This window comes from Orcinus orca, unplaced genomic scaffold, assembly GCF_937001465.1.
Source record: "Orcinus orca unplaced genomic scaffold, mOrcOrc1.1 scaffold_64, whole genome shotgun sequence".
In the NCBI taxonomy this organism is placed as follows: domain Eukaryota; kingdom Metazoa; phylum Chordata; class Mammalia; order Artiodactyla; family Delphinidae; genus Orcinus; species Orcinus orca.
The window spans coordinates 12,173-1,165,605 of NW_026043749.1; the positions used below are offsets into that span (position 1 = coordinate 12,173).

The 1,153,433-nt window shown below is 44.0% G+C and overlaps 1 long non-coding RNA gene across 3 annotated transcripts; it reads right to left on the reverse strand.

Annotated features, from left to right (window-relative positions):
- Nucleotides 1-57,860: 57,860 nt before the first annotated feature.
- On the reverse strand, nt 57,861-582,528 carry LOC125963189 (uncharacterized). Of its 3 annotated transcripts, none has more exons than XR_007475002.1 (3): nt 582,436-582,528; nt 480,756-480,837; nt 57,861-57,907 (listed from the first exon to the last, which is right to left on the reverse strand). It is a non-coding gene; the product is annotated as an uncharacterized LOC125963189 (long non-coding RNA). The 3 variants fall into 3 exon arrangements; XR_007475003.1 differs by lacking the exon at nt 57,861-57,907 and adding an exon at nt 463,536-463,620; XR_007475001.1 differs by lacking the exon at nt 57,861-57,907 and adding an exon at nt 471,468-471,511.
- Between the last annotated feature and the right edge of the window lie 570,905 nt (nt 582,529-1,153,433).

Genomic DNA, 1,153,433 nt, shown 5'->3' on the forward strand with positions numbered 1-1,153,433 from the left:
GGAAAAAACGCATATGACCTTTTTGGCCAACCAAGCAAGCTTGCAAACGAAATCTGAACTACAATGAAGTCTCACTTCCCCCCGGTCAAAAGGGCCATCTGAAAAAAGTGTAAAATCCAGAAAGGCAGGACAGGCCATGGAGAACTGGGAGCCTTGTTATGCTGATGGGCGGGATGTAAATTGGCAACAGCCACTCGGGAGATGTGTATGGTGTTTCCCGAAACATCTAAAAAACAAAGCAACAGAGCCTAGGGCACTTCCACTTATGGTCCTATAGCTTAGGGAAATTAAAATCAAAAAGACACAGCCACCCCAAAGTTTGGGACGGCTCTGTTTACAAGAACCTCGTTTACGGTACAAGTTCAATATCGCAGAAAGCGAAAAAAGGATAAAGAAGTTGTGGTACTTACGTACAATGCAATATCACTCAGGAATGAAATCTATGTCATCAGGCCCGTAGCAGCATAATGAGTGGATTCAGGTATGATGATTCTAAGTGAAATAAGTCACACAGAAAAAGAAACATCATAAGATATCACTAATACACGGAATGTAAACTTGGCTACACAGGAACTGGATTACAAAACAGAACAGGGTCTCAAATTTAGAAAACCAACTTATGCTTGCTTAAGGGGAAAGGTGAGTTGGGGTGCTGCATAAAACCAGAGATTGAAATGAGCACAGATAAACTTCCTTAAGCCAAATATGGAATAGACAAGAGCTACTCCTTGCTCAATGAAATGGACTCAACACCCCATATTAAACGCCTAAGAATGTACCTGACTAGTAAGTATCTTAAAACCTATGGATTGGTATGTCTCCGAAAGAGAATCAAGCATGTGTACAGGGGCATAAACGCAGCAGTGATAGGATTGGAGAGGTTCGGTGAGCAAATGAAGACCCTTTGAAGTCATATTGCATGGTACCCATTCCACGGGTCTCAACACTCCAGGTTTAAGGGATTCTTCCTTCAGCTAAAACATACATGTGGAACCCAGAGTATGATCAACCGTGTGATCGGGAGACGTGTTCCAATATGTCTCAGTTCTCGTCCCCTGGTACTCGGGTGCAATGTTCCAGACGCTTTACTAACACTCTCCCGACTTGGAGAGTCAGTGCCTTTAACCTCCTGTTTGGCCCAGTTTGCAATTTCTGCGGAAGATGAACAGGAATAGGGAGAACCAATGAGAAACTAGCTGGAGGTGTGTGGACGGGCATATTTAACTCTCATTTCCCACCAGGAAGAGGAATTAACCAAAGGCTCAGCGTGCCGTGCCGGAACCAGATTAGGGCCTGAAGCAATCCTGCGGTGTTGCGGCCAGCTCACAAGAAAGACAGTTGAAGAAAGGAGCTCAGGGGCACTGTAATTCACAAACCTTCAGAGTTATAAATGACAGCTATCGTCCAAAAATATACTGAAGTAAGGCTGCCAAGAGGACTTGAAAGCGGGGCAGAATTGCAGGAAACCGATTTCAGGAGGTAGACTGGAATTGCATTTAAAGCATAGGAAAAGAGGCAGAACGTCGACAATGATGCACTTGGCCAAAAAGGGCGTATGCGTTTTTTCCTGAATATATTCAGGAAAAAACGCATACGCCCTTTTTGGCCAACCAAGCAAGCTTGCAAAGGAAATCTGCACTACAATGAAGTCGCACTTCCCCCCGGTCAAAAGGGCCATCTGAAAAAAGTGTAAAATCCAGAAAGGCAGGACAGGCCATGGAGAACTGGGAGCCTTGTTATGCTGATGGGCGGGATGTAAATTGCCAACAGCCACTCGGGAGAAGTGTATGGTGTTTCCTGAAACATCTAAAAAACAGAGCAACAGAGCCTAGGGCACTTCCACTTATGGTCCTATAGCTTAGGGAAATTAAAATCAAAAAGACACAGCCACCCCAAAGTTTGGGATGGCTCTGTTTACAAGAACCTCATTTACGGTACAAGTTCAATATCGCAGAAAGTGAAAAATGGATAAAGAAGTTGTGGTACTTACGTACAATGCAATATCACTCAGCAATGAAATCTATGTCATCAGGCCCATAGCAGCATAATGAGTGGATTAAGCTATGATGATTCTTACGGAAATAAGTCACACAGAAATAGAAATATCATAACACATCACTAATACACGGAATGTAAACTTGGCTACACAGGAACTGGATTACAAAACAGAACAGGGTATCAAATGTAGAAAACCAACTTATGCTTGCTTAAGGGGAAAGGTGAGTTGGGGTGCTGCATAAAACCAGAGATTGAAATGAGCACAGATAAAGTTCCTTAAGCCAAATATGGAATAGACAAGAGCTACTCCTTGCTGAACAAAATGGACTCAACACCCCATATTAAATGCCAAAGAATGTACCTGACTAGTAAGTATCTTAAAACCTATGGATTGCCATGTCTCTGAAACAGAAACAAGCGTGTGTTCAGGGGCATAAACGCAGCAGTGATAGGATTGGAGAGGTTTGGTGAGCAAATGCAGACCCTTTGAAGTCATATTGCATGGTACCCATTCCACGGGTCTCAACTCTCCAGGTTTAAGGGATTCTTCCTTCAGCTAAAACATACATGTGGAACCCAGAGTATGATCAACCGTGTGATCGGGAGACGTGTTCCAATATGTCTCAGTTCTCGTTCCCTGGTACTCGGGTGCAATGTTCCAGACGCTTTACTAACACTCTCCCGACTTGGAGAGTCAGTGCCTTTAACGTCCTGTTTGGCCCAGTTTGCAATTTCTGCGGAAGATGTACAGGAATATGGAGAACCAATGAGAGACTAGCTGGAGGTGTCTGGACGGGCAAATTTAACTCTCATTTCCCACCAGGAAGAGGAATTAACCAAAGGCTCAGCATGCCGTGCCAGAACCAGATTAGGGCCTGAAGCAATCCTGCGGTGTTGCGGCCAGCTGAAAAGAAAGAGAGTTGAAGAAAGGAGCTCAGGGGCACTCTAATTCACAAACCTTCAGAGTTATAAATGACAGCTATCATCCAAAAATATACTGAAGTAAGGCTGCCAACAGGACTTGAAAGCGGGGCAGAATTGCAGGAAACCGATTTCAGGAGGTAGACTGGAATTGCATTTAAAGCATAGGAAAAGAGGCAGAACGTCCACAATGATGCACTTGGCCAAAAAGGGCATATGCGTTTTTTCCTGAATATATTCAGGAAAAAACACATACGCCCTTTTTGGCCAACCAAGCAAGCTTGCAAAGGAAATCTGCACTACAATGAAGTCTCACTTCCCCCCGGTCAAAAGGGCCATCTGAAAAAAGTGTAAAATCCAGAAAGGCAGGACAGGCCATGGAGAACTGGGAGCCTTGTTATGCTGATGTGTGGGATGTAAATTGCCAACAGCCACTCGGGAGAAGTGTAAGGTGTTTCTTGAAACATCTAAAAAACAGAGCAACAGAGCCTAGGACACTTCCACTTATGGTCCTATAGCTTAGGGAAATTAAAATCAAAAAGACACAGCCACCCCAAAATTTGAGATGGCTCTGTTTACAAGAACCTCATTTACGGTACAAGTTCAATATCGCAGAAAGTGAAAAATGGATAAAGAAGTTGTGGTACTTACGTACAATGCAATATCACTCAGCAATGAAATCTATGTCATCAGGCCCATAGCAGCATAATGAGTGGATTAAGGTATGATGATTCTTACGGAAATAAGTCACACAGAAATAGAAATATCATAAGACATCACTAATACATGGAATGTAAACTTGGCTACACAGGAACTGGATTACAAAACAGAACAGGGTATCAAATTTAGAAAACCAGCATATGCTTGCTTAAGGGGAAAGGTGAGTTGGGGTGCTGCATAAAACCAGAGATTGAAATGAGTACAGATAAAGTTCCTTAAGCCAAATATAGAATAGACAAGAGCTATTCGTTGCTCAACGAAATGGACTCAACACCCCATATTAAACGCCTAAGAATGTACCTGACTAGTAAGTACCTTAAAACCTATGGATTGCTATGTCTCCGAAAGAGAATCAAGCGTGTGTACAGGGGCATAAATGCAGCAGTGATAGGACTGGAGAGGTTCGGTGAGCAAATGAAGACCCTTTGAAGTCATATTGCATGGTACCCATTCCACGGGTCTCAACTCTCCAGGTTTAAGGGATTCTTCCTTCAGCTAAAACATGCATGTGGAACCCAGAGTATGATCAGCCGTGTGATCGGGAGACGTGTTCAAATACGTCTCAGTTTTCGTTCCCTGGTACTCGGGTGCAACATTCCAGATGCTTTACTAACACTCTCCTGACTTGGAGAGTCAGTGCCTTTAACCTCCTGTTTGGCCCAGTTTGCAATTTCTGCGGAAGACGAACAGGAATAGGGAGAACCAATGAGAGACTAGCTGGAGGTGTCTGGACGGGCAAATTTAACTCTCATTTCCCACCAGGAAGAGGAATTAACCAAAGGCTCAGCGTGCCATGCCGGAACCAGATTAGGGCCTGAAGCAATCCTGCGGTGTTGCGGCCAGCTGAAAAGAAAGAGAGTTGAAGAAAGGAGCTCAGGGGCACTGTAATTCACAAACCTGCAGAGTTTTAAATGACAGCTTTCGTCCAAAAATATACTGAAGTAAGGCTGCCAAGAGGACTTGAAAGCGGGGCAGAATTGCAGGAAACCGATTTCAGGAGGTAGACTGGAATTGCATTTAAAGCATAGGAAAAGAGGCAGAACGTCCACAATGATGCACTTGGCCAAAAAGGGCATATGCGTTTTTTCCTGAATATATTCAGGAAAAAACGTATACGCCCTTTTTGGCCAACCAAGCAAGCTTGCAAAGGAAATCTGCACTACAATGAAGTCTCACTTCCCCCCGGTCAAAAGGGCCATCTGAAAAAAGTGTAAAACCCAGAAAGGCAGGACAGGCCATGGAGAACTGGGAGCCTTGTTATGCTGATGGGCGGGATGTAAATTGCCAACAGCCACTCGGGAGAAGTGTATGGTGTTTCCTGAAACATCTAAAAAACAGAGAAACAGAGCCTAGGGCACTTCCACTTATGGTCCTATAGCTTAGGGAAATTAAAATCAAAAAGACACAGCCACGCCAAAGTTTGGGACGGCTCTGTTTACACGAACCTCGTTTACGGTACAAGTTCAATATCGCAGAAAGTGAAAAATGGATAAAGAAGTTGTGGTACTTACGTACAATGCAATATCACTCAGCAATGAAATCTATGTCATCAGGCCCATAGCAGCATAATGAGTGGATTAAGGTATGATGATTCTAACTGAAATAAGTCACACAGAAATAGAAATATCATAAGACATCACTAATACACGGAATGTAAACTTGGCTACACAGGAACTGGATTACAAAACAGAACAGGGTCTCAAATGTAGAAAACCAACTTATGCTTGCTTAAGGGGAAAGGTGAGTTGGGGTGCTGCATAAAACCAGAGATTGAAATGAGCACAGATAAAGTTCCTTAAGCCAAATATGGAACAGACAAGAGCTACTCCTTGCTCAATGAAATGGACTCAACACCCCATATTAAATGCCTAAGAATGTACCTGACTAGTAAGTATCTTAAAACCTATGGATTGGTATGTCTCCGAAAGAGAATCAAGCATGTGTACAGGGGTATAACCGCAGCAGTGATAGGATTGGAGAGGTTCGGTGAGCAAATGAAGACCCTTTGAAGTCATATTGCATGGTATCCATTCCACGGGTCTCAACTCTCCAGGTTTAAGTGATTCTTCCTTCACCTAAAACATGTATGTGGAACCCAGAGTATGATCAACCGTGTGATCGGGAGACGTATTCAAATATGTCTCAGTTTTCGTCCCCTGGTACTCGGGTGCAACATTCCAGACGCTTTACTAACACTCTCCCGACTTGGAGAGTCAGTGCCTTTAACCTCCTGTTTGGCCCAGTTTGCAATTTCTGCGGAAGATGAACAGGAATAGGGGAACCAATGAGAGACTAGCTGGAGGTGTGTGGACGGGCAAATTTAACTCTCATTTCCCACCAGGAAGAGGAATTAACCAAAGGCTCAGCGTGCCGTGCCGGAACCAGATTAGGGCCAGAAGCAATCCTGCGGTGTTGCGGCCAGCTAACAAGAAAGCAAGATGAAGAAAGGAGCTCAGGGGCAGTGTAATTCACAAACCTGCAGAGTTATAAATGACAGCCATCGTCCAAAAATATACTGAAGTAATGCTGCCAAGAGGACTTGAAAGCGGGGCAGAATTGCAGGCAACCGATTTCAGGAGGTAGACTGGAATTGCATTGAAAGCATAGGTAAAGAGGCAGAACGTCCACAATTATGAACTTGGCCAAAAAGGGCGTATGCGTTTTTTCCTGAACATATTCAGGAAAAAACGCATACGCCCTTTTTGGCCAACCAAGCAAGCTTGCAAAGGAAATCTGCACTACAATGAAGTCTCACTTCCTCCCGGTCAAAAGGGCCATCTGAAAAAAGTGTAAAATCCAGAAAGGCAGGACAGGCCATGGAGAACTGGGAGCCTTGTTATGCTGATGGGCGGGACGTGAATTGCCAACAGCCACTAGGGAGAAGTGTATGGTGTTTCCTGAAACATCTAAAAAACAAAGCAACAGAGCCTAGGGCACTTCCACTTATGGTCCTATAGCTTAGGGAAATTAAAATAAAAAAGACACAGCCACCCCAATCTTTGGGATGGCTCTGTTTACAAGAACCTCGTTTACGGTACAAGTTCAATATCGCAGAAAGTGAAAACTGGATAAAGAAGTTGTGGTACTTACGTACAATGCAATGTCACTCAGCAATGAAATCTATGTCATCAGGCCCATAGCAGCATAATGAGTGGATTCAGGTATGATGATTCTAACTGAAATAAGTCACACAGAAATAGAAACATCATAAGACATCACTAATACACGGAATGTAAACTTGGCTACACAGGAATTGGATTACAAAACAGAACAGGGTCTCTAATGTAGAAAAGCAACTTATGCTTGCTTAAGGGGAAAGGTGAGTTGGGGTGCTGCATAAAACCAGAGACTGAAATGAGCACAGATAAAGTTCCTGAAGCCAAATATGGAATAGTCAAGAGCTACTCCTTGCTCAACAAAATGGACTCAACACCCCATATTAAACGCCTAAGAATGTACCTGACTAGTAAGTATCTTAAAACCTATGGATTGGTATGTCTCCGAAAGAGAATCAAGTGTGTGTACAGGGGCATAAACGCAGCAGTGATAGGATTGGAGAGGTTCGGTGAGCAAATGAAGACCCTTTGAAGTCATATTGCATGGTACCCATTCCACGGGTCTCAACTCTCCAGATTTAAGGGATTCTTCCTTCAGCTAAAACATGCATGTGGAACCCAGAGTATGATCAACCGTGTGATCGGGAGACGTGTTCAAATATGTCTCAGTTTTCGTTCCGTGGTCCTTGGGTGCAACATTCCAGATGCTTTACTAACACTCTCCCGACTTGGAGAGTCAGTGCCTATAACCTCCTGTTTGGCCCAGTTTGCAATTTCTGTGGAAGATGAACAGGAATAGGAAACACCAATGAGAGACTAGCTGGAGGGGTCTGGACGGGCAAATTTAACTCTCATTTCCCACCAGGAAGAGGAATTAACCAAAGGCTCAGCGTCCGTGCCGGAACCAGATTAGGGCCTGAAGCAATCCTGCGGGGTTGCAGCCAGCTCACAAGAAAGCGAGTTGAAGAAATGAGCTCAGGGGCACTGTAATTCACAAATCTGCAGAGTTATAAATGACAGCTATCGTCCAAAAATATACTGAAGTAAGGCTGCCAAGAGGACTTGAAAGCGGGGCAGAATTGCAGGAAACCGATTTCAGGAGGTAGACTGGAATTGCATTTAAAGCATAGGAAAAGAGGCAGAACGTCCACAATGATGCACTTGGCCAAAAAGGGCGTATGCGTTTTTTCCTTAATATATTCAGGAAAAAACGCATACGCCCTTTTTGGCCAACCAAGCAAGCTTGCAAAGGAAATCTGCACTACAATGAAGTCTCACTTCCCCCCGGTCAAAAGGGCCATCTGAAAAAAGTGTAAAATCCAGAAAGGCAGGACAGGCCATGGAGAACTGGGAGCCTTGTTATGCTGATGGGCGGGATGTAAATTGCCAACAGCCACTCGGGAGAAGTGTATGGTGTTTCCTGAAACATCTAAAAAACAGAGCAACAGAGCCTAGTGCACTTCCACTTATGGTCCTATAGCTTAGGGAAATTAAAATAAAAAAGACACAGCCACCCCCAAAGTTTGGGATGGCTTTGTTTACAAGAACCCCGTTTACGGTACAAGTTCAATATCGCAGAAAGTGAAAAATGGATAAAGAAGTTGTGGTACTTACGTACAATGCAATATCACTCAGCAATGAAATCTATGTCATCAGGCCCATAGCAGCATAATGAGTGGATTCAGGTATGATGATTCTAACTGAAATAAGTCACACAGAAAAAGAAACATGATAAGATATCACTAATACACGGAATGTAAACTTGGCTACACAGGAACTGGATTACAAATCAGAACAGGTTCTCAAATGTAGAAAACAAACTTATGCTTGCTTAAGGGGAAACGTGAGTTGGGGTGCTGCATAAAACCAGAGATTGAAATGAGCACAGATAAAGTTCCTTAAGCCAAATATGGAATAGACAAGAGCTACTCCTTGCTCAACGAAATGGACTCAACACACCATATTAAACGCCTAAGAATGTACATGACTAGTAAATATCTTAAAACCTATGGATTGCTATGTCTGTGAAAGAGAATCAAGCGTGTGTACAGGGGCATAAACGCAGCAGTGATAGGATTGGAGAGGTTCGGTGAGCAAATGAAGACCCTTTGAAGTCATATTGCATGGTACCCATTCCACGGGTCTCAACTCTCCAGGTTTAAGGGATTCTTCCTTCACCTAAAACATGGATGTGGAACCCAGAGTATGATCAACCGTGTGATCGGGAGACGTGTTCAAATATGTCTCAGTTTTCGTCCCCTGGTACTCGGGTGCAACATTCCAGATGCTTTACTAACACTCTCCCGACTTGGAGAGTCAGTGCCTTTAACCTCCTGTTTGGCCCAGTTTGCAATTTCTGCGGAAGATGAACAGGAATAGGGAGAACCAATGAGAGACTAGCTGGAGGTGTCTGGACGGGCATATTTAACTCTCATTTCCCACCAGGAAGAGGAATTAACCAAAGGCTCAGCGTGCCGTGCCGGAACCAGATTAGGGCCTGAAGCAATCCTGCGGTGTTGCGGCCAGCTCAAAAGAAAGAGAGTTGAAGAAAGGAGCTCAGGGGCACTGTAATTCACAAACCTTCAGAGTTATAAATGACAGCTATCGTCCAAAAATATACTGAAGTAAGGCTGCCAAGAGGACTTGAATGTGGGGCAGAATTGCAGGCAACCGATTTCAGGAGGTAGACTGGAATTGCATTTAAAGCATAGGAAAAGAGGCAGAACGTCCACAATGATGCACTTGGCCAAAAAAGGCGTATGCGTTTTTTCCTGAATATTTTCAGGAAAAAACGCATACGCCCTTTTTGGCCAACCAAGCAAGCTTGCAAAGGAAATCTGCACTACAATGAAGTCTCACTTCCCCCCGGTCAAAAGGACCATCTGAAAAAAGTGTAAAATCCAGAAAGGCAGGACAGGCCATGGAGAACTGGGAGCCTTGTTATGCTGATGGGCGGGATGTAAATTGCCAACAGCCACTCGGGAGAAGTGTATGGTGTTTCCTGAAACATCTAAAAAACAGAGCAACAGAGCCTAGGGCACTTCCACTTATGGTCCTATAGCTTAGGGAAATTAAAATAAAAAAGACACAGCCACCCCAAAGTTTGGGACGGCTCTGTTTACAAGAACCTCGTTTACGGTACAAGTTCAATATCGCAGAAAGTGAAAAATGGATAAAGAAGTTGTGGTACTTACGTACAATGCAATATCACTCAGCAATGAAATCTATGTCATCAGGCCCATAGCAGCATAATGAGTGGATTAAGGTATGATGATTCTAACTGAAATAAGTCACACAGAAATAGAAATATCATAAGACATCACTAATACACGGAATGTAAACTTGGCTACACAGGAACTGGATTACAAAACAGAACAGGGTCTCAAATGTAGAAAACCAACTTATGCTTGCTTAAGGGGAAAGGTGAGTTGGGGTGCTGCATAAAACCAGAGATTGAAATGAGCACAGATAAAGTTCCTTAAGCCAAATATGGAACAGACAAGAGCTACTCCTTGCTCAACAAAATGGACTCAACACCCCATATTAAATGCCAAAGAATGTACCTGACTAGTAAATATCTTAAAAGCTATGGATTGCTATGTCTCTGAAAGAGAAACAAGCGTGTGTTCAGGGGCATAAACGCAGCAGTGATAGGATTGGAGAGGTTCGGTGAGCAAATGAAGACCCTTTGAAGACATATTGCATGGTACCCATTCCACGGGTCTCAACTCTCCAGGTTTAAGGGATTCTTCCTTCAGCTAAAACATGTATGTGGAACCCAGAGAATGATCAACCATGTGATCGGGAGACGTGTTCAAATATGTCTCAGTTTTCTACCCCTGGTACTCGGGTGCAACATTCCTGATGCTTTACTAACACTCTCCCGACTTGCAGAGTCACTACCTTTAACCTCCTGTTTGGCCCAGTTTGCAATTTCTAGGGAAGATGAACAGGAATAGGGAGAACCAATGAGAGACTAGCTGGAGGTGACTGGACGGGCAAATTTAACTCTCATTTCCCACCAGGAAGTGGAATTAACCAAAGGCTCAGCGTGCCGTGCCGGAACCAGATTAGGGCCTGAAGCAATCCTGCGGTGTTGCGGCCAGCTCACAAGAAAGCGAGTTGAAGAAAGGAGCTCAGGGGCACTGTAATTCACAAACCTGCAGAGTTATAAATGACAGCTATCGTCCAAAAATATACTGAAGTAAGGCTGCCAAGAGGACTTGGAAGCGGGGCAGAATTGCAGGAAACCGATTTCAGGAGGTAGACTGGAATTGCTTTTAAAGCATAGGAAAAGAGGCAGAACGTCCACAATGATGCACTTGGACAAAAAGGGCGTATGCGTTTTTTCCTGAATATATTCAGGAAAAAACGCATGCGCTCTTTTTGGACAACCAAGCAAGCTTGCAAAGGAAATCTGCAGCACAATGAAGTCTCACTTCCCCCCGGTCAAAAGGGCCATCTGAAAAAAGTGTAAAATCCAGAAAGGCAGGACAGGCCATGGAGAACTGGGAGCCTTGTGATGCTGATGCGTGGGATGTAAATTGCCAACAGCCACTCGGGAGAAGTGTATGGTGTTTCCTGAAACATCTAAAAAACAGAGAAACAGAGCCTAGGGCACTTCCACTTATGGTCCTATAGCTTAGGGAAATTAAAATCAAAAAGACACAGCCACGCCAATGTTTGGGACGGCTCTGTTTACAAGAACCTCATTTACAGTACAAGTTCAATATCGCAGAAAGTGAAAAATGGATAAAGAAATTGGGGTACATACGTACAATGCAATATCACTCAGCAATGAAATCTATGTCAACAGGCCCGTAGCAGCATAATGAGTGGATTCAGGTATGATGATTCTAACTGAAATAAGTCACACAGAAAAAGAAACATCATAAGATATCACTAATACACGGAATGTAAACTTGGCTTCACAGGAACTGGATTACAAAACAGAACAGGTTCTCAAATGTAGAAAACAAACTTATGCTTGCTTAAGGGGAAAGGTGAGTTGGGGTGCTGCATAAAACCAGAGATTGAAATGAGTACAGATAAAGTTCCTTAAGCCAAATATGGAATAGACAAGAGCTCCTCCTTGCTCAACAAAATGGACTCAACACCCCATATTAAACGCCTAAGAATGTACCTGACTAGTAAGTATCTTAAAACCTATGTATTGCTATGTCTCCGAAAGAGAATCAAGCGTATGTACAGGGGCATAAACACAGCAGTGATAGGATTGGAGAGGTTCGGTGAGCAAATGAAGACCCTTTGAAGTCATATTGCATGGTACGCATTCCACGGGTCTCAACTCTCCAGGTTTAAGGGATTCTTCCTTCAGCTAAAACATGCATGTGGAACCCAGAGTATGATCAACCGTGTGATCGGGAGACGTGTTCAAATATGTCTCAGTTTTCGTCCCCTGGTACTCGGGTGCAACATTCCAGATGCTTTACTAACACTCTCCCGACTTGGAGAGTCAGTGCCTTTAACCTCCTGTTTGGCCCAGTTTGCAATTTCTGCGGAAGATGAAGAGGAATAGGGAGAACCAATGAGAGACTAGCTGGAGGTGTCTGGACGGGCAAATTTAACTCTCATTTCCCACCAGGAAGAGGAATTAACCAAAGGCTCAGCGTGCCGTGCCGGAACCAGATTAGGGCCTGAAGCAATCCTGTGGTGTTGCAGCCAGCTCACAAGAAAGCGAGTTGAAGAAAGGAACTCAGGGGCACTGTAATTCACAAACCTGCAGAGTTATAAATGACAGCTATCGTCCAAAAATATACTGAAGTAAGCCTGCCAAGAGGACTTGAAAGCGGGGCAGAATTGCAGGAAACCGATTTCAGGAGGTAGACTGGAATTGCATTTAAAGCATAGGAAAAGAGGCAGAACGTCCACAATGATGCACTTGGACAAAAAGGGCGTATGCGTTTCTTCCTGAATATATTCAGGAAAAAAGGCATACGCACTTTTTGGCCAACCAAGCAAGCTTGCAAAGGAAATCTGCACTACAATGAAGTCTCACTTCCCCCCGGTCAAAAGGGCCATCTGAAAAAAGTGTAAAATCCAGAAAGGCAGGACAGGCCATGGAGAACTGGGAGCCTTGTTATGCTGATGGGCGGGATGTAAATTGCCAACAGCCACTCGGGAGAAGTGTATGGTGTTTCCTGAAACATCTAAAAAACAAAGCAACAGAGCCTAGGGCACTTCCACTTATGGTCCTATAGCTTAGGGAAATTAAAATCAAAAAGACACAGCCACCCCAAAGTTTGGGACGGCTCTGTTTACAAGAAACTCAATTATGAGACAGGTTCAATATCGCAGAAAGTGAAAAATGGATAAAGAAGTTGTGGAACTTACGTACAATGCAATATCACTCAGCAATGAAATCTATGTCACCAGGCCCGTAGCAGCATAATGAGTGGATTCAGGTATGATGATTCTAACTGAAATAAGTCACACAGAAATAGAAATATCATAAGACATCACTAATACACGGAATGTAAACTTGGCTACACAGGAACTGGATTACAAAACAGAACAGGGTCTCAAATGTAGAAAACCAACTTATGCTTGCTTAAGGGGAAAGGTGAGTTGGGGTGCTGCATAAAACCAGAGATTGAAATGAGCACAGATAAAGTTCCTTAAGCCAAATATGGAACAGACAAGAGCTACTCCTTGCTCAACAAAATGGACTCAACACCCCATATTAAATGCCAAAGAATGTACCTGACTAGTAAATATCTTAAAAGCTATGGATTGCTATGTCTCTGAAAGAGAAACAAGCGTGTGTTCAGGGGCATAAACGCAGCAGTGATAGGATTGGAGAGGTTCGGTGAGCAAATGAAGACCCTTTGAAGACATATTGCATGGTACCCATTCCACGGGTCTCAACTCTCCAGGTTTAAGGGATTCTTCCTTCAGCTAAAACATGTATGTGGAACCCAGAGAATGATCAACCATGTGATCGGGAGACGTGTTCAAATATGTCTCAGTTTTCTACCCCTGGTACTCGGGTGCAACATTCCTGATGCTTTACTAACACTCTCCCGACTTGCAGAGTCACTACCTTTAACCTCCTGTTTGGCCCAGTTTGCAATTTCTAGGGAAGATGAACAGGAATAGGGAGAACCAATGAGAGACTAGCTGGAGGTGACTGGACGGGCAAATTTAACTCTCATTTCCCACCAGGAAGTGGAATTAACCAAAGGCTCAGCGTGCCGTGCCGGAACCAGATTAGGGCCTGAAGCAATCCTGCGGTGTTGCGGCCAGCTCACAAGAAAGCGAGTTGAAGAAAGGAGCTCAGGGGCACTGTAATTCACAAACCTGCAGAGTTATAAATGACAGCTATCGTCCAAAAATATACTGAAGTAAGGCTGCCAAGAGGACTTGGAAGCGGGGCAGAATTGCAGGAAACCGATTTCAGGAGGTAGACTGGAATTGCTTTTAAAGCATAGGAAAAGAGGCAGAACGTCCACAATGATGCACTTGGACAAAAAGGGCGTATGCGTTTTTTCCTGAATATATTCAGGAAAAAACGCATGCGCTCTTTTTGGACAACCAAGCAAGCTTGCAAAGGAAATCTGCAGCACAATGAAGTCTCACTTCCCCCCGGTCAAAAGGGCCATCTGAAAAAAGTGTAAAATCCAGAAAGGCAGGACAGGCCATGGAGAACTGGGAGCCTTGTGATGCTGATGCGTGGGATGTAAATTGCCAACAGCCACTCGGGAGAAGTGTATGGTGTTTCCTGAAACATCTAAAAAACAGAGAAACAGAGCCTAGGGCACTTCCACTTATGGTCCTATAGCTTAGGGAAATTAAAATCAAAAAGACACAGCCACGCCAATGTTTGGGACGGCTCTGTTTACAAGAACCTCATTTACAGTACAAGTTCAATATCGCAGAAAGTGAAAAATGGATAAAGAAATTGGGGTACATACGTACAATGCAATATCACTCAGCAATGAAATCTATGTCAACAGGCCCGTAGCAGCATAATGAGTGGATTCAGGTATGATGATTCTAACTGAAATAAGTCACACAGAAAAAGAAACATCATAAGATATCACTAATACACGGAATGTAAACTTGGCTTCACAGGAACTGGATTACAAAACAGAACAGGTTCTCAAATGTAGAAAACAAACTTATGCTTGCTTAAGGGGAAAGGTGAGTTGGGGTGCTGCATAAAACCAGAGATTGAAATGAGTACAGATAAAGTTCCTTAAGCCAAATATGGAATAGACAAGAGCTCCTCCTTGCTCAACAAAATGGACTCAACACCCCATATTAAACGCCTAAGAATGTACCTGACTAGTAAGTATCTTAAAACCTATGTATTGCTATGTCTCCGAAAGAGAATCAAGCGTATGTACAGGGGCATAAACACAGCAGTGATAGGATTGGAGAGGTTCGGTGAGCAAATGAAGACCCTTTGAAGTCATATTGCATGGTACGCATTCCACGGGTCTCAACTCTCCAGGTTTAAGGGATTCTTCCTTCAGCTAAAACATGCATGTGGAACCCAGAGTATGATCAACCGTGTGATCGGGAGACGTGTTCAAATATGTCTCAGTTTTCGTCCCCTGGTACTCGGGTGCAACATTCCAGATGCTTTACTAACACTCTCCCGACTTGGAGAGTCAGTGCCTTTAACCTCCTGTTTGGCCCAGTTTGCAATTTCTGCGGAAGATGAAGAGGAATAGGGAGAACCAATGAGAGACTAGCTGGAGGTGTCTGGACGGGCAAATTTAACTCTCATTTCCCACCAGGAAGAGGAATTAACCAAAGGCTCAGCGTGCCGTGCCGGAACCAGATTAGGGCCTGAAGCAATCCTGTGGTGTTGCAGCCAGCTCACAAGAAAGCGAGTTGAAGAAAGGAACTCAGGGGCACTGTAATTCACAAACCTGCAGAGTTATAAATGACAGCTATCGTCCAAAAATATACTGAAGTAAGCCTGCCAAGAGGACTTGAAAGCGGGGCAGAATTGCAGGAAACCGATTTCAGGAGGTAGACTGGAATTGCATTTAAAGCATAGGAAAAGAGGCAGAACGTCCACAATGATGCACTTGGACAAAAAGGGCGTATGCGTTTCTTCCTGAATATATTCAGGAAAAAAGGCATACGCACTTTTTGGCCAACCAAGCAAGCTTGCAAAGGAAATCTGCACTACAATGAAGTCTCACTTCCCCCCGGTCAAAAGGGCCATCTGAAAAAAGTGTAAAATCCAGAAAGGCAGGACAGGCCATGGAGAACTGGGAGCCTTGTTATGCTGATGGGCGGGATGTAAATTGCCAACAGCCACTCGGGAGAAGTGTATGGTGTTTCCTGAAACATCTAAAAAACAAAGCAACAGAGCCTAGGGCACTTCCACTTATGGTCCTATAGCTTAGGGAAATTAAAATCAAAAAGACACAGCCACCCCAAAGTTTGGGACGGCTCTGTTTACAAGAAACTCAATTATGAGACAGGTTCAATATCGCAGAAAGTGAAAAATGGATAAAGAAGTTGTGGAACTTACGTACAATGCAATATCACTCAGCAATGAAATCTATGTCACCAGGCCCGTAGCAGCATAATGAGTGGATTCAGGTATGATGATTCTAACTGAAATAAGTCACACAGGAAAAGAAACATCATAAGATATCACTAATACACGGAATGTAAACTTGGCTACACAGGAACTGGATTACAAAAGAGAACAGGGTCTCAAATTTAGAAAACCAACTTATGCTTGCTTAAGGGGAAAGGTGAGTTGGGGTGCTGCATAAAACCAGAGATTGAAATGAGCACAGATAAAGTTCCTTAAGCCAAATATGGAATAGACAAGAGCTACTCCTTGCTCAACGAAATGGACTCAACACCCCATATTAAACGCCTAAGAATGTACATGACTAGTAAATATCTTAAAACCTATGGATTGCTATGTCTGTGAAAGAGAATCAAGCGTGTGTACAGGGGCATAAATGCAGCAGTGATAGGATTGGAGAGGTTCGGTGAGCAAATGAAGACCCTTTGAAGTCATATTGCATGGTACCCATTCCACGGGTCTCAACGCTCCAGGTTTAAGGGATTCTTCCTTCATCTAAATCATGCATGTGGAACCCAGAGTATGATCAACCGTGTGATCGGGAGACGTGTTCCAATATGTCTCAGTTCTCGTCCCCTGGTACTTGGGTGCAACATTCCAGACGCTTTACTAACACTCTCCCGACTTGGAGAGTCAGTGCTTTAGCCTCCTGTTTGGCCCAGTTTGCAATTTCTGCGGAAGATGAACAGGAATAGGGAGAATCAATGAGAGACTAGCTGGAGGTGTCTAGATGGGCAAATTTACCTCTCATTTCCCACCAGGAAGAGGAATTAACCAAAGGCTCAGCGTGCCGTGCCGGAACCAGATTAGGGCCTGAAGCAATCCTGCGGTGTTGCGGCCAGCTCACAAGAAAGCGAGTTGAAGAAAGGAGCTCAGGGGCACTGTAATTCACAAACATGCAGAGTTATAAATGACAGCTATCGTCCAAAAATAAGGTGAAGTAAGGCTGCCAAGAGGACTTGAATGTGGGGCAGAATTGCAGGCAACCGATTTCAGGAGGTAGACTGGAATTGCATTTAAAGCATAGGAAAAGAGGCAGAACGTCCACAATGATGCACTTGGCCAAAAAAGGCGTATGCGTTTTTTCCTGAATATTTTCAGGAAAAAACGCATACGAACTTTTTGGCCAACCAAGCAAGCTTGCAAAGGAAATCTGCACTACAATGAAGTCTCACTTCCCCCCGGTCAAAAGGACCATCTGAAAAAAGTGTAAAATCCAGAAAGGCAGGACAGGCCATGGAGAACTGGGAGCCTTGTTATGCTGATGGGCGGGATGTAAATTGCCAACAGCCACTCGGGAGAAGTGTATGGTGTTTCCTGAAACATCTAAAAAACAGAGCAACAGAGCCTAGGGCACTTCCACTTATGGTCCTATAGCTTAGGGAAATTAAAATAAAAAAGACACAGCCACCCCAAAGTTTGGGACGGCTCTGTTTACAAGAACCTCGTTTACGGTACAAGTTCAATATCGCAGAAAGTGAAAAATGGATAAAGAAGTTGTGGTACTTACGTACAATGCAATATCACTCAGCAATGAAATCTATGTCATCAGGCCCATAGCAGCATAATGAGTGGATTAAGGTATGATGATTCTAACTGAAATAAGTCACACAGAAATAGAAATATCATAAGACATCACTAATACACGGAATGTAAACTTGGCTACACAGGAACTGGATTACAAAACAGAACAGGGTCTCAAATGTAGAAAACCAACTTATGCTTGCTTAAGGGGAAAGGTGAGTTGGGGTGCTGCATAAAACCAGAGATTGAAATGAGCACAGATAAAGTTCCTTAAGCCAAATATGGAACAGACAAGAGCTACTCCTTGCTCAACAAAATGGACTCAACACCCCATATTAAATGCCAAAGAATGTACCTGACTAGTAAATATCTTAAAAGCTATGGATTGCTATGTCTCTGAAAGAGAAACAAGCGTGTGTTCAGGGGCATAAACGCAGCAGTGATAGGATTGGAGAGGTTCGGTGAGCAAATGAAGACCCTTTGAAGACATATTGCATGGTACCCATTCCACGGGTCTCAACTCTCCAGGTTTAAGGGATTCTTCCTTCAGCTAAAACATGTATGTGGAACCCAGAGAATGATCAACCATGTGATCGGGAGACGTGTTCAAATATGTCTCAGTTTTCTACCCCTGGTACTCGGGTGCAACATTCCTGATGCTTTACTAACACTCTCCCGACTTGCAGAGTCACTACCTTTAACCTCCTGTTTGGCCCAGTTTGCAATTTCTAGGGAAGATGAACAGGAATAGGGAGAACCAATGAGAGACTAGCTGGAGGTGACTGGACGGGCAAATTTAACTCTCATTTCCCACCAGGAAGTGGAATTAACCAAAGGCTCAGCGTGCCGTGCCGGAACCAGATTAGGGCCTGAAGCAATCCTGCGGTGTTGCGGCCAGCTCACAAGAAAGCGAGTTGAAGAAAGGAGCTCAGGGGCACTGTAATTCACAAACCTGCAGAGTTATAAATGACAGCTATCGTCCAAAAATATACTGAAGTAAGGCTGCCAAGAGGACTTGGAAGCGGGGCAGAATTGCAGGAAACCGATTTCAGGAGGTAGACTGGAATTGCTTTTAAAGCATAGGAAAAGAGGCAGAACGTCCACAATGATGCACTTGGACAAAAAGGGCGTATGCGTTTTTTCCTGAATATATTCAGGAAAAAACGCATGCGCTCTTTTTGGACAACCAAGCAAGCTTGCAAAGGAAATCTGCAGCACAATGAAGTCTCAATTCCCCCCGGTCAAAAGGGCCATCTGAAAAAAGTGTAAAATCCAGAAAGGCAGGACAGGCCATGGAGAACTGGGAGCCTTGTGATGCTGATGCGTGGGATGTAAATTGCCAACAGCCACTCGGGAGAAGTGTATGGTGTTTCCTGAAACATCTAAAAAACAGAGAAACAGAGCCTAGGGCACTTCCACTTATGGTCCTATAGCTTAGGGAAATTAAAATCAAAAAGACACAGCCACGCCAATGTTTGGGACGGCTCTGTTTACAAGAACCTCATTTACAGTACAAGTTCAATATCGCAGAAAGTGAAAAATGGATAAAGAAATTGGGGTACATACGTACAATGCAATATCACTCAGCAATGAAATCTATGTCAACAGGCCCGTAGCAGCATAATGAGTGGATTCAGGTATGATGATTCTAACTGAAATAAGTCACACAGAAAAAGAAACATCATAAGATATCACTAATACACGGAATGTAAACTTGGCTTCACAGGAACTGGATTACAAAACAGAACAGGTTCTCAAATGTAGAAAACAAACTTATGCTTGCTTAAGGGGAAAGGTGAGTTGGGGTGCTGCATAAAACCAGAGATTGAAATGAGTACAGATAAAGTTCCTTAAGCCAAATATGGAATAGACAAGAGCTCCTCCTTGCTCAACAAAATGGACTCAACACCCCATATTAAACGCCTAAGAATGTACCTGACTAGTAAGTATCTTAAAACCTATGTATTGCTATGTCTCCGAAAGAGAATCAAGCGTATGTACAGGGGCATAAACACAGCAGTGATAGGATTGGAGAGGTTCGGTGAGCAAATGAAGACCCTTTGAAGTCATATTGCATGGTACGCATTCCACGGGTCTCAACTCTCCAGGTTTAAGGGATTCTTCCTTCAGCTAAAACATGCATGTGGAACCCAGAGTATGATCAACCGTGTGATCGGGAGACGTGTTCAAATATGTCTCAGTTTTCGTCCCCTGGTACTCGGGTGCAACATTCCAGATGCTTTACTAACACTCTCCCGACTTGGAGAGTCAGTGCCTTTAACCTCCTGTTTGGCCCAGTTTGCAATTTCTGCGGAAGATGAAGAGGAATAGGGAGAACCAATGAGAGACTAGCTGGAGGTGTCTGGACGGGCAAATTTAACTCTCATTTCCCACCAGGAAGAGGAATTAACCAAAGGCTCAGCGTGCCGTGCCGGAACCAGATTAGGGCCTGAAGCAATCCTGTGGTGTTGCAGCCAGCTCACAAGAAAGCGAGTTGAAGAAAGGAACTCAGGGGCACTGTAATTCACAAACCTGCAGAGTTATAAATGACAGCTATCGTCCAAAAATATACTGAAGTAAGCCTGCCAAGAGGACTTGAAAGCGGGGCAGAATTGCAGGAAACCGATTTCAGGAGGTAGACTGGAATTGCATTTAAAGCATAGGAAAAGAGGCAGAACGTCCACAATGATGCACTTGGACAAAAAGGGCGTATGCGTTTCTTCCTGAATATATTCAGGAAAAAAGGCATACGCACTTTTTGGCCAACCAAGCAAGCTTGCAAAGGAAATCTGCACTACAATGAAGTCTCACTTCCCCCCGGTCAAAAGGGCCATCTGAAAAAAGTGTAAAATCCAGAAAGGCAGGACAGGCCATGGAGAACTGGGAGCCTTGTTATGCTGATGGGCGGGATGTAAATTGCCAACAGCCACTCGGGAGAAGTGTATGGTGTTTCCTGAAACATCTAAAAAACAAAGCAACAGAGCCTAGGGCACTTCCACTTATGGTCCTATAGCTTAGGGAAATTAAAATCAAAAAGACACAGCCACCCCAAAGTTTGGGACGGCTCTGTTTACAAGAAACTCAATTATGAGACAGGTTCAATATCGCAGAAAGTGAAAAATGGATAAAGAAGTTGTGGAACTTATGTACAATGCAATATCACTCAGCAATGAAATCTATGTCACCAGGCCCGTAGCAGCATAATGAGTGGATTCAGGTATGATGATTCTAACTGAAATAAGTCACACAGGAAAAGAAACATCATAAGATATCACTAATACACGGAATGTAAACTTGGCTACACAGGAACTGGATTACAAAAGAGAACAGGGTCTCAAATTTAGAAAACCAACTTATGCTTGCTTAAGGGGAAAGGTGAGTTGGGGTGCTGCATAAAACCAGAGATTGAAATGAGCACAGATAAAGTTCCTTAAGCCAAATATGGAATAGACAAGAGCTACTCCTTGCTCAACGAAATGGACTCAACACCCCATATTAAACGCCTAAGAATGTACATGACTAGTAAATATCTTAAAACCTATGGATTGCTATGTCTGTGAAAGAGAATCAAGCGTGTGTACAGGGGCATAAATGCAGCAGTGATAGGATTGGAGAGGTTCGGTGAGCAAATGAAGACCCTTTGAAGTCATATTGCATGGTACCCATTCCACGGGTCTCAACTCTCCAGGTTTAAGGGATTCTTCCTTCAGCTAAAGCATGCATGTGGAACCCAGAGTATGATCAACCGTGTGATCGGGAGACGTGTTCCAATATGTCTCAGTTCTCGTCCCCTGGTACTCGGGTGCAACATTCCAGATGCTTTACTAACACTCTCCCGACTTGGAGAGTCAGTGCCTTTAACCTCCTGTTTGTCCCAGTTTGCAATTTCTGCGGAAGATGATCAGGAATAGGGAGAACCAATGAGAGACTAGCTGGAGGTGTCTGGACGGGCAAATTTAACTCTCATTTCCCACCAGGAAGAGGAATTAACCAAAGGCTCAGCGTGCCATGCCAGAACAAGATTAGGGCCTGAAGCATTCCTGCGGTGTTGCGGGCAGCTCACAAGAAAGCGAGTTGAAGAAAGGAGCTCAAGGGCACTGTAATTCACAAACCTGCAGAGTTATAAATGACAGCTATCGTCCAAAAATATACTGAAGTAAGGCTGCCAAGAGGACTTGAAAGCGGGGCAGAATTGCAGGAAACCGATTTCAGGAGGTAGACTGGAATTGCATTTAAAGCATAGGAAAAGAGGCAGAACGTCCACAATGATGCACTTGGCCAAAAAGGGCGTATGCGTTTTTTCCTGAATATATTCAGGAAAAAAGGCATATGCACTTTTTGGCCAACCAAGCAAGCTTGCAAAGGAAATCTGCACTACAATGAAGTCTCACTTCCCCCCGGTCAAAAGGGCCATCTGAAAAAAGTGTAAAATCCAGAAAGGCAGGACAGGCCATGGAGAACTGGGAGCCTTGTTATGCTGATGGGCGGGATGTAAATTGCCAACAGCCACTCGGGAGAAGTGTATGGTGTTTCCTGAAACATCTAAAAAACAAAGCAACAGAGCCTAGGGCAATTCCACTTATGGTCCTATAGTTTAGGGAAATTAAAATCAAAAAGACACAGCCACCCCAAAGTTTGGGACGGCTCTGTTTACAAGAAACTCAATTATGAGACAGGTTCAATATCGCAGAAAGTGAAAAATGGATAAAGAAGTTGTGGTACTTTCGTACCATGCAATATCACTCAGCAATGAAATCTATGTCACCAGGCCCGTAGCAGCATAATGAGTGGATTCAGGTATGATGATTCTAACTGAAATAAGTCACACAGGAAAAGAAACATCATAAGATATCACTAATACACGGAATGTAAACTTGGCTACACAGGAACTGGATTACAAAACCGAACAGGGTCTCAAATTTAGAAAACCAACTTATGCTTGCTTAAGGGGAAAGGTGAGTTGGGGTGCTGCATAAAACCAGAGATTGAAATGAGCACAGATAAAGTTCCTTAAGCCAAATATGGAATAGACAAGAGCTAGTCCTTGCTCAACGAAATGGACTCAACACACCATATTAAACGCCTAAGAATGTACATGACTAGTAAATATCTTAAAACCTATGGATTGCTATGTCTGTGAAAGAGAATCAAGCGTGTGTACAGGGGCATAAATGCAGCAGTGATAGGATTGGAGAGGTTCGGTGAGGAAATGAAGACCCTTTGAAGTCATATTGCATGGTACCCATTCCACGGGTCTCAACTCTCCATGTTTAAGGGATTCTTCCTTCAGCTAAAGCATGCATGTGGAACCCAGAGTATGATCAACCATGTGATCGGGAGACGTGTTCCAATATGTCTCAGTTCTCGTCCCCTGGTACTCGGGTGCAACATTCCAGATGCTTTACTAACACTCTCCCGACTTGGAGAGTCAGTGCCTTTAACCTCCTGTTTGTCCCAGTTTGCAATTTCTGCGGAAGATGATCAGGAATAGGGAGAACCAATGAGAGACTAGCTGGAGGTGTCTGGACGGGCAAATTTAACTCTCATTTCCCACCAGGAAGAGGAATTAACCAAAGGCTCAGCGTGCCATGCCAGAACAAGATTAGGGCCTGAAGCATTCCTGCGGTGTTGCGGGCAGCTCACAAGAAAGCGAGTTGAAGAAAGGAGCTCAAGGGCACTGTAATTCACAAACCTGCAGAGTTATAAATGACAGCTGTCGTCCAAAAATATACTGAAGTAAGGCTGCCAAGAGGACTTGAAAGCGGGGCAGAATTGCAGGAAACTGATTTCAGGAGGTAGACTGGAATTGCACTTAAAGCATAGGAAAAGAGTCAGAAAGTCGACAATGATGCACGTGGCCAAAAAGGGCGTATGCGTTTTTTCCTGAATATATTCAGGAAAAAACGCATACGCCCTTTTTGGCCAACCAAGCAAGCTTGCAAAGGAAATCTGCACTACAATGAAGTCTCACTTCCCGCCGGTCAAAAGGGCCAACTGAAAAAAGTGTAAAATCCAGAAAGGCAGGACAGGCCATGGAGAACTGGGAGCCTTGTTATGCTGATGGGCGGGATGTATATTGCCAACAGCCACTCGGGAGAAGTGTATGGTGTTTCCTGAAACATCTAAAAAACAAAGCAACAGAGCCTAGGGCACTTCCACTTATGGCCCTATAGCTTACGGAAATTAAAATCAAAAAGACACAGCCACCCCTAAGTTTGGGATGGCTCTGTTTACAAGAAACTCGTTTACGGGACTAGTTCAATATTGCAGAAAGTGAAAAATGGATAAAGAAGTTGTGGTACTTACGTACAATGCAATATCACTCAGCAATAAAATCCATGTCATCAGGCCCGTAGCAGCATAATGAGTGGATTCAGGTATGAGGATTCTAACTGAAATAAGTCACACAGAAGAAGAAACATCATAAGATATCACTAATACACAGAATGTAAACTTGGCTACACAGGAACTGGATTACAAAAGAGAACACGGTCTCAAATTTAGAAAACCAACTTATGCTGGCTTAAGGGGAAAGGTGAGTTGGGGTGCTGCATAAAACCAGAGATTGAAATGAGCACAGATAAAGTTTCTTAAGCCAAATATGTAATAGACAAGAGCTACTCCTTGCTCAACGAAATGGACTCAACACCCCATATTAAACGCCTAAGAATGTACCTGACTAGTAAGTATCTTAAAACCTATGGATCGCTATGTCTCCGAAAGAGAATCAAGCGTGTGTACAGGGGCATAAACGCAGCAGTGATAGGATGGGAGAGGTTCGGTGAGCAAATGAAGACCCTTTGAAGTCATATTGCATGGTACCCATTCCACGGGTCTCAACGCTCCAGGTTTAAGGGATTCTTCCTTCAGCTAAAACGTGCATGTGGAACCCAGAGTATGATCAACCGTGTGATCGGGAGACGTGTTCCAATATGTCTCAGTTCTCGTCCCCTGGTACTCGGGCGCAACATTCCAGACGCTTTACTAACACTCTCCCATCTTGGAGACTCAGTGCCTTTAACCTCCAGTTTGGTCAAGTTTGCAATTTCTGCGGAAGATGAACAGGAATAGGGAGAACCAATGAGAGACTAGCTGGAGGTGTCTGGACGGGCAAATTTAACTCTCATTTCCCACCAGGAAGAGGAATTAACCAAAGGCTCAGCGTGCCGTGCCGGAACCAGATTAGGGCCTGAAGCAATCCTGCGGTGTTGCGGCCAGCACACAAGAAAGCGAGTTGAAGAAAGGAGCTCAGGGGCACTGTAATTCACAAACCTGCAGAGTTATAAATGACAGCTATCGGCCAAAAATATACTGAAGTAAGGCTGCCAAGAGGACTTGAAAGCGGGGCAGAATTGCAGGAAACCGATTTCAGGAGGTAGACTGGAATTGCACTTAAAGCATAGGAAAAGAGTCAGAACGTCGACAATGATGCACTTGGCCAAAAAGGGCGTATGCGTTTTTTCCTGAATATATTCAGGACAAAACTCATACGCCCTTTTTGGCCAACCAAGCAAGCTTGCAAAGGAAATCTGCACTACAATGAAGCCTCACTTGCCCCCGGTCAAAAGGACCATCTGAAAAAACTGTAAAATCCAGAAAGGCAGGACAGGCCATGGAGAACTGGGAGCCTTGTTATGCTGATGGGCGGGATGTAAATTGCCAACAGCCACTCGGGAGAAGTGTATGGTGTTTCCTGAAACATCTAAAAAACAAAGCAACAGAGCCTAGGGCACTTCCACTTATGGCCCTATAGCTTAGGGAAATTAAAATCAAAAAGACACAGCCACCGCTAAGTTTGGGACGGCTCTGTTTACAAGAAACTCATTTACGGGACTAGTTCAATATCGCAGAAAGTGAAAAATGGATAAAGAAGTTGTGGTACTTACGTACAATGCAATATCACTCAGCAATGAAATCTATGTCATCAGGCCCGTAGCAGCATAATGAGTGGATTCAGGTATGATGATTCTAACTGAAATAAGTCACACAGGAAAAGAAACATCAAAAGATATCACTAATACACGGAATGTAAACTTGGCTACAGAGGAACTGGATTACAAAAGAGAACAGGGTCTCAAATTTAGAAAACCAACTTATGCTTGCTTAAGGGGAAAGGTGAGTTGGGGTGCTGCATAAAACCAGACATTGAAATGAGCACAGATAAAGTTCCTTAAGCCAAATATGTAATAGACAAGAGCTACTCCTTGCTCAACGAAATGGACTCAACACCCCATATTAAAAGCCTAAGAATGTACCTGACTAGTAAGTATCTTAAAACCTATGGATCGCTATGTCTCCGAAAGAGAATCAAGCGTGTGTACAGGGACATAAACGCAGCAGTGATAGGATTGGAGAGGTTCGGTGAGCAAATGAAGACCCTTTGAAGTCATATTGCATGGTACCCATTCCACGGGTCTCAACTCTCCAGGTTTAAGGGATTCTTCCTTCAGCTAAAGCATGCACGTGGAACCCAGAGTATGATCAACCATGTGATGAGGAGACGTGTTCCAATATGTCTCAGTTCTCGTCCCCTGGTACTCGGGTGCAACATTCCAGATGCTTTACTAACACTCTCCCGACTTGGAGAGTCAGTGCCTTCAACCTCCTGTTTGGCCCAGTTTGCAATTTCTGCGGAAGATGAACAGGAATAGGGAGAACCAATGAGAGACTAGCTGGAGGTGTCTGGACGGACAAATTTAACTCTCATTTCCCACCAGGAAGAGGAATTAACCAAAGGCTCAGCGTGCCGTGCCAGAACAAGATTAGGGCCTGAAGCAATCCTGCGGTGTTGCGGGCAGCTCACAAGAAAGCGAGTTGAAGAAAGGAGCTCAGGGGCACTGTAATTCACAAACCTGCAGAGTTATAAATGACAGCTATTGTCCAAAAATATACTGAAGTAAGCCTGACAAGAGGACTTGATAGTGGGGCAGAATTGCAGGAAACCGATTTCAGGAGGTAGACTGGAATTGCATTTAAAGCATAGGAAAAGAGGCAGAACGTCCACAATGATGCACTTGGCCAAAAAGGGCGTATGCGTTTTTTCCTGAATATATTCAGGAAAAAACGCATACGCCCTTTTTGGCCAACCAAGCAAGCTTGCAAAGGAAATATGCACTACAATGAAGCCTCACTTCCCCCCGGTCAAAAGGGCCAACTGAAAAAAGTGTAAAATCCAGAAAGGCAGGACAGGCCATGGAGAACTGGGAGCCTTGTTATGCTGATGGGTGGGATGTATATTGCCAACAGCCACTCGGGAGAAGTGTATGGTGTTTCCTGAAACATCTAAACAACAAAGCAACAGAGCCTAGGGCACTTCCACTTATGGCCCTATAGCTTAGGGAAATTAAAATCAAAAAGACACAGACACCCCTAAGTTTGGGATGGCTCTGTTTACAAGAAACTCGTTTACGGGACTAGTTCAATATCGCAGAAAGTGAAAAATGGATAAAGAAGTTGTGGTACTTACGTACAATGCAATATCACTCAGCAATGAAATCTATGTCATCAGGCCCGTAGCAGCATAATGAGTGGATTCAGGTATGATGATTCTAACTGAAATAAGTCACACAGGAAAAGAAACATCATAAGATATCACTAATACATGGAATGTAAACTTGGCTACACAGGAACTGGATTACAAAAGAGAACAGGGTCTCAAATTTAGAAAACCAACTTATGCTTGCTTAAGGGGAAAGGTGAGTTGGGGTGCTGCATAAAACCAGAGATTGAAATGAGCACAGATAAAGTTCCTTAAGCCAAATATGTAACAGACAAGAGCTACTCCTTGCTCAACGAAATGGACTCAACACCCCATATTAAATGCCTAAGAATGTACCTGACTAGTAAGTATCTTAAAACCTATGGATCGCTATGTCTCCGAAAGAGAATCAAGCGTGTGTACAGGGGCATAAACGTAGCAGTGATATTATTGGAGAGGTTCGGTGAGCAAATGAAGACCCTTTGAAGTCATATTGCATGGTACCCATTCCACGGGTCTCAACGCTCCAGGTTTAAGGGATTCTTCCTTCAGCTAAATCATGCATGTGGAACCCAGAGTATGATCAACCGTGTGATCGGGAGACGTGTTCCAATATGTCTCAGTTCTCGTCCCCTGTTACTTGGGTGCAACATTCCAGACGCTTTACTAACACTCTCCCGACTTGGAGAGTCAGTGCTTTAGCCTCCTGTTTGGCCCAGTTTGCAATTTCTGCGGAAGATGAACAGGAATAGGGAGAATCAATGAGAGACTAGCTGGAGGTGTCTAGATGGGCAAATTTACCTCTCATTTCCCACCAGGAAGAGGAATTAACCAAAGGCTCAGCGTGCCGTGCCGGAACCAGATTAGGGCCTGAAGCAATCCTGCGGTGTTGCGGCCAGCTCACAAGAAAGCGAGTTGAAGAAAGGAGCTCAGGGGCACTGTAATTCACAAACATGCAGAGTTATAAATGACAGCTATCGTCCAAAAATAAGGTGAAGTAAGGCTGCCAAGAGGACTTGAAAGTGGGGCAGAATTGCAGGAAACCGATTTCAGGAGGTAGACTGGAATTGCATTTAAAGCATAGGAAAAGAGGCAGAACGTCGACAATGATGCACTTGGCCAAAAAGGGCGTATGCGTTTTTTCCTGAATATATTCAGGAAAAAACGCATACGCCCTTTTTGGCCAACCAAGCAAGCTTGCAAAGGAAATATGCACTACAATGAAGCCTCACTTCCCCCCGGTCAAAAGGGCCAACTGAAAAAAGTGTAAAATCCAGAAAGGCAGGACAGGCCATGGAGAACTGGGAGCCTTGTTATGCTGATGGGTGGGATGTATATTGCCAACAGCCACTCGGAAGAAGTGTATGGTGTTTCCTGAAACATCTAAACAACAAAGCAACAGAGCCTAGGGCACTTCCACTTATGGCCCTATAGCTTAGGGAAATTAAAATCAAAAAGACACAGACACCCCTAAGTTTGGGATGGCTCTGTTTACAAGAAACTCGTTTACGGGACTAGTTCAATATCGCAGAAAGTGAAAAATGGATAAAGAAGTTGTGGTACTTACGTACAATGCAATATCACTCAGCAATGAAATCTATGTCATCAGGCCCGTAGCAGCATAATGAGTGGATTCAGGTATGATGATTCTAACTGAAATAAGTCACACAGGAAAAGAAACATCATAAGATATCACTACTACATGGAATGTAAACTTGGCTACACAGGAACTGGATTACAAAAGAGAACAGGGTCTCAAATTTAGAAAACCAACTTATGCTTGCTTAATGGGAAAGGTGAGTTGGGGTGCTGCATAAAACCAGAGATTGAAATGAGCACAGATAAAGTTCCTTAAGCCAAATATGTAACAGACAAGAGCTACTCCTTGCTCAACGAAATGGACTCAACACCCCATATTAAATGCCTAAGAATGTACCTGACTAGTAAGTATCTTAAAACCTATGGATCGCTATGTCTCCGAAAGAGAATCAAGCGTGTGTACAGGGGCATAAACGTAGCAGTGATATTATAGGAGAGGTTCGGTGAGCAAATGAAGACCCTTTGAAGTCATATTGCATGGTACCCATTCCATGGGTCTCAACGCTCCAGGTTTAAGGGATTCTTCCTTCAGCTAAATCATGCATGTGGAACCCAGAGTATGATCAACCGTGTGATCGGGAGACGTGTTCCAATATGTCTCAGTTCTCGTCCCCTGGTACTTGGGTGCAACATTCCAGACGCTTTACTAACACTCTCCCGACTTGGAGAGTCAGTGCTTTAGCCTCCTGTTTGGCCCAGTTTGCAATTTCTGCGGAAGATGAACAGGAATAGGGAGAACCAATGAGAGACTAGCTGGAGGTGTCTGGATGGGCAAATTTAACTCTCATTTCCTATCAGGAAGAGGAATTAACCGAAGGCTCAGCGTGCCGTGCCGGAACCAGATTAGGGCCTGAAGCAATCCTGCGGTGTTGCGGCCAGCTCATAATAAATCGAGTTGAAGAAAGGAGCTCAGGGGCACTGTAATTCACAAACCTGCAGAGTTATAAATGACAGCTATCATCCAAAAATATACTGAAGTAAGGCTGCCAAGAGGACTTGAAAGCGGGGCAGAATTGCAGGATACTGATTTCAGGAGGTACACTGGAATTGCATTTAAAGCATAGGAAAAGAGGCAGAACGTCCACAATGATGCACTTGGCCAAAAAGTGCGTATGCGTTCTTTCCTGAGTATATTCAGAAAAAAACGCATACGCCCTTTTTGCCCAACCAAGCAAGCTTGCAAAGGAAATCTGCACTACAATGAAGTCTCACTTCTCCCCGGTCAAAAGGGCCATCTGAAAAAAGTGTAAAATCCAGAAAGGCAGGAAAGGCCATGGAGAACTGGGAGCCTTGTTATGCTGATGGGCGGGATGTAAATTGCCAACAGCCACTGGGGAGAAGTGTATGGTGTTTCCAGAAACATCTAAAAAACAAAGCAACAGAGCCTAGAGCACATCCACTTATGGTCCTATAGCTTAGGGAAATTAAAATAAAAAAGACACAGCCACCCCAAAGTTTGGGACGGCTCTGTTTACAAGAACCTTGTTTACGGTACAAGTACAATATCGCAGAAAGTACAAAATGGATAAAGAAGTTGTGGGACTTACGTACAATGCAATATCACTCAGCAATGAAATCTATGTCATGAGGACCGTGGCAGCATAATGAGTGGATTCAGTTATGATGATTCTAACTGAAATAAGTCACACAGAAAAAGAAACATCATAAGATATCACTAATACACGGAATGTAAACTTGGCTACACAGGAACTGGATTACAAATGAGAACAGGGTCTCAAATTTAGAAAACCAACTTATGCTTGCTTAAGGGGAAAGGTGAGTTGGGGTGCTGCATAAAACCAGAGATTGAAATGAGCACAGATAAAGTTCCTTAAGCCAAACATGTAATAGACAAGAGCTACTCCTTGCTCAACGAAATGGACTCAACACCCCATATTAAAAGCCTAAGAATGTACCTGACTAGTAAGTATCTTAAAACCTATGGATCGCTATGTCTCCGAAAGAGAATCAAGCGTGTGTACAGGGGCATAAACGCAGCAGTGATAGGATTGGAGAGGTGCGGTGAGCAAATGAAGACCCTTTGAAGTCATATTGCATGGTACCCATTCCACGGGTCTCAACGCTCCAGGTTTAAGGGATTCTTCCTTCAGCTAAATCATGCATGTGGAAACCCAGAGTATGATCAACCGTGTGATCGGGAGACGTGTTCCAATATGTCTCAGTTCTCGTCCCCTGGTACTCGGGTGCAACATTCCAGACGCTTTACTAACACTCTCCCATCTTGGAGAGTCAGTGCCTTTAACCTCCTGTTTGGTCCAGTTTGCAATTTCTGCGGAAGATGAACAGGAATAGGGAGAACCAATGAGAGACTAGCTGGAGGTGTCTGGACGGGCAAATTTAACTCTCATTTCCCACCAGGAAGAGGAATTAACCAAAGGCTCAGCGTGCCGTTCCGGAACCCAGAATTAGGGCCTGAAGCAATCCTGCGGTGTTGCGGCCAGCTCACAAGAAAGCGAGTTGAAGAAAGGAGCTCAGGGGCACTGTAATTCACAAACCTGCAGAGTTATAAATGACAGCTATCGTCCAAACATATACTGAAGTAAGGCTGCCAAGAGGACTTGAAAGCGGGGCAGAATTGCAGGATACTGATTTCAGGAGGTACACTGGAATTGCATTTAAAGCATAGGAAAAGAGGCAGAACGTCGACAATGATGCACTTGGCCAAAAAGGGCGTATGCGTTCTTTCCTGAGTATATTCAGGAAAAAACGCATACGCCCTTTTTGCCCAACCAAGCAAGCTTGCAAAGGAAATCTGCACTACAATGAAGTCTCACTTCCCCCCGGTCAAAAGGGCCATCTGAAAAAAGTGTAAAATCCAGAAAGGCAGGACAGGCCATGGAGAACTGGGAGCCTTGTTATGCTGATGGGCGGGATGTAAATTGCCAACAGCCACTGGGGAGAAGTGTATGGTGTTTCCTGAAACATCTAAAAAACAAAGCAACAGAGCCTAGAGCACTTCCACTTATGGTCCTATAGCTTAGGGAAATTAAAATAAAAAAGACACAGCCACCCCAAAGTTTGGGACGGCTCTGTTTACAAGAACCTTGTTTACGGTACAAGTACAATATCGCAGAAAGTACAAAATGGATAAAGAAGTTGTGGTACTTACGTAAAATGCAATATCACTCAGCAATGAAATCTATGTCATCAGGACCGTGGCAGCATAATGAGTGGATTCAGTTATGATGATTCTAACTGAAATAAGTCACACAGAAAAAGAAACATCATAAGATATCACTAATACACGGAATGTAAACTTGGCTACACAGAAACTGGATTACAAAAGAGAACAGGGTCTCAAATTTAGAAAACCAACTTATGCTTGCTTAAGGGGAAAGGTGAGTTGGGGTGCTGCATAAAACCAGAGATTGAAATGAGCACAGATAAAGTTCCTTAAGCCCAATATGTAATAGACAAGAGCTACTCCTTGCTCAACGAAATGGACTCAACACCGCATATTAAATGCCTAAGAATGTACCTGACTAGTAAGTATCTTAAAAGCTATGGATCACTATGTCTCCGAAAGAGAATCAAGCGTCTGTACAGGGGCATAAACGCAGCAGTGATAGGATTGGAGAGGTTCGGTGAGCAAATGAAGACCCTTTGAAGTCATATTGCATGGTACCCATTCCACGGGTCTCAACTCTCCAGGTTTAAGGGATTCTTCCTTCAGCTAAAACATGCATGTGGAACCCAGAGTATGATCAACCGTGTGATCGGGAGACGTGTTCCAATATGTCTCAGTTCTCATCCCCTGGTACTCGGGTGCAACATTCCAGACGCTTTACTAACACTCTCCCGACTTGGAGAGTCAGTGCCTTTAACCCCCTGTTTGGCCCAGTTTGCAATTTCTGCGGAAGATGAACAGGAATAGGGAGAACCAATGAGAGACTAGCTGGAGGTGTCTGGACGGGCAAATTTAACTCTCATTTCCCATCAGGAAGAGGAATTAACCAAAGGCTCAGCGTGCCGTGCCGGAACCACATTAGAGCCTGAAGCAATCCTGCGGTGTTGCGGCCAGCTCACAAGAAAGCGAGTTGAAGAAAGGAACTCAGGGGAACTGTAATTCACAAACCTGCAGAGTTATAAATGACAGCTATCCTCCAAAAATATACTGAATTAAGGCTGCCAAGAGGACTTGAAAGCGGGGCAGAATTGCAGGAAACCGATTTCAGGAGGCAGACTGGAATTGCATTTAAAGCCTAGGAAAGGAGGCAGAACGTCAACAATGATGCACTTGGCCAAAAAGGGCGTATGCGTTTTTTCCTGAATATATTCAGGATAAAACGCATACGCCCTTTTTGGCCAACCAAGCAAGCTTGCAAAGGAAATCTGCACTACAATGAAGTCTCACTTCCCCCCGGTCAAAAGGGCCATCTGAATAAAGTGTAAAATCCAGAAAGGCAGGACAGGCCATGGAGAACTGGGAGCCTTGTTATGCTGATGGGCGGGATGTATATTGCCAACAGCAACTTGGGAGAAGTGTATGGTGTTTCCTGAAACATCTAAAAAACAAAGCAACAGAGCTTAGGGCACTTCCACTTATGGCCTTATAGCTTAGGGAAATTAAAATCAAAAAAACACAGACACCCCTAAGTTTGGGACAGCTCTGTTTACAAGAAACTCGTTTACAGGACTAGTTCAATATCGCAGAAAGTGAAAAATGGATAAAGAAGTTGTGGTACTTACGTACAATGCAATATCACTCAGCAATGAAATCTATGTCATCAGGCCCGTAGCAGCATAATGAGTGGATTCAGGTATGATGATTCTAACTGAAATAAGTCACACAGAAAAAGAAACATCATAAGATATCACTAATACACGGAATGTAAACTTGGCTACACAGGAACTGGATTACAAAAGAGAACAGTGTCTCAAATTTAGAAAACCAACTTATGCTGGCTTAAGGGGAAAGGTGAGTTGGGGTGCTGCATAAAACCAGAGATTGAAATGAGCACAGATAAAGTTCCTTAAGCCAAATATGTAACAGACAAGAGCTACTCCTTGCTCAACGAAATGGACTCAACACCCCATATTAAACGCCTAAGAATGTACCTGACTAGTAAGTATCTTAAAACCTATGGATCGCTATGTCTCCGAAAGAGAATCAAGCGTGTGTACAGGGGCATAAACAGAGCAGTGATAGGATTGGAGAGGTTCGGTGAGCAAATGAAGACCCTTTGAATTCATATTGCATGGTACCCATTCCACGGGTTTCAACGCTCCAGGTTTAAGGGATTCTTCCTTCAGCTAAATCATGTATGTGGAACCCAGAGTATCATCAACCGTGTGATCGGGAGACGTGTTCCAATATGTTTCAGTTCTGGTCCCCTGGTACTCGGGTGCAACATTCCAGACGCTTTACTAACACTCTCCCGACTTGGAGAGTCAGTGCCTTTAACCTCCTGTGTGGCCCAGTTTGCAATTTCTGCGGAAGATGAACAGGAATAGGGAACCAATGAGAGACTAGCTGCAGGTGTCTGGACGGGCAAATTTAACTCTCATTTCCCACCAGGAAGAGGAATTAACCGAAGGCTCAGCGTGCCGTGCTGGATCCAGATTAGGGCCTGAAGCAATCCTGTGGTGTTGCGGCCAGCTCACAAGAAAGAGAGTTGAAGAAAGGAGCTCAGGGGCACTGTAATTCACAAACCTGCAGAGTTATAAATGACAGCTATCGTCCAAAAATATACTGAAGTAAGGCTGCCAAGAGGACTTGAAAGCAGGGCAGAATTGCAGGAAACCGATTTCAGGAGGTAGACTGGAATTGCATTTAAAGCATAGGAAAAGAGGCAGAACGTCGACAATGATGCACTTGGCCAAAAAGGGCGTATGCGTTTTTTCCTGAATATATTCAGGAAAAAAAGCATACGCCCTTTTTGGCCAACCAAGCAAGCTTGCAAAGGAAATCTGCACTACAATGAAGTCTCACTTCCCCCCAGTCAAAAGGACCATCTGAAAAAAGTGTAAAATCCAGAAAGGCAGGACAGGCCATAGAGAACTGGGAGCCTTGTTATGCTGATGGGCGGGATGTATATTGCCAACAGCCAAACGGGAGAAGTGTATGGTGTTTCCTGAAACATCTAAACAACAAAGCAACAGAGCCTAGGGCACTTCCACTTATGGCCCTATAGCTTAGGGAAATTAAAATCAAAAAGACACAGCCACCCCTAAGTTTCGGACGGCTCTGTTTACAAGAAACTCGTTTACGGTACAAGATCAATATCGCAGAAAGTGAAAAATGGATAAAGAAGTTGTGGTACTTACGTACAATGCAATATCACGCAGCAATAAAATCTATGTCATCAGGCCCGTAGCAGCATAATGAGTGGATTCAGGTATGATGATTCTAACTGAAATAAGTCGCACAGAAGAAGAAACATCATAAGATATCACTAATACACCGAATGTAAACTTGGCTACACAGGAACTGGATTACAAAACAGAAGAGGGTCTCAAATGTAGAAAACCAACTTATGCTTGCTTAAGGGGAAAGGTGAGTTGGGGTGCTGCATAAAACCAGAGATTGAAATGAGCACAGAGAAAGTTCCTTAAGCCAAATATGGAATAGACAAGAGCTACTCCTTGCTCAACGAAATGGACTCAACACCCCATATTAAACGCCTAAGAATGTACCTGACTAGTAAGTATCTTAAAACCTATGGATCGCTATGTCTCCGAAAGAGAATCAAGCGTGTGTACAGGGGCATAAACGCAGCAGTGATAGGATTGGAGAGGTTCGGTGAGCAAATGAAGACCCTTTGATGTCATATTGCATGGTACCCATTCCACGGGTTTCAACGCTCCAGGTTTAAGGGATTCTTCCTTCAGCTAAATCATGTATGTGGAACCCAGAGTATGATCAACCGTGTGATCGGGAGACGTGTTCCAATATGTTTCAGTTCTAGTCCCCTGGTACTCGGGTGCAACATTCCAGACGCTTTACTAACACTCTCCCGACTTGGAGAGTCAGTGCCTTTAACCTCCTGTTTGGCCCAGTTTGCAATTTCTGCGGAAGATGAACAGGAATAGGGAGAACCAATGAGAGACTAGCTGCAGGTGTCTGGACGGGCAAATTTAACTCTCATTTCCCACCAGGAAGAGGAATTAACCGAAGGCTCAGCGTGCCGTGCTGGAAACAGATTAGGGCCTGAAGCAATTCTGCGGTGTTGCCGCCAGCTCACAAGAAAGCGAGTTGAAGAAAGAAGCTCAGGGGCACTGTAATTCACAAACCTGCAGAGTTATAAATGACAGCTATCGTCCAAAAATATAGTGAAGAAAGGCTGCCAAGAGGACTTGAAAGCGGGGCAGAATTGCAGGAAACCGATTTCAGGAGGTAGACTGGAATTGCATTTAAAGCATAGGCAAAGAGGCAGAACGTCGACAATGATGCACTTGGCCAAAAAGGGCGTATGCGTTTTTTCCTGAATATATTCAGGAAAAAACGCATACGCCCTTTTTGGCCAACCAAGCAAGCTTGCAAAGGAAATCTGCACTACAATGAAGTCTCACTTCCCCCCTGTCAAAAGGGCCATCTGAAAAAAGTGTAAAATCCAGCAAGGCAGGACAGGCCATGGAGAACTGGGAGCCTTGTTATGCTGATGGGCGGGATGTAAATTGCCAACAGCCACTCGGGAGAAGTGTATGGTGTTTCCTGAAACATCTAAAAAACAAAGCAACAGAGTCTAGGGCACTTCCACTTATGGTCCTATAGCTAAGGAATATAAAATAAAAAAGACACAGCCACCCCTAAGTTTGGGACGGCTCTGTTTACAAGAAACTCGTTTACGGGACTAGTTCAATATCGCAGAAAGTGAAAAATGGATAAAGAAGTTGTGGTACTTACGTACAATGCAATATCACGCAGCAATAAAATCTATGTCATCAGGCCCGTAGCAGCATAAAGAGTGGATTCAGGTATGATGATTCTATCTGAAATAAGTCACACAGAAAAAGAAACATCATATGATATCACTAATACACGGAATATAAACTTGCTACACAGGAACTGAATTACAAAACAGAACAGGGTCTCATGTTTAGAAAACCAACTTATGCTTGCTTAAGGGGGAAGGTGAGTTGTGGTGCTGTATAAAAGCAGAGTTTGAAATTAGCACAGATACCGTTCCATAAGCTAAATATGTAATAGACAAGACCTACCCCTTGCTCAACAAAATGGACTCCACAATGAGGTATCACCTCACACCTTGTAGAATGGGCATCATCAGAAAATCTACAAACAAAAAATGCTGGAAATGTGTGGAGAAAAGGAACCCTCTTCCACTATTGTTGGGAATATAAATTGATACAGTCACTATGGAGAACAATATGGAGTTTCTTAAGAAACTAACAGTAGAATTACCATATGATACAGCAATCCCAGTTCTGGACATATACCCAGACAAAACCATAAATCAAAAAGAGACATTCACCGCAATGTTCATTGTATCACTCTTTACAATATCGAGGTAATGGAAGCAACCTAAATGCCCACAGACAGACGAATGCATAAAGCTGTGGTACATATATAAAATGGAATCTTACTAAGCCATGAAAAGGAATGAAATTAGGTCATTTGTAGAGACGTCGATGGATCTAGAGACTGTCATACAGAGTGAAGTAAGTCAGAAAGAGAAAAACAAATCTTGTATATTCATGCATATATGTGGAACCTAGAAAAACTGTACAGATTAACCATTTTGCAAGGCATAAATAGAGCAACAGATGTAGACAACAAACGTATGGACAACAAGGGGGGAAAGCTGTTGGGGGGGTTGGTGGTGGGAGGAGTTGAGAGACTGGGATTGGCATGTATACATTTATATGTATAAAATAGATAACCAATAAGAACCTGCTGTATAAAAATATAAAATAAAATTCAAAATTAGAAAGAAATAAAATTTAAAAAATAAAACAGAAAAAACAATTATTCCCTTCACATACATGTATTTATATGAATAAATTATTTCCATGCTTATATCTGTAAATACAAAAAAGAGGAATAAAATCTACCTTGAACCAAAAACGAAAAAGAGAAAAAAAACACAGAACCCACCAGTTCCACAGAGGAAAACCGTATCAGGGCACTTGCTCCAGTTGTAAACAATTCTGAAGTTGGTCAGTGGTGGGGAATCGTCTCCCATTCAGCCAGCAGCCCCCACGCAACAAGCGTCCTCATTGCAAAGCTGGGGCACCGTGCCGAGGCATCTGTGAGTAAACGTGAGCTGAGCCCCAGGCCAGTTGCTGCTGAACTATTCCCACCCGTCCCAGGTAAAACACCTGAATATATACAAGGACTTGAAAGCCTAGAGGAAGGGCCATAGAGCCACACGAGTGACAGCATGCCGGCCGACTTGGTGCCTGCAGGCCAGCCAGGATGGTCCTGGCCCTGGGTGCTCTTCTGGAAGATTTCCATTTCCCTGCCTGAGATACCCGTCCTGTCCCTGCCCCCACTGCTTTTTTCCTTCCTCACCTCTGCCCAGGGAGAAATTCCAGCAGCAGGTATGGGTTACACATCCTCTTCTTTAGCAGGTGGCAGCCTGGCAACTGCTGCAGAAAGTCCAGCAGAGCCCCACTCACACTGGGCCACCCACAAAGCCGTGGCCTCTCACTCCCTCTCACCAGCCCAGCCCCGAGACTGCTGACAGGGCAGAGAAAATGGCGTCAGGCACGGCTGCAGGGCCTCTTGCTGCCTGGAGTGGTATTTATATTGATCTCAACCCAGGCACACCTGGGGAGGGCTGGCCGGCACGGTAAGGCTGCCCAGGTCAGCCAATCATCATCCCTCAGGGGCTCACAGTTGCAGAAAATGGAACTTGCTGAACTGGCCAGGTCCAAGGAACAGGTGTGGGCTCCTGAGAGTCAGGATAGACAAGGGGCTGCAGCTTTGGCTTGTTTTCAAATCATTTTATCTGGCCCATGAGTGGGAGACAACTTCAAGAAAACCCTCTCCTAATGAGAGGAACCCAGGAGTCAGGGAGAGGAGGGGTGGGTGGTGGTTGGAGACAGAGGCCTGGTGCCCCGGGTGCAGTGGAAGTCTCTGGAAGACCAGGTGGAGGGAGGCCGCACAGAGTGATGCCCAGGGTCACAGACCTGTCGCAGCTGCTGTTTGTTAGTTCAAGTCCTGCTCTGAGGTGCTCTGTGTCAGCTCTGAGCGACAGGTGAGCTGGGGGTGCTCTGCAATGAGAGCTATGTGCACGGTTCCTGTGTGCCCAGTCCTGCCACGGTACCTGCAAGGGTAGCTCTGTATCCTGGGAGGGGCCTGACCACAAGAGCCCCGTGGGCTGGGGTGGGGGTGGGGTACCTGCCCAGGTGAGCTCCATATTCTGGGATTGGTCTGACCACGAGAGCCCCATGGGCTGCTGGGGACCTGGTAAAGGATGTCAGGACAGTCAGTGAAGCCACCGAGGATATACCTCCAGCTGCTCCTAATTCCTACACCCTGCTGGTCATTCTACCAACCACCAGGACATGGTATTCTGTATTAGTCTTCAATGATGCCTTCTTTTGTATTCCATTAGTCCCAGAGTCACAAGAAATTTTGGCTTGTGAGTGGCAGGACTCAACGTACAACTAAAACAATACTTCCGGGCCGTCTTGCCCCAAGGGTGGAAAAATTCCCACACCATCTTTGGGAAAAGCTTAGCTAAAGACCTAAAAGTTCTACCTCTGGGAAAGGAAACCCTCCTTCAGTACGCAGACGACATTCTGATCGCCAGCCCTACTAAGGAGGCCTCTGAACTACCAAGCCAATAAAGGATAGAAGTTGTCCAAGAAAAAGCTCAAATATCACAGACTGCGGTGACCTGCCTGGGCTTCGTTCTCACAGAAGGTCGGAGAAGCCCATCCCAGGAAAGGGAAGAAACCATTTGCAGCCTTACCCCTTTCTAAAACTAGAAGACAGCTTAGGGGTTCCTGGGGAGGCCAGGGTTTGCTGCTTCTGGATCCCTAACTACAGTCTACTAGCTGGGCCTCTATATGAAACACTGAAAGGAAAAGATGATGATCCTTTTGAATAGAATCCAGAAGTGGCCTTTCAAGAATGGAAAGAGCAGTCAATTCAGACCCTTGCCCTGGAACTCCCTAATTTAACTAAACCCTTTGACCTTTACATTCCCGGTGAAAGGTGAATCGCCATTGGAGAATTAGTGCAAAAACTGGGACCACTTGAAATGGAACAATGCAAGAATGCCATCCAGGTAGGATAAACTACGGGCACCAAGGGGCTTGGCCCACTGCCACATCTGGCCAAGATACTGGCGGTATCTAAAAACCTGGAAATCAGCAGCCCAAAAGGCCACCTCCCTCCTAAGGGAAAAGGACCCCACGTGGTGATCCTAACCACCAACCATGCCCTGAAGTTGCAGGGTTCGCCCCGTGGGCACACCAACCTCGATTGAGGAGGCCCTCCAACTCCAACATCCAGAGAGATAACCGGGGGCAACAGGGCACCATGACGACTCGTGTGAACATCACTTGACCTGGAGTTTCTCTCATAAAACAACAAGAGTGTGTCCCAAAAGAGTAGACTACTGCTTGCAGGACTTACTGCACGCAGAGGGGAGCTAATAATCTTGGCGGGGGAACCGTATATCACACTGTCACCATAGAAAAGCCTACAGACACCGTGATGATGGTGGCCAATAAGACCAGCTGGACTCTTGTTTACTTCAAAAGGCTGTTGACTCAGTGGCCATCATGGTCCTTGATCACCACTGACCCTGGACTGTCTGGGAGTTGAGCAGGCAGGGCTCTGACACCTGGTGCTGTTTGTACATTAATTCAGGGGCCTAATTGAAGAAAGCGCAGACTACTGGTCAGAGCATCTAGGCTGGCAGAAACGGTCAGCCTAAGGTGGCCGAACAAATGTGGGGCGGGGTGAAACCGGCCCCCACAGCGTCTCTGCACATCTCTTTCCTGGACCCTTAAAGGTCATTAGAATCTATAACACTTCCAATGCTGGTGCTCAGGTGGACGAGCAGGGAGGCAGGGGGCCTGGGGACAATCAACGTCACCTGGAGGCTGCTGGGGAGAAGCCCTGACCCTCGCCCCCGGGTATGAGGGCTCCCAACTCAGCACTCAGCAGTTACAGAAGAAGGGTCTGCACCCTCAGCACTCCAAGAATGAGGAACGGGACAAAAGGCAGAGGAGGGGTTTGTCCCCAGCAAAGCCCATTAAAAATCCCTGGGAGATAAAAATAGAATCTGGGCAATAAAGTCAAGTCTAACCTTTTTTATCCTTTGTGCTTTGTCTAATTTCATGTGCTCCTAGGGTCCCGCATGCAGAGGTTCCACACCCGGCACTTCAGACCAGATTTCCTAGTGCAGAATGGCTGGGACGACACCTCAGCACCTGGGGCCCAGTGCAGACTCCGCAATATAGAGCCTGAGCTGCAGCCAACCCGGCCCTCGAGAGCTCCGCCCCCTCCCTCCCACTGACTCTGACAGGATCTCTACACAGCAGCCCAGCCCACAGCCCACGGGGTAGTGCATGCTCTCACCTCTCCATTCTCTGATCAAAATATAAAGTTTCCTTTGCTTGTGAACCAAACTCAGTCTCGATCTGTTGGCCCCAATGACACTGGGCAGGGGGACACTTGTTGGGGTCCACTCTGGAGGATCAGTAACAGAAATTGAGACTATTGTAACCTCAATGAACAGATGTGTGAGACAACTGTAGTTAACATAGAACAGTGTATAAGGCTCGGGTAAAATAAGATGTTTCTAACACTTCCATTTGATATTTCCATCACTTTATTATAAGCAAGTTCAGTGAAAAGGTTTGTCTTATTTGTCAGGTCAATATTAGAGAAACGAAGTGATTTCTTTCCAAGGATGTACATCTAATAATCTTGGTTAAAGCTTCAATCTTGTTTTAAATGCTTTTCCATTGAAAATGATACCTCTCTTTCAGCTCCCCCATTTCTGAGAAGTATAAAATCTTATAATTTATTATTACCAAAGGGGAAAGGTGGGAGGAGGGATAAATTAACAGTTTGGGATTAACACATACACACTGCTATGTATAAAATAGATCATCAACAAGGAACTACTGTATAGCACAGGGAACTACACTCAACATTTTGCAATAACCTATAAGGGGAAATAATCTGAAAAAGAATAGATATTTTTATTGACATCATCTATCAATGACAGTTAAAGTGTAACCTAAGGGAAGCTGGTGGTGAGTGCTTCTGACCCTGAAGACTTCAATCATCTAAAGTTTGGACTCTGCCTACTTCCCAAGGCCCTTAATGAACATATGTGTAGCCGTAGCTTAAAAAATTCCCCAGTTTGGGTTTCGGGGAGACACTGATTTTGAAAAAGCCCTGGTGTTCTCCTTACATGAATGGGACTCTTCCTACTGCTAAAACATGTCTGTCACACCCAGAGGATGGTATACCGTCTGATCGGGAAGAGTTTGGAAAAGGCATCTCATCTCCTCATCTCCTGGTGCTCGGGTTCATCCCTCCAGCGTCTTTACTAACAGTCTCCCCACTTGGAGAGGTCAGCACTGTCAACATCCTCTTGCATACAGTTTGGAATTTGTCCAGAGGATGAAGCGGAAGGATGAGGAACAATGAGAGACAAGTCCTAGGTGTTCAGACAGGCACATGTCACTCTAATTTCCAATCAGGAAGACGAATTGACCAAAGGCTAGGGTTGCCCATGGAAACAGTATAGGGCTTGAGGAAATCCCGCTGCTTTGTGGCCAGTTCCCATAAACACAAGTTGAACAATGGAACTCAGGGGCAGTAAAATTCACGAAACTGCAGACTTGAAAATATCCATCACTGAAAAATGTCTTGAGGAAAGTCAGAGAAAAGGACTTGTAAGCAAGGGAGAATGGCAGGAAAGGGATTTGAGGAGGTAGAAAGGACTCGCCATTAAGCACGAGAAAAGGAGCTGAACATTGCCAACATTGCAGTTGGCCAAAAAGGGTGTATGCGTTTTTTTGTGTATATATTCAAGAAAAGGGCATACACTTTTTTAGCCAACCAAACAGGTGGGCACTGGAAGTCAATACTACAAAAGATATCACTTCGCATCAGTCAGAAGAGCCATCCTCATAAAGCGTAAACAACAGAAATGCAGGACAGGGCAAGGAGAAGAGGGAGCCCTGTGAGACTTATAGTGGAAATGTATATTGCCAACGGCCATTCTGGAGAAGTGTACTGTGTTTACTAAAGCATCTAAAAAATGAGCTACAGAGCATAGGGCACTTGCACTCATGGGCGTATATCTTGGGAAAAACAAAAATCGAGAGGACACAGGCACCCCAATGTTTACCCCCTCTCTGTTTAAAAGATCCTCGACTAGGATATAACTTAAATGTCTCTGGAGAGAAAAAATGGATAGAGATGTGGTACTTAGGTAGAGTGGAATATTATTCAGCCTGGAAATCAATGAAATATGGCCAGTTGTAACAACTCCGGAGGAGTTATGTATGATCTTTCTAAGTGACATAATTCAAAAAGAAAAAGACACATATCATAAGATATCACTTAAAGGTGGAATCCAAAATGGCTACACATGAAATAAATTACAAAACAAAAACATAGTCAAATATGTAGAAAACACGCATAAGGCTGCTAAACGGGAAAGGTGGGGAGGGGTGAGGCATCATCCAGGAGGTTGAAATTAGCAAAGATACCATTCCAAATACCAAACTGATAATCAACAAGGCCTACACGGTAGCTAAAAGAACTGCACTCAGCACACTCAAGTCACCGGAAAAGAATATATACGACTGGTAAGAATCTGAAAAAGAATTTACTGATGTCTCTCTGTACGTGAATCAAGTGGATGTACAGCAGCAAGAAACAGAGCTTTGAAAATCAGCTGTAACCAATATAGTAATAAATTGAAAAAAATAAACGACAGAGAGACAGAGAAAACCTCTTACAGCTTTTCCTCAGGGACGGTGATGCAACATGGATTGAACACATCTAGACCCACAGCAGGATGAGACATAAGGCTGGAAACTGTTTGCACTAAGAGAAATGTGAGGTTGGGTGAGGAAATGCACACCCTTGAAAGTAATACTACCTGGTACCCATTCAATGGGTCCCAAATCTGCAGGTTCAAGGGATCTTCCTACAGCTAAAACATGCATGGAAAACCCAGAGGACTGTACACCATGTGATCGGGAGATGTGTCTAAAATGCAGCTCATTTATCCTCTCCTGGTGCTCCTGTTCACCATTCCAGCCACGTTACTTAGAATCTCCCCACTTGGAGAATCAGCACATTTCAACTTCTGTTTCACACATTTTGCAAATTGTGAGGAGGATGAACGGGAAGAGGGGGAACCAATGAGAGAATAGTTGTAGGGGTTTGGACGGGCACATATCACTCTAATTTCCCATTAAGAATAAGAATTGAAAAAAGGCTCAGCCCGCCTCGCCGGAGCCAAAATAGGGCCTGAAGCAATCCTGCGGGTTTGAGGCCAGCTCACAAAAGAGCAACTTAAAAAATGGAGCTCAGGGTCACTGCAATTCACAAACCTGCAGAGTTATAAATGAAAACTAACGTCCAAAACTATGTTGAGGTAAGGCAAAGAAGAGGATCTGAATGCAAGACAGAATTGCAAGAAACAGATTTCAAGAGATAGATTGGACTCGTCTTTAAAGCACATGAAAAGTGGCAGAATTTCGAAAATGATGCAGTAGGCCCAAAAGGGCGTATGCGTTTTTTCCTGATTATATCCAGGAAAAAATGCATACGCACTTTATGGTCAACAAAGCAAGCAAGCAATGCAAATGTGCACAACAAAGAAGTCTCATTTCCCACCGGTCAAAAGGGCCATCCTAAAAAATTGTAAAAACCAGAAATGCAGGACAGGCCATGGAGAACAGGGAGCCTTTATACGCTGATGGGCAGTGTGTGAACTGCCGAGAGCCACTCTGGAGAAGTGTATGGTGGTTCCTAAATCATCTAAAAAACAGAGCTACAGAGCATAGGACACTTCCAATCATGGGAGTATATCTAGGGAAGTCTAAAAATCAACAAGACACAAGCACACCACAGTTTAGGGCTACTCTGTTTACAAGAACCTCAACTTCAGTACACCTTAAATATCCCAGGAAGGAGAACAATGGATAAAGAAGATGTGGTACTTATGTACAATGGAATATCTCTTCACCATGAAATCAATGTAATAAGGTTAGTAGAAGGATAAAGAGTGGATTTAGGTCCGATAATACTACTTGAAATAAGTCAAACAGAAAAAGAAACATATCATAAGATATCACTTATAGAGGGAGGGTAAATATGGCTGCACAAGAAATGAATTACAGAACAGAACAGTGTCTCACATGTAGAAAACACACTTATGTCAGCTTAAGGGGAAAGGAGAGGTGGGGTGATGCATAAAACCAGAGTTTGAAATTAACACAGATACCGTTCAATAAACCAAATAGATATTAGACAAGATCTACACCTTGCTCAATGAACTGGCCTCAACACACCCTATACACCGCAGAGAAATATATCTGAGTAATAAGAATCTTAAAACCCATGTATTGATATATCTCCATAAGGGAATCAAGTGTGTGCAGAGTGGCACAAACACAGCAGTGAAAATGAGCTAAACCCTATTATAGAAATAAATTTTAAAAACAAAACGCAGAAACAATGAAAGAGAGAAAAATTCTTACAAAATTCGCTCAGGGGCTGTGATGTAACCTGGATTGACCACATATAAACCCACAGCTGGATAAGACATAAGGCTGGACACTTGGGGCTGAGAGGATTGGTGAACTTTGGTGAGCAACTGCCAAAAGTTTAATGCAATACTTCATGCTACTCATTCCAAGGGTCCCAACACTCCAGGTTGAAGGGAATCTTCCTACAGCCAAAGCATGCTTGGGAAACCCAGCGACTGGTATACCATATGATCGGGAAAGGTTTCTAAAATGCACCTCATTTTTCCTCTCCTGGGACTCCGGATCGACATTCCAGACGCTTTACTAACAACATCCCCACATGGAGAGTCAATGTCTTTAAGTTCTGGTATTGCACAGTCTGCAGTTAGTGCAGAGGATGAATGGGAATAGGGGGAACCAGTGAGAAACTAGCTGTAGCGGTTTCAATGGGCACATGTCACTCTAATTTCACATCAGTAAGAAGAATAAACCAAAGGCACAGCAAGGTGCCCCAGAAGAAAAATAGGGCCTGAAGGAATCCTGTGGTTATGAGGCAAGATCACAAAAATAAGAGCTGAAAAATGGAGCTAAGGGCCACTGCAATTCAAAAACCTGCAGAGTTATAAAGGCCAACTATTTTCAAAAAATATATTGAGGTAAGGCTATGAAGAGGCATTGAAAGTAAGGCAGAATTGCAGGAAACCGATTTCAGGAGGTAGACTGGAATTGCATTTAAAGCATAGGAAAAGAGGCAGAACGTCGACAATGATGCACTTGGCCAAAAAGGGCGTATGCGTTTTTTCCTGAATATATTCAGGAAAAAACGCATACGCCCTTTTTGGCCAACCAAGCAAGCTTGCAAAGGAAATCTGCACTACAATGAAGTCTCACTTCCCCCCGGTCAAAAGGGCCATCTGAAAAAAGTGTAAAATCCAGAAAGGCAGGACAGGCCATGGAGAACTGGGAGCCTTGTTATGCTGATGGGCAGGATGTAAATTGCCAACAGCCACTCGGGAGAAGTGTATGGTGTTTCCGGAAACATCTAAAAAACAAAGCAACAGAGCCTAGGGCACTTCCACTTATGGTCCTATAGCTTAGGGAAATTAAAATCAAAAAGACACAGCCACCCCAAAGTTTGGGACGGCTCTGTTTACAAGAACCTCGTTTACGGTACAAGTTCAATATCGCAGAAAGCGAAAAATGGATAAAGAAGTGGTGGTACTTACGTACAATGCAATATCACTCAGCAATGAAATCTATGTCATCAGGCCCGTAGCAGCATAATGAGTGGATTCAGGTATGATGATTCTAACTGAAATAAGTCACACAGGAAAAGAAACATCATAAGATATCACTAATACACAGAATGTAAAATTGACTACACAGGAACTGGATTACAAAACAGAACAGGGTCTCAAATTTAGAAAACCAACTTATGCTTGCTAAAGGGGAAAGGCGAGTTGTGGTGCTACATAAAACCAGAGATTGAAATTAGCACAGATAAAGTTCTTAAGCCAAATATGTAATAGACAAGAGCTACTCCTTGCTCAACGAAATGGACTCAACAACACATATTAAACGGCTAAGAATGTACCTGACTAGTAAGTATCTTAAAACCTATGGATTGCTATGTCTCCGAAAGAGAATCAAGCGTGTGTACAGGGGCGTAAACACAGCACTGAAAGGAGTGGAGAGTTTCGGTGAGCAAATGAAGACCCTTTGAAGTCATATTGCATGGTACCCATTCCACAGGTCTCAACTCTCCAGGTTTAAGGGATTCTTCCTTCAGCTAAAACATGCATGTGGAACCCAGAGTATGATCAACCGTGTGATCGGGAGACGTGTTCAAATATGTCTCAGTTCTCGTCCCCTGGTACTCGGGTGCAACATTCCAGACGCTTTACTAACACTCTCCCAACTTCGAGAGTCAGTGCCTTTAACCTCCTGTTTGGCCCAGTTTGCAATTTCTGCAGAAGATGAACAGGAATAGGGAGAACCAATGAGAGACTAGCTGGAGGTGTCTGGACGGGCAAATTTAACTCTCATTTCCCACCAGGAAGAGGAATTAACCAAAGGCTCAGCGTGCCGTGCCGGAACCAGAGTAGGGCCTGAAGCAATCCTGCGGTGTTGCGGCCAGCTCACAAGAAAGCGAGTTGAAGAAAGGAGCTCAGGGGCACTGTAATTCACAAACCTGCAGAGTTATAAATGACAGCTATCATCCAAAAATATACGGCAGTAAGGCTGCCAAGAGGACTTGAAAGCGGGGCGGAATTGCAGGAAACTGATTTCAGGAGGTAGACTGGAATTGCATTTAAAGCATAGGAAAAGAGGCAGAACGTCGACAATGATGCACTTGGCCAAAAAGGGCGTATGCGTTTTTTCCTGAATATATTCAGGAAAAAACGCATAAAAACTGTTTGGCCAACCAAGCAAGCTTGCAAAGGAAATCTGCACTACAATGAAGTCTCACTTCCCCCCGGTCAAAAGGGCCATCTGAAAAAAGTGTAAAATCCAGAAAGGCAGGACAGGCCATGGAGAACTGGGAGCCTTGTTATGCTGATGGGCGGGATGTAAATTGCCAACACCACTGGGAGAAGTGTATGGTGTTTCCTGAAACATCTAAAAAACAAAGCAACAGAGCCTAGGGCACTTCCACTTATGGTCCTATAGCTTAGGGAAATTAAAATCAAAAAGACACAGCCACCCCAAAATTTGGGATGTCTCTGTTTACAAGAACCTCGTTTACAGTACATGTTGAATATCGCAGAAACTGAAAAATGGATAAAGAAGTTGTGGTACATACGTACAATGCAATATCACTCAGCAATGAAATCTATGTCATCAGGCCCGTAGCAGCATAATGAGTGGATTCAGGTATGATGATTCTAACTGAAATAAGTCACACAGAAAAAGAAACATCATAAGATATCACTAATACACGGAATGTAAACTTGGCTACACAGGAACTGGATTACAAAACAGAACAGGGTCTCAAATTTAGAAAACCAACTTATGCTTGCTAAAGGGGAAAGGCGAGTTGTGGTGCTACATAAAACCAGAGATTGAAATTAGCACAGATAAAGTTCTTAAGCCAAATATGTAATAGACAAGAGCTACTCCTTGCTCAACGAAATGGACTCAACAACACATATTAAACGGCTAAGAATGTACCTGACTAGTAAGTATCTTAAAACCTATGGATTGCTATGTCTCCGAAAGAGAATCAAGCATGTGTACAGGGGCATAAACGCAGCAGTGATAGGATTGGAGAGGTTCGGTGAGCAAATGAAGACCCTTTGAAGTCATATTGCATGGTACCCATTCCACGGGTCTCAACTCTCCATGTTTAAGGGATTCTTCCTTCAGCTAAAACATGCATGTGGAACCCAGAGTATGATCAACCGTGTGATCGGGAGACGTTTTCAAATATGTCTCAGTTCTCGTCCCCTGGTTCTCGGGTGCAACATTCCAGACGCTTAAATAACACTCTCCTGACTTGGAGAGTCAGTGCCTTTAACCTCCTGTTTGGCCCAGTTTGCAATTTCTGCAGAAGATGAACAGGAATAGGGAGAACCAATGAGAGACTAGCTGGAGGTGTCTGGACGGGCAAATTTAACTCTCATTTCCCACCAGGAAGAGGAACTAACCAAAGGCTCAGCGTGCTGTGCCGGAACCAGATTAAGGCCTGAAGCAATCGTGCAGTGTTGCGGCCAGCTCACAAGAAAACGAGTTGAAGAAAGGAGCTCAGGGGCACTGTAATTCACAAACCTGCAGAGTTATAAATGACAGCTATCGTCCAAAAATATACTGAAGTAAGGCTGCCAAGAGGACTTGAAAGCGGGGCAGAATTGCAGGAAACCGATTTCAGGAGGTAGACTGGAATTGCATTTAAAGCATAGGAAAAGAGGCAGAACGTCCAAAATGATGCACTTGGCCAAAAAGGGCGTATGCGTTTTTTCCTGAATATATTCAGGAAAAAACGCATACGCCCTTTTTGGCCAACCAAGCAAGCTTGCAAATGTAATCTGCACTACAATGAAGTCTCACTTCCCCCCGGTCAAAAGGGCCATCTGAAAAAAGTGTAAAATCTAGAGAGGCAGGACAGGCCATGGAGAACTGGGAGCCTTGTTATGCTGATGGGCGGGATGTAAATTGCCAACAGCCACTCGGGAGAAGTGTATGGTGTTTCCTGAAACATCTAAAAAACAAAGCAACAGAGCCTAGGGCACTTCCACTTATGGTCCTATAGCTTAGGGAAATTAAAATCAAAAAGACACAGCCACCCCAAAGTTTGGGACGGCTCTGTTTACAAGAACCTCGTTTACGTTACAAGTTCAATATCGCAGAAAGCGAAAAATGGATAAAGAAGTTGTGGTACTTACGTACAATGCAATATCACTCAGCAATGAAATCTATGTCATCAGGTCCGTAGCAGCATAATGAGTGGATTCAGGTATGATGATTCTAACTGAAATAAGTCACACAGAAAAAGAAACATCATAAGATATCACTAATACACGGAATGTAAACTTGACTACACAGGAACTGAATTACAAAACAGAACAGGGTCTCAAATTTAGAAAACCAATTTATGCTTGCTTAAGGGGAAAGGTGAGTTGGGGTGCTGCATAAAACCAGAGATTGAAATGAGCACAGATAAAATTCCTTAAGCCAAATATGGAATAGACAAGAGCTACTCCTTGCTCAACGAAATGGACTCAACACCCCATATTAAACGCCTAAGAATGTACCTGACTAGTAAGTATCTTAAAACCTATGGATTGCTATGTCTCCGAAAGAGAATCAAGCGTGTGTACAGGGGCGTAAACACAGCACTGAAAGGAGTGGAGAGTTTCGGTGAGCAAATGAAGACCCTTTGAAGTCATATTGCATGGTACCCATTCCACAGGTCTCAACTCTCCAGGTTTAAGGGATTCTTCCTTCAGCTAAAACATGCATGTGGAACCCAGAGTATGATCAACCGTGTGATCGGGAGACGTGTTCAAATATGTCTCAGTTCTCGTCCCCTGGTACTCGGGTGCAACATTCCAGACGCTTTACTAACACTCTCCCAACTTCGAGAGTCAGTGCCTTTAACCTCCTGTTTGGCCCAGTTTGCAATTTCTGCGGAAGATGAACAGGAATAGGGAGAACCAATGAGAGACTAGCTGGAGGTGTCTGGACGGACAAATTTAACTCTCATTTCCCACCAGGAAGAGGAATTAACCAAAGGCTCAGCGTGCCGTGCCGGAACCAGAGTAGGGCCTGAAGCAATCCTGTGGTGTTGCGGCCAGCTCACAAGAAAGCGAGTTGAAGAAAGGAGCTCAGGGGCACTGTAATTCAGAAACCTGCAGAGTTATAAATGACAGCTATCATCCAAAAATATACGGCAGTAAGGCTGCCAAGAGGACTTGAAAGCGGGGCGGAATTGCAGGAAACTGATTTCAGGAGGTAGACTGGAATTGCATTTAAAGCATAGGAAAAGAGGCAGAACGTCGACAATGATGCACTTGGCCAAAAAGGGCGTATGCGTTTTTTCCTGAATATATTCAGGAAAAAACGCATAAAAACTGTTTGGCCAACCAAGCAAGCTTGCAAAGGAAATCTGCACTACAATGAAGTCTCACTTCCCCCCGGTCAAAAGGGCCATCTGAAAAAAGTGTAAAATCCAGAAAGGCAGGACAGGCCATGGAGAACTGGGAGCCTTGTTATGCTGATGGGCGGGATGTAAACTGCCAACACCACTGGGAGAAGTGTATGGTGTTTCCTGAAACATCTAAAAAACAAAGCAACAGAGCCTAGGGCACTTCCACTTATGGTCCTATAGCTTAGGGAAATTAAAATCAAAAAGACACAGCCACCCCAAAATTTGGGATGTCTCTGTTTACAAGAACCTCGTTTACAGTACATGTTGAATATCGCAGAAACTGAAAAATGGATAAAGAAGTTGTGGTACATACGTACAATGCAATATCACTCAGCAATGAAATCTATGTCATCAGGCCCGTAGCAGCATAATGAGTGGATTCAGGTATGATGATTCTAACTGAAATAAGTCACACAGAAAAAGAAACATCATAAGATATCACTAATACACGGAATGTAAACTTGGCTACACAGGAACTGAATTACAAAACAGAACAGGGTCTCAAATTTAGAAAACCAACTTATGCTTGCTTAAGGGGAAAGGTGAGTTGGGGTGCTGCATAAAACCACAGACTGAAATGAGCACAGATAAAGTTCTTAAGCCAAATATGGAATAGACAAGAGCTACACCTTGCTCAACGAAATGTACTCAACACCCCATATTAAACACCTAAGAATGTACCTGACTAGTAAGTATCTTAAAACCTATGGATTGCTATGTCTGTGAAAGAGAATCAAGCGTGTGTACAGGGGCATAAACCCAGCAGTGATAGGATTGGAGAGGTTCGGTTAGCAAATGAAGACCCTTTGAAATCATATTGCATGGTACCCATTCCACGGGTCTCAACTCTCCAGGTTTAAGGGATTCTTCCTTCAGCTAAAGCATGCATGTGGAACCCAGAGTATGATCAACCGTGTGATCGGGAGACGTGTTCCAATATGTCTCAGTTCTCGTCCCCTGGTACTCGGGTGCAACATTCCAGATGCTTTACTAACACTCTCCCGACTTGGAGAGTCAGTGCCTTTAACCTCCTGTTTGTCCCAGTTTGCAATTTCTGCGGAAGATGATCAGGAATAGGGAGAACCAATGAGAGACTAGCTGGAGGTGTCTGGACGGGCAAATTTAACTCTCATTTCCCACCAGGAAGAGGAATTAACCAAAGGCTCAGCGTGCCATGCCAGAACAAGTTTAGGGCCTGAAGCATTCCTGCAGTGTTGCGGGCAGCTCACAAGAAAGCGAGTTGAAGAAAGGAGCTCAAGGGCACTGTAATTCACAAACCTGCAGAGTTATAAATGACAGCTATCGTCCAAAAATATACTGAAGTAAGGCTGCCAAGAGGACTTGAAAGCGGGGCAGAATTGCAGGAAACCGATTTCAGGAGGTAGACTGGAATTGCATTTAAAGCATAGGAAAAGAGGCAGAACGTCGACAATGATGCACTTGGCCAGAAAGGGCGTATGCGTTTTTTCCTGAATATATTCAGGAAAAAAGGCATACGCACTTTTTGGCCAACCAAGCAAGCTTGCAAAGGAAATCTGCACTACAATGAAGTCTCACTTCCCCCCGGTCAAAAGGGCCATCTGAAAAAAGTGTAAAATCCAGAAAGGCAGGACAGGCCATGGAGAACTGGGAGCCTTGTTATGCTGATGGGCGGGATGTAAATTGCCAACAGCCACTCGGGAGAAGTGTATGGTGTTTCCTGAAACATCTAAAAAACAAAGCAACAGAGCCTAGGGCACTTCCACTTATGGTCCTATAGCTTAGGGAAATTAAAATCAAAAAGACACAGCCACCCCAAAGTTTGGGACGGCTCTGTTTACAAGAACCTCGTTTACGGTACAAGTTCAATTTCGCAGAAAGTGAAAAATGGATAAAGAATTTGTGGTACTTACGTACAATGCAATATCACTCAGCAATGAAATCTATGTCATCAGGCCCGTAGAAGCATAATGAGTGGATTCAGGTATGATGATTCTAACTGAAATAAGTCACACAGAAAAAGAAACATCATAAGATATCACTAATACACGGAATGTAAACTTGGCTACACAGGAACTGGATTACAAAAGAGAACAGGGTCTCAAATTTAGAAAACCAACTTATGCTTGCTTAAGGGGAAAGGTGAGTTGGGGTGCTGCATAAAACCAGAGATTGAAATGAGCACAGATAAAGTTCCTTAAGCCAAATATGGAATAGACAAGAGCTACTCCTTGCTCAACGAGATGGACTCAACACCCCATATTAAACGCCTAAGAATGTATCTGACTAGTAAGTATCTTAAAACCTATGGATCGCTCTGTCTCTGAAAGAGAATCAAGCGTGTGTACAGGGGCATAAACGCAGCAGTGATAGGATTGGAGAGGTTCGGTGAGCAAATGAAGACCCTTTGAAGTCATACTGCATGGTACCCATTCCACGGGTCTCAACTCTCCAGGTTTAAGGGATTCTTCCTTCAGCTAAATCATGCATGTGGAACCGAGGGTATGATCAACCATGTGATCGGGAGACGTGTTCCAATATGTCTCAGTTCTTGTCCCCTGGTACTCGGGTGCAACATTCCAGACGCTTTACTAACACTCTCCCGACTTGGAGAGTCAGTGCCTTTAACCTCCTGTTTGGCCCAGTTTGCAATTTCTGTGGAAGATGAACAGGAATAGGGAGAACCAATGACAGACTAGCTGGAGGTGTCTGGACGGGCAAATTTAACTCTCATTTCCCACCAGGAAGAGGAATTAACCAAAGGCTCAGCGTGCTGTTCCAGAACCAGATTAGGGCCTGAAGCAATCCTGCGGTGTTGCGGCCAGCTCACAAGAAAGCGAGTTGAAGAAAGGAGCTCAGGGGCACTGTAATTCACAAACCTGCAGAGTTATAAATGACAGCTGTCGTCCAAAAATATACTGAAGTAAGGCTGCCAAGAGGACTTGAAAGCGGGGCAGAATTGCAGGAAACCGATTTCAGGAGGTAGACTGGAATTGCACTTAAAGCATAGGAAAAGAGTCAGAAAGTCGACAATGATGCACTTGGCCAAAAAGGGCGTATGCGTTTTTTCCTGAATATATTCAGGAAAAAACGCATACGCCCTTTTTGGCCAACCAAGCAAGCTTGCAAAGGAAATCTGCACTACAATGAAGTCTCACTTCCCGCCGGTCAAAAGGGCCAACTGAAAAAAGTGTAAAATCCAGAAAGGCAGGACAGGCCATGGAGAACTGGGAGCCTTGTTATGCTGATGGGTGGGATGTAAATTGCCAACAGCCACTCGGGAGAAGTGTATGGTGTTTCCTGAAACATCTAAAAAACAAAGCAACAGAGCCTAGGGCACTTCCACTTATGGTCCCATAGCTTAGGGAAATTAAAATCAAAAAGACACAGCCACCCCAAAGTTCGGGACGGCTCTGTTTACAAGAACCTCGTTTACGGTACAAGTTCAATTTCGCAGAAAGTGAAAAATGGATAAAGAATTTGTGGTACTTACGTACAATGCAATATCACTCAGCAATGAAATCTATGTAATCAGGCCCGTAGAAGCATAATGAGTGGATTCAGGTATGATGATTCTAACTGAAATAAGTCACACAGAAAAAAAAACATCATAAGATATCACTAATACACGGAATGTAAACTTGGCTACACAGGAACTGGATTACAAAAGAGAACAGGGTCTCAAATTTAGAAAACCAACTTATGCTTGCTTAAGGGGAAAGGTGAGTTGGGGTGCTGCATAAAACCAGAGATTGAAATGAGCACAGATAAAGTTCCTTAAGCCAAATATGGAATAGACAAGAGCTACTCCTTGCCCAATGAAATGGACTCAACACCCCATATTAAACGCCTAAGAATGTATCTGACTAGTAAGTATCTTAAAACCTATGGATCGCTCTGTCTCCGAAAGAGAATCAAGCGTGTGTACAGGGGCATAAACGCAGCAGTGATAGGATTGGAGAGGTTCGGTGAGCAAATGAAGACCCTTTGAAGTCATATTGCATGGTACCCATTCCACGGGTCTCAACGCTCCAGGTTTAAGGGATTCTTCCTTCAGCTAAATCATGCATGTGGAACCCAGAGTATGATCAACCGTGTGATCGGGAGACGTGTTCCAATATGTCTCAGTTCACGTCCCATGGTACTCGGGTGCAACAGTCCAGACGCTTTACTAACACTCTCCCGACTTGGAGAGTCAGTGCCTTTAACCTCCTGTTTGGCCCAGTTTGCAATTTCTGCGGAAGATGATCAGGAATAGGGAGAACCAATGAGAGACTAGCTGGAGGTGTCTGGACGGGCAAATTTAACTCTCATTTCCCACCAGGAAGAGGAATTAACCGAAGGCTCAGCGTGCCATGCTGGAACCAGATTAGGGCCTGAAGCAATCCTGCGGTGTTGCGGTCAGCTCACAAGAAAGCGAGTTGAAGAAAGGAGCTCAGGGGCACTGTAATTCACAAACCTGCAGAGTTATAAATGACAGCTATCGTCCAAAAATATAGTGAAGTAAGGCTGCCAAGAGGACTTGAAAGCGGGGCAGAATTGCAGGAAACCGATTTCAGGAGGTAGACTGGAATTGCATTTAAAGCATAGGAAAAGAGGCAGAACGTCGACAATGATGCACTTGGCCAAAAAGGGCGTATGCGTTTTTTCCTGAATATATTCAGGAAAAAACGCATACGCCCTTTTTGGCCAACCAAGCAAGCTTGCAAAGGAAATATGCACTACAATGAAGCCTCACTTCCCCCCGGTCAAAAGGGCCAACTGAAAAAAGTGTAAAATCCAGAAAGGCAGGACAGGCCATGGAGAACTGGGAGCCTTGTTATGCTGATGGGTGGGATGTATATTGCCAACAGCCACTCGGGAGAAGTGTATGGTGTTTCCTGAAACATCTAAACAACAAAGCAACAGAGCCTAGGGCACTTCCACTTATGGCCCTATAGCTTAGGGAAATTAAAATCAAAAAGACACAGACACCCCTAAGTTTGGGATGGCTCTGTTTACAAGAAACTCGTTTACGGGACTAGTTCAATATCGCAGAAAGTGAAAAATGGATAAAGAAGTTGTGGTACTTACGTACAATGCAATATCACTCAGCAATGAAATCTATGTCATCAGGCCCGTAGCAGCATAATGAGTGGATTCAGGTATGATGATTCTAACTGAAATAAGTCACACAGGAAAAGAAACATCATAAGATATCACTAATACATGGAATGTAAACTTGGCTACACAGGAACTGGATTACAAAAGAGAACACGGTCTCAAATTTAGAAAACCAACTTATGCTTGCTTAAGGGGAAAGGTGAGTTGGGGTGCTGCATAAAACCAGAGATTGAAATGAGCACAGATAAAGTTCCTTAAGCCAAATATGTAACAGACAAGAGCTACTCCTTGCTCAACGAAATGGACTCAACACCCCATATTAAATGCCTAAGAATGTACCTGACTAGTAAGTATCTTAAAACCTATGGATCGCTATGTCTCCGAAAGAGAATCAAGCGTGTGTACAGGGGCATAAACGTAGCAGTGATAGGATTGGAGAGGTTCGGTGAGCAAATGAAGACCCTTTGAAGTCATATTGCATGGTACCCATTCCACGGGTCTCAACTCTCCAGGTTTAAGGGATTCTTCCTTCAGCTAAATCATGCATGTGGAACCCAGAGTATGATCAACCGTGTGATCGGGAGACGTGTTCCAATATGTCTCAGTTCTCGTCCCCTGGTACTTGGGTGCAACATTCCAGACGCTTTACTAACACTCTCCCGACTTGGAGAGTCAGTGCTTTAGCCTCCTGTTTGGCCCAGTTTGCAATTTCTGCGGAAGATGAACAGGAATAGGGAGAATCAATGAGAGACTAGCTGGAGGTGTCTGGACGGGCAAATTTACCTCTCATTTCCCACCAGGAAGAGGAATTAACCAAAGGCTCAGCGTGCCGTGCCGGAACCAGATTAGGGCCTGAAGCAATCCTGCGGTGTTGCGGCCAGCTCACAAGAAAGCGAGTTGAAGAAAGGAGCTCAGGGGCACTGTAATTCACAAACCTGCAGAGTTATAAATGACAGCTATCGTCCAAAAATATACTGAAGTAAGGCTGCCAAGAGGACTTGAAAGCGGGGCAGAATTGCAGGAAACCGATTTCAGGAGGTAGACTGGAATTGCACTTAAAGCATAGGAAAAGAGTCAGAAAGTCGACAATGATGCACTTGGCCAAAAAGGGCATATGCGTTTTTTCCTGAATATATTCAGGAAAAAACGCATACGCCCTTTTTGGCCAAGCAAGCAAGCTTGCAAAGGAAATCTGCACAACAATGAAGTCTCACTTCCCCCTGGTCAAAAGGGCCATCTGAAAAAAGTGTAAAATCCAGAAAGGCAGGACAGGCCATGGAGAACTGGGAGCCTTGTTATGCTGATGGGCGGGATGTAAATTGCCAACAGCCACTGGGGAGAAGTGTATGGTGTTTCCTGAAACATCTAAAAAACAAAGCAACAGAGCCTAGGGCACTTCCACATATGGTCCTATAGCTAAGGAATATAAAATAAAAAAGACACAGCCACCCCTAAGTTTGGGACGGCTCTGTTTACAAGAAACTCGTTTACGGGACAAGTTCAATATCACAGAAAGTGAAAAATGGATAAAGCAGTTGTGGTACTTACGTACAATGCAATATCACTCAGCAATGAAATCTATGTCATCAGGCCCATCGCAGCACAATGAGTGGATTCAGGTATGATGATTCTAACTGAAATAAGTCACACAGGAAAAGAAACATCATAAGATATCACTAATACACGGAATGTAAACTTGGCTACACAGGAACTGGATTACCAAAGAGAACAGGGTCTCAAATTTAGAAAACCAACTTATGCTTGCTTAAGGGGAAAGGTGAGTTGGGGTGCTGCATAAAACCAGAGATTGAAATGAGCACAGATAAAGTTCCTTAACCCAAATATGTAATAGACGAGAGCTACTCCTTGCTCAACGAAATGGACTCAACACCCCATATTAAACGCCTAAGAATGTACCTGACTAGTAAGTATCTTAAAACCTATGGATCTCTATGGCTCCGAAATAGTATCAAGCGTGTGTACAGGGGCATAAACGCAGCAGTGATAGGATTGGAGAGGTTCGGTGAGCAAATGAAGACCCTTTGAAGTCATATTGCATGGTACCCATTCCACGGGTCTCAACTCTCCAGGTTTAAGGGATTCTTCCTTCAGCTAAATCATGTATGTGGAACGCAGAGTATGATCAACCGTGTGATCTGGAGACGTGTTCCAATATGTCTCAGTTCTGGTCCCCTGGTACTCGGGTGCAACATTCCAGACGCTTTACTAACACTCTCCGGACTTGGAGAGTCAGTGCCTTTAACCTCCTGTTTGGCCCAGTTTGCAATTTCTGCGGAAGATGAACAGGAATAGGGAGAACCAATGAGAGACTAGCTGGAGGTGTCTGGACGGGCAAATTTAACTCTCATTTCCCACCAGGAAGAGGAATTAACCGAAGGTTCAGCGTGCCATGCTGGAACCAGATTAGGGCCTGAAGCAATCCTGCGGTGTTGCGGTCAGCTCACAAGAAAGCGAGTTGAAGAAAGGAGCTCAGGGGCACTGTAATTCACAAACCTGCAGAGTTATAAATGACAGCTATCGTCCAAAAATATAGTGAAGTAAGGCTGCCAAGAGGACTTGAAAGCGGGGCAGAATTGCAGGAAACCGATTTCAGGAGGTAGACTGGAATTGCATTTAAAGCATAGGAAAAGAGGCAGAACGTCGACAATGATGCACTTGGCCAAAAAGGGCGTATGCGTTTTTTCCTGAATATATTCAGGAAAAAACGCATACGCCGTTTTTGGCCAACCAAGCAAGCTTGCAAAGGAAATCTGCACTACAATGAAGCCTCACTTCCCCCCGGTCAAAAGGGCCAACTGAAAAAAGTGTAAAATCCAGAAAGGCAGGACAGGCCATGGAGAACTGGGAGCCTTGTTATGCTGATGGGTGGGATGTATATTGCCAACAGCCACTCGGGAGAAGTGTATGGTGTTTCCTGAAACATCTAAACAACAAAGCAACAGAGCCTAGGGCACTTCCACTTATGGCCCTATAGCTTAGGGAAATTAAAATCAAAAAGACACAGACACCCCTAAGTTTGGGATGGCTCTGTTTACAAGAAACTCGTTTACGGGACTAGTTCAATATCGCAGAAAGTGAAAAATGGATAAAGAAGTTGTGGTACTTACGTACAATGCAATATCACTCAGCAATGAAATCTATGTCATCAGGCCCGTAGCAGCATAATGAGTGGATTCAGGTATGATGATTCTAACTGAAATAAGTCACACAGAAAAAGAAACATCATAAGATATCACTAATACACGGAATGTAAACTTGGCTACACAGGAACTGGATTACAAAAGAGAACAGGGTCTCAAATTTAGAAAACCAACTTATGCTTGCTTAAGGGGAAAGGTGAGTTGGGGTGCTGCATAAAACCAGAGATTGAAATGAGCACAGATAAAGTTCCTTAAGCCAAATATGTAACAGACAAGAGCTACTCCTTGCTCAACGAAATGGACTCAACACCCCATATTAAATGCCTAAGAATGTACCTGACTAGTAAGTATCTTAAAACCTATGGATCGCTATGTCTCCGAAAGAGAATCAAGCGTGTGTACAGGGGCATAAACGTAGCAGTGATATTATTGGAGAGGTTCGGTGAGCAAATGAAGACCCTTTGAAGTCATATTCCATGGTACCCATTCCACGGGTCTCAACGCTCCAGGTTTAAGGGATTCTTCCTTCAGCTAAATCTTGCATGTGGAACCCAGAGTATGATCAACCGTGTGATCGGGAGACGTGTTCCAATATGTCTCAGTTCTCGTCCCCTGGTACTTGGGTGCAACATTCCAGACGCTTTACTAACACTCTCCCGACTTGGAGAGTCAGTGCTTTAGCCTCCTGTTTGGCCCAGTTTGCAATTTCTGCGGAAGATGAACAGGAATAGGGAGAATCAATGAGAGACTAGCTGGAGGTGTCTAGATGGGCAAATTTACCTCTCATTTCCCACCAGGAAGAGGAATTAACCAAAGGCTCAGCGTGCCATGCCGGAACCAGATTAGGGCCTGAAGCAATCCTGCGGTGTTGCGGCCAGCTCACAAGAAAGCGAGTTGAAGAAAGGAGCTCAGGGGCACTGTAATTCACAAACATGCAGAGTTATAAATGACAGCTATCGTCCAAAAATATACTGAAGTAAGGCTGCCAAGAGGACTTGAAAGCGGGGCAGAATTGCAGGAAACCGATTTCAGGAGGTAGACTGGAATTGCACTTAAAGCATAGGAAAAGAGTCAGAAAGTCGACAATGATGCACTTGGCCAAAAAGGGCATATGCGTTTTTTACTGAATATATTCAGGAAAAAACGCATACGCCCTTTTTGGCCAAGCAAGCAAGCTTGCAAAGGAAATCTGCACAACAATGAAGTCTCACTTCCCCCTGGTCAAAAGGGCCATCTGAAAAAAGTGTAAAATCCAGAAAGGCAGGACAGGCCATGGAGAACTGGGAGCCTTGTTATGCTGATGGGCGGGATGTAAATTGCCAACAGCCACTGGGGAGAAGTGTATGGTGTTTCCTGAAACATCTAAAAAACAAAGCAACAGAGCCTAGGGCACTTCCACATATGGTCCTATAGCTAAGGAATATAAAATAAAAAAGACACAGCCACCCCTAAGTTTGGGACGGCTCTGTTTACAAGAAACTCGTTTACGGGACAAGTTCAATATCACAGAAAGTGAAAAATGGATAAAGCAGTTGTGGTACTTACGTACAATGCAATATCACTCAGCAATGAAATCTATGTCATCAGGCCCATAGCAGCATAATGAGTGGATTCAGGTATGATGATTCTAACTGAAATAAGTCACACAGGAAAAGAAACATCATAAGATATCACTAATACACGGAATGTAAACTTGGCTACACAGGAACTGGATTACCAAAGAGAACAGGGTCTCAAATTTAGAAAACCAACTTATGCTTGCTTAAGGGGAAAGGTGAGTTGGGGTGCTGCATAAAACCAGAGATTGAAATGAGCACAGATAAAGTTCCTTAAGCCAAATATGTAATAGACGAGAGCTACTCCTTGCTCAACGAAATGGACTCAACACCCCATATTAAACGCCTAAGAATGTACCTGACTAGTAAGTATCTTAAAACCTATGGATCTCTATGGCTCCGAAAGAGTATCAAGCATGTGTACAGGGGCATAAACGCAGCAGTGATAGGATTGGAGAGGTTCGGTGAGCAAATGAAGACCCTTTGAAGTCATATTGCATGGTACCCATTCCACGGGTCTCAACTCTCCAGGTTTAAGGGATTCTTCCTTCAGCTAAATCATGTATGTGGAACGCAGAGTATGATCAACCATGTGATCGGGAGACGTGTTCCAATATGTCTCAGTTCTGGTCCCCTGGTACTCTGGTGCAACATTCCAGACGCTTTACTAACACTCTCCGGACTTGGAGAGTCAGTGCCTTTAACCTCCTGTTTGGCCCAGTTTGCAATTTCTGCGGAAGATGAACAGGAATAGGGAGAACCAATGAGAGACTAGCTGGAGGTGTCTGGATGGGCAAATTTAACTCTCATTTCCTACCAGGAAGAGGAATTAACCGAAGGCTCAGCGTGCCGTGCCGGAACCAGATTAGGGCCTGAAGCAATCCTGCGGTGTTGCGGCCAGCTCATAAAAAAGCGAGTTGAAGAAAGGAGCTCAGGGGCACTGTAATCCACAAACCTGCAGAGTTATAAAGGACAGCTATCGTCCAAAAATATACTGAAGTAAGGCTGCCAAGAGGACTTGAAAGCGGGGCAGAATTGCAGGATACTGATTTCAGGAGGTACACTGGAATTGCATTTAAAGCATAGGAAAAGAGGCAGAACGTCCACAATGATGCACTTGGCCAAAAAGGGCGTATGCGTTCTTTCCTGAGTATATTCAGGAAAAAACGCATACGCTCTTTTTGCCCAACCAAGCAAGCTTGCAAAGGAAATCTGCACTACAATGAAGTCTCACTTCTCCCCGGTCAAAAGGGCCATCTGAAAAAAGTGTAAAATCCAGAAAGGCAGGACAGGCCATGGAGAACTGGGAGCCTTGTTATGCTGATGGGCGGGATGTAAATTGCCAACAGCCACTGGGGAGAAGTGTATGGTGTTTCCTGAAACATCTAAAAAACAAAGCAACAGAGCCTAGAGCACTTCCACTTATGGTCCTATAGCTTAGGGAAATTAAAATAAAAAAGACACAGCCACCCCAAAGTTTGGGACGGCTCTGTTTACAAGAACCTTGTTTACGGTACAAGTACAATATCGCAGAAAGTACAAAATGGATAAAGAAGTTGTGGGACTTACGTACAATGCAATATCACTCAGCAATGAAATCTATGTCATGAGGACCATGGCAGCATAATGAGTGGATTCAGTTATGATGATTCTAACTGAAATAAGTCACACAGAAAAAGAAACATCATAAGATATCACTAATACACGGAATGTAAACTTGGCTACACAGGAACTGGATTACAAAAGAGAACAGGGTCTCAAATTTAGAAAAACAACTTATGCTTGCTTAAGGGGAAAGGTGAGTTGGGGTGCTGCATAAAACCAGAGATTGAAATGAGCACAGATAAAGTTCCTTAAGCCAAACATGTAATAGACAAGAGCTACTCCTTGCTCAACGAAATGGACTCAACACCCCATATTAAAAGCCTAAGAATGTACCTGACTAGTAAGTATCTTAAAACCTATGGATCGCTATGTCTCCGAAAGAGAATCAAGCATGTGTACAGGGGCATAAACGCAGCAGTGATAGGATTGGAGAGGTTCGGTGAGCAAATGAAGACCCTTTGAAGTCATATTGCATGGTACCCATTCCACGGGTCTCAACGCTCCAGGTTTAAGGGATTCTTCCTTCAGCTAAATCATGCATGTGGAACCCAGAGTATGATCAACCGTGTGATCGGGAGACGTGTTCCAATATGTCTCAGTTCTCGTCCCCTGGTACTCGGGTGCAACATTCCAGACGCTTTACTAACACTCTCCCATCTTGGAGAGTCAGTGCCTTTAACCTCCTGTTTGGTCCAGTTTGCAATTTCTGCGTTAGATGAACAGGAATAGGGAGAACCAATGAGAGACTAGCTGGAGGTGTCTGGACGGGCAAATTTAACTCTCATTTCCCACCAGGAAGAGGAATTAACCAAAGGCTCAGCGTGCCGTTCCGGAACCAGATTAGGGCCTGAAGCAATCCTGCGGTGTTGCGGCCAGCTCACAAGAAAGCGAGTTGAAGAAAGGAGCTCAGGGGCACTGTAATTCACAAACCTGCAGAGTTATAAATGACAGCTATCGTCCAAACATATACTGAAGTAAGGCTGCCAAGAGGACTTGAAAGCGGGGCAGCATTGCAGGATACTGATTTCAGGAGGTACACTGGAATTGCATTTAAAGCATAGGAAAAGAGGCAGAACGTCGACAATGATGCACTTGGCCAAAAAGGGCGTATGCGTTCTTTCCTTAGTATATTCAGGAAAAAACGCATACGCCCTTTTTGCCCAACCAAGCAAGCTTGCAAAGGAAATCTGCACTACAATGAAGTCTCACTTCCCCCCGGTCAAAAGGGCCATCTGAAAAAAGTGTAAAATCCAGAAAGGCAGGACAGGCCATGGAGAACTGGGAGCCTTGTTATGCTGATGGGCGGGATGTAAATTGCCAACAGCCACTGGGGAGAAGTGTATGGTGTTTCCTGAAACATCTAAAAAACAAAGCAACAGAGCCTAGAGCACTTCCACTTATGGTCCTATAGCTTAGGGAAATTAAAATAAAAAAGACACAGCCACCCCAAAGTTTGGGACGGCTCTGTTTACAAGAACCTTGTTTACGGTACAAGTACAATATCGCAGAAAGTACAAAATGGATAAAGAAGTTGTGGGACTTACGTACAATGCAATATCACTCAGCAATGAAATCTATGTCATCAGGACCGTGGCAGCATAATGAGTGGATTCAGTTATGATGATTCTAACTGAAATAAGTCACACAGAAAAAGAAACATCATAAGATATCACTAATACACGGAATGTAAACTTGGCTACACAGGAACTGGATTACAAAAGAGAACAGGGTCTCAAATTTAGAAAACCAACTTATGCTTGCTTAAGGGGAAAGGTGAGTTGGGGTGCTGCATAAAACCAGAGATTGAAATGAGCACAGATAAAGTTCTTTAAGCCAAATATGTAATAGACAAGAGCTACTCCTTGCTCAACGAAATGGACTCAACACCGCATATTAAACGCCTAAGAATGTACCTGACTAGTAAGTATCTTAAAAGCTATGGATCACTATGTCTCCGAAAGAGAATCAAGCGTGTGTACAGGGGCATAAACGCAGCAGTGATAGGATTGGAGAGGTTCGGTGAGCAAATGAAGACCCTTTGAAGTCATATTGCATGGTACCCATTCCACGGGTCTCAACTCTCCAGGTTTAAGGGATTCTTCCTTCAGCTAAAACATGCATGTGGAACCCAGAGTATGATCAACCGTGTGATCGGGAGACGTGTTCCAATATGTCTCAGTTCTCATCCCCTGGTACAGGGTGCAACATTCCAGACGCTTTACTAACACTCTCCCGACTTGGAGAGTCAGTGCCTTTAACCCCCTGTTTGGCCCAGTTTGCAATTTCTGCGGAAGATGAACAGGAATAGGGAGAACCAATGAGAGATTAGCTGGAGGTGTCTGGACGGGCAAATTTAACTCTCATTTCCCACCAGGAAGAGGAATTAACCAAAGGCTCAGCGTGCCGTGCCGGAACCAGATTAGAGCCTGAAGCAATCCTGCGGTGTTGCGGCCAGCTCACAAGAAAGCGAGTTGAAGAAAGGAACTCAGGGGAACTGTAATTCACAAACCTGCAGAGTTATAAATGACAGCTATCGTCCAAAAATATACTGAATTAAGGCTGCCAAGAGGACTTGAAAGCGGGGCAGAATTTCAGGAAACCGATTTCAGGAGGCAGACTGGAATTGCATTTAAAGCTTAGGAAAGGAGGCAGAACGTCAACAATGATGCACTTGGCCAAAAACGGCGTATGCGTTTTTTCCTGAATATATTCAGGAAAAAACGCATACGCCCTTTTTGGCCAACCAAGCAAGCTTGCAAAGGATATCTGCACTACAATGAAGTCTCACTTCCCCCCGGTCAAAAGGGCCATCTGAAAAAAGTGTAAAATCCAGAAAGGCAGGACAGGCCATGGAGAACTGGGAGCCTTGTTATGCTGATGGGCGGGATGTAAATTGCCAACAGCCACTCGGGAGAAGTGTATGGTGTTTCCTGAAACATCTAAACAACAAAGCAACAGAGCCTAGGGCACTTCCACTTATGGCCCTATAGCTTAGGGAAATTAAAATCAAAAAGACACAGACACCCCTAAGTTTGGGATGGCTCTGTTTACAAGAAACTCGTTTACGGGACTAGTTCAATATCGCAGAAAGTGAAAAATGGATAAAGAAGTTGTGGTACTTACGTACAATGCAATATCACTCAGCAATGAAATCTATGTCATCAGGCCCGTAGCAGCATAATGAGTGGATTCAGGTATGATGATTCTAACTGAAATAAGTCACACAGAAAAAGAAACATCATAAGATATCACTAATACACGGAATGTAAACTTGGCTACACAGGAACTGGATTACAAAAGAGAACAGGGTCTCAAATTTAGAAAACCAACTTATGCTTGCTTAAGGGGAAAGGTGAGTTGGGGTGCTGCATAAAACCAGAGATTGAAATGAGCACAGATAAAGTTCCTTAAGCCAAATATGTAACAGACAAGAGCTACTCCTTGCTCAACGAAATGGACTCAACACCCCATATTAAATGCCTAAGAATGTACCTGACTAGTAAGTATCTTAAAACCTATGGATCGCTATGTCTCCGAAAGAGAATCAAGCGTGTGTACAGGGGCATAAACGTAGCAGTGATATTATTGGAGAGGTTCGGTGAGCAAATGAAGACCCTTTGAAGTCATATTCCATGGTACCCATTCCACGGGTCTCAACGCTCCAGGTTTAAGGGATTCTTCCTTCAGCTAAATCTTGCATGTGGAACCCAGAGTATGATCAACCGTGTGATCGGGAGACGTGTTCCAATATGTCTCAGTTCTCGTCCCCTGGTACTTGGGTGCAACATTCCAGACGCTTTACTAACACTCTCCCGACTTGGAGAGTCAGTGCTTTAGCCTCCTGTTTGGCCCAGTTTGCAATTTCTGCGGAAGATGAACAGGAATAGGGAGAATCAATGAGAGACTAGCTGGAGGTGTCTAGATGGGCAAATTTACCTCTCATTTCCCACCAGGAAGAGGAATTAACCAAAGGCTCAGCGTGCCATGCCGGAACCAGATTAGGGCCTGAAGCAATCCTGCGGTGTTGCGGCCAGCTCACAAGAAAGCGAGTTGAAGAAAGGAGCTCAGGGGCACTGTAATTCACAAACATGCAGAGTTATAAATGACAGCTATCGTCCAAAAATATACTGAAGTAAGGCTGCCAAGAGGACTTGAAAGCGGGGCAGAATTGCAGGAAACCGATTTCAGGAGGTAGACTGGAATTGCACTTAAAGCATAGGAAAAGAGTCAGAAAGTCGACAATGATGCACTTGGCCAAAAAGGGCATATGCGTTTTTTACTGAATATATTCAGGAAAAAACGCATACGCCCTTTTTGGCCAAGCAAGCAAGCTTGCAAAGGAAATCTGCACAACAATGAAGTCTCACTTCCCCCTGGTCAAAAGGGCCATCTGAAAAAAGTGTAAAATCCAGAAAGGCAGGACAGGCCATGGAGAACTGGGAGCCTTGTTATGCTGATGGGCGGGATGTAAATTGCCAACAGCCACTGGGGAGAAGTGTATGGTGTTTCCTGAAACATCTAAAAAACAAAGCAACAGAGCCTAGGGCACTTCCACATATGGTCCTATAGCTAAGGAATATAAAATAAAAAAGACACAGCCACCCCTAAGTTTGGGACGGCTCTGTTTACAAGAAACTCGTTTACGGGACAAGTTCAATATCACAGAAAGTGAAAAATGGATAAAGCAGTTGTGGTACTTACGTACAATGCAATATCACTCAGCAATGAAATCTATGTCATCAGGCCCATAGCAGCATAATGAGTGGATTCAGGTATGATGATTCTAACTGAAATAAGTCACACAGGAAAAGAAACATCATAAGATATCACTAATACACGGAATGTAAACTTGGCTACACAGGAACTGGATTACCAAAGAGAACAGGGTCTCAAATTTAGAAAACCAACTTATGCTTGCTTAAGGGGAAAGGTGAGTTGGGGTGCTGCATAAAACCAGAGATTGAAATGAGCACAGATAAAGTTCCTTAAGCCAAATATGTAATAGACGAGAGCTACTCCTTGCTCAACGAAATGGACTCAACACCCCATATTAAACGCCTAAGAATGTACCTGACTAGTAAGTATCTTAAAACCTATGGATCTCTATGGCTCCGAAAGAGTATCAAGCATGTGTACAGGGGCATAAACGCAGCAGTGATAGGATTGGAGAGGTTCGGTGAGCAAATGAAGACCCTTTGAAGTCATATTGCATGGTACCCATTCCACGGGTCTCAACTCTCCAGGTTTAAGGGATTCTTCCTTCAGCTAAATCATGTATGTGGAACGCAGAGTATGATCAACCATGTGATCGGGAGACGTGTTCCAATATGTCTCAGTTCTGGTCCCCTGGTACTCTGGTGCAACATTCCAGACGCTTTACTAACACTCTCCGGACTTGGAGAGTCAGTGCCTTTAACCTCCTGTTTGGCCCAGTTTGCAATTTCTGCGGAAGATGAACAGGAATAGGGAGAACCAATGAGAGACTAGCTGGAGGTGTCTGGATGGGCAAATTTAACTCTCATTTCCTACCAGGAAGAGGAATTAACCGAAGGCTCAGCGTGCCGTGCCGGAACCAGATTAGGGCCTGAAGCAATCCTGCGGTGTTGCGGCCAGCTCATAAAAAAGCGAGTTGAAGAAAGGAGCTCAGGGGCACTGTAATCCACAAACCTGCAGAGTTATAAAGGACAGCTATCGTCCAAAAATATACTGAAGTAAGGCTGCCAAGAGGACTTGAAAGCGGGGCAGAATTGCAGGATACTGATTTCAGGAGGTACACTGGAATTGCATTTAAAGCATAGGAAAAGAGGCAGAACGTCCACAATGATGCACTTGGCCAAAAAGGGCGTATGCGTTCTTTCCTGAGTATATTCAGGAAAAAACGCATACGCTCTTTTTGCCCAACCAAGCAAGCTTGCAAAGGAAATCTGCACTACAATGAAGTCTCACTTCTCCCCGGTCAAAAGGGCCATCTGAAAAAAGTGTAAAATCCAGAAAGGCAGGACAGGCCATGGAGAACTGGGAGCCTTGTTATGCTGATGGGCGGGATGTAAATTGCCAACAGCCACTGGGGAGAAGTGTATGGTGTTTCCTGAAACATCTAAAAAACAAAGCAACAGAGCCTAGAGCACTTCCACTTATGGTCCTATAGCTTAGGGAAATTAAAATAAAAAAGACACAGCCACCCCAAAGTTTGGGACGGCTCTGTTTACAAGAACCTTGTTTACGGTACAAGTACAATATCGCAGAAAGTACAAAATGGATAAAGAAGTTGTGGGACTTACGTACAATGCAATATCACTCAGCAATGAAATCTATGTCATGAGGACCATGGCAGCATAATGAGTGGATTCAGTTATGATGATTCTAACTGAAATAAGTCACACAGAAAAAGAAACATCATAAGATATCACTAATACACGGAATGTAAACTTGGCTACACAGGAACTGGATTACAAAAGAGAACAGGGTCTCAAATTTAGAAAAACAACTTATGCTTGCTTAAGGGGAAAGGTGAGTTGGGGTGCTGCATAAAACCAGAGATTGAAATGAGCACAGATAAAGTTCCTTAAGCCAAACATGTAATAGACAAGAGCTACTCCTTGCTCAACGAAATGGACTCAACACCCCATATTAAAAGCCTAAGAATGTACCTGACTAGTAAGTATCTTAAAACCTATGGATCGCTATGTCTCCGAAAGAGAATCAAGCGTGTGTACAGGGGCATAAACGCAGCAGTGATAGGATTGGAGAGGTTCGGTGAGCAAATGAAGACCCTTTGAAGTCATATTGCATGGTACCCATTCCACGGGTCTCAACGCTCCAGGTTTAAGGGATTCTTCCTTCAGCTAAATCATGCATGTGGAACCCAGAGTATGATCAACCGTGTGATCGGGAGACGTGTTCCAATATGTCTCAGTTCTCGTCCCCTGGTACTCGGGTGCAACATTCCAGACGCTTTACTAACACTCTCCCATCTTGGAGAGTCAGTGCCTTTAACCTCCTGTTTGGTCCAGTTTGCAATTTCTGCGTTAGATGAACAGGAATAGGGAGAACCAATGAGAGACTAGCTGGAGGTGTCTGGACGGGCAAATTTAACTCTCATTTCCCACCAGGAAGAGGAATTAACCAAAGGCTCAGCGTGCCGTTCCGGAACCAGATTAGGGCCTGAAGCAATCCTGCGGTGTTGCGGCCAGCTCACAAGAAAGCGAGTTGAAGAAAGGAGCTCAGGGGCACTGTAATTCACAAACCTGCAGAGTTATAAATGACAGCTATCGTCCAAACATATACTGAAGTAAGGCTGCCAAGAGGACTTGAAAGCGGGGCAGCATTGCAGGATACTGATTTCAGGAGGTACACTGGAATTGCATTTAAAGCATAGGAAAAGAGGCAGAACGTCGACAATGATGCACTTGGCCAAAAAGGGCGTATGCGTTCTTTCCTTAGTATATTCAGGAAAAAACGCATACGCCCTTTTTGCCCAACCAAGCAAGCTTGCAAAGGAAATCTGCACTACAATGAAGTCTCACTTCCCCCCGGTCAAAAGGGCCATCTGAAAAAAGTGTAAAATCCAGAAAGGCAGGACAGGCCATGGAGAACTGGGAGCCTTGTTATGCTGATGGGCGGGATGTAAATTGCCAACAGCCACTGGGGAGAAGTGTATGGTGTTTCCTGAAACATCTAAAAAACAAAGCAACAGAGCCTAGAGCACTTCCACTTATGGTCCTATAGCTTAGGGAAATTAAAATAAAAAAGACACAGCCACCCCAAAGTTTGGGACGGCTCTGTTTACAAGAACCTTGTTTACGGTACAAGTACAATATCGCAGAAAGTACAAAATGGATAAAGAAGTTGTGGTACTTACGTACAATGCAATATCACTCAGCAATGAAATCTATGTCATCAGGACCGTGGCAGCATAATGAGTGGATTCAGTTATGATGATTCTAACTGAAATAAGTCACACAGAAAAAGAAACATCATAAGATATCACTAATACACGGAATGTAAACTTGGCTACACAGGAACTGGATTACAAAAGAGAACAGGGTCTCAAATTTAGAAAACCAACTTATGCTTGCTTAAGGGGAAAGGTGAGTTGGGGTGCTGCATAAAACCAGAGATTGAAATGAGCACAGATAAAGTTCTTTAAGCCAAATATGTAATAGACAAGAGCTACTCCTTGCTCAACGAAATGGACTCAACACCGCATATTAAACGCCTAAGAATGTACCTGACTAGTAAGTATCTTAAAAGCTATGGATCACTATGTCTCCGAAAGAGAATCAAGCGTGTGTACAGGGGCATAAACGCAGCAGTGATAGGATTGGAGAGGTTCGGTGAGCAAATGAAGACCCTTTGAAGTCATATTGCATGGTACCCATTCCACGGGTCTCAACTCTCCAGGTTTAAGGGATTCTTCCTTCAGCTAAAACATGCATGTGGAACCCAGAGTATGATCAACCGTGTGATCGGGAGACGTGTTCCAATATGTCTCAGTTCTCATCCCCTGGTACAGGGTGCAACATTCCAGACGCTTTACTAACACTCTCCCGACTTGGAGAGTCAGTGCCTTTAACCCCCTGTTTGGCCCAGTTTGCAATTTCTGCGGAAGATGAACAGGAATAGGGAGAACCAATGAGAGATTAGCTGGAGGTGTCTGGACGGGCAAATTTAACTCTCATTTCCCACCAGGAAGAGGAATTAACCAAAGGCTCAGCGTGCCGTGCCGGAACCAGATTAGAGCCTGAAGCAATCCTGCGGTGTTGCGGCCAGCTCACAAGAAAGAGAGTTGAAGAAAGGAACTCAGGGGAACTGTAATTCACAAACCTGCAGAGTTATAAATGACAGCTATCGTCCAAAAATATACTGAATTAAGGCTGCCAAGAGGACTTGAAAGCGGGGCAGAATTTCAGGAAACCGATTTCAGGAGGCAGACTGGAATTGCATTTAAAGCTTAGGAAAGGAGGCAGAACGTCAACAATGATGCACTTGGCCAAAAACGGCGTATGCGTTTTTTCCTGAATATATTCAGGAAAAAACGCATACGCCCTTTTTGGCCAACCAAGCAAGCTTGCAAAGGATATCTGCACTACAATGAAGTCTCACTTCCCCCCGGTCAAAAGGGCCATCTGAAAAAAGTGTAAAATCCAGAAAGGCAGGACAGGCCATGGAGAACTGGGAGCCTTGTTATGCTGATGGGCGGGATGTAAATTGCCAACAGCCACTCGGGAGAAGTGTATGGTGTTTCCTGAAACATCTAAACAACAAAGCAACAGAGCCTAGGGCACTTCCACTTATGGCCCTATAGCTTAGGGAAATTAAAATCAAAAAGACACAGCCACCCCTAAGTTTGGGACGGCTCTGTTTACAAGAAACTCATTTACGGGACAAGTTCAATATCGCAGAAAGTGAAAAATATATAAAGAAGTTGTGGTACGTACGTACAATGCAATATCACTCAGCAATGAAATCCATGTCATCAGGACCGTAGCAGCATAATGAGTGGATTCAGGTATGATGATTCTAACTGAAATAAGTCACACAGAAAAAGAAACATCATAAGATATCACTAATACACGGAATGAAAACTTGGCTACACAGGAACTGGATTACAAAAGAGAACAGGGTCTCAAATTTAGAAAACCAACTTATGCTTGCTTAAGGGGAAAGGTGAGTTGGGGTGCTGCATAAAACCAGAGATTGAAATGAGCACAGAGAAAGTTCCTTAAGCCAAATATGGAATAGACAAGAGCTACTCCTTGCTCAACCAAATGGACTCAACACCCCATATTAAACGCCTAAGAATGTACCTGACTAGTAAGTATCTTAAAACCTATGGATCGCTATGTCTCCGAAAGAGAATCAAGCGTGTGTACAGGGGCATAAACGCAGCAGTGATAGGATTGGAGAGGTTCGGTGAGCAAATGAAGACCCTTTGATGTCATATTGCATGGTACCCATTCCACGGGTTTCAACGCTCCAGGTTTAAGGGATTCTTCCTTCAGCTAAATCATGTATGTGGAACCCAGAGTATGATCAACCGTGTGATCGGGAGACGTGTTCCAATATGTTTCAGTTCTGGTCCCCTGGTACTCGGGTGCAACATTCCAGACGCTTTACTAACACTCTCCCGACTTGGAGAGTCAGTGCCTTTAACCTCCTGTTTGGCCCAGTTTGCAATTTCTGCGGAAGATGAACAGGAATAGGGAGAATCAATGAGAGACTAGCTGGAGGTGTCTGGACGGGCAAATTTAACTCTCATTTCCCACCAGGAAGAGGAATTAACCGAAGGCTCAGCGTGCCGTGCTGGAAACAGATTAGGGCCTGAAGCAATTCTGCGGTGTTGCCGCCAGCTCACAAGAAAGCGAGTTGAAGAAAGAAGCTCAGGGGCACTGTAATTCACAAACCTGCAGAGTTATAAATGACAGCTATCGTCCAAAAATATAGTGAAGAAAGGCTGCCAAGAGGACTTGAAAGCGGGGCAGAATTGCAGGAAACCGATTTCAGGAGGTAGACTGGAATTGCATTTAAAGCATAGGAAAAGAGGCAGAACGTCGACAATGATGCACTTGGCCAAAAAGGGCGTATGCGTTTTTTCCTGAATATATTCAGGAAAAAACGCATACGCCCTTTTTGGCCAACCAAGCAAGCTTGCAAAGGAAATCTGCACTACAATGAAGTCTCACTTCCACCCGGTCAAAAGGGCCATCTGAAAAAAGTGTAAAATCCAGCAAGGCAGGACAGGCCATGGAGAACTGGGAGCCTTGTTATGCTGATGGGCGGGATGTAAATTGCCAACAGCCACTCGGGAGAAGTGTATGGTGTTTCCTGAAACATCTAAAAAACAAAGCAACAGAGCCTAGGGCACTTCCACTTATGGTCCTATAGCTAAGGAATATAAAATAAAAAAGACACAGCCACCCCTAAGTTTGGGACGGCTCTGTTTACAACAAACTCGTTTACGGGACTAGTTCAATATCGCAGAAAGTGAAAAATGGATAAAGAAGTTGTGGTACTTACGTACAATGCAATATCACGCAGCAATAAAATCTATGTCATCAGGCCCGTACCAGCATAAAGAGTGGATTCAGGTATGATGATTCTATCTGAAATAAGTCACACAGAAAAAGAAACATCATATGATATCACTAATACACGGAATGTAAACTTGCTACACAGGAACTGAATTACAAAACAGAATAAGGTCTCAAATTTAGAAAACCAACTTATGCTTGCTTATGCGGAAAGGTGAGTTGGGGTGCTGCACAAAAACACAGATTGAAATGAGCACAGATAAAGTTCCTTAAGCCAAATATGTAATAGACAAGAGCTACTCCTTGCTAAACGAGATGGACTCAACACCCCATATTAAACGCCTAAGTATGTACCTGACTAGTAAGTATCTTAAAACCTATGGATTGCTATGACTCCGAAAGAGAATCAAGCGTGTGTACAGGGGCAAAAACGCAGCAGTGATATGATTGGAGATGTTCAGTGAGCAAATGAAGACCCTTTGAAGTCATATTGCATGGTACCAATCCACAGGTCTCAACTCTCCAGGTTTAAGGGATTCTTCCTTCAGCTAAAACACGCATGTGGAACCCAGAGTATGATCAACCGTGTGATCCTGAGACGTGTTCAAATATGTCTCATTTCTTGTCACCTGGTACTTGGGTGCAACATTCCAGATGCTTCACTAACACTCTCCCGACTTGGAGAGTCAGTGCCTTTAACCTCCTGTTTGGCCCAGTTTGCAATTTCTGCGGAAGATGAACAGGAATAGGGAGAACCAATGAGAGACTAGCTGGAGGTGTCTGGACGGGCAAATTTAACTCTCATTTCCCACCAGGAAGAGGAATTAACCAAAGGCTCAGCATGCCATGGCGGAACCAGATTAGGGCCTGAATCAATCCTGCGGTGTTCCGGGCAGCTCACAAGAAAGCGAGTTGAAGAAAGGAGCTCAGGGGCACTGTAATTCACAAACCTGCAGAGTAATAAATGACAGCTATCGTCCAAAAATATACTGAAGTAAGGCTGCCAAGAGGACTTGAAAGCGGGGCAGAATTGTAGGAACCCGATTTCAGGAGGTAGACTGGAATTGCATTTGAAGCATAGGAAAAGAGGCAGAACGTCGACAATGATGCACTTGGACAAAAAGGGCGGATGCGTTTTTTCCTGAATATATTCAGGAGAAAACGCATACGCCCTTTTTGGCCAACCAAGCAAGCTTGCAAAGGAAATCTGCACTACAATGAAGTCTCACTTCCCCCAGTCAAAAGGGCCATCTGAAAAAAGTGTAAAATCCAGAAAGGCAGGACAGGCCATGGAGAATTGGGAGCCTTGTTATGCTGATGGACGGGATGTAAATTGCCAACAGCCACTTGGGAGAAGTGTATGGTGTTTCCTGAAACATCTAAAAAACAAAGCAACAGAGCCTAGGGCACTTCCACTTATGGTCCTATAGTTTAGGGAATTTAAAATCAAAAAGACACAGCCACTCCAAAATTTGGGACGGCTCTTTTACAGGAACCACTTCTTCAGCACAAGTTAAATATGCCAGAGAGCAAATAATGGATAAAGAAGTTGCGGTACTTACGTACAACAGAATACCTCTCAGCAATGAAAACTATGTCACCAAGCCCGTACCAGCATAATGAGTGGATTGAGGCACGGTGATTCTAAGTGAAAAAAGTCACACAGAAAGAGAAACATCATAAGGTATCACTAATACATGGAATGTGAACTTGGTTACACATGAACTGAATTACAAAACAGAACAGGGTCTCATGTTTAGAAAACCAACTTATGCTTGCTTAAGGGGGAAGGTGAGTTGTGGTGCTGTATAAAAGCAGAGTTTGAAATTAGCACAGATACCATTCCATAAGCTAAATATGTAATAGACAAGACCTACCCCTTGCTCAACAAAATGGACTCCACAATGAGGTATCACCTCACACCTTGTAGAATGGGCATCATCAGAAAATCTACAAACAAAAAATGCTGGAAATGTGTGGAGAAAAGGAACCCTCTTCCACTATTGTTGGGAATATAAATTGATACAGTCACTATGGAGAACAATATGGAGTTTCTTAAGAAACTAACAGTAGAATTACCATATGATACAGCAATCCCAGTTCTGGACATATACCCAGACAAAACCATAAATCAAAAAGAGACATTCACCGCAATGTTCATTGTATCACTCTTTACAATATCGAGGTAATGGAAGCAACCTAAATGCCCACAGACAGATGAATGCATAAAGCTGTGGTACATATATAAAATGGAATATTACTAAGCCATGAAAAGGAATGAAATTAGGTCATTTGTAGAGACGTCGATGGATCTAGAGACTGTCATACAGAGTGAAGTAAGTCAGAAAGAGAAAAACAAATCTTGTATATTCATGCATATATGTGGAACCTAGAAAAACTGTACAGATTAACCATTTTGCAAGGCATAAATAGAGCAACAGATGTAGACAACAAACGTATGGACAACAAGGGGGGAAACCTGTTGGGGGGGTTGGTGGTGGGAGGAGTTGAGAGACTGGGATTGGCATGTATACATTTATATGTATAAAATAGATAACCAATAAGAACCTGCTGTATAAAAATATAAAATAAAATTCAAAATTAGAAAGAAATAAAATTTAAAAAATAAAACAGAAAAAACAATTATTCCCTTCACATACATGTATTTATATGAATAAATTATTTCCATGCTTATATCTGTAAATACAAAAAAGAGGAATAAAATCTACCTTGAACCAAAAACGAAAAAGAGAAAAAAAACACAGAACCCACCAGTTCCACAGAGGAAAACCGTATCAGGGCACTTGCTCCAGTTGTAAACAATTCTGAAGTTGGTCAGTGGTGGGGAATCGTCTCCCATTCAGCCAGCAGCCCCCACGCAACAAGCGTCCTCATTGCAAAGCTGGGGCACCGTGCCGAGGCATCTGTGAGTAAACGTGAGCTGAGCCCCAGGCCAGTTGCTGCTGAACTATTCCCACCCGTCCCAGGTAAAACACCTGAATATATACAAGGACTTGAAAGCCTAGAGGAAGGGCCATAGAGCCACACGAGTGACAGCATGCCGGCCGACTTGGTGCCTGCAGGCCAGCCAGGATGGTCCTGGCCCTGGGTGCTCTTCTGGAAGATTTCCATTTCCCTGCCTGAGATACCCGTCCTGTCCCTGCCCCCACTGCTTTTTTCCTTCCTCACCTCTGCCCAGGGAGAAATTCCAGCAGCAGGTATGGGTGACACATCCTCTTCTTTAGCAGGTGGCAGCCTGGCAACTGCTGCAGAAAGTCCAGCAGAGCCCCACTCACACTGGGCCACCCACAAAGCCGTGGCCTCTCACTCCCTCCCACCAGCCCAGCCCCGAGACTGCTGACAGGGCAGAGAAAATGGCGTCAGGCACGGCTGCAGGGCCTCTTGCTGCCTGGAGTGGTATTTATATTGATCTCAACCCAGGCACACCTGGGGAGGGCTGGCCGGCACGGTAAGGCTGCCCAGGTCAGCCAATCATCATCCCTCAGGGGCTCACAGTTGCAGAAAATGGAACTTGCTGAACTGGCCAGGTCCAAGGAACAGGTGTGGGCTCCTGAGAGTCAGGATAGACAAGGGGCTGCAGCTTTGGCTTGTTTTCAAATCATTTTATCTGGCCCATGAGTGGGAGACAACTTCAAGAAAACCCTCTCCTAATGAGAGGAACCCAGGAGTCAGGGAGAGGAGGGGTGGGTGGTGGTTGGAGACAGAGGCCTGGTGCCCCGGGTGCAGTGGAAGTCTCTGGAAGACCAGGTGGAGGGAGGCCGCACAGAGTGATGCCCAGGGTCACAGACCTGTCGCAGCTGCTGTTTGTTAGTTCAAGTCCTGCTCTGAGGTGCTCTGTGTCAGCTCTGAGCGACAGGTGAGCTGGGGGTGCTCTGCAATGAGAGCTATGTGCACGGTTCCTGTGTGCCCAGTCCTGCCACGGTACCTGCAAGGGTAGCTCTGTATCCTGGGAGGGGCCTGACCACAAGAGCCCCGTGGGCTGGGGTGGGGGTGGGGTACCTGCCCAGGTGAGCTCCATATTCTGGGATTGGTCTGACCACGAGAGCCCCATGGGCTGCTGGGGACCTGGTAAAGGATGTCAGGACAGTCAGTGAAGCCACCGAGGATATACCTCCAGCTGCTCCTAATTCCTACACCCTGCTGGTCATTCTACCAACCACCAGGACATGGTATTCTGTATTAGTCTTCAATGATGCCTTCTTTTGTATTCCATTAGTCCCAGAGTCACAAGAAATTTTGGCTTGTGAGTGGCAGGACTCAACGTACAACTAAAACAATACTTCCGGGCCGTCTTGCCCCAAGGGTGGAAAAATTCCCACACCATCTTTGGGAAAAGCTTAGCTAAAGACCTAAAAGTTCTACCTCTGGGAAAGGAAACCCTCCTTCAGTACGCAGACGACATTCTGATCGCCAGCCCTACTAAGGAGGCCTCTGAACTACCAAGCCAATAAAGGATAGAAGTTGTCCAAGAAAAAGCTCAAATATCACAGACTGCGGTGACCTGCCTGGGCTTCGTTCTCACAGAAGGTCGGAGAAGCCCATCCCAGGAAAGGGAAGAAACCATTTGCAGCCTTACCCCTTTCTAAAACTAGAAGACAGCTTAGGGGTTCCTGGGGAGGCCAGGGTTTGCTGCTTCTGGATCCCTAACTACAGTCTACTAGCTGGGCCTCTATATGAAACACTGAAAGGAAAAGATGATGATCCTTTTGAATAGAATCCAGAAGTGGCCTTTCAAGAATGGAAAGAGCAGTCAATTCAGACCCTTGCCCTGGAACTCCCTAATTTAACTAAACCCTTTGACCTTTACATTCCCGGTGAAAGGTGAATCGCCATTGGAGAATTAGTGCAAAAACTGGGACCACTTGAAATGGAACAATGCAAGAATGCCATCCAGGTAGGATAAACTACGGGCACCAAGGGGCTTGGCCCACTGCCACATCTGGCCAAGATACTGGCGGTATCTAAAAACCTGGAAATCAGCAGCCCAAAAGGCCACCTCCCTCCTAAGGGAAAAGGACCCCACGTGGTGATCCTAACCACCAACCATGCCCTGAAGTTGCAGGGTTCGCCCCGTGGGCACACCAACCTCGATTGAGGAGGCCCTCCAACTCCAACATCCAGAGAGATAACCGGGGGCAACAGGGCACCATGACGACTCGTGTGAACATCACTTGACCTGGAGTTTCTCTCATAAAACAACAAGAGTGTGTCCCAAAAGAGTAGACTACTGCTTGCAGGACTTACTGCACGCAGAGGGGAGCTAATAATCTTGGCGGGGGAACCGTATATCACACTGTCACCATAGAAAAGCCTACAGACACCGTGATGATGGTGGCCAATAAGACCAGCTGGACTCTTGTTTACTTCAAAAGGCTGTTGACTCAGTGGCCATCATGGTCCTTGATCACCACTGACCCTGGACTGTCTGGGAGTTGAGCAGGCAGGGCTCTGACACCTGGTGCTGTTTGTACATTAATTCAGGGGCCTAATTGAAGAAAGCGCAGACTACTGGTCAGAGCATCTAGGCTGGCAGAAACGGTCAGCCTAAGGTGGCCGAACAAATGTGGGGCGGGGTGAAACCGGCCCCCACAGCGTCTCTGCACATCTCTTTCCTGGACCCTTAAAGGTCATTAGAATCTATAACACTTCCAATGCTGGTGCTCAGGTGGACGAGCAGGGAGGCAGGGGGCCTGGGGACAATCAACGTCACCTGGAGGCTGCTGGGGAGAAGCCCTGACCCTCGCCCCCGGGTATGAGGGCTCCCAACTCAGCACTCAGCAGTTACAGAAGAAGGGTCTGCACCCTCAGCACTCCAAGAATGAGGAACGGGACAAAAGGCAGAGGAGGGGTTTGTCCCCAGCAAAGCCCATTAAAAATCCCTGGGAGATAAAAATAGAATCTGGGCAATAAAGTCAAGTCTAACCTTTTTTATCCTTTGTGCTTTGTCTAATTTCATGTGCTCCTAGGGTCCCGCATGCAGAGGTTCCACACCCGGCACTTCAGACCAGATTTCCTAGTGCAGAATGGCTGGGACGACACCTCAGCACCTGGGGCCCAGTGCAGACTCCGCAATATAGAGCCTGAGCTGCAGCCAACCCGGCCCTCGAGAGCTCCGCCCCCTCCCTCCCACTGACTCTGACAGGATCTCTACACAGCAGCCCAGCCCACAGCCCACGGGGTAGTGCATGCTCTCACCTCTCCATTCTCTGATCAAAATATAAAGTTTCCTTTGCTTGTGAACCAAACTCAGTCTCGATCTGTTGGCCCCAATGACACTGGGCAGGGGGACACTTGTTGGGGTCCACTCTGGAGGATCAGTAACAGAAATTGAGACTATTGTAACCTCAATGAACAGATGTGTGAGACAACTGTAGTTAACATAGAACAGTGTATAAGGCTCGGGTAAAATAAGATGTTTCTAACACTTCCATTTGATATTTCCATCACTTTATTATAAGCAAGTTCAGTGAAAAGGTTTGTCTTATTCGTCAGGTCAATATTAGAGAAACGAAGTGATTTCTTTCCAAGGATGTACATCTAATAATCTTGGTTAAAGCTTCAATCTTGTTTTAAATGCTTTTCCATTGAAAATGATACCTCTCTTTCAGCTCCCCCATTTCTGAGAAGTATAAAATCTTATAATTTATTATTACCAAAGGGGAAAGGTGGGAGGAGGGATAAATTAACAGTTTGGGATTAACACATACACACTGCTATGTATAAAATAGATCATCAACAAGGAACTACTGTATAGCACAGGGAACTACACTCAACATTTTGCAATAACCTATAAGGGGAAATAATCTGAAAAAGAATAGATATTTTTATTGACATCATCTATCAATGACAGTTAAAGTGTAACCTAAGGGAAGCTGGTGGTGAGTGCTTCTGACCCTGAAGACTTCAATCATCTAAAGTTTGGCCTCTGCCTACTTCCCAAGGCCCTTAATGAACATATGTGTAGCCGTAGCTTAAAAAATTCCCCAGTTTGGGTTTCGGGGAGACACTGATTTTGAAAAAGCCCTGGTGTTCTCCTTACATGAATGGGACTCTTCCTACTGCTAAAACATGTCTGTCACACCCAGAGGATGGTATACCGTCTGATCGGGAAGAGTTTGGAAAAGGCATCTCATCTCCTCATCTCCTGGTGCTCGGGTTCATCCCTCCAGCGTCTTTACTAACAGTCTCCCCACTTGGAGAGGTCAGCACTGTCAACATCCTCTTGCATACAGTTTGGAATTTGTCCAGAGGATGAAGCGGAAGGATGAGGAACAATGAGAGACAAGTCCTAGGTGTTCAGACAGGCACATGTCACTCTAATTTCCAATCAGGAAGACGAATTGACCAAAGGCTAGGGTTGCCCATGGAAACAGTATAGGGCTTGAGGAAATCCCGCTGCTTTGTGGCCAGTTCCCATAAACACAAGTTGAACAATGGAACTCAGGGGCAGTAAAATTCACGAAACTGCAGACTTGAAAATATCCATCACTGAAAAATGTCTTGAGGAAAGTCAGAGAAAAGGACTTGTAAGCAAGGGAGAATGGCAGGAAAGGGATTTGAGGAGGTAGAAAGGACTCGCCATTAAGCACGAGAAAAGGAGCTGAACATTGCCAACATTGCAGTTGGCCAAAAAGGGTGTATGCGTTTTTTTGTGTATATATTCAAGAAAAGGGCATACACTTTTTTAGCCAACCAAACAGGTGGGCACTGGAAGTCAATACTACAAAAGATATCACTTCGCATCAGTCAGAAGAGCCATCCTCATAAAGCGTAAACAACAGAAATGCAGGACAGGGCAAGGAGAAGAGGGAGCCCTGTGAGACTTATAGTGGAAATGTATATTGCCAACGGCCATTCTGGAGAAGTGTACTGTGTTTACTAAAGCATCTAAAAAATGAGCTACAGAGCATAGGGCACTTGCACTCATGGGCGTATATCTTGGGAAAAACAAAAATCGAGAGGACACAGGCACCCCAATGTTTACCCCCTCTCTGTTTAAAAGATCCTCGACTAGGATATAACTTAAATGTCTCTGGAGAGAAAAAATGGATAGAGATGTGGTACTTAGGTAGAGTGGAATATTATTCAGCCTGGAAATCAATGAAATATGGCCAGTTGTAACAACTCCGGAGGAGTTATGTATGATCTTTCTAAGTGACATAATTCAAAAAGAAAAAGACACATATCATAAGATATCACTTAAAGGTGGAATCCAAAATGGCTACACATGAAATAAATTACAAAACAAAAACATAGTCAAATATGTAGAAAACACGCATAAGGCTGCTAAACGGGAAAGGTGGGGAGGGGTGAGGCATCATCCAGGAGGTTGAAATTAGCAAAGATACCATTCCAAATACCAAACTGATAATCAACAAGGCCTACACGGTAGCTACAAGAACTGCACTCAGCACACTCAAGTCACCGGAAAAGAATATATACGACTGGTAAGAATCTGAAAAAGAATTTACTGATGTCTCTCTGTACGTGAATCAAGTGGATGTACAGCAGCAAGAAACAGAGCTTTGAAAATCAGCTGTAACCAATATAGTAATAAATTGAAAAAAATAAACGACAGAGAGACAGAGAAAACCTCTTACAGCTTTTCCTCAGGGACGGTGATGCAACATGGATTAAACACATCTAGACCCACAGCAGGATGAGACATAAGGCTGGAAACTGTTTGCACTAAGAGAAATGTGAGGTTGGGTGAGGAAATGCACACCCTTGAAAGTAATACTACCTGGTACCCATTCAATGGGTCCCAAATCTGCAGGTTCAAGGGATCTTCCTACAGCTAAAACATGCATGGAAAACCCAGAGGACTGTACACCATGTGATCGGGAGATGTGTCTAAAATGCAGCTCATTTATCCTCTCCTGGTGCTCCTGTTCACCATTCCAGCCACGTTACTTAGAATCTCCCCACTTGGAGAATCAGCACATTTCAACTTCTGTTTCACACATTTTGCAAATTGTGAGGAGGATGAACGGGAAGAGGGGGAACCAATGAGAGAATAGTTGTAGGGGTTTGGACGGGCACATATCACTCTAATTTCCCATTAAGAATAAGAATTGAAAAAAGGCTCAGCCCGCCTCGCCGGAGCCAAAATAGGGCCTGAAGCAATCCTGCGGGTTTGAGGCCAGCTCACAAAAGAGCAACTTAAAAAATGGAGCTCAGGGTCACTGCAATTCACAAACCTGCAGAGTTATAAATGAAAACTAACGTCCAAAACTATGTTGAGGTAAGGCAAAGAAGAGGATCTGAATGCAAGACAGAATTGCAAGAAACAGATTTCAAGAGATAGATTGGACTCGTCTTTAAAGCACATGAAAAGTGGCAGAATTTCGAAAATGATGCAGTAGGCCCAAAAGGGCGTATGCGTTTTTTCCTGATTATATCCAGGAAAAAATGCATACGCACTTTATGGTCAACAAAGCAAGCAAGCAATGCAAATGTGCACAACAAAGAAGTCTCATTTCCCACCGGTCAAAAGGGCCATCCTAAAAAATTGTAAAAACCAGAAATGCAGGACAGGCCATGGAGAACAGGGAGCCTTTATACGCTGATGGGCAGTGTGTGAACTGCCGAGAGCCACTCTGGAGAAGTGTATGGTGGTTCCTAAATCATCTAAAAAACAGAGCTACAGAGCATAGGACACTTCCAATCATGGGAGTATATCTAGGGAAGTCTAAAAATCAACAAGACACAAGCACACCACAGTTTAGGGCTACTCTGTTTACAAGAACCTCAACTTCAGTACACCTTAAATATCCCAGGAAGGAGAACAATGGATAAAGAAGATGTGGTACTTATGTACAATGGAATATCTCTTCACCATGAAATCAATGTAATAAGGTTAGTAGAAGGATAAAGAGTGGATTTAGGTCCGATAATACTACTTGAAATAAGTCAAACAGAAAAAGAAACATATCATAAGATATCACTTATAGAGGGAGGGTAAATATGGCTGCACAAGAAATGAATTACAGAACAGAACAGTGTCTCACATGTAGAAAACACACTTATGTCAGCTTAAGGGGAAAGGAGAGGTGGGGTGATGCATAAAACCAGAGTTTGAAATTAACACAGATACCGTTCAATAAACCAAATAGATATTAGACAAGATCTACACCTTGCTCAATGAACTGGCCTCAACACACCCTATACACCGCAGAGAAATATATCTGAGTAATAAGAATCTTAAAACCCATGTATTGATATATCTCCATAAGGGAATCAAATGTGTGCAGAGCGGCACAAACACAGCAGTGAAAATGAGCTAAACCCTATTATAGAAATAAATTTTAAAAACAAAACGCAGAAACAATGAAAGAGAGAAAAATTCTTACAAAATTCGCTCAGGGGCTGTGATGTAACCTGGATTGACCACATATAAACCCACAGCTGGATAAGACATAAGGCTGGACACTTGGGGCTGAGAGGATTGGTGAGCTTTGGTGAGCAACTGCCAAAAGTTTAATGCAATACTTCATGCTACTCATTCCAAGGGTCCCAACACTCCAGGTTGAAGGGAATCTTCCTACAGCCAAAGCATGCTTGGGAAACCCAGCGACTGGTATACCATATGATCGGGAAAGGTTTCTAAAATGCACCTCATTTTTCCTCTCCTGGGACTCCGGATCGACATTCCAGACGCTTTACTAACAACATCCCCACATGGAGAGTCAATGTCTTTAAGTTCTGGTATTGCACAGTCTGCAGTTAGTGCAGAGGATGAATGGGAATAGGGGGAACCAGTGAGAAACTAGCTGTAGCGGTTTCAATGGGCACATGTCACTCTAATTTCACATCAGTAAGAAGAATAAACCAAAGGCACAGCAAGGTGCCCCAGAAGAAAAATAGGGCCTGAAGGAATCCTGTGGTTATGAGGCAAGATCAGAAAAATAAGAGCTGAAAAATGGAGCTAAGGGCCACTGCAATTCAAAAACCTGCAGAGTTATAAAGGCCAACAATTTTCAAAAAATATATTGAGGTAAGGCTATGAAGAGGCATTGAAAGTAAGGCAGAATTGCAGGAAACCGATTTCAGGAGGTAGACTGGAATTGCATTTAAAGCATAGGAAAAGAGGCAGAACGTCGACAATGATGCACTTGGCCAAAAAGGGCGTATGCGTTTTTTCCTGAATATATTCAGGAAAAAACGCATACGCCCTTTTTGGCCAACCAAGCAAGCTTGCAAAGGAAATCTGCACTACAATGAAGTCTCACTTCCCCCCGGTCAAAAGGGCCATCTGAAAAAAGTGTAAAATCCAGAAAGGCAGGACAGGCCATGGAGAACTGGGAGCCTTGTTATGCTGATGGGCAGGATGTAAATTGCCAACAGCCACTCGGGAGAAGTGTATGGTGTTTCCGGAAACATCTAAAAAACAAAGCAACAGAGCCTAGGGCACTTCCACTTATGGTCCTATAGCTTAGGGAAATTAAAATCAAAAAGACACAGCCACCCCAAAGTTTGGGACGGCTCTGTTTACAAGAACCTCGTTTACGGTACAAGTTCAATATCGCAGAAAGCGAAAACTGGATAAAGAAGTGGTGGTACTTACGTACAATGCAATATCACTCAGCAATGAAATCTATGTCATCAGGCCCGTAGCAGCATAATGAGTGGATTCAGGTATGATGATTCTAACTGAAATAAGTCACACAGGAAAAGAAACATCATAAGATATCACTAATACACGGAATGTAAACTTGGCTACACAGGAACTGGATTACAAAACAGAACAGGGTCTCAAATTTAGAAAACCAACTTATGCTTGCTAAAGGGGAAAGGCGAGTTGTGGTGCTACATAAAACCAGAGATTGAAATTAGCACAGATAAAGTTCTTAAGCCAAATATGTAATAGACAAGAGCTACTCCTTGCTCAACGAAATGGACTCAACAACACATATTAAACGGCTAAGAATGTACCTGACTAGTAAGTATCTTAAAACCTATGGATTGCTATGTCTCCGAAAGAGAATCAAGCATGTGTACAGGGGCATAAACGCAGCAGTGATAGGATTGGAGAGGTTCGGTGAGCAAATGAAGACCCTTTGAAGTCATATTGCATGGTACCCATTCCACGGGTCTCAACTCTCCATGTTTAAGGGATTCTTCCTTCAGCTAAAACATGCATGTGGAACCCAGAGTATGATCAACCGTGTGATCGGGAGACGTTTTCAAATATGTCTCAGTTCTCGTCCCCTGGTTCTCGGGTGCAACATTCCAGACGCTTAAATAACACTCTCCTGACTTGGAGAGTCAGTGCCTTTAACCTCCTGTTTGGCCCAGTTTGCAATTTCTGCAGAAGATGAACAGGAATAGGGAGAACCAATGAGAGACTAGCTGGAGGTGTCTGGACGGGCAAATTTAACTCTCATTTCCCACCAGGAAGAGGAACTAACCAAAGGCTCAGCGTGCTGTGCCGGAACCAGATTAAGGCCTGAAGCAATCGTGCGGTGTTGCGGCCAGCTCACAAGAAAACGAGTTGAAGAAAGGAGCTCAGGGGCACTGTAATTCACAAACCTGCAGAGTTATAAATGACAGCTATCGTCCAAAAATATACTGAAGTAAGGCTGCCAAGAGGACTTGAAAGCGGGGCAGAATTGCAGGAAACCGATTTCAGGAGGTAGACTGGAATTGCATTTAAAGCATAGGAAAAGAGGCAGAACGTCCAAAATGATGCACTTGGCCAAAAAGGGCGTATGCGTTTTTTCCTGAATATATTCAGGAAAAAACGCATACGCCCTTTTTGGCCAACCAAGCAAGCTTGCAAATGTAATCTGCACTACAATGAAGTCTCACTTCCCCCCGGTCAAAAGGGCCATCTGAAAAAAGTGTAAAATCTAGAGAGGCAGGACAGGCCATGGAGAACTGGGAGCCTTGTTATGCTGATGGGCGGGATGTAAATTGCCAACAGCCACTCGGGAGAAGTGTATGGTGTTTCCTGAAACATCTAAAAAACAAAGCAACAGAGCCTAGGGCACTTCCACTTATGGTCCTATAGCTTAGGGAAATTAAAATCAAAAAGACACAGCCACCCCAAAGTTTGGGACGGCTCTGTTTACAAGAACCTCGTTTACGGTACAAGTTCAATATCGCAGAAAGCGAAAAATGGATAAAGAAGTTGTGGTACTTACGTACAATGCAATATCACTCAGCAATGAAATCTATGTCATCAGGCCCGTAGCAGCATAATGAGTGGATTCAGGTATGATGATTCTAACTGAAATAAGTCACACAGAAAAAGAAACATCATAAGATATCACTAATACACGGAATGTAAACTTGACTACACAGGAACTGAATTACAAAACAGAACAGGGTCTCAAATTTAGAAAACCAATTTATGCTTGCTTAAGGGGAAAGGTGAGTTGGGGTGCTGCATAAAACCAGAGATTGAAATGAGCACAGATAAAATTCCTTAAGCCAAATATGGAATAGACAAGAGCTACTCCTTGCTCAACGAAATGGACTCAACACCCCATATTAAACGCCTAAGAATGTACCTGACTAGTAAGTATCTTAAAACCTATGGATTGCTATGTCTCCGAAAGAGAATCAAGCGTGTGTACAGGGGCGTAAACACAGCACTGAAAGGAGTGGAGAGTTTCGGTGAGCAAATGAAGACCCTTTGAAGTCATATTGCATGGTACCCATTCCACAGGTCTCAACTCTCCAGGTTTAAGGGATTCTTCCTTCAGCTAAAACATGCATGTGGAACCCAGAGTATGATCAACCGTGTGATCGGGAGACGTGTTCAAATATGTCTCAGTTCTCGTCCCCTGGTACTCGGGTGCAACATTCCAGACGCTTTACTAACACTCTCCCAACTTCGAGAGTCAGTGCCTTTAACCTCCTGTTTGGCCCAGTTTGCAATTTCTGCGGAAGATGAACAGGAATAGGGAGAACCAATGAGAGACTAGCTGGAGGTGTCTGGACGGGCAAATTTAACTCTCATTTCCCACCAGGAAGAGGAATTAACCAAAGGCTCAGCGTGCCGTGCCGGAACCAGAGTAGGGCCTGAAGCAATCCTGCGGTGTTGCGGCCAGCTCACAAGAAAGCGAGTTGAAGAAAGGAGCTCAGGGGCACTGTAATTCACAAACCTGCAGAGTTATAAATGACAGCTATCATCCAAAAATATACGGCAGTAAGGCTGCCAAGAGGACTTGAAAGCGGGGCGGAATTGCAGGAAACTGATTTCAGGAGGTAGACTGGAATTGCATTTAAAGCATAGGAAAAGAGGCAGAACGTCGACAATGATGCACTTGGCCAAAAAGGGCGTATGCGTTTTTTCCTGAATATATTCAGGAAAAAACGCATAAAAACTGTTTGGCCAACCAAGCAAGCTTGCAAAGGAAATCTGCACTACAATGAAGTCTCACTTCCCCCCGGTCAAAAGGGCCATCTGAAAAAAGTGTAAAATCCAGAAAGGCAGGACAGGCCATGGAGAACTGGGAGCCTTGTTATGCTGATGGGCGGGATGTAAATTGCCAACACCACTGGGAGAAGTGTATGGTGTTTCCTGAAACATCTAAAAAACAAAGCAACAGAGCCTAGGGCACTTCCACTTATGGTCCTATAGCTTAGGGAAATTAAAATCAAAAAGACACAGCCACCCCAAAATTTGGGATGTCTCTGTTTACAAGAACCTCGTTTACAGTACATGTTGAATATCGCAGAAACTGAAAAATGGATAAAGAAGTTGTGGTACATACGTACAATGCAATATCACTCAGCAATGAAATCTATGTCATCAGGCCCGTAGCAGCATAATGAGTGGATTCAGGTATGATGATTCTAACTGAAATAAGTCACACAGAAAAAGAAACATCATAAGATATCACTAATACACGGAATGTAAACTTGGCTACACAGGAACTGGATTACAAAACAGAACAGGGTCTCAAATTTAGAAAACCAACTTATGCTTGCTAAAGGGGAAAGGCGAGTTGTGGTGCTACATAAAACCAGAGATTGAAATTAGCACAGATAAAGTTCTTAAGCCAAATATGTAATAGACAAGAGCTACTCCTTGCTCAACGAAATGGACTCAACAACACATATTAAACGGCTAAGAATGTACCTGACTAGTAAGTATCTTAAAACCTATGGATTGCTATGTCTCCGAAAGAGAATCAAGCATGTGTACAGGGGCATAAACGCAGCAGTGATAGGATTGGAGAGGTTCGGTGAGCAAATGAAGACCCTTTGAAGTCATATTGCATGGTACCCATTCCACGGGTCTCAACTCTCCATGTTTAAGGGATTCTTCCTTCAGCTAAAACATGCATGTGGAACCCAGAGTATGATCAACCGTGTGATCGGGAGACGTTTTCAAATATGTCTCAGTTCTCGTCCCCTGGTTCTCGGGTGCAACATTCCAGACGCTTAAATAACACTCTCCTGACTTGGAGAGTCAGTGCCTTTAACCTCCTGTTTGGCCCAGTTTGCAATTTCTGCAGAAGATGAACAGGAATAGGGAGAACCAATGAGAGACTAGCTGGAGGTGTCTGGACGGGCAAATTTAACTCTCATTTCCCACCAGGAAGAGGAACTAACCAAAGGCTCAGCGTGCTGTGCCGGAACCAGATTAAGGCCTGAAGCAATCGTGCAGTGTTGCGGCCAGCTCACAAGAAAACGAGTTGAAGAAAGGAGCTCAGGGGCACTGTAATTCACAAACCTGCAGAGTTATAAATGACAGCTATCGTCCAAAAATATACTGAAGTAAGGCTGCCAAGAGGACTTGAAAGCGGGGCAGAATTGCAGGAAACCGATTTCAGGAGGTAGACTGGAATTGCATTTAAAGCATAGGAAAAGAGGCAGAACGTCCAAAATGATGCACTTGGCCAAAAAGGGCGTATGCGTTTTTTCCTGAATATATTCAGGAAAAAACGCATAAAAACTGTTTGGCCAACCAAGCAAGCTTGCAAAGGAAATCTGCACTACAATGAAGTCTCACTTCCCCCCGGTCAAAAGGGCCATCTGAAAAAAGTGTAAAATCCAGAAAGGCAGGACAGGCCATGGAGAACTGGGAGCCTTGTTATGCTGATGGGCGGGATGTAAATTGCCAACAGCCACTCGGGAGAAGTGTATGGTGTTTCCTGAAACATCTAAAAAACAAAGCAACAGAGCCTAGGGCACTTCCACATATGGTCCTACAGCTAAGGAATATAAAATAAAAAAGACACAGCCACCCCAAAGTTTGGGACGGCTCTGTTTACAAGAACCTCATTTACGGTACAAGTTCAATATCGCAGAAAGTGAAAAATGGATAAAGAAGTTGTGGTACTTACGTACAATGCAATATCACTCAGCAATGAAATCTATGTCATCAGGCCCGTAGCAACACAATGAGTGGATTCAGGTATGATGATTCTAACTGAAATAAGTCACACAGAAAAAGAAACATCATAAGATATCACTAATACACGGAATGTGAACTTGGCTACACAGGAACTGAGTTACAAAACAGAACAGGGTCTCAAGTTTAGAAAACCAACTTATGCTTGCGTAAGGGGGAAGGTGAGTTGGGGTGCTGCATAAAACCAGAGTTTGAATTTAGCACAGATACCCTTCCATAAGCCAAATATGTAATAGACAAGACCTACCCCTTGCTCAACAAAATGGACTCCACAATGAGGTATCACCTCACACCTGATAGAATGGGCATCATCAGAAAATCTACAAACAAAAAATGCTGGAAAGGGTGTGGAGAAAAGGACCCTCTTCCACTATTGTTGGGAATATAAATTGATACAGTCACTATGGAGAACAATATGGAGTTTCTTAAGAAACTGACAATAGAATTACCATATGATACAGCAATCCCAGTACCGGACATATACCCAGACAAAACCATAAATCAAAAAGAGACATTCACCGCAATGTTCATTGCATCACTATTTACAATATCGAGGTAATGGAAGCAACCTAAATGCCCACAGACAGATGAATGCATAAAGCTGTGGTACATATATAAAATGGAATATTACTAAGCCATGAAAAGGAATGAAATTGGGTCATATGTAGAGACGTCGATGGATCTAGAGACTGTCATACAGAGTGAAGTAAGTCAGAAAGAGAAAAACAAATCTTGTATATTCATGCATATATGTGGAACCTAGAAAAACTGTACAGATTAACCATTTTGCAAGGCATAAATAGAGCAACAGATGTAGACAACAAACGTATGCACAACAAGGGGGGAAAGCTGTTGGGGTGGTGGTGGTGGGAGGTGTTGAGAGACTGGGATTGGCATGTATACATTTATATGTATAAAATAGATAACCAATAAGAACCTGCTGTATAAAAATATAAAATAAAATTCAAAATTAGAAAGAAATAAAATTTAAAAAATAAAACAGAAAAAACAATTATTCCCTTCACATACATGTATTTATATGAATAAATTATTTCCATGCTTATATCTGTAAATACAAAAAAGAGGAATAAAATCTACCTTGAACCAAAAACGAAAAAGAGAAAAAAAACACAGAACCCACCAGTTCCACAGAGGAAAACCGTATCAGGGCACTTGCTCCAGTTGTAAACAATTCTGAAGTTGGTCAGTGGTGGGGAATCGTCTCCCATTCAGCCAGCAGCCCCCACGCAACAAGCGTCCTCATTGCAAAGCTGGGGCACCGTGCCGAGGCATCTGTGAGTAAACGTGAGCTGAGCCCCAGGCCAGTTGCTGCTGAACTATTCCCACCCGTCCCAGGTAAAACACCTGAATATATACAAGGACTTGAAAGCTTAGAGGAAGGGCCATAGAGCCACACGAGTGACAGCATGCCGGCCGACTTGGTGCCTGCAGGCCAGCCAGGATGGTCCTGGCCCTGGGTGCTCTTCTGGAAGATTTCCATTTCCCTGCCTGAGATACCCGTCCTGTCCCTGCCCCCACTGCTTTTTTCCTTCCTCACCTCTGCCCAGGGAGAAATTCCAGCAGCAGGTATGGGTGACACATCCTCTTCTTTAGCAGGTGGCAGCCTGGCAACTGCTGCAGAAAGTCCAGCAGAGCCCCACTCACACTGGGCCACCCACAAAGCCGTGGCCTCTCACTCCCTCCCACCAGCCCAGCCCCGAGACTGCTGACAGGGCAGAGAAAATGGCGTCAGGCACGGCTGCAGGGGCTCTTGCTGCCTGGAGTGGTATTTATATTGATCTCAACCCAGGCACACCTGGGGAGGGCTGGCCGGCATGGTAAGGCTGCCCAGGTCAGCCAATCATCACCCCTCAGGGGCTCACAGTTGCAGAAAATGGAACTTGCTGAACCGGCCAGGTCCAAGGAACAGGTGTGGGCTCCTGAGAGTCAGGATAGACAAGGGGCTGCAGCTTTGGCTTGTTTTCTAATCATTTTATCTGGCCCATGAGTGGGAGACAACTTCAAGAAAACCCTCTCCTAATGAGAGGAAACCAGGAGTCAGGGAGAGGAGGGGTGGGTGGTGGTTGGAGACAGAGGCCTGGTGCCCCGGGTGCAGTGGAAGTCTCTGGAAGACCAGGTGGAGGGAGGCCGCACAGAGTGATGCCCAGGGTCACAGACCTGTCGCAGCTGCTGTTTGTTAGTTCAAGTCCTGCTCTGAGGTGCTCTGTGTCAGCTCTGAGCGACAGGTGAGCTGGTGGTGCTCTGCAATGAGGGCTATGTGCACGGTTCCTGTGTGCCCAGCCCTGCCACGGTACCTGCAAGGGTAGCTCTGTATCCTGGGAGGGGCCTGACCACAAGAGCCCCGTGGGCTGGGGTGGGGGTGAGGTACCTGCCCAGGTGAGCTCCATATTCTGGGATTGGTCTGACCACGAGAGCCCCATGGGCTGCTGGGGACCTGGTAAAGGATGTCAGGACAGTCAGTGAAGCCACCGAGGATATACCTCCAGCTGCTCCTAATTCCTACACCCTGCTGGTCATTCTACCAACCACCAGGACATGGTATTCTGTATTAGTCTTCAATGATGCCTTCTTTTGTATTCCATTAGTCCCAGAGTCACAAGAAATTTTGGCTTGTGAGTGGCAGGACTCAACGTACAACTAAAACAATACTTCCGGGCCGTCTTGCCCCAAGGGTGCAAAAATTCCCACACCATCTTTGGGAAAAGCTTAGCTAAAGACCTAAAAGTTCTACCTCTGGAAAAGGAAATCCTCCTTCAGTACGCAGACGACATTCTGATCGCCAGCCCTACTAAGGAGGCCTCTGAACTACCAAGCCAATAAAGGATAGAAGTTGTCCAAGAAAAAGCTCAAATATCACAGACTGCGGTGACCTGCCTGGGCTTCATTCTCACAGAAGGTCGGAGAAGCCCATCCCAGGAAAGGGAAGAAACCATTTTCAGCCTTACCCCTTTCTAAAACTAGAACACAGCTTAGGGGTTCCTGGGGAGGCCAGGGTTTGCTGCTTCTGGATCCCTAACTACAGTCTACTAGCTGGGCCTCTATATGAAACACTGAAAGGAAAAGATGATGATCCTTTTGAATAGAATCCAGAAGTGGCCTTTCAAGAATGGAAAGAGCAGTCAATTCAGACCCTTGCCCTGGAACTCCCTAATTTAGCTAAACCCTTTGACCTTTACATTCCCGGTGAAAGGTGAATCGCCATTGGAGAATTAGTGCAAAAACTGGGACCACTTGAAATGGAACAATGCAAGAATGCCATCCAGGTAGGATAAACTACGGTCACCAAGGGGTTTGGCCCACTGCCACATCTGGCCAAGATACTGGCAGTATCTAAAAACCTGGAAATCAGCAGCCCAAAAGGCCACCTCCCTCCTAAGGGAAAAGGACCCCACGTGGTGATCCTAACCACCAACCATGCCCTGAAGTTGCAGGGTTCGCTCCGTGGGCACACCAACCTCGAGTGAGGAGACCCTCCAACTCCAACATCCAGAGAGATAACCGGGGGCAACAGGGCACCATGACGACTTGTGTGAACATCACTTGACCTGGAGTTTCTCTCATAAAACAACAAGAGTGTGTCCCAAAAGAGTAGACTACTGCTTGCAGGACTTACTGCACCCAGAGGGGAGCTAATAATCTTGGCGGGGGAACCGTATACCACACTGTCACCATAGAAAAGCCTACAGACACCGTGATGATGGTGGCCAATAAGACCGGCTGGACTCCTGTTTACTTCAAAAGGCTGTTGACTCAGTGGCCATCATGGTCCTTGATCACCACTGACCCTGGACTGTCTGGGAGTTGAGCGGGCAGGGCTCTGACACCTGGTGCTGTTTGTACGTTAATTCAGGGGCCTAATTGAAGAAAACGCAGACTACTGGTCAGAGCATCTAGGCTGGCAGAAACGGTCAGCCTAAGGTGGTCAAACAAATGTGGGGTGGGGTGAAACTGGCCCCCACAGCGTCTCTGCACATCTCTTTCCTGGACCCTTAAAGGTCATTAGAATCTATAACACTTCCAATGCTGGTGCTCAGGTGGACGAGCAGGGAGACAGGGGGCCTGGGGACAATCAACGTCACCTGGAGGCTGCTGGGGAGAAGCTCTGACCCTCGCCCCCGGGTATGAGGGCTCCCAACTCAGCACTCAGCAGTTACAGAAGAAGGGTCTGCACCCTCAGCACTCCAAGAATGAGGAACGGGACAAAAGGCAGAGGAGGGGTTTGTCCCCAGCAAAGCCCATTAAAAATCCCTGGGAGATAAAAATAGAATCTGGGCAATAAAGTCAAGTCTAACCTTTTTTATCCTTTGTGCTTTGTCTAATTTCCTGTGCTCCTAGGGTCCCGCATGCAGAGGTTCCACACCTGGCACTTCAGACCAGATTTCCTAGTGCAGAATGGCTGGGACGACATCTCAGCTCCTGGGGCCCAGTGCAGACTCCGCAATATAGAGCCTGAGCTGCAGCCAACCCGGCCCTCGAGAGCTCCGCCCCCTCCCTCCCACTGACTCTGACAGGATCTCTACACAGCAGCCCAGCCCACAGCCCACGGGGTAGTGCATGCTCTCACCTCTCCATTCTCTGATCAAAATATAAAGTTTCCTTTGCTTGTGAACCAAACTCAGTCTCGATCTGTTGGCCCCAATGACACTGGGCAGGGGGACACTTGTTGGGGTCCACTCTGGAGGATCAGTAACAGAAATTGAGACTATTGTAACCTCAATGAACAGATGTGTGAGACAACTGTAGTTAACATAGAACAGTGTATAAGGCTCGGGTAAAATAAGATGTTTCTAACACTTCCATTTGATATTTCCATCACTTTATTATAAGCAAGTTCAGTGAAAAGGTTTGTCTTATTTGTCAGGTCAATATTAGAGAAACGAAGTGATTTCTTTCCAAGGATGTACATCTAATAATCTTGGTTAAAGCTTCAATCTTGTTTTAAATGCTTTTCCATTGAAAATGATACCGCTCTTTCAGCTCCCCCATTTCTGAGAAGTATAAAATCTTATAATTTATTATTACCAAAGGGGAAAGGTGGGAGGAGGGATAAATTAACAGTTTGGGATTAACACATACACACTGCTATGTATAAAATAGATCATCAACAAGGAACTACTGTATAGCACAGGGAACTACACTCAACATTTTGCAATAACCTATAAGGGGAAATAATCTGAAAAAGAATAGATATTTTTATTGACATCATCTATCAATGACAGTTAAAGTGTAACCTAAGGGAAGCTGGTGGTGAGTGCTTCTGACCCTGAAGACTTCAATCATCTAAAGTTTGGACTCTGCCTACTTCCCAAGGCCCTTAATGAACATATGTGTAGCCGTAGCTTAAAAAATTCCCCAGTTTGGGTTTCAGGGAGACACTGATTTTGAAAAAGCCCTGGTGTTCTCCTTACATGAATGGGACTCTTCCTACTGCTAAAACATGTCTGTCACACCCAGAGGATGGTATACCGTCTGATCGGGAAGAGTTTGGAAAAGGCATCTCATCTCCTCATCTCCTGGTGCTCGGGTTCACCCCTCCAGCGTCTTTACTAACAGTCTCCCCACTTGGAGAGAGAGTCCTGTTGCGTACAGTTTGGAATTTGTCCAGAGGATGAAGCGGAAGGATGAGGAACAATGAGAGACAAGTCCTAGGTGTTCAGACAGGCACATGTCACTCTAATTTCCAATCAGGAAGACGAATTGACCAAAGGCTAGGGTTGCCCATGGAAACAGTATAGGGCTTGAGGAAATCCCACTGCTTTGTGACCAGTTCCCATAAACACAAGTTGAACAATGGAACTCAGGGGCAGTAAAATTCACGAAACTGCAGACTTGAAAATATCCATCACTGAAAAATGTCTTGAGGAAAGTCAGAGAAAAGGACTTGTAAGCAAGGGAGAATGGCAGGAAAGGGATTTGAGGAGGTAGAAAGGACTCGCCATTAAGCACAAGAAAAGGAGCTGAACATTGCCAACATTGCAGTTGGCCACAAAGGGTGTATGCGTTTTTTTCTGTATATATTCAAGAAAAGGGCATACACTTTTTTAGCCAACCAAACAGGTGGGCACTGGAAGTCAATACTACAAAAGATATCACTTCGCATCAGTCAGAAGAGCCATCCTCATAAAGCGTAAACAACAGAAATGCAGGACAGGGCAAGGAGAAGAGGGAGCCCTGTGAGACTTATAGTGGAAATGTATATTGCCAACGGCCATTCTGGAGAAGTGTACTGTGTTTACTAAAGCATCTAAAAAATGAGCTACAGAGCATAGGGCACTTGCACTCATGGGCGTATATCTTGGGAAAAACAAAAATCGAGAGGACACAGGCACCCCAATGTTTACCCCCTCTCTGTTTAAAAGATCCTCGACTAGGATATAACTTAAATGTCTCTGGAGAGAAAAAATGGATAGAGATGTGGTACTTAGGTAGAGTGGAATATTATTCAGCCTGGAAATCAATGAAATATGGCCAGTTGTAACAACTCCGGAGGAGTTACGTATGATCATTCTAAGTGACATAATTCAAAAAGAAAAAGACACATATCATAAGATATCACTTAAAGGTGGAATCCAAAATGGCTACACATGAAATAAATTACAAAACAAAAACATAGTCAAATATGTAGAAAACACGCATAAGGCTGCTAAACGGGAAAGGTGGGGAGGGGTGAGGCATCATCCAGGAGGTTGAAATTAGCAAAGATACCATTCCAAATACCAAACTGATAATCAACAAGACCTACACGGTAGCTGAAAGAACTGCACTCAGCACACTCAAGTCACCGGAAAAGAATATATACGACTGGTAAGAATCTGAAAAAGAATTTACTGATGTCTCTCTGTACGTGAATCAAGTGGATGTACAGCAGCAAGAAACAGAGCTTTGAAAATCAGCTGTAACCAATATAGTAATAAATTGAAAAAATAAACGACAGAGAGACAGAGAAAACCTCTTACAACTTTTCCTCAGGGACGGTGATGCAACATGGATTGAACACATCTAGACCCACAGCAGGATGAGACATAAGGCTGGAAACTGTTTGCACTAAGAGAAATGTGAGGTTGGGTGAGGAAATGCACACCCTTTAAAGTAATACTACCTGGTACCCATTCAATGGGTCCCAAATCTGCAGGTTCAAGGGATCTTCCTACAGCTAAAACATGCATGGAAAACCCAGAGGACTGTACACCATGTGATCGGGAGATGTGTCTAAAATGCAGCTCATTTATCCTCTCCTGGTGCTCCTGTTCACCATTCCAGCCACGTTACTTAGAATCTCCCCACTTGGAGAATCAGCACATTTCAACTTCTGTTTCACACATTTTGCAAATTGTGAGGAGGATGAACGGGAAGAGGGGGAACCAATGAGAGAATAGTTGTAGGGGTTTGGACGGGCACATATCAGTCTAATTTCCCATTAAGAATAAGAATTGAAAAAAGGCTCAGCCCTCCTCGCCGGAGCCAAAATAGGGCCTGAAGCAATCCTGCGGGTTTGAGGCCAGCTCACAAAAGAGCAACTTAAAAAATGGAGCTCAGGGTCACTGCAATTCACAAACCTGCAGAGTTATAAATGAAAACTAACGTCCAAAAATATGTTGAGGTAAGGCAAAGAAGAGGATCTGAATGCAAGACAGAATTGCAAGAAACAGATTTCAAGAGATAGATTGGACTCGTCTTTAAAGCACATGAAAAGCGGCAGAATTTCGACAATGATGCAGTGGCCCAAAAGGGCGTATGCGTTTTTTCCTGATTATATCCAGGAAAAAACGCATACACACTTTATGGGCAAGGAAGAAAGCAAGCAATGCAAATGTGCACAACAAAGAAGTCTCATTTCCCACCGGTCAAAAGGGCCATCCTAAAAAATTGTAAAAACCAGAAATGCAGGACTGGCCATGGAGAAGAGGGAGCCTTTATACGCTGATGGGCAGTGTGTGAACTGCCGAGAGCCACTCTGGAGAAGTGTATGGTGGTTCCTAAATCATCTAAAAAACAGAGCTACAGAGCATAGGACACTTCCAATCATGGGAGTATATCTAGGGAAGTCTAAAAATCAACAAGACACAAGCACACCACAGTTTAGGGCTACTCTGTTTACAAGAACCTCAACTTCAGTACACCTTAAATATCCCAGGAAAGAGAACAATGGATAAAGAAGATGTGGTACTTATGTACAATGGAATATCTCTTCACCATGAAATCAATGTAATAAGGTTAGTAGTAGGATAAAGAGTGGATTTAGGTCTGATAATACTACTTGAAATAAGTCAAACAGAAAAAGAAACATATCATAAGATATCACTTATAGAGGGAGGGTAAATATGGCTGCACAAGAAATGAATTACAGAACAGAACAGTGTCTCACATTTAGAAAACACACTTATGTCAGCTTAAGGGGAAAGGAGAGGTGGGGTGATGCATAAAACCAGAGTTTGAAATTAGCACAGATACCGTTCAATAAACCAAATAGATATTAGACAAGATCTACACCTTGCTCAATGAACTGGCCTCAACACACCCTATACACCGCAGAGAAATATATCTGAGTAATAAGAATCTTAAAACCCATGTATTGATATATCTCCATAAGGGAATCAAATGTGTGCAGAGCGGCACAAACACAGCAGTGAAAATGAGCTAAACCCCATTACAGAAATAAATTTTAAAAACAAAACGCAGAAACAATGAAAGAGAGAAAAATTCTTACAAAATTCGCTCAGGGGCTGTGATGCAACCTGGATTGACCACATGTAAACCCACAGCTGGATGAGACATAAGGCTGGACACTTGGGGATGAGAGGATTGGTGAGCTTTGGTGAGCAACTGCCAAAAGTTTAATGCAATACTTCATGCTACTCATTCCAAGGGTCCCAACACTCCAGGTTGAAGGAAATCTTCCTACAGCTAAACCATGCTTGGGAAACCCAGCGACTGGTATACCATATGATCGGGAAAGGTTTCTAAAGTGCACCTCATTTTTCCTCTCCTGGGACTCCGGATCGACATTCCAGCCGCTTTACTAAAAACATCCCCACATGGAGAGACAATGCCTTTAAGTTCTGGTATCGCACAGTCTGCAGGTAGTGCGGAGGATGAATGGGAATAGGGGGAACCAGTGAGAAACTAGCTGTAGCGGTTTCAATGGGCACATGTCACTCTAATTTCACAACAGTAAGAAGAATAAACCAAAGGAACAGCAAGGTGCCCCAGAAGAAAAATAGGGCCTGAAGGAATCCTGTGGTTATGAGACACGATCAAAAAAATAAGAGCTGAAAAATGGAGCTAAGGGCCACTGCAATTCAAAAACCTACAGAGTTTTAAAGGACAAAAATATTCAAAAAATATATTGAGGTAAGGCTATGAAGAGGCATTGAAAGCAAGGAACAGAATTGCAGGAAACCGATTTCAGGAGGTAGACTGGAATTGCATTTAAAGCATAGGAAAAGAGGCAGAACGTCGACAATGATGCACTTGGCCAAAAAGTGCGTATGCGTTTTTTCCTGAATATATTCAGGAAAAAACGCATACGCCCTTTTTGGACAACCAAGCAAGCTTGCAAAGGAAATCTGCACTACAATGAAGTCGCACTTCCCCCCGGTCAAAAGGGCCATCTGAAAAAAGTGTAAAATCCAGAAAGGCAGGACAGGCCATGGAGAACTGGGAGCCTTGTTATGCTGATGGACGGGATGTAAATTGCCAACAGCCACTGGGGAGAAGTGTATGGTGTTTCCTGAAACATCTAAAAAACAAAGCAACAGATTCTAGGGCACTTCCACATATGGTCCTATAGCTTAGGGAAATTAAAATCAAAAAGACACAGCCACCCCAAAGTTTGGGACGGCTCTGTTTACAAGAACCTCGTTTACGGTACAAGTTCAATATTGCAGAAAGCGAAAAATGGATAAAGAAGTTGTGGTACTTACATACAATGCAATATCACTCAGCAATGAAATCTATGTCATCAGGCCCGTAGCAGCATAATGAGTGGATTCAGGTATGATGATTCTAACTGAAATAAGTCACACAGAAAAAGAAATATCATAAGACATCACTAATACATGGAATGTAAACTTGGCTACACAGGAACTGGATTACAAAACAGAACAGGTTCTCAAATGTAGAAAAACAACTTATGCTTGCTTAAGGGGATAGGTGAGTTGGGGTGCTGCATAAAACCAGAGATTGAAATGAGCACAGATAAAGTTCCTTAAGCCAAATATGGAATAGACAAGAGCTACTCCTTGCTCAACGAAATGGACTCAACACCCCATATTAAACGCCTAAGAATGTACCTGACTAGTAAGTATCTTAAAACCTATGGATTGCTATGTCTCCGAAAGAGAATCAAGCGTGTGTACAGGGGCATAAACGCAGCAGTGATAGGATTGGAGAGGTTCGGTGAGCAAATGAAGACCCTTTGAAGTCATATTGCATGGTACCCATTCCACGGGTCTCAACTCTCCAGGTTTAAGGGATTCTTCCTTCAGCTAAAACATGCATGTGGAACCCAGAGTATGATCAACCGTGTGATTGGGAGACGTGTTCAAATATGTCTCAGTTTTCATCCCCTGGTACTCGAGTGCAACATTCGAGATGCTTTACTAACACTCTCCCGACTTGGAGAGTCAGTGCCTTTAACCTCCTGTTTGGCCCAGTTTGCAATTTCTGCGGAAGATGAACAGGAATAGGGAGAACCAATGAGAGACTAGCTGCAGGTGTCTGGACGGGCAAATTTAACTCTCATTTCCCACTGGGAAGAGGAATTAACCAAAGGTTCAGCGTGCCGTGCCGGAACCAGATTAGGGCCTGAAGCAATCATGCGGTGTTGCGGCCAGCTCACAAGAAAGAGAGTTGAAGAAAGGAGCTCAGGGGCACTGTAATTCACAAACCTTCAGAGTTATAAATGACAGCTTTCGTCCAAAAATATACTGAAGTAAGGCTGCCAAGAGGACTTGAAAGCGGGGCAGAATTGCAGGAAACCGATTTCAGGAGGTAGACTGGAATTGCATTTAAAGCATAGGAAAAGAGGCAGAATGTCCACAATGATGCAATTGGCCATAAAGGGTGTATGCGTTTTTCCTGAATATATTCAGGAAAAAACGCATATGCCCTTTTTGGCCAACCAAGCAAGCTTGCAAAGGAAATCTGCACTACATGAAGTCTCACTTCCCCCCGGTCAAACGGGCCATCTGAAAAAAGTGTAAAATCCAGAAAGGCAGGACAGGCCATGGAGAACTGGGAGCCTTGTTATGCTGATGGGCGGGATGTAAATTGCCAACAGCCACTCGGGAGAAGTGTATGGTGTTTCCTGAAACATCTAAAAAAAAAAGCAACAGAGCCTAGGGCACTTCCACTTACGGTCCTATAGCTTAGGGAAATTAAAATCAAAAAGACACAGCCACCCCAATGTTTGGGACGGCTCTGTTTACAAGAACCTCGTTTACGGTACAAATTCAATATCGCAGAAAGTGAAAAATGGATAAAGAATTTGTGGTACTTACGTACAATGCAATATCACTCAGCAATGAAATCTATGTCATCAGGCCCGTAGCAGCATAATGAGTGGATTCAGGTATGATGATTCTAACTGAAATAAGTCACACAGAAAAAGAAACATCATAAGAGATCACTAATACACGGAATGTAAACTTGGCTACACAGGAACTGGATTACAAAACAGAACAGTGTCTCAAATTTAGAAAACCAACTTATGCTTGCTTAAGGGGAAATGTGAGTTGGGGTGCTGCATAAAACCAGAGATTGAAATGAGCACAGATAAAGTTCCTTATGCCAGATATGGAATAGACAAGAGCTACTCCTTGCTCAACCAAATGGACTCAACACCCCATATTAAACGCCTAAGAATGTACCTGACTAGTAAGTATCTTAAAACCAATGGATTGGTATGTCTCCGAAAGAGAATCAAGCATGTGTACAGGGGCATAAACGCAGCAGTGATAGGATTGGAGAGGTTCGGTGAGCAAATGAAGACCCTTTGAAGTCATATTGCATGGTACCCATTCCACGGGTCTCAATTCTCCAGGTTTAAGGGATTCTTCCTTCAGCTAAAACATGCATGTGGAACCCAGAGTATGATCAACCGTGTGATCGGGAGACGTGTTCCAATATGTCTCAGTTCTCGTCCCCTGGTACTCGGGTGCAACATTCCAGACGCTTTACTAACACTCTCCCGACTTGGAGAGTCAGTGCCTTTAACCTCCTGTTTGGCCCAGTTTGCAATTTCTGCGGAAGATGAACAGGAATAGGGAGAGCCAATGAGAGACTAGCTGGAGGTGTCTGGACGGGCAAATTTAACTCTCATTTCCCACCAGGAAGAGGAATTAACCAAAGGCTCAGCGTGCCATGCCGGAACCAGATTAGGGCCTGAAGCAATCCTGCGGTGTTGCGGCCAGCTCACAAGAAAGCGAGTTGAAGAAAGGAGCTCAGGGGCACTGTAATTCACAAACCTGCAGAGTTATAAATGACAGCTATCGTCCAAAAATATACTGAAGTAAGGCTGCCAAGAGGACTTGAAAGCGGGGCAGAATTGCAGGAAACCGATTTCAGGAGGTAGACTGGAATTGCATTGAAAGCATAGGAAAAGAGGCAGAACGTCGACAATGATGCACTTGGCCAAAAAGTGCGTATGCGTTTTTTCCTGAATATATTCAGGAAAAAACGCATACGCCCTTTTTGGACAACCAAGCAAGCTTGCAAAGGAAATCTGCACTACAATGAAGTCGCACTTCCCCCCGGTCAAAAGGGCCATCTGAAAAAAGTGTAAAATCCAGAAAGGCAGGACAGGCCATGGAGAACTGGGAGCCTTGTTATGCTGATGGACGGGATGTAAATTGCCAACAGCCACTGGGGAGAAGTGTATGGTGTTTCCTGAAACATCTAAAAAACAAAGCAACAGATTCTAGGGCACTTCCACATATGGTCCTATAGCTAAGGGAAATTAAAATCAAAAAGACACAGCCACCCCAAAGTTTGGGACGGCTCTGTTTACAAGAACCTCGTTTATGGTACAAGTTCAATATTGCAGAAAGCGAAAAATGGATAAAGAAGTTGTGGTACTTACATACAATGCAATATCACTCAGCAATGAAATCTATGTCATCAGGCCCGTAGCAGCATAATGAGTGGATTCAGGTATGATGATTCTAACTGAAATAAGTCACACAGAAAAAGAAATATCATAAGACATCACTAATACATGGAATGTAAACTTGGCTACACAGGAACTGGATTACAAAACAGAACAGGGTCTCAAATGTAGAAAAACAACTTATGCTTGCTTAAGGGGATAGGTGAGTTGGGGTGCTGCATAAAACCAGAGATTGAAATGAGCACAGATAAAGTTCCTTAAGCCAAATATGGAATAGACAAGAGCTACTCCTTGCTCAACGAAATGGACTCAACACCCCATATTAAACGCCTAAGAATGTACCTGACTAGTAAGTATCTTAAAACCTATGGATTGCTATGTCTCCGAAAGAGAATCAAGCGTGTGTACAGGGGCATAAACGCAGCAGTGATAGGATTGGAGAGGTTCGGTGAGCAAATGAAGACCCTTTGAAGTCATATTGCATGGTACCCATTCCACGGGTCTCAACTCTCCAGGTTTAAGGGATTCTTCCTTCAGCTAAAACATGCATGTGGAACCCAGAGTATGATCAACCGTGTGATTGGGAGACGTGTTCAAATATGTCTCAGTTTTCATCCCCTGGTACTCGAGTGCAACATTCGAGATGCTTTACTAACACTCTCCCGACTTGGAGAGTCAGTGCCTTTAACCTCCTGTTTGGCCCAGTTTGCAATTTCTGCGGAAGATGAACAGGAATAGGGAGAACCAATGAGAGACTAGCTGCAGGTGTCTGGACGGGCAAATTTAACTCTCATTTCCCACCGGGAAGAGGAATTAACCAAAGGTTCAGCGTGCCGTGCCGGAACCAGATTAGGGCCTGAAGCAATCATGCGGTGTTGCGGCCAGCTCACAAGAAAGAGAGTTGAAGAAAGGAGCTCAGGGGCACTGTAATTCACAAACCTTCAGAGTTATAAATGACAGCTATCGTCCAAAAATATACTGAAGTAAGGCTGCCAAGAGGACTTGAAAGCGGGGCAGAATTGCAGGAAACCGATTTCAGGAGGTAGACTGGAATTGCATTTAAAGCATAGGAAAAGAGGCAGAACGTCCACAATGATGCAATTGGCCATAAAGGGTGTATGCGTTTTTCCTGAATATATTCAGGAAAAAACGCATATGCCCTTTTTGGCCAACCAAGCAAGCTTGCAACGGAAATCTGCACTACAATGAAGTCTCACTTCCCCCCGGTCAAACGGGCCATCTGAAAAAAGTGTAAAATCCAGAAAGGCAGGACAGGCCATGGAGAACTGGGAGCCTTGTTATGCTGATGGGCGGGATGTAAATTGCCAACAGCCACTCGGGAGAAGTGTATGGTGTTTCCTGAAACATCTAAAAAAAAAAGCAACAGAGCCTAGGGCACTTCCACTTATGGTCCTATAGCTTAGGGAAATTAAAATCAAAAAGACACAGCCACCTCAATATTTGGGACGGCTCTGTTTACAAGAACCTCGTTTACGGTACAAGTTCAATATCGCAGAAAGCGAAAAATGGATAAAGAATTTGTGGTACTTACGTACAATGCAATATCACTCAGCAATGAAATCTATGTCATCAGGCCCGTAGCAGCATAATGAGTGGATTCAGGTATGATGATTCTAACTGAAATAAGTCACACAGAAAAAGAAACATCATAAGAGATCACTAATACACGGAATGTAAACTTGGCTACACAGGAACTGGATTACAAAACAGAACAGTGTCTCAAATTTAGAAAACCAACTTATGCTTGCTTAAGGGGAAATGTGAGTTGGGGTGCTGCATAAAACCAGAGATTGAAATGAGCACAGATAAAGTTCCTTATGCCAGATATGGAATAGACAAGAGCTACTCCTTGCTCAACCAAATGGACTCAACACCCCATATTAAACGCCTAAGAATGTACCTGACTAGTAAGTATCTTAAAACCAATGGATTGGTATGTCTCCGAAAGAGAATCAAGCATGTGTACAGGGGCATAAACGCAGCAGTGATAGGATTGGAGAGGTTCGGTGAGCAAATGAAGACCCTTTGAAGTCATATTGCATGGTACCCATTCCACGGGTCTCAATTCTCCAGGTTTAAGGGATTCTTCCTTCAGCTAAAACATGCATGTGGAACCCAGAGTATGATCAACCGTGTGATCAGGAGACGTGTTCCAATATGTCTCAGTTCTCGTCCCCTGGTACTCGGGTGCAACATTCCAGACGCTTTACTAACACTCTCCCGACTTGGAGAGTCAGTGCCTTTAACCTCCTGTTTGGCCCAGTTTGCAATTTCTGCGGAAGATGAACAGGAATAGGGAGAACCAATGAGAGACTAGCTGGAGGTGTCTGGACGGGCAAATTTAACTCTCATTTCCCACCAGGAAGAGGAATTAACCAAAGGCTCAGCGTGCCATGCCGGAACCAGATTAGGGCCTGAAGCAATCCTGCGGTGTTGCGGCCAGCTCACAAGAAAGCGAGTTGAGGAAAGGAGCTCAGGGGCACTGTAATTCACAAACCTGCAGAGTTATAAATGACAGCTATCGTCCAAAAATATACTGAAGTAAGGCTGCCAAGAGGACTTGAAAGCGGGGCAGAATTGCAGGAAACCGATTTCAGGAGGTAGACTGGAATTGCATTGAAAGCATAGGAAAAGAGGCAGAACGTCGACAATGATGCACTTGGCCAGAAAGGGCGTATGCGTTTTTTCCTGAATATATTCAGGAAAAAACGCATACGCCCTTTTTGGCCAACCAAGCAAGCTTGCAAAGGAAATCTGCACTACAATGAAGTCTCACTTCCCCCCGGTCAAAAAGGCCATCTGAAAAATGTGTAAAATCCAGAAAGTCAGGACAGGCCATGGAGAACTGGGAGCCTTGTTATGCTGATGGGCGGGATGTAAATTGCCAACAGCCACTCGGGAGAAGTGTATGGTGTTTCCTGAAACATCTAAAAAACAAAGCAACAGAGCCTAGGGCACTTCCACTTATGGTCCTATGGCTTAGGGAAATTAAAATCAAAAAGACACAGCCACCCCAATGTTTGGGACGGCTCTGTTTAAAAGAACCTCGTTTACGGTACAAATTCAATATCGCAGAAAGTGAAAAATGGATAAAGAATTTGTGGTACTTACGTACAATGCAATATCACTCAGCAATGAAATCTATGTCATCAGGCCCGTAGCAGCATAATGAGTGGATTCAGGTATGATGATTCTAACTGAAATAAGTCACACAGAAAAAGAAACATCATAAGAGATCACTAATACACGGAATGTAAACTTGGCTACACAGGAACTGGATTACAAAACAGAACAGTGTCTCAAATTTAGAAAACCAACTTATGCTTGCTTAAGGGGAAATGTGAGTTGGGGTGCTGCATAAAACCAGAGATTGAAATGAGCACAGATAAAGTTCCTTATGCCAGATATGGAATAGACAAGAGCTACTCCTTGCTCAACCAAATGGACTCAACACCCCATATTAAACGCCTAAGAATGTACCTGACTAGTAAGTATCTTAAAACCAATGGATTGGTATGTCTCCGAAAGAGAATCAAGCATGTGTACAGGGGCATAAACGCAGCAGTGATAGGATTGGAGAGGTTCGGTGAGCAAATGAAGACCCTTTGAAGTCATATTGCATGGTACCCATTCCACGGGTCTCAATTCTCCAGGTTTAAGGGATTCTTCCTTCAGCTAAAACATGCATGTGGAACCCAGAGTATGATCAACCGTGTGATCGGGAGACGTGTTCCAATATGTCTCAGTTCTCGTCCCCTGGTACTCGGGTGCAACATTCCAGACGCTTTACTAACACTCTCCCGACTTGGAGAGTCAGTGCCTTTAACCTCCTGTTTGGCCCAGTTTGCAATTTCTGCGGAAGATGAACAGGAATAGGGAGAGCCAATGAGAGACTAGCTGGAGGTGTCTGGACGGGCAAATTTAACTCTCATTTCCCACCAGGAAGAGGAATTAACCAAAGGCTCAGCGTGCCATGCCGGAACCAGATTAGGGCCTGAAGCAATCCTGCGGTGTTGCGGCCAGCTCACAAGAAAGCGAGTTGAAGAAAGGAGCTCAGGGGCACTGTAATTCACAAACCTGCAGAGTTATAAATGACAGCTATCGTCCAAAAATATACTGAAGTAAGGCTGCCAAGAGGACTTGAAAGCGGGGCAGAATTGCAGGAAACCGATTTCAGGAGGTAGACTGGAATTGCATTGAAAGCATAGGAAAAGAGGCAGAACGTCGACAATGATGCACTTGGCCAAAAAGTGCGTATGCGTTTTTTCCTGAATATATTCAGGAAAAAACGCATACGCCCTTTTTGGACAACCAAGCAAGCTTGCAAAGGAAATCTGCACTACAATGAAGTCGCACTTCCCCCCGGTCAAAAGGGCCATCTGAAAAAAGTGTAAAATCCAGAAAGGCAGGACAGGCCATGGAGAACTGGGAGCCTTGTTATGCTGATGGACGGGATGTAAATTGCCAACAGCCACTGGGGAGAAGTGTATGGTGTTTCCTGAAACATCTAAAAAACAAAGCAACAGATTCTAGGGCACTTCCACATATGGTCCTATAGCTTAGGGAAATTAAAATCAAAAAGACACAGCCACCCCAAAGTTTGGGACGGCTCTGTTTACAAGAACCTCGTTTATGGTACAAGTTCAATATTGCAGAAAGCGAAAAATGGATAAAGAAGTTGTGGTACTTACATACAATGCAATATCACTCAGCAATGAAATCTATGTCATCAGGCCCGTAGCAGCATAATGAGTGGATTCAGGTATGATGATTCTAACTGAAATAAGTCACACAGAAAAAGAAATATCATAAGACATCACTAATACATGGAATGTAAACTTGGCTACACAGGAACTGGATTACAAAACAGAACAGGGTCTCAAATGTAGAAAAACAACTTATGCTTGCTTAAGGGGATAGGTGAGTTGGGGTGCTGCATAAAACCAGAGATTGAAATGAGCACAGATAAAGTTCCTTAAGCCAAATATGGAATAGACAAGAGCTACTCCTTGCTCAACGAAATGGACTCAACACCCCATATTAAACGCCTAAGAATGTACCTGACTAGTAAGTATCTTAAAACCTATGGATTGCTATGTCTCCGAAAGAGAATCAAGCGTGTGTACAGGGGCATAAACGCAGCAGTGATAGGATTGGAGAGGTTCGGTGAGCAAATGAAGACCCTTTGAAGTCATATTGCATGGTACCCATTCCACGGGTCTCAACTCTCCAGGTTTAAGGGATTCTTCCTTCAGCTAAAACATGCATGTGGAACCCAGAGTATGATCAACCGTGTGATTGGGAGACGTGTTCAAATATGTCTCAGTTTTCATCCCCTGGTACTCGAGTGCAACATTCGAGATGCTTTACTAACACTCTCCCGACTTGGAGAGTCAGTGCCTTTAACCTCCTGTTTGGCCCAGTTTGCAATTTCTGCGGAAGATGAACAGGAATAGGGAGAACCAATGAGAGACTAGCTGCAGGTGTCTGGACGGGCAAATTTAACTCTCATTTCCCACCGGGAAGAGGAATTAACCAAAGGTTCAGCGTGCCGTGCCGGAACCAGATTAGGGCCTGAAGCAATCATGCGGTGTTGCGGCCAGCTCACAAGAAAGAGAGTTGAAGAAAGGAGCTCAGGGGCACTGTAATTCACAAACCTTCAGAGTTATAAATGACAGCTATCGTCCAAAAATATACTGAAGTAAGGCTGCCAAGAGGACTTGAAAGCGGGGCAGAATTGCAGGAAACCGATTTCAGGAGGTAGACTGGAATTGCATTTAAAGCATAGGAAAAGAGGCAGAACGTCCACAATGATGCAATTGGCCATAAAGGGTGTATGCGTTTTTCCTGAATATATTCAGGAAAAAACGCATATGCCCTTTTTGGCCAACCAAGCAAGCTTGCAACGGAAATCTGCACTACAATGAAGTCTCACTTCCCCCCTGTCAAACGGGCCATCTGAATAAAGTGTAAAATCCAGAAAGGCAGGACAGGCCATGGAGAACTGGGAGCCTTGTTATGCTGATGGGCGGGATGTAAATTGCCAACAGCCACTCGGGAGAAGTGTATGGTGTTTCCTGAAACATCTAAAAAAAAAAGCAACAGAGCCTAGGGCACTTCCACTTATGGTCCTATAGCTTAGGGAAATTAAAATCAAAAAGACACAGCCACCCCAATATTTGGGACGGCTCTGTTTACAAGAACCTCGTTTACGGTACAAGTTCAATATCGCAGAAAGCGAAAAATGGATAAAGAATTTGTGGTACTTACGTACAATGCAATATCACTCAGCAATGAAATCTATGTCATCAGGCCCGTAGCAGCATAATGAGTGGATTCAGGTATGATGATTCTAACTGAAATAAGTCACACAGAAAAAGAAACATCATAAGAGATCACTAATACACGGAATGTAAACTTGGGTACACAGGAACTGGATTACAAAACAGAACAGTGTCTCAAATTTAGAAAACCAACTTATGCTTGCTTAAGGGGAAATGTGAGTTGGGGTGCTGCATAAAACCAGAGATTGAAATGAGCACAGATAAAGTTCCTTATGCCAGATATGGAATAGACAAGAGCTACTCCTTGCTCAACCAAATGGACTCAACACCCCATATTAAACGCCTAAGAATGTACCTGACTAGTAAGTATCTTAAAACCAATGGATTGGTATGTCTCCGAAAGAGAATCAAGCATGTGTACAGGGGCATAAACGCAGCAGTGATAGGATTGGAGAGGTTCGGTGAGCAAATGAAGACCCTTTGAAGTCATATTGCATGGTACCCATTCCACGGGTCTCAATTCTCCACGTTTAAGGGATTCTTCCTTCAGCTAAAACATGCATGTGGAACCCAGAGTATGATCAACCGTGTGATCGGGAGACGTGTTCCAATATGTCTCAGTTCTCGTCCCCTGGTACTCGGGTGCAACATTCCAGACGCTTTACTAACACTCTCCCGACTTGGAGAGTCAGTGCCTTTAACCTCCTGTTTGGCCCAGTTTGCAATTTCTGCGGAAGATGAACAGGAATAGGGAGAACCAATGAGAGACTAGCTGGAGGTGTCTGGACGGGCAAATTTAACTCTCATTTCCCACCAGGAAGAGGAATTAACCAAAGGCTCAGCGTGCCATGCCGGAACCAGATTAGGGCCTGAAGCAATCCTGCGGTGTTGCGGCCAGCTCACAAGAAAGCGAGTTGAAGAAAGGAGCTCAGGGGCACTGTAATTCAAAAACCTGCAGAGTAATAAATGACAGCTATCGTCCAAAAATATACTGAAGTAAGGCTGCCAAGAGGACTTGAAAGCGGGGCAGAATTGCAGGAAACCGATTTCAGGAGGTAGACTGGAATTGCATTGAAAGCATAGGAAAAGAGGCAGAACGTCGACAATGATGCACTTGGCCAGAAAGGGCGTATGCGTTTTTTCCTGAATATATTCAGGAAAAAACGCATACGCCCTTTTTGGCCAACCAAGCAAGCTTGCAAAGGAAATCTGCACTACAATGAAGTCTCACTTCCCCCCGGTCAAAAAGGCCATCTGAAAAAAGTGTAAAATCCAGAAAGTCAGGACAGGCCATGGAGAACTGGGAGCCTTGTTATGCTGATGGGCGGGATGTAAATTGCCAACAGCCACTCGGGAGAAGTGTATGGTGTTTCCTGAAACATCTAAAAAACAAAGCAACAGAGCCTAGGGCACTTCCACTTATGGTCCTATAGCTTAGGGAAATTAAAATCAAAAAGACACAGCCACCCCAAAGTTTGGGATGGCTCTGTTTACAAGAACCTCGTTTACGGTACAAGTTCAATATCGCAGAAAGTGAAAAATGGATAAAGAAGTTGTGGTACTTACGTACAATGCAATATCACTCAGCAATGAAATCTATGTCCTCAGGCCCGTAGCAGCATAATGAGTGGATTCAGGTATGATGATTCTAACTGAAATAAGTCACAGAGAAAAAGAAACATCATAAGATATCACTAATACACGGAATGTAAACTTGACTACACAGGAACTGAATTACAAAACAGAACAGTGTCTCAAATTTAGAAAACCAACTAATGCTTGCTTAAGGGGAAAGGTGAGTTGGGGTGCTGCATAAAACCAGAGATTGAAATGAGCACAGATAAAGTTCCTTAAGCCAAATATGGAATAGACAAGAGCTACTCCTTGCTCAACGAAATGGACTCAACACCCCATATTAAACGCCTAAGAATGTACCTGACTAGTAAGTATCTTAAAACCTATGGATTACTATGGCTCTGAAAGAGAATCAAGCGTGTGTACAGGGGCATAACGGCAGCAGTGATAGGATTGGAGAGGTTCGGTGAGCAAATGAAGACCCTTGGAAGTCATATTGCATGGTACCCATTCCACGGGTCTCAACTCTCCAGGTTTAAGGGATTCTTCCTTCAGCTAAAACATGCATGTGGAACCCAGAGTATGATCAACCGTGTGATTGGGAGACGTGTTCAAATATGTCTCAGTTCTCGTCCCCTGGTACTCGGGTGCAATATTCCAGATGTTTTACTAACACTCTCCCGACTTGGAGAGTCAGTGCCTTTAACCTCCTGTTTGGCCCAGTTTGCAATTTCTGCGGAAGATGAACAGGAATAGGGAGAACCAATGAGAGACTAGCTGCAGGTGTCTGGACGGGCAAATTTAACTCTCATTTCCCACCGGGAAGAGGAATTAACCAAAGGTTCAGCGTGCCGTGCCGGAACCAGATTAGGGCCTGAAGCAATCATGCGGTGTTGCGGCCAGCTCACAAGAAAGAGAGTTGAAGAAAGGAGCTCAGGGGCACTGTAATTCACAAACCTTCAGAGTTATAAATGACAGCTTTCGTCCAAAAATATACTGAAGTAAGGCTGCCAAGAGGACTTGAAAGCGGGGCAGAATTGCAGGAAACCGATTTCAGGAGGTAGACTGGAATTGCATTTAAAGCATAGGAAAAGAGGCAGAACGTCCACAATGATGCAATTGGCCATAAAGGGTGTATGCGTTTTTCCTGAATATATTCAGGAAAAAACGCATATGCCCTTTTTGGCCAACCAAGCAAGCTTGCAAAGGAAATCTGCACTACGTGAAGTCTCACTTCCCCCCGGTCAAACGGGCCATCTGAAAAAAGTGTAAAATCCAGAAAGGCAGGACAGGCCATGGAGAACTGGGAGCCTTGTTATGCTGATGGGCGGGATGTAAATTGCCAACAGCCACTCGGGAGAAGTGTATGGTGTTTCCTGAAACATCTAAAAAAAAAAGCAACAGAGCATAGGGCACTTCCACTTACGGTCCTATAGCTTAGGGAAATTAAAATCAAAAAGACACAGCCACCCCAATGTTTGGGACGGCTCTGTTTACAAGAACCTCGTTTACGGTACAAATTCAATATCGCAGAAAGTGAAAAATGGATAAAGAATTTGTGGTACTTACGTACAATGCAATATCACTCAGCAATGAAATCTATGTCATCAGGCCCGTAGCAGCATAATGAGTGGATTCAGGTATGATGATTCTAACTGAAATAAGTCACACAGAAAAAGAAACATCATAAGAGATCACTAATACACGGAATGTAAACTTGGCTACACAGGAACTGGATTACAAAACAGAACAGTGTCTCAAATTTAGAAAACCAACTTATGCTTGCTTAAGGGGAAATGTGAGTTGGGGTGCTGCATAAAACCAGAGATTGAAATGAGCACAGATAAAGTTCCTTATGCCAGATATGGAATAGACAAGAGCTACTCCTTGCTCAACCAAATGGACTCAACACCCCATATTAAACGCCTAAGAATGTACCTGACTAGTAAGTATCTTAAAACCAATGGATTGGTATGTCTCCGAAAGAGAATCAAGCATGTGTACAGGGGCATAAACGCAGCAGTGATAGGATTGGAGAGGTTCGGTGAGCAAATGAAGGCCCTTTGAAGTCATATTGCATGGTACCCATTCCACGGGTCTCAATTCTCCAGGTTTAAGGGATTCTTCCTTCAGCTAAAACATGCATGTGGAACCCAGAGTATGATCAACCGTGTGATCGGGAGACGTGTTCCAATATGTCTCAGTTCTCGTCTCCTGGTACTCGGGTGCAACATTCCAGACGCTTTACTAACACTCTCCCGACTTGGAGAGTCAGTGCCTTTAACCTCCTGTTTGGCCCAGTTTGCAATTTCTGCGGAAGATGAACAGGAATAGGGAGAGCCAATGAGAGACTAGCTGGAGGTGTCTGGACGGGCAAATTTAACTCTCATTTCCCACCAGGAAGAGGAATTAACCAAAGGCTCAGCGTGCCATGCCGGAACCAGATTAGGGCCTGAAGCAATCCTGCGGTGTTGCGGCCAGCTCACAAGAAAGCGAGTTGAAGAAAGGAGCTCAGGGGCACTGTAATTCACAAACCTGCAGAGTTATAAATGACAGCTATCGTCCAAAAATATACTGAAGTAAGGCTGCCAAGAGGACTTGAAAGCGGGGCAGAATTGCAGGAAACCGATTTCAGGAGGTAGACTGGAATTGCATTTAAAGCATAGGAAAAGAGGCAGAACGTCCACAATGATGCACTTGGCCATAAAGGGTGTATGCGTTTTTTCCTAAATATATTCAGGAAAAAACGCATACGCACTTTTTGGTCAACCAAGCAAGCTTGCAAAGGAAATCTGCACTACAATGAAGTCTCACTTCCCCCCGGTCAAAAGGGCCATCTGAAAAAAGTGTAAAATCCAGAAAGGCAGGACAGGCCATGGAGAACTGGGAGCCTTGTTATGCTTATGGGCAGGATGTAAATTGCCAACAGCCACTCGGGAGAAATGTATGGTGTTTCCTGAAACATCTTAAAAAAAAAAGCAACAGAGCCTAGGGCACTTCCACTTATGGTCCTATAGCTTAGGGAAATTAAAATCAAAAAGACACAGCCACCCCAAAGTTTGGGACGGCTCTGTTTACAAGAACCTCGTTTACGGTACAAGTTCAATATCACAGAAAGTGAAAAATAGATAAAGAAGTTGTGGTACTTACGTACAATGCAATATCACTCAGCAATGAAATCTATGTCATCAGGCCCATAGCAGCATAATGAGTGGATTCAGGTATGATGATTCTAACTGAAATAAGTCACACAGAAATAGAAATATCATAAGACATCACTAATACATGGAATGTAAACTTGGCTACACAGGAACTGGATTACAAAACAGAACAGGGTCTCAAATGTAGAAAACCAACTTATGCTTGCTTAAGGGGATAGGTGAGTTGGGGTGCTGCATAAAACCAGAGATTGAAATGAGCACAGATAAAGTTCCTTAAGCCAAATATGGAATAGACAAGAGCTACGCCTTGCTCAACGAAATGGACTCAACACCCCATATTAAACGCCTAAGAATGTACCTGACTAGTAAGTATCTTAAAACCTATGGATTGCTATGTCTCCGAAAGAGAATCAAGCGTGTGTACAGGGGCATAAACGCAGCAGTGATAGGATTGGAGAGGTTCGGTGAGCAAATGAAGACCCTTTGAAGTCATATTGAATGGTACCCATTCCACGGGTCTCAACTCTCCAGGTTTAAGGGATTCTTCCTTCAGCTAAAACATGCATGTGCAACCCAGAGTATGATCAACCGTGTGATTGGGAGACGTGTTCAAATATGTCTCAGTTTTCGTCCCCTGGTACTCGAGTGCAACATTCCAGATGCTTTACTAACACTCTCCCGACTTGGAGAGTCAGTGCCTTTTACCTCCTGTTTGGCCCAGTTTGCAATTTCTGCGGAAGATGAACAGGAATAGGGAGAACCAATGAGAGACTAGCTGCAGGTGTCTGGATGGGCAAATTTAACTCTCATTTCCCACCGGGAAGAGGAATTAACCAAAGGTTCAGCGTGCCGTGCCGGAACCAGATTAGGGCCTGAAGCAATCCTGCGGTGTTGCGGCCAGCTCACAAGAAAGAGAGTTGAAGAAAGGAGCTCAGGGGCACTGTAATTCACAAACCTGCAGAGTTATAAATGACAGCTATCGTCCAAAAATATACTGAAGTAAGGCTGCCAAGGGGACTTGAAAGCGGGGCAGAATTGCAGGAAACCGATTTCAGGAGGTAGACTGGAATTGCATTTAAAGCATAGGAAAAGAGGCAGAACGTCCACAATGATGCAATTGGCCATGAAGGGCGTATGCGTTTTTCCTGAATATATTCAGGAAAAAACGCATATGCCCTTTTTGGCCAACCAAGCAAGCTTGCAAAGGAAATCTGCACTACAATGAAGTCTCACTTTCCCCCGGTCAAAAGGGCCATCTGAATAAAGTGTAAAATCCAGAAAGGCAGGACAGGCCATGGAGAACTGGGAGCCTTGTTATGCTGATGGGCGGGATGTAAATTGCCAACAGCCACTCGGGAGAAGTGTATGGTGTTTCCTGAAACATCTAAAAAACAAAGCAACAGAGCCTAGGGCACTTCCACTTATGCTCCTATAGCTTAGGGAAATTAAAATCAAAAAGACACAGCCACCCCAAAGTTTGGGACGGCTCTGTTTACAAGAACCTCGTTTACGGTACAAGTTCAATATCGCAGAAAGTGAAAAATGGATAAAGAAGTTATGGTACTTACGTACAATGCAATATCACTCAGCAATGAAATCTATGTCATCAGGCCCGTAGCAGCATAATGAGTGGATTCAGGTATGATGATTCTAACTGAAATAAGTCACACAGAAAAAGAAACATCATAAGATATCACTAATACACGGAATGTAAACTTGGCTACACAGGAACTGGATTACAAAACAGAACAGTGTCTCAAATGTAGAAAACCAACTTATGCTTGCTTAAGGGGAAAGGTGAGTTGGGGTGCTGCATAAAACCAGAGATTGAAATGAGCACAGAGAAAGTTCCTTAAGCCAAATATGGAATAGACAAGAGCTACTCCTTGCTCAACGAAATGGACTCAACACCCCATATTAAACACCTATGAATGTACCTGAGTAGTAAGTATCTTAAATCCTATAGATTGCTATGTCTCCAAAAGAGAATCAAGCGTGTGTACAGCGGCATAAACGCAGCAGTGATAGGATTGGAGAGGTTCGGTGAGCAAATGAAGACCCTTTGAAGTCATATTTCATGGTACCCATTCCACGGGTCTCAACTCTCCAGGTTTAAGGGATTCTTCCTTCAGCTAAAACATGCATGTGGAACCCAGAGTATGATCAACCGTGTGATTGGAGACGTGTTCAAATATGTCTCAGTTTTCGTCCCCTGGTACTCGGGTGCAACATTCCAGATGCTTTACTAACACTCTCCCGACTTGGACAGTCAGTGCCTTTAACCTCCTGTTTGGCCCAGTTTGCAATTTCTGCGGAAGATGAACAGGAATAGGGAGAACCAATGAGAGACTAGCTGGAGGTGTCTGGACGGGCAAATTTAACTCTCATTTCCCACCAGGAAGAGGAATTAACCAAAGGCTCAGCGTGCCGTGACGGAACCAGATTAGGGCCTGAAGCAATCCTGCATTGTTGCGGCCAGCTCACAAGAAAGGGAGTTGAAGAAAGGAGCTCAGGGGCACTGTAATTGACAAACCTGCAGAGTTATAAATGACAGCTATCGTCCAAAAATATGCTGAAGTAATGCTGCCAAGAGGACTTGAATCCGGGGCAGAATTGCAGGAAACTGATTTCAGGAGGTAGACTGGAATTGCATTTAAAGCATAGGAAAAGAGGCAGAACGTCGACAATGATGCACTTGGCCAAAAAGGGCATATGCGTTTTTTCCTGAATATATTCAGGAAAAAACGCATATGCCCATTTTGGTCAACCAAGCAAGCTTGCAAAAGAGATCTGCACTAAAATGAAGTCTCACTTCCCCCCGGGCAAAAGGGACATCTGAAAAAAGTGTAAAATCCAGAAAGGCAGGACAGGCCATGGAGAACTGGGAGCCTTGTTATGCTGATGGGCGGGATGTAAATTGCCAACAGCCACTCGGGAGAAGTGTATGGTGTTTCCTGAAACATCTAAAAAACAAAGCAACAGAGCCTAGGGCACTTCCACTTATGGTCCTATAGCTTAGGGAAATTAAAATCAAAAAGACACAGCCACCCCAAAGTTTGGGACGGCTCTGTTTACAAGAACCTCGTTTACGGTACAACTTCAATATCGCAGAAAGTGAAAAATGGATAAGGAATTTGTGGTACTTACGTACAATGCAATATCACTCAGCAATGAAATCTATGTCATCAGGCCCGTAGCAGCATAATGAGTGGATTCAGGTATGATGATTCTAACTGAAGTAAGTCACAGAGAAAAAGAAACATAAGATATCACTAATACACGGAATGTAATCTTGGCTACACAGGAACTGAATTACAAAACAGAACAGTGTCTCAAATTTAGGAAACCAACTAATTCTTGCTTAAGGGGAAAGGTGAGTTGGGGTGCTGCATAAAACCAGAGATTGAAATGAGCACAGATAAAGTTCTTTAAGCCAAATATGGAATAGACAAGAGCTACTCCTTGCTCAACGAAATGGACTCAACACCCCATATTAAACGCCTAAGAATGTACCTGACTAGTAAGTATCTTAAAACCTATGGATTACTATGGCTCTGAAAGAGAATCAAGCATGTGTACAGGGGCATAACGGCAGCAGTGATAGGATTGGAGAGGTTCGGTGAGCAAATGAAGACCCTTGGAAGTCATATTGCATGGTACCCATTCCACGGGTCTCAACTCTCCAGGTTTAAGGGATTCTTCCTTCAGCTAAAACATGCATGTGGAACCCAGAGTATGATCAACCGTGTGATTGGGAGACGTGTTCAAATATGTCTCAGTTCTCGTCCCCTGGTACTCGGGTGCAATATTCCAGATGTTTTACTAACACTCTCCCGACTTGGAGAGTCAGTGCCTTTAACCTCCTGTTTGGCCCAGTTTGCAATTTCTGCGGAAGATGAACAGGAATAGGGAGAACCAATGAGAGACTAGCTGGAGGTGTCTGGACGGGCAAATTTAACTCTCATTTCCCACCGGGAAGAGGAATTAACCAAAGGCTCAGCGTGCCGTGCCGGAACCAGATTAAGGCCTGAAGCAATCCTGCGGTGTTGCGGCCAGCTCACAAGAAAGCGAGTGGAAGAAAGGAGCTCAGTGGCACTGTAATTCACAAACCTGCAGAGTTATAAATGACACCTATCGTCCAAAAATAAACTGAATTAAGGCTGCCAAGAGGACTTGAAATCGGGGCATAATTGCAGGAAACCGATTTCAGGAGGTAGACTGGAATTGCATTTAAAGCATAGGAAAAGAGGCAGAACGTCCACAATGATGCACTTGGCCATAAAGGGTGTATGCGTTTTTTCCTGAATATATTCAGGAAAAAACGCATATACACTTTTTGGTCAAACAAGCAAGCTTGCAAAGGAAATCTGCACTACAATGAAGTCTCACTTCCCCCCGGTCAAAAGGGCCATCTGAAAAAAGTGTAAAATCCAGAAAGGCAGGACAGGCCATGGAGAACTGGGAGCCTTGTTATGCTGATGTGCGGGATGTAAATTGCCAACAGCCACTGGGGAGAAGTGTATGGTGTTTCCTGAAACATCTAAAAAAAAAAAGCAACAGAGCCTAGGGCACTTCCACTTATGGTCCTATACCTTAGGGAAATTAAAATCAAAAAGACACAGCCACCCCAAAGTTTGGGACGGCTCTGTTTACAAGAACCTCGTTTACGGTAAAAGTTCAATATCACAGAAAGTGAAAATAAGATAAAGAAGTTGTGGTACTTACGTACAATGCAATATCACTCAGCAATGAAATCTATGTCATCAGGCCCATAGCAGCATAATGAGTGGATTCAGGTATGATGATTCTAACTGAAATAAGTCACACAGAAATAGAAATATCATAAGACATCACTAATACATGGAATGTAAACTTGGCTACACAGGAACTGGATTACAAAACAGAACAGGGTCTCAAATGTAGAAAACCAACTTATGCTTGCTTAAGGGGATAGGTGAGTTGGGGTGCTGCATAAAACCAGAGATTGAAATGAGCACAGATAAAGTTCCTTAAGCCAAATATGGAATAGACAAGAGCTACTCCTTGCTCAACGAAATGCACTCAACACCCCATATTAAACGCCTAAGAATGTACCTGACTAGTAAGTATCTTAAAACGTATGGATTGCTATGTCTCCGAAAGAGAATCAAGCGTGTGTACAGGGGCATAAACGCAGCAGTGATAGGATTGGAGAGGTTCGGTGAGCAAATGAAGACCCTTGGAAGTCATATTGCATGGTACCCATTCCACGGGTCTCAACTCTCCAGGTTTAAGGGATTCTTCCTTCACCTAAAACATGCATGTGCAACCCAGAGTATGATCAACCGTGTGATCGGAAGACGTGTTCTAATATGTCTCAGTTTTCGTCCCCTGGTACTCGGGTGCAACATTCCAGATGCTTTACTAACACTCTCCCGACTTGGAGAGTCAGTGCCTTTAACCTCCTGTTTGGCCCAGTTTGCAATTTCTGCGGAATATGAACAGGAAAAGGGAGAACCAATGAGAGACTAGCTGGAGGTGTCTGGACGGGCAAATTTAACTCTCATTGCCCACCAGGAAGAGGAATTAACCAAAGGCTCAGCGTGCCATGCCGGAAACAGATTAGGGCCTGAAGCAATCCTGCGGTGTTGCGGCCAGCTCACAAGAAAGCGAGTTGAAGAAAGGAGCTCAGGGGCACTGTAATTCACAAAACTGCAGAGTTTTAAAAGACAGCTATCGTCCAAAAATATACTGAAGTAAGGCTGCCAAGAGGACTTGAATGCGGGGCAGAATTGCAGGAAACCGATTTCAGGAGGTAGACTGGAATTGCATTTAAAGCATAGGAAAAGAGGCAGAACGTCGACAATGATGCACTTGGCCAAAAAGGGCGTATGCGTTTTTTCCTGAATATATTCAGGAAAAAACGCATACGCACTTTTTGGCCAACCAAGCAAGCTTGCAAAGGAAATCTGCACTACAATGAAGTCTCACTTCCCCACGGTCAAAAGGGCCATGTGAAAAAAGTGTAAAATCCAGAAAGGCAAGACAGGCCATGGAGAACTGGGAGCCTTGTTATGCTGATGGGCGGGATGTAAATTGCCAACAGCCACTCAGGAGAAGTGTATGGTGTTTTCTGAAACATCTAAAAAACAAAGCAACAGAGCCTAGGGCACTTCCAATTATGGTCCTAAAGCTTAGGGAAATTAAAATCAAAAAGACACAGCCACCACAAAGTTTGGGACGGCTCTGTTTACAAGAACCTCATTTACAGTACAGGTTCAAAATTGCAGAAAGTGAAAAATGGATAAAGAAGTTTTGGTATTTACGTACAATGCAATATCACTCAGCAATGAAATCTATGTCATCAGGCCCATAGCAGCATAATGAGTGGATTCAGGTATGATGATTCTAACTGAAATAAGTCACACAGAAAAAGAAACATCATAAGATATCACTAATACACGGAATGTAAACTTGGCTACACAGGAACTGGATTACAAAACAGAAGAGGGTCTCAAATTTAGAAAACCAACTTATGCTTGCTTAAGGGGAAAGGTGAGTCGGGGTGCTGCATAAAACCAGAGATTGAAATGAGCACAGATAAAGTTCCTTAAGCCAAATATGTAATAGAGAAGAGCTACTTCTTGCTCAATGAATTGGACTCAACACCCTATATTAAACGCCTAAGAATGTACCTGACTAGTAAGTATCTTAAAACCTATGGATTGCTATGTCTCTGAAAGAGAATCAAGCATGTGTACAGGGACAAAAACGCAGCAGTGATAGGATTGGAGAGGTTCGGTGAGCAAATGAAGACCCTTTGAAGTCATATTGCATTGTACCCATTCCACGGGTCTCAACTCTCCAGGTTTAAGGGATTCTTCCTTCAGCTAATACAAGCATGTGGAACCCAGAGTATGATCAACCGTGTGATCGGGAGACGTGTTCCAATATGTCTCAATTCTCGTCCCCTGGTACTCGGGTGCAACATTCCAGACGCTTTACTAACACTCTCCCGACTTGGAGAGTCAGTGCCTTTAACCTCCTGTTTGGCCCAGTTTGCAATTTCTGCGGAAGATGAACAGGAATAGGGAGAATCAATGAGAGACTAGCTGGAGGTGTGTGGACGGGTAAATTTAACTCTCATTTCCCACCAGGAAGAGGAATTAACCAAAGGATCAGCGTGCCGTGCCGGAACCAGATTAGGGCCTGAAGCAATCCTGCGGTGTTGCGGCCAGCTCACAAGAAAGCGAGTTGAAGAAAGGAGCTCAGGGGCACTGTAATTCACAAACCTGCAGAGTTATAAATGACAGCTATCGTCCAAAAATATACTGAAGTAAGGCTGCCAAGAGGACTTGAAAGTGGGGCAGAATTGCAGGAAACCGATTTCAGGAGGTACACTGGAAGTGCATTTAAAGCATAGGAAAAGAGGCAGAACGTCGACAATAATGCACTTGGCCAAAAATGGCGTATGCGTTTTGTCCTGAATATATTCAGGAAAAAACACATACGACCTTATTGGCCAGCCAAGCAAGCTTGCAAAAGAAATCTGCACTACAATGAAGTCTCACTTCCCCCCGGTCAAAAGGGCCATCTGAAAAAAGTGTAAAATCCAGAAAGGCAGGACAGGCCATGGAGAACTGGGAGCCTTGTTATGCTGATGGGCGGGATGTAAATTGCCAACAGCCACTCGGGAGAAGTGTATGGTGTTTCCTGAAACATCTAAAAAACAAAGCAACAGAGCCTAGGGCACTTCCACTTATGGTCCTATAGCTTAGGGAAATTAAAATCAAAAAGACACAGCCACCCCAAATTTGCGACGGCTCTGTTTACAAGTACCTCGTTTACGGTACAAGTTCAATATCGCAGAAAGTGAAAAATGCATAAAGAAGTTGTGGTACTTAGGTACAATGCAATATCACTCAGCAATGAAATCTATGTCATCAGTCCCGTAGCAGCATAATGAGTGGATTCAGGTATGATGATTCTCACTGAAATAAGTCACACAGAAAAAGAAACATCATAAGATACCACTAATACACGGAATGTAAACTTGGCTACACAGGAACTGGATTACAAAACAGAACAGGGTCTCAAATTTAGAAAACCAACTTATGCTTGCTTAAGGGGAAAGGTGAGTTGTGGTGCTGCATAAAACCAGAGATTGAAATGAGCACAGATAAAGTTCCTTAAGCCAAATATGGAATAGACAAGAGCTACTCCTTGCTCAATGAAATGGACTCAACACCCCATATTAAACGCCTAAGAATGTACCTGACTAGTAAGTATCTTAAAACCTATGGATTGGTATGTCTCCGAAAGAGAATCAAGCATGTGTACAGGGGCATAAACGCAGCAGTGATAGGATTGGAGAGGTTCGGTGAACAAATGAAGACCCTTTGAAGTCATATTGCATGGTACCCATTCCATGGGTCTCAACTCTCCAGGTTTAAGGGATTCTTCCTTCAGCTAAAACATGCATGTGAAACCCAGAGTATGATCAACCGTGTGATGGGGAGACGTGTTCCAATATGTCTTAGTTCTCGTCCCCTGGTACTCGGGTGCAACATTCCAGACGCTTTACTAACACTCTCCCAACTTGGAAAGTCAGTGCCTTTAACCTCCTGTTTGGCCCAGTTTGCAATTTCTGCGGAAGATGAACAGGAATAGGGAGAGCCAATGAGAGACTAGCTGGAGGTGTCTGGACGGGCAAATTTAACTCTCATTTCCCACCATGAAGAGGAATTAACCAAAGGCTCAGCATGCCGTGCCGGAACCAGATTAGGGCCTGAAGCAATCCTGCGGTGTTGCGGCCAGCTCACAAGAAAGCGAGTTGAAGAAAGGAGCTCAGGGGCACTGTAATTCACAAACCTGCAGAGTTATAAATGACAGCTATCGTCCAAAAATATACTGAAGTAAGGCTGCCAAGAGGACTTGAAAGCGGGGCAGAATTGCAGGAAACCGATTTCAGGAGGTAGACTGGAATTGCATTTAAAGCATAGGAAAAGAGGCAGAACGTCGACAATGAAGCACTTGGCTAAAAAGGGCGTATGCGTTTTTTCCTGAATATATTCAGGAAAAAACGCATACGCCCTTTTTGGCCAACCAAGCAAGCTTGCAAAGGAAATCTGCACTACAATGAAGTCGCACTTCCCCCGGTCAAAAGGGCCATCTGAAAAAAGTGTAAAATCCAGAAAGGCAGGACAGGCCATGGAGAACTGGGAGCCTTGTTATGCTGATGGGCGGGATGTAAATTGCCAACAGCCACTCGGGAGAAGTGTATGGTGTTTCCTGAAACATCTAAAAAACAAAGCAACAGAGCCTAGGGCACTTCCACTTATGGTCCTATAGCTTAGGGAAATTAAAATCAAAAAGACACAGCCACCCCAAAATTTGGGACGGCTCTGTTTACACGAACCTCTTCTGTAGCACAAGTTAAATATGCCAGATAGCAAATAATGGATAAAGAAGTTGCGGTACTTACGTACAACAGAATACCTCTCAGCAATGAAAACTATGTCACCAGGCCCGTACCAGCATAATGAGTGGATTGAGGCACGGTGATTCTAAGTGAAAAAAGTCACACAGAAAAAGAAACCTCATAAGGTATCACTAATACACGGAATGTGAACTTGGCTACACATGAACTGAGTTACAAAACAGAACAGGGTCTCAAGTTTAGAAAACCAACTTATGCTTGCTTAAGGGGGAAGGTGAGTTGGGGTGCTGCATAAAACCAGAGTTTGAATTTAGCACAGATACCCTTCCATAAGCCAAATATGTAATAGACAAGACCTACCCCTTGCTCAACAAAATGGACTCCACAATGAGGTATCACCTCACACCTGATAGAATGGGCATCATCAGAAAATCTACAAACAAAAAATGCTGGAAAGGGTGTGGAGAAAAGGAACCCTCTTCCACTATTGTTGGGAATGTAAATTGATACAGTCACTATGGAGAACAATATGGAGTTTCTTCAGAAACTAACAATAGAATTACCATATGATACAGCAATCCCAGTACTGGACATATACCCAGACAAAACCATAAATCAAAAAGAGACATTCACCGCAATGTTCATTGCCTCAATCTTTACAATATCGAGGTAATGGAAGCAACCTAAATGCCCACCGACAGACGAATGCATAAAGCTGTGGTACATATATAAAATGGAATATTACTAAGCCATGAAAAGGAATGAAATTGGGTCATTTGTAGAGACGTCGATGGATCTAGAGACTGTCATACAGAGTGAAGTAAGTCATAAAGAGAAAAACAAATCTTGTATATTCATGCATATATGTGGAACCTAGAAAAACTGTACAGATTAACCATTTTGCAAGGCATAAATAGAGCAACAGATGTAGACAATAAACGTATGGACAACAAGGGGGGAAAGCTGTTGGGGGGGTGGTGGTGGGAGGAGTTGAGAGACTGGGATTGGCATGTATACATTTATATGTATAAAATAGATAACCAATAAGAACCTGCTGTATAAAAATATAAAATAAAATTCAAAATTAGAAAGAAATAAAATTTAAAAAATAAAACAGAAAAAACAATTATTCCCTTCACATACATGTATTTATATGAATAAATTATTTCCATGCTTATATCTGTAAATACAAAAAAGAGGAATAAAATCTACCTTGAACCAAAAACGAAAAAGAGAAAAAAGTCACAGAACCCACCAGTTCCACAGAGGAAAACCGTATCAGGGCACTTGCTCCAGTTGTAAACAATTCTGAAGTTGGTCAGCGGTGGGGAATCGTCTCCCATTCAGCCAGCAGCCCCCACGCAACAAGCGTCCTCATTGCAAAGCTGGGGCACCGTGCCGAGGCATCTGTGAGTAAACGTGAGCTGAGCCCCAGGCCAGTTGCTGCTGAACTATTCCCACCCGTCCCAGGTAAAACACCTGAATATATACAAGGACTTGAAAGCCTAGAGGAAGGGCCATAGAGCCACACGAGTGACAGCATGCCGGCCGACTTGGTGCCTGCAGGCCAGCCAGGATGGTCCTGGCCCTGGGTGCTCTTCTGGAAGATTTCCATTTCCCTGCCTGAGATACCCGTCCTGTCCCTGCCCCCACTGCTTTTTTCCTTCCTCACCTCTGCCCAGGGAGAAATTCCAGCAGCAGGTATGGGTGACACATCCTCTTCTTTAGCAGGTGGCAGCCTGGCAACTGCTGCAGAAAGTCCAGCAGAGCCCCACTCACACTGGGCCACCCACAAAGCCGTGGCCTCTCACTCCCTCCCACCAGCCCAGCCCCGAGACTGCTGACAGGGCAGAGAAAATGGCGTCAGGCACGGCTGCAGGGGCTCTTGCTGCCTGGAGTGGTATTTATATTGATCTCAACCCAGGCACACCTGGGGAGGGCTGGCCGGCATGGTAAGGCTGCCCAGGTCAGCCAATCATCACCCCTCAGGGGCTCACAGTTGCAGAAAATGGAACTTGCTGAACCGGCCAGGTCCAAGGAACAGGTGTGGGCTCCTGAGAGTCAGGATAGACAAGGGGCTGCAGCTTTGGCTTGTTTTCTAATCATTTTATCTGGCCCATGAGTGGGAGACAACTTCAAGAAAACCCTCTCCTAATGAGAGGAACCCAGGAGTCAGGGAGAGGAGGGGTGGGTGGTGGTTGGAGACAGAGGCCTGGTGCCCCGGGTGCAGTGGAAGTCTCTGGAAGACCAGGTGGAGGGAGGCCGCACAGAGTGATGCCCAGGGTCACAGACCTGTCGCAGCTGCTGTTTGTTAGTTCAAGTCCTGCTCTGAGGTGCTCTGTGTCAGCTCTGAGCGACAGGTGAGCAGGGGGTGCTCTGCAATGAGGGCTATGTGCACAGTTCCTGTGTGCCCAGCCCTGCCACGGTACCTGCAAGGGTAGCTCTGTATCCTGGGAGGGGCCTGACCACAAGAGCCCCGTGGGCTGGGGTGGGGGTGGGGTACCTGCCCAGGTGAGCTCCATATTCTGGGATTGGTCTGACCACGAGAGCCCCATGGGCTGCTGGGGACCTGGTAAAGGATGTCAGGACAGTCAGTGAAGCCACTGAGGATATACTTCCAGCTGCTCCTAATTCCTACACCCTGCTGGTCATTCTACCAACCACCAGGACATGGTATTCTGTATTAGTCTTCAATGATGCCTTCTTTTGTATTCCATTAGTCCCAGAGTCACAAGAAATTTTGGCTTGTGAGTGGCAGGACTCAACGTACAACTAAAACAATACTTCCGGGCCGTCTTGCCCCAAGGGTGCAAAAATTCCCACACCATCTTTGGGAAAAGCTTAGCTAAAGACCTAAAAGTTCTACCTCTGGAAAAGGAAATCCTCCTTCAGTACGCAGACGACATTCTGATCGCCAGCCCTACTAAGGAGGCCTCTGAACTACCAAGCCAATAAAGGATAGAAGTTGTCCAAGAAAAAGCTCAAATATCACAGACTGCAGTGACCTGCCTGGGCTTCATTCTCACAGAAGGTCGGAGAAGCCCATCCCAGGAAAGGGAAGAAACCATTTTCAGCCTTACCCCTTTCTAAAACTAGAACACAGCTTAGGGGTTCCTGGGGAGGCCAGGGTTTGCTGCTTCTGGATCCCTAACTACAGTCTACTAGCTGGGCCTCTATATGAAACACTGAAAGGAAAAGATGATGATCCTTTTGAATAGAATCCAGAAGTGGCCTTTCAAGAATGGAAAGAGCAGTCAATTCAGACCCTTGCCCTGGAACTCCCTAATTTAGCTAAACCCTTTGACCTTTACATTCCCGGTGAAAGGTGAATCGCCATTGGAGAATTAGTGCAAAATCTGGCACCACTTGAAATGGAACAATGCAAGAATGCCATCCAGGTAGGATAAACTACGGTCACCAAGGGGTTTGGCCCACTGCCACATCTGGCCAAGATACTGGCAGTATCTAAAAACCTGGAAATCAGCAGCCCAAAAGGCCACCTCCCTCCTAAGGGAAAAGGACCCCACGTGGTGATCCTAACCACCAACCATGCCCTGAAGTTGCAGGGTTCGTTCCGTGGGCACACCAACCTCGAGTGAGGAGGCCCTCCAACTCCAACATCCAGAGAGATAACCGGGGGCAACAGGGCACCATGACGACTCGTGTGAACATCACTTGACCTGGAGTTTCTCTCATAAAACAACAAGAGTGTGTCCCAAAAGAGTAGACTACTGCTTGCAGGACTTACTGCACCCAGAGGGGAGCTAATAATCTTGGCGGGGGAACCGTATACCACACTGTCACCATAGAAAAGCCTACAGACACCGTGATGATGGTGGCCAATAAGACCGGCTGGACTCCTGTTTACTTCAAAAGGCTGTTGACTCAGTGGCCATCATGGTCCTTGATCACCACTGACCCTGGACTGTCTGGGAGTTGAGCGGGCAGGGCTCTGACACCTGGTGCTGTTTGTACGTTAATTCAGGGGCCTAATTGAAGAAAGCGCAGACTACTGGTCAGAGCATCTAGGTTGGCAGAAACGGTCACCCTAAGGTGGCCGAACAAACGTGGGACGGGGTGAAACCGGCCCCCACAGCGTCTCTGCACATCTCTTTCCTGGACCCTTAAAGGTCATTAGAATCTATAACACTTCCAATGCTGGTGCTCAGGTGGACGAGCAGGGAGACAGGGGGCCTGGGGACAATCAACGTCACCTGGAGGCTGCTGGGGAGAAGCTCTGACCCTCGCCCCCGGGTATGAGGGCTCCCAACTCAGCACTCAGCAGTTACAGAAGAAAGGTCTGCACCCTCAGCACTCCAAGAATGAGGAACGGGACAAAAGGCAGAGGAGGGGTTTGTCCCCAGCAAAGCCCATTAAAAATCCCTGGGAGATAAAAATAGAATCTGGGCAATAAAGTCAAGTCTAACCTTTTTTATCCTTTGTGCTTTGTCTAATTTCCTGTGCTCCTAGGGTCCCGCATGCAGAGGTTCCACACCCGGCACTTCAGACCAGATTTCCTAGTGCAGAATGGCTGGGACGACACCTCAGCTCCTGGGGCCCAGTGCAGACTCCGCAATATAGAGCCTGAGCTGCAGCCAACCCGGCCCTCGAGAGCTCCGCCCCCTCCCTCCCACTGACTCTGACAGGATCTCTACACAGCAGCCCAGCCCACAGCCCACGGGGTAGTGCATGCTCTCACCTCTCCATTCTCTGATCAAAATATAAAGTTTCCTTTGCTTGTGAACCAAACTCAGTCTCGATCTGTTGGCCCCAATGACACTGGGCAGGGGGACACTTGTTGGGGTCCACTCTGGAGGATCAGTAACAGAAATTGAGACTATTGTAACCTCAATGAACAGATGTGTGAGACAACTGTAGTTAACATAGAACAGTGTATAAGGCTCGGGTAAAATAAGATGTTTCTAACACTTCCATTTGATATTTCCATCACTTTATTATAAGCAAGTTCAGTGAAAAGGTTTGTCTTATTTGTCAGGTCAATATTAGAGAAACGAAGTGATTTCTTTCCAAGGATGTACATCTAATAATCTTGGTTAAAGCTTCAATCTTGTTTTAAATGCTTTTCCATTGAAAATGATACCTCTCTTTCAGCTCCCCCATTTCTGAGAAGTATAAAATCTTATAATTTATTATTACCAAAGGGGAAAGGTGGGAGGAGGGATAAATTAACAGTTTGGGATTAACACATACACACTGCTATGTATAAAATAGATCATCAACAAGGAACTACTGTATAGCACAGGGAACTACACTCAACATTTTGCAATAACCTATAAGGGGAAATAATCTGAAAAAGAATAGATATTTTTATTGACATCATCTATCAATGACAGTTAAAGTGTAACCTAAGGGAAGCTGGTGGTGAGTGCTTCTGACCCTGAAGACTTCAATCATCTAAAGTTTGGACTCTGCCTACTTCCCAAGGCCCTTAATGAACATATGTGTAGCCGTAGCTTAAAAAATTCCCCAGTTTGGGTTTCAGGGAGACACTGATTTTGAAAAAGCCCTGGTGTTCTCCTTACATGAATGGGACTCTTCCTACTGCTAAAACATGTCTGTCACACCCAGAGGATGGTATACCGTCTGATCGGGAAGAGTTTGGAAAAGGCATCTCATCTCCTCATCTCCTGGTGCTCGGGTTCACCCCTCCAGCGTCTTTACTAACAGTCTCCCCACTTGGAGAGGTCAGCACTGTCAACATCCTGTTGCGTACAGTTTGGAATTTGTCCAGAGGATGAAGCGGAAGGATGAGGAACAATGAGAGACAAGTCCTAGGTGTTCAGACAGGCACATGTCACTCTAATTTCCAATCAGGAAGACGAATTGACCAAAGGCTAGGGTTGCCCATGGAAACAGTATAGGGCTTGAGGAAATCCCACTGCTTTGTGACCAGTTCCCATAAACACAAGTTGAACAATGGAACTCAGGGGCAGTAAAATTCACGAAACTGCAGAGTTGAAAATATCCATCACTGAAAAATGTCTTGAGGAAAGTCAGAGAAAAGGACTTGTAAGCAAGGGAGAATGGCAGGAAAGGGATTTGAGGAGGTAGAAAGGACTCGCCATTAAGCACAAGAAAAGGAGCTGAACATTGCCAACATTGCAGTTGGCCACAAAGGGTGTATGCGTTTTTTTCTGTATATATTCAAGAAAAGGGCATACACTTTTTTAGCCAACCAAACAGGTGGGCACTGGAAGTCAATACTACAAAAGATATCACTTCGCATCAGTCAGAAGAGCCATCCTCATAAAGCATAAACAACAGAAATGCAGGACAGGGCAAGGAGAAGAGGGAGCCCTGTGAGACTTAGAGTGGAAATGTATATTGCCAACGGCCATTCTGGAGAAGTGTATTGTGTTTACTAAACCATCTAAAAAATGAGCTACAGAGCATAGGGCACTTGCACTCATGGGCGTATATCTTGGGAAAAACAAAAATCGAGAGGACACAGGCACCCCAATGTTTACCCCCTCTCTGTTTAAAAGATCCTCGACTAGGATATAACTTAAATGTCTCTGGAGAGAAAAAATGGATAGAGATGTGGTACTTAGGTAGAGTGGAATATTATTCAGCCTGGAAATCAATGAAATATGGCCAGTTGTAACAACTCCGGAGGAGTTACGTATGATCATTCTAAGTGACATAATTCAAAAAGAAAAAGACACATATCATAAGATATCACTTAAAGGTGGAATCCAAAATGGCTACACATGAAATAAATTACAAAACAAAAACATAGTCAAATATGTAGAAAACACGCATAAGGCTGCTAAACGGGAAAGGTGGGGAGGGGTGAGGCATCATCCAGGAGGTTGAAATTAGCAAAGATACCATTTCAAATACCAAACTGATAATCAACAAGACCTACACGGTAGCTGAAAGAACTGCACTCAGCACACTGAAGTCACCGGAAAAGAATATATACGACTGGTAAGAATCTGAAAAAGAATTTACTGATGTCTCTCTGTACGTGAATCAAGTGGATGTACAGCAGCAAGAAACAGAGCTTTGAAAATCAGCTGTAACCAATATAGTAATACATTGAAAAAATAAACGACAGAGAGACAGAGAAAACCTCTTACAACTTTTCCTCAGGGACGGTGATGCAACATGGATTGAACACATCTAGACCCACAGCAGGATGAGACATAAGGCTGGAAACTGTTTGCACTAAGAGAAATGTGAGGTTGGGTGAGGAAATGCACACCCTTTAAAGTAATACTACCTGGTACCCATTCAATGGGTCCCAAATCTGCAGGTTCAAGGGATCTTCCTACAGCTAAAACATGCATGGAAAACCCAGAGGACTGTACACCATGTGATCGGGAGATGTGTCTAAAATGCAGCTCATTTATCCTCTCCTGGTGCTCCTGTTCACCATTCCAGCCACGTTACTTAGAATCTCCCCACTTGGAGAATCAGCACATTTCAACTTCTGTTTCACACATTTTGCAAATTGTGAGGAGGATGAACGGGAAGAGGGGGAACCAATGAGAGAATAGTTGTAGGGGTTTGGACGGGCACATATCACTCTAATTTCCCATTAAGAATAAGAATTGAAAAAAGGCTCAGCCCGCCTCGCCGGAGCCAAAATAGGGCCTGAAGCAATCCTGCGGGTTTGAGGCCAGCTCACAAAAGAGCAACTTAAAAAATGGAGCTCAGGGTCACTGCAATTCACAAACCTGCAGAGTTATAAATGAAAACTAACGTCCAAAAATATGTTGAGGTAAGGCAAAGAAGAGGATCTGAATGCAAGACAGAATTGCAAGAAACAGATTTCAAGAGATAGATTGGACTCGTCTTTAAAGCACATGAAAAGCGGCAGAATTTCGACAATGATGCAGTGGCCCAAAAGGGCGTATGCGTTTTTTCCTGATTATATCCAGGAAAAAACGCATACACACTTTATGGGCAAGGAAGAAAGCAAGCAATGCAAATGTGCACAACAAAGAAGTCTCATTTCCCACCGGTCAAAAGGGCCATCCTAAAAAATTGTAAAAACCAGAAATGCAGGACTGGCCATGGAGAAGAGGGAGCCTTTATACGCTGATGGGCAGTGTGTGAACTGCCGAGAGCCACTCTGGAGAAGTGTATGGTGGTTCCTAAATCATCTAAAAAACAGAGCTACAGAGCATAGGACACTTCCAATCATGGGAGTATATCTAGGGAAGTCTAAAAATCAACAAGACACAAGCACACCACAGTTTAGGGCTACTCTGTTTACAAGAACCTCAACTTCAGTACACCTTAAATATCCCAGGAAAGAGAACAATGGATAAAGAAGATGTGGTACTTATGTACAATGGAATATCTCTTCACCATGAAATCAATGTAATAAGGCTAGTAGAAGGATAAAGAGTGGATTTAGGTCCGATAATACTACTTGAAATAAGTCAAACAGAAAAAGAAACATATCATAAGATATCACTTATAGAGGGAGGATAAATATGGCTGCACAAGAAATGAATTACAGAACAGAACAGTGTCTCACATTTAGAAAACACACTTATGTCAGCTTAAGGGAAAGGGAGGTGGGGTGATGCATAAAACCAGAGTTTGAAATTAGCACAGATACCGTTCAATAAACCAAATAGATATTAGACAAGATCTACACCTTGCTCAATGAACTGGCCTCAACACACCCTATACACCGCAGAGAAATATATCTGAGTAATAAGTATCTTAAAACCCATGTATTGATATATCTCCATAAGGGAATCAAATGTGTGCAGAGCGGCACAAACACAGCAGTGAAAATGAGCTAAACCCCATTATAGAAATAAATTTTAAAACAAAACGCAGAAACAATGAAAGAGAGAAAAATTCTTACAAAATTCGCTCAGGGGTTGTGATGCAACCTGGATTGACCACATGTAAACCCACAGCTGGATGAGACATAAGGCTGGACACTTGGGGAAGAGAGGATTGGTGAGCTTTGGTGAGCAACTGCCAAAAGTTTAATGCAATACTTCATGCTACTCATTCCAAGGGTCCCAACACTCCAGGTTGAAGGAAATCTTCCTACAGCTAAACCATGCTTGGGAAACCCAGCGACTGGTATACCATATGATCGGGAAAGGTTTCTAAAATGCACCTCATTTTTCCTCTCCTGGGACTCTGGATCGACATTCCAGCTGCTTTAACTAAAAACATCCCCACATGGAGAGTCAATGCCTTTAAGTTCTGGTATCGCACAGTCTGCAGTTAGTGCGGAGATGAATGGGAATAGGGGGAACCAGTGAGAAACTAGCTGTAGTGGTTTCAATGGGCACATGTCACTCTAATTTCACATCAGTAAGAAGAATAAACCAAAGGCACAGCAAGGTGCCCAGAAGAAAAATAGGGCCTGAAGCATCCTGCGGTTATGAGGCACAATCAAAAAAATAAGAGCTGAAAAATGGAGCTAAGGGCCACTGCAATTCAAAAACCTACAGAGTTATAAAGGCCAAATATATTCAAAAAATATATTGAGGTAAGGCTATGAAGAGGCATTGAAAGCAAGGAACAGAATTGCAGGAAACCGATTTCAGGAGGTAGACTGGAATTGCATTTAAAGCATAGGAAAAGAGGCAGAACGTCGACAATGATGCACTTGGCCAAAAAGGGCGGTATGCGTTTTTTCCTGAATATATTCAGGAAAAAACGCATAAGCCCTTTTTGGCCAACCAAGCAAGCTTGCAAAGGAAATCTGCACTACAATGAAGTCGCACTTCCCCCCGGTCAAAAGGGCCATCTGAAAAAAGTGTAAAATCCAGAAAGGCAGGACAGGCCATGGAGAACTGGGAGCCTTGTTATGCTGATGGACGGGATGTAAATTGCCAACAGCCACTGGGGAGAAGTGTATGGTGTTTCCTGAAACATCTAAAAAACAAAGCAACAGAGTCTAGGACACTTCCACTTATGGTCCTATAGCTTAGGGAAATTAAAATCAAAAAGACACAGCCACCCCAAAGTTTGGGACGGCTCTGTTTACAAGAACCTCGTTTACGGTACAAGTTCAATATCGCAGAAAGCGAAAAATGGATAAAGAAGTTGTGGTACTTACATACAATGCAATATCACTCAGCAATGAAATCTATGTCATCAGGCCCGTAGCAGCATAATGAGTGGATTCAGGTATGATGATTCTAACTGAATTAAGTCACACAGAAAAAGAAACATCATAAGATATCACTAATACACGGAATGTAAACTTGGCTACACAGGAACTGAATTACAAAACAGAACAGGGTCTCAAATTTAGAAAACCAACTTATGCTTGCTTAAGGGGAAAGGTGAGTTGGGGTGCTGCATAAAACCAGAGATTGAAATGAGCACAGATAAAGTTCTTATGCCAGATATGGAATAGACAAGAGCTACTCCTTGCTCAACCAAATGGACTCAACACCGCATATTAAACGCCTAAGAATGTACCTGACTAGTAAGTATCTTAAAACCTATGGATTGGTATGTCTCCGAAAGAGAATCAAGCGTGTGTACAGGGGCATAAACGCAGCAGTGATAGGACTGGAGAGGTTCGGTGAGCAAATGAAAGACCCTTTGAAGTCATATTGCATGGTACCCATTCCACGGGTCTCAACTCTCCAGGTTTAAGGGATTCTTCCTTCAGCTAAAACATGCATGTGGAACCCAGAGTATGATCAACCGTGTGATCGGGAGACGTGTTCAAATATGTCTCAGTTCTCGTCCCCTGGTACTCGGGGTGCAACGTTCCAGACGCTTTAACTAACACTCTCCCGACTTGGAGAGTCAGTGCCTTTAACCTCCTGTTTGGCCAGTTTGCAATTTCTGCGGAAGATGAACAGGAATAGGGAGAACCAATGAGAGACTAGCTGGAGGTGTCTGGACGGGCAAATTTAACTCTCATTTCCCACCAGGAAGAGGAATTAACCAAAGGCTCAGCGTGCCGTGCCGGAACCAAATTAGGGCCTGAAGGAATCCTGCGGTGTTGCGGCCAGCTCACAAGAAAGCGAGTTGAAGAAAGGAGCTCAGGGGCACTGTAATTCACAAACCTGCAGAGTTATAAATGACAGCTATCGTCCAAAAATATACTGAAGTAAGGCTGCCAAGAGGACTTGAAAGCGGGGCAGAATTGCAGGATACCGATTTCAGGAGGTAGACTGGAATTGCATTTAAAGCATAGGAAAAGAGGCAGAACGTCGACAATGATGCACTTGGCTAAAAAGGGCGTATGCGTTTTTTCCTGAATATATTCAGGAAAAAATGCATACGCACTTTTTGGACAACCAAGCAAGCTTGCAAAGGAAATCTGCACTACAATGAAATCTCACTTCCCCCCGGTCAAAAGGGCCATCAGAAAAAAGTGTAAAATCCAGAAAGGCAGGACAGGCCATGGAGAACTGGGAGCCTTGTTATGCTGATGGGCGGGATGTAAATTGCCAACAGCCACTGGGGAGAAGTGTATGGTGTTTCCCGAAACATGTAAAAAACAAAGCAAGAGAGCCTAGGGCACTTCCACATATGGTCCTATGGCTAAGGGAAATTAAAATCAAAAAGACACAGCCACCCCAATGTTTGGGACGGCTCTGTTTACAAGAACCTCGTTTACGGTACAAATTCAATATCGCAGAAAGCGAAAAATGGATAAAGAAGTTGTGGTACTTACGTACAATGCAATATCACTCAGCAATGAAATCTGTGACATCAGGCCCGTAGCAGCATAATGAGTGGATTCAGGTATGATGATTCTAACTGAAATAAGTCACACAGAAAGAGAAACAACATAAGATATCACTAATGCACGGAATGTAAATTTGGCTACACAGGAACTGGATTACAAAACAGAACAGGTTCTCAAATTTAGAAAACCAATATGCTTGCTTAAGGGGAAAGGTCAGTTGGGGAGCTGCATAAAACCTGGGATTGAAATGAGCACAGATAAAGTTCCTGAAGCCAAATATGGAATAGAGAAGAGCTACTCCTTGCTCAACAAAATGGACTCAACACCCCATATTAAACACCTAAGAATGTACATGACTAGTAACTATCTTAAAACCTATAGATTGCTATGTCTCTGAAAGAGAATCAAGCGTGTGTACAGGGGCATAAAAGCAGCAGTGATAGGACTGGAGAGGTTCGGTGAGCAAATGAAGACCGTTTGAAGTCATATTGCATGGTACCCATTCCACGGGTCTCAACTCTCCAGGTTTAAGGGATTCTTCCTTCACCTAAAACATGCATGTGGAACCCAGAGTATGATCAACCGTGTGATCGGGAGACGTGTTCAAATATGTCTCAGTTTTCGTCCCCTGGTACTCGGGTGCAACATTCCAGACGCTTTACTAACACTCTCCCGACTTGGAGAGTCAGTGCCTTTAACCTCCTGTTTGGCCCAGTTTGCAATTTCTGCGGAAGATGAACAGGAATAGGGAGAACAAATGAGGGACTAGCTGCAGGTGTCTGGACGGGCAAATTTAACTCTCATTTCCCACCAGGAAGAGGAATTAACCAAAGGCTCAGCGTGCCGTGCCGGAACCAGATTAGGGCCTGAAGCAATCCTGCGGTGTTGCGGCCAGCTCACAAGAAAGCGAGTTGAAGAAAGGAGCTCAGGGGCACTGTAATTGACAAACCTGCAGAGTTATAAATGACAGCTATCGTCCAAAAATATACTGAAGTAAGGCTGCCAAGAGGACTTGAAAGCGGGGCAGAATTGCAGGAAACCGATTTCAGGAGGTAGACTGGAATTGCATTGAAAGCATAGGAAAAGAGGCAGAACGTCGACAATGATGCACTTGGCCAAAAAGGGCGTATGCGTTTTTTCCTGAATATATTCAGGAAAAAACGCATAAGCCCTTTTTGGCCAACCAAGCAAGCTTGCAAAGGAAATCTGCACTACAATGAAGTCGCACTTCCCCCAGGTCAAAAGGGCCATCTGAAAAAAGTGTAAAATCCAGAAAGGCAGGACAGGCCATGGAGAACTGGGAGCCTTGTTATGCTGATGGACGGGATGTAAATTGCCAACAGCCACTGGGGAGAAGTGTATGGTGTTTCCTGAAACATCTAAAAAACAAAGCAACAGAGTCTAGGACACTTCCACTTATGGTCCTATAGCTTAGGGAAATTAAAATCAAAAAGACACAGCCACCCCAAAGTTTGGGACGGCTCTGTTTACAAGAACCTCGTTTACGGTACAAGTTCAATATCGCAGAAAGCGAAAAATGGATAAAGAAGTTGTGGTACTTACATACAATGCAATATCACTCAGCAATGAAATCTATGTCATCAGGCCCGTAGCAGCATAATGAGTGGATTCAGGTATGATGATTCTAACTGAATTAAGTCACACAGAAAAAGAAACATCATAAGATATCACTAATACACGGAATGTAAACTTGGCTACACAGGAACTGAATTACAAAACAGAACAGGGTCTCAAATTTAGAAAACCAACTTATGCTTGCTTAAGGGGAAAGGTGAGTTGGGGTGCTGCATAAAACCAGAGATTGAAATGAGCACAGATAAAGTTCCTTATGCCAGATATGGAATAGACAAGAGCTACTCCTTGCTCAACCAAATGGACTCAACACCGCATATTAAACGCCTAAGAATGTACCTGACTAGTAAGTATCTTAAAACCTATGGACTGGTATGTCTCCGAAAGAGAATCAAGCGTGTGTACAGGGGCATAAACGCAGCAGTGATAGGATTGGAGAGGTTCGGTGAGCAAATGAAGACCCTTTGAAGTCATATTGCATGGTACCCATTCCACGGGTCTCAACTCTCCAGGTTTAAGGGATTCTTCCTTCAGCTAAAACATGCATGTGGAACCCAGAGTATGATCAACCGTGTGATCGGGAGACGTGTTCAAATATGTCTCAGTTCTCGTCCCCTGGTACTCGGGTGCAACGTTCCAGACGCTTTACTAACACTCTCCCGACTTGGAGAGTCAGTGCCTTTAACCTCCTGTTTGGCCCAGTTTGCAATTTCTGCAGAAGATGAACAGGAATAGGGAGAACCAATGAGAGACTAGCTGGAGGTGTCTGGACGGGGAAATTTAACTCTCATTTCCCACCAGGAAGAGGAATTAACCAAAGGCTCAGCGTGCCGCGCCGGAACCAAATTAGGGCCTGAAAGAATCCTGCGGTGTTGCGGCCAGCTCACAAGAAAGCGAGTTGAAGAAAGGAGCTCAGGGGCACTGTAATTCACAAACCTGCAGAGTTATAAATGACAGCTATCGTCCAAAAATATACTGAAGTAAGGCTGCCAAGAGGACTTGAAAGCGGGGCAGAATTGCAGGAAACCGATTTCAGGAGGTAGACTGGAATTGCATTTAAAGCATAGGAAAAGAGGCAGAACGTCGACAATGATGCACTTGGCTAAAAAGGGCGTATGCGTTTTTTCCTGAATATATTCAGGAAAAAATGCATACGCACTTTTTGGACAACCAAGCAAGCTTGCAAAGGAAATCTGCACTACAATGAAGTCTCACTTCCCCCCGGTCAAAAGGGCCATCAGAAAAATGTGTAAAATCCAGAAAGGCAGGACAGGCCATGGAGAACTGGGAGCCTTGTTATGCTGATGGGTGGGATGTAAATTGCCAACAGCCACTCGGGAGAAGTGTATGGTGTTTCCTGAAACATCTAAAAAACAAAGCAACAGAGCCTAAGGCACTTCCACTTATGGTCCTATAGCTTAGGGAAATTAAAATCAAAAAGACACAGCCACCCCAAAATTTGGGATGGCTCTGTTTACAGGAACCTCTTCTGTAGCACAAGTTAAATATGCCAGATAGCAAATAATGGATAAAGAAGTTGCGGTACTTACGTACAACAGAATACCTCTCAGCAATGAAAACTATGTCACCAGGCCCGTACCAGCTTAATGAGTGGATTGAGGCACGGTGATTCTAAGTGAAAAAAGTCACACAGAAAAAGAAACCTCATAAGGTATCACTAATACACGGAATGTGAACTTGGCTACACATGAACTGAGTTACAAAACAGAACAGGGTCTCAAGTTTAGAAAACCAACTTATGCTTGCTTAAGGGGGAAGGTGAGTTGGGGTGCTGCATAAAACCAGAGTTTGAATTTAGCACAGATACCCTTCCATAAGCCAAATATGTAATAGACAAGACCTACCCCTTGCTCAACAAAATGGACTCCACAATGAGGTATCACCTCACACCTGATAGAATGGGCATCATCAGAAAATCTACAAACAAAAAATGCTGGAAAGGGTGTGGAGAAAAGGAACCCTCTTCCACTATTGTTGGGAATATAAATTGATACCGTCACTATGGAGAACAATATGGAGTTTCTTAAGAAACTAACAATAGAATTACCATATGATACAGCAATCCCAGTACTGGACATATACCCAGACAAAACCATAAATCAAAAAGAGACATTCACCGCAATGTTCATTGCCTCAATCTTTACAATATCGAGGTAATGGAAGCAACCTAAATGCCCACCGACAGACGAATGCATAAAGCTGTGGTACATATATAAAATGGAATATTACTAAGCCATGAAAAGGAATGAAATTGGGTCATTTGTAGAGACGTCGATGGATCTAGAGACTGTCATACAGAGTGAAGTAAGTCAGAAAGGGAAAAACAAATCTTGTATATTCATGCATATATGTGGAACCTAGAAAAACTGTACAGATTAACCATTTTGCAAGGCATAAATAGAGCAACAGATGTAGACAACAAACGTATGGACAACAAGGGGGGAAAGCTGTTGGGGGGGTGGTGGTGGGAGGAGTTGAGAGACTGGGATTGGCATGTATACATTTATATGTATAAAATAGATAACCAATAAGAACCTGCTGTATAAAAATATAAAATAAAATTCAAAATTAGAAAGAAATAAAATTTAAAAAATAAAACAGAAAAAACAATTATTCCCTTCACATACATGTATTTATATGAATAAATTATTTCCATGCTTATATCTGTAAATACAAAAAAGAGGAATAAAATCTACCTTGAACCAAAAACGAAAAAGAGAAAAAAAACACAGAACCCACCAGTTCCACAGAGGAAAACCGTATCAGGGCACTTGCTCCAGTTGTAAACAATTCTGAAGTTGGTCAGTGGTGGGGAATCATCTCCCATTCAGCCAGCAGCCCCCACGCAACAAGCGTCCTCATTGCAAAGCTGGGGCACCGTGCCGAGGCATCTGTGAGTAAACGTGAGCTGAGCCCCAGGCCAGTTGCTGCTGAACTATTCCCACCCGTCCCAGGTAAAACACCTGAATATATACAAGGACTTGAAAGCCTAGAGGAAGGGCCATAGAGCCACACGAGTGACAGCATGCCGGCCGACTTGGTGCCTGCAGGCCAGCCAGGATGGTCCTGGCCCTGGGTGCTCTTCTGGAAGATTTCCATTTCCCTGCCTGAGATACCCGTCCTGTCCCTGCCCCCACTGTTTTTTTCCTTCCTCACCTCTGCCCAGGGAGAAATTCCAGCAGCAGGTATGGGTGACACATCCTCTTCTTTAGCAGGTGGCAGCCTGGCAACTGCTGCAGAAAGTCCAGCAGAGCCCCACTCACACTGGGCCACCCACAAAGCCGTGGCCTCTCACTCCCTCCCACCAGCCCAGCCCCGAGACTGCTGACAGGGCAGAGAAAATGGCGTCAGGCACGGCTGCAGGGGCTCTTGCTGCCTGGAGTGGTATTTATATTGATCTCAACCCAGGCACACCTGGGGAGGGCTGGCCGGCATGGTAAGGCTGCCCAGGTCAGCCAATCATCACCCCTCAGGGGCTCACAGTTGCAGAAAATGGAACTTGCTGAACCGGCCAGGTCCAAGGAACAGGTGTGGGCTCCTGAGAGTCAGGATAGACAAGGGGCTGCAGCTTTGGCTTGTTTTCTAATCATTTTATCTGGCCCATGAGTGGGAGACAACTTCAAGAAAACCCTCTCCTAATGAGAGGAACCCAGGAGTCAGGGAGAGGAGGGGTGGGTGGTGGTTGGAGACAGAGGCCTGGTGCCCCGGGTGCAGTGGAAGTCTCTGGAAGACCAGGTGGAGGGAGGCCGCACAGAGTGATGCCCAGGGTCACAGACCTGTCGCAGCTGCTGTTTGTTAGTTCAAGTCCTGCTCTGAGGTGCTCTGTGTCAGCTCTGAGCGACAGGTGAGCAGAGGGTGCTCTGCAATGAGGGCTATGTGCACAGTTCCTGTGTGCCCAGCCCTGCCACGGTACCTGCAAGGGTAGCTCTGTATCCTGGGAGGGGCCTGACCACAAGAGCCCCGTGGGCTGGGGTGGGGGTGGGGTACCTGCCCAGGTGAGCTCCATATTCTGGGATTGGTCTGACCACGAGAGCCCCATGGGCTGCTGGGGACCTGGTAAAGGATGTCAGGACAGTCAGTGAAGCCACCGAGGATATACCTCCAGCTGCTCCTAATTCCTACACCCTGCTGGTCATTCTACCAACCACCAGGACATGGTATTCTGTATTAGTCTTCAATGATGCCTTCTTTTGTATTCCATTAGTCCCAGAGTCACAAGAAATTTTGGCTTGTGAGTGGCAGGACTCAACGTACAACTAAAACAATACTTCCGGGCCGTCTTGCCCCAAGGGTGCAAAAATTCCCACACCATCTTTGGGAAAAGCTTAGCTAAAGACCTAAAAGTTCTACCTCTGGAAAAGGAAATCCTCCTTCAGTACGCAGACGACATTCTGATCGCCAGCCCTACTAAGGAGGCCTCTGAACTACCAAGCCAATAAAGGATAGAAGTTGTCCAAGAAAAAGCTCAAATATCACAGACTGCGGTGACCTGCCTGGGCTTCATTCTCACAGAAGGTCGGAGAAGCCCATCCCAGGAAAGGGAAGAAACCATTTTCAGCCTTACCCCTTTCTAAAACTAGAACACAGCTTAGGGGTTCCTGGGGAGGCCAGGGTTTGCTGCTTCTGGATCCCTAACTACAGTCTACTAGCTGGGCCTCTATATGAAACACTGAAAGGAAAAGATGATGATCCTTTTGAATAGAATCCAGAAGTGGCCTTTCAAGAATGGAAAGAGCAGTCAATTCAGACCCTTGCCCTGGAACTCCCTAATTTAGCTAAACCCTTTGACCTTTACATTCCCGGTGAAAGGTGAATCGCCATTGGAGAATTAGTGCAAAATCTGGCACCACTTGAAATGGAACAATGCAAGAATGCCATCCAGGTAGGATAAACTACGGTCACCAAGGGGTTTGGCCCACTGCCACATCTGGCCAAGATACTGGCAGTATCTAAAAACCTGGAAATCAGCAGCCCAAAAGGCCACCTCCCTCCTAAGGGAAAAGGACCCCACGTGGTGATCCTAACCACCAACCATGCCCTGAAGTTGCAGGGTTCGCTCCGTGGGCACACCAACCTCGAGTGAGGAGACCCTCCAACTCCAACATCCAGAGAGATAACCGGGGGCAACAGGGCACCATGACGACTCGTGTGAACATCACTTGACCTGGAGTTTCTCTCATAAAACAACAAGAGTGTGTCCCAAAAGAGTAGACTACTGCTTGCAGGACTTACTGCACCCAGAGGGGAGCTAATAATCTTGGCGGGGTAACCGTATACCACACTGTCACCATAGAAAAGCCTACAGACACCGTGATGATGGTGGTCAATAAGACCGGCTGGACTCCTGTTTACTTCAAAAGGCTGTTGACTCAGTGGCCATCATGGTCCTTGATCACCACTGACCCTGGACTGTCTGGGAGTTGAGCGGGCAGGGCTCTGACACCTGGTGCTGTTTGTACGTTAATTCAGGGGCCTAATTGAAGAAAGCGCAGACTACTGGTCAGAGCATCTAGGCTGGCAGAAACGGTCAGCCTAAGGTGGCCGAACAAATGTGGGGCGGGGTGAAACCGGCCCCCACAGCGTCTCTGCACATCTCTTTCCTGGACCCTTAAAGGTCATTAGAATCTATAACACTTCCAATGCTGGTGCTCAGGTGGACGAGCAGGGAGACAGGGGGCCTGGGGACAATCAACGTCACCTGGAGGCTGCTGGGGAGAAGCTCTGACCCTCGCCCCCGGGTATGAGGGCTCCCAACTCAGCACTCAGCAGTTACAGAAGAAGGGTCTGCACCCTCAGCACTCCAAGAATGAGGAACGGGACAAAAGGCAGAGGAGGGGTTTGTCCCCAGCAAAGCCCATTAAAAATCCCTGGGAGATAAAAATAGAATCTGGGCAATAAAGTCAAGTCTAACCTTTTTTATCCTTTGTGCTTTGTCTAATTTCCTGTGCTCCTAGGGTCCCGCATGCAGAGGTTCCACACCCGGCACTTCAGACCAGATTTCCTAGTGCAGAATGGCTGGGACGACACCTCAGCTCCTGGGGCCCAGTGCAGACTCCGCAATATAGAGCCTGAGCTGCAGCCAACCCGGCCCTCAAGAGCTCCGCCCCCTCCCTCCCACTGACTCTGACAGGATCTCTACACAGCAGCCCAGCCCACAGCCCATGGGGTAGTGCATGCTCTCACCTCTCCATTCTCTGATCAAAATATAAAGTTTCCTTTGCTTGTGAACCAAACTCAGTCTCGATCTGTTGGCCCCAATGACACTGGGCAGGGGGACACTTGTTGGGGTCCACTCTGGAGGATCAGTAACAGAAATTGAGACTATTGTAACCTCAATGAACAGATGTGTGAGACAACTGTAGTTAACATAGAACAGTGTATAAGGCTCGGGTAAAATAAGATGTTTCTAACACTTCCATTTGATATTTCCATCACTTTATTATAAGCAAGTTCAGTGAAAAGGTTTGTCTTATTTGTCAGGTCAATATTAGAGAAACGAAGTGATTTCTTTCCAAGGATGTACATCTAATAATCTTGGTTAAAGCTTCAATCTTGTTTTAAATGCTTTTCCATTGAAAATGATACCTCTCTTTCAGCTCCCCCATTTCTGAGAAGTATAAAATCTTATAATTTATTATTACCAAAGGGGAAAGGTGGGAGGAGGGATAAATTAACAGTTTGGGATTAACACATACACACTGCTATGTATAAAATAGATCATCAACAAGGAACTACTGTATAGCACAGGGAACTACACTCAACATTTTGCAATAACCTATAAGGGGAAATAATCTGAAAAAGAATAGATATTTTTATTGACATCATCTATCAATGACAGTTAAAGTGTAACCTAAGGGAAGCTGGTGGTGAGTGCTTCTGACCCTGAAGACTTCAATCATCTAAAGTTTGGACTCTGCCTACTTCCCAAGGCCCTTAATGAACATATGTGTAGCCGTAGCTTAAAAAATTCCCCAGTTTGGGTTTCGGGGAGACACTGATTTTGAAAAAGCCCTGGTGTTCTCCTTACATGAATGGGACTCTTCCTACTGCTAAAACATGTCTGTCACACCCAGAGGATGGTATACCGTCTGATCGGGAAGAGTTTGGAAAAGGCATCTCATCTCCTCATCTCCTGGTGCTCGGGTTCACCCCTCCAGCGTCTTTACTAACAGTCTCCCCACTTGGAGAGGTCAGCACTGTCAACATCCTGTTGCGTACAGTTTGGAATTTGTCCAGAGGATGAAGCGGAAGGATGAGGAACAATGAGAGACAAGTCCTAGGTGTTCAGACAGGCACATGTCACTCTAATTTCCAATCAGGAAGACGAATTGACCAAAGGCTAGGGTTGCCCATGGAAACAGTATAGGGCTTGAGGAAATCCCACTGCTTTGTGACCAGTTCCCATAAACACAAGTTGAACAATGGAACTCAGGGGCAGTAAAATTCACGAAACTGCAGAGTTGAAAATATCCATCACTGAAAAATGTCTTGAGGAAAGTCAGAGAAAAGGACTTGTAAGCAAGGGAGAATGGCAGGAAAGGGATTTGAGGAGGTAGAAAGGACTCGCCATTAAGCACAAGAAAAGGAGCTGAACATTGCCAACATTGCAGTTGGCCACAAAGGGTGTATGCGTTTTTTTCTGTATATATTCAAGAAAAGGGCATACACTTTTTTAGCCAACCAAACAGGTGGGCACTGGAAGTCAATACTACAAAAGATATCACTTCGCATCAGTCAGAAGAGCCATCCTCATAAAGCATAAACAACAGAAATGCAGGACAGGGCAAGGAGAAGAGGGAGCCCTGTGAGACTTACAGTGGAAATGTATATTGCCAACGGCCATTCTGGAGAAGTGTATTGTGTTTACTAAACCATCTAAAAAATGAGCTACAGAGCATAGGGCACTTGCACTCATGGGCGTATATCTTGGGAAAAACAAAAATCGAGAGGACACAGGCACCCCAATGTTTACCCCCTCTCTGTTTAAAAGATCCTCGACTAGGATATAACTTAAATGTCTCTGGAGAGAAAAAATGGATAGAGATGTGGTACTTAGGTAGAGTGGAATATTATTCAGCCTGGAAATCAATGAAATATGGCCAGTTGTAACAACTCCGGAGGAGTTACGTATGATCATTCTAAGTGACATAATTCAAAAAGAAAAAGACACATATCATAAGATATCACTTAAAGGTGGAATCCAAAATGGCTACACATGAAATAAATTACAAAACAAAAACATAGTCAAATATGTAGAAAGCACGCATAAGGCTGCTAAACGGGAAAGGTGGGGAGGGGTGGGGCATCATCCAGGAGGTTGAAATTAGCAAAGATACCATTTCAAATACCAAACTGATAATCAACAAGACCTACACGGTAGCTGAAAGAACTGCACTCAGCACACTCAAGTCACCGGAAAAGAATATATACGACTGGTAAGAATCTGAAAAAGAATTTACTGATGTCTCTCTGTACGTGAATCAAGTGGATGTACAGCAGCAAGAAACAGAGCTTTGAAAATCAGCTGTAACCAATATAGTAATAAATTGAAAAAATAAACGACAGAGAGACAGAGAAAACCTCTTACAACTTTTCCTCAGGGACGGTGATGCAACATGGATTGAACACATCTAGACCCACAGCAGGATGAGACATAAGGCTGGAAACTGTTTGCACTAAGAGAAATGTGAGGTTGGGTGAGGAAATGCACACCCTTTAAAGTAATACTACCTGGTACCCATTCAATGGGTCCCAAATCTGCAGGTTCAAGGGATCTTCCTACAGCTAAAACATGCATGGAAAACCCAGAGGACAGTACACCATGTGATCGGGAGATGTGTCTAAAATGCAGCTCATTTATCCTCTCCTGGTGCTCCTGTTCACCATTCCAGCCACGTTACTTAGAATCTCCCCACTTGGAGAATCAGCACATTTCAACTTCTGTTTCACACATTTTGCAAATTGTGAGGAGGATGAACGGGAAGAGGGGGAACCAATGAGAGAATAGTTGTAGGGGTTTGGACGGGCACATATCACTCTAATTTCCCATTAAGAATAAGAATTGAAAAAAGGCTCAGCCCGCCTCGCCGGAGCCAAAATAGGGCCTGAAGCAATCCTGCGGGTTTGAGGCCAGCTCACAAAAGAGCAACATAAAAAATGGAGCTCAGGGTCACTGCAATTCACAAACCTGCAGAGTTATAAATGAAAACTAACGTCCAAAAATATGTTGAGGTAAGGCAAAGAAGAGGATCTGAATGCAAGACAGAATTGCAAGAAACAGATTTCAAGAGATAGATTGGACTCGTCTTTAAAGCACATGAAAAGCGGCAGAATCTAGACAATGATGCAGTGGCCCAAAAGGGCGTATGCATTTTTTCCTGATTATATCCAGGAAAAAACGCATACACACTTTATGGGCAAGGAAGAAAGCAAGCAATGCAAATGTGCACAACAAAGAAGTCTCATTTCCCACCGGTCAAAAGGGCCATCCTAAAAAATTGTAAAAACCAGAAATGCAGGACTGGCCATGGAGAAGAGGGAGCCTTTATACGCTGATGGGCAGTGTGTGAACTGCCGAGAGCCACTCTGGAGAAGTGTATGGTGGTTCCTAAATCATCTAAAAAACAGAGCTACAGAGCATAGGACACTTCCAATCATGGGAGTATATCTAGGGAAGTCTAAAAATCAACAAGACACAAGCACACCACAGTTTAGGGCTACTCTGTTTACAAGAACCTCAACTTCAGTACACCTTAAATATCCCAGGAAAGAGAACAATGGATAAAGAAGATGTGGTACTTATGTACAATGGAATATCTCTTCACCATGAAATCAATGTAATAAGGTTAGTAGAAGGATAAAGAGTGGATTTAGGTCCGATAATACTACTTGAAATAAGTCAAACAGAAAAAGAAACATATCATAAGATATCACTTATAGAGGGAGGATAAATATGGCTGCACAAGAAATGAATTACAGAACAGAACAGTGTCTCACATTTAGAAAACACACTTATGTCAGCTTAAGGGGAAAGGAGAGGTGGGGTGATGCATAAAACCAGAGTTTGAAATTAGCACAGATACCGTTCAATAAACCAAATAGATATTAGACAAGATCTACACCTTGCTCAATGAACTGGCCTCAACACACCCTATACACCGCAGAGAAATATATCTGAGTAATAAGAATCTTAAAACCCATGTATTGATATATCTCCATAAGGGAATCAAATGTGTGCAGAGCGGCACAAACACAGCAGTGAAAATGAGCTAAACCCCATTATAGAAATAAATTTTAAAAACAAAACGCAGAAACAATGAAAGAGAGAAAAATTCTTACAAAATTTGCTCAGGGGCTGTGATGCAACCTGGATTGACCACATGTAAACCCACAGCTGGATGAGACATAAGGCTGGACACTTGGGGATGAGAGGATTGGTGAGCTTTGGTGAGCAACTGCCAAAAGTTTAATGCAATACTTCATGCTACTCATTCCAAGGGTCCCAACACTCCAGGTTGAAGGGAATCTTCCTACAGCTAAACCATGCTTGGGAAACCCAGCGACTGGTATACCATATGATCGGGAAAGGTTTCTAAAATGCACCTCATTTTTCCTCTCCTGGGACTCCGGATCGACATTCCAGCCGCTTTACTAAAAACATCCCCACATGGAGAGTCAATGCCTTTAAGTTCTGGTATCGCACAGTCTGCAGTTAGTGCGGAGGATGAATGGGAATAGGGGGAACCAGTGAGAAACTAGCTGTAGTGGTTTCAATGGGCACATGTCACTCTAATTTAACATCAGTAAGAAGAATAAACCAAAGGCACAGCAAGGTGCCCCAGAAGAAAAATAGGGCCAGAAGCAATCCTGCGGTTATGAGGCACGATCAAAAAAATAAGAGCTGAAAAATGGAGCTAAGGGCCACTGCAATTCAAAAACCTACAGAGTTATAAAGGCCAAATATATTCAAAAAATATATTGAGGTAAGGCTATGAAGAGGCATTGAAAGCAAGGAACAGAATTGCAGGAAACCGATTTCAGGAGGTAGACTGGAATTGCATTTAAAGCATAGGAAAAGAGGCAGAACGTCGACAATGATGCACTTGGCCAAAAAGGGCGTATGCGTTTTTTCCTGAATATATTCAGGAAAAAACGCATACGCCCTTTTTGGCCAACCAAGCAAGCTTGCAAAGGAAATCTGCACTACAATGAAGTCTCACTTCCCCCCGGTCAAAAGGGCCATCTGAAAAAAGTGTAAAATCCAGAAAGGCAGGACAGGCCATGGAGAACTGGGAGCCTTGTTATGCTGATGGGCGGGATGTAAATTGCCAGCAGCCACTGGGGAGAAGTGTATGGTGTTTCCCGAAACATCTAAAAAACAAAGCAACAGAGTCTAGGGCACTTCCACTTATGGTCCTATAGCTTAGGGAAATTAAAATCAAAAAGACACAGCCACCCCAAAGTTTGGGACGGCTCTGTTTACAAGAACCTCGTTTACGGTACAAGTTCAATATCGCAGAAAGCGAAAAATGGATAAAGAAGTTGTGGTACTTACATACAATGCAATATCACTCAGCAATGAAATCTATGTCATCAGGCCCGTAGCAGCATAATGAGTGGATTCAGGTATGATGATTCTAACTGAAATAAGTCACACAGAAAAAGAAACATCATAAGATATCACTAATACACGGAATGTAAACTTGGCTACACAGGAACTGGATTACAAAACAGAACAGGTTCTCAAATGTAGAAAACCAACTTATGCTTGCTTAAGGGGAAAGGTGAGTTGGGGTGCTGCATAAAACCAGAGACTGAAATGAGCACAGATAAAGTTCCTTAAGCCAAATATGGAATAGACAAGAGCTACTCCTTGCTCAACGAAATGGACTCAACACCGCATATTAAACGTCTAAGAATGTACCTGACTAGTAAGTATCTTAAATCCTATAGATTGCTATGTCTCCAAAAGAGAATCAAGCGTGTGTACAGGGGCATAAACGCAGCAGTGATAGGATTGGAGAGGTTCGGTGAGCAAATGAAGACCCTTTGAAATCATATTGCATGGTACCCATTCCACGGGTCTCAACTCTCCAGGTTTAAGGGATTCTTCCTTCAGCTAAAACATGCATGTGGAACCCAGAGTATGATCAACCGTGTGATCGGGAGACGTGTTCCAATATGTCTCAATTCTCGTCTCCTGGTACTCGGGTGCAACATTCCAGACGCTTTACTAACACTCTCCCGACTTGGAGAGTCAGTGCCTTTAAACTCCTGTTTGGCCCAGTTTGCAACTTCTGCGGAAGATGAACAGGAATAGGGAGAACCAATGAGAGACTAGCTGCAGGTGTCTGGACGGGCAAATTTAACTCTCATTTCCCACCAGGAAGAGGAATTAATCAAAGGCTCAGCGTGCCGTGCCGGAACCAGATTAGGGCCTGTAGCAATCCTGCGGTGTTACGGCCAGCTCACAAGAAAGCGAGTTGAAGAAAGGAGCTCAGGGGCACTGTAATTCACAAACCTGCAGAGTTATAAATGACAGCTATCGTCCAAAAATATACTGAAGTAAGGCTGCCAAGAGCACTTGAAAGCGGGGCAGAATTGCAGGCAACCGATTTCAGGAGGTAGACTGGAACTGCATTTAAAGCATAGGAAAAGAGGCAGAACTTCGACAATGATGAACTTGGCCAAAAAGGGCGTATGCGTTTTTTCCTGAATATATTCAGGAAAAAACGCATACGCCCTTTTTGGCCAACAAAGCAAGCTTACAAAGGAAATCTGCACTACAATGAAGTCTCACTTCCCCCTGGTCAAAAGGGCCATCTGAAAAAAGTGTAAAATCCAGAAAGGCAGGACAGGCTATGGAGAACTGGGAGCCTTGTTATGCTGATGGGCGGGATGTAAACTGCCAACAGCCACTCGGGAGAAGTGTATGGTGTTTCCTGAAACATCTAAAAAACAAAGCAACAGAGCCTAGGGCACTTCCACTTATGGTCCTATAGCTTAGGGAAATTAAAATCTAAAAGACACAGCCACAGCAAAGTTTGGGATGGCTCTGTTTACAAGAACCTCGTTTACGGTACAAGTTCAATATCACAGAAAGTGAAAAATGGATAAAGAAGTTGTGGTACTTACGTACAATGCAATATCACTCAGCAAAGAAATCTATGTCTTCAGGCCCATAGCAGCATAATGAGTGGATTCATGTATGATGATTCTAACTGAAATAAGTCACACAGAAAAAGAAACATCATAAGATACTACTAATACACGGAATGTAAACTTGGCTACACAGGAACTGGATTACAAAACAGAACAGGCTCTCAAATTTAGAAAACCAACTTATGCTTGCTTAAGGGGAAAGGTGAGTTGGGGTGCTGCATAAAACCAGAGATTGAAATGAGCACAGAGAAAGTTCCTTAAGCGAAATATGGAATAGACAAGAGCTACTCCTTGCTCAGTGAAATGGACTCAACACCCCATATTAAACGCCTAAGAATGTACCTGACTAGTAAGTATCTTAAAACCTATGGATTGGTATGTCTCCGAAAGAGAATCAAGCATGTGCACAGGGGCATAAACGCAGCAGTGAAAGGATTGGAGAGGTTCGGTGAGCAAATGAAGACCCTTTGAAGTCATATTGCATGGTACCCATTCCACGGGTCTCAACTCTCCAGGTTTAAGGGATTCTTCCTTCAGCTAAAACATGCATGTGGAACCCAGAGTATGATCAACCGTGTGATCGGGAGACGTGTTCCAATATGTCTCAGTTCTCGTCCCCTGGTACTCGGGTGCAACATTCCAGACGCTTTACTAACACTCTCCCGACTTGGAGAGTCAGTGCCTTTAACCTCCTGTTTGGCCCAGTTTGCAAATTCTGCGGAAGATGAACAGGAATAGGGAGAGCCAATGAGAGACTAGTTGGAGTTGTATGGACGGGTAAATTTAACTCTCATTTCCCACCAGGAAGAGGAATTAACCAAAGGCTCAGCGTGCCGTGCCGGAACCAGATTAGGGCCTGAAGCAATCCTGCGGTGTTGCGGCCAGCTCACAAGAAAGCGAGTTGAAGAAAGGAGCTCAGGGGCACTGTAATTCACAAACCTGCAGAGTTATAAATGACAGCTATCGTCCAAAAATATACTGAAGTAAGGCTGCCAAGAGGACTTGAAAGCGGGGCAGAATTGCAGGAAACCGATTTCAGGAGGTAGACTGGAATTGCATTTAAAGCATAGGAAAAGAGGCAGAACGTCGACAATGATGCACTTGGCCAAAAAGGGCGTATGCGTTTTTTCCTGAATATATTCAGGAAAAAACGCATACGCCCTTTTTGGCCAACCAAGCAAGCTTGCAAAGGAAATCTGCACTACAATGAAGTCTCACTTCCCCCCGGTCAAAAGGGCCATCTGAAAAAAGTGTAAAATCCAGAAAGGCAGGCAGGCATGTAGAACTGGGAGCGTTGTTATGCTGATGGACGGGATGTAAATTGCCAACAGTCTCTTGGGAGAAGTGTATGGTGTTTCCTGAAACATCTAAAAAACAAAGCAACAGAGCCTAGGGCACTTCCACTTATGGTCCTATAGCTTAGGGAAATTAAAATCAAAAAGACACAGCCACCCCAAAATTTGGGATGGCTCTGTTTACAGGAACCTCTTCTGTAGCACAAGTTAAATATGCCAGATAGCAAATAATGGATAAAGAAGTTGCGGTACTTACGTACAACAGAATACCTCTCAGCAATGAAAACTATGTCACCAGGCCCGTACCAGCATAATGAGTGGATTGAGGCACGGTGATTCTAAGTGAAAAAAGTCACACAGAAAAAGAAACCTCATAAGGTATCACTAATACACGGAATGTGAACTTGGCTACACATGAAGTGAATTACGAAACAGAACAGGGTCTCAAGTTTAGAAAACCAACTTATGCTTGCTTAAGGGGGAAGGTGAGTTGGGGTGCTGCATAAAACCAGAGTTTGAATTTAGCACAGATACCCTTCCATAAGCCAAATATGTAATAGACAAGACCTACCCCTTGCTCAACAAAATGGACTCCACAATGAGGTATCACCTCACACCTGATAGAATGGGCATCATCAGAAAATCTACAAACAAAAAATGCTGGAAAGGGTGTGGACAAAAGGAACCCTCTTCCACTATTGTTGGGAATATAAATTGATACAGTCACTATGGAGAACAATATGGAGTTTCTTAAGAAACTAACAATAGAATTACCATATGATACAGCAATCCCAGTACTGGACATATACCCAGACAAAACCATAAATCAAAAAGAGACATTCACCGCAATGTTCATTGCCTCAATCTTTACAATATCGAGGTAATGGAAGCAACCTAAATGCCCACCGACAGACGAATGCATAAAGCTGTGGTACATATATAAAATGGAATATTACTAAGCCATGAAAAGGAATGAAATTGGGTCATTTGTAGAGACGTTGATGGATCTAGAGACTGTCATACAGAGTGAAGTAAGTCAGAAAGAGAAAAACAAATCTTGTATATTCATGCATATATGTGGAACCTAGAAAAACTGTACAGATTAACCATTTTGCAAGGCATAAATAGAGCAACAGATGTAGACAACAAACGTATGGACAACAAGGGAGGAAAGCTGTTGGGGGGGTGGTGGTGGGAGGAGTTGAGAGACTGGGATTGGCATGTATACATTTATATGTATAAAATAGATAACCAATAAGAACCTGCTGTATAAAAATATAAAATAAAATTCAAAATTAGAAAGAAATAAAATTTAAAAAATAAAACAGAAAAAACAATTATTCCCTTCACATACATGTATTTATATGAATAAATTATTTCCATGCTTATATCTGTAAATACAAAAAAGAGGAATAAAATCTACCTTGAACCAAAAACGAAAAAGAGAAAAAAAACACAGAACCCACCAGTTCCACAGAGGAAAACCGTATCAGGGCACTTGCTCCAGTTGTAAACAATTCTGAAGTTGGTCAGTGGTGGGGAATCATCTCCCATTCAGCCAGCAGCCCCCACGCAACAAGCGTCCTCATTGCAAAGCTGGGGCACCGTGCCGAGGCATCTGTGAGTAAACGTGAGCTGAGCCCCAGGCCAGTTGCTGCTGAACTATTCCCACCCGTCCCAGGTAAAACACCTGAATATATACAAGGACTTGAAAGCCTAGAGGAAGGGCCATAGAGCCACACGAGTGACAGCATGCCGGCCGACTTGGTGCCTGCAGGCCAGCCAGGATGGTCCTGGCCCTGGGTGCTCTTCTGGAAGATTTCCATTTCCCTGCCTGAGATACCCGTCCTGTCCCTGCCCCCACTGCTTTTTTCCTTCCTCACCTCTGCCCAGGGAGAAATTCCAGCAGCAGGTATGGGTGACACATCCTCTTCTTTAGCAGGTGGCAGCCTGGCAACTGCTGCAGAAAGTCCAGCAGAGCCCCACTCACACTGGGCCACCCACAAAGCCGTGGCCTCTCACTCCCTCCCACCAGCCCAGCCCCGAGACTGCTGACAGGGCAGAGAAAATGGCGTCAGGCACGGCTGCAGGGGCTCTTGCTGCCTGGAGTGGTATTTATATTGATCTCAACCCAGGCACACCTGGGGAGGGCTGGCCGGCATGGTAAGGCTGCCCAGGTCAGCCAATCATCACCCCTCAGGGGCTCACAGTTGCAGAAAATGGAACTTGCTGAACCGGCCAGGTCCAAGGAACAGGTGTGGGCTCCTGAGAGTCAGGATAGACAAGGGGCTGCAGCTTTGGCTTGTTTTCTAATCATTTTATCTGGCCCATGAGTGGGAGACAACTTCAAGAAAACCCTCTCCTAATGAGAGGAACCCAGGAGTCAGGGAGAGGAGGGGTGGGTGGTGGTTGGAGACAGAGGCCTGGTGCCCCGGGTGCAGTGGAAGTCTCTGGAAGACCAGGTGGAGGGAGGCCGCACAGAGTGATGCCCAGGGTCACAGACCTGTCGCAGCTGCTGTCTGTTAGTTCAAGTCCTGCTCTGAGGTGCTCTGTGTCAGCTCTGAGCGACAGGTGAGCAGGGGGTGCTCTGCAATGAGGGCTATGTGCACAGTTCCTGTGTGCCCAGCCCTGCCACGGTACCTGCAAGGGTAGCTCTGTATCCTGGGAGGGGCCTGACCACGAGAGCCCCGTGGGCTGGGGTGGGGGTGGGGTACCTGCCCAGGTGAGCTCCATATTCTGGGATTGGTCTGACCACGAGAGCCCCATGGGCTGCTGGGGACCTGGTAAAGGATGTCAGGACAGTCAGTGAAGCCACCAAGGATATACCTCCAGCTGCTCCTAATTCCTACACCCTGCTGGTCATTCTACCAACCACCAGGACATGGTATTCTGTATTAGTCTTCAATGATGCCTTCTTTTGTATTCCATTAGTCCCAGAGTCACAAGAAATTTTGGCTTGTGAGTGGCAGGACTCAACGTACAACTAAAACAATACTTCCGGGCCGTCTTGCCCCAAGGGTGCAAAAATTCCCACACCATCTTTGGGAAAAGCTTAGCTAAAGACCTAAAAGTTCTACCTCTGGAAAAGGAAATCCTCCTTCAGTACGCAGGCGACATTCTGATCGCCAGCCCTACTAAGGAGGCCTCTGAACTACCAAGCCAATAAAGGATAGAAGTTGTCCAAGAAAAAGCTCAAATATCACAGACTGCGGTGACCTGCCTGGGCTTCATTCTCACAGAAGGTCGGAGAAGCCCATCCCAGGAAAGGGAAGAAACCATTTTCAGCCTTACCCCTTTCTAAAACTAGAACACAGCTTAGGGGTTCCTGGGGAGGCCAGGGTTTGCTGCTTCTGGATCCCTAACTACAGTCTACTAGCTGGGCCTCTATATGAAACACTGAAAGGAAAAGATGATGATCCTTTTGAATAGAATCCAGAAGTGGCCTTTCAAGAATGGAAAGAGCAGTCAATTCAGACCCTTGCCCTGGAACTCCCTAATTTAGCTAAACCCTTTGACCTTTACATTCCCGGTGAAAGGTGAATCGCCATTGGAGAATTAGTGCAAAATCTGGCACCACTTGAAATGGAACAATGCAAGAATGCCATCCAGGTAGGATAAACTACGGTCACCAAGGGGTTTGGCCCACTGCCACATCTGGCCAAGATACTGGCAGTATCTAAAAACCTGGAAATCAGCAGCCCAAAAGGCCACCTCCCTCCTAAGGGAAAAGGACCCCACGTGGTGATCCTAACCACCAACCATGCCCTGAAGTTGCAGGGTTCGTTCCGTGGGCACACCAACCTCGAGTGAGGAGACCCTCCAACTCCAACATCCAGAGAGATAACCGGGGGCAACAGGGCACCATGACGACTCGTGTGAACATCACTTGACCTGGAGTTTCTCTCATAAAACAACAAGAGTGTGTCCCAAAAGAGTAGACTACTGCTTGCAGGACTTACTGCACCCAGAGGGGAGCTAATAATCTTGGCGGGGGAACCGTATACCACACTGTCACCATAGAAAAGCCTACAGACACCATGATGATGGTGGCCAATAAGACCGGCTGGACTCCTGTTTACTTCAAAAGGCTGTTGACTCAGTGGCCATCATGGTCCTTGATCACCACTGACCCTGGACTGTCTGGGAGTTGAGCGGGCAGGGCTCTGACACCTGGTGCTGTTTGTACGTTAATTCAGGGGCCTAATTGAAGAAAGTGCAGACTACTGGTCAGAGCATCTAGGCTGGCAGAAACGGTCAGCCTAAGGTGGCCGAACAAATGTGGGGCGGGGTGAAACCGGCCCCCACAGCGTCTCTGCACATCTCTTTCCTGGACCCTTAAAGGTCATTAGAATCTATAACACTTCCAATGCTGGTGCTCAGGTGGACGAGCAGGGAGACAGGGGGCCTGGGGACAATCAACGTCACCTGGAGGCTGCTGGGGAGAAGCTCTGACCCTCGCCCCCGGGTATGAGGGCTCCCAACTCAGCACTCAGCAGTTACAGAAGAAGGGTCTGCACCCTCAGCACTCCAAGAATGAGGAATGGGACAAAAGGCAGAGGAGGGGTTTGTCCCCAGCAAAGCCCATTAAAAATCCCTGGGAGATAAAAATAGAATCTGGGCAATAAAGTCAAGTCTAACCTTTTTTATCCTTTGTGCTTTGTCTAATTTCCTGTGCTCCTAGGGTCCCGCATGCAGAGGTTCCACACCCGGCACTTCAGACCAGATTTCCTAGTGCAGAATGGCTGGGATGACACCTCAGCTCCTGGGGCCCAGTGCAGACTCCGCAATATAGAGCCTGAGCTGCAGCCAACCCGGCCCTCGAGAGCTCCGCCCCCTCCCTCCCACTGACTCTGACAGGATCTCTACACAGCAGCCCAGCCCACAGCCCACGGGGTAGTGCATGCTCTCACCTCTCCATTCTCTGATCAAAATATAAAGTTTCCTTTGCTTGTGAACCAAACTCAGTCTCGATCTGTTGGCCCCAATGACACTGGGCAGGGGGACACTTGTTGGGGTCCACTCTGGAGGATCAGTAACAGAAATTGAGACTATTGTAACCTCAATGAACAGATGTGTGAGACAACTGTAGTTAACATAGAACAGTGTATAAGGCTCGGGTAAAATAAGATGTTTCTAACACTTCCATTTGATATTTCCATCACTTTATTATAAGCAAGTTCAGTGAAAAGGTTTGTCTTATTTGTCAGGTCAATATTAGAGAAACGAAGTGATTTCTTTCCAAGGATGTACATCTAATAATCTTGGTTAAAGCTTCAATCTTGTTTTAAATGCTTTTCCATTGAAAATGATACCTCTCTTTCAGCTCCCCCATTTCTGAGAAGTATAAAATCTTATAATTTATTATTACCAAAGGGGAAAGGTGGGAGGAGGGATAAATTAACAGTTTGGGATTAACACATACACACTGCTATGTATAAAATAGATCATCAACAAGGAACTACTGTATAGCACAGGGAACTACACTCAACATTTTGCAATAACCTATAAGGGGAAATAATCTGAAAAAGAATAGATATTTTTATTGACATCATCTATCAATGACAGTTAAAGTGTAACCTAAGGGAAGCTGGTGGTGAGTGCTTCTGACCCTGAAGACTTCAATCATCTAAAGTTTGGACTCTGCCTACTTCCCAAGGCCCTTAATGAACATATGTGTAGCCGTAGCTTAAAAAATTCCCCAGTTTGGGTTTCGGGGAGACACTGATTTTGAAAAAGCCCTGGTGTTCTCCTTACATGAATGGGACTCTTCCTACTGCTAAAACATGTCTGTCACACCCAGAGGATGGTATACCATCTGATCGGGAAGAGTTTGGAAAAGGCATCTCATCTCCTCATCTCCTGGTGCTCGGGTTCACCCCTCCAGCGTCTTTACTAACAGTCTCCCCACTTGGAGAGGTCAGCACTGTCAACATCCTGTTGCGTACAGTTTGGAATTTGTCCAGAGGATGAAGCGGAAGGATGAGGAACAATGAGAGACAAGTCCTAGGTGTTCAGACAGGCACATGTCACTCTAATTTCCAATCAGGAAGACGAATTGACCAAAGGCTAGGGTTGCCCATGGAAACAGTATAGGGCTTGAGGAAATCCCACTGCTTTGTGACCAGTTCCCATAAACACAAGTTGAACAATGGAACTCAGGGGCAGTAAAATTCACGAAACTGCAGAGTTGAAAATATCCATCACTGAAAAATGTCTTGAGGAAAGTCAGAGAAAAGGACTTGTAAGCAAGGGAGAATGGCAGGAAAGGGATTTGAGGAGGTAGAAAGGACTCGCCATTAAGCACAAGAAAAGGAGCTGAACATTGCCAACATTGCAGTTGGCCACAAAGGGTGTATGCGTTTTTTTCTGTATATATTCAAGAAAAGGGCATACACTTTTTTAGCCAACCAAACAGGTGGGCACTGGAAGTCAATACTACAAAAGATATCACTTCGCATCAGTCAGAAGAGCCATCCTCATAAAGCATAAACAACAGAAATGCAGGACAGGGCAAGGAGAAGAGGGAGCCCTGTGAGACTTACAGTGGAAATGTATATTGCCAACGGCCATTCTGGAGAAGTGTATTGTGTTTACTAAACCATCTAAAAAATGAGCTACAGAGCATAGGGCACTTGCACTCATGGGCGTATATCTTGGGAAAAACAAAAATCGAGAGGACACAGGCACCCCAATGTTTACCCCCTCTCTGTTTAAAAGATCCTCGACTAGGATATAACTTAAATGTCTCTGGAGAGAAAAAATGGATAGAGATGTGGTACTTAGGTAGAGTGGAATATTATTCAGCCTGGAAATCAATGAAATATGGCCAGTTGTAACAACTCCGGAGGAGTTACGTATGATCATTCTAAGTGACATAATTCAAAAAGAAAAAGACACATATCATAAGATATCACTTAAAGGTGGAATCCAAAATGGCTACACATGAAATAAATTACAAAACAAAAACATAGTCAAATATGTAGAAAACACGCATAAGGCTGCTAAACGGGAAAGGTGGGGAGGGGTGAGGCATCATCCAGGAGGTTGAAATTAGCAAAGATACCATTCCAAATACCAAACTGATAATCAACAAGACCTACACGGTAGCTGAAAGAACTGCACTCAGCACACTCAAGTCACCGGAAAAGAATATATACGACTGGTAAGAATCTGAAAAAGAATTTACTGATGTCTCTCTGTATGTGAATCAAGTGGATGTACAGCAGCAAGAAACAGAGCTTTGAAAATCAGCTGTAACCAATATAGTAATAAATTGAAAAAATAAACGACAGAGAGACAGAGAAAACCTCTTACAACTTTTCCTCAGGGACGGTGATGCAACATGGATTGAACACATCTAGACCCACAGCAGGATGAGACATAAGGCTGGAAACTGTTTGCACTAAGAGAAATGTGAGGTTGGGTGAGGAAATGCACACCCTTTAAAGTAATACTACCTGGTACCCATTCAATGGGTCCCAAATCTGCAGGTTCAAGGGATCTTCCTACAGCTAAAACATGCATGGAAAACCCAGAGGACTGTACACCATGTGATCGGGAGATGTGTCTAAAATGCAGCTCATTTATCCTCTCCTGGTGCTCCTGTTCACCATTCCAGCCACGTTACTTAGAATCTCCCCACTTGGAGAATCAGCACATTTCAACTTCTGTTTCACACATTTTGCAAATTGTGAGGAGGATGAACGGGAAGAGGGGGAACCAATGAGAGAATAGTTGTAGGGGTTTGGACGGGCACATATCACTCTAATTTCCCATTAAGAATAAGAATTGAAAAAAGGCTCAGCCCGCCTCGCCGGAGCCAAAATAGGGCCTGAAGCAATCCTGCGGGTTTGAGGCCAGCTCACAAAAGAGCAACTTAAAAAATGGAGCTCAGGGTCACTGCAATTCACAAACCTGCAGAGTTATAAATGAAAACTAACGTCCAAAAATATGTTGAGGTAAGGCAAAGAAGAGGATCTGAATGCAAGACAGAATTGCAAGAAACAGATTTCAAGAGATAGATTGGACTCGTCTTTAAAGCACATGAAAAGCGGCAGAATTTCGACAATGATGCAGTGGCCCAAAAGGGCGTATGCGTTTTTTCCTGATTATATCCAGGAAAAAACGCATACACACTTTATGGGCAAGGAAGAAAGCAAGCAATGCAAATGTGCACAACAAAGAAGTCTCATTTCCCACCGGTCAAAAGGGCCATCCTAAAAAATTGTAAAAACCAGAAATGCAGGACTGGCCATGGAGAAGAGGGAGCCTTTATACGCTGATGGGCAGTGTGTGAACTGCCGAGAGCCACTCTGGAGAAGTGTATGGTGGTTCCTAAATCATCTAAAAAACAGAGCTACAGAGCATAGGACACTTCCAATCATGGGAGTATATCTAGGGAAGTCTAAAAATCAACAAGACACAAGCACACCACAGTTTAGGGCTACTCTGTTTACAAGAACCTCAACTTCAGTACACCTTAAATATCCCAGGAAAGAGAACAATGGATAAAGAAGATGTGGTACTTATGTACAATGGAATATCTCTTCACCATGAAATCAATGTAATAAGGCTAGTAGAAGGATAAAGAGTGGATTTAGGTCCGATAATACTACTTGAAATAAGTCAAACAGAAAAAGAAACATATCATAAGATATCACTTATAGAGGGAGGATAAATATGGCTGCACAAGAAATGAATTACAGAACAGAACAGTGTCTCACATTTAGAAAACACACTTATGTCAGCTTAAGGGGAAAGGAGAGGTGGGGTGATGCATAAAACCAGAGTTTGAAATTAGCACAGATACCGTTCAATAAACCAAATAGATATTAGACAAGATCTACACCTTGCTCAATGAACTGGCCTCAACACACCCTATACACCGCAGAGAAATATATCTGAGTAATAAGAATCTTAAAACCCATGTATTGATATATCTCCATAAGGGAATCAAATGAGTGCAGAGCGGCACAAACACAGCAGTGAAAATGAGCTAAACCCCATTATAGAAATAAATTTTAAAAACAAAACGCAGAAACAATGAAAGAGAGAAAAATTCTTACAAAATTCGCTCAGGGGTTGTGATGCAACCTGGATTGACCACATGTAAACCCACAGCTGGATGAGACATAAGGCTGGACACTTGGGGATGAGAGGATTGGTGAGCTTTGGTGAGCAACTGCCAAAAGTTTAATGCAATACTTCATGCTACTCATTCCAAGGGTCCCAACACTCCAGGTTGAAGGGAATCTTCCTACAGCTAAACCATGCTTGGGAAACCCAGCGACTGGTATACCATATGATCGGGAAAGGTTTCTAAAATGCACCTCATTTTTCCTCTCCTGGGACTCCGGATCGACATTCCAGCTGCTTTACTAAAAACATCCCCACATGGAGAGTCAATGCCTTTAAGTTCTGGTATCGCACAGTCTGCAGTTAGTGCGGAGGATGAATGGGAATAGGGGGAACCAGTGAGAAACTAGCTGTAGTGGTTTCAATGGGCACATGTCACTCTAATTTCACATCAGTAAGAAGAATAAAACAAAGGCACAGCAAGGTGCCCCAGAAGAAAAATAGGGCCTGAAGCAATCCTGCGGTTATGAGGCACGATCAAAAAAATAAGAGCTGAAAAATGGAGCTAAGGGCCACTGCAATTCAAAAACCTACAGAGTTATAAAGGCCAAATATATTCAAAAAATATATTGAGGTAAGGCTATGAAGAGGCATTGAAAGCAAGGAACAGAATTGCAGGAAACCAATTTCAGGAGGTAGACTGGAATTGCATTTAAAGCATAGGAAAAGAGGCAGAACGTCGACAATGATGCACTTGGCCAAAAAGGGCGTATGCGTTTTTTCCTGAATATATTCAGGAAAAAATGCATACGCACTTTTTGGACAACCAAGCAAGCTTGCAAAGGAAATCTGCACTACAATGAAGTCTCACTTCCCCCCGGTCACAAGGGCCATCTGAAAAAAGTGTAAAATCCAGAAAGGCAGGACAGGCCATGGAGAACTGGGAGCCTTGTTATGCTGATGGACGGGATGTAAATTGCCAACAGCCACTGGGGAGAAGTGTATGGTATTTCCCGAAACATCTAAAAAACAAAGCAACAGAGCCTAGGGCACTTCCACTTATGCTCCTATGGCTTAGGGAAATTAAAATCAAAAAGACACAGCCACCCCAATGTTTGGGACGGCTCTGTTTACAAGAACCTCGTTTACGGTACAAATTCAATATCGCAGAAAGCGAAAAATGGATAAAGAAGTTGTGGTACTTACGTACAATGCAATATCACTCAGCAATGAAATCTATGTCATCAGGCCCGTAGCAGCATAATGAGTGGATTCAGGTATGATGATTCTAACTGAAATAAGTCACACAGAAAAAGAAACATCATAAGATATCACTAATGCACGGAATGTAAACTTGGCTACACAGGAACTGGATTACAAAACAGAACAGGTTCACAAATTTAGCAAACCAATATGCTTGCTTAAGGGGAAAGGTCAGTTGGGGAGCTGCATAAAACCAGGGATTGAAATGAGCACAGATAAAGTTCCTTATGCCAGATATGGAATAGACAAGAGCTACTCCTTGCTCAACCAAATGGACTCAACACCCCATATTAAACACCTAAGTATGTACATGACTAGTAACTATCTTAAAACCTATAGATTGCTATGTCTCTGAAAGAGAATCAAGCGTGTGTACAGGGGCATAAAAGCAGCAGTGATAGGACTGGAGAGGTTCGGTGAGCAAATGAAGACCGTTTGAAGTCATATTGCAGGGTACCCATTCCACGGGTCTCAACTCTCCAGGTTTAAGGGTTTCTTCCTTCAGATAAAACATGCATGTGGAACCCAGAGTATGATCAACCGTGTGATCGGGAGACGTGTTCAAATATGTCTCAGTTTTCGTCCCCTGGTACTCGGGTGCAACATTCCAGACGCTTTACTAAAACTCTCCCGACTTGGAGAGTCAGTGCCTTTAACCTCCTGTTTGGACCAGTTTTCAATTTCTGCGGAAGATTAACAGGAATAGGGAGAACCAATGTGAGACTAGCTGGAGGTGTCTGGACGGGCAAATTTAACTCTCATTTCCCACTATGAAGAGGAATTAACCAAAGGCTCAGCATGCCATGCCAGAAACAGATTAGGGCCTGAAGCAATCCTGCGGTGTTGCGGCCAGCTCACAAGAAAGCGAGTTGAAGAAAGGAGCTCAGGGGCACTGTAATTCACAAACCTGCAGAGTTATAAATGACAGCTATCGTCCAAAAATATACTGAAGTAAGGCTGCCAAGAGCACTTGAAAGCGGGGCAGAATTGAAGGCAACCGATTTCAGGAGGTAGACTGGAATTGCATTTAAAGCATAGGAAAAGAGGCAGAACGTCGACAATGATGCACTTGGCCAAAAAGGGCGTATGCGTTTTTTCCTGAATATATTCAGGAAAAAACGCATACGCCCTTTTTGGCCAACCAAGCAAGCTTGCAAAGGAAATCTGCACTACAATGAAGTCTCACTTCCCCCCAGTCAAAACGGCCATCTGAAAAAAGTGTAAAATCCAGAAAGGCAAGACAGGCCATGGAGAACTGGGAGCCTTGTTATGCTGATGGGCGGGATGTAAATTGCCAACAGCCACTCAGGAGAAGTGTATGGTGTTTCCTGAAACATCTAAAAAACAAAGCAACAGAGCCTAGGGCACTTCCAATTATGGTCCTAAAGCTTTGGGAAATTAAAATCAAAAAGACACAACCACCACAAAGTTTGGGATGGCTCTGTTTACAAGAACCTCATTTACGGTACAGGTTCAAATTGCAGAAAGTGAAAAATGGATAAAGAAGTTTTGGTACTTACGTACAATGCAATATCACTCAGCAATGAAATCTATGTCATCAGGCCCGTAGCAGCATAATGAGTGGATTCAGGTATGATGATTCTAACTGAAATAAGTCACACAGAAATAGAAACATCATAAGACATCACTAATACACGGAATGTAAACTTGGCTACACAGGAACTGGATTACAAAACAGAAGAGGGTCTCAAATTTAGAAAACCAACTTATGCTTGCTTAAAGGGAAAGGTGAGTTGGGGTGCTGCATAAAACCAGAGAGTGAAATGAGCACAGATAAAGTTCCTTAAGCCAAATATGTAATAGAGAAGAGCTACTTCTTGCTCAATGAATTGGACTCAACACCCCATATTAAACACCTAAGAATGTACCTGACTAGTAAGTATCTTAAAACCTATGGATTGCTATGTCTCTGAAAGAGAATCAAGCATGTGTACAGGGACAAAAACGCAGCAGTGATAGGATTGGAGAGGTTCGGTGAGCAAATGAAGACCCTTTGAAGTCATATTGCATTGTACCCATTCCACGGGTCTCAACTCTCCAGGTTTAAGGGATTCTTCCTTCAGCTAATACATGCATGTGGAACCCAGAGTGTGATTAACCGTGTGATCGGGAGACGTGTTCCAATATGTCTCAATTCTCGTCCCCTGGTACTCGGGTGCAACATTCCAGACGGTTTACTAACACTCACCCAACTTGGAGAGTCAGTGCCTTTAACCTCCTGTTTGGCCCAGTTTGCAATTTCTGCGGAAGATGAACAGGAATAGGGAGAACCAATGAGAGACTAGCTGGAGGTGTGTGGACGGGCAAATTTAACTCTCATTTCCCACCAGGAAGAGGAATTAACCAAAGGCTCAGCGTGCCGTGCCGGAACCAGATTAGGGCCTGAAGCAATCCTGCGGTGTTACGGCCAGCTCACAAGAAAGCGAGTTGAAGAAAGGAGCTCAGGGGCACTGTAATTCACAAACCTGCAGAGTTATAAATGACAGCTATCGTCCAAAAATATACTGAAGTAAGGCTGCCAAGAGCACTTGAAAGCGGGGCAGAATTGCAGGCAACCGATTTCAGGAGGTAGACTGGAACTGCATTTAAAGCATAGGAAAAGAGGCAGAATGTCGACAATGATGCACTTGGCCAAAAAGGGCGTGTGCGTTTTTTCCTGAATATATTCAGGAAAAAACGCATACGCCCTTTTTGGCCAACAAAGCAAGCTTACAAAGGAAATCTGCACTACAATGAAGTCTCACTTCCCCCTGGTCAAAAGGGCCATCTGAAAAAAGTGTAAAATCCAGAAAGGCAGGACAGGCTATGGAGAACTGGGAGCCTTGTTATGCTGATGGGCGGGATGTAAACTGCCAAAAACCACTCGGGAGAAGTGTATAGTGTTTCCTGAAACATCTAAAAAACAAAGCAACAGAGCCTAGGGCACTTCCACTTATGGTCCTATAGCTTAGGGAAATTAAAATCAAAAAGACACAGCCACAGCAAAGTTTGGGATGGCTCTGTTTACAAGAACCTCGTTTACGGTACAAGTTCAATATCGCAGAAAGTGAAAAATGGATAAAGAAGTTGTGGTACATACGTACAATGCAATATCACTCAGCAAAGAAATCTATGTCTTCAGGCCCATAGCAGCATAATGAGTGGATTCATGTATGATGATTCTAACTGAAATATGTCACACAGAAAAAGAAACATCATAAGATACCACTAATACACGGAATGTAAACTTGGCTACACAGGAACTGGATTACAAAACAGAACAGGCTCTCAAATTTAGAAAACCAACTTATGCTTGCTTAAGGGGAAAGGTGAGTTGGGGTGCTGCATAAAACCAGAGATTGAAATGAGCACAGATAAAGTTCCTTAAGCGAAATATGGAATAGACAAGAGCTACTCCTTGCTCAGTGAAATGGACTCAACACCCCATATTAAACGCCTAAGAATGTACCTGACTAGTAAGTATCTTAAAACCTATGGATTGGTATGTCTCCGAAAGAGAATCAAGCATGTGTACAGGGGCATAAACGCAGCAGTGATAGGATTGGAGAGGTTCGGTGAGCAAATGAAGACCCTTTGAAGTCATATTGCATGGTACCCATTCCACAGGTCTCAACTCTCCAGGTTTAAGGGATTCTTCCTTCAGCTAAAACATGCATGTGGAACCCAGAGTATGATCAACCGTGTGATCGGGAGACGTGTTCAAACATGTCTCAGCTTTCGTCCCCTGGTACTCGAGTGCAACATTCCAGACGCTTTACTAACACTCTCCCGACTTGGAGAGTCAGTGCCTTTAACCTCCTGTTTGGCCCAGTTTGCAATTTCTGCGGAAGATGAACAGGAATAGGGAGAGCCAATGAGAGACTAGCTGGAGGTGTCTGGCCGGGCAAATTTAACTCTCATTTCCCACCAGGAAGAAGAATTAACCAAAGGCTCAGCGTGCCGTGCCGGAACCAGATTAGGGCCTGAAGCAATCCTGCGGTGTTGCGGCCAGCTCACAAGAAAGCGAGTTGAAGAAAGGAGCTCAGGGGCACTGTAATTCACAAACCTGCAGAGTTATAAATGACAGCTATCGTCCAAAAATATACTGAAGTAAGGCTGCCAAGAGGACTTGAAAGCGGGGCAGAATTGCAGGAAACCGATTTCAGGAGGTAGACTGGAATTGCATTGAAAGCATAGGAAAAGAGGCAGAACGTCGACAATGATGCACTTGGCCAAAAAGGGCGTATGCGTTTTTTCCTGAATATATTCAGGAAAAAATGCATAGGCACATTTTTTGGACAACCAAGCAGGCTTGCAAAGGAAATCTGCACTACAATGAAGTCTCACTTCCCCCCGGTCAAAAGGGCCATCTGAAAAAAGTGTAAAATCCAGAAAAGCAGGACAGGCCATGGAGAACTGGGAGCCTTGTTATGCTGATGGGCGGGATGTAAATTGCCAACAGCCACTGGGGAGAAGTGTATGGTGTTTCCCGAAACATCTAAAAAACAAAGCAACAGAGCCTAGGGCACTTCCACTTATGGTCCTATGGCTTAGGGAAATTAAAATCAAAAAGACACAGCCACCCCAATGTTTGGGACGGCTCTGTTTACAAGAACCTCGTTTACGGTACAAATTCAATATCGCAGAAAGCGAAAAATGGATAAAGAAGTTGTGGTACTTACGTACAATGCAATATCACTCAGCAATGAAAACTATGTCACCAGGCCCGTACCAGCATAATGAGTGGATTGAGGCACAGTGATTCTAAGTGAAAAAAGTCACACAGAAAAAGAAACCTCATAAGGTATCAGTAATACACGGAATGTGAACTTGGCTACACATGAACTGAGTTACAAAACAGAACAGGGTCTCAAGTTTAGAAAACCAACTTATGCTTGCTTAAGGGGGAAGGTGAGTTGGGGTGCTGCATAAAACCAGAGTTTGAATTTAGCACAGATACCCTTCCATAAGCCAAATATGTAATAGACAAGACCTACCCCTTGCTCAACAAAATAGACTCCACAATGAGGTATCACCTCACACCTGATAGAATGGGCATCATCAGAAAATCTACAAACAAAAAATGCTGGAAAGGGTGTGGACAAAAGGAACCCTCTTCCACTATTGTTGGGAATATAAATTGATACAGTCACTATGGAGAACAATATGGAGTTTCTTAAGAAACTAACAATAGAATTACCATATGATACAGCAATCCCAGTACTGGACATATACCCAGACAAAACCATAAATCAAAAAGAGACATTCACCGCAATGTTCATTGCCTCAATCTTTACAATATCGAGGTAATGGAAGCAACCTAAATGCCCACCGACAGACGAATGCATAAAGCTGTGGTACATATATAAAATGGAATATTACTAAGCCATGAAAAGGAATGAAATTGGGTCATTTGTAGAGACGTCGATGGATCTAGAGACTGTCATACAGAGTGAAGTAAGTCAGAAAGAGAAAAACAAATCTTGTATATTCATGCATATATGTGGAACCTAGAAAAACTGTACAGATTAACCATTTTGCAAGGCATAAATAGAGCAACAGATGTAGACAACAAACGTATGGACAACAAGGGGGGAAAGCTGTTGGGGGGTGGTGGTGGGAGGAGTTGAGAGACTGGGATTGGCATGTATACATTTATATGTATAAAATAGATAACCAATAAGAACCTGCTGTATAAAAATATAAAATAAAATTCAAAATTAGAAAGAAATAAAATTTAAAAAATAAAACAGAAAAAACAATTATTCCCTTCACATACATGTATTTATATGAATAAATTATTTCCATGCTTATATCTGTAAATACAAAAAAGAGGAATAAAATCTACCTTGAACCAAAAACGAAAAAGAGAAAAAAAACACAGAACCCACCAGTTCCACAGAGGAAAACCGTATCAGGGCACTTGCTCCAGTTGTAAACAATTCTGAAGTTGGTCAGTGGTGGGGAATCATCTCCCATTCAGCCAGCAGCCCCCACGCAACAAGCGTCCTCATTGCAAAGCTGGGGCACCGTGCCGAGGCATCTGTGAGTAAACGTGAGCTGAGCCCCAGGCCAGTTGCTGCTGAACTATTCCCACCCGTCCCAGGTAAAACACCTGAATATATACAAGGACTTGAAAGCCTAGAGGAAGGGCCATAGAGCCACACGAGTGACAGCATGCCGGCCGACTTGGTGCCTGCAGGCCAGCCAGGATGGTCCTGGCCCTGGGTGCTCTTCTGGAAGTTTTCCATTTCCCTGCCTGAGATACCCGTCCTGTCCCTGCCCCCACTGCTTTTTTCCTTCCTCACCTCTGCCCAGGGAGAAATTCCAGCAGCAGGTATGGGTGACACATCCTCTTCTTTAGCAGGTGGCAGCCTGGCAACTGCTGCAGAAAGTCCAGCAGAGCCCCACTCACACTGGGCCACCCACAAAGCCGTGGCCTCTCACTCCCTCCCACCAGCCCAGCCCCGAGACTGCTGACAGGGCAGAGAAAATGGCGTCAGGCACGGCTGCAGGGGCTCTTGCTGCCTGGAGTGGTATTTATATTGATCTCAACCCAGGCACACCTGGGGAGGGCTGGCCGGCATGGTAAGGCTGCCCAGGTCAGCCAATCATCACCCCTCAGGGGCTCACAGTTGCAGAAAATGGAACTTGCTGAACCGGCCAGGTCCAAGGAACAGGTGTGGGCTCCTGAGAGTCAGGATAGACAAGGGGCTGCAGCTTTGGCTTGTTTTCTAATCATTTTATCTGGCCCATGAGTGGGAGACAACTTCAAGAAAACCCTCTCCTAATGAGAGGAACCCAGGAGTCAGGGAGAGGAGGGGTGGGTGGTGGTTGGAGACAGAGGCCTGGTGCCCTGGGTGCAGTGGAAGTCTCTGGAAGACCAGGTGGAGGGAGGCCGCACAGAGTGATGCCCAGGGTCACAGACCTGTCGCAGCTGCTGTTTGTTAGTTCAAGTCCTGCTCTGAGGTGCTCTGTGTCAGCTCTGAGCGACAGGTGAGCAGGGGGTGCTCTGCAATGAGGGCTATGTGCACAGTTCCTGTGTGCCCAGCCCTGCCACGGTACCTGCAAGGGTAGCTCTGTATCCTGGGAGGGGCCTGACCACAAGAGCCCCGTGGGCTGGGGTGGGGGTGGGGTACCTGCCCAGGTGAGCTCCATATTCTGGGGTTGGTCTGACCACGAGAGCCCCATGGGCTGCTGGGGACCTGGTAAAGGATGTCAGGACAGTCAGTGAAGCCACCGAGGATATACCTCCAGCTGCTCCTAATTCCTACACCCTGCTGGTCATTCTACCAACCACCAGGACATGGTATTCTGTATTAGTCTTCAATGATGCCTTCTTTTGTATTCCATTAGTCCCAGAGTCACAAGAAATTTTGGCTTGTGAGTGGCAGGACTCAACGTACAACTAAAACAATACTTCCGGGCCGTCTTGCCCCAAGGGTGCAAAAATTCCCACACCATCTTTGGGAAAAGCTTAGCTAAAGACCTAAAAGTTCTACCTCTGGAAAAGGAAATCCTCCTTCAGTACGCAGGCGACATTCTGATCGCCAGCCCTACTAAGGAGGCCTCTGAACTACCAAGCCAATAAAGGATAGAAGTTGTCCAAGAAAAAGCTCAAATATCACAGACTGCGGTGACCTGCCTGGGCTTCATTCTCACAGAAGGTCGGAGAAGCCCATCCCAGGAAAGGGAAGAAACCATTTTCAGCCTTACCCCTTTCTAAAACTAGAAGACAGCTTAGGGGTTCCTGGGGAGGCCAGGGTTTGCTGCTTCTGGATCCCTAACTACAGTCTACTAGCTGGGCCTCTATATGAAACACTGAAAGGAAAAGATGATGATCCTTTTGAATAGAATCCAGAAGTGGCCTTTCAAGAATGGAAAGAGCAGTCAATTCAGACCCTTGCCCTGGAACTCCCTAATTTAGCTAAACCCTTTGACCTTTACATTCCCGGTGAAAGGTGAATCGCCATTGGAGAATTAGTGCAAAATCTGGCACCACTTGAAATGGAACAATGCAAGAATGCCATCCAGGTAGGATAAACTACGGTCACCAAGGGGTTTGGCCCACTGCCACATCTGGCCAAGATACTGGCAGTATCTAAAAACCTGGAAATCAGCAGCCCAAAAGGCCACCTCCCTCCTAAGGGAAAAGGACCCCACGTGGTGATCCTAACCACCAACCATGCCCTGAAGTTGCAGGGTTCGCTCTGTGGGCACACCAACCTCGAGTGAGGAGACCCTCCAACTCCAACATCCAGAGAGATAACCGGGGGCAACAGGGCACCATGACGACTCGTGTGAACATCACTTGACCTGGAGTTTCTCTCATAAAACAACAAGAGTGTGTCCCAAAAGAGTAGACTACTGCTTGCAGGACTTACTGCACCCAGAGGGGAGCTAATAATCTTGGCGGGGGAACCGTATACCACACTGTCACCATAGAAAAGCCTACAGACACCGTGATGATGGTGGCCAATAAGACCGGCTGGACTCCTGTTTACTTCAAAAGGCTGTTGACTCAGTGGCCATCATGGTCCTTGATCACCACTGACCCTGGACTGTCTGGGAGTTGAGCGGGCAGGGCTCTGACACCTGGTGCTGTTTGTACGTTAATTCAGGGGCCTAATTGAAGAAAGCGCAGACTACTGGTCAGAGCATCTAGGCTGGCAGAAACGGTCAGCCTAAGGTGGCCGAACAAATGTGGGGCGGGGTGAAACCGGCCCCCACAGCGTCTCTGCACATCTCTTTCCTGGACCCTTAAAGGTCATTAGAATCTATAACACTTCCAATGCTGGTGCTCAGGTGGACGAGCAGGGAGACAGGGGGCCTGGGGACAATCAACGTCACCTGGAGGCTGCTGGGGAGAAGCTCTGACCCTCGCCCCCGGGTATGAGGGCTCCCAACTCAGCACTCAGCAGTTACAGAAGAAGGGTCTGCACCCTCAGCACTCCAAGAATGAGGAACGGGACAAAAGGCAGAGGAGGGGTTTGTCCCCAGCAAAGCCCATTAAAAATCCCTGGGAGATAAAAATAGAATCTGGGCAATAAAGTCAAGTCTAACCTTTTTTATCCTTTGTGCTTTGTCTAATTTCCTGTGCTCCTAGGGTCCTGCATGCAGAGGTTCCACACCCGGCACTTCAGACCAGATTTCCTAGTGCAGAATGGCTGGGACGACACCTCAGCTCCTGGGGCCCAGTGCAGACTCCGCAATATAGAGCCAGAGCTGCAGCCAACCCGGCCCTCGAGAGCTCCACCCCTTCCCTCCCACTGACTCTGACAGGATCTCTACACAGCAGCCCAGCCCACAGCCCACGGGATAGTGCATGCTCTCACCTCTCCATTCTCTGATCAAAATATAAAGTTTCCTTTGCTTGTGAACCAAACTCAGTCTCGATCTGTTGGCCCCAATGACACTGGGCAGGGGGACACTTGTTGGGGTCCACTCTGGAGGATCAGTAACAGAAATTGAGACTATTGTAACCTCAATGAACAGATGTGTGAGACAACTGTAGTTAACATAGAACAGTGTATAAGGCTCGGGTAAAATAAGATGTTTCTAACACTTCCATTTGATATTTCCATCACTTTATTATAAGCAAGTTCAGTGAAAAGGTCTGTCTTATTTGTCAGGTCAATATTAGAGAAACGAAGTGATTTCTTTCCAAGGATGTACATCTAATAATCTTGGTTAAAGCTTCAATCTTGTTTTAAATGCTTTTCCATTGAAAATGATACCTCTCTTTCAGCTCCCCCATTTCTGAGAAGTATAAAATCTTATAATTTATTATTACCAAAGGGGAAAGGTGGGAGGAGGGATAAATTAACAGTTTGGGATTAACACATACACACTGCTATGTATAAAATAGATCATCAACAAGGAACTACTGTATAGCACAGGGAACTACACTCAACATTTTGCAATAACCTATAAGGGGAAATAATCTGAAAAAGAATAGATATTTTTATTGACATCATCTATCAATGACAGTTAAAGTGTAACCTAAGGGAAGTTGGTGGTGAGTGCTTCTGACCCTGAAGACTTCAATCATCTAAAGTTTGGACTCTGCCTACTTCCCAAGGCCCTTAATGAACATATGTGTAGCCGTAGCTTAAAAAATTCCCCAGTTTGGGTTTCGGGGAGACACTGATTTTGAAAAAGCCCTGGTGTTCTCCTTACATGAATGGGACTCTTCCTACTGCTAAAACATGTCTGTCACACCCAGAGGATGGTATACCGTCTGATTGGGAAGAGTTTGGAAAAGGCATCTCATCTCCTCATCTCCTGGTGCTCGGGTTCACCCCTCCAGCGTCTTTACTAACAGTCTCCCCACTTGGAGAGGTCAGCACTGTCAACATCCTGTTGCGTACAGTTTGGAATTTGTCCAGAGGATGAAGCGGAAGGATGAGGAACAATGAGAGACAAGTCCTAGGTGTTCAGACAGGCACATGTCACTCTAATTTCCAATCAGGAAGACGAATTGACCAAAGGCTAGGGTTGCCCATGGAAACAGTATAGGGCTTGAGGAAATCCCACTGCTTTGTGACCAGTTCCCATAAACACAAGTTGAACAATGGAACTCAGGGGCAGTAAAATTCACGAAACTGCAGAGTTGAAAATATCCATCACTGAAAAATGTCTTGAGGAAAGTCAGAGAAAAGGACTTGTAAGCAAGGGAGAATGGCAGGAAAGGGATTTGAGGAGGTAGAAAGGACTCGCCATTAAGCACAAGAAAAGGAGCTGAACATTGCCAACATTGCAGTTGGCCACAAAGGGTGTATGCGTTTTTTTCTGTATATATTCAAGAAAAGGGCATACACTTTTTTAGCCAACCAAACAGGTGGGCACTGGAAGTCAATACTACAAAAGATATCACTTCGCATCAGTCAGAAGAGCCATCGTCATAAAGCATAAACAACAGAAATGCAGGACAGGGCAAGGAGAAGAGGGAGCCCTGTGAGACTTATAGTGGAAATGTATATTGCCAACGGCCATTCTGGAGAAGTGTACTGTGTTTACTAAACCATCTAAAAAATGAGCTACAGAGCATAGGGCACTTGCACTCATGGGCGTATATCTTGGGAAAAACAAAAATCGAGAGGACACAGGCACCCCAATGTTTACCCCCTCTCTGTTTAAAAGATCCTCGACTAGGATATAACTTAAATGTCTCTGGAGAGAAAAAATGGATAGAGATGTGGTACTTAGGTAGAGTGGAATATTATTCAGCCTGGAAATCAATGAAATATGGCCAGTTGTAACAACTCCGGAGGAGTTACGTATGATCATTCTAAGTGACATAATTCAAAAAGAAAAAGACACATATCATAAGATATCACTTAAAGGTGGAATCCAAAATGGCTACACATGAAATAAATTACAAAACAAAAACATAGTCAAATATGTAGAAAACACGCATAAGGCTGCTAAACGGGAAAGGTGGGGAGGGGTGAGGCATCATCCAGGAGGTTGAAATTAGCAAAGATACCATTTCAAATACCAAACTGATAATCAACAAGACCTACACGGTAGCTGAAAGAACTGCACTCAGCACACTCAAGTCACCGGAAAAGAATATATACGACTGGTAAGAATCTGAAAAAGAATTTACTGATGTCTCTCTGTACGTGAATCAAGTGGATGTACAGCAGCAAGAAACAGAGCTTTGAAAATCAGCTGTAACCAATATAGTAATACATTGAAAAAATAAATGACAGAGAGACAGAGAAAACCTCTTACAACTTTTCCTCAGGGACGGTGATGCAACATGGATTGAACACATCTAGACCCACAGCAGGATGAGACATAAGGCTGGAAACTGTTTGCACTAAGAGAAATGTGAGGTTGGGTGAGGAAATGCACACCCTTTAAAGTAATACTACCTGGTACCCATTCAATGGGTCCCAAATCTGCAGGTTCAAGGGATCTTCCTACAGCTAAAACATGCATGGAAAACCCAGAGGACTGTACACCATGTGATCGGGAGATGTGTCTAAAATGCAGCTCATTTATCCTCTCCTGGTGCTCCTGTTCACCATTCCAGCCACGTTACTTAGAATCTCCCCACTTGGAGAATCAGCACATTTCAACTTCTGTTTCACACATTTTGCAAATTGTGAGGAGGATGAACGGGAAGAGGGGGAACCAATGAGAGAATAGTTGTAGGGGTTTGGACGGGCACATATCACTCTAATTTCCCATTAAGAATAAGAATTGAAAAAAGGCTCAGCCCGCCTCGCCGGAGCCAAAATAGGGCCTGAAGCAATCCTGCGGGTTTGAGGCCAGCTCACAAAAGAGCAACTTAAAAAATGGAGCTCAGGGTCACTGCAATTCACAAACCTGCAGAGTTATAAATGAAAACTAACGTCCAAAAATATGTTGAGGTAAGGCAAAGAAGAGGATCTGAATGCAAGACAGAATTGCAAGAAACAGATTTCAAGAGATAGATTGGACTCGTCTTTAAAGCACATGAAAAGCGGCAGAATTTCGACAATGATGCAGTGGCCCAAAAGGGCGTATGCGTTTTTTCCTGATTATATCCAGGAAAAAATGCATACACACTTTATGGGCAAGGAAGAAAGCAAGCAATGCAAATGTGCACAACAAAGAAGTCTCATTTCCCACCGGTCAAAAGGGCCATCCTAAAAAATTGTAAAAACCAGAAATGCAGGACTGGCCATGGAGAAGAGGGAGCCTTTATACGCTGATGGGCAGTGTGTGAACTGCCGAGAGCCACTCTGGAGAAGTGTATGGTGGTCCCTAAATCATCTAAAAAACAGAGCTACAGAGCATAGGACACTTCCAATCATGGGAGTATATCTAGGGAAGTCTAAAAATCAACAAGACACAAGCACACCACAGTTTAGGGCTACTCTGTTTACAAGAACCTCAACTTCAGTACACCTTAAATATCCCAGGAAAGAGAACAATGGATAAAGAAGATGTGGTACTTATGTACAATGGAATATCTCTTCACCATGAAATCAATGTAATAAGGCTAGTAGAAGGATAAAGAGTGCATTTAGGTCCGATAATACTACTTGAAATAAGTCAAACAGAAAAAGAAACATATCATAAGATATCACTTATAGAGGGAGGGTAAATATGGCTGCACAAGAAATGAATTACAGAACAGAACAGTGTTTCACATTTAGAAAACACACTTATGTCAGCTTAAGGGGAAAGGAGAGGTGGGGTGATGCATAAAACCAGAGTTTGAAATTAGCACAGATACCGTTCAATAAACCAAATAGATATTAGACAAGATCTACACCTTGCTCAACGAACTGGCCTCAACACACCCTATACACCGCAGAGAAATATATCTGAGTAATAAGAATCTTAAAACCCATGTATTGATATATCTCCATAAGGGAATCAAATGTGTGCAGAGCGGCACAAACACAGCAGTGAAAATGAGCTAAACCCCATTATAGAAATAAATTTTAAAAACAAAACGCAGAAACAATGAAAGAGAGAAAAATTCTTACAAAATTCGCTCAGGGGCTGTGATGCAACCTGGATTGACCACATGTAAACCCACAGCTGGATGAGACATAAGGCTGGACACTTGGGGCTGAGAGGATTGGTGAGCTTTGGTGAGCAACTGCCAAAAGTTTAATGCAATACTTCATGCTACTCATTCCAAGGGTCCCAACACTCCAGGTTGAAGGGAATCTTCCTACAGCTAAACCATGCTTGGGAAACCCAGCGACTGGTATACCATATGATCGGGAAAGGTTTCTAAAATGCACCTCATTTTTCCTCTCCTGGGACTCCGGATCGACATTCCAGCTGCTTTACTAAAAACATCCCCACATGGAGAGTCAATGCCTTTAAGTTCTGGTATCGCACAGTCTGCAGTTAGTGCGGAGGATGAATGGGAATGGGGGAACCAGTGAGAAACTAGCTGTAGTGGTTTCAATGGGCACATGTCACTCTAATTTCACATCAGTAAGAAGAATAAACCAAAGGCACAGCAAGGTGCCCCAGAAGAAAAATAGGGCCTGAAGCAATCCTGCGGTTATGAGGCACGATCAAAAAAATAAGAGCTGAAAAATGGAGCTAAGGGCCACTGCAATTCAAAAACCTACAGAGTTATAAAGGCCAAATATATTCAAAAAATATATTGAGGTAAGGCTATGAAGAGGCATTGAAAGCAAGGAACAGAATTGCAGGAAACCGATTTCAGGAGGTAGACTGGAATTGCATTTAAAGCATAGGAAAAGAGGCAGAACGTCGACAATGATGCACTTGGCCAAAAAGGGCGTATGCGTTTTTTCCTGAATATATTCAGGAAAAAACGCATATGCCCTTTTTGGCCAACCAAGCAAGCTTGCAAAGGAAATCTGCACTACAATGAAGTCGCACTTCCCCCCAGTCAAAAGGGCCATCTGAAAAAAGTGCAAAATCCAGAAAGGCAGGACAGGCCATGGAGAACTAGGAGCCTTGTTATGCTGATGGACGGGATGTAAATTGCCAACAGCCACTGGGGAGAGGTGTATGGTGTTTCCCGAAACATCTAAAAAACAAAGCAACAGAGCCTAGGGCACTTCCACTTATGCTCCTATGGCTTAGGGAAATTAAAATCAAAAAGACACAGCCACCCCAAAGTTTGGGACGGCTCTGTTTACAAGAACCTCGTTTACGGTACAAATTCAATATCGCAGAAAGCGAAAAATGGATAAAGAAGTTGTGGTACTTACGTACAATGCAATATCACTCAGCAATGAAATCTATGTCATCAGGCCCGTAGCAGCATAATGAGTGGATTTAGGTATGATGATTCTAATTGAAATAAGTCACACAGAAAAAGAAACATCATAAGATATCACTAATACACGGAATGTAATCTTGGCTACACAGGAACTGGATTACAAAACAGAACAGGTTCTCAAATATAGAAAACCAATATGCTTGCTTAAGGGGAAAGGTCAGTTGGGGAGCTGCATAAAACCAGAGATTGAAATGAGCACAGATAAAGTTCCTTAAGCCAAATATGGAATAGACAAGAGCTACTCCTTGCTCAACGAAATGGACTCAACACCCCATATTAAACGCATAAGAATGTACCTGACTAGTAAGTGTCTTAAAACCTATGGATTACTATGGCTCTGAAAGAGAATCAAGTGTGTGTACAGGGGCATAAACGCAGCAGTGATAGGATTGGAGAGGTTCGGTGAGCAAATGAAGACCCTTTGAAGTCATATTGCAAGGTACCCATTCCACGGGTCTCAACTCTCCAGGTTTAAGGGATTCTTCCTTCAGCTAAAACATGCATGTGGAACCCAGAGTATGATCAACCGTGTGATCGGGAGACGTGTTCAAATATGTCTCAGCTTTCGTCCCCTGGTACTCGGGTGCAATATTCCAGATACTTTACTAACACTCTCCCGACTTGGAGAGTCAGTGCCTTTAACCTCCTGTTTGGCCCAGTTTGCAATTTCTGCAGAAGATGAACAGGAATAGGGAGAACCAATGAGAGACTAGCTGGAGGTGTCTGGACGGGCAAATTTAACTCTCATTTCCCACCAGGAAGAGGAATTAACCAAAGGCTCAGCGTGCCATGCCGGAACCAGATTAGGGCCTGAAGCAAACCTGCGGTGTTGCGGCCAGCTCACAAGAAAGCGAGTTGAAGAAAGGAGCTCAGGGGCACTGTAATTGACAAACCTGCAGAGTTATAAATGACAGCTATCGTCCAAAAATATACTGAAGTAAGGCTGCCAAGAGGACTTGAAAGCGGGGCAGAATTGCAGGAAACCGATTTCAGGAGGTAGACTGGAATTGCATTTAAAGCATAGGAAAAGAGGCAGAACGTCCACAATGATGCACTTGGCCATAAAGGGTGTATGCGTTTTTTCCTGAATATATTCAGGAAAAAACGCATACGCACATTTTGGTCAACCAAGCAAGCTTGCAAAGGAAATCTGCACTACAATGAAGTCTCACTTCCCCCCGGTCAAAAGGGCCATCTGAAAAAAGTGTAAAATCCAGAAAGGCAGGACAGGCCATGGAGAACTGGGAGCCTTGTTATGCTGATGGGCGGGATGTAAATTGCCAACAGCCACTCGGGAGAAGTGTATGGTGTTTCCTGAAACATCTAAAAAACAAAGCAACAGAGCCTAGGGCACTTCCACTTATGGTCCTATAGTTTAGGAAAATTAAAATCAAAAAGACACAGCCACCCCAAAGTTTGGGACGGCTCTGTTTACAAGAACTTCGTTTACGGTACAAGTTCAATATCGCAGAAAGCGAAAAAAGGATAAAGAAGTTGTGGTACTTACGTACAATGCAATATCACTCAGCAATGAAATCTATGTCATCAGGCCCGTAGCAGCATAATGAGTGGATTCAGGTATGATGATTCTAACTGAAATAAGTCACACAGAAAAAGAAACATCATAAGATATCACTAATGCATGGAATGTAAACTTGGCTACACAGGAACTGGATTACAAAACAGGACAGGTTCTCAAATTTAGAAAACCAATATGCTTGCTTAAGGGGAAAGGTCAGTTGGGGAGCTGCATAAAACCAGGGATTGAAATGAGCACAGATAATGTTCCTGAAGCCAAATATGGAATAGACAAGAGCTACTCCTTGCTCAACGAAATGGACTCAACACCCCATATTAAACACCTAAGAATGTACATGACTAGTAACTATCTTAAAACCTATAGATTGCTATGTCTCTGAAAGAGAATCAAGCGTGTGTACAGGGGCATAAAAGCAGCAGTGATAGGACTGGAGAGGTTCGGTGAGCAAATGAAGACCGTTTGAAGTCATATTGCATGGTACCCATTCCACGGGTCTCAACTCTCCAGGTTTAAGGGATTCTTCCTTCACCTAAAACATGCATGTGGAACCCAGAGTATGATCAACCGTGTGATCGGGAGACGTGTTCAAATATGTCTCAGTTTTCGTCCCCTGGTACTCGGGTGCAACATTCCAGACGCTTTACTAACACTCTCCCGACTTGGAGAGTCAGTGCCTTTAACCTCCTGTTTGGCCCAGTTTGCAATTTCTGCGGAAGATGAACAGGAATAGGGAGAACCAATGAGAGACTAGCTGGAGGTGTCTGGACGGGCAAATTTAACTCTCATTTCCCACCAGGAAGAGGAATTAACCAAAGGCTCAGTGTGCCGTGCCGAAACCAGATTAGGGCCTGAAGCAATCCTGCGGTGTTGTGGCCAGCTACAAGAAAGCGAGTTGAAGAAAGGAGCTCAGGGGCACTGTAATTGACAAACCTGCAGAGTTATAAATGACAGATATCGTCCAAAAATATGCTGAAGGCTGCCAAGAGGACTTGAAACCGGGGCAGAATTGCAGGAAACTGATTTCAGGAGGTAGACTGGAATTGCATTTAAAGCATAGGAAAAGAGGCAGAACGTCGACAATGATGCACTTGGCCAAAAAGGGCATATGCGTTTTTTCCTGAATATATTTAGGAAAAAACGCATACGCACTTTTTGGCCAACCAAGCAAGCTTGCAAAGGAAATCTGCACTACAATGAAGTCTCACTTCCCCCCTGTCAAAAGGGCCATCTGAAAAAAGTGTAAAATCCAGAAAGGCAGGACAGGCCATGGAGAACTGGGAGCCTTGTTATGCTGATGGGCGGGATGTAAATTGCCAACAGCCACTCAGGAGAAGTGTATCGTGTTTCCTGAAACATCTAAAAACAAAGCAACAGAGCCTAGGGCACTTCCACTTATGGTCCTATAGCTTAGGGAAATTAAAATCAAAAAGACACAGCCACCCCAAAGTTTGGGAGAGCTCTGTTTACAAGAACCTCGTTTACGGTACAAGTTCAATATCGCAGAAAGTGAAAAATGGATAAAGAAGTTGTGGTACTAACGTACAATGCAATATCACTCAGCAATGAAATCTATGTCATCAGGCCCGTAGCAGCATAATGAGTGGATTCAGGTATGATGATTCTAACTGAAATAAGTCACACAGAAAAAGAAACATCATAAGATATCACTAATACACGGAATGTAATCTTGGCTACACAGGAACTGAATTACAAAACAGAACAGTGTCTCAAATTTAGAAAACCAACTTATGCTTGCTTAAGGGGAAAGGGGAGTTGGGGTGCTGCATAAAACCAGAGATTGAAATGAGCACAGATAAAGTTCCTTAAGCCAAATATGGAATAGACAAGAGCTACTCCTTGCTCAACGAAATGGACTCAACACCCCATATTAAACGCATAAGAATGTACCTGACTAGTAAGTGTCTTAAAACCTATGGATTACTATGGCTCTGAAAGAGAATCAAGCGTGTGTAAAGGGGCATAAACGCAGCAGTGATAGGATTGGAGAGGTTCGGTGAGCAAATGAAGACCCTTTGAAGTCATATTGCAAGGTACCCATTCCACGGGTCTCAACTCTCCAGGTTTAAGGGATTCTTCCTTCAGCTAAAACATGCATGTGGAACCCAGAGTATGATCAACCGTGTGATCGGGAGACGTGTTCAAATATGTCTCAGCTTTCGTCCCCTGGTACTCGGGTGCAATATTCCAGATACTTTACTAACACTCTCCCGACTTGGAGAGTCAGTGCCTTTAACCTCCTGTTTGGCCCAGTTTGCAATTTCTGCAGAAGATGAACAGGAATAGGGAGAACCAATGAGAGACTAGCTGGAGGTGTCTGGACGGGCAAATTTAACTCTCATTTCCCACCAGGAAGAGGAATTAACCAAAGGCTCAGCGTGCCATGCCGGAACCAGATTAGGGCCTGAAGCAAACCTGCGGTGTTGCGGCCAGCTCACAAGAAAGCGAGTTGAAGAAAGGAGCTCAGGGGCACTGTAATTGACAAACCTGCAGAGTTATAAATGACAGCTATCGTCCAAAAATATACTGAAGTAAGGCTGCCAAGAGGACTTGAAAGCGGGGCAGAATTGCAGGAAACCGATTTCAGGAGGTAGACTGGAATTGCATTTAAAGCATAGGAAAAGAGGCAGAACGTCCACAATGATGCACTTGGCCATAAAGGGTGTATGCGTTTTTTCCTGAATATATTCAGGAAAAAACGCATACGCACATTTTGGTCAACCAAGCAAGCTTGCAAAGGAAATCTGCACTACAATGAAGTCTCACTTCCCCCCGGTCAAAAGGGCCATCTGAAAAAAGTGTAAAATCCAGAAAGGCAGGACAGGCCATGGAGAACTGGGAGCCTTGTTATGCTGATGGGCGGGATGTAAATTGCCAACAGCCACTCGGAGAAGTGTATGGTGTTTCCTGAAACATCTAAAAAACAAAGCAACAGAGCCTAGGGCACTTCCACCTATGGTCCTGTAGCTTAGGGAAATTAAAATCAAAAAGACACAGCCACCCCAAAGTTTGGGACGGCTCTGTTTACAAGAACCTCGTTTACGGTACAAGTTCAATATCGCAGAAAGTGAAAAATGGATAAAGAAGTTGTGGTACTTACGTACAATGCAATATCACTCAGCAATGAAATCTATGTCATCAGGCCAGTAGCACCATAATAAGTGGATTCAGGTATGATGATTCTAACTGAAATAACTCACACAGAAATAGAAACATCATAAGACAGCACTAATACACGGAATGTAAACTTGGCTACACAGGAATAGGATTACAAAACAGAACAGGGTCTCTAATTTAGAAACCAACTTATGCTTGCTTAAGGGGAAAGGGGAGTTGGGGTGCTGCATAAAACCAGAGATTGAAATGAGCACAGATAAAGTTCCTTAAGCCAAATATGAAATAGACAAGAGCTACTCCTTGCTCAACGAAATGGACTCAACACCCCATATTAAACGCCTAAGAATGTACCTGACTAGTAAGTATCTTAAAACCTATGGATTACTATGGCTCTGAAAGAGAATCAAGCGTGTGTACAGGGGCATAACGGCAGCAGTGATAGGATTGGAGAGCTTCGGTGAGCAAATGAAGACCCTTTGAAGTCATATTGCATGGTACCCATTCCACGGGTCTCAACTCTGCAGGTTTAAGGGATTCTTCCTTCACCTAAAACATGCATGTGGAACCCAGAGTATGATCAACCGTGTGATCGGGAGACGTGTTCAAACATGTCTCAGCTTTCGTCCCCTGGTACTCGGGTGCAATATTCCAGATACTTTACTAACACTCTCCCGACTTGGAGAGTCAGTGCCTTTAACCTCCTGTTTGGCCCAGTTTGCAATTTCTGCAGAAGATGAACAGGAATAGGGAGAACCAATGAGAGACTAGCTGGAGGTGTCTGGACGGGCAAATTTAACTCTCATTTCCCACCAGGAAGAGGAATTAACCAAAGGCTCAGCGTGCCATGCCGGAACCAGATTAGGGCCTGAAGCAAACCTGCGGTGTTGCGGCCAGCTCACAAGAAAGCGAGTTGAAGAAAGGAGCTCAGGGGCACTGTAATTCACAAACCTGCAGAGTTATAAATGACAGCTATCGTCCAAAAATATACTGAAGTAAGGCTGCCAAGAGGACTTGAACGCGGCGCAGAATTGCAGGAAACCCATTTCAGGAGGTAGACTGGAATTGCATTGAAAGCATAGGAAAAGAGGCAGAACGTCTACAATGATGCACTTGGCCAAAAAGGGCGTATGCGTTTTTTCCTGAATATATTCAGGAAAAAATGCATACGCCCTTTTTGGCCAACCAAGCAAGCTTGCAAAGGAAATCTGCACTACAATGAAGTCTCACTTCCCCCCTGTCAAAAGGGCCATCTGAAAAAATTGTAAAATCCAGAAAGGCAGGACAGGCCATGGAGAACTGGGAGCCTTGTTATGCTGATGGGCGGGATGAAAATTGCCAACAGCCAGTCGGGACAAGTGTATGGTGTTTCCTGAAACATCTAAAAAACAAAGCAACAGAGCCTAGGGCACTTCCACTTATGGTCCTATAGCTTAGGGAAATTAAAATCAACAAGACACAGCCACCCCAAAGTTTGGGACGGCTCTGTTTACAAGAACCTCGTTTACAGTACAAGTTCAATATCGCAGAAAGTGAAAACTGGATAAAGAAGTTGTGGTACTTACGTACAATGCAATATCACTCAGCAATGAAATCTATGTCATCAGGCCAGTAGCACCATAATAAGTGGATTCAGGTATGATGATTCTAACTGAAATAACTCACACAGAAATAGAAACATCATAAGACAGCACTAATACACGGAATGTAAACTTGGCTACACAGGAATAGGATTACAAAACAGAACAGGGTCTCTAATGTAGAAAAGCAACTTATGCTTGCTTAAGGGGAAAGGTGAGTTGGGGTGCTGCATAAAACCAGAGACTGAAATGAGCACAGATAAAGTTCCTGAAGCCAAATATGGAATAGACAAGAGCTACTCCTTGCTCAATGAAATAGACTCAACACCCCATATTAAACGCCTAAGAATGTACCTGAGTAGTAAGTATCTTAAAACCTATGGATTGTTATGTCTCCGAAAGAGAATCAAGCGTGTGTACAGGGGCATAAACGCAGCAGTGATAGGATTGGAGAGGTTTGGTGAGCAACTGAAGACCCTTTGAAGTCATATTGCATGGTACCCATTCCACGGGTCTCAACTCTCCAGGTTTAAGGGATTCTTCCTTCACCTAAAACATGCATGTGGAACCCAGAGTATGATCAGCCGTGTGATCGGGAAACGTGTTCAAATATGTCTCAGTTTTCGTCCCCTGGTACTCGGGTGCAACATTCCAGATGCTTTACTAACACTCTCCCGACTTGGAGAGTCAGTGCCTTTAACCTCCTGTTTGGCCCAGTTTGCAATTTCTGCGGAAGATGAACAGGAATAGGGAGAACCAATGAGATACTAGCTGGAGGTGTCTGGACGGGCAAATTTAACTCTCATTTCCCACCAGGAAGAGGAATTAACCAAAGGCTCAGCATGCCGTGCCGGAACCAGATTAGGGCCTGAAGCAATCCTGCAGGGTTGCGGCCAGCTCACAAGAAAGCGAGTTGAAGAAAGGAGCTCAGGGGCACTGTAATTCACAAACCTGCAGAGTTATAAATGACAGCTATCGTCCAAAAATATACTGAAGTAAGGCTGCCAAGAGGACTTGAAAGCGGGGCAGAATTGCAGGAAACCGATTTCAGGAGGTAGACTGGAATTGCATTGAAAGCATAGGAAAAGAGGCAGAACGTCCACAATGATGCACTTGGCCAAAAAGTGCGTACGCGTTTTTTCCTGAATATATTCAGGAAAAAACACATACGCCCTTTTTGGCCAACCAAGCAAGCTTGCAAATGTAATCTGCACTACAAAGAAGTCTCACTTCCCCCCGGTCAAAACGGCCATCTGAATGAAGTGTAAAATCCAGAAAGGCAGGACAGGCCATGGAGAACTGGGAGCCTTGTTATGCTGATGGGCGGGATGTAAATTACCAACAGCCACTCGGGAGAAGTGTATGGTGTTTCCTGAAACATCTAAAAAAAAAGCAACAGAGCCTAGGGCACTTCCACTTATGGTCCTATAGCTTAGGGAAATTAAAATAAAAAAGACACAGCCACCCCAAAGTTTGGGACGGCTCTGTTTACAAGGACCTCATTTACGGTACAAGTTCAATATCGCAGAAAGTGAAAACTGGATAAAGAAGTTGTGGTACTTACGTACAATGCAATATCACTCAGCAATGAAATCTATGTCATCAGTCCCGGAGCAGCATAATGAGTGGATTCAGGTATGATGATTCTAACTGAAATAAGTCACACAGAAATAGAAATATCATAAGACATCACTAATACACGGAATGTAAACTTGGCTACACAGGAACTGGATTACAAAACAGAACAGGGTCTCAAATGAAGAAAACCAACTTATGCTTGCTTAAGGGGAAAGGTGAGTTGGGGTGCTGCATAAAACCAGAGACTGAAATGAGCACAGATAAAGTTCCTTAAGCCAAATATGGAATAGACAAGGGCTACTCCTTGCTCAACGAAATGGACTCAACACCCCATATTAAACGCCTAAGAATGTACCTGACTAGTAAGTATCTTAAAACCTATGGATTGCTATGTCTCCGAAAGAGAATCAAGCGTGTGTACAGGGGCATAAACGCAGCAGTGATAGGATTGGAGAGGTTCGGTGAGCAAATGAAGACCCTTTGAAGTCATATTGCATGGTACCCATTCCACGGGTCTCAACTCTCCAGGTTTAAGGGATTTTTCCTTCAGCTAAAACATGCATGTGGAACCCAGAGTATGATCAACCGTGTGATCGGAAGACGTGTTCAAATATGTCTCAGTTTTCGTCCCCTGGTACTTGGGCGCAACATTCCAGATGCTTTACTAACACTCTCCAGACTTGGAGAGTCAGTGCCTTTAACCTCCTGTTTGGCCCAGTTTGCAATTTCTTCGGAAGATGAACAGGAATAGGGAGAACCAATGAGAGACTAGCTGGAGGTGTCTGGACGGGCAAATTTAACTCTCATTTCCCACCAGGAAGAGGAATTAACCAAAGGCTCAGCGTGCCGTTCCGGAACCAGATTAGGGCCTGAAGCAATCCTGCGGTGTTGCGGCCAGCTCACAAGAAAGCAAGTTGAAGAAAGGAGCTCAGGGGCACTGTAATTCACAAACCTGCAGAGTTATAAATGACAGCTATCGTCCAAAAATATACTGAAGTAAGTCTGCCAAGAGGACTTGAGAGCGGGGCAGAATTGCAGGCAACCAATTTCAGGAGGTAGACTGGAATTGCATTTAAAGAATAGGAAAAGAGGCAGAACGGCGACAATGATGCAATTGGCCAAAAAGGGCGTATGCGTTTTTTCCTGAATATATTCAGGAAAAAACGCAAACGCACTTTTTGGCCAACCAAGCAAGCTTGCAAAGGAAATCTGCACTACAATGAAGTCTCACTTCCCCCCGGTCAAAAGGGCCATCTGAAAAAAGTGTAAAATCCAGAAAGGCAGGACAGGCCATGGAGAACTGGGAGCCTTGTTATGCTGATGGGCGGGATGAAAATTGCCAACAGCCAGTCGGGACAAGTGTATGGTGTTTCCTGAAACATCTAAAAAACAAAGCAACAGAGCCTAGGGCACTTCCACTTATGGTCTTATAGCTTAGGGAAACTAAAATCAAAAAGACACAGCCACCCCAAAGTTTGGGACGGCTCTGTTTACAAGAACCTCGTTTACGGTACAAGTTCAATATCGCAGAAAGTGAAAACTGGATAAAGAAGTTGTGGTACTTACGTACAATGCAATATCACTCAGCACTGAAATCTATGTCATCAGGCCCGTAGCAGCATAAAGAGTGGATTCAGGTATGATGCTTCTAACTGAAATTAGTCACACAGAAATAGAAATATCATAAGACATCACTAATACACGGAATGTAAACTTGGCTACACAGGAACTGAATTACAAAACAGAACAGGGTCTGAAATTTAGAAAACCAACTTATGCTTGCTTAAGGGGAAATGTGAGTTGGGGTGCTGCATAAAACCAGAGATTGAAATGAGCACAGATAAAGTTCCTTAAGCCAAATATGGAATAGACAAGAGCTACTCCTTGCTCAACGAAATGGACTCAACACCCCATATTAAACGCCTAAGAATGTACCTGACTAGTAAGTATCTTAAAACCTATGGATTGCTATGTCTCTGAAAGAGAATCAAGCGTGTGTACAGGGGCATAAACGCAGCAGTGATAGGATTGGAGAGGTTCGGTGAGCAAATGAAGACCCTTTGAAGTCATATTGCATGGTACCTATTCCACGGGTCTCAACTCTCCAGGTTTAAGGGATTCTTCCTTCACCTAAAACATGCATGTGGAACCCAGAGTATGATCAACCGTGAGATCGGGAGACGTGTTCAAATATGTCTCAGTTTTCTTCCCCGAGTACTCGGGTGCAACATTCCAGATGCTTTACTAACACTCTCCCGACTTGGAGAGTCAGTGCATTTAACCTCCTGCTTGGCCCAGTTTGCAATTTCTGCGGAAGATGAACAGGAAAAGGGAGAACCAATGAGAGACTAGCTGGAGGTGTCTGGACAGCAAATTTACCTCTCATTTCCCACCAGGAAGAGGAATTAAACAAAGGCACAGCGTGCCGTGCCAGAACCAGATTAGGGCCTGAAGCAATCCTGCGGTGTTGCGGCCAGCTCACAAGAAAGCGAGTTGAAGAAAGGAGCTCAGGGGCACTGTAATTCACAAACCTTCAGAGTTATAAATGACAGCTATCGTCCAAAAATATACTGAAGTAAGGCTGCCAAGAGGACTTGAACGCGGCGCAGAATTGCAGGAAACCGATTTCAGGAGGTAGACTGGAATTGCATTTAAAGCATAGGAAAAGAGGCAGAAGGTCGACAATGATGCACTTGGCCAAAAATGGCGTATGCGTCTTTTCCTGAATATATTCAGGAAAAAATGCATACGCCCTTTTTGGCCAACCAAGCAAGCTTGCAAAGGAAATCTGCACTACAATGAAGTCTCACTTCCCCCCTGTCAAAAGGGCCATCTGAAAAAAGTGTAAAATCCAGAAAGGCAGGACAGGCCATGGAGAACTGGGAGCCTTGTTATGCTGATGGGCGGGATGTAAATTGCCAACAGCCAGTCGGGACAAGTGTATGGTGTTTCCTGAAACATCTAAAAAACAAAGCAACAGAGCCTAGGGCACTTCCACTTATGGTCTTATAGCTTAGGGAAACTAAAATCAAAAAGACACAGCCACCCCAAAGTTTGGGACGGCTCTGTTTACAAGAACCTCGTTTACGGTACAAGTTCAATATCGCAGAAAGTGAAAAATGGATAAAGAAGTTGTGGTACTTACGTACAATGCAATATCACTCAGCACTGAAATCTATGTCATCAGGCCCGTAGCAGCATAAAGAGTGGATTCAGGTATGATGCTTCTAACTGAAATAAGTCACACAGAAATAGAAATATCATAAGACATCACTAATACACGGAATGTAAACTTGGCTACACAGGAACTGAATTACAAAACAGAACAGGGTCTGAAATTTAGAAAACCAACTTATGCTTGCTTAAGGGGAAATGTGAGTTGGGGTGCTGCATAAAACCAGAGATTGAAATGAGCACAGATAAAGTTCCTTAAGCCAAATATGGAATAGACAAGAGCTACTCCTTGCTCAACGAAATGGACTCAACACCCCATATTAAACGCCTAAGAATGTACCTGACTAGTAAGTATCTTAAAACCTATGGATTGCTATGTCTCTGAAAGAGAATCAAGCGTGTGTACAGGGGCATAAACGCAGCAGTGATAGGATTGGAGAGGTTCGGTGAGCAAATGAAGACCCTTTGAAGTCATATTGCATGGTACCCATTCCACGGGTCTCAACTCTCCAGGTTTAAGGGATTCTTCCTTCACCTAAAACATGCATGTGGAACCCAGAGTATGATCAACCGTGAGATCGGGAGACGTGTTCAAATATGTCTCAGTTTTCTTCCCCGAGTACTCGGGTGCAACATTCCAGATGCTTTACTAACACTCTCCCGACTTGGAGAGTCAGTGCATTTAACCTCCTGTTTGGCCCAGTTTGCAATTTCTGCGGAAGATGAACAGGAAAAGGGAGAACCAATGAGAGACTAGCTGGAGGTGTCTGGACAGCAAATTTACCTCTCATTTCCCACCAGGAAAAGGAATTAAACAAAGGCTCAGCGTGCCGTGCCAGAAACAGATTAGGGCCTGAAGCAATCCTGCGGTGTTGCGGCCAGCTCACAAGAAAGCGAGTTGAAGAAAGGAGCTCAGGGGCACTGTAATTCACAAACCTGCAGAGTTATAAATGACAGCTATCGTCCAAAAATATACTGAAGTAAGGCTGCCAAGAGGACTTGAACGCGGCGCAGAATTGCAGGAAACCGATTTCAGGAGGTAGACTGGAATTGCATTGAAAGCATAGGAAAAGAGGCAGAACGTCTACAATGATGCACTTGGCCAAAAAGGGCGTATGCGTTTTTTCCTGAATATATTCAGGAAAAAATGCATACGCCCTTTTTGGCCAACCAAGCAAGCTTGCAAAGGAAATCTGCACTACAATGAAGTCTCACTTCCCCCCTGTCATAAGGGCCATCTGAAAAATGTGTAAAATCCAGAAAGGCAGGACAGGCCATGGAGAACTGGGAGCCTTGTTATGCTGATGGGCGGGATGAAAATTGCCAACAGCCAGTCGGGACAAGTGTATGGTGTTTCCTGAAACATCTAAAAAACAAAGCAACAGAGCCTAGGGCATTTCCACTTATGGTCCTATAGCTTAGGGAAATTAAAATCAAAAAGACACAGCCACCCCAAAGTTTGGGACGGCTCTGTTTACAAGAACCTCGTTTACGGTACAAGTTCAATATCGCAGAAAGTGAAAACTGGATAAAGAAGTTGTGGTACTTACGTACAATGCAATATCACTCAGCAATGAAATCTATGTCATCAGGCCAGTAGCACCATAATAAGTGGATTCAGGTATGATGATTCTAACTGAAATAACTCACACAGAAATAGAAACATCATAAGACAGCACTAATACACGGAATGTAAACTTGGCTACACAGGAATAGGATTACAAAACAGAACAGGGTCTCTAATGTAGAAAAGCAACTTATGCTTGCTTAAGGGGAAAGGTGAGTTGGGGTGCTGCATAAAACCAGAGACTGAAATGAGCACAGATAAAGTTCCTGAAGCCAAATATGGAATAGACAAGAGCTACTCCTTGCTCAATGAAATGGACTCAACACCCCATATTAAACGCCAAAGAATGTACCTGAGTAGTAAGTATCTTAAAACCTATGGATTGTTATGTCTCCGAAAGAGAATCAAGCGTGTGTACAGGGGCATAAACGCAGCAGTGATAGGATTGGAGAGGTTTGGTGAGCAACTGAAGACCCTTTGAAGTCATATTGCATGGTACCCATTCCACGGGTCTCAACTCTCCAGGTTTAAGGGATTCTTCCTTCACCTAAAACATGCATGTGGAACCCAGAGTATGATCAGCCGTGTGATCGGGAAACGTGTTCAAATATGTCTCAGTTTTCGTCCCCTGGTACTCGGGTGCAACATTCCAGATGCTTTACTAACACTCTCCCGACTTGGAGAGTCAGTGCCTTTAACCTCCTGTTTGGCCCAGTTTGCAATTTCTGCGGAAGATGAACAGGAATAGGGAGAACCAATGAGAGACTAGCTGGAGGTGTCTGGACGGGCAAATTTAACTCTCATTTCCCACCAGGAAGAGGAATTAACCAAAGGCTCAGCATGCCGTGCCGGAACCAGATTAGGGCCTGAAGCAATCATGCGGTGTTGCGGCCAGCTCACAAGAAAGCGAGTTGAAGAAAGGAGCTCAGGGGCACTGTAATTCACAAACCTGCAGAGTTATAAATGACAGCTATCGTCCAAAAATATACTGAAGTAAGGCTGCCAAGAGGACTTGAAAGCGGGGCAGAATTGCAGGAAACCGATTTCAGGAGGTAGACTGGAATTGCATTGAAAGCATAGGAAAAGAGGCAGAACGTCCACAATGATGCACTTGGCCAAAAAGTGCGTACGCGTTTTTTCCTGAATATATTCAGGAAAAAACACATACGCCCTTTTTGGCCAACCAAGCAAGCTTGCAAATGTAATCTGCACTACAAAGAAGTCTCACTTCCCCCCGGTCAAAACGGCCATCTGAATGAAGTGTAAAATCCAGAAAGGCAGGACAGGCCATGGAGAACTGGGAGCCTTGTTATGCTGATGGGCGGGATGTAAATTGCCAACAGCCACTCGGGAGAAGTGTATGGTGTTTCCTGAAACATCTAAAAAAAAAGCAACAGAGCCTAGGGCACTTCCACTTATGGTCCTATAGCTTAGGGAAATTAAAATCAAAAAGACACAGCCACCCCAAAGTTTGGGACGGCTCTGTTTACAAGGACCTCATTTACGGTACAAGTTCAATATCGCAGAAAGTGAAAACTGGATAAAGAAGTTGTGGTACTTACGTACAATGCAATATCACTCAGCAATGAAATCTATGTCATCAGTCCCGGAGCAGCATAATGAGTGGATTCAGGTATGATGATTCTAACTGAAATAAGTCACACAGAAATAGAAATATCATAAGACATCACTAATACACGGAATGTAAACTTGGCTACACAGGAACTGGATTACAAAACAGAACATGGTCTCAAATTCAGAAAACCAACTTATGCTTGCTTAAGGGGAAAGGTGAGTTGGGGTGCTGCATAAAACCAGAGATTGAAATGAGCACAGATAAAGTTCCTTAAGCCAAATATGGAATAGACAAGAGCTACTCTTGCTCAATGAAATGGACTCAACACCCCATATTAAACGCCTAAGTATGTACCTGACTAGTAAGTATCTTAAAACCTATGGATTGCTATGTCTCCGAAAGAGAATCAAGCGTGTGTACAGGGGCATAAACGCAGCAGTGATAGGATTGGAGAGGTTCGGTGAGCAACTGAAGACCCTTTGAAGTCATATTGCATGGTACCCATTCCACGGGTCTCAACTCTCCAGGTTTAAGGGATTCTTCCTTCAGCTAAAACATGCATGTGGAACCCAGAGTATGATCAACCGTGTGATCGGGAGATGTGTTCAAATATGTCTCAGTTTTCGTCCCCTGGTACTCGGGTGCAACATTCCAGATGCTTTACTAACACTCTCCCGACTTGGAGAGTCAGTGCCTTTAACCTCCTGTTTGGCCCAGTTTGCAATTTCTGCGGAAGATGAACAGGAATAGGGAGAACCAATGAGAGACTAGCTGGAGGTGTCTGGACGGGCAAATTTAACTCTCATTTCCCACCAGGAAGAGGAATTAACCAAAGGCTCAGCGTGCCGTGCTGGAACCAGATTAGGGCCTGAAGCAATCTTGCGCTGTTGCGGCCAGCTCACAAGAAAGCGAGTTGAAGAAAGGAGCTCAGGGGCACTGTAATTCACAAACCTGCAGAGTTATAAATGACAGCTATCGTCCAAAAATATACTGAAGTAAGTCTGCCAAGAGGACTTGAGAGCGGGGCAGAATTGCAGGCAACCAATTTCAGGAGGTAGACTGGAATTGCATTTAAAGAATAGGAAAAGAGGCAGAACGGCGACAATGATGCAATTGGCCAAAAAGGGCGTATGCGTTTTTTCCTGAATATATTCAGGAAAAAACGCAAACGCACTTTTTGGCCAACCAAGCAAGCTTGCAAAGGAAATCTGCACTACAATGAAGTCTCACTTCCCCCCGGTCAAAAGGGCCATCTGAAAAAAGTGTAAAATCCAGAAAGGCAGGACAGGCCATGGAGAACTGGGAGCCTTGTTATGCTGATGGGCGGGATGAAAATTGCCAACAGCCAGTCGGGACAAGTGTATGGTGTTTCCTGAAACATCTAAAAAACAAAGCAACAGAGCCTAGGGCACTTCCACTTATGGTCTTATAGCTTAGGGAAACTAAAATCAAAAAGACACAGCCACCCCAAAGTTTGGGACGGCTCTGTTTACAAGAACCTCGTTTACGGTACAAGTTCAATATCGCAGAAAGTGAAAACTGGATAAAGAAGTTGTGGTACTTACGTACAATGCAATATCACTCAGCACTGAAATCTATGTCATCAGGCCCGTAGCAGCATAAAGAGTGGATTCAGGTATGATGCTTCTAACTGAAATTAGTCACACAGAAATAGAAATATCATAAGACATCACTAATACACGGAATGTAAACTTGGCTACACAGGAACTGAATTACAAAACAGAACAGGGTCTGAAATTTAGAAAACCAACTTATGCTTGCTTAAGGGGAAATGTGAGTTGGGGTGCTGCATAAAACCAGAGATTGAAATGAGCACAGATAAAGTTTCTTAAGCCAAATATGGAATAGACAAGAGCTACTCCTTGCTCAACGAAATGGACTCAACACCCCATATTAAACGCCTAAGAATGTACCTGACTAGTAAGTATCTTAAAACCTATGGATTGCTATGTCTCTGAAAGAGAATCAAGCGTGTGTACAGGGGCATAAACGCAGCAGTGATAGGATTGGAGAGGTTCGGTGAGCAAATGAAGACCCTTTGAAGTCATATTGCATGGTACCTATTCCACGGGTCTCAACTCTCCAGGTTTAAGGGATTCTTCCTTCACCTAAAACATGCATGTGGAACCCAGAGTATGATCAACCGTGAGATCGGGAGACGTGTTCAAATATGTCTCAGTTTTCTTCCCCGAGTACTCGGGTGCAACATTCCAGATGCTTTACTAACACTCTCCCGACTTGGAGAGTCAGTGCATTTAACCTCCTGCTTGGCCCAGTTTGCAATTTCTGCGGAAGATGAACAGGAAAAGGGAGAACCAATGAGAGACTAGCTGGAGGTGTCTGGACAGCAAATTTACCTCTCATTTCCCACCAGGAAGAGGAATTAAACAAAGGCACAGCGTGCCGTGCCAGAACCAGATTAGGGCCTGAAGCAATCCTGCGGTGTTGCGGCCAGCTCACAAGAAAGCGAGTTGAAGAAAGGAGCTCAGGGGCACTGTAATTCACAAACCTTCAGAGTTATAAATGACAGCTATCGTCCAAAAATATACTGAAGTAAGGCTGCCAAGAGGACTTGAACGCGGCGCAGAATTGCAGGAAACCGATTTCAGGAGGTAGACTGGAATTGCATTTAAAGCATAGGAAAAGAGGCAGAAGGTCGACAATGATGCACTTGGCCAAAAATGGCGTATGCGTCTTTTCCTGAATATATTCAGGAAAAAATGCATACGCCCTTTTTGGCCAACCAAGCAAGCTTGCAAAGGAAATCTGCACTACAATGAAGTCTCACTTCCCCCCTGTCAAAAGGGCCATCTGAAAAAAGTGTAAAATCCAGAAAGGCAGGACAGGCCATGGAGAACTGGGAGCCTTGTTATGCTGATGGGCGGGATGTAAATTGCCAACAGCCACTCGGGAGAAGTGTATGGTGTTTCCTAAAACATCTAAAAAACAAAGCAACAGAGCCTAGGGCACTTCCACTTATGGTCTTATAGCTTAGGGAAACTAAAATCAAAAAGACACAGCCACCCCAAAGTTTGGGACGGCTCTGTTTACAAGAACCTCGTTTACGGTACAAGTTCAATATCGCAGAAAGTGAAAACTGGATAAAGAAGTTGTGGTACTTACGTACAATGCAATATCACTCAGCACTGAAATCTATGTCATCAGGCCCGTAGCAGCATAAAGAGTGGATTCAGGTATGATGCTTCTAACTGAAATAAGTCACACAGAAATAGAAATATCATAAGACATCACTAATACACGGAATGTAAACTTGGCTACACAGGAACTGAATTACAAAACAGAACAGGGTCTGAAATTTAGAAAACCAACTTATGCTTGCTTAAGGGGAAATGTGAGTTGGGGTGCTGCATAAAACCAGAGATTGAAATGAGCACAGATAAAGTTCCTTAAGCCAAATATGGAATAGACAAGAGCTACTCCTTGCTCAACGAAATGGACTCAACACCCCATATTAAACGCCTAAGAATGTACCTGACTAGTAAGTATCTTAAAACCTATGGATTGCTATGTCTCTGAAAGAGAATCAAGCGTGTGTACAGGGGCATAAACGCAGCAGTGATAGGATTGGAGAGGTTCGGTGAGCAAATGAAGACCCTTTGAAGTCATATTGCATGGTACCCATTCCACGGGTCTCAACTCTCCAGGTTTAAGGGATTCTTCCTTCACCTAAAACATGCATGTGGAACCCAGAGTATGATCAACCGTGAGATCGGGAGACGTGTTCAAATATGTCTCAGTTTTCTTCCCCGAGTACTCGGGTGCAACATTCCAGATGCTTTACTAACACTCTCCCGACTTGGAGAGTCAGTGCATTTAACCTCCTGTTTGGCCCAGTTTGCAATTTCTGCGGAAGATGAACAGGAAAAGGGAGAACCAATGAGAGACTAGCTGGAGGTGTCTGGACAGCAAATTTACCTCTCATTTCCCACCAGGAAAAGGAATTAAACAAAGGCTCAGCGTGCCGTGCCAGAAACAGATTAGGGCCTGAAGCAATCCTGCGGTGTTGCGGCCAGCTCACAAGAAAGCGAGTTGAAGAAAGGAGCTCAGGGGCACTGTAATTCACAAACCTGCAGAGTTATAAATGACAGCTATCGTCCAAAAATATACTGAAGTAAGGCTGCCAAGAGGACTTGAACGCGGCACAGAATTGCAGGAAACCGATTTCAGGAGGTAGACTGGAATTGCATTGAAAGCATAGGAAAAGAGGCAGAACGTCTACAATGATGCACTTGGCCAAAAAGGGCGTATGCGTTTTTTCCTGAATATATTCAGGAAAAAATGCATACGCCCTTTTTGGCCAGCCAAGCAAGCTTGCAAAGGAAATCTGCACTACAATGAAGTCTCACTTCCCCCCTGTCATAAGGGCCATCTGAAAAATGTGTAAAATCCAGAAAGGCAGGACAGGCCATGGAGAACTGGGAGCCTTGTTATGCTGATGGGCGGGATGAAAATTGCCAACAGCCAGTCGGGACAAGTGTATGGTGTTTCCTGAAACATCTAAAAAACAAAGCAACAGAGCCTAGGGCATTTCCACTTATGGTCCTATAGCTTAGGGAAATTAAAATCAAAAAGACACAGCCACCCCAAAGTTTGGGACGGCTCTGTTTACAAGAACCTCGTTTACGGTACAAGTTCAATATCGCAGAAAGTGAAAACTGGATAAAGAAGTTGTGGTACTTACGTACAATGCAATATCACTCAGCAATGAAATCTATGTCATCAGGCCAGTAGCACCATAATAAGTGGATTCAGGTATGATGATTCTAACTGAAATAACTCACACAGAAATAGAAACATCATAAGACAGCACTAATACACGGAATGTAAACTTGGCTACACAGGAATAGGATTACAAAACAGAACAGGGTCTCTAATGTAGAAAAGCAACTTATGCTTGCTTAAGGGGAAAGGTGAGTTGGGGTGCTGCATAAAACCAGAGACTGAAATGAGCACAGATAAAGTTCCTGAAGCCAAATATGGAATAGACAAGAGCTACTCCTTGCTCAATGAAATGGACTCAACACCCCATATTAAACGCCAAAGAATGTACCTGAGTAGTAAGTATCTTAAAACCTATGGATTGTTATGTCTCCAAAAGAGAATCAAGCGTGTGTACAGGGGCATAAACGCAGCAGTGATAGGATTGGAGAGGTTTGGTGAGCAACTGAAGACCCTTTGAAGTCATATTGCATGGTACCCATTCCACGGGTCTCAACTCTCCAGGTTTAAGGGATTCTTCCTTCACCTAAAACATGCATGTGGAACCCAGAGTATGATCAGCCGTGTGATCGGGAAACGTGTTCAAATATGTCTCAGTTTTCGTCCCCTGGTACTCGGGTGCAACATTCCAGATGCTTTACTAACACTCTCCCGACTTGGAGAGTCAGTGCCTTTAACCTCCTGTTTGGCCCAGTTTGCAATTTCTGCGGAAGATGAACAGGAATAGGGAGAACCAATGAGAGACTAGCTGGAGGTGTCTGGACGGGCAAATTTAACTCTCATTTCCCACCAGGAAGAGGAATTAACCAAAGGCTCAGCATGCCGTGCCGGAACCAGATTAGGGCCTGAAGCAATCATGCGGTGTTGCGGCCAGCTCACAAGAAAGCGAGTTGAAGAAAGGAGCTCAGGGGCACTGTAATTCACAAACCTGCAGAGTTATAAATGACAGCTATCGTCCAAAAATATACTGAAGTAAGGCTGCCAAGAGGACTTGAAAGCGGGGCAGAATTGCAGGAAACCGATTTCAGGAGGTAGACTGGAATTGCATTGAAAGCATAGGAAAAGAGGCAGAACGTCCACAATGATGCACTTGGCCAAAAAGTGCGTACGCGTTTTTTCCTGAATATATTCAGGAAAAAACACATACGCCCTTTTTGGCCAACCAAGCAAGCTTGCAAATGTAATCTGCACTACAAAGAAGTCTCACTTCCCCCCGGTCAAAACGGCCATCTGAATGAAGTGTAAAATCCAGAAAGGCAGGACAGGCCATGGAGAACTGGGAGCCTTGTTATGCTGATGGGCGGGATGTAAATTGCCAACAGCCACTCGGGAGAAGTGTATGGTGTTTCCTGAAACATCTAAAAAAAAAGCAACAGAGCCTAGGGCACTTCCACTTATGGTCCTATAGCTTAGGGAAATTAAAATCAAAAAGACACAGCCACCCCAAAGTTTGGGACGGCTCTGTTTACAAGGACCTCATTTACGGTACAAGTTCAATATCGCAGAAAGTGAAAACTGGATAAAGAAGTTGTGGTACTTACGTACAATGCAATATCACTCAGCAATGAAATCTATGTCATCAGTCCCGGAGCAGCATAATGAGTGGATTCAGGTATGATGATTCTAACTGAAATAAGTCACACAGAAATAGAAATATCATAAGACATCACTAATACACGGAATGTAAACTTGGCTACACAGGAACTGGATTACAAAACAGAACATGGTCTCAAATTCAGAAAACCAACTTATGCTTGCTTAAGGGGAAAGGTGAGTTGGGGTGCTGCATAAAACCAGAGATTGAAATGAGCACAGATAAAGTTCCTTAAGCCAAATATGGAATAGACAAGAGCTACTCTTGCTCAATGAAATGGACTCAACACCCCATATTAAACGCCTAAGTATGTACCTGACTAGTAAGTATCTTAAAACCTATGGATTGCTATGTCTCCGAAAGAGAATCAAGCGTGTGTACAGGGGCATAAACGCAGCAGTGATAGGATTGGAGAGGTTCGGTGAGCAACTGAAGACCCTTTGAAGTCATATTGCATGGTACCCATTCCACGGGTCTCAACTCTCCAGGTTTAAGGGATTCTTCCTTCAGCTAAAACATGCATGTGGAACCCAGAGTATGATCAACCGTGTGATCGGGAGATGTGTTCAAATATGTCTCAGTTTTCGTCCCCTGGTACTCGGGTGCAACATTCCAGATGCTTTACTAACACTCTCCCGACTTGGAGAGTCAGTGCCTTTAACCTCCTGTTTGGCCCAGTTTGCAATTTCTGCGGAAGATGAACAGGAATAGGGAGAACCAATGAGAGACTAGCTGGAGGTGTCTGGACGGGCAAATTTAACTCTCATTTCCCACCAGGAAGAGGAATTAACCAAAGGCTCAGCGTGCCGTGCTGGAACCAGATTAGGGCCTGAAGCAATCTTGCGCTGTTGCGGCCAGCTCACAAGAAAGCGAGTTGAAGAAAGGAGCTCAGGGGCACTGAAATTCACAAACCTGCAGAGTTATAAATGACAGCTATCGTCCAAAAATATACTGAAGTAAGGCTGCCAAGAGGACTTGAAAGCGGGACAGAATTGCAGGAAACCGATTTCAGGACGTAGACTGGAATTGCATTTAAAGCATAGGAAAAGAGGCAGAACGTCGACAATGATGCACTTGGCCAAAAAGGGCGTATGCGTTTTTTCCTGAATATATTCAGGAAAAAACGCATACGCCCTTTTTGGCCAACCAAGCAAGCTTGCAAAGGAAATCTGCACTACAATGAAGTCTCACTTCCCCCCGGTCAAAAGGGCCATCTGAAAAAAGTGTAAAATCCAGAAAGGCAGGACAGGCCATGGAGAACTGGGAGCCTTGTTATGCTGATGGGCGGGATGTAAATTGCCAACAGCCACTCGGGAGAAGTGTATATTGTTTCCTGAAACATCTAAAAAACAAAGCAACAGAGCCTAGGGCACTTCCACTTATGGTCCTATAGCTTAGGGAAATTAAAATCAAAATGACACAGCCACCCCAAATTTTGGGACGGCTCTGTTTACAACAACCTCGTTTACGGTACAAGTTCAATATCGCAGAAAGTGAAAAATGGATAAAGAAGTTGTGGTACTTACGTACAATGCAATATTACTCAGCAATGAAATCTATGTCATCAGGCCCGTAGCACCATAATGAGTGGATTCAGGTATGATGATTCTAACTGAAATAAGTCACACAGAAATAGAAATATCATAAGACATCACTAATACACGGAATGTAAACTTGGCTACACAGGAACTGGATTACAAAACAGAACAGGGTCTCAAATGTAGAAAACCAACTTATGCTTGCTTAAGGGGAAAGGTAAGTTGGGGTGCTGCATAAAACCAGAGATTGAAATGAACACAGATAAAGTTCCTTAAGCCAAATATGGAATAGACAAGAGCTACTCCTTGCTCAATGAAATGGACTCAACACCCCATATTAAACGCCTAAGAATGTACCTGAGTAGTAAGTATCTTAAAACCTATGGATTGTTATGTCTCCGAAAGAGAATCAAGCGTGTGTACAGGGACATAAACGCAGCAGTGATAGGATTGGAGAGGTTTGGTGAGCAAATGAAGACCCTTTGAAGTCATATTGCATGGTACCCATTCCACGGGTCTCAACTCTCCAGGTTTAAGGGATTCTTCCTTCAGCTAAAACATGCATGTGGAACACAGAGTATGATCAACCGTGTGATCGGGAGACGTGTTCAAATATGTCTCAGTTTTCGTTCCGTGGTCCTTGGGTGCAACATTCCAGATGCTTTACTAACACTCTCCCGACTTGGAGAGTCAGTGCCTTTAACCTCCTGTTTGGCCCAGTTTGCAATTTCTGTGGAAGATGAACAGGAATAGGAAACACCAATGAGAGTCTAGCTGGAGGGGTCTGGACGGGCAAATTTAACTCTCATTTCCCACCAGGAAGAGGAATTAACCAAAGGCTCAGCGTGCCGTGCCGGAACCAGATTAGGGCCTGAAGCAATCCTGCGGTGTTGCGGTCAGCTCAGAAGAAAGCGAGTTGAAGAAATGAGCTCAGGGGCACTGTAATTCACAAATCTGCAGAGTTATAAATGACAGCTATCGTCCAAAAATATACTGAAGTAAGGCTGCCAAGAGGACTTGAAAGCGGGGCAGAATTGCAGAAAACCGATTTCAGAAGGTAGACTGGAATTGCATTTAAAGCATAGGAAAAGAGGCAGAACGTCCACAATGATGCACTTGGCCAAAAAGTGCGTATGCGTTTTTTCCTGAATATATTCAGGAATATATTCAGGAAAAAACGCATACGCCCTTTTTGGCCAACCAAGCAAGCTTGCAAAGGAAATCTGCACTACAATGAAGTCTCACTTCCCCCCGGTCAAAAGGGCCATCTGAAAAAAGTGTAAAATCCAGAAAGGCAGGACAGGCCATGGAGAACTGGGAGCCTTGTTATGCTGATGGGCGGGATGTAAATTACCAACAGCCACTCGGGAGAAGTGTATGGTGTTTCCGGAAACATCTAAAAAACAAAGCAACAGAGCCTAGGGCACTTCCACTTATGGTCCTATAGCTCAGGGAAATTAAAATAAAAAAGACACAGCCACCCCAACGTTTGGGACGTCTCTGTTTACAAGAACCTCGTTTACGGTACAAGTTCAATATCGCAGAAAGTGAAAACTGGATAAAGAAGTTGTGGTACTTACGTACAATGCAATATCACTCAGCAATGAAATCTATGTCATCAGGCCCATAGCAGCATAATGAGTGGATTCAGGTATGATGATTCTAACTGAAATATGTCACACAGAAATAGAAACATCATAAGACATCACTAATACACGGAATGTAAACTTGGCTACACAGGAACTAGATTACAAAACAGAACAGGGTCTCAAATGTAGAAAACCAACTTCTGCTTGCTTATGGGGAAAGGTGAGTTGGGGTGCTGGATAAAACCAGAGATTGAAATGAGCACAGATAAAGTTCCTTAAGCCAAATATGGAATAGACAAGAGCTACTCCTTGCTCAACGAAATGGACTCAACACCCCATATTAAACGCCTAAGAATGTACCTGACTAGTAAGTATCTTAAAACCTATGGATTGCTATGTCTCCGAAAGAGAATCAAGCGTGTGTACAGGGGCATAAACGCAGCAGTGATAGGATTGGAGAGGTTCGGTGAGCAAATGAAGACCCTTTGAAGTCATATTGCATGGTACCCATTCCACGGGTCTCAACTCTCCAGGTTTAAGGGATTCTTCCTTCACCTAAAACATGCATGTGGAACCCAGAGTATGATCAACCGTGTGATCGGGAGACGTGTTCAAATATGTCTCAGTTTTCGTCCCCTGGTACTCGGGTGCAACATTCCAGATGCTTTACTAACACTCTCCCGACTTGGAGAGTCAGTGCGTTTAACCTCCTGTTTGGCCCAGTTTGCAATTTTTGTGGAAGATGAACAGGAATAGGAAGAACCAATGAGAGACTAGCTGGAGGTGTCTGGACGGGCAAATTTAACTCTCATTTCCCACCAGGAAGAGGAATTAACCAAAGGCTCAGCGTGCCGTGCCGGAACCAGATTAGGGCCTGAAGCAATCCTGCGGTGTTGCGGCCAGCTGAGAAGAAAGCGAGTTGAAGAAAGGAGCTCAGGGGCACTGTAATTCACAAACCTGCAGAGTTATAAATGACAGCTATCGTCCAAAAATATACTGAAGTAAGGCTGCCAAGAGGACTTGAAAGCGGGGCAGAATTGCAGGCAACCGATTTCAGGAGGTAGACTGGAATTGCATTTAAAGCATAGGAAAAGAGGCAGAACGTCCACAATGATGCACTTGGCCAAAAAGGGCGTATGCATTTTTTCCTGAACATATTTAGGAAAAAACGCATACGCCCTTTTTGGCCAACCAAGCAAGCTTGCAAAGGAAATCTGCACTACAATGAAGTCACACTTCCCCCCGGTCAAAAGGGCCATCTGAAAAAACTGTAAAATCCAGAAAGGCAGGACAGGCCATGGAGAACTGGGAGCCTTGTTATGCTGATGGGCGGGATGTAAATTGCCAACAGCCACTGGGGAGAAGTGTATGGTGTTTCCTGAAATATCTAAAAAACAAAGCAACAGAGCCTAGGACACTTCAACTTATGGTCCTATAGCTTAGGGAAATTAAAATCAAAAAGAAACAGCCACCCCAAAGTTTGGGACGGCTCTGTTTACAAGAACCTCGTTTACGGTACAAGTTCAATATCGCAGAAAGTGAAAAATGGATAAAGAAGTTGTGGTACTTACGTACAATGCAATATCACTCAACAATGAAATCTGCGTCATCAGGCCCATAGCAGCATAATGAGTGGATTCAGGTATGATGATTCTAACTGAAATAAGTCACACAGAAATAGAAATATCATAAGACATCACTAATACACAGAATGTAAACTTGTCTACACAGGAACTGAATTACAAAACAGAACAGGTTCTCAAATGTAGAAAACCAACTTATGCTTGCTTAAGGGGAAAGGTGAGTTGGGGTGCTGCATAAAACCAGAGACTGAAATGAGCACAGATAAAGTTCCTTAAGCCAAATATGGAATAGACCAGAGCTACTCCTTGCTCAACGAATGGACTCAACACCCCATATTAAACGCCTAAGAATGTACCTGACTAGTAAGTATCTTAAAACCTATGGAATGCTATGTCTCCGAAAGAGAATCAAGCGTGTGTACAGGGGCATAAACGCAGCAGTGATAGGATTGGAGAGGTTCGGTGAGCAAATGAAGACCCTTTGAGGTCATATTGCATGGTACCCATTCCACGGGTCTCAACTCTCCAGGTTTAAGGGATTCTTCCTTCACCTAAAACATGCATGTGGAACCCAGAGTATGATCAGCCGTGTGATCGGGAAACGTGTTCAAATATGTCTCAGTTTTCGTCCCCTGGTACTCGGGTGCAACATTCCAGATGCTTTACTAACACTCTCCCGACTTGGAGAGTCAGTGCCTTTAACCTCCTGTTTGGCCCAGTTTGCAATTTCTGCGGAAGATGAACAGGAATAGGGAGAACCAATGAGAGACTAGCTGGAGGTGTCTGGACGGGCAAATTTATCTCTCATTTCCCACCAGGAAGAGGAATTAACCAAAGGCTCAGCGTGCCGTGCCGGAACCAGATTAGGGCCTGAAGCAATCCTGCAGGGTTGCGGCCAGCTCACAAGAAAGCGAGTTGAAGAAAGGAGCTCAGGGGCACTGTAATTCACAAACCTGCAGAGTTATAAATGACAGCTATCGTCCAAAAATATACTGAAGTAAGGCTGCCAAGAGGACTTGAAAGCGGGGCAGAATTGCAGGAAACCGATTTCAGGAGGTAGACTGGAATTGCATTGAAAGCATAGGAAAAGAGGCAGAACGTCCACAATGATGCACTTGGCCAAAAAGTGCGTACGCGTTTTTTCCTGAATATATTCAGGAAAAAACACATACGCCCTTTTTGGCCAACCAAGCAAGCTTGCAAATGTAATCTGCACTACAAAGAAGTCTCACTTCCCCCAGTCAAAACGGCCATCTGAATGAAGTGTAAAATCCAGAAAGGCAGGACAGGCCATGGAGAACTGGGAGCCTTGTTATGCTGATGGGCGGGATGTAAATTGCCAACAGCCACTCGGGAGAAGTGTATGGTGTTTCCTGAAACATCTAAAAAAAAAGGAACAGAGCCTAGGGCACTTCCAGTTATGGTCCTATAGCTTAGGGAAATTAAAATCAAAAAGACACAGCCACCCCAAAGTTTGGGACGGCTCTGTTTACAAGAACCTCGTTTACGGTACAAGTTCAATATCGCAGAAAGTGAAAACTGGATAAAGAAGTTGTGGTACTTACGTACAATGCAATATCACTCAGCAATGAAATCTATGTCATCAGTCCCGGAGCAGCATAATGAGTGGATTCAGGTATGATGATTCTAACTGAAATAAGTCACACAGAAATAGAAATATCATAAGACATCACTAATACACGGAATGTAAACTTGGCTACACAGGAACTGGATTACAAAACAGAACATGGTCTCAAATTCAGAAAACCAACTTATGCTTGCTTAAGGGGAAAGGTGAGTTGGGGTGCTGCATAAAACCAGAGATTGAAATGAGCACAGATAAAGTTCCTTAAGCCAAATATGGAATAGACAAGAGCTACTCTTGCTCAATGAAATGGACTCAACACCCCATATTAAACGCCTAAGAATGTACCTGACTAGTAAGTATCTTAAAACCTATGGATTGCTATGTCTCCGAAAGAGAATCAAGCGTGTGTACAGGGGCATAAACGCAGCAGTGATAGGATTGGAGAGGTTCGGTGAGCAACTGAAGACCCTTTGAAGTCATATTGCATGGTACCCATTCCACGGGTCTCAACTCTCCAGGTTTAAGGGATTCTTCCTTCAGCTAAAACATGCATGTGGAACCCAGAGTATGATCAACCGTGTGATCGGGAGATGTGTTCAAATATGTCTCAGTTTTTGTCCCCTGGTACTCGGGTGCAACATTCCAGATGCTTTACTAACACTCTCCCGACTTGGAGAGTCAGTGCCTTTAACCTCCTGTTTGGCCCAGTTTGCAATTTCTGCGGAAGATGAACAGGAATAGGGAGAACCAATGAGAGACTAGCTGGAGGTGTCTGGACGGGCAAATTTAACTCTCATTTCCCACCAGGAAGAGGAATTAACCAAAGGCTCAGCGTGCCGTGCCGGAACCAGATTAGGGCCTGAAGCAATCCTGCAGGGTTGCGGCCAGCTCACAAGAAAGCGAGTTGAAGAAAGGAGCTCAGGGGCACTGTAATTCACAAACCTGCAGAGTTATAAATGACAGCTATCGTCCAAAAATATACTGAAGTAAGGCTGCCAAGAGGACTTGAAAGTGGGGCAGAATTGCAGGAAACCGATTTCAGGAGGTAGACTGGAATTGCATTTAAAGCATAGGAAAATAGGCAGAACGTCGACAATGATGCACTTGGCCAAAAAGGTCGTATGCATTTTTTCCTGAATATATTCAGGAAAAAACGCATGCGCCCTTTTTGGCCAACCAAGCAAGCTTGCAAAGGAAATCTGCAGTACAATGAAGTCTCACGTCCCCCCGGTCAAAAGGGCCATCTGAAAAATGTGTAAAATCCAGAAAGGCAGGACAGGCCATGGAGAACTGGGAGCCTTGTTATGCTGATGGGCGGGATGTAAATTGCCAACAGCCACTCGGGAGAAGTGTATAGTGTTTCCTGAAACATCTAAAAAACAAAGCAACAGAGCCTAGGGCACTTCCACTTATGGTCCTATAGCTTAGGGAAATTAAAATCAAAAAGACACAGCCACCCCAAAGTTTGGGAGAGCTCTGTTTACAACAACCTCGTTTACGGTACAAGTTCAATATCGCAGAAAGTGAAAAATGGATAAAGAAGTTGTGGTACTTACGTACAATTCAATATTACTCAGCAATGAAATCTATGTCATCAGGCCCGTAGCACCATAATGAGTGGATTCAGGTATGATGATTCTAACTGAAATAAGTCACACAGAAATAGAAATATCATAAGACATCACTAATACACGGAATGTAAACTTGGCTACACAGGAACTGGATTACAAAACAGAACAGGGTCTCAAATGTAGAAAACCAACTTATGCTTGCTTAAGGGGAAAGGTAAGTTGGGGTGCTGCATAAAACCAGAGATTGAAATGAGCACAGATAAAGTTCCTTAAGCCAAATATGGAATAGACAAGAGCTACTCTTGCTCAATGAAATGGACTCAACACCCCATATTAAACGCCTAAGAATGTACCTGACTAGTAAGTATCTTAAAACCTATGGATTGCTATGTCTCCGAAAGAGAATCAAGCGTGTGTACAGGGGCATAAACGCAGCAGTGATAGGATTGGAGAGGTTCGGTGAGCAACTGAAGACCCTTTGAAGTCATATTGCATGGTACCCATTCCACGGGTCTCAACTCTCCAGGTTTAAGGGATTCTTCCTTCAGCTAAAACATGCATGTGGAACCCAGAGTATGATCAACCGTGTGATCGGGAGATGTGTTCAAATATGTCTCAGTTTTCGTCCCCTGGTACTCGGGTGCAACATTCCAGATGCTTTACTAACACTCTCCCGACTTGGAGAGTCAGTGCCTTTAACCTCCTGTTTGTCCCAGTTTGCAATTTCTGCGGAAGATGAACAGGAATAGGGAGAACCAATGAGAGACTAGCTGGAGGTGTCTGGACGGGCAAATTTAACTCTCATTTCCCACCAGGAAGAGGAATTAACCAAAGGCTCAGCGTGCCGTGCCGGAACCAGATTAGGGCCTGAAGCAATCTTGCGCTGTTGCGGCCAGCTCACAAGAAAGCGAGTTGAAGAAAGGAGCTCAGGGGCACTGTAATTCACAAACCTGCAGAGTTATAAATGACAGCTATCGTCCAAAAATATACTGAAGTAAGGCTGCCAAGAGGACTTGAAAGCGGGGCAGAATTGCAGGAAACCGATTTCAGGAGGTAGACTGGAATTGCATTTAAAGCATAGGAAAATAGGCAGAACGTCGACAATGATGCACTTGGCCAAAAAGGTCCTATGCATTTTTTCCTGAATATATTCAGGAAAAAACGCATGCGCCCTTTTTGGCCAACCAAGCAAGCTTGCAAAGGAAATCTGCAGTACAATGAAGTCTCACGTCCCCCCGGTCAAAAGGGCCATCTGAAAAATGTGTAAAATCCAGAAAGGCAGGACAGGCCATGGAGAACTGGGAGCCTTGTTATGCTGATGGGCGGGATGTAAATTGCCAACAGCCACTCGGGAGAAGTGTATAGTGTTTCCTGAAACATCTAAAAAACAAAGCAACAGAGCCTAGGGCACTTCCACTTATGGTCCTATAGCTTAGGGAAATTAAAATAAAAAAGACACAGCCACCCCAACTTTTGGGACGTCTCTGTTTACAAGAATCTCGTTTACGGTACAAGTTCAATATCGCAGAAAGTGAAAAATGGATAAAGAAGTTGTGGTACTTACGTACAATGCAATATCACTCAGCAATGAAATCTATGTCATCAGGCCCGTAGCAGCATAATGAGTGGATTCAGGTATGATGATTCTAACTGAAATATGTCACACAGAAATAGAAACATCATAAGACATTACTAATACACGGAATGTAAACTTGGCTACACAGGAACTGGATTACAAAACAGAACAGGCTCTCAAATGTAGAAAACCAACTTATGCTTGCTTAACGGGAAAGGTGAGTTGGGGTGCTGCATAAAACCAGAGATTGAAATGAGCACAGATAAAGTTCCTTAAGCCAAATATGGAATAGACAAGAGCTACTCCTTGCTCAACGAAATGGACTCAACACCCCATATTAAACGCCTAAGAATGTACCTGACTAGTAAGTATCTTAAAACCTATGGATTGCTATGTCTCCGAAAGAGAATCAAGCGTGTGTACAAGGGCATAAACGCAGCAGTGATAGGATTGGAGAGGTTCAGTGAGCAAATGAAGACCCTTTGAAGTCATATTGCATGGTACCCATTCCACGGGTCTCAACTCTCCAGGTTTAAGGGATTCTTCCTTCATCTAAAACATGCATGTGGAACCCAGAGTATGATCAACCGTGTGATCGGGAGACGTGTTCAAATATGTCTCAGTTTTCGTCCCCTGGTACTTGGGTGCAACATTCCAGATGCTTTACTAACACTCTCCCGACTTGGAGAGTCAGTGCGTTTAACCTCCTGTTTGGCCCAGTTTGCAATTTTTGTGGAAGATGAACAGGAATAGGAAGAACCAATGAGAGACTAGCTGGAGGTGTCTGGACGGGCAAATTTAATTCTCATTTCCCACCAGGAAGAGGAATTAACCAAAGGCTCAGCGTGCCGTGCCGGAACCAGATTAGGGCCTGAAGCAATCCTGCGGTGTTGCGGCCAGCTCACAAGAAAGCGAATTGAAGAAAGGAGCTCAGGGGCACTGTAATTCACAAACCTGCAGAGTTATAAATGACAGCTATCGTCCAAAAATATACTGAAGTAAGGCTGCCAAGAGGACTTGAAAGCGGGGCAGAATTGCAGGCAACCGATTTCAGGAGGTAGACTGGAATTGCATTTAAAGCATAGGAAAAGAGGCAGAACGTCCACAATGATGCACTTGGCCAAAAAGGGCGTATGCATTTTTTCCTGAACATATTTAGGAAAAAACGCATACGCCCTTTTTGGCCAACCAAGCAAGCTTGCAAAGGAAATCTGCACTACAATGAAGTCACACTTCCCCCCCGGTCAAAAGGGCCATCTGAAAAAAGTGTAAAATCCAGAAAGGCAGGACAGGCCATGGAGAACTGGGAGCCTTGTTATGCTGATGGGCGGGATGTAAATTGCCAACAGCCACTCGGGAGAAGTGTATGGTGTTTCCTGAAATATCTAAAAAACAAAGCAACAGAGCCTAGGACACTTCAACTTATGGTCCTATAGCTTAGGGAAAGTAAAATCAAAAAGACAAAGCCACCCCAATGTTTGGGACAGCTCTGTTTACAAGAACCTCGTTTACGGTACAAGTTCAATATCGCAGAAAGTGAAAACTGGATAAAGAAGTTGTGGTACTTACTTAAAATGCAATATCACTCAGCAATGAAATCTGTGTCATCAGGCCCGTAGCAGCATAATGAGTGGATTCAGGTATGATGATTCTAACTGAAATAAGTCACACAGAAATAGAAATATCATAAGACATCACTAATACACGGAATGTAAACTTGTCTACACAGGAACTGAATTACAAAACAGAACAGCGTATCAAATTTAGAAAACCAACTTATGCTTGCTTAAGGGGAAAGGTGAGTTGGGGTGCTGCATAAAACCAGAGATTGAAATGAGCACAGATAAAGTTCCTTAAGCCAAATATGGAATAGACAAGAGCTACTCCTTGCTCAACAAAATGGACTCAACACCCCATGTTAAATGCCAAAGAATGTACCTGACTTGTAAGTATCTTAAAACCTATTGATTGCTATGTCTCTGAAAGAGAAACAAGCGTGTGTTCAGGGGCATAAACGCAGCAGTGATAGGATTGGAGAGGTTCGGTGAGCAAATGAAGACCCTTTGAAGTCATATTGCATGGTACCCATTCCACGGGTCTCAACTCTCCAGGTTTAAGGGATTCTTCCTTCAGCTAAAACATGTATGTGGAACCCAGAGTATGATCAACCATGTGATCGGGAGACGTGTTCAAATATGTCTCAGTTTTCGACCCCTGGTACTCAGGTGCAACATTCCAGATGCTTTACTAACACTCTCCCGACTTGGAGAGTCAGTGCCTTTAACCTCCTGTTTGGCCCAGTTTGCAATTTCTAGGGAAGATGAACAGGAATAGGGAGAACCAATGAGAGACTAGCTGGAGGTGTCTGGACGGGCAAATTTAACTCTCATTTCCCACCAGGAAGAGGAATTAACCAAAGGCTCAGCGTGCCGTGCCGGAACCAGATTAGGGCCTGAAGCAATCCTGCAGGGTTGCGGCCAGCTCACAAGAAAGCGAGTTGAAGAAAGGAGCTCAGGGGCACTGTAATTCACAAACCTGCAGAGTTATAAATGACAGCTATCGTCCAAAAATATACTGAAGTAAGGCTGCCAAGAGGACTTGAAAGCGGGGCAGAATTGCAGGAAACTGATTTCAGGAGGTAGACTGGAATTGCATTGAAAGCATAGGAAAAGAGGCAGAACGTCCACAATGATGCACTTGGCCAAAAAGTGCGTACGCGTTTTTTCCTGAATATATTCAGGAAAAAAAACATACGCCCTTTTTGGCCAACCAAGCAAGCTTGCTAATGTAATCTGCACTACAAAGAAGTCTCACTTCGCCCCGGTCAAAACGGCCATCTGAATGAAGTGTAAAATCCAGAAAGGCAGGACAGGCCATGGAGAACTGGGAGCCTTGTTATGCTGATGGGCGGGATGTAAATTGCCAACAGCCACTCAGGAGAAGTGTATGGTGTTTTCTGAAACATCTAAAAAAAAAGCAACAGAGCCTAGGGCACTTCCACTTATGGTCCTATAGCTTAGGGAAATTAAAATCAAAAAGACACAGCCACCCCAAAGTTTGGGACGGCTCTGTTTACAAGGACCTCATTTACGGTACAAGTTCAATATCGCAGAAAGTGAAAACTGGATAAAGAAGTTGTGGTACTTACGTACAATGCAATATCACTCAGCAATGAAATCTATGTCATCAGTCCCGGAGCAGCATAATGAGTGGATTCAGGTATGATGATTCTAACTTAAATAAGTCACACAGAAATAGAAATATCATAAGACATCACTAATACACGGAATGTAAACTTGGCTACACAGGAACTGGATTACAAAACAGAACATGGTCTCAAATTCAGAAAACCAACTTATGCTTGCTTAAGGGGAAAGGTGAGTTGGGGTGCTGCATAAAACCAGAGATTGAAATGAGCACAGATAAAGTTCCTTAAGCCAAATATGGAATAGACAAGAGCTACTCTTGCTCAATGAAATGGACTCAACACCCCATATTAAATGCCTAAGAATGTACCTGACTAGTAAGTATCTTAAAACCTATGGATTGCTATGTCTCCGAAAGAGAATCAAGCGTGTGTACAGGGGCATAAACGCAGCAGTGATAGGATTGGAGAGGTTCGGTGAGCAACTGAAGACCCTTTGAAGTCATATTGCATGGTACCCATTCCACGGGTCTCAACTCTCCAGGTTTAAGGGATTCTTCCTTCAGCTAAAACATGCATGTGGAACCCAGAGTATGATCAACCGTGTGATCGGGAGACGTGTTCAAATATGTCTCAGTTTTCGACCCCTGGTACTCAGGTGCAACATTCCAGATGCTTTACTAACACTCTCCCGACTTGGAGAGTCAGTGCCTTTAACCTCCTGTTTGGCCCAGTTTGCAATTTCTGCGGAAGATGAACAGGAATAGGGAGAACCAATGAGAGACTAGCTGGAGGTGTCTGGACGGGCAAATTTAACTCTCATTTCCCACCAGGAAGAGGAATTAACCAAAGGCTCAGCGTGCCGTGCCGGAACCAGATTAGGGCCTGAAGCAATCCTGCGGTGTTGCGGCCAGCTGAGAAGAAAGCGAGTTGAAGAAAGGAGCTCAGGGGCACTGTAATTCACAAACCTGCAGAGTTATAAATGACAGCTATCGTCCAAAAATATACTGAAGTAATGCTGCCAAGAGGACTTGAAAGCGGGGCAGAATTGCAGGCAACCGATTTCAGGAGGTAGACTGGAATTGCATTTAAAGCATAGGAAAAGAGGCAGAACGTCCACAATGATGCACTTGGCCAAAAAGGGCGTATGCATTTTTTCCTGAACATATTTAGGAAAAAACGCATACGCCCTTTTTGGCCAACCAAGCAAGCTTGCAAAGGAAATCTGCACTACAATGAAGTCACACTTCCCCCCGGTCAAAAGGGCCATCTGAAAAAAGTGTAAAATCCAGAAAGGCAGGACAGGCCATGGAGAACTGGGAGCCTTGTTATGCTCATGGGTGGGATGTAAATTACCAACAGCCACTCGGGAGAAGTGTATGGTGTTTTCTGAAACATCTAAAAAAAAAGCAACAGAGCCTAGGGCACTTCCACTTATGGTCCTATAGGTTAGGGAAATTAAAATCAAAAAGACACAGCCACCCCAAAGTTTGGGACGGCTCTGTTTACAACAACCTCGTTTACGGTACAAGTTCAATATCGCAGAAAGTGAAAAATGGATAAAGAAATTGTGGTACTTACGTACGATTCAATATTACTCAGCAATGAAATCTATGTCATCAGGCCCGTAGCACCATAATGAGTGGATTCAGGTATGATGATTCTAACTGAAATAAGTCACACAGAAATAGAAATATCATAAGACATCACTAATACACGGAATGTAAACTTGGCTACACAGGAACTGGATTACAAAACAGAACAGGGTCTCAAATGTAGAAAACCAACTTATGCTTGCTTAAGGGGAAAGGTAAGTTGGGGTGCTGCATAAAACCAGAGATTGAAATGAGCACAGATAAAGTTCCTTAAGCCAAATATGGAATAGACAAGAGCTACTCCTTGCTCAACGAAATGGACTCAACACCCCATATTAAACGCCTAAGAATGTACCTGGCTAGTAAGTATCTTAAAACCTATGGATTGCTATGTCTCCGAAAGAGAATCAAGCGTGTGTACAGGGGCATAAACGCAGCAGTGATAGGATTGGAGAGGTTCGGTGAGCAAATGAAGACCCTTTGAAGTCTTACTGCATGGTACCCATACCACGGGTCTCAACTCTCCAGGTTTAAGGGATTCTTCCTTCAGCTAAAACATGCATGTGGAACCCAGAGTATGATCAGCCGTGTGATCGGGAAACGTGTTCAAATATGTCTCAGTTTTCGTCCCCTGGTACTCGGGTGCAACATTCCAGATGCTTTACTAACACTCTCCCGACTTGGAGAGTCAGTGCCTTTAACCTCCTGTTTGGCCCAGTTTGCAATTTCTGCGGAAGATGAACAGGAATAGGGAGAACCAATGAGAGACTAGCTGGAGGTGTCTGGACGGGCAAATTTAACTCTCATTTCCCACCAGGAAGAGGAATTAACCAAAGGCTCAGCGTGCCGTGCCGGAACCAGATTAGGGCCTGAAGCAATCCTGCAGGGTTGCGGCCAGCTCACAAGAAAGCGAGTTGAAGAAAGGAGCTCAGGGGCACTGTAATTCACAAACCTGCAGAGTTATAAATGACAGCTATCGTCCAAAAATATACTGAAGTAAGGCTGCCAAGAGGACTTGAAAGCGGGGCAGAATTGCAGGAAACCGATTTCAGGAGGTAGACTGGAATTGCATTGAAAGCATAGGAAAAGAGGCAGAACGTCCACAATGATGCACTTGGCCAAAAAGTGCGTACGCGTTTTTTCCTGAATATATTCAGGAAAAAACACATACGCCCTTTTTGGCCAACCAAGCAAGCTTGCAAATGTAATCTGCACTACAAAGAAGTCTCACTTCCCCCCGGTCAAAACGGCCATCTGAATGAAGTGTAAAATCCAGAAAGGCAGGACAGGCCATGGAGAACTGGGAGCCTTGTTATGCTGATGGGCGGGATGTAAATTGCCAACAGCCACTCGGGAGATGTGTATGGTGTTTCCTGAAACATCTAAAAAAAAAGCAACAGAGCCTAGGGCACTTCCACTTATGGACCTATAGCTTAGGGAAATTAAAATCAAAAAGACACAGCCACCCCAAAGTTTGGGACGGCTCTGTTTACAAGGACCTCATTTACGGTACAAGTTCAATATCGCAGAAAGTGAAAACTGGATAAAGAAGTTGTGGTACTTACGTACAATGCAATATCACTCAGCAATGAAATCTATGTCATCAGTCCCGGAGCAGCATAATGAGTGGATTCAGGTATGATGATTCTAACTGAAATAAGTCACACAGAAATAGAAATATCATAAGACATCACTAATACACGGAATGTAAACTTGGCTACACAGGAACTGGATTACAAAACAGAACATGGTCTCAAATTCAGAAAACCAACTTCTGCTTGCTTAAGGGGAAAGGTGAGTTGGGGTGCTGCATAAAACCAGAGATTGAAATGAGCACAGATAAAGTTCCTTAAGCCAAATATGGAATAGACAAGAGCTACTCTTGCTCAATGAAATGGACTCAACACCCCATATTAAACGCCTAAGAATGTACCTGACTAGTAAGTATCTTAAAACCTATGGATTGCTATGTCTCCGAAAGAGAATCAAGCGTGTGTACAGGGGCATAAACGCAGCAGTGATAGGATTGGAGAGGTTCGGTGAGCAACTGAAGACCCTTTGAAGTCATATTGCATGGTACCCATTCCACGGGTCTCAACTCTCCAGGTTTAAGGGATTCTTCCTTCAGCTAAAACATACATGTGGAACCCAGAGTATGATCAACCGTGTGATCGGGAGATGTGTTCAAATATGTCTCAGTTTTCGTCCCCTGGTACTCGGGTGCAACATTCCAGATGCTTTACTAACACTCTACCGATTTGGAGAGTCAGTGCCTTTAACCTCCTGTTTGGCCCAGTTTGCAATTTCTGCGGAAGATGAACAGGAATAGGGAGAACCAATGAGAGACTAGCTGGAGGTGTCTGGACGGGCAAATTTAACTCTCATTTCCCACCAGGAAGAGGAATTAACCAAAGGCTCAGCGTGCCGTGCCGGAATCAGATTAGGGCCTGAAGCAATCTTGCGCTGTTGCGGCCAGCTCACGAGAAAGCGAGTTGAAGAAAGGAGCTCAGGGGCACTGTAATTCACAAACCTGCAGAGTTATAAATGACAGCTATCGTCCAAAAATATACTGAAGTAAGGCTGCCAAGAGGACTTGAAAGCGGGGCCGAATTGCAGGAAACCGATTTCAGGAGGTAGACTGGAATTGCATTGAAAGCATAGGAAAAGAGGCAGAACGTCGACAATGATGCACTTGGCCAAAAAGGGCGTATGCGTTTTTTCCTGAATATATTCAGGAAAAAACGCATACGCCCTTTTTGGCCAACCAAGCAAGCTTGCAAAGGAAATCTGCACTACAATGAAGTCTCACTTCCCCCCGGTCAAAAGGGCCATCTGAAAAAAGTGTAAAATCCAGAAAGGCAGGATAGGCCATGGAGAACTGGGAGCCTTGTTATGCTGATGGGCGGGATGTAAATTGACAACAGCCACTCGGGAGAAGTGTATATTGTTTCCTGAAACATCTAAAAAACAAAGCAACAGAGCCTAGGGCACTTCCACTTATGGTCCTATAGCTTAGGGAAATTAAAATAAAAAAGACACAGCCACCCCAACGTTTGGGACGTCTCTGTTTACAAGAACCTCGTTTACAGTACAAGTTCAATATCGCAGAAAGTGAAAACTGGATAAAGAAGTTGTGGTACTTACGTACAATGCAATATCACTCAGCAATGAAATCTATGTCATCAGGCCCGTAGCAGCATAATGAGTGGATTCAGGTATGATGATTCTAACTGAAATATGTCACACAGAAATAGAAACATCATAAGACATCACTAATACACGGAATGTAAACTTGGCTACACAGGAACTAGATTACAAAACAGAACAGGGTCTCAAATGTAGAAAACCAACTTCTGCTTGCTTATGGGGAAAGGTGAGTTGGGGTGCTGCATAAAACCAGAGATTGAAATGAGCACAGATAAAGTTCCTTAAGCCAAATATGGAATAGACAAGAGCTACTCCTTGCTCAACGAAATGGACTCAACACCCCATATTAAACGCCTAAGAATGTACCTGACTAGTAAGTATCTTAAAACCTGTGGATTGGTATGTTTCCGAAAGAGAATCAAGCGTGTGTACAGGGGCATAAACGCAGCAGTGATAGGATTGGAGAGGTTCGGTGAGCAAATGAAGACCCTTTGAAGTCATATTGCATGGTACCCATTCCACGGGTCTCAACTCTCCAGGTTTAAGGGATTCTTCCTTCACCTAAAACATGCATGTGGAACCCAGAGTATGATCAACCGTGTGATCGGGAGACGTGTTCAAATATGTCTCAGTTTTCGTCCCCTGGTACTCGGGTGCAACATTCCAGATGCTTTACTAACACTCTCCCGACTTGGAGAGTCAGTGCGTTTAACCTCCTGTTTGGCCCAGTTTGCAATTTTTGTGGAAGATGAACAGGAATAGGAAGAACCAATGAGAGACTAGCTGGAGGTGTCTGGACGGGCAAATTTAACTCTCATTTCCCACCAGGAAGAGGAATTAACCAAAGGCTCAGCGTGCCGTGCCGGAACCAGATTAGGGCCTGAAGCAATCCTGCGGTGTTGCGGCCAGCTGAGAAGAAAGCGAGTTGAAGAAAGGAGCTCAGGGGCACTGTAATTCACAAACCTGCAGAGTTATAAATGACAGCTATCGTCCAAAAATATACTGAAGTAAGGCTGCCAAGAGGACTTGAAAGCGGGGCAGAATTGCAGGCAACCGATTTCAGGAGGTAGACTGGAATTGCATTTAAAGCATAGGAAAAGAGGCAGAACGTCCACAATGATGCACTTGGCCAAAAAGGCCGTATGCATTTTTTCCTGAACATATTTAGGAAAAAACGCATACGCCCTTTTTGGCCAACCAAGCAAGCTTGCAAAGGAAATCTGCACTACAATGAAGTCACACTTCCCCCCGGTCAAAAGGGCCATCTGAAAAAAGTGTAAAATCCAGAAAGGCAGGACAGGCCATGGAGAACTGGGAGCCTTGTTATGCTGATGGGCGGGATGTAAATTGCCAACAGCCACTGGGGAGAAGTGTATGGTGTTTCCTGAAATATCTAAAAAACAAAGCAACAGAGCCTAGGACACTTCAACTTATGGTCCTATAGCTTAGGGAAATTAAAATCAAAAAGAAACAGCCACCCCAAAGTTTGGGACGGCTCTGTTTACAAGAACCTCGTTTACGGTACAAGTTCAATATCGCAGAAAGTGAAAAATGGATAAAGAAGTTGTGGTACTTACGTACAATGCAATATCACTCAGCAATGAAATCTATGTCATCAGGCCCGTAGCAGCATAATGAGTGGATTCAGGTATGATGATTCTAACTGCAATAAGTCACACAGAAATAGAAATATCATAAGACATCACTAATACACGGAATGTAAACTTGTCTACACAGGAACTGAATTACAAAACAGAACAGGGTATCAAATTTAGAAAACCAACTTATGCTTGCTTATGGGGAAAGGTGAGTTGGGGTGCTGCATAAAACCAGAGATTGAAATGAGCACAGATAAAGTTCCTTAAGCCAAATATGGAATAGACAAGAGCTACTTCTTGCTCAACAAAATGGACTCAACACCCCATATTAAATGCCAAAGAATGTACCTGACTAGTAAGTATCTTAAAACCTATGGACTGCTATGTCTCTGAAAGAGAAACAAGCGTGTGTTCAGGGGCATAAACGCAGCAGTGATAGGATTGGAGAGGTTCGGTGAGCAAATGAAGGCCCTTTGAAGTCATATTGCATGGTACCCATTCCACGGGTCTCAACTCTCCAGGTTTAAGGGATTTTTCCTTCAGCTAAAACATGTATGTGGAACCCAGAGTATGATCAACCATGTGATCGGGAGACGTGTTCAAATATGTCTCAGTTTTCGACCCCTGGTACTCGGGTGCAACATTCCAGATGCTTTACTAACACTCTCCCGACTTGGAGAGTCAGTGCCTTTAACCTCCTGTTTGGCCCAGTTTGCAATTTCTAGGGAAGATGAACAGGAATAGGGAGAACCAATGAGAGACTAGCTGGAGGTGACTGGACGGGCAAATTTAACTCTCATTTCCCACCGGGAAGTGGAATTAACGAAAGGCTCAGCGTGCCGTGCCGGAACCAGATTACGGCCTGAAGCAATCCTGCGGTGTTGCAGCCAGCTCACAAGAAAGCGAGTTGAAGAAAGGAGCTCAGGGGCACTGTAATTCACAAACCTGCAGAGTTATAAATGACAGCTATCATCCAAAAATATACTGAAGTAAGGCTGCCAAGAGGACTTGAATGCGGGGCAGAATTGCAGGAAACCGATTTCAGGAGGTAGACTGGAATTGCATTTAAAGCATAGGAAAAGAGGCAGAACGTCGACAATGATGCACTTGGCCAAAAAGTTCGTATGCATTTTTTCCTGAATATATTCAGGAAAAAACGCATGCACCCTTTTTGGCCAACCAAGCAAGCTTGCAAATGTAATCTGCACTACAAAGAAGTCTCACTTCCCCCCGGTCAAAACGGCCATCTGAATGAAGTGAAAAATCCAGAAAGGCAGGACAGGCCATGGAGAACTGGGAGCCTTGTTATGCTGATGGGCGGGATGTAAATTGCCAACCGCCACTCGGGAGAAGTGTATGGTGTTTCCTGAAACATCTAAAAAAAAAGCAACAGAGCCTAGGGCACTTCCACTTATGGTCCTATAGCTTAGGGAAATTAAAATCAAAAAGACACAGCCACCCCAAAGTTTGGGACGGCTCTGTTTACAAGGACCTCATTTACGGTACAAGTTCATTATCGCAGAAAGTGAAAACTGGATAAAGAAGTTGTGGTACTTACGTACAATGCAATATCACTCAGCAATGAAATCTATGTCATCAGTCCCGGAGCACCATAATGAGTGGATTCAGGTATGATGATTCTAACTGAAATAAGTCACACAGAAATAGAAATATCATAAGACATCACTAATACACGGAATGTAAACTTGGCTACACAGGAACTGGATTACAAAACAGAACATGGTCTCAAATTCAGAAAACCAACTTCTGCTTGCTTAAGGGGAAAGGTGAGTTGGGGTGCTGCATAAAACCAGAGATTGAAATGAGCACAGATAAAGTTCCTTAAGCCAAATATGGAATAGACAAGAGCTACTGTTGCTCAATGAAATGGACTCAACACCCCATATTAAATGCCTAAGAATGTACCTGACTAGTAAGTATCTTAAAACCTATGGATTGCTATGTCTCCGAAAGAGAATCAAGCGTGTGTACAGGGGCATAAACGCAGCAGTGATAGGATTGGAGAGGTTCGGTGAGCAACTGAAGACCCTTTGAAGTCATATTGCATGGTACCCATTCCACGGGTCTCAACTCTCCAGGTTTAAGGGATTCTTCCTTCAGCTAAAACATGCATGTGGAACCCAGAGTATGATCAACCGTGTGATCGGGAGATGTGTTCAAATATGTCTCAGTTTTCGTCCCCTGGTACTCGGGTGCAACATTCCAGATGCTTTACTAACACTCTACCGATTTGGAGAGTCAGTGCCTTTAACCTCCTGTTTGGCCCACTTTGCAATTTCTGCGGAAGATGAACAGGAATAGGGAGAACCAATGAGAGACTAGCTGGAGGTGTCTGGACGGGCAAATTTAACTCTCATTTCCCACCAGGAAGAGGAATTAACCAAAGGCTCAGCGTGCCGTGCCGGAACCAGATTAGGGCCTGAAGCAATCTTGCGCTGTTGCGGCCAGCTCACAAGAAAGCGAGTTGAAGAAAGGAGCTCAGGGTCACTGTAATTCACAAACCTGCAGAGTTATAAATGACAGCTATCGTCCAAAAATATACTGAAGTAAGGCTGCCAAGAGGACTTGAAAGCGGGGCAGAATTGCAGGAAACCGATTTCAGGAGGTAGACTGGAATTGCATTGAAAGCATAGGAAAAGTGGCAGAACGTCGACAATGATGCACTTGGCCAAAAAGGGCGTATGCGTTTTTTCCTGAATATATTCAGGAAAAAACGCATACGCCCTTTTTGGCCAACCAAGCAAGCTTGCAAAGGAAATCTGCACTACAATGAAGTCTCACTTCCCCCCGGTCAAAAGGGCCATCTGAAAAAAGTGTAAAATCCAGAAAGGCAGGATAGGCCATGGAGAACTGGGAGCCTTGTTATGCTGATGGGCGGGATGTAAATTGCCAACAGCCACTGGGGAGAAGTGTATATTGTTTCCTGAAACATCTAAAAAACAAAGCAACAGAGCCTAGGGCACTTCCACTTATGGTCCTATAGCTTAGGGAAATTAAAATCAAAAAGACACAGCCACCCCAAATTTTGGGACGGCTCTGTTTACAACAACCTCGTTTACGGTACAAGTTCAATATCGCAGAAAGTGAAAAATGGATAAAGAAGATGTGGTACTTACGTACAATGCAATATCACTCAGCAATGAAATCTATGTCATCAGGCCCGTAGCAGCATAATGAGTGGATTCAGGTATGATGATTCTAACTGAAATAAGTCACACAGAAATAGAAATATCATAAGACATCACTAATACACGGAATGTAAACTTGGCTACACAGGAACTGGATTACAAAACAGAACAGGGTCTCAAATGTAGAAAACCAACTTATGCTTGCTTAAGGGGAAAGGTAAGTTGGGGTGCTGCATAAAACCAGAGATTGAAATGAGCACAGATAAAGTTCCTTAAGCCAAATATGGAATAGACAAGAGCTACTCCTAGCTCAATGAAATGGACTCAACACCCCATATTAAACGCCTAAGAATGTACCTGAGTAGTAAGTATCTTAAAACCTATGGATTGTTATGTCTCCGAAAGAGAATCAAGCGTGTGTACAGGGGCATAAACGCAGCAGTGATAGGATTGGAGAGGTTTGGTGAGCAAATGAAGACCCTTTGAAGTCATATTGCATGGTACCCATTCCATGGGTCTCAACTCTCCAGGTTTAAGGGATTCTTCCTTCAGCTAAAACATGCATGTGGAACACAGAGTATGATCAACCGTGTGATCGTGAGACGTGTTCAAATATGTCTCAGTTTTCGTTCCGTGGTCCTTGGGTGCAACATTCCAGATGCTTTACTAACACTCTCCCGACTTGGAGAGTCAGTGCCTTTAACCTCCTGTTTGGCCCAGTTTGCAATTTCTGTGGAAGATGAACAGGAATAGGAAACACCAATGAGAGACTAGCTGGAGGGGTCTGGACGGGCAAATTTAACTCTCATTTCCCACCAGGAAGAGGAATTAACCAAAGGCTCAGCGTGCCGTGCCGGAACCAGATTAGGGCCTGAAGCAATCCTGCGGTGTTGCGGTCAGCTCAGAAGAAAGCGAGTTGAAGAAATGAGCTCAGGGGCACTGTAATTCACAAATCTGCAGAGTTATAAATGACAGCTATCGTCCAAAAATATACTGAAGTAAGGCTGCCAAGAGGACTTGAAAGCGGGGCAGAATTGCAGAAAACCGATTTCAGAAGGTAGACTGGAATTGCATTTAAAGCATAGGAAAAGAGGCAGAACGTCCACAATGATGCACTTGGCCAAAAAGTGCGTATGCGTTTTTTCCTGAATATATTCAGGAATATATTCAGGAAAAAACGCATACGCCCTTTTTGGCCAACCAAGCAAGCTTGCAAAGGAAATCTGCACTACAATGAAGTCTCACTTCCCCCCGGTCAAAAGGGCCATCTGAAAAAAGTGTAAAATCCAGAAAGGCAGGATAGGCCATGGAGAACTGGGAGCCTTGTTATGCTGATGGGCGGGATGTAAATTGACAACAGCCACTCGGGAGAAGTGTATATTGTTTCCTGAAACATCTAAAAAACAAAGCAACAGAGCCTAGGGCACTTCCACTTATGGTCCTATAGCTTAGGGAAATTAAAATAAAAAAGACACAGCCACCCCAACGTTTGGGACGTCTCTGTTTACAAGAACCTCGTTTACAGTACAAGTTCAATATCGCAGAAAGTGAAAACTGGATAAAGAAGTTGTGGTACTTACGTACAATGCAATATCACTCAGCAATGAAATCTATGTCATCAGGCCCGTAGCAGCATAATGAGTGGATTCAGGTATGATGATTCTAACTGAAATATGTCACACAGAAATAGAAACATCATAAGACATCACTAATACACGGAATGTAAACTTGGCTACACAGGAACTAGATTACAAAACAGAACAGGGTCTCAAATGTAGAAAACCAACTTCTGCTTGCTTATGGGGAAAGGTGAGTTGGGGTGCTGCATAAAACCAGAGATTGAAATGAGCACAGATAAAGTTCCTTAAGCCAAATATGGAATAGACAAGAGCTACTCCTTGCTCAACGAAATGGACTCAACACCCCATATTAAACGCCTAAGAATGTACCTGACTAGTAAGTATCTTAAAACCTGTGGATTGGTATGTCTCCGAAAGAGAATCAAGCGTGTGTACAGGGGCATAAACGCAGCAGTGATAGGATTGGAGAGGTTCGGTGAGCAAATGAAGACCCTTTGAAGTCATATTGCATGGTACCCATTCCACGGGTCTCAACTCTCCAGGTTTAAGGGATTCTTCCTTCACCTAAAACATGCATGTGGAACCCAGAGTATGATCAACCGTGTGATCGGGAGACGTGTTCAAATATGTCTCAGTTTTCGTCCCCTGGTACTCGGGTGCAACATTCCAGATGCTTTACTAACACTCTCCCGACTTGGAGAGTCAGTGCGTTTAACCTCCTGTTTGGCCCAGTTTGCAATTTTTGTGGAAGATGAACAGGAATAGGAAGAACCAATGAGAGACTAGCTGGAGGTGTCTGGACGGGCAAATTTAACTCTCATTTCCCACCAGGAAGAGGAATTAACCAAAGGCTCAGCGTGCCGTGCCGGAACCAGATTAGGGCCTGAAGCAATCCTGCGGTGTTGCGGCCAGCTGAGAAGAAAGCGAGTTGAAGAAAGGAGCTCAGGGGCACTGTAATTCACAAACCTGCAGAGTTATAAATGACAGCTATCGTCCAAAAATATACTGAAGTAAGGCTGCCAAGAGGACTTGAAAGCGGGGCAGAATTGCAGGCAACCGATTTCAGGAGGTAGACTGGAATTGCATTTAAAGCATAGGAAAAGAGGCAGAACGTCCACAATGATGCACTTGGCCAAAAAGGCCGTATGCATTTTTTCCTGAACATATTTAGGAAAAAACGCATACGCCCTTTTTGGCCAACCAAGCAAGCTTGCAAAGGAAATCTGCACTACAATGAAGTCACACTTCCCCCCGGTCAAAAGGGCCATCTGAAAAAAGTGTAAAATCCAGAAAGGCAGGACAGGCCATGGAGAACTGGGAGCCTTGTTATGCTGATGGGCGGGATGTAAATTGCCAACAGCCACTGGGGAGAAGTGTATGGTGTTTCCTGAAATATCTAAAAAACAAAGCAACAGAGCCTAGGGCACTTCCACTTATGGTCCTATAGCTTAGGGAAATTAAAATCAAAAAGACACAGCCACCCCAAATTTTGGGACGGCTCTGTTTACAACAACCTCGTTTACGGTACAAGTTCAATATCGCAGAAAGTGAAAAATGGATAAAGAAGATGTGGTACTTACGTACAATGCAATATCACTCAGCAATGAAATCTATGTAATCAGGCCCGTAGCAGCATAATGAGTGGATTCAGGTATGATGATTCTAACTGAAATAAGTCACACAGAAATAGAAATATCATAAGACATCACTAATACACGGAATGTAAACTTGGCTACACAGGAACTGGATTACAAAACAGAACAGGGTCTCAAATGTAGAAAACCAACTTATGCTTGCTTAAGGGGAAAGGTAAGTTGGGGTGCTGCATAAAACCAGAGATTGAAATGAGCACAGATAAAGTTCCTTAAGCCAAATATGGAATAGACAAGAGCTACTCCTAGCTCAATGAAATGGACTCAACACCCCATATTAAACGCCTAAGAATGTACCTGAGTAGTAAGTATCTTAAAACCTATGGATTGTTATGTCTCCGAAAGAGAATCAAGCGTGTGTACAGGGGCATAAACGCAGCAGTGATAGGATTGGAGAGGTTTGGTGAGCAAATGAAGACCCTTTGAAGTCATATTGCATGGTACCCATTCCATGGGTCTCAACTCTCCAGGTTTAAGGGATTCTTCCTTCAGCTAAAACATGCATGTGGAACACAGAGTATGATCAACCGTGTGATCGTGAGACGTGTTCAAATATGTCTCAGTTTTCGTTCCGTGGTCCTTGGGTGCAACATTCCAGATGCTTTACTAACACTCTCCCGACTTGGAGAGTCAGTGCCTTTAACCTCCTGTTTGGCCCAGTTTGCAATTTCTGTGGAAGATGAACAGGAATAGGAAACACCAATGAGAGACTAGCTGGAGGGGTCTGGACGGGCAAATTTAACTCTCATTTCCCACCAGGAAGAGGAATTAACCAAAGGCTCAGCGTGCCGTGCCGGAACCAGATTAGGGCCTGAAGCAATCCTGCGGTGTTGCGGTCAGCTCAGAAGAAAGCGAGTTGAAGAAATGAGCTCAGGGGCACTGTAATTCACAAATCTGCAGAGTTATAAATGACAGCTATCGTCCAAAAATATACTGAAGTAAGGCTGCCAAGAGGACTTGAAAGCGGGGCAGAATTGCAGAAAACCGATTTCAGAAGGTAGACTGGAATTGCATTTAAAGCATAGGAAAAGAGGCAGAACGTCCACAATGATGCACTTGGCCAAAAAGTGCGTATGCGTTTTTTCCTGAATATATTCAGGAATATATTCAGGAAAAAACGCATACGCCCTTTTTGGCCAACCAAGCAAGCTTGCAAAGGAAATCTGCACTACAATGAAGTCTCACTTCCCCCCGGTCAAAAGGGCCATCTGAAAAAAGTGTAAAATCCAGAAAGGCAGGATAGGCCATGGAGAACTGGGAGCCTTGTTATGCTGATGGGCGGGATGTAAATTGACAACAGCCACTCGGGAGAAGTGTATATTGTTTCCTGAAACATCTAAAAAACAAAGCAACAGAGCCTAGGGCACTTCCACTTATGGTCCTATAGCTTAGGGAAATTAAAATAAAAAAGACACAGCCACCCCAACGTTTGGGACGTCTCTGTTTACAAGAACCTCGTTTACAGTACAAGTTCAATATCGCAGAAAGTGAAAACTGGATAAAGAAGTTGTGGTACTTACGTACAATGCAATATCACTCAGCAATGAAATCTATGTCATCAGGCCCGTAGCAGCATAATGAGTGGATTCAGGTATGATGATTCTAACTGAAATATGTCACACAGAAATAGAAACATCATAAGACATCACTAATACACGGAATGTAAACTTGGCTACACAGGAACTAGATTACAAAACAGAACAGGGTCTCAAATGTAGAAAACCAACTTCTGCTTGCTTATGGGGAAAGGTGAGTTGGGGTGCTGCATAAAACCAGAGATTGAAATGAGCACAGATAAAGTTCCTTAAGCCAAATATGGAATAGACAAGAGCTACTCCTTGCTCAACGAAATGGACTCAACACCCCATATTAAACGCCTAAGAATGTACCTGACTAGTAAGTATCTTAAAACCTGTGGATTGGTATGTCTCCGAAAGAGAATCAAGCGTGTGTACAGGGGCATAAACGCAGCAGTGATAGGATTGGAGAGGTTCGGTGAGCAAATGAAGACCCTTTGAAGTCATATTGCATGGTACCCATTCCACGGGTCTCAACTCTCCAGGTTTAAGGGATTCTTCCTTCACCTAAAACATGCATGTGGAACCCAGAGTATGATCAACCGTGTGATCGGGAGACGTGTTCAAATATGTCTCAGTTTTCGTCCCCTGGTACTCGGGTGCAACATTCCAGATGCTTTACTAACACTCTCCCGACTTGGAGAGTCAGTGCGTTTAACCTCCTGTTTGGCCCAGTTTGCAATTTTTGTGGAAGATGAACAGGAATAGGAAGAACCAATGAGAGACTAGCTGGAGGTGTCTGGACGGGCAAATTTAACTCTCATTTCCCACCAGGAAGAGGAATTAACCAAAGGCTCAGCGTGCCGTGCCGGAACCAGATTAGGGCCTGAAGCAATCCTGCGGTGTTGCGGCCAGCTGAGAAGAAAGCGAGTTGAAGAAAGGAGCTCAGGGGCACTGTAATTCACAAACCTGCAGAGTTATAAATGACAGCTATCGTCCAAAAATATACTGAAGTAAGGCTGCCAAGAGGACTTGAAAGCGGGGCAGAATTGCAGGCAACCGATTTCAGGAGGTAGACTGGAATTGCATTTAAAGCATAGGAAAAGAGGCAGAACGTCCACAATGATGCACTTGGCCAAAAAGGCCGTATGCATTTTTTCCTGAACATATTTAGGAAAAAACGCATACGCCCTTTTTGGCCAACCAAGCAAGCTTGCAAAGGAAATCTGCACTACAATGAAGTCACACTTCCCCCCGGTCAAAAGGGCCATCTGAAAAAAGTGTAAAATCCAGAAAGGCAGGACAGGCCATGGAGAACTGGGAGCCTTGTTATGCTGATGGGCGGGATGTAAATTGCCAACAGCCACTGGGGAGAAGTGTATGGTGTTTCCTGAAATATCTAAAAAACAAAGCAACAGAGCCTAGGACACTTCAACTTATGGTCCTATAGCTTAGGGAAATTAAAATCAAAAAGAAACAGCCACCCCAAAGTTTGGGACGGCTCTGTTTACAAGAACCTCGTTTACGGTACAAGTTCAATATCGCAGAAAGTGAAAAATGGATAAAGAAGTTGTGGTACTTACGTACAATGCAATATCACTCAGCAATGAAATCTATGTCATCAGGCCCGTAGCAGCATAATGAGTGGATTCAGGTATGATGATTCTAACTGAAATAAGTCACACAGAAATAGAAATATCATAAGACATCACTAATACACGGAATGTAAACTTGTCTACACAGGAACTGAATTACAAAACAGAACAGGGTATCAAATTTAGAAAACCAACTTATGCTTGCTTAAGGGGAAAGGTGAGTTGGGGTGCTGCATAAAACCAGAGATTGAAATGAGCACAGATAAAGTTCCTTAAGCCAAATATGGAATAGACAAGAGCTACTCCTTGCTCAACAAAATGGACTCAACACCCCATATTAAATGCCAAAGAATGTACCTGACTAGTAAGTATCTTAAAACCTATGGACTGCTATGTCTCTGAAAGAGAAACAAGCGTGTGTTCAGGGGCATAAACGCAGCAGTGATAGGATTGGAGAGGTTCGGTGAGCAAATGAAGGCCCTTTGAAGTCATATTGCATGGTACCCATTCCACGGGTCTCAACTCTCCAGGTTTAAGGGATTTTTCCTTCAGCTAAAACATGTATGTGGAACCCAGAGTATGATCAACCATGTGATCGGGAGACGTGTTCAAATATGTCTCAGTTTTCGACCCCTGGTACTCGGGTGCAACATTCCAGATGCTTTACTAACACTCTCCCGACTTGGAGAGTCAGTGCCTTTAACCTCCTGTTTGGCCCAGTTTGCAATTTCTAGGGAAGATGAACAGGAATAGGGAGAACCAATGAGAGACTAGCTGGAGGTGACTGGACGGGCAAATTTAACTCTCATTTCCCACCGGGAAGTGGAATTAACGAAAGGCTCAGCGTGCCGTGCCGGAACCAGATTACGGCCTGAAGCAATCCTGCGGTGTTGCGGCCAGCTCACAAGAAAGCGAGTTGAAGAAAGGAGCTCAGGGGCACTGTAATTCACAAACCTGCAGAGTTATAAATGACAGCTATCATCCAAAAATATACTGAAGTAAGGCTGCCAAGAGGACTTGAATGCGGGGCAGAATTGCAGGAAACCGATTTCAGGAGGTAGACTGGAATTGCATTTAAAGCATAGGAAAAGAGGCAGAACGTCGACAATGATGCACTTGGCCAAAAAGTTCGTATGCATTTTTTCCTGAATATATTCAGGAAAAAACGCATGCACCCTTTTTGGCCAACCAAGCAAGCTTGCAAATGTAATCTGCACTACAAAGAAGTCTCACTTCCCCCCGGTCAAAACGGCCATCTGAATGAAGTGTAAAATCCAGAAAGGCAGGACAGGCCATGGAGAACTGGGAGCCTTGTTATGCTGATGGGCGGGATGTAAATTGCCAACAGCCACTCGGGAGAAGTGTATGGTGTTTCCTGAAACATCTAAAAAAAAAGCAACAGAGCCTAGGGCACTTCCACTTATGGTCCTATAGCTTAGGGAAATTAAAATCAAAAAGACACAGCCACCCCAAAGTTTGGGACGGCTCTGTTTACAAGGACCTCATTTACGGTACAAGTTCATTATCGCAGAAAGTGAAAACTGGATAAAGAAGTTGTGGTACTTACGTACAATGCAATATCACTCAGCAATGAAATCTATGTCATCAGTCCCGGAGCACCATAATGAGTGGATTCAGGTATGATGATTCTAACTGAAATAAGTCACACAGAAATAGAAATATCATAAGACATCACTAATACACGGAATGTAAACTTGGCTACACAGGAACTGGATTACAAAACAGAACATGGTCTCAAATTCAGAAAACCAACTTCTGCTTGCTTAAGGGGAAAGGTGAGTTGGGGTGCTGCATAAAACCAGAGATTGAAATGAGCACAGATAAAGTTCCTTAAGCCAAATATGGAATAGACAAGAGCTACTGTTGCTCAATGAAATGGACTCAACACCCCATATTAAATGCCTAAGAATGTACCTGACTAGTAAGTATCTTAAAACCTATGGATTGCTATGTCTCCGAAAGAGAATCAAGCGTGTGTACAGGGGCATAAACGCAGCAGTGATAGGATTGGAGAGGTTCGGTGAGCAACTGAAGACCCTTTGAAGTCATATTGCATGGTACCCATTCCACGGGTCTCAACTCTCCAGGTTTAAGGGATTCTTCCTTCAGCTAAAACATGCATGTGGAACCCAGAGTATGATCAACCGTGTGATCGGGAGATGTGTTCAAATATGTCTCAGTTTTCGTCCCCTGGTACTCGGGTGCAACATTCCAGATGCTTTACTAACACTCTACCGATTTGGAGAGTCAGTGCCTTTAACCTCCTGTTTGGCCCACTTTGCAATTTCTGCGGAAGATGAACAGGAATAGGGAGAACCAATGAGAGACTAGCTGGAGGTGTCTGGACGGGCAAATTTAACTCTCATTTCCCACCAGGAAGAGGAATTAACCAAAGGCTCAGCGTGCCGTGCCGGAACCAGATTAGGGCCTGAAGCAATCTTGCGCTGTTGCGGCCAGCTCACAAGAAAGCGAGTTGAAGAAAGGAGCTCAGGGTCACTGTAATTCACAAACCTGCAGAGTTATAAATGACAGCTATCGTCCAAAAATATACTGAAGTAAGGCTGCCAAGAGGACTTGAAAGCGGGGCAGAATTGCAGGAAACCGATTTCAGGAGGTAGACTGGAATTGCATTGAAAGCATAGGAAAAGTGGCAGAACGTCGACAATGATGCACTTGGCCAAAAAGGGCGTATGCGTTTTTTCCTGAATATATTCAGGAAAAAACGCATACGCCCTTTTTGGCCAACCAAGCAAGCTTGCAAAGGAAATCTGCACTACAATGAAGTCTCACTTCCCCCCGGTCAAAAGGGCCATCTGAAAAAAGTGTAAAATCCAGAAAGGCAGGATAGGCCATGGAGAACTGGGAGCCTTGTTATGCTGATGGGCGGGATGTAAATTGCCAACAGCCACTCGGGAGAAGTGTATATTGTTTCCTGAAACATCTAAAAAACAAAGCAACAGAGCCTAGGGCACTTCCACTTATGGTCCTATAGCTTAGGGAAATTAAAATCAAAAAGACACAGCCACCCCAAATTTTGGGACGTCTCTGTTTACAAGAACCTCGTTTACGGTACAAGTTCAATATCGCAGAAAGTGAAAACTGGATAAAGAAGATGTGGTACTTACGTACAATGCAATATCACTCAGCAATGAAATCTATGTCATCAGGCCCGTAGCAGCATAATGAGTGGATTCAGGTATGATGATTCTAACTGAAATAAGTCACACAGAAATAGAAATATCATAAGACATCACTAATACACGGAATGTAAACTTGGCTACACAGGAACTGGATTACAAAACAGAACAGGGTCTCAAATGTAGAAAACCAACTTATGCTTGCTTAAGGGGAAAGGTAAGTTGGGGTGCTGCATAAAACCAGAGATTGAAATGAGCACAGATAAAGTTCCTTAAGCCAAATATGGAATAGACAAGAGCTACTCCTAGCTCAATGAAATGGACTCAACACCCCATATTAAACGCCTAAGAATGTACCTGAGTAGTAAGTATCTTAAAACCTATGGATTGTTATGTCTCCGAAAGAGAATCAAGCGTGTGTACAGGGGCATAAACGCAGCAGTGATAGGATTGGAGAGGTTTGGTGAGCAAATGAAGACCCTTTGAAGTCATATTGCATGGTACCCATTCCATGGGTCTCAACTCTCCAGGTTTAAGGGATTCTTCCTTCAGCTAAAACATGCATGTGGAACACAGAGTATGATCAACCGTGTGATCGTGAGACGTGTTCAAATATGTCTCAGTTTTCGTTCCGTGGTCCTTGGGTGCAACATTCCAGATGCTTTACTAACACTCTCCCGACTTGGAGAGTCAGTGCCTTTAACCTCCTGTTTGGCCCAGTTTGCAATTTCTGTGGAAGATGAACAGGAATAGGAAACACCAATGAGAGACTAGCTGGAGGGGTCTGGACGGGCAAATTTAACTCTCATTTCCCACCAGGAAGAGGAATTAACCAAAGGCTCAGCGTGCCGTGCCAGAACCAGATTAGGGCCTGAAGCAATCCTGCGGTGTTGCGGTCAGCTCAGAAGAAAGCGAGTTGAAGAAATGAGCTCAGGGGCACTGTAATTCACAAATCTGCAGAGTTATAAATGACAGCTATCGTCCAAAAATATACTGAAGTAAGGCTGCCAAGAGGACTTGAAAGCGGGGCAGAATTGCAGAAAACCGATTTCAGAAGGTAGACTGGAATTGCATTTAAAGCATAGGAAAAGAGGCAGAACGTCCACAATGATGCACTTGGCCAAAAAGTGCGTATGCGTTTTTTCCTGAATATATTCAGGAATATATTCAGGAAAAAACGCATACGCCCTTTTTGGCCAACCAAGCAAGCTTGCAAAGGAAATCTGCACTACAATGAAGTCTCGCTTCCCCCCGGTCAAAAGGGCCATCTGAAAAAAGTGTAAAATCCAGAAAGGCAGGACAGGCCATGGAGAACTGGGAGCCTTGTTATGCTGATGGGCGGGATGTAAATTGCCAACAGCCACTCGGGAGAAGTGTATGGTGTTTCCTGAAACATCTAAAAAAAAAGCAACAGAGCCTAGGGCACTTCCACTTATGGTCCTATAGCTTAGGGAAATTAAAATAAAAAAGACACAGCCACCCCAACGTTTGGGACGTCTCTGTTTACAAGAATCTCGTTTACGGTACAAGTTCAATATCGCAGAAAGTGAAAACTGGATAAAGAAGTTGTGGTACTTACGTACAATGCAATATCACTCAGCAATGAAATCTATGTCATCAGGCCCGTAGCAGCATAATGAGTGGATTCAGGTATGATGATTCTAACTGAAATATGTCACACAGAAATAGAAACATCATAAGACATCACTAATACACAGAATGTAAACTTGGCTACACAGGAACTAGATTACAAAACAGAACAGGGTCTCAAATGTAGAAAACCAACTTCTGCTTGCTTATGGGGAAAGGTGAGTTGGGGTGCTGCATAAAACCAGAGATTGAAATGAGCACAGATAAAGTTCCTTAAGCCAAATATGGAATAGACAAGAGCTACTCCTTGCTCAACGAAATGGACTCAACACCCCATATTAAACGCCTAAGAATGTACCTGACTAGTAAGTATCTTAAAACCTATGGACTGCTATGTCTCTGAAAGAGAAACAAGCGTGTGCTCAGGGGCATAAACGCAGCAGTGATAGGATTGGAGAGGTTCGGTGAGCAAATGAAGGCCCTTTGAAGTCATATTGCATGGTACCCATTCCACGGGTCTCAACTCTCCAGGTTTAAGGGATTTTTCCTTCAGCTAAAACATGTATGTGGAACCCAGAGTATGATCAACCATGTGATCGGGAGACGTGTTCAAATATGTCTCAGTTTTCGACCCCTGGTACTCGGGTGCAACATTCCAGATGCTTTACTAACACTCTCCCGACTTGGAGAGTCAGTGCCTTTAACCTCCTGTTTGGCCCAGTTTGCAATTTCTAGGGAAGATGAACAGGAATAGGGAGAACCAATGAGAGACTAGCTGGAGGTGACTGGACGGGCAAATTTAACTCTCATTTCCCACCGGGAAGTGGAATTAACGAAAGGCTCAGCGTGCCGTGCCGGAACCAGATTACGGCCTGAAGCAATCCTGCGGTGTTGCGGCCAGCTCACAAGAAAGCGAGTTGAAGAAAGGAGCTCAGGGGCACTGTAATTCACAAACCTGCAGAGTTATAAATGACAGCTATCATCCAAAAATATACTGAAGTAAGGCTGCCAAGAGGACTTGAAAGCGGGGCAGAATTGCAGGAAACCGATTTCAGGAGGTAGACTGGAATTGCATTTAAAGCATAGGAAAAGAGGCAGAACGTCGACAATGATGCACTTGGCCAAAAAGTTCGTATGCATTTTTTCCTGAATATATTCAGGAAAAAACGCATGCGCCCTTTTTGGCCAACCAAGCAAGCTTGCAAAGGAAATCTGCAGTACAATGAAGTCTCACGTCCCCCCGGTCAAAAGGGCCATCTGAAAAATGTGTAAAATCCAGAAAGGCAGGACAGGCCATGGAGAACTGGGAGCCTTGTTATGCTGATGGGCGGGATGTAAATTGCCAACAGCCACTCGGGAGAAGTGTATAGTGTTTCCTGAAACATCTAAAAAACAAAGCAACAGAGCCTAGGGCACTTCCACTTATGGTCCTATAGGTTAGGGAAATTAAAGTCAAAAAGACACAGCCACCCCAAAGTTTCGGACGGCTCTGTTTACAACAACCTCATTTACGGTACAAGTTCAATATCGCAGAAAGTGAAAAATGGATAAAGAAGTTGTGGTACTTACGTACAATTCAATATTACTCAGCAATGAAATCTATGTCATCAGGCCCGTAGCACCATAATGAGTGGATTCAGGTATGATGATTCTAACTGAAATAAGTCACACAGAAATAGAAATATCATAAGACATCACTAATACACGGAATGTAAACTTGGCTACACAGGAACTGGATTACAAAACAGAACAGGGTCTCAAATGTAGAAAACCAACTTATGCTTGCTTAAGGGGAAAGGTAAGTTGGGGTGCTGCATAAAACCAGAGATTGAAATGAGCACAGATAAAGTTCCTTAAGCCAAATATGGAATAGACAAGAGCTACTCCTTGCTCAATGAAATGGACTCAACACCCCATATTAAACGCCTAAGAATGTACCTGACTAGTAAGTATCTTAAAACCTATGGATCGCTATGTCTCCGAAAGAGAATCAAGCGTGTGTACAGGGGCATAAACGCAGCAGTGATAGGATTGGAGAGGTTTGGTGAGCAAATGAAGACCCTTTGAAGTCATATTGCATGGTACCCATTCCACGGGTCTCAACTCTCCAGGTTTAAGGGATTCTTCCTTCAGCTAAAACATGCATGTGGAACACAGAGTATGATCAACCGTGTGATCGGGAGACGTGTTCAAATATGTCTCAGTTTTCGTTCCGTGGTCCTTGGGTGCAACATTCCAGATGCTTTACTAACACTCTCCCGACTTGGAGAGTCAGTGCCTTTAACCTCCTGTTTGGCCCAGTTTGCAATTTCTTTGGAAGATGAACAGGAATAGGAAACACCAATGAGAGTCTAGCTGGAGGGGTCTGGACGGGCAAATTTAACTCTCATTTCCCACCAGGAAGAGGAATTAACCAAAGGCTCAGCGTGCCGTGCCGGAACTAGATTAGGGCCTGAAGCAATCATGCGGTGTTGCGGCCAGCTCACAAGAAAGCGAGTTGAAGAAAGGAGCTCAGGGGCACTGTAATTCACAAACCTGCAGAGTTATAAATGACAGCTATCGTCCAAAAATATACTGAAGTAAGGCTGCCAAGAGGACTTGAAAGCGGGGCAGAATTGCAGGAAACCGATTTCAGGAGGTAGACTGGAATTGCATTTAAAGCATAGGAAAAGAGGCAGAACGTCCACAATGATGCACTTGGCCAAAAAGTGCGTATGCGTTTTTTCCTGAATATATTCAGGAATATATTCAGGAAAAAACGCATACGCACTTTTTGGCCAACCAAGCAAGCTTGCAAAGGAAATCTGCACTACAATGAAGTCTCACTTCCCCCCGGTCAAAAGGGCCATCTGAAAAAAGTGTAAAATCCAGAAAGGCAGGAGAGGCCATGGAGAACTGGGAGCCTTGTTATGCTGATGGGCAGAATGTAAATTGCCAACAGCCACTCAGGAGAAGTGTATGGTGTTTCCTGAAACATCTAAAAAACAAAGCAACAGAGCCTAGGGCACTTCCACTTATGGTCCTATAGCTTAGGGAAATTAAAATAAAAAAGACACAGCCACCCCAACGTTTGGGACGTCTCTGTTTACAAGAATCTCGTTTACGGTACAAGTTCAATATCGCAGAAAGTGAAAACTGGATAAAGAAGTTGTGGTACTTACGTACAATGCAATATCACTCAGCAATGAAATCTATGTCATCAGGACCGTAGCAGCATAATGAGTGGATTCAGGTATGATGATTCTAACTGAAATATGTCACACAGAAATAGAAACATCATAAGACATCACTAATACATGGAATGTAAACTTGGCTACACAGGAACTGGATTACAAAACAGAACAGGGTCTCAAATGTAGAAAACCAACTTATGCTTCCGTAACGGGAAAGGTGAGTTGGGGTGCTGCATAAAACCAGAGATTGAAATGAGCACAGATAAAGTTCCTTAAGCCAAATATGGAATAGACAAGAGCTACTCCTTGCTCAACGAAATGGACTCAACACCCCATATTAAACGCCTAAGAATGTACCTGACTAGTAAGTATCTTAAAACCTATGGATTGCTATGTCTCCGAAAGAGAATCAAGCGTGTGTACAAGGGCATAAACGCAGCAGTGATAGGATTGGAGAGGTTCGGTGAGCAAATGAAGACCCTTTGAAGTCATATTGCATGGTACCCATTCCACGGGTCTCAACTCTCCAGGTTTAAGGGATTCTTCCTTCAGCTAAAACATGCATGTGGAACCCAGAGTATGATCAACCATGTGATCGGGAGACGTGTTCAAATATGTCTCAGTTTTCGTCCCCTGGTACTCGGGTGCAACATTCCAGATGCTTTACTAACACTCTCCCGACTTGGAGAGTCAGTGCCTTTAACCTCCTGTTTGGCCCAGTTTGCAATTTCTGCGGAAGATGAACAGGAATAGGGAGAACCAATGAGAGACTAGCTGGAGGTGTCTGGACGGGCAAATTTAACTCTCATTTCCCACCAGGAAGAGGAATTAACCAAAGGCTCAGTGTGCCGTGCCGGAACCAGATTAGGGCCTGAAGCAATCCTGCGGTGTTGCGGCCAGCTCACAAGAAAGCGAGTTGAAGAAAGGAGCTCAGGGGCACTGTAATTCACAAAACTGCAGAGTTATAAATGACAGCTATCGTCCAAAAATATACTGAAGTAAGGCTGCCAAGAGGACTTGAAAGCGGGGAGGAATTGCAGGAAACCGATTTCAGGAGGTAGACTGGAATTGCATTTAAAGCATAGAAAAAGAGGCAGAACGTCGACAATGATGCACTTGACCAAAAAGGGCGTATGCGTTTTTTCCTGAATATATACAGGAAAAAACGCATACGCCCTTTTTGGCCAACCAAGCAAGCTTGCAAAGGAAATCTGCACTACAATGAAGTCTCACTTCCCCCCGGTCAAAAGGGCCATCTGAAAAAAGTTTAAAATCCAAAAAGGCAGGAGAGGCCATGGAGAACTGGGAGCCTTGTTATGCTGATGGGCGGGATGTAAATTGCCAACAGCCACTCGGGAGAAGTGTATGGTGTTTCCTGAAACATCTAAAAAACAGAGCAACAGAGCCTAGGGCACTTCCACTTATGGTCCTATAGCTTAGGGAAATTAAAATAAAAAAGACACAGCCACCCCAACGTTTGGGACGGCTCTGTTTACAAGAACCTCGTTTACGGTACAAGTTCAATATCGCAGAAAGTGAAAAATGGATAAAGATGTTGTGGTACTTACGTACAATGCAATATCACTCAGCAATGAAATCTATGTCATCAGGCCCGTAGCAGCATAATGAGTGGATTAACGTATGATGATTCTAACTGAAATAAGTCACACAGAAATAGAAATATCATAAGACATCACTAATACACGGAATGTAAACTTGGCTACACAGGAACTGGATTACAAAACAGAACAGGGTCTCAAATGTAGAAAACCAACTTATGCTTGCTTAAGGGGAAAGGTGAGTTGGGGTGCTGCATAAAACCAGAGATTGAAATGAGCACAGATAAAGTTCCTTAAGCCAAATATGGAATAGACAAGAGCTACTCCTTGCTCAACAAAATGGACTCAACACCCCATATTAAATGCCAAATAATGTACCTGACTAGTAAGTATCTTAAAACCTATGGATTGCTATGTCTCTGAAAGAGAAACAAGCGTGTGTTCAGGGGCATAAACGCAGCAGTGTTAGGATTGGAGAGGTTCGGTGAGCAAATGCAGACCCTTTGAAGTCATATTGCATGGTACCCATTCCACGGGTCTCAACTCTCCAGGTTTAAGGGATTCTTCCTTCAGCTAAAACATGTATGTGGAACCCAGAGTATGATCAACCATGTGATCAGGAGACGTGTTCAAATATGTCTCAGTTTCCGACCCCTGGTACTCAGGTGCAACATTCCAGACGCTTTACTAACACTCTCCCGACTTGGAGAGTCAGTGCCTTTAACCTCCTGTTTGGCCCAGTTTGCAATTTCTGTGGAAGATGAACAGGAATAGGGAGAACCAATGAGAGACTAGCTGGACGTGACTGGACGGGCAAATTTAACTCTCATTTCCCACCAGGAAGAGGAATTAACCAAAGGCTCAGCGTGCCGTGCCGGAACCAGATTAGGGCTTGAAGCAATCCTGCGGTGTTGTGGCCAGCTCACAAGAAAGAGAGTTGAAGAAAGGAGCTCAGGGGCACTGTAATTCACAAACCTTCAGAGTTATAAATGACAGCTATCGTCCAAAAATATACTGGAGTAAGGCTGCCAAGAGGACTTGAAAGCGGGGCAGAATTGCAGGAAACCGATTTCAGGAGGTAGACTGGAATTGCATATAAAGCATAGGAAAAGAGGCAGAACGTCCACAATGATGCACTTGGCCAAAAAGGGCGTATGCGTTTTTTCCTGAATATATTCAGGAAAAAACGCATACGCACTTTTTGGCCAACCAAGCAAGCTTGCAAAGGAAATCTGCACTACAATGAATTCTCACTTTCCCCCCGTCAAAAGGGCCATCTGAAAAAAGTGTAAAATCCAGAAAGGCAGGACAGGCCATGGAGAACTGGGAGCCTTGTTATGCTGATGGGCGGGATGTAAATTGCCAACAGCCACTCGGGAGAAGTGTATGGTGTTTCCTGAAACATCTAAAAAACAGAGCAACAGAGCCTAGGGCACTTCCACTTATGGTCCTATAGCTTAGGGAAATTAAAATCAAAAAGACACAGCCAAGCCAAAATTTGGGACAGCTCTGTTTACAAGAACCTCATTTACAGTACAAGTTCAATCTCGCAGAAAGTGAAAAATGGATAAAGAAATTGGGGTACTTACGTACAATGCAATATCACTCAGCAATGAAATCTATGTCAACAGGCCCGTAGCAGCATAATGAGTGGATTCAGGTATGATGATTCTAACTGAAATAAGTCACACAGAAAATGAAACATCATAAGATATCACTAATACACGGAATGTAAACTTGGCTACACAGGAACTGGATTACAAATCAGAACAGGTTCTCAAATGTAGAAAACCAACTTATGCTTGCTTAAGGGGAAAGGTGAGTTGGGGTGCTGCATAAAACCAGAGATTGAAATGAGCACAGATAAAGTTCCTTTAGCCAAATATGGAATAGACAAGAGCTACTCCTTGCTCAACGAAATGGACTCAACACCCCATATTAAAGGCCTAAGAATGTACCTGACTAGTAAGTATCTTAAAACCTATGGATTGCTATGTCTCCGAAAGAGAATCAAGCGTGTGTACAGGGGCATAAACGCAGCAGTGATAGGATTGGAGAGGTTCGGTGAGCAAATGAAGACCCTTTGAAGTCATACTGCATGGTACCCATTCCATGGGTCTCAACTCTCCAGCTTTAAGGGATTCTTCCTTCAGCTAAAACATGCATGTGGAACCCAGAGTATGATCAACCATGTGATCGGGAGACGTGTTCAAATATGTCTCAGTTTTCGACACCTGGTACTCGGGTGCAACATTCCAGATGCTTTACTAACACTCTCCCGACTTGGAGAGTCGGTGCCTTTAACCTCCTGTTTGGCCCAGTTTGCAATTTCTGCGGAAGATGAACAGGAATAGGGAGAACCAATGAGAGACTAGCTGGAGGTGTCTGGACGGGCAAATTTAACTCTCATTTCCCACCAGGAAGTGGAATTAACCAAAGGCTCAGCGTGCCGTGCCGGAACCAGATTAGGGCCTGAAGCAATCCTGCGGTGTTGCGGCCAGCTCACAAGAAAGCGAGTTGAAGAAAGGAGCTCAGGGGCACTGTAATTCACAAACCTGCAGAGTTATAAATGACAGCTATCGTCCAAAAATATACTGAAGTAAGGCTGCCAAGAGGACTTGAAAGCGGGGCAGAATTGCAGGCAACCGATTTCATGAGGTAGACTGGAATTGCACTGAAAGCATAGGAAAAGAGGCAGAACGTCCACAATGATGCACTTGGCCAAAAAGAGCGTATGCGTTTTTTCCTGAATATATTCAGGAAAAAACGCATACGCCCTTTTTGGCCAACCAAGCAAGCTTGCAAAGGAAATCTGCACTTCAATGAAGTCTCACTTCCCCCCAGTCAAAAGGGCCATCTGAAATAAGTGTAAAATCCAGAAAGGCAGGACAGGCCATGGAGAACTGGGAGCCTTGTTATGCTGAAGGGCGGGATGTAAATTGCCAACAGCCACTCGGGAGAAGTGTATGGTGTTTCCTGAAACATCTAAAAAACAGAGAAACAGAGCCTAGGGCACTTCCACTTATGGTCCTATAGCTTAGGGAAATTAAAATCAAAAAGACACAGCCACCCCAAAGTTTGGGACGGCTCTGTTTACAAGAACCTCATTTACAGTACAAGTTCAATATCGCAGAAAGTGAAAAATGGATAAAGAAATTGGGGTACATACGTACAATGCAATATCACTCAGCAATGAAATCTATGTCAACAGGCCCGTAGCAGCATAATGAGTGGATTCAGGTATGATGATTCTAACTGAAATAAGTCACACAGAAAAAGAAACATCATAAGATATCACTAATACACGGAATGTAAACTTGGCTACACAGGAACTGGATTACAAAACAGAACAGGTTCTCAAATGTAGAAAACAAACTTATGCTTGCTTAAGGGGAAAGGTGAGTTGGGGTGCTGCATAAAACCAGAGATTGAAATGAGCACAGATAAAGTTCCTTAAGCCAAATATGGAATAGACAAGAGCTACTCCTTGCTCAACGAAATGGACTCAACACCCCATATTAAACGCCTAAGTATGTACCTGACTAGTAAGTATCTTAAAACCTATGGATTGCTATGTCTCCGAAAGAGAATCAAGCGTGTGTACAGGGGCATAAATGCAGCAGTGATAGGATTGGAGAGGTTCGGTGAGCAAATGAAGACCCTTTGAAGTCATATTGCATGGTACCCATTCCACGGGTCTCAACTCTCCAGGTTTAAGGGATTCTTCCTTCACCTAAAACATGCATGTGGAACCCAGAGTATGATCAACCATGTATTCGGGAGACGTGTTCAAATATGTCTCAGTTTTCGTCCCCTGGTACTCGGGTGCAACATTCCAGATGCTTTACTAACACTCTCCCGACTTGGAGAGTCAGTGCCTTTAACCTCCTGTTTGGCCCAGTTTGCAATTTCTGCGGAAGATGAACAGGAATAGGGAGAACCAATGAGAGACTAGCTGGAGGTGTCTGGAAGGGCAAATTTAACTCTCATTTCCCACCAGGAAGAGGAATTAACCAAAGGCTCAGCGTGCCGTGCCGGAACCAGATTAGGGCCTGTAGCAATCCTGCGGTGTTGCGGCCAGCTCACAAGAAAGAGAGTTGAAGAAAGGAGCTCAGGGGCACTGTAATTCACAAACCTTCAGAGTTATAAATGACAGCTATCGTCCAAAAATATACTGAAGCAAGGCTGCCAAGAGGACTTGAAAGCGGGGCAAAATTGCAGGAAACCGATTTCAGGAGGTAGACTGGAATTGCATTTAAAGCATAGGATAAGAGGCAGAACGTCGACAATGATGCACTTGGCCAAAAAGGGCGTATGCGTTTTTTCCTGAATATATTCAGGAAAAAACTCATACGCCCTTTTTGGCCAACCAAGCAAGCTTGCAAAGAAAATCTGCACTACAATGAAGTCTCACTTCCCCCCGGTCAAAAGGGCCATCTGAAAAAAGTGTAAAATCCAGAAAGGCAGGACAGGCCATGGAGAACTGGGAGCCTTGTTATGCTGATGGGCGGGATGTAAATTGCCAACAGCCACTGGGGAGAAGTGTATGGTGTTTCCTGAAACATCTAAAAAACAGAGCAACAGAGCCTAGGGCACTTCCACTTATGGTCCTATAGCTTAGGGAAATTAAAATCAAAAAGACACAGCCACCCCAACGTTTGGGACGGCTCTGTTTACAAGAACCTCGTTTACGGTACAAGTTCAATATCGCAGAAAGTGAAAAATGGATAAAGAATTTGGGGTACTTACGTACAATGCAATATCACTCAGCAATGAAATCTATGTCATCAGGCCCATAGCAGCATAATGAGTGGATTCAGGTATGATGATTCTAACTGAAATAAGTCACACAGAAATTGAAATACCATAAGACATCACTAATACACGGAATGTATACTTGGCTACACAGGAACTGGATTACAAAACAGAACAGGGTCGCAAATGTAGAAAACCAACTTATGCTTGCTTAAGGGGAAAGGTGAGTTGGGGTGCTGCATAAAACCAGAGATTGAAATGAGCACAGATAAAGTTCCTTAAGCCAAATATGTAATAGACAAGAGCTACTCCTTGCTCAACGAAATGGACTCAAAACCCCATATTAAACGCCTAATAATGTACCTGACTAGTAAGTATCTTAAAACCTATGGATTGCTATGTCTCTGAAAGTGAATCAATCGTGAGTACAGGGGCAAAAACGCAGCAGTGATAGGATTGGAGAGTTTTGGTGAGCAAATGAAGACCCTTTGAAGTCATATTGCATGGTACCCATTCCACGGGTCTCAACTCTCCAGGTTTAAGGGATTCTTCCTTCAGCTAAAACATGCATGTGGAACCCAGAGTATGATCAACCGTGTGATCGGGAGACGTGTTGAAATATGTCTCAGTTCTCGTCTCCTGGTACTCGGGTGCAACATTCCAGATGCTTTACTAACACTCTCCCGACTTGGAGAGTCAGTGCCTTTAACCTCCTGTTTGGCCCAGTTTGCAAATTCCGCGGAAGATGAACAGGAATAGGGAGAACCAATGAGAGACTAGCTGGAGGTGTCTGGACGGGAAAATTTAACTCTCATTTCCCACCAGGAAGAGGAATTAACCAAAGGCTCAGCGTGCCATGCCGGAACAAGATCAGGGCCTGAAGCAATCCTGTGGTGTTGCGGCCAGCTCACAAGAAAGCGAGTTGAAGAAAGGAGCTCAGGGGCACTGTAATTCACAAACCTGCAGAGTTATAAATGACAGCTATCATCCAAAAATATACTGAAGTAAGGCTGCCAAGAGGACTTGAAAGCCGGGCAGAATTGCAGGAAACCGATTTCAGGAGGTAGACTGGAATTGCATTTAAAGCATAGGAAAAGAGGCAGAAGGTCGACAATGATGCACTTGGCCAAAAAGGGCGTATGCGTTTTTTCCTGAATATATTCAGGAAAAAACGCATACGCCCTTTTTGGCCAACCAAGCAAGCTTGCAAAGGAAATCTGCACTACAATGAAGTCTCACTCCCCCCCCCCCCGTCAAAAGGGCCATCTGAAAAAAGTGTAAAATCCAGAAAGGCAGGACAGGCCATGGAGAACTGGGAGCCTTGTTATGCTGATGGGCGGGATGTAAATTGCCAACAGCCACTCGGGAGAAGTGTATGGTGTTTCCTGAAACATCTAAAAAACAAAGCAACAGAGCCTAGGGCACTTCCACTTATGGTCCTATAGCTTAGGGAAATTGAAATCAAAAAGACACAGCCACCCCAAAGTTTGGGATGGCTCTGTTTACAAGAACCTCGTTTACGGTACAAGTTCAATATCGCATAAAGCGGAAAATGGATAAAGAAGTTGTGGTACTTACGTACAATGCAATATCACTCAGCAATGACATCTATGTCATCAGGCCCATAGCAGCATAATGAGTGGATTCAGGTATGATGATTCTAACTGAAATAAGTCACACAGAAAAAGAAACATCATAAGATATCACTAATACACGGAATGTAAACTTGGCTACACAGGAACTGAATTTCAAAACAGAACATGGTCCCAAATTTAGAAAATCAACTTATGCTTGCTTAAGGGGAAAGGTGAGTTGGGGTGCTGCATAAAACCAGAGATTGAAATGAGCACAGATAAAGTTCCTTAAGCCAAATATGTAATAGACAAGAGCTACTCCTTGCTCAACGAAATGGACTCAAAACCCCATATTAAACGCCTAATAATGTACCTGACTAGTAAGTATCTTAAAACCTATGGATTGCTATGTCTCTGAAAGTGAATCAATCGTGAGTACAGGGGCAAAAACGCAGCAGTGATAGGATTGGAGAGTTTTGGTGAGCAAATGAAGACCCTTTGAAGTCATATTGCATGGTACCCATTCCACGGGTCTCAACTCTCCAGGTTTAAGGGATTCTTCCTTCAGCTAAAACATGCATGTGGAACCCAGAGTATGATCAACCGTGTGATCGGGAGACGTGTTGAAATATGTCTCAGTTCTCGTCCCCTGGTACTCGGGTGCAACATTCCAGATGCTTTACTAACACTCTCCCGACTTGGAGAGTCAGTGCCTTTAACCTCCTGTTTGGCCCAGTTTGCAATTTCTAGGGAAGATGAACAGGAATAGGGAGAACCAATGAGAGACTAGCTGGAGGTGACTGGACGGGCAAATTTAACTCTCATTTCCCACCGGGAAGTGGAATTAACGAAAGGCTCAGCGTGCCGTGCCGGAACCAGATTACGGCCTGAAGCAATCCTGCGGTGTTGCGGCCAGCTCACAAGAAAGCGAGTTGAAGAAAGGAGCTCAGGGGCACTGTAATTCACAAACCTGCAGAGTTATAAATGACAGCTATCATCCAAAAATATACTGAAGTAAGGCTGCCAAGAGGACTTGAATGCGGGGCAGAATTGCAGGAAACCGATTTCAGGAGGTAGACTGGAATTGCATTTAAAGCATAGGAAAAGAGGCAGAACGTCGACAATGATGCACTTGGCCAAAAAGTTCGTATGCATTTTTTCCTGAATATATTCAGGAAAAAACGCATGCACCCTTTTTGGCCAACCAAGCAAGCTTGCAAATGTAATCTGCACTACAAAGAAGTCTCACTTCCCCCCGGTCAAAACGGCCATCTGAATGAAGTGTAAAATCCAGAAAGGCAGGACAGGCCATGGAGAACTGGGAGCCTTGTTATGCTGATGGGCGGGATGTAAATTGCCAACAGCCACTCGGGAGAAGTGTATGGTGTTTCCTGAAACATCTAAAAAAAAAGCAACAGAGCCTAGGGCACTTCCACTTATGGTCCTATAGCTTAGGGAAATTAAAATCAAAAAGACACAGCCACCCCAAAGTTTGGGACGGCTCTGTTTACAAGGACCTCATTTACGGTACAAGTTCATTATCGCAGAAAGTGAAAACTGGATAAAGAAGTTGTGGTACTTACGTACAATGCAATATCACTCAGCAATGAAATCTATGTCATCAGTCCCGGAGCACCATAATGAGTGGATTCAGGTATGATGATTCTAACTGAAATAAGTCACACAGAAATAGAAATATCATAAGACATCACTAATACACGGAATGTAAACTTGGCTACACAGGAACTGGATTACAAAACAGAACATGGTCTCAAATTCAGAAAACCAACTTCTGCTTGCTTAAGGGGAAAGGTGAGTTGGGGTGCTGCATAAAACCAGAGATTGAAATGAGCACAGATAAAGTTCCTTAAGCCAAATATGGAATAGACAAGAGCTACTGTTGCTCAATGAAATGGACTCAACACCCCATATTAAATGCCTAAGAATGTACCTGACTAGTAAGTATCTTAAAACCTATGGATTGCTATGTCTCCGAAAGAGAATCAAGCGTGTGTACAGGGGCATAAACGCAGCAGTGATAGGATTGGAGAGGTTCGGTGAGCAACTGAAGACCCTTTGAAGTCATATTGCATGGTACCCATTCCACGGGTCTCAACTCTCCAGGTTTAAGGGATTCTTCCTTCAGCTAAAACATGCATGTGGAACCCAGAGTATGATCAACCGTGTGATCGGGAGATGTGTTCAAATATGTCTCAGTTTTCGTCCCCTGGTACTCGGGTGCAACATTCCAGATGCTTTACTAACACTCTACCGATTTGGAGAGTCAGTGCCTTTAACCTCCTGTTTGGCCCACTTTGCAATTTCTGCGGAAGATGAACAGGAATAGGGAGAACCAATGAGAGACTAGCTGGAGGTGTCTGGACGGGCAAATTTAACTCTCATTTCCCACCAGGAAGAGGAATTAACCAAAGGCTCAGCGTGCCGTGCCGGAACCATATTAGGGCCTGAAGCAATCTTGCGCTGTTGCGGCCAGCTCACAAGAAAGCGAGTTGAAGAAAGGAGCTCAGGGTCACTGTAATTCACAAACCTGCAGAGTTATAAATGACAGCTATCGTCCAAAAATATACTGAAGTAAGGCTGCCAAGAGGACTTGAAAGCGGGGCAGAATTGCAGGAAACCGATTTCAGGAGGTAGACTGGAATTGCATTGAAAGCATAGGAAAAGTGGCAGAACGTCGACAATGATGCACTTGGCCAAAAAGGGCGTATGCGTTTTTTCCTGAATATATTCAGGAAAAAACGCATACGCCCTTTTTGGCCAACCAAGCAAGCTTGCAAAGGAAATCTGCACTACAATGAAGTCTCACTTCCCCCCGGTCAAAAGGGCCATCTGAAAAAAGTGTAAAATCCAGAAAGGCAGGATAGGCCATGGAGAACTGGGAGCCTTGTTATGCTGATGGGCGGGATGTAAATTGCCAACAGCCACTCGGGAGAAGTGTATATTGTTTCCTGAAACATCTAAAAAACAAAGCAACAGAGCCTAGGGCACTTCCACTTATGGTCCTATAGCTTAGGGAAATTAAAATCAAAAAGACACAGCCACCCCAAATTTTGGGACGTCTCTGTTTACAAGAACCTCGTTTACGGTACAAGTTCAATATCGCAGAAAGTGAAAACTGGATAAAGAAGATGTGGTACTTACGTACAATGCAATATCACTCAGCAATGAAATCTATGTCATCAGGCCCGTAGCAGCATAATGAGTGGATTCAGGTATGATGATTCTAACTGAAATAAGTCACACAGAAATAGAAATATCATAAGACATCACTAATACACGGAATGTAAACTTGGCTACACAGGAACTGGATTACAAAACAGAACAGGGTCTCAAATGTAGAAAACCAACTTATGCTTGCTTAAGGGGAAAGGTAAGTTGGGGTGCTGCATAAAACCAGAGATTGAAATGAGCACAGATAAAGTTCCTTAAGCCAAATATGGAATAGACAAGAGCTACTCCTAGCTCAATGAAATGGACTCAACACCCCATATTAAACGCCTAAGAATGTACCTGAGTAGTAAGTATCTTAAAACCTATGGATTGTTATGTCTCCGAAAGAGAATCAAGCGTGTGTACAGGGGCATAAACGCAGCAGTGATAGGATTGGAGAGGTTTGGTGAGCAAATGAAGACCCTTTGAAGTCATATTGCATGGTACCCATTCCATGGGTCTCAACTCTCCAGGTTTAAGGGATTCTTCCTTCAGCTAAAACATGCATGTGGAACACAGAGTATGATCAACCGTGTGATCGTGAGACGTGTTCAAATATGTCTCAGTTTTCGTTCCGTGGTCCTTGGGTGCAACATTCCAGATGCTTTACTAACACTCTCCCGACTTGGAGAGTCAGTGCCTTTAACCTCCTGTTTGGCCCAGTTTGCAATTTCTGTGGAAGATGAACAGGAATAGGAAACACCAATGAGAGACTAGCTGGAGGGGTCTGGACGGGCAAATTTAACTCTCATTTCCCACCAGGAAGAGGAATTAACCAAAGGCTCAGCGTGCCGTGCCAGAACCAGATTAGGGCCTGAAGCAATCCTGCGGTGTTGCGGTCAGCTCAGAAGAAAGCGAGTTGAAGAAATGAGCTCAGGGGCACTGTAATTCACAAATCTGCAGAGTTATAAATGACAGCTATCGTCCAAAAATATACTGAAGTAAGGCTGCCAAGAGGACTTGAAAGCGGGGCAGAATTGCAGAAAACCGATTTCAGAAGGTAGACTGGAATTGCATTTAAAGCATAGGAAAAGAGGCAGAACGTCCACAATGATGCACTTGGCCAAAAAGTGCGTATGCGTTTTTTCCTGAATATATTCAGGAATATATTCAGGAAAAAACGCATACGCCCTTTTTGGCCAACCAAGCAAGCTTGCAAAGGAAATCTGCACTACAATGAAGTCTCGCTTCCCCCCGGTCAAAAGGGCCATCTGAAAAAAGTGTAAAATCCAGAAAGGCAGGACAGGCCATGGAGAACTGGGAGCCTTGTTATGCTGATGGGCGGGATGTAAATTGCCAACAGCCACTCGGGAGAAGTGTATGGTGTTTCCTGAAACATCTAAAAAAAAAGCAACAGAGCCTAGGGCACTTCCACTTATGGTCCTATAGCTTAGGGAAATTAAAATAAAAAAGACACAGCCACCCCAACGTTTGGGACGTCTCTGTTTACAAGAATCTCGTTTACGGTACAAGTTCAATATCGCAGAAAGTGAAAACTGGATAAAGAAGTTGTGGTACTTACGTACAATGCAATATCACTCAGCAATGAAATCTATGTCATCAGGCCCGTAGCAGCATAATGAGTGGATTCAGGTATGATGATTCTAACTGAAATATGTCACACAGAAATAGAAACATCATAAGACATCACTAATACACAGAATGTAAACTTGGCTACACAGGAACTAGATTACAAAACAGAACAGGGTCTCAAATGTAGAAAACCAACTTCTGCTTGCTTATGGGGAAAGGTGAGTTGGGGTGCTGCATAAAACCAGAGATTGAAATGAGCACAGATAAAGTTCCTTAAGCCAAATATGGAATAGACAAGAGCTACTCCTTGCTCAACGAAATGGACTCAACACCCCATATTAAACGCCTAAGAATGTACCTGACTAGTAAGTATCTTAAAACCTATGGACTGCTATGTCTCTGAAAGAGAAACAAGCGTGTGCTCAGGGGCATAAACGCAGCAGTGATAGGATTGGAGAGGTTCGGTGAGCAAATGAAGGCCCTTTGAAGTCATATTGCATGGTACCCATTCCACGGGTCTCAACTCTCCAGGTTTAAGGGATTTTTCCTTCAGCTAAAACATGTATGTGGAACCCAGAGTATGATCAACCATGTGATCGGGAGACGTGTTCAAATATGTCTCAGTTTTCGACCCCTGGTACTCGGGTGCAACATTCCAGATGCTTTACTAACACTCTCCCGACTTGGAGAGTCAGTGCCTTTAACCTCCTGTTTGGCCCAGTTTGCAATTTCTAGGGAAGATGAACAGGAATAGGGAGAACCAATGAGAGACTAGCTGGAGGTGACTGGACGGGCAAATTTAACTCTCATTTCCCACCGGGAAGTGGAATTAACGAAAGGCTCAGCGTGCCGTGCCGGAACCAGATTACGGCCTGAAGCAATCCTGCGGTGTTGCGGCCAGCTCACAAGAAAGCGAGTTGAAGAAAGGAGCTCAGGGGCACTGTAATTCACAAACCTGCAGAGTTATAAATGACAGCTATCATCCAAAAATATACTGAAGTAAGGCTGCCAAGAGGACTTGAAAGCGGGGCAGAATTGCAGGAAACCGATTTCAGGAGGTAGACTGGAATTGCATTTAAAGCATAGGAAAAGAGGCAGAACGTCGACAATGATGCACTTGGCCAAAAAGTTCGTATGCATTTTTTCCTGAATATATTCAGGAAAAAACGCATGCGCCCTTTTTGGCCAACCAAGCAAGCTTGCAAAGGAAATCTGCAGTACAATGAAGTCTCACGTCCCCCCGGTCAAAAGGGCCATCTGAAAAATGTGTAAAATCCAGAAAGGCAGGACAGGCCATGGAGAACTGGGAGCCTTGTTATGCTGATGGGCGGGATGTAAATTGCCAACAGCCACTCGGGAGAAGTGTATAGTGTTTCCTGAAACATCTAAAAAACAAAGCAACAGAGCCTAGGGCACTTCCACTTATGGTCCTATAGGTTAGGGAAATTAAAGTCAAAAAGACACAGCCACCCCAAAGTTTCGGACGGCTCTGTTTACAACAACCTCATTTACGGTACAAGTTCAATATCGCAGAAAGTGAAAAATGGATAAAGAAGTTGTGGTACTTACGTACAATTCAATATTACTCAGCAATGAAATCTATGTCATCAGGCCCGTAGCACCATAATGAGTGGATTCAGGTATGATGATTCTAACTGAAATAAGTCACACAGAAATAGAAATATCATAAGACATCACTAATACACGGAATGTAAACTTGGCTACACAGGAACTGGATTACAAAACAGAACAGGGTCTCAAATGTAGAAAACCAACTTATGCTTGCTTAAGGGGAAAGGTAAGTTGGGGTGCTGCATAAAACCAGAGATTGAAATGAGCACAGATAAAGTTCCTTAAGCCAAATATGGAATAGACAAGAGCTACTCCTTGCTCAATGAAATGGACTCAACACCCCATATTAAACGCCTAAGAATGTACCTGACTAGTAAGTATCTTAAAACCTATGGATCGCTATGTCTCCGAAAGAGAATCAAGCGTGTGTACAGGGGCATAAACGCAGCAGTGATAGGATTGGAGAGGTTTGGTGAGCAAATGAAGACCCTTTGAAGTCATATTGCATGGTACCCATTCCACGGGTCTCAACTCTCCAGGTTTAAGGGATTCTTCCTTCAGCTAAAACATGCATGTGGAACACAGAGTATGATCAACCGTGTGATCGGGAGACGTGTTCAAATATGTCTCAGTTTTCGTTCCGTGGTCCTTGGGTGCAACATTCCAGATGCTTTACTAACACTCTCCCGACTTGGAGAGTCAGTGCCTTTAACCTCCTGTTTGGCCCAGTTTGCAATTTCTTTGGAAGATGAACAGGAATAGGAAACACCAATGAGAGTCTAGCTGGAGGGGTCTGGACGGGCAAATTTAACTCTCATTTCCCACCAGGAAGAGGAATTAACCAAAGGCTCAGCGTGCCGTGCCGGAACTAGATTAGGGCCTGAAGCAATCATGCGGTGTTGCGGCCAGCTCACAAGAAAGCGAGTTGAAGAAAGGAGCTCAGGGGCACTGTAATTCACAAACCTGCAGAGTTATAAATGACAGCTATCGTCCAAAAATATACTGAAGTAAGGCTGCCAAGAGGACTTGAAAGCGGGGCAGAATTGCAGGAAACCGATTTCAGGAGGTAGACTGGAATTGCATTTAAAGCATAGGAAAAGAGGCAGAACGTCCACAATGATGCACTTGGCCAAAAAGTGCGTATGCGTTTTTTCCTGAATATATTCAGGAATATATTCAGGAAAAAACGCATACGCACTTTTTGGCCAACCAAGCAAGCTTGCAAAGGAAATCTGCACTACAATGAAGTCTCACTTCCCCCCGGTCAAAAGGGCCATCTGAAAAAAGTGTAAAATCCAGAAAGGCAGGAGAGGCCATGGAGAACTGGGAGCCTTGTTATGCTGATGGGCAGAATGTAAATTGCCAACAGCCACTCAGGAGAAGTGTATGGTGTTTCCTGAAACATCTAAAAAACAAAGCAACAGAGCCTAGGGCACTTCCACTTATGGTCCTATAGCTTAGGGAAATTAAAATAAAAAAGACACAGCCACCCCAACGTTTGGGACGTCTCTGTTTACAAGAATCTCGTTTACGGTACAAGTTCAATATCGCAGAAAGTGAAAACTGGATAAAGAAGTTGTGGTACTTACGTACAATGCAATATCACTCAGCAATGAAATCTATGTCATCAGGACCGTAGCAGCATAATGAGTGGATTCAGGTATGATGATTCTAACTGAAATATGTCACACAGAAATAGAAACATCATAAGACATCACTAATACATGGAATGTAAACTTGGCTACACAGGAACTGGATTACAAAACAGAACAGGGTCTCAAATGTAGAAAACCAACTTATGCTTCCGTAACGGGAAAGGTGAGTTGGGGTGCTGCATAAAACCAGAGATTGAAATGAGCACAGATAAAGTTCCTTAAGCCAAATATGGAATAGACAAGAGCTACTCCTTGCTCAACGAAATGGACTCAACACCCCATATTAAACGCCTAAGAATGTACCTGACTAGTAAGTATCTTAAAACCTATGGATTGCTATGTCTCCGAAAGAGAATCAAGCGTGTGTACAAGGGCATAAACGCAGCAGTGATAGGATTGGAGAGGTTCGGTGAGCAAATGAAGACCCTTTGAAGTCATATTGCATGGTACCCATTCCACGGGTCTCAACTCTCCAGGTTTAAGGGATTCTTCCTTCAGCTAAAACATGCATGTGGAACCCAGAGTATGATCAACCATGTGATCGGGAGACGTGTTCAAATATGTCTCAGTTTTCGTCCCCTGGTACTCGGGTGCAACATTCCAGATGCTTTACTAACACTCTCCCGACTTGGAGAGTCAGTGCCTTTAACCTCCTGTTTGGCCCAGTTTGCAATTTTTGCGGAAGATGAACAGGAATAGGGAGAACCAATGAGAGACTAGCTGGAGGTGTCTGGACGGGCAAATTTAACTCTCATTTCCCACCAGGAAGAGGAATTAACCAAAGGCTCAGTGTGCCGTGCCGGAACCAGATTAGGGCCTGAAGCAATCCTGCGGTGTTGCGGCCAGCTCACAAGAAAGCGAGTTGAAGAAAGGAGCTCAGGGGCACTGTAATTCACAAACCTGCAGAGTTATAAATGACAGCTATCGTCCAAAAATATACTGAAGTAAGGCTGCCAAGAGGACTTGAAAGCGGGGAGGAATTGCAGGAAACCGATTTCAGGAGGTAGACTGGAATTGCATTTAAAGCATAGAAAAAGAGGCAGAACGTCGACAATGATGCACTTGACCAAAAAGGGCGTATGCGTTTTTTCCTGAATATATACAGGAAAAAACGCATACGCCCTTTTTGGCCAACCAAGCAAGCTTGCAAAGGAAATCTGCACTACAATGAAGTCTCACTTCCCCCCGGTCAAAAGGGCCATCTGAAAAAAGTTTAAAATCCAAAAAGGCAGGAGAGGCCATGGAGAACTGGGAGCCTTGTTATGCTGATGGGCGGGATGTAAATTGCCAACAGCCACTCGGGAGAAGTGTATGGTGTTTCCTGAAACATCTAAAAAACAGAGCAACAGAGCCTAGGGCACTTCCACTTATGGTCCTATAGCTTAGGGAAATTAAAATAAAAAAGACACAGCCACCCCAACGTTTGGGACGGCTCTGTTTACAAGAACCTCGTTTACGGTACAAGTTCAATATCGCAGAAAGTGAAAAATGGATAAAGATGTTGTGGTACTTACGTACAATGCAATATCACTCAGCAATGAAATCTATGTCATCAGGCCCGTAGCAGCATAATGAGTGGATTAACGTATGATGATTCTAACTGAAATAAGTCACACAGAAATAGAAATATCATAAGACATCACTAATACACGGAATGTAAACTTGGCTACACAGGAACTGGATTACAAAACAGAACAGGGTCTCAAATGTAGAAAACCAACTTATGCTTGCTTAAGGGGAAAGGTGAGTTGGGGTGCTGCATAAAACCAGAGATTGAAATGAGCACAGATAAAGTTCCTTAAGCCAAATATGGAATAGACAAGAGCTACTCCTTGCTCAACAAAATGGACTCAACACCCCATATTAAATGCCAAATAATGTACCTGACTAGTAAGTATCTTAAAACCTATGGATTGCTATGTCTCTGAAAGAGAAACAAGCGTGTGTTCAGGGGCATAAACGCAGCAGTGTTAGGATTGGAGAGGTTCGGTGAGCAAATGCAGACCCTTTGAAGTCATATTGCATGGTACCCATTCCACGGGTCTCAACTCTCCAGGTTTAAGGGATTCTTCCTTCAGCTAAAACATGTATGTGGAACCCAGAGTATGATCAACCATGTGATCAGGAGACGTGTTCAAATATGTCTCAGTTTCCGACCCCTGGTACTCAGGTGCAACATTCCAGACGCTTTACTAACACTCTCCCGACTTGGAGAGTCAGTGCCTTTAACCTCCTGTTTGGCCCAGTTTGCAATTTCTGTGGAAGATGAACAGGAATAGGGAGAACCAATGAGAGACTAGCTGGACGTGACTGGACGGGCAAATTTAACTCTCATTTCCCACCAGGAAGAGGAATTAACCAAAGGCTCAGCGTGCCGTGCCGGAACCAGATTAGGGCTTGAAGCAATCCTGCGGTGTTGTGGCCAGCTCACAAGAAAGAGAGTTGAAGAAAGGAGCTCAGGGGCACTGTAATTCACAAACCTTCAGAGTTATAAATGACAGCTATCGTCCAAAAATATACTGGAGTAAGGCTGCCAAGAGGACTTGAAAGCGGGGCAGAATTGCAGGAAACCGATTTCAGGAGGTAGACTGGAATTGCATATAAAGCATAGGAAAAGAGGCAGAACGTCCACAATGATGCACTTGGCCAAAAAGGGCGTATGCGTTTTTTCCTGAATATATTCAGGAAAAAACGCATACGCACTTTTTGGCCAACCAAGCAAGCTTGCAAAGGAAATCTGCACTACAATGAATTCTCACTTTCCCCCCGTCAAAAGGGCCATCTGAAAAAAGTGTAAAATCCAGAAAGGCAGGACAGGCCATGGAGAACTGGGAGCCTTGTTATGCTGATGGGCGGGATGTAAATTGCCAACAGCCACTCGGGAGAAGTGTATGGTGTTTCCTGAAACATCTAAAAAACAGAGCAACAGAGCCTAGGGCACTTCCACTTATGGTCCTATAGCTTAGGGAAATTAAAATCAAAAAGACACAGCCAAGCCAAAATTTGGGACAGCTCTGTTTACAAGAACCTCATTTACAGTACAAGTTCAATCTCGCAGAAAGTGAAAAATGGATAAAGAAATTGGGGTACTTACGTACAATGCAATATCACTCAGCAATGAAATCTATGTCAACAGGCCCGTAGCAGCATAATGAGTGGATTCAGGTATGATGATTCTAACTGAAATAAGTCACACAGAAAATGAAACATCATAAGATATCACTAATACACGGAATGTAAACTTGGCTACACAGGAACTGGATTACAAATCAGAACAGGTTCTCAAATGTAGAAAACCAACTTATGCTTGCTTAAGGGGAAAGGTGAGTTGGGGTGCTGCATAAAACCAGAGATTGAAATGAGCACAGATAAAGTTCCTTTAGCCAAATATGGAATAGACAAGAGCTACTCCTTGCTCAACGAAATGGACTCAACACCCCATATTAAAGGCCTAAGAATGTACCTGACTAGTAAGTATCTTAAAACCTATGGATTGCTATGTCTCCGAAAGAGAATCAAGCGTGTGTACAGGGGCATAAACGCAGCAGTGATAGGATTGGAGAGGTTCGGTGAGCAAATGAAGACCCTTTGAAGTCATACTGCATGGTACCCATTCCATGGGTCTCAACTCTCCAGCTTTAAGGGATTCTTCCTTCAGCTAAAACATGCATGTGGAACCCAGAGTATGATCAACCATGTGATCGGGAGACGTGTTCAAATATGTCTCAGTTTTCGACACCTGGTACTCGGGTGCAACATTCCAGATGCTTTACTAACACTCTCCCGACTTGGAGAGTCGGTGCCTTTAACCTCCTGTTTGGCCCAGTTTGCAATTTCTGCGGAAGATGAACAGGAATAGGGAGAACCAATGAGAGACTAGCTGGAGGTGTCTGGACGGGCAAATTTAACTCTCATTTCCCACCAGGAAGTGGAATTAACCAAAGGCTCAGCGTGCCGTGCCGGAACCAGATTAGGGCCTGAAGCAATCCTGCGGTGTTGCGGCCAGCTCACAAGAAAGCGAGTTGAAGAAAGGAGCTCAGGGGCACTGTAATTCACAAACCTGCAGAGTTATAAATGACAGCTATCGTCCAAAAATATACTGAAGTAAGGCTGCCAAGAGGACTTGAAAGCGGGGCAGAATTGCAGGCAACCGATTTCATGAGGTAGACTGGAATTGCACTGAAAGCATAGGAAAAGAGGCAGAACGTCCACAATGATGCACTTGGCCAAAAAGAGCGTATGCGTTTTTTCCTGAATATATTCAGGAAAAAACGCATACGCCCTTTTTGGCCAACCAAGCAAGCTTGCAAAGGAAATCTGCACTTCAATGAAGTCTCACTTCCCCCCAGTCAAAAGGGCCATCTGAAATAAGTGTAAAATCCAGAAAGGCAGGACAGGCCATGGAGAACTGGGAGCCTTGTTATGCTGAAGGGCGGGATGTAAATTGCCAACAGCCACTCGGGAGAAGTGTATGGTGTTTCCTGAAACATCTAAAAAACAGAGAAACAGAGCCTAGGGCACTTCCACTTATGGTCCTATAGCTTAGGGAAATTAAAATCAAAAAGACACAGCCACCCCAAAGTTTGGGACGGCTCTGTTTACAAGAACCTCATTTACAGTACAAGTTCAATATCGCAGAAAGTGAAAAATGGATAAAGAAATTGGGGTACATACGTACAATGCAATATCACTCAGCAATGAAATCTATGTCAACAGGCCCGTAGCAGCATAATGAGTGGATTCAGGTATGATGATTCTAACTGAAATAAGTCACACAGAAAAAGAAACATCATAAGATATCACTAATACACGGAATGTAAACTTGGCTACACAGGAACTGGATTACAAAACAGAACAGGTTCTCAAATGTAGAAAACAAACTTATGCTTGCTTAAGGGGAAAGGTGAGTTGGGGTGCTGCATAAAACCAGAGATTGAAATGAGCACAGATAAAGTTCCTTAAGCCAAATATGGAATAGACAAGAGCTACTCCTTGCTCAACGAAATGGACTCAACACCCCATATTAAACGCCTAAGTATGTACCTGACTAGTAAGTATCTTAAAACCTATGGATTGCTATGTCTCCGAAAGAGAATCAAGCGTGTGTACAGGGGCATAAATGCAGCAGTGATAGGATTGGAGAGGTTCGGTGAGCAAATGAAGACCCTTTGAAGTCATATTGCATGGTACCCATTCCACGGGTCTCAACTCTCCAGGTTTAAGGGATTCTTCCTTCACCTAAAACATGCATGTGGAACCCAGAGTATGATCAACCATGTATTCGGGAGACGTGTTCAAATATGTCTCAGTTTTCGTCCCCTGGTACTCGGGTGCAACATTCCAGATGCTTTACTAACACTCTCCCGACTTGGAGAGTCAGTGCCTTTAACCTCCTGTTTGGCCCAGTTTGCAATTTCTGCGGAAGATGAACAGGAATAGGGAGAACCAATGAGAGACTAGCTGGAGGTGTCTGGAAGGGCAAATTTAACTCTCATTTCCCACCAGGAAGAGGAATTAACCAAAGGCTCAGCGTGCCGTGCCGGAACCAGATTAGGGCCTGTAGCAATCCTGCGGTGTTGCGGCCAGCTCACAAGAAAGAGAGTTGAAGAAAGGAGCTCAGGGGCACTGTAATTCACAAACCTTCAGAGTTATAAATGACAGCTATCGTCCAAAAATATACTGAAGCAAGGCTGCCAAGAGGACTTGAAAGCGGGGCAAAATTGCAGGAAACCGATTTCAGGAGGTAGACTGGAATTGCATTTAAAGCATAGGATAAGAGGCAGAACGTCGACAATGATGCACTTGGCCAAAAAGGGCGTATGCGTTTTTTCCTGAATATATTCAGGAAAAAACTCATACGCCCTTTTTGGCCAACCAAGCAAGCTTGCAAAGAAAATCTGCACTACAATGAAGTCTCACTTCCCCCCGGTCAAAAGGGCCATCTGAAAAAAGTGTAAAATCCAGAAAGGCAGGACAGGCCATGGAGAACTGGGAGCCTTGTTATGCTGATGGGCGGGATGTAAATTGCCAACAGCCACTGGGGAGAAGTGTATGGTGTTTCCTGAAACATCTAAAAAACAGAGCAACAGAGCCTAGGGCACTTCCACTTATGGTCCTATAGCTTAGGGAAATTAAAATCAAAAAGACACAGCCACCCCAACGTTTGGGACGGCTCTGTTTACAAGAACCTCGTTTACGGTACAAGTTCAATATCGCAGAAAGTGAAAAATGGATAAAGAATTTGGGGTACTTACGTACAATGCAATATCACTCAGCAATGAAATCTATGTCATCAGGCCCATAGCAGCATAATGAGTGGATTCAGGTATGATGATTCTAACTGAAATAAGTCACACAGAAATTGAAATACCATAAGACATCACTAATACACGGAATGTATACTTGGCTACACAGGAACTGGATTACAAAACAGAACAGGGTCGCAAATGTAGAAAACCAACTTATGCTTGCTTAAGGGGAAAGGTGAGTTGGGGTGCTGCATAAAACCAGAGATTGAAATGAGCACAGATAAAGTTCCTTAAGCCAAATATGTAATAGACAAGAGCTACTCCTTGCTCAACGAAATGGACTCAAAACCCCATATTAAACGCCTAATAATGTACCTGACTAGTAAGTATCTTAAAACCTATGGATTGCTATGTCTCTGAAAGTGAATCAATCGTGAGTACAGGGGCAAAAACGCAGCAGTGATAGGATTGGAGAGTTTTGGTGAGCAAATGAAGACCCTTTGAAGTCATATTGCATGGTACCCATTCCACGGGTCTCAACTCTCCAGGTTTAAGGGATTCTTCCTTCAGCTAAAACATGCATGTGGAACCCAGAGTATGATCAACCGTGTGATCGGGAGACGTGTTGAAATATGTCTCAGTTCTCGTCTCCTGGTACTCGGGTGCAACATTCCAGATGCTTTACTAACACTCTCCCGACTTGGAGAGTCAGTGCCTTTAACCTCCTGTTTGGCCCAGTTTGCAAATTCCGCGGAAGATGAACAGGAATAGGGAGAACCAATGAGAGACTAGCTGGAGGTGTCTGGACGGGAAAATTTAACTCTCATTTCCCACCAGGAAGAGGAATTAACCAAAGGCTCAGCGTGCCATGCCGGAACAAGATCAGGGCCTGAAGCAATCCTGTGGTGTTGCGGCCAGCTCACAAGAAAGCGAGTTGAAGAAAGGAGCTCAGGGGCACTGTAATTCACAAACCTGCAGAGTTATAAATGACAGCTATCATCCAAAAATATACTGAAGTAAGGCTGCCAAGAGGACTTGAAAGCCGGGCAGAATTGCAGGAAACCGATTTCAGGAGGTAGACTGGAATTGCATTTAAAGCATAGGAAAAGAGGCAGAAGGTCGACAATGATGCACTTGGCCAAAAAGGGCGTATGCGTTTTTTCCTGAATATATTCAGGAAAAAACGCATACGCCCTTTTTGGCCAACCAAGCAAGCTTGCAAAGGAAATCTGCACTACAATGAAGTCTCACTCCCCCCCCCCCCGTCAAAAGGGCCATCTGAAAAAAGTGTAAAATCCAGAAAGGCAGGACAGGCCATGGAGAACTGGGAGCCTTGTTATGCTGATGGGCGGGATGTAAATTGCCAACAGCCACTCGGGAGAAGTGTATGGTGTTTCCTGAAACATCTAAAAAACAAAGCAACAGAGCCTAGGGCACTTCCACTTATGGTCCTATAGCTTAGGGAAATTGAAATCAAAAAGACACAGCCACCCCAAAGTTTGGGATGGCTCTGTTTACAAGAACCTCGTTTACGGTACAAGTTCAATATCGCATAAAGCGGAAAATGGATAAAGAAGTTGTGGTACTTACGTACAATGCAATATCACTCAGCAATGACATCTATGTCATCAGGCCCATAGCAGCATAATGAGTGGATTCAGGTATGATGATTCTAACTGAAATAAGTCACACAGAAAAAGAAACATCATAAGATATCACTAATACACGGAATGTAAACTTGGCTACACAGGAACTGAATTTCAAAACAGAACATGGTCCCAAATTTAGAAAATCAACTTATGCTTGCTTAAGGGGAAAGGTGAGTTGGGGTGCTGCATAAAACCAGAGATTGAAATGAGCACAGATAAAGTTCCTTAAGCCAAATATGTAATAGACAAGAGCTACTCCTTGCTCAACGAAATGGACTCAAAACCCCATATTAAACGCCTAATAATGTACCTGACTAGTAAGTATCTTAAAACCTATGGATTGCTATGTCTCTGAAAGTGAATCAATCGTGAGTACAGGGGCAAAAACGCAGCAGTGATAGGATTGGAGAGTTTTGGTGAGCAAATGAAGACCCTTTGAAGTCATATTGCATGGTACCCATTCCACGGGTCTCAACTCTCCAGGTTTAAGGGATTCTTCCTTCAGCTAAAACATGCATGTGGAACCCAGAGTATGATCAACCGTGTGATCGGGAGACGTGTTGAAATATGTCTCAGTTCTCGTCCCCTGGTACTCGGGTGCAACATTCCAGATGCTTTACTAACACTCTCCCGACTTGGAGAGTCAGTGCCTTTAACCTCCTGTTTGGCCCAGTTTGCAATTTCTAGGGAAGATGAACAGGAATAGGGAGAACCAATGAGAGACTAGCTGGAGGTGTCTGGACGGGAAAATTTAACTCTCATTTCCCACCAGGAAGAGGAATTAACCAAAGGCCCAGCGTGCCATGCCGGAACCAGATCAGGGCCTGAAGCAATCCTGCGGTGTTGCGGCCAGCTCACAAGAAAGCGAGTTGAAGAAAGGAGCTCAGGGGCACTGTAATTCACAAACCTGCAGAGTTATAAATGACAGCTATCATCCAAAAATATACTGAAGTAAGGCTGCCAAGAGGACTTGAAAGCCGGGCAGAATTGCAGGAAACCGATTTCAGGAGGTAGACTGGAATTGCATTTAAAGCATAGGAAAAGAGGCAGAAGGTCGACAATGATGCACTTGGCCAAAAAGGGCGTATGCGTTTTTTCCTGAATATATTCAGGAAACAACGCATACGCCCTTTTTGGCCAACCAAGCAAGCTTGCAAAGGAAATCTGCACTACAATGAAGTCTCACTTCCCCCCCGTCAAAAGGGCCATCTGAAAAAAGTGTAAAATCCAGAAAGGCAGGACAGGCCATGGAGAACTGGGAGCCTTGTTATGCTGATGGGCGGGATGTAAATTGCCAACAGCCACTCGGGAGAAGTGTATGGTGTTTCCTGAAACATCTAAAAAACAAAGCAACAGAGCCTAGGGCACTTCCACTTATGGTCCTATAGCTTAGGGAAATTAAAATCAAAAAGACACAGCCACCCCAAAGTTTGGGATGGCTCTGTTTACAAGAAACTCGTTTACGGTACAAGTTCAATATCACATAAAGCGAAAAATGGATAAAGAAGTTGTGGTAATTACGTACAATGCAATATCACTCAGCAATGACATCTATGTCATCAGGCCCATAGCAGCATAATGAGTGGATTCAGGTATGATGATTCTAACTGAAATAAGTCACACAGAAAAAGAAACATCATAAGATATCACTAATACACGGAATGTAAACTTGGCTACACAGGAACTGAATTTCAAAACAGAACATGGTCCCAAATTTAGAAAATCAACTTATGCTTGCTTAAGGGGAAAGGTGAGTTGGGGTGCTGCATAAAACCAGAGATTGAAATGAGCACAGATAAAGTTCCTTAAGCCAAATATGTAATAGACAAGAGCTACTCCTTGCTCAACGAAATGGACTCAAAACCCCATATTAAACGCCTAATAATGTACCTGACTAGTAAGTATCTTAAAACCTATGGATTGCTATGTCTCTGAAAGTGAATCAATCGTGAGTACAGGGGCAAAAACGCAGCAGTGATAGGATTGGAGAGTTTTGGTGAGCAAATGAAGACCCTTTGAAGTCATATTGCATGGTACCCATTCCACGGGTCTCAACTCTCCAGGTTTAAGGGATTCTTCCTTCAGCTAAAACATGCATGTGGAACCCAGAGTATGATCAACCGTGTGATCGGGAGACGTGTTGAAATATGTCTCAGTTCTCGTCCCCTGGTACTCGGGTGCAACATTCCAGATGCTTTACTAACACTCTCCCGACTTGGAGAGTCAGTGCCTTTAACCTCCTGTTTGGCCCAGTTTGCAAATTCCACGGAAGATGAACAGGAATAGGGAGAACCAATGAGAGACTAGCTGGAGGTGTCTGGACGGGAAAATTTAACTCTCATTTCCCACCAGGAAGAGGAATTAACCAAAGGCTCAGCGTGCCATGCCGGAACCAGATCAGGGCCTGAAGCAATCCTGCGGTGTTGCGGCCAGCTCACAAGAAAGCGAGTTGAAGAAAGGAGCTCAGGGGCACTGTAATTCACAAACCTGCAGAGTTATAAATGACAGCTATCATCCAAAAATATACTGAAGTAAGGCTGCCAAGAGGACTTGAAAGCCGGGCAGAATTGCAGGAAACCGATTTCAGGAGGTAGACTGGAATTGCATTTAAAGCATAGGAAAAGAGGCAGAAGGTCGACAATGATGCACTTGGCCAAAAAGGGCGTATGCGTTTTTTCCTGAATATATTCAGGAAACAACGCATACGCCCTTTTTGGCCAACCAAGCAAGCTTGCAAAGGAAATCTGCACTACAATGAAGTCTCACTTCCCCCCCGTCAAAAGGGCCATCTGAAAAAAGTGTAAAATCCAGAAAGGCAGGACAGGCCATGGAGAACTGGGAGCCTTGTTATGCTGATGGGCGGGATGTAAATTGCCAACAGCCACTCGGGAGAAGTGTATGGTGTTTCCTGAAACATCTAAAAAACAAAGCAACAGAGCCTAGGGCACTTCCACTTATGGTCCTATAGCTTAGGGAAATTAAAATCAAAAAGACACAGCCACCCCAAAGTTTGGGATGGCTCTGTTTACAAGAAACTCGTTTACGGTACAAGTTCAATATCACATAAAGCGAAAAATGGATAAAGAAGTTGTGGTACTTACGTACAATGCAATATCACTCAGCAATGACATCTATGTCATCAGGCCCATAGCAGCATAATGAGTGGATTCAGGTATGATGATTCTAACTGAAATAAGTCACACAGAAAAAGAAACATCATAAGATATCACTAATACACGGAATGTAAACTTGGCTACACAGGAACTGAATTTCAAAACAGAACATGGTCCCAAATTTAGAAAACCAACTTATGCTTGCTTAAGGGGAAAGGTGAGTTGGGGTGCTGCATAAAACCAGAGATTGAAATGAGCACAGATAAAGTTCCTTAAGCCAAATATGTAATAGACAAGAGCTACTCCTTGCTCAACGAAATGGACTCAAAACCCCATATTAAACGCCTAATAATGTACCTGACTAGTAAGTATCTTAAAACCTATGGATTGCTATGTCTCTGAAAGTGAATCAATCGTGAGTACAGGGGCAAAAACGCAGCAGTGATAGGATTGGAGAGTTTTGGTGAGCAAATGAAGACCCTTTGAAGTCATATTGCATGGTACCCATTCCACGGGTCTCAACTCTCCAGGTTTAAGGGATTCTTCCTTCAGCTAAAACATGCATGTGGAACCCAGAGTATGATCAACCGTGTGATCGGGAGACGTGTTGAAATATGTCTCAGTTCTCGTCCCCTGGTACTCGGGTGCAACATTCCAGATGCTTTACTAACACTCTCCCGACTTGGAGAGTCAGTGCCTTTAACCTCCTGTTTGGCCCAGTTTGCAAATTCCGCGGAAGATGAACAGGAATAGGGAGAACCAATGAGAGACTAGCTGGAGGTGTCTGGACGGGAAAATTTAACTCTCATTTCCCACCAGGAAGAGGAATTAACCAAAGGCTCAGCGTGCCATGCCGGAACCAGATTAGGGCCTGAAGCAATCCTGCGGTGTTGCGGCCAGCTCACAAGAAAGCGAGTTGAAGAAAGGAGCTCAGGGGCACTGTAATTCACAAACCTGCAGAGTTATAAATGACAGCTATCATCCAAAAATATACTGAAGTAAGGCTGCCAAGAGGACTTGAAAGCCGGGCAGAATTGCAGGAAACCGATTTCAGGAGGTAGACTGGAATTGCATTTAAAGCATAGGAAAAGAGGCAGAAGGTCGACAATGATGCACTTGGCCAAAAAGGGCGTATGCGTTTTTTCCTGAATATATTCAGGAAACAACGCATACGCCCTTTTTGGCCAACCAAGCAAGCTTGCAAAGGAAATCTGCACTACAATGAAGTCTCACTTCCCCCCCGTCAAAAGGGCCATCTGAAAAAAGTGTAAAATCCAGAAAGGCAGGACAGGCCATGGAGAACTGGGAGCCTTGTTATGCTGATGGGCGGGATGTAAATTGCCAACAGCCACTCGGGAGAAGTGTATGGTGTTTCCTGAAACATCTAAAAAACAAAGCAACAGAGCCTAGGGCACTTCCACTTATGGTCCTATAGCGTAGGGAAATTAAAATCAAAAAGACACAGCCACCCCAAAGTTTGGGATGGCTCTGTTTACAAGAAACTCGTTTATGGTACAAGTTCAATATCGCATAAAGCGAAAAATGGATAAAGAAGTTGTGGTACTTACGTACAATGCAATATCACTCAGCAATAACATCTATGTCATCAGGCCCATAGCAGCATAATGAGTGGATTCAGGTATGATGATTCTAACTGAAATAAGTCACACAGAAAAAGAAACATCATAAGATATCACTAATAGACGGAATGTAAACTTGGCTACACAGGAACTGAATTTCAAAACAGAACATGGTCCCAAATTTAGAAAATCAACTTATGCTTGCTTAAGGGGAAAGGTGAGTTGGGGTGCTGCATAAAACCAGAGATTGAAATGAGCACAGATAAAGTTCCTTAAGCCAAATATGTAATAGACAAGAGCTACTCCTTGCTCAACGAAATGGACTCAAAACCCCATATTAAACGCCTAATAATGTACCTGACTAGTAAGTATCTTAAAACCTATGGATTGCTATGTCTCTGAAAGTGAATCAATCGTGAGTACAGGGGCAAAAACGCAGCAGTGATAGGATTGGAGAGTTTTGGTGAGCAAATGAAGACCCTTTGAAGTCATATTGCATGGTACCCATTCCACGGGTCTCAACTCTCCAGGTTTAAGGGATTCTTCCTTCAGCTAAAACATGCATGTGGAACCCAGAGTATGATCAACCGTGTGATCGGGAGACGTGTTGAAATATGTCTCAGTTCTCATCCCCTGGTACTCGGGTGCAACATTCCAGATGCTTTACTAACACTCTCCCGACTTGGAGAGTCAGTGCCTTTAACCTCCTGTTTGGCCCAGTTTGCAAATTCCGCGGAAGATGAACAGGAATAGGGAGAACCAATGAGAGACTAGCTGGAGGTGTCTGGACGGGAAAATTTAACTCTCATTTCCCACCAGGAAGAGGAATTAACCAAAGGCTCAGCGTGCCATGCCGGAACCAGATCAGGGCCTGAAGCAATCCTGCGGTGTTGCGGCCAGCTCACAAGAAAGCGAGTTGAAGAAAGGAGCTCAGGGGCACTGTAATTCACAAACCTGCAGAGTTATAAATGACAGCTATCATCCAAAAATATACTGAACTAAGGCTGCCAAGAGGACTTGAAAGCCGGGCAGAATTGCAGGAAACCGATTTCAGGAGGTAGACTGGAATTGCATTTAAAGCATAGGAAAAGAGGCAGAAGGTCCACAATGATGCACTTGGCCAAAAAGGGCGTATGCGTTTTTTCCTGAATATATTCAGGAAAAAACGCATACGCACTTTTTGGCCAACCAAACAAGCTTGCAAAGGAAATCTGCACTACAATGAAGTCTCACTTCCCCCCCCGTCAAAAGGGCCATCTGAAAAAAGTGTAAAATCCAGAAAGGCAGGACAGGCCATGGAGAACTGGGAGCCTTGTTATGCTGATGGGCGGGATGTAAATTGCCAACAGCCACTCGGGAGAAGTGTATGGTGTTTCCTGAAACATCTAAAAAACAAAGCAACAGAGCCTAGGGCACTTCCACTTATGGTCCTATAGCTTAGGGAAATTAAAATCAAAAAGACACAGCCACCCCAAAGTTTGGGATGGCTCTGTTTACAAGAAACTCGTTTACGGTACAAGTTCAATATCGCATAAAGCGAAAAATGGATAAAGAAGTTGTGGTAATTACGTACAATGCAATATCACTCAGCAATGACATCTATGTCATCAGGCCCGTAGCAGCATAATGAGTGGATTCAGGTATGATGATTCTAACTGAAATAAGTCACACAGAAAAAGAAACATCATAAGATATCACTAATACACGGAATGTAAACTTGGCTACACAGGAACTGAATTTCAAAACAGAACATGGTCCCAAATTTAGAAAATCAACTTATGCTTGCTTAAGGGGAAAGGTGAGTTGGGGTGCTGCATAAAACCAGAGATTGAAATGAGCACAGATAAAGTTCCTTAAGCCAAATATGTAATAGACAAGAGCTACTCCTTGCTCAACGAAATGGACTCAAAACCCCATATTAAACGCTTAATAATGTACCTGACTAGTAAGTATCTTAAAACCTATGGATTGCTATGTCTCTGAAAGTGAATCAATCGTGAGTACAGGGGCAAAAACGCAGCAGTGATAGGATTGGAGAGTTTTGGTGAGCAAATGAAGACCCTTTGAAGTCATATTGCATGGTACCCATTCCACGGGTCTCAACTCTCCAGGTTTAAGGGATTCTTCCTTCAGCTAAAACATGCATGTGGAACCCAGAGTATGATCAACCGTGTGATCGGGAGACGTGTTGAAATATGTCTCAGTTCTCGTCCCCTGGTACTCGGGTGCAACATTCCAGATGCTTTACTAACACTCTCCCGACTTGGAGAGTCAGTGCCTTTAACCTCCTGTTTGGCCCAGTTTGCAAATTCTGCGGAAGATGAACAGGAATAGGGAGAACAAATGAGAGACTAGCTGGAGGTGTCTGGACGGGAAAATTTAACTCTCATTTCCCACCAGGAAGAGGAATTAACCAAAGGCTCAGCGTGCCATGCCGGAACCAGATTAGGGCCTGAAGCAATCCTGCGGTGTTGCGGCCAGCTCACAAGAAAGCGAGTTGAAGAAAGGAGCTCAGGGGCACTGTAATTCACAAACCTGCAGAGTTATAAATGACAGCTATCATCCAAAAATATACTGAAGTAAGGCTGCCAAGAGGACTTGAAAGCCGGGCAGAATTGCAGGAAACCGATTTCAGGAGGTAGACTGGAATTGCATTTAAAGCATAGGAAAAGAGGCAGAAGGTCGACAATGATGCACTTGGCCAAAAAGGGCGTATGCGTTTTTTCCTGAATATATTCAGGAAAAAACGCATACGCCCTTTTTGGCCAACCAAGCAAGCTTGCAAAGGAAATCTGCACTACAATGAAGTCTCACTTCCCCCCCGTCAACAGGGCCATCTGAAAAAAGTGTAAAATCCAGAAAGGCAGGACAGGCCATGGAGAACTGGGAGCCTTGTTATGCTGATGGGCGGGATGTAAATTGCCAACAGCCACTCGGGAGAAGTGTATGGTGTTTCCTGAAACATCTAAAAAACAAAGCAACAGAGCCTAGGGCACTTCCACTTATGGTCCTATAGCTTAGGGAAATTAAAATCAAAAAGACATAGCCACCCCAAAGTTTGGGATGGCTCTGTTTACAAGAACCTCGTTTACGGTACAAGTTCAATATCGCAGAAAGCGAAAAATGGATAAAGAAGTTGTGGTACTTACGTACAATGCAATATCACTCAGCAATGACATCTATGTCATCAGGCCCGTAGCAGCATAATGAGTGGATTCAGGTATGATGATTCTAACTGAAATAAGCCACACAGAAAAAGAAACATCATAAGATATCACTAATACACGGAATGTAAACTTGGCTACACAGGAACTGGATTACAAAACAGAACAGGTTCTCAAATTTAGAAAACCAACTTATGCTTGCTTAAGGGGAAAGGTGAGTTGGGGTGCTGCATAAAACCAGAGATTGAAATGAGCACAGATAAAGTTCCTTAAGCCAAATATGTAATAGACAAGAGCTACTCCTTGCTCAACGAAATGGACTCAAAACCCCATATTAAACGCCTAATAATGTACCTGACTAGTAAGTATCTTAAAACCTATGGATTGCTATGTCTCTGAAAGTGAATCAATCGTGAGTACAGGGGCAAAAACGCAGCAGTGATAGGATTGGAGAGTTTTGGTGAGCAAATGAAGACCCTTTGAATTCATATTGCATGGTACCCATTCCACGGGTCTCAACTCTCCAGGTTTAAGGGATTCTTCCTTCAGCTAAAACATGCATGTGGAACCCAGAGTATGATCAACCGTGTGATCGGGAGACGTGTTGAAATATGTCTCAGTTCTCGTCCCCTGGTACTCGGGTGCAACATTCCAGATGCTTTACTAACACTCTCCCGACTTGGAGAGTCAGTGCCTTTAACCTCCTGTTTGGCCCAGTTTGCAAATTCCGCGGAAGATGAACAGGAATAGGGAGAACCAATGAGAGACTAGCTGGAGGTGTCTGGACGGGAAAATTTAACTCTCATTTCCCACCAGGAAGAGGAATTAACCAAAGGCTCAGCGTGCCATGCCGGAACCAGATTAGGGCCTGAAGCAATCCTGCGGTGTTGCGGCCAGCTCACAAGAAAGCGAGTTGAAGAAAGGAGCTCAGGGGCACTGTAATTCACACACCTGCAGAGTTATAAATGACAGCTATCATCCAAAAATATACTGAAGTAAGGCTGCCAAGAGGACTTGAAAGCCGGGCAGAATTGCAGGAAACCGATTTCAGGAGGTAGACTGGAATTGCATTTAAAGCATAGGAAAAGAGGCAGAAGGTCCACAATGATGCACTTGGCCAAAAAGGGCGTATGCGTTTTTTCCTGAATATATTCAGGAAAAAACGCATACGCACTTTTTGGCCAACCAAGCAAGCTTGCAAAGGAAATCTGCACTACAATGAAGTCTCACTTCCCCCCCGTCAAAAGGGCCATCTGAAAAAAGTGTAAAATCCAGAAAGGCAGGACAGGCCATGGAGAACTGGGAGCCTTGTTATGCTGATGGGCGGGATGTAAATTGCCAACAGCCACTCGGGAGAAGTGTATGGTGTTTCCTGAAACATCTAAAAAACAAAGCAACAGAGCCTAGGTCACTTCCACTTATGGTCCTATAGCTTAGGGAAATTAAAATCAAAAAGACACAGCCACCCCAAAGTTTGGGATGGCTCTGTTTACAAGAAACTCGTTTACGGTACAAGTTCAATATCGCATAAAGCGAAAAATGGATAAAGAAGTTGTGGTAATTACGTACAATGCAATATCACTCAGCAATGACATCTATGTCATCAGGCCCGTAGCAGCATAATGAGTGGATTCAGGTATGATGATTCTAACTGAAATAAGTCACACAGAAAAAGAAACATCATAAGATATCACTAATACACGGAATGTAAACTTGGCTACACAGGAACTGAATTTCAAAACAGAACATGGTCCCAAATTTAGAAAATCAACTTATGCTTGCTTAAGGGGAAAGGTGAGTTGGGGTGCTGCATAAAACCAGAGATTGAAATGAGCACAGATAAAGTTCCTTAAACCAAATATGTAATAGACAAGAGCTACTCCTTGCTCAACGAAATGGACTCAAAACCCGATATTAAACGCCTAATAATGTACCTGACTAGTAAGTATCTTAAAACCTATGGATTGCTATGTCTCTGAAAGTGAATCAATCGTGAGTACAGGGGCAAAAACGCAGCAGTGATAGGATTGGAGAGTTTTGGTGAGCAAATGAAGACCCTTTGAAGTCATATTGCATGGTACCCATTCCACGGGTCTCAACTCTCCAGGTTTAAGGGATTCTTCCTTCAGCTAAAACATGCATGTGGAACCCAGAGTATGATCAACCGTGTGATCGGGAGACGTGTTGAAATATGTCTCAGTTCTCGTCCCCTGGTACTCGGGTGCAACATTCCAGATGCTTTACTAACACTCTCCCGACTTGGAGAGTCAGTGCCTTTAACCTCCTGTTTGGCCCAGTTTGCAAATTCTGCGGAAGATGAACAGGAATAGGGAGAACCAATGAGAGACTAGCTGGAGGTGTCTGGACGGGAAAATTTAACTCTCATTTCCCACCAGGAAGAGGAATTAACCAAAGGCTCAGCGTGCCGTGCCGGAACCAGATTAGGGCCTGAAGCAATCCTGCGGTGTTGCGGCCAGCTCACAAGAAAGCAAGTTGAAGAAAGGAGCTCAGGGGCACTGTAATTCACAAACCTGCAGAGTTATAAATGACAGCTATCATCCAAAAATATACTGAAGTAAGGCTGCCAAGCGGACTTGAAAGCGGGGCAGAATTGCAGGAAACCGATTTCAGGAGGTAGACTGGAATTGCATTTAAACATAGGAAAAGAGGCAGAACGTCAACAATGATGCACTTGGCCAAAAAGGGCGTATGCGTTTTTCCATGAATATATTCAGGAAAAAACGCATACGCCCTTTTTGGCCAACCAAGCAAGCTTGCAAAGGAAATCTGCACTACAATGAAGTCTCACTTCCCCCCGGTCAAAAGGGCCATCTGAAAAAAGTGTAAAATCCAGAAAGGCAGGACAGGCCATGGAGAACTGGGAGACTTGTTATGCTGATGGGCGGGATGTAAATTGCCAACAGCCACTGGGGAGAAGTGTATGGTGCTTCCTGAAACATCTAAAAAACAAAGCAACAGAGCCTAGGGCACTTCCACTTATGGTCCTATAGCTTAGGGAAATTAAAATCAAAAAGACACAGCCACCCCAAAGATTGGGACGGCTCTGTTTACAAGAACCTCGTTTAGGGGACAAGTTCAATATTGCAGAAAGTGAACAATGGATAAAAAAGTTTTGGTAGTTACGTACAATGCAATATCACTCAGCAATGAAATCTATCTCATCAGGCCCGTAGCAGCATAATGAATGAATTCAAGTATGATGATTCTAACTGAAATAAGTCACAAGAAAAAGAAACATCATAAGATATCATTAATACACGGAATGTAAACTTGGCTACACAGAAACTGGATGACAAAACAGAACAGGGTCTCAAATTTAGAAAACCAACTTATGCTTGCTTAAGGGGAAAGGTGAGTTGGGGTGCTACATAAAACCAGAGATTGAAATGAGCACAGATAAAGTTCCTTAAGCCAAATATGTAATACACAAAAGCTACTCCTTGCTCAACGAAATGGACTCAACACCCCATATTAAACGCCTAAGAAAGTACCTGACTAGTAAGTATCTTAAAACCTATGGATTGCTATGTCTCCGAAAGAGAATCAAGCTTGTGTACACGGGCATAAATGCAGCAGTGATAGGATTGGAGAGGTGCGGTGAGCAAATGAAGACCCTTTGAAGTCATATTGCATGGTACCCGTTCCACGGGTCTCAACTCTCCAGGTTTAAGGGATTCTTCCTTCAGCTAAAGCATGCATGTGGAACCCAGAGTATGATCAACCGTGTGATCGGGAGACGTGTTCCAATATGTCTCAGTTCTCGTCCCCTGGTACTCGGGTGCAACATTGCAGATGCTTTACTAACACTCTCCCGACTTGGAGAGTCAGTGCCTTTAACCTCCTGTTTGGCCCAGTTTGCAATTTCTGCGGAAGATGAACAGGAATAGGGAGAACCAATGAGAGACTAGCTGGAGGTGTCTGGACGGGCAAATTTAACTCTCATTTCCCACCAGGAAGAGGAATTAACCAAAGGCTCAGCATGCCATGCCGGAACCAGATTAGGGCCTGAAGCAATCCTGCGGTATTGCGGCCAGCTCACAAGAAAGCAAGTTGAAGAATGGAGCTCAGGGGCACTGTAATTCACAAACCTGCAGAGTTATAAATGACAGCTATCGTCCAAAAATATACTGAAGTAAGGCTGCCAAGAGGACTTGAAACCGGGGCAGAATTGCAGGAAACCGATGTCAGGAGGTAGACTGGAATTGCATTTAAAGCATAGGAAAAGAGGCAGAACGTGGACAATGATGCACTTGGCCAAAAAGGGCGTATGCGTTTTTTCCTGAATATATTCAGGAAAAAACGCATACGCCCTTTTTGGCCAACCAAGCAAGCTTGCAAAGGAAATCTGCACTACAATGAAGTCTCACTTCCCCCGGTCAAAAGGGCCATCTGAAAAAAGTGTAAAATCCAGAAAGGCAGGACAGGCCATGGAGAACTGGGAGCCTTGTTATGCTGATGGGCGGGATGTAAATTGCCAACAGCCACTCGGGAGAAGTGTATGGTGTTTCCTGAAACATCTAAAAAACAAAGCAACAGAGCCTAGGGCACTTCCACTTATGGTCCTATAGCTTAGGGAAATTAAAATCAAAAAGACACAGCCACCCCAAAGTTTGGGACGGTTCTGTTTACAAGAACCTCGTTTACGGTACAAGTTCAATATCGCAGAAAGTGAAAAATGGATAAAGAAGTTGTGGTACTTACGTACAATACAATATCACTCCGCAATGAAATCTATGTCATCAGGCCCGTAGCAGCATAATGAGTGGATTCAGGTATGATGATTCTAACTGAAATAAGTCACACAGAAACTGAAACATCATAAGATATCACTAATACACGGAATGTAAACTTGGCTACACAGAACTGAATTACAAAACAGAACAGGGTCTCAAATTTAGAAAACCAACTTATGCTTGCTTAAGGGGAAAGGTGAGTTGGGGTGCTGCATAAAACCAGACATTGAAATGAGCACAGATAAAGTTCCTTAAGCCAAATATGCAATACACAAAAGCTACTCCTTGCTCAACGAAATGGACTCAACACCCCATATTAAACGCCTAAGAATGTGCCTGACTAGTAAGTATCTTAAAACCTATGGATTGCTATGTCTCTGAAAGAGAATCAAGCGTGTGTACAGGGGCATAAACGCAGCAGTGATAGGATTGGAGAGGTTCGGTGAGCAAATGAAGACCCTTTGAAGTCATATTGCATGGTACCCATTCCACGGGTCTCAACTCTCCAGGTTTAAGGGATTCTTCCTTCAGCTAAAGCATGCATGTGGAACCCAGAGTATGATCAACCGTGTGATCGGGAGACGTGTTCAAATATGTCTCCGTTCTCGTCCCCTGGTACTCGGGTGCAACATTCCAGACACTTTACTAACACTCTCCCAACGTGGAGAGTCAGTCCCTTTAACCTCCTGTTTGACCCAGTTTGCAATTTCTGCGGAAGATGAACAGGAATAGGGAGAACCAATGAGAGACTAGCTGGAGGTGTCTGGACGGGCAAATTTAACTCTCATTTCCCACCAGGAAGAGGAATTAACCAAAGGCTCAGCGTGCCGTGCCAGAACCAGATTAGGGCGTGAAGCAATCCTGCAGTGTTGCGGCCAGCTCACAAGAAAGCGAGTTGAAGAAAGGAGCTCAGGGGCACTGTCATTCACAAACTGGCAGAGTTATAAATGACAGCTCTCGTCCCAAAATATACTGAACTAAGGCTGCCAAGAGGACTTGAAAGCGGGACAGAATTGCAGGAAACCGATTTCAGGACGTAGACTGGAATTGCATTTAAAGCATAGGAAAAGAGGCAGAACGTCGACAATGAGGCACTTGGCCAAAAAGGGCGTATGCGTTTTTTCCTGATTATATTCAAAAAAAAAACGCATACGCCCTTTTTGGCCAACCAAGCAAACTTGCAAAGGAAATCTGCACTACAATTAAGTCTCACTTCCCTCCGATCAAAAGGGCCATCTGAAAAAAGTGTAAAATCCAGAAAGGCAGGACAGGCCATGGAGAACTGGGAGCCTTGTAAGCTGATGGGCAGGATATAAATTCCCAACAGCCACTCGGGAGAAGTGTATGGTGTTTCCTGAAACATCTAAAAGACAAAGCAACAGAGCCTAGGTCAATTCCACTTATGGTCCTATAGCTTAGGGAAATTAAAATCAAAAAGACACAGCCACCCCAAAGTTTGGGACGGCTCTGTTTACAAGAACCTCGTTTACGGTACAAGTTCAATATCGCAGAAAGTGAAAAATGGATAAAGAAGTTGTGGTACTTACGTACAATGCAATATCACTCAGCAATGAAATCTATGTCATCAGGCCCGTAGCAGCATAATGAGTGGATTCAGGTATGATGATTCTAACTGAAATAATTCACACAGAAAAAGAAACATCATAAGATATCACTAATACACGGAATGTAAACTTGGCTACACAGAACTGAATTACAAAACAGAACAGGGTCTCAAATTTAGAAAACCAACTTATGCTTGCTTAAGGGGAAAGGTGAGTTGGGGTGCTGCATAAAACCAGAGATTGAAATGAGCACAGATAAGGTTCCTTAAGCCAAATATGTAACAGACAAGAGTTACTCTTTGCTCAACGAAATGGACTCAAAACCCCATATTAAACGCCTAATAATGTACCTGACAATAAGTATCTTAAAACCTATGGATTGCTATGTCTCTGAAAGAGAATCAAGCGTGAGTACAGCGCCATAAACGCAGCAGTGATAGGATTGGAGAGGTTCGGTGAGCAAATGAAGACCCTTTGAAGTCATATTGCATGGTACCCATTCCACGGGTCTCAACTCTCCAGGTTTAAGGGATTCTTCCTTCAGCTAAACATGCATTTGGAACCCAGACTATGATCAACCGTGTGATCGTGAGTCATGTTCAAATATGTCTCAGTTCTCAACCCCTGGTACTCGGGTGCAACATTCCAGACACTTTACTAACACTCTCCCGACTTGGAGAGTCAGTGCCTTTAACCTCCTGTTTGGCCCAGTTTGCAAATTCCGCGGATGATGAACAGGAATAGGGAGAACCAATGAGAGACTAGCTGGAGATGTCTGGACGGGCAAATTTAACTCTCATTTCCCACCAGGAAGAGGAATTAAGCAAAGGCTCAGCGTGCCGTGCCGGAACCAGATTAGGGCCTGAAGCAATCCTGCGGTGTTGCGGCCAGCTCACAAGAAAGCGAGTTGAAGAAAGGAGCTCAGGGGCACTGTAATTCACAAACCTGCAGAGTTATAAATGACAGCTATCGTCCAAAAATATACTGAAGTAAGGCTGCCAAGAGGACTTGAAAACGGGGCAGAATTGCAGGAAACCGATTTCAGGAGGTAGACTGGAATTGCATTTAAAGCATAGGAAAAGAGGCAGAACGTCGACAATGATGCACTAGGCCAAAAAGGGCATACGCGTTTTTTCCTGAATATATTCAGGAAAAAAAGCATACACACTTTTTGGCCAACCAGGCAAGCTTGCAAAGGAAATCTGCACTACAATGAAGTCTCACTTCCCCCGGGTCAAAAGGGTCATCTGTAAAAAGTGTAAAATCCAGAAAGGCAGGACAGGCCATGGAGAACTGGGAGCCTTGTTATGCTGATGGGCGGGATGTAAATTTCCAACAGCCAGTTGGGAAAATTGTATGGTGTTTCCTGAAACATCTAAAAAACAAAGCAACAGAGCCTAGGGCACTTCCACTTATGGTCCTACAGCTTAGGGAAATTAAAATCAAAAAGACACAGCCACCCAAAAGTTTGGGACGGCTCTGTTTATAAGAATGTCGTTTACAGTACAAGTTGAATATCGCACAAAGTGAAAAATGGATAAAGAAGTTGTGGTACTTACGTACAATACAATATCACTCAGCAATGAAATCTATGTCATCAGGCCCGTAGCAGCATAATGAGTGGATTCAGGTATGATGATTCTAACTGAAATAAGTCACACAGAAAAAGAAACATCATAAGATATCACTAATCCACGGAATGTAAACTTGGCGACACAGGAACTGGATTACAAAACAGAACAGGGTCTCAAATTTAGAAAACCAACTTATGCTTGCTTAAGGGGAAAGGTGAGTTGGGATGCTGCATAAAACCAGAGATTGAAATGAGCACAGATAAAGTTCCTTAAGCCAAATATGGAATAGACAAGAGCTACTCCTTGCTCAAAGAAATGGACTCAACACCCCATATTAAACGCCTAATAATGTACCTGACTAGTAAGTATCTTAAAACCTATGGATTGCTATGTCTCTGAAAGAGAATCAAGCGTGAGTACAGTGCCATAAATGCAGCAGTGATAGGATTTGAGAGGCTCGGTGAGCAAATGAAGACCCTTTGAAGTCATATTGCATGGTACCCATTCCACGGGTCTCAACTCTCCAGGTTTAAGGGATTCTTCCTTCAGCTAAACATGCATTTGGAACCCAGACTATGATTATCCGTGTGATCGTGAGTCATGTTCTAATATGTATCAGTTCTCATCCCCTGGTACTCGGGTGCAACATTCTAGACACTTTACTAACACTCTCCCGACTTGGAGAGTAAGTGCCTTTAACCTCCTGTTTGGCCCACTTTGCAAATTCCGCGGATGATGAACAGGAATAGGGAGAACCAATGAGAGACTAGCTGGAGATGTCTGGACGGGCAAATTTAACTCTCATTTCCCACCAGGAAGAGGAATTAAGCAAAGGCTCAGCGTGCCATGCCGGAACCAGATTAGGGCCTGAAGCAATCCTGCGGTGTTGCGGCCAGCTCACAAGAAAGCGAGTTGAAGAAAGGAGCTCAGGAACACTGTAATTCACAAACCTGCAGAGTTATAAATGACAGCTATCGTCCAAAAATATACTGAAGTAAGGCTGCCAAGAGGACTTGAAAGCGGGGTAGAATTGCAGGAAACCGATTTCGGGAGTTAGACTGGAATTGCATTTAAAGCATAGGAAATGAGGCAGAACGTCGACAATGATGCCCTAGGCCAAAAAGGGCGTATGCGTTTTTTCCTGAATATATTCAGGAAAAAACGCATACGCCCGTTTTGGCCAACCAAGCAAGCTTGCAAAGGAAATCTGCACTACAATGAAGTCTCACTTCCCCCCGGTCAAAAGGGCCATCTGAAAAAAGTATAAAATTCAGAAAGGCAGGACAGGCCATGGAGAACTGGGAGCCTTGTTATGCTGATGGGCGGGATGTAAATTGCCAACAGCCACTCAGGAGAAGTGTATGGTGTTTCCTGAAACATCTAAAAAACAAAGCAACAGAGCCTACGGCAGTTCCACTTATGGTCCTATAGCTTAGGGAAATTAAAATCAAAAAGACACAGCCACCCCAAAGTTTGGGACGGCTCTGTTTACAAGAACCTCGTTTACAGTACAAGTTCAATATCGCAGAAAGTGAAAAATGGATAAAGAAGTTGTGGTACTTACGTACAATGCAATATCACTCAGCAATGAAATCTATGTCATCAGGCCCGTAGCAGCATAATGAGTGGATTCAAGTATGATGATTCTAACTGAAATAAGTCACACAGAAAATGAAACATCATAAGATATCACTAATACACGGAATGTAAACTTGGCTACACAGGAACTGGATTACAAAACAGAACAGGGTCTCAAATTTAGAAAACCAACTTATGCTTGCTTAAGGGGAAAGGTGAGTTGGGGTGCTGCATAAAACCAGAGATTGAAATGAGCACAGATAATGTTCCTTAAGCCAAATATATAATAGACAAGAGCTACTCCTGGCTCAACGAAATGGACTCAAAACCCCATATTAAATGCCTAATAATGTACCTGACTAGTAAGTATCTTAAAACCTATAGATTGCTATGTCTCCGAAAGAGAATCAAGCGTGAGAACAGGGGCATAAACGCAGCAGTGATAGGATTTGAGAGGTTCGGTGAGCAAATGAAGACCCTTTGAAGTCATATTGCATGGTACCCATTCCACGGGTCTCAACTCTCCAGCTTTAAGGGATTCTTCCTTCAGCTAAAGCATGCATGTGGAACCCAGACTATGATCAACCATGTGATCGGGAGACGTGTTTCAATATGTCTTAGTTCTCGTCCCCTGGTACTCGGGTGAAACATTGCAGATGCTTTACTAACACTCTCCCGACTTGGAGAGATAGTGCCTTTAACCTCCTGTTTGGCCCAGTTTGCAATTTCTGCGGAAGATGAACAGGAATAGGGAGAACCAATGAGAGACTAGCTGGAGCTGTCTGGACGGGCAAATTTAACTCTCATTTCCCACAAGGAAGAGCAATTAAGCAAAGGCTCAGCGTGCCGTGCCGGAACCAGATTAGGGCCTGAAGCAATCGTGCGGTGTTGCGGCCAGCTCACAAGAAAGCAAGTTGAAGAAAGGAGCTCAGGGGCACTGTAATTCACAAACCTGCAGAGTTATAAATGACAGCTATCGTCCAAAAATACACTGAAGTAAGGCTGCCAAGAGGACTTGAAAGCGGGGCAGAATTGCAGGAAACCGATTTCAGGAGGTAGACTGGAATTGCATTGAAAGCATAGGAAAAGAGGCAGAACGTCGACAATGATGCACTTGGCCAAAAAGGGCGTATGCGTTTTTTCCTGAATATATTCAGGAAAAAACGCATACGCCCTTTTTGGCCAACCAAGCAAGCTTGCAAAGGAAATCTGCACTACAATGAAGTCTCACTTCCCCCCGGTCAAAAGGGCCATCTGAAAAAAGTGTAAAATCTAGAAAGGCAGAACAGGCCATGGAGAACTGGGATCATTGTTATGCTGATGGGCGGGATGTAAATTGCCAACAGCCACTCGGGAGAAGTGTATGGTGTTTCCTGAAACATCTAAAAAACAAAGCAACAGAGCCTAGGGCACTTCCACTTATAGTCCTATAGCTTAGGGAAATTAAAATCAAAAAGACACAGCCACCCCAAAGTTTGGGACCTCTCTGTTTACAAGAACCTCATTTACGGTAGAAGTACAATATCGCAGAAAGTGAAAAATGGATAAAGAAGTTGTGGTAGTTACGTACAATGCAATATCACTCAGCAATGAAATCTATGTTATCAGGCCCGTAGCAGCATAGACTTTATTCAGGTATAATGATTCTCACTGAAATAAGTCACACAGAAAAAGAAACATCATAAGATATCACTAATACACGGAATGTAAACTTGGCTACACAGGAACTGGATTACAAAACAGAACAGGGTCTCAAATTTAGAAAACCAACTTATGCTTGCTTAAGGGGAAAGGTGAGTTTGGGTGCTACATAAAACCAGAGATTGAAATGAGCACAAATAAAGTTCCTTAAGCCAAATATGGAAAAGACAAGAGCTACTCCTTGCTCAACGAAATGGACTCAACACCCCATACTAAACGCCTAAAAATGTACCTGACTAGTAAGTATCTTAAAACCTATGGATTGCTATGTCTCCGAAAGAGAATCAAGCGTGTGTACAGGGGCATAAACGCAGCAGTGATAGGATTGGAGAGGTTCGGTGAGCAAATGAAGACCCTTTGAAGTCATATTGCATGGTACCCATTCCACGGGTCTCAACTCTCCAGCTTTAAGGAATTCTTCTTTCAGCTGAAACATGCATGTGGAACCCAGAGTATGATCAATCGTGGGTTTGGGAGACGTTTTCAAATATGTCTCAGTTTTCGTCCGCCGGTACTCAGGTGCAACATTCCAGACGCTTTACTAACACTCTCCCGACTTGGAGAGTCAGTGCCTTTAACCTCCTGCTTAGCCCAGTTTGCAATTTCTGAGGAAGATGAACAGGGATAGGGAGGACCAATGAGAGACTAGCTGGAGGTGTCTGGACGGGCAAATTTAACTCTCATTTCCCACCAGGAAGAGCAATTAAGCAAAGGCTCAGCGTGCCGTGCCGGAATCAGATTAGGGCCTGAAGCAATCGTGCGGTGTTGCGGCCAGCTCACAAGAAAGCGAGTTGAAGAAAGGAGCTCAGGGGCACTGTAATTCACAAACCTGCAGAGTTATAAATGACAGCTATCGTCCAAAAATATACTGAAGTAAGGCTGCCAAGAGGACTTGAAAGTGGGGCAGAATTGCAGGAAACCGATTTCAAGAGGTAGACTGGAATTGCATTTAAAGCATAGGAAAAGAGGCAGAACGTCGACAATGATGCACTTGGCCAAAAAGGGCGTATGCGTTTTTTCCTGAATATATTCAGGAAAAAACGCATACGCACTTTTTGGCCAACCAAGCAAGCTTGCAAAGGAAATCTGCACTACAATGAAGTCTCACTTCCCCCTGGTCAAAAGGGCCATCTGAAAAAAGTGTAAAATCCAGAAAGGCAGGACAGGCCATGGAGAACTGGGAGCCTTGTTATGCTGATGGGCGGGATGTAAATTGCCAACAGCCACTCCGGAGAAGTGTATGGTGTTTCCTGAAACATCTAAAAAACAAAGCAACAGAGCCTAGGGCACTTCCACTTATGGTCCTATAGCTTAGGGAAATTAAAATCAAAAAGACACAGCCACCCCAAAGTTTGGGATGGCTCTGTTTACAAGAACCTAGTTTACGGTACAAGTTCAATATCGCAGAAAGTAAAAAATGGACAAAGAAGTTGTGGTACTTACGTACAATGCAATATCACTCAGCAATGAAATCTATGTCATCAGGCCCGTAGCAGCATAATGAGTGGATTCAGGTATGATGATTCTAACTGAAATAAGTCACACAGAAAAAGAAACATCATAAGATATCACTAATACATGGAATGTAAACTTGGCTACACAGGAACTGGATTACAAAACAGAACAGGGTCTCAAATTTAGAAAACCAACTTATGCTTGCTTAAGGGGAAAGGTGAGTTGGGGTGCTGCATAAAACCAGAGATTGAAATGAGCACAGATAAGGTTCCTTAAGTCAAATATGTAATAGACAAGAGCTACTCCTTGCTCAACGAAATGGACTCAACACCCCATATTAAACGCCTAAGAATGTGCCTGACTAGTAAGTATCTTAAAACCTATGGATTGCTATGTCTCCGAAAGAGAATCAAGCGTGTGTACAGGGGCATAAACGCAGCAGTGATAGGATTGGAGAGGTTCGGTGAGCAAATGAAGACCCTTTGAAGTCATATTGCATGGTACCCATTCCACGGGTCTCAACTCTCCAGCTTTAAGGGATTCTTCCTTCAGCTAAAGCATGCATGTGGAACCCAGAGTATGATCAATCATGTGATCGGGAGACGTGTTCCAATATGTCTCAGTTCTCGTCCCCTGGTACTCGGGTGCAACATTGCAGATGCTTTACTAACACTCTCCCGAGTTGGAGAGATAGTGCCTTTAACCTCCTGTTTGGCCCAGTTTGCAATTTCTGCGGAAGATGAACAGGAATAGGGAGAACCAATGAGAGACTAGCTGGAGGTGTCTGGATGGGCAAATTTAACTCTCATTTCCCACCAAGAAGAGGAATTAAGCAAAGGCTCAGCGTGTCGTGCCGGAACCAGATTAGGGCCTGAAGCAATCCTGCGGTGTTCCGGCCAGCTCACAAGAAAGCGAGTTGAAGAAAGGAGCTCAGGGGCACTGTAATTCACAAACCTGCAGAGTTATAAATGACAGCTATCGTCCAAAAATATACTGAAGTAAGCCTGCCAAGAGGACTTGAAAGCGGGGCAGAATTGCAGGAAACCGATTTCAGGAGGTAGACTGGAATTGCATTTAAAGCATAGGAAAAGAGGCAGAACGTCCACAATGATGCACTTGGCCAAAAAGGGCGTATGCGTTTTTCCCTGAATATATTCAGGAAAAAACGCATACGCACTTTTTGGCCAACCAAGCAAGCTTGCAAAGGAAATCTGCACTACATTGAAGTCTCACTTCCCTCCCGGTCAAAAGGACCATCTGAAAAAAGTGTAAAATCCAGAAAGGCAGGACAGGCCATGGAGAACTGGGAGCCTTGTTATGCTGATGGGCGGGATGTAAATTGCCAACAGTCACTGGGGAGAAGTGTATGGTGTTTCCTGAAACATATAAAAAACAAAGCAACAGAGCCTAGAGCACTTCCACTTATTGTCATATAGCTTAGTGAAATTAAAATCAAAAAGACACAGCCACCCCAAAGTTTGGGACGGCTCTGTTTACAAGAACCTCGTTTACGGTACAAGTTCAATATCGCAGAAAGCGAAAAATGGATAAAGAAGTTGTGGTACTTACGTACAATGCAATATGACTCAGCAATGAAATCTATGTCATCATTCCCGTAGCAGCATAATGAGTGGATTCAGGTATGATGATTCTAACTGAAATAAGTCAGACAGAAAAAGAAACGTCATAAGATATCACTAATACACGGAATGTAAACTTGGCGACACAGGCACTGAATTACAAAACACAACAGGGTCTCAAATTTAGAAAACCAACTTATGCTTGCTTAAGGGGAAAGGTGAGTTGGGGTGCTGCATAAAACCAGAGATTGAAATGAGCACACATAAAGTTCCTTAAGCCAAATATGTAATATACAAGAGCTACTCCTTGCTCAACGAAATGGACTCAACACCCCATATTAAACGCCTAAGAATGTACGTGACTAGTAAGTATCTTAAAACCTATGGATTGCTATGTCTCCGAAAGAGAACCAAGCGTGTGTACAGGGGCATAAACGCAGCAGTGATAGGATTGCAGAGGTTCGGTGAGCAAATGAAGACCCTTTGAAGTCACATTGCATGGTACCCATTCCATGGGTGTCAACTCTCCAGGTTTAAGGGATTCTTCCTTCAGCTAAAACATGCATGTGGAACCCAGAGTATGATCAACCATGTGATTGGGAGACGTGTTCAAATATGTCTCAGTTCTCATACCCTGTTACTCGGGTGCAACATTCCAAACGCTTTATTAACACTCTCCCGAATTGGAAAGTCAGTGCCTTTAATCTCCTGTTTGGCCCAGTTTGCAATTTCTGCGGAAGATGAACAGGGATAGGGAGAAGCAATGAGAGACTAGCTGGAGGTGTCTGGACGGGCAAATTTAACTCTCATTTCCCACCAGGAAGAGGAATTAACCAAAGGCTCAGCATGCCGTGCCGGAACCAGATTAGGGCCCGAAGCAATCCTGCGGTGTTGCGGCCAGCTCACAAGAAAGCGAGTTGAAGATAGGAGCTCAGTGGCACTGTAATTCACAAACCTGCAGAGTTATAAATGACAGCTATCATCCAAAAATATACTGAAGTAACGCTGCCAAGAGGACTTGAAAGCGGGGCAGAATTGCAGGAAACCGATTTCAGAAGGTAGACTGGAATAGCATTTAAAGCATAGGAAAAGAGGCAGAACGTCGACAATGATGCACTTGGCCATAAAGGGCGTATGCGTTTTTTCCTGAATATATACAGGAAAAAACGCATATGCCCTTTTTGGCCAACCAAGCAAGCTTGCAAAGGAAATCTGCACTACATTGAAGTCTCACTTCCCACCTGGTCAAAAGGATCATCTGAAAAAAGTGTAAAATCCAGAAAGGCAGGAAAGGCAATGGAGAACTGGGAGCCTTGCTATGCTGTTGGGCGGGATGTAAATTGCCAACAGCCACTTGGGAGAAGTGTATGGTGTTTCCTGAAACATCTAAAAAACAAAGCAACAGAGCCTAGGGCACTTACACTTATGGTCCTATAGCTTAGGGAAATTAAAATCAAAAACACACAGCCACCCCAAAGTTTGGGACGGCTCTGTTTACAAGAACCTCGTTTATGGTACAAGTTCAATATCACAGAAAGTAAAAAATGGATAAAGAAGTTGTGGTACTTACATACAATGCAATATCACTCAGCAATGAAATCTATGTCATCAGGCCTGTAGCAGAAAATGACTGGGTTCAGGTATGATGATTCTAACTGAAATAAGTCACACAGAAAAAGAAACATCATAAGATATCACTAATACACGGAATGTAAACTTGGCTACACAGGAACTGGATTACAAAACAGAACAGGGTCTCAAATTTAGAAAACCAACTTATACTTGTTTAAGGGGAAAGGTGAGTTGGGGTGCTGCATAAAACCAGAGATTGAAATGAGCACAGATAAAGTTCCTTAAGCCAAATATGGAACAGACAAGAGCTACTCCTTGCTCAACGAAATGGACACAACACCCCATATTAAACGCCTAAGAATGTACCTGACTAGTAAGTATCTTAAAATCTATGGATTGCTATGTCTCCAAAAGAGAATCAAGCGTGTGTACAGGGGCATAAACGCAGCAGTGATAGGATTGGAGAGGTTCGGTGAACAAATGAAGACCCTTTGAAGTCATATTGCATGGTACCCATTCCACGGGTCTCAACGCTCCAGGTTTAAGGGATTCTTCCTTCAGCTAAACATGCATTTGGAACCCAGACTATGATCAACCGTGTGATCGTGAGTCATGTTCAGATATGTCTCAGTTCTCATCCCCTGGTACTAGGGTGCAACATTCTAGACACTTTACTAACAATCTCCCGACTTGGAGAGTCAGTGCCTTTAACCTCCTGTTTGGCCCAGTTTGCAAATTCCGCGGATGATGAACAGGAATAGGGAGAACCAATGAGAGACTAGCTGGAGGTGTCTGGACGGGCAAATTTAACTCTCATTTCCCACCAGGAAGAGGAATTAACCGAAGCCTCAGTGTGCCGTGCCGGAACCAGATTAGGGCCTGAAGCAATCCTGCGGTGTTGCGGCCAGCTCACAAGAAAGCGAGCTGAAGAAAGGAGCTCAGGGGCACTGTAATTCACAAACCTGCAGAGTTATAAATGACAGCTATCGTCCAAAAATATACTGAAGTAAGGCTGCCAAGAGGACTTGAAAGTGGGGCAGAATTGCAGGAAACCGATTTCAGGAGTTAGACTGGAATTGCATTTAAAGCATAGGAAAAGAGGCAGAACGTCGACAATGATGCACTTGGCCAAAATGTGCGTATGAGTTTTTTCCTGAATATATTCAGGAAAAAACGCATACGCACTTTTTGGCCAACCAAGCAAGCTTGCAAAGGAAATCTGCACTACAATGAAGTCTCACTTCCCCCGGGTCAAAAGGGCCATCTGTAAAAAGTGTAAAATCCAGAAAGGCAGGAGAGGCCATGGAGAACTGGGAGCCTTGTTATGCTGATGGGCAGGATGTAAATTGCCAACAGTGACTGGGGAGAAGTGTATGGTGTTTCCTGAAACATCTAAAAAACAAAGCAACAGAGCCTAGGGCACTTCCACTTAGAGTCCTATAGCTTAGGGAAATTAAAACCAAAAAGACACAGCCACCCCAAAGTATGGGATGGCTCTGTTTACAAGAACCTCGTTTACGGTACAAGTTCAATATCGCAGAAATTGAAAAATGGATAAAGAAGTTGTGGTACTTACGTACAATGCAATATCACTCAGCAATGAAATCTATGTCATCAGTCCCGTAGCAGCATAGAGTGGATTCAGGTATGATGATTCTAACTGAAATAAGTCACACAGAAAAAGAAACATCATAAGATATCACTAATACACGGAATGTAAACTTGGCTACCCAGGAACTGGATTACAAAACAGAACAGGGTCTCAAATGTAGAAAAGCAACCTATGCTTGCTTAAGGGGAAAGTTGAGTTGGGGTGCTGCATAAAACCAGAGATTGAAATGAGCACAGATAAAGTTCCTTAAGCCAAATATGGAATAGACAAGAGCTACTCCTTGCTCAACGAAATGGACTCAAAACACCATATTAAATGCCTAATAATGTACCTGACTAGTAAGTATCTTAAAACCTATGGATTGCTATGTCTCTGAAAGAGAATCAAGCGTGAGTACAGGGACATAAACGCAGCAGTGATAGGATTGGAGAGGTTCGGTGAGCAAATGAAGACCCTTTGAAGTCACATTGCATGGTACCCATTCCACGGGTCTCAACTCTCCAGGTTTAAGGGATTCTTCCTTCAGCTGAAATATGCATGTGAAACCCAGAGTATGATCAACCGTGTGATCGGAAGACGTGTTCAAATATGTCTCAGTTCTCCTCCCCTGGTACTCGGGTGTAACATTCCACACGCTTTAGTAACACACTCCCGATTTGGAGAGTCATTGCCTTTAACCTCCTGTTTGGCCCAGTTTGCAATTTCCGCGGAAGATGAACAGGAATAGGGAGAATCAATGAGAGACTAGCTGGAGGTGTCTGGACGGGCAAATTTAACTCTCATTTCCCACCAGGAAGAGGAATTAAGCAAAAGCTCAGCATTCCGTGCCGGAACCAGATTAGGGCCTGAAGCAATCCTGCAGTGTTGCGGCCAGCTCACAAGAAAGCGAGTTGAAGAAAGGAGCTCAGGGGCACTGTAATTCACAAACCTGCAGAGTTATAAATGACAGCTATCGTCCAAAAATATACTGAAGTAAGGCTGCCAAGAGGACTTGAAATCGGGGCAAAATTGCAGGAAACCGATTTCAGGAGGTAGACTGGAATTGCATTTAAAGCATAGGGAAAGAGGCAGAACGTCGACAATGATGCACTAGGCCAAAAAGGGCATATGCGTTTTTTCCTGAATATATTCAGGAAAAACAGTATACGCACTTTTTGGCCAACCAAGCAAGCTTGCAAAGGAAATCTGCACTACAATGAAGTCTCACTTCCCCCGGGTCAAAAGGGCCATCTGTAAAAAGTGTAAAATCCAGAAAGGCAGGACAGGCCATGGAGAACTGGGAGCCTTGTTATGCTGATGTTCAGGATGTAAATTTCCAACAGCCACTCGGGATAATTGTATGGTGTTTCCTGAAACATCTAAAAAACAAAGCAACAGAGCCTAGAGCACTTCCACTTATGGTCCTACAGCTTAGGGAAATTAAAATCAAAAAGACACAGCCACCCAAAAGTTTGGGACGGCTCTGTTTATAAGAACCTCGTTTACAGTACAAGTTCAATATCGCAGAAAGTGAAAAATGGATAAAGAAGTTGTGGTACTTACGTACAATGCAATATCACTCAGCAATGAAATCTATGTCATCAGGCCCGTAGCAGCATAATGAGTGGATTCAGGTATGATGATTCTAACTGAAATAAGTCACACAGAAAAAGAAACATCATAAGATATCACTAATACACGGAATGTAAACTTGGCTACACAGGAACTGGATTACAAAACAGAACAGGGTCTCAAATGTAGAAAACCAACTTATGCTTGCTTAAGGGGAAAGGTGAGTTGGGGTGCTGCAAAAAACCAGAGATTGAAATGAGCACAGATAAGGTTCCTTTAGTCAAATATGTAATAGACAAGAGCTACTCCTTGCCCAACGAAATGGACTCAAAACCCCATATTAAACGCCTAATAATGTAGCTGACTAGTAAGTATCTTAAAACCTATGGATTGCTATGTCTCTGAAAGAGAATCAAGCGTGAGAACAGGGGCATAAACGCAGCAGTGATAGGATTGGAGAGGTTCGGTGAGCAAATGAAGACCCTTTGAAGTCATATTGCATGGTACCCATTCCACGGGTCTCAACTCTCCAGGTTTAAGGGATTCTTCCTTCAGCTAAACATGCATTTGGAACCCAGAGTATGATCAACCATGTGATCGGGAGACGGGTTCAAATATGTCTCAGTTCTTGTCCCCTGGTACTCGGGTGCAACATTCCACACGCTTTACTAATACTCTCCCGACTTGGAGAGTCAGTGCCTTTAACCTCCTGTTTGGCTCAGTTTGCAATTTCTGCGGAAGATGAACAGGGATAGGGAGGACCAATGAGACACTAGCTGGAGGTGTCTGGACGGGCAAATTTAACTCTCATTTCCCACCAGGAAGAGGAATTAAGCAAAGGCTCAGCGTGCCGTGCCGGAACCAGATTAGGGCCTGAAGCAATCCTGCGGTGTTGCGGCCAGCTCTCAAGAAAGCGAGTTGAAGAAAGGAGCTCAGGGGCACTGTAATTCACAAACCTGCAGAGTTATAAATGACAGCTATCGTCCAAAAATATACTGAAGTAAGGCTGCCAAGAGGACTTGAAAGCTGGGCAGAATTGCAGGAAACCGATTTCAGGAGGTAGACTGGAATTGCATTTAAAGCATAGGAAAAGAGGCAGAACGTCGACAATGATGCACTTGGCCAAAAAGGGCGTATGCGTTTTTTCCTGAATATATTCAGGAAAAAACGCATACGCCCTTTTTGGCCAACCAAGCAAGCTTGCAAAGGAAATCTGCACTACAATGAAGTCTCACTTCCCCCAGGTCAAAAGGGCCATGTGAAAAAAGTGTAAAATCCAGAAAGGCAGGACAGGCCATGGAGAACTGGGAGCCTTGTTATGCTGATGGGCGGGATCTAAATTGCCAACAGCCACTGGTTAGAAGTGTATGGTGTTTCCTGAAACATCTAAAAAACAGAGGAACAGAGCCTAGGGCACTTCCACTTATGGTCCTATAGCTTAGGGAAATTAAAATCAAAAAGCAGAACCACCCAAAAGTTTTGGACGGCTCTGTTTACAAGAACCTCGTTTACGGTACAAGTTCAATATCGCAGAAAGTGAAAAATGGATAAAGAAGTTGTGGTACTTACGTACAATGCAATATCACTCAGCAATGAAATCTATGTCATCAGGCCCGTAGCAGCATAATGAGTGGATTCAGGTATGATGATTCTAACTACAATATGTAACACAGAAAAAGAAACGTCTTAAGATATCACCAATACAGGGAATGTAAACTTGGCTACACAGGAACTGAATTACAAAACAGAACATGGTCTCAAATTTAGAAAACCAACTTATGCTTGCTTAAGTGGAAAGGTGAGTTGGGGTGCTGCATAAAACCAGAGATTGAAATGAGCACAGATAAATTTCCTTAAGCCAAACATGGAATAGACAAGAGCTACTCTTTGATCAACGAAATGGACTCAAAACCACATATTAAATGCCTAATAATGTACCTGACTAGTAAGTATCTTAAAACATATGGATTGCTATGTCTCTGAAAGAGAATCAAGCGTGAGTACCGGGGCATAAACGCAGCAGTGATAGGATTGGAGAGGTTCGGTGAGCAAATGAAGACCCTTTGAAGTCATATTGCATGGTACCCATTCCACGGGTCTCAACTCTCCAGGTTTAAGGGATTCTTCCTTCAGCTAAAACATGCATGTGGAACCCAGAGTATGATCAACCATGTGATCGGGAGACGTGTTCAAATATGTCTCAGTTCTCATCCCCTGGTACTCGGGTGCAACATTCCAGATGCTTTACTAACACTCTCCCGACTTGGAGAGTCAGTGCCTTTAACCTCCTGTTTGGCCCAGTTTGCAAATTCTGCGGAAGATGAACAGGAATAGGGAGAACAAATGAGAGACTAGCTGGAGGTGTCTGGACGGGCAAATTTAACTCTCATTTCCCACCAGGAAGAGGAATTAAGCAAAGGCTCAGTGTGCCGTGCCAGAACCAGATTAGGGCCTGAAGCAATCCTGCGGTGTTGCGGCCAGCTCACAAGAAAGCGAGTTGAAGAAAGGAGCTCAGGGGCACTGTTATCACAAACCTGCAGAGTTATGAATGACAGCTATCGTCCAAAAATATACTGAAGTAAGGCTGCCAAGAGGACTTGAAAGCGGGGCAGAATTGCAGGAAACCGATTTCAGGAGGTAGACTGGAATTGCATTTAAGCATAGGAAAAGAGGCAGAACGTCGACAATGATGCACTTGGCCAAAATGTGCGTATGCGTTTTTTCCTGCATATATTCAGGAAAAAACGCATACGCACTTTTTGGCCAACCAAGCAAGCTTGCAAAGGAAATCTGCACTACAATGACGTCTCACTTCCCCGCAGTCAAAAGGGCCATGTGAAAAAAGTGTAAAATCCAGAAAGACAGGACAGGCCATGGAGAACTGGGAGCCTTGTTATGCTGATGGGCGGGATGAAAATTGCCAACAGCCACTCAGGAGAAGTGTATGGTGTTTCCTGAAACATCTAAAAAACAAAGCAACAGAGCCTAGGGCACTTCCACTTATAGTCCTATAGCTTAGGGAAATTAAAATCAAAAAGACACAGCCACCCCAAAGTTTGGGACCTCTCTGTTTACAAGAACCTCATTTACAGTAGAAGTTCAATATCGCAGAAAGTGAAAAATGGATAAAGAAGTTGTGGTAGTTACGTACAATGCAATATCACTCAGCAATGAAATCTATGTCATCAGGCCCGTAGCAGCATAGACTGGATTCAGGATTGATGATTCTCACTGAAATAAGTCACACAGAAAAAGAAACATCATAAGATATCACTAATACACGGAATGTAAACTTGGCTACACAGGAACTGGATTACAAAACAGAAGAGGGTCTCAAATTTAGAAACCCAACTTATGCTTGCTTAAGGGGAAAGGTGAGTTGGGGTGCTACATAAAACCAGAGATTGAAATGAGCACAGATAAATTTCCTTAAGCCAAATATGGAATAGACAAGAGCTACTCCTTGCTCAATGAAATGAACTCAACACCCCATATTAAACGCCTAAGAATGTACCTGACTAGTAATTATCTTAAAACCTATGGATTGCTATGTCTCCAAAAGAGAATCAAGCGTGTGTACAGGGGCATAAACGCAGCAGTGATAGGATTGGAGAGATTCGGTGAGCAAATGAAGACCCTTTGAAGTCATATTGCATGGTACCCATTCCACGGGTCTCAACTCTCCAGGTTTAAGGGATTCTTCCTTCAGCTAAAGCATGCATGTGGAACCCAGAGTATGATCAATCATGTGATCGGGAGACTTGTTCCAATATGTCTCAGTTCTCGTCCCCTGGTACTCGGGTGCAACATTGCAGATGCTTTACTAACACTCTCCCGACTTGGAGAGATAGTGCCTTTAACCTCCTGTTTGGCCCAGTTTGCAATTTCTGCGGAAGATGAACAGGAATAGGGAGAACCAATGAGAGACTAGCTGGAGGTGTCTGGATGGGCAAATTTAACTCTCATTTCCCACCAAGAAGAGGAATTAACCAAAGGATCAGCGTGCCGTGCCGGAACCAGATTAGGGCCTGAAGCAATCCTGCGGTGTTGCGGCCAGCTCACAAGAAAGCGAGTTGAAGAAAGGAGCTCAGGGGCACTGTAATTCACAAACCTGCAGAGTTATAAATGACAGCTATCGTCCAAAAATATACTGAAGTAAGGCTGCCAAGAGGACTTGAAAGCGGGGCAGAATTGCAGGAAACCGATTTCAGGAGGTAGACTGGAATTGCATTTAAAGCATAGGAAAAGAGGCAGAACGTCCACAATGATGCACTTGGCCAAAAAGGGCGTATGCGTTTTTTTCCTGAATATATACAGGAACAAACGCATACGCACTTTTTGGCCAACCAAGCAAGCTTGCAAAGTAAATCTGCACTACAATGAAGTCTCACTTCCCCCCGGTCAAAAGGGCCATCTGAAAAAAGTGTAAAATCCAGAAAGGCAGGACAGGCCATGGAGAATTGGGAGACTTGTTATGCTGATTGGCGCGATGTAAATTGCCAACAGCCACTGGGGAGAAGTGTATGGTGCTTCCTGAAACATCTAAAAAACAAAGCAACAGAGCCTAGGGCACTTCCACTTATGCTCCTATAGCTTAGGGAAATTAAAATCAAAAAGACACAGCCACCCCAATATTTGGGACTGCTCTGTTTACAAGAACCTCATTTACGGTACAAGTTTAATATCGCAGAAAGTGAAAAATTGATAAAGAATTTGTGGTATTTACGTACAATGCAATATCACTCAGCAATGAAATCTATGTCATCAGGCCTGTAGCAGCATAATGAGTGAATTCAGGTATGATGATTCTAACTGAAATAAGGCACACAGAAAAAGAAACATCATAAGATATCACTAATACACGGAATGTAAACTTGGCTACACAGGAACTAGATTACAAAACAGAACAGGATCTCAAATTTAGAAAGCCAACTTATGCTTGCTTAAGGGGAAAGGTGAGATGGGGTGCTGCATAAAACCAGAGATTGAAATAAGCACAGATAAAGCTCCTTAAGCCAAATATGTAATACAAAAGAGCTACTCCTTGCTCAACGAAATGGACTCAACACCCCATATTAAACACCTAAGAATGTAGCTGACTAGTAAGTATCTTAAAACCTATGGATTGCTATGTCTCCAAAAGAGAATGAAGCGTGTGTACAGGGGCATAAATGCAGCAATGATAGGATTGGAGAGGTTTGGTGAGCAAATGAAGACCCTTTGAAATCATATTGTATGGTACCCATTCCACGGGTCTCAATTCTCCAGGTTTAAGGGATTCTTCCTTCAGCTAAAACATGCTTGTGGAACCCAGAGTATGATCAACTGTGTGATTGGGGGACGTGTTCCAATATGTCTCAGTTCTCGTCCCCTGGTACTCGGGTGCAACATTCCAGACGCTTTATTAACACTCTCCCGACTTGGAGAGTCAGTGCCTTTAAACTCCTGTTTTGACCAGTTTGCAATTTCTGCGGAAGATGAACAAGAATAGGGAGAACCAATGAGAGACTAGCTGGAGGTGTCTGGACGGGCAAATTTAACTCTCATTTCCCACCAGGAAGAGGAATTAACCAAAGGCTCAGCGTGCCGTGCCAGAACCAGATTAGGGCCTGAAGCAATCCTGCAGTGTTGCGGCCATCTCACAAGAAAGCGAGTTGAAGAAAGGAGCTCAGGGGCACTGTAATTCACAAACCTGCAGAGTTATAAATGACAGCTATCATCCAAAAATATACTGAAGTAAGGCTGCCAAGCGGACTTGAAAGCGGGGCAGAATTGCAGGAAACCGATTTCAGGAGGTAGACTGGAATTGCATTTAAAGCATAGGAAAAGAGGCAGAACGTCCACAATGATGCACTTGGCCAAAAAGGGCGTCTGTGTTTCTTCCTGAATATATTCAGGAAAAAACGCATACGCCCTTTTTGGCCAACCAAGCAAGCTTGCAAAGGAAATCTGCACTACAATGAAGTCTCACTTCCCCCCGGTCAAAAGGGCCATCTGAAAAAAGTGTAAAATCCAGAAAGGCAGGACAGGCCATGGAGAACTGGGAGCCTTGTTATGCTGATGGGTGGGATGTAAATTGCCAACAGCCACTGGGGAGAAGTGTATGGTGCTTCCTGAAACATCTAAAAAACAGAGGAACAGAGCCTAGGGCACTTCCACTTATGGTCCTATAGCTTAGGGAAATTAAAATCAAAAAGGCCCAGCCACGCCAAAGTTTGGGACGGCTCTGTTTACAAGAACCTCGTTTACGGTACAAGTTCAATATCGCAGAAAGCAAAAAATGGATAAAGAAGTTTTGGTACTTACGTACAATGCAATATCACTCAGCAATGAAATCTACGTCATCAGGCCCGTAGCAGCATAATGAGTGGATTCAGGTATGATGATTCTAACTGAGATAAGTCACACAGAAAAAGAAACATCATAAGATATCACTAATACACGGAATGTAAACTTGCTACACAGGAACTGAATTACAAAACAAAACAGGGTCTCAAATTTAGAAAACCAACTTATGCTTGCTTAAGGGGAAAGGTGAGTTGGGGTGCTGCATAAAACCAGAGATTGAAATGAGCACAGATAAAGTTCCTTAAGCCACTTATGTATTAGACAAGAGCTACTCCTTGCTCAACGAAATGGACTCAACACCCCATATTAAACGCCTAAATATGTACCTGACTAGTAAGTATCTTAAAACCTATGGATTGCTATGTCTCTGAAAGAGAATCAAGCGTGTGTACAGGGTCATAAACGCAGCAGTGATAGGATTGGAGAGGTTCGGTGAGCAAATGAAGACCCTTTGAAGTCATATTGCATGGTACCCATTCCACGGGTCTCAACTCTCCAGGTTTAAGGGATTCTTCCTTCAGCTAAAACATGCATGTGGAACCCAGAGTATGATCAACCGTGTGATCGGGAGACGTGTTCCAATATGTCTCAGTTCTCGTCCCCTGGTACTCGGGTGCAACATTCCAGACGCTTTACTAACTCTCTCCCAACTTGGAGAGTCAGTGCCTTTAACCTCCTGTTTGGCCCAGTTTGCAATTTCTGCGGAAGATGAACAGGAATAGGGAGAACCAATGAGAGACTAGCTGGAGGTGTCTGGACGTGCAAATTTAACTCTCATTTCCCACCAGGAAGAGGAATTAACCAAAGGCTCAGCGTGCCGTGCCGGAAACAGATTACGGCCTGAAGCAATCCTGTGGTGTTGCGGCCAGCTCAAAAGAAAGCGAGTTGAAGAAAGGAGCTCAGGGGCACTGTAATTCACAAACCTGCAGAGTTATAAATGACAGCTATCGTCCAAAAATATACTGAAGTAAGCCTGCCAAGAGGACTTGAAAGCGGGGCAGAATTGCAGGAAACTGATTTCAGGAGGTAGACTGGAATTGCATTTAAAGCATAGGAAAAGAGGCAGAACGTCAACAATGATGCACTTGGCCAAAAAGGGCGTATGCGTTTTCCCCTGAATATATTCAGGAAAAAACGCATACGCCCTTTTTGGCCAACCAAGCAAGCTTGCAAAGGAAATCTGCACTACAATGAAGTCTCACTTCCCCCCGGTCAAAAGGGCCATCTGAAAAAAGTGTAAAATCCAGAAAGGCAGGACAGGCCATGGAGAACTGGGAGACTTGTTATGCTGATGGGCGGCATGTAAATTGCCAACAGCCACTTGGGAGAAGTGTATGGTGTTTCCTGAAACATCTAAAAAACAAAGCAACAGAGCCTAGGGCACTTCCACTTATGGTCCTATAGCTTAGGGAAATTAAAATCAAAAAGACACAGCCACCCCAAAGTTTGGGACGGTTCTGTTTACAAGAACCTCGTTTACGGTACAAGTTCAATATCGCAGATAGTGTAAAATGGATAAAGAAGTTGTGGTACTTACGTACAATACAATATCACTCAGCAATGAAATCTATGTCATCAGACCCGTAGCAGCATAATGAGTGGATTCAGGTATGATGATTCTAACTGAAATAAGTCACACAGAAAAAGAAACATCATAAGAAATCACTAATACACGGAATGTAAACTTGGCTACACAGAACTGAATTACAAAACAGAACAGGGTCTCAAATTTAGAAAACCAACTTATGCTTGCTTAAGGGGAAAGGTGAGTCGGGGTGCTGCATAAAACCAGACATTGAAATGAGCACAGATAAAGTTCCTTAAGCCAAATATGTAATAGACAAGAGCTACTCCTTGCTCAACGAAATGGACTCAACACCCCATATTAAACACCTAAGAATGTGCCTGACTAGTAAGTATCTTAAAACCTATGGATTGCTATGTCTCCGAAAGAGAATCAAGTGTGTGTATAGGGACATAAACGCAGCAGTGATAGGATTGGAGAGGTTCGGTGAGCAAATGAAGACCCTTTGAAGTCATATTGCATGGTACCCATTCCACGGGTCTCAACTCTCCAGGTTTAAGGGATTCTTCCTTCAGCTAAAGCATGCATGTGGAACCCAGAGTATGATCAACCGTGTGATCGGGAGACGTGTTCCAATATGTCTCAGTTCTCGTCCCCTGGTACTCGGGTGCAACATTCCAGATGCTTTATTAACACTCTCCCGACTTGGAGAGTCAGTGCCTTTAACCTCCTGTTTGGCCCAGTTTGCAATTTCTGCGGAAGATGAACAGGAATAGGGAGAACCGATGAGAGACTAGCTGGAGGTGTCTGGACGGGAAAATTTAACTGTCATTTCCCACCAGTTAGAGGAATTAACCAAAGGCTCAGCGGGCCGTGCCGGAACCAGATTAGGGCCTGAAGCAATCCTGCAGTGTTGCGGGCAGCTCACAAGAAAGCGAGTTGAAGAAAGGAGCTCAAGAGCACTGTAATTCACAAACCTGCAGAGTTATAAATGACAGCTATCGTCCAAAAATATACTGAAGTAAGGCTGCCAAGCGGACTTGAAAGCGGGGCAGAATTGCAGGAAACCGATTTCAGGAGGCAGACTGGAATTGCATTTAAAGCATAGGAAAAGAGGCAGAACGTCGACAATGATGCACTTGGCCAAAAAGGGCGTATGCGTTTTTTCCTGAATATATTCAGGGAAAAACGCATACGCACTTTTTGGCCAACCAAGCAAGCTTGCAAAGGAAATCTGCACTACAATGAAGTCTCACTTCCCCCCGGTCAAAAGGGCAATCTGAAAAAAGTGTAAAATCCAGAAAGGCAGGACAGGCCATGGAGAACTGGGAGCCTTGTTATGCTGATGGGCGGGATGTAAATTGCCAACAGCCACTCGGGAGAAGTGCATGGTGTTTCCTGAAACATATAAAAAACAAAGAAACAGAGCCTAGGGCACTTCCACTTATGGTCCTATAGCTTAGGGAAATTAAAATCAAAAAGACACAGCCACCCCAAAGTTTGGGACAGCTCTGTTTACAGGAACCTCTTCTGCAGCACAAGTTAAATATGCCAGAGAACAAATAATGGATAAAGAAGTTGCGGTACTTACGTACAACAGAATACCTCTCAGCAATGAAAACTATGTCACCAGGCCCGTACCAGCATAATGAGTGAATTGAGGCACGGTGATTCTAAGTGAAAAAAGTCACACAGAAAAAGAAACATCATAAGGTACCACTAATACATGGAATGAGAACTTGGCTACACATGAACTGATTTACAAAACAGAACACGGTCTCAAATTTAGAAAACCAACTTATGCTTGCTTAAGTGGGAAGGTGAGTTGGGGTGCTGCATAAAACCAGAGTTTGAAATTAGCACAGATACCGTTCCATAAGCCAAATATTTAATAGACAAGACCTACCCCTTGCTCAAGGAAATGGACTCAGCAATGAGGTATCACCTCACACCTGGTAGAATGGGCATCATCAGAAAATCTACAAACAAAAAATGCTGGAAAGGGTGTGGAGAAAAGGAACCCTCTTCCACTATTGTTGGGAATATAAATTGATACAGTCACTATGGAGAACAATATAGAGTTTCTTAAGAAACTAACAGTAGAATTACCATATGATACAGCAATCCCAGTTCTGGACATATACCCAGACAAAACCATAAATCAAAAAGAGACATTCACCGCAATGTTCATTGCCTCACTCTTTACAATATCGAGGTAATGGAAGCAACCTAAATGCCCACAGACAGACGTATGCATAAAGCTGTGGTACATATATAAAATGGAATATTACTAAGCCATGAAAAGGAATGAAATTGGGTCATTTGTCAAGACGTCGATGGATCTAGAGAGTGTCATACAGAGTGAAGTAAGTCAGAAAGAGAAAAACAAATCTTGTATATTCATGCATATATGTGGAACCTAGAAAAACTGTACAGGTTAACCATTTTGCAAGGCATAAATATAGCAACAGATGTAGACAACAAACGTATGGACAACAAGGGTGGAAGGCTGTTGGGGGGGTGGTGGTGGGAGGAGTTGAGAGACTGGGATTGGCATGTATACATTTATACGTATAAAATAGGTAACCAATAAGAACCTGCTGTATAAAAATATAAAATAAAATTCAAAATTAAAAAGAAATAAAATTTAAAAAATAAAACAGAAAAAACAATTATTCCCTTCACATACATGTATTTATATGAATAAATTATTTCCATGCTTGTATCTGTAAATACAAAAAAGAGGAATAAAATCTACCTTGAACCAAAAACGAAAAAGAGAAAAAAAACACAGAACCCACCAGTTCCACAGAGGAAAACCGTATCAGGGCACTTGCTCCAGTTGTAAACAATTCTGAAGTTGGTCAGTGGTGGGGAATCGTCTCCCATTCAGCCAGCAGCCCCCACGCAACAAGCGTCCTCATTGTAAAGCTGGGGCACCGTGCCGAGGCATCTGTGAGTAAACGTGAGCTGAGCCCCAGGCCAGTTGCTGCTGAACTATTCCCACCCGTCCCAGGTAAAACACCTGAATATATACAAGGACTTGAAAGCGTAGAGGAAGGGCCATAGAGCCACACGAGTGACAGCATGCCGGCCGACTTGGTGCCTGCAGGCCAGCCAGGATGGTCCTGGACCTGGGTGCTCTTCTGGAAGATTTCCATTTCCCTGCCTGAGATACCCGTCCTGTCCCTGCCCCCACTGCTTCTTTCCTTCCTCACCTCTGCCCAGGGAGAAATTCCAGCAGCAGGTATGGGTGACACATCCTCTTCTTTAGCAGGTGGCAGCCTGGCAACTGCTGCAGAAAGTCCAGCAGAGCCCCACTCACACTGGGCCACCCACAAAGCCGTGGCCTCTCACTCCCTCCCACCAGCCCAGCCCCGAGACTGCTGACAGGGCAGAGAAAATGGCGTCAGGCACAGCTGCAGGGGCTCTTGCTGCCTGGAGTGGTATTTATATTGATCTCAACCCAGGCACACCTGGGGAGGGCTGGCCGGCATGGTAAGGCTGCCCAGGTCAGCCAATCATCACCCCTCAGGGGCTCACAGTTGCAGAAAATGGAACTTGCTGAACCGGCCAGGTCCAAGGAACAGGTGTGGGCTCCTGAGAGTCAGGATAGACAAGGGGCTGCAGCTTTGGCTTGTTTTCTAATCATTTTATCTGGCCCATGAGTGGGAGACAACTTCAAGAAAACCCTCTCCTAATGAGAGGAACCCAGGAGTCAGGGAGAGGAGGGGTGGGTGGTGGTTGGAGACAGAGGCCTGGTGCCCCGGGTGCAGTGGAAGTCTCTGGAAGACCAGGTGGAGGGAGGCCGCACAGAGTGATGCCCAGGGTCACAGACCTGTCGCAGCTGCTGTTTGTTAGTTCAAGTCCTGCTCTGAGGTGCTCTGTGTCAGCTCTGAGCGACAGGTGAGCAGAGGGTGCTCTGCAATGAGGGCTATGTGCACAGTTCCTGTGTGCCCAGCCCTGCCACGGTACCTGCAAGGGTAGCTCTGTATCCTGGGAGGGGCCTGACCACAAGAGCCCCGTGGGCTGGGGTGGGGGTGGGGTACCTGCCCAGGTGAGCTCCATATTCTGGGATTGGTCTGACCACGAGAGCCCCATGGGCTGCTGGGGACCTGGTAAAGGATGTCAGGACAGTCAGTGAAGCCACCGAGGATATACCTCCAGCTGCTCCTAATTCCTACACCCTGCTGGTCATTCTACCAACCACCAGGACATGGTATTCTGTATTAGTCTTCAATGATGCCTTCTTTTGTATTCCATTAGTCCCAGAGTCACAAGAAATTTTGGCTTGTGAGTGGCAGGACTCAACGTACAACTAAAACAATACTTCCGGGCTTTCTTGCCCCAAGGGTGCAAAAATTCCCACACCATCTTTGGGAAAAGCTTAGCTAAAGACCTAAAAGTTCTACCTCTGGAAAAGGAAATCCTCCTTCAGTACGCAGGCGACATTCTGATCGCCAGCCCTACTAAGGAGGCCTCTGAACTACCAAGCCAATAAAGGATAGAAGTTGTCCAAGAAAAAGCTCAAATATCACAGACTGCGGTGACCTGCCTGGGCTTCATTCTCACAGAAGGTCGGAGAAGCCCATCCCAGGAAAGGGAAGAAACCATTTTCAGCCTTACCCCTTTCTAAAACTAGAAGACAGCTTAGGGGTTCCTGGGGAGGCCAGGGTTTGCTGCTTCTGGATCCCTAACTACAGTCTACTAGCTGGGCCTCTATATGAAACACTGAAAGGAAAAGATGATGATCCTTTTGAATAGAATCCAGAAGTGGCCTTTCAAGAATGGAAAGAGCAGTCAATTCAGACCCTTGCCCTGGAACTCCCTAATTTAGCTAAACCCTTTGACCTTTACATTCCCGGTGAAAGGTGAATCGCCATTGGAGAATTAGTGCAAAATCTGGCACCACTTGAAATGGAACAATGCAAGAATGCCATCCAGGTAGGATAAACTACGGTCACCAAGGGGCTTGGCCCACTGCCACATCTGGCCAAGATACTGGCAGTATCTAAAAACCTGGAAATCAGCAGCCCAAAAGGCCACCTCCCTCCTAAGGGAAAAGGACCCCACGTGGTGATCCTAACCACCAACCATGCCCTGAAGTTGCAGGGTTTGCTCCGTGGGCACACCAACCTCGAGTGAGGAGACCCTCCAACTCCAACATCCAGAGAGATAACCGGGGGCAACAGGGCACCATGACGAGTCGTGTGAACATCACTTGACCTGGAGTTTCTCTCATAAAACAACAAGAGTGTGTCCCAAAAGAGTAGACTACTGCTTGCAGGACTTACTGCACCCAGAGGGGAGCTAATAATCTTGGCGGGGGAACCGTATACCACACTGTCACCATAGAAAAGCCTACAGACACCGTGATGATGGTGGCCAATAAGACTGGCTGGACTCCTGTTTACTTCAAAAGGCTGTTGACTCAGTGGCCATCATGGTCCTTGATCACCACTGACCCTGGACTGTCTGGGAGTTGAGCGGGCAGGGCTCTGACACCTGGTGCTGTTTGTACGTTAATTCAGGGGCCTAACTGAAGAAAGTGCAGACTACTGGTCAGAGCATCTAGGCTGGCAGAAACGGTCAGCCTAAGGTGGCCGAACAAATGTGGGACGGGGTGAAACCGGCCCCCACAGCGTCTCTGCACATCTCTTTCCTGGACCCTTAAAGGTCATTAGAATCTATAACACTTCCAATGCTGGTGCTCAGGTGGACGAGCAGGGAGACAGGGGGCCTGGGGACAATCAACGTCACCTGGAGGCTGCTGGGGAGAAGCTCTGACCCTCGCCCCCGGGTATGAGGGCTCCCAACTCAGCACTCAGCAGTTACAGAAGAAGGGTCTGCACCCTCAGCACTCCAAGAATGAGGAACGGGACAAAAGGCAGAGGAGGGGTTTGTCCCCAGCAAAGCCCATTAAAAATCCCTGGGAGATAAAAATAGAATCTGGGCAATAAAGTCAAGTCTAACCTTTTTTATCCTTTGTGCTTTGTCTAATTTCCTGTGCTCCTAGGGTCCCGCATGCAGAGGTTCCACACCCGGCACTTCAGACCAGATTTCCTACTGCAGAATGGCTGGGACGACACCTCAGCTCCTGGGGCCCAGTGCAGACTCCGCAATATAGAGCCTGAGCTGCAGCCAACCCGGCCCTCGAGAGCTCCGCCCCCTCCCTCTCACTGACTCTGACAGGATCTCTACACAGCAGCCCAGCCCACAGCCCACGGGGTAGTGCATGCTCTCACCTCTCCATTCTCTGATCAAAATATAAAGTTTCCTTTGCTTGTGAACCAAACTCAGTCTCGATCTGTTGGCCCCAATGACACTGGGCAGGGGGACACTTGTTGGGGTCCACTCTGGAAGATCAGTAACAGAAATTGAGACTATTGTAACCTCAATGAACAGATGTGTGAGACAACTGTAGTTAACATAGAACAGTGTATAAGGCTCGGGTAAAATAAGATGTTTCTAACACTTCCATTTGATATTTCCATCACTTTATTATAAGCAAGTTCAGTGAAAAGGTTTGTCTTATTTGCCAGGTCAATATTAGAGAAACGAAGTGATTTCTTTCCAAGGATGTACATCTAATAATCTTGGTTAAAGCTTCAATCTTGTTTTAAATGCTTTTCCATTGAAAATGATACCTCTCTTTCAGCTCCCCCATTTCTGAGAAGTATAAAATCTTATAATTTATTATTACCAAAGGGGAAAGGTGGGAGGAGGGATAAATTAACAGTTTGGGATTAACACATACACACTGCTATGTATAAAATAGATCATCAACAAGGAACTACTGTATAGCACAGGGAACTACACTCAACATTTTGCAATAACCTATAAGGGGAAATAATCTGAAAAAGAATAGATATTTTTATTGACATCATCTATCAATGACAGTTAAAGTGTAACCTAAGGGAAGCTGGTGGTGAGTGCTTCTGACCCTGAAGACTTCAATCATCTAAAGTTTGGACTCTGCCTACTTCCCAAGGCCCTTAATGAACATATGTGTAGCCGTAGCTTAAAAAATTCCCCAGTTTGGGTTTCGGGGAGACACTGATTTTGAAAAAGCCCTGGTGTTCTCCTTACATGAATGGGACTCTTCCTACTGCTAAAACATGTCTGTCACACCCAGAGGATGGTATACCGTCTGATCGGGAAGAGTTTGGAAAAGGCATCTCATCTCCTCATCTCCTGGTGCTCGGGTTCACCCCTCCAGTGTCTTTACTAACAGTCTCCCCACTTGGAGAGGTCAGCACTGTCAACATCCTGTTGCGTACAGTTTGGAATTTGTCCAGAGGATGAAGCGGAAGGATGAGGAACAATGAGAGACAAGTCCTAGGTGTTCAGACAGGCACATGTCACTCTAATTTCCAATCAGGAAGACGAATTGACCAAAGGCTAGGGTTGCCCATGGAAACAGTATAGGGCTTGAGGAAATCCCACTGCTTTGTGACCAGTTCCCATAAACACAAGTTGAACAATGGAACTCAGGGGCAGTAAAATTCACGAAACTGCAGAGTTGAAAATATCCATCACTGAAAAATGTCTTGAGGAAAGTCAGAGAAAAGGACTTGTAAGCAAGGGAGAATGGCAGGAAAGGGATTTGAGGAGGTAGAAAGGACTCGCCATTAAGCACAAGAAAAGGAGCTGAACATTGCCAACATTGCAGTTGGCCACAAAGGGTGTATGCGTTTTTTTCTGTATATATTCAAGAAAAGGGCATACACTTTTTTAGCCAACCAAACAGGTGGGCACTGGAAGTCAATACTACAAAAGATATCACTTCGCATCAGTCAGAAGAGCCATCCTCATAAAGCGTAAACAACAGAAATGCAGGACAGGGCAAGGAGAAGAGGGAGCCCTGTGAGACTTATAGTGGAAATGTATATTGCCAACGGCCATTCTGGAGAAGTGTACTGTGTTTACTAAAGCATCTAAAAAATGAGCTACAGAGCATAGGGCACTTGCACTCATGGGCGTATATCTTGGGAAAAACAAAAATCGAGAGGACACAGGCACCCCAATGTTTACCCCCTCTCTGTTTAAAAGATCCTCGACTAGGATATAACTTAAATGTCTCTGGAGAGAAAAAATGGATAGAGATGTGGTACTTAGGTAGAGTGGAATATTATTCAGCCTGGAAATCAATGAAATATGGCCAGTTGTAACAACTCCGGAGGAGTTACGTATGATCATTCTAAGTGACATAATTCAAAAAGAAAAAGACACATATCATAAGATATCACTTAAAGGTGGAATCCAAAATGGCTACACATGAAATAAATTACAAAACAAAAACATAGTCAAATATGTAGAAAACACGCATAAGGCTGCTAAACGGGAAAGGTGGGGAGGGGTGAGGCATCATCCAGGAGGTTGAAATTAGCAAAGATACCATTCCAAATACCAAACTGATAATCAACAAGACCTACACGGTAGCTGAAAGAACTGCACTCAGCACACTCAAGTCACTGGAAAAGAATATATACGACTGGTAAGAATCTGAAAAAGAATTTACTGATGTCTCTCTGTACGTGAATCAAGTGGATGTACAGCAGCAAGAAACAGAGCTTTGAAAATCAGCTGTAACCAATATAGTAATAAATTGAAAAAATAAACGACAGAGAGACAGAGAAAACCTCTTACAACTTTTCCTCAGGGACGGTGATGCAACATGGATTGAACACATCTAGACCCACAGCAGGATGAGACATAAGGCTGGAAACTGTTTGCACTAAGAGAAATGTGAGGTTGGGTGAGGAAATGCACACCCTTGAAAGTAATACTACCTGGTACCCATTCAATGGGTCCCAAATCTGCAGGTTCAAGGGATCTTCCTACAGCTAAAACATGCATGGAAAACCCAGAGGACTGTACACCATGTGATCGGGAGATGTGTCTAAAATGCAGCTCATTTATCCTCTCCTGGTGCTCCTGTTCACCATTCCAGCCACGTTACTTAGAATCTCCCCACTTGGAGAATCAGCACATTTCAACTTCTGTTTCACACATTTTGCAAATTGTGAGGAGGATGAACGGGAAGAGGGGGAACCAATGAGAGAATAGTTGTAGGGGTTTGGACGGGCACATATCACTTTAATTTCCCATTAAGAATAAGAATTGAAAAAAGGCTCAGCCCGCCTCGCCGGAGCCAAAATAGGGCCTGAAGCAATCCTGCGGGTTTGAGGCCAGCTCACAAAAGAGCAACTTAAAAAATGGAGCTCAGGGTCACTGCAATTCACAAACCTGCAGAGTTATAAATGAAAACTAAAGTCCAAAAATATGTTGAGGTAAGGCAAAGAAGAGGATCTGAATGCAAGACAGAATTGCAAGAAACAGATTTCAAGAGATAGATTGGACTCGTCTTTAAAGCACATGAAAAGCGGCAGAATTTCGACAATGATGCAGTGGCCCAAAAGGGCGTATGCGTTTTTTCCTGATTATATCCAGGAAAAAACGCATACACACTTTATGGGCAAGGAAGAAAGCAAGCAATGCAAATGTGCACAACAAAGAAGTCTCATTTCCCACCGGTCAAAAGGGCCATCCTAAAAAATTGTAAAAACCAGAAATGCAGGACTGGCCATGGAGAAGAGGGAGCCTTTATACGCTGATGGGCAGTGTGTGAACTGCCGAGAGCCACTCTGGAGAAGTGTATGGTGGTTCCTAAATCATCTAAAAAACAGAGCTACAGAGCATAGGATACTTCCAATCATGGGAGTATATCTAGGGAAGTCTAAAAATCAACAAGACACAAGCACACCACAGTTTAGGGCTACTCTGTTTACAAGAACCTCAACTTCAGTACACCTTAAATATCCCAGGAAAGAGAACAATGGATAAAGAAGATGTGGTACTTATGTACAATGGAATATCTCTTCACCATGAAATCAATGTAATAAGGTTAGTAGAAGGATAAAGAGTGGATTTAGGTCCGATAATACTACTTGAAATAAGTCAAACAGAAAAAGAAACATATCATAAGATATCACTTATAGAGGGAGGGTAAATATGGCTGCACAAGAAATGAATTACAGAACAGAACAGTGTCTCACATTTAGAAAACACACTTATGTCAGCTTAAGGGGAAAGGAGAGGTGGGGTGATGCATAAAACCAGAGTTTGAAATTAGCACAGATACCGTTCAATAAACCAAATAGATATTAGACAAGATCTACACCTTGCTCAATGAACTGGCCTCAACACACCCTATACACCGCAGAGAAATATATCTGAGTAATAAGAATCTTAAAACCCATGTATTGATATATCTCCATAAGGGAATCAAATGTGTGCAGAGCGGCACAAACACAGCAGTGAAAATGAGCTAAACCCCATTATAGAAATAAATTTTAAAAACAAAACGCAGAAACAATGAAAGAGAGAAAAATTCTTACAAAATTCGCTCAGGGGCTGTGATGCAACCTGGATTGACCACATGTAAACCCACAGCTGGATGAGACATAAGGCTGGACACTTGGGGATGAGAGGATTGGTGAGCTTTGGTGAGCAACTGCCAAAAGTTTAATGCAATACTTCATGCTACTCATTCCAAGGGTCCCAAAACTCCAGGTTGAAGGGATACTTCCTTCAGCTAAACCATGCTTGGGAAACCCAGCGACTGGTATACCATATGATCGGGAAAGGTTTCTAAAATGCACCTCATTTTTCCTCTCCTGGGACCCCGGATCGACATTCCAGCCGCTTTACTAACAACATCCCCACATGGAGAGTCAATGCCTTTAAGTTCTGGTATCGCACAGTCTGCAGGTAGTGCGGAGGATGAATGGGAATAGGGGGAACCAGTGAGAAACTAGCTGTAGTGGTTTCAATGGGCACATGTCACTCTAATTTCACAACAGTAAGAAGAATAAACCAAAGGCACAGCAAGGTGCCCCAGAAGAAAAATAGGGCCTGAAGGAATCCTGTGGTTATGAGGCACGATCAAAAAAATAAGAGCTGAAAAATGGAGCTAAGGGCCACAGCAATTCAAAAACCTACAGAGTTATAAAGGACAAAAATATTCAAAAAATATATTGAGGTAAGGCTATGAAGAGGCATTGAAAGCAAGGAACAGAATTGCAGGAAACCGATTTCAGGAGGTAGACTGGAATTGCATTGAAAGCATAGGAAAAGAGGCAGAACGTCGACAATGATGCACTTGGCCAAAAAGGGCGTATGCGTTTTTTCCTGAATATATTCAGGAAAAAACGCATACGCCCTTTTTGGCCAACCAAGCAAACTTGCAAAGGAAATCTGCACTACAATGAAGTCTCACTTCCCCCCGGTCAAAAGGGCCATCTGAAAAAAGTGTAAAATCCAGAAAGGCAGGACAGGCCATGGAGAACTGGGAGCCTTGTTATGCTGATGGGCGGGATGTAAATTGTCAACAGCCACTCGGGAGAAGTGTATGGTGTTTCCTGAAACATCTAAAAAACAAAGCAACAGAGCCTAGGGCACTTCCAATTATGGTCCTATAGCTTAGGGAAATTAAAATCAAAAAGACACAGCCACCCCAAAATTTGGGACGGCTCTGTTTACAGGAACCTCTTCTGTAGCACAAGTTAAATATGCCAGATAGCAAATAATGGATAAAGAAGTTGCGGTACTTACGTACAACAGAATACCTCTCAGCAATGAAAACTATGTCACCAGGCCCGTACCAGCATAATGAGTGGATTGAGGCATGGTGATTCTACGTGAAAAAAGTCACACAGAAAAAGAAACATCATAAGGTATCACTAATACACGGAATGTGAACTTGGCTACACATGAACTGAGTTACAAAACAGAACAGGGTCTGAAGTTTAGAAAACCAACTTATGCTTGCTTAAGGGGGAAGGTGAGTTGGGGTGCTGCATAAAACCAGAGTTTGAATTTAGCACAGATACCCTTCCGTAAGCCAAATATGTAATAGACAAGACCTACCCCTTGCTCAACAAAATGGACTCCACAATGAGGTATCACCTCACACCTGATAGAATGGGCATCATCAGAAAATCTACAAACAAAAAATGCTGGAAAGGGTGTGGAGAAAAGGAACCCTCTTCCACTATTGTTGGGAATATAAATTGATACAGTCACTATGGAGAACAATATGGAGATTGTTAAGAAACTAACAATAGAATTACCATATGATACAGCAATCCCAGTACTGGACATATACCCAGACAAAACCATAAATCCAAAAGAGACATTCACCGCAATGTTCATTGCCTCACTCTTTACAATATCGAGGTAATGGAAGCAACCTAAATGCCCACAGACAGACGAATGCATAAAGCTGTGGTACATATATAAAATGGAATATTACTAAGCCATGAAAAGGAATGAAATTGGGTCATTTGTAGAGACGTCGATGGATCTAGAGATTGTCATACAGAGTGAAGTAAGTCAGAAAGAGAAAAACAAATCTTGTATATTCATGCATATATGTGGAACCTAGAAAAACTGTACAGATAAACCATTTTGCAAGGCATAAATAGAGCAACAGATGTAGACAACAAACGTATGGACAACAAGGGGGAAAGCTGTTGGGGGGGTGGTGGTGGGAGGAGTTGAGAGACTGGGATTGGCATGTATACATTTATATGTATAAAATAGATAACCAATAAGAACCTGCTGTATAAAAATATAAAATAAAATTCAAAATTAGAAAGAAATAAAATTTAAAAAATAAAACAGAAAAAACAATTATTCCCTTCACATACATGTATTTATATGAATAAATTATTTCCATGCTTATATCTGTAAATACAAAAAAGAGGAATAAAATCTACCTTGAACCAAAAACGAAAAAGAGAAAAAAAACACAGAACCCACCAGTTCCACAGAGGAAAACGGTATCAGGGCACTTGCTCCAGTTGTAAACAATTCTGAAGTTGGTCAGTGGTGGGGAATCATCTCCCATTCAGCCAGCAGCTCCCACGCAAAAAGCGTCCTCATTGCAAAGCTGGGGCACCGTGCCGAGGCATCTGTGAGTAAACGTGAGTTGAGCCCCAGGCCAGTTGCTGCTGAACTATTCCCACCCGTCCCAGGTAAAACACCTGAATATATACAAGGACTTGAAAGCCTAGAGGAAGGGCCATAGAGCCACACGAGTGACAGCATGCCGGCCGACTTGGTGCCTGCAGGCCAGCCAGGATGGTCCGGGCCCTGGGTGCTCTTCTGGAAGATTTCCATTTCCCTGCCTGAGATACCCGTCCTGTCCCTGCCCCCACTGCTTTTTTCCTTCCTCACATCTGCCCAGGGAGAAATTCCAGCAGCAGGTATGGGTGACACATCCTCTTCTTTCGCAGGTGGCAGCCTGGCAACTGCTGCAGAAAGTCCAGCAGAGCCCCACTCACACTGGGCCACCCACAAAGCCGTGGCCTCTCACTCCCTCCCACCAGCCCAGCCCCGAGACTGCTGACAGGGCAGAGAAAATGGCGTCAGGCACGGCTGCAGGGGCTCTTGCTGCCTGGAGTGGTATTTATATTGATCTCAACCCAGGCACACCTGGGGAGGGCTGGCTGGCACGGTAAGGCTGCCCAGGTCAGCCAATCATCACCCCTCAGGGGCTCACAGTTGCAGAAAATGGAACTTGCTGAACCGGCCAGGTCCAAGGAACAGGTGTGGGCTCCTGAGAGTCAGGATAGACAAGGGGCTGCAGCTTTGGCTTGTTTTCTAATCATTTTATCTGGCCCATGAGTGGGAGACAACTTCAAGAAAACCCTCTCCTAATGAGAGGAACCCAGGAGTCAGGGAGAGGAGGGGTGGGTGGTGGTTGGAGACAGAGGCCTGGTGCCCCGGGTGCAGTGGAAGTCTCTGGAAGACCAGGTGGAGGGAGGCCGCACAGAGTGATGCCCAGGGTCACAGACCTGTCGCAGCTGCTGTTTGTTAGTTCAAGTCCTGCTCTGAGGTGCTCTGTGTCAGCTCTGAGCGACAGGTGAGCAGGGGGTGCTCTGCAATGAGGGCTATGTGCACAGTTCCTGTGTGCCCAGCCCTGCCACGGTACCTGCAAGGGTAGCTCTGTATCCTGGGAGGGGCCTGACCACAAGAGTCCCGTGGGCTGGGGTGGGGGTGGGGTACCTGCCCAGGTGAGCTCCATATTCTGGGATTGGTCTGACCACGAGAGCCCCATGGGCTGCTGGGGACCTGGTAAAGGATGTCAGGACAGTCAGTGAAGCCACCGAGGATATACCTCCAGCTGCTCCTAATTCCTACACCCTGCTGGTCATTCTACCAACCACCAGGACATGGTATTCTGTATTAGTCTTCAATGATGCCTTCTTTTGTATTCCATTAGTCCCAGAGTCACAAGAAATTTTGGTTTGTGAGTGGCAGGACTCAACGTACAACTAAAACAATACTTCCGGGCCGTCTTGCCCCAAGGGTGCAAAAATTCCCACACCATCTTTGGGAAAAGCTTAGCTAAAGACCTAAAAGTTCTACCTCTGGAAAAGGAAATCCTCCTTCAGTACGCAGGCGACATTCTGATCGCCAGCCCTACTAAGGAGGCCTCTGAACTACCAAGCCAATAAAGGATAGAAGTTGTCCAAGAAAAAGCTCAAATATCACAGACTGCGGTGACCTGCCTGGGCTTCATTCTCACAGAAGGTCGGAGAAGCCCATCCCAGGAAAGGGAAGAAACCATTTTCAGCCTTACCCCTTTCTAAAACTAGAAGACAGCTTAGGGGTTCCTGGGGAGGCCAGGGTTTGCTGCTTCTGGATCCCTAACTACAGTCTACTAGCTGGGCCTCTATATGAAACACTGAAAGGAAAAGATGGTGATCCTTTTGAATAGAATCCAGAAGTGGCCTTTCAAGAATGGAAAGAGCAGTCAATTCAGACCCTTGCCCTGGAACTCCCTAATTTAGCTAAACCCTTTGACCTTTACATTCCCGGTGAAAGGTGAATCGCCATTGGAGAATTAGTGCAAAAACTGGGACCACTTGAAATGGAACAATGCAAGAATGCCATCCAGGTAGGATAAACTATGGTCACCAAGGGGTTTGGCCCACTGCCACATCTGGCCAAGATACTGGCGGTATCTAAAAACCTGGAAATCAGCAGCCCAAAAGGCCACCTCCCTCCTAAGGGAAAAGGACCCCACGTGGTGATCCTAACCACCAACCATGCCCTGAAGTTGCAGGGTTCGCTCCGTGGGCACACCAAACTCGAGTGAGGAGACCCTCAAACTCCAACATCCAGAGAGATAACCTGGGGCAACAGGGCACCATGACGACTCGTGTGAACATCACTTGACCTGGAGTTTCTCTCATAAAACAACAAGTCCCAAAAGAGTAGACTACTGCTTGCAGGACTTACTGCACCCAGAGGGGAGCTAATAATCTTGGCGGGGGAACCATATATCACACTGTCACCATAGAAAAGCCTACAGACACCGTGATGATGGTGGCCAATAAGACCGGCTGGACTCCTGTTTACTTCAAAAGGCTGTTGACTCAGTGGCCATCATGGCCCTTGATCACCACTGACCCTGGACTGTCTGGGAGTTGAGCGGGCAGGGCTCTGACACCTGGTGCTGTTTGTACGTTAATTCAGGGGCCTAATTGAAGAAAGCGCAGACTACTGGTCAGAGCATCTAGGCTGGCAGAAACGGTCAGCCTAATGTGGCCGAACAAATGTGGGGCGGGGTGAAACCGGCCCCCACAGCGTCTCTGCACATCTCTTTCCTGGACCCTTAAAGGTCATTAGAATCTATAACACTTCCAATGCTGGTGCTCAGGTGGACGAGCAGGGAGGCAGGGGGCCTGGGGACAATCAACGTCACCTGGAGGCTGCTGGGGAGAAGCTCTGACCCTCGCCCCCGGGTATGAGGGCTCCCAACTCAGCACTCAGCAGTTACAGAAGAAAGGTCTGCACCCTCAGCACTCCAAGAATGAGGAACGGGACAAAAGGCAGAGGAGGGGTTTGTCCCCAGCAAAGCCCATTAAAAATCCCTGGGAGATAAAAATAGAATCTGGGCAATAAAGTCAAGTCTAACCTTTTTTATCCTTTGTGCTTTGTCTAATTTCATGTGCTCCTAGGGTCCCGCATGCAGAGGTTCCACACCCGGCACTTCAGACCAGATTTCCTAGTGCAGAATGGCTGGGTCGACACCTCAGCTCCTGGGGCCCAGTGCAGACTCCGCAATATAGAGCCTGAGCTGCAGCCAACCCGGCCCTCGAGAGCTCCGCCCCCTCCCTCCCACTGACTCTGACAGGATCTCTACACAGCAGCCCAGCCCACAGCCCATGGGGTAGTGCATGCTCTCACCTCTCCATTCTCTGATCAAAATATAAAGTTTCCTTTGCTTGTGAACCAAACTCAGTCTCGATCTGTTGGCCCCAATGACACTGGGCAGGGGGACACTTGTTGGGGTCCACTCTGGAGGATCAGTAACAGAAATTGAGACTATTGTAACCTCAATGAACAGATGTGTGAGACAAACTGTAGTTAACATAGAACAGTGTATAAGGCTCGGGTAAAATAAGATGTTTCTAACACTTCCATTTGATATTTCCATCACTTTATTATAAGCAAGTTCAGTGAAAAGGTTTGTCTTATTTGTCAGGTCAATATTAGAGAAACGAAGTGATTTCTTTTCAAGGATGTACATCTAATAATCTTGGTTAAAGCTTCAATCTTGTTTTAAATGCTTTTCCATTGAAAATGATACCTCTCTTTCAGCTCCCCCATTTCTGAGAAGTATAAAATCTTATAATTTATTATTACCAAAGGGGAAAGGTGGGAGGAGGGATAAATTAACAGTTTGGGATTAACACATACACACTGCTATGTATAAAATAGATCATCAACAAGGAACTACTGTATAGCACAGGGAACTACACTCAACATTTTGCAATAACCTATAAGGGGAAATAATCTGAAAAAGAATAGATATTTTTATTGACATCATCTATCAATGACAGTTAAAGTGTAACCTAAGGGAAGCTGGTGGTGAGTGCTTCTGACCCTGAAGACTTCAATCATCTAAAGTTTGGACTCTGCCTACTTCCCAAGGCCCTTAATGAACATATGTGTAGCCGTAGCTTAAAAAATTCCCCAGTTTGGGTTTCGGGGAGACACTGATTTTGAAAAAGCCCTGGTGTTCTCCTTACATGAATGGGACTCTTCCTACTGCTAAAACATGTCTGTCACACCCAGAGGATGGTATACCGTCTGATCGGGAAGAGTTTGGAAAAGGCATCTCATCTCCTCATCTCCTGGTGCTCGGGTTCACCCCTCCAGTGTCTTTACTAACAGTCTCCCCACTTGGAGAGGTCAGCACTGTCAACATCCTGTTGCGTACAGTTTGGAATTTGTCCAGAGGATGAAGCGGAAGGATGAGGAACAATGAGAGACAAGTCCTAGGTGTTCAGACAGGCACATGTCACTCTAATTTCCAATCAGGAAGACGAATTGACCAAAGGCTAGGGTTGCCCATGGAAACAGTATAGGGCTTGAGGAAATCCCACTGCTTTGTGACCAGTTCCCATAAACACAAGTTGAACAATGGAACTCAGGGGCAGTAAAATTCACGAAACTGCAGAGTTGAAAATATCCATCACTGAAAAATGTCTTGAGGAAAGTCAGAGAAAAGGACTTGTAAGCAAGGGAGAATGGCAGGAAAGGGATTTGAGGAGGTAGAAAGGACTCGCCATTAAGCACAAGAAAAGGAGCTGAACATTGCCAACATTGCAGTTGGCCACAAAGGGTGTATGCGTTTTTTTCTGTATATATTCAAGAAAAGGGCATACACTTTTTTAGCCAACCAAACAGGTGGGCACTGGAAGTCAATACTACAAAAGATATCACTTCGCATCAGTCAGAAGAGCCATCCTCATAAAGCGTAAACAACAGAAATGCAGGACAGGGCAAGGAGAAGAGGGAGCCCTGTGAGACTTATAGTGGAAATGTATATTGCCAACGGCCATTCTGGAGAAGTGTACTGTGTTTACTAAAGCATCTAAAAAATGAGCTACAGAGCATAGGGCACTTGCACTCATGGGCGTATATCTTGGGAAAAACAAAAATCGAGAGGACACAGGCACCCCAATGTTTACCCCCTCTCTGTTTAAAAGATCCTCGACTAGGATATAACTTAAATGTCTCTGGAGAGAAAAAATGGATAGAGATGTGGTACTTAGGTAGAGTGGAATATTATTCAGCCTGGAAATCAATGAAATATGGCCAGTTGTAACAACTCCGGAGGAGTTACGTATGATCATTCTAAGTGACATAATTCAAAAAGAAAAAGACACATATCATAAGATATCACTTAAAGGTGGAATCCAAAATGGCTACACATGAAATAAATTACAAAACAAAAACATAGTCAAATATGTAGAAAACACGCATAAGGCTGCTAAACGGGAAAGGTGGGGAGGGGTGAGGCATCATCCAGGAGGTTGAAATTAGCAAAGATACCATTCCAAATACCAAACTGATAATCAACAAGACCTACACGGTAGCTGAAAGAACTGCACTCAGCACACTCAAGTCACTGGAAAAGAATATATACGACTGGTAAGAATCTGAAAAAGAATTTACTGATGTCTCTCTGTACGTGAATCAAGTGGATGTACAGCAGCAAGAAACAGAGCTTTGAAAATCAGCTGTAACCAATATAGTAATAAATTGAAAAAATAAACGACAGAGAGACAGAGAAAACCTCTTACAACTTTTCCTCAGGGACGGTGATGCAACATGGATTGAACACATCTAGACCCACAGCAGGATGAGACATAAGGCTGGAAACTGTTTGCACTAAGAGAAATGTGAGGTTGGGTGAGGAAATGCACACCCTTGAAAGTAATACTACCTGGTACCCATTCAATGGGTCCCAAATCTGCAGGTTCAAGGGATCTTCCTACAGCTAAAACATGCATGGAAAACCCAGAGGACTGTACACCATGTGATCGGGAGATGTGTCTAAAATGCAGCTCATTTATCCTCTCCTGGTGCTCCTGTTCACCATTCCAGCCACGTTACTTAGAATCTCCCCACTTGGAGAATCAGCACATTTCAACTTCTGTTTCACACATTTTGCAAATTGTGAGGAGGATGAACGGGAAGAGGGGGAACCAATGAGAGAATAGTTGTAGGGGTTTGGACGGGCACATATCACTTTAATTTCCCATTAAGAATAAGAATTGAAAAAAGGCTCAGCCCGCCTCGCCGGAGCCAAAATAGGGCCTGAAGCAATCCTGCGGGTTTGAGGCCAGCTCACAAAAGAGCAACTTAAAAAATGGAGCTCAGGGTCACTGCAATTCACAAACCTGCAGAGTTATAAATGAAAACTAAAGTCCAAAAATATGTTGAGGTAAGGCAAAGAAGAGGATCTGAATGCAAGACAGAATTGCAAGAAACAGATTTCAAGAGATAGATTGGACTCGTCTTTAAAGCACATGAAAAGCGGCAGAATTTCGACAATGATGCAGTGGCCCAAAAGGGCGTATGCGTTTTTTCCTGATTATATCCAGGAAAAAACGCATACACACTTTATGGGCAAGGAAGAAAGCAAGCAATGCAAATGTGCACAACAAAGAAGTCTCATTTCCCACCGGTCAAAAGGGCCATCCTAAAAAATTGTAAAAACCAGAAATGCAGGACTGGCCATGGAGAAGAGGGAGCCTTTATACGCTGATGGGCAGTGTGTGAACTGCCGAGAGCCACTCTGGAGAAGTGTATGGTGGTTCCTAAATCATCTAAAAAACAGAGCTACAGAGCATAGGATACTTCCAATCATGGGAGTATATCTAGGGAAGTCTAAAAATCAACAAGACACAAGCACACCACAGTTTAGGGCTACTCTGTTTACAAGAACCTCAACTTCAGTACACCTTAAATATCCCAGGAAAGAGAACAATGGATAAAGAAGATGTGGTACTTATGTACAATGGAATATCTCTTCACCATGAAATCAATGTAATAAGGTTAGTAGAAGGATAAAGAGTGGATTTAGGTCCGATAATACTACTTGAAATAAGTCAAACAGAAAAAGAAACATATCATAAGATATCACTTATAGAGGGAGGGTAAATATGGCTGCACAAGAAATGAATTACAGAACAGAACAGTGTCTCACATTTAGAAAACACACTTATGTCAGCTTAAGGGGAAAGGAGAGGTGGGGTGATGCATAAAACCAGAGTTTGAAATTAGCACAGATACCGTTCAATAAACCAAATAGATATTAGACAAGATCTACACCTTGCTCAATGAACTGGCCTCAACACACCCTATACACCGCAGAGAAATATATCTGAGTAATAAGAATCTTAAAACCCATGTATTGATATATCTCCATAAGGGAATCAAATGTGTGCAGAGCGGCACAAACACAGCAGTGAAAATGAGCTAAACCCCATTATAGAAATAAATTTTAAAAACAAAACGCAGAAACAATGAAAGAGAGAAAAATTCTTACAAAATTCGCTCAGGGGCTGTGATGCAACCTGGATTGACCACATGTAAACCCACAGCTGGATGAGACATAAGGCTGGACACTTGGGGATGAGAGGATTGGTGAGCTTTGGTGAGCAACTGCCAAAAGTTTAATGCAATACTTCATGCTACTCATTCCAAGGGTCCCAAAACTCCAGGTTGAAGGGATACTTCCTTCAGCTAAACCATGCTTGGGAAACCCAGCGACAGGTATACCATATGATCGGGAAAGGTTTCTAAAATGCACCTCATTTTTCCTCTCCTGGGACTCCGGATCGACATTCCAGCCGCTTTACTAACAACATCCCCACATGGAGAGTCAATGCCTTTAAGTTCTGGTATCGCACAGTCTGCAGGTAGTGCGGAGGATGAATGGGAATAGGGGGAACCAGTGAGAAACTAGCTGTAGTGGTTTCAATGGGCACATGTCACTCTAATTTCACAACAGTAAGAAGAATAAACCAAAGGCACAGCAAGGTGCCCCAGAAGAAAAATAGGGCCTGAAGGAATCCTGTGGTTATGAGGCACGATCAAAAAAATAAGAGCTGAAAAATGGAGCTAAGGGCCACAGCAATTCAAAAACCTACAGAGTTATAAAGGACAAAAATATTCAAAAAATATATTGAGGTAAGGCTATGAAGAGGCATTGAAAGCAAGGAACAGAATTGCAGGAAACCGATTTCAGGAGGTAGACTGGAATTGCATTGAAAGCATAGGAAAAGAGGCAGAACGTCGACAATGATGCACTTGGCCAAAAAGGGCGTATGCGTTTTTTCCTGAATATATTCAGGAAAAAACGCATACGCACTTTTTGGCCAACCAAGCAAGCTTGCAAAGGAAATCTGCACTACAATGAAGTCTCACTTCCCCCCGGTCAAAAGGGCCATCTGAAAAAAGTGTAAAATCCAGAAAGGCAGGACAGGCCATGGAGAACTGGGAGCCTTGTTATGCTGATGGGCGGGATGTAAATTGTCAACAGCCACTCGGGAGAAGTGTATGGTGTTTCCTGAAACATCTAAAAAACAAAGCAACAGAGCCTAGGGCACTTCCAATTATGGTCCTATAGCTTAGGGAAATTAAAATCAAAAAGACACAGCCACCCCAAAATTTGGGACGGCTCTGTTTACAGGAACCTCTCCTGTAGCACAAGTTAAATATGCCAGATAGCAAATAATGGATAAAGAAGTTGCGGTACTTACGTACAACAGAATACCTCTCAGCAATGAAAACTATGTCACCAGGCCCGTACCAGCATAATGAGTGGATTGAGGCATGGTGATTCTACGTGAAAAAAGTCACACAGAAAAAGAAACATCATAAGGTATCACTAATACACGGAATGTGAACTTGGCTACACATGAACTGAGTTACAAAACAGAACAGGGTCTGAAGTTTAGAAAACCAACTTATGCTTGCTTAAGGGGGAAGGTGAGTTGGGGTGCTGCGTAAAACCAGAGTTTGAATTTAGCACAGATACCCTTCCGTAAGCCAAATATGTAATAGACAAGACCTACCCCTTGCTCAACAAAATGGACTCCACAATGAGGTATCACCTCACACCTGATAGAATGGGCATCATCAGAAAATCTACAAACAAAAAATGCTGGAAAGGGTGTGGAGAAAAGGAACCCTCTTCCACTATTGTTGGGAATATAAATTGATACAGTCACTATGGAGAACAATATGGAGATTGTTAAGAAACTAACAATAGAATTACCATATGATACAGCAATCCCAGTACTGGACATATACCCAGACAAAACCATAAATCCAAAAGAGACATTCACCGCAATGTTCATTGCCTCACTCTTTACAATATCGAGGTAATGGAAGCAACCTAAATGCCCACAGACAGACGAATGCATAAAGCTGTGGTACATATATAAAATGGAATATTACTAAGCCATGAAAAGGAATGAAATTGGGTCATTTGTAGAGACGTCGATGGATCTAGAGATTGTCATACAGAGTGAAGTAAGTCAGAAAGAGAAAAACAAATCTTGTATATTCATGCATATATGTGGAACCTAGAAAAACTGTACAGATAAACCATTTTGCAAGGCATAAATAGAGCAACAGATGTAGACAACAAACGTATGGACAACAAGGGGGAAAGCTGTTGGGGGGGTGGTGGTGGGAGGAGTTGAGAGACTGGGATTGGCATGTATACATTTATATGTATAAAATAGATAACCAATAAGAACCTGCTGTATAAAAATATAAAATAAAATTCAAAATTAGAAAGAAATAAAATTTAAAAAATAAAACAGAAAAAACAATTATTCCCTTCACATACATGTATTTATATGAATAAATTATTTCCATGCTTATATCTGTAAATACAAAAAAGAGGAATAAAATCTACCTTGAACCAAAAACGAAAAAGAGAAAAAAAACACAGAACCCACCAGTTCCACAGAGGAAAACGGTATCAGGGCACTTGCTCCAGTTGTAAACAATTCTGAAGTTGGTCAGTGGTGGGGAATCATCTCCCATTCAGCCAGCAGCTCCCACGCAAAAAGCGTCCTCATTGCAAAGCTGGGGCACCGTGCCGAGGCATCTGTGAGTAAACGTGAGTTGAGCCCCAGGCCAGTTGCTGCTGAACTATTCCCACCCGTCCCAGGTAAAACACCTGAATATATACAAGGACTTGAAAGCCTAGAGGAAGGGCCATAGAGCCACACGAGTGACAGCATGCCGGCCGACTTGGTGCCTGCAGGCCAGCCAGGATGGTCCTGGCCCTGGGTGCTCTTCTGGAAGATTTCCATTTCCCTGCCTGAGATACCCGTCCTGTCCCTGCCCCCACTGCTTTTTTCCTTCCTCACATCTGCCCAGGGAGAAATTCCAGCAGCAGGTATGGGTGACACATCCTCTTCTTTCGCAGGTGGCAGCCTGGCAACTGCTGCAGAAAGTCCAGCAGAGCCCCACTCACACTGGGCCACCCACAAAGCCGTGGCCTCTCACTCCCTCCCACCAGCCCAGCCCCGAGACTGCTGACAGGGCAGAGAAAATGGCGTCAGGCACGGCTGCAGGGGCTCTTGCTGCCTGGAGTGGTATTTATATTGATCTCAACCCAGGCACACCTGGGGAGGGCTGGCTGGCACGGTAAGGCTGCCCAGGTCAGCCAATCATCACCCCTCAGGGGCTCACAGTTGCAGAAAATGGAACTTGCTGAACCGGCCAGGTCCAAGGAACAGGTGTGGGCTCCTGAGAGTCAGGATAGACAAGGGGCTGCAGCTTTGGCTTGTTTTCTAATCATTTTATCTGGCCCATGAGTGGGAGACAACTTCAAGAAAACCCTCTCCTAATGAGAGGAACCCAGGAGTCAGGGAGAGGAGGGGTGGGTGGTGGTTGGAGACAGAGGCCTGGTGCCCCGGGTGCAGTGGAAGTCTCTGGAAGACCAGGTGGAGGGAGGCCGCACAGAGTGATGCCCAGGGTCACAGACCTGTCGCAGCTGCTGTTTGTTAGTTCAAGTCCTGCTCTGAGGTGCTCTGTGTCAGCTCTGAGCGACAGGTGAGCAGGGGGTGCTCTGCAATGAGGGCTATGTGCACAGTTCCTGTGTGCCCAGCCCTGCCACGGTACCTGCAAGGGTAGCTCTGTATCCTGGGAGGGGCCTGACCACAAGAGTCCCGTGGGCTGGGGTGGGGGTGGGGTACCTGCCCAGGTGAGCTCCATATTCTGGGATTGGTCTGACCACGAGAGCCCCATGGGCTGCTGGGGACCTGGTAAAGGATGTCAGGACAGTCAGTGAAGCCACCGAGGATATACCTCCAGCTGCTCCTAATTCCTACACCCTGCTGGTCATTCTACCAACCACCAGGACATGGTATTCTGTATTAGTCTTCAATGATGCCTTCTTTTGTATTCCATTAGTCCCAGAGTCACAAGAAATTTTGGTTTGTGAGTGGCAGGACTCAACGTACAACTAAAACAATACTTCCGGGCCGTCTTGCCCCAAGGGTGCAAAAATTCCCACACCATCTTTGGGAAAAGCTTAGCTAAAGACCTAAAAGTTCTACCTCTGGAAAAGGAAATCCTCCTTCAGTACGCAGGCGACATTCTGATCGCCAGCCCTACTAAGGAGGCCTCTGAACTACCAAGCCAATAAAGGATAGAAGTTGTCCAAGAAAAAGCTCAAATATCACAGACTGCGGTGACCTGCCTGGGCTTCATTCTCACAGAAGGTCGGAGAAGCCCATCCCAGGAAAGGGAAGAAACCATTTTCAGCCTTACCCCTTTCTAAAACTAGAAGACAGCTTAGGGGTTCCTGGGGAGGCCAGGGTTTGCTGCTTCTGGATCCCTAACTACAGTCTACTAGCTGGGCCTCTATATGAAACACTGAAAGGAAAAGATGGTGATCCTTTTGAATAGAATCCAGAAGTGGCCTTTCAAGAATGGAAAGAGCAGTCAATTCAGACCCTTGCCCTGGAACTCCCTAATTTAGCTAAACCCTTTGACCTTTACATTCCCGGTGAAAGGTGAATCGCCATTGGAGAATTAGTGCAAAAACTGGGACCACTTGAAATGGAACAATGCAAGAATGCCATCCAGGTAGGATAAACTACGGTCACCAAGGGGTTTGGCCCACTGCCACATCTGGCCAAGATACTGGCGGTATCTAAAAACCTGGAAATCAGCAGCCCAAAAGGCCACCTCCCTCCTAAGGGAAAAGGACCCCACGTGGTGATCCTAACCACCAACCATGCCCTGAAGTTGCAGGGTTCGCTCCGTGGGCACACCAAACTCGAGTGAGGAGACCCTCAAACTCCAACATCCAGAGAGATAACCTGGGGCAACAGGGCACCATGACGACTCGTGTGAACATCACTTGACCTGGAGTTTCTCTCATAAAACAACAAGTCCCAAAAGAGTAGACTACTGCTTGCAGGACTTACTGCACCCAGAGGGGAGCTAATAATCTTGGCGGGGGAACCATATATCACACTGTCACCATAGAAAAGCCTACAGACACCGTGATGATGGTGGCCAATAAGACCGGCTGGACTCCTGTTTACTTCAAAAGGCTGTTGACTCAGTGGCCATCATGGCCCTTGATCACCACTGACCCTGGACTGTCTGGGAGTTGAGCGGGCAGGGCTCTGACACCTGGTGCTGTTTGTACGTTAATTCAGGGGCCTAATTGAAGAAAGCGCAGACTACTGGTCAGAGCATCTAGGCTGGCAGAAACGGTCAGCCTAATGTGGCCGAACAAATGTGGGGCGGGGTGAAACCGGCCCCCACAGCGTCTCTGCACATCTCTTTCCTGGACCCTTAAAGGTCATTAGAATCTATAACACTTCCAATGCTGGTGCTCAGGTGGACGAGCAGGGAGGCAGGGGGCCTGGGGACAATCAACGTCACCTGGAGGCTGCTGGGGAGAAGCTCTGACCCTCGCCCCCGGGTATGAGGGCTCCCAACTCAGCACTCAGCAGTTACAGAAGAAAGGTCTGCACCCTCAGCACTCCAAGAATGAGGAACGGGACAAAAGGCAGAGGAGGGGTTTGTCCCCAGCAAAGCCCATTAAAAATCCCTGGGAGATAAAAATAGAATCTGGGCAATAAAGTCAAGTCTAACCTTTTTTATCCTTTGTGCTTTGTCTAATTTCATGTGCTCCTAGGGTCCCGCATGCAGAGGTTCCACACCCGGCACTTCAGACCAGATTTCCTAGTGCAGAATGGCTGGGTCGACACCTCAGCTCCTGGGGCCCAGTGCAGACTCCGCAATATAGAGCCTGAGCTGCAGCCAACCCAGCCCTCGAGAGCTCCGCCCCCTCCCTCCCACTGACTCTGACAGGATCTCTACACAGCAGCCCAGCCCACAGCCCATGGGGTAGTGCATGCTCTCACCTCTCCATTCTCTGATCAAAATATAAAGTTTCCTTTGCTTGTGAACCAAATTCAGTCTCGATCTGTTGGCCCCAATGACACTGGGCAGGGGGACACTTGTTGGGGTCCACTCTGGAGGATCAGTAACAGAAATTGAGACTATTGTAACCTCAATGAACAGATGTGTGAGCCAAACTGTAGTTAACATAGAACAGTGTATAAGGCTCGGGTAAAATAAGATGTTTCTAACACTTCCATTTGATATTTCCATCACTTTATTATAAGCAAGTTCAGTGAAAAGGTTTGTCTTATTTGTCAGGTCAATATTAGAGAAACGAAGTGATTTCTTTTCAAGGATGTACATCTAATAATCTTGGTTAAAGCTTCAATCTTGTTTTAAATGCTTTTCCATTGAAAATGATACCTCTCTTTCAGCTCCCCCATTTCTGAGAAGTATAAAATCTTATAATTTATTATTACCAAAGGGGAAAGGTGGGAGGAGGGATAAATTAACAGTTTGGGATTAACACATACACACTGCTATGTATAAAATAGATCATCAACAAGGAACTACTGTATAGCACAGGGAACTACACTCAACATTTTGCAATAACCTATAAGGGGAAATAATCTGAAAAAGAATAGATATTTTTATTGACATCATCTATCAATGACAGTTAAGGTGTAACATAAGGGAAGCTGGTGGTGAGTGCTTCTGACCCTGAAGACTTCAATCATCTAAAGTTTGGACTCTGCCTACTTCCCAAGGCCCTTAATGAACATATGTGTAGCCGTAGCTTAAAAAATTCCCCAGTTTGGGTTTCGGGGAGACACTGATTTTGAAAAAGCCCTGGTGTTCTCCTTACATGAATGGGACTCTTCCTACTGCTAAAACATGTCTGTCACACCCAGAGGATGGTATACCGTCTGATCGGGAAGAGTTTGGAAAAGGCATCTCATCTCCTCATCTCCTGGTGCTCGGGTTCACCCCTCCAGTGTCTTTACTAACAGTCTCCCCACTTGGAGAGGTCAGCACTGTCAACATCCTGTTGCGTACAGTTTGGAATTTGTCCAGAGGATGAAGCGGAAGGATGAGGAACAATGAGAGACAAGTCCTAGGTGTTCAGACAGGCACATGTCACTCTAAATTCCAATCAGGAAGACGAATTGACCAAAGGCTAGGGTTGCCCACGGAAACAGTATAGGGCTTGAGGAAATCCCGCTGCTTTGTGGCCAGTTCCCATAAACACAAGTTGAACAATGGAACTCAGGGGCAGTAAAATTCACGAAACTGCAGAGTTGAAAATATCCATCACTGAAAAATGTCTTGAGGAAAGTCAGAGAAAAGGACTTGTAAGCAAGGGAGAATGGCAGGAAAGGGATTTGAGGAGGAAGAAAGGACTCGCCGTTAAGCACAAGAAAAGGAGCTGAACATTGCCAACATTGCAGTTGGCTAAAAACGGTGTATGCGTTTTTTTGTGTATATATTCAAGAAAAGGGCATACACTTTTTTAGCCAACCAAACAGGTGGGCACTGGAAGTCAATACTACAAAAGATATCACTTCGCATCAGTCAGAAGAGCCATCCTCATAAAGCGTAAACAACAGAAATGCAGGACAGGGCAAGGAGAAGAGGGAGCCCTGTGAGACTTATAGTGGAAATGTATATTGCCAACGGCCATTCTGGAGAAGTGTACTGTGTTTACTAAAGCATCTAAAAAATGAGCTACAGAGCATAGGGCACTTGCACTCATGGGCGTATATCTTGGGAAAAACAAAAATCGAGAGGACACAGGCACCCCAATGTTTACCCCCTCTCTGTTTAAAAGATCCTCGACTAGGATATAACTTAAATGTCTCTGGAGAGAAAAAATGGATAGAGATGTGGTACTTAGGTAGAGTGGAATATTATTCAGCCTGGAAATCAATGAAATATGGCCAGTTGTAACAACTCCGGAGGAGTTACGTATGATCATTCTAAGTGACATAATTCAAAAAGAAAAAGACACATATCATAAGATATCACTTAAAGGTGGAATCCAAAATGGCTACACATGAAATAAATTACAAAACAAAAACATAGTCAAATATGTAGAAAACACGCATAAGGCTGCTAAACGGGAAAGGTGGGGAGGGGTGAGGCATCATCCAGGAGGTTGAAATTAGCAAAGATACCATTCCAAATACCAAACTGATAATCAACAAGACCTACACGGTAGCTGAAAGAACTGCACTCAGCACACTCAAGTCACTGGAAAAGAATATATACGACTGGTAAGAATCTGAAAAAGAATTTACTGATGTCTCTCTGTACGTGAATCAAGTGGATGTACAGCAGCAAGAAACAGAGCTTTGAAAATCAGCTGTAACCAATATAGTAATAAATTGAAAAAATAAACGACAGAGAGACAGAGAAAACCTCTTACAACTTTTCCTCAGGGACGGTGATGCAACATGGATTGAACACATCTAGACCCACAGCAGGATGAGACATAAGGCTGGAAACTGTTTGCACTAAGAGAAATGTGAGGTTGGGTGAGGAAATGCACACCCTTTAAAGTAATACTACCTGGTACCCATTCAATGGGTCCCAAATCTGCAGGTTCAAGGGATCTTCCTACAGCTAAAACATGCATGGAAAACCCAGAGGACTGTACACCATGTGATCGGGAGATGTGTCTAAAATGCAGCTCATTTATCCTCTCCTGGTGCTCCTGTTCACCATTCCAGCCACGTTACTTAGAATCTCCCCACTTGGAGAATCAGCACATTTCAACTTCTGTTTCACACATTTTGCAAATTGTGAGGAGGATGAACGGGAAGAGGGGGAACCAATGAGAGAATAGTTGTAGGGGTTTGGACGGGCACATATCACTTTAATTTCCCATTAAGAATAAGAATTGAAAAAAGGCTCAGCCCGCCTTGCCGGAGCCAAAATAGGGCCTGAAGCAATCCTGCGGGTTTGAGGCCAGCTCACAAAAGAGCAACTTAAAAAATGGAGCTCAGGGTCACTGCAATTCACAAACCTGCACAGTTATAAATGAAAATTAGCGTCCAAAAATATGTTGAGGTAAGGCAAAGAAGAGGATCTGAATGCAAGACAGAATTGCAAGAAACAGATTTCAAGAGATAGATTGGACTCGTCTTTAAAGCACATGAAAAGCGGCAGAATTTCGACAATGATGCAGTTGGCCCAAAAGGGCGTATGCGTTTTTTCCTGATTATATCCAGGAAAAAACGCATACGCACTTTATGGGCAACGAAGCAAGCAAGCAATGCAAATGTGCACAACAAAGAAGTCTCATTTCCCACCGGTCAAAAGGGCCATCCTAAAAAATTGTAAAAACCAGAAATGCAGGACAGGCCATGGAGAACAGGGAGCCTTTATATGCTGATGGGCAGTGTGTGAACTGCCGAGAGCCACTCTGGAGAAGTGTATGGTGGTTCCTAAATCATCTAAAAAACAGAGCTACAGAGCATAGGACACTTCCAATCATGGGAGTATATCTAGGGAAGTCTAAAAATCAACAAGACACAAGCACACCACAGTTTAGGGCTACTCTGTTTACAAGAACCTCAACTTCAGTACACCTTAAATATCCCAGGAAAGAGAACAATGGATAAAGAAGATGTGGTACTTATGTACAATGGAATATCTCTTCACCATGAAATCAATGTAATAAGGTTAGTAGAAGGATAAAGAGTGGATTTAGGTCCGATAATACTACTTGAAATAAGTCAAACAGAAAAAGAAACATATCATAAGATATCACTTATAGAGGGAGGGTAAATATGGCTGCACAAGAAATGAATTACAGAACAGAACAGTGTCTCACATTTAGAAAACACACTTATGTCAGCTTAAGGGGAAAGGAGAGGTGGGGTGATGCATAAAACCAGAGTTTGAAATTAGCACAGATACCGTTCAATAAACCAAATAGATATTAGACAAGATCTACACCTTGCTCAATGAACTGGCCTCAACACACCCTATACACCGCAGAGAAATATATCTGAGTAATAAGAATCTTAAAACCCATGTATTGATATATCTCCATAAGGGAATCAAGTGTGTGCAGAGCGGCACAAACACAGCAGTGAAAATGAGCTAAACCCCATTATAGAAATAAATTTTAAAAACAAAACGCAGAAACAATGAAAGAGAGAAAAATTCTTACAAAATTCGCTCAGGGGCTGTGATGCAACCTGGATTGACCACATGTAAACCCACAGCTGGATAAGACATAAGGCTGGACACTTGGGGATGAGAGGATTGGTGAGCTTTGGTGAGCAACTGCCAAAAGTTTAATGCAATACTTCATGCTACTCATTCCAAGGCTCCCAACACTCCAGGTTGAAGGGAATCTTCCTACAGCTAAACCATGCTTGGGAAACCCAGCGACTGGTATACCATATGATCAGGAAAGGTTTCTAAAATGCACCTCATTTTTCCTCTCCTGGGACTCCAGATCAACATTCCAGCCGCTTTACTAAAAACATCCCCACATGGAGAGTCAATGCCTTTAAGTTCTGGTATCGCACAGTCTGCAGTTAGTGCGGAGGATGAATGGGAATAGGGGGAACCAGTGAGAAACTAGCTGTAGCGTTTTCAATTGGCACATGTCACTCTAATTTCACATCAGTAAGAAGAATAAACCAAAGGCACAGCAAGGTGCCCCAGAAGAAGAATAGGGCCTGAAGGAATCCTGTGGTTATGAGGCAAGATCACAAAAATAAGAGCTGAAAAATGGAGCTAAGGGCCACTGCAATTCAAAAACCTGCAGAGTTATAAAGGCCAACTATATTCAAAAAATATATTGAGGTAAGGCTATGAAGAGGCTTTGAAAGCAAGGCAGAATTGCAGGACACCGATTTCAGGAGGTAGACTGGAATTGCATTTAAAGCATAGGAAAAGAGGCAGAACGTTGACAATGATGCACTTGGCCAAAAAGGGTGTATGCGTTTTTTCCCGAATATATTCAGGAAAAAACACATATGCCCATTTTGGCCAACCAAGCAAGCTTGCAAAGTAAATCTGCACTACAATGAAGTCTCAATTTCCCCCGATCAAAAGAGCCATCTGAAAAAAGTGTAAAATCCAGAAAGGCAGGACAGGCCATGGAGAACTGGGAGGCTTGTTATGCTGATGGGCGGGATGTAAATTGCCAACAGCCACTCGGGAGAAGTGTATGGTGTTTCCTGAAACATCTAAAAAACAAAGCAACAGAGCCTAGGGCACTTCCACTTATGGTCCTATAGCTTAGGGAAATTATAATCAAAAAGACACAGCCACCCCAAAGTTTGGGACGGCTCTGTTTACAAGAACCTCGTTTACGGTACAAGTTCAATGTCGCAGAAAGTGAAAAATGGATAAAGAAGTTGTGGTACTTACGTACAATGCAATATCACTCAGCAATGAAATCTATGTCATCAGGCCCATAGCAGCATAATGAGTAGATTCAGGTATGATGATTCTAACTGAAATAAGTCACACAGAAAAAGAAACATCATAAGATATCACTAATACACGGAATGTAATCTTGGCTACACAGGAACTGAATTACAAAACAGAACAGGGTCTCAAATTTAGAAAACCAACTTATGCTTGCTTAAGGGGAAAGGTGAGTTGGGGTGCTGCATAAAACCAGAGACTGAAATGAGCACAGATAAAGTTCCTTAAGCCAAATATGGAATAGACAAGAGCTACTCCTTGCTCAACCAAATGGACTCAACACCCCATATTAAACGCCTAAGAATGTACCTGACTAGTAAGTATCTTAAAACCTATGGATTACTATGGCTCTGAAAGAGAATCAAGTGTGTGTACAGGCGCATAACGGCAGCAGTGATAGGATTGGAGAGGTTCGGTGAGCAAATGAAGACCCTTTGAAGTCATATTGCATGGTACCCATTCCACGGGTCTCAACACTCCAGGTTTAAGGGATTCTTCCTTCAGCTAAAACATGCATGTGGAACCCAGAGTATGATCAACCGTGTGATTGGGAGACGTGTTCAAATATGTCTCAGTTCTCGTCCCCTGGTACTCGGGTGCAATATTCCAGATGCTTTACTAACACTCTCCCGACTTGGAGAGTCAGTGCCTTTAACCTCCTGTTTGGCCCAGTTTGCAATTTCTGCGGAAGATGAACAGGAATAGGGAGAGCCAATGAGAGACTAGCTGGAGGTGACTGGACGGGCAAATTTAACTCTCATTTCCCACCAGGAAGAGGAATTAACCAAAGGCTCAGCATGCCGTGCCGGAACCAGATTAGGGCCTGAAGGAATCCTGCGGTGTTGCGGCCAGCTCACAAGAAAGCGAGTTGAAGAAAGGAGCTCAGGGGCACTGTAATTCACAAACCTGCAGAGTTATAAATGACAGCTATCGTCCAAAAATATACTGAAGTAAGGCTGCCAAGAGGACTTGAAAGCAGGGCAGAATTGCAGGCAACCGATTTCAGGAGGTAGACTCGAATTGCATTCAAAGCAAAGGAAAAGAGGCAGAACGTCCACAATGATGCACTTGGCCAAAAAGGGCGTATGCGTTTTTTCCTGAATATATTCAGGAAAAAACTCATACGCCCTTTTTGGCCAACCAAGCAAGCTTGCAAAGGAAATCTGCACTACAATGAAGTCTCACTTCCCCCCCGGTCAAAAGGGCCATCTGAAAAAAGTGTAAAATCCAGAAAGGCAGGACAGGCCATGGAGAACTGGGAGCATTGTTATGCTGATGGGCGGGATGTAAATTGCCAACAGCCACTCGGGTGAATTGTATGGTGTTTCCTGAAACATATAAAAAACAAAGGAACAGAGCCTAGGGCACTTCGACTTATGGTCCTATAGCTTAGGGAAATTAAAATCAAAAAGACACAGCAACCCCAAAGTTTGGGACGGCTCTGTTTACAAGAACCTCGTTTACGGTACAAGTTCAATATCGCAGAAAGTGAAAAATGGATAAAGAAGTTGTGGTACTTACGTACAATGCAATATCACTCAGCAATGAAATCTATGTTAACAGGCCCGTAGCAGCATAATGAGTGGATACAGGTATGATGGTTCTAACTGAAATAAGTCACACAGAAAAAGAAACATCATAAGATATCACTAATACACGGAATGTAAACTTGGCTATACAGGAACTGGATTACAAAACAGAAGAGGTTCTCAAACGTAGAAAACAAACTTATGCTTGCTTAAGGGGAAAGGTGAGTTGGGGTGCTGCATAAAACCAGAGATTGAAATGAGCACAGATAAAGTTCCTTAAGCCAAATATGGAATAGACAAGAGCTACTCCTTGCTCAACAAAATGGACTCAATACCCCATATTAAATGCTAAGAATGTACCTGACTAGTAAGTATCTTAAAACCTATGGAATGTTATGTCTCCGAAAGAGAATCAAGCATGTGCACAGGGGCATAAACGCAGCAGTGATAGGATTGGAGAGGTTCGGTGAGCAAATGCACACCCTTTGAAGTCTTATTGCATGGTACCCATTCCACGGGTCTCAACTCTCCAGGTTTAAGGGATTCTTCCTTCAGCTAAAACATGAATGTGGAACCCAGAGTATATTCAACCGTGTGATCAGGAGACGTGTTCAAATATGTCTCAGTTCTCGTCCCCTGGTACTCGGGTGCAACATTCCAGATGCTTTACTAACACTCTCCCGACTTGGAGAGTCAGTGCCTTTAACCTCCTGTTTGGCCCAGTTTGCAATTTTTGTGGAAGATGAACAGGAATAGGGAGAACAAATGAGAGACTAGCTGGAGGTGACTGGACGGGCAAATTTAACTCTCATTTCCCACCAGGAAGTAGAATTAACCAAAGGCTCGGCGTGCGGTGCCGGAACTAGATTAGGGCCTGAAGCAATCCTGCGGTGTTGCGGCCAGCTCACAAGAAAGCGAGTTGAAGAAAGAAGCTCAGGGGCACTATAATTCACAAACCTGCAGAGTTATAAATGACAGCTATCGTCCAAAAATATACTGAAGTAAGGCTGCCAAGAGGACTTGAATGCAGGGCAGAATTGCAGGAAACCGATTTCAGGAGGTAGACTGGAATTGCATTTAAAGCATAGGAAAAGAGGCAGAACGTCCACAATGATGCATTTGGCCAAAAAGGGCGTACGCGTTTTTTCCTGAATATATTCAGGAAAAAACGCATACGCACTTTTTGGCCAACCAAGCAAGCTTGCAAAGGAAATCTGCACTACAATGAAGTCTCACTTCCCCCCGGTCAAAAGGGCCATCTGAAAAAAGTGTAAAATCCAGAAAGGCAGGACAGGCCATGGAGAACTGGGAGCCTTGTTATGCTGATGGGCGGGATGTAAATTGCCAACAGCCACTCAGGAGAAGTGTATGGTGTTTCCTGAAACATCTAAAAAACAAAGCAACAGAGCCTAGGGCACTTCCACTTATGGACCTATAGCTTAGGGAAATTAAAATCAAAAAGACACAGCCACCCCAAAGTTTGGGACGGCTCTGTTTACAAGAACCTCATTTACGGTACAAGTTCAATATCGCAGAAAGTGAAAAATGGATAAAGAAGTTGTGGTACTTACGTACAATGCAATATCACTCAGCAATGAAATCTATGTCATCAGGCCCGTAGCAGCATAATGAGTGGATTCAGGTATGATGATTCTAACTGAAATAAGTCACACAGAAATAGAAATATCATAAGACATCACTAATACACGGAATGTAAACTTGGCTACACAGGAACTGGATTACAAAACAGAACAGGGTCTCAAATTTAGAAAACCAACTTATGCTGGCTTAAGGGGAAAGGTGAGTTGGGGTGCTGTATAAAACCAGAGATTGAAATGAGCACAGATAAAGTTCCTTAAACCAAATATGGAATAGACAAGAGCTACTCCTTGCTCAACGAAATGGACTCAACACCCCATATTAAACGCCTAAGAATGTACCTGACTAGTAAGTATCTTAAAACCTATGGATTGCTATGTCTCTGAAAGAGAATCAAGCGTGTGTACAGGGGCATAAACGCAGCAGTGATAGGATTGGAGAGGTTCGGTGAGCAAATGAAGACCCTTTGAAGTCATATTGCATGGTACCCATTCCACGGGTCTCAACTCTCAAGGATTAAGGGATTCTTCCTTCAGCTAAAACATGCATGTGGAACCCAGAGTATGATCAACCGTGTGATCGGGAGAGGTGTTCAAATATGTCTCAGTTTTCGTCCCCTGGTACTCGGGTGCAACATTCCAGATGCTTTACTAACACTCTCCCGACTTGGAGAGTCAGTGCCTTTAACCTCCTGTTTGGCCCAGTTTGCAATTTCTGCGGAAGATGAACAGGAATAGGGAGAACAAATGAGAGACTAGCTGGAGGTGACTGGACGGGCAAATTTAACTCTCATTTCCCACCAGGAAGTAGAATTAACCAAAGGCACAGCGTGCCATGCCGGAACCAGATTAGGGCCTGACGCAATCCTGCGGTGTTGCGGCCAGCTCACAAGAAAGCGAGTTGAAGAAAGGAGCTCAGGGGCACTGTAATTCACAAACCTGCAGAGTTATAAATGACAGCTATCGTCCAAAAATATACTGAAGTAAGGCTGCCAAGAGGACTTGAAAGGGGGGCAGAGTTGCAGGAGACCGATTTCAGGAGGTAGACTGTAATTGCATTTAAAGCATAGGAAAAGAGGCAGAACGTCCACAATGATGCACTTGGCCAAAAAGGGCGTTTGCGTTTTTTCCTGAATATATTCAGGAAAAACGCATACGCCCTTTTTGGCCAACCAAGCAAGCTTGCAAAGGAAATATGCACTACAATGAAGTCTCACTTCCCCCCGGTCAAAAGGGCAATCTGAAAAAAGTGTAAAATCCAGAAACGCAGGACAGGCCATGGAGAACTGGGATCCTTGTTATGCTGATGGGCGGGATGTAAATTGCCAACAGCCACTCAGGAGAAGTGTATGGTGTTTCCTGAAACATCTAAAAAACAGAGAATCAGAGCCTAGGGCACTTCCACTTATGGTCCTATAGCTTAGGGAAATTAAAATCAAAAAGACACAGCCACGCCAAAGTTTCGGACGGCTCTGTTTACAAGAACCTCGTTTACGGTACAAGTTCAATATCGCAGAAAGTGAAAAATGGATAAAGAAGTTGTGGTACTTACGTACAATGCAATATCACTCAACAATTAAATCTATGTCATCAGGCCCATAGCAGCATAATGAGTGGATTCAGGTATGATGATTCTAACTGAAATAAATCACTCAGAAAAAGAAACATCAAAAGATATCACTAATACACGGAATGTAAACTTGGCTACACAGGAACTGGATTACAAAACAGAACAGGGTCTCAAATGTAGAAAACCAACATGCTTGCTTAAGGGGAAAGGTGAGTTGGGGTGCTGCATAAAACCAGAGACTGAAATGAGCACAGATAACGTTCCTTAAGACAAATATGGAATAGACAAGAGCTACTCCTTGCTCAACGAAATGGACTCAACACCCCATATTAAACGCCTAAGAATGTACCTTACATGTAAGTATCTTAAAACCTATGGATTGCTATGTCTCCAAAAGAGAATCACGCATGTGTACAGGGGCATAAACGCAGCAGTGATAGGATTGGAGAGGTTCGGTGAGCAAATGAAGACCCTTTGAAGTCATATTGCATGGTACCCATTCCACGGGTCTCAACTCTCCAGGTTTAAGGGATTCTTCCTTCAGCTAAAACATGCATGTGAAACCCAGAGTATGACCAACGGTGTGATCGGGAGACGTGTTCAAATATGTCTCAGTTTTCGACCCCTTGTACTCGGGTGCAACATTCCAGATGCTTTACTAACGCTCTCCCGACTTGGAGAGTCAGTGCCTTTAACCTCCTGTTTGGCCCAGTTTGCAATTTCTGCGGAAGATGAACAGGAATAGGGAGAACCAATGAGAGACTAGCTGGAGGTTTCTGGACGGGCAAATTTAACTCTCATTTCCCACCAGGAAGAGGAATTAACCAAAGGCTCAGCGTGCCGTGCCGCAACCAGATTAGGGCCTGAAGCAATCCTGCGGTGTTGCGGCCAGCTCACAAGAAAGCGAGTTGAAGAAAGGAGCTCAGGGGCACTGTAATTCACAAACATGCAGAGTTATAAATGACAGCTATCGTCCAAAAATATACTGAAGTAAGGCTGCCAAGAGGACTTGAAAGCGGGGCAGAATTGCAGGAAACCGATTTCAGGAGGTAGACTGGAATTGCATTGAAAGCATAGGAAAAGAGGCAGAACGTCCACAATGATGCACTTGGCCAAAAAGGGCGTATGCGTTTTTTCCTGAATATATTCAGGAAAAAACGCATACGCCCTTTTTGGCCTACCAAGCAAGCTTGCAAAGGAAATCTGCACTACAATGAAGTCTCACTTCCCCCCAGTCAAAACGGCCATCTGAAAAAAGTGTAAAATCCAGAGAGGCAGGACAGGCCATGGAGAACTGGGAGCCTTGTTATGCTGATGGGCGGGATGTAAATTGCCAACAGCCACTGGGAAGAAGTGTATGGTGTTTCCTGAAACATCTAAAATACAAAGCAACAGAGCCTAGGGCACTTCCACTAATGGTCCTATAGCTTAGGAAAATTAAAATCAAAAAGACACAGCCACCCCAAAGTTTGGGACGGCTCTGTTTACAAGAACCTCGTTTACGGTACAAGGTCAATATCGCAGAGAGTGAAAAATGGATAAAGAAGTTGTGGTACTTACGTACAATGCAATATCACTCAGCAGTGAAATCTATGTCATCAGGCCCGTAGCAGCATAATGAGTGGATTCAGGTATGAAGATTCTAACTGAAATAAGTCACACAGAAAAAGAAACATCATAAGATATCACTAATACACGGAATGTAAATTTGGCTACAGAGGAACTGGATTACAAAACAGAAGAGGGTCTCAAATGTAGAAAACCAACTTATGCTTGCTTAAAGGGAAAGGTGAGTTGGGGTGCTGCATAAAACCAGAGATTGAAATGAGCACAGATAAAGTTCCTTAAGCCAAATATGGAATAGACAAGAGCTACTCCTTGCTCAACGAAATGGACTCAACACCCCATATTAAACGCCTAAGAATGTACCTGACTAGTAAGTATCTTAAAACCTATGGATTGCTATGTCTCCGAAAGAGAATCAAGCGTGTGAACAGCGGCATAAATGCAGCAGTGATAGGATTGGAGAAGTTTGGTGAGCAAATGAAGACCCTTTGAAGTCATATTGCATGGTACCCATTCTACGGGTCTCAACTCTCCAGGTTTAAGGGATTCTTCCTTCAGCTAAAACATGCATGTGGAACCCAGAGTATGATCAACCGTGTGATCGGGAGAGGTGTTCAAATATGTCTCAGTTTTCGTCCCCTGGTACTCGGGTGCAACATTCCAGATGCTTTACTAACACTCTGCCGACTTGGAGAGTCAGTGCCTTTAACCTCCTGTTTGGCCCAGTTTGCAATTTCTGCGGAAGATGAACAGGAATAGGGAGAACCAATGAGAGACTAGCTGGAGGTGTGTGGACGGGCAAATTTAACTCTCATTTCCCACCAGGAAGAGGAATTAACCAAAGGCTCGGCATGCCGTGCCAGAACCAGATTAGAGCCTGAAGCAATCCTGCGGTGTTGCGGCCAGCTCACAAGAAAGCGAGTTGAAGAAAGGAGCTCAGGGGCACTGTAATTCACAAACCTTCAGAGTTATAAATGACAGCTATCGTCCAAAAATATACTGAAGTAAGGCTGACAAGAGGACTCGAGAGCGGGGCAGAATTGCAGGCAACCGATTTCAGGAGGTAGACTGGAATTGCATTTAAAGCATAGGAAAAGAGGCAGAACGTCGACAATGATGCACTTGGCCAAAAAGGGCGTATGCGTTTTTTCCTGAATATATTCAGGAAAAAACGCATACGCACTTTTTGGCCAACCAAGCAAGCTTGCAAAGGAAATATGCACTACAATGAAGTCTCACTTCCCCCCGGTCAAAAGGGACATCTGAAAAAAGTGTAAAATCCAGAAAGGCAGGACAGGCCATGGAGAACTGGGAGCCTTGTTATGCTGATGGGCGGGATGCAAATTGCCAACAGCCACTCGGGAGAAGTGTATGGTGTTTCCTGAAACATCTAAAAAACAGAGCAACAGAGCCTAGGGCACTTCCACTTATGGTCCTATAGCTTAGGGAAATTAAAATCAAAAAGACACAGCCACCCCAATGTTTGGGACGGCTCTGTTTACAAGAACCTCGTTTACGGTACAAGTTCAATATCGCAGAAAGTGAAAACTGGATAAAGAAGTTGTGGTACTTACGTACAATGCAATATCACTCAGCAATGAAATCTATGTCATCAGGCCCATAGCAGCATAATGAGTGGATTCAGGTATGATGATTCTAACTGAAATAAGTCACACAGAAAAAGAAACATCATAAGATATCACTAATACACGGAATGTAAACTTGGCTACACAGGAACTGGATTACAAAACAGAACAGGGTCTCAAATTTAGAAAACCAACTTATGCTTGCTTAAGGGGAAAGGTGAGTTGGGGTGCTGCATAAAACCAGAGATTGAAATGAGCACAGATAAAGTTCCTTAAGCCAAATATGGAATAGACAAGAGCTACTCCTTGCTCAACGAAATGCACTCAACACCCCATATTAAACTCCTAAGAATGTACCTGACTAGTAAGTATCTTAAAACCTATGGATTGCTATGTCTCCGAAAGAGAATCAAGCATGTGTACAGGGGCATAAACGCAGGAGTGATAGGATAGGAGAGTTTCGGTGAGCAAATGAAGACCCTTTGAAGTCATATTGCATGGTACCCATTCCACGGGTCTCAACTCTCCAGGTTTAAGGGATTCTTCCTTCAGCTAAAACATGCATGTGGAACCCAGAGTATGATCAACCATGTGATCGGGAGACGTGTTCCAATATATCTCAGTTCTTGTCCCCTGGTACTCGGGTGCAACATTCCAGACGCTTTACTAACACTCTCCCGACTTGGAGAGTCAGTGTCTTTAACCTCCTGTTTGGCCCAGTTTGCAATTTCTGCGGAAGATGAACAGGAATAGGGAGAACCAATGAGAGACTAGCTGGAGGTGTCTGGACGGGCAAATTTAACTCTCATTTCCCACCAGGAAGAGGAATTAACCAAAGGCTCAGTGTGCCATGCCGCAACCAGATTAGGGCCTGAAGCAATCCTGCGGTTTTGCGGCCAGCTCACAAGAAAGCGAGTTGAAGAAAGGAGCTCAGGGGCACTGTAATTCACAAACCTGCAGAGTTATAAATGACAGCTATCGTCCAAAAATATACTGAAGTAAGGCTGCCAAGAGGACTTGAAAGCGGGGCAGAATTGCAGTAAACCGATTTCAGGAGGTAGACTGGAATTGCATTTAAAGCATAGGAAAAGAGGCAGAACATCGACAATGATGCACTTGGCCAAAAAGTGCGTATGCGTTTTTTCCTGAATATATTCAGGATAAAACGCATACGCCCTTTTTGGACAACCAAGCAAGCTTGGAAGGGAAATCTGCACTACAATGAAGTCTCACTTCCCCCCGGTCAAAAGGGCCATCTGAAAAAAGTGTAAAATGTAGAAAGGCAGGACAGGCCATGGAGAACTAGGAGCCTTGATATGCTGATGGGCGAGATGTAAATTGCCAACAGCCACTCAGGAGAAGTGTATGGTGTTTCCTGTAATATCTAGAAAAGAAAGCAACAGAGCCTAGGGCACTTCCACATATGGTCCTATAGCTTAGGGAAATTAAAATCAAAAAGACACAGCCACCCCAAAATTTGGGACGGCTCTGTTTACAGGAACCTCTTCTGTAGCACAAGTTAAATATGCCAGAGAGCAAATAATGGATAAAGATGTCGCGGTACTTACGTACAACAGAATACCTCTCAGCAATGAAAACTATGTCACCAGGCCCGTACCAGCATAATGAGTGGATTAAGGCACAGTGATTCTAAGTGAAAAAAGTCACACAGAAAAAGAAACATCATAAGGTATCACTAATACATGGAATGTGAACTTGGCTACACATGAACTGAATTACAAAACAGAACAGGGTCTCATGTTTAGAAAACCAACTTATGCTTGCTTAAGGGGGAAGGTGAGTTGGGGTGCTGCATAAAACCAGAGTTTGAAATTAGCACAGATACCGTTCCATAAGCTAAATATGTAATAGACAAGACCTACCCCTTGCTCAACAAAATGGACTCCACAATGAGGTATCACCTCACACCTGGTAGAATGGGCATCATCAGAAAATCTACAAACAAAAAATGCTGGAAAGGGTGTGGAGAAAAGGAACCCTCTTCCACTATTTTTGGGAATATAAATTGATACAGTTACTATGGAGAACAATATGGAGTTTCTTAAGAAACTAACAGTAGAATTACCATAGGATACAGCAATCCCAGTTCTGGACATATATCCAGACAAAACCATAAATCAAAAAGAGACATTCACCGCAATGTTCATTGCCTCACTCTTTACAATATCGAGGTAATGGAAGCAACCTAAATGCCCACAGACAGACGTATGCATAAAGCTGTGGTACATATATAAAATGGAATATTACTAAGCCATGAAAAGGAATGAAATTGGGTCATGTGTAGAGACGTTGATGGATCTAGAGACTGTCATACAGAGTGAAGTAAGTCAGAAAGAGAAAAACAAATCTTGTATATTCATGCATATATGTGGAACCTAGAAAAACTGTACAGATTAACCATTTTGCAAGGCATAAATAGAGCAACAGATGTAGACAACAAACGTATGGACAACAAGGGGGGAAAGCTGTTGGGGGGGTGGTGGTGGGAGGTGTTGAGAGACTGGGATTGGCATGTATACATTTATATGTATAAAATAGATAACCAATAAGAACCTGCTGTATAAAAATATAAAATAAAATTCAAAATTAAAAAGAAATAAAATTTAAAAAATAAAACAGAAAAAACAATTATTCCCTTCACATACATGTATTTTTATGAATAAATTATTTCCATGCTTATATCTGTAAATACAAAAAAGAGGAATAAAATCTACCTTGAACCAAAAACGAAAAAGAGAAAAAAAACACAGAACCCACCAGTTCCACAGAGGAAAACCGTATCAGGGCACTTGCTCCAGTTGTAAACAATTCTGAAGTTGGTCAGTGGTGGGGAATCGTCTCCCATTGAGTCAGCAGCCCCCACGCAACAAGCGTCCTCATTGCAAAGCTGGGGCACCGTGCCGAGGCATCTGTGAGTAAACGTGAGCTGAGCCCCAGACCAGTTGCTGCTGAACTATTCCCACCCGTCCCAGGTAAAACACCTGAATATATACAAGGACTTGAAAGCCTAGAGGAAGGGCCATGGAGCCACATGAGTGACAGCATGCCAGCCGACTTGGTGCCTGCAGGCCAGCCAGGATGGTCCGGGCCCTGGGTGCTCTTCTGGAAGATTTCCATTTCCCTGCCTGAGATACCCGTCCTGTCCCTGCCCCCACTGCTTTTTTCCTTCCTCACCTCTGCCCAGGGAGAAATTCCAGCAGCAGGTATGGGTGACACATCTTCTTCTTTAGCAGGTGGCAGCCTGGCAACTGCTGCAGAAAGTCCAGCAGAGCCCCACTCACACTGGGTCACCCACAAAGCCGTGGCCTCTCACTCCCTCCCACCAGCCCAGCCCCGAGACTGCTGACAGGGCAGAGAAAATGGCGTCAGGCACGGCTGCAGGGGCTCTTGCTGCCTGGAGTGGTATTTATATTGATCTCAACCCAGGCACACCTGGGGAGGGCTGGCCGGCACGGTAAGGCTGCCCAGGTCAGCCAATCATCACCCCTCAGGGGCTCACAGTTGCAGAAAATGGAACTTGCTGAACCGGCCAGGTCCAAGGAACAGGTGTGGGCTCCTGAGAGTCAGGATAGACAAGGGGCTGCAGCTTTGGCTTGTTTTCTAATCATTTTATCTGGCCCATGAGTGGGAGACAACTTCAAGAAAACCCTCTCCTAATGAGAGGAACCCAGGAGTCAGGGAGAGGAGGGGTGGGTGGTGGTTGGAGACAGAGGCCTGGTGCCCCGGGTGCAGTGGAAGTCTCTGGAAGACCAGGTGGAGGGAGGCCGCACAGAGTGATGCCCAGGGTCACAGACCTGTCGCAGCTGCTGTTTGTTAGTTCAAGTCCTGCTCTGAGGTGCTCTGTGTCAGCTCTGAGCGACAGGTGAGCAAGGGGTGCTCTGCAATGAGGGCTATGTGCACAGTTCCTGTGTGCCCAGCCCTGCCACGGTACCTGCAAGGGTAGCTCTGTATCCTGGGAGGGGCCTGACCACAAGAGCCCCGTGGGCTGGGGTGGGGGTGGGGTACCTGCCCAGGTGAGCTCCATATTCTGGGATTGGTCTGACCACGAGAGCCCCATGGGCTGCTGGGGACCTGGTAAAGGATGTCAGGACAGTCAGTGAAGCCACCGAGGATATACCTCCAGCTGCTCCTAATTCCTACACCCTGCTGGTCATTCTACCAACCACCAGGACATGGTATTCTGTATTAGTCTTCAATGATGCCTTCTTTTGTATTCCATTAGTCCCAGAGTCACAAGAAATTTTGGCTTGTGAGTGGCAGGACTCAACATACAACTAAAACAATACTTCCGGGCCGTCTTGCCCCAAGGGTGCAAAAATTCCCACACCATCTTTGGGGAAAGCTTAGCTAAAGACCTAAAAGTTCTACCTCTGGAAAAGGAAATCCTCCTTCAGTACGCAGGCGACATTCTGATCGCCAGCCCTACTAAGGAGGCCTCTGAACTACCAAGCCAATAAAGGATAGAAGTTGTCCAAGAAAAAGCTCAAATATCACAGACTGCGGTGACCTGCCTGGGCTTCATTCTCACAGAAGGTCGGAGAAGCCCATCCCAGGAAAGGGAAGAAACCATTTTCAGCCTTACCCCTTTCTAAAACTAGAAGACAGCTTAGGGGTTCCTGGGGAGGCCAGGGTTTGCTGCTTCTGGATCCCTAACTACAGTCTACTAGCTGGGCCTCTATATGAAACACTGAAAGGAAAAGATGATGATCCTTTTGAATAGAATCCAGAAGTGGCCTTTCAAGAATGGAAAGAGCAGTCAATTCAGACCCTTGCCCTGGAACTCCCTAATTTAGCTAAACCCTTTGACCTTTACATTCCCGGTGAAAGGTGAATCGCCATTGGAGAATTAGTGCAAAAACTGGGACCACTTGAAATGGAACAATGCAAGAATGCCATCCAGGTAAGATAAACTATGGTCACCAAGGGGCTTGGCCCACTGCCACATCTGGCCAAGATACTGGCGGTATCTAAAAACCTGGAAATCAGCAGCCCAAAAGGCCACCTCCCTCCTAAGGGAAAAGGACCCCACGTGGTGATCCTAACCACCAACCATGCCCTGAAGTTGCAGGGTTCGCTCCGTGGGCACACCGACCTCGAGTGAGGAGGCCCTCCAACTCCAACATCCAGAGAGATAACCGGGGGCAACAGGGCACCATGACGACTCGTGTGAACATCACTTGACCTGGAGTTTCTCTCATAAAACAACAAGTCCCAAAAGAGTAGACTACTGCTTGCAGGACTTACTGCACCCAGAGGGGAGCTAATAATCTTGGCGGGGGAACCGTATATCACACTGTCACCATAGAAAAGCCTACAGACACCGTGATGATGGTGGCCAATAAGACCGGCTGGACTCCTGTTTACTTCAAAAGGCTGTTGACTCAGTGGCCATCATGGTCCTTGATCACCACTGACCCTGGACTGTCTGGGAGTTGAGCGGGCAGGGCTCTGACACCTGGTGCTGTTTGTACGTTAATTCAGGGGCCTAATTGAAGAAAGCGCAGACTACTGGTCAGAGCATCTAGGCTGGCAGAAACGGTCAGCCTAAGGTGGCCGAACAAATGTGGGGCGGGGTGAAACCGGCCCCCACAGCGTCTCTGCACATCTCTTTCCTGGACCCTTAAAGGTCATTAGAATCTATAACACTTCCAATGCTGGTGCTCAGGTGGATTAGCAGGGAGACAGGGGGCCTGGGGACAATCAACGTCACCTGGAGGCTGCTGGGGAGAAGCTCTGACCCTCGCCCCCGGGTATGAGGACTCCCAACTCAGCACTCAGCAGTTACAGAAGAAGGGTCTGCACCCTCAGCACTCCAAGAATGAGGAACGGGACAAAAGGCAGAGGAGGGTTTTTTCCCCAGCAAAGCCCATTAAAAATCCCTGGGAGATAAAAATAGAATCTGGGCAATAAAGTCAAGTCTAACCTTTTTTATCCTTTGTGCTTTGTCTAATTTCATGTGCTCCTAGGGTCCCGCATGCAGAGGTTCCACACCCGGCACTTCAGACCAGATTTCCTAGTGCAGAATGGCTGGGACAACACCTCAGCTCCTGGGGCCCAGTGCAGACTCCGCGATATAGAGCCTGAGCTGCAGCCAACCCGGCCCTCGAGAGCTCCGCCCCCTCCCTCCCACTGACTCTGACAGGATCTCTACACAGCAGCCCAGCCCACAGCCCACGGGGTAGTGCATGCTCTCACCTCTCCATTCTCTGATCAAAATATAAAGTTTCCTTTGCTTGTGAACCAAACTCAGTCTCGATCTGTTGGCCCCAATGACACTGGGCAGGGGGACACTTGTTGGGGTCCACTCTGGAGGATCAGTAACAGAAATTGAGACTATTGTAACCTCAATGAACAGATGTGTGAGCCAAACTGTAGTTAACATAGAACAGTGTATAAAGCTCGGGTAAAATAAGATGTTTCTAACATTTCCATTTGATATTTCCATCACTTTATTATAAGCAAGTTCAGTGAAAAGGTTTGTCTTATTTGTCAGGTCAATATTAGAGAAACGAAGTGATTTCTTTCCAAGGATGTACATCTAATAATCTTGGTTAAAGCTTCAATCTTGTTTTAAATGCTTTTCCATTGAAAATGATACCTCTCTTTCAGCTCCCCCATTTCTGAGAAGTATAAAATCTTATAATTTATTATTACCAAAGGGGAAAGGTGGGAGGAGGGATAAATTAACAGTTTGGGATTAACACATACACACTGTTATGTATAAAATAGATCATCAACAAGGAACTACTGTATAGCACAGGGAACTACACTCAACCTTTTGCAATAACCTATAAGGGGAAATAATCTGAAAAAGAATAGATATTTTTATTGACATCATCTATCAATGACAGTTAAAGTGTAACCTAAGGGAAGCTGGTGGTGAGTGCTTCTGACCCTGAAGACTTCAATCATCTAAAGTTTGGCCTCTGCCTACTTCCCAAGGCCCTTAATGAACATATGTGTAGCCGTAGCTTAAAAAATTCCCCAGTTTGGGTTTCGGGGAGACACTGATTTTGAAAAAGCCCTGGTGTTCTCCTTACATGAATGGGACTCTTCCTACTGCTAAAACATGTCTGTCAAACCCAGAGGATGGTATACCGTCTGATCGGGAAGAGTTTGGAAAAGGCATCTCATCTCCTCATCTCCTGGTGCTCGGGTTCACCCCTCCAGCGTCTTTACTAACAGTCTCCCCACTTGGAGAGGTCAGCACTGTCAACATCCTGTTGCGTACAGTTTGGAATTTGTCCAGAGGATGAAGCGGAAGGATGAGGAACAATGAGAGACAAGTCCTAGGTGTTCAGACAGGCACATGTCACTCTAATTTCCAATCAGGAAGACGAATTGACCAAAGGCTAGGGTTGCCCATGGAAACAGTATAGGGCTTGAGGAAATCCCGCTGCTTTGTGGCCAGTTCCCATAAACACAAGTTGAACAATGGAACTCAGGGGCAGTAAAATTCACGAAACTGCAGAGTTGAAAATATCCATCACTGAAAAATGTCTTGAGGAAAGTCAGAGAAAAGGACTTGTAAGCAAGGGAGAATGGCAGGAAAGGGATTTGAGGAGGTAGAAAGGACTCGCCATTAAGCACAAGAAAAGGAGCTGAACATTGCCAACATTGCAGTTGGCCACAAAGGGTGTATGCGTTTTTTTGTGTATATATTCAAGAAAAGGGCATACACTTTTTTAGCCAACCAAACAGGTGGGCACTGGAAGTCAATACTACAAAAGATATCACTTCGCATCAGTCAGAAGAGCCATCCTCATAAAGCGTAAACAACAGAAATGCAGGACAGGGCAAGGAGAAGAGGGAGCCCTGTGAGACTTATAGTGGAAATGTATATTGCCAACGGCCATTCTGGATAAGTGTATTGTGTTTACTAAAGCATCTAAAAAATGAGCTACAGAGCATAGGGCACTTGCACTCATGGGCGTATATCTTGGGAAAAACAAAAATCGAGAGGACACAGGCACCCCAATGTTTACCCCCTCTCTGTTTAAAAGATCCTTGACTAGGATATAACTTAAATGCCTCTGGAGAGAAAAAATGGATAGAGATGTGGTACTTAGGTAGAGTGGAATATTATTCAGCCTGGAAATCAATGAAATAAGGCCAGTTGTAACAACTCCGGAGGAGTTACGTATGATCATTCTAAGTGACATAATTCAAAAAGAAAAAGACACATATCATAAGATATCACTTAAAGGTGGAATCCAAAATGGCTACACATGAAATAAATTACAAAACAAAAACATAGTCAAATATGTAGAAAACACGCATAAGGCTGCTAAACGGGAAAGGTGGGGAGGGGTGAGGCATCATCCAGGAGGTTGAAATTAGCAAAGATACCATTCCAAATACCAAACTGATAATCAACAAGACCTACACGGTAGCTGAAAGAACTGCACTCAGCACACTCAAGTCACTGGAAAAGAATATATACGACTGGTAAGAATCTGAAAAAGAATTTGCTGATGTCTCTCTGTACGTGAATCAAGTGGATGTACAGCAGCAAGAAACAGAGCTTTGAAAATCAGCTGTAACCAATATAGTAATAAATTGAAAAAATAAACGACAGAGAGACAGAGAAAACCTCTTACAACTTTTCCTCAGGGACGGTGATGCAACATGGATTGAACACATCTAGACCCACAGCAGGATGAGACATAAGGCTGGAAACTGTTTGCACTAAGAGAAATGTGAGGTTGGGTGAGGAAATGCACACCCTTTAAAGTAATACTACCTGGTACCCATTCAATGGGTCCCAAATCTGCAGGTTCAAGGGATCTTCCTACAGCTAAAACATGCATGGAAAACCCAGAGGACTGTACACCATGTGATCGGGAGATGTGTCTAAAATGCAGCTCATTTATCCTCTCCTGGTGCTCCTGTTCACCATTCCAGCCACGTTACTTAGAATCTCCCCACTTGGAGAATCAGCACATTTCAACTTCTGTTTCACACATTTTGCAAATTGTGAGGAGGATGAACGGGAAGAGGGGGAACCAATGAGAGAATAGTTGTAGGGGTTTGGATGGGCACATATCAGTCTAATTTCCCATTAAGAATAAGAATTGAAAAAAGGCTCAGCCCGCCTCGCCGGAGCCAAAATAGGGCCTGAAGCAATCCTGCGGGTTTGAGGCCAGCTCACAAAAGAGCAACTTAAAAAATGGAGCTCAGGGTCACTGCAATTCACAAACCTGCAGAGTTATAAATGAAAACTAACGTCCAAAAATATGTTGAGGTAAGGCAAAGAAGAGGATCTGAATGCAAGACAGAATTGCAAGAAACAGATTTCAAGAGATAGATTGGACTCGTCTTTAAAGCACATGAAAAGCGGCAGAATTTCGACAATGATGCAGTGGCCCAAAAGGGCGTATGCGTTTTTTCCTGATTATATCCAGGAAAAAACGCATACACACTTTATGGTCAACAAAGCAAGCAAGCAATGCAAATGTGCACAACAAAGAAGTCTCATTTCCCACCGGTCAAAAGGGCCATCCTAAAAAATTGTAAAAACCAGAAATGCAGGACTGGCCATGGAGAAGAGGGAGCCTTTATACGCTGATGGGCAGTGTGTGAACTGCCGAGAGCCACTCTGGAGAAGTGTATGGTGGTTCCTAAATCATCTAAAAAACAGAGCTACAGAGCATAGGACACTTCCAATCATGGGAGTATATCTAGGGAAGTCTAAAAATCAACAAGACACAAGCACACCACAGTTTAGGGCTACTCTGTTTACAAGAACCTCAACTTCAGTACACCTTAAATATCCCAGGAAAGAGAACAATGGATAAAGAAGATGTGGTACTTATGTACAATGGAATATCTCTTCACCATGAAATCAATGTAATAAGGCTAGTAGAAGGATAAAGAGTGGGTTTAGGTCCGATAATACTACTTGAAATAAGTCAAACAGAAAAAGAAACATATCATAAGATATCACTTATAGAGGGAGGGTAAATATGGCTGCACAAGAAATGAATTACAGAACAGAACAGTGTCTCACATTTAGAAAACACACTTATGTCAGCTTAAGGGGAAAGGAGAGGTGGGGTGATGCATAAAACCAGAGTTTGAAATTAGCACAGATACCGTTCAATAAACCAAATAGATATTAGACAAGATCTACACCTTGCTCAATGAACTGGCCTCAACACACCCTATACACCGCAGAGAAATATATCTGAGTAATAAGAATCTTAAAACCCATGTATTGATATATCTCCATAAGGGAATCAAATGTGTGCAGAGCGGCACAAACACAGCAGTGAAAATGAGCTAAACCCCATTATAGAAATAAATTTTAAAAACAAAACGCAGAAACAATGAAAGAGAGAAAAATTCTTACAAAATTCGCTCAGGGGCTGTGATGCAACCTGGATTGACCACATGTAAACCCACAGCTGGATGAGACATAAGGCTGGACACTTGGGGATGAGAGGATTGGTGAGCTTTGGTGAGCAACTGCCAAAAGTTTAATGCAATACTTCATGCTACTCATTCCAAGGGTCCCAACACTCCAGGTTGAAGGAAATCTTCCTACAGCTAAACCATGCTTGGGAAACCCAGCGACTGGTATACCATATGATCGGGAAAGGTTTCTAAAATGCACCTCATTTTTCCTCTCCTGGGACTCCGGATCGACATTCCAGCTGCTTTACTAAAAACATCCCCACATGGAGAGTCAATGCCTTTAAGTTCTGGTATCGCACAGTCTGCAGGTAGTGCGGAGGATGAATGGGAATAGGGGGAACCAGTGAGAAACTAGCTGTAGTGGTTTCAATGGGCACATGTCACTCTAATTTCACATCAGTAAGAAGAATAAACCAAAGGCACAGCAAGGTGCCCCAGAAGAAAAATAGGGCCTGAAGCAATGCTGCGGTTATGAGGCACGATCAAAAAAATAAGAGCTGAAAAATGGAGCTAAGGGCCACTGCAATTCAAAAACCTACAGAGTTATAAAGGCCAAATATATTCAAAAAATATATTGAGGTAAGGCTATGAAGAGGCATTGAAAGCAAGGAACAGAATTGCAGGAAACCAATTTCAGGAGGTAGACTGGAATTGCATTTAAAGCATAGGAAAAGAGGCAGAACGTCGACAATGATGCACTTGGCCAAAAAGGGCGTATGCGTTTTTTCCTGAATATATTCAAGAAAAAACGCATACGCCCTTTTTGGCCAACCAAGCAAGCTTGCAAAGGAAATCTGCACTACAATGAAGTCGCACTTCCCCCCGGTCAAAAGGGCCATCTGAAAAAAGTGTAAAATCCAGAAAGGCAGGACAGGCCATGGAGAACTGGGAGCCTTGTTATGCTGATGGACGGGATGTAAATTGCCAACAGCCACTGGCGAGAAGTGTATGGTGTTTCCCGAAACATCTAAAAAACAAACCAACAGAGTCTAGGGCACTTCCACTTATGGTCCTATAGCTTAGGGAAATTAAAATCAAAAAGACACAGCCACCCCAAAGTTTGGGACGGCTCTGTTTACAAGAACCTCGTTTACGGTACAAGTTCAATATCGCAGAAAGCGAAAAAAGGATAAAGAAGTTGTGGTACTTACGTACAATGCAATATCACTCAGCAATGAAATCTATGTCATCAGGCCCGTAGCAGCATAATGAGTGGATTCAGGTATGATGATTCTAAGTGAAATAAGTCACACAGAAAAAGAAACATCATAAGATATCACTAATACACGGAATGTAAACTTGGCTACACAGGAACTGGATTACAAAACAGAACAGGGTCTCAAATTTAGAAAACCAACTTATGCTTGCTTAAGGGGAAAGGGGAGTTGGGGTGCTGCATAAAACCAGAGATTGAAATGAGCACAGATAAACTTCCTTAAGCCAAATATGGAATAGACAAGAGCTACTCCTTGCTCAATGAAATGGACTCAACACCCCATATTAAACGCCTAAGAATGTACCTGACTAGTAAGTATCTTAAAACCTATGGATTGGTATGTCTCCGAAAGAGAATCAAGCATGTGTACAGGGGCATAAACGCAGCAGTGATAGGATTGGAGAGGTTCGGTGAGCAAATGAAGACCCTTTGAAGTCATATTGCATGGTACCCATTCCACGGGTCTCAACACTCCAGGTTTAAGGGATTCTTCCTTCAGCTAAAACATACATGTGGAACCCAGAGTATGATCAACCGTGTGATCGGGAGACGTGTTCCAATATGTCTCAGTTCTCGTCCCCTGGTACTCGGGTGCAACGTTCCAGACGCTTTACTAACGCTCTCCCGACTTGGAGAGTCAGTGCCTTTAACCTCCTGTTTGGCCCAGTTTGCAATTTCTGCGGAAGATGAACAGGAATAGGGAGAACCAATGAGAAACTAGCTGGAGGTGTGTGGACGGGCAAATTTAACTCTCATTTCCCACCAGGAAGAGGAATTAACCAAAGGCTCAGCGTGCCGTGCCGGAACCAGATTAGGGCCTGAAGCAATCCTGCGGTGTTGCGGCCAGCTCACAAGAAAGACAGTTGAAGAAAGGAGCTCAGGGGCACTGTAATTCACAAACCTTCAGAGTTATAAATGACAGCTATCGTCCAAAAATATACTGAAGTAAGGCTGCCAAGAGGACTTGAAAGCGGGGCAGAATTGCAGGAAACCGATTTCAGGAGGTAGACTGGAATTGCATTTAAAGCATAGGAAAAGAGGCAGAACGTCGACAATGATGCACTTGGCCAAAAAGGGCGTATGCGTTTTTTCCTGAATATATTCAGGAAAAAACGCATACGCACTTTTTGGCCAACCAAGCAAGCTTGCAAAGGAAATCTGCACTACAATGAAGTCTCACTTCCCCCCGGTCAAAAGGGCCATCTGTAAAAAGTGTAAAATCCAGAAAGGCAGGAGAGGCCATGGAGAACTGGGAGCCTTGTTATGCTGATGGGCAGGATGTAAATTGCCAACAGTGACTGGGGAGAAGTGTATGGTGTTTCCTGAAACATCTAAAAAACAAAGCAACAGAGCCTAGGGCACTTCCACTTAGAGTCCTATAGCTTAGGGAAATTAAAACCAAAAAGACACAGCCACCCCAAAGTATGGGATGGCTCTGTTTACAAGAACCTCGTTTACGGTACAAGTTCAATATCGCAGAAATTGAAAAATGGATAAAGAAGTTGTGGTACTTACGTACAATGCAATATCACTCAGCAATGAAATCTATGTCATCAGTCCCGTAGCAGCATAGAGTGGATTCAGGTATGATGATTCTAACTGAAATAAGTCACACAGAAAAAGAAACATCATAAGATATCACTAATACACGGAATGTAAACTTGGCTACCCAGGAACTGGATTACAAAACAGAACAGGGTCTCAAATGTAGAAAAGCAACCTATGCTTGCTTAAGGGGAAAGTTGAGTTGGGGTGCTGCATAAAACCAGAGATTGAAATGAGCACAGATAAAGTTCCTTAAGCCAAATATGGAATAGACAAGAGCTACTCCTTGCTCAACGAAATGGACTCAAAACACCATATTAAATGCCTAATAATGTACCTGACTAGTAAGTATCTTAAAACCTATGGATTGCTATGTCTCTGAAAGAGAATCAAGCGTGAGTACAGGGACATAAACGCAGCAGTGATAGGATTGGAGAGGTTCGGTGAGCAAATGAAGACCCTTTGAAGTCACATTGCATGGTACCCATTCCACGGGTCTCAACTCTCCAGGTTTAAGGGATTCTTCCTTCAGCTGAAATATGCATGTGAAACCCAGAGTATGATCAACCGTGTGATCGGAAGACGTGTTCAAATATGTCTCAGTTCTCCTCCCCTGGTACTCGGGTGTAACATTCCACACGCTTTAGTAACACACTCCCGATTTGGAGAGTCATTGCCTTTAACCTCCTGTTTGGCCCAGTTTGCAATTTCCGCGGAAGATGAACAGGAATAGGGAGAATCAATGAGAGACTAGCTGGAGGTGTCTGGACGGGCAAATTTAACTCTCATTTCCCACCAGGAAGAGGAATTAAGCAAAAGCTCAGCATTCCGTGCCGGAACCAGATTAGGGCCTGAAGCAATCCTGCAGTGTTGCGGCCAGCTCACAAGAAAGCGAGTTGAAGAAAGGAGCTCAGGGGCACTGTAATTCACAAACCTGCAGAGTTATAAATGACAGCTATCGTCCAAAAATATACTGAAGTAAGGCTGCCAAGAGGACTTGAAATCGGGGCAAAATTGCAGGAAACCGATTTCAGGAGGTAGACTGGAATTGCATTTAAAGCATAGGGAAAGAGGCAGAACGTCGACAATGATGCACTAGGCCAAAAAGGGCATATGCGTTTTTTCCTGAATATATTCAGGAAAAACAGTATACGCACTTTTTGGCCAACCAAGCAAGCTTGCAAAGGAAATCTGCACTACAATGAAGTCTCACTTCCCCCGGGTCAAAAGGGCCATCTGTAAAAAGTGTAAAATCCAGAAAGGCAGGACAGGCCATGGAGAACTGGGAGCCTTGTTATGCTGATGTTCAGGATGTAAATTTCCAACAGCCACTCGGGATAATTGTATGGTGTTTCCTGAAACATCTAAAAAACAAAGCAACAGAGCCTAGAGCACTTCCACTTATGGTCCTACAGCTTAGGGAAATTAAAATCAAAAAGACACAGCCACCCAAAAGTTTGGGACGGCTCTGTTTATAAGAACCTCGTTTACAGTACAAGTTCAATATCGCAGAAAGTGAAAAATGGATAAAGAAGTTGTGGTACTTACGTACAATGCAATATCACTCAGCAATGAAATCTATGTCATCAGGCCCGTAGCAGCATAATGAGTGGATTCAGGTATGATGATTCTAACTGAAATAAGTCACACAGAAAAAGAAACATCATAAGATATCACTAATACACGGAATGTAAACTTGGCTACACAGGAACTGGATTACAAAACAGAACAGGGTCTCAAATGTAGAAAACCAACTTATGCTTGCTTAAGGGGAAAGGTGAGTTGGGGTGCTGCAAAAAACCAGAGATTGAAATGAGCACAGATAAGGTTCCTTTAGTCAAATATGTAATAGACAAGAGCTACTCCTTGCCCAACGAAATGGACTCAAAACCCCATATTAAACGCCTAATAATGTAGCTGACTAGTAAGTATCTTAAAACCTATGGATTGCTATGTCTCTGAAAGAGAATCAAGCGTGAGAACAGGGGCATAAACGCAGCAGTGATAGGATTGGAGAGGTTCGGTGAGCAAATGAAGACCCTTTGAAGTCATATTGCATGGTACCCATTCCACGGGTCTCAACTCTCCAGGTTTAAGGGATTCTTCCTTCAGCTAAACATGCATTTGGAACCCAGAGTATGATCAACCATGTGATCGGGAGACGGGTTCAAATATGTCTCAGTTCTTGTCCCCTGGTACTCGGGTGCAACATTCCACACGCTTTACTAATACTCTCCCGACTTGGAGAGTCAGTGCCTTTAACCTCCTGTTTGGCTCAGTTTGCAATTTCTGCGGAAGATGAACAGGGATAGGGAGGACCAATGAGACACTAGCTGGAGGTGTCTGGACGGGCAAATTTAACTCTCATTTCCCACCAGGAAGAGGAATTAAGCAAAGGCTCAGCGTGCCGTGCCGGAACCAGATTAGGGCCTGAAGCAATCCTGCGGTGTTGCGGCCAGCTCTCAAGAAAGCGAGTTGAAGAAAGGAGCTCAGGGGCACTGTAATTCACAAACCTGCAGAGTTATAAATGACAGCTATCGTCCAAAAATATACTGAAGTAAGGCTGCCAAGAGGACTTGAAAGCTGGGCAGAATTGCAGGAAACCGATTTCAGGAGGTAGACTGGAATTGCATTTAAAGCATAGGAAAAGAGGCAGAACGTCGACAATGATGCACTTGGCCAAAAAGGGCGTATGCGTTTTTTCCTGAATATATTCAGGAAAAAACGCATACGCCCTTTTTGGCCAACCAAGCAAGCTTGCAAAGGAAATCTGCACTACAATGAAGTCTCACTTCCCCCAGGTCAAAAGGGCCATGTGAAAAAAGTGTAAAATCCAGAAAGGCAGGACAGGCCATGGAGAACTGGGAGCCTTGTTATGCTGATGGGCGGGATCTAAATTGCCAACAGCCACTGGTTAGAAGTGTATGGTGTTTCCTGAAACATCTAAAAAACAGAGGAACAGAGCCTAGGGCACTTCCACTTATGGTCCTATAGCTTAGGGAAATTAAAATCAAAAAGCAGAACCACCCAAAAGTTTTGGACGGCTCTGTTTACAAGAACCTCGTTTACGGTACAAGTTCAATATCGCAGAAAGTGAAAAATGGATAAAGAAGTTGTGGTACTTACGTACAATGCAATATCACTCAGCAATGAAATCTATGTCATCAGGCCCGTAGCAGCATAATGAGTGGATTCAGGTATGATGATTCTAACTACAATATGTAACACAGAAAAAGAAACGTCTTAAGATATCACCAATACAGGGAATGTAAACTTGGCTACACAGGAACTGAATTACAAAACAGAACATGGTCTCAAATTTAGAAAACCAACTTATGCTTGCTTAAGTGGAAAGGTGAGTTGGGGTGCTGCATAAAACCAGAGATTGAAATGAGCACAGATAAATTTCCTTAAGCCAAACATGGAATAGACAAGAGCTACTCTTTGATCAACGAAATGGACTCAAAACCACATATTAAATGCCTAATAATGTACCTGACTAGTAAGTATCTTAAAACATATGGATTGCTATGTCTCTGAAAGAGAATCAAGCGTGAGTACCGGGGCATAAACGCAGCAGTGATAGGATTGGAGAGGTTCGGTGAGCAAATGAAGACCCTTTGAAGTCATATTGCATGGTACCCATTCCACGGGTCTCAACTCTCCAGGTTTAAGGGATTCTTCCTTCAGCTAAAACATGCATGTGGAACCCAGAGTATGATCAACCATGTGATCGGGAGACGTGTTCAAATATGTCTCAGTTCTCATCCCCTGGTACTCGGGTGCAACATTCCAGATGCTTTACTAACACTCTCCCGACTTGGAGAGTCAGTGCCTTTAACCTCCTGTTTGGCCCAGTTTGCAAATTCTGCGGAAGATGAACAGGAATAGGGAGAACAAATGAGAGACTAGCTGGAGGTGTCTGGACGGGCAAATTTAACTCTCATTTCCCACCAGGAAGAGGAATTAAGCAAAGGCTCAGTGTGCCGTGCCAGAACCAGATTAGGGCCTGAAGCAATCCTGCGGTGTTGCGGCCAGCTCACAAGAAAGCGAGTTGAAGAAAGGAGCTCAGGGGCACTGTTATCACAAACCTGCAGAGTTATGAATGACAGCTATCGTCCAAAAATATACTGAAGTAAGGCTGCCAAGAGGACTTGAAAGCGGGGCAGAATTGCAGGAAACCGATTTCAGGAGGTAGACTGGAATTGCATTTAAGCATAGGAAAAGAGGCAGAACGTCGACAATGATGCACTTGGCCAAAATGTGCGTATGCGTTTTTTCCTGCATATATTCAGGAAAAAACGCATACGCACTTTTTGGCCAACCAAGCAAGCTTGCAAAGGAAATCTGCACTACAATGACGTCTCACTTCCCCGCAGTCAAAAGGGCCATGTGAAAAAAGTGTAAAATCCAGAAAGGCAGGACAGGCCATGGAGAACTGGGAGCCTTGTTATGCTGATGGGCGGGATGAAAATTGCCAACAGCCACTCAGGAGAAGTGTATGGTGTTTCCTGAAACATCTAAAAAACAAAGCAACAGAGCCTAGGGCACTTCCACTTATAGTCCTATAGCTTAGGGAAATTAAAATCAAAAAGACACAGCCACCCCAAAGTTTGGGACCTCTCTGTTTACAAGAACCTCATTTACAGTAGAAGTTCAATATCGCAGAAAGTGAAAAATGGATAAAGAAGTTGTGGTAGTTACGTACAATGCAATATCACTCAGCAATGAAATCTATGTCATCAGGCCCGTAGCAGCATAGACTGGATTCAGGATTGATGATTCTCACTGAAATAAGTCACACAGAAAAAGAAACATCATAAGATATCACTAATACACGGAATGTAAACTTGGCTACACAGGAACTGGATTACAAAACAGAAGAGGGTCTCAAATTTAGAAACCCAACTTATGCTTGCTTAAGGGGAAAGGTGAGTTGGGGTGCTACATAAAACCAGAGATTGAAATGAGCACAGATAAATTTCCTTAAGCCAAATATGGAATAGACAAGAGCTACTCCTTGCTCAATGAAATGAACTCAACACCCCATATTAAACGCCTAAGAATGTACCTGACTAGTAATTATCTTAAAACCTATGGATTGCTATGTCTCCAAAAGAGAATCAAGCGTGTGTACAGGGGCATAAACGCAGCAGTGATAGGATTGGAGAGATTCGGTGAGCAAATGAAGACCCTTTGAAGTCATATTGCATGGTACCCATTCCACGGGTCTCAACTCTCCAGGTTTAAGGGATTCTTCCTTCAGCTAAAGCATGCATGTGGAACCCAGAGTATGATCAATCATGTGATCGGGAGACTTGTTCCAATATGTCTCAGTTCTCGTCCCCTGGTACTCGGGTGCAACATTGCAGATGCTTTACTAACACTCTCCCGACTTGGAGAGATAGTGCCTTTAACCTCCTGTTTGGCCCAGTTTGCAATTTCTGCGGAAGATGAACAGGAATAGGGAGAACCAATGAGAGACTAGCTGGAGGTGTCTGGATGGGCAAATTTAACTCTCATTTCCCACCAAGAAGAGGAATTAACCAAAGGATCAGCGTGCCGTGCCGGAACCAGATTAGGGCCTGAAGCAATCCTGCGGTGTTGCGGCCAGCTCACAAGAAAGCGAGTTGAAGAAAGGAGCTCAGGGGCACTGTAATTCACAAACCTGCAGAGTTATAAATGACAGCTATCGTCCAAAAATATACTGAAGTAAGGCTGCCAAGAGGACTTGAAAGCGGGGCAGAATTGCAGGAAACCGATTTCAGGAGGTAGACTGGAATTGCATTTAAAGCATAGGAAAAGAGGCAGAACGTCCACAATGATGCACTTGGCCAAAAAGGGCGTATGCGTTTTTTTCCTGAATATATACAGGAACAAACGCATACGCACTTTTTGGCCAACCAAGCAAGCTTGCAAAGTAAATCTGCACTACAATGAAGTCTCACTTCCCCCCGGTCAAAAGGGCCATCTGAAAAAAGTGTAAAATCCAGAAAGGCAGGACAGGCCATGGAGAATTGGGAGACTTGTTATGCTGATTGGCGCGATGTAAATTGCCAACAGCCACTGGGGAGAAGTGTATGGTGCTTCCTGAAACATCTAAAAAACAAAGCAACAGAGCCTAGGGCACTTCCACTTATGCTCCTATAGCTTAGGGAAATTAAAATCAAAAAGACACAGCCACCCCAATATTTGGGACTGCTCTGTTTACAAGAACCTCATTTACGGTACAAGTTTAATATCGCAGAAAGTGAAAAATTGATAAAGAATTTGTGGTATTTACGTACAATGCAATATCACTCAGCAATGAAATCTATGTCATCAGGCCTGTAGCAGCATAATGAGTGAATTCAGGTATGATGATTCTAACTGAAATAAGGCACACAGAAAAAGAAACATCATAAGATATCACTAATACACGGAATGTAAACTTGGCTACACAGGAACTAGATTACAAAACAGAACAGGATCTCAAATTTAGAAAGCCAACTTATGCTTGCTTAAGGGGAAAGGTGAGATGGGGTGCTGCATAAAACCAGAGATTGAAATAAGCACAGATAAAGCTCCTTAAGCCAAATATGTAATACAAAAGAGCTACTCCTTGCTCAACGAAATGGACTCAACACCCCATATTAAACACCTAAGAATGTAGCTGACTAGTAAGTATCTTAAAACCTATGGATTGCTATGTCTCCAAAAGAGAATGAAGCGTGTGTACAGGGGCATAAATGCAGCAATGATAGGATTGGAGAGGTTTGGTGAGCAAATGAAGACCCTTTGAAATCATATTGTATGGTACCCATTCCACGGGTCTCAATTCTCCAGGTTTAAGGGATTCTTCCTTCAGCTAAAACATGCTTGTGGAACCCAGAGTATGATCAACTGTGTGATTGGGGGACGTGTTCCAATATGTCTCAGTTCTCGTCCCCTGGTACTCGGGTGCAACATTCCAGACGCTTTATTAACACTCTCCCGACTTGGAGAGTCAGTGCCTTTAAACTCCTGTTTTGACCAGTTTGCAATTTCTGCGGAAGATGAACAAGAATAGGGAGAACCAATGAGAGACTAGCTGGAGGTGTCTGGACGGGCAAATTTAACTCTCATTTCCCACCAGGAAGAGGAATTAACCAAAGGCTCAGCGTGCCGTGCCAGAACCAGATTAGGGCCTGAAGCAATCCTGCAGTGTTGCGGCCATCTCACAAGAAAGCGAGTTGAAGAAAGGAGCTCAGGGGCACTGTAATTCACAAACCTGCAGAGTTATAAATGACAGCTATCATCCAAAAATATACTGAAGTAAGGCTGCCAAGCGGACTTGAAAGCGGGGCAGAATTGCAGGAAACCGATTTCAGGAGGTAGACTGGAATTGCATTTAAAGCATAGGAAAAGAGGCAGAACGTCCACAATGATGCACTTGGCCAAAAAGGGCGTCTGTGTTTCTTCCTGAATATATTCAGGAAAAAACGCATACGCCCTTTTTGGCCAACCAAGCAAGCTTGCAAAGGAAATCTGCACTACAATGAAGTCTCACTTCCCCCCGGTCAAAAGGGCCATCTGAAAAAAGTGTAAAATCCAGAAAGGCAGGACAGGCCATGGAGAACTGGGAGCCTTGTTATGCTGATGGGTGGGATGTAAATTGCCAACAGCCACTGGGGAGAAGTGTATGGTGCTTCCTGAAACATCTAAAAAACAGAGGAACAGAGCCTAGGGCACTTCCACTTATGGTCCTATAGCTTAGGGAAATTAAAATCAAAAAGGCCCAGCCACGCCAAAGTTTGGGACGGCTCTGTTTACAAGAACCTCGTTTACGGTACAAGTTCAATATCGCAGAAAGCAAAAAATGGATAAAGAAGTTTTGGTACTTACGTACAATGCAATATCACTCAGCAATGAAATCTACGTCATCAGGCCCGTAGCAGCATAATGAGTGGATTCAGGTATGATGATTCTAACTGAGATAAGTCACACAGAAAAAGAAACATCATAAGATATCACTAATACACGGAATGTAAACTTGCTACACAGGAACTGAATTACAAAACAAAACAGGGTCTCAAATTTAGAAAACCAACTTATGCTTGCTTAAGGGGAAAGGTGAGTTGGGGTGCTGCATAAAACCAGAGATTGAAATGAGCACAGATAAAGTTCCTTAAGCCACTTATGTATTAGACAAGAGCTACTCCTTGCTCAACGAAATGGACTCAACACCCCATATTAAACGCCTAAATATGTACCTGACTAGTAAGTATCTTAAAACCTATGGATTGCTATGTCTCTGAAAGAGAATCAAGCGTGTGTACAGGGTCATAAACGCAGCAGTGATAGGATTGGAGAGGTTCGGTGAGCAAATGAAGACCCTTTGAAGTCATATTGCATGGTACCCATTCCACGGGTCTCAACTCTCCAGGTTTAAGGGATTCTTCCTTCAGCTAAAACATGCATGTGGAACCCAGAGTATGATCAACCGTGTGATCGGGAGACGTGTTCCAATATGTCTCAGTTCTCGTCCCCTGGTACTCGGGTGCAACATTCCAGACGCTTTACTAACTCTCTCCCAACTTGGAGAGTCAGTGCCTTTAACCTCCTGTTTGGCCCAGTTTGCAATTTCTGCGGAAGATGAACAGGAATAGGGAGAACCAATGAGAGACTAGCTGGAGGTGTCTGGACGTGCAAATTTAACTCTCATTTCCCACCAGGAAGAGGAATTAACCAAAGGCTCAGCGTGCCGTGCCGGAAACAGATTACGGCCTGAAGCAATCCTGTGGTGTTGCGGCCAGCTCAAAAGAAAGCGAGTTGAAGAAAGGAGCTCAGGGGCACTGTAATTCACAAACCTGCAGAGTTATAAATGACAGCTATCGTCCAAAAATATACTGAAGTAAGCCTGCCAAGAGGACTTGAAAGCGGGGCAGAATTGCAGGAAACTGATTTCAGGAGGTAGACTGGAATTGCATTTAAAGCATAGGAAAAGAGGCAGAACGTCAACAATGATGCACTTGGCCAAAAAGGGCGTATGCGTTTTCCCCTGAATATATTCAGGAAAAAACGCATACGCCCTTTTTGGCCAACCAAGCAAGCTTGCAAAGGAAATCTGCACTACAATGAAGTCTCACTTCCCCCCGGTCAAAAGGGCCATCTGAAAAAAGTGTAAAATCCAGAAAGGCAGGACAGGCCATGGAGAACTGGGAGACTTGTTATGCTGATGGGCGGCATGTAAATTGCCAACAGCCACTTGGGAGAAGTGTATGGTGTTTCCTGAAACATCTAAAAAACAAAGCAACAGAGCCTAGGGCACTTCCACTTATGGTCCTATAGCTTAGGGAAATTAAAATCAAAAAGACACAGCCACCCCAAAGTTTGGGACGGTTCTGTTTACAAGAACCTCGTTTACGGTACAAGTTCAATATCGCAGATAGTGTAAAATGGATAAAGAAGTTGTGGTACTTACGTACAATACAATATCACTCAGCAATGAAATCTATGTCATCAGACCCGTAGCAGCATAATGAGTGGATTCAGGTATGATGATTCTAACTGAAATAAGTCACACAGAAAAAGAAACATCATAAGAAATCACTAATACACGGAATGTAAACTTGGCTACACAGAACTGAATTACAAAACAGAACAGGGTCTCAAATTTAGAAAACCAACTTATGCTTGCTTAAGGGGAAAGGTGAGTCGGGGTGCTGCATAAAACCAGACATTGAAATGAGCACAGATAAAGTTCCTTAAGCCAAATATGTAATAGACAAGAGCTACTCCTTGCTCAACGAAATGGACTCAACACCCCATATTAAACACCTAAGAATGTGCCTGACTAGTAAGTATCTTAAAACCTATGGATTGCTATGTCTCCGAAAGAGAATCAAGTGTGTGTATAGGGACATAAACGCAGCAGTGATAGGATTGGAGAGGTTCGGTGAGCAAATGAAGACCCTTTGAAGTCATATTGCATGGTACCCATTCCACGGGTCTCAACTCTCCAGGTTTAAGGGATTCTTCCTTCAGCTAAAGCATGCATGTGGAACCCAGAGTATGATCAACCGTGTGATCGGGAGACGTGTTCCAATATGTCTCAGTTCTCGTCCCCTGGTACTCGGGTGCAACATTCCAGATGCTTTATTAACACTCTCCCGACTTGGAGAGTCAGTGCCTTTAACCTCCTGTTTGGCCCAGTTTGCAATTTCTGCGGAAGATGAACAGGAATAGGGAGAACCGATGAGAGACTAGCTGGAGGTGTCTGGACGGGAAAATTTAACTGTCATTTCCCACCAGTTAGAGGAATTAACCAAAGGCTCAGCGGGCCGTGCCGGAACCAGATTAGGGCCTGAAGCAATCCTGCAGTGTTGCGGGCAGCTCACAAGAAAGCGAGTTGAAGAAAGGAGCTCAAGAGCACTGTAATTCACAAACCTGCAGAGTTATAAATGACAGCTATCGTCCAAAAATATACTGAAGTAAGGCTGCCAAGCGGACTTGAAAGCGGGGCAGAATTGCAGGAAACCGATTTCAGGAGGCAGACTGGAATTGCATTTAAAGCATAGGAAAAGAGGCAGAACGTCGACAATGATGCACTTGGCCAAAAAGGGCGTATGCGTTTTTTCCTGAATATATTCAGGGAAAAACGCATACGCACTTTTTGGCCAACCAAGCAAGCTTGCAAAGGAAATCTGCACTACAATGAAGTCTCACTTCCCCCCGGTCAAAAGGGCAATCTGAAAAAAGTGTAAAATCCAGAAAGGCAGGACAGGCCATGGAGAACTGGGAGCCTTGTTATGCTGATGGGCGGGATGTAAATTGCCAACAGCCACTCGGGAGAAGTGCATGGTGTTTCCTGAAACATATAAAAAACAAAGAAACAGAGCCTAGGGCACTTCCACTTATGGTCCTATAGCTTAGGGAAATTAAAATCAAAAAGACACAGCCACCCCAAAGTTTGGGACAGCTCTGTTTACAGGAACCTCTTCTGCAGCACAAGTTAAATATGCCAGAGAACAAATAATGGATAAAGAAGTTGCGGTACTTACGTACAACAGAATACCTCTCAGCAATGAAAACTATGTCACCAGGCCCGTACCAGCATAATGAGTGAATTGAGGCACGGTGATTCTAAGTGAAAAAAGTCACACAGAAAAAGAAACATCATAAGGTACCACTAATACATGGAATGAGAACTTGGCTACACATGAACTGATTTACAAAACAGAACACGGTCTCAAATTTAGAAAACCAACTTATGCTTGCTTAAGTGGGAAGGTGAGTTGGGGTGCTGCATAAAACCAGAGTTTGAAATTAGCACAGATACCGTTCCATAAGCCAAATATTTAATAGACAAGACCTACCCCTTGCTCAAGGAAATGGACTCAGCAATGAGGTATCACCTCACACCTGGTAGAATGGGCATCATCAGAAAATCTACAAACAAAAAATGCTGGAAAGGGTGTGGAGAAAAGGAACCCTCTTCCACTATTGTTGGGAATATAAATTGATACAGTCACTATGGAGAACAATATAGAGTTTCTTAAGAAACTAACAGTAGAATTACCATATGATACAGCAATCCCAGTTCTGGACATATACCCAGACAAAACCATAAATCAAAAAGAGACATTCACCGCAATGTTCATTGCCTCACTCTTTACAATATCGAGGTAATGGAAGCAACCTAAATGCCCACAGACAGACGTATGCATAAAGCTGTGGTACATATATAAAATGGAATATTACTAAGCCATGAAAAGGAATGAAATTGGGTCATTTGTCAAGACGTCGATGGATCTAGAGAGTGTCATACAGAGTGAAGTAAGTCAGAAAGAGAAAAACAAATCTTGTATATTCATGCATATATGTGGAACCTAGAAAAACTGTACAGGTTAACCATTTTGCAAGGCATAAATATAGCAACAGATGTAGACAACAAACGTATGGACAACAAGGGTGGAAGGCTGTTGGGGGGGTGGTGGTGGGAGGAGTTGAGAGACTGGGATTGGCATGTATACATTTATACGTATAAAATAGGTAACCAATAAGAACCTGCTGTATAAAAATATAAAATAAAATTCAAAATTAAAAAGAAATAAAATTTAAAAAATAAAACAGAAAAAACAATTATTCCCTTCACATACATGTATTTATATGAATAAATTATTTCCATGCTTGTATCTGTAAATACAAAAAAGAGGAATAAAATCTACCTTGAACCAAAAACGAAAAAGAGAAAAAAAACACAGAACCCACCAGTTCCACAGAGGAAAACCGTATCAGGGCACTTGCTCCAGTTGTAAACAATTCTGAAGTTGGTCAGTGGTGGGGAATCGTCTCCCATTCAGCCAGCAGCCCCCACGCAACAAGCGTCCTCATTGTAAAGCTGGGGCACCGTGCCGAGGCATCTGTGAGTAAACGTGAGCTGAGCCCCAGGCCAGTTGCTGCTGAACTATTCCCACCCGTCCCAGGTAAAACACCTGAATATATACAAGGACTTGAAAGCGTAGAGGAAGGGCCATAGAGCCACACGAGTGACAGCATGCCGGCCGACTTGGTGCCTGCAGGCCAGCCAGGATGGTCCTGGACCTGGGTGCTCTTCTGGAAGATTTCCATTTCCCTGCCTGAGATACCCGTCCTGTCCCTGCCCCCACTGCTTCTTTCCTTCCTCACCTCTGCCCAGGGAGAAATTCCAGCAGCAGGTATGGGTGACACATCCTCTTCTTTAGCAGGTGGCAGCCTGGCAACTGCTGCAGAAAGTCCAGCAGAGCCCCACTCACACTGGGCCACCCACAAAGCCGTGGCCTCTCACTCCCTCCCACCAGCCCAGCCCCGAGACTGCTGACAGGGCAGAGAAAATGGCGTCAGGCACAGCTGCAGGGGCTCTTGCTGCCTGGAGTGGTATTTATATTGATCTCAACCCAGGCACACCTGGGGAGGGCTGGCCGGCATGGTAAGGCTGCCCAGGTCAGCCAATCATCACCCCTCAGGGGCTCACAGTTGCAGAAAATGGAACTTGCTGAACCGGCCAGGTCCAAGGAACAGGTGTGGGCTCCTGAGAGTCAGGATAGACAAGGGGCTGCAGCTTTGGCTTGTTTTCTAATCATTTTATCTGGCCCATGAGTGGGAGACAACTTCAAGAAAACCCTCTCCTAATGAGAGGAACCCAGGAGTCAGGGAGAGGAGGGGTGGGTGGTGGTTGGAGACAGAGGCCTGGTGCCCCGGGTGCAGTGGAAGTCTCTGGAAGACCAGGTGGAGGGAGGCCGCACAGAGTGATGCCCAGGGTCACAGACCTGTCGCAGCTGCTGTTTGTTAGTTCAAGTCCTGCTCTGAGGTGCTCTGTGTCAGCTCTGAGCGACAGGTGAGCAGAGGGTGCTCTGCAATGAGGGCTATGTGCACAGTTCCTGTGTGCCCAGCCCTGCCACGGTACCTGCAAGGGTAGCTCTGTATCCTGGGAGGGGCCTGACCACAAGAGCCCCGTGGGCTGGGGTGGGGGTGGGGTACCTGCCCAGGTGAGCTCCATATTCTGGGATTGGTCTGACCACGAGAGCCCCATGGGCTGCTGGGGACCTGGTAAAGGATGTCAGGACAGTCAGTGAAGCCACCGAGGATATACCTCCAGCTGCTCCTAATTCCTACACCCTGCTGGTCATTCTACCAACCACCAGGACATGGTATTCTGTATTAGTCTTCAATGATGCCTTCTTTTGTATTCCATTAGTCCCAGAGTCACAAGAAATTTTGGCTTGTGAGTGGCAGGACTCAACGTACAACTAAAACAATACTTCCGGGCTTTCTTGCCCCAAGGGTGCAAAAATTCCCACACCATCTTTGGGAAAAGCTTAGCTAAAGACCTAAAAGTTCTACCTCTGGAAAAGGAAATCCTCCTTCAGTACGCAGGCGACATTCTGATCGCCAGCCCTACTAAGGAGGCCTCTGAACTACCAAGCCAATAAAGGATAGAAGTTGTCCAAGAAAAAGCTCAAATATCACAGACTGCGGTGACCTGCCTGGGCTTCATTCTCACAGAAGGTCGGAGAAGCCCATCCCAGGAAAGGGAAGAAACCATTTTCAGCCTTACCCCTTTCTAAAACTAGAAGACAGCTTAGGGGTTCCTGGGGAGGCCAGGGTTTGCTGCTTCTGGATCCCTAACTACAGTCTACTAGCTGGGCCTCTATATGAAACACTGAAAGGAAAAGATGATGATCCTTTTGAATAGAATCCAGAAGTGGCCTTTCAAGAATGGAAAGAGCAGTCAATTCAGACCCTTGCCCTGGAACTCCCTAATTTAGCTAAACCCTTTGACCTTTACATTCCCGGTGAAAGGTGAATCGCCATTGGAGAATTAGTGCAAAATCTGGCACCACTTGAAATGGAACAATGCAAGAATGCCATCCAGGTAGGATAAACTACGGTCACCAAGGGGCTTGGCCCACTGCCACATCTGGCCAAGATACTGGCAGTATCTAAAAACCTGGAAATCAGCAGCCCAAAAGGCCACCTCCCTCCTAAGGGAAAAGGACCCCACGTGGTGATCCTAACCACCAACCATGCCCTGAAGTTGCAGGGTTTGCTCCGTGGGCACACCAACCTCGAGTGAGGAGACCCTCCAACTCCAACATCCAGAGAGATAACCGGGGGCAACAGGGCACCATGACGAGTCGTGTGAACATCACTTGACCTGGAGTTTCTCTCATAAAACAACAAGAGTGTGTCCCAAAAGAGTAGACTACTGCTTGCAGGACTTACTGCACCCAGAGGGGAGCTAATAATCTTGGCGGGGGAACCGTATACCACACTGTCACCATAGAAAAGCCTACAGACACCGTGATGATGGTGGCCAATAAGACTGGCTGGACTCCTGTTTACTTCAAAAGGCTGTTGACTCAGTGGCCATCATGGTCCTTGATCACCACTGACCCTGGACTGTCTGGGAGTTGAGCGGGCAGGGCTCTGACACCTGGTGCTGTTTGTACGTTAATTCAGGGGCCTAACTGAAGAAAGTGCAGACTACTGGTCAGAGCATCTAGGCTGGCAGAAACGGTCAGCCTAAGGTGGCCGAACAAATGTGGGACGGGGTGAAACCGGCCCCCACAGCGTCTCTGCACATCTCTTTCCTGGACCCTTAAAGGTCATTAGAATCTATAACACTTCCAATGCTGGTGCTCAGGTGGACGAGCAGGGAGACAGGGGGCCTGGGGACAATCAACGTCACCTGGAGGCTGCTGGGGAGAAGCTCTGACCCTCGCCCCCGGGTATGAGGGCTCCCAACTCAGCACTCAGCAGTTACAGAAGAAGGGTCTGCACCCTCAGCACTCCAAGAATGAGGAACGGGACAAAAGGCAGAGGAGGGGTTTGTCCCCAGCAAAGCCCATTAAAAATCCCTGGGAGATAAAAATAGAATCTGGGCAATAAAGTCAAGTCTAACCTTTTTTATCCTTTGTGCTTTGTCTAATTTCCTGTGCTCCTAGGGTCCCGCATGCAGAGGTTCCACACCCGGCACTTCAGACCAGATTTCCTACTGCAGAATGGCTGGGACGACACCTCAGCTCCTGGGGCCCAGTGCAGACTCCGCAATATAGAGCCTGAGCTGCAGCCAACCCGGCCCTCGAGAGCTCCGCCCCCTCCCTCTCACTGACTCTGACAGGATCTCTACACAGCAGCCCAGCCCACAGCCCACGGGGTAGTGCATGCTCTCACCTCTCCATTCTCTGATCAAAATATAAAGTTTCCTTTGCTTGTGAACCAAACTCAGTCTCGATCTGTTGGCCCCAATGACACTGGGCAGGGGGACACTTGTTGGGGTCCACTCTGGAAGATCAGTAACAGAAATTGAGACTATTGTAACCTCAATGAACAGATGTGTGAGACAACTGTAGTTAACATAGAACAGTGTATAAGGCTCGGGTAAAATAAGATGTTTCTAACACTTCCATTTGATATTTCCATCACTTTATTATAAGCAAGTTCAGTGAAAAGGTTTGTCTTATTTGCCAGGTCAATATTAGAGAAACGAAGTGATTTCTTTCCAAGGATGTACATCTAATAATCTTGGTTAAAGCTTCAATCTTGTTTTAAATGCTTTTCCATTGAAAATGATACCTCTCTTTCAGCTCCCCCATTTCTGAGAAGTATAAAATCTTATAATTTATTATTACCAAAGGGGAAAGGTGGGAGGAGGGATAAATTAACAGTTTGGGATTAACACATACACACTGCTATGTATAAAATAGATCATCAACAAGGAACTACTGTATAGCACAGGGAACTACACTCAACATTTTGCAATAACCTATAAGGGGAAATAATCTGAAAAAGAATAGATATTTTTATTGACATCATCTATCAATGACAGTTAAAGTGTAACCTAAGGGAAGCTGGTGGTGAGTGCTTCTGACCCTGAAGACTTCAATCATCTAAAGTTTGGACTCTGCCTACTTCCCAAGGCCCTTAATGAACATATGTGTAGCCGTAGCTTAAAAAATTCCCCAGTTTGGGTTTCGGGGAGACACTGATTTTGAAAAAGCCCTGGTGTTCTCCTTACATGAATGGGACTCTTCCTACTGCTAAAACATGTCTGTCACACCCAGAGGATGGTATACCGTCTGATCGGGAAGAGTTTGGAAAAGGCATCTCATCTCCTCATCTCCTGGTGCTCGGGTTCACCCCTCCAGTGTCTTTACTAACAGTCTCCCCACTTGGAGAGGTCAGCACTGTCAACATCCTGTTGCGTACAGTTTGGAATTTGTCCAGAGGATGAAGCGGAAGGATGAGGAACAATGAGAGACAAGTCCTAGGTGTTCAGACAGGCACATGTCACTCTAATTTCCAATCAGGAAGACGAATTGACCAAAGGCTAGGGTTGCCCATGGAAACAGTATAGGGCTTGAGGAAATCCCACTGCTTTGTGACCAGTTCCCATAAACACAAGTTGAACAATGGAACTCAGGGGCAGTAAAATTCACGAAACTGCAGAGTTGAAAATATCCATCACTGAAAAATGTCTTGAGGAAAGTCAGAGAAAAGGACTTGTAAGCAAGGGAGAATGGCAGGAAAGGGATTTGAGGAGGTAGAAAGGACTCGCCATTAAGCACAAGAAAAGGAGCTGAACATTGCCAACATTGCAGTTGGCCACAAAGGGTGTATGCGTTTTTTTCTGTATATATTCAAGAAAAGGGCATACACTTTTTTAGCCAACCAAACAGGTGGGCACTGGAAGTCAATACTACAAAAGATATCACTTCGCATCAGTCAGAAGAGCCATCCTCATAAAGCGTAAACAACAGAAATGCAGGACAGGGCAAGGAGAAGAGGGAGCCCTGTGAGACTTATAGTGGAAATGTATATTGCCAACGGCCATTCTGGAGAAGTGTACTGTGTTTACTAAAGCATCTAAAAAATGAGCTACAGAGCATAGGGCACTTGCACTCATGGGCGTATATCTTGGGAAAAACAAAAATCGAGAGGACACAGGCACCCCAATGTTTACCCCCTCTCTGTTTAAAAGATCCTCGACTAGGATATAACTTAAATGTCTCTGGAGAGAAAAAATGGATAGAGATGTGGTACTTAGGTAGAGTGGAATATTATTCAGCCTGGAAATCAATGAAATATGGCCAGTTGTAACAACTCCGGAGGAGTTACGTATGATCATTCTAAGTGACATAATTCAAAAAGAAAAAGACACATATCATAAGATATCACTTAAAGGTGGAATCCAAAATGGCTACACATGAAATAAATTACAAAACAAAAACATAGTCAAATATGTAGAAAACACGCATAAGGCTGCTAAACGGGAAAGGTGGGGAGGGGTGAGGCATCATCCAGGAGGTTGAAATTAGCAAAGATACCATTCCAAATACCAAACTGATAATCAACAAGACCTACACGGTAGCTGAAAGAACTGCACTCAGCACACTCAAGTCACTGGAAAAGAATATATACGACTGGTAAGAATCTGAAAAAGAATTTACTGATGTCTCTCTGTACGTGAATCAAGTGGATGTACAGCAGCAAGAAACAGAGCTTTGAAAATCAGCTGTAACCAATATAGTAATAAATTGAAAAAATAAACGACAGAGAGACAGAGAAAACCTCTTACAACTTTTCCTCAGGGACGGTGATGCAACATGGATTGAACACATCTAGACCCACAGCAGGATGAGACATAAGGCTGGAAACTGTTTGCACTAAGAGAAATGTGAGGTTGGGTGAGGAAATGCACACCCTTGAAAGTAATACTACCTGGTACCCATTCAATGGGTCCCAAATCTGCAGGTTCAAGGGATCTTCCTACAGCTAAAACATGCATGGAAAACCCAGAGGACTGTACACCATGTGATCGGGAGATGTGTCTAAAATGCAGCTCATTTATCCTCTCCTGGTGCTCCTGTTCACCATTCCAGCCACGTTACTTAGAATCTCCCCACTTGGAGAATCAGCACATTTCAACTTCTGTTTCACACATTTTGCAAATTGTGAGGAGGATGAACGGGAAGAGGGGGAACCAATGAGAGAATAGTTGTAGGGGTTTGGACGGGCACATATCACTTTAATTTCCCATTAAGAATAAGAATTGAAAAAAGGCTCAGCCCGCCTCGCCGGAGCCAAAATAGGGCCTGAAGCAATCCTGCGGGTTTGAGGCCAGCTCACAAAAGAGCAACTTAAAAAATGGAGCTCAGGGTCACTGCAATTCACAAACCTGCAGAGTTATAAATGAAAACTAAAGTCCAAAAATATGTTGAGGTAAGGCAAAGAAGAGGATCTGAATGCAAGACAGAATTGCAAGAAACAGATTTCAAGAGATAGATTGGACTCGTCTTTAAAGCACATGAAAAGCGGCAGAATTTCGACAATGATGCAGTGGCCCAAAAGGGCGTATGCGTTTTTTCCTGATTATATCCAGGAAAAAACGCATACACACTTTATGGGCAAGGAAGAAAGCAAGCAATGCAAATGTGCACAACAAAGAAGTCTCATTTCCCACCGGTCAAAAGGGCCATCCTAAAAAATTGTAAAAACCAGAAATGCAGGACTGGCCATGGAGAAGAGGGAGCCTTTATACGCTGATGGGCAGTGTGTGAACTGCCGAGAGCCACTCTGGAGAAGTGTATGGTGGTTCCTAAATCATCTAAAAAACAGAGCTACAGAGCATAGGATACTTCCAATCATGGGAGTATATCTAGGGAAGTCTAAAAATCAACAAGACACAAGCACACCACAGTTTAGGGCTACTCTGTTTACAAGAACCTCAACTTCAGTACACCTTAAATATCCCAGGAAAGAGAACAATGGATAAAGAAGATGTGGTACTTATGTACAATGGAATATCTCTTCACCATGAAATCAATGTAATAAGGTTAGTAGAAGGATAAAGAGTGGATTTAGGTCCGATAATACTACTTGAAATAAGTCAAACAGAAAAAGAAACATATCATAAGATATCACTTATAGAGGGAGGGTAAATATGGCTGCACAAGAAATGAATTACAGAACAGAACAGTGTCTCACATTTAGAAAACACACTTATGTCAGCTTAAGGGGAAAGGAGAGGTGGGGTGATGCATAAAACCAGAGTTTGAAATTAGCACAGATACCGTTCAATAAACCAAATAGATATTAGACAAGATCTACACCTTGCTCAATGAACTGGCCTCAACACACCCTATACACCGCAGAGAAATATATCTGAGTAATAAGAATCTTAAAACCCATGTATTGATATATCTCCATAAGGGAATCAAATGTGTGCAGAGCGGCACAAACACAGCAGTGAAAATGAGCTAAACCCCATTATAGAAATAAATTTTAAAAACAAAACGCAGAAACAATGAAAGAGAGAAAAATTCTTACAAAATTCGCTCAGGGGCTGTGATGCAACCTGGATTGACCACATGTAAACCCACAGCTGGATGAGACATAAGGCTGGACACTTGGGGATGAGAGGATTGGTGAGCTTTGGTGAGCAACTGCCAAAAGTTTAATGCAATACTTCATGCTACTCATTCCAAGGGTCCCAAAACTCCAGGTTGAAGGGATACTTCCTTCAGCTAAACCATGCTTGGGAAACCCAGCGACTGGTATACCATATGATCGGGAAAGGTTTCTAAAATGCACCTCATTTTTCCTCTCCTGGGACCCCGGATCGACATTCCAGCCGCTTTACTAACAACATCCCCACATGGAGAGTCAATGCCTTTAAGTTCTGGTATCGCACAGTCTGCAGGTAGTGCGGAGGATGAATGGGAATAGGGGGAACCAGTGAGAAACTAGCTGTAGTGGTTTCAATGGGCACATGTCACTCTAATTTCACAACAGTAAGAAGAATAAACCAAAGGCACAGCAAGGTGCCCCAGAAGAAAAATAGGGCCTGAAGGAATCCTGTGGTTATGAGGCACGATCAAAAAAATAAGAGCTGAAAAATGGAGCTAAGGGCCACAGCAATTCAAAAACCTACAGAGTTATAAAGGACAAAAATATTCAAAAAATATATTGAGGTAAGGCTATGAAGAGGCATTGAAAGCAAGGAACAGAATTGCAGGAAACCGATTTCAGGAGGTAGACTGGAATTGCATTGAAAGCATAGGAAAAGAGGCAGAACGTCGACAATGATGCACTTGGCCAAAAAGGGCGTATGCGTTTTTTCCTGAATATATTCAGGAAAAAACGCATACGCCCTTTTTGGCCAACCAAGCAAACTTGCAAAGGAAATCTGCACTACAATGAAGTCTCACTTCCCCCCGGTCAAAAGGGCCATCTGAAAAAAGTGTAAAATCCAGAAAGGCAGGACAGGCCATGGAGAACTGGGAGCCTTGTTATGCTGATGGGCGGGATGTAAATTGTCAACAGCCACTCGGGAGAAGTGTATGGTGTTTCCTGAAACATCTAAAAAACAAAGCAACAGAGCCTAGGGCACTTCCAATTATGGTCCTATAGCTTAGGGAAATTAAAATCAAAAAGACACAGCCACCCCAAAATTTGGGACGGCTCTGTTTACAGGAACCTCTTCTGTAGCACAAGTTAAATATGCCAGATAGCAAATAATGGATAAAGAAGTTGCGGTACTTACGTACAACAGAATACCTCTCAGCAATGAAAACTATGTCACCAGGCCCGTACCAGCATAATGAGTGGATTGAGGCATGGTGATTCTACGTGAAAAAAGTCACACAGAAAAAGAAACATCATAAGGTATCACTAATACACGGAATGTGAACTTGGCTACACATGAACTGAGTTACAAAACAGAACAGGGTCTGAAGTTTAGAAAACCAACTTATGCTTGCTTAAGGGGGAAGGTGAGTTGGGGTGCTGCATAAAACCAGAGTTTGAATTTAGCACAGATACCCTTCCGTAAGCCAAATATGTAATAGACAAGACCTACCCCTTGCTCAACAAAATGGACTCCACAATGAGGTATCACCTCACACCTGATAGAATGGGCATCATCAGAAAATCTACAAACAAAAAATGCTGGAAAGGGTGTGGAGAAAAGGAACCCTCTTCCACTATTGTTGGGAATATAAATTGATACAGTCACTATGGAGAACAATATGGAGATTGTTAAGAAACTAACAATAGAATTACCATATGATACAGCAATCCCAGTACTGGACATATACCCAGACAAAACCATAAATCCAAAAGAGACATTCACCGCAATGTTCATTGCCTCACTCTTTACAATATCGAGGTAATGGAAGCAACCTAAATGCCCACAGACAGACGAATGCATAAAGCTGTGGTACATATATAAAATGGAATATTACTAAGCCATGAAAAGGAATGAAATTGGGTCATTTGTAGAGACGTCGATGGATCTAGAGATTGTCATACAGAGTGAAGTAAGTCAGAAAGAGAAAAACAAATCTTGTATATTCATGCATATATGTGGAACCTAGAAAAACTGTACAGATAAACCATTTTGCAAGGCATAAATAGAGCAACAGATGTAGACAACAAACGTATGGACAACAAGGGGGAAAGCTGTTGGGGGGGTGGTGGTGGGAGGAGTTGAGAGACTGGGATTGGCATGTATACATTTATATGTATAAAATAGATAACCAATAAGAACCTGCTGTATAAAAATATAAAATAAAATTCAAAATTAGAAAGAAATAAAATTTAAAAAATAAAACAGAAAAAACAATTATTCCCTTCACATACATGTATTTATATGAATAAATTATTTCCATGCTTATATCTGTAAATACAAAAAAGAGGAATAAAATCTACCTTGAACCAAAAACGAAAAAGAGAAAAAAAACACAGAACCCACCAGTTCCACAGAGGAAAACGGTATCAGGGCACTTGCTCCAGTTGTAAACAATTCTGAAGTTGGTCAGTGGTGGGGAATCATCTCCCATTCAGCCAGCAGCTCCCACGCAAAAAGCGTCCTCATTGCAAAGCTGGGGCACCGTGCCGAGGCATCTGTGAGTAAACGTGAGTTGAGCCCCAGGCCAGTTGCTGCTGAACTATTCCCACCCGTCCCAGGTAAAACACCTGAATATATACAAGGACTTGAAAGCCTAGAGGAAGGGCCATAGAGCCACACGAGTGACAGCATGCCGGCCGACTTGGTGCCTGCAGGCCAGCCAGGATGGTCCGGGCCCTGGGTGCTCTTCTGGAAGATTTCCATTTCCCTGCCTGAGATACCCGTCCTGTCCCTGCCCCCACTGCTTTTTTCCTTCCTCACATCTGCCCAGGGAGAAATTCCAGCAGCAGGTATGGGTGACACATCCTCTTCTTTCGCAGGTGGCAGCCTGGCAACTGCTGCAGAAAGTCCAGCAGAGCCCCACTCACACTGGGCCACCCACAAAGCCGTGGCCTCTCACTCCCTCCCACCAGCCCAGCCCCGAGACTGCTGACAGGGCAGAGAAAATGGCGTCAGGCACGGCTGCAGGGGCTCTTGCTGCCTGGAGTGGTATTTATATTGATCTCAACCCAGGCACACCTGGGGAGGGCTGGCTGGCACGGTAAGGCTGCCCAGGTCAGCCAATCATCACCCCTCAGGGGCTCACAGTTGCAGAAAATGGAACTTGCTGAACCGGCCAGGTCCAAGGAACAGGTGTGGGCTCCTGAGAGTCAGGATAGACAAGGGGCTGCAGCTTTGGCTTGTTTTCTAATCATTTTATCTGGCCCATGAGTGGGAGACAACTTCAAGAAAACCCTCTCCTAATGAGAGGAACCCAGGAGTCAGGGAGAGGAGGGGTGGGTGGTGGTTGGAGACAGAGGCCTGGTGCCCCGGGTGCAGTGGAAGTCTCTGGAAGACCAGGTGGAGGGAGGCCGCACAGAGTGATGCCCAGGGTCACAGACCTGTCGCAGCTGCTGTTTGTTAGTTCAAGTCCTGCTCTGAGGTGCTCTGTGTCAGCTCTGAGCGACAGGTGAGCAGGGGGTGCTCTGCAATGAGGGCTATGTGCACAGTTCCTGTGTGCCCAGCCCTGCCACGGTACCTGCAAGGGTAGCTCTGTATCCTGGGAGGGGCCTGACCACAAGAGTCCCGTGGGCTGGGGTGGGGGTGGGGTACCTGCCCAGGTGAGCTCCATATTCTGGGATTGGTCTGACCACGAGAGCCCCATGGGCTGCTGGGGACCTGGTAAAGGATGTCAGGACAGTCAGTGAAGCCACCGAGGATATACCTCCAGCTGCTCCTAATTCCTACACCCTGCTGGTCATTCTACCAACCACCAGGACATGGTATTCTGTATTAGTCTTCAATGATGCCTTCTTTTGTATTCCATTAGTCCCAGAGTCACAAGAAATTTTGGTTTGTGAGTGGCAGGACTCAACGTACAACTAAAACAATACTTCCGGGCCGTCTTGCCCCAAGGGTGCAAAAATTCCCACACCATCTTTGGGAAAAGCTTAGCTAAAGACCTAAAAGTTCTACCTCTGGAAAAGGAAATCCTCCTTCAGTACGCAGGCGACATTCTGATCGCCAGCCCTACTAAGGAGGCCTCTGAACTACCAAGCCAATAAAGGATAGAAGTTGTCCAAGAAAAAGCTCAAATATCACAGACTGCGGTGACCTGCCTGGGCTTCATTCTCACAGAAGGTCGGAGAAGCCCATCCCAGGAAAGGGAAGAAACCATTTTCAGCCTTACCCCTTTCTAAAACTAGAAGACAGCTTAGGGGTTCCTGGGGAGGCCAGGGTTTGCTGCTTCTGGATCCCTAACTACAGTCTACTAGCTGGGCCTCTATATGAAACACTGAAAGGAAAAGATGGTGATCCTTTTGAATAGAATCCAGAAGTGGCCTTTCAAGAATGGAAAGAGCAGTCAATTCAGACCCTTGCCCTGGAACTCCCTAATTTAGCTAAACCCTTTGACCTTTACATTCCCGGTGAAAGGTGAATCGCCATTGGAGAATTAGTGCAAAAACTGGGACCACTTGAAATGGAACAATGCAAGAATGCCATCCAGGTAGGATAAACTATGGTCACCAAGGGGTTTGGCCCACTGCCACATCTGGCCAAGATACTGGCGGTATCTAAAAACCTGGAAATCAGCAGCCCAAAAGGCCACCTCCCTCCTAAGGGAAAAGGACCCCACGTGGTGATCCTAACCACCAACCATGCCCTGAAGTTGCAGGGTTCGCTCCGTGGGCACACCAAACTCGAGTGAGGAGACCCTCAAACTCCAACATCCAGAGAGATAACCTGGGGCAACAGGGCACCATGACGACTCGTGTGAACATCACTTGACCTGGAGTTTCTCTCATAAAACAACAAGTCCCAAAAGAGTAGACTACTGCTTGCAGGACTTACTGCACCCAGAGGGGAGCTAATAATCTTGGCGGGGGAACCATATATCACACTGTCACCATAGAAAAGCCTACAGACACCGTGATGATGGTGGCCAATAAGACCGGCTGGACTCCTGTTTACTTCAAAAGGCTGTTGACTCAGTGGCCATCATGGCCCTTGATCACCACTGACCCTGGACTGTCTGGGAGTTGAGCGGGCAGGGCTCTGACACCTGGTGCTGTTTGTACGTTAATTCAGGGGCCTAATTGAAGAAAGCGCAGACTACTGGTCAGAGCATCTAGGCTGGCAGAAACGGTCAGCCTAATGTGGCCGAACAAATGTGGGGCGGGGTGAAACCGGCCCCCACAGCGTCTCTGCACATCTCTTTCCTGGACCCTTAAAGGTCATTAGAATCTATAACACTTCCAATGCTGGTGCTCAGGTGGACGAGCAGGGAGGCAGGGGGCCTGGGGACAATCAACGTCACCTGGAGGCTGCTGGGGAGAAGCTCTGACCCTCGCCCCCGGGTATGAGGGCTCCCAACTCAGCACTCAGCAGTTACAGAAGAAAGGTCTGCACCCTCAGCACTCCAAGAATGAGGAACGGGACAAAAGGCAGAGGAGGGGTTTGTCCCCAGCAAAGCCCATTAAAAATCCCTGGGAGATAAAAATAGAATCTGGGCAATAAAGTCAAGTCTAACCTTTTTTATCCTTTGTGCTTTGTCTAATTTCATGTGCTCCTAGGGTCCCGCATGCAGAGGTTCCACACCCGGCACTTCAGACCAGATTTCCTAGTGCAGAATGGCTGGGTCGACACCTCAGCTCCTGGGGCCCAGTGCAGACTCCGCAATATAGAGCCTGAGCTGCAGCCAACCCGGCCCTCGAGAGCTCCGCCCCCTCCCTCCCACTGACTCTGACAGGATCTCTACACAGCAGCCCAGCCCACAGCCCATGGGGTAGTGCATGCTCTCACCTCTCCATTCTCTGATCAAAATATAAAGTTTCCTTTGCTTGTGAACCAAACTCAGTCTCGATCTGTTGGCCCCAATGACACTGGGCAGGGGGACACTTGTTGGGGTCCACTCTGGAGGATCAGTAACAGAAATTGAGACTATTGTAACCTCAATGAACAGATGTGTGAGACAAACTGTAGTTAACATAGAACAGTGTATAAGGCTCGGGTAAAATAAGATGTTTCTAACACTTCCATTTGATATTTCCATCACTTTATTATAAGCAAGTTCAGTGAAAAGGTTTGTCTTATTTGTCAGGTCAATATTAGAGAAACGAAGTGATTTCTTTTCAAGGATGTACATCTAATAATCTTGGTTAAAGCTTCAATCTTGTTTTAAATGCTTTTCCATTGAAAATGATACCTCTCTTTCAGCTCCCCCATTTCTGAGAAGTATAAAATCTTATAATTTATTATTACCAAAGGGGAAAGGTGGGAGGAGGGATAAATTAACAGTTTGGGATTAACACATACACACTGCTATGTATAAAATAGATCATCAACAAGGAACTACTGTATAGCACAGGGAACTACACTCAACATTTTGCAATAACCTATAAGGGGAAATAATCTGAAAAAGAATAGATATTTTTATTGACATCATCTATCAATGACAGTTAAAGTGTAACCTAAGGGAAGCTGGTGGTGAGTGCTTCTGACCCTGAAGACTTCAATCATCTAAAGTTTGGACTCTGCCTACTTCCCAAGGCCCTTAATGAACATATGTGTAGCCGTAGCTTAAAAAATTCCCCAGTTTGGGTTTCGGGGAGACACTGATTTTGAAAAAGCCCTGGTGTTCTCCTTACATGAATGGGACTCTTCCTACTGCTAAAACATGTCTGTCACACCCAGAGGATGGTATACCGTCTGATCGGGAAGAGTTTGGAAAAGGCATCTCATCTCCTCATCTCCTGGTGCTCGGGTTCACCCCTCCAGTGTCTTTACTAACAGTCTCCCCACTTGGAGAGGTCAGCACTGTCAACATCCTGTTGCGTACAGTTTGGAATTTGTCCAGAGGATGAAGCGGAAGGATGAGGAACAATGAGAGACAAGTCCTAGGTGTTCAGACAGGCACATGTCACTCTAATTTCCAATCAGGAAGACGAATTGACCAAAGGCTAGGGTTGCCCATGGAAACAGTATAGGGCTTGAGGAAATCCCACTGCTTTGTGACCAGTTCCCATAAACACAAGTTGAACAATGGAACTCAGGGGCAGTAAAATTCACGAAACTGCAGAGTTGAAAATATCCATCACTGAAAAATGTCTTGAGGAAAGTCAGAGAAAAGGACTTGTAAGCAAGGGAGAATGGCAGGAAAGGGATTTGAGGAGGTAGAAAGGACTCGCCATTAAGCACAAGAAAAGGAGCTGAACATTGCCAACATTGCAGTTGGCCACAAAGGGTGTATGCGTTTTTTTCTGTATATATTCAAGAAAAGGGCATACACTTTTTTAGCCAACCAAACAGGTGGGCACTGGAAGTCAATACTACAAAAGATATCACTTCGCATCAGTCAGAAGAGCCATCCTCATAAAGCGTAAACAACAGAAATGCAGGACAGGGCAAGGAGAAGAGGGAGCCCTGTGAGACTTATAGTGGAAATGTATATTGCCAACGGCCATTCTGGAGAAGTGTACTGTGTTTACTAAAGCATCTAAAAAATGAGCTACAGAGCATAGGGCACTTGCACTCATGGGCGTATATCTTGGGAAAAACAAAAATCGAGAGGACACAGGCACCCCAATGTTTACCCCCTCTCTGTTTAAAAGATCCTCGACTAGGATATAACTTAAATGTCTCTGGAGAGAAAAAATGGATAGAGATGTGGTACTTAGGTAGAGTGGAATATTATTCAGCCTGGAAATCAATGAAATATGGCCAGTTGTAACAACTCCGGAGGAGTTACGTATGATCATTCTAAGTGACATAATTCAAAAAGAAAAAGACACATATCATAAGATATCACTTAAAGGTGGAATCCAAAATGGCTACACATGAAATAAATTACAAAACAAAAACATAGTCAAATATGTAGAAAACACGCATAAGGCTGCTAAACGGGAAAGGTGGGGAGGGGTGAGGCATCATCCAGGAGGTTGAAATTAGCAAAGATACCATTCCAAATACCAAACTGATAATCAACAAGACCTACACGGTAGCTGAAAGAACTGCACTCAGCACACTCAAGTCACTGGAAAAGAATATATACGACTGGTAAGAATCTGAAAAAGAATTTACTGATGTCTCTCTGTACGTGAATCAAGTGGATGTACAGCAGCAAGAAACAGAGCTTTGAAAATCAGCTGTAACCAATATAGTAATAAATTGAAAAAATAAACGACAGAGAGACAGAGAAAACCTCTTACAACTTTTCCTCAGGGACGGTGATGCAACATGGATTGAACACATCTAGACCCACAGCAGGATGAGACATAAGGCTGGAAACTGTTTGCACTAAGAGAAATGTGAGGTTGGGTGAGGAAATGCACACCCTTGAAAGTAATACTACCTGGTACCCATTCAATGGGTCCCAAATCTGCAGGTTCAAGGGATCTTCCTACAGCTAAAACATGCATGGAAAACCCAGAGGACTGTACACCATGTGATCGGGAGATGTGTCTAAAATGCAGCTCATTTATCCTCTCCTGGTGCTCCTGTTCACCATTCCAGCCACGTTACTTAGAATCTCCCCACTTGGAGAATCAGCACATTTCAACTTCTGTTTCACACATTTTGCAAATTGTGAGGAGGATGAACGGGAAGAGGGGGAACCAATGAGAGAATAGTTGTAGGGGTTTGGACGGGCACATATCACTTTAATTTCCCATTAAGAATAAGAATTGAAAAAAGGCTCAGCCCGCCTCGCCGGAGCCAAAATAGGGCCTGAAGCAATCCTGCGGGTTTGAGGCCAGCTCACAAAAGAGCAACTTAAAAAATGGAGCTCAGGGTCACTGCAATTCACAAACCTGCAGAGTTATAAATGAAAACTAAAGTCCAAAAATATGTTGAGGTAAGGCAAAGAAGAGGATCTGAATGCAAGACAGAATTGCAAGAAACAGATTTCAAGAGATAGATTGGACTCGTCTTTAAAGCACATGAAAAGCGGCAGAATTTCGACAATGATGCAGTGGCCCAAAAGGGCGTATGCGTTTTTTCCTGATTATATCCAGGAAAAAACGCATACACACTTTATGGGCAAGGAAGAAAGCAAGCAATGCAAATGTGCACAACAAAGAAGTCTCATTTCCCACCGGTCAAAAGGGCCATCCTAAAAAATTGTAAAAACCAGAAATGCAGGACTGGCCATGGAGAAGAGGGAGCCTTTATACGCTGATGGGCAGTGTGTGAACTGCCGAGAGCCACTCTGGAGAAGTGTATGGTGGTTCCTAAATCATCTAAAAAACAGAGCTACAGAGCATAGGATACTTCCAATCATGGGAGTATATCTAGGGAAGTCTAAAAATCAACAAGACACAAGCACACCACAGTTTAGGGCTACTCTGTTTACAAGAACCTCAACTTCAGTACACCTTAAATATCCCAGGAAAGAGAACAATGGATAAAGAAGATGTGGTACTTATGTACAATGGAATATCTCTTCACCATGAAATCAATGTAATAAGGTTAGTAGAAGGATAAAGAGTGGATTTAGGTCCGATAATACTACTTGAAATAAGTCAAACAGAAAAAGAAACATATCATAAGATATCACTTATAGAGGGAGGGTAAATATGGCTGCACAAGAAATGAATTACAGAACAGAACAGTGTCTCACATTTAGAAAACACACTTATGTCAGCTTAAGGGGAAAGGAGAGGTGGGGTGATGCATAAAACCAGAGTTTGAAATTAGCACAGATACCGTTCAATAAACCAAATAGATATTAGACAAGATCTACACCTTGCTCAATGAACTGGCCTCAACACACCCTATACACCGCAGAGAAATATATCTGAGTAATAAGAATCTTAAAACCCATGTATTGATATATCTCCATAAGGGAATCAAATGTGTGCAGAGCGGCACAAACACAGCAGTGAAAATGAGCTAAACCCCATTATAGAAATAAATTTTAAAAACAAAACGCAGAAACAATGAAAGAGAGAAAAATTCTTACAAAATTCGCTCAGGGGCTGTGATGCAACCTGGATTGACCACATGTAAACCCACAGCTGGATGAGACATAAGGCTGGACACTTGGGGATGAGAGGATTGGTGAGCTTTGGTGAGCAACTGCCAAAAGTTTAATGCAATACTTCATGCTACTCATTCCAAGGGTCCCAAAACTCCAGGTTGAAGGGATACTTCCTTCAGCTAAACCATGCTTGGGAAACCCAGCGACAGGTATACCATATGATCGGGAAAGGTTTCTAAAATGCACCTCATTTTTCCTCTCCTGGGACTCCGGATCGACATTCCAGCCGCTTTACTAACAACATCCCCACATGGAGAGTCAATGCCTTTAAGTTCTGGTATCGCACAGTCTGCAGGTAGTGCGGAGGATGAATGGGAATAGGGGGAACCAGTGAGAAACTAGCTGTAGTGGTTTCAATGGGCACATGTCACTCTAATTTCACAACAGTAAGAAGAATAAACCAAAGGCACAGCAAGGTGCCCCAGAAGAAAAATAGGGCCTGAAGGAATCCTGTGGTTATGAGGCACGATCAAAAAAATAAGAGCTGAAAAATGGAGCTAAGGGCCACAGCAATTCAAAAACCTACAGAGTTATAAAGGACAAAAATATTCAAAAAATATATTGAGGTAAGGCTATGAAGAGGCATTGAAAGCAAGGAACAGAATTGCAGGAAACCGATTTCAGGAGGTAGACTGGAATTGCATTGAAAGCATAGGAAAAGAGGCAGAACGTCGACAATGATGCACTTGGCCAAAAAGGGCGTATGCGTTTTTTCCTGAATATATTCAGGAAAAAACGCATACGCACTTTTTGGCCAACCAAGCAAGCTTGCAAAGGAAATCTGCACTACAATGAAGTCTCACTTCCCCCCGGTCAAAAGGGCCATCTGAAAAAAGTGTAAAATCCAGAAAGGCAGGACAGGCCATGGAGAACTGGGAGCCTTGTTATGCTGATGGGCGGGATGTAAATTGTCAACAGCCACTCGGGAGAAGTGTATGGTGTTTCCTGAAACATCTAAAAAACAAAGCAACAGAGCCTAGGGCACTTCCAATTATGGTCCTATAGCTTAGGGAAATTAAAATCAAAAAGACACAGCCACCCCAAAATTTGGGACGGCTCTGTTTACAGGAACCTCTCCTGTAGCACAAGTTAAATATGCCAGATAGCAAATAATGGATAAAGAAGTTGCGGTACTTACGTACAACAGAATACCTCTCAGCAATGAAAACTATGTCACCAGGCCCGTACCAGCATAATGAGTGGATTGAGGCATGGTGATTCTACGTGAAAAAAGTCACACAGAAAAAGAAACATCATAAGGTATCACTAATACACGGAATGTGAACTTGGCTACACATGAACTGAGTTACAAAACAGAACAGGGTCTGAAGTTTAGAAAACCAACTTATGCTTGCTTAAGGGGGAAGGTGAGTTGGGGTGCTGCGTAAAACCAGAGTTTGAATTTAGCACAGATACCCTTCCGTAAGCCAAATATGTAATAGACAAGACCTACCCCTTGCTCAACAAAATGGACTCCACAATGAGGTATCACCTCACACCTGATAGAATGGGCATCATCAGAAAATCTACAAACAAAAAATGCTGGAAAGGGTGTGGAGAAAAGGAACCCTCTTCCACTATTGTTGGGAATATAAATTGATACAGTCACTATGGAGAACAATATGGAGATTGTTAAGAAACTAACAATAGAATTACCATATGATACAGCAATCCCAGTACTGGACATATACCCAGACAAAACCATAAATCCAAAAGAGACATTCACCGCAATGTTCATTGCCTCACTCTTTACAATATCGAGGTAATGGAAGCAACCTAAATGCCCACAGACAGACGAATGCATAAAGCTGTGGTACATATATAAAATGGAATATTACTAAGCCATGAAAAGGAATGAAATTGGGTCATTTGTAGAGACGTCGATGGATCTAGAGATTGTCATACAGAGTGAAGTAAGTCAGAAAGAGAAAAACAAATCTTGTATATTCATGCATATATGTGGAACCTAGAAAAACTGTACAGATAAACCATTTTGCAAGGCATAAATAGAGCAACAGATGTAGACAACAAACGTATGGACAACAAGGGGGAAAGCTGTTGGGGGGGTGGTGGTGGGAGGAGTTGAGAGACTGGGATTGGCATGTATACATTTATATGTATAAAATAGATAACCAATAAGAACCTGCTGTATAAAAATATAAAATAAAATTCAAAATTAGAAAGAAATAAAATTTAAAAAATAAAACAGAAAAAACAATTATTCCCTTCACATACATGTATTTATATGAATAAATTATTTCCATGCTTATATCTGTAAATACAAAAAAGAGGAATAAAATCTACCTTGAACCAAAAACGAAAAAGAGAAAAAAAACACAGAACCCACCAGTTCCACAGAGGAAAACGGTATCAGGGCACTTGCTCCAGTTGTAAACAATTCTGAAGTTGGTCAGTGGTGGGGAATCATCTCCCATTCAGCCAGCAGCTCCCACGCAAAAAGCGTCCTCATTGCAAAGCTGGGGCACCGTGCCGAGGCATCTGTGAGTAAACGTGAGTTGAGCCCCAGGCCAGTTGCTGCTGAACTATTCCCACCCGTCCCAGGTAAAACACCTGAATATATACAAGGACTTGAAAGCCTAGAGGAAGGGCCATAGAGCCACACGAGTGACAGCATGCCGGCCGACTTGGTGCCTGCAGGCCAGCCAGGATGGTCCTGGCCCTGGGTGCTCTTCTGGAAGATTTCCATTTCCCTGCCTGAGATACCCGTCCTGTCCCTGCCCCCACTGCTTTTTTCCTTCCTCACATCTGCCCAGGGAGAAATTCCAGCAGCAGGTATGGGTGACACATCCTCTTCTTTCGCAGGTGGCAGCCTGGCAACTGCTGCAGAAAGTCCAGCAGAGCCCCACTCACACTGGGCCACCCACAAAGCCGTGGCCTCTCACTCCCTCCCACCAGCCCAGCCCCGAGACTGCTGACAGGGCAGAGAAAATGGCGTCAGGCACGGCTGCAGGGGCTCTTGCTGCCTGGAGTGGTATTTATATTGATCTCAACCCAGGCACACCTGGGGAGGGCTGGCTGGCACGGTAAGGCTGCCCAGGTCAGCCAATCATCACCCCTCAGGGGCTCACAGTTGCAGAAAATGGAACTTGCTGAACCGGCCAGGTCCAAGGAACAGGTGTGGGCTCCTGAGAGTCAGGATAGACAAGGGGCTGCAGCTTTGGCTTGTTTTCTAATCATTTTATCTGGCCCATGAGTGGGAGACAACTTCAAGAAAACCCTCTCCTAATGAGAGGAACCCAGGAGTCAGGGAGAGGAGGGGTGGGTGGTGGTTGGAGACAGAGGCCTGGTGCCCCGGGTGCAGTGGAAGTCTCTGGAAGACCAGGTGGAGGGAGGCCGCACAGAGTGATGCCCAGGGTCACAGACCTGTCGCAGCTGCTGTTTGTTAGTTCAAGTCCTGCTCTGAGGTGCTCTGTGTCAGCTCTGAGCGACAGGTGAGCAGGGGGTGCTCTGCAATGAGGGCTATGTGCACAGTTCCTGTGTGCCCAGCCCTGCCACGGTACCTGCAAGGGTAGCTCTGTATCCTGGGAGGGGCCTGACCACAAGAGTCCCGTGGGCTGGGGTGGGGGTGGGGTACCTGCCCAGGTGAGCTCCATATTCTGGGATTGGTCTGACCACGAGAGCCCCATGGGCTGCTGGGGACCTGGTAAAGGATGTCAGGACAGTCAGTGAAGCCACCGAGGATATACCTCCAGCTGCTCCTAATTCCTACACCCTGCTGGTCATTCTACCAACCACCAGGACATGGTATTCTGTATTAGTCTTCAATGATGCCTTCTTTTGTATTCCATTAGTCCCAGAGTCACAAGAAATTTTGGTTTGTGAGTGGCAGGACTCAACGTACAACTAAAACAATACTTCCGGGCCGTCTTGCCCCAAGGGTGCAAAAATTCCCACACCATCTTTGGGAAAAGCTTAGCTAAAGACCTAAAAGTTCTACCTCTGGAAAAGGAAATCCTCCTTCAGTACGCAGGCGACATTCTGATCGCCAGCCCTACTAAGGAGGCCTCTGAACTACCAAGCCAATAAAGGATAGAAGTTGTCCAAGAAAAAGCTCAAATATCACAGACTGCGGTGACCTGCCTGGGCTTCATTCTCACAGAAGGTCGGAGAAGCCCATCCCAGGAAAGGGAAGAAACCATTTTCAGCCTTACCCCTTTCTAAAACTAGAAGACAGCTTAGGGGTTCCTGGGGAGGCCAGGGTTTGCTGCTTCTGGATCCCTAACTACAGTCTACTAGCTGGGCCTCTATATGAAACACTGAAAGGAAAAGATGGTGATCCTTTTGAATAGAATCCAGAAGTGGCCTTTCAAGAATGGAAAGAGCAGTCAATTCAGACCCTTGCCCTGGAACTCCCTAATTTAGCTAAACCCTTTGACCTTTACATTCCCGGTGAAAGGTGAATCGCCATTGGAGAATTAGTGCAAAAACTGGGACCACTTGAAATGGAACAATGCAAGAATGCCATCCAGGTAGGATAAACTACGGTCACCAAGGGGTTTGGCCCACTGCCACATCTGGCCAAGATACTGGCGGTATCTAAAAACCTGGAAATCAGCAGCCCAAAAGGCCACCTCCCTCCTAAGGGAAAAGGACCCCACGTGGTGATCCTAACCACCAACCATGCCCTGAAGTTGCAGGGTTCGCTCCGTGGGCACACCAAACTCGAGTGAGGAGACCCTCAAACTCCAACATCCAGAGAGATAACCTGGGGCAACAGGGCACCATGACGACTCGTGTGAACATCACTTGACCTGGAGTTTCTCTCATAAAACAACAAGTCCCAAAAGAGTAGACTACTGCTTGCAGGACTTACTGCACCCAGAGGGGAGCTAATAATCTTGGCGGGGGAACCATATATCACACTGTCACCATAGAAAAGCCTACAGACACCGTGATGATGGTGGCCAATAAGACCGGCTGGACTCCTGTTTACTTCAAAAGGCTGTTGACTCAGTGGCCATCATGGCCCTTGATCACCACTGACCCTGGACTGTCTGGGAGTTGAGCGGGCAGGGCTCTGACACCTGGTGCTGTTTGTACGTTAATTCAGGGGCCTAATTGAAGAAAGCGCAGACTACTGGTCAGAGCATCTAGGCTGGCAGAAACGGTCAGCCTAATGTGGCCGAACAAATGTGGGGCGGGGTGAAACCGGCCCCCACAGCGTCTCTGCACATCTCTTTCCTGGACCCTTAAAGGTCATTAGAATCTATAACACTTCCAATGCTGGTGCTCAGGTGGACGAGCAGGGAGGCAGGGGGCCTGGGGACAATCAACGTCACCTGGAGGCTGCTGGGGAGAAGCTCTGACCCTCGCCCCCGGGTATGAGGGCTCCCAACTCAGCACTCAGCAGTTACAGAAGAAAGGTCTGCACCCTCAGCACTCCAAGAATGAGGAACGGGACAAAAGGCAGAGGAGGGGTTTGTCCCCAGCAAAGCCCATTAAAAATCCCTGGGAGATAAAAATAGAATCTGGGCAATAAAGTCAAGTCTAACCTTTTTTATCCTTTGTGCTTTGTCTAATTTCATGTGCTCCTAGGGTCCCGCATGCAGAGGTTCCACACCCGGCACTTCAGACCAGATTTCCTAGTGCAGAATGGCTGGGTCGACACCTCAGCTCCTGGGGCCCAGTGCAGACTCCGCAATATAGAGCCTGAGCTGCAGCCAACCCAGCCCTCGAGAGCTCCGCCCCCTCCCTCCCACTGACTCTGACAGGATCTCTACACAGCAGCCCAGCCCACAGCCCATGGGGTAGTGCATGCTCTCACCTCTCCATTCTCTGATCAAAATATAAAGTTTCCTTTGCTTGTGAACCAAATTCAGTCTCGATCTGTTGGCCCCAATGACACTGGGCAGGGGGACACTTGTTGGGGTCCACTCTGGAGGATCAGTAACAGAAATTGAGACTATTGTAACCTCAATGAACAGATGTGTGAGCCAAACTGTAGTTAACATAGAACAGTGTATAAGGCTCGGGTAAAATAAGATGTTTCTAACACTTCCATTTGATATTTCCATCACTTTATTATAAGCAAGTTCAGTGAAAAGGTTTGTCTTATTTGTCAGGTCAATATTAGAGAAACGAAGTGATTTCTTTTCAAGGATGTACATCTAATAATCTTGGTTAAAGCTTCAATCTTGTTTTAAATGCTTTTCCATTGAAAATGATACCTCTCTTTCAGCTCCCCCATTTCTGAGAAGTATAAAATCTTATAATTTATTATTACCAAAGGGGAAAGGTGGGAGGAGGGATAAATTAACAGTTTGGGATTAACACATACACACTGCTATGTATAAAATAGATCATCAACAAGGAACTACTGTATAGCACAGGGAACTACACTCAACATTTTGCAATAACCTATAAGGGGAAATAATCTGAAAAAGAATAGATATTTTTATTGACATCATCTATCAATGACAGTTAAGGTGTAACATAAGGGAAGCTGGTGGTGAGTGCTTCTGACCCTGAAGACTTCAATCATCTAAAGTTTGGACTCTGCCTACTTCCCAAGGCCCTTAATGAACATATGTGTAGCCGTAGCTTAAAAAATTCCCCAGTTTGGGTTTCGGGGAGACACTGATTTTGAAAAAGCCCTGGTGTTCTCCTTACATGAATGGGACTCTTCCTACTGCTAAAACATGTCTGTCACACCCAGAGGATGGTATACCGTCTGATCGGGAAGAGTTTGGAAAAGGCATCTCATCTCCTCATCTCCTGGTGCTCGGGTTCACCCCTCCAGTGTCTTTACTAACAGTCTCCCCACTTGGAGAGGTCAGCACTGTCAACATCCTGTTGCGTACAGTTTGGAATTTGTCCAGAGGATGAAGCGGAAGGATGAGGAACAATGAGAGACAAGTCCTAGGTGTTCAGACAGGCACATGTCACTCTAAATTCCAATCAGGAAGACGAATTGACCAAAGGCTAGGGTTGCCCACGGAAACAGTATAGGGCTTGAGGAAATCCCGCTGCTTTGTGGCCAGTTCCCATAAACACAAGTTGAACAATGGAACTCAGGGGCAGTAAAATTCACGAAACTGCAGAGTTGAAAATATCCATCACTGAAAAATGTCTTGAGGAAAGTCAGAGAAAAGGACTTGTAAGCAAGGGAGAATGGCAGGAAAGGGATTTGAGGAGGAAGAAAGGACTCGCCGTTAAGCACAAGAAAAGGAGCTGAACATTGCCAACATTGCAGTTGGCTAAAAACGGTGTATGCGTTTTTTTGTGTATATATTCAAGAAAAGGGCATACACTTTTTTAGCCAACCAAACAGGTGGGCACTGGAAGTCAATACTACAAAAGATATCACTTCGCATCAGTCAGAAGAGCCATCCTCATAAAGCGTAAACAACAGAAATGCAGGACAGGGCAAGGAGAAGAGGGAGCCCTGTGAGACTTATAGTGGAAATGTATATTGCCAACGGCCATTCTGGAGAAGTGTACTGTGTTTACTAAAGCATCTAAAAAATGAGCTACAGAGCATAGGGCACTTGCACTCATGGGCGTATATCTTGGGAAAAACAAAAATCGAGAGGACACAGGCACCCCAATGTTTACCCCCTCTCTGTTTAAAAGATCCTCGACTAGGATATAACTTAAATGTCTCTGGAGAGAAAAAATGGATAGAGATGTGGTACTTAGGTAGAGTGGAATATTATTCAGCCTGGAAATCAATGAAATATGGCCAGTTGTAACAACTCCGGAGGAGTTACGTATGATCATTCTAAGTGACATAATTCAAAAAGAAAAAGACACATATCATAAGATATCACTTAAAGGTGGAATCCAAAATGGCTACACATGAAATAAATTACAAAACAAAAACATAGTCAAATATGTAGAAAACACGCATAAGGCTGCTAAACGGGAAAGGTGGGGAGGGGTGAGGCATCATCCAGGAGGTTGAAATTAGCAAAGATACCATTCCAAATACCAAACTGATAATCAACAAGACCTACACGGTAGCTGAAAGAACTGCACTCAGCACACTCAAGTCACTGGAAAAGAATATATACGACTGGTAAGAATCTGAAAAAGAATTTACTGATGTCTCTCTGTACGTGAATCAAGTGGATGTACAGCAGCAAGAAACAGAGCTTTGAAAATCAGCTGTAACCAATATAGTAATAAATTGAAAAAATAAACGACAGAGAGACAGAGAAAACCTCTTACAACTTTTCCTCAGGGACGGTGATGCAACATGGATTGAACACATCTAGACCCACAGCAGGATGAGACATAAGGCTGGAAACTGTTTGCACTAAGAGAAATGTGAGGTTGGGTGAGGAAATGCACACCCTTTAAAGTAATACTACCTGGTACCCATTCAATGGGTCCCAAATCTGCAGGTTCAAGGGATCTTCCTACAGCTAAAACATGCATGGAAAACCCAGAGGACTGTACACCATGTGATCGGGAGATGTGTCTAAAATGCAGCTCATTTATCCTCTCCTGGTGCTCCTGTTCACCATTCCAGCCACGTTACTTAGAATCTCCCCACTTGGAGAATCAGCACATTTCAACTTCTGTTTCACACATTTTGCAAATTGTGAGGAGGATGAACGGGAAGAGGGGGAACCAATGAGAGAATAGTTGTAGGGGTTTGGACGGGCACATATCACTTTAATTTCCCATTAAGAATAAGAATTGAAAAAAGGCTCAGCCCGCCTTGCCGGAGCCAAAATAGGGCCTGAAGCAATCCTGCGGGTTTGAGGCCAGCTCACAAAAGAGCAACTTAAAAAATGGAGCTCAGGGTCACTGCAATTCACAAACCTGCACAGTTATAAATGAAAATTAGCGTCCAAAAATATGTTGAGGTAAGGCAAAGAAGAGGATCTGAATGCAAGACAGAATTGCAAGAAACAGATTTCAAGAGATAGATTGGACTCGTCTTTAAAGCACATGAAAAGCGGCAGAATTTCGACAATGATGCAGTTGGCCCAAAAGGGCGTATGCGTTTTTTCCTGATTATATCCAGGAAAAAACGCATACGCACTTTATGGGCAACGAAGCAAGCAAGCAATGCAAATGTGCACAACAAAGAAGTCTCATTTCCCACCGGTCAAAAGGGCCATCCTAAAAAATTGTAAAAACCAGAAATGCAGGACAGGCCATGGAGAACAGGGAGCCTTTATATGCTGATGGGCAGTGTGTGAACTGCCGAGAGCCACTCTGGAGAAGTGTATGGTGGTTCCTAAATCATCTAAAAAACAGAGCTACAGAGCATAGGACACTTCCAATCATGGGAGTATATCTAGGGAAGTCTAAAAATCAACAAGACACAAGCACACCACAGTTTAGGGCTACTCTGTTTACAAGAACCTCAACTTCAGTACACCTTAAATATCCCAGGAAAGAGAACAATGGATAAAGAAGATGTGGTACTTATGTACAATGGAATATCTCTTCACCATGAAATCAATGTAATAAGGTTAGTAGAAGGATAAAGAGTGGATTTAGGTCCGATAATACTACTTGAAATAAGTCAAACAGAAAAAGAAACATATCATAAGATATCACTTATAGAGGGAGGGTAAATATGGCTGCACAAGAAATGAATTACAGAACAGAACAGTGTCTCACATTTAGAAAACACACTTATGTCAGCTTAAGGGGAAAGGAGAGGTGGGGTGATGCATAAAACCAGAGTTTGAAATTAGCACAGATACCGTTCAATAAACCAAATAGATATTAGACAAGATCTACACCTTGCTCAATGAACTGGCCTCAACACACCCTATACACCGCAGAGAAATATATCTGAGTAATAAGAATCTTAAAACCCATGTATTGATATATCTCCATAAGGGAATCAAGTGTGTGCAGAGCGGCACAAACACAGCAGTGAAAATGAGCTAAACCCCATTATAGAAATAAATTTTAAAAACAAAACGCAGAAACAATGAAAGAGAGAAAAATTCTTACAAAATTCGCTCAGGGGCTGTGATGCAACCTGGATTGACCACATGTAAACCCACAGCTGGATAAGACATAAGGCTGGACACTTGGGGATGAGAGGATTGGTGAGCTTTGGTGAGCAACTGCCAAAAGTTTAATGCAATACTTCATGCTACTCATTCCAAGGCTCCCAACACTCCAGGTTGAAGGGAATCTTCCTACAGCTAAACCATGCTTGGGAAACCCAGCGACTGGTATACCATATGATCAGGAAAGGTTTCTAAAATGCACCTCATTTTTCCTCTCCTGGGACTCCAGATCAACATTCCAGCCGCTTTACTAAAAACATCCCCACATGGAGAGTCAATGCCTTTAAGTTCTGGTATCGCACAGTCTGCAGTTAGTGCGGAGGATGAATGGGAATAGGGGGAACCAGTGAGAAACTAGCTGTAGCGTTTTCAATTGGCACATGTCACTCTAATTTCACATCAGTAAGAAGAATAAACCAAAGGCACAGCAAGGTGCCCCAGAAGAAGAATAGGGCCTGAAGGAATCCTGTGGTTATGAGGCAAGATCACAAAAATAAGAGCTGAAAAATGGAGCTAAGGGCCACTGCAATTCAAAAACCTGCAGAGTTATAAAGGCCAACTATATTCAAAAAATATATTGAGGTAAGGCTATGAAGAGGCTTTGAAAGCAAGGCAGAATTGCAGGACACCGATTTCAGGAGGTAGACTGGAATTGCATTTAAAGCATAGGAAAAGAGGCAGAACGTTGACAATGATGCACTTGGCCAAAAAGGGTGTATGCGTTTTTTCCCGAATATATTCAGGAAAAAACACATATGCCCATTTTGGCCAACCAAGCAAGCTTGCAAAGTAAATCTGCACTACAATGAAGTCTCAATTTCCCCCGATCAAAAGAGCCATCTGAAAAAAGTGTAAAATCCAGAAAGGCAGGACAGGCCATGGAGAACTGGGAGGCTTGTTATGCTGATGGGCGGGATGTAAATTGCCAACAGCCACTCGGGAGAAGTGTATGGTGTTTCCTGAAACATCTAAAAAACAAAGCAACAGAGCCTAGGGCACTTCCACTTATGGTCCTATAGCTTAGGGAAATTATAATCAAAAAGACACAGCCACCCCAAAGTTTGGGACGGCTCTGTTTACAAGAACCTCGTTTACGGTACAAGTTCAATGTCGCAGAAAGTGAAAAATGGATAAAGAAGTTGTGGTACTTACGTACAATGCAATATCACTCAGCAATGAAATCTATGTCATCAGGCCCATAGCAGCATAATGAGTAGATTCAGGTATGATGATTCTAACTGAAATAAGTCACACAGAAAAAGAAACATCATAAGATATCACTAATACACGGAATGTAATCTTGGCTACACAGGAACTGAATTACAAAACAGAACAGGGTCTCAAATTTAGAAAACCAACTTATGCTTGCTTAAGGGGAAAGGTGAGTTGGGGTGCTGCATAAAACCAGAGACTGAAATGAGCACAGATAAAGTTCCTTAAGCCAAATATGGAATAGACAAGAGCTACTCCTTGCTCAACCAAATGGACTCAACACCCCATATTAAACGCCTAAGAATGTACCTGACTAGTAAGTATCTTAAAACCTATGGATTACTATGGCTCTGAAAGAGAATCAAGTGTGTGTACAGGCGCATAACGGCAGCAGTGATAGGATTGGAGAGGTTCGGTGAGCAAATGAAGACCCTTTGAAGTCATATTGCATGGTACCCATTCCACGGGTCTCAACACTCCAGGTTTAAGGGATTCTTCCTTCAGCTAAAACATGCATGTGGAACCCAGAGTATGATCAACCGTGTGATTGGGAGACGTGTTCAAATATGTCTCAGTTCTCGTCCCCTGGTACTCGGGTGCAATATTCCAGATGCTTTACTAACACTCTCCCGACTTGGAGAGTCAGTGCCTTTAACCTCCTGTTTGGCCCAGTTTGCAATTTCTGCGGAAGATGAACAGGAATAGGGAGAGCCAATGAGAGACTAGCTGGAGGTGACTGGACGGGCAAATTTAACTCTCATTTCCCACCAGGAAGAGGAATTAACCAAAGGCTCAGCATGCCGTGCCGGAACCAGATTAGGGCCTGAAGGAATCCTGCGGTGTTGCGGCCAGCTCACAAGAAAGCGAGTTGAAGAAAGGAGCTCAGGGGCACTGTAATTCACAAACCTGCAGAGTTATAAATGACAGCTATCGTCCAAAAATATACTGAAGTAAGGCTGCCAAGAGGACTTGAAAGCAGGGCAGAATTGCAGGCAACCGATTTCAGGAGGTAGACTCGAATTGCATTCAAAGCAAAGGAAAAGAGGCAGAACGTCCACAATGATGCACTTGGCCAAAAAGGGCGTATGCGTTTTTTCCTGAATATATTCAGGAAAAAACTCATACGCCCTTTTTGGCCAACCAAGCAAGCTTGCAAAGGAAATCTGCACTACAATGAAGTCTCACTTCCCCCCCGGTCAAAAGGGCCATCTGAAAAAAGTGTAAAATCCAGAAAGGCAGGACAGGCCATGGAGAACTGGGAGCATTGTTATGCTGATGGGCGGGATGTAAATTGCCAACAGCCACTCGGGTGAATTGTATGGTGTTTCCTGAAACATATAAAAAACAAAGGAACAGAGCCTAGGGCACTTCGACTTATGGTCCTATAGCTTAGGGAAATTAAAATCAAAAAGACACAGCAACCCCAAAGTTTGGGACGGCTCTGTTTACAAGAACCTCGTTTACGGTACAAGTTCAATATCGCAGAAAGTGAAAAATGGATAAAGAAGTTGTGGTACTTACGTACAATGCAATATCACTCAGCAATGAAATCTATGTTAACAGGCCCGTAGCAGCATAATGAGTGGATACAGGTATGATGGTTCTAACTGAAATAAGTCACACAGAAAAAGAAACATCATAAGATATCACTAATACACGGAATGTAAACTTGGCTATACAGGAACTGGATTACAAAACAGAAGAGGTTCTCAAACGTAGAAAACAAACTTATGCTTGCTTAAGGGGAAAGGTGAGTTGGGGTGCTGCATAAAACCAGAGATTGAAATGAGCACAGATAAAGTTCCTTAAGCCAAATATGGAATAGACAAGAGCTACTCCTTGCTCAACAAAATGGACTCAATACCCCATATTAAATGCTAAGAATGTACCTGACTAGTAAGTATCTTAAAACCTATGGAATGTTATGTCTCCGAAAGAGAATCAAGCATGTGCACAGGGGCATAAACGCAGCAGTGATAGGATTGGAGAGGTTCGGTGAGCAAATGCACACCCTTTGAAGTCTTATTGCATGGTACCCATTCCACGGGTCTCAACTCTCCAGGTTTAAGGGATTCTTCCTTCAGCTAAAACATGAATGTGGAACCCAGAGTATATTCAACCGTGTGATCAGGAGACGTGTTCAAATATGTCTCAGTTCTCGTCCCCTGGTACTCGGGTGCAACATTCCAGATGCTTTACTAACACTCTCCCGACTTGGAGAGTCAGTGCCTTTAACCTCCTGTTTGGCCCAGTTTGCAATTTTTGTGGAAGATGAACAGGAATAGGGAGAACAAATGAGAGACTAGCTGGAGGTGACTGGACGGGCAAATTTAACTCTCATTTCCCACCAGGAAGTAGAATTAACCAAAGGCTCGGCGTGCGGTGCCGGAACTAGATTAGGGCCTGAAGCAATCCTGCGGTGTTGCGGCCAGCTCACAAGAAAGCGAGTTGAAGAAAGAAGCTCAGGGGCACTATAATTCACAAACCTGCAGAGTTATAAATGACAGCTATCGTCCAAAAATATACTGAAGTAAGGCTGCCAAGAGGACTTGAATGCAGGGCAGAATTGCAGGAAACCGATTTCAGGAGGTAGACTGGAATTGCATTTAAAGCATAGGAAAAGAGGCAGAACGTCCACAATGATGCATTTGGCCAAAAAGGGCGTACGCGTTTTTTCCTGAATATATTCAGGAAAAAACGCATACGCACTTTTTGGCCAACCAAGCAAGCTTGCAAAGGAAATCTGCACTACAATGAAGTCTCACTTCCCCCCGGTCAAAAGGGCCATCTGAAAAAAGTGTAAAATCCAGAAAGGCAGGACAGGCCATGGAGAACTGGGAGCCTTGTTATGCTGATGGGCGGGATGTAAATTGCCAACAGCCACTCAGGAGAAGTGTATGGTGTTTCCTGAAACATCTAAAAAACAAAGCAACAGAGCCTAGGGCACTTCCACTTATGGACCTATAGCTTAGGGAAATTAAAATCAAAAAGACACAGCCACCCCAAAGTTTGGGACGGCTCTGTTTACAAGAACCTCATTTACGGTACAAGTTCAATATCGCAGAAAGTGAAAAATGGATAAAGAAGTTGTGGTACTTACGTACAATGCAATATCACTCAGCAATGAAATCTATGTCATCAGGCCCGTAGCAGCATAATGAGTGGATTCAGGTATGATGATTCTAACTGAAATAAGTCACACAGAAATAGAAATATCATAAGACATCACTAATACACGGAATGTAAACTTGGCTACACAGGAACTGGATTACAAAACAGAACAGGGTCTCAAATTTAGAAAACCAACTTATGCTGGCTTAAGGGGAAAGGTGAGTTGGGGTGCTGTATAAAACCAGAGATTGAAATGAGCACAGATAAAGTTCCTTAAACCAAATATGGAATAGACAAGAGCTACTCCTTGCTCAACGAAATGGACTCAACACCCCATATTAAACGCCTAAGAATGTACCTGACTAGTAAGTATCTTAAAACCTATGGATTGCTATGTCTCTGAAAGAGAATCAAGCGTGTGTACAGGGGCATAAACGCAGCAGTGATAGGATTGGAGAGGTTCGGTGAGCAAATGAAGACCCTTTGAAGTCATATTGCATGGTACCCATTCCACGGGTCTCAACTCTCAAGGATTAAGGGATTCTTCCTTCAGCTAAAACATGCATGTGGAACCCAGAGTATGATCAACCGTGTGATCGGGAGAGGTGTTCAAATATGTCTCAGTTTTCGTCCCCTGGTACTCGGGTGCAACATTCCAGATGCTTTACTAACACTCTCCCGACTTGGAGAGTCAGTGCCTTTAACCTCCTGTTTGGCCCAGTTTGCAATTTCTGCGGAAGATGAACAGGAATAGGGAGAACAAATGAGAGACTAGCTGGAGGTGACTGGACGGGCAAATTTAACTCTCATTTCCCACCAGGAAGTAGAATTAACCAAAGGCACAGCGTGCCATGCCGGAACCAGATTAGGGCCTGACGCAATCCTGCGGTGTTGCGGCCAGCTCACAAGAAAGCGAGTTGAAGAAAGGAGCTCAGGGGCACTGTAATTCACAAACCTGCAGAGTTATAAATGACAGCTATCGTCCAAAAATATACTGAAGTAAGGCTGCCAAGAGGACTTGAAAGGGGGGCAGAGTTGCAGGAGACCGATTTCAGGAGGTAGACTGTAATTGCATTTAAAGCATAGGAAAAGAGGCAGAACGTCCACAATGATGCACTTGGCCAAAAAGGGCGTTTGCGTTTTTTCCTGAATATATTCAGGAAAAACGCATACGCCCTTTTTGGCCAACCAAGCAAGCTTGCAAAGGAAATATGCACTACAATGAAGTCTCACTTCCCCCCGGTCAAAAGGGCAATCTGAAAAAAGTGTAAAATCCAGAAACGCAGGACAGGCCATGGAGAACTGGGATCCTTGTTATGCTGATGGGCGGGATGTAAATTGCCAACAGCCACTCAGGAGAAGTGTATGGTGTTTCCTGAAACATCTAAAAAACAGAGAATCAGAGCCTAGGGCACTTCCACTTATGGTCCTATAGCTTAGGGAAATTAAAATCAAAAAGACACAGCCACGCCAAAGTTTCGGACGGCTCTGTTTACAAGAACCTCGTTTACGGTACAAGTTCAATATCGCAGAAAGTGAAAAATGGATAAAGAAGTTGTGGTACTTACGTACAATGCAATATCACTCAACAATTAAATCTATGTCATCAGGCCCATAGCAGCATAATGAGTGGATTCAGGTATGATGATTCTAACTGAAATAAATCACTCAGAAAAAGAAACATCAAAAGATATCACTAATACACGGAATGTAAACTTGGCTACACAGGAACTGGATTACAAAACAGAACAGGGTCTCAAATGTAGAAAACCAACATGCTTGCTTAAGGGGAAAGGTGAGTTGGGGTGCTGCATAAAACCAGAGACTGAAATGAGCACAGATAACGTTCCTTAAGACAAATATGGAATAGACAAGAGCTACTCCTTGCTCAACGAAATGGACTCAACACCCCATATTAAACGCCTAAGAATGTACCTTACATGTAAGTATCTTAAAACCTATGGATTGCTATGTCTCCAAAAGAGAATCACGCATGTGTACAGGGGCATAAACGCAGCAGTGATAGGATTGGAGAGGTTCGGTGAGCAAATGAAGACCCTTTGAAGTCATATTGCATGGTACCCATTCCACGGGTCTCAACTCTCCAGGTTTAAGGGATTCTTCCTTCAGCTAAAACATGCATGTGAAACCCAGAGTATGACCAACGGTGTGATCGGGAGACGTGTTCAAATATGTCTCAGTTTTCGACCCCTTGTACTCGGGTGCAACATTCCAGATGCTTTACTAACGCTCTCCCGACTTGGAGAGTCAGTGCCTTTAACCTCCTGTTTGGCCCAGTTTGCAATTTCTGCGGAAGATGAACAGGAATAGGGAGAACCAATGAGAGACTAGCTGGAGGTTTCTGGACGGGCAAATTTAACTCTCATTTCCCACCAGGAAGAGGAATTAACCAAAGGCTCAGCGTGCCGTGCCGCAACCAGATTAGGGCCTGAAGCAATCCTGCGGTGTTGCGGCCAGCTCACAAGAAAGCGAGTTGAAGAAAGGAGCTCAGGGGCACTGTAATTCACAAACATGCAGAGTTATAAATGACAGCTATCGTCCAAAAATATACTGAAGTAAGGCTGCCAAGAGGACTTGAAAGCGGGGCAGAATTGCAGGAAACCGATTTCAGGAGGTAGACTGGAATTGCATTGAAAGCATAGGAAAAGAGGCAGAACGTCCACAATGATGCACTTGGCCAAAAAGGGCGTATGCGTTTTTTCCTGAATATATTCAGGAAAAAACGCATACGCCCTTTTTGGCCTACCAAGCAAGCTTGCAAAGGAAATCTGCACTACAATGAAGTCTCACTTCCCCCCAGTCAAAACGGCCATCTGAAAAAAGTGTAAAATCCAGAGAGGCAGGACAGGCCATGGAGAACTGGGAGCCTTGTTATGCTGATGGGCGGGATGTAAATTGCCAACAGCCACTGGGAAGAAGTGTATGGTGTTTCCTGAAACATCTAAAATACAAAGCAACAGAGCCTAGGGCACTTCCACTAATGGTCCTATAGCTTAGGAAAATTAAAATCAAAAAGACACAGCCACCCCAAAGTTTGGGACGGCTCTGTTTACAAGAACCTCGTTTACGGTACAAGGTCAATATCGCAGAGAGTGAAAAATGGATAAAGAAGTTGTGGTACTTACGTACAATGCAATATCACTCAGCAGTGAAATCTATGTCATCAGGCCCGTAGCAGCATAATGAGTGGATTCAGGTATGAAGATTCTAACTGAAATAAGTCACACAGAAAAAGAAACATCATAAGATATCACTAATACACGGAATGTAAATTTGGCTACAGAGGAACTGGATTACAAAACAGAAGAGGGTCTCAAATGTAGAAAACCAACTTATGCTTGCTTAAAGGGAAAGGTGAGTTGGGGTGCTGCATAAAACCAGAGATTGAAATGAGCACAGATAAAGTTCCTTAAGCCAAATATGGAATAGACAAGAGCTACTCCTTGCTCAACGAAATGGACTCAACACCCCATATTAAACGCCTAAGAATGTACCTGACTAGTAAGTATCTTAAAACCTATGGATTGCTATGTCTCCGAAAGAGAATCAAGCGTGTGAACAGCGGCATAAATGCAGCAGTGATAGGATTGGAGAAGTTTGGTGAGCAAATGAAGACCCTTTGAAGTCATATTGCATGGTACCCATTCTACGGGTCTCAACTCTCCAGGTTTAAGGGATTCTTCCTTCAGCTAAAACATGCATGTGGAACCCAGAGTATGATCAACCGTGTGATCGGGAGAGGTGTTCAAATATGTCTCAGTTTTCGTCCCCTGGTACTCGGGTGCAACATTCCAGATGCTTTACTAACACTCTGCCGACTTGGAGAGTCAGTGCCTTTAACCTCCTGTTTGGCCCAGTTTGCAATTTCTGCGGAAGATGAACAGGAATAGGGAGAACCAATGAGAGACTAGCTGGAGGTGTGTGGACGGGCAAATTTAACTCTCATTTCCCACCAGGAAGAGGAATTAACCAAAGGCTCGGCATGCCGTGCCAGAACCAGATTAGAGCCTGAAGCAATCCTGCGGTGTTGCGGCCAGCTCACAAGAAAGCGAGTTGAAGAAAGGAGCTCAGGGGCACTGTAATTCACAAACCTTCAGAGTTATAAATGACAGCTATCGTCCAAAAATATACTGAAGTAAGGCTGACAAGAGGACTCGAGAGCGGGGCAGAATTGCAGGCAACCGATTTCAGGAGGTAGACTGGAATTGCATTTAAAGCATAGGAAAAGAGGCAGAACGTCGACAATGATGCACTTGGCCAAAAAGGGCGTATGCGTTTTTTCCTGAATATATTCAGGAAAAAACGCATACGCACTTTTTGGCCAACCAAGCAAGCTTGCAAAGGAAATATGCACTACAATGAAGTCTCACTTCCCCCCGGTCAAAAGGGACATCTGAAAAAAGTGTAAAATCCAGAAAGGCAGGACAGGCCATGGAGAACTGGGAGCCTTGTTATGCTGATGGGCGGGATGCAAATTGCCAACAGCCACTCGGGAGAAGTGTATGGTGTTTCCTGAAACATCTAAAAAACAGAGCAACAGAGCCTAGGGCACTTCCACTTATGGTCCTATAGCTTAGGGAAATTAAAATCAAAAAGACACAGCCACCCCAATGTTTGGGACGGCTCTGTTTACAAGAACCTCGTTTACGGTACAAGTTCAATATCGCAGAAAGTGAAAACTGGATAAAGAAGTTGTGGTACTTACGTACAATGCAATATCACTCAGCAATGAAATCTATGTCATCAGGCCCATAGCAGCATAATGAGTGGATTCAGGTATGATGATTCTAACTGAAATAAGTCACACAGAAAAAGAAACATCATAAGATATCACTAATACACGGAATGTAAACTTGGCTACACAGGAACTGGATTACAAAACAGAACAGGGTCTCAAATTTAGAAAACCAACTTATGCTTGCTTAAGGGGAAAGGTGAGTTGGGGTGCTGCATAAAACCAGAGATTGAAATGAGCACAGATAAAGTTCCTTAAGCCAAATATGGAATAGACAAGAGCTACTCCTTGCTCAACGAAATGCACTCAACACCCCATATTAAACTCCTAAGAATGTACCTGACTAGTAAGTATCTTAAAACCTATGGATTGCTATGTCTCCGAAAGAGAATCAAGCATGTGTACAGGGGCATAAACGCAGGAGTGATAGGATAGGAGAGTTTCGGTGAGCAAATGAAGACCCTTTGAAGTCATATTGCATGGTACCCATTCCACGGGTCTCAACTCTCCAGGTTTAAGGGATTCTTCCTTCAGCTAAAACATGCATGTGGAACCCAGAGTATGATCAACCATGTGATCGGGAGACGTGTTCCAATATATCTCAGTTCTTGTCCCCTGGTACTCGGGTGCAACATTCCAGACGCTTTACTAACACTCTCCCGACTTGGAGAGTCAGTGTCTTTAACCTCCTGTTTGGCCCAGTTTGCAATTTCTGCGGAAGATGAACAGGAATAGGGAGAACCAATGAGAGACTAGCTGGAGGTGTCTGGACGGGCAAATTTAACTCTCATTTCCCACCAGGAAGAGGAATTAACCAAAGGCTCAGTGTGCCATGCCGCAACCAGATTAGGGCCTGAAGCAATCCTGCGGTTTTGCGGCCAGCTCACAAGAAAGCGAGTTGAAGAAAGGAGCTCAGGGGCACTGTAATTCACAAACCTGCAGAGTTATAAATGACAGCTATCGTCCAAAAATATACTGAAGTAAGGCTGCCAAGAGGACTTGAAAGCGGGGCAGAATTGCAGTAAACCGATTTCAGGAGGTAGACTGGAATTGCATTTAAAGCATAGGAAAAGAGGCAGAACATCGACAATGATGCACTTGGCCAAAAAGTGCGTATGCGTTTTTTCCTGAATATATTCAGGATAAAACGCATACGCCCTTTTTGGACAACCAAGCAAGCTTGGAAGGGAAATCTGCACTACAATGAAGTCTCACTTCCCCCCGGTCAAAAGGGCCATCTGAAAAAAGTGTAAAATGTAGAAAGGCAGGACAGGCCATGGAGAACTAGGAGCCTTGATATGCTGATGGGCGAGATGTAAATTGCCAACAGCCACTCAGGAGAAGTGTATGGTGTTTCCTGTAATATCTAGAAAAGAAAGCAACAGAGCCTAGGGCACTTCCACATATGGTCCTATAGCTTAGGGAAATTAAAATCAAAAAGACACAGCCACCCCAAAATTTGGGACGGCTCTGTTTACAGGAACCTCTTCTGTAGCACAAGTTAAATATGCCAGAGAGCAAATAATGGATAAAGATGTCGCGGTACTTACGTACAACAGAATACCTCTCAGCAATGAAAACTATGTCACCAGGCCCGTACCAGCATAATGAGTGGATTAAGGCACAGTGATTCTAAGTGAAAAAAGTCACACAGAAAAAGAAACATCATAAGGTATCACTAATACATGGAATGTGAACTTGGCTACACATGAACTGAATTACAAAACAGAACAGGGTCTCATGTTTAGAAAACCAACTTATGCTTGCTTAAGGGGGAAGGTGAGTTGGGGTGCTGCATAAAACCAGAGTTTGAAATTAGCACAGATACCGTTCCATAAGCTAAATATGTAATAGACAAGACCTACCCCTTGCTCAACAAAATGGACTCCACAATGAGGTATCACCTCACACCTGGTAGAATGGGCATCATCAGAAAATCTACAAACAAAAAATGCTGGAAAGGGTGTGGAGAAAAGGAACCCTCTTCCACTATTTTTGGGAATATAAATTGATACAGTTACTATGGAGAACAATATGGAGTTTCTTAAGAAACTAACAGTAGAATTACCATAGGATACAGCAATCCCAGTTCTGGACATATATCCAGACAAAACCATAAATCAAAAAGAGACATTCACCGCAATGTTCATTGCCTCACTCTTTACAATATCGAGGTAATGGAAGCAACCTAAATGCCCACAGACAGACGTATGCATAAAGCTGTGGTACATATATAAAATGGAATATTACTAAGCCATGAAAAGGAATGAAATTGGGTCATGTGTAGAGACGTTGATGGATCTAGAGACTGTCATACAGAGTGAAGTAAGTCAGAAAGAGAAAAACAAATCTTGTATATTCATGCATATATGTGGAACCTAGAAAAACTGTACAGATTAACCATTTTGCAAGGCATAAATAGAGCAACAGATGTAGACAACAAACGTATGGACAACAAGGGGGGAAAGCTGTTGGGGGGGTGGTGGTGGGAGGTGTTGAGAGACTGGGATTGGCATGTATACATTTATATGTATAAAATAGATAACCAATAAGAACCTGCTGTATAAAAATATAAAATAAAATTCAAAATTAAAAAGAAATAAAATTTAAAAAATAAAACAGAAAAAACAATTATTCCCTTCACATACATGTATTTTTATGAATAAATTATTTCCATGCTTATATCTGTAAATACAAAAAAGAGGAATAAAATCTACCTTGAACCAAAAACGAAAAAGAGAAAAAAAACACAGAACCCACCAGTTCCACAGAGGAAAACCGTATCAGGGCACTTGCTCCAGTTGTAAACAATTCTGAAGTTGGTCAGTGGTGGGGAATCGTCTCCCATTGAGTCAGCAGCCCCCACGCAACAAGCGTCCTCATTGCAAAGCTGGGGCACCGTGCCGAGGCATCTGTGAGTAAACGTGAGCTGAGCCCCAGACCAGTTGCTGCTGAACTATTCCCACCCGTCCCAGGTAAAACACCTGAATATATACAAGGACTTGAAAGCCTAGAGGAAGGGCCATGGAGCCACATGAGTGACAGCATGCCAGCCGACTTGGTGCCTGCAGGCCAGCCAGGATGGTCCGGGCCCTGGGTGCTCTTCTGGAAGATTTCCATTTCCCTGCCTGAGATACCCGTCCTGTCCCTGCCCCCACTGCTTTTTTCCTTCCTCACCTCTGCCCAGGGAGAAATTCCAGCAGCAGGTATGGGTGACACATCTTCTTCTTTAGCAGGTGGCAGCCTGGCAACTGCTGCAGAAAGTCCAGCAGAGCCCCACTCACACTGGGTCACCCACAAAGCCGTGGCCTCTCACTCCCTCCCACCAGCCCAGCCCCGAGACTGCTGACAGGGCAGAGAAAATGGCGTCAGGCACGGCTGCAGGGGCTCTTGCTGCCTGGAGTGGTATTTATATTGATCTCAACCCAGGCACACCTGGGGAGGGCTGGCCGGCACGGTAAGGCTGCCCAGGTCAGCCAATCATCACCCCTCAGGGGCTCACAGTTGCAGAAAATGGAACTTGCTGAACCGGCCAGGTCCAAGGAACAGGTGTGGGCTCCTGAGAGTCAGGATAGACAAGGGGCTGCAGCTTTGGCTTGTTTTCTAATCATTTTATCTGGCCCATGAGTGGGAGACAACTTCAAGAAAACCCTCTCCTAATGAGAGGAACCCAGGAGTCAGGGAGAGGAGGGGTGGGTGGTGGTTGGAGACAGAGGCCTGGTGCCCCGGGTGCAGTGGAAGTCTCTGGAAGACCAGGTGGAGGGAGGCCGCACAGAGTGATGCCCAGGGTCACAGACCTGTCGCAGCTGCTGTTTGTTAGTTCAAGTCCTGCTCTGAGGTGCTCTGTGTCAGCTCTGAGCGACAGGTGAGCAAGGGGTGCTCTGCAATGAGGGCTATGTGCACAGTTCCTGTGTGCCCAGCCCTGCCACGGTACCTGCAAGGGTAGCTCTGTATCCTGGGAGGGGCCTGACCACAAGAGCCCCGTGGGCTGGGGTGGGGGTGGGGTACCTGCCCAGGTGAGCTCCATATTCTGGGATTGGTCTGACCACGAGAGCCCCATGGGCTGCTGGGGACCTGGTAAAGGATGTCAGGACAGTCAGTGAAGCCACCGAGGATATACCTCCAGCTGCTCCTAATTCCTACACCCTGCTGGTCATTCTACCAACCACCAGGACATGGTATTCTGTATTAGTCTTCAATGATGCCTTCTTTTGTATTCCATTAGTCCCAGAGTCACAAGAAATTTTGGCTTGTGAGTGGCAGGACTCAACATACAACTAAAACAATACTTCCGGGCCGTCTTGCCCCAAGGGTGCAAAAATTCCCACACCATCTTTGGGGAAAGCTTAGCTAAAGACCTAAAAGTTCTACCTCTGGAAAAGGAAATCCTCCTTCAGTACGCAGGCGACATTCTGATCGCCAGCCCTACTAAGGAGGCCTCTGAACTACCAAGCCAATAAAGGATAGAAGTTGTCCAAGAAAAAGCTCAAATATCACAGACTGCGGTGACCTGCCTGGGCTTCATTCTCACAGAAGGTCGGAGAAGCCCATCCCAGGAAAGGGAAGAAACCATTTTCAGCCTTACCCCTTTCTAAAACTAGAAGACAGCTTAGGGGTTCCTGGGGAGGCCAGGGTTTGCTGCTTCTGGATCCCTAACTACAGTCTACTAGCTGGGCCTCTATATGAAACACTGAAAGGAAAAGATGATGATCCTTTTGAATAGAATCCAGAAGTGGCCTTTCAAGAATGGAAAGAGCAGTCAATTCAGACCCTTGCCCTGGAACTCCCTAATTTAGCTAAACCCTTTGACCTTTACATTCCCGGTGAAAGGTGAATCGCCATTGGAGAATTAGTGCAAAAACTGGGACCACTTGAAATGGAACAATGCAAGAATGCCATCCAGGTAAGATAAACTATGGTCACCAAGGGGCTTGGCCCACTGCCACATCTGGCCAAGATACTGGCGGTATCTAAAAACCTGGAAATCAGCAGCCCAAAAGGCCACCTCCCTCCTAAGGGAAAAGGACCCCACGTGGTGATCCTAACCACCAACCATGCCCTGAAGTTGCAGGGTTCGCTCCGTGGGCACACCGACCTCGAGTGAGGAGGCCCTCCAACTCCAACATCCAGAGAGATAACCGGGGGCAACAGGGCACCATGACGACTCGTGTGAACATCACTTGACCTGGAGTTTCTCTCATAAAACAACAAGTCCCAAAAGAGTAGACTACTGCTTGCAGGACTTACTGCACCCAGAGGGGAGCTAATAATCTTGGCGGGGGAACCGTATATCACACTGTCACCATAGAAAAGCCTACAGACACCGTGATGATGGTGGCCAATAAGACCGGCTGGACTCCTGTTTACTTCAAAAGGCTGTTGACTCAGTGGCCATCATGGTCCTTGATCACCACTGACCCTGGACTGTCTGGGAGTTGAGCGGGCAGGGCTCTGACACCTGGTGCTGTTTGTACGTTAATTCAGGGGCCTAATTGAAGAAAGCGCAGACTACTGGTCAGAGCATCTAGGCTGGCAGAAACGGTCAGCCTAAGGTGGCCGAACAAATGTGGGGCGGGGTGAAACCGGCCCCCACAGCGTCTCTGCACATCTCTTTCCTGGACCCTTAAAGGTCATTAGAATCTATAACACTTCCAATGCTGGTGCTCAGGTGGATTAGCAGGGAGACAGGGGGCCTGGGGACAATCAACGTCACCTGGAGGCTGCTGGGGAGAAGCTCTGACCCTCGCCCCCGGGTATGAGGACTCCCAACTCAGCACTCAGCAGTTACAGAAGAAGGGTCTGCACCCTCAGCACTCCAAGAATGAGGAACGGGACAAAAGGCAGAGGAGGGTTTTTTCCCCAGCAAAGCCCATTAAAAATCCCTGGGAGATAAAAATAGAATCTGGGCAATAAAGTCAAGTCTAACCTTTTTTATCCTTTGTGCTTTGTCTAATTTCATGTGCTCCTAGGGTCCCGCATGCAGAGGTTCCACACCCGGCACTTCAGACCAGATTTCCTAGTGCAGAATGGCTGGGACAACACCTCAGCTCCTGGGGCCCAGTGCAGACTCCGCGATATAGAGCCTGAGCTGCAGCCAACCCGGCCCTCGAGAGCTCCGCCCCCTCCCTCCCACTGACTCTGACAGGATCTCTACACAGCAGCCCAGCCCACAGCCCACGGGGTAGTGCATGCTCTCACCTCTCCATTCTCTGATCAAAATATAAAGTTTCCTTTGCTTGTGAACCAAACTCAGTCTCGATCTGTTGGCCCCAATGACACTGGGCAGGGGGACACTTGTTGGGGTCCACTCTGGAGGATCAGTAACAGAAATTGAGACTATTGTAACCTCAATGAACAGATGTGTGAGCCAAACTGTAGTTAACATAGAACAGTGTATAAAGCTCGGGTAAAATAAGATGTTTCTAACATTTCCATTTGATATTTCCATCACTTTATTATAAGCAAGTTCAGTGAAAAGGTTTGTCTTATTTGTCAGGTCAATATTAGAGAAACGAAGTGATTTCTTTCCAAGGATGTACATCTAATAATCTTGGTTAAAGCTTCAATCTTGTTTTAAATGCTTTTCCATTGAAAATGATACCTCTCTTTCAGCTCCCCCATTTCTGAGAAGTATAAAATCTTATAATTTATTATTACCAAAGGGGAAAGGTGGGAGGAGGGATAAATTAACAGTTTGGGATTAACACATACACACTGTTATGTATAAAATAGATCATCAACAAGGAACTACTGTATAGCACAGGGAACTACACTCAACCTTTTGCAATAACCTATAAGGGGAAATAATCTGAAAAAGAATAGATATTTTTATTGACATCATCTATCAATGACAGTTAAAGTGTAACCTAAGGGAAGCTGGTGGTGAGTGCTTCTGACCCTGAAGACTTCAATCATCTAAAGTTTGGCCTCTGCCTACTTCCCAAGGCCCTTAATGAACATATGTGTAGCCGTAGCTTAAAAAATTCCCCAGTTTGGGTTTCGGGGAGACACTGATTTTGAAAAAGCCCTGGTGTTCTCCTTACATGAATGGGACTCTTCCTACTGCTAAAACATGTCTGTCAAACCCAGAGGATGGTATACCGTCTGATCGGGAAGAGTTTGGAAAAGGCATCTCATCTCCTCATCTCCTGGTGCTCGGGTTCACCCCTCCAGCGTCTTTACTAACAGTCTCCCCACTTGGAGAGGTCAGCACTGTCAACATCCTGTTGCGTACAGTTTGGAATTTGTCCAGAGGATGAAGCGGAAGGATGAGGAACAATGAGAGACAAGTCCTAGGTGTTCAGACAGGCACATGTCACTCTAATTTCCAATCAGGAAGACGAATTGACCAAAGGCTAGGGTTGCCCATGGAAACAGTATAGGGCTTGAGGAAATCCCGCTGCTTTGTGGCCAGTTCCCATAAACACAAGTTGAACAATGGAACTCAGGGGCAGTAAAATTCACGAAACTGCAGAGTTGAAAATATCCATCACTGAAAAATGTCTTGAGGAAAGTCAGAGAAAAGGACTTGTAAGCAAGGGAGAATGGCAGGAAAGGGATTTGAGGAGGTAGAAAGGACTCGCCATTAAGCACAAGAAAAGGAGCTGAACATTGCCAACATTGCAGTTGGCCACAAAGGGTGTATGCGTTTTTTTGTGTATATATTCAAGAAAAGGGCATACACTTTTTTAGCCAACCAAACAGGTGGGCACTGGAAGTCAATACTACAAAAGATATCACTTCGCATCAGTCAGAAGAGCCATCCTCATAAAGCGTAAACAACAGAAATGCAGGACAGGGCAAGGAGAAGAGGGAGCCCTGTGAGACTTATAGTGGAAATGTATATTGCCAACGGCCATTCTGGATAAGTGTATTGTGTTTACTAAAGCATCTAAAAAATGAGCTACAGAGCATAGGGCACTTGCACTCATGGGCGTATATCTTGGGAAAAACAAAAATCGAGAGGACACAGGCACCCCAATGTTTACCCCCTCTCTGTTTAAAAGATCCTTGACTAGGATATAACTTAAATGCCTCTGGAGAGAAAAAATGGATAGAGATGTGGTACTTAGGTAGAGTGGAATATTATTCAGCCTGGAAATCAATGAAATAAGGCCAGTTGTAACAACTCCGGAGGAGTTACGTATGATCATTCTAAGTGACATAATTCAAAAAGAAAAAGACACATATCATAAGATATCACTTAAAGGTGGAATCCAAAATGGCTACACATGAAATAAATTACAAAACAAAAACATAGTCAAATATGTAGAAAACACGCATAAGGCTGCTAAACGGGAAAGGTGGGGAGGGGTGAGGCATCATCCAGGAGGTTGAAATTAGCAAAGATACCATTCCAAATACCAAACTGATAATCAACAAGACCTACACGGTAGCTGAAAGAACTGCACTCAGCACACTCAAGTCACTGGAAAAGAATATATACGACTGGTAAGAATCTGAAAAAGAATTTGCTGATGTCTCTCTGTACGTGAATCAAGTGGATGTACAGCAGCAAGAAACAGAGCTTTGAAAATCAGCTGTAACCAATATAGTAATAAATTGAAAAAATAAACGACAGAGAGACAGAGAAAACCTCTTACAACTTTTCCTCAGGGACGGTGATGCAACATGGATTGAACACATCTAGACCCACAGCAGGATGAGACATAAGGCTGGAAACTGTTTGCACTAAGAGAAATGTGAGGTTGGGTGAGGAAATGCACACCCTTTAAAGTAATACTACCTGGTACCCATTCAATGGGTCCCAAATCTGCAGGTTCAAGGGATCTTCCTACAGCTAAAACATGCATGGAAAACCCAGAGGACTGTACACCATGTGATCGGGAGATGTGTCTAAAATGCAGCTCATTTATCCTCTCCTGGTGCTCCTGTTCACCATTCCAGCCACGTTACTTAGAATCTCCCCACTTGGAGAATCAGCACATTTCAACTTCTGTTTCACACATTTTGCAAATTGTGAGGAGGATGAACGGGAAGAGGGGGAACCAATGAGAGAATAGTTGTAGGGGTTTGGATGGGCACATATCAGTCTAATTTCCCATTAAGAATAAGAATTGAAAAAAGGCTCAGCCCGCCTCGCCGGAGCCAAAATAGGGCCTGAAGCAATCCTGCGGGTTTGAGGCCAGCTCACAAAAGAGCAACTTAAAAAATGGAGCTCAGGGTCACTGCAATTCACAAACCTGCAGAGTTATAAATGAAAACTAACGTCCAAAAATATGTTGAGGTAAGGCAAAGAAGAGGATCTGAATGCAAGACAGAATTGCAAGAAACAGATTTCAAGAGATAGATTGGACTCGTCTTTAAAGCACATGAAAAGCGGCAGAATTTCGACAATGATGCAGTGGCCCAAAAGGGCGTATGCGTTTTTTCCTGATTATATCCAGGAAAAAACGCATACACACTTTATGGTCAACAAAGCAAGCAAGCAATGCAAATGTGCACAACAAAGAAGTCTCATTTCCCACCGGTCAAAAGGGCCATCCTAAAAAATTGTAAAAACCAGAAATGCAGGACTGGCCATGGAGAAGAGGGAGCCTTTATACGCTGATGGGCAGTGTGTGAACTGCCGAGAGCCACTCTGGAGAAGTGTATGGTGGTTCCTAAATCATCTAAAAAACAGAGCTACAGAGCATAGGACACTTCCAATCATGGGAGTATATCTAGGGAAGTCTAAAAATCAACAAGACACAAGCACACCACAGTTTAGGGCTACTCTGTTTACAAGAACCTCAACTTCAGTACACCTTAAATATCCCAGGAAAGAGAACAATGGATAAAGAAGATGTGGTACTTATGTACAATGGAATATCTCTTCACCATGAAATCAATGTAATAAGGCTAGTAGAAGGATAAAGAGTGGGTTTAGGTCCGATAATACTACTTGAAATAAGTCAAACAGAAAAAGAAACATATCATAAGATATCACTTATAGAGGGAGGGTAAATATGGCTGCACAAGAAATGAATTACAGAACAGAACAGTGTCTCACATTTAGAAAACACACTTATGTCAGCTTAAGGGGAAAGGAGAGGTGGGGTGATGCATAAAACCAGAGTTTGAAATTAGCACAGATACCGTTCAATAAACCAAATAGATATTAGACAAGATCTACACCTTGCTCAATGAACTGGCCTCAACACACCCTATACACCGCAGAGAAATATATCTGAGTAATAAGAATCTTAAAACCCATGTATTGATATATCTCCATAAGGGAATCAAATGTGTGCAGAGCGGCACAAACACAGCAGTGAAAATGAGCTAAACCCCATTATAGAAATAAATTTTAAAAACAAAACGCAGAAACAATGAAAGAGAGAAAAATTCTTACAAAATTCGCTCAGGGGCTGTGATGCAACCTGGATTGACCACATGTAAACCCACAGCTGGATGAGACATAAGGCTGGACACTTGGGGATGAGAGGATTGGTGAGCTTTGGTGAGCAACTGCCAAAAGTTTAATGCAATACTTCATGCTACTCATTCCAAGGGTCCCAACACTCCAGGTTGAAGGAAATCTTCCTACAGCTAAACCATGCTTGGGAAACCCAGCGACTGGTATACCATATGATCGGGAAAGGTTTCTAAAATGCACCTCATTTTTCCTCTCCTGGGACTCCGGATCGACATTCCAGCTGCTTTACTAAAAACATCCCCACATGGAGAGTCAATGCCTTTAAGTTCTGGTATCGCACAGTCTGCAGGTAGTGCGGAGGATGAATGGGAATAGGGGGAACCAGTGAGAAACTAGCTGTAGTGGTTTCAATGGGCACATGTCACTCTAATTTCACATCAGTAAGAAGAATAAACCAAAGGCACAGCAAGGTGCCCCAGAAGAAAAATAGGGCCTGAAGCAATGCTGCGGTTATGAGGCACGATCAAAAAAATAAGAGCTGAAAAATGGAGCTAAGGGCCACTGCAATTCAAAAACCTACAGAGTTATAAAGGCCAAATATATTCAAAAAATATATTGAGGTAAGGCTATGAAGAGGCATTGAAAGCAAGGAACAGAATTGCAGGAAACCAATTTCAGGAGGTAGACTGGAATTGCATTTAAAGCATAGGAAAAGAGGCAGAACGTCGACAATGATGCACTTGGCCAAAAAGGGCGTATGCGTTTTTTCCTGAATATATTCAAGAAAAAACGCATACGCCCTTTTTGGCCAACCAAGCAAGCTTGCAAAGGAAATCTGCACTACAATGAAGTCGCACTTCCCCCCGGTCAAAAGGGCCATCTGAAAAAAGTGTAAAATCCAGAAAGGCAGGACAGGCCATGGAGAACTGGGAGCCTTGTTATGCTGATGGACGGGATGTAAATTGCCAACAGCCACTGGCGAGAAGTGTATGGTGTTTCCCGAAACATCTAAAAAACAAACCAACAGAGTCTAGGGCACTTCCACTTATGGTCCTATAGCTTAGGGAAATTAAAATCAAAAAGACACAGCCACCCCAAAGTTTGGGACGGCTCTGTTTACAAGAACCTCGTTTACGGTACAAGTTCAATATCGCAGAAAGCGAAAAAAGGATAAAGAAGTTGTGGTACTTACGTACAATGCAATATCACTCAGCAATGAAATCTATGTCATCAGGCCCGTAGCAGCATAATGAGTGGATTCAGGTATGATGATTCTAAGTGAAATAAGTCACACAGAAAAAGAAACATCATAAGATATCACTAATACACGGAATGTAAACTTGGCTACACAGGAACTGGATTACAAAACAGAACAGGGTCTCAAATTTAGAAAACCAACTTATGCTTGCTTAAGGGGAAAGGGGAGTTGGGGTGCTGCATAAAACCAGAGATTGAAATGAGCACAGATAAACTTCCTTAAGCCAAATATGGAATAGACAAGAGCTACTCCTTGCTCAATGAAATGGACTCAACACCCCATATTAAACGCCTAAGAATGTACCTGACTAGTAAGTATCTTAAAACCTATGGATTGGTATGTCTCCGAAAGAGAATCAAGCATGTGTACAGGGGCATAAACGCAGCAGTGATAGGATTGGAGAGGTTCGGTGAGCAAATGAAGACCCTTTGAAGTCATATTGCATGGTACCCATTCCACGGGTCTCAACACTCCAGGTTTAAGGGATTCTTCCTTCAGCTAAAACATACATGTGGAACCCAGAGTATGATCAACCGTGTGATCGGGAGACGTGTTCCAATATGTCTCAGTTCTCGTCCCCTGGTACTCGGGTGCAACGTTCCAGACGCTTTACTAACGCTCTCCCGACTTGGAGAGTCAGTGCCTTTAACCTCCTGTTTGGCCCAGTTTGCAATTTCTGCGGAAGATGAACAGGAATAGGGAGAACCAATGAGAAACTAGCTGGAGGTGTGTGGACGGGCAAATTTAACTCTCATTTCCCACCAGGAAGAGGAATTAACCAAAGGCTCAGCGTGCCGTGCCGGAACCAGATTAGGGCCTGAAGCAATCCTGCGGTGTTGCGGCCAGCTCACAAGAAAGACAGTTGAAGAAAGGAGCTCAGGGGCACTGTAATTCACAAACCTTCAGAGTTATAAATGACAGCTATCGTCCAAAAATATACTGAAGTAAGGCTGCCAAGAGGACTTGAAAGCGGGGCAGAATTGCAGGAAACCGATTTCAGGAGGTAGACTGGAATTGCATTTAAAGCATAGGAAAAGAGGCAGAACGTCGACAATGATGCACTTGGCCAAAAAGGGCGTATGCGTTTTTTCCTGAATATATTCAGGAAAAAACGCATACGCACTTTTTGGCCAACCAAGCAAGCTTGCAAAGGAAATCTGCACTACAATGAAGTCTCACTTCCCCCCGGTCAAAAGGGCCATCTGAAAAAAGTGTAAAATCCAGAAAGGCAGGACAGGCCATGGAGAACTGGGAGCCTTGTTATGCTGATGGGCGGGATGTAAATTGCCAACAGCCACTCAGGAGAAGTGTATGCTGTTTCCTGAAACATCTAAAAAACAGAGCAACAGAGCCTAGGGCACTTCCACTTATGGTCCTATAGCTTAGGGAAATTAAAATCAAAAAGACACAGCCACCCCAAAGTTTGGGATGGCTCTGTTTACAAGAACCTCATTTACGGTACAAGTTCAATATCGCAGAAAGTGAAAAATGGATAAAGAAGTTGTGGTACTTACGTACAATGCAATATCACTCAGCAATGAAATCTATGTCATCAGGCCCATAGCAGCATAATGAGTGGATTAAGCTATGATGATTCTTACGGAAATAAGTCACACAGAAATAGAAATATCATAACACATCACTAATACACGGAATGTAAACTTGGCTACACAGGAACTGGATTACAAAACAGAACAGGGTATCAAATGTAGAAAACCAACTTATGCTTGCTTAAGGGGAAAGGTGAGTTGGGGTGCTGCATAAAACCAGAGATTGAAATGAGCACAGATAAAGTTCCTTAAGCCAAATATGGAATAGACAAGAGCTACTCCTTGCTGAACAAAATGGACTCAACACCCCATATTAAATGCCAAAGAATGTACCTGACTAGTAAGTATCTTAAAACCTATGGATTGCCATGTCTCTGAAACAGAAACAAGCGTGTGTTCAGGGGCATAAACGCAGCAGTGATAGGATTGGAGAGGTTCGGTGAGCCAATGCAGACCCTTTGAAGTCATATTGCATGGTACCCATTCCACGGGTCTCAACTCTCCAGGTTTAAGGGATTCTTCCTTCACCTAAAACATGCATGTGGAACCCAGAGTATGATCAACCATGTGATCGGGAGACGTGTTCAAATATGCCTCAGTTTTCGTCCCCTGGTACTCAGGTGCAACATTCCAGATGCTTTACTAACACTCTCCCGACTTGGAGAGTCAGTGCCTTTAAACTCCTGTTTGGCCCAGTTTGCAATTTCTGCGGAAGATGAACAGGAATAGGGAGAACCAATGAGAGACTAGCTGGAGGTGTCTGGACGGGCAAATTTAACTCTCATTTCCCACCAGGAAGAGGAATTAACCAAAGGCTCAGCGTGCCGTGCCGGAACCAGATTAGGGCCTGAAGCAATCCTGCGGTGTTGCGGCCAGCTCACAAGAAAGCGAGTTGAAGAAAGGAGCTCAGGGGCACTGTAATTCACAAACGTTCAGAGTTATAAATGACAGCTATCGTCCAAAAATATACTGAAGTAAGGCTGCCAAGAGGACTTGAATGTGGGGCAGAATTGCAGGCAACCGATTTCAGGAGGTAGACTGGAATTGCATTTAAAGCATAGGAAAAGAGGCAGAACGTCCACAATGATGCACTTGGCCAAAAAGGGCGTATGCGTTTTTTCCTGAATATATTCAGGAAAAAACTCATACGCCCTTTTGGCCAACCAAGCAAGCTTGCAAAGGAAATCTGCACTACAATGAAGTCTCACTTCCCCCTGGTCAAAAGGGCCATCTGAAAAAAGTTTAAAATCCAGAAAGGCAGGACAGGCCATGGAGAACTGGAGCCTTGTTATGCTTATGGGCGGGATGTAAATTGCCAACAGCCACTCGGGAGAAGTGTATGGTGTTTCCTGAAATATCTAAAAAACAGAGCAACAGAGCCTAGGGCACTTCCACTTATGGTCCTATAGCTTAGGGAAATTAAAATCAAAAAGACACAGCCACCCCAAAGTTTGGGACGGCTCTGTTTACAAGAACCTCGTTTACGGTACAAGTTCAATATCGCAGAAAGTGAAAAATGGATAAAGAAGTTGTGGTACTTACGTACAATGCAATATCACTCAGCAATGAAATCTATGTCATCAGGCCCGTAGCAGCATAATGAGTGGATTCAGGTATGATGATTCTAACTGAAATAAGTCACACAGAAAAAGAAACATCATAAGATATCACTAATACACGGAATGTAAACTTGGCTACACAGGAACTGAATTACAAAACAGAACAGGGTATCAAATTTAGAAAACCAGCATATGCTTGCTTAAGGGGAAAGGTGAGTTGGGGTGCTACATAAAACCAGAGATTGAAATGAGCACAGATAAAGTTCCTTAAGCCAAATATGGAATAGACAAGAGCTACTCCTTGCTCAACAAAATGGACTCAACACCCCATATTAAATGCCAAAGAATGTACCTGACTAGTAAGTATCTTAAAACCTATGGATTGCCATGTCTCTGAAAGAGAAACAAGCGTGTGTTCAGGGGCATAAACGCAGCAGTGATAGGATTGGAAAGGTTCGGTGAGCAAATGCAGACCCTTTGAATTCATATTGCATGGTACCCATTCCACGGGTCTCAACTCTCCAGATTTAAGGGATTCTTCCTTCACCTAAAACATGCATGTGGAACCCAGAGTATGATCAACCATGTGATCGGGAGACGTGTTCAAATATGCCTCAGTTCTCGTCCCCTGGTACTCGGGTACAACATTCCAGATGCTTTACTAACACTCTCCCGACTTGGAGAGTCAGTGCCTTTAACCTCCTGTTTGGCCCAGTTTGCAATTTCTGCGGAAGATGAACAGGAATATGGAGAACCAATGAGAGACTAGCTGGAGGTGTCTGGACGGGCAAATTTAACTCTCATTTCCCACCAGGAAGAGGAATTAACCAAAGGCTCAGCATGCCGTGCCAGAACCAGATTAGGGCCTGAAGCAATCCTGCGGTGTTGCGGCCAGCTGAAAAGAAAGAGAGTTGAAGAAAGGAGCTCAGGGGCACTGTAATTCACAAACCTGCGGAGTTATAAATGACAGCTATCGTCCAAAAATATACTGAAGTAAGGCTGCCAAGAGGACTTGAAAGCGGGGCAGAATTGCAGGCAACCGATTTCAGGAGGTAGACTGGAATTGCATTTAAAGCATACGAAAAGTGGCAGAACGTCCACAATGATGCACTTGGCCAAAAAGGGCGTATGCGTTTTTTTCTGAATATATTCAGGAAAAAACGCATATGACCTTTTTGGCCAACCAAGCAAGCTTGCAAACGAAATCTGAACTACAATGAAGTCTCACTTCCCCCCGGTCAAAAGGGCCATCTGAAAAAAGTGTAAAATCCAGAAAGGCAGGACAGGCCATGGAGAACTGGGAGCCTTGTTATGCTGATGGGCGGGATGTAAATTGGCAACAGCCACTCGGGAGATGTGTATGGTGTTTCCCGAAACATCTAAAAAACAAAGCAACAGAGCCTAGGGCACTTCCACTTATGGTCCTATAGCTTAGGGAAATTAAAATCAAAAAGACACAGCCACCCCAAAGTTTGGGACGGCTCTGTTTACAAGAACCTCGTTTACGGTACAAGTTCAATATCGCAGAAAGCGAAAAAAGGATAAAGAAGTTGTGGTACTTACGTACAATGCAATATCACTCAGGAATGAAATCTATGTCATCAGGCCCGTAGCAGCATAATGAGTGGATTCAGGTATGATGATTCTAAGTGAAATAAGTCACACAGAAAAAGAAACATCATAAGATATCACTAATACACGGAATGTAAACTTGGCTACACAGGAACTGGATTACAAAACAGAACAGGGTCTCAAATTTAGAAAACCAACTTATGCTTGCTTAAGGGGAAAGGTGAGTTGGGGTGCTGCATAAAACCAGAGATTGAAATGAGCACAGATAAACTTCCTTAAGCCAAATATGGAATAGACAAGAGCTACTCCTTGCTCAATGAAATGGACTCAACACCCCATATTAAACGCCTAAGAATGTACCTGACTAGTAAGTATCTTAAAACCTATGGATTGGTATGTCTCCGAAAGAGAATCAAGCATGTGTACAGGGGCATAAACGCAGCAGTGATAGGATTGGAGAGGTTCGGTGAGCAAATGAAGACCCTTTGAAGTCATATTGCATGGTACCCATTCCACGGGTCTCAACACTCCAGGTTTAAGGGATTCTTCCTTCAGCTAAAACATACATGTGGAACCCAGAGTATGATCAACCGTGTGATCGGGAGACGTGTTCCAATATGTCTCAGTTCTCGTCCCCTGGTACTCGGGTGCAACATTCCAGACGCTTTACTAACACTCTCCCGACTTGGAGAGTCAGTGCCTTTAACCTCCTGTTTGGCCCAGTTTGCAATTTCTGCGGAAGATGAACAGGAATAGGGAGAACCAATGAGAGACTAGCTGGAGGTGTGTGGACGGGCAAATTTAACTCTCATTTCCCACCAGGAAGAGGAATTAACCAAAGGCTCAGCGTGCCGTGCCAGAACCAGATTAGGGCCTGAAGCAATCCTGTGGTGTTGCGGCCAGCTCACAAGAAAGACAGTTGAAGAAAGGAGCTCAGGGGCACTGTAATTCACAAACCTTCAGAGTTATAAATGACAGCTATCGTCCAAAAATATACTGAAGTAAGGCTGGCAAGAGGACTTGAAAGCGGGGCAGAATTGCAGGAAACCGATTTCAGGAGGTAGACTGGAATTGCATTTAAAGCATAGGAAAAGAGGCAGAACGTCGACAATGATGCACTTGGCCAAAAAGGGCGTATGCGTTTTTTCCTGAATATATTCAGGAAAAAACGCATACGCACTTTTTGGCCAACCAAGCAAGCTTGCAAAGGAAATCTGCACTACAATGAAGTCTCACTTCCCCCGGGTCAAAAGGGCCATCTGAAAAAAGTGTAAAATCCAGAAAGGCAGGACAGGCCATGGAGAACAGGGAGCCTTGTTATGCTGATGGGCGGTATGTAAATTGCCAACAGCCACTCAGGAGAAGTGTATGGTGTTTCCTGAAACATCTAAAAAACAGAGCAACAGAGCCTAGGGCTCTTCCACTTATGGTCCTATAGCTTAGGGAAATTAAAATCAAAAAGACACAGCCACCCCAAAATTTGGGATGGCTCTGTTTACAAGAACCTCATTTACGGTACAAGTTCAATATCGCAGAAAGTGAAAAATGGATAAAGAAGTTGTGGTACTTACGTACAATGCAATATCACTCAGCAATGAAATCTATGTCATCAGGCCCATAGCAGCATAATGAGTGGATTAAGCTATGATGATTCTTACGGAAATAAGTCACACAGAAATAGAAATATCATAACACATCACTAATACACGGAATGTAAACTTGGCTACACAGGAACTGGATTACAAAACAGAACAGGGTATCAAATGTAGAAAACCAACTTATGCTTGCTTAAGGGGAAAGGTGAGTTGGGGTGCTGCATAAAACCAGAGATTGAAATGAGCACAGATAAAGTTCCTTAAGCCAAATATGGAATAGACAAGAGCTACTCCTTGCTCAACAAAATGGACTCAACACCCCATATTAAATGCCAAAGAATGTACCTGACTAGTAAGTATCTTAAAACCTATGGATTGCCATGTCTGTGAAACAGAAACAAGCGTGTGTTCAGCGGCATAAACGCAGCAGTGATAGGATTGGAGAGGTTCGGTGAGCAAATGCAGACCCTTTGAAGTCATATTGCATGGTACCCATTCCACGGGTCTCAACTCTCCAGGTTTAAGGGATTCTTCCTTCACCTAAAACATGCATGTGGAACCCAGAGTATGATCAACCATGTGATCGGGAGACGTGTTCAAATATGCCTCAGTTTTCGTCCCCTGGTACTCAGGTGCAACATTCCAGATGCTTTACTAACACTCTCCCGACTTGGAGAGTCAGTGCCTTTAAACTCCTGTTTGGCCCAGTTTGCAATTTCTGCGGAAGATGAACAGGAATAGGGAGAACCAATGAGAGACTAGCTGGAGGTGTCTGGACGGGCAAATTTAACTCTCATTTCCCACCAGGAAGAGGAATTAACCAAAGGCTCAGCGTGCCGTGCCGGAACCAGATTAGGGCCTGAAGCAATCCTGCAGTGTTGCGGCCAGCTCACAAGAAAGCGAGTTGAAGAAAGGAGCTCAGGGGCACTGTAATTCAAAAACGTTCAGAGTTATAAATGACAGCTATCGTCCAAAAATATACTGAAGTAAGGCTGCCAAGAGGACTAGAAAGCGGGGCAGAATTGCAGGAAACCGATTTCAGGAGGTAGACTGGAATTGCATTTAAAGCATAGGAAAAGAGGCAGAACGTCCACAATGATGCACTTGGCCAAAAAGGGCGTATGCGTTTTTTCCTGAATATATTCAGGAAAAAACGCATACGCCCTTTTTGGCCAACCAAGCAAGCTTGCAAAGGAAATCTGCACTACAATGAAGTCTCACTTCCCCCTGGTCAAAAGGGCCATCTGAAAAAAGTGTAAAATCCAGAAAGGCAGGACAGGCCATGGAGAACTGGAGCCTTGTTATGCTTATGGGCGGGATGTAAATTGCCAACAGCCACTCGGGAGAAGTGTATGGTGTTTCCTGAAACATCTAAAAAACAGAGCAACAGAGCCTAGGGCACTTCCACTTATGGTCCTATAGCTTAGGGAAATTAAAATAAAAAAGACACAGCCACCCCAAAGTTTGGGATGGCTCTGTTTACAAGAACCTCGTTTACGGTACAAGTTCAATATCGCAGAAAGTGAAAAATGGATAAAGAAGTTGTGGTACTTACGTACAATGCAATATCACTCAGCAATGAAATCTATGTCATCAGGCCGATAGCAGCATAATGAGTGGATTCAGGTATGATGATTCTAACTGAAATAAGTCACACAGAAAAAGAAACATCATAAGATATCACTAATACACGGAATGTAAACTTGGCTACACAGGAACTGAATTACAAAACAGAACAGGGTATCAAATTTAGAAAACCAGCATATGCTTGCTTAAGGGGAAAGGTGAGTTGGGGTGCTGCATAAAACCAGAGATTGAAATGAGCACAGATAAAGTTCCTTAAGCCAAATATGGAATAGACAAGAGCTACTCCTTGCTCAATGAAATGGACTCAACACCCCATATTAAATGCCAAAGAATGTACCTGACTAGTAAGTATCTTAAAACCTATGGATTGCCATGTCTCTGAAAGAGAAACAAGCGTGTGTTCAGGGGCATAAACGCAGCAGTGATAGGATTGGAGAGGTTCGGTGAGCAAATGCAGACCCTTTGAACTCATATTGCATGGTACCCATTCCACGGGTCTCAACTCTCCAGGTTTAAGGGATTCTTCCTTCACCTAAAACATGCATGTGGAACCCAGAGTATGATCAACCATGTGATCGGGAGACGTGTTCAAATATGCCTCAGTTCTTGTCCCCTGGTACTCGGGTGCAACATTCCAGATGCTTTACTAACACTCTCCCGACTTGGAGAGTCAGTGCCCTTAACGTCCTGTTTGGCCCAGTTTGCAATTTCTGCGGAAGATGTACAGGAATATGGAGAACCAATGAGAGACTAGCTGGAGGTGTCTGGACGGGCAAATTTAACTCTCATTTCCCACCAGGAAGAGGAATTAACCAAAGGCTCAGCATGCCGTGCCAGAACCAGATTAGGGCCTGAAGCAATCCTGCGGTGTTGCGGCCAGCTGAAAAGAAAGAGAGTTGAAGAAAGGAGCTCAGGGGCACTCTAATTCACAAACCTTCAGAGTTATAAATGACAGCTATCATCCAAAAATATACTGAAGTAAGGCTGCCAACAGGACTTGAAAGCGGGGCAGAATTGCAGGAAACCGATTTCAGGAGGTAGACTGGAATTGCATTTAAAGCATAGGAAAAGAGGCAGAACGTCCACAATGATGCACTTGGCCAAAAAGGGCATATGCGTTTTTTCCTGAATATATTCAGGAAAAAACACATACGCCCTTTTTGGCCAACCAAGCAAGCTTGCAAAGGAAATCTGCACTACAATGAAGTCTCACTTCCCCCCGGTCAAAACGGCCATCTGAAAAAAGTGTAAAATCCAGAAAGGCAGGACAGGCCATGGAGAACTGGGAGCCTTGTTATGCTGATGTGTGGGATGTAAATTGCCAACAGCCACTCGGGAGAAGTGTATGGTGTTTCTTGAAACATCTAAAAAACAGAGCAACAGAGCCTAGGACACTTCCACTTATGGTCCTATAGCTTAGGGAAATTAAAATCAAAAAGACACAGCCACCCCAAAATTTGAGATGGCTCTGTTTACAAGAACCTCATTTACGGTACAAGTTCAATATCGCAGAAAGTGAAAAATGGATAAAGAATTTGTGGTACTTACGTACAATGCAATATCACTCAGCAATGAAATCTATGTCATCAGGCCCATAGCAGCATAATGAGTGGATTAAGGTATGATGATTCTTACGGAAATAAGTCACACAGAAATAGAAATATCATAAGACATCACTAATACATGGAATGTAAACTTGGCTACACAGGAACTGGATTACAAAACAGAACAGGGTATCAAATTTAGAAAACCAGCATATGCTTGCTTAAGGGGAAAGGTGAGTTGGGGTGCTGCATAAAACCAGAGATTGAAATGAGTACAGATAAAGTTCCTTAAGCCAAATATGGAATAGACAAGAGCTATTCGTTGCTCAACGAAATGGACTCAACACCCCATATTAAACGCCTAAGAATGTACCTGACTAGTAAGTACCTTAAAACCTATGGATTGCTATGTCTCCGAAAGAGAATCAAGCGTGTGTACAGGGGCATAAACGCAGCAGTGATAGGACTGGAGAGGTTCGGTGAGCAAATGAAGACCCTTTGAAGTCATATTGCATGGTACCCATTCCACGGGTCTCAACTCTCCAGGTTTAAGGGATTCTTCCTTCAGCTAAAACATGCATGTGGAACCCAGAGTATGATCAGCCGTGTGATCGGGAGACGTGTTCAAATACGTCTCAGTTTTCGTTCCCTGGTACTCGGGTGCAACATTCCAGATGCTTTACTAACACTCTCCTGACTTGGAGAGTCAGTGCCTTTAACCTCCTGTTTGGCCCAGTTTGCAATTTCTGCGGAAGACGAACAGGAATAGGGAGAACCAATGAGAGACTAGCTGGAGATGTCTGGACGGGCAAATTTAACTCTCATTTCCCACCAGGAAGAGGAATTAACCAAAGGCTCAGCGTGCCATGCCGGAACCAGATTAGGGCCTGAAGCAATCCTGCGGTGTTGCGGCCAGCTGAAAAGAAAGAGAGTTGAAGAAAGGAGCTCAGGGGCACTGTAATTCACAAACCTGCAGAGTTTTAAATGACAGCTTTCGTCCAAAAATATACTGAAGTAAGGCTGCCAAGAGGACTTGAAAGCGGGGCAGAATTGCAGGAAACCGATTTCAGGAGGTAGACTGGAATTGCATTTAAAGCATAGGAAAAGAGGCAGAACGTCCACAATGATGCACTTGGCCAAAAAGGGCATATGCGTTTTTTCCTGAATATATTCAGGAAAAAACGTATACGCCCTTTTTGGCCAACCAAGCAAGCTTGCAAAGGAAATCTGCACTACAATGAAGTCTCACTTCCCCCCGGTCAAAAGGGCCATCTGAAAAAAGTGTAAAACCCAGAAAGGCAGGACAGGCCATGGAGAACTGGGAGCCTTGTTATGCTGATGGGCGGGATGTAAATTGCCAACAGCCACTCGGGAGAAGTGTATGGTGTTTCCTGAAACATCTAAAAAACAGAGAAACAGAGCCTAGGGCACTTCCACTTATGGTCCTATAGCTTAGGGAAATTAAAATCAAAAAGACACAGCCACGCCAAAGTTTGGGACGGCTCTGTTTACAAGAACCTCGTTTACGGTACAAGTTCAATATCGCAGAAAGTGAAAAATGGATAAAGAAGTTGTGGTACTTACGTACAATGCAATATCACTCAGCAATGAAATCTATGTCATCAGGCCCATAGCAGCATAATGAGTGGATTAAGGTATGATGATTCTAACTGAAATAAGTCACACAGAAATAGAAATATCATAAGACATCACTAATACACGGAATGTAAACTTGGCTACACAGGAACTGGATTACAAAACAGAACAGGGTCTCAAATGTAGAAAACCAACTTATGCTTGCTTAAGGGGAAAGGTGAGTTGGGGTGCTGCATAAAACCAGAGATTGAAATGAGCACAGATAAAGTTCCTTAAGCCAAATATGGAATAGACAAGAGCTACTCCTTGCTCAACGAAATGGACTCAACACCCCATATTAAATGCCTAAGAATGTACCTGACTAGTAAGTATCTTAAAACCTATGGATTGCTATGTCTCCGAAAGAGAATCAAGCATGTGTACAGGGACATAAACGCAGCAGTGATAGGATTGGAGAGGTTCAGTGAACAAATGAAGACCCTTTGAAGTCATATTGCATGGTACTCATTCCACGGGTCTCAACTCTCCAGGTTTAAGGGATTCTTCCTTCAGCTAAAACATGCATGTGGAACCCAGAGTATGATCAACCATGTGATCGGGAGACGTGTTCAAATATGTCTCAGTTTTCGACCCCTGGTACTCGGGTGCAACATTCCAGATGCTTTACTAACACTCTCCCGACTTGGAGAGTCAGTGCCTTTAACCTCCTGTTTGGCCCAGTTTGCAATTTCTGCGGAAGATGAACAGGAATAGGGAGAACCAATGAGAGACTAGCTGGAGGTGACTGGACGGGCAAATTTAACTCTCATTTCCCACCAGGAAGTGGAATTAACCAAAGGCTCAGCGTGCGGTGCCGGAACGAGATTAGGGCCTGAAGCAATCCTGCGGTGTTGTGGCCAGCTCACAAGAAAGCGAGTTGAAGAAAGGAGCTGAGGGGCACTGTAATTCACAAACCTGCAGAGTTATAAATGACAGCTATCGTCCAAAAATATACTGAAGTAAGGCTGCCAAGAGGACTTCAAAGCGGGGCAGAATTGCAGGCAACCGATTTCAGGAGGTAGACTGGAATTGCACTGAAAGCATAGGAAAACAGGCAGAACGTCGACAATGATGCACTTGCCCAAAAAGGGCGTATGCGTTTTTTCCTGAATATATTCAGGAAAAAACGCATACGCCCTTTTTGGCCAACCAAGCAAGCTTGCAAAGGAAATCTGCACTACAATGAAGTCTCACTTCCCCCCGGTCAAAAGGGCCATCTGAAAAAAGTGTAAAATCCAGAAAGGCAGGACAGGCCATGGAGAACTGGGAGCCTTGTTATGCTGATGGGCGGGATGTAAATTGCCAACAGCCACTCAGTAGAAGTGTATGGTGTTTCCTGAAACATCTAAAAAACAGAGAAACAGAGCCTAGGGCACTTCCACTTATGGTCCTATAGCTTAGGGAAATTAAAATCAAAACGACACAGCCACGCCAATGTTTGGGACGGCTCTGTTTACAAGAACCTCATTTACAGTACAAGTTCAATATCGCAGAAAGTGAAAAATGGATAAAGAAATTGGGGTACTTACGTACAATGCAATATCACTCAGCAATGAAATCTATGTCAACAGGCCCGTAGCAGCATAATGAGTGGATTCAGGTATGATGATTCTAACTGAAATAAGTCACACAGAAATAGAAATATCATAAGACATCACTAATACACGGAATGTAAACTTGGCTACACAGGAACTGGATTACAAAACAGAACAGGGTCTCAAATGTAGAAAACCAACTTATGCTTGCTTAAGGGGAAAGGTGAGTTGGGGTGCTGCATAAAACCAGAGATTGAAATGAGCACAGATAAAGTTCCTTAAGCCAAATATGGAATAGACAAGAGCTACTCCTTGCTCAACGAAATGGACTCAACACCCCATATTAAATGCCTAAGAATGTACCTGACTAGTAAGTATCTTAAAACCTATGGATTGCTATGTCTCCGAAAGAGAATCAAGCGTGTGTACAGGGACATAAACACAGCAGTGATAGGATTGGAGAGGTTCAGTGAACAAATGAAGACCCTTTGAAGTCATATTGCATGGTACTCATTCCACGGGTCTCAACTCTCCAGGTTTAAGGGATTCTTCCTTCAGCTAAAACATGCATGTGGAACCCAGAGTATGATCAACCATGTGATCGGGAGACGTGTTCAAATATGTCTCAGTTTTCGACCCCTGGTACTCGGGTGCAACATTCCAGATGTTTTACTAACACTCTCCCGACTTGGAGAGTCAGTGCCTTTAACCTCCTGTTTGGCCCAGTTTGCAATTTCTGCGGAAGATGAACAGGAATAGGGAGAACCAATGAGAGACTAGCTGGAGGTGACTGGACGGGCAAATTTAACTCTCATTTCCCACCAGGAAGTGGAATTAACCAAAGGCTCAGCGTGCGGTGCCGGAACGAGATTAGGGCCTGAAGCAATCCTGCGGTGTTGTGGCCAGCTCACAAGAAAGCGAGTTGAAGAAAGGAGCTGAGGGGCACTGTAATTCACAAACCTGCAGAGTTATAAATGACAGCTATCGTCCAAAAATATACTGAAGTAAGGCTGCCAAGAGGACTTCAAAGCGGGGCAGAATTGCAGGCAACCGATTTCAGGAGGTAGACTGGAATTGCACTGAAAGCATAGGAAAACAGGCAGAACGTCGACAATGATGCACTTGCCCAAAAAGGGTGTATGCGTTTTTTCCTGAATATATTCAGGAAAAAACGCATACGCCCTTTTTGGCCAACCAAGCAAGCTTGCAAAGGAAATCTGCACTACAATGAAGTCTCACTTCCCCCCGGTCAAAAGGGCCATCTGAAAAAAGTGTAAAATCCAGAAAGGCAGGACAGGCCATGGAGAACTGGGAGCCTTGTTATGCTGATGGGCGGGATGTAAATTGCCAACAGCCACTCAGTAGAAGTGTATGGTGTTTCCTGAAACATCTAAAAAACAGAGAAACAGAGCCTAGGGCACTTCCACTTATGGTCCTATAGCTTAGGGAAATTAAAATCAAAAAGACACAGCCACGCCAATGTTTGGGACGGCTCTGTTTACAAGAACCTCATTTACAGTACAAGATCAATATCGCAGAAAGTGAAAAATGGATAAAGAAATTGGGGTACTTACGTATAATGCAATATCACTCAGCAATGAAATCTATGTCAACAGGCCCGTAGCAGCATAATGAGTGGATTCAGGTATGATGATTCTAACTGAAATAAGTAACACAGAAAAAGAAACATCATAAGACATCACTAATACACGGAATGTAAACTTGGCTACACAGGAACTGGATTACAAAACAGAACAGGTTCTCAAATGTAGAAAAGAAACTTATGCTTGCTTAAGGGGAAAGGTGAGTTGGGGTGCTGCATAAAACCAGAGAATGAAAAGAGCACAGATAAAGTTCCTTAAGCCAAATATGGAATAGACAAGAGCTACTCCTTGCTCAATGAAATGGACTCAACACCCCATATTAAATGCCTAAGAATGTACCTGACTAGTAAGTATCTTAAAACCTATGGATTGGTATGTCTCCGAAAGAGAATCAAGCATGTGTACAGGGGCATAAACGCAGCAGTGATAGGATTGGAGAGGTTCGGTGAGCAAATGAAGACCCTTTGAAGTCATATTGCATGGTATCCATTCCACGGGTCTCAACTCTCCAGGTTTAAGTGATTCTTCCTTCACCTAAAACATGTATGTGGAACCCAGAGTATGATCAACCGTGTGATCGGGAGACGTATTCAAATATGTCTCAGTTTTCGTCCCCTGGTACTCGGGTGCAACATTCCAGACGCTTTACTAACACTCTCCCGACTTGGAGAGTCAGTGCCTTTAACCTCCTGTTTGGCCCAGTTTGCAATTTCTGCGGAAGATGAACAGGAATAGGGAGAACCAATGAGAGACTAGCTGGAGGTGTGTGGACGGGCAAATTTAACTCTCATTTCCCACCAGGAAGAGGAATTAAGCAAAGGCTCAGCGTGCCGTGCCGGAACCAGATTAGGGCCAGAAGCAATCCTGCGGTGTTGCGGCCAGCTAACAAGAAAGCAAGATGAAGAAATGAGCTCAGGGGCACTGTAATTCACAAATCTGCAGAGTTATAAATGACAGCTATCGTCCAAAAATATACTGAAGTAAGGCTGCCAAGAGGACTTGAAAGCGGGGCAGAATTGCAGGAAACCGATTTCAGGAGGTAGACTGGAATTGCATTTATAGCATAGGAAGAGAGGCAGAACGTCCACAATGATGCACTTGGCCAAAAAGTGCGTATGCGTTTTTTCCTGAATATATTCAGGAATATATTCAGGAAAAAACGCATACGCCCTTTTTGGCCAACCAAGCAAGCTTGCAAAGGAAATCTGCACTACAATGAAGTCTCACTTCCCCCCGGTCAAAAGGGCCATCTGAAAAGAGTGTAAAATCCAGAAAGGCAGGACAGGCCATGGAGAACTGGGAGCCTTGTTATGCTGATGGTCGGGATGTAAATTGCCAACAGCCACTCAGGAGAAGTGTATGGTGTTTCCTGAAACATCTAAAAAACAAAGCAACAGAGCCTAGGGCACTTCCACTTATAGTCCTATAGTTTAGGGAAATTAAAATCAAAAAGACACAGCCACCCCAAAGTATGGGATGGCTCTGTTTACAATAACCTCGTTTACGGTACAAGTTCAATATCGCAGAAAGTGAAAAATGGATAAAGAATTTGTGGTACTTACGTACAATGCAATATCACTCAGCAATGAAATCTATGTCATCAGGCCCGTAGCAGCATAATGAGTGGATTCAGGTATGATGATTCTAACTGAAATAAGTCACACAGAAAAAGAAACATCATAAGATATCACTAATACACGGAATGTAAACTTGGCTACACAGGAACTGGATTACAAAACAGAACAGGGTCTCAAATGTAGAAAAGCAACGTATGCTTGCTTAAGGGGAAAGGTGAGTTGGGGTGCTGCATAAAACCAGAGATTGAAATGAGCACAGATAAAGTTCCTTAAGCCAAATATGGAATAGACAAGAGCTACTCCTTGCTCAATGAAATGGACTCAAAACACCATATTAAATGCCTAAGAATGTACCTGACTAGTAAGTATCTTAAAACCTATGGATTGCTATGTCTCTGAAAGAGAATCAAGCGTGAGTACAGGGACATAAACGCAGCAGTGATAGGATTGGAGAGGTTCGGTGAGCAAATGAAGACCCTTTGAAGTCATATTGCATGGTACCCATTCCACGGGTCTCAACTCTCCAGGTTTAAGGGATTCTTCCTTCAGCTAAAACATGCATGTGGAACCCAGAGTATGATCAACCGTGTGATTGGGAGACGTGTTCAAATATGTCTCAGTTTTCGTCCACTGGTACTCGGGTGCAACATTTCAGACGCTTTACTAACACTCTCCCGACTTGGAGAGTCAGTGTCTTTAACCTCCTGCTTGGCCCAGTTTGCAATTTCTGCCGAAGATGAACAGGGATAGGGAGGACCAATGAAAGACTAGCTGGAGGTGTCTGGACGGGCAAATTTAACTCTCATTTCCCACCAGGAATAGCAATTAAGCAAAGGCTCAGCGTGCCGTGCCGGAACCAGATTAGGGCCTGAAGCAATCGTGCGGTGTTTCGGCCAGCTCACAAGAAAGCAAGTTGAAGAAAGGAGCTCAGGGGCACTGTAATTCACAAACCTGCAGAGTTATAAATGACAGCTATCGTCCAAAAATATACTGAAGTAAGGCTGCCAAGAGGACTTGAAAGCGGGGCAGAATTGCAGGAAGCCGATTTCAGGAGGTAGACAGGAATTGCATTTAAAGCATAGGAAAAGAGGCAGAACGTCGACAATGATGCACTTGGCCAAAAAGGGCGTATGCGTTTTTTCCTGAATATATTCAGGAAAAAACGCATACGCACTTTTTGGCCAACCAAGCAAGCTTGCAAAGGAAATCTGCACTACAATTAAGTCTCACTTCCCCCCCGGTCAAAAGGGCCATCTGAAAAAAGTGTAAAATCCAGAAAGGCAGGACAGGCCATGGAGAACTGGGAGCCTTGTTATGCTGATGGGCGGGATGTAAATTGCCAACAGCCACTGGGGAGAAGTGTATGGTGTTTCCTGAAACATCTAAAAAACAAAGCAACAGAGCCTAGGGCACTTCCACTTATGGTCCTATAGCTTAGGGAAATTAAAATCAAAAACACACAGCCACCGCAAAGTTTGGGACGGCTCTGTTTACACGAACCTCGTTTACGGTACAAGTTCAATATCGCAGAAAGCGAAAAATGGATAAAGCAGTTGTGGTACTGACGTACAATGCAATATCACTCAGCAATGAAATCTATGTCATCAGGCCCGTAGCAGCATAATGAGTGGAATCAGGTATGATGATTCTAACTGAAATAAGTCACACAGAAAAAGAAACATCATAAGATATCACTAATACACGGAATGTAAACTTGGCTACACAGGACTGAATTACAAAACAGAACAGGGTGTCAAATTTAGAAAACCCAATTATGCTTGCTTAAGGGGAAAGGGGAGTTGGGGTGCTGCATAAACCAGAGATTGAAATGAGCACAGATAAAGTTCCTTAAGCCAAATATATAATAGACAAGAGCTACTCCTTGCTCAACGAAATGGACTCAACACCCCATATTAAACGCCTAAGAATGTACCTGACTAGTAAGTATCTTAAAACCTATGGATTGCTATGCCTCCGAAAGAGAATCAAGCATGTGTACAGGGGCATAAACGCAGCAGTGATAGGATTGGAGAGGTTCGGTGAGCAAACAAAGACCCTTTGAAGTCATATTGCATGGTACCCATTCCACGGTTCTCAAGTCTCCAGGTTTAAGGGATTCTTCCTTCAGCTAAAAGATGCATGTGGAACCCAGAGTATGATCAACCGTGTGATCGTGAGACGTGGTCCAATATGTCTCAGTTCTCGTCCCCTGGTAATCGGGTGCAATATTCCAGACGCTTTACTAACACTCTCCCGACATGGAGAGTCAGTGCCTTTAACCTCCTGTTTGGCCCAGTTTGCAATTTCTGCGGAAGATGAACAGGAATAGGGAGGACCAATGAGAGACTAGCTGGAGGTGTCTGGACGGGCAAATTTAACTCTCATTTCCCACCAGGAAGAGGAATTAACCAAAGGCTCAGCGTGCCGTGCCGGAACCAGATTAGGGCCTGAAGCAATCCTGTGGTGTTGCGGCCAGCTCACAAGAAAGCGAGTTGAAGAAAGGAGCTCAGGAGCACTGTAATTCACAAACCTGCAGAGTTATAAATGACAGCTATCGTCCAAAAATATACTGAAGTAAGGCTGCCAAGAGGACTTCAAAGCGGGGCAGAATTGCAGGCAACCGATTTCAGGAGGTAGACTGGAATTGCACTGAAAGCATAGGAAAACAGGCAGAACGTCGACAATGATGCACTTGCCCAAAAAGGGCGTATGCGTTTTTTCCTGAATATATTCAGGAAAAAACGCATACGCCCTTTTTGGCCAACCAAGCAAGCTTGCAAAGGAAATCTGCACTACAATGAAGTCTCACTTCCCCCCGGTCAAAAGGGCCATCTGAAAAAAGTGTAAAATCCAGAAAGGCAGGACAGGCCATGGAGAACTGGGAGCCTTGTTATGCTGATGGGCGGGATGTAAATTGCCAACAGCCACTCAGTAGAAGTGTATGGTGTTTCCTGAAACATCTAAAAAACAGAGAAACAGAGCCTAGGGCACTTCCACTTATGGTCCTATAGCTTAGGGAAATTAAAATCAAAACGACACAGCCACGCCAATGTTTGGGACGGCTCTGTTTACAAGAACCTCATTTACAGTACAAGTTCAATATCGCAGAAAGTGAAAAATGGATAAAGAAATTGGGGTACTTACGTACAATGCAATATCACTCAGCAATGAAATCTATGTCAACAGGCCCGTAGCAGCATAATGAGTGGATTCAGGTATGATGATTCTAACTGAAATAAGTCACACAGAAATAGAAATATCATAAGACATCACTAATACACGGAATGTAAACTTGGCTACACAGGAACTGGATTACAAAACAGAACAGGGTCTCAAATGTAGAAAACCAACTTATGCTTGCTTAAGGGGAAAGGTGAGTTGGGGTGCTGCATAAAACCAGAGATTGAAATGAGCACAGATAAAGTTCCTTAAGCCAAATATGGAATAGACAAGAGCTACTCCTTGCTCAACGAAATGGACTCAACACCCCATATTAAATGCCTAAGAATGTACCTGACTAGTAAGTATCTTAAAACCTATGGATTGCTATGTCTCCGAAAGAGAATCAAGCGTGTGTACAGGGACATAAACGCAGCAGTGATAGGATTGGAGAGGTTCAGTGAACAAATGAAGACCCTTTGAAGTCATATTGCATGGTACTCATTCCACGGGTCTCAACTCTCCAGGTTTAAGGGATTCTTCCTTCAGCTAAAACATGCATGTGGAACCCAGAGTATGATCAACCATGTGATCGGGAGACGTGTTCAAATATGTCTCAGTTTTCGACCCCTGGTACTCGGGTGCAACATTCCAGATGTTTTACTAACACTCTCCCGACTTGGAGAGTCAGTGCCTTTAACCTCCTGTTTGGCCCAGTTTGCAATTTCTGCGGAAGATGAACAGGAATAGGGAGAACCAATGAGAGACTAGCTGGAGGTGACTGGACGGGCAAATTTAACTCTCATTTCCCACCAGGAAGTGGAATTAACCAAAGGCTCAGCGTGCGGTGCCGGAACGAGATTAGGGCCTGAAGCAATCCTGCGGTGTTGTGGCCAGCTCACAAGAAAGCGAGTTGAAGAAAGGAGCTGAGGGGCACTGTAATTCACAAACCTGCAGAGTTATAAATGACAGCTATCGTCCAAAAATATACTGAAGTAAGGCTGCCAAGAGGACTTCAAAGCGGGGCAGAATTGCAGGCAACCGATTTCAGGAGGTAGACTGGAATTGCACTGAAAGCATAGGAAAACAGGCAGAACGTCGACAATGATGCACTTGCCCAAAAAGGGTGTATGCGTTTTTTCCTGAATATATTCAGGAAAAAACGCATACGCCCTTTTTGGCCAACCAAGCAAGCTTGCAAAGGAAATCTGCACTACAATGAAGTCTCACTTCCCCCCGGTCAAAAGGGCCATCTGAAAAAAGTGTAAAATCCAGAAAGGCAGGACAGGCCATGGAGAACTGGGAGCCTTGTTATGCTGATGGGCGGGATGTAAATTGCCAACAGCCACTCAGTAGAAGTGTATGGTGTTTCCTGAAACATCTAAAAAACAGAGAAACAGAGCCTAGGGCACTTCCACTTATGGTCCTATAGCTTAGGGAAATTAAAATCAAAAAGACACAGCCACGCCAATGTTTGGGACGGCTCTGTTTACAAGAACCTCATTTACAGTACAAGATCAATATCGCAGAAAGTGAAAAATGGATAAAGAAATTGGGGTACTTACGTATAATGCAATATCACTCAGCAATGAAATCTATGTCAACAGGCCCGTAGCAGCATAATGAGTGGATTCAGGTATGATGATTCTAACTGAAATAAGTAACACAGAAAAAGAAACATCATAAGACATCACTAATACACGGAATGTAAACTTGGCTACACAGGAACTGGATTACAAAACAGAACAGGTTCTCAAATGTAGAAAAGAAACTTATGCTTGCTTAAGGGGAAAGGTGAGTTGGGGTGCTGCATAAAACCAGAGAATGAAAAGAGCACAGATAAAGTTCCTTAAGCCAAATATGGAATAGACAAGAGCTACTCCTTGCTCAATGAAATGGACTCAACACCCCATATTAAATGCCTAAGAATGTACCTGACTAGTAAGTATCTTAAAACCTATGGATTGGTATGTCTCCGAAAGAGAATCAAGCATGTGTACAGGGGCATAAACGCAGCAGTGATAGGATTGGAGAGGTTCGGTGAGCAAATGAAGACCCTTTGAAGTCATATTGCATGGTATCCATTCCACGGGTCTCAACTCTCCAGGTTTAAGTGATTCTTCCTTCACCTAAAACATGTATGTGGAACCCAGAGTATGATCAACCGTGTGATCGGGAGACGTATTCAAATATGTCTCAGTTTTCGTCCCCTGGTACTCGGGTGCAACATTCCAGACGCTTTACTAACACTCTCCCGACTTGGAGAGTCAGTGCCTTTAACCTCCTGTTTGGCCCAGTTTGCAATTTCTGCGGAAGATGAACAGGAATAGGGAGAACCAATGAGAGACTAGCTGGAGGTGTGTGGACGGGCAAATTTAACTCTCATTTCCCACCAGGAAGAGGAATTAACCAAAGGCTCAGCGTGCCGTGCCGGAACCAGATTAGGGCCAGAAGCAATCCTGCGGTGTTGCGGCCAGCTAACAAGAAAGCAAGATGAAGAAATGAGCTCAGGGGCACTGTAATTCACAAATCTGCAGAGTTATAAATGACAGCTATCGTCCAAAAATATACTGAAGTAAGGCTGCCAAGAGGACTTGAAAGCGGGGCAGAATTGCAGGAAACCGATTTCAGGAGGTAGACTGGAATTGCATTTATAGCATAGGAAGAGAGGCAGAACGTCCACAATGATGCACTTGGCCAAAAAGTGCGTATGCGTTTTTTCCTGAATATATTCAGGAATATATTCAGGAAAAAACGCATACGCCCTTTTTGGCCAACCAAGCAAGCTTGCAAAGGAAATCTGCACTACAATGAAGTCTCACTTCCCCCCGGTCAAAAGGGCCATCTGAAAAGAGTGTAAAATCCAGAAAGGCAGGACAGGCCATGGAGAACTGGGAGCCTTGTTATGCTGATGGTCGGGATGTAAATTGCCAACAGCCACTCAGGAGAAGTGTATGGTGTTTCCTGAAACATCTAAAAAACAAAGCAACAGAGCCTAGGGCACTTCCACTTATAGTCCTATAGTTTAGGGAAATTAAAATCAAAAAGACACAGCCACCCCAAAGTATGGGATGGCTCTGTTTACAATAACCTCGTTTACGGTACAAGTTCAATATCGCAGAAAGTGAAAAATGGATAAAGAATTTGTGGTACTTACGTACAATGCAATATCACTCAGCAATGAAATCTATGTCATCAGGCCCGTAGCAGCATAATGAGTGGATTCAGGTATGATGATTCTAACTGAAATAAGTCACACAGAAAAAGAAACATCATAAGATATCACTAATACACGGAATGTAAACTTGGCTACACAGGAACTGGATTACAAAACAGAACAGGGTCTCAAATGTAGAAAAGCAACGTATGCTTGCTTAAGGGGAAAGGTGAGTTGGGGTGCTGCATAAAACCAGAGATTGAAATGAGCACAGATAAAGTTCCTTAAGCCAAATATGGAATAGACAAGAGCTACTCCTTGCTCAATGAAATGGACTCAAAACACCATATTAAATGCCTAAGAATGTACCTGACTAGTAAGTATCTTAAAACCTATGGATTGCTATGTCTCTGAAAGAGAATCAAGCGTGAGTACAGGGACATAAACGCAGCAGTGATAGGATTGGAGAGGTTCGGTGAGCAAATGAAGACCCTTTGAAGTCATATTGCATGGTACCCATTCCACGGGTCTCAACTCTCCAGGTTTAAGGGATTCTTCCTTCAGCTAAAACATGCATGTGGAACCCAGAGTATGATCAACCGTGTGATTGGGAGACGTGTTCAAATATGTCTCAGTTTTCGTCCGCTGGTACTCGGGTGCAACATTTCAGACGCTTTACTAACACTCTCCCGACTTGGAGAGTCAGTGTCTTTAACCTCCTGCTTGGCCCAGTTTGCAATTTCTGCCGAAGATGAACAGGGATAGGGAGGACCAATGAGAGACTAGCTGGAGGTGTCTGGACGGGCAAATTTAACTCTCATTTCCCACCAGGAATAGCAATTAAGCAAAGGCTCAGCGTGCCGTGCCGGAACCAGATTAGGGCCTGAAGCAATCGTGCGGTGTTTCGGCCAGCTCACAAGAAAGCAAGTTGAAGAAAGGAGCTCAGGGGCACTGTAATTCACAAACCTGCAGAGTTATAAATGACAGCTATCGTCCAAAAATATACTGAAGTAAGGCTGCCAAGAGGACTTGAAAGCGGGGCAGAATTGCAGGAAGCCGATTTCAGGAGGTAGACAGGAATTGCATTTAAAGCATAGGAAAAGAGGCAGAACGTCGACAATGATGCACTTGGCCAAAAAGGGCGTATGCGTTTTTTCCTGAATATATTCAGGAAAAAACGCATACGCACTTTTTGGCCAACCAAGCAAGCTTGCAAAGGAAATCTGCACTACAATGAAGTCTCACTTCCCCCCCGGTCAAAAGGGCCATCTGAAAAAAGTGTAAAATCCAGAAAGGCAGGACAGGCCATGGAGAACTGGGAGCCTTGTTATGCTGATGGGCGGGATGTAAATTGCCAACAGCCACTGGGGAGAAGTGTATGGTGTTTCCTGAAACATCTAAAAAACAAAGCAACAGAGCCTAGGGCACTTCCACTTATGGTCCTATAGCTTAGGGAAATTAAAATCAAAAACACACAGCCACCGCAAAGTTTGGGACGGCTCTGTTTACACGAACCTCGTTTACGGTACAAGTTCAATATCGCAGAAAGCGAAAAATGGATAAAGCAGTTGTGGTACTGACGTACAATGCAATATCACTCAGCAATGAAATCTATGTCATCAGGCCCGTAGCAGCATAATGAGTGGAATCAGGTATGATGATTCTAACTGAAATAAGTCACACAGAAAAAGAAACATCATAAGATATCACTAATACACGGAATGTAAACTTGGCTACACAGAACTGAATTACAAAACAGAACAGGGTGTCAAATTTAGAAAACCCAATTATGCTTGCTTAAGGGGAAAGGGGAGTTGGGGTGCTGCATAAACCAGAGATTGAAATGAGCACAGATAAAGTTCCTTAAGCCAAATATATAATAGACAAGAGCTACTCCTTGCTCAACGAAATGGACTCAACACCCCATATTAAACGCCTAAGAATGTACCTGACTAGTAAGTATCTTAAAACCTATGGATTGCTATGCCTCCGAAAGAGAATCAAGCATGTGTACAGGGGCATAAACGCAGCAGTGATAGGATTGGAGAGGTTCGGTGAGCAAACGAAGACCCTTTGAAGTCATATTGCATGGTACCCATTCCACGGTTCTCAAGTCTCCAGGTTTAAGGGATTCTTCCTTCAGCTAAAAGATGCATGTGGAACCCAGAGTATGATCAACCGTGTGATCGTGAGACGTGGTCCAATATGTCTCAGTTCTCGTCCCCTGGTAATCGGGTGCAATATTCCAGACGCTTTACTAACACTCTCCCGACATGGAGAGTCAGTGCCTTTAACCTCCTGTTTGGCCCAGTTTGCAATTTCTGCGGAAGATGAACAGGAATAGGGAGGACCAATGAGAGACTAGCTGGAGGTGTCTGGACGGGCAAATTTAACTCTCATTTCCCACCAGGAAGAGGAATTAACCAAAGGCTCAGCGTGCCGTGCCGGAACCAGATTAGGGCCTGAAGCAATCCTGTGGTGTTGCGGCCAGCTCACAAGAAAGCGAGTTGAAGAAAGGAGCTCAGGAGCACTGTAATTCACAAACCTGCAGAGTTATAAATGACAGCTATCGTCCAAAAATATACTGAAGTAAGGCTGCCAAGAGGACTTGAAAGCGGGGCAGAATTGCAGGAAACCGATTTCAGGAGGTAGACTGGAATTGCATTTAAAACATAGGAAAAGAGGCAGAACGTCGACAATGATGCACTTGGTCGAAAAGGGCGTATGCGTTTTTTCCTGAATATATTCAGGAAAAAACGCATACGCCCTTTTTGGCCAACCAAGCAAGATTGCAAAGGAAATCTGCACTACAATGAAGTCTCACTTCCCCCTGGTCAAACGGGCTATCTGAATAAAGTGTAAAATCCAGAAAGGCAGGACAGGCCATGGAGAAATGGGAGCCTTGTTATGCTGATGGGCGGGATGTAAATTGCCAACAGCCACTCAGGAGAAGTGTATGGTGTTTCCTGAAACATCTAAAAAACAAAGCAACAGAGCCTAGGACACTTCCACTTATAGTCCTATAGCTTAGGGAAATTAAAATCAAAAAGACACAGCCACCCCAAAGTATGGGATGGCTCTGTTTACAAGAACCTCATTTACGGTACAAGTTCAATATCGCAGAAAGTGAAAAATGGATAAAGAAGTTGTGGTACTTACGTACAATGCAATATCACTCAGCAATGAAATCTATGTCATCAGGCCCGTAGCAGCATAGAGTGGATTCAGGTATGATGATTCTAACTGATATAAGTCACACAGAAAAAGAAACATTATAAGATATCACTAATACACAGAATGTAAACTTGGCTACACAGGAACTGGATTACAAAACAGAACAGGGTCTCAAATGTAGAAAAGCAACTTATGCTTGCTTAAGGGGAAAGGTGAGTTGGGGTGCTGCATAAAACCAGAGATTGAAATGAGCACAGATAAAGTTCCTTAAGCCAAATATGGAATAGACAAGAGCTACTCCTTGCTCAACGAAATGGACTCAAAACCCCATATTAAACGCCTAAGAATGTACCTGACTAGTAAGTATCTTAAAACCTATGGACTGCTATGTCTCTGAAAGAGAATCAAGCGTGTGTACAGGGGCATAAACGCAGCAGTGATAGGATTGGAGAGGTTCGGTGAGCAAATGAAGACCCTTTGAAGTCATATTGCATGGTACTCATTCCACGGGTCTCAACTCTCCAGCTTTAAGGGATTCTTCCTTCAGCTGAAACATGCATGTGGAACCCAGAGTATGATCAACCGTGTGATTGGGAGACGTGTTCAAATATGTCTCAGTTTTTGTCCGCTGGTACTCAGGTGGAACATTCCAGATGCTTTACTAACACTCTCCCGACTTGGAGAGTCAGTGCCTTTAACCTCCTGCTTGGCCCATTTTGCAATTTCTGCGGAAGATGAACAGGGATAAGGAGGACCAATGAGAGAGTAGCTGGAGGTGTCTGGACGGGCAAATTTAACTCTCATTTCCCACCAGGAAGAGCAATTAAGCAAAGGCTCAGCGTGCCGTGCCGGAACCAGATTAGGGCCTGAAGCAATCCTGCGGTGTTGCGGCTAGCTCACAAGAAAGCGAGTTGAAGAAAGGAGCTCAGGGGCACTGTTATCACAAACCTGCAGAGTTATGAATGACAGCTATCGTCCAAAAATATACTGAAGTAAGGCTGCCAAGAGGACTTGAAAGCGGGGCAGAATTGCAGGAATCCGATTTCAGGAGTTAGACTGGAATTGCATTTAAAGCATAGGAAAGGAGGCAGAACGTCGACAATGATGCACTAGGCCAAAAAGGGCATATGCGTTTTTTCCTGAATATATTCAGGAAAAAACGCATACGCACTTTTTGGCCAACCAAGCAAGCTTGCAAAGGAAATCTGCACTACAATGAAGTCTCACTTCCCCCGGGTCAAAAGGGCCATCTGAAAAAAGTGTAAAATCCAGAAAGGCAGGACAGGCCATGGAGAACTGAGAGCCTTGTTATGCTGATGGGTGGGATGTAAATTGCCAACAGCCACTCGGGAGAAGTGTATGGTGTTTCCTGAAACATCTAAAAAACAAAGCAACAGAGCCTAGGGCACTTCCACTTATGGTCCTATAGCTTAGGGAAATTAAAATCAAAAAGACACAGCCAACCCAAAGTTTGGGACGGCTCTGTTTACAAGAACCTCGTATACGGTACATGTTCAATATCGCAGAAAGTGAAAAATGGATAAAGAAGTTGTGGTACTTACGTACAATGCAATATCACTCAGCAATGAAATCTATGTCATCTGGCCCATAGCAGCATAATGAGTGGATTCAGGTATGATGATTGTAACTGAAATAAGTCACACAGAAAAAGAAACATCATAAGATACCACTAATACACGGATGTAAACTTGGCTACACAGGAACTGGATTACAAAACAGAACAGGGTCTCAAATTTAGAAAACCAACTTATGCTTGTTTAAGGGGAAAGGTGAGTTGGGGTGCTGCATAAAACCAGAGATTGAAATGAGCACAGATAAAGTTCCTTAAGCCAAATATGGAATAGACAAGAGCTACTCCTTGCTCAACGAAATGGACTCAAAACCCCATATTAAACGCCTAATAATGTACCTGACTAGTAAGTATCTTAAAACCTATGGATTGCTATGTCTCTGAAAGAGAAACAAGCGTGATTACCGGGGCATAAACGCAGCAGTGATAGGATTGGAGAGGTTCGGTGAGCAAATGAAGACCCTTTGAAGTCATATTGCATGGTACCCATTCCACGGGTCTCAACACTCCAGGTTTAAGAGATTCTTCCTTCAGCTAAAACATGCATGTGGAACCCTGAGTATGATCAACCATGTGATCGGGAGACGGGTTCAAATATGTCTCAGTTCTTGTCCCCTAGTACTCGGTTGCAACATTCCAGACGCTTTACAAGACTGTCCCGACTTGGAGAGTCAGTGCCTTTAACCTCCTGCTTGGCCCATTTTGCAATTTCTGCGGAAGATGAACAGGGATAAGGAGGACCAATGAGAGACAAGCTGGAGGTGTCTGGACGGGCAAATTTAACTCTCATTTCCCACCAGGAAGAGCAATTAAGCAAAGGCTCAGCGTGCCGTGCCGGAACCAGATTAGGGCCTGAAGCAATCCTGCAGTGTTGCGGCCAGCTCACAAGAAAGCGAGTTGAAGAAAGGAGCTCAGGGGCACTGTTATCACAAACCTGCAGAGTTATGAATGACAGCTATCGTCCAAAAATATACTGAAGTAAGGCTGCCAAGAGGACTTGAAAGCGGGGCAGAATTGCAGGAATCCGATTTCAGGAGGTAGACTGGAATTGCATTTAAAGCATAGGAAAAGAGGCAGAACGTCCACAATGATGCACTTGGCCAAAAAGGGTGTATGCGTTTTCTCCTGAATATATTCAGGAGAAAATGCATACGCACTTTTTGGCCAAACAAGCAAGCTTGCAAAGGAAATCTGCACTACATTGAAGTCTCACTTCCCCCCCGGTCAAAAGGACCATCTGCAAAAAGTGTAAAATCCAGAAAGGCAGGACAGGTCATGGAGAACTGGGAGCCTTGTTATGCTGATGGGCGGCATGTAAACCGCCAACGGTCACGGGGGAGAAGTGTATGGTGTTTCCTGAAACATCTAAAAAACAAAGCAACAGAGCCTAGGGCACTTCCACTTATGGTCCTATAGCTTAGGGAAATTAAAATAAAAAAGACACAGCCACCCCAATGTTTGGGACAGCTCTGTTTACAAGAACTCCTTTACGGCACAAGTTCAATTTCGCAGAAAGTGAAAAATGGATAAAGAAGTTGTGGTACTTACGTACAATGCAATATCACTCAGCAATGAAATCTATGTCATCAGGCCCGTAGCAGCATAATGAGTGGATTCAGGTATGATGATTCTAACTGAAATAAGTCACACAGAAAAAGAAACATCATAAGATATCACTAATACACGGAATGTAAACTTGGCTACACAGAACTGAATTACAAAACAGCACAGGGTGTCAAATTTAGAAAACCCACTTATGCTTGCTTAAGGGGAAAGGTGAGTTGGGGTGCTGCATAAACCAGAGATTGAAATGAGCACAGATAAAGTTCCTTAAGCCATATATATAATAGACAAGAGCTACTCCTTGCTCAACGAAATGGACTCAACACCCCATATTAAACGCCTAAGAATGTACCTGACTAGTAAGTATCTTAAAACCTATGGATTGCTATGCCTCTGAAAGAGAATCAAGCATGTGTACAGGGGCATAAACGCAGCAGTGATAGGATTGGAGAGGTTCGGTGAGCAAACGAAGACCTTTTGAAGTCATATTGCATGGTACCCCTTCCACGGTTCTCAAGTCTCCAGGTTTAAGGGATTCTTCCTTCAGCTAAAACATGCATGTGGAACCCAGAGTATGATCAACCGTGTGATCGTGAGACGTGGTCCAATATATCTCAGTTCTCGTCCCCTGGTAAACGGGTGCAATATTCCAGAAGTTTTACTAACACTCTCCCGACTTGGAGAGTCAGTGCCTTTAACCTCCTGTTTCGCCCAGTTTGCAATTTCTGCGGAAGATGAACAGGAATAGGGAGGACCAATGAGAGACTAGCTGGAGGTGTCTGGATGGGCAAGTTTAACTCTCATTTCCCACCAGGAAGAGGAATTAACCAAAGGCTCAGCGTGCCGTGCCGGAACCAGATTAGAGCCTGAAGCAATCCTGTGGTGTTGCGGCCAGCGCACAAGAAAGCGAGTTGAAGAAAGGAGCTCAGGGGCACTGTAATTCACAAACCTGCAGAGTTATAAATGACAGCTATCGTCCAAAAATATACTGAAGTAAGGCTGCCAAGAGGACTTGAAAGCGGGGCAGAATTGCAGGAAACCGATTTCAGGAGGTAGACTGGAATTGCATTTAAAACATAGGGAAAGAGGCAGAACGTCGACAATGATGCACTTGGCCAAAAAGGGCGTATGCGTTTTTTCCTGAATATATTCAGGAAAAAACGCATACGCCCTTTTTGGCCAACCAAGCAAGCTTGCAAAGGAAATCTGCACTACAATGAAGTCTCATTTCCCCGGGTCAAAAGGGCCATCTGTAAAAAGTGTAAAATCCAGAAAGGCAGGACAGGCCATGGAGAACTGAGAGCCTTGTTATGCTGATGGGCGGGATGTAAATTGCCAACAGCCACTCGGGACAAGTGTATGGTGTTTCCTGAAACATCTAAAAAACAAAGCAACAGAGCCTAGGGCACTTCCACTTATGGTCCTATAGCTTAGGGAAATTAAAATCAAAAAGACACAGCCAACCCAAAGTTTGGGACGGCTCTGTTTACAAGAACCTCGTTTACGGTACATGTTCAATATCGCAGAAAGTGAAAAATGGATAAAGAAGTTGTGGTAGTTACGTACAATGCAATATCACTCAGCAATGAAATCTATGTCATCTGGCCCATAGCAGCATAATGAGTGGATTCAGGTATGATGATTGTAACTGAAATAAGTCACACAGAAAAAGAAACATCATAAGATACCACTAATACACGGAATGTAAACTTGGCTACACAGGAACTGGATTACAAAACAGAACAGGGTCTCAAATTTAGAAAACCAACTTATGCTTGTTTAAGGGGAAAGGTGAGTTGGGGTGCTGCATAAAACCAGAGATTGAAATGAGCACAGATAAAGTTCCTTAAGCCAAATATGGAATAGACAAGAGCTACTCCTTGCTCAACGAAATGGACTCAGAACCCCATATTAAACGCCTAATAATGTACCTGACTAGTAAGTATCTTAAAACCTATGGATTGCTATGTCTCTGAAAGAGAAACAAGCGTGAGTACCGGGGCATAAACGCAGCAGTGATAGGATTGGAGAGGTTCGGTGAGCAAATGAAGACCCTTTGAAGTCATATTGCATGGTACCCATTCCACGGGTCTCAACTCTCCAGCTTTAAGGGATTCTTCCTTCAGCTAAAACATGCATGTGGAACCCTGAGTATGATCAACCATGTGATCGGGAGACGGGTTCAAATATGTCTCAGTTCTTGTCCCCTGGTACTCGGGTGCAACATTCCAGACGCTTTACAAGACTGTCCCGACTTGGAGAGTCAGTGCCTTTAACCTCCTGTTTGGCCCAGTTTGAAATTTCTGCGGAAGATGAACAGGGATAGGGAAGACCAATGAGAGACTAGCTGGAGGTGTCTGGACGGGCAAATTTAACTCTCATTTCCCACCAGGAAGAGGAATTAAGCAAAGGCTCAGCGTGCCGTGCCAGAACCAGATTAGGACCTGAAGCAATCCTGCGGTGTTGCGGCCAGCTCACAAGAAAGCGAGTTGAAGAAAGGAGCTCAGGGGCACTGTAATTCACAAACCTGCAGAGTTATAAATGACAGCTATCGTCCAAAAATATACTGAAGTAAGGCTGCCAAGAGGACTTGAAAGCTGGGCAGAATTGCAGGAAACCGACTTCAGGAGGTAGACTGGAATTGCATTTAAAGTATAGGCAAAGAGGCAGAACGTCGACAATGATGCACTTGGCCAAAAAGGGCGTATGCGTTTTTTCCTGAATATATTCAGGAAAAAACGCATACGCCCTTTTTGGCCAACCAAGCAAGCTTGCAAAGGAAATCTGCACTACAATGAAGTCTCACTTCCCCCCGGTCAAAAGGGCCATCTGATAAAAGTGTAAAATCCAGAAAGGCAGGACAGGCCATGGAGAACTGGGAGCCTTGTTATGCTGATGGGCGGGATATAAATTGCCAACAGCCACTCAGGAGAAATGTATGGTGTTTCCTGAAACATCTAAAAAACAAAGCAACAGAGCCTAGGGCACTTCCACTTATGGTCCTATAGCTTAGGGAAATTAAAATCAAAAAGACACAACCACCCCAAATTTTGGGACGGCTCTGTTTACAAGAACCTCATTTACGGTACAAGTTCAATATCACAGAAAGTGAAAAATTGATAAAGAAGTTGTGGTACTTACGTACAATGCAATATCACTCAGCAATGAAATCTATGTCATCAGGCCCGTAGCAGCATAGAGTGGATTCAGGTATGATGATTCTAACTGATATATGTCACACAGAAAAAGAAACATTATAAGATATCACTAATACACGGAATGTAAACTTGGCTACACAGGAACTGGATTACAAAACAAAACAGGGTCTCAAATGTAGAAAACCAACTTATGCTTGCTTAAGGGGAAAGGTGAGTTGGGGTGCTGCATAAAACCAGAGATTGAAATGAGCACAGATAAAGTTCCTTAAGCCAAATATGGAATAGACAAGAGCTACTCCTTGCTCAACGAAATGGACTCAACACCCCATATTCAACGCCTAAGAATGTACCTGACTAGTAAGTATCTTAAAACCTATGGATTGCTATGTCTCTGAAAGAGAATCAAGCATGTGTACAGGGGCATAAACGCAGCAGTGATAGGATTGGAGAGGTTCGGTGAGCAAATGAAGACCCTTTGAAGTCATATTGCATGGTACCCATTCCACGGGTCTCAACTCTCCAGCTTTAAGGGATTCTTCCTTCAGCTAAATCATGCATGTGGAACCCAGAGTATGCTCAACCGTGTGATTGGGAGACGTGTTCAAATATGTCTCAGTTTTTGTCCGCTGGTACTCAGGTGGAACATTCCAGACGCTTTACTAACACTCTCCCGACTTGGAGAGTCAGTGCCTTTAACCTCCTGCTTGGCCCATTTTGCAATTTCTGCGGAAGATGAACAGGGATAAGGAGGACCAATGAGAGACAAGCTGGAGGTGTCTGGACGGGCAAATTTAACTCTCATTTCCCACCAGGAAGAGCAATTAAGCAAAGGCTCAGCGTGCCGTGCCGGAACCAGATTAGGGCCTGAAGCAATCCTGCCGTGTTGCGGCCAGCTCACAAGAAAGCGAGTTGAAGAAAGGAGCTCAGGGGCACTGTAATTCACAAACCTGCAGAGTTATAAATGACAGCTATCGTCCAAAAATATACTGAAGTAAGGCTGCCAAGAGGACTTGAAAGCGGGGCAGAATTGCATGAAACCGATTTCAGGAGGTAGACTGGAATTGCATTTAAAGCATAGGAAAAGAGGCAGAACGTCCACAATGATGAACTTGGCCAAAAAGGGCGTATGCGTTTTTTCCTGAATATATTCAGGAAAAAACGCATACGCCCTTTTTGGCCAACCAAGCAAGCTTGCAAAGGAAATCTGCACTACAATGAAGTCTCACTTCACCCCTGTCAAAAGGGCCATCTGAAAAAAGTGTAAAATCCAGAAAGGCAGGACAGGCCATGGAGAACTTGGAGCCTTGTTATGCTGATGGGCGGGATGTAAATTGCCAACAGCCACTTGGGAGAAGTGTATGGTATTTCCTAAAACATCTAAGAAACAGAGCAAAAGAGCCTAGGGCACTTCCACTTATGATCCTATAGCTTAGGGAAATTAAAATTGAAAAGACACAGCCACCACAAAGTCTGGGATGGCTCTGTTTAAAAGAACCTCGTTTACGGGACAAGTTCAATATCGCAGAAAGCGAAAAATGGATAAAGAAGTTGTGGTACTTACGTAGAATGCAATATCACTCAGCAATGAAATCTATGTCATCAGGCCCGTAGCAGCATAATGAGTGGATTCAGGTATGATGATTCTAACTGAAATAAGTCACAAGAAAAAGAAACATCATAAGATATCACTAATACACGGAATGTAAACTTGGCTACACAGGAACTGGATTACAAAACAGAACAGGGTCTCAAATTTAGAAAACCAACATATGCTTGCTTAAGGGGAAAGGTGAGTTGGGGTGCTGCATAAAACCAGAGATTGAAATGAGGACAGATAAAGTTACTTAAGCCAAATATGCAATACACAAGAGCTACGGCTTCCTCAACGAAATGGACTCAACACCCCATATTAAACGCCTAAGAATGTAACTGACTAGTAAGTATCTTAAAACCTATGGATTGCTATGTCTCCTAAAGAGAATCAAGCGTGTGTACAGGGGCATAAACGTAGCAGTGATAGGATTGGAGAGGTTCGGTGAGCAAATGAAGACCATTTGAAATCATTTTGCATGGTACCCATTCCACGGGTCTCAACTCTCCAGGTTTACGGGATTCTTCCTTCAGCGAAAGCATGCATGTGGAACCCAGAGTATGATCAACCATGTGATCGGGAGACGTGTTCCAATATGTCTCAGTTTTCGTCCCCTGGTACTCGGGTGCAACATTCCAGACGCTTTACTAACACTCTCCCGACTTGGAGAGTCAGTGCCTTTAACCTCCTGTTTGGCCCAGTTTGCAATTTCTGCGGAAGATGAACAGGAATAGGGAGAACCAATGAGAGACTAGCTGGAGGTGTCTGCACGGGCAAATTTAACTCTCATTTGCCACCAGGAAGAGGAATTAACCAAAGGCTCAGTGGGCCATGCCAGAAAAAGATTAGGGCATGAAGCAATCCTGCGGTGTTGCGGCCAGCTCACAAGAAAGTGAGTTGAAGAAAGGAGCTCAGGGGCACTGTAATTCACAAACCTGCAGAGTTATAAATGACAGCTATCGTCCAAAAATATACTGAAGTAAGGCTGCCAAGAGGACTTGAAAGCGGGGCAGAATTGCAGGAAGCCGATTTCAGGAGGTAGACTGGAATTGCATTTAAAGCATAGGAAAAGAGGCAGAAAGTCGACAATGATGCACTTGGCCAAAAAGGGCATATGCGTTTTTTCCTGAATATATTCAGGAAAAAAGGGATAGGTCCATTTTGGCCAACCAAGCAAGCTTGCAAAGGAAATCTGCACTACAATGAAGTCTCACTTCCCCCCGCTCAAAAGGGCCATCTGAAAAAAGTGTAAAATCCAGAAAGGCAGGACAGGCCATGGAGAACTGGGAGCCTTGTTATGCTGATGGGCGGGATGTAAATTGCCAACAGCCACTTGGGACAAGTGTATGGTGTTTCCTGAAACATCTAAGAAACAAAGCAACAGAGCCTAGGGCACTTCCACTTATGGTCCTATAGCTTAGGGAAATTAAAATCAAAAAGACACAGCCACCCCAAAGTTTGGGATGGCTCTGTTTACAAGAACCTTGTTTACTGTACAAGTTCAATATCGCAGAAAGCGAAAAATGGATAAAGAAGTTGTGGTACTTACGTACAATGCAATATCACTCAACAATGAAATCTCTGTCATCAGGCCCGTAGCAGCATAATGAGTGGATTCAGGTATGATGATTCTAACTGAAATAAGTCACAAGAAAAAGAAACATCATAAGATATCACTAATACACGGAATGTAAACTTGGCTACACAGGAACTGGATTACAAAACAGAACAGGGTCTCAAATTTAGAAAACCAACATATGCTTGCTTAAGGGGAAAGGTGAGTTGGGGTGCTGCATAAAACCAGAGATTGAAATGAGCACAGATAAAGTTACTTAAGCCAAATATGTAATACACAAGAGCTACGGCTTCCTCAACGAAATGGACTCAACACCCCATATTAAACGCCTAAGAATGTACCTGACTAGTAAGTATCTTAAAACCTATGGATTGCTATGTCTCCAAAAGAGAATGAAGCGTGTGTACAGGGGCATAAACGTAGCAGTGATAGGATTGGAGAGGTTCGGTGAGCAAATGAAGACTATTTGAAATCATTTTGCATGGTACCCATTCCACGGGTCTCAACTCTCCAGGTTTAAGGGATTCTTCTTTCAGCTAAAGCATGCATGTGGAACCCAGAGTATGATCAACCATGTGATCGGGAGACGTGTTCCAATATGTCTCAGTTTTCGTCCCCTGGTACTCGGGTGCAACATTCCAGACGCTTTACTAACACTCTCCCGACTTGGAGAGTCAGTGCCTTTAACCTCCTGTTTGGCCCAGTTTGCAATTTCTGCGGAAGATGAACAGGAATAGGGAGAACCAATGAGAGACTAGCTGGAGGTGTCTGGATGGGCAAATTTAACTCTCATTTGCCACCAGGAAGAGGAATTAACCAAAGGCTCAGCGGGCCATGCCAGAAAAAGATTAGGGCCTGAAGCAATCCTGCGGTGTTGCGGCCAGCTCACAAGAAAGCGAGTTGAAGAAAGGAGCTCAGGGGCACTGTAATTCACAAACCTGCAGAGTTATAAATGACAGCTATCGTCCAAAAATATACTGAAGTAAGGCTGCCAAGAGGACTTGAAAGCGGGGCAGAATTGCAGGAAGCCGATTTCAGGAGGTAGACTGGAATTGCATTTAAAGCATAGGAAAAGAGGCAGAAAGTCGACAATGATGCACTTGGCCAAAAAGGGCATATGCGTTTTTTCCTGAATATATTCAGGAAAAAACACATACGCCCTTTTTGGCCAACCAAGCAAGCTTGCAAAGGAAATCTGCACTACAATGAAGTCTCACTTCTCCCAGGTCAAAAGGGCCATCTGAAAAAAGTGTAAAATCCAGAAAGGCAGGACAGGCCATGGAGAACTGGGAGCCTTGTTATGCTGATGGGTGGGATGTAAATTGCCAACAGCCACTGGGGACAAGTGTATGGTGTTTCCTGAAACATCTAAGAAACAAAGCAACAGAGCCTAGGGCACTTCCACTTATGGTCCTATAGCTTAGGGAAATTAAAATCAAAAAGACACAGCCATCCCAACGTTTGGGACGGCTCTGTTTACAAAAACCTCAATTACTGTACAAGTTCAATATCACAGAAATTGAAAAATGGATAAAGAAGTTGTGATACTTACGTACAATGCAATATCACTCAGCAATGAAATCTAGGTCATCAGGCCTGTAGCAGAAAATGAGTGGATGCAGGTATGATGATTCTAACTGAAATAAGTCACACAGAAAAAGAAACATCATAAGATATCACTAATACACGGAATGTAAACTTGGCTACACAGGAAATGGATTACAAAACAGTACAGGGTCTCAAATTTAGAAAACCAACATGCTTGCTTAAGGGGAAAGGTGAGTTGGGGTGCTGCATAAAACCAGAGATTGAAATGAGCACAGATAAAGTTCCTTAAGCCAAATATGGAATAGACAAGAGCTACTCCTTGCTCAACGAAATGGGCTCAACACCCCATATTAAACGCCTAAGATTGTACCTGACTAGTAAGTATCTTAAAACCTATGGATTGCCATGTCTCCGAAAGAGAATCAAGCGTGTGTACAGGGGCATAAACGCAGCAGTGATAGGATTGGAGAGGTTCGGTGAGCAAATGAAGACCCTTTGAAGTCATATTGCATGGTACCCATTCCACGGGTCTCAACTCTCCAGGTTTAAGGGATATTTCCTTCAGCTAAAACATGCATTTGGAACCCAGAGTATAATCAACTGTGTGATCGGGAGACGTGTTCAAATATGTTTCAGTTCTCGTCCCCTGCTACTCGGGTGCAACTTTCCAGACGCTTTACTAATGCTCTCCCGACTTGGAGAGTCAGTGCCTTTAACCTCCTGTTTGGCCCAGTTTGCAATTTCTGCGGAAGATGAACAGGAATAGGGAGAACCAATGAGAGACTAGCTGGAGGTGTCTGGACGGGCAAATTTAACTCTCATTTCCAACCAGGAAGAGGAATTAACCAAAGGCTCAGCGTGCCGTGCCAGAACCAGATTAGGACCTGAAGCAATCCTGCGGTGTTGCGGCCAGCTCACAAGAAAGCGAGTTGAAGAAAGGAGCTCAGGGGCACTGTAATTCACAAATCTGCAGAGTTATAAATGACAGCTATCGTCCAAAAATATACTGAAGTAAGGCTGCCAAGAGGACTTGAAAGCGGGGCAGAATTGCAGGAAACCGATTTCAGGAGGTAGACTGGAATTGCATTTAAAGCATAGGAAAAGAGGCAGAACGTCCACAATGATGCACTTGGCCGAAAGGGGCGTATGCGTTTTTTCCTGAATATATTCAGGAAAAAACGCATACGCCCTTTTTGGCCAACCAAGAAAGCTTGCAAAGGAAATCTGCACTACAATGAAGTCTCACTTCCCCCCGATCAAAAGAGCCATCTGAAAAAAGTGTAAAATCCAGAAAGGCAGGACAGGCCATGGAGAACTGGGAGCCTTGTTATGCTGATGGGCGGGATGTAAATTGCCAACAGGCACTGGGGAGAAGTGTATGGTGTTTCCTGAAACATCTAAAAAACAAAGCAACAGAGCCTAGGGCACTTCCACTTATGGTCCTAGAGCTTAGGGAAATTAAAATCAAAAAGACACAGCCACCCCAAAGTTTGGGACGGCTCTGTTTACAAGAACCTCGTTTACTGTACAAGTTCAATATCGCAGAAAGTGAAAAATGGATAAAGAAGTTGTGGTACTTACGTACAATGCAATATCACTCAGCAATGAAATCTATGTCATCAGGCCCGTAGCAGCATAATGAGTGGATTTAGGTATGATGATTCTAACTGAAATAAATCACACAGAAAAAGAAACATCATAAGATATCACTAATACACGGAATGTAAACTTGGCTACACAGGAACTGGATTACAAAACAGAACAGGGTCTCAAATGTAGAAAACCTACTTATGCTTGCTTAAGGGGAAAGGTGAGTTGGGGTGCTGCATAAAACCAGAGATTGAAATGAGCACAGATAAAGTTCCTTAAGCCAAATATGGAATAGACAAGAGCTACTCCTTGCTCAACGAAATGGACTCAACACCCCATATTAAACGCCTAAGAATGTACCTGACTAGTAAGTATCTTAAAACCTACGGATTGCTATGTCTCCGAAAGAGAATCAAGCGTGTGTACAGGGGCATAAACGCAGCAGTGATAGGATTGGAGAGGTTCGGTGAGCAAATGAAGACCCTTTGAAGTCATATTGCATGGTACCCATTCCACGGGTCTCAACTCTCCAGGTTTAAGGGATTCTTGCTTCAGCTAAAACATGCATGTGGAACCCAGAGTATGATCAACTGTGTGATCGGGAGACGTGTTCAAATATGTCTCAGTTTTCGTCCCCTGGTACTCGGGTGCAACATTCCAGATGCTTCACTAACACTCTCCCAACTTTGAGAGTCAGTGCCTTTAACCTCCTGTTTGGCCCAGTTTGCAATTTCTGTGGAAGATGAACAGGAATAGGGAGAACCAATGAGAGACTAGCTGGAGGTGTCTGGACGGGCAAATTTAACTCTCATTTCCCACCAGGAAGAGGAATTAACCAAAGGCTCAGCGTGCCGTGCCGGAACCAGATTAGGGCCTGAAGCAATCCTGCGGTGTTGCGGCCAGCTCACAGGAAAGCGAGTTGAAGAAAGGAGCTCAGGGGCACTGTAATTCACAAACCTGCAGAGTTATAAATGACAGCTATCGTCCAAAAATATACTGAAGTAAGGCTGCCAAGAGGACTTGAAAGCGGGGCAGAATTGCAGGAAACTGATTTCAGGAGGTAGACTGGAATTGCATTGAAAGCATAGGAAAAGAGGCAGAACGTCGACAATGATGCACTTGGCCAAAAAGGGTGTATGCGTTTTCTCCTGAATATATTCAGGAAAAAACGCATACGCCCTTTTTGGCCAACCAAGCAAGCTTGCAAAGGAAATCTGCACTACAATGAAGTCTCACTTCCCCCCGGTCAAAAGGGCCATCTGAAAAAAGTGTAAAATCCAGAAAGGCAGGACAGGCCATTGAGAACTGGGAGCCTTGTTATGCTGATGGGCGGGATGTAAATTGCCAACAGCCACTCGGGAGAAGTGTATGGTGTTTCCTGAAACATCTAAAACACAAAGCAACAGAGCCTAGGGCACTTCCACTTATGGTCCTATAGCTTAGGGAAATTAAAATCAAAAAGACACAGTCACCCCAAATTTGGGACGGCTCTGTTTACAAGTACCTCATTTACGGTACAAGTTAAATATCGCAGAAAGTGAAAAATGGATAAAGAAGTTGTGGTACTTACGTACAATGCAATATAACTCAGCAATGAAATCTATGTCATCAGGCCCGTAGCAGCATAATGAGTGGATTCAGGTATGATGATTCTAACTGAAATAAGTCACACAGAAAAAGAAACATCATAAGATATCACTAATACACGGACTGTAAACTTGGCTACATAGGAACTCAATTACAAAACAGAACAGGGTCTCAAATTTAGAAAACCAACTTATGCTGGCTTAAGGGGAAAGGTGAGTTGGGGTGCTGCATAAAACCAGAGATTGAAATGAGCACAGATAAAGTTCCTTAAGCCAAATATGGAATAGACAAGAGCTACTCCTTGCTCAACGAAATGGACTCAACACCCCATATTCAACGCCTAAGAATGTACCTGACTAGTAAGTATCTTAAAACCTATGGATTGCTATGTCTCTGAAAGAGAATCAAGCATGTGTACAGGGGCATAAACGCAGCAGTGATAGGATTGGAGAGGTTCGGTGAGCAAATGAAGACCCTTTGAAGTCATATTGCATGGTACCCATTCCACGGGTCTCAACTCTCCAGCTTTAAGGGATTCTTCCTTCAGCTAAATCATGCATGTGGAACCCAGAGTATGCTCAACCGTGTGATTGGGAGACGTGTTCAAATATGTCTCAGTTTTTGTCCGCTGGTACTCAGGTGGAACATTCCAGACGCTTTACTAACACTCTCCCGACTTGGAGAGTCAGTGCCTTTAACCTCCTGCTTGGCCCATTTTGCAATTTCTGCGGAAGATGAACAGGGATAAGGAGGACCAATGAGAGACAAGCTGGAGGTGTCTGGACGGGCAAATTTAACTCTCATTTCCCACCAGGAAGAGCAATTAAGCAAAGGCTCAGCATGCCGTGCCGGAACCAGATTAGGGCCTGAAGCAATCCTGCCGTGTTGCGGCCAGCTCACAAGAAAGCGAGTTGAAGAAAGGAGCTCAGGGGCACTGTAATTCACAAACCTGCAGAGTTATAAATGACAGCTATCGTCCAAAAATATACTGAAGTAAGGCTGCCAAGAGGACTTGAAAGCGGGGCAGAATTGCATGAAACCGATTTCAGGAGGTAGACTGGAATTGCATTTAAAGCATAGGAAAAGAGGCAGAACGTCCACAATGATGAACTTGGCCAAAAAGGGCGTATGCGTTTTTTCCTGAATATATTCAGGAAAAAACGCATACGCCCTTTTTGGCCAACCAAGCAAGCTTGCAAAGGAAATCTGCACTACAATGAAGTCTCACTTCACCCCTGTCAAAAGGGCCATCTGAAAAAAGTGTAAAATCCAGAAAGGCAGGACAGGCCATGGAGAACTTGGAGCCTTGTTATGCTGATGGGCGGGATGTAAATTGCCAACAGCCACTTGGGAGAAGTGTATGGTATTTCCTAAAACATCTAAGAAACAGAGCAAAAGAGCCTAGGGCACTTCCACTTATGATCCTATAGCTTAGGGAAATTAAAATTGAAAAGACACAGCCACCACAAAGTCTGGGATGGCTCTGTTTAAAAGAACCTCGTTTACGGGACAAGTTCAATATCGCAGAAAGCGAAAAATGGATAAAGAAGTTGTGGTACTTACGTAGAATGCAATATCACTCAGCAATGAAATCTATGTCATCAGGCCCGTAGCAGCATAATGAGTGGATTCAGGTATGATGATTCTAACTGAAATAAGTCACAAGAAAAAGAAACATCATAAGATATCACTAATACACGGAATGTAAACTTGGCTACACAGGAACTGGATTACAAAACAGAACAGGGTCTCAAATTTAGAAAACCAACATATGCTTGCTTAAGGGGAAAGGTGAGTTGGGGTGCTGCATAAAACCAGAGATTGAAATGAGCACAGATAAAGTTACTTAAGCCAAATATGTAATACACAAGAGCTACGGCTTCCTCAACGAAATGGACTCAACACCCCATATTAAACGCCTAAGAATGTACCTGACTAGTAAGTATCTTAAAACCTATGGATTGCTATGTCTCCAAAAGAGAATGAAGCGTGTGTACAGGGGCATAAACGTAGCAGTGATAGGATTGGAGAGGTTCGGTGAGCAAATGAAGACTATTTGAAATCATTTTGCATGGTACCCATTCCACGGGTCTCAACTCTCCAGGTTTAAGGGATTCTTCTTTCAGCTAAAGCATGCATGTGGAACCCAGAGTATGATCAACCATGTGATCGGGAGACGTGTTCCAATATGTCTCAGTTTTCGTCCCCTGGTACTCGGGTGCAACATTCCAGACGCTTTAATAACACTCTCCCGACTTGGAGAGTCAGTGCCTTTAACCTCCTGTTTGGCCCAGTTTGCAATTTCTGCGGAAGATGAACAGGAATAGGGAGAACCAATGAGAGACTAGCTGGAGATGTCTGGATGGGCAAATTTAACTCTCATTTGCCACCAGGAAGAGGAATTAACCAAAGGCTCAGCGGGCCATGCCAGAAAAAGATTAGGGCCTGAAGCAATCCTGCGGTGTTGCGGCCAGCTCACAAGAAAGCGAGTTGAAGAAAGGAGCTCAGGGGCACTGTAATTCACAAACCTGCAGAGTTATAAATGACAGCTATCGTCCAAAAATATACTGAAGTAAGGCTGCCAAGAGGACTTGAAAGCGGGGCAGAATTGCAGGAAGCCGATTTCAGGAGGTAGACTGGAATTGCATTTAAAGCATAGGAAAAGAGGCAGAAAGTCGACAATGATGCACTTGGCCAAAAAGGGCATATGCGTTTTTTCCTGAATATATTCAGGAAAAAAGGCATAGGTCCTTTTTGGCCAACCAAGCAAGCTTGCAAAGGAAATCTGCACTACAATGAAGTCTCACTTCTCCCAGGTCAAAAGGGCCATCTGAAAAAAGTGTAAAATCCAGAAAGGCAGGACAGGCCATGGAGAACTGGGAGCCTTGTTATGCTGATGGGCGGGATGTAAATTGCCAACAGCCACTGGGGACAAGTGTATGGTGTTTCCTGAAACATCTAAGAAACAAAGCAACAGAGCCTAGGGCACTTCCACTTATGGTCCTATAGCTTAGGGAAATTAAAATCAAAAAGACACAGCCATCCCAACGTTTGGGACGGCTCTGTTTACAAAAACCTCAATTACTGTACAAGTTCAATATCACAGAAATTGAAAAATGGATAAAGAAGTTGTGATACTTACGTACAATGCAATATCACTCAGCAATGAAATCTAGGTCATCAGGCCTGTAGCAGAAAATGAGTGGATGCAGGTATGATGATTCTAACTGAAATAAGTCACACAGAAAAAGAAACATCATAAGATATCACTAATACACGGAATGTAAACTTGGCTACACAGGAAATGGATTACAAAACAGTACAGGGTCTCAAATTTAGAAAACCAACATGCTTGCTTAAGGGGAAAGGTGAGTTGGGGTGCTGCATAAAACCAGAGATTGAAATGAGCACAGATAAAGTTCCTTAAGCCAAATATGGAATAGACAAGAGCTACTCCTTGCTCAACGAAATGGGCTCAACACCCCATATTAAACGCCTAAGATTGTACCTGACTAGTAAGTATCTTAAAACCTATGGATTGCCATGTCTCCGAAAGAGAATCAAGCGTGTGTACAGGGGCATAAACGCAGCAGTGATAGGATTGGAGAGGTTCGGTGAGCAAATGAAGACCCTTTGAAGTCATATTGCATGGTACCCATTCCACGGGTCTCAACTCTCCAGGTTTAAGGGATATTTCCTTCAGCTAAAACATGCATTTGGAACCCAGAGTATAATCAACTGTGTGATCGGGAGACGTGTTCAAATATGTTTCAGTTCTCGTCCCCTGCTACTCGGGTGCAACTTTCCAGACGCTTTACTAATGCTCTCCCGACTTGGAGAGTCAGTGCCTTTAACCTCCTGTTTGGCCCAGTTTGCAATTTCTGCGGAAGATGAACAGGAATAGGGAGAACCAATGAGAGACTAGCTGGAGGTGTCTGGACGGGCAAATTTAACTCTCATTTCCAACCAGGAAGAGGAATTAACCAAAGGCTCATCATGCCGTGCCGGAACCAGATTAAGGCCTGAAGCAATCCTGCGGGGTTGCGGCCAGCTCACAAGAAAGCGAGTTGAAGAAAGGAGCTCAGGGGCACTGTAATTCACAAATCTGCAGAGTTATAAATGACAGCTATCGTCCAAAAATATACTGAAGTAAGGCTGCCAAGGGGACTTGAAAGCGGGGCAGAATTGCAGGAAACCGATTTCAGGAGGTAGACTGGAATTGCATTTAAAGCATAGGAAAAGAGGCAGAACGTCCACAATGATGCACTTGGCCGAAAGGGGCGTATGCGTTTTTTCCTGAATATATTCAGGAAAAAACGCATACGCCCTTTTTGGCCAACCAAGAAAGCTTGCAAAGGAAATCTGCACTACAATGAAGTCTCACTTCCCCCCGATCAAAAGAGCCATCTGAAAAAAGTGTAAAATCCAGAAAGGCAGGACAGGCCATGGAGAACTGGGAGCCTTGTTATGCTGATGGGCGGGATGTAAATTGCCAACAGGCACTGGGGAGAAGTGTATGGTGTTTCCTGAAACATCTAAAAAACAAAGCAACAGAGCCTAGGGCACTTCCACTTATGGTCCTAGAGCTTAGGGAAATTAAAATCAAAAAGACACAGCCACCCCAAAGTTTGGGACGGCTCTGTTTACAAGAACCTCGTTTACTGTACAAGTTCAATATCGCAGAAAGTGAAAAATGGATAAAGAAGTTGTGGTACTTACGTACAATGCAATATCACTCAGCAATGAAATCTATGTCATCAGGCCCGTAGCAGCATAATGAGTGGATTTAGGTATGATGATTCTAACTGAAATAAATCACACAGAAAAAGAAACATCATAAGATATCACTAATACACGGAATGTAAACTTGGCTACACAGGAACTGGATTACAAAACAGAACAGGGTCTCAAATGTAGAAAACCTACTTATGCTTGCTTAAGGGGAAAGGTGAGTTGGGGTGCTGCATAAAACCAGAGATTGAAATGAGCACAGATAAAGTTCCTTAAGCCAAATATGGAATAGACAAGAGCTACTCCTTGCTCAACGAAATGGACTCAACACCCCATATTAAACGCCTAAGAATGTACCTGACTAGTAAGTATCTTAAAACCTATGGATTGCTATGTCTCCTAAAGAGAATCAAGCGTGTGTACAGGGGCATAAACGTAGCAGTGATAGGATTGGAGAGGTTCGGTGAGCAAATGAAGACCATTTGAAATCATTTTGCATGGTACCCATTCCACGGGTCTCAACTCTCCAGGTTTACGGGATTCTTCCTTCAGCGAAAGCATGCATGTGGAACCCAGAGTATGATCAACCATGTGATCGGGAGACGTGTTCCAATATGTCTCAGTTTTCGTCCCCTGGTACTCGGGTGCAACATTCCAGACGCTTTACTAACACTCTCCCGACTTGGAGAGTCAGTGCCTTTAACCTCCTGTTTGGCCCAGTTTGCAATTTCTGCGGAAGATGAACAGGAATAGGGAGAACCAATGAGAGACTAGCTGGAGGTGTCTGCACGGGCAAATTTAACTCTCATTTGCCACCAGGAAGAGGAATTAACCAAAGGCTCAGTGGGCCATGCCAGAAAAAGATTAGGGCATGAAGCAATCCTGCGGTGTTGCGGCCAGCTCACAAGAAAGTGAGTTGAAGAAAGGAGCTCAGGGGCACTGTAATTCACAAACCTGCAGAGTTATAAATGACAGCTATCGTCCAAAAATATACTGAAGTAAGGCTGCCAAGAGGACTTGAAAGCGGGGCAGAATTGCAGGAAGCCGATTTCAGGAGGTAGACTGGAATTGCATTTAAAGCATAGGAAAAGAGGCAGAAAGTCGACAATGATGCACTTGGCCAAAAAGGGCATATGCGTTTTTTCCTGAATATATTCAGGAAAAAAGGGATAGGTCTATTTTGGCCAACCAAGCAAGCTTGCAAAGGAAATCTGCACTACAATGAAGTCTCACTTCCCCCCGGTCAAAAGGGCCATCTGAAAAAAGTGTAAAATCCAGAAAGGCAGGACAGGCCATGGAGAACTGGGAGCCTTGTTATGCTGATGGGCGGGATGTAAATTGCCAACAGCCACTTGGGACAAGTGTATGGTGTTTCCTGAAACATCTAAGAAACAAAGCAACAGAGCCTAGGGCACTTCCACTTATGGTCCTATAGCTTAGGGAAATTAAAATCAAAAAGACACAGCCACCCCAAAGTTTGGGATGGCTCTGTTTACAAGAACCTTGTTTACTGTACAAGTTCAATATCGCAGAAAGCGAAAAATGGATAAAGAAGTTGTGGTACTTACGTACAATGCAATATCACTCAACAATGAAATCTCTGTCATCAGGCCCGTAGCAGCATAATGAGTGGATTCAGGTATGATGATTCTAACTGAAATAAGTCACAAGAAAAAGAAACATCATAAGATATCACTAATACACGGAATGTAAACTTGGCTACACAGGAACTGGATTACAAAACAGAACAGGGTCTCAAATTTAGAAAACCAACATATGCTTGCTTAAGGGGAAAGGTGAGTTGGGGTGCTGCATAAAACCAGAGATTGAAATGAGCACAGATAAAGTTACTTAAGCCAAATATGTAATACACAAGAGCTACGGCTTCCTCAACGAAATGGACTCAACACCCCATATTAAACGCCTAAGAATGTACCTGACTAGTAAGTATCTTAAAACCTATGGATTGCTATGTCTCCAAAAGAGAATGAAGCGTGTGTACAGGGGCATAAACGTAGCAGTGATAGGATTGGAGAGGTTCGGTGAGCAAATGAAGACTATTTGAAATCATTTTGCATGGTACCCATTCCACGGGTCTCAACTCTCCAGGTTTAAGGGATTCTTCTTTCAGCTAAAGCATGCATGTGGAACCCAGAGTATGATCAACCATGTGATCGGGAGACGTGTTCCAATATGTCTCAGTTTTCGTCCCCTGGTACTCGGGTGCAACATTCCAGACGCTTTAATAACACTCTCCCGACTTGGAGAGTCAGTGCCTTTAACCTCCTGTTTGGCCCAGTTTGCAATTTCTGCGGAAGATGAACAGGAATAGGGAGAACCAATGAGAGACTAGCTGGAGATGTCTGGATGGGCAAATTTAACTCTCATTTGCCACCAGGAAGAGGAATTAACCAAAGGCTCAGCGGGCCATGCCAGAAAAAGATTAGGGCCTGAAGCAATCCTGCGGTGTTGCGGCCAGCTCACAAGAAAGCGAGTTGAAGAAAGGAGCTCAGGGGCACTGTAATTCACAAACCTGCAGAGTTATAAATGACAGCTATCGTCCAAAAATATACTGAAGTAAGGCTGCCAAGAGGACTTGAAAGCGGGGCAGAATTGCAGGAAGCCGATTTCAGGAGGTAGACTGGAATTGCATTTAAAGCATAGGAAAAGAGGCAGAAAGTCGACAATGATGCACTTGGCCAAAAAGGGCATATGCGTTTTTTCCTGAATATATTCAGGAAAAAAGGCATAGGTCCTTTTTGGCCAACCAAGCAAGCTTGCAAAGGAAATCTGCACTACAATGAAGTCTCACTTCTCCCAGGTCAAAAGGGCCATCTGAAAAAAGTGTAAAATCCAGAAAGGCAGGACAGGCCATGGAGAACTGGGAGCCTTGTTATGCTGATGGGCGGGATGTAAATTGCCAACAGCCACTGGGGACAAGTGTATGGTGTTTCCTGAAACATCTAAGAAACAAAGCAACAGAGCCTAGGGCACTTCCACTTATGGTCCTATAGCTTAGGGAAATTAAAATCAAAAAGACACAGCCATCCCAACGTTTGGGACGGCTCTGTTTACAAAAACCTCAATTACTGTACAAGTTCAATATCACAGAAATTGAAAAATGGATAAAGAAGTTGTGATACTTACGTACAATGCAATATCACTCAGCAATGAAATCTAGGTCATCAGGCCTGTAGCAGAAAATGAGTGGATGCAGGTATGATGATTCTAACTGAAATAAGTCACACAGAAAAAGAAACATCATAAGATATCACTAATACACGGAATGTAAACTTGGCTACACAGGAAATGGATTACAAAACAGTACAGGGTCTCAAATTTAGAAAACCAACATGCTTGCTTAAGGGGAAAGGTGAGTTGGGGTGCTGCATAAAACCAGAGATTGAAATGAGCACAGATAAAGTTCCTTAAGCCAAATATGGAATAGACAAGAGCTACTCCTTGCTCAACGAAATGGGCTCAACACCCCATATTAAACGCCTAAGATTGTACCTGACTAGTAAGTATCTTAAAACCTATGGATTGCCATGTCTCCGAAAGAGAATCAAGCGTGTGTACAGGGGCATAAACGCAGCAGTGATAGGATTGGAGAGGTTCGGTGAGCAAATGAAGACCCTTTGAAGTCATATTGCATGGTACCCATTCCACGGGTCTCAACTCTCCAGGTTTAAGGGATATTTCCTTCAGCTAAAACATGCATTTGGAACCCAGAGTATAATCAACTGTGTGATCGGGAGACGTGTTCAAATATGTTTCAGTTCTCGTCCCCTGCTACTCGGGTGCAACTTTCCAGACGCTTTACTAATGCTCTCCCGACTTGGAGAGTCAGTGCCTTTAACCTCCTGTTTGGCCCAGTTTGCAATTTCTGCGGAAGATGAACAGGAATAGGGAGAACCAATGAGAGACTAGCTGGAGGTGTCTGGACGGGCAAATTTAACTCTCATTTCCAACCAGGAAGAGGAATTAACCAAAGGCTCATCATGCCGTGCCGGAACCAGATTAAGGCCTGAAGCAATCCTGCGGGGTTGCGGCCAGCTCACAAGAAAGCGAGTTGAAGAAAGGAGCTCAGGGGCACTGTAATTCACAAATCTGCAGAGTTATAAATGACAGCTATCGTCCAAAAATATACTGAAGTAAGGCTGCCAAGGGGACTTGAAAGCGGGGCAGAATTGCAGGAAACCGATTTCAGGAGGTAGACTGGAATTGCATTTAAAGCATAGGAAAAGAGGCAGAACGTCCACAATGATGCACTTGGCCGAAAGGGGCGTATGCGTTTTTTCCTGAATATATTCAGGAAAAAACGCATACGCCCTTTTTGGCCAACCAAGAAAGCTTGCAAAGGAAATCTGCACTACAATGAAGTCTCACTTCCCCCCGATCAAAAGAGCCATCTGAAAAAAGTGTAAAATCCAGAAAGGCAGGACAGGCCATGGAGAACTGGGAGCCTTGTTATGCTGATGGGCGGGATGTAAATTGCCAACAGGCACTGGGGAGAAGTGTATGGTGTTTCCTGAAACATCTAAAAAACAAAGCAACAGAGCCTAGGGCACTTCCACTTATGGTCCTAGAGCTTAGGGAAATTAAAATCAAAAAGACACAGCCACCCCAAAGTTTGGGACGGCTCTGTTTACAAGAACCTCGTTTACTGTACAAGTTCAATATCGCAGAAAGTGAAAAATGGATAAAGAAGTTGTGGTACTTACGTACAATGCAATATCACTCAGCAATGAAATCTATGTCATCAGGCCCGTAGCAGCATAATGAGTGGATTTAGGTATGATGATTCTAACTGAAATAAATCACACAGAAAAAGAAACATCATAAGATATCACTAATACACGGAATGTAAACTTGGCTACACAGGAACTGGATTACAAAACAGAACAGGGTCTCAAATGTAGAAAACCTACTTATGCTTGCTTAAGGGGAAAGGTGAGTTGGGGTGCTGCATAAAACCAGAGATTGAAATGAGCACAGATAAAGTTCCTTAAGCCAAATATGGAATAGACAAGAGCTACTCCTTGCTCAACGAAATGGACTCAACACCCCATATTAAACGCCTAAGAATGTACCTGACTAGTAAGTATCTTAAAACCTACGGATTGCTATGTCTCCGAAAGAGAATCAAGCGTGTGTACAGGGGCATAAACGCAGCAGTGATAGGATTGGAGAGGTTCGGTGAGCAAATGAAGACCCTTTGAAGTCATATTGCATGGTACCCATTCCACGGGTCTCAACTCTCCAGGTTTAAGGGATTCTTGCTTCAGCTAAAACATGCATGTGGAACCCAGAGTATGATCAACTGTGTGATCGGGAGACGTGTTCAAATATGTCTCAGTTTTCGTCCCCTGGTACTCGGGTGCAACATTCCAGATGCTTCACTAACACTCTCCCAACTTTGAGAGTCAGTGCCTTTAACCTCCTGTTTGGCCCAGTTTGCAATTTCTGTGGAAGATGAACAGGAATAGGGAGAACCAATGAGAGACTAGCTGGAGGTGTCTGGACGGGCAAATTTAACTCTCATTTCCCACCAGGAAGAGGAATTAACCAAAGGCTCAGCGTGCCGTGCCGGAACCAGATTAGGGCCTGAAGCAATCCTGCGGTGTTGCGGCCAGCTCACAGGAAAGCGAGTTGAAGAAAGGAGCTCAGGGGCACTGTAATTCACAAACCTGCAGAGTTATAAATGACAGCTATCGTCCAAAAATATACTGAAGTAAGGCTGCCAAGAGGACTTGAAAGCGGGGCAGAATTGCAGGAAACCGATTTCAGGAGGTAGACTGGAATTGCATTGAAAGCATAGGAAAAGAGGCAGAACGTCGACAATGATGCACTTGGCCAAAAAGGGTGTATGCGTTTTCTCCTGAATATATTCAGGAAAAAACGCATACGCCCTTTTTGGCCAACCAAGCAAGCTTGCAAAGGAAATCTGCACTACAATGAAGTCTCACTTCCCCCCGGTCAAAAGGGCCATCTGAAAAAAGTGTAAAATCCAGAAAGGCAGGACAGGCCATTGAGAACTGGGAGCCTTGTTATGCTGATGGGCGGGATGTAAATTGCCAACAGCCACTCGGGAGAAGTGTATGGTGTTTCCTGAAACATCTAAAACACAAAGCAACAGAGCCTAGGGCACTTCCACTTATGGTCCTATAGCTTAGGGAAATTAAAATCAAAAAGACACAGTCACCCCAAATTTGGGACGGCTCTGTTTACAAGTACCTCATTTACGGTACAAGTTAAATATCGCAGAAAGTGAAAAATGGATAAAGAAGTTGTGGTACTTACGTACAATGCAATATAACTCAGCAATGAAATCTATGTCATCAGGCCCGTAGCAGCATAATGAGTGGATTCAGGTATGATGATTCTAACTGAAATAAGTCACACAGAAAAAGAAACATCATAAGATATCACTAATACACGGACTGTAAACTTGGCTACATAGGAACTCAATTACAAAACAGAACAGGGTCTCAAATTTAGAAAACCAACTTATGCTGGCTTAAGGGGAAAGGTGAGTTGGGGTGCTGCATAAAACCAGAGATTGAAATGAGCACAGATAAAGTTCCTTAAGCCAAATATGGAATAGACAAGAGCTACTCCTTGCTCAACGAAATGGACTCAACACCCCATATTAAACGCCTAAGAATGTACCTGACTAGTAAGTATCTTAAAACCTATGGATTGCCATGTCTCCGAAAGAGAATCAAGAGTGTGTACAGGGGCATAAATGCAGCAGTGATAGGATTGGAGAGGTTCGGTGAGCAAACGAAGACCCTTTGAAGTCATATTGCATGGTACCCATTCCACGGGTCTCAAGTCTCCAGGTTTAAGGGATACTTCCTTCAGCTGAAACATGCATGTGGAACCCAGAGTATAATCAACCATGTGATCGGGAGACGTGTTCCAATATGTCTCAGTTCTCGTCCCCTGGTACTCGGGTGCAACTTTCCAGACGCTTTACTAACACTCTCCCGACTTGGAGAGTCAGTGCCTTTAACCTCCTGTTTGGCCCAGTTTGCAATTTCTGCGGAAGATGAACAGGAATAGGGAGAACCAATGAGAGACTAGCTGGAGGTGTCTGGACGGGCAAATTTAACTCCCATTTCCCACCAGGAAGAGGAATTAACCAAAGGCTCAGCGTGCCATGCCGGAACCAGATTAGAGCCTGAAGCAATCCTGCGGTGTTGCGGCCAGCTCACAAGAAAGCAAGTTGAAGAAAGGAGCTCAGGGGCACTGTAATTGACAAACCTTCAGAGTTATAAATGACAGCTATCGTCCAAAAATATACTGAAGTAAGGCTGCCAAGAGGACTTGACAGCGGGGCAGAATTGCAGGAAACCGATTTCAGGAGGTAGACTGGAATTGCATTGAAAGCATAGGAAAAGAGGCAGAACGTCGACAATGATGCACTTGGCCAAAAAGGGTGTATGCGTTTTTTCCTGCATATATTCAGGAAAAAACACACATGCACTTTTTGTCCAACCAAGCAAGCTTGCAAAGGAAATCCGCACTACAATGAAGTCTCACTTCCCCCCGGTCAAAAGGGCCATCTGAAAAAAGTGTAAAACCCAGAAAGGCAGGACAGGCCATGGAGAACTGGGAGCCTTGTTATGCTGATGGGCGGGATGTAAATTGCCAACAGCCACTGGGGAGAAGTGTATGGTGTTTCCTGAAACATCTAAAAAACCAAGCAACAGAGCCTAGGGCACTTCCACTTATGGTCCTAGAGCTTAGGGAAATTAAAATCAAAAAGACACAGCCACCCCAAAGTTTGGGACGGCTCTGTTTACAAGAACCTCGTTTACGGTAGAAGTTCAATATCGCAGAAAGTGAAAAATGGATAAAGAAGTTGTGGTACTTACGTACAATGCAATATCACTCAGCAATGAAATCTATGTCATCAGGCCCATAGCAGCATAGTGAGTGGATTCAGGTATGATGATTCTAACTGAAATAAGTCACACAGAAAAAGAAACAGCATAAGACATCACTAATACACGGAATGTAAACGTGGCTACACAGGAACTGGATTACAAAACAGAACAGGGTCTCAGATGTAGAAAACCAACTTATGCTTGCTTAAGGGGAAAGGTGAGTTGGGGTGCTGCATATAACCAGAGATTGAAATGAGCACAGATAAAGTTCCTTAAGCCAAATATGTAACAGACAAGAGCTACTCCTTGCTCAATGAAATGGACTCAACACCCCATATTAAACGCCTAAGAATGTACCTGACTAGTAAGTATCTTAAAACATATGGATTGCTATTTCTCTGAAAGAGAATCAAGCGTGTGTACAGCGGCATAAACACAGCAGTGATAGGATTGGAGAGGTTCGGTGAGCAAATGAAGACCCTTTGAAGTCATATTGCATGTTACCCATTCCACGGGTCTCAACTCTCCAGGTTTAAGGGATTCTTCCTTCAGCTAAAACATGCATGTGGAACCCAGAGTATGATCAACCATGTGATCGGGAGACGTATTCAAATATGTCTCAGTTTTCGTCCCCTGGTACTAGGGTGCAATATTCCAGACGCTTTACTAACACTCTCCCGACTTGGAGAGTCAGTGCCTTTAACCTCCTGTTTGGCCCAGTTTGCAATTTCTGCGGAAGATGAACAGGAATAGGGAGAACCAATGAAAGACTAGCTGGAGGTGTCTGGACGGGCAAATTTAACTCTCATTTCCCACCAGGAAGAGGAATTAACCAAAGGCTCAGCGTGCCGTGCCGGAACCAGATTAGGGCCTGAAGCAATCCTGCGGTGTTTCAGCCAGCTCACAAGAAAGCGAGTTGAAGAAAGGAGCTCAGGGGCACTGTAATTCACAAACCTGCAGAGTTATAAATGACAGCTATCGTCCAAAAATATACTGAAGTAAGGCTGCCAAGAGGACTTGAAAGCGGGGCAGAATTGCAGGAAACCGATTTCAGGAGGTAGACTGGAATTGCATTTAAAGCATAGGAAAAGAGGCAGAACGTCGACAATGATGCACTTGGCCAAAAAGGGCATATGCGTTTTCTCCTGAATATATTCAGGAAAAAACGCATACGCCCTTTTTGGCCAAACAAGTAAGCTTGCAAAGGAAATCTGCACTAAAATGAAGTCTCACTTCCCCCGGTCAAAAGGGCCATCTGAAAAAAGTGTAAAATCCAGAAAGGCAGGACAGCTCATGGAGAACTGGGAGCCTTGTTATGCTGATGGGCGGGATGTAAATTGCCAACAGCCACTCGGGAGAAGTGTATGGTGTTTCCTGAAACATCTAAAAAACAAAGCAACAGAGCCTAGGGCACTTCCACTTATGGTCCTAGAGCTTAGGGAAATTAAAATCAAAAAGACACAGCCACCCCAAAGTTTGGGACGGTTCTGTTTACAAGAACCTCGTTTACGGTACAAGTTCAATATCGCAGAAAGTGAAAAATGGATAAAGAAGTTGTGGTACTTACGTACAATGCAATATCACTCAGCAATGAAATCTATGTCATCAGGCCCGTAGCAGCATAATGAGTGGATTTAGGTGTGATGATTCTAACTGAAATAAGTCACACAGAAAAAGAAACATCATAAGATATCACTAATACACGGAATGTAAACTTGGCTACACAGGAACTGGATTACAAAACAGAACATGGTCTCAAATGTAGAAATCCAACGTATGCTTGCTTAAGGGGAAAGGTGAGTTGGGGTGCTGCATAAAATCAGAGATTGAAATGAGCACAGATAAACTTCCTTAAGCCAAATATGGAATAGACAAGAGCTACTCCTTGCTCAACGAAATGGACTCAACACCCCATATTAAACGCCTAAGAATGTACCTGACTAGTAAGTATCTTAAAACCTACGGATTGCTATGTCTCCGAAAGAGAATCAAGCGTGTGTACAGGGGCATAAACGCAGCAGTGATAGGATTGGAGAGCTTCGGTGAGCAAATGAAGACCCTTTGAAGTCGTATTGCATGGTACCCATTCCACGGGTCTCAACTCTTCAGGTTTAAGGGATTCTTGCTTCAGCTAAAACATGCATGTGGAAGCCAGAGTATGATCAACTGTGTAATCGGGAGACGTGTTCAAATATGTCTCAGTTTTCGTCCCCTGGTACTCGGGTGCAACATTCCAGATGCTTCACTAACACTCTCCCAACTTTGAGAGTCAGTGCCTTTAACCTCCTGTTTGGCCCAGTTTGCAATTTCTGCGAAAGATGAACAGGAATAGGGAGAACCAATGAGAGACTAGTTGGAGGTGTGTGGACGGGCAAATTTAACTCTCATTTCCCACCAGGAAGTGGAATTAACCAAAGGCTCAGCTTGCCGTGCCGGAACCAGATTAGGGCCTGAAGCAATCCTGCAGTGTTGCGGCCAGCTCACAAGAAAGCGAGTTGAAGAAAGGAGCTCAGGGGCACTGTAATTCACAAACCTGCAGAGTTATAAATGACAGCTATCGTCCAAAAATATACTGAAGTAAGGCTGCCAAGAGGACTTGAAAGCGGGGCAGAATTGAAGGAAACCGATTTCAGGAGGTAGACTGGAATTGCATTTAAAGCATAGGAAAAGAGGCAGAACGTCCACAATGATGCACTTGGCCAAAAAGGGCGTATGCGTTTTTTCCTGAATATATTCAGGAAAAAACGCATACGCACTTTTTGGCCAACCAAGCAAGCTTGCAAAGGAAATCTGCACTACAATGAAGTCTCACCTCTCCCCGGTAAAAAGGGCCATCTGAAAAAAGTGTAAAATCCAGAAAGGCAGGACAGGCCATGGAGAACTGGGAGCCTTGTTATGCTGATGGGCAGGATGTAAATTGCCACAGCTACTCGGGAGAAGTGTATAGTGTTTCCGGAAATATCTAAAAAACAAAGCAACAGAGCCTAGGGCACTTCCACTTATGGTCCTATAGCTTAGGGAAATTAAAATAAAAAAGACACAGCCACCCCAACGTTTGGGACGGCTCTGTTTACAAGAAACTTGTTTACGGTACAAGTTCAATATCGCAGAAAGCGAAAACTGGATAAAGAAGTTGTGGTACTTACGTACAATGCAATATCACTCAGCAATGAAATCTCTGTCATCAGTCCCATAGCAGCATAATGAGTGGATTCAGGTATGATGATTCTAACTGAAATAAGTCACACAGAAAATGAAACATCATAAGATATCACTAATACACGGAATGTAAACTTGGCTACACAGGAAGTGGATTACAAAACAGAACAGGGTCTCAAATTTAGAAAACCAACTTATGCTTGCTTAAGGGGAAAGGTGAGTTGGGGTGCTGCATAAAACCAGAGATTGAAATGAGCACAGATAAACTTCCTTAAGCCAAATATGGAATAGACAAGAGCTACTCCTTGCTCAACGAAATGGACTCAACACCCCATATTAAACGCCTAAGAATGTACCTGACTAGTAAGTATCTTAAAACCTATGGACTGCTATGTCTCCGAAAGAGAATCAAGCGTGTGTACAGGGGCATGAACGCAGCAGTGATAGGATTGGAAAGGTTCGGTGAGCAAATGAAACCCTTTGAAGTCATATTGCATGGTACCCATTCCACGGGTCTCAACTCTCCAGGTTTAAGGGATTCTTCCTTCAGCTAAAACATGCATGTGGAACCCAGAGTATGATCACCTGTGTGATCGGGAGACGTGTTCAAATATGTTTCAGTTTTCGTCCCCTGGTACTCGGGTGCAACATTCCAGATGCTTTACTAACACTCTCCCGACTTTGAGAGTCAGTGACTTTAACCTCCTCTTTGGCCCAGTTTGCAATTTCTGCGGAAGATGAACAGGAATAGGGAGAACCAATGAGAGACTAGCTGGAGGTGTCTGGACGGGCAAATTTAACTCTCATTTCCCACCAGGAAGAGGAATTAACCAAAGGCTCAGCATGCCGTGCCGGAACCAGATTAGGGCCTGAAGCAATCATGCGGTGTTGCGGTCAGCTCACAAGAAAGGGAGTTGAAGAAAGGAGCTCAGGGGCACTGTAATTCACAAACCTGCAGAGTTATAAATGACAGCTATCGTCCAAAAATATACTGAAGTAAGGCTGCCAAGAGGACTTGAAAGCGGGGCAGAATTGCAGGAAACCGATTTCAGGAGGTAGACTGGAATTGCATTGAAAGCATAGGAAAAGAGGCAGAACGTCGACAATGATGCACTTGGCCAAAAAGGGCGTATGCGTTTTTTCCTGAATATATTCAGGAAAAAACGCATACGCCCTTTTTGGCCAACCAAGCAAGCTTGCAAAGGAAATCTGCACAACAATGAAGTCTCAATTCCCCCCGGTCAAAAGAGCCATCTGAAAAAAGTGTAAAATCCAGAAAGGCAGGACAGGCCATGGAGAACTGGGAGCCTTGTTATGCTGATGGGCGGGATGTAAATTGCCAACAGCCACTCGGGAGAAGTGTATGGTGTTTCCTAAAACATCTAAAAAACAAAGCAACAGAGCCTAGGGCACTTCCACTTATGGTCCTATTGCTTAGGGAAATTAAAATCAAAAAGACACAGCCACCCCAAAGTTTGGGACAGCTCTGTTTACAAGAACCTCGTTTACGGTACAAGTTCAATATCGCAGAAAGTGAAAAATGGATAAAGAAGTTGTGGTACTTACGTACAATGCAATATCACTCAGCAATGAAATCTATGTCATCAGGCCCGTAGCAGCATAATGAGTGGATTCAGGTATGATGATTCTAACTGAAGTAAGTCACACAGAAATAGAAATATCATAAGACATCACTAATACACGGAATGTAAACTTGGCTACACAGGAACTGGATTACAAAACAGAACAGGGACTCAAATGTAGAAAACCAACTTATGCTTGCTTAAGGGGAAAGGTGAGTTGGGGTGCTGCATAAAACCAGAGATTGAAATGAGCACAGATAAAGTTCCTTAAGCCAAATATGGAATAGACAAGAGCTACTCCTTGCTCAACAAAATGGACTCAACACCCCATATTAAACGCCTAAGAATGTACCTGACTAGTAAGTACCTTGAAACCTATGGATTGCTATGTCTCCGAAAGAGAATCCAGCGTGTGTACAGGGGCATAAATGCAGCAGTGATAGGATTGGAGAGGTTTGGTGAACAAATGAAGACCCTTTGAAATCATATTGCATGGTACCCATTCCACGGGTCTCAACTCTCCAGGTTTAACGGCTTCTTCCTCCAGCTAAAACATGCATGTGGAACCCAGAGTATGATCAACCGTGTGATCGGGAGACGTGTTCCAATATGTCTCAGTTCTCGTGCCCTGGTACTCAGGTGCAACATTTAGACGCTTTACTAACACTCTCCCGACTTGGAGAGTCAGTGCCTTGAACCTCCTGTTTGGCCCATTTTGCAATTTCTGCGGAAGATGAACAGGAATAGGGAGAACCAATGAGAGACTAGCTGGAGGTGTCTGGACGGGCAAATTTAACTCTCATTTCCCATCAGGAAGAGGAATTAACCAAAGGCTCAGTGTGCCGTGCCGGAACCAGATTAGGGCCTGAAGCAATCCTGCGGTGTTGCGGCCAGCTCACAAAAAAGCGACTTGAAGAAAGGAGCTCAGGGGCACTGTAATTCACAAACCTGCAGAGTTATAAATGACAGCTATCGTCCAAACATATACTGAAATAAGACTGCCAAGAGGACTTGAAAGCGGGGCAGAATTGCAGGAAACCGATTTCAGGAGGTAGACTGGAATTGCATTTAAAGCATAGGAAAAGAGGCAGAACGTCCACAATGATGCACTTGGCCAAAAAGGGCGTATGCGTTTTTTCCTGAATATATTCAGGAAAAAACGCATACGCACTTTTTGGCCAACCAAGCAAGCTTGCAAAGGAAATCTGCACTACAATGAAGTCTCACTTCCCCCCGGTCAAAAGGGCCATCTGAAAAAAGTGTAAAATCCAGAAAGGCAGGACAGGCCATGGAGAGCTGGGAGCCTTGTTATGCTGATGGGCGGGATGTAAATTGCCAACAGCCACTCGGGAGAAGTGTATGATGTTTCCTGAAACATCTAAAAAACAAAGCAACAGAGACTAGGGCACTTCCACTTATGGTCCTATAGCTTAGGGAAATTAAAATAAAAAAGACACAGCCACCCCAAAGTTTGGGACAGCTCTGTTTACAAAAACCTCGTTTACAGTACAAGTTCAATATCGCAGAAAGTGAAAACTGGATAAAGAAGTTGTGGTACTTACGTACAATGCAATATCACTCAGCAATGAAATCTATGTCATCAGGCCCTTAGCAGCATAATGAGTGGATTCAGGTATGATGATTCTAACTGAAATAAGTCACACAGAAAAAGAAACATCATAAGATATCACTAATACACGGAATGTAAACTTGGCTACACAGGAAGTGGACTACAAAACAGAACAGGGTCTCAGATTTAGAAAAGCAACTTATGCTTGCTTAAGGGGAAAGGTGAGTTGGGGTGCTGCATAAAACCAGAGATTGAAATGAGCACAGATAAAGTTCCTTAAGCCAAATATGGAATAGACAAGAGCTACTCCTTGCTCAACAAAATGGACTCAACACCCCATATTAAACGCTTAAGAAGGTACCTGACTAGTAAGTACCTTGAAACCTATGGATTGCTATGTCTCCGAAAGAAAATCCAGCGTGTGTACAGGGGCATAAATGCAGCAGTGATAGGATTGGAGAGGTTTGGTGAACAAATGAAGACCCTTTGAAATCATATTGCATGGTACCCATTCCACAGGTCTCAACTCTCCAGGTTTAACGGCTTCTTCCTCCAGCTAAAACATGCATGTGGAACCCAGAGTATGATCAACCATGTGATCGGCAGACGTGTTCAAATATGTCTCAGTTTTCGTCCCCTGGTATTCGGGTGCAACATTCCAGATGCTTTACTAACACTCTCTCGACTTGGAGAGTCAGTGCCTTTAACCTCCTGTTTGGCCCAGTTTGCAATTTCTGCGGAAGATGAACAGGAATAGGGAGAACCAATGAGAGACTAGCTGGAGGTGTCTGGACGGGCAAATTTAACTCTCATTTCCCACCAGGAAGAGGAATTAACCAAAGGCTCAGCGTGCCGTGCCGGGACGAGATTAGGGCCTGAAGCAATCCTGCGGTGATGCGGCCAGCTCACAAGAAAGCGAGTTGAAGAAAGGAGCTCAGGGACACTGTAATTCACAAACCTGCAGAGTTATAAATGACAGCTATCGTCCAAAAATATACTGAAGTAAGGCTGCCCAGAGGACTTGAAAGCGGGGCAGAATTGCAGGAAACCGATTTCAGGAGGTAGACTGGAATTGCATTTAAAGCATAGGAAAAGAGGCAGAACGTCGACAATGATGCACTTGGCCAAAAAGCGCGTATGCGTTTTTTCCTGAATATATTCAGGAAAAAACGCATACGCGCTTTTTGGCCAACCAAGCAAGCTTGCAAAGGAAATCTGCACTACAATGAAGTCTCCCTTCCCCCGGTCAAAAGGGCCATCTGAGAAAAGTGTAAAATCCAGAAAGGCAGGACAGGCCATGGAGAACTGGGAGCCTTGTTATGCTGATGGGCGGGATGTAAATTGCCAACAGCCACTTGGGAGAAGTGTATGGTGTTTCCTGAAACATCTAAAAAACAAAGCAACAGAGCCTAGGGCACTTCCACTTATGGTCCTATAGCTTAGGGAAATTAAAATCAAAAAGACACAGCCACCCCAAAGTTTGGGACGGCTCTGTTTACAAGAACCTCGTTTACGGTACAAGTTCAATATCGCAGAAAGTGAAAAATGGATAAAGAAGTTGTGGTACTTACGTACAATGCAATATCACTCAGCAATGAAATCTATGTCATCAGGCCCGTAGCAGGATAATGAGTGGATTCAGGTATGATGATTCTAACTGAAATAAGTCACACAGAAAAAGAAACAACATAAGATATCACTAATACACGGAATGTAAACTTGGCTACACAGGAACTGGTTTACAAAACAGAACAGGGTCTCAAATGTAGAAAACCAACTTATGCTGGCTTAAGGGGAAAGGTGAGTTGGGGTGCTGCATAAAACCAGAGATTGAAATGAGCACAGATAAAGTTCCTTAAGCCAAATGTGGAATAGACAAGAGCTACTCCTTGCTCAACGAAATGGACTCAACACCCCATATTAAACGCCTAAGAATGTACCTGACTAGTAAGTATCTTAAAACCTATGGATTGCTATGTCTCTGAAAGAGAATCAAGCGTGTGTACAGGGACATAAACGAAGCAGTGATAGGATTGGAGAGGTTCGGTGAGCAAATGAAGACCCTTTGAAGTCATATTGCATGGTACCCATTCCACGGGTCTCAACTCTCCAGGATTAAGGGATTCTTCCTTCAGCTAAAACATGCATGTGGAACCCAGAGTATGATCAACCATGTGATCGGGAGACGTGTTCAAATATGTCTCAGTTTTCGTCCCCTGGTACGCGGGTGCAACATTCCAGATGCTTTACTAACACTCTCTCGACTTGGAGAGTCAGTGCCTTTAACCTCCTGTTTGGCCCAGTTTGCAATTTCTGCGGAAGATGAACAGGAATAGGGAGAACCAATGAGAGACTAGCTGGAGGTGTCTGGACGGGCAAATTTAACTCTCATTTCCCACCAGGAAGAGGAATTAACCAAAGGCTCAGCGTGCCGTGCCGGGATGAGATTAGGGCCTGAAGCAATCCTGCGGTGTTGTGGCCAGCTCACAAGAAAGCGAGTTTAAGAAAGGAGCTCAGGGGCACTGTAATTCACAAACCTGCAGAGTTATAAATGACAGCTATCGTCCAAAAATATACTGAAGTAAGGCTGCCAAGAGGACTTGAAAGCGGGGCAGAATTGCATGAAACCGATTTCAGGAGGTAGACTGGAATTGCATTGAAAGCATAGGAAAAGAGGCAGAACGTCGACAATGATGCACTTGGACAAAAAGGGCGTATGCGTTTTTTCCTGAATATATTCAGGAAAAAACGCCTACGCGCTTTTTGGCCAACCAAGCAAGCTTGCAAAGGAAATCTGCACTACAATGAAGTCTCACTTCCCCCCGGTCAAAAGGGCCAACTGAAAAAAGTGTAAAATCCAGAAAGGCAGGACAGGCCATGGAGCACTGGGAGCCTTGTTATGCTGATGGGCAGGATGTAAATTGCCAACAGCCAATCGGAGAAGTGTATGGTGTTTCCTGAAACATCTAGAAAACAAAGCAACAGAGCCTAGGGCACTTCCACCTATGGTCCTATAGCTTAGGGAAATTAAAATCAAAAAGACACAGCCACCCCAAAGTTTGGGACAGCTCTGTTTACAAGAACCTCTTTTACGGTACAAGTTCAATATCGCAGAAAGTGAAAAATGGATAAAGAAGTTGTGGTACTTACGTACAATGCAATATCACACAGCAATGAAATCTATGTCATCAGGCCTGTAGCAGAAAATGAGTGGATTCAGGTATGATGATTCTAACTGAAATAAGTCACACAGAAAAAGAAACATCATAAGATATCACTAATACACGGAATGTAAACTTGGCTACACAGGAACTGAATTACAAAACAGAACAGGGTCTCAAATGTAGAAAACCAACTTATGCTTGCTTAAGGGGAAAGGTGAGTTGGGGTGCTGCATAAAACCAGAGATTGAAATGAGCACAGATAAAGTTCCTTAAGCCAAATATGGAGTAGACAAGAGCTACTCCTTGCTCAACGAAATGGACTCAACACCCCATATTAAACGGCTAAGAATGTACCTGACTAGTAAGTATCTTAAAACCTATGGATTGCTATGTCTCCGAAAGAGAATCAAGCGTGTGTACAGGGGCGTAAACGCAGCAGTGATAGGAGTGGAGAGTTTCGGTGAGCAAATGAAGACCCTTTGAAGTCATATTGCATGGTACCCATTCCACGGGTCTCAACTCTCCAGGTTTAAGGGATTCTTCCTTCAGCTAAAACATGCATGTGGAACACAGAGTATGATCAACCGTGTGATCGTGAGATGTGTTCAAATATGTCTCAGTTCTTGTCCCCTGGTACTCGGGTGCAACATTCCAGACGCTTTACTAACACTCTCCCGACTTGGAGAGTCAGTGCCTTTAACCTCCTGTTTGGCCCAGTTTGCAATTTCTGCGAAAGATGAACAGGAATAGGGAGAACCAATGAGAGACTAGTTGGAGGTGTCTGGACGGGCAAATTTAACTCTCATTTCCCACCAGGAAGGGGAATTAACCAAAGGCTCAGCGTGCCGTGCCGGAACCAGATTAGGGCCTGAAGCAATCCTGCGGTGTTGCGGCCAGCTCAGAAGAAAGCGAGTTGAAGAAAGGAGCTCAGGGGCACTGTAATTCAGAAACGTGCAGAGTTATAAATGACAGCTATCGTCCAAAAATATACTGAAGTAAGGCTGCCAAGAGGACTTGAAAGCGGGGCAGAATTGCAGGAAACCGATTTCAGGAGGTAGACTGGAATTGCATTGAAAGCATAGGAAAAGAGGCAGAACGTCGACCATGATGCACTTGGCCAAAAAGGCCATATGCGTTTTTTCCTGAATATATTCAGGAAAAAACGCATACGCACTTTTTGGCCAACCAAGCAAGCTTGCAAAGGAAATCTGCACTACAATGAAGTCTCACTTCCCCCCGGTCAAAAGGGCCATCTGAAAAAAGTGTAAAATCCAGAAAGGCAGGACAGGCCATGGAGAACTGGGAGCCTTGTTATGCTGATGGGCGGGATGTAAACTGCCAACAGCCACTCGGGAGAAGTGTATGGTATTTCCTGAAACATCTAAAAAACAAAGGAACAGAGCCTAGGGCACATCCACTTATGGTCCTATAGCTTAGGGAAATTAAAATCAAAAAGACACAGCCACCCCAAAGTTTGGGGCGGCTCTGTTTACAAGAACCTCGTTTATGGTACAAGTTCAATATCGCAGAAAGTGAAAAATGGATAAAGAAGTTGTAGTACTTACATACAATGTAATATCACTCAGCAATGAAATCTATGTCATCAGGCCCGTAGCAGCATAATGAGTGGATTCAGGTATGATGATTCTAACTGAAATAAGTCACACACAAAAAGAAACATCATAAGATATCACTAATACACGGAATGTAAACTTGGCTACACAGGAACTGGATTACAAAACAGAAGAGGGTCTCAAATTTAGAAAACCAACATGCTTGCTTAAGGGGAAAGCTGAGTTGGGGTGCTGCATAAAACCAGAGATTGAAATGAGCACAGATAAAGTTCCTTAAGCCAAATATGGAATAGACAAGAGCTACTCCTTGCTCAACGAAATGGACTCAACCCCCTATATTAAACGCCTAAGAATGTACCTGACTAGTAAGTATCTTAAAACCTATGGATTGCTATGTCTCCGAAAGACAATCAAGTGTGTGTACAGGGGCATAAACACAGCAGTGATACGATTGGAGAGTTTCGGTGAGCAAATGAAGACCCTTTGAAGTCATATTGCATGGTACCCATTCCACGGGTCTCAACTCTCTAGGTTTAAGGGATTCTTCCTTCAGCTCAAACATGCATGTGGAACCCAGAGTATGATCAACCGTGTGAACGGGAGACGTGTTCTAATATGTCTCAGTTTTCATCCCCTGGTACTCGGGTGCAACATTCCAGACGCTTTACTAACACTCTCCCGACTTGGAGAGTCAGTGCATTTAACCTCCTGTTTGGCCCAGTTTGCAATTTCTGCGGAAGATGAACAGGAATAGGGAGAACCAATGAGAGACTAGCTGGAGGTGACTGGACGGGCAAATTTAACTCTCATTTCCCACCAGGAAGAGGAATTAACCAAAGGCTCAGCGTGCCGTGTCGGAACCAGATTAGGGCCTGAAGCAATCCTGCGGTGTTGCGGCCAGCTCACAAGAAAACGAGTTGAAGAAAGGAGCTCAGGGGCACTGTAATTCACAAACCTGCAGAGTTATAAATGACAGCTATCGTCCAAAATATACTGAAGTATGGCTCCCAAGAGAACTTGAAAGTGGGGCAGAATTGCATTAAACCCATTTCAGAAGGTGACTGGAATTGCATTTAAAGCATAGGAAAAGAGGCAGAACGTCGACAATGATGCACTTGGCCAAAAAGGGTGTATGCCTTTTTAACTGAATATATTCAGGAAAAAACGCATACGCCCTTTTTGGCCAACCAAGCAAGCTTGCAAAGGAAATCTGCACTACAATGAAGTCTCAGTTCCCCCGGATCAAAAGAGCCATCTGAAAAAAGTGTAAAATCCAGAAAGGCAGGACAGGCCATGTAGAACTGGGAGCCTTGTTATGCTGATGGGCGGGATGTAAATTGCCAACAGCCACTCGGAGAAGTGTATGGTGTTTCCTGAAACATCTAAAAAACAAAGCAACAGAGCCTAGGGCACTTCCACTTATGGTCCTATAGCTTAGGGAAAATAAAATCAAAAAGACACAGCCGCCCCAATGTTTGGGACGGCTCTATTTACAAGAACCTCGTTTATGGTACAAGTTCAATGTCACAGAAAGTGAAGAATGGATAAAGATGTTGCGGTACTTACGTACAATGCAATATCACTCAGCAATGAAATCTGTGTCTTCAGGCCCGTAGCAGCATAATGAGTGGATTCAGGTATGATGATTCTAACTGAAATAAGTCACACAGAAAAAGAAACATCATAAGATATCACTAATACACGGAATGTAAACTTGGCTACACAGGAACTAAATTACAAAACAGAACAGTCTCTCAAATTTAGAAAACCAACTTATGATTGCTTAAGGGGAAAGGTGAGTTGGGGTGCTGCATAAAACCAGAGATTGAAATGAGCACAGATAAAGTTCCTTAAGCCAAATATGCAATAGACAAGAGCTACTCCTTGCTCAATGAAATGGGCTCAACACCGCATACTAAACCCCTAAGAATGTACCTGACTAGTAAGTATCTTAAAAGCTATGGATTGCTATATCTCCGAAAGAGAATCAAACGTGTGTACAGGGGCATAAACACAGCAGTGATAGGATTTGAGAGTTTCAGTGAGCAAATGAAGACCCTTTGAAGTCATATTGCATGGTACCCATTCCACAGGTCTCAACTCTCAAGGTTTAAGGGATTCTTCCTTCAGCTATAACATGCTTGTGGAACCCTGAGTATGAACAACCATGTGATCGGGAGACGTGTTCCAATATGTCTCAGTTCTCGTCCCCTGGTACTCGGGTGCAGCATTCCAGAAGCTTTACTAACACTCTCCCGACTTGGAGAGTCAGTGCCTTTAACCTCGTGTTTGGCCCAGTTTGCAATTTCTGCGGAAGATGAACAGGAATAGGGAGAACCAGTGAGAGACTAGCTGGAGGTGTCTGGACGGGCAAATTTAACTCTCATTTCCAACCAGGAAGAGGAATTAACCAAACGCTCAGCGTGCCGTACCGGAACCAGATTAGGGCCTGAAGCAATCCTGTGGTGTTGTGGCCAGCTCACAAGAAAGCGAGTTGAAGAAAGGAGTTCGGGGCACTGTAATTCACAAACCTGCAGAGTTATAAATGACAGCTATCGTCCAAAAATATACTGACGTAAGGCTGCCAAGAGGACTTGAAAGCGGGGCAGAATTGCAGGAAACCGATTTCAGGAGGTAGACTGGAATTGAATTTAAAGCATAGGAAAAGAGGCAGAATGTCGACAATGATGCACTTAGCCAAAAAGGGCATATGCGTTTTTTCCTGAATATATTCAGGAAAAAACACATACGCCCTTTTTGGCCAACCAAGCATGCTTGCAAAGGAAATCTTCACTAAAATGAAGTGTCACTTTCCCCTTGTCAAAAGGGCCATCTGAAAAAAGTGTAAAATCCAGAAAGTCAGGACAGGCCATGGGGAACTGGCAGCCTTGTTATGCTGATGCGCGGGATGTAAATTGCCAACAGCCACTCGGGAGAAGTGTATGGTGTTTCCTGAAACATCTAAAAAACAAAGCAACAGAGCCTAGGGCACTTCCACTTATGGTCCTATAGCTTAGGGAAAATAAAATCAAAAACACACAGCCGCCCCAAAGTTTGGGACGGCTCTGTTTACAAGAACCTCGTTTACGGTACAAGTTCAATATTGCAAAAAGTGAAAAATGGATAAAGAAGTTGTGGTATTTACGTACAATGCAATATCACTCAGCAATAAAATCTATGTCATCAGGCCCGTAGCAGCATAATGAGTGGATTCAGGTACGATGATTCTAACTGAAATAATTCACAAAGAAAAAGAAACATCGTAAGATATCACTAATACACGGAATGTAAACTTGGCTACACAGGAACTGAATTCCAAAACAGAACAGGGTCACAAATTTAGAAAACCAACTTATGCTGGCTTAAGGGGAAAGGTGAGTTGGGGTGCTGCATAAAACCAGAGATTGAAATGAGCACAGATAAAGTTCCTTAAGCCAAACATGTAATAGACAAGAGCTACTCCTTGCTCAACGAAATGGGCTCAACACCCCATCCTAAACGCATAAGAATGTATCCGACTAGTAAATATCTTAAAACCTATGGATTGTTATGTCTCCGAAAGCGAATCAAGCATGTGTACAGGGGCATAAACGCAGCAGTGATAGGATTGGAGAGGTTTGGTGAGAAAATGAAGACCCTTTGAAGTCATATTGCATGGTACCCATTCCACGGGTCTCAACTCTCCAGGTTTAAGGGATTCTTCCTTCAGCTAAAACATGCATGTGGAACCCAGAGTATGATCAACCGTGTGATCGGGAGAGGTGTTCAAATATGTCTCAATTTTCGACCCCTGGTACTCGGGAGCAACATTCCAGACGCTTTACTAACACTCTCCCGACTTGGAGAGTCAGTGCCTTTAACCTCCTGTTTGGCCCAGTTTGCAATTTCTGCGGAAGATGAACAGGAATAGGGAGGACCAATGAGAGACTAGCTGGAGGTGACTGGACGGGCAAATTTAACTCTCATTTCCCACCAGGAAGAGGAATTAACCAAAGGCTCAGCGTGCCATGCCGGAAGCAGATTAGGGCCTGAAGCAATCCTGCGGTGTTGCGGCCAGCTCACAAGAAAGCGAGTTGAAGAAAGGAGCTCAGGGGCACTGTAATTCACAAACCTGCAGAGTTATAAATGACAGCTATCGTCCAAAAATATACTGAAGTAAGGCTGCCAAGAGGACTTGAAAGCGGGGCAGAATTGCATGAAACCGATTTCAGGAGATAGACTGGAATTGCATTGAAAGCATAGGAAAAGAGGCAGAACGTCGACAATGATGCACTTGGACAAAAAGGGCGTATGCGTTTTTTCCTGAATATATTCAGGAAAAAACGCATACGCCCTTTTTGGCCAACCAAGCAAGCTTGCAAAGGAAATCTGCACTACAATGAAGTCTCACATCCCCCCGGTCAAAAGGGCCAACTGAAAAAAGTGTAAAATCCAGAAAGGCAGGACAGGCCATGGAGAACTGGGAGCCTTGTTATGCTGATGAGCGGGATGTAAATTGCCAACACCCATTCGGGAGAAGTGTATGGTGTTTCCTGAAACATCTAAAAAACAAAGCAACAGAGCCTAGGGCACTTCCACTTATGGTCCTATAGCTTAGGGAAATTAAAATCAAAAAGACACAGCCACCCCAAAGTTTGGGATGGCTCTGTTTACAAGAACCTCGTTTACGGTACAAGTTCAATATCACAGAAAGTGAAAAATGGATAAAGAAGTTGTGGTACTTACGTACAATGCAATATCACACAGCAATGAAATCTATGTCATCAGGCCTGTAGCAGAAAATGAGTGGATTCAGGTATGATGATTCTAACTGAAATAAGTCACACAGAAAAAGAAACATCATAAGATATCACTAATACACGGAATGTAAACTTGGCTACACAGGAACTGAATTACAAAACAGAACAGGGTCTCAAATGTAGAAAACCAACTTATGCTTGCTTAAGGGGAAAGGTGAGTTGGGGTGCTGCATAAAACCAGAGATTGAAATGAGCACAGATAAAGTTCCTTAAGCCAAATATGGAATAGACAAGAGCTACTTCTTGCTCAATGAAATGGACTCAACACCCCATATTAAACGCCTAAGAATGTACCTGACTAGTAAGTATCTTAAAACCTATGGATTTCTATTTCTCTGAAAGAGAATCAAGCGTGTGTACAGGGGCATAAACACAGCAGTGATAGGATTGGAGAGGTTCGGTGAGCCAATGAAGACCCTTTGAAGTCATATTGCATGGTACCCATTCCACGGGTCTCAACTCTCCAGGTTTAAGCTATTCTTCCTTCATCTAAAACATGCATGTGGAACCCAGAGTATGATCAACTGTGTGATCGGGAGAAGTGTTCCAATACATCTCAGTTCTCGTCCCCTGGTACTCGGGTGCAACATTCCAGATGCTTTTCTAACACTCTCCCGACTTGGAGAGTCAGTGCCTTTAACCTCCTGTTTCGCCCAGTTTGCAATTTCTGCGGAAGATGAACAGGAATAGGGAGAACCAATGAGAGACTAGTTGGAGGTGTGTGGACGGGCAAATTTAACTCTCATTTCCCACCAGGAAGAGGAATTAACCAAAGGCTCAGTGTGCCGTGCCGGAACCAGATTAGGGCCTGAAGCAATCCTGCGGTGTTGCGGCCAGCTCACAAGAAAGCGAGTTGAAGAAAGGAGCTCAGGGGCACTGTAATTCACAAACCTGCAGAGTTACAAATGACAGCTATCGTCCAAAAATATACTGAAGTAAGGCTGCCAAGAGGACTTGAAAGCGGGGCAGAATTGCAGGAAACCAATTTCAGGAGGTAGACAGGAATTGCATTTAAAGCATAGGAAAAGAGGCAGAACGTCGACAATGATGCACTTGGCCAAAAAGGGCGTATGTTTTTTTTCCTGAATATATTCAGGAAAAAACGCATACGCCCTTTTTGGCCAACCAAGCAAGCTTGCAAAGGAAATCTGCACTACAATGAAGTCTCATTTCCCCCCGGTCAAAAGGGCCATCTGAAAAAAGTGTAAAATCCAGAAAGGCAGGACAGGCCATGGAGAACTGGGAGCCTTGTTATGCTGATGGGCAGGATGTAAATTGTCAACAGCCACTCGGAGAAGTGTATGGTGTTTCCTGAAACATCTAAAAAACAAAGCAACAGAGCCTAGGACACTTCCACCTATGGTCCTATAGTTTAGGGAAATTAAAATCAAAAAGACACAGCCACCCCAAAGTTTGGGACGGCTCTGTTTACAAGAACCTCTTTTACGGTACAAGTTCAATATCGCAGAAAGTGAAAAATGGATAAAGAATTTGTGGTACTTACGTACAATACAATATCACACAGCAATGAAATCTATGTCATCAGGCCTGTAGCAGAAAATGAGTGGATTCAGGTATGATGATTCTAACTGAAATAAGTCACACAGAAAAAGAAACATCATAAGATATCACTAATACACGGAATGTAAACTTGGCTACACACGAACTGAATTACAAAACAGAACAGGGTCTCAAATGTAGAAAACCAACTTATGCTTGCTTAAGGGGAAAGGTGAGTTGGGGTGCTGCATAAAACCAGAGATTGAAGAGAGCACAGATAAAGTTCCTTAAGCCAAATATGGAGTAGACAAGAGCTACTCCTTGCTCAACGAAATGGACTCAACACCCCATATTAAACGCCTAAGAATGTACCTGACTAGTACGTATCTTAAAACCTATGGATTGCTATTTCTCTGAAAGAGAATCAAGCGTGTGTACAGGGGCATAAACACAGCAGTGATAGGATTGGAGAGGTTCAGTGAGCAAATGAAGACCCTTTGAAGTCATATTGCATGGTACCCATTCCACGGGTCTCAACTCTCCAGGTTTAAGGGATTCTTCCTTCAGCTAAAACATGCATGTGGAACCCAGAGTATGATCAACCATGTGATCGGGAGAAGTGTTCCAATACGTCTCAGTTCTCGTCCCCTGGTACTCGGGTGCAACATTCCAGACGCTTTACTAACACTCTCCCGAGTTGGACAGTCAGTGCCTTTAACCTCCTGTTTGGCCCAGTTTGCAATTTCTGCGAACGATGAACAGGAATAGGGAGAACCAATGAGAGACTAGTTGGTGGTGTGTGGACAGGCAAATTTAACTCTCATTTCCCACCAGGAAGAGGAATTAACCAAAGGCTCAGCATGCCGTGTCGGAACCAGATTAGGGCCTGAAGCAATCCTGCGGTGTTGCGGCCAGCTCACAAGAAAGCGAGTTGAAGAAAGGCGCTCAGGGGCACTGTAATTCACAAACCTGCAGAGTTATAAATGACAGCTATCGTCCAAAAATATACTGAAGTAAGGCTGCCAAGAGGACTTGAAAGCGGGGCAGAATTACAGGAAACCGATTTCAGGAGGTAGACTGGAATTGCACTGAAAGCATAGGAAAAGAGGCAGAATATCGACAATGATGCACTTGGCCAAAAAGGGGGTATGCGTTTTTTTCTGAATATATTCAGGAAAAAACGCATACGCACTTTTTGGCCAACCAAGCAAGCTTGCAAAGGAAATCTGCACTACAATGAAGTCTCACTTCCCCCCAGTCAAAAGGGCCATCTGAGAAAAGTGTAAAATCCAAAAAGGCAGGACAGGCCATGTAGAACTGGGAGCCTTGTTATGCTGATGGGCGGGATGTAAATTGCCAACAGCCACTCGGAAGAAGTGTATGGTGTTTCCTGAAACATCTAAAAAACAAAGCAACAGAGCCTAGGGCGCTTCAACTTATGGTCCTATAGCTTAGGGAAATTAAAATCAAAAAGACACAGCCACCCCAAAGTTTGGGATGGCTCTGTTTACAAGAACCTCATTTACGGTACAAGTTCAATATCGCAGAAAGTGAAAAATGGATAAAGAAGTTGTGGTACTTACGTACAATGCAATATCACTCAGCAATGAAATCTATGTCATCAGGCCTGTAGCAGAAAATGAGTGGATTCAGGTATGATGATTCTAACTGAAATAAGTCACACAGAAAAAGAAACATCATAAGATATCACTAATACACGGAATGTAAACTTGGCTACACAGGAACTGAATTACAAAACAGAACAGGGTCTCAAATGTAGAAAACCAACTTATGCTTGCTTAAGGGGAAAGGTGAGTTGGGGTGCTGCATAAAACCAGAGATTGAAATGAGCACAGATAAAGTTCCTTAAGCCAAATATGGAATAGACAAGAGCTACTCCTTGCTCAACGAAATGGACTCAACACCACATATTAAACGCCTAAGAATGTACCTGACTAGTAAGTATCTTAAAACCTATGGATTGCTATTTCTCCGAAAGAGAATCAAGCGTGTGTACAGGGGCATAAACGCAGCAGTGATAGGATTGGAGAGGTTCGGTCAGCAAATGAAGACCCTTTGAAGTCATATTGCATGGTACCCATTCCACGGGTCTCAACTCTCCAGGTTTAAGGGATTCTTCCTCCAGCTAAAACATGCATGTGGAACCCAGAGTATGATCAACCGTGTGATCGGGAGAAGTGTTCCAATATGTCTCAGTTCTCGTCCCCTGGTACTCGGGTGCAACATTCCAGACGCTTTACTAACACTCTCCCGACTTGGAGAGTCAGTGCCTTTAACCTCCTGTTTGGCCCAGTTTGCAATTTTTGCGGAAGATGAACAGGAATAGGGAGAACCAATGAGAGACTAGTTGGAGGTGTCTGGACGGGCAAATTTAACTCTGATTTCCCAACAGGAAGAGGAATTAACCAAAGGCTCAGCGTGCCGTGCCGGAACCAGATTAGGGCCTGAAGCAATCCTGCGGTGTTGCGGCCAGCTCACAAGAAAGCGAGTTGAAGAAAGGAGCTCAGGGGCACTGTAATTCACAAACCTGCAGAGTTATAACTGACAGCTATCGTCCAAAAATATACTGAAGTAAGGCTGCCAAGAGGACTTGAAAGCGGGGCAGAATTGCAGGAAACCGATTTCAGGAGGTAGACTGGAATTGCATTTAAAGCATAGGAAAAGAGGCAGAACGTCGACAATGATGCAGTTGGCCAAAAAGGGCGTATGCGTTTTTTCCTGAATATATTCAGGAAAAAACGCATACGCCCTTTTTGGCCAACCAAGCAAGCTTGCAAAGGAAATCTGCACTACAATGAAGTCTCACTTCCCCCTGGTCAAAAGGGCCATCTGAAAAAAGTGTAAAATCCAGAAAGGCAGGACAGGCCATGGAGAACTGGGAGCCTTGTTATGCTGATGGCCGGGATGTAAATTGCCAACAGCCACTCGGAGAAGTGTATGGTGTTTCCTGAAACATCTAAAAAACAAAGCAACAGAGCCTAGGGCACTTCCACTTATGGTCCTATAGCTTAGGGAAATTAAAATCAAAAAGACAGAGCCACCCCAAACTTTGGGACAGATCTGTTTACAAAAACCTCGTTTACGGTACAAGTTCACACAGGAAATGAAACATCATAAGATATCACTAATACACGGAATGTAAACCTGGCTACACAGGAAGTGGATTAGAAATCAGAACAGGGTCTCAATTTAGAAAACCAACTTATGCTTGCTTAAGGGGAAAGGTGAGTTGGGGTGCTGCATAAAACCAGAGATTGAAATGAGCACAGATAAAGTTCCTTCAGCCAAATATGTAATAGACAAGACCTACTGCTTGCTTAACGAAATGGACTCAACACCCCATGTTAAATGCCTAAGAATGTACCTGACTTGTAAGTAACTTAAAACCTATGGATTGCTATGTCTCCGAAAGACAATGAAGCGTGTGTACAGGGGCATAAATGCAGCAGTGATAGCATTGGAGAGGTTCGGTGAGCAAATGAAGACCCTTTGAAGTCATATTGCATGGTACCCATTCCACGGGTCTCAACTCTCCAGGTTTAAGGGATTCTTCCTTCAGCTGAAACATGCATGTGGAACCCAGAGTATGATCAACCGTGTGATCGGGAGAAGTGTTCCAATATGTCTCAGTTCTCGTCCCCTGGTACTCGGGTGCAACATTCCAGACGCTTTACTAACACTCTCCCGACTTGGAGAGTCAGTGCCTTTAACCTCCTGTTTGGCCCAGTTTGCAATTTCTGCGGAAGATGAACAGGAATAGGGAGAACCAATGAGAGACTAGTTGGAGGTGTGTGGACGGGCAAATTTAACTCTCATTTCCCACCAGGAAGAGGAATTAACCAAAGGCTCAGCGTGCCGTGCCGAAACCAGATTAGGGCCTGAAGCAATCCTGCGGTGTTGCGGCCAGCTCACAAGAAAGCGAGTTGAAGAAAGGAGCTCAGGGGCACTGTAATTCACAAACCTGCAGAGTTATAAATGACAGCTATCGTCCAAAAATATACTGAAGTAAGGCTGCCAAGAGGACTTGAAAGCGGGGCAGAATTGCAGGAAACCGATTTCAGGAGGTAGACTGGAATTGCATTTAAAGCATAGGAAAAGAGGCAGAACGTCGACAATGATGCACTTGGCCAAAAAGGGCGTATGCGTTTTTTCCTGAATATATTCAGGAAAAAACGCATACGCCCTTTTTGGCCAACCAAGCAAGCTTGCAAAGGAACTCTGCACTACAATGAAGTCTCACTTCCCCCCGGTCAAAAGGGCCATCTGAAAAAAGTGTAAAATCCAGAAAGGCAGGACAGGCCATGTAGAACTGGGAGCCTTGTTATGCTGATGGGTGGGATGTAAATTGCCAACAGCCACTGGGAGAAGTGTATGGTGTTTCCTGAAACATCTAAAAAACAAAGCAACAGAGCCTAGGGCACTTCCACTTATGGTCCTATAGCTTAGGGAAATTAAAATCAAAAAGACACAGCCACCCCAAAGTTTGGGACGGCTCTGTTTACAAGAATCTCGTTTACGGTACAAGTTCAATATCGCAGAAAGTGAAAAATGGATAAAGAAGTTGTGGTACTTACGTACAATGCAATATCACTCAGCAATGAAATCTATGTCATCAGGCCTGTAGCAGCATAATCAGTGGATTCAGGTATGATGATTCTAACTGAAATAAGTCACACAGAAATAGAAATATCATAAGACATCACTAATACACGGAATGTAAACTTGGCTACACAGGAACTGGATTACAAAACAGAACAGGGTCTCAAATATAGAAAACCAACATGCTTGCTTAAGGGGAAAGGTGAGTAGGGGTGCTGCATAAAACCAGAGATTGAAATAAGCACAGATAAAGTTCCTTAAGCCAAATATGGAATAGACAAGAGCTACTCCTTGCTCAACGAAATGGACTCAACAACCCATATTAAACGCCTAAGAATGTACCTGACTAGTAAGTATCTTAAAACCTATGGATTGCTATGTCTCCGAAAGAGAATCAAGCATGTGTACAGGGGCATAAACGTAGCAGTGATAGGATTGGAGAGGTTCGGTGAGCAAATGAAGACCCTTTGAAGTCATATTGCATGGTACCCATTCCATGGATCTCAACTCTCCAGGTTTAAGGGATTCTTCCTTCAGCTAAAACATTCATGTGGAACCCAGAGTATGATCAACCGTGTGATCGGGAGATGTGTTCAACTATGTCTCAGTTTTCGTCCCCTTGTACTCGGGTGCAACATTCCAAATGCTTTACTAACACTCTCCCAACTTGGAGAGTCAGTGCCTTTAACCTCCTGTTTGGCCCAGTTTGCAATTTCTGCGGAAGATGAACAGGAATAAGGAGAACCAATGAGAGACTAGCTGGAGGTGTGTGGACGGGCAAATTTAACTCTCATTTCCCACCAGGAAGAGGAATTAACCAAAGGCTCAGCGTGCGGTGTCGGAACCAGATTAGGGCCTGAAGCAATCCTGCGGTGTTGCGGCCAGCTCACAAGAAAGCGAGTTGAAGAAAGGAGCTCAGGGGCACTGTAATTCACAAACCTGCAGAGTTATAAATGACAGCTATCGTCCAAAAATATACTGAAGTAAGGCTGCCAAGAGGACTTGAAAGCGGGGCAGAATTGCAGGAAACCGATTTCAGGAGGTAGACTGGAATTGCATTTAAAGCATAGGAAAAGAGGCAGAACGTCGACAATGATGCACTTGGCCAAAAAGGGCGTATGCGTTTTTTCCTGAATATATTCAGGAAAAAACGCATACGCACTTTTTGGCCAACCAAGCAAGCTTGCAAAGGAAATCTGCACTACAATGAAGTCTCACTTCCCCCCGGTCAAAAGGGCCATCTGAAAAAAGTGTAAAATCCAGAAAGGCAGGACAGGCCATGGAGAACTGGGAGCCTTGTTATGCTGACGGGCGGGATGTAAATTGCCAACAGCCACTTGGAGAAGTGTATGGTGTTTCCTGAAACATCTAAAAAACAAAGCAACGGAGCCTAGGGCACTTCCACTTATGGTCCTATAGCTTAGGGAAATTAAAATCAAAAAGACACAGCAACCCCAAAGTTTGGGATGGCTCTGTTTAAAAGAACCTCTTTTACGGTACAAGTTCAATATCGCAGAAAGTGAAAAATGGATAAAGAAGTTGTGGTACTTACGTACAATGCAATATCACTCAGCAATGAAATCTGTGTCATCAGGCCCTTAGCAGCATAATGAGTGGATTCAGGTATGATGATTCTAACTGAAATAAGTCACACAGAAAAAGAAACATGATAAGATATCACTAATACACGGAATGTAAACTTGGCTACACAGGAACTGGATTACAAAACAGAAGAGGGTCTCAAATGTAGAAAACCAACTTATGCTTGCTTAAGGGGAAAGGTGAGTTGGGGTGCTGCATAAAACCAGAGATTGAAATGAGCACAGATAAAGTTCCTTAAGCCAAATATGGAATAGACAAGAGCTACTCCTTGCTCAACGAAATGGACTCAACACCCCATATTAAACGCCTAAGAATGTACCTGACTAGTAAGTATCTTAAAACCTATGGATTGCTATGTCTCCGAAAGAGAATCAAGCGTGTGTACAGGGGCATAAACGCAGCAGTGATAGGATTGGAGAGGTTCGGTGAGCAAATGAAGACTCTTTGAAGTCATATTGCATGGTACCCATTCCACGGGTCTCAACTCTCCAGGTTTAAGGGATTCTTCCTTCAGCTGAAACATGCATGTGGAACCCAGAGTATGATCAACCATGTGATCGGGAGACGTGTTCAAATATATCTCAGTTTTCTTCCCCTGGTACTCGGGTGCAATATTCCAGACGCTTTACTAACACTCTCCCGACTTGGAGAGTCAGTGCCTTTAACCTCCTGTTTGGCCCAGTTTGCAATTTCTGTGGAAGATGAACAGGAATAGGGAGAACCAATGAGAGACTAGCTGGAGGTGAGTGGACGGGCAAATTTAACTCTCATTTCCCACCAGGAAGAGGAATTAACCAAAGGCTCAGCGTGCCGTGTCGGAACCAGATTAGGGCCTGAAGCAATCCTGCGGTGTTGCGGCCAGCTCACAAGAAAGCGAGTTGAAGAAAGGAGCTCAGGGGCACGGTAATTCACAAACCTGCAGAGTTATAAATGACAGCTATCGTCCAAAAATATACTGAAGTAAGGCTGCCAAGAGGACTTGAAAGCGGGGCAGAATTGCATGAAACCGATTTCAGGAGGTAGACTGGAATTGCATTGAAAGCATAGGAAAAGAGGCAGAACGTCGACAATGATGCACTTGGACAAAAAGGGCGTATGCGTTTTTTCCTGAATATATTCAGGAAAAAACGCATACGCCCTTTTTGGCCAACCAAGCAAGCTTGCAAAGGAAATCTGCACTAAAATGAAGTCTCACTTCCCCCCGGTCAAAAGGGCCAACTGAAAAAAGTGTAAAATCCAGAAAGGCAGGACAGGCCATGGAGAACTGGGAGCCTTGTTATGCTGATGAGCGGGATGTAAATTGCCAACACCCACTCGGGAGAAGTGTATGGTGTTTCCTGAAACATCTAAAAAACAAAGCAACAGGGCCTAGGGCACTTTCACTTATGGTCCTATAGCTTAGGGAAATTAAAATCAAAAAGACACAGCCACCCCAAAGTTTCGGATGGCTCTGTTTACAAGAACCTCGTTTACGGTACAAGTTCAATATCGCAGAAAGTGAAAAATGGATAAAGAAGTTGTGGTACTTACGTACAATGCAATATCACACAGCAATGAAATCTATGTCATCAGGCCTGTAGCAGAAAATGAGTGGATTCAGGTATGATGATTCTAACTGAAATAAGTCACACAGAAAAAGAAACATCATAAGATATCACTAATACACGGAATGTAAACTTGGCTACACAGGAACTGAATTACAAAACAGAACAGGGTCTCAAATGTAGAAAACCAACTTATGCTTGCTTAAGGGGAAAGGTGAGTTGGGGTGCTGCATAAAACCAGAGATTGAAATGAGCACAGATAAAGTTCCTTAAGCCAAATATGGAATAGACAAGAGCTACTTCTTGCTCAATGAAATGGACTCAACACCCCATATTAAACGCCTAAGAATGTACCTGACTAGTAAGTATCTTAAAACCTATGGATTGTTATTTCTCTGAAAGAGAATCAAGCGTGTGTACAGGGGCATAAACACAGCAGTGATAGGATTGGAGAGGTTCGGTGAGCAAATGAAGACCCTTTGAAGTCATATTGCATGGTACCCATTCCACGGGTCTCAACTCTCCAGGTTTAAGGGATTCTTCCTTCAGCTAAAACATGCATGTGGAACCCAGAGTATGATCAACCATGTGATCGGGAGAAGTGTTCCAATACATCTCAGTTCTCGTCCCCTGGTACTCGCGTGCAACATTCCAGATGCTTTTCTAACGCTCTCCCGACTTGGAGAGTCAGTGCCTTTAACCTCCTGTTTGGCCCAGTTTGCAATTTCTGCGGAAGATGAACAGGAATAGGGAGAACCAATGAGAGACTAGTTGGAGGTGTGTGGACGGGCAAATTTAACTCTCATTTTCCACCAGGAAGAGGAATTAACCAAAGGCTCAGCGTGCCGTGCCGGAACCAGATTAGGGCCTGAAGCAATCCTGCGGTGTTGCGGCCAGCTCACAAGAAAGCGAGTTGAAGAAAGGAGCTCAGGGGCACTGTAATTCACAAAGCTGCAGAGTACAAATGACAGCTATCGTCCAAAAATATACTGAAGTAAGGCTGCCAAGAGGACTTGAAAGCGGGGCAGAATTGCAGGAAACCAATTTCAGGAGGTAGACTGGAATTGCATTTAAAGCATAGGAAAAGAGGCAGAACGTCGACAATGATGCACTTGGCCAAAAAGGGCGTATGCGTTTTTTCCTGAATATATTCAGGAAAAAACGCATACGCCCTTTTTGGCCAACCAAGCAATCTTGCAAAGGAAATCTGCACTACAATGAAGTCTCACTTCCCCCCGGTCAAAAGGGCCATCTGAAAAAAGTGTAAAATCCAGAAAGGCAGGACAGGCCATGGAGAACTGGGAGCCTTGTTATGCTGATGGGCGGGATGTAAATTGCCAACAGCCACTAGGAGAAGTGTATGGTGTTTCCTGAAACATCTAAAAAACAAAGCAACAGAGCCTAGGGCACATCCACCTATGGTCCTATAGCTTAGGGAAATTAAAATCAAAAAGACACAGCCACCCCAAAGTTTGGGACGGCTCTGTTTACAAGAACCTCTTTTATGGTACAAGTTCAATATCGCAGAAAGTGAAAAATGGATAAAGAAGTTGTGGTACTTACGTACAATGCAATATCACACAGCAATGAAATCTATGTCATCAGGCCTGTAGCAGAAAATGAGTGGATTCAGGTATGATGATTCTAACTGAAATAAGTCACACAGAAAAAGAAACATCATAAGATATCACTAATACACGGAATGTAAACTTGGCTACACAGGAACTGAATTACAAAACAGAACAGGGTCTCAAATGTAGACAACCAACTTATGCTTGCTTAAGGGGAAAGGTGAGTAGGGGTGCTGCATAAAACCAGAGATTGAAATGAGCACAGATAAAGTTCCTTAAGCCAAATATGTAATAGACAAGACCTACTGCTTGCTTAACGAAATGGACTCAACACCCCATGTTAAATGCCTAAGAATGTACCTGACTTGTAAGTAACTTAAAACCTATGGATTGCTATGTCTCCGAAAGAGAATCAAGCGTGTGCACAGGGGCATAAATGCAGCAGTGATAGGATTGGAGAGGATTCGTGAGCAAATGAAAACCCTTTGAAGTCATACTGCATGGTACCCATTCCACGGGTCTCAACTCTCCAGTTTTAAGGGATTATTCCTTCAGCTAAAACATGCATGTGGAACCCAGAGTATGATCAACCATGTGATCGGGAGATGTGTTCCAATATGTCTCAGTTTTCCTCCCCTGGTACTCGGGTGCAACATTCCAGACGCTTTACTAAAACTCTCCCGACTTGGAGAGTCAGTGCCTTTAACCTCCTGTTTGGCCCAGTTTGCAATTTCTGCGGAAGATGAACAGGAATAGGGAAAACCAATGAGAGACTAGCTGGAGGTGTCTGGACGGGCAAATTTAACTCTCATTTCCCACCAGGAAGAGGAATTAACGAAAGGCTCAGCGTGCCTTGCTGGAACCAGATTAGGGCCTGAAGCAATCGTGCGGTGTTGCGGCCAGCTGACAAGAAAGTGAGTTGAAGAAAGGAGCTCAGGAGCACTGTAATTCACAAACCTGCAGAGTTATAAATGACAGCTATCGTCCAAAAATATACTGAAGTAAGGCGGCCAAGAGGACTTGAAAGCGGGGCAGAATTGCAGGAAACCGATTTCAGGAGGTAGAGTGGAATTGCACTGAAAGCATAGGAAAAGAGGCAGAATATCGACAATGATGCACTTGGCCAAAAAGGGGGTATGCGTTTTTTCCTGAATATATTCAGGAAAAAACGCATACGCACTTTTTGGCCAACCAAGCAAGCTTGCAAAGGAAATCTGCACTACAATGAAGTCTCACTTCCCCCCAGTCAAAAGGGCCATCTGAAAAAAGTGTAAAATCCAGAAAGGCAGGACAGGCCATGGAGAACTGGGAGCCTTGTTATGCTGATGGGCGGGATGTAAATTGCCAACAGCCACTCGGAAGAAGTGTATGGTGTTTCCTGAAACATCTAAAAAACAAAGCAACAGAGCCTAGGGCACTTACACTTATGGTCCTATAGCTTAGGGAAATTAAAATCAAAAAGACACAGCCACCACAAAGTTTGGGATGGCTCTGTTTACAAGAACCTCATTTACGGTACAAGTTCAAAATCGCAGAAAGTGAAAAATGGATAAAGAAGTTGTGGTACTTACGTACAATGCAATATCACTCAGCAATGAAATCTATGTCATCAGGCCTGTAGCAGCATAATGAGTGGATTCAGGTATGATGATTCTAACTGAAATAAGTCACACAGAAATAGAAATATCATAAGACATCACTAATACACGGAATGTAAACTTGGCTACACAGGAACTGGATTACAAAACAGAACAGGGTCTCAAATTAAAAAACCAACATGCTTGCTTAAGGGGAAAGGTGAGTAGGGGTGCTGCATAAAACCAGAGATTGAAATGAGCACAGATAAAGTTCCTTAAGCCAAATATGGAATAGACAAGAGCTACTCCTTGCTCAACGAAATGGACTCAACACCCCATATTAAACGCCTAAGAATGTACCTGACTAGTAAGTATCTTAAAACCTATGGATTGCTATGTCTCCGAAAGAGAATCAAGCATGTGTACAGGGGCATAAACGTAGCAGTGATAGGATTGGAGAGGTTCGGTGAGCAAATGAAGACCCTTTGAAGTCATATTGCATGGTACCCATTCCATGGGTCTCAACTCTCCAGGTTTAAGGGATTCTTCCTTCAGCTAAAACATTCATGTGGAACCCAGAGTATGATCAACCGTGTGATCGGGAGATGTGTTCAAATATGTCTCAGTTTTCATCCCCTTGTACTCGGGTGCAACATTCCAGATGCTTTACTAAAACTCTCCCAACTTGGAGAGTCAGTGCCTTTAACCTCCTGTTTGGCCCAGTTTGCAATTTCTGCGGAAGATGAACAGGAGTAAGGAGAACCAATGAGAGACTAGCTGGAGGTGTGTGGACGGGCAAATTTAACTCTCATTTCCCACCAGGAAGAGGAATTAACCAAAGGCTCAGCGTGCGGTGTCCGAACAAGAATAGGGCCTGAAGCAATCATGCGGTGTTGCGGCCAGCTCACAAGAAAGCGAGTTGAAGAAAGGAGCTCAGGGGCACTGTAATTCACAAACCTGCAGAGTTATAAATGACAGCTATCGTCCAAAAATATACTGAAGTAAGGCTGCCAAGAGGACTTGAAAGCCGGGCAGAATTGCAGGAAACCGATTTCAGGAGGTAGACTGGAATTGCATTTAAAGCATAGGAAAAGAGGCAGAACGTCGACAATGATGCACTTGGCCAAAAAGGGCGTATGCGTTTTTTCCTGAATATATTCAGGAAAAAACGCATACGCACTTTTTGGCCAACCAAGCAAGCTTGCAAAGGAAATCTGCACTACAATGAAGTCTCACTTCCCCCCGGTCAAAAGGGCCATCTGAAAAAAGTGAAAAATCCAGAAAGGCAGGACAGGCCATGGAGAACTGGGAGCCTTGTTATGCTGATGGGCGGGATGTAAATTGCCAACAGCCACTCGGGAGAAGTGTATGGTGTTTCCTGTAACATCTAAAAAACAAAGCAACAGAGACTAGGGCACTTCCACTTATGGTCCTATAGCTTAGGGAAATTATAATCAAAAAGACACAGCCACCCCAAAGTTTCGAATGGCTCTGTTTACAAGAACCTCGTTTACGGTACAAGTTCAATATCGCAGAAAGTGAAAAATGGATAAAGAAGTTGTGGTACTTACGTACAATGCAATATCACACAGCAATGAAATCTATGTCATCAGGCCTGTAGCAAAAATGAGTGGATTCAGGTATGATGATTCTAACTGAAATAAGTCACACAGAAAAAGAAACATCATAAGATATCACTAATACACGGAATGTAAACTTGGCTACACAGGAACTGAATTACAAAACAGAACAGGGTCTCAAATGTAGAAAACCAACTTATGCTTGCTTAAGGGGAAAGGTGAGTTGGGGTGCTGCATAAAACCAGAGATTGAAATGAGCACAGATAAAGTTCCTTAAGCCAAATATGGAATAGACAAGAGCTACTTCTTGCTCAATGAAATGGACTCAACACCCCATATTAAATGCCTAAGAATGTACCTGACTAGTAAGTATCTTAAAACCTATGGATTGCTATTTCTCTGAAAGAGAATCAAGCGTGTGTACAGGGGCATAAACACAGCAGTGATAAGATTGGAGAGGTTCGGTGAGCAAATGAAGACCCTTTGAAGTCATATTGCATGGTACCCATTCCACGGGTCTCAACTCTCCAGGTTTAAGGGATTCTTCCTTCAGCTAAAACATGCATGTGGAACCCAGAGTATGATCAACTGTGTGATCGGGAGAAGTGTTCCAATACATCTCAGTTCTCGTCCCCTGGTACTCGGGTGCAACATTCCAGATGCTTTTCTAACAATCTCCCGACTTGGAGAGTCAGTGCCTTTAACCTCCTGTTTGGCCCAGTTTGCAATTTCTGTGGAAGATGTACAGGAATAGGGAGAACCAATGAGAGACTAGTTGGAGGTGTGTGGACGGGCAAATTTAACTCTCATTTCCCACCAGGAAGAGGAATTCACCAAAGGCTCAGCGTGCCGTGCCGGAACCAGATTAGGGCCTGAAGCAATCCTGCGGTGTTGCGGCCAGCTCACAAGAAAGCGAGTTGAAGAAAGGAGCTCAGGGGCACTGTAATTCACAAACCTGCAGAGTTACAAATGACAGCTATCGTCCAAAAATATACTGAAGTAAGGCTGCCAAGAGGACTTGAAAGCGGGGCAGAATTGCAGGAAACCAATTTCAGGAGGTAGACTGGAATTGCATTTAAAGCATAGGAAAAGAGGCAGAACGTCGACAATGATGCACTTGGCCAAAAAGGGCGTATGTGTTTTTTCCTGAATATATTCAGGAAAAAACGCATACGCCCTTTTTGGCCAACCAAGCATGCTTGCAAAGGAAATCTGCACTACAATGAAGTCTCACTTCCCCCCGGTCAAAAGGGCCATCTGAAAAAAGTGTAAAATCCAGAAAGGCAGGACAGGCCATGGAGAACAGGGAGCCTTGTTATGCTGATGGGCGGGATGTAAATTGCCAACAGCCACTCGGAGAAGTGTATGGTGTTTCCTGAAACATCTAAAAAACAAAGCAACAGAGCCTAGGGCACTTCCACCTATGGTCCTATAGCTTAGGGAAATTAAAATCAAAAAGACACAGCCACCCCAAAGTTTGGGACGGCTCTGTTTACAAGAACCTCTTTTACGGTACAAGTTCAATATCGCAGAAAGTGAAAAATGGATAAAGAAGTTGTGGTACTTACGTACAATGCAATATCACACAGCAATGAAATCTATGTCATCAGGCCTGTAGCAGAAAATGAGTGGATTCAGGTATGATGATTCTAACTGAAATAAGTCACACAGAAAAACAAAAATCATAAGATATCACTAATACACGGAATGTAAACTTGGCTACACAGGAACTGAATTAAAAAACAGAACAGGGTCTCAAATGTAGAAAACCAACTTATGCTTGCTTAAGGGGAAAGGTGAGTTGGGGTGCTGCATAAAACCAGAGATTGAAATGAGCACAGATAAAGTTCCTTAAGCCAAATATGTAGTAGACAAGAGCTACTCCTTGCTCAAAGAAATGGACCAACACCCCATATTAAACGCCTAAGAATGTACCTGACTACTAAGTATCTTAAAACCTATGGATTGCTATTTCTCTGAAAGAGAATCAAGCGTGTGTACAGGGGCATAAACACAGCAGTGATAGGATTGGAGAGGTTCGGTGAGCAAATGAAGACCCTTTGAAGTCATATTGCATGGTACCCATTCCACGGGTCTCAACTCTCCAGGTTTAAGGGATTCTTCCTTCAGCTAAAACATGCATGTGGAACCCAGAGTATGATCAACCATGTGATCGGGAGAAGTGTTCCAATATGTCTCAGTTTTCGTCCCCTTGTACTCGGGTGCAACATTCCAGATGCTTTACTAACACTCTCCCAAATTGGAGAGTCAGTGCCTTTAACCTCCTGTTTGGCCCAGTTTGCAATTTCTGCGGAAGATGAACAGGAATAAGGAGAACCAATGAGAGACTAGCTGGAGGTGTGTGGACGGGCAAATTTAACTCTCATTTCCCACAAGGAAGAGGAATTAACCAAAGGCTCAGCGTGCGGTGTCGGAACCAGATTAGGGCCTGAAGCAATCCTGCGGTGTTGTGGCCAGCTCACAAGAAAGCGAGTTGAAGAAAGGAGCTCAGGGGCACTGTAATTCACAAACCTGCAGAGTTATAAATGACAGCTATCGTCCAAAAATATACTGAAGTAAGGCTGCCAAGAGGACTTGAATGCGAGGCAGAATTGCAGGAAACCGAGTTCAAGAGGTAGACTGGAATTGCATTGAAAGCATAGGAAAAGAGGCAGAACGTCGACAATGATGCACTTGGCCAAAAAGGGCGTATGCGTTTTTTCCTGAATATATTCAGGAAAAAACGCATACGCCCTTTTTGGCCAACCAAGCAAGCTTGCAAAGGAAATCTGCACTACAATGAAGTCTCACTTCCCCCCAGTCAAAAGGGCCATCTGAAAAAATTGTAAAATCCAGAAAGGCAGGACAGGCCATGGAGAACTGGGAGCCTTGTTATGCTGATGGGTGAGATGTAAATTGCCAACAGCCACTCGGGAGAAGTGTATGGTGTTTCCTGAAACATCTAAAAAACAAAGCAACAGAGCCTAGGGCACTTCCACTTATGGTCCTATAGCTTAGGGAAATTAAAATCAAAAAGACACAGCCACCCCAAAGTTTGGGACGGCTCTGTTTACAAGAACCTCGTTTATGGTACAAGTTCAATATCGCAGAAAGCGAAAAATGGATAAAGAAGTTGTGGTACTTAAGTACAATGCAATATCACTCAGCAATGAAATCTATGTCATCAGGCCCGTAGCAGCATAATGAGTGGATTCAGGTATGATGATTCTAACTGAAATAAGTCACACAGAAAATGAAACATCATAAGATATCACTAATACACGGAATGTAAACTTGGCTACACAGGAACTGGATTACAAAACAGAACAGGGTCTCAAATTTAGAAAACCAACATATGCTTGCTTAAGGGGAAAGGTGAGTTGGGGTGCTGCATAAAACCAGAGATTGAAATGAGCACAGATAAAGTTCCTTAAGCCAAATATGGAATAGACAAGAGCTACTCCTTGCTCAACGAAATGGACGCAACAACCCATATTAAACGCCTAAGAATGTACCTGACTAGTAAGTATCTTAAAACCTATGGATTGCTATGTCTCCGAAAGAGAATCAAGCGTGTGTACAGGGGCATAAAAGCAGCAGTGATAGGATTGGAGAGGTTCAGTGAGCAAATGAAGACCCTTTGAAGTCATATTGCATGGTACCCATTCCACGGGTCTCAACTCTCCAGGTTTAAGGGATTCTTCCTTCAGCTAAAACATGCATGTGGAACCCAGAGTATGATCAACCGTGTGATCGGGAGACGTGTTCCAATATGTCTCAGTTCTCGTCCCCCGGTACTCGGGTGCAACATTCCAGACGCTTTATTAACACTCTCCCGACTTGGAGATACAGTGCCTTTAACCTCCTGTTTGGCCCAGTTTGCTATTTCTCTGGAAGATGAACAGGAATAGGGAGAACCAATGAGAGACTAGCTGGAGGTGTCTGGACGGGCAAATTTAACTCTCATTTCCCACCAGGAAGAGGAATTCACCAAAGGCTCAGCGTGCCGTGCCGGAACCAGATTAGGGCCTGAAGCAATCCTGCGGTGTTGCGGCCAGCTCACAAGAAAGCGAGTTGAAGAAAGGAGCTCAGGGGCACTGTAATTCACAAACCTGCAGAGTTATAAATGACAGCTATCATCCAAAAATATACTGAAGTAAGGCTGCCAAGAGGACTTGAAAGCAGGGCAGAATTGCAGGAAACCGATTTCAGGAGGTAGACTGGAATTGCATTTAAAGCATAGGAAAAGAGGCAGAACGTCGACAATGATGCACTTGGCCAAAAAGGCCATATGCGTTTTTTCCTGAATATATTCAGGAAAAAACGCATACGCCCTTTTTGGCCAACCAAGCAAGCTTGCAAAGGAAATCTGCACTAAAATGAAGTCTCACTTCCCCCGGGTCAAAAGGGCCATGTGAAAATAGTGTAAAATCCAGAAAGGCAGGACAGGCCATGGAGAACTGGGAGCCTTGTTATGCTGATGGGTGAGATGTAAATTGCCAACAGCCACTCGGGAGAAGTGTATGGTGTTTCCTGAAACATCTAAAAAACAAAGCAACAGAGCCTAGGGCACTTCCACTTATGGTCCTATAGCTTAGGGAAATTAAAATCAAAAAGACACAGCCACCCCAAAGTTTGGGATAGCTCTGTTTACAAGAAACTCGTTTATGGTACAAGTTCAATATCGCAGAAAGCGAAAAATGGATAAAGAAGTTGTGGTACTTAAGTACAATGCAATATCACTCAGCAATGAAATCTATGTCATCAGGCCCGTAGCAGCATAATGAGTGGATTCAGGTATGATGATTCTAACTGAAATAAGTCACACAGAAAATGAAACATCATAAGATATCACTAATACACGGAATGTAAACTTGGCTACACAGGAACTGGATTACAAAACAGAACAGGGTCTCAAATTTAGAAAACCAACATATGCTTGCTTAAGGGGAAAGGTGAGTTGGGGTGCTGCATAAAACCAGAGATTGAAATGAGCACAGATAAAGTTCCTTAAGCCAAATATGGAATAGACAAGAGCTACTCCTTGCTCAACGAAATGGACTCAACAACCCATATTAAACGCCTAAGAATGTACCTGACTAGTAATTATCTTAAAACCTATGGATTGCTATGTCTCTGAAAGAGAATCAAGCGTGTGTACAGGGGCATAAAAGAAGCACTGATAGTATTGGAGAGGTTCAGTGAGCAAATGAAGACCCTTTGAAGTCATATTGCATGGTACCCATTCCACGGGTCTCAACTCTCCAGGTATAAGGGATTATTCCTTCAGCTAAAACATGCATGTGGAACCCAGAGTATGATCAACCGTGTGATCGGGAGACGTGTTCAAATATGTTTCAGGTTTCATCCCCTAGTACTTGGGTGCAACATTTCAGAAGCTTTAGTAACACTCTCCCGACTTGGAGATACAGTGCCTTTAACCTCCTGTTTGGCCCAGTTTGCTATTTCTCTGGAAGATGAACAGGAATAGGGAGAACCAATGAGAGACTAGCTGGAGGTGTCTGGACGGGCAAATTTAACTCTCATTTCCCACCAGGAAGAGGAATTCACCAAAGGCTCAGCGTGCCGTGCCGGAACCAGATTAGGGCCTGAAGCAATCCTGTGGTGTTGCGGCCAGCTCACAAGAAAGCGAGTTGAAGAAAGGAGCTCAGGGGCACTGTAATTCACAAACCTGCAGAGTTATAAATGACAGCTATCGTCCAAAAATATACTGAAGTAAGGCTGCCAAGAGGACTTGAATGCGAGGCAGAATTGCAGGAAACCGATTTCAAGAGGTAGACTGGAATTGCATTGAAAGCATAGGAAAAGAGGCAGAACGTCGACAATGATGCACTTGGCCAAAAAGGGCGTATGCGTTTTTTCCTGAATATATTCAGGAAAAAACGCATACGCCCTTTTTGGCCAACCAAGCAAGCTTGCAAAGGAAATCTGCACTACAATGAAGTCTCACTTCCCCCCAGTCAAAAGAGCCATCTGAAAAAAGTGTAAAATCCAGAAAGGCAGGACAGGCCATGGAGAACTGGGAGCCTTGTTATGCTGATGGGTGAGATGTAAATTGCCAACAGCCACTCGGGAGAAGTGTATGGTGTTTCCTGAAACATCTAAAAAACAAAGCAACAGAGCCTAGGGCACTTCCACTTATGGTCCTATAGCTTAGGGAAATTAAAATCAAAAAGACACAGCCACCCCAAAGTTTGGGACGGCTCTGTTTACAAGAACCTCGTTTATGGTACAAGTTCAATATCGCAGAAAGTGAAAAATGGATAAAGAAGTTGTGGTACTTAAGTACAATGCAATATCACTCAGCAATGAAATCTATGTCATCAGGCCCGTAGCAGCATAATGAGTGGATTCAGGTATGATGATTCTAACTGAAATAAGTCACACAGAAAATGAAACATCATAAGATATCACTAATACACGGAATGTAAACTTGGCTACACAGGAACTGGATTACAAAACAGAACAGGGTCTCAAATTTAGAAAACCAACATATGCTTGCTTAAGGGGAAAGGTGAGTTGGGGTGCTGCATAAAACCAGAGATTGAAATGAGCACAGATAAAGTTCCTTAAGCCAAATATGGAATAGACAAGAGCTACTCCTTGCTCAACGAAATGGACTCAACAACCCATATTAAACGCCTAAGAATGTACCTGACTAGTAATTATCTTAAAACCTATGGATTGCTATGTCTCTGAAAGAGAATCAAGCGTGTGTACAGGGGCATAAAAGAAGCACTGATAGTATTGGAGAGGTTCAGTGAGCAAATGAAGACCCTTTGAAGTCATATTGCATGGTACCCATTCCACGGGTCTCAACTCTCCAGGTATAAGGGATTATTCCTTCAGCTAAAACATGCATGTGGAACCCAGAGTATGATCAACCGTGTGATCGGGAGACGTGTTCAAATATGTTTCAGGTTTCATCCCCTAGTACTTGGGTGCAACATTTCAGAAGCTTTAGTAACACTCTCCCGACTTGGAGATACAGTGCCTTTAACCTCCTGTTTGGCCCAGTTTGCTATTTCTCTGGAAGATGAACAGGAATAGGGAGAACCAATGAGAGACTAGCTGGAGGTGTCTGGACGGGCAAATTTAACTCTCATTTCCCACCAGGAAGAGGAATTCACCAAAGGCTCAGCGTGCCGTGCCGGAACCAGATTAGGGCCTGAAGCAATCCTGTGGTGTTGCGGCCAGCTCACAAGAAAGCGAGTTGAAGAAAGGAGCTCAGGGGCACTGTAATTCACAAACCTGCAGAGTTATAAATGACAGCTATCGTCCAAAAATATACTGAAGTAAGGCTGCCAAGAGGACTTGAATGCGAGGCAGAATTGCAGGAAACCGATTTCAAGAGGTAGACTGGAATTGCATTGAAAGCATAGGAAAAGAGGCAGAACGTCGACAATGATGCACTTGGCCAAAAAGGGCGTATGCGTTTTTTCCTGAATATATTCAGGAAAAAACACATACGCCCTTTTTGGCCAACCAAGCAAGCTTGCAAAGGAAATCTGCACTACAATGAAGTCTCACTTCCCCCCAGTCAAAAGAGCCATCTGAAAAAAGTGTAAAATCCAGAAAGGCAGGACAGGCCATGGAGAACTGGGAGCCTTGTTATGCTGATGGGTGAGATGTAAATTGCCAACAGCCACTCGGGAGAAGTGTATGGTGTTTCCTGAAACATCTAAAAAACAAAGCAACAGAGCCTAGGGCACTTCCACTTATGGTCCTATAGCTTAGGGAAATTAAAATAAAAAAGACACAGCCACCCCAAAGTTTGGGACGGCTCTGTTTACAAGAACCTCGTTTATGGTACAAGTTCAATATCGCAGAAAGTGAAAAATGGATAAAGAAGTTGTGGTACTTAAGTACAATGCAATATCACTCAGCAATGAAATCTATGTCATCAGGCCCGTAGCAGCATAATGAGTGGATTCAGGTATGATGATTCTAACTGAAATAAGTCACACAGAAAATGAAACATCATAAGATATCACTAATACACGGAATGTAAACTTGGCTACACAGGAACTGGATTACAAAACAGAACAGGGTCTCAAATTTAGAAAACCAACATATGCTTGCTTAAGGGTAAAGGTGAGTTGGGGTGCTGCATAAAACCAGAGATTGAAATGAGCACAGATAAAGTTCCTTAAGCCAAATATGGAATAGACAAGAGCTACTCCTTGCTCAACGAAATGAACTCAACAACCCATATTAAACGCCTAAGAATGTACCTGACTAGTAAGTATCTTAAAACCTATGGATTGCTATGTCTCCGAAAGAGAATCAAGCGTGTGTACAGGGGCATAAAAGCAGCAGTGATACTATTGGAGAGGTTCAGTGAGCAAATGAAGACCCTTTGAAGTCATATTGCATGGTACCCATTCCACGGGTCTCTACTCTCCAGGTTTAAGGGATTATTCCTTCAGCTAAAACATGCATGTGGAACCCAGAGTATGATCAACCGTGTGATCGGGAGACGTGTTCCAATATGTCTCAGTTCTCGTCCCCCGGTACTCGGGTGCAACATTCCAGACGCTTTATTAACACTCTCCCGACTTGGAGATACAGTGCCTTTAACCTCCTGTTTGGCCCAGTTTGCTATTTCTCTGGAAGATGAACAGGAATAGGGAGAACCAATGAGAGACTAGCTGGAGGTGTCTGGACGGGCAAATTTAACTCTCATTTCCCACCAGGAAGAGGAATTCACCAAAGGCTCAGCGTTCCGTGCCGGAACCAGATTAGGGCCTGAAGCAATCCTGCGGTGTTGCGGCCAGCTCACAAGAAAGCGAGTTGAAGAAAGGAGCTCAGGGGCACTGTAATTCACAAACCTGCAGAGTTATAAATGAAAGCTATCATCCAAAAATATACTGAGGTAAGGCTGCCAAGAGGACTTGAAAGCAGGGCAGAATTGCAGGAAACCGATTTCAGGAGGTAGACTGGAATTGCATTTAAAGCATAGGAAAAGAGGTAGAACGTCGACAATGATGCACTTGGCCAAAAAGGCCATATGCGTTTTTTCCTGAATATATTCAGGAAAAAACGCATACGCCCCTTTTGGCCAACCAAGCAAGCTTGCAAAGGAAATCTGCACTAAAATGAAGTCTCACTTCCCCCGGGTCAAAAGGGCCATGTGAAAATAGTGTAAAATCCAGAAAGGCAGGACAGGCCATGGAGAACTGGGAGCCTTGTTATGCTGACGGGCGGGATGTAAATTTCCAACAGCCACACGGGAGAAGTGTATGGTGTTTCCTGAAACATCTAAAAAACAAAGCAACACAGCCTAGGGCACTTCCACTTATGGTCCTATAGCTTAGGGAAATTAAAATCAAAAAGACACAGCCACCCCAAAGTTTGGGACGGCTCTGTTTACAAAAACCTCGTTTACGGTACAAGTTCAATATCGCAGAAAGTGAAAAATGGATAAAGAAGTTGTGGTACTTAAGTACAATGCAATATCACTCAGCAATGAAATCTATGTCATCAGGCCCGTAGCAGCATAATGAGTGGATTCAGGTATGATGATACTAAGTGAAATAAGTCACACAGGATATGAAACATCATAAGATATCACTAATACACGGAATGTAAACTTGGCTACACAGGAACTGGATTACAAAACAGAACAGGGTCTCAATTTAGAAAATCAACTTATGCTTGCTTAAGGGGAAAGGTGAGTTGGGGTGCTGCATAAAACCAGAGATTGAAATGAGCACAGATAAAGTTCCTTCAGCCAAATATGTAATAGACAAGACCTACTGCTTGCTTAACGAAATGGACTCAACACCCAATGTTAAATGCCTAAGAATGTACCTGACTTGTAAGTAACTTAAAACCTATGGATTGCTATGTCTCCGAAAGAGAATCAAGCGTGTGCACAGGGGCATAAACGCAGCAGTGATAGGATTGGAGAGGTTCGGTGAGCAAATGAAGACCCTTTGAAGTCATATTGCATGGTACCCATTCCACGGGTCTCAACTCTCCAGGTTTAAGGGATTCTTCCTTCAGCTAAAACATGCATGTGGAACCCAGAGTATGATCAACCATGTGATCGGGAGAAGTGTTCCAATATGTCTCAGTTCTCGTCCCCTGGTACTCGGGTGCAACATTCCAGATGCTTTACTAACACTCTCCCGACTTGGAGAGTCAGTGCCTTTAACCTCCTGTTTGGCCCAGTTTGCAATTTCTGTGAAAGATGAAAAGGAATAGGGAGAACCAATGAGAGACTAGTTGGAGGTGTGTGGACGGGCAAATTTAACTCTCATTTCCCACCAGGAAGGGGAATTAACCAAAGGCTCAGCGTGCCGTGCCGGAACCAGATTAGGGCCTGAAGCAATCCTGCGGTGTTGCGGCCAGCTCACAAGAAAGCGAGTTGAAGAAAGGAGCTCAGGGGCACTGTAATTCACAAACGTGCAGAGTTATAAATGACAGCTATCGTCCAAAAATATACTGAAGTAAGGCTGCCAAGAGGACTTGAAAGCGGGGCAGAATTGCAGGAAACCGATTTCAGGAGGTAGACTGGAATTGCATTTAAAGCATAGGAAAAGAGGCAGAACGTCGACCATGATGCACTTGGCCAAAAAGGCCATATGCGTTTTTTCCTGAATATATTCAGGAAAAAACGCATACGCCCTTTTTGGCCAACCAAGCAATCTTGCAAAGGAAATCTGCACTAAAATGAAGTCTCACTTCCCCCCGGTCAAAAGGGCCATCTGAAAAAAGTGTAAAATCCAGAAAGGCAGGACAGGCCATGGAGAACTGGCAGCCTTGTTATGCTGATGGGCGGGATGTAAATTTCCAACAGCCACACGGGAGAAGTGTATGGTGTTTCCTGAAACATCTAAAAAACAAAGCAACAGAGCCTGGGGCACTTCCACTTATGGTCCTATAGCTTAGGGAAATTAAAATCAAAAAGACACAGCCACCCCAAAGTTTGGGACAGCTCTGTTTACAAGAACCTCTTTTACGGTACAAGTTCAATATCGCAGAAAGTGAAAAATGGATAAAGAATTTGTGGTACTTACGTACAATGCAATATCACTCATCAATGAAATCTATGTCATCAGGCCCGTAGCAGCATAATGAGTGGATTCAGGTATGATGATTCTAACTGAAATAAGTCACACAGAAATAGAAATATCATAAGACATCACTAATACACGGAATGTAAACTTGGCTACACAGGAACTGGATTACAAAACAGAAGAGGGTCTCAAATTTAGAAAACCAACTTATGTTTGCTTAAGGGGAAAGGTGAGTTGGGGTGCTGCATAAAACCAGAGATTGAAATGAGCACAGATAAAGTTCCTTAAGCCAAATATGGAATAGACAAGAGCTACTCCTTGCTCAACGAAATGGCCTCAACACCCCATATTAAACGCCTAAGAATGTACCTGACTAGTAAGTATCTTAAAACATATGGATTGCTATGTCTCCGAAAGAGAATCAAGCGTGTGTACAGGGGCATAAACGTAGCAGTGATAAGATTGGAGAGGTTCGGTGAGAAAATGAAGACCCTTTGAAGTCATATTGCATGGTACCCATTCCATGGGTCTCAACTCTCCAGGTTTAAGGGATTCTTCCTTCAGCTAAAACATGCATGTGGAACCCAGAGTATGATCAACCGTGTGATCGGGAGACGTGTTCAAATATGTCTCAGTTTTCGTAAACTTGTACTCGGGTGCAACATTCCAGATGCTTTACTAACACTCTCCCAAATTGGAGAGTCAGTGCCTTTAACCTCCTGTTTGGCCCATTTTGCAATTTCTGCGGAAGATGAACAGGAATAAGGAGAACCAATGAGAGACTAACTGGAGGTGTGTGGACGGGCAAATTTAACTCTCATTTCCCACCAGGAAGAGGAATTAACCAAAGGCTCAGCGTGCGGTGTCGGAACCAGATTAGGGCCTGAAGCAATCCTGCGGTGTTGCGGCCAGCTCACAAGAAAGCGAGTTGAAGAAAGGAGCTCAGGGGCACCGTAATTCACAAACCTGCAGAGTTATAAATGACAGCTATCGTCCAAAAATATACTGAAATAAGGCTGCCAAGAGGACTTGAATGCGAGGCAGAATTGTAGGAAACCGATATCAGGAGGTAGACTGGAATTGCATTGAAAACATAGGAAAAGAGGCAGAACGTCGACAATGATGCACTTGGCCAAAAAGGCCATATGCATTTTTTCCTGAATATATTCAGGAAAAAACGCATACGCCCTTTTTGGCCAACCAAGCAAGCTTGCAAAGGAAATCTGCACTACAATGAAGTCTCACTTCCCCCGGGTCAAAAGGGCCATCTGAAAAAAGTGTAAAATCCAGAAAGGCAGGACAGGCCATGGAGAACTGGGAGCCTTGTTATGCTGACGGGCGGGATGTAAATTTCCAACAGCCACATGGGAGAAGTGTATGGTGTTTCCTGAAACATCTAAAAAACAAAGCAACAGAGCCTAGGGCACTTCCACTTATGGTCCTATAGCTTAGGGAAATTAAAATCAAAAAGACACAGCCACCCCAAACTTTGGGACAGATCTGTTTACAAAAACCTCGTTTACGGTACAAGTTCAATATCGCAGAAAGCGAAAAATGGATAAAGAAGTTGTGGTACTCACGTACAATGCAATATCACTCAGCAATGAAATCTATGTCATCAGCCCCGTAGCAGCATAATGAGTGGATTCAGGTATGATGATTCTAAGTGAAATAAGTCACACAGAAAATGAAACATCATAAGATATCACTAATACACGGAATGTAAACTTGGCTACACAGGAACTGAATTACAAAAGAGAACAGCGTCTCAAATGTAGAAAACCAACTTATGCTTGCTTAAGGGGCAAGGTGAGTTGGGGTGCTGCATAAAACCAGAGATTGAAATGAGCACAGATAAAGTTCCTTAAGACAAATATGGAATAGACAAGAGCTACTCCTTGCTCAACGAAATGGACTCAACACCCCATATTAAACGCCTAAGAATGTACCTGACTAGTAAGTATCTTAAAATCTATGGATTGCTATTTCTCCGAAAGAGTATCAAGTGTGTGTACAGGGGCATAAATGCAGCAGTGATAGGATTGGAGAGGTTCGGTGAGCAAATGAAGACCCTTTGAAGTCATATTCCATGGTACCCATTCCACGGATCTCAACTCTCCAGGATTAAGGGATTCTTCCTTCAGCTGAAACATGCATGTGGAACCCAGAGTATGATCAACCGTGTGATCAGGAGACGTGTTCAAATATGTCTCAGTTTTCATCCCTTGGTACTTGGGTGCAACATTCCAGAAGCTTTACTAACACTCTCCCGACTTGGAGAGTCAGTGCCTTTAACCTCCTGTTTGGCCCAGTTTGCAATTTCTGCTGAAGATGAACAGGAATAGGGAGAACCAATGAGAGACTAGCTGGAGGTGTCTGGACGGGCAAATTTAACTCTCATTTCCCACGAGGAAGAGGAATTAACCAAAGGCTCAGCGTGCCGTGTCGGAACCAGATTAGGGCCTGAAGCAATCCTGCGGTGTTGCGGCCAGCTCACAAGAAAGCGAGTTGAAGAAAGGAGCTCATGGGCACCGTAATTCACAAACCTGCAGAGTTATAAATGACAGCTATCGTCCAAAAATATACTGAAGTAAAGCTGCCAAGAGGACTTGAAAACGGGGCAGAATTGCAGGAAACCGATTTCAGGAGGTAGACTGGAATTGCATTTAAAGCATAGGAAAAGAGGCAGAACGTCCACAATGATGCACTTGGACAAAAAGGGCGTGTGCGTTTTTTCCTGAATATATTCAGGAAAAAACGCATATGCACTTTTTGGCCAACCAAGCAACCTTGCAAAGGAAATCTGCACTACAATGAAGTCTCACTTCCCCCTGGTCAAAACGGCCAGCTGAAAAAAGTGTCAAATCCAGAAAAGCAGGACAGGCCATGGAGAACTGGGAGCCTTGTTATGCTGATGGGCGGGATGTAAATTGCCAACAGCCACTGGGGAGAAGTGTATGGTGTTTCCTGAAACATCTAAAAAACAAAGCAACAGAGCCTAAGGCACTTCCACTTATGGTCCTATAGATTAGGGAAATTAAAATCAAAAAGACACAGCCACCCCAAAGTTTCGGACGGCTCTGTTTACAAAAACCTCGTTTACTGTACAAGTTCAATATCACAGAAAGTGAAAAATGGATAAAGAAGTTGTGGTACTTATGTACAATGCAATATCACTCAGCAATGAAATCTATGTCATCAGGCCCATAGCAGCATAATGAGTGGATTCAGGTATGATGATTCTAACTGAAATAAGTCACACAGAAAAAAAAACATCATAAGATATCACTAATACACGGAATGTAAACTTGGCTACACAGGAACAGAATTACAAAAGAGAACAGGGTCTCAAATGTAGAAAACCAACTTATGCTTGCTTAAGGGGAAAGGTGAGTTGGGGTGCTGCATAAAACCAGAGATTGAAATGAGCACAGATAAAGTTACTTAAGCCAAATATGGAATAGACAAGAGCTACTCCTTGCTCAACGAAATGGACTCAACACCCCATATTAAACGCCTAAGAATGTACCTGACTAGTAAGTATCTTAAAACCTATGGATTGCTATGTCTCCGAAAGAGAATCAAGTGTGTGTACAGGGGCATAAACGCAGCAGTGATAGGATTGGAGAGGTTCAGTGAGCAAATGAAGACCCTTTTTAAGTCATATGGCATGGTACCCATTCCACGGATCTCAACTCTCTAGGATTAAGGGATTCTTCCTTCAGCTAAAACATGCATGTGCAACCCAGAGTATGATCAACCGTGTGATCGGGAGACGTGTTCAAATATGTCTCAGTTCTCGTCCTCTGGTACTCGGGTGCAATATTCCAGACGCTTTACCAACACTCTCCCGACTTGGAGAGTCAGTGCCTTTAACCTCCTGTTTGGCACAGTTTGCAATTTAGCGGAAGATGAACAGGAATAGGGAGAACCAATGAGAGACTAGCTGGAGGTGTCTGGACGGGCAAATTTAACTCTCATTTTCCACCAGGAAGAGGAATTAACCAAAGGCTCAGCGTGCCGTGCCGGAACCAGATTAGGGCCTGAAGCAATCCTGCGGTGTTGCGGCCAGCTCACAAGAAAGCGAGTTGAAGAAAGGAGCTCAGGGGCACTGTAATTCACAAACCTGCAGAGTTATAAATGACAGCTATCGTCCAAAAATATACTGAAGTAAGGCTGCCAAGAGGACTTGAAGCGGGGCAGAATTGCAGGAAACCGATTTCAGGAGGTAGACTGGAATTGCATTTAAAGCATACGAAAAGAGGCAGAACGTCGACAATGATGCACTTGGCCAAAAAGGGCGTATGCGTTTTTTCCTGAATATATTCAGGAAAAAACGCATACGCCCTTTTTGGTCAACCAAGCAAGCTTGCAAAGGAAATCTGCACTACAATGAAGTCTCACTTCCCCCCGGTCAAAAGGGCCATCTGAAAAAAGTGTAAAATCCAGAAAGGCAGGACAGGCCATGGAGAACTGGGAGCCTTGTTATGCTGATGGGCGGGATGTAAATTGCCAACAGCCACTCGGGAGAAGTGTATGGTGTTTCCTGTAACATCTAAGAAACAAAGCAACAGAGCCTAGGGCACTTCCACATATGGTCCTATAGCTTAGGGAAATTAAAATCAAAAAGACACAGCCAGAGAAGTCGGAAGATGGCGGAAGTGTAAGACGCGGAGATCACCTTCCTCCCCACAGATACACCAGAAATACATGTATACGTGGAACAACTCCTACAGAACACCTACTGAAGGCTGGCAGAAGACCTCAGACCTCCCAAAAGGCAAGAAACTCCCCACGTACCTGGGTAGGGCAAAAGAAAAACAGAGACAAAAGAATAGGGACGGCACCTGCACCAGTGGGAGGGAGCTGTGAAGGAGGAAAAGTTTCCACACTCTAGGAAGCCCCTTCACGGGCGGAGACTGCGGGAGGCGGAGGGGGGAGCTTCGAAGCCACGGAGGAGTGCACAGCAACGGGTGCGGAGGGCAAAGCGGGGAGATTCCCGCACAGAGGATCGGTGCCGACCGGCACTCACCAGCCCGAGAGGCTTGTCTGCTCACCCGCCGGGGCGGGCGGAGCTGCGAGCTGAGGCTGGAGCGCAGGGAGAGGACTGGGGTTGGCGTCTTGAACATAGCCTGAAGGGGTTAGTGCACCACAGTTAGCCGGGAGGGAGTCCAGGGAAAAGCCTGCACCTGCAGAAGAGGCAGGAGAATTTTCCTTCCCTCTTTGTTTCCTGGGGTGTGAGGAGAGGGGTTTAAGAACGCTGCTTAAAGGAACTCCAGAGATGGGCGCGAGCCGCGGCTAAAAGCGCGAACCCCAGAGACGGGTGCGAGCCGCGGCTGAAAGCGCGGACCCCAGAGACGGGCGCGAGCCGCGGCTGAAAGCGCAGAATCCAGAGACGGGCGCGAGCCGTGGCTGAAAGCTCGGAATCCAGAGACGGGCGCGAGCCGCGGCTGAAAGCGCGGAATCCAGAGACGGGCGCGAGCCGCGGCTGAAAGCGCGGAATCCAGAGACGGGCGCGAGCCGCGGCTGAAAGCGCGGAATCCAGAGACGGGCGCAAGCCGCGGCTAAAAGCGCGGACCCCAGAGGCGGGCGGGAGACGTTAAGGCTGCTGCTGCCGCCACCGAGGGGCCTGTGTGCGAGCACAGGTCACTCTCCACACCTCTCTTCCGCGGAGCCTGTGCAGCCCGCCACTGCCGGGTTCCCGGGATCCAGGGACAACTTCCCCGGGAGAGCGCACAGCGCGCCTCAGGCTGGTGCAAAGTCACGCCGGCCTTTGCCACCGCAGGCCCGCCCCGCACTCTGTGCCCCTCCGTCCCCGCCGGCCTGAGTGCGCCAGAGCCCCCAATCAGCGGCTCTTTTAACCCCATCCTGTCTGAGCAAAAAACAGACGCCCTCCAGCGATCTACACGCAGTGGCAGGGCCAAATCCAAAGCTTAGCCCTGGGAGCTGTGAGAACAAAGAAGAGAAAGGGAAATCTCTCCCAGCAGCCTCAGAAGCAGCGGATTAAAGCTCCACAATCAACTTGGTGTACCCTGCATCTGTGGAATACCTGAATAGACAACCAATCATCCCAAATTAAGGAAGTGGACTTTAGGAGCAAGATCTATGATTTTTTCCCCTTTCCTCTTTTTGTGAATGTGTATGTGTATGCTTCTATGTGAGAGCTTGTCTGTATAGTCTTGCTTCCACCATTTGTCCTAGGGTTCTATCCATCCATGTTTTTTTTTAATTTTTTTTTCTTAATAATTAATTTTAATAACCTTATTATACTTTACCTTCATTCTTTCTTTCTTTCTTTCCGTCCTTCCTTCCCTCCTTTAGACAACGAATCATCCCAAATTGAGGAGGTGGTCTCTGACAGCAAGATTTAGGATTTTTCCCCATTTACCTCTTTTAGTGAGGGTGTATGTGTATGCTTCTGTGTAAGATTTTGTCTGTATAGCTTTGCTTCCAACATTTGTCCTAAGGTTCTTTCCGTCCCTTTTTTTTTTCTAAATAAGAATTTTTTAATTCAATAACTTTATTATACTTTATTTTATTTTTACTGTATCTTCTTTCTTTCTTTTTTCCTTCTTTCCCTCCTTCCTTCCTTCCTCCCTCCCTCCCTCCCTCCTTTCTTTCCTTCTTGCCTTCTTTCCTTCTTTGCTTCTTTCTTTCTTTCTTCCTTCCTTCCTACCCTCCTTTCCTTCTTTCTTTCCTCATACTTCTACTAATTCCCTCTACTTTTTCTCCCTTTTATCCTGAGCCTGTGGATGAAAAGCTTTTGGTGCTCCAGCCAGGAGGCAGGGCTCTGCCTCTGAGGTAGGACAGCCAACTTCAGGACACTGATCAACAAGAGACCTCCCAGCTCCACATAATATGAAACGGTGAAAATCTCCCAGAGACCTCCATCTTAACACCAGCACCCAGCTTCACTCAACGACCAGCAAGCCACAGTGCTGGAAAACCTATGCCAAACAACTAGCAAAACAGGAACACAACACCACCCATTAGCAGAGAGGCTGCCTAAAATCATAATAAGGCCACAGACACCCCCAAACACACCACCAGACGTGAACCTGCCCACTAGAGAGACAAGATCCAGCCTCATCCACCACAACACAGGCACTAGTCCCCTCCACCAGGAAGCCTACACAACCCACTGAACCAACCTTAGCCACTGGAGACAGACATCAAAAACAGGAGGAACTACAAACCTGCAGCCTGCAAAAAGGAGACCCCAAACACAGTAAGATAAGCAAAATGAGAAGACAGAAAAACACACAGCAGATAAAGGAGCAAGATAAAAATGCACCAGACCTAACAAATGAAGAGGAAATAGGCAGTCTACCTGAAAGAGAATTCAGAATAATGATAGTAAGGTTGATCCGAAATCTTGGAGATAGAATGGACAATAGATTGGACAAAATGCAAGAATCAGTTAACAAGGACCTAGAAGAACTAAAGATGAAACAAGCAACGATGAACAACACAATAAATGAAATTAAAAGTACTCTAGATGGGATCAATAGCAGAGTAACTGAGGCAGAAGAACGGATAAGTGACCTGGAAGATAAAATAGTGGAAATAACTACAGCAGAGCAGAATAAAGAAAAAAGAATGAAAAGAACTGAGGACAGTCTCAGAGACCTCTGGGACAACATTAAACGCACCAACATTCGAATTATAGGGGTTCCAGAAGAAGAAGAGAAAAAGAAAGGGACTGAGAAAATATTTGAAGAGATTATAGTTGAAAACTTCCCTAATATGGGAAAGGAAATAGTTAATCAAGTCCAGGAAGCACAGAGAGTCCCATACAAGATAAATACAAGGAGAAATACGCCAAGACACATATTAATCAAACTGTCAAAAATTAAATACAAAGAAAGCATATTAAAAGCAGCAAGGGAAAAACAACAAATAACACATAAGGGAATCCCATAAGGTTAACAGCTGATCTCTCAGCAGAAACCCTACAAGCCAGAAGGGAGTGGCAGGACATACTGAAAGTGATGAAGGAGAAAAACCTGCAGCCAAGACTACTCTACCCAGCAAGGATCTCATTCAGATTTGATGGAGAAATTAAAACCTTTACAGACAAGCAAAAGCTGAGAGAGTTCAGCACCACCAAACCAGCTTTACAACAAATACTAAAGGATCTTCTCTAGGCAAGAAACACAAGAGAAGGAAAAGACCTATAATAACGAACCCAAAACAATTTAGAAAATGGGAATAGGAACATACATATCGATAATTACCTTAAATGTAAATGGACTAAATGCTCCCACCAAAAGACACAGATTAGCTGAATGGATACAAAAACAAGACCCTTATATATGCTGTCTACAAGAGACCCACTTCAGACCTAGAGACACATACAGACTGAAAGTAAGGGGATGGAAAAAGATATTCCATGCAAATGGAAACCAAAAGAAAGCTGGAGTAGCAATTCTCATATCAGACAAAATAGACTTTAAAATAAGGACTATTAAAAGAGACAAAGAAGGACACTACATAATGATCAAGGGATCGATCCAAGAAGAAGATATAACAATTGTAAATATTTATGCACCCAACATAGGAGCACCTCAATACATAAGACAAATACTAACAGCCATAAAAGGGGAAATCGACAGTAACACATTCATAGTAGGGGACTTAAACACCCCACTTTCACCCATGGACAGATCATCCAAAATGAAAATAAATAAGGAAACACAAGCTTTAAATGATACATTAAACAAGATGGACTTAATTGATATTTATAGGACACTCCATCCAAAAACAACAGAATACACATTTTTCTCAAGTGCTCATGGAACATTCTCCAGGATAGATCATATCTTAGGTCACAAGTCAAGCCTTGGTAAATTTAAGAAAATTGAAATTGTATCAAGTATCTTTTCTGACCACAATGCCATGAGACTAGATATCAATTACAGGAAAAGATCTGTAAAAAATACAAACACATGGAGGCTAAACAATACACTACTTAATAATGAAGAGATCACTGAAGAAATCAAAGAGGAAATCAAAAAATACCTAGAAACAAATGACAATGGAGACACAACGACCCAAAACCTGTGGGATGCAGCAAAAGCAGTTCTAAGGGGGAAGTTTATAGCAATACAAGCCCACCTTAAGAAGCAGGAAACATCTCGAATAAACAACCTAACCTTGCACCTCAAGCAATTAGAGAAAGAAGAACAAAAAAACCCCAAAGCTAGCAGAAGGAAAGAAATCATAAAAATCAGATCAGAAATAAATGAAAAAGAAATGAAGGAAACAATAGCAAAGATCAATAAAACTAAAAGCTGGTTCTTTGAGAAGATAAACAAAATAGACAAACCACTAGCCAGACTCATCAAGAAAAAAAGGGAGAAGACTCAAATCAATAGAATTAGAAATGAAAAAGGAGAGGTAACAACTGACACTGCAGAGATAAAAGAGATCATGAGAGATTACTACAAGCAACTCTATACCAATAAAATGGACAATCTGGAAGAAATGGACAAATTCTTAGAAATGCACAACCTGCCAAGACTGAATCAGGAAGAAATAGAAAATATGAACAGACCAATCACAAGCACTGAAATTGAAACTGTGATTAAAAATCTTCCAACAAAGAAAAGCCCAGGACCAGATGGCTTCACAGGCGAATTCTATCAAACATTTAGAGAAGAGCTAACACCTATCCTTCTCAAACTCTTCCAAAATATAGCAGAGGGAGGACCACTCCCTAACTCCTTCTACGAGGCCACCATCACCTTGATACCAAAACCAGACAAGGATGTCACAAAGAAAGAAAACTACAGGCCAATATCACTGATGAACATAGATGCAAAAATCCTCAACAAAATACTAGCAAACAGAATCCAACAGCACATTAAAAGGATCATACACCATGATCAAGTGGGGTTTATTCCAGGAATGCAAGGATTCTTCAATATACGCAAATCTATCAATGTGATAAACCATATTAACAAATTGAAGGAGAAAAACCATATGATCATCTCAATAGATGCAGAGAAAGCTTTTGACAAAATTCAACACCCATTTATGATAAAATCCCTGCAGAAAGTAGGCATAGAGGGAACTTTCCTCAACATAATAAAGGCCATATATGACAAGCCCACAGCAAACATCATCCTCAATGGTGAAAAACTGAAAGCATTTCCACTAAGATCAGGAACAAGACAAGGTTGCCCACTCTCACCACTATTATTCAACATTGTTTTGGAAGTTTTAGCCACAGCAATCAGAGAAGAAAAGGAAATAAAAGGAATCCAAATTGGAAAAGAAGAAGTAAAGCTGTCACTGTTTGCAGATGACATGATCCTATACATAGAGAACCCTAAAGATGCTACCAGAAAACTACTAGAGCTAATCAATGAATTTGGTAAAGTGGCAGGATACAAAATTAATGCACAGAAATCTCTGGCATTCCTATATACTAATGATGAAAAATCTGAAAGTGAAATCAAGAAAACACTCTCATTTACCATTGCAACAAAAAGAATAAAATATCTAGGAATAAACCTACCTAAGGAGACAAAAGACCTGTATGCAGAAAATTATAAGACACTGATGAAAGAAATTAAAGATGATATAAATAGATGGAGAGATATACCATGTTCTTGGATTGGAAGAATCAACATTGTGAAAATGACTCTACTACCCAAAGCAATCTATAGATTCAATGCAATCCCTATCAAACTACCACTGGCATTTTTCACAGAACTAGAACAAAAAATTTCACAATTTGTATGGAAACACAAAAGACCCCGAATAGCCAAAGCAATCTTGAGAACGAAAGAAGGAACTGGAGGAATCAGGCTCCCTGACTTCAGACTATACTACAAAGCTACAGTCATCAAGACGGTATGGTACTGGCACAAAAACAGAAAGATAGATCAATGGAACAGGATAGAAAGCCCAGAGATAAACCCATGCACATATGGACACCTTATCTTTGATAAAGGTGGCAGTAATGTACAATGGAGAAAGGACAGCCTCTTCAATAAGTGGTGCTGGGAAAACTGGACAGGTACATGTAAAAGTATGAGATTAGATCACTCCCTAACACCATACACAAAAATAAGCTCAAAATGGATTAAAGACCTAAATGTAAGGCCAGACACTGTAAAACTCTTAGAGGAAAACATAGGCAGAACACTCTATGACATAAATCAAAGCAAGATCCTTTCTGACCCACCTCCTAGAGTAATGGAAATAAAAACAAAAATAAACAAATGGGACCTAATGAAACGTCAAAGCTTTTGCACAGCAAAGGAAACCATAAACAAGACCAAAAGACAACCCTCAGAATGGGAGAAAATATTTGCAAATGAAGCAACCGACAAAGGATTAATCTCCAAAATTTACAAGCAGCTCATGCAGCTCAATAACAAGAAAACAAACAACCCAATCCAAAAATGGGCAGAAGACCTAAATAGACATTTCTCCAAAGAAGATATACAGACTGCCAACAAACACATGAAAGAATGCTCAACATCATTAATCATTAGAGAAATGCAAATCAAAACTACAATGAGATATCATCTCACACCAGTCAGAATGGCCATCATCAAAAAATCTAGAAACAATAAATGCTGGAGAGGGTGTGGAGAAAAGGGAACACTCTTGCACTGCTGGTGGGAATGTGAATTGGTTCAGCCACTATGGAGAATAGTATGGAGGTTCCTTAAAAAACTACAAATAGAACTACCATATGACCCAGCAATCCCACTACTGGGCATATACCCTGAGAAAACCAAAATTCAAAAAGAGTCATGTACCAAAATGTTCATTGCAGCTCTATTTACAATAGCCCGGAGATGGAAACAACCTAAGTGCCCGTCATCGGATGAATGGATAAAGAAGATGTGGCACATATATACAATGGAATATTACTCAGCCATAAAAAGAAACGAAATTGAGCTATTTGTGATGAGGTGGATAGACCTAGAGTCTGTCATACAGAGTGAAGTAAGTCAGAAAGAAAAAGACAAATACCGTATGCTAACACATATATATGGAATTTAAGAAAAAAATGTCATGAAGAACCTAGGGGTAAAGCAGGAAAAAAGACGCAGACCTCTTAGAGAATGGACTTGAGGTTATGGGGAGGGGGAAGGGTGAGCTGTGACAGGGCGAGAGAGAGTCATGGGCATATACACACTAACAAAGGCAGTAAGGTAGATAGCTAGTGGGAAGCAGCCACATGGCAGAGGGATATTGGCTCGGTGCTTTGTGACAGCCTGGAGGGGTGGGATAGGGAGGGTGGGAGGGAGGGAGACGCAACAGGGAAGACATATGGGAACATATGTTTATGTATGACTGATTCACTTTGTTATAAAGCAGAAACTAACACACCATTGTAAAGCAATTATACCCAAATAAAGATGTTAAAAAAAAAAAAAAAGACACAGCCACCCCAAAGTTTGGGACGGCTCTGTTTACAAGAACCTCGTTTACGGGACAAGTTCAATATCGCAGAAAGTGAAAAATGGATAAAGAAGTCGTGGTACTTACATACAATACAATATCACTCAGAAATGAAATCTATGTCATCAGGCCCATAGCAGCATAATGAGTGGATTCAGGTATGATGATTCTAACTGAAATAAGTCACACAGAAAAAGTAACATCATAACATATCAATAATACACGGAATGTAAACTTGGCTACACAGGAACTGGATTACAAAACAGAAGAGGGTCTCAAATTTAGAAAACCAACATGCTGGCTTAAGGGGAAAGGTGAGTTGGGGTGCTGCATAAAACCAGAGAATGAAATGAGCACAGATAAAGTTCCTTAAGCCAAATATGGAATAGACAAGAGCTACTCCTTCCTCAACGAAATGGACTCAACACCCCATATTAAACGCCTAAGAATGTACCTGACTAGTAAGTATCTTAAAACCTATGGATTGCTATGTCTCTGAAAGAGAATCAAGCGTGTGTACGGGGAATAAACGCAGCAGTGATAGGATTGGAGAGGTTCGGTGAGCAAATGAATACCCTTTGAAGTCATATTGCATGGTACCCATTCCATGGGTCTCAACTCTCCAGGTTTAAGGGATTCTTCCTTCAGCTAAATCATGCATGTGGAACCCAGAGAATGATCAACCGTGTGATTGGGAGACGTGTTCCAATATGTCTCAGTTCTCGTCACCTGGTACTCGGGTGCAACATTCCAGATGCTTTACTAAAACTCTCCCGACTTGGAGAGTCACTGCTTTAACCTCCTGTTTGGCCCAGTTTGCAATTTCTGCGGAAGATGAACAGGAATAGGGAGAACCAATGAGAGACTAGCTGGAGGTGTCTGGACGGGCAAATTTAACTCTCATTTCCCACCAGGAAGAGGAATTAACCAAAGGCTCAGCGTGCTGTGCTGGAACCAGATTAGGGCCTGAAGCATTCCTGTGGTGTTGCGGCCAGCTCACAAGAAAGCGAGTTGAAGAAAGGAGCTCAGGGGCACTGTAATTCACAAAACTGCAGAGTTATAAATGACAGCTATCGTCCAAAAATATACTGAAGTAAGGCTGCCAAGAGGACTTGAAAACGGGGCAGAATTGCAGGCAACCGATTTCAGGAGGTAGACTGGAATCGCATTTAAAGCAAAAGAAAAGAGGCAGAACGTGGACAATGATGCACTTGGCCAAAAAGGACGTATGCGTTTTTTCCTGAATATATTCAGGAAAAAACGCATACGCCCTTTTTGGCCAACCAAGCAAGCTTGCAAAGGAAATCTGCACTACAATGAAGTCTCACCTCCCCCCGCACAAAAGGGCCATCTGAAAAAAGTGTAAAATCCAGAAAGGCAGGACAGGCCATGGAGAACTGGGAGCCTTGTTATGCTGATGGGCGGGATGTAAATTGCCAACAGCCACTTGGGAGAAGTGTATGGTGTTTCCTGAAACATCTAAAAAACAAAGCAACAGAGCCTAGGGCACTTCCACTTATGGTCCTATAGCTAAGGGAAATTAAAATCTAAAAGACACAGTGACCCCAAAGTTTGGGACGGCTCTGTTTACAAGAACCTCGTTTACAGAACAAGTTCAATATAGCAGAAAGTGAAAAATGGATAAAGAAGTTGTGGTACTTACGTACAATGCAATATCACTTAGCAATGAAATCTATGTCATCAGGCCTGTAGCAGCATAATGAGTGGATTCAGGTATGATGATTCTAACTGAAATAAGTCACACAGAAAAGCAAGCATCATAAGATGTCACTAATACACGGAATGTAAACTTGGCTACACAGGAACTGGATTACAAAACAGAACAGGGTTTCAAATGTAGAAAACCAACTTATGCTTGCTTAAGGGGAAAGGTGAGTTGGGGTGCTGCATAAAACCAGAGATTGAAATGAGCACAGATAAAATTCCTTAAGCCAAATATGGAATAGACAAGAGCTACTCCTTGCTCAACGAGATGGACTCAACACCCCATATTAAACGCCTAAGAATGTACCTGACTAGTAAGTATTTTAAAAGCTTTGGATCGCTATGTCTCCGAAAGAGTATCAAGCGTGTGTACAGGGGCATAAATGCAGCAGTGATAGGATTGGAGAGGTTCGGTGAGCAAATGAAGAACCTTTGAAGTCATATTGCATGGTACCCATTCCACGGGTCTCAACTCTCCAGGTTTAAGGGATTCTTCCTTCAGCTAAAACATGCATGTGGAACCCAGAGTATGATCAACCGTGTGATTGGGAGACGTGTTCCAATATGTCTCAGTTCTCGTCCCCTGGTACTCGGGTGCAACATTCCAGACGCTTTATTAACACTCTCCCGACTTGGAGAGTCAGTGCCTTTAACCTCCTGTTTGGCCCAGTTTGCAATTTCTGCGGAAGATGAAGAGGAATAGGGAGAACCAATGAGAGACTAGCTGGAGGTGTCTGGACGGGCAAATTTAACTCTCATTTCCCACCAGGAAGAGGAATTAACCAAAGGCTCAGCGTGCCGTATCGGAAACAGATTAGGGCCTGAAGCAATCCTGCGGTGTTGCGGCCAGCTCACAAGAAAGCGAGTTGAAGAAAGGAGCTCAGGGGCACTGTAATTCACAAACCTGCAGAGTTATAAATGACAGCTATCGTCCAAAAATATACTGAAGTAAGGCTGCCAAGAGGACTTGAAAGCGGGGCAGAATTGCAGGAAACCGATTTCAGGAGGTAGACTGGAATTGCATTGAAAGCATAGGAAAAGAGGCAGAACGTCGACAATGATGCACTTGGCCAAAAAGGGCTTATGCGTTTTTTCCTGAATATATTCAGGAAAAAACGCATAAGCCCTTTTTGGCCAACCAAGCAAGCTTGCAAAGGAAATCTGCACTACAATGAAGTCTCACTTCCCCCGGTCAAAAGGGCCATCTGAAAAAAGTGTAAAATCCAGAAAGGCAGGACAGGGCATGGAGAACTGGGAGCCTTTTTATGCTGATGGGCGGGATGTAAATTGCCAACAGCCACTCGGGAGAAGTGTATGGTGTTTCCTGAAACATCTAAAAAACAAAGCAACAGAGCCTAGGGCACTTCCACTTAAGGTCCTATAGCTTAGGGAAATTAAAATCAAAAAGACACAGCCACCCCAAAGTTTGGGACGGCTCTGTTTACAAGAACCTCGTTTACGGTACAAGTTCAATATCGCAGAAAGTGAAAAATGGATAAAGAAGTTGTGGTACTTACGTACAATGCAATATCACTCAGCAATGAAATCTATGTCATCAGGCCCGTACCAGCATAATGAGTGGATTCAGGTATGATGATTCTAACTGAAATAAGTCACACAGAAAAAGAAACATCATAAGATATCACTAATACACGGAATGTAAACTCGGCTACACAGGAACTGAATTACAAAACAGAACAGGGTCTCAAATTTAAAAAACCAACTTATGCTTTCTTAAGGGGAAAGGTGAGTTGGGGTGCTGCATAAAACCAGAGATTGAAATGAGCACAGATAAAATTCCTTAAGCCAAATATGGAATAGACAAGAGCTACTCCTTGCTCAATGAGATGGACTCAACACCCCATATTAAACGCCTAAGAATGTACCTGACTAGTAAGTATTTTAAAAGCTTTGGATCGCTATGTCTCCGAAAGAGTATCAAGCGTGTGTACAGGGGCATAAATGCAGCAGTGATAGGATTGGAGAGGTTCGGTGAGCAAATGAAGACCCTTTGAAGTCATATTGCATGGTACCCATTCCACGGGTCTCAACTCTCCAGGTTTAAGGGATTCTTCCTTCAGCTAAAACATGCATGTGGAACCCAGAGTATGATCAACCATGTGATCGGGAGACGTGTTCAAATATGTCTCAGTTCTCGTCCCCTGGTACTCGGGTGCAACATTCCAGACGCTTTACTAACACTCTCCCGACTTGGAGAGTCAGTGCCTTTAACCTCCTGTTTGGCCCAGTTTGCAATTTCTGCGGAAGATGAACAGGAATAGGGAGAACCAATGAGAGACTAGCTGGAGGTGTCTGGACGGGCAAATTTAACTCTCATTTCCCACCAGGAAGAGGAATTAACCAAAGGCTCAGCGTGCCGTGCCGGAACCAGATTAGGGCCTGAAGCAATCCTGCGGTGTTGCGGCCAGCTCACAAGAAAGCGAGTTGAAGAAAGGAGCTCAGGGGCACTGTAATTCACAAACCTGCAGAGTTATAAATGACAGCTATCGTCCAAAAATATACTGAAGTAAGGCTGCCAAGAGGACTTGAAAGCGGGGCAGAATTGCAGGAAACCGATTTCAGGAGGTAGACTGGAATTGCATTGAAAGCATAGGAAAAGAGGCAGAACGTCGACAATGATGCACTTGGCCAAAAAGGGCGTATGCGTTTTTTCCTGAATATATTCAGGAAAAAACGCATACGCCCTTTTTGGCCAACCAAGCAAGCTTGCAAAGGAAATCTGCACTACAATGAAGTCTCACTTCCCCCGGTCAAAAGGGCCATCTGAAAAAAGTGTAAAATCCAGAAAGGCAGGACAGGCCATGGAGAACTGGGAGCCTTGTTATGCTGATGGGCGGGATGTAAATTGCCAACAGCCACTCCGGAGAAGTGTATGGTGTTTCCTGAAACATCTAGAAAACAAAGCAATAGAGCCTAGGGCACTTCAACTTATGGTCCTATAGATTAGGGAAATTAAAATCAAAAAGACACAGCCACCCCAAAGTTTGGGACGGCTCTGTTTACAAGAACCTCGTTTACGGTACAAGTTCAATATCGCAGAAAGTGAAAAATGGATAAAGAAATTGTGGTACTTACGTACAATGCAATATCACTCAGCAATGAAATCTATGTCATCAGGCCCGTAGCAGCATAATGAGTGGATTCAGGTATGATGATTCTAACTGAAATAAGTCACACAGAAAATGAAACATCATGAGATATCACTAATACACGGAATGTAAACTTGGCTACACAGGAACTGGATTACAAAACAGAAGAGGGTCTCAAATTTAGAAAACGCACTTATGCTTGCTTAAGGGGAAAGGTGAGTAGGGGTGCTGCATACAACCAGAGATTGAAATGAGCACAGATAAAGTTCCTTAAGCCAAATATGGAATAGACAAGAGCTACTCCTTGCTCAACGAAATGGACTCAACACCCCATATTAAACGCCTAAGAATGTACCTGACTAGTAAGTATCTTAAAACCTATGGATCGCTATGTCTCCGAAAGAGAATCAAGCATGTGTACAGGGGCATAAACGCAGCAGTGATAAGATTGGAGAGGTTCGGTGAGCAAATGAAGACCCTTTGAAGTCATATTGCATGGTACCCATTCCACGTGTCTGAATGCTCCAGGTTTAAGGGATTCTTCTTTCAGCTAAATCATGCATGTGGAACCCAGAGTATGATCAACCGTGTGATCGGGAGACATGTTCCAATATGTCTCAGTTCTCGTCCCCTGGTACTCGGGTGCAACATTCCAGACGCTTTACTAACTCTCTCCCAACTTGGAGAGTCAGTGCCTTTAACCTCCTGTTTGGCCCGGTTTGCAATTTCTGCGGAAGATGAACAGGAATAGGGAGAACCAATGAGAGACTAGCTGGAGGTGTCTAGACGGGCAAATTTAACTCTCATTTCCCACCAGGAAGAGGAATTAACTGAAGGCTCAGCGTGCCGTGCCGGAACCAGATTAGGGCCTGAAGCAATCCTGTGGTGTTGCGGCCAGCTCACAAGAAAGCGAGTTGAAGAAAGGAGCTCAGGGGCACTGTAATTCACAAACCTGCAGAGTTATAAATGACAGCTATCATCCAAAAATATACTGAAGTAAGGCTGCCAAGAGGACTTGAAAGCGGGGCAGAATTGCAGGAAACCGATTTCAGGAGGTAGACTGGAATTGCATTTAAAGCATAGGAAAAGAGGCAGAACATCGACAATGATGCACTTGGCCAAAAAGGGCGTATGCGTTTTTTCCTGAATATATTCAGGAAAAAACGCATACGCACTTTTTGGCCAACCAAGCAAGCTTACAAAGGAAATCTGCACTACAATGAAGTCTCATTTCCCCCCGGTCAAAAGGGCCATCTGAAAAAAGTGTAAAATCCAGAAAGGCAGGACAGGCCATGGAGAACTGGGAGCCTTTTTATGCTGATGGGCGGGATGTAAATTGCCAACAGCCACTTGGGAGAAGTGTATGGTGTTTCCTGAAACATCTAAAAAACAAAGCAACAGGGCCTAGGGCACTTCCACTTATCGTCCTATAGCTTAGGGAAATTAAAATAAAAAAGACACAGCCTCCCCAAAATTTGGGACGGCTCTGTTTACAAGAAACTCGTTTACGGTACAAGTTCAATATCGCAGAAAGTGAAAAATGGATAAAGAATTTGTGGTATTTACGTACAACGCAATATCACTCAGCAATGAAATCTATGTCATCAGGCCCGTAGCAGCATAATGAGTGAATTCAGGTATGATGATTCTAACTGAAATAAGTCACACAGAAAATGAAACATCATGAGATATCACTAATACACGGAATGTAAACTTGGCTACACAGGAACTGGATTACAAAACAGAAGAGGGTCTCAAATTTAGAAAACCATCTTATGCTTGCTTAAGGGGAAAGGTGAGTTGGGGTGCTGCATAAAACCAGAGATTGAAATGAGCACAGATAAAGTTCCTTAAGCCAAATATGGAATAGACAAGAGCTACTCCTTCCTCAACGAAATGGACTCAACACCCCATATTAAACGCCTAAGAATGTACCTGACTAGTAAGTATCTTAAAACCTATGGATCACATTGTCTCCGAAGAGAATCAAGCGTGTGTACAGGGGTGTAAACGCAGCAGTGATAGGATTGGAGAGGTTCGGTGAGCAAATGAAGACCCTTTGAAGTCATATTGCATGGTACCCATTCCACGGGTCTCAACTCTCCAGGTTTAAGGGATTCTTCCTTCAGCTAAAACATGCATGTGGAACCCAGAGTATGATCAACCGTGTGATCGGGAGACGTGTTCCAATATGTGTCAGTTCTCGTCCCCTGGTACTCGGGTGCAACATTCCTAGATGCTTTACTAACACTGTCCCAACTTGGAGAGTCAGTGCCTTTAACCTCCTGTTTGGCCCAGTTTGCAATTTCTGCGGAAGATGAACAGGAATAGGGAGAACCAATGAGAGACTAGCTGGAGGTGTCTGGACGGGTAAATTTAACTCTCATTTCCCACCAGGAAGAGGAATTAACCGAAGGCTCAGCGTGCCATGCCGGAACCAGATTAGGGCCTGAAGCAATCCTGCGGTGTTGCGGGCAGCTCACAAGAAAGCGAGTTGAAGAAAGGAGCTCAGGGGCACTGTAATTCACAAACCTGCAGAGTTATAAATGACAGCTATCGTCCAAAAATATACTGAAGTAAGGCTGGCAAGAGGACTTGAAAGCCGGGCAGAATTGCAGGAAACCGATTTTAGGAGGTAGACTGGAATTGCATTTAAAGCATAGGAAAAGAGGCAGTACATCGACAATGATGCATTTGGCCAAAAAGTGCGTATGCGTTTTTTCCTGAATATATTCAGGAAAAAACTCATACGCCCTTTTTGGCCAACCAAGCAAGCTTGCAAAGGAAATCTGCACTACAATGAAGTCTCACTTCCCCCCGGTCAAAAGGGCCATCTGAAAAAAGTGTAAAATCCAGAAAGGCAGGAGAGGCCATGGAGAACAGGGAGCCTTGTTATGCTGATGGGCGGGATGTAAATTGCCAACAGCCACTGGGGAGAAGTGTATGGTGTTTCCTGAAACATCTAAAAAACAAAGCAACAGAGCCTAGGGCACTTCCACTTATGGTCCTATAGCTTAGGGAAATTAAAATCAAAAAGACACAGCCACCCAAAAATTTCGTACGGCTCTGTTTACAGGAACCTCTTCTGTAGCACAAGTTAAATATGCCAGAGAGCAAATAATGGATAAAGAAGTTGCAGTACTTACGTACAACAGAATACCTCTCAGCAATGAAAACTATGTCACCAGGCCCGTACCAGCATAATGAGTGGATTGAGGCACGGTGATTCTAAGTGAAAAAAGTCACACAGAAAGAGAAACATCATAAGGTATCACTAATACATGGAATGTGAACTTGGTTACACATGAACTGAATTACAAAACAGAACAGGGTCTCATGTTTAGAAAACCAACTTATGCTTGCTTAAGGGGGAAGGTGAGTTGTGGTGCTGCATAAAAGCAGAGTTTGAAATTAGCACAGATACCGTTCCATAAGCTAAATATGTAATAGACAAGACCTACCCCTTGCTCAACAAAATGGACTCAACAATGAGGTATCACCTCACACCTGGTAGAATGGGCATCATCAGAAAATCTACAAACAAAAAATGCTGGAAATGTGTGGAGAAAAGGAACCCTCTTCCACTATTGTTGGGAATATAAATTGATACAGTCACTATGGAGAACAATATGGAGTTTCTTAAGAAACTAACAGTAGAATTACCATAGGATACAGCAATCCCAGTTCTGGACATATACCCAGACAAAACCATAAATCAAAAAGAGACATTCACCGCAATGTTCATTGTATCACTCTTTACAATATCGAGGTAATGGAAGCAACCTAAATGCCCACAGACAGACGAATGCATAAAGCAGTGGTACATATATAAAATGGAATATTACTAAGCCATGAAAAGGAATGAAATTAGTCATTTGTAGAGACGTCGATGGATCTAGAGACTGTCATACAGAGTGAAGTAAGTCAGAAAGAGAAAAACAAATCTTGTATATTCATGCATATATGTGGAACCTAGAAAAACTGTACAGATTAACCATTTTGCAAGGCATAAATAGAGCAACAGATGTAGACAACAAACGTATGGACAACAAGGGGGGAAAGCTGTTGGGGGGGTTGGTGGTGGGAGGAGTTGAGAGACTGGGATTGGCATGTATACATTTATATGTATAAAATAGATAACCAATAAGAACCTGCTGTATAAAAATATAAAATAAAATTCAAAATTAAAAAGAAATAAAATTAAAAAAATAAAACAGAAAAAACAATTATTCCCTTCACATACATGTATTTATATGAATAAATTATTTCTATGCTTATATCTGTAAATACAAAAAAGAGGAATAAAATCTACCTTGAACCAAAAACGAAAAAGAGAAAAAAAACACAGAACCCACCAGTTCCACAGAGGAAAATCGTATCAGGGCACTTGCTCCAGTTGTAAACAATGCTGAAGTTGGTCAGTGGTGGGGAATCGTCTCCAATTCAGCCAGCAGCCCCCATGCAACAAGCGTCCTCATTGCAAAGCTGGGGCACCGTGCCGAGGCATCTGTGAGTAAACGTGAGCTGAGCCCCAGGCCAGTTGCTGCTGAACTATTCCCACCCGTCCCAGGTAAAACACCTGAATATATACAAGGACTTGAAAGCCTAGAGGAAGGGCCATAGAGCCACACGAGTGACAGCATGCCGGCCGACTTGGTGCCTGCAGGCCAGCCAGGATGGTCCTGGCCCTGGGTGCTCTTCTGGAAGATTTCCATTTCCCTGCCTGAGATACCCGTCCTGTCCCTGCCCCCACTGCTTCTTTCCTTCCTCACCTCTGCCCAGGGAGAAATTCCAGCAGCAGGTATGGGTGACACATCCTCTTCTTTAGCAGGTGGCAGCCTGGCAACTGCTGCAGAAAGTCCAGCAGAGCCCCACTCACACTGGGCTACCCACAAAGCCGTGGCCTCTCACTCCCTCCCACCAGCCCAGCCCCGAGACTGCTGACAGGGCAGAGAAAATGGCGTCAGGCACGGCTGCAGGGGCTCTTGCTGCCTGGAGTGGTATTTATATTGATCTCAACCCAGGCACACCTGGGGAGGGCTGGCCGGCACGGTAAGGCTGCCCAGGTCAGCCAATCATCACCCCTCAGGGGCTCACAGTTGCAGAAAATGGAACTTGCTGAACCGGCCAGGTCCAAGGAACAGGTGTGGGCTCCTGAGAGTCAGGATAGACAAGGGGCTGCAGCTTTGGCTTGTTTTCTAATCATTTTATCTGGCCCATGAGTGGGAGACAACTTCAAGAAAACCCTCTCCTAATGAGAGGAACCCAGGAGTCAGGGAGAGGAGGGGTGGGTGGTGGTTGGAGACAGAGGCCTGGTGCCCCGGGTGCAGTGGAAGTCTCTGGAAGACCAGGTGGAGGGAGGCCGCACAGAGTGATGCCCAGGGTCACAGACCTGTCGCAGCTGCTGTTTGTTAGTTCAAGTCCTGCTCTGAGGTGCTCTGTGTCAGCTCTGAGCGACAGGTGAGCTGGGGGTGCTCTGCAATGAGGGCTATGTGCACGGTTCCTGTGTGCCCAGCCCTGCCACGGTACCTGCAAGGGTAGCTCTGTATCCTGGGAGGGGCCTGACCACGAGAGCCCCGTGGGCTGGGGTGGGGGTGGGGTACCTGCCCAGGTGAGCTCCATATTCTGGGATTGCTCTCACCACGAGAGCCCCATGGGCTGCTGGGGACCTGGTAAAAGATGTCAGGACAGTCAGTGAAGCCACCGAGGATATACCTCCAGCTGCTCCTAATTCCTACACCCTGCTGGTCATTCTACCAACCACCAGGACATGGTATTCTGTATTAGTCTTCAATGATGCCTTCTTTTGTATTCCATTAGTCCCAGAGTCACAAGAAATTTTGGCTTGTGAGTGGCAGGACTCAACATACAACTAAAACAATACTTCCGGGCCGTCTTGCCCCAAGGGTGCAAAAATTCCCACACCATCTTTGGGGAAAGCTTAGCTAAAGACCTAAAAGTTCTACCTCTGGGAAAGGAAACCCTCCTTCAGTACGCAGATGACATTCTGATCGCCAGCCCTACTAAGGAGGCCTCTGAACTACCAAGCCAATAAAGGATAGAAGTTGTCCAAGAAAAAGCTCAAATATCACAGACTGCAGTGACCTGCCTGGGCTTCGTTCTCACAGAAGGTCGGAGAAGCCCATCCCAGGAAAGGGAAGAAACCATTTTCAGCCTTACCCCTTTCTAAAACTAGAAGACAGCTTAGGGGTTCCTGGGGAGGCCAGGGTTTGCTGCTTCTGGATCCCTAACTACAGTCTACTAGCTGGGCCTCTATATGAAACACTGAAAGGAAAAGATGATGATCCTTTTGAATAGAATCCAGAAGTGGCCTTTCAAGAATGGAAAGAGCAGTCAATTCAGACCCTTGCCCTGGAACTCCCTAATTTAGCTAAACCCTTTGACCTTTACATTCCCGGTGAAAGGTGAATCGCCATTGGAGAATTAGTGCAAAAACTGGGACCACTTGAAATGGAACAATGCAAGAATGCCATCCAGGTAGGATAAACTACGGGCACCAAGGGGCTTGGCCCACTGCCACATCTGGCCAAGATACTGGCGGTATCTAAAAACCTGGAAATCAGCAGCCCAAAAGGCCACCTCCCTCCTAAGGGAAAAGGACCCCACGTGGTGATCCTAACCACCAACCATGCCCTGAAGTTGCAGGGTTCGCTCCGTGAGCACACCAACCTCGAGTGAGGAGGCCCTCCAACTCCAACATCCAGAGAGATAACCGGGGGCAACAGGGCACCATGACGACTCGTGTGAACATCACTTGACCTGGAGTTTCTCTCATAAAACAACAAGAGTGTGTCCCAAAAGAGTAGACTACTGCTTACCCAGAGGGGAGCTAATAATCTTGGCGGGGAAACCGTATATCACACTGTCACCATAGAAAAGCCTACAGACACCGTGATGATGGTGGCCAATAAGACTGGCTGGACTCCTGTTTACTTCAAAAGGCTGTTGACTCAGTGGCCATCATGGTCCTTGATCACCACTGACCCTGGACTGTCTGGGAGTTGAGCAGGCAGGGCTCTGACACCTGGTGCTGTTTGTACGTTAATTCAGGGGCCTAATTGAAGAAAGCGCAGACTACTGGTCAGAGCATCTAGGCTGGCAGAAACGGTCAGCCTAAGGTGGCCGAACAAATGTGGGGCGGGGTGAAACCGGCCCCCACAGCGTCTCTGCACATCTCTTTCCTGGACCCTTAAAGGTCATTAGAATCTATAACACTTCCAATGCTGGTGCTCAGGTGGACGAGCAGGGAGGCAGGGGGACTGGGGACAATCAACGTCACCTGGAGGCTGCTGGGGAGAAGCCCTGATCCTCGCCCCCGGGTATGAAGGCTCCCAACTCAGCACTCAGCAGTTACAGAAGAAGGGTCTGCACCCTCAGCACTCCAAGAATGAGGAACGGGACAAAAGGCAGAGGAGGGGTTTGTCCCCAGCAAAGCCCATTAAAAATCCCTGGGAGATAAAAATAGAATCTGGGCAATAAAGTCAAGTCTAACCTTTTTTATCCTTTGTGCTTTATCTAATTTCATGTGCTCCTAGGGTCCCGCATGCAGAGGTTCCACACCCGGCACTTCAGACCAGATTTCCTAGTGCAGAATGGCTGGGACGACACCTCAGCTCCTGGGGCCCAGTGCAGACTCCGCGATATAGAGCCTGAGCTGCAGCCAACCCGGCCCTCGAGAGCTCCGCCCCCTCCCTCCCACTGACTCTGACAGGATCTCTACACAACAGCCCAGCCCACAGCCCACGGGGTAGTGCATGCTCTCACCTCTCCATTCTCTGATCAAAATATAAAGTTTCCTTTGCTTGTGAACCAAACTCAGTCTCGATCTGTTGGCCCCAATGACACTGGGCAGGGGGACACTTGTTGGGGTCCACTCTGGAGGATCAGTAACAGAAATTGAGACTATTGTAACCTCAATGAACAGATGTGTGAGCCAAACTGTAGTTAACATAGAACAGTGTATAAGGCTCGGGTAAAATAAGATGTTTCTAACACTTCCATTTGATATTTCCATCACTTTATTATAAGCAAGTTCAGTGAAAAGGTTTGTCTTATTTGTCAGGTCAATATTAGAGAAACGAAGTGATTTCTTTCCAAAGATGTACATCTAATAATCTTGGTTAAAGCTTCAATCTTGTTTTAAATGCTTTTCCATTGAAAATGATACCTCTCTTTCAGCTCCCCCATTTCTGAGAAGTATAAAATCTTATAATTTATTATTACCAAAGGGGAAAGGTGGGAGGAGGGATAAATTAACAGTTTGGGATTAACACATACACACTGCTATGTATAAAATAGATCATCAACAAGGAACTACTGTATAGCACAGGGAACTACACTCAACATTTTGCAATAAGCTATAAGGGGAAATAATCTGGAAAAGAATAGATATTTTTATTGTCATTGTCATCTATCAATGACAGTTAAAGTGTAACCTAAGGGAAGCTGGTGGTGAGTGCTTCTGACCCTGAAGACTTCAATCATCTAAAGTTTGGACTCTGCCTACTTCCCCAGGCCCTTAATGAACATATGTGTAGCCGTAGCTTAAAAAATTCCCCAGTTTGGGTTTCGGGCAGACACTGATTTTGAAAAAGCCCTGGTGTTCTCCTTACATGAATGGGACTCTTCCTACTGCTAAAACATGTCTGTCACACCCAGAGGATGGTATACCGTCTGATCGGGAAGAGTTTGGAAAAGGCATCTCATCTCCTCATCTCCTGGTGCTCGGGTTCACCCCTCCAGCGTCTTTACTAACAGTCTCCCCACTTGGAGATGTCAGCACTGTCAACATCCTGTTGCGTACAGTTTGGAATTTGTCCAGAGGATGAAGCGGAAGGATGAGGAACAATGAGAGACAAGTCCTAGGTGTTCAGACAGGCACATGTCACTCTAATTTCCAATCAGGAAGACGAATTGACCAAAGGCTAGGGTTGCCCATGGAAACAGTATAGGGCTTGAGGAAATCCCGCTGCTTTGTGGCCAGTTCCCATAAACACAAGTTGAACAATGGAACTCAGGGGCAGTAAAATTCACGAAACTGCAGAGTTGAAAATATCCATCACTGAAAAATGTCTTGAGGAAAGTCAGAGAAAAGGACTTGTAAGCAAGGGAGAATGGCAGGAAAGGGATCTGAGGAGGTAGAAAGGACTCGCCATTAAGCACGAGAAAAGGAGCTGAACATTGCCAACATTGCAGTTGGCCAAAAAGGGTGTATGCGTTTTTTTCTGTATATATTCAAGAAAAGGGCATACACTTTTTTAGCCAAGCAAACAGGTGGGCACTGGAAGTCAATACTACAAAAGATATCACTTCGCATCAGTCAGAAGAGCCATCCTCATAAAGCGTAAACAACAGAAATGCAGGACAGGGCAAGGAGAAGAGGGAGCCCTGTGAGACTTATAGTGGAAATGTATATTGCCAACGGCCATTCTGGAGAAGTGTATTGTGTTTACTAAAGCATCTAAAAAATGAGCTACAGAGCATAGGGCACTTGCACTCATGGGCGTATATCTTGGGAAAAACAAAAATCGAGAGGACACAGGCACCCCAATGTTTACCCCCTCTCTGTTTAAAAGATCCTCGACTAGGATATAACTTAAATGTCTCTGGAGAGAAAAAATGGATAGAGATGTGGTACTTAGGTAGAGTGGAATATTATTCAGCCTGGAAATCAATGAACTATGGCCAGTTGTAACAACTCCGGAGGAGTTACGTATGATCATTCTAAGTGACATAATTCAAAAAGAAAAAGACACATATCATAAGATATCACTTAAAGGTGGAATCCAAAATGGCTACACATGAAATAAATTACAAAACAAAAACATAGTCAAATATGTAGGAAACACGCATAAGGCTGCTAAACGGGAAAGGTGGGGAGGGGTGAGGCATCATCCAGGAGGTTGAAATTAGCAAAGATACCATTCCAAATACCAAACTGATAATCAACAAAGCCTACACGGTAGCTAAAAGAACTGCACTCAGCACACTCAAGTCACCGGAAAAGAATATATACGACTGGTAAGAATCTGAAAAAGAATTTACTGATGTCTCTCTGTACGTGAATCAAGTGAATGTACAGCAGCAAGAAACAGAGCTTTGAAAATCAGCTGTAACCAATATAGTAACAAATTGAAAAAAATAAACGACAGAGAGACAGAGAAAACCTCTTACAACTTTTCCTCAGGGACGGTGATGCAACATGGATTGAACACATCTAGACCCACAGCAGGATGAGACATAAGGCTGGAAACTGTTTGCACTAAGAGAAATGTGAGGTTGGGTGAGGAAATGCACACCCTTTAAAGTAATACTACCTGGTACCCATTCAATGGGTCCCAAATCTGCAGGTTCAAGGGATCTTCCTACAGCTAAAACATGCATGGAAATCCCAGAGGACTGTACACCATGTGATCGGGAGATGTGTCTAAAGTGCAGCTCATTTATCCTGTCCTGGTGCTCCTGTTCACCATTCCAGCCACGTTACTTAGAATCTCCCCACTTGGAGAATCAGCACATTTCAACTTCTGTTTCACACATTTTGCAAATTGTGAGGAGGATGAACGGGAAGAGGGGGAACCAATGAGAGAATAGTTGTAGGGGTTTGGACGGGCACATATCACTCTAATTTCCCATTAAGAATAAGAATTGAAAAAAGGCTCAGCCCGCCTCGCCGGAGCCAAAATAGGGCCTGAAGCAATCCTGCGGGTTTGAGGCCAGCTCACAAAAGAGCAACTTAAAAAATGGAGCTCAGGGTCACTGCAATTCACAAACCTGCAGAGTTATAAATGAAAACTAATGTCCAAAACTATGTTGAGGTAAGGCAAAGAAGAGGATCTGAATGCAAGACAGAATTGCAAGAAACAGATTTCAAGAGATAGATTGGACTCGTCTTTAAAGCACATGAAAAGCGGCAGAATTTCGACAATGATGCAGTTGGCCCAAAAGGGCGTATGCGTTTTTCCTGATTATATCCAGGAAAAAACGCATACGCACTTTATAGGCAAGGAAGCAAGCAAGCAATGCAAATGTGCACAACAAAGAAGTCTCATTTCCCACCGGTCAAAAGGGCCATCCTAAAAAATTGTAAAAACCAGAAATGCAGGACAGGCGATGGAGAACAGGGAGCATTTATACGCTGATGGGCAGTGTGTGAACTGCCGAGAGCCACTCTGGAGAAGTGTATGGTGGTTCCTAAATCATCTAAAAAACAGAGCTACAGAGCATAGGACACTTCCAATCATGGGAGTATATCTAGGGAAGTCTAAAAATCAACAAGACACAAGCACACCACAGTTTAGGGCTACTCTGTTTACAAGAACCTCAACTTCAGTACACCTTAAATATCCCAGGAAAGAGAACAATGGATAAAGAAGATGTGGTACTTATGTACAATGGAATATCTCTTCACCATGAAATCAATGTAATAAGGCTAGTAGAAGGATAAAGAGTGGATTTAGGTCCGATAATACTACTTGAAATAAGTCAAACAGAAAAAGAAACATATCATAAGATATCACTTATAGAGGGAGGGTAAATATGGCTGCACAAGAAATGAATTACAGAACAGTGTCTCACATTTAGAAAACACACTTATGTCAGCTTAAGGGGAAAGGAGAGGTGGGGTGATGCATAAAACCAGAGTTTGAAATTAGCACAGATACCGTTCAATAAACCAAATAGATATTAGACAAGATCTACACCTTGCTCAATGAACTGGCCTCAACACACCCTATACACCGCAGAGAAATATATCTGAGTAATAAGAATCTTAAAATCCATGTATTGATATATCTCCATAAGGGAATCAAGTGTGTGCAGAGCGGCACAAACACAGCAGTGAAAATGAGCTAAACCCCATTATAGAAATAAATTTTAAAAACAAAACGCAGAAACAATGAAAGAGAGAAAAATTCTTACAAAATTTGCTCAGGGGCTGTGATGCAACCTGGATTGACCACATATAAACCCACAGCTGGATAACACATAAGGCTGGACACTTGGGGCTGAGAGGATTGGTGAGTTTTGGTGAGCAACTGCCAAAAGTTTAATGCAATACTTCATGCTACTCATTCCAAGGGTCCCAACAATCCATGTTGAAGGGAATCTTCCTACAGCTAAACCATGCTTGGGAAACCCAGCGACTGGTATACCATATGATCGGGAAAGGTTTCTAAAACGCACCTCATTTTTCCTCTCCTGGGGCTCCGGATCGACATTCCAGCCGCTTTACTAACAACACCCTCACATGGAGAGTCAATGCCTTTAAGTTCTGGTATCGCACAGTCTGCAGTTAGTGCGGAGGATGAATGGGAATAGGGGGAACCAGTGAGAAACAAGCTGTAGCGGTTTCAATGGGCACATGTCACTCTAATTTCACATCAGTAAGAAGAATAAACCAAAGGCACAGCAAGGTGCCCCAGAAGAAGAATAGGGCCTGAAGGCATCCTGTGGTTATGAGGCAAGATCACAAAAATATGAGCTGAAAAATGGAGCTAAGGGCCACTGCAATTCAAAAACGTGCAGAGTTATAAAGGCCAACTATTTTCAAAAACTATATTGAGGTAAGGCTATGAAGAGGCATTGAAAGCAAGGCAGAATTGCAGGAAACCGATTTCAGGAGGTAGACAGGAATTGCATTTAAAGCATAGGAAAAGAGGCAGAACGACGACAATGATGCACTTGGCCAAAAAGGGCGTATGCGTTTTTTCCTGAATATATTCAGGAAAAAACGCATACGCCCTTTTTGGCCAACCAAGCAAGCTTGCAAAGGAAATCTGCACTACAATGAAGTCTCACTTCCCCCCAGTCAAAAGGGCCATCTGAAAAAAGTGTAAAATCCAGAAAGGCAGGACAGGCAATGGAGAACTGGGAGCATTGTTATGCTGATGGGTGGGATGTAAATTGCCAACAGCCACTCGGGAGAAGTGTATGGTGTTTCCTGAAACATCTAAAAAACAAAGCAACAGAGCCTAGGGCACTTCCACTTATGGTGCTATAGCTTAGGGAAATTAAAATAAAAAAGACACAGCCACCCCAAAGTTTGGGACGGCTCTGTTTACAAGAACCTCGTTTACGGGACAAGTTCAATATTGCAGAAAGCGAAAAATGGATAAAGAAGTTGTGGTACTTACGTACAATGCAATATCACTCAGCAATGAAATCTATGTCATCAGGCCCGTAGCAGCATAATGAGTGGATTCAGGTATGATGATTCTAACTGAAATAAGTCACACAGAAAAAGAAACATCATAAGATATCACTAATACACGGAATGTAAACTTGCTACACAGGAACAGAGTTACAAAACAGAATAAGGTCTCAAATTTAGAAAACCAACTTATGTTTGCTTAAGGGGAAAGGTGAGTTGGGGTGCTGCATAAAACCAGAGATTGAAATGAGCACAGATAATGTTCCTTAAGCCAAATATGGAATAGACAAGAGATACTCCTTGCTCAACGAAATGGACTCAACACCCCATATTAAACGCCTAAGAATGTACCTGACTAGTAAGTATCTTAAAACCTATGGATTGTTATGTCTGCGAATGAGTATCAAGCATGTGTACAGGGGCATAAAAGCAGCACTGATAGGATTGGAGAGGTTCAGTGAGCAAATGAAGACCCTTTGAAGTCATATTGCATGGTACCCATTCCACGGATCTCAACTCTCCAGGTTTAAGGGATTCTTCCTTCAGCTAAAACACGCATGTGGAACCCAGAGTATCATCAACCGTGTGATAGGGAGACGTGTTCAAATATGTTTCAGTGTTCGTCCCCTGGTACTCGGGTGCAACATTACAGACACTTTACTAACACTCTCCCGATTTGGAAAGTCAGTGACTTTAACCTCTTGTTTGGCCAAGTTTGCAATTTCTGCGGAAGATGAACAGGAATAGGGAGAACCAATGAGAGACAAGATGGAGGTGTCTGGACGGGCAAATTTAACTCTCATTTCCCACCAGGAAGAGGAATTAACCAAAGGCTCAGCGTGCCGTGCCGGAACCAGATTAGGGCCTGAAGCAATCCTGCGGTGTTGCGGCCAGCTCACAAGAAAGCGAGTTGAAGAAAGGAGCTCAGGGGCACTGTAATTCACAAACCTGCAGACTTATAAATAACAGCTATCGTCCAAAAATATACTGAAGTAAGGTTGCCAAGAGGACTTGAAAGCAGGGCAGAATTGCAGGACACCGATTTCAGGAGGTAGACTGGAATTGCATTTAAAGCATAGGAAAAGAGGCAGAACATCGACAATCATGCACTTGGCCAAAAAGGGCGTATGCGGTTTTTACTGAATATATTCAGGAAAAAACGCATACGCCCTTTTTGGCGAACCAAGCAAGCTTGTAAAGGAAATCTGCACTACAATGAAGTCTCACTTCGCCCCGGTCAAAAGGGCCATCTGAAAAAAGTGTAAAATCCAGAAAGGCAGGACAGGCCATGGAGAACTGGGAGCCTTGTTATGCTGATGGGTGGGATGTAATTTGCCAACAGCCACTAGGGAGAAGTGTATGGTGTTTCCTGAAACATCTAAAAAACAAAGCAACAGAGCCGAGGGCAATTCCACTTATGGTTCTATAGCTTAGGGAAATTAAAATCAAAAAGACACAGCCACCCAAAAGTTTGGGACGGCTATGTTTACAAGAACCTCGTTTATGGTACAAGTTCAATATCGCAGAAAGTGAAAAATGGATAAAGAAGTTGTGGTACTTAGGTACAATGCAATATCACTCAGCAATGAAATCTATGTCATCAGGCCCGTAGCAGCATAATGAGTGGATTCAGGTATGATGATTCTAACTGAAATAAGTAACACAGGAAAAGAAACATCAGAAGATATCACTAATACACGGAATGTAAACCTGGCTACACAGGAACTGGATTACAAAACAGAACAGGGTCTCAAATTTAGAAAACCAACTTATGCTTGCTTAAGGGGAAAGGTGAGTTGGGGTTCTGCATAAAACTAGAGATGAAATGAGCACAGATAAAGTTCCTTAAGCCAAATATGGAATAGACAAGAGCTACTCTTTGCTCAACGAAATGGACTCAACACCCCATATTAAAAGCCTAAGTATGTAGCTGACTAGTAAGTATCTTAAAACCTATGGATTGCTATGTCTCCGAAAGAGAATCAAGTGTGTGTACAGGGGCATAAACGCAGCAGTGATAGGATTGGAGAGTTTTGGTGAGCAAATGAAGACCCTTTGAAGTCATATTGCATGGTACCCATTCCACGGGTCTCAACTCTCCAGGTTTAAGGGATTCTTCCTTCAGCTAAAACATGCATGTGGAACCCAGAGTATGATCAACCGTGTGATCGGGAGACGTGTTCCAATATGTCTCACTTTTCGTCCCCTGGTACTCGGGTGCAATATTCCAGACGTTTTACTAACAATCACCCGACTTGGAGAGTCAGTGCCTTTAACCTCCTGTTTGGCCCAGTTTGCAATTTCTGCGGAAGATGAACAGGAATAGGGAGGACCAATGAGAGACTAGCTGGAGGTGTCTGGACGGGCAAATTTAACTCTCATTTCCCACCAGGAAGAGGAATTATCCAAAAGTTCAGCATGCCGTGCCGGAACCAGATTAAGGCCTGAAGCAATCTTGCATTGTTGCGGCCAGCTCACAAGAAAGCGAGTTGAAGAAAGGAGCTCAGGGGCACTGTAATTCACAAACCTGCAGAGTTATAAATGACAGCTATCGTCCAAAAATATACTGAAGTAAGCCTGCCAAGAGGACTTGAAAGTGGGGCAGAATTGCAGGAAACCGATATCGGGAGGTAGACTGGAATTGCATTTAAAGCATAGCAAAAGAGGCAGAACGTCCACAATGATGCACTTGGCCAAAAAGGGCGTATGCGTTTTTTCCTGAATATATTCAGGATAAAACGCATACGCCCTTTTTGGCCAACCAAGCAAGCTTGCAAAGGAAATCTGCACTACAATGAAGTCTCACTTCCCCCTTGGTCAAAAGGGCCATCTGAAAAAAGTGTAAAATCCAGAAAGGCAGGACAGGCCATGGAGAACTGGGAGCCTTGTTATGCTGATGGGTGGGATGTAAATTGCCAACAGCCACTAGGGAGAAGTGTATGGTGTTTCCTGAAACATCTAAAAAACAAAGCAACAGAGCCTAGGGCATTTCCACTTATGGCCCTATAGCTTAGGGAAATTAAAATAAAAAAGACACAGCCACCCCAAAGTTTGGGACGGCTCTGTTTACAAGAACCTTGTTTACGGTACAAGTACAATATCGCAGAAAGTGAAAAATGGATAAAGAAGTTGTGGTACTTACATACAATGCAATAGCACTCAGCAATGAAATCTATGTCATCAGGCCCGTAGCAGCATAATGAGTGGATTCAGGTATGATGATTCTAACTGAAATAAGTCACACAGAAAAAGAAACATCATAAGATATCACTAATACACGGAATGTAAACTTGGCTACACAGGAAGTGGATTACAAAAGAGAACAGGGTCTCAAATTTAGAAAACCAACTTATGCTTGCTTAAGGGGAAAGGTGAGTTGGGGTGCTGCATAAAATCAGAGATTGAAATGAGCACAGATAAAGTTCCTTAAGCCAAATATGGAATAGACAAGAGCTACTCCTTGCTCAACGAAATGGACTCAACACCCCATATTAAACGCCTAAGAATGTAGCTGACTAGTAAGTATCTTAAAACCTATGGATTGCTATGTCTCCAAAAGAGAATCAAGCGTGTGTACAGGGGCATAAACGCAGCAGTGATAGGATTGGAGAGGTTCGGTGAGCAAATGAAGACCCTTTGAAGTCATATTGCATGGTACCCATTCCACAGGTCTCAAATCTCGACGTTTATGGGATTCTTCCTTCAGCTAAAACATGCATGTGGAACCCAGAGTATGATCAACCGTGTGATCGGGAGACGTGTTCAAATATGTCTCAGTTTTCCTCCACTGATACTCAGGTGCAACATTCCAGATGCTTTACTAACACTCTCCCGACTTGGAGAGTCAGTGCCTTTAACCTCCTGTTTGGCCCAGTTTGCAATTTCTGCGGAAGATGAACAGGAATAGGGAGAACCAATGAGAGACTAGCTGGAGGTGTCTGGACGTGCAAATTTAACTCTCATTTCCCACCAGGAAGAGGAATTAACCAAATTCTCAGCGGGCCGTGCCGGAACCAGATTAGGGCCTGAAGCAATCCTGCGGTGTTGCGGGCAGCTCACAAGAAAGCGAGTTGAAGAAAGGAGCTCAGGGGCACTGTAATTCACAAACCTGCAGAGTTATAAATGACAGCTATCGTCCAAAAATATACTGAAGTAAGGCTGCCAAGAGGACTTGAAAGCGGGGCAGAATTGCAGGAAACCGATTTCAGGAGGTAGACAGGAATTGCATTTAAAGCATAGGAAAAGAGGCAGACGTCGACAATGATGCACTTGGCCAAAAAGGGCGTATGCGTTTTTTCCTGAATATATTCAAGAATAAACGCATACACCCTTTTTGGCCAACCAAGCAAGCTTGCAAAGGAAATCTGCACTACAATGAAGTCTCACTTCCCCCCGGTCAAAAGGGCCATCTGAAAAAAGTGTAAAATCCAGAAAGGCAGGACAGGCCATGGAGAACTGGGAGCCTTGTTATGCTGATGGGCCGGATGTAAATTGCCAACAGCCACTCGGGAGAAGTGTATGGTGTTTCCTGAAACATCTAAAAAACAAAGCAACAGAGCCTAGGGCACTTCCACTTATGGTCCTATAGCTTAGGGAAATTAAAATAAAAAAGACACAGCCACCCCAAAGTTTGGGATGGCTCTGTTTACAAGAACCTCGTTTATGGTACAAGTTCAATATCGCTGAAAGTGAAAAATGGATAAAGAATTTGTGCTACTTACGTACAACGCAATATCACTCAGCAATGAAATCTATGTCATCAGGCCCGTAGCAGCATAATGAGTGGATTCAGGTATGATGATTCTATCTGAAATAAGTCACACAGAAAAAGAAACATCATAAGATGTCACTAATACACGGAATGTAAATTTGGCTACACAGGAACTGAATTACAAAACAGAACAGGGTCTCAAATTTAGAAAACCAACTTATGCTTGCTTAATGGGAAAGGTGAGTTGGGGTGCTGCATAAAACCAGAGATTGAAATGAGCACAGATAAAGTTCCTTCAGCCAAATATGTAATACACAAGAGCTACTCCTTGCTCAACGAAATGGACTCAACACCCCATATTAAACGCTTAAGAATGTACCTGACTTGTAAGTATTTTAAACCTATGGATTGCTATGTCTCCGAAAGAGAATCAAGCGTGTGTACAGGGGCATAAATGCAGCAATGATAGGATTGGAGAGGTTCGGTGAGCAAATGAAGACCCTTTGAAGTCATATTGCATGGTACCCATTCCACGGGTCTCAACTCTCCAGGTTTAAGGGATTCTTCCTTCAGCTAAAACATGCATGTGGAACCCATAGTATGATCAACCGTGTGATCGGGAGACGTGTTCCAATACGTCTCAGTTCTAGTCCCCTGGTACTCGGGTGCAACATTCCAGATGCTTTAGTAACACTTTCTCGACTTGGAGAGTCAGTGCCTTTAACCTCCTGTTTGGCCCAGTTTGCAATTTCTGCGGAAGATGAACAGGAATAGGGAGAACCAATGAGAGACTAGCTGGAGGTGTCTGGACGGGTAAATTTAACTCTCATTTCCCACCAGGAAGAGGAATTAACCAAAGGCTCAACGTGCCGTGCCGGAACCAGATTAGGGCCTGAAGCAATCCTGCGGTGTTGTGGCCAGCTCACAAGAAAGCGAGTTGAAGAAAGGAGCTCAGGGGCACTGTAATTCACAAAGCTGCAGAGTTATAAATGACAGCTATCGTCCAAAAATATACTGAAGTAAGGCTGCCAAGAGGACTTGAAAGCGGGGCAGAATTACAGGAAACCGATTTCAGGAGGTAGACTGGAATTGCATTTAAAGCATAGGAAAAGAGGCAGAACGTCCACAATGATGCACTTGGCCAAAAAGGGCTTATGCGTTTTTTCCTGAATATATTCAGGAAAAAACGCACACACACTTCTTGGCCAACCAAGCAAGCTTGAAAAGGAAATCTGCACTACAATGAAGTCTCACTTCCACCCAGTCAACAGGGCCATCTGAAAAAACTGTAAAATCCAGAAAGGCAGGACAGGCCATGGAGAACTGGGAGCCTTGTTATGCTGAAGGGCGGGATGTAAATTGCCAACAGCCACTCGGGAGAAGTGTATGGTGTTTCCTGAAACATATAAAAAACAAAGCAACAGAGCCTAGGGCACTTCCACTTATGGTCCTATAGCTTAGGGAAATTAAAATAAAAAAGACACAGCCACCCCAAAGTTTGGGACGGCTCTGTTTACAAGAACCTCGTTTACGGTACAAGTTCAATTTCGCACAAAGTGAAAAATGGATAAAGAAGTTGTGGTACTTACGTACAATGCAATATCACTCAGCAATGAAATCTATGTCATCAGGCCCGTAGCAGCATAATGAGTGGATTCAGGTATGATGATTCTAACTGAAATAAGTCAGACAGAAAAAGAAACATCATAAGATATCACTAATACACGGAATGTAAACTTGGCTACACAGGAACTGGATTACAAAAGAGAACAGGGTCTCAAATTTAGAAAACCAACTTATGCTTGCTTAAGGGGAAAGGTGAGTTGGGGTGCTGCATAAAACCAGAGATTGAAATGAGCACAGATAAAGTTCCTTAAGCCAAATATATAATAGACAACAGCTACTCCTTGCTCAACGAAATGGACTCAACACCCCATATTAAACGCCTAAGAATGTACCTGACTAGTAAGTATCTTAAAAGCTATGGATTGCTATGTCTCCGAAAGAGAATCAAGCGTGTGTACAGGGGCATAAACGCAGCAGTGATAGGATTGGAGAAGTTCGGTGAGCAAATGAAGACCCTTTGAAGTCATATTGCATGGTACCCATTCCACGGGTCTCAACTCTCCGGGTTTAAGGGATTCTTCCTTCAGCTAAAGCATGCATGTGGAACCCAGAGTATGATCAACCGTGTGATCGGGAGACGTGTTCCAATATGTCTCAGTTCTCGTCCCCTGATACTTGGGTGCAACATTCCAGATGCTTTACTAACACTCTCCCGACTTGGAGAGTCAGTGCCTTTAACCTCCTGTTTGGCCCAGTTGGCAATTTCTGCGGAAGATGAACAGGAATATGGAGAACCAATGAGAGACTAGCTGGAGGTGTCTGTTCGGGCAAATTTAACTCTCATTTCCCACCAGGAAGAGGAATTAACCAAAGGCTCAGCGTGCCGTGCCAGAACAAGATTAGGGCCTGAAGCAATCCTGCGGTGTTGCGGGCAGCTCACAAGAAAGCGAGTTGAAGAAAGGAGCTCAGGGGCACTGTAATTCACAAACCTGCAGAGTTATAAATGACAGCTATCGTCCAAAAATATACTGAAGTAAGGCTGCCAAGAGGACTTGAAAGCAGGGCAGAATTGCAGGAAACCGATTTCAGGAGGTAAACTGGAATTGCATTTAAAGTATAGGAAAAGAGGCAGAACTTCGACAATGATGCACTTGGCCACAATGTGCGTATGCGTTTTTTCCTGAATATATTCAGGAAAAAACGCATATGCCCTTTTTGGCCAGCCAAGCAAGCTTGCAAAGGAAATCTGCACTACAATGAAGTCTCACTTCCCCCCGGTCAAAAGGGCCATCTGAAAAAAGTGTAAAATCCAGAAAGGCACGACAGGCCATGGAGAACTGGGAGCCCTGTTATGCTGATGGGCGGGATGTAAATTGCCAACAGCCACTCGGGAGAAGTGTATGGTGTTTCCTGAAATATCTAAGAAACAAAGCAACAGAGCCTAGGGCACTTCCACTTATGGTCCTATAGCTTAGGGAAATTAAAATCAAAAAGACACAACCACCCCAAAGTTTGGGACGGCTCTGTTTACAAGAACCTCGTTTACGGTACAAGTTCAATTTCGCACAAAGTGAAAAATGGATAAAGAAGTTGTGGTACTTACGTACAATGCAATATCACTCAGCAATGAAATCTATGTCATCAGGCCCGTAGCAGCATAATGAGTGGATTCAGGTATGATGATTCTAACTGAAATAAGTCACACAGAAAAAGAAACATCATAAGATATCACTAATACACGGAATATAAACTTGGCTACACAGGAACTAGATTACAAAAGAGAACAGGGTCTCAAATTTAGAAAACCAACTTATGCTTGCTTAAGGGGAAAGGTGAGTTGGGGTGCTGCATAAAACCAGAGATTGAAATGAGCACAGATAAAGTTCCTTAAGCCAAATATGTAATAGACAACAGCTACTCCTTGCTCAACGAAATGGACTCAACACCCCATATTAAACGCCTAAGAATGTACCTGACTAGTAAGTATCTTAAAAGCTATGGATTGCTATGTCTCTGAAAGAGAATCAAGCGTGTGTACAGGGGCATAAACGCAGCAGTGATAGGATTGGAGAGGTTCGGTGAGCAAATGAAGACCCTTTGAAGTCATATTGCATGGTACCCATTCCACGGGTCTCAACTCTGAAGGTTTAAGGGATTCTTCCTTCAGCTAAGGCATGCATGTGGAACCCAGAGTATGATCAACCGTGTGATCGGGAGACGTGTTCCAATATGTCTCAGTTCTCGTCCCCTGGTACTTGGGTGCAATATTCCAGACGCTTTACTAACACTCTCCCGACTTGGAGAGTCAGTGCCTTTAACCTGCTGTTTGGCCCAGTTTGCAATTTCTGCGGAAGATGAACAGGAATAGGGAGAACCAATGAGAGACTAGCTGGAGGTGTCTGGACGGGCAAATTTAACTCTCATTTCCCACCAGGAAGAGGAATTAACCAAAGGCTCAGCGTGCCGTGCCAGAACAAGATTAGGGCCTGAAGCAATCCTGCGGTGTTGCGGGCAGCTCACAAGAAAGCGAGTTGAAGAAAGGAGCTCAGGGGCACTGTAATTCACAAACCTGCAGAGTTATAAATGACAGCTATCGTCCAAAAATATACTGAAGTAAGGCTGCCAAGAGGACTTGAAAGCAGGGCAGAATTGCAGGAAACCGATTTCAGGAGGTACACTGGAATTGCATTTGAAGCATAGGAAAAGAGGCAGAACGTCGACAATGATGCACTTGGCCACAATGTGCGTATGCGTTTTTTCCTGAATATATTCAGGAAGAAACGCATATGCCCTTTTTGGCCAACCAAGCAAGCTTGCAAAGGAAATCTGCACTACAATGAAGTCTCACTTCCCCCCCGGTCAAAAGGGCCATCTGAAAAAAGTGTAAAATCCAGAAAGGCACCACAGGCCATGGAGAACTGGGAGCCTTGTTATGCTGATGGGTGGGATGTAAATTGCCAACAGCCACTCGGGAGAAGTGTATGGTGTTTCCTGAAACATCTAAGAAACAAAGCAACAGACCCTAGGGCACTTCCACTTATGGTCCTATAGCTTAGGGAAATTAAAATAAAAAAGACACAGCCACCCCAAAGTTTGGGACGGCTCTGTTTACAAGAACCTCGTTTACGGTACAAGTTCAATTTCGCACAAAGTGAAAAATGGACAAAGAAGTTGTGGTACTTACGTACAATGCAATATCACTCAGCAATGACATCTATGTCATCAGGCCCATAGCAGCATAATGAGTGGATTCAGGTATGATGATTCTAACTGAAATAAGTCACACAGAAAAAGAAACATCATAAGATATCACTAATACACGGAATGTAAACTTGGCTACACAGGAACTGGATTACAAAAAAGAACAGGGTCTCAAATTTAGAAAACCAACTTATGCTTGCTTAAGGGGAAAGGTGAGTTGGGGTGCTGCATAAAACCAGAGATTGAAATGAGCACAGATAAAGTTCCTTAAGCCAAATATGGAATAGACAAGAGCTACGCCTTGCTCAACGAAATGGACTCAACACCCCATATTAAACGCCTAAGAATGTACCTGACTAGTAAGTATCTTAAAAACTATCGATCGCTATGTCTCCGAAAGAGAATCAAGCATGTTTACAGGGGCATAAACGCAGCAGTGATAGGATTGGAGAGGTTCGGTGAGCAAATGAAGACCCTTTGAAGTCATATTGCATGGTACCCATTCCACAGGCCTCAACTCTCCAGGTTTAAGGGATTCTTCCTTCAGCTAAATCATGCATGTGGAACCCAGAGTATGATCAACCGTGTGATTGGGAGACGTGTTCCAATATGTCTCAGTTCTCGTCCCCTGGTACTCGGGTGCAACATTCCAGACGCTTTACTAACACTCTCCCGACTTGGAGAGTCAGTGCCTTTAACCTCCTGTTTGGCCCAGTTTGCAATTTCTGCGGAAGATGAACAGGAATAGGGAGAACCAATGAGAGACTAGCTGGAGGTGTCTGGACGGGCAAATTTACCTCTCATTGCCCACCAGGAAAAGGAATTATCCAAAGGCTCAGCGTGCCATGCCGGAACCAGATTAGGGCCTGAAGCAATCCTGCGGTGCTGCGGCCAGCTCACAAGAAAGCGAGTTGAAGAAAGGAGCTCAGGGGCACTGTAATTCACAAACATGCAGATTTATAAATGACAGTTATCGTCCAAAAATATACTGAAGTAAGGCTGCCAAGAGGACTTGAAAGCAGGGTAGAATTGCAGGAAACCGATTTCAGGAGGTAGACTGGAATTGCATTTAAAGCATAGGAAAAGAGGCAGAACGTCCACAATGATGCACTTGGCCAAAAACGGTGTATGCGTTTTCCTCGTGAATATATTCAGGAAAAAACGCATACGCCCTTTTTGGCCAACCAAGCAAGCTTGCAAAGGAAATCTGCACTACAATGAAGTCTCACTTCCCCCCGGTCAAAAGGGCCATCTGAAAAAAGTGTAAAATCCAGGACGCAGGACAGGCCATGGAGAACTGGGAGCCTTGTTATGCTGATGGGCGGGATGTAAATTGCAAACAGCCACTCCGGAGAAGTGTATGGTGTTTCCTGAAACATCTAAAAAAGAAAGCAACAGAGCCTAGGGCACTTCCACTTATGGTCCTATAGCTTAGGGAAATTAAAATCAAAAAGACACAGCCACCCCAAAGTTTGGGATGGTTCTGTTTACAAGAACCTCGTTTATGGTACAAGTTCAATATCGCAGAAAGTGAAAAATGGATAAAGAAGTTGTGGTACTTACGTACAATGCAATATCACTCTGCAATGAAATCTACGTCATCAGGCCCATAGCAGCATAATGAGTGGATTCAGGTATGATGATTCTAACTGAAATAAGTCACACAGAAAAAGAAACATCATAAGATATCACTAATACACGGAATGTAAACTTGGCTACACAGGAACTGGATTACAAAACAGAACAGGGTCTGAAATTTAGAAAACCAACTTATGCTTTCTTAAGGGGAAAGGTGAGTTGGGGTGCTGCATAAAACCAGAGATTGAAATGAGCACAGATAAAGTTCCTTAAGCCAAATATGGAATAGACAAGAGCTACTCCTTGCTCAAAGAAATAGACTCAACACCACATATTAAACGCCTAAGAATGTACCTGACTAGTAAGTATCTTAAAACCTATGGATTGCTATGTCTCTGAAAGAGAATCAAGCGTGTGTACAGGGGCATAAACACAGCAGTGATAGGATTGGAGAGGTTCGGTGAGCAAATGAAGACCCTTTGAAGTCATATTGCATGGTACCCATTCCACGGGTCTCAACTCTCCAGGTTTAAGGGATTCTTCCTTCAACTGAAACATGCATGTGGAACCCAGAGTATGATCAACCGTGTGATTGGGAGACGTGTTCAAATATGTCTCAGTTTTCGTCCCCTGGTACTCGGGTGCAACATTCCAGACGCTTTACTAACACTCTCCCGACTTGGAGAGTCAGTGCCTTTAACCTCCTGTCTGGCCCAGTTTGCAAATTCCGCGGAAGATGAACAGGAATAGGGAGAACCAATGAGAGACTAGCTGGAGGTGTCTGGAAGGGCAAATTTAACTCTCATTTCCCACCAGGAAGAGGAGTTAACCAAAGGCTCAGCGTGCCGTGCTGGAAGCAGATTAGGGCCTGAAGCCATCCTGCGGTGTTGCGGCCAGCTCACAAGAAAGCGAGTTGAAGAAAGGAGCTCAGGGGCACTGTAATTCACAAACCTGCAGAGTTATAAATGACAGCTATCGTCCAAAAATATACTGAAGTAAGGCTGCCAAGAGGACTTGAAAGCGGGGCAGAATTGCAGGAAACCGATTTCAGGAGGTAGACTGGAACTGCATTTAAAGCATAGGAAAAGAGGCAGAACGTCGACAATGATGCACTTCGCCAAAAAGGGCGTATGCGTTTTTTCCTGAATATATTGAGGACAAAACGCATATGCCCTTTTTGGCCAAGCAAGCAAGCTTGCAAAGGAAATCTGCACTACAATGATGTCTCACTTCACCCCGGTCAAAAGGGCCAACTGAATAAAGTGTAAAATCCAGAAAGGCAGGACAGGCCATGGAGAACTGGGAGCCTTGTTATGCTGATGGGCGAGATGTACATTGCCAACAGCCACTCAGGAGAAGTGTATGGTGTTTCCTGAAACATCTAAAAAACAAAGCAACAGAGCCTAGGGCACTTCTACTTATGGTCCTATAGCTTAGGGAAATTAAAATCAAAAAGACACAGCCACCCCAAAGTTTGGGATGGCTCTGCTTAAAAGAACCTCGTTTACTGTACAAGTTCAATATCGCAGAAAGTGAAAAATGGATAAAGAAGTTGTGGTACTTACGTACAATGCAATATGACTCAGCAATGAAATCTATGTCATCAGGCCCGTAGCAGCATAATGAGTGGATTCAGGTATGATGATTCTAACTGAAATAAGTCACACAGAAAAGGAAACATCAGAAGATATCACTAATACACGGAATGTAAACTTGGCTACACAGGAACTGAATTCCAAAACAGAACAGGGTCTCAAATTTAGAAAACCAACTTATGCTTGCTTAAGGGGAAAGGTGAGTTGGGGTGCTGCATAAAACCAGAGATTGAAATGAGCACAGATAAAGTTCCTTAAGCCAAATATGTAATAGACAAGTGCTACTCCTTGTTCAATGAAATGGACTCAACACCCCATATTAAACGCCTAAGAATGTACCTGACTAGTAAGTATCTTAAAACCTATGGATTGCTATGTCTCCGAAAGAGAATCAAGCATGTGTACAGGGGCATAAACGCAGCAGTGACAGGATTGGAGAGGTTCGGTGAGCAAACGAAGACCCTTTGAAATCATATTGCATGGTACCCATTCCACGGGTCTCAACTCTCCAGGTTTAAGGGATTCTTCCTTCAGCTAAAACATGCATGTGGAACCCAGAGTATGATCAACTGTGTGATCAGGAGACGTGTTCAAATATGTCTCAGTTCTCGTCCCCTGGTACTTGGGTGCAACATTCCAGACGCTTTACTAACACTCTCCCGACTTGGAGAGTCAGTGCCTTTAACCTCCTGTTTGGCCCGGTTTGCAATTTCTTCGGAAGATGAACAGGAATAGGGAGGACCAATGAGAGACTAGCTGGAGGTGTCTGGACGGGCCAAATTAACTCTCATTTCCCACCAGGAAGAGGAATTAACCAAAGGCTCAGCGTGCCGTGCTGGAACCAGATTAGGGCCTGAAGCAATCCTGCGGTGTTGCGGCCAGCTCACAAGAAAGCGAGTTGAAGAAAGGAGCTCATGGGCACTGTAATTCACAAACCTGCAGAGTTATAAATGACAGCTATCATCCAAAAATATACTGAAGTAAGGCTGCCAAGAGGACTTGAAAGCGGGGCAGAATTGCAGGAAACCGATTTCAGGAGGTAGACTGGAATTGCATTTAATGCATAGGAAAAGAGGCAGAACGTTGACAATGATGCACTTGGCCATAAAGTGCGTATGCGTTTTTTCATGAATATATTCAAGAAAAACGCATACGCCCTTTTTGGCCAACCAACCACGCTTGCAAAGGAAATCTGCACTACAATGAAGTCTCACTTCCTCCCAGTCAAAAGGGCCATCTGAAAAAAGTGTAAAATCTAGAAAGGCAGGACAGGCCATGGAGAACTGGGAGCCTTGTTATGCTGATGGGCGGGATGTAAATTGCCAACAGCCACTCGGGAGAAGTTTATGGTGTTTCCTGAAACATCTAAGAAACAAAGCAACAGAGCCTAGGGCACTTACACTTATGGTCCTATAGCTTAGGGAAATTAAAATAAAAAAGACACAGCCACCCCAAAGTTTGGGACGGCTCTGTTTACAAGAGCCTCGTTTATGGTACAAGTTCAATATCGCAGAAAGTGAAACATGGATAAAGAAGTTGTGGCTCTTACGTACAATGCAATATGACTCAGCAATGAAATCTATGTCATCAGGCCCGTAGCAGCATAATGAGTGGATTCAGGTATGATGATTCTAACTGAAATAAGTCACACAGAAAAAGAAACATCATAAGGTATCACTAATACACGGAATGTAAACTTGGCTACACAGGAACTGGATTACAAAACAGAACAGGGTCTCAAATTTAGAAAACCAACTTATGCTTGCTTAAGGGGAAAGGTGCGTTGGGGTGCTGCATAAAACCAGAGATTGAAATGAGCACAGATAAAGTTCCTTAAGCCAAACATGTAATAGACAAGAGCTACTCCTTGCTCAACGAGATGGACTCAACACCCCATATTAAACGCCTAAGAATGTACCTGACTAGTAAGTATCTTAAAACGTATGGATTGCTCTGTCTCCTAAAGAGAATCAAGTGTGTGTACAGGGGCATAAACGCAGCAGTGATAGGATTGGAGAGGTACGGTGAGCAAATGAAGACCCTTTGAAGTCATATTGCATGGTACCCATTCCACGGGTCTCAACTCTCCAGGTTTAAGTGATTCTTTCCTCAGCTAAATCATGCATGTGGAAACCAGAGTATGATCAACCGTGTGATCGGGAGACGTGTTCCAATATGTCTCAGTTCTCCTCCCCTGGTACTCGGGTGCAACATTCCAGATGCTTTACTAACACTCTCTCGACTTGGAGAGTCAGTGCCTTTAACCTCCTGTTTGGTCCAGTTTGCAAATTCTGTGGAAGATGAACAGGAATAGGGTGAACCAATGAGAGAATAGCTGGAGGTGTCTGTACGGGCAAATTTAACTCTCATTTCCCACCAGGAAGAGGAATTAACCAAAGGCTCAGGGTGCCGTGCCAGAACCAGATTAGGGCCTGAAGCAATCCTACGGTGTTGCGGCCAGCTCACAAGAAAGTGAGTTGAAGAAAGGAGCTCAGGGGCACTGTAAATCACAAACCTGCAGAGTTATAAATGACAGCTATCGTCCAAAAATATACTGAAGTAAGGCTGCCAAGAGGACTTGAAAGCGGGGCAGAATTGCAGGAAACCGATTTCAGGAGGTAGACTGGAATTGCATTTAAAGCATAAGAAAAGAGGCAGAACGTGGACAATGATGCACTTGGCCAGAAAGGGCGTATGCATTTTTTCCTGAATATATTCAGGAAAAAACGCATACGCCCTTTTTGGCCAACCAAGCAAGCTTGCAAAGGAAATCTGCACTACAATGAAGTCTCACTTCACCCCAGTCAAAAGGACCATCTGAAAAAAGTGTAAAATCCAGAAAGGCAGGACAGGCCATGGAGAACTGGGAGACTTGTTATGCTGATGGGCGGGATGTAAATTGCCAGCAGCCACTCGGGAGAAGTGTATGGTGTTTCCTGAAACATCTAAAAAACAAAGCAACAGTGCCTAGGGCACTTCCACTTATGGTCCTATAGCTTAGGGAAATTAAAATAAAAAAGACACAGCCACCCCAAAGTTCGGGACGTCTCTGTTTACAAGAACCTCGTTTACGGTACAAGTTCAATATCGCAGAAAGTGAAAAATGGATAAAGAAGTTGTGGTACTTACGTACAATGCAATATGACTCAGCAATGAAATCTATGTCATCAGGCCCGTAGCAGCATAATGAGTGGATTCAGGTATGATGATTCTAACTGAAATAAGTCACAAGAAAAAGAAACATCATAAGATATCACTAATAAACGGAATGTAAACTTGGCTACACAGGAACTGCATTACAAAACAGAAGAGGGTCTGAAATTTAGAAAACCAACTTATGCTTGCTTAAGGGAAACGTGAGTTGGGGTGCTTCATAAAACCAGAGATTGAAATGAGCACAGATAAAGTTCCTTAAGCCAAATATGTAATAGACAAGAGCTACTCCTTGCTCAACGAGATGGACACAACACCCCATATTAAACGCCTAAGTATGTACCTGACTAGTAAGTATCTTAAAACCTATGGATTGCTATGTCTCCGAAAGAGAATCAAGCATGTGTACAGGGGCATAAACGCAGCAGTGATAGGATTGGAGACATTCGGTGAGCAAATGAAGACCCTTTGAAGTCATACTGCATGGTACCCATTCCACGGGTCTCAACTCTCCAGGTTTAAGGGATTCTTCCTTCAGCTGAAACATGCATGTGGAACCCAGAGTATGATCAGCCGTGTGATCGGGAGACGTGTTCCAATATGTCTCAGTTCTCGTCCCCTGGTACTCGGGTGCAACATTCCAGACGCTTTACTAACACTCTCCCGACTTGGAGAGTCAGTGCCTTTAACCTCCTGTTTGGCCCAGTTTGCAATTTCTGCAGAAGATGAACAGGAATAGGCAGAACCAATGAGAGACTAGCTGGAGGTGTCTGGACGGGCAAATTTAACTCTCATTTCCCACCAGGAAGAGGAATTAACCAAAGGCTCAGCGTGCCGTGCCGGAACAAGATTAGGGCCTGAAGCAATCCTGCAGTGTTGCGACCAGCTCACAAGAAAGCGAGTTGAAGAAAGGAGCTCATGGGCACTGTAATTCACAAACCTGCAGAGTTATAAATGACAGCTATCGTCCAAAAATATACTGAAGTAAGGCTGCCAAGAGGACTTGAAAGCGGGGCAGAATTGCAGGAAACCGATTTCAGGAGGTAGACTGGAATTGCATTTAAAGCATAGGAAAAGAGGCAGAACGTCGACAATGATGCACTTGCCCAAAAAGGGCGTATACGTTTTTTCCTGAATATATTCAGGAAAAAATGCATACGCACTTTTTGGCCAACCAAGCAAGCTTGCAAAGGATATTGGCACTACAATGAAGTCTCACTTCCCCCCGGTCAAAAGGGCCATCTGAAAAAAGTGTAAAATCCAGAAAGGCAGGACAGGCCATGGAGAACTGGGAGCCTTGTTATGCTGATGGGCGGGATGTAAATTGCCAACAGCCACTCGGGAGAAGTGTATGGTGTTTCCTGAAATATCTAAGAAACAAAGTAACAGAGCCTAGGGCACTTCCACTTATGGTCCTATAGCTTAGGGAAATTAAAATCAAAAAGACACAGCCACACCAAAGTTTGGGATGGCTCTGTTTACAAGAACCTCGTCTACGCTACAAGTTCAATATCGCAGAAAGTGAAAAATGGATAAAGAAGTTGTGGTACTTACGTACAATGCAATATCACTCAGCAATGAAATCTATGTCAACAGGCCTGTAGCAGAAAATGAGTGGGTTCAGGTATGATGATTCTAACTGAAATAAGTCACACAGAAAAAGAAACATCATAAGATATCACTAATACACGGAATGTAAACTTGGCTACACAAGAACTGGATTACAAACAGAACAGGGTCTCAAATTTAGAACACCAACTTATGCTTGCTTAAGGGGAAAGGTGAGTTGGGGTGCTGCATAAAACCAGAGATTGAAATGAGCACAGATAAAGTTCCTTAAGCCAAATATGTAATAGACAAGTGCTACTACTTGTTCAATGAAATGGACTCAACACCCCATATTAAACGCCTAAGAATGTACCTGACTAGTAAGTATCTTAAAACCTATGGATTGCGATGTCTCCGAAAGAGAATCAAGCATGTGTACAGGGGCATAAACGCAGCAGTGATAGGATTGGAGAGGTTCGGTGAGCAAACGAAGACCCTTTGAAATCATATTGCATGGTACCCATTCCACGGATCTCAACTCTCCAGGATTAAGGGATTCTTCCTTCAGCTAAATCATGCATGTGGAACCCAGAGTATGATCAACCGTGTGATCGGGAGACGTGTTCAAATATGTCTCAGTTCTCGTCCCGTGGTACACGGGTGCAACATTCCAGATGCTTTGCTAACACTCTCCCGACTTGGAGAGTCAGTGCCTTTAACCTCCTGTTTGGCCCAGTTTGCAATTTCTGCGGAAGATGAACAGGAATAGGGAGAACCAATGAGAGACTAGCTGGAGATGTCTGGACGGGCAAATTTAACTCTCATTTCCCAACAGGAAGAGGAATTAACCAAAGGCTCAGCGTGCCGTGCCGGAACCAGATTAGGGCCTGAAGCAATCCTGCGGTGTTGCGGCCAGCTCACAACAAAGCGAGTTGAAGAAAGGAGCTCAGGGGCACTGTAATTCACAAACCTGCAGAGTTATAAATGACAGCTATCGTCCAAAAATATACTGAAGTAAGGCTGCCAAGAGGACTTGAAAGCGGGGCAGAATTGCAGGAAAGCGATTTCAGGAGGTACACTGGAATTGCATTTAAAGCATAGGAAAAGAGGCAGAACGTCGACAATGATGCACTTGGCCAAAAAGGGCGTACGCGTTTTTTCCTGCATATATTCAGGAAAAAACGCATACGCCCTTTTTGGCCAACCAAGCAAGCTTGCAAAGGAAATCTGCACTACAATGAAGTCTCACTTCACCCCAGTCAAAAGGACCATCTGAAAAAAGTGTAAAATCCAGAAAGGCAGGACAGGCCATGGAGAACTGGGAGACTTGTTATGCTGATGGGCGGGATGTAAATTGCCAGCAGCCACTCGGGAGAAGTGTATGGTGTTTCCTGAAACATCTAAAAAACAAAGCAACAGTGCCTAGGGCACTTCCACTTATGGTCCTATAGCTTAGGGAAATTAAAATAAAAAAGACACAGCCACCCCAAAGTTCGGGACGTCTCTGTTTACAAGAACCTCGTTTACGGTACAAGTTCAATATCGCAGAAAGTGAAAAATGGATAAAGAAGTTGTGGTACTTACGTACAATGCAATATGACTCAGCAATGAAATCTATGTCATCAGGCCCGTAGCAGCATAATGAGTGGATTCAGGTATGATGATTCTAACTGAAATAAGACACACAGTAAAAGAAACATCAGAAGATATCACTAATACACGGAATGTAAACTTGGCTACACAGGAACTGGATTACAAAACAGAACAGGGTCTCAAATTTAGAACACCAACTTATGCTTGCTTAAGGGGAAAGGTGAGTTGGGGTGCTGCATAAAACCAGAGATTGAAATGAGCACAGATAAAGTTCCTTAAGCCAAATATATAATAGACAAGAGCTACTCCTTGCTCAACGAAATGGACTCAACACCCTATATTAAACGCCTAAGAATGTACCTGACTAGTAAGTATCTTAAAACCTATGGATCGCTATGTCTCCGAAAGAGAATCAAGCGTGTGTACAGGGGCATAAACGCAGCAGTGATAGGATTGGAGAGGTTCGGTGAGCAAATGAAGACCCTTTGAAGTCATATTGCATGGTACCCATTCCACGGGTCTCAATGCTCCAGGTTTAAGGGATTCTTCCTTCAGCTAAAACATGCATGTGGAACCCAGAGTATGATCAAACGTGTGATCGGGAGACGTGTTCCAATATTTCTCAGTTCTCGTCCCCTGGTACTCGGGTACAACATTACAGATGCTTTACTAACATTCTCCCGACTTGGAGAGTCAGTGCCTTTAACCTCCTGTTTGGCCCAGTTTGCAATTTCTGCGGAAGATGAACAGGTGTAGGGAGAACCAATGAGAGACTAGCTGGAGGTGTCTGGACGGGCAAATTTAACTCTCATTTCCCACCAGGAAGAGGAATTAACCAAAGGCTCAGCGTGCCGTGCCGGAACCAGATTAGGGCCTGAAGCAATCCTGCGGTGTTGCGGTCAGCTCACAAGAAAACGAGTTGAAGAAAGGAGCTCAGGGGCACTGTAATTCACAAACCTGCAGAGTTATAAATGACAGCTATCGTCCAAAAATATACTGAAGTAAGGCTGCCAAGAGGACTTGAAAGCGGGGCAGAATTGCAGGAAACCGATTTCAGGAGGTAGACTGGAATTGCATTTAAAGCATAGGAAAAGAGGCAGAACGTCGACAATGATGCACTTGGCCAAAAATGATGTATGCGTTTTTTCCTGAACATATTCATGAAAAAACGCATACGCGCTTTTTGGCCAACCAAGCAAGCCTGCAAAGGAAATCTGCACTACAATGAAGTCTCACTTCCCCCCGGTTAAAAGGGCCATCTGAAAAAAGTGTAAAATCCAGAAAGGCAGGACAGGCCATGGAGAACTGGGAGCCTTGTTATGCTGATGGGCGGGATGTACATTGCCAACAGCCACTCAGGAGAAGTGTATGGTGTTTCCTGAAACATCTAAATAACAAAGCAACAGAGCCTAGTGCACTTCTACTTATGGTCCTATAGCTTAGGGAAATTAAAATCAAAAAGACACAGCCACCCCAAAGTTTGGGATGGCTCTGCTTAAAAGAACCTCGTTTACGGTACAAGTTTAATATCGCAGAAAGTGAAAAATGGATAAAGAAGTTGTGGTACTTACGTACAATGCAATATCACTCAGCAATGAAATCTATGTCATCAGGCCCGTAGCAGCATAATGAGTGGATTCAGGTATGATGATTCTAACTGAAATAAGTCACACAGAAAAAGAAACATCAGAAGATATCACTAATACACGGAATGTAAACTTGGCTACACAGGAACTGAATTCCAAAACAGAACAGGGTCTCAAATTTAGAAAACCAACTTATGCTTGCTTAAGGGGAAAGGTGAGTTGGGGTGCTGCATAAAACCAGAGATTGAAATGAGCACAGATAAAGTTCCTTAAGCCAAATATGTAACAGACAAGTGCTACTCCTTGTTCAATGAAATGGACTCAACACCCCATATTAAACGCCTAAGAATGTACCTGACTAGTAAGTATCTTAAAACCTATGGATTGCTATGTCTCCGAAAGAGAATCAAGCATGTGTACAGGGGCATAAACGCAGCAGTGACAGGATTGGAGAGGTTCAGTGAGCAAACGAAGACCCTTTGAAATCATATTGCATGGTACCCATTCCACGGGTCTCAACTCTCCAGGTTGAAGGGATTCTTCCTTCAGCTAAAACATGCATGTGGAACCCAGAGTATGATCAACCGTGTGATCAGGAGACGTGTTCAAATATATCTCAGTTTTCGACCCCTGGTACTTGGGTGCAACATTCCAGACGCTTTACTAACACTCTCCCGACTTGGAGAGTCAGTGCCTTTAACCTCCTGTTTGGCCCGGTTTGCAATTTCTGCGGAAGATGAACAGGAATAGGGAGGACCAATGAGAGACTAGCTGGAGGTGTCTGGACGGGCCAAATTAACTCTCATTTCCCACCAGGAAGAGGAATTAACCAAAGGCTCAGCGTGCCGTGCTGGAACCAGATTAGGGCCTGAAGCAATCCTGCGGTGTTGCGGCCAGCTCACAAGAAAGCGAGTTGAAGAAAGGAGCTCATGGGCACTGTAATTCACAAACCTGCAGAGTTATTAATGACAGCTATCGTCCAAAAATATACTGAAGTAAGGCTGCCAAGAGGACTTGAAAGCGGGGCAGAATTGCAGGAAACCGATTTCAGGAGGTAGACTGGAATTGCATTTAATGCATAGGAAAAGACGCAGAACGTTGACAATGATGCACTTGGCCAAAAAGTGAGTATGCGTTTTTTCATGAATATATTCAAGAAAAACGCATACGCCCTTTTTGGCCAACCAACCACGCTTGCAAAGGAAATCTGCACTACAATGAAGTCTCACTTCCCCCCAGTCAAAAGGGCCATCTGAAAAAAGTGTAAAATCCAGAAAGGCAGGACAGGCCATGGAGAACTGGGAGCCTTGTTATGCTGATGGGCGGGATGTAAATTGCCAACAGCCACTCGGGAGAAGTGTACTGTGTTTCCTGAAACATCTAAGAAACAAAGCAACAGAGCCTAGGGCACTTCCACTTATGGTCTTTTAGCTTAGGGAAATTAAAATCAAAAAGACACAGACACCCCAAAGTTTGGGATGGCTCTGTTTATAAGAACCTCGTTTATGGTACAAGTTCAATATTGCAGAAAGTGAAAACTGGATAAAGAAGTTGCGCTACTTACGTACAATGCAATATCACTCAGCAATGAAATCTATGTCATCAGGCCCGTAGAGGCATAATGAGTGGATTCACGTATGATGATTCTAACTGAAATAAGTCACACAGAAAAAGAAACATCATAAGATATCAGTAATACAAGTAATGTAAACTTGGCTACACAGGAACTGAATTCCAAAACAGAACAGGGTCTCAAATTTAGAAAACCAACTTATGCTTGCTTAAGGGGAAACGTGAGTTGGGGTGCTGCATAAAACCACAGATTGAAATGAGCACAGATAAAGTTCCTTAAGCCAAATATGGAATAGACTAGAGCTACTCCTTGCTCAACGAAATGGACTCAACACCCCATATTAAACGCCTAAGAATATACCTGACTAGTAAGTATCTTAAAACCTATGGACTGCTATGTCTCTGAGAGAGAATCAAGAAATGTGTACAGGGGCATAAACGCAGCAGTGATAGGATTGGAGAGTTTCAGTGAGCAAATGAAGACCCTTTGAAGTCATATTGTATGGTACCCATTCCACGGGTCTCAACTCTCCAGGTTTAAGGGATTCTTCCTTCAGCTCAAACATGCATGTGGAACCCACAGTATGATCAACCGTATGATCAGGAGACGTGTTCTAATATGCCTCAGTTTTCAACCCCAAGTACTCGGGTGCAACATTCCAGACGCTTTACTAACACTCTCCCGACTTGGAGACTCAGTGCCTTTAACCTCCTGTTTGGCCCAGTTTGCAATTTCTGCGGAAGATGAACAGGAATAGGGAGGACCAATGAGAGACTAGCTGGAGGTGTCTGGACGGGCAAATTTACCTCTCATTTCCCACCAGGAAGAGGAATTAACCAAAGGCTCAGCGTGCCGTGCCGGAACCAGATTAGGGCCTGAAGCAATCCTGCGGTGTTGCGGTCAGCTCACAAGAAAGCGAGTTGAAGAAAGGAGCTCAGGGGCACTGTAATTCACAAACCTGCAGAGTTATAAATGACACCTATCGTCCAAAAATATACTGAAGTAAGGCTGCCAAGAGGACTTGAAAGCGGGGCAGAATTACAGGAAACCGATTTCAGGAGGTAGACTGGAATTGCATTTAATGCATAGGAAAAGAGACAGAACGTCGACAATGATGCACTTGGCCAAAAAGGGCGTATCCGTTTTTTCCTGAATATATTCAGGAAAAAACGCATATGCACTTTTTGGCCAACCAAGCAAGCTTGCAAAGGAAATCTGCACTACAATGAAGTCTCATTCCCCCGGTCAAAAGGGACATCTGAAAAAAGTGTAAAATCCAGAAAGGCAGGACAGGCCATGGAGAACTGGAAGCCTTGTTATGCTGATGGGCGGGATGTAAATTGCCAACAGCCACTCAGGAGAAGTGTATGGTGTGTCCTGAAACATCTAAAAAACAAAGCAACAGAGCCTAGGGCACTTCCACTTATGGTCCTATAGCTAAGGGAAATTAAAAACTAAAAGACACAGCCACCCCAAAGTTTGGGACGGCTCTGTTTACAAGAACCTCGTTTACAGAACAAGTTCAATATAGCAGAAAGTGAAAAATGGATAAAGAAGTTGTGGTACTTACGTACAATGCAATATCACTTAGCAGTGAAATCTATGTCATCAGGCCTGTAGCAGCATAATGAGTGGATTCAGGTATGATGATTCTAACTGAAATAAGTCACACAGAAAAACAAGCATCATAAGATGTCACTAATACACGGAATGTAAACTTGTCTACACAGGAACTGGATTACAAAACAGAACAGTGAATCAAATTTAGAAAACCAACTTATGCTTGCTTAAGGGGAAAGGTGAGTTGGGGTGCTGCATAAAACCAGAGATTGAAATGAGCACAGATAAAGTTCCTTAAGCCAAATATGTAATAGACAAGAGCTACTCCTTGCTCAACGAAATGGACTCAACACCCCATATTAAACGCCTAAGAGTGTACCTGACTAGTAAGTATCTAAAAACCTATGGATTGCTATGTCTCCGAAAGAGAATCAGGCATGTGTACAGGGGCATAAACACAGCAGTGATAGGATTGGAGAGGTTCGGTGAGCAAATGAAGACCCTTTGAAGTCATATTGCATGGTACCCATTCCACGGGTCTCAACTCTCCAGGTTTAAGGGATTCTTCCTTCAGCTAAAACATGCATGTGGAACCCAGAGTATGATCAACCGTGTGATCGGGAGACGTGTTCAAATATGTCTCAGTTCTCGTCCCCTGGTACTTGGGTGCAACATTCCAGACGCTTTACTAACACTCTCCCGACTTGGAGAGTCAGTGCCTTTAACCTCCTGTTTGGCCCAGTTTGCAATTTCTGCGGAAGATGAACAGGTATAGGGAGAACTCATGCGAGACTAGCTGGAGGTGTCTGGACGGGCAAATTTAACTCTCATTTCCCACCAGGAAGAGGAATTAACCAAACGCCCAGCGTGCCTTGCCAGAACAAGATTAGGGCCTGAAACAATCCTGCGGTGTTGCGGCCAGCTCACAAAAAAGCGAGTTGAACAGAGAAGCTCAGGGGCACTGTAATTCACAAACCTGCAGAGTTATAAATAACAGCTATCGTCGAAAAATATACTGAAGTAAGCCTGCCAAGAGGACTTGAAAGCGGGGCAGAATTGCAGGAAACCGATTTCAGGAGGTAGACTGGAATTGCATTTAAAGCATAGGAAAAGAGGCAGAACGTGGACAATGATGCTCTTGGCCAAAAAGGGCATATGCGTTTTTTCCTGAATATATTCAGGAAAAAACGCATATGCCCTTTTTGGCCAACCAAGCAAGCTTGCAAAGGAAATCTGCACTACAATGAAGTCTCACTTCCTTCCATTCAAAAGGGCCATCTGAAAAAAGTGTAAAATCCAGAAAGGCAGGACAGGCCATGGAGAACTGGAAGCCTTGTTATGATGATGGGCGGGATGTAAATTGCCAACAGCCACTGAGGAGAAGTGTATGGTGTTTCCTGAAACATCTAAAAAACAAAGCAACAGAGCCTAGGGCACTTCCACTTATGGTCCTATAGCTTAGGGAAATTAAAATCAAAAAGACACAGTGACCCCAAAGTTTGGGACGGCTCTATTTACAAGAACCTCGTTTACAGAACAAGTTCAATATAGCAGAAAGTGAAAAATGGATAAAGAAGTTGTGGTACTTACGTACAATGCAATATCACTTAGCAGTGAAATCTATGTCATCAGGCTTGCAGCAGAATAATGAGTGGATTCAGGTATGATGATTCTAACTGAAATAAGTCACACAGAAAAAGAAACATCATAAGATGTCACTAATACACGGAATGTAAACTTGGCTACATAGGAACTGAATTACAAAACAGAACAGGGTCTCAAATTTAAAAAACCAACTTATGCTTGCTTAAGGGGAAAGGTGAGTTGGGGTGCTGCATAAAACCAGAGATTGAAATGAGCACAGATAAACTTACTTAAGCCAAATATGGAATAGACAAGAGCTACTCCTTGCTCAACGAAATGGACTCAACACCCCATATTAAACGCCTAAGAATGTACCTGACTAGTAAGTATTTTAAAACCTTTGGATCGCTATGTCTCCGAAAGAGAATCCAGCGTGTGTACATGGGCATAAACGCAGCAGTGATAGGATTGGAGAGGTTCAGTGAGCAAATGAAGACCCTTTGAAGTCATATTGCATGGTACCCATTCCACGGGTCCCAACTCTCCAGGTTTAAGGGATTCTTCCTTCAGGTAAAATATGCATGTGGAACCCAGAGTATGATCAACCGTGTGATCGGGAGACGTGTTCAAATATGTCTCAGTTCTCGTCCCCTGGTACTCGGGTGCAACATTCCAGACGCTTTACTAACACTCTCCCGACTTGGAGAGTCAGTGCCTTTAACCTCCTGTTTGGCCCAGTTTGCAATTTCTGTAAAAGATGAACAGGAATAGGGAGAACCAATGAGAGACTAGCTGGAGGTGTCTGGACGGGTAAATTTAACTCTCATTTCCCACCAGGAAGAGGAATTAACCAAAGGCTCAGCGTGCTGTGCCGGAACCATATTAGGGCCTGAAGCAATCCTGCGGTGTTGCGGCCAGCTCACAAGAAAGCGAGTTGAAGAAAGGAGCTCAGGGGCACTGTAATTCACAAACCTGCAGAGTTATAAATGACAGCTATCGTCCAAAAATATACTGAAGTAAGGCTGCCAAGAGGACTTGAAAGCGGGGCAGAATTGCAGGAAACCGATTTCAGGAGGTAGACTGGAATTGCATTTAAAGCATAGGAAAAGAGGCAGAACGTCGACAATGATGCACTTGGCCAAAAAGTGCGTATGCGTTTTTTCCTGAATATATTCAGGAAAAAACGCTTATGCCCTTTTTGGCCAACCAAGCAAGCTTGCAAAGGAAATCTGCACTACAATGAAGTCTCACTTCCCCCCGGTCAAAAGGGTCATCTGAAAAAAGTGTAAAATCCAGAAACGCAGGACAGGCCATGGAGAACTGGGAGCCTTGTTATGCTGATTGGCGGGATGTAAATTGCCAACAGCCACTCTGGAGAAGTGTATGGTGTTTCCTAAAACATCTAAAAAACAAAGCAAGAGAGCCTAGGACACTTCCACTTATGGTCCTATAGCTTAGGGAAATTAAAATCAAAAAGACACAGCCACCCCAAAATTTGGGACGGCTCTGTTTACAAGAACCGCGTTTATGGTACAAGTTCAATATCGCAGAAAGTGAAAAATGGATGAAGAAGTTGTGGTACTTACGTACAATGCAATATAAGTCTGCAATGAAATCTATCTCATCAGGCCCGTAGCAGCATAATGAGTGGATTCAGGTATGATGATTCTAACTGAAATAAGTCACACAGAAAAAGAAACATCATAAGATATCACTAATACACGGAATGTAAACTTTGCTACACAAAAACTGAATTACAAAACAGAACAGGGTCTCAAATTTGGAAAACCAACTTATGCTTGCTTAAGGGGAAAGGTGAGATTGTGTGCTGCAGAAAACCAGAGATTGAAATGAGCACAGATAAAGTTCCTTAAGCCAAATATGGAATAGACAAGAGCTACTCCTTGCTCAACGAAATGGACTCAACACCCCATATTAAACGCCTAAGAATGTAGCTGACTAGTAAGTATCTTAAAACCTATGGATTGCTATGTCTCTGAAAGAGAATCAAGCATGTGTACAGGGGCATAAACGCAGCAGTGATAGGATTGTTGAGGTTCAGTGAGCAAATGAAGACCCTTTGAAGTCATATTGCATGGTACCCATTCCACGGGTCTCAACTCTCAAGGTTTAAGGGATTCTTCCTTCAGCTAAAACATGCATGTGGAACCCAGAGTATGATCAACCGTGTGATCGGGAGACGTGTTCCAATATGTCTCAGTTCTCGTCCCCTGGTACTCGTCTGCAACATTCCAGAAGCTTTACTAACACTCTCCCAACTTGGAGAGTCAGTGCCTTTAACCTCCTGTTTGGCCAGTTTTCAATTTCTGCGGAATATTTCCAGGAATAGGGAGAACCAATGACAGACTAGCTGGAGGTGTCTGGATGGGCAAATATAACTCTCATTTCCCACCAGGAAGACGAATTAACCAAACGCTCAGCGTGCCGTGCCGGAACCAGATTAGGGCCTGAAGCAATCATGTGGTGTTGCGGCCAGCTCACAAGAAAGCGAGTTGAAGAAAGGAGCTCAGGGGCACTGTAATTCACAAACCTGCACAGTTATAAATGACAGCTATCGTCCAAAAATATACTGAAGTAAGGCTGCCAAGAGGACTTGAAAGCGGGGCAGAATTGCAGTAAACCGATTTCAGGAGGTAGACAGGAATTGCATTGAAAGCATAGGAAAAGAGGCAGAACGTGGACAATGATGCACTTGGCCAAAAAGGGCGTATGCGTTTTTTCCTGAATATATTTAGGAAAAAACGCATACGCCCTTTTTGGTCAACCAAGCCATTTTGCAAAGGAATGTGCACTACAATGAAGTCTCACTTCCCCCAGGTCAAAAGTGCCATCTGAAAAAAGTGTAAAATCCAGAAAGGCAGGACAGGCCATGGAGAACTGGGAGCCTTTTTATGCTGATGGGCGGGATGTAAATTGCCAACAGCCACTCGGGAGAAGTGTATGGTGTTTCCTGAAACATCTAAAAAACAAAGCAACAGAGCCTAGGGCACTTCCACTTATGGTCCTATAGCTTAGGGAAATTAAAATAAAAAAGACACAGCCACCCCAAAGTTTGGGACGGCTCTGTTTACAAGAACCTCGTTTAGGGTACAAGTTCAATATCGCAGAAAGTGAAAAATGGATGAAGAAGTTATGGTAGTTACGTACAATGCAATATCAGTCTGCAATGAAATCTATGTCATCAGGCCCATAGCAGCATAATGAGTAGATTCAGGTATGATGATTCTAACTGAGATAAGTCACACAGAAATAGAAACATCATAAGATATCACTAATACACGGAATGTAAACTTGGCTACACAGGAACTGGATTACAAAACAGAACAGGGTCTCAAATGTAGAAAACCAACTTATGCTTGCTTAAGGGGAAAGGTGAGTTGGGGTGCTGCATAAAACCAGAGATTGAAATGAGCACAGATAAAGTTTCTTAAGCCAAATATGGAATAGACAAGAGCTACTCCTTGCTCAACGAAATGGACTCAACACCCCATATTAAACGCCTAAGAATGTACCTGACTAGTAAGTATCTTAAAACCTATGGATTGGTCTTCCCTCGTGGCGCAGTGGTTGAGAGTCCGCCTGTCGATGCAGGGTCATGTGTTCGTGCCTCGGTCCGGGAAGATCCCACATGCCGCGGAGCAGCTGGGCCCGTGAGCCATGGCCGCTGAGCCTGCGCGTCCGGAGCCTGTGCTCCGCAATGGGAGAGGCCACAGGAGTGAGAGACCCCCATACCGCAAAAAAAAAAAAAAAAAAAAAAAAACCTATGGATTGCTATGTCTCCGAAAGAGAATCAAGCGTGTGTACAGGGGCATAAACGCAGCAGTGATAGGATTGGAGAGGATCGGTGAGCAAATGAATACCCTTTGAAGTCATATTGCATGGTACCCATTCCACGGGTCTCAGCTCTCCAGGTTTAAGGGATTCTTCCTTCAGGTAAAACATGCATGTGGAACCCAGAGTATGATCAACCGTGTGATCGGGAGACGTGTTCAAATATGACTCAGTTGTCGTCCCCTGGTACTCGGGTGCAACATTCCAGACGCTTTACTAACACTCTCCCGACTTGGAGAGTCAGTGCCTTTAACCTCCTGTTTGGCCCAGTTTAAAATTTCAGCGGAAGATGAACAGGAATAGGGAGAACCAATGAGAGACTAGCTGGAGGTGTCTGGACGGGCAAATTTAACTCTCATTTCCCACCAGGAAGAGGAATTAACCAAAGGCTCAGCATGCCGTGCCAGAAAGAGATTAGGGCCTGAAGCTATCCTGCGGTGTTGCGGCCAGCTCACAAGAAAGCGAGTTGAATAAAGGAGCTCAGCGGCACTGTAATTCACAAACCTACAGAGTTATAAATGACAGCTATCGTCCAAAAATATAGTGAAGAAAGGCTGCCAAGAGGACTTGAATGCGGGGCAGAATTGCAGGCAACCGATTTCAGAAGGTAGACTGGAATTGCATTTAAAGCATAGGAAAAGAGGCAGAACGTGGAAAATGATGCACTTGGCCAAAAAGGGCGTATGTGTTTTTTCCTGAATATATTCAGGAAAAAACGCATACGCCCTTTTTGGCCAACCAAGCAAGTTTGCAAAGGAAATCTGCACTACAATGAAGTCTCACTTCCCCCTGGTCAAAAGGGCCATCTGAAAAAAGTGTAAAATCCAGAAAGGCAGGACAGGCCATGGAGAACTGGGAGCCTTGTTATGCTGATGGGCGGGATGTAAATTGCCAACAGCCACTCGGGAGAAGTGTATGGTGTTTCCTGAAACAGTTAAAAAACAAAGCAACAGAGCCTAGGGCACTTCCACTTATGGTCCTATAGCTTAGGGAAATTAAAATCTAAAAGACACAGCCACCCCAATGTTTGGGATGGCTCTGTTTACAAGAACCTCGTTAACGGTACAAGTTCAATATCGCAGAAAATGAAAAATGGATAAAGAAGTTGTGGTACTTACGTACAATGCAATATCACTCAGCAATGAAATCTATGTCATCAGGCCCGCAGCAGCATAATGAGTGGATTCAGGTATGATGATTCTAACTGAAATAAGTCACACAGAAAAAGAAACATCATAAGATATCACTAATACACGGAATGTAAACTTGGCTACACAGGAACTGAATTACAAAACAGAACAGGGTCTCAAATTTAGAAAACCAACTTATGCTTTCTTAAGGGGAAAGGTGAGTTGGGGTGCTGCATAAAACCAGAGATTGAAATGAGCACAGATAAAGTTCCTTAAGCTAAATATGGAATAGACAAGAGCTACCTCTTGTTCAACGAGATGGACTCAACACCCCATATTAAACGCCTAAGAATGTAGCTGATTAGTAAGTATCTTAAAACCTATGGATTGCTATTTCTCCGAAAGAGAATCAAGCGTGTGTACAGGGGCATAAACGCAGCAGTGATAGGATTGGAGAGGTTCGGTGAGCAAATGAATACCCTTTGAAGTCATATTGCATGGTACCCATTCCACGGGTCTCAGCTCTCCAGGTTTAAGGGATTCTTCCTTCAGGTAAAACATGCATGTGGAACCCAGAGTATGATCAACCGTGTGATCGGGAGACGTGTTCATATATGTCTCAGTTGTCGTCCCCTGGTACTCGGGTGCAACATTCCAGACGCTTTAATAACACTCTCCCGACTTGGAGAGTCAGTGCCTTTAACCTCCTGTTTGGCCCAGTTTAAAATTTCAGTGGAAGATGAACAGGAATAGGGAGAACCAATGAGAGACTAGCTGGAGGTGTCTGGACGGGCAAATTTAACTCTCATTTCCCACCAGGAAGAGGAATTAACCAAAGGCTCAGCATGTCGTGCCGGAAAGAGATTAGGGCCTGAAGCTATCCTGCGGTGTTGCGGCCAGCTCACAAGAAAGCGTGTTGAATAAAGGAGCTAAGGGGCACTGTAATTCAAAAACCTACAGAGTTATAAATGACAGCTATCGTCCAAAAATATAGTGAAGAAAGGCTGCCAAGAGGACTTGAATGTGGGGCAGAATTGCAGGCAACCGATTTCAGAAGGTAGACTGGAATTGCATTTAAAGCATAGGAAAAGAGGCAGAACGTGAAAAATGATGCACTTGGCAAAAAAGGGCGTATGCGTTTTTTCCTGAATATATTCAGGAAAAAACGCATACGCACTTTTTGGCCAACCAAGCAAGCTTGCAAAGGAAATCTGCACCACAATGAAGTCTCACTTCCCCCCGGTCAAAAGGGCCATCTGCAAAAAGTGTAAAATCCAGAAAGGCAGGACAGGCCATGGAGAACTGGGAGCCTTGTTATGCTGATGGGCGGGATGTAAATTGGCAACAGCCACTGGGGAGAAGTCTATGGTGTTTCCTGAAACATCTAAAAAACAAAGCAACAGAGCCTAGGGCACTTCCACTTATGGTCCTATAGCTTAGGGAAATTAAAATCAAAAAGACACAGCCACCCCAAAGTTTGGGACGGCTCTGTTTACAAGAACCTCGTGTACGGTACAAGTTCAATATCGCAGAAAGTGAAAAATGGATAAAGAATTTGTGGTACTTACGTACAATGCAATATCACTCAGCAATTAAATCTATGTCATCAGGCCCGTAGAAGCATAATGAGTGGATTCAGGTATGATGATTCTAACTGAAATAAGTCACACAGAAAAAGAAACATCATAAGATATCACTAATACACGGAATGTAAACTTGGCTACACAGGAACTGGATTACAAAACAGAAGAGGGTCTCAAATTTAGAAAACCAACTTATGCTTGCTTAAGGGGAAAGGTGAGTTGGGGTGCTGCATAAAACCAGAGATTGAAATGAGCACAGATAAAGTTCCTTAAGCCAAATATGGAATAGACAAGAGCTACTCCTTGCTCAACGAAATGGACTCAACACCCCATATTAAACGCCTAAGAATGCACCTGACTAGTAAGTATCTTAAAACCTATGGATTGCTATGTCTCCGAAAGAGAATCAAGCGTGTGTACAGGGGCATAAACGCAGCAGTGATAGGATTGGAGAGGTTCGGTGAGCAAATGAAGACCCTTTGAAGTCATATTGCATGGTACCCATTCCACGGGTCTCAACTCTCCAGGATTAAGGGATTCTTCCTTCAGCTAAAACATGCATGTGGAACCCAGAGTATGATCAACCGTGTGATCAGGAGACGTGTTCAAATATGTCTCAGTTTTCATCCCCTGGTACTCAGGTGCAATATTCCAGACGCTTTACTAACACTCTCCCGACTTGGAGAGTCAGTGCCTTTAACCTCCTGTTTGGCCCAGTTTGCAATTTCTGCAGAAGATGAACAGGAATAGGGAGAACCAATGAGAGACTAGCTGGAGGTGTCTGGACGGGCAAATTTAACTCTCATTTCCCACCAGGAAGATGAATTAACCGAAGGCTAAGCGTGCCGTGCCGGAACCAGATTAGGGCCTGAAGCAATCCTGCGGTGTTGCGGCCAGCTCACAAGAAAGCGAGTTGAAGAAAGGAGCTCAGGGGCACTGTAATTCACAAACCTGCAGAGTTATAAATGACAGCTATCGTCCAAAAATATACTGAAGTAAGGCTGCCAAGAGGACTTGAAAGCGGGGCAGAATTGCAGGAAACCGATTTCAGGAGGTAGACTGGAATTGCATTTAAAGCATAGGAAAAGACGCAGAACATCGACAATCATGCACTTGGCCAAACAGGGCGTATGCGGTTTTTCCTGAATATATTCAGGAAAAAACACATACGCCCTTTTTGGCCAAGCAAGCAATCTTGCAAAGGAAATCTGCACTACAATGAAGTCTCACTTCCCCGGGTCAAAAGGGCCATCTGAATAAAGTGTAAAATCCAGAAAGGCAGGACAGGCCATGGAGAACTGGGAGCCTTGTTATGCTGATGGGCGGGATGTAAATTGCCACAGACACTCCGGAGAAGTGTATGGCATTTCCTGAAACATCTAAAAAACAAAGCAACAGTGCCTAGGGCACTTCCACTTATGGTCCTATAGCTTAGGGAAATTAAAATCAAAAAGACACAGCCACCCCAAAGTTTGGGACGGCTCTGTTTTCAAGAACCTCGTTTAGGGTACAAGTTCAATATCGCAGAAAGTGAAAAATGGATAAAGAATTTGTGGTACTTACGTACAATGCAATATCACTCAGCAATGAAATCTATGTCATCAGGCCCGTAGCAGCATAATGAGTGGATTCAGGTATGATGATTCTAACTGAAATAAGTCACACAGAAAAAGAAACATCATAAGATATCACTAATACACGGAATGTAAACTTGGCTACACAGGAACTGGATTACAAAACAGAAGAGGGTCTCAAATTTAGAAAACCAACATGCTTGCTTAAGGGGAAAAGTGAGTTGGGGAGCTGCATGAAACCAGAGATTGAAATGAGCACAGATAAAGTTCCTTAAGCCAAATATGGAAAAGACAAGAGCTACTCCTTGCTCAACGAAATGGACTCAACACCCCATATTAAACGCCTAAGAATGCACCTGACTAGTAAGTATCTTAAAACCTATGGATTGCTATGTCTCCGAAAGAGAATCAAGCGTGTGTACAGGGGCATAAACGCAGCAGTGATAGGATTGGAGAGGTTCAGTGAGCAAATGAAGACCCTTTGAAGTCATATTGCATGGTACCCATTCCACGGGTCTCAACTCTCCAGGATTAAGGGATTCTTCCTTCAGCTAAAACATGCATGTGGAACCCAGAGTATGATCAACCGTGTGATCGGGAGACGTGTTCATATATGTCTCAGTTTTCATTCCCTGGTACTCGGGTGCAATATTCCAGACGCTTTACTAACACTCTCCCGACTTGGAGAGTCAGTGCCTTTAACCTCCTGTTTGGCCCAGTTTGCAATTTCTGCAGAAGATGAACAGGAATAGGGAGAACCAATGAGAGACTAGCTGGAGGTGTCTGGACGGGCAAATTTAACTCTCATTTCCCACCAGGAAGAGGAATTAACCAAAGGCTCAGCGGGCCGTGCCGTAACCAGATTAGGGCCTGAAGCAATCCTGCGGTGTTGCGGCCAGCTCACAAGAAAGCGAGTTGAAGAAAGGAGCTCAGGGGCACTGTAATTCACAAACCTGCAGAGTTATAAATGACAGCTATCGTCCAAAAATATACTGAAGTAAGGCTGCCAAGAGGACTTGAAAGCGGGGCAGAATTGCAGGAAACCGATTTCAGGAGATAGACTGGAATTGCATTTAAAGCATAGGAAAAGAGGCAGAACGTCCACAATGATGCACTTGGCCAAAAAGGGTGTATGCGTTCTTTCCTGAATATATTCAGGAAAAAACACATACGCCCTTTTTGGCCAAGCAAGCAATCTTGCAAAGGAAATCTGCACTACAATGAAGTCTCACTTCCCCGGGTCAAAAGGGCCAACTGAATAAAGTGTAAAATCCAGAAAGGCAGGACAGGCCATGGAGAACTGGGAGCCTTGTTATGCTGATTGGCGGGATGTAAATTGCCAACAGCCACTCTGGAGAAGTGTATGGCGTTTCCTGAAACATCTAAAAAACAAAGCAACAGTGCCTAGGGCACTTCCACTTATGGTCCTATAGCTTAGGGAAATTAAAATCAAAAAGACACAGCCACCCCAAAGTTTGGGACGGCTCTGTTTTCAAGAACCTCGTTTACGGTACAAGTTCAATATCGCAGATAGTGAAAAATGGATAAAGATATGTTGGTACTTACGTATAACGCAATATCACTCAGCAATGAAATCTATGTCATCAGGCCCGTAGCAGCATAATGAGTGGATTCAGGTATGATGATTCTAACTGAAATAAGTCACACAGAAAAAGAAACATCATAGGATATCACTAATACACGGAAAGTAAACTTGGCTACACAGGAACTGGATTACAAAACAGAAGAGGGTCTCAAATGTAGAAAACCAACTTATGCTTGCTTAAGGGGAAAGGTGAGTTGGGGTGCTGCAGAAAACCAGAGATTGAAATGAGCACAGATAAAGTTCCTTAAGCCAAATATGGAATAGACAAAGCTACTCCTTGCTCAACGAAATGGACTCAACACCCCATATTAAACGCCTAAGAATGTACCTGACAAGTAAGTATCTTAAAACCTATGGATTGCTATGTCTCCGAAAGAGAATCAAGCGTGTGTACAGGGGCATAAACGCAGGAGTGATATGATTGGAGAGGTTCGGTGAGCAAATGAAGACCCTTTGAAGTCATATTGCATGGTACCCATTCCACGGGTCTCAACTCACCAGGTTTAAGGGATTCTTTCTTCAGCTAAAACATGCATGTTGAAGCCAGAGTATGATCAACCATGTGATCGGGAGACGTGTTCAAATATGTCTCAGTTCTCCTCCCCTGGTACTCGGGTGCAACATTCCATATGCTTTACTAATGCTCTCCCGACTTGGAGAGTCAGTGCCTTTAACCTCCTGTTTGGCTCAGTTTGCAATTTCTGCGGAAGATGAACAGGAATAGGGAGAACCAATGAGACACTAGCTGGAGGTGTCTGGACGGGTAAATTTAGCTCTCATTTCCCACCAGGAAGAGGAATTAACCAAAAGCTCAGCGTGCAATACCGGATCCAGATTAGGGCCTGAAGCAATCCTGCGATATTGCGGCCAGCTCACAAGAAAGCGAATTGAAGAAAGGAGCTCAGGGGAACTGTAATTCACAAACCTGCAGAGTTATAAATGACAGCTATCGTCCAAAAATATACTGAAGTAAGGCTGCCAAGAGGACTTGAAAGCGGGGCAGAATTGCAGGAAACCGATTTCAGGAGGTAGACTGGAATTGCATTTAAAGCATAGGAAAAGAGGCAGAACTTCTACAATGATGCACTTGGCCAAAAAGGGCGTATGCGTTTTTTCCTGAATACATTCAGGAAAAAACTCATACGCCCTTTTTGACCAACCAAGCAAGCTTGCAAAGGAAATCTGCACTACAATGAAGTCTCACTTCCCCAGGTCAAAAGGGCCAACTGAAAAAAGTGTAAAATCCAGAAAGGCAGGACAGGCCATGGAGAACTGGGAGCCTTGTTATGCTGATGGGCGGGATGTAAATTGCCAACAGCCACTCGGGAGAAGTGTATGGTGTTTCCTGAAACAGTTAAAAAACAAAGCAACAGAGCCTAGGGCACTTCCACTTATGGTCCTATAGCTTAGGGAAATTAAAATCTAAAAGACACAGCCACCCCAATGTTTGGGACGGCTCTGTTTACAAGAACCTCGTGTACGGTACAAGTTCAATATCGCAGAAAGTGAAAAATGGATAAAGAATTTGTGGTACTTACGTACAATGCAATATCACTCAGCAATTAAATCTATGTCATCAGGCCCGTAGCAGCATAATGAGTGGATTCAGGTATGATGATTCTAACTGAAATAAGTCACACAGAAAAAGAAACATCATAAGATATCACTAATACACGGAATGTAAACTTGGCTACACAGGAACTGGATTACAAAACAGAAGAGGGTCTCAAATTTAGAAAACCAACTTATGCTTGCTTAAGGGGAAAGGTGAGTTGGGGTGCTGCATAAAACCAGAGATTGAAATGAGCACAGATAAAGTTCCTTAAGCCAAATATGGAATAGACAAGAGCTACTCCTTGCTCAACGAAATGGACTCAACACCCCATATTAAACGCCTAAGAATGCACCTGACTAGTAAGTATCTTAAAACCTATGGATTGCTATGTCTCCGAAAGAGAATCAAGCGTGTGTACAGGGGCATAAACGCAGCAGTGATAGGATTGGAGAGGTTCGGTGAGCAAATGAAGACCCTTTGAAGTCATATTGCATGGTACCCATTCCACGGGTCTCAACTCTCCAGGATTAAGGGATTCTTCCTTCAGCTAAAACATGCATGTGGAACCCAGAGTATGATCAACCGTGTGATCAGGAGACGTGTTCAAATATGTCTCAGTTTTCATCCCCTGGTACTCGGGTGCAATATTCCAGACGCTTTACTAACACTCTCCCGACTTGGAGAGTCAGTGCCTTTAACCTCCTGTTTGGCCCAGTTTGCAATTTCTGCAGAAGATGAACAGGAATAGGGAGAACCAATGAGAGACTAGCTGGAGGTGTCTGGACGGGCAAATTTAACTCTCATTTCCCACCAGGAAGACGAATTAACCAAAGGCTCAGCGTGCCGTGCCGGAACCAGATTAGGGCCTGAAGCAATCCTGCGGTGTTGCGGCCAGCTCACAAGAAAGCGAGTTGAAGAAAGGAGCTCAGGGGCACTGTAATTCACAAACCTGCAGAGTTATAAATGACAGCTATCGTCCAAAAATATACTGAAGTAAGGCTGCCAAGAGGACTTGAAAGCGGGGCAGAATTGCAGGAAACCGATTTCAGGAGGTAGACTGGAATTGCATTTAAAGCATAGGAAAAGAGGCAGAACTTTGACAATGATGCACTTGGACAAAAAGGGCGTATGCGTTCTTTCCTGAATATATTCAGAAAAGAACGCATACGCCCTTTTTGGCCAACCAAGCAAGCTTGCAAAGGAAATCTGCACTACAATGAAGTCTCACTTCCCCAGGTCAAAAGGGCCATCTGAAAAAAGTGTAAAATCCAGAAAGGCAGGACAGGCCACGGAGAACTGGGAGCCTTGTTATGCTGATGGGCGGGATGTAAATTGCCAACAGCCACTCTGGAGAAGTGTATGGTGTTTCCTGAAACAGTTAAAAAACAAAGCAACAGAGCCTAGGGCACTTCCACTTATGGTCCTATAGCTTAGGGAAATTAAAATCTAAAAGACACAGCCACCCCAATGTTTGGGATGGCTCTGTGTACAAGAACCTCATTAACGGTACAACTTCAATATCGCAGAAAGCAAAAAATGGATAAACAAGTTGTGGTACTTATGTACAATACAATAACACTCAGCAATGAAATCTATGTCATCAGGCTTGTAGCAGCATAATGAGTGGATTCAGGTATGATGATTCTAACTGAAATAAGTCACACAGAAAAAGAAACATCATAAGATATCACTAATACACGGAATGTAAACTTGGCTACACAGGAACTGAATTACAAAACAGAACAGGGACACAAATTTAGAAAACCAACTTATGCTTGCTTAAGGGGAAAGCTTAGTTGGGGTGCTGCATAAAACCAGAGATTGAAATGAGCACAGATAAAGTTCCTTAAGCCAAATATGGAATAGACAAGAGCTACTCCTTGCTCAACGAAATGGACTCAACACCCCATATTAAACGCCTAAGAATTTACCTGACTAGTATCTTAAAACCTCTGGATTGCTATGTCTCCGAAAGAGAATCAAACGTGTGTACAGGGGCATAAACGCAGCAGTGATAGGATTGGAGAGGTTCGGTGAGCAAATGAAGACCCTTTGAAGTCATATTGCATGGTACCCATTCCACAGGTCTCAACTCTCCAGATTTAAGGGATTCTTCCTTCAGCTAAAACATGCATGTGGAACCCAGAGTATGATCAACCGTGTGATTCGGAGACGAGTTCAAATATGTCTCAGTTTTCATCCCCTGGTACTCGGGTGCAACATTCCAGATGCTTTACTAACACTCTCCTGACTTGGAGAGTCAGTGCCTTTAACCTCCTGTTTGGCCCAGTATGCAATTTCTGCAGAAGATGAACAGGAATAGGGAGAACCAATGAGAGACTAGCTGGAGGTGTCTGGACGGGCCAAATTAACTCTCATTTCCAACGAGGAAGAGGAATTAACCAAAGGCTCAGTGTGCCATGCCAGAACCAGATTAGGGCCTGAAGCAATCATGCGGTGGTGCGGCCAGCTCACAAGAAAGCGAGTTGAAGAAAGGAGCTCAGGGGCACTGTAATTCACAAACCTGCAGAGTTATAAATGACAGCTATCGTCCAAAAATATAGTGAAGTAAGGCTGCCAAGAGGACTTGAAAGCTGGGCAGAATTGCAGGAAACCAATTTCAGGAGGTAGACTGGAATTGCATTTAAAGCATAGGAAAAGAGGCAGAACGTCGACAATGATGCACTTGGCCAAAAAGGGCGTATGCGTTTTTTCCTGAATATATTCAGGAAAAAACGCATACGCCCTTTTTGGCCAACCAAGCAAGCTTGCAAAGGAAATCTGCACCACAATGAAGTCTCACTTCCCCCCGGTCAAAAGGGCCATCTGAAAAAAGTGTAAAATCCAGAAAGGCAGGACAGGCCATGGAGAACTGGGAGCCTTGTTATGCTGATGGGCGGGATGTAAATTGCCAACAGCCACTGGGGAGAAGTCTATGGTGTTTCCTGAAACATCTAAAAAACAAAGCAACAGAGCCTAGGGCACTTCCACTTATGGTCCTATAGCTTAGGGAAATTAAAATCAAAAAGACACAGCCACCCCAAAGTTTGGGACGGCTCTGTTTACAAGAACCTCGTTTAGGGTACAAGTTCAATATCGCAGAAAGTGAAAAATGGATAAAGAATTTGTGGTACTTACGTACAATGCAATATCATTCAGCAATGAAATCTATGTCATCAGGCCCGTAGCAGCATAATGAGTGGATTCAGGTATGATGATTCTAACTGAAATAAGTCACACAGAAAAAGAAACATCATAAGATATCACTAATACACGGAATGTAAACTTGGCTACACAGGAACTGGATTACAAAACAGAAGAGGGTCTCAAATTTAGAAAACCAACATGCTTGCTTAAGGGGAAAAGTGAGTTGGGGAGCTGCATAAAACCAGAGATTGAAATGAGCACAGATAATGTTCCTTAAGCCAAATATGGAATAGACAAGAGCTACTCCTTGCTCAACGAAATGGACTCAACACCCCATATTAAACGCCTAAGAATGCACCTGACTAGTAAGTATCTTAAAACCTATGGATTGCTATGTCTCCGAAAGAGAATCAAGCGTGTGTACAGGGGCATAAACGCAGCAGTGATAGGATTGGAGAGGTTTGGTGAGCAAATGAAGACCCTTTGAAGTCATATTGCATGGTACCCATTCCACGGGTCTCAACTCTCCAGGATTAAGGGATTCTTCCTTCAGCTAAAACATGCATGTGGAACCCAGAGTATGATCAACCGTGTGATCGGGAGACGTGTTCAAATATGTCTCAGTTTTCATCCCCTGGTACTCGGGTGCAATATTCCAAACGCTTTACTAACACTCTCCCGACTTGGAGAGTCAGTGCCTTTAACCTCCTGTTTGGCCCAGTTTGCAATTTCTGCAGAAGATGAACAGGAATAGGGAGAACCAATGAGAGACTAGCTGGAGGTGTCTGGACGGGCAAATTTAACTCTCATTTCCCACCAGGAAGACGAATTAACCAAAGGCTCAGCGTGCCGTGCCGGAACCAGATTAGGGCCTGAAGCAATCCTGCGGTGTTGCGGCCAGCTCACAAGAAAGCGAGTTGAAGAAAGGAGCTCAGGGGCACTGTAATTCACAAACCTGCAGAGTTATAAATGACAGCTATCGTCCAAAAATATAGTGAAGTAAGGCTGCCAAGAGGACTTGAAAGCTGGGCAGAATTGCAGGAAACCAATTTCAGGAGGTAGACTGGAATTGCATTTAAAGCATAGGAAAAGAGGCAGAACGTCGACAATGATGCACTTGGCCAAAAAGGGCGTATGCGTTTTTTCCTGAATATATTCAGGAAAAAACGCATACGCCCTTTTTGGCCAACCAAGCAAGCTTGCAAAGGAAATCTGCACCACAATGAAGTCTCACTTCCCCCCGGTCAAAAGGGCCATCTGAAAAAAGTGTAAAATCCAGAAAGGCAGGACAGGCCATGGAGAACTGGGAGCCTTGTTATGCTGATGGGCGGGATGTAAATTGCCAACAGCCACTGGGGAGAAGTCTATGGTGTTTCCTGAAACATCTAAAAAACAAAGCAACAGAGCCTAGGGCACTTCCACTTATGGTCCTATAGCTTAGGGAAATTAAAATCAAAAAGACACAGCCACCCCAAAGTTTGGGACGGCTCTGTTTACAAGAACCTCGTTTAGGGTACAAGTTCAATATCGCAGAAAGTGAAAAATGGATAAAGAATTTGTGGTACTTACGTACAATGCAATATCATTCAGCAATGAAATCTATGTCATCAGGCCCGTAGCAGCATAATGAGTGGATTCAGGTATGATGATTCTAACTGAAATAAGTCACACAGAAAAAGAAACATCATAAGATATCACTAATACACGGAATGTAAACTTGGCTACACAGGAACTGGATTACAAAACAGAAGAGGGTCTCAAATTTAGAAAACCAACATGCTTGCTTAAGGGGAAAAGTGAGTTGGGGAGCTGCATGAAACCAGAGATTGAAATGAGCACAGATAAAGTTCCTTAAGCCAAATATGGAAAAGACAAGAGCTACTCCTTGCTCAACGAAATGGACTCAACACCCCATATTAAACGCCTAAGAATGCACCTGACTAGTAAGTATCTTAAAACCTATGGATTGCTATGTCTCCGAAAGAGAATCAAGCGTGTGTACAGGGGCATAAACGCAGCAGTGATAGGATTGGAGAGGTTCAGTGAGCAAATGAAGACCCTTTGAAGTCATATTGCATGGTACCCATTCCACGGGTCTCAACTCTCCAGGATTAAGGGATTCTTCCTTCAGCTAAAACATGCATGTGGAACCCAGAGTATGATCAACCGTGTGATCGGGAGACGTGTTCATATATGTCTCAGTTTTCATTCCCTGGTACTCGGGTGCAATATTCCAGACGCTTTACTAACACTCTCCCGACTTGGAGAGTCAGTGCCTTTAACCTCCTGTTTGGCCCAGTTTGCAATTTCTGCAGAAGATGAACAGGAATAGGGAGAACCAATGAGAGACTAGCTGGAGGTGTCTGGACGGGCAAATTTAACTCTCATTTCCCACCAGGAAGAGGAATTAACCAAAGGCTCAGCGGGCCGTGCCGTAACCAGATTAGGGCCTGAAGCAATCCTGCGGTGTTGCGGCCAGCTCACAAGAAAGCGAGTTGAAGAAAGGAGCTCAGGGGCACTGTAATTCACAAACCTGCAGAGTTATAAATGACAGCTATCGTCCAAAAATATACTGAAGTAAGGCTGCCAAGAGGACTTGAAAGCGGGGCAGAATTGCAGGAAACCGATTTCAGGAGATAGACTGGAATTGCATTTAAAGCATAGGAAAAGAGGCAGAACGTCCACAATGATGCACTTGGCCAAAAAGGGTGTATGCGTTCTTTCCTGAATATATTCAGGAAAAAACACATACGCCCTTTTTGGCCAAGCAAGCAATCTTGCAAAGGAAATCTGCACTACAATGAAGTCTCACTTCCCCGGGTCAAAAGGGCCAACTGAATAAAGTGTAAAATCCAGAAAGGCAGGACAGGCCATGGAGAACTGGGAGCCTTGTTATGCTGATGGGCGGGATGTAAATTGCCAACAGCCACTCTGGAGAAGTGTATGGCGTTTCCTGAAACATCTAAAAAACAAAGCAACAGTGCCTAGGGCACTTCCACTTATGGTCCTATAGCTTAGGGAAATTAAAATCAAAAAGACACAGCCACCCCAAAGTTTGGGACGGCTCTGTTTTCAAGAACCTCGTGTACGGTACAAGTTCAATATCGCAGATAGTGAAAAATGGATAAAGATATGTTGGTACTTACGTATAACGCAATATCACTCAGCAATGAAATCTATGTCATCAGGCCCGTAGCAGCATAATGAGTGGATTCAGGTATGATGATTCTAACTGAAATAAGTCACACAGAAAAAGAAACATCATAGGATATCACTAATACACGGAAAGTAAACTTGGCTACACAGGAACTGGATTACAAAACAGAAGAGGGTCTCAAATGTAGAAAACCAACTTATGCTTGCTTAAGGGGAAAGGTGAGTTGGGGTGCTGCAGAAAACCAGAGATTGAAATGAGCACAGATAAAGTTCCTTAAGCCAAATATGGAATAGACAAAGCTACTCCTTGCTCAACGAAATGGACTCAACACCCCATATTAAACGCCTAAGAATGTACCTGACAAGTAAGTATCTTAAAACCTATGGATTGCTATGTCTCCGAAAGAGAATCAAGCGTGTGTACAGGGGCATAAACGCAGGAGTGATATGATTGGAGAGGTTCGGTGAGCAAATGAAGACCCTTTGAAGTCATATTGCATGGTACCCATTCCACGGGTCTCAACTCACCAGGTTTAAGGGATTCTTTCTTCAGCTAAAACATGCATGTTGAAGCCAGAGTATGATCAACCATGTGATCGGGAGACGTGTTCAAATATGTCTCAGTTCTCCTCCCCTGGTACTCGGGTGCAACATTCCATATGCTTTACTAATGCTCTCCCGACTTGGAGAGTCAGTGCCTTTAACCTCCTGTTTGGCTCAGTTTGCAATTTCTGCGGAAGATGAACAGGAATAGGGAGAACCAATGAGACACTAGCTGGAGGTGTCTGGACGGGTAAATTTAGCTCTCATTTCCCACCAGGAAGAGGAATTAACCAAAAGCTCAGCGTGCAATACCGGATCCAGATTAGGGCCTGAAGCAATCCTGCGATATTGCGGCCAGCTCACAAGAAAGCGAATTGAAGAAAGGAGCTCAGGGGAACTGTAATTCACAAACCTGCAGAGTTATAAATGACAGCTATCGTCCAAAAATATACTGAAGTAAGGCTGCCAAGAGGACTTGAAAGCGGGGCAGAATTGCAGGAAACCGATTTCAGGAGGTAGACTGGAATTGCATTTAAAGCATAGGAAAAGAGGCAGAACTTCTACAATGATGCACTTGGCCAAAAAGGGCGTATGCGTTTTTTCCTGAATACATTCAGGAAAAAACGCATACGCCCTTTTTGACCAACCAAGCAAGCTTGCAAAGGAAATCTGCACTACAATGAAGTCTCACTTCCCCAGGTCAAAAGGGCCAACTGAAAAAAGTGTAAAATCCAGAAAGGCAGGACAGGCCATGGAGAACTGGGAGCCTTGTTATGCTGATGGGCGGGATGTAAATTGCCAACAGCCACTCGGGAGAAGTGTATGGTGTTTCCTGAAACAGTTAAAAAACAAAGCAACAGAGCCTAGGGCACTTCCACTTATGGTCCTATAGCTTAGGGAAATTAAAATCTAAAAGACACAGCCACCCCAATGTTTGGGACGGCTCTGTTTACAAGAACCTCGTGTACGGTACAAGTTCAATATCGCAGAAAGTGAAAAATGGATAAAGAATTTGTGGTACTTACGTACAATGCAATATCACTCAGCAATTAAATCTATGTCATCAGGCCCGTAGCAGCATAATGAGTGGATTCAGGTATGATGATTCTAACTGAAATAAGTCACACAGAAAAAGAAACATCATAAGATATCACTAATACACGGAATGTAAACTTGGCTACACAGGAACTGGATTACAAAACAGAAGAGGGTCTCAAATTTAGAAAACCAACTTATGCTTGCTTAAGGGGAAAGGTGAGTTGGGGTGCTGCATAAAACCAGAGATTGAAATGAGCACAGATAAAGTTCCTTAAGCCAAATATGGAATAGACAAGAGCTACTCCTTGCTCAACGAAATGGACTCAACACCCCATATTAAACGCCTAAGAATGCACCTGACTAGTAAGTATCTTAAAACCTATGGATTGCTATGTCTCCGAAAGAGAATCAAGCGTGTGTACAGGGGCATAAACGCAGCAGTGATAGGATTGGAGAGGTTCGGTGAGCAAATGAAGACCCTTTGAAGTCATATTGCATGGTACCCATTCCACGGGTCTCAACTCTCCAGGATTAAGGGATTCTTCCTTCAGCTAAAACATGCATGTGGAACCCAGAGTATGATCAACCGTGTGATCAGGAGACGTGTTCAAATATGTCTCAGTTTTCATCCCCTGGTACTCGGGTGCAATATTCCAGACGCTTTACTAACACTCTCCCGACTTGGAGAGTCAGTGCCTTTAACCTCCTGTTTGGCCCAGTTTGCAATTTCTGCAGAAGATGAACAGGAATAGGGAGAACCAATGAGAGACTAGCTGGAGGTGTCTGGACGGGCAAATTTAACTCTCATTTCCCACCAGGAAGACGAATTAACCAAAGGCTCAGCGTGCCGTGCCGGAACCAGATTAGGGCCTGAAGCAATCCTGCGGTGTTGCGGCCAGCTCACAAGAAAGCGAGTTGAAGAAAGGAGCTCAGGGGCACTGTAATTCACAAACCTGCAGAGTTATAAATGACAGCTATCGTCCAAAAATATACTGAAGTAAGGCTGCCAAGAGGACTTGAAAGCGGGGCAGAATTGCAGGAAACCGATTTCAGGAGGTAGACTGGAATTGCATTTAAAGCATAGGAAAAGAGGCAGAACTTTGACAATGATGCACTTGGACAAAAAGGGCGTATGCGTTCTTTCCTGAATATATTCAGAAAAGAACGCATACGCCCTTTTTGGCCAACCAAGCAAGCTTGCAAAGGAAATCTGCACTACAATGAAGTCTCACTTCCCCAGGTCAAAAGGGCCATCTGAAAAAAGTGTAAAATCCAGAAAGGCAGGACAGGCCACGGAGAACTGGGAGCCTTGTTATGCTGATGGGCGGGATGTAAATTGCCAACAGCCACTCTGGAGAAGTGTATGGTGTTTCCTGAAACAGTTAAAAAACAAAGCAACAGAGCCTAGGGCACTTCCACTTATGGTCCTATAGCTTAGGGAAATTAAAATCTAAAAGACACAGCCACCCCAATGTTTGGGATGGCTCTGTGTACAAGAACCTCATTAACGGTACAACTTCAATATCGCAGAAAGCAAAAAATGGATAAACAAGTTGTGGTACTTATGTACAATACAATAACACTCAGCAATGAAATCTATGTCATCAGGCTTGTAGCAGCATAATGAGTGGATTCAGGTATGATGATTCTAACTGAAATAAGTCACACAGAAAAAGAAACATCATAAGATATCACTAATACACGGAATGTAAACTTGGCTACACAGGAACTGAATTACAAAACAGAACAGGGACACAAATTTAGAAAACCAACTTATGCTTGCTTAAGGGGAAAGCTTAGTTGGGGTGCTGCATAAAACCAGAGATTGAAATGAGCACAGATAAAGTTCCTTAAGCCAAATATGGAATAGACAAGAGCTACTCCTTGCTCAACGAAATGGACTCAACACCCCATATTAAACGCCTAAGAATTTACCTGACTAGTATCTTAAAACCTCTGGATTGCTATGTCTCCGAAAGAGAATCAAGCGTGTGTACAGGGGCATAAACGCAGCAGTGATAGGATTGGAGAGGTTCGGTGAGCAAATGAAGACCCTTTGAAGTCATATTGCATGGTACCCATTCCACAGGTCTCAACTCTCCAGATTTAAGGGATTCTTCCTTCAGCTAAAACATGCATGTGGAACCCAGAGTATGATCAACCGTGTGATTCGGAGACGAGTTCAAATATGTCTCAGTTTTCATCCCCTGGTACTCGGGTGCAACATTCCAGATGCTTTACTAACACTCTCCTGACTTGGAGAGTCAGTGCCTTTAACCTCCTGTTTGGCCCAGTATGCAATTTCTGCAGAAGATGAACAGGAATAGGGAGAACCAATGAGAGACTAGCTGGAGGTGTCTGGACGGGCCAAATTAACTCTCATTTCCAACGAGGAAGAGGAATTAACCAAAGGCTCAGTGTGCCATGCCAGAACCAGATTAGGGCCTGAAGCAATCATGCGGTGGTGCGGCCAGCTCACAAGAAAGCGAGTTGAAGAAAGGAGCTCAGGGGCACTGTAATTCACAAACCTGCAGAGTTATAAATGACAGCTATCGTCCAAAAATATAGTGAAGTAAGGCTGCCAAGAGGACTTGAAAGCTGGGCAGAATTGCAGGAAACCAATTTCAGGAGGTAGACTGGAATTGCATTTAAAGCATAGGAAAAGAGGCAGAACGTCGACAATGATGCACTTGGCCAAAAAGGGCGTATGCGTTTTTTCCTGAATATATTCAGGAAAAAACGCATACGCCCTTTTTGGCCAACCAAGCAAGCTTGCAAAGGAAATCTGCACCACAATGAAGTCTCACTTCCCCCCGGTCAAAAGGGCCATCTGAAAAAAGTGTAAAATCCAGAAAGGCAGGACAGGCCATGGAGAACTGGGAGCCTTGTTATGCTGATGGGCGGGATGTAAATTGCCAACAGCCACTGGGGAGAAGTCTATGGTGTTTCCTGAAACATCTAAAAAACAAAGCAACAGAGCCTAGGGCACTTCCACTTATGGTCCTATAGCTTAGGGAAATTAAAATCAAAAAGACACAGCCACCCCAAAGTTTGGGACGGCTCTGTTTACAAGAACCTCGTTTAGGGTACAAGTTCAATATCGCAGAAAGTGAAAAATGGATAAAGAATTTGTGGTACTTACGTACAATGCAATATCATTCAGCAATGAAATCTATGTCATCAGGCCCGTAGCAGCATAATGAGTGGATTCAGGTATGATGATTCTAACTGAAATAAGTCACACAGAAAAAGAAACATCATAAGATATCACTAATACACGGAATGTAAACTTGGCTACACAGGAACTGGATTACAAAACAGAAGAGGGTCTCAAATTTAGAAAACCAACATGCTTGCTTAAGGGGAAAAGTGAGTTGGGGAGCTGCATAAAACCAGAGATTGAAATGAGCACAGATAATGTTCCTTAAGCCAAATATGGAATAGACAAGAGCTACTCCTTGCTCAACGAAATGGACTCAACACCCCATATTAAACGCCTAAGAATGCACCTGACTAGTAAGTATCTTAAAACCTATGGATTGCTATGTCTCCGAAAGAGAATCAAGCGTGTGTACAGGGGCATAAACGCAGCAGTGATAGGATTGGAGAGGTTTGGTGAGCAAATGAAGACCCTTTGAAGTCATATTGCATGGTACCCATTCCACGGGTCTCAACTCTCCAGGATTAAGGGATTCTTCCTTCAGCTAAAACATGCATGTGGAACCCAGAGTATGATCAACCGTGTGATCGGGAGACGTGTTCAAATATGTCTCAGTTTTCATCCCCTGGTACTCGGGTGCAATATTCCAAACGCTTTACTAACACTCTCCCGACTTGGAGAGTCAGTGCCTTTAACCTCCTGTTTGGCCCAGTTTGCAATTTCTGCAGAAGATGAACAGGAATAGGGAGAACCAATGAGAGACTAGCTGGAGGTGTCTGGACGGGCAAATTTAACTCTCATTTCCCACCAGGAAGACGAATTAACCAAAGGCTCAGCGTGCCGTGCCGGAACCAGATTAGGGCCTGAAGCAATCCTGCGGTGTTGCGGCCAGCTCACAAGAAAGCGAGTTGAAGAAAGGAGCTCAGGGGCACTGTAATTCACAAACCTGCAGAGTTATAAATGACAGCTATCGTCCAAAAATATAGTGAAGTAAGGCTGCCAAGAGGACTTGAAAGCTGGGCAGAATTGCAGGAAACCAATTTCAGGAGGTAGACTGGAATTGCATTTAAAGCATAGGAAAAGAGGCAGAACGTCGACAATGATGCACTTGGCCAAAAAGGGCGTATGCGTTTTTTCCTGAATATATTCAGGAAAAAACGCATACGCCCTTTTTGGCCAACCAAGCAAGCTTGCAAAGGAAATCTGCACCACAATGAAGTCTCACTTCCCCCCGGTCAAAAGGGCCATCTGAAAAAAGTGTAAAATCCAGAAAGGCAGGACAGGCCATGGAGAACTGGGAGCCTTGTTATGCTGATGGGCGGGATGTAAATTGCCAACAGCCACTGGGGAGAAGTCTATGGTGTTTCCTGAAACATCTAAAAAACAAAGCAACAGAGCCTAGGGCACTTCCACTTATGGTCCTATAGCTTAGGGAAATTAAAATCAAAAAGACACAGCCACCCCAAAGTTTGGGACGGCTCTGTTTACAAGAACCTCGTTTAGGGTACAAGTTCAATATCGCAGAAAGTGAAAAATGGATAAAGAATTTGTGGTACTTACGTACAATGCAATATCATTCAGCAATGAAATCTATGTCATCAGGCCCGTAGCAGCATAATGAGTGGATTCAGGTATGATGATTCTAACTGAAATAAGTCACACAGAAAAAGAAACATCATAAGATATCACTAATACACGGAATGTAAACTTGGCTACACAGGAACTGGATTACAAAACAGAAGAGGGTCTCAAATTTAGAAAACCAACATGCTTGCTTAAGGGGAAAAGTGAGTTGGGGAGCTGCATAAAACCAGAGATTGAAATGAGCACAGATAATGTTCCTTAAGCCAAATATGGAATAGACAAGAGCTACTCCTTGCTCAACGAAATGGACTCAACACCCCATATTAAACGCCTAAGAATGCACCTGACTAGTAAGTATCTTAAAACCTATGGATTGCTATGTCTCCGAAAGAGAATCAAGCGTGTGTACAGGGGCATAAACGCAGCAGTGATAGGATTGGAGAGGTTTGGTGAGCAAATGAAGACCCTTTGAAGTCATATTGCATGGTACCCATTCCACGGGTCTCAACTCTCCAGGATTAAGGGATTCTTCCTTCAGCTAAAACATGCATGTGGAACCCAGAGTATGATCAACCGTGTGATCGGGAGACGTGTTCAAATATGTCTCAGTTTTCATCCCCTGGTACTCGGGTGCAATATTCCAAACGCTTTACTAACACTCTCCCGACTTGGAGAGTCAGTGCCTTTAACCTCCTGTTTGGCCCAGTTTGCAATTTCTGCAGAAGATGAACAGGAATAGGGAGAACCAATGAGAGACTAGCTGGAGGTGTCTGGACGGGCAAATTTAACTCTCATTTCCCACCAGGAAGACGAATTAACCAAAGGCTCAGCGTGCCGTGCCGGAACCAGATTAGGGCCTGAAGCAATCCTGCGGTGTTGCGGCCAGCTCACAAGAAAGCGAGTTGAAGAAAGGAGCTCAGGGGCACTGTAATTCACAAACCTGCAGAGTTATAAATGACAGCTATCGTCCAAAAATATACTGAAGTAAGGCTGCCAAGAGGACTTGAAAGCGGGGCAGAATTGCAGGAAACCGATTTCAGGAGGTAGACTGGAATTGCATTTAAAGCATAGGAAAAGAGGCAGAACGTCCACAATGATGCACTTGGCCAAAAAGGGCATATGCAGTTTTTCCTGAATATATTCAGGAAAAAACACATACGCCCTTTTTGGCCCAGCAAACAATCTTGCAAAGGAAATCTGCACTACAATGAAGTCTCACTTCCCCGGGTCAAAAGGGCCATCTGAATAAAGTGTAAAATCCAGAAAGGCAGGACAGGCCATGGAGAACTGGGAGCCTTGTTATGCTGATGGGCGGGATGTATATTTCCAACAGCCACTTGGGAGAAGTGTATGGTGTTTCCTGAAACAGTTAAAAAACAAAGCAACAGAGCCTAGGGCACTTCCACTTATGGTCCTATAGCTTAGGGAAATTAAAATCTAAAAGACACAGCCACCCCAATGTTTGGGATGGCTCTGTTTACAAGAACCTCGTTAACGGTACAAGTTCAATATTGGAGAAAATGAAAAATGGATAAAGAAGTTGTGGTACATACGTACAATACAATATCACTCAGCAATGAAATCTATGTCATAAGGCCCGCAGCAGCATAATGAGTGGATTCAGGTATGATGATTCTAACTGAAATAAGTCACACAGAAAAAGAAACATCATAAGATATCACTAATACACGGAATGTAAACTTGGCTACAGAGGAACTGAATTACAAAACAGAACAGGGTCTCAAATTTAGAAAACCAACTTATGCTTTCTTAAGGGGAAAGGTGAGTTGGGGTCTGCATAAAACCAGAGATTGAAATGAGCACAGATAAAGTTCCTTAAGCTAAATATGGAATAGACAAGAGCTACCTCTTGTTCAAAGAGATGGACTCAACACCCCATATTAAACGCCTAAGAATGTAGCTGATTAGTAACTATCTTAAAACCTATGGATTGCTATTTCTCCGAAAGAGAATCAAGCGTGTGTACAGGGGCATAAACGCAGCAGTGATAGGATTGGAGAGGTTCGGTGAGCAAATGAATACCCTTTGAAGTCATATTGCATGGTACCCATTCCACGGGTCTCAGCTCTCCAGGTTTAAGGGATTCTTCCTTCAGGTAAAACATGCATGTGGAACCCAGAGTATGATCAACCGTGTGATCGGGAGACGTGTTCAAATATGTCTCAGTTGTCGTCCCCTGGTACTCGGGTGCAACATTCCACACGCTTTACTAACACTCTCCCGACTTGGAGTCAGTGCCTTTAACCTCCTGTTTGGCCCAGTTTGCAATTTCTGCGGAAGATGAACAGGAATAGGGAGAACCAATGAGAGACTAGCTGGAGGTGTCTGGACAGGCAAATTTAACTCTCATTTCCCACCAGGAAGAGGAATTAACCAAAGGCTCAGCGTGCCGTGCCGGAACCAGATTAGGGCCTGAAGCAATCCTGCGGTGTTGCAGCCAGCTCACAAGAAGGCGAGTGGAAGAAAGGAGCTCAGGGGCACTGTAATTCACAAACCTGCAGAGTTATAAATGACAGCTATCGTCCAAAAATATACTGAAGTAAGGCTGCCAAGAGGACTTGAAAGCGGGGCAGAATTGCAGGAAACCAATTTCAGGAGGTACACTGGAATTGCATTTAAAGCATAGGAAAAGAGGCAAAACGTCGACAATGATGCACTTGGCCAAAAAGGGTGTATGCGTTTTTTCCTGAATATATTCAGGAAAAAACGCATACGCCCTTTTTGGCCAACCAAGCAAGCTTGCAAAGGAAATCTGCACTACAATGAAGTCTCACTTCCCCCCGGTCAAAAGGGCCATCTGAAAAAAGTGTAAAATCCAGAAAGGCAGGACAGGCCATGGAGAACTGGGAGCCTTGTTATGCTGATGGGCGGGATGTATATTTCCAACAGCCACTCGGGAGAAGTGTATGGTGTTTCCTGAAACATCTAAAAAACAAAGCAACAGAGCCTAGGGCACTTCCACTTATGGTCCTATAGCTTAGGGAAATTAAAATCAAAAAGACACAGCCACCCCAAAGTTTGGGACGGCTCTGTTTACTAGAAACTCGTTTACGGGACAAGTTCAATATCACAGAAAGTGAAAAATGGATAAAGAAGTTGTGGTACTTACGTACAATGCAATATCACTCAGCAATGAAATCTATGTCATCAGGCCCATAGCAGCATAATGAGTGGATTCAGGTATGATGATTCTAACTGATATAAGTCACACAGAAAAAGAAACATCATAAGATATCAGTAATACACGGAATGTAAACTTGGCTACACAGGAACTGGATTACAAAAGAGAACAGGGTCTCAAATGTAGAAAACCAACTTATGCTTGCTTCAGGGGAAAGGTGAGTTGAGGTGCTGCATAAAACCAGAGATTGAAATGAGCACAGATAAAGTTCCTTAAGCCAAATATGGAATAGACAAGAGCTACTCCTTGCTCAACGAAATGGACTCAACACCCCATATTAAACGCCTAAGAATGTACCTGACTAGTAAGTATCTTAAAACCTATGGATCGCTATGTCTCCGAAAGGGAATCAAGCGTGTGTACAGGGGCATAAACGCAGCAGTGATAGGATTGGAGAGGTTCAGTGAGCAAATGAAGACCCTTTGAAGTCATATTGCCTGGTACCCATTCCACGGGTCTCAACTCTCCAGGTTTAAGGGATTCTTCCTTCAACTAAAACATGCATGTGGAACCCAGAGTATGATCAACCGTGTGATCGGGAGACGTGTTCCAATATGTCTCAGTTCTCGTCCCCTGGTACTCGGGTGCAACATTCCAGACGCTTTACTAACACTCTCCCGACTTGGAGAGTCAGTGCCTTTAACCTCCTGTTTGGCCCAGTTTGCAATTTCTGCGGAAGATGAACAGGAATAGGGAGAACCAATGAGAGACTAGCTGTAGGTGTCTGGACGGGCAAATTTAACTCTCATTTCCCACCAGGAAGAGGAATTAACCGAAGGCTCAGCGTGCCTTGCCGGAACCAGATTAGGGCCTGAAGCAATCCTGCGGTGTTGCGGCCAGCTCACAAGAAAGCGAGTTGAAGAAAGGAGCTCAGGGGCACTGTAATTCACAAACCTGCAGAGTTATAAATGACAGCTATCGTCCAAAAATATACTGAAGTAAGGCTGCCAAGAGGACTTGAAAGCGGGGCAGAATTGCAGGAAACCGATTTCAGGAGGTAGACTGGAATTGCATTTAAAGCATAGGAAAAGAGGCAGAACGTCCACAATGATGCACTTGGCCAAAAAGGGCGTATGCGGTTTTTCCTGAATATATTCAGGAAAAAACACATACGCCCTTTTTGGCCAAGCAAGCAATCTTGCAAAGGAAATCTGCACTACAGTGAAGTCTCACTTCCCCGGGTCAGAAGGGCCATGTGAATAAAGTGTAAAATCCAGAAAGGCAGGACAGGCCATGGAGAACTGGGAGCCTTGTTATGCTGATGGGCGGGATGTAAATTGCCAACAGCCACTCGGGAGAAGTGTATGGCGTTTCCTGAAACATCTAAAAAACAAAGCAACAGTGCCTAGGGCACTTCCACTTATGGTCCTATAGCTTAGGGAAATTAAAATCAAAAAGACACAGCCACCCCAATGTTTGGGACGGCTCTGTTTTCAAGAACCCCTTTTAAGGTACAAGTTCAATATCGCAGATAGTGAAAAATGGATAAAGATATGTTGGTACTTACGTACAATGCAGTATCACTCAGCAATGAAATCTATGTCATCAGGCCCATAGCAGCATAATGAGTGGATTCAGGTATGATGATTCTAACTGAAATAAGTCACACAGAAAAAGAAACATCATAAGATATCACTAATACACAGAATGTGAACTTGGCTACACAGGAACTGGATTACAAAACAGAACAGGGTCTCAAATGTAGAAAACCAACTTATGCTTGCTTAAGGGGAAAGGTGAGTTGGGGTGCTGCATAAAACCAGAGATTGAAATGAGCACAGATAAAGTTCCTTAAGCCAAATATGTAATAGACAAGAGCTACTCCTTGCTCAACGAAATGGACTCAACATCCCATATTAAACGCCTAAGAATGTAACTGACTAGAAAGTATCTTAAAACGTATGGATCAGTATGTCTCCGAAAGAGAATCAAGCGTGTGTACAGGGGCATAAACACAGCAGTGATAGGACTAGAGAGGTTCGGTGAGCAAATGAAGACCCTTTGAAGTCATATTGCATGGTACCCATTCCACGGGTCTCAACTCTCCAGGTTTAAGGGATTCTTCCTTCAGCTAAATCATGCATGTGGAACCCAGAGTATGATCAACCGTGTGATCGGGAGACGTGTTCCAATATGTCTCAGTTCTCGTCCCCTGGTACTCGGGTGCAACATTCCAGACGCTTTACTAACACTCTCCCGACTTGGAGAGTCAGTGCCTTTAACCTCCTGTTTGGCCCAGTTTGCAATTTCTGAGGAAGATGAACAGGAATAGGGAGAACCAATGAGAGACTAGCTGGAGGTATCTGGACGGGCAAATTTAACTCTCATTTCCCACCAGGAAGAGGAATTAACCAAAGGCTCAGCGTGCCGTGCCGGAACCAGATTAGGGCCTGAAGCTATCCTGTGGTGTTGCGGCCAGCTCACAAGAAAGCGAGTTGAAGAAAGGAGCTCAGGGGCACTGTAATTCACAAACCTGCAGAGTTATAAATGACAGCTATCGTCCAAAAATATACTGAAGTAAGGCTGCCAAGAGGACTTGAAAGCGGGGCAGAATTGCAGGAAACCGATTTCAGGAGGTAGACTGGAATTGCATTTAAAGCATAGGAAAAGAGGCAGAACGTCGACAATGATGCACTTGGCCAAAAAGGGCGTATGTGTTCTTTCCTGAGTATATTCAGGAAAATACGCATACGCCCTTTTTGGCCAACCAAGCAAGCTTGCAAAGGAAATCTGCACTACAATGAAGTCTCACGTCCCCCCGGGCAAAAGGGCCAACTGAAAAAAGTGTAAAATCCAGAAAGGCAGGACAGGCCATGGAGAACTGGGAGCCTTGTTATGCTGATGGGCGGGATGTAAATTGCCAAGAGCCACTCAGGAGAAGTGTATGGTGTTTCCTAAAACATCTAAAAAACAAAGCAACAGAGCCTAGGGCACTTCCACTTATGGTCCTATAGCTTAGCGAAATTAAATCAAAAAGACACAGCCACCCCTAAGTTTGGGACTGCTCTGTTTACAAGAACCTTGTTTACGGTACAAGTACAATATCGCAGAAAGTGAAAAATGGATAAAAAGTTGTGGTACTTACGTACAATGCAATATCACTCAGCAGAGAAATCTATGTCATCAGGCCCGTAGCAGCATAATGAGTGGATTCAGGTATGATGATTCTAACTGAAATAAGTCACAGAGAAAAAGAAACATCATAAGATATCACTAATACACGGAATATAAACTTGGCTACACAGGAACTGGAATACAAAATAGAACAGGGTCTCAAATTTAGAAAACCAACTTATGCTTGCTTAAGGGGAAAGGTGAGTTGAGGTGCTGCATAAAACCAGAGATTGAAATGAGCACAGATAAAGTTCCTTAAGCCAAATATGGAATAGACAAGAGCTACTCCTTGCTCAACGAAATGGACTCAACACCCCATATTAAACGCCTAAGAATGTACCTGACTAGTAAGTATCTTAAAACCTATGGACTGCTATGTCTCTGAAAGAGAATCAAGCGTGTGTACAGGGGCATAAACGCAGCAGTGATAGGATTGGAGAGTTTCGGTGAGCAAATGAAGACCCTTTGAAGTCATATTGCATGGTACCCATTCCACGGGTCTCAACTCTCCAGGTTTAAGAGATTCTTTCTTCAACTAAAACATGCATGTGGAACCCAGAGTATGATCAACCGTGTGATCGGGAGACGTGTTCCAATATGTCTCAGTTCTCGTCCCCTGGTACTCGGGTGCAACATTCCAGACGCTTTACTAACACTCTCCCGACTTGGAGAGTCAGTGCCTTTAACCTCCTGTTTGGCCCAGTTTGCAATTTCTGCGGAAGATGAACAGGAATAGGGAGAACCAATGAGAGACTAGCTGGAGGTGTCTGGACGGGCAAATTTAACTCTCATTTCCCACCAGGAAGAGGAATTAACCAAAGGCTCAGCATGCCGTGCCGGAAAGAGATTAGGGCCTGAAGCTATCCTGTGGTGTTGCAGCCAGCTCACAAGAAAGCGAGTTGAAGAAAGGAGCTCAGGGGCACTGTAATTCACAAACCTACAGAGTTATAAATGACAGCTATCGTTCAAAAATATAGTGAAGAAAGGCTGCCAAGAGGACTTGAATGCGGGGCATAATTGCAGGCAACCGATTTCAGAAGGTAGACTGGAATTGCATTTAAAGAATAGGAAAAGAGGCAGAACGTGGAAAATGATGCACTTGGCCAAAAAGGGCGTATGCGTTTTTTCCTGAATATATTCAGGAAAAAACGCATACGCACTTTTTGGCCAACCAAGCAAGCTTGCAAAGGAAATCTGCACCACAATGAAGTCTCACGTCCCCCCGGGCAAAAGGGCCAACTGAAAAAAGTGTAAAATCCAGAAAGGCAGGACAGGCCATGGAGAACTGGGAGCCTTGTTATGCTGATGGGCGGGATGTAAATTGCCAACAGCCACTCGGGAGAAGTGTATGCTGTTTCCTGAAACATCTAAAAAACAAAGCAACAGAGCCTAGGGCACTTCCACTTATTCCTATAGCTTAGCGAAATTAAAATCAAAAAGACACAGCCACCCCAAAGTTTGGGACGGCTCTGTTTACAAGAACCTTGTTTACGGTACAAGTACAATATCGCAGAAAGTGAAAAATGGATAAAGAAGTTGTGGTACTTACGTACAATGCAATATCACTCAGCAATGAAATCTATGTCATCAGGCCCGCAGCAGCATAATGAGTGGATTCAGGTATGATGATTCTAACTGAAATAAGTCACACAGAAAAAGAAACATCATAAGATATCACTAATACACGGAATATAAACTTGGCTACACAGGCACTGGATTACAAAAGAGAACAGGGTCTCAAATTTAGAAAACCAACTTATGCTTGCTTAAGGGGAAAGGTGAGTTGGGGTGCTGCAGAAAACCAGAGATTGAAATGAGCACAGATAAAGTTCCTTAAGCCAAATATGGAATAGACAAGAGCTACTCCTTGCTCAACGCAATGGACTCAACACCCCATATTAAACGCCTAAGAATGTACCTGACTAGTAAGTATCTTAAAACCTATGGATCGCTATGTGTACGAAAGAGAATCAAGCGTGTGTACAGGGGCATAAACGCAGCACTGATAGGATTGGAGAGGTTCGGTGAGCAAATGAAGACCCTTTGAAGTCATATTGCATGGTACCCATTCCACGGGTCTCAACTCTCCAGGTTTAAGGGATTCTTCCTTCAGCTAAAACATGCATGTGGAACCCAGAGTATGATCAACCGTGTGATCGGGAGACGTGTTCCAATATGTCTCAGTTCTCGTCCCCTGGTACTCAGGTGCAACATTCCAGACGCTTTACTAACTCTCTCCCGACTTGGAGAGTCAGTGCCTTTAACCTCCTGTTTGGCCCAGTTTGCAATTTCTGCGGAAGATGAACAGGAATAGGGAGAACCAATGACAGACTAGCTGGAGGTGTCTGGACGGGCAAATTTAACTCTCATTTACCACCAGGAAGAGGAATTAACCAAAGGCTCAGCGTGCCGTGCCGGAACCAGATTAGAGCCTGAAGCAACCCTGCGGTGTTGCGGCCAGCTCACAAGAAAGCGAGTTGAAGAAAGGAGCTCAGGGGCACTGTAATTCACAAACCTGCAGAGTTATAAATGACAGCTATCGTCCAAAAATATACTGAAGTAAGGCTGCCAAGAGGACTTGAAAGCGGGGCAGAATTGCAGGAAACCGATTTCAGGAGGTAGACTGGAATTGCATTTAAAGCATAGGAAAAGAGGCAGAACGTCCAAAATGAGGCACTTGGCCAAAAAGGGCGTATGCGGTTTTTCCTGAATATATTCAGGAAAAAACGCATACGCCCTTTTTGGCCAAGCAAGCAATCTTGCAAAGGAAATCTGCACTACAATGAAGTCTCACTTCCCCGGGTCAAAAGGGTCATCTGAATAAAGTGTAAAATCCAGAAAGGCAGGACAGGCCATGGAGAACTGGGAGCCTTGTTATGCTGACGGGCGGGATGTAAATTGCCAACAGCCACTCTGGAGAAGTGTATGGCGTTTCCTGAAACATCTAAAAAACAAAGCAACAGTGCCTAGGGCAGTTCCACTTATGGTCCTATAGCTTAGGGAAATTAAAATCAAAAAGACACAGCCACCCCAAAGTTTGGGACGGCTCTGTTTTCTACAACCTCATTTACGGTACAAGTTCAATATCGCAGATAGTGAAAAATGGATAAAGATATGTTGGTACTTACGTACAATGCAATATCACTCAGCAATGAAATCTATGTCATCAGGCCCATAGCAGCATAATGAGTGGATTCAGGTATGATGATTCTAACTGAAATAAGTCACACAGAAAAAGAAACATCATAAGATATCAGTAATACACGGAATGTAAACTTGGCTACACAGGAACTGGATTACAAAACAGAACAGGGTCTCAAATGTAGAAAACCAACTTATGCTTGCTTAAGGGGAAAGGTGAGTTGGGGTGCTGCATAAAACCAGAGATTGAAATGAGCACAGATAAAGTTCCTTAAGCCAAATATGTAATAGACAAGAGCTACTCCTTGCTCAACGAAATGGACTCAACATCCCATATTAAACGCCTAAGAATGTAACTGACTAGTAAGTATCTTAAAACGTATGGATCACTATGTCTCCGTAAGAGAATCAAGCGTGTGTACAGGGGCATAAACACAGCAGTGATAGGATTTTAGAGGTTCAGTGAGCAAATGAAGACCCTTTGAAGTCTTATTGCATGGTACCCATTCCACGGGTCTCAACTCTCCAGGTTTAAGGGATTCTTCCTTCAGCTAAATCATGCATGTGGAACCCAGAGTATGATCAACCGTGTGATCGGGAGACGTGTTCAAATATGTCTCAGTTCTCGTCCCCTGGAACTCGGGTGCAACATTCCAGACGCTTTACTAACACTCTCCCGACTTGGAGAGTCAGTGCCTTTAACCTCCTGTTTGGCCCAGTTTGCAATTTCTGCAGAAGATGAACAGGAATAGGGAGAACCAATGAGAGACTAGCTGGAGGTGTCTGGACGGGCAAATTTAACTCTCATTTCCCACCAGGAAGAGGAATTAACCAAAGGCTCAGCGGGCCGTGCCGTAACCAGATTAGGGCCTGAAGCAATCCTGCGGTGTTGCGGCCAGCTCACAAGAAAGCGAGTTGAAGAAAGGAGCTCAGGGGCACTGTAATTCACAAACCTGCAGAGTTATAAATGACAGCTATCGTCCAAAAATATACTGAAGTAAGGCTGCCAAGAGGACTTGAAAGCGGGGCAGAATTGCAGGAAACCGATTTCAGGAGGTACACTGGAATTGCATTTAAAGCATAGGAAAAGAGGCAAAACGTCGACAATGATGCACTTGGCCAAAAAGGGTGTATGCGTTTTTTCCTGAATATATTCAGGAAAAAACGCATACGCCCTTTTTGGCCAACCAAGCAAGCTTGCAAAGGAAATCTGCACTACAATGAAGTCTCACTTCCCCCCGGTCAAAAGGGCCATCTGAAAAAAGTGTAAAATCCAGAAAGGCAGGACAGGCCATGGAGAACTGGGAGCCATGTTATGCTGATGGGCGGGATGTATATTTCCAACAGCCACTCGGGAGAAGTGTATGGTGTTTCCTGAAACATCTAAAAAACAAAGCAACAGAGCCTAGGGCACTTCCACTTATGGTCCTATAGTTTAGGGAAATTAAAATCAAAAAGACACAGCCACCCCAAAGTTTGGGACGGCTCTGTTTACTAGAAACTCGTTTACGGGACAAGTTCAATATCGCAGAAAGTGAAAAATGGATAAAGAAGTTGTGGTACTTACGTACAATGCAATATCACTCAGCAATGAAATCTATGTCATCAGGCCCATAGCAGCATAATGAGTGGATTCAGGTATGATGATTCTAACTGATATAAGTCACACAGAAAAAGAAACATCATAAGATATCAGTAATACACGGAATGTAAACTTGGCTACACAGGAACTGGATTACAAAAGAGAACAGGGTCTCAAATTTAGAAAACCAACTTATGCTTGCTTCAGGGGAAAGGTGAGTTGAGGTGCTGCATAAAACCAGAGATTGAAATGAGCACAGATAAAGTTCCTTAAGCCAAATATGGAATAGACAAGAGCTACTCCTTGCTCAACGAAATGGACTCAACAACCCATATTAAACGCCTAAGAATGTACCTGACTAGTAAGTATCTTAAAACCTATGGATCGCTATGTCTCCGAAAGAGAATCAAGCGTGTGTACAGGGGCATAAACGCAGCAGTGATAGGATTGGAGAGGTTCAGTGAGCAAATGAAGACCCTTTGAATTCATATTGCCTGGTACCCATTCCACGGGTCTCAACTCTCCAGGTTTAAGGGATTCTTCCTTCAACTAAAACATGCATGTGGAACCCAGAGTATGATCAACCGTGTGATCGGGAGACGTGTTCCAATATGTCTCAGTTCTCGTCCCCTGGTACTCGGGTGCAACATTCCAGACGCTTTACTAACACTCTCCCGACTTGGAGAGTCAGTGCCTTTAACCTCCTGTTTGGCCCAGTTTGCAATTTCTGCGGAAGATGAACAGGAATAGGGAGAACCAATGAGAGACTAGCTGGAGGTGTCTGGACGGGCAAATTTAACTCTCATTTCCCACCAGGAAGAGGAATTAACCGAAGGCTCAGCGTGCCGTGCCGGAACCAGATTAGGGCCTGAAGCAATCCTGCGGTGTTGCGGCCAGCTCACAAGAAAGCGAGTTGAAGAAAGGAGCTCAGGGGCACTGTAATTCACAAACCTGCAGAGTTATAAATGACAGCTATCATCCAAAAATATACTGAAGTAAGGCTGCCAAGAGGACTTGAAAGCGGGGCAGAATTGCAGGAAACCGATTTCAGGAGGTAGACTGGAATTGCATTTAAAGCATAGGAAAAGAGGCAGAACGTCGACAATGATGCACTTGGCCATAAAGGGCGTATGCATTTTTTCCTGAATATATTCAGGAAAAAACGCATACGCACTTTTTGGCCAACCAAGCAAGCTTGCAAAGGATATCTGCACTACAGTGAAGTCTCACTTCCCCCCGGTCAAAAGGGCCATCTGAAAAAAGTGTAAAATCCAGAAAGGCAGGACAGGCCATGGAGAACTGGGAGCCTTGTTATGCTGATGGGCGGGATGTAAATTGCCAACAGCCACTCGGGAGAAGTGTATGGTGTTTCCTGAAACATCTAAAAAACAAAGCAACAGAGCCTAGGGCACTTCCACTTATGGTCCTATAGCTTAGGGAAATTAAAATCAAAAAGACACAGCCACCCCAAAGTTTGGGACGGCTCTGATTACAAGAACCTCGTTTACGGTACAAGTTCAATATCGCAGAAAGTGAAAAATGGATAAAGAATTTTTGGTACTTACGTACAATGCAATATCACTCAGCAATGAAATCTATTTCATCAGGCCCGTAGCAGCATAATGAGTGGGTGCAGGTATGAGGATTCTAACTGAAATAAGTCACACAGAAAAAGAAACATCATAAGATATCACTAATACACGGAATGTAAACTTGCTACACAGGAACTGAATTACAAAACAGAATAAGATCTCAAATTTAGAAAACCAACTTATGCTTGCTTAAGCGGAAAGGTGAGTTGGGGTGCTGCACAAAAACACAGATTCAAATGAGCACAGATAAAGTTCCTTAAGCCAAATATGTAATAGACAAGAGCTACTCCTTGCTCAACGAGATGGACTCAACACCCCATATTAAACGCCTAAGAATGTACCTGACTAGTAAGTATCTTAAAACCTATGGACTGCTATGTCTCTGAAAGAGAATCAAGCGTGTGTACAGGGGCATAAACGCAGCAGTGATAGGATTGGAGAGTTTCGGTGAGCAAATGAAGACCCTTTGAAGTCATATTGCATGGTACCCATTCCACGGGTCTCAACTCTCCAGGTTTAAGGGATTGTTCCTTCAGCTAAAACACGCATGTGGAACCCAGAGTATGATCAACCGTGTGATCCTGAGACGTGTTCAAATATGTCTCATTTCTTGTCACCTGGTACTTGGGTGCAACATTCCAGATGCTTCACTAACACTCTCCCGACTTGGAGAGTCAGTGCCTTTAACCTCCTGTTTGGCCCAGTTTGCAATTTCTGCGGAAGATGAACAGGAATAGGGAGAACCAATGAGAGACTAGCTGGAGGTGTCTGGACGGGCAAATTTAACTCTCATTTCCCACCAGGAAGAGGAATTAACCAAAGGCTCAGCGTGCCATGGCGGAACCAGATTAGTGCCTGAATCAATCCTGCGGTGTTCCGGGCAGCTCACAAGAAAGTGAGTTGAAGAAAGGAGCTCAGGGGCACTGTAATTCACAAACCTGCAGAGTTATAAATGACAGCTATCATCCAAAAATATACTGAAGTAAGGCTGCAAAGAGGACTTGAAAGCGGGGCAGAATTGCAGGAACCCGATTTCAGGAGGTAGACTGGAATTGCATTGAAAGCATAGGAAAAGAGGCAGAACGTCCACAATGATGCACTTGGCCAGAAAGCGCGTATGCGTTTTTTCCTGAATATATTCATGAGAAAACGCATACGCCCTTTTTGGCCAACCAAGCAAGCTTGCAAAGGAAATCTGCACTACAATGAAGTCTCACTTCCCCCAGTCAAAAGGGCCATCTGAAAAAAGTGTAAAATCCAGAAAGGCAGGACAGGCCATGGAGAACTGGGAGCCTTGTTATGCTGATGGGCGGGATGTAAATTGCCAACAGCCACTTGGGAGAAGTGTATGGTGTTTCCTGAAACATCTAAAAAACAAAGCAACAGAGCCTAGGGCACTTCCACTTATGGTGCTATAGCTTAGGAAATTAAAATCAAAAAGACACAGCCACCCCAAAGTTTGGGACGGCTCTGTTTACAAGAACATCGTTTACGGGACAAGTTCAATATTGCAGAAAGCGAAAAATGGATAAAGAAGTTGTGGTACTTACGTACAATGCAATATCACTCAGCAATGAAATCTATGTCATCAGGCCCATAGCAGCATAATGAGTGGATTCAGGTATGATGATTCTAACTGAAATAAGTCACACAGAAAAAGAAACATCATAAGATATCACTAATACACGGAATGTAAACTTGCTACACAGGAACAGAGTTACAAAACAGAATAAGGTCTCAAATTTAGAAAACCAACTTATGCTTGCTTAAGGGGAAAGGTGAGTTGGGGTGCTGCATAAAACCAGAGATTGAAATGAGCACAGATAAAGTTCCTTAAGCCAAATATGGAATAGACAAGAGCTACTCCTTGCTCAACGAGATGGACTCAACACCCCATATTAAACGCCTAAGTATGTACCTGACTAGTAAGTATCTTAAAACCTATGGATTGCTATGTCTCCAAAAGAGAATCAAGCGTGTGTACAGGGGCATAAACGCAGCAGTGATAGGATTGGAGAGGTTCGGTGAGCAAATGAAGACCCTTTGAAGTCATATTGCATGGTACCTATTCGACGGGTCTCAACTCTCCAGGTTTAAGGGATTCTTCCTTCAGCTAAAACACGCATGTGGAACCCAGAGTATGATCAACCGTGTGATCGGGAGATGTGTTCAAATATGTCTCAGTTCCCGTCCCCTGGTTCTCGGGTGCAACATTCCAGATGCTTTACTAACACTCTCCCGACTTGGAGAGTCAGTGCCTTTAACCTCCTGTTTGGCCAAGTTTGCAATTTCCGTGGAAGATGAACAGGAATAGTGAGGACCAATGAGAGACTAGTTGGAGGTGTCTGGACAGGCAAATTTAACTCTCATTTCCCACCAGGAAGAGGAATTAACCAAAGGCTCAGCATCCCGTGCCAGAACCAGATTAGGGCCTGAAGCAATCCTGCAGTGTTGCGGGCAGCTCACAAGAAAGCGAGTTGAAAAAAGGAGCTCAGGGGCACTGTAATTCACAAACCTGCAGAGTTATAAATGACAGCTATCGTCCAAAAATATACTGAAGTAAGGCTGCCAAGAGGACTTGAAAGCGGGGCAGAATTGCAGGAAACCGATATCAGGAGGGAGACTGGAATTGCATTTAAAGCATAGCAAAAGAGGCAGAACGTCCACAATGATGCACTTGGCCAAAAAGGGCGTATGAGTTTTTTCCTGAATATATTCAGGAGAAAACGCATTCACCCTTTTTGGCCAACCAAGCAAGCTTGCAAAGGAAATCTGCACTACAATGTAGTCTCACTTCCCCCAGGTCAAAAGGGCCATCTGAAAGAAGTGTAAAATCCAGAAAGGCAGGACAGGCCATGGAGAACTGGGAGCCTTGTTATGCTGATGGGTGGGATGTAAATTTCCAACAGCCACTCAGGAGAAGTGTATGGTGTTTCCTGAAACATCTAAAAAACAAAGCAACAGAGCCTAGGGCACTTCCACTTATGGTCCTATAGCTTAGGGAAATTAAAATCAAAAAGACACAGCCACCCCAAAGTTTGGGACGGCTCTGATTACAAGAACCTCGTTTACGGTACAAGTTCAATATCGCAGAAAGTGAAAAATGGATAAAGAATTTTTGGTACTTACGTACAATGCAATATCACTCAGCAATGAAATCTATTTCATCAGGCCCGTAGCAGCATAATGAGTGGGTGCAGGTATGAGGATTCTAACTGAAATAAGTCACACAGAAAAAGAAACATCATAAGATATCACTAATACACAGAATGTAAACTTGCTACACAGGAACTGAATTACAAAACAGAATAAGATCTCAAATTTAGAAAACCAACTTATGCTTGCTTAAGCGGAAAGGTGAGTTGGGGTGCTGCACAAAAACACAGATTCAAATGAGCACAGATAAAGTTCCTTAAGCCAAATATGTAATAGACAAGAGCTACTCCTTGCTCAACGAGATGGACTCAACACCCCATATTAAACGCCTAAGAATGTACCTGACTAGTAAGTATCTTAAAACCTATGGACTGCTATGTCTCTGAAAGAGAATCAAGCGTGTGTACAGGGGCATAAACGCAGCAGTGATAGGATTGGAGAGTTTCGGTGAGCAAATGAAGACCCTTTGAAGTCATATTGCATGGTACCCATTCCACGGGTCTCAACTCTCCAGGTTTAAGGGATTGTTCCTTCAGCTAAAACACGCATGTGGAACCCAGAGTATGATCAACCGTGTGATCCTGAGACGTGTTCAAATATGTCTCATTTCTTGTCACCTGGTACTTGGGTGCAACATTCCAGATGCTTCACTAACACTCTCCCGACTTGGAGAGTCAGTGCCTTTAACCTCCTGTTTGGCCCAGTTTGCAATTTCTGCGGAAGATGAACAGGAATAGGGAGAACCAATGAGAGACTAGCTGGAGGTGTCTGGACGGGCAAATTTAACTCTCATTTCCCACCAGGAAGAGGAATTAACCAAAGGCTCAGCGTGCCATGGCGGAACCAGATTAGTGCCTGAATCAATCCTGCGGTGTTCCGGGCAGCTCACAAGAAAGCGAGTTGAAGAAAGGAGCTCAGGGGCACTGTAATTCACAAACCTGCAGAGTTATAAATGACAGCTATCATCCAAAAATATACTGAAGTAAGGCTGCCAAGAGGACTTGAAAGCGGGGCAGAATTGCAGGAACCCGATTTCAGGAGGTAGACTGGAATTGCATTGAAAGCATAGGAAAAGAGGCAGAACGTCCACAATGATGCACTTGGCCAGAAAGCGCGTATGCGTTTTTTCCTGAATATATTCATGAGAAAACGCATACGCTCTTTTTGGCCAACCAAGCAAGCTTGCAAAGGAAATCTGCACTACAATGAAGTCTCACTTCCCCCAGTCAAAAGGGCCATCTGAAAAAAGTGTAAAATCCAGAAAGGCAGGACAGGCCATGGAGAACTGGGAGCCTTGTTATGCTGATGGGCGGGATGTAAATTGCCAACAGCCACTCGGGAGAAGTGTATGGTGTTTCCTGAAACATCTAAAAAACAAAGCAACAGAGCCTAGGGCACTTCCACTTATGGTCCTATAGCTTAGGGAAATTAAAATCAAAAAGACACAGCCACCCCAAAATTTGGGACGGCTCTTTTACAGGAACCTCTTCTTCAGCACAAGTTAAATATGCCAGAGAGCAAATAATTGATAAAGAAGTTGCGGTACTTACGTACAACAGAATACCTCTCAGCAATGAAAACTATGTCACCAGGCCCGTACCAGCATAGTGAGTGGATTGAGGCATGGTGATTCTAAGTGAAAAAAGTCACACAGAAAGAGAAACATCATAAGGTATCACTAATACATGGAATGTGAACTTGGTTACACATGAACTGAATTACAAAACAGAACAGGGTCTCATGTTTAGAAAACCAACTTATGCTTGCTTAAGGGGGAAGGTGAGTTGTGCTGCTGCATAAAAGCAGAGTTTGAAATTAGCACAGATACCGTTCCATAAGCTAAATATGTAATAGACAAGACCTACCCCTTGCTCAACAAAATGGACTCAACAATGAGGTATCACCTCACACCTGGTAGAATGGGCATCATCAGAAAATCTACAAACAAAAAATGCTGGAAATGTGTGGAGAAAAGGAACCCTCTTCCACTATTGTTGGGAATATAAATTGATACAGTCACTATGGAGAACAATATGGAGTTTCTTAAGAAACTAACAGTAGAATTACCATATGATACAGCAATCCCAGTTCTGGACATATACCCAGACAAAACCATAAATCAAAAAGAGACATTCACCGCAATGTTCATTGTATCACTCTTTACAATATCGAGGTAATGGAAGCAACCTAAATGCCCACAGACAGACGAATGCATAAAGCAGTGGTACATATATAAAATGGAATATTACTAAGCCATGAAAAGGAATGAAATTAGTCATTTGTAGAGACGTCGATGGATCTAGAGACTGTCATACAGAGTGAAGTAAGTCAGAAAGAGAAAAACAAATCTTGTATATTCATGCATATATGTGGAACCTAGAAAAACGGTACAGATTAACCATTTTGCAAGGCATAAATAGAGCAACAGATGTAGACAACAAACGTATGGACAACAAGGGGGGAAAGCTGTTGGGGGGGTTGGTGGTGGGAGGAGTTGAGAGACTGGGATTGGCATGTATAGATTTTATGTTTAAAATAGATAACCAATAAGAACGTGCTGTATAAAAATATAAAATAAAATTCAAAATTAAAAAGAAATAAAATTAAAAAAATAAAACAGAAAAAACAATTATTCCCTTCACATACATGTATTTATATGAATAAATTATTTCTATGCTTATATCTGTAAATACAAAAAAGAGGAATAAAATCTACCTTGAACCAAAAACGAAAAAGAGAAAAAAAACACAGAACCCACCAGTTCCACAGAGGAAAACCGTATCAGGGCACTTGCTCCAGTTGTAAACAATTCTGAAGTTGGTCAGTGGTGGGGAATCGTCTCCCATTCAGCCAGCAGCCCCCACGCAACAAGCGTCCTCATTGCAAAGCTGGGGTACCGTGCCGAGGCATCTGTGAGTAAACGTGAGCTGAGCCCCAGGCCAGTTGCTGCTGAACTATTCCCACCCGTCCCAGGTAAAACACCTGAATATATACAAGGACTTGAAAGCCTAGAGGAAGGGCCATAGAGTCACAGGAGTGACAGCATACTGGCCGACTTGGTGCCTGCAGGCCAGCCAGGATGGTCCTGGCCCTGGGTGCTCTTCTGGAAGATTTCCATTTCCCTGCCTGAGATACCCGTCCTGTCCCTGCCCCCACTGCTTTTTTCCTTCCTCACCTCTGCCCAGGGAGAAATTCCAGCAGCAGGTATGGGTGACACATCCTCTTCTTTAGCAGGTGGCAGCCTGGCAACTGCTGCAGAAAGTCCAGCAGAGCCCCACTCACACTGGGCCACCCACAAAGCCGTGGCCTCTCACTCCCTCCCACCAGCCCAGCCCCGAGACGGCTGACAGGGCAGAGAAAATGGCATCAGGCACGGCTGCAGGGCCTCTTGCTGCCTGGAGTGGTATTTATATTGATCTCAACCCAGGCACACCTGGGGAGGGCTGGCCGGCACGGTAAGGCTGCACAGGTCAGCCAATCATCATCCCTCAGGGGCTCACAGTTGCAGAAAATGGAACTTGCTGAACCGGCCAGGTCCAAGGAACAGGTGTGGGCTCCTGAGAGTCAGGATAGACAAGGGGCTGCAGCTTTGGCTTGTTTTCTAATCATTTTATCTGGCCCATGAGTGGGAGACAACTTCAAGAAAACCCTCTCCTAATGAGAGGAACCCAGGAGTCAGGGAGAGGAGGGGTGGGTGGTGGTTGGAGACAGAGGCCTGGTGCCCCGGGTGCAGTGGAAGTCTCTGGAAGACCAGGTGGAGGGAGGCCGCACAGAGTGATGCCCAGGGTCACAGACCTGTCGCAGCTGCTGTTTGTTAGTTCAAGTCCTGCTCTGAGGTGCTCTGTGTCAGCTCTGAGCGACAGGTGAGCTGGGGGTGCTCTGCAATGAGGGCTATGTGCACGGTTCCTGTGTGCCCAGCCCTGCCACGGTACCTGCAAGGGTAGCTCTGTATCCTGGGAGGGGCCTGACCACGAGAGCCCCGTGGGCTGGGGTGGGGGTGGGGTACCTGCCCAGGTGAGCTCCATATTCTGGGATTGGTCTGACCACGAGAGCCCCATGGGCTGCTGGGGACCTGGTAAAGGATGTCAGGACAGTCAGTGAAGCCACCGAGGATATACCTCCAGCTGCTCCTAATTCCTACACCCTGCTGGTCATTCTACCAACCACCAGGACATGGTATTCTGTATTAGTCTTCAATGATGCCTTCTTTTGTATTCCATTAGTCCCAGAGTCACAAGAAATTTTGGCTTGTGAGTGGCAGGACTCAACATACAACTAAAACAATACTTCCGGGCCGTCTTGCCCCAAGGGTGCAAAAATTCCCACACCATCTTTGGGGAAAGCTTAGCTAAAGACCTAAAAGTTCTACCTCTGGGAAAGGAAACCCTCCTTCAGTACGCAGACGACATTCTGATCGCCAGCCCTACTAAGGAGGCCTCTGAACTACCAAGCCAATAAAGGATAGAAGTTGTCCAAGAAAAAGCTCAAATATCACAGACTGCAGTGACCTGCCTGGGTTTCGTTCTCACAGAAGGTCGGAGAAGCCCATCCCAGGAAAGGGAAGAAACCATTTTCAGCCTTACCCCTTTCTAAAACTAGAAGACAGCTTAGGGGTTCCTGGGGAGGCCAGGGTTTGCTGCTTCTGGATCCCTAACTACAGTCTACTAGCTGGGCCTCTATATGAAACACTGAAAGGAAAAGATGATGATCCTTTTGAATAGAATCCAGAAGTGGCCTTTCAAGAATGGAAAGAGCAGTCAATTCAGACCCTTGCCCTGGAACTCCCTAATTTAGCTAAACCCTTTGACCTTTACATTCCCGGTGAAAGGTGAATCGCCATTGGAGAATTAGTGCAAAAACTGGGACCACTTGAAATGGAACAATGCAAGAATGCCATCCAGGTAGGATAAACTACGGGCACCAAGGGGCTTGGCCCACTGCCACATCTGGCCAAGATACTGGCGGTATCTAAAAACCTGGAAATCAGCAGCCCAAAAGGCCACCTCCCTCCTAAGGGAAAAGGACCCCACGTGGTGATCCTAACCACCAACCATGCCCTGAAGTTTCAGGGTTCGCTCCGTGGGCACACCAACCTCGGGTGAGGAGGCCCTCCAACTCCAACATCCAGAGAGATAACCAGGGGCAACAGGGCACCATGACGACTCGTGTGAACATCACTTGACCTGGAGTTTCTCTCATAAAACAACAAGAGTGTGTCCCAAAAGAGTAGACTACTGCTTACCCAGAGGGGAGCTAATAATCTTGGCGGGGGAACCGTATATCACACTGTCACCATAGAAAAGCCTACAGACACCATGATGATGGTGGCCAATAAGACTGGCTGGACTCCTGTTTACTTCAAAAGGCTGTTGACTCAGTGGCCATCATGGTCCTTGATCACCACTGACCCTGGACTGTCTGGGAGTTGAGCAGGCAGGGCTCTGACACCTGGTGCTGTTTGTACATTAATTCAGGGGCCTAATTGAAGAAAGCGCAGACTACTGGTCAGAGCATCTAGGCTGGCAGAAACGGTCAGCCTAAGGTGGCCGAACAAATGTGGGGCGGGGTGAAACCGGCCCCCACAGCGTCTCTGCACATCTCTTTCCTGGACCCTTAAAGGTCATTAGAATCTATAACACTTCCAATGCTGGTGCTCAGGTGGACGAGCAGGGAGGCAGGGGGCCTGGGGACAATCAACGTCACCTGGAGGCTGCTGGGGAGAAGCCCTGACCCTCGCCCCCGGGTATGAGGGCTCCCAACTCAGCACTCAGCAGTTACAGAAGAAGGGTCTGTACCCTCAGCACTCCAAGAATGAGGAACGGGACAAAAGGCAGAGGAGGGGTTTGTCCCCAGCAAAGCCCATTAAAAATCCCTGGGAGATAAAAATAGAATCTGGGCAATAAAGTCAAGTCTAACCTTTTTTATCCTTTGTGCTTTGTCTAATTTCATGTGCTCCTAGGGTCCCGCATGCAGAGGTTCCACACCCGGCACTTCAGACCAGATTTCCTAGTGCAGAATGGCTGGGACGACACCTCAGCTCCTGGGGCCCAGTGCAGACTCCGCGATATAGAGCCTGAGCTGCAGCCAACCCGGCCCTCGAGAGCTCCGCCCCCTCCCTCCCACTGACTCTGACAGGATCTCTACACAACAGCCCAGCCCACAGCCCACGGGGTAGTGCATGCTCTCACCTCTCCATTCTCTGATCAAAATATAAAGTTTCCTTTGCTTGTGAACCAAACTCAGTCTCGATCTGTTGGCCCCAATGACACTGGGCAGGGGGACACTTGTTGGGGTCCACTCTGGAGGATCAGTAACAGAAATTGAGACTATTGTAACCTCAATGAACAGATGTGTGAGCCAAACTGTAGTTAACATAGAACAGTGTATAAGGCTCGGGTAAAATAAGATGTTTCTAACACTTCCATTTGATATTTCCATCACTTTATTATAAGCAAGTTCAGTGAAAAGGTTTGTCTTATTTGTCAGGTCAATATTAGAGAAACGAAGTGATTTCTTTCCAAAGATGTACATCTAATAATCTTGGTTAAAGCTTCAATCTTGTTTTAAATGCTTTTCCATTGAAAATGATACCTCTCTTTCAGCTCCCCCATTTCTGAGAAGTATAAAATCTTATAATTTATTATTACCAAAGGGGAAAGGTGGGAGGAGGGATAAATTAACAGTTTGGGATTAACACATACACACTGCTATGTATAAAATAGATCATCAACAAGGAACTACTGTATAGCACAGGGAACTACACTCAACATTTTGCAATAAGCTATAAGGGGAAATAATCTGGAAAAGGATAGATATTTTTATTGTCATTGTCATCTATCAATGACAGTTAAAGTGTAACCTAAGGGAAGCTGGTGGTGAGTGCTTCTGACCCTGAAGACTTCAATCATCTAAAGTTTGGACTCTGCCTACTTCCCCAGGCCCTTAATGAACATATGTGTAGCCGTAGCTTAAAAAATTCCCCAGTTTGGGTTTCGGGCAGACACTGATTTTGAAAAAGCCCTGGTGTTCTCCTTACATGAATGGGACTCTTCCTACTGCTAAAACATGTCTGTCACACCCAGAGGATGGTATACCGTCTGATCGGGAAGAGTTTGGAAAAGGCATCTCATCTCCTCATCTCCTGGTGCTCGGGTTCACCCCTCCAGCGTCTTTACTAACAGTCTCCCCACTTGGAGATGTCAGCACTGTCAACATCCTGTTGCGTACAGTTTGGAATTTGTCCAGAGGATGAAGCGGAAGGATGAGGAACAATGAGAGACAAGTCCTAGGTGTTCAGACAGGCACATGTCACTCTAATTTCCAATCAGGAAGACGAATTGACCAAAGGCTAGGGTTGCCCATGGAAACAGTATAGGGCTTGAGGAAATCCCGCTGCTTTGTGGCCAGTTCCCATAAACACAAGTTGAACAATGGAACTCAGGGGCAGTAAAATTCACGAAACTGCAGAGTTGAAAATATCCATCACTGAAAAATGTCTTGAGGAAAGTCAGAGAAAAGGACTTGTAAGCAAGGGAGAATGGCAGGAAAGGGATCTGAGGAGGTAGAAAGGACTCGCCATTAAGCACGAGAAAAGGAGCTGAACATTGCCAACATTGCAGTTGGCCAAAAAGGGTGTATGCGTTTTTTTCTGTATATATTCAAGAAAAGGGCATACACTTTTTTAGCCAAGCAAACAGGTGGGCACTGGAAGTCAATACTACAAAAGATATCACTTCGCATCAGTCAGAAGAGCCATCCTCATAAAGCGTAAACAACAGAAATGCAGGACAGGGCAAGGAGAAGAGGGAGCCCTGTGAGACTTATAGTGGAAATGTATATTGCCAACGGCCATTCTGGAGAAGTGTATTGTGTTTACTAAAGCATCTAAAAAATGAGCTACAGAGCATAGGGCACTTGCACTCATGGGCGTATATCTTGGGAAAAACAAAAATCGAGAGGACACAGGCACCCCAATGTTTACCCCCTCTCTGTTTAAAAGATCCTCGACTAGGATATAACTTAAATGTCTCTGGAGAGAAAAAATGGATAGAGATGTGGTACTTAGGTAGAGTGGAATATTATTCAGCCTGGAAATCAATGAACTATGGCCAGTTGTAACAACTCCGGAGGAGTTACGTATGATCATTCTAAGTGACATAATTCAAAAAGAAAAAGACACATATCATAAGATATCACTTAAAGGTGGAATCCAAAATGGCTACACATGAAATAAATTACAAAACAAAAACATAGTCAAATATGTAGGAAACACGCATAAGGCTGCTAAACGGGAAAGGTGGGGAGGGGTGAGGCATCATCCAGGAGGTTGAAATTAGCAAAGATACCATTCCAAATACCAAACTGATAATCAACAAAGCCTACACGGTAGCTAAAAGAACTGCACTCAGCACACTCAAGTCACCGGAAAAGAATATATACGACTGGTAAGAATCTGAAAAAGAATTTACTGATGTCTCTCTGTACGTGAATCAAGTGGATGTACAGCAGCAAGAAACAGAGCTTTGAAAATCAGCTGTAACCAATATAGTAACAAATTGAAAAAAATAAACGACAGAGAGACAGAGAAAACCTCTTACAACTTTTCCTCAGGGACGGTGATGCAACATGGATTGAACACATCTAGACCCACAGCAGGATGAGACATAAGGCTGGAAACTGTTTGCACTAAGAGAAATGTGAGGTTGGGTGAGGAAATGCACACCCTTTAAAGTAATACTACCTGGTACCCATTCAATGGGTCCCAAATCTGCAGGTTCAAGGGATCTTCCTACAGCTAAAACATGCATGGAAAACCCAGAGGACTGTACACCATGTGATCGGGAGATGTGTCTAAAATGCAGCTCATTTATCCTCTCCTGGTGCTCCTGTTCACCATTCCAGCCACGTTACGTAGAATCTCCCCACTTGGAGAATCAGCACATTTCAACTTCTGTTTCACACATTTTGCAAATTGTGAGGAGGATGAACGGGAAGAGGGGGAACCAATGAGAGAATAGTTGTAGGGGTTTGGACGGGCACATATCACTCTAATTTCCCATTAAGAATAAGAATTGAAAAAAGGCTCAGCCCGCCTCGCCGGAGCCAAAATAGGGCCTGAAGCAATCCTGCGGGTTTGAGGCCAGCTCACAAAAGAGCAACTTAAAAAATGGAGCTCAGGGTCACTGCAATTCACAAACCTGCAGAGTTATAAATGAAAACTAACGTCCAAAACTATGTTGAGGTAAGGCAAAGAAGAGGATCTGAATGCAAGACAGAATTGCAAGAAACAGATTTCAAGAGATAGATTGGACTCGTCTTTAAAGCACATGAAAAGCGGCAGAATTTCGACAATGATGCAGTTGGTCCAAAAGGGCGTATGCGTTTTTCCTGATTATATCCAGGAAAAAACGCATACGCACTTTATGGGCAAGGAAGCAAGCAAGCAATGCAAATGTGCACAACAAAGAAGTCTCATTTCCCACCGGTCAAAAGGGCCATCCTAAAAAATTGTAAAAACCAGAAATGCAGGACAGGCCATGGAGAACAGGGAGCCTTTATACGCTGATGGGCAGTGTGTGAACTGCCGAGAGCCACTCTGGAGAAGTGTATGGTGGTTCCTAAATCATCTAAAAAACAGAGCTACAGAGCATAGGACACTTCCAATCATGGGAATATATCTAGGGAAGTCTAAAAATCAACAAGACACAAGCACACCACAGTTTAGGGCTACTCTGTTTACAAGAACCTCAACTTCAGTACACCTTAAATATCCCAGGAAAGAGAACAATGGATAAAGAAGATGTGGTACTTATGTACAATGGAATATCTCTTCACCATGAAATCAATGTAATAAGGCTAGTAGAAGGATAAAGAGTGGATTTAGGTCCGATAATACTACTTGAAATAAGTCAAACAGAAAAAGAAACATATCATAAGATATCACTTATAGAGGGAGGGTAAATATGGCTGCACAAGAAATGAATTACAGAACAGAACAGTGTCTCACATTTAGAAAACACACTTATGTCAGCTTAAGGGGAAAGGAGAGGTGGGGTGATGCATAAAACCAGAGTTTGAAATTAGCACAGATACCGTTCAATAAACCAAATAGATATTAGACAAGATCTACACCTTGCTCAATGAACTGGCCTCAACACACCTTATAAACCACAGAGAAATATATCTGAGTAATAAGAATCTTAAAATCCATGTATTGGGCTTCCCTGGTGGCACAGTGGTTGAGAGTCCGCCTGCCGATGCAGGGGACGCGGGTTCGTGCCCTGGTCCGGGAGGATCCCATGTGCCGTGGAGTGGCTGGGCCCATGAGCCATGGCCGCTGAGCCTGCGCGTCCGGAGCCTGTGCTCCGCGGCGGGAGAGGCCACAACAGTGAGAGGCCCACGTATCGCAAAAAAAAAAAAAAATCCATGTATTGATATATCTCCATAAGGGAATCAAGTGTGTGCAGAGCGGCACAAACACAGCAGTGAAAATGAGCTAAACCCCATTATAGAAATAAATTTTAAAAACAAAACGCAGAAACAATGAAAGAGAGAAAAATTCTTACAAAATTTGCTCAGGGGCTGTGATGCAACCTGGATTGACCACATATAAACCCACAGCTGGATAACACATAAGGCTGGACACTTGGGGCTGAGAGGATTGGTGAGTTTTGGTGAGCAACTGCCAAAAGTTTAATGCAATACTTCATGCTACTCATTCCAAGGGTCCCAACAATCCAGGTTGAAGGGAATCTTCCTACAGCTAAACCATGCTTGGGAAACCCAGCGACTGGTATACCATATGATCGGGAAAGGTTTCTAAAACGCACCTCATTTTTCCTCTCCTGGGGCTCCGGATCGACATTCCAGCCGCTTTACTAACAACATCCTCACATGGAGAGTCAATGCCTTTAAGTTCTGGTATCGCACAGTCTGCAGTTAGTGCGGAGGATGAATGGGAATAGGGGGAACCAGTGAGAAACAAGCTGTAGCGGTTTCAATGGGCACATGTCACTCTAATTTCACATCAGTAAGAAGAATAAACCAAAGGCACAGCAAGGTGCCCCAGAAGAAGAATAGGGCCTGAAGGAATCCTGTGGTTATGAGGCAAGATCACAAAAATATGAGCTGAAAAATGGAGCTAAGGGCCACTGCAATTCAAAAACGTGCAGAGTTATAAAGGCCAACTATTTTCAAAAACTATACTGAGGTAAGGCTATGAAGAGGCATTGAAAGCAAGGCAGAATTGCAGGAAACCGATTTCAGGAGGTAGACAGGAATTGCATTTAAAGCATAGGAAAAGAGGCAGAACGACGACAATGATGCACTTGGCCAAAAAGAGCGTATGCGTTTTTTCCTGAATATATTCAGGAAAAAACGCATACGCCCTTTTTGGCCAACCAAGCAAGCTTGCAAAGGAAATCTGCACTACAATGAAGTCTCACTTCCCCCCGGTCAAAAGGGCCAACTGAAAAAAGTGTAAAATACAGAAAGGCAGGACAGGCAATGGAGAACTGGGAGCATTGTTATGCTGATGGGTGGGATGTAAATTGCCAACAGCCACTCGGGAGAAGTGTATGGTGTTTCCTGAAACATCTAAAAAACAAAGCAACAGAGCCTAGGGCACTTCCACTTATGGTGCTATAGCTTAGGGAAATTAAAATCAAAAAGACACAGCCACCCCAAAGTTTGGGACGGCTCTGTTTACAAGAACCTCGTTTACGGGACAAGTTCAATATTGCAGAAAGCGAAAAATGGATAAAGAAGTTGTGGTACTTACGTACAATGCAATATCACTCAGCAATGAAATCTATGTCATCAGGCCCGTAGCAGCATAATGAGTGGATTCAGGTATGATGATTCTAACTGAAATAAGTCACACAGAAAAAGAAACATCATAAGATATCACTAATACACGGAATGTAAACTTGCTACACAGGAACAGAGTTACAAAACAGAATAAGGTCTCAAATTTAGAAAACCAACTTATGCTTGCTTAAGGGGAAAGGTGAGTTGGGGTGCTGCATAAAACCAGAGATTGAAATGAGCACAGATAAAGTTCCTTAAGCCAAATATGGAATAGACAAGAGCTACTCCTTGCTCAACGAGATGGACTCAACACCCCATATTAAACGCCTAAGTATGTACCTGACTAGTAAGTATCTTAAAACCTATGGATTGCTATGTCTCCAAAAGAGAATCAAGCTTGTGTACAGGGGCATAAACGCAGCAGTGATAGGATTGGAGAGGTTCGGTGAGCAAATGAAGACCCTTTGAAGTCATATTGCATGGTACCTATTCGACGGGTCTCAACTCTCCAGGTTTAAGGGATTCTTCCTTCAGCTAAAACACGCATGTGGAACCCAGAGTATGATCAACTGTGTGATCGGGAGATGTGTTCAAATATGTCTCAGTTCCCGTCCCCTGGTTCTCGGGTGCAACATTCCACATGCTTTACTAACACTCTCCCGACTTGGAGAGTCAGTGCCTTTAACCTCCTGTTTGGCCAAGTTTGCAATTTCTGTGGAAGATGAACAGGAATAGTGAGGACCAATGAGAGACTAGTTGGAGGTGTCTGGACAGGCAAATTTAACTCTCATTTCCCACCAGGAAGAGGAATTAACCAAAGGCTCAGCATCCCGTGCCAGAACCAGATTAGGGCCTGAAGCAATCCTGCAGTGTTGCGGGCAGCTCACAAGAAAGCGAGTTGAAAAAAGGAGCTCAGGGGCACTGTAATTCACAAACCTGCAGAGTTATAAATGACAGCTATCGTCCAAAAATATACTGAAGTAAGGCTGCCAAGAGGACTTGAAAGTGGGGCAGAATTGCAGGAAACCGATTTCAGGAGGTAGACTGGAATTGCATTTAAAGCATAGGAAAAGAGGCAGAACGTCCACAATGATGCACTTGAACAAAAAGGGCGTATGCGTTTTTTCCTGAATATATTCAGGAAAAAACGCATACGCCCTTTTTGGCCAACCAAGCAAGCTTGCAAAGGAAATCTGCACTACAATGAAGTCTCACTTCCCCCTGGTAAAAAGGGCCATCTGAAAAAAGTGTAAAATCCAGAAAGGCAGTACAGGCCATGGAGAACTGGGAGCCTGGTTATGCTGATGAGTGGGATGTAAATTGCCAACAGCCACTCGGGAGAAGTGTATGGTGTTTCCTGAAACATCTAAAAAACAAAGCAACAGAGCCTAGGGCACTTCCACTTATGGTGCTGTAGCTTAGGGAAATTAAAATCAAAAAGACACAGCCACCCCGAAGTTTGGGACGGCTCTGTTTACAAGAACCTCGTTTACGGGACAAGTTCAATATTGCAGAAAGCGAAAAATGGATAAAGAAGTTGTGGTACTTACGTACAATGCAATATCACTGAGCAATGACATCTATGTCATCAGGCCCGTAGCAGCATAATGAGTGGATTCAGGTATGATGATTCTAACTGAAATAAGTCACACAGAAAAAGAAACATCATAAGATATCACTAATACACGGAATGTAAACTTGCTACAAAGGAACTGAATTACAAAACAGAATAAGTTCTCAAATTTAGAAAACCAACTTATGCTTGCTTAAGGGGAAAGGTGAGTTGGGGTGCTGCATAAAACCAGAGATTGAAATGAGCACAGATAATGTTCCTTAAGCCAAATATGGAATAGACAAGAGATACTCCTTGCTCAACGAAATGGACTCAACACCCCATATTAAACGCCTAAGAATGTACCTGACTAGTAAGTATCTTAAAACCTATGGATTGTTATGTCTGCGAAAGAGTATCAAGCATGTGTACAGGGGCATAAAAGCAGCACTGATAGGATTGGAGAGGTTCAGTGAGCAAATGAAGACCCTTTGAAGTCATATTGCATGGTACCCATTCCACGGATCTCAACTCTCCAGGTTTAAGGGATTCTTCCTTCAGCTAAAACACGCATGTGGAACCCAGAGTATGATCAACCGTGTGATAGGGAGACGTGTTCAAATATGTCTCAGTGTTCGTCCCCTGGTACTCGGGTGCAACATTCCAGACGCTTTACTAACACTCTCCCGACTTGGAAAGTCAGTGACTTTAACTTCCTGTTTGGCCCAGTTTGCAATTTCTGCGGAAGATGAACAGGAATAGGGAGAAGCAAAGAGAGACAAGATGGAGGTGTCTGGACGGGCAAATTTAACTCTAATTTCCCACCAGGAAGAGGAATTAACCAAAGGCTCAGCGTGCCGTGCCGGAACCAGATTAGGGCCTGAAGCAATCCTGCGGTGTTGCGGCCAGCTCACAACAAAGCGAGTTGAAGAAAGGAGCTCAGGGGCACTGTAATTCACAAACCTGCAGACTTATAAATGACAGCTATCGTCCAAAAATATACTGAAGTAAGGTTGCCAAGAGGACTTGAAAGCAGGGCAGAATTGCAGGACACCGATTTCAGGAGGTAGACTGGAATTGCATTTAAAGCATAGGAAAAGAGGCAGAACATCGACAATCATGCACTTGGCCAAAAAGGGCGTATGCGGTTTTTCCTGAATATATTCAGGAAAAAACGCATACGCCCTTTTTGGCGAACCAAGCAAGCTTGCAAAGGAAATCTGCACTACAATGAAGTCTCACTTCGCCCCGGTCAAAAGGGCCATCTGAAAAAAGTGTAAAATCCAGAAAGGCAGGACAGGCCATGGAGAACTGGGAGCCTGGTTATGCTGATGAGTGGGATGTAAATTGCCAACAGCCACTGGGGAGAAGTGTATGGTGTTTCCTGAAACATCTAAAAAACAAAGCAACAGAGCCTAGGGCACTTCCACTTATGGTCCTATAGCTTAGGGTAATTAAAATCAAAAAGACACAGCCACCCCAAAGTTTGGAACGGCTCTGTTTACAAGAACCTCGTTTACGGTACAAGTTCAATATCGCAGAAAGTGAAAAATGGATAAAGAAGTTGTGGTACTTACGTACAATGCAATATCACTCAGCAATGAAATCTATGTCATCAGGCCCGTAGCAGCATAATGAGTGGATTCAGGTATGATGATTCTAACTGAAATAAGTCACACAGAAAAAGAAACATCATAAGATATCACTAATACACGGAATGTAAACTTGGCTACACAGGAACTGGATTACAAAACAGAACAGGGTCTCAAATTTAGAAAACCAACTTATGCTTGCTTAAGGGGAAAGTTGAGTTGGGGTGCTGCATAAAACCACAGATTGAAATGAGCACAGATAAAGTTCCTTAAGCCAAATATGGAATAGACAAGAGCTACTCCTTGCTCAATGAAATGGACTCAACACCCCATATTAAACACCTAAGTATGTACGTGACTAGTAAGTATCTTAAAACCCATGGATTGCTATGTCTCCGAAAGAGAATCAAGCGTGTGTACAGGGGCATAAATGCAGCAGTGATAGGATTGGAGAGTTTCGGTGAGCAAATGAAGACCCTTTGAAGTCATATTGCATGGTACCATTCCACGGGTCTCAACTCTCCAGGTTTAAGGGATTCTTCCTTCAGCTAAAACATGCATGTGGAACCCAGAGTATGATCAACCGTGTGATCGGGAGACGTGTTCCAATATGTCTCAGTTCTCATCCCCTGGTACTCGGGTGCAACATTCCAGATGCTTTACTAACACTCTCCCGACTTGGAGAGTCAGTGCCTTTAACCTCCTGTTTGGCCAAGTTTGCAATTTCTGTGGAAGATGAACAGGAATAGTGAGGACCAATGAGAGACTAGCTGGAGGTTTCTGGACGGGCAAATTTAACTCTCATTTCCCACCAGGAAGAGGAATTAACCAAAGGCTCAGCATGCCGCGCCAGAACCAGATTAGGGCCTGAAGCAATCCTGCGGTGTTGCGGCCAGCTCACAAGAAAGCGAGTTGAAGAAACGAGCTCAGGGGCACTGTAATTCACAAAGCTGCAGAGTTATAAATGACAGCTATCGTCCAAAAATATACTGAAGTATGGCTGCCAAGAGGACTTGAAAGTGGGGCAGAATTGCAGGAAACCGATTTCAGGAGGTAGACTGGAATTGCATTTAAAGCATAGGAAAAGAGATAGAACGTCGACAATGATGCACTTGGCCAAAAAGGGCGTATGCGTTTTTTCCTGAATATATTCAGGAAAAAACGCATACGCCCTTTTTGGCCAACCAAGCAAGCTTGCAAAGGAAATCTGCACTACAATGAAGTCTCACTTCCCCCCGGTCAAAAGGGCCATCTGAAAAAAGTGTAAAATCCAGAAAGGCAGGACAGGCCATGGAGAACTGAGAGCCTTGTTATGCTGATGGGCGGGATGTAAATTGCCAGCAGCCACTTGGGAGAAGTGTATGGTGTTTCCTGAAACATCTAAAAAACAAAGCAACAGAGCCTAGGGCACTTCCACTTATGGTCCTATAGCTTAGGGAAATTAAAATCAAAAAGACACAGCCTGCCCCAAAGTTTGGGACGGCTCTGTTTACAAGAACCTCGTTTATGGTACAAGTTCAATATCGCAGAAAGCGAAAAATGGATAAAGAAGTTGTGGTACTTACGTACAATGCAATATCACTGAGCAATGACATCTATGTCATCAGGCCCGTAGCAGCATAATGAGTGGAATCAGGTATGATGATTCTAACTGAAATAAGTCACACAGAAAAAGAAACATCATAAGATATCACTAATACACGGAATGTAAACTTGACTACACAGGCACTGGATTACAAAACAGAACAGGGTCTCAAATTTAGAAAACCAACTTATGCTTGCTCAAGGGGAAAGTTGAGTTGGGGTGCTGCATAAAACCAGAGATTGAAATGAGCACAGATAAAGTTCCTTAAGCTAAATATGGAATAGACAAGAGCTACCTCTTGTTCAAAGAGATGGACTCAACACCCCATATTAAACGCCTAAGAATGTAGCTGATTAGTAAGTATCTTAAAACCTATGGATTGCTATTTCTCCGAAAGAGAATCAAGCATGTGTACAGGGGCATAAACGCAGCAGTGATAGGATTGGAGAGGTTCGGTGAGCAAATGAATACCCTTTGAAGTCATATTGCATGGTACCCATTCCACGGGTCTCAGCTCTCCAGGTTTAAGGGATTCTTCCTTCAGGTAAAACATGCATGTGGAACCCAGAGTATGATCAACCGTGTGATCGGGAGACGTGTTCAAATATGTCTCAGTTGTCGTCCCCTGGTACTCGGGTGCAACATTCCAGATGCTTTACTAACACTCTCCCGACTTGGAGAGTCAGTGCCTTTAACCTCCTGTTTGGCCCAGTTTAAAATTTCAGCGGAAGATGAACAGGAATAGGGAGAACCAATGAGAGACTAGCTGGAGGTGTCTGGACGGGCAAATTTAACTCTCATTTCCCACCAGGAAGAGGAATTAACCAAAGGCTCAGCATGCCGTGCCGGAAACAGATTAGGGCCTGAAGCTATCCTGTGGTGTTGCGGCCAGCTCACAAGAAAGCGAGTTGAAGAAAGGAGCTCAGGGGCACTGTAATTCACAAACCTACAGAGTTATAAATGACAGCTATCGTTCAAAAATATAGTGAAGAAAGGCTGCCAAGAGGACTTGAATGCGGGGCAGAATTGCAGGCAACCGATTTCAGAAGGTAGACTGGAATTGCATTTAAAGAATAGGAAAAGAGGCAGAACGTGGAAAATGATGCACTTGGCCAAAAAGGGCGTATGCGTTTTTTCCTGAATATATTCAGGAAAAAACGCATACGCACTTTTTGGCCAACCAAGCAAGCTTGCAAAGGAAATCTGCACCACAATGAAGTCTCACGTCCCCCCGGGCAAAAGGGCCAACTGAAAAAAGTGTAAAATCCAGAAAGGCAGGACAGGCCATGGAGAACTGGGAGCCTTGTTATGCTGATGGGCGGGATGTAAATTGCCAACAGCCACTCGGGAGAAGTGTATGCTGTTTCCTGAAACATCTAAAAAACAAAGCAACAGAGCCTAGGGCACTTCCACTTATTCCTATAGCTTAGCGAAATTAAAATCAAAAAGACACAGCCACCCCAAAGTTTGGGACGGCTCTGTTTACAAGAACCTTGTTTACGGTACAAGTACAATATCGCAGAAAGTGAAAAATGGATAAAGAAGTTGTGGTACTTACGTACAATGCAATATCACTCAGCAATGAAATCTATGTCATCAGGCCCGCAGCAGCATAATGAGTGGATTCAGGTATGATGATTCTAACTGAAATAAGTCACACAGAAAAAGAAACATCATAAGATATCACTAATACACGGAATATAAACTTGGCTACACAGGCACTGGATTACAAAAGAGAACAGGGTCTCAAATTTAGAAAACCAACTTATGCTTGCTTAAGGGGAAAGGTGAGTTGGGGTGCTGCAGAAAACCAGAGATTGAAATGAGCACAGATAAAGTTCCTTAAGCCAAATATGGAATAGACAAGAGATACTCCTTGCTCAACGCAATGGACTCAACACCCCATATTAAACGCCTAAGAATGTACCTGACTAGTAAGTATCTTAAAACCTATGGATCGCTATGTGTACGAAAGAGAATCAAGCGTGTGTACAGGGGCATAAACACAGCAGTGATAGGATTGGAGAGGTTCGGTAAGCAAATGAAGACCCTTTGAAGTCATATTGCATGGTACCCATTCCACGGGTCTCAACTCTCCAGGTTTAAGGGATTCTTCCTTCAGCTAAATCATGCATGTGGAACCCAGAGTATGATCAACCGTGTGATCAGGAGACGTGTTCCAATATGTCTCAGTTCTCGTCCCCTGGTACTCGGGTGCAACATTCCAGACGCTTTACTAACACTCTCCCGACTTGGAGAGTCAGTGCCTTTAACCTCCTGTTTGGCGCAGTTTGCAATTTCTGCGGAAGATGAACAGGAATAGGGAGAACCAATGAGAGACTAGCTGGAGGTGTCTGGACGGGCAAATTTAACTCTCATTTCCCACCAGGAAGAGGAATTAACCAAAGGCTCAGCGTGCCGTGCCGGAACCAGATTAAGGCCTGAAGCAATCCTGCGGTGTTGCGGCCAGCTCACAAGAAAGCGAGTTGAAGAAAGGAGCTCAGGGGCACTGTAATTCACAAACCTGCAGAGTTATAAATGACAGCTATCGTCCAAAAATATACTGAAGTAAGGCTGCCAAGAGGACTTGAAAGCGGGGCAGAATTGCAGGAAACCGATTTCAGGAGGTAGACTGGAATTGCATTTAAAGCATAGGAAAAGAGGCAGAACATCGACAATGATGCACTTGGCCCAAAAGGGCGTATGTGTTCTTTCCTGAGTATATTCAGGAAAATACGCATACGCCCTTTTTGGCCAACCAAGCAAGCTTGCAAAGGAAATCTGCACTACAATAAAGTCTCACGTCCCCCCGGGCAAAAGGGCCAACTGAAAAAAGTGTAAAATCCAGAAAGGCAGGACAGGCCATGGAGAACTGGGAGCCTTGTTATGCTGATGGGCGGGATGTAATTTGCCAACAGCCACTCGGGAGAAGTGTATGCTGTTTCCTGAAACATCTAAAAAACAAAGCAACAGAGCCTAGGGCACTTCCACTTATGGTCCTATAGCTTAGGGAAATTAAAATCAAAAAGACACAGCCACCCCCAAGTTTGGGACGGCTCTGTTTACAAGAACCTCGTTTAGGGTACAAGTACAATATCGCAGAAAGTGAAAAATGGATAAAGAAGTTGTGGTACTTACGTACAATGCAATATCACTCAGCAAAGAAATCTATGTCATCAGGCCCGTAGCAGCATAATGAGTGGATTCAGGTATGATGATTCTAACTGAAATAAGTCACACAGAAAAAGAAACATCATAAGATATCACTAATACACGGAATGTAAACGTGGCTACACAGGAACTGGATTACAAAAGAGTTTAGGGTCTCAAATTTAGAAAACCAACTTATGCTTGCTTCAGGGAAAGGTGAGTTGAGGTGCTGCATAAAACCAGAGATTGAAATGAGCACAGATAAAGTTCCTTAAGCCAAATATGGAATAGACAAGAGCTACTCCTTGCTCAACGAAATGGACTCAACACCCCATATTAAACGCCTAAGAATGCACCTGACTAGTAAGTATCTTAAAACCTATGGATTGCTATGTCTCCGAAAGAGAATCAAGCGTGTGTACAGGGGCATAAAAGCAGCAGTGATAGGATTGGAGAGGTTCGGTGAGCAAATGAAGACCCTTTGAAGTCATATTTCATGGTACCCATTCCACGGGTCTCAACTCTCCAGATTTAAGGGATTCTTCCTTCAGCTACAACATGCATCTGGAACCCAGAGTATGATCACCGTGTGATCGGGAGACGTGTTCAAATATGTCTCAGTTTTCATCCCCTGGTACTCGGGTGCAATATTCCAGACGCTTTACTAACACTCTCCCGACATGGAGAGTCAGTGCCTTTAACCTCCTGTTTGGCCCAGTTTGCAATTTCTGCAGAAGATGAACAGGAATAGGGAGAACCAATGAGAGACTAGCTGGAGGTGTCTGGACGGGCAAATTTAACTCTCATTTCCCACCAGGAAGAGGAATTAACCAAAGGCTCAGCGTGCCGTGCCGGAACCAGATTAGGGCCTGAAGCAATCCTGCGGTGTTGCGGCCAGCTCACAAGAAAGCGAGTTGAAGAAAGGAGCTCAGGGGCACTGTAATTCACAAACCTGCAGAGTTATAAATGACAGCTATCGTCCAAAAACATACTGAAGTAAGGCTGCCAAGAGGACTTGAAAGCGGGGCAGAATTGCAGGAAACCGATTTCAGGAGGTAGACTGGAATTGCATTTAAAGCATAGGAAAAGAGGCAGAACGTCCACAATGATGCACTTGGCCAAAAAGGGCGTATGCGGTTTTTCCTGAATATATTCAGGAAAAAACACATACGCCCTTTTTGGCCAAGCAAGCAATCTTGCAAAGGAAATCTGCACTACAATGAAGTCTCACTTCCCCGGGTCAAAAGGGCCATCTGAATAAAGTGTAAAATCCAGGAAGGCAGGACAGGCCATGGAGAACTGGGAGCCTTGTTATGCTGATGGGCGGGATGTAAATTGCCAACAGCCACTCCGGAGAAGTGTATGGCGTTTCCTGAAACATCTAAAAAACAAAGCAACAGTGCCTAGGGCACTTCCACTTATGGTCCTATAGCTTAGGGAAATTAAAATCAAAAAGACACAGCCACCCGAAAGTTTGGGACGGCTCTGTTTTCAAGAACCTCGTTTACGGTACAAGTTCAATATCGCAGATAGTGAAAAATGGATAAAGATATGTTGGTACTTACGTACAATGCAATATCACTCAGCAATGAAATCTATGTCATCAGGCCCATAGCAGCATAATGAGTGGATTCAGGTATGATGATTCTAACTGAAATAAGTCACACAGAAAAAGAAACATCATAAGATATCACTAATACACGGAATGTAAACTTGGCTACACAGGAACTGGATTACAAAACAGAACAGGGTCTCAAATGTAGAAAACCAACTTATGCTTGCTTAAGGGGAAAGGTGAGTTGGGGTGCTGCATAAAACCAGAGATTGAAATGAGCACAGATAAAGTTCCTTAAGCCAAATATGGAATAGACAAGAGCTACTCCTTGCTCAATGAAATGGACTCAACACCCCATAATAACGCCTAAGAATGTACCTGCCTTGTAAGTATTTTAAACCTATGGATTGCTATGTCTCCGAAAGAGAATCAAGCGCGTGTACAGGGGCATAAACGCAGCAGTGATAGGATTGGAGAGGTTCGGTGAGCAAACGAAGACCCTTTGAAGTCATATTGCATGGTACCCATTCCACGGGTCTCAATGCTCCAGGTTTAAGGGATTCTTCCTACAGCTAAATCATGCATGTGGAACCCAGAGTATGATCAACCATGTGATCGGGAGATGTGTTCCAATATGTCTCAGTTCTCGTCCCCTGGTACTCGGGTGCAACATTCCAGACGCTTTACTAACACTCTCCCGACTTGGAGAGTCAGTGCCTTTAACCTCCTGTTTGGCCCAGTTTGCAATTTCTGCGGAAGATGAACAGGAATAGGGAGAACCAATGAGAGACTAGCTGGAGGTGTCTGGACAGGCAAATTTAACTCTCATTTCCCACCAGGAAGAGGAATTAACCAAAGGCTCAGCGTGCCGTGCCAGAACCAGATTAGGGCCTGAAGCAATCCTGCGGTGTTGCAGCCAGCTCACAAGAAGGCGAGTGGAAGAAAGGAGCTCAGGGGCACTGTAATTCACAAACCTGCAGAGTTATAAATGACAGCTATCGTCCAAAAATATACTGAAGTAAGGCTGCCAAGAGGACTTGAAAGCGGGGCAGAATTGCAGGAAACCAATTTCAGGAGGTACACTGGAATTGCATTTAAAGCATAGGAAAAGAGGCAAAACGTCGACAATGATGCACTTGGCCAAAAAGGGCGTATGCGTTTTTTCCTGAATATATTCAGGAAAAAACGCATACGCCCTTTTTGGCCAACCAAGCAAGCTTGCAAAGGAAATCTGCACTACAATGAAGTCTCACTTCCCCCTGGTCAAAAGGGCCATCTGAAAAAAGTGTAAAATCCAGAAAGGCAGGACAGGCCATGGAGAACTGGGAGCCTTGTTATGCTGATGGGCGGGATGTATATTTCCAACAGCCACTCGGGAGAAGTGTATGGTGTTTCCTGAAACATCTAAAAAACAAAGCAACAGAGCCTAGGGCACTTCCACTTATGGTCCTATAGCTTAGGGAAATTAAAATCAAAAAGACACAGCCACCCCAAAGTTTGGGACGGCTCTGTTTACTAGAAACTCGTTTACGGGACAAGTTCAATATCACAGAAAGTGAAAAATGGATAAAGAAGTTGTGGTACTTACGTACAATGCAATATCACTCAGCAATGAAATCTATGTCATCAGGCCCATAGCAGCATAATGAGTGGATTCAGGTATGATGATTCTAACTGATATAAGTCACACAGAAAAAGAAACATCATAAGATATCAGTAATACACGGAATGTAAACTTGGCTACACAGGAACTGGATTACAAAAGAGTACAGGGTCTCAAATTTAGAAAACCAACTTATGCTTGCTTCAGGGGAAAGGTGAGTTGAGGTGCTGCATAAAACCAGAGATTGAAATGAGCACAGATAAAGTTCCTTAAGCCAAATATGGAATAGACAAGAGCTACTCCTTGCTCAACGAAATGGACTCAACACCCCATATTAAACGCCTAAGAATGTACCTGACTAGTAAGTATCTTAAAACCTATGGATCGCTATGTCTCCGAAAGAGAATCAAGCGTGTGTACAGGGGCATAAACGCAGCAGTGATAGGATTGGAGAGGTTCAGTGAGCAAATGAAGACCCTTTGAAGTCATATTGCCTGGTACCCATTCCACGGGTCTCAACTCTCCAGGTTTAAGGGATTCTTCCTTCAGCTACAACATGCATCTGGAACCCAGAGTATGATCAACCGTGTGATCGGGAGACGTGTTCCAATATGTCTCAGTTCTCGTCCCCTGGTACTCGGGTGCAACATTCCAGACGCTTTACTAACACTCTCCCGACTTGGAGAGTCAGTGCCTTTAACCTCCTGTTTGGCCCAGTTTGTAATTTCTGCGGAAGATGAACAGGAATAGGGAGAACCAATGAGAGACTAGCTGGAGGTGTCTGGACGGGCAAATTTAACTCTCATTTCCCACCAGGAAGAGGAATTAACCGAAGGCTCAGCGTGCCTTGCCGGAACCAGATTAGGGCCTGAAGCAATCCTGCGGTGTTGCGGCCAGCTCACAAGAAAGCGAGTTGAAGAAAGGAGCTCAGGGGCACTGTAATTCAGAAACCTGCAGAGTTATAAATGACAGCTATCGTCCAAAAATATACTGAAGTAAGGCTGCCAAGAGGACTTGAAAGCGGGGCAGAATTGCAGGAAACCGATTTCAGGAGGTAGACTGGAATTGCATTTAAAGCATAGGAAAAGAGGCAGAACGTCGACAATGATGCACTTGGCCAAAAAGGGCGTATGCATTTTTTCCTGAATATATTCAGGAAAAAACGCATACGCACTTTTTGGCCAACCAAGCAAGCTTGCAAAGGATATCTGCACTACAGTGAAGTCTCACTTCCCCCCGGTCCAAAGGGCCATCTGAAAAAAGTGTAAAATCCAGAAAGGCAAGACAGGCCATGGAGAACTGGGAGCCTTGTTATGCTGATGGGCGGGATGTAAATTGCCAACAGCCACTCGGGAGAAGTGTATGCTGTTTCCTGAAACATCTAAAAAACAAAGCAACAGAGCCTAGGGCACTTCCACTTATGGTCCTATAGCTTAGCGAAATTAAAATCAAAAAGACACAGCCACCCCAAAGTTTGGGATGGCTCTGTTTACAAGAACCTTGTTTACGGTACAAGTACAATATCGCAGAAAGTGAAAAATGGATAAAGAAGTTGTGGTACTTACGTACAATGCAATATCACTCAGCAATGAAATCTATGTCATCAGGCCCGTAGCAGCATAATGAGTGGATTCAGGTATGATGATTCTAACTGAAATAAGTCACACAGAAAAAGAAACATCATAAGATATCACTAATACACGGAATATAAACTTGGCTACACAGGAACTGGATTACAAAAGAGAACAGGGTCTCAAATTTAGAAAACCAACTTATGCTTGCTTAAGGGGAAAGGTGAGTTGGGGTGCTGCATAAAACCAGAGATTGAAATGAGCACAGATAAAGTTCCTTAAGCCAAATATGGAATAGACAAGAGCTAATCCTTGCTCAACGAAATGGACTCAACACCCCATATTAAACGCCTAAGAATGTACCTGACTTGTAAGTATCTTAAAACGTATGGAATGCTATGTCTCCAAAAGAGAATCAAGAGTGTGTACAGGGGCATAAACGCAGCAGTGATAGGATTGGAGAGGTACGGTGAGCAAATGAAGACCCTTTGAAGTCACATTGCATGGTACCCATTCCACGGGTCTCAACTCTCCACGTTTAAGGGATTCTTCCTTCAGCTAAAACATGCATGTGGAACCAGAGTATGATCAACCGTGTGATCGGGAGACGTGTTCAAATATGTCTCAGTTTTCATCCCCTGGTACTCGGGTGCAATATTCTAGACGTTTTACTAACACTCTCCCGACTTGGAGAGTCAGTGCCTTTAACCTCCTGTTTGGCCCAGTTTGCAATTTCTGCGGAAGATGAACAGGAATAGGGAGAACCAATGAGAGACTAGCTGGAGGTGTCTGGACGGGCAAATTTAACTCTCATTTCCCACCAGGAAGAGGAATTAACCGAAGGCTCAGCGTGCCGTGCCGGAACCACATTAGGGCCTGAAGCAATCCTGCGGTGTTGCGGCCAGCTCCCAAGAAAGCGAGTTGAAGAAAGGAGCTCAGGGGTACTGTAATTCACAAACCTGCAGAGTTATAAATGACAGCTATCGTCCAAAAATATACTGAAGTAAGGCTGCCAAGAGGACTTGAAAGCGGGGCAGAATTGCAGGAAACCGATTTCAGGAGGTAGACTGGAATTGCATTTAAAGCATAGGAAAAGAGGCAGAACGTCGACAATGATGCACTTGGCCAAAATGTGCGTATGCATTTTTTCCTGAATATATTCAGGAAAAAACGCATACGCCCTTTTTGGCCAACCAAGCAAGCTTGCAAAGGAAATCTGCACTACAATGAAGTCTCACTTCCCCCCGGTCAAAAGGGCCATCTGAAAAAAGTGTAAAATCCAGAAAGGCAGGACAGGCCATGGAGAACTGGGAGCCATCTTATGCTGATGGGAGGGATGTAAATTGCCAACAGCCACTCCGGAGATGTGTATGGTGTTTCCTGAAACATCTAAAAAACAAAGCAACAGAGCCTAGGGCACTTCCACATATGGTCCTATAGCTTAGGGAAATTGAAATAAAAAAGACACAGCCACCCCTAATTTTGGGAAGGCTCTGTTTACAAGAAACTCGTTTATGGGACAAGTTCAATATCGCAGAAAGTGAAAAATGGATAAAGCAGTTGTGGTACTTACGTACAATGCAATATCACTCAGCAATGAAATCTATGTCATCAGGCCCGTAGAAGCATAATGAGTGGATTCAGGTATGATGATTCTATCTGAAATAAGTCACACAGAAAAAGAAACATAAGATATCACTAATACACGGAATGTAAACTTGGCTACACAGGAACTGCATTACAAAACAGAACAGGGTCTCAAATTTAGAAAACCAACTTATGCTTGCTTAAGGGGAAAGGTGAGTTGGGGTGCTGCATAAAACTAGAGATTGAAATGAGCATAGATAAAGTTCCTTAAGCCAAATATGGAATAGACAAGAGCTACTCCTTGCTCAATGAAATGGACTCAACACCCCATATTAAACGCCTAAGAATGTAGCTGACTAGTAAGTATCTTAAAACCTATGGATTGCTATGTCTCCAAAAGAGAATCAAGCGTGTGTACAGGGGCATGAACGCAGCAGTGATAGGATTGGAGAGGTTCGGTGAGCAAATGAAGACCCTTTGAAGTCATATTGCATGGTACCCATTCCACGGGTCTCAACTCTCCAGGTTTAAGGGATTCTTCCTTCAACTAAAACATGCATGTGGAACCCAGAGTATGATCAACCGTGTGATCGGGAGACGTGTTCCAATATGTCTCAGTTCTCGTCCCCTGGTAGTTGGGTGCAACATTCCAGACGCTTTACTAACACTCTCCCGACTTGGAGAGTCAGTGCCTTTAACCTCCTGTTTGGCCCAGTTTGCAATTTCTGCGGAAGATGAACAGGAATAGGGAGAACCAATGAGAGACTAGCTGGAGGTGTCTGGACGGGCAAATTTAACTCTCATTTCCCACCAGGAAGAGGAATTAACCAAAGGCTCAGCGTGCCGTGCCAGAACAAGATTAGGGCCTGAAGCAATCCTGCGGTGTTGCGGGCAGCTCACAAGAAAGCGAGTTGAAGAAAGGATCTCAGGGACACTGTAATTCAGAAACCTGCAGAGTTATAAATGACAGCTATCGTCCAAAAATATACTGAAGTAAGGCTGCCAAGAGGACTTGAAAGTGGGGCAGAATTGCAGGAAACCGATTTCAGGAGGTAGACTGGAATTGCATTTAAAGCATAGGAAAAGAGGCAGAACGTCGACAATGATGCACTTGGCCAAAATGTGCGTATGCGTTTTTTCCTGAATATATTCAGGAAAAAACGCATATGCCCTCTTTGGCCAACCAAGCAAGCTTGCAAAGGAAATCTGCACTACAATGAAGTCTCACTTCCCCCCGGTCAAAGGGCCATCTGAAAAAAGTGTAAAATCCAGAAAGGCAAGACAGGCCATGGAGAACTGGGAGCCTTGTTATGCTGATGGGCGGGATGTAAATTGCCAACAGCCACTCGGGAGAAGTGTATGGTGTTTCCTGAAACATCTAAAAAACAAAGCAACGGAGCCTAGGGCACTTCCACTTATGGTCCTATAGCTTAGGGAAATTAAAATCAAAAAGACACAGCCACCCCAAAGTTTGGGACGGCTCTGTTTACAAGAACCACATTTACGGGAAAAGTTCAATATCGCAGAAAGTGAAAAATGGATAAAGAAGTTGTGGTACTTACGTACAATGCAATATCACTCAGCAATGAAATCTATGTCATCAGGCCCGTAGCAGCATAATGAGTGGATTCAGGTATGATGATTCTAACTGAAATAAGTCACACAGAAAAAGAAACATCATAAGATATCACTAATACACGGAATGTAAACTTGGCTACACAGGAACTGGATTACATAACAGAACAGGGTCTCAAATTTAGAAAACCAACTTATGCTTGCTTAAGGGCAAAGGTGAGTTGGGGTGCTGCATAAAACCAGAGATTGAAATGAGCACAGATAAAGTTCCTTAAGCCAAATATGTAATAGACAAGAGCTACTCCTTGCTCAACGAAATGGACTCAACACCCCATATTAAACGCCTAAGAATGTACCTGACTAGTAAGTATCTTAAAAGCTATGGATTGCTATGTCTCTGAAAGAGAATCAAGCGTGTGTACAGGGGCATAAACGCAGCAGTGATAGGATTGGAGAGGTTCGGTGAGCAAATGAAGACCCTTTGAAGTCATATTGCATGGTACCCATTCCACGGGTCTCAACTCTCCAGGTTTAAGGGATTCTTCCTTCAGCTAAAACATGCATGTGGAACCCAGAGTATGACCAACCGTGTGATCCGGAGACGTGTTCAAATACGTCTCAGTTTTCGTCCCCTGCTACTCGGGTGCCATATTTCAGACACATTACTAACACTCTACCGACTTGGAGAGTCAGTGCCTTTAACCTCCTGTTTGGCCCAGTTTGCAATTTCTGCGGAAGATGAACAGGAATAGGGAGAACCAATGAGAGACTAGCTGGAGGTGTCTGGACGGGGAAATTTAACTCTCATTTCCCACCAGGAAGAGGAACTAACCAAAGGCTCAGCATGCCGTGCCGGAACCAGATTAGGGCCTGAAGCAATCCTGCGGTGTTGCGGCCAGCTCACAAGAAAGCGAGTTGAAGTAAGGAGCTCAGGGGCACTGTAATTCACAAACCTGCAGAGTTATAAATGACAGCTATCATCCAAAAATATACTGAAGTAAGGCTGCCAAGAGGACTTGAAAGCAGGGCAGAATTGCAGGAAACTGATTTCAGGAGGTAGACTGGAATTGCATTTAAAGCATAGGAAAAGAGGCAGAACGTCGACAATGATGCACTTGGCCACAAAGGGCGTATGCGTTTTTTCCTGAATATATTCAGGAAAAAACGCATACGCCCTTTTTGGCCAACCAAGCAAGCTTGCAAAGGAAATCTGCACTACAATGAAGTCTCACGTCCCCCCGGTCAAAAGGGCCATCTGAAAAAAGTGTAAAATCCAGAAAGGCAGGACAGGCCATGGAGAACTGGGAGCCTTGTTATGCTGATGGGCGGGATGTAAATTGCCAACAGCCACTCCGGAGAAGTGTATGGTGTTTCCTGAAACATCTAAAAAACAAAGCAACAGAGCCTAGGGCACTTCCACTTATGGTCCTATAGCTTTGGGAAATTAAAATCAAAAAGACACAGCCACCCCAAAATTTGGGACGGCTCTATTTACAGGAACCTCTTCTGTAGCACACGTTAAATATGCCAGAGAGCAAATAATGGATAAAGAAGTTGCGGTACTTACGTACAACAGAATACCTCTCAGCAATGAAAACTATGTCACCAGGCCTGTACCAGCATAATGAGTGGATTGAGGCACGGTGATTCTAAGTGAAAAAAGTCACACAGAAAAAGAAACATCATAAGGTATCACTAATACATGGAATGTGAACTTGGCTACACATGAACTGAATTACAAAACAGAACAGGGTCTCATGTTTAGAAAACCAACTTATGCTTGCTTAAGGGGGAAGGTGAGTTGGGGTGCTGCATAAAACCAGAGTTTGAAATTAGCACAGATAGCGTTCCATAAGCTAAATATGTAATAGACAAGACCTACCCCTTGCTCAAGGAAATGGACTCAACAATGAGGTTCACCTCACACCTGGTAGAATGGGCATCATCAGAAAATCTACAAACAAAAAATGCTGGAAAGGGTGTGGAGAAAAGGAACCCTCTTCCACTATTGTTGGGAATATAAATTGATACAGTCACTATGGAGAACAATATGGAGTTTCTTAAGAAACTAACAGTAGAATTACCATAGGATACAGCAATCCCAGTTCTGGACATATACCCAGACAAAACCATAAATCAAAAAGAGACATTCACCGCAATGTTCATTGCCTCACTCTTTACAATATCGAGGTAATGGAAGCAACCTAAATGCCCACACACAGACTAATGCATAAAGCTGTGGTACATATATAAAATGGAATATTACTAAGCCATGAAAAGGAATGAAATTGGGTTTTGTAGAGACGTCGATGGATCTAGAGACTGTCATACAGAGTGAAGTAAGTCAGAAAGAGAAAAACAAATCTTGTATATTCATGCATATATGTGGAACCTAGAAAAACTGTACAGATTAACCATTTTGCAAGGCATAAATAGAGCAACAGATGTAGACAACAAACGTATGGACAACAAGGGGGGAAAGCTGTTGGGGGGGTGGTGGTGGGAGGAGTTGAGAGACTGGGATTGGCATGTATACATTTATATGTATAAAATAGATAACCAATAAGAACCTGCTGTATAAAAATATAAAATAAAATTCAAAATTAAAAAGAAATAAAATTTAAAAAATAAAACAGAAAAAACAATTATTCCCTTCACATACATGTATTTATATGAATAAATTATTTCCATGTTTATATCTGTAAATACAAAAAAGAGGAATAAAATCTACCTTGAACCAAAAACGAAAAAGAGAAAATAAACACAGAACCCACCAGTTCCACAGAGGAAAACCGTATCAGGGCACTTGCTCCAGTTGTAAACAATTCTGAAGTTGGCCAGTGGTGGGGAATCATCTCCCATTCAGCCAGCAGCCCCCACGCAACAAGCGTCCTCATTGCAAAGCTGGGGCACCGTGCCGAGGCATCTGTGAGTAAACGTGAGCTGAGCCCCAGGCCAGTTGCTGCTGAACTATTCCCACCCATCCCAGGTAAAACACCTGAATATATACAAGGACTTGAAGGCCTAGAGGAAGGGCCATAGAGCCACACGAGTGACAGCATGCCGGCCGACTTGGTGCCTGCAGGCCAGCCAGGATGGTCCTGGCCCTGGGTGCTCTTCTGGAAGATTTCCATTTCCCTGCCTGAGATACCCGTCGTGTTCCTGCCCCCACTGCTTCTTTCCTTCCTCACCTCTGCCCAGGGAGAAATTCCAGCAGCAGGTATGGGTGACACATCCTCTTCTTTAGCAGGTGGCAGCCTGGCAACTGCTGCAGAAAGTCCAGCAGAGCCCCACTCACACTGGGCTACCCACAAAGCCGTGGCCTCTCACTCCCTCCCACCAGCCCAGCCCCGAGACTGCTGACAGGGCAGAGAAAATGGCGTCAGGCACGGCTGCAGGGGCTCTTGCTGCCTGGAGTGGTATTTATATTGATCTCAACCCAGGCACACCTGGGGAGGGCTGGCCGGCACGGTAAGGCTGCCCAGGTCAGCCAATCATCACCCCTCAGGGGCTCACAGTTGCAGAAAATGGAACTTGCTGAACCGGCCAGGTCCAAGGAACAGGTGTGGGCTCCTGAGAGTCAGGATAGACAAGGGGCTGCAGCTTTGGCTTGTTTTCTAATCATTTTATCTGGCCCATGAGTGGGAGACAACTTCAAGAAAACCCTCTCCTAATGAGAGGAACCCAGGAGTCAGGGAGAGGAGGGGTGGGTGGTGGTTGGAGACAGAGGCCTGGTGCCCCGGGTGCAGTGGAAGTCTCTGGAAGACCAGGTGGAGGGAGGCCGCACAGAGTGATGCCCAGGGTCACAGACCTGTCGCAGCTGCTGTTTGTTAGTTCAAGTCCTGCTCTGAGGTGCTCTGTGTCAGCTCTGAGCGACAGGTGAGCTGGGGGTGCTCTGCAATGAGGGCTATGTGCACGGTTCCTGTGTGCCCAGCCCTGCCACGGTACCTGCAAGGGTAGCTCTGTATCCTGGGAGGGGCCTGACCACGAGAGCCCCGTGGGCTGGGGTGGGGGTGGGGTACCTGCCCAGGTGAGCTCCATATTCTGGGATTGGTCTGACCACGAGAGCCCCATGGGCTGCTGGGGACCTGGTAAAGGATGTCAGGACAGTCAGTGAAGCCACCGAGGATATACCTCCAGCTGCTCCTAATTCCTACACCCTGCTGGTCATTCTACCAACCACCAGGACATGGTATTCTGTATTAGTCTTCAATGATGCCTTCTTTTGTATTCCATTAGTCCCAGAGTCACAAGAAATTTTGGCTTGTGAGTGGCAGGACTCAACATACAACTAAAACAATACTTCCGGGCCGTCTTGCCCCAAGGGTGCAAAAATTCCCACACTATCTTTGGGGAAAGCTTAGCTAAAGACCTAAAAGTTCTACCTCTGGGAAAGGAAACCCTCCTTCAGTACGCAGACGACATTCTGATCGCCAGCCCTACTAAGGAGGCCTCTGAACTACCAAGCCAATAAAGGATAGAAGTTGTCCAAGAAAAAGCTCAAATATCACAGACTGCGGTGACCTGCCTGGGCTTCGTTCTCACAGAAGGTCGGAGAAGCCCATCCCAGGAAAGGGAAGAAACCATTTTCAGCCTTACCCCTTTCTAAAACTAGAAGACAGCTTAGGGGTTCCTGGGGAGGCCAGGGTTTGCTGCTTCTGGATCCCTAACTACAGTCTACTAGCTGGGCCTCTATATGAAACACTGAAAGGAAAAGATGATGATCCTTTTGAATAGAATCCAGAAGTGGCCTTTCAAGAATGGAAAGAGCAGTCAATTCAGACCCTTGCCCTGGAACTCCCTAATTTAGCTAAACCCTTTGACCTTTACATTCCCGGTGAAAGGTGAATCGCCATTGGAGAATTAGTGCAAAAACTGGGACCACTTGAAATGGAACAATGCAAGAATGCCATCCAGGTAGGATAAACTACGGGCACCAAGGGGCTTGGCCCACTGCCACATCTGGCCAAGATACTGGCGGTATCTAAAAACCTGGAAATCAGCAGCCCAAAAGGCCACCTCCCTCCTAAGGGAAAAGGACCCCACGTGGTGATCCTAACCACCAACCATGCCCTGAAGTTTCAGGGTTCGCTCCGTGGGCACACCAACCTCGAGTGAGGAGGCCCTCCAACTCCAACATCCAGAGAGATAACCGGGGGCAACAGGGCACCATGACGACTCGTGTGAACATCACTTGACCTGGAGTTTCTCTCATAAAACAACAAGAGTGTGTCCCAAAAGAGTAGACTACTGCTTACCCAGAGGGGAGCTAATAATCTTGGCGGGGGAACTGTATATCACACTGTCACCATAGAAAAGCCTACAGACACCGTGATGATGGTGGCCAATAAGACTGGCTGGACTCCTGTTTACTTCAAAAGGCTGTTGACTCAGTGGCCATCATGGTCCTTGATCACCACTGACCCTGGACTGTCTGGGAGTTGAGCAGGCAGGGCTCTGACACCTGGTGCTGTTTGTACATTAATTCAGGGGCCTAATTGAAGAAAGCGCAGACTACTGGTCAGAGCATCTAGGCTGGCAGAAACGGTCAGCCTAAGGTGGCCGAACAAATGTGGGGCGGGGTGAAACCGGCCCCCACAGCGTCTCTGCACATCTCTTTCCTGGACCCTTAAAGGTCATTAGAATCTATAACACTTCCAATGCTGGTGCTCAGGTGGACGAGCAGGGAGGCAGGGGGCCTGGGGACAATCAACGTCACCTGGAGGCTGCTGGGGAGAAGCCCTGACCCTCGCCCCCGGGTATGAGGGCTCCCAACTCAGCACTCAGCAGTTACAGAAGAAGGGTCTGCACCCTCAGCACTCCAAGAATGAGGAACGGGACAAAAGGCAGAGGAGGGGTTTGTCCCCAGCAAAGCCCATTAAAAATCCCTGGGAGATAAAAATAGAATCTGGGCAATAAAGTCAAGTCTAACCTTTTTTATCCTTTGTGCTTTGTCTAATTTCATGTGCTCCTAGGGTCCCGCATGCAGAGGTTCCACACCCGGCACTTCAGACCAGATTTCCTAGTGCAGAATGGCTGGGTCGACACCTCAGCTCCTGGGGCCCAGTGCAGACTCCGCGATATAGAGCCTGAGCTGCAGCCAACCCGGCCCTCGAGAGCTCCGCCCCCTCCCTCCCACTGACTCTGACAGGATCTCTACACAACAGCCCAGCCCACAGCCCACGGGGTAGTGCATGCTCTCACCTCTCCATTCTCTGATCAAAATATAAAGTTTCCTTTGCTTGTGAACCAAACTCAGTCTCGATCTGTTGGCCCCAATGACACTGGGCAGGGGGACACTTGTTGGGGTCCACTCTGGAGGATCAGTAACAGAAATTGAGACTATTGTAACCTCAATGAACAGATGTGTGAGCCAAACTGTAGTTAACATAGAACAGTGTATAAGGCTCGGGTAAAATAAGATGTTTCTAACACTTCCATTTGATATTTCCATCACTTTATTATAAGCAAGTTCAGTGAAAAGGTTTGTCTTATTTGTCAGGTCAATATTAGAGAAACGAAGTGATTTCTTTCCAAAGATGTACATCTAATAATCTTGGTTAAAGCTTCAATCTTGTTTTAAATGCTTTTCCATTGAAAATGATACCTCTCTTTCAGCTCCCCCATTTCTGAGAAGTATAAAATCTTATAATTTATTATTACCAAAGGGGAAAGGTGGGAGGAGGGATAAATTAACAGTTTGGGATTAACACATACACACTGCTATGTATAAAATAGATCATCAACAAGGAACTACTGTATAGCACAGGGAACTACACTCAACATTTTGCAATAAGCTATAAGGGGAAATAATCTGGAAAAGAATAGATATTTTTATTGTCATTGTCATCTATCAATGACAGTTAAAGTGTAACCTAAGGGAAGCTGGTGGTGAGTGCTTCTGACCCTGAAGACTTCAATCATCTAAAGTTTGGACTCTGCCTACTTCCCCAGGCCCTTAATGAACATATGTGTAGCCGTAGCTTAAAAAATTCCCCAGTTTGGGTTTCGGGCAGACACTGATTTTGAAAAAGCCCTGGTGTTCTCCTTACATGAATGGGACTCTTCCTACTGCTAAAACATGTCTGTCACACCCAGAGGATGGTATACCGTCTGATCGGGAAGAGTTTGGAAAAGGCATCTCATCTCCTCATCTCCTGGTGCTCGGGTTCACCCCTCCAGCGTCTTTACTAACAGTCTCCCCACTTGGAGATGTCAGCACTGTCAACATCCTGTTGCGTACAGTTTGGAATTTGTCCAGAGGATGAAGCGGAAGGATGAGGAACAATGAGAGACAAGTCCTAGGTGTTCAGACAGGCACATGTCACTCTAATTTCCAATCAGGAAGACGAATTGACCAAAGGCTAGGGTTGCCCATGGAAACAGTATAGGGCTTGAGGAAATCCCGCTGCTTTGTGGCCAGTTCCCATAAACACAAGTTGAACAATGGAACTCAGGGGCAGTAAAATTCACGAAACTGCAGAGTTGAAAATATCCATCACTGAAAAATGTCTTGAGGAAAGTCAGAGAAAAGGACTTGTAAGCAAGGGAGAATGGCAGGAAAGGGATCTGAGGAGGTAGAAAGGACTCGCCATTAAGCACGAGAAAAGGAGCTGAACATTGCCAACATTGCAGTTGGCCAAAAAGGGTGTATGCGTTTTTTTCTGTATATATTCAAGAAAAGGGCATACACTTTTTTAGCCAAGCAAACAGGTGGGCACTGGAAGTCAATACTACAAAAGATATCACTTCGCATCAGTCAGAAGAGCCATCCTCATAAAGCGTAAACAACAGAAATGCAGGACAGGGCAAGGAGAAGAGGGAGCCCTGTGAGACTTATAGTGGAAATGTATATTGCCAACGGCCATTCTGGAGAAGTGTATTGTGTTTACTAAAGCATCTAAAAAATGAGCTACAGAGCATAGGGCACTTGCACTCATGGGCGTATATCTTGGGAAAAACAAAAATCGAGAGGACACAGGCACCCCAATGTTTACCCCCTCTCTGTTTAAAAGATCCTCGACTAGGATATAACTTAAATGTCTCTGGAGAGAAAAAATGGATAGAGATGTGGTACTTAGGTAGAGTGGAATATTATTCAGCCTGGAAATCAATGAACTATGGCCAGTTGTAACAACTCCGGAGGAGTTACGTATGATCATTCTAAGTGACATAATTCAAAAAGAAAAAGACACATATCATAAGATATCACTTAAAGGTGGAATCCAAAATGGCTACACATGAAATAAATTACAAAACAAAAACATAGTCAAATATGTAGGAAACACGCATAAGGCTGCTAAACGGGAAAGGTGGGGAGGGGTGAGGCATCATCCAGGAGGTTGAAATTAGCAAAGATACCATTCCAAATACCAAACTGATAATCAACAAAGCCTACACAGTAGCTAAAAGAACTGCACTCAGCACACTCAAGTCACCGGAAAAGAATATATACGACTGGTAAGAATCTGAAAAAGAATTTACTGATGTCTCTCTGTACGTGAATCAAGTGGATGTACAGCAGCAAGAAACAGAGCTTTGAAAATCAGCTGTAACCAATATAGTAACAAATTGAAAAAAATAAATGACAGAGAGACAGAGAAAACCTCTTACAACTTTTCCTCAGGGACGGTGATGCAACATGGATTGAACACATCTAGACCCACAGCAGGATGAGACATAAGGCTGGAAACTGTTTGCACTAAGAGAAATGTGAGGTTGGGTGAGGAAATGCACACCCTTTAAAGTAATACTACCTGGTACCCATTCAATGGGTCCCAAATCTGCAGGTTCAAGGGATCTTCCTACAGCTAAAACATGCATGGAAAACCCAGAGGACTGTACACCATGTGATCGGGAGATGTGTCTAAAATGCAGCTCATTTATCCTCTCCTGGTGCTCCTGTTCACCATTCCAGCCACGTTACGTAGAATCTCCCCACTTGGAGAATCAGCACATTTCAACTTCTGTTTCACACATTTTGCAAATTGTGAGGAGGATGAACGGGAAGAGGGGGAACCAATGAGAGAATAGTTGTAGGGGTTTGGACGGGCACATATCACTCTAATTTCCCATTAAGAATAAGAATTGAAAAAAGGCTCAGCCCGCCTCGCCGGAGCCAAAATAGGGCCTGAAGCAATCCTGCGGGTTTGAGGCCAGCTCACAAAAGAGCAACTTAAAAAATGGAGCTCAGGGTCACTGCAATTCACAAACCTGCAGAGTTATAAATGAAAACTAACGTCCAAAACTATGTTGAGGTAAGGCAAAGAAGAGGATCTGAATGCAAGACAGAATTGCAAGAAACAGATTTCAAGAGATAGATTGGACTCGTCTTTAAAGCACATGAAAAGCGGCAGAATTTCGACAATGATGCAGCTGGCCCAAAAGGGCGTATGCGTTTTTCCTGATTATATCCAGGAAAAAACGCATACGCACTTTATGGGCAAGGAAGCAAGCAAGCAATGCAAATGTGCACAACAAAGAAGTCTCATTTCCCACCGGTCAAAAGGGCCATCCTAAAAAATTGTAAAAACCAGAAATGCAGGACAGGCCATGGAGAACAGGGAGCCTTTATACGCTGATGGGCAGTGTGTGAACTGCCGAGAGCCACTCTGGAGAAGTGTATGGTGGTTCCTAAATCATCTAAAAAACAGAGCTACAGAGCATAGGACACTTCCAATCATGGGAATATATCTAGGGAAGTCTAAAAATCAACAAGACACAAGCACACCACAGTTTAGGGCTACTCTGTTTACAAGAACCTCAACTTCAGTACACCTTAAATATCCCAGGAAAGAGAACAATGGATAAAGAAGATGTGGTACTTATGTACAATGGAATATCTCTTCACCATGAAATCAATGTAATAAGGCTAGTAGAAGGATAAAGAGTGGATTTAGGTCCGATAATACTACTTGAAATAAGTCAAACAGAAAAAGAAACATATCATAAGATATCACTTATAGAGGGAGGGTAAATATGGCTGCACAAGAAATGAATTACAGAACAGAACAGTGTCTCACATTTAGAAAACACACTTATGTCAGCTTAAGGGGAAAGGAGAGGTGGGGTGATGCATAAAACCAGAGTTTGAAATTAGCACAGATACCGTTCAATAAACCAAATAGATATTAGACAAGATCTACACCTTGCTCAATGAACTGGCCTCAACACACCTTATAAACCACAGAGAAATATATCTGAGTAATAAGAATCTTAAAATCCATGTATTGGGCTTCCCTGGTGGCACAGTGGTTGAGAGTCCGCCTGCCGATGCAGGGGACGCGGGTTCGTGCCCTGGTCCGGGAGGATCCCATGTGCCGTGGAGTGGCTGGGCCCGTGAGCCATGGCCGCTGAGCCTGCGCGTCCGGAGCCTGTGCTCCGCGGCGGGAGAGGCCACAACAGTGAGAGGCCCACGTATCGCAAAAAAAAAAAAAAAATCCATGTATTGATATATCTCCATAAGGGAATCAAGTGTGTGCAGAGCGGCACAAACACAGCAGTGAAAATGAGCTAAACCCCATTATAGAAATAAATTTTAAAAACAAAACGCAGAAACAATGAAAGAGAGAAAAATTCTTACAAAATTTGCTCAGGGGCTGTGATGCAACCTGGATTGACCACATATAAACCCACAGCTGGATAACACATAAGGCTGGACACTTGGGGCTGAGAGGATTGGTGAGTTTTGGTGAGCAACTGCCAAAAGTTTAATGCAATACTTCATGCTACTCATTCCAAGGGTCCCAACAATCCAGGTTGAAGGGAATCTTCCTACAGCTAAACCATGCTTGGGAAACCCAGCGACTGGTATACCATATGATCGGGAAAGGTTTCTAAAACGCACCTCATTTTTCCTCTCCTGGGGCTCCGGATCGACATTCCAGCCGCTTTACTAACAACATCCTCACATGGAGAGTCAATGCCTTTAAGTTCTGGTATCGCACAGTCTGCAGTTAGTGCGGAGGATGAATGGGAATAGGGGGAACCAGTGAGAAACAAGCTGTAGTGGTTTCAATGGGCACATGTCACTCTAATTTCACATCAGTAAGAAGAATAAACCAAAGGCACAGCAAGGTGCCCCAGAAGAAGAATAGGGCCTGAAGGAATCCTGTGGTTATGAGGCAAGATCACAAAAATAAGAGCTGAAAAATGGAGCTAAGGGCCACTGCAATTCAAAAACGTGCAGAGTTATAAAGGCCAACTATTTTCAAAAACTATATTGAGGTAAGGCTATGAAGAGGCATTGAAAGCAAGGCAGAATTGCAGGAAACCTATTTCAGGAGGTAGACAGGAATTGCATTTAAAGCATAGGAAAAGAGGCAGAACGACGACAATGATGCACTTGGCCAAAAAGGGCGTATGCGTTTTTTCCTGAATATATTCAGGAAAAAACGCATACGCCCTTTTTGGCCAACCAAGCAAGCTTGCAAAGGAAATCTGCACTACAATGAAGTCTCACTTCCCCCCGGTCAAAAGGGCCAACTGAAAAAAGTGTAAAATCCAGAAAGGCAGGACAGGCAATGGAGAACTGGGAGCATTGTTATGCTGATGGGTGGGATGTAAATTGCCAACAGCCACTCAGGAGAAGTGTATGGTGTTTCCTGAAACATCTAAAAAACAAAGCAACAGAGCCTAGGGCACTTCCACTTATGGTGCTATAGCTTAGGAAATTAAAATCAAAAAGACACAGCCACCCCAAAGTTTGGGACGGCTCTGTTTACAAGAACCTCGTTTACGGGACAAGTTCAATATTGCAGAAAGCAAAAAATGGATAAAGAAGTTGTGGTACTTACGTACAATGCAATATCACTCAGCAATGAAATCTATGTCATCAGGCCCATAGCAGCATAATGAGTGGATTCAGGTATGATGATTCTAACTGAAATAAGTCACACAGAAAAAGAAACATCATAAGATATCACTAATACACGGAATGTAAACTTGCTACACAGGAACAGAGTTACAAAACAGAATAAGGTCTCAAATTTAGAAAACCAACTTATGCTTGCTTAAGGGGAAAGGTGAGTTGGGGTGCTGCATAAAACCAGAGATTGAAATGAGCACAGATAAAGTTCCTTAAGCCAAATATGGAATAGACAAGAGCTACTCCTTGCTCAACGAGATGGACTCAACACCCCATATTAAACGCCTAAGTATGTACCTGACTAGTAAGTATCTTAAAACCTATGGATTGCTATGTCTCCAAAAGAGAATCAAGCGTGTGTACAGGGGCATAAACGCAGCAGTGATAGGATTGGAGAGGTTCGGTGAGCAAATGAAGACCCTTTGAAGTCATATTGCATGGTACCTATTCGACGGGTCTCAACTCTCCAGGTTTAAGGGATTCTTCCTTCAGCTAAAACACGCATGTGGAACCCAGAGTATGATCAACCGTGTGATCGGGAGATGTGTTCAAATATGTCTCAGTTCCCGTCCCCTGGTTCTCGGGTGCAACATTCCAGATGCTTTACTAACACTCTCCCGACTTGGAGAGTCAGTGCCTTTAACCTCCTGTTTGGCCAAGTTTGCAATTTCTGTGGAAGATGAACAGGAATAGTGAAGACCAATGAGAGACTAGTTGGAGGTGTCTGGACAGGCAAATTTAACTCTCATTTCCCACCAGGAAGAGGAATTAACCAAAGGCTCAGCATCCCGTACCAGAACCAGATTAGGGCCTGAAGCAATCCTGCAGTGTTGCGGGCAGCTCACAAGAAAGCGAGTTGAAAAAAGGAGCTCAGGGGCACTGTAATTCACAAACCTGCAGAGTTATAAATGACAGCTATCGTCCAAAAATATACTGAAGTAAGGCTGCCAAGAGGACTTGAAAGCGGGGCAGAATTGCAGGAAACCGATATCAGGAGGGAGACTGGAATTGCATTTAAAGCATAGCAAAAGAGGCAGAACGTCCACAATGATGCACTTGGCCAAAAAGGGCGTATGAGTTTTTTCCTGAATATATTCAGGAGAAAACGCATTCACCCTTTTTGGCCAACCAAGCAAGCTTGCAAAGGAAATCTGCACTACAATGTAGTCTCACTTCCCCCAGGTCAAAAGGGCCATCTGAAAAAAGTGTAAAATCCAGAAAGGCAGGACAGGCCATGGAGAACTGGGAGCCTTGTTATGCTGATGGGTGGGATGTAAATTTCCAACAGCCACTCAGGAGAAGTGTATGGTGTTTCCTGAAACATCTAAAAAACAAAGCAACAGAGCCTAGGGCACTTCCACTTATGTTCCTATAGCTTAGGGAAATTAAAATCAAAAAGACACAGCCACCCCAAAGTTTGGGACGGCTCTGATTACAAGAACCTCGTTTACAGTACAAGTTCAATATCGCAGAAAGTGAAAAATGGATAAAGAATTTTTGGTACTTACGTACAATGCAATATCACTCAGCAATGAAATCTATTTCATCAGGCCCGTAGCAGCATAATGAGTGGGTGCAGGTATGAGGATTCTAACTGAAATAAGTCACACAGAAAAAGAAACATCATAAGATATCACTAATACACGGAATGTAAACTTGCTACACAGGAACTGAATTACAAAACAGAATAAGATCTCAAATTTAGAAAACCAACTTATGCTTGCTTAAGCGGAAAGGTGAGTTGGGGTGCTGCACAAAAACACAGATTCAAATGAGCACAGATAAAGTTCCTTAAGCCAAATATGTAATAGACAAGAGCTACTCCTTGCTCAACGAGATGGACTCAACACCCCATATTAAACGCCTAAGAATGTACCTGACTAGTAAGTATCTTAAAACCTATGGACTGCTATGTCTCTGAAAGAGAATCAAGCTTGTGTACAGGGGCATAAACGCAGCAGTGATAGGATTGGAGAGTTTCGGTGAGCAAATGAAGACCCTTTGAAGTCATATTGCATGGTACCCATTCCACGGGTCTCAACTCTCCAGGTTTAAGGGATTGTTCCTTCAGCTAAAACACGCATGTGGAACCCAGAGTATGATCAACCGTGTGATCCTGAGACGTGTTCAAATATGTCTCATTTCTTGTCACCTGGTACTTGGGTGCAACATTCCAGATGCTTCACTAACACTCTCCCGACTTGGAGAGTCAGTGCCTTTAACCTCCTGTTTGGCCCAGTTTGCAATTTCTGCGGAAGATGAACAGGAGTAGGGAGAACCAATGAGAGACTAGCTGGAGGTGTCTGGACGGGCAAATTTAACTCTCATTTCCCACCAGGAAGAGGAATTAACCAAAGGCTCAGCGTGCCATGGCGGAACCAGATTAGTGCCTGAATCAATCCTGCGGTGTTCCGGGCAGCTCACAAGAAAGCGAGTTGAAGAAAGGAGCTCAGGGGCACTGTAATTCACAAACCTGCAGAGTTATAAATGACAGCTATCATCCAAAAATATACTGAAGTAAGGCTGCAAAGAGGACTTGAAAGCGGGGCAGAATTGCAGGAACCCGATTTCAGGAGGTAGACTGGAATTGCATTTAAAGCATAGGAAAAGAGGCAGAACGTCCACAATGATGCACTTGGCCAGAAATCGCGTATGCGTTTTTTCCTGAATATATTCATGAGAAAACGCATACGCCCTTTTTGGCCAACCAAGCAAGCTTGCAAAGGAAATCTGCACTACAACGGAGTCTCACTTCCCCCAGTCAAAAGGGCCATCTGAAAAAAGTGTAAAATCCAGAAAGGCAGGACAGGCCATGGAGAACTGGGAGCCTTGTTATGCTGATGGGCGGGATGTAAATTGCCAACAGCCACTCGGGAGAAGTGTATGGTGTTTCCTGAAACATCTAAAAACCAAAGCAACAGAGCCTAGGGCACTTCCACTTATGGTGCTATAGCTTAGGAAATTAAAATCAAAAAGACACAGCCACCCCAAAATTTGGGACGGCTCTGTTTACAAGAACATCGTTTACGGGACAAGTTCAATATTGCAGAAAGCGAAAAATGGATAAAGAAGTTGTGGTACTTACGTACAATGCAATATCACTCAGCAATGAAATCTATGTCATCAGGCCCATAGCAGCATAATGAGTGGATTCAGGTATGATGATTCTAACTGAAATAAGTCACACAGAAAAAGAAACATCATAAGATATCATTAATACACGGAATGTAAACTTGCTACACAGGAACAGAGTTACAAAACAGAATAAGGTCTCAAATTTAGAAAACCAACTTATGCTTGCTTAAGGGGAAAGGTGAGTTGGGGTGCTGCATAAAACCAGAGATTGAAATGAGCACAGATAAAGTTCCTTAAGCCAAATATGGAATAGACAAGAGCTACTCCTTGCTCAACGAGATGGACTCAACACCCCATATTAAACGCCTAAGTATGTACCTGACTAGTAAGTATCTTAAAACCTATGGATTGCTATGTCTCCAAAAGAGAATCAAGCGTGTGTACAGGGGCATAAACGCAGCAGTGATAGGATTGGAGAGGTTCGGTGAGCAAATGAAGACCCTTTGAAGTCATATTGCATGGTACCTATTCGACGGGTCTCAACTCTCCAGGTTTAAGGGATTCTTCCTTCACCTAAAACACGCATGTGGAATCCAGAGTATGATCAACCGTGTGATCGTGAGATGTGTTCAAATATGTCTCATTTCTTGTCACCTGGTACTTGGGTGCAACATTCCAGATGCTTCACTAACACTCTCCCGACTTGGAGAGTCAGTGCCTTTAACCTCCTGTTTGGCCCAGTTTGCAATTTCTGCGGAAGATGAACAGGAATAGGGAGAACCAATGAGAGACTAGCTGGAGGTGTCTGGACGGGCAAATTTAACTCTCATTTCCCACCAGGAAGAGGAATTAACCAAAGGCTCAGCGTGCCATGGCGGAACCAGATTAGTGCCTGAATCAATCCTGCGGTGTTCCGGGCAGCTCACAAGAAAGCGAGTTGAAGAAAGGAGCTCAGGGGCACTGTAATTCACAAACCTGCAGAGTTATAAATGACAACTATCATCCAAAAATATACTGAAGTAAGGCTGCAAAGAGGACTTGAAAGCGGGGCAGAATTGCAGGAACCCGATTTCAGGAGGTAGACTGGAATTGCATTTAAAGCATAGGAAAAGAGGCAGAACGTCCACAATGATGCACTTGGCCAGAAAGCGCGTATGCGTTTTTTCCTGAATATATTCATGAGAAAACGCATACGCTCTTTTTGGCCAACCAAGCAAGCTTGCAAAGGAAATCTGCACTACAATGAAGTCTCACTTCCCCCAGTCAAAAGGGCCATCTGAAAAAAGTGTAAAATCCAGAAAGGCAGGACAGGCCATGGAGAACTGGGAGCCTTGTTATGCTGATGGGCAGGATGTAAATTGCCAACAGCCACTCGGGAGAAGTGTATGGTGTTTCCTGAAACATCTAAAAAACAAAGCAACAGAGCCTAGGGCACTTCCACTTATGGTCCTATAGCTTAGGGAAATTAAAATCAAAAAGACACAGCCACCCCAAAATTTGGGACGGCTCTTTTACAGGAACCTCTTCTTCAGCACAAGTTAAATATGCCAGAGAGCAAATAATTGATAAAGAAGTTGCGGTACTTACGTACAACAGAATACCTCTCAGCAATGAAAACTATGTCACCAGGCCCGTACCAGCATAGTGAGTGGATTGAGGCATGGTGATTCTAAGTGAAAAAAGTCACACAGAAAGAGAAACATCATAAGGTATCACTAATACATGGAATGTGAACTTGGTTACACATGAACTGAATTACAAAACAGAACAGGGTCTCATGTTTAGAAAACCAACTTATGCTTGCTTAAGGGGGAAGGTGAGTTGTGGTGCTGCATAAAAGCAGAGTTTGAAATTAGCACAGATACCGTTCCATAAGCTAAATATGTAATAGACAAGACCTACCCCTTGCTCAACAAAATGGACTCAACAATGAGGTATCACTTCACACCTGGTAGAATGGGCATCATCAGAAAATCTACAAACAAAAAATGCTGGAAATGTGTGGAGAAAAGGAACCCTCTTCCACTATTGTTGGGAATATAAATTGATACAGTCACTATGGAGAACAATATGGAGTTTCTTAAGAAACTAACAGTAGAATTACCATATGATACAGCAATCCCAGTTCTGGACATATACCCAGACAAAACCATAAATCAAAAAGAGACATTCACCGCAATGTTCATTGTATCACTCTTTACAATATCGAGGTAATGGAAGCAACCTAAATGCCCACAGACAGACGAATGCATAAAGCAGTGGTACATATATAAAATGGAATATTACTAAGCCATGAAAAGGAATGAAATTAGTCATTTGTAGAGACGTCGATGGATCTAGAGACTGTCATACAGAGTGAAGTAAGTCAGAAAGAGAAAAACAAATCTTGTATATTCATGCATATATGTGGAACCTAGAAAAACGGTACAGATTAACCATTTTGCAAGGCATAAATAGAGCAACAGATGTAGACAACAAACGTATGGACAACAAGGGGGGAAAGCTGTTGGGGGGGTTGGTGGTGGGAGGAGTTGAGAGACTGGGATTGGCATGTATAGATTTTATGTTTAAAATAGATAACCAATAAGAACGTGCTGTATAAAAATATAAAATAAAATTCAAAATTAAAAAGAAATAAAATTTAAAAAATAAAACAGAAAAAACAATTATTCCCTTCACATACATGTATTTATATGAATAAATTATTTCTATGCTTATATCTGTAAATACAAAAAAGAGGAATAAAATCTACCTTGAACCAAAAACGAAAAAGAGAAAAAAAACACAGAACCCACCAGTTCCACAGAGGAAAACCGTATCAGGGCACTTGCTCCAGTTGTAAACAATTCTGAAGTTGGTCAGTGGTGGGGAATCGTCTCCCATTCAGCCAGCAGCCCCCATGCAACAAGCGTCCTCATTGCAAAGCTGGGGTACCGTGCCGAGGCATCTGTGAGTAAACGTGAGCTGAGCCCCAGGCCAGTTGCTGCTGAACTATTCCCACCCGTCCCAGGTAAAACACCTGAATATATACAAGGACTTGAAAGCCTAGAGGAAGGGCCATAGAGTCACACGAGTGACAGCATACCGGCCGACTTGGTGCCTGCAGGCCAGCCAGGATGGTCCTGGCCCTGGGTGCTCTTCTGGAAGATTTCCATTTCCCTGCCTGAGATACCCGTCCTGTCCCTGCCCCCACTGCTTTTTTCCTTCCTCACCTCTGCCCAGGGAGAAATTCCAGCAGCAGGTATGGGTGACACATCCTCTTCTTTAGCAGGTGGCAGCCTGGCAACTGCTGCAGAAAGTCCAGCAGAGCCCCACTCACACTGGGCCACCCACAAAGCCGTGGCCTCTCACTCCCTCCCACCAGCCCAGCCCCGAGACGGCTGACAGGGCAGAGAAAATGGCGTCAGGCACGGCTGCAGGGCCTCTTGCTGCCTGGAGTGGTATTTATATTGATCTCAACCCAGGCACACCTGGGGAGGGCTGGCCGGCACGGTAAGGCTGCACAGGTCAGCCAATCATCATCCCTCAGGGGCTCACAGTTGCAGAAAATGGAACTTGCTGAACCGGCCAGGTCCAAGGAACAGGTGTGGGCTCCTGAGAGTCAGGATAGACAAGGGGCTGCAGCTTTGGCTTGTTTTCTAATCATTTTATCTGGCTCATGAGTGGGAGACAACTTCAAGAAAACCCTCTCCTAATGAGAGGAACCCAGGAGTCAGGGAGAGGAGGGGTGGGTGGTGGTTGGAGACAGAGGCCTGGTGCCCCGGGTGCAGTGGAAGTCTCTGGAAGACCAGGTGGAGGGAGGCCGCACAGAGTGATGCCCAGGGTCACAGACCTGTCGCAGCTGCTGTTTGTTAGTTCAAGTCCTGCTCTGAGGTGCTCTGTGTCAGCTCTGAGCGACAGGTGAGCTGGGGGTGCTCTGCAATGAGGGCTATGTGCACGGTTCCTGTGTGCCCAGCCCTGCCACGGTACCTGCAAGGGTAGCTCTGTATCCTGGGAGGGGCCTGACCACGAGAGCCCCGTGGGCTGGGGTGGGGGTGGGGTACCTGCCCAGGTGAGCTCCATATTCTGGGATTGGTCTGACCACGAGAGCCCCATGGGCTGCTGGGGACCTGGTAAAGGATGTCAGGACAGTCAGTGAAGCCACCGAGGATATACCTCCAGCTGCTCCTAATTCCTACACCCTGCTGGTCATTCTACCAACCACCAGGACATGGTATTCTGTATTAGTCTTCAATGATGCCTTCTTTTGTATTCCATTAGTCCCAGAGTCACAAGAAATTTTGGCTTGTGAGTGGCAGGACTCAACATACAACTAAAACAATACTTCCGGGCCGTCTTGCCCCAAGGGTGCAAAAATTCCCACACCATCTTTGGGGAAAGCTTAGCTAAAGACCTAAAAGTTCTACCTCTGGGAAAGGAAACCCTCCTTCAGTACGCAGACGACATTCTGATCGCCAGCCCTACTAAGGAGGCCTCTGAACTACCAAGCCAATAAAGGATAGAAGTTGTCCAAGAAAAAGCTCAAATATCACAGACTGCAGTGACCTGCCTGGGCTTCGTTCTCACAGAAGGTCGGAGAAGCCCATCCCAGGAAAGGGAAGAAACCATTTTCAGCCTTACCCCTTTCTAAAACTAGAAGACAGCTTAGGGGTTCCTGGGGAGGCCAGGGTTTGCTGCTTCTGGATCCCTAACTACAGTCTACTAGCTGGGCCTCTATATGAAACACTGAAAGGAAAAGATGATGATCCTTTTGAATAGAATCCAGAAGTGGCCTTTCAAGAATGGAAAGAGCAGTCAATTCAGACCCTTGCCCTGGAACTCCCTAATTTAGCTAAACCCTTTGACCTTTACATTCCCGGTGAAAGGTGAATCGCCATTGGAGAATTAGTGCAAAAACTGGGACCACTTGAAATGGAACAATGCAAGAATGCCATCCAGGTAGGATAAACTACGGGCACCAAGGGGCTTGGCCCACTGCCACATCTGGCCAAGATACTGGCGGTATCTAAAAACCTGGAAATCAGCAGCCCAAAAAGCCACCTCCCTCCTAAGGGAAAAGGACCCCACGTGGTGATCCTAACCACCAACCATGCCCTGAAGTTTCAGGGTTCGCTCCGTGGGCACACCAACCTCGGGTGAGGAGGCCCTCCAACTCCAACATCCAGAGAGATAACCAGGGGCAACAGGGCACCATGACGACTCGTGTGAACATCACTTGACCTGGAGTTTCTCTCATAAAACAACAAGAGTGTGTCCCAAAAGAGTAGACTACTGCTTACCCAGAGGGGAGCTAATAATCTTGGCGGGGGAACCGTATATCACACTGTCACCATAGAAAAGCCTACAGACACCATGATGATGGTGGCCAATAAGACTGGCTGGACTCCTGTTTACTTCAAAAGGCTGTTGACTCAGTGGCCATCATGGTCCTTGATCACCACTGACCCTGGACTGTCTGGGAGTTGAGCAGGCAGGGCTCTGACACCTGGTGCTGTTTGTACATTAATTCAGGGGCCTAATTGAAGAAAGCGCAGACTACTGGTCAGAGCATCTAGGCTGGCAGAAACGGTCAGCCTAAGGTGGCCGAACAAATGTGGGGCGGGGTGAAACCGGCCCCCACAGCGTCTCTGCACATCTCTTTCCTGGACCCTTAAAGGTCATTAGAATCTATAACACTTCCAATGCTGGTGCTCAGGTGGACGAGCAGGGAGGCAGGGGGCCTGGGGACAATCAACGTCACCTGGAGGCTGCTGGGGAGAAGCCCTGACCCTCGCCCCCGGGTATGAGGGCTCCCAACTCAGCACTCAGCAGTTACAGAAGAAGGGTCTGTACCCTCAGCACTCCAAGAATGAGGAACGGGACAAAAGGCAGAGGAGGGGTTTGTCCCCAGCAAAGCCCATTAAAAATCCCTGGGAGATAAAAATAGAATCTGGGCAATAAAGTCAAGTCTAACCTTTTTTATCCTTTGTGCTTTGTCTAATTTCATGTGCTCCTAGGGTCCCGCATGCAGAGGTTCCACACCCGGCACTTCAGACCAGATTTCCTAGTGCAGAATGGCTGGGACGACACCTCAGCTCCTGGGGCCCAGTGCAGACTCCGCGATATAGAGCCTGAGCTGCAGCCAACCCGGCCCTCGAGAGCTCCGCCCCCTCCCTCCCACTGACTCTGACAGGATCTCTACACAACAGCCCAGCCCACAGCCCACGGGGTAGTGCATGCTCTCACCTCTCCATTCTCTGATCAAAATATAAAGTTTCCTTTGCTTGTGAACCAAACTCAGTCTCGATCTGTTGGCCCCAATGACACTGGGCAGGGGGACACTTGTTGGGGTCCACTCTGGAGGATCAGTAACAGAAATTGAGACTATTGTAACCTCAATGAACAGATGTGTGAGCCAAACTGTAGTTAACATAGAACAGTGTATAAGGCTCGGGTAAAATAAGATGTTTCTAACACTTCCATTTGATATTTCCATCACTTTATTATAAGCAAGTTCAGTGAAAAGGTTTGTCTTATTTGTCAGGTCAATATTAGAGAAACGAAGTGATTTCTTTCCAAAGATGTACATCTAATAATCTTGGTTAAAGCTTCAATCTTGTTTTAAATGCTTTTCCATTGAAAATGATACCTCTCTTTCAGCTCCCCCATTTCTGAGAAGTATAAAATCTTATAATTTATTATTACCAAAGGGGAAAGGTGGGAGGAGGGATAAATTAACAGTTTGGGATTAACACATACACACTGCTATGTATAAAATAGATCATCAACAAGGAACTACTGTATAGCACAGGGAACTACACTCAACATTTTGCAATAAGCTATAAGGGGAAATAATCTGGAAAAGAATAGATATTTTTATTGTCATTGTCATCTATCAATGACAGTTAAAGTGTAACCTAAGGGAAGCTGGTGGTGAGTGCTTCTGACCCTGAAGACTTCAATCATCTAAAGTTTGGACTCTGCCTACTTCCCCAGGCCCTTAATGAACATATGTGTAGCCGTAGCTTAAAAAATTCCCCAGTTTGGGTTTCGGGCAGACACTGATTTTGAAAAAGCCCTGGTGTTCTCCTTACATGAATGGGACTCTTCCTACTGCTAAAACATGTCTGTCACACCCAGAGGATGGTATACCGTCTGATCGGGAAGAGTTTGGAAAAGGCATCTCATCTCCTCATCTCCTGGTGCTCGGGTTCACCCCTCCAGCGTCTTTACTAACAGTCTCCCCACTTGGAGATGTCAGCACTGTCAACATCCTGTTGCGTACAGTTTGGAATTTGTCCAGAGGATGAAGCGGAAGGATGAGGAACAATGAGAGACAAGTCCTAGGTGTTCAGACAGGCACATGTCACTCTAATTTCCAATCAGGAAGACGAATTGACCAAAGGCTAGGGTTGCCCATGGAAACAGTATAGGGCTTGAGGAAATCCCGCTGCTTTGTGGCCAGTTCCCATAAACACAAGTTGAACAATGGAACTCAGGGGCAGTAAAATTCACGAAACTGCAGAGTTGAAAATATCCATCACTGAAACATGTCTTGAGGAAAGTCAGAGAAAAGGACTTGTAAGCAAGGGAGAATGGCAGGAAAGGGATCTGAGGAGGTAGAAAGGACTCGCCATTAAGCACGAGAAAAGGAGCTGAACATTGCCAACATTGCAGTTGGCCAAAAAGGGTGTATGCGTTTTTTTCTGTATATATTCAAGAAAAGGGCATACACTTTTTTAGCCAAGCAAACAGGTGGGCACTGGAAGTCAATACTACAAAAGATATCACTTCGCATCAGTCAGAAGAGCCATCCTCATAAAGCGTAAACAACAGAAATGCAGGACAGGGCAAGGAGAAGAGGGAGCCCTGTGAGACTTATAGTGGAAATGTATATTGCCAACGGCCATTCTGGAGAAGTGTATTGTGTTTACTAAAGCATCTAAAAAATGAGCTACAGAGCATAGGGCACTTGCACTCATGGGCGTATATCTTGGGAAAAACAAAAATCGAGAGGACACAGGCACCCCAATGTTTACCCCCTCTCTGTTTAAAAGATCCTCGACTAGGATATAACTTAAATGTCTCTGGAGAGAAAAAATGGATAGAGATGTGGTACTTAGGTAGAGTGGAATATTATTCAGCCTGGAAATCAATGAACTATGGCCAGTTGTAACAACTCCGGAGGAGTTACGTATGATCATTCTAAGTGACATAATTCAAAAAGAAAAAGACACATATCATAAGATATCACTTAAAGGTGGAATCCAAAATGGCTACACATGAAATAAATTACAAAACAAAAACATAGTCAAATATGTAGGAAACACGCATAAGGCTGCTAAACGGGAAAGGTGGGGAGGGGTGAGGCATCATCCAGGAGGTTGAAATTAGCAAAGATACCATTCCAAATACCAAACTGATAATCAACAAAGCCTACACGGTAGCTAAAAGAACTGCACTCAGCACACTCAAGTCACCGGAAAAAAATATATACGACTGGTAAGAATCTGAAAAAGAATTTACTGATGTCTCTCTGTACGTGAATCAAGTGGATGTACAGCAGCAAGAAACAGAGCTTTGAAAATCAGCTGTAACCAATATAGTAACAAATTGAAAAAAATAAACGACAGAGAGACAGAGAAAACCTCTTACAACTTTTCCTCAGGGACGGTGATGCAACATGGATTGAACACATCTAGACCCACAGCAGGATGAGACATAAGGCTGGAAACTGTTTGCACTAAGAGAAATGTGAGGTTGGGTGAGGAAATGCACACCCTTTAAAGTAATACTACCTGGTACCCATTCAATGGGTCCCAAATCTGCAGGTTCAAGGGATCTTCCTACAGCTAAAACATGCATGGAAAACCCAGAGGACTGTACACCATGTGATCGGGAGATGTGTCTAAAATGCAGCTCATTTATCCTCTCCTGGTGCTCCTGTTCACCATTCCAGCCACGTTACGTAGAATCTCCCCACTTGGAGAATCAGCACATTTCAACTTCTGTTTCACACATTTTGCAAATTGTGAGGAGGATGAACGGGAAGAGGGGGAACCAATGAGAGAATAGTTGTAGGGGTTTGGACGGGCACATATCACTCTAATTTCCCATTAAGAATAAGAATTGAAAAAAGGCTCAGCCCGCCTCGCCGGAGCCAAAATAGGGCCTGAAGCAATCCTGCGGGTTTGAGGCCAGCTCACAAAAGAGCAACTTAAAAAATGGAGCTCAGGGTCACTGCAATTCACAAACCTGCAGAGTTATAAATGAAAACTAACGTCCAAAACTATGTTGAGGTAAGGCAAAGAAGAGGATCTGAATGCAAGACAGAATTGCAAGAAACAGATTTCAAGAGATAGATTGGACTCGTCTTTAAAGCACATGAAAAGCGGCAGAATTTCGACAATGATGCAGTTGGTCCAAAAGGGCGTATGCGTTTTTCCTGATTATATCCAGGAAAAAACGCATACGCACTTTATGGGCAAGGAAGCAAGCAAGCAATGCAAATGTGCACAACAAAGAAGTCTCATTTCCCACCGGTCAAAAGGGCCATCCTAAAAAATTGTAAAAACCAGAAATGCAGGACAGGCCATGGAGAACAGGGAGCCTTTATACGCTGATGGGCAGTGTGTGAACTGCCGAGAGCCACTCTGGAGAAGTGTATGGTGGTTCCTAAATCATCTAAAAAACAGAGCTACAGAGCATAGGACACTTCCAATCATGGGAATATATCTAGGGAAGTCTAAAAATCAACAAGACACAAGCACACCACAGTTTAGGGCTACTCTGTTTACAAGAACCTCAACTTCAGTACACCTTAAATATCCCAGGAAAGAGAACAATGGATAAAGAAGATGTGGTACTTATGTACAATGGAATATCTCTTCACCATGAAATCAATGTAATAAGGCTAGTAGAAGGATAAAGAGTGGATTTAGGTCCGATAATACTACTTGAAATAAGTCAAACAGAAAAAGAAACATATCATAAGATATCACTTATAGAGGGAGGGTAAATATGGCTGCACAAGAAATGAATTACAGAACAGAACAGTGTCTCACATTTAGAAAACACACTTATGTCAGCTTAAGGAGAAAGGAGAGGTGGGGTGATGCATAAAACCAGAGTTTGAAATTAGCACAGATACCGTTCAATAAACCAAATAGATATTAGACAAGATCTACACCTTGCTCAATGAACTGGCCTCAACACACCTTATAAACCACAGAGAAATATATCTGAGTAATAAGAATCTTAAAATCCATGTATTGGGCTTCCCTGGTGGCACAGTGGTTGAGAGTCCGCCTGCCGATGCAGGGGACGCGGGTTCGTGCCCTGGTCCGGGAGGATCCCATGTGCCGTGGAGTGGCTGGGCCCGTGAGCCATGGCCGCTGAGCCTGCGCGTCCGGAGCCTGTGCTCCGCGGCGGGAGAGGCCACAACAGTGAGAGGCCCACGTATCGCAAAAAAAAAAAAAAAATCCATGTATTGATATATCTCCATAAGGGAATCAAGTGTGTGCAGAGCGGCACAAACACAGCAGTGAAAATGAGCTAAACCCCATTATAGAAATAAATTTTAAAAACAAAACGCAGAAACAATGAAAGAGAGAAATATTCTTACAAAATTTGCTCAGGGGCTGTGATGCAACCTGGATTGACCACATATAAACCCACAGCTGGATAACACATAAGGCTGGACACTTGGGGCTGAGAGGATTGGTGAGTTTTGGTGAGCAACTGCCAAAAGTTTAATGCAATACTTCATGCTACTCATTCCAAGGGTCCCAACAATCCAGGTTGAAGGGAATCTTCCTACAGCTAAACCATGCTTGGGAAACCCAGCGACTGGTATACCATATGATCGGGAAAGGTTTCTAAAACGCACCTCATTTTTCCTCTCCTGGGGCTCCGGATCGACATTCCAGCCGCTTTACTAACAACATCCTCACATGGAGAGTCAATGCCTTTAAGTTCTGGTATCGCACAGTCTGCAGTTAGTGCGGAGGATGAATGGGAATAGGGGGAACCAGTGAGAAACAAGCTGTAGCGGTTTCAATGGGCACATGTCACTCTAATTTCACATCAGTAAGAAGAATAAACCAAAGGCACAGCAAGGTGCCCCAGAAGAAGAATAGGGCCTGAAGGAATCCTGTGGTTATGAGGCAAGATCACAAAAATATGAGCTGAAAAATGGAGCTAAGGGCCACTGCAATTCAAAAACGTGCAGAGTTATAAAGGCCAACTATTTTCAAAAACTATACTGAGGTAAGGCTATGAAGAGGCATTGAAAGGAAGGCAGAATTGCAGGAAACCTATTTCAGGAGGTAGACAGGAATTGCATTTAAAGCATAGGAAAAGAGGCAGAACGACGACAATGATGCACTTGGCCAAAAAGAGCGTATGCGTTTTTTCCTGAATATATTCAGGAAAAAACGCATACGCCCTTTTTGGCCAACCAAGCAAGCTTGCAAAGGAAATCTGCACTACAATGAAGTCTCACTTCCCCCCGGTCAAAAGGGCCAACTGAAAAAAGTGTAAAATACAGAAAGGCAGGACAGGCAATGGAGAACTGGGAGCAGTGTTATGCTGATGGGTGGGATGTAAATTGCCAACAGCCACTGGGGAGAAGTGTATGGTGTTTCCTGAAACATCTAAAAAACAAAGCAACAGAGCCTAGGGCACTTCCACTTATGGTGCTATAGCTTAGGGAAATTAAAATCAAAAAGACACAGCCACCCCAAAGTTTGGGACGGCTCTGTTTACAAGAACCTCGTTTACGGGACAAGTTCAATATTGCAGAAAGCGAAAAATGGATAAAGAAGTTGTGGTACTTACGTACAATGCAATATCACTCAGCAATGAAATCTATGTCATCAGGCCCGTAGCAGCATAATGAGTGGATTCAGGTATGATGATTCTAACTGAAATAAGTCACACAGAAAAAGAAACATCATAAGATATCACTAATACACGGAATGTAAACTTGCTACACAGGAACAGAGTTACAAAACAGAATAAGGTCTCAAATTTAGAAAACCAACTTATGCTTGCTTAAGGGGAAAGGTGAGTTGGGGTGCTGCATAAAACCAGAGATTGAAATGAGCACAGATAAAGTTCCTTAAGCCAAATATGGAATAGACAAGAGCTACTCCTTGCTCAACGAGATGGACTCAACACCCCATATTAAACGCCTAAGTATGTACCTGACTAGTAAGTATCTTAAAACCTATGGATTGCTATGTCTCCAAAAGAGAATCAAGCGTGTGTACAGGGGCATAAACGCAGCAGTGATAGGATTGGAGAGGTTCGGTGAGCAAATGAAGACCCTTTGAAGTCATATTGCATGGTACCTATTCGACGGGTCTCAACTCTCCAGGTTTAAGGGATTCTTCCTTCAGCTAAAACACGCATGTGGAACCCAGAGTATGATCAACTGTGTGATCGGGAGATGTGTTCAAATATGTCTCAGTTCCCGTCCCCTGGTTCTCGGGTGCAACATTCCAGATGCTTTACTAACACTCTCCCGACTTGGAGAGTCAGTGCCTTTAACCTCCTGTTTGGCCAAGTTTGCAATTTCTGTGGAAGATGAACAGGAATAGTGAGGACCAATGAGAGACTAGTTGGAGGTGTCTGGACAGGCAAATTTAACTCTCATTTCCCACCAGGAAGAGGAATTAACCAAAGGCTCAGCATCCCGTGCCAGAACCAGATTAGGGCCTGAAGCAATCCTGCAGTGTTGCGGGCAGCTCACAAGAAAGCAAGTTGAAAAAAGGAGCTCAGGGGCACTGTAATTCACAAACCTGCAGAGTTATAAATGACAGCTATCGTCCAAAAATATACTGAAGTAAGGCTGCCAAGAGGACTTGAAAGTGGGGCAGAATTGCAGGAAACCGATTTCAGGAGGTAGACTGGAATTGCATTTAAAGCATAGGAAAAGAGGCAGAACGTCCACAATGATGCACTTGAACAAAAAGGGCGTATGCGTTTTTTCCTGAATATATTCAGGAAAAAACGCATACGCCCTTTTTGGCCAACCAAGCAAGCTTGCAAAGGAAATCTGCACTACAATGAAGTCTCACTTCCCCCTGGTAAAAAGGGCTATCTGAAAAAAGTGTAAAATCCAGAAAGGCAGTACAGGCCATGGAGAACTGGGAGCCTGGTTATGCTGATGAGTGGGATGTAAATTGCCAACAGCCACTCGGGAGAAGTGTATGGTGTTTCCTGAAACATCTAAAAAACAAAGCAACAGAGCCTAGGGCACTTCCACTTATGGTGCTATAGCTTAGGGAAATTAAAATCAAAAAGACACAGCCACCCCGAAGTTTGGGACGGCTCTGTTTACAAGAACCTCGTTTACGGGACAAGTTCAATATTGCAGAAAGCGAAAAATGAATAAAGAAGTTGTGGTACTTACGTACAATGCAATATCACTCATCAATGACATCTATGTCATCAGGCCCGTAGCAGCATAATGAGTGGATTCAGGTATGATGATTCTAACTGAAATAAGTCACACAGAAAAAGAAACATCATAAGATATCACTAATACACGGAATGTAAACTTGCTACAAAGGAACTGAATTACAAAACAGAATAAGTTCTCAAATTTAGAAAACCAACTTATGCTTGCTTAAGGGGAAAGGTGAGTTGGGGTGCTGCATAAAACCAGAGATTGAAATGAGCACAGATAATGTTCCTTAAGCCAAATATGGAATAGACAAGAGATACTCCTTGCTCAACGAAATGGACTCAACACCCCATATTAAACGCCTAAGAATGTACCTGACTAGTAAGTATCTTAAAACCTATGGATTGTTATGTCTGCGAAAGAGTATCAAGCATGTGTACAGGGGCATAAAAGCAGCACTGATAGGATTGGAGAGGTTCGGTGAGCAAATGAAGACCCTTTGAAGTCATATTGCATGGTACCCATTCCACGGATCTCAACTCTCCAGGTTTAAGGGATTCTTCCTTCACCTAAAACACGCATGTGGAACCCAGAGTATGATCAACCGTGTGATAGGGAGACGTGTTCAAATATGTCTCAGTGTTCGTCCCCTGGTACTCGGGTGCAACATTCCAGACGCTTTACTAACACTCTCCCGACTTGGAAAGTCAGTGACTTTAACTTCCTGTTTGGCCCAGTTTGCAATTTCTGCGGAAGATGAACAGGAATAGGAAGAACCAAAGAGAGACAAGATGGAGGTGTCTGGACGGGCAAATTTAACTCTCATTTCCCACCAGGAAGAGGAATTAACCAAAGGCTCAGCGTGCCGTGCCGGAACCAGATTAGGGCCTGAAGCAATCCTGCGGTGTTGCGGCCAGCTCACAACAAAGCGAGTTGAAGAAAGGAGCTCAGGGGCACTGAAATTCACAAACCTGCAGACTTATAAATGACAGCTATCGTCCAAAAATATACTGAAGTAAGGTTGCCAAGAGGACTTGAAAGCAGGGCAGAATTGCAGGACACCGATTTCAGGAGGTAGACTGGAATTGCATTTAAAGCATAGGAAAAGAGGCAGAACATCGACAATCATGCACTTGGCCAAAAAGGGCGTATGCGGTTTTTCCTGAATATATTCAGGAAAAAACGCATACGCCCTTTTTGGCGAACCAAGCAAGCTTGCAAAGGAAATCTGCACTACAATGAAGTCTCACTTCGCCCCGGTCAAAAGGGCCATCTGAAAAAAGTGTAAAATCCAGAAAGGCAGGACAGGCCATGGAGAACTGGGAGCCTGTTTATGCTGATGAGTGGGATGTAAATTGCCAACAGCCACTGGGGAGAAGTGTATGGTGTTTCCTGAAACATCTAAAAAACAAAGCAACAGAGCCTAGGGCACTTCCACTTATGGTCCTATAGCTTAGGGAAATTAAAATCAAAAAGACACAGCCACCCCAAAGTTTGGAACGGCTCTGTTTACAAGAACCTCGTTTACGGTACAAGTTCAATATCGCAGAAAGTGAAAAATGGATAAAGAAGTTGTGGTACTTACGTACAATGCAATATCACTCAGCAATGAAATCTATGTCATCAGGCCCGTAGCAGCATAATGAGTGGATTCAGGTATGATGATTCTAACTGAAATAAGTCACACAGAAAAAGAAACATCATAAGATATCACTAATACACGGAATGTAAACTTGGCTACACAGGAACTGGATTACAAAACAGAACAGGGTCTCAAATTTAGAAAACCAACTTATGCTTGCTTAAGGGGAAAGTTGAGTTGGGGTGCTGCATAAAACCAGAGATTGAAATGAGCACAGATAAAGTTACTTAAGCCAAATATGGAATAGACAAGAGCTACTCCTTGCTCAATGAAATGGACTCAACACCCCATATTAAACGCCTAATTATGTACGTGACTAGTAAGTATCTTAAAACCCATGGATTGCTATGTCTCCGAAAGAGAATCAAGCGTGTGTACAGGGGCATAAATGCAGCAGTGATAGGATTGGAGAGTTTCGGTGAGCAAATGAAGACCCTTTGAAGTCATATTGCATGGTACCCATTCCACGGGTCTCAACTCTCCAGGTTTAAGGGATTCTTCCTTCAGCTAAAACATGCATGTGGAACCCAGAGTATGATCAACCGTGTGATCGGGAGACGTGTTCCAATATGTCTCAGTTCTCATCCCCTGGTACTCGGGTGCAACATTCCAGATGCTTTACTAACACTCTCCCGACTTGGAGAGTCAGTGCCTTTAACCTCCTGTTTGGCCAAGTTTGCAATTTCTGTGGAAGATGAACAGGAATAGTGAGGACCAATGAGAGACTAGCTGGAGGTTTCTGGACGGGCAAATTTAACTCTCATTTCCCACCAGGAAGAGGAATTAACCAAAGGCTCAGCATGCCGCGCCGGAACCAGATTAGGGCCTGAAGCAATCCTGCGGTGTTGCGGCCAGCTCACAAGAAAGCGAGTTGAAGAAACGAGCTCAGGGGCACTGTAATTCACAAAGCTGCAGAGTTATAAATGACAGCTATCGTCCAAAAATATACTGAAGTATGGCTGCCAAGAGGACTTGAAAATGGGGCAGAATTGCAGGAAACCGATTTCAGGAGGTAGACTGGAATTGCATTTAAAGCGTAGGAAAAGAGATAGAACGTCGACAATGATGCACTTGGCCAAAAAGGGTGTATGCGTTTTTTCCTGAATATATTCAAGAAAAAACGCATACGCCCTTTTTGGCCAACCAAGCAAGCTTGCAAAGGAAATCTGCACTACAATGAAGTCTCACTTCCCCCCGGTCAAAAGGGCCATCTGAAAAAAGTGTAAAATCCAGAAAGGCAGGACAGGCCATGGAGAACTGAGAGCCTTGTTATGCTGATGGGCGGGATGTAAATTGCCAACAGCCACTTGGGAGAAGTGTATGGTGTTTCCTGAAACATCTAAAAAACAAAGCAACAGAGCCTAGGGCACTTCCACTTATGGTCCTATAGCTTAGGGAAATTAAAATCAAAAAGACACAGCCTGCCCCAAAGTTTGGGACGGCTCTGTTTACAAGAACCTCGTTTATGGTACAAGTTCAATATCGCAGAAAGCGAAAAATGGATAAAGAAGTTGTGGTACTTACGTACAATGCAATATCACTCAGCAATGAAATCTATGTCATCAGGCCCGTAGCAGCATAATGAGTGGAATCAGGTATGATGATTCTAATTGAAATAAGTCACACAGAAAAAGAAACATCATAAGATATCACTAATACACGGAATGTAAACTTGACTACACAGGCACTGGATTACAAAACAGAACAGGGTCTCAAATTTAGAAAACCAACTTATGCTTGCTCAAGGGGAAAGTTGAGTTGGGGTGCTGCATAAAACCAGAGATTGAAATGAGCACAGATAAAGTTCCTTAAGCCAAATATGGAATAGACAAGAGCTACTCCTTGCTCAACGAAATGGACTCAACACCCCATATTAAACGCCAAAGAGTGTACCTGACTAGTAAGTATCTTAAAACCTATGGATCGCTATGTCTCCGAAAGAAAATCAAGCGTGTGTACAGGGGCATAAACGCAGCAGTGATAGAATTGGAGAGGTTCGGAGAACAAATGAAGACCCTTTGAAGTCATATTGCATGGTACCCATTCCACGGGTCTCAACTCTTCAGGTTTAAGGGATTCTTCCTTCAGCTAAAACATGCATTTGGAACCCAGAGTATCATCAACCGCGTGATCGGGAGACATGTTCAAATATATCTCAGTTCTCGTACCCTGGTACTCGGGTGTAACATTCCCGACGCTTTACTAACACTCTCCCAACTTGGAGAGTCAGTGCCTTTAACCTCCTGTTTGGCCAAGTTTGCAATTTCTGCGGAAGATGAACAGGAATAGGGAAGACCAATGAGAGACTAGCTGGAGGTGTCTGGACAGGCAAATTTAACTCTCATTTCCCACCAGGAAGAGGAATTAACCAAAGGCTCAGCGTGTCGTGCCGGAACCAGATTAGGGCCTGAAGCAATCCTGCGGTGTTGCGGCCAGCTCACAAGAAAGCGAGTTGAAGAAAGGAGCTCAGGGGCACTGTAATTCACAAACCTGCAGAGTTATAAATGACAGCTATCGTCCAAAAATATACTGAAGTAAGGCTGCCAAGAGGACTTGAAAGCGGGGCAGAATTGCAGGAAACTGATTTCAGGAGGTACACTGGAATTGAATTTAAAGCATAGGAAAAGTGGCAAAACGTCGACAATGATAAAGTTGGCCAAAAAGGGCGTATGCGTTTTTTCCTGAATATATTCAGGAAAAAACGCATACGCACTTTTTGGCCAACCAAGCAAGCTTGCAAAGGAAATCTGCACTACAATGAAGTCTCACTTGCCCCGGTCAAAAGGGCCATCTGAACAAAGTGTAAAATCCAGAAAGGCAGGACAGGCCATGGAGAACTGGGAGCCTTGTTATGCTGATGGGCGGGATGTATATTGCCAACAGCCACTAGGGAGAAGTGTATGGTGTTTCCTGAAACATCTAAAAAACAAAGCAACAGAGCCTAGGGCACTTCCACTTATGGCCCTATAGCTTAGGGAAATTAAAATCAAAAAGACACAGCCACCCCAAAGTTTGGGACGGCTCTGTTTACAAGAACCTCGTTTACGGTACAAGTTCAATATCGCAGAAAGTGAAAAATGGATAAAGAAGTTGTGGTACTTACGTACAATGCAATATCCCTCAGCAATGAAATCTATGTCATCAGGCCCGTAGCAGCATAATGAGTGGATTCAGGTATGATGATTCTAACTGAAATAAGTCACACAGAAAAAGAAACATCATAAGATATCACTAATACACGGAATGTAAACTTGGCTACACAGGAACTGGATTACAAAACAGAACAGGGTCTCAAATTTAGAAAACCAACTTATGCTTGCTTAAGGGGAAAGTTGAGTTGGGGTGCTGCATAAAACCACAGATTGAAATGAGCACAGATAAAGTTCCTTAAGCCAAGTATGGAATAGACAAGAGCTACTCCTTGCTCAACGAAATGGACTCAACACCCCATATTAAACACCTAAGTATGTACGTGACTAGTAAGTATCTTAAAACCCATGGATTGCTATGTCTCGGAAAGAGAATCAAGCGTGTTTACAGGGGCATAAACGCAGCAGTGATAGGATTGGAGAGGTTCGGTGAGCAAATGAAGACCCTTTGAAGTCATATTGCATGGTACCCATTCCACACGTCTCAACTCTCCAGCTTTAAGGGATTCTTCCTTCAGCTGAAACATGCCTGTGGAACCCAGAGTATGATCAACCGTGTCATCGGGAGACGTGTTCAAATATGTCTCAGTTTTCGTCCCCTGGTACTCGGGTGCAACATTCCAGACGCTTTACTAACACTCTCCCGACTTGGAGAGTCAGTGCCTTTAACCTCCTGTTTGGCCCAGTTTGCAATTTCTGCGGAAGATGAACAGGAATAGTGAGAACCAATGAGAGACAAGCTGGACGTTTCTGGACGGGCAAATTTAACTCTCATTTCCCACCAGGAAGAGGAATTAACCAACGGCTCAGCGTGCCGTGCCGGAAACAGATTAGGGTCTGTAGCAATCCTGCGGTGTTGTGGCCAGCTCACAAGAAAGCGAGTTGAAGAAAGGAGCTCATGGGCACTGTAATTCACAAACGTGCAGAGTTATAAATGACAGCTATCGTCCAAAAATATACTGAAGTAAGGCTGCCAAGAGGACTTGAAAGCGGGGCAGAATTGCAGGAAACCGATTTCAGGAGGTAGACTGCAATTGCATTTAAAGCATAGGAAAAGAGGCAGAACGTGGACAATGATGCACTTGGCCAAAAAGGGCGTATGCGTTTTTTCCTGAATATATTCAGGAAAAAACGCATACGCACTTTTTGGCGAACCAAGCAAGCTTGCACAGAAAATCTGCACTACAATGAAGTTTCACTTCCCCCCTGTCAAAAGGGCCATCTGAAAAAAGTGTAAAATCCAGAAAGGCAGGACAGGCCATGGAGAACTAGGAGCCTTGTTATGCTGATGGGCGGGTTGTAAATTGCCAACAGCCACTAGGGAGAAGTGTATGGTGTTTCCTGAAACATCTAAAAAACAAAGCAACAGAGCCTAGGGCACTTCCACTTATGGTCCTATAGCTTAGGGAAATTAAAATCAAAAAGACACAGCCACCCCAAAGTTTGGGACGGCTCTGTTTACAAGAACCTCGTTTATGGTACAAGTTCAATATCGCAGAAAGTGAAAAATGGATAAAGAATTTGTGCTACTTACGTACAATGCAATATCACTCAGCAATGAAATCTCTGTCAACAGGCCTGTAGCAGAAAATGAGTGGGTTCAGGTATGATGATTCTAACTGAAATAAGTCACACAGAAAAAGAAACATCATAAGATATCACTAATACATGGAATGTAAACTTGGCTACACAGAAACTGAATTACAAAACAGAACAGGGTGTCAAATGAAGAAAACCAACTTATGCTTGCTTAAGGGGAAAGGTGAGTTGGGGTGCTGCATAAAACCAGAGATTGAAATGAGCACAGATAAAGTTCCTTAAGCCAAATATGGAACAGACAAGAGCTACTCCTTGCTCAACGAAATGGACTCAACACCCCATCTTAAATGCCTAAGAATGTACCTGACTAGTAAGTATCTTAAAACCTATGGATCGCTATGTCTCCGAAAGAGAATCAAGCGTGTGTACAGGGGCATAAACGCAGCAGTGATAGGATTGGAGAGTTTTGGTGAGCAAATGAAGACCCTTTGAAGTCATATTGCATGGTACCCATTCCACGGGTCTCAACTCTCCAGGTTTAAGGGATTCTTCCTTCAGCTAAATCATGCATGTGGAACCCAGAGTATGATCAACCGTGTGATCGGGAGACGTGTTCCAATATGTCTCAGTTCTCGTCCCCTGGTACTCGGGTGCAACATTCCAGACGCTTTACTAACACTCTGCCGACTTGGAGAGTCAGTGCCTTTAACCTCCTGTTTTGCCCAGTTTGCAATTTCTGCGGAAGATGAACAGGGATAGGGAGGACAAATGAGAGACTAGCTGCAGGTGTCTGGACGGGCAAATTTAACTCTCATTTCCCACCAGGAAGAGGAATTAACCAAAGGCTCAGCGTGCCGTGCCGGAACCAGATTAGGGCCTGAAGCAATCCTGCAGTGTTGCGGCCAGCTCACAAGAAAGCGAGTTGAAGAAAGGAGCTCAGGGGCACTGTAATTCACAAACCTGCAGAGTTATAAATGACAGCTATCGTCCAAAAATATACTGAAGTAAGGCTGCCAAGAGGACTTGAAAGCGGGGCAGAATTGCAGGAAACCGATTTCAGGAGGTACACTGGAATTGCATTTAAAGCATAGGAAAAGAGGCAGAACGTCCACAATGATGCACTTGGCCAAAAAGGGCGTATGCGTTGTTTCCTGAATATATTCAGGACAAAACGCATACGTCCTTTTTGGCCAACCAAGCAAGCTTGCAAAGGAAATCTGCACTACAATGAAGTCTCACTTCCCCCCAGTCAAAAGGGCCATGTGAAAAAAGTGTAAAATCCAGAAAGGCAGGACAGGCCATGGAGAACTGGGAGTCTTGTTATGCTGATGGGCTGGATGAAAATTGCCAACAGCCACTCAGGAGAAGTGTATGGTGTTTCCCGAAACATCTAAAAAACAAAGCAACAGAGCCTAGGGTACTTCCACTTATGGTCCTAGAGCTTAGGGAAATTAAAATCAAAAAGACACAGCCACCCCAAAGTTTGGGACGGCTCTGTTTACAAGAACCTCGTTTACAGTACAAGTTCAATATCGCAGAAAGCGAAAAATTCATAAAGAAGTTGTGGTACTTATGTACAATGCAATATCACTCAGCAATGAAATCTATGTCATCAGGCCCGTAGCAGCCTAATGAGTGGATTCAGGTATGATGATTCTAACTGAAATAAGTCACACAGAAAAAGAAACATCATAAGATATCACTAATACATGGAATGTAAACTTAACTACACAGGAACTGAATTACAAAACAGAACAGGGTCTCAAATTTAGAAAACCAACTTATGCTTGCTTAAGGGGAAAGGTGAGTTGGGGTGCTGCATAAAACCAGAGATTGAAATGAGCACAGATAAAGTTCCTTAAGCCAAATATGTAACAGAGAAGAGCTACTCCTTGCTCAACGAAATGGACTCAACACCCCATATTAAACGCCTAAGAATGTACCTGACTAGTAAGTATCTTAAAACCTATGGATAGCTATGTCTCCGAAAGAGAATCAAGCGTGTGTACAGGGGCATAAACGCAGCAGTGATAGGATTGGAGAGGTTCGGTGAGCAAATAAAGACCCTTTGAAGTCATATTGCATGGTACCCATTCCACGGGTCTCAACTCTCCAGGTTTAAGGGATTCTTCCTTCAGCTAAACATGCATGTGAAACCCAGAGTATGATCAACCTTGTGATCAGGAGACGTGTTCCAATATGTCTCACTTCTCATCCCCTGGTCCTCGGGTGCAACATTCCAGACGCTTTACTAACACTCTCCTGACTTGGAGAGTCAGTGCCTTTAACCTCCTGTTTGGCCCAGTTTGCAAATTCCGCGGAAGATGAACAGGAATAGGGAGAACCAATGAATGACTACCTGGAGGTGTCTGGACGGGGAAATTTATCTCTCATTTCCCACCAGGAAGAGGAATTAACCAAACGTTCAGCGTGCCATGCCGGAACCAGTTTAGTGCCTGAAGCAATCCTGCGGTGTTGCGGCCAACTCACAAGAAAGCGACTTGAAGAAAGGAGCTCAGGGGCACTGTAATTCACAAACCTGCAGAGTTATAAATGACAGCTATCGTCCAAAAATATACTGAAGTAAGGCTGCCAAGAGGACTTCAGGGCGGGGCAGAATTGCAGGAAACCGATTTCAGGAGGTAGACTGGATTTGCATTTAAAGCATAGGAAAAGAGGCAGAACGTCGACAATGATGCACTTGACCAAAAAGGGCGTATTCATTTTTTTCCTGAATATATTCAGGAAAAAACGCATACGCCCTTTTTGGCCAACCAAGCAATCTTGCAAAGGAAATCTGCACTACAATGAAGTCTCACTTCCCCCCAGTCAAAAGGGTCAACTGAAAAAAGTGTAAAATCCAGAAAGGCAGGACAGGCCATGGAGAAGTGGGAGCCTTGTTATGCTGATGGGCGGGATGTAAATTGCCAACAGCCACTCAGGAGAAGTGTATGGTGTTTCCTGGGACATCTAAAAAACCAAGCAGCGGAGCCTAGTGCACTTCCACTTACGGTCCTATAGCTTAGGGAAATTAAAATCAAAAAGACACAGCCACCCCAAAGTTTGGGACGGCTCTGTTTACAAGAACCTCGTTTATGGTACAACTTCAATATCACAGAAAGTGAAAAATGGATAAAGAAGTCGTGGTACTTACGTACAATGCAATATCACTCAGCAATGAAATCTATGTCAACAGGCCTGTAGCAGAAAATGAGTGGGTTCAGGTATGATGATTCTAATTAAAATAAGTCACACAGAAAAAGAAACATCATAAGATATCACTAATACACGGAATGTAAACTTGGCTACACAGGAACTGGATTACAAAACAGAAGAGGGTCTCAAATTTAGAACACCAACTTATGCTTGCTTAAGGGGAAAGGTGAGTTGGGGTGCTGCATAAAACCAGAGATTGAAATAAGCACAGATAAAGTTCCTTAAGCCAAATATGTAATAGACAAGAGCTACTCCTTGTTCAATGAAATGGACTCAACACCCCATATTAAACGCCTAAGAATGTACCTGACTAGTAAGTATCTTAAAACCTATGGATTGCTATGTCTCCGAAAGAGAATCAAGCATGTGTACAGGGGCATAAACGCAGCAGTGATAGGATTGGAGAGGTTCGGTGAGCAAACGAAGACCCTTTGAAATCATATTGCATGGTACCCATTCCACGGGTCTCAACTCTCCAGGTTTAAGGGATTCTTCCTTCAGCTAAAACATGCATGTGGAACTCAGAGTATGATCAACCATGTGATCGGGAGACGTGTTCAAATATGTCTCAGTTCTCGTCCCCTGGAACTCGGTGCAACATTCCAGACACTTTCCTGACACTCGCCCGACTTGGAGAGTCAGTGCCTTTAACCTCCTGTTTGGCCCAGTTTGCAATTTCTGCGGAAGATGAACAGGTATAGGGAGAACCAATGAGAGACTAGCTGGAGGTGTCTGGACGGGCAAATTTAACTCTCATTTCCCACCAGGAAGAGGAATTAACCAAAGGCTCAGCGTGCCGTGCCGGAACCAGATTAGGGCCTGAAGCAATCCTGTGGTGTTGCAGCCAGCTCACAAGGAAGCGAGTTGAGGAAAGGAGCTCAGGGGCACTGTAATTCACAAACCTGCAGAGTTATAAAGGACAGCTATCGTCCAAAAATATACTGAAGTAAGGCTGCCAAGAGGACTTGAAAGCGGGGCAGAATTGCAGGAAACCGATTTCAGGAGGTAGACTGGAATTGCATTTAAAGCATAGGAAAAGAGGCAGAACGTCGACAATGATGCACTTGGCCAAAAAGGGCGTATGCGTTTTTTCCTGAATATATTCAGGAAAAAACGCATACGCCCTTTTTGGCCAACCAAGCAAGCTTGCAAAGGAAATCTGCACTACAATGCAGTCTCACTTCCCCCCGGTCAAAAGGGCCATCTGAAAAAAGTGTAAAATCCAGAAACACAGGACAGGCCATGGAGAACTGGGAGCCTTGTTAGGTTGATGGGCGGGATGTAAATTGCCAACAGCCACTCGGGAGAAGTGTATGGTGTTTCCTGAAACATCTAAAAAACAAAGCAACAGAGCCTAGGGCACTTCCACTTATGGTCCTATAGCTTAGGGAAATTAAAATCAAAAAGACACAGCCACCCCAAAGTTTGGGACGGCTCTGTTTACAAGAAACTCTTTTACGGGACAAGTTCAATATCGCAGAATGTGAAAAATGGATAAAGAAGTTGTGGTACTTACGTACAATGCAATATCACTCAGCAGTGAAATCTATGCCATCAGGCCAGTAACAGCATAATGAGTGGATTCAGGTATGATGATTCTAACTGAAATAAGTCACACAGAAAAAGAAACATCATGAGATATCACTAATACACGGAATGTAAACTTGGCTACACAGGAACTGGATTACAAAACAGAACAGGGTCTCAAATTTAGAAAACCAACTTATGGTTGCTTAAGGGGAAAGGTGAGTTGGGGTGCTGCATAAAACCAGAGATTGAAATGAGCACAGATAAAGTTCCTTAAGCCAAATATGGAATAGACAAGAGCTACTCCTTGCTCAACGAAATGGACTCAACACCCCATATTAAACGCCTAAGAATGTACCTGACTACTAAGTATCTTAAAACCTATGGATTGCTATGTCTCCGAAAGAGAATCAAGCGTGTGTACAGGGGCATAAAAGCAGCAGTGATAGGATTGGAGAGGTTCGGTGAGCAAATGAAGACCCTTTGAAGTCATATTGCATGGTACCCATTCCACGGGTCTCAACTCTCCAGGTTTAAGGGATTCTTCCTTCAGCTAAAACATGCATGTGGAACTCAGAGTATGATCAACCATGTGATCGGGAGACGTGTTCAAATATGTCTCAGTTCTCGTCCCCTGGTACTCGGGTGCAACATTCCAGACACTTTCCTAACACTCTCCCGACTTGGAGAGTCAGTGCCTTTAACCTCCTGTTTGGCCCAGTTTGCAATTTCTGCGGAAGATGAACAGGAATAGGGAGAACCAATGAGAGACTAGCTGGAGGTGTCTGGACGGGCAAATTTAACTCTCATTTCCCACCAGGAAGAGGAATTAAGCAAAGGCTCAGCGTGCCGTGCCGGAACCAGATAGGGCCTGAAGCAATCCTGCGGTGTTGCGGCCAGCTCACAAGGAAGCGAGTTGAGGAAAGGAGCTCAGGGGCACTGTAATTCACAAACCTGCAGAGTTATAAATGACAGCTATCGTCCAAAAATATACTGAAGTAAGGCTGCCAAGAGGACTTGAAAGCGGGGCAGAATTGCAGGAAACCGATTTCAGGAGGTAGACTGGAATTGCATTTAAAGCATAGGAAAAGAGGCAGAACGTCGACAATGATGCACTTGGCCAAAAAGGGCGTATGCGTTTTTTCCTGAATATATTCAGGAAAAAACGCATACGCCCTTTTTGGCCAACCAAGCAAGCTTGGAAAGGAAATCTGCACTACAATGAAGTCTCACTTCCCCCCAGTCAAAAGGGCCATCTGAAAAAAGTGTAAAATCCAGAAAGGCAGGACAGGCCATGGAGAACTGGGAGCCTTGTTATGCTGATGGGCGGGATGTAAATTGCCAACAGCCACTTGGGAGAAGTGTATGGTGTTTCCTGAAACATCTAAAAAACAAAGCAACAGAGCCTAGGGCACTTCCACTTATGGTCCTATAGCTTAGGGAAATTAAAATCAAAAAGACACAGTCACCCCAAAATTTGGGACGGCCCTGTTTACAGGAACCTCTTCTGTAGCACAAGTTAAATATGCCAGAGAGCAAATAATGGATAAAGAAGTTGCGGTACTTACGTACAACAGAATACCTCTCAGCAATGAAAACTATGTCACCAGGCCCGTACCAGCATAATGAGTGGATTGAGGCACGGTGATTCTACGTGAAAAAAGTGACACAGAAAAAGAAACATCATAAGGTATCACTAATACATGGAATGTGAACTTGGCCACACATGAACTGAATTACAAAACAGAACAGGGTCTCATGTTTAGAAAACCAACTTATGCTTGCTTAAGGGGGAAGGTGTGTTGGGGTGCTGCATAAAACCAGAGTTTGAAATTAGCACAGATAGTGTTCTATAAGCTAAATATGGAATAGACAAGACCTACCCCTTGCTCAAGGAAATGGACTCAACAATGAGGTATCACCTCACACCTGGTAGAATGGGCATCATCAGAAAATCTACAAACAAAAAATGCTGGAAAGGGTGTGGAGAAAAGGAACCCTCTTCCACTATTGTTGGGAATATAAATTGATACAGTCACTATGGAGAACAATATGGAGTTTCTTAAGAAACTAACAGTAGAATTACCATAGGATACAGCAATCCCAGTTCTGGACATATACCCAGACAAAACCATAAATCAAAAAGAGACATTCACCGCAATGTTCATTGCCTCACTCTTTACAATATCGAGGTAATGGAAGCAACCTAAATGCCCACAGACAGACGAATGCGTAAATCTGTGGTACATATATAAAATGGAATATTACTAAGCCATGAAAAGGAATGAAATTGGGTTTTGTAGAGACGTCGATGGATCTAGAGACTGTCATACAGAGTGAAGTAAGTCAGAAAGAGAAAAACAAATCTTGTATATTCATGCATATATGTGGAACCTAGAAAAACTGTACAGATTAACCATTTTGCAAGGCATAAATAGAGCAACAGATGTAGACAACAAACGTATGGACAACAAGGGGGGAAAGCTGTTGGGAGGGTGGTGGTGGGAGGAGTTGAGAGACTGGGATTGGCATGTATACATTTATATGTATAAAATAGATAACCAATAAGAACCTGCTGTATAAAAATATAAAATAAAATTCAAAATTAAAAAGAAAATTTAAAAAATAAAACAGAAAAAACAATTATTCCCTTCACATACATGTATTTATATGAATAAATTATTTCCATGCTTATATCTGGAAATACAAGAAAGAGGAATAAAATCTACCTTGAACCAAAAACGAAAAAGAGAAAAAAAACACAGAACCCACCAGTTCCACAGAGGAAAACCGTATCAGGGCACTTGCTCCAGTTGTAAACAATTCTGAAGTTGGTCAGTGGTGGGGAATCGTCTCCCATTCAGCCAGCAGCCCCCACGCAACAAGCGTCCTCATTGCAAAGCTGGGGCACCGTGCCGAGGCATCTGTGAGTAAACGTGAGCTGAGCCCCAGGCCAGTTGCTGCTGAACTATTCCCACCCGTTCCAGGTAAAACACCTGAATATATACAAGGACTTGAAAGCCTAGAGGAAGGGCCATAGAGCCACACGAGTGACAGCATGCCGGCCGACTTGGTGCCTGCAGGCCAGCCAGGATGGTCCTGGCCCTGGGTGCTCTTCTGGAAGATTTCCATTTCCCTGCCTGAGATACCCGTCCTGTCCCTGCCCCCACTGCTTTTTTCCTTCCCCACCTCTGCCCAGCGAGAAATTCCAGCAGCAGGTATGGGTGACACATCCTCTTCTTTAGCAGGTGGCAGCCTGGCAACTGCTGCAGAAAGTCCAGCAGAGCCCCACTCACACTTGGCCACCCACAAAGCCGTGGCCTCTCACTCCCTCCCACCAGCCCAGCCCCGAGACTGCTGACAGGGCAGAGAAAATGGCGTCAGGCATGGCTGCAGGGGCTCTTGCTGCCTGGAGTGGTATTTATATTGATCTCAACCCAGGCACACCTGGGGAGGGCTGGCCGGCACGGTAAGGCTGCCCAGGTCAGCCAATCATCACCCCTCAGGGGCTCACAGTTGCAGAAAATGGAACTTGCTGAACCGGCCAGGTCCAAGGAACAGGTGTGGGCTCCTGAGAGTCAGGATAGACAAGGGGCTGCAGCTTTGGCTTGTTTTCTAATCATTTTATCTGGCCCATGAGTGGGAGACAACTTCAAGAAAACCCTCTCCTAATGAGAGGAGCCCAGGAGTCAGGGAGAGGAGGGGTGGGTGGTGGTTGGAGACAGAGGCCTGGTGCCCCGGGTGCAGTGGAAGTCTCTGGAAGACCAGGTGGAGGGAGGCCGCACAGAGTGATGCCCAGGGTCACAGACCTGTCGCAGCTGCTGTTTGTTAGTTCAAGTCCTGCTCTGAGGTGCTCTGTGTCAGCTCTGAGCGACAGGTGAGCTGGGGGTGCTCTGTAATGAGGGCTCTGTGCACAGTTCCTCTGTGCACAGCCCTGCCACGGTACCTGCAAGGATAGCTCTGTATCCTGGGAGGGGCCTGACCACGAGAGCCCCGTGGGCTGGGGTGGGGGTGGGGTACCTGCCCAGGTGAGCTCCATATTCTGGGATTGGTCTGACCACGAGAGCCCCATGGGCTGCTGGGGACCTGGTAAAGGATGTCAGGACAGTCAGTGAAGCCACCGAGGATATACCTCCAGCTGCTCCTAATTCCTACACCCTGCTGGTCATTCTACCAACCACCAGGACATGGTATTCTGTATTAGTCTTCAATGATGCCTTCTTTTGTATTCCATTAGTCCCAGAGTCACAAGAAATTTTGGCTTGTGAGTGGCAGGACTCAACATACAACTAAAACAATATTTCTGGGCCGTCTTTCCCCAAGGGTGCAAAAATTCCCACACATCTTTGGGGAAAGCTTAGCTAAAGAATTAAAAGTTCTACCTCTGGAAAAGGAAATCCTCCTTCAGTACGCAGACGACATTCTGATCGCCAGCCCTACTAAGGAGGCCTCTGAACTACCAAGCCAATAAAGGATAGAAGTTGTCCAAGAAAAAGCTCAAATATCACAGACTGCGGTGACCTGCCTGGGCTTCATTCTCACAGAAGGTCGGAGAAGCCCATCCCAGGAAAGGGAAGAAACCATTTTCAGCCTTACCCCTTTCTAAAACTAGAAGACAGCTTACGGGTTCCTGGGGAGGCCAGGGTTTGCTGCTTCTGGATCCCTAACTACAGTCTACTAGCTGGGCCTCTATATGAAACACTGAAAGGAAAAGATGATGATCCTTTTGAATAGAATCCAGAAGTGGCCTTTCAAGAATGGAAAGAGCAGTCAATTCAGACCCTTGCCCTGGAACTCCCTAATTTAGCTAAACCCTTTGACCTTTACATTCCCAGTGAAAGGTGAATCGCCATTGGAGAATTAGTGCAAAAACTGGGACCACTTGAAATGGAACAATGCAAGAATGCCATCCAGGTAGGATAAACTACGGTCACCAAGGGGCTTGGCCCACTGCCACATCTGGCCAAGATACTGGCGGTATCTAAAAACCTGGAAATCAGCAGCCCAAAAGGCCACCTCCCTCCTAAGGGAAAAGGAACCCACGTGGTGATCCTAACCACCAACCATGCCCTGAAGTTGCAGGGTTTGCTCCGTGGGCACACCAACCTCGAGTGAGGAGGTCCTCCAACTCCAACATCCAGAGAGATAACCGGGGGCAACAGGGCACCATGACGACTCATGTGAACATCACTTGACCTGGAGTTTCTCTCATAAAACAACAAGAGTGTGTCCCAAAAGAGTAGACTACTGCTTGCAGGACTTACTGCACCCAGAGGGGAGCTAATAATCTTGGCAGGGGAACCGTATATCACACTGTCACCATAGAAAAGCCTACAGACACCGTGATGATGGTGGCCAATAAGACCGGCTGGACTCCTGTTTACTTCAAAAGGCTGTTGACTCAGTGGCCATCATGGTCCTTGATCACCACTGACCCTGGACTGTCTGGGAGTTGAGCAGGCAGGGCTCTGACACCTGGTGCTGTTTGTACGTTAATTCAGGGGCCTAACTGAAGAAAGCACAGACTACTGGTCAGAGCATCTAGGCTGGCAGAAACGGTCAGCCTCAGGTGGCCAAACAAATGTGGGGTGGGGTGAAACCGGCACCCACAGCGTCTCTGCACATCTCTTTCCTGGACCCTTAAAGGTCATTAGAATCTATAACACTTCCAATGCTGGTGCTCAGTTTGACGAGCAGGGAGGCAGGGGGCCTGGGGACAATCAACGTCACCTGGAGGCTGCTGGGGAGAAGCTCTGACACTCGCCCCCGGGTATGAGGGCTCCCAACTCAGCACTCAGCAGTTACAGAAGAAGGGTCTGCACCCTCAGCACTCCAAGAATGAGGAACGGGACAAAAGGCAGAGGAGGGGTTTGTCCCCAGCAAAGCCCATTAAAAATCCCTGGGAGATAAAAATAGAATCTGGGCAATAAAGTCAAGTCTAACCGTTTTTATCCTTTGTGCTTTGTCTAATTTCATGTGCTCCTAGGGTCCCGCATGCAGAGGTTCCACACCCGGCACTTCAGACCAGATTTCCTAGTGCAGAATGGCTGGGTCAACACCTCAGCTCCTGGGGCCCAGTGCAGACTCCGCGATATAGAGCCTGAGCTGCAGCCAACCTGGCCCTCGAGAGCTCCGCCCCCTCCCTCCCACTGACTCTGACAGGATCTCTACACAGCAGCCCAGCCCACAGCCCACGGGGTAGTGCATGTTCTCACCTCTCCATTCTCTGATCAAAATATAAAGTTTCCTTTGCTTGTGAACCAAACTCAGTCTCGATCTTTTGGCCCCAATGACACTGGGCAGGGGGACACTTGTTGGGGTCCACTCTGGAGGATCAGTAACAGAAATTGAGACTATTGTAACCTCAATGAACAGATGTGTGAGCCAAACTGTAGTTAACATAGAACAGTGTATAAGGCTCGGGTAAAATAAGATGTTTCTAACACTTCCATTTGATATTTCCATCACTTTATTATAAGCAAGTTCAGTGAAAAGGTTTGTCTTATTTGTCAGGTCAATATTAGAGAAACGAAGTGATTTCTTTCCAAGGATGTACATCTAATAATCTTGGTTAAAGCTTCAATCTTGTCTTAAATTCTTTTCCATTGAAAATGATACCTGTCTTTCGGCTCCCCCATTTCTGAGAAGTATAAAATCTTATAATTTATTATTACCAAAGGGGAAAGGTGGGAGGAGGGATAAATTAACAGTTTGGGATTAACACATACACACTGCTATGTATAAAATAGATCATCAACAAGGAACTACTGTATAGCACAGGGAACTACACTCAACATTTTGCAATAACCTATAAGGGGAAATAATCTGAAAAAGAATAGATATTTTTATTGACATCATCTTTCAGTGACAGTTAAAGTGTAACCTAAGGGAAGCTGGTGGTGAGTGTTTCTGACCCTGAAGACTTCAATCATCTAAAGTTTGGACTCTGCCTACTTCCCAAGGCCCTTAATGAACATATGTGTAGCCGTAGCTTAAAAAATTCCCCAGTTTGGGTTTCGGGGAGACACTGATTTTGAAAAAGCCCTGGTGTTCTCCTTACATGAATGGGACTCTTCCTACTGCTAAAACATGTCTGTCACACCCAGAGGATGGTATACCGTCTGATCGGGAAGAGTTTGGAAAAGGCATCTCATCTCCTCATCTCCTGGTGCTCGGGTTCACCCCTCCAGCGTCTTTACTAACAGTCTCCCCACTTGGAGATGTCAGCACTGTCAACATCCTGTTGTGTACAGTTTGGAATTTGTCCAGAGGATGAAGCGGAAGGATGAGGAACAATGAGAGACAAGTCCTAGGTGTTCAGACAGGCACATGTCACTCTAATTTCCAATCAGGAAGACGAATCGACCAAAGGCTAGGGTTGCCCATGGAAACAATATAGGGCATGAGGAAATCCCGCTGCTTTGTGGCTAGTTCCCATAAACACAAGTTGAACAATGGAACTCAGGGGCAGTAAAATTCACGAAACTGCAGAGTTGAAAATATCCATCACTGAAAAATGTCTTGAGGAAAGTCAGAGAAAAGGACTTGTAAGCAAGGGAGAATGGCAGGAAAGGGATTTGAGGAGGTAGAAAGGACTCACCATTAAGCACAAGAAAAGGAGCTGAACATTGCCAACATTGCAGTTGGCCAAAAAGGGTGTATGCGTTTTTTTCTGTATATATTCAAGAAAAGGGCATACACTTTTTTAGCCAAGCAAACAGGTGGGCACTGGAAGTCAATACTACAAAAGATATCACTTCGCATCAGTCAGAAGAGCCATCCTCATAAAGCGTAAACAACAGAAATGCAGGACAGGGCAAGGAGAAGAGGGAGCCCTGTGAGACTTATAGTGGAAATGTATATTGCCAACGGCCATTCTGGAGAAGTGTATTGTGTTTACTAAAGCATCTAAAAAATGAGCTACAGAGCATAGGGCACTTGCACTCATGGGCGTATATCTTGGGAAAAACAAAAATCGAGAGGACACAGGCACCCCAATGTTTACCCCCTCTCTGTTTAAAAGATCCTCGACTAGGATATAACTTAAATGTCTCTGGAGGGAAAAAATGGATAGAGATGTGGTACTTAGGTAGAGTGGAATATTATTCAGCCTGGAAATCAATGAACTATGGCCAGTTGTAACAACTCCGGAGGAGTTACGTATGATCATTCTAAGTGACATAATTCAAAAAGAAAAAGACACATATCATAAGATATCACTTAAAGGTGGAATCCAAAATGGCTACACATGAAATAAATTACAAAACAAAAACATAGTCAAATATGTAGAAAAGACGCATAAGGCTGTTAAACGGGAAAGGTGGGGAGGGGTGAGGCATCATCCAGGAGGTTGAAATTAGCAAAGATACCATTCCAAATACCAAACTGATAATCAACAAGGCCTACACGGTAGCTAAAAGAACTGCACTCAGCACACTCAAGTCACCGGAAAAGAATATATACGACTGGTAAGAATCTGAAAAAGAATTTACTGATGTCTCTCTGTACGTGAATCAAGTGGATGTACAGCAGCAAGAAACAGAGCTTTGAAAATCAGCTGTAACCAATATAGTAATAAATTGAAAAAAATAAACGACAGAGAGACAGAGAAAACCTCTTACAACTTTTCCTCAGGGACGGTGATGCAACATGGATTGAACACATCTAGACCCACAGCAGGATGAGACATAAGGCTGGAAACTGTTTGCACTAAGAGAAATGTGAGGTTGGGTGAGGAAGTGCACACATTAGTTTAAAAGTAATACTACCTGGTACCCATTCAATGGGTCCCAAATCTGTAGGTTCAAGGGATCTTCCTACAGCTAAAACATGCATGGAAAACCCAGAGGACTGTACACCATGTGATCGGGAGATGTGTCTAAAATGCAGCTCATTTATCCTCTCCTGGTGCTCCTGTTCACCATTCCAGCCACGTTACTTAGAATCTCCCCACTTGGAGAATCAGCACATTTCAACTTCTGTTTCACACATTTTGCAAATTGTGAGGAGGATGAACGGGAAGAGGGGGAACCAATGAGAGAATAGTTGTAAGGGTTTGGACGGGCATATATCACTCTAATTTCCCATTAAGAATAAGAATTGAAAAAAGGCTCAGCCCGCCTCGCCGGAGCCAAAATAGGGCCTGAAGCAATCCTGTGGGTTTCAGGCCAGCTCACAAAAGAGCAACTTAAAAAATGGAGCTCAGGGTCACTGCAATTCACAAACCTTCAGAGTTATAAATGAAAACTAACGTCCAAAACTATGTTGAGGTAAGGCAAAGAAGAGGATCTGAATGCAAGACAGAATTGCAAGAAACAGATTTCAAGAGATAGATTGGACTCGTCTTTAAAGCACATGAAAAGCGGCAGAATTTCGACAATGATGCAGTTGGCCCAAAAGGGCGTATGCGTTTTTTCCTGATTATATCCAGGAAAAAAAGCATACACACTTTATTGGCAATAAAGCAAGCAAGCAATGCAAATGTGCACAACAAAGAAGTCTCATTACCCACCTGTCAAAAGGGCCATCCTAAAAAATTGTAAAAACCAGAAATGCAGGACAGGCCATGGAGAACAGGGAGCCTTTATACGCTGATGGGCAGTGTGTGAACTGCTGAGAGCCACTCTGGAGAAGTGTATGGTGGTTCCTAAATCATCTAAAAAACGGAGCTACAGAGCATAGGACACTTCCAATCATGGGAGTATATCTAGGGAAGTTTAAAAATCAACAAGACACAAGCACACCACAGTTTAGGGCTACTCTGTTTACAAGAACCTCAACTTCAGTACACCTTAAATATCCCAGGAAAGAGAACAATGGATAAAGAAGGTGTGGTACTTATGTACAATGGAATATCTCTTCACCATGAAATCAATATAATAAGGCTAGTAGAAGGATAAAGAGTGGATTTAGGTCCGATAATACTACTTGAAATAAGTCAAACAGAAAAAGAAACATATCATAAGATATCACTTATAGAGGGAGGGTAAATATGGCTGCACAAGAAATGAATTACAGAACAGAACAGTGTCTCACATTTAGAAAACACACTTATGTCAGCTTAAGGGGAAAGGAGAGGTGGGGTGATGCATAAAACCAGAGTTTGAAATTAGCACAGATACCGTTCAATAAACCAAATAGATATTAGACAAGATCTACACCTTGCTCAATGAACTGGCCTCAACACACTTATAAACCGCAGAGAAATATATCTGAGTAATAAGAATCTTAAAATCCATGTATTGATATATCTCCATAAGGGAATCAAGTGTGTGCAGAGCGGCACAAACACAGCAGTGAAAATGAGCTAAACCCCATTATAGAAATAAATTTTAAAAACAAAACGCAGAAACAATGAAAGAGAGAAATATTCTTACAAAATTTGCTCAGGGGCTGTGATGCAACCTGGATTGACCACATATAAACCCACAGCTGGATAACACATAAGGCTGGACACTTGGGGCTGAGAGGATTGGTGAGCTTTGGTGAGCAACTGCCAAAAGTTTAATGCAATACTTCATGCTACTCATTCCAAGGGTCCCAACACTCCAGGTTGAAGGGAATCTTCCTACAGCTAAACCATGCTTGGGAAACCCAGTGACTGGTATACCATATGATCGGGAAAGGTTTCTAAAACACACCTCATTTTTCCTCTCCTGGGGCTCCGGATCGACATTCCAGCCGCTTACTAACAATATCCACACATGGAGAGTCAATGTCTTTAAGTTCTGCTACCGCACAGCCTGCAGTTAGGGCGGAGGATGAATGGGAATAGGGGGAACCAGTGAGAAACTAGCTGTAGTGGTTTCAATGGGCACATGTCACTCTAATTTCACATCAGTAAGAAGAATAAACCAAAGGCACAGCAAGGTGCCCCAGAAGAAGAATAGGGCCTGAAGGAATCCTGTGGTTATGAGGCAAGATCACAAAAATAAGAGCTGAAAAATGGAGCTAAGGGCCACTGCAATTCAAAAACCTGCAGAGTTATAAAGGCCAACTATTTTCAAAAAATATATTGAGGTAAGGCTATGAAGAGGCATTGAGAGCAAGGCAGAATTGCAGGAAAGCGATTTCAAGAGGTAGACTGGAATTGCATTTAAAGCATAGGAAAAGAGGCAGAACGTCGACAATGATGCACTTGGCCAAAAAGGGCGTATGCGTTTTTTCCTGAATATATTCAGGAAAAAACGCATATGCCCTTTTTGGCCAACCAAGCAAGCTTGCAAAGGAAATCTGCACTACAATGAAGTCTCACTTCCCCCGGTCAAAAGGGCCATCTGAAAAAAGTGTAAAATCCAGAAAGGCAGGACAGGCCATGGAGAACTGGGAGCCTTGTTATGCTGATGGGCGGGATGTAAATTGCCAACAGCCACTTGGGAGAAGTGTATGGTGTTTCCTGAAACATCTAAAAAACAATGCAACAGAGCCTAGGGCACTTCCACTTATGGTCCTATAGCTTAGGGAAATTAAAATCAAAAAGACACAGCCAACCCAAAGTTTGGGACGGCTCTGTTTACAAGAACCTCGTTTACGGGACAAGTTCAATATTGCAGAAAGTGAAAAATGCATACAGAAGTTGTGGTACTTACGTACAATGCAATATCACTCAGCAATGAAATCTATGTCATCAGGCCCGTAGCAGCATAATGAGTGGATTCAGGTATGATGATTCTAACTGAAATAAGTCACACAGAAAAAGAAACATCATAAGATATCACTAATACACGGAATGTAAACTTGGCTACACAGGAACTGAATTACAAAACAGAACAGGGTCTCAAATTTAGAAAACCAACTTATGCTTGCTTAAGGGGAAAGGTGAGTTGGGGTGCTGCATAAAACCAGAGATTGAAATGAGCACAGATAAAGTTCCTTAAGCCAAATATATAATAGACAAGAGCTACTCCTTACTCAACGAAATGGACTCAACACCCCCTATTAAACGCCTAAGAATGTACCTGACTAGTAAGTATCTTAAAACCTATGGATTGCTATGTCTCCGAAAGAGAATCAAGCGTGTGTACAGGGGCATAAACGCAGCAGTGATAGGATTGGAGAGGTTCGGTGAGCAAATGAAGACCCTTTGAAGTCATATTGCATGGTACCCATTCCACGGGTCTCAAATCTCCAGGTTTAGGGGATTCTTCCTTCAGCTAAAACATGCATGTGGAACCCAGAGTATGATCAACCGTGTGATCGGGAGACGTGTTCAAATATGTCTCCGTTCTCGTCCCCTGGTAGTCGGGTGCAACATTCCAGACGCTTTACTAACACTCTCCCGACTTGGAGAGTCAGTGCCTTTAACCTCCAGTTTGGCCCAGTTTGCAATTTCTGCGGAAGATGAACAGGAATAGGGAGAACCAATGAGATGCTAGCTGGAGGTGTCTGGACGGGCCAATTTAACTCTCATTTCCCACCAGGAAGAGGAATTAACCAAAGGCTCAGCGTGCCGTGCCAGAACCAGAATAGGGCCTGAAGCAATCCTGCGGTGTTGCGGCCAGCTCACAAGAAAGCGAGTTGAAGAAAGGAGCTCAGGGGCACTGTAATTCACAAACCTGCAGAGTTATAAATGACAGCTATCGTCCAAAAATATACTGAAGTAAGGCTGCCAAGAGGACTTGAAAGCGGGGCAGAACTGCAGGAAACCGATTTCAGGAGGTAGACTGGAATTGCAGTTAAAGGATAGGAAAAGAGGCAGAACATCGACAATGATGCACTTGGCCAAAAAGGGCGTATGCGTTTTTTCCTGAATATATTCAGGAAAAAACGCATACGCACTTTTGGCCAACCAAGCAAGCTTGCAAAGGATATCTGCACTGCAATGAAGTCTCACTTCCCCCTGGTCAAAAGGGCCATCTGAAAAAAGTGTAAAATCCAGAAAGGCAGGACAGGCCATGGAGAACAGGGAGCCTTGTTATGCTGATGGGCGGGATGTAAATTGCCAACAGACACTCGGGAGAAGTGTATGGTGTTTCCTGAAACATCTAAAAAACAAAGCAACAGAGCCTAGGGCACTTCCACTTATGGTCCTATAGCTTAGGGAAATTAAAATCAAAAAGACACACCCACCCCAAAGATTGGGATGGCTCTGTTTACAAGAACCTCGTTTACGGTACAAGTTGAATTTCGCAGAAAGCGAAAAATGGATAAAGAACTTCTGGTACTTACATACAATGCACTATCACTCAGCAATGAAATCTATGTCATCAGGCCCGTAGCAGCATAATGAGTGGATTCAGGTATGATGATTCTAACTGAAATAAGTCACACAGAAAAAGAAACATCATAAGATATCACTAATACACGGAATGTAAACTTGGCTACACAGGTAGTGAATTACAAAATAGAACAGGCTCTCAAATTTAGGAAACCAACTTATGCTTGCTTAAGGGGAAAGGTGAGTTGGGGTGCTGCATAAAACCAGAGATTGAAATGAGCACAGATAAAGTTCCTTAAGCCAAATATGGAATAGACAAGAGCTACTCCTTGCTCAACGAAATGGACTCAACACCCCATATTAAACGCCTAAGAATGTACCTGACTAGTAAGTATCTTAAAACCTATGGATTGCTATGTCTCCGAAAAAGAATCAAGCATGTGTACAGGGGCATAAACGCAGCAGTGATAGGATTGGAGAGGTTCGGGGAGCAAATGAAGACCCTTTGAAGTCATATTGCATGGAACCCATTCCACGGGTCTCAACTCTCCAGGTTTAAGGGATTCTTCCTTCAGCTAAAACATGCATGTGGCACCCAGAGTATGATCAACCGTGTGATCGGGAGACGTGTTCCAATATGTCTCAGTTCTCGTCTCCTGGTACTCGGGTGCAACATTCCAGACGCTTTACTAACACTCTCCCGACTTGGAGAGTCAGTGCCTTTAACCTCCTGTTTGGCCCAGTTTGCAAATTCTGTGGAAGATGAACAGGAATAGGGAGGACCAATGAGAGACTAGCTGGAGGTGTCTGGACGGGCAAATTTAACTCTCATTTCCCACCAGGAAGAGGAATTAAACAAAGGCTCAGCGTGCCATGCCGGAACCAGATTAGGGCCTGAAGCAATCCTGCGGTGTTGCGGCCAGCTCACAAGAAAGCGAGTTGAAGAAAGGAGCTCAGGGGCACTGTAATTCACAAACCTGCAGAGTTATAAATGACAGCTATCATCCAAAAATATACTGAAGTATGGCTGCCAAGAGGACTTGAAAGCGGGGCAGAATTGCAGGAAACCGATTTCAGGAGGTAGACTGGAATTGCATTTAAAGCATAGGAAAAGAGGCAGAACGTCCACAATGATGCACTTGGCCAAAAACGGCGTATGCGTTTTTTCCTGAATATATTCAGGAAAAAACGCATACGCCCTTTTTGGCCAACCAAGAAAACTTGCAAAGGAAATCTGCACTACAATGAAGTCTCACTTCCCCCCGGTCAAAAGGGCCATCTGAAAAAAGTGTAAAATACAGAAAGGCAGGACAGGCCATGGAGAACTGAGAGCCTTGTTTTGCTGATGGGCGGGATGTATATTGCCAACAGCCACTTGGGAGAAGTATATGGTGTTTCCTGAAACATCTAAAAAACAAAGCAACAGAGCCTAGGGCACTTCCACTTATGGCCCTATAGCTTAGGGAAATTAAAATCAAAAAGACACAGCCACCCCTAAGTTTGGGACAGCTCTGTTTAGAAGAAACTCGTTTATGGGACTAGTTCAATATCGCAGAAAGTGAAAAATGGATAAAGAAGTTGTGGTACTTACGTACGATGCAATATCACTCAACAATGAAATCTATGTCATCAGGCCCGTAGCAGCATAATGAGTGGATTCAGGTATGATGATTCTAACTGAAATAAGTCACACAGAAAAAGAAACATCATAAGATATCACTAATACATGGAATGTAAACTTGGCTACACAGGAACTGGATTACAAAACAGAACAGGGTCTCAAATTTAGGAAACCAACTTATGCTTGCTTAAGGGGAAAGGTGAGTTGGGGTGCTGCATAAAACCAGAGATTGAAATGAGCACAGATAAAGTTCCTGAAGCCAAATATGTAATAGACAAGAGCTACTCCTTGCTCAACGAAATGGACACAACACCCCATACTAAACGCCTAAGAATGTACCTGACTAGTAAGTATCTTAAAACCTATGGATCGCTATGTCTCCGAAAGAGAATCAAGCATGTGTACAGGGGCATAAACACAGCAGTGATAGGATTGGGGAGGTTCGGTTAGCAAATGAAGACCCTTTGAAGTCACATTGCATGGTACCCATTCCACGGGTCTCAACTCTCCAAGTTTAAGGGATTCTTCCTTCAGCTAAATCATGCATGTGGAACCCAGAGTATGATCAACCGTGTGATCGGGAGACGTGTTCCAATATGTCTCAGTTTTCGTCCCCTGGTACTCGGGTGCAACATTCCAGACGCTTTACCAACACTCTCCCAACTTGGAGAGTCAGTGCCTTTAACCTCCAGTTTGGTCCAGTTTGCAATTTCTGCGGAAGATGAACAGGAATAGGGAGAACCGATGAGAGACTAGCTGGAGGTGTCTGGACGGGCAAATTTAACTCTCATTTCCCACCAGGAAGAGGAATTAACCAAAGGCTCAGCAGGCCGTGCCAGAACAAGATTAGGGCCTGAAGCAATCCTGCGGTGTTGCGGCCAGCTCACAAGAAAGCGAGTTGAAGAAAGGAGCTCAGAGGCACTGTAATTCAAAAACCTGCAGAGTTATAAATGACAGCTATCGTCCAAAAATATACTGAAGTAAGGCTGCCAAGAGGACTTGAAAGCGGGGCAGAATTGCAGGAAACCGATTTCAGGAGGTAGACTGGAATTGCATTTAAAGCATAGGAAAAGAGGCAGAACGTCGACAATGATGCACTTGGCCAAAAACGGCGTATGCGTTTTTTCCTGAATATATTCAGGAAAAACCGCATACGCACTTTTTGGCCAACCAAGCAAGCTTGCAAAGGAAATCTGCACTACAATGAAGTCTCACTTCCCCCGGTCAAAAGGGCCGTCTGAAAAAAGTGTAAAATCCAGAAAAGCAGGACAGGCCTTGGAGAACTGTGAGCCTTGTTATGCTGATCGGCGGGATGTAAATTGCCAACAGCCACTCGGGAAAGTGTATGGTGTTTCCTGAAACATCTAAAAAACAAAGCAACAGAGCCTAGGGCACTTCCACTTATGGTCCTATAGCTTAGGGAAATTAAAATCAAAAAGACACAGCCACCCCAAAGTTTGGGACGGCTCTGTTTACAAGAACCTCATTTACGGGACAAGTACAATATCGAAGAAAGCGAAAAATGGATAAAGAAGTTGTGGTACTTACGTACAATGCAATATCACTCAGCAATGAAATCTATGAAATCAGGCCTGTAGCAGCATAATGAGTGGATTCAGGTATGATGATTCTAACTGAAATAAGTCACACAGAAAAAGAAACATCATAAGATATCACTAATACATGGAATGTAAACTTAGCTACACAGGAACTGGATTACAAAACAGAACAGGGTCTCAAATTTGGAAAACCAACTTATGCTTGCTTAAGAGGAAAGGTGAGTTGGGGTGCTGCATAAAACCAGAGATTGAAATGAGCACAGATAAAGTTCCTGAAGCCAAATATGTAATAGACAGGAGCTACTCCTTGTTCAACGAAATGGACACAACACCTCATACTAAACGTCTAAGAATGTACCTGACTAGTAAGTATCTTAAAACCTATGGATCGCTATGTCTCCGAAAGAGAATCAAGCGTGTGTACAGGGGCATAAACACAGCAGTGATAGGATTGGAGAGGTTCGGTGAGCAAATGAAGACCCTTTGAAGTCACATTGCATGGTACCCATTCCACGGGTCTCAACTCTCCAGGTTTAAGGGATTCTTCCTTCAGCTAAATCATGCATGTGGAACCCAGAGTATGATCAACCATGTGATCGGGAGACGTGTTCCAATATGTCTCAGTTCTCGTCCCCTGGTACTCGGGTGCAACATTCCAGACGCTTTACTAACACTCTCCCGACTTGGAGAGTCAGTGCCTTTAACCTCCTGTTTGGCCCAGTTTGCAATTTCTGCGGAAGATGAACAGGAATAGGGAGAACCAATGAGAGACTAGCTGGAGGTGTCTGGACGGGCAAATTTAACTGTCATTTCCCACCAGGAAGAGGAGTTAACCAAAGGCTCAGCGTGCCGTGCCTGAACCAGATTAGGGCCTGAAGCAATCCTGCGGTGTTGCAGCCAGCTCACAAGAAGGCGAGTGGAAGAAAGGAGCTCAGGGGCACTGTAATTCACAAACCTGCAGAGTTATAAATGACAGCTATCGTCCAAAAATATACTGAAGTAAGGCTGCCAAGAGGACTTGAAAGCGGGCCAGAATTGCTGGAAACCGATTTCAGGACGTAGACTGGAATTGCATTTAAAGCATAGGAAAAGAGGCAGAACGTCCACAATGATGCACTTGGCCAAAAAGGGCGTATGCGTTTTTTCCAGAGTATATTCAGGAAAAAACCCATATGCACTTTTTGGCCAACCAAGCAAGCTTGCAAAGGAAATCTGCACTACAATGAAGTCTCACTTCCCCCGGGTCAAAAGGGCCATCTGTAAAAAGTGTAAAATCCAGAAAGGCAGGACAGGCCATGGAGAACTGGGAGCCTTGTTATGCTGATGGGCGGGATGTAAATTTCCAACAGCCACTCGGGAAAATTGTATGGTGTTTCCTGAAACATCTAAAAAACAAAGCAACAGAGCCTAGGGCACTTCCACTTATGGTCCTACAGCTTAGGGAAATTAAAATCAAAAAGACACAGCCACCCAAAAGTTTGGGACGGCTCTGTTTATAAAACCTCGTTTACAGTACAAGTTCAATATCGCAGAAAGTGAAAAATGGATAAAGAAGTTGTGGTACTTACGCACAATGCAATATCACTCAGCAATGAAATCTATGTCATCAGGCCCGTAGCAGCATAATGAGTGGATTCAGGTATGATGATTCTAACTGAAATAAGTCACACAGAAAATGAAACATCATAAGATATCACTAATACACGGAATGTAAACTTGGCTACACAGGAACTGGATTACAAAACAGAACAGGGTCTCAAATGTAGAAAAGCAACTTATGCTTGCTTAAGGGGAAAGGTGAGTTGGGGTGCTGCATAAAACCAGAGATTGAAATGAGCACAGATAAGGTTCCTTAAGCCAAATATGTAATAGACAAGAGCTACTCCTTGCTCAACGAAATGGACTCAAAACCCCATATTAAACGCCTAATAATGTACCTGACTAGTAAGTATCTTAAAACCTATGGATTGCTATGTCTCTGAAAGAGAATCAAGCGTGAGTACAGCGCCATAAACGCAGCAGTGATAGGATTGGAGAGGTTCGGTGAGCAAATGAAGACCCTTTGAATTCATATTGCATGGTACCCATTCCACGGGTCTCAACTCTCCAGGTTTAAGGGATTCTTCCTTCAGCTAAACATGCATTTGGAACCCAGACTATGATCACCCGTGTGATCGTGAGTCATGTTCAAATATGTCTCAATTCTCATCCCCTGGTACTCGGATGCAACATTCTAGACACTTTACTAACACTCTCCCGACTTGGAGAGTCAGTGCCTTTAACCTCCTGTTTGGCCCAGTTTGCAAATTCCGCGGATGATGAACAGGAATAGGGAAAACCAATGAGAGACTAGCTGGAGATGTCTGGACGGGCAAATTTAACTCTCATTTCCCACCAGGAAGAGGAATTAAGCAAAGGCTCAGCGTGCCGTGCCGGAACCAGATTAGGGCCTGAAGCAATCCTGCGGTGTTGCGGCCAGCTCACAAGAAAGCGAGTTGAAGAAAGGAGCTCAGGGGCACTGTAATTCACAAACCTGCAGAGTTATAAATGACAGCTATCGTCCAAAAGTATACTGAAGTAAGGCTGCGAAGAGGACTTGAAAGCGGGGCAGAATTACAGGAAACCGATTTCAGGAGGTAGACTGGAATTGCATTTAAAGCATAGGAAAAGAGGCAGAACGTCGACAATGATGCACTAGGCCAAAAAGGGCATATGCGTTTTTTCCTGAATATATTCAGGAAAAAAAGCATACGCACTTTTTGGCCAACCAGGCAAGCTTGCAAAGGAAATCTGCACTACAATGAAGTCTCACTTCCCCCGGGTCAAAAGGGCCATCTGTAAAAAGTGTAAAATCCAGAAAGGCAGGACAGGCCATGGAGAACTGGGAGCCTTGTTATGCTGATGGGCGGGATGTAAATTGCCAACAGCCACTCGGGAGAAGTGTATGGTGTTTCCTGAAACATCTAAAAAACAAAGCAACAGAGCCTAGGGCACTTCCACTTATGGTCCTATAGCTTAGGGAAATTAAAATCAAAAAGACACAGCCACCCCAAAGTTTGGGACGGCTCTGTTTACAAGAACCTCGTTTACGGTTCATGTTCAATATCGCAGAAAGTGAAAAATGGGTAAAGAAGTTGTGGTACTTACGTACAATGCAATATCACTCAGAAATGAAATCTATGTCATCAGGCACGTAGCAGCATAATGAGTGGATTCAGGTATGATGATTCTCACTGAAATAAGTCACACAGAAAAAGAAACATCATAAGATATCACTAATACATGGAATGTAAACTTGGCTACACAGGAACTGGATTAGAAAACAGAACACGGTCTCAAATTTAGAAAACCAACTTATGCTTGCTTAAGGGGAAAGGTGAGTTGGGGTGCTGCATAAAACCAGAGATTGAAATGAGCACAGATAAAGTTCCTTAAGCCAAATATGGAATAGACAAGAGCTACTCCTTGCTCAACGAAATGGACTCAACACCCCATATTAAACGCCTAATACTGTACCTGACTAGTAAGTATCTTAAAACCTATGGATTGCTATGTCTCTGAAAGAGAATCAAGCGTGAGTACAGCGCCATAAATGCAGCAGTGATAGGATTCAGAGGCTCGGTGAGCAAATGAAGACACTTTGAAGTCATATTGCATAGTACCCATTCCACGGGTCTCAACTCTCCAGGTTTAAGGGATTCTTCCTTCAGCTAAACATGCATTTGGGACCCAGACTATGATCAACCGTGTGATCATGAGTCATGTTCAAATATGTCTCACTTCTCATCCCTTGGTACTCGGGTGCAACATTCTAGACGCTTTACTAACACTCTCCCGACGTGGAGAGTCAGTGTCTTTAACCTCCTGTTTGGCCCAGTTTGCAAATTCCGCGGATGATGAACAGAAATAGGGAGAACCAATGAGAGACTAGCTGGAGATGTCTGGACGGGCAAATTTAACTCTCATTTCCCACCAGGAAGAGGAATTAAGCAAAGGCTCAGCGTGCCGTGCCGGAACCAGATTAGGGCCTGAAGCAATCCTGCGGTGTTGCGGCCAGCTCACAAGAAAGCGAGTTGAAGAAAGGAGCTCAGGGGCACTGTAATTCACAAACCTGCAGAGTTATAAATGACAGCTCTCGTCCAAAAATATACTGAAGTAAGGCTGCCAAGAGGACTTGAAAGCGGGACAGAATTGCAGGAAACCGATTTCAGGACGTAGACTGGAATTGCATTTAAAGCATAGGAAAAGAGGCAGAACGTCGACAATGATGCACTTGGCCAAAAAGGGCGTATGCGTTTTTTCCTGATTATATTCAGGAAAAAAACGCATACGCCCTTTTTGGCCAACCAGGCAAGCTTGCAAAGGAAATCTGCACTACTATGAAGTCTCACTTCCCCCGGGTCAAAAGGGCCATCTGTAAAAAGTGTAAAATCCAGAAAGGCAGGACAGGCCATGGAGAACTGGGAGCCTTGTTATGCTGATGGGCGGGATGTAAATTGCCAACAGCCAGTCGGGAAAATTGTATGGTGTTTCCTGAAACATCTAAAAAACAAAGCAACAGAGCCTAGGGCACTTCCACTTATGGTCCTACAGCTTAGGGAAATTAAAATCAAAAAGACACAGCCACCCAAAAGTTTGGGACGGCTCTGTTTATAAGAACCTCGTTTACAGTACAAGTTCAATATCGCAGAAAGTGAAAAATTGATAAAGAAGTTGTGGTACTTACGTACAATGCAATATCACTCAGCAATGAAATCTATGTCATCAGGCCCGTAGCAGCATAATGAGTGGATTCAGGTATGATGATTCTAACTGAAATAAGTCACAGAGAAAATGAAACATCATAAGATATCACTAATACACGGAATGTAAACTTGGCTACACAGGAACTGGATTACAAAACAGAACAGGGTCTCAAATGTAGAAAAGCAACTTATGCTTGCTTAAGGGGAAAGGTGAGTTGGGGTGCTGCATGAAACCAGAGATTGAAATGAGCACAGATAAGGTTCCTTAAGCCAAATATGTAATAGACAAGAGCTACTCCTTGCTCAACGAAATGGACTCAACACCCCATATTAAACGCCTAATAATGTACCTGACAATAAGTATCTTAAAACCTATGGATTGCTATGTCTCTGAAAGAGAATCAAGCGTGAGTACAGCGCCATAAACGCAGCAGTGATAGGATTGGAGAGGTTCGGTGAGCAAATGAAGACCCTTTGAATTCATATTGCATGGTACCCATTCCACGGGTCTCAACTCTCCAGGTTTAAGGGATTCTTCCTTCAGCTAAACATGTATTTGGAACCCAGACTATGATCAACCGTGTGATCGTGAGTCATGTTCAAATATGTCTCAATTCTCATCCCCTGGTACTCGGGTGCAACATTCTAGACACTTTACTAACACTCTCCCGACTTGGAGAGTCAGTGCCTTTAACCTCCTGTTTGGCCCAGTTTGCAAATTCCGCGGATGATGAACAGGAATAGGGAAAACCAATGAGAGACTAGCTGGAGATGTCTGGACGGGCAAATTTAACTCTCATTTCCCACCAGGAAGAGGAATTAACCAAAGTCTCAGTGTGCCGTGCCGGAACCAGATTAGAGTCTGAAGCAATCCTGCGGTGTTGTGGCCAGCTCACAAGAAAGTGAGTTGAAGAAAGGAGCTCAAGGGCACAGTAATTCACAAACATGCAGAGTTATAAATGACAGCTATCGTCCAAAAGTATACTGAAGTAAGGCTGCCAAGAGGACTTGAAAGCGAGGCAGAATTGCAGGAAACCGATTTCAGGAGGTAGACTGGAATTGCATTTAAAGCATAGGAAAAGAGGCAGAACGTCCACAATGATGCACTTGGCCAAAAAGGGCGTATGCGTTTTTTCCTGAATATATTCAGGAAAAAACGCATACGCCCTTTTTGGCCAACCAAGCAAGCTTGCAAAGGAAATCTGCACTACAATGAAGTCTCACTTTCCCCCGGTCAAAAGGGCCATCTGAAAAAAGTGTAAAATCCAGAAAGGCAGGACAGGCCATGGAGAACTGGGAGCCTTGTTATGCTGATGGTCGGGATGTAAATTGCCAACAGCCACTCGGTAGAAGTGTATGGTGTTTCCTGAAACATCTAAAAAACAAAGCAACAGAGCCTAGGGCACTTCCACTTATAGTCCTATAGCTTAGGGAAATTAAAATCAAAAAGACACAGCCACCCCAACGTTTGGGACCTCTCTGTTTACAAGAACCTCATTTACGGTAGAAGTTGAATATCACAGAAAGTGAAAAATGGATAAAGAAGTTGTGGTAGTTACGTACAATGTAATATCACTCAGCAATGAAATCTATGTCATCAGGCCCGTAGCAGCATAGACTGGATTCAGGTATGATGATTCTCACTGAAATAAGTCACACAGAAAAAGAAACATCATAAGATATCACTAATACACGGAATGTAAACTTGGCTACACAGGAACTGGATTACAAAACAGAAGAGGGTCTCAAATTTAGAAAACCAACTTATGCTTGCTTAAGGGGAAAGGTGAGTTGGGGTGCTACATAAAACCAGAGATTGAAATGAGAACAGATAAATTTCCTTAAGCCAAATATGGAATAGACAAGAGCTACTCCTTGCTCAACGAAATGGACTCAACACCCCATATTAAACGCCTAGGAATGTACCTGACTAGTAAGTATCTTAAAACCTATGGATTGCTATGTCTCTGAAAGAGAATCAAGCATGTGTACAGGGGCATAAACGCAGGAGTGATAGGATTGGAGAGGTTCGGTGAGCAAATGATGATCCTTTGAAGTCATATTGCATGGTACCCATTCCACGGGTCTCAACTCTCCAGCTTTAAAGGATTCTTCCTTCAGCTGAAACATGCATGTGGAACCCAGAGTATGATCAACCGTGTGATTGGGAGACGTGTTCAAATATGTCTCAGTTTTCGACCGCTGGTACTCAGGTGCAACATTCCAGACGCTTTACTAACACTCTCCCGACTTGGAGAGTCAGTGCCTTTAACCTCCTGCTTGGCCCAGTTTGCAATTTCTGCGGAAGATGAACAGGGATAGGGAGGACCAATGAGAGACTAGCTGGAGGTGTCTGGACGGGCAAATTTAACTCTCATTTCCCACCAGGAAGAGCAATTAAGCAAAGGCTCAGCGTTCCGTGCCGGAACCAGATTAGGGCCTGAAGCAATCCTGCGGTGTTGCGGCCAGCTCACAAGAAAGCGAGTTGAAGAAAGGAGTTCAGGGGCACTGTAATTCACAAACCTGCGGAGTTATAAATGACAGCTATCGTCCAAAAGTATTCTGAAGTAAGGCTGCCAAGAGGACTTGAAAGCGGGCCAGAAATGCAGTAAACCGATTTCAGGAGGTAGACTGGAATTGCATTTAAAGCATAGGAAAAGAGGCAGAACGTCCAAAATGATGCACTTGGCCTAAAAGGGCGTATGCGTTTTTTCCTGAATATATTCAGGAAAAAACGCATACGCCCTTTTTGGCCAACCAAGCAAGCTTGCAAAGGAAATGTGCACTACAATGAAGTCTCACTTCCCCCCGGTCAAAAGGGCCATCTGAAAAAAGTGTAAAATCCAGAAAGGCAGGACAGGCCATGGAGAACTGGGAGCCTTGTTATGCTGATGGGCGGGATGTAAATTGCCAACAGCCACTGGTTAGAAGTGTATGGTGTTTCCTGAAACATCTAAAAAACAGAGGAACAGAGCCTAGGGCACTTCCACTTATGGTCCTATAGCTTAGGGAAATTAAAATCAAAAAGGGAGAACCACCCAAAAGTTTTGGACGGCTCTGTTTACAAGAACCTCGTTTACGGTACAAGTTCAATATCGCAGAAAGTGAAAAATGGATAAAGAAGTTTTGGTACTTTCGTACAATGCAATATCACTCAGCAATTACATCTATGTCATCAGGCCCGTAGCAGCATAATGAGTGGATTCAAGTATGATGATTCTAACTACAATATGTAACACAGAAAAAGAAACATCTTAAGATATCACCAATACACGGAATGTAAACTTGGCTACACAGGAACTGAATTACAAAACAGAACATGGTCTCAAATTTAGAAAACCAACTTATGCTTGCTTAAGGGGAAAGGTGAGTTGGGGTGCTGCATAAAACCAGAGATTGAAATGAGCATAGATAAAGTTTCTTAAGCCAAATATGTAATAGACAAGAGCTACTCCTTGCTCAACGAAATGGACTCAAAACCCCATATTAAACGCCTAATAATGTACCTGACAATAAGTATCTTAAAACCTATGGATTACTATGTCTCTGAAAGAGAATCAAGCGTGACTACAGCGCCATAAACGCAGCAGTGATAGGATTGGAGAGGTTCGGTGAGCAAATGAAGACCCTTTGAAGTCATATTGCATGGTACCCATTCCACGGGTCTCAACTCTCCAGGTTTAAGGGATTCTTCCTTCAGCTAAACATGCATTTGGAACCCAGACTATGATCAACCATGTGATCATGAGTCATGTTCAAATATGTCTCAGTTCTCATCCCCTGGTACTCGGGAGCAACATTCCAGACACTTTACTAACACTCTCCCGACTTGGAGAGTCAGTGCCTTTAACCTCCTGTTTGGCCCAGTTTGCAAATTCCGCGGATGATGAACAGGAATAGGGAGAACCAATGAGAGAGTAGCTGGAGATGTCTGGACGGGCAAATTTAACTCTCATTTCCCACCAGGAAGAGGAATTAAGCAAAGGCTCAGCGTGCCGTGCCGGAACCAGATTAGGGCCTGAAGCAATCCTGCGGTGTTGCGGCCAGCTCACAAGAAAGCGAGTTGAAGAAAGGAGCTCAGGGGCACTGTAATTCACAAACCTGCAGAGTTATAAATGACAGCTATCGTCCAAAAATATACTGAAGTAAGGCTGCCAAGAGGACTTGAAAGCGGGGCAGAATTGCAGGAAACCGATTTCAGGAGGTAGACTGGAATTGCATTTAAAGCATAGGAAAAGAGGCAGAACGTCGACAATGATGCACTAGGCCAAAAAGGGCATATGCGTTTTTTCCTGAATATATTCAGGAAAAAAAGCATACGCACTTTTTGGCCAACCAGGCAAGCTTGCAAAGGAAATCTGCACTACAATGAAGTCTCACTTCCCCCGGGTCAAAAGGGTCATCTGTAAAAAGTGTAAAATCCAGAAAGGCAGGACAGGCCATGGAGAACTGGGAGCCTTGTTATGCTGATGGGCGGGATGTTAATTTCCAACAGCCACTCGGGAAAATTGTATGGTGTTTCCTGAAACATCTAAAAAACAAAGCAACAGAGCCTAGGGCACTTCCACTTATGGTCCTACAGCTTAGGGAAATTAAAATCAAAAAGACACAGCCACCCAAAAGTTTGGGATGGCTCTGTTTATAAAACCTCGTTTACAGTACAAGTTCAATATCGCAGAAAGTGAAAAATGGATAAAGAAGTTGTGGTACTTACGCACAATGCAATATCACTCAGCAATTAAATCTATGTCATCAGGCCCGTAGCAGCATAATGAGTGGATTCAGGTATGATGATTCTAACTGAAATAAGTCACACAGAAAATGAAACATCATAAGATATCACTAATACACGGAATGTAAACTTGGCTACACAGGAACTGGATTACAAAACAGAACAGGGTCTCAAATGTAGAAAAGCAACTTATGCTTGCTTAAGGGGAAAGGTAAGTTGGGGTGCTGCATAAAACCACAGATTGAAATGAGCACAGATAAGGTTCCTTAAGCCAAATATGTAATAGACAAGAGCTACTCCTTGCTCAACGAAATGGACTCAAAACCCCATATTAAACGCCTAATAATGTACCTGACAATAAGTATCTTAAAACCTATGGATTGCTATGTCTCTGAAAGACAATCAAGCGTGACTACAGCGCCATAAACGCAGCAGTGATAGGATTGGAGAGGTTCGGTGAGCAAATGAAGACCCTTTGAAGTCATATTGCATGGTACCCATTCCACGGGTCTCAACTCTCCAGGTTTAAGGGATTCTTCCTTCAGCTAAACATGCATTTGGAACCCAGACTATGATCAACCGTGTGATCGTGAGTCATGTTCAAATATGTCTCAGTTCTCATCCCCTGGTACTCGGGTGCAACATTCCAGACGCTTTACTAACACTCTCCCGACTTGGAGAGTCAGTGCCTTTAACCTCCTGTTTGGCCCAGTTTGCAAATTCCGTGGATGATGAACAGGAAAAGGGAGAACCAATGAGAGAGTAGCTGGAGATGTCTGGACGGGCAAATTTAACTCTCATTTCCCACCAGGAAGAGGAATTAAGCAAAGGCTCAGCGTGCCGTGCCGGAACCAGATTAGGGCCTGAAGCAATCCTGCGGTGTTGCGGCCAGCTCACAAGAAAGCGAGTTGAAGAAAGGAGCTCAGGGGCACTGTAATTCACAAACCTGCAGAGTTATAAATGACAGCTATCGTCCAAAAATATACTGAAGTAAGGCTGCCAAGAGGACTTGAAAGCGGGGCAGAATTGCAGGAAACCGATTTCAGGAGGTAGACTGGAATTGCATTTAAAGCATAGGAAAAGAGGCAGAACGTCGACAATGATGCACTAGGCCAAAAAGGGCATATGCGTTTTTTCCTGAATATATTCAGGAAAAAAAGCATAAGCACTCTTTGGCCAACCAGGCAAGCTTGCAAAGGAAATCTGCACTACAATGAAGTCTCACTTCCCCCGGGTCAAAAGAGCCATCTGTAAAAAGTGTAAAATCCAGAAAGGCAGGACAGGCCATGGAGAACTGGGAGCCTTGTTATGCTGATGGGCGGGATGTAAATTGCCAACAGCCACTTGGGAGAAGTGTATGGTGTTTCCTGAAACATCTAAAAAACAAAGCAACAGAGCCTAGGGCACTTCCACTTATGGTCCTACAGCTTAGGGAAATTAAAATCAAAAAGACACAGCCACCCAAAAGTTTGGGACGGCTCTGTTTACAAGAACCTCGTTTACGGTTCATGTTCAATATCGCAGAAAGTGAAAAATGGATAAAGAAGTTGTGGTACTTACGTACAATGCAATATCACTCAGAAATGAAATCTATGTCATCAGGCACGTAGCAGCATAATGAGTGGATTCAGGTATGATGATTCTCACTGAAATAAGTCACACAGAAAAAGAAACATCATAAGATATCACTAATACATGGAATGTAAACTTGGCTACACAGGAACTGGATTAGAAAACAGAACAGGGTCTCAAATTTAGAAAACCAACTTATGCTTGCTTAAGGGGAAAGGTGAGTAGGGGTGCTGCATAAAACCAGAGATTGAAATGAGCACAGATAAAGTTCCTTAAGCCAAATATGGAATAGACAAGAGCTACTCCTTGCTCAACGAAATGGACTCAACACCCCATATTAAACGCCTAATACTGTACCTGACTAGTAAGTATCTTAAAACCTATGGATTGCTATGTCTCTGAAAGAGAATCAAGCGTGAGTACAGCGCCATAAATGCAGCAGTGATAGGATTGGAGAGGCTCGGTGAGCAAATGAAGACCCTTTGAAGTCATATTGCATGGTACCCATTCCACGGGTCTCAACTCTCCAGGCTTAAGGGATTCTTCCTTCAGCTAAACATGCATTTGGAACCCAGACTATGATCAACCATGTGATCATGAGTCATGTTCAAATATGTCTCACTTCTCATCCCATGGTACTCGGGTGCAACATTCTAGACGCTTTACTGACACTCTCCCGACGTGGAGAGTCAGTGCCTTTAACCTCCTGTTTGGCCCAGTTTGCAAATTCCGCGGATGATGAACAGGAATAGGGAGAACCAATGAGAGACTAGCTGGAGATGTCTGGACGGGCAAATTTAACTCTCATTTCCCACCAGGAAGAGGAATTAAGCAAAGGCTCAGCGTGCCGTGCCGGAACCAGATTAGGGCCTGAAGCAATCCTGCGGTGTTGCGGCCAGCTCACAAGAAAGCGAGTTGAAGAAAGGAGCTCAGGGGCACTGTAATTCACAAACCTGCAGAGTTATAAATGACAGCTCTCGTCCAAAAATATACTGAAGTAAGGCTGCCAAGAGGACTTGAAAGCGGGACAGAATTGCAGGAAACCGATTTCAGGATGTAGACTGGAATTGCATTTAAAGCATAGGAAAAGAGGCAGAACGTCGACAATGATGCACTTGGCCAAAAAGGGCGTATGCGTTTTTTCCTGATTATATTCAGGAAAAAAACGCATACGCCCTTTTTGGCCAACCAAGCAAGCTTGCAAAGCAAATCTGCACTACAATGAAGTCTCACTTCCCCCCGATCAAAAGGGCCATCTGAAAAAAGTGTAAAATCCAGAAAGGCAGGACAGGCCATGGAGAACTGGGAGCCTTGTAAGCTGATGGGCAGGATATAAATTGCCAACAGCCAATCGGGAGAAGTGTATGGTGTTTCCTGAAACATCTAAAAGACAAAGCAACAGAGCCTAGGTCAATTCCACTTATGGTCCTATAGCTTAGGGAAATTAAAATCAAAAAGACACACCCACCCCAAAGTTTCGGACGGCTCTGTTTACAAGAACCTCGTTTACGGTACAAGTTCAATATCGCAGAAAGTGAAAAATGGATAAAGAAGTTGTGGTACTTACGTACAATGCAATATCACTCAGCAATGAAATCTATGTCATCAGGCCCGTAGCAGCATAATGAGTGGATTCAGGTATGATGATTCTAACTGAAATAAGTCACACAGAAAAAGAAACATCATAAGATATCACTAATACACGGAATGTAAACTTGGCTACACAGGAACTGGATTACAAAAGAGAAGATGGTCTCAAATTTAGAAAACCAACTTATGCTTGCTTAAGGGGAAAGGTGAGTTGGGGTGCTGCATAAAACCAGAGATTGAAATGAGCACAGATAAAGTTCCTTAAGCCAAATATGTAATAGACAAGAGCTACTCCTTGCTCAACGAAATGGACTCAACACCCCATATTAAACGCCTAACAATGTACCTGACTAGTAAGTATCTTAAAACCTATGGATTGCTATGTCTCTGAAAGAGAATCAAGCGTGAGTACAGCGCCATAAACGCAGCAGTGATAGGATTGGAGAGGTTCGGTGAGCAAATGAAGACCCTTTGAAGTCATATTGCATGGTACCCATTCCACGGGTCTCAACTCTCCAGGTTTAAGGGATTCTTCCTTCAGCTAAACATGCATTTGGAACCCAGACTATGATTAACCATGTGATCGTGAGTCATGTTCAAATATGTCTCAGTTCTCATCCCCTGGTACTCGGGTGCAACATTCCAGACACTTTACTAACACTCTCCCGACTTGGAGAGTCAGTGCCTTTAACCTCCTGTTTGGCCCAGTTTGCAAATTCCGCGGATGATGAACAGGAATAGGGAGAACCAATGAGAGACTAGCTGGAGATGTCTGGACGGGCAAATTTAACTCTCATTTCCCACCAGGAAGAGGAATTAAGCAAAGGCTCAGCGTGCCGTGCCGGAACCAGATTAGGGCCTGAAGCAATCCTGCGGTGTTGCGGCCAGCTCACAAGAAAGCGAGTTGAAGAAAGGAGCTCAGGGGCACTGTAATTCACAAACCTGCAGAGTTATAAATGACAGCTCTCGTCCAAAAATATACTGAAGTAAGGCTGCCAAGAGGACTTGAAATGGGGACAGAATTGCAGGAAACCGATTTCAGGACGTAGACTGGAATTGCAATTAAAGCATAGGAAAAGAGGCAGAACGTCGACAATGATGCACTTGGCCAAAAAGGGCGTATGCGTTTTTTCCTGATTATATTCAGGAAAAAAATGCATACGCCCTTTTTGGCCAACCAAGCAAGCTTGCAAAGCAAATCTGCACTACAATGAAGTCTCACTTCCCCCCGATCAAAAGGGCCATCTGAAAAAAGTGTAAAATCCAGAAAGGCAGGACAGGCCATGGAGAACTGGGAGCCTTGTAAGCTGATGGGCAGGATATAAATTGCCAACAGCCAATCGGGAGAAGTGTATGGTGTTTCCTGAAACATCTAAAAGACAAAGCAACAGAGCCTAGGTCAATTCCACTTATGGTCCTATAGCTTAGGGAAATTAAAATCAAAAAGACACACCCACCCCAAAGTTTCGGACGGCTCTGTTTACAAGAACCTCGTTTACGGTACAAGTTCAATATCGCAGAAAGTGAAAAATGGATAAAGAAGTTGTGGTACTTACGTACAATGCAATATCACTCAGCAATGAAATCTATGTCATCAGGCCCGTAGCAGCATAATGAGTGGATTCAGGTATGATGATTCTAACTGAAATAAGTCACACAGAAAAAGAAACATCATAAGATATCACTAATACACGGAATGTAAACTTGGCTACACAGGAACTGGATTACAAAAGAAAAGATGGTCTCAAATTTAGAAAACCAACTTATGCTTGCTTAAGGGGAAAGGTGAGTTGGGGTGCTGCATAAAACCAGAGATTGAAATGAGCACAGATAAAGTTCCTTAAGCCAAATATGTAATAGACAAGAGCTACTCCTTGCTCAACGAAATGGACTCAACACCCCATATTAAACGCCTAACAATGTACCTGACTAGTAAGTATCTTAAAACCTGTGGATTGCTATGTCTCTGAAAGAGAATCAAGCGTGAGTACAGCGCCATAAACGCAGCAGTGATAGGATTGGAGAGGTTCGGTGAGCAAATGAAGACCCTTTGAAGTCATATTGAATGGTACCCATTCCACGGGTCTCAACTCTCCAGGTTTAAGGGATTCTTCCTTCAGCTAAACATGCATTTGGAACCCAGACTATGATTAACCGTGTGATCGTGAGTCATGTTCAAATATGTCTCAGTTCTCATCCCCTGGTACTCGGGTGCAACATTCCAGACACTTTACTAACACTCTCCCGACTTGGAGAGTCAGTGCCTTTAACCTCCTGTTTGGCCCAGTTTGCAAATTCCGCGGATGATGAACAGGAATAGGGAGAACCAATGAGAGACTAGCTGGAGATGTCTGGACGGGCAAATTTAACTCTCATTTCCCACCAGGAAGAGGAATTAAGCAAAGGCTCAGTGTGCCGTGCCGGAACCAGATTAGGGCCTGAAGCAATCCTGCGGTGTTGCGGCCAGCTCACAAGAAAGCGAGTTGAAGAAAGGAGCTCAGGGGCACTGTAATTCACAAACCTGCAGAGTTATAAATGACAGCTCTCGTCCAAAAATATACTGAAGTAAGGCTGCCAAGAGGACTTGAAAGGGGGACAGAATTGCAGGAAACCGATTTCAGGACGTAGACTGGAATTGCAATTAAAGCATAGGAAAAGAGGCAGAACGTCGACAATGATGCACTTGGCCAAAAAGGGCGTATGCGTTTTTTCCTGATTATATTCAGGAAAAAAATGCATACGCCCTTTTTGGCCAACCAAGCAAGCTTGCAAAGCAAATCTGCACTACAATGAAGTCTCACTTCCCCCCGATCAAAAGGGCCATCTGAAAAAAGTGTAAAATCCAGAAAGGCAGGACAGGCCATGGAGAACTGGGAGCCTTGTAAGCTGATGGGCAGGATATAAATTGCCAACAGCCAATCGGGAGAAGTGTATGGTGTTTCCTGAAACATCTAAAAGACAAAGCAACAGAGCCTAGGTCAATTCCACTTATGGTCCTATAGCTTAGGGAAATTAAAATCAAAAAGACACACCCACCCCAAAGTTTCGGACGGCTCTGTTTACAAGAACCTCGTTTACGGTACAAGTTCAATATCGCAGAAAGTGAAAAATGGATAAAGAAGTTGTGGTACTTACGTACAATGCAATATCACTCAGCAATGAAATCTATGTCATCAGGCCCGTAGCAGCATAATGAGTGGATTCAGGTATGATGATTCTAACTGAAATAAGTCACACAGAAAAAGAAACATCATAAGATATCACTAATACACGGAATGTAAACTTGGCTACACAGGAACTGGATTACAAAAGAAAAGATGGTCTCAAATTTAGAAAACCAACTTATGCTTGCTTAAGGGGAAAGGTGAGTTGGGGTGCTGCATAAAACCAGAGATTGAAATGAGCACAGATAAAGTTCCTTAAGCCAAATATGTAATAGACAAGAGCTACTCCTTGCTCAACGAAATGGACTCAACACCCCATATTAAACGCCTAACAATGTACCTGACTAGTAAGTATCTTAAAACCTGTGGATTGCTATGTCTCTGAAAGAGAATCAAGCGTGAGTACAGCGCCATAAACGCAGCAGTGATAGGATTGGAGAGGTTCGGTGAGCAAATGAAGACCCTTTGAAGTCATATTGAATGGTACCCATTCCACGGGTCTCAACTCTCCAGGTTTAAGGGATTCTTCCTTCAGCTAAACATGCATTTGGAACCCAGACTATGATTAACCGTGTGATCGTGAGTCATGTTCAAATATGTCTCAGTTCTCATCCCCTGGTACTCGGGTGCAACATTCCAGACACTTTACTAACACTCTCCCGACTTGGAGAGTCAGTGCCTTTAACCTCCTGTTTGGCCCAGTTTGCAAATTCCGCGGATGATGAACAGGAATAGGGAGAACCAATGAGAGACTAGCTGGAGATGTCTGGACGGGCAAATTTAACTCTCATTTCCCACCAGGAAGAGGAATTAAGCAAAGGCTCAGTGTGCCGTGCCGGAACCAGATTAGGGCCTGAAGCAATCCTGCGGTGTTGCGGCCAGCTCACAAGAAAGCGAGTTGAAGAAAGGAGCTCAGGGGCACTGTAATTCACAAACCTGCAGAGTTATAAATGACAGCTCTCGTCCAAAAATATACTGAAGTAAGGCTGCCAAGAGGACTTGAAAGCGGGACAGAATTGCAGGAAACCGATTTCAGGACGTAGACTGGAATTGCATTTAAAGCATAGGAAAAGAGGCAGAACGTCAACAATGATGCACTTGGCCAAAAAGGGCGTATGCGTTTTTTCCTGATTATATTCAGGAAAAAAACGCATACGCCCTTTTTGGCCAACCAAGCAAGCTTGCAAAGCAAATCTGCACTACAATGAAGTCTCACTTCCCCCCGATCAAAAGGGCCATCTGAAAAAAGTGTAAAATCCAGAAAGGCAGGACAGGCCATGGAGAACTGGGAGCCTTGTAAGCTGATGGGCAGGATATAAATTGCCAACAGCCAATCGGGAGAAGTGTATGGTGTTTCCTGAAACATCTAAAAGACAAAGCAACAGAGCCTAGGTCAATTCCACTTATGGTCCTATAGCTTAGGGAAATTAAAATCAAAAAGACACACCCACCCCAAAGTTTCGGACGGCTCTGTTTACAAGAACCTCGTTTACGGTACAAGTTCAATATCGCAGAAAGTGAAAAATGGATAAAGAAGTTGTGGTACTTACGTACAATGCAATATCACTCAGCAATGAAATCTATGTCATCAGGCCCGTAGCAGCATAATGAGTGGATTCAGGTATGATGATTCTAACTGAAATAAGTCACACAGAAAAAGAAACATCATAAGATATCACTAATACACGGAATGTAAACTTGGCTACACAGGAACTGGATTACAAAAGAAAAGATGGTCTCAAATTTAGAAAACCAACTTATGCTTGCTTAAGGGGAAAGGTGAGTTGGGGTGCTGCATAAAACCAGAGATTGAAATGAGCACAGATAAAGTTCCTTAAGCCAAATATGTAATAGACAAGAGCTACTCCTTGCTCAACGAAATGGACTCAACACCCCATATTAAACGCCTAACAATGTACCTGACTAGTAAGTATCTTAAAACCTGTGGATTGCTATGTCTCTGAAAGAGAATCAAGCGTGAGTACAGCGCCATAAACGCAGCAGTGATAGGATTGGAGAGGTTCGGTGAGCAAATGAAGACCCTTTGAAGTCATATTGCATGGTACCCATTCCACGGGTCTCAACTCTCCAGGTTTAAGGGATTCTTCCTTCAGCTAAACATGCATTTGGAACCCAGACTATGATTAACCGTGTGATCGTGAGTCATGTTCAAATATGTCTCAGTTCTCATCCCCTGGTACTCGGGTGCAACATTCCAGACACTTTACTAACACTCTCCCGACTTGGAGAGTCAGTGCCTTTAACCTCCTGTTTGGCCCAGTTTGCAAATTCCGCGGATGATGAACAGGAATAGGGAGAACCAATGAGAGACTAGCTGGAGATGTCTGGACGGGCAAATTTAACTCTCATTTCCCACCAGGAAGAGGAATTAAGCAAAGGCTCAGTGTGCCGTGCCGGAACCAGATTAGGGCCTGAAGCAATCCTGCGGTGTTGCGGCCAGCTCACAAGAAAGCGAGTTGAAGAAAGGAGCTCAGGGGCACTGTAATTCACAAACCTGCAGAGTTATAAATGACAGCTCTCGTCCAAAAATATACTGAAGTAAGGCTGCCAAGAGGACTTGAAAGCGGGACAGAATTGCAGGAAACCGATTTCAGGACGTAGACTGGAATTGCATTTAAAGCATAGGAAAAGAGGCAGAACGTCAACAATGATGCACTTGGCCAAAAAGGGCGTATGCGTTTTTTCCTGATTATATTCAGGAAAAAAACGCATACGCCCTTTTTGGCCAACCAAGCAAGCTTGCAAAGCAAATCTGCACTACAATGAAGTCTCACTTCCCCCCGATCAAAAGGGCCATCTGAAAAAAGTGTAAAATCCAGAAAGGCAGGACAGGCCATGGAGAACTGGGAGCCTTGTAAGCTGATGGGCAGGATATAAATTGCCAACAGCCAATCGGGAGAAGTGTATGGTGTTTCCTGAAACATCTAAAAGACAAAGCAACAGAGCCTAGGTCAATTCCACTTATGGTCCTATAGCTTAGGGAAATTAAAATCAAAAAGACACACCCACCCCAAAGTTTCGGACGGCTCTGTTTACAAGAACCTCGTTTACGGTACAAGTTCAATATCGCAGAAAGTGAAAAATGGATAAAGAAGTTGTGGTACTTACGTACAATGCAATATCACTCAGCAATGAAATCTATGTCATCAGGCCCGTAGCAGCATAATGAGTGGATTCAGGTATGATGATTCTAACTGAAATAAGTCACACAGAAAAAGAAACATCATAAGATATCACTAATACACGGAATGTAAACTTGGCTACACAGGAACTGGATTACAAAAGAAAAGATGGTCTCAAATTTAGAAAACCAACTTATGCTTGCTTAAGGGGAAAGGTGAGTTGGGGTGCTGCATAAAACCAGAGATTGAAATGAGCACAGATAAAGTTCCTTAAGCCAAATATGTAATAGACAAGAGCTACTCCTTGCTCAACGAAATGGACTCAACACCCCATATTAAACGCCTAACAATGTACCTGACTAGTAAGTATCTTAAAACCTGTGGATTGCTATGTCTCTGAAAGAGAATCAAGCGTGAGTACAGCGCCATAAACGCAGCAGTGATAGGATTGGAGAGGTTCGGTGAGCAAATGAAGACCCTTTGAAGTCATATTGCATGGTACCCATTCCACGGGTCTCAACTCTCCAGGTTTAAGGGATTCTTCCTTCAGCTAAACATGCATTTGGAACCCAGACTATGATTAACCGTGTGATCGTGAGTCATGTTCAAATATGTCTCAGTTCTCATCCCCTGGTACTCGGGTGCAACATTCCAGACACTTTACTAACACTCTCCCGACTTGGAGAGTCAGTGCCTTTAACCTCCTGTTTGGCCCAGTTTGCAAATTCCGCGGATGATGAACAGGAATAGGGAGAACCAATGAGAGACTAGCTGGAGATGTCTGGACGGGCAAATTTAACTCTCATTTCCCACCAGGAAGAGGAATAAAGCAAAGGCTCAGCGTGCCGTGCCGGAACCAGATTAGGGCCTGAAGCAATCCTGCGGTGTTGCGGCCAGCTCACAAGAAAGCGAGTTGAAGAAAGGAGCTCAGGGGCACTGTAATTCACAAACCTGCACAGTTATAAATGACAGCTCTCTTCCAAAAATATACTGAAGTAAGGCAGCCAAGAGGACTTGAAAGCGGGACAGAATTGCAGGAAACCGATTTCAGGATGTAGACTGGAATTGCATTTAAAGCATAGGAAAAGAGGCAGAACGTCGACAATGATGCACTTGGCCAAAAAGGGCGTATGCGTTTTTTCCTGATTATATTCAGGAAAAAAACGCATACGCCCTTTTTGGCCAACCAAGCAAGCTTGCAAAGCAAATCTGCACTACAATGAAGTCTCACTTCCCCCCGATCAAAAGGGCCATCTGAAAAAAGTGTAAAATCCAGAAAGGCAGGACAGGCCATGGAGAACTGGGAGCCTTGTAAGCTGATGGGCAGGATATAAATTGCCAACAGCCAATCGGGAGAAGTGTATGGTGTTTCCTGAAACATCTAAAAGACAAAGCAACAGAGCCTAGGTCAATTCCACTTATGGTCCTATAGCTTAGGGAAATTAAAATCAAAAAGACACACCCACCCCAAAGTTTCGGACGGCTCTGTTTACAAGAACCTCGTTTACGGTACAAGTTCAATATCGCAGAAAGTGAAAAATGGATAAAGAAGTTGTGGTACTTACGTACAATGCAATATCACTCAGCAATGAAATCTATGTCATCAGGCCCGTAGCAGCATAATGAGTGGATTCAGGTATGATGATTCTAACTGAAATAAGTCACACAGAAAAAGAAACATCATAAGATATCACTAATACACGGAATGTAAACTTGGCTACACAGGAACTGGATTACAAAAGAGAAGATGGTCTCAAATTTAGAAAACCAACTTATGCTTGCTTAAGGGGAAAGGTGAGTTGGGGTGCTGCATAAAACCAGAGATTGAAATGAGCACAGATAAAGTTCCTTAAGCCAAATATGTAATAGACAAGAGCTACTCCTTGCTCAACGAAATGGACTCAACACCCCATATTAAACGCCTAACAATGTACCTGACTAGTAAGTATCTTAAAACTTATGGATTGCTATGTCTCTGAAAGAGAATCAAGCGTGAGTACAGCGCCATAAACGCAGCAGTGATAGGATTGGAGAGGTTCGGTGAGCAAATGAAGACCCTTTGAAGTCATATTGCATGGTACCCATTCCACGGGTCTCAACTCTCCAGGTTTAAGGGATTCTTCCTTCAGCTAAACATGCATTTGGAACCCAGACTATGATTAACCGTGTGATCGTGAGTCATGTTCAAATATGTCTCAGTTCTCATCCCCTGGTACTCGGGTGCAACATTCCAGACACTTTACTAACACTCTCCCGACTTGGAGAGTCAGTGCCTTTAACCTCCTGTTTGGCCTAGTTTGCAAATTCCGCGGATGATGAACAGGAATAGGGAGAACCAATGAGAGACTAGCTGGAGATGTCTGGACGGGCAAATTTAACTCTCATTTCCCACCAGGAAGAGGAATTAAGCAAAGGCTCAGCGTGCCGTGCCGGAACCAGATTAGGGCCTGAAGCAATCCTGCGGTGTTGCGGCCAGCTCACAAGAAAGCGAGTTGAAGAAAGGAGCTCAGGGGCACTGTAATTCACAAACCTGCAGAGTTATAAATGACAGCTCCCTTCCAAAAATATACTGAAGTAAGGCAGCCAAGAGGACTTGAAAGCGGGACAGAATTGCAGGAAACCGATTTCAGGACGTAGACTGGAATTGCATTTAAAGCATAGGAAAAGAGGCAGAACGTCGACAATGATGCACTTGGCCAAAAAGGGCGTATGTGTTTTTTCCTGATTATATTCAGGAAAAAAACGCATACGCCCTTTTTGGCCAACCAAGCAAGCTTGCAAAGCAAATCTGCACTACAATGAAGTCTCACTTCCCCCCGATCAAAAGGGCCATCTGAAAAAAGTGTAAAATCCAGAAAGGCAGGACAGGCCATGGAGAACTGGGAGCCTTGTAAGCTGATGGGCAGGATATAAATTGCCAACAGCCAATCGGGAGAAGTGTATGGTGTTTCCTGAAACATCTAAAAGACAAAGCAACAGAGCCTAGGTCAATTCCACTTATGGTCCTATAGCTTAGGGAAATTAAAATCAAAAAGACACACCCACCCCAAAGTTTCGGACGGCTCTGTTTACAAGAACCTCGTTTACGGTACAAGTTCAATATCGCAGAAAGTGAAAAATGGATAAAGAAGTTGTGGTACTTACGTACAATGCAATATCACTCAGCAATGAAATCTATGTCATCAGGCCCATAACAGCATAATGAGTGGATTCAGGTATGATGATTCTAACTGAAATAAGTCACACAGAAAAAGAAACATCATAAGATATCACTAATACACGGAATGTAAACTTGGCTACACAGGAACTGGATTACAAAAGAGAAGATGGTCTCAAATTTAGAAAACCAACTTATGCTTGCTTAAGGGGAAAGGTGAGTTGGGGTGCTGCATAAAACCAGAGATTGAAATGAGCACAGATAAAGTTCCTTAAGCCAAATATGTAATAGACAAGAGCTACTCCTTGCTCAACGAAATGGACTCAACACCCCATATTAAACGCCTAACAATGTACCTGACTAGTAAGTATCTTAAAACCTATGGATTGCTATGTCTCTGAAAGAGAATCAAGCGTGAGTACAGCGCCATAAACGCAGCAGTGATAGGATTGGAGAGGTTCGGTGAGCAAATGAAGACGTTTTGAAGTCATATTGCATGGTACCCATTCCACGGGTCTCAACTCTCCAGGTTTAAGGGATTCTTCCTTCAGCTAAACATGCATTTGGAACCCAGACTATGATTAACCATGTGATCGTGAGTCATGTTCAAATATGTCTCAGTTCTCATCCCCTGGTACTCGGGTGCAACATTCCAGACACTTTACTAACACTCTCCCGACTTGGAGAGTCAGTGCCTTTAACCTCCTGTTTGGCCCAGTTTGCAAATTCCGCGGATGATGAACAGGAATAGGGAGAACCAATGAGAGACTAGCTGGAGATGTCTGGACGGGCAAATTTAACTCTCATTTCCCACCAGGAAGAGGAATTAAGCAAAGGCTCAGCGTGCCGTGCCGGAACCAGATTAGGGCCTGAAGCAATCCTGCGGTGTTGCGGCCAGCTCACAAGAAAGCGAGTTGAAGATAGGAGCTCAGGGGCACTGTAATTCACAAACCTGCAGAGTTATAAATGACAGCTCTCGTCCAAAAATATACTGAAGTAAGGCTGCCAAGAGGACTTGAAAGGGGGACAGAATTGCAGGAAACCGATTTCAGGACGTAGACTGGAATTGCAATTAAAGCATAGGAAAAGAGGCAGAACGTCGACAATGATGCACTTGGCCAAAAAGGGCGTATGCGTTTTTTCCTGATTATATTCAGGAAAAAAATGCATACGCCCTTTTTGGCCAACCAAGCAAGCTTGCAAAGCAAATCTGCACTACAATGAAGTCTCACTTCCCCCCGATCAAAAGGGCCATCTGAAAAAAGTGTAAAATCCAGAAAGGCAGGACAGGCCATGGAGAACTGGGAGCCTTGTAAGCTGATGGGCAGGATATAAATTGCCAACAGCCAATCGGGAGAAGTGTATGGTGTTTCCTGAAACATCTAAAAGACAAAGCAACAGAGCCTAGGTCAATTCCACTTATGGTCCTATAGCTTAGGGAAATTAAAATCAAAAAGACACACCCACCCCAAAGTTTCGGACGGCTCTGTTTACAAGAACCTCGTTTACGGTACAAGTTCAATATCGCAGAAAGTGAAAAATGGATAAAGAAGTTGTGGTACTTACGTACAATGCAATATCACTCAGCAATGAAATCTATGTCATCAGGCCCGTAGCAGCATAATGAGTGGATTCAGGTATGATGATTCTAACTGAAATAAGTCACACAGAAAAAGAAACATCATAAGATATCACTAATACACGGAATGTAAACTTGGCTACACAGGAACTGGATTACAAAAGAGAAGATGGTCTCAAATTTAGAAAACCAACTTATGCTTGCTTAAGGGGAAAGGTGAGTTGGGGTGCTGCATAAAACCAGAGATTGAAATGAGCACAGATAAAGTTCCTTAAGCCAAATATGTAATAGACAAGAGCTACTCCTTGCTCAACGAAATGGACTCAACACCCCATATTAAACGCCTAACAATGTACCTGACTAGTAAGTATCTTAAAACCTATGGATTGCTATGTCTCTGAAAGAGAATCAAGCGTGAGTACAGCGCCATAAACGCAGCAGTGATAGGATTGGAGAGGTTCGGTGAGCAAATGAAGACCCTTTGAAGTCATATTGCATGGTACCCATTCCACGGGTCTCAACTCTCCAGGTTTAAGGGATTCTTCCTTCAGCTAAACATGCATTTGGAACCCAGACTATGATTAACCGTGTGATCGTGAGTCATGTTCAAATATGTCTCAGTTCTCATCCCCTGGTACTCGGGTGCAACATTCCAGACACTTTACTAACACTCTCCCGACTTGGAGAGTCAGTGCCTTTAACCTCCTGTTTGGCCCAGTTTGCAAATTCCGCGGATGATGAACAGGAATAGGGAGAACCAATGAGAGACTAGCTGGAGATGTCTGGACGGGCAAATTTAACTCTCATTTCCCACCAGGAAGAGGAATTAAGCAAAGGCTCAGCGTGCCGTGCCGGAACCAGATTAGGGCCTGAAGCAATCCTGCGGTGTTGCGGCCAGCTCACAAGAAAGCGAGTTGAAGAAAGGAGCTCAGGGGCACTGTAATTCACAAACCTGCAGAGTTATAAATGACAGCTCTCTTCCAAAAATATACTGAAGTAAGGCAGCCAAGAGGACTTGAAAGCGGGACAGAATTGCAGGAAACCGATTTCAGGACGTAGACTGGAATTGCATTTAAAGCATAGGAAAAGAGGCAGAACGTCGACAATGATGCACTTGGCCAAAAAGGGCGTATGCGTTTTTTCCTGATTATATTCAGGAAAAAAACGCATACGCCCTTTTTGGCCAACCAAGCAAGCTTGCAAAGCAAATCTGCACTACAATGAAGTCTCACTTCCCCCCGATCAAAAGGGCCATCTGAAAAAAGTGTAAAATCCAGAAAGGCAGGACAGGCCATGGAGAACTGGGAGCCTTGTAAGCTGATGGGCAGGATATAAATTGCCAACAGCCAATCGGGAGAAGTGTATGGTGTTTCCTGAAACATCTAAAAGACAAAGCAACAGAGCCTAGGTCAATTCCACTTATGGTCCTATAGCTTAGGGAAATTAAAATCAAAAAGACACACCCACCCCAAAGTTTCGGACGGCGCTGTTTACAAGAACCTCGTTTACGGTACAAGTTCAATATCGCAGAAAGTGAAAAATGGATAAAGAAGTTGTGGTACTTACGTACAATGCAATATCACTCAGCAATGAAATCTATGTCATCAGGCCCGTAACAGCATAATGAGTGGATTCAGGTATGATGATTCTAACTGAAATAAGTCACACAGAAAAAGAAACATCATAAGATATCACTAATACACGGAATGTAAACTTGGCTACACAGGAACTGGATTACAAAAGAGAAGATGATCTCAAATTTAGAAAACCAACTTATGCTTGCTTAAGGGGAAAGGTGAGTTGGGGTGCTGCATAAAACCAGAGATTGAAATGAGCACAGATAAAGTTCCTTAAGCCAAATATGTAATAGACAAGAGCTACTCCTTGCTCAACGAAATGGACTCAACACCCCATATTAAACGCCTAACAATGTACCTGACTAGTAAGTATCTTAAAACCTATGGATTGCTATGTCTCTGAAAGAGAATCAAGCGTGAGTACAGCGCCATAAACGCAGCAGTGATAGGATTGGAGAGGTTCGGTGAGCAAATGAAGACCCTTTGAAGTCATATTGCATGGTACCCATTCCACGGGTCTCAACTCTCCAGGTTTAAGGGATTCTTCCTTCAGCTAAACATGCATTTGGAACCCAGACTATGATTAACCATGTGATCGTGAGTCATGTTCAAATATGTCTCAGTTCTCATCCCCTGGTACTCGGGTGCAACATTCCAGACACTTTACTAACACTCTCCCGACTTGGAGAGTCAGTGCCTTTAACCTCCTGTTTGGCCCAGTTTGCAAATTCCGCGGATGATGAACAGGAATAGGGAGAACCAATGAGAGACTAGCTGGAGATGTCTGGACGGGCAAATTTAACTCTCATTTCCCACCAGGAAGAGGAATTAAGCAAAGGCTCAGCGTGCCGTGCCGGAACCGGATTAGGGCCTGAAGCAATCCTGCGGTGTTGCGGCCAGCTCACAAGAAAGCGAGTTGAAGATAGGAGCTCAGGGGCACTGTAATTCACAAACCTGCAGAGTTATAAATGACAGCTCTCGTCCAAAAATATACTGAAGTAAGGCTGCCAAGAGGACTTGAAAGGGGGACAGAATTGCAGGAAACCGATTTCAGGACGTAGACTGGAATTGCAATTAAAGCATAGGAAAAGAGGCAGAACGTCGACAATGATGCACTTGGCCAAAAAGGGCGTATGCGTTTTTTCCTGATTATATTCAGGAAAAAAATGCATACGCCCTTTTTGGCCAACCAAGCAAGCTTGCAAAGCAAATCTGCACTACAATGAAGTCTCACTTCCCCCCGATCAAAAGGGCCATCTGAAAAAAGTGTAAAATCCAGAAAGGCAGGACAGGCCATGGAGAACTGGGAGCCTTGTAAGCTGATGGGCAGGATATAAATTGCCAACAGCCAATCGGGAGAAGTGTATGGTGTTTCCTGAAACATCTAAAAGACAAAGCAACAGAGCCTAGGTCAATTCCACTTATGGTCCTATAGCTTAGGGAAATTAAAATCAAAAAGACACACCGACCCCAAAGTTTCGGACGGCTCTGTTTACAAGAACCTCGTTTACGGTACAAGTTCAATATCGCAGAAAGTGAAAAATGGATAAAGAAGTTGTGGTACTTACGTACAATGCAATATCACTCAGCAATGAAATCTATGTCATCAGGCCCGTAGCAGCATAATGAGTGGATTCAGGTATGATGATTCTAACTGAAATAAGTCACACAGAAAAAGAAACATCATAAGATATCACTAATACACGGAATGTAAACTTGGCTACACAGGAACTGGATTACAAAAGAGAAGATGGTCTCAAATTTAGAAAACCAACTTATGCTTGCTTAAGGGGAAAGGTGAGTTGGGGTGCTGCATAAAACCAGAGATTGAAATGAGCACAGATAAAGTTCCTTAAGCCAAATATGTAATAGACAAGAGCTACTCCTTGCTCAACGAAATGGACTCAACACCCCATATTAAACGCCTAACAATGTACCTGACTAGTAAGTATCTTAAAACCTATGGATTGCTATGTCTCTGAAAGAGAATCAAGCGTGAGTACAGCGCCATAAACGCAGCAGTGATAGGATTGGAGAGGTTCGGTGAGCAAATGAAGACCCTTTGAAGTCATATTGCATGGTACCCATTCCACGGGTCTCAACTCTCCAGGTTTAAGGGATTCTTCCTTCAGCTAAACATGCATTTGGAACCCAGACTATGATTAACCGTGTGATCGTGAGTCATGTTCAAATATGTCTCAGTTCTCATCCCCTGGTACTCGGGTGCAACATTCCAGACACTTTACTAACACTCTCCCGACTTGGAGAGTCAGTGCCTTTAACCTCCTGTTTGGCCCAGTTTGCAAATTCCGCGGATGATGAACAGGAATAGGGAGAACCAATGAGAGACTAGCTGGAGATGTCTGGACGGGCAAATTTAACTCTCATTTCCCACCAGGAAGAGGAATTAAGCAAAGGCTCAGCGTGCCGTGCCGGAACCAGATTAGGGCCTGAAGCAATCCTGCGGTGTTGCGGCCAGCTCACAAGAAAGCGAGTTGAAGAAAGGAGCTCAGGGGCACTGTAATTCACAAACCTGCAGAGTTATAAATGACAGCTCTCTTCCAAAAATATACTGAAGTAAGGCAGCCAAGAGGACTTGAAAGCGGGACAGAATTGCAGGAAACCGATTTCAGGACGTAGACTGGAATTGCATTTAAAGCATAGGAAAAGAGGCAGAACGTCGACAATGATGCACTTGGCCAAAAAGGGCGTATGCGTTTTTTCCTGATTATATTCAGGAAAAAAACGCATACGCCCTTTTTGGCCAACCAAGCAAGCTTGCAAAGCAAATCTGCACTACAATGAAGTCTCACTTCCCCCCGATCAAAAGGGCCATCTGAAAAAAGTGTAAAATCCAGAAAGGCAGGACAGGCCATGGAGAACTGGGAGCCTTGTAAGCTGATGGGCAGGATATAAATTGCCAACAGACAATCGGGAGAAGTGTATGGTGTTTCCTGAAACATCTAAAAGACAAAGCAACAGAGCCTAGGTCAATTCCACTTATGGTCCTATAGCTTAGGGAAATTAAAATCAAAAAGACACACCCACCCCAAAGTTTCGGACGGCTCTGTTTACAAGAACCTCGTTTACGGTACAAGTTCAATATCGCAGAAAGTGAAAAATGGATAAAGAAGTTGTGGTACTTACGTACAATGCAATATCACTCAGCAATGAAATCTATGTCATCAGGCCCGTAACAGCATAATGAGTGGATTCAGGTATGATGATTCTAACTGAAATAAGTCACACAGAAAAAGAAACATCATAAGATATCACTAATACACGGAATGTAAACTTGGCTACACAGGAACTGGATTACAAAAGAGAAGATGGTCTCAAATTTAGAAAACCAACTTATGCTTGCTTAAGGGGAAAGGTGAGTTGGGGTGCTGCATAAAACCAGAGATTGAAATGAGCACAGATAAAGTTCCTTAAGCCAAATATGTAATAGACAAGAGCTACTCCTTGCTCAACGAAATGGACTCAACACCCCATATTAAACGCCTAACAATGTACCTGACTAGTAAGTATCTTAAAACCTATGGATTGCTATGTCTCTGAAAGAGAATCAAGCGTGAGTACAGCGCCATAAACGCAGCAGTGATAGGATTGGAGAGGTTCGGTGAGCAAATGAAGACCCTTTGAAGTCATATTGCATGGTACCCATTCCACGGGTCTCAACTCTCCAGGTTTAAGGGATTCTTCCTTCAGCTAAACATGCATTTGGAACCCAGACTATGATTAACCATGTGATCGTGAGTCATGTTCAAATATGTCTCAGTTCTCATCCCCTGGTACTCGGGTGCAACATTCCAGACACTTTACTAACACTCTCCCGACTTGGAGAGTCAGTGCCTTTAACCTCCTGTTTGGCCCAGTTTGCAAATTCCGCGGATGATGAACAGGAATAGGGAGAACCAATGAGAGACTAGCTGGAGATGTCTGGACGGGCAAATTTAACTCTCATTTCCCACCAGGAAGAGGAATTAAGCAAAGGCTCAGCGTGCCGTGCCGGAACCAGATTAGGGCCTGAAGCAATCCTGCGGTGTTGCGGCCAGCTCACAAGAAAGCGAGTTGAAGATAGGAGCTCAGGGGCACTGTAATTCACAAACCTGCAGAGTTATAAATGACAGCTCTCGTCCAAAAATATACTGAAGTAAGGCTGCCAAGAGGACTTGAAAGGGGGACAGAATTGCAGGAAACCGATTTCAGGACGTAGACTGGAATTGCAATTAAAGCATAGGAAAAGAGGCAGAACGTCGACAATGATGCACTTGGCCAAAAAGGGCGTATGCGTTTTTTCCTGATTATATTCAGGAAAAAAATGCATACGCCCTTTTTGGCCAACCAAGCAAGCTTGCAAAGCAAATCTGCACTACAATGAAGTCTCACTTCCCCCCGATCAAAAGGGCCATCTGAAAAAAGTGTAAAATCCAGAAAGGCAGGACAGGCCATGGAGAACTGGGAGCCTTGTAAGCTGATGGGCAGGATATAAATTGCCAACAGCCAATCGGGAGAAGTGTATGGTGTTTCCTGAAACATCTAAAAGACAAAGCAACAGAGCCTAGGTCAATTCCACTTATGGTCCTATAGCTTAGGGAAATTAAAATCAAAAAGACACACCGACCCCAAAGTTTCGGACGGCTCTGTTTACAAGAACCTCGTTTACGGTACAAGTTCAATATCGCAGAAAGTGAAAAATGGATAAAGAAGTTGTGGTACTTACGTACAATGCAATATCACTCAGCAATGAAATCTATGTCATCAGGCCCGTAGCAGCATAATGAGTGGATTCAGGTATGATGATTCTAACTGAAATAAGTCACACAGAAAAAGAAACATCATAAGATATCACTAATACACGGAATGTAAACTTGGCTACACAGGAACTGGATTACAAAAGAAAAGATGGTCTCAAATTTAGAAAACCAACTTATGCTTGCTTAAGGGGAAAGGTGAGTTGGGGTGCTGCATAAAACCAGAGATTGAAATGAGCACAGATAAAGTTCCTTAAGCCAAATATGTAATAGACAAGAGCTACTCCTTGCTCAACGAAATGGACTCAACACCCCATATTAAACGCCTAACAATGTACCTGACTAGTAAGTATCTTAAAACCTGTGGATTGCTATGTCTCTGAAAGAGAATCAAGCGTGAGTACAGCGCCATAAACGCAGCAGTGATAGGATTGGAGAGGTTCGGTGAGCAAATGAAGACCCTTTGAAGTCATATTGCATGGTACCCATTCCACGGGTCTCAACTCTCCAGGTTTAAGGGATTCGTCCTTCAGCTAAACATGCATTTGGAACCCGGAGTATGATCCACTGTGTGATCGGGAAACGTGTTCAAATGTGTCTCAGTTCTTGTCACCTGGTACTTGGGTGCAACATTCTAGACACTTTACTAACACTCTCCCGACTTGGAGAGTCAGTGCCTTTAACCTCCTGTTTGGCCCAGTTTGCAAATTCCGCGGATGATGAACAGGAATAGGGAAAACCAATGAGAGACTAGCTGGAGATGTCTGGACGGGCAAATTTAACTCTCATTTCCCACCAGGAAGAGGAATTAAGCAAAGGCTCAGCGTGCCGTGCCGGAACCAGATTAGGGCCTGAAGCAATCCTGCGGTGTTGCGGCCAGCTCACAAAAAAGCGAGTTGCAGAAAGGAGCTCAGGGGCACTGTAATTCACAAACATGCAGAGTTATAAATGACAGCTATCGTCCAAGAATATACTGAAGTAAGGCTGCCAAGAGGACTTGAAAGCCGGGCAGAATTGCAGGAAACCGATTACAGGAGGTAGACTGGAATTGCATTTAAAGCATAGGAAAAGAGGCAGAACGTCGACAATGATGCACTAGGCCAAAAAGGGCATATGCGTTTTTTCCTGAATATATTCAGGAAAAAAAGCATAAGCACTCTTTGGCCAACCAGGCAAGCTTGCAAAGGAAATCTGCACTACAATGAAGTCTCACTTCCCCCGGGTCAAAAGGGCCATCTGTAAAAAGTGTAAAATCCAGAAAGGCAGGACAGGCCATGGAGAACTGGGAGCCTTGTTATGCTGATGGGCGGGATGTAAATTGCCAACAGCCACTCGGGAGAAGTGTATGGTGTTTCCTGAAACATCTAAAAGACAAAGCAACAGAGCCTAGGGCACTTCCACTTATTGTCATATAGCTTAGGGAAATTAAAATCAAAAAGGCAGAACCACCCCAAAGTTTGGGACGGCTCTGTTTATAAGAAACTCGTTTACGGGGCAAGTTTAATATCGCAGAAAGTGAAAAATGGATAAAGAAGTTGTGGTACTTATGTACAATGCAATATCACTCAGCAATGAAATCTATGTCATCAGGCCCGTAGCAGCATAATGAGTGGATTCAGGTATGATGATTCTAACTACAATATGTAACACAGAAAAAGAAACATCTTAAGATATCACCAATACATGGAATGTAAACTTGGCTACACAGGAACTGAATTACAAAACAGAACAGGGTCTCAAATTTAGAAAACCAACTTATGCTTGCTTAAGGGGAAAGGTGAGTTGGGGTGCTGCATAAAACCAGAGATTGAAATGAGCACAGATAAAGTTCCCTAAGCCAAATATGTAATAGACAAGAGCTACTCCTTGCTCAACGAAATGGACTCAAAACCCCATATTAAACGCCTAAGAATGTATCTGACTAGTAAGTATCTTAAAACCTATGGATTGCTATGTCTCCGAAAGAGAAACAAGCGTGTGTACAGGGGCATAAACGCAGCAGTGATAAAATTGGAGAAGTTTGGTAAGCAAATGAAGACCCTTTGAAGGCATATTGCATGGTACCCATTCCACGGGTCTCAACTCTCCAGGTTTAAGGGATTCTTCCTTCAGCTAAAACATGCATGTGGATCCCAGAGTATGATCAACCATGTGATCGAGAGACGTGTTCAAATATGTCTCAGTTCTCGTCCCCTGGTACTCGGGTGCAACATTCCAGACGCTTTACTAACACTCTGCCGACTTGGAGAGTCAGTGCCTTTAACCTCCTGTTTGGCCCAGTTTGAAATTTCTGCAAAAGATGAACAGGAATAGGGAGAACCAATGAGAGACAAGCTGGAGGTGTCTGGACGGGCAAATTTAACTCTCATTTCCCACCAGGAAGAGGAATTAACCAAAGGCTCAGTGTGCCGTGCTGGAACCAGATTAGGGCCTGAAGCAATCCAGCGGTGTTGCGGCCAGCTCACAAGAAAGCGAGTTGAAGAAAGGAGCTCAGGGGCACTGTAATTCACAAACCTGCAGAGTTATAAATGACAGCTATCCTCCAAAAATATACAGAAGTAATGATGCCAAGAGGACTAGAAAGCGGGGCAGAATGGCAAGAACCCAATTTCAAGAGGTAGACTAGAATTGCATTTAAGCATAGGAAAAGAGGCAGAACGTAGACAATGATGCACTTGGCCAAAAAGGGCGTATGCGTTTTTTCCTGAATATATTCAGGAAAAAACGCATACGCCCTTTTTGGCCAACCAAGCAAGCTTGCAAAGGAAATCTGCACTACAATGAAGTCTCACTTCCACCCCGGTCAAAAGGGTCATCTGAAATAAGTGTAAAATCCAGAAAGGCAGGACAGGCCATGGAGAACTGGGAGCCTTGTTATGCTGATGGGCGGGATGTAAATTACCAACAGCCACTCTGGAGAATTGTATGGTGTTTCCTGAAACATCTAAAAAACAAAGCAACAGAGCCTAGGGCACTTCCACTTATGGTCCTATAGCTTAGGGAAATTAAAATCAAAAAGACACAGCCAACCCAAAGTTTGGGACGGCTGTGTTTACAAGAACCTCCTTTACAGTACAAGTTCAATATCGCAGAAAGCGAAAAATGGATAAAGAAGTTGTGGTACTTACGTACAATTCAATATCACTCAGCAATGAAATCTATGTCATCAGGCCCGTAACAGCATAATGAGTGGATTCAGGTATGATGATTCTAACTGAAATAAGTCACACAGAAAAAGAAACATCATAAGATATCACTAATACACGGAATGTAAACTTGGCTACACAGGAACTGGATTACAAAAGAGAACAGTGTCTCAAATTTAGAAACGCAACTTATGCTTGCTTAAGGGGAAAGGTGAGTTGGGGTGCTGCATAAAACCAGAGATTGAAATGAGCACAAATAAAGTTCCTTAAGCCAAATATGTAATAGACAAGAGCTACTCCTTGCTCAACAAAATGGACTCAACACCCCATATTAAACGCCTAAGAATGTACCTGACTAGTAAGTATCTTAAAACCTATGGATTGCTATGTCTCTGAAAGAGAAACAAGCGTATGTACAGGGGCATAAACGCAGCAGTGATAGGATTGGAGAGGTTCGGTGAGCAAATGAAGACCCTTTGAAGTCATATTGCATGGTACCCATTCCACGGGTCTCAACTCTCCAGGTTTAAGGGATTCTTCCTTCAGCTAAAACATGCATGTGAAACCCAGAGTATGATCAACCGTGTGATCGGAAGACGTGTTCAAATATGTCTCAGTTCTCCTCCCCTGGTACTCGGATGCAACATTCCGCACGCTTTAGTAACACACTCCTGATTTGGAGAGTCAGTGCCTTTAACCTCCTGTTTGGCCCAGTTTGCAATTTCCGCGGAAGATGAACAGGAATAGGGAGAACCAATGAGAGACTAGCTGGAGGTGTCTGGACGGGCAAAATTAACTCTCATTTCCCACCAGGAAGAGGAATTAACCAAAGGCTCAGTGTGCCGTGCCGGAACCAGATTAGGGCCTGAAGCAATCCTGCGGTGTTGTGGCCAGCTCACAAGAAAGCGAGTTGAGGAAAGGAGCTCAGGGGCACTGTAATTCACAAACATGCAGAGTTATAAATGACAGCTATTGTCCAAAAGTATTCTGAAGTAAGGCTGCCAAGAGGACTTGAAAGCGGGCCAGAAATGCAGTAAACCGATTTCAGGAGGTAGACTGGAATTGCATTTAAAGCATAGGAAAAGAGGCAGAACGTCCAAAATGATGCACTTGGCCTAAAAGTGCGTATGCGTTTTTTCCTGAATATATTCAGGAAAAAACGCATACGCCCTTTTTGGCCAACCAAGCAAGCTTGCAAAGGAAATCTGCACTACAATGAAGTCTCACATCCCCCCGGTCAAAAGGGCCATCTGAAAAAAGTGTAAAATCCAGAAAGGCAGGACAGGCCATGGAGAACTGGGAGCCTTGTTATGCTGATGGGCGGGATGTAAATTGCCAACAGCCACTCGGGAGAAGTGTATGGTGTTTCCTGAAACATCTAAAAAACAAAGCAACAGAGCCTAGGGCACTTCCACTTATAGTCCTATAGCTTAGGGAAATTAAAATCAAAAAGACACAGCCACCCCAAAGTATGGGACGGCTCTGTTTACAAGAACCTCGTTTACGGTACAAGTTCAATATCGCAGAAAGTGAAAAATGGATAAAGAAGTTGTGGTACTTACGTACAATGCAATATCACTCAGCAATGACATCTATGTCATCAGGCCCATAGCAGCATAATGAGTGGATTCAGGTATGATGATTCTAACTGAAATAAGTCACACAGAAAAAGAAACATCATAAGATATCACTAATACATGGAATGTAAACTTGGCTACACAGGAACTGGATTACAAAACAGAACAGGGTCTCAAATGTAGAAAAGCAATTTATGCTTGCTTAAGGGGAAAGGTGAGTTGGGGTGCTGCATAAAACCAGAGATTGAAATGAGCACAGATAAAGTTCCTTAAGCCAAATATGGAATAGACAAGAACTACTCCTTGCTCAACAAAATGTACACAAAACACCATATTAAATTCCTAATAATGTACCTGACTAGTAAGTATCTTAAAACCTATGGATTGCTATGTCTCTGAAAGAGAATCAAGCGTGAGTACAGGGACATAAACGCAGCAGTGATAGGATTGGAGAGGTTCGGTGAGCAAATGAAGACCCTTTGAAGTCATATTGCATGGTACCCATTCCACGGGTCTCAACTCTCCAGGTTTAAGGGATTCTTCCTTCAGCTAAAACATGCATGTGGAACCCAGAGTATGATCAACCATGTGATCGGGTGACGTGTTCAAATATGTCTCAGTTCTCATCCCCTGGTACTCGGGTGCAACATTCCAGATGCTTTACTAACACTCTCCCGACTTGGAGAGTCAGTGCCTTTAACCTCCTGTTGGCCCAGTTTGCAAATTCCGCGGAAGATGAACAGGAATAGGGAGAACCAATGAGAGACTAGATGGAGGTGTCTGGACGGGCATATTTAACTCTCATTTCCCACCAGGAAGAGGAATTTAGCAAAGGCTCAGCGTGCCGTGCCAGAACCAGATTAGGGCCTGAAGCAATCCTGCGGTGTTGCGGCCAGCTCACAAGAAAGCGAGTTGAAGAAAGGAGCTCAGGGGCACTGTTATCACAAACCTGCAGAGTTATGAATGACAGCTATCGTCCAAAAATATACTGAAGTAAGGCTGCCAAGAGGACTTGAAAGCGGGGCAGAATTGCAGGAATCCGATTTCAGGAGGTAGACTGGAATTGCATTTAAGCATAGGAAAAGAGGTAAATCGTCGACAATGATGCACTTGGCCAAAAAGGGCGTATGCGTTTTTTCCTGCATATATTCAGGAAAAAACGCATACGCCCTTTTTGGCCAACCAAGCAAGCTTGCAAAGGAAATCTGCACTACAATGAAGTCTCACTTCCCCCCGGTCAAAAGGGCCATGTAAAAAAAGTGTAAAATCCAGAAAGGCAGGACAGGCCATGGAGAACTGGGAGCCTTGTTATGCTGATGGGCGGGATGTAAATTGCCAACAGCCACTAGGGAGAAGTGTATGGTGTTTCCTGAAACATCTAAAAAACAAAGCAACAGAGCCTAGGGCACTTCCACTTATGGTCCTATAGCTTAGGGAAATTAAAATCAAAAAGACACAGCCACTCCAAAGTTTGGGATGGCTCTGTTTACAAGAACCTCGTTTATGGTACAAGTTCAATATCACAGAAAGTGAAAAATGGATAAAGAAGTTGTGGTACTTACATACAATGCAATATAACACAGCAATGAAATCTATGTCATCAGGCCTGTAGCAGAAAATGACTGGGTTCTGGTATGATGATTCTAACTGAAATAAGTCACACAGAAAAAGAAACATCATAAGATATCACTAATACACGGAATATAAACTTGGCTACACAGGAACTGGATTACAAAACAAAACAGGGTCTCAAATTTAGAAAACCAACTTATGCTTGCTTAAGGAGAAAGGTGAGTTGGGGTGCTGCATAAAACCAGAGATTGAAATGAGCACAGATAAAGTTCCTTAAGCCAAATATGTAATAGACAAGGGCTACTCCTTGCTCAACGAAATGGACTCAAAACCCCATATTAAACGCCTAATAATGTCCCTAACTAGTAAGTATCTTAAAACCTATGGATTGCTATGTCTCCAAAAGAGAATAAAGCATGTGTACAGGGGCATAAACGCAGCTGTGATAGGATTGGAGAGGTTCGGTGAGCAAATAAAGACCCTTTGAAGTCATATTGCATGGTACCCATTCCACGGGTCTCAACTCTCCAGGTTTAAGGGATTCTTCCTTCAGCTAAAACATGCATGTGGAAACCAGGGTATGATTAACCATGTGATCGGGACACGTGTACAAATATGTCTCAGTTTTCATCCCCTGGTACTCGGGTGCAACATTCCAGACGCTTTACTAACACTCTCCTGACTTGGAGAGTCAGTGCCTTTAACCTCCTGTTTGCCCCAGTTTGCAATTTCTGCGGAAGATGAACAGGAATAGGGAGAACCAATGAGAGACTAGCTGGAGGTGTCTGGACGGGCAAATTTAACTCTCATTTCCCACCAGGAAGAGGAATTAACCAAAGGCTCAGCATACCGTGCCGGAACCAGATTAGGGCCTGAAGCAATCCTGCGGTGTTGTGGCCAGCTCACAAGAAAGCGAGTTGAAGAAAGGAGCTCAGGGGCACTGTAATTCACAAACCTGCAGAGTTATAAATGACAGCTATCGTCCAAAAATATACTGAAGTAAGGCTGCCAAGAGGACTTGAAAGCGGGGCAGAATTGCAGGAAACCAATTTCAGGAGGTAGACTGGAATTGCATTTAAAGCATAGGAAAAGAGGCAGAACGTCCACAATGATGCACTTGGCCAAAAAGGGCGTATGCATTGTTTCCTGAATATATTCAGGACAAAACACATACGCCCTTTTTGGCCAACCAAGCAAGCTTGCAAAGGAAATCTGCACTACAATGAAGTCTCACTTCCCCCCAGTCAAAAGGGCCATCTGAAAAAAGTGTAAAATCCAGAAAGGCAGGACAGGCCATGGAGAACTGGGAGCCTTGTTATGCTGATGGGCGGGATGTAAATTGCCAACAGCCACTCAGGAGAAGTGTATGGTGTTTCCTGGAACATTTAAAACAAAGCAACAGAGCCTAGGGCACTTCCACTTATAGTCCTATAGCTTAGGGAAATTAAAATCAAAAAGACACAGCCACCTCAAAGTTTGGGACGGCTCTGTTTACAAGAAACTCTTTTACGGGACAAGTTCAATATCGCAGAAAGTGAAAAATGGATAAAGAAGTTGTGGTACTTACGTACAATGCAATATCACTCAGCAATGAAATCTATGTCATCAGGCCCGTAGCAGCATAGAGTGGATTCAGGTATGATGATTCTAACTGAAATAAGTCACACAGAATAAGAAACATCATAAGATATCACTAATACACGGAATGTAAACTTGGCTACACAGGAACTGGATTACAAAACAGAACAGAGTCTCAAATTTAGAAAACAAACTTATGCTTGCTTAAGGGGAAAGGTGATTTGGGGTGCTGCATAAAACCAGAGATTGAAATGAGCACAGATAAAGTTCCTTAAGCCAAATATGTAATAGACAAGAGCTACTCCTTGCTCAACGAAATGGACTCAACACCCCATATTAAACGCCTAAGAATGTATCTGACTAGTAAGTATCTTAAAACCTATGGATTGCTATGTCTCTGAAAGTGAATCAATCGTGAGTACATGGGCATAAACGCAGCAGTGATAGGATTGGAGAATTTTGATGAGCAAATGAAGACCCTTTGAAGTCATATTGCATGGTACCCATTCCACGGGTCTCAACTCTCCAGGTTTAAGGGATTCTTCCTTCAGCTAAAACATGCATCTGGAACCCAGAGTATGATCAACCGTGTGATCGGGAGACGTGTTGAAATATATCTCAGTTCTCGTCCCCTGGTACTCGGGTGCAACATTCCAGATGCTTTACTAACACTCTCCCGACTTGGAGAGTCAGTGCCTTTAACCTCCTGTTTGACCCAGTTTGCAAATTCCGCGGAAGATGAACAGGAATAGGGAGAACCAATGAGAGACTAGCTGGAGGTGTTTGGACGGGAAAATTTAACTCTCATTTCCCACCAGGAAGAGGAATTAACCAAAGGCTCAGCGTGCCATGCCGGAACCAGATTAGGACCTGAAGCAATCCTGCGGTGTTGCGGCCAGCTCACAAGAAAGCGAGTTGAAGAAAGGAGCTCAGGGGCACTGTAATTCACAAACCTGCAGAGTTATAAATGACAGCTATCGTCCAAAAATATACTGAAGTAAGGCTGCCAAGAGGACTTGAAAGCGGGGCAGAATTGCAGGAAACCGATTTCAGGAGGTAGACTGGAATTGCATTTAAAGCATAGGAAAAGAGGCAGAAGGTCGACAATGTTGCACTTGGCCAAAAAGAGCATATCCGTTTTTTCCTGAATATATTCAGGAAAAAACGCATACTCCCTTTTTGGCCAACCAAGCAAGCTTGCAAAGGAAATCTGCACTACAATGAAGTCTCACTTCCCCCCCGTCAAAAGGGCCATCTGAAAAAAGTGTAAAATCCAGAAAGGCAGGACAGGCCATGGAGAACTGGGAGCCTTGTTATGCTGATGGGCGGGATGTAAATTGCCAACAGCCACTGGGGAGAAGTGTATGGTGTTTCCTGAAACATCTAAAAAACAAAGCAACAGAGCCTAGGGCACTTCCACTTATGGTCCTATAGCTTAGGGAAATTAAAATCAAAAAGACACAGCCACACCAAAGTTTGGGATGGCTCTGTTTACAAGAAACTCGTTTACGGTACAAGTTCAATATCGCATAAAGCGAAAAATGGATAAAGAAGTTGTGGTACTTACGTACAATGCAATATCACTCAGCAATGACATCTATGTCATCAGGCCCATAGCAGCATAATGAGTGGATTCAGGTATGATGATTCTAACTGAAATAAGTCACACAGAAAAAGAAACATCATAAGATATCACTAATACACGGAATGTAAACTTGGCTACACAGGAACTGAATTTCAAAACAGAACATGGTCCCAAATTTAGAAAATCAACTTATGCTTGCTTAAGGGGAAAGGTGAGTTGGGGTGCTGCATAAAACCAGAGATTGAAATGAGCACAATAAAGTTCCTTAAGCCAAATATGTAATAGACAAGAGCTACTCCTTGCTCAACGAAATGGACTCAAAACCCCATATTAAACGCCTAAGAATGTACCTGACTAGTAATGTCTTAAAATCTATGGATTGCTATGTCTCCGAAAGAGAATCAAGCATGTGTAGAGGGGCATAAACGCAGCAGTGATAGGATTGGAGAGGTTCGGTGAGCAAACGAAGACCCTTTGAAGTCATATTGAATGGTACCCATTCCACGGGTCTCAACTCTCCAGGTTTAAGGGATTCTTCCTTCAGCTAAAACATGCATGTGGAACCCAGAATATGATCAACCGTGTGATCGGGAGACGTGTTCAAATATGTCTCAGTTTTCCTCCCCTGGTAAACGGGTGCAACATTCCAGATGCTTTACTAACACTCTCCCGACTTGGAGAGTCAGTGCCTTTAACCTCCTGTTTGGCCCAGTTTGCAATTTCTGCGGAAGATGAACAGGAATAGGGAGAACCAATGAGAGACTAGCTGGAGGTGTCTGGACGGGCAAATTTAACTCTCATTTCCCACCAGGAAGAGGAATTAACCAAAGGCTCAGCGTGCCGTGCCGGAACCAGATTAGGGCCTGAAGCAATCCTGCGGTGTTGTGGCCAGCTCACAAGAAAGCGAGTTGAAGATAGGAGCTCAGAGGCACTGTAATTCACAAACCTTCAGAGTTATAAATGACAGCTATCATCCAAAAATATACTGAAGTAAGGCTGCCAAGAGGACTTGAAAGCGGGGCAGAATTGCAGGAAACCGATTTCAGAAGGTAGACTGGAATTGCATTTAAAGCATAGGAAAAGAGGCAGAACGTCGAAAATGATGCACTTGGCCAAAAAGGGCGTATGCGTTTTTTCCTGAATATATTCAGGAAAAAACGCATACGCCCTTTTTGGCCAACCAAGCAAGCTTGCAAAGGAAATCGGCACTACATTGAAGTCTCACTTCCCCCCTGGTCAAAAGGACCATCTGAAAAAAGTGTAAAATCCAGAAAGGCAGGAAAGGCAATGGAGAACTGGGAGCCTTGCTATGCTGATGGGCGGGATGTAAATTGCCAACAGCCACTAGGGAGAAGTGTATGGTGTTTCCTGAAACATCTAAAAAACAAAGCAACAGAGCCTAGGGCACTTCCACTTATGGTCCTATAGCTTAGGGAAATTAAAATCAAAAAGACACAGCCACTCCAAAGTTTGGGATGGCTCTGTTTACAAGAACCTCGTTTATGGTACAAGTTCAATATCACAGAAAGTGAAAAATGGATAAAGAAGTTGTGGTACTTACATACAATGCAATATAACACAGCAATGAAATCTATGTCATCAGGCCTGTAGCAGAAAATGACTGGGTTCTGGTATGATGATTCTAACTGAAATAAGTCACACAGAAAAAGAAACATCATAAGATATCACTAATACACGGAATATAAACTTGGCTACACAGGAACTGGATTACAAAACAAAACAGGGTCTCAAATTTAGAAAACCAACTTATGCTTGCTTAAGGAGAAAGGTGAGTTGGGGTGCTGCATAAAACCAGAGATTGAAATGAGCACAGATAAAGTTCCTTAAGCCAAATATGTAATAGACAAGGGCTACTCCTTGCTCAACGAAATGGACTCAAAACCCCATATTAAACGCCTAATAATGTCCCTAACTAGTAAGTATCTTAAAACCTATGGATTGCTATGTCTCCAAAAGAGAATAAAGCATGTGTACAGGGGCATAAACGCAGCTGTGATAGGATTGGAGAGGTTCGGTGAGCAAATAAAGACCCTTTGAAGTCATATTGCATGGTACCCATTCCACGGGTCTCAACTCTCCAGGTTTAAGGGATTCTTCCTTCAGCTAAAACATGCATGTGGAAACCAGGGTATGATTAACCATGTGATCGGGACACGTGTTCAAATATGTCTCAGTTTTCATCCCCTGGTACTCGGGTGCAACATTCCAGACGCTTTACTAACACTCTCCTGACTTGGAGAGTCAGTGCCTTTAACCTCCTGTTTGCCCCAGTTTGCAATTTCTGCGGAAGATGAACAGGAATAGGGAGAACCAATGAGAGACTAGCTGGAGGTGTCTGGACGGGCAAATTTAACTCTCATTTCCCACCAGGAAGAGGAATTAACCAAAGGCTCAGCATACCGTGCCGGAACCAGATTAGGGCCTGAAGCAATCCTGCGGTGTTGTGGCCAGCTCACAAGAAAGCGAGTTGAAGAAAGGAGCTCAGGGGCACTGTAATTCACAAACCTGCAGAGTTATAAATGACAGCTATCGTCCAAAAATATACTGAAGTAAGGCTGCCAAGAGGACTTGAAAGCGGGGCAGAATTGCAGGAAACCAATTTCAGGAGGTAGACTGGAATTGCATTTAAAGCATAGGAAAAGAGGCAGAACGTCCACAATGATGCACTTGGCCAAAAAGGGCGTATGCGTTGTTTCCTGAATATATTCAGGACAAAACACATACGCCCTTTTTGGCCAACCAAGCAAGCTTGCAAAGGAAATCTGCACTACAATGAAGTCTCACTTCCCCCCAGTCAAAAGGGCCATCTGAAAAAAGTGTAAAATCCAGAAAGGCAGGACAGGCCATGGAGAACTGGGAGCCTTGTTATGCTGATGGGCGGGATGTAAATTGCCAACAGCCACTCAGGAGAAGTGTATGGTGTTTCCTGGAACATTTAAAACAAAGCAACAGAGCCTAGGGCACTTCCACTTATAGTCCTATAGCTTAGGGAAATTAAAATCAAAAAGACACAGCCACCTCAAAGTTTGGGACGGCTCTGTTTACAAGAAACTCTTTTACGGGACAAGTTCAATATCGCAGAAAGTGAAAAATGGATAAAGAAGTTGTGGTACTTACGTACAATGCAATATCACTCAGCAATGAAATCTATGTCATCAGGCCCGTAGCAGCATAGAGTGGATTCAGGTATGATGATTCTAACTGAAATAAGTCACACAGAATAAGAAACATCATAAGATATCACTAATACACGGAATGTAAACTTGGCTACACAGGAACTGGATTACAAAACAGAACAGAGTCTCAAATTTAGAAAACAAACTTATGCTTGCTTAAGGGGAAAGGTGATTTGGGGTGCTGCATAAAACCAGAGATTGAAATGAGCACAGATAAAGTTCCATAAGCCAAATATGTAATAGACAAGAGCTACTCCTTGCTCAACGAAATGGACTCAACACCCCATATTAAACGCCTAAGAATGTATCTGACTAGTAAGTATCTTAAAACCTATGGATTGCTATGTCTCTGAAAGTGAATCAATCGTGAGTACATGGGCATAAACGCAGCAGTGATAGGATTGGAGAATTTTGGTGAGCAAATGAAGACCCTTTGAAGTCATATTGCATGGTACCCATTCCACGGGTCTCAACTCTCCAGGTTTAAGGGATTCTTCCTTCAGCTAAAACATGCATCTGGAACCCAGAGTATGATCAACTATGTGATCGGGAGACGTGTTGAAATATATCTCAGTTCTCGTCCCCTGGTACTCGGGTGCAACATTCCAGATGCTTTACTAACACTCTCCCGACTTGGAGAGTCAGTGCCTTTAACCTCCTGTTTGACCCAGTTTGCAAATTCCGCGGAAGATGAACAGGAATAGGGAGAACCAATGAGAGACTAGCTGGAGGTGTTTGGACGGGAAAATTTAACTCTCATTTCCCACCAGGAAGAGGAATTAACCAAAGGCTCAGCGTGCCATGCCGGAACCAGATTAGGACCTGAAGCAATCCTGCGGTGTTGCGGCCAGCTCACAAGAAAGCGAGTTGAAGAAAGGAGCTCAGGGGCACTGTAATTCACAAACCTGCAGAGTTATAAATGACAGCTATCGTCCAAAAATATACTGAAGTAAGGCTGCCAAGAGGACTTGAAAGAGGGGCAGAATTGCAGGAAACCGATTTCAGGAGGTAGACTGGAATTGCATTTAAAGCATAGGAAAAGAGGCAGAAGGTCGACAATGATGCACTTGGCCAAAAAGGGCGTATCCGTTTTTTCCTGAATATATTCAGGAAAAAACGCATACTCCCTTTTTGGCCAACCAAGCAAGCTTGCAAAGGAAATCTGCACTACAATGAAGTCTCACTTCCCCCCCGTCAAAAGGGCCATCTGAAAAAAGTGTAAAATCCAGAAAGGCAGGACAGGCCATGGAGAACTGGGAGCCTTGTTATGCTGATGGGCGGGATGTAAATTGCCAACAGCCACTGGGGAGAAGTGTATGGTGTTTCCTGAAACATCTAAAAAACAAAGCAACAGAGCCTAGGGCACTTCCACTTATGGTCCTATAGCTTAGGGAAATTAAAATCAAAAAGACACAGCCACCCCAAAGTTTGGGATGGCTCTGTTTACAAGAAACTCGTTTACGGTACAAGTTCAATATCGCATAAAGCGAAAAATGGATAAAGAAGTTGTGGTACTTACGTACAATGCAATATCACTCAGCAATGACATCTATGTCATCAGGCCCATAGCAGCATAATGAGTGGATTCAGGTATGATGATTCTAACTGAAATAAGTCACACAGAAAAAGAAACATCATAAGATATCACTAATACACGGAATGTAAACTTGGCTACACAGGAACTGAATTTCAAAACAGAACATGGTCCCAAATTTAGAAAATCAACTTATGCTTGCTTAAGGGGAAAGGTGAGTTGGGGTGCTGCATAAAACCAGAGATTGAAATGAGCACAATAAAGTTCCTTAAGCCAAATATGTAATAGACAAGAGCTACTCCTTGCTCAACGAAATGGACTCAAAACCCCATATTAAACGCCTAAGAATGTACCTGACTAGTAATGTCTTAAAATCTATGGATTGCTATGTCTCCGAAAGAGAATCAAGCATGTGTAGAGGGGCATAAACGCAGCAGTGATAGGATTGGAGAGGTTCGGTGAGCAAACGAAGACCCTTTGAAGTCATATTGAATGGTACCCATTCCACGGGTCTCAACTCTCCGGGTTTAAGGGATTCTTCCTTCAGCTAAAACATGCATGTGGAACCCAGAATATGATCAACCGTGTGATCGGGAGACGTGTTCAAATATGTCTCAGTTTTCCTCCCCTGGTAAACGGGTGCAACATTCCAGATGCTTTACTAACACTCTCCCGACTTGGAGAGTCAGTGCCTTTAACCTCCTGTTTGGCCCAGTTTGCAATTTCTGCGGAAGATGAACAGGAATAGGGAGAACCAATGAGAGACTAGCTGGAGGTGTCTGGACGGGCAAATTTAACTCTCATTTCCCACCAGGAAGAGGAATTAACCAAAGGCTCAGCGTGCCGTGCCGGAACCAGATTAGGGCCTGAAGCAATCCTGCGGTGTTGCGGCCAGCTCACAAGAAAGCGAGTTGAAGAAAGGAGCTCAGGGGCACTGTAATTCACAAACCTGCAGAGTTATAAATGACAGCTATCGTCCAAAAATATACTGAAGTAAGGCTGCCAAGAGGACTTGAAAGCGGGGCAGAATTGCAGGAAACCGATTTCAGGAGGTAGACTGGAATTGCATTTAAATCATAGGAAAAGAGGCAGAACGTTGATAATGATGCACTTGGCCAAAAAGGGCGTATGCGTTTTTTCCTGAATATATTCAGGAAAAAGTGCATACGACCTTTTTGGCCAACCAAGCAAGCTTGCAAAGGAAATCTGCACTACAATGAAGTCTCACTTCCCCCCAGTCAAAAGTGCCATCTGAAAAAAGTGTAAAATCCAGAAAGGCAGGACAGGCCATAGAGAACTGGGAGCCTTGTTATGCTGATGGGCGGGATGTAACTTGCCAACAGCCACTCAGGAGAAGTGTATGGTGTTTCCTGGAACATCTAAAACAAAGCAACAGAGCCTAGGGCACTTCCACTTATGGTCCTGCAGCTTAGGGAAATTAAAATCAAAAAGACACAGCCACCCCAATGTTTGGGACGGCTCTGTTTACAAGAACCTCGTTTACGGTACAAGTTCAATATCACAGAAAGTGAAAAATGGATAAAGAAGTTGTGGTACTTACGTACAATGCAATATCACTCAGCAATGAAATCTATGTCATCAGGCCCGTAGCAGCATAGAGTGGATTCAGGTATGATGATTCTAACTGAAATAAGTCACACAGAATAAGAAACATCATAAGATATCACTAATACACGGAATGTAAACTTGGCTACACAGGAACTGGATTACAAAACAGAACAGAGTCTCAAATTTAGAAAACCAACTTATGCTTGCTTAAGGGGAAAGGTGAGTTGGGGTGCTGCATAAAACCAGAGATTGAAATGAGCACAGATAAAGTTCCTTAAGCCAAATATGTAATAGACAAGAGCTACTCCTTGCTCAACAAAATGGACTCAAAACCCCATATTAAACGCCTAATAATGTACCTGACTAGTAAGTATCTTAAAACCTATGGATTGCTATGTCTCTGAAAGTGAATCAATCGTGAGTACAGGGGCAAAAACGCTGCAGTGATAGGATTGGAGAGTTTTGGTGGGCAAATGAAGATGCTTTGAAGTCATATTGCATGGTACCCATTCCACGGGTCTCAACTCTCCAGGTTTAAGGGATTCTTCCTTCAGCTAAAACATGCATGTGGAACCCAGAGTATGATCAACCATGTGATCGGGAGACGTGTTGAAATATGTCTCAGTTCTCGTCCCCTGGTACTCGGGTGCAACATTCTAGATGCTTTACTAACACTCTCCCGACTTGGAGAGTCAGTGCCTTTAACCTCCTGTTTGGCCCAGTTTGCAAATTCCGCGGAAGATGAACAGGAATAGGGAGAACCAATGAGAGACTAGCTGGAGGTGTCTGGACGGGAAAATTTAACTCTCATTTCCCACCAGGAAGAGGAATTAACCAAAGGCTCAGCGTGCCATGCCGGAACCAGATTAGGGCCTGAAGCAATCCTGCGGTGTTGCGGCCAGCTCACAAGAAAGCGAGTTGAAGAAAGGAGCTCAGGGGCACTGTAATTCACAAACCTGCAGAGTTATAAATGACAGCTATCGTCCAAAAATATACTGAAGTAAGGCTGCCAAGAGGACTTGAAAGCGGGGCAGAATTGCAGGAAACCGATTTCAGGAGGTAGACTGGAATTGCATTTAAAGCATAGGAAAACAGGCAGAAGGTCGACAATGATGCACTTCGCCAAAAAGTGCGTATGCGTTTTTTCCTGAATATATTCAGGACAAAACGCATATGCCCTTTTTGGCCAACCAAGCAAGCTTGCAAAGGAAATCTGCACTACAATGAAGTCTCACTTCCCCCCCGTCAAAAGGGCCATCTGAAAAAAGTGTAAAATCCAGAAAGGCAGGACAGGCCATGGAGAACTGGGAGCCTTGTTATGCTGATGGGCGGGATGTAAATTGCCAACAGCCACTGGGGAGAAGTTTCTGGTGTTTCCTGAAACATTTAAAAAACAAAGCAACAGAGCCTAGGGCAGTTCCACTTATGGTTCTATAGCTTAGGGAAATTAAAATCAAAAAGACACAGCCACCCCAAAGTTGGGGATGGCTCTGTTTACAAGAAACTCGTTTACGGTACAAGTTCAATATCGCATAAAGCGAAAAATGGATAAAGAAGTTGTGGTACTTACGTACAATGCAATATCACTCAGCAATGACATCTATGTCATCAGGCCCATAGCAGCATAATGAGTGCATTCAGGTATGATGATTCTAACTGAAATAAGTCACACAGAAAAAGAAACATCATAAGGTATCACTAATACACGGAATGTAAACTTGGCTACACAAGAACTGAATTTCAAAACAGAACATGGTCCCAAATTTAGAAAATCAACTTATGCTTGCTTAAGGGGAAAGGTGAGTTGGGGTGCTGCATAAAACCAGAGATTGAAATGAGCACAAATAAAGTTCCTTTAGCCAAATATGTAATAGACAAGAGCTACTCCTTGCTCAACGAAATGGACTCAAAACCCCATATTAAACGCCTAAGAATGTACCTGACTAGTAATATCTTAAAATCTATGGATTGCTATGTCTCTGAAAGAGAATCAAGCATGTGTAGAGGGGCATAAACGCAGCAGTGATAGGATTGGAGAGGTTCGGTGAGCAAACGAAGACCCTTTGAAGTCATATTGAATGGTACCCATTCCACGGGTCTCAACTCTCCAGGTTTAAGGGATTCTTCCTTCAGCTAAAACATGCATGTGGAATCCAGAGTATGATCAACCGTGTGATCGGGAGACGTGTTCAAATATGTCTCAGTTTTCCTCCCCTGGTAAACGGGTGCAACATTCCAGATGCTTTACTAACACTCTCCCGACTTGGAGAGTCAGTGCCTTTAACCTCCTGTTTGGCCCAGTTTGCAATTTCTGCGGAAGATGAACAGGAATAGGGAGAACCAATGAGAGACTAGCTGGAGGTGTCTGGACGGGCAAATTTAACTCTCATTTCCCACCAGGAAGAGGAATTAACCAAAGGCTCAGCGTGCCGTGCCGGAACCAGATTAGGGCCTGAAGCAATCCTGCGGTGTTGCGGCCAGCTCACAAGAAAGCGAGTTGAAGAAAGGAGCTCAGGGGCACTGTAATTCACAAACCTGCAGAGTTATAAATGACAGCTATCGTCCAAAAATATACTGAAGTAAGGCTGCCAAGAGGACTTGAAAGCGGGGCAGAATTGCAGGAAACCGATTTCAGGAGGTAGACTGGAATTGCATTTAAATCATAGGAAAAGAGGCAGAACGTTGATAATGATGCACTTGGCCAAAAAGGGCGTATGCGTTTTTTCCTGAATATATTCAGGAAAAAGTGCATACGACCTTTTTGGCCAACCAAGCAAGCTTGCAAAGGAAATCTGCACTACAATGAAGTCTCACTTCCCCCCAGTCAAAAGTGCCATCTGAAAAAAGTGTAAAATCCAGAAAGGCAGGACAGGCCATAGAGAACTGGGAGCCTTGTTATGCTGATGGGCGGGATGTAACTTGCCAACAGCCACTCAGGAGAAGTGTATGGTGTTTCCTGGAACATCTAAAACAAAGCAACAGAGCCTAGGGCACTTCCACTTATGGTCCTGCAGCTTAGGGAAATTAAAATCAAAAAGACACAGCCACCCCAATGTTTGGGACGGCTCTGTTTACAAGAACCTCGTTTACGGTACAAGTTCAATATCACAGAAAGTGAAAAATGGATAAAGAAGTTGTGGTACTTACGTACAATGCAATATCACTCAGCAATGAAATCTATGTCATCAGGCCCGTAGCAGCATAGAGTGGATTCAGGTATGATGATTCTAACTGAAATAAGTCACACAGAATAAGAAACATCATAAGATATCACTAATACACGGAATGTAAACTTGGCTACACAGGAACTGGATTACAAAACAGAACAGAGTCTCAAATTTAGAAAACCAACTTATGCTTGCTTAAGGGGAAAGGTGAGTTGGGGTGCTGCATAAAACCAGAGATTGAAATGAGCACAGATAAAGTTCCTTAAGCCAAATATGTAATAGACAAGAGCTACTCCTTGCTCAACAAAATGGACTCAAAACCCCATATTAAACGCCTAATAATGTACCTGACTAGTAAGTATCTTAAAACCTATGGATTGCTATGTCTCTGAAAGTGAATCAATCGTGAGTACAGGGGCAAAAACGCTGCAGTGATAGGATTGGAGAGTTTTGGTGGGCAAATGAAGACGCTTTGAAGTCATATTGCATGGTACCCATTCCACGGGTCTCAACTCTCCAGGTTTAAGGGATTCTTCCTTCAGCTAAAACATGCATGTGGAACCCAGAGTATGATCAACCATGTGATCGGGAGACGTGTTGAAATATGTCTCAGTTCTCGTCCCCTGGTACTCGGGTGCAACATTCTAGATGCTTTACTAACACTCTCCCGACTTGGAGAGTCAGTGCCTTTAACCTCCTGTTTGGCCCAGTTTGCAAATTCCGCGGAAGATGAACAGGAATAGGGAGAACCAATGAGAGACTAGCTGGAGGTGTCTGGACGGGAAAATTTAACTCTCATTTCCCACCAGGAAGAGGAATTAACCAAAGGCTCAGCGTGCCATGCCGGAACCAGATTAGGGCCTGAAGCAATCCTGCGGTGTTGCGGCCAGCTCACAAGAAAGCGAGTTGAAGAAAGGAGCTCAGGGGCACTGTAATTCACAAACCTGCAGAGTTATAAATGACAGCTATCGTCCAAAAATATACTGAAGTAAGGCTGCCAAGAGGACTTGAAAGCGGGGCAGAATTGCAGGAAACCGATTTCAGGAGGTAGACTGGAATTGCATTTAAAGCATAGGAAAACAGGCAGAAGGTCGACAATGATGCACTTCGCCAAAAAGTGCGTATGCGTTTTTTCCTGAATATATTCAGGACAAAACGCATACGCACTTTTTGGCCAACCAAGCAAGCTTGCAAAGGAAATCTGCACTACAATGAAGTCTCACTTCCCCGCGGTCAAAAGGGCCATCTGAAAAAAGTGTAAAATCCAGAAAGGCAGGACAGGCCATGGAGAACTGGGAGCCTTGTTATGCTGATGGGCGGGATGTAAATTGCCAACAGCCACTGGGGAGAAGTTTCTGGTGTTTCCTGAAACATTTAAAAAACAAAGCAACAGAGCCTAGGGCAGTTCCACTTATGGTCCTATAGCTTAGGGAAATTAAAATCAAAAAGACACAGCCACCCCAAAGTTGGGGATGGCTCTGTTTACAAGAAACTCGTTTACGGTACAAGTTCAATATCGCATAAAGCGAAAAATGGATAAAGAAGTTGTGGTACTTACGTACAATGCAATATCACTCAGCAATGACATCTATGTCATCAGGCCCATAGCAGCATAATGAGTGCATTCAGGTATGATGATTCTAACTGAAATAAGTCACACAGAAAAAGAAACATCATAAGGTATCACTAATACACGGAATGTAAACTTGGCTACACAAGAACTGAATTTCAAAACAGAACATGGTCCCAAATTTAGAAAATCAACTTATGCTTGCTTAAGGGGAAAGGTGAGTTGGGGTGCTGCATAAAACCAGAGATTGAAATGAGCACAAATAAAGTTCCTTTAGCCAAATATGTAATAGACAAGAGCTACTCCTTGCTCAACGAAATGGACTCAAAACCCCATATTAAACGCCTAAGAATGTACCTGACTAGTAATATCTTAAAATCTATGGATTGCTATGTCTCTGAAAGAGAATCAAGCATGTGTAGAGGGGCATAAACGCAGCAGTGATAGGATTGGAGAGGTTCGGTGAGCAAACGAAGACCCTTTGAAGTCATATTGAATGGTACCCATTCCACGGGTCTCAACTCTCCAGGTTTAAGGGATTCTTCCTTCAGCTAAAACATGCATGTGCAATCCAGAGTATGATCAACCGTGTGATCGGGAGACTTGTTCAAATATGTCTCAGTTTTCCTCCCCTGGTACTCGGGTGCAACATTCCAGATGCTTTAGTAACACTCTCCCGACTTGGAGAGTCAGTGCCTTTAACCTCCTGTTTGGCCCAGTTTGTAATTTCTGCGGAAGATGAACAGGAATAGGGAGAACCAATGAGAGACTAGCTGGAGGTGTCTGGACGGGCAAATTTAACTCTCATTTCCCACCAGGAAGAGGAATTAACCAAAGGCTCAGCGTGCCGTGCCGGAACCAGATTAGGGCCTGAAGCAATCCTGCGGTGTTGCGGCCAGCTCACAAGAAAGCGAGTTGAAGAAAGGAGCTCAGGGGCACTGTAATTCACAAACCTGCAGAGTTATAAATGACAGCTATCGTCCAAAAATATACTGAAGTAAGGCTGCCAAGAGGACTTGAAAGCGGGGCAGAATTGCAGGAAACCGATTTCAGGAGGTAGACTGGAATTGCATTTAAAACATAGGAAAAGAGGCAGAACGTTGACAATGATGCACTTGGCCAAAAAGGGCATATGCGTTTTTTCCTGAATATATTCAGGAAAAAGCGCATACGACCTTTTTGGCCAACCAAGCAAGCTTGCAAAGGAAATCTGCACTACAATGAAGTCTCACTTACCCCTGGTCAAGAGGGCCATCTGAAAAAAGTGTAAAATCGAGAAAGGCAAGACAGGCCATGGAGAACTGGGAGCCTTGTTATGGTGATGGGCGTGATGAAAATTGCCAACAGGCACTCAGGAGAAGTGTATGGTGTTTCCTGAAATATCTAAAAAACAAAGCAACAGAGCCTAGGGCAGTTCCACTTATGGTCCTATAGCTTAGGGAAATTAAAATCAAAAAGACACAGCGACCCCAAAGTTTGTGAAGGCTCTGTTTACAAGAACCTCGTTTACGGTGCAAGTTCAATATCACAGAAAGTGAAAACTTGATAAAGAAGTTGTGGTACTTACGTACAATGTAATATCCCTCAGCAATGAAATCTATGTCATCAGGCCCATAGCAGCATAATGAGTGGATTCAGGTATGATGATTCTAACTGAAATAAGTCACACAGAAAAAGAAACATCATAAGATATCACTAATACACGGAATGTAAACTTGGCTACACGGGAACTGGATTACAAAACAGAACAGGGTCTCAAATTTAGAAAATCAACTTATGCTTGCTTAAGGGGAAAGGTGAGTTGGGGTGCTGCATAAAACCAGAGATTGAAATGAACACAGATAAAGTTCCTTAAGCCAAATACGTAATAGACAACAGCTACTCCTTGCTCAACAAAATGGACTCAACACCCCATATTAAACGCCTAAGAATGTACCTGACTAGTAAGTATCTTAAAACCTATGGATTGCTATGTCTCTGAAAGAGAATCAAGCGTGTGTACAGGGGCATAAACACAGCAGTGATAGGATTGGAGAGGTTCGGTGAGCAAATGAAGACCCTTTGAAGTCATATTGCATGGTACCCATTCCACGGGTCTCAACTCTCCAGGTTTAAGGGATTCTTCCTTCAGCTAAAACATGCATGTGGAACCCAGAGTATGATCAACCGTGTGATCGGGAGACGTGTTCAAATATGTCTCAGTTTTCCTCCCCTGGTACTCGGGTGCAACATTCCAGATGCTTTACTAACACTCTCCCAACTTGGAGAGTCAGTGCCTTTAACCTCTTGTTTAGCCCAGTTTGCAATTTCTGTGGAAGATGAACAGGAATAGGGAGAACCGATGAGAGACTAGCTGGAGCTGCCTGGACGGGCAAATTTAACTCTCATATCCCACCAGGAAGAGGAATTAACCAAAGGCTCAGCGTGCCGTGCCGGAACCAGATTAGGGCCTGAAGCAATCCTGCGGTGTTGCGGACAGCTCACAAGAAAGCGAGTTGAAGAAAGGAGCTCAGGGGCACTGTAATTCACATACCTGCAGAGTTATAAATGACAGCTCTCGTCCAAAAATATACTGAACTAAGGCTGCTAAGAGGACTTGAAAGCGGGGCAGAATTGCAGGAAACCGATTTCAGGAGGTAGACTGGAATTGCATTTAAAGCATAGGAAAAGAGACAGAACGTCCACAATGATGCACTTGGCCAAAAAGGGCGTATGCGTTTTTTCCTGAATATATTCAGGAAAAAACGCATACGCCCTTTTTGGCCAACCAAGCAAGCTTGCAAAGGAAATCTGCACTACAATGAAATCTCACTTCCCCCCGGTCAAAAGGGCCATCTGAAAAAAGTGTAAAATCCAGAAAGGCAGGACAGGCCATGGAGAACTGGGAGCCTTGTTATGCTGATGGGCGGGATGTAAATTGCCAACAGCCACTTGGGAGAAGTGTATGGTTTTTCCTGAAACATATAAAAAACAAAGCAACAGAGCCTAGGGCACTTCCACTTATGGTCCTATAGCTTAGGGAAATTAAAATCCAAAAGACACAGCCAGCCCAAAGTTTGGGACAGCTCTGTTTACAAGAACCTCGTTTATGGTACAAGTTCAATATCGCAGAAAGCAAAAAATGGATAAAGAAGTTGTGGTACTTACATACAATGCAATATCACTCAGCAATGACATCTATGTCATCAGGCCCATAGCAGCATAATGAGTGGATTCAGGTATGACGATTCTAACTGAAATAAGCCACACAGAAAAAGAAACATCATAAGATATCTCTAATACACGGAATGTAAACTTGGCTACACAGGAACTGGATTACAAAACAGAACAGGGTCTCAAATTTAGAAAACCAACTTATGCTTGCTTAAGGGGAAAGGTGAGTTGGGGTGCTGCATAAAACCAGAGATTGAAATGAGCACAGATAAAGTTCCTTAAGGGAAATATGTAATAGACAAGAGTACTCCTTGCTCAACGAAATGGACTCAACATCCCATATTAAACATCTAAGAATGTACCTGACTAGTAAGTATCTTAAAACCTATGCATTGCTATGTCTCCAAAAGAGAATCAAGCGTGTGTACAGGGGCATAAACACAGCAGTGATAGGATTGGAGAGGTTCGGTGAGCAAATGAAGACCCTTTGAAGTCATATTGCATGGTACCCATTCCACGGGTCTCAACTCTCCTGGTTTAAGGGATTCTTCCTTCAGCTACAACATGCATGTGGAGCCCAGAGTATGATCAACTGTGTGATCGGGAGACGTGTTCAAATATGTCTCAGTTCTCGTCCCCTGGTACTCGGGTGCAACATTCCAGACGCTTTAATAACACTCTCCCGACTTGGAGAGTCAGTGCCTTTAACCTCCTGATTGGTCCAGTTTGCAGTTTCTGCGGAAGATGAACCGGAATAGGGAGGACCAATGAGAGACTAGCTGGAAGTGTCTGGACGGGCAAATTAACTCTCATTTCCCACCAGGAAGAGAAATTAACAAAAGGCTCAGCGTGCCGTGCCGGAATCAGATTAGGGCCTGAAGCAATCCTGCGGGGTTGCGGCCAGCTCACAAGAAAGCGAGTTGAAGAAAGGAACTCAGAGGCACTGTAATCACAAACCTGCAGAGTTATAAATGACAGCTATCGTCCAAAAATATACTGAAGTAAGGCTGCCAAGATGACTTCAAAGCGGGGCAGAATTGCAAGAATCCGATTTCAGGATGTAGACTGGAATTGCATTTAAAGCATACGAAAAGAGGCAGAACGTCGACAATGATGCACTTGGCCAAAAAGGGCGTCCGTGTTTTTTCCTGAATATATTCAGGAAAAAAACGCGTACGCCCTTTTTGGCCAACCAAGCAAGCTTGCAAAGGAAATCTGCACTACAATGAAGTCTCACTTCCCCCCAGTCAAAAGGGCCATCTGAAAAAAGTGTAAAATCCAGAAAGGCAGGACAGGCCATAGAGAACTGGGAGCCTTGTTATGCTGATGGGCGGGATGTAACTTGCCAACAGCCACTCAGGAGAAGTGTATGGTGTTTCCTGGAACATCTAAAACAAAGCAACAGAGCCTAGGGCACTTCCACTTATGGTCCTATAGCTTAGGGAAATTAAAATCAAAAAGACACAGCCACCCCAAAATTTGGTATGGCTCTTATTACAAGAACCTTGTTTACGGTACAAGTTCAATATCGCAGAAAGTGAAAAATGGATAAAGAAGTTGTGGTACTTACGTACAATGCAATATCACTCAGCAATGAAATCTATATCATCAGGCCCGTAGCAGCATAGAGTGCATTCAGGTATGATGATTCTAACTGAAATAAGTCACACAGAATAAGAAACATCATAAGATATCACTAATACACGGAATGTAAACTTGGCTACACAGGAACTGGATTACAAAAGAGAAGATGGTCTCAAATTTATAAAACCAACTTATGCTTGCTTAAGGGGAAAGGTGAGTTGGGGTGCTGCATAAAACCAGAGATTGAAATGAGCACAGATAATGTTCCTTAAGCCAAATATGTAATAGACAAGAGCTACTCCTTGCTCAACGAAATGGACTCAAAACCCCATATTAAACGCCTAATAATGTACCTGACTAGTAAGTATCTTAAAACCTATGGATTGCTATGTCTCTGAAAGTGAATCAATCGTGAGTACAGGGGCAAAAACGCAGCAGTGACAGGATTGGAGAGTTTTGGTGAGCAAATGAAGACCCTTTGAAGTCATATTGCATGGTACCCATTCCACGGGTCTCAACTCTCCAGGTTTAAGGTATTCTTCCTTCAGCTAAAACATGCATGTGGAACCCAGAGTATGATCAACCATGTGATCGGGAGACGTGTTGAAATATGTCTCACTTCTCGTCCCCTGGTACTCGGGTGCAACATTCCAGACGCTTTACTAACACTCTCCCGACTTGGAGAGTCAGTGCCTTTAACCTCCTGTTTGGCCCAGTTTGCAAATTCCGCGGAAGATGAACAGGAATAGGGAGAACCAATGAGAGACTAGCTGGAGGTGTCTGGACGGGAAAATTTAACTCTCATTTCCCACCAGGAAGAGGAATTAACCAAAGGCTCAGCGTGCCATGCCGGAATCAGATTAGGGCCTGAAGCACTCCTGCGGTGTTGCGGCCAGCTCACAAGAAAGCGAGTTGAAGAAAGGAGCTCAGGGGCACTGTAATTCACAAACCTGCAGAGTTATAAATGACAGCTATCATCCAAAAATATACTGAAGTAAGGCTGCCAAGAGGACTTGAAAGCCGGGCAGAATTGCAGGAAACCGATTTCAGGAGGTAGACTGGAATTGCATTTAAAGCATAGGAAAAGAGGCAGAAGGTCGACAATGATGCACTTGGCCAAAAAGGGCGTATGCGTTTTTTCCTGAATATATTCAGGAAAAAAAGCATACGCCCTTTTTGGCCAACCAAGCAAGCTTGCAAAGGAAATCTGCACTACAATGACGTCTCACTTCCCCCCGGTCACAAGGGCCATCTGAAAAAAGTGTAAAATCCAGAAAGGCAGGACAGGCCATGGAGAACTGGGAGCCTTGTTATGCTGATGGGCGGGATGTAAATTGCCAACAGCCACTCGGGAGAAGTGTATGGTGTTTCCTGAAACATCTAAAAAACAAAGCAACAGAGCCTAGGGCACTTCCACTTATGGTCCTATAGCTTAGGGAAATTATAATCAAAAAGACACAGCGACCCCAAAGTTTGGGACGGCTCTGTTTACAAGAACCTCGTTTACGGTGCAAGTTCAATATCGCAGAAAGTGAAAACTTGATAAAGAAGTTGTGGTACTTACGTACAATGCAATATCCCTCAGCAATGAAATCTATGTCATCAGGCCCATAGCAGCATAATGAGTGGATTCAGGTATGATGATTCTAACTGAAATAAGTCACACAGAAATAGAAACATCATAAGATATCACTAATACACGGAATGTAAACTTGGCTACACGGGAAATGGATTACAAAACAGAAGAGGGTCTCAAATTTAGAAAATCAACTTATGCTTGCTTAAGGGGAAAGGTGAGTTGGGGTGCTGCATAAAACCAGAGATTGAAATGAACACAGATAAAGTTCCTTAAGCCAAATACGTAATAGACAAGAGCTACTCCTTGCTCAACGAAATGGACTCAACACCCCATATTAAACGCCTAAGAATGTACCTGACTAGTAAGTATCATAAAACCTATGGATTGCTATGTCTCCGAAAGAGAATCAAGCGTGTGTACAGGGGCATAAACGCAGCAGTGATAGGATTGGAGAGGTTCGGTGAGCAAATGAAGACCCTTTGAAATCATATTGCATGGTACCCATTCCAAGGGTCTCAACTCTCCAGGTTTAAGGGATTCTTCCTTCAGCTAAAACATGCATGTGGAACCCAGACTATGATCAACCGTGTGATCGGGAGACGTGTTCAAATATGTCTCAGTTTTCCTCCCCTGGTACTCGGGTGCAACATTCCAGATGCTTTACTAACACTCTCCCGACTTGGAGAGTCAGTGCCTTTAACCTCTTGTTTAGCCCAGTTTGCAATTTCTGTGGAAGATGAACAGGAATAGGGAGAACCAATGAGAGACTAGCTGGAGGTGTCTGGACGGGGAAATTTAACTCTCATTTCCCACCAGGAAGAGGAATTAACCAAAGGCTCAGTGTGCCGTGCCGGAACCAGATTAGGGCCTGAAGCAATCCTGCGGTGTTGCGGCCAGCTCACAAGAAAGCGAGTTGAAGAAAGGAGCTCAGTGGCACTGTAATTCACAAATCTGCAGAGTTATAAATGACAGCTATCGTCCAAAAATATACTGAAGTAAGGCTGCCAAGAGGACTAGAAGCGGGGCAGAATTGCAGGAAACCGATTTCAGGAGGTAGTCTGGAATTGCATTTAAAGCATAGGAAAAGAGGCAGAACGTCCACAATGATGCACTTGGCCAAAAAGGGCGTATGTGTTTCTTCCTGAATATATTCAGGAAAAAACGCATACGCCCTTTTTGGCCAACCAAGCAAGCTTGCAAAGGAAATCTGCACTGCAATGAAGTCTCACTTCCCCCCGGTCAAAAGGGCCATCTGAAAAAATTGTAAAATCCAGAAAGGCAGGACAGGCCATGGAGAACTGGGAGCCTTGTTATGCTGATGGGCGGTCTGTAAATTGCCAACAGCCACTGGGGAGAAGTGTATGGTGCTTCCTGAAACATCTAAAAAACAGAGGAACAGAGCCTAGGGCACTTCCACTTATGGTCCTATAGCTTAGGGAAATTAAAATCAAATAGGCACAGCCACGTCAAAGTTGGGGCGGCTCTGTTTACAAGAACCTCGTTTACGGTACAAGTTCAATATCGCAGAAAGCGAAAAATGGATAAAGAAGTTTTGGTACTTACGTACAATGCAATATCACTCAGCAATGAAATCTACGTCATCAGGCCCGTAACAGCATAATGAGTGGATTCAGGTATGATGATTCTAACTGAGATAAGTCACACAGAAAAAGAAACATCATAAGATATCACTAATACACGGAATGTAAACTTGCTACACAGGAACTGAATTACAAAACAAAACAGGGTCTGAAATTTAGAAAACCAACTTATGCTTGCTTAAGGGGAAAGGTGAGTTGGGGTGCTGCATAAAACCAGAGATTGAAATGAGCACAGATAAAGTTCCTTAAGCCAATTATGTAATAGACAAGAGCTACTCCTTGCTCAACGAAATGGACTCAACACCCCATATTAAATGCCTAAGAATGTGCCTGACTAGTAAGTATCTTAAAACCTATGGATTGCTATGTCTCCGAAAGAGAATCAAGCGTGTGTACAGGGGCATAAACGCAGCAGTGATAGGATTGGAGAGGTGCGGTGAGCAAATGAAGACCCTTTGAAGTCATATTGCATGGTAACGGTTCCACGGGTCTCAACTCTCCAGGTTTAAGGGATTCTTCCTTCAGGTAAAGCATGCATGTGGAACCCAGAATATGATCAACCGTGTGATTGGGAGACGTGTTCCAATATGTCTCAGTTCTCGTCCCCTGGTACTCGGGTGCAACATTCCAGACGCTTTACTAACGCTCTGCCGACTTGGAGAGTCAGTGCCTTTAACCTCCTGTTTGGCCCAGTTTGCAATTTCTGCGGAAGATGAACAGGAATAGGGAGAACCGATGAGAGACTAGCTGGAGGTGTCTGGACGGGCAAATTTAACTCTCATTTCCCACCAGTTAGAGGAATTTACCAAAGGCTCAGCGGGCCGTGCCGGAACCAGATTAGGGCCTGAAGCAATCCTGCGGTGTTGCAGCCAGCTCACAAGAAAGCGAGTTGAAGAAAGGAGCTCAGGGGCACTGTAATTCACAAACCTGCAGAGTTATAAATGACAGCTATCGTCCAAAAATATACTGAAGTAAGGCTGCCAAGAGGACTTGAAAGCGGGGCAGAATTGCAGGAAACCGATTTCAGGAGGTAGACTGGAATTGCATCTAAAGCATAGGAAAAGAGGCAGAACGTCGACAATGATGCACTTGGCCAAAAAGTGCGTATGCGTTTTTTCCTGAATATATTCAGGAAAAAGCGCATACGCCCTTTTTGGCCAACCAAGCAAGCTTGCAAAGGAAATCTACACTACAATAAAGTCTCACTTCCCACCGGTCAAAAGGGCCATCTGAAAAAAGTGTAAAATCCAGAAAGGCAGGACAGGCCATGGAGAACTGGGAGCCTTGTTATGCTGATGGGCAGGATGTAAATTGCCAACAGCCACTTGGGAGAAGTGTATGGTGTTTCCTGAAACATCTGAGAAACAAAGCAACAGAGCTTAGGGCAATTCCACTTATGGTCCTATAGCTTAGGGAAATTAAAATCAAAAAGACACAGCCACCCCAAAGTTTGGGACAGCTCTGTTTACAAGAACCTCGTTTACGGGACAAGTTCAATATCGCAGAAAGTGAAAAATGGATAAAGAAGTTTTGGTACTTACGTACAATGCAATATCACTCAGCAATGAAATCTATGTCATCAGGCCCGTAGCAGCATAATGAGTGAATTCAAGTATGATGATTCTAACTGAAATAAGTCACAAGAAAAAGAAACATCATAAGATATCATTAATACACGGAATGTAAACTTGGCTACACAGGAACTGGATTACAAAACAGAACAGGGTCTCAAATTTAGAAAACCAACTTATGCTTGCTTAAGGGGAAAGGTGAGTTGGGTTGCTGCATAAAACCAGAGATTGAAATGAGCACAGATAAAGTTCCTTAAGCCAAATATGTAATAGACAAGAGCTACACCTTGCTCAACGAAATGGACTCAACACCCCATATTAAACGCCTAAGAATGTGCCTGACTAGTAAGTATCTTAAAACCTATGGATTGCTATGTCTCCGAAAGAGAATCAAGCGTGTGTACAGGGGCATAAACGCAGCAGTGATAGGATTGGAGAGGTGCGGTGAGCAAATGAAGACCCTTTGAAGTCATATTGCATGGTAACGGTTCCACGGGTCTCAACTCTCCAGGTTTAAGGGATTCTTCCTTCAGCTAAAGCATGCATGTGGAACCCAGAATATGATCAACCATGTGATCGGGAGACGTGTTCCAATATGTCTCAGTTCTCGTCCCCTGGTACTCGGGTGCAACATTCCAGATGCTTTACTAACACTCTCCCGACTTGGAGAGTCAGTGCCTTTAACCTCCTGTTTGGCCCAGTTTGCAATTTCTGCGGAAGATGAACAGGAATAGGGAGAAACGATGAGAGACTAGCTGGAGGTGTCTGGACGGGCAAATTTAACTCTCATTTCCCACCAGAAAGAGGAATTAACCAAAGGCTCAGCGGGCCATGCCGGAACAAGATTAGGGCCTGAAGCAATCCTGCGGTGTTGCGGCCAGCTCACAAGAAAGCGAGTTGAAGAAAAGAGCTCAGGGGCACTGTAATTCACAAAGATGCAGAGTTATAAATGACAGCTATCGTCCAAAAATATACTGAAGTAAGGCTGCCAAGCGGACTTGAAAGCAGGGCAGAATTGCAGGAAACCGATTTCAGGAGGTAGACTGGAATTGCATTTAAAGCATAGGAAAAGAGGCAGAACATCGACAATGATGCACTTGGCCAAAAAGGGCGTATGTGTTTCTTCCTGAATATATTCAGGAAAAAACGCATACGCCCTTTTTGGCCAACCAAGCAAGCTTGCAAAGGAAATCTGCACTACAATGAAGTCTCACTTCCCCCAGGTCAAAAGGGCCATCTGAGAAAAGTGTAAAATCCAGAAAGGCAGGACAGGCCATGGAGAACTGGGAGCCTTGTTATGCTGATGGGCGGGATGTAAATTGCCAACAGCCACTGGGGAGAAGTGTATGGTGCTTCCTGAAACATCTAAAAAACAGAGGAACAGAGCCTAGGGCACTTCCACTTATGGTCCTATAGCTTAGGGAAATTAAAATCAAATAGGCACAGCCACGCCAAAGTTTGGGACGGCTCTGTTTACAAGAACCTCGTTTACGGTACAAGTTCAATATCGCAGAAAGCGAAAAATGGATAAAGAAGTTTTGGTACTTACGTACAATGCAATATCACTCAGCAATGAAATCTACGTCATCAGGCCCGTAGCAGCATAATGAGTGGATTCAGGTATGATGATTCTAACTGAGATAAGTCACACAGAAAAAGAAACATCATAAGATATCATTAATACACGGAATGTAAACTTGCTACACAGGAACTGAATTACAAAACAAAACAGGGTCTGAAATTTAGAAAACCAACTTATGCTTGCTTAAGGGGAAAGGTGAGTTGGGGTGCTGCATAAAACCAGAGATTGAAATGAGCACAGATAAGATTCCTTAAGCCAAATATGTAATAGACAAGAGCTACTACTTGCTCAACGAAATGGACTCAACACCCCATATTAAATGCCTAAGAATGTGCCTGACTAGTAAGTATCTTAAAACCTATGGATTGCTATGTCTCCGAAAGAGAATCAAGCGTGTGTACAGGGGCATAAACGCAGCAGTGATAGGATTGGAGAGTTTTGGTGAGCAAATGAAGACCCTTTGAAGTCATATTGCATGGTAGCCATTCCACGGGTCTCAACTCTCCAGGTTTAAGGGATTCTTCCTTCAGCTAAAGCATGCATGTGGAACCCAGAGTATGATCAACCATGTGATCGGGAGACGTGTTCCAATATGTCTCAGTTCTCGTCCCCTGGTACTCGGGTGCAACATTCCAGACGCTTTACTAACGCTCTGCCGACTTGGAGAGTCAGTGCCTTTAACCTCCTGTTTGGCCCAGTTTGCAATTTCTGCGGAAGATGAACAAGATTAGGGAGAACCGATGAGAGACTAGCTGGAGGTGTCTGGACGGGCAAATTTAACTCTCATTTCCCACCAGGAAGAGGAATTAACCAAAGGCTCAGCGGGCCGTGCCAGAACAAGATTAGGGCCTGAAGCAATCCTGCGGTGTTGCGGCCAGCTCACAAGAAAGCGAGTTGAAGAAAGGAGCTCAGGGGCACTGTAATTCACAAACCTGCAGAGTTATAAATAACAGCTATCGTCCAAAAGTATACTGAAGTAAGGCTGCCAAGAGGACTTGAAAGCGGGCCAGAATTGCAGGCAACCGATTTCATGAGGTAGACTGGAATTGCATTTAAAGCATAGGAAAAGAGGCAGAACGTGGACAATGATGCACTTGGCCAAAAAGGGCGTATGCGTTTTTTCCTGAATATATTCAGGAAAAAACGCATACGCCCTTTTTGGCCAACCAAGCAAGTTTGCAAAGGAAATCTGCACTACAATGAAGTCTCACTTCCCCCCGGTCAAAAAGGGCCATCTGAAAAAAGTGTAAAATCCAGAAAGGCAGGACAGGCCATGGAGAACTGGGAGCCTTGTTATGCTGATGGGCGGGATGTAAATTGCCAACAGCCACTCGGGAGAAGTGTATGGTGTTTCCTGAAACATCTAAGAAACAAAGCAACAGAGCCTAGGGCACTTCCACTTATGGTCCTATAGATAAGGGAAATTAAAATCAAAAAGACACAGCCACCCCAAAATTTGGGACGGCTCTGTTTACAGGAACCTCTTCTTCAGCACAAGTTAAATATGCCAGAGAACAAATAATGGATAAAGAAGTTGCGGTACTTACGTACAACAGAATACCTCTCAGCAATGAAAACTATGTCACCAGGCCAATACCAGCATAATGAGTGGATTGAGGCACGGTGATTCTAAGTGAAAAAAGTCACACAGAAAAAGAAACATCATAAGGTACCACTAATACATGGAATGAGAACTTGGCTACACATGAACTGATTTACAAAACAGAACACGGTCTCAAATTTAGAAAACCAACTTATGCTTGCTTAAGTGGGAAGGTGAGTTGGGGTGCTGCATAAAAGCAGAGTTTGAAATTAGCACAGATACCGTTCCATAAGCCAAATATTTAATAGACAAGACCTACCCCTTGCTCAAGGAAATGGACTCAGCAATGAGGTATCACCTCACACCTGGTAGAATGGGCATCATCAGAAAATCTACAAACAAAAAATGCTGGAAAGGGTGTGGAGAAAAGGAACCCTCTTCCACTATAGTTGGGAATATAAATTGATACAGTCACTATGGAGAACAATATGGAGTTTCTTAAGAAACTAACAGTAGAATTACCATATGATACAGCAATCCCAGTTCTGGACATATACCCAGACAAAACCATAAATCAAAAAGAGACATTCACCGCAATGTTCATTGCCTCACTCTTTACAATATCGAGGTAATGGAAGCAACCTAAATGCCCACAGACAGACGAATGCATAAAGCTGTGGCATATATAAAATGGAATATTACTAAGCCATGAAAAGGAATGAAATTGGGTCATTTGTAGAGACGTCGATGGATCTAGAGAGTGTCATACAGAGTGAAGTAAGTCAGAAAGAGAAAAACAAATCTTGTATATTCATGCATATATGTGGAACCTAGAAAAACTGTACAGGTTAACCATTTTGCAAGGCATAAATAGAGCAACAGATGTAGACAACAAACGTATGGACAACAAGGGTGGAAGGCTGTTGGGGGGGTGGTGGTGGGAGGAGTTGAGAGACTGGGATTGGCATGTATACATTTATACGTATAAAATAGGTAACCAATAAGAACCTGCTGTATAAAAATATAAAATAAAATTCAAAATTAAAAAGAAATAAAATTTAAAAAATAAAACAGAAAAAACAATTATTCCCTTCACATACATGTATTTATATGAATAAATTATTTCCATGCTTATATCTGTAAATACAAAAAAGAGGAATAAAATCTACCTTGAACCAAAAACGAAAAAGAGAAAAAAAACACAGAACCCACCAGTTCCACAGAGGAAAACCGTATCAGGGCACTTGCTCCAGTTGTAAACAATTCTGAAGTTGGTCAGTGGTGGGGAATCGTCTCCCATTCAGCCAGCAGCCCCCACGCAACAAGCGTCCTCATTGCAAAGCTGGGGCACCGTGCTGAGGCATCTGTGAGTAAACGTGAGCTGAGCCCCAGGCCAGTTGCTGCTGAACTATTCCCACCCGTCCCAGGTAAAACACCTGAATATATACAAGGACTTGAAAGCCTAGAGGAAGGGCCATAGAGCCACACGAGTGACAGCATGCCGGCCGACTTGGTGCCTGCAGGCCAGCCAGGATGGTCCTGGCCCTGGGTGCTCTTCTGGAAGATTTCCATTTCCCTGCCTGAGATACCCGTCCTGTCCCTGCCCCCACTGCTTCTTTCCTTCCTCACCTCTGCCCAGGGAGAAATTCCAGCAGCAGGTATAGGTGACACATCCTCTTCTTTAGCAGGTGGCAGCCTGGCAACTGCTGCAGAAAGTCCAGCAGAGCCCCACTCACACTGGGCCACCCACAAAGCCGTGGCCTCTCACTCCCTCCCACCAGCCCAGCCCCGAGACTGCTGACAGGGCAGAGAAAATGGCGTCAGGCACGGCTGCAGGGCCTCTTGCTGCCTGGAGTGGTATTTATATTGATCTCAACCCAGGCACACCTGGGGAGGGCTGGCCGGCACGGTAAGGCTGCCCAGGTCAGCCAATCATCACCCCTCAGGGGCTCACAGTTGCAGAAAATGGAACTTGCTGAACCGGCCAGGTCCAAGGAACAGGTGTGGGCTCCTGAGAGTCAGGATAGACAAGGGGCTGCAGCTTTGGCTTGTTTTCTAATCATTTTATCTGGCCCATGAGTGGGAGACAACTTCAAGAAAACCCTCTCCTAATGAGAGGAACCCAGGAGTCAGGGAGAGGAGGGGTGGGTGGTGGTTGGAGACAGAGGCCTGGTGCCCCGGGTGCAGTGGAAGTCTCTGGAAGACCAGGTGGAGGGAGGCCGCACAGAGTGATGCCCAGGGTCACAGACCTGTCGCAGCTGCTGTTTGTTAGTTCAAGTCCTGCTCTGAGGTGCTCTGTGTCAGCTCTGAGCGACAGGTGAGCTGGGGGTGCTCTGCAATGAGGGCTATGTGCACGGTTCCTGTGTGCCCAGCCCTGCCACGGTACCTGCAAGGGTAGCTCTGTATCCTGGGAGGGGCCTGACCACGAGAGCCCCGTGGGCTGGGGTGGGGGTGGGGTACCTGCCCAGGTGAGCTCCATATTCTGGGATTGGTCTGACCACGAGAGCCCCATGGGCTGCTGGGGACCTGGTAAAGGATGTCAGGACAGTCAGTGAAGCCACCGAGGATATACCTCCAGCTGCTCCTAATTCCTACACCCTGCTGGTCATTCTACCAACCACCAGGACATGGTATTCTGTATTAGTCTTCAATGATGCCTTCTTTTGTATTCCATTAGTCCCAGAGTCACAAGAAATTTTGGCTTGTGAGTGGCAGGACTCAACATACAACTAAAACAATACTTCTGGGCCGTCTTGCCCCAAGGGTGCAAAAATTCCCACACCATCTTTGGGGAAAGCTTAGCTAAAGACCTAAAAGTTCTACCTCTGGAAAAGGAAACCCTCCTTCAGTACGCAGATGACATTCTGATCGCCAGCCCTACTAAGGAGGCCTCTGAACTACCAAGCCAATAAAGGATAGAAGTTGTCCAAGAAAAAGCTCAAATATCACAGACTGCGGTGACCTGCCTGGGCTTCGTTCTCACAGAAGGTCGGAGAAGCCCATCCCAGGAAAGGGAAGAAACCATTTTCAGCCTTACCCCTTTCTAAAACTAGAAGACAGCTTAGGGGTTCCTGGGGAGGCCAGGGTTTGCTGCTTCTGGATCCCTAACTACAGTCTACTAGCTGGGCCTCTATATGAAACACTGAAAGGAAAAGATGATGATCCTGTTGAATAGAATCCAGAAGTGGCCTTTCAAGAATGGAAAGAGCAGTCAATTCAGACCCTTGCCCTGGAACTCCCTAATTTAGCTAAACCCTTTGACCTTTACATTCCCGGTGAAAGGTGAATCGCCATTGGAGAATTAGTGCAAAACTGGGACCACTTGAAATGGAACAATGCAAGAATGCCATCCAGGTAGGATAAACTACGGGCACCAAGGGGCTTGGCCCACTGCCACATCTGGCCAAGATACTGGCGGTATCTAAAAACCTGGAAATCAGCAGCCCCAAAGGCCACCTCCCTCCTAAGGGAAAAGGACCCCACGTGGTGATCCTAACCACCAACCATGCCCTGAAGTTGCAGGGTTCGCTCCGTGGGCACACCAACCTCGAGTGAGGAGGCCCTCCAACTCCAACATCCAGAGAGATAACTGGGGGCAACAGGGCACCATGACGACTCGTGTGAACATCACTTGACCTGGAGTTTCTCTCATAAAACAACAAGAGTGTGTCCCAAAAGAGTAGACTACTGCTTGCAGGACTTACTGCACCCAGAGGGGAGCTAATAATCTTGGCGGGGGAACCGTATATCACACTGTCACCATAGAAAAGCCTACAGACACCGTGATGATGGTGGCCAATAAGACCAGCTGGACTCCTGTTTACTTCAAAAGGCTGTTGACTCAGTGGCCATCATGGTCCTTGATCACCACTGACCCTGGACTGTCTGGGAGTTGAGCAGGCAGGGCTCTGACACCTGGTGCTGTTTGTACATTAATTCAGGGGCTTAATTGAAGAAAGCGCAGACTACTGGTCAGAGCATCTAGGCTGGCAGAAACGGTCAGCCTAAGGTGGCCGAACAAATGTGGGGCGGGGTGAAACCGGCCCCCACAGCGTCTCTGCACATCTCTTTCCTGGACCCTTAAAGGTCATTAGAATCTATAACACTTCCAATGCTGGTGCTCAGGTGGACGAGCAGGGAGGCAGGGGGCCTGGGGACAATCAACGTCACCTGGAGGCTGCTGGGGAGAAGCTCTGACCCTCGCCCCCGGGTATGAGGGCTCCCAACTCAGCACTCAGCAGTTACAGAAGAAGGGTCTGCACCCTCAGCACTCCAAGAATGAGGAACGGGACAAAAGGCAGAGGAGGGGTTTGTCCCCAGCAAAGCCCATTAAAAATCCCTGGGAGATAAAAATAGAATCTGGGCAATAAAGTCAAGTCTAACCTTTTTTATCCTTTGTGCTTTGTCTAATTTCATGTGCTCCTAGGGTCCCGCATGCAGAGGTTCTACACCCGGCACTTCAGACCAGATTTCCTAGTGCAGAATGGCTGGGACGACACCTCAGCTCCTGGGGCCCAGTGCAGACTCCGCGATATAGAGCCTGAGCTGCAGCCAACCCAGACCTCGAGAGCTCCGCCCCCTCCCTCCCACTGACTCTGACAGGATCTCTACACAACAGCCCAGCCCACAGCCCAGGGGGTAGTGCATGCTCTCACCTCTCCATTCTCTGATCAAAATATAAAGTTTCCTTTGCTTGTGAACCAAACTCAGTCTCGATCTGTTGGCCCCAATGACACTGGGCAGGGGGACACTTGTTGGGGTCCACTCTGGAGGATCAGTAACAGAAATTGAGACTATTGTAACCTCAATGAACAGATGTGTGAGCCAAACTGTAGTTAACATAGAACAGTGTATAAGGCTCGGGTAAAATAAGATGTTTCTAACACTTCCATTTGATATTTCCATCACTTTATTATAAGCAAGTTCAGTGAAAAGGTTTGTCTTATTTGTCAGGTCAATATTAGAGAAACGAAGTGATTTCTTTCCAAGGATGTACATCTAATAATCTTGGTTAAAGCTTCAATCTTGTTTTAAATGCTTTTCCATTGAAAATGATACCTCTCTTTCAGCTCCCCCATTTCTGAGAAGTATAAAATCTTATAATTTATTATTACCAAAGGGGAAAGGTGGGAGGAGGGATAAATTAACAGTTTGGGATTAACACATACACACTGCTATGTATAAAATAGATCATCAACAAGGAACTACTGTATAGCACAGGGAACTACACTCAACATTTTGCAATAAGCTATAAGGGGAAATAATCTGGAAAAGAATAGATATTTTTATTGTCATTGTCATCTATCAATGACAGTTAAAGTGTAACCTAAGGGAAGCTGGTGGTGAGTGCTTCTGACCCTGAAGACTTCAATCATCTAAAGTTTGGACTCTGCCTACTTCCCCAGGCCCTTAATGAACATATGTGTAGCCGTAGCTTAAAAAATTCCCCAGTTTGGGTTTCGGGCAGACACTGATTTTGAAAAAGCCCTGGTGTTCTCCTTACATGAATGGGACTCTTCCTACTGCTAAAACATGTCTGTCACACCCAGAGGATGGTATACCGTCTGATCGGGAAGAGTTTGGAAAAGGCATCTCATCTCCTCATCTCCTGGTGCTCAGGTTCACCCCTCCAGCATCTTTACTAACAGTCTCCCCACTTGGAGATGTCAGCACTGTCAACATCCTGTTGCGTACAGTTTGGAATTTGTCCAGAGGATGAAGCGGAAGGATGAGGAACAATGAGAGACAAGTCCTAGGTGTTCAGACAGGCACATGTCACTCTAATTTCCAATCAGGAAGACGAATTGACCAAAGGCTAGGGTTGCCCATGGAAACAGTATAGGGCTTGAGGAAATCCCGCTGCTTTGTGGCCAGTTCCCATAAACACAAGTTGAACAATGGAACTCAGGGGCAGTAAAATTCACGAAACTGCAGAGTTGAAAATATCCATCACTGAAAAATGTCTTGAGGAAAGTCAGAGAAAAGGACTTGTAAGCAAGGGAGAATGGCAGGAGAGAGATCTGAGGAGGTAGAAAGGACTCGCCATTAAGCACGAGAAAAGGAGCTGAACATTGCCAACATTGCAGTTGGCCAAAAAGGGTGTATGCGTTTTTTTCTGTATATATTCAAGAAAAGGGCATACACTTTTTTAGCCAAGCAAACAGGTGGGCACTGGAAGTCAATACTACAAAAGATATCACTTCGCATCAGTCAGAAGAGCCATCCTCATAAAGCGTAAACAACAGAAATGCAGGACAGGGCAAGGAGAAGAGGGAACCCTGTGAGACTTATAGTGGAAATGTACATTGCCAACGGCCATTCTGCAGAAGTGTATTGTGTTTACTAAAGCATCTAAAAAATGAGCTACAGAGCATAGGGCACTTGCACTCATGGGCGTATATCTTGGGAAAAACAAAAATCGAGAGGACACAGGCACCCCAATGTTTACCCCCTCTCTGTTTAAAAGATCCTCGACTAGGATATAACTTAAATGTCTCTGGAGAGAAAAAATGGATAGAGATGTGGTACTTAGGTAGAGTGGAATATTATTCAGCCTGGAAATCAATGAAACATGGCCAGTTGTAACAACTCCGGAGGAGTTACGTATGATCATTCTAAGTGACATAATTCAAAAAGAAAAAGACACATATCATAAGATATCACTTAAAGGTGGAATCCAAAATGGCTACACATGAAATAAATTACAAAACAAAAACATAGTCAAATATGTAGAAAACACGCATAAGGCTGCTAAACGGGAAAGGTGGGGAGGGGTGAGGCATCATCCAGGAGGTTGAAATTAGCAAAGATACCATTCCAAATACCAAACTGATAATCAACAAGGCCTACACGGTAGCTAAAAGAACTGCACTCAGCACACTCAAGTCACCGGAAAAGAATATATACGACTGGTAAGAATCTGAAAAAGAATTTACTGATGTCTCTCTGTACGTGAATCAAGTGGATGTACAGCAGCAAGAAACAGAGCTTTGAAAATCAGCTGTAACCAATATAGTAATAAATTGAAAAAAATAAACGACAGAGAGACAGAGAAAACCTCTTACAACTTTTCCTCAGGGACGGTGATGCAACATGGATTGAACACATCTAGACCCACAGCAGGATGAGACATAAGGCTGGAAACTGTTTGCACTAAGAGAAATGTGAGGTTGGGTGAGGAAATGCACACCCTTTAAAGTAATACTACCTGGTACCCATTCAATGGGTCCCAAATCTGCAGGTTCAAGGGATCTTCCTACAGCTAAAACATGCATGGAAAACCCAGAGGACTGTACACCATGTGATTGGGAGATGTGTCTAAAATGCAGCTCATTTATCCTCTCCTGGTGCTCCTGTTCACCATTCCAGCCACGTTACTTAGGATCTCCCCACTTGGAGAATCAGCACATTTAAACTTGTTTCACACATTTTACAAATTGTGAGGAGGATGAACGGGAAGAGGAGGAACCAATGAGAGAATAGTTGTAGGGGTTTGGACGGGCACATATCACTCTAATTTCCCATTAAGAATAAGAATTGAAAAAAGGCTCAGCCCGCCTCGCCGGAGCCAAAATAGGGCCTGAAGCAATCCTGCGGGTTTGAGGCCAGCTCACAAAAGAGCAACTTAAAAAATGGAGCTCAGGGTCACTGCAATTCACAAACCTGCAGAGTTATAAATGAAAACTAACGTCCAAAACTATGTTGAGGTAAGGCAAAGAAGAGGAGCTGAATGCAAGACAGAATTGCAAGAAACAGATTTCAAGAGATAGATTGGACTCGTCTTTAAAGCACATGAAAAGCGGCAGAATTTCGACAATGATGCAGTTGGCCCAAAAGGGCGTATGCGTTTTTCCTGATTATATCCAGGAAAAAACGCATACGCACTTTATGGGCAACGAAGCAAGCAAGCAATGCAAATGTGCACAACAAAGAAGTCTCATTTCCCACCGGTCAAAAGGGCCATCCTAAAAAATTGTAAAAACCAGAAATGCAGGACAGCCCATGGAGAACAGGGAGCCTTTATACGCTGATGGGCAGTGTGTGAACTGCCGAGAGCCACTCTGGAGAAGTGTATGGTGGTTCCTAAATCATCTAAAAAACAGAGCTACAGAGCATAGGACACTTCCAATCATGGGAGTATATCTAGGGAAGTCTAAAAATCAACAAGACACAAGCACACCACAGTTTAGGGCTACTCTGTTTACAAGAACCTCAACTTCAGTACACCTTAAATATCCCAGGAAAGAGAACAATGGATAAAGAAGATGTGGTACTTATGTACAATGGAATATCTCTTCACCATGAAATCAATGTAATAAGGCTAGTAGAAGGATAAAGAGTGGATTTAGGTCCGATAATACTACTTGAAATAAGTCAAACAGAAAAAGAAACATATCATAAGATATCACTTATAGAGGGAGGGTAAATATGGCTGCACAAGAAATGAATTACAGAACAGAACAGTGTCTCACATTTAGAAAACACACTTATGTCACCTTAAGGGGAAAGGAGAGGTGGGGTGATGCATAAAACCAGAGTTTGAAATTAGCACAGATACCGTTCAATAAACCAAATAGATATTAGACAAGATCTACACTTGCTCAATGAACTGGCCTCAACACACCTTATAAACCACAGAGAAATATATCTGAGTAATAAGAATCTTAAAATCCATGTATTGGGCTTCCCTGGTGGCACAGTGGTTCAGAGTCCGCCTGCCGATGCAGGGGACGCGGGTTCGTGCCCCGGTCCGGGAGGATCCCATGTGCCGTGGAGTGGCTGGGCCTGTGAGCCATGGCCGCTGAGCCTGCGCGTCCGGAGCCTGTGCTCCACGGCAGGAGAGGCCACAACAATGAGAGGCCCACGTATCGCAAAAGAAAAAAAAAAAATCCATGTATTGATATCTCTCCATAAGGGAATCAAGTGTGTGCAGAGCGGCACAAACACAGCAGTGAAAATGAGCTAAACCCCATTATAGAAATAAATTTTAAAAACAAAACGCAGAAACAATGAAAGAGAGAAAAATTCTTACAAAATTTGCTCAGGGGCTGTGATGCAACCTGGATTGACCACATATAAACCCACAGCTGGATAAGACATAAGGCTGGACACTTGGGGCTGAGAGGATTGGTGAGTTTTGGTGAGCAACTGCCAAAAGTTTAATGCAATACTTCATGCTACTCATTCCAAGGGTCCCAACAATCCAGGTTGAAGGGAATCTTCCTACAGCTAAACCATGCTTGGGAAACCGAGCGACTGGTATACCATATGATCGGGAAAGGTTTCTAAAACGCACCTCATTTTTCCTCTCCTGGGGCTCCGGATCGACATTCCAGCCACTTTACTAACAACATCCTCACATGGAGAGTCAATGCCTTTAAGTTCTGGTATCGCACAGTCTGCAGTTAGTGCGGAGGATGAATGGGAATAGGGGGAACCAGTGAGAAACAAGCTGTAGCGGTTTCAATGGGCACATGTCACTCTAATTTCACATCAGTAAGAAGAATAAACCAAAGGCACAGCAAGGTGCCCCAGAAGAAGAATAGGGCCTGAAGGAATCCTGTGGTTATGAGGCAAGATCACAAAAATATGAGCTGAAAAATGGAGCTAAGGGCCACTGCAATTCAAAAACGTGCAGAGTTATAAAGGCCAACTATTTTCAAAAACTATATTGAGGTAAGGTTATGAAGAGGCATTGAAAGGAAGGCAGAATTGAAGGAAACCTATTTCAGGAGGTAGACAGGAATTGCATTTAAAGCATAGGAAAAGAGGCAGAACGTCGACAATGATGCACTTGGCCAAAAAGGGCGTATGCGTTTTTTCCTGAATATATTCAGGAAAAAACGCATACGCCCTTTTTGGCCAACCAAGCAAGCTTGCAAAGGAAATCTGCACTACAATGAAGTCTCACTTCCCCCCAGTCAAAAGGGCCATCTGAAAAAAGTGTAAAATCCAGAAAGGCAGGACAGGCAATGGAGAACTGGGAGCCTTGTTATGCTGATGGGTGGGATGTAAATTGCCAACAGCCACTGGGGAGAAGTGTATGGTGTTTCCTGAAACATCTAAAAAACAAAGCAACAGAGCCTAGGGCACTTCCACTTATGGTCCTATAGCTTAGGGAAATTAAAATCAAAAAGACAGAGCCACCCCAAAGTTTGGGACGGCTCTGTTTACAAGAACCTCGTTTACGGTACAAGTTCAATATTGCAGAAAGCGAAAAATGGATAAAGAAGTTGTGGTACTTACGTACAATGCAATATCACTCAGCAATGACATCTATGTCATCAGGGCCGTAGCAGCATAATGAGTGGATTCAGGTATGATGATTCTAACTGAAATAAGTCACACAGAAAAAGAAACATCATAAGATATCACTAATACAAGGAATGTAAACTTGCTACAAAGGAACTGAATTACAAAACAGAATAAGTTCTCAAATTTAGAAAACCAACTTATGCTTGCTTAAGGGGAAAGGTGAGTTGGGGTGCTGCATAAAACCAGAGATTGAAATGAGCACAGATAATGTTCCTTAAGCCAAATATGGAATAGACAAGAGATACTCCTTGCTCAACGAAATGGACTCAACACCCCATATTAAACGCCTAAGAATGTACCTGACTAGTAAGTATATTAAAACCTATGGATTGTTATGTCTCCGAAAGAGTATCAAGCATGTGTACAGGGGCATAAAAGCAGCACTGATAGGATTGGAGAGGTTCAGTGAGCAAATGAAGACCCTTTGAAGTCATATTGCATGGTACCCATTCCACGGGTCTCAACTCTCCAGGTTTAAGGGATTCTTCCTTCAGCTAAAACACACATGTGGAACCCAGAATATGATCAACCGTGTGATAGGGAGACGTGTACAAATATGTCTCAGTGTTCGTCCCCTGGTACTCGGATGCAACATTCCAGACGCTTTACTAATACTCTCCCGACTTGGAAAGTCAGTGCCTTTAACCTCCTGTTTGGCCCAGTTTGCAATATCTGCGGAAGATGAACAGGAATAGGGAGAACCAATGAGAGACAAGATGGAGGTGTCTGGACGGGCAAATTTAACTCTCATTTCCCACCAGGAAGAGGAATTAACCAAAGGCTCAGCGTGCCGTGCCAGAACCAGATTAGTGCCTGAAGCAATCCTGCGGTGTTGCGGCCAGCTCACAAGAAAGCGAGTTAAAGAAAAGAGCTCAGGGTCACTTTAATTCACAAACCTGCAGAGTTATAAATGACAGCTATCGTCCAAAAATATACTGAAGTAAGGTTGCCAAGAGGACTTGAAAGAGAGGCAGAATTACAGGACACCGATTTCTGGAGGTAGACTGGAATTGCATTTAAAGCATAGGAAAAGAGGCAGAACGTCGACAATCATGCACTTGGCCAAAAAGGGCGTATGCGGTTTTTCCTGAATATATTCAGGAAAAAACGCATACGCCGTTTTTGGGGAACCAAGCAAGCTTGCAAAGGAAATCTGCACTACAATGAAGTCTCACTTCCCCCCAGTCAAAAGGGCCATCTGAAAAAAGTGTAAAATCCAGAAAGGCAGGACAGGCCATGGAGAACTGGGAGCCTTGTTATGCTGATGGGCGGGATGTAATTTGCCAACAGCCACTCGGGAGAAGTGTATGGTGTTTCCTGAAACATCTAAAAAACAAAACAACAGAGCCTAGGGCAATTCCACTTATGGTCCTATAGCTTAGGGAAATTAAAATCAAAAAGACACAGCCACCCAAAAGTTTGGGACGGCTATGTTTACAAGAACCTCTTTTATGGTACAAGTTCAATATCGCAGAAAGTGAAAAATGGATAAAGAAGTTGTGGTACTTACGTACAATGCAATATCACTCAGCAATGAAATCTATGTCATCAGGCACATAGCAGCATAATGAGTGGATTCAGGTATGATGATTCTAACTGAAATAAGTCACACAGAAAAAGAAACATCATAAGATATCACTAATACACGGAATGTAAACTTGGCTACACAGGAACTGGATTACAAAACAGAACTGGGTCTCAAATTTAGAAAACCAACTTATGCTTGCTTAAGGGGAAAGGTGAGTTGGGGTGCTGCATAAAATCAGAGATTGAAATGAGCACAGATAAAGTTCCTTAAGCCAAATATGTAATACACAAGAGCTACTACTTGCTCAACGAGATGGACTCAACACCACATATTAAACGCCTAAGTATGTACCTGACTAGTAAGTATCTTAAAACCTATGGATTGCTATGTCTCCAAAAGAGAATCAAGCGTGTGTACAGGGGCATAAACGCAGCAGTGATAGGATTGGAGAGGTTCAGTGAGCAAATGAAGACCCTTTGAAGTCATATTGCATGGTACCTATTCGACGGGTCTCAACTCTCCAGGTTTAAGGGATTCTTCCTTCAGCTAAAACACGCATGTGGAACCCAGAGTATGATCAACCGTGTGATCGGGAGATGTGTTCAAATATGTCTCAGTTCCCGTCCCTTGGTACTCGGGTGCAACATTCCAGATGCTTTACTAACACTCTCCCGACTTGGAGAGTCAGTGGCTTTAAACTCCTGTTTGGCCCAGTTTGCAATTTCTGTGGAAGATGAACAGGAATAGGGAGGACCAATGAGAGACTAGCTGGAGGTGTCTGGACGGGCAAATTTAACTCTCATTTCCCACCACGAAGAGGAATTAACCAAAGGCCCAGCATCCCGTGCCAGAACCAGATTAGGGCCTGAAGCAATCCTGCGGTGTTGCGGGCAGCTCACAAGAAAGCGAGTTGAAGAAAGGAGCTCAGGGGCACTGTAATTCACAAACCTGCAGAGTTATAAATGACAGCTATCGTCCAAAAATATACTGAGGTAAGGCTGCCAAGAGGACTTGAAAGCGGGGCAGAATTGCAGGAAACCGATTTCAGGACGTAGACTGGAATTGCACTTAAAGCATAGGAAAAGAGGGAGAACGTCCTCAATGATGCACTTGAACAAAAAGGGCGTATGCGTTTATTCCTGAATATATTCAGGAAAAAACGCATACGCCCTTTTTGGCCAACCAAGCAAGCTTGCAAAGGAAATGTGCACTACAATGAAGTCTCACTTCCCCCCGGTCAAAAGGGCCATCTGAAAAAAGTGTAAAATCCAGAAAGGCAGGACAGGCCATGGAGAACTGGGAGCCTGGTTATGCTGATGGGCGGGATGTAAATTGCCAACAGCCACTGGGGAGAAGTGTATGGTGTTTCCTGAAAGTTCTAAGAAACAATGCAACAGAGCCTAGGGCACTTCCACTTATAGTCCTATAGCTTAGGGAAATTAAAATCAAAAAGACACAGCCACCCCAAAGTTTTGGACCGCTCTGTTTAAAAGAACCTCGTTTACGGTACAAGTTCAATATCGCAGAAAGTGAAAAATGGATAAAGAAGTTGTGGTACTTACGTACAATGCAATATCACTCAGCAATGAAATCTATGACATCAGGCCCATAGCAGCATAATGAGTGGATTCAGGTATGATGATTCTAACTGAAATAAGTCACACAGAAAAAGAAACATCATAAGATATCACTAATACACGGAATGTAAACTTGGCTACACAGGAACTGGATTACAAAACAGAACAGGGTCTCAAATTTAGAAAACCAACTTATGCTTGCTTAAGGGGAAAGGTGAGTTGGGGTGCTGCATAAAACCAGAGATAGAAATGAGAACAGATAAAGTTCCTTAAGCCAAATATTGAATAGACAAGAACTATTCCTTGCTTAACGAAATGGACTCAACACCCCATATTAAACGCCTAAGTGTGTACGTGACTAGTAAGTATCTTAAAACCCATGGATTGCTATGTCTCCGAAAGAGAATCAAGCGTGTGTACAGGGGCATAAACGCAGCAGTGATAGGATTGGAGAGGTTCGGTGAGCAAATGAAGACCCTTTGAAGTCATATTGCATGGTACCCATTCCACGGGTCTCAACTCTCCAGGTTTAAGGGATTCTTCCTTCAGCTAAAACATGCATGTGGAACCCAGAGTATGATCAACCATGTGATAGGGAGACATGTTCAAATATGTCTCAGTTCTCGTCCCCTGGTACTCGGGTGCAACATTCCAGACGCTTTACTAACACTCTCCCGACTTGGAGAGTCAGTGCTTTTAACCTCCTCTTTGGCCCAGTTTGCAATTTCTGCAGAACATGAACAAGAATAGGGAGGACCAATGAGAGACTAGCTGGAGGTGTCTGGACGGGCAAATTTAACTCTCATTTCCCACCAGGAAGAGGAATTAACCAAAGGCTCAGCGTGCCGTGCCGGAACCAGATTAGGGCCTGAAGCAATCCGGCAGTGTTGCGGCCAGCTCACAAGAAAGCGAGTTGAAGAAAGGAGCTCAGGGGCACTGTAATTCACAAAAGTGCAGAGTTATAAATGACAGCTATCGTCCAAAAATATACTGAAGTAAGGTTGCCAAGAGGACTTGAAAGAGAGGCAGAATTGCAGGACACCGATTTCAGGAGGTAGACTGGAATTGCATTTAAAGCATAGGAAAAGAGGCAGAACGTCGACAATGATGCACTTGGCCAAAAAGGGCGTATGCGTTTTTTCCTGAATATATTCAGGAAAAAAAGCATACGCCCTTTTTGGCCAACCAAGCAAGCTTGCAAAGGAAATCTGCACTACAATGAAGTCTCACTTCCCCCCGGTCAAAAGGGCCATCTGAAAAAAGTGTAAAATCCAGAAAGGCAGGACAGGCCATGGAGATCTGGGAGCCTTGTTATGATGATGGGCGGGATGTAAATTGCCAACAGCCAATCGGGAGATGTGTATGGTGTTTCCTGAAACATCTAAAAAACAAAGCAACAGAGCCTAGGGCACTTCCAATTATGGTCCTATAGCTTAGGGAAATTAAAATCAAAAAGACACAGCCACCCCAAAATTTGGGATGGCTCTGTTTACAACAACCTCGTTTATGGTAAAAGTTCAATATCGCAGAAAGCGAAAAATGGATAAAGAAGTTGTGGTACTTACGTACAAAGCAATATCACTCAGCAATGAAATGTATGTCATCAGGCCCGTAGAAGCATAATGAGTGGATTCAGGTATGATGATTCTAACTGAAATAAGTCACACAGAAAAAGAAACATCATAAGATATCACTAATACACGGAATGTAAACTTGGCTACACAGGAACCTGATTACAAAACAGAAGAGGGTCTCAAATTTAGAAAACCAACTTATGCTTGCTTAAGGGGAAAGGGGAGTTGGGGTGCTGCATAAAACCAGAGATTGAAATGAGCACAGATAAATTTCCTTAAGCCAAATATGTAACAGACAAGAGCTACTCCTTGCTCAACGAAATGGACTCAACACCCCATATTAAACGCCTAAGAATGTACCTGACTAGTAAGTATCTTAAAACCTATGGATTGCTATGTCTCCGAAAGAGAATCAATCGTGAGTACAGGGGCATAAACGCAGCAGTGATAGGATTGCAGAGGTTCGGTGAGCAAATGAAGACCCTTTGAAGTCATATTGCATGGTACCCATTCCACGGGTCTCAACTCTCCAGGTTTAAGGGATTCTTCCTTCAGCTAAAACATGCATGTGGAACCCAGAGTATGATCAACCGTGTGATCGGGAGACGTGTTGAAATATGTCTCAGTTCTCGTCCCCTGGTACTCGGGTGCAACATTCCAGATGCTTTACTAACACTCTCCCGACTTGGAGAGTCAGTGCCTTTAACCTCCTGTTTGGCCCAGTTTGCAAATTCCGCGGAAGATGAACAGGAATAGGGAGAACCAATGAGAGACTAGCTGGAGGTGTCTGGACGGGAAAATTTAACTCTCATTTCCCACCAGGAAGAGGAATTAACCAAAGGCTCAGCGTGCCATGCCGGAACCAGATTAGGGCCTGAAGCAATCCTGCGGTGTTGCGGCCAGCTCACAAGAAAGCGAGTTGAAGAAAGGAGCTCAGGGGCACTGTAATTCACAAACCTGCAGAGTTATAAATGACAGCTATCATCCAAAAATATACTGAAGTAAGGCTGCCAAGAGGACTTGAAAGCCGGGCAGAATTGCAGGAAACCGATTTCAGGAGGTAGACTGGAATTGCATTTAAAGCATAGGAAAAGAGGCAGAAGGTCGACAATGATGCACTTGGCCAAAAAGGGCGTATGCGTTTTTTCCTGAATATATTCAGGAAAAAACGCATACGCCCTTTTTGGCCAACCAAGCAAGCTTGCAAAGGAAATCTGCACTACAATGAAGTCTCACTTCCCCCCCGTCAAAAGGGCCATCTGAAAAAAGTGTAAAATCCAGAAAGGCAGGACAGGCCATGGAGAACTGGGAGCCTTGTTATGCTGATGGGCGGGATGTAAATTGCCAACAGCCACTCGGGAGAAATGTATGGTGTTTCCTGAAACATCTAAAAAACAAAGCAACAGAGCCTAGGGCACTTCCACTTATGGTCCTGCAGCTTAGGGAAATTAAAATCAAAAAGACACAGCCACCCCAAAGTTTGGGATGGCTCTGTTTACAAGAAACTCGTTTACGGTACAAGTTCAATATCGCATAAAGCGAAAAATGGATAAAGAAGTTGTGGTACTTACGTACAATGCAATATCACTCAGCAATGACATCTATGTCATCAGGCCCATAGCAGCATAATGAGTGGATTCAGGTATGATGATTCTAACTGAAATAAGTCACACAGAAAAAGAAACATCATAAGATATCACTAATACACGGAATGTAAACTTGGCTACACAGGAACTGAATTTCAAAACAGAACATGTTCCCAAATTTAGAAAATCAACTTATGCTTGCTTAAGGGGAAAGGTGAGTTGGGGTGCCGCATAAAACCAGAGATTGAAATGAGCACAGATAAAGTTCCTTAAGCCAAATATGTAATAGACAAGAGCTACTCCTTGCTCAACGAAATGGACTCAAAACCCCATATTAAACGCCTAATAATGTACCTGACTAGTAAGTATCTTAAATCCTATGGATTGCTATGTCTCTGAAAGTGAATCAATCGTGAGTACAGGGGCAAAAACGCAGCAGTGATAGGATTGGAGAGTTTTGGTGAGCAAATGAAGACCCTTTGAAGTCATATTGCATGGTACCCATTCCACGGGTCTCAACTCTCCAGGTTTAAGGGATTCTTCCTTCAGCTAAAACATGCATGTGGAACCCAGAGTATGATCAACCGTGTGATCGGGAGACGTGTTGAAATATGTCTCAGTTCTCGTCCCCTGGTACTCGGGTGCAACATTCCAGATGCTTTACTAACACTCTCCCGACTTGGAGAGTCAGTGCCTTTAACCTCCTGTTTGGCCCAGTTTGCAAATTCCGCGGAAGATGAACAGGAATAGGGAGAACCAATGAGAGACTAGCTGGAGGTGTCTGGACGGGAAAATTTAACTCTCATTTCCCACCAGGAAGAGGAATTAACCAAAGGCTCAGCGTGCCATGCCGGAACCAGATTAGGGCCTGAAGCAATCCTGCGGTGTTGCGGCCAGCTCACAAGAAAGCGAGTTGAAGAAAGGAGCTGAGGGGCACTGTAATTCACAAACCTGCAGAGTTATAAATGACAGCTATCATCCAAAAATATACTGAAGTAAGGCTGCCAAGAGGACTTGAAAGCCGGGCAGAATTGCAGGAAACCGATTTCAGGAGGTAGACTGGAATTGCATTTAAAGCATAGGAAAAGAGGCAGAAGGTCGACAATGATGCACTTGGCCAAAAAGGGCGTATGCGTTTTTTCCTGAATATATTCAGGAAAAAACGCATACGCCCTTTTTGGCCAACCAAGCAAGCTTGCAAAGGAAATCTGCACTACAATGAAGTCTCACTTCCCCCCCGTCAAAAGGGCCATGTGAAAAAAGTGTAAAATCCAGAAAGGCAGGACAGGCCATGGAGAACTGGGAGCCTTGTTATGCTGATGGGCGGGATGTAAATTGCCAACAGCCACTCGGGAGAAGTGTATGGTGTTTCCTGAAACATCTAAAAAACAAAGCAACAGAGCCTAGGGCACTTCCACTTATGGTCCTGCAGCTTAGGGAAATTAAAATCAAAAAGACACAGCCACCCCAAAGTTTGGGATGGCTCTGTTTACAAGAAACTCGTTTACGGTACAAGTTCAATATCGCATAAAGCGAAAAATGGATAAAGAAGTTGTGGTACTTACGTACAATGCAATATCACTCAGCAATGACATCTATGTCATCAGGCCCATAGCAGCATAATGAGTGGATTCAGGTATGATGATTCTAACTGAAATAAGTCACACAGAAAAAGAAACATCATAAGATATCACTAATACACGGAATGTAAACTTGGCTACACAGGAACTGAATTTCAAAACAGAACATGGTCCCAAATTTACAAAATCAACTTATGCTTGCTTAAGGGGAAAGGTGAGTTGGGGTGCCGCATAAAACCAGAGATTGAAATGAGCACAGATAAAGTTCCTTAAGCCAAATATGTAATAGACAAGAGCTACTCCTTGCTCAACGAAATGGACTCAAAACCCCATATTAAACGCCTAATAATGTACCTGACTAGTAAGTATCTTAAAACCTATGGATTGCTATGTCTCTGAAAGTGAATCAATCGTGAGTACAGGGGCAAAAACGCAGCAGTGATAGGATTGGAGAGTTTTGGTGAGCAAATGAAGACCCTTTGAAGTCATATTGCATGGTACCCATTCCACGGGTCTCAACTCTCCTGGTTTAAGGGATTCTTCCTTCAGCTAAAACATGCTTGAGGAACCCAGAGTATGATCAACCGTGTGATCGGGAGACGTGTTGACATATGTCTCAGTTCTCGTCCCCTGGTACTCGGGTGCAACATTCCAGATGCTTTACTAACACTCTCCCGACTTGGAGAGTCAGTGCCTTTAACCTCCTGTTTGGCCCAGTTTGCAAATTCCGCGGAAGATGAACAGGAATAGGGAGAACCAATGAGAGACTAGCTGGAGGTGTCTGGACGGGAAAATTTAACTCTCATTTCCCACCAGGAAGAGGAATTAACCAAAGGCTCAGCGTGCCATGCCGGAACCAGATTAGGGCCTGAAGCAATCCTGCGGTGTTGCGGCCAGCTCACAAGAAAGCGAGTTGAAGAAAGGAGCTCAGGGGCACTGTAATTCACAAACCTGCAGAGTTATAAATGACAGCTATCATCCAAAAATATACTGAAGTAAGGCTGCCAAGAGGACTTGAAAGCCGGGCAGAATTGCAGGAAACCGATTTCAGGAGGTAGACTGGAATTGCATTTAAAGCATAGGAAAAGAGGCAGAAGGTCGACAATGATGCACTTGGCCAAAAAGGGCGTATGCGTTTTTTCCTGAATATATTCAGGAAAAAACGCATACGCCCTTTTTGGCCAACCAAGCAAGCTTGCAAAGGAAATCTGCACTACAAGGAAGTCTCACTTCCCCCCCGTCAAAAGGGCCATCTGAAAAAAGTGTAAAATCCAGAAAGGCAGGACAGGCCATGGAGAACTGGGAGCCTTGTTATGCTGATGGGCGGGATGTAAATTGCCAACAGCCACTCGGGAGAAGTGTATGGTGTTTCCTGAAACATCTAAAAAACAAAGCAACAGAGCCTAGGGCACTTCCACTTATGGTCCTGCAGCTTAGGGAAATTAAAATCAAAAAGACACAGCCACCCCAAAGTTTGGGATGGCTCTGTTTACAAGAAACTCGTTTACGGTACAAGTTCAATATCGCATAAAGCGAAAAATGGATAAAGAAGTTGTGGTACTTACGTACAATGCAATATCACTCAGCAATGACATCTATGTCATCAGGCCCATAGCAGCATAATGAGTGGATTCAGGTATGATGATTCTAACTGAAATAAGTCACACAGAAAAAGAAACATCATAAGATATCACTAATACACGGAATGTAAACTTGGCTACACAGGAACTGAATTTCAAAACAGAACATGGTCCCAAATTTAGAAAATCAACTTATGCTTGCTTAAGGGGAAAGGTGAGTTGGGGTGCCGCATAAAACCAGAGATTGAAATGAGCACAGATAAAGTTCCTTAAGCCAAATATGTAATAGACAAGAGCTACTCCTTGCTCAACGAAATGGACTCAAAACCCCATATTAAACGCCTAATAATGTACCTGACTAGTAAGTATCTTAAAACCTATGGATTGCTATGTCTCTGAAAGTGAATCAATCGTGAGTACAGGGGCAAAAACGCAGCAGTGATAGGATTGGAGAGTTTTGGTGAGCAAATGAAGACCCTTTGAAGTCATATTGCATGGTACCCATTCCACGGGTCTCAACTCTCCAGGTTTAAGGGATTCTTCCTTCAGCTAAAACATGCATGTGGAACCCAGAGTATGATCAACCATGTGATCGGGAGACGTGTTGAAATATGTCTCAGTTCTCGTCCCCTGGTACTCGGGTGCAACATTCCAGATGCTTTACTAACACTCTCCCGACTTGGAGAGTCAGTGCCTTTAACCTCCTGTTTGGCCCAGTTTGCAAATTCCGCGGAAGATGAACAGGAATAGGGAGAACCAATGAGAGACTAGCTGGAGGTGTCTGGACGGGAAAATTTAACTCTCATTTCCCACCAGGAAGAGGAATTAACCAAAGGCTCAGCGTGCCATGCCGGAACCAGATTAGGGCCTGAAGCAATCCTGCGGTGTTGCGGCCAGCTCACAAGAAAACGAGTTGAAGAAAGGAGCTCAGGGGCACTGTAATTCACAAACCTGCAGAGTTATAAATGACAGTTATCATCCAAAAATATACTGAAGTAAGGCTGCCAAGAGGACTTGAAAGCCGGGCAGAATTGCAGGAAACCGATTTCAGGAGGTAGACTGGAATTGCATTTAAAGCATAGGAAAAGAGGCAGAAGGTCGACAATGATGCACTTGGCCAAAAAGGGCGTATGCGTTTTTTCCTGAATATATTCAGGAAAAAACGCATACGCCCTTTTTGGCCAACCAAGCAAGCTTGCAAAGGAAATCTGCACTACAATGAAGTCTCACTTCCCCCCGTCAAAAGGGCCATCTGAAAAAAGTGTAAAATCCAGAAAGGCAGGACAGGCCATGGAGAACTGGGAGCCTTGTTATGCTGATGGGCGGGATGTAAATTGCCAACAGCCACTCGGGAGAAGTGTATGGTGTTTCCTGAAACATCTAAAAAACAAAGCAACAGAGCCTAGGGCACTTCCACTTATGGTCCTGCAGCTTAGGGAAATTAAAATCAAAAAGACACAGCCACCCCAAAGTTTGGGATGGCTCTGTTTACAAGAAACTCGTTTACGGTACAAGTTCAATATCGCATAAAGCGAAAAATGGATAAAGAAGTTGTGGTACTTACGTACAATGCAATATCACTCAGCAATGACATCTATGTCATCAGGCCCATAGCAGCATAATGAGTGGATTCAGGTATGATGATTCTAACTGAAATAAGTCACACAGAAAAAGAAACATCATAAGATATCACTAATACACGGAATGTAAACTTGGCTACACAGGAACTGAATTTCAAAACAGAACATGGTCCCAAATTTAGAAAACCAACTTATGCTTGCTTAAGGGGAAAGGTGAGTTGGGGTGCTGCATAAAACCAGAGATTGAAATGAGCACAGATAAAGTTCCTTAAGCCAAATATGTAATAGACAAGAGCTACTCCTTGCTCAACGAAATGGACTCAAAACCCCATATTAAACGCCTAATAATGTACCTGACTAGTAAGTATCTTAAAACCTATGGATTGCTATGTCTCTGAAAGTGAATCAATCGTGAGTACAGGGGCAAAAACGCAGCAGTGATAGGATTGGAGAGTTTTGGTGAGCAAATGAAGACCCTTTGAAGTCATATTGCATGGTACCCATTCCACGGGTCTCAACTCTCCAGGTTTAAGGGATTCTTCCTTCAGCTAAAACATGCATGTGGAACCCAGAGTATGATCAACCATGTGATCGGGAGACGTGTTGAAATATGTCTCAGTTCTCGTCCCCTGGTACTCGGGTGCAACATTCCAGATGCTTTACTAACACTCTCCCGACTTGGAGAGTCAGTGCCTTTAACCTCCTGTTTGGCCCAGTTTGCAAATTCCGCGGAAGATGAACAGGAATAGGGAGAACCAATGAGAGACTAGCTGGAGGTGTCTGGACGGGAAAATTTAACTCTCATTTCCCACCAGGAAGAGGAATTAACCAAAGGCTCAGCGTGCCATGCCTGAACCAGATTAGGGCCTGAAGCAATCCTGCGGTGTTGCGGCCAGCTCACAAGAAAGCGAGTTGAAGAAAGGAGCTCAGGGGCACTGTAATTCACAAACCTGCAGAGTTATAAATGACAGCTATCATCCAAAAATATACTGAAGTAAGGCTGCCAAGAGGACTTGAAAGCCGGGCAGAATTGCAGGAAACCAATTTCAGGAGGTAGACTGGAATTGCATTTAAAGCATAGGAAAAGAGGCAGAAGGTCGACAATGATGCACTTGGCCAAAAAGGGCGTATGCGTTTTTTCCTGAATATATTCAGGAAAAAACGCATACGCCCTTTTTGGCCAACCAAGCAAGCTTGCAAAGGAAATCTGCACTACAATGAAGTCTCACTTCCCCCCCGTCAAAAGGGCCATCTGAAAAAAGTGTAAAATCCAGAAAGGCAGGACAGGCCATGGAGAACTGGGAGCCTTGTTATGCTGATGGGCGGGATGTAAATTGCCAACAGCCACTCGGGAGAAGTGTATGGTGTTTCCTGAAACATCTAAAAAACAAAGCAACAGAGCCTAGGGCACTTCCACTTATGGTCCTATAGCTTAGGGTAATTAAAATCAAAAAGACACAGCCACCCCAAAGTTTGGGATGGCTCTGTTTACAAGAAACTCGTTTACGGTACAAGTTCAATATCGCATAAAGCGAAAAATGGATAAAGAAGTTGTGGTACTTACGTACAATGCAATATCACTCAGCAATGACATCTATGTCATCAGGCCCATAGCAGCATAATGAGTGGATTCAGGTATGATGATTCTAACTGAAATAAGTCACACAGAAAAAGAAACATCATAAGATATCACTAATACACGGAATGTAAACTTGGCTACACAGGAACTGAATTTCAAAACAGAACATGGTCCCAAATTTAGAAAACCAACTTATGCTTGCTTAAGGGGAAAGGTGAGTTGGGGTGCTGCATAAAACCAGAGATTGAAATGAGCACAGATAAAGTTCCTTAAGCCAAATATGTAATAGACAAGAGCTACTCCTTGCTCAACGAAATGGACTCAAAACCCCATATTAAACGCCTAATAATGTACCTGACTAGTAAGTATCTTAAAACCTATGGATTGCTATGTCTCTGAAAGTGAATCAATCGTGAGTACAGGGGCAAAAACGCAGCAGTGATAGGATTGGAGAGTTTTGGTGAGCAAATGAAGACCCTTTGAAGTCATATTGCATGGTACCCATTCCACGGGTCTCAACTCTCCAGGTTTAAGGGATTCTTCCTTCAGCTAAAACATGCATGTGGAACCCAGAGTATGATCAACCGTGTGATCGGGAGACGTGTTGAAATATGTCTCAGTTCTCGTCCCCTGGTACTCGGGTGCAACATTCCAGATGCTTTACTAACACTCTCCCGACTTGGAGAGTCAGTGCCTTTAACCTCCTGTTTGGCCCAGTTTGCAAATTCCGCGGAAGATGAACAGGAATAGGGAGAACCAATGAGAGACTAGCTGGAGGTGTCTGGACGGGAAAATTTAACTCTCATTTCCCACCAGGAAGAGGAATTAACCAAAGGCTCAGCGTGCCATGCCGGAACCAGATTAGGGCCTGAAGCAATCCTGCGGTGTTGCGGCCAGCTCACAAGAAAGCGAGTTGAAGAAAGGAGCTCAGGGGCACTGTAATTCACAAACCTGCAGAGTTATAAATGACAGCTATCATCCAAAAATATACTGAAGTAAGGCTGCCAAGAGGACTTGAAAGCCGGGCAGAATTGCAGGAAACCGATTTCAGGAGGTAGACTGGAATTGCATTTAAAGCATAGGAAAAGAGGCAGAAGGTCGACAATGATGCACTTGGCCAAAAAGGGGCGTATGCGTTTTTTCCTGAATATATTCAGGAAAAAACGCATACGCCCTTTTTGGCCAACCAAGCAAGCTTGCAAAGGAAATCTGCACTACAATGAAGTCTCACTTCCCCCCCGTCAAAAGGGCCATCTGAAAAAAGTGTAAAATCCAGAAAGGCAGGACAGGCCATGGAGAACTGGGAGCCTTGTTATGCTGATGGGCGGGATGTAAATTGCCAACAGCCACTCGGGAGAAGTGTATGGTGTTTCCTGAAACATCTAAAAAACAAAGCAACAGAGCCTAGGGCACTTCCACTTATGGTCCTATAGCTTAGGGAAATTAAAATCAAAAAGACACAGCCACCCCAAAGTTTGGGATGGCTCTGTTTACAAGAAACTCATTTACGGTACAAGTTCAATATCGCATAAAGCGAAAAATGGATAAAGAAGTTGTGGTACTTACGTACAATGCAATATCACTCAGCAATGACATCTATGTCATCAGGCCCATAGCAGCATAATGAGTGGATTCAGGTATGATGATTCTAACTGAAATAAGTCACACAGAAAAAGAAACATCATAAGATATCACTAATACACGGAATGTAAACTTGGCTACACAGGAACTGAATTTCAAAACAGAACATGGTCCCAAATTTAGAAAACCAACTTATGCTTGCTTAAGGGGAAAGGTGAGTTGGGGTGCTGCATAAAACCAGAGATTGAAATGAGCACAGATAAAGTTCCTTAAGCCAAATATGTAATAGACAAGAGCTACTCCTTGCTCAACGAAATGGACTCAAAACCCCATATTAAACGCCTAATAATGTACCTGACTAGTAAGTATCTTAAAACCTATGGATTGCTATGTCTCTGAAAGTGAATCAATCGTGAGTACAGGGGCAAAAACGCAGCAGTGATAGGATTGGAGAGTTTTGGTGAGCAAATGAAGACCCTTTGAAGTCATATTGCATGGTACCCATTCCACGGGTCTCAACTCTCCAGGTTTAAGGGATTCTTCCTTCAGCTAAAACATGCATGTGGAACCCAGAGTATGATCAACCGTGTGATCGGGAGACGTGTTGAAATATGTCTCAGTTCTCGTCCCCTGGTACTCGGGTGCAACATTCCAGATGCTTTACTAACACTCTCCCGACTTGGAGAGTCAGTGCCTTTAACCTCCTGTTTGGCCCAGTTTGCAAATTCCGCGGAAGATGAACAGGAATAGGGAGAACCAATGAGAGACTAGCTGGAGGTGTCTGGACGGGAAAATTTAACTCTCATTTCCCACCAGGAAGAGGAATTAACCAAAGGCTCAGCGTGCCATGCCGGAACCAGATTAGGGCCTGAAGCAATCCTGCGGTGTTGCGGCCAGCTCACAAGAAAGCGAGTTGAAGAAAGGAGCTCAGGGGCACTGTAATTCACAAACCTGCAGAGTTATAAATGACAGCTATCATCCAAAAATATACTGAAGTAAGGCTGCCAAGAGGACTTGAAAGCCGGGCAGAATTGCAGGAAACCGATTTCAGGAGGTAGACTGGAATTGCATTTAAAGCATAGGAAAAGAGGCAGAAGGTCGACAATGATGCACTTGGCCAAAAAGGGCGTATGCGTTTTTTCCTGAATATATTCAGGAAAAAACGCATACGCCCTTTTTGGCCAACCAAGCAAGCTTGCAAAGGAAATCTGCACTACAATGAAGTCTCACTTCCCCCCCGTCAAAAGGGCCATCTGAAAAAAGTGTAAAACCCAGAAAGGCAGGACAGGCCATGGAGAACTGGGAGCCTTGTTATGCTGATGGGCGGGATGTAAATTGCCAACAGCCACTCGGGAGAAGTGTATGGTGTTTCCTGAAACATCTAAAAAACAAAGCAACAGAGCCTAGGGCACTTCCACTTATGGTCCTGCAGCTTAGGGAAATTAAAATCAAAAAGACACAGCCACCCCAAAGTTTGGGATGGCTCTGTTTACAAGAAACTCGTTTACGGTACAAGTTCAATATCGCATAAAGCGAAAAATGGATAAAGAAGTTGTGGTACTTACGTACAATGCAATATCACTCAGCAATGACATCTATGTCATCAGGCCCATAGCAGCATAATGAGTGGATTCAGGTATGATGATTCTAACTGAAATAAGTCACACAGAAAAAGAAACATCATAAGATATCACTAATACACGGAATGTAAACTTGGCTACACAGGAACTGAATTTCAAAACAGAACATGGTCCCAAATTTAGAAAACCAACTTATGCTTGCTTAAGGGGAAAGGTGAGTTGGGGTGCTGCATAAAACCAGAGATTGAAATGAGCACAGATAAAGTTCCTTAAGCCAAATATGTAATAGACAAGAGCTACTCCTTGCTCAACGAAATGGACTCAAAACCCCATATTAAACGCCTAATAATGTACCTGACTAGTAAGTATCTTAAAACCTATGGATTGCTATGTCTCTGAAAGTGAATCAATCGTGAGTACAGGGGCAAAAACGCAGCAGTGATAGGATTGGAGAGTTTTGGTGAGCAAATGAAGACCCTTTGAAGTCATATTGCATGGTACCCATTCCACGGGTCTCAACTCTCCAGGTTTAAGGGATTCTTCCTTCAGCTAAAACATGCATGTGGAACCCAGAGTATGATCAACCATGTGATCGGGAGACGTGTTGAAATATGTCTCAGTTCTCGTCCCCTGGTACTCGGGTGCAACATTCCAGATGCTTTACTAACACTCTCCCGACTTGGAGAGTCAGTGCCTTTAACCTCCTGTTTGGCCCAGTTTGCAAATTCCGCGGAAGATGAACAGGAATAGGGAGAACCAATGAGAGACTAGCTGGAGGTGTCTGGACGGGAAAATTTAACTCTCATTTCCCACCAGGAAGAGGAATTAACCAAAGGCTCAGCGTGCCATGCCTGAACCAGATTAGGGCCTGAAGCAATCCTGCGGTGTTGCGGCCAGCTCACAAGAAAGCGAGTTGAAGAAAGGAGCTCAGGGGCACTGTAATTCACAAACCTGCAGAGTTATAAATGACAGCTATCATCCAAAAATATACTGAAGTAAGGCTGCCAAGAGGACTTGAAAGCCGGGCAGAATTGCAGGAAACCAATTTCAGGAGGTAGACTGGAATTGCATTTAAAGCATAGGAAAAGAGGCAGAAGGTCGACAATGATGCACTTGGCCAAAAAGGGCGTATGCGTTTTTTCCTGAATATATTCAGGAAAAAACGCATACGCCCTTTTTGGCCAACCAAGCAAGCTTGCAAAGGAAATCTGCACTACAATGAAGTCTCACTTCCCCCCCGTCAAAAGGGCCATCTGAAAAAAGTGTAAAATCCAGAAAGGCAGGACAGGCCATGGAGAACTGGGAGCCTTGTTATGCTGATGGGCGGGATGTAAATTGCCAACAGCCACTCGGGAGAAGTGTATGGTGTTTCCTGAAACATCTAAAAAACAAAGCAACAGAGCCTAGGGCACTTCCACTTATGGTCCTATAGCTTAGGGTAATTAAAATCAAAAAGACACAGCCACCCCAAAGTTTGGGATGGCTCTGTTTACAAGAAACTCGTTTACGGTACAAGTTCAATATCGCATAAAGCGAAAAATGGATAAAGAAGTTGTGGTACTTACGTACAATGCAATATCACTCAGCAATGACATCTATGTCATCAGGCCCATAGCAGCATAATGAGTGGATTCAGGTATGATGATTCTAACTGAAATAAGTCACACAGAAAAAGAAACATCATAAGATATCACTAATACACGGAATGTAAACTTGGCTACACAGGAACTGAATTTCAAAACAGAACATGGTCCCAAATTTAGAAAACCAACTTATGCTTGCTTAAGGGGAAAGGTGAGTTGGGGTGCTGCATAAAACCAGAGATTGAAATGAGCACAGATAAAGTTCCTTAAGCCAAATATGTAATAGACAAGAGCTACTCCTTGCTCAACGAAATGGACTCAAAACCCCATATTAAACGCCTAATAATGTACCTGACTAGTAAGTATCTTAAAACCTATGGATTGCTATGTCTCTGAAAGTGAATCAATCGTGAGTACAGGGGCAAAAACGCAGCAGTGATAGGATTGGAGAGTTTTGGTGAGCAAATGAAGACCCTTTGAAGTCATATTGCATGGTACCCATTCCACGGGTCTCAACTCTCCAGGTTTAAGGGATTCTTCCTTCAGCTAAAACATGCATGTGGAACCCAGAGTATGATCAACCGTGTGATCGGGAGACGTGTTGAAATATGTCTCAGTTCTCGTCCCCTGGTACTCGGGTGCAACATTCCAGATGCTTTACTAACACTCTCCCGACTTGGAGAGTCAGTGCCTTTAACCTCCTGTTTGGCCCTTTGCAAATTCCGCGGAAGATGAACAGGAATAGGGAGAACCAATGAGAGACTAGCTGGAGGTGTCTGGACGGGAAAATTTAACTCTCATTTCCCACCAGGAAGAGGAATTAACCAAAGGCTCAGCGTGCCATGCCGGAACCAGATTAGGGCCTGAAGCAATCCTGCGGTGTTGCGGCCAGCTCACAAGAAAGCGAGTTGAAGAAAGGAGCTCAGGGGCACTGTAATTCACAAACCTGCAGAGTTATAAATGACAGCTATCATCCAAAAATATACTGAAGTAAGGCTGCCAAGAGGACTTGAAAGCCGGGCAGAATTGCAGGAAACCGATTTCAGGAGGTAGACTGGAATTGCATTTAAAGCATAGGAAAAGAGGCAGAAGGTCGACAATGATGCACTTGGCCAAAAAGGGGCGTATGCGTTTTTTCCTGAATATATTCAGGAAAAAACGCATACGCCCTTTTTGGCCAACCAAGCAAGCTTGCAAAGGAAATCTGCACTACAATGAAGTCTCACTTCCCCCCCGTCAAAAGGGCCATCTGAAAAAAGTGTAAAATCCAGAAAGGCAGGACAGGCCATGGAGAACTGGGAGCCTTGTTATGCTGATGGGCGGGATGTAAATTGCCAACAGCCACTCGGGAGAAGTGTATGGTGTTTCCTGAAACATCTAAAAAACAAAGCAACAGAGCCTAGGGCACTTCCACTTATGGTCCTGCAGCTTAGGGAAATTAAAATCAAAAAGACACAGCCACCCCAAAGTTTGGGATGGCTCTGTTTACAAGAAACTCATTTACGGTACAAGTTCAATATCGCATAAAGCGAAAAAATGGATAAAGAAGTTGTGGTACTTACGTACAATGCAATATCACTCAGCAATGACATCTATGTCATCAGGCCCATAGCAGCATAATGAGTGGATTCAGGTATGATGATTCTAACTGAAATAAGTCACACAGAAAAAGAAACATCATAAGATATCACTAATACACGGAATGTAAACTTGGCTACACAGGAACTGAATTTCAAAACAGAACATGGTCCCAAATTTAGAAAACCAACTTATGCTTGCTTAAGGGGAAAGGTGAGTTGGGGTGCTGCATAAAACCAGAGATTGAAATGAGCACAGATAAAGTTCCTTAAGCCAAATATGTAATAGACAAGAGCTACTCCTTGCTCAACGAAATGGACTCAAAACCCCATATTAAACGCCTAATAATGTACCTGACTAGTAAGTATCTTAAAACCTATGGATTGCTATGTCTCTGAAAGTGAATCAATCGTGAGTACAGGGGCAAAAACGCAGCAGTGATAGGATTGGAGAGTTTTGGTGAGCAAATGAAGACCCTTTGAAGTCATATTGCATGGTACCCATTCCACGGGTCTCAACTCTCCAGGTTTAAGGGATTCTTCCTTCAGCTAAAACATGCATGTGGAACCCAGAGTATGATCAACCGTGTGATCGGGAGACGTGTTGAAATATGTCTCAGTTCTCGTCCCCTGGTACTCGGGTGCAACATTCCAGATGCTTTACTAACACTCTCCCGACTTGGAGAGTCAGTGCCTTTAACCTCCTGTTTGGCCCAGTTTGCAAATTCCGCGGAAGATGAACAGGAATAGGGAGAACCAATGAGAGACTAGCTGGAGGTGTCTGGACGGGAAAATTTAACTCTCATTTCCCACCAGGAAGAGGAATTAACCAAAGGCTCAGCGTGCCATGCCGGAACCAGATTAGGGCCTGAAGCAATCCTGCGGTGTTGCGGCCAGCTCACAAGAAAGCGAGTTGAAGAAAGGAGCTCAGGGGGCACTGTAATTCACAAACCTGCAGAGTTATAAATGACAGCTATCATCCAAAAATATACTGAAGTAAGGCTGCCAAGAGGACTTGAAAGCCGGGCAGAATTGCAGGAAACCGATTTCAGGAGGTAGACTGGAATTGCATTTAAAGCATAGGAAAAGAGGCAGAAGGTCGACAATGATGCACTTGGCCAAAAAGGGCGTATGCGTTTTTTTCCTGAATATATTCAGGAAAAAACGCATACGCCCTTTTTGGCCAACCAAGCAAGCTTGCAAAGGAAATCTGCACTACAATGAAGTCTCACTTCCCCCCCGTCAAAAGGGCCATCTGAAAAAAGTGTAAAACCCAGAAAGGCAGGACAGGCCATGGAGAACTGGGAGCCTTGTTATGCTGATGGGCGGGATGTAAATTGCCAACAGCCACTCGGGAGAAGTGTATGGTGTTTCCTGAAACATCTAAAAAACAAAGCAACAGAGCCTAGGGCACTTCCACTTATGGTCCTATAGCTTAGGGAAATTAAAATCAAAAAGACACAGCCACCCCAAAGTTTGGGATGGCTCTGTTTACAAGAAACTCGTTTACGGTACAAGTTCAATATCGCATAAAGCGAAAAATGGATAAAGAAGTTGTGGTACTTACGTACAATGCAATATCACTCAGCAATGACATCTATGTCATCAGGCCCATAGCAGCATAATGAGTGGATTCAGGTATGATGATTCTAACTGAAATAAGTCACACAGAAAAAGAAACATCATAAGATATCACTAATACACGGAATGTAAACTTGGCTACACAGGAACTGAATTTCAAAACAGAACATGGTCCCAAATTTAGAAAATCAACTTATGCTTGCTTAAGGGGAAAGGTGAGTTGGGGTGCTGCATAAAACCAGAGATTGAAATGAGCACAGATAAAGTTCCTTAAGCCAAATATGTAATAGACAAGAGCTACTCCTTGCTCAACGAAATGGACTCAAAACCCCATATTAAACGCCTAATAATGTACCTGACTAGTAAGTATCTTAAAACCTATGGATTGCTATGTCTCTGAAAGTGAATCAATCGTGAGTACAGGGGCAAAAACGCAGCAGTGATAGGATTGGAGAGTTTTGGTGAGCAAATGAAGACCCTTTGAAGTCATATTGCATGGTACCCATTCCACGGGTCTCAACTCTCCAGGTTTAAGGGATTCTTCCTTCAGCTAAAACATGCATGTGGAACCCAGAGTATGATCAACCGTGTGATCGGGAGACGTGTTGAAATATGTCTCAGTTCTCGTCCCCTGGTACTCGGGTGCAACATTCCAGATGCTTTACTAACACTCTCCCGACTTGGAGAGTCAGTGCCTTTAACCTCCTGTTTGGCCCAGTTTGCAAATTCCGTGGAAGATGAACAGGAATAGGGAGAACCAATGAGAGACTAGCTGGAGGTGTCTGGACGGGAAAATTTAACTCTCATTTCCCACCAGGAAGAGGAATTAACCAAAGGCTCAGCGTGCCATGCCGGAACCAGATTAGGGCCTGAAGCAATCCTGCGGTGTTGCGGCCAGCTCACAAGAAAGCGAGTTGAAGAAAGGAGCTCAGGGGCACTGTAATTCACAAACCTGCAGAGTTATAAATGACAGCTATCATCCAAAAATATACTGAAGTAAGGCTGCCAAGAGGACTTGAAAGCCGGGCAGAATTGCAGGAAACCGATTTCAGGAGGTAGACTGGAATTGCATTTAAAGCATAGGAAAAGAGGCAGAAGGTCGACAATGATGCACTTGGCCAAAAAGGGCGTATGCGTTTTTTCCTGAATATATTCAGGAAAAAACGCATACGCCCTTTTTGGCCAACCAAGCAAGCTTGCAAAGGAAATCTGCACTACAATGAAGTCTCACTTCCCCCCCGTCAAAAGGGCCATGTGAAAAAAGTGTAAAATCCAGAAAGGCAGGACAGGCCATGGAGAACTGGGAGCCTTGTTATGCTGATGGGCGGGATGTAAATTGCCAACAGCCACTCGGGAGAAGTGTATGGTGTTTCCTGAAACATCTAAAAAACAAAGCAACAGAGCCTAGGGCACTTCCACTTATGGTCCTGCAGCTTAGGGAAATTAAAATCAAAAAGACACAGCCACCCCAAAGTTTGGGATGGCTCTGTTTACAAGAAACTCGTTTACGGTACAAGTTCAATATCGCATAAAGCGAAAAATGGATAAAGAAGTTGTGGTACTTACGTACAATGCAATATCACTCAGCAATGACATCTATGTCATCAGGCCCATAGCAGCATAATGAGTGGATTCAGGTATGATGATTCTAACTGAAATAAGTCACACAGAAAAAGAAACATCATAAGATATCACTAATACACGGAATGTAAACTTGGCTACACAGGAACTGAATTTCAAAACAGAACATGGTCCCAAATTTACAAAATCAACTTATGCTTGCTTAAGGGGAAAGGTGAGTTGGGGTGCTGCATAAAACCAGAGATTGAAATGAGCACAGATAAAGTTCCTTAAGCCAAATATGTAATAGACAAGAGCTACTCCTTGCTCAACGAAATGGACTCAAAACCCCATATTAAACGCCTAATAATGTACCTGACTAGTAAGTATCTTAAAACCTATGGATTGCTATGTCTCTGAAAGTGAATCAATCGTGAGTACAGGGGCAAAAACGCAGCAGTGATAGGATTGGAGAGTTTTGGTGAGCAAATGAAGACCCTTTGAAGTCATATTGCATGGTACCCATTCCACGGGTCTCAACTCTCCAGGTTTAAGGGATTCTTCCTTCAGCTAAAACATGCATGTGGAACCCAGAGTATGATCAACCGTGTGATCGGGAGACGTGTTGAAATATGTCTCAGTTCTCGTCCCCTGGTACTCGGGTGCAACATTCCAGATGCTTTACTAACACTCTCCCGACTTGGAGAGTCAGTGCCTTTAACCTCCTGTTTGGCCCAGTTTGCAAATTCCGCGGAAGATGAACAGGAATAGGGAGAACCAATGAGAGACTAGCTGGAGGTGTCTGGACGGGAAAATTTAACTCTCATTTCCCACCAGGAAGAGGAATTAACCAAAGGCTCAGCGTGCCATGCCGGAACCAGATTAGGGCCTGAAGCAATCCTGCGGTGTTGCGGCCAGCTCACAAGAAAGCGAGTTGAAGAAAGGAGCTCAGGGGCACTGTAATTCACAAACCTGCAGAGTTATAAATGACAGCTATCATCCAAAAATATACTGAAGTAAGGCTGCCAAGAGGACTTGAAAGCCGGGCAGAATTGCAGGAAACCGATTTCAGGAGGTAGACTGGAATTGCATTTAAAGCATAGGAAAAGAGGCAGAAGGTCGACAATGATGCACTTGGCCAAAAAGGGCGTATGCGTTTTTTCCTGAATATATTCAGGAAAAAACGCATACGCCCTTTTTGGCCAACCAAGCAAGCTTGCAAAGGAAATCTGCACTACAATGAAGTCTCACTTCCCCCCCGTCAAAAGGGCCATCTGAAAAAAGTGTAAAACCCAGAAAGGCAGGACAGGCCATGGAGAACTGGGAGCCTTGTTATGCTGATGGGCGGGATGTAAATTGCCAACAGCCACTCGGGAGAAGTGTATGGTGTTTCCTGAAACATCTAAAAAACAAAGCAACAGAGCCTAGGGCACTTCCACTTATGGTCCTATAGCTTAGGGAAATTAAAATCAAAAAGACACAGCCACCCCAAAGTTTGGGATGGCTCTGTTTACAAGAAACTCGTTTACGGTACAAGTTCAATATCGCATAAAGCGAAAAATGGATAAAGAAGTTGTGGTACTTACGTACAATGCAATATCACTCAGCAATGACATCTATGTCATCAGGCCCATAGCAGCATAATGAGTGGATTCAGGTATGATGATTCTAACTGAAATAAGTCACACAGAAAAAGAAACATCATAAGATATCACTAATACACGGAATGTAAACTTGGCTACACAGGAACTGAATTTCAAAACAGAACATGGTCCCAAATTTAGAAAATCAACTTATGCTTGCTTAAGGGGAAAGGTGAGTTGGGGTGCTGCATAAAACCAGAGATTGAAATGAGCACAGATAAAGTTCCTTAAGCCAAATATGTAATAGACAAGAGCTACTCCTTGCTCAACGAAATGGACTCAAAACCCCATATTAAACGCCTAATAATGTACCTGACTAGTAAGTATCTTAAAACCTATGGATTGCTATGTCTCTGAAAGTGAATCAATCGTGAGTACAGGGGCAAAAACGCAGCAGTGATAGGATTGGAGAGTTTTGGTGAGCAAATGAAGACCCTTTGAAGTCATATTGCATGGTACCCATTCCACGGGTCTCAACTCTCCAGGTTTAAGGGATTCTTCCTTCAGCTAAAACATGCATGTGGAACCCAGAGTATGATCAACCGTGTGATCGGGAGACGTGTTGAAATATGTCTCAGTTCTCGTCCCCTGGTACTCGGGTGCAACATTCCAGATGCTTTACTAACACTCTCCCGACTTGGAGAGTCAGTGCCTTTAACCTCCTGTTTGGCCCAGTTTGCAAATTCCGTGGAAGATGAACAGGAATAGGGAGAACCAATGAGAGACTAGCTGGAGGTGTCTGGACGGGAAAATTTAACTCTCATTTCCCACCAGGAAGAGGAATTAACCAAAGGCTCAGCGTGCCATGCCGGAACCAGATTAGGGCCTGAAGCAATCCTGCGGTGTTGCGGCCAGCTCACAAGAAAGCGAGTTGAAGAAAGGAGCTCAGGGGCACTGTAATTCACAAACCTGCAGAGTTATAAATGACAGCTATCATCCAAAAATATACTGAAGTAAGGCTGCCAAGAGGACTTGAAAGCCGGGCAGAATTGCAGGAAACCGATTTCAGGAGGTAGACTGGAATTGCATTTAAAGCATAGGAAAAGAGGCAGAAGGTCGACAATGATGCACTTGGCCAAAAAGGGCGTATGCGTTTTTTCCTGAATATATTCAGGAAAAAACGCATACGCCCTTTTTGGCCAACCAAGCAAGCTTGCAAAGGAAATCTGCACTACAATGAAGTCTCACTTCCCCCCCGTCAAAAGGGCCATGTGAAAAAAGTGTAAAATCCAGAAAGGCAGGACAGGCCATGGAGAACTGGGAGCCTTGTTATGCTGATGGGCGGGATGTAAATTGCCAACAGCCACTCGGGAGAAGTGTATGGTGTTTCCTGAAACATCTAAAAAACAAAGCAACAGAGCCTAGGGCACTTCCACTTATGGTCCTGCAGCTTAGGGAAATTAAAATCAAAAAGACACAGCCACCCCAAAGTTTGGGATGGCTCTGTTTACAAGAAACTCGTTTACGGTACAAGTTCAATATCGCATAAAGCGAAAAATGGATAAAGAAGTTGTGGTACTTACGTACAATGCAATATCACTCAGCAATGACATCTATGTCATCAGGCCCATAGCAGCATAATGAGTGGATTCAGGTATGATGATTCTAACTGAAATAAGTCACACAGAAAAAGAAACATCATAAGATATCACTAATACACGGAATGTAAACTTGGCTACACAGGAACTGAATTTCAAAACAGAACATGGTCCCAAATTTACAAAATCAACTTATGCTTGCTTAAGGGGAAAGGTGAGTTGGGGTGCCGCATAAAACCAGAGATTGAAATGAGCACAGATAAAGTTCCTTAAGCCAAATATGTAATAGACAAGAGCTACTCCTTGCTCAACGAAATGGACTCAAAACCCCATATTAAACGCCTAATAATGTACCTGACTAGTAAGTATCTTAAAACCTATGGATTGCTATGTCTCTGAAAGTGAATCAATCGTGAGTACAGGGGCAAAAACGCAGCAGTGATAGGATTGGAGAGTTTTGGTGAGCAAATGAAGACCCTTTGAAGTCATATTGCATGGTACCCATTCCACGGGTCTCAACTCTCCTGGTTTAAGGGATTCTTCCTTCAGCTAAAACATGCTTGAGGAACCCAGAGTATGATCAACCGTGTGATCGGGAGACGTGTTGAAATATGTCTCAGTTCTCGTCCCCTGGTACTCGGGTGCAACATTCCAGATGCTTTACTAACACTCTCCCGACTTGGAGAGTCAGTGCCTTTAACCTCCTGTTTGGCCCAGTTTGCAAATTCCGCGGAAGATGAACAGGAATAGGGAGAACCAATGAGAGACTAGCTGGAGGTGTCTGGACGGGAAAATTTAACTCTCATTTCCCACCAGGAAGAGGAATTAACCAAAGGCTCAGCGTGCCATGCCGGAACCAGATTAGGGCCTGAAGCAATCCTGCGGTGTTGCGGCCAGCTCACAAGAAAGCGAGTTGAAGAAAGGAGCTCAGGGGCACTGTAATTCACAAACCTGCAGAGTTATAAATGACAGCTATCATCCAAAAATATACTGAAGTAAGGCTGCCAAGAGGACTTGAAAGCCGGGCAGAATTGCAGGAAACCGATTTCAGGAGGTAGACTGGAATTGCATTTAAAGCATAGGAAAAGAGGCAGAAGGTCGACAATGATGCACTTGGCCAAAAAGGGCGTATGCGTTTTTTCCTGAATATATTCAGGAAAAAACGCATACGCCCTTTTTGGCCAACCAAGCAAGCTTGCAAAGGAAATCTGCACTACAATGAAGTCTCACTTCCCCCCCGTCAAAAGGGCCATCTGAAAAAAGTGTAAAATCCAGAAAGGCAGGACAGGCCATGGAGAACTGGGAGCCTTGTTATGCTGATGGGCGGGATGTAAATTGCCAACAGCCACTCGGGAGAAGTGTATGGTGTTTCCTGAAACATCTAAAAAACAAAGCAACAGAGCCTAGGGCACTTCCACTTATGGTCCTGCAGCTTAGGGAAATTAAAATCAAAAAGACACAGCCACCCCAAAGTTTGGGATGGCTCTGTTTACAAGAAACTCGTTTACGGTACAAGTTCAATATCGCATAAAGCGAAAAATGGATAAAGAAGTTGTGGTACTTACGTACAATGCAATATCACTCAGCAATGACATCTATGTCATCAGGCCCATAGCAGCATAATGAGTGGATTCAGGTATGATGACTCTAACTGAAATAAGTCACACAGAAAAAGAAACATCATAAGATATCACTAATACACGGAATGTAAACTTGGCTACACAGGAACTGAATTTCAAAACAGAACATGGTCCCAAATTTAGAAAATCAACTTATGCTTGCTTAAGGGGAAAGGTGAGTTGGGGTGCCGCATAAAACCAGAGATTGAAATGAGCACAGATAAAGTTCCTTAAGCCAAATATGTAATAGACAAGAGCTACTCCTTGCTCAACGAAATGGACTCAAAACCCCATATTAAACGCCTAATAATGTACCTGACTAGTAAGTATCTTAAAACCTATGGATTGCTATGTCTCTGAAAGTGAATCAATCGTGAGTACAGGGGCAAAAACGCAGCAGTGATAGGATTGGAGAGTTTTGGTGAGCAAATGAAGACCCTTTGAAGTCATATTGCATGGTACCCATTCCACGGGTCTCAACTCTCCAGGTTTAAGGGATTCTTCCTTCAGCTAAAACATGCATGTGGAACCCAGAGTATGATCAACCATGTGATCGGGAGACGTGTTGAAATATGTCTCAGTTCTCGTCCCCTGGTACTCGGGTGCAACATTCCAGATGCTTTACTAACACTCTCCCGACTTGGAGAGTCAGTGCCTTTAACCTCCTGTTTGGCCCAGTTTGCAAATTCCGCGGAAGATGAACAGGAATAGGGAGAACCAATGAGAGACTAGCTGGAGGTGTCTGGACGGGAAAATTTAACTCTCATTTCCCACCAGGAAGAGGAATTAACCAAAGGCTCAGCGTGCCATGCCGGAACCAGATTAGGGCCTGAAGCAATCCTGCGGTGTTGCGGCCAGCTCACAAGAAAGCGAGTTGAAGAAAGGAGCTCAGGGGCACTGTAATTCACAAACCTGCAGAGTTATAAATGACAGTTATCATCCAAAAATATACTGAAGTAAGGCTGCCAAGAGGACTTGAAAGCCGGGCAGAATTGCAGGAAACCGATTTCAGGAGGTAGACTGGAATTGCATTTAAAGCATAGGAAAAGAGGCAGAAGGTCGACAATGATGCACTTGGCCAAAAAGGGCGTATGCGTTTTTTCCTGAATATATTCAGGAAAAAACGCATACGCCCTTTTTGGCCAACCAAGCAAGCTTGCAAAGGAAATCTGCACTACAATGAAGTCTCACTTCCCCCCCGTCAAAAGGGCCATCTGAAAAAAGTGTAAAATCCAGAAAGGCAGGACAGGCCATGGAGAACTGGGAGCCTTGTTATGCTGATGGGCGGGATGTAAATTGCCAACAGCCACTCGGGAGAAGTGTATGGTGTTTCCTGAAACATCTAAAAAACAAAGCAACAGAGCCTAGGGCACTTCCACTTATGGTCCTGCAGCTTAGGGAAATTAAAATCAAAAAGACACAGCCACCCCAAAGTTTGGGATGGCTCTGTTTACAAGAAACTCGTTTACGGTACAAGTTCAATATCGCATAAAGCGAAAAATGGATAAAGAAGTTGTGGTACTTACGTACAATGCAATATCACTCAGCAATGACATCTATGTCATCAGGCCCATAGCAGCATAATGAGTGGATTCAGGTATGATGACTCTAACTGAAATAAGTCACACAGAAAAAGAAACATCATAAGATATCACTAATACACGGAATGTAAACTTGGCTACACAGGAACTGAATTTCAAAACAGAACATGGTCCCAAATTTAGAAAATCAACTTATGCTTGCTTAAGGGGAAAGGTGAGTTGGGGTGCCGCATAAAACCAGAGATTGAAATGAGCACAGATAAAGTTCCTTAAGCCAAATATGTAATAGACAAGAGCTACTCCTTGCTCAACGAAATGGACTCAAAACCCCATATTAAACGCCTAATAATGTACCTGACTAGTAAGTATCTTAAAACCTATGGATTGCTATGTCTCTGAAAGTGAATCAATCGTGAGTACAGGGGCAAAAACGCAGCAGTGATAGGATTGGAGAGTTTTGGTGAGCAAATGAAGACCCTTTGAAGTCATATTGCATGGTACCCATTCCACGGGTCTCAACTCTCCAGGTTTAAGGGATTCTTCCTTCAGCTAAAACATGCATGTGGAACCCAGAGTATGATCAACCATGTGATCGGGAGACGTGTTGAAATATGTCTCAGTTCTCGTCCCCTGGTACTCGGGTGCAACATTCCAGATGCTTTACTAACACTCTCCCGACTTGGAGAGTCAGTGCCTTTAACCTCCTGTTTGGCCCAGTTTGCAAATTCCGCAGAAGATGAACAGGAATAGGGAGAACCAATGAGAGACTAGCTGGAGGTGTCTGGACGGGAAAATTTAACTCTCATTTCCCACCAGGAAGAGGAATTAACCAAAGGCTCAGCGTGCCATGCCGGAACCAGATTAGGGCCTGAAGCAATCCTGCGGTGTTGCGGCCAGCTCACAAGAAAGCGAGTTGAAGAAAGGAGCTCAGGGGCACTGTAATTCACAAACCTGCAGAGTTATAAATGACAGTTATCATCCAAAAATATACTGAAGTAAGGCTGCCAAGAGGACTTGAAAGCCGGGCAGAATTGCAGGAAACCGATTTCAGGAGGTAGACTGGAATTGCATTTAAAGCATAGGAAAAGAGGCAGAAGGTCGACAATGATGCACTTGGCCAAAAAGGGCGTATGCGTTTTTTCCTGAATATATTCAGGAAAAAACGCATACGCCCTTTTTGGCCAACCAAGCAAGCTTGCAAAGGAAATCTGCACTACAATGAAGTCTCACTTCCCCCCCGTCAAAAGGGCCATCTGAAAAAAGTGTAAAATCCAGAAAGGCAGGACAGGCCATGGAGAACTGGGAGCCTTGTTATGCTGATGGGCGGGATGTAAATTGCCAACAGCCACTCGGGAGAAGTGTATGGTGTTTCCTGAAACATCTAAAAAACAAAGCAACAGAGCCTAGGGCACTTCCACTTATGGTCCTGCAGCTTAGGGAAATTAAAATCAAAAAGACACAGCCACCCCAAAGTTTGGGATGGCTCTGTTTACAAGAAACTCGTTTACGGTACAAGTTCAATATCGCATAAAGCGAAAAATGGATAAAGAAGTTGTGGTACTTACGTACAATGCAATATCACTCAGCAATGACATCTATGTCATCAGGCCCATAGCAGCATAATGAGTGGATTCAGGTATGATGACTCTAACTGAAATAAGTCACACAGAAAAAGAAACATCATAAGATATCACTAATACACGGAATGTAAACTTGGCTACACAGGAACTGAATTTCAAAACAGAACATGGTCCCAAATTTAGAAAATCAACTTATGCTTGCTTAAGGGGAAAGGTGAGTTGGGGTGCCGCATAAAACCAGAGATTGAAATGAGCACAGATAAAGTTCCTTAAGCCAAATATGTAATAGACAAGAGCTACTCCTTGCTCAACGAAATGGACTCAAAACCCCATATTAAACGCCTAATAATGTACCTGACTAGTAAGTATCTTAAAACCTATGGATTGCTATGTCTCTGAAAGTGAATCAATCGTGAGTACAGGGGCAAAAACGCAGCAGTGATAGGATTGGAGAGTTTTGGTGAGCAAATGAAGACCCTTTGAAGTCATATTGCATGGTACCCATTCCACGGGTCTCAACTCTCCAGGTTTAAGGGATTCTTCCTTCAGCTAAAACATGCATGTGGAACCCAGAGTATGATCAACCATGTGATCGGGAGACGTGTTGAAATATGTCTCAGTTCTCGTCCCCTGGTACTCGGGTGCAACATTCCAGATGCTTTACTAACACTCTCCCGACTTGGAGAGTCAGTGCCTTTAACCTCCTGTTTGGCCCAGTTTGCAAATTCCGCGGAAGATGAACAGGAATAGGGAGAACCAATGAGAGACTAGCTGGAGGTGTCTGGACGGGAAAATTTAACTCTCATTTCCCACCAGGAAGAGGAATTAACCAAAGGCTCAGCGTGCCATGCCGGAACCAGATTAGGGCCTGAAGCAATCCTGCGGTGTTGCGGCCAGCTCACAAGAAAGCGAGTTGAAGAAAGGAGCTCAGGGGCACTGTAATTCACAAACCTGCAGAGTTATAAATGACAGTTATCATCCAAAAATATACTGAAGTAAGGCTGCCAAGAGGACTTGAAAGCCGGGCAGAATTGCAGGAAACCGATTTCAGGAGGTAGACTGGAATTGCATTTAAAGCATAGGAAAAGAGGCAGAAGGTCGACAATGATGCACTTGGCCAAAAAGGGCGTATGCGTTTTTTCCTGAATATATTCAGGAAAAAACGCATACGCCCTTTTTGGCCAACCAAGCAAGCTTGCAAAGGAAATCTGCACTACAATGAAGTCTCACTTCCCCCCCGTCAAAAGGGCCATCTGAAAAAAGTGTAAAATCCAGAAAGGCAGGACAGGCCATGGAGAACTGGGAGCCTTGTTATGCTGATGGGCGGGATGTAAATTGCCAACAGCCACTCGGGAGAAGTGTATGGTGTTTCCTGAAACATCTAAAAAACAAAGCAACAGAGCCTAGGGCACTTCCACTTATGGTCCTGCAGCTTAGGGAAATTAAAATCAAAAAGACACAGCCACCCCAAAGTTTGGGATGGCTCTGTTTACAAGAAACTCGTTTACAGTACAAGTTCAATATCGCATAAAGCGAAAAATGGATAAAGAAGTTGTGGTACTTACGTACAATGCAATATCACTCAGCAATGACATCTATGTCATCAGGCCCATAGCAGCATAATGAGTGGATTCAGGTATGATGATTCTAACTGAAATAAGTCACACAGAAAAAGAAACATCATAAGATATCACTAATACACGGAATGTAAACTTGGCTACACAGGAACTGAATTTCAAAACAGAACATGGTCCCAAATTTAGAAAACCAACTTATGCTTGCTTAAGGGGAAAGGTGAGTTGGGGTGCTGCATAAAACCAGAGATTGAAATGAGCACAGATAAAGTTCCTTAAGCCAAATATGTAATAGACAAGAGCTACTCCTTGCTCAACGAAATGGACTCAAAACCCCATATTAAACGCCTAATAATGTACCTGACTAGTAAGTATCTTAAAACCTATGGATTGCTATGTCTCTGAAAGTGAATCAATCGTGAGTACAGGGGCAAAAACGCAGCAGTGATAGGATTGGAGAGTTTTGGTGAGCAAATGAAGACCCTTTGAAGTCATATTGCATGGTACCCATTCCACGGGTCTCAACTCTCCAGGTTTAAGGGATTCTTCCTTCAGCTAAAACATGCATGTGGAACCCAGAGTATGATCAACCGTGTGATCGGGAGACGTGTTGAAATATGTCTCAGTTCTCGTCCCCTGGTACTCGGGTGCAACATTCCAGATGCTTTACTAACACTCTCCCGACTTGGAGAGTCAGTGCCTTTAACCTCCTGTTTGGCCCAGTTTGCAAATTCCGCGGAAGATGAACAGGAATAGGGAGAACCAATGAGAGACTAGCTGGAGGTGTCTGGACGGGAAAATTTAACTCTCATTTCCCACCAGGAAGAGGAATTAACCAAAGGCTCAGCGTGCCATGCCGGAACCAGATTAGGGCCTGAAGCAATCCTGCGGTGTTGCGGCCAGCTCACAAGAAAGCGAGTTGAAGAAAGGAGCTCAGGGGCACTGTAATTCACAAACCTGCAGAGTTATAAATGACAGCTATCATCCAAAAATATACTGAAGTAAGGCTGCCAAGAGGACTTGAAAGCCGGGCAGAATTGCAGGAAACCAATTTCAGGAGGTAGACTGGAATTGCATTTAAAGCATAGGAAAAGAGGCAGAAGGTCGACAATGATGCACTTGGCCAAAAAGGGCGTATGCGTTTTTTCCTGAATATATTCAGGAAAAAACGCATACGCCCTTTTTGGCCAACCAAGCAAGCTTGCAAAGGAAATCTGCACTACAATGAAGTCTCACTTCCCCCCCGTCAAAAGGGCCATCTGAAAAAAGTGTAAAATCCAGAAAGGCAGGACAGGCCATGGAGAACTGGGAGCCTTGTTATGCTGATGGGCGGGATGTAAATTGCCAACAGCCACTCGGGAGAAGTGTATGGTGTTTCCTGAAACATCTAAAAAACAAAGCAACAGAGCCTAGGGCACTTCCACTTATGGTCCTATAGCTTAGGGAAATTAAAATCAAAAAGACACAGCCACCCCAAAGTTTGGGATGGCTCTGTTTACAAGAAACTCGTTTACGGTACAAGTTCAATATCGCATAAAGCGAAAAATGGATAAAGAAGTTGTGGTACTTACGTACAATGCAATATCACTCAGCAATGACATCTATGTCATCAGGCCCATAGCAGCATAATGAGTGGATTCAGGTATGATGATTCTAACTGAAATAAGTCACACAGAAAAAGAAACATCATAAGATATCACTAATACACGGAATGTAAACTTGGCTACACAGGAACTGAATTTCAAAACAGAACATGGTCCCAAATTTAGAAAACCAACTTATGCTTGCTTAAGGGGAAAGGTGAGTTGGGGTGCTGCATAAAACCAGAGATTGAAATGAGCACAGATAAAGTTCCTTAAGCCAAATATGTAATAGACAAGAGCTACTCCTTGCTCAACGAAATGGACTCAAAACCCCATATTAAACGCCTAATAATGTACCTGACTAGTAAGTATCTTAAAACCTATGGATTGCTATGTCTCTGAAAGTGAATCAATCGTGAGTACAGGGGCAAAAACGCAGCAGTGATAGGATTGGAGAGTTTTGGTGAGCAAATGAAGACCCTTTGAAGTCATATTGCATGGTACCCATTCCACGGGTCTCAACTCTCCAGGTTTAAGGGATTCTTCCTTCAGCTAAAACATGCATGTGGAACCCAGAGTATGATCAACCGTGTGATCGGGAGACGTGTTGAAATATGTCTCAGTTCTCGTCCCCTGGTACTCGGGTGCAACATTCCAGATGCTTTACTAACACTCTCCCGACTTGGAGAGTCAGTGCCTTTAACCTCCTGTTTGGCCCAGTTTGCAAATTCCGCGGAAGATGAACAGGAATAGGGAGAACCAATGAGAGACTAGCTGGAGGTGTCTGGACGGGAAAATTTAACTCTCATTTCCCACCAGGAAGAGGAATTAACCAAAGGCTCAGCGTGCCATGCCGGAACCAGATTAGGGCCTGAAGCAATCCTGCGGTGTTGCGGCCAGCTCACAAGAAAGCGAGTTGAAGAAAGGAGCTCAGGGGCACTGTAATTCACAAACCTGCAGAGTTATAAATGACAGCTATCATCCAAAAATATACTGAAGTAAGGCTGCCAAGAGGACTTGAAAGCCGGGCAGAATTGCAGGAAACCGATTTCAGGAGGTAGACTGGAATTGCATTTAAAGCATAGGAAAAGAGGCAGAAGGTCGACAATGATGCACTTGGCCAAAAAGGGCGTATGCGTTTTTTCCTGAATATATTCAGGAAAAAACGCATACGCCCTTTTTGGCCAACCAAGCAAGCTTGCAAAGGAAATCTGCACTACAATGAAGTCTCACTTCCCCCCCGTCAAAAGGGCCATCTGAAAAAAGTGTAAAATCCAGAAAGGCAGGACAGGCCATGGAGAACTGGGAGCCTTGTTATGCTGATGGGCGGGATGTAAATTGCCAACAGCCACTCGGGAGAAGTGTATGGTGTTTCCTGAAACATCTAAAAAACAAAGCAACAGAGCCTAGGGCACTTCCACTTATGGTCCTATAGCTTAGGGAAATTAAAATCAAAAAGACACAGCCACCCCAAAGTTTGGGATGGCTCTGTTTACAAGAAACTCGTTTACGGTACAAGTTCAATATCGCATAAAGCGAAAAATGGATAAAGAAGTTGTGGTACTTACGTACAATGCAATATCACTCAGCAATGACATCTATGTCATCAGGCCCATAGCAGCATAATGAGTGGATTCAGGTATGATGATTCTAACTGAAATAAGTCACACAGAAAAAGAAACATCATAAGATATCACTAATACACGGAATGTAAACTTGGCTACACAGGAACTGAATTTCAAAACAGAACATGGTCCCAAATTTAGAAAACCAACTTATGCTTGCTTAAGGGGAAAGGTGAGTTGGGGTGCTGCATAAAACCAGAGATTGAAATGAGCACAGATAAAGTTCCTTAAGCCAAATATGTAATAGACAAGAGCTACTCCTTGCTCAACGAAATGGACTCAAAACCCCATATTAAACGCCTAATAATGTACCTGACTAGTAAGTATCTTAAAACCTATGGATTGCTATGTCTCTGAAAGTGAATCAATCGTGAGTACAGGGGCAAAAACGCAGCAGTGATAGGATTGGAGAGTTTTGGTGAGCAAATGAAGACCCTTTGAAGTCATATTGCATGGTACCCATTCCACGGGTCTCAACTCTCCAGGTTTAAGGGATTCTTCCTTCAGCTAAAACATGCATGTGGAACCCAGAGTATGATCAACCGTGTGATCGGGAGACGTGTTGAAATATGTCTCAGTTCTCGTCCCCTGGTACTCGGGTGCAACATTCCAGATGCTTTACTAACACTCTCCCGACTTGGAGAGTCAGTGCCTTTAACCTCCTGTTTGGCCCAGTTTGCAAATTCCGCGGAAGATGAACAGGAATAGGGAGAACCAATGAGAGACTAGCTGGAGGTGTCTGGACGGGAAAATTTAACTCTCATTTCCCACCAGGAAGAGGAATTAACCAAAGGCTCAGCGTGCCATGCCGGAACCAGATTAGGGCCTGAAGCAATCCTGCGGTGTTGCGGCCAGCTCACAAGAAAGCGAGTTGAAGAAAGGAGCTCAGGGGCACTGTAATTCACAAACCTGCAGAGTTATAAATGACAGCTATCATCCAAAAATATACTGAAGTAAGGCTGCCAAGAGGACTTGAAAGCCGGGCAGAATTGCAGGAAACCGATTTCAGGAGGTAGACTGGAATTGCATTTAAAGCATAGGAAAAGAGGCAGAAGGTCGACAATGATGCACTTGGCCAAAAAGGGCGTATGCGTTTTTTCCTGAATATATTCAGGAAAAAACGCATACGCCCTTTTTGGCCAACCAAGCAAGCTTGCAAAGGAAATCTGCACTACAATGAAGTCTCACTTCCCCCCCGTCAAAAGGGCCATCTGAAAAAAGTGTAAAATCCAGAAAGGCAGGACAGGCCATGGAGAACTGGGAGCCTTGTTATGCTGATGGGCGGGATGTAAATTGCCAACAGCCACTCGGGAGAAGTGTATGGTGTTTCCTGAAACATCTAAAAAACAAAGCAACAGAGCCTAGGGCACTTCCACTTATGGTCCTATAGCTTAGGGAAATTAAAATCAAAAAGACACAGCCACCCCAAAGTTTGGGATGGCTCTGTTTACAAGAAACTCGTTTACGGTACAAGTTCAATATCGCATAAAGCGAAAAATGGATAAAGAAGTTGTGGTACTTACGTACAATGCAATATCACTCAGCAATGACATCTATGTCATCAGGCCCATAGCAGCATAATGAGTGGATTCAGGTATGATGATTCTAACTGAAATAAGTCACACAGAAAAAGAAACATCATAAGATATCACTAATACACGGAATGTAAACTTGGCTACACAGGAACTGAATTTCAAAACAGAACATGGTCCCAAATTTAGAAAACCAACTTATGCTTGCTTAAGGGGAAAGGTGAGTTGGGGTGCTGCATAAAACCAGAGATTGAAATGAGCACAGATAAAGTTCCTTAAGCCAAATATGTAATAGACAAGAGCTACTCCTTGCTCAACGAAATGGACTCAAAACCCCATATTAAACGCCTAATAATGTACCTGACTAGTAAGTATCTTAAAACCTATGGATTGCTATGTCTCTGAAAGTGAATCAATCGTGAGTACAGGGGCAAAAACGCAGCAGTGATAGGATTGGAGAGTTTTGGTGAGCAAATGAAGACCCTTTGAAGTCATATTGCATGGTACCCATTCCACGGGTCTCAACTCTCCAGGTTTAAGGGATTCTTCCTTCAGCTAAAACATGCATGTGGAACCCAGAGTATGATCAACCGTGTGATCGGGAGACGTGTTGAAATATGTCTCAGTTCTCGTCCCCTGGTACTCGGGTGCAACATTCCAGATGCTTTACTAACACTCTCCCGACTTGGAGAGTCAGTGCCTTTAACCTCCTGTTTGGCCCAGTTTGCAAATTCCGCGGAAGATGAACAGGAATAGGGAGAACCAATGAGAGACTAGCTGGAGGTGTCTGGACGGGAAAATTTAACTCTCATTTCCCACCAGGAAGAGGAATTAACCAAAGGCTCAGCGTGCCATGCCGGAACCAGATTAGGGCCTGAAGCAATCCTGCGGTGTTGCGGCCAGCTCACAAGAAAGCAAGTTGAAGAGAGGAGCTCAGGGGCACTGTAATTCACAAACCTGCAGAGTTATAAATGACAGCTATCATCCAAAAATATACTGAAGTAAGGCTGCCAAGAGGACTTGAAAGCCGGGCAGAATTGCAGGAAACCGATTTCAGGAGGTAGACTGGAATTGCATTTAAAGCATAGGAAAAGAGGCAGAAGGTCGACAATGATGCACTTGGCCAAAAAGGGCGTATGCGTTTTTTCCTGAATATATTCAGGAAAAAACGCATACGCCCTTTTTGGCCAACCAAGCAAGCTTGCAAAGGAAATCTGCACTACAATGAAGTCTCACTTCCCCCCCGTCAAAAGGGCCATCTGAAAAAAGTGTAAAATCCAGAAAGGCAGGACAGGCCATGGAGAACTGGGAGCCTTGTTATGCTGATGGGCGGGATGTAAATTGCCAACAGCCACTCGGGAGAAGTGTATGGTGTTTCCTGAAACATCTAAAAAACAAAGCAACAGAGCCTAGGGCACTTCCACTTATGGTCCTATAGCTTAGGGAAATTAAAATCAAAAAGACACAGCCACCCCAAAGTTTGGGATGGCTCTGTTTACAAGAAACTCGTTTACGGTGCAAGTTCAATATCGCATAAAGCGAAAAATGGATAAAGAAGTTGTGGTACTTACGTACAATGCAATATCACTCAGCAATGACATCTATGTCATCAGGCCCATAGCAGCATAATGAGTGGATTCAGGTATGATGATTCTAACTGAAATAAGTCACACAGAAAAAGAAACATCATAAGATATCACTAATACACGGAATGTAAACTTGGCTACACAGGAACTGAATTTCAAAACAGAACATGGTCCCAAATTTAGAAAACCAACTTATGCTTGCTTAAGGGGAAAGGTGAGTTGGGGTGCTGCATAAAACCAGAGATTGAAATGAGCACAGATAAAGTTCCTTAAGCCAAATATGGAATAGACAAGAGCTACTCCTTGCTCAACGAAATGGACTCAAAACCCCATATTAAACGCCTAATAATGTACCTGACTAGTAAGTATCTTAAAACCTATGGATTGCTATGTCTCTGAAAGTGAATCAATCGTGAGTACAGGGGCAAAAACGCAGCAGTGATAGGATTGGAGAGTTTTGGTGAGCAAATGAAGACCCTTTGAAGTCATATTGCATGGTACCCATTCCACGGGTCTCAACTCTCCAGGTTTAAGGGATTCTTCCTTCAGCTAAAACATGCATGTGGAACCCAGAGTATGATCAACCGTGTGATCGGGAGACGTGTTGAAATATGTCTCAGTTCTCGTCCCCTGGTACTCGGGTGCAACATTCCAGATGCTTTACTAACACTCTCCCGACTTGGAGAGTCAGTGCCTTTAACCTCCTGTTTGGCCCAGTTTGCAAATTCCGCGGAAGATGAACAGGAATAGGGAGAACCAATGAGAGACTAGCTGGAGGTGTCTGGACGGGAAAATTTAACTCTCATTTCCCACCAGGAAGAGGAATTAACCAAAGGCTCAGCGTGCCATGCCGGAACCAGATTAGGGCCTGAAGCAATCCTGCGGTGTTGCGGCCAGCTCACAAGAAAGCGAGTTGAAGAAAGGAGCTCAGGGGCACTGTAATTCACAAACCTGCAGAGTTATAAATGACAGCTATCATCCAAAAATATACTGAAGTAAGGCTGCCAAGAGGACTTGAAAGCCGGGCAGAATTGCAGGAAACCGATTTCAGGAGGTAGACTGGAATTGCATTTAAAGCATAGGAAAAGAGGCAGAAGGTCGACAATGATGCACTTGGCCAAAAAGGGCGTATGCGTTTTTTCCTGAATATATTCAGGAAACAACGCATACGCCCTTTTTGGCCAACCAAGCAAGCTTGCAAAGGAAATCTGCACTACAATGAAGTCTCACTTCCCCCCCCCCCCCCGTCAAAAGGGTCATCTGAAAAAAGTGTAAAATCCAGAAAGGCAGGACAGGCCATGGAGAACTGGGAGCCTTGTTATGCTGATGGGCGGGATGTAAATTGCCAACAGCCACTCGGGAGAAGTGTATGGTGTTTCCTGAAACATCTAAAAAACAAAGCAACAGAGCCTAGGGCACTTCCACTTATGGTCCTATAGCTTAGGGAAATTAAAATCAAAAAGACACAGCCACCCCAAAGTTTGGGATGGCTCTGTTTACAAGAAACTCGTTTACGGTACAAGTTCAATATCGCATAAAGCGGAAAATGGATAAAGAAGTTGTGGTACTTACGTACAATGCAATATCACTCAGCAATGACATCTATGTCATCAGGCCCATAGCAGCATAATGAGTGGATTCAGGTATGATGATTCTAACTGAAATAAGTCACACAGAAAAAGAAACATCATAAGATATCACTAATACACGGAATGTAAACTTGGCTACACAGGAACTGAATTTCAAAACAGAACATGGTCCCAAATTTAGAAAATCAACTTATGCTTGCTTAAGGGGAAAGGTGAGTTGGGGTGCTGCATAAAACCAGAGATTGAAATGAGCACAGATAAAGTTCCTTAAGCCAAATATGTAATAGACAAGAGCTACTCCTTGCTCAACGAAATGGACTCAAAACCCCATATTAAACGCCTAATAATGTACCTGACTAGTAAGTATCTTAAAACCTATGGATTGCTATGTCTCTGAAAGTGAATCAATCGTGAGTACAGGGGCAAAAACACAGCAGTGATAGGATTGGAGAGTTTTGGTGAGCAAATGAAGACCCTTTGAAGTCATATTGCATGGTACCCATTCCACGGGTCTCAACTCTCCAGGTTTAAGGGATTCTTCCTTCAGCTAAAACATGCATGTGGAACCCAGAGTATGATCAACCGTGTGATCGGGAGACGTGTTGAAATATGTCTCAGTTCTCGTCCCCTGGTACTCGGGTGCAACATTCCAGATGCTTTACTAACACTCTCCCGACTTGGAGAGTCAGTGCCTTTAACCTCCTGTTTGGCCCAGTTTGCAAATTCCGCGGAAGATGAACAGGAATAGGGAGAACCAATGAGAGACTAGCTGGAGGTGTCTGGACGGGAAAATTTAACTCTCATTTCCCACCAGGAAGAGGAATTAACCAAAGGCTCAGCGTGCCATGCCGGAACCAGATTAGGGCCTGAAGCAATCCTGCGGTGTTGCGGCCAGCTCACAAGAAAGCGAGTTGAAGAAAGGAGCTCAGGGGCACTGTAATTCACAAACCTGCAGAGTTATAAATGACAGCTATCATCCAAAAATATACTGAAGTAAGGCTGCCAAGAGGACTTGAAAGCGGGGCAGAATTGCAGGAAACCGATTTCAGGAGGTAGACTGGAATTGCATTTAAAGCATAGGAAAAGAGGCAGAAGGTCGACAATGATGCACTTGGCCAAAAAGGGCGTATGCGTTTTTTCCTGAATATATTCAGGAAAAAACGCATACGCCCTTTTTGGCCAACCAAGCAAGCTTGCAAAGGAAATCTGCACTACAATGAAGTCTCACTTCCCCCCGGTCAAAAGGGCCATCTGAAAAAAGTGTAAAATCCAGAAAGGCAGGACAGGCCATGGAGAACTGGGAGCCTTGTTATGCTGATGGGCGGGATGTAAATTGCCAACAGCCACTCCGGAGAAGTGTATGGTGTTTCCTGAAACATCTAAAAAACAAAGCAACAGAGCCTAGGGCACTTCCACTTATGGTCCTATAGCTTAGGGAAATTAAAATCAAAAAGACACAGCCACCCCAAAGTTTGGGATGGCTCTGTTTACAAGAAACTCGTTTACGGTGCAAGTTCAATATCGCATAAAGCGAAAAATGGATAAAGAAGTTGTGGTAATTACGTACAATGCAATATCACTCAGCAATGACATCTATGTCATCAGGCCCATAGCAGCATAATGAGTGGATTCAGGTATGATGATTCTAACTGAAATAAGTCACACAGAAAAAGAAACATCATAAGATATCACTAATACACGGAATGTAAACTTGGCTACACAGGAACTGAATTTCAAAACATAACATGGTCCCAAATTTAGAAAACCAACTTATGCTTGCTTAAGGGGAAACGTGAGTTGGGGTGCTGCATAAAACCAGAGATTGAAATGAGCACAGATAAAGTTCCTTAAGCCAAATATGTAATAGACAAGAGCTACTCCTTGCTCAACGAAATGGACTCAAAACCCCATATTAAACGCCTAATAATGTACCTGACTAGTAAGTATCTTAAAACCTATGGATTGCTATGTCTCTGAAAGTGAATCAATCGTGAGTACAGGGGCAAAAACGCAGCAGTGATAGGATTGGAGAGTTTTGGTGAGCAAATGAAGACCCTTTGAAGTCATATTGCATGGTACCCATTCCACGGGTCTCAACTCTCCAGGTTTAAGGGATTCTTCCTTCAGCTAAAACATGCATGTGGAACCCAGAGTATGATCAACCGTGTGATCGGGAGACGTGTTGAAATATGTCTCAGTTCTCGTCCCCTGGTACTCGGGTGCAACATTCCAGATGCTTTACTAACACTCTCCCGACTTGGAGAGTCAGTGCCTTTAACCTCCTGTTTGGCCCAGTTTGCAAATTCCGCGGAAGATGAACAGGAATAGGGAGAACCAATGAGAGACTAGCTGGAGGTGTCTGGACGGGAAAATTTAACTCTCATTTCCCACCAGGAAGAGGAATTAACCAAAGGCTCAGCGTGCCATGCCGGAACCAGATTAGGGCCTGAAGCAATCCTGCGGTGTTGCGGCCAGCTCACAAGAAAGCGAGTTGAAGAAAGGAGCTCAGGGGCACTGTAATTCACAAACCTGCAGAGTTATAAATGACAGCTATCATCCAAAAATATACTGAAGTAAGGCTGCCAAGAGGACTTGAAAGCCGGGCAGAATTGCAGGAAACCGATTTCAGGAGGTAGACTGGAATTGCATTTAAAGCATAGGAAAAGAGGCAGAAGGTCGACAATGATGCACTTGGCCAAAAAGGGCATATGCGTTTTTTCCTGAATATATTCAGGAAAAAACGCATACGCCCTTTTTGGCCAACCAAGCAAGCTTGCAAAGGAAATCTGCACTACAATGAAGTCTCACTTCCCCCCCGTCAAAAGGGCCATCTGAAAAAAGTGTAAAATCCAGAAAGGCAGGACAGGCCATGGAGAACTGGGAGCCTTGTTATGCTGATGGGCGGGATGTAAATTGCCAACAGCCACTCGGGAGAAGTGTATGGTGTTTCCTGAAACATCTAAAAAACAAAGCAACAGAGCCTAGGGCACTTCCACTTATGGTCCTATAGCTTAGGGAAATTAAAATCAAAATGACACAGCCACCCCAAAGTTTGGGATGGCTCTGTTTACAAGAAACTCGTTTAAGGTGCAAGTTCAATATCGCATAAAGCGAAAAATGGATAAAGAAGTTGTGGTACTTACGTACAATGCAATATCACTCAGCAATGACATCTATGTCATCAGGCCCATAGCAGCATAATGAGTGGATTCAGGTATGATGATTCTAACTGAAATAAGTCACACAGAAAAAGAAACATCATAAGATATCACTAATACACGGAATGTAAACTTGGCTACACAGGAACTGAATTTCAAAACAGAACATGGTCCCAAATTTAGAAAACCAACTTATGCTTGCTTAAGGGGAAAGGTGAGTTGGGGTGCTGCATAAAACCAGAGATTGAAATGAGCACAGATAAAGTTCCTTAAGCCAAATATGTAATAGACAAGAGCTACTCCTTGCTCAACGAAATGGACTCAAAACCCCATATTAAACGCCTAATAATGTACCTGACTAGTAAGTATCTTCAAACCTATCGATTGCTATGTCTCTGAAAGTGAATCAATCGTGAGTACAGGGGCAAAAACGCAGCAGTGATAGGATTGGAGAGTTTTGGTGAGCAAATGAAGACCCTTTGAAGTCATATTGCATGGTACCCATTCCACGGGTCACAACTCTCCAGGTTTAAGGGATTCTTCCTTCAGCTAAAACATGCATGTGGAACCCAGAGTATGATCAACCGTGTGATCGGGAGACGTGTTGAAATATGTCTCAGTTCTCGTCCCCTGGTACTCGGGTGCAACATTCCAGATGCTTTACTAACACTCTCCCGACTTGGAGAGACAGTGCCTTTAACCTCCTGTTTGGCCCAGTTTGCAAATTCCGCGGAAGATGAACAGGAATAGGGAGAACCAATGAGAGACAAGCTGGAGGTGTCTGGACGGGAAAATTTAACTCTCATTTCCCACCAGGAAGAGGAATTAACCAAAGGCTCAGCGTGCCATGCCGGAACCAGATTAGGGCCTGAAGCAATCCTGCGGTGTTGCGGCCAGCTCACAAGAAAGCGAGTTGAAGAAAGGAGCTCAGGGGCACTGTAATTCACAAACCTGCAGAGTTATAAATGACAGCTATCATCCAAAAATATACTGAAGTAAGGCTGCCAAGAGGACTTGAAAGCCGGGCAGAATTGCAGGAAACCGATTTCAGGAGGTAGACTGGAATTGCATTTAAAGCATAGGAAAAGAGGCAGAAGGTCGACAATGATGCACTTGGCCAAAAAGGGCGTATGCGTTTTTTCCCAGGAAAAAACGCATACGCCCTTTTTGGCCAACCAAGCAAGCTTGCAAAGGAAATCTGCACTACAATGAAGTCTCACTTCCCCCCCGTCAAAAGGGCCATCTGAAAAAAGTGTAAAATCCAGAAAGGCAGGACAGGCCATGGAGAACTGGGAGCCTTGTTATGCTGATGGGCGGGATGTAAATTGCCAACAGCCACTCCGGAGAAGTGTATGGTGTTTCCTGAAACATCTAAAAAACAAAGCAACAGAGCCTAGGGCACTTCCACTTATGGTCCTATAGCTTAGGGAAATTAAAATAAAAAAGACACAGCCACCCCAAAGTTTGGGATGGCTCTGTTTACAAGAAACTCGTTTACGGTGCAAGTTCAATATCGCATAAAGCGAAAAATGGATAAAGAAGTTGTGGTAATTACGTACAATGCAATATCACTCAGCAATGACATCTATGTCATCAGGCCCATAGCAGCATAATGAGTGGATTCAGGTATGATGATTCTAACTGAAATAAGTCACACAGAAAAAGAAACATCATAAGATATCACTAATACACGGAATGTAAACTTGGCTACACAGGAACTGAATTTCAAAACATAACATGGTCCCAAATTTAGAAAACCAACTTATGCTTGCTTAAGGGGAAACGTGAGTTGGGGTGCTGCATAAAACCAGAGATTGAAATGAGCACAGATAAAGTTCCTTAAGCCAAATATGTAATAGACAAGAGCTACTCCTTGCTCAACGAAATGGACTCAAAACCCCATATTAAACGCCTAATAATGTACCTGACTAGTAAGTATCTTAAAACCTATGGATTGCTATGTCTCTGAAAGTGAATCAATCGTGAGTACAGGGGCAAAAACGCAGCAGTGATAGGATTGGAGAGTTTTGGTGAGCAAATGAAGACCCTTTGAAGTCATAATGCATGGTACCCATTCCACGGGTCTCAACTCTCCAGGTTTAAGGGATTCTTCCTTCAGCTAAAACATGCATGTGGAACCCAGAGTATGATCAACCGTGTGATCAGGAGACGTGTTGAAATATGTCTCAGTTCTCGTCCCCTGGTACTCGGGTGCAACATTCCAGATGCTTTACTAACACTCTCCAGACTTGGAGAGTCAGTGCCTTTAACCTCCTGTTTGGCCCAGTTTGCAAATTCCGCGGAAGATGAACAGGAATAGGGAGAACCAATGAGAGACTAGCTGGAGGTGTCTGGACGGGAAAATTTAACTCTCATTTCCCACCAGGAAGAGGAATTAACCAAAGGCTCAGCGTGCCATGCCGGAACCAGATTAGGGCCTGAAGCAATCCTGCGGTGTTGCGGCCAGCTCACAAGAAAGCGAGTTGAAGAAAGGAGCTCAGGGGCACTGTAATTCACAAACCTGCAGAGTTATAAATGACAGCTATCATCCAAAAATATACTGAAGTAAGGCTGCCAAGAGGACTTGAAAGCCGGGCAGAATTGCAGGAAACCGATTTCAGGAGGTAGACTGGAATTGCATTTAAAGCATAGGAAAAGAGGCAGAAGGTCGACAATGATGCACTTGGCCAAAAAGGGCATATGCGTTTTTTCCTGAATATATTCAGGAAAAAACGCATACGCCCTTTTTGGCCAACCAAGCAAGCTTGCAAAGGAAATCTGCACTACAATGAAGTCTCACTTCCCCCCCGTCAAAAGGGCCATCTGAAAAAAGTGTAAAATCCAGAAAGGCAGGACAGGCCATGGAGAACTGGGAGCCTTGTTATGCTGATGGGCGGGATGTAAATTGCCAACAGCCACTCGGGAGAAGTGTATGGTGTTTCCTGAAACATCTAAAAAACAAAGCAACAGAGCCTAGGGCACTTCCACTTATGGTCCTATAGCTTAGGGAAATTAAAATCAAAATGACACAGCCACCCCAAAGTTTGGGATGGCTCTGTTTACAAGAAACTCGTTTACGGTGCAAGTTCAATATCGCATAAAGTGAAAAATGGATAAAGAAGTTGTGGTACTTACGTACAATGCAATATCACTCAGCAATGACATCTATGTCATCAGGCCCATAGCAGCATAATGAGTGGATTCAGGTATGATGATTCTAACTGAAATAAGTCACACAGAAAAAGAAACATCATAAGATATCACTAATACACGGAATGTAAACTTGGCTACACAGGAACTGAATTTCAAAACAGAACATGGTCCCAAATTTAGAAAACCAACTTATGCTTGCTTAAGGGGAAACGTGAGTTGGGGTGCTGCATAAAACCAGAGATTGAAATGAGCACAGATAAAGTTCCTTAAGCCAAATATGTAATAGACAAGAGCTACTCCTTGCTCAACGAAATGGACTCAAAACCCCATATTAAACGCCTAATAATGTACCTGACTAGTAAGTATCTTAAAACCTATGGATTGCTATGTCTCTGAAAGTGAATCAATCGTGAGTACAGGGGCAAAAACGCAGCAGTGATAGGATTGGAGAGTTTTGGTGAGCAAATGAAGACCCTTTGAAGTCATATTGCATGGTACCCATTCCACGGGTCTCAACTCTCCAGGTTTAAGGGATTCTTCCTTCAGCTAAAACATGCATGTGGAACCCAGAGTATGATCAACCGTGTGATCGGGAGACGTGTTGAAATATGTCTCAGTTCTCGTCCCCTGGTACTCGGGTGCAACATTCCAGATGCTTTACTAACACTCTCCCGACTTGGAGAGTCAGTGCCTTTAACCTCCTGTTTGGCCCAGTTTGCAAATTCCGCGGAAGATGAACAGGAATAGGGAGAACCAATGAGAGACTAGCTGGAGGTGTCTGGACGGGAAAATTTAACTCTCATTTCCCACCAGGAAGAGGAATTAACCAAAGGCTCAGCGTGCCATGCCGGAACCAGATTAGGGCCTGAAGCAATCCTGCGGTGTTGCGGCCAGCTCACAAGAAAGCGAGTTGAAGAAAGGAGCTCAGGGGCACTGTAATTCACAAACCTGCAGAGTTATAAATGACAGCTATCATCCAAAAATATACTGAAGTAAGGCTGCCAAGAGGACTTGAAAGCCGGGCAGAATTGCAGGAAACCGATTTCAGGAGGTAGACTGGAATTGCATTTAAAGCATAGGAAAAGAGGCAGAAGGTCGACAATGATGCACTTGGCCAAAAAGGGCGTATGCGTTTTTTCCTGAATATATTCAGGAAACAACGCATACGCCCTTTTTGGCCAACCAAGCAAGCTTGCAAAGGAAATCTGCACTACAATGAAGTCTCACTTCCCCCCGGTCAAAAGGGCCATCTGAAAAAAGTGTAAAATCCAGAAAGGCAGGACAGGCCATGGAGAACTGGGAGCCTTGTTATGCTGATGGGCGGGATGTAAATTGCCAACAGCCACTCGGGAGAAGTGTATGGTGTTTCCTGAAACATCTAAAAAACAAAGCAACAGAGCCTAGGGCACTTCCACTTATGGTCCTATAGCTTAGGGAAATTAAAATCAAAAAGACACAGCCACCCCAAAGTTTGGGATGGCTCTGTTTACAAGAAACTCGTTTACGGTACAAGTTCAATATCGCATAAAGCGGAAAATGGATAAAGAAGTTGTGGTACTTACGTACAATGCAATATCACTCAGCAATGACATCTATGTCATCAGGCCCATAGCAGCATGATGAGTGGATTCAGGTATGATGATTCTAACTGAAATAAGTCACACAGAAAAAGAAACATCATAAGATATCACTAATACACGGAATGTAAACTTGGCTACACAGGAACTGAATTTCAAAACAGAACATGGTCCCAAATTTAGAAAACCAACTTATGCTTGCTTAAGGGGAAAGGTGAGTTGGGGTGCTGCATAAAACCAGAGATTGAAATGAGCACAGATAAAGTTCCTTAAGCCAAATATGTAATAGACAAGAGCTACTCCTTGCTCAACGAAATGGACTCAAAACCCCATATTAAACGCCTAATAATGTACCTGACTAGTAAGTATCTTAAAACCTATGGATTGCTATGTCTCTGAAAGTGAATCAATCGTGAGTACAGGGGCAAAAACGCAGCAGTGATAGGATTGGAGAGTTTTGGTGAGCAAATGAAGACCCTTTGAAGTCATATTGCATGGTACCCATTCCACGGGTCTCAACTCTCCAGGTTTAAGGGATTCTTCCTTCAGCTAAAACATGCATGTGGAACCCAGAGTATGATCAACCGTGTGATCGGGAGACGTGTTGAAATATGTCTCAGTTCTCGTCCCCTGGTACTCGGGTGCAACATTCCAGATGCTTTACTAACACTCTCCAGACTTGGAGAGTCAGTGCCTTTAACCTCCTGTTTGGCCCAGTTTGCAAATTCCGCGGAAGATGAACAGGAATAGGGAGAACCAATGAGAGACTAGCTGGAGGTGTCTGGACGGGAAAATTTAACTCTCATTTCCCACCAGGAAGAGGAATTAACCAAAGGCTCAGCGTGCCATGCCGGAACCAGATTAGGGCCTGAAGCAATCCTGCGGTGTTGCGGCCAGCTCACAAGAAAGCGAGTTGAAGAAAGGAGCTCAGGGGCACTGTAATTCACAAACCTGCAGAGTTATAAATGACAGCTATCATCCAAAAATATACTGAAGTAAGGCTGCCAAGAGGACTTGAAAGCCGGGCAGAATTGCAGGAAACCGATTTCAGGAGGTAGACTGGAATTGCATTTAAAGCATAGGAAAAGAGGCAGAAGGTCGACAATGATGCACTTGGCCAAAAAGGGCGTATGCGTTTTTTCCTGAATATATTCAGGAAACAACGCATACGCCCTTTTTGGCCAACCAAGCAAGCTTGCAAAGGAAATCTGCACTACAATGAAGTCTCACTTCCCCCCGGTCAAAAGGGCCATCTGAAAAAAGTGTAAAATCCAGAAAGGCAGGACAGGCCATGGAGAACTGGGAGCCTTGTTATGCTGATGGGCGGGATGTAAATTGCCAACAGCCACTCGGGAGAAGTGTATGGTGTTTCCTGAAACATCTAAAAAACAAAGCAACAGAGCCTAGGGCACTTCCACTTATGGTCCTATAGCTTAGGGAAATTAAAATCAAAAAGACACAGCCACCCCAAAGTTTGGGATGGCTCTGTTTACAAGAAACTCGTTTACGGTACAAGTTCAATATCGCATAAAGCGGAAAATGGATAAAGAAGTTGTGGTACTTACGTACAATGCAATATCACTCAGCAATGACATCTATGTCATCAGGCCCATAGCAGCATGATGAGTGGATTCAGGTATGATGATTCTAACTGAAATAAGTCACACAGAAAAAGAAACATCATAAGATATCACTAATACACGGAATGTAAACTTGGCTACACAGGAACTGAATTTCAAAACAGAACATGGTCCCAAATTTAGAAAACCAACTTATGCTTGCTTAAGGGGAAAGGTGAGTTGGGGTGCTGCATAAAACCAGAGATTGAAATGAGCACAGATAAAGTTCCTTAAGCCAAATATGTAATAGACAAGAGCTACTCCTTGCTCAACGAAATGGACTCAAAACCCCATATTAAACGCCTAATAATGTACCTGACTAGTAAGTATCTTAAAACCTATGGATTGCTATGTCTCTGAAAGTGAATCAATCGTGAGTACAGGGGCAAAAACGCAGCAGTGATAGGATTGGAGAGTTTTGGTGAGCAAATGAAGACCCTTTGAAGTCATATTGCATGGTACCCATTCCACGGGTCTCAACTCTCCAGGTTTAAGGGATTCTTCCTTCAGCTAAAACATGCATGTGGAACCCAGAGTATGATCAACCGTGTGATCGGGAGACGTGTTGAAATATGTCTCAGTTCTCGTCCCCTGGTACTCGGGTGCAACATTCCAGATGCTTTACTAACACTCTCCCGACTTGGAGAGTCAGTGCCTTTAACCTCCTGTTTGGCCCAGTTTGCAAATTCCGCGGAAGATGAACAGGAATAGGGAGAACCAATGAGAGACTAGCTGGAGGTGTCTGGACGGGAAAATTTAACTCTCATTTCCCACCAGGAAGAGGAATTAACCAAAGGCTCAGCGTGCCATGCCGGAACCAGATTAGGGCCTGAAGCAATCCTGCGGTGTTGCGGCCAGCTCACAAGAAAGCGAGATGAAGAAAGGAGCTCAGGGGCACTGTAATTCACAAACCTGCAGAGTTATAAATGACAGCTATCATCCAAAAATATACTGAAGTAAGGCTGCCAAGAGGACTTGAAAGCCGGGCAGAATTGCAGGAAACCGATTTCAGGAGGTAGACTGGAATTGCATTTAAAGCATAGGAAAAGAGGCAGAAGGTCGACAATGATGCACTTGGCCAAAAAGGGCGTATGCGTTTTTTCCTGAATATATTCAGGAAACAACGCATACGCCCTTTTTGGCCAACCAAGCAAGCTTGCAAAGGAAATCTGCACTACAATGAAGTCTCACTTCCCCCCCGTCAAAAGGGCCATCTGAAAAAAGTGTAAAATCCAGAAAGGCAGGACAGGCCATGGAGAACTGGGAGCCTTGTTATGCTGATGGGCGGGATGTAAATTGCCAACAGCCACTCGGGAGAAGTGTATGGTGTTTCCTGAAACATCTAAAAAACAAAGCAACAGAGCCTAGGGCACTTCCACTTATGGTCCTATAGCTTAGGGAAATTAAAATCAAAAAGACACAGCCACCCCAAAGTTTGGGATGGCTCTGTTTACAAGAAACTCGTTTACGGTACAAGTTCAATATCGCATAAAGCGGAAAATGGATAAAGAAGTTGTGGTACTTACGTACAATGCAATATCACTCAGCAATGACATCTATGTCATCAGGCCCATAGCAGCATAATGAGTGGATTCAGGTATGATGATTCTAACTGAAATAAGTCACACAGAAAAAGAAACATCATAAGATATCACTAATACACGGAATGTAAACTTGGCTACACAGGAACTGAATTTCAAAACAGAACATGGTCCCAAATTTAGAAAACCAACTTATGCTTGCTTAAGGGGAAAGGTGAGTTGGGGTGCTGCATAAAACCAGAGATTGAAATGAGCACAGATAAAGTTCCTTAAGCCAAATATGTAATAGACAAGAGCTACTCCTTGCTCAACGAAATGGACTCAAAACCCCATATTAAACGCCTAATAATGTACCTGACTAGTAAGTATCTTAAAACCTATGGATTGCTATGTCTCTGAAAGTGAATCAATCGTGAGTACAGGGGCAAAAACGCAGCAGTGATAGGATTGGAGAGTTTTGGTGAGCAAATGAAGACCCTTTGAAGTCATATTGCATGGTACCCATTCCACGGGTCTCAACTCTCCAGGTTTAAGGGATTCTTCCTTCAACTAAAACATGCATGTGGAACCCAGAGTATGATCAACCGTGTGATCGGGAGACGTGTTGAAATATGTCTCAGTTCTCGTCCCCTGGTACTCGGGTGCAACATTCCAGATGCTTTACTAACACTCTCCCGACTTGGAGAGTCAGTGCCTTTAACCTCCTGTTTGGCCCAGTTTGCAAATTCCGCGGAAGATGAACAGGAATAGGGAGAACCAATGAGAGACTAGCTGGAGGTGTCTGGACGGGAAAATTTAACTCTCATTTCCCACCAGGAAGAGGAATTAACCAAAGGCTCAGCGTGCCATGCCGGAACCAGATTAGGGCCTGAAGCAATCCTGCGGTGTTGCGGCCAGCTCACAAGAAAGCGAGTTGAAGAAAGGAGCTCAGGGGCACTGTAATTCACAAACCTGCAGAGTTATAAATGACAGCTATCATCCAAAAATATACTGAAGTAAGGCTGCCAAGAGGACTTGAAAGCCGGGCAGAATTGCAGGAAACCGATTTCAGGAGGTAGACTGGAATTGCATTTAAAGCATAGGAAAAGAGGCAGAAGGTCGACAATGATGCACTTGGCCAAAAAGGGCGTATGCGTTTTTTCCTGAATATATTCAGGAAACAACGCATACGCCCTTTATGGCCAACCAAGCAAGCTTGCAAAGGAAATCTGCACTACAATGAAGTCTCACTTCCCCCCCGTCAAAAGGGCCATCTGAAAAAAGTGTAAAATCCAGAAAGGCAGGACAGGCCATGGAGAACTGGGAGCCTTGTTATGCTGATGGGCGGGATGTAAATTGCCAACAGCCACTCGGGAGAAGTGTATGGTGTTTCCTGAAACATCTAAAAAACAAAGCAACAGAGCCTAGGGCACTTCCACTTATGGTCCTATAGCTTAGGGAAATTAAAATCAAAAAGACACAGCCACCCCAAAGTTTGGGATGGCTCTGTTTACAAGAAACTCGTTTACGGTACAAGTTCAATATCGCATAAAGCGGAAAATGGATAAAGAAGTTGTGGTACTTACGTACAATGCAATATCACTCAGCAATGACATCTATGTCATCAGGCCCATAGCAGCATGATGAGTGGATTCAGGTATGATGATTCTAACTGAAATAAGTCACACAGAAAAAGAAACATCATAAGATATCAGTAATACACGGAATGTAAACTTGGCTACACAGGAACTGAATTTCAAAACAGAACATGGTCCCAAATTTAGAAAACCAACTTATGCTTGCTTAAGGGGAAAGGTGAGTTGGGGTGCTGCATAAAACCAGAGATTGAAATGAGCACAGATAAAGTTCCTTAAGCCAAATATGTAATAGACTAGAGCTACTCCTTGCTCAACGAAATGGACTCAAAACCCCATATTAAACGCCTAATAATGTACCTGACTAGTAAGTATCTTAAAACCTATGGATTGCTATGTCTCTGAAAGTGAATCAATCGTGAGTACAGGGGCAAAAACGCAGCAGTGATAGGATTGGAGAGTTTTGGTGAGCAAATGAAGACCCTTTGAAGTCATATTGCATGGTACCCATTCCACGGGTCTCAACTCTCCAGGTTTAAGGGATTCTTCCTTCAGCTAAAACATGCATGTGGAACCCAGAGTATGATCAACCGTGTGATCGGGAGACGTGTTGAAATATGTCTCAGTTCTCGTCCCCTGGTACTCGGGTGCAACATTCCAGATGCTTTACTAACACTCTCCCGACTTGGAGAGTCAGTGCCTTTAACCTCCTGTTTGGCCCAGTTTGCAAATTCCGCGGAAGATGAACAGGAATAGGGAGAACCAATGAGAGACTAGCTGGAGGTGTCTGGACGGGAAAATTTAACTCTCATTTCCCACCAGGAAGAGGAATTAACCAAAGGCTCAGCGTGCCATGCCGGAACCAGATTAGGGCCTGAAGCAATCCTGCGGTGTTGCGGCCAGCTCACAAGAAAGCGAGTTGAAGAAAGGAGCTCAGGGGCACTGTAATTCACAAACCTGCAGAGTTATAAATGACAGCTATCATCCAAAAATATACTGAAGTAAGGCTGCCAAGAGGACTTGAAAGCCGGGCAGAATTGCAGGAAACCGATTTCAGGAGGTAGACTGGAATTGCATTTAAAGCATAGGAAAAGAGGCAGAAGGTCGACAATGATGCACTTGGCCAAAAAGGGCGTATGCGTTTTTTCCTGAATATATTCAGGAAACAACGCATACGCCCTTTTTGGCCAACCAAGCAAGCTTGCAAAGGAAATCTGCACTACAATGAAGTCTCACTTCCCCCCGGTCAAAAGGGCCATCTGAAAAAAGTGTAAAATCCAGAAAGGCAGGACAGGCCATGGAGAACTGGGAGCCTTGTTATGCTGATGGGCGGGATGTAAATTGCCAACAGCCACTCGGGAGAAGTGTATGGTGTTTCCTGAAACATCTAAAAAACAAAGCAACAGAGCCTAGGGCACTTCCACTTATGGTCCTATAGCTTAGGGAAATTAAAATCAAAAAGACACAGCCACCCCAAAGTTTGGGATGGCTCTGTTTACAAGAAACTCGTTTACGGTACAAGTTCAATATCGCATAAAGCGAAAAATGGATAAAGAAGTTGTGGTACTTACGTACAATGCAATATCACTCAGCAATGACATCTATGTCATCAGGCCCATAGCAGCATGATGAGTGGATTCAGGTATGATGATTCTAACTGAAATAAGTCACACAGAAAAAGAAACATCATAAGATATCACTAATACACGGAATGTAAACTTGGCTACACAGGAACTGAATTTCAAAACAGAACATGGTCCCAAATTTAGAAAACCAACTTATGCTTGCTTAAGGGGAAAGGTGAGTTGGGGTGCTGCATAAAACCAGAGATTGAAATGAGCACAGATAAAGTTCCTTAAGCCAAATATGTAATAGACAAGAGCTACTCCTTGCTCAACGAAATGGACTCAAAACCCCATATTAAACGCCTAATAATGTACCTGACTAGTAAGTATCTTAAAACCTATGGATTGCTATGTCTCTGAAAGTGAATCAATCGTGAGTACAGGGGCAAAAACGCAGCAGTGATAGGATTGGAGAGTTTTGGTGAGCAAATGAAGACCCTTTGAAGTCATATTGCATGGTACCCATTCCACGGGTCTCAACTCTCCAGGTTTAAGGGATTCTTCCTTCAGCTAAAACATGCATGTGGAACCCAGAGTATGATCAACCGTGTGATCGGGAGACGTGTTGAAATATGTCTCAGTTCTCGTCCCCTGGTACTCGGGTGCAACATTCCAGATGCTTTACTAACACTCTCCCGACTTGGAGAGTCAGTGCCTTTAACCTCCTGTTTGGCCCAGTTTGCAAATTCCGCGGAAGATGAACAGGAATAGGGAGAACCAATGAGAGACTAGCTGGAGGTGTCTGGACGGGAAAATTTAACTCTCATTTCCCACCAGGAAGAGGAATTAACCAAAGGCTCAGCGTGCCATGCCGGAACCAGATTAGGGCCTGAAGCAATCCTGCGGTGTTGCGGCCAGCTCACAAGAAAGCGAGTTGAAGAAAGGAGCTCAGGGGCACTGTAATTCACAAACCTGCAGAGTTATAAATGACAGCTATCATCCAAAAATATACTGAAGTAAGGCTGCCAAGAGGACTTGAAAGCCGGGCAGAATTGCAGGAAACCGATTTCAGGAGGTAGACTGGAATTGCATTTAAAGCATAGGAAAAGAGGCAGAAGGTCGACAATGATGCACTTGGCCAAAAAGGGCGTATGCGTTTTTTCCTGAATATATTCAGGAAACAACGCATACGCCCTTTTTGGCCAACCAAGCAAGCTTGCAAAGGAAATCTGCACTACAATGAAGTCTCACTTCCCCCCCGTCAAAAGGGCCATCTGAAAAAAGTGTAAAATCCAGAAAGGCAGGACAGGCCATGGAGAACTGGGAGCCTTGTTATGCTGATGGGCGGGATGTAAATTGCCAACAGCCACTCGGGAGAAGTGTATGGTGTTTCCTGAAACATCTAAAAAACAAAGCAACAGAGCCTAGGGCACTTCCACTTATGGTCCTATAGCTTAGGGAAATTAAAATCAAAAAGACACAGCCACCCCAAAGTTTGGGATGGCTCTGTTTACAAGAAACTCGTTTACGGTACAAGTTCAATATCGCATAAAGCGGAAAATGGATAAAGAAGTTGTGGTACTTACGTACAATGCAATATCACTCAGCAATGACATCTATGTCATCAGGCCCATAGCAGCATGATGAGTGGATTCAGGTATGATGATTCTAACTGAAATAAGTCACACAGAAAAAGAAACATCATAAGATATCAGTAATACACGGAATGTAAACTTGGCTACACAGGAACTGAATTTCAAAACAGAACATGGTCCCAAATTTAGAAAACCAACTTATGCTTGCTTAAGGGGAAAGGTGAGTTGGGGTGCTGCATAAAACCAGAGATTGAAATGAGCACAGATAAAGTTCCTTAAGCCAAATATGTAATAGACTAGAGCTACTCCTTGCTCAACGAAATGGACTCAAAACCCCATATTAAACGCCTAATAATGTACCTGACTAGTAAGTATCTTAAAACCTATGGATTGCTATGTCTCTGAAAGTGAATCAATCGTGAGTACAGGGGCAAAAACGCAGCAGTGATAGGATTGGAGAGTTTTGGTGAGCAAATGAAGACCCTTTGAAGTCATATTGCATGGTACCCATTCCACGGGTCTCAACTCTCCAGGTTTAAGGGATTCTTCCTTCAGCTAAAACATGCATGTGGAACCCAGAGTATGATCAACCGTGTGATCGGGAGACGTGTTGAAATATGTCTCAGTTCTCGTCCCCTGGTACTCGGGTGCAACATTCCAGATGCTTTACTAACACTCTCCCGACTTGGAGAGTCAGTGCCTTTAACCTCCTGTTTGGCCCAGTTTGCAAATTCCGCGGAAGATGAACAGGAATAGGGAGAACCAATGAGAGACTAGCTGGAGGTGTCTGGACGGGAAAATTTAACTCTCATTTCCCACCAGGAAGAGGAATTAACCAAAGGCTCAGCGTGCCATGCCGGAACCAGATTAGGGCCTGAAGCAATCCTGCGGTGTTGCGGCCAGCTCACAAGAAAGCGAGTTGAAGAAAGGAGCTCAGGGGCACTGTAATTCACAAACCTGCAGAGTTATAAATGACAGCTATCATCCAAAAATATACTGAAGTAAGGCTGCCAAGAGGACTTGAAAGCCGGGCAGAATTGCAGGAAACCGATTTCAGGAGGTAGACTGGAATTGCATTTAAAGCATAGGAAAAGAGGCAGAAGGTCGACAATGATGCACTTGGCCAAAAAGGGCGTATGCGTTTTTTCCTGAATATATTCAGGAAACAACGCATACGCCCTTTTTGGCCAACCAAGCAAGCTTGCAAAGGAAATCTGCACTACAATGAAGTCTCACTTCCCCCCGGTCAAAAGGGCCATCTGAAAAAAGTGTAAAATCCAGAAAGGCAGGACAGGCCATGGAGAACTGGGAGCCTTGTTATGCTGATGGGCGGGATGTAAATTGCCAACAGCCACTCAGGAGAAGTGTATGGTGTTTCCTGAAACATCTAAAAAACAAAGCAACAGAGCCTAGGGCAGTTCCACTTATGGTCCTATAGCTTAGGGAAATTAAAATCAAAAAGACACAGCCACCCCAAAGTTTGGGATGGCTCTGTTTACAAGAAACTCGTTTACGGTACAAGTTCAATATCGCATAAAGCGGAAAATGGATAAAGAAGTTGTGGTACTTACGTACAATGCAATATCACTCAGCAATGACATCTATGTCATCAGGCCCATAGCAGCATGATGAGTGGATTCAGGTATGATGATTCTAACTGAAATAAGTCACACAGAAAAAGAAACATCATAAGATATCACTAATACACGGAATGTAAACTTGGCTACACAGGAACTGAATTTCAAAACAGAACATGGTCCCAAATTTAGAAAACCAACTTATGCTTGCTTAAGGGGAAAGGTGAGTTGGGGTGCTGCATAAAACCAGAGATTGAAATGAGCACAGATAAAGTTCCTTAAGCCAAATATGTAATAGACTAGAGCTACTCCTTGCTCAACGAAATGGACTCAAAACCCCATATTAAACGCCTAATAATTTACCTGACTAGTAAGTATCTTAAAACCTATGGATTGCTATGTCTCTGAAAGTGAATCAATCGTGAGTACAGGGGCAAAAACGCAGCAGTGATAGGATTGGAGAGTTTTGGTGAGCAAATGAAGACCCTTTGAAGTCATATTGCATGGTACCCATTCCACGGGTCTCAACTCTCCAGGTTTAAGGGATTCTTCCTTCAGCTAAAACATGCATGTGGAACCCAGAGTATGATCAACCGTGTGATCGGGAGACGTGTTGAAATATGTCTCAGTTCTCGTCCCCTGGTACTCGGGTGCAACATTCCAGATGCTTTACTAACACTCTCCCGACTTGGAGAGTCATTGCCTTTAACCTCCTGTTTGGCCCAGTTTGCAAATTCCGCGGAAGATGAACAGGAATAGGGAGAACCAATGAGAGACTAGCTGGAGGTGTCTGGACGGGAAAATTTAACTCTCATTTCCCACCAGGAAGAGGAATTAACCAAAGGCTCAGCGTGCCATGCCGGAACCAGATTAGGGCCTGAAGCAATCCTGCGGTGTTGCGGCCAGCTCACAAGAAAGCGAGTTGAAGAAAGGAGCTCAGGGGCACTGTAATTCACAAACCTGCAGAGTTATAAATGACAGCTATCATCCAAAAATATACTGAAGTAAGGCTGCCAAGAGGACTTGAAAGCCGGGCAGAATTGCAGGAAACCGATTTCAGGAGGTAGACTGGAATTGCATTTAAAGCATAGGAAAAGAGGCAGAAGGTCGACAATGATGCACTTGGCCAAAAAGGGCGTATGCGTTTTTTCCTGAATATATTCAGGAAACAACGCATACGCCCTTTTTGGCCAACCAAGCAAGCTTGCAAAGGAAATCTGCACTACAATGAAGTCTCACTTCCCCCCCGTCAAAAGGGCCATCTGAAAAAAGTGTAAAATCCAGAAAGGCAGGACAGGCCATGGAGAACTGGGAGCCTTGTTATGCTGATGGGCGGGATGTAAATTGCCAACAGCCACTCGGGAGAAGTGTATGGTGTTTCCTGAAACATCTAAAAAACAAAGCAACAGAGCCTAGGGCACTTCCACTTATGGTCCTATAGCTTAGGGAAATTAAAATCAAAAAGACACAGCCACCCCAAAGTTTGGGATGGCTCTGTTTACAAGAAACTCGTTTACGGTACAAGTTCAATATCGCATAAAGCGGAAAATGGATAAAGAAGTTGTGGTACTTACGTACAATGCAATATCACTCAGCAATGACATCTATGTCATCAGGCCCATAGCAGCATAATGAGTGGATTCAGGTATGATGATTCTAACTGAAATAAGTCACACAGAAAAAGAAACATCATAAGATATCACTAATACACGGAATGTAAACTTGGCTACACAGGAACTGAATTTCAAAACAGAACATGGTCCCAAATTTAGAAAACCAACTTATGCTTGCTTAAGGGGAAAGGTGAGTTGGGGTGCTGCATAAAACCAGAGATTGAAATGAGCACAGATAAAGTTCCTTAAGCCAAATATGTAATAGACAAGAGCTACTCCTTGCTCAACGAAATGGACTCAAAACCCCATATTAAACGCCTAATAATGTACCTGACTAGTAAGTATCTTAAAACCTATGGATTGCTATGTCTCTGAAAGTGAATCAATCGTGAGTACAGGGGCAAAAACGCAGCAGTGATAGGATTGGAGAGTTTTGGTGAGCAAATGAAGACCCTTTGAAGTCATATTGCATGGTACCCATTCCACGGGTCTCAACTCTCAGGTTTAAGGGATTCTTCCTTCAGCTAAAACATGCATGTGGAACCCAGAGTATGATCAACCGTGTGATCGGGAGACGTGTTGAAATATGTCTCAGTTCTCGTCCCCTGGTACTCGGGTGCAACATTCCAGATGCTTTACTAACACTCTCCCGACTTGGAGAGTCAGTGCCTTTAACCTCCTGTTTGGCCCAGTTTGCAAATTCCGCGGAAGATGAACAGGAATAGGGAGAACCAATGAGAGACTAGCTGGAGGTGTCTGGACGGGAAAATTTAACTCTCATTTCCCACCAGGAAGAGGAATTAACCAAAGGCTCAGCGTGCCATGCCGGAACCAGATTAGGGCCTGAAGCAATCCTGCGGTGTTGCGGCCAGCTCACAAGAAAGCGAGTTGAAGAAAGGAGCTCAGGGGCACTGTAATTCACAAACCTGCAGAGTTATAAATGACAGCTATCATCCAAAAATATACTGAAGTAAGGCTGCCAAGAGGACTTGAAAGCCGGGCAGAATTGCAGGAAACCGATTTCAGGAGGTAGACTGGAATTGCATTTAAAGCATAGGAAAAGAGGCAGAAGGTCGACAATGATGCACTTGGCCAAAAAGGGCGTATGCGTTTTTTCCTGAATATATTCAGGAAACAACGCATACGCCCTTTATGGCCAACCAAGCAAGCTTGCAAAGGAAATCTGCACTACAATGAAGTCTCACTTCCCCCCCGTCAAAAGGGCCATCTGAAAAAAGTGTAAAATCCAGAAAGGCAGGACAGGCCATGGAGAACTGGGAGCCTTGTTATGCTGATGGGCGGGATGTAAATTGCCAACAGCCACTCGGGAGAAGTGTATGGTGTTTCCTGAAACATCTAAAAAACAAAGCAACAGAGCCTAGGGCACTTCCACTTATGGTCCTATAGCTTAGGGAAATTAAAATCAAAAAGACACAGCCACCCCAAAGTTTGGGATGGCTCTGTTTACAAGAAACTCGTTTACGGTACAAGTTCAATATCGCATAAAGCGGAAAATGGATAAAGAAGTTGTGGTACTTACGTACAATGCAATATCACTCAGCAATGACATCTATGTCATCAGGCCCATAGCAGCATGATGAGTGGATTCAGGTATGATGATTCTAACTGAAATAAGTCACACAGAAAAAGAAACATCATAAGATATCAGTAATACACGGAATGTAAACTTGGCTACACAGGAACTGAATTTCAAAACAGAACATGGTCCCAAATTTAGAAAACCAACTTATGCTTGCTTAAGGGGAAAGGTGAGTTGGGGTGCTGCATAAAACCAGAGATTGAAATGAGCACAGATAAAGTTCCTTAAGCCAAATATGTAATAGACTAGAGCTACTCCTTGCTCAACGAAATGGACTCAAAACCCCATATTAAACGCCTAATAATGTACCTGACTAGTAAGTATCTTAAAACCTATGGATTGCTATGTCTCTGAAAGTGAATCAATCGTGAGTACAGGGGCAAAAACGCAGCAGTGATAGGATTGGAGAGTTTTGGTGAGCAAATGAAGACCCTTTGAAGTCATATTGCATGGTACCCATTCCACGGGTCTCAACTCTCCAGGTTTAAGGGATTCTTCCTTCAGCTAAAACATGCATGTGGAACCCAGAGTATGATCAACCGTGTGATCGGGAGACGTGTTGAAATATGTCTCAGTTCTCGTCCCCTGGTACTCGGGTGCAACATTCCAGATGCTTTACTAACACTCTCCCGACTTGGAGAGTCAGTGCCTTTAACCTCCTGTTTGGCCCAGTTTGCAAATTCCGCGGAAGATGAACAGGAATAGGGAGAACCAATGAGAGACTAGCTGGAGGTGTCTGGACGGGAAAATTTAACTCTCATTTCCCACCAGGAAGAGGAATTAACCAAAGGCTCAGCGTGCCATGCCGGAACCAGATTAGGGCCTGAAGCAATCCTGCGGTGTTGCGGCCAGCTCACAAGAAAGCGAGTTGAAGAAAGGAGCTCAGGGGCACTGTAATTCACAAACCTGCAGAGTTATAAATGACAGCTATCATCCAAAAATATACTGAAGTAAGGCTGCCAAGAGGACTTGAAAGCCGGGCAGAATTGCAGGAAACCGATTTCAGGAGGTAGACTGGAATTGCATTTAAAGCATAGGAAAAGAGGCAGAAGGTCGACAATGATGCACTTGGCCAAAAAGGGCGTATGCGTTTTTTCCTGAATATATTCAGGAAACAACGCATACGCCCTTTTTGGCCAACCAAGCAAGCTTGCAAAGGAAATCTGCACTACAATGAAGTCTCACTTCCCCCCGGTCAAAAGGGCCATCTGAAAAAAGTGTAAAATCCAGAAAGGCAGGACAGGCCATGGAGAACTGGGAGCCTTGTTATGCTGATGGGCGGGATGTAAATTGCCAACAGCCACTCAGGAGAAGTGTATGGTGTTTCCTGAAACATCTAAAAAACAAAGCAACAGAGCCTAGGGCAGTTCCACTTATGGTCCTATAGCTTAGGGAAATTAAAATCAAAAAGACACAGCCACCCCAAAGTTTGGGATGGCTCTGTTTACAAGAAACTCGTTTACGGTACAAGTTCAATATCGCATAAAGCGGAAAATGGATAAAGAAGTTGTGGTACTTACGTACAATGCAATATCACTCAGCAATGACATCTATGTCATCAGGCCCATAGCAGCATGATGAGTGGATTCAGGTATGATGATTCTAACTGAAATAAGTCACACAGAAAAAGAAACATCATAAGATATCACTAATACACGGAATGTAAACTTGGCTACACAGGAACTGAATTTCAAAACAGAACATGGTCCCAAATTTAGAAAACCAACTTATGCTTGCTTAAGGGGAAAGGTGAGTTGGGGTGCTGCATAAAACCAGAGATTGAAATGAGCACAGATAAAGTTCCTTAAGCCAAATATGTAATAGACTAGAGCTACTCCTTGCTCAACGAAATGGACTCAAAACCCCATATTAAACGCCTAATAATTTACCTGACTAGTAAGTATCTTAAAACCTATGGATTGCTATGTCTCTGAAAGTGAATCAATCGTGAGTACAGGGGCAAAAACGCAGCAGTGATAGGATTGGAGAGTTTTGGTGAGCAAATGAAGACCCTTTGAAGTCATATTGCATGGTACCCATTCCACGGGTCTCAACTCTCCAGGTTTAAGGGATTCTTCCTTCAGCTAAAACATGCATGTGGAACCCAGAGTATGATCAACCGTGTGATCGGGAGACGTGTTGAAATATGTCTCAGTTCTCGTCCCCTGGTACTCGGGTGCAACATTCCAGATGCTTTACTAACACTCTCCCGACTTGGAGAGTCATTGCCTTTAACCTCCTGTTTGGCCCAGTTTGCAAATTCCGCGGAAGATGAACAGGAATAGGGAGAACCAATGAGAGACTAGCTGGAGGTGTCTGGACGGGAAAATTTAACTCTCATTTCCCACCAGGAAGAGGAATTAACCAAAGGCTCAGCGTGCCATGCCGGAACCAGATTAGGGCCTGAAGCAATCCTGCGGTGTTGCGGCCAGCTCACAAGAAAGCGAGTTGAAGAAAGGAGCTCAGGGGCACTGTAATTCACAAACCTGCAGAGTTATAAATGACAGCTATCATCCAAAAATATACTGAAGTAAGGCTGCCAAGAGGACTTGAAAGCCGGGCAGAATTGCAGGAAACCGATTTCAGGAGGTAGACTGGAATTGCATTTAAAGCATAGGAAAAGAGGCAGAAGGTCGACAATGATGCACTTGGCCAAAAAGGGCGTATGCGTTTTTTCCTGAATATATTCAGGAAACAACGCATACGCCCTTTTTGGCCAACCAAGCAAGCTTGCAAAGGAAATCTGCACTACAATGAAGTCTCACTTCCCCCCGGTCAAAAGGGCCATCTGAAAAAAGTGTAAAATCCAGAAAGGCAGGACAGGCCATGGAGAACTGGGAGCCTTGTTATGCTGATGGGCGGGATGTAAATTGCCAACAGCCACTCGGGAGAAGTGTATGGTGTTTCCTGAAACATCTAAAAAACAAAGCAACAGAGCCTAGGGCACTTCCACTTATGGTCCTATAGCTTAGGGAAATTAAAATCAAAAAGACACAGCCACCCCAAAGTTTGGGATGGCTCTGTTTACAAGAAACTCGTTTACGGTACAAGTTCAATATCGCATAAAGCGAAAAATGGATAAAGAAGTTGTGGTACTTACGTACAATGCAATATCACTCAGCAATGACATCTATGTCATCAGGCCCATAGCAGCATGATGAGTGGATTCAGGTATGATGATTCTAACTGAAATAAGTCACACAGAAAAAGAAACATCATAAGATATCACTAATACACGGAATGTAAACTTGGCTACACAGGAACTGAATTTCAAAACAGAACATGGTCCCAAATTTAGAAAACCAACTTATGCTTGCTTAAGGGGAAAGGTGAGTTGGGGTGCTGCATAAAACCAGAGATTGAAATGAGCACAGATAAAGTTCCTTAAGCCAAATATGTAATAGACAAGAGCTACTCCTTGCTCAACGAAATGGACTCAAAACCCCATATTAAACGCCTAATAATGTACCTGACTAGTAAGTATCTTAAAACCTATGGATTGCTATGTCTCTGAAAGTGAATCAATCGTGAGTACAGGGGCAAAAACGCAGCAGTGATAGGATTGGAGAGTTTTGGTGAGCAAATGAAGACCCTTTGAAGTCATATTGCATGGTACCCATTCCACGGGTCTCAACTCTCCAGGTTTAAGGGATTCTTCCTTCAGCTAAAACATGCATGTGGAACCCAGAGTATGATCAACCGTGTGATCGGGAGACCTGTTGAAATATGTCTCAGTTCTCGTCCCCTGGTACTCGGGTGCAACATTCCAGATGCTTTACTAACACTCTCCCGACTTGGAGAGTCAGTGCCTTTAACCTCCTGTTTGGCCCAGTTTGCAAATTCCGCGGAAGATGAACAGGAATAGGGAGAACCAATGAGAGACTAGCTGGAGGTGTCTGGACGGGAAAATTTAACTCTCATTTCCCACCAGGAAGAGGAATTAACCAAAGGCGCAGCGTGCCATGCCGGAACCAGATTAGGGCCTGAAGCAATCCTGCGGTGTTGCGGCCAGCTCACAAGAAAGCGAGTTGAAGAAAGGAGCTCAGGGGCACTGTAATTCACAAACCTGCAGAGTTATAAATGACAGCTATCATCCAAAAATATACTGAAGTAAGGCTGCCAAGAGGACTTGAAAGCCGGGCAGAATTGCAGGAAACCGATTTCAGGAGGTAGACTGGAATTGCATTTAAAGCATAGGAAAAGAGGCAGAAGGTCGACAATGATGCACTTGGCCAAAAAGGGCGTATGCGTTTTTTCCTGAATATATTCAGGAAACAACGCATACGCCCTTTTTGGCCAACCAAGCAAGCTTGCAAAGGAAATCTGCACTACAATGAAGTCTCACTTCCCCCCCGTCAAAAGGGCCATCTGAAAAAAGTGTAAAATCCAGAAAGGCAGGACAGGCCATGGAGAACTGGGAGCCTTGTTATGCTGATGGGCGGGATGTAAATTGCCAACAGCCACTCGGGAGAAGTGTATGGTGTTTCCTGAAACATCTAAAAAACAAAGCAACAGAGCCTAGGGCACTTCCACTTATGGTCCTATAGCTTAGGGAAATTAAAATCAAAAAGACACAGCCACCCCAAAGTTTGGGATGGCTCTGTTTACAAGAAACTCGTTTACGGTACAAGTTCAATATCGCATAAAGCGGAAAATGGATAAAGAAGTTGTGGTACTTACGTACAATGCAATATCACTCAGCAATGACATCTATGTCATCAGGCCCATAGCAGCATAATGAGTGGATTCAGGTATGATGATTCTAACTGAAATAAGTCACACAGAAAAAGAAACATCATAAGATATCACTAATACACGGAATGTAAACTTGGCTACACAGGAACTGAATTTCAAAACAGAACATGGTCCCAAATTTAGAAAACCAACTTATGCTTGCTTAAGGGGAAAGGTGAGTTGGGGTGCTGCATAAAACCAGAGATTGAAATGAGCACAGATAAAGTTCCTTAAGCCAAATATGTAATAGACAAGAGCTACTCCTTGCTCAACGAAATGGACTCAAAACCCCATATTAAACGCCTAATAATGTACCTGACTAGTAAGTATCTTAAAACCTATGGATTGCTATGTCTCTGAAAGTGAATCAATCGTGAGTACAGGGGCAAAAACGCAGCAGTGATAGGATTGGAGAGTTTTGGTGAGCAAATGAAGACCCTTTGAAGTCATATTGCATGGTACCCATTCCACGGGTCTCAACTCTCCAGGTTTAAGGGATTCTTCCTTCAGCTAAAACATGCATGTGGAACCCAGAGTATGATCAACCGTGTGATCGGGAGACGTGTTGAAATATGTCTCAGTTCTCGTCCCCTGGTACTCGGGTGCAACATTCCAGATGCTTTACTAACACTCTCCCGACTTGGAGAGTCAGTGCCTTTAACCTCCTGTTTGGCCCAGTTTGCAAATTCCGCGGAAGATGAACAGGAATAGGGAGAACCAATGAGAGACTAGCTGGAGGTGTCTGGACGGGAAAATTTAACTCTCATTTCCCACCAGGAAGAGGAATTAACCAAAGGCTCAGCGTGCCATGCCGGAACCAGATTAGGGCCTGAAGCAATCCTGCGGTGTTGCGGCCAGCTCACAAGAAAGCGAGTTGAAGAAAGGAGCTCAGGGGCACTGTAATTCACAAACCTGCAGAGTTATAAATGACAGCTATCATCCAAAAATATACTGAAGTAAGGCTGCCAAGAGGACTTGAAAGCCGGGCAGAATTGCAGGAAACCGATTTCAGGAGGTAGACTGGAATTGCATTTAAAGCATAGGAAAAGAGGCAGAAGGTCGACAATGATGCACTTGGCCAAAAAGGGCGTATGCGTTTTTTCCTGAATATATTCAGGAAACAACGCATACGCCCTTTTTGGCCAACCAAGCAAGCTTGCAAAGGAAATCTGCACTACAATGAAGTCTCACTTCCCCCCCGTCAAAAGGGCCATCTGAAAAAAGTGTAAAATCCAGAAAGGCAGGACAGGCCATGGAGAACTGGGAGCCTTGTTATGCTGATGGGCGGGATGTAAATTGCCAACAGCCACTCGGGAGAAGTGTATGGTGTTTCCTGAAACATCTAAAAAACAAAGCAACAGAGCCTAGGGCACTTCCACTTATGGTCCTATAGCTTAGGGAAATTAAAATCAAAAAGACACAGCCACCCCAAAGTTTGGGATGGCTCTGTTTACAAGAAACTCGTTTACGGTACAAGTTCAATATCGCATAAAGCGGAAAATGGATAAAGAAGTTGTGGTACTTACGTACAATGCAATATCACTCAGCAATGACATCTATGTCATCAGGCCCATAGCAGCATAATGAGTGGATTCAGGTATGATGATTCTAACTGAAATAAGTCACACAGAAAAAGAAACATCATAAGATATCACTAATACACGGAATGTAAACTTGGCTACACAGGAACTGAATTTCAAAACAGAACATGGTCCCAAATTTAGAAAACCAACTTATGCTTGCTTAAGGGGAAAGGTGAGTTGGGGTGCTGCATAAAACCAGAGATTGAAATGAGCACAGATAAAGTTCCTTAAGCCAAATATGGAATAGACAAGAGCTACTCCTTGCTCAACGAAATGGACTCAAAACCCCATATTAAACGCCTAATAATGTACCTGACTAGTAAGTATCTTAAAACCTATGGATTGCTATGTCTCTGAAAGTGAATCAATCGTGAGTACAGGGGCAAAAACGCAGCAGTGATAGGATTGGAGAGTTTTGGTGAGCAAATGAAGACCCTTTGAAGTCATATTGCATGGTACCCATTCCACGGGTCTCAACTCTCCAGGTTTAAGGGATTCTTCCTTCAGCTAAAACATGCATGTGGAACCCAGAGTATGATCAACCGTGTGATCGGGAGACGTGTTGAAATATGTCTCAGTTCTCGTCCCCTGGTACTCGGGTGCAACATTCCAGATGCTTTACTAACACTCTCCCGACTTGGAGAGTCAGTGCCTTTAACCTCCTGTTTGGCCCAGTTTGCAAATTCCGCGGAAGATGAACAGGAATAGGGAGAACCAATGAGAGACTAGCTGGAGGTGTCTGGACGGGAAAATTTAACTCTCATTTCCCACCAGGAAGAGGAATTAACCAAAGGCTCAGCGTGCCATGCCGGAACCAGATTAGGGCCTGAAGCAATCCTGCGGTGTTGCAGCCAGCTCACAAGAAAGCGAGTTGAAGAAAGGAGCTCAGGGGCACTGTAATTCACAAACCTGCAGAGTTATAAATGACAGCTATCATCCAAAAATATACTGAAGTAAGGCTGCCAAGAGGACTTGAAAGCCGGGCAGAATTGCAGGAAACCGATTTCAGGAGGTAGATTGGAATTGCATTTAAAGCATAGGAAAAGAGGCAGAAGGTCGACAATGATGCACTTGGCCAAAAAGGGCGTATGCGTTTTTTCCTGAATATATTCAGGAAAAAACGCATACGCCCTTTTTGGCCAACCAAGCAAGCTTGCAAAGGAAATCTGCACTACAATGAAGTCTCACTTCCCCCCCGTCAAAAGGGCCATCTGAAAAAAGTGTAAAATCCAGAAAGGCAGGAGAGGCCATGGAGAACTGGGAGCCTTGTTATGCTGATGGGCGGGATGTAAATTGCCAACAGCCACTCGGGAGAAGTGTATGGTGTTTCCTGAAACATCTAAAAAACAAAGCAACAGAGCCTAGGGCACTTCCACTTATGGTCCTATAGCTTAGGGAAATTAAAATCAAAAAGACACAGCCACCCCAAAGTTTGGGATGGCTCTGTTTACAAGAAACTCGTTTACGGTACAAGTTCAATATCGCATAAAGCGGAAAATGGATAAAGAAGTTGTGGTACTTACGTACAATGCAATATCACTCAGCAATGACATCTATGTCATCAGGCCCATAGCAGCATAATGAGTGGATTCAGGTATGATGATTCTAACTGAAATAAGTCACACAGAAAAAGAAACATCATAAGATATCACTAATACACGGAATGTAAACTTGGCTACACAGGAACTGAATTTCAAAACAGAACATGGTCCCAAATTTAGAAAACCAACTTATGCTTGCTTAAGGGGAAAGGTGAGTTGGGGTGCCGCATAAAACCAGAGATTGAAATGAGCACAGATAAAGTTCCTTAAGCCAAATATGTAATAGACAAGAGCTACTCCTTGCTCAACAAAATGGACTCAAAACCCCATATTAAACGCCTAATAATGTACCTGACTAGTAAGTATCTTAAAACCTATGGATTGCTATGTCTCTGAAAGTGAATCAATCGTGAGTACAGGGGCAAAAACGCAGCAGTGATAGGATTGGAGAGTTTTGGTGAGCAAATGAAGACCCTTTGAAGTCATATTGCATCGTACCCATTCCACGGGTCTCAACTCTCCAGGTTTAAGGGATTCTTCCTTCAGCTAAAACATGCATGTGGAACCCAGAGTATGATCAACCGTGTGATCGGGAGACGTGTTGAAATATGTCTCAGTTCTCGTCCCCTGGTACTCGGGTGCAACATTCCAGATGCTTTACTAACACTCTCCCGACTTGGAGAGTCAGTGCCTTTAACCTCCTGTTTGGCCCAGTTTGCAAATTCCGCGGAAGATGAACAGGAATAGGGAGAACCAATGAGAGACTAGCTGGAGGTGTCTGGACGGGAAAATTTAACTCTCATTTCCCACCAGGAAGAGGAATTAACCAAAGGCTCAGCGTGCCATGCCGGAACCAGATTAGGGCCTGAAGCAATCCTGCGGTGTTGCGGCCAGCTCACAAGAAAGCGAGTTGAAGAAAGGAGCTCAGGGGCACTGTAATTCACAAACCTGCAGAGTTATAAATGACAGCTATCATCCAAAAATATACTGAAGTAAGGCTGCCAAGAGGACTTGAAAGCCGGGCAGAATTGCAGGAAACCGATTTCAGGAGGTAGACTGGAATTGCATTTAAAGCATAGGAAAAGAGGCAGAAGGTCGACAATGATGCACTTGGCCAAAAAGGGCGTATGCGTTTTTTCCTGAATATATTCAGGAAAAAACGCATACGCCCTTTTTGGCCAACCAAGCAAGCTTGCAAAGGAAATCTGCACTACAATGAAGTCTCACTTCCCCCCCGTCAAAAGGGCCATCTGAAAAAAGTGTAAAATCCAGAAAGGCAGGACAGGCCATGGAGAACTGGGAGCCTTGTTATGCTGATGGGCGGGATGTAAATTGCCAACAGCCACTCGGGAGAAGTGTATGGTGTTTCCTGAAACATCTAAAAAACAAAGCAACAGAGCCTAGGGCACTTCCACTTATGGTCCTATAGCTTAGGGAAATTAAAATCAAAAAGACACAGCCACCCCAAAGTTTGGGATGGCTCTGTTTACAAGAAACTCGTTTACGGTACAAGTTCAATATCGCATAAAGCGAAAAATGGATAAAGAAGTTGTGGTACTTACGTACAAAGCAATATCACTCAGCAATGACATCTATGTCATCAGGCCCATAGCAGCATAATGAGTGGATTCAGGTATGATGATTCTAACTGAAATAAGTCACACAGAAAAAGAAACATCATAAGATATCACTAATACACGGAATGTAAACCTGGCTACACAGGAACTGAGTTTCAAAACAGAACATGTTCCCAAATTTAGAAAACCAACTTATGCTTGCTTAAGGGGAAAGGTGAGTTGGGGTGCTGCATAAAACCAGAGATTGAAATGAGCACAGATAAAGTTCCTTAAGCCAAATATGTAATAGACAAGAGCTACTCCTTGCTCAACGAAATGGACTCAAAACCCCATATTAAACGCCTAATAATGTACCTGACTAGTAAGTATCTTAAAACCTATGGATTGCTATGTCTCTGAAAGTGAATCAATCGTGAGTGCAGGGGCAAAAACGCAGCAGTGATAGGATTGGAGAGTTTTGGTGAGCAAATGAAGACCCTTTGAAGTCATATTGCATGGTACCCATTCCACGGGTCTCAACTCTCCAGGTTTAAGGGATTCTTCCTTCAGCTAAAACATGCATGTGGAACCCAGAGTATGATCAACCGTGTGATCGGGAGACGTGTTGAAATATGTCTCAGTTCTCGTCCCCTGGTACTCGGGTGCAACATTCCAGATGCTTTACTAACACTCTCCCGACTTGGAGAGTCAGTGCCTTTAACCTCCTGTTTGGCCCAGTGCAAATTCCGCGGAAGATGAACAGGAATAGGGAGAACCAATGAGAGACTAGCTGGAGGTGTCTGGACGGGAAAATTTAACTCTCATTTCCCACCAGGAAGAGGAATTAACCAAAGGCTCAGCGTGCCATGCCGGAACCAGATTAGGGCCTGAAGCAATCCTGCGGTGTTGCGGCCAGCTCACAAGAAAGCGAGTTGAAGAAAGGAGCTCAGGGGCACTGTAATTCACAAACCTGCAGAGTTATAAATGACAGCTATCATCCAAAAATATACTGAAGTAAGGCTGCCAAGAGGACTTGAAAGCCGGGCAGAATTGCAGGAAACCGATTTCAGGAGGTAGACTGGAATTGCATTTAAAGCATAGGAAAAGAGGCAGAAGGTCGACAATGATGCACTTGGCCAAAAAGGGCGTATGCGTTTTTTCCTGAATATATTCAGGAAAAAACGCATACGCCCTTTTTGGCCAACCAAGCAAGCTTGCAAAGGAAATCTGCACTACAATGAAGTCTCACTTCCCCCCCGTCAAAAGGGCCATCTGAAAAAAGTGTAAAATCCAGAAAGGCAGGACAGGCCATGGAGAACCGGGAGCCTTGTTATGCTGATGGGCGGGATGTAAATTGCCAACAGCCACTCGGGAGAAGTGTATGGTGTTTCCTGAAACATCTAAAAAACAAAGCAACAGAGCCTAGGGCACTTCCACTTATGGTCCTATAGCTTAGGGAAATTAAAATCAAAAAGACACAGCCACCCCAAAGTTTGGGATGGCTCTGTTTACAAGAAACTCGTTTACGGTACAAGTTCAATATCGCATAAAGCGGAAAATGGATAAAGAATTTGTGGTACTTACGTACAATGCAATATCACTCAGCAATGACATCTATGTCATCAGGCCCATAGCAGCATAATGAGTGGATTCAGGTATGATGATTCTAACTGAAATAAGTCACACAGAAAAAGAAACATCATAAGATATCACTAATACACGGAATGTAAACTTGGCTACACAGGAACTGAATTTCAAAACAGAACATGGTCCCAAATTTAGAAAATCAACTTATGCTTGCTTAAGGGGAAAGGTGAGTTGGGGTGCTGCATAAAACCAGAGATTGAAATGAGCACAGATAAAGTTCCTTAAGCCAAATATGTAATAGACAAGAGCTACTCCTTGCTCAACGAAATGGACTCAAAACCCCATATTAAACGCCTAATAATGTACCTGACTAGTAAGTATCTTAAAACCTATGGATTGCTATGTCTCTGAAAGTGAATCAATCGTGAGTACAGGGGCAAAAACGCAGCAGTGATAGGATTGGAGAGTTTTGGTGAGCAAATGAAGACCCTTTGAAGTCATATTGCATGGTACCCATTCCACGGGTCTCAACTCTCCAGGTTTAAGGGATTCTTCCTTCAGCTAAAACATGCATGTGGAACCCAGAGTATGATCAACCGTGTGATCGGGAGACCTGTTGAAATATGTCTCAGTTCTCGTCCCCTGGTACTCGGGTGCAACATTCCAGATGCTTTACTAACACTCTCCCGACTTGGAGAGTCAGTGCCTTTAACCTCCTGTTTGGCCCAGTGCAAATTCCGCGGAAGATGAACAGGAATAGGGAGAACCAATGAGAGACTAGCTGGAGGTGTCTGGACGGGAAAATTTAACTCTCATTTCCCACCAGGAAGAGGAATTAACCAAAGGCTCAGCGTGCCATGCCGGAACCAGATTAGGGCCTGAAGCAATCCTGCGGTGTTGCGGCCAGCTCACAAGAAAGCGAGTTGAAGAAAGGAGCTCAGGGGCACTGTAATTCACAAACCTGCAGAGTTATAAATGACAGCTATCATCCAAAAATATACTGAAGTAAGGCTGCCAAGAGGACTTGAAAGCCGGGCAGAATTGCAGGAAACCGATTTCAGGAGGTAGACTGGAATTGCATTTAAAGCATAGGAAAAGAGGCAGAAGGTCGACAATGATGCACTTGGCCAAAAAGGGCGTATGCGTTTTTTCCTGAATATATTCAGGAAAAAACGCATACGCCCTTTTTGGCCAACCAAGCAAGCTTGCAAAGGAAATCTGCACTACAATGAAGTCTCACTTCCCCCCCGTCAAAAGGGCCATCTGAAAAAAGTGTAAAATCCAGAAAGGCAGGACAGGCCATGGAGAACCGGGAGCCTTGTTATGCTGATGGGCGGGATGTAAATTGCCAACAGCCACTCGGGAGAAGTGTATGGTGTTTCCTGAAACATCTAAAAAACAAAGCAACAGAGCCTAGGGCACTTCCACTTATGGTCCTATAGCTTAGGGAAATTAAAATCAAAAAGACACAGCCACCCCAAAGTTTGGGATGGCTCTGTTTACAAGAAACTCGTTTACGGTACAAGTTCAATATCGCATAAAGCGGAAAATGGATAAAGAATTTGTGGTACTTACGTACAATGCAATATCACTCAGCAATGACATCTATGTCATCAGGCCCATAGCAGCATAATGAGTGGATTCAGGTATGATGATTCTAACTGAAATAAGTCACACAGAAAAAGAAACATCATAAGATATCACTAATACACGGAATGTAAACTTGGCTACACAGGAACTGAATTTCAAAACAGAACATGGTCCCAAATTTAGAAAATCAACTTATGCTTGCTTAAGGGGAAAGGTGAGTTGGGGTGCTGCATAAAACCAGAGATTGAAATGAGCACAGATAAAGTTCCTTAAGCCAAATATGTAATAGACAAGAGCTACTCCTTGCTCAACGAAATGGACTCAAAACCCCATATTAAACGCCTAATAATGTACCTGACTAGTAAGTATCTTAAAACCTATGGATTGCTATGTCTCTGAAAGTGAATCAATCGTGAGTACAGGGGCAAAAACGCAGCAGTGATAGGATTGGAGAGTTTTGGTGAGCAAATGAAGACCCTTTGAAGTCATATTGCATGGTACCCATTCCACGGGTCTCAACTCTCCAGGTTTAAGGGATTCTTCCTTCAGCTAAAACATGCATGTGGAACCCAGAGTATGATCAACCGTGTGATCGGGAGACCTGTTGAAATATGTCTCAGTTCTCGTCCCCTGGTACTCGGGTGCAACATTCCAGATGCTTTACTAACACTCTCCCGACTTGGAGAGTCAGTGCCTTTAACCTCCTGTTTGGCCCAGTTTGCAAATTCCGCGGAAGATGAACAGGAATAGGGAGAACCAATGAGAGACTAGCTGGAGGTGTCTGGACGGGAAAATTTAACTCTCATTTCCCACCAGGAAGAGGAATTAACCAAAGGCTAAGCATGCCATGCCGGAACCAGATTAGGGCCTGAAGCAATCCTGCGGTGTTGCGGCCAGCTCACAAGAAAGCGAGTTGAAGAAAGGAGCTCAGGGACACTGTAATTCACAAACCTGCAGAGTTATAAATGACAGCTATCATCCAAAAATATACTGAAGTAAGGCTGCCAAGAGGACTTGAAAGCCGGGCAGAATTGCAGGAAACCGATTTCAGGAGGTAGATTGGAATTGCATTTAAAGCATAGGAAAAGAGGCAGAAGGTCGACAATGATGCACTTGGCCAAAAAGGGCGTATGCGTTTTTTCCTGAATATATTCAGGAAAAAACGCATACGCCCTTTTTGGCCAACCAAGCAAGCTTGCAAAGGAAATCTGCACTACAATGAAGTCTCACTTCCCCCCAGTCAAAAGGGCCATCTGAAAAAAGTGTAAAATCCAGAAAGGCAGGACAGGCCATGGAGAACTGGGAGCCTTGTTATGCTGATGGGCGGGATGTAAATTGCCAACAGCCACTCGGGAGAAGTGTATGGTGTTTCCTGAAACATCTAAAAAACAAAGCAACAGAGCCTAGGGCACTTCCACTTATGGTCCTATAGCTTAGGGAAATTAAAATCAAAAAGACACAGCCACCCCAAAGTTTGGGATGGCTCTCTTTACAAGAAACTCGTTTACGGTACAAGTTCAATATCGCATAAAGCGAAAAATGGATAAAGAAGTTGTGGTACTTACGTACAATGCAATATCACTCAGCAATGACATCTATGTCATCAGGCCCATAGCAGCATAATGAGTGGATTCAGGTATGATGATTCTAACTGAAATAAGTCACACAGAAAAAGAAACATCATAAGATATCACTAATACACGGAATGTAAACTTGGCTACACAGGAACTGAATTTCAAAACAGAACATGGTCCCAAATTTAGAAAACCAACTTATGCTTGCTTAAGGGGAAAGGTGAGTTGGGGTGCTGCATAAAACCAGAGATTGAAATGAGCACAGATAAAGTTCCTTAAGCCAAATATGTAATAGACAAGAGCTACTCCTTGCTCAACGAAATGGACTCAAAACCCCATATTAAACGCCTAATAATGTACCTGACTAGTAAGTATCTTAAAACCTATGGATTGCTATGTCTCTGAAAGTGAATCAATCGTGAGTACAGGGGCAAAAACGCAGCAGTGATAGGATTGGAGAGTTTTGGTGAGCAAATGAAGACCCTTTGAAGTCATATTGCATGCTACCCATTCCACGGGTCTCAACTCTCCAGGTTTAAGGGATTCTTCCTTCAGCTAAAACATGCATGTGGAACCCAGAGTATGATCAACCGTGTGATCGGGAGACGTGTTGAAATATGTCTCAGTTCTCGTCCCCTGGTACTCGGGTGCAACATTCCAGATGCTTTACTAACACTCTCCCGACTTGGAGAGTCATTGCCTTTAACCTCCTGTTTGGCCCAGTTTGCAAATTCCGCGGAAGATGAACAGGAATAGGGAGAACCAATGAGAGACTAGCTGGAGGTGTCTGGACGGGAAAATTTAACTCTCATTTCCCACCAGGAAGAGGAATTAACCAAAGGCTCAGCATGCCATGCCGGAACCAGATTAGGGCCTGAAGCAATCCTGCGGTGTTGCGGCCAGCTCACAAGAAAGCGAGTTGAAGAAAGGAGCTCAGGGGCACTGTAATTCACAAACCTGCAGAGTTATAAATGACAGCTATCATCTAAAAATATACTGAAGTAAGGCTGCCAAGAGGACTTGAAAGCCGGGCAGAATTGCAGGAAACCGATTTCAGGAGGTAGACTGGAATTGCATTTAAAGCATAGGAAAAGAGGCAGAAGGTCGACAATGATGCACTTGGCCAAAAAGGGCGTATGCGTTTTTTCCTGAATATATTCAGGAAAAAACGCATACGCCCTTTTTGGCCAACCAAGCAAGCTTGCAAAGGAAATCTGCACTACAATGAAGTCTCACTTCCCCCCCGTCAAAAGGGCCATCTGAAAAAAGTGTAAAATCCAGAAAGGCAGGACAGGCCATGGAGAACTGGGAGCCTTGTTATGCTGATGGGCGGGATGTAAATTGCCAACAGCCACTCGGGAGAAGTGTATGGTGTTTCCTGAAACATCTAAAAAACAAAGCAACAGAGCCTAGGGCACTTCCACTTATGGTCCTGCAGCTTAGGGAAATTAAAATCAAAAAGACACAGCCACCCCAAAGTTTGGGATGGCTCTGTTTACAAGAACCTCGTTTACGGTACAAGTTCAATATCGCAGAAAGCGGAAAATGGATAAAGAAGTTGTGGTACTTACGTACAATGCAATATCACTCAGCAATGACATCTATGTCATCAGGCCCATAGCAGCATAATGAGTGGATTCAGGTATGATGATTCTAACTGAAATAAGTCACACAGAAAAAGAAACATCATAAGATATCACTAATACACGGAATGTAAACTTGGCTACACAGGAACTGAATTTCAAAACAGAACATGGTCCCAAATTTAGAAAACCAACTTATGCTTGCTTAAGGGGAAAGGTGAGTTGGGGTGCTGCATAAAACCAGAGATTGAAATGAGCACAGATAAAGTTCCTTAAGCCAAATATGTAATAGACAAGAGCTACTCCTTGCTCAACGAAATGGACTCAAAACCCCATATTAAACGCCTAATAATGTACCTGACTAGTAAGTATCTTAAAACCTATGGATTGCTATGTCTCTGAAAGTGAATCAATCGTGAGTACAGGGGCAAAAACGCAGCAGTGATAGGATTGGAGAGTTTTGGTGAGCAAATGAAGACCCTTTGAAGTCATATTGCATGGTACCCATTCCACGGGTCTCAACTCTCCAGGTTTAAGGGATTCTTCCTTCAGCTAAAACATGCATGTGGAACCCAGAGTATGATCAACCATGTGATCGGGAGACGTGTTGAAATATGTCTCAGTTCTCGTCCCCTGGTACTCGGGTGCAACATTCCAGATGCTTTACTAACACTCTCCCGACTTGGAGAGTCAGTGCCTTTAACCTCCTGTTTGGCCCAGTTTGCAAATTCCGCGGAAGATGAACAGGAATAGGGAGAACCAATGAGAGACTAGCTGGAGGTGTCTGGACGGGAAAATTTAACTCTCATTTCCCACCAGGAAGAGGAATTAAGCAAAGGCTCAGCGTGCCATGCCGGAACCAGATTAGGGCCTGAAGCAATCCTGCGGTGTTGCGGCCAGCTCACAAGAAAGCGAGTTGAAGAAAGGAGCTCAGGGGCACTGTAATTCACAAACCTGCAGAGTTATAAATGACAGCTATCATCCAAAAATATACTGAAGTAAGGCTGCCAAGAGGACTTGAAAGCCGGGCAGAATTGCAGGAAACCGATTTCAGGAGGTAGACTGGAATTGCATTTAAAGCATAGGAAAAGAGGCAGAAGGTCGACAATGATGCACTTGGCCAAAAAGGGCGTATGCGTTTTTTCCTGAATATATTCAGGAAAAAACGCATACGCCCTTTTTGGCCAACCAAGCAAGCTTGCAAAGGAAATCTGCACTACAATGAAGTCTCACTTCCCCCGGGTCAAAAGGGCCATCTGAAAAAAGTGTAAAATCCAGAAAGGCAGGACAGGCCATGGAGAACTGGGAGCCTTGTTATGCTGATGGGCGGGATGTAAATTGCCAACAGCCACTCGGGAGAAGTGTATGGTGTTTCCTGAAACATCTAAAAAACAAAGCAACAGAGCCTAGGGCACTTCCACTTATGGTCCTATAGCTTAGGGAAATTAAAATCAAAAAGACACAGCCACCCCAAAGTTTGGGATGGCTCTGTTTACAAGAAACTCGTTTACGGTACAAGTTCAATATCGCATAAAGCGGAAAATGGATAAAGAAGTTGTGGTACTTACGTACAATGCAATATCACTCAGCAATGACATCTATGTCATCAGGCCCGTAGCAGCATAATGAGTGGATTCAGGTATGATGATTCTAACTGAAATAAGTCACACAGAAAAAGAAACATCATAAGATATCACTAATACACGGAATGTAAACTTGGCTACACAGGAACTGAATTTCAAAACAGAACATGGTCCCAAATTTAGAAAATCAACTTATGCTTGCTTAAGGGGAAAGGTGAGTTGGGGTGCTGCATAAAACCAGAGATTGAAATGAGCACAGATAAAGTTCCTTAAGCCAAATATGTAATAGACAAGAGCTACTCCTTGCTCAACGAAATGGACTCAAAACCCCATATTAAACGCCTAATAATGTACCTGACTAGTAAGTATCTTAAAACCTATGGATTGCTATGTCTCTGAAAGTGAATCAATCGTGAGTACAGGGGCAAAAACGCAGCAGTGATAGGATTGGAGAGTTTTGGTGAGCAAATGAAGACCCTTTGAAGTCATATTGCATGGTACCCATTCCACGGGTCTCAACTCTCCAGGTTTAAGGGATTCTTCCTTCAGCTAAAACATGCATGTGGAACCCGGAGTATGATCAACCGTGTGATCGGGAGACGTGTTGAAATATTTCTCAGTTCTCGTCCCCTGGTACTCGGGTGCAACATTCCAGATGCTTTACTAACACTCTCCCGACTTGGAGAGTCAGTGCCTTTAACCTCCTGTTTGGCCCAGTTTGCAAATTCCGCGGAAGATGAACAGGAATAGGGAGAACCAATGAGAGACTAGCTGGAGGTGTCTGGACGGGAAAATTTAACTCTCATTTCCCACCAGGAAGAGGAATTAAGCAAAGGCTCAGCGTGCCATGCCGGAACCAGATTAGGGCCTGAAGCAATCCTGCGGTGTTGCGGCCAGCTCACAAGAAAGCGAGTTGAAGAAAGGAGCTCAGGGGCACTGTAATTCACAAACCTGCAGAGTTATAAATGACAGCTATCATCCAAAAATATACTGAAGTAAGGCTGCCAAGAGGACTTGAAAGCCGGGCAGAATTGCAGGAAACCGATTTCAGGAGGTAGACTGGAATTGCATTTAAAGCATAGGAAAAGAGGCAGAAGGTCGACAATGATGCACTTGGCCAAAAAGGGCGTATGCGTTTTTTCCTGAATATATTCAGGAAAAAACGCATACGCCCTTTTTGGCCAACCAAGCAAGCTTGCAAAGGAAATCTGCACTACAATGAAGTCTCACTTCCCCCCCGTCAAAAGGGCCATCTGAAAAAAGTGTAAAATCCAGAAAGGCAGGACAGGCCATGGAGAACTGGGAGCCTTGTTATGCTGATGGGCGGGATGTAAATTGCCAACAGCCACTCGGGAGAAGTGTATGGTGTTTCCTGAAACATCTAAAAAACAAAGCAACAGAGCCTAGGGCACTTCCACTTATGGTCCTATAGCTTAGGGAAATTAAAATCAAAAAGACACAGCCACCCCAAAGTTTGGGATGGCTCTGTTTACAAGAACCTCGTTTACGGTACAAGTTCAATATCGCAGAAAGCGGAAAATGGATAAAGAAGTTGTGGTACTTACGTACAATGCAATATCACTCAGCAATGACATCTATGTCATCAGGCCCATAGCAGCATAATGAGTGGATTCAGGTATGATGATTCTAACTGAAATAAGTCACACAGAAAAAGAAACATCATAAGATATCACTAATACACGGAATGTAAACTTGGCTACACAGGAACTGAATTTCAAAACAGAACATGGTCCCAAATTTAGAAAATCAACTTATGCTTGCTTAAGGGGAAAGGTGAGTTGGGGTGCTGCATAAAACCAGAGATTGAAATGAGCACAGATAAAGTTCCTTAAGCCAAATATGTAATAGACAAGAGCTACTCCTTGCTCAACGAAATGGACTCAAAACCCCATATTAAACGCCTAATAATGTACCTGACTAGTAAGTATCTTAAAACCTATGGATTGCTATGTCTCTGAAAGTGAATCAATCGTGAGTACAGGGGCAAAAACGCAGCAGTGATAGGATTGGAGAGTTTTGGTGAGCAAATGAAGACCCTTTGAAGTCATATTGCATGGTACCCATTCCACGGGTCTCAACTCTCCAGGTTTAAGGGATTCTTCCTTCAGCTAAAACATGCATGTGGAACCCGGAGTATGATCAACCGTGTGATCGGGAGACGTGTTGAAATATGTCTCAGTTCTCGTCCCCTGGTACTCGGGTGCAACATTCCAGATGCTTTACTAACACTCTCCCGACTTGGAGAGTCAGTGCCTTTAACCTCCTGTTTGGCCCAGTTTGCAAATTCCGCGGAAGATGAACAGGAATAGGGAGAACCAATGAGAGACTAGCTGGAGGTGTCTGGACGGGAAAATTTAACTCTCATTTCCCACCAGGAAGAGGAATTAACCAAAGGCTCAGCGTGCCATGCCGGAACCAGATTAGGGCCTGAAGCAATCCTGCGGTGTTGCGGCCAGCTCACAAGAAAGCGAGTTGAAGAAAGGAGCTCAGGGGCACTGTAATTCACAAACCTGCAGAGTTATAAATGACAGCTATCATCCAAAAATATACTGAAGTAAGGCTGCCAAGAGGACTTGAAAGCCGGGCAGAATTGCAGGAAACCGATTTCAGGAGGTAGACTGGAATTGCATTTAAAGCATAGGAAAAGAGGCAGAAGGTCGACAATGATGCACTTGGCCAAAAAGGGCGTATGCGTTTTTTCCTGAATATATTCAGGAAAAAACGCATACGCCCTTTTTGGCCAACCAAGCAAGCTTGCAAAGGAAATCTGCACTACAATGAAGTCTCACTTCCCCCCGGTCAAAAGGGCCATCTGAAAAAAGTGTAAAATCCAGAAAGGCAGGACAGGCCATGGAGAACTGGGAGCCTTGTTATGCTGATGGGCGGGATGTAAATTGCCAACAGCCACACGGGAGAAGTGTATGGTGTTTCCTGAAACATCTAAAAAACAAAGCAACAGAGCCTAGGGCACTTCCACTTATGGTCCTATAGCTTAGGGAAATTAAAATCAAAAAGACACAGCCACCCCAAAGTTTGGGATGGCTCTGTTTACAAGAACCTCGTTTACGGTACAAGTTCAATATCGCATAAAGCGGAAAATGGATAAAGAAGTTGTGGTACTTACGTACAATGCAATATCACTCAGCAATGACATCTATGTCATCAGGCCCATAGCAGCATAATGAGTGGATTCAGGTATGATGATTCTAACTGAAATAAGTCACACAGAAAAAGAAACATCATAAGATATCACTAATACACGGAATGTAAACTTGGCTACACAGGAACTGAATTTCAAAACAGAACATGGTCCCAAATTTAGAAAATCAACTTATGCTTGCTTAAGGGGAAAGGTGAGTTGGGGTGCTGCATAAAACCAGAGATTGAAATGAGCACAGATAAAGTTCCTTAAGCCAAATATGTAATAGACAAGAGCTACTCCTTGTTCAACGAAATGGACTCAAAACCCCATATTAAACGCCTAATAATGTACCTGACTAGTAAGTATCTTAAAACCTATGGATTGCTATGTCTCTGAAAGTGAATCAATCGTGAGTACAGGGGCAAAAACGCAGCAGTGATAGGATTGCAGAGTTTTGGTGAGCAAATGAAGACCCTTTGAAGTCATATTGCATGGTACCCATTCCACGGGTCTCAACTCTCCAGGTTTAAGGGATTCTTCCTTCAGCTAAAACATGCATGTGGAACCCAGAGTATGATCAACCGTGTGATCGGGAGACGTGTTGAAATATGTCTCAGTTCTCGTCCCCTGGTACTCGGGTGCAACATTCCAGATGCTTTACTAACACTCTCCCGACTTGGAGAGTCAGTGCCTTTAACCTCCTGTTTGGCCCAGTTTGCAAATTCCGCGGAAGATGAACAGGAATAGGGAGAACCAATGAGAGACTAGCTGGAGGTGTCTGGACGGGAAAATTTAACTCTCATTTCCCACCAGGAAGAGGAATTAACCAAAGACTCAGTGTGCCATGCCGGAACCAGATTAGGGCCTGAAGCAATCCTGCGGTGTTGCGGCCAGCTCACAAGAAAGCGAGTTGAAGAAAGGAGCTCAGGGGCACTGTAATTCACAAACCTGCAGAGTTATAAATGACAGCTATCATCCAAAAATATACTGAAGTAAGGCTGCCAAGAGGACTTGAAAGCCGGGCAGAATTGCAGGAAACCGATTTCAGGAGGTAGACTGGAATTGCATTTAAAGCATAGGAAAAGAGGCAGAAGGTCGACAATGATGCACTTGGCCAAAAAGGGCGTATGCGTTTTTTCCTGAATATATTCAGGAAAAAACGCATACGCCCTTTTTGGCCAACCAAGCAAGCTTGCAAAGGAAATCTGCACTACAATGAAGTCTCACTTCCCCCCCGTCAAAAGGGCCATCTGAAAAAAGTGTAAAATCCAGAAAGGCAGGACAGGCCATGGAGAACTGGGAGCCTTGTTATGCTGATGGGCGGGATGTAAATTGCCAACAGCCACTCGGGAGAAGTGTATGGTGTTTCCTGAAACATCTAAAAAACAAAGCAACAGAGCCTAGGGCACTTCCACTTATGGTCCTATAGCTTAGGGAAATTAAAATCAAAAAGACACAGCCACCCCAAAGTTTGGGATGGCTCTGTTTACAAGAAACTCGTTTACGGTACAAGTTCAATATCGCATAAAGCGGAAAATGGATAAAGAAGTTGTGGTACTTACGTACAATGCAATATCACTCAGCAATGACATCTATGTCATCAGGCCCGTAGCAGCATAATGAGTGGATTCAGGTATGATGATTCTAACTGAAATAAGTCACACAGAAAAAGAAACATCATAAGATATCACTAATAGACGGAATGTAAACTTGGCTACACAGGAACTGAATTTCAAAACAGAACATGGTCCCAAATTTAGAAAATCAACTTATGCTTGCTTAAGGGGAAAGGTGAGTTGGGGTGCTGCATAAAACCAGAGATTGAAATGAGCACAGATAAAGTTCCTTAAGCCAAATATGGAATAGACAAGAGCTACTCCTTGCTCAACGAAATGGACTCAAAACCCCATATTAAACGCCTAATAATGTACCTGACTAGTAAGTATCTTAAAACCTATGGATTGCTATGTCTCTGAAAGTGAATCAATCGTGAGTACAGGGGCAAAAACGCAGCAGTGATAGGATTGGAGAGTTTTGGTGAGCAAATGAAGACCCTTTGAAGTCATATTGCATGGTACCCATTCCACGGGTCTCAACTCTCCAGGTTTAAGGGATTCTTCCTTCAGCTAAAACATGCATGTGGAACCCAGAGTATGATCAACCGTGTGATCGGGAGACGTGTTGAAATATGTCTCAGTTCTCGTCCCCTGGTACTCGGGTGCAACATTCCAGATGCTTTACTAACACTCTCCCGACTTGGAGAGTCAGTGCCTTTAACCTCCTGTTTGGCCCAGTTTGCAAATTCCGCGGAAGATGAACAGGAATAGGGAGAACCAATGAGAGACTAGCTGGAGGTGTCTGGACGGGAAAATTTAACTCTCATTTCCCACCAGGAAGAGGAATTAACCAAAGGCTCAGCGTGCCATGCCGGAACCAGATTAGGGCCTGAAGCAATCCTGCGGTGTTGCGGCCAGCTCACAAGAAAGCGAGTTGAAGAAAGGAGCTCAGGGGCACTGTAATTCACACACCTGCAGAGTTATAAATGACAGCTATCATCCAAAAATATACTGAAGTAAGGCTGCCAAGAGGACTTGAAAGCCGGGCAGAATTGCAGGAAAACGATTTCAGGAGGTAGACTGGAATTGCATTTAAAGCATAGGAAAAGAGGCAGAAGGTCGACAATGATGCACTTGGCCAAAAAGGGCGTATGCGTTTTTTCCTGAATATATTCAGGAAAAAACGCATACGCCCTTTTTGGCCAACCAAGCAAGCTTCCAAAGGAAATCTGCACTACAATGAAGTCTCACTTCCCCCCCGTCAAAAGGGCCATCTGAAAAAAGTGTAAAATCCAGAAAGGCAGGACAGGCCATGGAGAACCGGGAGCCTTGTTATGCTGATGGGCGGGATGTAAATTGCCAACAGCCACTCGGGAGAAGTGTATGGTGTTTCCTGAAACATCTAAAAAACAAAGCAACAGAGCCTAGGGCACTTCCACTTATTGTCCTATAGCTTAGGGAAATTAAAATCAAAAAGACACAGCCACCCCAAAGTTTGGGATGGCTCTGTTTACAAGAAACTCCTTTACGGTACAAGTTCAATATCACATAAAGCGAAAAATGGATAAAGAAGTTGTGGTACTTACGTACAATGCAATATCACTCAGCAATGACATCTATGTCATCAGGCCCATAGCAGCATAATGCGTGGATTCAGGTATGATGATTCTAACTGAAATAAGTCACACAGAAAAAGAAACATCATAAGATATCACTAATACACGGAATGTAAACTTGGCTACACAGGAACTGAATTTCAAAACAGAACATGGTCCCAAATTTAGAAAACCAACTTATGCTTGCTTAAGGGGAAAGGTGAGTTTGGGTGCTGCATAAAACCAGAGATTGAAATGAGCACAGATAAAGTTCCTTAAGCCAAATATGGAATAGACAAGAGCTACTCCTTGCTCAACGAAATGGACTCAAAACCCCATATTAAACGCCTAATAATGTACCTGACTAGTAAGTATCTTAAAACCTATGGATTGCTATGTCTCTGAAAGTGAATCAATCGTGAGTACAGGGGCAAAAACGCAGCAGTGATAGGATTGGAGAGTTTTGGTGAGCAAATGAAGACCCTTTGAAGTCATATTGCATGGTACTCATTCCACGGGTCTCAACTCTCCAGGTTTAAGGGATTCTTCCTTCAGCTAAAACATGCATGTGGAACCCAGAGTATGATCAACCGTGTGATCGGGAGACGTGTTGAAATATGTCTCAGTTCTCGTCCCCTGGTACTCGGGTGCAACATTCCAGATGCTTTACTAACACTCTCCCGACTTGGAGAGTCAGTGCCTTTAACCTCCTGTTTGGCCCAGTTTGCAAATTCCGCGGAAGATGAACAGGAATAGGGAGAACCAATGAGAGACTAGCTGGAGGTGTCTGGACGGGAAAATTTAACTCTCATTTCCCACCAGGAAGAGGAATTAACCAAAGGCTCAGCGTGCCATGCCGGAACCAGATTAGGGCCTGAAGCAATCCTGCGGTGTTGCGGCCAGCTCACAAGAAAGCGAGTTGAAGAAAGGAGCTCAGGGGCACTGTAATTCACACACCTGCAGAGTTATAAATGACAGCTATCATCCAAAAATATACTGAAGTAAGGCTGCCAAGAGGACTTGAAAGCCGGGCAGAATTGCAGGAAACCGATTTCAGGAGGTAGACTGGAATTGCATTTAAAGCATAGGAAAAGAGGCAGAAGGTCGACAATGATGCACTTGGCCAAAAAGGGCGTATGCGTTTTTTCCTGAATATATTCAGGAAAAAACGCATACGCCCTTTTTGGCCAACCAAGCAAGCTTCCAAAGGAAATCTGCACTACAATGAAGTCTCACTTCCCCCCCGTCAAAAGGGCCATCTGAAAAAAGTGTAAAATCCAGAAAGGCAGGACAGGCCATGGAGAACTGGGAGCCTTGTTATGCTGATGGGCGGGATGTAAATTGCCAACAGCCACTCGGGAGAAGTGTATGGTGTTTCCTGAAACATCTAAAAAACAAAGCAACAGAGCCTAGGGCACTTCCACTTATTGTCCTATAGCTTAGGGAAATTAAAATCAAAAAGACACAGCCACCCCAAAGTTTGGGATGGCTCTGTTTACAAGAAACTCCTTTACGGTACAAGTTCAATATCGCATAAAGCGAAAAATGGATAAAGAAGTTGTGGTACTTACGTACAATGCAATATCACTCAGCAATGACATCTATGTCATCAGGCCCATAGCAGCATAATGCGTGGATTCAGGTATGATGATTCTAACTGAAATAAGTCACACAGAAAAAGAAACATCATAAGATATCACTAATACACGGAATGTAAACTTGGCTACACAGGAACTGAATTTCAAAACAGAACATGGTCCCAAATTTAGAAAACCAACTTATGCTTGCTTAAGGGGAAAGGTGAGTTGGGGTGCTGCATAAAACCAGAGATTGAAATGAGCACAGATAAAGTTCCTTAAGCCAAATATGGAATAGACAAGAGCTACTCCTTGCTCAACGAAATGGACTCAAAACCCCATATTAAACGCCTAATAATGTACCTGACTAGTAAGTATCTTAAAACCTATGGATTGCTATGTCTCTGAAAGTGAATCAATCGTGAGTACAGGGGCAAAAACGCAGCAGTGATAGGATTGGAGAGTTTTGGTGAGCAAATGAAGACCCTTTGAAGTCATATTGCATGGTACCCATTCCACGGGTCTCAACTCTCCAGGTTTAAGGGATTCTTCCTTCAGCTAAAACATGCATGTGGAACCCAGAGTATGATCAACCGTGTGATCGGGAGACGTGTTGAAATATGTCTCAGTTCTCGTCCCCTGGTACTCGGGTGCAACATTCCAGATGCTTTACTAACACTCTCCCGACTTGGAGAGTCAGTGCCTTTAACCTCCTGTTTGGCCCAGTTTGCAAATTCCGCGGAAGATGAACAGGAATAGGGAGAACCAATGAGAGACTAGCTGGAGGTGTCTGGACGGGAAAATTTAACTCTCATTTCCCACCAGGAAGAGGAATTAACCAAAGGCTCAGCGTGCCATGCCGGAACCAGATTAGGGCCTGAAGCAATCCTGCGGTGTTGCGGCCAGCTCACAAGAAAGCGAGTTGAAGAAAGGAGCTCAGGGGCACTGTAATTCACACACCTGCAGAGTTATAAATGACAGCTATCATCCAAAAATATACTGAAGTAAGGCTGACAAGAGGACTTGAAAGCTGGGCAGAATTGCAGGAAACCGATTTCAGGAGGTAGACTGGAATTGCATTTAAAGCATAGGAAAAGAGGCAGAAGGTCGACAATGATGCACTTGGCCAAAAAGGGCGTATGCGTTTTTTCCTGAATATATTCAGGAAAAAACGCATACGCCCTTTTTGGCCAACCAAGCAAGCTTGCAAAGGAAATCTGCACTACAATGAAGTCTCACTTCCCCCCCGTCAAAAGGGCCATCTGAAAAAAGTGTAAAATCCAGAAAGGCAGGACAGGCCATGGAGAACTGGGAGCCTTGTTATGCTGATGGGCGGGATGTAAATTGCCAACAGCCACTCGGGAGAAGTGTATGGTGTTTCCTGAAACATCTAAAAAACAAAGCAACAGAGCCTAGGGCACTTCCACTTATGGTCCTATAGCTTAGGGAAATTAAAATCAAAAAGACACAGCCACCCCAAAGTTTGGGATGGCTCTGTTTACAAGAAACTCGTTTACGGTACAAGTTCAATATCGCATAAAGCGAAAAATGGATAAAGAAGTTGTGGTACTTACGTACAATGCAATATCACTCAGCAATGACATCTATGTCATCAGGCCCATAGCAGCATAATGAGTGGATTCAGGTATGATGATTCTAACTGAAATAAGTCACACAGAAAAAGAAACATCATAAGATATCACTAATACACGGAATGTAAACTTGGCTACACAGGAACTGAATTTCAAAACAGAACATGGTCCCAAATTTAGAAAACCAACTTATGCTTGCTTAAGGGGAAAGGTGAGTTGGGGTGCTGCATAAAACCAGAGATTGAAATGAGCACAGATAAAGTTCCTTAAGCCAAATATGGAATAGACAAGAGCTACTCCTTGCTCAACGAAATGGACTCAAAACCCCATATTAAACGCCTAATAATGTACCTGACTAGTAAGTATCTTAAAACCTATGGATTGCTATGTCTCTGAAAGTGAATCAATCGTGAGTACAGGGGCAAAAACGCAGCAGTGATAGGATTGGAGAGTTTTGGTGAGCAAATGAAGACCCTTTGAAGTCATATTGCATGGTACCCATTCCACGGGTCTCAACTCTCCAGGTTTAAGGGATTCTTCCTTCAGCTAAAACATGCATGTGGAACCCAGAGTATGATCAACCGTGTGATCGGGAGACGTGTTGAAATATGTCTCAGTTCTCGTCCCCTGGTACTCGGGTGCAACATTCCAGATGCTTTACTAACACTCTCCCGACTTGGAGAGTCAGTGCCTTTAACCTCCTGTTTGGCCCAGTTTGCAAATTCCGCGGAAGATGAACAGGAATAGGGAGAACCAATGAGAGACTAGCTGGAGGTGTCTGGACGGGAAAATTTAACTCTCATTTCCCACCAGGAAGAGGAATTAACCAAAGGCTCAGCGTGCCATGCCGGAACCAGATTAGGGCCTGAAGCAATCCTGCGGTGTTGCGGCCAGCTCACAAGAAAGCGAGTTGAAGAAAGGAGCTCAGGGGCACTGTAATTCACACACCTGCAGAGTTATAAATGACAGCTATCATCCAAAAATATACTGAAGTAAGGCTGCCAAGAGGACTTGAAAGCCGGGCAGAATTGCAGGAAACCGATTTCAGGAGGTAGACTGGAATTGCATTTAAAGCATAGGAAAAGAGGCAGAAGGTCGACAATGATGCACTTGGCCAAAAAGGGCGTATGCGTTTTTTCCTGAATATATTCAGGAAAAAACGCATACGCCCTTTTTGGCCAACCAAGCAAGCTTGCAAAGGAAATCTGCACTACAATGAAGTCTCACTTCCCCCCCGTCAAAAGGGCCATCTGAAAAAAGTGTAAAATCCAGAAAGGCAGGACAGGCCATGGAGAACTGGGAGCCTTGTTATGCTGATGGGCGGGATGTAAATTGCCAACAGCCACTCGGGAGAAGTGTATGGTGTTTCCTGAAACATCTAAAAAACAAAGCAACAGAGCCTAGGGCACTTCCACTTATGGTCCTATAGCTTAGGGAAATTAAAATCAAAAAGACACAGCCACCCCAAAGTTTGGGATGGCTCTGTTTACAAGAAACTCGTTTACGGTACAAGTTCAATATCGCATAAAGCGAAAAATGGATAAAGAAGTTGTGGTACTTACGTACAATGCAATATCACTCAGCAATGACATCTATGTCATCAGGCCCATAGCAGCATAATGAGTGGATTCAGGTATGATGATTCTAACTGAAATAAGTCACACAGAAAAAGAAACATCATAAGATATCACTAATACACGGAATGTAAACTTGGCTACACAGGAACTGAATTTCAAAACAGAACATGGTCCCAAATTTAGAAAACCAACTTATGCTTGCTTAAGGGGAAAGGTGAGTTGGGGTGCTGCATAAAACCAGAGATTGAAATGAGCACAGATAAAGTTCCTTAAGCCAAATATGGAATAGACAAGAGCTACTCCTTGCTCAACGAAATGGACTCAAAACCCCATATTAAACGCCTAATAATGTACCTGACTAGTAAGTATCTTAAAACCTATGGATTGCTATGTCTCTGAAAGTGAATCAATCGTGAGTACAGGGGCAAAAACGCAGCAGTGATAGGATTGGAGAGTTTTGGTGAGCAAATGAAGACCCTTTGAAGTCATATTGCATGGTACCCATTCCACGGGTCTCAACTCTCCAGGTTTAAGGGATTCTTCCTTCAGCTAAAACATGCATGTGGAACCCAGAGTATGATCAACCGTGTGATCGGGAGACGTGTTGAAATATGTCTCAGTTCTCGTCCCCTGGTACTCGGGTGCAACATTCCAGATGCTTTACTAACACTCTCCCGACTTGGAGAGTCAGTGCCTTTAACCTCCTGTTTGGCCCAGTTTGCAAATTCCGCGGAAGATGAACAGGAATAGGGAGAACCAATGAGAGACTAGCTGGAGGTGTCTGGACGGGAAAATTTAACTCTCATTTCCCACCAGGAAGAGGAATTAACCAAAGGCTCAGCGTGCCATGCCGGAACCAGATTAGGGCCTGAAGCAATCCTGCGGTGTTGCGGCCAGCTCACAAGAAAGCGAGTTGAAGAAAGGAGCTCAGGGGCACTGTAATTCACAAACCTGCAGAGTTATAAATGACAGCTATCATCCAAAAATATACTGAAGTAAGGCTGCCAAGAGGACTTGAAAGCCGGGCAGAATTGCAGGAAACCGATTTCAGGAGGTAGACTGGAATTGCATTTAAAGCATAGGAAAAGAGGCAGAAGGTCGACAATGATGCACTTGGCCAAAAAGGGCGTATGCGTTTTTTCCTGAATATATTCAGGAAAAAACGCATACGCCCTTTTTGGCCAACCAAGCAAGCTTGCAAAGGAAATCTGCACTACAATGAAGTCTCACTTCCCCCCCGTCAAAAGGGCCATCTGAAAAAAGTGTAAAATCCAGAAAGGCAGGACAGGCCATGGAGAACTGGGAGCCTTGTTATGCTGATGGGCGGGATGTAAATTGCCAACAGCCACTCGGGAGAAGTGTATGGTGTTTCCTGAAACATCTAAAAAACAAAGCAACAGAGCCTAGGGCACTTCCACTTATGGTCCTATAGCTTAGGGAAATTAAAATCAAAAAGACACAGCCACCCCAAAGTTTGGGATGGCTCTGTTTACAAGAAACTCCTTTACGGTACAAGTTCAATATCGCATAAAGCGAAAAATGGATAAAGAAGTTGTGGTACTTACGTACAATGCAATATCACTCAGCAATGACATCTATGTCATCAGGCCCATAGCAGCATAATGCGTGGATTCAGGTATGATGATTCTAACTGAAATAAGTCACACAGAAAAAGAAACATCATAAGATATCACTAATACACGGAATGTAAACTTGGCTACACAGGAACTGAATTTCAAAACAGAACATGGTCCCAAATTTAGAAAACCAACTTATGCTTGCTTAAGGGGAAAGGTGAGTTGGGGTGCTGCATAAAACCAGGGATTGAAATGAGCACAGATAAAGTTCCTTAAGCCAAATATGTAATAGACAAGAGCTACTCCTTGCTCAACGAAATGGACTCAAAACCCCATATTAAACGCCTAATAATGTACCTGACTAGTAAGTATCTTAAAACCTATGGATTGCTATGTCTCTGAAAGTGAATCAATCGTGAGTACAGGGGCAAAAACGCAGCAGTGATAGGATTGGAGAGTTTTGGTGAGCAAATGAAGACCCTTTGAAGTCATATTGCATGGTACCCATTCCACGGGTCTCAACTCTCCAGGTTTAAGGGATTCTTCCTTCAGCTAAAACATGCATGTGGAACCCAGAGTATGATCAACCGTGTGATCGGGAGACGTGTTGAAATATGTCTCAGTTCTCGTCCCCTGGTACTCGGGTGCAACATTCCAGATGCTTTACTAACACTCTCCCGACTTGGAGAGTCAGTGCCTTTAACCTCCTGTTTGGCCCAGTTTGCAAATTCCGCGGAAGATGAACAGGAATAGGGAGAACCAATGAGAGACTAGCAGGAGGTGTCTGGACGGGAAAATTTAACTCTCATTTCCCACCAGGAAGAGGAATTAACCAAAGGCTCAGCGTGCCATGCCGGAACCAGATTAGGGCCTGAAGCAATCCTGCGGTGTTGCGGCCAGCTCACAAGAAAGCGAGTTGAAGAAAGGAGCTCAGGGGCACTGTAATTCACACACCTGCAGAGTTATAAATGACAGCTATCATCCAAAAATATACTGAAGTAAGGCTGCCAAGAGGACTTGAAAGCCGGGCAGAATTGCAGGAAACCGATTTCAGGAGGTAGACTGGAATTGCATTTAAAGCATAGGAAAAGAGGCAGAAGGTCGACAATGATGCACTTGGCCAAAAAGGGTGTATGCGTTTTTTCCTGAATATATTCAGGAAAAAACGCATACGCCCTTTTTGGCCAACCAAGCAAGCTTGCAAAGGAAATCTGCACTACAATGAAGTCTCACTTCCCCCCCGTCAAAAGGGCCATCTGAAAAAAGTGTAAAATCCAGAAAGGCAGGACAGGCCATGGAGAACTGGGAGCCTTGTTATGCTGATGGGCGGGATGTAAATTGCCAACAGCCACTCGGGAGAAGTGTATGGTGTTTCCTGAAACATCTAAAAAACAAAGCAACAGAGCCTAGGGCACTTCCACTTATGGTCCTATAGCTTAGGGAAATTAAAATCAAAAAGACACAGCCACCCCAAAGTTTGGGATGGCTCTGTTTACAAGAAACTCGTTTACGGTACAAGTTCAATATCGCATAAAGCGAAAAATGGATAAAGAAGTTGTGGTACTTACGTACAATGCAATATCACTCAGCAATGACATCTATGTCATCAGGCCCATAGCAGCATAATGAGTGGATTCAGGTATGATGATTCTAACTGAAATAAGTCACACAGAAAAAGAAACATCATAAGATATCACTAGTACACGGAATGTAAACTTGGCTACACAGGAACTGAATTTCAAAACAGAACATGGTCCCAAATTTAGAAAACCAACTTATGCTTGCTTAAGGGGAAAGGTGAGTTGGGGTGCTGCATAAAACCAGAGATTGAAATGAGCACAGATAAAGTTCCTTAAGCCAAATATGGAATAGACAAGAGCTACTCCTTGCTCAACGAAATGGACTCAAAACCCCATATTAAACGCCTAATAATGTACCTGACTAGTAAGTATCTTAAAACCTATGGATTGCTATGTCTCTGAAAGTGAATCAATCGTGAGTACAGGGGCAAAAACGCAGCAGTGATAGGATTGGAGAGTTTTGGTGAGCAAATGAAGACCCTTTGAAGTCATATTGCATGGTACCCATTCCACGGGTCTCAACTCTCCAGGTTTAAGGGATTCTTCCTTCAGCTAAAACATGCATGTGGAACCCAGAGTATGATCAACCGTGTGATCGGGAGACGTGTTGAAATATGTCTCAGTTCTCGTCCCCTGGTACTCGGGTGCAACATTCCAGATGCTTTACTAACACTCTCCCGACTTGGAGAGTCAGTGCCTTTAACCTCCTGTTTGGCCCAGTTTGCAAATTCCGCGGAAGATGAACAGGAATAGGGAGAACCAATGAGAGACTAGCTGGAGGTGTCTGGACGGGAAAATTTAACTCTCATTTCCCACCAGGAAGAGGAATTAACCAAAGGCTCAGCGTGCCATGCCGGAACCAGATTAGGGCCTGAAGCAATCCTGCGGTGTTGCGGCCAGCTCACAAGAAAGCGAGTTGAAGAAAGGAGCTCAGGGGCACTGTAATTCACAAACCTGCAGAGTTATAAATGACAGCTATCATCCAAAAATATACTGAAGTAAGGCTGCCAAGAGGACTTGAAAGCGGGGCAGAATTGCAGGAAACCGATTTCAGGAGGTAGACTGGAATTGCATTTAAAGCATAGGAAAAGAGGCAGAAGGTCGACAATGATGCACTTGGCCAAAAAGGGCGTATGCGTTTTTTCCTGAATATATTCAGGAAAAAACGCATACGCCCTTTTTGGCCAACCAAGCAAGCTTGCAAAGGAAATCTGCACTACAATGAAGTCTCACTTCCCCCCCGTCAAAAGGGCCATCTGAAAAAAGTGTAAAATCCAGAAAGGCAGGACAGGCCATGGAGAACTGGGAGCCTTGTTATGCTGATGGGCGGGATGTAAATTGCCAACAGCCACTCGGGAGAAGTGTATGGTGTTTCCTGAAACATCTAAAAAACAAAGCAACAGAGCCTAGGGCACTTCCACTTATGGTCCTATAGCTTAGGGAAATTAAAATCAAAAAGACACAGCCACCCCAAAGTTTGGGATGGCTCTGTTTACAAGAAACTCGTTTACGGTACAAGTTCAATATCGCATAAAGCGAAAAATGGATAAAGAAGTTGTGGTACTTACGTACAATGCAATATCACTCAGCAATGACATCTATGTCATCAGGCCCATAGCAGCATAATGAGTGGATTCAGGTATGATGATTCTAACTGAAATAAGTCACACAGAAAAAGAAACATCATAAGATATCACTAGTACACGGAATGTAAACTTGGCTACACAGGAACTGAATTTCAAAACAGAACATGGTCCCAAATTTAGAAAACCAACTTATGCTTGCTTAAGGGGAAAGGTGAGTTGGGGTGCTGCATAAAACCAGAGATTGAAATGAGCACAGATAAAGTTCCTTAAGCCAAATATGGAATAGACAAGAGCTACTCCTTGCTCAACGAAATGGACTCAAAACCCCATATTAAACGCCTAATAATGTACCTGACTAGTAAGTATCTTAAAACCTATGGATTGCTATGTCTCTGAAAGTGAATCAATCGTGAGTACAGGGGCAAAAACGCAGCAGTGATAGGATTGGAGAGTTTTGGTGAGCAAATGAAGACCCTTTGAAGTCATATTGCATGGTACCCATTCCACGGGTCTCAACTCTCCAGGTTTAAGGGATTCTTCCTTCAGCTAAAACATGCATGTGGAACCCAGAGTATGATCAACCGTGTGATCGGGAGACGTGTTGAAATATGTCTCAGTTCTCGTCCCCTGGTACTCGGGTGCAACATTCCAGATGCTTTACTAACACTCTCCCGACTTGGAGAGTCAGTGCCTTTAACCTCCTGTTTGGCCCAGTTTGCAAATTCCGCGGAAGATGAACAGGAATAGGGAGAACCAATGAGAGACTAGCTGGAGGTGTCTGGACGGGAAAATTTAACTCTCATTTCCCACCAGGAAGAGGAATTAACCAAAGGCTCAGCGTGCCATGCCGGAACCAGATTAGGGCCTGAAGCAATCCTGCGGTGTTGCGGCCAGCTCACAAGAAAGCGAGTTGAAGAAAGGAGCTCAGGGGCACTGTAATTCACAAACCTGCAGAGTTATAAATGACAGCTATCATCCAAAAATATACTGAAGTAAGGCTGCCAAGAGGACTTGAAAGCGGGGCAGAATTGCAGGAAACCGATTTCAGGAGGTAGACTGGAATTGCATTTAAAGCATAGGAAAAGAGGCAGAAGGTCGACAATGATGCACTTGGCCAAAAAGGGCGTATGCGTTTTTTCCTGAATATATTCAGGAAAAAACGCATACGCCCTTTTTGGCCAACCAAGCAAGCTTGCAAAGGAAATCTGCACTACAATGAAGTCTCACTTCCCCCCCGTCAAAAGGGCCATCTGAAAAAAGTGTAAAATCCAGAAAGGCAGGACAGGCCATGGAGAACTGGGAGCCTTGTTATGCTGATGGGCGGGATGTAAATTGCCAACAGCCACTCGGGAGAAGTGTATGGTGTTTCCTGAAACATCTAAAAAACAAAGCAACAGAGCCTAGGGCACTTCCACTTATGGTCCTATAGCTTAGGGAAATTAAAATCAAAAAGACACAGCCACCCCAAAGTTTGGGATGGCTCTGTTTACAAGAAACTCGTTTACGGTACAAGTTCAATATCGCATAAAGCGAAAAATGGATAAAGAAGTTGTGGTACTTACGTACAATGCAATATCACTCAGCAATGACATCTATGTCATCAGGCCCATAGCAGCATAATGAGTGGATTCAGGTATGATGATTCTAACTGAAATAAGTCACACAGAAAAAGAAACATCATAAGATATCACTAATACACGGAATGTAAACTTGGCTACACAGGAACTGAATTTCAAAACAGAACAGGGTCTCAAATTTAGAAAACCAACTTATGCTTGCTTAAGGGGAAAGGTGAGTTGGGGTGCTGCATAAAACCAGAGATTGAAATGAGCACAGATAAAGTTCCTTAAGCCAAATATGGAATAGACAAGAGCTACTCCTTGCTCAACGAAATGGACTCAAAACCCCATATTAAACGCCTAATAATGTACCTGACTAGTAAGTATCTTAAAACCTATGGATTGCTATGTCTCTGAAAGTGAATCAATCGTGAGTACAGGGGCAAAAACGCAGCAGTGATAGGATTGGAGAGTTTTGGTGAGCAAATGAAGACCCTTTGAAGTCATATTGCATGGTACCCATTCCACGGGTCTCAACTCTCCAGGTTTAAGGGATTCTTCCTTCAGCTAAAACATGCATGTGGAACCCAGAGTATGATCAACCGTGTGATCGGGAGACGTGTTGAAATATGTCTCAGTTCTCGTCCCCTGGTACTCGGGTGCAACATTCCAGATGCTTTACTAACACTCTCCCGACTTGGAGAGTCAGTGCCTTTAACCTCCTGTTTGGCCCAGTTTGCAAATTCCGCGGAAGATGAACAGGAATAGGGAGAACCAATGAGAGACTAGCTGGAGGTGTCTGGACGGGAAAATTTAACTCTCATTTCCCACCAGGAAGAGGAATTAACCAAAGGCTCAGCGTGCCATGCCGGAACCAGATTAGGGCCTGAAGCAATCCTGCGGTGTTGCGGCCAGCTCACAAGAAAGCGAGTTGAAGAAAGGAGCTCAGGGGCACTGTAATTCACACACCTGCAGAGTTATAAATGACAGCTATCATCCAAAAATATACTGAAGTAAGGCTGCCAAGAGGACTTGAAAGCCGGGCAGAATTGCAGGAAACCGATTTCAGGAGGTAGACTGGAATTGCATTTAAAGCATAGGAAAAGAGGCAGAAGGTCGACAATGATGCACTTGGCCAAAAAGGGCGTATGCGTTTTTTCCTGAATATATTCAGGAAAAAACGCATACGCCCTTTTTGGCCAACCAAGCAAGCTTGCAAAGGAAATCTGCACTACAATGAAGTCTCACTTCCCCCCCGTCAAAAGGGCCATCTGAAAAAAGTGTAAAATCCAGAAAGGCAGGACAGGCCATGGAGAACTGGGAGCCTTGTTATGCTGATGGGCGGGATGTAAATTGCCAACAGCCACTCGGGAGAAGTGTATGGTGTTTCCTGAAACATCTAAAAAACAAAGCAACAGAGCCTAGGGCACTTCCACTTATGGTCCTATAGCTTAGGGAAATTAAAATCAAAAAGACACAGCCACCCCAAAGTTTGGGATGGCTCTGTTTACAAGAAACTCGTTTACGGTACAAGTTCAATATCGCATAAAGCGAAAAATGGATAAAGAAGTTGTGGTACTTACGTACAATGCAATATCACTCAGCAATGACATCTATGTCATCAGGCCCATAGCAGCATAATGAGTGGATTCAGGTATGATGATTCTAACTGAAATAAGTCACACAGAAAAAGAAACATCATAAGATATCACTAGTACACGGAATGTAAACTTGGCTACACAGGAACTGAATTTCAAAACAGAACATGGTCCCAAATTTAGAAAACCAACTTATGCTTGCTTAAGGGGAAAGGTGAGTTGGGGTGCTGCATAAAACCAGAGATTGAAATGAGCACAGATAAAGTTCCTTAAGCCAAATATGGAATAGACAAGAGCTACTCCTTGCTCAACGAAATGGACTCAAAACCCCATATTAAACGCCTAATAATGTACCTGACTAGTAAGTATCTTAAAACCTATGGATTGCTATGTCTCTGAAAGTGAATCAATCGTGAGTACAGGGGCAAAAACGCAGCAGTGATAGGATTGGAGAGTTTTGGTGAGCAAATGAAGACCCTTTGAAGTCATATTGCATGGTACCCATTCCACGGGTCTCAACTCTCCAGGTTTAAGGGATTCTTCCTTCAGCTAAAACATGCATGTGGAACCCAGAGTATGATCAACCGTGTGATCGGGAGACGTGTTGAAATATGTCTCAGTTCTCGTCCCCTGGTACTCGGGTGCAACATTCCAGATGCTTTACTAACACTCTCCCGACTTGGAGAGTCAGTGCCTTTAACCTCCTGTTTGGCCCAGTTTGCAAATTCCGCGGAAGATGAACAGGAATAGGGAGAACCAATGAGAGACTAGCTGGAGGTGTCTGGACGGGAAAATTTAACTCTCATTTCCCACCAGGAAGAGGAATTAACCAAAGGCTCAGCGTGCCATGCCGGAACCAGATTAGGGCCTGAAGCAATCCTGCGGTGTTGCGGCCAGCTCACAAGAAAGCGAGTTGAAGAAAGGAGCTCAGGGGCACTGTAATTCACAAACCTGCAGAGTTATAAATGACAGCTATCATCCAAAAATATACTGAAGTAAGGCTGCCAAGAGGACTTGAAAGCGGGGCAGAATTGCAGGAAACCGATTTCAGGAGGTAGACTGGAATTGCATTTAAAGCATAGGAAAAGAGGCAGAAGGTCGACAATGATGCACTTGGCCAAAAAGGGCGTATGCGTTTTTTCCTGAATATATTCAGGAAAAAACGCATACGCCCTTTTTGGCCAACCAAGCAAGCTTGCAAAGGAAATCTGCACTACAATGAAGTCTCACTTCCCCCCCATCAAAAGGGCCATCTGAAAAAAGTGTAAAATCCAGAAAGGCAGGACAGGCCATGGAGAACTGGGAGCCTTGTTATGCTGATGGGTGGGATGTAAATTGCCAACAGCCACTCGGGAGAAGTGTATGGTGTTTCCTGAAACATCTAAAAAACAAAGCAACAGAGCCTAGGGCACTTCCACTTATGGTCCTATAGCTTAGGGAAATTAAAATCAAAAAGACACAGCCACCCCAAAGTTTGGGATGGCTCTGTTTACAAGAAACTCCTTTACGGTACAAGTTCAATATCGCATAAAGCGAAAAATGGATAAAGAAGTTGTGGTACTTACGTACAATGCAATATCACTCAGCAATGACATCTATGTCATCAGGCCCATAGCAGCATAATGCGTGGATTCAGGTATGATGATTCTAACTGAAATAAGTCACACAGAAAAAGAAACATCATAAGATATCACTAATACACGGAATGTAAACTTGGCTACACAGGAACTGAATTTCAAAACAGAACATGGTCCCAAATTTAGAAAACCAACTTATGCTTGCTTAAGGGGAAAGGTGAGTTGGGGTGCTGCATAAAACCAGAGATTGAAATGAGCACAGATAAAGTTCCTTAAGCCAAATATGGAATAGACAAGAGCTACTCCTTGCTCAACGAAATGGACTCAAAACCCCATATTAAACGCCTAATAATGTACCTGACTAGTAAGTATCTTAAAACCTATGGATTGCTATGTCTCTGAAAGTGAATCAATCGTGAGTACAGGGGCAAAAACGCAGCAGTGATAGGATTGGAGAGTTTTGGTGAGCAAATGAAGACCCTTTGAAGTCATATTGCATGGTACCCATTCCACGGGTCTCAACTCTCCAGGTTTAAGGGATTCTTCCTTCAGCTAAAACATGCATGTGGAACCCAGAGTATGATCAACCGTGTGATCGGGAGACGTGTTGAAATATGTCTCAGTTCTCGTCCCCTGGTACTCGGGTGCAACATTCCAGATGCTTTACTAACACTCTCCCGACTTGGAGAGTCAGTGCCTTTAACCTCCTGTTTGGCCCAGTTTGCAAATTCCGCGGAAGATGAACAGGAATAGGGAGAACCAATGAGAGACTAGCTGGAGGTGTCTGGACGGGAAAATTTAACTCTCATTTCCCACCAGGAAGAGGAATTAACCAAAGGCTCAGCGTGCCATGCCGGAACCAGATTAGGGCCTGAAGCAATCCTGCGGTGTTGCGGCCAGCTCACAAGAAAGCGAGTTGAAGAAAGGAGCTCAGGGGCACTGTAATTCACAAACCTGCAGAGTTATAAATGACAGCTATCATCCAAAAATATACTGAAGTAAGGCTGCCAAGAGGACTTGAAAGCCGGGCAGAATTGCAGGAAACCGATTTCAGGAGGTAGACTGGAATTGCATTTAAAGCATAGGAAAAGAGGCAGAAGGTCGACAATGATGCACTTGGCCAAAAAGGGCGTATGCGTTTTTTCCTGAATATATTCAGGAAAAAACGCATACGCCCTTTTTGGCCAACCAAGCAAGCTTGCAAAGGAAATCTGCACTACAATGAAGTCTCACTTCCCCCCCGTCAAAAGGGCCATCTGAAAAAAGTGTAAAATCCAGAAAGGCAGGACAGGCCATGGAGAACTGGGAGCCTTGTTATGCTGATGGGCGGGATGTAAATTGCCAACAGCCACTCGGGAGAAGTGTATGGTGTTTCCTGAAACATCTAAAAAACAAAGCAACAGAGCCTAGGGCACTTCCACTTATGGTCGTATAGCTTAGGGAAATTAAAATCAAAAAGACACAGCCACCCCAAAGTTTGGGATGGCTCTGTTTACAAGAAACTCGTTTACGGTACAAGTTCAATATCGCATAAAGCGAAAAATGGATAAAGAAGTTGTGGTACTTACGTACAATGCAATATCACTCAGCAATGACATCTATGTCATCAGGCCCATAGCAGCATAATGCGTGGATTCAGGTATGATGATTCTAACTGAAATAAGTCACACAGAAAAAGAAACATCATAAGATATCACTAATACACGGAATGTAAACTTGGCTACACAGGAACTGAATTTCAAAACAGAACATGGTCCCAAATTTAGAAAACCAACTTATGCTTGCTTAAGGGGAAAGGTGAGTTGGGGTGCTGCATAAAACCAGAGATTGAAATGAGCACAGATAAAGTTCCTTAAGCCAAATATGGAATAGACAAGAGCTACTCCTTGCTCAACGAAATGGACTCAAAACCCCATATTAAACGCCTAATAATGTACCTGACTAGTAAGTATCTTAAAACCTATGGATTGCTATGTCTCTGAAAGTGAATCAATCGTGAGTACAGGGGCAAAAACGCAGCAGTGATAGGATTGGAGAGTTTTGGTGAGCAAATGAAGACCCTTTGAAGTCATATTGCATGGTACCCATTCCACGGGTCTCAACTCTCCAGGTTTAAGGGATTCTTCCTTCAGCTAAAACATGCATGTGGAACCCAGAGTATGATCAACCGTGTGATCGGGAGACGTGTTGAAATATGTCTCAGTTCTCGTCCCCTGGTACTCGGGTGCAACATTCCAGATGCTTTACTAACACTCTCCCGACTTGGAGAGTCAGTGCCTTTAACCTCCTGTTTGGCCCAGTTTGCAAATTCCGCGGAAGATGAACAGGAATAGGGAGAACCAATGAGAGACTAGCTGGAGGTGTCTGGACGGGAAAATTTAACTCTCATTTCCCACCAGGAAGAGGAATTAACCAAAGGCTCAGCGTGCCATGCCGGAACCAGATTAGGGCCTGAAGCAATCCTGCGGTGTTGCGGCCAGCTCACAAGAAAGCGAGTTGAAGAAAGGAGCTCAGGGGCACTGTAATTCACAAACCTGCAGAGTTATAAATGACAGCTATCATCCAAAAATATACTGAAGTAAGGCTGCCAAGAGGACTTGAAAGCCGGGCAGAATTGCAGGAAACCGATTTCAGGAGGTAGACTGGAATTGCATTTAAAGCATAGGAAAAGAGGCAGAAGGTCGACAATGATGCACTTGGCCATAAAGGGCGTATGCGTTTTTTCCTGAATATATTCAGGAAAAAACGCATACGCCCTTTTTGGCCAACCAAGCAAGCTTGCAAAGGAAATCTGCACTACAATGAAGTCTCACTTCCCCCCCGTCAAAAGGGCCATCTGAAAAAAGTGTAAAATCCAGAAAGGCAGGACAGGCCATGGAGAACTGGGAGCCTTGTTATGCTGATGGGCGGGATGTAAATTGCCAACAGCCACTCGGGAGAAGTGTATGGTGTTTCCTGAAACATCTAAAAAACAAAGCAACAGAGCCTAGGGCACTTCCACTTATGGTCCTATAGCTTAGGGAAATTAAAATCAAAAAGACACAGCCACCCCAAAGTTTGGGATGGCTCTGTTTACAAGAACCTCGTTTACGGTACAAGTTCAATATCGCAGAAAGCGAAAAATGGATAAAGAAGTTGTGGTACTTACGTACAATGCAATATCACTCAGCAATGACATCTATGTCATCAGGCCCGTAGCAGCATAATGAGTGGATTCAGGTATGATGATTCTAACTGAAATAAGCCACACAGAAAAAGAAACATCATAAGATATCACTAATACACGGAATGTAAACTTGGCTACACAGGAACTGGATTACAAAACAGAACAGGGTCTCAAATTTAGAAAACCAACTTATGCTTGCTTAAGGGGAAAGGTGAGTTGGGGTGCTGCATAAAACCAGAGATTGAAATGAGCACAGATAAAGTTCCTTAAGCCAAATATGTAATAGACAAGAGCTACTCCTTGCTCAACGAAATGGACTCAACATCCCATATTAAACGCCAAAGAATGTACCTGACTAGTAAGTATCTTAAAACCCATGGCTTGCTATGTCTCCAAAAGAGAATCAAGCGTGTGTACAGGGGCATAAACACAGCAGTGATAGGATTGGAGAGGTTCGGTGAGCAAATGAAGACCCTTTGAAGTCATATTGCATGGTACCCATTCCACGGGTCTCAACTCTCCTTGTTTAAGGGATTCTTCCTTCAGCTAAAACATGCATGTGGAACCCAGAGTATGATCAACCGTGTGATTGGGAGACGTGTTCAAATATGTCTCAGTTCTCGTCCCCTGGTACTCGGGTGCAACATTCCAGACGCTTTAATAACACTCTCCCGACTTGGAGAGTCAGTGCCTTTAACCTCCTGATTGGCCCAGTTTGCAATTTCTGCAGAAGATGAACAGGAATAGGGAGGACCAATGAGAGACTAGCTGGAAGTGTCTGGACGGGCAAATTTAACTCTCATTTCCCACCAGGAAGAGAAATTAACAAAAGGCTCAGCGTGCCGTGCCGGAACCAGTTTAGGCCCTGAAGCAATCCTGCGGTGTTGCGGCCAGCTCACAAGAAAGCGAGTTGAAGAAAGGATCTCAGGGGCACTGTAATCACAAACCTGCAGAGTTATAAATGACAGCTATCATCCAAAAATATACTGAAGTAAGGCTGCCAAGAGGACTTCAAAGCCGGGCAGAATTGCAAGAATCCGATTTCAGGATGTAGACTGGAATTGCATTTAAAGCATAGGAAAAGAGGCAGAACGTCGACAATGATGCACTTGGCCAAAAAGGGCGTATGCGTTTTTTCCTGAATATATTCCGGAAAAAAACACGTACGTCCTTTTTGGCCAACCAAGCAAGCTTGGAAAGGAAATCTGCACTACAATGAAGTCTCACTTCCCCCCATCAAAAGGGCCATCTGAAAAAAGTGTAAAATCCAGAAAGGCAGGACAGGCCATGGAGAACTGGGAGCCTTGTTATGCTGATGGGCGGGATGTAAATTGCCAACAGCCACTCGGGAGAAGTGTATGTTGTTTCCTGAAACATCTAAAAAACAAACAAACAGAGCCTAGGGCACTTCCACTTATGGTTCTATAGCTTAGGGAAATTAAAATCAAAAAGACACAGCCACCCCTAAGTTTGGGACGGCTCTGTTTACCAGAAACTCATTTACGGGACAAGTTAAATGTCGCAGAAAGTGAAAAAGGGATAAAGAAGGTGTGGTACTTACGTACAATGCAATATCACTCAGCAATGAAATCTATGTCATCAGGCCCGTAGCAGCATAATGAGTGGATTCAGGTATGATGATTCTAACTGAAATAAGTCACACAGAAAAAGAAACATCATAAGATATCACTAATACATGGAATGTAAACTTGGCTACACAGGAAGTGGATTACAAAACACAACAGGTTCTCAAATGTAGAAAACCAAGTTATGCTTGTTTAAGGGGAAAGGTGAGTTGGGGTGCTGCATAAAACCAGAGATTGAAAGGAGCACAGATAAAGTTCCTTAAGCCAAATATGTAATACACAAGAGCTACTCCTTGCTCAACGAAATGGACTCAACACCCCATATTAAACGCCTAAGAATGTACCTGACTAGTAAGTATCTTAAAACCTATGGATCGCTATGTCTCCGAAAGAGAATCAAGCGTGTGTACAGGGACATAAACGCAGCAGTGATAGGATTGGAGAGGTTCGGTGAGCAAATGAAGACCCTTTGAAGTCATATTGCATGGTACCCATTCCACGGGTCTCAACTCTCCAGGTTTAAGGGATTCTTCCTTCAGCTAAATCATGCATGTGGAACCCAGAGTATGATCAACCGTGTGATCGGGAGACGTGTTCAAATATGTCTCAGTTCTCCTCCCCTGGTACTCGTGTGCAACATTCCAGAAGCTTTACTAACACTCTCCCGACTTGGAGAGTCAGTGCCTTTAACCTCCTGCTTGGCCCAGTTTGCAATTTCTGCGGAAGATGAACAAGAATAGGGAGAACCAATGAGAGACTAGCTGGAGGTGTCTGGACGGGCAAATTTAACTCTCATTTCCCACCAGGAAGAGGAATTAACCCAAGGCTCAGCGTGCCATGCCGGAACCAGTTTAGGGCCTGAAGCAATCCTGCAGTGTTGCGGCCAGCTCACAAGAAAGCGAGTTGAAGAAAGGAGCTCAGGGGCACTGTAATTCACAAACCTGCAGAGTTATAAATGACAGCTATCATCCAAAAATATACTGAAGTAAGGCTGCCAAGAGGACTTGAAAGCGGGTCAGAATTGCAGGAAACCGATTTCAGGAGGTAGACTGGAATTGCATTTAAAGCATAGGAAAAGAGGCAGAACGTCGACAATGATGCACTTGGCCAAAAAGGGCGTATGCGTATTTTCCTGAATATATTCAGGGAAAAACGCATACGCCCTTTTTGGCCAACCAAGCAAGCTTGCAAAGGAAATCTGCACTACAATGAAGTCTCACTTCCCCCCGGTCAAAAGGGCCATCTGAAAAAAGTGTAAAATCCAGAATGGCAGGACAGGCCATGGAGAACTCGGAGACTTGTTATGCTGATTGGCGGGATGTAAATTGCCAACAGCCACTGGGGAGAAGTGTATGGTGCTTCCTGAAACATCTAAAAAACAAAGCAACAGAGCCTAGGGCACTTCCACTTATGGTCCTATAGCTTAGGGAAATTAAAATCAAAAAGACACAGCCACCCCAATATTTGGGACGGCTCTGTTTACAAGAACCTCATTTACGGTACAAGTTTAATATCGCAGAAAGTGAAAAATTGATAAAGAATTTGTGGTATTTACGTACAATGCAATATCACTCAGCAATGAAATCTATGTCATCAGGCCTGTAGCAGCATAATGAGTGAATTCAGGTATGATGATTCTAACTGAAATAAGGCACACAGAAAAAGAAACATCATAAGATATCACTAATACACGGAATGTAAACTTGGCTACACAGGAACTGGATTACAAAACAGAACAGGATCTCAAATTTAGAAAGTCAACTTATGCTTGCTTAAGGGGAAAGGTGAGTTGGGGTGCTGCATAAAACCAGAGATTGAAATAAGCACAGATAAAGTTCCTTAAGCAACTTATGTATTAGACAAGAGCTACTCCTTGCTCAACGAAATGGACTCAACACCCCATATTAAACGCCGAAGTATGTACCTGACTAGTAAGTATCTTAAAACCTATGGATTGCTATGTCTCCGAAAGAGAATCAGACATGTGTACAGGGGCATAAATGCAGCAGTGATAGGACTGGAGAGGTTCGGTGAGCAAATGAAGACCCTTTGAAGTCATATTGCATGGTACCCATTCCACGGTTCTCAATTCTCCAGGTTTAAGGGATTCTTCCTTCAGCTAAAACATGCTTGTGGAACCCAGAGTATGATCAACTGTGTGATTGGGAGACGTGTTCCAATATGTCTCAGTTCTCGTCCCCTGGTACTCAGGTGCAACATTCCAGATGCTTTATTAACACTCTCCCGACTTGGAGAGTCAGTGCCTTTAAACTCCTGTTTGGACCAGTTTGCAATTTCTGCGGAAGATGAACAAGAATAGGGAGAACCAATGAGAGACTAGCTGGAGGTGTCTGGACGGGCAAATTTAACTCTCATTTCCCACCAGGAAGAGGAATTAACCAAAGGCTCAGCGTGCCGTGCCAGAACCAGATTAGGGCCTGAAGCAATCCAGCAGTGTTGCGGCCAGCTCACAAGAAAGCAAGTTGAAGAAAGGAGCTCAGGGGCACTGTAATTCACAAAACTGCAGAGTTATAAATGACAGCTATCATCCAAAAATATACTGAAGTAAGGCTGCCAAGCGGACTTGAAAGCGGGGCAGAATTGCAGGAAACCGATTTCAGGAGGTAGACTGGAATTGCATTTAAAGCATAGGAAAAGAGGCAGAACGTCCACAATGATGCATTTGGCCAAAAAGGGCGTATGTGTTTCTTCCTGAATATATTCAGGAAAAAATGCATACGCCCTTTTTGGCCAACCAAGCAAGCTTGCAAAGGAAATCTGCACTGCAATGAAGTCTCACTTCCCCCAGGTCAAAAGGGCCATCTGAAAAAAGTGTAAAATCCAGAAAGGCAGGACAGGCCATGGAGAACTGGGAGCCTTTTTATGCTGATGGGCGGGATGTAAATTGCCAACAGCCACTGGGGAGAAGTGTATGGTGCTTCCTGAAACATCTGAAAAACAGAGGAACAGAGCCTAGGGCACTTCCACTTATGGTCCTATAGCTTAGGGAAATTAAAATCAAAAAGGCACAGCCACGCCAAAGTTTGGGACGGCTCTGTTTACAAGACCCTCGTTTACGGTACAAGTTCAATATCGCAGAAAGTGAAAAATGGATAAAGAAGTTTTGGTACTTACGTACAATGCAATATCACTCAGCAATGAAATCTATGTCATCATTCCCGTAGCAGCATAATGAGTGGATTCAGGTATGATGATTCTAACTGAGATAAGTCACACAGAAAAAGAAACATCATAAGATATCACTAATACACGGAATGTAAACTTGCTACAGAGGAACTGAATTACAAAACAAAACAGGGTCTCAAATTTAGAAAACCAACTTATGCTTGCTTAAGGGGAAAGGGGAGTTGGGGTGCTGCATAAAACCAGAGATTGAAATGAGCACAGATAAAGTTCCTTAAGCAACTTATGTATTAGACAAGAGCTACTCCTTGCTCAACGAAATGGACTCAACACCCCATATTAAACGCCGAAGTATGTACCTGACTAGTAAGTATCTTAAAACCTATGGATTGCTATGTCTCCGAAAGAGAATCAGACATGTGTACAGGGGCATAAATGCAGCAGTGATAGGACTGGAGAGGTTCGGTGAGCAAATGAAGACCCTTTGAAGTCATATTGCATGGTACCCATTCCAAGGTTCTCAATTCTCCAGGTTTAAGGGATTCTTCCTTCAGCTAAAACATCCTTGTGGAACCCAGAGTATGATCAACTGTGTGATTGGGAGACGTGTTCCAATATGTCTCAGTTCTCGTCCCCTGGTACTCAGGTGCAACATTCCAGATGCTTTATTAACACTCTCCCGACTTGGAGAGTCAGTGCCTTTAAACTCCTGTTTGGACCAGTTTGCAATTTCTGCGGAAGATGAACAAGAATAGGGAGAACCAATGAGAGACTAGCTGGAGGTGTCTGGACGGGCAAATTTAACTCTCATTTCCCACCAGGAAGAGGAATTAACCAAAGGCTCAGCGTGCCGTGCCAGAACCAGATTAGGGCCTGAAGCAATCCTGCAGTGTTGCGGCCAGCTCACAAGAAAGCAAGTTGAAGAAAGGAGCTCAGGGGCACTGTAATTCACAAACCTGCAGAGTTATAAATGACAGCTATCATCCAAAAATATACTGAAGTAAGGCTGCCAAGCGGATTTGAAAGCGGGGCAGAATTGCAGGAAACCGATTTCAGGAGGTAGACTGGAATTGCATTTAAAGCATAGGAAAAGAGGCAGAACGTCCACAATGATGCACTTGGCCAAAAAGGGCGTATGTGTTCCTTCCTGAATATATTCAGGAAAAAACGCATACGCCCTTTTTGGCCAACCAAGCAAGCTTGCAAAGGAAATCTTCACTGCAATGAAGTCTCAATTCCCCCCGGTCAAAAGGGCCATCTGAAAAAAGTGTAAAATCCAGAAAGGCAGGACAGGCCATGGAGAACTGGGAGACTTGTTATGCTGATGGGCGGGATGTAAATTGCCAACAGCCACTGGGGAGAAGTGTATGGTGCTTCCTGAAACATCTAAAAAACAAAGCAACAGAGCCTAGGGCACTTCCACTTATGGTCCTATAGCTTAGGGAAATTAAAATCAAAAGGACACAGCCACCCCAAAGATTAGGACGGCTCTGTTTACAAGAACCTCGTTTAGGGGACAAGTTCAATATTGCAGAAAGTGAACAATGGATAAAAAAGTTTTGGTAGTTACGTACAATGCAATATCACTCAGCAATGAAATCTATGTCATCAGGCCCGTAGCAGCATAATGAATGAATTCAAGTATGATGATTCTAACTGAAATAAGTCACAAGAAAAACAAACATCATAAGATATCATTAATACACGGAATGTAAACTTGGCTACACAGAAACTGGATGACAAAACAGAACAGGGTCTCAAATTTAGAAAACCAACTTATGCTTGCTTAAGGGGAAAGGTGAGATGGGGTGCTACATAAAACCAGAGATTGAAATGAGCACAGATAAAGTTCCTTAAGCCAAATATGGAATAGACAAGAGCTACTCCTTGCTCAACGAAATGGACTCAACACCCCATATTAAACGCCTAAAAATGTAACTGACTAGTAAGTATCTTAAAACCTATGGATTGCTATGTCTCCGAAAGAGAATCAAGCGTGTGTACAGGGGCATAAACGCAGCAGTGATAGGATTGGAGAGGTTCGGTGAGCAAATGAAGACCCTTTGAAGTCATATTGCATGGTACCCATTCCACGGGTCTCAACTCTCCAGCTTTCAGGGATTCTTCCTTCAGCTAAAGCATGCATGTGGAACCCAGAGTATGATCAATCATGTGATCGGGAGACGTGTTCCAATATGTCTCAGTTCTCGTCCCCTGGTACTCGGGTGCAACATTGCAGATGCTTTACTAACACTCTCCCGACTTGGAGAGATAGTGCCTTTAACCTCCTGTTTGGCTCAGTTTGCAATTTCTGCGGAAGATGAACAGGAATAGGGAGAACCAATGAGAGACTAGCTGGAGGTGTCTGGATGGGCAAATTTAACTCTCATTTCCCACCAAGAAGAGGAATTAACCAAAGGCTCAGCGTGTCGTGCCGGAACCAGATTAGGGCCTGAAGCAATCCTGCGGTGTTGCGGCCAGCTCACAAGAAAGCGAGTTGAAGAAAGGAGCTCAGGAACACTGTAATTCACAAACCTGCAGAGTTATAAATGACAGCTACCGTCCAAAAATATACTGAAGTAAGGCTGCCAAGAGGACTTGAAAGCGGGGCAGAATTGCAGGAAACCGATTTCAGGAGGTAGACTGGAATTGCATTTAAAGCATAGGAAAAGAGGCAGAACGTCGACAATGATGCACTTGGCCATAAAGGGCGTATGCGTTTTTTCCTGAATATATACAGGAAAAAACGCATACGCCCTTTTTGGCCAACCAAGCAAGCTTGCAAAGGAAATCTGCACTACATTGAAGTCTCACTTCCCACCTGGTCAAAAGGATCATCTGAAAAAAGTGTAAAATCCAGAAAGGCAGGAACGGCAATGGAGAACTGGGAGCCTTGCTATGCTGTTGGGCGGGATGTAAATTGCCAACAGCCACTTGGGAGAAGTGTATGGTGTTTCCTGAAACATCTAAAAAACAAAGCAACAGAGCCTAGGGCACTTACACTTATGGTCCTATAGCTTAGGGAAATTAAAATCAAAAACACACAGCCACCCCAAAGTTTGGGACGGCTCTGTTTACAAGAACCTCGTTTATGGTACAAGTTCAATATCACAGAAAGTGAAAAATGGATAAAGAAGTTGTGGTACTTACATACAATGCAATATCACTCAGCAATGAAATCTATGTCATCAGGCCTGTAGCAGAAAATGACTGGGTTCAGGTATGATGATTCTAACTGAAATAAGTCACACAGAAAAAGAAACATCATAAGATATCACTAATACACGGAATGTAAACTTGGCTACACAGGAACTGGATTACAAAACAGAACAGGGTCTCAAATTTAGAAAACCAACTTATACTTGTTTAAGGGGAAAGGTGAGTTGGGGTGCTGCATAAAACCAGAGATTGAAATGAGCACAGATAAAGTTCCTTAAGCCAAATATGGAATAGACAAGAGCTACTCCTTGCTCAACGAAATGGACACAACACCCCATATTAAACGCCTAAGAATGTACCTGACTAGTAAGTATCTTAAAATCTATGGATTGCTATGTCTCCAAAAGAGAATCAAGCGTGTGTACAGGGGCATAAACGCAGCAGTGATAGGATTGGAGAGGTTCGGTGAGCAAATGAAGACCCTTTGATGTCATATTGCATGGTACCCATTCCACGGGTCTCAACGCTCCAGCTTTAAGGGATTCTTCCTTCAGCTGAAACATGCATGTGGAACCCAGAGTATGATCAACCATGTGATTGGGAGACGTGTTCAAATATGTCTCAGTTTTCGTCCGCTGGTACTCAGGTGCAACATTCCAGACGCTTTACTAACACTCTCCCGACTTGGAGAGATAGTGCCTTTAACCTCCTGTTTGGCCCAGTTTGCAATTTCTGCGGAAGATGAACAGGAATAGGGAGAACCAATGAGAGACTAGCTGGAGGTGTCTGGATGGGCAAATTTAACTCTCATTTCCCACCAAGAAGAGGAATTAACCAAAGGCTCAGCGTGTCGTGCCGGAACCAGATTAGGGCCTGAAGCAATCCTGCGGTGTTGCGGCCAGCTCACAAGAAAGCGAGTTGAAGAAAGGAGCTCAGGAACACTGTAATTCACAAACCTGCAGAGTTATAAATGACAGCTATCGTCCAAAAATATACTGAAGTAAGGCTGCCAAGAGGACTTGAAAGCGGGGCAGAATTGCAGGAAACCGATTTCAGGAGGTAGACTGGAATTGCATTTAAAGCATAGGAAAAGAGGCAGAACGTCCACAATGATGCACTTGGCCAAAAAGGGCGTATGCGTTTTTTCCTGAATATATTCAGGAAAAAACGCATACGCCCTTTTTGGCCAACCAAGCAAGCTTGGAAAGGAAATCTGCACTACATTGAAGTCTCACTTCCCTCCCGGTCAAAAGGACCATCTGAAAAAAGTGTAAAATCCAGAAAGGCAGGACAGGCCATGGAGAACTGGGAGCCTTTTTATGCTGATGGGCGGGATGTAAATTGCCAACAGTCACTGGGGAGAAGTGTATGGTGTTTCCTGAAACATATAAAAAACAAAGCAACAGAGCCTAGGGCACTTCCACTTATTGTCATATAGCTTAGGGAAATTAAAATCAAAAAGACACAGCCACCCCAATGTTTGGGATGGCTCTGTTTACAAGAACCTCGTTTACGGTACAAGTTCAATATCGCAGAAAGCGAAAAATGGATAAAGAATTTGTGGTACTTACGTACAATGCAATATCACTCAGCAATGAAATCTATGTCATCATTCCCGTAGCAGCATAATGAGTAGATTCAGGTATGATGATTCTAACTGAAATAAGTCACACAGAAAAAGAAACGTCATAAGATATCACTAATACACGGAATGTAAACATGGCTACACAGGAACTGGATTACAAAACAGAACAGGGTCTCAAATTTATAAAACCAACTTATGCTTGTTTAAGGGGAAAGGTGAGTTGGGGTGCTGCATAAAACCAGAGATTGAAATGAGCATAGATAAAGTTCCTTAAGCCAAATATGGAATAGACAAGAGCTACTCCTTGCTCAACGAAATGGACTCAACACCCCATATTAAACGCCTAAGAATGTACCTGACTAGTAAGTATCTTAAAACCTATGGATTGCTATGTCTCCAAAAGAGAATCAAGCGTGTGTACAGGGGCATAAACGCAGCAGTGATAGGATTGGAGAGGTTCGGTGAGCAAATGAAGACCCTTTGAAGTCATATTGCATGGTACCCATTCCACGAGTCTCAACTCTCCACGTTTAAGGGATTCTTCCTTCAGCTTAAGCATGCATGTGGAACCCAGAGTATGATCAACCGTGTGATCGGGAGACGTGTTCCAGTATGTCTCAGTTCTCGTCCCCTGGTACTCGGGTGCAACATTCCAGACGCTTTACTAACACTCTCCCGACTTGGAGAGTCAATGCCTTTAACCTCCTGTTTGGCCCAGTTTGCAATTTCTGCGGAAGATGAACAGGAATAGGGAGAACCAATGAGAGACAAGCTGGAGGTGTCTGGACGGGCAAATTTAACTCTCATTTCCCACCAGGAAGAGGAATTAACCAAAGGCTCAGTGTGCCGTGCCGGAACCAGATTAGGGCCTGAAGCAATCCTGCGGTGTTGCGGCCAGCTCACAAGAAAGCGAGTTGAAGAAAGGAGCTCAGGGGCACTGTAATTCACAAACCTGCAGAGTTATAAATGACAGCTATCGTCCAAAAATATACTGAAGTAAGGCTGCCAAGAGGACTTGAAAGCTGGGCAGAATTGCAGGAAACCGATTTCAGGAGGTAGACTGGAATTGCATTTAAAGCATAGGAAAAGAGGCAGAACGTCCACAATGATGCACTTGGCCAAAAAGGGCGTATGCGTTGTTTCCTGAATATATTCAGGAAACAACGCATACGCCCTTTTTGGCCAACCAAGCAAGCTTGCAAAGGAAATCTGCACTACAATGAAGTCTCACTTCCCCCCGGTCAAAAGGGCCATCTGAAAAAAGTGTAAAATCCAGAAAGGCAGGACAGGCCATGGAGAACTGGGAGCCTTGTTATGCTGATGGGCAGGATGTAAATTGCCAACAGTGACTGGGGAGAAGTGTATGGTGTTTCCTGAAACATCTAAAAAACAAAGCAACAGAGCCTAGGGCACTTCCACTTATAGTCCTATAGCTTAGGGAAATTAAAACCAAAAAGACACAGCCACCCCAAAGTATGGGATGGCTCTGTTTACAAGAACCTCGTTTACGGTAAAAGTTCAATATCGCAGAAATTGAAAAATGGATAAAGAAGTTGTGGTACTTACGTACAATGCAATATCACTCAGCAATGAAATCTATGTCATCAGGCCCGTAGCAGCATAGAGTGGATTCAGGTATGATGATTCTAACTGAAATAAGTCACACAGAAAATGAAACATCATAAGATATCACTAATACACGGAATGTAAACTTGGCTACCCAGGAACTGGATTACAAAACAGAACAGGGTCTCAAATGTAGAAAAGCAACCTATGCTTGCTTAAAGGGAAAGGTGAGTTGGGGTGCTGCATAAAACCAGAGATTGAAATGAGCACAGATAAAGTTCCTGAAGCCAAATATGGAATAGACAAGAGCTACTCCTTGCTCAACGAAATGGACTCAAAACACCATATTAAATGCCTAATAATGTACCTGACTAGTAAGTATGTTAAATCCTATGGATTGCTATGTCTCTGAAAGAGAATCAAGCGTGAGTACAGGGACATAAACGCAGCAGTGATAGGATTGGAGAGGTTCAGTGAGCAAATGAAGACCCTTTGAAGTCACATTGCATGGTACCCATTCCACGGGTCTCAACTCTCCAGGTTTAAGGGATTCTTCCTTCAGCTGAAATATGCATGTGAAACCCAGAGTATGATCAACCGTGTGATCGGAAGACGTGTTCAAATATGTCTCAGTTCTCCTCCCCTGGTACTCGGGTGTAACATTCCACACGCTTTAGTAACACACTCCCGATTTGGAGAGTCAGTGCCTTTAACCTCCTGTTTTGCCCAGTTTGCAATTTCCGCGGAAGATGAACAGGAATAGGGAGAACCAGTGAGAGACTAGCTGGAGGTGTCTGGACGGGCAAATTTAACTCTCATTTCCCACCAGGAAGAGGAATTAAGCAAAGGCTCAGCGTTCCGTGCCGGAACCAGATTAGGGCCTGAAGCAATCCTGCAGTGTTGCGGCCAGCTCACAAGAAAGCGAGTTGAAGAAAGGAGCTCAGGGGCACTGTAATTCACAAACCTGCAGAGTTATAAATGACAGCTATCGTCCAAAAATATACTGAAGTAAGGCTGCCAAGAGGACTTGAAAGCGGGGCAGAATTGCAGGAAACCGATTTCAGGAGTTAGACTGGAATTGCATTTAAAGCATAGGAAAAGAGGCAGAACGTCGACAATGATGCACTTGGCCAAAATGTGCGTATGCGTTTTTTCCTGAATATATTCAGGAAAAAACGCATACGCACATTTTGGCCAACCAAGCAAGCTTGCAAAGGAAATCTGCACTACAATGAAGTCTCACTTCCCCCGGGTCAAAAGGGCCATCTGTAAAAAGTGTAAAATCCAGAAAGGCAGGACAGGCCATGGAGAACTGGGAGCCTTGTTATGCTGATGGGCGGGATGTAAATTGCCAACAGCCACTGGGGAGAAGTGTATGGTGTTTCCTGAAACATCTAAAAAACAGAGGAACAGAGCCTAGGGCACTTCCACTTATGGTCCTATAGCTTAGGGAAATTAAAATCAAAAAGCAGAACCACCCAAAAGTTTTGGACGGCTCTGTTTACAAGAACCTCGTTTACGGTACAAGTTCAATATCGCAGAAAGTGAAAAATGGATAAAGAAGTTGTGGTACTTACGTACAATGCAATATCACTCAGCAATGAAATCTATGTCATCAGGCCCGTAGAAGCATAATGAGTGGATTCAGGTATGATGATTCTAACTACAATATGTAACACAGAAAAAGAAACGTCTTAAGATATCACCAATACACGGAATGTAAACTTGGCTACACAGGAACTGAATTACAAAACAGAACATGGTCTCAAATTTAGAAAACCAACTTATGCTTGCTTAAGTGGAAAGGTGAGTTGGGGTGCTGCATAAAACCAGAGATTGAAATGAGCACAGATAAATTTCCTTAAGCCAAATATGGAATAGACAAGAGCTACTCTTTGATCAACGAAATGGACACAAAACCACATATTAAACGCCTAATAATGTACCTGACTAGTAAGTATCTTAAAACTTATGGATTGCTATGTCTGTGAAAGAGAATCAAGCGTGAGTACCTGGGCATAAACGCAGCAGTGATAGGATTGGAGAGGTTCGGTGAGCAAATGAAGACCCTTTGAAGTCATATTGCATGGTACCCATTCCACGGGTCTCAACTCTCCAGGTTTAAGGGATTCTTCCTTCAGCTAAAACATGTATGTGGAACCCAGAATATGATCAACCATGTGATCGGGAGACGTGTTCAAATATGTCTCAGTTCTCATCCCCTGGTACTCGGGTGCAACATTCCAGATGCTTTACTAACACTCTCCCGACTTGGAGAGTCAGTGCCTTTAACCTCCTGTTTGGCCCAGTTTGCAAATTCTGCGGAAGATGAACAGGAATAGGGAGAACAAATGAGAGACTAGCTGGAGGTGTGTGGACGGGCAAATTTAACTCTCATTTCCCACCAGGAAGAGTAATTAAGCAAAGGCTCAGTGTGCCGTGCCAGAACCAGATTAGGGCCTGAAGCAATCCTGCGGTGTTGCGGCCAGCTCACAAGAAAGCGAGTTGAAGAAAGGAGCTCAGGGGCACTGTTATCACAAACCTGCAGAGTTATGAATGACAGCTATCGTCCAAAAATATACTGAAGTAAGGCTGCCAAGAGGACTTGAAAGCGGGGCAGAATTGCAGGAAACCGATTTCAGGAGGTAGACTGGAATTGCATTTAAGCATAGGAAAAGAGGCAGAACGTCGACAATGATGCACTTGGCCAAAAAGGGCGTATGCGTTTTTTCCTGAATATACTCAGGAAAAAACGCATACGCACTTTTTGGCCAACCAAGCAAGCTTGCAAAGGAAATCTGCACTACAATGAAGTCTCACTTCCCCCGGGTCAAAAGGGCCATCTGTAAAAAGTGTAAAATCCAGAAAGGCAGGACAGGCCATGGAGAACTGGGAGCCTTGTTATGCTGATGGGCGGGATGTAAATTGCCAACAGCCACTGGTTAGAAGTGTATGGTGTTTCCTGAAACATCTAAAAAACAGAGGAACAGAGCCTAGGGCACTTCCACTTATGGTCCTATAGCTTAGGGAAATTAAAATCAAAAAGCAGAACCACCCAAAAGTTTTGGACGGCTCTGTTTACAAGGACCTCGTTTACGGTACAAGTTCAATATCGCAGAAAGTGAAAAATGGATAAAGAAGTTGTGGTACTTACGTACAATGCAATATCACTCAGCAATGAAATCTATGTCATCAGGCCCGTAGCAGCATAATGAGTGGATTCAGGTATGATGATTCTAACTACAATATGTAACACAGAAAAAGAAACATCTTAAGATATCACCAATACACGGAATGTAAACTTGGCTACACAGGAACTGAATTACAAAACAGAACATGGTCTCAAATTTAGAAAACCAACTTATGCTTGCTTAAGTGGAAAGGTGAGTTGGGGTGCTGCATAAAACCAGAGATTGAAATGAGCACAGATAAATTTCCTTAAGCCAAATATGGAATAGACAAGAGCTACTCCTTGATCAACGAAATGGACTCAAAACCACATATTAAACGCCTAATAATGTACCTGACTAGTAAGTATCTTAAAACTTATGGATTGCTATGTTTCTGAAAGAGAATCAAGCGTGAGTACCGGGGCATAAACGCAGCAGTGATAGGATTGGAGAGGTTCGGTGAGCAAATGAAGACCCTTTGAAGTCATATTGCATGGTACCCATTCCACGGGTCTCAACTCTCCAGGTTTAAGTGATTCTTCCTTCAGCTAAAACATGCATGTGGAACCCAGAGTATGATCAACCGTGTGATCGGGAGACGTGTTCAAATATGTCTCAGTTCTCATCCCCTGGTACTCGGGTGCAACATTCCAGATGCTTTACTAACACTCTCCCGACTTGGAGAGTCAGTGCCTTTAACTTCCTGTTTGGCCCAGTTTGCAAATTCTGCGGAAGATGAACAGGAATAGGGAGAACCAATGAGAGACTAGCTGGAGGTGTCTGGACGGGCAAATTTAACTCTCATTTCCCACCAGGAAGAGGAATTGAGCAAAGGCTCAGCGTGCCGTGCCGGAACCAGATTAGGGCCTGAAGCAATCCTGCGGTGTTTCGGCCAGCTCACAAGAAAGCAAGTTGAAGAAAGGAGCTCAGGGGCACTGTAATTCACAAACCTGCAGAGTTATAAATGTCAGCTATCATCCAAAAATATACTGAAGTAAGCCTGCCAAGAAGACTTGAAAGCGGGGCAGAATTGCAGGAAACCGATTTCAGGAGGTAGACTGGAATTGCATTTAAAGCATAGGAAAAGAGGCAGAACGTCCACAATGATGCATTTGGCCAAAAAGGGCGTATGTGTTTCTTCCTGAATATATTCAGGAAAAAATGCATACGCCCTTTTTGGCAAACCAAGCAAGCTTGCAAAGGAAATCTGCACTGCAATGAAGTCTCACTTCCCCCAGGTCAAAAGGGCCATCTGAAAAAAGTGTAAAATCCAGAAAGGCAGGACAGGCCATGGAGAACTGGGAGCCTTGTTATGCTGATGGGCGGGATGTAAATTGCCAACAGCCACTGGGGAGAAGTGTATGGTGTTTCCTGAAACATCGAAAAAACAGAGGAACAGAGCCTAGGGCACTTCCACTTATGGTCCTATAGCTTAGGGAAATTAAAATGAAAAAGGCACAGCCACGCCAAAGTTTGGGACGGCTCTGTTTACAAGACCCTCGTTTACGGTACAAGTTCAATATCGCAGAAAGTGAAAAATGGATAAAGAAGTTTTGGTACTTACGTACAATGCAATATCACTCAGCAATGAAATCTACATCATCAGGCCCGTAGCAGCATAATGAGTGGATTCAGGTATGATGATTCTAACTGAGATAAGTCACACAGAAAAAGAAACATCATAAGATATCATTAATACACGGAATGTAAACTTGGCTACACAGGAACTGGATGACAAAACAGAACAGGGTCTCAAATTTAGAAAACCAACTTATGCTTGCTTAAGGGGAAAGGTGAGTTGGGGTGCTACATAAAACCAGAGATTGAAATGAGCACAGATAAATTTCCTTAAGCCAAATATGTAATACACAAAAGCTACTCCTTGCTCAACGAAATGGACTCAACACCCCATATTAAACGCCTAAGAAAGTACCTGACTAGTATCTTAAAACCTATGGATTGCTATGTCTCCGAAAGAGAATCAAGCTTGTGTACACGGGCATAAATGCAGCAGTGATAGGATTGGAGAGGTGCGGTGAGCAAATGAAGACCCTTTGAAGTCATATTGCATGGTACCCGTTCCACGGGTCTCAACTCTCCAGGTTTAAGGGATTCTTCCTTCAGCTAAAGCATGCATGTGGAACCCAGAGTATGATCAACCGTGTGATCGGGAGACGTGTTCCAATATGTCTCAGTTCTCGTCCCCTGGTACTCGGGTGCAACATTCCAGATGCTTTATTAACACTCTCCCGACTTGGAGAGTCAGTGCCTTTAACCTCCTGTTTGGCCCAGTTTGCAATTTCTGCGGAAGATGAACAGGAATAGGGAGAACCAATGAGAGACTAGCTGGAGGTGTCTGGACGGGCAAATTTAACTCTCATTTCCCACCAGGAAGAGGAATTAACCAAAGGCTCAGCATGCCATGCGGGAACCAGATTAGGGCCTGAAGCAATCCTGCGGTATTGCGGCCAGCTCACAAGAAAGCAAGTTGAAGAATGGAGCTCAGGGGCACTGTAATTCACAAACCTGCAGAGTTATAAATGACAGCTATCGTCCAAAAATATACTGAAGTAAGGCTGCCAAGAGGACTTGAAACCGGGGCAGAATTGCAGGAAACCGATGTCAGGAGGTAGACTGGAATTGCATTTAAAGCATAGGAAAAGAGGCAGAACGTGGACAATGATGCACTTGGTCAAAAAGGGTGTATGCGTTTTTTCCTGAATATATTCAGGAAAAAACGCATACGCTCTTTTTGGCCAACCAAGCAAGCTTGCAAAGGAAATCTGCACTACAATGAAGTCTCACTTCCCCTGGGTCAAAAGGGCCATCTGAAGAAAGTGTAAAATCCAGAAAGGCAGGACAGGTCATGGAGAAATGGGAGCCTTGTTATGCTGATGGGCGGGATGTAAATTGCCAACAGCCACTTGGGAGAACTGTATGGTGTTTCCTGAAACATCTAAAAAACAAAGCAACAGAGCCTAGGGCACTTCCACTTATGGTCCTATAGCTTAGGGAAATTAAAATCAAAAAGACACAGCCACCCCAAAGTTTGGGACGGTTCTGTTTACAAGAACCTTGTTTACGGTACAAGTTCAATATCGCAGATAGTGTAAAATGGATAAAGAAGTTGTGGTACTTACGTACAATACAATATCACTCAGCAATGAAATCTATGTCATCAGACCCGTAGCAGCATAATGAGTGGATTCAGGTATGATGATTCTAACTGAAATAAGTCACACAGAAAAAGAAACATCATAAGATATCACTAATACACGGAATGTAAACTTGGCTACACAGAACTGAATTACAAAACAGAACAGGGTCTCAAATTTAGAAAACCAACTTATGCTTGCTGAAGGGGAAAGGTGAGTCGGGGTGCTGCATAAAACCAGACATTGAAATGAGCACAGATAAAGTTCCTTAAGCCAAATATGTAATAGACAAGAGCTACTCCTTGCTCAACGAAATGGACTCAACACCCCATATTAAACACCTAAGAATGTGCCTGACTAGTAAGTATCTTAAAACCTATGGATTGCTATGTCTCCGAAAGAGAATCAAGCGTGTGTATAGGGACATAAACGCAGCAGTGATAGGATTGGAGAGGTGCGGTGAGCAAATGAAGACCCTTCGAAGTCATATTGCATGGTACCCGTTCCACGGGTCTCAACTCTCCAGGTTTAAGGGATTCTTCCTTCAGCTAAAGCATGCATGTGGAACCCAGAGTATGATCAACCGTGTGATCGGGAGACGTGTTCCAATATGTCTCAGTTCTCGTCCCCTGGTACTCGGGTGCAACATTCCAGATGCTTTATTAACACTCTCCCGACTTGGAGAGTCAGTGCCTTTAACCTCCTGTTTGGCCCAGTTTGCAATTTCTGCGGAAGATGAACAGGAATAGGGAGAACAGATGAGAGACTAGCTGGAGGTGTCTGGACGGGAAAATTTAACTGTCATTTCCCACCAGTTAGAGGAATTAACCAAAGGCTCAGCGGGCCGTGCCGGAACCAGATTAGGGCCTGAAGCAATCCTGCAGTGTTGCAGGCAGCTCACAAGAAAGCGAGTTGAAGAAAGGAGCTCAAGAGCACTGTAATTCACAAACCTGCAGAGTTATAAATGACAGCTATCGTCCAAAAATATACTGAAGTAAGGCTGCCAAGTGGACTTGAAAGCGGGGCAGAATTGCAGGAAACCGATTTCAGGAGGCAGACTGGAATTGCATTTAAAGCATAGGAAAAGAGGCAGAACGTCCACAATGATGCACTTGGCCAAAAAGGGCGTATGCGTTTTTTCCTGAATATATTCAGGGAAAAACGCATACGCACTTTTTGGCCAACCAAGCAAGCTTGCAAAGGAAATCTGCACTACAATGAAGTCTCACTTCCCCCCGGTCAAAAGGGCAATCTGAAAAAAGTGTAAAATCCAGAAAGGCAGGACAGGCCATGGAGAACTGGGAGCCTTGTTATGCTGATGGGCGGGATGTAAATTGCCAACAGCCACTCGGGAGAAGTGCATGGTGTTTCCTGAAACATATAAAAAACAAAGCAACAGAGCCTAGGGCACTTCCACTTATGGTCCTATAGCTTAGGGAAATTAAAATCAAAAAGACACAGCCACCCCAAAGTTTGGGACAGCTCTGTTTACAGGAACCTCTTCTGCAGCACAAGTTAAATATGCCAGAGAACAAATAATGGATAAAGAAGTTGCGGTACTTACGTACAACAGAATACCTCTCAGCAATGAAAACTATGTCACCAGGCCCGTACCAGCATAATGAGTGGATTGAGGCACGGTGATTCTAAGTGAAAAAAGTCACACAGAAAAAGAAACATCATAAGGTACCACTAATACATGGAATGAGAACTTGGCTACACATGAACTGATTTACAAAACAGAACACGGTCTCAAATTTAGAAAACCAACTTATGCTTGCTTAAGTGGGAAGGTGAGTTGGGGTGCTGCATAAAACCAGAGTTTGAAATTAGCACAGATACCGTTGCATAAGCCAAATATTTAATAGAGAAGACCTACCCCTTGCTCAAGGAAATGGACTCAGCAATGAGGTATCACCTCACACCTGGTAGAATGGGCATCATCAGAAAATCTACAAACAAAAAATGCTGGAAAGGGTGTAGAGAAAAGGAACCCTCTTCCACTATTGTTGGGAATATAAATTGATACAGTCACTATGGAGAACAATATGGAGTTTCTTAAGAAACTAACAGTAGAATTACCATATGATACAGCAATCCCAGTTCTGGACATATACCCAGACAAAACCATAAATCAAAAAGAGACATTCACCGCAATGTTCATTGCCTCACTCTTTACAATATCGAGGTAATGGAAGCAACCTAAATGCCCACAGACAGACGTATGCATAAAGCTGTGGTACATATATAAAATGGAATATTACTAAGCCATGAAAAGGAATGAAATTGGGTCATTTGTCAAGACGTCGATGGATCTAGAGAGTGTCATACAGAGTGAAGTAAGTCAGAAAGAGAAAAACAAATCTTGTATATTCATGCATATATGTGGAACCTAGAAAAACTGTACAGGTTAACCATTTTGCAAGGCATAAATATAGCAACAGATGTAGACAACAAACGTATGGACAACAAGGGTGGAAGGCTGTTGGGGGGGTGGTGGTGGGAGGAGTTGAGAGACTGGGATTGGCATGTATACATTTATACGTATAAAATAGGTAACCAATAAGAACCTGCTGTATAAAAATATAAAATAAAATTCAAAATTAAAAAGAAATAAAATTTAAAAAATAAAACAGAAAAAACAATTATTCCCTTCACATACATGTATTTATATGAATAAATTATTTCCATGCTTGTATCTGTAAATACAAAAAAGAGGAATAAAATCTACCTTGAACCAAAAACGAAAAAGAGAAAAAAAACACAGAACCCACCAGTTCCACAGAGGAAAACCGTATCAGGGCACTTGCTCCAGTTGTAAACAATTCTGAAGTTGGTCAGTGGTGGGGAATCGTCTCCCATTCAGCCAGCAGCCCCCACGCAACAAGCGTCCTCATTGTAAAGCTGGGGCACCGTGCCGAGGCATCTGTGAGTAAACGTGAGCTGAGCCCCAGGCCAGTTGCTGCTGAACTATTCCCACCCGTCCCAGGTAAAACACCTGAATATATACAAGGACTTGAAAGCGTAGAGGAAGGGCCATAGAGCCACACGAGTGACAGCATACCGGCCGACTTGGTGCCTGCAGGCCAGCCAGGATGGTCCTGGCCCTGGGTGCTCTTCTGGAAGATTTCCATTTCCCTGCCTGAGATACCCGTCCTGTCCCTGCCCCCACTGCTTCTTTCCTTCCTCACCTCTGCCCAGGGAGAAATTCCAGCAGCAGGTATGGGTGACACATCCTCTTCTTTAGCAGGTGGCAGCCTGGCAACTGCTGCAGAAAGTCCAGCAGAGCCCCACTCACACTGGGCCACCCACAAAGCCGTGGCCTCTCACTCCCTCCCACCAGCCCAGCCCCGAGACTGCTGACAGGGCAGAGAAAATGGCGTCAGGCACAGCTGCAGGGGCTCTTGCTGCCTGGAGTGGTATTTATATTGATCTCAACCCAGGCACACCTGGGGAGGGCTGGCCGGCATGGTAAGGCTGCCCAGGTCAGCCAATCATCACCCCTCAGGGGCTCACAGTTGCAGAAAATGGAACTTGCTGAACCGGCCAGGTCCAAGGAACAGGTGTGGGCTCCTGAGAGTCAGGATAGACAAGGGGCTGCAGCTTTGGCTTGTTTTCTAATCATTTTATCTGGCCCATGAGTGGGAGACAACTTCAAGAAAACCCTCTCCTAATGAGAGGAACCCAGGAGTCAGGGAGAGGAGGGGTGGGTGGTGGTTGGAGACAGAGGCCTGGTGCCCCGGGTGCAGTGGAAGTCTCTGGAAGACCAGGTGGAGGGAGGCCGCACAGAGTGATGCCCAGGGTCACAGACCTGTCGCAGCTGCTGTTTGTTAGTTCCAGTCCTGCTCTGAGGTGCTCTGTGTCAGCTCTGAGCGACAGGTGAGCTGGGGGTGCTCTGCAATGAGGGCTATGTGCACGGTTCCTGTGTGCCCAGCCCTGCCACGGTACCTGCAAGGGTAGCTCTGTATCCTGGGAGGGGCCTGACCACGAGAGCCCCGTGGGCTGGGGTGGGGGTGGGGTACCTGCCCAGGTGAGCTCCATATTCTGGGATTGGTCTGACCACGAGAGCCCCATGGGCTGCTGGGGACCTGGTAAAGGATGTCAGGACAGTCAGTGAAGCCACCGAGGATATACCTCCAGCTGCTCCTAATTCCTACACCCTGCTGGTCATTCTACCAACCACCAGGACATGGTATTCTGTATTAGTCTTCAATGATGCCTTCTTTTGTATTCCATTAGTCCCAGAGTCACAAGAAATTTTGGCTTGTGAGTGGCAGGACTCAACATACAACTAAAACAATACTTCCGGGCCGTCTTGCCCCAAGGGTGCAAAAATTCCCACACCATCTTTGGGGAAAGCTTAGCTAAAGACCTAAAATTCTACCTCTGGAAAAGGAAACCCTCCTTCAGTACGCAGACGACATTCTGATCGCCAGCCCTACTAAGGAGGCCTCTGAACTACCAAGCCAATAAAGGATAGAAGTTGTCCAAGAAAAAGCTCAAATATCACAGACTGCGGTGACCTGCCTGGGCTTCATTCTCACAGAAGGTCGGAGAAGCCCATCCCAGGAAAGGGAAGAAACCATTTTCAGCCTTACCCCTTTCTAAAACTAGAAGACAGCTTAGGGGTTCTTGGGGAGGCCAGGGTTTGCTGCTTCTGGATCCCTAACTACAGTCTACTAGCTGGGCCTCTATATGAAACACTGAAAGGAAAAGATGATGATCCTGTTGAATAGAATCCAGAAGTGGCCTTTCAAGAATGGAAAGAGCAGTCAATTCAGACCCTTGCCCTGGAACTCCCTAATTTAGCTAAACCCTTTGACCTTTACATTCCCGGTGAAAGGTGAATCGCCATTGGAGAATTAGTGCAAAAACTGGGACCACTTGAAATGGAACAATGCAAGAATGCCATCCAGGTAGGATAAACTACGGTCACCAAGGGGCTTGGCCAACTGCCACATCTGGCCAAGATACTGGCGGTATCTGAAAACCTGGAAATCAGCAGCCCCAAAGGCCACCTCCCTCCTAAGGGAAAAGGACCCCACGTGGTGATCCTAACCACCAACCATGCCCTGAAGTTTCAGGGTTCGCTCTGTGGGCACACCAACCTCGAGTGAGGAGGCCTTCCAACTTCAACATCCAGAGAGATAACCGGGGGCAACAGGGCACCATGACGACTCATGTGAACATCACTTGACCTGGAGTTTCTCTCATAAAACAACAAGAGTGTGTCCCAAAAGAGTAGACTACTGCTTGCAGGACATACTGCACCCAGAGGGGAGCTAATAATCTTGGCGGGGGAACCGTATATCACACTGTCACCATAGAAAAGCCTACAGACACCGTGATGATGGTGGCCAATAAGACTGGCTGGACTCCTGTTTACTTCAAAAGGCTGTTGACTCAGTGGCCATCATGGTCCTTGATCACCACTGACCCTGGACTGTCTGGGAGTTGAGCAGGCAGGGCTCTGACACCTGGTGCTGTTTGTACGTTAATTCAGGGGCCTAGTTGAAGAAAGCGCAGACTACTGGTCAGAGCATCTAGGCTGGCAGAAACGGTCAGCCTAAGGTGGCTGAACAAATGTGGGGCGGGGTGAAACCGGCCCCCACAGCGTCTCTGCACATCTCTTTCCTGGACCCTTAAAGGTCATTAGAATCTATAACACTTCCAATGCTGGTGCTCAGGTGGACAAGCAGGGAGGCAGGGGGCCTGGGGACAATCAACGTCACCTGGAGGCTGCTGGGGAGAAGCTCTGACCCTCGCCCCCGGGTATGAGGGCTCCCAACTCAGCACTCAGCAGTTACAGAAGAAGGGTCTGCACCCTCAGCACTCCAAGAATGAGGAACGGGACAAAAGGCAGAGGAGGGGTTTGTCCCCAGCAAAGCCCATTAAAAATCCCTGGGAGATAAAAATAGAATCTGGGCAATAAAGTCAAGTCTAACCGTTTTTATCCTTTGTGCTTTGTCTAATTTCATGTGCTCCTAGGGTCCCGCATGCAGAGGTTCCACACCCGGCACTTCAGACCAGATTTCCTAGTGCAGAATGGCTGGGACGACACCTCAGCTCCTGGGGCCCAGTGCAGACTCCGCGATACAGAGCCTGAGCTGCAGCCAACCCGGCCCTCGAGAGCTCCGCCCCCTCCCTCCCACTGACTCTGACAGGATCTCTACACAGCAGCCCAGCCCACAGCCCAGGGGGTAGTGCATGCTCTCACCTCTCCATTCTCTGATCAAAATATAAAGTTTCCTTTGCTTGTGAACCAAACTCAGTCTCGATCTGTTGGCCCCAATGACACTGGGCAGGGGGACACTTGTTGGGGTCCACTCTGGAGGATCAGTAACAGAAATTGAGACTATTGTAACCTCAATGAACAGATGTGTGAGCCAAACTGTAGTTAACATAGAACAGTGTATAAGGCTCGGGTAAAATAAGATGTTTCTAACACTTCCATTTGATATTTCCATCACTTTATTATAAGCAAGTTCAGTGAAAAGGTTTGTCTTATTTGTCAGGTCAATATTAGAGAAACGAAGTGATTTCTTTCCAAGGATGTACATCTAATAATCTTGGTTAAAGCTTCAATCTTGTTTTAAATGCTTTTCCATTGAAAATGATACCTCTCTTTCAGCTCCCCCATTTCTGAGAAGTATAAAATCTTATAATTTATTATTACCAAAGGGGAAAGGTGGGAGGAGGGATAAATTAACAGTTTGGGATTAACACATACACACTGCTATGTATAAAATAGATCATCAACAAGGAACTACTGTATAGCACAGGGAACTACACTCAACATTTTGCAATAAGCTATAAGGGGAAATAATCTGAAAAAGAATAAATATTTTTATTGACATCATCTATCAATGACAGTTAAAGTGTAACCTAAGGGAAGCTGGTGGTGAGTGCTTCTGACCCTGAAGACTTCAATCATCTAAAGTTTGGACTCTGCCTACTTCCCAAGGCCCTTAATGAACATATGTGTAGCCGTAGCTTAAAAAATTCCCCAGTTTGTGTTTCGGGGAGACACTGATTTTGAAAAAGCCCTGATGTTCTCCTTACATGAATGGGACTCTTCCTACTGCTAAAACATGTCTGTCACACCCAGAGGATGGTATACCGTCTGATCGGGAAGAGTTTGGAAAAGGCATGTCATCTCCTCATCTCCTGGTGCTCGGGTTCACCCCTCCAGCGTCTTTACTAACAGTCTCCCCACTTGGAGATGTCAGCACTGTCAACATCCTGTTGTGTACAGTTTGGAATTTGTCCAGAGGATGAAGCGGAAGGATGAAGAACAATGAGAGACAAGTCCTAGGTGTTCAGACAGGCACATGTCACTCTAATTTCCAATCAGGAAGACGAACTGACCAAAGGCTAGGGTTGCCCATGGAAACAGTATAGGGCTTGAGGAAATCCCGCTGCTTTGTGGCCAGTTCCCATAAACACAAGTTGAACAATGGAACTCAGGGGCAGTAAAATTCACAAAACTGCAGAGTTGAAAATATCCATCACTGAAAAATGTCTTGAGGAAAGTCAGAGAAAAGGACTTGTAAGCAAGGGAGAATGGCAGGAAAGGGATCTGAGGAGGTAGAAAGGACTCGCCATTAAGCACAAGAAAATGAGCTGAACATTGCCAACATTGCAGTTGGCCAAAAAGGGTGTATGCGTTTTTTTCTGTATATATTCAAGAAAAGGGCATACACTTTTTTAGCCAAGCAAACAGGTGGGCACTGGAAGTCAATACTACAAAAGATATCACTTCGCATCAGTCAGAAGAGCCATCCTCATAAAGCGTAAACAACAGAAATGCAGGACAGGGCAAGGAGAAGAGGGAGCCCTGTGAGACTTATAGTGGAAATGTATATTGCCAACGGCCATTCTGGAGAAGTGTATTGTGTTTACTAAAGCATCTAAAAAATGAGCTACAGAGCATAGGGCACTTGCACTCATGGGCGTATATCTTGGGAAAAACAAAAATTGAGAGGACACAGGCACCCCAATGTTTACCCCCTCTCTGTTTAAAAGATCCTCGACTAGGATATAACTTAAATGTCTCTGGAGGGAAAAAATGGATAGAGATGTGGTACTTAGGTAGAGTGGAATATTATTCAGCCTGGAAATCAATGAAATATGGCCAGTTGTAACAACTCCGGAGGAGTTACGTATGATCTTTCTAAGTGACATAATTCAAAAAGAAAAAGACACATATCATAAGATATCACTTAAAGGTGGAATCCAAAATGGCTACACATGAAATAAATTACAAAACAAAAACATAGTCAAATATGTAGAAAACACGCATAAGGCTGCTAAACGGGAAAGGTGGGGAGGGGTGAGGCATCATCCAGGAGGTTGAAATTAGCAAAGATACCATTCCAAATACCAAACTGATAATCAACAAGGCCCACACGGTAGCTAAAAGAACTGCACTCAGCACACTCAAGTCACCGGAAAAGAATATATACGACTGGTAAGAATCTGAAAAAGAATTTACTGATGTCTCTCTGTACGTGAATCAAGTGGATGTACAGCAGCAAGAAACAGAGCTTTGAAAATCAGCTGTAACCAATATAGTAATAAATTGAAAAAAATAAACGACAGAGAGACAGAGAAAACCTCTTACAACTTTTCCTCAGGGACGGTGATGCAACATGGATTGAACACATCTAGACCCACAGCAGGATGAGACATAAGGCTGGAAACTGTTTGCACTAAGAGAAATGTGAGGTTGGGTGAGGAAATGCACACCCTTTAAAGTAATACTACCTGGTACCCATTCAATGGGTCCCAAATCTGCAGGTTCAAGGGATCTTCCTACAGCTAAAACATGCATGGAAAACCCAGAGGACTGTACACCATGTGATCGGGAGATGTGTCTAAAATGCAGCTCATTTATCCTCTCCTGGTGCTCCTGTTCACCATTCCAGCCACGTTACTTAGAATCTCCCCACTTGGAGAATCAGCACATTTCAACTTCTGTTTCACACATTTTGCAAATTGTGAGGAGGATGAACGGGAAGAGGGGGAACCAATGAGAGAATAGTTGTAGGGGTTTGGACGGGCACATATCACTCTAATTTCCCATTAAGAATAAGAATTGAAAAAAGGCTCAGCCCGCCTCGCCGGAGCCAAAATAGGGCCTGAAGCAATCCTGTGGGTTTGAGGCCAGCTCACAAAAGAGCAACTTAAAAAATGGAGCTCAGGGTCACTGCAATTCACAAACCTGCAGAGTTATAAATGAAAACTAACGTCCAAAAATATGTTGAGGTAAGGCAAAGAAGAGGATCTGAATGCAAGACAGAATTGCAAGAAACAGATTTCAAGAGATAGATTGGACTCGTCTTTAAAGCACATGAAAAGCGGCAGAATTTCGACAATGATGCAGTTGGCCCAAAAGGGCGTATGCGTTTTTTCCTGATTATATCCAGGAAAAAACGCATACGCACTTTATGGGCAACGAAGCAAGCAAGCAATGCAAATGTGCACAACAAAGAAATCTCATTTCCCACCGGTCAAAAGGGCCATCCTAAAAAATTGTAAAAACCAGAAATGCAGGACAGGCCATGGAGAACAGGGAGCCTTTATACGCTGATGGGCAGTGTGTGAACTGCCGAGAGCCACTCTGGAGAAGTGTATGGTGGTTCCTAAATCATCTAAAAAACAGAGCTACAGAGCATAGGACACTTCCAATCATGGGAGTATATCTAGGGAAGTCTAAAAATCAACAAGACACAAGCACACCACAGTTTAGGGCTACTCTGTTTACAAGAACCTCAACTTCAGTACACCTTAAATATCCCAGGAAAGAGAACAATGGATAAAGAAGATGTGGTACTTATGTACAATGGAATATCTCTTCACCATGAAATCAAGGTAATAAGGCTAGTAGAAGGATAAAGAGTGGATTTAGGTCCGATAATACTACTTGAAATAAGTCAAACAGAAAAAGAAACATATCATAAGATATCACTTATAGAGGGAGGGTAAATATGGCTGCACAAGAAATGAATTACAGAACAGAACAGTGTCTCACATTTAGAAAACACACTTATGTCAGCTTAAGGGGAAAGGAGAGGTGGGGTGATGCATTAAACCAGAGTTTGAAATTAGCACAGATACCGTTCAATAAACCAAATAGATATTAGACAAGATCTACACCTTGCTCAATGAACTGGCCTCAACACACCCTATACACCGCAGAGAAATATATCTGAGTAATAAGAATCTTAAAACCCATGTATTGATATATCTCCATAAGGGAATCAAGTGTGTGCAGAGTGGCACAAACACAGCAGTGAAAATGAGCTAAACCCCATTATAGAAATAAATTTTAAAAACAAAATGCAGAAACAATGAAAGAGAGAAAAATTCTTACAAAATTTGCTCAGGGGCTGTGATGCAACCCGGATTGACCACATATAAACCCACAGCTGGATAAGACATAAGGCTGCACACTTGGGGCTGAGAGGATTGGTGAGCTTTGGTGAGCAACTGCCAAAAGTTTAATGCAATACTTCATGCTACTCATTCCAAGGGTCCCAAAACTCCAGGTTGAAGGGAATCTTCCTACAGCTAAACCATGCTTGGGAAACCCAGCGACTGGTATACCATATGATCGGGAAAGGTTTCTAAACGCACCTCATTTTTCCTCTCCTGGGACTCCGGATCGACATTCCAGCCACTTTACTAACAATATCCCCACATGGAGAGTCAATGCCTTTAAGTTCTAGTATCGCACAGTCTGCAGTTAGTGCGGAGGATGAATGGGAATAGGGGGAACCAGTGAGAAACTAGCTGTAGCAGTTTCAATGGGCACATGTCACTCTAATTTCACATCAGTAAGAAGAATAAACCAAAGGCACAGCAAGGTGCCCCAGAAGAAGAATAGGGCCTGAAGGAATCCTGTGGTTATCAGGCAAGATTACAAAAATAAGAGCAGAAAAATGGAGCTAAGGGCCACTGCAATTCAAAAACCTGCAGAGTTATAAAGGCCAACTATTTTCAAAAAATATATTGAGGTAAGGCTATGAAGAGGCATTGGAGGCAAGGCAGAATTGCAGGAAACCGATTTCAGGAGGTAGACTGGAATTGCATTTAAAGCATAGGAAAAGAGGCAGAACGTCCACAATGATGCACTTGGCCAAAAAGGGCGTATGCGTTTTTTCCTGAATATATTCAGGAAAAAACGCATACGCCCTTTTTGGCCAACCAAGCAAGCTTGCAAAGGAAATCTGCACTACAATGAAGTCTCACTTCCCCCCCGTCAAAAGGGCCATCTGAAAAAAGTGTAAAATCCAGAAAGGCAGGACAGGCCATGGAGAACTGGGAGCCTTGTTATGCTGATGGGCGGGATGTAAATTGCCAACAGCCACTCGGGAGAAGTGTATGGTGTTTCCTGAAACATGTAAAAAACAAAGCAACAGAGCCTAGGGCACTTCCACTTATGGTACTATAGATTAGGGAAATTAAAATCAAAAAGACACAGCCACCCCAAAGTTTGGGACAACTCTGTTTACAAGAACCGCGTTTATGGTACAAGTTCAATATCGCAGAAAGTGGAAAATGGATAAAGAAGTTGTGGTAATTACGTACAATGCAATATCACTCAGCAATTAAATCTATGTCATCAGGCCAATAGCAGCATAATGAGTGGATTCAGGTATGATGATTCTAACTGAAATAAGTCACACAGAAAAAGAAACATCATAAGATATCACTAATACACGGAATGTAAACTTGGCTACACAGGAACTGGTTTACAAAGACGAAGAGGGTCTCAAATTTAGAAAACCAACTTATGCTTGCTTAAGGGGAAAGGTGAGTTGGGGTGCTGCATAAAACCAGAGATTGAAATGAGCACAGATAAAGTTCCTTAAGCCACTTATGTATTAGACAAGAGCTACTCCTTGCTCAAAGAAATGGGCTCAACACCCCATAATAAACGACTAAGAATGTAGCTGACTTGTAAGTATCTTAAAACCTATGGATTGCTATGTCTCCGAAAGAGAATCAAGCATGTGTACAGGGGCATAAACGCAGCAGTGATAGGATTGGAGAAGTTCGGTGAGCAAATGAAGACCCTTTGAAGTCATATTGCATGGTACCCATTCCACGGGTCTCAACTCTCCAGGTTTAAGGGATTCTTCCTTCAGCTAAAACATGCGTGTGGAACCCAGAGTATGATCAACCGTGCGATCAGGAGACGTGTTCGAATATTTCTCAGTTTTTGACACCTGGAACTCGGGTGCAACATTCCATACACTTTACTAACACTCTCCCGACGTGGAGAGTCAGTGCCTTTAATCTCCTGTTTGGCCCAGTTTGCAATTTCTGCGTTAGATGAACAGGAATAGGGAGAACCAATGAGAGACTAGCTGGAGGTGTCTGGACGGGCAAATTTAACTCTCATTTCCCACCAGGAAGAGGAATTAACCAAAGGCTCAGCGTGCTGTGCCGGAACCAGATTAGGGCGTGAAGCAATCCTGCAGTGTTGCGGCCAGCTCACAAGAAAGTGAGTTGAAGAAAGGAGCTCAGGGGCACTGTCATTCACAAACTTGCAGAGTTATAAATGACAGCTCTCGTCCAAAAATTTACTGAACTAAGGCTGCCAAGAGGACTTGAAAGTGGGACAGAATTGCAGGAAACCGATTTCAGGACGTAGACTGGAATTGCATTAAAAGCATAGGAAAAGAGGCAGAACGTCGACAATGAGGCACTTGGCCAAAAAGGGCGTATGCGTTTTTTCCTGATTATATTCAGGAAAAAAACGCATACGCCCTTTTTGGCCAACCAAGCAAACTTGCAAAGGAAATCTGCACTACAATGAAGTCTCACTTCCCCCCGATCAAAAGGGCCATCTGAAAAAAGTGTAAAATCCAGAAAGGCAGGACAGGCCATGGAGAACTGGGAGCCTTGTAAGCTGATGGGCAGGATATAAATTCCCAACAGCCACTCGTGAGAAGTGTATGGTGTTTCCTGAAACATCTAAAAGACAAAGCAACAGAGCCTTGGTCAATTCCACTTATGGTCCTATAGCTTAGGGAAATTAAAATCAAAAAGACACAGCCACCCCAAAGTTTGGGTCGGCTCTGTTTACAAGAACCTCGTTTACGGTACAAGATCAATATCGCAGAAAGTGAAAAATGGATAAAGAAGTTGTGGTACTTACGTACAATGCAATATCACTCAGCAATGAAATCTATGTCATCAGGCCCGTAGCAGCATAATGAGTGGATTCAGGTATGATGACTCTAACTGAAATAAGTCACACAGAAAAAGAAACATCATAAGATATCACTAATACACGGAATGTAAACTTGGCTACACAGAACTGAATTACAAAAGAGAACAGGGTCTCAAATTTAGAAAAGCAACTTATGCTTGCTTAAGGGGAAAGGTGAGTTGGGGTGCTGCATAAAACCAGAGATTGAAATGAGCACAGATAAATTTCCTTAAGCCAAATATGGAATAGACAAGAGCTACTCCTTGCTCAACGAAATGGACTCAAAACCCCATATTAAACGCCTAATAATGTACCTGACAATAAGTATCTTAAAACCTATGGATTGCTATGTCTCTGAAAGAGAATCAAGCGTGAGTACAGCGCCATAAACGCAGTAGTGATAGGATTGGAGAGGTTCGGTGAGCAAATGAAGACCCTTTGAAGTCATATTGCATGGTACCCATTCCACGGGTCTCAACTCTCCAGGTTTAAGGGATTCTTCCTTCAGCTAAACATGCATTTGGAACCCAGACTATGATCAACCGTGTGATCGTGAGTCATGTTCAAATATGTCTCAGTTCTCAACCCCTGGTACTCGGGTGCAACATTCCAGACACTTTACTAACACTCTCCCGACTTGGAGAGTCAGTGCCTTTAACCTCCTGTTTGGCCCAGTTTGCAAATACTGCGGATGATGAACAGGAATAGGGAGAACCAATGAGAGACTAGCTGGAGATGTCTGGACGGGCAAATTTAACTCTCATTTCCCACCAGGAAGAGGAATTAAGCAAAGGCTCAGCGTGCCGTGCCGGAACCAGATTAGGGCCTGAAGCAATCCTGCGGTGTTGCGGCCAGCTCACAAGAAAGCGAGTTGAAGAAAGGAGCTCAGGGGCACTGTAATTCACAAACCTGCAGAGTTATAAATGACAGCTATCGTCCAAAAATATACTGAAGTAAGGCTGCCAAGAGGACTTGAAAACGGGGCAGAATTGCAGGAAACCGATTTCAGGAGGTATATTGGAATTGCATTTAAAGCATAGGAAAAGAGGCAGAACGTCGACAATGATGCACTAGGCCAAAAAGGGCATATACGTTTTTTCCTGAATATATTCAGGAAAAAAAGCATACGCACTTTTTGGCCAACCAGGCAAGCTTGCAAAGGAAATCTGCACTACAATGAAGTCTCACTTCCCCCGGGTCAAAAGGGTCATCTGTAAAAAGTGTAAAATCCAGAAAGGCAGGACAGGCCATGGAGAACTGGGAGCCTTGTTATGCTGATAGGCGGGATGTAAATTTCCAACAGCCAGTTGGGAAAATTGTATGGTGTTTCCTGAAACATCTAAAAAACAAAGCAACAGAGCCTAGGGCACTTCCACTTATGGTCCTACAGCTTAGGGAAATTAAAATCAAAAAGACACAGCCACCCAAAAGTTTGGGACGGCTCTGTTTATAAGAACCTCGTTTACAGTACAAGTTCAATATCGCACAAAGTGAAAAATGGATAAAGAAGTTGTGGTACTTACGTACAATACAATATCACTCAGCAATGAAATCTATGTCATCAGGCCCGTAGCAGCATAATGAGTGGATTCAGGTATGATGATTCTAACTGAAATAAGTCACACAGAAAATGAAACATCATAAGATATCACTAATACACGGAATGTAAACTTGGCTACACAGGAACTGGATTACAAAACAGAACAGTGTCTCAAATGTAGAAAACCAACTTATGCTTGCTTAAGGGGAAAGGTGAGTTGGGGTGCTGCATAAAACCAGAGATTGAAATGAGCACAGATAAGGTTCCTTAAGCCAAATATGTAATAGACAAGAGCTACTCCTTGCTCAACGAAATGGACTCAAAACCCCATATTAAACGCCTAATAATGTACCTGACAATAAGTATCTTAAAATCTATGGATTGCTATGTCTCTGAAAGAGAATCAAGCATGAGTACAGCGCCATAAACGCAGCAGTGATAGGATTGGAGAGGTTCGGTGAGAAAATGAAGACCCTTTGAATTCATATTGCATGGTACCCATTCCACGGGTCTCAACTCTCCAGGTTTAAGGGATTCTTCCTTCAGCTAAACATGCATTTGGAACCCAGACTATGATCAACCGTGTGATCGTGAGTCATGTTCAAATATCTCTCAGTTCTCATCCCCTGGTACTCGGGTGCAACATTCTAAACACTTTACTAACACTCTCCCGACTTGGAGAGTCAGTGCCTTTAACCTCCTGTTTGGCCCAGTTTGCAAATTCCGCGGATGATGAACAGGAATAGGGAGAACCAATGAGAGACTAGCTGGAGGTGTCTGGACGGGCAAATTTAACTCTCATTTCCCACCAGGAAGAGGAATTAAGCAAAGGCTCAGCGTGCCGTGCCGGAACCAGATTAGGGCCTGAAGCAATCCTGCGGTGTTGCGGCCAGCTCACAAGAAAGCGAGTTGAAGAAAGGAGCTCAGGGGCACTGTAATTCACAAACCTGCAGAGTTATAAATGACAGCTATCGTCCAAAAATATACTGAAGTAAGGCTGCCAAGAGGACTTGAAAGCGGGGTAGAATTGCAGGAAACCGAAATCGCGAGTTAGACTGGAATTGCATTTAAAGCATAGGAAATGAGGCAGAAGGTCGACAATGATGCCCTAGGCCAAAAAGGGCGTATGCGTTTTTTCCTGAATATATTCAGGAAAAAACGCATACGCCCGTTTTGGCCAACCAAGCAAGCTTGCAAAGGAAATCTGCACTACAATGAAGTCTCACTTCCCCCCATCAAAAGGGCCATCTGAAAAAAGTGTAAAATTCAGAAAGGCAGGACAGGCCATGGAGAACTGGGAGCCTTGTTATGCTGATGGGCGGGATGTAAATTGCCAACAGCCACTCAGGAGAAGTGTATGGTGTTTCCTGAAACATCTAAAAAACAAAGCAACAGAGCCTAGGGCAGTTCCACTTATGGTCCTATAGATTAGGGAAATTAAAATCAAAAAGACACAGCCACCCCAAAGTTTGGGACGGCTCTGTTTACAAGAACCTCGTTTACGGTACAAGTTCAATATCGCAGAAAGTGAAAAATGGATAAAGAAATTGTGGTACTTACGTACAATGCAATATCACTCAGCAATGAAATCTATGTCATCAGGCCCGTAGCAGCATAATGAGTGTATTCAGGTATGATGATTCTAACTGAAATAAGTCACACACAAAAAGAAACATCATAAGATATCACTAATACATGGAATGTAAACTTGGCTACACAGGAACTGGATTACAAAACAGAACAGGGTCTCAAATTTAGAAAACCAACTTATGCTTGCTTAAGGGGAAAGGTGAGTTGGGGTGCTGCATAAAACCAGAGATTGAAAGGAGCACAGATAAAGTTCCTTAAGCCAAATATGGAATAGACAAGAGCTACTCCTTGCTCAACGAAATGCACTCAACACCCCATATTAAACGCCTAAGAATGTACCTGACTAGTAAGTATCTTAAAACCTATGGTTTGCTATGTCTCTGAAAGAGAATCAAGCGTGAGTACAGTGCCATAAATGCAGCAGTGATAGGATTGGAGAGGCTCGGTGAGCAAATGAAGACCCTTTGAAGTCATATTGCATGGTACCAATTCCACGGGTCTCAACTCTCCAGGTTTAAGGGATTCTTCCTTCAGCTAAACATGCATTTGGAACCCAGACTATGATCAACCGTGTGATCGTGAGTCATGTTCAAATATGTCTCACTTCTCATCCCTTGGTACTCGGGTGCAACATTCTAGACGCTTTACTAACACTCTCCCGACGTGGAGAGTCAGTGCCTTTAACCTCCTGTTTGGGCCAGTTTGCAAATTCCGCGGATGATGAACAGGAATAGGGAGAACCAATGAGAGACTAGCTGGAGATGTCTGGACGGGCAAATTTAACTCTCATTTCCCACCAGGAAGAGGAATTAAGCAAAGGCTCAGCGTGCCGTGCCGGAACCAGATTAGGGCCTGAAGCAATCCTGCGGTGTTGCGGCCAGCTCACAAGAAAGCGAGTTGAAGAAAGGAGCTCAGGGGCACTGTAATTCACAAACCTGCAGAGTTATAAATGACAGCTATCATCCAAAAATATACTGAAGTAAGGCTGCCAAGAGGACTTGAAAGCGGGGTAGAATTGCAGGAAACCGATTTCGGGAGTTAGACTGGAATTGCATTTAATGCATAGGAAATGAGGCAGAACGTCGACAATGATGTCCTAGGCCAAAAAGGGCGTATGCGTTTTTTCCTGAATATATTCAGGCAAAAACGCATACGCACTTTTTGGCCAACCAAGCAAGCTTGCAACGGAAATCTGCACTACAATGAAGTCTCACTTCCCCCCGGTCAAAAGGGCCATCTGAAAAAAGTGTAAAATCCAGAAAGGCATGACAGGCCATGGAGAAATGGGAGCCTTGTTATGCTGATGGGCGGGATGTAAATTGCCAACAGCCACTGGTTAGAAGTGTATGGTGTTTCCTGAAACATCTAACAAACAGAGGAAAAGAGCCTAGGGCACTTCCACTTATGGTCCTATAGCTTAGGGAAATTAAAATAAAAAAGGCAGAACCACCCAAAAGTTTTGGACGGCTCTGTTTACAAGAACCTCGTTTACGGTACAAGTTGAATATCGCAGAAAGTGAAAAATGGATAAAGAAATTGTGGTACTTACGTACAATGCAATATCACTCAGCAATTAAATCTATGTCATCAGGCCCGTAGCAGCATAATGAGTGGATTTAGGTATGATGATTCTAACTACAATACGTAACACAGAAAAAGAAACATCTTAAGATATCACCAATACACGAAATGTAAACTTGGCTACACAGGAACTGAATTACAAAACAGAACATGGTCTCAAATTTAGAAAACCAACTTATGCTTGCTTAAGGGGAAAGGTGAGTTGGGGTGCTGCATAAAACCAGAGATTGAAATGAGCACAGATAAAGTTCCTTAAGCCAAATATGTAACAGAGAAGAGCTACTCCTTGCTCAACGAAATGGACTCAACACCCCATATTAAACGCCTAAGAATGTATCTGACTAGTAAGTATCTTAAAATCTATGGATTGATATGTCTCCGAAAGAGAAACAAGCGTGTGTACAGGGGCATAAACGCAGTAGTGATAGGATTGGAGAAGTTTGGTAAGCAAATGAAGACCCTGTGAAGGCATATTGCATGGTACCCATTCCACGGGTCTCAACTCTCCAGGTTTAAGGGATTCTTCCTTCAGCTAAAACATGCATGTGGATCCCAGAGTATGATCAACCATGTGATCGGGAGACGTGTTCAAATATGTCTCAGTTCTCGTCCCCTGGTACTCGGGTGCAACATTCCAGATGCGTTACTAACACTCTGACGACTTGGAGAGTCAGTGCCTTTCACCTCCTGTTTGGCCCAGTTTGAAATTTCTGCAAAAGATGAACAGGAATAGGGAGAACCGATGAGAGACAAGCTGGAGGTGTCTGGACGGGAAAATTTAACTCTCATTTCCCACCAGGAAGAGGAATTAACCAAAGGCTCAGCGTGCCGTGCTGGAACCAGATTAGGGCCTGAAGCAGTCCTGCGGTGTTGCGGACAGCTCACAAGAAAGCGAGTTGAAGAAAGGAGCTCAGGGGCACTGTAATTCACAAACCTGCAGAGTTATAAATGACAGCTATCCTCCAAAAATATACTGAAGTAAGGCTGCCAAGAGGACTAGAAAGCAGGGCAAAATGGCAGGAATCCGATTTCAGGAGGTAGACTGGAATTGCATTTAAAGCATCGGAAAAGAGGCAGAACGTAGACCATGATGCACTTGGCCAAAAAGGGCGTATGCGTTTTTTCCTGAATATATTCAGGAAAAAACGCATACGCCCTTTTTGGCCAACCAAGCAAGCTTGCAAAGGAAATCTGCACTACAATGAAGTCTCAGTTACCCCCGGTCAAAAGGGCCATCTGAAAAAAGTGTAAAATCCAGAAAGGCAGGACAGGCCATGGAGAACTGGGAGCCTTTTTATGCTGATGGGCGGGATGTAAATTGCCAACAGCCACTCTGGAGAAGTGTATGGTGTTTCCTGAAACATCTAAAAAACAAAGCAACAGAGCCTAGGGCACTTCCACTTATGGTCCTATAGCTTAGGGAAATTAAAATCAAAAAGACACAGCCAACCCAAAGTTTGGGACGGCTGTGTTTACAAGAACCTCCTTTACAGTACAAGTTCAATATCGCAGAAAGCGAAAAATGGATAAAGAAGTTGTGGTACTTACGTACAATTCAATATCACTCAGCAATGAAATCTATGTCATCAGGCCCGTAACAGCATAATGAGTGGATTCAGGTGTGATGATTCTAACTGAAATAAGTCACACAGAAAAAGAAACATCATAAGATATCACTAATACACGGAATGAAAACTTGGCTACAAAGGAACTGCATTACAAAAGAGAACAGGGTCTCAAATTTAGAAAACCAACTTATGCTTGCTTAAGGGGAAAGGTGAGTTGGGGTGCTGCATAAAACCAGAGATTGAAATGAGCACAGATAAAGTTCCTTAAGCCAAATATGGAATAGACAAGAGCTACTCCTTGCTCAACGAAATGGACTCAAAACCCCATATTAAACGCCTAATAATGTACCTGACAGTAAGTATCTTAAAACGTATGGATTGCTATGTCTCTGAAAGAGAATCAAGCGTGAGTACAGCGCCATAAACGCAGCAGTGATAGGATTGGAGAGGTTCGGTGAGCAAATGAAGACCCTTTGAAGTCATATTGCATGGTACCCATTCCACGGGTCTCAACTCTCCAGGTTTAAGGGATTCTTCCTTCAGCTAAACATGCATTTGGAACCCAGACTATGATCAACCGTGTGATCGTGAGTCATGTTCAAACATGTCTCAGTTCTCATCCCCTGGTTATCGGGTGCAACATTCTAGACACTTTACTAACACTCTCCCGACTTGGAGAGTCAGTGCCTTTAACCTCCTGTTTGGCCCAGTTTGCAAATTCCGCGGATGATGAACAGGAATAGGGAGAACCAATGAGAGACTAGCTGGAGGTGTCTGGACGGGCAAATTTAACTCTCATTTCACACCAGGAATAGCAATTAAGCAAAGGCTCAGCGTGCCGTGCCGGAACCAGTTTAGGGCCTGAGGCAATCCTGCGGTGTTGCGGCCAGCTCACAAGAAAGCGAGCTGAAGAGAGGAGCTCAGGGGCACTGTAATTCACAAACCTGCAGAGTTATAAATGACAGCTATCGTCCAAAAATATACTGAAGTAAGGCTGCCAAGAGGACTTGAAAGGTGGGCAGAATTGCAGGAAACCGATTTCAGGAGTTAGACTGGAATTGCATTTAAAGCATAGGAAAAGAGGCAGAACGTCGAAAATGATGCACTAGGCCAAAAAGGGCATATGCGTTTTTTCCTGAATGTATTCAGGAAAAAACGCATACGCACTTTTTGGCCAACCATGCAAGCTTGCAAAGGAAATCTGCACTACAATGAAGTCTCACTTCCCCCGGGTCAAAAGGGCCATCTGTAAAAAGTGTAAAATCCAGAAAGGCAGGACAGGCCATGGAGAACTGGGAGCCTTGTTATGCTGATGGGCGGGATGTAAATTGCCAACAGCCACTCGGGAGAAGTGTATGGTGTTTCCTGAAACATCTAAAAAACAAAGCAACAGAGCCTAGGGCACTTCCACTTATGGTCCTATAGCTTAGGGAAATTAAAATAAAAAAGACACAGCCACCCCAAAGTTTGGGATGGCTCTGTTTACAAGAACCTCGTTTACGGTACATGTTCAATATCGCAGAAAGTGAAAAATGGATAAAGAAGTTGTGGTACTTACGTACAATGCAATATCACTCAGCAATGAAATCTATGTCATCTGGCCCATAGCAGCATAATGAGTGGATTCAGGTATGATGATTCTAACTGAAATAAGTCACACAGAAAAAGAAACATCATAAGATATCACTAATACACGGAATGTAAACTTGGCTACACAGGAACTGGATTACAAAACAGAAGAGGGTCTCAAATTTAGAAAACCTACTTATGCTTGTTTAAGGGGAAAGGTGAGTTGGGGTGCTGCATAAAACCAGAGATTGAAATGAGCACAGATAATGTTCCTTAAGCCAAATATGGAATAGACAAGAGCTACTCCTTGCTCAACGAAAATGACTCAAAACCCCATATTAAACGCCTAATAATGTACCTGACAGTAAGTATCTTAAAACCTATGGATTGCTATGTCTCTGAAAGAGAATCAAGCGTGAGTACCGGGGCATAAACGCAGCAGTGATAGGATTGGAGAGGTTCGGTGTGCAAATGAAGACCCTTTAAAGTCATATTGCATGATACCCATTCCACGGGTCTCAACTCTCCAGGTTTAAGGGATTCTTCCTTCAGCTAAAACATGCATGTGTATCCCGGAGTATGATCAACCATGTGATCGGGAGACGGGTTCAAATATGTCTCAGTTCTTGTCCCCTGGTACTCGGGTGCAACATTCCACATGCTTTACTAAGACTCTCCTGACTTGGAGAGTCAGTGCCTTTAACCTCCTGTTTGGCTCAGTTTGCAATTTCTGCGGAAGATGAACAGGGATAGGGAGGACCAATGAGACACTAGCTGGAGGTGTCTGGACGGGCAAATTTAACTCTCATTTCCCACCAGGAAGAGGAATTAACCAAAGGCTCAGCGTGCCGTGCCGGAACCAGATTAGGGCCTGAAGCAATCCTGCGGAGTTGCGGCCAGCTCACAAGAAAGCGAGTTGAAGAAAGGAGCTCAGGGGCACTGTAATTCACAAACCTGCAGAGTTATAAATGACAGCTATCGTCCAAAAATATACTGAAGTAATGCTGCCAAGAGGACTTGAAAGCTGGGCAGAATTGCAGGAAACCAATTTCAGGAGGTAGACTGGAATTGCATTTAAAGCATAGGAAAAGAGGCAGAACGTCGACAATGATGCACTTGGCCAAAAAGTGTGTATGCGTTTTTTCCTGAATATATTCAGGAAAAAACGCATACGCCCTTTTTGGCCAACCAAGCAAGCTTGCAAAGGAAATATACACTACAATGAAGTCTCACTTCCCCCCGGTCAAAGGGGCCATGTGAAAAAAGTGTAAAATCCAGAAAGGCAGGACAGGCCATGGAGAACTGGGAGCCTTGTTATGCTGATGGGCGGGATGAAAATTGCCAACAGCCACTCAGGAGAAGTGTATGGTGTTTCCTGAAACATCTAAAAAACAAAGCAACAGAGCCTAGGGCACTTTCACTTATGGTCCTATAGGTTAGGGAAATTAAAATAAAAAACACACAGCCACCCCAAAGTTTGGGACGGCTCTGTTTACAAGAACCTCGTTTACGGTACAAGTTCAATATCGCAGAAAGTGAAAAATGGATAAAGAAGTTGTGGTACTTACGTACAATTCAATATCACTCAGCAATGAAATCTATGTCATCAGGCCCGTAGCAGCATAGAGTGGATTCAGGTATGATAATTCTAAATGAAATAAGTCACACAGAAAAAGAAACATCATAAGATATCACTAATACACGGAATGTAAACTTGGCTACACAGGAACAGGATTACAAAAGAGAACAGGGTCTCAAATTTAGAAAACCAACTTATGCTTGCTTAAGGGGAAAGGTGAGTTGGGGTGCTGCATAAAACCAGAGATTGAAATGAGCACAGATAAAGTTCCTTAAGCCAAACATGTAACAGACAAGAGCTATTCCTTGCTCAACGAAATGGACTCAACACCCCATATGAAACGCCTAAGAATGTACCTCACTAGTTAGTATCTTAAAACCTATGGATTGCTATGTCTCCAAAAGAGAATCAAGTGTGTGTACAAGGGCATAAACGCAGCAGTGATAGGATTGGAGAGGTTCGGTGAGCAAATGAAGACCCTTTGAAGTCATATTGCGTGGTACCCATTCCACGGGTCTCAACTCTCCACGTTTAAGGGATTCTTCCTTCAGCTAAAGCATGCATGTGGAACCCAGAGTATGATCAACCGTGTGATTGGGAGACGTGTTCCAATATGTTTCACTTCTCGTCCCCTGGTACTCGGGTGCAACATTCCAGACGCTTTACTAACACTCTCCCGACTTGGAGAGTCAGTGCCTTTAACCTCCTGTTTGGCCCAGTTTGCAATTTCTGCGGAAGATAAACAGGAATAGGGAGAACCAATGAGAGACTAGCTGGAGGTGTCTGGACGGGCAAATTTAACTCTCATTTCCCACCAGGAAGAGGAATTAAGCAAAGGCTCAGCGTGCCGTGCCGGAACCAGATTAGGGCCTGAAGCAATCGTGCGGTGTTGCGGCCAGCTCACAAGAAAGCGAGTTGAAGAAAGGAGCTCAGGGGCACTGTAATTCACAAAAGTGCAGAGTTATAAATGACAGCGATCGTTCAAAAATATACTGAAGTAAGGCTGCCAAGAGGACTTGAAAGCTGGGCAGAATTGCAGGAAACCGATTTCAGGAGGTAGACTGGAATTGCATTTAAAGCATAGGAAAAGAGGGAGAACGTCCACAATGATGCACTTGGCCAAAAAGGGCGTATGCGTTTTTTCCTGAATATATTCAGGAAAAAACGCATACGCCCTTTTTGGCCAACCAAGCACGCTTGCAAAGGAAATCTGCACTACAATGAAGTCTCACTTCCCCCCGGTCAAAAGGGCCATCTGAAAAAAGTGTAAAATCCAGAAAGGCAGGACAGGCCATGGAGAACTGGGAGCCTTGTTATGCTGATGGACGGGATGTAAATTGCCAACAGCCACTCTGGAGAAGTGTATGGTGTTTCCTGAAACATCTAAAAAACAAAGCAACAGAGCCTAGGGCACTTCCACTTATGGTCCTATAGCTTAGGGAAATTAAAATCAAAAAGACACAGCCAACCCAAAGTTTGGGACGGCTGTGTTTACAAGAACCTCCTTTACAGTACAAGTTCAATATCGCAGAAAGCGAAAAATGGATAAAGAAGTTGTGGTACTTACGTACAATTCAATATCATTCAGCAATGAAATCTATGTCATCAGGCCCGTAACAGCATAATGAGTGGATTCAGGTATGATGATTCTCACTGAAATAAGTCACACAGAAAAAGAAACGTCATAAGATATCACTAATACACGGAATGTAAACTTGGCTACACAGGAACTGGATTACAAAACAGAAGAGGGTCTCAAATTTAGAAAACCAACTTATGCTTGCTTAAGGGGAAAGGTGAGTTGGGGTGCTGCATAAAACCAGAGATTGAAATGAGCACAGATAAAGTTCCTTAAGCCAAATATGGAATAGACAAGAGCTACTCCTTGCTCAACGAAATGGACTCAACACCCCATATTAAACGCCTAAGAATGTACCTGACTAGTAAGTATCTTAAAACCTATGGTTTGCTATGTCTCCAAAAGAGAATCAAGCGTGTGTACAGGGGCATAAACGCAGCAGTGATAGGATTGGAGAGGTTCGGTGAGCAAATGAATACCCTTTCAAGTCATATTGCATGGTACCCATTCCACGGGTCTCAACGCTCCAGCTTTAAGGGATTCTTCCTTCAGCTGAAACATGCATGTGGAACCCAGAGTATGATCAACCGTGTGATTGGGAGACGTGTTCAAATATGTCTCAGTTTTCGTCCGCTGGTACTCAGGTGCAACATTCCAGACGCTTTACTAACACTCTCCGGACTTGGAGAGTCAGTGCCTTTAACCTCCTCTTTGGCCCAGTTTGCAAATTCTGCGGAAGATGAACAGGGATAGGGATGACCAATGAGAGACTAGCTGGAGGTGTCTGGACGGGCAAATTTAACTCTCATTTCCCACCAGGAGTAGCAATTAAGCAAAGGCTCAGCGTGCCGTGCCGGAACCAGATTAGGGCCTGAAGCAATCGTGCGGTGTTGCGGCCAGCTCACAAGAAAGCGAGTTGAAGAAAGGAGCTCAGGGGCACTGTAATTCACAAACCTGCAGACTTATAAATGACAGCTATCGTCCAAAAATATACTGAAGTAAGGCTGCCAAGAGGACTTGAAAGCAGGGCAGAATTGCAGGAAACCGATTTCAGGAGGTAGACTGGAATTGCATTGAAAGCATAGGAAAAGAGGCAGAACGTCGACAATGATGCACTTGGCCAAAAAGGGCGTATGCGTTTTTTCCTGAATATATTCAGGAAAAAACGCATACGCCCTTTTTGGCCAACCAAGCAAGCTTGCAAAGGAAATCTGCACTACAATGAAGTCTCACTTCCCCCCGGTCAAAAGGGCCATATGAAAAAAGTGTAAAATCTAGAAAGGCAGAACAGGCCATGGAGAACTGGGAGCCTTGTTATGCTGATGGGCGGGATGTAAATTGCCAACAGCCACTCGGGAGAAGTGTAATGTTGTTTCCTGAAACATCTGAAAAACAAAGCAACAGAGCCTAGGGCACTTCCACTTATAGTCCTATAGCTTAGGGAAATTAAAATCAAAAAGACACAGCCACCCCAAAGTTTGGGACCTCTCTGTTTACAAGAACCTCATTTACGGTAGAAGTTCAATATCGCAGAAAGTGAAAAATGGATAAAGAAGTTGTGGTAGTTACGTACAATGCAATATCACTCAGCAATGAAATCTATGTCATCAGGCCCGTAGCAGCATAGACTGGATTCAGGTATGATGATTCTCACTGAAATAAGTCACACAGAAAAAGAAACATCATAAGATATCACTAATACACGGAATGTAAACTTGGCTACACAGGAACTGGATTACAAAACAGAAGAGGGTCTCAAATTTAGAAAACCAACTTATGCTTGCTTAAGGGGAAAGGTGAGTTGGGGTGCTACATAAAACCAGAGATTGAAATGAGCACAGATAAAGTTCCTTAAGCCAAATATGGAATAGACAAGAGCTACTCCTTGCTCAACGAAATGGACTCAACACCCCATATTAAACGCCTAAAAATGTACCTGAGTAGTAAGTATCTTAAAACCTATGGATTGCTATGTCTCTGAAAGAGAATCAAGCGTGTGTACAGGGGCATAAACGCAGCAGTGATAGGATTGGAGAGGTTCGGTGAGCAAATGAAGACCCTTTGAAGTCATATTGCATGGTACCCATTCCACGGGTCTCAACTCTCCAGGTTTAAGGGATTCTTCCTTCAGCTGAAACATGCATGTGGAACCCAGAGTATGATCAACCGTGTGATTGGGAGATGTGTTCACATATGTCTCAGTTTTCGTCCGCTGGTACTCAGGTGCAACATTCCAGACGCTTTACTAACACTCTCCCGACTTGGAGAGTCAGTGCCTTTAACCTCCTGCTTAGCCCAGTTTGCAATTTCTGAGGAAGATGAACAGGGATAGGGAGGACCAATGAGAGACTAGCTGGAGGTGTCTGGACGGGCAAATTTAACTCTCATTTCCCACCAGGAATAGCAATTAAGCAAAGGCTCAGCGTGCCGTGTCGGAGCCAGATTAGGGCCTGAAGCAATCGTGCGGTGTTGCGGCCAGCTCACAAGAAAGTGAGTTGAAGAAAGGAGCTCAGGGGCACTGTAATTCACAAACCTGCAGAGTTATAAATGACAGCTATCGTCCAAAAATATACTGAAGTAAGGCTGCCAAGAGGACTTGAAAGCGGGGGAGAATTGCAGGAAACCGATTTCAGGAGGTAGACTGGAATTGCATTTAAAGCATAGGAAAAGAGGCAGAACGTCGACAATGATGCACTTGGCCAAAAAGGGCGTATGCGTTTTTTCCTGAATATATTCAGGAAAAAACGCATACGCCCTTTTTGGCCAACCAAGCAAGCTTGCAAAGGAAATCTGCACTACAATGAAGTCTCAATTCCCCCTGGTCAAAAGGGCCATCTGAAAAAAGTGTAAAATCCAGAAAGGCAGGACAGGCCATGGAGAACTGGGAGCCTTGTTATGCTGATGGGCGGGATGTAAATTGCCAACAGCCACTCGGGAGAAGTGTATGGTGTTTCATGAAACATCTAAAAAACAAAGCAACAGAGCCTAGGGCACTTCCACTTATGGTCCTATAGCTTAGGGAAATTAAAATCAAAAAGACACAGCCACCCCAAAGTTTGGGATGGCTCTGTTTACAAGAACCTCATTTACGGTACAAGTTCAATATCACAGAAATTGAAAAATGGATAAAGCAGTTGTGGTAATTACGTACAATGCAATATCACTCAGCAATGAAATCTATGTCATCAGGCCCGTAGCAGCATAATGAGTGGATTCAGGTATGATGATTCTAACTGAAATAAGTCACACAGAAAAAGAAACATCATAAGATATCACTAATACATGGAATGTAAACTTGGCTACACACGAACTGGATTACAAAACAGAACAGGGTCTCAAATTTAGAAAACCAGCTTATGCTTGCTTAAGGGGAAAAGTGAGTTGGGGTGCTGCATAAAACCAGAGATTGAAATGAGCACAGATAAAGTTGCTTAAGCCAAACATGTAATAGACAAGAGCTACTCCTTGCTCAACGAAATGGACTCAACATCCCATATTAAACGCCTAAGAATGTAGCTGACTAGTAAGTATCTTAAAACCTATGGATTGCTATGTCTCCAAAAGAGAATCAAGCGTGTGTACAGGGGCATAAACGCAGCAGTGATAGGATTGGAGAGGTTCGGTGAGCAAATGAAGACCCTTTGAAGTCATATTGCATGGTAACCATTCCACGGGTCTCAACTCTCCAGGTTTAAGGGATTCTTCCTTCAGCTAAAGCATGCATGTGGAACCCAGAGTATGATCAATCATGTGATCGGGAGACGTGTTCCAATATGTCTCAGTTCTCGTCCCCTGGTACTCGGGTGCAACATTGCAGATGCTTTACTAACACTCTCCCGACTTGGAGAGATAGTGCCTTTAACCTCCTGTTTGGCCCAGTTTGCAATTTCTACGGAAGATGAACAGGAATAGGGAGAACCAATGAGAGACTAGCTGGAGGTGTCTGGATGGGCAAATTTAACTCTCATTTCCCACCAAGAAGAGGAATTAACCAAAGGCTCAGCGTGCCGTGCCGGAACCAGATTAGGGCCTGAAGCAATCGTGCGGTGTTGCGGCCAGCTCACAAGAAAGCGAGTTGAAGAAAGGAGCTCAGGGGCACTGTAATTCACAAACCTGCAGAGTTATAAATGACAGCTATCGTCCAAAAATATACTGAAGTAAGGCTGCCACGAGGACTGGAAAGCCGAGCAGAATTGCAGGAAACCAATTTCAGGAGGTAGACTGGAATTGCATTTAAAGCATAGGAAAAGAGGCAGAACGTCGACAATGATGCACTTGGCCAAAAAGGGCGTATGCGTTTTTTCCTGAATATATTCAGGAAAAAACGCATACGCTGTTTTTGGCCAACCAAGCAAGCTTGCAAAGGAAATCTGCACTACAATGAAGTCTCACTTCCCCCAGGTAAAAAGGGCCATCTGAAAAAAGTGTAAAATCCAGAAAGGCAGGACCGGCCATGGAGAACTGGGAGCCTTGTTATGCTGATGGGCGGGATGTAAATTGCCAACAGCCACTCAGGAGAAATGTATGGTGTTTCCTGAAACATCTAAAAAACAAAGCAACAGAGCCTAGGGCACTTCCACTTATGGTCCTATAGCTTAGGGAAATTAAAATCAAAAAGACACAGCCACCCCAAAGTTTGGGATGGCTCTGTTTACAAGAACCTCGTTTACGGTCCAAGTTCAATATCGCAGAAAGGGAAAAATGGATAAAGAATTTGTGGTACTTACGTACAATGCAATATCACTCAGCAATGAAATCTATGTCATCATTCCCGTAGCAGCATAATGAGTGGATTCAGGTATGATGATTCTAACTGAAATAAGTCACACAGAAAAAGAAACGTCATAAGATATCACTAATACATGGAATGTAAACTTGGCTACACAGGAACTGGATTACAAAACAGAACGGGGTCTCAAATTTAGAAAACCAACTTATGCTTGTTTAAGGGGAAAGGTGAGTTGGGGTGCTGCATAAAACCAGAGATTGAAATGAGCACAGATAAAGTTCCTTAAGCCAAATATGGAATAGACAAGAGCTACTCCTTGCTCAACGAAATGGACTCAACACCCCATATTAAACGCCTAAGAATGTACCTGACTAGTAAGTATCTTAAAACCTATGGATTGCTATGTCTCCGAAACAGAATCAAGCGTGTGTACAGGGGCATAAACGCAGCAGTGATAGGATTGGAGAGGTTCGGTGAGCAAATGAAGACCCTTTGAAGTCATATTGCATGGTACCCATTCCACGGGTCTCAACTCTCCAGCTTTAAGGGATTCTTCCTTCAGCTGAAACATGCATGTGGAACCCAGAGTATGATCAACCGTGTGATTGGGAGACGTGTTCAAATATGTCTCAGTTTTCGTCCGCTAGTACTCAGGTGCAACTTTCCAGACGCTTTACTAACACTCTCCCGACTTGGAGAGTCAGTGCCTTTAAACTCCTGCTTGGCCCAGTTTGCAATTTCTGCGGAAGATGAACAGGGATAGGGAGGACCAATGAGAGACTAGCTGGAGGTGTCTGGACGGGCAAATTTAACTCTCATTTCCCACCAGGAATAGCAATTAAGCAAAGGCTCAGCGTGCCGTGCCGGAACCAGATTAGGGCCTGAAGCAATCGTGCGGTGTTGCGGCCAGCTCACAAGAAAGCGAGTTGAAGAAAGGAGCTCAGGGACACTGTAATTCACAAACCTGTAGAGTTATAAATGACAGCTATCGTCCAAAAATATACTGAAGTAAGGCTGCCAAGAGGACTTGAAAGCGGGGCAGAATTGCAGGAAACCGATTTCAGGAGGTAGACTGGAATTGCATTTAAAGCATAGGAAAAGAGGCAGAAGGTGGACAATGATGCACTTGGCCAAAAAGGGCGTATGCGTTTTTTCCTGAATATATTCAGGAAAAAACGCATACGCCCTTTTTGGCCAACCAAGCAAGCTTGCAAAGGAAATCTGCACTACAATGAAGTCTCACTTCCCCCCGGTAAAAAGGGCCATCTGAAAAAAATGTAAAATCCAGAAAGGCAGGACAGGCCATGGAGAACTGGGAGCCTTGTTATGCTGATGGGCGGGATGTAAATTGCCAACAGCCACTCAGGAGAAGTGTATGGTGTTTCCTGAAACATCTAAAAAACAAAGCAACAGAGCCTAGGGCACTTCCACTTATGGTCCTATAGGTTAGGGAAATTAAAATAAAAAACACACAGCCACCCCAAAGTTTGGGACGGCTCTGTTTACAAGAACATCGTTTACGGTACAAGTTCAATATCGCAGAAAGTGAAAAATGGATAAAGAAGTTGTGGTACTTACGTACAATTCAATATCACTCAGCAATGAAATCTATGTCATCAGGCCCGTAGCAGCATAGAGTGGATTCAGGTATGATAATTCTAAATGAAATAAGTCACACAGAAAAACAAACATCATAAGATATCACTAATACACGGAATGTAAACTTGGCTACACAGGAACTGGATTACAAAACAGAACAAGGTCTCAAATTTAGAAAACCATCTTATGCTTGCTTAAGGGGAAAGGTGAGTTGGGGTGCTACATAAAACCAGAGATTGAAATGAGCGCAGATAAATTTCCTTAAGCCAAATATGGAATAGACAAGAGCTACTCCTTGCTCAACGAAATGGACTCAACACCCCATATTAAACGCCTAAGAATGTACCTGACTAGTAAGTATCTTAAAACCTATGGATTGCTATGTCTCCGAAAGAGAATCAAGCGTGTGTACAGGGGCATAAACGCAGCAGTGATAGGATTGGAGAGGTTCGGTGAGCAAATGAAGACCCTTTGAAGTCATATTGCATGGTACCCATTCCACGGGTCTCAACTCTCCAGGTTTAAGGGATTCTTCCTTCAGCTGAAACATGCATGTGGAACCCAGAGTATGATCAACCGTGTGATTGGGAGACGTGTTCAAATATGTCTCAGTTTTCGTCCGCTGGTACTCAGGTGCAACATTCCAGATGCTTTACTAACACTCTCCCGACTTGGAGAGTCAGTGCCTTTAACCTCCTGCTTGGCCCAGTTTGCAATTTCTGTGGAAGATGAACAGGGATAGGGAGGACCAATGAGAGACTAGCTGGAGGTGTCTGGACGGGCAAATTTAACTCTCATTTCCCACCAGGAAGAGGAATTAACCAAAGGCTCAGCATGCCGTGCCGGAACCAGATTAGGGCCCGAAGCAATCCTGCGGTGTTGCGGCCAGCTCACAAGAAAGCGAGTTGAAGAAAGGATCTCAGGGGCACTGTAATTCACAGAACTGTAGAGTTATAAATGACAGCTATCGTCCAAAAATATACTGAAGTAAGGCTGCCAAGAGGACTTGAAAGCGGGGCAGAATTGCAGGAAACCGATTTCAGGAGGTAGACTGGAACTGCATTTAAAGCATAGGAAAAGAGGCAGAACTTCGACAATGATGCACTTGGCCAAAAAGGGCGTATGCGTTGTTTCCTGAATATATTCAGGAAAAAACGCATACGCCCTTTTTGGCCAACCAAGCAAGCTTGCAAAGGAAATCTGCACTACAATGAAGTCTCACTTCCCCCCGGTCAAAAGGGCCATCTGAAAAAAGTGTAAAATCCAGAAAGGCAGGACAGGCCATGGAGAACTGGGAGCATTGTTATGCTGATGGGCGGAATGTAAATTGCCAACAGCCACTGGGGAGAAGTGTATGGTGTTTCCTGAAACATCTAAAAAACAAAGCAACAGAGCCTAGGGCACTTCCACATATGGTCCTATAGCTTAGGGAAATTAAAATCAAAAAGACACAGCCACCCCAATGTTTGGAACGGCTCTATTTACAAGAACCTCGTTTACGGTACAAGTTCAATATCACAGAAATTGAAAAATGGATAAAGCAGTTGTGGTACTTACGTACAATGCAATATCACTCAGCAATGAAATCTATGTCATCAGGCCCGTAGCAGCATAATGAGTGGATTCAGGTATGATGATTCTGTCTGAAATAAGTCACACAGAAAAAGAAACATCATAAGATATCACTAATACACGGAATGTAAACTTGGCTACACAGGAACAGGATTACAAAAGAGAACAGGGTCTCAAATTTAGAAAACCAACTTATGCTTGCTTAAGGGGAAAGGTGAGTTGCGGTGCTGCATAAAACCAGAGATTGAAATGAGCACAGATAAAGTTCCTTAAGCCAAACATGTAACAGACAAGAGCTATTCCTTGCTCAACGAAATGGACTCAACACCCCATATGAAACGCCTAAGAATGTACCTCACTAGTTAGTATCTTAAAACCTATGGATTGCTATGTCTCCAAAAGAGAATCAAGTGTGTGTACAAGGGCATAAACGCAGCAGTGATAGGATTGGAGAGGTTCGGTGAGCAAATGAAGACCCTTTGAAGTCATATTGCGTGGTACCCATTCCACGGGTCTCAACTCTCCACGTTTAAGGGATTCTTCCTTCAGCTAAAGCATGCATGTGGAACCCAGAGTATGATCAACCGTGTGATTGGGAGACGTGTTCCAATATGTTTCAGTTCTCGTCCCCTGGTACTCGGGTGCAACATTCCAGACGCTTTACTAACACTCTCCCGACTTGGAGAGTCAGTGCCTTTAACCTCCTGTTTGGCCCAGTTTGCAATTTCTGCGGAAGATGAACAGGAATAGGGAGAACCAATGAGAGACTAGCTGGAGGTGTCTGGACGGGCAAATTTAACTCTCATTTCCCACCAGGAAGAGGAATTAAGCAAAGGCTCAGCGTGCCGTGCCGGAACCAGATTAGGGCCTGAAACAATCCTGCGGTGTTGCGGCCAGCTCACAAGAAAGCGAGTTGAAGAAAGGAGCTCAGGGGCACTGTAATTCACAAACATGCAGAGTTATAAATGACAGCGATCGTTCAAAAATATACTGAAGTAAGGCTGCCAAGAGGACTTGAAAGCTGGGCAGAATTGCAGGAAACCGATTTCAGGAGGTAGACTGGAATTGCATTTAAAGCATAGGAAAAGAGGCAGAACGTCCACAATGATGCACTTGGCCAAAAAGGGCGTATGCGTTTTTTCCTGAATATATTCAGGAAAAAACGCATACGCCCTTTTTGGCCAACCAAGCACGCTTGCAAAGGAAATCTGCACTACAATGAAGTCTCACTTCCCCCCGGTCAAAAGGGCCATCTGAAAAAAGTGTAAAATCCAGAAAGGCAGGACAGGCCATGGAGAACTGGGAGCCTTGTTATGCTGATGGACGGGATGTAAATTGCCAACAGCCACTCTGGAGAAGTGTATGGTGTTTCCTGAAACATCTAAAAAACAAAGCAACAGAGCCTAGGGCACTTCCACTTATGGTCCTATAGCTTAGGGAAATTAAAATCAAAAAGACACAGCCAAACCAAAGTTTGGGACGGCTGTGTTTACAAGAACCTCCTTTACAGTACAAGTTCAATATCGCAGAAAGCGAAAAATGGATAAAGAAGTTGTGGTACTTACGTACAATTCAATATCACTCAGCAATGAAATCTATGTCATCAGGCCCGTAACAGCATAATGAGTGGATTCAGGTATGATGATTCTCACTGAAATAAGTCACACAGAAAAAGAAACGTCATAAGATATCACTAATACACGGAATGTAAACTTGGCTACACAGGAACTGGATTACAAAACAGAAGAGGGTCTCAAATTTAGAAAACCAACTTATGCTTGCTTAAGGGGAAAGGTGAGTTGGGGTGCTGCATAAAACCAGAGATTGAAATGAGCACAGATAAAGTTCCTTAAGCCAAATATGGAATAGACAAGAGCTACTCCTTGCTCAACGAAATGGACTCAACACCCCATATTAAACGCCTAAGAATGTACCTGACTAGTAAGTATCTTAAAACCTATGGATTGCTATGTCTCCAAAAGAGAATCAAGCGTGTGTACAGGGGCATAAACGCAGCAGTGATAGGATTGGAGAGGTTCGGTGAGCAAATGAATACCCTTTCAAGTCATATTGCATGGTACCCATTCCACGGGTCTCAACGCTCCAGCTTTAAGGGATTCTTCCTTCAGCTGAAACATGCATGTGGAACCCAGAGTATGATCAACCGTGTGATTGGGAGACGTGTTCAAATATGTCTCAGTTTTCGTCCGCTGGTACTCAGGTGCAACATTGCAGACGCTTTACTAACACTCTCCGGACTTGGAGAGTCAGTGCCTTTAACCTCCTGTTTGGCCCAGTTTGCAAATTCTGCGGAAGATGAACAGGGATAGGGATGACCAATGAGAGACTAGCTGGAGGTGTCTGGACGGGCAAATTTAACTCTCATTTCCCACCAGGAGTAGCAATTAAGCAAAGGCTCAGCGTGCCGTGCCGGAACCAGATTAGGGCCTGAAGCAATCGTGCGGTGTTGCGGCCAGCTCACAAGAAAGCGAGTTGAAGAAAGGAGCTCAGGGGCACTGTAATTCACAAACCTGCAGAGTTATAAATGACAGCTATCGTCCAAAAATATACTGAAGTAAGGCTGCCAAGAGGACTTGAAAGCGGGGCAGAATTGCAGGAAACCGATTTCAGGAGGTAGACTGGAATTGCATTGAAAGCATAGGAAAAGAGGCAGAACGTCGACAATGATGCACTTGGCCAAAAAGGGCGTATGCGTTTTTTCCTGAATATATTCAGGAAAAAACGCATACGCCCTTTTTGGCCAACCAAGCAAGCTTGCAAAGGAAATCTGCACTACAATGAAGTCTCACTTCCCCCCGGTCAAAAGGGCCATATGAAAAAATTGTAAAATCTAGAAAGGCAGAACAGGCCATGGAGAACTGGGAGCCTTGTTATGCTGATGGGCGGGATGTAAATTGCCAACAGCCACTCGGGAGAAGTGTAATGTTGTTTCCTGAAACATCTGAAAAACAAAGCAACAGAGCCTAGGGCACTTCCACTTATAGTCCTATAGCTTAGGGAAATTAAAATCAAAAAGACACAGCCACCCCAAAGTTTGGGACCTCTCTGTTTACAAGAACCTCATTTACGGTAGAAGTTCAATATCGCAGAAAGTGAAAAATGGATAAAGAAGTTGTGGTAGTTACGTACAATGCAATATCACTCAGCAATGAAATCTATGTCATCAGGCCCGTAGCAGCATAGACTGGATTCAGGTATGATGATTCTCACTGAAATAAGTCACACAGAAAAAGAAACATCATAAGATATCACTAATACACGGAATGTAAACTTGGCTACACAGGAACTGGATTACAAAACAGAAGAGGGTCTCAAATTTAGAAAACCAACTTATGCTTGCTTAAGGGGAAAGGTGAGTTGGGGTGCTACATAAAACCAGAGATTGAAATGAGCACAGATAAAGTTCCTTAAGCCAAATATGGAATAGACAAGAGCTACTCCTTGCTCAACGAAATGGACTCAACACCCCATATTAAACGCCTAAAAATGTACCTGAGTAGTAAGTATCTTAAAACCTATGGATTGCTATGTCTCCGAAAGAGAATCAAGCGTGTGTACAGGGGCATAAACGCAGCAGTGATAGGATTGGAGAGGTTCGGTGAGCAAATGAAGACCCTTTGAAGTCATATTGCATGGTACCCATTCCACGGGTCTCAACTCTCCAGGTTTAAGGGATTCTTCCTTCAGCTGAAACATGCATGTGGAACCCAGAGTATGATCAACCGTGTGATTGGGAGATGTGTTCACATATGTCACAGTTTTCGTCCGCTGGTACTCAGGTGCAACATTCCAGACGCTTTACTAACACTCTCCCGACTTGGAGAGTCAGTGCCTTTAACCTCCTGCTTAGCCCAGTTTGCAATTTCTGAGGAAGATGAACAGGGATAGGGAGGACCAATGAGAGACTAGCTGGAGGTGTCTGGACGGGCAAATTTAACTCTCATTTCCCACCAGGAATAGCAATTAAGCAAAGGCTCAGCGTGCCGTGCCGGAGCCAGATTAGGGCCTGAAGCAATCGTGCGGTGTTGCGGCCAGCTCACAAGAAAGTGAGTTGAAGAAAGGAGCTCAGGGGCACTGTAATTCACAAACCTGCAGAGTTATAAATGACAGCTATCGTCCAAAAATATACTGAAGTAAGGCTGCCAAGAGGACTTGAAAGCGGGGGAGAATTGCAGGAAACCGATTTCAGGAGGTAGACTGGAATTGCATTTAAAGCATAGGAAAAGAGGCAGAACGTCGACAATGATGCACTTGGCCAAAAAGGGCGTATGCGTTTTTTCCTGAATATATTCAGGAAAAAACGCATACGCCCTTTTTGGCCAACCAAGCAAGCTTGCAAAGGAAATCTGCACTACAATGAAGTCTCAATTCCCCCTGGTCAAAAGGGCCATCTGAAAAAAGTGTAAAATCCAGAAAGGCAGGACAGGCCATGGAGAACTGGGAGCCTTGTTATGCTGATGGACGGGATGTAAATTGCCAACAGCCACTCTGGAGAAGTGTATGGTGTTTCCTGAAACATCTAAAAAACAAAGCAACAGAGCCTAGGGCACTTCCACTTATGGTCCTATAGCTTAGGGAAATTAAAATCAAAAAGACACAGCCAAACCAAAGTTTGGGACGGCTGTGTTTACAAGAACCTCCTTTACAGTACAAGTTCAATATCGCAGAAAGCGAAAAATGGATAAAGAAGTTGTGGTACTTACGTACAATTCAATATCACTCAGCAATGAAATCTATGTCATCAGGCCCGTAACAGCATAATGAGTGGATTCAGGTATGATGATTCTCACTGAAATAAGTCACACAGAAAAAGAAACGTCATAAGATATCACTAATACACGGAATGTAAACTTGGCTACACAGGAACTGGATTACAAAACAGAAGAGGGTCTCAAATTTAGAAAACCAACTTATGCTTGCTTAAGGGGAAAGGTGAGTTGGGGTGCTGCATAAAACCAGAGATTGAAATGAGCACAGATAAAGTTCCTTAAGCCAAATATGGAATAGACAAGAGCTACTCCTTGCTCAACGAAATGGACTCAACACCCCATATTAAACGCCTAAGAATGTACCTGACTAGTAAGTATCTTAAAACCTATGGATTGCTATGTCTCCAAAAGAGAATCAAGCGTGTGTACAGGGGCATAAACGCAGCAGTGATAGGATTGGAGAGGTTCGGTGAGCAAATGAATACCCTTTCAAGTCATATTGCATGGTACCCATTCCACGGGTCTCAACGCTCCAGCTTTAAGGGATTCTTCCTTCAGCTGAAACATGCATGTGGAACCCAGAGTATGATCAACCGTGTGATTGGGAGACGTGTTCAAATATGTCTCAGTTTTCGTCCGCTGGTACTCAGGTGCAACATTGCAGACGCTTTACTAACACTCTCCGGACTTGGAGAGTCAGTGCCTTTAACCTCCTGTTTGGCCCAGTTTGCAAATTCTGCGGAAGATGAACAGGGATAGGGATGACCAATGAGAGACTAGCTGGAGGTGTCTGGACGGGCAAATTTAACTCTCATTTCCCACCAGGAGTAGCAATTAAGCAAAGGCTCAGCGTGCCGTGCCGGAACCAGATTAGGGCCTGAAGCAATCGTGCGGTGTTGCGGCCAGCTCACAAGAAAGCGAGTTGAAGAAAGGAGCTCAGGGGCACTGTAATTCACAAACCTGCAGAGTTATAAATGACAGCTATCGTCCAAAAATATACTGAAGTAAGGCTGCCAAGAGGACTTGAAAGCGGGGCAGAATTGCAGGAAACCGATTTCAGGAGGTAGACTGGAATTGCATTGAAAGCATAGGAAAAGAGGCAGAACGTCGACAATGATGCACTTGGCCAAAAAGGGCGTATGCGTTTTTTCCTGAATATATTCAGGAAAAAACGCATACGCCCTTTTTGGCCAACCAAGCAAGCTTGCAAAGGAAATCTGCACTACAATGAAGTCTCACTTCCCCCCGGTCAAAAGGGCCATATGAAAAAAGTGTAAAATCTAGAAAGGCAGAACAGGCCATGGAGAACTGGGAGCCTTGTTATGCTGATGGGCGGGATGTAAATTGCCAACAGCCACTCGGGAGAAGTGTAATGTTGTTTCCTGAAACATCTGAAAAACAAAGCAACAGAGCCTAGGGCACTTCCACTTATAGTCCTATAGCTTAGGGAAATTAAAATCAAAAAGACACAGCCACCCCAAAGTTTGGGACCTCTCTGTTTACAAGAACCTCATTTACGGTAGAAGTTCAATATCGCAGAAAGTGAAAAATGGATAAAGAAGTTGTGGTAGTTACGTACAATGCAATATCACTCAGCAATGAAATCTATGTCATCAGGCCCGTAGCAGCATAGACTGGATTCAGGTATGACGATTCTCACTGAAATAAGTCACACAGAAAAAGAAACATCATAAGATATCACTAATACACGGAATGTAAACTTGGCTACACAGGAACTGGATTACAAAACAGAAGAGGGTCTCAAATTTAGAAAACCAACTTATGCTTGCTTAAGGGGAAAGGTGAGTTGGGGTGCTACATAAAACCAGAGATTGAAATGAGCACAGATAAAGTTCCTTAAGCCAAATATGGAATAGACAAGAGCTACTCCTTGCTCAACGAAATGGACTCAACACCCCATATTAAACGCCTAAAAATGTACCTGAGTAGTAAGTATCTTAAAACCTATGGATTGCTATGTCTCCGAAAGAGAATCAAGCGTGTGTACAGGGGCATAAACGCAGCAGTGATAGGATTGGAGAGGTTCGGTGAGCAAATGAAGACCCTTTGAAGTCATATTGCATGGTACCCATTCCACGGGTCTCAACTCTCCAGGTTTAAGGGATTCTTCCTTCAGCTGAAACATGCATGTGGAACCCAGAGTATGATCAACCGTGTGATTGGGAGATGTGTTCACATATGTCACAGTTTTCGTCCGCTGGTACTCAGGTGCAACATTCCAGACGCTTTACTAACACTCTCCCGACTTGGAGAGTCAGTGCCTTTAACCTCCTGCTTAGCCCAGTTTGCAATTTCTGAGGAAGATGAACAGGGATAGGGAGGACCAATGAGAGACTAGCTGGAGGTGTCTGGACGGGCAAATTTAACTCTCATTTCCCACCAGGAATAGCAATTAAGCAAAGGCTCAGCGTGCCGTGCCGGAGCCAGATTAGGGCCTGAAGCAATCGTGCGGTGTTGCGGCCAGCTCACAAGAAAGTGAGTTGAAGAAAGGAGCTCAGGGGCACTGTAATTCACAAACCTGCAGAGTTATAAATGACAGCTATCGTCCAAAAATATACTGAAGTAAGGCTGCCAAGAGGACTTGAAAGCGGGGGAGAATTGCAGGAAACCGATTTCAGGAGGTAGACTGGAATTGCATTTAAAGCATAGGAAAAGAGGCAGAACGTCGACAATGATGCACTTGGCCAAAAAGGGCGTATGCGTTTTTTCCTGAATATATTCAGGAAAAAACGCATACGCCCTTTTTGGCCAACCAAGCAAGCTTGCAAAGGAAATCTGCACTACAATGAAGTCTCAATTCCCCCTGGTCAAAAGGGCCATCTGAAAAAAGTGTAAAATCCAGAAAGGCAGGACAGGCCATGGAGAACTGGGAGCCTTGTTATGCTGATGGGCGAGATGTAAATTGCCAACAGCCACTCGGGAGAAGTGTATGGTGTTTCATGAAACATCTAAAAAACAAAGCAACAGAGCCTAGGGCACTTCCACTTATGGTCCTATAGCTTAGGGAAATTAAAATCAAAAAGACACAGCCACCCCAATGTTTGGGATGGCTCTGTTTACAAGAACCTCATTTACGGTACAAGTTCAATATCACAGAAATTGAAAAATGGATAAAGCAGTTGTGGTAATTACGTACAATGCAATATCACTCAGCAATGAAATCTATGTCATCAGGCCCGTAGCAGCATAATGAGTGGATTCAGGTATGATGATTCTAACTGAAATAAGTCACACAGAAAAAGAAACATCATAAGATATCACTAATACATGGAATGTAAACTTGGCTACACACGAACTGGATTACAAAACAGAACAGGGTCTCAAATTTAGAAAACCAGCTTATGCTTGCTTAAGGGGAAAGGTGAGTTGGGGTGCTGCATAAAACCAGAGATTGAAATGAGCACAGATAAAGTTGCTTAAGCCAAACATGTAATAGACAAGAGCTACTCCTTGCTCAACGAAATGGACTCAACATCCCATATTAAACGCCTAAGAATGTAGCTGACTAGTAAGTATCTTAAAACCTATGGATTGCTATGTCTCCAAAAGAGAATCAAGTGTGTGTACAGGGGCATAAACGCAGCAGTGATAGGATTGGAGAGGTTCGGTGAGCAAATGAAGACCCTTTGAAGTCATATTGCATGGTAACCTTTCCACGGGTCTCAACTCTCCAGGTTTAAGGGATTCTTCCTTCAGCTAAAGCATGCATGTGGAACCCAGAGTATGATCAATCATGTGATCGGGAGACGTGTTCCAATATGTCTCAGTTCTCGTCCCCTGGTACTCGGGTGCAACATTGCAGATGCTTTACTAACACTCTCCCGACTTGGAGAGATAGTGCCTTTAACCTCCTGTTTGGCCCAGTTTGCAATTTCTGCGGAAGATGAACAGGAATAGGGAGAACCAATGAGAGACTAGCTGGAGGTGTCTGGATGGGCAAATTTAATTCTCATTTCCCACCAAGAAGAGGAATTAAGCAAAGGCTCAGCGTGCCGTGCCGGAACCAGATTAGGGCCTGAAGCAATCCTGCGGTGTTGCGGCCAGCTCACAAGAAAGCGAGTTGAAGAAAGGAGCTCAGGGGCACTGTAATTCACAAACCTGCAGAGTTATAAATGACAGCTATCGTCCAAAAATATACTGAAGTAAGGCTGCCAAGAGGACGTGAAAGCGGGGCAGAATTGCAGGAAACCGATTTCAGGAGGTAGACTGGAATTGCATTTAAAGCATAGGAAAAGAGGCAGAACGTCCACAATGATGCACTTGGCCAAAAAGGGCGTATGCGTTGTTTCCTGAATATATTCAGGAAAAAACGCATACGCACTTTTTGGCCAACCAAGCAAGCTTGCAAAGGAAATCTGCACTACATTGAAGTCTCACTTCCCTCCCGGTCAAAAGGACCATCTGAAAAAAGTGTAAAATCCACAAAGGCAGGACAGGCCATGGAGAACTGGGAGCCTTGTTATGCTAATGGGCGGGATGTAAATTGCCAACAGCCACTAGGGAGAAGTGTATGGTGTTTCCTGAAACATCTAAAAAACAAAGCAACAGAGCCTAGGGCACTTACACTTATGGTCCTATAGCTTAGGGAAATTAAAATCAAAAACACACAGCCACCCCAAAGTTTGGGACGGTTCTGTTTACAAGAACCTCGTTTATGGTACAAGTTCAATATCACAGAAAGTGAAAAATGGATAAAGAAGTTGTGGTACTTACATACAATGCAATATCACTCAGCAATGAAATCTATGTCATCTGGCCTGTAGCAGAAAATGACTGGGTTCAGGTATGATGATTCTAACTGAAATAAGTCACACAGAAAAAGAAACATCATAAGATTTCACTAATACACGGAATGTAAACTTGGCTACACAGGAACTGGATTACAAAACAGAACAAGGTCTCAAATTTAGAAAACCAACTTATGCTTGCTTAAGGGGAAAGGTGAGTTGGGGAGCTGCATAAAACCAGAGATTGAAATGAGCACAGATAAACTTCCTTAAGCCAAATATGTAACAGAGAAGAGCTACTCCTTGCTCAACCAAATGGACTCAAAACCCCATATTAAACGCCTAATAATGTACCTGACTAGTAAGTATCTTAAAACCTATGGTTTGCTATGTCTCTGAAAGAGAATCAAGCGTGAGTACCGGGGCATAAACGCAGCAGTGATAGGATTGGAGAGGTTCGGTGAGCAAATGAAGACCCTTTGAAGTCATATTGCATGGTACCCATTCCACGGGTCTCAACTCTCCAGGTTTAAGGGATTCTTCCTTCAGCTAAAACATGCATGTGGAACCCAGAGTATGATCAACCATGTGATCGGGAGACGTGTTCAAATATGTCTCAGTTCTCATCCCCTGGTACTCGGGTGCAACATTCCAGATGCTTTACTAACACTCTCCCGACTTGGAGAGTCAGTGCCTTTAACCTCCTGTTTGGCCCGGTTTGCAAATTCTGCGGAAGATGAACAGGAATAGGGATAACCAATGAGAGACTAGCTGGAGGTGTCTGGACGGGCAAATTTAACTCTCATTTCCCACCAGGAAGAGGAATTAACCAAAGGCTCAGCATGCCGTGCTGGAACCAGATTAGAGCCTGAAGCAATCCTGCGGTGTTGCGGCCAGCTCACAAGAAAGCGAGTTGAAGAAAGGAGCTCAGGGGCACTGTTATCACAAACCTGCAGAGTTATGAATGACAGCTATCGTCCAAAAATATACTGAAGTAAGGCTGCCAAGAGGACTTGAAAGCGGGGCAGAATTGCAGGAATCCGATTTCAGGAGGTAGACTGGAATTGCATTTAAGCATAGGAAAAGAGGCAGAACGTCGACAATGATGCACTTGGCCGAAAAGTGTGTATGCGTTTTTTCCTGCATATATTCAGGAAAAAACGCATACGCCCTTTTTGGCCAACCAAGCAAGCTTGCAAAGGAAATCTGCACTACAATGAAGTCTCACTTCCCCCCAGTCAAAAGGGCCATGTGACAAAAGTGTAAAATCCAGAAAGGCAGGACAGGCCATGGAGAACTGGGAGCCTTGCTATGCTGATGGGCGGGATGTAAATTGCCAACAGCCACTCGGGAGAAGTGTATGGTGTTTCCTGAAACATCTAAAAAACAAAGCAACAGAGCCTAGGGCACTTACACTTATGGTCCTATAGCTTAGGGAAATTAAAATCAAAAACACACAGCCACCCCAAAGTTTGGGACGGCTCTGTTTACAAGAACCTCGTTTATGGTACAAGCTCAATATCACAGAAAGTGAAAAATGGATAAAGAAGTTGTGGTACTTACATAGAATGCAATATCACTCAGCAATGAAATCTATGTCATCAGGCCTGTAGCAGAAAATGACTGGGTTCAGGTATGATGATTCTAACTGAAATAAGTCACACAGAAAAAGAAACATCATAAGATATCACTAATACACGGAATGTAAACTTGGCTACACAGGAACTGGATTACAAAACAGAACAAGGTCTCAAATTTAGAAAACCAACTTATGCTTGCTTAAGGGGAAAGGTGAGTTGGGGAGCTGCATAAAACCAGAGATTGAAATGAGCACAGATAAAGTTCCTTAAGCCAAATATGTAACAGAGAAGAGCTACTCCTTGCTCAACCAAATGGACTCAAAACCCCATATTAAACGCCTAATAATGTACCTGACTAGTAAGTATCTTAAAACCTATGGTTTGCTATGTCTCTGAAAGAGAATCAAGCGTGAGTACCGGGGCATAAACGCAGCAGTGATAGGATTGGAGAGGTTCGGTGAGCAAATGAAGACCCTTTGAAGTCATATTGCATGGTACCCATTCCACGGGTCTCAACTCTCCAGGTTTAAGGGATTCTTCCTTCAGCTAAAACATGCATGTGGAACCCAGAGTATGATCAACCATGTGATCGGGAGACGTGTTCAAATATGTCTCAGTTCCCATCCCCTGGTACTCGGGTGCAACATTCCAGATGCTTTACTAACACTCTCCCGACTTGGAGAGTCAGTGCCTTTAACCTCCTGTTTGGCCCAGTTTGCAAATTCTGCGGAAGATGAACAGGAATAGGGATAACCAATGAGAGACTAGCTGGAGGTGTCTGGACGGGCAAATTTAACTCTCATTTCCCACCAGGAAGAGGAATTAAGCAAAGGCTCAGCATGCCGTGCTGGAACCAGATTAGGGCCTGAAGCAATCCTGCGGTGTTGCGGCCAGCTCACAAGAAAGCGAGTTGAAGAAAGGAGCTCAGGGGCACTGTTATCACAAACCTGCAGAGTTATGAATGACAGCTATCGTCCAAAAATATACTGAAGTAAGGCTGCCAAGAGGACTTGAAAGCGGGGCAGAATTGTAGGAATCCGATTTCAGGAGGTAGACTGGAATTGCATTTAAGCATAGGAAAAGAGGCAGAACGTCGACAATGATGCACTTGACCGAAAAGTGTGTATGCGTTTTTTCCTGCATATATTCAGGAAAAAACGCATACGCCCTTTTTGGCCAACCAAGCAAGCTTGCAAAGGAAATCTGCACTACAATGAAGTCTCACTTCCCCCCAGTCAAAAGGGCCATGTGACAAATGTGTAAAATCCAGAAAGGCAGGACAGGCCATGGAGAACTGGGAGCCTTGTTATGCTGATGGGCGGGATGAAAATTGCCAACAGCCACTCAGGAGAAGTGTATGGTGTTTCATGAAACATCTAAAAAACAAAGCAACAGAGCCTAGGGCACTTCCACTTATAGTCCTATAGCTTAGGGAAATTAAAATCAAAAAGACACAGCCACCCCAAAGTTTGGGACCTCTCTGTTTACAAGAACCTCATTTACAGTAGAAGTTCAATATCAAAGAAATTGAAAAATGGATAAAGAAGTTTTGGTACTTACGTACAATGCAATATCACTCAACAATGAAATCTATGTCATCAGGCCCATAGCAGCATAATGAGTGGATTCAGGTGTGATGATTCTAACTGAAATAAGTCACACAGAAAAAGAAACATCATAAGATATCACTAATACACGGAATGTAAACTTGGCTACACAGGAATTGGATTACAAAACAGAACAGGGTCTCAAATTTAGAAAGCCAACTTATGCTTGCTTAAGGGGAAAGGTGAGTTGGGGTGCTGCATAAAACCAGAGATTGAAATGAGCACAGATAAAGTTCCTTAAGCCAAATATATAATAGACAAGAGCTACTCCTTACTCAACGAAATGGACTCAACACCCCATATTAAACGCATAAGAATGTACCTGGCTAGTAAGTATCTTAAAAGCTATGGATCGCTATGTCTCCGAAAGAGAATCAAGCATGTGTACAGGGGCATAAACGCAGCAGTGATAGGATTGGAGAGGTTCGGTGAGCAAATGAAGACCCTTTGAAGTCATATTGCATAGTACCCATTCCACGGGTCTCAACTCTCCAGGTTTAAGGGATTCTTCCTTCAGCTAAAGCATGCATGTGGAACCCAGAGTATGATCAACCGTGTGATCGGGAGACGTGTTCCAATATGTCTCAGTTCTCGTCCCCTGGTACTCGGGTGCAACATTCCAGACGCTTTACTAACACTCTCCCGACTTGGAGAGTCAGTGCCTTTAACCTCCTGTTTGGACCAGTTTGCAATTTCTGCGGAAGATGAACAGGAATAAGGAGAACCAATGAGAGACTAGCTGGAGGTGTCTGGACGGGCAAATTTAACTCTCATTTCCCACCAGGAAGAGGAATTAACCAAAGGCTCAGCGTGCCGTGCCGGAACCAGATTAGGGCCTGAAGCAATCGTGCGGTGTTGCGGCCAGCTCACAACAAAGCGAGTTGAAGAAAGGACCTCAGGGGCACTGTAATTCACAGACCTGCAGAGTTATAAATGACAGGTATCGTCCAAAAATATACTGAAGTAAGGCTGCCAAGAGGACTTGAAAGCGGGGCAGAATTGCAGGAAACCGATTTCAGGAGGTAGACTGGAATTGCATTTAAAGCATAGGAAAAGAGGCAGAACGTCGACAATGATGCACTGGGCCAAAAAGGGCGTATGCGTTTTTTCCTGAATATATTCAGGAAAAAACGCATACGCCCTTTTTGGCCAACCAAGCAAGCTTGCAAAGGAAATCTGCACTACAATGAAGTCTCACTTCCCCCTGGTCAAAAGGGCCATCTGAAAAAAGTGTAAAATCCAGAAAGGCAGGACAGGCCATGGAGAACTGGGAGCCTTGTTATGCTGATGGGCGGAATGTAAATTGCCAACAGCCACTGGGGAGAAATGTATGGTGTTTCCTGAAACATCTAAAAAACAAAGCAACAGAGCCAAGGGCACTTCCACATATGGTCCTATAGCTTAGGGAAATTAAAATCAAAAAGACACAGCCACCCCTAAGTTTGGAACGGCTCTGTTTACAAGAATCTCGTTTACGGTACAAGTTCAATATCGCAGAAAGTGAAAAATGGATAAAGCAGTTGTGGTACTTACGTACAATGCAATATAACTCAGCAATGAAATCTATGTCATCAGGCCCATAGCAGCATAATGAGTGCATTCAGGTATGATGATTCTATCTGAAATAAGTCACACAGAAAAAGAAACATCATAAGATATCACTAATACACGGAATGTAAACTTGGCTACACAGGAACAGGATTACAAAAGAGAACAGGGTCTCAAATTTAGAAAACCAACTTATGCTTTCTTAAGGGGAAAGGTGACTTGGGGTGCTGCATAAAACCAGAGATTGAAATGAGCACAGATAAGGTTCCTTAAGCCAAACATGTAATAGACAAGAGCTACTCCTTGCTCAACGAAATGGACTCAACACCACATATGAAACGCCTAAGAATGTACCTCACTAGTTAGTATCTTAAATCCTATGGATTGCTATGTCTCCAAAAGAGAAGCAAGCGTGTGTACAAGGGCATAAACGCAGCAGTGATAGGATTGGAGAGGTTCGGTGAGCAAATGAAGACCCTTTGAAGTCATATTGCATAGTCCCCATTCCACGGGTCTCAACTCTCCAGGTTTAAGGGATTCTTCCTTCAGCTAAAGCATGCATGTGGAACCCAGAGTATGATCAACCGTGTGATCGGGAGACGTGTTCCAATATGTCTCAGTTCTCGTCCCCTGGTACTCGGGTGCAACATTCCAGACGCTTTACTAACACTCTCCCGACTTGGAGAGTCAGTGCCTTTAACCTCCTGTTTGGACCAGTTTGCAATTTCTGCGGAAGATGAACAGGAATAAGGAGAACCAATGAGAGACTAGCTGGAGGTGTCTGGACGGGCAAATTTAACTCTCATTTCCCACCAGGAAGAGGAATTAACCAAAGGCTCAGCGTGCCGTGCCGGAACCAGATTAGGGCCTGAAGCAATCGTGCGGTGTTGCGGCCAGCTCACAACAAAGCGAGTTAAAGAAAGGAACTCAGGGGCACTGTAATTCACAGACCTGCAGAGTTATAAATGACAGCTATCGTCCAAAAATATACTGAAGTAAGGCTGCCAAGAGGACTTGAAAGCGGGGCAGAATTGCAGGAAACCGATTTCAGGAGGGAGACTGGAATTGCACTTAAAGCATAGGAAAAGAGGCAGAACTTCGACAATGATGCACTGGGCCAAAAAGGGCGTATGCGTTTTTTCCTGAATATATTCAGGAAAAAACGCATACGCCCTTTTTGGCCAACCAAGCAAGCTTGCAAAGGAAATCTGCACTACAATGAAGTCTCACTTCCCCCTGGTCAAAAGGGCCATCTGAAAAAAGTGTAAAATCCAGAAAGGCAGAACAGGCCATGGAGAACTGGGAGCCTTGTTATGCTGATGGGCGGAATGTAAATTGCCAACAGCCACTGGGGAGAAGTGTATGGTGTTTCCTGAAACATCTAAAAAACAAAGCAACAGAGCCTAGGGCACTTCCACATATGGTCCTATAGCTTAGGGAAATTAAAATCAAAAAGACACAGCCACCCCAAAGTTTGGGACGGCTCTGTTTACAAGAACCTCGTTTATGGTACATGTTCAATATCGCAGAAAGTGAAAAATGGATAAAGAAGTTGTGGTACTCACGTACAATGCAATATCACTCAGCAATGAAATCTATGTCATCATTCCCGTAGCAGCATAATGAGTGGATTCAGGTGTGATGATTCTAACTGAAATAAGTCACACAGAAAAAGAAACATCATAAGATATCACTAATACACGGAATGTAAACTTGGCTACACAGGAATTGGATTACAAAACAGAACAGGGTCTCAAATTTAGAAAGCCAACTTATGCTTGCTTAAGGGGAAAGGTGAGTTGGGGTGCTACATAAAACCAGAGATTGAAATGAGCACAGATAAATTTCCTTAAGCCAAATATGGAATAGACAAGAGCTACTCCTTGCTCAACGAAATGGACTCAACACCCCATATTAAACGCCTAAGAATGTACCTGACTAGTAAGTATCTTAAAACCTATGGATTGCTATGTCTCTGAAAGAGAATCAAGCGTGTGTACAGGGACATAAACGCAGCAGTGATAGGATTGGAGAGGTTCGGTGAGCTAACGAAGACCCTTTGAACTCATATTGCATGGTACCCATTCCACGGGTCTCAACTCTCCAGGTTTAAGGGATTCTTCCTTCAGCTAAAACATGCATGTGGAACCCAGAGTATGATCAACCATGTGATCGGGAGACGTGTTCAAATATGTCTCAGTTCTCATCCCCTGGTACTCGGGTGCAACATTCCAGATGCTTTACTAACACTCTCCCGACTTGGAGAGTCAGTGCCTTTAACCTCCTGTTTGGCCCAGTTTGCAAATTCCGCAGAAGATGAACAGGGATAGGGAGAACCAATGAGAGACTAGCTGGAGGTGTCTGGACGGGCAAATTTAACTCTCATTTCCCACCAGGAAGAGGAATTAAGCAAAGGCTCAGCGTGCCATGCCGGAACCAGATTAGGGCCTGAAGCAATCCTGCGGTGTTGCGGCCAGCTCACAAGAAAGCGAGTTGAAGAAAGGAGCTCAGGGGCACTGTAATTCACAAAACTGCAGAGTTATGAATGACAGCTATCGTCCAAAAATATACTGAAGTAAGGCTGCGAAGAGGACTTGAAAGCGGGGCAGAATTGCAGGAATCCGATTTCAGGAGGTAGACTTGAATTGCATTTAAGCATAGGAAAAGAGGCAGAACGTCGACAATGATGCACTTGGCCAAAAAGGGCGTATGCGTTTTTTCCTGCATATATTCAGGTAAAAACGCATACGCCCTTTTTGGCCAACCAAGCAAGCTTGCAAAGGAAATCTGCACTACAATGAAGTCTCACTTCCCCCCGGTCAAAAGGGCCATGTGAAAAAAGTGTAAAATCCAGAAAGGCAGGACAGGCCATGGAGAACTGGGAGCCTTGTTATGCTGATGGGCGGGATGAAAATTGCCAACAGCCACTCAGGAGAAGTGTATGGTGTTTCCTGAAACATCTAAAAAACAAAGCAACAGAGCCTAGGGCACTTCCACTTATGGTCCTATAGCTTAGGGAAATTAAAATCAAAAAGACACAGCCACCCCAAAGTTTGGGACCTCTCTGTTTACAAGAACCCCATTTACGGTAGAAGTTCAATATCGCAGAAAGTGAAAAATGGATAAAGAATTTGTGGTAGTTACGTACAATGCAATATCACTCAGCAATGAAATCTATGTCATCAGGCCCGCAGCAGCATAGAGTGGATTCAGGTATGATGATTCTAACTGAAATAAGTCACACAGAAAAAGAAACATCATAAGATATCACTAATACACAGAATGTAAACCTGGCTACACAGGAACTGGATTACAAAACAGAAGAGGGTCTCAAATTCAGAAACCCAACTTATGCTTGCTTAAGGGGAAAGGTGAGTTGGGGTGCTGCATAAAACCAGAGATTGAAATGAGCACAGATAAGGTTCCTTAAGCCAAATATGTAATAGACAAGAGCTACTCCTTGCTCAACGAAATGGACTCAAAACCCCATATTAAACACCTAATAATGTACCTGACAGTAAGTATCTTAAAACCTATGGATTGCTATGTCTCTGAAAGAGAATCAAGCGTGAGAACAGGGGCATAAACGCAGCAGTGATAGGATTGGAGAGTTTCGGTGAGCAAATGAAGACCCTTTGAAGTCATATTGCATGGTACCCATTCCACGGGTCTCAACTCTCCAGGTTTAAGGGATTCTTCCTTCAGCTAAACATGCATTTGGAACCCAGACTATGATCAACCGTGTGATCGTGAGTCATGTTCAAATATGTCTCAGTTCTCATCCCCTGGTACTCGGGTGCAACATTCCACACGCTTTACTAACACTCTCCCGACTTGGAGAGTCAGTGCTTTTAACCTCCTGTTTGGCCCAGTTTGCAAATTCCGCGGAAGATGAACAGGAATAGGGAGAACCAATGAGAGACTAGCTGGAGATGTCTGGACGGGCAAATTTAACTCTCATTTCCCACCAGGAAGAGGAATTAAGCAAAGGCTCAGCGTTCCGTGCCAGAACCAGATTAGGGCCTGAAGCAATCTGCGGTGTTGCGGCCAGCTCACAAGAAAGCGAGTTGAAGAAAGGAGCTCAGGGGCACTGTAATTCACAAACCTGCAGAGTTATAAATGACAGCTATCGTCCAAAAATATACTGAAGTAAGGCTGCCAAGAGGACTTGAAAGCGGGGCAGAATTGCAGGAAACCGATTTCAGGAGGTAGACTGCAATTGCATTTAAAGCATAGGAAAAGAGGCAGAACGTCGACAATGATGCACTAGGCCAAAAAGGGCATATGCGTTTTTTCCTGAATATATTCAGGAAAAAAAGCATACGCACTTTTTGGCCAACCAAGCAAGCTTGCAAAGGAAATCTGCACTACAATGAAGTCTCACTTCCCCCGGGTCAAAAGGGCCATCTGTAAAAAGTGTAAAATCCAGAAAGGCAGGACAGGCCATGGAGAACTGGGAGCCTTGTTATGCTGATGGGCGGAATGTAAATTGCCAACAGCCACTGGGGAGAAGTGTATGGTGTTTCCTGAAACATCTAAAAAACAAAGCAACAGAGCCAAGGGCACTTCCACATATGGTCCTATAGCTTAGGGAAATTAAAATCAAAAAGACACAGCCACCCCTAAGTTTGGAACGGCTCTGTTTACAAGAATCTCGTTTACGGTACAAGTTCAATATCGCAGAAAGTGAAAAATGGATAAAGCAGTTGTAGTACTTACGTACAATGCAATATAACTCAGCAATGAAATCTATGTCATCAGGCCCATAGCAGCATAATGAGTGCATTCAGGTATGATGATTCTATCTGAAATAAGTCACACAGAAAAAGAAACATCATAAGATATCACTAATACACGGAATGTAAACTTGGCTACACAGGAACAGGATTACAAAAGAGAACAGGGTCTCAAATTTAGAAAACCAACTTATGCTTTCTTAAGGGGAAAGGTGACTTGGGGTGCTGCATAAAACCAGAGATTGAAATGAGCACAGATAAGGTTCCTTAAGCCAAACATGTAATAGACAAGAGCTACTCCTTGCTCAACGAAATGGACTCAACACCACATATGAAACGCCTAAGAATGTACCTCACTAGTTAGTATCTTAAATCCTATGGATTGCTATGTCTCCAAAAGAGAAGCAAGCGTGTGTACAAGGGCATAAACGCAGCAGTGATAGGATTGGAGAGGTTCGGTGAGCAAATGAAGACCCTTTGAAGTCATATTGCATAGTCCCCATTCCACGGGTCTCAACTCTCCAGGTTTAAGGGATTCTTCCTTCAGCTAAAGCATGCATGTGGAACCCAGAGTATGATCAACCGTGTGATCGGGAGACGTGTTCCAATATGTCTCAGTTCTCGTCCCCTGGTACTCGGGTGCAACATTCCAGACGCTTTACTAACACTCTCCCGACTTGGAGAGTCAGTGCCTTTAACCTCCTGTTTGGACCAGTTTGCAATTTCTGCGGAAGATGAACAGGAATAAGGAGAACCAATGAGAGACTAGCTGGAGGTGTCTGGACGGGCAAATTTAACTCTCATTTCCCACCAGGAAGAGGAATTAACCAAAGGCTCAGCGTGCCGTGCCGGAACCAGATTAGGGCCTGAAGCAATCGTGCGGTGTTGCGGCCAGCTCACAACAAAGCGAGTTAAAGAAAGGAACTCAGGGGCACTGTAATTCACAGACCTGCAGAGTTATAAATGACAGCTATCGTCCAAAAATATACTGAAGTAAGGCTGCCAAGAGGACTTGAAAGCGGGGCAGAATTGCAGGAAACCGATTTCAGGAGGGAGACTGGAATTGCACTTAAAGCATAGGAAAAGAGGCAGAACTTCGACAATGATGCACTGGGCCAAAAAGGGCGTATGCGTTTTTTCCTGAATATATTCAGGAAAAAACGCATACGCCCTTTTTGGCCAACCAAGCAAGCTTGCAAAGGAAATCTGCACTACAATGAAGTCTCACTTCCCCCTGGTCAAAAGGGCCATCTGAAAAAAGTGTAAAATCCAGAAAGGCAGAACAGGCCATGGAGAACTGGGAGCCTTGTTATGCTGATGGGCGGAATGTAAATTGCCAACAGCCACTGGGGAGAAGTGTATGGTGTTTCCTGAAACATCTAAAAAACAAAGCAACAGAGCCTAGGGCACTTCCACATATGGTCCTATAGCTTAGGGAAATTAAAATCAAAAAGACACAGCCACCCCAAAGTTTGGGACGGCTCTGTTTACAAGAACCTCGTTTATGGTACATGTTCAATATCGCAGAAAGTGAAAAATGGATAAAGAAGTTGTGGTACTCACGTACAATGCAATATCACTCAGCAATGAAATCTATGTCATCATTCCCGTAGCAGCATAATGAGTGGATTCAGGTGTGATGATTCTAACTGAAATAAGTCACACAGAAAAAGAAACATCATAAGATATCACTAATACACGGAATGTAAACTTGGCTACACAGGAATTGGATTACAAAACAGAACAGGGTCTCAAATTTAGAAAGCCAACTTATGCTTGCTTAAGGGGAAAGGTGAGTTGGGGTGCTACATAAAACCAGAGATTGAAATGAGCACAGATAAATTTCCTTAAGCCAAATATGGAATAGACAAGAGCTACTCCTTGCTCAACGAAATGGACTCAACACCCCATATTAAACGCCTAAGAATGTACCTGACTAGTAAGTATCTTAAAACCTATGGATTGCTATGTCTCTGAAAGAGAATCAAGCGTGTGTACAGGGACATAAACGCAGCAGTGATAGGATTGGAGAGGTTCGGTGAGCTAACGAAGACCCTTTGAACTCATATTGCATGGTACCCATTCCACGGGTCTCAACTCTCCAGGTTTAAGGGATTCTTCCTTCAGCTAAAACATGCATGTGGAACCCAGAGTATGATCAACCATGTGATCGGGAGACGTGTTCAAATATGTCTCAGTTCTCATCCCCTGGTACTCGGGTGCAACATTCCAGATGCTTTACTAACACTCTCCCGACTTGGAGAGTCAGTGCCTTTAACCTCCTGTTTGGCCCAGTTTGCAAATTCCGCAGAAGATGAACAGGGATAGGGAGAACCAATGAGAGACTAGCTGGAGGTGTCTGGACGGGCAAATTTAACTCTCATTTCCCACCAGGAAGAGGAATTAAGCAAAGGCTCAGCGTGCCATGCCGGAACCAGATTAGGGCCTGAAGCAATCCTGCGGTGTTGCGGCCAGCTCACAAGAAAGCGAGTTGAAGAAAGGAGCTCAGGGGCACTGTAATTCACAAAACTGCAGAGTTATGAATGACAGCTATCGTCCAAAAATATACTGAAGTAAGGCTGCGAAGAGGACTTGAAAGCGGGGCAGAATTGCAGGAATCCGATTTCAGGAGGTAGACTTGAATTGCATTTAAGCATAGGAAAAGAGGCAGAACGTCGACAATGATGCACTTGGCCAAAAAGGGCGTATGCGTTTTTTCCTGCATATATTCAGGTAAAAACGCATACGCCCTTTTTGGCCAACCAAGCAAGCTTGCAAAGGAAATCTGCACTACAATGAAGTCTCACTTCCCCCCGGTCAAAAGGGCCATGTGAAAAAAGTGTAAAATCCAGAAAGGCAGGACAGGCCATGGAGAACTGGGAGCCTTGTTATGCTGATGGGCGGGATGAAAATTGCCAACAGCCACTCAGGAGAAGTGTATGGTGTTTCCTGAAACATCTAAAAAACAAAGCAACAGAGCCTAGGGCACTTCCACTTATGGTCCTATAGCTTAGGGAAATTAAAATCAAAAAGACACAGCCACCCCAAAGTTTGGGACCTCTCTGTTTACAAGAACCCCATTTACGGTAGAAGTTCAATATCGCAGAAAGTGAAAAATGGATAAAGAATTTGTGGTAGTTACGTACAATGCAATATCACTCAGCAATGAAATCTATGTCATCAGGCCCGCAGCAGCATAGAGTGGATTCAGGTATGATGATTCTAACTGAAATAAGTCACACAGAAAAAGAAACATCATAAGATATCACTAATACACAGAATGTAAACCTGGCTACACAGGAACTGGATTACAAAACAGAAGAGGGTCTCAAATTCAGAAACCCAACTTATGCTTGCTTAAGGGGAAAGGTGAGTTGGGGTGCTGCATAAAACCAGAGATTGAAATGAGCACAGATAAGGTTCCTTAAGCCAAATATGTAATAGACAAGAGCTACTCCTTGCTCAACGAAATGGACTCAAAACCCCATATTAAACACCTAATAATGTACCTGACAGTAAGTATCTTAAAACCTATGGATTGCTATGTCTCTGAAAGAGAATCAAGCGTGAGAACAGGGGCATAAACGCAGCAGTGATAGGATTGGAGAGTTTCGGTGAGCAAATGAAGACCCTTTGAAGTCATATTGCATGGTACCCATTCCACGGGTCTCAACTCTCCAGGTTTAAGGGATTCTTCCTTCAGCTAAACATGCATTTGGAACCCAGACTATGATCAACCGTGTGATCGTGAGTCATGTTCAAATATGTCTCAGTTCTCATCCCCTGGTACTCGGGTGCAACATTCCACACGCTTTACTAACACTCTCCCGACTTGGAGAGTCAGTGCTTTTAACCTCCTGTTTGGCCCAGTTTGCAAATTCCGCGGAAGATGAACAGGAATAGGGAGAACCAATGAGAGACTAGCTGGAGATGTCTGGACGGGCAAATTTAACTCTCATTTCCCACCAGGAAGAGGAATTAAGCAAAGGCTCAGCGTTCCGTGCCAGAACCAGATTAGGGCCTGAAGCAATCTGCGGTGTTGCGGCCAGCTCACAAGAAAGCGAGTTGAAGAAAGGAGCTCAGGGGCACTGTAATTCACAAACCTGCAGAGTTATAAATGACAGCTATCGTCCAAAAATATACTGAAGTAAGGCTGCCAAGAGGACTTGAAAGCGGGGCAGAATTGCAGGAAACCGATTTCAGGAGGTAGACTGCAATTGCATTTAAAGCATAGGAAAAGAGGCAGAACGTCGACAATGATGCACTAGGCCAAAAAGGGCATATGCGTTTTTTCCTGAATATATTCAGGAAAAAAAGCATACGCACTTTTTGGCCAACCAAGCAAGCTTGCAAAGGAAATCTGCACTACAATGAAGTCTCACTTCCCCCGGGTCAAAAGGGCCATCTGTAAAAAGTGTAAAATCCAGAAAGGCAGGACAGGCCATGGAGAACTGGGAGCCTTGTTATGCTGATGGGCGGAATGTAAATTGCCAACAGCCACTGGGGAGAAGTGTATGGTGTTTCCTGAAACATCTAAAAAACAAAGCAACAGAGCCAAGGGCACTTCCACATATGGTCCTATAGCTTAGGGAAATTAAAATCAAAAAGACACAGCCACCCCTAAGTTTGGAACGGCTCTGTTTACAAGAATCTCGTTTACGGTACAAGTTCAATATCGCAGAAAGTGAAAAATGGATAAAGCAGTTGTAGTACTTACGTACAATGCAATATAACTCAGCAATGAAATCTATGTCATCAGGCCCATAGCAGCATAATGAGTGCATTCAGGTATGATGATTCTATCTGAAATAAGTCACACAGAAAAAGAAACATCATAAGATATCACTAATACACGGAATGTAAACTTGGCTACACAGGAACAGGATTACAAAAGAGAACAGGGTCTCAAATTTAGAAAACCAACTTATGCTTTCTTAAGGGGAAAGGTGACTTGGGGTGCTGCATAAAACCAGAGATTGAAATGAGCACAGATAAGGTTCCTTAAGCCAAACATGTAATAGACAAGAGCTACTCCTTGCTCAACGAAATGGACTCAACACCACATATGAAACGCCTAAGAATGTACCTCACTAGTTAGTATCTTAAATCCTATGGATTGCTATGTCTCCAAAAGAGAAGCAAGCGTGTGTACAAGGGCATAAACGCAGCAGTGATAGGATTGGAGAGGTTCGGTGAGCAAATGAAGACCCTTTGAAGTCATATTGCATAGTCCCCATTCCACGGGTCTCAACTCTCCAGGTTTAAGGGATTCTTCCTTCAGCTAAAGCATGCATGTGGAACCCAGAGTATGATCAACCGTGTGATCGGGAGACGTGTTCCAATATGTCTCAGTTCTCGTCCCCTGGTACTCGGGTGCAACATTCCAGACGCTTTACTAACACTCTCCCGACTTGGAGAGTCAGTGCCTTTAACCTCCTGTTTGGACCAGTTTGCAATTTCTGCGGAAGATGAACAGGAATAAGGAGAACCAATGAGAGACTAGCTGGAGGTGTCTGGACGGGCAAATTTAACTCTCATTTCCCACCAGGAAGAGGAATTAACCAAAGGCTCAGCGTGCCGTGCCGGAACCAGATTAGGGCCTGAAGCAATCGTGCGGTGTTGCGGCCAGCTCACAACAAAGCGAGTTAAAGAAAGGAACTCAGGGGCACTGTAATTCACAGACCTGCAGAGTTATAAATGACAGCTATCGTCCAAAAATATACTGAAGTAAGGCTGCCAAGAGGACTTGAAAGCGGGGCAGAATTGCAGGAAACCGATTTCAGGAGGGAGACTGGAATTGCACTTAAAGCATAGGAAAAGAGGCAGAACTTCGACAATGATGCACTGGGCCAAAAAGGGCGTATGCGTTTTTTCCTGAATATATTCAGGAAAAAACGCATACGCCCTTTTTGGCCAACCAAGCAAGCTTGCAAAGGAAATCTGCACTACAATGAAGTCTCACTTCCCCCTGGTCAAAAGGGCCATCTGAAAAAAGTGTAAAATCCAGAAAGGCAGAACAGGCCATGGAGAACTGGGAGCCTTGTTATGCTGATGGGCGGAATGTAAATTGCCAACAGCCACTGGGGAGAAGTGTATGGTGTTTCCTGAAACATCTAAAAAACAAAGCAACAGAGCCTAGGGCACTTCCACATATGGTCCTATAGCTTAGGGAAATTAAAATCAAAAAGACACAGCCACCCCAAAGTTTGGGACGGCTCTGTTTACAAGAACCTCGTTTATGGTACATGTTCAATATCGCAGAAAGTGAAAAATGGATAAAGAAGTTGTGGTACTCACGTACAATGCAATATCACTCAGCAATGAAATCTATGTCATCATTCCCGTAGCAGCATAATGAGTGGATTCAGGTGTGATGATTCTAACTGAAATAAGTCACACAGAAAAAGAAACATCATAAGATATCACTAATACACGGAATGTAAACTTGGCTACACAGGAATTGGATTACAAAACAGAACAGGGTCTCAAATTTAGAAAGCCAACTTATGCTTGCTTAAGGGGAAAGGTGAGTTGGGGTGCTACATAAAACCAGAGATTGAAATGAGCACAGATAAATTTCCTTAAGCCAAATATGGAATAGACAAGAGCTACTCCTTGCTCAACGAAATGGACTCAACACCCCATATTAAACGCCTAAGAATGTACCTGACTAGTAAGTATCTTAAAACCTATGGATTGCTATGTCTCTGAAAGAGAATCAAGCGTGTGTACAGGGACATAAACGCAGCAGTGATAGGATTGGAGAGGTTCGGTGAGCTAACGAAGACCCTTTGAACTCATATTGCATGGTACCCATTCCACGGGTCTCAACTCTCCAGGTTTAAGGGATTCTTCCTTCAGCTAAAACATGCATGTGGAACCCAGAGTATGATCAACCATGTGATCGGGAGACGTGTTCAAATATGTCTCAGTTCTCATCCCCTGGTACTCGGGTGCAACATTCCAGATGCTTTACTAACACTCTCCCGACTTGGAGAGTCAGTGCCTTTAACCTCCTGTTTGGCCCAGTTTGCAAATTCCGCAGAAGATGAACAGGGATAGGGAGAACCAATGAGAGACTAGCTGGAGGTGTCTGGACGGGCAAATTTAACTCTCATTTCCCACCAGGAAGAGGAATTAAGCAAAGGCTCAGCGTGCCATGCCGGAACCAGATTAGGGCCTGAAGCAATCCTGCGGTGTTGCGGCCAGCTCACAAGAAAGCGAGTTGAAGAAAGGAGCTCAGGGGCACTGTAATTCACAAAACTGCAGAGTTATGAATGACAGCTATCGTCCAAAAATATACTGAAGTAAGGCTGCGAAGAGGACTTGAAAGCGGGGCAGAATTGCAGGAATCCGATTTCAGGAGGTAGACTTGAATTGCATTTAAGCATAGGAAAAGAGGCAGAACGTCGACAATGATGCACTTGGCCAAAAAGGGCGTATGCGTTTTTTCCTGCATATATTCAGGTAAAAACGCATACGCCCTTTTTGGCCAACCAAGCAAGCTTGCAAAGGAAATCTGCACTACAATGAAGTCTCACTTCCCCCCGGTCAAAAGGGCCATGTGAAAAAAGTGTAAAATCCAGAAAGGCAGGACAGGCCATGGAGAACTGGGAGCCTTGTTATGCTGATGGGCGGGATGAAAATTGCCAACAGCCACTCAGGAGAAGTGTATGGTGTTTCCTGAAACATCTAAAAAACAAAGCAACAGAGCCTAGGGCACTTCCACTTATGGTCCTATAGCTTAGGGAAATTAAAATCAAAAAGACACAGCCACCCCAAAGTTTGGGACCTCTCTGTTTACAAGAACCCCATTTACGGTAGAAGTTCAATATCGCAGAAAGTGAAAAATGGATAAAGAATTTGTGGTAGTTACGTACAATGCAATATCACTCAGCAATGAAATCTATGTCATCAGGCCCGCAGCAGCATAGAGTGGATTCAGGTATGATGATTCTAACTGAAATAAGTCACACAGAAAAAGAAACATCATAAGATATCACTAATACACAGAATGTAAACCTGGCTACACAGGAACTGGATTACAAAACAGAAGAGGGTCTCAAATTCAGAAACCCAACTTATGCTTGCTTAAGGGGAAAGGTGAGTTGGGGTGCTGCATAAAACCAGAGATTGAAATGAGCACAGATAAGGTTCCTTAAGCCAAATATGTAATAGACAAGAGCTACTCCTTGCTCAACGAAATGGACTCAAAACCCCATATTAAACACCTAATAATGTACCTGACAGTAAGTATCTTAAAACCTATGGATTGCTATGTCTCTGAAAGAGAATCAAGCGTGAGAACAGGGGCATAAACGCAGCAGTGATAGGATTGGAGAGTTTCGGTGAGCAAATGAAGACCCTTTGAAGTCATATTGCATGGTACCCATTCCACGGGTCTCAACTCTCCAGGTTTAAGGGATTCTTCCTTCAGCTAAACATGCATTTGGAACCCAGACTATGATCAACCGTGTGATCGTGAGTCATGTTCAAATATGTCTCAGTTCTCATCCCCTGGTACTCGGGTGCAACATTCCACACGCTTTACTAACACTCTCCCGACTTGGAGAGTCAGTGCTTTTAACCTCCTGTTTGGCCCAGTTTGCAAATTCCGCGGAAGATGAACAGGAATAGGGAGAACCAATGAGAGACTAGCTGGAGATGTCTGGACGGGCAAATTTAACTCTCATTTCCCACCAGGAAGAGGAATTAAGCAAAGGCTCAGCGTTCCGTGCCAGAACCAGATTAGGGCCTGAAGCAATCTGCGGTGTTGCGGCCAGCTCACAAGAAAGCGAGTTGAAGAAAGGAGCTCAGGGGCACTGTAATTCACAAACCTGCAGAGTTATAAATGACAGCTATCGTCCAAAAATATACTGAAGTAAGGCTGCCAAGAGGACTTGAAAGCGGGGCAGAATTGCAGGAAACCGATTTCAGGAGGTAGACTGCAATTGCATTTAAAGCATAGGAAAAGAGGCAGAACGTCGACAATGATGCACTAGGCCAAAAAGGGCATATGCGTTTTTTCCTGAATATATTCAGGAAAAAAAGCATACGCACTTTTTGGCCAACCAAGCAAGCTTGCAAAGGAAATCTGCACTACAATGAAGTCTCACTTCCCCCGGGTCAAAAGGGCCATCTGTAAAAAGTGTAAAATCCAGAAAGGCAGGACAGGCCATGGAGAACTGAGAGCCTTGTTATGCTGATGTTCGGGATGTAAATTTCCAACAGCCACTCAGGATAATTGTATGGTGTTTCCTGAAACATCTAAAAAACAAAGCAACAGAGCCTAGGGCACTTCCACTTATGGTCCTACAGCTTAGGGAAATTAAAATCAAAAAGACACAGCCACCCAAAAGTTTGGGACGGCTCTGTTTGTAAAAACCTCGTTTACAGTACAAGTTCAATATCGCAGAAAGTGAAAAATGGATAAAGAAGTTGTGGTACTTACGTACAATGCAATATCACTCAGCAATGAAATCTATGTCATCAGGCCCGTAGCAGCATAATGAGTGGATTCAGGTATGATGATTCTAACTGAAATAAGTCACACAGAAAATGAAACATCATAAGATATCACTAATACACGGAATGTAAACTTGGCTACACAGGAACTGGATTACAAAACAGAACAGGGTCTCAAATGTAGAAAAGCAACTTATGCTTGCTTAAGGGGAAAGGTGAGTTGGGGTGCTGCATAAAACCAGAGATTGAAATGAGCACAGATAAGGTTCCTTAAGCCAAATATGTAATAGAGAAGAGCTACTCCTTGCTCAACGAAATGGACTCAAAACCCCATATTAAACGCCTAATAATGTACCTGACAGTAAGTATCTTAAAACCTATGTATTGCTATGTCTCCGAAAGAGAATCAAGCGTGAGAACAGGGGCATAAACGCAGCAGTGATAGGATTGGAGAGGTTCGGTGAGCAAATGAAGACCCTTTGAAGTCATATTGCATGGTACCCATTCCACGGGTCTCAACTCTCCAGGTTTAAGGGATTCTTCCTTCAGCTAAACATGCATTTGGAACCCAGAGTATGATCAACCGTGTGATCGTGAGTCATGTTCAAATATGTCTCAGTTCTCATCCCCTGGTACTCGGGTGCAACATTCCACACGCTTTAGTAACACACTCCCGACTTGGAGAGTCAGTGCCTTTAACCTCCTGCTTGGCCCAGTTTGCAATTTCTGCAGAAGATGAACAGGGATAGGGAGGACCAATGAGAGACTAGCTGGAGATGTCTGAACGGGCAAATTTAACTCTCATTTCCCACCAGGAATAGCAATTAAGCAAAGGCTCAGCGTGCCGTGCCGGAACCAGATTAGGGCCTGAAGCAATCGTGCGGTGTTTCGGCCAGCTCACAAGAAAGCGAGTTGAAGAAAGGAGCTCAGGGGCACTGTAATTCACAAACCTGCAGAGTTATAAATGACAGCTATCGTCCAAAAATATACTGAAGTAAGGCTGCCAAGAGGACTTGAAAGCGGGGCAGAATTGCAGGAAGCCGATTTCAGGAGATAGACAGGAATTGCATTTAAAGCATAGGAAAAGAGGCAGAACGTCGACAATGATGCACTTGGCCAAAAAGGGCGTATGCGTTTTTTCCAGAATATATTCAGGAAAAAACGCATACGCACTTTTTGGCCAACCAAGCAAGCTTGCAAAGGAAATCTGCACTACAATGAAGTCTCACTTCCCCCCGGTCAAAAGGGCCATCTGACAAAAGTGTAAAATCCAGAAAGGCAGGACAGGCCATGGAGAACTGGGAGCCTTGTTATGCTGATGGGCGGGATGTAAATTGCCAACAGCCACTGGGGAGAAGTGTATGGTGTTTCCTGAAACATCTAAAAAACAAAGCAACAGAGCCTAGGGCACTTCCACTTATGGTCCTATAGCTTAGGGAAATTAAAATCAAAAACACACAGCCACCCCAAAGTTTGGGACGGCTCTGTTTACAAGAACCTCGTTTACGGTACAAGTTCAATATCGCAGAAAGCGAAAAATGGATAAAGCAGTTGTGGTACTGACGTACAATGCAATATCACTCAGCAATGAAATCTATGTCATCAGGCCCGTAGCAGCATAATGAGTGGAATCAGGTATGATGATTCTAACTGAAATAAGTCACACAGAAAAAGAAACATCATAAGATATCACTAATACACGGAATGTAAACTTGGCTACACAGAACTGAATTACAAAACAGAACAGGGTGTCAAATTTAGAAAACCCAATTATGCTTGCTTAAGGGGAAAGGTGAGTTGGGGTGCTGCATAAACCAGAGATTGAAATGAGCACAGATAAAGTTCCTTAAGCCAAATATATAATAGATAAGAGCTACTCCTTGCTCAACGAAATGGACTCAACACCCCATATTAAACGCCTAAGAATGTACCTGACTAGTAAGTATCTTAAAACCTATGGATTGCTATGCCTCCGAAAGAGAATCAAGCATGTGTACAGGGGCATAAACGCAGCAGTGATAGGATTGGAGAGGTTCGGTGAGCAAACGAAGACCCTTTGAAGTCATATTGCATGGTACCCATTCCACGGTTCTCAAGTCTCCAGGTTTAAGGGATTCTTCCTTCAGCTAAAAGATGCATGTGGAACCCAGAGTATGATCAACCGTGTGATCGTGAGACGTGGTCCAATATATCTCAGTTCTCGTCCCCTGGTAATCGGGTGCAATATTCCAGACGCTTTACTAACACTCTCCCGACATGGAGAGTCAGTGCCTTTAACCTCCTGTTTGGCCCAGTTTGCAATTTCTGCGGAAGATGAACAGGAATAGGGAGGACCAATGAGAGACTAGCTGGAGGTGTCTGGATGGGCAAGTTTAACTCTCATTTCCCACCAGGAAGAGGAATTAACCAAAGTCTCAGCGTGCCATGCCGGAACCAGATTAGGGCCTGAAGCAATCCTGTGGTGTTGCGGCCAGCTCACAAGAAAGCGAGTTGAAGAAAGGAGCTCAGGGGCACTGTAATTCACAAACCTGCAGAGTTATAAATGACAGCTATCATCCAAAAATATACTGAAGTAAGGCTGCCAAGAGGACTTGAAAGCGGGGCAGAATTGCAGGAAACCGATTTCAGGAGGTAGACTGGAATTGCATTTAAAACATAGGAAAAGAGGCAGAACGTCAACAATGATGCACTTGGCCAAAAAGCGCGTATGCGTTTTTTCCTGAATATATTCAGGAAAAAACGCATACGCCCTTTTTGGCCAACCAAGCAAGATTGCAAAGGAAATCTGCACTACAATGAAGTCTCACTTCCCCCTGGTCAAACGGGCTATCTGAAAAAAGTGTAAAATCCAGAAAGGCAGGACAGGCCATGGAGAACTGGGAGCCTTGTTATGCTGATGGGCGGGATGTAAATTGCCAACAGCCACTCAGGAGAAGTGTATGGTGTTTCCTGAAACATCTAAAAAACAAAGCAACAGAGCCTAGGACACTTCCACTTATAGTCCTATAGCTTAGGGAAATTAAAATCAAAAAGACACAGCCACCCCAAAGTATGGGATGGCTCTGTTTACAAGAACCTCATTTACGGTACAAGTTCAATATCGCAGAAAGTGAAAAATGGATAAAGAAGTTGTGGTACTTACGTACAATGCAATATCACTCAGCAATGAAATCTATGTCATCAGGCCCGTAGCAGCATAGAGTGGATTCAGGTATGATGATTCTAACTGATATAAGTCACACAGAAAAAGAAACATTATAAGATATCACTAATACACAGAATGTAAACTTGGCTACACAGGAACTGGATTACAAAACAGAACAGGGTCTCAAATGTAGAAAAGCAACTTATGCTTGCTTAAGGGGAAAGGTGAGTTGGGGTGCTACATAAAACCAGAGATTGAAATGAGCACAGATAAAGTTCCTTAAGCCAAATATGGAATAGACAAGAGCTACTCCTTGCTCAACGAAATGGACTCAAAACCCCATATTAAACGCCTAAGAATGTACCTGACTAGTAAGTATCTTAAAACCTATGGATTGCTATGTCTCTGAAAGAGAATCAAGCGTGTGTACAGGGGCATAAACGCAGCAGTGATAGGATTGGAGAGGTTCGGTGAGCAAATGAAGACCCTTTGAAGTCATATTGCATGGTACCCATTCCACGGGTCTCAACTCTCCAGGTTTAAGGGATTCTTCCTTCAGCTGAAACATGCATGTGGAACCCAGAGTATGATCAACCGTGTGATTGGGAGATGTGTTCAAATATGTCTCAGTTTTTGTCCGCTGGTACTCAGGTGGAACATTCCAGATGCTTTACTAACACTCTCCCGACTTGGAGAGTCAGTGCCTTTAACCTCCTGCTTGGCCCATTTTGCAATTTCTGCGGAAGATGAACAGGGATAAGGAGGACCAATGAGAGACTAGCTGGAGGTGTCTGGATGGGCAAATTTAACTCTCATTTCCCACCAGGAAGAGCAATTAAACAAAGCCTCAGTGTGCCGTGCCGGAACCACATTAGGGCCTGAAGCAATCCTGCGGTGTTGCGGCTAGCTCACAAGAAAGCGAGTTGAAGAAAGGAGCTCAGGGGCACTGTTATCACAAACCTGCAGAGTTATGAATGACAGCTATCGTCCAAAAATATACTGAAGTAAGGCTGCCAAGAGGACTTGAAAGCGGGGCAGAATTGCAGGAATCCGATTTCAGGAGTTAGACTGGAATTGCATTTAAAGCATAGGAAAGGAGGCAGAACGTCGACAATGATGCACTAGGCCAAAAAGGGCATATGCGTTTTTTCCTGAATATATTCAGGAAAAAAAGCATACGCACTTTTTGGCCAAACAAGCAAGCTTGCAAAGGAAATCTGCACTACAATGAAGTCTCACTTCCCCCGGGTCAAAAGGGCCATCTGAAAAAAGTGTAAAATCCAGAAAGGCAGGACAGGTCATGGAGAACTGAGAGCCTTGTTATGCTGATGGGTGGGATGTAAATTGCCAACAGCCACTCGGGAGAAGTGTATGGTGTTTCCTGAAACATCTAAAAAACAAAGCAACAGAGCCTAGGGCACTTCCACTTATGGTCGTATAGCTTAGGGAAATTAAAATCAAAAAGACAGAGCCACCCCAAAGTTTGGGACGGCTCTGTTTACAAGAACTCCTTTACGGCACAAGTTCAATTTCGCAGAAAGTGAAAAATGGATAAAGAAGTTGTGGTACTTACGTACAATGCAATATCACTCAGCAATGAAATCTATGTCATCAGGCCCGTAGCAGCATAATGAGTGGATTCAGGTATGATGATTCTAACTGAAATAAGTCACACAGAAATAGAAACATCATAAGATATCACTAATACACGGAATGTAAACTTGGCTACACAGAACTGAATTACAAAACAGCACAGGGTGTCAAATTTAGAAAACCCACTTATGCTTGCTTAAGGGGAAAGGTGAGTTGGGGTGCTGCATAAACCAGAGATTGAAATGAGCACAGATAAAGTTCCTTAAGCCAAATATATAATAGACAAGAGCTACTCCTTGCTCAACGAAATGGACTCAACACCCCATATTAAACGCCTAAGAATGTACCTGACTCGTAAGTATCTTAAAACCTATGGATTGCTATGCCTCCGAAAGAGAATCAAGCATGTGTACAGGGGCATAAACGCAGCAGTGATAGGATTGGAGAGGTTCGGTGAGCAAACGAAGACCCTTTGAAGTCATATTGCATGGTACCCCTTCCACGGTTCTCAAGTCTCCAGGTTTAAGGGATTCTTCCTTCAGCTAAAACATGCATGTGGAACCCAGAGTATGATCAACCGTGTGATCGTGAGACGTGGTCCAATATATCTCAGTTCTCGTCCCCTGGTAATCGGGTGCAATATTCCAGACGTTTTACTAACACTCTCCCGACTTGGAGAGTCAGTGCCTTTAACCTCCTGTTTGGCCCAGTTTGCAATTTCTGCGGAAGATGAACAGGAATAGGGAGGACCAATGAGAGACTAGCTGGAGGTGTCTGGATGGGCAAGTTTAACTCTCATTTCCCACCAGGAAGAGGAATTAACCAAAGGCTCAGCGTGCCGTGCCGGAACTAGATTATGGCCTGAAGCAATCCTGTGGTGTTGCGGCCAGCTCACAAGAAAGCGAGTTGAAGAAAGGAGCTCAGGGGCACTGTAATTCACAAACCTGCAGAGTTATAAATGACAGCTGTCGTCCAAAAATATACTGAAGTAAGGCTGCCAAGAGGACTTGAAAGCGGGGCAGAATTGCAGGAAACCGATTTCAGGAGGTAGACTGGAATTGCATTTAAAACATAGGAAAAGAGGCAGAACGTCGACAATGATGCACTTGGCCAAAAAGGGCGTATGCGTTTTTTCCTGAATATATTCAGGAAAAAACGCATACGCCCTTTTTGGCCAACCAAGCAAGCTTGCAAAGGAAATCTGCACTACAATGAAGTCTCACTTCCCCCGGGTCAAAAGGGCCATCTGTAAAAAGTGTAAAATCCAGAAAGGCAGGACAGGCCATAGAGAACTGAGAGCCTTGTTATGCTGATGTTCGGGATGTAAATTGCCAACAGCCACTCAGGATAATTGTATGGTGTTTCCTGAAACATCTAAAAAACAAAGCAACAGAGCCTAGGGCACTTCCACTTATGGTCCTACAGCTTAGGGAAATTAAAATCAAAAAGACACAGCCACCCAAAAGTTTGGGACGGCTCTGTTTATAAGAACCTCGTTTACAGTACAAGTTCAATATCGCAGAAAGTGAAAAATGGATAAAGAAGTTGTGGTACTTACGTACAATGCAATATCACTCAGCAATGAAATCTATGTCATCAGGCCCGTAGCAGCATAATGAGTGGATTCAGGTATGATGATTCTAACTGAAATAAGTCACACAGAAAATGAAACATCATAAGATATCACTAATACACGGAATGTAAACTTGGCTACACAGGAACTGGATTACAAAACAGAACAGGGTCTCAAATGTGGAAAAGCAACTTATGCTTGCTTAAGGGGAAAGGTGAGTTGGGGTGCTGCATAAAACCAGAGATTGAAATGATCACAGATAAAGTTCCTTAAGCCAAATATGTAATAGACAAGAGCTACTCCTTGCTCAACGAAATGGACTCAAAACCCCATATTAAACGCCTAATTATGTACCTGACAGTAAGTATCTTAAAACCTATGTATTGCTATGTCTCCGAAAGAGAATCAAGCCTGAGAACAGGGGCATAAACGCAGCAGTGATAGGATTGGAGAGGTTCGGTGAGCAAATGAAGACCCTTTGAAGTCATATTGCATGGTACCCATTCCACGGGTCTCAACTCTCCAGGTTTAAGGGATTCTTCCTTCAGCTAAACATGCATTTGGAACCCAGAGTATGATCAACCGTGTGATCGTGAGTCATGTTGAAATATGTCTCAGTTCTCATCCCCTGGTACTCGGGTGCAACATTCCACACGCTTTAGTAACACACTCCCGATTTGGAGAGTCAGTGCCTTTAACCTCCTGCTTGGCCCAGTTTGCAAATTCTGCAGAAGATGAACAGGGATAGGAAGGACCAATGAGAGACTAGCTGGAGGTGTCTGGACGGGCAAATTTAACTCTCATTTCCCACCAGGAATAGCAATTAAGCAAAGGCTCAGCGTGCCGTGCCGGAACCAGATTAGGGCCTGAAGCAATCGTGCGGTGTTTCGGCCAGCTCACAAGAAAGCGAGTTGAAGAAAGGAGCTCAGGGGCACTGTAATTCACAAACCTGCAGAGTTATAAATGACAGCTATCGTCCAAAAATATACTGAAGTAAGGCTGCCAAGAGGACTTGAAAGCGGGGCAGAATTGCAGGAAGCCGATTTCAGGAGGTAGACAGGAATTGCATTTAAAGCATAGGAAAAGAGGCAGAACGTCGACAATGATGCACTTGGCCAAAAAGGGCGTATGCGTTTTTTCCTGAATATATTCAGGTAAAAACGCATACGCACTTTTTGGCCAACCAAGCAAGCTTGCAAAGGAAATCTGCACTACAATGAAGTCTCACTTCCCCCCGGTCAAAAGGGCCATCTGACAAAAGTGTAAAATCCAGAAAGGCAGGACAGGCCATGGAGAACTGGGAGCCTTGTTATGCTGATGGGCGGGATGTAAATTGCCAACAGCCACTGGGGAGAAGTGTATGGTGTTTCCTGAAACATCTAAAAAACAAAGCAACAGAGCCTAGGGCACTTCCACTTATGGTCCTATAGCTTAGGGAAATTAAAATCAAAAACACACAGCCACCCCAAAGTTTGGGACGGCTCTGTTTACAAGAACCTCGTTTACGGTACAAGTTCAATATCGCAGAAAGCGAAAAATGGATAAAGCAGTTGTGGTACTGACGTACAATGCAATATCACTCAGCAATGAAATCTATGTCATCAGGCCCGTAGCAGCATAATGAGTGGAATCAGGTATGATGATTCTAACTGAAATAAGTCACACAGAAAAAGAAACATCATAAGATATCACTAATACACGGAATGTAAACTTGGCTACACAGAACTGAATTACAAAACAGAACAGGGTGTCAAATTTAGAAAACCCAATTATGCTTGCTTAAGGGGAAAGGTGAGTTGGGGTGCTGCATAAACCAGAGATTGAAATGAGCACAGATAAAGTTCCTTAAGCCAAATATATAATAGATAAGAGCTACTCCTTGCTCAACGAAATGGACTCAACACCCCATATTAAACGCCTAAGAATGTACCTGACTAGTAAGTATCTTAAAACCTATGGATTGCTATGCCTCCGAAAGAGAATCAAGCATGTGTACAGGGGCATAAACGCAGCAGTGATAGGATTGGAGAGGTTCGGTGAGCAAACGAAGACCCTTTGAAGTCATATTGCATGGTACCCATTCCACGGTTCTCAAGTCTCCAGGTTTAAGGGATTCTTCCTTCAGCTAAAAGATGCATGTGGAACCCAGAGTATGATCAACCGTGTGATCGTGAGACGTGGTCCAATATATCTCAGTTCTCGTCCCCTGGTAATCGGGTGCAATATTCCAGACGCTTTACTAACACTCTCCCGACATGGAGAGTCAGTGCCTTTAACCTCCTGTTTGGCCCAGTTTGCAATTTCTGCGGAAGATGAACAGGAATAGGGAGGACCAATGAGAGACTAGCTGGAGGTGTCTGGATGGGCAAGTTTAACTCTCATTTCCCACCAGGAAGAGGAATTAACCAAAGGCTCAGCGTGCCATGCCGGAACCAGATTAGGGCCTGAAGCAATCCTGTGGTGTTGCGGCCAGCTCACAAGAAAGCGAGTTGAAGAAAGGAGCTCAGGGGCACTGTAATTCACAAACCTGCAGAGTTATAAATGACAGCTATCGTCCAAAAATATACTGAAGTAAGGCTGCCAAGAGGACTTGAAAGCGGGGCAGAATTGCAGGAAACCGATTACAGGAAGTAGACTGGAATTGCATTTAAAACATAGGAAAAGAGGCAGAACGTCGACAATGATGCACTTGGCCAAAAAGGGCGTATGCGTTTTTTCCTGAATATATTCAGGAAAAAACGCATACGCCCTTTTTGGCCAACCAAGCAAGATTGCAAAGGAAATCTGCACTACAATGAAGTCTCACTTCCCCCTGGTCAAACGGGCTATCTGAAAAAAGTGTAAAATCCAGAAAGGCAGGACAGGCCATGGAGAACTGGGAGCCTTGTTATGCTGATGGGCGGGATGTAAATTGCCAACAGCCACTCAGGAGAAGTGTATGGTGTTTCCTGAAACATCTAAAAAACAAAGCAACAGAGCCTAGGACACTTCCACTTATAGTCCTATAGCTTAGGGAAATTAAAATCAAAAAGACACAGCCACCCCAAAGTATGGGATGGCTCTGTTTACAAGAACCTCATTTACGGTACAAGTTCAATATCGCAGAAAGTGAAAAATGGATAAAGAAGTTGTGGTACTTACGTACAATGCAATATCACTCAGCAATGAAATCTATGTCATCAGGCCCGTAGCAGCATAGAGTGGATTCAGGTATGATGATTCTAACTGATATAAGTCACACAGAAAAAGAAACATTATAAGATATCACTAATACACAGAATGTAAACTTGGCTACACAGGAACTGGATTACAAAACAGAACAGGGTCTCAAATGTAGAAAAGCAACTTATGCTTGCTTAAGGGGAAAGGTGAGTTGGGGTGCTGCATAAAACCAGAGATTGAAATGAGCACAGATAAAGTTCCTTAAGCCAAATATGGAATAGACAAGAGCTACTCCTTGCTCAACGAAATGGACTCAAAACCCCATATTAAACGCCTAAGAATGTACCTGACTAGTAAGTATCTTAAAACCTATGGATTGCTATGTCTCTGAAAGAGAATCAAGCGTGTGTACAGGGGCATAAACGCAGCAGTGATAGGATTGGAGAGGTTCGGTGAGCAAATGAAGACCCTTTGAAGTCATATTTCATGGTACCCATTCCACGGGTCTCAACTCTCCAGCTTTAAGGGATTCTTCCTTCAGCTGAAACATGCATGTGGAACCCAGAGTATGATCAACCGTGTGATTGGGAGACGTGTTCAAATATGTCTCAGTTTTTGTCCGCTGGTACTCAGGTGGAACATTCCAGATGCTTTACTAACACTCTCCCGACTTGGAGAGTCAGTGCCTTTAACCTCCTGCTTGGCCCAGTTTGCAATTTCTGCGGAAGATGAACAGGGATAAGGAGGACCAATGAGAGACTAGCTGGAGGTGTCTGGACGGGCAAATTTAACTCTCATTTCCCACCAGGAAGAGCAATTAAGCAAAGGCTCAGTGTGCCGTGCCGGAACCACATTAGGGCCTGAAGCAATCCTGCGGTGTTGCGGCTAGCTCACAAGAAAGTGAGTTGAAGAAAGGAGCTCAGGGGCACTGTTATCACAAACCTGCAGAGTTATGAATGACCGCTATCGTCCAAAAATATACTGAAGTAAGGCTGCCAAGAGGACTTGAAAGCGGGGCAGAATTGCAGGAATCCGATTTCAGGAGTTAGACTGGAATTGCATTTAAAGCATAGGAAAGGAGGCAGAACGTCGACAATGATGCACTAGGCCAAAAAGGGCATATGCGTTTTTTCCTGAATATATTCAGGAAAAAAAGCATACGCACTTTTTGGCCAACCAAGCAAGCTTGCAAAGGAAATCTGCACTACAATGAAGTCTCACTTCCCCCGGGTCAAAAGGGCCATCTGAAGAAAGTGTAAAATCCAGAAAGGCAGGACAGGTCATGGAGAACTGAGAGCCTTGTTATGCTGATGGGCGGGATGTAAATTGCCAACAGTCACTGGGGAGAAGTGTATGGTGTTTCCTGAAACATCTAAGAAACAAAGCAACAGAGCCTAGGGCACTTCCACTTATGGTCCTACAGCTTAGGGAAATTAAAATCAAAAAGACACAGCCACCCCAAAGTTTGGGATGGCTCTGTTTACAAGAACCTTGTTTACGGGACAAGTTCAATATCGCAGAAAGTGAAAAATGGATAAAGAAGTTGTGGTACTTATGTACAATACAATTTCACTCAGCCATGATATCTATGTCATCAGGCCCGTAGCAGCCTAATGAGTGGATTCAGGTATGATGATTCTAACTGAAATAAGTCACACAGAAAGAGAAACATCATAAGATATCACTAATACATGGAATGTAAACTTGGCTACACAGGAACTGAATTACAAAACAGAACAGGGTCTCAAATTTAGAAAACCAACTTATGCTTGCTTAAGGGGAAAGGTGAGTTGGGGTGCTGCATAAAACCAGAGATTGAAATGAGCACAGATAAAGTTCCTTAAGCCAAATATGGAATAGACAAGAGCTACTCCTTGCTCAACGAAATGGACTCAACACCCCATATTAAACGCCTAAGAATGTACCTGACTAGTAAGTACCTTAAAACCTATGGATTGCTATGTCTCCGAAAGAGAATCAAGCATGTGTACAGGGGCATAAACGCAGCAGTGATAGAATTGGAGAGGTTCAGTGAGCAAACGAAGACCCTTTGAAGTCATATTGCATGGTACCCATTCCACGGGTCTCAACTCTCCAGATTTAAGGGATTCTTCCTTCAGCTAAAGCATGCATGTGGAACGCAGAGTATGATCAATCATGTGATCGGGAGACGTGTTCCAATATATCTCAGTTCTCGTCCCCTGGTACTCGGGTGCAACATTCCAGACGCTTTACTAACACTCTCCCGACTTGGTGAGTCAGTGCCTTTAACCTCCTGTTTGGCCCAGTTTGCAATTTCTGCGGAAGATGAACAGGAATAGGGAGGACCAATGTGAGACTAGCTGGAGGTGTCTGGACGGGCAAATTTAACTCTCATTTCCCACCAGGAAGAGGAATTAACCGAAGGCTCAGCATGCCGTGCCGGAACCAGATTAGGGCCTGAAGCGGTCCTGCGGTGTTGCGGCCAGCTCACAAGAAAGCGAGTTGAAGAAAGGAGCTCAGGGGCACTGTAATTCACAAACCTGCAGAGTTATAAATGACAGCTATCGTCCAAAAATATACTGAAGTAAGGCTGCCAAGAGGACTTGAAAGCGGGGCAGAATTGCAGGAAACCGATTTCAGGAGGTACACTGGAATTGCATTTAAAGCATAGGAAAAGAGGCAGAACGTCCACAATGATGAACTTGGCCAAAAAGGGCGTATGCGTTTTTTCCTGAATATATTCAGGAAAAAACGCATACGATCTTTTTGGCCAACCAAGCAAGCTTGCAAAGGAAATCTGCACTACAATGAAGTCTCACTTCACCCCTGTCAAAAGGGCCATCTGAAAAAAGTGTAAAATCCAGAAAGGCAGGACAGGCCATGGAGAACTTGGAGCCTTGTTATGCTGATGGGCGGGATGTAAATTGCCAACAGCCACTTGGGAGAAGTGTATGGTATTTCCTGAAACATCTAAGAAACAGAGCAAAAGAGCCTAGGGCACTTCCACTTATGATCCTATAGCTTAGGGAAATTAAAATTGAAAAGACACAGCCACCACAAAGTCTGGGATGGCTCTGTTTAAAAGAACCTCGTTTACGGGACAAGTTCAATATCGCAGAAAGCGAAAAATGGATAAAGAAGTTGTGGTACTTACGTAGAATGCAATATCACTCAGCAATGAAATCTATGTCATCAGGCCCGTAGCAGCATAATGAGTGGATTCAAGTATGATGATTCTAACTGAAATAAGTCACAAGAAAAAGAAACATCATAAGATATCACTAATACACGGAATGTAAACTTGGCTACACAGTAACTGGATTACAAAACAGAACAGGGTCTCAAATTTAGAAAACCAACATATGCTTGCTTAAGGGGAAAGGTGAGTTGGGGTGCTGCATAAAACCAGAGATTGAAATGAGCACAGATAAAGTTACTTAAGCCAAATATGTAATACACAAGAGCTACGGCTTCCTCAACGAAATGGACTCAACACCCCATATTAAACGCCTAAGAATGTACCTGACTAGTAAGTATCTTAAAACCTATGGATTGCTATGTCTCCAAAAGAGAATGAAGCGTGTGTACAGGGGCATAAACGTAGCAGTGATAGGATTGGAGAGGTTCGGTGAGCAAATGAAGACCATTTGAAATCATTTTGCATGGTACCCATTCCACGGGTCTCAACTCTCCAGGTTTAAGGGATTCTTCCTTCAGCTAAAGAATGCATGTGGAACCCAGAGTATGATCAACCATGTGATCGGGAGACGTGTTCCAATATGTCTCAGTTTTCGTCCCCTGGTACTCGGGTGCAACATTCCAGACGCTTTACTAACACTCTCCCGACTTGGAGAGTCAGTGCCTTTAACCTCCTGTTTGGCCCAGTTTGCAATTTCTGCGGAAGATGAACAGGAATAGGGAGAACCAATGAGAGACTAGCTGGAGGTGTCTGGATGGGCAAATTTAACTCTCATTTGCCACCAGGAAGAGGAATTAACCAAAGGCTCAGTGGGCCATGCCAGAAAAAGATTAGGGCATGAAGCAATCCTGCGGTGTTGCGACCAGCTCACAAGAAAGCGAGTTGAAGAAAGGAGCTCAGGGGCACTGTAATTCACAAACCTGCAGAGTTATAAATGACAGCTATCGTCCAAAAATATACTGAAGTAAGGCTGCCAAGAGGACTTGAAAGCGGGGCAGAATTGCAGGAAGCCGATTTCAGGAGGTAGACTGGAATTGCATTTAAAGCATAGGAAAAGAGGCAGAAAGTCGACAATGATGCACTTGGCCAAAAAGGGCATATGCGTTTTTTCCTGAATATATTCAGGAAAAAAGGCATAGGTCCTTTTTGGCCAACCAAGCAAGCTTGCAAAGGAAATCTGCACTACAATGAAGTCTCACTTCTCCCAGGTTAAAAGGGCCATCTGAAAAAAGTGTAAAATCCAGAAAGGCAGGACAGGCCATGGAGAACTGGGAGCCTTGTTATGCTGATGGGCGGGATGTAAATTGCCAACAGCCACTCGGGACAAGTGTATGGTGTTTCCTGAAACATCTAAGAAACAAAGCAACAGAGCCTAGGGCACTTCCACTTATGGTCCTATAGCTTAGGGAAATTAAAATCAAAAAGACACAGCCACCCCAAAGTTTGGGACGGCTCTGTTTACAGGAACCTCTTCTGCAGAACAAGTCAAATATGCCAGAGAGCAAATAATGGATAAAGAAGTTGCGGTACTAACGTACAACAGAATACCTCTCAGCAATGAAAACTATGTCACCAGGCCCGTACCAGCATAATGAGTGGATTGAGGCACGGTGATTCTAAGTAAAAAATGTCACACAGAAAAAAAACATCATAAGGTACCACTAATACATGGAATGAGAACTTGGCTACACATGAACTGAATTACAAAACAGAACACGGTCTCATGTTTAGAAAACCAACTTATGCTTGCTTAAGGGGGAAGGTGAGTTGGGTGCTGCACAAAACCTGAGTTTGAAATAAACACAGATACCGTTCCATAAGCTAAATATGTAATAGACAAGACCTACCCCTTGCTCAAGGAAATGGACTCAACAATGAGATATCACCTCACACCTGGTAGAATGGGCATCATCAGAAAATCTACAAACAAAAAATGCTGGAAAGGGTGTGGAGAAAAAGAACCCTCTTCCACTATTGTTGGGAATATAAATTGATACAGTCACTATGGAGAACAATATGGAGTTTCTTAAGAAACTAACAGTAGAATTACCATATGATACAGCAATCCCAGTTCTGGACATATACCCAGACAAAACCATAAATCAAAAAGAGACATTCACCGCAATGTTCATTGCCTCACTCTTTACAATATCGAGGTAATGGAAGCAACCTAAATGCCCACAGACAGACGAATGCATAAAGCTGTGGTACATATATAAAATGGAATATTACTAAGCCATGAAAAGGAATGAAATTGGGTCATTTGTAGAGACGTCGATGGATCTAGAGTGTGTCATACAGAGTGAAGTAAGTCAGAAAGAGAAAAACAAATCTTGTGTATTCATGCATATATGTGGAACCTAGAAAAACTGTACAGGTTAACCATTTTGCAAGGCATAAATAGAGCAACACATGTAGACAACAAACGTATGGACAACAAGGGGGGAAAGCTGTTGGGGGGGTGGTGGTGGGAGGAGTTGAGAGACTGGGATTGGCATGTATACATTTATATGTATAAAATAGATAACCAATAAGAACCTGCTGTATAAAAATATAAAATAAAATTCAAAATTAAAAAGAAATAAAATTTAAAAATAAAACAGAAAAAACAATTATTCCCTTCACATACATGTATTTATATGAATAAATTATTTCCATGCTTATATCTGTAAATACAAAAAAGAGGAATAAAATCTACCTTGAACCAAAAACGAAAAAGAGAAAAAAAACACAGAACCCGCCAGTTCCACAGAGGAAAACCGTATCAGGGCACTTGCTCCAGTTGTAAACAATTCTGAAGTTGGTCAGTGGTGGGGAATCGTCTCCCATTCAGCCAGCAGCCCCCACGCAACAAGCGTCCTCATTGCAAAGCTGAGGCACCGTGCCGAGGCATCTGTGAGTAAACGTGAGCTGAGCCCCAGGCCAGTTGCTGCTGAACTATTCCCACCCGTCCCAGGTAAAACACCTGAATATATACAAGGACTTGAAAGCCTAGAGGAAGGGCCATAGAGCCACACGAGTGACAGCATGCCAGCCGACTTGGTGCCTGCAGGCCAGCCAGGATGGTCCTGGCCCTGGGTGCTCTTCTGGAAGATTTCCATTTCCCTGCCTGAGATACCCGTCCTGTCCCTGCCCCCACTGCTTTTTTCCTTCCTCACCTCTGCCCAGGGAGAAATTCCAGCAGCAGGTATGGGTGACACATCCTCTTCTTTAGCAGTTGGCAGCCTGGCAACTGCTGCAGAAAGTCCAGCAGAGCCCCACTCACACTGGGCCACCCACAAAGCCGTGGCCTCTCATTCCGTCCCACCAGCCCAGCCCCGAGACTGCTGACAGGGCAGAGAAAATGGCGTCAGGCATGGCTGCAGGGGCTCTTGCTGCCTGGAGTGGTATTTATATTGATCTCAACCCAGGCACACCTGGGGAGGGCTGGCCAGCACGGTAAGGCTGCCCAGGTCAGCCAATCATCACCCCTCAGGGGCTCACAGTTGCAGAAAATGGAACTTGCTGAACCGGCCAGGTCCAAGGAACAGGTGTGGGCTCCTGAGAGTCAGGATAGACAAGGGGCTGCAGCTTTGGCTTGTTTTCTAATCATTTTATCTGGCCCATGAGTGGGAGACAACTTCAAGAAAACCCTCTCCTAATGAGAGGAACCCAGGAGTCAGGGAGAGGAGGGGTGGGTGGTGGTTGGAGACAGAGGCCTGGTGCCCCGGGTGCAGTGGAAGTCTCTGGAAGACCAGGTGGAGGGAGGCCGCACAGAGTGATGCCCAGGGTCACAGACCTGTCGCAGCTGCTGTTTGTTAGTTCCAGTCCTGCTCTGAGGTGCTCTGTGTCAGCTCTGAGCGACAGGTGAGCTGGGGGTGCTCTGCAATGAGGGCTATGTGCACGGTTCCTGTGTGCCCAGCCCTGCCACGGTACCTGCAAGGGTAGCTCTGTATCCTGGGAGGGGCCTGACCACGAGAGCCCCGTGGGCTGGGGTGGGGGTGGGGTACCTGCCCAGGTGAGCTCCATATTCTGGGATTGGTCTGACCACGAGAGCCCCATGGGCTGCTGGGGACCTGGTAAAGGATGTCAGGACAGTCAGTGAAGCCACCGAGGATATACCTCCAGCTGCTCCTAATTCCTACACCCTGCTGGTCATTCTACCAACCACCAGGACATGGTATTCTGTATTAGTCTTCAATGATGCCTTCTTTTGTATTCCATTAGTCCCAGAGTCACAAGAAATTTTGGCTTGTGAGTGGCAGGACTCAACATACAACTAAAACAATACTTCCGGGCCGTCTTGCCCCAAGGGTGCAAAAATTCCCACACCATCTTTGGGGAAAGCTTAGCTAAAGACCTAAAAGTTCTACCTCTGGAAAAGGAAACCCTCCTTCAGTACGCAGACGACATTCTGATCGCCAGCCCTACTAAGGAGGCCTCTGAACTACCAAGCCAATAAAGGATAGAAGTTGTCCAAGAAAAAGCTCAAATATCACAGACTGCGGTGACCTGCCTGGGCTTCGTTCTCACAGAAGGTCGGAGAAGCCCATCCCAGGAAAGGGAAGAAACCATTTTCAGCCTTACCCCTTTCTAAAACTAGAAGACAGCTTAGGGGTTCCTGGGGAGGCCAGGGTTTGCTGCTTCTGGATCCCTAACTACAGTCTACTAGCTGGGCCTCTATATGAAACACTGAAAGGAAAAGATGATGATCCTTTTGAATAGAATCCAGAAGTGGCCTTTCAAGAATGGAAAGAGTAGTCAATTCAGACCCTTGCCCTGGAACTCCCTAATTTAGCTAAACCCTTTGACCTTTACATTCCCGGTGAAAGGTGAATCGCCATTGGAGAATTAGTGCAAAAACTGGGACCACTTGAAATGGAACAATGCAAGAATGCCATCCAGGTAGGATAAACTACGGTCACCAAGGGGCTTGGCCCACTGCCACATCTGGCCAAGATACTGGCGGTATCTAAAAACCTGGAAATCAGCAGCCCCAAAGGCCACCTCCCTCCTAAGGGAAAAGGACCCCACGTGGTGATCCTAACCACCAACCATGCCCTGAAGTTGCAGGGTTCGCTCTGTGGGCACACCAACCTCGAGTGAGGAGGCCCTCCAACTCCAACATCCAGAGAGATAACCGGGGGCAACAGGGCACCATGACGACTCGTGTGAACATCACTTGACCTGGAGTTTCTCTCATAAAACAACAAGAGTGTGTCCCAAAAGAGTAGACTACTGCTTGCAGGACTTACTGCACCCAGAGGGGAGCTAATAATCTTGGCGGGGGAACCGTATATCACACTGTCACCATAGAAAAGCCTACAGACACCGTGATGATGGTAGCCAATAAGACCGGCAGGACTCCTGTTTACTTCAAAAGGCTGTTGACTCAGTGGCCATCATGGTCCTTGATCACCACTGACCCTGGACTGTCTGGGAGTTGAGCAGGCAGGGCTCTCACACCTGGTGCTGTTTGTACGTTAATTCAGGGGCCTAATTGAAGAAAGCGCAGACTACTGGTCAGAGCATCTAGGCTGGCAGAAACGGTCAGCCTAAGGTGGCCGAACAAATGTGGGGCGGGGTGAAACCGGCCCCCACAGCGTCTCTGCACATCTCTTTCCTGGACCCTTAAAGGTCATTAGAATCTATAACACTTCCAATGCTGGTGCTCAGGTGGACGAGCAGGGAGGCAGGGGTCCTGGGGACAATCAACGTCACCTGGAGGCTGCTGGGGAGAAGCTCTGACCCTCGCCCCCGGGTATGAGGGCTCCCAACTCAGCACTCAGCAGTTACAGAAGAAGGGTCTGCACCCTCAGCACTCCAAGAATGAGGAACGGGACAAAAGGCAGAGGAGGGGTTTGTCCCCAGCAAAGCCCATTAAAAATCCCTGGGAGATAAAAATAGAATCTGGGCAATAAAGTCAAGTCTAACCTTTTTTATCCTTTGTGCTTTGTCTAATTTCATGTGCTCCTAGGGTCCCGCATGCAGAGGTTCCACACCTGGCACTTCAGACCAGATTTCCTAGTGCAGAATGGCTGGGACGACACCTCAGCTCCTGGGGCCCAGTGCAGACTCCGCGATATAGAGCCTGAGCTGCAGCCAACCCGGCCCTCGAGAGCTCCGCTCCCTCCCTCCCACTGACTCTGACAGGATCTCTACACAGCAGCCCAGCCCACAGCCCACGGGGTAGTGCATGCTCTCACCTCTCCATTCTCTGATCAAAATATAAAGTTTCCTTTGCTTGTGAACCAAACTCAGTCTCGATCTGTTGGCCCCAATGACACTGGGCAGGGGGACACTTGTTGGGGTCCACTCTGGAGGATCAGTAACAGAAATTGAGACTATTGTAACCTCAATGAACAGATGTGTGAGCCAAACTGTAGTTAACATAGAACAGTGTATAAGGCTCAGGTAAAATAAGATGTTTCTAACACTTCCATTTGATATTTCCATCACTTTATTATAAGCAAGTTCAGTGAAAAGGTTTGTCTTATTTGTCAGGTCAATATTAGAGAAACGAAGTGATTTCTTTCCAAGGATGTACATCTAATAATCTTGGTTAAAGCTTCAATCTTGTTTTAAATGCTTTTCCATTGAAAATGATACCTCTCTTTCAGCTCCCCCATTTCTGAGAAGTATAAAATCTTATAATTTATTATTACCAAAGGGGAAAGGTGGGAGGAGGGATAAATTAACAGTTTGGGATTAACACATACACACTGCTATGTATAAAATAGATCATCAACAAGGAACTACTGTATAGCACAGGGAACTACACTCAACATTTTGCAATAAGCTATAAGGGGAAATAATCTGAAAAAGAATAGATATTTTTATTGACATCATCTATCAATGACAGTTAAAGTGTAACCTAAGGGAAGCTGGTGGTGAGTGCTTCTGACCCTGAAGACTTCAATCATCTAAAGTTTGGACTCTGCCTACTTCCCAAGGCCCTTAATGAACATATGTGTAGCCGTAGCTTAAAAAATTCCCCAGTTTGGGTTTCGGGGAGACACTGATTTTGAAAAAGCCCTGGTGTTCTCCTTACATGAATGGGACTCTTCCTACTGCTAAAACATGTCTGTCACACCCAGAGGATGGTATACCGTCTGATCGGGAAGAGTTTGGAAAAGGCATCTCATCTCCTCATCTCCTGGTGCTCGGGTTCACCCCTCCAGCGTCTTTACTAACAGTCTCCCCACTTGGAGATGTCAGCACTGTCAACATCCTGTTGTGTACAGTTTGGAATTTGTCCAGAGGATGAAGCGGAAGGATGAGGAACAATGAGAGACAAGTCCTAGGTGTTCAGACAGGCACATGTCACTTTAATTTCCAATCAGGAAGATGAAATGACCAAAGGCTAGGATTGCCCATGGAAACAGTATAGGGCTTGAGGAAATCCCGCTGCTTTGTGGCCAGTTCCCATAAACACAAGTTGAACAATGGAACTCAGGGACAGTAAAATTCATGAAACTGCAGAGTTGAAAATATCCATCACTGAAAAATGTCTTGAGGAAAGTCAGAGAAAAGGACTTGTAAGCAAGGGAGAATGGCAGGAAAGGGATTTGAGGAGGTAGAAAGGACTCGCCATTAAGCACAAGAAAAGGAGCTGAACATTGCCAACATTGCAGTTGGCCAAAAAGGGTGTATGCGTTTTTTTCTGTATATATTCAAGAAAAGGGCATACACTTTTTTAGCCAACCAAACAGGTGGGCACTGGAAGTCAATACTACAAAAGATATCACTTCGCATCAGTCAGAAGAGCCATCCTCATAAAGCGTAAACAACAGAAATGCAGGACAGGGCAAGGAGAAGAGGGAGCCCTGTGAGACTTATAGTGGAAATGTATATTGCCAACGGCCATTCTGGAGAAGTGTATTGTGTTTACTAAAGCATCTAAAAAATGAGCTACAGAGCATAGGGCACTTGCACTCATGGGCGTATATCTTGGGAAAAACAAAAATTGAGAGGACACAGGCACCCCAATGTTTACCCCCTCTCTGTTTAAAAGATCCTCAACTAGGATATAACTTAAATGTCTCTGGAGGGAAAAAATGGATAGAGATGTGGTACTTAGGTAGAGTGGAATATTATTCAGCCTGGAAATCAATGAAATATGGCCAGTTGTAACAACTCCGGAGGAGTTACGTATGATCTTTCTAAGTGACATAATTCAAAAAGAAAAAGACACATATCATAAGATATCACTTAAAGGTGGAATCCAAAATGGCTACACATGAAATAAATTACAAAACAAAAACATAGTCAAATATGTAGAAAACACGCATAAGGCTGCTAAACGGGAAAGGTGGGGAGGGGTGAGGCATCATCCAGGAAGTTGAAATTAACAAAGATACCATTCCAAATACCAAACTGATAATCAACAAGGCCCACACGGTAGCTAAAAGAACTGCACTCAGCACACTCAAGTCACCGGAAAAGAATATATACGACTGGTAAGAATCTGAAAAAGAATTTACTGATGTCTCTCTGTACGTGAATCAAGTGGATGTACAGCAGCAAGAAACAGAGCTTTGAAAATCAGCTGTAACCAATATAGTAATAAATTGAAAAAAATAAACGACAGAGAGACAGAGAAAACCTCTTACAACTTTTCCTCAGGGACGGTGATGCAACATGGATTGAACACATCTAGACCCACAGCAGGATGAGACATAAGGCTGGAAACTGTTTGCACTAAGAGAAATGTGAGGTTGGGTGAGGAAATGCACACCCTTTAAAGTAATACTACCTGGTACCCATTCAATGGGTCCCAAATCTGCAGGTTCAAGGGATCTTCCTACAGCTAAAACATGCATGGAAAACCCAGAGGACTGTACACCATGTGATCGGGAGATGTGTCTAAAATGCAGCTCATTTATCCTCTCCTGGTGCTCCTGTTCACCGTTCCAGCCACGTTACTTAGAATCTGCCCACTTGGAGAATCAGCACATTTCAACTTCTGTTTCACACATTTTGCAAATTGTGAGGAGGATGAACGGGAAGAGGGGGAACCAATGAGAGAATAGTTGTAGGGGTTTGGACGGGCACATATCACTCTAATTTCCCATTAAGAATAAGAATTGAAAAAAGGCTCAGCCCGCCTCAGCGGAGCCAAAATAGGGCCTGAAGCAATCCTGCGGGTTTGAGGCCAGCTCACAAAAGAGCAACTTAAAAAATGGAGCTCAGGGTGACTGCAATTCACAAACCTGCAGAGTTATAAATGAAAACTAACGTCCAAAAATATGTTGAGGTAAGGCAAAGAAGAGGACGTGAATGCAAGACAGAATTGCAAGAAACAGATTTCAAGAGATAGATTGGACTCGTCTTTAAAGCACATGAAAAGCGGCAGAATTTCGACAATGATGCAGTTGGCCCAAAAGGGCGTATGCGTTTTTTCCTGATTATATCCAGGAAAAAACGCATACGCACTTTATGGGCAACGAAGCAAGCAAGCAATGCAAATGTGCACAACAAAGAAGTCTCATTTCCCACCGGTCAAAAGGGCCATCCTAAAAAATTGTAAAAACCAGAAATGCAGGACAGGCCATGGAGAACAGGGAGCCTTTATACGCTGATGGGCAGTGTGTGAACTGCCGAGAGCCACTCTGGAGAAGTGTATGGTGGTTCCCAAATCATCTAAAAAACAGCTACAGAGCCTAGGACACTTCCAATCATGGGAGTATATCTAGGGAAGTCTAAAAATCAACAAGACACAAGCACACCACAGTTTAGGGCTACTCTGTTTACAAGAACCTCAACTTCAGTACACCTTAAATATCCCAGGAAAGAGAACAATGGATAAAGAAGATGTGGTACTTATGTACAATGGAATATCTCTTCACCATGAAATCAATGTAATAAGGCTAGTAGAAGGATAAAGAGTGGATTTAGGTCCGATAATACTACTTGAAATAAGTCAAACAGAAAAAGAAACATATCATAAGATATCACTTATAGAGGGAGGGTAAATATGGCTGCACAAGAAATGAATTACAGAACAGAACAGTGTCTCACATGTAGAAAACACACTTATGTCAGCTTAAGGGGAAAGGAGAGGTGGGGTGATGCATAAAACCAGAGTTTGAAATTAGCACAGATACCGTTCAATAAACCAAATAGATATTAGACAACATCTACACCTTGCTCAATGAACTGGCCTCAACACACCCTATACACCGCAGAGAAATATATCTGAGTAATAAGAATCTTAAAACCCATGTATTGATATATCTCCATAAGGGAATCAAGTGTGTGCAGAGCGGCACAAACACAGCAGTGAAAATGAGCTAAACCCCATTATAGAAATAAATTTTAAAAACAAAACGCAGAAACAATGAAAGAGAGAAAAATTCTTACAAAATTTGCTCAGGGGCTGTGATGCAACCTGGATTGACCACATATAAACCCACAGCTGGATAAGACATAAGGCTGCACACTTGGGGCTGAGAGGATTGGTGAGCTTTGGTGAGCAACTGCCAAAAGTTTAATGCAATACTTCATGCTACTCATTCCAAGGGTCCCAAAACTCCAGGTTGAAGGGAATCTTCCTACAGCTAAACCATGCTTGGGAAACCCAGCGACTGGTATACCATATGATCGGGAAAGGTTTCTAAAACACACATCATTTTTCCTCTCCTGGGGCTCCAGATCGACATTCCAGCCGCTTTACTAACAATATCCCCACATGGAGAGTCAATGCCTTTAAGTTCTGGTATCGCACAGTCTGCAGTTAGTGCGGAGGATGAATGGGAATAGGGGGAACCAGTGAGAAACTAGCTGTAGCAGTTTCAATGGGCACATGTCACTCTAATTTCACATCAGTAAGAAGAATAAACCAAAGGCACAGCAAGGTGCCCCAGAAGAAGAATAGGGCCTGAAGGAATCCTGTGGTTATGAGGCAAGATCACAAAAATAAGAGCTGAAAAATGGAGCTAAGGGCCACTGCAATTCAAAAACCTGCAGAGTTATAAAGGCCAACTATTTTCAAAAAATATATTGAGATAAGGCTATGAAGAGGCATTGAAAGCAAGGCACAATTGCAGGAAACCGATTTCAGGAGGTAGACTGGAATTGCATTTAAAGCATAGGAAAAGAGGCAGAACGTCGACAATGATGCACTTGGCCAAAGAGGACTTATGCGTTTTTTCCTGAATATATTCAGGAAAAAACGCATACGCCCTTTTTGGCCAACCAAGCAAGCTTGCAAAGGAAATCTGCACTACAATGAAGTCTCACTTCCCCCCGGTCAAAAGGGCCATCTGAAAAAAGTGTAAAATCCAGAAAGGCAGGACAGGCCATGGAGACCTGGGAGCCTTGTTAGGCTGATGGGCCGGATGTAAATTGCCAACAGCCACTCAGGAGAAGTGTATGGTGTTTCCTGAAACATCTAAAAAACAAAGCAACAGAGCCTAGGGCACTTCCACTTATGGTCCTATAGCTTAGGGAAATTAAAATCAAAAAGACACAGCCACCCCAAAGTTTGGGACGGCTCTGTTTACAAGAACCTCATTTACGGTACAAGTTCAATATCACAGAAAGCGAAAAATGGGAAAAGAAGTTGTGGTATTTACGTACAATGCAATATCCCTCAGCAATGACATCTATGTCATCAGGCCCGTGGCAGCATAATGAGTGGATTCAGGTATGATGATTCTAACTGAAATAAGTCACACAGAAAAAGAAACATCATAAGATATCACTAATACACGGAATGTAAACTTGGCTAGACAGGAACTGGATTACAAAACAGAACAGGGTCTCAAATTTAGAAAACCAACTTATGCTTGCTTAAGGGGAAAGGTGAGTTGGGGTGCTGCATAAAACCAGAGATTGAAATGATCACAGATAAAGTTCCTTAAGCCAAATATGTAATAGACAAAAGCTACTCCTTGCTCAACGAAATGGACTCAACACCCCATATTAAACGCCTAAGAATGTACCTGACTAGTAAGTATCTTAAAACCTATGGATCGCTATGTCTCCGAAAGAGAATCAAGCGTGTGTACAGGGGCATAAACGCAGCAGTGATAGGATTGGAGAGGTTCGGTGAGCAAATGAAGACCCTTTGAAGTCATATTGCATGGTACCCTTTCCACGGGACTCAACTCTCCAGGTTTAAGGGATTCTTCCTTCAGCTAAAACATGCATGTGGAACCCAGAGTATGATAAACCGTGTGATCGGGAGACGTATTCCAATATGTCTCAGTTTTCATCCCCTGGTACTCGGGTGCAACATTCCAGACGGTTTACTAACACTCTCCCGACTTGGAGAGTCAGTGCCTTTAACCTCTTGTTTGGCCCAGTTTGCAATTTCTCCAGAAGATGAACTGGAATAGGGAAAACCAATGAGAGACTAGCTGGAGGTGTCTGGACGGGCAAATTTAACTCTCATCTCCCACCAGGAAGAGGAATTAACCAAAGGCTCAGCGTGCCGTGCCGGAACCAGATTAGGGCCTGAAGCAATCCTGCGGTGTTGCGGCCAGCTCACAAGAAAGTGAGTTGAAGAAAGGAGCTCAGGGGCACTGTGATTCACAAACCTGCAGAGTTATAAATGACAGCTATCGTCCAAAAATATACTGAAGTAAGGCTGCCAAGAGGACTTGAAAGCGGGGCAGAATTGCATTAAACCGATTTCAGGAGGTAGACTGGAATTGCATTTAAAGCATAGGAAAAGAGGCAGAACGTCCACAATGATGCACTTGGACAAAAAGGGCGTATGCGTTTTTTCCTGAATATATTCAGTAAAAAATGCATACGCCCTTTTTGGCCAACCAAGCAAGCTTGCAAAGAATATCTGCACTACAATGAAGTCTCACTTCCCCCCGGTCAAAAGGGCCATCTGAAAAAAGTGTAAAATCCAGAAAGTCAGGACAGGCCATGGAGAACTGGGAGCCTTGTTATGCTGATGGGCGGGATGTAAATTGCCAACAGCCACTCGGGAGAAGTGAATGGTGTTTCCTGAAACATCTACAAAACAAAGCAACAGAGCCTAGGGCACTTCCACTTATGGTCGTATAGCTTAGGGAAATTAAAATCAAAAAGACACAGCCACCCCAAAGTTTGGGACGGCTCTGTTTACAAGAACCTCCTTTACGGTACAAGTTCAATATCACAGAAAGTGAAAAATGGATAAAGAAGTTGTGGTACTTACGTACAATGCAATATCACTCAGCAATGACATCTATGTCATCAAGCCCGTAGCAGCATAATGAGTGGATTCAGGTATGATGATTCTAACTGAAATAAGTCACACAGAAAAAGAAACATCATAAGATATCACTAATACACGGAATGTAAACTTGGCTACACACTAACTGAATTACAAAACAGAACAGGGTCTCAAATTTAGAAAACCAACTTATGATTGCTTAAGGGGAAAGGTGAGTTGGGGTGCTGCATAAAAACAGAGATTGAAATGAGCACAGATAAAGTTCCTTAAGCCAAATATGGAATAGACAAGAGCTACTCCTTGCTCAACGAAATGGACTCAACACCCCATATTAAACGCCTAAGAATGTACCTGACTAGTAAGTATCTTAAAACCTATGGATTGCTATGTCTCCGAAAGAGAATCAAGCGTGTGTACAGGGGCATAAAGGCCGCAGTGATAGGATTGGAGAGGTTCGGTGGGCAAACGAAGACCCTTTGAAATCATATTGCATCGTACCCATTCCACGGGTCTCAACTCTCCAGGTTTAAGGGATTCTTCCTTCAGCTAAAACATGCATGTGGAACCCAGAGTATGATCAACCATGTGATCGGGAGACGTGTTCCAATATGTCTCAGTTTTCGTCCCCTGGTACTCGGGTGCAACATTCCAGACGCTTTACTAACACTCTCCCGACTTGGAGAGTCAGTGCCTTTAACCTCCTGTTTGGCCCAGTTTGCAATTTCTGTGGAAGATGAACAGGAATAGGGAGAACCAATGAGAGACTAGCTGGAGGTGTCTGGACGGGCAACTTTAACTCTCATTTCCGACCAGGAAGAGGAATTAACCAAAGGTTTAGCGTGTTGTTCCAGAACAAGATTAGGGCCTGAAGCAATCCTGCGGTGTTGCGGCCAGCTCACAAGAAAGCGAGTTAAAGAAAGGAGCTCAGGGTCACTGTAATTCACTAACCTGCAGAGTTATAAATGACAGCTATCGTCCAAAAATATACTGAAGTAAGGCTGCCAAGAGGACTTGAAATCGGGGCAGAATTGCAGGAAACCGATTTCAGGAGGTGGACTGGAATTGCATTTAAATCATAGGAAAAGAGACAGAATGTCCACAATGATGCACTTGGCCAAAAAGGGCGTATGCGTTTTTTCCTGAATATATTCAGGACAAAATGCATACGTCCTTTTAGGCCAACTAAGCAAGCTTGCAAAGGAAATCTGCACTACAATGAAGTCTCACTTCCCCCCGGTCAAAAGGGCCATCTGAAAAATATGTAAAATCCAGAAAGGCAGGACAGGCCATGGAGAACTGGGAGCGTTGTTATGCTGATGGGCGGGATGTAAATTGCCAAGAGCCACTCGGGAGAAGTGTATAGCCTTTCCTGAAACATCTAAAAAACAAAGCAACAGAGCCTAGGGCACTTCCACTTATGGTCCTATAGCTTAGGGAAATTAAAATCAAAAAGACACAGCCACCCCAAAGTTTGGGATGGCTCTGTTTACAACAACCTCGTTTAGGTGACAAGTTCAATATCGCAAAAAGTGAAAAATGGATACAGAAGTTGTGGTACTTACGTACAATGCAATATCACTCAGCAATGAAATCTATGTCATCAGGCCCGTAGCAGCATAATGAGTGGATTCAGGTATGATGATTCTAAGTGAAATAAGTCACAAAAAAAAGAAACATAATAAGATATCACTAATACACAGAATGTAAACTTGGCTACACAGGAACTGGATTACAAATCAGAACAGGGTCTCAAATTTAGAAAACCAACTTATGCTTGCTTAAGGGGAAAGGTGAGTTGGGGTGCTGCATAAAACCAGAGATTGAAATGAGCAGAGATAAAGTTCCTTAAGCCAAATATGGAACAGACAAGAGCTACTCCTTGCTCAACGAAATGGACTCAACACCCCATATTAAATGCCTAAGAATGTACCTGACTGGTAAGTATCTTAAAACCTATTGATTGCTATGTCTCCGAAAGAGAATCAAGCATGAGTACAGGGGCATACACACAGCAGTGATAGGATTGGAGAGGTTCGGTGAGCAAATGAAGACCCTTTGAAGTCATATTGCATGGTATCCATTCCACGGGTCTCAACTCTCCAGGTTTAAGGGATTCTTCCTTCAGCTAAAACATGCATGTGGAACCCACAGTATGATCAACCGTGTGATCGGGAGACGTGTTCCAATATGTCTCAGTTGTCATCCCCTGGTACTCGGGTGCAACATTCCAGACACTTTACTAACACTCTCCCGACTTGGAGAGTCAGTGCCTTTAACCTCCTGTTTGGCCCAGTTTGCAATTTCTGCGGAAGATGAACAGGAATAGGGAGAACCAATGAGAGACTAGCTGGAGGTGTCTGGACGGGCAAATTTAACTCTCATTTCCCACCAGGAAGAGGAATTAACCAAAGGCTCAGCGTGCCGTGCCGGAACTAGATTAGGGCCTGAAGCAATGCGGCAGTGTTGCGGCCAGCTCACAAGAAAGCGAGTTGAAGAAAGGAGCTCAGGGGCACTGCAATTCACAAACCTGCAGAGTTATAAATGACAGCTATCGTCCAAAAATATACTGAAGTAAGGCTGCCAAGAGGACTTGAAAGCGGGGCAGAATTGCAGGCAACCGATTTCAGGAGGTAGACTGGAATTGCATCTAAAGCATAGGAAAAGAGGCAGAACGTGCAGAATGATGCACTTGACCAAAAGGTGTATGCGTTTTATCCTGAATATATTCTGGAAAAAACGCATACGCACTTTTTGGCTAACCAAGCAAGCTTGCAAAGGATATCTGCACTACAATGAAGTCTCACTTCCCCCCGGTCAAAAGGGCCATCTGAAAAATGTGTAAAATCCAGAAAGGCAGGAGAGGCCATGGAGAACTGGGAGCCTTGTTTAGCTGATGGGCGGGATGTAAATTGCCAACAGCCACTCGGGAGAAGTGTATGGTGTTTCCTGAAACATCTAAAAAACAAAGCAACAGAGCCTAGGGCACTTCCACTTATGGTCCTATAGCTTAGGGAAATTAAAATCAAAAAGACACAGCCACCCCAAAGTTTGGGATGGCTCTGTTTACAAGAAACTCGTTTGCGGTACAAGTTCAATATCGCAGAAAGCGAAAAATGGATAAAGAAGTTGTGGTAATTACGTACAATGCAATATCACTCAGCAATGAAATCTACGTCATCAGGCCCGTAGCAGCATAATGAGTGGATTGAGGTATGATGATTCTAACTGAAATAAGTCACACAGAAAAAGAAACATCATAAGATATCACTAATACACGGAATGTAAACCTGGCTACAAAGGAACCGAATTACAAAACAGTACAGGGTCTCAAATTCAGAAAACCAACTTATGCTTGCTTAAGGGGAAAGGTGAGTTGGGGTGCTGCATAAAACCAGAGATTGAAATGAGCACAGATAAAGTTCCTTAAGCCAAATATGTAATATACAAGAGCTACAACTTGCTCAACGAAATAGACTCAACACCCAATATTAAACGCCTAATAAAGTAACTGACTAGTAAGTATCTTAAAACCTATGGATTGCTATGCCTCCAAAAGAGAATCAAGCGTGTGTACAGGGGCATAAACGCAACAGTGATAGGATTGGAGAGGTTCGCTGAGCAAATGAAGACCCTTTGAAGTCATATTGCATGGAACCCATTCCACGGGTCTCAACTCTCCAGGTTTAAGGGATTCTTCCTTCAGCTAAAACATGCATGTGGAACCCAGAGTATGATCAACCGTGTGATCGGGAGACGTGTTCAAATATGTCTCAATTCTCGTCCCCTGGTACTCGGGTGCAACATTCCAGATGCTTTACTAACACTCTCCCGACTTGGAGAGTCAGTGCCTTTAACCTCCTGTTTGGCCCAGTTTGCAATTTCTGCTGAAGATAAACAGGAATAGGGAGAACCAATGAGAGACTAGCTGGAGGTGTCTGGACGGGCAAATTTAACTCTCATTTCCCACCAGGAAGAGGAATTAACCAAAGGCTCGGCGTGCCGTGCCGGAACCAGATTAGGGCCTGAAGCAATTCTGCGGTGTTGCGGCCAGCTCACAAGAAAGCAAGTTGAAGAAAGGAGCTCAGGGGCACTGTAATTCACACACCAGCAGAGTTATAAATGACAGCTATCGTCCAAAAATATACTGAAGTAAGGCTGCCAAGAGGACTTGAAAGCGGGGCAGAATTGCAGGAAACCGATTTCAGGAGGCACACTGGAATTGCATTTAAAGCATAGGAAAAGAGGCAGAATGTCGACAATGATGCACGTGGCCAAAAAGGGCGTATGCGTTTTTTCCTGAATATATTCAGGAAAAAACGCATACACCCTTTTTGGCCAACCAAGCAAGCTTGCAAAGGAAATCTGCACTACAATGAAGTCTCACTTCCCCCCGGTCAAAAGGGCCATCTGAAAAAAGTGTAAAATCCAGAAAGGCAGGACAGGCCATGGAGAACTGGGAGCCTTGTTATGCTGATGGGCTGGATGTAAATTGACAACAGCCACTCGGGAGAAGTGTATGGTGTTTCCTGAAACATCTAAAAAACAAAGCAACAGAGCCTAGGGCACTTCCACTTATGGTCCTATAGTTTAGGGAAATTAAAATCAAAAAGACACAGCCACCCCAAAGTTTGGGACGGCTCTGTTTACAAGAACCTCGTTTACGGTACAACTTCAATATCGCAGAAAGTGAAGAATGGATAAAGAAGTTGTGGTACTTACGTACAATGCAATATCACTCAGCAATGAAATCTATGTCATCAGGCCCGTAGCAGCATAATGAGTGGATTCAGGTATGATGATTCTAACTGAAATAAGTCACACAGAAAAAGAAACATCATAAGATATCACTAATACATGGAATGTAAACTTGGCTACACAGGAACTTGATTACAAAACAGAACAGGGTCTCAAATTTAGAAAACCAACTTATGCTTGCTTAAGGGGAAAGGTGAGTTGGGGTGCTGCATAAAACCAGAGATTGAAAGGAGCACAGAAAAAGTTCCTTAAGCCAAATATGTAATAGACAAGAGCTACTCCTTGCTCACCGAAATGGACTCAACACCCCATATTAAACGCCTAGGACTGTACCTGACTAGTAAGTATCTTAAAACCTATGGATCGCTATGTCTCCGAAATAGAATCAAGCGTGTGTACAGGGGCATAAACGCAGCAGTGATAGGATTGGAGAGGTTTCGTGAGCAAATGAAGACACCTTGAAGTCATATTGCATGGTACCCATTCCACGGGTCTCAACGCTCCAGGTTTAAGGGATTCTTCCTTCAGCTAAATCATGCATGTGGAACCCAGAGTATGATCAACCGTGTGATCGGGAGACGTGTTTCAATATGTCTCAGTTCTCGTCCCCTGGTACTCGGGTGCAACATTCCAGACGCTTTACTGACACTCTCCCGACTTGGAGAGTCTGTGCCTTTAACCTCCTGTTTGGCCCAGTTTGCAATTTCTGTGGAAGATGAACAGGGATAGGGAGGACAAATGAGAGACTAGCTGGAGGTGTCTGGACAGGCAAATTTAACTCTCATTTCCCACGAGGAAGAGGAATTAACCAAAGGCTCAGCGTGCCGTGCCGGAACCAGATTAGGGCCTGAAGCAATCCTGCGGTGTTGCGGCCAGCTCACAAGAAAGCGAGTTGAAGAAAGGAGCTCAGGGGCACTGTAATTCACAAACCTGCAGAGTTATAAATGACAGCTATCGTCCAAAAATATACTGAAGTAAGGCTGCCAAGAGGACTTGAAAGTGGGGCAGAATTGCAGGAAACCGATTTCAGGAGGTAAACTGGAATTGCATTTAAAACATAGAAAAAGAGGCAGAACGTCGACAATGATGCACTTGGCCAAAAAGGGCCTATGCGTTTTTTCCTGAATATATTCAGAAAAAAACGCATACGCCCTTTTTGGTCAACCAAGCAAGCTTGCAAAGGAAATCTGCACTACAATGAAGTCTCACTTCCTCCTGGTCAAAAGGGCCATCTGAAAAAACTGTAAAATCCAGAAAGGCAGGACAGGCCATGGAGAACCGGGAGCCTTGTTATGCTGATGGGCGGGATGTAAATTGCCAACAGCCACTCGGGAGAAGTGTATGGTGTTTCCTGAAACATCTAAAAAACAAAGCAACAGAGCCTAGGACACTTCCACTTAAGGTCCTATAGCTTAGGGAAATTAAAATCAAAGAGACACAGCCACCCCAAAGTTTGGGATGGCTCTGTTTACAAGAACCTCGTTTACGGTACAAGTTCAATATCGCAGAAAGCGAAAAATGGATAAAGAAGTTGTGGTACTTACGTACAATGCAATATCACTCAGCAATGAAATCTATGTCATCAGGCCCATAGCAGCATAATGAGTGGATTCAGGTATGATGATTCTAACTGAAATAAGTCACACAGAAAAAGAAACATCATAAGATATCACTAATACACGGAATGTAAACTTGGCTACACAGGAACTGAATTACAAAACAGAACAGGGTCTCAAATTCAGAAAACCAACTTATGCTTGCTTAAGGGGAAAGGTGAGTTGGGGTGCTGCATAAAACCAGAGATTGAAAGGAGCACAGATAAAGTTCCTTAAGCCAAATATGTAATAGACAAGAGCTACTCCTTGTTCAGCGTAATGGACTCAACACCCCATATTAAACGCCTAAGAATGTACCTGACTAGTAAGTATCTTAAAACCTATGGATTGCTATGTCTCCGAAAGAGAATCAAGCATGTGTACAGGGGCATAAACGCAGCAGTGATAGGATTGGAGAGGTTCGCTGAGCAAACGAAGACCCTTTGAAGTCATATTGCATGGTACCCATTCCACGGGTCTCAACTCTCCAGGTTTAAGGGATTCTTCCTTCAGCTAAACATGCATGTGAAACCCAGAGTATGATCAACCGTGTGATCGGGAGACGTATTCCAATATGTCTCAGTTCTCGTCCGCTGGTAATCGGGTGCAACATTCCAGATGCTTTACTAACACTCTCCCGACTTGGAGAGTCAGTGCCTTTAACCTCCTGTTTGGCCCAGTTTGCAATTTCTGCGGAAGATGAACACGAATAGGGAGGACCAATGTGTGACTAGCCGGAGGTGTCTGGACGGTCAAATTTAACTCTCATTTCCCACAAGGAAGAGGAATTAACCAAAGGCTCAGCGTGCCGTGCTGGATCCAGATTAGGGCCTGAAGCAATCCTGCAGTGTTGCGGCCAGCTCACAAGAAAGCGAGTTGAAGAAAGGAGCTCAGGGGCACTGTAATTCACAAACATGCAGAGTTATAAATGACAGCTATCGTCCAAAAATATACTGAAGTAAGGCTGCCAAGAGGTCTTGAATGCGGGGCAGAATTGCAGGAAACCGATTTCCGGAGGTAGACTGGAATTGCATTTAAAGCATAGGAAAAGAGGCAGAACGTGGACAATGATGCACTTGGCCAAAAAGGGCGTATGCGTTTTTTCCTGAATATATTCAGGAAAAAACGCATACTCCCGTTTTGGCCAACCAAGCAAGCTTGCTAAGGAAATCTGCACTACAATGAAGTCTCACTTCCCCCCGGTCAAAAGGGCCATCTGAAAAAAGTGTAAAATCCATAAAGGCAGGACAGGCCATGGAGAACTGGGAGCCTTGTTATGCTGATGGGCGGGATGTAAATTGCCAACAGCCACTCGGGAGAAGTGTATGGTGTTTTCTGAAACATATAAAAAACAAAGCAAGAGAGCCTAGGGCACTTCCACTTATGGTCCTATAGCTTAGGGAAATTAAAATCAAAAAGACACAGCCACCCCAAAGTTTGGGACGGCTCTGTTTACGAGAACCTCGTTTACGGTACAAGTTCAATTTCGCAGAAAGTGAAAAATGGATAAAGAAGTTGTGGTACTTACGTACAATGCAATATCACTCAGCAATGAAATCTATGTCATCAGGCCCATAACAGCATAATGAGTGGATTCAGGTATGATGATTCTAACTGAAATAAGTCACACAGAAAAAGAAACATCATAAGATATCACTAATACACGGAATGTAAACTTGGCAACAAAGGAACTGGATTACAAAACAGAACAGGGTCTCAAATTTAGAAAACCAACTTATGCTTGCTTAAGGGGAAAGGTGAGTTGGGGTGCTGCATAAAACCAGAGATTGAAATGAGCACAGATAAAGTTCCTTAAGCCAAATATGTAATAGACAAGAGCTACTCCTTGCTCAATGAAATGGACTCAACACCCCATATTAAACGCCTAAGAATGTACCTGACTAGTAAGTATCTTAAAACCTATGAATTGCTATGTCTCCGAAAGAGAATCAAGCATGTGTACAGGGGCATAAACGCAGCAGTGATAGGATTGGAGAGGTTCGCTGAGCAAACGAAGACCCTTTGAAGTCATATTGCATGGTACCCATTCCACGGGTCTCAACGCTCCAGGTTTAAGGGATTCTTCCTTCAGCTGAAACATGCATGTGGAACCCAGAGTATGATCAACCGTGTGACCGGGAGATGTCTTCAAATATGTCTCAATTCTCCTCCCCTGGTACTCGGGTGCAACATTCCAGACGCTTTACTAACACTCTCCCGACTTGGAGAGTCAGTGCCTTTAACTTCCTGTTTGGCCCAGTTTGCAATTTCTGCGGAAGATGAACAGGAATAGGGAGAACCAATGAGAGACTAGCTGGAGGTGTCTGGACGGGCAAATTTAACTCTCATTTCCCATCAGTAAGAGGAATTAACCAAAGGCTCAGCATGCCGTGCTAGAACAAGATTAGGGCCTGAAGCAATACTGCGGTGTTGCGGCCAGCTCACAAGAAAGCGAGTTGAAGAAAGGAGCTCAGGGGCACTGTAATTCACAAACCTGCAGAGTTATAAATGACAGCTATCGTCCAAAAATATACTGAAGTAAGGCTGCCAAGAGGACTTCAAAGCGGGGCAGAACTGCAGGAAACTGATTTCAGGAGGTAGACTGGAATTGCATTTAAAGCATAGGAAAAGAGGCAGAACGTCCACAATGATGCACTTGGCCAAAAAGGGCGTATGCATTTTTTCCTGAATATATTCAGGAAAAAACACATACGCCCTTTTTGGCCAACCAAGCAAGCTTGCAAAGGAAATCTGCACTACAATGAAGTCTCAGTTACCCCCGGTCAAAAGGGCCATCTGAAAAAAGTGTAAAATCCAGAAAGGCAGGACAGGCCATGGAGAACTGGGAGCGTTGTTGTGCTGATGGGTGGGATGTAAATTGCCAACAGCCATTCGGGAGAAGTGTATGGTGCTTCCTGCAACATCTAAAAAAGAAAGCAACAGAGCCTAGGGCACTTCCACTTATGGTCCTATAACTTAGGGAAATTAAAATCAAAAAGACACAGCCACCCCAAAGTTTGGGACGGCTCTGTTTACAAGAACCTCACTTACACTACAAGTTCAATGTCGCAGAATGTGAAGAATGGATAAAGAAGTTGTGGTATTTACGTACAATGCAATATCACTCAGCTATGAAATCTATGTCATCAGGCCCGTAGCAGCATAATGAGTGGATTCAGGTATGATGATTCTAACTGAAATAAGTCACACAGAAATAGAAACATCATAAGATATCACTAATACACGGAATGCAAACTTGGCTACACAGGAACTGGATTACAAAACAGAACAGGGTCTCAAATTTAGAAAACCAACTTATGCTTGCTTAAGGGGAAAGGTGAGTTGGGGTGCTGCATAAAACCAGAGATTGAAATGAGCACAGATAAAGTTCCTTAAGCCAAATATGTAACAGACAAGAGCTACTCCTTGCTCAACGAAATGGACTCAACACCCCATATTAAACGCCTAAGAATGTACCTGACTAGTAATTATCTTAAAACCTATGGATTGCTATGTCTCCAAAAGAGAATCAACCATGTGTACAGGGGCGGAAACGCAGCAGTGATAGGATTGGAGAGGTTCGGTGAGCAAATGAAGACCCTTTGAAGTCATATTGCATGGTACCCATTCCATGGGTCTCAACTCTCCAAGTTTAAGGGATTCTTCCTTTAGCTAAAACATGCATGTGGAACCCAGAGTATGATCAACCATGTGAACGGGAGACGGGTTAAAATATGTCTCAGTTTTCGTGCCCTGGTATTCGGGTGCAACATTCCAGACGCTTTACTAACTTTCACCAACTTGGGGAGTCAGTGCATTTAACCTCCTGTTTGGCCCAGTTTGCAATTTCTGCGGAAGATAAACAGGAATAGGGAGAACCAATGAGAGACTAGCTGGAGGTTTCTGGACGGGCAAAGTTAACTCTCATTTCCCACCAGGAAGAGGAATTAACCAAAGGCTCAGCATGCCGTGCCGGAACCAGATTAGGGCCTGAAACAATCCTGCGGTGTTGCGGCCAGCTCACAAGAAAGCGAGTTGAAGAAAGGAGCTCAGGGGCACTGTAATTCACAAACCTGCAGAGTTATAAATGACAGCTATCGTCCAAAAATATACTGAAGTAAGGCTGCAAAGAGGACGTGAAAGCGGCGCAGAATTGCAGGAAACCGATCTCAGGAGGTAGACTGGAATTGCATTTAAAGCATAGGAAAAGAGGCAGAATGTCGACAATGATGCACTTGGCCAAAAAGGGCGTATGCGTTTTTTCCTGAATATATTCAGGGAAAAACGCATACGCCCTTTTTGGCCAACCAAGCAAGCTTGCAAAGGAAATCTGCACTACAATGAAGTCTCACTTCCCCCCGGTCAAAAGGGCCATCTGAAAAAAGTGTAAAAACCAGAAAGGCAGGACAGGCCATGGAGAATTGGGAGCCTTGTTATGCTGATGGGCGGGATGTAAATTGCCAGCAGCCACTTGGGAGAAGTGTATGGTGTTTCCTGAAACATCTAAGAAACAAAGCAACAGAGCCTAGGGCACTTCCACTTATGGTCCTATAGCTTAGGGAAATTAAAATCAAAAAGACACAGCCACCCCAATGTTTGGGATGGCTCTGTTTACAAGAACCTTGTTTACGGGACAAGTTCAATATCGCAGAAAGTGAAAAATGGATAAAGAAGTTGTGGTACTTACGTACAATACAATTTCACTCAGCCATGATATCTATGTCATCAGGCCCGTAGCAGCCTAATGAGTGGATTCAGGTATGATTATTGTAACTGAAATAAGTCACACAGAAAGAGAAACATCATAAGATATCACTAATACATGGAATGTAAACTTGGCTACACAGGATCGGAATTACAAAACAGAACAGGGTCTCAAATTTAGAAAACCAACTTATGCTTGTTTAAGGGGAAAGGTGAGTTGGGGTGCTGCATAAAACCAGAGATTGAAATGAGCACAGATAAAGTTCCTTAAGCCAAATATGGAATAGACAAGAGCTACTCCTTGCTCAACGAAATGGACTCAACACCCCATATTAAACGCCTAAGAATGTACCTGACTAGTAAGTACCTTAAAACCTATGGATTGCTATGTCTCCGAAAGAGAATCAAGCATGTGTACAGGGGCATAAACGCAGCAGTGATAGAATTGGAGAGGTTCGGTGAGCAAACGAAGACCCTTTGAAGTCATATTGCATGGTACCCATTCCACGGGTCTCAACTCTCCAGGTTTAAGGGATTCTTCCTTCAGCTAAAACATGCATGTGGAACCCAGAGTATGATCAATCGTGTGATCGGGAGACGTGTTCCAATATATCTCAGTTCTCGTCCCCTGGTACTCGGGTGCAACATTCCAGACGCTTTACTAACACTCTCCCGTCTTGGTGAGTCAGTGCCTTTAACCTCCTGTTTGGCCCAGTTTGCAATTTCTGCGGAAGATGAACAGGAATAGGGAGGACCAATGTGAGACTAGCTGGAGGTGTCTGGACGGGCAAATTTAACTCTCATTTCCCACCAGGAAGAGGAATTAACTGAAGGCTCAGCATGCCGTGCCGGAACCAGATTAGGGCCTGAAGCAGTCCTGCGGTGTTGCAGCCAGCTCACAAGAAAGCGAGTTGAAGAAAGGAGCTCAGGGGCACTGTAATTCACAAACCTGCAGAGTTATAAATGACAGCTATCGTCCAAAAATATACTGAAGTAAGGCTGCCAAGAGGACTTGAAAGCGGGGCAGAATTGCAGTAAACCGATTTCAGGAGGTAGACTGGAATTGCATTTAAAGCATAGGAAAAGAGGCAGAACATAGACAATGATGCACTTGGCCACAAAGGGCGTATGCGTTTTTTCCTGAATATATTCAGGAAAAAACGCATACGCCCTTTTTGGCCAACCAAGCAAGCTTGCAAAGGAAATCTGCACTACAATGAAGTCTCACTTCCCCCCGGTCAAAAGGGTCATCTGAAAAAAGTGTAAAATCCAGAAAGGCAGGACAGGCCATGGAGAACTGGGAGCCTTGTTATACTGATGGGCGGGATGTAAATTGCCAACAGCCACTCTGGAGAAGTGTATGGTGTTTCCTGAAACATCTAAAAAACAAAGCAACAGAGCCTAGGGCACTTCCACTTATGGTCCTATAGCTTAGGGAAATTAAAATCAAAAAGACACAGCCACCCCAAAGTTTGGGGCGTCTCTGTTTACAGGAACCTCTTCTGCAGAACAAGTTAAATATGCCAGAGAGCAAATAATGGATAAAGAAGTTGCGGTACTAACGTACAACAGAATACCTCTCAGCAATGAAAACTATGTCACCAGGCCCGTACCAGCATAATGAGTGGATTGAGGCACGGTGATTCTAAGTAAAAAATGTCACACAGAAAAAAAACATCATAAGGTACCACTAATACATGGAATGAGAACTTGGCTACACATGAACTGAATTACAAAACAGAACAGGGTCTCATGTTTAGAAAACCAACTTATGCTTTCTTAAGGGGGAAGGTGAGTTGGGTGCTGCAGAAAACCTGAGTTTGAAATAAGCACAGATACCGTTCCATAAGCTAAATATGTAATAGACAAGACCTACCCCTTGCTCAAGGAAATGGACTCAACAATGAGATATCACCTCACACCTGGTAGAATGGGCATCATCAGAAAATCTACAAACAAAAAATGCTGGAAAGGGTGTGGAGAAAAAGAACCCTCTTCCACTATTGTTGGGAATATAAATTGATACAGTCACTATGGAGAACAATATGGAGTTTCTTAAGAAACTAACAGTAGAATTACCATATGATACAGCAATCCCAGTTCTGGACCCAGACAAAACCATAAATCAAAAAGAGACATTCACCGCAATGTTCATTGCCTCACTCTTTACAATATCGAGGTAATGGAAGCAACCTAAATGCCCACAGACAGACGAATGCATAAAGCTGTGGTACATATATAAAATGGAATATTACTAAGCCATGAAAAGGAATGAAATTGGGTCATTTGTAGAGACGTCGATGGATCTAGAGAGTGTCATACAGAGTGAAGTAAGTCAGAAAGAGAAAAACAAATCTTGTGTATTCATGCATATATGTGGAACCTAGAAAAACTGTACAGGTTAACCATTTTGCAAGGCATAAATAGAGCAACACATGTAGACAACAAACGTATGGACAACAAGGGGGGAAAGCTGTTTGGGGGGTGGTGGTGGGAGGAGTTGAGAGACTGGGATTGGCATGTATACATTTATATGTATAAAATAGATAACCAATAAGAACCTGCTGTATAAAAATATAAAATAAAATTCAAAATTAAAAAGAAATAAAATTTAAAAATAAAACAGAAAAAACAATTATTCCCTTCACATACATGTATTTATATGAATAAATTATTTCCATGCTTATATCTGTAAATACAAAAAAGAGGAATAAAATCTACCTTGAACCAAAAACGAAAAAGAGAAAAAAAACACAGAACCCGCCAGTTCCACAGAGGAAAACCGTATCAGGGCACTTGCTCCAGTTGTAAACAATTCTGAAGTTGGTCAGTGGTGGGGAATCGTCTCCCATTCAGCCAGCAGCCCCCACGCAACAAGCGTCCTCATTGCAAAGCTGAGGCACCGTGCCGAGGCATCTGTGAGTAAACGTGAGCTGAGCCCCAGGCCAGTTGCTGCTGAACTATTCCCACCCGTCCCAGGTAAAACACCTGAATATATACAAGGACTTGAAAGCCTAGAGGAAGGGCCATAGAGCCACACGAGTGACAGCATGCCAGCCGACTTGGTGCCTGCAGGCCAGCCAGGATGGTCCTGGCCCTGGGTGCTCTTCTGGAAGATTTCCATTTCCCTGCCTGAGATACCCGTCCTGTCCCTGCCCCCACTGCTTTTTTCCTTCCTCACCTCTGCCCAGGGAGAAATTCCAGCAGCAGGTATGGGTGACACATCCTCTTCTTTAGCAGTTGGCAGCCTGGCAACTGCTGCAGAAAGTCCAGCAGAGCCCCACTCACACTGGGCCACCCACAAAGCCGTGGCCTCTCATTCCGTCCCACCAGCCCAGCCCCGAGACTGCTGACAGGGCAGAGAAAATGGCGTCAGGCACGGCTGCAGGGGCTCTTGCTGCCTGGAGTGGTATTTATATTGATCTCAACCCAGGCACACCTGGGGAGGGCTGGCCAGCACGGTAAGGCTGCCCAGGTCAGCCAATCATCACCCCTCAGGGGCTCACAGTTGCAGAAAATGGAACTTGCTGAACCGGCCAGGTCCAAGGAACAGGTGTGGGCTCCTGAGAGTCAGGATAGACAAGGGGCTGCAGCTTTGGCTTGTTTTCTAATCATTTTATCTGGCCCATGAGTGGGAGACAACTTCAAGAAAACCCTCTCCTAATGAGAGGAACCCAGGAGTCAGGGAGAGGAGGGGTGGGTGGTGGTTGGAGACAGAGGCCTGGTGCCCCGGGTGCAGTGGAAGTCTCTGGAAGACCAGGTGGAGGGAGGCCGCACAGAGTGATGCCCAGGGTCACAGACCTGTCGCAGCTGCTGTTTGTTAGTTCAAGTCCTGCTCTGAGGTGCTCTGTGTCAGCTCTGAGCGACAGGTGAGCTGGGGGTGCTCTGCAATGAGGGCTATGTGCACGGTTCCTGTGTGCCCAGCCCTGCCACGGTACCTGCAAGGGTAGCTCTGTATCCTGGGAGGGGCCTGACCACGAGAGCCCCGTGGGCTGGGGTGGGGGTGGGGTACCTGCCCAGGTGAGCTCCATATTCTGGGATTGGTCTGACCACGAGAGCCCCATGGGCTGCTGGGGACCTGGTAAAGGATGTCAGGACAGTCAGTGAAGCCACCGAGGATATACCTCCAGCTGCTCCTAATTCCTACACCCTGCTGGTCATTCTACCAACCACCAGGACATGGTATTCTGTATTAGTCTTCAATGATGCCTTCTTTTGTATTCCATTAGTCCCAGAGTCACAAGAAATTTTGGCTTGTGAGTGGCAGGACTCAACATACAACTAAAACAATACTTCCGGGCCGTCTTGCCCCAAGGGTGCAAAAATTCCCACACCATCTTTGGGGAAAGCTTAGCTAAAGACCTAAAAGTTCTACCTCTGGAAAAGGAAACCCTCCTTCAGTACACAGACAACATTGTGATCACCAGCCCTACTAAGGAGGCCTCTGAACTACCAAGCCAATAAAGGATAGAAGTTGTCCAAGAAAAAGCTCAAATATCACAGACTGCGGTGACCTGCCTGGGCTTCATTCTCACAGAAGGTCGGAGAAGCCCATCCCAGGAAAGGAAAGAAACCATTTTCAGCCTTACCCCTTTCTAAAACTAGAAGACAGCTTAGGGGTTCCTGGGGAGGCCAGGGTTTGCTGCTTCTGGATCCCTAACTACAGTCCACTAGCTGGGCCTCTATATGAAACACTGAAAGGAAAAGATGATGATCCTTTTGAATAGAATCCAGAAGTGGCCTTTCAAGAATGGAAAGAGCAGTCAATTCAGACCCTTGCCCTGGAACTCCCTAATTTAGCTAAACCCTTTGACCTTTACATTCCCAGTGAAAGGTAAATCGCCATTGGAGAATTAGTGCAAAAACTGGGACCACTTGAAATGGAACAATGCAAGAATGCCATCCAGGTAGGATAAACTACGGTCACCAAGGGGCTTGGCCCACTGCCACATCTGGCCAAGATACTGGCGGTATCTAAAAACCTGGAAATCAGCAGCCCCAAAGGCCACCTCCCTCCTAAGGGAAAAGGACCCCACGTGGTGATCCTAACCACCAACCATGCCCTGAAGTTGCAGGGTTCGCTCTGTGGGCACACCAACCTCGAGTGAGGAGGCCTTCCAACTCCAACATCCAGAGAGATAACCGGGGGCAACAGGGCACCATGACGACTCATGTGAACATCACTTGACCTGGAGTTTCTCTCATAAAACAACAAGAGTGTGTCCCAAAAGAATAGACTACTGCTTGCAGGACATACTGCACCCAGAGGGGAGCTAATAATCTTGGCGGGGGAACCGTATATCACACTGTCACCATAGAAAAGCCTACAGACACCGTGATGATGGTGGCCAATGAGACCGGCTGGACTTCTGTTTACTTCAAAAGGCTGTTGACTCAGTGGCCATCATGGTCCTTGATCACCACTGACCCTGGACTGTCTGGGAGTTGAGCGGGCAGGGCTCTGACACCTGGTGCTGTTTGTACGTTAATTCAGGGACCTAATTGAAGAAAGCGCAGACTACTGGTCAGAGCATCTAGGCTGGCAGAAACGGTCAGCCTAAGGTGGCCGAACAAATGTGGGGCGGGGTGAAACCGGCCCCCACAGCGTCTCTGCACATCTCTTTCCTGGACCCTTAAAGGTCATTAGAATCTATAACACTTCCAATGCTGGTGCTCAGGTGGACGAGCAGGGAGGCAGGGGGCCTGGGGACAATCAACGTCACCTGGAGGCTGCTGGGGAGAAGCTCTGACCCTCGCCCCCAGGTATGAGGGCTCCCAACTCAGCACTCAGCAGTTACAGAAGAAGGGTCTGCACCCTCAGCACTCCAAGAATGAGGAACGGGACAAAAGGCAGAGGAGGGGTTTGTCCCCAGCAAAGCCCATTAAAAATCCCTGGGAGATAAAAATAGAATCTGGACAATAAAGTCAAGTCTAACCTTTTTTATCCTTTGTGCTTTGTCTAATTTCATGTGCTCCTAGGGTCCCGCATTCAGAGGTTCCACACCCGGCACTTCAGACCAGATTTCCTAGTGCAGAATGGCTGGGACGACACCTCAGCTCCTGGGGCCCAGTGCAGACTCCGCGATATAGAGCCTGAGCTGCAGCCAACCCGGCCCTCGAGAGCTCCGCCCCCTCCCTCCCACTGACTCTGACAGGATCTCTACACAACAGCCCAGCCCACAGCCCACGGGGTAGTGCATGCTCTCACCTCTCCATTCTCTGATCAAAATATAAAGTTTCCTTTGCTTGTGAACCAAACTCAGTCTCGATCTGTTGGCCCCAATGACACTGGGCAGGGGGACACTTGTTGGGGTCCACTCTGGAGGATCAGTAACAGAAATTGAGACTATTGTAACCTCAATGAACAGATGTGTGAGCCAAACTGTAGTTAACATAGAGCAGTGTATAAGGCTCGGGTAAAATAAGATGTTTCTAACACTTCCATTTGATATTTCCATCACTTTATTATAAGCAAGTTCAGTGAAAAGGTTTGTCTTATTTGTCAGGTCAATATTAGAGAAACGAAGTGATTTCTTTCCAAGGATGTACATCTAATAATCTTGGTTAAAGCTTCAATCTTGTTTTAAATGCTTTTCCATTGAAAATGATACCTCTCTTTCAGCTCCCCCATTTCTGAGAAGTATAAAATCTTATAATTTATTATTACCAAAGGAGAAAGGTGGGAGGAGGGATAAATTAACAGTTTGGGATTAACACATACACACTGCTATGTATAAAATAGATCATCAACAAGGAACTACTGTATAGCACAGGGAACTACACTCAACATTTTGCTATAACCTATAAGGGGAAATAATCTGAAAAAGAATAGATATTTTTATTGACATCATCTATCAATGACAGTTAAAGTGTAACCTAAGGGAAGCTGGTGGTGAGTGCTTCTGACCCTGAAGACTTCAATCATCTAAAGTTTGGACTCTGCCTACTTCCCAAGGCCCTTAATGAACATATGTGTAGCCGTAGCTTAAAAAATTCCCCAGTTTGGGTTTCGGGGAGACACTGATTTTGAAAAAGCCCTGGTGTTCTCCTTACATGAATGGGACTCTTCCTACTGCTAAAACATGTCTGTCACACCCAGAGGATGGTATACCATCTGATCGGGAAGAGTTTGGAAAAGGCATCTCATCTCCTCATCTCCTGGTGCTCGGGTTCACCCCTCCAGCGTCTTTACTAACAGTCTCCCCACTTGGAGATGTCAGCACTGTCAACATCCTGTTGTGTACAGTTTGGAATTTGTCCAGAGGATGAAGCGGAAGGATGAGGAACAATGAGAGACAAGTCCTAGGTGTTCAGACAGGCACATGTCACTCTAATTTCCAATCAGGAAGACGAATTGACCAAAGGCTAGGGTTGCCCATGGAAACAGTATAGGGCTTGAGGAAATCCCGCTGCTTTGTGGCCAGTTCCCATAAACACAAGTTGAACAATGGAACTCAGGGGCAGTAAAATTCACGAAACTGCAGAGTTGAAAATATCCATCACTGAAAAATGTCTTGAGGAAAGTCAGAGAAAAGGACTTGTAAGCAAGGGAGAATGGCAGGAAAGGGATTTGAGGAGGTAGAAAGGACTCGCCATTAAGCACAAGAAAAGGAGCTGAACATTGCCAACATTGCAGTTGGCCAAAAAGGGTGTATGCGTTTTTTTCTGTATATATTCAAGAAAAGGGCATACACTTTTTTAGCCAACCAAACAGGTGGGCACTGGAAGTCAATACTACAAAAGATATCACTTCGCATCAGTCAGAAGAGCCATCCTCATAAAGCGTAAACAACAGAAATGCAGGACAGGGCAAGGAGAAGAGGGAGCCCTGTGAGACTTATAGTGGAAATGTATATTGCCAACGGCCATTCTGGAGAAGTGTATTGTGTTTACTAAAGCATCTAAAAAATGAGCTACAGAGCATAGGGCACTTGCACTCATGGGCGTATATCTTGGGAAAAACAAAAATCGAGAGGACACAGGCACCCCAATGTTTACCCCCTCTCTGTTTAAAAGATCCTCGACTAGGATATAACTTAAATGTCTCTGGAGGGAAAAAATGGATAGAGATGTGGTACTTAGGTAGAGTGGAATATTATTCAGCCTGGAAATCAATGAAATATGGCCAGTTGTAACAACTCCGGAGGAGTTACGTATGATCATTCTAAGTGACATAATTCAAAAAGAAAAAGACACATATCATAAGATATCACTTAAAGGTGGAATCCAAAATGGCTACACATGAAATAAATTACAAAACAAAAACATAGTCAAATATGTAGAAAACACGCATAAGGCTGCTAAACGGGAAAGGTGGGGAGGGGTGAGGCATCATCCAGGAGGTTGAAATTAACAAAGATACCATTCCAAATACCAAACTGATAATCAACAAGGCCCACACGGTAGCTAAAAGAACTGCACTCAGCACACTCAAGTCACCGGAAAAGAATATATACGACTGGTAAGAATCTGAAAAAGAATTTACTGATGTCTCTCTGTACGTGAATCAAGTGGATGTACAGCAGCAAGAAACAGAGCTTTGAAAATCAGCTGTAACCAATATAGTAATAAATTGAAAAAAATAAACGACAGAGAGACAGAGAAAACCTCTTACAACTTTTCCTCAGGGACGGTGATGCAACATGGATTGAACACATCTAGACCCACAGCAGGATGAGACATAAGGCTGGAAACTGTTTGCACTAAGAGAAATGTGAGGTTGGGTGAGGAAATGCACACCCTTTAAAGTAATACTACCTGGTACCCATTCAATGGGTCCCAAATCTGCAGGTTCAAGGGATCTTCCTACAGCTAAAACATGCATGGAAAACCCAGAGGACTGTACACCATGTGATCGGGAGATGTGTCTAAAATGCAGCTCATTTATCCTCTCCTGGTGCTCCTGTTCACCGTTCCAGCCACGTTACTTAGAATCTGCCCACTTGGAGAATCAGCACATTTCAACTTCTGTTTCACACATTTTGCAAATTGTGAGGAGGATGAACGGGAAGAGGGGGAACCAATGAGAGAATAGTTGTAGGGGTTTGGACGGGCACATATCACTCTAATTTCCCATTAAGAATAAGAATTGAAAAAAGGCTCAGCCCGCCTCGCCGGAGCCAAAATAGGGCCTGAAGCAATCCTGCGGGTTTGAGGCCAGCTCACAAAAGAGCAACTTAAAAAATGGAGCTCAGGGTCACTGCAATTCACAAACCTGCAGAGTTATAAATGAAAACTAACGTCCAAAACTATGTTGAGGTAAGGCAAAGAAGAGGATCTGAATGCAAGACAGAATTGCAAGAAACAGATTTCAAGAGATAGATTGGACTCGTCTTTAAAGCACATGAAAAGCGGCAGAATTTCGACAATGATGCAGTTGGCCCAAAAGGGCGTATGCGTTTTTTCCTGATTATATCCAGGAAAAAACGCATACGCACTTTATGGGCAACGAAGCAAGCAAGCAATGCAAATGTGCACAACAAAGAAGTCTCATTTCCCACCGGTCAAAAGGGCCATCCTAAAAATTTGTAAAAACCAGAAATGCAGGACAGGCCATGGAGAACAGGGAGCCTTTATACGCTGATGGGCAGTGTGTGAACTGCCGAGAGCCACTCTGGAGAAGTGTATGGTGGTTCCTAAATCATCTAAAAAACAGAGCTACAGAGCATAGGACACTTCCAATCATGGGAGTATATCTAGGGAAGTCTAAAAATCAACAAGACACAAGCACACCACAGTTTAGGGCTACTCTGTTTACAAGAACCTCAACTTCAGTACACCTTAAATATCCCAGGAAAGAGAACAATGGATAAAGAAGATGTGGTACTTATGTACAATGGAATATCTCTTCACCATGAAATCAATGTAATAAGGCTAGTAGAAGGATAAAGAGTGGATTTAGGTCCGATAATACTACTTGAAATAAGTCAAACAGAAAAAGAAACATATCATAAGATATCACTTATAGAGGGAGGGTAAATATGGCTGCACAAGAAATGAATTACAGAACAGAACAGTGTCTCACATGTAGAAAACACACTTATGTCAGCTTAAGGGGAAAGGAGAGGTGGGGTGATGCATAAAACCAGAGTTTGAAATTAGCACAGATACCGTTCAATAAACCAAATAGATATTAGACAACATCTACACCTTGCTCAATGAACTGGCCTCAACACACCCTATACACCGCAGAGAAATATATCTGAGTAATAAGAATCTTAAAACCCATGTATTGATATATCTCCATAAGGGAATCAAGTGTGTGCAGAGCGGCACAAACACAGCAGTGAAAATGAGCTAAACCCCATTATAGAAATAAATTTTAAAAACAAAACGCAGAAACAATGAAAGAGAGAAAAATTCTTACAAAATTTGCTCAGGGGCTGTGATGCAACCTGGATTGACCACATATAAACCCACAGCTGGATAAGACATAAGGCTGGACACTTGGGGCTGAGAGGATTGGTGAGCTTTGGTGAGCAACTGCCAAAAGTTTAATGCAATACTTCATGCTACTCATTCCAAGGGTCCCAAAACTCCAGGTTGAAGGGAATCTTCCTACAGCTAAACCATGCTTGGGAAACCCAGCGACTGGTATACCATATGATCGGGAAAGGTTTCTAAAACACACCTCATTTTTCCTCTCCTGGGGCTCCGGATCGACATTCCAGCCGCTTTACTAACAATATCCCCACATGGAGAGTCAATGCCTTTAAGTTCTGGTATCGCACAGTCTGCAGTTAGTGCGGAGGATGAATGGGAATAGGGGGAACCAGTGAGAAACTAGCTGTAGCAGTTTCAATGGGCACATGTCACTCTAATTTCACATCAGTAAGAAGAATAAACCAAAGGCACAGCAAGGTGCCCCAGAAGAAGAATAGGGCCTGAAGGAATCCTGTGGTTATGAGGCAAGATCACAAAAATAAGAGCTGAAAAATGGAGCTAAGGGCCACTGCAATTCAAAAACCTGCAGAGTTATAAAGGCCAACTATTTTCAAAAACTATATTGAGATAAGGCTATGAAGAGGCATTGAAAGCAAGGCACAATTGCAGGAAACCGATTTCAGGAGGTAGACTGGAATTGCATTTAAAGCATAGGAAAAGAGGCAGAACGTCGACAATGATGCACTTGGACAAAAAGGGCGTATGCGTTTTTTCCTGAATATATTCAGGAAAAAACGCATATGCCCTTTTTGGCCAACCAAGCAAGCTTGCAAAGGAAATCTGCACTACAAAGAAGTCTCACTTCCCCCTGGTGAAAAGGGCCATCTGAAATAATTGTAAAATCCAGAAAGGCAGGACAGGCCATGGAGAACTCGGAGCCTTGTTATGCTGATGGGCGGGATGTAAGTTGCCAACAGCCACTCAGGAGAAGTGTATGGTGATTCCTGAAACATGTAAAAAACAAAGCAACAGAGCCTAGAGCACTTCCACTTATGGTCCTGTAGCTTAGGGAAATTAAAATCAAAAAGACACAGCCACCCCAAAGTTTGGGACAGCTCTGTTTACAAGAACCTCGTTTACGGTACAAGTTCAATATCGCAGAAAGCGAAAAATGGATAAAGAAGTTGTGGTACTTACGTACAATGCAATATCACTCAGCAATGACATCTATGTCATCGGGCCCGTAGCAGCATAATGAGTGGATTCAGGTATGATGATTCTAACTGAAATAAGTCACACAGAAAAAGAAACATCATAAGATATCACTAATCCACGGAATGTAAACTTGGCGACACAGTAACTGGATTACAAAACAGAACAGGGTCTCAAATTTAGAAAACCAACTTATGCTTGCTTAAGGGGAAAGATGAGTTGGGGTGCTGCATAAAACCAGAGATTGAAATGAGGACAGATAAAGTTCCTTAAGCCAAATATGTAATAGACAAGAGCTACTCCTTGCTCAATGAAATGGTCTCAACACCCCATATTAAACGCCTAAGAATGTACCTGACTAGTAAGTATCTTAAAACCTATGGATTGCTATGTCTCCGAAAGAGAATCAAGCGTGAGTACAGGGGCATAAACGCAGCAGTGAGAGGATTGGAGAGGTTCGGTGAGCAAATGAAGACCCTTTGAAGTCATATTGCATGGTACCCATTCCACGGGTCTCAACTCTCCAGGTTTAAGGGATTCTTCCTTCAGCTAAAACATGCATGTGGAACCCAGAGTATGATCAACCGTGTGATCGGGAGACGTGTTCAAATATGTCTCAGTTTTCGACCCCTGGTACTCTGGTGCAACATTCCAGACGCTTTACTAACACTCTCCCGACTTGGAGAGTCAGTGCCTTTAACCTCCTGTTTGGCCCAGTTTGCAATTTCTGCGGAAGATGAACAGGAATAGGGAGGACCAATGAGAGACTAGCTGGAGGTGCCTGGACGGGCAAATTTAACTCTCATTTCCCACCAGGAAGAGGAGTTAACCAAAGGCTCAGCATGCAGTGCCGGAACCTGATTAGGGCCTGAAGCAATCCTGCGGTGTTGCGGCCAGCTCACAAGAAAGCGAGTTGAAGAAAGGAGCTCAGGGGCACTGTAATTCACAAACCTGCAGAGTTATAAATGACAGCTATCGTCCAAAAATATACTGAAGTAAGGCTGCCAAGAGGACTTGAAAGCGGGGCAGAATTGCAGGAAACCGATATCGGGAGGCAGACTGGAATTGCATTTAAAGCATAGGAAAAGAGGCAGAACGTCCACAATGATGCACTTGGCCAAAAAGGGCGTATGCGTTTTTTCCTGAATATATTCAGGAAAAAACGCATACGCCCTCTTTGGCCAACGGAGCAAGATTACAAAGGAAATCTGCACTACAAAGAAGTCTCACATCTCCCCGGTCAAAAGGGCCATGTGAAAAAAGTGTAAAATCCAGAAAGGCAGGACAGGCCATGGAGAACTGGGAGCCTTGTTATGCTGATGGGCGGGATGTAAATTGACAACAGCCACTTGGGAGAAGTGTATGGTGTTTCCTGAAACATCTAAAAAACAAACCAACAGAGCCTAGGGCACTTCCACTTATGGTCCTATAGCTTAGGGAAATTAAAATCAAAAAGACACAGCCACCCCAAAATTTGGGACGGCTCTGTTTACAAGAACCTCATTTAAGGTACAAGTTCAATATCGCAGAAAGTGAAAAATGGATAAAGAAGTTGTGGTACTTACGTACAATGCAATATCACTCAGCAATGACATCTATGTCATCAGGCCCGTAGCAGCATAATGAGTGGATTCAGGTATGATGATTCTAACTGAAATAAGTCACACAGAAAAAGAAACATAATAAGATATCACTAATACACGGAATGTAAACTTGGCAACACAGGAACTGGATTACAAAACAGAACAGGGTCTCAAATTTAGAAAACCAACTTATGCTTGCTTAAGGGGAAAGGTGAGTTAGGGTGCTGCATAAAACCAGAGATTGAAATGAGCACAGATAAAGTTCCTTAAGCCAAATATGTAATAGACAAGAGCTACTCTTTGCTCAATGAAATGGACTCAACACCCCATATTAAACGCCTAAGAATGTACCTGACTAGTAAGTATCTTAAAACCTATGGATTGCTATGTCTCCGAAAGAGAATCAAGCGTGTGTACAGGGACATAAACGCAGCAGTGATAGGATTGGAGAGGTTCGGTGAGCAAATGAAGACCCTTTGAAGTCATATTACATGGTACCCATTCCACGCGTCTCAACTCTCCAGGTTTAAGGGATTCTTCCTTCAGCTGAAACATGCATCTGGTACACAGAGTATGATCAACCATGTGATCGGGAGATGTCTTCAAATATGTCTCAATTCTCGTCCCATGGTACTCGGGTGCAACATTCCAGACGCTTTACTAACACTCTCCCGACTTGGAGAGTCAGTGCCTTTAACCTCCTGTGTAGCCCAGTTTGCAATTTCTGCGGAAGATGAACAGGAATAGGGAGAACCAATGAGAGACTAGCTGGAGGTGTCTGGACGGGCAAATTTAACTCTCATTTCCCACCTTGAAGCAGAATTAACCAAAGGCTCAGCGTGCCGTGCCGGAACCAGATTAGTGCCTGAAGCAATCTGCGGTGTTGCGACCAGCTCACAAGAAAGCGAGTTGAAGAAAGGAGCTCAGGGGCACTGTAATTCACAAACCTGTAGAGTTATAAATGACAGCTATCGTCCAAAAATATACTGAAGTAAGGCTGCCAAGAGGACTTGAAAGCGGGGCAGAATTGCAGGAAACCGATGTCAGGAGGTAGACTGGAATTGCATTTAAAGCATAGGAAAAGAGGCAGAACGTCGACAATGAAGCACTTGGCCAAAAAGCGCGTATGCGATTTTTCCTGAATATATTCAGGAAAAAACGCATACGCCCTTTTTGGCCAACCAAGCAAGCTTGCAAAGGAAATCTGCACTACAATGAAGTCTCACTTCCCCCGGGTCAAAAGGGCCATCTGAAAAAAGTGTAAAATCCAGAAAGGCAGGAAAGGCCATGGAGAACTGGGAGCCTTGTTATGCTGATGGGCGGGATGTAAATTGCCAACAGCCACTCGGGAGAAGTGTATGGTGCTTCCTGAAACATCTAAAAAACAGAGGAAGAGAGCCTAGGGCACTTCCACTTATGGGCCTATAGCTTAGGGAAATTAAAATCAAAATGACACAGCAAACCCAAAGTTTGGGACGGCTCTCTTTACAATAACCTCGTTTACGGTACAAGTACAATATCGCAGAAAGCAAAAAATGGATAAAGAAGTTGTGGTACTTACGTACAATGCAATATCACTCAGCAATGAAATCTATGTCTTCAGGCCTGTAGCAGCATAATGAGTGGATTCAGGTATGATGATTCTAACTGAAATAAGTCACACAGAAAAAGAAACATCATAAGATATCACTAATACAAGGAATGTAAACTTGGATACAAAGGAACTGAATTACAAAACAGAACAGGGTCTCAAATTCAGAAAACCAACTTACGCTTGCTTAAGGGGAAAGGTGAGTTGGGGTGCTGCATAAAACCAGAGATTGAAATGAGCACAGATAAAGTTCCTTAAGCCAAATATGTAATAGACAAGAGCTACTCCTTGCTCAACGAAATGGACTCAACACCCCATATTAAACGCCTGAGAATGTACCTGACTAGTAAGTATCTTAAAACCTATGGATTGCTATGTCTCCAAAAGAGAATCAAGCGTGTGTACAGGGGCATAAACGCAGCAGTGATAGGATTGGAGAGGTTCGGTGAGCAAATGAAGAACCTTTGAAGTCATATTGCATGGTACCCATTCCACGGGTCTCAACTCTCCAGCTTTAAGGGATTCTTCCTTCAGCTAAAACATGCATGTGGAACCCAGAGTATGATCAACCGTGTGATCGGGAAACGCGTTCAAATATGTCTCAGTTTTCGTCCCCTGGTACTCGGGTGCAACATTCCAGGTGCTTTACTAACACTCTGCCGACTTGGAGAGTCAGTGCCTTTAACCTCCTGTTTAGCCCAGTTTGCAATTTCTGCGGAAGATAAACAGGAATAGGGAGAACCAATGAGAGACTACCTGGAGGTGTCTGGACGGGTAAATTTAACTCTCATTTCCCACCAGGAAGAGGAATTAACCAAAGGCTCAGCGTGCCGTGCCGGAACCAGATTACGGCCTGAAGCAATCCTGCAGTGTTGCGGACAGCTCACAAGAAAGCGAGTTGGAGAAAGGAGCTCAGGGGCACTGTAATTCACAAACATGCAGAGTTATAAATGACAGCTATCGTCCAAAAATATACTGAAGTAAGGCTGCCAAGAGGACTTGAAAGCGGGGCAGAATTGCAGGAAACTGATTTCAGGAGGTAGACTGGAATTGCATTTAAAGCATAGGAAAAGAGGCAGAACGTCCACAATGATGCACTTGGCCAAAAGGGCATATGCGTTTTTTCCTGAATATATTCAGGCAAAAACGCATACGCTCTTTTTGGCCAACCAAGCAAGCTTGCAAAGGAAATCTGCACTACAATGAAGTCTCACTTCCCCCCGGTCAAAAGGGCCATCTGAAAAAAGTGTAAAATCCAGAAAGGCAGGACAGGCCATGGAGAACTGGGAGCCTTGTTATGCTGATAGGCGGGATGTAAATTGCCAACAGCCACTCTGGAGAAGTGTATGGTGTTTCCTGAAACATCTAAAAAACAAAGCATCAGAGCCTAGGGCACTTCCACTTATGGTCCTATAGTTTAGGGATATTAAAATTGAAAAGACGCAGCCACCCCAAAGTTTGGAACGGCTCTGTTTACCAGAACCACGTTTACGGTACAAGTTCAATATCGCAGAAAGCAAAAAATGGATAAAGAAGTTGTGGTACTTACGTACAATGCAATATCACTCAGCAATGAAATCTATGTCATCAGGCCCGTAGCAGCATAATGAGTGGATTCTGGTATGATGATTCTAATTGAAATAAGTCACACAGAAAAAGAAACATCATAAGTTATCACTAATACACGGAATGTAAACTTGGCTACAAAGGAACTGAATTACAAAACAGAACAGGGTCTCAAATTCAGAAAACCAACTTATGCTTGCTTAAGGGGAAAGGTGAGTTGGGGTGCTGCATAAAACCAGAGATTGAAATGAGCACAGATAAAGTTCCTTAAGCCAAATATGGAATAGACAAGAGCTACTCCTTGCTCAACGAAATGGACTCAACACCCCATATTAAACGCCTAAGAATGTACCTGACTAGTAAGTATCTTAAAACCTATGGATTGCTATGTCTCTGAAAGAGAATCAAGCGTGAGTACAGGGGCATAAACGCAGCAGTGAGAGGATTGGAGAGGTTCGGTGAGCAAATGAAGACCCTTTGAAGTCATATTGCATGGTACCCATTCCACGGGTCTCAACTCTCCAGGTTTAAGGGATTCTTCCTTCAGCTAAAACATGCATGTGGAACCCAGAGTATGATCAACCGTGTGATCGGGAGACGTGTTCAAATATGTCTCAGTTTTCGACCCCTGGTACTCTGGTGCAACATTCCAGACGCTTTACTAACACTCTCCCGACTTGGAGAGTCAGTGCCTTTAACCTCCTGTTTGGCCCAGTTTGCAATTTCTGCGGAAGATGAACAGGAATAGGGAGAACCGATGAGAGACTACCTGGAGGTGTCTGGACGGGCAATTTTAACTCTCATTTCCCACCAGGAAGAGGAATTAACCAAAGGCTCAGCGTGCCGTGCCGCAACCAGATTAGGGCCTGAAGCAATCCTGCGGTGTTGCGGCCAGCTCACAAGAAAGCGAGTTGAAGAAAGGAGCTCAGGGGCACTGTAATTCACAAACCTGCAGAGTTATAAATGACAGCTATCGTCCAAAAATATACTGAAGTAAGGCTGCCAACAGGACTTCAAAGCGGGGCAGAATTGCAGGAAACCGATTTCAGGAGGTAGACTGGAATTGCATTTAAAGCATAGGAAAAGAGGCAGAACGTCCACAATGATGCACTTGGCCAAAAAGGGCGTATGCGATTTTTCCTGAATATATTCAGGAAAAAACGCATACGCACTTTTTGGCCAACCAAGCAAGCTTGCAAAGGAAATCTGCATTACAAAGAAGTCTCACTTCTCCATGGTCAAAAGGGCCATGTGAAAAAAGTGTAAAATCCAGAAAGGCAGGACAGGCCATGGAGAACTGGGAGCCTTGTTATGCTGATGGGCGGGATGTAAATTGCCAACAGCCACTGGGGAGAAGTGTATGGTGCTTCCTGAAACATCTAAAAAACAAAGCAACAGAGCCTAGGGCACTTCCACTTATGGTCCTATAGCTTAGGGAAATTAAAATAAAAAAGACACAGCCACCCCAAAGTTTGGGATGGTTCTGTTTACAAGAACCTCATTTACGGTACAAGTTCAATATCGCAGAAAGCGAAAAATGGATAAAGAAGCTGTGGTACTTACGTACAATGCAATATCACTCAGCAATGACATCTATGTCATCAGGCCCGTAGCAGCATAATGAGTGGATTCAGGTATGATGATTCTAATTGAAATAAGTCACACAGAAAAAGAAACATCATAAGATATCACTAATCCACGGAATGTAAACTTGGCTACAAAGGAACTGAATTACAAAACAGAACAGGGTCTCAAATTCAGAAAACCAACTTATGCTTGCTTAAGGGGAAAGGTGAGTTGGGGTGCTGCATAAAACCAGAGATTGAAATGAGCACAGATAAAGTTCCTTAAGCCAAATATGGAATAGACAAGAGCTACTCCTTGCTCAACGAAATGGACTCAACACCCCATATTAAACGCCTGAGAATGTACCTGACTAGTAAGTATCTTAAAACCTATGGATTGCTATGTCTCCAAAAGAGAATCAAGCGTGTGTACAGGGGCATAAACGCAGCAGTGATAGGATTGGAGAGGTTCGGCGAGCAAATGAAGAACCTTTGAAGTCATATTGCATGGTACCCATTCCACGGGTCTCAACTCTCCAGGTTTAAGGGATTCTTCCTTCAGCTAAAACATGCATGTGGAACCCAGAGTATGATCAACCGTGTGATCGGGAAACGGGTTCAAATATGTCTCAGTTTTCGTCCCCTGGTACTCGGGTGCAACATTCCAGGCGCTTTACTAACACTCTGCCGACTTGGAGAGTCAGTGCCTTTAACCTCCTGTTTGGCCCAGTTTGCAATTTCTGCGGAAGATAAACAGGAATAGGGAGAACCAATGAGAGACTACCTGGAGGTGTCTGGACGGGTAAATTTAACTCTCATTTCCCACCAGGAAGAGGAATTAACCAAAGGCTCAGCGTGCCGTGCCGGAACCAGATTACGGCCTGAAGCAATCCTGCGGTGTTGCGGCCAGCTCACAAGAAAGCGAATTGGAGAAAGGAGCTCGGGGCACTGTAATTCACAAACATGCAGAGTTATAAATGACAGCTATCGTCCAAAAATATACTGAAGTAAGGCTGCCAAGAGGACTTGAAAGCGGGGCAGAATTGCAGGAATCTGATTTCAGGAGGTAGACTGGAATTGCATTTAAAGCATAGGAAAAGAGGCAGAACGTCCACAATGATGCACTTGGCCAAAAGGGCGTATGCGTTTTTGCCTGAATATATTCAGGCAAAAACGCATACGGTCTTTTTGGCCAACCAAGCAAGCTTGCAAAGGAAATCTGCACTACAATGAAGTCTCACTTCCCCCCGGTCAAAAGGGCCATCTGAAAAAAGTGTAAAATCCAGAAAGGCAGGACAGGCCATGGAGAACTGGGAGCCTTGTTATGCTGATGGGCGGGATGTAAATTGCCAACAGCCACTCGGGAGAATTGTATGGTGCTTCCTGAAACATCTAAAAAACAAAGCAACAGAGCCTAGGGCACTTCCACTTATGGTCCTATAGCTTAGGGAAATTAAAATAAAAAAGACACAGCCACCCCAAAGTTTGGGATGGTTCTGTTTACAAGAACCTCATTTACGGTACAAGTTCAATATCGCAGAAAGCGAAAAATGGATAAAGAAGCTGTGGTACTTACGTACAATGCAATATCACTCAGCAATGACATCTATGTCATCAGGCCCGTAGCAGCATAATGAGTGGATTCAGATATGATGATTCTAATTGAAATAAGTCACACAGAAAAAGAAACATCATAAGATATCACTAATACACGGAATGTAAACTTGGCTACAAAGGAACTGAATTACAAAACAGAACAGGGTCTCAAATTCAGAAAACCAACTTATGCTTGCTTAAGGGGAAAGGTGAGTTGGGGTGCTGCATAAAACCAGAGATTGAAATGAGCACAGATAAAGTTCCTTAAGCCAAATATGGAATAGACAAGAGCTACTCCTTGCTCAACGAAATGGACTCAACACCCCATATTATACGCCTAAGAATGTACCTGACTAGTAAGTATCTTAAAACCTATGGATTGCTATGTCTCTGAAAGAGAATCAAGCGTGAGTACAGGGACATAAACACAGCAGTGATAGGATTAGAGAGGTTCGCTGAGCAAATGAAGACCCTTTGAAGTCATATTGCATGGTACACATTCCACAGGTCTCAACTCTCCTTGTTTAAGGGATTCTTCCTTCAGCTAAAACATGCATGTGGAACCCAGAGTATGATCAACCGTGTGATCGGAAGACGTGTTCAAATATGTCTCAGTTTTCGACCCCTGGTACTCGGCTGCAACATTCCAGACGCTTTAATAACACTCTCCCGACTTAGAGAGTCAGTGCCTTTAACCTCCTGTTTGGCCCAGTTTGCAATTTCTGCGGAAGATGAACAGGAATAGGGAGAACCAATGAGAGACTACCTGCAGGTGCCTGGACGGGCAAATTTAACTCTCATTTCCCACCAGGAACAGGAATTAACCAAAGGCTCAGCGTGCCGTGCCACAACCAGATTAGTGCCTGAAGCTATTCTGCGGTGTTGCGGCCAGCTCACAAGAAAGCGAGTTGAAGAAAGGAGCTCACGGGCACTGTAATTCACATACCTGCAGAGTTATAAATGACAGCTATCGTCCAAAAATATACTGAAGTAAGGCTGCCAAGAGGACTTGAAAGCGGGGCAGAATTGCAGGAAACCGATTACAGGAGGTAGACTGGAATTGCATTTAAAGCATAGGAAAATGGGCAGAACGTCCACAATGATGCACTTGGCCAAAAAGGGCGTATGCGTTTTTTCCTGAATATATTCAGGAAAAAACGCATACGCCCTTTTTGGCCAACCAAGCAAGCTTGCAAAGGAAATCTGCACTACAATGAAGTCTCACTTCCCCCCGGTCAAAAGGGCCATCTGAAAAAAGTGTAAAATCCAGAAAGGCAGGACAGGCCATGGAGAACTAGGAGCCTTCTTATGCTGATGGGCGGGATGTAAATTGCCAACAGCCACTCAGGAGAAGTGTATGGTGTTTCTAGAAACATCTAAAAAACAAAGCAACAGAGCCTAGGGAACTTCCACTTATGGTCCTATAGCTTAGGGAAATTAAAATCAAAAAGACACAGCCAGCCCAAAGTTTGGGACGGCTCTGTTTACAAGAACCTCATTTACGGTACAAGTTGAATGTCGCAGAAAGTGAAAAATGGATAAGGAAGTTGTGGTTCTTACGTACAATGCAATATCACTCAGCAATGAAATCTATGTCATCAGGCCCATAGCAGCATAATGAGTGGATTCAGGTATGATGATTCTAAATGAAATAAGTCACACAGAAAATGAAACATCATAAGATATAACTGATATACGGAATGTAAACTTGGCTACACAGGAACTGGATTACAAAACAGAACAGGGTCTCAAATTTAGAAAACCAACATATGTTTGCTTAAGGGGAAAGGTGAGTTGGGGTGCTGCATAAAACCAGAGATTGAAATGAGCACAGATAAAGTTCCTTAAGCCAAATGTGTAATAGACAAGAGCTACTCCTTGCTCAATGAAATGGACTCAACATCCTATATTAAAAGCCTAAGGTTGTACCTGACTAGTAAGTATCTTAAAACCTATGTATTGCTATGTCTCCAAAAGAGAATCAAGCGTGTGTACAGGGGCATAAACGCAGCAGTGATAGGATTGGAGAGGTTCGGTGAGCAAATGAAGACCCTTTGAAGTCATATTGCATGGTACCCATTCCACGGGTCTCAACTCTCCAGGTTTAAGGGATTCTTCCTTCAGCTAAAACATGCATGTGGAGCCCAGAGTATGATCAACTGTGTGATCGGGAGACGTGTTCAAATATGTCTCAGTTTTCATCCCCTGGTACTCGGGTGCAACATTCCAGACGCTTTACTAACACTCTCCCGACTTGAAGAGTCAGTGCCTTTAACCTCCTGTGTGGCCCAGTTTGCAATTTCTGCGGAAGATGAACAGGAATAGGGAGAACAAATGAGAGACTAGCTGGAGGTGTCTGGACGGGCAAATTTAACTCCATTTCCCACCAGGAAGAGGAATTAACCAAAGGCTCAGCGGGCCATGCCGGAACCAGATTAGGGCCTGAAGCAATCCTGCGGTGTTGCGGCCAGCTCACAAGAAAGTGAGTTGAAGAAAGGAGCTCAGGGGCACTGTAATTCACAAACCTGCAGAGTTATAAATGACAGCTATCGTCCAAAAATATACTGAAGTAAGGCTGCCAAGAGGTCTTGAATGTGGGGCAGAATTGCAGGAAACCAATTTCAGGAGGTAGACTGGAATTTCATTTAAAGCATAGGAAAAGAGGCAGAACTTTGAAAATGATGCACTTGGCCAAAAAGGGCGTATGCGTTTTTTCCTGAATATATTCAGGAAAAAACGCATACGCCCTCTTTGGCCAACGGAGCAAGCTTACAAAGGAAATCTGCACTACAAAGAAGTCTCACATCTCCCCGGTCAAAAGGGCCATGTGAAAAAAGTGTAAAATCCAGAAAGGCAGGACAGGCCATGGAGAACTGGGAGCCTTGTTATGCTGATGGGCGGGATGTAAATTGACAACAGCCACTTGGGAGAAGTGTATGGTGTTTCCTGAAACATCTAAAAAACAAACCAACAGAGCCTAGGGCACTTCCACTTATGGTCCTATAGCTTAGGGAAATTAAAATCAAAAAGACACAGCCACCGGAAAGTTTGGGACGGCTCTGTTTACAAGAACCTCATTTATGGTACAAGTTCAATATCGCAGAAAGTGAAAAATGGATAAAGAAGTTGTGGTATTTACGTACAATGCAATATCACTCAGCAATGACATCTATGTCATCAGGCCCGTAGCAGCATAATGAGTGGATTCAGGTATGATGATTCTAACTGAAATAAGTCACACAGAAAAAGAAACATAATAAGATATCACTAATACACGGAATGTAAACTTGGCAACACAGGAACTGGATTACAAAACAGAACAGGGTCTCAAATTTAGAAAACCAACTTATGCTTGCTTAAGGGGAAAGGTGAGTTGGGGTGCTGCATAAAACCAGAGATTGAAATGAGCACAGATAAATTTCCTTAAGCCAAATATGTAATAGACAAGAGCTACTCTTTGCTCAATGAAATGGACTCAACACCCCATATTAAACGCCTAAGAATGTACCTGACTAGTAAGTATCTTAAAACCTATGGATTGCTATGTCTCCGAAAGAGAATCAAGCGTGTGTACAGGGACATAAACGCAGCAGTGATAGGATTGGAGAGATTCGGTGAGCAAATGAAGACCCTTTGAAGTCATATTACATGGTACACATTCCACGCGTCTCAACTCTCCAGGTTTAAGGGATTCTTCCTTCAGCTGAAACATGCATCTGGTACACAGAGTATGATCAACCATGTGATCGGGAGATGTCTTCAAATATGTCTCAATTCTCGTCCCATGGTACTCGGGTGCAACATTCCAGACGCTTTACTAACACTCTCCCGACTTGGAGAGTCAGTGCCTTTAACCTCCTGTGTAGCCCAGTTTGCAATTTCTGCGGAAGATGAACAGGAATAGTGAGAACCAATGAGAGACTAGCTGGAGGTGTCTGGACGGGCAAATTTAACTCTCATTTCCCACCAGGAAGCAGAATTAACCAAAGGCTCAGCGTGCCGTGCCGGAACCAGATTAGTGCCTGAAGCAATCTGCGGTGTTGCGACCAGCTCACAAGAAAGCGAGTTGAAGAAAGGAGCTCAGGGGCAGTGTAATTCACAAACCTGCAGAGTTATAAATGACAGCTATCGTCCAAAAATATACTGAAGTAAGGCTGCCAAGAGGACTTGAAAGCGGGGTAGAATTGCAGGAAACCGATGTCAGGAGGTAGACTGGAATTGCATTTAAAGCATAGGAAAAGAGGCAGAACGTCGACAATGAAGCACTTGGCCAAAAAGCGCGTATGTGTTTTTTCCTGAATATATTCAGGAAAAAACGCATACGCCCTTTTTGGCCAACCAAGCAAGCTTGCAAAGGAAATCTGCACTACAATGAAGTCTCACTTCCCCCCGGTCAAAAGGGCCATCTGAAAAAAGTGTAAAATACAGAAAGGCAGGAAAGGCCATGGAGAACTGGGAGCCTTGTTATGCTGATGGGCGGGATGTAAATTGCCAACAGCCACTCGGGAGAAGTGTATGGTGCTTCCTGAAACATCTAAAAAACAGAGGAAGAGAGCCTAGGGCACTTCCACTTATGGGCCTATAGCTTAGGGAAATTAAAATCAAAATGACACAGCAAACCCAAAGTTTGGGATGGCTCTCTTTACAAGAACCTCGTTTACGGTACAAGTACAATATCGCAGAAAGCAAAAAATGGATAAAGAAGTTGTGGTACTTACGTACAATGCAATATCACTCAGCAATGAAATCTATGTCATCAGGCCTGTAGCAGCATATTGAGTGGATTCAGGTATGATGATTCTAACTGAAATAAGTCACACAGAAAAAGAAACATCATAAGATATCACTAATACAAGGAATGTAAACTTGGATGCAAAGGAACTGAATTACAAAACAGAACAGGGTCTCAAATTCAGAAAACCAACTTACGCTTGCTTAAGGGGAAAGGTGAGTTGGGGTGCTGCATAAAACCAGAGATTGAAATGAGCACAGATAAAGTTCCTTAAGCCAAATATGTAATAGACAAGAGCTACTCCTTGCTCAACGAAATGGACTCAACACCCCATATTAAACGCCTGAGAATGTACCTGACTAGTAAGTATCTTAAAACCTATGGATTGCTATGTCTCCAAAAGAGAATCAAGCGTGTGTACAGGGGCATAAACGCAGCAGTGATAGGATTGGAGAGGTTCGGTGAGCAAATGTAGACCCTTTGAAGTCATATTGCATGGTACCCATTCCACGGGTCTCAACTCTCCAGGTTTAAGGGATTCTTCCTTCAGCTAAAACATGCATGTGGAACCCAGAGTATGATCAACCGTGTGATCGGGAAACGGGTTCCAATATGTCTCAGTTTTCGTCCCCTGGTACTCGGGTGCAACATTCCAGGCACTTTACTAACACTCTCCCGACTTAGAGAGTCAGTGCCTTTAACCTCCTGTTTGGCCCAGTTTGCAATTTCTGCGGAAGATGAACAGGAATAGGGAGAACCAATGAGAGACTACCTGCAGGTGCCTGGACGGGCAAATTTAACTCTCATTTCCCACCAGGAACAGGAATTAACCAAAGGCTGAGCGTGCCGTGCCACAACCAGATTAGTGCCTGAAGCTATTCTGTGGTGTTGCGGCCAGCTCACAAGAAAGCGAGTTGAAGAAAGGAGCTCACGGGCACTGTAATTCACATACCTGCAGAGTTATAAATGACAGCTATCGTCCAAAAATATACTGAAGTAAGGCTGCCAAGAGGACTTGAAAGCGGGGCAGAATTGCAGGAAACCGATTACAGGAGGTAGACTGGAATTGCATTTAAAGCATAGGAAAATGGGCAGAACGTCCACAATGATGCACTTGGCCAAAAAGGGCGTATGCGTTTTTTCCTGAATATATTCAGGAAAAAACGCATACGCCCTTTTTGGCCAACCAAGCAAGCTTGCAAAGGAAATCTGCACTACAATGAAGTCTCACTTCCCCCCGGTCAAAAGGGCCATCTGAAAAAAGTGTAAAATCCAGAAAGGCAGGACAGGCCATGGAGAACTAGGAGACTTCTTATGCTGATGGGCGGGATGTAAATTGCCAACAGCCACTCAGGAGAAGTGTATGGTGTTTCTAGAAACATCTAAAAAACAAAGCAACAGAGCCTAGGGAACTTCCACTTATGGTCCTATAGCTTAGGGAAATTAAAATCAAAAAGACACAGCCAGCCCAAAGTTTGGGACGGCTCTGTTTACAAGAACCTCATTTACGGTACAAGTTGAATGTCGCAGAAAGTGAAAAATGGATAAGGAAGTTGTGGTACTTACGTACAATGCAATATCACTCAGCAATGAAATCTATGTCATCAGGCCCATAGCAGCATAATGAGTGGATTCAGGTATGATGATTCTAAATGAAATAAGTCACACAGAAAATGAAACATCATAAGATATAACTGATATACGGAATGTAAACTTGGCTACACAGGAACTGGATTACAAAACAGAACAGGGTCTCAAATTTAGAAAACCAACATATGTTTGCTTAAAGGGAAAGGTGAGTTGGGGTGCTGCATAAAACCAGAGATTGAAATGAGCACAGATAAAGTTCCTTAAGCCAAATGTGTAATAGACAAGAGCTACTCCTTGCTCAATGAAATGGACTCAACATCCTATATTAAAAGCCTAAGGTTGTACCTGACTAGTAAGTATCTTAAAACCTATGTATTGCTATGTCTCCAAAAGAGAATCAAGCGTGTGTACAGGGGCATAAACGCAGCAGTGATAGGATTGGAGAGGTTCGGTGAGCAAATGAAGACCCTTTGAAGTCATATTGCATGGTACCCATTCCACGGGTCTCAACTCTCCAGGTTTAAGGGATTCTTCCTTCAGCTAAAACATGCATGTGGAGCCCAGAGTATGATCAACTGTGTGATCGGGAGACGTGTTCAAATATGTCTCAGTTTTCGTCCCCTGGTACTCGGGTGCAACATTCCAGACGCTTTACTAACACTCTCCCGACTTGAAGAGTCAGTGCCTTTAACCTCCTGTGTGGCCCAGTTTGCAATTTCTGCGGAAGATGAACAGGAATAGGGAGAACAAATGAGAGACTAGCTGGAGGTGTCTGGACGGGCAAATTTAACTCCATTTCCCACCAGGAAGAGGAATTAACCAAAGGCTCAGCGGGCCATGCCGGAACCAGATTAGGGCCTGAAGCAATCCTGCGGTGTTGCGGCCAGCTCACAAGAAAGTGAGTTGAAGAAAGGAGCTCAGGAGCACTGTAATTCACAAACCTGCAGAGTTATAAATGACAGCTATCGTCCAAAAATATACTGAAGTAAGGCTGCCAAGAGGTCTTGAATGTGGGGCAGAATTGCAGGAAACCAATTTCAGGAGGTAGACTGGAATTTCATTTAAAGCATAGGAAAAGAGGCAGAACTTTGAAAATGATGCACTTGGCCAAAAAGGGCGTATGCGTTTTTTCCTGAATATATTCAGGAAAAAACGCATACGCCCTCTTTGGCCAACGGAGCAAGCTTACAAAGGAAATCTGCACTACAAAGAAGTCTCACATCTCCCCGGTCAAAAGGGCCATGTGAAAAAAGTGTAAAATCCATAAAGGCAGGACAGGCCATGGAGAACTGGGAGCCTTGTTATGCTGATGGGCGGGATGTAAATTGACAACAGCCACTTGGGAGAAGTGTATGGTGTTTCCTGAAACATCTAAAAAACAAACCAACAGAGCCTAGGGCACTTCCACTTATGGTCCTATAGCTTAGGGTAATTAAAATCAAAAAGACACAGCCACCGGAAAGTTTGGGACGGCTCTGTTTACAAGAACCTCATTTATGGTACAAGTTCTATATCGCAGAAAGTGAAAAATGGATAAAGAAGTTGTGGTACTTACGTACAATGCAATATCACTCAGCAATGACATCTATGTCATCAGGCCCGTAGCAGCATAATGAGTGGATTCAGGTATGATGATTCTAACTGAAATAGGTCACACAGAAAAAGAAACATAATAAGATATCACTAATACACGGAATGTAAACTTGGCAACACAGGAACTGGATTACAAAACAGAACAGGGTCTCAAATTTAGAAAACCAACTTATGCTTGCTTAAGGGGAAAGGTGAGTTGGGGTGCTGCATAAAACCAGAGATTGAAATGAGCACAGATAAAGTTCCTTAAGCCAAATATGTAATAGACAAGAGCTACTCTTTGCTCAATGAAATGGACTCAACACCCCATATTAAACGCCTAAGAATGTACCTGACTAGTAAGTATCTTAAAACCTATGGATTGCTATGTCTCCGAAAGAGAATCAAGCGTGTGTACAGGGACATAAATGCAGCAGTGATAGGATTGGAGAGATTCGGTGAGCAAATGAAGACCCTTTGAAGTCATATTACATGGTACCCATTCCACGCGTCTCAACTCTCCAGGTTTAAGGGATTCTTCCTTCAGCTGAAACATGCATCTGGTACACAGAGTATGATCAACCATGTGATCGGGAGATGTCTTCAAATATGTCTCAATTCTCGTCCCCTGGTACTCGGGTGCAACATTCCAGACGCTTTACTAACACTCTCCCGACTTGGAGAGTCAGTGCCTTTAACCTCCTGTGTAGCCCAGTTTGCAATTTCTGCGGAAGATGAACAGGAATAGGGAGAACCAATGAGAGACTAGCTGGAGGTGTCTGGACGGGCAAATTTAACTCTCATTTCCCACCAGGAAGCAGAATTAACCAAAGGCTCAGCATGCCGTGCCGGAACCAGATTAGTGCCTGAAGCAATCTGCGGTGTTGCGACCAGCTCACAAGAAAGCGAGTTGAAGAAAGGAGCTCAGGGGCAGTGTAATTCACAAACCTGCAGAGTTATAAATGACAGCTATCGTCCAAAAATATACTGAAGTAAGGCTGCCAAGAGGACTTGAAAGCGGGGTAGAATTGCAGGAAACCGATGTCAGGAGGTAGACTGGAATTGCATTTAAAGCATAGGAAAAGAGGCAGAACGTCGACAATGAAGCACTTGGCCAAAAAGCGCGTATGCGTTTTTTCCTGAATATATTCAGGAAAAAACGCATACGCCCTTTTTGGCCAACCAAGCAAGCTTGCAAAGGAAATCTGCACTACAATGAAGTCTCACTTCCCCCCGGTCAAAAGGGCCATGTGAAAAAAGTGTAAAATACAGAAAGGCAGGAAAGGCCATGGAGAACTGGGAGCCTTGTTATGCTGATGGGCGGGATGTAAATTGCCAACAGCCACTCGGGAGAAGTGTATGGTGCTTCCTGAAACATCTAAAAAACAGAGGAAGAGAGCCTAGGGCACTTCCACTTATGGGCCTATAGCTTAGGGAAATTAAAATCAAAATGACACAGCAAACCCAAAGTTTGGGACGGCTCTCTTTACAAGAACCTCGTTTACGGTACAAGTACAATATCGCAGAAAGCAAAAAATGGATAAAGAAGTTGTGGTACTTACGTACAATGCAATATCACTCAGCAATGAAATCTATGTCATCAGGCCTGTAGCAGCATATTGAGTGGATTCAGGTATGATGATTCTAACTGAAATAAGTCACACAGAAAAAGAAACATCATAAGATATCACTAATACAAGGAATGTAAACTTGGATGCAAAGGAACTGAATTACAAAACAGAACAGGGTCTCAAATTCAGAAAACCAACTTACGCTTGCTTAAGGGGAAAGGTGAGTTGGGGTGCTGCATAAAACCAGAGATTGAAATGAGCACAGATAAAGTTCCTTAAGCCAAATATGTAATAGACAAGAGCTACTCCTTGCTCAACGAAATGGACTCAACACCCCATATTAAACGCCTGAGAATGTACCTGACTAGTAAGTATCTTAAAACCTATGGATTGCTATGTCTCCAAAAGAGAATCAAGCGTGTGTACAGGGGCATAAACGCAGCAGTGATAGGATTGGAGAGGTTCGGCGAGCAAATGAAGAACCTTTGAAGTCATATTGCATGGTACCCATTCCACGGGTCTCAACTCTCCAGGTTTAAGGGATTCTTCCTTCAGCTAAAACATGCATGTGGAACCCAGAGTATGATCAACCGTGTGATCGGGAAACGGGTTCAAATATGTCTCAGTTTTCGTCCCCTGGTACTCGGGTGCAACATTCCAGGCGCTTTACTAACACTCTGCCGACTTGGAGAGTCAGTGCCTTTAACCTCCTGTTTGGCCCAGTTTGCAATTTCTGCGGAAGATAAACAGGAATAGGGAGAACCAATGAGAGACTACCTGGAGGTGTCTGGACGGGTAAATTTAACTCTCATTTCCCACCAGGAAGAGGAATTAACCAAAGGCTCAGCGTGCCGTGCCGGAACCAGATTACGGCCTGAAGCAATCCTGCAGTGTTGCGGCCAGCTCACAAGAAAGCGAATTGGAGAAAGGAGCTCGGGGCACTGTAATTCACAAACATGCAGAGTTATAAATGACAGCTATCGTCCAAAAATATACTGAAGTAAGGCTGCCAAGAGGACTTGAAAGCGGGGCAGAATTGCAGGAAACTGATTTCAGGAGGTAGACTGGAATTGCATTTACAGCATAGGAAAAGAGGCAGAACGTCCACAATGATGCACTTGGCCAAAAGGGCGTATGCGTTTTTTCCTGAATATATTCAGGCAAAAACGCATACGCTCTTTTTGGCCAACCAAGCAAGCTTGCAAAGGAAATCTGCACTACAATGAAGTCTCACTTCCCCCCGGTCAAAAGGGCCATCTGAAAAAAGTGTAAAATCCAGAAAGGCAGGAGAGGCCATGGAGATCTGGGAGCCTTGTTATGCTGGTGGGCGGGATGTAAATTGGCAACAGCCACTTTGGAGAAGTGTATGGTGTTTCCTGAAACATCTAAAAAACAAAGCAACAGAGCCTAGGGCACTTCCAATTATGGTCCTATACCTTAGGGAAATTAAAATCAAAAAGAAACAGCCTTGGGCTTCCCTGGTGGCGCAGTGGTTGAGAGTCCGCCTGCCAATGCAGGGGACACGGGTTCGTGCCCCGGTCCGGGAGGATCCTGCGTGCCGCGGGGCGGCTGGGCCCGTGAGCCGTGGCTGCTGGGCCTGTGCGTCTGGAGCCTGTGCTCCGCAGCGGGAGAGGCCATGGCGGTGAGAGGCCCGGGTACCGCAAAAAAAAAAAAAAAAAAGACACAGCCACCCCAAAGTTTGGGACGGCTCTGTTTACAAGAACCTCGTTTACGGTACAAGTTCAATATCGCAGAAAGCGAAAAATGGATAAAGAAGTTGTGGTACTTACGCACAATGCAATATCACTCAGCAATGAAATCTATGTCATCAGGCCCTTAGAAGCATAATGAGTGGATTCAGGTATGATGATTCTAACTGAAATAAGTCACACAGAAAAAGAAACATCATAAGATATCACTAATAAACGGAATGTAAACTTATCTACACAGGAACTGGATTACAAAACAGAAGAGTGTCTCAAATTTAGAAAACCAACTTATGCTTGGTTAAGGGGAAAGGTGAGTTGGGGTGCTGCATAAAACCAGAGATTGAAATGAGCACAGATAAATTTCCTTAAGCCAAATATGGAATAGACAAGAGCTACTCCTTGCTCAACGAAATGGACTCAAAACCCCATATTAAACGCCTAAGAATGTACCTGACTAGTCAGTATCTTAAAACCTTTGGATAGCTATGTCTCTGAAAGAGAATCAAGCGTGAGTACAGGGGCATAAACGCAGCAGTGATCGGATTGGAGAGGTTCGGTGAGCAAATGAAGACCCTTTGAAGTCATATTGCATGGTACCCATTCCACGGGTCTCAACTCTCCAGGTTTAAGGGATTCTTCCTTCAGCTAAAACATGCATGTGGAACCCAGAGTATGATCAACTGTGTGATCGGGAGACGTGTTGAAATATGTCTCAGTTCTCGTCCCCTGGTACTCAGGTTCAACATTCCAGATGCTTTACTAACACTCTCCCGACTTGGAGAGTCAGTGCCTTTAACCTCCTGTTTGGCCCAGTTTGCAAATTCCGCGGAAGATGAACAGGAATAGGGGGAACCAATGAGAGACTAGCTGGAGGTGTCTGGACAGGCAAATTTAACTCCCATTTCCCACCAGGAAGAGGAATTAACCAAAGGCTCAGCGTGACGTGCCAGAAGCAGATTAGGGCCTGAAGCAATCCTGCGGTGTTGCGGCCAGCTCACAAGAAAGCGAGTTGAAGAAAGGAGCTCAGGGGCACTGTAATTCACAAACCTGCAGAGTTATAAATGACAGCTATCGTCCAAAAATATACTGAAGTAAGGCTGCCAAGAGGACTTGAAAGCGGGGCAGAATTGCAGGAAACCGATTTCAGGAGGTAGACTGGAATTGCATTTAAAGCATAGGAAAAGAGGCAGAACGTCCACAATGATGCACTTGGCCAAAAAGGGCGTATGCGTTTTTTCCTGAATATATTCAGGAAAAAAAGCATACGCCCTTTTTGGCCAACCAAGCAAGCTTGCAAAGGAAATCTGCACTACAATGCAGTCTCACTTACCCGTGGTCAAAAGGGCCATCTCAAAAAAGTGTAAAATCCAGAAAGGCAGGACAGGCGTTGGAGAACTGGGAGCCTTGTTATGCTGATGGGTGGGATGTAAATTGCCAACAGCCACTCGGGAGAAGTGTATGGTGTTTCCTGAAACATCTAAAAAACAAAGCAACAGAGCCTAGGGCACTTCCACTTATGGTCCTATAGCTTAGGGAAATTAAAATCAAAAAGACACAGCCACCCCAAAGTTTGGGATGGTTCTGTTTACAAGAACCTCATTTACGGTACAAGTTCAATATCGCAGAAAGCAAAAAATGGATAAAGAAGCTGTGGTACTTACGTACAATTCAATATCACTCAGCAATGACATCTATGTCATCAGGCCCGTAGCAGCATAATGAGTGGATTCAGGTATGATGATTCTAATTGAAATAAGTCACACAGAAAAAGAAACATCATAAGATATCACTAATACACGGAATGTAAACTTGGCTACAAAGGAACTGAATTACAAAACAGAACAGGGTCTCAAATTCAGAAAACCAACTTATGCTTGCTTAAGGGGAAAGGTGAGTTGGGGTGCTGCATAAAACCAGAGATTGAAATGAGCACAGATAAAGTTCCTTAAGCCAAATATGGAATAGACAAGAGCTACTCCTTGCTCAACGAAATGGACTCAACACCCCATATTAAACGCCTAAGAATGTACCTGACTAGTAAGTATCTTAAAAGCTATGGATTGCTATGTCTCTGAAAGAGAATCAAGCGTGAGTACAGGGGCATAAACGCAGCAGTGAGAGGATTGGAGAGGTTCGGTGAGCAAATGAAGACCCTTTGAAGTCATATTGCATGGTACCCATTCCACGGGTCTCAACTCTCCAGGTTTAAGGGATTCTTCCTTCAGCTAAAACATGCATGTGGAACCCAGAGTATGATCAACCGTGTGATCGGGAGACGTGTTCAAATATGTCTCAGTTTTCGACCCCTGGTACTCTGGTGCAACATTCCAGACGCTTTACTAACACTCTCCCGACTTGGAGAGTCAGTGCCTTTAACCTCCTGTTTGGCCCAGTTTGCAATTTCTGCGGAAGATGAACAGGAATAGGGAGAACCGATGAGAGACTACCTGGAGGTGTCTGGACGGGCAATTTTAACTCTCATTTCCCACCAGGAAGAGGAATTAACCAAAGGCTCAGCGTGCCGTGCCGCAACCAGATTAGGGCCTGAAGCAATCCTGCGGTGTTGCGGCCAGCTCACAAGAAAGCGAGTTGAAGAAAGGAGCTCAGGGGCACTGTAATTCACAAACCTGCAGAGTTATAAATGACAGCTATCATCCAAAAATATACTGAAGTAAGGCTGCCAAGAGGACTTGAAAGCGGGGCAGAATTGCAGGAAACCAATTTCAGGAGGTAGACTGGAATTGCATTTAAAGCATAGGAAAAGAGGCAGAACGTCCACAATGATGCACTTGGCCAAAAAGGGCGTATGCGTTTTTTCCTGAATATATTCAGGGAAAAACGCATACACCCTTTTTGGCCAAACAAGCAAGCTTGCAAAGGAAATCTGCACTACAATGAAGTCTCACTTCCCCCCGGTCAAAAGGGCCATCTGAAAAAAGTGTAAAATCCAGAAAGGCAGGAGAGGCCATGGAGATCTGGGAGCCTTGTTATGCTGGTGGGCGGGATGTAAATTGGCAACAGCCACTTTGAAGAAGTGTATGGTGTTTCCTGAAACATCTAAAAAACAAAGCAACAGAGCCTAGGGCACTTCCAATTATGGTCCTATACCTTAGGGAAATTAAAATCAAAAAGAGACAGCCTTGGGCTTCCCTGGTGGCGCAGTGGTTGAGAGTCCGCCTGCCAATGCAGGGGACACGGGTTCGTGCCCCGGTCCTGGAGGATCCTGCGTGCCGCGGGGCGGCTGGGCCCGTGAGCCGTGGCTGCTGGGCCTGTGCGTCTGGAGCCTGTGCTCCGCAGCGGGAGAGGCCATGGCGGTGAGAGGCCCGGGTACCGCAAAAAAAAAAAAAAAAAAGACACAGCCACCCCAAAGTTTGGGACGGCTCTGTTTACAAGAACCTCGTTTACGGTACAAGTTCAATATCGCAGAAAGCGAAAAATGGATAAAGAAGTTGTGGTACTTACGCACAATGCAATATCACTCAGCAATGAAATCTATGTCATCAGGCCCTTAGAAGCATAATGAGTGGATTCAGGTATGATGATTCTAACTGAAATAAGTCACACAGAAAAAGAAACATCATAAGATATCACTAATAAACGGAATGTAAACTTATCTACACAGGAACTGGATTACAAAACAGAAGAGGGTCTCAAATTTAGAAAACCAACTTATGCTTGGTTAAGGGGAAAGGTGAGTTGGGGTGCTGCATAAAACCAGAGATTGAAATGAGCACAGATAAATTTCCTTAAGCCAAATATGGAATAGACAAGAGCTACTCCTTGCTCAACGAAATGGACTCAAAACCCCATATTAAACGCCTAAGAATGTACCTGACTAGTCAGTATCTTAAAACCTTTGGATAGCTATGTCTCTGAAAGAGAATCAAGCGTGAGTACAGGGGCATAAACGCAGCAGTGATCGGATTGGAGAGTTTCGGTGAGCAAATGAAGACCCTTTGAAGTCATATTGCATGGTACCCATTCCACGGGTCTCAACTCTCCAGGTTTAAGGGATTCTTCCTTCAGCTAAAACATGCATGTGGAACCCAGAGTATGATCAACTGTGTGATCGGGAGACGTGTTGAAATATGTCTCAGTTCTCGTCCCCTGGTACTCAGGTTCAACATTCCAGATGCTTTACTAACACTCTCCCGACTTGGAGAGTCAGTGCCTTTAACCTCCTGTTTGGCCCAGTTTGCAAATTCTGCGGAAGATGAACAGGAATAGGGGGAACCAATGAGAGACTAGCTGGAGGTGTCTGGACAGGCAAATTTAACTCCCATTTCCCACCAGGAAGAGGAATTAACCAAAGGCTCAGCGTGACGTGCCAGAAGCAGATTAGGGCCTGAAGCAATCCTGCGGTGTTGCGGCCAGCTCACAAGAAAGCGAGTTGAAGAAAGGAGCTCAGGGGCACTGTAATTCACAAACCTGCAGAGTTATAAATGACAGCTATCGTCCAAAAATATACTGAAGTAAGGCTGCCAAGAGGACTTGAAAGCGGGGCAGAATTGCAGGAAACCGATTTCAGGAGGTAGACTGGAATTGCATTTAAAGCATAGGAAAAGAGGCAGAACGTCCACAATGATGCACTTGGCCAAAAAGGGCGTATGCGTTTTTTCCTGAATATATTCAGGAAAAAAAGCATACGCCCTTTTTGGCCAACCAAGCAAGCTTGCAAAGGAAATCTGCACTACAATGCAGTCTCACTTACCCGTGGTCAAAAGGGCCATCTCAAAAAAGTGTAAAATCCAGAAAGGCAGGACAGGCGTTGGAGAACTGGGAGCCTTGTTATGCTGATGGGTGGGATGTAAATTGCCAACAGCCACTCGGGAGAAGTGTATGGTGTTTCCTGAAACATCTAAAAAACAAAGCAACAGAGCCTAGGGCACTTCCACTTATGGTCCTATAGCTTAGGGAAATTAAAATCAAAAAGACACAGCCACCCCAAAATTTGGTACGGCTCTTATTACAAGAACCTCATTTACAGTACAAGTTCAATATCACAGAAAGTGAAAAATGGATAAAGAAGTTGTGGTACTTACGTACAATGCAATATCACTCAGCAATGAAATCTATGTCATCAGGCCCGTAGCAGCATAATGAGTGGATTCAGCTATGATGATTCTAACTGAAATAAGTCACACAGAAAAAGAAACATCATAAGATATCACTAATACACGGAATGTAAACTTGGCTACACAGGAACTGAATTACAAAACAGAACAGGGTCTCAAATTTAGAAAACCAACTTATGCTTGTTTAAGGGGAAAGGTGAGTTGGGGTGCTGCATAAAACCAGAGATTGAAATGAGCTCAGATAAAGTTCCTTAAGCCAAATATGTAATAGACAAGAGCTACTCCTTGCTCAACGAAATGGACTCAAAACCCAATGTTAAACACCGTATAATGTACCTGACTAGTAAGTATCTTAAAACCTAAAGATTGCTATGTCTCTGAAAGAGAATCAAGCGTGAGTTCAGGGACATAAACACAGCAGTGATAGGATTAGAGAGGTTCGCTGAGCAAATGAAGACCCTTTGAAGTCATATTGCATGGTACCCATTCCACAGGTCTCAACTCTCCAGGTTTAAGGGATTCTTCCTTCAGCTAAAACATGCATGTGGAACCCAGAGTATGATCAACCGTGTGATCGGAAGACGTGTTCAAATATGTCTCAGTTTTCGACCCCTGGTACTCGGCTGCAACATTCCAGACGCTTTAATAACACTCTCCCGACTTAGAGAGTCAGTGCCTTTAACCTCCTGTTTGGCCCAGTTTGCAATTTCTGCGGAAGATGAACAGGAATAGGGAGAACCGATGAGAGACTACCTGGAGGTGTCTGGACGGGCAAATTTAACTCTCATTTCCCACCAGGAACAGGAATTAACCAAAGGCTCAGCGTGCCGTGCCACAACCAGATTAGTGCCTGAAGCTATTCTGCGGTGTTGCGGCCAGCTCACAAGAAAGCGAGATGAAGAAAGGAGCTCACGGGCACTGTAATTCACATACCTGCAGAGTTATAAATGACAGCTATCGTCCAAAAATATACTGAAGTAAGGCTGCCAAGAGGACTTGAAAGCGGGGCAGAATTGCAGGAAACCGATTACAGGAGGTAGACTGGAATTGCATTTAAAGCATAGGAAAATGGGCAGAACGTCCACAATGATGCACTTGGCCAAAAAGGGCGTATGCGTTTTTTCCTGAATATATTCAGGAAAAAACGCATACGCCCTTTTTGGCCAACCAAGCAAGCTTGCAAAGGAAATCTGCACTACAATGAAGTCTCACTTCCCCACGGTCAAAAGGGCCATCTGAAAAAAGTGTAAAATCCAGAAAGGCAGGACAGGCCATGGAGAACTGGGAGCCTTCTTATGCTGATGGGCGGGATGTAAATTGCCAAGAGCCACTCAGGAGAAGTGTATGGTGTTTCTAGAAACATCTAAAAAACAAAGCAACAGAGCCTAGGGAACTTCCACTTATGCTCCTATAGCTTAGGGAAATTAAAATCAAAAAGACACAGCCAGCCCAAAGTTTGGGACGGCTCTGTTTACAAGAACCTCATTTACGGTACAAGTTGAATGTCGCAGAAACTGAAGAATGGATAAGGAAGTTGTGGTACTTACGTACAATGCAATATCACTCAGCAATGAAATCTATGTCATCAGGCCCATAGCAGCATAATGAGTGGATTCAGGTATGATGATTCTAAATGAAATAAGTCACACAGAAAATGAAACATCATAAGCTATAACTGATACACGGAATGTAAACTTGGTTACACAGGAACTGGATTACAAAACAGAACAGGGTCTCAAATTTAGAAAACCAACATATGTTTGCTTAAGGGGAAAGGTGAGTTGGGGTGCTGCATAAAACCAGAGATTGAAATGAGCACAGATAAAGTTCCTTAAGCCAAATGTGTAATAGACAAGAGCTACTCCTTGCTCAATGAAATGGACTCAACATCCTATATTAAACGCCTAAGGTTGTACCTGACTAGTAAGTATCTTAAAACCTATGTATTGCTATGTCTCCAAAAGAGAATCAAGCGTGTGTACAGGGGCATAAACGCAGCAGTGATAGGATTGGAGAGGTTCGGTGAGCAAATGAAGACCCTTTGAAGTCATATTGCATGGTACCCATTCCACGGGTCTCAACTCTCCAGGTTTAAGGGATTCTTCCTTCAGCTAAAACATGCATGTGGAGCCCAGAGTATGATCAACTGTGTGATCGGGAGACGTGTTCAAATATGTCTCAGTTTTCGTCCCCTGGTACTCGGGTGCAACATTCCAGACGCTTTACTAACACTCTCCCGACTTGAAGAGTCAGTGCCTTTAACCTCCTGTGTGGCCCAGTTTGCAATTTCTGCGGAAGATGAACAGGAATAGGGAGAACAAATGAGAGACTAGCTGGAGGTGTCTGGACGGGCAAATTTAACTCCATTTCCCACCAGGAAGAGGAATTAACCAAAGGCTCAGCGGGCCATGCCGGAACCAGATTAGGGCCTGAAGCAATCCTGCGGTGTTGCGGCCAGCTCACAAGAAAGTGAGTTGAAGAAAGGAGCTCAGGGGCACTGTAATTCACAAACCTGCAGAGTTATAAATGACAGCTCTCGTCCAAAAATATACTGAAGTAAGGCTGCCAAGAGGTCTTGAATGTGGGGCAGAATTGCAGGAAACCAATTTCAGGAGGTAGACTGGAATTGCATTTAAAGCATAGGAAAAGAGACAGAACGTCCACAATGAAGCACTTGGCCAAAAAGGGCGTATGCGTTTTTTCCTGAATATATTCAGGAAAAAAAGCATACGCACTTTTTGGCCAACCAAGCAAGCTTGCAAAGGAAATCTGCACTACAATGAAGTCTCACTTCCCCCGGGTCAAAACGGCCATCTGAAAAAAGTGTAAAATCCAGAAAGGCAGGACAGGCCATGGAGAACTGGGAGCCTTGTTACGCTGATGGGCGGGATGTAAATTGCCAACAGCCACTAGGGAGAAGTGTATGGTGTTTCCTGAAACATCTAAAAAACAAAGCAACAGAGCCTAGGGCACTTCCACTTATGGTCCTATAGCTTAGGGAAATTAAAAACAAAAAGACACAGAAACCCCAATGTTTGGGACGGCTCTGTTTACAAGAACCTCGTTTACGGTACAAGTTCAATATCGCAGAAAGTGAAAAATGGATAAAGAAGTTGTGGTACTTACGTACAATGCAATATCACTCAGCAATGAAATCTATGTCATCAGGCCCGTAGCAGCATAATGAGTGGATTCACGTATGATGATTCTAACTGAAATAAGTCACACAGAAAAACGAACATCATAAGATATCACTAATACACGGAATGTAAACTTGGCTACACAGGAACTGGATTAGAAAACAGAACAGGGTCTCAAAGTTAGAAAACCAACTTATGCTTGCTTAAGGGGAAAGGTGAGTTGGGGTGTTGCAAAAAACCAGAGATTGAAATAAGCACAGATAAAGTTCCTTAAGCCAAACATGTAATATACAAGAGCTACTCCTTGCTCAACGAAATTCGCTCAACACCCCATATTAAACGCCTAAGAATATAGCTGACTAGTAAGTATCTTAAAACCTATGGATTGCTATGTCTCCAAAAGAGAATCAAGCGTGTGTACAGGGGCATAAGTGCAGCAGTGATAGGATTGGAGAGGTTCGGTGAGCAAATGAAGACCCTTTGAAGTCATATTGCTGGTCCCCATTCCACGGGTCTCAACTCTCCATGTTTAAGGGATTCTTCCTTCAGCTAAAACATGCATGGGTAACCCAGAGTATGATCAACCATGTGATCGGGAGACGTGTTCCAATATGTCTCAGTTCTCGTCCCCTGGTACTCGGGTGCAACATTCCAGACGCTTTAATAACACTCTCCTGAGTTGGAGAGTCAGAGCCTTTAACCTCCTGTTTGGCCCAGTTTGCAATTTCTGCAGAAGATGAACAGGAATAGGGAGAACCACTGAGAGACTAGCTGGAGGTGTCTGGACGGGCAAATTTAACTCTCATTTCCCACCAGGAAGACAAATTAACCAAAGGCTCAGCGTGACGTGCCGGAACCAGATTAGGGCCTGAAGCAATCCTGCGGTGTTGCGGCCAGCTCACAAGAAAGCGAGTTGAAGAAAGGAGCTCCGGGGCACTGTAATTCACACACCTGCAGAGTTATAAATGATAGCTATCGTCCAAAAATATACTGAAGTTAGGTTGCCAAGAGGACTTTAAAACGGGGCAGAATTACAGGAAACCGATTTCAGGAGGTAGACTGGAATTGCATTTAAAGCATAGGAAAAGAGGCAGAACGTCGACAATGATGCACTTGGCCAAAAAGGGCATATGCGTTTTTTCCTGAATATATTCAGGAAAAAACGCATACACACTTTTTTGCCAACCAAGCAAGCTTGCAAACGAAATCTGCACTACAATGAAGTCTCACTTCCCCCCGGTCAAAAGGGCCATCTGAAAAAAGTGTAAAATCCAGAAAGGCAGGACAGACCATGGAGAACTGGGAGGCTTGTTATGCTAATGGGCGGGATGTAAATTGCCAACAGCCACTCGGGAGAAGTGTATGGTGTTTCCTGAAACATCTAAAAAACAAAGCAACAGAGCCTAGGGCACTTCCACTTATGGTCCTATAGTTTAGGAAAATTAAAATCAAAAAGACACAGCCACCCCAAAGTTTGGGATGGCTCTGTTTACAAGAACCTCATTTACGGTACAATTTCAATATCGCAGAAAGTGAAAAATGGACAAAGAAGTTGTGGTACTTATGTAGAAAGCAATATCACTCAGCAATGAAATCTATGTCATCAGGCCCATAGCAGCATAATGAGTGGATTTAGGTATGATGATTCTAACTGAAATAAGTCACACAGAAAAAGAAACATCATAAGATATCACTAATACACGGAATGTAAACTTCGCTACACAGAAACTGAATTACAAAACAGAACAGGGTCTCAAATTTAGAAAACCAACTTATGCTTGCTTAAGGGGAAAGGTGAGTTGGGGAGCTGCATAAAACCAGAGATTGAAATGAGCACATATAAAGTTCCTTAAGCCAAATATGTAATAGACAAGAGCTACTCCTTGCTCAACGAAATGGACTCAACACCCCATATTAAACGCCTAAGAATGTAGCTGACTAGTAAGTATCTTAAAACCTATGGATTGCTATGTCTCCGAAAGAGAATCAAGCGTGTGTACAAGAGCATAAACGCAGCAGTGATAGGATTGGAGAGGTTCGGTGAGCAAATGAAGACCCTTTGAAGTCATATTGCATGGTACCCATTCCACGGGTCTCAACTCTCCAGGTTTAAGGGATTCTTCCTTCAGCTAAAACATGCATGTGGAACCCAGAGTATGATCAACCGTGTGATCAGGAGACGTGTTCAAATATGTCTCAGTTCTCATCCCCTGGTACTCGGGGGCAACAATCCAGATGCTTTACTAACACTCTGCCAACTTGGAGAGTCAGTGCCTTTAACCTCCTGTTTGGCCCAGTTTGCAATTTCTGCGGAAGATGAACAGGAATAGGTGAACCAATGAGAGACTAGCTGGAGGTGTCTGGACGGGCAAATTTAACTCTCATTTCCCACAAGGAAGAGGAATTAACCAAAGGCTCAGCGTGCCGTGCCGGAACCAGATTAGGGCCTGAAGCAATCCTGCGGTGTTGCGGCCAGCTCACAAGAAAGCGAGTTGAAGAAAAGAGCTCAGGGGCACTGTAATTCACAAACCTGCAGAGTTATAAATGACAGCTATCCTCCAAAAATATACTGAAGTAAGCCTGACAACAGGTCTTGAAAGTGGGGCAGAATTGCAGGAAACCGATTTCAGGAGGTAGACTGGAATTGCATTTAAAGCATAGGAAAAGAGGCAGAACGTCGACAATGATGCACTTGGCCAAAAAGGGCGTATGCGTTTTTTCCTGAATATATTCAGGAAAAAAGGCATATGTACTTTTTGGCCAACCAAGCAAGCTTGCAAAGGAAATCTGCACTACAATGAAGTCTCACTTCCCCCCAGTCAAAAGGGCCATCTGAAAAAAGTGTAAAATCCAGAAAGTCAGGACAGGCCATGGAGAACTGGGAGCCTTGTTATGCTGAAGGGCGGGAAGTAAATTGCTAACAGCCACTAGGGAGAAGTGTATGGTGTTTCCTGAAACACCTAAAAAACAAAGCAACAGAGCCTAGGGCACTTCCACTTATGGTCCTATAGCTTAGGGAAATTAAAATCAAAAAGACGCAGCCACCCCAAAGTTTGGGACGGCTCTGTTTACAAAAACCTCGTTTACGGTACAAGTTCAATATCACAGAAAGTGAAAAATGGATAAAGAAGTTGTGGTACTTACGTACAATGCAATATCACTCAGCAATGAAATCTATGTCATCAGTCCCGTAGCAGCATAATGAGAGGATTCAGGTATGATGATTCTAACTGAAATAAGTCACACAGAAAAAGAAACATCATAAGATATCACTAATACACGGAATGTAAACTTGGCTACACAGGAACTGGATTACAAAACAGAACAGTGTCTCAAATTTAGAAAACCAACATGCTTGCTTAAGGGGAAAGGTGAGTTGGGGTGCTGCATAAAACCAGAGATTGAAATGAGCACAGATAAAGTTCCTTAAGCCAAATATGGAATAGACAAGAGCTACTCCTTGCTCAACGAAATGGACTCAACACCCCATATTCAACGCCTACAAATGTACCTGACTATTAAGTATCTTAAAACCTATGGATTGCTATGTCTCTGAAAGAGAAACAAGCGTGTGTTCCGGGGTATAAACGCAGCAGTGATAGGATTGGAGAGGTTCGGTGAGCAAATGCAGACCCTTTGAAGTCATATTGCATGGTACCCATTCCACGGGTCTCAACTCTCCAGGTTTAAGGGATTCTTCCTTCAGCTAAAACATGTATGTGGAACCCAGAGTATGATCAACCATGTGATCGGGAGACGTGTTCAAATATGTCTCAGTTTTCGACCCCTGGTACTCGGGTGCAACATTCCACATGCTTAACTAACACTCTCCCGACTTGGAGAGTCAGTGCCTTTAAACTCCTGTTTGGCCCAGTTTGCAATTTCTAGGGAAGATGAACAGGAATATGGAGAACCAATGAGAGACTAGCTGGAGGTGACTGGACGGGCAAATTTAACTCTCATTTCCCACCAGGAAGTGGAATTAACCAAAGGCTCAGCGTGCGGTGCCGGAACCAGATTAGGGCCTGAAGCAATCCTGTGGTGTTGCGGCCAGCTCACAAGAAAGCGAGTTGAAGAAAGGAGCTGAGGGGCACTGTAATTCACAAACCTGCAGAGTTATAAATGACAGCTATCGTCCAAAAATATACTGAAGTAAGGCTGCCAAGAGGACTTGAAAGCGGGGCAGAATTGCAGGCAACCGATTTCAGGAGGTAGACTGGAATTGCACTGAAAGCATAGGAAAAGAGGCACAACGTCCACAATGATGCACTTGGCCAAAAAGGGCGTATGCGTTTTTTCCTGAATATATTCAGGAAAAAACGCATACGCCCTTTTTGGCCAACCAAGCAAGCTTGCAAAGGAAATCTGCACTACAATGAAGTCTCACTTCCCCCCGGTCAAAAGGGCCATCTGAAAAAAGTGTAAAATCCAGAAAGGCAGGACAGGCCATGGAGAACTGGGAGCCTTGTTATGCTGATGGGCGGGATGTAAATTGCCAACAGCCACTCGGGAGAAGTGTATGGTGTTTCCTGAAACATCTAAAAAACAGAGCAACAGAGCCTAGGGCACTTCCACTTATGGTCCTATAGCTTAGGGAAATTAAAATCAAAAAGACACAGCCACCCCAAAATTTAGGATGGCTCTGTTTACAAGAACCTCATTTACGGTACAAGTTCAATATCGCAGAAAGTGAAAAATGGATAAAGAAGTTGTGGTACTTACGTACAATGCAATATCACTCAGCAATGAAATCTATGTCATCAGGCCCATAGCACCATAATGAGTAGATTAAGGTATGATGATTCTTACTGAAATAAGTGATACAGAAATAGAAATATCATAAGGCATCACTAATACAGGGAATGTAAACTTGGCTACACAGGAACTGGATTACAAAACAGAACAGGGTCTCAAATGTAGAAAACCAACTTATGCTTGCTTAAGGGGAAAGGTGAGTTGGGGTGCTGCATAAAACCAGAGATTGAAATGAGCACAGATAAAGTTCCTTAAGCCAAATATGGAATAGAAAAGAGCTACTCCTTGCTCAACAAAATGGACTCAACACCCCATATTAAATGCCAAAGAATGTACCTGACTAGTAAGTATCTTAAAACCTATGGATTGCTATGTCTCCGAAAGAGAATCAAGCGTGTGTACAGGGGCATAAACGCAGCAGTGATAGGATTGGAGAGGTTCGGTGAGCAAATGAAGACCCTTTGAAGTCATATTGCATGGTACCCATTCCACGGGTCTCAACTCTCCAGGTTTAAGGGATTCTTCCTTCACCTAAAACATGCATGTGGAACCCAGAGTATGATCAACCATGTGATCGGGAGACGTGTTCAAATATGTTTCAGTTTTCGTCCCCTGGTACTCGGGTGCAACATTCCAGATGCTTTACTAACACTCTCCCGACTTGGAGAGTCAGTGCCTTTAATCTCCTGTTTGGCCCAGTTTGCAATTTCTGCGGAAGATGAACAGGAATAGGGAGAACCAATGAGAGACTAGCTGGAGGTGTCTGGACGGGCAAATTTAACTCTCATTTCCCACCAGGAAGAGGAATTAACCAAAGGCTCAGCGTGCCGTGCCGGAACCAGATTAGGGCCTGAAGCAATCCTGCGGTGTTGCGGCCAGCTCACAAGAAAGAGAGTTGAAGAAAGGAGCTCAGGGGCACTGTAATTCACAAACCTTCAGAGTTATAAATGACAGCTATCGTCCAAAAATATACTGAAGTAAGGCTGCCAAGAGGACTTGAAAGCGGGGCAGAATTGCAGGAAACCTATTTCAGGAGGTAGACTGGAATTGCATTTAAAGCATAGGAAAAGAGGCAGAACGTCCACAATGATGCACTTGGCCAAAAAGGGCGTATGCGTTTTTTCCTGAATATATTCAGGAAAAAACGCATACGCCCTTTTTGGCCAACCAAGCAAGCTTGCAAAGGAAATCTGCACTACAATGAAGTCTCACTTCCCCCCGGTCAAAAGGGACATCTGAAAAACGTGTAAAATCCAGAAAGGCAGGACAGGCCATGGAGAACTGGGAGCCTTGTTATGCTGATGGGCGGGATGTAAATTGCCAACAGCCACTCGGGAGAAGTGTATGGTGTTTCCTGAAACATCTAAAAAACAGAGCAACAGAGCCTAGGGCACTTCCACTTATGGTCCTATAGCTTAGGGAAATTAAAATCAAAAAGACACAGCCACCCCAAAATTTAGGATGGCTCTGTTTACAAGAACCTCATTTACGGTAGAAGTTCAATATCGCAGAAAGTGAAAAATGGATAAAGAAGTTGTGGTACTTACGTACAATGCAATATCACTCAGCAATGAAATCTATGTCATCAGGCCCATAGCACTATAATGAGTAGATTAAGGTATGATGATTCTTACTGAAATAAGTGATACAGAAATAGAAATATCATAAGACATCACTAATACAGGGAATGTAAACTTGGCTACACAGGAACTGGATTACAAAACAGAACAGGGTCTCAAATGTAGAAAACCAACTTATGCTTGCTTAAGGGGAAAGGTGAGTTGGGGTGCTGCATAAAAGCAGAGATTGAAATGAGCACAGATAAAGTTCCTTAAGCCAAATATGGAATAGAAAAGAGCTACTCCTTGCTCAACAAAATGGACTCAACACCCCATCTTAAATGCCAAAGAATGTACCTGACTAGTAAGTATCTTAAAACCTATGGATTGCTATGTCTCCGAAAGAGAATCAAGCGTGTGTACAGGGGCATAAACGCAGCAGTGATAGGATTGGAGAGGTTCGGTGAGCAAATGTAGACCCTTTGAAGTCATATTGCATGGTACCCATTCCACGGGTCTCAACTCTCCAGGTTTAAGGGATTCTTCCTTCACCTAAAACATGCATGTGGAACCCAGAGTATGATCAACCATGTGATCGGGAGACGTGTTCAAATATGTCTCAGTTTTCGTCCCCTGGTACTCGGGTGCAACATTCCAGATGCTTTACTAACACTCTCCCGACTTGGAGAGTCAGTGCCTTTAACCTCCTGTTTGGCCCAGTTTGCAATTTCTGCGGAAGATGAACAGGAATAGGGAGAACCAATGAGAGACTAGCTGGAGGTGTCTGGACGGGCAAATTTAACTCTCATTTCCCACCAGGAAGAGGAATTAACCAAAGGCTCAGCGTGCCGTGCCGGAACCAGATTAGGGCCTGAAGCAATCGTGCGGTGTTGCGGCCAGCTCACAAGAAAGAGAGTTGAAGAAAGGAGCTCAGGGGCACTGTAATTCACAAACCTTCAGAGTTATAAATGACAGCTATCGTCCAAAAATATACTGAAGTAAGGCTGCCAAGAGGACTTGAAAGCGGGGCAGAATTGCAGGAAACCTATTTCAGGAGGTAGACTGGAATTGCATTTAAAGCATAGGATAAGAGGCAGAACGTCCACAATGATGCACTTGGCCAAAAAGGGCGTATGCGTTTTTTCCTGAATATATTCAGGAAAAAACGCATATGCCCTTTTTGGCCAACCAAGCAAGCTTGCAAAGGAAATCTGCACTAAAATGAAGTCTCACTTCCCCCCGGTCAAAAGGGCCATCTGAAAAAAGTGTAAAATCCAGAAAGGCAGGACAGGCCATGGAGAACTGGGAGCCTTGTTATGCTGATGGGCGGGATGTAAATTGCCAACAGCCACTGGGGAGAAGTGTATGGTGTTTCCTGAAACATCTGAAAAACAGAGCAACAGAGCCTAGGGCACTTCCACATATGGTCCTATAGCTTAGGGAAATTAAAATAAAAAAGACACTGCCACCCCAAAGTTTGGGACGGCTCTGTTTACAAGAACCTCGTTTACGGTACAAGTTCAATATCGCAGAAAGTGAAAAATGGGTAAAGAATTTGTGGTACTTACGTACAATGCAATATCACTCAGCAATGAAATCTATGTCATCAGGCCCATAGCAGCATAATGAGTGGATTCAGGTATGATGATTCTAACTGAAATAAGTCACACAGAAATTGAAATACCATAAGACATCACTAATACACGGAATGTAAACTTGGCTACACAGGAACTGGTTTACAAAACAGAACAGGGTCTCAAATGTAGAAAACCAACTTATGCTTGCTTAAGGGGAAAGGTGAGTTGGGGTGCTGCATAAAACCAGAGATTGAAATGAGCACAGATAAAGTTCCTTAAGCCAAATATGGAATAGACAAGAGCTACTCCTTGCTCAACAAAATGGAGTCAACACCCCATATTAAATGCCAAAGAATGTACCTGACTAGTAAGTATCTTAAAACCTATGGATTGCTATGTCTCTGAAAGAGAAACAAGCGTGTGTTCAAGGGCATGAACGCAGCAGTGATAGGATTGGAGAGGTTTGGTGAGCAAATGCAGACCCTTTGAAGTCATATTGCATGGTACCCATTCCACGGGTCTCAACTCTCCAGGTTTAAGGGATTCTTCCTTCAGCTAAAACATGTATGTGGAACCCAGAGTATGATCAACCATGTGATCGGGAGACGTGTTCAAATATGTCTCAGTTTTCGACCCCTGGTACTCGGGTGCAACATTCCAGATGCTTTACTAACACTCTCCCGACTTGGAGAGTCAGTGCCTTTAACCTCCGGTTTGGCCCAGTTTGCAATTTCTAGGGAAGATGAACAGGAATAGGGAGAACCAATGAGAGACTAGCTGGAGGTGTCTGGACGGGCAAATTTACCTCTCATTTCCCACCAGGAAGAGGAATTAACCAAAGGCTCAGCGTGCCACGCCGGAACAAGATTAGGGCCTGAAGCAATCCTGCGGTGTTGCGGCCAGCTCACAAGAAAGCGAGTTGAAGAAAGGAGCTGAGGGGCACTGTAATTCACAAACCTGCAGAGTTATAAATGACAGCTATCGTCCAAAAATATACTGAAGTAAGGCTGCCAAGAGGACTTGAAAGCGGGGCAGAATTGCAGGCAACCGATTTCAGGAGGTAGACTGGAATTGCACTGAAAGCATAGGAAAAGAGGCACAACGTCCACAATGATGCACTTGGCCAAAAAGGGCGTATGCGTTTTTTCCTAAATATATTCAGGAAAAAACGCATACGCCCTTTTTGGCCAACCAAGCAAGCTTGCAAAGGAAATCTGCACTACAATGAAGTCTCACTTCCCCCCGGTCAAAAGGGCCATCTGAAAAAATTGTAAAATCCAGAAAGGCAGGACAGGCCATGGAGAACTGGGAGCCTTGTTATGCTGATGGCCAGGATGTAAATTGCCAACAGCCACAGGGGAGAAGTGTATGGTGTTTCCTGAAACATCTAAAAAACAGGGAAACAGAGCCTAGGGCACTTCCACTTATGGTCCTATAGCTTAGGGAAATTAAAATCAAAAAGACACAGCCACCCCAAAGTTTGGGACGGCTCTGTTTAAAAGAACCTCGTTTACGGTACAAGGTCAATATCGCAGAAAGTGAAAAATGGATAAAGATGTCGTGGTACTGACTTACAATGCAATACCACTCAGCAATGAAATCTATGTCATCAGTCCCGTAGCAGCATAATGAGTGGATTCAGGTATGATGATGCTAACTGAAATAAGTCACAGAGAAAAAGAAACATCATAAGATATCACTAATACATGGAATGTAAACTTGGCTACACAGGAACTGGATTACAAAAGAGAAGAGGGTCTCAAATGTAGAAAACCAACTTATGCTTGCTTAAGGGGAAAGGTGAGTTGGGGTGCTGCATAAAACCAGAGATTGAAATGAGCACAGATAAAGTTCTTAAGCCAAATATGGAATAGACAAGAGCTACTCCTTGCTCAACGAAATGGACTCAACACCCCATATTAAACGCCTAAGAATGTACCTGACTACTAAGTATCTTAAAACCTATGGATTGCTATGCCTCCAAAAGAGAATCAAGCGTGTGTACAGGGGTATAAACGCAGCATTGATAGGATTGGAGAGGTTCGGTGAGCAAATGAAGACCGTTTGAAGTCATATTTCATGGTACCCATTGCACGGGTCTCAACTCTCCAGGTTTAAGTGATTCTTCCTTCAGCTAAAACATGCATGTGGAACCCAGAGTATGATCAACCGTGTGATCGGGAGACGTGTTCCAATATGTCTCAGTTCTCGTCCCCTGGTACTCGGGTGCAACATTCCAGACGCTTTACTAACACTCTCCCGACTTGGAGAGTCAGTGCCTTTAACCTCCTTTTTGGCCCAGTTTGCAATTTCTGCGGAAGATGAACAGGAATAGGGAGAACCAATGAGAGACCAGCTGGAGGTGTCTGGACGGGCAAATTTAACTCTCATTTCCCACCAGGAAGAGGAATTAACCAAACGCTCAGCGTGCTGTGCCGTAACCAGATTAGGGCCTGAAGCAATCCTGCGGTGTTGCGGCCAGCTCACAAGAAAGCGAGTTGAAGAAAGGAGCTCAGGGGCACTGAAATTCACAAACCTGCAGAGTTATAAATGACAGCTATCGTCCAAAAATATACTGAAGTAAGGCTGCCAAGAGGACTTGAAAGTGGGGCAGAATTGCAGGAAACCGATTTCAGGAGGTAGACTGGAATTGCACTTAAAGCATAGGAAAAGAGGCAGAACATCGACAATGATGCACTTGGCCAAAAAGGGCGTACGTGTTTTTTCCTGCAGGAAAAAACTCATACGCCCTTTTTGGCCAACCAAGCAAGCTTGCAAAGGAAATCTGCACTAGAATGAAGTCTCACTTCCCCCCGGTCAAAAGGGCCATCTGAAAAAAGTGTAAAATCCAGAAAGGCAGGACAGGCCATGGAGAACTGGGAGCCTTGTTATGCTGATGGGCGGGATGTAAATTGCCAACAGCCACTGGGGAGAAGTGTATGGTGTTTCCTGAAACATCTAAAAAACAAAGCAACAGAGCCTAGGGCACTTCCACTTATGGTCCTACAGCATAGGGAAATTAAAATCAAAAAGACACAGCCACCCCAATGTTTGGGACGGCTCTGTTTACAAGAACCTCGTTTACGGTACAAGTTCAATATCACAGAAAGCAAAAAATGGATAAAGAAGTTGTGGTACTGACGTACAATGCAATATCACTCAGCAATGAAATCTATGTCATCAGGCCCGTAGCAGCATAATGAGTGGATTCAGGTATGATGATTCTAAGTGAAATAAGTCACACAGAAAAAGAAACATCATAAGATATCACTAATACACGGAATGTAAACTTGGCTAAACAGGAACTGGATAACAAAACAGAACAGGGTCTCAAATTTAGAAAACCAACTTATGCTGGCTTAAGGGGAAATGTGAGTTGGGGTTGTGCATAAAACCAGAGATTGAAATGAGCACAGATAAAGTTCCTTAAGCCAAATATGTAATAGACCAGAGCTACTCCTTGCTCAACGAAATGGACTCAACACCCCATATTAAACGCCTAAGAATGTACCTGACTAGTAAGTAACTTAAAACCTATGGATTGCTATGTCTCCGAAAGAGAATCAAGCGTGTGTACAGGGGCATAAATGCAGCAGTGATAAGATTGGAGAGGTTCGGTGAGCAAATGAAGACCCTTTGAAGTCATATTGCGTGGTACCCATTCCACGGGTCTCAACTCAGCAGGTTTAAGGGATTCTTTCTTCAGGTAAAACATGCATCTGGAAGCCAGAGTATGATCAACCGTGTGATCGGGAGACGTGTTCAAATATGTCTCAGTTCTCGTCCCCTGGTACTCGGGTGCAACATTGCAGACACTTTACTAACGCTCTCCCGACTTGGAGAGTCAGTGCCTTTAACCTCCTGTTTGGCCCAGTTTGCAATTTCCGCGGAACATGAACAGGAATAGGGAGAACCAATGAGAGATTAGCTGGAGGTGTCTGGACGGGCAAATTTAACTCTCATTTCCCACCAGGAAGAGGAATTAACCTAAAGGTCAGCGTGCCGTACCGGAACCAGATTAGGGCCTGAAGCAATCCTGCGGTGTTGCGGCCAGCTCACAAGAAAGCGAGTTGAAGAAAGGAGCTCAGGGGCACTGTAATTTACAAACCTGCAGAGTTATAAATGACAGCTATCGTCCAAAAATATACTGAAGTAAGGCCGCCAAGATGACTTGAAAGCGGGGCAGAATTGCAGGAAACCGATTTCAGAAGGTAGACAGGAATTGCATTTAAAGCATAGGAAAAGAGGCAGAACGTCGACAATGATGCACTTGGCCAAAAAGGGCGTATGCGTTTTTTCCTGAATATATTCAGGAAAAAACGCATACGCCCTTTTTGGCCAACCAAGCAAGCTTGCAAAGGAAATCTGCACTACAATGAAGTCTCACTTCCCCCCTGTCAAAAGGGCCATCTGAAAAAAGTGTAAAATCCAGATAGGCAGGACAGGCCATGGAGAACTGGGAGCCTTGTTATGCTGATGGGCAGGATGTAAATTGCCAACAGCCACTCGGGAGAAGTGTATGGTGTTTCTTGAAACATCTAAAAAACAAAGCAACAGAGCCTAGGGCACTTCCACTTATGCTCCTATAGCTTAGGGAAATTAAAATCAAAAAGACACAGCCACCCCAAAGTTTGGGACGGCTCTGTTTACAAGAACCACGTTTATGGTACAAGCTCAATATCACAGAAAGTGACAAATGGATAAAGAAGTTGTGGTACTTACGTACAATGCAATATCACTCAGGAATGAAATCTATGTCATCAGGCCCGTAGCAGCATAATGAGTGGATTCAGGTATGATGATTCTAACTGAAATAAGTCACACAGAAAAAGAAACATCATAAGATATCACTAATACACGGAATGTAAACTTTGCTACACAAGAACTGAATTACAGAACAGAATAGGGTCTCAAATTTAGAAAACCATCTTATGCTTCCTTAAGGGGAAAGGTGAGATGGTGTGCTGCAGAAAACCAGAGATTGAAATGAGCACAGATAAAGTTCCTTAAGCCAAATATGCAATAGACAAGAGCTACTCCTTGCTCAACGAAATGGACTCAACACCCCATATTAAACGCCTAAGAATGTACCTGACTAGTAAGTATCTTAAAACCTATGGATTGCTATGTCTCTGAAAGAGAATCAAGCATGTGTACAGGGGCATAAACGCAGCAGTGATAGGATTGTTGAGGTTCGGTGAGCAAATGAAGACCCTTTGAAGTCATATTGCATGGTACCCATTCCACGGGTCTCAACTCTCCTGGTTTAAGGGATTCTTCCTTCAGCTAAAACATGCATGTGGAACCCAGAGTATGATCAACCGTGTGATCGGGAGACGTGTTCCAATATGTCTCAGTTTTCGTCCCCTGGTACTCGGGTGCAACATTCCAGACGCTTTACTAACACTCTCCCGACTTGAAGAGTCAGTGCCTTTAACCTCCTGTTTGGCCAGTTTGCAATTTCTGCGGAATATTTCCAGGAATAGGGAGAACCAATGAGAGACTAGCTGGAGGTGTCTGGATGGGCAAATTTAACTCTCATTTCCCACCAGGAAGAGGAATTAACCAAAGGCTCAGCGTGCCGTGCCGGAACCAGATTAGGGCCTGAAGCAATCCTGCGGTGTTGCGGGCAGCTCACAAGAAAGCGAGTTGAAGAAAGGAGCTCAGGGGCACTGTAATTCACAAACCTGCAGAGTTATAAATGACAGCTATCGTCCAAAAATATACTGAAGTAAGGCTTCCAAGAGGACTTGAAAGCGGGCCAGAATTGCAGGAAACCGATTTCAGGAGGTAGACTGGAATTGCATTGAAAGCATAGGAAAAGAGGCAGAACGTGGACAATGATGCACTTGGCCAAAAAGGGCATATGCGTTTTTTCCTGAATATATTCAGGAAAAAACGCATACGCCTTTTTTGGTCAACCAAGACATTTTGCAAAGGAATCTGCACTACAATGAAGTCTCACTTCCCCCGGGTCAAAAGGGCCATCTGAAAAATGTGTAAAATCCAGAAAGGCAGGACAGGCCATGGAGAACAGGGAGCCTTCTTATGCTGATGGGCGGGATGTAAACTGCCAATAGCCACTCGGGAGAAATGTATGGTGTTTCCTGAAACATCTAAAAAACAAAGCAACAGAGCCTAGGGCACTTCCACTTATGGTCCTATAGCTTAGGGAAATTAAAATCAAAAAGTCACAGCCACCCCAAAATTTGGGATGGCTCTGTTTACAAGAACCACGTTTATGGTACAAGTTCGATATCGCAGAAAGTGGAAAATGGATAAAGAAGTTCTGGTACTTACGTACAATGCAATATCAATCAGCAATGAAATCTATGTCATCAGGCCCGTAGCAATATAATGAGTGGATTCAGGTATGATGATTCTAACTGAAATAAGTCACACAGAAAAAGAAACATCATAAGATATCACTAATACACGGAATGTAAACTTGGCTAAACAGGAACTGGATTACAAAACAGAACAGGGTCTCAAATTTAGAAAACCAACTTATGCTTGCTTAAGGGGAAAGGTGAGTTGGGGTGCTGCATAAAACCAGAGATTGAAATGAGCACAGTTAAATTTTCTTAAGCCAAATATGTAATAGAAAAGAGCTACTCCTTGCTCAACGAAAGGGACTCAACACCCCATATTAAACGCCTAAGAATGTACCTGACTAGTAAGTATCTTAAAACCTATGGATTGCTATGTCTCTGAAAGAGAATCAAGCGTGTGTACAGGGGCATAAACGCAGCAGTGATAGGATTGGAGAGGTTCCGTGAGCAAATGAAGACCCTTTGAAGTCATGTTGCATGGTACCCATTCCACAGGTCTCAACTCTCCAGGTTTAAGGGATTCTTCCTTCAGCTAAAACATGCATGTGGAACCCAGAGTATGATCAACTGTGTGATCGGGAGACGTGTTCAAATATGTCTCAGTTTTCGTCCCCTGGTACTCGGCTGCAACATTCCAGAAGCTTTACTAACACTCTCCCGACTTGGAGAGTCAGTGCCTTTAACCGCCTGTTTGGCCCAGTTTGCAATTTCTGCGGAAGATGAACAGGAATAGGGAGAACCAATGAGAGACTAGCTGGAGGTGTCTGGACGGGCCAATTTAACTCTCATTTCCCACCAGGAAGAGGAATTAACCAAAGGCTCAGCGTGCCTTGCCAAACCATTTTAGTGTCTGAAGCAATCCTGCGGTGTTGCAGCCAGCTCACAAGACAGCGAGTTGAAGAAAGGAGCTCAGGGGCACTGTAAATCACAAACTTTCAGAGTTATAAATGACAGTTTTCGTCCAAAAATATACTGAAGTAAGGCTGCCAAGAGGACTTGAAAGCGGGGCAGAATTGCAGGAAACCGATTTCAGGAGGTAGACTGGAATTGCATTGAAAGCATAGGAAAAGAGGCAGAACGTCCACAATGATGCACTTGGCCAAAAAGGGCGTATGCGTTATTTCCTGAATATATTCAGGAAAAAACTCATAGGCCCTTTTGGCCAACCAAGCAAGCTTGCAAAGGAAATCTGCACTACAATGAAGTCTCACTTCCCCCCGGTCAAAAGGGCCATCTGAAAAAAGTGTAAAATCCAGAAAGGCAGGACAGGCCATGGAGAACTGGGAGCCTTTTTATGCTGAAGGGCGGGATGTAAATTGCCAACAGCCACTGGGGAGAAGTGTATGGTGTTTCCAGAAACATCTAAAAAACAAAGCAACAGAGCCTAGGGCACTTCCACTTATGGTCCTATACCTTTGGGAAATTAAAATCAAAAAGACACAGCCACCCCAAAGTTTGGGACGGCTCTGTTTACAAGAACCTCGTTTACGGTACAAGTTCAATATCGCAGAAAGTGAAAAATGGATAAAGAAGTTGTGGTACTTACGTACAATGCAATATCACTCAGCAATGTAATCTATGTCATCAGGCCCATAGCAGCATAATGAGTGGATTCAGGTATGATGATTCTAACTGAAATAAGTCACACAGAAAAAGAAACATCATAAGATATCACTAATACACGGAATGTAAACTTGGCTACACAGGAACTGGATTACAAAACAGATCAGGGTCTCAAATGTAGAAAACCAACTTATGCTTGCTTAAGTGGAAAGGTGAGTTGGGGTGTTGCATAAAACCAGAGATTGAAATGAGCAGAGATAATGTTCCTTAAGCCAAATATGGAATAGACAAGAGCTACTCCTTGCTCAAAGAAATGGACTCAACACCCCATATTAAACGCCTAAGAATGTACCTGACTAGTAATTATCTTAAAACCTATGGATTGCTATGTCTCCGAAAGAGAAACAAGCATGTGTACAGGGGCATAAACGCAGCAGTGATAGGATTGGAGAGGTTCGGTGAGCAAATGAAGACCCTTTGAAGTCATGTTGCATGGTACCCTTTCCACGGGTCTCAACTCTTCAGGTTTAGGGGATACTTCCTTCAGCTAAAACATGCATGTGGAACCCAGAGTATGATCAACCATGTGATCGGGAGATGTGTTCAAATATGTCTCAGTTTTCGACCCCTGGTGCTCGGGTGCAACATTCCAGATGCTTTACTAACACTCTCCCATCTTGGATACTCAGTGCCTTTAACCTCCTGTTTGGCCCAGTTTGCAATTTCTGCGGAAGATGAACAGGAATAGGGAGAACCAATGAGAGACTAGCTGGAGGTGTCTAGACGGGAAAATTTAAGTCTCATTTCCCACCAGGAAGAGGAATTAACCAAACGCTCAGCGTGCCGTGCCGTAACCAGATTAGGGCCTGAAGCAATCCTGCGGTGTTGCGGCCAGCTCACAAGAAAGCGAGTTGAAGAAAGGAGCTCAGGGGCACTGAAATTCACAAACCTGCAGAGTTATAAATGACAGCTATCGTCCAAAAATATACTGAAGTAAGGCTGCCAAGAGGACTTGAAAGTGGGGCAGAATTGCAGGAAACCGATTTCAGAAAGTAGACTGGAATTGCACTTAAAGCATAGGAAAAGAGGCAGAACGTCGACAATGATGCACTTGGCCAAAAAGGGCGTATGCGTTTTTTCCTGAATATATTCAGGAAAAAACGCATACGCCCATTTTGGCCAACCAAGCAAGCTTGCAAAGGAAATCTGCACTACAATGAAGTCTCACTTCCCCCGGGTCAAAAGGGCCATCTGAAAAAAGTGTAAAATCCAGAAAGGCAGGACAGGCCATGGAGAACTGGGAGCCTTGTTATGCTGATGGGCGGGATGTAAATTGCCAACAGCCACTCCGGAGAAGTGTATGGTGTTTCCTGAAACATCTAAAAAATAAAGCAACAGAGCCTAGGGCACTTCCACTTATGGTCCTATAACTTAGGGAAATTAAAATCAAAAAGACACAGCCACCTGAAAGTTTGGGATGGCTCTGTTTACAAGAACCTCGGTTACGGTACAAGTTCAATATCGCAGAAAGTGAAAAATGGATAAAGCTGTTGTCGTACTGACATACAATGCAATACCACTCAGCAATGAAATCTATGTCATCAGGCCCGTAGCAGCATAATGAGTGTATTCAGGTATGATGATGCTAACTGAAATAAGTCACAGAGAAAAAGAAACATTATAAGATATCACTAATACATGGAATGTAAACTTGGCTACACGGGAACTGGATTACAAAAGAGAAGAGGGTCTCAAATGTAGAAAATCAACTTATGATTGCTTAAGGGGAAAGGTGAGTTGGGGTGCTGCATAAAACCAGAGATTGAAATGAGCACAGAGAAAGTTCCTTAAACCAAATATGGAATAGACAAGAGCTACTCCTTGCTCAACGAAATGGACTCAACACCCCATATTAAACGCCTAAGAATGTACCTGTCTAGTAAGTATCTTAAAACCTATGGACTGCTATGCCTCCAAAAGAGAATCAAGCGTGTGTACAGGGGTATAAGCGCAGCAGTGATAGGATTGGAGAGGTTCGGTGAGCAAATGAGGACCCTTTGAAGTCATATTGCACGGTACCCATTCCACGGGTCTCAACTCTCCAGGTTTAAGGGATTCTTCCTCCAGCTAAAACATGCATGTGGAACCCAGAGTATGATCAACCGTGTGATCGGGAGACGTGTTCCAATATGTCTCAGTTCTCGTCCCCTGGTACTCGGGTGCAACATTCCAGATGCTTTACTAACACTCTCCCTACATGGAGAGTCAGTGCCTTTAACCTCGTGTTTGGCCCAGTTTACAAATTCTGCGGAAGATGAACAGGAATAGGGAGAACAAATGAGAGACTAGCTGGAGGTGTCTGGACGGGCACATTTAACTCTCATTTCCCACCACGAAGAGGAATTAACCAAAGGCTCAGCGTGCCGTGCCGGAACCAGATTAGGGCTTAAAGCAATCCAGCGGTGTTGCGGCCAGCTCACAAGAAAGCGAGTTGAAGAAAGGAGCTGAGGGGCACTGTAATTCACAAACCTGCAGAGTTATAAATGACAGCTATCGTCCAAAAATATACTGAAGTAAGGCTGCGAAGAAGACTTGAAAGCAGGGCAGAATTGCAGGAAACCGATTTCAGGAGGTAGACTGGAATTGCATTTAAAGCATAGGAAAAGAGGCAGAACGTCCACAATGATGCATTTGGCCAAAAAGGGCGTATGCGGTTTTTCCTGAATATATTCAGGAAAAAACGCATACGCCCTTTTTGGCCAACCAAGCAAGCTTGCAAAGGAAATCTGCACTACAATGAAGTCTCACTTCCCCCCGGTCAAAAGGGCCATCTGAAAAAAGTGCAAAATCCAGAAAGGCAGGACAGGCCATGGAGAACTGGGAGCCTTGTTATGCTGATGGGCGGGATGTAAACTGCCAACAGCCACTTGGGAGAAGTGTATGGTGTTTCCTGAAACATCTATGAAACAAAGCAACAGAGCCTAGGGCACTTCCACTTATGGTCCTATAGCTTAGGGAAATTAAAATCAAAAAGACACAGCCACCGCAAAGTTTGGGATGGCTCTGTTTACAAGAACCTCGTTTACGGTACCAGTTCAATATTGCAGAAAGGGAAAACTGTATAAAGAAGTTGTGGCACTTACGAACAATGCAATATCATTCAGCAATGAAATCTATGTCATCAGGCACGTAGCAGCATAATGAGTGGATTCAGGTATGATGATTCTAACTGAAATAAGTCACAGAGAAAAAGAAACATCATAAGATATCACTAATACACGGAATGTAAACTTGGCTACACAGGAACTGGATTACAAAACAGAAGAGGGTCTCAAATGTAGAAAACCAACTTATGCTTGCTTAAGGGGAAAGGTGAGTTGGGGTGCTGCATAAAAGCAGAGATTGAAATGAGGACAGATAAAGTTCCTTAAGCCAAATATGGAATAGACAAGAGCTACTCCTTGCTCAACGAAATGGACTCAACACCCCATATTAAACACCTAAGAATGTACCTGACTAATAAGTATCTTAAAACCTATGGATTGCTATGTCTCCGAAAGAGAATCAAGCATGTGTACAGGGGCATAAACGCAGCAGTGTTAGGATTAGAGAGGTTCGGTGAGCAAATGAAGACCCTTTGAAGTCATATTGCATGGTACCCATTCCACGGGTCTCAACTCTCCAGGTTTAAGGGATTCTTCCTTCAGCTAAAACATGCATGTGGAACCCAGAGTATGATCAACCATGTGATCGGGAGACGTGTTCCAATATGTCTCAGTTCTCGTCCCCTGGTACTCGGGTGCAACATTCCAGATGCTTCACTAACACTCTCCCGACTTAGAGAGTCAGTGCCTTTAACCTCCTGTTTGGCCCATTTGCAATTTCTGCAGAAGATGAACAGGAATAGGGAGAACCAATGAGAGACTAGCTGGAGGTGTCTAGACGGGAAAATTATAACTCTCATTTCCCACCAGGAAGAGGAATTAACCAAAGGCTCAGCGTGCCGTGCCGGAACCAGATTAGGGCCTGAAGCAATCCTGCAGTGTTGTGGCGACCTCACAACAAAGCGAGTTGAAGAAAGGAGCTCAGGGACACTGTAATTCACAAACCTGCAGAGTTATAAATGACAGCTATCGTCCAAAAATATACTGAAGTAAGGCTTACAAGAGGACTTGAAAGCGGGGCAGAATTGCAGGAAACCAATTTCAGGAGGTAGACTGGAATTGCATTTAAAGCATAGGAAAAGAGGCAGAACGTCGACAATGATGCACTTGGTCAAATAGGGCGTATGCGTTTTCTCCTGAATATATTCAGGAAAAAACGCATACGCCCTTTTTGGCCAACCAAGCAAGCTTGCAAAGGAAATCTGCACTACAATGAAGTCTCACTTCCCCCCGGTCAAAAGGGTCATATGAAATAAGTGTAAAATCCAGAAAGGCAGGACAGGCCATGGAGAACTGGGAGCCTTGTTATGCTGATGGGCAGGATGTAAATTGCCAACAGCTACTAGGGAGAAGTGTATGGTGTTTCCTGAAACATCTAAAAAACAAAGCAACAGAGCCTACGGCACTTCCACTTATGGTCCTATAGCTTAGGGAAATTAAAATCAAAAAGACACAGCCACCCCAAAATTTGGGATGGCTCTGTTTACAAGAACCTGCTTTACAGTACAAGTTCAATATCGCAGAAAGTGAAGAATGGATAAAGAATTTGTGGTACTTACGTACAATGCAATATCACTCAACAATGAAATCTATGTCATCAGGCCCGTAGCAGCATAATGAGTGGATTCAGGTATGATGATTCTAACTGAAATAAGTCACACAGAAAAAGAAACATCATAAGATATCACTAATACATGGAATGTAAACTTGGCTACACAGGAACTGGATTACAAAACACAACAGGTTGTCAAATTTAGAAAACCAACATGCTTGCTTAAGGGGAAAGGTGAGTTGGGGTGCTGCATAAAACCAGAGATTGAAATGATCACAGATAAAGTTCCTTAAGCCAAATATGGAATAGACAAGAGCTATGCCTTGCTCAACGAAATGGACTCAACACCCCATATTAAACGCCTAAGAATGTACCTGACTAGTAAGTATCTTAAAACCTATGGATTGCTATGTCTCTGAAAGAGAATCAAGAGTGTGTACACGGACATAAACGCAGCAGTGATAGGATTGGAGAGGTTCGGTGAGCAAATGAAGACCCTTTGAAGTCATATTGCATGGTACCCATTCCACGGGTCTCAACTCTCCAGGTTTAAGGGATTCTTCCTTCAGCTAAAACATGCATGTGGAACCCAGAGTATGATCAACCGTGTGATCGGGAGACGTGTTCCAATATGTCTCAGTTCTCGTCCCCTGGTACTCGGGTGCAACATTCCAGACGCTTTACTAACACTCTCCCGACTTGGAGAGTCAGTGCCTTTAACCTCCTGTTGGGCCCAGTTTGCAATTTCTGCGGAAGATGAACAGGAATAGGGAGAACCAATGAGAGACTAGCTGGAGGTGTCTGGACGGGCAAATTTAACTCTCATTTCCCACCAGGTAGAGGAATTAACCAAAGGCTCAGCGTGCAGTGCCGGAACCAGATTAGGGCCTGTAGCAATCCTGCGGTGTTGCGGCCACCTCACAAGAAAGCGAGTTGAAGAAAGGAGCTCAGGGGCACTGTAATTCACAAACATGCAGAGTTATAAATGACAGCTATCGTCCAAAAATATACTGAAGTAAGGCTGCCAAGAGGACTTGAAAGTGGGGCAGAATTGCAGGCAACCGATTTCAGGAGGTAGACTGGAATTGCACTGAAAGCATAGGAAAAGAGGCAGAACGTCCACAATGATGCACTTGACCAAAAAGGGCGTATGCATTTTTTCCTGAATATATTCAGGAAAAAACGCATACGCAGTTTTTGGCCAACCAAGCAAGCTTGCAAAGGAAATCTGCACTACAATGAAGTCTCACTTCCCCCCGGTCAAAAGGGCCATCTGAAAAAAGTGTAAAATCCAGAAAGGCAGGACAGGCCATGGAGAACTGGAAGCCTTGTTATGCTGATGGGCGGGATGTAAATTGCCAACAGCCACTAGGGAGAAGTGTATGGTGTTTCCTGAAACACCTAAAAAACAAAGCAACAGAGCCTAGGGCACTTCCACTTATGGTCCTATAGCTTAGGGAAATTAAAATCAAAAAGACACAGCCACCCCAAAGTTTGGGACGGCTCTGTTTACAAGAACCTCGTTTACGGTACAAGTTCAATATCGCAGAAAGTGAAAAATGGATAAAGAAGTTGTGGTACTTACGTACAATGCAATATCACTCAGCAATGAAATCTATGTCATCAAGCCTGTAGCAGAAAATGAGTGGATGCAGGTATGATGATTCTAACTGAAATAAGTCACACAGAAAAAGAAACATCATAAGATAACACTAACACACGGAATGTAAACTTGGCTACACAGGAACTGGATTACAAAACAGAACAGGGTCTCAAATGTAGAAAACCAAATTATGCTTGCTTAAGGGGAAAGGTGAGTTGGGGTGCTGCATAAAACCAGAGACTGAAATGAGCACACATAAAGTTCCTTAAGTGAAATATGGAATAGACAAGAGCTACTCCTTGCTCAATGAAATGGGCTCAACACCCCATATTAAACGCCTAAGAATGTACCTGACTAGTAAGTATCTTAAAACCTATGGATTGCTATGTCTCCGAAAGAGAATCAAGCGTGTGTACAGGGGCATAAACGCAGCAGTGATAGGATTGGAGAGGTTCGGTGAGCAAATGAAGACCCTTTGAAGTCATATTGCATGGTACCCATTCCACGGGTCTCAACTCTCCAGGTTTAAGGGATTCTTCCTTCAGCTAAAACATGCATGTGGAACCCAGAGTATGATCAACCGTGTGATCGGGAGACGTGTTCAAACATGTCTCAGTTCTCGTCCCCTGGTACTCGGGTGCAACATTCCAGATGCTTTACTAACACTCTCCCGACTTGGAGAGGCAGTGCCTTTCACCTCCTGTTTGGCCCAGTTTGCAATTTCTGCGGAAGATGAACAGGAATAGGGAGAACCAATGAGAGACTAGCTGGAGGTGTCTGGAAGGGCAAATTTAACTTTCATTTCCCACCAGGAAGAGGAATTAACCAAAGGCTCAGCGTGCTGTGCCGGAACCAGATTAGGGCCTGAAGCAATCGTGCGGTGTTGCGGCCAGCTCACAAGAAAGCGAGTTGAAGAAAGGAGCTCAGGGGCACTGTAATTCACAAACCTGCAGAGTTATAAATGACAGCTATCGTCCAAAAATATACTGAAGTAAGGCTGACAAGAGGATTTGAAAGCGGGGCAGAATTGCAGGAAACAGATTTCAGGAGGTAGACTGGAATTGCATTTAAAGCATAGGAAAAGAGGCAGAACGTCCACAATGATGCACTTGGCCAAAAAGAGCGTATGCGTTTTTTCCTGAATATATTCAGGAAAAAACGCATACGCCCTTTTTGGCCAACCAAGGAAGCTTGCAAAGGAAATCTGCACTACAATGAAGTCTCACTTCCCCCGGGTCAAAAGGGCCATCTGAAAAATGTGTAAAATCCAGAAAGGCAGGACAGGCCATGGAGAACAGGGAGCCTTCTTATGCTGATGGGCGGGATGTAAACTGCCAATAGCCACTCGGGAGAAATGTATGGTGTTTCCTGAAACATCTAAAAAACAAAGCAACAGAGCCTAGGGCACTTCCACTTATGGTCCTATAGCTTAGGGAAATTAAAATCAAAAAGTCACAGCCACCCCAAAATTTGGGATGGCTCTGTTTACAAGAACCACGTTTATGGTACAAGTTCGATATCGCAGAAAGTGGAAAATGGATAAAGAAGTTCTGGTACTTACGTACAATGCAATATCAATCAGCAATGAAATCTATGTCATCAGGCCCGTAGCAATATAATGAGTGGATTCAGGTATGATGATTCTAACTGAAATAAGTCACACAGAAAAAGAAACATCATAAGATATCACTAATACACGGAATGTAAACTTGGCTAAACAGGAACTGGATTACAAAACAGAACAGGGTCTCAAATTTAGAAAACCAACTTATGCTTGCTTAAGGGGAAAGGTGAGTTGGGGTGCTGCATAAAACCAGAGATTGAAATGAGCACAGTTAAATTTTCTTAAGCCAAATATGTAATAGAAAAGAGCTACTCCTTGCTCAACGAAAGGGACTCAACACCCCATATTAAACGCCTAAGAATGTACCTGACTAGTAAGTATCTTAAAACCTATGGATTGCTATGTCTCTGAAAGAGAATCAAGCGTGTGTACAGGGGCATAAACGCAGCAGTGATAGGATTGGAGAGGTTCCGTGAGCAAATGAAGACCCTTTGAAGTCATGTTGCATGGTACCCATTCCACAGGTCTCAACTCTCCAGGTTTAAGGGATTCTTCCTTCAGCTAAAACATGCATGTGGAACCCAGAGTATGATCAACTGTGTGATCGGGAGACGTGTTCAAATATGTCTCAGTTTTCGTCCCCTGGTACTCGGCTGCAACATTCCAGAAGCTTTACTAACACTCTCCCGACTTGGAGAGTCAGTGCCTTTAACCGCCTGTTTGGCCCAGTTTGCAATTTCTGCGGAAGATGAACAGGAATAGGGAGAACCAATGAGAGACTAGCTGGAGGTGTCTGGACGGGCCAATTTAACTCTCATTTCCCACCAGGAAGAGGAATTAACCAAAGGCTCAGCGTGCCTTGCCAAACCATTTTAGTGTCTGAAGCAATCCTGCGGTGTTGCAGCCAGCTCACAAGACAGCGAGTTGAAGAAAGGAGCTCAGGGGCACTGTAAATCACAAACTTTCAGAGTTATAAATGACAGTTTTCGTCCAAAAATATACTGAAGTAAGGCTGCCAAGAGGACTTGAAAGCGGGGCAGAATTGCAGGAAACCGATTTCAGGAGGTAGACTGGAATTGCATTGAAAGCATAGGAAAAGAGGCAGAACGTCCACAATGATGCACTTGGCCAAAAAGGGCGTATGCGTTATTTCCTGAATATATTCAGGAAAAAACTCATAGGCCCTTTTGGCCAACCAAGCAAGCTTGCAAAGGAAATCTGCACTACAATGAAGTCTCACTTCCCCCCGGTCAAAAGGGCCATCTGAAAAAAGTGTAAAATCCAGAAAGGCAGGACAGGCCATGGAGAACTGGGAGCCTTTTTATGCTGAAGGGCGGGATGTAAATTGCCAACAGCCACTGGGGAGAAGTGTATGGTGTTTCCAGAAACATCTAAAAAACAAAGCAACAGAGCCTAGGGCACTTCCACTTATGGTCCTATACCTTTGGGAAATTAAAATCAAAAAGACACAGCCACCCCAAAGTTTGGGACGGCTCTGTTTACAAGAACCTCGTTTACGGTACAAGTTCAATATCGCAGAAAGTGAAAAATGGATAAAGAAGTTGTGGTACTTACGTACAATGCAATATCACTCAGCAATGTAATCTATGTCATCAGGCCCATAGCAGCATAATGAGTGGATTCAGGTATGATGATTCTAACTGAAATAAGTCACACAGAAAAAGAAACATCATAAGATATCACTAATACACGGAATGTAAACTTGGCTACACAGGAACTGGATTACAAAACAGATCAGGGTCTCAAATGTAGAAAACCAACTTATGCTTGCTTAAGTGGAAAGGTGAGTTGGGGTGTTGCATAAAACCAGAGATTGAAATGAGCAGAGATAATGTTCCTTAAGCCAAATATGGAATAGACAAGAGCTACTCCTTGCTCAAAGAAATGGACTCAACACCCCATATTAAACGCCTAAGAATGTACCTGACTAGTAATTATCTTAAAACCTATGGATTGCTATGTCTCCGAAAGAGAAACAAGCATGTGTACAGGGGCATAAACGCAGCAGTGATAGGATTGGAGAGGTTCGGTGAGCAAATGAAGACCCTTTGAAGTCATGTTGCATGGTACCCTTTCCACGGGTCTCAACTCTTCAGGTTTAGGGGATACTTCCTTCAGCTAAAACATGCATGTGGAACCCAGAGTATGATCAACCATGTGATCGGGAGATGTGTTCAAATATGTCTCAGTTTTCGACCCCTGGTGCTCGGGTGCAACATTCCAGATGCTTTACTAACACTCTCCCATCTTGGATACTCAGTGCCTTTAACCTCCTGTTTGGCCCAGTTTGCAATTTCTGCGGAAGATGAACAGGAATAGGGAGAACCAATGAGAGACTAGCTGGAGGTGTCTAGACGGGAAAATTTAAGTCTCATTTCCCACCAGGAAGAGGAATTAACCAAACGCTCAGCGTGCCGTGCCGTAACCAGATTAGGGCCTGAAGCAATCCTGCGGTGTTGCGGCCAGCTCACAAGAAAGCGAGTTGAAGAAAGGAGCTCAGGGGCACTGAAATTCACAAACCTGCAGAGTTATAAATGACAGCTATCGTCCAAAAATATACTGAAGTAAGGCTGCCAAGAGGACTTGAAAGTGGGGCAGAATTGCAGGAAACCGATTTCAGAAAGTAGACTGGAATTGCACTTAAAGCATAGGAAAAGAGGCAGAACGTCGACAATGATGCACTTGGCCAAAAAGGGCGTATGCGTTTTTTCCTGAATATATTCAGGAAAAAACGCATACGCCCATTTTGGCCAACCAAGCAAGCTTGCAAAGGAAATCTGCACTACAATGAAGTCTCACTTCCCCCGGGTCAAAAGGGCCATCTGAAAAAAGTGTAAAATCCAGAAAGGCAGGACAGGCCATGGAGAACTGGGAGCCTTGTTATGCTGATGGGCGGGATGTAAATTGCCAACAGCCACTCCGGAGAAGTGTATGGTGTTTCCTGAAACATCTAAAAAATAAAGCAACAGAGCCTAGGGCACTTCCACTTATGGTCCTATAACTTAGGGAAATTAAAATCAAAAAGACACAGCCACCTGAAAGTTTGGGATGGCTCTGTTTACAAGAACCTCGGTTACGGTACAAGTTCAATATCGCAGAAAGTGAAAAATGGATAAAGCTGTTGTCGTACTGACATACAATGCAATACCACTCAGCAATGAAATCTATGTCATCAGGCCCGTAGCAGCATAATGAGTGTATTCAGGTATGATGATGCTAACTGAAATAAGTCACAGAGAAAAAGAAACATTATAAGATATCACTAATACATGGAATGTAAACTTGGCTACACGGGAACTGGATTACAAAAGAGAAGAGGGTCTCAAATGTAGAAAATCAACTTATGATTGCTTAAGGGGAAAGGTGAGTTGGGGTGCTGCATAAAACCAGAGATTGAAATGAGCACAGAGAAAGTTCCTTAAACCAAATATGGAATAGACAAGAGCTACTCCTTGCTCAACGAAATGGACTCAACACCCCATATTAAACGCCTAAGAATGTACCTGTCTAGTAAGTATCTTAAAACCTATGGACTGCTATGCCTCCAAAAGAGAATCAAGCGTGTGTACAGGGGTATAAGCGCAGCAGTGATAGGATTGGAGAGGTTCGGTGAGCAAATGAGGACCCTTTGAAGTCATATTGCACGGTACCCATTCCACGGGTCTCAACTCTCCAGGTTTAAGGGATTCTTCCTCCAGCTAAAACATGCATGTGGAACCCAGAGTATGATCAACCGTGTGATCGGGAGACGTGTTCCAATATGTCTCAGTTCTCGTCCCCTGGTACTCGGGTGCAACATTCCAGATGCTTTACTAACACTCTCCCTACATGGAGAGTCAGTGCCTTTAACCTCGTGTTTGGCCCAGTTTACAAATTCTGCGGAAGATGAACAGGAATAGGGAGAACAAATGAGAGACTAGCTGGAGGTGTCTGGACGGGCACATTTAACTCTCATTTCCCACCACGAAGAGGAATTAACCAAAGGCTCAGCGTGCCGTGCCGGAACCAGATTAGGGCTTAAAGCAATCCAGCGGTGTTGCGGCCAGCTCACAAGAAAGCGAGTTGAAGAAAGGAGCTGAGGGGCACTGTAATTCACAAACCTGCAGAGTTATAAATGACAGCTATCGTCCAAAAATATACTGAAGTAAGGCTGCGAAGAAGACTTGAAAGCAGGGCAGAATTGCAGGAAACCGATTTCAGGAGGTAGACTGGAATTGCATTTAAAGCATAGGAAAAGAGGCAGAACGTCCACAATGATGCATTTGGCCAAAAAGGGCGTATGCGGTTTTTCCTGAATATATTCAGGAAAAAACGCATACGCCCTTTTTGGCCAACCAAGCAAGCTTGCAAAGGAAATCTGCACTACAATGAAGTCTCACTTCCCCCCGGTCAAAAGGGCCATCTGAAAAAAGTGCAAAATCCAGAAAGGCAGGACAGGCCATGGAGAACTGGGAGCCTTGTTATGCTGATGGGCGGGATGTAAACTGCCAACAGCCACTTGGGAGAAGTGTATGGTGTTTCCTGAAACATCTATGAAACAAAGCAACAGAGCCTAGGGCACTTCCACTTATGGTCCTATAGCTTAGGGAAATTAAAATCAAAAAGACACAGCCACCGCAAAGTTTGGGATGGCTCTGTTTACAAGAACCTCGTTTACGGTACCAGTTCAATATTGCAGAAAGGGAAAACTGTATAAAGAAGTTGTGGCACTTACGAACAATGCAATATCATTCAGCAATGAAATCTATGTCATCAGGCACGTAGCAGCATAATGAGTGGATTCAGGTATGATGATTCTAACTGAAATAAGTCACAGAGAAAAAGAAACATCATAAGATATCACTAATACACGGAATGTAAACTTGGCTACACAGGAACTGGATTACAAAACAGAAGAGGGTCTCAAATGTAGAAAACCAACTTATGCTTGCTTAAGGGGAAAGGTGAGTTGGGGTGCTGCATAAAAGCAGAGATTGAAATGAGGACAGATAAAGTTCCTTAAGCCAAATATGGAATAGACAAGAGCTACTCCTTGCTCAACGAAATGGACTCAACACCCCATATTAAACACCTAAGAATGTACCTGACTAATAAGTATCTTAAAACCTATGGATTGCTATGTCTCCGAAAGAGAATCAAGCATGTGTACAGGGGCATAAACGCAGCAGTGTTAGGATTAGAGAGGTTCGGTGAGCAAATGAAGACCCTTTGAAGTCATATTGCATGGTACCCATTCCACGGGTCTCAACTCTCCAGGTTTAAGGGATTCTTCCTTCAGCTAAAACATGCATGTGGAACCCAGAGTATGATCAACCATGTGATCGGGAGACGTGTTCCAATATGTCTCAGTTCTCGTCCCCTGGTACTCGGGTGCAACATTCCAGATGCTTCACTAACACTCTCCCGACTTAGAGAGTCAGTGCCTTTAACCTCCTGTTTGGCCCATTTGCAATTTCTGCAGAAGATGAACAGGAATAGGGAGAACCAATGAGAGACTAGCTGGAGGTGTCTAGACGGGAAAATTATAACTCTCATTTCCCACCAGGAAGAGGAATTAACCAAAGGCTCAGCGTGCCGTGCCGGAACCAGATTAGGGCCTGAAGCAATCCTGCAGTGTTGTGGCGACCTCACAACAAAGCGAGTTGAAGAAAGGAGCTCAGGGACACTGTAATTCACAAACCTGCAGAGTTATAAATGACAGCTATCGTCCAAAAATATACTGAAGTAAGGCTTACAAGAGGACTTGAAAGCGGGGCAGAATTGCAGGAAACCAATTTCAGGAGGTAGACTGGAATTGCATTTAAAGCATAGGAAAAGAGGCAGAACGTCGACAATGATGCACTTGGTCAAATAGGGCGTATGCGTTTTCTCCTGAATATATTCAGGAAAAAACGCATACGCCCTTTTTGGCCAACCAAGCAAGCTTGCAAAGGAAATCTGCACTACAATGAAGTCTCACTTCCCCCCGGTCAAAAGGGTCATATGAAATAAGTGTAAAATCCAGAAAGGCAGGACAGGCCATGGAGAACTGGGAGCCTTGTTATGCTGATGGGCAGGATGTAAATTGCCAACAGCTACTAGGGAGAAGTGTATGGTGTTTCCTGAAACATCTAAAAAACAAAGCAACAGAGCCTACGGCACTTCCACTTATGGTCCTATAGCTTAGGGAAATTAAAATCAAAAAGACACAGCCACCCCAAAATTTGGGATGGCTCTGTTTACAAGAACCTGCTTTACAGTACAAGTTCAATATCGCAGAAAGTGAAGAATGGATAAAGAATTTGTGGTACTTACGTACAATGCAATATCACTCAACAATGAAATCTATGTCATCAGGCCCGTAGCAGCATAATGAGTGGATTCAGGTATGATGATTCTAACTGAAATAAGTCACACAGAAAAAGAAACATCATAAGATATCACTAATACATGGAATGTAAACTTGGCTACACAGGAACTGGATTACAAAACACAACAGGTTGTCAAATTTAGAAAACCAACATGCTTGCTTAAGGGGAAAGGTGAGTTGGGGTGCTGCATAAAACCAGAGATTGAAATGATCACAGATAAAGTTCCTTAAGCCAAATATGGAATAGACAAGAGCTATGCCTTGCTCAACGAAATGGACTCAACACCCCATATTAAACGCCTAAGAATGTACCTGACTAGTAAGTATCTTAAAACCTATGGATTGCTATGTCTCTGAAAGAGAATCAAGAGTGTGTACACGGACATAAACGCAGCAGTGATAGGATTGGAGAGGTTCGGTGAGCAAATGAAGACCCTTTGAAGTCATATTGCATGGTACCCATTCCACGGGTCTCAACTCTCCAGGTTTAAGGGATTCTTCCTTCAGCTAAAACATGCATGTGGAACCCAGAGTATGATCAACCGTGTGATCGGGAGACGTGTTCCAATATGTCTCAGTTCTCGTCCCCTGGTACTCGGGTGCAACATTCCAGACGCTTTACTAACACTCTCCCGACTTGGAGAGTCAGTGCCTTTAACCTCCTGTTGGGCCCAGTTTGCAATTTCTGCGGAAGATGAACAGGAATAGGGAGAACCAATGAGAGACTAGCTGGAGGTGTCTGGACGGGCAAATTTAACTCTCATTTCCCACCAGGTAGAGGAATTAACCAAAGGCTCAGCGTGCAGTGCCGGAACCAGATTAGGGCCTGTAGCAATCCTGCGGTGTTGCGGCCACCTCACAAGAAAGCGAGTTGAAGAAAGGAGCTCAGGGGCACTGTAATTCACAAACATGCAGAGTTATAAATGACAGCTATCGTCCAAAAATATACTGAAGTAAGGCTGCCAAGAGGACTTGAAAGTGGGGCAGAATTGCAGGCAACCGATTTCAGGAGGTAGACTGGAATTGCACTGAAAGCATAGGAAAAGAGGCAGAACGTCCACAATGATGCACTTGACCAAAAAGGGCGTATGCATTTTTTCCTGAATATATTCAGGAAAAAACGCATACGCAGTTTTTGGCCAACCAAGCAAGCTTGCAAAGGAAATCTGCACTACAATGAAGTCTCACTTCCCCCCGGTCAAAAGGGCCATCTGAAAAAAGTGTAAAATCCAGAAAGGCAGGACAGGCCATGGAGAACTGGAAGCCTTGTTATGCTGATGGGCGGGATGTAAATTGCCAACAGCCACTAGGGAGAAGTGTATGGTGTTTCCTGAAACACCTAAAAAACAAAGCAACAGAGCCTAGGGCACTTCCACTTATGGTCCTATAGCTTAGGGAAATTAAAATCAAAAAGACACAGCCACCCCAAAGTTTGGGACGGCTCTGTTTACAAGAACCTCGTTTACGGTACAAGTTCAATATCGCAGAAAGTGAAAAATGGATAAAGAAGTTGTGGTACTTACGTACAATGCAATATCACTCAGCAATGAAATCTATGTCATCAAGCCTGTAGCAGAAAATGAGTGGATGCAGGTATGATGATTCTAACTGAAATAAGTCACACAGAAAAAGAAACATCATAAGATAACACTAACACACGGAATGTAAACTTGGCTACACAGGAACTGGATTACAAAACAGAACAGGGTCTCAAATGTAGAAAACCAAATTATGCTTGCTTAAGGGGAAAGGTGAGTTGGGGTGCTGCATAAAACCAGAGACTGAAATGAGCACACATAAAGTTCCTTAAGTGAAATATGGAATAGACAAGAGCTACTCCTTGCTCAATGAAATGGGCTCAACACCCCATATTAAACGCCTAAGAATGTACCTGACTAGTAAGTATCTTAAAACCTATGGATTGCTATGTCTCCGAAAGAGAATCAAGCGTGTGTACAGGGGCATAAACGCAGCAGTGATAGGATTGGAGAGGTTCGGTGAGCAAATGAAGACCCTTTGAAGTCATATTGCATGGTACCCATTCCACGGGTCTCAACTCTCCAGGTTTAAGGGATTCTTCCTTCAGCTAAAACATGCATGTGGAACCCAGAGTATGATCAACCGTGTGATCGGGAGACGTGTTCAAACATGTCTCAGTTCTCGTCCCCTGGTACTCGGGTGCAACATTCCAGATGCTTTACTAACACTCTCCCGACTTGGAGAGGCAGTGCCTTTCACCTCCTGTTTGGCCCAGTTTGCAATTTCTGCGGAAGATGAACAGGAATAGGGAGAACCAATGAGAGACTAGCTGGAGGTGTCTGGAAGGGCAAATTTAACTTTCATTTCCCACCAGGAAGAGGAATTAACCAAAGGCTCAGCGTGCTGTGCCGGAACCAGATTAGGGCCTGAAGCAATCGTGCGGTGTTGCGGCCAGCTCACAAGAAAGCGAGTTGAAGAAAGGAGCTCAGGGGCACTGTAATTCACAAACCTGCAGAGTTATAAATGACAGCTATCGTCCAAAAATATACTGAAGTAAGGCTGACAAGAGGATTTGAAAGCGGGGCAGAATTGCAGGAAACAGATTTCAGGAGGTAGACTGGAATTGCATTTAAAGCATAGGAAAAGAGGCAGAACGTCCACAATGATGCACTTGGCCAAAAAGAGCGTATGCGTTTTTTCCTGAATATATTCAGGAAAAAACGCATACGCCCTTTTTGGCCAACCAAGGAAGCTTGCAAAGGAAATCTGCACTACAATGAAGTCTCACTTCCTCCCGGTCAAAAGGGCCATCTGAAAAAAGTGTAAAATCCAGAAAGGCAGGACAGGCCATGGAGAACTGGGAACCTTGTTATGCTGATGGGCCGGATGTAAATTGCCAACAGCCACTGGGGAGAAGTGTATGGTGTTTCCTGAAACCTAAAAACCTAAGCAACAGAGCCTAGGGCACTTCCACTTATGGTCCTATAGCTTAGGGAAATTAAAATCAAAAAGACACAGCCACCTCAATGTTTGGGACGGCTCTGTTTACAAGAACCTCCTTTACAGTACAAGTTCAATATCGCAGAAAGTGAAAAATGGATAAAGAAGTTGTGGTACTTATGTTCAATGCAATATCACTCAGCAATGAAATCTATGTCATCAGGCCCATAGCAGCATAATGAGTGGATTCAGGTATGATGATTCTAACTGAAATAAGTCACACAGAAAAAGAAACATCATAAGATATCACTAATACATGGAATGTAAACTTGGCTACACAGGAACTGAATTACAAAAGAGAACAGGGTCTCATGTTTAGAAAACCAACTTATGCTTGCTTAAGAGGGAAGGTGAGTTGGGGTGCTGCATAAAACCAGAGTTTGAATTTAACACAGATACCGTTCCATAAGCCAAATATGTAATAGACAAGACCTACCCCTTGCTCAACAAAATGGACTCAACAATGAGGTATCACCTCATACCTGATAGAATGGGTATCATCAGAAATTCTACAAACAAAAATGCCCAAAAGGGTGTGGAGATAAGGAACCCTCTTCCACTATTTTTGGGAATATAAATTGATACAGTCACTATGGAGAACAATATGGAGTTTCTTAAGAAACTAACAATAGAATTACCATATGATACAGCAATCCCAGTACTGGACATATACCCAGACAAAACCATAAATCAAAAAGAGACATTCACCGCAATGTTCATTGCATCACTATTTACAATATCGAGGTAATGGAAGCAACCTAAATGCCCACAGACAGACGAATGCATAAAGCTGTGGTACATATATAAAATGGAATATTACTAAGCCATGAAAAGGAATGAAATTGGGTCATGTGTAGAGACGTCGATGGATCTAGAGACTGTCATACAGAGTGAAGTAAGTCAGAAAGAGAAAAACAAATCTTGTATATTCATGCATATATGTGGAACCTAGAAAAACTGTACAGATTAACCATTTTGCAAGGCATAAATAGAGCAAAAGAGGTAGACAACAAATGTATGGACAACAAGGGGAGAAAGCTGTTGGGGGGGTGGTGGTGGGAGGAGTTGAGAGACTGGGATTGGCATGTATACATTTATATGTGTAAAATAGATAACCAATAAGAACGTGCTGTATAAAAATATAAAATAAAATTCAAAATTAGAAAGAAATAAAATTTAAAAAATAAAACAGAAAAAACAATTATTCCCTTCACATACATGTATTTATATGAATAAATTATTTCCATGCTTATATCTGTAAATACAAAAAAGAGGAATAAAATCTACCTTGAACCAAAAACGAAAAAGAGAAAAAAAACACAGAACCCACCAGTTCCACAGAGGAAAACCGTATCAGGGCACTTGCTCCAGTTGTAAACAATTCTGAAGTTGGTCAGTGGTGGGGAATCGTCTCCCATTCAGCCAGCAGCCCCCACGCAACAAGCGTCCTCACTGCAAAACTGGGGCACCGTGCCGAGGCATCTGTGAGTAAATGTGAGCTGAGCCCCAGACCAGTTGCTGCTGAACTATTCCCACCCGTCCCAGGTAAAACACCTGAATATATACAAGGACTTGAAAGCCTAGAGGAAGGGCCATAGAGCCACATGAGTGACAGCATGCCGGCCGACATGATGCCTGCAGGCCAGCCAGGATGGTCCTGGCCCTGGGTGCTCTTCTGGAAGATTTCCATTTCCCTGCCTGAGATACCCGTCCTGTCCCTGCCCCCACTGCATTTTTCCTTCCCCAGCTCTGCCCAGGGAGAAATTCCAGCAGCAGGTATGGGTGACACATCCTCTTCTTTAGCAGGTGGCAGCCTGGCAACTGCTGCAGAAAGTCCAGCAGAGCCCCACTCACACTGGGCCACCCACAAAGCCGTGGCCTCTCACTCCCTCCCGCCAGCCCAGCCCCGAGACTGCTGACAGGGCAGAGAAAATGGCGTCAGGCACGGCTGCAGGGGCTCTTGCTGCCTGGAGTGGTATTTATATTGATCTCAACACAGGCACAGCTGGGGAGGGCTGGCCAGCACGGTAAGGCTGCCCAGGTCAGCCAATCATCACCCCTCAGGGGCTCACAGTTGCAGAAAATGGAACTTGCTGAACCGGCCAGGTCCAAGGAACAGGTGTGGGCTCCTGAGAGTCAGGATAGACAAGGGGCTGCAGTTTTGGCTTGTTTTCTAATCATTTTATCTGGCCCATGAGTGGGAGACAACTTCAAGAAAACCCTCTCCTAATGAGAGGAACCCAGGAGTCAGGGAGAGGAGGGGTGGGTGGTGGTTGGAGACAGAGGCCTGGTGCCCTGGGTGCAGTGGAAGTCTCTGGAAGACCAGGTGGAGGGAGGCCACACAGAGTGATGCCCAGGGTCACAGACCTGTCGCAGCTGCTGTTTGTTAGTTCAAGTCCTGCTCTGAGGTGCTCTGTGTCAGCTCTGAGCGACAGGTGAGCTGGGGGTGCTCTGCAATGAGGGCTATGTGCACGGTTCCAGTGTGCCCAGCCCTGCCACGGTACCTGCAAGGGTAGCCCTGTATCCTGGGAGGGGCCTGACCACGAGAGCCCCGTGGGCTGGGGTGGGGGTGGGGTACCTGCCCAGGTGAGCTCCATATTCTGGGATTGGTCTGACCACGAGAGCCCCATGGGCTGCTGGGGACCTGGTAAAGTATGTCAGGACAGTCAGTGAAGCCACCGAGGATATATCTCCAGCTGCTCCTAATTCCTACACCCTGCTGGTCATTCTACCAACCACCAGGACATGGTATTCTGTATTAGTCTTCAATGATGCCTTCTTTTGCATTCCATTAGTCCCAGAGTCACAAGAAATTTTGGCTTGTGAGTGGCAGGACTCAACATACAACTAAAACAATACTTCCGGGCCGTCTTGCCCCAAGGGTGCAAAAATTCCCACACCATCTTTGGGGAAAGCTTAGCTAAAGACCTAAAAGTTCTACCTCTGGAAAAGGAAACCCTCCTTCAGTATGCAGATGACATTCTGATCGCCAGCCCTACTAAGGAGGCCTCTGAACTACCAAGCCAATAAAGGATAGAAGTTGTCCAAGAAAAAGCTCAAATATCACAGACTGTGGTGACCTGCCTGGGCTTCATTCTCACAGAAGGTCGGAGAAGCCCATCCCAGGAAAGGGAAGAAACCATTTGCAGCCTTACCCCTTTCTAAAACTAGAAGACAGCTTAGGGGTTCCTGGGGAGGCCAGGGTTTGCTGCTTCTGGATCCCTAACTACAGTCTACTAGCTGGGCCTCTATATGAAACACTGAAAGGAAAAGATGATGATCCTTTTGAATAGAATCCAGAAGTGGCCTTTCAAGAATGGAAAGAGCAGTCAATTCAGACCCTTGCCCTGGAACTCCCTAATTTAGCTAAACCCTTTGACCTTTACATTCCAGGTGAAAGGTGAATCGCCATTGGAGAATTAGTGCAAAAACTGGGACCACTTGAAATCGAACAATGCAAGAATGCCATCCAGGTAGGATAAACTACGGTCACCAAGGGGCTTGGCCCACTGCCACATCTGGCCAAGATACTGGTGGTATCTAAAAACCTGGAAATCAGCAGCCCAAAAGGCCACCTCCCTCCTAAGGGAAAAGGACCCCACGTGGTGATCCTAACCACCAACCATGCCCTAAAGTTGCAGGGTTTGCTCCGTGGACACACCAACCTCGAGTGAGGAGGCCCTCCAACTCCAACATCCAGAGAGATAACCGGGGGCAACAGGGCACCATGACGACTCGTGTGAACATCACTTGACCTGGAGTTTCTCTCATAAAACAACAAGAGTGTGTCCCAAAAGAGTAGACTACTGCTTGCAGGACTTACTGCACCCAGAGGGGAGCTAATAATCTTGGCGGGGGAACCGTATATCACACTGTCACCATAGAAAAGCCTACATACACTGTGATGATGGTGGCCAATAAGACCGGCTGGACTCCTGTTTACTTCAAAAGGCTGTTGACTCAGTGGCCATCATGGTCCTTGATCACCACTGACCCTGGACTGTCTGGGAGTTGAGCGGGCAGGGCTCTGACACCTGGTGCTGTTTGTACGTTAATTCAGGGGCCTAATTGAAGAAAGCACAGACTACTGGTCAGAGCATCTAGGCTGGCAGAAACGGTCAGCCTAAGGTGGCCAAACAAATGTGGGGCGGGGTGAAACCGGCCCCCACAGCATCTCTGCACATCTCTTTCCTGGACCCTTAAAGGTCATTAGAATCTATAACACTTCCAATGCTGGTGCTCAGGTGGATGAGCAGGGAGGCAGGGGGCCTGGGGACAATCAACGTCACCTGGAGGCTGCTGGGGAGAAGCTCTGACCCTCGCCCCCTGGGTATGAGGGCTCCCAACTCAGCACTCAGCAGTTACAGAAGAAGGGTCTGCACCCTCAGCACTCCAAGAATGAGGAACGGGACAAAAGGCAGAGGAGGGGTTTGTCCCCAGCAAAGCCCATTAAAAATCCCTGGGAGATAAAAATAGAATCTGGGCAATAAAGTCAAGTCTAACCTTTTTTATCCTTTGTGCTTTGTCTAATTTCATGTGCTCCTAGGGTCCCGCATTCAGAGGTTCCACACCCGGCACTTCAGACCAGATTTCCTAGTGCAGAATGGCTGGGTCGACACCTCAGCTCCTGGGGCCCAGTGCATACTCTGCGATATAGAGCCTGAGCTGCAGCCAACCCGGCCCTCGAGAGCTCCGCCCCCTCCCTCCCACTGACTCTGACAGGATCTCTACACAGCAGCCCAGCCCACAGCCCACGGGGTAGTGCATGCTCTCACCTCTCCATTCTCTGATCAAAATATAAAGTTTCCTTTGCTTGTGAACCAAACTCAGTCTCGATCTGTTGGCCCCAATGACACTGGGCAGGGGGACACTTGTTGGGGTCCACTCTGGAGGATCAGTAACAGAAATTGAGACTATTGTAACCTCAATGAACAGATGTGTGAGCCAAACTGTAGTTAACATAGAACAGTGTATAAGGCTCGGGTAAAATAAGATGTTTCTAACACTTCCATTTGATATTTCCATCACTTTATTATAAGCAAGTTCAGTGAAAAGGTTTGTCTTATTCGTCAGGTCAATATTAGAGAAACAAAGTGATTTCTTTCCAAGGATATACATCTAATAATCTTGGTTAAAGCTTCAATCTTGTTTTAAATGCTTTTCCATTGAAAATGATACCTCTCTTTCAGCTCCCCCATTTCTGAGAAGTATAAAATCTTATAATTTATTATTACCAAAGGGGAAAGGTGGGAGGAGGGATAAATTAACAGTTTGGGATTAACACATACACACTGCTATGTATAAAATAGATCATCAACAAGGAACTACTGTATAGCACAGGGAACTACACTCAACATTTTGCAATAACCTATAAGGGGAAATAATCTGAAAAAGAATAGATATTTTTATTGACATCATCTATCAATGACAGTTAAAGTGTAACCTAAGGGAAGCTGGTGGTGAGTGCTTCTGACCCTGAAGACTTCAATCATCTAAAGTTTGGACTCTGCCTACTTCCCAAGGCCCTTAATGAACATATGTGTAGCCGTAGCTTAAAAAATTCCCCAGTTTGGGTTTCGGGGAGACACTGATTTTGAAAAAGCCCTGGTGTTCTCCTTACATGAATGGGACTCTTCCTACTGCTAAAACATGTCTGTCACACCCAGAGGATGGTATACCGTCTGATCGGGAAGAGTTTGGAAAAGGCATCTCATCTCCTCATCTCCTGGTGCTCGGGTTCACCCCTCCAGCGTCTTTACTAACAGTCTCCCCACTTGGAGAGGTCAGCACTGTCAACATCCTGTTGCGTACAGTTTGGAATTTGTCCAGAGGATGAAGCGGAAGGATGAGGAACAATGAGAGACAAGTCCTAGGTGTTCAGACAGGCACATGTCACTCTAATTTCCAATCAGGAAGACGAATTGACCAAAGGCTAGGGTTGCCCATGGAAACAGTATAGGGCTTGAGGAAATCCCGCTGCTTTGTGGCCAGTTCCCATAAACACAAGTTGAACAATGGAACTCAGGGGCAGTAAAATTCATGAAACTGCAGAGTTGAAAATATCCATCACTGAAAAATGTCTTGAGGAAAGTCAGAGAAAAGGACTTGTAAGCAAGGGAGAATGTCAGGAAAGGGATTTGAGGAGGTAGAAAGGACTCAACATTAAGCACAAGAAAAGGAGCTGAACATTGCCAACATTGCAGTTGGCCAAAAAGGGTGTATGCGTTTTTTTGTGTATATATTCAAGAAAAGGGCATACACTTTTTTAGCCAACCAAACAGGTGGGCACTGGAAGTCAATACTACAAAAGATATCACTTCGCATCAGTCAGAAGAGCCATCGTCATAAAGCATAAACAACAGAAATGCAGGACAGGGCAAGGAGAAGAGGGAGCCCTGTGAGACTTATAGTGGAAATGTATATTGCCATCGGCCATTCTGGAGAAGTGTACTGTGTTTACTAAAGCATCTAAAAAATGAGCTACAGAGCATAGGGCACTTGCACTCATGGGCGTATATCTTGGGAAAAACAAAAATCGAGAGGACACAGGCACCCCAATGTTTACCCCCTCTCTGTTTAAAAGATCCTCGACTAGGATATAACTTAAATGCCTCTGGAGAGAAAAAATGGATAGAGATGTGGTACTTAGGTAGAGTGGAATATTATTCAGCCTGGAAATCAATGAAATATGGCCAGTTGTAACAACTCCGGAGGAGTTATGTATGATCTTTCTAAGTGACATAATTCAAAAAGAAAAAGACACATATCATAAGATATCACTTAAAGGTGGAATCCAAAATGGCTACACATGAAATAAATTACAAAACAAAAACATAGTCAAATATGTAGAAAACACACATAAGGCTGCTAAACGGGAAAGGTGGGGAGGGGTGAGGCATCATCCAGGAGGTTGAAATTAGCAAAGATACCATTCCAAATGCCAAACTGATAATCAACAAGGCCTACACGGTAGCTAAAAGAACTGCACTCAGCACACTCAAGTCACCGGAAAAGAATATATACGACTGGTAAGAATCTGAAAAAGAATTTACTGATGTCTCTCTGTACGTGAATCAAGTGGATGTACAGCAGCAAGAAACAGAGCTTTGAAAATCAGCTGTAACCAATATAGTAATAAATTGAAAAAAATAAACGACAGAGAGACAGAGAAAACCTCTTACAACTTTTCCTCAGGGACGGTGATGCAACATGGATTGAACACATCTAGACCCACAGCAGGATGAGACATAAGGCTGGAAACTGTTTGCACTAAGAGAAATGTGAGGTTGGGTGAGGAAATGCACACCCTTTAAAGTAATACTACCTGGTACCCATTCAATGGGTCCCAAATCTGCAGGTTCAAGGGATCTTCCTACAGCTAAAACATGCATGGAAAACCCAGAGGACTGTACACCATGTGATCGGGAGATGTGTCTAAAATGCAGCTCATTTATCCTCTCCTGGTGCTCCTGTTCACCATTCCAGCCACGTTACTTAGAATCTCCCCACTTGGAGAATCAGCACATTTCAACTTCTGTTTCACACATTTTGCAAATTGTGAGGAGGATGAACGGGAAGAGGGGGAACCAATGAGAGAATAGTTGTAGGGGTTTGGACAGGTACATATCAGTCTAATTTCCCATTAAGAATAAGAATTGAAAAAAGGCTCAGCCCGCCTCGCCGGAGCCAAAATAGGGCCTGAAGCAATCCTGCGGGTTTGAGGCCAGCTCACAAAAGAGCAACTTAAAAAATGGAGCTCAGGGTCACTGCAATTCACAAACCTGCAGAGTTATAAATGAAAACTAACGTCCAAAAATATGTTGAGGTAAGGCAAAGAAGAGGATCTGAATGCAAGACAGAATTGCAAGAAACAGATTTCAAGAGATAGATTGGACTCGTCTTTAAAGCACATGAAAAGTGGCAGAATTTCGAAAATGATGCAGTAGGCCCAAAAGGGCATATGCGTTTTTTCCTGATTATATCCAGGCAAAAACGCATACGCACTTTATGGGCAACAAAGCAAGCAAGCAATGCAAATGTGCACAACAAAGAAGTCTCATTTCCCACCGGTCAAAAGGGCCATCCTAAAAAATTGTAAAAACCAGAAATGCAGGACAGGCCATGGAGAAGAGGGAGCCTTTATACACTGATGGGCAATGTGTGAACTGCCGAGAGCCACTCTGGAGAAGTGTATGGTGGTTCCTAAATCATCTAAAAAACAGAGCTACAGAGCATAGGACACTTCCAATCATGGGAGTATATCTAGGGAAGTCTAAAAATCAACAAGACACAAGCACACCACAGTTTAGGGCTACTCTGTTTACAAGAACCTCAACTTCAGTACACCTTAAATATCCCAGGAAGGAGAACAATGGATAAAGAAGATGTGGTACTTATGTACAATGGAATATCTCTTCACCATGAAATCAATGTAATAAGGTTAGTAGAAGGATAAAGAGTGGATTTAGGTCCGATAATACTACTTGAAATAAGTCAAACAGAAAAAGAAACATATCATAAGATATCACTTATAGAGGGAGGGTAAATATGGCTGCACAAGAAATGAATTACAGAACAGAACAGTGTCTCACATTTAGAAAACACACTTATGTCAGCTTAAGGGGAAAGGAGAGGTGGGGTGATGCATAAAACCAGAGTTTGAAATTAGCACAGATACCGTTCAATAAACCAAATAGATATTAGACAAGATCTACACCTTGCTCAATGAACTGGCCTCAACACACCCTATACACCGCAGAGAAATATATCTGAGTAATAAGAATCTTAAAACCCATGTATTGATATATCTCCATAAGGGAATCAAGTGTGTGCAGAGCGGCACAAACACAGCAGTGAAAATGAGCTAAACCCTATTATAGAAATAAATTTTAAAAACAAAACGCAGAAACAATGAAAGAGAGAAAAATTCTTACAAAATTCGCTCAGGGGCTGTGATGCAACCTGGATTGACCACATATAAACCCACAGCTGGATAAGACATAAGGCTGGACACTTGGGGATGGGAGGATTGGTGAGCTTTGGTGAGCAACTGCCAAAAGTTTAATGCAATACTTCATGCTACTCATTCCAAGGGTCCCAACACTCCAGGTTGAAGGGAATCTTCCTACAGCCAAACCATGCTTGGGAAACCCAGCGACTGGTATACCATATGATCGGGAAAGGTTTCTAAAATGCACCTCATTTTTCCTCTCCTGGGACTCCAGATCGACATTCCAGCCGCTTTACTAACAACATCCCCACATGGAGAGTCAATGTCTTTAAGTTCTGGTATCGCACAGTCTGCAGTTAGTGCAGAGGATGAATGGGAATAGGGGGAACCAGTGAGAAACTAGCTGTAGCGGTTTCAATGGGCACATGTCACTCTAATTTCACATCAGTAAGAAGAATAAACCAAAGGCACAGCAAGGTGCCCCAGAAGAAAAATAGGGCCTGAAGGAATCCTGTGGTTATGAGGCAAGATCACAAAAATAAGAGCTGAAAAATGGAGCTAAGGGCCACTGCAATTCAAAAACCTGCAGAGTTATAAAGGCCAACTATTTTCAAAAAATATATTGAGGTAAGGCTATGAAGAGGCATTGAAAGTAAGGCAGAATTGCAGGAAACCGATTTCAGGAGGTAGACTGGAATTGCATTGAAAGCATAGGAAAAGAGGCAGAACGTCCACAATGATGCACTTGGCCAAAAAGGGCGTATGCGTTTTTTCCTGAATATATTCAGGAAAAAACGCATACGCCCTTTTTGGCCAACCAAGCAAGCTTGCAAAGGAAATCTGACCTACAATGAAGTCTCACTTCCCCCCGGTCAAAAAGGCCATCTGAAAAAAGTGTAAAATCCAGAAAGGCAGGACAGGCCATGGAGAACTGGGAGCCTTGTTATGCTGATGGGCGGGATGTAAATTGCCAACAGCCACTCGGGAGAAGTGTATGGTGTTTCCTGAAACATCTAAAAAACAAAGCAACAGAGCCTAGGGCACTTCCACTTATGGTCCTATAGCTTAGGGAAATTAAAATCAAAAAGACACAGCCACCCCAAAGTTTGGGACGGCTCTGTTTACAAGAACCTCATTTACCTTACAAGTTCAATATCGCAGAAAGGGAAAAATGGAAAAAGAAGTGGTGGTACTTACGTACAATGCAATATCACTCAGCAATGAAATCTATGTCATCAGGCACGTAGCAGCATAATGAGTGGATTCAGGTATGATGATTCTAACTGAAATAAGTCACACAGGAAAAGAAACATCATAAGATATCACTAATACACAGAATGTAAAATTGACTACACAGGAACTGGATTACAAAACAGAACAGGGTCTCAAATTTAGAAAACCAACTTATGCTTGCTAAAGGGGAAAGGCGAGTTGTGGTGCCACATAAAACCAGAGATTGAAATTAGCACAGATAAAGTTCCTTAAGCCAAATATGGAATAGACAAGAGCTACTCCTTGCTCAACAAAATGGACTCAACACCCCATATTAAATGCCTAAGAATGTACCTGACTAGTAAGTATCTTAAAACCTATTGAATGTTATGTCTCCGAAAGAGAACCAAGCGTGTGCACAGGGGCATAAACGCAGCAGTGATAGGTTTGGAGAGGTTCGGTGAGCAAATGCACACCCTTTGAAGTCATATTGCATGGTACCCATTCCATGGGTCTCAACTCTCCAGGTTTAAGGGATTCTTCCTTCAGCTAAAACATGCATGTGGAACCCAGAGTATGATCAACCATGTGATCGGGAGACGTGTTCAAATATGTCTCAGTTCTCGTCCCCTGGTACTCGGGTGCAACATTCCAGATGCTTTACTAACACTCTCCCGACTTGGAGAGTCAGTGCCTTTAACCTCCTGTTTGGCCCAGTTTGCAATTTTTGTGGAAGATGAACAGGAATAGGGAGAACCAATGAGAGACTAGCTGGACGTGACTGGACGGGCAAATTTAACTCTCATTTCCCACCAGGAAGTAGAATTAACCAAAGGCACAGCGTGCCGTGCCGGAACCAGATTAGGGCCTGACGCAATCCTGCGGTGTTGCGGCCAGCTCCCAAGAAAGCGAGTTGAAGAAAGGAGCTCAGGGGCACTGTAATTCACAAACCTGCAGAGTTATAAATGACAGCTATCGTCCAAAAATATACTGAAGTAAGGCTGCCAAGAGAACTTGAATGTGGGGCAGAATTGCAGGAAACCAATTTCAGGAGGTAGACTGGAATTGCATTTAAAGCATAGGAAAAGAGTCAGAACGTCGACAATGATGCACTTGGCCAAAAAGGGCGTATGCGTTTTTTCCTGAATATATTCAGGAAAAAACGCATACGCACTTTTTGGCCAACCAAGCAAGCTTGCAAAGGAAATATGCACTACAATGAAGTCTCACTTCCCCCCGGTCAAAAGGGCCATATGAAAAAAGTGTAAAATCCAGAGAGGCAGGACAGGCCATGGAGAACTGGGAGCCTTGTTATGCTGATGGGCGGGATGAAAATTGCCAACAGCCACTCGGGAGAAGTGTATGGTGTTTCCTGAAACATCTAAAAAACAAAGCAACAGAGCCTAGAGCACTTCCACTTATGGACCTATAGCTTAGGGAAATTAAAATCAAAAAGACACATCCACCCCAAAGTTTGGGACAGCTCTGTTTACAAGAACCTCCTTTACAGTACAAATTCAATATCGCAGAAAGTGAAAAATGGATAAAGAAGTTGTGGTACTTACGTACAATGCAATATCACTCAGCAATGAAATCTATGTCATCAGGCCCGTAGCAGCATAATGAGTGTATTCAGCTATGATGATTCTAACTGAAATAAGTCACACAGAAAAAGAAACATCATAAGATATCACTAATACACGGAATGTAAACTTGGCTACACAGGAACTGGATTACAAAACAGAACAGGGTCTCAAATGTAGAAAACCAACTTATGCTTGTTTAAGGGGAAAGGTGAGTTGGGGTGCTGCATAAAACCAGAGATTGAAATGAGCACAGATAAATTTCCTTAAGCCAAATATGGAATAGACAAGAGCTACTCCTTGCTCAACGAAATGGACTCAACACCCCATATTAAACGCCTAAGGATGTACCTGATTTGTAAGTATCTTAAAACCTATGGATTGCTATGTCTCCGAAAGAGAATCAAGCGTGTGTACAGGGGCATAAAACCAGCAGTGATAGGATTGGAGAGGTTCGGTGAGCAAATGAAGACCCTTTGAAGTCATATTGCATGGTACACATTCCACGGGTCTCAACTCTCCAGGTTTTAGGGATTCTTCCTTCAGCTAAAACATGCATGTGGAACCCAGAGTATGATCAACCGTGTGATCGGGAGACGTGTTCCAATATGTCTCAGTTCTCGTCCCCTGGTACTCGGGTGCAACATTCCAGACGCTTTACTAACACTCTCCCGACTTGGAGAGTCAGTGCCTTTAACCTCCTGTTTGGCCCAGTTTGCAATTTCTGCGGAAGATGAACAGGAATAGGGAGAACCAATGAGAGACTAGCTGGAGGTGTCTGGACGGGCAAATTTAACTCTCATTTCCCACCAGGAAGAGGAATTAACCAAAGGCTCAGCGTGCCATGCCGCAACCATATTAGGGCCTGAAGCAATCATGCGGTGTTGCGGCCAGCTCCCAAGAAAGCGAGTTGAAGAAAGGAGCTCAGGGGCACTGTAATTCACAAACCTGCAGAGTTATAAATGACAGCTATCGTCCAAAAATATACTGAAGTAAGTCTGCCAAGAGGACTTGAAAGCGGGGTAGAATTGCAGGAAACCGATTTCAGGAGGTAGACTGGAATTGCATTTAAAGCATAGGAAAAGAGGCAGAACGTCGACAGTGATGCACTTGGCCAAAAAGGGCGTATGCGTTTTGTCCTAAATATATTCAGGAAAAAACGCATACGCCCTTTTTGGCCAACCAAGCAAGCTTGCAAAGGAAATCTGCACTACAATGAAGTCTCACTTCCCCCCGGTCAAATGGGCCATCTGAAAAAAGTATAAAATCCAGAAAGGCAGGACAGGCCATGGAGAACAGGGAGCCTTGTTATGCCGATGGGTGGGATGTAAATTGCCAACAGCCACAAGGGATAAGTGTAGGGTGTTTCCTGAAACATCTAAAAAACAAAGCAACAGAGCCTAGGGAATTTCCACTTATGGTCCTATAGCTTAGGGAAATTAAAATCAAAAAGACACAGCCACCCCAAAGTTTGGGACACCTCTGTTTACAAGAACCACATTTACGGTACAAGTGCAATATCGCAGAAAGCGAAAAATGGATAAAGAAGTTGCGGTACTGACGTACAATGCAATATCACTCAGCAATGAAATCTATGACATCAGGCCCATAGCAGCATAATGAGTGGATTCAGGTATGATGATTCTAACTGAAATAAGTCACACAGGAAAAGAAACATCATGAGATATCTCTAATACACGGAATGTAAACTTGCCTACACAGGAAATTGATTACAAAACAGAAGAGGGTCTCAAATTTAGAAAACCAACTTATGCTTGCTTAAGGGGAAAGGTGAGTTGGAGTGCTGCATAAAACCAGAGATTTAAATGAGCACAGATAAAGTTCCTTAAGCCAAATATGAAATAGACAAGACCTACTCCTTGCTCAACGAAATGGACTCAACACCCCATATTAAACGCCTAAGAATGTACCTGACAAGTAAGTGTCTTAAACCTATGGATTGCTATATCTCCGAAAGAGAATCAAGCGTGTGTTAGGGGCATAAATGCAGCAGTGATAGGATTGGAGAGGTTCGGTGGACAAATGAAGACCCTTTGAAGTCATATTGCATGGTACCCATTCCACGGGTCTCAACTCTCCAGGTTTAAGGGATTCTTCCTTCAGCTAAAACATGCATGTGGAACCCAGAGTATGATCAACCGTGTGATCGGGAGATGTGTTTCAATATGTCTCAGTTCTCGTCCCCTGGTACTCGGGTGCAACATTCCAGACGCTTTACTAACACTCTCCCGACTTGGAGAGTCAGTGCCTTTAACCTCCTGTTTGGCCCAGTTTGCAATTTCTGCGGAAGATGAACAGGAATAGGGAGAACCAATGAGAGACTAGCTGGAGGTGTCTGGACGGGCAAATTTAACTCTCATTTCCCACCAGGAAGAGGAATTAACCAAAGGCTCAGCGTGCCATGCCGGAACCAGATTAGGGCCTGAAGCAATCGTGCGGTGTTGCGGCCAGCTCACAAGAAAGCGAGTTGAAGAAAGGAGCTCAGGGGCACTGTAATTCACAAACCTGCAGAGTTATAAATGACAGCTATCGTCCAAAAATATACTGAAGTAAGGCTGACAAGAGGACTTGAAAGCGGGGCAGAATTGCAGGAAACCGATTTCAGGAGGTAGACTGGAATTGCATTTAAAGCATAGGAAAAGAGGCAGAACGTCCACAATGATGCACTTGGCCAAAAAGGGCGTATGCGTTTTTTCCTGAATATATTCAGGAAAAAACGCATACGCCCTTTTTGGCCAACCAAGCAAGCTTGCAAAGGAAATCTGCACTACAATGAAGTCGCACTTCCCCCCGGTCAAAAGGGACATCTGAAAAAAGTGTAAAATCCAGAAAGGCAGGACAGGCCATGGAGAACTGGGAGCCTTGTTATGCTGATGGGCGGGATGTAAATTGCCAACAGCCACTGGGGAGAAGTGTATGGTGTTTCCTGAAACCTAAAAACCTAAGCAACAGAGCCTAGGGCACTTCCACTTATGGTCCTATAGCTTAGGGAAATTAAAATGAAAAAGACACAGCCACCTCAATGTTTGGGACGGCTCTGTTTACAAGAACCTCCTTTACAGTACAAATTCAATATCGCAGAAAGTGAAAAATGGATAAAGAAGTTGTGGTACTTACGTTCAATGCAATATCACTCAGCAATGAAATCTATGTCATCAGGCCCATAGCAGCATAATGAGTGGATTCAGGTATGATGATTCTAACTGAAATAAGTCACACAGAAAAAGAAACATCATAAGATATCACTAATACACGGAATGTAAACTTGGCTACACAGGAACTGAGTTACAAAACAGAACAGGGTCTCATGTTTAGAAAACCAACTTATGCTTGCTTAAGAGGGAAGGTGAGTTGGGGTGCTGCATAAAACCAGAGTTTGAATTTAACACAGATACCGTTCCATAAGCTAAATATGTAATAGACAAGACCTACCCCTTGCTCAACAAAATAGACTCAACAATGAGGTATCATCTCATACCTGATAGAATGGGTATCATCAGAAATTCTACAAACAAAAAATGCCCAAAAGGGTGTGGAGAAAAGGAACCCTCTTCCACTATTTTTGGGAATATAAATTGATACAGTCACTATGGAGAACAATATGGAGTTTCTTAAGAAACTAACAATAGAATTACCATATGATACAGCAATCCCAGTACTGGACATATACCCAGACAAAACCATAAATCAAAAAGAGACATTCACCGCAATGTTCATTGCATCACTATTTACAATATCGAGGTAATGGAAGCAACCTAAATGCCCACAGACAGACGAATGCATAAAGCTGTGGTACATATATAAAATGGAATATTACTAAGCCATGAAAAGGAATGAAATTGGGTCATGTGTAGAGACGTCGATGGATCTAGAGACTGTCATACAGAGTGAAGTAAGTCAGAAAGAGAAAAACAAATCTTGTATATTCATGCATATATGTGGAACCTAGAAAAACTGTACAGATTAACCATTTTGCAAGGCATAAATAGAGCAAAAGAGGTAGACAACAAATGTATGGACAACAAGGGGAGAAAGCTGTTGGGGGGGTGGTGGTGGGAGGAGTTGAGAGACTGGGATTGGCATGTATACATTTATATGTGTAAAATAGATAACCAATAAGAACGTGCTGTATAAAAATATAAAATAAAATTCAAAATTAAAAAGAAATAAAATTTGAAAAATAAAACAGAAAAAACAATTATTCCCTTCACATACATGTATTTATATGAATAAATTATTTCCATGCTTATATCTGTAAATACAAAAAAGAGGAATAAAATCTACCTTGAACCAAAAACGAAAAAGAGAAAAAAAACACAGAACCCACCAGTTCCACAGAGGAAAACCGTATCAGGGCACTTGCTCCAGTTGTAAACAATTCTGAAGTTGGTCAGTGGTGGGGAATCGTCTCCCATTCAGCCAGCAGCCCCCACGCAACAAGCGTCCTCACTGCAAAACTGGGGCACCGTGCCGAGGCATCTGTGAGTAAATGTGAGCTGAGCCCCAGACCAGTTGCTGCTGAACTATTCCCACCCGTCCCAGGTAAAACACCTGAATATATACAAGGACTTGAAAGCCTAGAGGAAGGGCCATAGAGCCACATGAGTGACAGCATGCTGGCCGACATGATGCCTGCAGGCCAGCCAGGATGGTCCTGGCCCTGGGTGCTCTTCTGGAAGATTTCCATTTCCCTGCCTGAGATACCCGTCCTGTCCCTGCCCCCACTGCATTTTTCCTTCCCCAGCTCTGCCCAGGGAGAAATTCCAGCAGCAGGTATGGGTGACACATCCTCTTCTTTAGCAGGTGGCAGCCTGGCAACTGCTGCAGAAAGTCCAGCAGAGCCCCACTCACACTGGGCCACCCACAAAGCCGTGGCCTCTCACTCCCTCCCGCCAGCCCAGCCCCGAGACTGCTGACAGGGCAGAGAAAATGGCGTCAGGCACGGCTGCAGGGGCTCTTGCTGCCTGGAGTGGTATTTATATTGATCTCAACACAGACACAGCTGGAGAGGGCTGGCCAGCACGGTAAGGCTGCCCAGGTCAGCCAATCATCACCCCTCAGGGGCTCACAGTTGCAGAAAATGGAACTTGCTGAACCGGCCAGGTCCAAGGAACAGGTGTGGGCTCCTGAGAGTCAGGATAGACAAGGGGCTGCAGTTTTGGCTTGTTTTCTAATCATTTTATCTGGCCCATGAGTGGGAGACAACTTCAAGAAAACCCTCTCCTAATGAGAGGAACCCAGGAGTCAGGGAGAGGAGGGGTGGGTGGTGGTTGGAGACAGAGGCCTGGTGCCCCGGGTGCAGTGGAAGTCTCTGGAAGACCAGGTGGAGGGAGGCCACACAGAGTGATGCCCAGGGTCACAGACCTGTCGCAGCTGCTGTTTGTTAGTTCAAGTCCTGCTCTGAGGTGCTCTGTGTCAGCTCTGAGCGACAGGTGAGCTGGGGGTGCTCTGCAATGAGGGCTATGTGCACGGTTCCAGTGTGCCCAGCCCTGCCACGGTACCTGCAAGGGTAGCCCTGTATCCTGGGAGGGGCCTGACCACGAGAGCCCCGTGGGCTGGGGTGGGGGTGGGGTACCTGCCCAGGTGAGCTCCATATTCTGGGATTGGTCTGACCACGAGAGCCCCATGGGCTGCTGGGGACCTGGTAAAGGATGTCAGGACAGTCAGTGAAGCCACCGAGGATATACCTCCAGCTGCTCCTAATTCCTACACCCTGCTGGCCATTCTACCAACCACCAGGACATGGTATTCTGTATTAGTCTTCAATGATGCCTTCTTTTGCATTCCATTAGTCCCAGAGTCACAAGAAATTTTGGCTTGTGAGTGGCAGGACTCAACATACAACTAAAACAATACTTCCGGGCCGTCTTGCCCCAAGGGTGCAAAAATTCCCACACCATCTTTGGGGAAAGCTTAGCTAAAGACCTAAAAGTTCTACCTCTGGAAAAGGAAACCCTCCTTCAGTACGCAGATGACATTCTGATCGCCAGCCCTACTAAGGAGGCCTCTGAACTACCAAGCCAATAAAGGATAGAAGTTGTCCAAGAAAAAGCTCAAATATCACAGACTGTGGTGACCTGCCTGGGCTTCATTCTCACAGAAGGTCGGAGAAGCCCATCCCAGGAAAGGGAAGAAACCATTTGCAGCCTTACCCCTTTCTAAAACTAGAAGACAGCTTAGGGGTTCCTGGGGAGGCCAGGGTTTGCTGCTTCTGGATCCCTAACTACAGTCTACTAGCTGAGCCTCTATATGAAACACTGAAAGGAAAAGATGATGATCCTGTTGAACAGAATCCAGAAGTGGCCTTTCAAGAATGGAAAGAGCAGTCAATTCAGACCCTTGCCCTGGAACTCCCTAATTTAGCTAAACCCTTTGACCTTTACATTCCAGGTGAAAGGTGAATCGCCATTGGAGAATTAGTGCAAAAACTGGGACCACTTGAAATCGAACAATGCAAGAATGCCATCCAGGTAGGATAAACTACGGTCACCAAGGGGCTTGGCCCACTGCCACATCTGGCCAAGATACTGGCGGTATCTAAAAACCTGGAAATCAGCAGCCCAAAAGGCCACCTCCCTCCTAAGGGAAAAGGACCCCACGTGGTGATCCTAACCACCAACCATGCCCTGAATTTGCAGGGTTTGCTCCGTGGGCACACCAACCTCGAGTGAGGAGGCCCTCCAACTCCAACATCCAGAGAGATAACTGGGGGCAACAGGGCACCATGACGACTCGTGTGAACATCACTTGACCTGGAGTTTCTCTCATAAAACAACAAGAGTGTGTCCCAAAAGAGTAGACTACTGCTTGCAGGACTTACTGCACCCAGAGGGGAGCTAATAATCTTGGCGGGGGAACCGTATATCACACTGTCACCATAGAAAAGCCTACATACACCGTGATGATGGTGGCCAATAAGACCAGCTGGACTCCTGTTTACTTCAAAAGGCTGTTGACTCAGTGGCCATCATGGTCCTTGATCACCACTGACCCTGGACTGTCTGGGAGTTGAGCGGGCAGGGCTCTGACACCTGGTGCTGTTTGTACGTTAATTCAGGGGCCTAATTGAAGAAAGCACAGACTACTGGTCAGAGCATCTAGGCTGGCAGAAACGGTCAGCCTAAAGTGGCCAAACAAATGTGGGGCGGGGTGAAACCGGCCCCCACAGCGTCTCTGCACATCTCTTTCCTGGACCCTTAAAGGTCATTAGAATCTATAACACTTCCAATGCTGGTGCTCAGGTGGACGAGCAGGGAGGCAGGGGGCCTGGGGACAATCAACGTCACCTGGAGGCTGCTGGGGAGAAGCTCTGACCCTCGCCCCCGGGTATGAGGGCTCCCAACTCAGCACTCAGCAGTTACAGAAGAAGGGTCTGCACCCTCAGCACTCCAAGAATGAGGAACGGGACAAAAGGCAGAGGAGGGGTTTGTCCCCAGCAAAGCCCATTAAAAATCCCTGGGAGATAAAAATAGAATCTGGGCAATAAAGTCAAGTCTAACCTTTTTTATCCTTTGTGCTTTGTCTAATTTCATGTGCTCCTAGGGTCCCGCATGCAGAGGTTCCACACCCGGCACTTCAGACCAGATTTCCTAGTGCAGAATGGCTGGGTCGACACCTCAGCTCCTGGGGCCCAGTGCAGACTCTGCGATATAGAGCCTGAGCTGCAGCCAACCCGGCCCTCGAGAGCTCCGCCCCCTCCCTCCCACTGACTCTGACAGGATCTCTACACAGCAGCCCAGCCCACAGCCCACGGGGTAGTGCATGCTCTCACCTCTCCATTCTCTGATCAAAATATAAAGTTTCCTTTGCTTGTGAACCAAACTCAGTCTCAATCTGTTGACCCCAATGACACTGGGCAGGGGGACACTTGTTGGGGTCCACTCTGGAGGATCAGTAACAGAAATTGAGACTATTGTAACCTCAATGAACAGATGTGTGAGCCAAACTGTAGTTAACATAGAACAGTGTATAAGGCTCGGGTAAAATAAGATGTTTCTAACACTTCCATTTGATATTTCCATCACTTTATTATAAGCAAGTTCAGTGAAAAGGTTTGTCTTATTCGTCAGGTCAATATTAGAGAAACAAAGTGATTTCTTTCCAAGGATATACATCTAATAATCTTGGTTAAAGCTTCAATCTTGTTTTAAATGCTTTTCCATTGAAAATGATACCTCTCTTTCAGCTCCCCCATTTCTGAGAAGTATAAAATCTTATAATTTATTATTACCAAAGGGGAAAGGTGGGAGGAGGGATAAATTAACAGTTTGGGATTAACACATACACACTGCTATGTATAAAATAGATCATCAACAAGGAACTACTGTATAGCACAGGGAACTACACTCAACATTTTGCAATAAGCTATAAGGGGAAATAATCTGAAAAAGAATAGATATTTTTATTGACATCATCTATCAATGACAGTTAAAGTGTAACCTAAGGGAAGCTGGTGGTGAGTGCTTCTGACCCTGAAGACTTCAATCATCTAAAGTTTGGACTCTGCCTACTTCCCAAGGCCCTTAATGAACATATGTGTAGCCGTAGCTTAAAAAATTCCCCAGTTTGGGTTTCGGGGAGACACTGATTTTGAAAAAGCCCTGGTGTTCTCCTTACATGAATGGGACTCTTCCTACTGCTAAAACATGTCTGTCACACCCAGAGGATGGTATACCGTCTGATCGGGAAGAGTTTGGAAAAGGCATCTCATCTCCTCATCTCCTGGTGCTCGGGTTCACCCCTCCAGCGTCTTTACTAACAGTCTCCCCACTTGGAGAGGTCAGCACTGTCAACATCCTGTTGCATACAGTTTGGAATTTGTCCAGAGGATGAAGCGGAAGGATGAGGAACAATGAGAGACAAGTCCTAGGTGTTCAGACAGGCACATGTCACTCTAATTTCCAATCAGGAAGACGAATTGACCAAAGGCTAGGGTTGCCCATGGAAACAGTATAGGGCTTGAGGAAATCCCGCTGCTTTGTGGCCAGTTCCCATAAACACAAGTTGAACAATGGAACTCAGGGGCAGTAAAATTCACGAAACTGCAGAGTTGAAAATATCCATCACTGAAAAATGTCTTGAGGAAAGTCAGAGAAAAGGACTTGTAAGCAAGGGAGAATGGCAGGAAAGGGATTTGAGGAGGAAGAAAGGACTCGCCGTTAAGCACAAGAAAAGGAGCTGAACATTGCCAACATTGCAGTTGGCCAAAAAGGGTGTATGCGTTTTTTTCTGTATATATTCAAGAAAAGGGCATACACTTTTTTAGCCAACCAAACAGGTGGGCACTGGAAGTCAATACTACAAAAGATATCACTTCGCATCAGTCAGAAGAGCCATCCTCATAAAGCGTAAACAACAGAAATGCAGGACAGGGCAAGGAGAAGAGGGAGCCCTGTGAGACTTATAGTGGAAATGTATATTGCCAACGGCCATTCTGGAGAAGTGTATTGTGTTTACTAAAGCATCTGAAAAATGAGCTACAGAGCATAGGGCACTTGCACTCATGGGCGTATATCTTGGGAAAAACAAAAATCGAGAGGACACAGGCACCCCAATGTTTACCCCCTCTGTGTTTAAAAGATCCTCGACTAGGATATAACTTAAATGTCTCTGGAGAGAAAAAATGGATAGAGATGTGGTACTTAGGTAGAGTGGAATATTATTCAGCCTGGAAATCAATGAAATATGGCCAGTTGTAACAACTCCGGAGGAGTTACGTATGATCATTCTAAGTGACATAATTCAAAAAGAAAAAGACACATATCATAAGATATCACTTAAAGGTGGAATCCAAAATGGCTACACATGAAATAAATTACAAAACAAAAACATAGTCAAATATGTAGAAAACACGCATAAGGCTGCTAAACGGGAAAGGTGGGGAGGGGTGAGGCATCATCCAGGAGGTTGAAATTAGCAAAGATACCATTCCAAATACCAAACTGATAATCAACAAGGCCTACACGGTAGCTGAAAGAACTGCACTCGGCACACTCAAGTCACCGGAAAAGAATATATACGACTGGTAAGAATCTGAAAAAGAATTTACTGATGTCTCTCTGTACGTGAATCAAGTGGATGTACAGCAGCAAGAAACAGAGCTTTGAAAATCAGCTGTAACCAATATAGTAATAAATTGAAAAAAATAAACGACAGAGAGACAGAGAAAACCTCTTACAACTTTTCCTCTGGGACGGTGATGCAACATGGATTGAACACATCTAGACCCACAGCAGGATGAGACATAAGGCTGGAAACTGTTCGCGCTAAGAGAAATGTGAGGTTGGGTGAGGAAACGCACACCCTTTAAAGTAATACTACCTGGTACCCATTCAATGGGTCCCAAATCTGCAGGTTCAAGGGATCTTCCTACAGCTAAAACATGCATGGAAAACCCAGAGGACTGTACACCATGTGATCGGGAGATGTGTCTAAAATGCAGCTCATTTATCCTCTCCTGGTGCTCCTGTTCACCATTCCAGCCACGTTACTTAGAATCTCCCCACTTGGAGAATCAGCACATTTCAACTTCTGTTTCACACATTTTGCAAATTGTGAGGAGGATGAACGGGAAGAGGGGGAACCAATGAGAGAATAGTTGTAGGGGTTTGGACGGGCACATATCAGTCTAATTTCCCATTAAGAATAAGAATTGAAAAAAGGCTCAGCCCGCCTCGCCGGAGCCAAAATAGGGCCTGAAGCAATCCTGCGGGTTTGAGCCCAGCTCACAAAAGAGCAACTTAAAAAATGGAGCTCAGGGTCACTGCAATTCACAAACCTGCAGAGTTATAAATGAAAACTAACGTCCAAAAATATGTTGAGGTAAGGCAAAGAAGAGGATCTGAATGCAAGACAGAATTGCAAGAAACAGATTTCTAAAGATAGATTGGACTCGTCTTTAAAGCACATGAAAAGCGGCAGAATTTCGACAATGATGCAGTTGGCCCAAAAGGGCGTATGCGTTTTTTCCTGATTATATCCAGGAAAAAACGCATACGCACTTTATGGGCAACAAAGCAAGCAAGCAATGCAAATGTGCACAACAAAGAAGTCTCATTTCCCACCGGTCAAAAGGGCCATCCTAAAAAATTGTAAAAACCAGAAATGCAGGACAGGCCATGGAGAACAGGGAGCCTTTATACACTGATGGGCAGTGTGTGAACTGCCGAGAGCCACTCTGGAGAAGTGTATGGTGGTTCCTAAATCATCTAAAAAACAGAGCTACAGAGCATAGGACACTTCCAATCATGGGAGTATATCTAGGGAAGTCTAAAAATCAACAAGACACAAGCACACCACAGTTTAGGGCTACTCTGTTTACAAGAACCTCAACTTCAGTACACCTTAAATATCCCAGGAAAGAGAACAATGGATAAAGAAGATGTGGTACTTATGTACAATGGAATATCTCTTCACCATGAAATCAATGTAATAAGGTTAGTAGAAGGATAAAGAGTGGATTTAGGTCCGATAATACTACTTGAAATAAGTCAAACAGAAAAAGAAACATATCATAAGATATCACTTATAGAGGGAGGGTAAATATGGCTGCACAAGAAATGAATTACAGAACAAAACAGTGTCTCACATTTAGAAAACACACTTATGTCAGCTTAAGGGGAAAGGAGAGGTGGGGTGATGCATAAAACCAGAGTTTGAAATTAGCACAGATACCGTTCAATAAACCAAATAGATATTAGACAAGATCTACACCTTGCTCAATGAACTGGCCTCAACACACCCTATACACCGCAGAGAAATATATCTGAGTAATAAGAATCTTAAAACCCATGTATTGATATATCTCCATAAGGGAATCAAGTGTGTGCAGAGCGGCACAAACACAGCAGTGAAAATGAGCTAAACCCCATTATAGAAATAAATTTTAAAAACAAAACGCAGAAACAATGAAAGAGAGAAAAATTCTTACAAAATTTGCTCAGGGGCTGTGATGCAACCTGGATTGACCACATGTAAACCCACAGCTGGATAAGACATAAGGCTGGACACTTGGGGATGAGAGGATTGGTGAGCTTTGGTGAGCAACTGCCAAAAGTTTAATGTAATACTTCATGCTACTCATTCCAAGGGTCCCAACACTCCAGGTTGAAGGGAATCTTCCTACAGCCAAACCATGCTTGGGAAACCCAGCGACTGGTATACCATATGATCGGGAAAGGTTTCTAAAATGCACCTCATTTTTCCTCTCCTGGGACTCCGGATCGACATTCCAGCCGCTTACTAACAACATCCCCACATGGAGAGTCAATGTCTTTAAGTTCTGGTATCGCACAGTCTGCAGTTAGTGCAGAGGATGAATGGGAATAGGGGGAACCAGTGAGAAACTAGCTGTAGCGGTTTCAATGGGCACATGTCACTCTAATTTCACATCAGTAAGAAGAATAAACCAAAGGCACAGCAAGGTGCCCCAGAAGAAAAATAGGGCCTGAAGGAATCCTGTGGTTATGAGGCAAGATCACAAAAATAAGAGCTGAAAAATGGAGCTAAGAGCCACTGCAATTCAAAAACCTGCAGAGTTATAAAGGCCAACTATTTTCAAAAAATATATTGAGGTAAGGCTATGAAGAGGCATTGAAAGTAAGGCAGAATTGCAGGAAACCGATTTCAGGAGGTAGACTGGAATTGCATTGAAAGCATAGGAAAAGAGGCAGAACGTCCACAATGATGCACTTGGCCAAAAAGGGCGTATGCGTTTTTTCCTGAATATATTCAGGAAAAAACGCATACGCCCTTTTTGGCCAATCAAGCAAGCTTGCAAAGGAAATATGCACTACAATGAAGTCTCACTTCCCCCCGGTCAAAAGGGCCATCTGAAAAAAGTGTAAAATCCAGAAAGGCAGGACAGGCCATGGAGAACTGGGAGCCTTGTTATGCTGATGGGCGGGATGTAAATTGCCAACAGCCACTCGGGAGAAGTGTATGGTGTTTCCTGAAACATCTAAAAAACAAAGCAACAGAGCCTAGGGCACTTCCACTTATGGTCCTATAGCTTAGGGAAATTAAAATCAAAAAGACACAGCCACCCCAAAGTTTGGGATGGCTCTGTTTACAAGAACCTCGTTTACGGTAAAAGTTCAATATCGCAGAAAGCGAAAAATGGATAAAGAAGTGGTGGTACTTACGTACAATGCAATATCACTCAGCAATGAAATCTATGTCATCAGGCCCGTAGCAGCATAATGAGTGGATTCAGGTATGATGATTCTAACTGAAATAAGTCACACAGGAAAAGAAACATCATAAGATATCACTAATACACAGAATGTAAAATTGACTACACAGGAACTGGATTACAAAACAGAACAGGGTCTCAAATTTAGAAAACCAACTTATGCTTGCTAAAGGGGAAAGGCGAGTTGTGGTGCTACATAAAACCAGAGATTGAAATTAGCACAGATAAAGTTCCTTAAGCCAAATATGGAATAGACAAGAGCTACTCCTTGCTCAACGAAATGGACTCAACAACACATATTAAACGCCTAAGAATATACCTGACTAGTAAGTATCTTAAAACCTATGGATTGCTATGTCTCCGAAAGAGAATCAAGCGTGTGTACAGGGGCATAAACGCAGCAGTGATAGGATTGGAGAGGTTCGGTGAGCAAATGAAGACCCTTTGAAGTCATATTGCATGGTACCCATTCCACGGGTCTCAACTCTCCAGGTTTAAGGGATTCTTCCTTCAGCTAAAACATGCATGTGGAACCCAGAGTATGATCAACCGTGTGATCGGGAGACGTGTTCAAATATGTCTCAGTTCTCGTCCCCTGGTTCTCGGGTGCAACATTCCAGACGCTTAAATAACACTCTCCTGACTTGGAGAGTCAGTGCCTTTAACCTCCTGTTTGGCCCAGTTTGCAATTTCTGTGGAAGATGAACAGGAATAGGGAGAACCAATGAGAGACTAGCTGGAGGTGTCTGGACGGGCAAATTTAACTCTCATTTCCCACCAGGAAGAGGAACTAACCAAAGGCTCAGCGTGCCATGCCGGAACCAGATTAAGGCCTGAAGCAATCGTGCGGTGTTGCGGCCAGCTCACAAGAAAGCGAGTTGAAGAAAGGAGCTCAGGGGCACTGTAATTCACAAACCTGCAGAGTTATAAATGACAGCTATCGTCCAAAAATATACTGAAGTAAGGCTGCCAAGAGGACTTGAAAGCGGGGCAGAATTGCAGGAAACCGATTTCAGGAGGTAGACTGGAATTGCATTTAAAGCATAGGAAAAGAGGCAGAACGTCCACAATGATGCACTTGGCCAAAAAGGGCGTATGCGGTTTTTCCTGAATATATTCAGGAAAAAACGCATACGCCCTTTTTGGCCAACCAAGCAAGCTTGCAAAGGAAATCTGCACTACAATGAAGTCTCACTTCCCCCCGGTCAAAAGCGCCATCTGAAAAAACTGTAAAATCCAGAAAGGCAGGACAGGCCATGGAGAACGGGGAGCCTTGTTATGCTGATGGGCGGGATGTAAATTGCCAACAGCCACTGGGGAGAAGTGTATGACGTTTCCTGAAACATCTAAAACACAAAGCAACAGTGCCTAGGGCACTTCCACTTATGGTGCTATAGCTTAGGGAAATTAAAATCAAAAAGACACAGCCACACCAAAGTTTGGGACGGCTGTGTTTTCAAGAATCTCCTTTACGGTACAAGTTCAATATCGCAGAAAGTGAAAAATGGATAAAGATGTTTTGGTACTTACGTACAATGCAATATCACTCAGCAATGAAATCTATGTCATCAGGCCCATAGCAGCATAAAGAGTGGATTCAGGTATGATGATTCTAACTGAAATAAGTCACACAGAAAAAGAAATATCATAAGATATCACTAATACACGGAATGTAAACTTGGCTACACAGGAACTGGATTACAAAACAGATCAGGGTCTCAAATGTAGAAAACCAACTTATGCTTGCTTAAGGGGAAAGGTGAGTTGGGGTGCTGCATAAAACCAGAGATTGAAAAGAGCACAGATAAAGTTCCTTAAGCCAAATATGGAATAGACAAGAGCTACTCCTTGCTCAACGAAATGGACTCAACACCCCATATTAAACGCCTAAGAATGTACCTGACTAGTAAGTATCTTAAAACCTATGGATTACTATGTCTCTGAAAGAGAATCAAGCATGTGTACAGGGGCATAAACGCAGCAATGATAGGATTGGAGAGGTTCGGTGAGCAAATGAAGACCCTTTGAAGTCATATTGCATGGTACCCATTCCACGGGTCTCAACTTTCCAGGTTTAAGGGATTCTTCCTTCAGCTAAAACATGCATGTGGAACCCAGAGTATGATCAACCGTGTGATCGGGAGACGTGTTCAAATATGTCTCAGTTTTCGTCCCCTGGTACTCGGGTGCAATATTCCAGATGCTTTATTAACACTCTCCCGACTTGGAGAGTCAGTGCCTTTAACCTCCTGTTTGGCCCAGTTTGCAATTTCTGCGGAAGATGAACAGGAATAGGGAGAACCAATGAGAGACTAGCTGGAGGTGTCTGGACGGGCAAATTTAACTCTCATTTCCCACCAGGAAGAGGAATTAACCAAAGGCTCAGCGTGCCGTGCCGGAATCAGATTAGGGCCTGAAGCAATCATGCGGTGTTGTGGCCAGCTCACAAGAAAGCGAGTTGAAGAAAGGAGCTCAGGGGCACTGTAATTCACAAACCTGCAGAGTTTTAAATGACAGCTATCCTCCAAAAACATACTGAAGTAAGGCTGCCAAGAGGACTTGAAAGCGGAGCAGAATTGCAGGAAACCGATTTCAGGAGGTAGACTGGAATTGCATTTAAAGCATAGGAAAAGAGGCAGAACGTCCACAATGATGCACTTGGCCAAAAAGGGCGTATGCGTTTTTTCCTGAATATATTAAGGAAAAAACGCATACGCCCTTTTTAACCAACCAAGCAAGCTTGCAAAGGAAATCTGCACTACAATGAAGTATCAGTTCCCCCGGTCAAAAGGGCCATCTGAAAAAAGTGTAAAATCCAGAAAGGCAGGACAGGCCATGGAGAACTGGGAGCATTGTTATGCTGATGGGCGGGATGTAAATTGCCAACAGCCACTCCGGTGAAGTGTATGGTGTTTTCTGAAACATCTAAAAAACAAAGGAACAGAGCCTAGGGCACTTCGACTTATGGTCCTATAGCTTAGGGAAATTAAAATCAAAAAGACACAGCCACCCCAAAGTTTGGGACGGCTCTGTTTACATGAACCTCGTGTACGGTACAAGTTCAATATCGCAGAAAGTGAAAAATGGATAAAGAAGTTGTGGTACTTACGTACAATGCAATATCACTCAGCAATGAAATCTATGTCATCAGGCCCGTAGCAGCATAATGAGTGGATACAGGTATGATGATTCTAACTGAAATAAGTCACACAGCAAAAGAAACATCATAAGATATCACTAATACACGGAATGTAAACTTGGCTACACAGGAACTGAATTACAAAACAGAACAGGGTCTCAAATTTAGAAAACCAACTTATGCTTGCTTAAGGGGAAAGGTGAGTTGGGGTGCTGCATAAAACCAGAGATTGAAATGAGCACAGATAAAGTTGCTTAAACCAAATATGGAATAGACAAGCGCTACTTCTTGCTCAACAAAATTGACTCAATACCCCATATTAAATGCCTAAGAATGTACCTGACTGGTAAGTATCTTAAAACCTATGGAATGCTATGTCTCCGAAAGAGAATCAAGCGTGTGCACAGGGGCATAAACGCAGCAGTGTTGGGATTGGAGAGGTTCGGTGAGCAAATGCACACCCTTTGAAGTCTTATTGCATGGTACCATTCCATGGGTCTCAACTCTCCAGGTTTAAGGGATTCTGCCTTCAGCTAAAACATGAATGTGGAACCCAGAGTATATTCAACCGTGTGATCGGGAGACGTGTTCAAATATGTCTCAGTTCTCGTCCCCTGGTACTCGGGTGCAACATTCCAGACGCTTTACTAACACTATCCCGACTTGGAGAGTCAGTGCCTTTAACCTCCTGTTTGGCCCAGTTTGCAATTTTTGTGGAAGATGAACAGGAATAGGGAGAACAAATGAGAGACTAGCTGGAGGTGACTGGACGGGCAAATTTAACTCTCATTTCCCACCAGGAAGTAGAATTAACCAAAGGCACAGCGTGCCGTGCCGGAACCAGATTAGGGCCTGAAGCAATCCTGCGGTGTTGCGGCCAGCTCACAAGAAAGCGAGTTGAAGAAAGGAGCTCAGGGGCACTGTAATTCACAAACCTGCAGAGTTATAAATGACAGCTATCGTCCAAAAATATACTGAAGTAAGGCTGCCAAGAAGACTTGAAAGCAGGGCAGAATTGCAGGAAACCGATTTCAGGAGGTAGACTGGAATTGCATTGAAAGCATAGGAAAAGAGGCAGAACGTCCACAATGATGCACTTGGCCAAAAAGGGCGTATGCGTTTTTTCCTGAATATATTCAGGAAAAAACGCATACGCCCTTTTTGGCCAATCAAGCAAGCTTGCAAAGGAAATATGCACTACAATGAAGTCTCACTTCCCCCCGGTCAAAAGGGCCATCTGAAAAAAGTGTAAAATCCAGAAAGGCAGGACAGGCCATGGAGAACTGGGAGCCTTGTTATGCTGATGGGCGGGATGTAAATTGCCAACAGCCACTCGGGAGAAGTGTATGGTGTTTCCTGAAACATCTAAAAAACAAAGCAACAGAGCCTAGGGCACTTCCACTTAAGGTCCTATAGCTTAGGGAAATTAAAATCAAAAAGACACAGCCACCCCAAAGTTTGGGATGGCTCTGTTTACAAGAACCTCGTTTACGGTACAAGTTCAATATCGCAGAAAGCGAAAAATGGATAAAGAGGTGGTGGTACTTACGTACAATGCAATATCACTCAGCAATGAAATCTATGTCATCAGGCCCGTAGCAGCATAATGAGTGGATTCAGGTATGATGGTTCTAACTGAAATAAGTCACACAGGAAAAGAAACATCATAAGATATCACTAATACACAGAATGTAAAATTGACTACACAGGAACTGGATTAAAAAACAGAACAGGGTCTCAAATTTAGAAAACCAACTTATGCTTGCTAAAGGGGAAAGGCGAGTTGTGGTGCTACATAAAACCAGAGATTGAAATTAGCACAGATAAAGTTCCTTAAGCCAAATATGGAATAGACAAGAGCTACTCCTTGCTCAACGAAATGGACTCAACAACCCATATTAAACGCCTAAGAATGTACCTGACTAGTAAGTATCTTAAAACCTATGGATTGCTATGTCTCCGAAAGAGAATCAAGCGTGTGTACAGGGGCATAAACGCAGCAGTGATAGGATTGGAGAGTTTTGGTGAGCAAATGAAGACCCTTTGAAGTCATATTGCATGGTACCCATTCCACGGGTCTCAACTCTCCAGGTTTAAGGGATTCTTCCTTCAGCTAAAACATGCATGTGGAACCCAGAGTATGATCAACCGTGTGATCGGGAGACGTTTTCAAATATGTCTCAGTTCTCGTCCCCTGGTTCTCGGGTGCAACATTCCAGACGCTTAAATAACACTCTCCTGACTTGGAGAGTCAGTGCCTTTAACCTCCTGTTTGGCCCAGTTTGCAATTTCTGTGGAAGATGAACAGGAATAGGGAGAACCATTGAGAGACTAGCTGGAGGTGTCTGGACGGGCAAATTTAACTCTCATTTCCCACCAGGAAGAGGAACTAACCAAAGGCTCAGCGTGCCGTGCCGGAACCAGATTAAGGCCTGAAGCAATCGTGCGGTGTTGCGGCCAGCTCACAAGAAAGCGAGTTGAAGAAAGGAGCTCAGGGGCACTGTAATTCACAAACCTGCAGAGTTATAAATGACAGCTATCGTCCAAAAATATACTGAAGTAAGGCTGCCAAGAGGACTTGAAAGCGGGGCAGAATTGCAGGAAACCGATTTCAGGAGGTAGACTGGAATTGCATTTAAAGCATAGGAAAAGAGGCAGAACGTCCACAATGATGCACTTGGCCAAAAAGGGCGTATGCGGTTTTTCCTGAATATATTCAGGAAAAAACGCATACGCCCTTTTTGGCCAACCAAGCAAGCTTGCAAAGGAAATCTGCACTACAATGAAGTCTCACTTCCCCCCGGTCAAAAGGGCCATCTGAAAAAAGTGTAAAATCCAGAAAGGCAGGACAGGCCATGGAGAACTGGGAGCATTGTTATGCTGATGGGCGGGATGTAAATTGCCAACAGCCACTCGGGAGATGTGTATGGTGTTTCCTGAAACATCTAAAAAACAAAGGAACAGAGCCTAGGGCACTTCGACTTATGGTCCTATAGCTTAGGGAAATTAAAATCAAAAAGACACAGCCACCCCAAAGTTTGGGACGCCTCTGTTTACAAGAACCTCGTTTACGGTACAAGGTCAATATCGCAGAAAGTGAAAAATGGATAAAGAAGTTGTGGTACTTACGTACAATGCAATATCACTCAGCAATGAAATCTATGTCATCAGGCCCGTAGCAGCATAATGAGTGGATACAGGTATGATGATTCTAACTGAAATAAGTCACACAGAAAATGAAACATCATAAGATATCACTAATACACGGAATGTAAACTTGGCTATACAGGAACTGGATTACAAAACAGAAGAGGTTCTCAAATGTAGAAAACCAACTTATGCTTGCTTAAGGGGAAAGGTGAGTTGGGGTGCTGCATAAAACCAGAGTTTGAAATGAGCACAGATAAAGTTCCTTAAACCAAATATGGAATAGACAAGAGCTACTCCTTGCTCAACAAAATGGACTCAATACCCCATATTAAATGCCTAAGAATGTACCTGACTGGTAAGTATCTTAAAACCTATGGAATGCTATGTCTCCGAAAGAGAATCAAGCGTGTGCACAGGGGCATAAACGCAGCAGTGATAGGATTGGAGAGGTTCGGTGAGCAAATGCACACCCTTTGAAGTCTTATTGCATGGTACCCATTCCATGAGTCTCAACTCTCCAGGTTTAAGGGATTCTTCCTTCAGCTAAAACATGAATGTGGAACCCAGAGTATATTCAACCGTGTGATCGGGAGACGTGTTCAAATATGTCTCAGTTCTCGTCCCCTGGTACTCGGGTGCAACATTCCAGACGCTTTACTAACACTCTCCCGACTTGGAGAGTCAGTGCCTTTAACCTCCTGTTTGGCCCAGTTTGCAATTTTTGTGGAAGATGAACAGGAATAGGGAGAACAAATGAGAGACTAGCTGGAGGTGACTGGACGGGCAAATTTAACTCTCATTTCCCACCAGGAAGTAGAATTAACCAAAGGCACAGCGTGCCGTGCCGGAACCAGATTAGGGCCTGACGCAATCCTGCGGTGTTGCGGCCAGCTCACAAGAAAGCGAGTTGAAGAAAGGAGCTCACGGGCACTGTAATTCACAAACCTGCAGAGTTATAAATGACAGCTATCGTCCAAAAATATACTGAAGTAAGGCTGCCAAGAGGACTTGAAAGCGGGGCAGAATTGCAGGAAACCGATTTCAGGAGGTAGACTGGAATTGCATTTAAAGCATAGGAAAAGAGGCAGAACGTCCACAATGATGCACTTGGCCAAAAAGGGCGTATGCGGTTTTTCCTGAATATATTCAGGAAAAAACGCATACGCCCTTTTTGGCCAACCAAGCAAGCTTGCAAAGGAAATCTGCACTACAATGAAGTCTCACTTCCCCCCGGTCAAAAGGGCCGTCTGAAAAAAGTGTAAAATCCAGAAAGGCAGGACAGGCCATGGAGAACGGGGAGCCTTGTTATGCTGATGGGCGGGATGTAAATTGCCAAGCGCCACTGGGGAGAAGTGTATGGCGTTTCCTGAAAAATCTAAAACACAAAGCAACAGTGCCTAAGGCACTTCCACTTATGGTGCTATAGCTTAGGGAAATTAAAATCAAAAAGACACAATCACACCAAAGTTTGGGACGGCTCTGTTTACAAGAACCTCGTTTACGGTACAAGTTCAATATCGCAGAAAGTGAAAAATGGATAAAGATGTTTTGGTACTTACGTACAATGCAATATCACTCAGCAATGAAATCTATGTCATCAGGCCCATAGCAGCATAAAGAGTGGATTCAGGTATGATGATTCTAACTGAAATAAGTCACACAGAAAAAGAAATATCATAAGATATCACTAATACACGGAATGTAAACTTGGCTACACAGGAACTGGATTACAAAACAGATCAGGGTCTCAAATGTAGAAAACCAACTTATGCTTGCTTAAGGGGAAAGGTGAGTTGGGGTGCTGCATAAAACCAGAGATTGAAAAGAGCACAGATATAGTTCCTTAAGCCAAATATGGAATAGACAAGAGCTACTCCTTGCTCAACGAAATGGACTCAACACCCCATATTAAACGCCTAAGAATGTACCTGACTAGTAAGTATCTTAAAACCTATGGATTACTATGTCTCTGAAAGAGAATCAAGCATGTGTACAGGGGCATAAACGCAGCAATGATAGGATTGGAGAGGTTCGGTGAGCAAATGAAGACCCTTTGAAGTCATATTGCATGGTACCCATTCCACGGGTCTCAACTTTCCAGGTTTAAGGGATTCTTCCTTCAGCTAAAACATGCATGTGGAACCCAGAGTATGATCAACCGTGTGATCGGGAGACGTGTTCAAATATGTCTCAGTTTTCGTCCCCTGGTACTCGGGTGCAATATTCCAGATGCTTTATTAACACTCTCCCGACTTGGAGAGTCAGTGCCTTTAACCTCCTGTTTGGCCCAGTTTGCAATTTCTGCGGAAGATGAACAGGAATAGGGAGAACCAATGAGAGACTAGCTGGAGGTGTCTGGACGGGCAAATTTAACTCTCATTTCCCACCAGGAAGAGGAATTAACCAAAGGCTCAGCGTGCCGTGCCGGAACCAGATTAGGGCCTGAAGCAATCATGCGGTGTTGCGGCCAGCTCACAAGAAAGCGAGTTGAAGAAAGGAGCTCAGGGGCACTGTAATTCACAAACCTGCAGAGTTTTAAATGACAGCTATCCTCCAAAAACATACTGAAGTAAGGCTGCCAAGAGGACTTGAAAGCGGAGCAGAATTGCAGGAAACCGATTTCAGGAGGTAGACTGGAATTGCATTTAAAGCATAGGAAAAGAGGCAGAACGTCCACAATGATGCACTTGGACAAAAAGGGCGTATGCGTTTTTTCCTGAATATATTAAGGAAAAAACGCATACGCCCTTTTTAGCCAACCAAGCAAGCTTGCAAAGGAAATCTGCACTACAATGAAGTATCAGTTCCCCTGGTCAAAAGGGCCATCTGAAAAAAGTGTAAAATCCAGAAAGGCAGGACAGGCCATGGAGAACTGGGAGCATTGTTATGCTGATGGGCGGGATGTAAATTGCCAACAGCCACTCCGGTGAAGTGTATGGTGTTTCCTGAAACATCTAAAAAACAAAGGAACAGAGCCTAGGGCACTTCGACTTATGGTCCTATAGCTTAGGGAAATTAAAATCAAAAAGACACAGCCACCCCAAAGTTTGGGACGGCTCTGTTTACAAGAACCTCGTGTACGGTACAAGTTCAATATCGCAGAAAGTGAAAAATGGATAAAGAAGTTGTGGTACTTACGTACAATGCAATATCACTCAGCAATGAAATCTATGTCATCAGGCCCGTAGCAGTATAATGAGTGGATACAGGTATGATGATTCTAACTGAAATAAGTCACACAGAAAAAGAAACATCATAAGATATCACTAATACACGGAATGTAAACTTGGCTATACAGGAACTGGATTACAAAACAGAAGAGGTTCTCAAATGTAGAAAACCAACTTATGCTTGCTTAAGGGGAAAGGTGAGTTGGGGTGCTGCATAAAACCAGAGATTGAAATGAGCACAGATAAAGTTCCTTAAACCAAATATGGAATAGACAAGAGCTACTCCTTGCTCAACAAAATGGACTCAATACCCCATATTAAATGCCTAAGAATGTACCTGACTGGTAAGTATCTTAAAACCTATGGAATGCTATGTCTCCGAAAGAGAATCAAGCGTGTGCACAGGGGCATAAACGCAGCAGTGTTGGGATTGGAGAGGTTCGGTGAGCAAATGCACACCCTTTGAAGTCTTTTTGCATGGTACCCATTCCATGGGTCTCAACTCTCCAGGTTTAAGGGATTCTGCCTTCAGCTAAAACATGAATGTGGAACCCAGAGTATATTCAACCGTGTGATCGGGAGACGTGTTCAAATATGTCTCAGTTCTCGTCCCCTGGTACTCGGGTGCAATATTCCAGACGATTTACTAACACTATCCCGACTTGGAGAGTCAGTGCCTTTAACCTCCTGTTTGGCCCAGTTTGCAATTTTTGTGGAAGATGAACAGGAATAGGGAGAACAAATGAGAGACTAGCTGGAGGTGACTGGACGGGCAAATTTAACTCTCATTTCCCACCAGGAAGTAGAATTAACCAAAGGCACAGCGTGCCGTGCCGGAACCAGATTAGGGCCTGAAGCAATCCTGCGGTGTTGCGGCCAGCTCACAAGAGAGCGAGTTGAAGAAAGGAGCTCAGGGGCACTGTAATTCACAAGCCTGCAGAGTTATAAATGACAGCTATCGTCCAAAAATATACTGAAGTAAGGCTGCCAAGAGGACTTGAAAGCGGGGCAGAATTGCAGGAAACCGATTTCAGGAGGTAGACTGGAATTGCATTTAAAGCATAGGAAAAGAGGCAGAACGTCCACAATGATGCATTTGGCCAAAAAGGGCGTACGCGTTTTTTCCTGAATATATTCAGGAAAAAACGCGTACGCCCTTTTTGGCCAACCAAGAAGCTTGCAAAGGAAATCTGCACTACAATAAAGTCTCACTTCCCCCCGGTCAAAAGGGCCATCTGAAAAAAGTGTAAAATCCAGAAAGGCAGGACAGGCCATGGAGAACTGGGAGCATTGTTATGCTGCTGGGCGGGATGTAAATTGCCAACAGCCACTCCGGTGAAGTGTATGGTGTTTCCTGAAACATCTAAAAAACAAAGGAACAGAGCCTAGGGCACTTCGACTTATGGTCCTATAGCTTAGGGAAATTAAAATCAAAAAGACACAGCCACCCCAAAGTTTGGGACGCCTCTGTTTACAAGAACCTCGTTTACGGTACAAGGTCAATATCGCAGAAAGTGAAAAATGGATAAAGAAGTTGTGGTACTTACGTACAATGCAATATCACTCAGCAATGAAATCTATGTCATCAGGCCCGTAGCAGCATAATGAGTGGATACAGGTATGATGATTCTAACTGAAATAAGTCACACAGAAAAAGAAACATCATAAGATATCACTAATACACGGAATGTAAACTTGGCTATACAGGAACTGGATTACAAAACAGAAGAGGTTCTCAAATGTAGAAAACCAACTTATGCTTGCTTAAGGGGAAAGGTGAGTTGGGGTGCTGCATAAAACCAGAGATTGAAATGAGCACAGATAAAGTTCCTTAAACCAAATATGGAATAGACAAGAGCTACTCCTTGCTCAACAAAATGGACTCAATACCCCATATTAAATGCCTAAGAATGTACCTGACTGGTAAGTATCTTAAAACCTATGGAATGCTATGTCTCCGAAAGAGAATCAAGCGTGTGCACAGGGGCATAAACGCAGCAGTGATAGGATTGGAGAGGTTCGGTGAGCAAATGCACACCCTTTGAAGTCTTATTGCATGGTACCCATTCCATGGGTCTCAACTCTCCAGGTTTAAGGGATTCTTCCTTCAGCTAAAACATGAATGTGGAACCCAGAGTATATTCAACCGTGTGATCGGGAGACGTGTTCAAATATGTCTCAGTTCTCGTCCCCTGGTACTCGGGTGCAACATTCCAGACGCTTTACTAACACTCTCCCGACTTGGAGAGTCAGTGCCTTTAACCTCCTGTTTGGCCCAGTTTGCAATTTTTGTGGAAGATGAACATGAATAGGGAGAACAAATGAGAGACTAGCTGGAGGTGACTGGACGGGCAAATTTAACTCTCATTTCCCACCAGGAAGTAGAATTAACCAAAGGCACAGCGTGCCGTGCCGGAACCAGATTAGGGCCTGACGCAATCCTGCGGTGTTGCGGCCAGCTCACAAGAAAGCGAGTTGAAGAAAGGAGCTCAGGGGCACTGTAATTCACAAACCTGCAGAGTTATAAATGACAGCTATCGTCCAAAAATATACTGAAGTAAGGCTGCCAAGAGGACTTGAAAGCAGGGCAGAATTGCAGGAAACCGATTTCAGGAGGTAGACTGGAATTGCATTGAAAGCATAGGAAAAGAGGCAGAACATCCACAATGATGCATTTGGCCAAAAAGGGCGGATGCGTTTTTTCCTGAATATATTCAGGAAAAAACGCATACGCCCTTTTTGGCCAACCAAGCAAGCTTGCAAAGGAAATCTGCACTACAATGAAGTCTCACATCCCCCCGGTCAAAAGGGCCATCTGAAAAAAGTGTAAAATCCAGAAAGGCAGGACAGGCCATGGAGAACTGGGAGCCTTGTTATGCTGATGGGCAGGATGAAAATTGCCAACAGCCACTCGGGAGAAGTGTATGGTGTTTCCTGAAACATCTAAAAAACAAAGCAACAGAGCCTAGGGCACTTCCACTTATGGTCCTATAGCTTAGGGAAATTAAAATCAAAAAGACACAGCCACCCCAAAGTTTGGGACGGCTCTGTTTACAAGAACCTCGTTTACGGTACAAGTTCAATATCGCAGAAAGTGAAAACTGGATAAAGAAGTTGTCGTACTTACGTACAATGCAATATCACTCAGCAATGAAATCTATGTCATCAGGCCCATAGCAGCATAATGAGTGGATTCAGGTATGATGATTCTAACTGAAATAAGTCACACAGAAATAGAAATATCATAAGACATCACTAATACACGGAATGTAAACTTGGCTACACAGGAAGTGGATTACAAAACAGAACAGGGTCTCAAATTTAGAAAACCAACTTATGCTGGCTTAAGGGGAAAGGTGAGTTGGGGTGCTGCATAAAACCAGAGATTGAAATGAGCACAGATAAAGTTCCTTAAACCAAATATGGAATAGACAAGAGCTACTCCTTGCTCAACGAAATGGACTCAACACCCCATATTAAATGCCTAAGAATGTACCTGACTAGTAAGTATCTTAAAACCTATGGATTGCTATGTCTCTGAAAGAGAATCAAGGGTGTGTACAGAGGCATAAACACAGCAGTGATAGGATTGGAGAGGTTCGGTGAGCAAATGAAGACCCTTTGAAGTCATATTGCATGGTACCCATTCCACGGGTCTCAACTCTCCAGGATTAAGGGATTCTTCCTTCAGCTAAAACATGCATGTGGAACCCAGAGTATGAGTAACCGTGTGATCGGGAGACGTGTTCAAATATGTCTCAGTTTTCATCCCCTCGTACTCGGGTGCAACATTCCAGACGCTTTACTAACACTCTCCCGACTTGGAGAGTCAGTGCCTTTAACCTCCTGTTTGGCCCAGTTTGCAATTTCTGCGGAAGATGAACAGGAATAGGGAGAACCAATGAGAGACTAGCTGGAGGTGTCTGGACGGGCAAATTTAACTCTCATTTCCCACCAGGAAGAGGAATTAACCAAAGGCTCAGCGTGCCGTGCCGGAACCAGATTAGGGCCTGAAGCAATCCGGCGGTGTTGCGGCCAGCTCACAAGAAAGCGAGTTGAAGAAAGGAGCTCAGGGACACTGTAATTCACAAACCTGCAGAGTTATAAATGACATCTATCCTCCAAAAACATACTGAAGTAAGGCTGCCAAGAGGACTTGAAAGCGGGGCAGAATTGCAGGAAACCGATTTCAGGAGGTAGACTGGAATTGCATTTAAAGCATACGAAAAGAGGCAGAACGTCGACAATGATGCACTTTGCCAAAAAGTGCGTATGCGTTTTTTCCTGAATATATTCAGGAAAAAACGCATACGCCCTTTTTGGCCAACCAGGCAAGCTTGCAAAAGAAATCTGCACTACAATGAAGTATCAGTTCCCCTGGTCAAAAGGGCCATCTGAAAAAAGTGTAAAATCCAGAAAGGCAGGACAGGCCATGGAGAACTGGGAGCATTGTTATGCTGATGGGCGGGATGTAAATTGCCAACAGCCACTCGGGAGAAGTGTATGGTGTTTCCTGAAACATCTAAAAAACAAAGCAACAGAGCCTAGGGCACTTCCACTTATGGTCCTATAGCTTAGGGAAATTAAAATCAAAAAGACACAGCAACCCCAAAGTTTGGGACGGCTGTGTTTTCAAGAATCTCGTTTACGGTACAAGTTTAATATCGCAGAAAGTGAAAAATGGATAAAGATGTTTTGGTACTTATGAACAATGCAATATCACTCAGCAATGAAATCTATGTCATCAGGCCCATAGCAGCATAATGAGTGGATTCAGGTATGATGATTCTAACTGAAATAAGTCACACAGAAAAAGAAATATCATAAGATATCACTAATACACGGAATGTAAACTTGGCTACACAGGAACTGGATTACAAAACAGAACAGGGTCTCAAATGTAGAAAACCAACTTATGCGTGCTTAAGGGGAAAGGTGAGTTGGGGTGCTGCATAAAACCAGAGATTGAAAAGAGCACAGATAAAGTACCTTAAGTCAAATATGGAATAGACAAGAGCTACTCCTTGCTCAACGAAATGGACTCAACACCCCATATTAAACGCCTAAGAATGTACCTGACTAGTAAGTCTCTTAAAACCTATGGATTGCTATGTCTCCGAAAGAGAATCAAGTGTGTGTACAGGGACATAAACGCAGCAGTGATAGGATTGGAGAGGTTTGTTGAGCAAATGAAGACCCTTTGAAGTCATATTGCATGGTACCCATTCCACGGGTCTCAACTCTCCAGGTTTAAGGGATTCTTCCTTCAGCTAAAACATGCCTGTGGAACCCAGAGTATGATCAACTGTGTGATCGGGAGACGTCTTCAAATATGTCTCAGTTTTCGTCCCCTGGTAGTCAGGTGCAACATTCCAGACGCTTCACTAACACTCTCCTGACTTGGAGAGTCAGTGCCTTTAACCTCCTGTTTGGCCCAGTTTGCAATTTCTGCGGAAGATGAACAGGAATAGGGAGAACCAATCAGAGACTAGCTGGAGGTGTCTGGACGGGCAAATTTAACTCTCATTTCCCACCAGGAAGAGGAATTAACCAAAGGCTCAGCATGCCGTGCCGGAACCAGATTAGGGCCTGAAGCAATCCTGCGGTGTTGCGGCCAACTCACAAGAAAGCGAGTTGAAGAAAGGTGCTCACGGCACTGTAATTCACAAACCTGCAGAGTTATAAATGACAGCTATCGTCCAAAAATATACTGAAGTAAGGCTGCCAAGAGGACTTGAAAGCGGGGCAGAATTGCAGGAAACCGATTTCAGGAGGTAGACTGGAATTGCATTTAAAGCATAGGAAAAGAGGCAGAACGTCCACAATGATGCACTTGGCCAAAAAGGGCGTATGCAGGTTTTCCTGAATATATTCAGGAAAAAACAGATACGCACCTTTTGGCCAACCAAGCAAGCTTGAAAAGGAAATCTGCACTACAATGAAGTCTCACTTCCCCCGGTCAAAAGGGCCATCTGAAAAAATTGTAAAATCCAGAAAGGCAGGACAGGCCATGGAGAACTGGGAGCCTTGTTATATTGATGGGCGGGATGTAAGTTGCCAACAGCCACTCGGGAGAAGTGTATGGTGTTTCCTGAAACATCTAAAAAACAAAGCAACAGAGCCTAGGGCACTTCCACTTATGGTCCTATAGCTTAGGGAAATTAAAATCAAAAAGACACAGCCACCCCAAAGTTTGGGACGGCTCTGTTTACAAGAACCTCGTTTACGGTACAAGTTCAATATCGCAGAAAGTGAAAACTGGATAAAGAAGTTGTGGTACTTACGTACAATGCAAAATCACTCAGCAATGAAATCTATGTCATCAGGCCCGTAGCAGCATAATGAGTGGATTCAGGTATGATGATTCTAACTGAAATAAGTCACACAGAAAAAGAAACATCATAAGATATCACTAATACACGGAATGTAAACTTGGCTACACAGGGACTGGATTACAAAACAGAACAGGGTCTCAAATGTAGAAAACCAACTTATGCTTGCTTAAGGGGAAAGGTGAGTTGGGGTGGTGCATAAAACCAGAGACTGAAATGAGCACAGATAATGTTCCTTAAGCCAAATATGGAATAGACAAGAGCTACTCCTTGTTCAACGAAATGGACTCAACACCCCATATTAAACGCCTAAGAATGTACCTGACTAGTAAGTATCTTAAAACCTATGGATTGCTATGTCTCTGAAAGAGAATCAAGCGTGTGTACAGGGGCATAAACGCAGCAGTGATAGGATTGGAGAGGTTCGGTGAGCAAATGAAGACCCTTTGAAGTCATATTGCATGGTACCCATTCCACGGGTCTCAACTCTCCAGGTTTAAGGGATTCTTCCTTCAGCTAAAACATGCATGTGGAACCCAGAGTATTATCAACCGTGTGATCAGGAGACGTGTTCAAATATGTCTCAGTTTTCGTCCCCTGGTACTCGGGTGCAAAATTCCAGATGCTTTACTAACACTCTCCCGACTTGGAGAGTCAGTGCCTTTAACCTCCTGTTTGGCCCAGTTTGCAATTTCTGCGGAAGATGAACAGGAATAGGGAGAACCAATGAGAGACTAGCTGGAGGTGTCTGGACGGGCAAATTTAACTCTCATTTCCCACCAGGAAGAGGAATTAACCAAAGGCTCAGTGTGCCGTGCCGCAACCAGATTAGGGCCTGAAGCAATCCTGCGGTGTTGCGGCCAGCTCACAAGAAAGCGAGTTGAAGAAAGGAGCTCAGGGGCACTGTAATTCACAAACCTGCAGAGTTATAAATGACAGCTATCCTCCAAAAACATACTGAAGTAAGGCTGCCAAGAGGACTTGAAAGCGGGGCAGAATTGCAGGAAACCGATTTCAGGAGGTAGACTGGAATTGCATTTAAAGCATAGGAAAAGAGGCAGAACGTCCACAATGATGCACTTGGCCAAAAAGGGCGTATGCGTTTTTTCCTGAATATATTCAGGAAAAAATGCATACGCCCTTTTTGGCCAACCAAGCAAGCTTGCAAAGGAAATCTGCACTACAATGAAGTCTCACTTCCCCCCGGTCAAAAGGGCCATCTGAAAAAAGTGTAAAATCCAGAAAGGCAGGACAGGCCATGGAGAACTGGGAGCCTTGTTAAGCTGATGGGCGGGATGTAAATTGCCAACAGCCAGTCAGGAGAAGTGTATGGTGTTTCCTGAAACATCTAAAAAACAAAGGCACAGAGCCTAGGGCACTTCCACTTATGATCCTATAGCTTAGGGAAATTAAAATCAAAAAGACACAGCCACCCCAAAGTTTGGGACAGCTCTGTTTACAAGAACCTCATTTACGGTACAAGTTCAATATCGCAGAAAGTGAAAAATGGATAAAGAAGTTGCGGTACTTACGTACAATGCAATATCACTCAGCAATGAAATCTATGTCAACAGGCCCGTAGCAGCATAATGGGTGGATTCAGGTATGATGGTTCTAACTGAAATAAGCCACACAGAAAAAGAAACATCATAAGATATCACTAATACACGGAATGTAAACTTGGCTACACAGGAACTGGATTACAAAACAGAACAGGGTCTGAAATTTAGAAAAACAACTTATGCTTGCTTAAGGGGAAAGGTGAGTTGGGGTGCTGCATAAAACCAGAGATTGAAATGAGCACAGATAAAGTTCCTTAAGCCAAATATGGAATAGACAAGAGCTACTCCTTGCTCAACAAAATGGACTCAACACACCATATTAAATGCCTAAGAATGTACCTGACTAGTAAGTATCTTAAAACCTATGGAATGTTATGTCTCCGAAAGAGAACCAAGCGTGTGCACAGGGGCATAAACGCAGCAGTGATAGGATTGGAGAGGTTCGGTGAGCAAATGCACACCCTTTGAAGTCATATTGCATGGTACCCATTCCATGGGTCTCAACTCTCCAGGTTTAAGGGATTCTTCCTTCAGCTAAAACATGCATGTGGAACCCAGAGTATGATCAACCGTGTGATCGGGAGATGTGTTCAAATATGTCTCAGTTCTCGTCCCCTGGTACTTGGGTGCAACATTCCAGACGCTTTACTAACACTCTCCCGACTTGGAGAGTCAGTGCCTTTAACCTCCTGTTTGGCCCAGTTTGCAATTTTTGTGGAAGATGAACAGGAATAGGGAGAACCAATGAGAGACTAGCTGGACGTGACTGGACGGGCAAATTTAACTCTCATTTCCCACCAGGAAGTAGAATTAACAAAATGCACAGCGTGCCGTGCCGGAACCAGATTAGGGCCTGACGCAATCCTGCGGTGTTGCGGCCAGCTCCCAAGAAAGCGAGTTGAAGAAAGGAGTTCAGGGGCACTGTAATTCACAAACCTGCAGAGTTATAAATGACAGCTATCGTCCAAAAATATACTGAAGTAAGGCTGCCAAGAGGACTTGAAAGCAGGTGAGAATTGCAGGAAACCGATTTCAGGAGGTAGACTGGAATTGCATTTAAAGCATAGGAAAAGAGGCAGAACGTCGACAATGATGCACTTGGCCAAAAAGGGCGTACATGTTTTTCCTGCAGGAAAAAACGCATACGCGCTTTTTGGCCAACCAAGCAAGCTTGCAAAGGAAATCTGCACTACAATGAAGTCTCACTTCCCCCCCGGTCAAAAGGGCCATCTGAAAAAAGTGTAAAATCCAGAAAGGCAGGACAGGCCATGGAGAACTGGGAGCCTTGTTATGCTGATGGGCGGGATGTAAATTGCCAACAGCCACTCGGGAGAAGTGTATGGTGTTTCCTGAAACATCTAAAAAACAAAGCAACAGAGCCTAGGGCACTTCCACTTATGGTCCTATAGCTTAGGGAAATTAAAATCAAAAAGACACAGCAACCCCAAAGTTTGGGACGGCTGTGTTTTCAAGAATCTCGTTTACGGTACAAGTTCAATATCGCAGAAAGTGAAAAATGGATAAAGATGTTTTGGTACTTACGTACAATGCAATATCACTCAGCAATGAAATCTATGTCATCAGGCCCATAGCAGCATAATGAGTGGATTCAGGTATGATGATTCTAACTGAAATAAGTCACACAGAAAAAGAAATATCATAAGATATCACTAATACACGGAATGTAAACTTGGCTACACAGGAACTGGATTACAAAACAGAACAGGGTCTCAAATGTAGAAAACCAACTTATGCGTGCTTAAGGGGAAAGGTGAGTTGGGGTGCTGCATAAAACCAGAGATTGAAAAGAGCACAGATAAAGTACCTTAAGCCAAATATGGAATAGACAAGAGCTACCCCTTGCTCAACGAAATGGACTCAACACCCCATATTAAACGCCTAAGAATGTACCTGACTAGTAAGTATCTTAAAACCTATGGATTGCTATGTCTCCGAAAGAGAATCAAGTGTGTGTACAGGGACATAAACGCAGCAGTGATAGGATTGGAGAGGTTTGTTGAGCAAATGAAGACCCTTTGAAGTCATATTGCATGGTACCTATTCCACGGGTCTCAACTCTCCAGGATTAAGGGATTCTTCCTTCAGCTAAAACATGCCTGTGGAACCCAGAGTATGATCAACCGTGTCATCGGGAGACGTGTTCAAATATGTCTCAATTTTCGTCCCCTGGTAGTCAGGTGCAACATTCCAGATGCTTTACTAACACTCTCCTGACTTGGAGAGTCAGTGCCTTTAACCTCCTCTTTGGCCCAGTTTGCAATTTCTGCGGAAGATGAACAGGAATAGGGAGAACCAATGAGAGACTAGCTGGAGGTGTCTGGACGGGCAAATTTAACTCTCATTTCCCACCAGGAAGAGGAATTCACCAAAGGCTCAGCGTGCCGTGCCGGAACCAGATTAGGGCCTGAAGCAATCCTGCGGTGTTGCGGCCAGCTCACAAGAAAGCGAGTTGAAGAAAGGTGCTCAGGGCACTGTAATTCACAGACCTGCAGAGTTATAACTGACAGCTATCGTCCAAAAATATACTGAAGTAAGGCTGCCAAGAGGACTTGAAAGCGGGGCAGAATTGCAGGAAACCGATTTCAGGAGGTAGACTGGAATTGCATTTAAAGCATAGGAAAAGAGGCAGAACGTCCACAATGATGCACTTGGCCAAAAAGGGCGTACGCGTTTTTTCCTGAATATATTCAGGAAAAAACAGATACGCCCTTTTTGGCCAACCAAGCAAGCTTGAAAAGGAAATCTGCACTACAATGAAGTCTCACTTCCCCCCGGTCAAAAGGGCCATCTGAAAAAAGTGTAAAATCCAGAAAGGCAGGACAGGCCATGGAGAACTGGGAGCCTTGTTATGCTGATGGGCGAGATGTAAATTGCCAACAGCCACTCAGGAGAAGTGTATGGTGTTTCCTGAAACATCTAAAAAACAAAGCAACAGAGCCTAGGGCACTTCCACTTATGATCCTATAGCTTAGGGAAATTAAAATCAAAAAGACACAGCCACCCCAAAGTTTGCGACGGCTCTGTTTACAAGAACCTCGTTTACGGTACAAGTTCAATATCGCAGAAAGTGAAAACTGGATAAAGAAGTTGTGGTACTTACGTACAATGCAATATCACTCAGCAATGAAATCTATGTCATCAGGCCCGTAGCAGCATAATGAGTGGATTCAGGTATGATGATTCTAACTGAAATAAGTCACACAGAAAAAGAAACATCATAAGATATCACTAATACACGGAATGTAAACTTGGCTACACAGGGACTGGATTACAAAACAGAACAGGATCTCAAATGTAGAAAATCAACTTATGCTTGCTTAAGGGGAAAGGTGAGTTGGGGTGCTGCATAAAACCAGAGATTGAAATGAGCACAGATAAAGTTCCTTAAGCCAAATATGAAATAGACAAGAGCTACTCCTTGTTCAACGAAATGGACTCAACACCCCATATTAAACGCCTAAGAATGTACCTGACTAGTAAGTATCTTAAAACCTATGGATTGCTATGTCTCTGAAAGAGAATCAAGCGTGTGTACAGGGGCATAAACGCAGCAGTGATAGGATTGGAGAGGTTCGGTGAGCAAATGAAGACCCTTTGAAGTCATATTGCATGGTACCCATTCCACGGGTCTCAACTCTCCAGGTTTAAGGGATTCTTCCTTCAGCTAAAAAATGCATGTGGAACCCAGAGTATTATCAACCGTGTGATCGGGAGACGTGTTCAAATATGTCTCAGTTTTCGTCCCCTGGTACTCGGGTGCAACATTCCAGATGCTTTACTAACACTCTCCCGACTTGGAGAGTCAGTGCCTTTAACCTCCTGTTTGGCCCAGTTTGCAATTTCTGCGGAAGATGAACAGGAATAGGGAGAACCAATGAGAGACTAGCTGGAGGTGTCTGGACGGGCAAATTTAACTCTCATTTCCCACCAGGAAGAGGAATTAACCAAAGGCTCAGTGTGCCGTGCGGCAACCAGATTAGGGCCTGAAGCAATCCTGCGGTGTTGCGGCCAGCTCACAAGAAAGCGAGTTGAAGAAAGGAGCTCAGGGGCACTGTAATTCACAAACTTGCAGAGTTATAAATGACAGCTATCCTCCAAAAACATACTGAAGTAAGGCTGCCAAGAGGACTTGAAAGCGGGGCAGAATTGCAGGAAACCGATTTCAGGAGGTAGACTGGAATTGCATTTAAAGCATAGGAAAAGAGGCAGAACGTCCACAATGATGCACTTGGCCAAAAAGGGCGTATGCGTTTTTTCCTGAATATATTCAGGAAAAAATGCATACGCCCTTTTTGGCCAACCAAGCAAGCTTGCAAAGGAAATCTGCACTACAATGAAGTCTCAATTCCCCCCGGTCAAAAGGGCCATCTGAAAAAAGTGTAAAATCCAGAGACGCAGGACAGGCCATGGAGAACTGGGAGCCTTGTTATGCTGATGGGCGGGATGTAAATTGCCAACAGCCAGTCAGGAGAAGTGTATGGTGTTTCCTGAAACATCTAAAAAACAAAGAAACAGAGCCTAGGGCACTTCCACTTATGATCCTATAGCTTAGGGAAATTAAAATCAAAAAGACACAGCCACCCCAAAGTTTGGGACAGCTCTGTTTACAAGAACCTCGTTTACGGTACAAGTTTAATATCGCAGAAAGTGAAAAATGGATAAAGAAGTTGCGGTACTTACGTACAATGCAATATCACTCAGCAATGAAATCTATGTCAACAGGCCCGTAGCAGCATAATGGGTGGATTCAGGTATTATGGTTCTAACTGAAATAAGTCACACAGAAAAAGAAACATCATAAGATATCACTAATACACGGAATGTAAACTTGGCTACACAGGAACTGGATTACAAAACAGAACAGGGTCTGAAATTTAGAAAAACAACTTATGCTTGCTTAAGGGGAAAGGTGAGTTGGGGTGCTGCATAAAACCAGAGATTGAAATGAGCACAGATAAAGTTCCTTAAGCCAAATATGGAATAGACAAGAGCTACTCCTTGCTCAACAAAATGGACTCAACACCACATATTAAATGCCTAAGAATGTACCTGACTAGTAAGTATCTTAAAACCTATGGAATGTTATGTCTCCGAAAGAGAACCAAGCGTGTGCACAGGGGCATAAACGCAGCAGTGATAGGATTGGAGAGGTTCGGTGAGCAAATGCACACCCTTTGAAGTCATATTGCATGGTACCCATTCCACGGGTCTCAACTCTCCAGGTTTAAGGGATTCTTCCTTCAGCTAAAACATGCATGTGGAACCCAGAGTATGATCAACCGTGTGATCGGGAGACGTGTTCAAATATGTCTCAGTTCTCGTCCCCTGGTACTCGGGTGCAACATTCCAGACGCTTTACTAACACTCTCCCGACTTGGAGAGTCAGTGCCTTTAACCTCCTGTTTGGCCCAGTTTGCAATTTTTGTGGAAGATGAACAGGAATAGGGAGAACCAATGAGAGACTAGCTGGACGTGACTGGACGGGCAAATTTAACTCTCATTTCCCACCAGGAAGTAGAATTAACAAAATGCACAGCATGCCGTGCCGGAACCAGATTAGGGCCTGACGCAATCCTGCGGTGTTGCGGCCAGCTCCCAAGAAAGCGAGTTGAAGAAAGGAGCTCAGGGGCACTGTAATTCACAAACCTGCAGAGTTATAAATGACAGCTATCGTCCAAAAATATACTGAAGTAAGGCTGCCAAGAGGACTTGAAAGCAGGGGAGAATTGCAGGAAACCGATTTCAGGAGGTAGACTGGAATTGCATTTAAAGCATAGGAAAAGAGGCAGAACGTCGACAATGATGCACTTGGCCAAAAAGTGCGTACATGTTTTTCCTGCAGGAAAAAACGCATACGCGCTTTTTGGCCAACCAAGCAAGCTTGCAAAGGAAATCTGCACTACAATGAAGTCTCACTTCCCCCCGGTCAAAAGGGCCATCTGAAAAAAGTGTAAAATCCAGAGAGGCAGGACAGGCCATGGAGAACTGGGAGCATTGTTATGCTGATGGGCGGGATGTAAATTGCCAACAGCCACTCCGGTGAAGTGTATGGTGTTTCCTGAAACATCTAAAAAACAAAGCAACAGAGCCTAGGGCACTTCCACTTATGGTCCTATAGCTTAGGGAAATTAAAATCAAAAAGACACAGCCACCCCAAAGTTTGGGACGGCTCTGTTTACAAGAACCTCGTTTACGGTACAAGTTCAATATCGCAGAAAGTGAAAACTGGATAAAGAAGTTGTGGTACTTACGTACAATGCAATATCACTCAGCAATGAAATCTATGTCATCAGGCCCGTAGCAGCATAATGAGTGGTTTCAGGTATGATGATTCTAACTGAAATAAGTCACACAGAAAAAGAAACATCATAAGATATCACTAATACACGGAATGTAAACTTGGCTACACAGGGACTGGATTACAAAACAGAACAGGGTCTCAAATGTAGAAAACCAACTTATGCTTGCTTAAGGGGAAAGGTGAGTTGGGGTGGTGCATAAAACCAGAGACTGAAATGAGCACAGATAAAGTTCCTTAAGCCAAATATGGAATAGACAAGAGCTACTCCTTGTTCAACGAAATGGACTCAACACCCCATATTAAACGCCTAAGAATGTACCTGACTAGTAAGTATCTTAAAACCTATGGATTGCTATGTCTCTGAAAGAGAATCAAGCATGTGTACAGGGGCATAAACGCAGCAGTGATAGGATTGGAGAGGTTCGGTGAGCAAATGAAGACCCTTTGAAGTCATATTGCATGGTACCCATTCCACGGGTCTCAACTCTCCAGGTTTAAGGGATTCTTCCTTCAGCTAAAACATGCATGTGGAACCCAGAGTATTATCAACCGTGTGATCAGGAGACGTGTTCAAATATGTCTCAGTTTTCGTCCCCTGGTACTCGGGTGCAAAATTCCAGATGCTTTACTAACACTCTCCCGACTTGGAGAGTCAGTGCCTTTAACCTCCTGTTTGGCCCAGTTTGCAATTTCTGCGGAAGATGAACAGGAATAGGGAGAACCAATGAGAGACTAGCTGGAGGTGTCTGGACGGGCAAATTTAACTCTCATTTCCCACCAGGAAGAGGAATTAACCAAAGGCTCAGTGTGCCGTGCCGCAACCAGATTAGGGCCTGAAGCAATCCTGCGGTGTTGCGGCCAGCTCACAAGAAAGCGAGTTGAAGAAAGGAGTTCAGGGGCACTGTAATTCACAAACCTGCAGAGTTATAAATGACAGCTATCCTCCAAAAACATACTGAAGTAAGGCTGCCAAGAGGACTTGAAAGCGGGGCAGAATTGCAGGAAACCGATTTCAGGAGGTAGACTGGAATTGCATTTAAAGCATAGGAAAAGAGGCAGAACGTCCACAATGATGCACTTGGCCAAAAAGGGCGTATGCGTTTTTTCCTGAATATATTCAGGAAAAAATGCATACGCCCTTTTTGGCCAACCAAGCAAGCTTGCAAAGGAAATCTGCACTACAATGAAGTCTCACTTCCCCCCGGTCAAAAGGGCCATCTGATAAAAGTGTAAAATCCAGAAAGGCAGGACAGGCCATGGAGAACTGGGAGCCTTGTTATGCTGATGGGCGGGATGTAAATTGCCAACAGCCAGTCAGGAGAAGTGTATGGTGTTTCCTGAAACATCTAAAAAACAAAGGAACAGAGCCTAGGGCACTTCCACTTATGATCCTATAGCTTAGGGAAATTAAAATCAAAAAGACACAGCCACCCCAAAGTTTGGGACAGCTCTGTTTACAAGAACCTCGTTTACGGTACAAGTTCAATATCGCAGAAAGTGAAAAATGGATAAAGAAGTTGCGGTACTTACGTACAATGCAATATCACTCAGCAATGAAATCTATGTCAACAGGCCCGTAGCAGCATAATGGGTGGATTCAGGTATTATGGTTCTAACTGAAATAAGTCACACAGAAAAAGAAACATCATAAGATATCACTAATACACGGAATGTAAACTTGGCTACACAGGAACTGGATTACAAAACAGAACAGGGTCTGAAATTTAGAAAAACAACTTATGCTTGCTTAAGGGGAAAGGTGAGTTGGGGTGCTGCATAAAACCAGAGATTGAAATGAGCACAGATAAAGTTCCTTAAGCCAAATATGGAATAGACAAGAGCTACTCCTTGCTCAACAAAATGGACTCAACACCCCATATTAAATGCCTAAGAATGTACCTGACTAGTAAGTATCTTAAAACCTATGGAATGTTATGTCTCCGAAAGAGAACCAAGCGTGTGCACAGGGGCATAAACGCAGCAGTGATAGGATTGGAGAGGTTCGGTGAGCAAATGCACACCCTTTGAAGTCATATTGCATGGTACCCATTCCACGGGTCTCAACTCTCCAGGTTTAAGGGATTCTTCCTTCAGCTAAAACATGCATGTGGAACCCAGAGTATGATCAACCGTGTGATCGGGAGACGTGTTCAAATATGTCTCAGTTCTCGTCCCCTGGTACTCGGGTGCAACATTCCAGACGCTTTACTAACACTCTCCCGACTTGGAGAGTCAGTGCCTTTAACCTCCTGTTTGGCCCAGTTTGCAATTTTTGTGGAAGATGAACAGGAATAGGGAGAACCAATGAGAGACTAGCTGGACGTGACTGGACGGGCAAATTTAACTCTCATTTCCCACCAGGAAGTAGAATTAACAAAATGCACAGCATGCCGTGCCGGAACAAGATTAGGGCCTGACGCAATCCTGCGGTGTTGCGGCCAGCTCCCAAGAAAGCGAGTTGAAGAAAGGAGCTCAGGGGCACTGTAATTCACAAACCTGCAGAGTTATAAATGACAGCTATCGTCCAAAAATATACTGAAGTAAGGCTGCCAAGAGGACTTGAAAGCAGGGGAGAATTGCAGGAAACCGATTTCAGGAGGTAGACTGGAATTGCATTTAAAGCATAGGAAAAGAGGCAGAACGTCGACAATGATGCACTTGGCCAAAAAGTGCGTACATGTTTTTCCTGCAGGAAAAAACGCATACGCGCTTTTTGGCCAACCAAGCAAGCTTGCAAAGGAAATCTGCACTACAATGAAGTCTCACTTCCCCCCCGGTCAAAAGGGCCATCTGAAAAAAGTGTAAAATCCAGAAAGGCAGGACAGGCCATGGAGAACTGGGAGCCTTGTTATGCTGATGGGCGGGATGTAAATTGCCAACAGCCACTAGGGAGAAGTGTATGGTGTTTCCTGAAACATCTAAAAAACAAAGCAACAGAGCCTAGGGCACTTCCACTTATGGTCCTATAGCTTAGGGAAATTAAAATCAAAAAGACACAGCCACCCCAATGTTTGGGACGGCTCTGTTTACAAGAACCTCGTTTACGGTACAAGTTCAATATCGCAGAAAGTGAAAAATGGATAAAGAAGTTGTGGGACTTACGTACAATGCAATATCACTCAGCAATGAAATCTATGTCATCAGGCCCGTAGCAGCATAATGAGTGGATTCAGGTATGATGATTCTAACTGAAATAAGTCATACAGAAATAGAAATATCATAAGACATCACTAATACACGGAATGTAAACTTGGCTACACAGGAACTGGATTACAAAACAGAACAGGGTCTCAAATGTAGAAAACCAACTTATGCTGGCTTAAGGGGAAAGGTGAGTTGGGGTGCTGCATAAAACCAGAGATTGAAATGAGCACAGATAAAGTTCCTTAAACCAAATATGGAATAGACAAGAGCTACTCCTTGCTCAACGAAATGGACTGAACACCCCATATTAAACGCCTAAGAATGTACCTGACTAGTAAGTATCTTAAAACCTATGGATTGCTATGTCTCTGAAAGAGAATCAAGCGTGTGTACAGAGGCATAAACGCAGCAGTGATAGGATTGGAGAGGTTCGGTGAGCAAATGAATACCCTTTGAAGTCATATTGCATGTTACCCATTCCACGGGTCTCAACTCTCCAGGATTAAGGGATTCTTCCTTCAGCTAAAACATGCATGTGGAACCCAGAGTATGATCAACCGTGTGATCGGGAGACGTGTTCAAATATGTCTCAATTTTCGTCCCCTGGTACTCAGGTGCAACATTCCAGATGCTTTACTAACACTCTCCCGACTTGGAGAGTCAGTGCCTTTAACCTCCTGTTTGGCCCAGTTTGCAATTTCTGCGGAAGATGAACAGGAATAGGGAGAACCAATGAGAGACTAGCTGGAGGTGTCTGGACGGGCAAATTTAACTCTCATTTCCCACCAGGAAGAGGAATTAACCAAAGGCTCAGCGTGCCGTGCCGGAACCATATTAGGGCCTGAAGCAATAGTGCGGTGTTGCGGCCAGCTCACAAGAAAGTGAGTTGAAGAAAGGAGCTCAGGGGCACTGTAATTCACAATCCTGCAGAGTTATAAATGACAGCTATCGTCTAAAATTATACTGAAGTAAGGCTGCCAAGAGGACTTGAAAGCGGGGCAGAATTGCAGGAAACCGATTTCAGGAGGTAGACTGGAATTGCATTTAAAGCATAGGAAAAGAGGCAGAACGTCGACAATGATGCACTTGGCCAAAAAGGGCGTATGCGTTTTTTCCTGAATATATTCAGGAAAAAACGCATACGCCCTTTTTGGCCAACCAAGCAAGCTTGCAAAGGAAATCTGCACTACAATGAAGTCTCATGTCCTGCCGGTCAAAAGGGCCATCTGAAAAAAGTGTAAAATCCAGAGAGGCAGGACAGGCCATGGAGAACTGGGAGCCTTGTTATGCTGATGGGCGGGATGTAAATTGCCAACAGCCACTCGGGAGAAGTGTATGGTGTTTCCTGAAACATCTATAAAACAAAGCAACAGAGCCTAGGGCACTTCCACTTATGGTCCTATAGCTTAGGGAAATTAAAATCAAAAAGACACAGCCACCCCAAAGTTTGGGATGGCTCTGTTTACAAGAACCTCGTTTATGGTACAAGTTCAATATCACAGAAAGTGAAAAATGGATAAAGAAGTTGTGGTACTTACGTACAATGCAATATCACTCAGCAATGAAATCTATATCATCAGGCCCGTAACAACATAATGAGTGGATTCAGGTATGATGATTCTAAATGAAATAAGTCACACAGAAAAAGAAACATCATAAGATATCACTAATACACGGAATGCAAACTTGACTACACAGGAACTGGATTACAAAACAGAACAGGGTCTCAAATTTAGAAAACCAAATTATGCTTGCTTAAGGGGAAAGGTGAGTTGGGGTGCTGCATAAAACCAGATTGGAATGAGCACAGATAAAGTTCCTTAAGCCACATATGTAATAGACAAGAGCTACTCCTTGGTCAACGAAATGGACTCAACACCCCATATTAAACGCCTAACAATGTACCTGACTAGTAAGTATCTTAAAACCTATGGATTGCTATGTCTCCGAAAGAGAATCAAGCATGTGTACAGGGGCATAAATGCAGCAGTGATAGGATTGGAGAGGTTCGGTGAGCAAATGAAGACCCTTTGAAGTCATATTGCATGGTACCCATTCCATGGGTCTCAACTCTCCAGGTTTAAGGGATTCTTCCTTCAGCTAAAACATGCATGTGGAACCCAGAGTATGATCAAACGTGTGATCGGGAGACGTGTTCAAATATATCTCAGTTCTCGTCCCCTGGTACTCGGGTGCAACATTCCAGATGCTTTACTAACACTCTCCCGACTTGGAGAGTCAGTGCCTTTAACCTCCTGTTTGGCCCAGTTTGCAATTTCTGTGGAAGATGGACAGGAATAGGGAGAACCAATGAGAGACTAGCTGGAGGTGTCTGGACGGGCAAATTTAACTCTCATTTCCCACCAGGAAGAGGAATTAACCAAAGGCTCAGCGTGCCGTGCCGCAACCAGATTAGGGCCTGAAACAATCCTGCGGTATTGCGGCCAGCTCACAAGAAAGCAAGTTGAAGAAAGGAGCTCAGGGGAACTGTAATTCACAAACCTGCAGAGTTATAAATGACAGCTATCGTCCAAAAATATACTGAAGTAAGGCTGCCAAGAGGACTTGAAAGCGGGGCAGAATTGCAGGAAACCGATTTCAGGAGGTAGACTGGAATTGCATTTAAAGCATAGGAAAAGAGGCAGAACATCGACAATGATGCACTTGGCCAAAAAGGGCGTATGCGTTTTTTCCTGAATATATTCAGGATAAAACGCATACGCCCTTTATGGCCAACCAAGCAAGCTTGGAAGGGAAATCTGCACTACAATGAAGTCTCACTTCCCCCCGGTCACAAGGGCCATCTGAAAAAAGTGTAAAATCCAGAAAGGCAGGACAGGCCATGGAGAACTGGGAGCCTTATTATGCTGATGGGCGGGATGTAAATTGCCAAGAGCCACTCAGGAGAAGTGTATGGTGTTTCCTGAAATATCTAGAAAAGAAAGCAACAGAGCCTAGGGCACTTCCACTTATGGTCCTATAGTTTAGGGAAATTAAAATCAAAAAGACACAGCCACCCCAAAGTTTGGGACGGCTCTGTTTACAAGAACCTCGTTTACGGTACAAGTTCAATATCACAGAAAGCGAAAACTGGATAAAGAAGTTGTGGTACTTACGTACAATGCAATATCACTCAGCAATGAAATCTATGTCATCAGGCCCGTAGCAGCATAATGAGTGGATTCAGGTATGATGATTCTAACTGAAATAAGTCACACAGAAAAAGAAACATCATAAGATATCACTAATACACGGAATGCAAACTTGACTACACAGGAACTGGATTACAAAACAGAACAGGGTCTCAAATTTAGAAAACCAACTTATGCTTGCTTAAGGGGAAAGGTGAGTTGGGGTGCTGCATAAAACCAGATTTGAAATGAGCACAGATAAAGTTCCTTAAGCCAAATATGTAATAGACAAGAGCTACTCCTTGCTCAATGAAATGGACTCAACATCCCATATTAAACGCCTAAGAATATACCTGACTAGTAAGTATCGTAAAACCTATGTATTTGCTATGTCTCCAAAAGAGAATCAAGCCTGTGTACAGGGGCATAAACGCAGAGGTGATAGGAGTGGAGAGGTTCAGTGAGCAAATGAAGACCCTTTGAAGTCATATTGCATGGTACCCATTCCACGGGTCTCAACTCTCCATGTTTAAGGGATTCTTCCTTCAGCTAAAACATGCATGCGGAACCCAGAGTATGATCAACCGTGTGATCGGGAGACGTGTTCCAATATGTCTCAGTTCTCGTCCCCTGAAACTCGGGTGCAACATTCCATACGCTTTACTAACACTCTCCCGACTTGGAGAGTCAGTGCCTTTAACCTCCTGTTTGGCCCAGTTTGCAATTTCTGCGGAAGATGCACAGGAATAGGGAGAACCAATGAGAGACTAGCTGGAGGTGTCTGGACGGGCAAATTTAACTCTCATTTCCCACCAGGAAGAGGAATTAACCAAACGCTCAGCGTGCCATGCCGTAACCAGATTAGGGCCTGAAGCAATCCTGCGGTGTTGCGGCCAGCTCACAAGAAAGCGAGTTGAAGAAAGGAGCTCAGGGGCACTGTAATTCACAAACCTGCAGAGTTATAAATGACAGCTATCGTCCAAAAATATACTGAAGTAAGGCTGCCAAGAGGACTTGAAAGCGGGGCAGATTTGCAGGAAACCGATTTCATGAGGTAGACTTGAATTGCATTTAAAGCATAGGAAAAGAGGCAGAACGTCGACAATGATGCACTTGGCCAAAAAGGGCGTATGCGTTTTTTCCTGAATATATTCAGGATAAAACGCATATGCCCTTTTTGGCCAACCAAGCAAGCTTGGAAGGGAAATCTGCACTACAATGAAGTCTCACTTCCCCCCGGTGAAAAGGGCCATCTGAAAAAAGTGTAAAATCCAGAAAGGCAGGACAGGCCATGGAGAACTGGGAGCCTTGTTATGCTGATGGGCGGGATGTAAATTGCCAACAGCCACTCGGGAGAAGTGTATGGTGTTTCCTGAAACATCTAAAAAACAAAGCAACAGAGCCTAGGGCACTTCCACTTATGGTCCTATAGCTTAGGGAAATTAAAATCAAAAAGACACAGCCACCCCAAAGTTTGGGACGGCTCTTTTTACACGAACCTCGTTTACGGTACAAGTTCAATATCGCAGAAAGCGAAAAATGGATAAAGAATTTGTGGTACTTACGTACAATGCAATATCACTCAGCAATGAAATCTATGACATCAGGCCCATAGCAGCATAATGAGTGGATTCAGGTATGATGATTCTAACTGAAATAAGTCACACAGGAAAAGAAACATCATGAGATATCTCTAATACACGGAATGTAAACTTGCCTACACAGGAACTGGATTACAAAACAGAAGAGGGTCTCAAATTTAGAAAACCAAATTATGCTTGCTTAAGGGGAAAGGTGAGTTGGAGTGCTGCATAAAACTAGAGATTTAAATGAGCACAGATAAAGTTCCTTAAGCCAAATATGAAATAGACAAGACCTATTCCTTGCTCAACGAAATGGACTCAACACCCCATATTAAATGCCTAAGAATGTACCTGACTAGTAATTGTCTTAAACCTATGGATTGCTATATCTCCGAAAGAGAATCAAGCGTGTGTTAGGGGCATAAACGCAGCAGTGATAGGATTGGAGAGGTTCGGTGAGCAAATGAAGACCCTTTGAAGTCATATTGCATGGTACCCATTCCACGGGTCTCAACTCTCCAGGTTTAAGGGATTCTTCCTTCAGCTAAAACATGCATGCGGAACACAGAGTATGATCAACCATGTGATCGGGAGACGTGTTCCAATATGTCTCAGTTCTGGTCCCCTGGTACTTGGGTGCAACATTCCAGACGCTTTACTAACACTTTCCCGATTTGGGGGGTCAGTGCCTTTAACCTCCTGTTTGGCCCAGTTTTCAATTTCTGCGGAAGATGAACAGGAATAGGGAGAACCAATGTCAGACTAGCTGGAGGTGTCTGGACGGGCAAATTTAACTCTCATTTCCCACCAGGAAGAGGAATTAACCAAAGGCTCAGCGTGCCGTGCCGGAACCAGATTAGGGCCTGAAGCAATTCTGCGGTGTTGCGGCCAGGTCACAAGAAAGCGAGTTGAAGAAAGGAGCTCAGGGGCACTGTAATTCACAATCCTGCAGAGTTATAAATGACAGCTATCGTCTAAAATTATACTGAAGTAAGGCTGCCAAGAGGACTTGAAAGCGGGGCAGAATTGCAGGAAACCGATTTCAGGAGGTAGACTGGAATTGCATTTAAAGCATAGGAAAAGAGGCAGAACGTCGACAATGATGCACTTGGCCAAAAAGGGCGTATGCGTTTTTTCCTGAATATATTCAGGAAAAAACGCATACGCCCTTTTTGGCCAACCAAGCAAGCTTGCAAAGGAAATCTGCACTACAATGAAGTCTCACTTCCCCCCGGTCAAAAGGGACATCTGAAAAACGTGTAAAATCCAGAAAGGCAGGACAGGCCATGGAGAACTGGGAGCCTTGTTATGCTGATGGGCGGGATGTAAATTGCCAACAGCCACTCGGGAGAAGTGTATGGTGTTTCCTGAAACATCTATAAAACAAAGCAACAGAGCCTAGGGCACTTCCACTTATGGTCCTATAGCTTTGGGAAATTAAAATCAAAAAGACACAGCCACCCCAAAGTTTGGGACGGCTCTGTTTACAGGAACCTCTTCTGTAGCACAAGTTAAATATGCCAGAGAGCAAATAATGGATAAAGAAGTTGCGGTACTTACGTACAACAGAATACCTCTCAGCAATGAAAACTATGTCACTAGGCCCATACCAGCATAATGAGTGGATTGAGGCACGGTGATTCTACGTGAAAAAAGTCACACAGAAAAAGAAACATCATAAGGTATCACTAATACATGGAATGTGAACTTGGCTACACATGAACTGAATTACAAAACAGAACAGGGTCTCATGTTTAGAAAACCAACTTATGCTTGCTTAAGGGGGAAGGTGAGTTGGGGTGCTGCATAAAACCAGAGTTTGAAATTAGCACAGATACCGATCCATAAGCTAAATATGTAATAGACAAGACCTAGCCCTTGCTCAAGGAAATGGACTCAACAATGAGGTATCACCTCACATCTGGTACAATGGGCATCATCAGAAAATCTACAAACAAAAAATGCTGAAAAGTGTGTGGAGAAAAGGAACCCTCTTCCACTATTGTTGGGAATATAAATTGATACAGTCACTATGGAGAACAATATGGAGTTTCTTAAGAACCTAACAGTAGAATTACCATAGGAGACAGCAATCCCAGTTCTGGACATATACCCAGACAAAACCATAAATCAAAAAGAGACATTCACCGCAATGTTCATTGCCTCACTCTTTACAATATCGAGGTAATGGAAGCAACCTAAATGCCCACAGACAGACGAGTGCATAAAGCTGTGGTACATATATAAAATGAAATATTACTAAGCCATGAAAAGGAATGAAATTGGGTTTTGTAGAGACGTCGATGGATCTACAGACTGTCATACAGAGTGAAGTAAGTCAGAAAGAGAAAAACAAATCTTGTATATTCATGCATATATGTGGAACCTAGAAAAACTGTACAGATTAACCATTTTGCAAGGCATAAATAGAGCAACAGATGTAGACAACAAACGTATGGACAACAAGGGGGGAAAGCTGTTGGGGGGGTGGTGGTGGGAGGAGTTGAGAGACTGGGATTGGCATGTATACATTTATATGTATAAAATAGATAACCAATAAGAACCTGCTGTATAAAAATATAAAATAAAATTCAAAATTAAATAGAAATAAAATTTAAAATATAAAACAATTATTCCCTTCACATACATGTATTTATATGAATAAATTATTTCCATGCTTATATCTGTAAATACAAAAAAGAGGAATAAAATCTACCTTGAACCAAAAACGAAAAAGAGAAAAAAAACACAGAACCCACCAGTTCCACAGAGGAAAACCGTATCAGGGCACTTGCTCCAGTTGTAAACAATTCTGAAGTTGGTCAGTGGTGGGGAATCGTCTCCCATTCAGCCAGCAGCCCCCACGCAACAAGCGTCCTCATTGCAAAGCTGGGGCACCGTGCCGAGGCATCTGTGAGTAAACGTGAGCTGAGCCCCAGGCCAGTTGCTGCTGAACTATTCCCACCCGTCCCAGGTAAAACACCTGAATATATACAAGGACTTGAAAGCCTAGAGGAAGGGCCATAGAGCCACACGAGTGACAGCATGCCGGCCGACTTGGTGCCTGCAGGCCAGCCAGGATGGTCCTGGCCCTGGGTGCTCTTCTGGAAGATTTCCATTTCCCTGCCTGAGATACCCGTCCTGTCCCTGCCCCCACTGCTTTTTTCCTTCCCCACCTCTGCCCAGGGAGAAATTCCAGCAGCATGTATGGGTAACACATCCTCTTCTTTAGCAGCTGGCAGCCTGGCAACTGCTGCAGAAAGTCCAGCAGAGCCCCACTCACACTGGGCCACCCACAAAGCCGTGGCCTCTCACTCCCTCCCACCAGCCCAGCCCCAAGACTGCTGACAGGGCAGAGAAAATGGCGTCAGGCACTGCTGCAGGGGCTCTTGCTGCCTGGAGTGGTATTTATATTGATCTCAACCCAGGCACACCTGGGGAGGGCTGGCTGGCACGGTAAGGCTGCCCAGGTCAGCTAATCATCACCACTCAGGGGCTCACAGTTGCAGAAAATGGAACTTGCTGAACTGGCCAGATCCAAGGAACAGGTGTGGGCTCCTGAGAGACAGGATAAACAAGGGGCTGCAGCTTTGGTTTGTTTTCTAATCATTTTATCTGGCCCATGAGTGGGAGACAACTTCAAGAAAACCCTCTCCTAATGAGAGGAACCCAGGAGTCAGGGAGAGGAGGGGTGGGTGGTGGTTGGAGACAGAGGCCTGGTGCCCCGGGTGCAGTGGAAGTCTCTGGAAGACCAGGTGGAGGGAGGCCGCACAGAGTGATGCCCAGGGTCACAGACCTGTCGCAGCTGCTGTTTGTTAGTTCAAGTCCTGCTCTGAGGTGCTCTGTGTCAGCTCTGAGCGACAGGTGAGCTGGGGGTGCTCTGCAATGAGGGCTATGTGCACAGTTCCTGTGTGCCCAGCCCTGCCACGGTACCTGCAAGGGTAGCTCTGTATCCTGGGAGGGACCTGACCATGAGAGCCCCGTGGGCTGGGTTGGGGGTGGGGTACCTGCCCAGGTGAGCTCCATATTCTGGGATTGGTCTGACCACGAGAGCCCCATGGGCTGCTGGGGACCTGGTAAAGGATGTCAGGACAGTCAGTGAAGCCACCGAGGATATACCTCCAGCTGCTCCTAATTCCTACACCCTGCTGGTCATTCTACCAACCACCAGGACATGGTATTCTGTATTAGTCTTCAATGATGCCTTCTTTTGTATTCCATTAGTCCCAGAGTCACAAGAAATTTTGGCTTGTGTGTGGCAGGACTCAACATACAACTAAAACAATACTTCCGGGCCGTCTTGCCCCAAGGGTGCAAAAATTCCCACACCATCTTTGGGGAAAGCTTAGCTAAAGACCTAAAAGTTCTACCTCTGGAAAAGGAAATCCTCCTTCAGTACGCAGACGACATTCTGATCGCCAGCCCTACTAAGGAGGCCTCTGAACTACCAAGCCAATAAAGGATAGAAGTTGTCCAAGAAAAAGCTCAAATATCACAGACTGCGGTGACCTGCCTGGGCTTCATTCTCACAGAAGGTCGGAGAAGCCCATCCCAGGAAAGGGAAGAAACCATTTTCAGCCTTACCCCTTTCTAAAACTAGAAGACAGCTTAGGGGTTCCTGGGGAGGCCAGGGTTTGCTGCTTCTGGATCCCTAACTACAGTCTACTAGCTGGGCCTCTATATGAAACACTTAAAGGAAAAGATGATGATCCTTTTGAATAGAATCCAGAAGTGGCCTTTCAAGAATGGAAAGAGCAGTCAATTCAGACCCTTGCCCTGGAACTCCCTAATTTAGCTAAACCCTTTGACCTTTACATTCCCGGTGAAAGGTGAATCGCCATTGGAGAATTAGTGCAAAAACTGGGACCACTTGAAATGGAACAATGCAAGAATGCCATCCAGGTAGGATAAACTATGGTCACCAAGGGTCTTGGTCCACTGCCACATCTGGCCAAGATACTGGCGGTATCTAAAAACCTGGAAATCAGCAGCCCAAAAGGCCACCTCCCTCCTAAGGGAAAAGGACCCCACGTGGTGATCCTAACCACCAACCATGCCCTGAATTTGCAGGGTTCGCTCCGTGGGCACACCAACCTCGAGTGAGGAGGCCCTCCAACTCCAACATCCAGAGAGATAACCGGGGGCAAAAGGGCACCATGACGACTCGTGTGAACATCACTTGACCTGGAGTTTCTCTCATAAAACAACAAGAGTGTGTCCCAAAAGAGTAGACTACTGCTTGCAGGACTTACTGCACCCAGAGGGGAGCTAATAATCTTGGCGGGGGAACCGTATATCACACTGTCACCATAGAAAAGCCTACAGACACCGTGATGATGTGGCCAATAAGACCGGCTGGACTCCTGTTTACTTCAAAAGGCTGTTGACTCAGTGGCCATCATGGTCCTTGATCACCACTGACCCTGGACTGTCTGGGAGTTGAGCGGGCAGGGCTCTGACACCTGGTGCTGTTTGTACGTTAATTCAGGGGCCTAATTGAAGAAAGCGCAGACTACTGGTCAGAGCATCTAGGCTGGCAGAAACGGTCAGCCTAAGGTGGCCAAACAAATGTGGGGCGGGGTGAAACCGGCCCCCACAGCGTCTCTGCACATCTCTTTCCTGGACCCTTAAAGGTCATTAGAATCTATAACACTTCCAATGCTGGTGCTCAGGTGGACGAGCAGGGAGGCAGGGGGCCTGGGGACAATCAACGTCACCTGGAGGCTGCTGGGGAGAAGCTCTGACCCTCGCCCCCGGGTATGAGGGCTCCCAACTCAGCACTCAGCAGTTACAGAAGAAGGGTCTGCACCCTCAGCACTCCAAGAATGAGGAACGGGACAAAAGGCAGAGGAGGGGTTTGTCCCCAGCAAAGCCCATTAAAAATCCCTGGGAGATAAAAATAGAATCTGGGCAATAAAGTCAAGTCTAACCTTTTTTATCCTTTGTGCTTTGTCTAATTTCATGTGCTCCTAGGGTCCCGCATGCAGAGGTTCCACACCCGGCACTTCAGACCAGATTTCCTAGTGCAGAATGGCTGGGTCGACACCTCAGCTCCTGGGGCCCAGTGCAGACTCCGCGATATAGAGCCTGAGCTGCAGCCAACCCGGCCCTCGAGAGCTCCGCCCCCTCCCTCCCACTGACTCTGACAGGATCTCTACACAGCAGCCCAGCCCACAGCCCACGGGGTAGTGCATGCTCTCACCTCTCCATTCTCTGATCAAAATATAAAGTTTCCTTTGCTTGTGAACCAAACTCAGTCTCGATCGGTTGGCCCCAATGACACTGGGCAGGGGGACACTTGTTGGGGTCCACTCTGGAGGATCAGTAACAGAAATTGAGACTATTGTAACCTCAATGAACAGATGTGTGAGACAACTGTAGTTAACATAGAACAGTGTATAAGGCTCGGGTAAAATAAGATGTTTCTAACACTTCCATTTGATATTTCCATCACTTTATTATAAGCAAGTTCAGTGAAAAGGTTTGTCTTATTTGTCAGGTCAATATTAGAGAAACGAAGTGATTTCTTTCCAAGGATGTACATCTAATAATCTTGGTTAAAGCTTCAATCTTGTTTTAAATGCTTTTCCATTGAAAATGATACCTCTCTTTCAGCTCCCCCATTTCTGAGAAGTATAAAATCTTATAATTTATTATTACCAAAGGGGAAAGGTGGGAGGAGGGATAAATTAACAGTTTGGGATTAACACATACACACTGCTATGTATAAAATAGATCATCAACAAGGAACTACTGTATAGCACAGGGAACTACACTCAACATTTTGCAATAACCTATAAGGGGAAATAATCTGAAAAAGAATAGATATTTTTATTGACATCATCTATCAATGACAGTTAAAGTGTAACCTAAGGGAAGTTGGTGGTGAGTGCTTCTGACCCTGAAGACTTCAATCATCTAAAGTTTGGACTCTGCCTACTTCCCAAGGCCCTTAATGAACATATGTGTAGCCGTAGCTTAAAAAATTCCCCAGTTTGGGTTTCGGGGAGACACTGATTTTGAAAAAGCCCTGGTGTTCTCCTTACATGAATGGGACTCTTCCTACTGCTAAAACATGTCTGTCACACCCAGAGGTTGGTATACCATCTGATCGGGAAGAGTTTGGAAAAGGCATCTCATCTCCTCATCTCCTGGTGCTCGGGTTCACCCCTCCAGCGTCTTTACTAACAGTCTCCCCACTTGGAGAGGTCAGCACTGTCAACATCCTGTTGCGTACAGTTTGGAATTTGTCCAGAGGATGAAGCGGAAGGATGAGGAACAATGAGAGACAAGTCCTAGGTGTTCAGACAGGCACATGTCACTCTAATTTCCAATCAGGAAGACGAATTGACCAAAGGCTAGGGTTGCCCATGGAAACAGTATAAGGCTTGAGGAAATCCCGCTGCTTTGTGGCCAGTTCCCATAAACACAATTTGAACAATGGAACTCAGGGGCAGTAAAATTCACGAAACTGCAGAGTTGAAAATATCCATCACTGAAAAATGTCTTGAGGAAAGTCAGAGAAAAGGACTTGTAAGCAAGGGAGAATGGCAGGAAAGGGATTTGAGGAGGTAGAAAGGACTCGCCATTAAGCACAAGAAAAGGAGCTGAACATTGCCAACATTGCAGTTGGCCAAAAAGGGTGTATGCGTTTTTTTCTGTATATATTCAAGAAAAGGGCATACACTTTTTTAGCCAACCAAACAGGTGGGCACTGGAAGTCAATACTACAAAAGATATCACTTCGCATCAGTCAGAAGAGCCATCCTCATAAAGCGTAAACAACAGAAATGCAGGACAGGGCAAGGAGAAGAGGGAGCCCTGTGAGACTTATAGTGGAAATGTATATTGCCAACGGCCATTCTGGAGAAGTGTATTGTGTTTACTAAAGCATCTAAAAAATGAGCTACAGAGCATAGGGCACTTGCACTCATGGGCGTATATCTTGGGAAAAACAAAAATCGAGAGGACACAGGCACCCCAATGTTTACCCCCTCTCTGTTTAAAAGATCCTCGACTAGGATATAACTTAAATGCCTCTGGAGAGAAAAAATGGATAGAGATGTGGTACTTAGGTAGAGTGGAATATTATTCAGCCTGGAAATCAATGAAATATGGCCAGTTGTAACAACTCCGGAGGAGTTACGTATGATCATTCTAAGTGACATAATTCAAAAAGAAAAAGACACATATCATAAGATATCACTTAAAGGTGGAATCCAAAATGGCTACACATGAAATAAATTACAAAACAAAAACATAGTCAAATATGTAGAAAACACGCATAAGGCTGCTAAACGGGAAAGGTGGGGAGGGGTGAGGCATCATCCAGGAGGTTGAAATTAGCAAAGATACCATTCCAAATACCAAACTGATAATCAACAAGGCCTACACGGTAGCTGAAAGAACTGCACTCGGCACACTCAAGTCACCGGAAAAGAATATATACGACTGGTAAGAATCTGAAAAAGAATTTACTGATGTCTCTCTGTACGTGAATCAAGTGGATGTACAGCAGCAAGAAACAGAGCTTTGAAAATCAGCTGTAACCAATATAGTAATAAATTGAAAAAAATAAACGACAGAGAGACAGAGAAAACCTCTTACAACTTTTCCTCTGGGACGGTGATGCAACATGGATTGAACACATCTAGACCCACAGCAGGATGAGACATAAGGCTGGAAACTGTTCGCGCTAAGAGAAATGTGAGGTTGGGTGAGGAAACGCACACCCTTTAAAGTAATACTACCTGGTACCCATTCAATGGGTCCCAAATCTGCAGGTTCAAGGGATCTTCCTACAGCTAAAACATGCATGGAAAACCCAGAGGACTGTACACCATGTGATCGGGAGATGTGTCTAAAATGCAGCTCATTTATCCTCTCCTGGTGCTCCTGTTCACCATTCCAGCCACGTTACTTAGAATCTCCCCACTTGGAGAATCAGCACATTTCAACTTCTGTTTCACACATTTTGCAAATTGTGAGGAGGATGAACGGGAAGAGGGGGAACCAATGAGAGAATAGTTGTAGGGGTTTGGACGGGCACATATCAGTCTAATTTCCCATTAAGAATAAGAATTGAAAAAAGGCTCAGCCCGCCTCGCCGGAGCCAAAATAGGGCCTGAAGCAATCCTGCGGGTTTGAGGCCAGCTCACAAAAGAGCAACTTAAAAAATGGAGCTCAGGGTCACTGCAATTCACAAACCTGCAGAGTTATAAATGAAAACTAACGTCCAAAAATATGTTGAGGTAAGGCAAAGAAGAGGATCTGAATGCAAGACAGAATTGCAAGAAACAGATTTCAAGAGATAGATTGGACTCGTCTTTAAAGCACATGAAAAGTGCAGAATTTCGACAATGATGCAGTGGCCCAAAAGGGCGTATGCGTTTTTTCCTGATTATATCCAGGAAAAAACGCATACACATTTTATGGGCAAGGAAGAAAGCAAGCAATGCAAATGTGCACAACAAAGAAGTCTCATTTCCCACCGGTCAAAACGGCCATCCTAAAAAATTGTAAAAACCAGAAATGCAGGGCTGGCCATGGAGAAGAGGGAGCCTTTATACGCTGATGGGCAGTGTGTGAACTGCCGAGAGCCACTCTGGAGAAGTGTATGGTGGTTCCTAAATCATCTAAAAAACAGAGCTACAGAGCATAGGACACTTCCAATCATGGGAGTATATCTAGGGAAGTCTAAAAATCAACAAGACACAAGCACACCACAGTTTAGGGCTACTCTGTTTACAAGAACCTCAACTTCAGTACACCTTAAATATCCCAGGAAAGAGAACAATGGATAAAGAAGATGTGGTACTTATGTACAATGGAATATCTCTTCACCATGAAATCAATGTAATAAGGTTAGTAGAAGGATAAAGAGTGGATTTAGGTCCGATAATACTACTTGAAATAAGTCAAACAGAAAAAGAAACATATCATAAGATATCACTTATAGAGGGAGGGTAAATATGGCTGCACAAGAAATGAATTACAGAACAGAACAGTGTCTCACATTTAGAAAACACACTTATGTCAGCTTAAGGGGAAAGGAGAGGTGGGGTGATACATAAAACCAGAGTTTGAAATTAGCACAGATACTGTTCAATAAACCAAATAGATATTAGACAAGATCTACATCTTGCTCAATGAACTGGCCTCAACACACCCTATACACCGCAGAGAAATATATCTGAGTAATAAGAATCTTAAAACCCATGTATTGATATATCTCCATAAGGGAATCAAATGTGTGCAGAGCGGCACAAACACAGCAGTGAAAATGAGCTAAACCCCATTATAGAAATAAATTTTAAAAACAAAACGCAGAAACAATGAAAGAGAGAAAAATTCTTACAAAATTCGCTCAGGGGCTGCGATGCAACCTGGATTGACCACATGTAAACCCACAGCTGGATGAGACATAAGGCTGGACACTTGGGGATGAGAGGATTGGTGAGCTTTGGTGAGCAACTGCCAAAAGTTTAATGCAATACTTCATGCTACTCATTCCAAGGGTCCCAACACTCCAGGTTGAAGGAAATCTTCCTACAGCTAAACCATGCTTGGGAAACCCAGCGACTGGTATACCATATGATCGGGAAAGGTTTCTAAAATGCACCTCATTTTTCCTCTCCTGGGACTCCAGATCGACATTCCAGCTTCTTTACTAAAAACATCCCCACATGGAGAGTCAATGCCTTTAAGTTCTGGTATCGCACAGTCTGCAGGTAGTGCGGAGGATGAATGGGAATAGGGGGAACCAGTGAGAAACTAGCTGTAGTGGTTTCAATGGGCACATGTCACTCTAATTTCACATCAGTAAGAAGAATAAACCAAAGGCACAGCAAGGTGCCCCAGAAGAGAAATAGGGCCTGAAGGAATCCTGTGGTTATGAGGCACGATCAAAAAAATAAGAGCTGAAAAATGGAGCTAAGGGCCACTGCAATTCAAAAACCTACAGAGTTATAAAGGCCAAAAATATTCAAAAAATATATTGAGGTAAGGCTTTGAAGAGGCATTGAAAGCAAGGAACAGAATTGCAGGAAACCGATTTCAGGAGGTAGACTGGAATTGCATTTAAAGCATAGGAAAAGAGGCAGAACGTCGACAATGATGCACTTGGCCAAAAAGGGCGTATGCGTTTTTTCCTGAATATATTCAGGAAAAAACGCACACGCCCTTTTTGGCCAACCAAGCAAGCTTGCAAAGGAAATCTGCACTACAATGAAGTCGCACTTCCCCCTGGTCAAAAGGGACATCTGAAAAAAGTGTAAAATCCAGAAAGGCAGGACAGGCCATGGAGAACTGGGAGCCTTGTTATGCTGATGGACGGGATGTAAATTGCCAACAGCCACTGGGGAGAAGTGTATGGTGTTTCCTGAAACATCTAAAAAACAAAGCAACAGAGTCTAGGGCACTTCCACTTATGGTCCTATAGCTTAGGGAAATTAAAATCAAAAAGACACAGCCACCCCAAAGTTTGGGACGGCTCTGTTTACAAGAACCTCGTTTACGGTACAAGTTCAATATTGCAGAAAGCGAAAAATGGATAAAGAAGTTGTGGTACTTACATACAATGCAATATCACTCAGCAATGAAATCTATGTCATCAGTCCCGTAGCAGCATAATGAGTGGATTCAGGTATGATGATTCTAACTGAAATAAGTCACACAGAAAAAGAAACATCATAAGATATCACTAATACACGGAATGTAAACTTGGCTACACAGGAACTGAATTACAAAACAGAACAGGGTCTCAAATGTAGAAAACCAACTTATGCTTGCTTAAGGGGAAAGGTCAGTTGGGGTGCTGCATAAAACCAGAGATTGAAATGAGCACAGATAAAGTTCCTTATGCCAGATATGGAATAGACAAGAGCTACTCCTTGCTCAACCAAATGGACTCAACACCCCATATTAAACGCCTAAGAATGTACCTGACTAGTAAGTATCTTAAAACCTATGGATTGCTATGTCTCCGAAAGAGAATCAAGTGTGTGTACAGGGGCATAAACGCAGCAGTGATAGGATTGGAGAGGTTCGGTGAGCAAATGAAGACCCTTTGAATTCATATTGCATGGTACCCATTCCACGGGTCTCAACTCTCCAGGTTTAAGGGATTCTTCCTTCAGCTAAAACATGCATGTGGAACCCAGAGTATGATCAACCGTGTGATCGGGAGACGTGTTCCAATATGTCTCAGTTCTCGTCCCCTGGTACTCGGGTGCAATGTTCCAGACGCTTTACTAACACTCTCCCGACTTGGAGAGTCAGTGCCTTTAACCTCCTGTTTGCCCCAGTTTGCAATTTCTGCGGAAGATGAACAGGAATAGGGAGAACCAATGAGAGACTAGCTGGAGGTGTCTGGACGGGCAAATTTAACTCTCATTTCCCACCAGGAAGAGGAATTAACCAAAGGCTCAGCGTGCCGTGCCGGAACAAAATTAGGGCCTGAAGCAATCCTGCGGTGTTGCGGCCAGCTCACAAGAAAGCGAGTTGAAGAAAGGAGCTCAGGGGCACTGTAATTCACAAACCTGCAGAGTTATAAATGACAGCTATCGTCCAAAAATATAGTGAAGTAAGGCTGCCAAGAGGACTTGAAAGCGGGGCAGAATTGGAGGAAACCAATTTCAGGAGGTACACTGGAATTGCATTTAAAGCATAGGAAAAGAGGCAGAACGTCGACAATGATGCACTTGGCTAAAAAGGGCGTATGCGTTTTTTCCTGAATATATTCAGGAAAAAATGCATACGCCCTTTTTGGACAACCAAGCAAGCTTGCAAAGGAAATCTGCATTACAATGAAGTCTCACTTCCCCTGGTCAAAAGGGCCATCTGAAAAAAGTGTAAAATCCAGAAAGGCAAGACAGGCCATGGAGAACTGGGAGCCTTGTTATGCTGATGGGCGGGATGTAAATTGCCAATAGCCACTCGGGAGAAGTGTATGGTGTTTCCCGAAACATCTAAAAAACAAAGCAACAGAGCCTAGGGGACTTCCACTTATGGTCCTATAGCTTAGGGAAATTAAAATCAAAAAGACACAGCCACCACAAAGTTTGGGACGGCTCTGTTTACAAGAACCTTGTTTACGGTACAAATTCAATATCGCAGAAAGCGAAAAATGGATAAAGAATTTGTGGTACTTACGTACAATGCAATATCACTCAGCAATGAAATCTATGTCATCAGTCCCGTAGCAGCATAATGAGTGGATTCAGGTATGATGATTCTAACTGAAATAAGTCACACAGAAAAAGAAACATCATAAGATATCACTAATACACGGAATGTAAACTTGGCTACACAGGAACTGGATTACAAAACAGAACAGGGTCTCAAATTTAGAAAACCAACTTATGCTTGCTTAAGGGGAAAGGTGAGTTGGGGTGCTGCATAAAACCAGAGACTGAAATGAGCACAGATAAAGTTCCTTATGCCAGATATGGAATAGACAAGAGCTACTCCTTGCTCAACCAAATGGACTCAACACCCCATATTAAACGCCTAAGAATGTACCTGACTAGTAAGTATCTTAAAACCTATGGATTACTATGGCTCTGAAAGAGAATCAAGCGTGTGTACAGGGGCATAACGGCAGCAGTGATAGGATTGGAGAGGTTCGGTGAGCAAATGAAGACCCTTTGAAGTCATATTTCATGGTACCCATTCCATGGGTCTCAACTCTCCAGGTTTAAGGGATTCTTCCTTCAGCTAAAACATGCATGTGGAACCCAGAGTATGATCAACCGTGTGATTGGGAGACGTGTTCAAATATGTCTCAGTTCTCGTCCCCTGGTACTCGGGTGCAATATTCCACATGCCTTACTAACACTCTCCCGACTTGGAGAGTCAGTGCCTTTAACCTCCTGTTTGGCCCAGTTTGCAATTTCTTCGGAAGATGAACAGGAATAGGGAGAACCAATGAGAGACTAGCTGCAGGTGTCTGTACGGGCAAATTTAACTCTCATTTCCCACCAGGAAGAGGAATTAACCAAAGGCTCAGCGTGCCGTGCCGGAACGAGATTAGGACCTGAAGCAATCCTGCGGTGTTGCGGCCAGCTCACAAGAAAGCGAGTTGAAGAAAGGAGCTCAGGGGCACTGTAATTCACAAACCTGCAGAGTTATAATTGACAGCTATCGTCCAAAAATATACTGAAGTAAGGCTGCCAAGAGGACTTGAAAGCGGGGCAGAATTGCAGGAAACCGATTTCAGGAGGTAGACTGGAATTGCATTTAAAGCATAGGAAAAGAGGCAGAACGTCGACAATGATGCACGTGGCCAAAAAGGGCGTATGCGTTTTTTCCTGAATATATTCAGGAAAAAACGCATATGCACTTTTTGGACAACCAACCAACCTTGCAAAGGAAATCTGCACTACAATGAAGTCTCACTTCCCCCCGGTCAAAACGGGCATCTGAATAAAGTGTAAAATCCAGAAAGGCAGGACAGGCCATGGAGAACTGGGAGCCTTGTTATGCTGATGGGCGGGATGTAAATTGCCAACAGCCACTCTGGAGAAGTGTATGGTGTTTCCTGAAACATCTAAAAACAAAGCAACAGAGCCTAGGGCAATTCCACTTATGGTCCTATAGCTTAGGGAAATTAAAATCAAAAAGACACAGCCACCCCAAAGTTTGGGACGGCTCTGTTTACAAGAACCTCGTTTACGGTACAAGTTCAATATCGCAGAAAGTGAAAAATGGATAAAGAAGTTGTGGTACTAACGTACAATGCAATATCACTCAGCAATGAAATCTATGTCATCAGGCCCGTAGCAGCATAATGAGTGGATTCAGGTATGATGATTCTAACTGAAATAAGTCACACAGAAAAAGAAACATCATAAGATATAACTAATACACGGAATGTAATCTTGGCTACACAGGAACTGAATTACAAAACAGAACAGTATCTCAAATTTAGAAAACCAACTTATGCTTGCTTAAGGGGAAAGGGGAGTTGGGGTGCTGCATAAAACCAGAGATTGAAATGAGCACAGATAAAGTTCCTTAAGCCAAATATGGAATAGACAAGAGCTACTCCTTGCTCAACGAAATGGACTCAACACCCCATATTAAACGCCTAAGAATGTACCTGACTAGTAAGTATCTTAAAACCTATGGATTACTATGGCTCTGAAAGAGAATCAAGCGTGTGTACAGGGGCATAACGGCAGCAGTGATAGGATTGGAGAGGTTCGGTGAGCAAATGAAGACCCTTTGAAGTTATATTGCATGGTACCCATTCCACGGGTCTCAACTCTCCAGGTTTAAGGGATTCTTCCTTCAGCTAAAACATGCATGTGGAACCCAGAGTATGATCAACCGTGTGATCGGGAGACGTGTTCAAATATGTCTCAGCTTTCATCCCCTGGTATTCGGGTGCAATATTCCAGATACTTTACTAACACTCTCCCGACTTGGAGAGTCAGTGCCTTTAATCTCCTGTTTGGCCCAGTTTGCAATTTCTGCGGAAGATGAACAGGAATAGGGAGAACCAATGAGAGACTAGCTGGAGGTGTCTGTACGGGCAAATTTAACTCTCATTTCCCACCAGGAAGAGGAATTAACCAAAGGCTCAGCGTGCCATGCCGGAACCAGATTAGGGCCTGAAGCAAACCTGCAGTGTTGCGGCCAGCTCACAAGAAAGCGAGTTGAAGAAAGGAGCTCAGGGGCACTGTAATTCACAAACCTGCAGAGTTATAAATGACACCTAACGTCCAAAAATATACTGAAGTAAGGCTGCCAAGAGGACTTGAAATCGGGGCAGAATTGCAGGAAACCGATTTCAGGAGGTAGACTGGAATTGCATTTAAAGCATAGGAAAAGAGGCAGAACGTCCACAATGATGCACTTGGCCATAAAGGGTGTATGCGTTTTTTCCTGAATATATTCAGGAAAAAACGCATACGCCCTTTTTGGCCAACCAAGCAAGCTTGCAAAGGAAATCTGCACTACAATGAAGTCTCACTTCCCCCCTGTCAAAAGGGCCATCTGAAAAAAGTGTAAAATCCAGAAAGGCAGGACAGGCCATGGAGAACTGGGAGCCTTGTTATGCTAATGGGCGGGATGTAAATTGCCAACAGCCACTCGGGAGAAGTGTATGGTGTTTCCTGAAATATCTAAAAAAAAAAGCAACAGAGCCTAGGGCACTTCCACTTATGGTCTTATAGCTTAGGGAAATTAAAATCAAAAAGACACAGCCACCCCAAAGTTTGGGATGACTCTGTTTACAAGAACCTCGTTTACGGTACAAGTTCAATATCACAGAAAGTGAAAAATAGATAAAGAAGTTGTGGTACTTACGTACAATGCAATATCACTCAGCAATGAAATCTATGTCATCAGGCCCGTAGCATCATAATGAGTAGATTCAGGTATGATGATTCTAACTGAAATAAGTCACACAGAAAAAGAAACATCATAAGATATCACTAATACACGGAATGTAAACTTGGCTACACAGGAACTGGATTACAAAACAGAACAGGGTCTCAAATGTAGAAAACCAACTTATGCTTGCTTAAGGGGAAAGGTGAGTTGGGGTGCTGCATAAAACTAGAGACTGAAATGAGCACAGATGAAGTTCCTTAAGCCAAATATAGAATAGACAAGAGCTACTCCTTGCTCAACGAAATGGACTCAACACCCCATATTAAACGCCTAAGAATGTACCTGACTAGTAAGTATCTTAAAACCTATGGATTGCTATGTCTCCGAAAGAGAATCAAGCGTGTGTACAGGGGCATAAACGCAGCAGTGATAGGATTGGAGAGGTTTGGTGAGCAAATGAAATCCCTTTGAAGTCATATTGCATGGTACCCATTCCACGGGTCTCAACTCTCCAGGTTTAAGGGATTCTTCCTTCAGCTAAAACATGCATGTGGAACCCAGAGTATGATCAACCGTGTGACCGGGAGACGTGTTCAAATATGTCTCAGTTTTCGTCCCCTGGTACTCGAGTGCAACATTCCAGATGCTTTACTAACACTCTCCCGACTTGGAGAGTCAGTGCCTTTAACCTTCTGTTTGGCCCAGTTTGCAATTTCTGTGGAAGATGAACAGGAATAGGGAGAACCAATGAGAGACTAGCTGCAGGTCTCTGGACGGGCAAATTTAACTCTCATTTCCCACCAGGAAGAGGAATTAACCAAAGGCTCAGCGTGCCGTGCCGGAACCAGATTAGGGCCTGAAGCAATCCTGCTGTGTTGCGGCCAGCTCACAAGAAAGAGAGTTGAAGAAAGGAGCTCAGGGGCACTGTAATTCACAAACCTGCAGAGTTATAAATGACAGCTATCGTCCAAAAATATACTGAAGTAAGGCTGCCAAGAGGACTTGAAAGCGGGGCAGAATTGCAGGAAACCGATTTCAGGAGGTAGACTGGAATTGCATTTAAAGAATAGGAAAAGAGGCAGAACGTCCACAATGATGCAATTGGCCATAAAGGGCGTATGCGTTTTTCCTGAATATATTCAGGAAAAAACGCATATGTCCTTTTTGGCCTACCAAGCAAGCTTGCAAAGGAAATCTGCACTAAAATGAAGTCTCACTTCCCCCCGGTGAAAAGGGCCATCTGAAAAAAGTGTAACATCCAGAAAGGCAGGACAGGCCATGGAGAACTGGGAGCCTTGTTATGCTGATGGGTGGGATATAAATTGCCAACAGCCACTCTGGAGAAGTGTATGGTGTTTCCTGAAACATCTAAAAAACAAAGCAACAGAGCCTAGGGCACTTCCACTTATGGTCCTATAGCTTAGGGAAATTAAAATCAAAAAGACACAGCCACCCCAAAGTTTGGGACGGCTCTGTTTACAAGAACCTCGTTTACGGTACAAGTTCAATATCGCAGAAAGTGAAAAATGGATAAAGAAGTTGTGGTACTTACGTACAATGCAATATCACTCAGCAATGAAATCTATGTCATCAGGCCCGTAGCATCATAATGAGTGGATTCAGGTATGATGATTCTAACTGAAATAAGTCACACAGAAAAAGAAACATCATAAGATATCACTAATACACGGAATGTAAACTTGGCTACACAGGAACTGGATTACAAAACAGAACAGGGTCTCAAATGTAGAAAACCAACTTATGCTTGCTTAAGGGGAAAGGTGAGTTGGGGTGCTGCATAAAACCAGAGACTGAAATGAGCACAGATAAAGTTCCTTAAGCCAAATATAGAATAGACAACAGCTACTCCTTGCTCAATGAAATGGACTCAACACCCCATATTAAACGCCTAAGAATGTACCTGACTAGTAAGTATCTTAAAACCTATGGATTGCTATGTCTCCAAAAGAGAATCAAGCGTGTGTACAGGGGCATAAACGCAGCAGTGATACGATTGGAGAGGTTTGGTGAGCAAATGAAATCCCTTTGAAGTCATATTGCATGGTACCCATTCCACGGGTCTCAACTCTCCAGGTTTAAGGGATTCTTCCTTCAGCTAAAACATGCATGTGGAACCCAGAGTATGATCAACCGTGTGATCGGGAGACGTGTTCAAATATGTCTCAGTTTTCGTCCCCTGGTACTCGGGTGCAACATTCCAGATGCTTTACTAACACTCTCCTGACTTGGAGAGTCAGTGCCTTTAACCTCCTGTTTGGCCCAGTTTGCAATTTCTGCGGAAGATGAACAGGAATAGGGAGAACCAATGAGAGACTAGCTGGCGGTGTCTGGACGGGCAAATTTAACTCTCATTTCCCACCAGGAAGAGGAATTAACCAAAGGCTCAGCGTGCCGTGCCGGAACCAGATTAGGGCCTGAAGCAATCCTGCGGTGTTGCGGCCAGCTCACAAGAAAGCGAGTTGAAGAACGGAGCTCAGGGGCACTGTAATTCACAAACCTGCAGAGTTATAAATGACAGCTATCGTCCAAAAATATACTGAAGTAAGGCTGCCAAGAGGACTTGAAAGCGGGGCAGAATTGCAGGAAACCAATTTCAGGAGGTAGACTGGAATTGCATTTAAAGCATAGGAAAAGAGGCAGAACGTCCACAATGATGCACTTGGCCAAAAGGGGCGTATGCGTTTTTTCCTGAATATATTCAGGAAAAAACGCATATGCCCTTTTTGGCCAACCAAGCAAGCTTGCAAAGGAAATCTGCACTACAATGAAGTCTCACTTCCCCCCTGTCAAAAGGGCTATCTGAATAAAGTGTAAAATCCAGAAAGGCAGGACAGGCCATGGAGAACTGGGAGCCTTGTTATGCTGATGGGTGGGATATAAATTGCCAACAGCCACTCTGGAGAAGTGTATGGTGTTTCCTGAAACATCTAAAAAACAAAGCAACAGAGCCTAGGGCACTTCCACTTATGGTCCTATAGCTTAGGGAAATTAAAATCAAAAAGACACAGCCACCCCAAAGTTTGGGATGGCTCTGTTTACAAGAACCTCGTTTACGGTACAAGTTCAATATCGCAGAAAGTGAAAAATGGATAAAGAAGTTGTGGTACTTACGTACAATGCAATATCACTCAGCAATGAAATCTATGTCATCAGGCCCATAGCAGCATAATGAGTGGATTCAGGTATGATGATTCTAACTGAAATATGTCTCACAGAAATAGAAACATCATAAGACATCACTAATACACGGAATGTAAACTTGGCTACATAGGAACTGGATTACAAAACAGAACAGGGTCTCAAATGTAGAAAACCAACTTATGCTTGCTTAAGGGGAAAGGTGAGTTGGGGTGCTGCATAAAACCAGAGACTGAAATGAGCACAGATAAATTTCCTTAAGCCAAATATGGAATAGACAAGAGCTACTCCTTGCTGAACGAAATGGACTCAACACCCCATATTAAACGCCTAAGAATGTACCTGACTAGTAAGTATCTTAAAACCTATGGATTGCTATGTCTCTGAAAGAGAATCAAGCGTGTGTACAGGGGCATAAACGCAGCAGTGATAGGATTGGAGAGGTTCGGTGAGCAAATGAAGACCCTTTGAAGTCATATTTCATGGTACCCATTCCACGGGTCTCAACTCTCCAGGTTTAAGGTATTCTTCCTTCAACTAAAACATGCATGTGGAACCCAGAGTATGATCAACCGTGTGATCGGGAGACGTGTTCAAATATGTCTCAGTTTTCGTCCCCTGGTACTCTGGTGCAACATTCCAGACGCTTTACTAACACTCTCCCGACTTGGAGAGTCAGTGCCTTTAACCTCCTGTTTGGCCCAGTTTGCAATTTCTGCGGAAGATGAACAGGAATAGGGAGAACCAATGAGAGACTAGGTGGAGGTGTCTGGACGGGCAAATTTAACTCTCATTTCCCACCAGGAAGAGGAATTAACCAAAGGCTCAGCATGCCGTGCCGGAACCAGATTAGGGCCTGAAGCAATCCTGCGGTGTTGTGGCCAGCTCACAAGAAAGCGAGTTGAAGAAAGGAGCTCAGGGGCACTGTAATTGACAAACCTGCAGAGTTATAAATGACAGATATCGTCCAAAAATATGCTGAAGTAAGGCTGCCAAGAGGACTTGAAACCGGGGCAGAATTGCAGGAAACCGATTTCAGGAGGTAGACTGGAATTGCATTTAAAGCATAGGAAAAGAGGCAGAACGTCGACAATGATGCACTTGGCCAAAAAGGGCGTATGCGTTTTTTTCTGAATATATTCAGGAAAAAACGCATACGCCCTTTTTGGCCAACCAAGCAAGCTTGCAAAGGAAATCTGCACTACAATGAAGTCTCACTTCCCCCCGGTCAAAAGGGCCATCTGAAAAAAGTTTAAAATCCAGAAAGGCAGGACAGGCCATGGAGAACTGGGAGCCTTGTTATGCTGATGGGCGGAATGTAAATTGCCAACAGCCACTGGGGAGAAGTGTATGGTGTTTCCTGAAACATCTAAAAAACAAAGCAACAGGGCCTAGGGCACTTCCACTTATGGTCCTATGGCCTAGGGAAATTAAAATCAAAAAGACACAGCCACCCCAAAGTTTGGGACGGCTCTGTTTACAAGAACCTCGTTTACGGTACAAGTTCAATATCGCAGAAAGTGAAAAATGGATAAAGAAGTTGTGGTACTTACGTACAATGCAATATCACTCAGCAATGAAATCTATGTCATCAGGCCCGTAACAGCATAATGAGTGGATTCAGGTATGATGATTCTAACTGAAATAAGTCACACAGAAAAAGAAACATCATAAGATATCACTAATACACGGAATGTAAACTTGGCTACACAGGAACTGGATTACAAAACAGAACAGGGTCTCAAATTTAGAAAACCATTATGCTTGCTTAAGGGGAAAGGTCAGTTGGGGAGCTGCATAAAACCAGAGACTGAAATGAGCACAGATAAAGTTCCTTAAGCCAAATATGGAATAGACAAGAGCTACTCCTTGCTCAACGAAATGGACTCAACACCCCATATTAAACGCCTATGAATGTACCTGAGTAGTAAGTATCTTAAATCCTACAGATTGCTATGTCTCCAAAAGAGAATCAGGCATGTGTACAGGGGCATAAACGCAACAGTGATAGGATTGGAGAGGTTCGGTGAGCAAATGAAGACCCTTGGAAGTCATATTGCATGGTACCCATTCCACGGGTCTCAACTCTCCAGGTTTAAGGGATTCTTCCTTCAGCTAAAACATGCATGTGGAACCCAGAGTATGATCAACCATGTGATCGGGAGACGTGTTCAAATATGTCTCAGTTTTCGTCCCCTGGTACTCGGGTGCAACATTCCAGACGCTTTACTAACACTCTCCCGACTTGGAGAGTCAGTGCCTTTAACCTCCTCTTTGGCCCAGTTTGCAATTTCTGCGGATGATGAACAGGAATAGGGAGAACCAATGAGAGACTAGCTGGAGGTGTCTGGACGGGCAAATTTAACTCTCATTTCCCACCAGGAAGAGGAATTAACCAAAGGCTCAGCGTGCCGTGCCGGAACAAAATTAGGGCCTGAAGCAATCCTGCGGTGTTGCGGCCAGCTCACAAGAAAGCGAGTTGAAGAAAGGAGCTCAGGGGCACTGTAATTCACAAACCTGCAGAGTTATAAATGACAGCTATCGTCCAAAAATATACTGAAGTAAGGCTGCCAAGAGGACTTGAAAGCGGGACAGAATTGCAGGAAACCAATTTCAAGAGGTAGACTGGAATTGCATTTAAAGCATAGGAAAAGAGGCAGAACGTCCACAATGATGCACTTGGCCAAAAGGGGCATATGCGTTTTTTCCTGAATATATTCAGGAAAAAACGCATATGCCCTTTTTGGCCAACCAAGCAAGCTTGCAAAGGAAATCTGCACTACAATGAAGTCTCACTTCCCCCCTGTCAAAAGGGCCATCTGAATAAAGTGTAAAATCCAGAAAGGCAAGACAGGCCATGGAGAACTGGGAGCCTTGTTATGCTGATGGGCGGGATGTAAATTGCCAACAGCCACTGGGGAGAAGTGTATGGTGTTTCCTGAAACATCTAAAAAACAAAGCAACAGAGCCTAGGGCACTTCCACTTATGGTCCTATAGCTTAGGGAAATTAAAATAAAAAAGACACAGCCACCCCAAAGTTTGGGACGGCTCTGTTTACAAGAACCTCGTTTACGGTACAAGTTCAATATCGCAGAAAGTGAAAAATGGATAAAGAATTTGTGGTACTTACGTACCATGCAATATCACTCAGGAATGAAATCTATGTCATCAGGCCCGTAGCATCATAATGAGTGGATTCAGGTATGATGATTCTAACTGAAATAAGTCACACAGAAAAAGAAACATCATAAGATATCACTAATACACGGAATGTAAACTTGGCTACACAGGAACTGGATTACAAAACAGAACAGGGTCTCAAATGTAGAAAACCAACTTATGCTTGCTTAAGGGGAAAGGTGAGTTGGGGTGCTGCATAAAACCAGAGACTGAAATGAGCACAGATAAAGTTCCTTAAGCCAAATATGGAATAGACAAGAGCTACTCCTTGCTCAACGAAATGGACTCAACACCCCATATTAAACGCCTATGAATGTACCTGACTAGTAAGTATCTTAAATCCTACAGATTGCTATGTCTCCAAAAGAGAATCAGGCGTGTGTACAGGGGCATAAACGCAACAGTGATAGGATTGGAGAGGTTCGGTGAGCAAATGAAGACCCTTGGAAGTCATATTGCATGGTACCCATTCCACGGGTCTCAACTCTCCAGGTTTAAGGGATTCTTCCTTCAGCTAAAACATGCATGTGGAACCCAGAGTATGATCAACCATGTGATCGGGAGACGTGTTCAAATATGTCTCAGTTTTCGTTCCCTGGTACTCGGGTGCAACATTCCAGACGCTTTACTAACACTCTCCCGACTTGGAGAGTCAGTGCCTTTAACCTCCTCTTTGGCCCAGTTTGCAATTTCTGCGGAAGATGAACAGGAATAGGGAGAACCAATGATAGACTATCTGGAGGTGTCTGGACGGGCAAATTTAACTCTCATTGCCCACCAGGAAGAGGAATTAACCAAAGGCTCAGCGTGCCGTGCCAGAACCAGATTAGGGCCTGAAGCAGTCCTGCGGTGTTGCGGCCAGCTCAGAAGAAAGCGAGGTGAAGAACGGAGCTCAGGGGCACTGTAATTCACAAACCTGCAGAGTTATAAATGACAGCTATCGTCCAAAAATATACTGAAGTAAGGCTGCCAAGAGGACTTGAAAGCGGGACAGAATTGCAGGAAACCAATTTCAGGAGGTAGACTGGAATTGCATTTAAAGCATAGGAAAAGAGGCAGAACGTCCACAATGATGCACTTGGCCAAAAGGGGCGTATGCGTTTTTTCCTGAATATATTCAGGAAAAAACGCATATGCCCTTTTTGGCCAACCAAGGAAGCTTGCAAAGGAAATCTGCACTACAATGAAGTCTCAGTTCCCCCCTGTCAAAAGGGTAATCTGAATAAAGTGTAAAATCCAGAAAGGCAAGACAGGCCATGGAGAACTGGGAGCCTTGTTATGCTGATGGGCGGGATGTAAATTGCCAACAGCCACTCGGGAGAAGTGTATGGTGTTTCCTGAAACATCTAAAAAACAAAGCAACAGAGCCTAGGGCACTTCCACTTATGGTCCTATAGCTTAGGGAAATTAAAATCAAAAAGACACAGCCACCCCAAAGTTTGGGACGGCTCTGTTTACAAGAACCTCGTTTACGGTACACGTTCAGTATCGCAGAATGCGAAAAATGGATAAAGAAGTTGTGGTACTTACGTACAATGCAATATCACTCAGCAATGAAATCTATGTCATCAGGCCCGTAGCGTCATAATGAGAGGATTCAGGTATGATGATTCTAACTGAAATAAGTCACACAGAAATAGAAATATCATAAGACATCAATAATACACGGAATGTAAACTTGGCTACACTGGAACTGGATTACAAAACAGAACAGAGTCTCAAATGAAGAAAACCAACTTATGCTTGCTTAAGGGGAAAGGTGAGTTGGGGTGCTGCATAAAACCAGAGACTGAAATGAGCACAGATAAAGTTCCTTAAGCCAAATATGGAATAGACAAGAGCTACTCCTTGCTCAACGAAATGCACTCAACACCCCATATTAAACGCCTAAGTATGTACCTGACTAGTAAGTCTCTTAAAACCTATGGATTGCTATGTCTCCGAAAGAGAATCAAGCGTGTGTTCAGGGGCATAAACGCAGCAGTGATAGGATTGGAGAGGTTCGGTGAGCAAATGAAGACCCTTTGAAGTCATATTGCATGGTACCCATTCCACGGGTCTCAACTCTCCAGGTTTAAGGGATTCTTCCTTCACCTAAAACATGCATGTGGAACCCAGAGTATGATCAACCGTGTTATCGGGAGACGTGTTCAAATATGTCTCAGTTTTTGTCCCCTGGTACTCAGGTGCAACATTCCAGATGCTTTACTAACACTCTCCCGACTTGGAGAGTCAGTGCCTTTAACCTCCTGTTTGGCCCAGTTTGCAATTTCTGCGGAATATGAACAGGAAAAGGGAGAACCAATGAGAGACTAGCTGGAAGTGTCTGGACGGGCAAATTTAACTCTCATTGCCCACCAGGAAGAGGAATTAACCAAAGGCTCAGCGTGCCGTGCCAGAACCAGATTAGGGCCTGAAGCAATCCTGCGGTGTTGCGGCCAGCTCACAAGAAAGCAAGTTGAAGAAAGGAGCTCAGGGGCACTGTAATTCACAAACCTGCAGAGTTATAAATGACAGCTATCGTCCAAAAATATACTGAAGTAATGCTGCCAAGAGGACTTGAAAGCGGGGCAGAATTGCAGGCAACCGATTTCAGGAGGTAGACTGGAATTGCATTGAAAGCATAGGAAAAGAGGCAGAACGTCCACAATGATGCACTTGGCCAAAAAGGGCATATGCGTTTTTTCCTGAACATATTCAGGAAAAAACGCATACGCCCTTTTTGGCCAACCAAGCAAGCTTGCAAAGGAAATCTGCACTACAATGAAGTCTCACTTCCCCCCGGTCAAAAGGGCCATCTGAAAAAAGTGTAAAATCCAGAAAGGCAGGACAGGCCATGGAGAACTGGGAGCCTTGTTATGCTCATGGGCGGGATGTAAATTGCCAACAGCCACTCGGGAGAAGTGTATGGTGTTTCCTGAAACACCTAAAAAACAAAGCAACAGAGCCTAGGACACTTCCACTTACGGTCCTATAGCATAGGGAAATTAAAGTCTAAAAGACACAGCCACCCCAAAGTTTGGGACGGCTCTGTTTACAAGAACCTCGTTTACGGTACAAGTTCAATATCGCAGAAAGTGAAAAATGGATAAAGAAGTTGTGGTACTTACGTACAATGCAATATCACTCAGCAATGAAATCTATGTCATCAGGCCCGTGGCAGCATAATGAGTGGATTCAGGTGTGATGATTCTAACTGAAATAAGTCACACAGAAAAAGAAACATCATAAGATATCACTAATACACGGAATGTAAACTTGGCTACACAGGAACTGGATTACAAAACAGAACAGGGTCTCAAATGTAGAAAACCAACTTATGCTTGCTTAAGGGGAAAGGTGAGTTGGGGTGCTGCATAAAACCAGAGATTGAAATGAGCACAGATAAAGTTCCTTAAGCCAAATATGGAATAGACAAGAGCTACTCCTTGCTCAACGAAATGGACTCAACACCCCATATTAAACGCCTAAGAATGTACCTGACTAGTAAGTATCTTAAAACCTATGGATTGCTATGTCTCTGAAAGAGAATCAAGCGTGTGTACAGGGGCATAAACGCAGCAGTGATAGGATTGGAGAGGTTCGGTGAGCAACTGAAGACCCTTTGAAGTCATATTGCATGGTACCCATTCCACGGGTCTCAACTCTCCAGGTTTAAGGGATTCTTCCTTCAGCTAAAACATGCATGTGGAACCCAGAGTATGATCAACCATGTGATCGGGAGACGTGTTCAAATATGTCTCACTTTTCGTCCCCTGGTACTCGGGTGCAACATTCCAGACGATTTACTAACACTCTCCCGACTTGAAGAGTCAGTGCCTTTAACCTCCTGTTTGGCCCAGTTTGTAATTTCTGTGGAAGATGAACAGGAATAGGGAGAACCAATGAGAGACTAGCTGGAGGTGTCTGGACGGGCAAATTTAACTCTCATTTCCCACCAGGAAGAGGAATTAACCAAAGGCTCAGCGTGCCGTGCCGGAAACAGATTGGGGCCTGAAGCAATCCTGCGGTGTTGTGGCCAGCTCACAAGAAAGCGAGTTGAAGAAAGGAGCTCAGGGGCACTGTAATTGACAAACCTGCAGAGTTATAAATGACAGATATCGTCCAAAAATATGCTGAAGTAAGGCTGCCAAGAGGACTTGAAACCGGGGCAGAATTGCAGGAAACTGATTTCAGGAGGTAGACTGGAATTGCATTTAAAGCATAGGAAAAGAGGCAGAACGTCGACAATGATGCACTTGGCCAAAAAGGGCATATGCGTTTTTTCCTGAATATATTCAGGAAAAAACGCATACGCCCATTTTGGCCAACCAAGCAAGCTTGCAAAGGAAATCTGCACTAAAATGAAGTCTCACTTCCCCCACGGTCAAAAGGGCCATCTGAAAAAAGTGTAAAATCCAGAAAGGCAGGACAGGCCATGGAGAACTTTGAGCCTTGTTATGCTGATGGGCGGGATGTAAATTGCCAACAGCCACTCAGGAGATGTGTATCGTGTTTCCTGAAACATCTAAAAAACAAAGCAACAGAGCCTAGGGCACTTCCACTTATGGTCCTATACCTTAGGGAAATTAAAATAAAAAATACACAGCCACCCCAAAGTTTGGGACGGCTCTGTTTACAAGAACCTCGTTTACGGTACAAGTTCAATATCGCAGAAAGTGAAAACTGGATAAAGAAGTTGTGGTACTTACGTACAATGCAATATCACTCAGCAATGAAATCTATGTCATCAGGCCCGTAGCAGCATAATGAGTGGATTCAGGTATGATGATTCTAACTGAAATAAGTCACAGAGAAAAAGAAACATCATAAGATATCACTAATACACGGAATGTAATCTTTGCTACACAGGAACTGAATTACAAAACAGAACAGTGTCTCAAATTTAGAAAACCAACTTATGCTTGCTTAAGGGGAAAGGTGAGTTGGGGTGCTGCATAAAACCAGAGATTGAAATGAGCACAGATAAAGTTCCTTAAGCCAAATATGGAATAGACAAGAGCTACTCCTTGCTCAACGAAATGGACTCAACACCCCATATTAAACGCCTAAGAATGTACCTGACTAGTAAGTATCTTAAAACCTATGGATTGCTATGTCTCTGAAAGAGAATAAAGCGTGTGTTCAGGGGCATAAACGCAGCAGTGATAGGATTGGAGAGGTTCGGTGAGCAAATGAAGACCCTTTGAAGTCATATTGCATGGTACCCATTCCACGGTTCTCAACTCTCCAGGTTTAAGGGATTCTTCCTTCAGCTAAAACATGCATGTGGAACCCAGAGTATGATCAGCCTTGTGATCGGGAGACGTGTTCAAATATGTCTCAGTTTTCGTCCCCTGGTACTCGGGTGCAACATTCCAGATGCTTTACTAACACTCTCCCGACTTGGAGAGTCAGTGCCTTTAACCTCCTGTTTGGCCCAGTTTGCAATTTCTAGGGAAGATGAACAGGAATAGGGAGAACCAATGAGAGACTAGCTGGAGGTGTCTGGACGGGCAAATTTAACTCTCATTTCCCACCAGGAAGAGGAATTAACCAAAGGCTCAGCATGCCGTGCCGGAACAAGATTAGGGCCTGAAGCAATCCTGTGGTGTTTCGGCCAGCTCACAAGAAAGAGAGTTGAAGAAAGGAGCTCAGGGGCACTGTAATTCACAAACCTGCAGAGTTATAAGTGACAGCTATCGTCCAAAAATATACTGAAGTAAGGCTGCCAAGAGGACGTGAAAGCGGGGCAGAATTGCAGGAAACCGATTTCAGGAGGTAGACTGGAATTGCATTTAAAGCATAGGAAAAGAGGCAGAACGTCGACAATGATGCACTTGGCCAAAAAGGGTGTATGCGTTTCTTCCTGAATATATTCAGGAAAAAATGCATACGCCCTTTTTGGCCAACCAAGCAAGCTTGCAAAGGAAATCTGCACTACAATGAAGTCTCACTTCCCCCCGGTCAAAAGGGCCATCTGAAAAAAGTGTAAAATCCAGAAAGGCAGGACAGGCCATGGAGAACTGGGAGCATTGTTATGCTGATGGGCGGGATGTAAATTGCCAACAGCCACTCGGGAGAAGTGTATGGTGTTTCCTGAAACATCTAAAAAACAAAGCAACAGAGCCTAGGGCACTTCCACTTATGGTCCTATGGCTTTGGGAAATTAAAATCAAAAAGACACAGCCACCCCAAAGTTTGGGACGGCTCTGTTTACAAGAACCTCGTTTACGGTACAAGTTCAATATCGCAGAAAGCGAAAAAAGGATAAAGAAGTTGTGGTACTTACGTACAATGCAATATCACTCAGCAATGAAATCTATGTCATCAGGCCCGTAGCAGCATAATGAGTGGATTCAGGTATGATGATTCTAACTGAAATAAGTCACACAGAAAAAGAAACATCATAAGATATCACTAATACACGGAATGTAAACTTGGCTACACAGGAACTGGATTACAAAACAGAACAGGTTCTCAAATTTAGAAAACCAATATGCTTGCTTAAGGGGAAAGGTCAGTTGGGGAGCTGCATAAATCCAGGGATTGAAATGAGCACAGATAAAGTTCCTGAAGCCAAATATGGAATAGACAAGAGCTACTCCTTGCTCAACGAAATGGACTCAACACCCCATATTAAACGCCTAAGAATGTACCTGACTAGTAAGTATCTTAAAACCTATAGATTGCTATGTCTCTGAAAGAGAATCTAGCATGTGTACAGGGGCATAAAAGCAGCAGTGGTAGGACTGGAGAGGTTCGGTGAGCAAATGAAGACCGTTTGAAGTCATATTGCATGGTACCCATTCCACGGGTCTCAACTCTCCAGGTTTAAGGGATTCTTCCTTCAGCTAAAACATGCATGTGGAACCCAGAGTATGATCAACCGTGTGATTGGGAGACGTGTTCAATTATGTCTCAGTTTTCATCCCCTGGTACTCGGGTGCAACATTCCAGATGCTTTACTAACACTCTCCCGACTTGGAGAGTCAGTGCCTTTAACCTCCTGTTTGGCCCAGTTTGCAATTTCTGCGGAAGATGAACAGGAATAGGGAGAACCAATGAGAGACTAGCTGGAGGTGTCTGGACGGGCAAATTTAACTCTCATTTCCCACCAGGAAGAGGAATTAACCAAAGGCTCAGCGTGCCGTGCCGGAACCAGATTAGGGTCTGAAGCAATCCTGCGGTGTTGTGGCCAGCTCACAAGAAAGCGAGTTGAAGAAAGGAGCTCAGGGGCACTGTAATTGACAAACCTGCAGAGTTATAAATGACAGCTATAGTCCAAAAATATACTGAAGTAAGGCTGCCAAGAGGACTTGAAACCGGGGCAGAATTGCAGGAAACTGATTTCAGGAGGTAGACTGGAATTGCATTTAAAGCATAGGAAAAGAGGCAGAACGTCCACAATGATGCACTTGGCCAAAAAGGGCATATGCGTTTTTTCCTGAATATATTCAGGAAAAAACGCATACGCACATTTTGGCCAACCAAGAAAGCTTGCAAAGGAAATCTGCACTAAAATGAAGTCTCACTTCCCCCCGGTCAAAAGGGCCATCTGAAAAAAGTGTAAAATCCAGAAAGGCAGGACAGGCCATGGAGAACTGGGAGCCTTGTTATGCTGATGGGTGGGATGTAAATTGCCAACAGCCACTCGGGAGAAGTGTATGGTGTTTCCTGAAACATCTAAAAAACAAAGCAACAGAGCCTAGGGCACTTCCACTTATGGTCCTATAGCTTAGGGAAATTAAAATCAAAAAGACACAGCCACCCCAAAGTTTGGGATGACTCTGTTTACAAGAACCTCGTTTACGGTACAAGTTCAATATCGCAGAAAGTGAAAAATGGATAAAGAAGTTGTGGTACTTACGTACAATGCAATATCACTCAGGAATGAAATCTATGTCATCAGGCCTGTAGCAGAAAATGAGTGGATGCAGGTATGATGATTCTAACTGAAATAAGTCACACAGAAAAAGAAACATCATAAGATATCACTAATACACGGAATGTAAACTTGGCTACACAGGAACTGAATTACAAAACAGAACAGGGTCTGAAATTTAGAAAACCAACTTATGCTTGCTTAAGGGGAAAGGTTAGTTGGGGTGCTGCATAAAACCAGAGATTGAAATGAGCACAGATAAAGTTCCTTAAGCCAAATATGGAATAGACAAGAGCTACTCCTTGCTCAACGAAATGGACTCAACACCCCATATTAAACGCCTAAGAATGTACCTGACTAGTAAGTATCTTAAAACCTATAGATTGCTATGTCTCTGAAAGAGAATCAAGCGTGTGTACAGGGGCATAAAAGCAGCAGTGATAGGACTGGAGAGGTTCGGTGAGCAAATGAAGACCGTTTGAAGACATATTGCATGGTACCCATTCCACGGGTCTCAACTCTCCAGGTTTAAGGGATTCTTCCTTCAGCTAAAACATGCATGTGGAACCCAGAGTATGATCAACCGTGTGATCGGGAGACGTGTTCAAATATGTCTCAGTTTTCGTCCCCTGGTACTCGGGTGCAACATTCCAGATGCTTTACTAACACTCTCCCGACTTGGAGAGTCAGTGCCTTTAACCTCCTGTTTGGCCCAGTTTGCAATTTCTGCGGAAGATGAACAGGAATAGGGAGAACCAATGAGAGACTAGCTGGAGGTGTCTGGACGGGCAAATTTAACTCTCATTTCCCACCAGGAAGAGGAATTAACCAAAGGCTCAGCGTGCCGTGCCGGAACCAGATTAGGGTCTGAAGCAATCCTGCGGTGTTGTGGCCAGCTCACAAGAAAGCGAGTTGAAGAAAGGAGTTCAGGGGCACTGTAATTGACAAACCTGCAGAGTTATAAATGACAGGTATCGTCCAAAAATATGCTGAAGTAAGGCTGCCAAGAGGACTTGATACCGGGGCAGAATTGCAGGAAACTGATTTCAGGAGGTACAGTGGAATTGCATTTAAAGCATAGGAAAAGAGGCAGAACGTCCACAATGATGCACTTGGCCAAAAAGGGCATATGCGTTTTTTTCTGAATATATTCAGGAAAAAACGCATACGCCCATTTTGGCCAACCAAGCAAGCTTGAAAGGAAATCTGCACTACAATGAAGTCTCACTTCCCCCCTGTCAAAAGGGCCATCTGAAAAAAGTGTAAAATACAGAAAGGCAGGACAGGCCATGGAGAACTGGGAGCCTTGTTATGCTGATGGGCGGGATGTAAATTGCCAACAGCCACTCGGGAGAAGTGTATGGTGTTTCTTGAAACATCTAAAAAACAAAGCAACAGAGCCTAGGGCACTTACACTTATGGTCCTATAGCTTAGGGAAATTAAAATCAAAAAGACACAGCCACCCCAAAGTTTGGGACGGCTCTGTTTACAAGAACCTCGTTTACGGTACAAGTTCAATATCGCAGAAAATGAAAAATGGATAAAGAAGTTGTGGTACTTACGTACAATGCAATATCACTCAGCAATGAAATCTATGTCATCAGGCCCGTAGCAGCATAATGAGTGGATTCAGGTATGATGATTCTAACTGAAATAAGTCACAGAGAAAAAGAAACATCATAAGATATCACTAATACACGGAATGTAATCTTGGCTACACAGGAACTGAATTACAAAACAGAACAGTGTCTCAAATTTAGAAAACCAACTTATGCTTGCTTAAGGGGAAAGGTGAGTTGGGGTGCTGCATAAAACCAGAGATTGAAATGAGCACAGATAAAGTGCCTTAAGCCAAATATGGAATAGACAAGAGCTACTCCTTGCTCAACGAAATGGACTCAACACCCCATATTAAACGCCTAAGAATGTACCTGACTAGTAAATATCTTAAAACCTATGATTACTATGGCTCTGAAAGAGAATCAAGCGTGTGTACAGGGGCATAAACGCAGCAGTGATAGGATTGGAGAGGTTCGGTGAGCAAATGAAGACCCTTTGAAGTTATATTGCATGGTACCCATTCCACGGGTCTCAACTCTCCAGGTTTAAGGGATTCTTCCTTCAGCTAAAACATGCATGTGGAACCCAGAATATGATCAACCGTGTGATTGGGAGACGTGTTCAAATATGTCTCAGTTCTCGTCCCCTGGTACTCGGGTGCAATATTCCAGATGCTTTACTAAAACTCTCCCGACTTGGAGACTCAGTGCCTTTAACCTCCTGTTTGGCCCAGTTTGCAATTTCTGTGGAAGATGAACAGGAATAGGGAGAACCAATGAGAGACTAGCTGTAGGTGTCTGGACGGGCAAATTTAACTCTCATTTCCCACCAGGAAGAGGAATTAACCAAAGGCTCAGCGTGCCGTGCCGGAACCAGATTAGGGCCTGAAGCAATCCTGCGGTGTTGCGGCCAGCTCACAAGAAAGCGAGTTGAAGAAAGTAGCTCAGGGGCACTGAAATTCACAAACATGCAGAGTTATAAATGACAGCTATCGTCCAAAAATATACTGAAGTAAGGCTGCCAAGAGGACTTGAAAGCGGGGCACAATTGCAGGTAACCGATTTCAGGAGGTAGACTGGAATTGCATTTAAAGCATAGGAAAAGTGGCAGAACGTCCACAATGATGCACTTGGTCAAAAAGGGCGTATGCGTTTTTTTCTGAATATATTCAGGAAAAAACGCATACGCCCTTTTTGGCCAACCAAGCAAGCTTGCAAAGGAAATCTGAACTACAATGAAGTCTCACTTCCCCCCGGTCACAAGGGCCATCTGAAAAAAGTGTAAAATCCAGAAAGGCAGGACAGGCCATGGAGTACTGTGAGCCTTGTTATGCTGATGGGCGGGATGTAAATTACCAACAGCCACTCGGGAGAGGTGTATGGTGTTTCCTGAAACATCTAAAACACAAAGCAACAGAGCCTAGGGCACTTCCACTTATGGTCCTATAGCTTAGGGAAATTAAAATCAAAAAGACACAGCCACCCCAAAGTTTGGGACGGCTCTGTTTACAAGAACCTCGTTTATGGTACAAGTTCAATATCACAGAAAGTGAAAAATAGATAAAGAAGTTGTGGTACTTACGAACAATGCAATATCACTCAGCAATGAAATGTATGTCATCAGGCCCATAGCAGCATAATGAGTGGATTCAGGTATGATGATTCTAACTGAAATAAGTCACACAGAAATAGAAATATCATAAGACATCACTAATACATGGAATGTAAACTTGGCTACACAGGAACTGGATTACAAAACAGAACAGGGTCTCAAATATAGAAAACCAACTTATGCTTGCTTAAGGGGATAGGTGAGTTGGGGTGCTGCATAAAACCAGAGATTGAAATGAGCACAGATAAAGTTCCTTAAGCCAAATATGGAATAGACAAGAGCTACTCCTTGCTCAACGAAATGGACTCAACACCCCATATTAAACGCCTAAGAATGTACCTGACCAGTAAGTATCTTAAAACCTATGGATTGCTATGTCTCCGAAAGAGAATCAAGCGTGTGTACAGGGGCATAAACGCAGCAGTGATAGGATTGGAGAGGTTCGGTGAGCAAATGAAGACCCTTTGAAGTCATATTGCATGGTACCCATTCCACGGGTCTCAACCCTCCAGGTTTAAGGGATTCTTCCTTCACCTAAAACATGCATGTGGAACCCAGAGTATGATCAGCCTTGTGATCGGGAGACGTGTTCAAATATGTCTCAGTTTTCGTCCCCTGGTACTCGAGTGCAACATTCCAGATGCTTTACTAACACTCTCCCGACTTGGAGAGTCAGTGCCTTTAACCTCCTGTTTGGCCCAGTTTGCAATTTCTGCGGAAGATGAACAGGAATAGGGAGAATCAATGAGAGACTAGCTGCAGGTGTCTGGACGGGCAAATTTAACTCTCATTGCCCACCAGGAAGAGGAATTAACCAAAGGCTCAGCATGCCGTGCCAGAACCAGATTAAGGCCTGAAGCAATCCTGCAGTGTTACGGCCAGCACCCAAGAAAGCGATTTGAAGAAAGGAGCTCAGGGGGACTGTAATTCACAAACCTGCAGAGTTATAAATGACAGCTATCGTCCAAAAATATACTGAAGTAAGGCTGCCAAGAGGACTTGAAACCGGGGCAGAATTGCAGGAAACCGATTTCACGAGGTAGACTGGAATTGCATTGAAAGCATAGGAAAAGAGGCAGAACGTCGACAATGATGCACTTGGCCAAAAAGGGCGTATGCGTTTTTTTCTGAATATATTCAGGAAAAAACGCATACGCCCTTTTTGGCCAACCAAGCAAGCTTGCAAAGGAAATCTGAACTACAATGAAGTCTCACTTCCCCCCGGTCAAAAGGGCCATCTGAAAAAAGTGTAAAATCCAGAAAGGCAGGACAGGCCATGGAGAACTGGGAGCCTTGTTATGCTGATGGGCGGGATGTAAATTGCCAACAGCCACTCGGGAGAAGTGTATGGTGTTTCCTGAAACATCTAAAAAACAAAGCAACAGAGCCTAGGGCACTTCCACTGATGGTCCTATAGCTTAGGGAAATTAAAATCAAAAAGACACAGCCACCCCAAAGTTTGGGACGGCTGTGTTTACAAGAACCTCGTTTACGGTACAAGTTCAATATCGCAGAAAGTGAAAAATGGATAAAGAAGTTGTGGTACTTACGTACAATGCAATATCACTCAGCAATGAAATCTATGTCATCAGGCCCGTAGCAGCATAATGAGTGGATTCAGGTATGATGATTCTAACTGAAATAAGTCACAGAGAAAAAGAAACATCATAAGATATCACTAATACACGGAATGTAATCTTGGCTACACAGGAACTGAATTACAAAACAGAACAGGGTCTCAAATTTAGAAAACCAACTTATGCTTGCTTAAGGGGAAAGGTGAGTTGGGGTGCTGCATAAAACCAGAGATTGAAATGAGCACAGATAAAGTTCCTTAAGCCAAATATGGAATAGACAAGAGCTACTCCTTGCTCAACGAAATGGACTCAACACCCCATATTAAACGCCTAAGAATGTACCTGACTAGTAAGTATCTTAAAACCTATGGATTGCTATGTCTCCGAAAGAGAATCAAGCATGTGTTCAGGGGCATAAACGCAGCAGTGATAGGATTGGAGAGGTTCGGTGAGCAAATGAAGACCCTTTGTAGTCATATTGCATGGTACCCATTCCACGGGTCTCAACTCTCCAGGTTTAAGGGATTCTTCCTTCACCTAAAACATGCATGTGGAACCCAGAGTATGATCAACCATGTGATCGGGAGACGTGTTCAAATATGTCTCAGTTTTCGACCGCTGGTACTCGGGTGCAACATTCCAGACGCTTTACTAACACTCTCCCGACTTGGAGAGTCAGTGCCTTTAACCTCCTGTTTGGCCCAGTTTGCAATTTCTGCGGAAGATGAACAGGAATAGGGAGAACCAATGTCAGACTAGCTGGAGGTGCCTGGACGGGCAAATTTAACTCTCATTTCCCACCAGAAAGAGGAATTAACCAAAGGCTCAGCGTGCCGTGCCGGAACCAGATTACGGCCTGAAGCAATCTTGCGGTGTTGCGGCCAGCTCACAAGAAAGCGAGTTGAAGAAAGGAGCTCAGGGGCACTGTAATTCACAAACCTGCAGAGTTATAAATGACAGCTATCGTCCAAAAATATACTGAAGTAAGGCTGCCAAGAGGACTTCAAAGCGGGGCAGAATTGCAGGAAACCGATTTCAGGAGGTAGACAGGAAATGCATTTAAAGCATAGGAAAAGAGGCAGAACATCGACAATGATGCACTTGGCCAAAAAGGGCATATGCGTTTTTTCCTGAATATTTTCAGGAAAAAACGCATACGCCCATTTTGGCCAACCAAGAAAGCTTGCAAAGGAAATCTGCACTAAAATGAAGTCTCACTTCCCCCCGGTCAAAAGGGCCATCTGAAAAAAGTGTAAAATCCAGAAAGGCAGGACAGGCCATGGAGAACTGGGAGCCTTGTTATGCTGATGGGTGGGATGTAAATTGCCAACAGCCACTCGGGAGAAGTGTATGGTGTTTCCTGAAACATCTAAAAAACAAAGCAACAGAGCCTAGGGCACTTCCACTTATGGTCCTATAGCTTAGGGAAATTAAAATCAAAAAGACACAGCCACCCCAAAGTTTGGGATGACTCTGTTTACAAGAACCTCGTTTACGGTACAAGTTCAATATCGCAGAAAGTGAAAAATGGATAAAGAAGTTGTGGTACTTACGTACAATGCAATATCACTCAGGAATGAAATCTATGTCATCAGGCCTGTAGCAGAAAATGAGTGGATGCAGGTATGATGATTCTAACTGAAATAAGTCACACAGAAAAAGAAACATCATAAGATATCACTAATACACGGAATGTAAACTTGGCTACACAGGAACTGAATTACAAAACAGAACAGGGTCTGAAATTTAGAAAACCAACTTATGCTTGCTTAAGGGGAAAGGTTAGTTGGGGTGCTGCATAAAACCAGAGATTGAAATGAGCACAGATAAAGTTCCTTAAGCCAAATATGGAATAGACAAGAGCTACTCCTTGCTCAACGAAATGGACTCAACACCCCATATTAAACGCCTAAGAATGTACCTGACTAGTAAGTATCTTAAAACCTATAGATTGCTATGTCTCTGAAAGAGAATCAAGCGTGTGTACAGGGGCATAAAAGCAGCAGTGATAGGACTGGAGAGGTTCGGTGAGCAAATGAAGACCGTTTGAAGACATATTGCATGGTACCCATTCCACGGGTCTCAACTCTCCAGGTTTAAGGGATTCTTCCTTCAGCTAAAACATGCATGTGGAACCCAGAGTATGATCAACCGTGTGATCGGGAGACGTGTTCAAATATGTCTCAGTTTTCGTCCCCTGGTACTCGGGTGCAACATTCCAGATGCTTTACTAACACTCTCCCGACTTGGAGAGTCAGTGCCTTTAACCTCCTGTTTGGCCCAGTTTGCAATTTCTGCGGAAGATGAACAGGAATAGGGAGAACCAATGAGAGACTAGCTGGAGGTGTCTGGACGGGCAAATTTAACTCTCATTTCCCACCAGGAAGAGGAATTAACCAAAGGCTCAGCGTGCCGTGCCGGAACCAGATTAGGGTCTGAAGCAATCCTGCGGTGTTGTGGCCAGCTCACAAGAAAGCGAGTTGAAGAAAGGAGTTCAGGGGCACTGTAATTGACAAACCTGCAGAGTTATAAATGACAGGTATCGTCCAAAAATATGCTGAAGTAAGGCTGCCAAGAGGACTTGATACCGGGGCAGAATTGCAGGAAACTGATTTCAGGAGGTACAGTGGAATTGCATTTAAAGCATAGGAAAAGAGGCAGAACGTCCACAATGATGCACTTGGCCAAAAAGGGCATATGCGTTTTTTTCTGAATATATTCAGGAAAAAACGCATACGCCCATTTTGGCCAACCAAGCAAGCTTGAAAGGAAATCTGCACTACAATGAAGTCTCACTTCCCCCCTGTCAAAAGGGCCATCTGAAAAAAGTGTAAAATACAGAAAGGCAGGACAGGCCATGGAGAACTGGGAGCCTTGTTATGCTGATGGGCGGGATGTAAATTGCCAACAGCCACTCGGGAGAAGTGTATGGTGTTTCTTGAAACATCTAAAAAACAAAGCAACAGAGCCTAGGGCACTTACACTTATGGTCCTATAGCTTAGGGAAATTAAAATCAAAAAGACACAGCCACCCCAAAGTTTGGGACGGCTCTGTTTACAAGAACCTCGTTTACGGTACAAGTTCAATATCGCAGAAAATGAAAAATGGATAAAGAAGTTGTGGTACTTACGTACAATGCAATATCACTCAGCAATGAAATCTATGTCATCAGGCCCGTAGCAGCATAATGAGTGGATTCAGGTATGATGATTCTAACTGAAATAAGTCACAGAGAAAAAGAAACATCATAAGATATCACTAATACACGGAATGTAATCTTGGCTACACAGGAACTGAATTACAAAACAGAACAGTGTCTCAAATTTAGAAAACCAACTTATGCTTGCTTAAGGGGAAAGGTGAGTTGGGGTGCTGCATAAAACCAGAGATTGAAATGAGCACAGATAAAGTGCCTTAAGCCAAATATGGAATAGACAAGAGCTACTCCTTGCTCAACGAAATGGACTCAACACCCCATATTAAACGCCTAAGAATGTACCTGACTAGTAAATATCTTAAAACCTATGATTACTATGGCTCTGAAAGAGAATCAAGCGTGTGTACAGGGGCATAAACGCAGCAGTGATAGGATTGGAGAGGTTCGGTGAGCAAATGAAGACCCTTTGAAGTTATATTGCATGGTACCCATTCCACGGGTCTCAACTCTCCAGGTTTAAGGGATTCTTCCTTCAGCTAAAACATGCATGTGGAACCCAGAATATGATCAACCGTGTGATTGGGAGACGTGTTCAAATATGTCTCAGTTCTCGTCCCCTGGTACTCGGGTGCAATATTCCAGATGCTTTACTAAAACTCTCCCGACTTGGAGACTCAGTGCCTTTAACCTCCTGTTTGGCCCAGTTTGCAATTTCTGTGGAAGATGAACAGGAATAGGGAGAACCAATGAGAGACTAGCTGTAGGTGTCTGGACGGGCAAATTTAACTCTCATTTCCCACCAGGAAGAGGAATTAACCAAAGGCTCAGCGTGCCGTGCCGGAACCAGATTAGGGCCTGAAGCAATCCTGCGGTGTTGCGGCCAGCTCACAAGAAAGCGAGTTGAAGAAAGTAGCTCAGGGGCACTGAAATTCACAAACATGCAGAGTTATAAATGACAGCTATCGTCCAAAAATATACTGAAGTAAGGCTGCCAAGAGGACTTGAAAGCGGGGCAGAATTGCAGGTAACCGATTTCAGGAGGTAGACTGGAATTGCATTTAAAGCATAGGAAAAGTGGCAGAACGTCCACAATGATGCACTTGGTCAAAAAGGGCGTATGCGTTTTTTTCTGAATATATTCAGGAAAAAACGCATACGCCCTTTTTGGCCAACCAAGCAAGCTTGCAAAGGAAATCTGAACTACAATGAAGTCTCACTTCCCCCCGGTCACAAGGGCCATCTGAAAAAAGTGTAAAATCCAGAAAGGCAGGACAGGCCATGGAGTACTGTGAGCCTTGTTATGCTGATGGGCGGGATGTAAATTGCCAACAGCCACTCGGGAGAGGTGTATGGTGTTTCCTGAAACATCTAAAACACAAAGCAACAGAGCCTAGGGCACTTCCACTTATGGTCCTATAGCTTAGGGAAATTAAAATCAAAAAGACACAGCCACCCCAAAGTTTGGGACGGCTCTGTTTACAAGAACCTCGTTTATGGTACAAGTTCAATATCACAGAAAGTGAAAAATAGATAAAGAAGTTGTGGTACTTACGAACAATGCAATATCACTCAGCAATGAAATGTATGTCATCAGGCCCATAGCAGCATAATGAGTGGATTCAGGTATGATGATTCTAACTGAAATAAGTCACACAGAAATAGAAATATCATAAGACATCACTAATACATGGAATGTAAACTTGGCTACACAGGAACTGGATTACAAAACAGAACAGGGTCTCAAATATAGAAAACCAACTTATGCTTGCTTAAGGGGATAGGTGAGTTGGGGTGCTGCATAAAACCAGAGATTGAAATGAGCACAGATAAAGTTCCTTAAGCCAAATATGGAATAGACAAGAGCTACTCCTTGCTCAACGAAATGGACTCAACACCCCATATTAAACGCCTAAGAATGTACCTGACCAGTAAGTATCTTAAAACCTATGGATTGCTATGTCTCCGAAAGAGAATCAAGCGTGTGTACAGGGGCATAAACGCAGCAGTGATAGGATTGGAGAGGTTCGGTGAGCAAATGAAGACCCTTTGAAGTCATATTGCATGGTACCCATTCCACGGGTCTCAACCCTCCAGGTTTAAGGGATTCTTCCTTCACCTAAAACATGCATGTGGAACCCAGAGTATGATCAGCCTTGTGATCGGGAGACGTGTTCAAATATGTCTCAGTTTTCGTCCCCTGGTACTCGAGTGCAACATTCCAGATGCTTTACTAACACTCTCCCGACTTGGAGAGTCAGTGCCTTTAACCTCCTGTTTGGCCCAGTTTGCAATTTCTGCGGAAGATGAACAGGAATAGGGAGAATCAATGAGAGACTAGCTGCAGGTGTCTGGACGGGCAAATTTAACTCTCATTGCCCACCAGGAAGAGGAATTAACCAAAGGCTCAGCATGCCGTGCCAGAACCAGATTAAGGCCTGAAGCAATCCTGCAGTGTTACGGCCAGCACCCAAGAAAGCGATTTGAAGAAAGGAGCTCAGGGGCACTGTAATTCACAAACCTGCAGAGTTATAAATGACAGCTATCGTCCAAAAATATACTGAAGTAAGGCTGCCAAGAGGACTTGAAACCGGGGCAGAATTGCAGGAAACCGATTTCACGAGGTAGACTGGAATTGCATTGAAAGCATAGGAAAAGAGGCAGAACGTCGACAATGATGCACTTGGCCAAAAAGGGCGTATGCGTTTTTTTCTGAATATATTCAGGAAAAAACGCATACGCCCTTTTTGGCCAACCAAGCAAGCTTGCAAAGGAAATCTGAACTACAATGAAGTCTCACTTCCCCCCGGTCAAAAGGGCCATCTGAAAAAAGTGTAAAATCCAGAAAGGCAGGACAGGCCATGGAGAACTGGGAGCCTTGTTATGCTGATGGGCGGGATGTAAATTGCCAACAGCCACTCGGGAGAAGTGTATGGTGTTTCCTGAAACATCTAAAAAACAAAGCAACAGAGCCTAGGGCACTTCCACTGATGGTCCTATAGCTTAGGGAAATTAAAATCAAAAAGACACAGCCACCCCAAAGTTTGGGACGGCTGTGTTTACAAGAACCTCGTTTACGGTACAAGTTCAATATCGCAGAAAGTGAAAAATGGATAAAGAAGTTGTGGTACTTACGTACAATGCAATATCACTCAGCAATGAAATCTATGTCATCAGGCCCGTAGCAGCATAATGAGTGGATTCAGGTATGATGATTCTAACTGAAATAAGTCACAGAGAAAAAGAAACATCATAAGATATCACTAATACACGGAATGTAATCTTGGCTACACAGGAACTGAATTACAAAACAGAACAGGGTCTCAAATTTAGAAAACCAACTTATGCTTGCTTAAGGGGAAAGGTGAGTTGGGGTGCTGCATAAAACCAGAGATTGAAATGAGCACAGATAAAGTTCCTTAAGCCAAATATGGAATAGACAAGAGCTACTCCTTGCTCAACGAAATGGACTCAACACCCCATATTAAACGCCTAAGAATGTACCTGACTAGTAAGTATCTTAAAACCTATGGATTGCTATGTCTCCGAAAGAGAATCAAGCATGTGTTCAGGGGCATAAACGCAGCAGTGATAGGATTGGAGAGGTTCGGTGAGCAAATGAAGACCCTTTGTAGTCATATTGCATGGTACCCATTCCACGGGTCTCAACTCTCCAGGTTTAAGGGATTCTTCCTTCACCTAAAACATGCATGTGGAACCCAGAGTATGATCAACCATGTGATCGGGAGACGTGTTCAAATATGTCTCAGTTTTCGACCGCTGGTACTCGGGTGCAACATTCCAGACGCTTTACTAACACTCTCCCGACTTGGAGAGTCAGTGCCTTTAACCTCCTGTTTGGCCCAGTTTGCAATTTCTGCGGAAGATGAACAGGAATAGGGAGAACCAATGTCAGACTAGCTGGAGGTGCCTGGACGGGCAAATTTAACTCTCATTTCCCACCAGAAAGAGGAATTAACCAAAGGCTCAGCGTGCCGTGCCGGAACCAGATTACGGCCTGAAGCAATCTTGCGGTGTTGCGGCCAGCTCACAAGAAAGCGAGTTGAAGAAAGGAGCTCAGGGGCACTGTAATTCACAAACCTGCAGAGTTATAAATGACAGCTATCGTCCAAAAATATACTGAAGTAAGGCTGCCAAGAGGACTTCAAAGCGGGGCAGAATTGCAGGAAACCGATTTCAGGAGGTAGACAGGAAATGCATTTAAAGCATAGGAAAAGAGGCAGAACATCGACAATGATGCACTTGGCCAAAAAGGGCATATGCGTTTTTTCCTGAATATTTTCAGGAAAAAACGCATACGCCCATTTTGGCCAACCAAGAAAGCTTGCAAAGGAAATCTGCACTAAAATGTAGTCTCACTTCCCCCCGGTCAAAAGGGCCATCTGAAAAAAGTGTAAAATCCAGAAAGGCAGGACAGGCCATGGAGAACTGGGAGCCTTGTTATGCTCATGGGCGGGATGTAAATTGCCAACAGCCACTCGGGAGAAGTGTATGGTGTTTCCTGAAACATCTAAAAACAAAGCAACAGAGCCTAGGGCACTTCCACTTATGGTCCTATGGCTTAGGGAAATTAAAATCAAAAAGACACAGCCACCCCAAAGTTTGGGACGGCTCTGTTTACAAGAACCTCGTTTACGGTACAAGTTCAATATCGCAGAACGCGAAAAAAGGATAAAGAAGTTGTGGTACTTACGTACAATGCAATATCACTCAGCAATGAAATCTATGTCATCAGGCCCGTAGCAGCATAATGAGTGGATTCAGGTATGATGATTCTAACTGAAATAAGTCACACAGAAAAAGAAACATCATAAGATATCACTAATACACGGAATGTAAACTTGGCTACACAGGAACTGGATTACAAAACAGAACAAGTTCTCAAATTTAGAAAACCAATATGCTTGCTTAAGGGGAAAGGTCAGTTGGGGAGCTGCATAAAACCAGGGATTGAAATGAGCACAGATAAAGTTCCTGAAGCCAAATATGTAATAGACAAGAGCTACTCCTTGCTCAACGAAATGGACTCAACACCCCATATTAAACGCCTAAGAATGTACCTGACTAGTAAGTATCTTAAAACCTATAGATTGCTATGTCTCTGAAAGAGAATCAAGCGTGTGTACAGGGGCATAAAAGCAGCAGTGATAGGACTGGAGAGGTTCGGTGAGCAAATGAAGACCGTTTGAAGTCATATTGCATGGTACCCATTCCACGGGTCTCAACTCTCCAGGTTTAAGGGATTCTTCCTTCAGCTAAAACATGCATGTGGAACCCAGATTATGATCAACCGTGTGATCGGGAGACGTGTTCAAATATGTCTCAGTTTTCGTCCCCTGGTACTCGGGTGCAACATTCCAGATGCTTTACTAACACTCTCCCGACTTGGAGAGTCAGTGCCTTTAACCTCCTGTTTGGCCCAGTTTGCAATTTCTGCGGAAGATGAACAGGAATAGGGAGAACCAATGAGAGACTAGCTGGAGGTGTCTGGACGGGCAAATTTAACTCTCATTTCCCACCAGGAAGAGGAATTAACCAAAGGCTCAGCGTGCCGTGCCGGAACCAGATTAGGGTCTGAAGCAATCCTGCGGTGTTGTGGCCAGCTCACAAGAAAGCGAGTTGAAGAAAGGAGTTCAGGGGCACTGTAATTGACAAACCTGCAGAGTTATAAATGACAGGTATCGTCCAAAAATATGCTGAAGTAAGGCTGCCAAGAGGACTTGAAACCGGGGCAGAATTGCAGGAAACTGATTTCAGGAGGTAGACTGGAATTGCATTTAAAGCATAGGAAAAGAGGCAGAACGTCCACAATGATGCACTTGGCCAAAAAGGGCATATGCGTTTTTTTCTGAATATATTCAGGAAAAAACGCATACGCACTTTTTGGCCAACCAAGCAAGCTTGCAAAGGAAATCTGCCCTACAATGAAGCCTCACTTCCCCCCGGTCAAAAGGGCCATCTGAAAAAAGTGTAAAATCCAGAAAGGCAGGACAGGCCATGGAGAACTGGGAGCCTTGTTATGCTGATGGGCGGGATGTAAATTGCCAACAGCCACTCGGGAGAAGTGTATGGTGTTTCCTGAAACATCTAAAACACAAAGCAACAGAGCCTAGGGCACTTCCACTTATGGTCCTATAGCTTAGGGAAATTAAAATCAAAAAGACACAGCCACCCCAAAGTCTGGGACGGCTCTGTTTACAAGAACCTCGTTTACGGTACAAGTTCAATATCACAAAAAGTGAAAAATAGATAAAGAAGTTGTGGTACTTACGAACAATGCAATATCACTCAGCAATGAAATCTATGTCATCAGGCCCATAGCAGCATAATGAGTGGATTCAGGTATGATGATTCTAACTGAAATAAGTCACACAGAAATAGAAATATCATAAGACATCACTAATACATGGAATGTAAACTTGGCTACACAGGAACTGGATTACAAAACAGAACAGGGTCTCAAATGTAGAAAACCAACTTATGCTTGCTTAAGGGCAAAGGTGAGTTGTGGTGCTGCAGAAAACCAGAGACTGAAATGAGCACAGATAAAGTTCCTGAAGCCAAATATGGAATAGGCAAGAGCTACTCCTTGCTCAACGAAATGGACTCAACACCCCATATTAAACGCCTAAGAATGTACCTGACTAGTAAGTATCTTAAAACCTATGGATTGCTATGTCTCCGAAAGAGAATCAAGCGTGTGTACAGGGGCATAAACGCAGCAGTGATAGGATTGGAGAGGTTCGGTGAGCAAATGACGACCCTTTGAAGTCATATTGCATGGTACCCATTCCACGGGTCTCAACTCTCCAGGTTTAAGGGATTCTTCCTTCAGCTAAAACATGCATGTGGAACCCAGAGTATGATCAACCGTGTGATCGGGAGACGTGTTCAAATATGTCTCAGTTCTCGTCCCCTGGTACTCGGGTGCAATATTCCAGACGCTTTACTAACACTCTCCCGACTTGGAGAGTCAGTGCCTTTAACCTCCTGTTTGGCCCAGTTTGCAATTTCTGCGGAAGATGAACAGGAATAGGGAGAACCAATGAGAGACTAGCTGGAGGTGCCTGGACGGGCAAATTTAACTCTCATTTCCCACCAGGAAGAGGAATTAACCAAAGGCTCAGCGTGCCGTGCCGGAACCAGATTAGGGCCTGAAGCAATCTTGCGGTGTTGCGGCCAGCTCACAAGAAAGCGAGTTGAAGAAAGGAGCTCAGGGGCACTGTAATTCACAAACCTGCAGAGTTATAAATGACAGCTATCGTCCAAAAATATACTGAAGTAAGGCTGCCAAGAGGACTTGAAAGCGGGGCAGAATTGCAGGAAACCGATTTCAGGAGGTAGACAGGAAATGCATTTAAAGCATAGGAAAAGAGGCAGAATGTCGACAATGATGCACTTGGCCAAAAAGGGCATATGCGTTTTTTCCTGAATATTTTCAGGAAAAAACGCATACGCCCATTTTGGCCAACCAAGAAAGCTTGCAAAGGAAATCTGCACTAAAATGTAGTCTCACTTCCCCCCGGTCAAAAGGGCCATCTGAAAAAAGTGTAAAATCCAGAAAGGCAGGACAGGCCATGGAGAACTGGGAGCCTTGTTATGCTGATCGGCGGGATGTAAATTGCCAACAGCCACTCGGGAGAAGTGTATGGTGTTTCCTGAAACATCTAAAAACAAAGCAACAGAGCCTAGGGCACTTCCACTTATGGTCCTATAGCTTAGGGAAATTAAAATCAAAAAGACACAGCCACCCCAAAGTTTGGGACGGCTCCGTTTACAAGAACCTCGTTTACGGTACAAGTTCAATATCGCAGAACGTGAAAAATGGATAAAGAAGTTGTGGTACTTACGTACAATGCAATATCACTCAGCAATGAAATCTATGTCATCAGGCCCGTAGCAGCATAATGAGTGGATTCAGGTATGATGATTCTAACTGAAATGAGTCACACAGAAAAAGAAACATCATAAGATATCACTAATAAACGGAATGTAAACTTGGCTACACAGGAACTGTATTACAAAACAGAACAGGGTCTCAAATGTAGAAAACCAACTTATGCTTGCTTAAGGGGAAAGGTGAGTTGGGGTGCTGCATAAAACCAGAGACTGAAATGAGCACAGATAAAGTTCCTGAAGCCAAATATGTAATAGACAAGAGCTACTCCTTGCTCAACGAAATGGACTCAACACCCCATATTAAACGCCTAAGAATGTACCTGACTAGTAAGTATTTAAAACCTATGGATTGCTATGTCTCCGAAAGAAAATCAAGCGTGTGTACAGGGGCATAAACGCAGCAGTGATAGGATTGGAGAGGTTCGGTGAGCAAATGAAGACCGTTTGAAGTCATATTGCATGGTACCCATTCCACGGGTCTCAACTCTCCATGTTTCAGGGATTCTTCCTTCAGCTAAAACATGCATGTGGAACCCAGAGTATGATCAACCGTGTGATCGGGAGACGTGTTCAAATATGTCTCAGTTTTCGTCCCCTGGTACTCGGGTGCAACATTCCAGACGCTTTACTAACACTCTCCCGACTTGGAGAGTCAGTGCCTTTAACCTCCTGTTTGGACCAGTTTGCAATTTCTGCGGAAGATGAACAGGAATAGGGAGAACCAATGAGAGACTAGCTGGAGGTGTCTGGACGGGCAAATTTAACTCTCATTTCCCACCAGGAAGAGGAATTAACCAAAGGCTCAGCGTGCCGTGCCGGAACCAGATTAGGGCCTGAAGCAATCCTGCGGTGTTGCGGCCAGCTCACAAGAAAGCGAGTTGAAGAAAGGAGCTCAGGGACACTGTAATTCACAAACCTGCAGAGTTATAAATGACAGCTATCGTCCAAAAATATACTGAAGTAAGTATGCCAAGAGGACTTGAAAGCGGGGCAGAATTGCAGGCAACCGATTTCAGGAGGTAGACTGGAATTGCATTTAAAGCATAGGAAAAGAGGCACAACGTCCACAATGATGCACTTGGCCAAAAAGGGCGTATGCGTTTTTTTCTGAATATATTCAGGAAAAAACGCATACGCCCTTTTTGGCCAACCAAGCAAGCTTGCAAAGGAAATCTGCACTACAATGAAGTCTCAATTCCCCCCGGTCAAAAGGGCCATCTGAAAAAAGTTTAAAATCCAGAAAGGCAGGACAGGCCATGGAGAACTGGGAGCCTTGTTATGCTGATGGGCGGGATGTAAATTGCCGACAGCCACTAGGGAGAAGTGTATGGTGTTTCCTGAAACATCTAAAAAACAAACCAACAGAGCCTAGGGCACTTCCACTTATGGTCCTATGGCTTAGGGAAATTAAAATCAAAAAGACACAGCCACCCCAAAGTTTGGGATGGCTCTGTTTACAAGAACCTCGTTTACGGTACAAGTTCAATATCGCAGAACGCGAAAAAAGGATAAAGAAGTTGTGGTACTTACGTACAATGCAATATCACTCAGCAATGAAATCTATGTCATCAGGCCCGTAGCAGCATAATGAGTGGATTCAGGTATGATGATTCTAACTGAAATAAGTCACACAGAAAAAGAAACATCATAAGATATCACTAATACACGGAATGTAAACTTGGCTACACAGGAACTGGATTACAAAACAGAACAAGTTCTCAAATTTAGAAAACCAATATGCTTGCTTAAGGGGAAAGGTCAGTTGGGGAGCTGCATAAAACCAGGGATTGAAATGAGCACAGATAAAGTTCCTGAAGCCAAATATGTAATAGACAAGAGCTACTCCTTGCTCAACGAAATGGACTCAACACTCCATATTAAACGCCTAAGAATGTACCTGACTAGTAAGTATCTTAAAACCTATAGACTGCTATGTCTCTGAAAGAGAATCAAGCGTGTGTACAGGGGCATAAAAGCAGCAGTGATAGGACTGGAGAGGTTCGGTGAGCAAATGAAGACCGTTTGAAGTCATATTGCATGGTAACCATTCCACGGGTCTCAACTCTCCAGGTTTAAGGGATTCTTCCTTCAGCTAAAACATGCATGTGGAACCCAGAGTATGATCAACCGTGTGATCGGGAGACGTGTTCAAATATGTCTCAGTTTTCGTCCCCTGGTACTCGGGTGCAACATTCCAGATGCTTTACTAACACTCTCCCGACTTGGAGAGTCAGTGCCTTTAACCTCCTGTTTGGCCCAGTTTGCAATTTCTGCGGAAGATGAACAGGAATAGGGAGAACCAATGAGAGACTAGCTGGAGGTGTCTGGACGGGCAAATTTAACTCTCATTTCCCACCAGGAAGAGGAATTAACCAAAGGCTCAGCGTTCCGTGCCGGAACCAGATTAGGGTCTGAAGCAATCCTGCGGTGTTGTGGCCAGCTCACAAGAAAGCGAGTTGAAGAAAGGAGTTCAGGGGCACTGTAATTGACAAACCTGCAGAGTTATAAATGACAGGTATCGTCCAAAAATATGCTGAAGTAAGGCTGCCAAGAGGACTTGATACCGGGGCAGAATTGCAGGAAACTGATTTCAGGAGGTAGACTGGAATTGCATTTAAAGCATAGGAAAAGAGGCAGAACGTCCACAATGATGCACTTGGCCAAAAAGGGCATATGCGTTTTTTTCTGAATATATTCAGGAAAAAACGCATACGCCCATTTTGACCAACCAAGCAAGCTTGCAAAGGAAATCTGCAATACAATGAAGTCTCACTTCCCCCGGTCAAAAGGGCCATCTGAAAAAAGTGTAAAATACAGAAAGGCAGGACAGGCCATGGAGAACTGGGAGCCTTGTTATGCTGATGGGCGGGATGTAAATTGCCAACAGCCACTCGGGAGAAGTGTATGGTGTTTCCTGAAACATCTAAAAAACAAAGCAACAGAGCCTAGGGCACTTACACTTATGGTCCTATAGCTTAGGGAAATTAAAATCAAAAAGACACAGCCACCCCAAAGTTTGGGACGGCTCTGTTTACAAGAACCTCATTTACGGTACAAGTTCAATATCGCAGAAAGTGAAAAATGGATAAAGAAGTTGTGGTACTTACGTACAATGCAATATCACTCAGCAATGAAATCTATGTCATCAGGCCCGTAGCAGCATAATGCGTGGATTCAGGTATGATGATTCTAACTGAAATAAGTCACAGAGAAAAAGAAACATCATAAGATATCACTAATACACGGAATGTAATCTTGGCTACACAGGAACTGAATTACAAAACAGAACAGTGTCTCAAATTTAGAAAACCAACTTATGCTTGCTTAAGGGGAAAGGTGAGTTGGGGTGCTGCATAAAACCAGAGATTGAAATGAGCACAGATAAAGTGCCTTAAGCCAAATATGGAATAGACAAGAGCTACTCCTTGCTCAACGAAATGGACTCAACACCCCATATTAAACGCCTAAGAATGTACCTGACTAGTAAGTATCTTAAAACCTATGATTACTATGGCTCTGAAAGAGAATCAAGCGTGTGTACAGGGGCATAAACGCAGCAGTGATAGGATTGGAGAGGTTCGGTGAGCAAATGAAGACCCTTTGAAGTTATATTGCATGGTACCCATTCCACGGGTCTCAACTCTCCAGGTTTAAGGGATTCTTCCTTCAGCTAAAACATGCATGTGGAACCCAGAATATGATCAACCGTGTGATTGGGAGACGTGTTCAAATATGTCTCAGTTCTCGTCCCCTGGTACTCGGGTGCAATATTCCAGATGCTTTACTAAAACTCTCCCGACTTGGAGAGTCAGTGCCTTTAACCTCCTGTTTGGCCCAGTTTGCAATTTCTGTGGAAGATGAACAGGAATAGGGAGAACCAATGAGAGACTAGCTGGAGGTGTCTGGACGGGCAAATTTAACTCTCATTTCCCACCAGGAAGAGGAATTAACCAAAGGCTCAGCGTGCCGTGCCGGAACCAGATTAGGGCCTGAAGCAATACTGCGGTGTTGCGCCCAGCTCACAAGAAAGCGAGTTGAAGAAAGGAGCTCAGGGGCACTGAAATTCACAAACCTGCAGAGTTATAAATGACAGCTATCGTCCAAAAATATACTGAAGTAAGGCTGCCAAGAGGACTTGAAACCGGGGCAGAATTGCAGGAAACCGATTTCACGAGGTAGACTGGAATTGCATTGAAAGCATAGGAAAAGAGGCAGAACGTCCACAATGATGCACTTGGCCAAAAAGGGCGTATGCGTTTTTTTCTGAATATATTCAGGAAAAAACGCATACGCCCTTTTTGGCCAACCAAGCAAGCTTGCAAAGGAAATCTGAACTACAATGAAGTCTCACTTCCCCCCGGTCACAAGGGCCATCTGAAAAAAGTGTAAAATCCAGAAAGACAGGACAGGCCATGGAGAACTGGGAGCCTTGTTATGCTGATGGGCGGGATGTAAATTGCCAACAGCCACTCGGGAGAAGTGTATGGTGTTTCCTGAAACATCTAAAAAACAAAGCAACAGAGCCTAGGGCACTTCCACTTATGGTCCTATAGCTTAGGGAAATTAAAATCAAAAAGACACAGCCACCCCAAAGTTTGGGACGGCTGTGTTTACAAGAACCTCGTTTACGGTACAAGTTCAATATCGCAGAAAGTGAAAAATGGATAAAGAAGTTGTGGTACTTACATACAATGCAATATCACTCAGCAATGAAATCTATGTCATCAGGCCCGTAGCAGCATAATGAGTGGATTCAGGTATGATGATTCTAACTGAAATAAGTCACAGAGAAAAAGAAACATCATAAGATATCACTAATACACGGAATGTAATCTTGGCTACACAGGAACTGAATTACAAAACAGAACAGGGTCTCAAATTTAGAAAACCAACTTATGCTTGCTTAAGGGGAAAGGTGAGTTGGGGTGCTGCATAAAACCAGAGATTGAAATGAGCACAGATAAAGTTCCTTAAGCCAAATATGGAATAGACAAGAGCTACTCCTTGCTCAACGAAATGGACTCAACACCCCATATTAAACGCCTAAGAATGTACCTGACTAGTAAGTATCTTAAAACCTATGGATTGCTATGTCTCCGAAAGAGAATCAAGCATGTGTTCAGGGGCATAAACGCAGCAGTGATAGGATTGGAGAGGTTCGGTGAGCAAATGAAGACCCTTTGTAGTCATATTGCATGGTACCCATTCCACGGGTCTCAACTCTCCAGGTTTAAGGGATTCTTCCTTCACCTAAAACATGCATGTGGAACCCAGAGTATGATCAACCATGTGATCGGGAGACGTGTTCAAATATGTCTCAGTTTTCGACCGCTGGTACTCGGGTGCAACATTCCAGACGCTTTACTAACACTCTCCCGACTTGGAGAGTCAGTGCCTTTAACCTCCTGTTTGGCCCAGTTTGCAATTTCTGCGGAAGATGAACAGGAATAGGGAGAACCAATGAGAGACTAGCTGGAGGTGTCTGGACGGGCAAATTTACCTCTCATTTCCCACCAGGAAGAGGAATTAACCAAAGGCTCAGCGTGCCATGCCGGAACCAGATTAGGGCCTGAAGCAATCCTGCAGTGTTGCGGCCAGCTCCCAAGAAAGTGAGTTGAAGAAAGGAGCTCAGGGGCACTGTAATTCACAAACCTGCAGAGTTATAAATGACAGCTATCGTCCAAAAATATACTGAAGTAAGGCTTCCAAGAGGACTTCAAAGCGGGGCAGAATTGCAGGAAACCGATTTCAGGAGGTAGACAGGAAATGCATTTAAAGCATAGGAAAAGAGGCAGAACGTCCACAATGATGCACTTGGCCATAAAGGGCGTATGCGTTTTCTCCTGAATATATTCAGGAAAAAACACATACGCACTTTTTGGCCAACCAAGCAAGCTTGCAAAGGAAATCTGCACTACAATGAAGCCTCACTTCCCCCCGGTCAAAAGGGCCATCTGAAAAAAGTGTAAAATCCAGAAAGGCAGGACAGACCATGGAGAACTGGGAGCCTTGTTATGCTGATGGGCGGGATGTAAATTGCCAACAGCCACTCGGGAGAAGTGTATGGTGTTTCCTGAAACATCTAAAAAACAAAGCAACAGAGCCTAGGGCACTTCCACTTATGGTCCTATACCTTAGGGAAATTAAAATCAAAAAGACACAGCCACCCCAAAGTTTGGGACGGCTCTGTTTACAAGAACCTCGTTTATGGTACAAGTTCAATATCGCAGAAAGTGAAAAATGGATAAAGAAGTTGTGGTACTTACGTACAATGCAATATCACTCAACAATGAAATCTATGTCATCAGGCCCGTAGCAGCATAATGAGTGGATTCAGGTATGATGATTCTAACTGAAAAGAGTCACACAGAAAAAGAAACATCATAAGATATCACTAATACACGGAATGTAAACTTGGCTACACAGGAACTGGATTACAAAGCAGAACAGGGTCTCAAATGTAGAAAACCAACTTATGCTTGCTTAAGGGGAAAGGTGAGTTGGGGTGCTGCATAAAACCAGAGACTGAAATGAGCACAGATAAAGTTCCTTAAGCCAAATATGGAATAGACAAGAGCTACTCCTTGCTCAACGAAATGGACTCAACACCCCATATTAAACGCCTAAGAATGTACCTGACTAGTAAGTATCATAAAACCTATGGATTGCTATGTCTCCGAAAGAGAATCAAGCGTGTGTACAGGGGCATAAACGCAGCAGTGATAGGATTGGAGAGGTTCAGTGAGCAAATGAAGACCCTTTGAAGTCATATTGCATGGTACCCATTCCACTGGTCTCAACTCTCCAGGTTTAAGGGATTCTTCTTTCACCTAAAACATGCATGTGGAACCCAGAGTATGATCAACCGTGTGATCGGGAGACGTGTTCAAATATGTCTCAGTTTTCGTCCCCTGGTACTCGGGTGCAACATTCCAGATGCTTTACTAACACTCTCCCGACTTGGAGAGTCAGTGCCTTTAACCTCCTGTTAGGCCCAGTTTGCAATTTCTGCGGAAGATGAACAGGAATAGGGAGAACCAATGAGAGACTAGCTGGAGGTGTCTGGACGGGCAAATTTACCTCTCATTTCCCACCAGGAAGAGGAATTAACCAAACGCTCAGCGTGCCGTTCCGGAACCAGATTAGGGCCTGAAGCAATCCTGCGGTGTTGCGGCCAGCTCACAAGAAAGCGAGTTGAAGAAAGGAGCTCAGGGGCACTGTAATTCACAAACCTGCAGAGTTATAAATGACAGCTATTGTCCAAAAATATACTGAAGTAAGGTTGCCAAGAGGACTTGAATGCGGGGCAGAATTGCAGGAAACCGATTTCAGGAGGTAGACTGGAATTGCATTGAAAGCATAGGAAAAGAGGCAGAACGTCCACAATGATGCACTTGGCCAAAAAGCGCGTATGCGTTTTTTCCTGAATATATACAGGAAAAAAAGCATACGCCCTTTTTGGACAACCAAGCAAGCTTGCAAAGGAAATCTGCACTACAATGAAGTCTCACTTCCCCCCGGTCAAAAGGGCCATCTGAAAAAAGTGTAAAATCCTGAAAGGCAGGACAGGCCATGGAGAACTGGGAGCCTTGTTATGCTGATGGGCGGGATGTAAATTGCCAAAAGCCACTCTGGAGAAGTGTATGGTGTTTCCTGAAACATCTAAAAAACAAAGCAACAGAGCCTAGGGCACTTCCACTTATGTTCCTATAGCTTAGGGAAATTAAAATCAAAAAGACACAGCCACCCCAAAGTTTGGGACGGCTCTGTTTACAAGAACCTCATTTACGGTACAAGTTCAATATCGCAGAAAGTGAAAACTGGATAAAGAAGTTGTGGTACTTACGTACAATGCAATATCACTCAGCAATGAAATCTATGTCATCAGGCCCGTAGCAGCATAATGAGTGGATTCAGGTATGATGATTCTAACTGAAATAAGTCACACAGAAATAGAAATATCATAAGACATCACTAATACACGTAATGTAAACTTGGCTACACAGGAACTGGATTACAAAACAGAACAGGGTCTCAAATTTAGAAAACCAACTTCTGCTTGCTTATGGGGAAAGGTGAGTTGGGGTGCTGCATAAAACCAGAGATTGAAATGAGCACAGATAAAGTTTCTTAAGCCAAATATGTAATAGACAAGAGCTACTCCTTGCTCAACGAAATGGACTCAACACCCCATATTAAACGCATAAGGATGTACCTGACTAGTAAGTATCTTAAAACCTATGGATTGCTATGTCTCCGAAAGAGAATCAAGCGTGTGTACAGGGGCATAAACGCAGCAGTGATAGGATTGGAGAGGTTCAGTGAGCAAATGAAGACCTTTGAAGTCATATTGCATGGTACCCATTCCACGGGTCTCAACTCTCCAGGTTTAAGGGATTCTTCCTTCAGCTAAAACATGCATGTGGAACCCAGAGTATGATCTACCGTGTGATCGGGAGACGTGTTCAAATATGTCTCAGTTCTCGTCCCCTGGTACTTGGGTGCAACATTCCAGATGCTTTACTAACACTCTCCCGACTTGGGGAGTCAGTGCCTTTAACCTCCTGTTTGGCCCAGTTTGCAATTTCTGTGGAAGATGAACAGGAATAGGGAGAACCAATCAGAGACTAGCTGTAGGTGTCTGGACGGGCAAATTTAACTCTCATTTCCCACCAGGAAGAGGAATTAACCAAAGGCTCTGCGTGCCATGCCGGAACCAGATTAGGGCCTGAAGCAATCCTGCTGTGTTGCGGCCAGCTCACAAGAAAGCGAGTTGAAGAAAGGTGCTCAGGGGCACTGTAATTCACAAAACTGCAGAGTTATAAATGACAGCTATCGTCCAAAAATATACTGAAGTAAGGCTGCCAAGAGGACTTGAAAGCGGGGCAGAATTGCAGGAAACCGATTTCAGGAGGTAGACTGGAATTGCATTCAAAGCATAGGAAAAGAGGCAGAACGTCCACAATGATGCACTTGGCCAAAAAGCGCGAATGCGTTTTTTCCTGAATATATTCAGGAAAAAACGTATACGCCCTTTTTGGCCAACCAAGCAAGCTTGCAAAGGAAATCTGCACTACAATGAAGTCTCACTTCCCCCCGGTCAAAAGTGCCATCTGAAAAAAGTGTAAAATCCAGAAAGGCAGGACAGGCAATGGAGAACTGGGAGCCTTGTTATGCTGATGGGCGGGATGTAAATTGCCAACAGCCACTGGGGAGAAGTGTATGGTGTTTCCTGAAACATCTAAAAAACAAAGCAACAGAGCCTAGGGCACTTCCACTTATGGTCCTATAGCTTAGGGAAATTAAAATCAAAAAGACACAGCCACCCCAAAGTTTGGGATGACTCTGTTTACAAGAACCTCGTTTACGGTACAAGTTCAATATCGCAGAAAGTGAAAAATGGATAAAGAATTTGTGGTACTTACGTACAATGCAATATCACTCAGGAATGAAATCTATGTCATCAGGCCTGTAGCAGAAAATGAGTGGATGCAGGTATGATGATTCTAACTGAAATAAGTCACACAGAAAAAGAAACATCATAAGATATCACTAATACACGGAATGTAAACTTGGCTACACAGGAACTGAATTACAAAACAGAACAAGGTCTCAAATGTAGAAAACCAACTTATGCTTGCTTAAGGGGAAAGGTGAGTTGGGGTGCTGCATAAAACCAGAGATTGAAATGAGCACAAATAAAGTTCCTTAAGCCAAAATTGGAATAGACAAGAGCTACTCCTTGCTCAACGAAATGGACTCAACACCCCTTATTAAACGCCTAAGAATATACCTGATTAGTAAGTATCTTAAAACCTATGGATTGCTATTTCTCCAAAGGAGAATCAAGCGTGTGTAGAGGGGCATAAACACAGCAGTGATAGGATTGGAGAGGTTCGGTGAGCAAATGAAAACCCTTTGAAGTCATATTGCATGTTACCCATTCCACGGGAGTCAACTCTCCAGGTTTAAGGGATTCTTCCTTCAGCTAAAACATGAATGTGGAACCCAGAGCATGATCAACCGTGTGATCGGGAGACGTGTTCCAATATGTCTCAGTTTTCGTCCCCTGGTACTAGGGTGCAATATTCCAGACGCTTTACTAACACTCTCCCGACTTGGAGAGTCAGTGCCTTTAACCTCCTGTTTGGCCCAGTTTGCAATTTCTGCGGAAGATGAACAGGAATAGGGAGAACCAATGAGAGACTATCTGGAGGTGTCTGGACGTGCAAATTTAACTCTCATTTCCCACCAGGAAGAGGAATTAACCAAAGGCTCAGCGTGCCATGCCGGAACCAGATTAGGGCCTGAAGCAATCCTGCGGTGTTGCGGCCAGCTCACAAGAAAGCGAGTTGAAGAAAGGAGCTCAGGGCACTGTAATTCACAAAACTGCAGAGTTATAAATGACAGCTATCGTCCAAAAATATACTGAAGTAAGGCTGCCAAGAGGACTTGAAAGCAGGGCAGAATTGCAGGAAACCGATTTCAGGAGGTAGACTGGAATTGCATTCAAAGCATAGGAAAAGAGGCAGAACGTCGACAATGATGCACTTGGCCAAAAAGGGCGTATGCGTTTTTTCCTGAATATATTCAGGAAAAAACGCATAAGCCCTTTTTGGCCAACTAAGCAAGCTTGCAAATGAAATCTGCACTACAATGAAGTCTCACTTCCCCCTGGTCAAAAGGGCCATCTGAAAAAAGTGTAACATCCAGAAAGGCAGGACAGGCCATGGAGAACTGGGAGCCTTGTTATGCTGATGGGCGGGATGTAAATTGCCAACAGCCACTCGGGAGAAGTGTATGGTGTTTCCTGAAACATCTAAAAAACAAAGCAACAGAGCCTAGGGCACTTCCACTTATGGTCCTATAGCTTAGGGAAATTAAAATCAAAAAGACACAGCCACCCCAAAGTTTGGGACGGCTCTGTTTACAAGAACCTCTTTTACGGTACAAGTTCAATATCGCAGAAAGTGAAAACTGGATAAAGAAGTTGTGGTACTTACGTACAATGTAATATCACTCAGCAATGAAATCTATGTCATCAGGACCATAGCAGCATAATGAGTGGATTCAGGTATGATGATTCTGACTGAAATAAGTCCGACAGAAATAGAAACATCATAAGACCTCACTAATACACGGAATGTAAACTTGGCTACATAGGAACTGGATTACAAAACAGAACAGTGTCTCAAATGTAGAAAACCAACTTATGCTTGCGTAAGGGGAAAGGTGAGTTGGGGTGCTGCATAAAACCAGACATTGAAATGAGCACAGATAAAGTTCCTTAAGCCAAATATGGAATAGGCAAGAGCTACTCCTTGCTCAACGAAATGGACTCAACACCCCATATTAAACGCCTAAGAATGTACCTGACTAGTAAGTATCTTAAAACCTATGGATTGCTATGTCTCCGAAAGAGAATCAAGCGTGTGTACAGGGGCATAAACGCAGCAGTGATAGGATTGGAGAGGTTTGGTGAGCAAATGAAGACCCTTTGAAGTCATATTGCATGGTACCCATTCCACGGGTCTCAACTCTCCAGGTTTAAGGGATTCTTCCTTCAGCTAAAACATGCATGTGGAACCCAGAGTATGATCAACCGTGTGAACGGGAGGCGTGTTCAAATATGTCTCAGTTTTCGTCCCCTGGTACTCGGGCACAACATTCCAGATGCTTTACTAACACTCTCCCGACTTGGAGAGTCAGTGCCTTTAACCTCCTGTATGGCCCAGTTTGCAATTTCTGCGGAAGATGAACAGGAATAGGGAGAACCAATGAGAGACTATCTGGAGGTGTCTGGACGTACAAATTTAACTCTCATTTCCCACCAGGAAGAGGAATTAACCAAAGGCTCAGCGTGCCATGCCGGAACCAGATTAGGGCCTGAAGCAATCCTGCGGTGTTGCGGCCAGCTCACAAGAAAGCGAGTTGAAGAAAGGAGCTCAGGGCACTGTAATACACAAAACTGCAGAGTTATAAATGACAGCTATCGTCCAAAAATATACTGAAGTAAGACTGCCAAGAGGACTTGAAAGCAGGGCAGAATTGCAGGAAACCGATTTCAGGAGGTAGACTGGAATTGCATTCAAAGCATAGGAAAAGAGGCAGAACGTCGACAATGATGCACTTGGCCAAAAAGGGCGTATGCGTTTTTTCCTGAATATATTCAGGAAAAAACGCATAAGCCCTTTTTGGCCAACTAAGCAAGCTTGCAAATGAAATCTGCACTACAATGAAGTCTCACTTCCCCCCGGTCAAAAGGGCCATCTGAAAAAAGTGTAACATCCAGAAAGGCAGGACAGGCCATGGAGAACTGGGAGCCTTGTTATGCGGATGGGCGGGATGTAAATTGCCAACAGCCACTCAGGACAAGTGTATGGTGTTTCCTGAAACATCTAAAAAACAAAGCAACAGAGCCTAGGGCACTTCCACTTATGGTCCTATAGCTTAGGGAAATTAAAATCAAAAAGACACAGCCACCCCAAAGTTTGGGATGGCTCTGTTTACAAGAACCTCGTTTACGGTACAAGTTCAATATCGCAGAAAGTGAAAAATGGATAAAGAATTTGTG